The sequence below is a fragment of the Periplaneta americana genome, chromosome 8 (genome assembly GCF_040183065.1).
Source record: "Periplaneta americana isolate PAMFEO1 chromosome 8, P.americana_PAMFEO1_priV1, whole genome shotgun sequence".
NCBI lineage: Eukaryota > Metazoa > Arthropoda > Insecta > Blattodea > Blattidae > Periplaneta > Periplaneta americana.
In genome coordinates, this window is record NC_091124.1 from 51,797,501 (window position 1) to 52,612,500 (window position 815,000).

The following is an 815,000-nucleotide window of genomic DNA, read 5'->3' on the forward strand; positions in this document are numbered from 1 at the left end:
AAGTTCAAGATCCTGATGAAGGGAATTAAATAGCAGTTCATCATTGAAAGTTATTCCTAAATATTTTGTTTTCTGATCCAATAGCATGGTGAAGAAGCAAATCTTTTTCAAGTAGCTTTCCTTTATTAATATTAATTAACGCCGATTTCTGGACATTGAGCTGCAGACCAATATTTTGAAGTAAAGATGCAACCATCATAACGAGCTCTTGTGCTGCGTTCATGGATTTACCAATGACAACTAGGTCATCTGCAGAGGCTGATACAGTAAGACTGTCTAAATCTGAATTAATTTGGAAACCATATTGGTCAATGATATGTTTTTCTGTCAGTTCCTTAATAATGAAATCAATGGATAAATTAAAAAGGAGAGGGTACAATGGAGCTCTTTGAAAAACCCGTCTTTTGACTTCGATACGATCAGACTTTGAACCTGAAGAATGGATGATAGTGAAGTTTCCTTTCCAATTTAAAACCTGTACAAATTCAACCTCGCAAATTTCAAGTGCAATAACTGAAGTCCTCACTCGAAAAAGAGTGTAACATCAAATTAATGAAATATGACTTCGGTGGAAAAACTAATTTTGAAGCATTCATTTATGACAATAAATATGCTCCTGAAATTATTTTCCTTTATCTTGCAACGTGTATTATAGATTTGTTACACCCTTATTCGAGAGAGGTCTTCAATTAATAATAGGTATCTAATAGAAACAACAACCAAATTTCTTGACTTACAAATCGAAAAAATAGAAAAATCATATTAAAGAAATTACCCCCAAACTAAATTCAGCATATTTTGCTATTAGATCTGTGCAAGAGATAGTCAATATCAATACCCTAAAAACAATATACTTTGCATACTTCAACTCGATAATAAGTTTTGGAATAATATTTTGGGGAAATTCTACAGATAATAACGGTACATTCCTGCTACAAAAAGAGTAATTAGAATGACAGTAGGTGCCAAATCAAAAGAATCGTGTAGGACCATTTTAAAAAACTACAAATAAAGTCCATGGCTCATCAGTATATTTTTTCATTAATAAACTTCCTCGTATGTAATCGTGAAAACGTTGTAACTAACGTAACAGCTCATGGCATAAATACTATTTAAAAAAATTACTCTCATACTCCATTGGCAAGTCTATCATGCTATCAAAAAGGAGTGCGTTAAATGGCAGTAAAAACAGTCTCAATTTTTCCCTTTATGTCCACACAACTCGAGTGGACTGACAGGAAGTCAGAAACCCTCATCAAGTATACACAAACTCTGTGTGACTTGAAATTCCTGGGTAGTTCAATCGATAGAGCATTGGTACATTCAGCCAAAGGTCTCGGGATCAATAGCTGGCCCCGGAATAATTTTTCTCTTGAAATTATTCAAGTCTGCTTCACAGGGAGCTAGATTTGCATGGAATTAGTGGCCTCCTTCACGCTGAGGCTTACACCCATGCTGATAGCTCGATTTTAAGCTGATCTAGACAATGCATGGCAGACTGGTGATGCAATATCCATTTTTGGTTTTTTATGATCTCACAGGCAATGTATTGTTGTTGTTGTTGTTTTCTAATGCCAGGTATTTGACAATAAAGTCATTTGACCTCTTGCACTCCAATATTTTTCAAAGATATTGTCATGGTTAGCCACTGACGCACAGATTTTGAGATGTTCCGAATCCATTTCTTGGTTTGAGTTGCACAATGGGCAGTTAGGAGACTGATATATTCCAATTCTATGCAGATGCTTGGCCAAACAGTCATGGCCCGTTGCCAATCTAAATGCAGCTACAGACGATTTGCGTGGTAAATCGGGAATCAACTGTGGATTATGATGCAGAGAGTTCCATTTTTTCCCTTGAGATTGCGTTATCAAATTTTGTTTGTTGAATTCTAAGTATGTAGATTTAATAAATCTCTTCACAGAGTAATACGTAGATTTAGTAACAGGTCTGTAAGTAGCAGTGCTGCCCTTCTTTGCTAAAGCATCCTCATTCTCGTTTCCCAGGATTCCACAATGGGATGGTATCCATTGGAATACAATTCTTTTATTGAGTGTTATTAGTTGAGAGAATATTTTATTTATTTCTGCTATTTGAGATGAAGGTGTGTGTCTAGAGACTATTGATAGAATAGCTGCTTTGGAGTCTGACAATATAACTGCATTTTTAAATTTATTGATGTGGCAGAGAAGATTCCTGAGACTTTCACTTATTGCAGTGATTTCTCCATCAAAACTTGATGTTCCATATTCAAGAGATCTATAAAGTGAGAAGAGAGAGCACGTAACACCTGCACCTGCACCTTGTTCCCTGGAGATCAAGGATCCATCGGTGTATAAATGAAGCCAATTTTGTGGAGGGTACCTAATATTAATTGTCTCTAAAGACAATTGTTTCATTATTTCAGTGTTTACTTCTGATTTCAGTATTTGTTGTGTTAGATTTAGATTATACTCTATATTTAATAGAGTTAAAGGGTTTGGTTTAATTTGTAGGTTTTCTTTTAAATTCGGGACGTTGTGTTACAGTATATATGATATGTTCATATTTAAGATTAGTTAGTTTTCCTGCTGACAAACCTTCTGCGTTAGTTTCCCAGCTGACAAACTTCCTGCATTCCACTGGGGTATTTTGCATTTTGAGTCCTGTTTTGCCCTTAAAAGGGCATTTGTTCTTGGTCTTGACATCTTTTGGAGATTTTTGCCAATATTGTTGTTCATTTAGCACTAGCTAGGAAACACGTATGCCATGGAAGTGAACAACTTTATCCACAGATGGCTCATTGTGGAAAGGAGCAGATGATGCAAGAGCAGGAGTTTACTCATCCCTCTTCTTTCATTATATAGCAGTTGGTCAAAACAAGACAAATTTTGATGCCTATGGTTTGCCTTAAAACAGCTCACTTACAGAATAAACAAGTATAACAAAACAGTTTCCTTTGTGGATTTCAAAGCCGCCATAAAAGCAATAGCTTCAAATAACAACCCAATAATCACAACAGACACTGAAGCAAGAAAGCTAATCAAACTTCTACGAAATTAAAATAAACAAATACAATTCCACAGGATACCGTCACATGTAGGTGTCTCAGGATATGACACCACAGATCTTCTAGCAAAAAGGGCACTACTCTCCACAAACAAAACAAAAAACTAAGTCAACTTCTGACCTCTGCGGTGGCTGAATGGTCAGACCTTCAGACTGTCCTGCAGGCAGCCCAGGTTCGAGTCCTGATCAGGTCTGGGATTTTTTCATTGAAAAAATCCATAGTGACACTTGTGGCGGACAAGGTCGCAGTTGGAGTTTTTCTCGGGGTTCTCCCGTTTTTCCCCAAATTAGGCATTTACATCATTCCATCACCATTTCTCCATTCCGTTATCATTCTGTAGCATTCCCCGAACGCTGGCCGGCAGGGGGTTGGCCTAGGGACGAGTGGGGTTGCCTGCTCGAAACCTGGGCCAGAGAACATTAGTGTGATCGCCGGTGTGAGTTTGGGAATGCACCAGAGGGCTGGCGCAATAGATCTGAACAAGGTTGCAGTGCTGGGCCATAGTGCCCCCCCTCCATTAAATTCAATTCAATTCAACTTCTGGCAAACGAAGTGAATTTATAAATATTACATTTTTAATATAGCATATTGTGAGGTTTCTGCGAAAACCCTGTAACTCCATTTTTATAAGTTTTGAGAAAAACTGAGTTGAAGTTTTAGCAGTCTAAAAAAAAATAGAAAAATGTAAGTGGCAATTATTTATTTGAAACAAATGTTTCTAACAACATTGTTTAACTGAAATATAGCATTCATGTAGCATTTCTGAACACTCATCTACTCAACTAAGTGGGTTTTCCCAGATGATAGAGCATAACATTTTACATATTCAAATAACAATAACTCGATTTTCAGCAAAATTGGAGTTATAGGATTTTCGCAGAAACCCCACGATATTGTAATAGTAATTTTCATTTGATTATAACTGACAAAGAGCCTTAATACTTTCTGTTCTTGTTCAGGCCATCTTTTCTAAAGGTTTCTACTGTACCTCGTAAAGGTTTTGTTCTCACTCCAGCATTGAGATCTCTAATTAAGTGTACACAAGGTGCCTTGGTAACTCAGTTTGCAGAGCATTGACTTACAATGACAAGGACGCAGTGGTGTTGGCAGATGGGTTCACCAGGTTGAAGCCCTCTCCACTCATTTTCAAGACATATCCGAGGTTGCAGGTTCGATCCCGACCCAGCTCGTTGGCATTTAAGTGTGTTTAAATGTGACAGGTTCATGTCAAGAACTCCTGCGGCACAAAATTCTGGCACACTGGTGACGCTGATATAACCTTGGCAGTTGCGAGCATCGTTAAATAAAACATAATTTTTTCAAGACCTATTTTAAAATTATATTAGACTTAATCCACCATTTGTGTTGCAAGTGTGACACTGAAAGAAAAATATTGTTTGTCGGTAAAAACAATGTCCAAATAATTATAAGTAATTCATGAACATATAGACTTTACAGCAGTGTAATTACTCTGTTTAAAATTAGTATTAGTATTATTACTAGTATTAGTATTCAAGTCAGATATTCAGATATGTTAAAACAATTATAAGTAGGCCTAATTCATAAACTCTATTCATTCAGCTGACTTTACAACCTTCTAAATATTGTAAAGAGTCAAAGCACTACTATTGTTACCTACAAATAATTTACTATTAGTTTTTTTTTTTTTTAAGTACAGACAGAATGTAAAAACAGTGTCGCAACAAATGTGTGTAGTATTGCATTACTGCAATGGAGCATACTGAATAAAAAGGAAAAAAAAAAAAAGTCAAACATTTAGATTAACAAATCCTTTACATTTCTGCTGACAAGTTGTTTTAAATTGACCGATGATTTCAAAAAGCAAAATAACTAGATTCATTAAAAAATTTATTTAGAGTCAGTGTCTCTTGATTCACTCTGCAACAACAGAAAATGGATGTTGTTTTATAACAACTTTTAGCGAATGTAAATTGATTTTAAATTCCATAATATAAAACAATAATAATTATTATTGTCTTCTAAATAATGTTGCATGTAAGTTAAGGATTAATTTGTCAAGTGATGTTCCCAAAACTTGAACCCCTTCCATTTTAAATTCCTGGCTACATCACTGCTAGGACCCAGGTTCAAATCTCGGCAAAGCCAAGGTTCCTGAGAGTTTTGCCTTTAAGTAGTTCTGATACATTCTTATAGATTCCTTTTATAGGAAAATAGGCTTCGAAGTTCTGAAAACTCTTGACTGCTGGGATTTTATATGTGAAATGTGTGATTTCTATACACTTCGTAAGTTTAATTTTGATATTAAATTATAGCAATCAGTATTAATATAACGCATTCCATTCTCTGGGGTTCTCCCATTTCCCTCCATCACTCTTCTTATATTATGTCTTACCACTAAGGTTGCCAACTCTCCTGTATTTTCCGGGATCTCCGATATTTGCCCCTAATTTTTAACAGTCTCCTGGCTCCCATATTATTCTTCTCTTCCAGCATTTTTCTCCCTTATTTTTGCATAATGTGAACATTTTTATTCTAAACATTTGATTTTGCAGTGAATGATGATTATTTATATAAGTTTTGTTGTTCAAGAGATGCATTAAAATGTGCAGTCTTTATAGAACGTAATGCTTACTAAGAATGGGTTTTAGTGTTTAACCCGTTTAAAATCAAACAATGTTAATGTTATAAATTTAGAAAAACTGGCTAGTTTCGTTCTAAGCATATCTAGTAGTAATACTCATATAAAGAGGGTGCTTCATCTGTGAACAATAATTAGAAAAATGTTCGAAACATGAAGACGACACATTTAATCAAATCAGAGCTGCAAACTGCCGAGGACTTCAACTATTATGCAGACAAAATTTGTCTCAAAATACTCTAACTGTAATTTAAGCCTAGCTGCTGAAGTGTAGAACAAAGTTATTTTTTTAGTAACTGAACCGAATAATTTGTCTATTTTCTATGTGAAATTTTGTCTCTTCCTTAGTCTCCCGTATTTTCTTCAAAAAAAGTTGGCAACCCTACTTACCACTCCTTTATGTAGGAATGCTTCGATTTTTTTTCTATTCCACTGTACCAATTCTTTCTTATGTACCAAAGTTTTGAGGCTCAAACTGGAAAGGCTTTATTCCAGACTAGAAGAATCGCTCACCCTGTCAAATATGTCCAGTAAACTGCCTGATGTCAATTGTCAGCAATGTGTATGCTTATGTTATTTATATGTGTAGTTTAAACAGCTCCAGTGTCAGTGATGTCACTAGCAAGGAAAGTATTAGATTTGAATGGCTGAAGTTCAGCATTTACTAATTGCAGTGTGGTACGGTTTTCTTTGCTGTAATCAGTCTAACAAGTTCTAATATAATGAACAATAAACCAAATATGTGTTCATAAATTGGAGACGGCTTTTATGTAAGATATCCTTTTTTGTGCCATAATCTAGCAGTTACGATTTTTCACTGATAAGATTTCTGTCTGATGATTTTCCATTTCACTAAGGGGTAAAGCAAGAGATGCACTATCACCTTCACTTTTCAACTTTGCTCTAGGAAAGTTCAGGAAAACAGAGAGGGTTTGGAATTGAACAGGTTACATCAGCTGCTTGTTTATGCATAAGTCGTGAATATGTTAGGAGAAAATCCACAAACAATTAGGGAAAACACGGGGAATTTTACTTGAAGCAGGTAAGGAGACAGGTTTGGAACTAAACTCCGAAAAAAAATATATATGATTATGTCTCGTGACCAGAACGTAGTACGAAATGGAAATCAATCAATCCAATCGATCGATCGATCAATCAATCAATCTTCTTAATGTATCCAGCTGTTTGCTGACAACATAAAGTCCACTATAGCCTGCAAAATTTACTCTCCAAACTTTATTAGTACACAATTTATATCAGGTCATGGTAAATTTGGAGCTTATTTTCAACGATTCAAAATTAAGACTGGAGAAGAATCGATGTGCTCGTGTGGAGATATTCAGTCGGTTGAACATCTACTGTTTGAATGTCCTATATTTTACATGCAAAGACAATACCTTACTGTCCACGCTCTAAACTGTAAAATAACCTATGAGCAACCAATATGCACTGTTTTTCAAAAGCACTGTTGCTACAAACGTTTCGTCAAATTCATACATCTTACATATTCAAGGCTATAATTTCATCTTTATCATCATGATAATCCAAAACATGTATTAGACCAGGTGGTCTGTTACGGTCTCACACCAGTCCAACTCTTAGCTGGGCGACCAACGAATTTTCTTTCACGAGGAGCGTACTGCAGAATTGTTTTGGTATGAGTGTTCTATCCATTCTTTTGAAATGATTAACATATTGTAATATTGATTCGACTTTGAGTTAATTCAGGATATCATTATTTCTTTCGTGGTTCCATCTTGTGTCTCATGAAGTCCATCTCGGCAGCGATTAAAACTGTCGGGCAAGAGTTTTTAAAATTGCGATTTGTGTATAACTCTAAATAAATGATGGTTTTAAAATTGTATTTATTATGCATTATGTTTTTATAAATTTGGTAAATTTATTTTGTATATCAAAGTCATGTGTAAATGATAATGAATGTCCAAGGTATTTAATATTGTTCATTCTTTCCAATTATCTGTTACTGAGGTACATCTTGCTGTGTATGTATGTGTGTATATATATATATATATATATATATATATATATATATATATATGTATCTGTGTGTCTGAGTCTATGTATGTATGTATGTATGTATGTATGCATGCATGTGTATATTTATAAATATATGTCTACATGTTATTATATTATGTCTACAAATGTACATATATTAGCAAAATGTCCTAATATGATCTACAAGATCAACATGTCTATTCATGTTAAATTCTCTAGGTATTTCGATTATAATTTCAAGCCTTCATTCAAATTAATGTTTATCCACCGTATGTACCTATATGTTATATCTCTACATAAGTAAGTATGTATGTATGTGTGTATATTAGCAAAGTGTCATAATATTATCTATAAGTGCAACATGTCTATTCATGTTAAATTCTCTATGTTTTCAGATTGTAATTTCAAGGCCTTATCTAATTAATTTGTATATGTTTTACGCTTACAAGTGTATATTTATTGTATGGTAGTCTGTAAGTTTCAATTTGTTATGATTAGTTTAAAATATTAGTTTTAAAATATAACCCTAATATACTATATGTAAAATAGGGTTTATAAATATGGAATAAATACTACTACTGTAGTCTATTCAGTTTTGGTTTTCATGAGAAATGAGGAATATTTTTGATCGGTGTTCATTATAGATGCCTGTTGCTAGTAGCCAGAGTTGGGGTGTAGTCAATATATACTACAGACCTGTGTCTTCTGCAACTGGTACTGATGATTTTAACTTACTTCTTTTGTGGTTTATGGATGACAGTATAGAAGAATGTGTTCCAGATCTTCATCATGATTATTACACCACAGACAAGTAGGATTATCAGAAAGGTGAAATCAGTGTAGGAAATATAAAAACTTAAAAATTTATACTTTGAAAAGGTGAAAAAATTCAAATAACCTTGGAGCAAAGGTGAAAAAATTCAAATAATCTTGGAGCAATAGTAACAAATAATACAAATGACACTCAAGAGGAAACTAAACGCAGAATAAATATGGAAAATGCCTGTTATTATTCGGTTGAGAAACTTTTATCATCCAGTCTGCTGTAAAAAAATCTGAAAGTTAGAATTTATAAAACTGTTATATTACCGGTTGTTCTTTATGGTTGTGAAACTTGGACTCTCACTTGAGAGAGGAATAGAGGTTAAGGGTGTTCGAGAATAAGGTGCTTAGGAAAATATTTGGAGCTAAAAGGGATGAAGTTACAGGAGAATGGAGAAAGTTACTATACACAATGCAGAACTGCATGCATTGTATTCTTCACCTGACATAATTAGGAACATTAAATCCAGACATTTAAGATGGGCAGGGCATGAAGCATGTATGGGTGAATTCAGAGATGTGTATGGGGTGTTAGTTAGGAGATCTGAGGGAAAAAGATCTTTAGGTAGGCCGAGATGTAGATGAGAGGATAATATTAAAATGGATTTGAGGGAGATGGGAATATGATGGTAGGGACTGGATTAATCTTGCTCAGGATAGGGAGCAATGGTGGGCTTATGTAAGGGTGGCTATGAACCTTCGCGTTCTCTAAAAGCCATTTATAAGTAAGATCTAACTTGATGTTTCCATCACTGTGCCCATAATTATCTGTATTTTTCTGTTCTTTAGTAAAACATTATATTCCCTTACTTCTAAGTCTTCGTGTGTTCTATGTGGCTATATATATTGAGTTCATTATTCATTTCCGTTTACTTTTAACGAAATTTTAAGCAAAATTTAAAGTAGTAGCCAATTCCAAATACATATTTCAACCATGATTATAAAATCAGTAATAAAATTACTGGATATTGACTTTGTACTGGCTACAGGTACATTCGAGTACATTGATGATCGGAAGATGTAAACAACAATTCTTTTTCTTCCCAGAGCACAAGAAAAACTAATAAGATCTTTGGCAGCCAGCACTATGTTCAGTGTGGGAAGAAGGGAAGTCGGTGGTGAAATTCAATACCGACTAAATGTTTCCGGATAATGAACTGATATTATATATGGACCAACAAAAATTACAGCACAAATTATATTTCAGCATTGATTCCAAAATAAAAGAGTATATTTTAATTCAATACTAAGTGATTCTTAAAATAGAAACATAAAATATACTGCTCAAAAAAATTTTGCCCAACAGGTTTTATGTCTGTTGTAAATTCTTGGTATAAGATAATGGCTGTGCTGTAATAATATCACTATTTGCGTTAACATCTTTTCTATTCAGGAAACATGACATTTGGTTTTCATCTTCATCGCAGTCCAAGGAAACCGGATAGTAATGCATCCATGCTGTAAACCAATATGATTTAGCTTGTCCTTCTCCATTTGACTATGGATGTTTTAGAACATATCGGAGGCTATGGTCATTGTTGTGGTCTAATTCAGGCAGCATATAGATAATTATACAGTATGGACACTTCGCGTCGGTACCTTTGATGTAGCAGGACTGATTTCAATGATCTTCAAACCAGTTTGAGCGTGAGATTCTTCTTTCTCCCTGGAGTTGGCACTGACATCACACCAGCTAGCAGTCGACACAGCGGAAATATAACACATACAATTAATACAACTAGGTACATTATGTACTGGTACTCAAATAAAATAAATTGGACCAATGAAATAATAAATCCGTCATTAACTGTAATGTCTAGACTCTAGAGTTCCTTTATAATGAGAGTTGAGACGTTGATAGAGCTGAAAATGGAAAAACAAAACTCCTATGAGAAGTGAAATCATATACCTATATTATATTGTATACAGATATTAAACGAATTTGATACATAATTTTATAATGTATTATATTATTTTATAATATAATTTATTATATATAAAATATAAAAAAAAATATTATTACAACTGGTTTGTCACTGCAACTTAAATTTATATTTCTTCTCACCATTCGTGAGCTGCCACAAGGGACAAAGAGTACTTAACCATAGAAATTTTTACAAGTTCATGAAAAACCATTAATTTTGTTTTAACAATGAAAAGCTGTTAACTTGAATTTATTTGAGCAAAGCATTTAAGGTAGGCGTTGTTTAGATCCTGTGCCTCAATTTTAGTCTCAATTATTATCTTAGCATGTGCTTGATTACACTAATATCTAGCACTTGAAAGTGGAACTAAACGCCGGCGCACAGAGAAAAATATCTTGGTGTTTATCTTGATAGAAGACTGACTTACAGACAACATATCAATTTAATTTAATTTTCAACGTTTCATGCTGCTATATCCTCTCTTCAAAAGTCGCATCTCTCTTAAAGTTAAAGTTTTATTATACACTTGTCTGATCCGTTCATATATGTTATATGCTTGTGAAATTTGTATGATGAGAGAGTAATGGAACGGAGAAAAATCCTCTCCGGCACCAGGATTTGAACCCGGGTTTTCAGCTCTATGTGCTGATGCTTTATCCACTAAGCCACACCGGATACTACCTCGGCGTCGGATAGAATCGTCTCAGATTTAAGTTCCAACTCTTGGGTTCCCTCTAGTGGCCGCCCTCTGCACTACGTCATAGATGTCTATGAACGTAGGACCGAAGTCCACACATGTGCTGGGGTGCGCTCGTTATGAGTGACTAGTTGGCCGGGATCCGACGGAATAAGCACCGTCTTAAATCACGAAGTACTTTATGCATATCATATCCGGAGAGGATTTTTCTCCGTTCCATTACTCTCTCATCGTATGATGGTGCAGAATATCTGCATGGAAATATCATATGTACTTCGGTACATTAAAATAATATATTTGTGAAATTTGGTCAAATACTCATATATGTCATGTTAAAAGATTGGATGGAATACAAAGATCAGTATGTAAGACAATAATTATGGGAGTAGACTATGATATCAGTAACTGTCAACTATATGAGTCACTAAATATAATGTTATTTAGTGATTATATTCAAAATGTCAGAAACAAATTTATAAAATCTGTAAGAACACACCCAAATCCACTGCTCAATAGCTTAGTAATTTCTCTTGTTCAATGAATGAATGATTTCTTGTAAAACACTTCACTCTTGGTGAAAGTGTTTGAATGTAAATTGTATTTTTATACTGAATCATGTATTATATTACATATATATCTTGTAAAAGGCATGGGTCCATTTTGCGACCTGGTACTTAAATAAATGTACATTTATGGGGAGGGGGAAAAAAAACAAAAAAAAAAAAAAAAACAAAAAAACAAAACATAGGAAAATTCGCTCAGTGTCCATTCTTTGTAATCCCTATTCGCTGATTCAGATGTTATTGCAAAGGAACTACAAAATGGTTGATATCAAGGAAGTTGAAGTCATTTCACACTGATTGGTGATTGGAGTGTATGAAATAAAGAAGTATTACACAGGAAAAGACGAGCCACACAACATAGCTCGATGATATTAAATTAATTTCACACTGACTGATGGTTGGAGCATGTGAAATATCCTTGTTTATTCAAATAAATATTACACAGGAGATGTTTCACAAGCTCATATTTAAATTGTACTACATCACAGAACATATGCAAAAATTTATCCTGTCATTACAGATGTTTTTTGTTCTTCGTCCTTCACTTGCTCATTATCAGCATCTTCATTTTCATCTTTCTCGCCTTGGCGAACTTCATCGATATACTGAGAAAAGTCAATTTTAAGTCTCTCTGGAGATGGCAAGGAAACCAGGCAACACTTCGTAATAAATGGACCTTCACGTTTGGGTCTCATGGAGTTAACATCTTTGAGTAGGGCTGTGAAGTTGGCTTCGAGATGAGATACGTCCATGTCGAGCTGAAAAAAAAAGTTCATAATGAACATTGTAACGGAACTATTTTTTCTTACAGAGTACAAGGTTTATATACATAGCAACATTCACAAGGTTCTGCATATTTCATATCAGAAATGAACACATAAAAATACCAGCAGAAAAAATGGTTCAAAGGTCTTTGCAAAGAAGAGTCAAAATTTAAGATAAACAAAAGTGGTCCTCATTATAGAGGTTTAACATTACAAATAGTACGAAAGTGGGAACATCATGAAAATTTCTTAACTGATACTTATATATCACAGATGCAATGAGTATTGAGTATTCTCACAGAAGTCTCTGTGGATTTTGTGTAATCAGTTAATAATCATATCTGTAAATATATATAGAGTATTCGGCAGGAAATAGTGTGCACATTTCCCATGGATCGAGCATGGGAATTTTTGTGTTGTGTAATATGGACAGATGACACAGGCTGAAGGGACGTCAAGGATAAAGGATTAGTACACAGTTGACTTCCATTCCTTGCAGCAGTTTAGTTTCGTGGCAATGCAATACACATTAGAACAATGAATCTAACATTCTTCGATACACTCTTTCAACACTTGTATAATTACTGATAACCTAGGCTTCAGAGAATGATGCAAACCCAGTAGCGGATGGTGGGTTTGAAAGTTGAGGAGGCCAAGACGTGAATGATGAGAATATAAAAATATAAGGCCTGTGACGTACCTCATTACCAAGTGCAGAATTTATAGATTTTAAGAAATTAAAATTAGGTTTTCCAATTTATGTTTTATGATTTTAAATCTTATGTTTAGGAATTTATATGATTTTATAGGAAAAAATAAAAATAAACAACATACTGTTAATATTATTACAACGGCTTGGTAAAGAATTAGTTCTTTTTAGGTCATATTGAATTTAAGAATGTTACTCTTTGCTACATAAAACGAACAAGAAAAGCAATATTTCGAGAGTAACAAGATAGCAAAAAAATTGATTCGAACCTAAGAATTCGGGGCTTGCTCATTACTATTACATAGTCTAATTTTACAGCAAATTAACTTGACGATCCTCTTTCTTCGCAAACCGATCAAATAGGTCACAACATACTGAATAACTGCTATTAGAAGAAGCTAGAGACAAATCTGCATTTGTTTCTAAACTCTCGATATATTTAAAATACTGTATAAGTAAATACATCTCGTAACACAAAAGAGTAAAATAAGAAGAACACCTGCAAACAATCTAACAACATAAATGAAAACTTTTACGCAGGGAGAGAAAACTAACAACACATGACTCAATTTTCTAAAACCAAGAAGAGAGAAAGAGAGAGAGGTTCCCAATACAGCCGAAATCAGCTGTGATTGTAAGCAGTACAGTTGTCAGCAGTGGGTAGGACGTCTCCAAATCGGCTCCCCTCGCGCGTTCTAGTCAAGTTTAAACTCTTCTAACCAGCTATCTTATTGGTTGAACTGCTGTTGTCATGGTTACCAGGGAGTAGCGTCATGTAGCAGACTCCTCTCTCCTGCTCTCGCATAGACACTGCAGGCTGCTAGACATCGACTACATAGGTTACAGCATTATCTATTATTTTTCAGTACAAATTATTTCTACTATCTACAGTATAGCGAGCGGACATCACCAACTGAATGTGGTCGACTTTACGTAACTTACATCTTAGTCGTAGTGAATAGTAAAATTCTGTGGTGTTTGGGTAAAGGGGTATAAGTCATTTTTTTGTCCACGTGGAATTTTGTTCCCCAGACGAACACACAAGTTAAATTATACAAGTGGGTGTGCAAAAATCAAAGAATATTAGCAGTTGATGTGTTTTATTTGTGTAGAAAATTATTTGTAATAAGGGTTCCAAGTTTAATATTTGTTTATCTCCGAACTCATTTTTATGACTTATCTCCCTTTACCCAAACACCACAGAATTAATATAACAGCAAAAATGTTCGTCATTTGCTGTAACTTGTCCGTGATCTTAATTCAGCTGAAATTATTACTGCCATATTGTGTTCTGATAAAATATTAGGGGAGGCACAGCCTCCCTTGAAAATCCGCCGCTGCGCAAACCACGTCGAAACTAGTCAATCAGGTAAGTTATCGTCAAAATTTATAATATTAACTCAGTGAAGTATTCATAACTTGTTCAATAACGTTTATCAGTGATGATCTTAATTTATGATATGTATATTATAAAGAATTCGTACAAAAAGTGTTGTGCTGTTTTTCCCACAGTTGACAGTTCCAACACTTATGAAGTAAGCAAATAAGTTACATCTGTAATGTAATGTATAGCATATAAATGACGAAGAACCATCTCCTGAACTGCCTATCCATAAAAGAGGAAGACAAAACTGAGATCAACCTCCCAGAAGTCTACTAGAATGCTAGACAAATAGGATAACGCCTAGAATCAGCACCATTAAAATAAATATAAATGTGTAAAGTATAAAGGTACAGATACCCCCATACATGCCTCGAGGCACATGGCAGCATGGAGATAGAGGTACATGCATTCTTTGACCTCGGCACTAGAATGAGGTGGTGTGGTCCGCATCACACTCCAACCACTTTTTTAACCCTGGGAAAGACCTGGTACTCAAATTGATAGGAGTTGAGTGAACCTTTGGAGCCGTTCCACTTGCAATTGAACTCCAGACCATCCAGTCTGTAACTAGTTGTTCTACCAACTGAGCTATCTGGCTGTCGTGTAATGTGCAAGTCATGAATTTTATTGCCAAAAGAAGGCATGCTGAATCACTCATCACTAAACAGGCTGTATTTGCACACGTCACTTTTTGAACAGGACCATACTAAACAAAACCTGTTTCTGGATGTACATTATCAAGAACTAAAGATGTAAAGAAGTTATAACAATGAACCTTGCAAATATTTGGAATTTTAAAAAATCTAAAAATTTCTGATTGGTTGGTTGCTAGTGGTCATTTGGGATGTTGATAGGCTACGCAATCATTTTCAACTTGGTTTCCCAATATAAAGCTTCTAGATTACTATTCATTTGATTATTATTATTATTCATTTGATTGTTATTATTGTTATTATTATTATTATCATCATTATTATTATTATCATCATCATCATTATTATTATTAAATTATTATTATTATTATTATTTTATCTTTTTATTCCTACTATTTTATTATTATTATTATTATTATTATTATTATTTTATTTCTATTATTTTATTATTATTATTTTATTTCTATTATTATTATTATTATTATTATTATTATTATTATTATCATCATCATCATCACCATTATCATCAAGCTAGTTGCATATCATTGCATGTTCCTTATTTGAAATTGCATTCTCATCCTTGGTTACTTTCAACCTAAGATGATGTTCAGAGAGACAATCATGTCCAACAATTAATCTGAAATGGGTAATGACCATTTTCCTTGGTTTTGTTATAGGGATCTACAATTCTGATAGATTTGAAAAATACACAGTACAAGGGTTACTGATACAATTAGCACAAATGGTAAAGATAATATTGATATTTTACATAAGACATATTTTGGAAGAAGGAAGAAATCTGTAAATCCGAATTTGTTACTTGCTTTTTTTTTTCAGTTGGATTTGAAGAAACGGCGATTCCACTAATACATTTGAATCATTTCAAGGAAAAATTGATCCGGGGCCAGGTATCGATCCCAGGACCCTTCGCTTAGCGCACGAATGCTCTGCCGACTGAGCTACCTCAGGAACTACACACGACACAGTCATAATTTTTCCTTTATATCCACACAACTCAAATGGGCTGATAAGGCACCAGAACCCAACTTTGTCGTGTATAGTTTCTGGGGTAGCTTAGTTGGCAGAGCATTCGTGCACTAAGCAAAGGGTTCCAGGATCGATACCCGGAGCTGGAACAATTTTTCCTTGAAATTATTCAAACCTTCTTTACAGGGAGCTACTACCTGAAAGCGAGACTTCCACTAATAGAATTCTGTATCACTATACAAAACCTGAAATCAATGTCTGAAAATAAAATTAACCTTAGTGTAACACTTACCTTACCAACTGGAGTGAAAATCCACCCGAAGTCCTGAACATATTGACTCACTTTCGCAGTGTATTCAATTCCAGTGCAAAATTTTGAGACCATGCCCTGTATATCAAGCCCCAGAGTACCTACGGGTAGAAACACATGTTTGAGTACAATGTTACATCTAATCTGCTGTTCTTATTACTATTTTCATTGTTTACAGTAAAATCTCGTTTTAACATTCTCAATTTTAAGGAACTTTGCTGTCAAGAAATATGTTGTTGTTGTGTTTTCTAATGCCAGGCGTTTGACAATAAAGTCATTTGACCTCTTGCACTCTAATATTTTTCAAAGATATTATCATGGTCAGCCACTGAAGCACAGATTTTGAGGTGTTCCGAATCCATTTCTTGGTTTGAGTTGCACAGTGGGCAGTTAGGGGACTGATATATTCCAATTCTATGCAGATGTTTGGCCAAACAATCATGGCCTGTTGCCAATCTAAATGCAGCTACAGACGATTTTCGTGGTAAATCGGGAATTAACCGTGGATTATGATTGCAGAGAACTGCATTTTTTCCCTTGAGATTGTGTTATCAAATTTTATTTGTTGAAGTCTAAGTATGTAGATTTAATAAATCTTTTCACAGAAATATTTAAATAGACTTACGAATATACAACCTGTTTCAGCAAAATACTCAGATAGTTAAAACTACAGTCTTTATTATGTGAGCTCTATATTAACAATCCATAAACCTTAACATAGCCTTATTTCATACACCTATTTATTGCAGGTACTAGAATTGCATCATTAACTGAATCAGGATTGGTGTTATCAGGGTTAAAGGGCCATGGTCTGTTGGAATTGTTGTTACCATACATTTTGTCTACTACTCCGGCAGACTCATCAGTAGTGTGGCACATGGGAGCACAAGCATCTCCTTGGAGTGCCGAGAATGACTGGGACTGTCACTAGTTGCATGACGGTATTTAAGGTCTGGATGGATTGTGGCTTGCTGTTGTCGCCGCAGTCCACACCGGTGGTTGAAGTGTTCTGATTGACTACCGTCGTGTATAGCTGTTGGATAATGGTTTGATGCATGTATTTCTCAGGTCAGTACCATGTTTGGTTGTCTTTAAAGGGAACTTATTTTTCCTAATTATTTTCCTCAACAAAATTTTGAGAGCATGTTTACTATGTAAAGAACTAACAAAATCCAAATTCTGAACCCCCAAATGCTTTTTGGATTTGGATTTTTTTTTTTCCTATTTTTTTAGAAAGATTTTCAAACCCAAGTTTTTAGTAGAACTCAGTTTTTAAGCATTTTTTTTTTTGTTACATTCACAAGGTATAGAGAAACTTTTCTGCGCATTCAATTTATGAAATATCTCATTTATACACTTTCAAATTTTTTTTTTGAAATTTTGAATATGGTATGTCATTTTTTTCTATAATTCATGAAAAAATATTAATAAAATAAACTAGCAACATTCTTACAAAATAAATGCATAAAAACTTGCAGTTATCTCATAAATACTTGCAGTAAAAATTTCTTCCAGATTGATTAATATTTGGCATAAAAATGTTTGTGTTGAATCAAGAAAAATAAACTTACGGAAAAATGTATTTGAAAGTAAAATTAATATTTATGTAACACATACCTATCAAAATTATTCTCCGCTACATTCATCTAGAAACTTCAGGGAGCCAACTTTAGAACAAAAAGTTACTAGATTTGTAATCAGAAATTTGTAAAATAGAATTGAAAAAATAATTTTGACAGCTCTTTAAATGCCATGCCCTCTTACAGCCTTAATTTAAAAACATTTTTAAACATATTTGTAATAAGAATTTAACTGAATCCATTCGGGGTATGAAAATATACATTCTAAAGACGTGAAATAGTCTATCAAATTTTTTGGAAAATTTTCATGATTTTCAGTGGAATCTACCCTTAAGGCCTTCTTTCTTTCGATTTAAGTTCAATTGAAGAACAGCTTCAATCGAAAGGAAGAGGGCCTTAAAGTCAACCAAGCATGGTAGAGCCCGGACGAGAAGTTATGGCACCAGCGCGAGGGACGCATTTTAGTTCGTTTGCTTGGACTCGCCCTCACACTCAACTGGAGGGGTGTTGGGTTAGTTGGTTACTAGCATTCCGAGTGTTCCGATCATTCTGCTACTACTGCTATTGCTAATACTGAAAACATTGTCCTTCTGAGCTCCCTCATTATGACATTGTCTAAGGTGTGAAATCATAGAGTAGCTCATAGTCGAGGACATGAAATAGCATACAATGTATGGAAATTCATGTCAGAAGAGGCTGTAAATGGAATACAAATTCCATTGAAAAGCGTGTGTGCAAGAGTACTGGCTGCCATTGGTATTTCAAAGTGAACCTTGGCAAGAATCAGGAAAGAAGGGAAAAATATTGAGGCAGGAACAGCAGATTCTTTCTCCAGTCCGGAAAAAACACAGCCGAAGAAGAAGATTGTTGCAGCTGTAGACAGTTTGATGAGGAAGTCCTAAGAAGACTCATCTATAATTTCTACGCTATACATAAGCAGAGGCCGACTCTGCAATCGCTTCTTCCGAAAATGGATATCAGTGTATGATTATGTGAAGAAAGTAGAGAACAATTACATTGAAAGTGCACGTGATGGACAGTATTTTGGAGAACATTTCCATAAACTTAGGGACATCTGATTCCAGCACAGACCAGTCGTCTGATTCGGACGAAGAATAAGAATATAAAGATGGAATAGGGGGCGTAATTCCATTAGGTACCTTCGGACTCTGAGTAGGAAAGTGGTGATACTAAGGTAAGACGAATGTTTTTAGAAAGAGATGAAACGGATATGCCTGCCGCTATCAGCTTGAGAACCGCAACCCAAACAACCCCCACTCCTCTACCCTGTTGGCCGGCATTTTAAAACGTCGCGCAGATTGGTGCCATAACATCTTGTCTCGGCTCTACCCAGCCCTGAGAAATATATGCATCAAACCATTCATCCAACAGCTAAGCACGACAGTAGCCAATCAGGACACTTTGATCACCGATGCGGACTGCAGCAACTACAGCAAGCCATGATCCATCCAGACCTTAAATACTGTCATGCAACTACTCACAGCTCCAGTCGTTCTCGGCACTGTAAAGATATCCTTGTGCTCTGATGTGCCACACCACTGATAATGTCTACCAGAGTAGTAAACAAAACATATGGTAACAATTGTCCAGATAACACTGATCCCAATGACACCGGCCATGAAACCCTACATTCCAAGATTAACTGAATCGTCCCCATCTAGCAGTTGTAGAGTTACAGTTGATGCACCATGGGAGACAATCAACATACCTGATAATCATTAATGGAGCAATGTTGGAATTCTGGTAGGGGAAATGGGAGTTATACATGAAACTTACTACAGAGCACCATATAGTTCCACAACAAATTCCAACTGGATTCGCTGAAATTCGACCATGGATTACCAGTGTTGAAAGTTCACGCTCTACCAGTTCAACTAAGAGTGCACCGTGCATTACAATGTATGCATTTCAAAAGTTTATCTGACATATATAGCAATAAGTGTTACAATACAAAGTAAATCTGATTTAGCTAGAATGACTTTTTAATACAGATTAAATCTTCACAGTCAAGAATTTCATTAACACTGAAAAGTTTTCCATGCATTTGGTATAATCTGTATTATGCAATTTTTTTTTTTCAGTTTCTTTTTTGTATTGGAATCAACTCATTGTTTTTAAATATTGTTGGAAAGAATTGTTGAAACTCGGTGCATTACATAATGTCCGTCTCACTTGCAGTGTTATCCACACACTGGGAGTGATGGGCGAGGTCTTTGCAGATCTACAAGTAGCCAAAATTAAAAGGTATTGTGATTTTTAATGTCAATACTACAAACTAACGTTCTCATATTTAAAGAAATAAAGCGAAGGAACTTGTTGAAATAGCAACTATTGTTTTTATTTCTTCTTTCTTATTTCCTTTACCATAAAGTTGGTGCTACGAATAAGATTACATTTTGTGCCTCTATTTCATATATTTTTCTCACATAGAAATGAAATGTAGATAATGTAATAATATTTCTGTCAATATCAGAATCAAAAATTTTCTTCCTGATACTGATGAAGCAATGTATCTAGTTATCTAGTTGAGTCCTGAATGAATGCAGTCCCATCATTGCTGCTGTTCATGATGATGATTATGATGGTGATGACGATATGTTCAGAGTCTAAGTCTTGTATTAAATATATCACATAATTAGAACTAGAAATAAGAAAGGAGAAAAACTGTAATTCCATGTTTATGCAGGACTTCGACCACATACAAACACCATATTCAAAAACTACTGATGTATTGCTATAATATAGCATCTACATAGATCTAAAGAATCACAGACCCTTAAATGGGAAGAGAAGAAGACGAAGGCCTCCTAAAAGATGGCTAGAAAGTGGATGCACAGCTTCAGAGGAAGAAGCTTGATATGGAAAGCAAACAAGAGGAACTCCTACATCAGAAGTATAAGAAGAAGCTTACTGCTGCATTATTTAATTATGTCTATATATGTTTTCAATTTCATACCTGATTTCTGACTTGGGAATTTCCTCTTCATTATTCCACGTAATGACACTAATTCAGGCAATATATCTGGATGTGCAATAACGAAGTGGAAATCTTGAAGATTCAGTTCACCATTCTGAAAAAAAAGTCACAGCAGGGAATGTAACAGTTCCAACTCAATCTGTCATTTTTTTTTGCAGCCATGTACTTTTCATAAATGTTTATTGGAAGTCTTTTCTCCTATGTTATATATTTTAGGAAACCATATGAAGAGTTCGCGGGAAAAACGATGAATGTCACATTTCTGTTAAGGATTACATATTTATTTATTTATTTATTCTGGTGTAGTTAAGGCCATCAGGCCTTCTCTTCCACAACACCAGGAATACAAATACAATAATAGAAATAAACAGAAAAAAACACTATATACAAAGTAAAGCTACACAAGAAATAAAGAGAGAGAGAGAGAGAGAGAGAGAGAGAGAGAGAGAAAAAAAAACACTATAAACAAAGTAAAGCCACACAAAAATATACACAGGTTGCAGTCACACAAACTTTAAATGAGTGATTAAGTATCATAATTAATTCTATCCTAACTAATTAACTAGCATAAATAAGAAACGTGCAATTTTAATCTAGATTAAAAAAGAAAAAGAAAAAGAAAAAGAAAAAAAAAACACAAATCAATACTTCTAGCAATACCTAAAAAACATTAACTAAGACAAAATTTTCCAATTTAATTTTGAATTGTGATAAAGTCCGGCAGTCCCTGACATCATTAGGTAATGAATTCCAGAGGCGAGGTATTTCTACAGTATAGCAAGATGAGTATAAAGACGTTCTATGATGAGGGATAGAAAGAAGTGCTTGATGTTGGTTTCGAAGAGTTGTAAGAAATTGAAAGCGCGATAACAGATAATTCAGAGTAGAAGTATGCATGATTCTAAAGAGAAGAGACAGTGAATGTAGTGTTCTTCGTTCCTTCAGATGCGCCCATGAAAGTAACTGGAGGGAAGGTGTTATATGATCAAATTTACGAGTATTGCAGATGAATCGTATGCACACATTATGAACACGTTGTAGTCTCTCAGCTAAGAGTGAACTTATATTAGTTAGCAAGGAATCGCAATAATCACAATGGGGCATTACAAGCGTCTGAATAAGATTCTTTTTTAGACTAATTGGTAGAAATTCTTTCATATGAAAGAAACATAATGATCTAATTGAGTCTATAACTGGAAGATGTAGTGCTGTTTCTATAGAAAATAAAGGAAAGGATTACTGTATTCGTGGTGATAATTCTCCTTTTTACCATTTTTCATAAGAACAACATTAAATTGTGCAGTGATCCATTGAATTAGATAATGACATCAACCTTAACAAAACTGTAACATTCATCGTTTTTCCCGCGAACTCTTCATATATAATACAATGAAATAATATACTGAAAACTTCTTCATCAAGTTGGTGGAATAATGTTCTTTCGCGACAGAAGAAAATCCAGAAAGTTATTAATTTCATTACTTTAATGTATAAAAATATTTTAACTACTGATTAGTATGACGTAATTAAATATATAAAAAATGTTTCACTGGCCATGTTACAAACTTATAAGTTTGGTAGAAGTAAAAGTAAAGTCAACCCAATGACAGGCTAAATTGGTCCGGAGGGTGGGAAGAGGTTAAGGCTCCTACCTTCACAGACAATCAGCATTTAATGGCAATAGAGATGTCACTCCTACGTGCCAGCCACCATTATCCCCAAGGAAATGTCCCTGGTGCTCATTTCTGTTAGAGACTGAGTAGACCCCAGGACCATAGTGCGGCTGGAAGGATTAGATCAATGGAAAAATCCATGACCCCATCGGGAATGTTATAAGTAATGAAGTAATTTGAGAAAAAGAACTTATGCCCAGAAATGTTGGTTACGAATTACAAACCACAATAGTTGCTATTATATTGCCAAGAAGACAGGCAAACTCTCGTGTGTACATACATGTTGGTACGTCTGGCACAGGGAAACTTTACTAACAGAACAGTAATAATTATTCCAATATGCTTGAGACTTTACTGACTACAGAATACGTCAACAAACACCAATTTGTTACCAATAAAATTCTGTGGATATTACAGTAGATATTATTGATCTCGTAGTGAAGTTTCCCTCTGTGATAGACATTCCAATGTGCAAGCATGCAAGATAATTTGCCTGTCTTTTAGGTATTTTAGTGACAATTATTTTGGACTTTAATCTGCACCCAAGGCACTTCTGGACATGGGTTTCTAAACTTAAAAAAAATTTTTTTCTGACTACTCTCGACTAGTCCAAAAATTTGTAATATGATCATAAAACACTGAAGCAAATTCGGTTATTCTGAACAATTCGGTCCCAATGCGCCCATTTACTCCCTACTTCACCATCAAAAGTATGGAGTAAATTAAACAACACTGAAGTAATAACCAACCAGTTTCAGAGACTTACAGTCTTGCTTTGTCATATACTGTGTCCTGAATTATAATTCCGAAATATTTTTTCTTAGTTGGTTATTTAACGATGCTGTATCGACTACTAGGTTATTTAGCATCAATGAAATGGTGATAGTGAGATGGTATTTGGAGATATGAGGCCGAGGATTCGGTATAGATTACCTGCCATTCACCTTACCATTTGGGAAAACCTCGAAAAAAAACCCAACCAGGTAATTAGCCAAAGCAGGGATTGAACCCGCACCTGGGCGCAATTTCAGAACAGCAGGCAAGCGCCTTAATCAACTCAGTCACACTGATGGCTCCGAAATATTAATAAGTTAGTTTTCAATCACAGATTCTTCATTTTTAGGCAGGATGGGTGGCGCAGTCGGTAGAGTGCTGGTCTTCTGTGCCCGAGGTTGCGAGTTGATCCCGGCCCAGGTCGATGGCATTTAAGTGTGCTTAAATGCGACAGGCTCATGTCAGTAGATTTACTAGCATGTAAAAGAACTCCTGCAGAACGAAATTCTGGGGTACCAGCAACGCTGATATAACCTCGGCACTTGTGAGCGTCATTAAATAAAACATAAGTTACAATTTTTCTTCATTTTCAATTCTCATTAGTATTATAAGGATTAATCACATTCGTAAATTAAATACCAGACAATCTCTTTCTGTAGCTCACAAAACCTGTGACTTTTATCAAAAAGTACCATATTCTGCATATGTTTTCTAACAGCAGAGTAGCTCATGAAAAACCCTCAGAATTCTCAAGTCAGTCCTTTTTTGGGGTAATCGCTTGCATAGGAATATCTAAGCATAATGTGCACAAACAAATTACGTTACAGTATGCTCAAGAATAAATGAACGATAATATTTCAAAGGATCATTGCATAATATCTGTGTATGTGACACTGAAAGGCAAAGAGTGCAGAAAGGTGAACTCCCAGACTTTCATGACTCTGGCATTAGAAGAATGTGGCATTATTAGCACCACAATTTTATTGGAGGTTGAGTTGACTTAATAGCCATTCTGGATGTTATGACAAGAAGAAAAATCACATTTTTACATAGGTTTGAAACCAGCCTATAGTGTCGCTTTACCTACAGAGTTTAATCATTTTTCATTGGATTTTTATGTTACAGATAGCTCTGGGATTTTAGTACTAAAAATGTATGTTTACAGACCTAAAATAAGCTCGTAAAATAATAAAATAGGCGCTTAAAATAATAACACAGATCTCCACAGTTTTTTCTATTAAATAAAAGTTAAGCAAGAAAAATTGCCTGTGTGACTAGAGTCTGGAAATTTGTATAAATGTGAGTGTGATTGTGAGTGTGCTGGGTTAATATTAATTAGCCAATCCTCAAAAAATATAAAATACAATATATCAGAACCGTCACTGGGCAGTAACCTGAATATGAGTTTCAGGGTCACATTGTTGATAAGTAACTCCTTCAGTTAGCACAACCATAAACCACTAATAGATGCTATAGAGTTAACAACAACGGAAAAAAAAAAAAAAGTTAAGCAATAAAAAAAAAAATTATAACACTTCCATTCATAATTTGTTTTGCAATAATTAATAATAATCTTTTTCAAATTGTTTACCATCAAGCTTTGTAATTTTTCTGTCAATATCGTTTGTATGTGGAAAAGGAACGCTTTACATAAACACAGTTTAGAGAGGCATAACTAAACTTACTTAACATTTTTCATTTCAATTTCAACAGGGAGATAATAACTTTTCCTACCCACGACTAGTTTCACATGCCTCAGCACTGACAAACCAAGATTTTTCTTCAATACGCTATTCCACTTATCTCTTATCTTATCACCTAACTTCCAGCTCACATTTTAAATTTTATTCTCAACTTCCTGTAGCACTGATAGTTCAAGGGACTTTTCTTTCTCCTCAAGCTTGGTGATGCAGGTTGGTAGAATCCCCGATAACATATATATCAGATTGGCCATTCCTATGTTATAAAATGGCAACATATAAAAGAGAATGATTGCTAGGACCTCCACTGTCGAAAATGAACTTTTGGTAATGACAGCTAGATGGAAGTATAGTCGCAAGCTATTACCACAGTCTAGTACAGGGATGTCAATTGATGCCCACAGGAGCAAGCGCGCGCTTTAGAGCCCAGGAGAGCCTGAACGCTTTACAGCGGAAAGGAAAGAGACAGACGAAAGAGGTGGTATATGCTGCTTGGTCGAGCTATATACAGGGATGGCCAGCACTGGTTCAAGAGTCTAGTCTAGTATATAAGATAAAGAGAAGAGAACTTATTAAAACTGTATCCATGTTAATTTTTAGATTTGCCTGAGAAGTATAAGTGCGTTATAAGAATGTAAGTTTTAATTTTAATGCTCATTTTTCACAAGTCTGATTTTTTTATTCAAAAGAAATATTTTCTCAAGTATAGAAAAGTGAAATTTTCAGGTATAGGTCTATTTATTTAGTAGCCTTACAGAATGTTTTCGTAAATCTAATATACCGTATATACGTATTACTGAAGATAGTGTATTGAAAATTTTGAAAATATTTGCATAGAAATTGTTTGTAAGGAAATGAATTAACAAAGCAACTACTGTTACATCATAAGCAAAAGATACGTGCCCATGTGTTGTAACAATGTCAGCTGATTTCGAGAAAATAATTTAATATTCTGATGATAGGAAGTTGCTCACAAATATCACTCTAAAAGCATAATGCGATAAGAGTTTTGTTATGTAATATTAGTTACATTTAAAACAGATACAGTACCTAGGTAACTTTGCTTTGTACTATAATATTGTTTTGATTAGTTTATTGATTACTTTTGTAAGGCTAAAGATATCATCAATATAAATTCCAACTTATCATGTCATACTCAATATCTTTCTTTGGAATATCACTTTCTTTATGAATGATGTGTTTCATCCACTTAATACAGTATAACATTATACTACTATGGAATTTAAGTGAATATTCCTCTTAACTCTCTATTATGTTATTAAGATTTAAAACACAAGTGCAATATTAAGAAATCAGTGTTAGTACTTTTGTTTTACAGACAATATAGATGATACTAAACAGAAAGAAGCTATATAAAAATAATGACATAAAATTTCACGTTCCGTTGAAGTTTGTGCACCACTGTTTTCTTAATCCAACAGGTTGCTTATTCATATACACAACCCTTCCTCTTTCCATACTTAGCGCTTGCTGCCTGCGCATGACGTCAAGGTCAGAAAAATGCCCTTGCTTTGACATCACTGGTCTAGTATATACAGTCACGAATTTCAATACATAGGAAAAATGCATCCATAGATAGTTGCTAACCACTAGGATCACTACTATCGCCTCATCACAGACAATGCGAAATAGTACTGGCACAGTCTATTGTTCCCAGTACCCTCACAACTCAAGCTTCGTGACTGTATATACTAGACTGTGCTATTATTCCATGAAATTCCATCAGGGTTATAACGTGACTTCTCTTGTAGTTGCTAGATGGTAGCATACAGAAATTGTTTTGAGTTGTCTTGAAAGTGAATTAGGCTGATTAATCTGTTGTATATGATCAAGGGTAGAACTGAAAAATTGACCTAAATTTATACAATATCTTTCTTTATGGTACCTGGACAATTTTATGTCTGTTTTTGATCTATAAGACTATTTTATAACAGATATTACATTGATACTTCACAAAATGAGAAGTGCTGAAATACCATACATATCTTTTCTCTTCTAATGACAGACTGCTTTCTAGGAATCTAGTACAGGAAGCCCACGAATTTATTTCTGTCTATATACTGACGTCAAGTTTTCAGCATTCCAAATGATAGTTTGTGTACAATTTTATATACATATATAATATATGAAAGAGAGGGAAATGGTAAGAGAAACTTCGTAAGGTACGCAAAACGCGTCCTTGCAAAGGGTTCGGGGCTGAAAGAAACTGAATATGTGAGCTCCAAGCCTGTTGGCCACTTGTCTCACTCTGTGTTTCACTGCTCCACTGAAGGAGCTCTAGAACATTTTGAAGGGGAAAAAACACTTGCAAATTACGTTATTGTTTTGTGATGCATTGAATTCTTGTCTCATAATTACCTGAATATTTTTGATGAGTTCAACATCTCCTGCCACTGTAGCTCCAGCTTCCAGGGCACTTCTTTGCAGTTCTGGTGATTTACAGATTACTAAAACAGATCTTGCGTTTTCTTTGTTGAAGGGATGAGGCACAGAAACTATTCTAGTGAAGCTGTCCAAATACCGGTTCTACAAGAAAGTATAAAATCTTACAATCTTACTTTCCATCTTGTTTTCGTTAATGTTTTATATTAATGTGATAAATAAAATATTACCGTTTTTGCAGCACGCATATCCAGTTCTAAATTAACAAAGAGCTCTGAATCTGGATTGTTGTATACTGTTGGATGATGTGTTTCACGATGGCACTGGACAGCAGATTCAAAACTGTAGATTGGCCATTTGTAATATTTGGAGAACCACACATTATCAACTGGGTCTGGCTTCATGCTGTCATCAATTCGTTTTACAATAACTGGAGCTCTTCAAGAAATTAAAATATGAACAGAAGGTAAGATTCAATAAATATTAGCAATATAAAATGTGTCCTTAAAAAAATATATGAATTATACCATGAGTCCTAGCAAATGTTCCCAGTGTTTCTGTTAGATAACCAGTAGCACTTTGCTACCACTGCTTGCATCCCAAACTCACAGCACTTTGCTAGATTAAAACTTACGCACTATGTTACATTAATAACTTTCCGTATTCACCTTCCTCACAGTACAGTGGGGTTCACATTAGATTAGTTCCTAAAAAAATAATATGGCCGTCTTTTTAATGTTGCCAACTGTTGCAAGATATCACCAAAGCAGGTAAAATCACAGTGCTATGTACTGAAACAACAATAACAATAGATCTAATAATAAAAAGTAATTAATTAATTTATGATTGATTGATATAATATTAAAATGTATTTTGTCTGACAACTTGGAATTCATTGGTTTGACTGTACAGTTTATGATTCATGAGGCCTAACCTAAAAGTTTATTTTGTTTAACCACATGAATTGATTAGTATGAATTCCAAAAACCAAATACCATTTTAAAATGCATATTGTTTATTTATAAGAATGGAGAAAGTTACACAACACAGAACAGGACGCATTGTATTCTTCACCTGACATAATTAGAAATATTAAATCCAGACGTTTGAGATGGGCAGGGCATGTAGCACGTATGGGCGAATCCAGAAATGCATATAGAGTGTTAGTTGGGAGGCCGAAGGGAAAAAGACCTTTAGGGAGACCGAGACGTAGATGGGAGGATAATATTAAAATGGATTTGAGAGAGGTTTGATATGATGCAAGAGAATGGATTAATCTTGCTCAGGATAGGGACCAATGGCGGGCTTATGTGAGGACGGCAATGAACCTCCAGGTTCCTTAAAAGCCAGTAAGGAAGTATTGTTTATTTATTATTATTGTTATTATTTATTAATATTAATATTATTAATTACGTTCCAATTTTAAATAACACTTGCTAGTAACTTTCGTTTCATAAACGTTGCCAGCTTCTACAAAGGCAAATGATGCTTTCAACAGCTAAAGTAACTACCAGTTGTAGTATTTATCAGTACCGAAATTCGAAACAAAGTTGACAAAAGAAAATTTTCAACCTGACAACTAGAAAATCACTATAATCCACTGGCATAAGAAGTAATAGGGGGAAAATGGTTAGGTTTCACCCTAATGTTGTAACGGTATGAGTGTGAATATCTTGTTACATTGTAATCCAACAGAATGTATATCGAGAGGTTGGGTTTCCAATGTAATGATTAATGTTTTTTTTCAATTCTCTGTGCATTTGCAATACTGGCCTTGGCCTCCAGATATGGTCATAAGTTATGGAGGTCGGTCTCATTCGTACTCTTGAGCCCGGATTTTGTTGTGGCCAGAATTACAAACCCTGAAAAAGATCTACAATACTTGTAACCTTATATAAGTGCCCATGGTTATCATGCTCGCAAAAGGAGACGGAGCTTATCACTACTCCAACATGCATAGTTACAGTTTTACACTAAATTTATTTAGGTTACTCTTGACATAACACACTTCAAATGTAGTCTCCTGTCATGTCAACAAAATGTTGCCAAATTCTTGGAAGACGGCAGACTCCATCTGCAGCAGCATTTCTGGATATATCTCTCACTGATCAATCTAAAGTTCTTGATTGAAAGTGAATGCCTCGCTTCCACCCAACTTGCAATACTTCATTCAGTATGGTAGGAATTCTCTCCCACAGGCTTCTTGTAATGCCCTAAAGCACTGAGTTGCACGTTTTTCTCTTGCAACTTGGATTTTTATTAAGCACCTTTGTTCGTACTTCAGGGCTGTATTGTTTACCACAAATCAGAAACAGCCACTGTATTTACAAAATATGGCTGTTCAGCGACTTTCAATATTGCAAATTTATGAAACATTAGCTGCTCTATTACACAGTACAAGATTTCAATGGTCACCGCTAGGAGTACTAATTTACAACATTGTTACCATTCTTATTGAATGCCATTATTATATAAAAATTTTAGTGTACCAACAAATAGCAATATTATTTTAATCCTTACAAGATAAGTTCATAAAAACTTGCAAGTACACGTTTCATATAAAACTATGCCTAAATTGGTATTTTAATAGTACCTAAAATGCCTATTTTGACGACAAAGCCTATTTTGACCTATTAAGTATCTTTTATCTCTAATAGGTCAAAACACTCATTCTTATTTCGAAAATTTGTATTTTAAATTCCAAATGTGTTCCTGGTTCTGTTGGAAATAAAGTAACCTACGGGATAAACTGCAGGCAGTAAGGCCGTAACATGATACTACGAGAGGAGTTCGGCCGGCGTCGTGAGTCGGGTCCCGGCATAGCTCAGTTGGTTAGAGAGCACTCAGCGCGCACAGCTGAGAGGTCCTGGGTTCGATTCCTGGTGCCGGTACGAATTTTTCTCGTACTTAATGGTATAAAAACAAACTGACTAGTCATACTAGTCGAGCAAAATATAATAAGGTGGGCGAGACCTCATTCATATTTGATACATATATGATGTTAACAGTTTAAAGAAACTGTTGTTGAATATGGCCATAAAGTCATGTAATATGCACTCCTGTACATATATGACGTGTATCGTCTCAAGTGCAGGCAGTAAGGCCATAACACGGTACTACGAGAGGAGTTCGGCCGGCGTCGTGAGTCGGGTCCCGGCATAGCTCAGTTGGTTAGAGAGCACTCAGCGCGCACAACTGAGAGGTCCTGGGTTCGATTCCCGGTGCCGGTACGAATTTTTCTCGTACTTAATGGCATAAAAACAAACTGACTAGTCATACTAGTCGAGCAAAATATAACGAGGTGGGCAAGACCTCATTCATATTTGATACCTGTATTTGACTTGTTTGTGTACTGAATTTATGTCTAAAACTTATTTATCACATTTAATTGTTTAGTTTATGTATAACTAGTTAGATATTTGTTGTTCTTGTACTTTTAGTAGTGATGGTGGTAACGGTGTATAAGCATTTAAAATTATTAAATTCTAGAAGTGAATTCCTCATGATTTGGAACGTATTTTTATAGAAAATATTATTTTTGTTAGAGCCTATTTTCGATTCTTTAGAGACTATTTCTTACACTTTTAAGCGTATTTTGGCACCTAAAATTACATTTTAACGACCCTAATTATTATTATTCCCTAGCCAGGGCCTCTTCCAGGTTGGGGCCCTATGCAGTTGCCTAAGCAGAAGTTTGCTGATGTTATAGTATACAAAGCCTACACTTTTACCATAAAGTTTCATCCTACACACAGTATTGTAAGCGTACAGTGAGCCATCAATACCCACAGTGTTGAAAGGCAGAGGATCAATATAAGAATATTACATTAGCGAAGCACTTTTATCAGTGGCGGCTCCTGTATATTTCTTAAGAGGAGGAAAGAAGTTAACAGCGCAAAATGACACCTTCTTGAGAGAAACATGCTACAAATTAGCATACATGCATACATGTAAGACCAGGTAATGTTAGGGTTGGCCTTCCCTTTTGTATAGCAATAATCTGTTTTTGTAAACTGAGTTTCCTACATTTTTCAAAATATAATATGTTTTCACTTCCATTCATTGTTGAATAATTGCACAAATTAACAATTACAAGGAAATTCACAACCTCGCAGCATTTTTCACGCACATTACAGCATCACACGTGTTGGAAGAGACCAGCTACTAACACGTAACCGGAACCGTTTTATGCAAATGGGAATGAGAAATAATCTGTTAGGAAACCGAGAACACTGCACCCACCCACGTGGTCTGTGTTGCCACATGTACATTTTACAAGTTCAGTATCACATTCTTTTGAAGAATGTCAGTTCTTGTAAAGCCGTACTACCATTATTGTTCAAAGCTGCCGGTGGCCGATTAATTTTTTTATGTTAAAAATAATGTAGTTTGCAGTACTTTCAACTTCAAATATATCTGTACAAAACTGACAACTTGACTGTTGTCCTGTCTAGTAGACAATGAATGGAAGTGAATTTCAGGGGCCAAAAAGATCTGCTATACTAACGTAGAACTACTTCCTCTTTGTTTTATATAAATCCAACTCCAACTTTCAGATATCCTCGAAAGTTTCAAACCATGAATAGTAGCTTATATAAAGTGCAATGAATAATATATTTTGATTTATAATTTTTAAAAAGTTTATATGGTGTCTTTCATAGCTTTGCATTAAAACTGTTTTTATTGTGTCTCCTCCTAGATATGTTATAGTCTGGTTAGATGGCAGCGGTAGCGAGCTTGCAGCAAGACCAGTCGGTTTGTTTCCCGCCCATGCACTGATTCAAAAGAGGATCTCCTCCCTATCCGTTCATTTACTTGCTTTAAAACTCTGCGTCTTTGTCTGGCTGCTGGTGCGCTGTTGTCTATGTGTGTTAACTGCAGTAAAGGAGGAATGGATTGACTTTCCTCCACACAAACAATCTCGCATCCTTCTCACAGTTTTCTAGCAGCACATGAGTGTGCGTGGTTTAAAACTCGATCAACCGAGGTTTTCTTATAGCTGTGAACACAAAAATTATCGAATCTTCCTCGAATTTCAAGGCATATATTTCATTTGATATTTACTTTCAAAAGAAGAAAAATGTGAGAAGGACGTTCCTCCCTTCCCTCCCCCAAGGAACCGGCACTGACTTTTATCATGATAAGAGTGCATGTCTTATAGTAAGAATACGCATTAAACTGGAATGTAATATATTTTCCTTCAAATTTAGTGAATATTCAGATCTCATATATTATTGTGATTGTGTCTGAAAGCTCTATTGACAGTGGCCACTTTTTGATAGTTAATTATCGTACTGAACTAAAACTATAATGAAAGATGTTTCATATTGTATTATTTACTCTTATCTAACTTGTTTTTAATGGACATTTTAAAAGTAATATGTCTTCTTAAAATAATAGATCTGGTCTATTATAATCACTCAATCATAAACTCTACAATGGTTATTAAATATAGATGTACTGAAAGAAAAATTAATAAACTTTGATGTCTGAAACCTTGGATCTTGGGCAATGAACGAATTATAACAATAAAATGCTAGTACCTCTTCAACTTAAAAAAAGAGAGCACTGTGTTTCACTTATTCACACTGATAATAATTTAGAAGCAATGAAATTTCAAAGCTTTTAATCATTAATTATAATACCTGTGTAACAATACCAGTCATTGTGTAATTACAATACCTATAAATTATATGCAACCTTATGCATATAAGTTTTAATTAAAAAAACACACACACAAATTAGCCTACTTACTTTGTTCCTCGCTGATTGTGTGGTATAAATCCAACTTTTTTCACTTCCACTTTAACCTTCTTCTTTTTAGCCTTTTCTCTTGTTCCTTTCCTTGCGGCATAATTTCGGACTTGAATTGCATTCGCATTAATCAGCTGTGTCACAAACCTTGTGTTTTTCAAACTGCAATTACTCAACAATGACGTAATCGTTCCTAGAAATAAATAAATAAATTCAGTCAGTCTCATGAATGTGCAACTGAAAGAAGTGACAAGTAGTGCTTAAATTAGGATCTACTGTCACTGAATTTTCAAATAAAAATACATCACCAGGCAAGATAGCTGAGTGGTAACGCACTGGATTCGCATTCGGGAGATCTTGGGTTCGGTTCCAATCTGGCCGAGGTTTTTTTCGTGGTTTTTCTAGGCTGAATATAACTAATTTTCAGTTCACTAAGGGTGAATGCCAGATTGGACCCCAATTAATACGAAATAATTGACAAAATAAAAAGGCAACAAGCATCCTAATAGTTAACTAATATGACCTAGGAGTTAAAAGATTAAATTATTGGGGATCATCAATGTGGTTTTAGGTGTAATAGATAAACTGTTGATTACATTTCAACAGATGTTGTGACAGATATTGGAAAAAAAAATGGAAGTATAAGGGCACAGTATATCGGTTATTTATAGATTTCAAAAAGATATATGACTCGATTAAGAGAGAAGTTTTATATAATATTCTTAATGAATTTGGTATTCCCAAGAAAATAGTATGATTAATTAAAATGTGTCTCAGTGAAACGTACAGCAGAGTCCATATAGGCCAGTTTCTGTCCGATGCTTTTCCAATTCACTGCAGGCTAAAGCAAGGAGATGCACTAACATCTTTATTTTTTAACTTTACTCTAGAATGTGTCATTAGGAGAGTACAGGAAAACAGAGAGGGTTTGAAATTGAATGGGTTACATCAGCTGCTTGTTTATGTGGATGACGTGAATATGTTAGAAGAAATCCACATACGATTAGGGAATCTTACTTGAAGCAAGTAGGGAGATAGGTTTGGAATTAAATCCCAAAAAGACTAAGTATATGATTATGTCTCGTGACCAGAATGTAGTACAAAATGGAAACACAGAAACTGGAAATTTATCCTTTGAAGAGGTGGAAAAATTCATATACCTCGGAACAACAGTAACAAATATAAATGATACTCGACAGGAAATTAAACACAGAATAAATAAATATAATAATACTATTATTCGGTTGAGAAGCTTTTGTCATCCAGTCTGCTCTAAAAAAAGATGAAAGTTAGAATTTCAGTTATATTACCAGTTGTTCTGTAAGATGATTGTGAAACTTTGAGAGAGAAACAGATATTATTGGTGTTTGAGAATAAGATGCTAACTAAAATATTTGGGGCTAAGAGGGATGAAGTTGCAGGAGAATGGAGAAGGTTACACAATGCAGAACTGCACGCATTGTAGTCTTTACCTAACACAATAATTAGGAACATTAAATCCAGATGTTTGAGGTGAGCAGGGCATGTAGCAGGTGAATCCAGAAGAGTGTCAGTTGGAAGACCTGAGGGAAAAAAGACCATTGGGGAAGCCGAGATGTAGATGGGAGTATAATGTTAAAATGGATTTGAGGGAGGTGGAATATGATGCTAGGGATTGATTAATCTTGCTGAAGATAGGGACTGATGGCGGGCTTATGTGAGGTTGACAATGAACCTCTGGGTTCCTTAAAAGCCAATTTTAAGCAAATATAAATAAATAAATCTAAAAAGAAATTCAGAACTGGTAGGAGAAAGATTAACACAATGGAGATAAAGTAACATTAATGCAAAATTCTGATTTTATTCCCATGCCATTTCTTTCCACTTTAAATGTTAATGACATGTATATTACTGCAACTTCTTTCACCAGGATATTTGTTCTTATTGTTACAGAAAGTTGTAATCAACTGTCTGGGAAATAACGGATGTTAAAAACAAAACCATGATAATAATTAGACGAAAGTACTTATTTTCATAAATTTCTTCATTCCAAGACTTAGACATATGACTAGGGTTAAAAGGTTTTCAAACTCAAAATACGGGAGATTTTGGAAATAATTGCCAAAATTGTTCTATCAAGATATTATCGACGTGTTTTATCTTTAAAAGCAAGTCATATACAGTATAATTGTATGCAAATGTAATTTAAAATGAATCTCACAGCACTATCAATACTTACCACTTGCTTTGTATTCATTCAGAAACTCTTACAATTGAAATTTTTCTTAACAAAACAGATTAAAAATTAATGAGAATTTGTCATTGTAGATTACACTTAAAATATACCACTAGCATAGCAACATACCACTATTCATATTTACCATTTAAATAAATAAATTACGGGAGAAAATGTTATCAAATATGTGAGACGGGAGACTGGCGAAAATGTGGGTAAAATACAGGAGAATCCGTAAAATATGGGAGACCTGACAGCACTACATGTTCTGGCACCTCTTCAGATTCTATCTGCCTTCCTTTATTAATGTTGTTGTTATCCAATGCCGGGCTTTGGCAACGAAGCCATTAGCGTTCTTGCTCTCCAATATTTCTCTGTGGTGGATCCATCAGGTAGAACTTCACAGGTTTGTAGATGATCTTCCGTCATTTCTTTTTCTTTGTTGCATAGAGGGCAATTTGGATTTGTGTAAATTCCTGTTTTATTCAAGTGTTTGACCAAATAATCGTGTTCTGTAAGCAGTCTGAATTTTGCTACTGCAGATTTACGTGGGATTTCTGGAATAATTTCTGTTTTTTTTATTAAAATGCTCCATTTTTTATCTTTGGCTTTGGTACATAGTGCTTGGTTTTGCTTGATTTTATATTTATTTTTAATTAGTCTTTTGATGGATGTAAAAGGTAGGCTTGTATTTGTATTCTGAATTAAATTTTTTGGCAAGAAAGTCAGCAGTTTCATTTCCAGCAATTCCGCAATGTGCAGGTATCCATTGCAATTGAATTCTTTTCTGTAGTTTTTGAAGTTGTTGGATCATTTTGTGACATTCTTTAATTTGGACTGACATCATTTTATATGAATTTATTGCATATAATGCTGCTTTAGAATCAGAGAGAATGACAGCATTTTGAAATTTATCTATTCTGTATAGTAGGTGTTGGAGTGAGATATGAATAGCCATTATTTCCGCAACAAAATTTGTTGTATGATATCCTGCTGGTTGATAAAATGAGAATAATGCACACGTAATTCCTGATCCTGAGTTGTTATCGATAGTAGACCCATCTGTGTAGATATGTAACCATTCTTCTGGTGGGTATCTATTATTCACAGCTTCTAATGCCAGCGCTTTTAGTACAGGTTTGGAAGTTTCAGATTTTGTAACTGGTTCTTCTAAATCTAGTTGAATGTTAATTGGTTCGAAGGTTAGAGGGTTTTCTCTGCTTAAAATGTTTTCTTTAGATTTAGGGAGATTCAATTCTGTTTTTATTTCCGTGACTTTGGACAGGAAACTTGTTTGTGTTTTCAACTTGGTTGGTTGTAACAGTCTTTTTTCCCATTTTGTTGTTGTTAACCGTAGCATTTTTTCTTGTGTGTTAGTGCCTGCTCCTCTAGAGTGAGATTTATTGGAGGGTTCTGGGTTAGGGCTTGCATTGCTGTGATTGGGGTTGATTTTGCTGCGCCAGTTATTAGTCGCAGGGCCTGATTTTGGCATACTTCTAGTCGATTCTGGTTGAAATTATTTGCTGTAATTAATACATCCGCATTGTAGAGAAGTATTGGCTTGATGAATGTTTTGTACGTGATGTTCAAAGTCTGCCGATTACTAATTACCCCACTTGGCTCCAGCTAATCTCTTTAAAATTGGAAGTCTTTTTGTTGATTTGTTTACTACTGCTTCAATATGATTTTTCCAAGATAATTTTGAATCAAAAATTGTCCCTAAATATTATTAATGTTACAACTGACTTTGGAATGCGAATTGGCCAGAGCATTATTTTCAAAATATCAGTTGCCATAAGCCAAGACATTGATTTATTTTAATGTATAAAAGAAAGTATTTTCATAAGATAAACTTTTAGAAATTACGTTTTGGAACAAAAGAAATGAGTCCTTCAGATGTTTTAGTGAGAATATAACACAATAATATTTTTAGCATTATTTCTTAACTGCATTCACTATTTAGATACCTTTTTAAAGAATATTTTTATAAGAAAATCATGTTCTGAAAAACCTTCACAGTACAACATACCTACTGCATTGACCTTTGTCCATATACAATAGCTAAGTTATTTATTTAGGTCTACATGATCAAATTATGTATATTTACAGAAATAACCTCTTGTCTGCATATACGGAATAGCAAGATAATACATGAACGAGTCTGTTAAGATATTATAAAAATGTATACATTATTAATGAAGTTAAGTACGCAAGCTCAAACAATAAACTGAATTACTAAAAACTGAATGGATGAGGTTCGATTTTGGCCAGAGGAAAAGGATTTTCTTTCATGCCGAAAATTTGAAAACATTTCAGTGACTAATTCAACATTCTATAAAATATGTATGTAATGGAAGAAATAGAATTTATATTAATATGTGAAGAATTATATAGGCTAAAAATGCCCAGAAAACATTGTTAATGTGGCTAACTATTAGCTGAGTGGCTAAAACATTGGCTGGTAACCAGGTTCGAATCTCGGAGGATCTATGTGGAATTTGTGGTGGACAAAGACAGTGTCAGGCATTATATTTTCTCAGGGTACTCCTGTTTTCCCTACTGGCATTCCACCATTGCTCCATTAATCATCATAATCATCACACTAGTATGCTGTAGACCACTACCTATGGCATACCAAGGACAACGCTCTGCGGCAAAGAGTATTCAAATAAGGCATATTGTTTTCAGAGGGGGACGCTGAGGTAAAATGAAGCAAAAGTCAAGTAGGCCTATCCGTCGATTTGGGGGGGGGGATACTGTCAATGTGAGGAATAATTCACTGTGCCTCTCAAATACTGACAATGAGTTTGCATGGTAAAGTCTGTACATTCGTTAGATGTACAGTTAGGCATGCTTTCAGATGAAACCCTTGTCTCCTCTAACAGGATTACTTCACATTTATGCCTTCAGAACTCACAGATGAAAGCGTGGCATGTGCCACTAAGCCCCTCAAGAAGAGACCATTACCAATATTCCTTCCAGTCCAGTTGCTTCTTGCAATATTTATCGAAAAACAGTGTTTTCGAAAATGTGGAGACTGTGGGAAGTTAATGTAAATAATGGTAAATATATATATAGACACCATTGTTCCTCATGATGGCAATGTAAATAATGACATTGTTGCTGTAAATACTATAGATAATATAGGTGATTTAAATGAACGTGTAAATAATGAATACAGTGCAAGTAGTGATGTGAATAGTGCAAGACAAGTGAACATTGCAGAACCAAGTAATACAGGTGGCTCTGTGGACAGTGCAGGACCAAGCAAATACAGGCTCCATTAGAAGGAAATCCGTAAGTACTTTAACAAAGCAATGGAAGAAATAAATTAGTTATTAGTGTTCATAACTATATAGTGAAAAACAAGTCGGGGAAAAGCCATAAGTGGAGCTGGCATTCAAAATGCAACATGTCCATCATAAACGATTTTTCAGGAATAGCGAAAACCTTTTATTACCAAACTATACAACAAAATTATTTGTTTTTATAATCTAATGTTGTTTTGTGTTCAGAAATCTGTTGTATATGCATAAAATGAAATTAAGATTATTTTTCGTGATTTATAATGAAATATAACGCGGACATGTTACTTTTTGCAAGAAATGTTTGGACATATTACTTTAAGACTATCATTTATTTAAATTACATAAAACATTTATCTAAATGTGAATTATATATAAATAACAGAATTACTTCATATTTATATGAAAAATTATAATAGTAAAATACAGGCAAATATTTGTAGTGCAAGCTTACATATTGTGGTTCCATACACAAGCATTCTACAACATATTATTTACTGATACATATTTCACACATTAATAATTACAAAATTACAACAGGGGAAAATATTTTTAATGCAATCTTACACATTCTGTTCTGTCCGAACATAAAAATAGGGCAAATTACGGATTCGTTTTTTCAAGTCTAAGATACAAATATTGTAAAATCCAATTTGCCTGCTATAATATGCGTCCTGAATAGATGTCTTGGGCAGAGGTTGAACCTGCTGAAAAGACTGGGTGGGTCTGTAAACGTTTCTTTTTTCAGATCACAGAAACACTTCGCTCTCTTAGTGTGAATTTGTTTCCTATTAAACAATCTAACCTTTCCTTAGAATGTTTAGGACTCTGCTTCTTCTTCCGGAACCCATGATTTTTGTATCCAACAGCAACAGAATCCTTATCATAGTCAATTTTTATTGGAAAGAACGCAGAGAGCTGCTATGGAGCCTTCTCATCGGCTGACGAGGACATGTTGTATATTGTTTGAATCATGACAATGGGTGGACATGTTACAAATAGAATGACGAACACCTTCTTTTCCCGCTTTAGAAACTAGAGAATTTGATGCAATATGTAAGGAGTACAATGCGTTATCGAATAGAGGATGAAAATAACTGCCTGTTCCATCTGTTAGGCTATCTAAAAAATGTACATGGTGGACATGTTGCGTAATGAACACCAGCTCCACGTATCAGAAACGACAAAAATCCTTAATTTACATCAGAATAGGCTACAGTGCGTAATGTTGTTACTACTGGTCCAAGAATATATTATATAAGAACTAAAATGACAAATAGTGCCTTAGGCTGTATTACTGAAGTTGAAACCTTCTAATTGTAGTATAATTAAACAGAACGTAGGCTAATTATTACATTTTATATGTATCTCTGTCTAAAATACGGCCCCAAATGATATTTAGAGGAATTTCTGGATGACCTTAACTATCATGATCCCCTATAATGTACATCCATTAATTATTGGGCAGCTTTTGAAGCACTCGATTTATATTACTGTATTGTTATTTTTGGGAACGTTAAAACAGCCACTCTCTATCTGTAAGAATATTATGTATTACATACGGTAGGCCTATAATAAATGCTATAAAATTTAATGTATTCTTCGTCTAAATTTGCGAAAGCAACAAAACTGTGATAGAGAAAACGTGACGTCGGGTTACAGAGGATAATCCCAGGTTGTCGACAAATGCAAGAAATCTTTAAAATCTTAAAACACTTGAAAAGTTGGAGCATTTAAACAGCTCAGTGACCCTGTCTCCCGCACATTGACCGAACAAACTTTACATCCACTTACATGGATTAGCCTACCTACCTTACGAAACTTAAATGTTGCAGTTTTTAGAAAGCGCATATCTGGTCTACTACGTATTTTGATATCTTACAACGTTAGGGCTTGAAATTGCTTTCTATCAATATTTTTATATATGAGATTGCATTTATAAACGCTTAATGATAGCTAGAATACTGTTGTTCTTTCGTTTAATGGAGACGCTAATGTAGTAATAGGCAACTGAAATAGTGACGCAAATTGATGATACCGGAATGTTCCCGAAATATCTAAGTAGTTATTCGACGTTAATAGCCAAAATAATGATAACATTATTATGCAATACAAAATAATTATATGCTAACCACAATATCCGTGATTTCTACCGAAGTCGATTATTTATTTAATATTTCAGGGCGACGTAACTGTGAGTTATCTGCAATACTAATACGTCGCAATACAAGTTTCTAAACTAGTTTACTTCAACTGAAACTACGTAATTTTATTTAGCAGGTCAGATAAACAATGTAGCTACAAAAATTTGCTCACAACAGCACTTTGTGTCATAATTTGTGGAGAACTCTAGACATATAAAAGATTGAGTCATACAAAATCGTAGCCGAATTTGTACTCTATGTATTTTTATTATTTTCATTTGAAGACTCTTTAAACTAATGCGGTTAAATGCAACGTCTGGTAACATATTGCATCTGAAGGACATGATGTGGAAAAGGAAAGACATATATTCACTTTCCAACTTGTTACATACTGTAGGTCCTTGTGAAATAGGAAGTGGCCTATTTCAGCATTCTGTAGCCACGGTAATAGCAATGAATAGGTACTAGATATTTTAAATGAGTGATCAGAGGATCAGTAATTAATTACTAATTACATAAAAATAAAAACATTACGGTCTATATGGTTAAGAAAATGCCTTCTTTTAGAAAATGCAGAGGAATTGTTGAGCTTGATATGGAACCTGGTATTAAAAATATCACTGAACTCTTATATAGAAGCTAAATCATGTCAAGCCCCTTCGTCTTTCTCCTTGAACGTGTCCTGTGATTCAGACAGGTCTCCCAATCTAACGCGTATCTCCTCCGTGACAATTCACGTTTCACAGCTCAGAAATGGTACAAATAATTGACATCTCCATATTCGATTTGCAACTTACTGGCAAGAACGCATCTAGGTCAAGGTGTTAGTGAGGGGACTCGTGCTTTATGACTTTACTGGGGCGTGAGTTCGAATCTCGATTGGACTAACTGGTTACGTTCTTGAGTTTTCTCCAACTGCAAGGCAAATGCCATATAATCCCATGGCAAAAACTCGGATTCATCTCGCCAAGATACCACCCCGTTATCGCCAATTCCAATTACGCTAGATAACTGTACAGTGTTACAGCGTCGTTAAATGATTGATGGACTAAATAAACAGTTTATCTTATAAGTACAAAACATTAACGAAAAGCGCCAAGTAATGTAGCGAAATAGACATGTACATGGAAAAAATGCCAACTGGAATTTTGTCTCGGAAATGCGGATTTTCGCATACGCGGGAAGGCCTCAGCATTCACAAGAGAATATGTTTTTAAAGGGCTAACTTAAGGGGAGAGGATGGTATTTTTTAAAACATTTTTCCTATTTGGTGTAAATTGTTAATTTTTTGTATGTAGAGAGCTCATAGCTGTGGCAACTCAACCAAATAAAAATATTTTGAAAAAAAAAATTATTTGGGGCCCAAATTTGAAAAAAAAATATACCCAATGCAGGATTGTACTAAAACCGATATATCTAAACCGTTTTTAAAGATAGATTCAAACAGTTTTTGCAATGTACAATGTATTTGCAAAAGTATGTTCTACAAACTGTCTGTAACAGAATGTTGATATTAGTCCCTACGTTTGTAAAATAAACAATTAAAATTTAGTAACAATTTTCTGATTTCCTTTCTTGCAAACAAACGGACGTATTTTTAAAATGAAATCAATTAACAAAATTCTGTTACAGAGAAAAGTTTCCTAATAGTCTAAAGAATGTGTGTTCTAAATTTCATGCATGTATCTTTAATAGTTCAGAAATTACATCCATTTTGTCTGGCAATGTAGCAAAAAAAACGAAGTTACTGGAAACCGAAAAAAGCGGGAGTGTGATTTAAAAATCCATAGCGCAGGAAGTTTAAAAATGACGTCTCAACATCCGATAAGGGCACAAATACCCACAAAATGTTATGCAATGTATTCCACACATATCAAAGGGTATTTTAAAGAAAAAAAAATTTGAAAATTTAATTTACTGGAAACAACAATAAAAGTGAGCGAGTGATTTAAAAATCCATAATGCAGGAAGTTTAAAAATGGCGATCCACACATATCACAGAGTATTTTAAAGATTTTTTTTTTTTAATTTAGTCATTTTTCATCAAAAATACCATCCTCGCCCCTTAATAGTTTCAATCTAGATATGCACAAATAATTTCTTTCCAATATTCTGCATTGTAACAAAGCTGAATAGTGGTTTAAAATGTAAATAAACTGCTAGTTATGGGCCTAGTAGGTTCGAAATGCCCATTGCGATAGATATACAGTACAGTATTTAGTTAGGCGAGTAGCTTACAGCCAGAGCTTTAGCTCTCAATTTTTTTCGTCATTAGTTCGAATCCGCATCGTGACAGAGTTATTTAATTTTATTTTTAGCATAGACTTATCTATGTATATAATCGTATAATTTAGCAATAATATATTTTAGGTTGCATAAGAACCTTCCAAACATTTCATATTTATATCAGTTAGTTTTAAGGCTGAAAATAGATTTTGATTTTCAGGACTGAGTTCAGTAGGTGAATATTATTATTTGTTATGTTTTCTACATCTTAATACGATTTCGTTTACGTCATTAAGCAGTGAAATAACACGTGTTTCAAACTAAGCTACCGTAAGCACGACCTGTTTTAGAAATGTCTTTAAAACTTTTATGGGAGAGTAGCAGGGCTCATATCATAATGATAAAAAAAGGAGTTATTACTACAACGCGTTGTCCTACCTCACGCACAGAGTCACTTGAATATAAAGATCTTTTAAAGATACAGTAAGTAGATAATGCATGTTTCTAAAATTAGCGTGAAGTCATTCATTTTAGACACTGACATTAAGAAGGAAAGCATTGTTTAATGACAAAAAACATAACTGTAGCACAAAATGAAACCATTACCTTCTATAATTTATTGAAATAAAATAATTTAAAATAACTTTAAGAAATTCATGTTTCATGCCAGTGGATGACTTCCCGCAATTCCTTGGACATGGACAATACCACAAGCTCATTTGAAATTAAATCTGACCTTTCTGCCAGGGCATTGCTGGCATTCTGAATTAGTTGCCATAATTCATCGGCGGTCGCCAGTTCTTCCAAGGCGTTGCGGAGAATGCGTTTTAATATGCAGAGACTTTTCAAAAGATGGTCCTGTCTTTGAAAAGACTTTAACAATGTAGTTTAGTTCTAGAGTTAAAAAAATTATCATGTATTCATGTATCATGCAATAAAAAATGGTATGAACTTAGAAACGATGTCATAGGGAACGAAAAATTATACAGTAAAAAAATAACTTCTCCAGTCAGGATTGAACCCCGTACTCATGCATGTGATAACCCAGTTTTATCCACTACACCACAATCGACGTTGCAAAAATTATCCAAGTGATGAATACTTTAATCCTCGATGATCGATTATCGACTAGGAGGCCACATAGCCGCCTGAAACAACGAATGAACAGCGCATTTAAACTTTGATTTTGATCCCACCATTGTTTCTTAAGGACGACTGTACAAAGAAATAATAGTAAATTATTTGTAAGAACAGCCTATAATTATTGTACCTAGAAGTGGGTAGGCCTATATATTTTAACTGTAAAACGTATATTTTCAACATACCTCACACTTATAGCTACCGGTACTTTTTCTTGTTTACAATATAAGTGGATACAAATTTTGAGAAGAAAAATATATTTCTTCCTAGATTCGTGATGCGCTTTGGATTATAAAATGTCCACGATGTTGAAGATTATTACGAGTCTGTGTAGTATTAACATCACGATTTGATATAAAAATAAAACTCACCTTTAAACTTTCATATTGTAAAATGGAGCTGAAAATACATTAAATAATTACAACAGAAAACGAAAGCTGTCTTAGTAGCTTAGATGGCAGAGCGTTGTCTTACGATAACTGCGAACTTGGGTTCGAATCCCGGTAACAGCAGAGTTGTATTTGTGGCGGGCAAAGGCGAGTTTTTCCTTAGGTTGTCCAGCTTTTTTCTGATTCTATCGTCACACTCCATTTCAATTATTCATTAGATCATTATAATTCCCAATATTTTAATAGCACGTCTATTCACTCAGAACGGTGTGGCGTGATAAGTATTGTTACTATCGTACAGATGGTATCAGTTTGAGGAAGCACAGTAAAGGGAGAGGTGGAAGGACATTCTAGTCCTCTAGTGGGACCGAAATCTTAACTTCTCAAGACCTGTAGGCTGAATCGACAGATGGCACCAAACACCCGAGTCATAATATTTACAAAAACGCGACTATTCGGATTTCAGAGTGAGACAAGTGGCCAACAGGCTTGGAGTTCACATATTCAATTTTCTCACTCCGAATTCCCTTCGAAGGACGCGTTTTCGTGACTTTTAAAGTTTCTCCTCCCATTTCCCTGTCTTTCAATTCAATTTCAAAAATCATTCCCAGTGCAGGAGCTGTAAGGTACAATAAACCGACTAGAGGCTACGTACGAAAAAAAATCAGAGGCGGAATATACTACAATATATTGTTAGTAGGTATTATAATTCACTAAACTGGGTTATCCATAGTTTAACACTTTTATCCTGATTACGGATCTTGGAACAGTTCCAGGTCTCCACAGTAATGTACTTGGATCGTTGTTGTAGGCCTACGTTCCCAACAGACACTGTATTTTAGAAAATTAAAAAAAAAGAAAATAAGAAAAAAGATTGCATTTACAGAATAATTGTTTAGCGGATCGCTCACTTAACCCTCGGGTGTTTCGCTCAATTACCTAAAAGAAAAAACAACCTAACTTCATTACTGTAGCATACAGTATCTCACCTCTCCCTTCTTCAAAATAATTCCAGTCAGCATTCAGTCAGATACCACCGTTGTTAGGGATTTCTGATTAATAATTTCGTAATGGAGCACATAAGCCATATTTGACTAATAAACTGGACTGAAGTGTCGTGATTTACTTAATACATTTATGCGTGCGACTCTAACCTTCAACACTGACTACCACATATTGCAGTTCGTCACATGTGAAGAAACTAGCTTGTTGGAATACGTAGGTACATGACGACAAACTCAACCCGACATAGAAAATAAAGTTTGGAATTTGTATACTGTAAGATCAATTTCATAAAGTGGTAGTAATCAAGGCCCATTCACATACATTTGAATTTAAACTATTCTCAAATAGGAAACATATGATCACAACCTAACCTATAATGATGCATTTATTTAGCATACGAATCTTAAACTGCTATGGAACAAAGTAGTCATGAATTCATTAAGATAATTACTACAAAAATGATGCATATTTTCGTTTCAAGAAATAACTACTATTTATATAATTTTAAATCAGAAAGTACTAAAACAACTAACCTCTAATAACTGAAGCCATCTTGGTTAATATTCGGTTAATGTCGGTAACGTTCGTTTTGAAGAACCAATCACACGCCGAAATATTCTCCGATTTCCTGGCTAGTAATGGCGGAGCTGTGTATGTCAATATAGTTTTGTTTACTAGAAAATATCACAAATATTTTACCACGATCATCAGTTTGGTGCGTGTTTAGAGGTAGATGAAGGTGCGTGTTACTTTTACCATATTACTTTGTCTTCACTAACAATAGTGGTGTTAAAAATACAGTAACTAGACGGAATGAAAGATTGTATGTAGAGAAGGGGCTACAAGGGGTGACATGAGAAGTAGCCATCTGTCCTCAATAAAATTTATGTTTGTTTGCATTTAATTTTCACATTATGATTAAAACTGAGCCTGTAATCACATCTGGTTTGTTTATTTAGAGGACAATATCCATGTTCATTCATATATCTGAGGATTTAATGCATTATATGTTAAGCCTATGGCTTTATGAGGTATTCATCATAGGGCAATTAGTGTTTTAAATTTAAATATTGTGAAGATGGAATAATTATTCTGTCAAGTGATAAGGTGAATGAAAAGGATACTGGTAAGTATGACATTGTGTTTATATTTTATCTAATAGGCCTAGGTTTAATTAATACATTTATAGGTAATTTATCTAAATCTTTGCAAAGTCTCAGTCTGCATTTCATTATAATGAAATACAGATTAATGCATGAAAAAGAGTGTAGGAAATATTTAGATACATGTAGAAATAATAATAATATAAATTTGAAAGTGAATACGAATGATATAATTTAAGTTATTTAATTGGAAACAAAGTAAATAGTTGCATTATGCTTTATAGCTAAAGTGATCTTTTTTGTGGTTAGTCTGCTATATAATATTGACATAATATGTCTTACAAAACATATTTATGGAGTTGGTTGTTTGCAGGCATGCAGCTTTTATAATTATATTTGGGTATAATTTTAATGTTTTGGTGCAGAATATAGGCCTAGTTCTGTTAAGTACATATGATGGCTACAGAAGGTCTATTATTTGTTTGAATCTTGCTTAGGCTAATGGTAAATTGTAGTTATTCACTAAACAGACTGAATTGCTAATTTATATTGACGTACCTCTACACACATTAAAATAATGTCGAGATATATATAGTAATTTAAGATTTCAGTATAGAATAGTAGGCCTAAGGGAACTTGTTTAGTAAATAGTACTGATAACAGTGAGAAATTGACTGACAACTCATTCACAGCTATTTCCGGCCTAGTTATAAAAAGTTTCCTTAAAAAAAGAGAGAATTTTAAAAATAAAATTGATTTCTATGTTGTAGTCGATAACCATAGTGTAGGCTAATTTGATGTAGAATGCTGCATTTCAGGAGATTCTTTGGCAGTTTTCTGCAAATGTGTTCAATTGTATTAAACATTTGCTTAAAAATTATCATTTTTCGAAACGAAAGAGATTAAAAGGAAATATAGGAAATCGTCTAGTTTAGGAAATCATGTAGTAGGGCTTGGCCCCGCCCACTTTTGACGTCCCTATTTTTTCGTCCTGTGTAAATTTTCTATCTTTTTCTGCCTTGTAGATAAGTTAATAGAAACAACCTCCGTATATTCCACTCCTGCATTTTATTCTGACTATGTTAGGCCAGTTTGGTTGAGTTGGGTCGGGTTAGACTAGACTAGATTAGATTAGGTTAGGTTACTAGCACTGCTTGAACTCGTGGAGTTTCTAAACTCCTCTTTGCTGTGAATATACACATCCATTCATCTTAATGAAAGAAGGGTTCGTATGCAAAATTATCTTGAAAAGTTTTCGTATTATTGTGTTATATGTAGCCTAGTGTGTATATTTCTTTTGCAATTGAAGGGTAAACGGAAAAACATGCTAAGTCACTTTTTTTTTTTTTTTTTTTTTTTTTTTTTTGGTACCATCTGCTTGCTCATAAAATGAACCATCTTTCTAGTAAATCAGAATGGCCAAAAGTCTGCATTATAACGTGGTAACTGAAACTAAATTATATGTAAATTAATAATGTCTTAGCAGTGTATTAAAGTTAAGAAATGATCCCCTGAAAAATGTAAGAAAAGCGACTTAGCATGTTCTTTCCGTGGATCCCTCAATTTTGAAATAGATTTTAAGGTAATTTCCAAGATTAGTTACACACTGATAATATCAGTGACATCCTCGAGGATCAGTGACAGGTTAGGTTAGGTTTGGTTTGTTGACGTTTATGGTATGCCTTGCATCCATATGTTTTTTGATAGGCATATACCAAAAATCTGAAGAAGAAAAAAAAAACAAACCTAACCTGCCACTGATCTATGACATCACAAGTCCGTGTAATCAATCTTTGAAATTACCGATTTTGATTAATAGGCCTATTATACTTTCTTCATCCAACATAATGAGGATATTAAAAATTGTTATTATGCCATGAAGTGTAAAAGAGCACATAGGCCCTAATATGTTTGAATTTTATACTGATACCATAAAATATACAGAAATTTTTGTCAACTAGGCTTTTTTTGTAAATAACGTGTATAGGCTAAAGTGTTAAGTCCAATTAGATTATTTTAGACTTCTTCATGGGATGTTATTCTTTATAAGAAGGCTGAAACAAAACTTTTATTCCAAACATGTTAGTTCTGTAGTAGACAGACTTTGGTCAGTACAAGGGATTGTGAGGAATTTTGGGTGTTAAATATTTTTAGTACACATTGCAGTATATAAATTAATATCATTTGAGTCATTGCCTTCTCCGAAGCTGAGGAAAAGTTCAGTATGTAACCGAGGCCTATACAGTACCTATAATTTCAAAGTATCATCAAAATAAAAAAAACATTACCAAATGAACATAGTCTCTGGTAGGCCTATGTAGCTTTCTTAGATCAGTCAGCATGTTGAGTAATTTTTTTTCGTCTAGGCCTACATAAAATTTTTATATTTGTTCATATTCATTATCTTAATAGATTGAACAAGGTGTGGTCCACCGTTGTGGAGTAACGTTTAGCATGCCTAACCATGAAACCGGCGGGTCCGGATTCAAATTCTGGTTGGGACAAGTTACCTGGTTGAGATATTTTTCGGGGATTTTCCTTCAACTCATTAAGAGCAAATTTTGGGTAACTTTCAGTGCTGGACTCTGAACTCATTTCGCTGGCATTATCACCTTCATCTCATTCAGATGCTAGATAACCATAGCTGTTAATAATAATAATAATAATAATAATAATAATAATAACTTATTTTAGCTGGCAGAGTTAAGGCTATAAGGCCTTCTCTTCCACTCAATCAGCAAAAAGTATACATACATAAAGCATCGTAAAATAACAAATTAAAAGGAAAAAATCAAAACGTGATCAATTTCAACAGCTGTCGAACTTATAAATTAATTTGAGAATGTTGCATGTTACTTGTGTATAACACGAAGTAGGACTATAGGCATGTATATACGACTTTCTGGCTGGAATCTGAGACGTGTAAGGCAACTTTCCTGAAATAGGCCTATGATTATTCACTTCGTTTTTACTGTCTCAACATATGCGATTTAGGGAAGTATTATTGTTATTGTTGTTTAGTCAACTATCCAAAGACAAATTTGAACCTTGTCACACCAATAAGGCATCACTCATGAGGAAACTAAGCCAGGAGGTAATGGGGTAGAGTGGCTAGTTTCTTTGTCCTTCATTGCATACATCGTTGACTAGTAACATATTACACTAATCAGACTTCAGATGTATACAAATAATTATTGTTCTCCCTCTGACACATATTGCCAAATGAGATGTAGGCTACTGCCTGATATAGATGTAGCCTACATATCACCCAGAACCTAAGTCAGATGTAAGAAGTACTTATCATGAAGCTGCAAAATGGTTTTTTCAAGATTTCTATGGAATTTTACATTTTTTGCACCCCATAGGCTGTCCATTTGTCAGTGTATACAGCTTCTCCTTGCAAACTGATATATTTTGCACATAGAAAATGAAAATAAGTCACTTTTGTTGACGTCGTACAAAATTTTGTCCAATATTCTTTTGAGGAGATTAACTCCGTACGTAGATGAAATTATTGGGGATCATCAGTGCGGTTTTCGGCGTAATAGATCGACTATTGACCAGATTTTTTGTATTCGGTAGATAATGGAGAAAAAATGGGAGTATAAGGGTACAGTACATCAGTTATTCATAGATTTCAAAAAGGCATATGACTCGGTTAAGAGAGAAGTATTATATGATATTCTTATTGAATTTGGTATTCCCAAGAAACTAGTTCGATTAATTAAAATGTGTCTCAGTGAAACATACAGCAGAGTCCGTATAGGTCAGTTTCTATCTGATCCTTTTCCAATTCACTGCGGGCTAAAGCAGGGAGATGCACTATCACCTTTACTTTTTAACTTCGCTTTAGAATATGCCATTAGGAAAGTTCAGGATAATAGGCAGGGTTTGGAATTGAACGGGCTACATCAGCTTCTTGTCTATGCAGATGACGTGAATATGTTAGGAGAAAATACACAAACGATTAGGGAAAACACGGAAATTTTACTTGAAGCAAGTAAAGCGATCGGTTTGGAAGTAAATCCCGAAAAGACAAAGTATATGATTATGTCTCGTGACGGGAATATTGTACGAAATGGAAATATAAATATTGGAGATTTATCCTTCGAAGAGGTGGAAAAATTCAAATATCTTGGAGCAACAGTAACAAATATAAATGACACTCGGGAGGAAATTAAACGCAGAATAAATATGGGAAATGCGTGTTATTATTCGGTTGAGAAGCTCTTATCATCCAGTCTGCTGTCCAAAAATCTGAAAGTTAGAATTTATAAAACAGTTATATTACCGGTTCTTCTATATGGCTGTGAAACTTGGACTCTCACTCTGAGAGAGGAACATAGGTTAAGGGTGTTTGAGAATAAGGTGCTTAGGAAAATATTTGGGGCTAAGCGGGATGAAGTTACAGGAGAATGGAGAAAGTTACACAACACAGAACTGCACGCATTGTATTCTTCACCTGACATAATTAGGAACTTGAAATCCAGACGTTTGAGATGGGCAGGGCATGTAGCACGTATGGGCGAATCCAGAAATGCATATAGAGTGTTAGTTGGGAGACCGGAGTGGAAAAGACCTTTAGGGAGGCCGAGACGTAGATGGGAGGATAATATTAAAATGGATTTGAGGGAGGTGGGGTATGATGATAGAGACTGGCTTAATCTTGCACAGGATAGGGACCGATGGCGGGCTTATGTGAGGGCGGCAATGAACCTTCGGGTTCCTTAAAAGCCATTTGTAAGTAAGGACGTATTAAATTATAATCATTGCCATGACAGTCCATGTAGGACCAAGGCTGACAAGCTGGCTGTTAGTCTTATGTCCACATGCCTCGGCAAAGGTGAGCGATCATTCAGCCAGAACAGATGAACTGTGTGGTCAGCACAATGATACACCCAGCCATTATAGCTGACTTACAAAATGGGTTTTGCTACTTATTGTAGCTCCCCAAGTTCATCATGATGCTGGGTTGGTAATAGGACACTCAAACCAGTGTGCTTTCCTTAACGGCATGATGCTGTATATCATTTATGTATGAGATATTTGCATACAGTTTCACAGTTCTTTTGCTGGAAGACTAATGGGATACTACCAGTATGGTAAAGATTTAGATTGTAATAGCATACGAAGACTGTGCACTCTAAATCAACTTCAGTATACTGATTTTCGTCAGTTTTTTTTTTATAAACATTGCCAAATCGGTATAGGTATACGCTCTCAAAAGATTTCCTTCTGAACAATTATTATAGTCAGAATCTAATTCAGAAAAAAAAAAGCAGCTAGGAAAAATGGACATTATGCAAAATTAATTAAGGATAAATTGAAAATTAATGGGGAGTTATTTGATGTCGAATTTTGTTTAGAAAACTTGAATGCGTCGACAAATGAGAATATTGATGAAAGAAGAAAGAATAGAGATGAAGAAGAGAGGAAGAGGGATTGTTAATAATAATGGTGTGAATAGAAAATGTAAAGTTGCAGAATGCATGAGGGCAGTGACACAGGAGATTGTGATGAAAGGATGTCGAAAGAAATCATCATTGTCAGCAAATTCCATTCAGGCGATGAACTCTAAGGCGGCGGCTACACTACCAAGTAGATGATCAGTAATGGCGAAGTCAGAGAAACAAGCAAAGTATCAAATTTAATGGCAACGGAGTTGGAGACCTTGGAGTTGAAAGGTAGAAGAAGGGAGAAAAGAATGCTGAACCAACGAAAGAAGCGAGTGGTGAATGAGGAAGTGAAATATGTGCAGGAAATAGAAGGGGAAGTATTGAGAGTGTAAATCGTACTAGGAGTGCGAAACGAGAGGCCAATAGGGGGGGGGGGGGAACTGTATAATCTGAGGAAGTAGTGTATCAGTGGTTGAAATAATAGCAGGTTTAGTTGAATCGGGGATTGTAGAAACAGCACATGTCAATATGCCATACATCGTGACATGTGCTGTTTCTGCAATCCCCAATTCAGTTATGTAATGGATGAATGGAATTGAACTGTTGCACTTTTTCAGTGTTATAGAATAATAGTTTTGTTTAAATAGTGTTATAAATAAAGTGAAACCAATGTTCTAGGGTACGAGTGTTAATATGTTGTGTAAGAAGTGTTTAGCTAGAACATTTAATAATAGGTTAAGTTTTTAGTGAAATAATAATAATAATAATAATAGTAATGGCTTTATTTAACCTGGCAGAGTTAAGGCCGTAAGGCCTTTTCTTACACTCAACCAGGATTAAAACTTGCTTACATAGTTGAACATAAAACTGGATCGGAATTAAGTAATTACATACTGACACAATTTAGGTACATAATGAGATCAAAAGAGGTAGTTACATAAAAATTTACCTCATAAAATAAAAATAAACATAGTGGAATACATATTAATGTTGTTAGAATCAAATACGAATCACATAAAAACAAAAGCCGATAATTCAATAAAAAATGTAAAGGTAAAGGTAAAGGTATCCCCGTAACATGCCATGAAGGCACTTGGGGGGCATGGAGGTAGAGCTCCATGCTTTCCATGACCTCGGCACTAGAATGAGGTGGTGTGGTCGGCACCACGCTCTGACCGCCTTTTACCCCCGGGAAAGACCCGGTACTCAATTTTATAGAAGGCTGAGTGAACCTTGGGGCCGTTCTGAAAGTTTGGCAACGAGAAAAAATCCTGTCACCACCTGGGATCGAACCCCGGACCTTCCAGTCCGTAGCCAGCTGCTCTACCAACTGAGCTACCCGGCCGCCCAATAAAAAATGTACAGAGTAAAAATAAAAATAAACACATTAGCCTAGTATACATATTAGTATTAGATTACAATTAAGTAGGATTCACATAATTAAATCAGAAACCGATAATTGAATAAAATGTACACAAAAAATAGTCAGCAAGCATTAGGTCTTATATATTAAATAAGTTTAAATGTATTAACTTGTGTTATTTACAAGAAGGCAGTATTTGGTTAGTTATGAGAAAAGGGGAATAAAGTTGAATGTAGGAATAGTTTTTAAATGTAGCTGAGAATAAGAGAAGGGAAGTAGGATAAGAAGTGAATAAATTAGAAGGATGGTTAAGTGAAAGTGAAGGGACATTAAAGACATGGTAAGAACAGGCTTTAAGGGCCACAATACGTCCGTATTAAAATTGTAAATAGTGTACGTAAGGGACTGATGGCCCGTATACAGAAATGTGAAGAGTAAGCAGGACCGAATATGTTGAGAAATATAATAATAATAATAATGGCTTTATTTAACCTGGCAGAGTTAAGGCCGTAAGGCCTTCTCTTACACTCAACCAGGATTAAAACTTGCTTACACAGTTGAACATAAAACTGGATCGGAATTAAGTAATTACATACTGATACAATTTAGATACATAATGAGATCAAAAGAGGTAGTTACATAAAATTTACCTCATAAAACAAAAATAAACATAGTGGAATACCGTACATATTAATGCTGTTAGAATCAGATACGAATCACATAAAAACAAAAGCCGATAATTCAATAAAAAAAATGTATATAGTAAAAATAAAAATAAACACATTAGTATACATATTAGTATTAGATTACAATTAAGTAGGATTTACATAATTAAACCAGAAACCGACAATTGAATAAAATGTACACAAAAAAATAGATTAATAATAAAAAAAACACAGTGGGATACATATTGGCGTTAAGTGATAAATAAACACGATTTAGATAATAAAAATAAGAAACAAAAAAAAAAAAAGTAAATAAATACAGTGGAACTGGAAACTCATCATAAGATATTTTTCTAATTTACATTTAAAGGAAATTAAAGTTTGGCAGCCCTTGACTTCAGGCGGCAGAGAATTCCAGTGAGAAGTAGCAACAGTGAAAGATGAAGAATAAAGAGATGATGTGTGCAGTGGTATTTCTAGCGTGTTATATTGTGACCGAGTATTTAAGTTATGATATCGAGAAAGACTGTGGAATCGGACAGATAAGTAAGAGGGAGCAGAGGTGTGCAAAATTCGGTATAAGAGAGAAAGGGAATGTAATATATCTCATATCAATTCAGAAAATAGCTTTAAGATGTAAAATATATACAGAACTGAAGTAAAGCTAGCTGTTTAAGAATTAGATCAAGATTGATATAACTGTGCACTACATCTCTTGGCAGCTTCTGTATAGCAAATCTTTGCATACATCACCCACACAGATAGCAGAGCTACTTCATTATATCTGTAGTCCATCACGCCGCTTTCCTACCAACCTTTATTGATGCAAATTTCCATAAAATAACTATCTGATATTACTATCTGTATGTTTAGACCTAAAAAGAAAGACATGGTATTATTTCAGTTAATGTACATACAATTCTAATAATAATTTGATGCATGATAGCCCATGGAGAGCCACCGACTATCGGCCTACTGCTGGCCTCACATCCATATGCCTCAGCAGATGTGAACTATTATCCAACGAGTGTGAGAATAGTGTGTAGCCAGCTCAGTGGAAACCCCCCTCCTAACACCCATCCCACCTTTTATAGCTGCTTTTGACTTTAAAAACTACACGCTGTAACCTCACAAATTCATCATGATGCTGGCTGGACACAGGTCCCATACACTAACCAGAATTTCATGAGTACTCTAACCAGTATTCATTTCGTATTGCTAGTCTAAGACATGACACTTTAAACATTGTGACTATGGTGTGGAACACGTACATTTGCACATCCAAGAATTTTGGTTGAGATTTTAATTTTTTTTATTAGTTGCCTAAACAGCAACAACACTGGAACTTTGTTTATTTTTTAAAAGGATGAAAGAAATGTTCTACTATTCTTCTTTCTCATCCCCTTATGTACCATTATAGCGTTTGCAGGGGGGGTCCTCAGCAAACTCCTTCCATATTTTCCTTTCCTTGGCAAGAATTCGTATCTTGACCATCAACTTCCACTTTTTTCCTCCCAACTTCAGTAATCCAACATTCGAATGTCTTCTGAGGTCTTCATCTTAGCTTTATTCCTTCTAGGCAAGCCTCTACAAACTGCTTTATTTTCCTTTCATCTTGAGCCCTTGTGGCAGCCCAAAACCACCAATTTATCAGTTGTCTATTTCCGGTGTAGGTCTTTGTTTACGTCCTTGACCGTTTACCATTTATGAAAGTTTGAAATATACCGTGTAACATGAAAGTCATTCGCCAAAATGAGAGAACAATATTAATTTTGAAATTACAAATTTAGAGCCATGGCAAAGATAGCAAGGAACATTGTAAGGGCCACGACAAAGACAACAAGGGCCACGACAAGGACAAAGATCAGGATCACAGTAACATATTACAAGAAACTTCGACGAACACCACGACAGAGATTATTTTAAATATCACGAAATGGACCACGATAAGGATTATAAGGACCAGAACCACGGAAAGCACTATTAGAAAGAGAACAAGGACTACGATAAGGAGACAAAGATCAGGACCATGATAATACACTACAAGAAATGCGACAAACACTACGACAAGGATTACGATAAATACCACGACATGGACCACGATAAGGATTACGACAAGGACCAGGACCACGAAAAGGACTATTAGAAAGACAAGGACAACGATAAGGACCACATCAAAGATATCAACGACCTTCATAAGGACCACGAAAAGGACAAAGATATGAACAAGGACTACAATAAGGATTAAGACATGAACCATGGTAAGGAAAACGATAAATATCACAACATGGACCACGACAAGAAGCACGATAAGGACTACGACAGAGACCACGGTAAGGATCACGACATGAAATATAACAAGCTTCAAAATAAGAATCAGAATAAGGACCTCAATATGGACTACGATAAGGATCACGTAAAGGACCACGATAATTTTCACGACAAGGACGACGATAAGGATCACAACATGGACCACGATAAGGATCACGACAAGGACCAGGATAAGGATCACATGAACCGCTAAAAGCACCATAACAAGGATCACTATAAGGATTCCGACATGGGCTGCGATAAAGATCATAGATATGTACCACGATTAACACCACGACAAATATCACGATAAGAATCACGATATGGACAACGACAAACAAAACAAGGATCACGGTAGTAACCATGGCATGGACCACGATGAGGACTTCGAAATTTACCGAGATAAAGACCATGACAAAAACAAGAAATGTGACTATAAAGACCATGATAAGGGCAACAAGTGGAACGATAAAGACCATTACAATGGAAACAAGCGTTATGATAAGGACCGCTCTAACGGCTGCGATAAAGACAAAGATTACGATAAGGATCACGACGTGGACCATGATAAGCACCACGACAACGATCACGATAAGGACCACGACATGGAGAATGATAAGTACCACGTTAAGGATCACGACAAGGACAACAAAAAGACTATGATAAGAACCAAAAAAGAGCCATAAAAGGACCACGAAAGGATCGCGATAAGGAATGCGTCAAAGATAACAAGGACAAAGCAAAGACAAGGACCACTATAAGGATGACAAAAAGAACTTTGATAGGGATCACTATAAGGACCATGACAATAATCACAAGGAAGGCATTAATAGAGATCACAAGAACCACGATTGCGATAAGAACTATGAGAATGACAAGAACCACAACAAGGATAAAGACAAGGACCACGGTGAGGATCATGACATGGGTCACGACGAGCACCACGAGAATGATCATGAAAGGTACCACGAATTGTGATAAGAACTATGGAATGGACAAGGACCACTATGGGACCACGACATTAACAAAGACAGGGATCACAATAAAAATCCCAACATGGACCACGACAAACACCACGAAAATGATCACGATAAGAATCACAAGTATCAAGACATAGATCATGACAAGGACCGTGATTTACGTCGTGATACTTAGGCCTAACGTGGTTATGTAGGAGGTCTTAGAAAGGGCGGGGGGAATCACGTGACAATTACTTAACGAGGCCCTTTTATTTAAATTATTTTAAATAGTTGTATAATATTATGTAGAAGTCCAATTCCTAACAGCAAATGTTTTCAGAAAAGAGATAAGACAGCCCAGCCAGGGTGGGGGAAACTGAGATGCGACGTAACTAAACGAACGCACAGTACCTGTGTGAAAATATGATTCAATAGTGAATGAATGCTCTTTCTTCACTGAAAAATGCGATCATATTTCTGGAACATACTATACTCACTCACTCTGTATGGTTTATTATGACCGTAAGACGACTTTGACTGCATATGCGGCTTTGGTTGTGTGTGGAAGTTTGCTACTAGAGGGGGTGGGAGTGAAGTACATTAAAAAAGTCAGGTACAATAAAAATTGAAGTAAAAATAAAATGATGTCCCTGTATGTAGACCTATAGGCTGTGGTTGCATAGATTGGGGCTTAGCTTGTTTATACGTAAATTATTTTTTTCTGAAATACCGGGTGTGTAGAAAGTTACGCCCGATTGCTATTCATGTAAGCATACCCAGTGTAGGAGTATTAGTATTATTATTGTCATTATTTTGTGAAGCTGTTGATGAGTGTGTGTAGAATTACCGTGTCATGGTTAGGTTATGATTCGTTTCAGGTAACCATGGCTTTGAAACAAATAACACGTCTTGCATTCAAAATCGGCCATAACTTTTTACACACCCGGTATATGTGTATACTGTATATACCGAATTATATTAAGAGTTTTTGTTTTATATAATACTGTTCACGTGATAAGTAATTTTTAAATATTGACTTAGGACAGTGCAAATAAAAATTCAGACCTTTATTAAGTACAACAACATTTTAAAATCTAACTCTTGGGAATAGTAAAGAAACGAAGATTTCGTTGGTTTTTTAAAGGAGAAAATGTTGTAAAAAAAATAGTTTACGGTAGAGGAAATGATGAAGGAATTAAAAACTTGTAGTAGAACTGGAATAATAGTTTATTTGATACTAGCTGTAACCGTGCGCTCCGCTGCACTTGTTAGAAATAAATATAAAGTAATTACATAATTAAAATAGGACATCTGGTCCAGAGAACATTCGTGTTTGATAGAAGGATAAATCGTTTAATATGTCACTTAATTTAAATTGTATTTAAATAATCAAAATGCGATCATTTTGGTCCAGAGACCACTCATTTAGTGCAATGATAATTCCTTTAACATATTTCTTAATTGTTATTACATGCAAATAAGTAAAATATGATCATTTGGTTCAGAGAACATCCGTTTTTCGTGTTATTTGGTCCCATCAAAATTTTGCTTGGAATGAAACGTATCAGAAATCATTTTTAAAGAAACTTTTGTTATACAACATTTTTCACAAAAATTAATAATAAGGGAGATATTTCGATTTATTTAATTCAAGCCCCCTTATAATCCCCATTTTAAATAAAGTATTTTGAATGCCATATAGCCTAAAATCTAAGTTACAACGAACTTAATTTATATTTCAATTTTCATATAAATCGGTTCAGCCATTATCGCGTGAAAAGGTAACAAACATCCAGACTGACAGACAGACATACAAACAAAAATTTCAAAAAAGCGATTTTCGGTTTCAGAATGGTTAATTATACATGTTAACATCAATTACTTTTGGAAAATCGAAAATTACCAGAAACATTTTGGCTACAGGTTTATTATTAGTAGACTTCGTTGAATTGCCACACTCAGCATGCAATCAGGTTGCCGACGTACGATAGTATAGAGGAGGTGAGCGACCGCCCAGTCTCATAGTATAAGCAGTTCATGTTAAGAGTTGTGACCGGCCCAAATAGATAGAGCAGCTACAGCTAATGTATACCTATGTAAGAACTTGTTTTTGCATTACTGTGGTTGGAATGGTCAAAGCTTAACATTTGTTCAGTGCAGACAAGAATTCAATCAAACATACTACAATGAGAGTGTTGCTGTTCCAAACAATTACCCCTGGAATACCCTTACCCCCGCAGCCAGACGTGTCCAAAATCATCACCCTGTTAGAATCGTCTAAACTACAACTCTCAGAAGCCCTTAATATAGTGTATACAGTATTACAAACCGTTATCCAAAATAATAATTCACTCATTTCAGAAAAAGTTAAATCTAAATTGAGAAACATTATTGCTGAAAATTCTGCCTATTCACAACTTCGTATTATACGATGTACTATCGTAAATGATGTACTATCAGGTCACGACAAGATGTCTGAAGTTGGTGTACTAAAAAGTAGTTCTTCAAATATGCACCTATTACATCGTGTGATGTTGAACGTACATTTTCCCAATATAAAAACTGTTTGAGTGACCATCGGAGGAGGTTCACTTTGCAGTCGCTCAAAATGTACGTAACTCTTAACTGCAATGCACATATTCAAGGATGATGTGAGTATATTACATTAAATTTTAAGAGTTAATATATCTCACTACAAAATAATTGTGTATTTATATGTTTAGACATTTCCTACTTCAATGATCATTCATTATATTTCTTGACTGCAGGATACAGGTTTTATTGTAATCGCAGTATACTGCTCAGTGTTTACATGAGAGGCATACTCCATCCGTTGCGAGTCCCCTTCTCATACAGTCTATACCGCATGCGTAATAAACCTTACGATTCTCGTGGCAATTCCACGAAGTCTAATTATTAGTGTAGATTGGGTTGGCTTCGAGATGTGTGCAGGGCAGTACTGTGGTATTTGGCGTGGTTGTATTAGTGCTGCCAGGACAAGATATTTAACCGACTGAAGGGATCTGGTCTTCTGAAAAAAACTTGCCTTGCAATATGAAAACGTAAAAGTGATCTACCTTTTCCTCTTAGAGGAGAAAATAATTTAAGAGAGAAGAGGGTATTGTGTTGAAATCCTCAAAGCTCCCGTATGTTCACCAATAGCGTGAAGACTCACTTCCTGCTTTATTACTGCAGTGATAGCAGCAGTTAGGTTAAGCTTTCATTCAGTGTGTGACCTACATGCTCTTTCGTACCGTGAAATAAAGAAATAGATAATACAGCACGTTTTAGAATCTGATGTAGGCCTAGTGAAAGAGAACACTCTTCAGTTATAATTTCACAACCTTCGTAATGAAATTCCTTAGAAATAGAAGTAGACGCGGGTTAGATTACCTCTGAATTCTTCATTAGATTCATTGTGCCTACCTCTTTTACATCAAAACGACGGGATTAATTAAACAACCCAAAATATCAGAAGTTAACTGATAGTTCCTTTTGGTAGTAGTCTCGGATGTATGAAACGAAATTACTGTATTATTTTTTTTAGACATAATTCAATATAACTCTGTAGGAAAGAAACAAACGCACAATTCTGGAACTAGAGAAATTACAATTATATTTTAGTCTCAATAAATGATAAAAATAATCTGCGTCATCAAAAGTACTATAGTTTCTCTTGATACGTTTTAGTGTGCCACAGCAATTCAGTTTCTTAAATTACGACCATGATATTCGTGTTTTTGTTCATTAAATCGTTATCTTGATCTTTCTTCTTCTTCTTCTTCTTCCCCTTCCCCTTCCCCTTCCCCTTAGTTTAACCTCTCCCTTTTAGGTTCTAATTACACACGACCCACGCCACCCGGGCCTTAAAGAGCCGCGACCTTTCGGGAGAGAAATTAAGGCTGGTTCACAATAAACCGGGAACGGAAACGACAACGAGAACGAGAACGGAAATAATGTTAAAATAAATTCATTTAAATGGGAGTATTCACAATGAACTATGCTAATGTTAAAATAAATTCATTTAAATGGGAGTATTCACAATTAACTATTGTGAATGCTCATATTTAAATACATTTATTTTAACATTATTTCCGTACTCGTTCTCGTTGTCGTTTCTGTTCCAGGTTTATTGTGAACCAGCCTTTAATCTATGGATAACATACATACTTTTTTGACCTCACAAGGACATGGAGGGCCTCCCCGGATGAGGGATCAGCTCAATGCCAGGGCCACCTCCGATACAACACACACATTTAAGACATTACACAGCATTCACTCACACATATGAAAGGATTAAGGCAAGGATCGCCGTCCATGGCCGGACTTTCAAAAGGTACAATCCCGACATTTGCCTGGAAATAACTGAGGAAACCATGAAAAACCTCAGTTAGAATTGCCGGCCCCTGGGATCGGACCCCGGACCTTCCGAATGCAAGGCCAGCCCTCTACCATTGATCTTTATTCAGAATAGCCTATATAAATAAAATCACTTGGAATAGATTGGAATTTCTGGAGGTGACACTACGACCCAGCACTGCGATCTTTCACGATCTATTGCGCTAACCCTCAAGCTAGGCTTATTTCAGAGCTCACACCGGCCGACTACACTAAGGTTCGGTGCGTGCCCAGGTTTCGGGCAGGGAACCCCACTCGTCCTGCGGAATGATGTTGAAGTGGGAGAACCCCGAGAAAAACCCCAAATGCGATCTTGTCCGCTACAAGTATCACTATGGAGTTTTTTAGTCCTGGCCGGGATTCGAACGCGGACCGTCTGCGTGACAGGCTGAAGATCTGACCACTCAGTCATCGTAGGGGTAATAAAATCACTAGACCTACTGTGCACCTAAATCAAAAGATGAACTCATGGTTACCTTATTTACTTAGTTGTACACAGAAGACACTTTTATGACTCCCAAAAAATAGGCCACTGTTAGTAAGATTTTATTTATAGGCTAGTTTTATTTTGTGTAAGAAACAAAATTTTGAAATAAGTCAATAGAACATATTTCAGTTAAGTTGGCATTTTACGTTTTTGTAAGGAACAATATTTTGAAAAAAAGAATGAAAACCGATTTCTAATAAATTACCATTTTGCGTTTTTTTTTTCAAACAAAGTTAATTGATTTTGTAGTAAAAATTATTATATTTCTTGTGCGTTATTCTCAGTTAAATTGATTCGACGGTAACGAACAAAACCCATCCAGTTTTTAGGAGAAATAATGATTATTAGTATTATTATTACCATTATTATTATTATTATTATTATTATTATTATTATTATTATTATTATTATTATTATTGTGTGACAGAGTATTGTTCTTCACAATCATACTTCACACTTTTCGTGTTAAATACACGTCAAATAGTCGAATTCTGCAGGAAGAAAATTAAATCGAAATTTAAATGAATGAAGAATGTAAAGGAAAGACGTTAATGTTATTGATTCAGGTTTCTAACATATTGGATTGGTTCCTTTCTGCAAAATGTCATCGAAGTAATGGGGCCTAACTAACTGCATGTATGGTACAGGCGAGATTCTCTTCTAGCCTACAGTACTTACTGTTACCATAGGATTTCCATTATAAAGTCGCATTCTGTGTATGTGTTTTCAAAGAGCACACTGCTACGTGAGTAATAAGTCTACAGCAAATTTAAAGTCGATATTTATCGAGGTCAAGACCTGGTTATTGTTGGACGATTTTTCAATCATTCATCTATTTTGCCTCAGGACTAGTGCCTTTATACCTAGATGCGAGCGTGTTTCGATTCCATCAACTTCTTCAATTTGAATTACAGCAAACTTCTTGAAATATAACATAATGATTTTGGTTGCACAGAAATTATTATTTCAGCATCGTCTTTGCTATACAATTGTCTTTTTGATTGTTTACTTATCCTCGTGAAACTATTTAATCAACTTTCGACTGCTGTTAAGCTTCTTTGATTTTAGAATATTAGGATTGTTGCATTCCTCTCCCCTTTTATAATATAATGTGACATTTTCTACTAATGTCAGAATATAGGCCTAAAATAGCTGTGTGTTACTATGCTTCTAGAATAGTAGCTTTGTACAGCTAAGTGATAGCATACCTGATAATATTCTCCCATTATATGCTGTTATTTAAGTTCAGAATTGTTGTATTGCTTGGTAAGTCGTAAAAGATCTTGAAACATTTTTATGGCTGTTTCATTTCTAATTCGAGAGACCACGTCGCCTTTGTGATTCTACTAGAAAGTCATTGTGGCCATATAGCCAACATTTTTTGAACAAGTGCCAGTAATGATAAATTGAATTGAAAATTAAAGAACAACGTTAGCAATAAATTACCGTACTGTCGTTACTACAAAACTCATATGTAAAAATTATCAGAAAAAATATTTTTTCTTAAATCACTGATATCAGTTTCTTCCTGCAAAGAAGTGTTACTTTAATGTGTAAAGATGGTACTACATACTGGTAAGGAAGTTGTTACATGTACTATAGCACACTAGTTTCAGGGTAACATAATCACAGCTGTTTTTCTGCTGATAATAGTATTTTGCGAATGTAAAGAAAACATGTACAGTATATAAAAACTAACCATAAATATAATAACAAAATGTTATGCGTACTTTAAATGCTATAGGTCTATGTTTCGTGGAATGGAGACGAGCGTATATTTCATCTTAAATATATGCTTTATGGTACACTGTTTTGTTATATTTTAGATTATTGATTGATTGAAACAAGTTACTGTTTAAGATTACTGGCGCCTAGATTTGTGAGTAATAATTGCAAATGACTATCGAATATTTTGCGTAGGTTGAAAGATGGCTGAGGGAATCACGTTCTTGTGATTGGTGTCTAGAATGAACAGAACTTATATCTTCCTAATATTCTATTATTCTACCAGTCCTCTTTTTAAAAGCTTGTATTATTACAGAGTAACTAATATGTTTATCTTAAGTGTTTTATCTCCGGATAGCATATAGCCTACTACAGCATTATTTTTAAATAAAAAAATGTAGGCCTGTATATATGTATATATATATATATATATATATATATATATATATATATATATATTCTTAGCACATTATTCTAAATTGTTAGTTTTGTAATAGCTAATAAAAGCTTTTAACTAGAAAACTGGTAGAATAATGAAATATTAGGAAGTGAGGTATTTAGTGTTTATTGCTTCATATAATACAAAATAAATACATATTACTGATGGAAATACTGAGATGACTTAAGAGATATTCAAACCATATTAACAATCATAACATAGAAGGATAGTAACTTTGAAGAATTTTATGAAATAAATGTCGTTGTAAGTTATACTAATGATTCACATTTATATATCAGAATACATTATACATATATTAAAAGTGTTTTTCATAACAGAAAAATTTCGTCTTTACTCACGTAATTTCTCCCTCACGATTTAAGGATATATTTTTTATAATTTCATTTTTGTCGCGTAATTTCTCTCTTTTTACATCAAAAATGGCCACCTCCTTTCAAGAGTCTCGTATGTGAAGATTCCAAATATCGTAAAAATACACATGGAAATCCCAATTTCATTATTCAACTATTATACAGTGAAAAACACAGACAATTCCTCTGACGGTAAGAAAGACGATCGAAATTGGTTGTCTGATGAAAGTAATGGATTGTAAAATACATGCATGTTTATTTTCTTTACGAATATTTTGCGCGTGAAGATTAACACCACGATTCGAGTTTGGTCAAGGTCAAGCAACCAGCATCGTAAACTGCACACAACGTTACAAAGAAAAGACTCAAAACTACTCATAATTACTCATATTGTGTGTATATAATATATACAGTAAAACCTTGTTAATACCTTCTCGCTTATAACGCTATCCCGTTCATTACGCTCTTTTTATACGATCTCTGGACATTCCATATAAAATCCTGTATAATTTTACCCTCTTGTAATGCTTCCAAATCCTGCTTGTAGCGCTTTTTTCAAATCGGAAATAAGTAAACAATTCCGTATAAACTGCGAAACTTGTAATGTTTTGAAAGCATGATGAAGAAATATGTTGCTGTGACTGTACCGAGGATCATTGTATCACGAGTGCAAGAAAGAAATTTCAGCTCTGGTCGGCACTGTCGGAAATTGTATTTACCGGTACTTTTGTTTGTATAAAAGGATTTTAACACTCAAAAGTCTTCCTATCAATATGTTTCTGTCTTTTCTGTAAAATTTAGTCATCCTTTCAATTCTGTGGAGTGTGCAGTAAGTTTGATAGTGCAAAGCGGAAACTTCTGTCTGTAAGTGAAGAATTACATTAGTGTTACTCCTAGCTCTGTATTAAGTGAAGTGTATTTACTTCAACCGTATAGAAAATGTTATTTATAATAACCGTACAAACAAAAAGATTTTTTTCGTATGAAATGAGCTTTTATTTGCATTTTGCACTGTAAATAATGTACAGTATGATATGTTTCCTATGAAGTGGTGTTTAAATTATTATTTTTCCCATTTCATAAATCACATCCCGTCTATAGCGCTGTCCCGCTTATAACGCTTTAGGGGGTTAGGTACAGCTTACAGCAGTAACATTTTTGGAAATATTCAACATTTTTTCCTCCATTACTGTATCTTGTACAATAATAAAAATTAGTATGTGTAAAACACTGTCCTTCTGCTATATGAAAAAAATATTTTTACGATTTAAAAAAAAATATTTACATTTTTGTTTTCAAAATTCAGTTCACTGTGCAGTGATGAAGCGTTTCCCACATAACTAAAAAACTATCCAACATTCTGTGATGAAATATTTGTCATATCTACAATATGATGCAAGATCACTTCTCTACCTTTGATAGATTGTCTGATAAAAAATAAATTCATTTAAAAATGGCCAAATATCAGTACTTCTAACACAAAGGAAAAAAATATATATATTATTTATTGAGGAATGTAGTTGAAAGAGCATGATATTGTAGACATGAGTTTCAGCAATAAAATAAAAGAGAGAGAACATGGAAAAGTTTACAAGTTTATGAGTTATGAGGGAAACGCTTCATCACTGCACAGTAAACTACCATCATTATGAATTTTGGAAAAAATACATATATAAATATTTTTTTTAAATCGTAAAAATATTTTTTTATATAGCAGAAGGACAGTGTTTTACACATACCAATTTTCATTATTGTACAAAATACAGTAATGGAGGAAACAAATGTTGAATATTTCCAAAAATTTTACTGCTGTAAGCTATACCTAACCCCTTAAGACCGCTGTCCTTCGACGAGCGCATTAACGGAGATGCACTATATTATTTGTATCTATTCAATATTAAAAATTAATTTTATTATTACATGAATTATTTCATGTTAATTATGACCATTTTATTGCCGACATTTTGTTTTTATCGCTTAATTGCCTCTCCTTGATTTTTCACCTTCAATATTTTTATAAAAAGGGGGGGTGGGGATTTATGTGAGTAAATAGGTTTTGAAGAATTTTATGAAACTTAGTTCATTGTGTGTTAATGATTGACACTTGTGCATTAAGTACATTATTAATGTTGTTGAACAGCAACCTCATATGTCAAAACATTCAATTTTACAGACGAGCAAAAACATTTTAGTATTTTGATAACGAACAAATATCCGACTTAGGAGCAGTGGCGTAGCCAGCGGGTGGGCCAGGTGATCCCAGGCCCACCCAAAAATATACGAATTTTTGCGGTTTTTATGGAAAATACTCAATTTTAAAACTAAACCATGGATCCAGAGCAATAGTTACAGTCGATAGCATTAAGGTAAAAAGTAAAAAATGCGTTCATTTCTTAAAGAGCCAATTTAACTGTGTTGGGTTGGGCCTAAAAATTGTCTAGCAGCGATAAAAAGAAGGAAGCAATGGAGGCTACTGAATTGTTAAATCAGCTAGAAAAATTTGACACTTCATTTTATTTGGTATGTTTAGACGATATTCTTGCTCTTGCAAATTCATTATCGGAAGCACTTCAGTCTCCAAAATGGATGTTAGTAAATGTTGGTCCTTCATTAGGACAATGATATAAAACTTTTAAGAACAGTGAAACGAAGAAAAATTCGACAATCATGTCAAGAACAAGGTTTTGTAATCTAGCAATTTTATCCATTGAGAGGGAGAAAAGTCGGGATTTGTTGAAGAACCCATCCTCAGCGATCGAAAGATTCGTTGCTAGGAAATCTCGACAGCTCCAGTTTACCTTATTAAGCGTTTCTATAGGTATGCCTTGCATGATTGTTTATCGTAATTTTGCATGGTATTAAATAAGACTTCCGAGAATGAGTTTCAAGAGAGTAGACGGCAGCGGCATTGTCAGGAGATGGGTCAGATACTTTCTAAAACCCTTGCATATCTGGCCCACCCAAAATAATTAGTCTGGCTATGCCACTGCTTAGGAGAATATTTAAATCTCATTTTTTAAAGTTAGTTTGCATGCCGTGACTTACGATGTATTTACAGAAGATTCGGGAAGACTTCTTTTTGGTAGGGATCAAATGGAATCTCATTTTGTTCTTTATATATATTTTTTTTATACATACGAGGTTGCTATTCAACACCATCGTTATGAAGTTAATATTTTGTCTGTTGAAGTCCATTGAACTGCTGTGAGATTTGGCATAAGAGTTTATTTCAGGTTTGATGTATTGATAGATAACATAGTTGCACTTTGCTTGAGCTGCGTGGATTGGGCAGGACTGTGTTGCATTATAATAGATGGTTTGTGTAATAAGTACTTCTTGGTTTGTTTCATAACAAGATTTTAATCATTGATACGTCTATTTTCAGGTTTTAGCATGTCACGCAATCACAAGGATAAGTATGAAAATACCAACCCGCGTCGCACTCACACCATCATGTCAAGTGAGGATGCAGCTGCTGGAAAGAAATCTCATTGGCCGGAATTGGAGATAACAGGTATGATTATAATAATCTAATTTTGTTACTACTGCTGTGAAAATCAGTTCAAAAACTGTTTGTCATTTTTGTTAGCACATAATTATATAAAAATTAACACGAAACGTTCTGGATAGATACTGTTGCTTAGTCATGTACAAACTACTACGATTTGTTTGGTTGAGGTATTAAAACTGTGTTAAAGGAGATGCATACACATTATATTCACTTAATTTAATATGCAAATTGAATTCCCCCTTTTTCCTGAGACTCTTAATTATTCTCTTAACCTGTAGTTGTTTTACTATCAACTAAATAGTCAAATAGCTTTCCACAATAAAGTCCTAGGCTCAAATCCAAACCAGTCCTACTTTGTGATTGAAGATAATGTGATGTTATACAGGGTGTCTGACTTAAGCCGTTCGTTTTTGCTTACGCAATCCAAATTACAGTCGAGACATGTAGGAGGTATTTAATGGTTTCGTAGACAGAATCAGGAGTGGATATGACGTTCACTAACATCATCACGTTAGTGTTACAAATTTTAGTCTTTGTATGATAATTTTATGTTAAACGCGTGCTGTCAATCTGTTATGTTAATTATTTATTTTCTTTCTCCTTTCTAATGTTTTTTCCAGTCGTAGATAATGTTTTATCGAGTCATGTTGTTCCTATAACACCGTTTTCTTAATAAGCAAGTTATATCAAATCCTTCAAATTAATGCATTTTTTGTTCCGTTCGAAATAAGCAACGTATCTTTAAAGAACGGACATCGCAAAATGTTAACAAAATTTAATAATTTATATAAATATATTTTGAATATGTCTTGCCTAGTACCATGAGAACATCAAAACTTGGGTAGACCAAGGAAAAAGTTGGATTCAGACTGTGATATATAATATGGCCTAAGACATACGAGGTCGATAACAACCCGCATGGAGTTGGACGATGTCGACATAGTTTGCTTGCTGGAACATCTTATATTAATTAATTATTCTTTCGATATCGTTCTCTTTTGCTCTTACGACCTTCTGAGATTCGAACCGTGAATCGTTATCGACTGTAATATTCGAGCTTTTATAGCTATAGCTATGGAACGTTCTGGTTCATGATGTTGCGATGGATTGCGCATTTCTATTTTAAAGTAATATTAATTAGAATATTCTAGAATCTGGCAGCGAAGTTCGAAATTAAAAAGTACGAAAGGAAGGACCGAATATCGGACCCTCTCAGCCAGTCGAAACAGTCATACGAACACGTCACTTTAGCTAAGAGTCATGAGCAGGGAACGGATTTATATGGACTAAAAATATATGAAATATGTAAATATATATGTAGTTATTTTTACCAAAATATGGAATTAAATATGGATTTTTACCAAAATATGGAATTAAATATGGACTTAAAATTATAAAAAAATGACTATGTACGTTAAATATTGGTACATTTTAATCAAACTAAACAAAAAATATAATGGACGTACCTTATCTTCCAATGTAGTTTCAACAAAACACAATTTTTATTGTCTGTTACCATAACAATAGGTTACAAACATTTCTTTCAAGTGCTGAAAAGTGAATCTTCTTCTATTGTCTCTGAGGATAGATTTATACTGACTAAAAGAGCGTTCGACGTCACAAGAAGTAACTGGTACATAATTCAATTTCACAATGTCTGCTGGGGATAAGTCCAAGTTAATCTTCACTGTTGATTCACCACTCATCACAGCAACAACCTTTTGTAGTTCTTCATATCCAGGGTTTTTTGAAAGTACAGTGTCCACCTTAGCTCTTACTGCATCTGCAACTTTACCTCTACCACGATTCAGTTGTTCCACAGTACTATTTATAATTTCAAAACTTTCAGATAGTGAAAGGTGCCTATTTTGGAGACTTTTGAGCGTTTTTATGATGCATGAAAATGTATGCTGAATGTGAGCTAAGTCATTCTTCACACTTATGTCACAGGTAACTGTTTTCGCAGTATCAATTGAGACTGCATCTTCAGAGTCCAATGCAAGGAGAACATTGTTAATAGAGTCTATATGTTCGGCATAATATTCAACTGCTTCTAGCCATGTACCCCATCTAGTTAAAATTGGCTTTGGTGGCAATGGAATTTCAGGGTACATTTCTTTCAACACGTTAACTCTACTGGGAGCTTTGAGAAATACTTTTTTCACTGATGAAATCAACAAATCTACTTTAGGGAAATTGTCTCTGACCACTTCTGCCACACGATGAAATGCATGCGCCACACAAGTAAAATGAGTCAATTTAGGATATACAACAGATAATGCTTGTCCAGCTTTGACCATATAAGGGGCAGCATCGCTAATAAAGAATAACACATTATCGTACATAATACCCTTTGGCCACAGGATACCCATAGCTTCGTTGAACAGTTTAACTATAGTTTTGTTATTGCACTTTTCTAGAACATCACAATGTAAAAGAATTCGTTCAGAATATTGTTCACTTAACAAACCGATAACTACATTACCAACAAGTCTACCTTCTTTGTCGGGAGTCTCATCAATGGAAACCCAAATTGAACTATCTTTAATTTCATCTCTTATCTTCTGTATTGTCTCATCGTAGATGGATGGAGCATACGTCTTCCTAAGTGTTGACTCATCCGGGATTGTATGTTGAGTATATTTTTCAAGGAATTCCCTGAAGACCTTATTCTTTAGTTTGTAGAGAGGAATATCAGCAGAGATGAGAGAACGGCACAGGTCGATGTTAAACTCAGATCTTACATTCGATGTTGTTGGTTGTGTTAAAAACAATTGTCTCTGCTTGGAATTTAGTTGTTTGTTGGCCTGATGTTTACTAGTTGTAATGTGTTGTTGCACCAGGAACTTTTGTGTAGATGATACTGCACACTGACACAAATTACAAAATAATATTTTATTGTCAGTTGATAAACCATCTTCTTTAAATTCTGAAATGTAACTTGTTAGTTTTGATTTTAAATTGACTGAATGACGTACTTTTGGCATATTTACCGTCTTTATAGTATGATTTACAAAACTGAACCTATGTGTACTCTGACTGGCATTTAACTGTTGAGCTGCACAACTGAAGTCTGTTAAAAATTTTAAATTAAATTAATACAGTTTTGTAACTTACTTTCCCATTGTTGATAGGACTGCTAATTTTCAAATAACTCTGATGTTAAAGGGATTACTGAACATGTGTTTAAATCTCTATTGTTGAAATGTATTTTTAAAAGTTAATGGAATTTTGTTTTGTTTTATTGTTAAACCTAATATAATATGGACTGTTTTATATGAAATATGGAAAATATATGGAAATTAACGAAAATATGTACTAAACTCTAAAATATGGAAAAATATGGAAAATAAAAGTAGGATTTTTCAACCCTACACATTGTGAAACATAAAGATAATGCAAAATATAAATTATATTAGCTTTATAAGTAAATATGTATTTACATATAAATCCTTTCCCTGGTCATGAGCTATCCTCGAGAGATACGCGTGTTATAAATGTTTGTTTCTCTACTCAGACGCGTCTTATGAATTAATGTATCAGTGAGTTCACGGAACTTATGTCTATTTATTATTTTAGCTGTTTTCAATCATTACTTAAACTTACGTACAAGCGCTGCGAGTTAGAGAATGTCAGTGACGAAAAGTATTCCCTCTCCACCCTAGTCGTGTTATGCATGATGCCTAAAACAATTTATAAACGGCTTGAGTTAGATATCCTTATATTCTTTGAGATTCTCTCGGCAAAGTATTGAATTAGGTTCCACCATACTGTCTCTTCGTCTGCTCTCGTCTGATGTTTCTCCTAAAGTTAAGTGAAGTTTGAACTACGCTATTTCTGCAGTACTCGGGAAAAGTGACATAAGTCAGTTTCCACAAACCCTTTTTGATAATTTATTGACAACTTACACTGGTTTATGTCGATTTGATTTTTTCTGTATGAATTATTGTAATGGGAGGAATGCTTATGTATTTTTTTCAAGCGAGCAGATGTTCCGTAAGTTGTCAATAAATTTCAAAAAAGGTTTGTGGAAGCTGACTTGTGTCACTTTTCCCAAGCACTGCAGATTTGTCTACGTGAAAATCTTAATTCATATTTTATATTTCCTTTTCTTATCTTGTGAAAACTTGTGTCTCTTTGCCTTCTTTCCTGTTTGTCTAAACTAGCTCATTTTTATAAATACTCGCTAAATATAATAAAGTAAGGCCTTTACTTGAACTACAGTCACTAGAGTTTAGTACTTTGTTAGGTTTTGGATGAATTTTTGTTATCCACGTGAATTCTCCGAATTTTGCAACCTTTATTATTCGTCATAAATTGTGAAAAGTTCTACCTACAGTATCTGTTCATTTTTTGTTGTAGTTGTCATTTCTTCCAAGTAGTGCATTGATTAAATATTTTATTTCCTATTTCATTCCATGTATTCATGCTGTGATAGCGTAGTTATGATATTATTGAAAGATTAAGGAAAATTGTCTAATGTGTGTCATTTCTGATTTGCAGGGACTATTAGAAACTTAAGCCCAAATCTGTGGAAACTTACACACCTGACATCGTTGTACCTGAATGACAACTGCCTTTCGCGAATCCCGCCGGACATCTCGAGGTTGGTCAACTTACGAACCCTTGACTTGTCCAGTAACAAACTGCGTAGCCTGCCGGCTGAACTCGGAGAACTCATCTACCTCAGGTAAAGGTGATATGATAATTTTTATATAACATATACTCTTATAACAAATTTCCAAAATAGATGGAATGTCATAATGAAATTTAATGAAATGTGAATATATTTCCATTCCTTGAGAAAATACATAAAAATAAACAGGACTGAGGAAAGAAAAAAAACAAACACACACACACACACACACACACACACACACAACCTGTCGGTTATTTATCACACCCTAAACATAGCAAATTCTTGTCTGGAACTGGAAAAATCATATCAATAATATAAACACAAACTGGCTTCCCAAACAGATTTTAAAAAGTCATCAAAAGGAAGAAGAAATAGTGAGACACTGAGAAACAATTGAGAATGTTGAAGTCAGAACAGGCCATTTTAAACTTCTAAATAATCATAACCTTAGGTAGGTGATGGTGACGGTGACGGTGTTGATGATAAAAATAATGATGATGAGGATGACTATGGTGATCGTGGTAGTGGTGGTGGTGGTGCTGATGCTGCTGCTGATGATGATGATGATGGCGATGACAATAACTAAAAATGATGACGATAGTGATAAAGATTAAATTTATATATAAAAACTTGTTTCCATAATAATACAAAATAATAATCCATGGTGCCACAGCCCTTGAAGGGCCTAGACCGACCAGCCAGCTGCTGGCCTTACGTTCACATGCTGAAGCAGAGGTAGACGATCATCCAACCAGAATGGAGGTATCGTGTGTTTAGCACAGTAATTCCCCAGCCTTTATAGCTGGCTTTTGCAACCAGATTTTGCTACCTATCATAGCTCTCCAAGTGCATCACGATGCTGGGTGGGCATCGATCCCATACACTGGCCAAAATTTCATGAGAAAATTTCTTTCCCTATGAGGACTTGCACAGCACGCATTCCGTAACTTGCGTCCTAGGCAGGATGCCTTAGACCACGACGCCACAGCGCGGGACCCATAATAATATACTTCACATATAAAAATATATAGCGATATAGCTAAAAATAATAGGATGAAAAATTACGAAACTAGAATGTTGTATGAAATAAAACTTGTTTTCATAATAATATAGAAGGGGTAAGAATGAGATAGTCGAAAGCCAAACTTTTTAACAAGAATGGTTTTTCGTGCAAGTTCATTACTTACACGTGTGAGGAAGCTACTAGTAAAATATTGTAAAAATTACTCAGCAAATGATGCAAGTATACGCTGAAGAAATTGTAATACTGCACCTAACAGCATTGAACTCTAAATCTTTTATATGCTCTGCTCTAAAATTTTGTCTGTGTGGCTTAGGACTATATCATTCTCACCCCTACATATATATGTATACACACATGCACACACACATACATACGCACACGCACTTTTGAGATATTTCAAACAAAAAGATTTGCTATAATTTTGCTAGGTTTGCTTCCTTTTCGAGATAAAATTCGTCTTATATGAAACATTTCATAGCATTTTTTTTTATAATAATGATCACTGTACAATTTACTGACCATAGAATTTCTTAATATAATTTCGTAGCATGTTCTGGGAAGCCGTAGATTTAACTCCCAACATGCTTAGTCAATTTAAGAGAGTGGTGTATTGTGATAGTAAATGATTGAAAGAATTTTAGTTTTGTTGTTTAAATGTGGAATTTACCATTGTTACCATAATAGATATATTCTGTAGGACCAGAAATTAATCTTTACGTAGATTCTTCGCCCAACATTGCATATTACTGTGGAATCCCGGCCACCAAATCACTCAGTTGAGTGTGCTCCTTGCATAATGGCAGTTGATTTCATGTATGTCAACATATATGTCGAACTTGGAGTCAGGCCACAAAGGGAAAAACACTAGAGGAGAGAGATTTTATCCGGTGCTGTGGATTGAACTTCGGCATAGCTGAGTGGTTAGAGCACTTGGTACATAGAACCAAAGATCCGGGTTCGATCCTTGGCGCCGGAGCGAATTTTTCTCCTCTAATAATCATTGTTACCATAACGGATATTATTCTGTAGGACCAAAAATCAATCTTTACGTAGATTCTTTGCCCAACAGTGCATATTACTGTGGAATCCCGGCCACCAAGTCACTCAGTTGAGTGCGCTCCTTGTATAATGGCAGTTGACTTAATATATGTCAAACTTGAAGGGAGGCCACAAAGAGAAAAACACTAGAGAAGAGGGATTCGATCCGGTGCTGTGGATTGAACTTTGGTGTAGCTCAGTGATTAGAGCACTTGGTACATAGAACCAAGGACCCAGGTTCGATCCTCTGTGCCAGAGCGAATTTTTCTCCTCTAATAATCATTGTTACCATAACAGATATATTCTGTAGGACCAAAAATTAATCTTTACGTATATTTGCCATGCTTATTTTGTTAGGTGGCTGACTGATATAGTTCTGACTCAACATAATAGAAGCTCTGAGATCTGTTCTGCTGATGTTATGTTGAGAAAAACTGTAATACAACTTGATTACACAACTTTTAACACTGTAGTATCACTTCGGAATATGTAGTTCATTGCTTTCCCGTGTTAAATACTAGGTATGGTATCTTGTTGACTAGAGTTTCAGCCTGTTGTGAGCTATCTTCAGAACTGGGTGGTTCTGGCTTTCGAGCCTTCTGTTTGCATTTCCTGTGAGGGTATGTTTGTGTAGTATAATGTGGAGTCAAAAAGTGTGTGTGTTCTGAAATTGAGTTGTGTGTTGAGGATTTCATGTGGGTTTGTTTTTGTGTGCTTGTATATTTCGTATTGTTCTAGTTTCTGGTTTTTTCGGTTGAACATGTAGAATTTTCATGACTGTGTTTATGTTGCTGTAGGTGTGATTGGCATTTGTGATGTGTTCTGCATATATAGATTTTTTTTCTAATTTTGTTATGGCTGTGGTGTGTTCTTTGTAACATGTTTGAAATGATCTACCTGTCTGTCCTATGTAGAAGTTGCTGCAGGTGTTGCATTTAAGTTTGTATATGCCTGTGTGGTTATATATTTGTTGTTTGTGTTGTTTATGTGTTGAGATGCTTTTGTAGAGTGTTTTTTGTTCTGTATGCAATGTTGTAATTTAATTTCTTGAATGAGGTTGCACAGGCACACAAAAAGACACCCACAAGAAATCCTCAACACACAACTCAATTTCAGAACATACACACTTTTTGACTCCACATTACACTACACAGACAGACACCCCACAGGAAACGCAAACTGAAGGCGCAAAGATCAGGACCAACCAGTTCTGAAGAAAGCCGAGAACAGGCTGAAACTAATGAACAAGGTATTATACCTAGTATTTAACACACGAAAGCAATACACTGCATATTCCGAAAAGCAAACTGTAAGTTATGAATTTCAGTCTATGCTCTGCAAGGGCTGAGAAGAGTAATAATCTTTAACATAATAATTTCCTTTCAATCTTCTCCATCATTTTGTTTTTACTGGCTTTTAATGTATGAAGGATTTCGGTTCACTTAACATATTACTACAGAAACGAATTGGTGTTGTGACAGATTACATGCTGGGTGGAGACTGGATTATTCATTTTGCCATACAGTAGAACTCCTTTTTAACGAATCCTTAAATAGGGGTTTTCGTTAAAAGGGAGTTCACATACGAAATGGGAAGGGAAGGCTAAAATAACTAGTACTAACGTGTGTTATATACCAAACATTATATTCATTTAACTAGCCGTACCTGTGCACTCTGCTGCACCCGTTAGAAATAAATATAAAGTAATTACATAATTAAAATAGGACGTTTGATCCAGGGAACATTCGTGTTTGATAGAAGGATAAACCGTTTAATATGTTACTTAATTTAAATAATTGTATTTAAATAATTAAAATGCGGTCATTTTGGTCCAGAGAGCAATCATTTGGTGCAATGACAATTCCTTTAACATGTTTCTTAATTGTTATTACATGCAACCATAGTTTAATGAAGATTGACATATCATTTAGTTTTAATGTGTATACTTTATATTATTTGCTATATGTTTCAGAAGTTACTGTAATAACATTGTAGAATTATGTCCATGTAAAGAAACTACACTTTCCAACAGTGAAATAATAATTAAACAATTAATTAGCTTCAGATATTACTTCATACAAACACAGAAACATTCTCTTAGGCTATGTTTAATAGCTTTCGATTGTTATTGTCCAAGGCCCCTTATAGACGAAGTCATTTGTTTTTATTTCAGTACAGTGCCTTAGATGGCGTTGTTATTGTAATTTTAAAACTCATTTATCTCATTAAATATCAATCCTATCAAAATTTTATATAGAATAAAACTTATCGGAAATTATTTTTAAAGAAACTTTTGTATGTAATATTTTTCATTAAAATCAATAATAAGCGAAATATTTAGATTTATTTAATTCAGGCCCCCTTATAACCCCCCTTTTAAATAAAGTATTTTGAATGCCATATAGCCTAAAATCTAAGTTACAACGAACTTAATTTATATTCCAATTTTCATATAAATCGGTTCAGCCATTATAGCGTGAAAAGGTAACAAACATCCAGACAGACAGAAAAAAAAAAACAGAAATTTCAAAAAAGCGATTTTCGGTTTCAGGACGGTTAAATATACATGTTAACACCAATTATTTTTGGAAAATCGAAAATTACCAGAAAAATTTTGGCTACAGATTTATTATTGGTATAGATTAAACCTACAATTATTATTTACAATAAATTTCATTATAAAATTTCAAATGGTGAGGCACGAATGTTTTTTCCGTTTGATTGAATCTGAACCACAAACTCAGCATTGAAATTTTCTTCTTTCGTCTTCATTATTCTCCATATTGAAGTAGTTGACAAACCATTCTCTTTTGCCCTGTGCGATAATGTTATTTGTGGATTAGTCTCGATACACCTTATTGTTTTCACATTTTGTCCGACAGTTAATTTCTTCTGTTTAGTTGCCATTATAATGATGCATAAACGGCATAAGCAAAAAAAAAAAAAAAAAAAAACTTGGAAACAGAATTCACACAACTCGCCAGAACAAAGCAAGCGAAGCAACCACTCTGTGAAAGCAATGCAAAGCAAGACTGTAAAGAACAATAAAGAATAACGCCACTGTATGGTGCTGTATTACTGTAATATAGATTGAGTTGTACTTTTGAATATTCAAATTCGAATCGATATTTTGGACGTCATTATCACAAAATCCACTTCAAAAGTATTCCTTAAAAGTGAGATTTCCTTAAACCAGGTTTCTTTAAAAGCGAAAATTAATGGTAATTTGACTGGGACTTAACAGATTATTCCTTAAAAATGAGAACATTAAAACATGGTTTTTCTGTATTTTCAAGAAAGAATATTAGGGGTTCCCTTAATCTCCTTTAAAATGTGTGTGCATCTAATGCAGTGATGTCAAAGCAAGCGCATTTTTCTTACCTTGATGTCGTGTGCGGGCATCAAGCGCTAAGTATGGAAGGAGAAAGGGCTGTGTATATGAATAAGCAGTCTGTTGGATTAAGAAAACAGTGGTGCACAAACTTCAAATGGAACGTGAAATTTTATGTCGCTATTTTTATATGGCTTCTTTCTGTTTGATAGTATTTATATTGTCTGTAAAATAAAAGTACTAATACCAATTTCTTAATATTGCAGTTGTGTTTTAAATGTTAATAACATAATAAAGAGTTAAGAAGGAATATTCAAATAAATTCCATACTAGTACAACTATGCTGTACTAAGTGGATGAAACATATCATTCATAAAGAAAGCGATATTCCAAAAAAGAGAATGAGTATGATATGACATGATAAGTTGGAATTGATATAGATGGTACCTTTAGCCTTATAAAAGTAATCTATAAACTAATCAAAACAATATTACAGTACAAAGCAAAGTTACTTAGATGCTGTATATGTTTTAAGTGTAACTAATATTCCATAACAAAACTCTTATCGCATAATGTTTTTAATGTGATATTGGTGAGTATTGTATGCAAGATTCAAGATGGATGAACTTCCTATCATCAGAATATTAAATTATTTTCCCGGAAATTGCTGAAGCTATAGAGCTTACATTTTTACAACACATGGACACGTATCTTTTGCTTATGATGTAACAGTAATTGCTTTGTTAATTCATTTCCTTACAAACAATTTCCATGCTAATATTTTCAAAATTTTCAATACACTATCTTCAGTAATACGTATTTACTATATATTAGATTCACGAAAACATTCTGTAAGACTACTGAATAAATAGGCCTATATCTGAAAATTTCACTTTTCTATAAAAATAAGTTGAGAAAATATTTCTTTTGAATAAAAAGTCAAACTTGTGAAAAATGAGCATTAAAATTAGAACTTACATACTTATAATGTACTTACACTACTCAGACAAATCTAAAAATTAACATGGATACAGTTTTAATAAGTTCTCTTCCCTTTATCTATTGAATCAGTGCTGGCCATCCCTGAACATAGCTCTCCTGAGCTCTAAAGCACGTGCTTGCTCCTATGGACATCAATTGACATGACTGATCTAATGCCTACTCTCTTCACTTGCGTGTTTCCAGTTCCCCTATAAAATTTACTGTTCAATATTTTTAGACGTAACATGTGGCCAGTGTGAGCTCTTCCTCACTGTCTCCATTGCACTTTAAGGCACACATGTAATACATTTTATCTTTTTTGCCTTGTTGATGAAAAATATCAGTTCTTATTGATAGCCTATTTATACTAAGACTTCCTATGCAGACCGGTTCCAGATAGTCATATTCTGTCGTCTTAATGATGGTAATGCAGAGCAGCCATTCCAAGGAAGCTAAGCAGTAAAGGATGGAGTGGAACTGGTCTGCATAGGGAAGCTTGTTCATAACCTGGCATACGATCACTTGCCTCCCGCCAAAACAATATAATGTACAGTGAAACATCTCCTTATGGACACCTCCTAGATACAGACGCTCCTCATATACAGACAGATTTTTATGTCCCAACTAAAATAATATAGAAATAATGATAAATTGAACTCTCGTTTACGGACACACTCAGACACGGACACAGACAGCTGTTTCACAGTCCTAAAGCTTGCTTTACCTCCTGATTGCGGAGTAAACTTGGATTTCAAGACCTAATGTGTTACAAAAATGGAAAATTTAGTTTTGAGAACTGTACAGAAATTCCTTAACATGAAAGAATACAATAAGCGTCTCATAGGCTACCACTAGCCCAGCCGGCTACCCCTTGTTGCTGGAAGCAGGTGGATAAACAAAGTCATAAAATTTAACCTGTCTGATGGGTCCAAGGTTTCCGCAATCATGAAATTGTATTCGACACATGATAGGGTTAGTAGGATTATTCTCTTCACTTCAATCAGTTGTTCTGTTTCGAGAGACATGGCACCTGAACGTAAAGGTTAGTTTGAAAACTGTAAATTAGAGTACTGCATAACTGTAGACCTAGAATAAAATTGCATGGCACGGTACTGTATTTTGCTTTTTCGGCCTTATCTACTGTAGTTCAAAGTTCCAAAGAATTTACTGTAGTACAGTATACTGTATTTAGGATTAAATTACAGTAATACATTTCATTTAAAGCATAAGGGATATTATTAATTTTCTGTTAGATTGTGGGAGCCTCCCTCCCAATAAAGGACACCTCGCAGATGCGGACAGATTGTTACATCCCTTCAATGTCAGTAAATGAGAGAGTTCACTGTATATGATAAAACACTAGTCATGTGGCATCTTGCTGTTTTGTTGGTAGAAGCTTTGTGATTCATACTCTTCATTTTTTAAATTTTCCATCCTATTAATAATATTTTCATAATAATCTGTCATCACTTAATTATGAAAATAACTATAATGTAATTTTATTACGAAAATTATCATTCAGTTGTTAACACGGCAATATTAATGTTGTCAATGATAATTTCTTCTCTTTGTCACATTTTAAAAATATTCATGAGCCCCACACTTTTTTAAGTTTGACTTTGACTTCAACTGTGCTTTACATGAATGTTGCAAAATAATGTGTTTATGAAATAGTTCGAAATGAAACTGGTTTAAAGTTGAGTTGATTGCTAGAATTCCGAGATCTTGATTGTTCTTGATACTTTTTATTTATGTTGATGAACTCTTGCTTGCAGGGAACTCCATTTGAACAACAACCATCTTCGTGTTCTCCCATACGAATTGGGAAAATTGTTTCAGCTTCATGTTCTGGGTCTACAGGGAAATCCTCTAACGAAGGAGATCCTCACGCTTTACGGTGAGCCCAATGGCACCCACAAACTTCTCACCTACATGCTGGACAATTTACAAGGTAGGACACAGAAATATTTTCATTTATTAGAGTTTAAAACTTTGCTTGCACATCCATGTCTAAATGATTGTTTAAAAGTATAATGACGTTGGATTTATATTTATTGCTTCTATTGTGATTACATTGTAGGTACCATAAGTGTTAAAAGAATACTCCATGAAGTTACGTTTTATTGCTGTCTTTATGACTGATACAATTTTCAAATATCTTCAGTTATATTTAAATGAATTTAAAGATGCGAAAGTGAATTGTGTGGCATACTTATCATCTGAAGACATAAAATCCGAACCTCAGAATGGCGGTAACTTAATCTGTCTTTAATCGGAACCAGTGTGAAGTTGTTTTTCCAGAAGGAGGAAGCGATGACTTATTCATTATCTCTGTCTCTCTTTCTTCCCCTTCACTCTTGTCTCTCTCTCTCTCTCTCTGACGAGCATCTGAAAGCTACATTTTGGATTCTTAAAAAAATAATACAAAATAATAGCCAAATAGAAAAAGAAGATTAAAATTCTGCTTAGTGTAGGGTTGTAGAATAGTAAAAGAAGTAGGCTGCATATATGAATTGTAATTAAAAATGACTCTGAAAATGTTGTTGTTGTTTTCTAATGCCAGGCGTTTGACAATAAAGTCATTTGACCTCTTGCACTCCAATATTTTTCAAAGATATTATCATGGTCAGCCACTGAAGCACAGATTTGGAGGTGTTCCGAATCTATTTCTTGGTTTGAATTGCACAATGGGCAGTTAGGGGACTGATATAACGCTGAAAATGTAAAACTTCTTTCATCAATATATTTACTTCCAAAATAAAGAGGCCTATACGTGAAAATATTGCAAATTTGTATTCTTACAGAAAAATGCTATTGACTAAGGTGTGGTAGTAATATAACGAAACCATATCTAAAAATATACATAATCACAAAATCATTCCTAAAAAAATGGAGTGAAGGAGGGGAAATTATTTTTTTTGGCTGTGAGAAGCAATATCTGAATGTAGGTGTGGATATTTTGGCAATGGAAGGGAAATCCCCTTCATTCTTCCCCTTACCCAGGGGCGGACAGTAGGTTTAAAAGTTGAGGAGACCAAGACTTGAGTGATGAGAGATTGCATTGTACATATTAAAAAAAGTATAGGTCTTCATGTGTGTTATTATTTACATACTTCTACTGTAAATTCACTCTATTCTTTATCGCAAACCGATCAATTAGATCACAGCATTCTCAATAATAACTACTAGAAGAAACTAGAGAAAAGTTTGGATTTATTTCTAGACCATCAATATATTTATAATTCTATATAAATAAAAACATCTCACAAGACACAAGAAAAAAGAAACTGAAAAACCTGCAAATAAGACAGAGTAAAACTACAACATAGATAAAACAAAACTTTCACACAAGGGAGAGAAACTACAATATATGTCGAGATTTTCTAAAACCAAGAAGAGAAAGAGAATGAGCTTTCCAATACAGCTGAACATAGTTGAAAGCAGCGAGACTATAGCGTGTTTGGAGTTTAGAAAATACCACTGGATATATAGACATATTCTTAGCAGATATCATTCCTCTTTGTAATATAAATAAAATAAATCACGTATTTTCTAACTATATAAAATAACAGAATTAAATATATTTCATTTATTTGGTTATTGCAAGGAGGCTACAACATAAATTAATATATAAGTATATTTATAAGTTTATAAGTATTTATATTCGTAGCAATAATGCTTATTTAAAAGTACAGTATTTAGATTTACTTCTGTTATATTATATATGTTAGAAAGTACATAACTTATTTTAGTTATGTTACAAAGAGAGAGGATGCCCGCTAAGAAAATGCCTTCATACTGAATGGTATTTTTAAGGTCTGTAGTACAGTAGAACCCCTATTATGTCATCCTATTAACCGATTGGCAGATTATCCGACTGTCTTTCTTTCACCTTTTTTTTTTTTTTTTTGCTACGCAAACATATCAAGTAGATATTATTATACCTTATATTAGTATACGTATTTTTTCTGGAGAGTGTTATTACCCACATTTATACTTAGACAGTTTGGTCTACTTTTTGAGTTGCCATAACTGTACAACTTATAATATATAAAATGTATTCCCTGAGTGTCAAAAGAAAACGTGTTGTGCTAAGTATCGAACAAAATGCATATAATTAAGTGGTTTGGGGAAAGAGAAACTGTGGGTCATCTCGCATCACAATACGAGACTGATGTTACAACTGTGCGCAATTTAATAAAAATCGAAGATAAAGTGTATACAGTATGTAAATCTGCAACATTAGCCTCTACTATTCCTATCTTTCCAATGATAGCCTTTACAAGGAGATTTCTTATTCCTTGAAAACATGTCGTTAACAACCAAACTTAAATTAATGAACTTCTGATTCACTACCAAATGTATTAAACACAAGGCCATGGAGAAAATGACGAAAGTTCAAGTGTTATTCACATAATTTATGGAAATATTTTATGATACGGATTATCCGATTTTTTCGATTAACCATTCAGTCAACCCCCTTCATTTCTACTGTACTACAATTTTTCAGTGATTAGCCCCAAATTGAGTAGGTTGTCTCCAAATTCGCGTCCTCTTGCAGGTTCTATTTACGTTTAAACATTCCACTAGCAGCTATCTTATTGAAGTACAGTTGCCATGGTTACCAGGGAGGTGCGGCATTATTTGCTTACCCGCTCTCTAATAGACATTGCAGTCAGCTTGATGTCAATGCAGTTACTGTAAGAGCTCCAACATTGTACAGATTACAGTGCTGTCAGTTTTTATCGGTACGAATTACTTGTACTGTCTATACTGGGTAGATATCATCACTGGAAATGTTGACTCGACATAACTTCCTCATATTGAATAATAATATTTATTAATATTTTTTTATATTTAATGCAGCTTAGAACTTGACTAATAGCCATTATCTTAAAACATGCAATACATACAATGTGTATGTGAACAATATTTATATTTATTAATATAAAAAGAAAATTTTCTTTCCTGTGTGTGTCTCGACACTACAGATTTTGTGTAGTTGACTTATGCTAGAAATATGTATCAAGAAGTAAGATGTACAGTCTGAGAAACAACTGATGGTGATGAAAAAGTTTTTATGCTCGACCATGCCGAAATGTAGTAATTATACACCTGGTGCAGTCCCTTAATGCATGTCATTAAAGTACACCTACTCATTAAAGTACAGGTGTTCAGCCAATGACAAGTCAGCTTTGTACCGTTATAAAACCTCAGCCAATGACAAGTCAGCTTTGTACCGTTATAAAACCGCAAGTATCGATTATTCTCGGATATGTAATCGAAAGAGAATTAGCGAAAAGTCATGGAGGGTGGAAATCCAATACTGTAGCAGAAGGTTATGTTCTGTTACTATAATAATTAGAGTTAATTGTAAATAATATTCAAATAAATTCAATTTGTCATCTCGTTTTTCAATTTTAAATCAATTTTCAGGTTATACCAGAGTAATGTTCATCTTATTCTGTGCCAAGGTCAATGAAATTCGGCCTCGGAAAAAATTAATACTTTCGCGTCTGCGCACATCTCACAATTCAGGTCAGTTCGCACATAACCATAATTTTGAATACTTTCGAGTTAGAAATATGGTCGAGCATAAAAAGTCGTATGAAACTTGCCTATAATGGTAATTAAGGCGCTCGTTTCATAAACAATCACACTTGCGTCTTAATTACTACCATTATAGGCTCGTTGCATAATGTACTATTATCGCACTACTTATTTACATTAAATTCTTTTCCTTGGCACTTGTTCTAACTACTTAGGGATGGTTTACAATGAAACAACGAATGTTCCTGCCTCAAGTAGTAGTTCGCTTCTGAATGTGGTCACTCGTTCTCTGATCATATGCAATGCCTCCTTTCTGGGATTTCGAAAATATCTGTGTACCATCAGTGTTGTCTCTGAGACTGTACATTTTTGACAACACTTCCAAACTATAGATACTGTTCAGTATTCAAGAGCTGATGATAAAGAGTGTAGTAATTACTGGTTAATTCGACACTGGATAATTAGACTTATGGACAGTTAGAACAAATATTTATTCCTCTTGAATTTCTTATTTAAACCAATGTTAAATAGTGATATTTAATTCGAAATTCCGAAGCTTACAGTTGAATATTTTGAAGTCAGGATTTCAGTCAATGAAAAGTTGTGTCCATTCTGGAATTTAAGAGAAAATCCGAAAGCATTTCGTGGTACTTTCGTCTATTGATGATTGCGAGAATTCAAATTCTGTTCTTAAACTTTGACAACAGGTAGTGGATCAAAAAAGGTCATTACTACTGTTAACAGATTTCATACCATTATCCAGTGATTGACTGCAGGTAAAAGCAATGGGTAGGATATCCAACTTTACTTATTACAAATGTATGTGTCCCTCTACCCCTCACCCACCAACAGTCAGTAACTTGAAACAGAAAAAATGTGCGAAAACCTTCATTATTGTATGTACATAAATTACTGTGTTACTAGCTCTTCTGAATTCAGAATGTCGAAACATGAAGCATTCACAATTTTAATGCTGAAGTATTTTCTTCTATTAGTAACGTAATTTTTGTTTGAATATAGATAAAACATGACAACAGCTCAGACAAAGTACACTGAACATCCATTCATCGTTTTCTTATTGCTTGTAAACGAGTGTATAATATTCCTTTATTGACATGAATTTTCTAAAAAGAATTATTTGCTGGTTAATTCGATTTTAGGATAATATTTTGAACTTTTTTTCCAAATTCTTCTTAGAGCTCGAATTAAAAGGATTCCAATGTAATGTGACAATGTTAGTGTGTATTCAATGCCTTTCCACTTCACTTGCGTGACTCGGGTTCCACATATGGATAGCTAGCAGGACCATGACCCATTTTCAAGTTGCACACCACTTCAGCAGTGAATTATGTGTATCTGTGAAGAGTATGTCGAGTATTAGGGCAAGTGTATGTATAAGTGTTCGTGTAAGTGTAGCATACGAAATGAGTGAGAATGATGAAGATGAGGAAGGGTGAAGGGGTAACTGGGTGCCGGCACGTAGCCTACTCCTGTCAATTAACACAAAGGAGACCGCCAGGCTTAATGTCCCCGTCCGATGGACGAATCACTATCAACAGTGACATATGCACAATTGAGTGATTAGAAGTTGTGCACTGCCACCTCTCCTAGTCTCGACGTAGAAATTTTACACGAAATTTTCTGACTCGACTCTTAATCGAACCCAGGCTGGCTAGTCTGGAGGCAGACATGCTGAAACAGAGCTAACTCGACAGACAGGGACGATGTTAGAATAAGGTTAATTTACAAATCTGAAATTTATTGAAATCTTACACACAGTTTGATGGTGATAATCTTCTGACCCTCAAGTATCTCGATTAAATTTTCCATTGCCTCTCTCTAAGGCGCCATAATAGGCCATGGCCTTGTTGATTCCTGTGTTACCTTGTCGTAGGTCGACCTCTTTTTCTGCATTATTGTAGAAATCACTTCATAACTTTCGGCAGTCTGTTGGCATTCATACACTGAGCTTGCTCACACCAAGTTAACTTCCCTCTTCCCCACTTTCTTTTCTATATTTCCGGTATCAGTCCTCCCCTTAATTTCTTTTATTCTCCCCTTTTGGATTTTTTCCGGTCTAGAGATTCCTGCTGCTCTAAGCAAGAAATCAGTTTGTCATTCTTAATTTCTCTGTTATTTTTATGTAGTATTTGCCAAATGTTGCTGCATATGTGAGGATACCTTGTATAATGACAATACGATTTTTTTTCTTCCAGAGGGGGGCCCATAGGTAAGCACTGCAGCCTTAGGCTTATTGTGCAACCTCCTTATATTGGGATGATTATTGAAGTCCCTAGAATCGCTCTTCAAGCATGTTATTCACTTCTTGGTGTCATCTTACTGATTCGGCTATGGCATCCATTTCTGACAAAGTCCGCAAACGCCCCTCCGTTTCCTTGTTAATATGCCACTTCCTCAGATCGATGGCATCTGTTTGCAATTCACGTTTTTGCGTTCTGCTGCATTCTTTGACCCGAAAACCGCGGCACCACAGATCCCACAACTCATCAAGGCGCTATCCAGACAAGGGAGCTACACTCCCCTGTCTGCCATAGTCCACTGTAGAAGTCCCTACAGCTGCCTGGGATTTGTACAGCTCCTCCAAACAGATGGCATTTTTAGGCGAACCCCGCATTCTCCTGGTCGACCTGAAAGTATTAAAGATGATACTGGAAGTTGAAGTTAATGAAGATGAAATGAGTCCGAGGTCCAACACCGGAAGTTACCTAGCAATTCTGCTTCAAGTGTTTGAGGAAAAACCCCAACCAGATAACTTATTCCAAGCAGGATTTGAACCCGAGCTTGTTCGTTTTACAGTCAGGCAAGGTGTTGCTCCATAATGGTGGACGACATTATAAATTACCATTTTTACTTTTTGAGTGATGCTGTTACTCCATGGGAATGGAATTTATGATGTTATTACACATATCCACAATTTCATTCACCATAGATATAAGAAGATATGGTCAATATCGAACACTGCCTCTTTGATGAGAAAGTATCTTTCAGCAAATTAATATTTTATTTATATTTTAATTCTGTTTTAACTTTTCCGTAACTGCTTGTATTTCTAGGCGTTTATAACAAGTACAGTGACGTGAAACTTGGTAATTCAAGTTACGTGATGCCTTGTTGTAAGGGGATTCTCTGAACCCTTATCTTTTTCTCCCCATCATTTGTGGTGTAGGTTTACAGGAGAAAATTTTAAGGTTTCATTTTAGTGAGTGCTCGATATGCTTACATTGAAGAAAGTGCAGAGTAGTCGTCTCTCTTATGGATAATAATGTTACTTAATATTATAACAAAAAACATTTCACATAGGAATAAGATAAACGTATAATAGCTAAATGATAGCTGTACTAGTCTTATAGTTCCATACAGAAGTCGCATGATTTATGGCATGATGCTTTGTACTAGCAATTCGAAATCAGTGATGAGTCAAGTCGTCGTGGAACAAATTTTCTAATGAAATTTCGACCACAGTATGGGACTAGTGCCCACATAGCATCATGAGGAATTTGGAGAGCAACAGTGAGTAGCGAAATCTGATTTCATATGCCTGCTGTAATGGCTGGGTGGTGGGAATCATTGTGATGACCACATGTTTCCCCTGTAGTTGTGGGATGATCGTTGACCTCTGCTGGAGCATGTGGACGTCAGCTGTCGGCTGATCGGTGTTGGCCCTCCTTGAGCTGTCATGCCACAGATTTTTTAATTTAAGCTACAGGGTTGATTGAAAATTCAAACAAGCCGTAGTTAAGTACCAGTGTCCTCGATATGTGATGCTTTCATCACACTGCAAGCTCAGAGGCATTTTCTGTTATACGTCTCGCACATTTATTGTGAAATGGGCCACTGTTTCTACTGTAGTCACTTCAGTTTCTATACTCTGTTTAGTGAGGAAAATGTTTATAAATAACTTAAACATGAATACAAGTGCTTCACACCTCCGTTACAAGAGATGTTCAAAGTGCCCTCCTCTTGCTGCGATAGATTTTTGACATCTCCGAAAATTTTCCAGAAATATTGTACTAATCTCATCTTGCAAAATGTTCGAAATGACTTGTCGGATATATTTTTCCACTTTTTGCATAAATTAAAACTACAAAAACTCGCTGCAATATGCTATACACTATTCTCAAATAATTAAAAGAAACACAATATTTGCACTCCATAACACAGTTATGCATAATTCCTTCAGTAGCTCGCATTAGACTGAGGACAACTGCACGCATACAACGTCCGACAAACAGGAGTGGATCAGGACAGCACGTTTGCACATCTCCTTTTTATGTTAGGTTAGGTTCTTTTCAAACTGAAATGACGAGTGAAACTTACAGTTAAAATTACTCTAACCTAACCTAACCTATCCTAACCTAACTTAACATAAAAAGGTTAGGTTAGAGTAATTTTAACTGTCCTACGCTTCACTCGTCAATTCAGTTTGAAAAGAACCTAACCTAACATAAAAAGGAGATGTGCAAACGTGCTGTCCTGATCCACTCCTCGACAAACGCCCTTGAACTTCAGCGCGTACGACAGGCGCACTGGGGTAGGCAACGTTTATGTACGTCCTGTAGTGCCATATACGGAGTATTCTGTAATCTGCCTCAAGAATGTGTATTGTAGATGTCGCTTGTGTTGTTCTGCGTTGTTACGTTGGCAAAACTTTGTTCATTATGTCATCTGCATTTGTTGTTTAAAAGGTCGGCTATTAGTAGCGTTTATTGCCGCAGAACTAGGAACTATGCGTTATGTGCATATTTTGTAGTTATAGAGAGCAATAAAAGACGTGAAGTTAATAAAATGCACTTATTTTCTTTTGGTATTGCATTCATTTGCTTTCGATAAAAAAAAGTTCAATTGTTATTTTTTTCATTACCATTAACGGTTTCCTGCGCGTTTAATGCTTGCTGGTCATTATAATTGATTTTATAGTACGTAAGAAATCTCGCGATAATCTCCAATTGCGCATGCAAACTAGATTAGTAACACACCGCAGCCTTCGGCAATGCGGAATAGAAATAGAGGACAAAAATGAGAGATGGGAGTGCTACAAGAGTGAAATAATATGCTTATGAAGGAACGCATTTCATTTATTATGTGAAATTAAATTCCGAGAATTCGAGAATAATTGAGAATGAGAATATGTTACGTCCAAGACAAAGGTGGGAAAGATGCCGAGATTTGCAAGAAAAGAGAAAATCGCATGAATGCTTGTAAGTTTGAAGTAGGTGGACAGATCACAAGACGTACTCCGCAGAACAATTGAATATACTTTCTAGTACGTGTAAAACACTCCATCATCATTATCTGCACGACTCGACGCCTTTCTGTCTCTTCAGGATATGCGTGCGATAAATTGTTAAAATCGTAGTATTTACCGGAGTTTAAGTGCTTTTAAGTTGTTGTTACTTTAAATCCGAGACACGGATTAAAATCAATTTAAACTGTAAATCCAGTTTACTATATAGTCTTCTTCTTCTCTTAGTCCGAGGCTTCAAATCTTTTGGATTGTCGCGTCACCTTTTCTGGGTCTCTCTGGGAATCTTTTGCCTGCGGGGATGTTATCTCGTGCGATTTGTGGTAATCTGCCTTCACTTTCGTCACATTTGTTTTTATTATATTTTTTTATGTATAGCCTTTTCTTAGGCTCCCAGTATTTGTCTTGTTTTTTTATTATTTATTTTATTATAAATCAGCCATTGGTTCAAAGGTAATGGAAAGAGGAGATGTGCATTCATTCATAGTGTTCTGCCCAAGGGCAGGTCTTTCACTGCAAAGCCAGCATTCTCCAGTCTTTTCTATTTTCTGCCTTTATCTTTGCCTCCTCATATGATCCACATATCTTAATTTCGTCTATCATCTGATATCTTCTTCTGCACCGAACTCTTCTCGCGTTCACCATTCCTTCCAGTGCATCCTTCAGTAGGCATTTTCTTCTCAACTAGTGACCCAACCAATTCCCTTTTTCTCTTTCTGATCAGTTTCAGCATCATTCTTTCATCATCCACTCTTTCCAACACAGTTTCATTTCTTATTCTGTCTGTCTACTTCATACGCTCCATTCTTCTCCATATCCACATTTCAAATGCGTCTATTCGTTTCTCTTCATTTCGTTGTAATGTCCACGTTTCTGCCCCATACAATGCCACACTCCACACAGAGCACTTTACTAGTCTCTTCCTCACTTCTTTTTCCAGAGGTCCGCAGAAGATCTCCTTTTTCTATTAAAAGCTTTTTTTGCCATTGCTATCTTACTTTTGACTTTCTGACTACAGTCCATGTTCCAGCTTATAGTACACCCCAAGTATCTGAAGCTGTCCTCTTGCTCTACTGCTTCATTTAGAATTCGCAAGTTTACCTTCTTTGCTTTTCTTCCTATGACCATGCTCTTCGTCTTGTTGGCATTTATCTTTATTCCATACTGTTCACAGCTGTCATTTAGCTCCAGTAACGTATCCCTTACTATCATTTTGTCTTCTGCTAACGACGCCATATCATCAGCACTTTCTTTCGGGGTAAGATGGCAACATGTTGCAAGAGTTTTATTTTTTTGTTTTATTGCAGAGAATGTGTAAACATTACGTAAGATCCTCTGCTAGAAGTCAGTGGATTGAGAACTTGCTTTGGAACATGTTCGTTACCGAGTTGGTCGCTCGTAAGCTACTTGGTGGCTCGGCAGAAGGTCGGGCTGATCAGAGGGTATGAACTGTTTTAGAGCATCGCATGCATACGAGATTTCTTACCGTACCCTTAAACGCCTCCTAAAAAGAATGATGACAAAAAAAATGTACTGGATTGAATTCATTGTGTGCAAGATGTGATTTCACGAGTCTTGCACACGGCAATAAAATATGTGCAATGACTGTGTTCCTAAGTAGTTATAAACGAGTGAGAAAGTGTCCATGAGCTTTAGATTCAGTCAATTTTGTTAAATAAATGTATCAAACCAAGTTCAGGTAAAATACATATGTCAGTAAATGTGTTAATTGAATTTGCCATCTTACCCGATTAACGGGGAAAGATGCCTACAGTGCAGGTAAGAAGAAAACCAGTATCTATAAACAAGGTAATTAATGTTTTCTGTTTTGTAACAAAAATATAGTTCCAAAATACCATCCATATATTTCAATATGAAATTCAAAATTAAATGAGCAGTATTTTAAATTTTCAATCAAAGAAAAAGTCAGGCATCTTCCCCCGTTCCACCCTACACTTTACGTAATGCACGGAATGCTTCGCGAACGGATGACCCATTTTGATAATAAATTTTAACGATTTCTACGCGTTGTGGAATGGTGTAACGTTCCACGATTATTTGTCAACAACAACTGTAACCATGGAAAAAATATGTTTAGTATTATTACTGTAGCTTTACAAACACGGCAGCTGTTGTATGTTAAAAGTAGGACACTCTTATTGGAAGACTCTTTATATTTATTAACTACCAGATGTTCATTCCATGAATTTAACGTCGGAGTTTTCATCAGTTTGTAATGTTTTATAATTATGTCAGATGTTCTTACGATTTTTTTGTGTTCCTGTAATGCTGTCTTGCATTAGTGTTTATATTTTATGTAGTCGGTTTGTTAAACATCTCGAGCAAATACATCAGTGTGTAAGAAGTTGTCTGCTCCCTTTCTGAGATTGAAGCAGAGGCGTAGATTCTCGGAAAGAATTACGCGGAACTTGAACGTGGGCCGTAAAGGGTGCACAATTTTATTACGCTACTGTAGATCGTGTAATAAGTATCTAGTGCCCAGGAAATCGAAACGCGTTTACCTTTTCCAATTACATGGGATACTATAGCGTATTACGTCATTTGAAAACTGTTTCACGGAATTAAACCTGTGCGCAACAGTTCCCAGGCTGAATTATAGGATGCATATAACATTTCGAAGGCCACATGACAAGTTTAGGCTACCTACGACTAGTTACCATAAAAGGGAAAAGAACCTTATTAAGCGATGTTTGTTGTCCGTCCCACTCTCTCTGCAACTCTCTTAATTTTTCAATCATTTTGTTGATTTTTATAAAAGTCGGTAGGAAATTAATACCTTTGGCAAGTCCACCTGTCTCTGCAACCTTACTCCCGCACCTTGAGTGCCTTCACTGAAATCTTAACGAGTCAGGTGTAATATAATACAGGGTGTTTCAGAAAATACTACCGATTATTTTTATGGACGATAGGTTGGGTCTAGGCAGTCATTTTAAGGATAGCAACATGGTGGCCCTGTGGGTCATTTTGACGATACGTAACGCCAAAGTCGTCATGACTTAGGGTACGTACACGTTGGAGCAACGATATACGATAAAGAACCGACCTAGCGACGCTTTGGTATTATCAAAGAATCAAGTGTTCCTATCGGAGCAACAAGGACGGGGGAAGTGAACATTTTGATTTATCAGTAGAAGATATTCAATACATCCACTTAATGAAAGAAGATATATAGGAAATATCAGCTGCTAGGCCGGAGGGAATTTTTCTCCGTTCCATTACTCTTTCATCGTATGATGACGCAGAATATCTGCATGGAAATATCATATGTACTTCGGTACATTAAAATAATATATATGATATGCGTGATTTAAGACGGCGCTTATTCCGTCGGATCCCGGTCAACTAGTCACTCATAACGAGTGCACCTCAGCACATGTGTGGACTTCAGTCCTACGTTCATAGACATCTATGACGTAGTGCAGAGAGCGGCCACTAGAGGGAACCCAAGAGTTGGAACTTAAACTGAGACGATTCTGTCCGACACCGGGATGGGTATCCGGTATGGCTTAGTGGATAAAGCATCAGCACGTAGAGCTGAAAACTCGGGTTCAAATCCCGGTGCCGGAGGGAATTTTTCTCCGTTCCATTACTCTTTCATCGTATGCTAGGTCAAGGTTAATATAATTTAAATACGTACAAAATTGAATCCGTTTCTCATCCCAAAGCTAGTATAAATTCATTGTGTTGTGATTGGTTCTTGTGATTACATAACGTATCACGAATAAATACACAACTGATCAATTTGCCAATATCTATGATAATTAATTTAATATTCCGAAATAATAATAAATCGATTAATATTATCTTAATCAAAGATCATATGAACGACAAGAGCGAAGAAAATGGAATTTTTCTTTTTCGTCACTTTTATCGTGTGTCTTCGCTTTTATCGTTACTCCAATATGCACACCTCAATGACAATGCATGCTTCAATTTTCTCTGATAAGGCATCATTGCTTCTTTTATCGTATATCGTCGCTCCAACGTGTACAGTACGATTATTTAGTACTGACAGTCTCCGGCGACGTGCGCCTGGGTCAGGCGAGTCCACTTAGTTACGCCAAGAGGTGTTTGGGTTAGTCTCTCGCATGCCGTCGGAGCGATCGGATGTCATGCGTGCGGTAGAGCGGTATGTTTCTAGTACAATTGAGCTGTACTGTATTCCTTTACAGACTGATCGCCCTTATCTCTACTCCGGAGCTCTCCCCACTACTCCTATTACTTCTCCTCTTTCGCGTCGCCGAGCTAAATAATCAATCTGTACGTAGCTATCCTTAGGTACCAGTGGAAACAAATGAAAGCGGACATCTTAAGTGCTCCGCCGACTCTCTAATCTCCAGACGGATAGACGCATTTTGGCATTGCATAGTGCCGAAATTACGTATCGGAGACCATATTTTCCCTCAAGTGATTGACTATACAAGGTCAATCATGCCTAATGAAATTCAGTAGGCCTACTTATTTCTGAAACGCTCAGTAGGCCTATATCAGGTTATTATTTATTATCAGGGCGCGGATTTTGATGACCTAAAACCCCTAAAATGGCCTACGAAATGACCCAAAAATATTAGAAAATGACCTAAAATGCTGAAAAAAATTACCTAAAAATAAACAATCCTATAAATAAGTAGTAAAAATCCTACATTAAATTAACAACTCTCCTTCCATTGCAATAGATGACAGTGTACATCTGAAGATTGTGGAATGTAAACGACTTGCGGTTGTCGGCGAGGATTTGTTATACTGTACATTGAGAAGTTTCTTTCACATTCGCTCTGACCGCAGGAGCATACTTGAAGAGTGACAGATAACTGGGTGTTAATTCTTCATGTATCTACTCTATTTTAAAGCTTTCTTCTGAGAGTACTTTAACGATTCTGCACAAAGTTTTGTATCCTGGATTTTTGTCTAACACATTTTTAATTTTCATTGAGACCTTTTCGCCAATATCACCAACTGCACTGTCCAATTTATCTTGAACATTCTTAAGCAATGCTGTAGAAAATGTTTTCAGATTCTGCATTTGAATGGGTCAGTGTCAGTACTAATTTTGCGAGTTTTCCCGTATTGGGTATTTTTAATTCGTCATTGAAGTCTTTGCTGCCTCACAAGGAGAAGTGGTATCACAGCATGTAAATCTGTACACCTCAACCTAACATAAACTCACCTCACCTCACCTCATCTCATTAGATCTGCTTTATGTACCTACGACAGTCTGTAGATATAGTCGGTATAGTGTATTCGCTAATGCTTTTTGGCAATATCCCGGAGAATTTTAGAGCTGTTTTCGTGACGATCTGATTACAGTCTTTGAATATATCTTAAAGAGAAACAGTTCCCCCCTTATGCTTATTTACGGAGATCGATTGTGTTACTTTATTATTTTCTGAACAAGTATTAGTGGAGTGGGTGAGTGAGTGAATGAGTGAGTGAGTGAGAGAAGAATTACAAGCACTTTCCAATCCTAAAATTCCATAGTGGAGTATATGTTGAAATAAAGGTAAATAAATAATACGTACGAGCCGTAAAATATTAATTGGTCAATATGATCGAACTATAACAAAAATAGTTGTACGTAATCTATTGCACAAGTACAAGTACATAATATCTTTATTCCATCGTAATTGCTGATCGATTGTGATGCCTAATTACTTGCACTTCCGACGATTCAATTAAAATAAGACATTAAAGAACAATTAGAATGATGAATCTTGATATTAAGCGAAGATAGAGAAAATTTAAGACCGAGTGAAAATAACTTTTTTGGAGTGTATTTAACCCTAGAATATTAACAGGGGTTATCCATAACTCAATTGAAATTTGAAATGTGCGCCATTTTTTATTATTGCTTTGGCAGCTTTGAGATTTTATGTATTCTCATTAATTGGTATATTATACTAAGTTAAGTAATAAATTTTCCATTGTTGTGTTTATCTCTCAAGTAATGAACGTGTGGGGTTATGCATAACCCATGTTAATATAAAATTTCATTTGATTCGCTCAGCCTGTGTTTAAGTATTGCAATGGCAGAAAAACCGTGTGACTCTGGTGTTCAACAATGTAAAAGTGATAGTATATACAATCACGAAGCTCAATAGATAGGGAATACGCATCCATAGATAGTTGCTAACCACTAGGATCGCTACTATCGCCTCATCACATACAATGTGAAACAGTACCGGCACAGTCTAGTGTTTCTAGTACCCTCATCAACTCGAGCTTCGGGACTATACCCGTATACTAGAGTGTGATATGACTGTGAGATCAGCTGATATTGAATATGGGACTGTTATGCAGACTTGGTTGGCAGAAGATGACAATTTTGACTTTGATTCTAGTGAGACTAATTGTGAAGATGAAGTTTAAATGCAATCTACTATATATGAGAGTGAAATATCAGATTCTGACGAATTACAGTTCATTGTTAGGTCATTTTATAATCATGTCAATATTTCCCCAATCTTACAAGCAAAAATGCATGTGACATTCAGAAAAAAAAATACAACAAGGGTTATGTATATCGGCTAGAATAGTTAAAAATTAATTCACTTTCTAGAAAAAAAAATGTTACTTGTACTGCACTAGGAATGCTGTATTTATGTAGACATACATAGGGTAGGTCTTTCACTGCAAACCCAGCATTCTCCAATCTTTCATATTTTCTGCCTTTCTCTTAGTGTCCGCATATGATCCACAAATCTTAATGTCGTCTATCATTTGATATCTTCTTGAACTCTTTTCCTGTTCACCATTCCTTTTCAGTGCATCCTTTAGTAGGCAGTTTCTTCTCACCAGTGACCAACCAATTCCTTTTTCTCATTGTGATCAGTTTCAGCATCATTATTTCTTCATCCACTCTTTCCAACACAACTTCATTTCTTATTCTGTCTGTCCACTTCAAACGCTCCATTCTTCTCCATATCCACATTTCAAATGCTTCTATTGGTTTCTCTTCATTTCTTCGTAATGTCCTTGTTCCTGCATAGGCATAAATATATATATGGTAAAGGTTGGTAAATTGTGATACGAGTAATATTGTGATAATTCTTTTTGAGAATGTATTACAATTTTATTGAGCGAGAGAAGAATCGGTTTTGTGCATAAACTTGTCCACGATCATCCTCTTCACGCAAAAAACCGAGCTTCCTCTCGCTCAGTAAAATTGCAATAAATTCTCAAAAATAACTATCACAATATTATCAACCTTTACCCTAATTTCTTTACAGACAATCTAGTATGACATTATGCAGCATACCATAAATGATTTGTATATTACAAAATACGTAGTTAAAAAATGTTCTCCACATTACAAATAATATTGTTATTGTTATTTTTTTTCGCAAACCTAAAGTAAATGATGTGTTTTTACAGTAAATAAAATAAGTAATTGCAATTAAGTGGATATGTTCTCCAAAATAACATTAAAATCTGATGGGGTTATGTACCACCCCGTGTTAATACTAATAGTGAGTCTTTTCATGTTAGTATACCAGGGTTAAGTAAAGAGGTAGGTGCATTTTGTGGCTATATAAATCCACACTGTTTATTATATTTGAGTCAGCATCGTAAAGCAAAATGAACGTTATTAGAAATGACCGCGAACTGAGTGCCTGGGCCCAGTGCTGCCTCTTAAATTCAGTTCCATATATCGCTTGAACTAGTTTCTATGCTCCCATAAACGTCCACCCACGTGTTAATCAGCTACTGAGCATCTATGTAACGGGCTGTATAGAGAAGCTGGTGTGTAGTAGGCTGTGTAGGCCATACGCCGCTTCAAACAAAGATTACAATCACGGAACTTTTTTTCATGAACTCGAGCCTCTACCAGCACGAAATATTACGTCTACTTGCCGGAACGGAATCACGATTGTTTTATGCTCAGTTTCATACAGAAGATTCCTACAGTTACGTAAAGATCAGCGACAGGAACAAATATATTACTCTGGACTCATCATCCTCTGTTCTATCGAATATAAAACACATGCACATGTGTATGAAACGCTTAACTTATTTTAAGGGACACTAGGACTGAATTTTTGGCTAAAATGGTAAAAATAAATAAATAGATATATATTTTTTTTACATAAATAATTACCTTAAACATTATTTTGTTTAACATTCTATTCTATATTTAGCCCCCACCTACTAATTTTAAAGATCTGGCGATCGTTTTTAAAATGCTACGCGCAGCTCTTTTAAACCTACCACACCCACTAAAAATGAAGTTTTCTCAAAACCACGTTTTTGGTCAATAATAAAATTCCTAGTGATTTTCATTTGCTCCGATTTACATGAATCTTTGCAAGAATACTCAGCATAATTATGATTTGTAATGCAATTTTTATACGATGAATCAATTCTCAAATTTAAAAATCCGTGCTCAGTTTTCTTTGTCATGAAATGTAAGTCCTACATAGAAATTTCTTAAAAGCAAAAACAATTATTCTGTAGACGTCAGGGATGTTTTGAATTTACGAATAATTTAATATAATTAAAATAAGTAAAAATTAATATTTGAGGAACTAGCGAATGAAACTTGATGATATTTGGTAGACTACTATTATTTAAATGTACAAACACAAGAAACCCGATGAATTTAAAATAAATTAATGAAAAACTTTAAGGGTGCTATTCATAGACATTTCGCTAGCCCGGGCTACGAGCGTGCGAAACAGGATTCATATCATATCATATCATATCATATCATATCATATCATATCATATCATATCATATCATATCATATATCATATCATATCATATCGCTGACACTGGTTTATGAATACGAAAAAACATTAGTTCGCTGATCATCCACCGAAAGCCCGCGCTAAGAATGTCTATGAATACGGCCCTAAAAGTTTAAAAAACCAGTCCCAGTGTCCCTTAATATCAACTTATTATACTGTTCTTCAGTATAATGTAGCAGATTTTCAAACGTAAAATGTTTTAGTCTGAGTTCATATAGTGTACTACTCAATGTTTAGTTGTATTATACATATACAAATTTCGTGGCATGTTGTTTTACGTATGTCTCTTGTTTGAGGTTACTTCTGCAAATGGCTCTGGGTGGCACAGTCTGTATAGTGCCGGCCTTCTGTACCCGAGGTTACGAGTTCGATTCCGGCCCAGGTCGATGGCATTTAAGTGTGGTGATATAACCTCGGCAGTTGCGTCGTTAAATAAAACATATATATATATATATATATATATATATATATATATATATATATTACTTTTGCAAAAAAAAAAAAACTATACCACAAAGCTACTGATCTTGAAATTATCTGGTAGTGTAGGAATGTTGTCAGATTTTTAAAATGATTTTTTGTACTTGTAAACTGAAAGCCAGTCTACCTTTGTTTATGTGACACTAAAATAGTTTCCTCTCTCTTTCTTCATCTTAAGTAGATTGTACATATATACAGTACCCGAAAAATAATTGGGTCATTGGAATATTTAATTCCGCATACAAGACACTGCGCATGATCGGAGACCCAGAGCACAGATAAACAAGATAACGCGTAATTGAGTCATTTAAATTCATACTGTTTGGTATATTATTGGAACTCCTTTCGAAATCCACTTGAAAAACTACAAGAAAATATTAATGTGTTGTAAATAAAGATAAGTGTTATAGAAATTTATTCTTAATATAGGCCATTCGTTATATCATGAAACCAAATGCTTGCGTGCGCCGTAGCGTATAGTAAGAACCTTATAGTGCGGTTAAGCGAGCTCGCTATCTACAAGTAGAAGCGTAGCGAGTGAGGGAAGCTTCTCAGTCCACTTTCTTCTTCCCCTGACGCGCAGGTAGGTTTCACGAGATAACGAATGACCTGTACAGGTGAATCCAATTTTCTTTCATGAGTTGCGAAACGATACAGGTAGCAAAGAAGTAGATAAGTAGCTAAATGAAAGAAACTCTCTAAATGTTTATTTCGTTTATTAGCAAAATAAATAAATTGTGCAGAGATGATTTGTTTTGTGTTTATTTATCTTCTCTTCCCAACTATAAATGAAATGTAGAAAATTGCCAATTTATGACTGTGTTTTAACTAATAATTATTATAATTTAGATCTTACAGTGGCGTTGCAAATGAGGTGATTATTTTAATTTTAAAAATAAAAATGAAATTTAAATTGTTTTTGATAACAAGCATTAAGGAATTTATTATAAATATCAATAACTACATTTATGTAGCCCCTTATCACATAATTATAATAGATTGCACTTTCAAGACATCATATCAATTTCTGTACGCTGCCATCTAGCGACTTCAAAATAAATCACGTATAATCCTGTATGGAGTACTAGGCAACATGTTTATATGACATTTTTGCCTAGAATGTCTTCGGAAATAAGCTCCGTAATGGACGGTAAATCCTCGTAAATCACCCTGTATGTCTTGTTCTGTTCATAATTGTTTTAAATGGCGGGTTTTTCTGTTCGCTTTAAATAGTGCTAAGGAAGGAACGACTGAACTTGACCAGAAAAATTATGTTTACTGCGTCTAATTGCAGACTTGTAGAAGTAGAGCTCTCGAACGCCGCACGCACTGGTAGCCACTGAACAGGTGTCGTGTCTAGGCAGCAGGTGTGATAGAATTGATAAAACAATCTAACGGTGCTGTTTCCAAGCTGAAAGTAAGTGGCTTCTTGAAATGTCGAAGAGCGTATTACCAATAATGGTTGTGGACTGAGCTATCTCATTTGCTCGCGTTTTACATAGGCTATATTAAAATTGTTATAATTCACAGTTCAACTATGAAGGAATGATGATTATATTTTTCTGGTGTACTAAGTTATCATCTACTCCAAATACTATGTTCATTGCCTTCTTCGTTTGCGATTTCTTCACGGATTGCGATTGAGCTCAATATCCTTTTTCGACTCGAAGTTTTTTTCTCTATCTTTCCTAGGATAACCAATGGTTCGTCTCCCTTCAGGTTTATAAATGCATTACATTGCTCCCCATTTATAGCGTTCAGAGTACGGACCCTCCCGCCTCACATTGCTGTTACAAAAAAATTCCACCCCAATCTTGGAAAACAACGGCTAATACCTCATGTACGGTCGGATTTCACTCGTATTTACAATAATTCCCCCGTACCCGCGAGGGATACGTTTCAAAACCCACCGCGGATATGCGAAACCGCGAATAATAGCGAGCTCTATAAATAAATCCTTTTTTTTTTTTTGTTTGTTAACATACAATACATTCCTATGATAAAGTTCAATTGACAAATTGCATTCCTACAATAAAACATTAGGAGAAGCAATTTACACAATAATAATAATAATAATAATAATAATAATAATAATAATAATAATAATAATATTCCTATCAGTCCACACCTGTGGAGTAACAGTCAGCGCGTCTGGCCGCAAAACCAGGTGGCCCGGGTTCGAATCCCGTTCGGGGCAAGTTACCTGGTTGAGGTTTTTTCCGGGGTTTTCCCTCAACCCAATACGAGCAAATGCTGGGTAACTTTCGGTGCTGGACCCCGGACTCATTTCACCGGCATTATCACCTTCATATCATTCAGACGCTAAATAACTTAGATGTTGATACAGTTTCGTAAAATAATCCAATAAAATAGGAAAAATATTCCTATCATGTATTAGGCCTAGTGGTCTGTTACTGTCACACTCCATTGTTTGAGCTGACGGCCCAGAGATCTTTTCCTAAAGAACGGTTTATTATTTGGTGTAGTATTCTTGTAGGTGGTATTCTGAGTACATGGGATTTCCATTTCTGTCTATAATTTTGAATTTTTACTCAACTAGGATCTGTATTTAATTCTTCCAAATTTGTGTGTTTTCTTATCTAATTTAGTACAGCCCGCAGTTCTTAAAATGTTCATTTTATTGGCAGTGATTTCATGTTCGTCACATTTAGGCCTACGTGTGGTTCAAGCTTCACTTCCGTATGTGAGATTAGGTCTCGCCAGTGGTTTTGATTCTTCTGTGTTTTAGACACGAAAAGGTTTGAAAATGTCGTTAATAGCATTCGTTGCGTAATTAAAACAGTTCAGTTTTGGGTCATTCCATGAATGCTGTTCGTTAGGAGCGGAAATAATCATAATAATAATGTTGTTAATATCGTGTTTAAAATATCAACTTTGTGTGCAGTCGTGTGTTGCAGCAGTGCAACTTCAAGTTCAGAAACGTAAACTGTTTTTGTGTACAAAATAAATTACTTTAGTGTGACTAACGTAACATTTTAATGGAATGATCATTTTGTAGAATTATATTTATCTATATTAGAAATATTTATTTTTCAGTCACTGACTTTACTGCAATATTTGTAAGGTACAAAACCTTTACATTATATGTTTTAAAAATCGTATGAACGTTTTCGTTGGACTATGCTATTTAATATGTATTGTATTTGTAGAGACTAATGATATTGCTAGAGTGAATGTCATATCTGAGGATGTTGGCATAGTCCAACGAAAACGTTCATACGATTTTTAAAACATGTAATATAAAGGTTTTGTACCTTACAAATATTGCAGTAAAGTCAGTGACTGAAAAATAAATATTTCTAATATATATTACAGACTTTTCTGAAAATCAATCAAAAATGAATTGCAAAATATATTTATCTAGTTCATAGTTTAAGTGATGACCTTAAATATTTAAAACTTGAGACCTATTCTACAGGTTTATTATAAAGGTAAATTTCGTTGCGGATAATAATAATAATAATAATAATAATAATAATAATAATAATAATAATAATAATAATAACAATAATACGTTGTAGGCTATATTATTACACTTGTGAACACGTGAGCTCTGGTGTGAGAAGTTTAAAAGCAGAATCCTGTGAAGGTAATGTCCCTAAGCACAGTGTTGGTGATTAATGTAACCACAGTCTATGAATACAAAATGCGACTAAATTGTAGATTTTCTATAAAACTCTTCGGATTGAGATGGTAAGCACTAAATTACGTAAAAAAATTTGCCAAGATTAACCACGGATAACTGAAACCTTGGATACAAATTCCGCGGATGAGGGGATTACCGTTCGAAGAGAGAATAAACGAACTGGAGAAAATTTGTAGGCGTCACTTCTAGCGCGGTTGTTTTATAAATCGCGGGTAACAAATCTTCTCTCCCCTCTCGAAACTCCGCGGTTTAATCAGGGAGCGATGTACGATTTTTGGTAGTCGTACTGTTTTAGTTCTTGTTACGTGCTCTTTCAGATTGGATTTATAATATTTTGATTAAGACGCAATATACAGTACTTACTATCTTTGATTTATTAATAAGGGCATATCTGTCCAGCAATATGCAACCTACCATATTTAATTCTCTCCGTATCTGTGGATTATATGCTATTTTCTCATTATAACAGGTGTACGACGCCGTTCGAAAACTGGCATGGGAAAGTTACAGCCAGCTTGGCGATGATTCAGCGCGTCAGCTTTCGGCTATAAAATATCTCGACTCAGATATTACATTACAGAAGTAATTTATTGGCTTGCCTTATAATAACTACTGGAATGGTCGACTACTGAAAATAATAGCACAATATTTCTTGTACGATTTCTTTGTAAAATTATACACAATACGTGTATCATGAAGATTCGCTGTTCCAGTGTGTAACTGCATTGTCACGAACTAAACTGAACTGCACAGAGTGGAAGTCTCTTTATGCACAACACAATGCTATTCCTTTGGGTTTTCATTACATAATTTAATACAGTGGACTCTCTTAAGTTCTACAGAACAGAATTGAAAATTCTGTCCAATAAGGGTAGTGGGTGTGGCAGGTGAAATGAATAAAAATTCTTATTGTTTATCCATCAACGAATACAGTACTGTACTTGCATTTCCAGCCCTCCCCGATACTTGTGTATGCACTTCTAGTACCGCAGTGGGTTTCGACAGTTCCGTCTCACAAACGGCACAATTCTCAAATAGAAAAAGAAGAGTTATTTAATTTAAAATCGACGATCAATATGGATGTCCTAATCAATAAAATATTCTGTTTTCCTTTAACAAAAGTATCACTACAAGACACAGAACCAATTCCCATTCAAATGGCAAACCCATTTCTTAGTGCCTGTATAGGGACGTTTATTCTCCTACGTAAGCAGTCGAACTTAAGAGCTTCCACTGTAGTTATTTTTATAGTTCAAAATATTTGTTTTATACTTTCCCATTTTATGAAATACGAATGAGTTATTAGAAAAAAATAGTTTTCGGGATTTTGACGAAAATACATGTTTCCATCATTCCTCCTGTCGAAAAATGATTTTTGTCATAGTTATTATCCGTCTTTGTACAGACTTCTATCCTGTATGATTTGAATGTTTTGTTTATATTCATTACCTGTGATACGAATGAAGCATCGAGCAATGATGGGCATGAACTGTCATGTGTATATATTTTGTCAGATTTATTCAGGCTATTCGTATTTGTTTTTTTTTTTGTTCCCCTCCCCCCCGCCCACATATGAGAGAGTGGAAAGGATCGATGCACCAACATTTAAAAGGTGATTCTACATGTTAAATATAACAAAAATGTTCTTAACACTTTTCCTTCGATGAAGCACCGTTAAGCAAGAAAAAAAAAACTAGTCTTTGTCCAATGTTTGCAGCAGCGCTCTATTGCTATAATGGCCCGAGAGAAATGGCTGATTGCTATAAAAGCAGATAGGTAAAAATAATCTGAACAGTTAATTTCTTAAATCTTATTTTGCATATTATCCCGTTTGACCATGAATTTAAGTTGAATAATTGCGAAAATCGTTAAAATAAATCTTGCAACGCAGGATACTGTCGCATGTCTTACAACTGAGTATAGCAGGGGGAGAGGGAAAGATAAGGAGTGCAGGCCGTGCTTGCTAGAGTTACTGCAGTAGCCGTGATGTTGCCAAATGCTTCATAGAAACATACGATTTCCTCTAAAACGATGAATGTTAGAGAAGAAACTTATTTAGATTTTTCATATCTCTCCTCATGATCTATTAGCAGTTTCATTTTGGTGCAGAGGTTACCATCCACCCTGTAGCCTATATAAAAATCTTTCTGAAGAAAGAAAAAAATTAACAGAATTTACGTATAAAAATCCTTCTGAAAGAAGAAACAATTAACAAAATTTATAATACAAAAATTCTTCCGAAGGAAGAAAAAGATTTTACTATGCAGAATATTCGCGGACCCCCAGAGTGAGCTTCGGCAACCCCCTGAGGTCCGCGGACCCGACTTTGAGAACCACTGCAGTAGAGAATTTACCAATGCCCGAAAGAATTAGAACTATAAATGCTTTTAGGTGTGAGTACTGAAGTTAAAATAACCATTAATGAACAGCAAACTTCAGAATTTTGCAAGATTATATGATACCGGAATTGCAGAACCATGACATTGAAATTAACTTTACGCAAGACGTCACTTCACCTCACATTCATCAAGGAGTAAAAGAACTGGCGAGTAACACTTTTATTGTAATCCGGCATTTTCATAACATCTGACCTTCATGATTACCAGACGTAAATATTGCCGGCTTATGGTTTGGAATTACCTGAAATAATTGTTAGTCGCCCATTTAATAACTCATGCAATACAGAAAAATTTCTTCTGAATACTGTACTGCAGAATGTGCAAGACTGTTAATAATTGAATGAAATGACAGTCATGCTTGAATTTTATACTAGTCACTTTCTACCGAATAAACCCAATTTTCTGTAAATGAAATTCTGTTTTGTGTGACTAATGTTTTAACAAAATTTAAGCGATTCTGAAATATCCGTACTTCAATAATTTCGTATACTAGAAAGAGTTACACATAATATTCTCATAGAAGTTGGTATTCCGAAGAAACTAATTCGATTAATTAAAATGTATCTCAGTGAAATGTACAGCAGAGTCCATATAAGTTTGGTCAATTTCTGTTTGACGCTTTTCCAATTCACTGCGGACTAAAGCAAGGAGATGCACTATCACCTTTACGTTTTAACTTTTCTCTAGAATATGCCGTTAGGAAAGTTCAGGATAACACAGAGGGTTTGGAATTGAACGGGTTACATCAGCTTCTTGTCTGTACGGATGACGTGAATACGTTAGAAGAAAATCCACAAACGATTAGGGAAAACACGGAAATTTTACTTGAAGCCAGTAAAACGATAGGTTTGGAACTAAATCCCGAAAAGACAAAGTATATGATTATGTCTCGTGACCAGTATATTGTACGAAATGGAAATATAAAGATCGGAAATTTATCCTTCGAAGAGGTGGAAAAATTCAAATATCTTGGAGCAACGGGAGGAAATTAAGCGCAGAATAAATATGAAAAATTCTTGTTATTATTCGGTTGAAAACCTTTTGTCATCTAGTTTGCTGTCAAAAAATCTGAAAGTTCGAATTTATAAAACAGTTACATTACCGGTTATTTTATATGGTTGTGAAACTTGGACTCTCATGTTGAGAGAGGAACAGAGATTAAGGGTGTTTGAAAATAAGGTTCTTAGGAAAATATTTGGAGCTAAGAGGGATGAAGTTACAGGAGAATGGAGAAAGTTACACAACGCAGAACTGCACGCATTGTACTCTTCACCTGACATAATTAGAAATAAGAAATCCAGACGTTTAAGATGGGCAAGGCATGTAGCACGTATGGACGAATCCAGAAATGATACAGTGTGTTAGCTGGGAGGCCGGAGGGAAAGAGACCTTTTGGGAGGCCGAGACGTAGATGGGAGGATAATATTAAAATGGATTTGAGGTAGATGGAATGTGATGGTAGAGATTGGATTAATGTTGTACAGGATAGGGACCGATGGCAGGCTTATGTGAGGGCGGCAATGAACCTCCGGGTTCCTTAAAAGCCATAAGTAAGTAAGAATGAATTACAAATAATATTGTAGATTGTATATCTCTAGAAACGTTTGTACAGAATTGTAAGTCTAATATTGTAGATGATTAAGGTATTTTTAGGCTCATGGATAAATTTATGGCTTTGAAAAAAGAAGTAATAAAACACTCTGGTCATTTAGGAAACAGAGCATGAAGTGGCCTAAGTACCATTGGCTACAGTAAATATTTGTTAAATCACGAGATGGTCCACATCACACTGACAACTCTCACAGTTTGTTTCCGCATGGCACCAGTAATTGGAAGGTCGTTCGTTTGTTTCGAATTATGTGGGTGTGAAGGGAGATAATATAGAGAATATATCACCGGTCATTATGAATAATATTAATATGTAAATGTTAGGTAATCTATGGCGAATCCTGGGCCTCATCTCGCTATCACAAATCCCATCGACGCTGAATAACTTGGTAGTTGATATATCGTCATTAAATAACCAACTAAAACTGAACATTAATTTGATCCTAATGTGCTCAGGTATTACGGAACACTGGTACTTTTGTTCATATTTTGTTTTACGAATAAACATCTTACCAATTCAAAATTTAGAGCAAATTATTTAATATCTTTGATCAGTTTTAGAAGAGTTGGTGCTAGTTTCGTTTTTAGGACATACTGTAAATAAGCGAATAAATTTAATTAATACGCATGCGTTTGCGTAGTTTCCGCCCTAGTCCTGGCTCTTCGCACGTTTTAAATTGTTAATGTGCTACAATACTTATAGCTACAAGTCTATGGACAGCGTGTTTTGATTTTATATTTATTTTATAACATTCTCTGCGTAGTTTTTAATTTTCTGACTACGATCATTGGAAGTAACTATTAACTTTAAAACTGTTGTATCGGCATAAATTTCGAATTATGCAAATCTTAAATCAAAAGAAGTTAAAAGGACATTTCAGTAATACCACAGTCTAGTATATACAGTTATGAACCTTGAGTTGTGAGGATACTAGGAACAACAGACTGTCCAGGTACTATTTCGCATTGTCTGTATTGAGGCGATAGTAGCGATCCTAGTGATTAGCAACTATTTATGGATGCATATTTACCACGTATTGAGCTTCGTGACTGTAGGCCTATATACTTGACTGTGGTAATACTGTGTTTCAATTGGTGATATAAATTGTAGTAAACGTGGTCTATGGCCTTAGGCTTTGTACTAGTGTTACGAAATGAGCGCAAGTTCGATCTTTATGGAGGGAGACATATTCTCGTGTGAAATTTAGGCCAGTGTATAGGGCTGGTGCGCACTCAGCGTAGTGCTGAATTTGGGGGACTATAGTGAGTAGTGAAATGAAGTTTCGTAAGTCATCTTTAACTGCTGAGAGATCATCGTGATAACCACACTTAATCCTGGTACAGGTTGGATGATCGTTCACCTCTGCTAATATTTGTGGACATGAGGCAATCGGCTGGTAGGCCTTGGCCCTTCATGGGCTGTCGCGCAGCGAATTTTAATTTAAATTGTAGTACATACTGGTATTTACAAGCCGCTGCTGCTGTCAATCTTGACAATTTACATTAAGTAGTGATTATCCTAGTTACTGCTTAAAATATAGATCTATGTGAACGTGTACTGTTATTAATCCCTGAATTTCCCATTTAAATCAGTTTTACTCTTACAGAAGTTGTGAAATTGTGGATCTTTATTCCCACGAAAAGTTTTAATTAAGGGTATTGAAATGAATATACTTGAGGAATTCTAAGTTCCACTGAAATGCATCGTTGTTACGTAGGAAGTTTTTTTATCGCTGCATTTCGACATTTCATACAAGCCTCCTCCATCACGTTTTGTTATATCGAAAAGAAAATAAGAAATGGGAACAAGAATTGTACGTATTGCGGTTTTGCATTAATGCTAGTCTTCTTGTCATACAAGAGATAACGTTCTTTGTAGGCCTGTTGCCCTTTTACAACTGCTAATATGTGGGAAATCTTGTCCTTCCCAGCCAGAATGTTTCAAGGTTCGCTTATAATTGTTTTGTTCTGTTTTCGCACATCGTTAGGGAAGCCACTTAGATATTACAGTTTTTGTCATAGTTGCGGTGTAATACGGTTTGTTGTAGTAGTTAGTGGTCTCTGCATTCTTTTGCACGATACGGATAACTGCAGCATTGAAAAATGAAGAAATTATACGTTTTATGTAATACTTGAGTCACAAAATGGTCGTTTTGTCTCACATATAGGAACAGTGTAATTTATCATAAGTGTAGTAGTGCATTACTGTTTTAATAGGCATGACTGGTCCAACATTTTGAAGTCAGCAGGAAGAGCATACAAATTACGATATTATAATATTAATATCACATATACCTGAATATCGCCGATTATTAAGAAGCCTAACTCTAAATCATATCGTGCCAAAATGCTGTATTAGGATTATAACGGATGTCCACCAATCAGGTTGATCGAGTAGGGTCCTGCCGTCGAAAATGCTCTCCACTGGTCGTTTTTAAATTATTGTGTTTACGTGTTTACTAAATTATTACTTGTTAAAAATAATCTAATGTTACCGTTACATTAAACGATTGAAGTGTTCACTCTTTTCTCTCAAACATGTTTCATTTCTGTTGAAAAGACTGCGGTAAGTCCGTTTTATAATCGGTATCTATCCTTTGTCATTAAATTTTTCATCTGATAAAATAGGATTGGGTTATGTCTTGTATATTTTTTGTCCATAACAATATTTTTTTTTATATTAGTTGGTTATTTAACGACTCTGTATCAACTACGAGGTTATTTAGCGTCGATGAGTTTGGTGATAGCGAGATGGTATTTGGCGAGATGAGGCCGAGGATTCGCCATAGATTGCCTGGCATTCACCTTACGGTTGGGAAAAACCTCGGAAAAAACCCAACCAGGTAATCAGCCCAAGCGGGGATCGAACCCGCTCCCGAGCGCAACTTCAGACCGGCAGGCAAGCGCCTTAACCGACTGAGCCACGCCGGTGGCTCCCATAAGAATATCATAAGTATATTTGCACTTTTTTCACTAACCTAGAATTGCTTGTGATGATGGAACGTGAATCCCGGCCAAATTACGATGAAATTTACTCTTGCAAGATTTATAAAAATGTTCTTTCCCCATAACTGTCATAAAAGAATATTCTTTGTTATAAATTATACTCTATGTATTGTGGGTCCCTATCACCACGGCATGGCGCGTCCTCAGGTTGCGGATAGAGGAGACGGCCTCCAGATATGGAGGGTAGCTGCGAATATATTGAATAAGCAGTCGTGGACAGCCGATAAGGGGTGGTCCTCCAGCTTGGGGGTTGGGCGAAGGGCTAACAACCCATCGCCGTAAAAAACAGCTTGTTACGAATCCTTCCAATAAGCCTCGGAATGGGACTGATTCTCTGACACGACCACAGCCAAGGAATAAGGTTTTGAGATTTGGTACATGGAACGTAACTAGTCTTTATAGAACAGGAGGGGTAACATTAGTAGCAAAAGAACTAGTTAGATAAAGAATAGACTTTGTGGGAGTACAAGAGGTTAGGTTAGATGGGAATGGCATATCACAAGTAGGCGATTACTTGTTGTATTATGGGGAAGGAAACATTAATCACCAATAATTAGGAACAGGATTCTTTGTACATAAAATAATAAAATCAGCAGTAAAAAAGGTCGAATTTATCAGTGACAGGTTATCGTATTTAGTACTTAAGGGTAGATGGTGCGATATCGTAGTTATAAATGCTCACGTCACTACAGAAGAGAAAGACGACCATATAAAGGATAGCTTCTATGAGGAATTGAAAAATATAGCCGAGACGTAGATGGGAAGATAATATTAAAATGGATTTGAGGGAGGTGGGATATGATGGTAGAGACTGGATTAATCTTGCTCAGGATAGGGATCAATGGCGGGCTTATGTGAGGGCGGCAATGAACCTCCGGGTTCCTTAAAAGCCAATAAGTAAGTATAAATTATACTAATTCTCGCCATATTAAACAATGAACCACGCACAGAGGAAAAAAAAAAAAGCATGTCAAACTAACACCACACTCATCAACTCAATTTGCGTCGAAACTGGTAGCTAACCAACTAGCATGACTCGCGACAGCCGACCTTGATTACGCCGGGAACACAGTTCAACCATTTTCGGCTGTTTCCGATCAACCTAATAGCGGATACCCGAGTTTTACGCTGCGCTACATTAAATTTGCATGAAATTTAAGCTATCTTAATAATTAAACAAACTGAATAATAAACTAAGAGTATAATTATAAAACACAAAGACATATAGCCTATACACCTCCTTTTAGCAGCCTCACCTAACTTTAACACAAACCCACACATACAATCTTTGTAAATTGTAAACTTTGTTTGTAAATATTGTAAATTCCTGTTTCACAATCTTTGTAATATTGAATTTTACAAAGGAAATCAAATATTTACAAATTAAATTTTGATCACTTTACTAGTGTTTTGTTTCACAATCAAGGAGTAGGCTAATTTTACAGATGTGTAACCTTTACTTGTAAATATGGTACATTTCCTACAATAGTTGTTAGATGTGTATAGTTTAACATTGCAACTAATTCTGAATAAATGAATTAAATATATAAGCCTATTTCTTAAATTAAATTTTGAATAATTGGATACCATTAGGAATTAAACCAGTTTTGATGTCATTTAGCAGTTCTAGTGGCCAAATATACGTACTTGCTGTGGCACAGGATTTTTATGATGTTGCTAGGTTCCTTAATGTTTGTGGGGTTGTGGATGAAACATTAATACCCTAAATATTGATGAACCAATACAAAATGAAGCTGATTTTGTGGATAGACATGGTAGCCTTCTATTAATTGCATATTAGTACGTGAATCAAATTCATTACTTACTTATTTAACTCAATTTGCGCTTCCTATGGACATTTAAATCGTGGGCCAGTCAACACATTGATATAATTGTCGCCAATGTAGCAAAATCTAGATACTGTCAAATTTTTCTTAACAATAATTTATATTTTCTTTTGATATGATTCAGCATACTTATAATAACCAATTTTAGGATATAACATAAACATTGAAGAATGAGTTCTATTCAGTCAATACTTAACATAAACACAATAAAACATGTTATAATAACATTTACACAGATCTTAAAAACAAACGTTTTCGCCAATTTTGATTGGCATCTTCAGGTCGTGTAGGTCGAATGGAACATGTTATAAAAAGTGAACACTTGGTATATGACGTTAAAAACCAAAGTTACAACTGTAATATCACTTAAAAACAGAGAATAGAATATAGCAAAAAGCCTCCGCGATGTGTGTAGAATCACTAAAGAGGCGTGTGTGAACCAAGGAAACGGCAAACCTCTTCTGTCATTGCAGATACAGTTTTCAAGATAGATTTGAAGATGCTACGAACAGGTCGGTCGTGTGGCCGTTATGGAGAGCAGGAAAAATCCTGTAAATTGTAAGGTTAGAATGAAAGAATATTTAGAAGCATTTAAGTATTATTTAAATCTTCTAAAACAATACTTACAAAAAATGTATACGTTGCAAGACTAGTGGCTAAATGACCGTTACTTGCGTGTGATTTTAAACAGCGGGTTATTTGAATTTGTGTATTGTTCGTTAAGGAGCGGGCTATCATTATTATTAGAAAAGGTGCTGCTCTCCATAACGGACACACGACCGACCTGTTCGTAGCACCTTCAAATCTATCTTGAAAACTGTATCTGCAATGACAGAAGAGTTTTGCTGTTTCCTTGGTTCACACACGCCTCTTTCAACACAGTGATTCTACACACATCGCGGAGGCTTTTTGCTATATTCTATTCTCTGTTTTTAAGTGATATTACAGTTGTAACTTTGGTTTTTAACGTCATATACCAAGTGTTCACTTTTTATAACATGTTCCATTCGACCTACACGACCTGAAGATGCCAATCAAAATTGGCGAAAACGTTTGTTTTTAAGATCTGTGTAAATGTTATTATAACATGTTTTATTGTGTTTTATGTTAAGTATTGACTGAATAGAACTCATTCTTCAATTAACATTGAACTTAACGGAACCAATATGCCTTTGAAATTAATATAAACATGTCTATCGATAGTGGTAAAAATAGAGCGACTTTACCTTTCCACCTTAGCGATTTTTGTGAACTGTTGTTGGTGATATTGCTCAACCAATAATGTTTATTTGTAAATTTCTTTACCTGATTTTGTACAGTTCATTAAACTTTACAAATTAATAAGACTGCATTGTGAAACACAGTTTACAAGCATTTCTAATCTTTAACTTTCGTTTTGTAAATTGTTAATTTGCAATTTGTTAACATTGTGAAACGGGCCTCTGGGTTTTTTCTGAGATTTTCCCCCACCGTAAGGCAAATGTCAGGTAATCTATGGCGAATTCTCGACCTCATCTTGCCAAATACCATCTCGCTATCACCATTCTCTTCGACGCCAAATAACCTAGTAATTGATACAACGTGAAAAAAAAATAACACGGCCGAAGAAAAACTGTAGAAAAATAAATAAACATATTGTGTTTATACGAGTACCGTTCTCCGTTATCATAACTTTCTATAAGTTACATTGAATTCTAAAAAGGCGGATGTACATACAGCACTTACACAAAAACACACACACACACCCACCCACCCACACATATTGTGATCATTCATGAGCATTTCTATATCTGACTGTACCTCACTGTGCCACTTTTTCTCTCGATTTTTATATTGTTTCCGTTCACATTCATGTTTCGTTCCGCGAAATCATTGCTGGACGTTTCTCCGTTATAACACTTCTTAGCTCTATTCTGGAGGTCTTCTACCCACATCTGGCGTAAGTTGTAATAAAATTGTTGTCAACTCCATGATCATTTAGTTATCATGTACCCAGCTTTTAAAATTGCAAGTGCGATTGTGAACGTCTCATATACGTAGCACTAATGCAGTTAGAGTAACATGAACGTAGGGAAGGACACTTCGGAGAAACTTGCAACACTACCTTATGGATCAGAAATCTCACAGAATCTGTCCTGTCTCTTAACACTAGAAAAACGTGGATATGGTGACATACTCGTTCCCTAGAAAGACCGAGGGGGTCATTTTGACCCCTTGTTTTATATTGCCTTAATATACACGGAAAAATGATTTGGTTGTGTAATATGTAATGTAATGCGTTAGCAATATATTTTTAAGCGTCACAACAGAAATACAGTCAGTATAAAAATGCAATAGGCAGCACAAAACAGAAAGATTCTAAATATTATAGTGTTATGGATTGAAGTTGCTGACTTTTTTAGTAAGTCTTAATATTTTCATTAATATTTTTTGCAACAGTTGTAAGAACTATTCTCATCCATTTATCTGAGGTTACTTGTTCCATCAATCGCGTAATTATTATTATCTCTCACTTTCTCGCGAACTTTTTCAAGTTTAGATAACGCGAGGTCATGTCTGTAATAAGCGAAGGATTATCAACAGTAATCTCACTAGAGGTTTTGATTTATCTAGACAAAATCAAAATTCGAGTGGGATTTAATTGACTATTATACGATTAGAAGAAAGTATATAAAGATTAGAAGTAACGAAATACTCCAATATAATAAAATATTAATTGACTTACGAAAATACAACTGTCTTCAAATGTATTATTGTACCATCTCAACATTACATTTACGCTAGATGGCAGTAGTGTGTTATGATTAGCTGATTTCTTGTTATCAGTTGCGCTAACTATGGAATCTTCATTGAACTCTGTGGACGGTTTGTTGATTCAATTTCATTTTTATTAAAACAGTTGCATTCCATTTCACTTATTCGGATCCTAGTAGTAATCAACGTCACTTGACAGATGATTTTCAATAAATCTTAGTATTAAACAATCTCTGATACGTGACTATCCATAATATCATGTAGCAGAAGCTATAACATAACCTAAATAATATAAACAAGTGTTAGAAAAGTTTTAATTAGGGATGACGAAGTAAACAAGAAAAGTTTTAATTAAGGATGATCAAATGAATCATTTTAAAAGGAACAAATTGAAAGTATAATTTCCGAATTTGAATGTTTTAGTGGTTGGTGGTTCAGTTGATGTTATATTGGACTTGTGCGTAAAAGAAGTGAACTCGTTGATATACATGGTGTATTACTCAACTTATTCAGGATTTCCAAATGGTGCTCTTCATTTACTTGTAAATAGGGTTTCAGGGAAGATCCATAGCTATGACGAGTGAACTTTATTAATTCTTATTCTTGAATGCCAATGCGAGTCATATTTGAAACTGCTGTGCATCGACTGGAGTGGTTTGTAATTTTCTGTTTTTTGACGTTCAGACCAGTGAAGTTTGAAATATTGGCAAACAAAGAAACAAATGCTAGGGTAGTGATAAAAGCAAACAAACGCTAGGTAAGCGATAAAATTAAACAAATGCCAGGGACGCGATAAAATTGTGCGATAAGCATTTATGATTGGTTGAAAGACGACGTTTCGTACTGTTTTATTGGTCAAAAGTAGTATGACGTAGTAGAAGTGTAATAGTCACTAACAAATATTTATTTATTAGTACACCTCGTAATTTCATGTAATGAGTCATTGTTTTGCTTTAATGCTTATTGTTTTGCAGCCATATTATTTTTTTTTTTCTGTTTGTAATTGTACGTAATAAATGGAGAGGGAACGATACAAATTTAATTTGTGGTCTGTTGATGTATTTTATTTAAACTTATAAAATGTTATTGTTCTAACCCATTGATCCTTATAATGCGACAAGCAAGAAATAAAGAAAGAGTTAGTGTACAGTAACATAATATAAAAGGTGTGTCAAATTCTACGATAACTGTAAACGGAGACGTCGCAAAAGAGTTTATGGTACCGTGATCGAAAGCAACTGTTCTTTAGAGTGTGAGCGCGAAATCAGACACGAAACAAATATTATTTACGTCCATTTCAACCATGCAGACTTAATATTATTCGTTGAATAGCGCTGACTGCAAATATTGCTTATTACCTTTATATTGTACTTTGATTCTGCAGCGTTTGGTAGCCGGTTGCAGTAATGGACGTCAGATTTACTTCGATAAACGTCAGATTAGCTAACTGTTAATTTTTTAACATCTCGGTAAAGTCAGTGTTATTAAGTTCAGTAAACAAAAAATTATTATTCTGTATGTTTTTGTGAGTTATTTAACGACACAGTGCCAACTACAATAACTATGCGCTTATCTATAATTTCGTTGGAATTGGTAATAGCGAAGAAGTATTTGGCGAGATGAGTTCGAGGACTTATTATGCGATTACCTGACATTCGTGTTTCAGATTGAAAGAACCTCTTGCAAAGCCAAACCAAGTATTAAGAACAAATGGGATTCGAACTCATACCCCAACGTTCACCTAGATCATGCCAGTGAACTTAGTCTGATGTTTTAATGTATAGATTGAAGGCCGTATATCTTTCATAGACACAAGATTGTAATATATAATTGACTTTTAGTGGTGGATAATTATCGTATTTGAAACTCCAAGTCGAAGGCATGATAACACAGGAGAGGAAGTAATGATTTTGTAATAAATAAAAGTGAAGATGAAGATATCCCCTTTACATGCCATGAAGGCGCATGGTGGGCATGGCAATAGAGCTCTGTAGGCCTACTTACATGACGGCGCTAGAATGAAGTGATGTGATCGACACCATTCTCTCTATTCGCCTTTTTTTTCCCGGAAAGGATCAGTTACTCAATTTGATAGGAGGCTGAGTTGACTCCAGGTCCGTTCTGGAACTGAACCCGAGACCTTCCAATCCGTGGTCAACCGCTCTGCTTCCTGGCCGCCTGTAACTAATGAAAGAAATTAAAAAATAAATCTAGAAATTATAATGAACTGTGAATTGCAAAAGGAATTTCAGCAGAAGCAGAAGTGTTACAGGAAGTATTGAAGCCTTTTCTCTTTGAGAGAAATTCATCATTCAAGGCACATTAGTAGGTAGTATCCTCCCAGAACCGGAATCCAAGAAAGTCGCTTCTTCAGACAATTTAAGACGTGGTCAATTCGTCATGCGATATACCTGATTTGCTTAACTGTTATATTATGTATATATATATTTTTTAAATTACACAGATAGTTTTCTTTCTTTGGCCGACTCGAAAGTTAAATTCTTTATATTAGGCCTACTTTCCTTCACTTATAGAAGAGCATGACAGGAAAATATGCATACATACATACATACATGCATGCATACATACGAGCTATTCCATCTCAAATCGACGAGATATAGAGAAAATTGACCTTACAATTTGTAAATACAATAAAACTTTTTTTTGTACATAGAGAACTGTGATACAATGCTTTGTGCAAAGTTTGAGGCATCAGAACTTCATATTGTTTAAATTAAAAATATTTAAATTTATCGTATTTTCATAAAATTAGCAAATTTAAACTGTTGTAGCTCCGAAACCCTTTCACCCAATGATGAAAATTATGGTTTATTTTGATGCTGAGAAATTAAAGTTTATATTGACACATAAACAGATTTTCTTACCTTTTATGGAAATGGAGAAATTTAAATTTTTCCACATTAAGACGCCTTTGCCAAGGAAAAAATATTTTAAAAATATATAATTAGATTCCGTATTGAAAGTACAAATAAACATATTTTTTTACTGATGGCACGTTGATAAGAAAGTATTGAAAATATCAAATAAGGAAAATAAATAGTACGCTCGTGAACTAACCAGTTGACTGTGAGGCGGGAGCTAGCCGAGGTAAGCAAGGCCAGGAGACATAAACACGTGATGTGTCGTCTAGCAGTCATCGCTGTGCTAGCTTTATCACAGGTTTTCATAAACGCAGGAGTAAAATGACGCCCAACGCTCGTGTATCTTCAGCTCTCAGCCAGTACGTGCGGTACTGCGCCGTTCAAGTCTAGGCGTGTGAAAATAATCTATTTAATACCCTCGAAACGTATTGCCGTACCACTAAGCAAACAATGCCGAATCCCTCTTAATAATGAAAGGTTTTTCCTCAATATTTTTTTTTTACATTTTTTACAAATTGGCAAAAAGCCTAAAAGTAAGTAAAATCAGATTATCGGTCTCTCTGTATACAATAAAAATAAGGATTACTTCTTAACATAACCTACCAAATGTCAGTTTCAAAATAAGCTCTCGTTCAATGTTCTGCAGTAAATGGTTCTAAAGTTCTGAGCGTTGAAAGAGGCTTGTTTTTATAAAATACGCTAAATTTGTCGCTCAGTAATACGAAAACCGTTTGACTTTCGACAGTATATTTTTGAAAATGCACTCTCCTCAGCACCTTGTATAAACAGAGAAAAAAATTAGAGTATAAAAAATGCGAGGTTTTTTACTGATCGATTTCATATGGAATAGCCCATACATACATACATACATACATACATACATACATACATACATACATACATACATACATACATACATACATACATATTTACGAAATTCTTGCATTATGTTAGAATAACGCTTTTCACTTTCATAAAAGATATTCATTAAGGCAACTTGCTCAAAATGCCGTCACTGATTTGACAGAAATAAATTCATTAGACGCGTTGAAATGCTGCCTTAACATTTGATCATCGATATGAGTAAGAGTTCATGAACGTTGATGAAAGGAAATTAATGTCTTTTTAAGTGTTGTTAAACATTTGACATTCGCCACGATGTCTTGGTTAAGGTTCACGAAGCCCGCTTTTAGTCTTTTACTCGTATAATGGCCTGGAGGAACGATGCCACAACAGAACGTTTTAAGACCACTTAATCGAAAAGAAAAGCGCTCGTTAAAAGATAAGTCATTTCCTGTGTTACTGGAAAACTGTTGGTTGCTCTCTCCGAGCTCCAGATGGTCATTGATACAGTATTCCATGTCACGACTTGCTTCGTTGTGAAGGCTTTGTTAAGCCCAGGGGCAAAAACATAAATCCATGGTCAAATGAATCAGACGTGTTACCTTCCGATTCCGATTTCGTATTCAGTACACGACCGCGAGTACGTGACATAGATGAATAATATCACAGAACCTAATTTCGCCCACTTTCCATAAAATCCCGTGATATTACCGAGGTCTTACAAAATCTTAAATTTTACTTTTGTGTCTGGAATAAGATTTGAAACGCTACGTTACATGTGTAATTTTTCACATCATTGACAAAAGAGCGTTTTATAAACAATACGTAAAACTCTTATTTATTCTTCCGTTGATGCCTTTTTTTTTCCCCCTCTTTATTCATCATCATCGTCTTACACCCCACAGGCTCTGCGTGTTCTTTTTTTATATTTTTTTAAAACATAATTTATCCCGTTTGTCTTGTTTCTACTAGGACTGTGTATAAAAAAAGTTGCCACTATCCATCTTACCCATAGACTACAAAGCTTTCTTCAATAAACATATTAGTGCGGGATATCTTTGATATTGATATAACGTACCGTATAAAAAATTGCCGCTATTCATCTTACCCATAGACTACAAAGCTTTCCTCTATAAACATAGGCTATTAGTGCGGGATATCTTTGATATTGATAACGTACCGTATAAAAAATTGCCGCTATTCATCTTACCCATAGACTACAAAGCTTTCTTCTATAAACATATTAGTGCAGGATATCTTTGATATTGATATAACGTACCGTATAAAAAATTGCCGCTTTTCATCTTATCCATAGACTACAAAGCTTTCTTCTACAGGGACATCATTTTATTTTTACTTCAGTTTTTATTGTACCTGAGTTTTTGAATGTACTTCACTCCCACCCCTTCTACTAATGATGTTCCAACTCCACACAGAACCAAGACCGCAGATAGTAAGCAGTACTGAGTTACTGAGTATAGTACGTTCCAGAAATATTTTCGCGTTTTCCAGTGACGAAAGAGCTTTCAATATTGAATCATATTGTCCGTTTGCCTACGTCGCATCCCGATTTCCCCCACTTGCTTCTGCTCGCCCCTCTGTAAAAGCTGGGCTGTCTTAGCTCTTTTCTGAAAATATTAATTTCTGTTAGGAATTGGACATCTACGTAATATTATACAACTGTTTAAAATAATTTAAATCAAATGGCCTAGTTAAGTAATTAACTGTCACATGATTTCCCCCCTTTCTACGATCCTGCGACATAACCACTTGGACGGACAGTAGATAGTATGTCTGAGTAATTTTATCTGTGCGGGTCGGGCAGAAGTGAAGATTAAATTTACAGTACGTAAGGTACTCTTTTATAGAGTAGGTACAGTATTATTTCAACATGAGTTACTAATACGAAGGACGAGACTGGCAATTGGAATTAGTTGCAATAGTCTATAGTGCGATAATATGCACAAAAGAACTGAAACCTGTATCGAAATGAACGGCCATCATTTTCAAAAATGTGTTTAAATAACCATATTATGATTATATTTTTAATTTAACTTCATCCTCTATATTGTATGCTGATGTGCTGTAGACAGTATAATATACACTGCATAATGAATACATTCGCATGGATAACTCAGTTCATGAGTAAAAACACTTATTCTTAATACAGTACTCGATTTTGATTAAACAAAAACCTAATGAAAATTATCGAACTCAAAATCGCGATATTTCCTAGTTTACGTAAATGAACTACTTTTCTTCCCTCCTATACCTAGTAAAGTGATCTGTTTGTGTTTTACGCCAGTATCATCGAACTACAGTCGTGGAAGGGGGTAACAGACGGTGTTTCCGGTTCTCTAAAGGTATAGCCAGGTTAATATTAAAAATGTTAGTAAAAATAAAATGATGTCCCCGTATAAACATATTAGTGCGGGATATCTTTGATATTGATAACGTACCACTATTTAAACATCCGATCAACGCAAATGGTGACATGTATCAAGAAATCCTCGTAAGAAACAAGTTAGTATTGTTAACAGCCTTAAAAATCTAGTGTTGAATGTTAATGCTTAGGCCTATACAGCGGATATTGTGAAATAAATTGAACAGGAAAATAATGAGCAAGGTTTTAGAAAAGGGGAAAAAACGAAACGTCAAAAAGGGAAAGAAACAAGCTACCTACACTGAACATATACTTGTACAATTAGCACTACTTCGTGATCTGCAGCCTGCATGAAGCAAGGTCATCACATAAGAGGAACACAGGGTTTGGGACGGGGCACACACCCAGTCGCTACAAGGAAATGACCGGTGTCATTTTCTTCATGCAAATTAAAATTGTATATTCTTTTCAGTTAGTTGTGCGAGAGTTTCCTTCTCATATACCCACGTAATAAGTTTATTTAGTAGTTTTATACTTTATGGCAGTGGTCGGCAAAGATTACGTCATATAAAATGCAACCTGCAATACACAGAAAATGGGAAGGTAGGGGGGGAGGATATCAGTTGAGTAGTTTTATACTTTAATAATAATAATAATAATAATAATAATAATAATAATAATAATAATAATAATAATAATGATTTATTTTAGCTGGCAGAGTTAAGGCCGTAAGGCCTTCTCTTCCACTCAACCAGCAAAAAGTGTATATACATATGCATGAACTTACAAAGAATCCAACAATTTGATTTAGATGAGAGTTACATGTATACAAAAGTTATTTACAAATTAAACAACAAAATACTATGAACTATTAATTAAACACTGAAATAAACTGTGTAGCAGAATTAAACTAAAATACATAGAATGTTAATATATTTCAAATAATATTAGATAATAGAAAGAGATTATTACGAGACAATTAAAATACAGCACAATCAGGATGATGTCTAAAGAAAAAAGTAACAATGTAGTCAGTGATAGTTTAAATCAGTATGATTGGAGTGAAATGCTAATAAGGTTATCTTTTAAGCTGTTCTTAAAGGTGTTTATTGTCTTGCAGCCCCTAATACTTTGTGACAAGGAATTCCATTGACGCGAGGTGGATATTGTAAAAGATGATGAATAACAAGATGTTCTATGAAGAAGTATACTTAGCGTGCCACAGATAAGTGATCTGGTATTTACGTCGTGGTTAGAATATAGATAAGAGAAACGAGACGAAAGGTAATTTGTTGTTGAAGTGTGCAGAATTCGAAAGAGTAAAGACAAAGAGTGTAAAGTTCTACGTTCTTTAAGTCGGAGCCACGAGAGACTTGCGAAGGACGGTGATATGTGATCATACCGTCGGATGTTGCACACGTATCTGACGCACATATTCTGAGCTCGCTGTAACTTGACTGACAATTCAGAACTTAGGTCACTTAACAAAACGTCACAATAATCGAAGTGCGGTGTTACTAGGGTTTGCACTAGGGTAAGTTTTAGTTGCTGGGGCAAGAAGTTTCTCAAGCGACTCAAACAGTGAATGGAGGAACAGATTTTTTTATCGTTTCTTTAACTTGAAAATTCCAACTTAGATTATTATCAAAAAAGAAGCCAAGATTTTTTACGACAGATGAATAAGGGATTAGTCTGGCAGTAGTCTGCAAAGATTACGTCATATAAAATGCAACCTGCAATATACAGCAAAGGGGAAGGTAGGAGGGGGAGTATATCCAGACTGCAACATTGACTGAACAAGTGATGGCCAAGGGGAGGGAGATCATGCCTTACCCCTACGCCCTGCGTGTGTATTAAGGGTTTGAGTCGCTAGTCACGAAATGCCGACCACTGCTTTATGATATGAAGTCTCGAATTCTGCCCCATTGTCAGTTAAAGATCTAATTTTTGGAAATAATCCAACAGGATATTTTTCAAGGGAAAGAAAAATATCTTATAGACTATATGCAACTGTTATTTAGCAGATTCAACGTTCACATCATTCTATTGCCACTTTACTGTCAATTTGTCCTTATTCTCTCTAGTTGTTTCTATACGCCCAGTCTCCTTCTGTCCTTCCGTTTTATCTCATTTCATTGATCCCTTATTTCCAAGTAAGCTTAAACCTTCCTCACTTACGTCATTACTAGGGAGCGGATGTTGATGAAAAGTCATCTTCTTATTTTTCACATTAGGACGATGCCTATTAATATAGAACTCCTTTCTATGTTAATATCAACGTAAAAAAAATTCCTATACTGCATTTTTTTTTATGTTTTCGAACTAATAGGTCTTTTTTTTATATTTTTTTCGGCATTTTTTGGTCATTTTTAATACTTTGAAGAACTTTTAGATCATTTGGAATGCATTTTACTTTCTTCTTTACTGATAGATCTGTTAAATCATTTTCTAAGCAAATAGATCAGTAGTAAATTGCCTACTACAGTGAATAACAGTGAAATTTGAGTTTTATAGTTTGGAACAGACTCTGAAGTCCATCTCTTATTCCACTGAAGGCTTCACTTCACACAACGGAAGTAATATAAAATGCTGTACAACAACTTAGTTTAAGTCAGAACTTTGACTGACCACCCCTGATTGAAGCACATTGTAAACCCTCATTAAAATCTATAACCTCGGCAGTTGCGAGCGTAGTTAAACCATATACAGTAGTTTAATTTGTTTATAAATTTAAATTACTTATTCAACCCAGCAAATGCTGTACATATAAAATATGTTAATGTCAATGCACTCACAGAAAGGGTTAAAACAATGAGTTACTTCAAGAATATAAAAAAATGCCGATTGTAGTGTAGCTATTCTCACTTAGAAAGAAATAGTTTTTTTGAAACGATCATCTAACACTTTCAGTGTTAAAGTTGACGTGATTGAGGCATTACAAGCTCTCATGTTGAATTACCCTGAACCTACATTTGCTGTGTTGAAATGCGTCTGGGTTTCTAATGAATCTGTTGACTAAATTGTATGAAACCATTTTTTATCACTGTTTTGACGCCTAATTCGTAACATAGGGTTATTTTTTCACGTAAAAATCTGTTTATAATTTAGACAAAATTATTGCGATTATCTTACAACTAAAGATAAAACGCGAAATATATTTTTATCACGATTTTTTTTTTCGAAATTAATACGGAAATGTGTGGTCTCTGGCCCATAATGTGAGTTAAGGCTGGTTCACAATAAACCGGGAACGGAAACGACAACGTGAATGAGAACGTAAATAATGTTAAAATAAATGTATTTAATTGTGAGCATTCACAATTGACTATTGTGAATGCTCACATTTAAATACATTTATTTTAACAATATTTCCGTTCTCGTTCTCGTTGTCGTTTCCGTTCCCGGTTTATTGTGAACTAGCCTTTACTCGTCGCAGTTGATAATGCGTCGTAAAATAACCAATTAAAGTTACTCGTCTACAGCAACACAACGCAAGTAAATAGCGAACAACTAAGGTACAGTAGTTCAACGGAGCACAACCCACGCCGCCTTCTATTGTACACACTAGATGAGTAGAGGGACTCTAGAACACAGTTAACCTGAAAGCACTTGGCTCTTTCCATCGAGAAACAAGTTTCGCCCCCTGGTTATGACCAAAATGCTAAGAAGTTTGATTTAATAACTTTGTGCCAAAATATTCGTATGAAAAAGTAAATGTTCTGTATATTCTTTTGATATCCGTTCATTGCTAACGTAGCCCCCTAAGAAATGAAAATTAATCCGAGCGGAATGTGTTGCTAACTTCTATTTGTCTGATGTGATTATGAGAGTAAAGGCTGGTTCACAATAAACCGGGAACGGAAGCGAGAACGAGAAAGGAAATATTGTTAAAATAAATGTATTTCCGTTCTCGTTGTCGCTTCCGTTCCCGGGTTATTGTGAACCAGTCGTAAGTTCTGTGAACAGCCTCTATGCGAACTTGGCGAGACAATGTATGTGGTTAGCATGGTGGTAGACCACTGCTTGGTAATATCGCTTAATACAAGATAATTCTAGTAAACAAATGAAACAATTCTAGTAAATGATGAATGGATGACATACTGAGTTAGGTTCGTTTGTGATATTTTTCTTAATTATACATCTGTGTTCGGCCAATTTAATGACTTTGTTATTTTTCTTGTATAATGGCTGCCCTATAATAACATTTTGCGAATTGGTGCTGACGCAGTGTAATTAAACCGTTTGTGTGGTCGCTTACTGCCATCTTCAAAATAATCTGACAAGGCGACAAAAAAAAAAGTAGGTATTGAGGGAAGTTAAAAGTGTAACGCAACCTTTATAATGAATTTCGTGCAAGAAGGGCGCCACCGGCATCACGATACGAGATCCGGTTCTTGCGTTTAGAAGCGACTCGCGCTGGAAGAGATCTCTCATCAGCCAGCCAGCCGAGGCAGCAACAGTAGTCTCACCTGAATTCAGATTTGGGTTAGCATGGGATGCGAGCGCGGAGGAGGGGGGCGGCCCTCGTAAAGTTGGCGAGCCATCAAATGTGGCGACTGATGCCGAGCGAACAGGTAGAGTGGCTGTCTTGGAGCGAGCAGTGCGGTCGACTCCACAGTGTGGCCAGAGCCGCGGTGCGATGCGCGTCGCGAGTGTGTGATCTCAGCTGCTTGCCTCGCACCACGTGAACCGCCGTCGATGTAATCAACATGGAGTGCAGGCTGCCGTCTCCGCAAATCAACTTCCCGTTGCCGGTAGTCCTACTGAAGATGTCTCTCATCTGATTAATAATCTCCTCGAGCTCAAGTACTTTGAACATCTGTGAAGTTTTAAATGCCCGTCAATTGTGATGAAGTGCTGATCAATGACATTTGTGAAAGCATGGGGTGAACAAGTATCTCTGAAGAATGTCGGCGAAGGGTGCGACATGGAACGGATTCTGTTTGTGTGACCTCGGCGTGTTGTGAAACATCAGTGCAGTCCATCCTAGTTTCCACCCCAGTGTACAATGAGCCCTGCCTCTCAGGGCAACCTGGAAGTGGAACGTTACATAGGGAGCTGTCTCATATCGTCTTCTGTGCGTGTTAATAGTAACAATGGTAATAAAAACAGTTCTGGCAACCACGTCAACAAGGGTAAGAAAGTGACGGACGGCGGAGGCTCCCGTGTCGGCAAGTTGCAGACAGGAGTGTTACACCATCGCACAAACTGTGTTAATGGGAACGGCGGAAACGCCGGGAATGACCATCCTTACAACCATGTCGGTTCTGGGAGTTACACCTCCCCCAACGGCCTTCTACCTTTATGCGAGTGCGGAGGTCTGAAATTCGGGGGTGCTCGCTATGGGTCACACGGTACCGGTGCAGGAGTCGGGGGTAGCTGGGCGGGGCTGCCCCTTATCTCTATGGCTCCGTCAAACTCGAGGAGGAACCGGAAGCCGACCTCACCGTCTACTGGAAGTGTTAATGGCGTTAACCGAAACCCAAAAAACCCATCAACAGGGCCACAAGCTATCGCGATAGTTGCCGGTGCGAACTGCATAAAAAGTGCAACTCTGGACGTGGATCATGGTTCCCAGCAATCACGGACTCCTCTTTCCCGTTTGGCAATCCACACCCAAGGGGCACCTCTAATATTGGCAGGGAGATATAGCATAAACGGGCGTAAGAACAATGGTAGCCAGAGTAAAGGGCCGCCCGCCCGTCAGTTCAGAGGTGGCGATATAACTGTCAGGAGAAGTAACAGCGTCAGAGAAACCCGCGATACAAGTGGTACCAGCAATGGTACCAGTGGGACCAATGGTGGTACCCCAAACAGTGACTGCCTTAGTGTGGCGAGTGACGAGAGTTCGGGACATTCCGAAAACAGCCTACCGCGAATAATCAAGCCCCGGAAACGACGGAAGAAAGACAGAAAACCTCCTCCTCCTCCTGCCAACACTTCCCCAGATACATCCAGTTCTTCCGCACCCGGAGAGTTGAAAGATTCTCCAGGCATAGTAACACTCAAACCTTACGTACCTCTGTGTTACGAGTTGTACGATAATGGTCGCTGGAACGGAAGTCGACGGAGCTTGACCAAAGAAGACACAGAAGAAAGAATTAAAGTCTGGGGGGCGGAGAGCAAGCATACGTTTGCGTTGCCTAGCAGAACTGATGTCCAGGGAGACGAGCAGGTCTCGCAGACCTCCGAAGAAGACAACCAGGAGCCAAAACTTCATCACAACTTCGATGATGTCGAGGAAAATGAGGACAGCCTGCACGTGGATACCACTGCGCTATTCCCGTATCCCTGTCCTACGACGGTGTGTCAGTGTAGGTACTGTGATCCATCCGGGCTCATCTGGGACGTCGACCAACATTGTTACTCGCCCTTCCTAACCCCACCCTCACCCACCGAAGACATTAAGAGCCCTTCATTTTCAAAATCACCGTTCGCAAACATTCCACTTTTCTTAACCCCACCGCATGCAGATGTGAGAAGCTTCGACTTCTTCAGTAGAGATACGAGGTCCACTCCTTCCCCGTCCGCACTTCACCCTGAAAATGACCGAAACTCTATCCTCTTGCGCCGGAGTTGGAGTGAACCGCTGCCATCAAACTTGGGTGGTAATGAACAAGAGTCACGCGGGAACTTTGGAGTAATTGGCAGGGGAAGAATATATGATGGTGACACCGCGACCGAATCGCGGGAAGCGAACAGACGCACGGTTCCCGATGTCGCAGCTGAAGTGTCGTCAAACTCCAGTTCACTAATGAGCTCTCAGAGTCTGGAGGTGTCCACAGAAATCGTGACGTCACCAAATGGTCATAGGGACATTGAAATAAAGTTCTACTCGTCTTCACCACCGATAGGAGCAGCGTTAGTGTCCAACGGAGAAGTTAAGAAGGTTCAAGATGCAAGTGGTTGTGATGAGGGTGGCTTGAGAAATGTGCAAGTATCAGTAGCTTCTTCCCAGGAAGTAGCAAAGAGCCAAGAGTTTGGAAGTGCTGAGGTGGGTAAGAAAGAAAGTGAAGAAAGTTTGTGTGTGGAGTCGGGAAAAGCCAAAGAAGAAGGATGCGTCAACAGTAAGCAAGATGCCTCACAGAGTGATTCAGGGGTGGCCGTTTGGGTAGGTATCGGCAAAACGTCGGGGTGTGGTGTGCGTGACCACAGTTTTTGTGAACAAAGTGCCAAAACACTTGGAGAGGAAGTGAACCAGCTTCATTTACACACCGAAGCATAGGTATTCAATGATTTTTTATCATTTCTACGTCACAGCAAATAACCAAAATAAGTAAAATGAGTGAACAGTCACATATTCGTAGGTACAAAGTAGCATAAATTCCATGTGCGTCTTCGCAGATAGTAAATAGCCTACATAGGATTGAATTGGACTGTACATTTTAGAAAGTGGAGTCGACTTGTGTGCATTCCATTGTAAACAGCCTTAGAGGTGGAACGAGGTTAGCCTTGTTTGTGATATCAAGAAATTGACAGAAATTTCTGTGTAAATGTGTTTGGAGCTTAGTTCTCCTGTTTCTTCTTTAGTTTCAAATTGTGGTAACATGTGTGAATCAGCATATAGTTGTATGACTGAGCTTTATTGTTAATGTGTAGATCTTCATCCATCCCTACATTCAAACATATTACATTCAAGAAAGTAATATAAATTTGTTCGACCAATTTTTTGTTTAGTTCTTGTTTTTCACTTCCATGGTGGTGATGAGTGGGAATGGATTTGGGTTCTGGGGATTTTGGGTATTCGGATATCCTCTCGACTTCTTGAACTCTCTTGTGTTCTGTAGTGGCTGGGGAGGGGGGAGCACTTGTGGGGTTATTACAGCCGCAGCTGTAAGGAATATACTTCTCTCAGACTTTATGGTGAATGTGTCACTCTTTTTAGTGTAGTTTTTTTTATGACATTTTGGTGTTAGATAGCTCCTGTAAGAAGTTTATGCATTTTCAGATGCAGAAACTTTTGTAAACATAGATGGTTTTATTGCTGCTGCCTTTTGTACCGAAAAGTATTTGTATTCGAGTAGTTATTATATTGCTTTCTAGATGTAATGGTGGTAGTATCGCCATTAAACCTTCAAAACAAAATTTTATGGACGACTTTTATATTACGTTACTTTAAACTTTGCAACTTTGCAACCATCTATGTCAACAGAATAGTCATCTCAGATTTTTATTCTGACAATATTTAATTGATTAAATTATCGTATTATTGGTTTTCAGTTACATCAAATCAATGCCAACAAATTACACATAACGAGAATTGTAACTACATAAATATCAAATATTGCTTGAAAATGTGTTAATGTGTCGTATGATTTTGTTTGCATTCATTTCATCCAAGTATTATTATTATTTGTACACAATGCATTCTTGCAGTATTTCAGTCTGAAAGCTTTCCATACACAAAGAAACAATGAAGTGCACGTGATTCTTACGTTTTTCGAAACATAAACTTATTCATTTGATATATGGCAGTTCTGTTTAAAATAACTTTATTTTATTATACTTTTACTGATAAGTAGGCTATCCTTTATTCTCTTAATGCATGACGTTTACTTCGTTATCTCTACATATGTAATATTTATGAATAGAAAACTTATTTTTGGTTGTAATTGTCAAGTTTCATGTACACAAAGTACAAGAAATGAAATTTTAAATAGTTTTATTTGGAATTTTAGATTAACAACAAAGATGGGATTTAAGAGGAGAATCAGAACGATTATCCTGATTATTTTCATACTTTTGAAAAGTATGAAAAATTCCGTACAGTATGCGAGAAAGTTTCACTTGTAGTGTTAATGGATTGTTTGAAGGTTTTTAAAGCATGTAAGCTTTCGGAACTTATTCTTAAAGAACCCTCATAGTACTGTTAACTTACTGTGGAGTTGACATCGTTATGATTTTTCAACATTCTAGAATATCGGAGTACATTAATACGTCTGTAAATTTATGAACCCTTTAAATCAACAGTCATTACACATTTCTTCTAGTGTACACAGAAATAATAACAGAAAAGTGCATATATTAATTAAGTGAAATGTTGCTTCGAACAGCACAGCTGTGAATTATATTATTTGAGTTTCTAAATGTGTGTGAAACACTCTATTAGACCTATGATTATATCAAATAAGGTTTACGCAGAAATGATTGGTGAATTTGTTCTAGATGGTTGTATCATTCTCCATAGAATGGGTTTTCTGGTGTAATTGTGTTACATTAAATTTGTATGGAATTCATTCACGACTGGTGATATTATAAGCATTGTTCCTATTTAATGTTGCATTACTTTATATAAATTTATGATCTCACGTCTTCAAATGTTCTGTCGAAGTCAGTTTCTCAAATTGATACAGAATGTCCGAAAATATATAAGTGAATCTTGGCAGTGCTTTAAATATATTACTTTTCTGTCTAAATTTTGGTGGAATTTAATTATGCACAAATTGTGATTCAGTAATTACTGTATTGAGATCGTTACGTCAGAATCAGTATTCATGTTCTTTGATCTCAGTTGTAAACTATATATGGTTTTATATGTTTGCTTGTAATTCGCCATCAAAATTCCATTTTGTTCTGTTGTTCATAAGTAAGGTAAAATTATGTGGCATCCGCTTCAAGGATGGAATTAGTATATTTGAAAAGTGTAAAATTATGAACTTTGTCCCAGTTAGTTTCTTTTTCCGAGTTACAGGTTGCAAAAAAAAAAAAAAAAGCCGGAAGAAAAATCTGGCTGTAACTGGGGACAAAAGCAATTCGTCACTGTTTATATAGGCCTAATAATTCTATTGTTTTTAAATGTAGAAGTGACACATATACTGTATGTATTAAACAACATTTCGTGTTTACTACCATATGACGCTTACGTTTCTTGAATAGTTTTGACCTGGTCCACATTGGATTTTTTTTCGACTTGACACAGACACACACACACACACACACACACACACACACACACACACACACACACACACGATAGGACTTAAGTGACTTACTACATTATGACCCACATGTTTCTATTTTAATTTTTTTGCATTATCCCTTCTTTGTTTGCACTAATGCATCTGCCGGTACATACATGTTAATGATTAGCTCATGCATGAACTGTTGTCAATACGTGTAAATTGCGTTGTTTATTAAAAGTTTTTGTATCCTATGAAAGGTTCTATCCCCAAGCTAAGACATTTTCAACCTGATACACAATTGGACTCACTTAACATTGGATCGAAACGATATCAGTTCTCTACTTGAGTGTCACAAGATAGCATATTTAACATGGCTAACCTGTAACAATGACTTAAACACCGAAACAAAGCTGTGACATAACTGTTACTTATTCCACTAGCATATTACCATTACCTACTTTACTACTTCACCGCTACTACAAACACAATTACTCAATTACTGTAACTATTCATGCTGCCAATAAGTATTGCAACTTTACAGTTACCACTACATGTACTTACTAAACGTAAATTGTTCATACTGTCAATACTGCTTGTACTATTGCTACGCCACTACCGCTGCTGCAAAGAATTACTATAAGCCTAAGTACTCATAGTCAAAACTAGAAATACTTTTGCTACTATTACTGCTACTACGAGGACATTTAATATAACTACTCATACTCGTACATATTTATACTACTACTATTAATTTACAGTTGCCACTACAAGCACAATTAGTGCAAATACTCAGACAGCTAATATTACAATTTGTAACGACTGATACTGAAAATGCCATCTATATTAATGTAATTTACGTCTGTAACTACAGGCAAAATTACTGCAACTGCACAATAAATTACTGTAACTACTCATACAGCCAAGAGCACAAATACTATTGCTACTACTGCTGATTTACAGCTATTGCTATTACAGGATGTACTTTGTAATTGCTCAGACCAGTATTACACATACTGATGTGGTAGGTACTGCTACTTTAAAATTAACATTACATGTACTATTAATGTAATTGCTCAGACTGCTAATGGTACAATCACTGTTACTACTAATAATGTTACTTTGGAACTACCGAACACTGTTGCTACTAATGTTACTTTGGAACTACCACTATTACTATAATTGCTGACACTTATTACAAATACTATTACTGCTACTATTTCACAACGACCACTACACGCAACATTGTTATAATTTCTCGTACTATCAGTACTATAAATACTGTTCTTACTACTATTACTACTTGTACTGCTACTGCGAACTAACATTACACGAACTGTTACTTTTATTGCCAATATACTACAAATATTGCTGCTACTACTGCTACGACTACTACTACTACTACTACTACTACTACTACTACTACTACTACTACTACTACTACTACTACTACTACTACTACTGTAAACTACCACCCAAGCACTTAACTGTAATTGTCTCTACTGTCAGTGCTGCAAATACTCTTACTACCACTGTAAACGGCCATAGAAACACTGTCCATACTGTCAGTACTACAAATACTGTTACTACTGCTACTGATACTTTACAATTACTATTGCAACTAATTTACAACTACCACTACAAGCACTGTTACTGTAATTGGTGATACTGTCAATAGTGAAAATACTACTATTACTATTGTAAACTACCACTGTCCTCTTACTGTAATATTATTCATATTCTCAATGCTGCAAATGCTGTGACTGCTACTGTAAACTATGACACAAACATAATATTATTAACACTGACAATATTACGCATACTGTTACTTCTGTTATTGATACTTTACAATTACCACTGCAGCTAATTTACAACTACCACTACCACTACCACTACAAGCACTGTTACTGTAATTGCTGATACTGTCAATATTACAAATACTACTACTACTACTACTATTACTACTGTAAACTACCACTAACTATTGCTATACTGTTATTCATATTATCAATACTACGAATGCTGTTACTACTACTGTAAACTGTCACACAAACATAATATTGTTCATACTGACAATATTACGCATACTGTTACTACTGTTATTGATACTTTACAATTACCGCTGCAGTTAATTTACAACTACCACCACAAGCACTGTTACTGTAATTGCTGATACTGTCAATAGTACAAATACTACTACTGCAAACTATCACTAACCTATTACTGTACTATTATTCATATTGTCAATACTACGAATGCTGTTACTACTACTGTAAACTGTCACATACATAATATTGTGCATACTGACAATATTACTTTGTCTTATATTGTGTTACGCATACTGTTACTATTGTTACTGATGTTTTACAACTACCACTGCATTTGCTGTTACTTTAATGGCTTATACATAGTACAAATACTGTTACTACAACTACTACTACTACTACTACTACTACTACTAATACAAGCTGCTACGCAAACAGTTGTCCATACTGTCAATACTACTACTACTACTACTACTACTACTACAGCTACTTCGCAACTACCATCACACGCGCTGTTATTGTAATTACTGCTACTGTCAATAGTACAAATACTGTTACCACTAAGTTACTACTACTATAACTACTTTAAACTTCTACATAAATATTAATGTAATTATACTGTCAGTAAAATACTGTTTCTACTACTACTACTACTACTACTACTACTACTACTACTACTACAACTACTTTAAACTGCTATACAAACATTACTGTAATTATATTGTCAATACAAATACTACTACTACTACTACTACTATTACTACTGTAAACTACCATACAATTACAATTGCTCTAATTATTTGTACTGTCAATAGCACAAATACTGTTACTGCTGTTACTACTACTGATACTTTACAACTACCACTACAAGCACTTACTGTAATTGCTGATATTTTCAATAGTATATTATTGTAATTATTCTTGCTGTCAATATTACAAAATATATTGACATTACTTCTATAAACTACGACACAAAATTATTCATACTGTAAATATTACAAATACTACTACTACTACTACTACTACTATTACTACTATTACTACTACTACTACTACTACTACTACTACTACTACTACTACTACTACTACTACTACTACTACTACTACTACTGCTGCTGCAGTTGCTTTACATCTACCACTACACGCACTATTAGTACTATTACTCGTACTGTCAATACTGCGAATACTACTGTAAACTACCACACAAACAGAATTGCTGTAATTGTCCATATGTCAAAAATATATTTACTGTACTCCTACTACTGGTACTTTTTAACTACCACTGCTGCTATTTGAATTATTACTGCTACTACTTTATAACTACCACTACACGTACTTTTACTATAATAGTTGCTTATAACGTCAATGTTACAAATACTGTTATACAACTACTGCATCTACTACTTGACTTAATATTACTACTAATTTATTATTGTTTACTACTAATGTCATGAGTGATGCCTTGTTGGTGTCACTTGTGAAGTCCAGACCTGTCTTCGAACAGTTGATTAAACAACTACAAACTACTACTACCGCTGCTACTACTGCTACTACTACTACTACTACTACTACTACTACTACTACTACTACTACTACTACTACTACTAGTTGCTAATATTCACTGCTGTCACAACTAATTACATTACATTCACGAAACGAATGCTTCATTTCTTGTGTTAGTTTTATTTCATGGACAAACGAGTTTATGGGAAGTATTTCGGCAATGGACATTGTAGTCTACAACACTGCTGGGATTCACGACAGGTTATGGACATTTTGTATCGATCAAACCATTTCTCTCTGAATATATAACAACTGCTATAATATTGTTTTGATATCTTGTCTTCATGTCAGTTTTGTGTGTGGTTGCCGGGATTGGCTTCATAATCCTGTTTTTTTTTTTTTTTTCATTTACAATGTATAGCCAGTAAAACATACGCATTCATTCAGGTCTTCTAATTAAGTAAACATCTTTCATTACGATTTATTTGTTTTAATTATTGCACCACTTAGCATTACTGTGATGTTTCATGAATTATACATTTTGTGTTTTAAAAAGTGGTCGACTACATTTCACGTCAGCCGTATGTCTTATATTATTACTTGTATATCAGATATATTAAATATAACAACTGTAATTCATAGATGTATTGCCCAAAATTTAATTTGGAATTTTTGTTGCACCGCGTTGTATGCAATTATTATAGAATAAAGCATTTTTAACTTATTAAACTACTAAATATAACTGAATATATTTACCTTGATACTGTTATTTGAATTTTGACAAGGATATTGGTTTATTGCATTGGAGGAGTAGAACTGAAGCCATAGTTCGCCCATTTTAGTATTGTTCGTTACACGAGCTGTAAGCCATGTTGCATGGATTCAAATCGTAGTAGTTCTTTGTAAGCGAATTTCCTTCAACTAATGGGAAGAATAATGAAAGTAACTTGGAATAGAAGGCAGCTTCTGTATGCTACTTGCATTGAATGTTAAGTAGATGGAAAGGGACTTTAAAAAGAGCATTGCGTGAGATGTAGTCGACTACTTTCAGAACACAAAGTACATTATTATTATTTTTTTTTTAGAGAGAATTCATTTCCATTGTACATCTCTGTTAGTTAAGAGTTCGTCTTTGTACTGAGTGATTTTTAGGCACTTAGCCTTTTGACTGTACTTCATTGTCCTTAATGAAATACATAATGTTTTCTTCTATATATGTAACTTGTTTTCTTTTGTTGACATAATGATGCCTGTAGTTTCCATATCTGAACTTAACGGTCCGGTTGCATAAAATCGCTAACTGGATTTCACTTTTAATGGGAGATCAGGAAATGAACAGAGTTCTATATCTATTTATAATGTTGTATAACATGGTCATAGATTATGTGAAGTCTGTTCAGTGGTGGTCTAAGATCACAAAAATACATGTGACTGCAGCGCAAGATATGAAGATGCGTGCTACAAATTAAAAAAAAAAATGAAAGGGGGCGGGGGGGGGGAGACCGTAACTGAAATTGTTCTGAAACGTAAATCAATTCTACAGAATAAAGAAACATTTTGTTTCTGTCAAACAAAATATGGATTATTAATATTAGAGGAGAAAAATTCGCTCCGGCGCCGGAGATCAAACCCGGGTCCTTGGTTCTGCGTACCAAGCACTCTCACCATTGAGCTATGCCGAAGTCCAATCCACAGCACCGGATCGAACTCCCCTCCTCCAGTATTTTTCCCTTTGTGGCCTGACTCCAAGTTGGGCATGAATGTTGACATTTTATTAAGTCAACTGGCATTATACAAGGAGCGCACTCAATTGAGTGACTTGGTGGCCGGGATTCCACAGTAATGTGCACAGTAATCTGTACAGAAACATACAGTGTTGCTAGGAGAATTTACTAAAGATTATTAATATTAATTGTTACCATAACAGGACCAAAAAAATAATAATCTTTAGTAAAAAAAGTAAGAAAGGGTTAGATATAAATAATTGCTGAGTATAATTGCACGAATTCAGTTCCAAGAAATGGAAACGTTTGAAGTTGTGTTATGAAAACACTAAGATATGCGGAATCTCTAAATAACTTAACCTACAACCAGAGTCTTAGTATACACAGTCACGAAGCTCAATACGTAGTAAATATGCATCCATAGATAGTTGCTAACCACTAGGATCGCTACTATCGCCTCATTACAGACAATGCGAAATAGTACCTGCACAGTCTATTGTTCCTAGCACCCTCATAAACTCAAGCTTCGTGACTACATATATACTAGACTGTGCTACAACACAACGCTGTGGAAATCAAAATAGTGATCATAGGGATTTGATATGGGATATAATTTATTTGTAAATACTATATCTCCTGTATGTTTCACAGGGAAAATATTAAGAGACTATAAATACATAAAAAAAACTAACAACTATTTCATTTTCTCATTAAATTCAGAGAAATTAAACAAAATTCTAAAATACAACTTCATTTGCTCTACTCAACATTTTATATTTGTTTCTTTTACAGTCAATTTTTTTTTTGTTTCTTTCGTATTTAACTTCCAGTTTCATACTGTTAAATAGAGCCGTGGTAGAAATAACACAGTGTTACTTAAAATCAGCAAAATAAAAACATTGAATAACATTACGCCTAATAATAATAATAATAGTTTGACCATATTATGTACCTCAAGGCTCTCATTTGTTATAAAAGTTGTAACATTCTTATGAATCATCGCCCACATCAATGAAACAGAATTATTGATATAGAAATAAATAAAAGTAGTAACATTATCTTTCTCTAAATAAACACCAAATAAAATATAAATGTGTTGTTTTTGTATTTCAATTCACTCTTTAATTCTTAAAAAAAGTATATTTATAACATTTTCCTCTCAAATAAATAGGAGAGAGAGTATTTCAGATAAACAGATTTCCCATCTCAAAACCTCTTTGTCCAGTACTTTTATTTTCAGAGCATACTGCAAAATTATTCGCAAAATTATATGTGAAGTATTAATACAGGCTTTTCTCTATTTATTTTTTAATAAATAATTATTTAGCTTTTGCTAAATTAAGTTCGCCCATTTACTGAGAAAAATTATCGATTAGATTTGATGTTAAATCAAGACGAAATGATTTTGGGTTAGTATTCAAAGTTCAGCGTAAGTAAAGGTTAATTTCATTGTCTTGTCTCAGATTAATTATTTATAGAAATGGCCTTAGCTGGAATATTGTAATTAGTATACTAATTCCTGTGGTTCTGAAATATTAGCACTCGAAATATTATTTATATAACTACTTTTCATTTTAGTTGCGAGATTGTCTGTGCTAAAAAATGAGTAAAGTTTTACTTTGGCCAGTAAAAGAACGCTCTGAAAGCTCCTATGAAGATTTGGAAGAGAAAGTTGCAAAACTTCATCCGCGCAGCCTGCTGCAGAATTTTACTTGCGTTGCCTTGTTTTTCCTCTGAGTTTTGCTCATTTATACGAAACAGAAACGTACGCTTCCATTCACTTTACGAGTACACAAAACAAGTATAGTTCACTCTCTCTTGAGGATTTTAATTTTACTTGCTGTAAATTTTAAGTGAGCTATTTGTATACACATCTTTGACTTTCCCTTGAGTCTGTGCGAAGGCAGAAATAAAAGTTATTAACATTATTTTATTCTTTGTGAAACGAATTTTGAGAAGTCGCAGAATATTTGTTACAATTTGAGTACATCTTATTACATTTATCGCGTTATATTTTCACATTGCTATAAGACACACAGTTTGTTGTCAGATGTCACATCACTAGGGACCTGATTTTTTGGCGAAATAAAACTTACGATTTCATTGCTGCTATGCACGCTTCTATTTCGGTGCGTATTTGGTGAAAGAAGTAGCCATTTGAGTGTATATGTCTCCTTACAAAATTTTATTTATGATGCCTACTTGGTTAAAATTTTACACACACAATAAATACAAATATAACGTTTTCAGCATTCAAATATAAAGCACATACCTAGCATGGTCTCTACGTTATCATATTTTGGTGTATGCAGGTTGTAAAATGTCATCAAACACAGAGAAGGCCAAGAGATACGAATGCTACCAAGCAGCAGAAAAATTAAGTACTATAACAGCCCGCGACATACAAGCATTTTTGAGTGGAAGTTTTAAACAAAGCATTTAGGGAGATGGCAAAAAAGAGAAATAAAGTCCAAACCGCACTAAATCACGTTTTTTTTAGGATATAATTTATTTCATAATTTTCTTGATTGAGGGTTCTTATTTCGCGGCAACCGACGTATTTCGCACAAAGCAACACATTTCGTGATATTTCCCTGTGTTATGTAGCCCAAGTGTCTAAAGACAGAATACCGCTAAAATGTCATTTGGAATGGTTTCCCGTTTATCGATGTTACCAAGAAATCAGGCCCCTTCAAATCACTGATGTTCAAGCTACTGACATCCGCTACTCCAGCACTTCTTAATTGATTTATGTACAAAATGGCGAAATTTTTTATTCTTAAAATGAAAAGATTGAAGCTTGTGTAAATAAAATACGTTTTAACGTGCTGAGAACGAGTTATTTTACATTTGCCATAATGCAACCGTGAAAATACGCCGTAAATTCGGTTAAAAGTTTTACGAACTTTACTGAACTACGTAACAACCTGAAATTGTTCAAAATCCGCTTCACAAAGAACAAAATGATACTAACTTCTTTGTTTCATTCATTACATGGTCACGCCTTAGAAGAAAAGTCATAGGTCACCTTTCACTCTGTATAGGAGTCCTGAGAGTATAGTATAGTATATCATATTTCATACATGATTATTATATAAGATGTATGTGCAGAGACCTGAAATATAGTATAATATACTTGCCCTAACTGTGACCTGCAGAATTTTTTCAGCATTTTTCCTTATTTCAGTGACGTTTTTTTGAAGTGTAGAATTATATTGAACTTCAAAAATAAAATAACAAATGTGTCAGGATTCAGGAGGGTAGCGTACTCTTAGGATTCAGGAGGGTAGCGTACTCTTACTACATACATGTCTGTGGTTCCCAGCCTCTTGAATGTTATCCCTTGAAGCTCAGATTCTATTTTGGCGGACGTCCAATTTTCTTGTGTAATTTATTCTGGTAATCATGTTCTGCTCATTACATTTGCATAGTGCAGATAATTAGGCCTAAACATCGTTAATAAATTGACAACGATATTAAATTTCAGTTTTAACCCTTGAATATAATCTGAAAATAGATACAAATTTATTTTACTTATTACGTTATATCATCTCTCTGCTGTGAAAAGTGAAACCTGTTTTTTCTTCTTCTTCTTCTTCTTCTTCTTCTTCTTCTTCTTCTTCTTCTTCTTCTTCTTCTTAAAAGTACGTTATCAATTGAATAGTTGATGTCTGTGATGTGGGATATTAAAACGATTTTTAGACATGCAATAAGATTATCAGTGGGATGGTTGATGTTAATCTGCGAAATTTGGCTCAATTGTAGATGATGATGGAAGAGTGGAACAGAGAAAAACTCTCTCTGGCACCGGGATTTGAACCCGGGTTTTCAGCTCTACGTGCTGACTCTATATCCACTAAGCCACACCGGATTCCTATCCCGATGTCGGATCGAATCCTCTCAGTTTAAGTTCCACCTCTTGGGTTCCCTCTAGTGGCCTTTCCTCATGCACTGCTTCATAGATGTAGACAGTTGGCACAATGTCCACACATGTGCAGAGGTGCACTTGTTCTGAGTGACTAAGTGGCCGGGATCCGGCGGAATAAGCGCCGTCTGAAATAACAAAGTGATTATTTCTTCGCATATATTACGATGTACCGAAGTACAGATGACACGGTGCATGAGGGTAGGTCACTAGAGGGAACCCAAGAGTTGGAACTTAATCTGAGAGGATTCGATCCTACATCGGGATAGGAATCCGGTGTAGCTTAGTGGATAGAGCATCAGCACATAGAGCTGAAAACCGGGTTCAAATCCCGGTGCCGGAGAGAATTTTTCTCTGTTCCACTCTTCCATCATCACATGATGACGCAGAAATTCTGCACTGAAATATCATATGTACTTCAGTACATCGTAATATATCAATTGTAGATGCTTTTAAGTTGTCTTTCTCAATATTAAGTTTACTTCTATATATTTTGTTCTTCAAGAAGACCAGAGCAGAAAATGCATTCTCACACAAGTATGCTGATGCAAATGACAATGCAATTCTGGAGTCATCGGTGTATTATGAGTGGTACATGCAATCAAGACTGGAACAGAAACAATAGAAGCACTATTTTTAAGCTCGAATCAGGGTAATCCCAACAGCCTCTCTTCTTTTTTGACAGGTAAACTATTGTCACCTAGAAGTGATTTCTCATACAGGTGTTTTTCCATTGCAGAAAACATAAAGTTCCCTTAATTTTAATGCCATTCAATCACGATGTTTTTTTATACTCGTACTTCTAAAGATCGGATGAGTATTCATCATGTGTTGCTAGAAAGTCACTGAGAATGGAAAATGAATAGAATGCTCGATTGATAACTCAGCGAGACCACAAGTTTAAGGGGAGGCAGAGGTGAAATTTTCGAACAAAACTGAAGAAAAAAATGAAAATTTGGTTTTTTCCACTTTTATTATCTTTATTTTGATATTCCGATGTTAGTTTTTGATTTTGTGCCCTTAAAAGTATGAAATTAAAACCAAGATAACTGTATTACTATATTATTCCCATAATAAACTAATACTTATCATTATTTATATATCTTCTGTGAACATATAAATAAAAAGAAATATTGAAAATTTCTTATAATGTGGTGCATGGAGCATTTTATATCAAACGATATACAGTTTTATAAAATTATTAATATTTACAGAACTATTGTATTTAGTAAGTTGAAACTTAGTATGTCCATTACTAATAACATACTTAGTATCCACGATCGGTTTCAAGCAAATCGGATAAATTTTGTGGATTTTGAAATATTCACCTCTGCCTCCCCTTAATATCTTTATCATTGTTTCAGTCTTACCATGAAAAATGGGTAGAGTTAACGTTTGAACCTATAGATTAGAATTTAAAAAATATATATATCGGATACGTGCGCAAAACTTTCAAGCCAAGAGAAGTCCCTCTGGCGAACTCATTCCTGTTAAATTCTGTGTCACAAATGTCTGTCATAAAATTCCAGCAAGCTGATAAAAATCAGAGAACATGATAAACTTAAGCTTAGTTAAAATACCGTTTGAAAATACCTTTGTTCCACGAACCTCCAGGTTAGGAACCACTGATATAGGTGTGTGAATTTTAGGGTAAGTCTGTACACAGTGGTATACAGGGTGAACCGTAAGTAATGTCATTAATTTCAGGGGGTTATTCTTTCAGGTATTTCAAACAAAAATATTTAATACAGTTTTGTTTGTTTTTGCTTCCTTTTCGAGATAAAAATTGTTTTATATGAAACATTTCATAGCGTATTTGGGAAAGCCATTGATTTAATTTCCAATATGCTCAGTCAATTTAATTGGTTAGGTACAGCTTACAGCAGTAACATTTTGAAATATTCAAAAATTTGTTCCTCCATTACTGCATCTTGTACAATAATGAATATTATTATGTTTAAAACATTGTCCTTCTGCTATATGAAAAAAAAAAAAACATTTTTACGATAAAAAAAAATTATTTACATTTCCCCCCCCCCCCCCAAAATTCAGTTCACTGTGCAATGATGAAGCGTTTCCCACAGAACTAAAAAACTATGCAACATTCTGTGATGAAATTTTTTGTGTGTATTTATGCATATCTACAATATGATGCAAGATCACTTCTCTACCTTTGTTAGATTGTCTGATAAAAAATAAATTTATTGAAAAAATGGTCATATATCAATATTTTCTTCTAACACAAAATAAAAAAATTATTATTTATGAAGGAATTGTAAACACGTGTTTTGGCAATATAATAAAAGAGAGAGAACATGAAGAAGTTAACAAGTTTGTGAGTTATGAGGGAAACGCTTCATCATGCACACTGAACTACCACCATTATGAATTTTGAAAAAAAAAAATATATATATATATATATAATTATATATAAATAATTCTTTTTAAATCGTAATTTTTTTTTCATATAGCAAAAGGACAGTGTTTTACACATACTAATTTTCATTACTGTGCAAGATACAATAATGGAGGAAAAAAATGTTAAATATTTCCAAAAATTTTACTGCTGTAAGCTGTACCTAACACCTTAAGAGAGCAGTGTATTGTGATAATTAATGATTGAAAGAATTTTAGTTTCGTCCTTCAAATATGCAGAAATTTGATCCGATCACAACTTTTCGTTCTGAAAAGGAATTTTAATATGTTAAATTTGTTTGGATCAAATGTCTGCGTATTTAAACGACAAAACTAAAATTATTTCAATAATTTATTACCATAATAAACTGACAGAGCATATTGGGAATTAAATCAGTGGTTTTCCCAAAACATGCTATGAAATGTTTCATATAAAACAGTTTTTATCTCAGAAAGGAAGCAAAAACGAGCAAAATTGTATTCAACTTTTTTGTTTGAAATACCTGACAGGATAACCCCCTGAAATTAATGACATTACTTACGGTTTATTCTGTACACCACCGACAGTCTGTAATCCAAGTCGGTGCATATAAACAGCATTACAGAGAAAATTCTGATAGCGTCGTTTATGTCAATGAGATAAGTTTACATAAAATAATAATAATAATAATTAGGGCTAGGATTCTGATGACCTATAAATCATGAAAAAATGTCCTAAAAACAATGCATTTATGACCTAAAAATTAAAAAAAAAATGCCCTTAAAATGCCCTAAAAATTGATCTTGCTAAGATTATTAGTAGGAAAAGAGGTTTTGTACTACTTAATATTTAGCCTAGTAATTAAATTAAATTATAGTACTAACATTTAAGTTTATTTAATTTTACACAATTTTTTCTAAGTAGTCCATTTTAATTAATTATTTTACCTTAAGTAGTTTCCATGTAGTCCATCACAAGGCCACTCTTATCCGGAACTAACAGGTACAGAGGAGTCTATATTGAAGGGGTGGCTGGACTGATCCATTGCATGGGTGTACTACGTTAAAATGGCAATATTTGTGTAGAAAAACGATTAAAATAGTATACAAAATAATGGGTATTAATAGACAAAATATGTCAAAGGAAATAAACATTATTTTGCATTAATAATGGGGATTTATGGCCAAAATTATATGAAAATGCCTCAAAAATGACCGAATAAATAAAAATGCTTTTATGAGTTGAAACAGGCAAAAAAATGCAAAAAATGGCCTAACAAATGTGCCTTAAAACACTCAGCTTATCACATAACATATAAATACTAAAGCAGCTATGTTTCTGGCTTAATAGAAAAAAAATGCAATTTCATCAAAATCCAAGCCATAATAATAATGATAATATGCAGTAGTAACAATAATAATAACAGTCTCGCAACGCTCTTTGGAAATTCGTACATAGGTACTGTAAAGTAAAGCTCAAATACAATTTATCTGCCTGTACGAATTGTAGAGGCGAAAGCATAAAAATCTGCTTGCGAACTCGGCATTTCTGTAGCTCTTTTCTCGGGCCTTTTGAAAATACTGCTTTCCCTGATTATTTACTTTCACCAGCAATAAACATCGTCATCGACCTTCTTTATCATGCTGGATTACTATTGAAAGATAGTAGCCTGTATCTCAGTTCATAGCAGACATTGATCCAGTTAAATTGTGACTCATGTGTTACCAATCTGCCTCTAATGTACTGTATAATGTGAATCATCTGATTACCTTCATTAACGAGTAAGAAGGTTACACGAATACATACTAACATACAACTGTACTTTTTACACTATATTTCAAACCAATTTTTTGCGACTTTGAGTTTGTAATGGCAGCCATATTTTTCTAGGTCACCTTTTTTTAATAGTGTTTACCTTTGAGTGGAGGTTTTTACCTGATGTTATAAAAGGTTACCTTGTAAGGCTGCAATACACGCGCTAAGACTCGCTGAGGAAGTAAATGATAAATATGTATAATCTTTATAATGTTAAATAGTGCATTAGCGTAAAATAACTTCATTATCTACCGGTTCTTTGGCCCATTACGTCTCCCTCGTCATGTTGTGAATATGGTGTAAGGTCGTCGAATGAGATAACATAGAACAAACACAAATCGCATGCCCAGTCCCTTTCAAACGAAGATTACTCCGAAATTCTCTATCTGGAATAGAAATCGGGCGCGCTGGATTAGTACAGCTTGAGCCACAGCAGAGAATTGTAAAGTAAGTTAATAGTTAAGGCTGGTTCAGAATAAACCGGAAACGAGAACGAGAACCAGAACGAGAACGGAAAAATGGTTGAAATGTATATATTTAAATGTAAGTATTCACAATTAACGAGAAGCTTGTCGGAGCCCGGGAACGGTAACGTGAGGTTGCCCAAGTTTCAACTTTGCCGTTCTCGTTTCCATCACAGCCTACTAGATTCATTCTGTTGCCATGATAAAGCTATTTGATCGTCGTGTATTTTGTAGCACGGAGGCCATGACAATTTCTTCTTCATGCATAGTTTCCAACTAACTCGAAAATTCAGTAGAATCACTTTCAATATACCTATGCTAACGTGAATATGTGACCAGATGTGTCATGAATTCTGAAGTTGGTTAACCTGTGTTTATGTTGGCTGGTTTGTTCTCATGTGAGAACGTCATTGGTCAATTATACAAATATAACATAAGATTACGTACAGTAATATCGACTTTACATATCGTTATTGTCATACATATCGATATGCATAGCCATTTCCGTTTTTGGTTTATTCTGAATCAAAAATCTTCTCTTTCACGTCCTCCGTTTCCAATTCTCGTTCTAGTTCTCGTTCCCGGTTTATTGTGAACCAGCCTTTAGTTGTAGACACCTATGTATTTTAACGTTTCTTCGTGGAGATAAGTCTAGACCTTGGATTTAGGCTCGAATAGGATAGGTTGCATCAATTTGATGTAAAAAATCCTAAATATATGCAACACGAGAAACTCTAGAGCGATGATATTGCTTAAAACTAGGTACATTAAAGAATGTATGTTTCAGTCTACGCTAAAGGAGCCTAAAAATCCGAGGTCTAGAGATAACTGCCGAGAATCGACTAGAGAAGAAGTGAAATTGGCAATTACATTCAAAGTATTTGTAGAAAGTCTGTCATACAACTGCTTTTCTCATGACAGGCGTACCAGGGATCGAACGTCAGCTCCTTCTGTGAAATTTGACAATTATGGCTAGCCCGAACGTTAATCAATGAATAGGTGCCTAATGCCGTCAAAGTGTATGAAGTATCTTCCAGTCAACTCTCACTCTCTACTCGGGCGCGAACATTTATTTTTTGTTGATGCCCACACAATAGTACGTTATGGGAACTTGGTTTTTATTGCATGAGATTTGCTCATTACTGTGAGATTTGATGGATAATTTAGTCAATTGTTGCCTCTGCGCCTGTTTCAGAATTACGTAAAGTTCATTTCATTCTTCTTCTGCTTCATAATAATAATAATAATAATAATAATAATAATAATAATAATAATAATATGGACCCATAAACGAAAGGGGAGAATGGAGAAGTAGATACAACCATGAGTTGTATCAACTTTATGGGGATCCTGACATTGTTACAGTTATAAAAGTCGCAAGATTACGTTGGGCCGGACATGTATGGAGAATGGATAACAATGAAAACATTAAGCGAGTTATGGAATATAAACCGGAAGGAAGAAGAAGTGTTGGGAGACCCAAATTACGTTGGATGGATGGAATAATCAAAGATTTGAGAAGGCTTGGAATTAAGAGTTGGTGGACGGAGGCGAGAAATAGGGAGTCATGGAGGAAAATCCTTAAGGAGGCCGAGGCCCGAACTGGTCTGTGGTGCACATTAATAATAATAATAATAATAATAATAATAATAATAATAATAATAATAATAATAATATCATGCTCAGTGTCATCTCGGCCATAGTAACATTCATAGCTTTCTGTATAATATAACGGGAAAATTTCATTAAACGTATCCCTCACTGCAATTATATCTTAGAAATACTAAAAAGGGCAGATTTGTCTGTGTCTGTCGAATGCGCATCATCATGCTTACGAAAAGCATAATTTATTTTATGTGCACAAGGTTGGAATTTTGAAGTGAGAGGGAAAGGAAGGAATCCGTGTTCTGAAATTTATCGAATATAACTTCTTCATAGTTAATTTTATTGTGAATAATTTTATAATAATTATTATAGTTGATTATAATTACTATAATATTGTAATCATTAATATCAAGAGGAATTGCTAAATATATCTTATTCCGTTGTCTTTGCACAAGTACAGTACATACTATTTTTATTCCATCGTAAATATTGCTCAACTTCTCAGCACTCGATAAAAATAAGCTAGAGAATTTGCAATTTTTAAAGGAACAGTCAAAATTATGTATTTTGGTGCTAAAGGAAAATTTAAAAGATATAATACCAATGAACATAAATGAAGAAAAAACAATTGTTTTGAATGTGTTTAAGGAAAGAGCATTTGAATCAAACCTGTAGTCTATTATTTTCATTAATACGTACATGTCCTTCCAAGATTTTTCGCCAAAATGAATTGCAGTATCGTCCGCATATGAATATAATATATAACCGCATTACACAGGGTGAACCAAACCATGCTTACGGCTGCTGATTCATACGTAACGACGCTACCATATGCGGAGGATTGGCTCCGCGCTTTTGCGGTTAGTATTGCGTAATGATGTACTTACCGAATTCACAATTCATTTTCGAAATGACGTCCTTGTGATATCTGGCAGGCTGCACATCTCCTGAAGACATGTCCAGCAACTCGCCGCAGTTCGTTCTCCGAAATGGCTGGAATTTCGTGCTGGTTATTTTGAGTTCTTCACGTGAATGTGAGTTATTCGCGTAAACTTTACTTTTAACCAATGTGGTGGAACCATGCTTCATCACTATAAAAATTAAGGTATGGTCAAGTAGTCCATCATACACTGACTGTTGGAACCTCACACAAAACCTAAGTCTGCTCTGATAATCGGGTTCCGTTAACCTCTGAACTACACGAATTTTGTAAGGTTTTAATTTTGTTTCGTACCTCTTATCACTGAAAGCTATGACATCCCTACCTGTTGAGCTACACGACGGGATGATGTCGTAGGACTTCTCTCTAGTAGGTGGCTAATTTCATCTAGCATCTCCTCAGTGAGAACACGCTTCACACATGTTCGTTTCTTATCCAATACTGATCAGTTGTACGAAATTTCTTCACTAAATTGTAAATCATTGCTTTAGAAGGCACTGGCGAATCAGGGAATGACTGATGGAAGTTTGTTACAACTGTTATTTCACAAAGTTGTCGTAAATAAACACTCGTTGTTTAAGACTATATTTCATAATGGACACACTACTGCACTCTAAATGTATGGTATACAGCTGCAACCTCACTGTATGAACGTGTTTACGTACGAGTAACTAAACACTAAACGTACGCGAGCAAAAGGTCTGATCACTGTGATAGCGCAGTAACTAGCATACGAGTTTCCACTGACGCCGGTCTAGCCCTGACTGAATCACTCTATTTTTGTAAATTTATATAAATAATTGATATAAATCAGGAATAAAATGGATACGTGTGTTATATAATTGTCATCTTCTTAGATAGAAGAAAGAGCTGAAATGAGATTGCAAAACACATTATATTTTTCTTTGAACATCCATTTTATTTTATAATTGATAATCAGTGGTTCTTAATTATTACATTTTATTTTATAATAATACTCATTCTTAATTAATTATATTTTTATTTACTATTAATTTCCGGATCCTCATGGTCATCCTTAATTAAGGCCGGAGGATTTATTTCTCTCTCTCTCTCTCTCTCTCTCTCTCTCTCTCTAATTGTAACAATGAAAATTATCGCATTTGTTCGATTGTTGCCGTCTTTTGTTTTCTTTAGTGCCTCAAACTTACAGACGAAAAACTTTGAGAGTTTTATTTTCATCTGGCACCAGTATTACACTTCTACTTCTATTCATTCAAAAAATTTAGTCCTCTGAAACCCCACCATAACTTTTGGGACACAATGTATTTAAAGTAAAAAAAAAATGCTGCTATTACGCAGATAGTTTTATTATTGAGAATTGATTATTGAAAGTTATTTCGTAATAAGGCGAAAAATACCTTCCTTGAAAGTAAATTAAACAAAAGCTTGTATAGTGTTACGAACATAAGGGCATACAAACATTGAAATTGTTATATTTAAAAATATTGGAAATATGCAAGAAAGTCTTTTATGTTTAAAAATGAAATGAAATGAAACGAAACGAAAGTTGTTAAACCGCTCCGCGCGTAAAAAAGTACATAACTTACTCCTTTTGTGTATTGTAATTGAAAATATTGTTCTTTGTGTGTAGTATATAGCTCGCTCAGTGCTGTAAAATTGCTCTCTTGGGTAGAATTCTGCGGTCCAAAGAATGCCGATTTCCTTGAGAGTCCTAGTGAATGCTGAGAGAGAAAGCTGCTTATACTTTATCATATACGACGTATGGGCGTTACCTTAGAGAAATTTAAAATTTACGTTCAGATGCTGAGTGTATCCCATACTTTCTCATATGTCGCAATTCTGTGTACTTTTATCAACCTGTAGTATTTCATTCCAAGTTTAAAGAATTCAACCATTTTGAAATATTTCAAGATAAGAAATGATGAAAAGCGCCTTCCACGTGACCTCCGTTGGCTTGACGTTTGCTATCGCGTTTGAGGTAAACAACTTCAAGTGATAAATTTCTGCATTTGAAATAGAAACTCTTAAACTGGTATCGTTTGATATATCATTGAATTGTTTTTATGAATGTAGAGTGTACAGTTTATAAGAAAACTAAAGTGGCTTTCTGAGTTTGAACATTATTAGAATTCATCGCATGGCTTCAAGAATATAAATATCCAACGCGCCATAAAAATAATTCTGAAATACGGAGGGATTTACATTTCTTTCTTGATTGAAAAGTAAATTGTAATGTGTTACTTAACAGTTTACTGTTCTTGCATTTATTAAAGGAGAAATAATTTAAGAAATTAATTTCTATACTATTTTACATAAACTTTCGTTTTGGTAAAGTTTATGACGATGCTTTTGATAGTAATTTTAATAAGTTTCAATTTTATCGTATCATTAGTTTAGGATAAATAACTTTTTAATTGACGGAACGAAAATGTGTCTTCATTTATAAATATGACTTCTTCAAACTGAAACTTATTTTGCACCCTTAAAAACGCCTAAATTAATTCTTTGAATAGACACTATAAAAAACACACAAATTCTTGCACGACGTTAAATACTACAAAATTCATGATCCTCACAGATACGATTCTATAGGCCTATGTTATCAAATTGTCATTAATTAATGTAATATGAGCCTTGTTATAAGCATCTTGGAGCACAATACCACATCACACATTGGATAGTTTTTGGGCTCATGTTCGGTGCCCGTGGCACGATCCCTCTAGAAACTTTAAGTCAACTTAAACAATTAAAAATTTCTGATGCAACGATTGATGCTATAGGATCTCATGTGTTAAAATCATCCTTAGCTATAATTAGTAATCATTTATATTCAGGAAACGTTTATTGTAAATGATGTCCTATGTTTTCTTATTATTTATCTTATAATGTTTTTTTTTCCTTCGAATTATTATTCCCTTTTTATTTTTGTCACATATATAATTGTTTTTAATCATTATTTATTGTGAATGGTTTAGTAGGCCGTTCTATGAACCCTTATTTAGGGCGGCTTTTTCATTTGAAAAATATGATATCGAGTTAGTGAAATTTTGAATTGATTTTCGCCTTTCATATTATTTTGTAACGCAATATACAACGTATCCGATTGTGACTTTTGGCTCTTCCTGTTTATAAACATTGTTTACGTGAGATTTTACCTTTTAAAATGGACACATCTCGCCAGTTACAATCTCAGTTTAATTGACTCTAACAACGTGAGAGTTCATGCAGCTCCGTCAAATAACAGATATAAACATAAACACACATTTTAATGCAATAGAAAGTGAAATAGTCGATAGAGCGAGAGCAGTAGAGAGGGTACCTGCACAAATTGAAATAAACATGGTGGCTCTTTGAAAGTGTCAGCAGAAGAACCTGAATAGACCTTATCGCCCCTTTCTTCCTGTTACTTTTTTTTTTTGTTCTGAATGCATAAATTGCGAGAATATCAAACTCCCTTACGCACGTACACCGTCACCTCCACCATCACTACTACTACACTCTTTTGTGAAGAATTTGAACCGGCGTTAGATATTTAAAAGCATTTAGACTTGCTGGTCATTGGTCAGCATTGCTTAAAATTACCTGTAAGTATGAAACTAAAGCATAAATCAGGGATTCTTGAACTTTTTTCTCAGAGTATCAGAAATTCAATGTACTGAAGTCTCAAGTATTGTACTCGCCAAACTTAGACGGCCCCAGCTCAGAGGAAAGAAGTCAAAGAAGACGCATCAACATGCTCTCGACGTTTATGTTGTGCAGTTGGCCGCGTCCGATAATTGAATTGCTTTCGTTGCCGAACATAGACGGCCTCAGCCCGAGTAGAGAGGTCAGCTTATCATGCCGTAAGAGATAACTACTAACTTCTCTGTTAAAAAAAAAATCGTACTTGCCTCAGCCCAGCGGCTTGGCTAATTCAGAGTCATAATGTGACAACGCTGCATAACTAACAGGCATGCAACGTATGATTTATTATGTTTTGGGTAAGGCACGAGTCACCAGATTGGTGTGAGTGAGGTCGTCTAAGCTTGGCGAGATCAATACCACCTACTAGAAAAAAAGTAGAGATTTACCATGAATTACGTAAAATACTTTCATAATTACATTTTTCACAAGGTTTGCGTAATACAAAATATGTTAGAAACGTGCTTGAAAGTTAAATCTCTGGTCATATTCAGTTTTTATACTTGTTCAAAAAAAACTTCTTTCACATAAATATGTTGTCGTGCAAGGTAAAACTACATTTCTAGTCAATGATGAGTAGTATTTCTTTTCTCTTTGAATAAAAAAATCCGGTTGATCTGTTCCAGAAAAGGTATGAAGGCCACTGTCACAAGGAAGCTCAATTAACATTTTTTTAGCTGAAATCTATGAAGGGAAACCTTTTTTTTTCCACGAATAAAAATGGATGTTTTAAAACATGAATAAGATCTGTGAAGAACTCCAGAACTCTGTTCTCCTGCATTTGAGCCACCATTTCAGGATTGAAACAAATATAATTTTCCTCGTCAAAGTTCTCAACACAAGCAAACATCAATATTTGTGCTTGGAGGTTATGAAAACATACGAGGGTCGTTCCGAAAGTAATGCCTCCTATTTATTTTCATGGAAACTATAGGAGATACATAAAGCATAATAACACAGTTAAATAGAGCAAGATTTCAGCTACCTACAGTTATTTTTCCACATAGTCACCACCATTCGTTATGCACGTTTGCCGGCGATGAACAAGAGCCTGCATGCCGCACTCGTAAAAATTTGAACCAGCAGAGGCAAACCACTTTATTACAGCTCCGATAACAGCATCTTTAACTGGAAAATGTTGCCCACATAGTCCATCTTTCATAGGCTCAAAGAGATGGAAGTCAAAAGGCTCTAAATCCAGATTTTTCTGTGGATGTGGTACGACAGTCCAGCCAAATTTTGCAACGTGCTCGGTGCTTAGAAATTGGTATGGGGCCTGGCTTTATGGTGTTGCAAGCGAAAATATGTTTTCTTCTCTGGCCTGACCCTGGAAATTCAGGCTTTCAGCTTAGCCGGTGGTCTTCAGAACTGACAGTTTCTCCGGGATCAAGGACATCCAAAAGAATCACACCTCGCATACCCCAAAAGACTGTCACCTTCGCCACTGTTGAAAAAGTACTACCCACGGCCTCGCTGTGCTCGCATCCACTGTATGATCTCCTTGTAACTTTAACAAGCGTCGATGTCCAATTTGTTCGGCAGTGAGGAATTAAATAACAAAACTCTGTTTCTTACGCATCTCTATGTCAGATGTCATTTTGGTTGACCGTCCTGCTGCCACTCTCTGTCGCACGGCAACCAAACTAACAGGATATTAGCATAGTCTAGTATATATAATCACGAAGCTCAATACCTAGTAAATATGCATCCATAGATAGTTGCTAACCACTAGGATCGCTAATATCGCCTCATTACAGATAATGCGAAATAGTACCGGCACAGTCTATTGTTCCTAGCACCCTCAGAACTCAAGCTTCGTGACTGTATATACTAAACTGTGATATTAGTTTGAAGATTCAACCTTTACTACAATGGCACTAGCTTCCGGCTCAGATGTTGCAGGTCAACGCAAAAAATGGGAGGAATTAATTTCGGAAGGACCCTCGTAGAAGCCGAAAAAAAAAACAGTCGTTGCTGTGGCCAACACTGGAACTGAGAAACTGGTAGTTACCTAATTACATACTGACTGGTAAGTAGGCCTACTTGTGGCGTACTTTCAAATGAAGTAATAGTTATGTTTACAAATTTAAAAGCTTACCACCAACCAAACTTCAGCGCATCACAGTCATTTGGTAGTGAAGTGAAAGACGGAAGATAATTTTATACTAATGTTTTAATTTTTTTTCTGTTGATCATTTCACCTCTGTGCTCGTCATCTTTCAATTTCTCTTCTATATAAAGTATATTCACGTCTTCTAGTTTAGACTCATCTCGCTTAAAGTAAAGAGTCAAAGCATGTAACACTAGATTATCTCATTTTTTTAGATGTCGAAGTACGTAACACTGAAATTATCTCATTATTTTTTAATGAGCGTTTTAAAGAAAAAGTATTAGGTAAATGTAGAGTTGAGCTACTTTTTTCTGAGGAAATGGATGTGTTAATTGTTGAAAAAGTGCATATTATTTCAGGATACAACTCTACTAATTTTAACTGCATGTTACAGAACATGCTTGAAAAATATAACAATTTAATGCAGCGCTAAAAAGATGTTTGACGAGTGAACAGTGCTATAATCTAGACACGAAAACGTAGCCTGTGTTCTGTTGTAGGTTCATAAACACGGCAGATTATGGCGGAAGTTCTTTTGTGAAGGGCTGTTTGTTAAAATAATAATGTATAGTGATAGTGAAAGATGCATGTTCTGACAGGAGGCTTGCTTTAGAGCTTATGCGAATTCATGTTTCTTTTTAAAGTATAATCGCATCCCAGGTTGCAGATTGTATGTCAAATTCTCACTCTCGTGACAGTAACGTTTTATATTGTTTCAACTTCTGAGATTAAACACTCTAATTGCCATTAGGTACATTTTATTAGGAAACTAAACCATAAATTATTTAGCCTAGTAGAGAAATCATAGATGGAAAATAATTTTATAATAGGTTATATAATATACTCGTGTAGTGGATACAGTTTATTTTCCACGCTCGCGGATGTAGAGTGGACGCGGCATTGCACAGCGCAACTGCACACATGCGACCGTGGAAAAATTATATATATATATATATATATATATATATATATATATATATATATATATATATAATTTTTTATAAGTTAATTATGCTCTAAAATTCTTACATATGAATAGGTGAAATATTTAGGCATTATAATAGACCAAAATTTACATTGGGAAAAACATATAGAGCATATTTGCTAACTAATAAAATTGATATGTAAATTTTACCAGCTACGATTCCTTCCAACATGTAGTGTAATCCGATCTGTTTATTTAGGCCTAGCTTTAATCCAGTCAGTTGTTCAGTATGGAATAATAAGTTTTGGAGGCATAACAAAATCTATTTTGTTCCACCTGAATCAACTTAATACTTACTTACTTCTTGGCTTTTAAGGAACCCGGAGGTTCATTGCCGCCCTCACATAAGCCCGCCATTGGTCCTCTGTCCTGAGCAAGATTAATCCATTCTCTATCATCATATCCCACCTCCCTCAGATCCATTTTAATATTATCTTCCCATCTACGTCTCGGCCTCCCCAAAGGTCTTTTTCCCTCTGCCTCCCAACTAACACTCCATATGCATTTCTGGATTCGCCTACGTGCTACATGCGCTGCCCATCTCAAACGTCTGGATTTAATGTTCCTAATTATGTCAGGTGAAGAATACAATACGTGCAGTTCTGTGTTGTGTAACTTTCTCCATTCTCCTGTAACTTCATCCCTCTTAGCCCCAAATATTTTCCTAAGCGCCTTATTCTCAAACACCCTTAACCTATGTTCCTCTATCAAAGTGAGAGTCCAAGTTTCACAATCAACTTAATAAGACAATAATTGCGATTTGTTCTATTATCCGTCAAATGACGTGTATAAATACTTCAATTTTAGACATTAAAAGTAGTTACGATTATATATTACTGGTGTTAACATTTACCACAAAAAACAAAATCAAGTATTCGTCAAATTATCATGCTTAATCTACGAGAAGCAGGATCTATTATTATTATTATTATTATTATTATTATTATTGCTGTAGACCAGCGGTCGTCAGCACAGAGCACCCTGGGCTAGCGTCTTTTACCCGCGGAGAACACAGTGCACCATAGTGCACTCGTAGCTGCTGGCGGGTATGCTCTCTACCTATTCCTGCTGCACGACGGGGCACACGGGACGGCTTCGCTTACCCTTTGCACATTTCAGCGAATGCTGACGACCACTGCTGTAGACAGTCTACCAAGTGTTACACGTTTAATGCAACATAATAATAATAATAATAATAATAATAATAATAATAATAATTATTATTATTATTATTATTATTATTATATAAGACTACAAAATAATCAGTAAATGCGCATAGTGCACAGATTAGGATTTCGAGCAAAACCTGTGACGCTACTGTTTATCCTCAATGTTCTGTATATACTGTATAATAGGCTATCTGTTATGCAGAGTTCACACAGTTTTAATCAATTTAAGTTTTATACAGTATGTGGTAGACTGGTTTGAACTTAATACGATAACAAAAATCAGTGAAATTAGTATAAAAACCTGCCAAACAACATATTAGCATATATAAAGTACCTCAAAATTTTCTAGAGCTCCTTCAGTGCAGCAACGAATTCGGAGTGAGACAAGTAGCCAACAAGCTTGGAGCTCACATAATCTGTCTTCCTCAGCCCCGAACGCCTAGTTCCCCTCTCAATTATTTATTAGATACAACATAAAAAAATTCCAGAAAATATCGGAGAGAAATAAATGCATCTTTAGGCTAAGCAGATTTTAGTCCTCATCTGCATAGCCATCATCTCTTCTGGTCCTAATGGTGGAGTCTGTAAGTATGTTGATATTCCAGATCTTTATTCTGTAGAGCGCCATCAGCATCCATACACTCAACTTGCGGTATAACTTTTGAACACCCTATCCATGTAATGGTGAATTGAATCCAATTTTCTGAGCTCCTATGAAACATAGAATAATACTGTTTTTACCATAGGGGTTTCCTCTATACGCTATATACATATTTTCGCATTTCACTGCAGTGTTCGTGTTTTCCGTCATACACGTTTTGCTGGTTGTGACACTTCCCGGATAGATGAAAAGGAAAAACATATAATCAGTGATTCTCTTCTTAATTACCGTAGTAGTATTTAATTGAAAACATTTATATTACACAATTTTAACAAGAAGATCGTGTTAAAATAATTAATAATTTATGTAATACTGTTACAAAATCCGATAAAAAACTGCAGGTTCCTTCACATAGTAGATGCTGAAAAGTAGAGTTACCATCCGTCCGGCAAAAGGAGAACATGTCCTCGTTTTTTAATTATTTTATCCTGTCCGGCAGGCATTTAAAAAAAAAATTGAAATGTTCGACATTTCTCATTTCAACTAGAATTAATATGAATATTGAACAATGTGCGATATTATGCGTAGAATATCTAAACAAATGGTGAAAACCTATGAAATAATTTGAATGCTTTCAATGGTTGAAGCTGGAACACATAAAAAAACATAAAATGTGATGACCTATTGACATGCATTGAATTCTTACACTCTAATTCTTACACTATTCATGACTCTAACCTATTTTATTAATTTTATTCTGCAATGTACAAAGATATGCCAATCAAGTTAATTTGGACAAAGATTTAACTTTAGATAAACAATGGTGCAAATTCTTCAATTCCAATAGTTCTGCGAGCACTGAAACTTTCTCAGAACTTTTGAAAATATGTCAATTCTATTTATTTATCCCAAGTCTTACTGGAAGTGTTGAAAGAGTATTTTCCTTAATATCTGCTCAGTGGACAAAAACGAAATCGCATGCTAACGGAGACAGTCAGAGGTATCATCATAGTAAAATATAATTTCAAGGACATGTCCTGTGAAAAATTCCATAGTTATTTGTTACAAGATAGAAGTTTGTCTCTTCAGGATCTTGTGCACAAAGTGGGCTCCACCGATAAGTAGGATACAGATGTAATACTGATCCAGCAACTAGTTAGAAAACTAAGGTGAGCCATTGTTTTTCTTTAATTTTGTTCATATCAATTTTTAAAAAGTCTTCCTTTTTTCAGAAGTGTCCTCTTATTTTGGATTCCATGTCCTCCTATAGAATTTCTTCTCATCGTAACTCTACTGAAAAGGAGGTTATGGGGTGAGGCAAATTGAAGAGTACGGGAATAGAGCATTTCTTAAGTAGACAATGATTCGAGAGTTTTAATTCTTTACCCCCAAACCAATTTTTGAGGCATCTTACTTATAAACACATGAGACTCCCGCGAAGTGTTGACCCATATGAGTAGTCAGTTTTAGTTGTTTTTATTATTGTTTTATGAACAACAGAGTTATTTTTTCTGCTGAACATAATTGTTCCGGTTTTTAATCATTATTAACAAGTAGTGAGCCACCGACGTAGCTCAGACGTTAGTACATTTGCGTGCTGATTCGTAACTGCGCTTGGACTTAGGTTCGATTCCCGTTTGGGCTGATTATCTAGTTGGGTTTATTTTTTTTAAGGTTTTCCCCAACTTTAAGACGAATGTCTGGTAATTCTTTGACGAATTCTCGGTCTCAATTCGCCTTTCACTATCTTGCTGTCACCAATTCCATCGACGCTAAAAATAACCTAGTTAATACAGCGTCGTTAAATAATTTACTAAAAATAAGTAGCGCTATTATGACGCAAGACTAACATTTAATACAAAGAAATAGGCCTACAGTAACACAATTATATCCTTCTAAAAATCTAAAAGAAGGTAAATCATGCCTGTACCGGAAATCGACTTTGGGCCCACTGGATTTGTAGTCGGAAAGTCTTACGCTTCAATCTTAACGATGGACTCAAAGTTTTAATATTCATAAATTGATTTTAATTTTCTACTTCTTGTTATTTCCATTACAATTGTTTCCTTGTTAGCGAGATCTGTACTGAATTTTGCATCCTTGAAGTCTGTTGAATATTCAAACTCTGTAATACTGAGCGTGTTTGTACATCTGTTTACTGAGAAAGAACGAGACGTGCTTAAACCGTAATAACCAAGATGACTAATAGACACGCGTAGAGAGACTGTTGTGACTAGATGGTCTGGTGTATGACGCATAAACCGAAACACTGTGTACTTTGTGTGGCGTAATTATGTTCTAATGGAAATCAAAATGCGTTTCATTCTACATCAGATCATTCGATCACCTTTTACAGTTGTAATTAAGCTCTTCAGACCTTTCGCTGCTAAAGAAACAACTCTCTTTCGTTCTGCTCAATGACTAGAAATGTTTTAGAATCCGTAAAACCCGATATATTTGTACGTGTGTTTATGTTACCCAAAAATAACTTTTCTCAAAAAATGTTTCCCACATAAATTGCGAATTTAAATGTTTTATATTGTTCATTTCTTAAAACTTCTGGCATCTAAAGTTTCTGTGACAGTTCTGCAGTGCTTGGGAAAAGTGACATAAGTCAGTTTCCACAAACCTTTTTTGATAATTTATTGACAACTTACACTGGTTTATGTCGATTTGATTTTTTTCTGTATAAATTATTGTAATGGGAGGAATACTTATGTATTTTTTTCCAAGTGAGCAGATGTTCCGTAAGTTGTCAAATTATCAAAACAGGTTTGTGGAAACAGACTTGTGTCACTTTTCCCGAGCACTACAGAGTTTTCCTCATATTTCTTTGAAATAATAGGCCTACTCTTTGATTTCAGTTAAAGGGACATTCTACTAAAATGACAATTTTTTCCTTAATCATTTTTAACCAGAATCTGAGAGCATGTTTACTATTGAAGGACTAACAGAATTCAAATTTTGTACTCCCAAATGTTTTTGGGTTTTGATTTTTTTTTTTTAAGAAATATTTTCAGCTCAAGTTTTTAGTAGAAGATCTCAATTTTTAAATGTCCTTTTTTTTTTTTTTTACAATTATTTTGAATAAACACAAGGAAGTATTCGGCGAATTGATATCATTGCCATTAAGAACAACTGGACATACATTCTCGACCCCACCATCAGATTTGAGACACATGCAGATCAACCGCATGAGGTGGATAGTGAGAAGAAACGGATCTGTGAACCAACAATCCCGTTCTATAAAGATAAATATAGCCTGTCCCACATTGATGTAATAGGTCTAATGGTGGGAGCACGAGGTACAGTACCATACCCTCCTTCTTTGCCAACAAATGTAAAAACCTGGGGCTAACACACAGCATTGTGAACGAAATAGCCATTAGTGCCCTCAAAGCATCGGTTCAGATATTGAGAAATCATTTGTATGGGAGTGATAATGGAAATTTCAAGTTATCTTAACCGATGGCTGTTGATTGGTTTAGATATCAATGCCAATAAACCCGTACTATTATTTTTCTCGCGGTATATGGCATTCATATCATTCTAACCTATCTGACGATATTTTTTCCCCCCTTCCTTAACTGTAAATGAGCACAAACGCTACTTAGGTGTAAATTTTTCTGACATTTTGTATATTCGATTCCCTCATCGTTTCAAATGCATATCATTTTACCTTTTAGGTGTGTTTCCAAATTATATGTAATACGCTTTGTCAAATCTGGCAACCTTTTCATAAGGGAAGCAAACTTTCTTTCTTTCTAATTCAGCTTTCTCCAAGTGGAGGCTGCCTACAAGACAAAGGTTACTATAAAATTTGATTTTTTTTAATAAATGGTAAGTAAACAATTATAATGAAAAAAGAGAAAACAATGAAGAAGGAAAAGAAAAAGAAATAACACAAGTACAAATAGGTCTAATTGAAAACGATTAAAGAAATCATCATTAATTCTAGAAGAAACATCAAATCTTCCTAGTATCTATTTGTTATCAGGTGATCGCAGTCATCTATTCAGCCTTAGTTGCAGGACCCAACTTAAGTGGGCAGATCGCCACAGGAAAGAGGTAAATAATGGCAATAATGACTATCATTGAATTGACAATTGACAAAAGCATCCTGGATAGCCCTAAGTACATAGCTACTTCATATTATTCCAGTACCTTGGTTGAGTTGCAGATCTTTCTTTCGGATCTTTCATTTCTCCGGGAGAATCGCTAGTGTTTCGTATTTAACTGTCAAGGCTCGCATTCCAACAGAATGGTATAATGCTATCCAATATGTACTTGATTACGTACAGTAGTTTTATGGTTCGTTTCTGTTTACGCCCTGCAATATCTATAAATTTGACAGTCTTCAAATTACAGTTTTCTGCAAGTTCAATGCACAGAAATGCAAATGCGACTGTACAGCGAGGGCTGATTTAAGGAAGTGTTGCACAGTGTAATAATGACAGGATTGACGTTAAGTATGATTAATTCTAGCTGCCACAGAAGGAAGAAAGTGGCCTGAGAACCTCTGGTGTTAAATGTACACGTGTTTCGTATCCTTCAGTCAGGATACGTGTATTTTCATTCTCCTTGATTGTTTCACGCAGCATTGTTCTTGTTTATTACATAATACGGCTCTGGTTCCTTTTTTCCTTCAGCTAATATAATGACTCTCTTTCAGCTGTGGAGGTTGCGTTTGCGTACGGTGTGCAAGATGAATATGATTGGTGGACTGCAAAGAATGTGGGAGCAAGCTATCTTGCTGTATCTGTGTACATTTTGTTCTCTCGTATGAGGAAACTCAAGAGTCGGCTAACGGTCTTATGCCCAGTTCCAACAGATTTCTCTGACAGAATTATCGTCTTGCGCAAAGACTGCATTTCTTCTGAATATTGGTCCGGCCGTAATGTCGGTCTTCTGACGGCTTTTCATACAAATGAACGGGATTCTGTCCTCGGCACATCGTATATAGAACTGCTGTGAGCAAAGATTTCTCAGAATATTTCGGTTTTATCCACCACTTTCCTTCTCTCATTCCTTCGTTATCGGTATATTGTATTGTGAAATCTGAATAGTCTTTGTATTGTATTGAATTTATTTACATTCAATGATATTCGTACATCGCTTGAAACCTAGAATATGGAACATGTCAAAAAAATCTTAACAGTACTACAAAGTCTTAATTATAGTCACAGTTTGGTTGAAATATATGTACCCATATACAGGAGAGTTTTACATTGTGCTAGTACAACACGAGGTAATATTGATACTTAACCCAGATTAGCCAACCGTCCTTTCAAAAGGACAATTTCGTTCCTTGACAAACATTACTCAGATTTTAGACGTACCTGTATTCCTTCATTATTTTTGTACGTGAATTTTGTGTCTGTGTTGTATGCTTATATCCCGCAGGTAGTACTTGGAACCTAGAATTAATACGCACACACACATACATACACAAATGCGCGCACGAAACCCACTTGAAAATTGGTCCGAGCTAAGCTAGTCTCTACACCAAGATAACATTTTGTCCCACGGCCAGACTCCTCCATAGTGAGTATGAGGCCACTGCGGTGCACTACTGCCCTGTGGGTTTGGACGGGGAGGGTCCAGGTAAAATAAATGGTGTTACGGTACGCCTGGGTGTTGACGGGACACACAGATGCATCGCAGTGTGGAACTTGTTTTGTTGATTTTGTAAACGCTTTGCTATACTCATTTAGCTTGAATTTTGCGCACTTATTATGATAATATACATTAAGATAATATACCCAGAATTTGTTTCGTGATAATCAGTCAATTCATTGCGGAGTTATGTCTTATTATTCTTTCTTCTGCACATAAGATTTGCCATTCAATGAAATATTTCGGCATATGTGGGTTAATATAAGACAGAAATATCCTTGCTGCGTTGCTGAATGTCATAAATTCACCTACAGAATAAAAGGCGTGTGAAATTATGTACGGTACTAAATAATCTTATGTTTTAAGTTTGAATTTTTATATTCATAGGGAGGCAATTAAAAATGTTTACTGCCATATAACGCATTCCTTTTTGATAGTACGATAAACTTGCCGATGAAGTGTGAAAATAATTTTTTTCTTATCACAGCAATTATTACAAATCATATTACTTTAAGGAATTTGATTCTTTATAGTTTAATTCTGCATCCTAATATACAGTCTTAAAGAATTTACAAGAGTGGCGTGATTTGTAACAATTGTGAGAAGTGCTTAAATAAATGTAATTTTGTAGTTAAAAATCTGGGGGGGGGGGGAAACTGTACGAAGCAACTATGGAATTCACAACATACTTTTAGCTTCAGAATACTAATTAAAGAAATGATACTCCTGAATTAATTCATTCTTAATCTGCAATATTCTTTTACCAGTAAAACTAAAGAATATTGATTTTTACTAACAACTTCAAATTAGTGTAACTCTGAAAATATTAAAAAAAGGACCCATGTTTATATAAGTTTTTGCACAAAATGTCTTTGGAAATATGCCTCGCATGTGCCGGTAACTCCTCGTGACTACCCTGTATAACAGACTTGAAAGAATTTGGTAACCAAGTTAACGTAAACCAGATTGTCTTCGGCTGTAGACGAGTAACAATATTTGGATTCTTGGTGAGCTATCATCATATTTGTAAGTGTGGTTAGCTCTAGAAGGAAAGACATTGGACTCCTGCCATGTCACGTTCAAGTTCCACAAAAGAACCTGTCTGCTGCTTGCAACGTGCTGTCCATGGTCTGTAGTAGCACAAAGAAAGTTAACCGATGTCTCGATTCAATAGCATTAATCGATTCCGATCACTTTTTTTCTCTGTCTCTCATTTACGCATTGGGAGCTCATTACATAACTGTGGTTACCGCGCTACCAAAGAAGTTCGAAGGCAGCGAGGAGACTAGGCAAGCATATGTTATTCAGGCCATTCGTTTGGAACAGTTTGTCTCGTGTCATAATCCCATCGAGAACAAATTGTTGGTATGAGTTGCGTAACAGCGTAGCGTTCTCAATACAGTTTATGTTTACTTGTGTTATGAGTAATGTCAATGTCCATGCCATAAAGCAGGTGTACGTTGGGAAATATCCAAATGCTGTCGGAACTTAACAGCGTTCTGTCGTGTTTATTGTCTGTCATTGTGTAACTGAGAATGTGTTTGGATCCGTCGGTTACTATTTCTTGCTGCAATCTCCTCGAATGTAAACTATTTTATTTCATCCGTTTGGGATTTTCGATGAAATACAGACTGGTAGAAAATGAGCTTTACGAAGATAACACATGCTTTCACATTATACATTTTATGCATTTCGCAACAACTTAGCTACTTCTTCCATCTGTCCATCATGTTACGAATGATATTACTGTTTCTATCGTTCTTGAACCGTTATTCAAAATTTGTACATATTTTTAATATGCACCTAAATAAAGTGGACTTTTGTTTTTTTAGATTAGGCCAACGCACAAAAATCTATGTCTGTCTGTCTATCTGTCTATCTATATTTCTATCTGTCTGTCTGTATGTCTATCTATCTATCTATCTATATATCTATCTATCTATCTATCTATCTATCTATCTATCTATCTATCTATCTATCTATCTATCTATCTATCTATCTATCTATCTATCCATCCATCCATCCATCCATCCATCCATCCATCCATCCATCCATCCATCCATCCATCCATCCATCCATTATTCCAAAAGTAAGACATCGACTTCTTTTTGTAAATCATACGGTTTTAGTAGATTGAGGCTATGTTTAGTTCTGCACAAATTTACTTAAAATAGGACATATTTTGATAATTTTTGTTTATATTTTTCTGTTTACGAAAATGGGCACGTAAAAATGATATGTTATGGGGATCTGTTCCTGCAATTTTACCAAATTAAAAAAAAATGAAAAACCGTAAAATTTTTTTTGAACTTTATTTTACCAGAGAAGCATAACTTTTTAGCATTCTCGTTTTTTTTTTTTTCCTTAGCGTCCATATTTTAAATCTTAAGATTTTTTCAAGTGACGGAATTTCAACTCATGACGCTGATTTTCACGAATTGTTCAAGCCGCGCACCTTATTTACATAACACAGCGCCTAACTTAGATTATTATTATTATTATTATTATTATTATTATTATTATTATTATTAATAATATTATTATTATTATTTTCATTAGTATTGTCCGTTTGGTTCAGTCGAGAGACCCGAAGACAAGTACTGCAGCCTCTAATGGGCTTATTGTGCTTTACTACTCCTATGCTGAAAATTATTTTTGAGTTCGAATGATCGCGCTTTTGTATGGGCCTAATACATATCGGACTAAGCTTTCTGGTGCCATCTGTTGATTCAGCTTCCACGTCTTAAGGTTCCATTGGAGTCCCACTACGGTGCCATTCCACCCCCTCTATGAAAGCGTACTACGTCTCTTCACACTGATGTCATGTGCGCCAGTCACAGTACCACTCCACGCCGTTCTTTTTGGGTAATAATATTGAAATGAAGAGTGAAATGGAGAGAAACGGGATAACCCCGAGAAAAATCGTCAGGAACCTTGGTTTTGTACAATACAAATACGACTTGGTGTCAGCCATTGGCGTGTCTTAAGCGATACCACGTTTTCCCGTTGACCTGGAGCTGCGCTCGGTCGTGGGTTCAATTCCCGCTTTTGCTGATTACCTGGTTGGGATTTTTCCCCTACTTTTTCCCATTTGTAAGGCGAATGTCAGGTATAATGTGTTCAGTTTTCTTGTGTGCAATTCGGTGACGACTTTGAACGCCTAATTAATAGATTTACAACTTCCTACACAAACAACACTGACCACCCCCATTCACATGCTGCACAGTTGCCACATTTCTAGCGATTCTCAACTAATCAATGACTGTTACTTCAGTTTATCCATAGTTGTGACTGTTCTCCGACCACGTGGGGATGATGAAAATCGTCAGTTATGAACGAGGGTTGTGATTGGTTATTAACAGCCAAAAACAAGATTCTATTTTAGTAAAGGAAGTCTTTTTTTTATTATGACAACCAGTAGAAAAGGGCGGTAGACGGCCAGCCGGCGAAGTCTCTTCTGTGAAACTGCAGTTAAGGAAATTGAACGAACTATAATCTCAAGGTGAAACCTCGGCCTCATGTCGTCAAATACCGTGCTGTTTATTGTTAGTAAAGTAACATGTACAAAAATACAAACGTAATTCTTTCTGAAGAGGTAAAAACTCAAGCTCAGAGAGTTGTCTAACCACTTACTTAACAAGAATGAAGATAATTATTTGACACGAAGTGAGTTAACAAGAAAAAAACTTAGGGATAAATTGACAAAAAAAAAATACAATTTCAATTTTAACAATTTAACTCATACAAATACATATGAAGAGTCCACTGCAAGAATGATGGATGTCATTTGGAATACATTTTTCTGGAGAAGCAATTGAAAGTTTGAAATGCTTAGCGCTCAAAGGTTAACTGTGATTTTCCGATCATTACTGGACAATGACTATCAGTGTTAATGCCATATAACTCTATATGTACATTCTATATGTCTTAAGCTATGCATTGACAGTTTTGGTTCATTTTCGACAAGAAAGTGACATCCATCATTCTTGCAGTGGACTCTTCATATAAGTTGCATATTAAACCAATATTATACTATTTAAAAGTTAAATTTCTAACGCTATTTTTTAATTTGCTGACACTAAACGTTTACCACCAATTTCGTCGACGACAAATAACCTAGTAGTTGATACAGCGTCATTAAATAACGAACTAAAAAATTCGCCGGGATTCGAACCCTGGTCCGCATCCATTGAAAGTCATTACGCTATTTTTTAATTTGCTGACACTAAAATTTTGCCACCAATTTCGTCGACGACAAATAACCTAGTAGTTGATACAGCGTCGTTAAATAACGAACTAAAAAATTCTCCGGGATTCGAACCCTGGTCCGCAGCCATTGAAAGTCATTGTTCTGTAAACTTAGCTACCAAAGTGGCATAATGATGTCATTATTATAATTTTAATTGTACTCTTTCCTTGTTTTGGTTCAATCTATATAATTGAATTTTTCGAGATTAATAGAACGTAACTCCCTATATGTAAAGTTAGCATTATACTGGACCTTCCCCTTAGAAAACGCTGGACATTACATTAAAAATGAACAAACCTCTGTAGCAGCAGGCGGAATCTCAAAACGTTGGTTTCCGCGCGTAGTCGAAGCTATGCGTTTTAGCTGTTGCATACACCGTAACCAGTGATGGTGATTGTGGTGCTCTGAAGAATATGATGATGAAAATGAAGAACCATAGTCCTTTGTTAAGATTTGTCTGTTATCTGCAACTTTTAATACTTAACGTTGAAGCTGTGAAACTCTTCTCTGTCGGAAGGGGAAAACATCTGTGCGGCGTTGTCCACTGCGAGAGAAGTATTTGCATTCATTTGCTGCCTGTCCCTGAGCTATAGCCGGGTCGAGGTTCAGCCTAATAGCCTTCGAATTCGAACTTGTCGTGGCATGCGATTTTCGACTAATTGTTTAATTAGTACTTTTGTTTTCTCATCCACTTCGTCGAGGATAAATGTTGTTGTCAGCAGAACAATTAGACGTTAGTAACAATACCTTAGGAATAAATCTCTGCAAGTAATTAGACGAAGGCTATACGTCAGGATTAAGCGACAATACTATCAAATTTACAGTGAAAATTTGTCCGTTGAGACACATGAAAGTTTATACGATTTTCTTAGTGGCATTGAGGTAGGCTATTTTGTATTAAAACCTTCGTGATGGTTAAAATATGAATTATAAGCTTTCAAAACTCTATATAAAAACTACAATAATTCCATACTAGAGGAAAATAGAACCTATGAATTTTAAATATAAATAAAATTTAATATACAGTATATTAATTTACCATCAATACCCATTCCAAATGAAAATAAAAAGGAATTTGCATACATGCCATTGTTTTTTCAAAAGAGTTTAGTACCTAACTAACGGGACAAAGATAGAAAAAATCACTTGCCGCCTGTTTTTCTCTTATGAAGCAACATTTCCTTAAGCGGAAAACTGAATCGCCACAACGTACGTATTTGAGGTCCAAAAACCTATATTATAATAATAATAATAATAATGATTTATTTTAGCTGGCAGAGTTAAGGCCGTAAGGCCTTCTCTTCCACACAACCAGCAAAAAGTGTATATACATATGCATGAACTTACAAAGAATTCAACAAATTGATTTAGATAAGAGTTACATGTATACAAGAGTTATTTACGAATTAAACAACAAAATACTATGAACTATTAATTAAACACTGAAATAAACTGGGTAGCAGAATTAAACTAAAATACATAGAATGTTAATATATTTCAAATTATATTAGATAATAGAAAGAGATTATTATGAGACAATTTTGAAAATGCAGCACCATCAGGATGATGTCTAAAGAAAAAAAGCAACAGTGTAGTCAGTAATATTTTAAATCAGTATGATTGGAGTGAAATGCTAATAAGGTTATCTTTTAAGCTGTTCTTAAAGGTGTTTGTTGTCTTGCAGCCCCTAATACTTTGTGACAAGGAATTCCATTGACGCGAGGTGGATATTGTAAAAGATGAGGAATAACAAGATGTTCTATGAAGAGGTATATTTAGTGTGCCACAGATAAGTGATCTGGTATTTACGTCGTGGTTAGAGTATAGATAAGAGAAACGAGACGAAAGGTAATTTGGTGTTGAGGTGTGCAGAATTCGAAAGAGTAAAGACAAAGAGTGTAAAGTTCTGCGTTCTTTAAGTCGGAGCCACGAGAGACTTGCGAAGGACGGTGATATGTGATCATATCGTCGGATGTTGCACACGTATCTGATGCACATATTCTGAGCTCGCTGTAACTTGACTGACAGTTCAGAACTTAGATCACTTAACAAAACGTCACAATAATCGAAGTGCGGCATTACTAGGGTTTGTACTAGGGTAAGTTTTAGTTGCTGGGGCAAGAAGTTTCTCAAGCGACTCAAAGAGTGAAAGGAGGAACAGATTTTCTTTATCGTTTCTTTAACTTGAAAATTCCAACTTAGATTATTATCAAAAAAGAAGCCAAGATTTTTTACGACAGATGAATAAGGGATTAGTGTGTTGTTAAGGGTAACAACTGAAAGATTACTGTTATTAAGGGAGTTAACTACACGCTTATGTCCAATAATTATGGCTTGAGTCTTACTTGGGTTAAGTGCGAGTCCGAAATTGGCCGCCCAAGTGGAGACAGTGGCTAGGTCACAATTTAACTTGTCAATCGATTCATTGATCGTATTGGGTCTGGAATGTATGTAAAGTTGTAGGTCGTCGGCATAGAGGTGATATCGGCAATACTGTAAGTTCTTTGATACGTCATTAATGTAGATAGAGAAAAGTAGTGGTCCTAATACGGAGCCCTGCGGCACTCCCGCCTTTGTGTATCGCCATTGGGAGAATTGATTATCAAGTGAAACACACTGTTGGCGGTCCCGTAGGTAGGAGTCCATCCAGCTCAAGGTATTGTCTGATAGGTGCAAAGTTTTCATCTTTGCAAGAAGCAAGTCGATATCAACAGAACCAAAGGCATTGCTGAAATCGAGAAGAGTTAGTGCCGTTACTTCACCCCTATCCATAGCTTCACGGATGTCCTCGGTCACTTTAAGTAGGGCTGTAGTAGTGCTGTGTCCATGCCTAAAACCCGATTGATAGTCATCGAGGAGTTTGTGTTATATTGTAACAGCTCAGAGCACGAAAGTGATTTACCAAAGTTTCACCTTTTCTGTGCCATTTCTTAGCGAAAGATGCAGACCTGCTGACCTTCCTTCTTGTAGAGACGATAGTAAACGGGCTCTCCTACCTTAACACGATATAAAACTGATTATACTTACAGGCAGACGATGATTTCATTTTGTACGAAGATGCTCCCTATCCAATTTGCATCGGGAAGACTGTAGATTTCTTAGTATAGCCAGTGCCAGCGTTTTTGGCGCGTGTCCTTGAGCAAAAAGCCAGTCAGTGAGCACTTGTTGTCAGTGCAGCTGAGAACGGTACCACCCATCACGTCACGTCAGCAATTTGCCCACTGCCTCAAAGACAAGTCAACTCGCACTTCGTGTTTCTGGAATGTGTCCTTGAGTACACTGTCCAGTCAGTGCATCTGTTGCCACTTCGGCTGAAAGCGATACCACCTCCTAAACAGATGTGACGTCAGCAATCTGCCAATCACGGTTTCTCGTCCACATTTTGTTGCAAAGATAAGGTACTCGCTCTCAACGTTCCTATTACTTATTTCACACGCCAGAAACGATGGCACTGGCTATAAAGTTCTCCCACATCGCTTGTTCGGATGCGTGGGTATCCATGATTTTGTCCTACACTGCTGGTCTCCTCGATCTCCGAACGCAGTGCTGTTTCTTTCTCTGGGGCTACATGAACAATATCGTCTACGTGCCACTGCTAACCGCAGATCTCCATGAACTGAATGACAGAATCGTAGCTATGGAAGAAATAACGGGGAACACATTGGATCGATGTGTGACGAATTTGCCTATCGCCTGAATGTATGTAGTGTAACCGGAGGTGCACACGTGGAAATTCTGTGTGATGAAATTTGAAAAGTTTGTCAGCATCTAGTACATACTGCATTTTCCTATTTTTCTATACATATATCCTTGTTATTAACGTTGGACATGGCTGTAATCTTCTTGGAAAGCCCTGCATTTTCTAGGAGAAATATTACTGTTCAGCTGAAAACACCGTGAAGGATGTATATATTGAGATCGTTTTTTAATTACACAATGTATTTGTACGTATTCTGTATTTATCTTTCGGTTCAAAATCTGCTCTACTATCAAGTATTGGTTATGTATGTTGCAATGTTCCTGCCACTGTAACTCATTTGTGCGTTCTGGTCGAGCTGCATAACCTCTCAAATCTCGAAACTTTCATAGTCAGTGTTTGTATATGGACTAATATCATTTGTCTTGCATTTGCTCACAGAGCTGTGACTTAAGTACACATTAGTAAGAAATCGCGTTACTTGTGACTAATTTTCATCCAACATCCCCATGATTGAAAAAAAAAAAATCAAGTTATGACATCTCTTTCTAGAAAGTTTATGAATTGTTCCTTGAAACAAAATAAACGTTAAGATGCTAAAATTTATTTTGTTATTTTTTTTCCGTAATGATCTCTCTAGTATTTCTTATCAGATCAGAATTCACGCTGATCACTTGTCATACTCTACGGACACTGTCCACTCCATATACTTATAATAATAGTACTATAACTGATAGCGATTTATGTCGTTTCTGCACTGATGTAGAGGAAATATCTGAGCATATTCTCTGTGGTTACGAGGCAATTGCCCGAATAAGTATGTAGCATTTTGAAAAGGCATTCTTACCGCCCGTCGACGTAGAACATGCTACTTTTATTGACCCAGTACGATTAGATAATGTTTGATAGTTTTTTTAAGAAATGCTCTTCGCCCAAATGACATGTTAATAATAATAATAATAATAATAATAATAATAATAATAATAATAATATCATCTTCTCGAGAAGTAATGCGGCGAAACTGTAAAATACAGTGGAATCCCGCTAGTCCGAACTAATTTGGGCCGGGACTTGTTCGGATTATCGAAATTTCGGATTAAGCGGGAGACAGGAAAGCAAGCAGGGAAACCAGGCCATATCTCCACACCAACTGATGTTATGTTTATGAAACGTTGGCGGGACAGTGCCGCTTCGTCAAGATTATCTGCTCTTAGTGAGACGCTGACAAATTATTATCACAATACTGTAGTTTAGAAAACAAGGATTAATTCATTAACTAGTGGTAAAGTTGTACTCTGTATTGTAGGCCTACATTTTTTGAGTTTCTAAATACTATTCATAAAATTAATTTGTGCGAGATCGTGGGTATTTGCTTGTTTTCCGCACAGAACCAATACGCGGTAAGTGTGAAATACCATATTCAGTATTCCCAACGTAACACACATAACAATTTCCCTCTTCTTACCGCTTAAGCGCGACATTCATTTTACTGCTTTAGGCTTTTAACATATTATTTTTAGAGACGTTTAACATAGTAATAATTATAAATTGGAAACTTACCACTGCAATTTCAACTAAATTGCAATGTTAATTATTGTTTTTAAATATTTGCAAAAATTAAGTAAAGTCTACTACTTCACGAAACTTATTGCATTCCTGATACAAGTAACATTAAGGAAGTCGTGAAAAAATCAACAAGATTCCAGATGCCGATTTTATTACTGCAATATGTTATATAAATAATATTGTTAAAATATTAAAATGAAAAATAAATCATTACCGTTTGTTTTAAGTTCGCATTTATAGACTGGGGGGGGGGGGAGATAGACGTATATCACGGCCTGCTGGAGTATAGTAAACACAGAAAACATTTTATAGCAATAATGTTGAAGATAGACATTTTGGTTTTCCGAAGTTGCCGTCATTAAACAGAAACCAACATGGAGATTTCATTTGAACTAATTAGAAATTCGTCTTTCAGATATGTAATAAACGATCTTCGCACAAAATAATGTACGATACACGAGCGGTATGTTTGTTTTCATGTTCTCGGAAATTAAAAAAGCTCAACTACGTTTCGCTTTTTCAATCTTTTCCTCACCATGAAAACGTCATCATACCGCTCTTGTAACGTATATTACTATTTCAGTTGCAATACTCCTTTTTTTTTTTCCCCCCCCTCTTATCTCTCTTTTTTCTTATATGTTCGGATTAACCGGAATTTCGGATTAGCGAAGTTTGGACTAATGGGTTTCTACTGTAATGACTTTACCGTTTTACCGGCAACCTTGCACAGTGTCAGGTCGAAGTATCCCTTCAAACTTTTTATACAACTATTACACTTTTACTACGTCATACTACTTTTGTCAATAAAACGGTACGGAACGACGTGTTTCAACCAATCATGGCAGCTTATCCTACAATTTTTATTACATCACTAGCATTTGTTTCTTTGTTTGCCAACATTGTACTTTCAATAATTGTACCTTTTAAAATGATTTATGTTCATTTCTTCATCCTTAATTAAAACTTTTCTACCATTTATCTTGTTTATATTATTTAGGTTATGTTATAGCTTCTGGTAACCTATATGAGATTATGCATAGTCACGTATTAGAGATTATTTACTTATATTGATAAAGTGGAATTCAACTGCTTTAATAAGAATGAAACCGAATCAACAAAGTCTTCTTGACTAGTAATCGTACATAGAGTTCAATGAAAATTGTATAATTGGCACAACTGGCAACAACAGAACACTTATCATAATTCATTACACACTACTGTCATCTAGCGGAATATTTGTAATGATGACATGGTACAATAATACATTTGAAAACAGTATTCACCTATATTCTAAATCAAACTAAGTTCATTAGCATTCTTTACTTTTTTGCAACACTTACCTCTCTAAAACTAGGTATATTTCTACTAATCTCAAAATGTATTTGCAGCTATGTACTTATAGGAGTTTCATTGTTAAAACAAAATCAATTGTTCAGTGAACTTGTAAACATTTATATGGTAAGTACTCTTTGTCCCTTATGGCAGCTCACGAATGGTGAGAAGATTTATAAATTACATTTTCGTAAATCAATTAATATTTTATTTGCTGTAGAGGTTAATAATCTCCCAAAGATACTCTACATTTGAGATATAACAAATTGTGGCTAGCATCATTCGTTTTGAAATAAAGAAAGAAAGAAATGTGTTAGTTCTGTATAAATCACTCCGTATTTAACATAATACTGCAATAGAGTTATATAAAGTTGATGAAGTTTATTTTTTTGTAACGAGTTAATGTTTATCGTAAAGTAATTAATTCAGCAGCATTATTCTTGGGAACAAAAGTGATTGCAGTGTAGGCTACTGCTTGCTATACTTGTTCCGAAGTTGATATTGCGGTATGTTATGCATTCCTTTCCTGCTGTATTCTTTTGTGCTTTGGTGAACTACTGGAGGTTACTTTTTCTTTTGACATTGTTTCCACCATCACTCTTGTTTTGTGTGTTGTACACGAGGAAGTAAAAGGATATAAGCGAGCACTTTCTTGACGAAACAATCCGAACTCGACCTCACAGACTTTCATCGTAATTTTAGTAGGGATTAATAGAGAGGCGCATGCAAGCAAGCATGCAGAGATGAACAACCATTCTTATTTCATATTTCTGTACACTTGTACAGCATCCGCCAAAACAAAAAAAAAAAAAAAATACTGAAAAGTAATACTGCGCTTTTACGTCACTAGTAATATATAAGCTACAGTTAAGTAAAGCGCTTTAGGGCCGATATTATAAACGCCGTTTAAACCTTACTTTCAGTTTAAACTCAAGTTTTTCGTTCTGCTTCGTATTATAAACCTTAACAACCAGTTAATCTTAAGTTAACTTGAGTTTAACTTGATCGGCAGTCCTCTGCCGTTCAAACTGCAGTCCAAGCACAGTCTAGTTCTAGTATATACAGACACGAAGCTCAATATGTAGGAAATATGCATCCATAGATAGTTACTAACCACTAGGATCGCTACTACCGCCCCATTACAGACAATGCGAAATAATACCGGCACAGTCTTGTTCTTAGTCCCCTCAACAACTCAAGCTTCGTGACTGTGTATATTAGACTGTGGCCCAAGGCTCAACAGTGCAAGATGGCGGTTCCCGCTATACACATCGATATTGCAGATGTTTTTCAAGAACGTATGAGTGACGATGAAGAAATGATCAACATTACTAAATGACCACGGCGGTCAGCAAGGAATTTTTCGAAATAGAATGCACCACTTTGAATTATAAATGAGCATGAGTTTTAAAAGAAATTCAGGCCTTCGAAGCAAACTGCACTAACCTTCAAAATTAAGTTTTATAGTCCTAAACTTGTTCCGAAAAATTGAAACTTGGGTACAACATGCAAGAAAAAGATGAGAAAGTGCAAAAATATATGTGTTGTTGTTTAGTCAATTGCCCGAAGACAGGTTTGAACTTCACAAGTGATACCGAGAAGCCACTACTTGTGAGGCAACTAGGCCAGGAGATAATGGGGTAGGGTGGCCAGTTCCTTTCCCCCTCTTGCATACATCGCCGACTAGCTACATATACACCAATCAAACTTCAGATGCATACAAGCAATTGTTCTTCCTCTGACATATATCGTCATGTGAGATGTACTGCCTGATAATAAAAGTACATATCAGCCAGAACCTCAATCAGAGGGCATATAGGCCTATGTGTATTAGTGTTTGAATTTAAATATTATCTGGAAAGATGAACGATTTCCTTTTTATTTTTAGAAACATTCTCTTGAACCTCTGCACCAGTTACTAGTTGCGCCGCGCTTTTTTTTATTTCCTCTAATAGTAGGTATATATACTGAAAACCAAGGAAAATAGATCTATTTTCCTTGCTGAAAACGATGGAAGATTTCGGAGGTGTCTATAAATTTACTGTAAGCTATTTGCGCATTATACATTTATACTTTATGTGGCAGACAGTCTCCTAATAAGATTTACTATGAAATATTGGGACCTGTTTTACACACTAATAATATTTCTAGATAGCTAAATTTCTATAAAATTAGAAGAGACGAACGGAATGTCAAAATTTGTTTTCATGTTCATATGTTGGTATTCCACAAAATGTCCGTCCGTAATTCGTAGGCACCAATTTCTTACCTTTCGCGTTGTAATTGAAGACTTGACAGACATCTCAAATCCAATATTTATCTAATTTGGCTTTTTGCCTGACATATGTTGTGTTTGCATAGGCTACCATCATATGAAAAATTATATCGCAAGTCCGATTCTAAGTCTGTTTTTAATCATACAAATATTTATTGCAATACTCTTATGTGGCAAACCTATATACTGTAGTTTGTATATTCTTCTGAAAACTTTACTTCAATCACATGTTTGTCAATTCAAATGTATTAGCTTACTATATAAAGCGTATGCATGTACCTTGCAGGCGCAGTAGGCCTACATGCAGCCGGAATAACTTCCTACATAATGTTAAGAGAATGTTAATTTACAAATAAAAATACAAGTGCTAAAGTAAGACGTCCGCCAACTTGTACCTTGACATGGAAACTCTACAATAATAGTTCTACGCGTGATTGCTATCGACAGGTGGGAAGTACAGTATTGTGAACTCCGAACCTTGTCTTGGCTAATTCTGCATTTGTCGCACGACGAATAACCTTGAAGGCGACAGTTGAATCCTGCGATTGCTGTCGTACATATCCTCCTTTGGACACGTGTGTCCGTGCTATCTTATATTTATGAATAATGCAATCCAGCTTTGTTGCGATTACATTGACGCGGAACAACACTGAGCCCGTGTTTCCTCGTTGCTTGTAGCGATTGTTAATGAGTATGTATACTTCATATCGTCTTTGAATATTGAATATTATCGAACCAGTAGGCAGGCACTTGGCAGCTCTGGCTTTGTACTTGTGAAATATGGGATTCATTTCCGAGGTCGGAAGTGTGATTACAGTTCCTCACGGGTTTTCCTAGTCACAGCGGGCACGTTGAGATCTGAATGAACAGAAACCAGTTATTATACCGCTTACTTACTTACTAGAGATGGGACGAATATTCTGGAACTGCTATTTTGAAACTGTTACAAAAATGAAACTGTTTCGTGTACCAACCTGTTCCAACTGTTCCAAACAGATTAAAGTTGCTTTCTATACTCTTTGGTTCTACGAAACATCTTGTTCTTTGTAACAGGTTCATAAAACAGTTTCATGAAACATAATGTAAAACGTTACATGCTACGAGCTTTGCTGGCGCTACTTTCGACATCTGCTTGAAAACGCTACATCGATCTCGTAGGCCGCGAAATTCAATTTAACTAATCTCTTTCATTCCCTCCCCATTAACAATATTAATTAATACCGCGAAAATAAATTATTGGGTACAGATAAAGAAATACAGTATTACATAGGCCTAATCATATATTTAGACATACACTAAATATTGTTTATACTATTGTAAGTTAAATAATGCGAGAAAACTTCAATATATGGTTCCCTCACTGACAATTACCTTAAAATAGGTACTGAAAATTGTATTTGTGTTTGTCGAATATGAGGAATCGCTTACTGTAGACTAATTTCAACTTTCAAGCACGTATTTTTGTGCAACATAACCTAGAAGACTTGGAATGGGTGTCGTGAAAATGTAGGCTACAAGTATTGTACCGGTAAGAAACATTGAACTTGTCTACGAATTTCAACCAATTATTGTATATAATTTTCTGAAACGTAAATGTTATGTTAAATAAATCATGCTGTGAAAGTTACACACGAACTTATAAAATGTGATTTGAGATGTACGCCAATGAACAATGAAAACCTCAAAATTTGGGAATTCCTTGCTTCAACATGTTGCAGCTGTCATTAGAATTTCTCAGAAGTTTGTTGGGATTTCTTGCCCAATCTGTCAAAACTATAACACGGAACATGGCCGTTTGAAACAGGTACGCTACCTCGATCAGTGAACTCAAATCGATCGCAGCAAATCTACAGATGCCTCTTAGGAAACTGTATTTTTGGAACTGTTATTTTGGAACAGTTTCTTTGTCGAAACAGTTTAAAAAAATAACAGTTTAGCCCATACTTACAGATGGCTTTTAAGGAACCCGGAGGTTCATTGCCGCCCTCACATAAGCCCGCCGTCATTCTTCCCTGAGAAAGATTAATCCAGTCACTACCACCATATCCCACCTCCCTCAAATCCATTTTTATATTAGCGTCCCATCTACTTCTTGGCCTCCCCAAATGTCTTTTTCCCTCCGACTCCAAACTAACACACTATATGCATTTCTGGATTCGCCCATACGCGCTACATACCCTGCCCATCTCAAACGTCTGGATTTAATATTCCTAATTATGTCAGGTGAAGAATACAATGCGTGCAATTCTGCGTTCTGTAACTTTCTCCATTCTCCCTGTAATTTTATCCCTCTTAGCCCCAAATATTTTCCTAAGCTTTTCGAAATATATACACTATTTTTGCTTTGATAATTTTCATTTCCGTAATAATTTTTCTTTTGTCCGTAATGTTGTAGTGGCGAAAAATCCGTAATAGTTAGCACTTCTGATACCGTACTTAAAAAAAAAGTCATTTCAGTGTACATCAGAATCGAGCCTAAATCCTTACAATGGTAAGCTAGCTTTCTACCACAGAGCTATCTGAGGGCTAACGGAAGCCGTGTCCTCGTTCGAAAATGTCCTCATCATCAAGAAAACGTGCTGTTCCATATGGTATGACACTCCTACACGATGTACTGGCTTCTTCCTTTCGGAGACGAAGTCCCCCCACCTTCACAGTGCTCAACACTTCCTGAACTTCTCTGAAAACTGAACTCTGTTTGCGGAGGGGGAGGAACGTGTGATGACGAAGCTGTCCACCGACTGGACCAGTTTCCATCCTTGCAGTCCTTGGGTGCAGGATTGTAGGTTCGTTTCCAACTGTGTCGACAAGCTTGAAGAATCGATGTGGGCAGGACATGTAGTTTACTATTCGTATTTGACCTTCTTAAGACAAGTTATTTTTACTTAAAAAAAACACACACACACACACATGCTAAAACGCGAACACATAAATTTATAAATAAATGGTTCGATGTAAATTGCAAATGCTTTTTTTAAATTCTGAATACCGCTTTATAATTTTTATATAAATTTATGTCAGGTTAAGTGGATATCATTAAGATATACAACTTTTATATGAAAATTACGAATTAATTTATAAACCCACGCTTTTCGTTGGATCTGAATATGGCAATTAAAATATTTCATACCAGTTCTAGCATGACGATGAGCGAGACACCTGTAAGCAGGAATTCATTAACCTTTCGGTAACTTGGTAGATGAGAATATTGCTAGCTGACAAGAATTTGGACTTGGGCAATTAATTGTCGATGGATTTTATCTGGAGCCGTCTCGTTAATTATCTTTCACATGCCGTACATGTAGTATGAGACTGTGCTCTATGCTAGGAATACTTTCCGCCCATAAAAATCCATTGCCCTCGATCGGATCTAAAACCGCGATGTAGTAACTATGGTAAACATTCGATCATTAAGGAATTCATACGGTTTTCTTCTGAACGTGTGATTTCGAATTTATTTGTGCTTAATGATACACATCCATATGTGTAAGTCTTCAGTTTTCATGTAGAATACAGTAGAACCCCGATTATTCTTCACCCTATTAACCGGTCGCAAATTATCCGACTGTCTTTTTTTCGCTCTTTTTCTTTTTGCTGCAGAAATAACATGTAGCTAGTTTTGTATGCAGTGCCTTACATAAGTACGAACTTTTGTAGACTGTGTTATTCAGTGGCGTAGCGTCAATGTAAGCTAAAAAGCTTAGCTTCCCCAGTTAATAATAATTTCATAATAAACCTGCAGTTTATGAAGAAAATTATTTATCAATTTTAATAGAATTTATATTTACGCATTAAATATTGTGATGCGGCAGCTCAGGATGATTTGTGGTGCAGCAGTAAACAAGAAGCCTGCACACACCAGCTTCCAAGCAGACCGGTTTCTTCTGTGTAATCCACCCCGCAGATTTTCCATCCCTTCCTAAGCTACCCTAGTCGCAAGGCTCGCAAAGAAGCTAGCTTTAACATTTAAAATAAGTAGTTTCCGCGTTATCCCTTTTCGTCTAGTTATGTTCAGTTGAAGTGTTAGTGTGCATTGTGGCTAATATAATAAATAATGAGCGAAATAACAGTTCCTGACACCAATCTACTTGAATTTTTTTAGGACAATTGTATTATCAAAACTGACTTACGAACAAAAGTGTGATTTAAAAAACTAATGACCGACTCCCTTGCTGTCAATGAAGGACACAACCAAAAGACAGACGCATACTTACGTAATGATACTAATACTGTGATTTCTCTAAGTATGACAGGGAGTGAGCTAATGTTATACGTACACTTGTCTATTTGTTAGAGATATGTGTAAACCGTGAAATCATATTTTATTACGTATCATTTGAGATCATGCCTTATTGGTGTTACTTACGATGTTCCAACCAATCTTCGACTGCTGACTTGAAATTGACTACTATTTATTTTAAGACTGTATTTTTGTTATTACATATTGCATGAAAGACAACTTGAGTTAGCTTCCCCTACTCAAAATTTCATGCTACGCCACTGGTGTTATTACAAGACTTTACACCTACATACCATTGCTGCCACTGCTGCCAGTAGGAACAGTTACTTGTGAGTGTTTTTCCAATTTGTAAAATAGTCACTACTTGCTTCCAAAGAAATGACACCAAGAACTTCCGCACAATTTATAGCAAACTTGTGCAACATTCAATACTTGTCCTAATATTCCAGTGGCCGTACTGTTTAACTTCTATGCAAAATATCTTCGAGTATCAAAAGAAAACGTGTTTGATAAATATCGAAAAAAATGGGCATATAATTGAACGGTTTGGGAAAAAGGACCTGTAACTCGTCTTTTATTACTATACGGAACTGACGTTAGAGCTCTGCGCGATTTCATAAAAAGGACAAAGTTTACAAAGTATGTAAATCCACAACAGAGACCTGTACTACTACTATCTTTCCGCAGATACCAATCATAAATAAATTCCTTGGCCCTTAAAAATCCCTCGTTGACAACCAGACATAAATTACGGAACTTCTGATTCACTATCTAGCACGTTAAACACAACAACACGGAGATTACCAAAATGTATATATTATGCACTTAAATTATGAAAATAATTTGATACGGATTATCCGACTTTTTCTATTAACCGTTCAGTCCACACCCTTCATTACTACGGATAATAGAGGTTGTACTGTACGTATTTTCCCACAGGGTATGGGCACCTGTTCCGTAATCCGTGATGAAACAAAAATGGCACAATTTCAAATGCTTACTATAATAAAACTATGAGCCACAACCAAATGCTAATGTTAGCAGTCAGACCATGAACAAATGTAACTTGTAATGACTCCATAAGGGCGCCGAAATTCCGTATAAAATTAGCCGTTTCGCGCGACCTCTCTCTCTCTCTCTCTCTCTCTCTGTAATATCTCATAATATCTCCGTAATATCAGTTTCGTCATCCAGTTCCGGAATGAAACTACAGTTGTGTTAGTTTGAATGTTTTATTTTTGTTTCGATTTACAAATAGAAAGTATGGGTCTGTGTAAGAGAAACAATTTCGTGGTTCATTTTCATTAACAAATAATAATAATTACCAAATAAGTAGTAATATTTTACTCGTTTTCTCTTTTGCGTTCAGAAAAGCTTTGGTTCTGACACGGCATTTCTGATTCACATTTTTCCCAATAATTTTCGTGATATTTCCAACTACCGTGGCGAGAGTTAATAATAATGTTAGCTAGCATCCATCTGGAAATCGTTAGTGGAGCCCAAATGCAGGAGAAAGTGCTAACACAATTTGTTAAAATTTTAGCCTGTGTTAACAAGCAGTGTGTTAATGCATTTTTAACATTTGTTGGTGAAACCGGTCGTAAGTGTTAAAAGTCAGTCTTCTGGCTGTTAGAAGACATTTTGTGGGCATGTATTTTTGTATGAGTCTCAACGTATAGCTCTAGTTTGTTTTACATCAGAGTGATTTCTTTATGATAAGGGTATTTTGTTTCGTTATTGCCACCTTCAAAGAACCTCTGCACTCTGGAAAATTTAACTTCATATGGTAAAGAAGAGTTGATATCCGTGGGGAGTTGTCACCAGCGTAGCTCAGGTGGAGGAGGTGTTGATGCATACTGTAAAATTCCTCTTGGATTGAGTACCAGACTGAGTTTTTCTGAGGTTTCACTCAATTATAAGGCGGGTTTTAAGTAAGCCTGGCATGTAGTGGATCTCATCTCGTCAGAATACATCTCATGGGAAGACGTTCCCTTCACTAAACCTACTTTGCATAAGAAAATTGTACCACTTAAGAAATGCTTCAGATCTCAACACAAAAGAAGAAACTTCACTACTTTTACTTATAGGAGAACACTGTGTAAATAACCTCCATGTTAACATAATTCGTGCAAACGTTCAAACATTTATTTGAAACAATATATCATCATCATCATCATCATCATCATCATCATCATCATCCTTACAAGTGTTAGGCCGAATGGCCTGTTAAGGTCTTGTTTTCATTATCATCATTTCCATTCACAAAGTAGGCCTTAGCGTAGGCCCATTTAGACCGAGTCCAGCAGTCGTTTTAAAGATCTCCTTCTATCTTCAACATTAGTTTTAGGATTTTGTTTTCATTTATTCTTGAAACTTATTGTAGCCAATATTTTTCTATTTTCATTTCTGCTGATTTAACTCCTAATTCTTCTATATTTATTTTTTTCATTCCTCTTGCAATAAGAAAGTTTAGATAGTCTATATTCTCTTTTTTTTTTTTTTTTTTTTTTTTTCGAAAAATAAAAAGTGCATTTCTATTGATTGTGTTCTTTTTTTGTCGTTTTGTCTAAGTGTCAAAATTTCACTTCCATATAGGAGAGAAGACAGGGCCAACGTATTATAGATTCTGATTCTAGAACATTTACCAAAGTAGATTTTAATGTGTTGTTTAAAATCTCTTATCTTCGTGTGAACTGTATTAATTTTGTGTGAACATCTTTCTCATTTTCATAAAATACTGTATATCACAGCCTAAATATTTTAAAGTGTTCACTTATTCCAAACTATTATTTAGCACTATTCTATTTCTTACTGTATTTGATTTTCGCAGTGAAAGCCATAATCCGAAGTTCTTTGCTGCTTTTTCCATTTTAAATATTTCCTTGTATAGTTTTCTGAATTTGAAACTTTAATTTAAACATCAGCGAAAATGAAAATATTTTTCTTCTTGTTATTTACAAAAATGACGGTATTGTGAATTTCATTCCCTTTAATGGTTTAGTTTATACCCAGATTGCTCGACCTTATAGGCTTTGATGGTAACAATTTTGTCAGGTTTACTATGCTGCCATCTAATTGTTACATAAGGAGTCACGTCATAACTCCCATTTGAATTGAATTAGCGATTGTACTGCCTTCTCGTGTTCGTTTACGGTGGATGGGTGGCGATCCTGGCGGTTCTCTTCAAAGTAACGTAGGGATGAGCTATCTGTTTATATATATATATATATATATATATATATATATATATATATATGATCTAGGATATAACTTATATTTAGTAGTAATGTTGACAATAAAGGGTAGCTTTGTCGAACTCAGTGATTGTATATTCTACTTACAATATATTATTTATTTTTTATTTTATTATACTTTTAGAATAAACTTGTCACGCTTTTTAACAGGTAGTTTGTGATATTTGTGTCTTGTAATATATCTAACAGTTGCCTAGTTCTCTTTTAACCTTATTATTAAAATTAAATTCTAACATTCTTTGTTCTTTTACGACACAGTACTTACCTAGAGAATCAAGATGTATGAAGGAAAAGCAACGCATAATTGTCTACGACTAAAAACAGGTCTTGGAAGTACCCAGTTAATAATATATTTTTATCAAACTTTTGGCCTTGTGACTCTGTCATTGAGAATGTCATTTCGTAGGAAAAAAGAGCTACACTCTCCGGTATTTATATAGGGTTCAGTATGGGTGTTACCCTGAAATCTCCATGTAAGAGTCTATCCGATATCCTGCTGGCGGTCGTAAATGTATAGACGAGCTTGGTGCAGAGGACGCGTTTGCTGACATGGACAAGATAAAAGTTTCGTAGAATCATTATCAGTACGCAATATTCATAAAGTTCAAATGTATGTAGGTTAAGGTGAATAGTTTGTTCTTAATTATGATGAAGATATTTTGTCACATTGGATTGTCCGCTTTGTTTTCTCTTGTAACACTGAGCGCAACTTTTTCCTAGCTATTGTAACCGACATTGAATCAGCCCCATAAACTTTCAAGCCATGAGGTCGGACGAGGACGATGAGTTTTTAAGTGGCGATAGAAATCCTTACTGTGTTTTTCTTTGGACGCGAAGAGAAGTTGGAGGCCATGTGTCGTAAATTTGTAATCTACCGTGCTACTTCCCATGAAGTTGTACGAAATGGAAATATAAAAATTGGAAATTTATCCTTCGAAGAAGTGGAAAAATTCAAATATCTTGGAGCAACAGCAACAAATATAAATGACACTTGGGAGGAAATTAAACGCAGACTAATTATGGGAAATGCCTATTATTATTCTGTTGAGAAACTTTTGTTATCTAATCTGCTGTCAAAAAACTGAAAGTTAGAATTTATAAAACAGTTATATTACCGGTTGTTCTGTATTGTTGTGAAACTTGGACTCTCACTTTGTGAGAGGAACAGAGATTAAAGATAATTTCGAGGGGAAAAATTGTTCCGGGGCCGGGTGTCGAACCCGGGACCTTTGGTTAAACGTACCAACGCTCTCCCAACTGAGCTACCCGGGAACTCTACCAGACACCGATCCAATTTTTCCCTCTATATCCACAGACCTCAAAGTGGGCTGACAACCGTCAAGCAACCAACATTGAGTGCACACTAACTCTGTGTGACTTAAATTGTGGTTTTCTGTTAACGAACAGTGACGTGTATTATGCAAATCAAGATTTCAGGTATAACTCCCTGTAAAGTTGATTTGAATAATTTCGAGGGAAAAATTGTTCCGGGGCCACTTTGAGGTCTGTGGATATAGAGGGAAAAATTGGATCGGTGTCTGGTAGAGTTCCCGGGTAGCTCAGTTGGGAGAGCGTTGGTACTTTTAACCAAAGGTCCCGGGTTCGATACCCGGCCCCGGAACAATTTTTCCCTCGAAATTATTCAAATCAACTTTACAGGGAGTTATAACTGAAATCTTGATTTGCATAATACACGTCACTGTTCGTTAACAGAAAACCACATTTAAGTCACACAGAGTTAGTGTGCACTCAATGTTGGTTGCTTGACGGTTGTCAGCCCACTTTGAGGTCTGTGGATATAGAGGGAAAAATTGGATCGGTGTCTGGTAGAGTTCCCGGGTAGCTCAGTTGGGAGAGCATTGGTACGTTTAACCAAAGGTCCCGGGTTCGATACCCGGCCTCGGAACAATTTTTCCCTCGAAATTATTCAAATCAACTTTACAGGGAGTTATACCTGAAATCTTGATTTGCAGAGATTAAGGATGTTTGAGAATAAGATTCTTAGGAAAATATTTGGGGCTAAAAGGGATGAAGTTACAGGAGAATGGAGAAAGTTACAGAACGCAGAACTGCACGCATTTTATTCTTCGCCTGACATAATTAGGATCATTAAATACAGACGTTTGAGATAGGCAGGGCATGTAGCACGTATGGGCGAATCGAGAAAAGCATATAGAGTGTTAGTTGGAAGGCCGGAGGGAAAAAGACCTTTGGGGAGGCCGAGATGGGAGGATAATATAAAAGTGGATTTGAGGGAGGTGGGATATGATGATAGAGACTGAATTAATCTTGCACAGGATAGGGAGCGATGGCTGGCTTATGTGAGGGCGACAATGAAACTCCGGGTTTCTGAAAAGCCATAAATAAATATAGAAGGAATATTATGTATCTGGAAATTAATTGACGCATTATTAAGAGAAAACAGGTTAGATGCAATAATTGTAACTGGAAGAAGTCGATCAGTAATGAGTGGAACTAGGTTGTAGGCCTAGACTGAGACCTGCTTCATTTCTGTGTACGGTATTCAACTCTATGCTCATACCTCATGGATTGTGTTATTCCCCGTGATATCTAATAATTCCTTTTAATTAGTTTAACGAGCGGGAAAAACTTAATCCGCAATTACGCGAGTAATCATTGACTCACGTGGTGCGCCGCAATTATGATCACCGCCCCCATCTCCTCTGAAGCGGACAGCTGAGACCAGTTTATTTCCTCCTCAATTGTGAGTGGGATATCTATTACAGGGAAGAAAACTTGGCCCACAATCGAATCCGGTCCCTTGACTGCTATGGATATGTCGATGCAGCGTTTCTGATCCTGTGATGGACGTGACGTGACACGCTCACTTGGGCTGTTACTACAGTCGAGTATATACAGTCACGAAGCTTCAGTTGTGAGGGTGCTAGGAACAATAGACTGTGTCTGTACTATTTCGCATTGTCTGTAATGAGGCGATATTAGCGATCCTAGTGGTTAGCAAGTGTCTATGGATGCATATTTATTGCGTAGTTAGTTTCGTGACTGTATATACTAGACTGTGCTGTTACCTGGTTGTTTTTCCGAGGTTTTCTCCAACTCTGTTCGGTCAGCGCCTGGGTCCAACGCGAGCCTGGGGAATGATAAGTCCATTTTTTAATTTGGTTTATTTTACGACGCTTTATCAACTGCTATGGTTAGCTAGCGTCTGAGTGAAATGAATGTGACTATTAAACTTATAGGATGAATTTGCGATTTTGGCCAATAACGTTTCAGAACCGCCTCAAAATCATTATCTGATAAGACGCCTCGTACAATCGCATTAGTGTGGAGTGATTAATGAAATTAATATATAATATATATATTATAATTAATAGAAATGACAGGTCACGCCAAAGCAGCATCACTGAAACTCTACCTGCAGGTAAGTAAACAACATCATTCATCGATCGTAGAGAAATTACGAAATCCTATCCATCTCACTGCTATTCCTTTCACCTTAAGCTCGGTCCAGTCCACTTCAGTGTCAATTACAGAAAATCAAGAAATGCCAACAAAATTTAGCTTTGAAAATTGCGTTTTCAATGACTGTAATTTCAGGTATAAATAAATGTCTGTAAAAATCTATCTTGTTTTTATTCCGTTAATGTAACATTTCAGCTTATCTTACTTTTGAAGTTAAGTATTGTTGTTTCTTTTTTCCGCTCTGAGTAGTTGCCAATAGTATCTATAATAATAATAATAATAATAATTATTATTATTATTATTATTATTATTATTATTATTATTATCATTATTTATTTTAGCTAGCAGAGTTAAGGCCGTAAGGCCTTCTCTTCCACTATTATGCCATGATAGATAGCAGTTTGGTTTTGAAATTCATTACAAGGAAACATGGTAGTGTCTTATTGCTGTGTTTTATTATAATTATTACCATTTACGTAAGTAATTCGGTTTTGCAAGTTATTTAATTTTATTCCTTATTAAATTGCACTCGCCCTTCGGGCTCCTGAAATTATCAATAACATGAAACAGCACTCGTGCAATTACTACAGCTAATGCCAGCGAAATGTGCCCAGGGTCCAGCGCCGAAAGTTGCTCCTCATGGGTTGAGGGTAATCTCATGAAAGAATCTCAGCCAGGATTTGAATCCGGGTCCGCTCGTTTCACAGTCAGACATGCTAACCGTTACTCCACAGCGGTGGACATGTCCATGTCAAGGCTGGTCCACAATGAACCGGGAACGAAAATGACAACGAGAACGGAAATATTGTTAAAATAAATTTATTTAAATGTGAGCATTCACAATTAACTATTATGAATGCTCACAATGAACTATTATGAACGCTCACATTTAAATACATTTATTTTAACATTATTTCCGTTCTCGTTCTCGTCGTTTTCTCTTCCCGGATTGTTGTGAACCAGCCTTTATAGAAATGAGATATCGTAGGGGAATATAATGTTTATTACTGGTGTCGGGTTTTCGATGCTGAGGAGTCCGGATTTGACGTTACGTTAAGGATATACTAAGGTGAAATTTGAATTTTCTTAATCGTTCGAGCTAGATCTTTGAAAAGTTGAACATATTATGCTGCAAAGGCTAAAAATAGTTTCTGTACAAAGTTTGATATCATTTGGTCCAAAATTATTTGAATTTTGTAAATTTAAACTGCATTTTGAAGAATCAATACTCCTCCCAGGAATTTCAAAATGTTTGCCCGAACTTTGCTCTACATACCTTTCAGATTCCCTGAAACATAACATGATATTTATTTTTTCAAATTATTCTTAAAAGTAAATTACAGGCTGCAGAGATGAGGTTTCTTCGCAGAGTAAAGGGATGTACAAGAAGGGATCTGATAAGAAATGAGGATATCCGTAAAGAATTAAATATATACAACATAAACGATAAAGTTGAAGATTATAAAGGGAAGTGGAAAGAACACCTGTCTCGAATGGATAATGAAAGAATTCCAGCACTGATACAACAATACCAACCTAAAGGCAAAAGAGATGTCGGACGTCCTAGGAAGAGGTGGAACTGAATAAAATGTGAAGACGGAACAGGCACTAAGCCTAAACCATGAAGTGAAGATGATGAAGTTGAAATATTCTTCAACAGCTAAGAAAAACATAATTTATGTAGTCAAATAAAAAAAGGGGTAAAATTGTCATGTCTGGCAGGAAAAAACCTCTTTCCCCAAAAATCTCGAGGTTTAAGAAAAATCCTGATATCAGAGTTTGGTAAACACATCTTTAAGAAAACCTGCAAGGCTCATGCACATAGTACACAATTTGAAGGAGTAGCACATTTAGTAAGGCATATGTAGGGAAAATGCAAATGGAGGAAGCTGAGTTTTAAAGTTTAAAGGGCGTGCAACCTTTTAAAAACGGCAGCTGAAACAGCTGATTGAAGGGATCTATTTGCGTGAACATTTTTGGAGACATCTGAATCATAGGCCTATACACTTTTTTTAATGTAAAAACGAACGAAATTGTTCAACAAAATGGACAAAATTTCACCTTAATCTATTCTTAAATCCCACTAAATGCATGGGAAGTTTGTCCATTGTCAATGTGAAGCCGTTTGTTGAAGTCGGACATGCTGCTATATTCCGAACACAAGAGCTCGGCTATTTATCCGTATGATATAGGTGCTTCAACCTGCTACGTATGAAAAACTCTTCACAGATATTTAGATTAAGTAGCTAAGGAAGTGAATAAAATACTACTTCATTCCATTGCAGTTACGCTATGGCCCTAACCTACAGCCGTACGGCACTGTAATAAAAGCCAAATATAATATTTTTTCCTCGTGCCCTTGTAAAAAATAGCAGCTGAACTGCACTTTCGCTCTGCTACAGTAGAAGAGATACGCCGCTACGCTTTCACCACGATGCAGGAAATTATTTTCATCTTCCAGTTTTGTTTTGCTTGTAGTTTTCTGTTCTTTTTTGCACATTAAAGAGAAAGCTATGTAGTAAGATCAATTTCTTAGCAGAGAATAGTGTTCACCCATTATAATCTTATATAAAGAGCGTTTAAATATAGGGAGAAGAATGGACTTTTACTTGAAGATGTTCTTGCGTGATTTTTACTTTGTCATTGAAATGAACAATTGCATCCTTGTACTGTCAGTTGTCGAGTAAGCGCTTTTATATATGTGTACAGTAGAGTCATAAGTAATACTTGATCAGACGTTTTATTTCCTGTTAGGCCATCTCAAGCTAATGTTCGAAATTGCCTGTCATTAGAATGTTAACGCATTAGTATGTCAAAGAACAATAATTTGCAACATTATATAATGCTGGGTTTGCAGTGAAAGACCTTCCCATGTGCAGAACATGTATGTATGTATATTTTATATTAAGCTATATGAGTCTGTTAGAGTCATACGAGTAATTCACATGCTCCAAAAAATGAAAAATTGAGATATCGTTATATTTCCATGCGGTTATCTGCGTAGAACACTAGAGGTCAATTTGTCACATTTTTTTCATGATGCTTGTGCAAATAGGCGACAAACTTCCCGGTTTCTGTCAAAAGTCTCATGATCCACTGGATCTTGTGAGTTGTGTTGTATAGAGCTTCTCGACGAATCACCTATCAGTATTTCCCTCCCCTTCTCCACTTCTTGTTGTCTAGAATAGGGTTGTGGATGAGTATCTTACATGTGCCTTGTTATTTTTATAATATCAATGAATTTAGGGGCTGTAGTTCAGCATTTTGTAAGCGTGGTATTATGGAAGTGAACGTATCACCGGTTGGAGAGGACGACCACGGAAAAGTGTAGCAGCTCCAGAAATAACGAAAAGAAACCAGGCCAAATTAGCAAGGTTAATATCCTTTTCTGATACTGCTTGGCTCCTACTGATGTATTGGTAAATTAAGCAGGGTCGCGTGTTTTATCACAATCTACATGTAGGCCTATGTCATTCATGGTGCCATGAATAATAATCAATTGGACAATACTGAATATATGTGCGAATTGGTGGAAGCAGATATTAATTTTGTGATATAAAGGAACGTAGTAACGAAAATTTGAGTTCTGATAAAATTTGTAATCATTATTTCTTTTGTAGGTGGTAAATTGAGGGTTCGACTCAAATAAGGAGATAACCCGCTTTTCTAAGAAAATTTAGTCTTTTTCTCGTCTCTAGAATGCTGTGTCATAATTGCAATAACTCTGGGAATAGCTTAGCCCACTGGAATGTAAATTTCCACAATAAATTCTCAGACTGTTTTGGGAATACCTATATTCCCTATTCCAAGATTTGTGACTTATCCTTCTCTCTGACTGGACCCCTCAATTTATACTGTACGGTATTATATTATTTTGTAAAATGTACTCATCTGAAGAATTTAATAATCGAACACCTATTCTTTACATTGAATTTAAAAATATGCTTGAGTTAATGTTCTTCTGTAATACTTTAATTTGTTACTGTCAAATCCCACATGATCCCAACTGGTCACTTTCTAAACCCACATGTTCCAAACGGAACACTCTCAGAACACTCATGATCCAAAGGTCATTGTCAAAACTCGTATGATCCATAATTTAAAGCTAAATCACTTTTACTTCTGTATAAATAAGTATGGTTACAAATATGAATAGTAGTTTTTAATCATTGCTCTTTCATTTATTAACCTTAATTGTGAAGAAAATGGGTTCTGAGTATTACAAATATGTTTTCCCTCATTTGTGAAAATTTTCATTTTTGGAACAAGTGAGTTATGACTCTAACCGACTCATATGATTGCAGTCGCAAATGCCGTCATTCAGTCGTATGTATTCGTAGCAATATATTCTAGAAATGTTGCTGACAGTACACTAATCATTCATTTCACTTATTAGATCGGAGTAGGGTTGCCAAACCGTATTTCCCAGGATCTCTCATATTTGCCCTTAATTTTTAACAGTCTTCCGGCTCCCGTATTTTTCTTCTCTTCGAGCATTTTTCTCCGTTATTTTTGCATGAGGTAAAATCATTATTCTAAACATTTGATTTTGCCATGAATGATGACTGTTTATGTCGTGAATTTTGTTGCTCAAGACATGCATTGAAATGTGCAGTCTTTTCGGAAAGTAATGCTTGCCGGAAATGGATTTTAATGTTCACCTGTTTAAAATCGAACAATATTAATATTATTATTTTGAAAAAAAAAAAACTGGCTAGTTTTGTTCTATGCATACCAAGTAGTAATTCTCGTACAAAGAGGATGTTTTGAGATTCTTACTATAAGCTATGGCGCACACAGCATTTGGTTTCACGAGATAACGAATGACCTAGGCCTATAGGTACTACCACAGTCTAGTATATACAGTCACGAAACTCAATACTGTACTTAGTTAATATGCATCCATAGATAGTTGCTAATTCACAAACGATTAGGGAAAACACGGGAATTTTACTGGAAGCAAGTAAAGATATAGGTTTGGAAGTAAATCCCGAAAAGACAAAGTATATGATTATGTCTCGTGACGAGAATATTGTACGAAATGGAAATATAAAAATTGGAAATTTACCTTTTGAAGAGGTGGAGAAGTTCAAATATCTTGGAACAACAGTAACAACTATAAATGATACTCGGGAGGAAATTAAACACAGAATAAATATGGGAAATGCCTGTTATTATTCGGTTGAGAAGCTTTTATCATCCAGTCTGCTGTCAAAAAATCTGAAAGTTAGAATTTATAAAACAGTTATATTACCTTTTGAAGAGGTGGAGAAGTAAGTAATGCTTGTAAGTAAAGAAGTAATAGTAGTATATGATTATGTCTCGTGACCAGAATATTGTACGAAATGGAAATATAAAAATTGGAGATTTATCCTTCGAAGAGGTGGAAAAATTCAAATATCTTGGAGCAACAGTAACAAATATAAATGACACTAGGGAGGAAATTAAACGCAGAATAAATATGGGAAATGCGTGTTATTATTCGGTTGAGAAGCTCTTATCATCCAGTCTGCTGTCCAAAAATCTGAAAGTTAGAATTTATAAAACAGTTATATTACCGGTTCTTCTGTATGGTTGTGAAACTTGGACTCTCACTCTGAGAGAGGAACATAGGTTCAGGCTGTTTGAGAATAAGGTGCTTAGGAAAATATTTGGGGCTAAGCGGGATGAAGTTACAGGAGAATGGAAAAAGTTACACAACACAGAACTGCACGCATTGTATTCTTCACCTGACATAATTAGGAACATTAAATCCAGACGTTTGAGATGGGCAGGGCATGTAGCACGTATGGGCGAATCCAGAAATGCATATAGAGTGTTAGTTGGGAGACCGGAGGGAAAAAGACCTTTAGGGAGGCCGAGACGTAGATGGGAGGATAATATTAAAATGGATTTGAGGGAGGTGGGGTATGATGATAGAGACTGGATTAATCTTGCACAGGATAGGGACCGCTGGCGGGCTTATGTGAGGGCGGCAATGAACCTTCGGGTTCCTTAAAAGCCATTTTTAAGTAAGTAAGTATAACCGGTTGTTCTTTATGGCTGTGAAACTTGGACTCTCACTTTGAGAGAGGAGCACAGGTTAAGGGTGTTTGAGAATAAGGTGCTTAGGAAAATATTTGGAGCTAAGAGGGATGAAATTACAGTAGAATGGAGAAAGTTACACAACACAGAACTGCACGCATTGTATTCTTCACCTGACATAATTAGGAACATTAAATCCAGACGTTTGAGATGGGCAGGGCATGTAGCACGTATGGGCGAATCCAGAAATGCATATAGAGTGTTAGTTGGGAGGCCGGAGGGAAAAAGACCTTTAGGGAGGCCGAGACGTAGATGAGAAGATGATATTAAAATGGATTTGAGGGATGTGGAATATGATGATAGAGAATGGATTAATCTTGCTCAGGATAGGGACCGATGGCGGGCTTATGTGAGGGCGGCAATAAACCTCCGGGTTCCTTAAAAGCCAGTAAGTAAATAAGATAGTTGCTAACCACTAGGATCGCTAATATCGCCTCGTTACAGTCAATGCGAAATAGTACCGGCACAGTCTATTGTTCCTAGCAACCTCACAACTCAAGCTAGACTAGACTGTGGTACTACCATGTCTATTACTTTTACTATTATTGCAGCTGATGAGTGCTGAACGCTGTTCAGTATTTGTTGGCTATTGAAGTTGGGCGTTTTCGAATTTTTTCACAGTCTGCAAGTGCCGAATTTTGCGAAGTTATATTTTAATGACCCTATTATATTGTGAAGAATGTGAAGGAAGAAGAGTATATTTATACTGTATGACACACAATGTCTGTAGGTAAGCGTTAGCACCGTTACGTCTAATTTTATAAGCAGTTTCAGATTACGTATGCTGGCTACTACAAAGAACGAATGATGCAGGTGAAAGGGCAGAGAATTCTCAGAGCAGGTAGACCTGCCTATGTAAGAAAAGAATCTCAAGGTGTTCTAGTCATCAAGCGCTACCGCTAGTAAATCCTTGACTCCAGTGCTCAATGGTGAATTGTGTTGTGCTGTCCGCCCTACCTAACACTTGACTGGTTTTGTTTAATCCACTCGCGCACTGGCTAACCTCATTCAGCTCAGGCAATTAACAACTTTTTGGTTGGGTCCAAACAGTTCTAATATGTGATATAATTTGCGTCCAACCTTGTCTTCTGCCTCAGGGTACAAGTTAATATATTTCAGTGTTGGAGATTCCAGGTTTCTTATTCCCAGTAACAGGCTTGATGAATGTATACATTAGAACTTCTCGTGTCCATAGATTAATTTTATTTATTTACATAACTTAGAACTCTCTTCCCCCTCTCTGTCTCTCTCAATACCAAGACTGTGGAGTCGGAATCTGAGAAACAATATTTGGTGGTACTTGAACTTACCAAAAAGTCATTGGAGGCCTTGCCTTAGGGACTTAGGTGACGCGTTAAGCGACATGGTTGGGCAATATTGCTTTCTAACTTTTGCCATTTTTTATTTCTGCATCATGAAACAGTAGAAAAACTCCATCTTTTCATAATTATTGTTTATCGGCTCCGTCAGATAAGGTAAAGAAAGAATTATTTCTAGGATTGGAAGTCAAATGCTGTGTAAGATTGATAAATAATAAATTTTTTACTTGGTTATTTAACGACGCTGTAACAACTACGAGGTTATTTAGCGTCGATGGAATTGGTGATAGCGAGGTGATATTTGGCGAGATGAGGCCGAGAATTCGCCATAGATTGCCTGACATTTGTCTTACAGTTGGGGAAAACCTAGGAAAAAACCCAACTAGGTAATCAGCCTAAGCGGGAATCGAACCCGCGCCCGAGCGCAACTCCTGATTGGCAGGCAAGCGCCTTAGCCGACTGAGCTACGTCGGTGGCTCATACATACATACATATATACATACATACAAACATACGACGTAAATGGTTTATTTTACGACGTTTTATCTACTGGATGGTTATCTAGCGTTTGAGTGAAATCGAGATTATAATGCCTATAGTTACCCAGCATTAGTCTAGGTCAAGAATTATATAATTCCATAATTAAAATTCACCCTGAATTTTCAACACTTTCTATTCTTAATTTCAATAAAAAATTAAACATCTACTTATCAATGATACTACTTAAATTGATATTATGTATGTTTTTTTCTTGTTCTTATTTTTTATTTTGATTCTTAGTGTGTCTCTTCTAGATTCAGAAATATGGCGTTTATGATGTGGAAGTAAATATGATGGTGGGTGCTAGGTGAATGCATGAGAAACTGTTAAATGAGAAATGAAATGTGGTGACAGGTGGATTGTACGTGCTGGACCTGTTGCATGGCCACCTCGCTCATCCGATTTAACACCATTGGTCGGCATTTCTTGACTCACGAGTCAACCTCTTCTTAGCACACAAGCAAGGTGGAGGGATAAGGCTTGATCTCCCTCCCTCCCTCCCTGCCCTTAGCCATCACTTATTCATTGAAAGTTACGCATGGTTCAGGTAAACACGACAGAATCTGTTGTAAAATCAAAAAAAGAATTTTGCATATGACAGACGAACATCTATAGTCCCGACGCTGTTATTTCCGGCGTGACTCCGCCTCTTTGCTTACGTCTTAGAAAGTGAAGGTTCTATAAAGTCTAGGTAGGTAGTATCGTTCGCCATTTTTGTTTTTACGTTGCCGAGCTACCATACGAGGAATCTATTTGCCACACCGTTAAAGATTATCATGCCGTAGCTCCTATGATAATAAATCAAACGCAGTGTAATTCAGCAAATAATTGAGCGGCAAATAACGTCTTCGTGTGCTTTCTGCGAACGCCAACGAAAGAGCTAAAATAGCGGGCGATTATATTAAGTATTTATCGAGCCTTAAGAAATGAATCAGCGAATCACAAGACGCACACGTTTAAATGTAGCCGACCTGCAACGCGATTGGCTGCCGGAAATTAGAGCGACGGGACTATAGTTGTCAAGTTAAAATTCCCTACATGCAGCTTGACTTCTAATTTTAAAGAGTTAATACACATCCATCCTAATGTTTAAATTGTATATAAAATAACAACAACAAAAATCAAGTCGTATTAAAATGAGGAAGAAATGTACAAATATTGACATAAACTTAATTGAACTTTTTCTTATTCTCAGTAGGTTCACTGTCCGTCATTGCGTACGCAAAATTCCAATAGTGAAGGTATTCTGCGACTTCTCCTCTTATACCTCCCTTCTTCCAACTTCCCCGTTTCTGTGTATTTCTGGCTATATTTCATATGAAGTCATCTTTGCCGACCACTGATGTATTAATATTAATACAATATCTTTTGTTTCCTTTCAATTTTAGCTTCTAACCTTCTAAGTTCGTAAAATTAATCTTTCTGATATTGAGACCGAGGAAACACTGGATGGACTTACAGTGTAGCCGAAACAGGCTAGGATGTCTGATTCTTGAAATTAAGTAGAAAAAAAAGTATTGTAACGAGTTTTATTTTCTATTTGCTTCCTGTAAAGTTTCCAGGTATTGGATTTTGTATTGCATAAAATGAAAGACAATCCGAATTTAAATAAAATACCTCTTGGTTTAGTAATAATAATTATTATTAGTCAGTTTACAATGCCTTTTTACATTTTCTGACAGCCAAATATTAATTTACAGTCACTGATAAATATATCGCACTGCAAGATACCACTCCCCTCTATCTCTCCATAGGTCTTCTCCTAATTATCTTCTTTCCATAGCTTCCAGAATGCCCTTTTTCCATGGTGTCATAGATCTTCCTCTTTTTCTTCTTCTTGATGGGGTCCAATCTTATGCCAACCTTGGTAATCTTTCAGTATTCATTCGCATCATATGCCCATACCATATTAGTTGTTTTGTAAAAATATCCTCTATAATATCATTCTTAACTTGCATTTTCTCTCTGATTATATCGTTTCTAATGTTATCTCTTCTTGAAATGCCTGCTGATCGTCTCCAATAATCCATTTCTAAGGACAAAAATTTATTTTTGAATGTGTTTTGCAATTGCCAAGTTTTTGCCACATATAAAGTTGTACTTCTCACAATTGAATTATAAATTTTATGTTTAGTTTCAATTCTGATTTTATTATCCCATAATACTTGATTAAGAGTGGATATTGTATATTTTTCTTTCTTTAAACGTTCTTTCATTTCTACACGGTTCCTTCCATCATCTGTGATTGTAACACGTAAATATTTGTATTTATTACTATAGTTAATAACGCCTGTATTTTCAATTATCAGATTTTGTTTCTTTCCCCCAATAACCATATAATGAGATTTTTCAAAATTAAACTTTAACCCAGATTTTTCATATTCTTCAATGAGTTTTCTGCTCATGTATTCAATATCATCATAGTCTTCTGCTAATATAATTTGATCATCAGCAAATTGTAGAGTATATATATTTTTGTCACCAACAAAACACCCATATGCCTACATTTCTTCTTCCATCCTTTGTAACCTTCTTCCAGGTAAATTTTAAACACTGTTGGAGACAGGCAGCATCCCTGGCGTAATCCTTTAGTAATACGAAATTCAGTTGATACCTTATTTTTTATTACTCTTGCCAAAGAATGTCTGTATAAATTTTGAATTGCTTTAATTAAACTTTTTGAAATATCAACACTTCCCAAATATTCCCAAAGTTTAATAATAATAATAATAATAATAATAATAATAATAATAATAATAATAATAATAATATTTTATTTCTTGAGTATTAAATATTTTATTTTAGAAAGTCAATTGAACGTACAAACTAAAAATTGAGTTTTAAGTTAAACTAAATCTTATTGTTTGGATAAATTTGAAATGTTTTTAGAATGATCTTAAAGGTCTGTAATTTCATTCGTGTCTGTTAAGAAAACAAACTGCACGTGAAATTTATCCTCGTCCTCTTCTCCATAAATCAAAACGATAGCCACTCCAGCAGCTGAATATAATACTCATTATTGAACGGACATCATCCAGGTGTGTTTCAATGTTGCAAATCGTCCGAAATTTAAATCTTTTTCCTGTTAAAAATGGCAGATTTGTTATTTAAAGAAGAATGTCTTCATTCCCGCCAGAGAAGAACATGGTAGAGTGAGTCTCCGTCAATTTTTCTTCATCCCGTATATGCGTATAAAGAGGATGGTTATGGAGGAAAAGAGCAATATTTGTCATTGGCTATCGTCCAGAATCATTCGGAAGTATGGAAAGAGAAGAGTTGTCATTGTTTCTTAATGAGAAACCATGCTGTTATTGGCCTTGCTGATATCTGAAGAGGCTTATACACGAGTTGCAGAAGAGGAAGAAGCAAGGTTATTAATCAGGAACGTGCTGACGAACCTTGCGGGGCTGTATGTGGGGCTGGGGAAGAGAAGAACCATCACTTTTAGTTATTCAGAAAACATACCGACCTTAAAATATTGACCCTTAGGAAGATCACATAAATATGCGAGGCTATCTAAGAGAAAAGTCTTACAAAGAATATTAATCAGAAAACATACCGAAACGTAACTGTCGACCTTGTCGAGGGTCAATAGAAAGAAATGTTTAGTTGGGTATTTCAACGCATGTGGCACGACATGAAAGAACCAACAATTTATACGGTGTTGAAACCATTGAAATGAAAATCTTAAATCAGAGATGTGTTGTTTGCTCTGTAATCACAACAGACCGTAAGATCTAATCTGAAAGGTGATTTGTTTAACTATACTTTTAACTGACGTGCTTACTCGGTGACGCATGGCGATAATGGATAAATAACGGAACGAGGATGACAGTGGAATATGTTGCAGGATGCAGTTTTCTACAGTTCGCTCAGCCGTTCTTGAGCCTTGTGACAGCATCGTCACTTTTGAAGTACCATCTCCCGCTACTCGAATTTCATCTCCATCTACCGGTTTCTACAACATTTTTTGTACCACTCGTACCGCCCTTCCAAACACGAGTGGATAAATCTCACCCTTGGCTATCTTCACTCCTCATGCGCGGTATGTGACAAGGTAAATGGGTTAGTTGAGGGGATACCTAAGTGACGTGAGGCCGAGGATATTAAATCATTAAAATCTTTTCACATATTACTCGGCCTCACGTCACTTAGAAGTGAGGCCGAGGATCTTAAACCATTAAAATCTTTTCACATATTACTCGGCGTCATGTCACTTAGATATGAGGCCGAGGATTTTAAATCATTAAAATCTTTTCGTATATTTCTCGGCCACACATCTGAATGACGTGAGGCCGAGGATCTTAAATCTTTAAAATCTTTTCACATATTCCTCGGCCTCACGTCACTTAGATGTGTGGCCGAGAATCTTAAATCATTAAAATCTTTTCGTATATTACTCGGCCGCATGTCACTTAGATGTGAGGCAGAGAATCTAAAATCATTAAAATCTTTTCACATATTACTCGGCCTCATGTCACTTAGATGTGAGGCAGAGAATCTTAAATCATTAAAATCTTTTCACATATTACTCGGCTTCATGTCACTTAGATGTGAGGCAGAGAATCTTAAATCATTAAAATCTTTTCACATATTACTCGGCCTCATGTCACTTACATGTGAGGCCGAGAATCTTAAATCATTAAAATCTTTTCACATATTACTCGGCCTCATGTCACTTACATGTGAGGCCGAGAATCTTAAATCATTAAAATCTCTTGACATATTCCTCGGCCTCACGTCACTTAGATGTGTGGCCGAGAATCTTAAATCATTAAAATCTTTTCATATATTACTCGGCCGCATGTCACTTAGATGTGAGGCAGAGAATCTAAAATCATTCAAATCTTTTCACATATTACTCGGCCTCATGTCACTTAGATGTGAGGCAGAGAATCTTAAATCATTAAAATCTTTTCACATATTACTCGGCCTCATGTCACTTACATGTGAGGCCGAGAATCTTAAATCATTAAAATCTCTTCACATATTCCTCGGCCTCACGTCACTTAGATGTGAGGCCAAGGATCTTAAATCATTAAAATCATTTCACATATTCCTCGGCCTCATGTCACTTAGATGTGAGGCAGAGAATCTTAAATCATTAAAATCTTTTCACATTTTCCTCGGCCTCATGTCACTTAGATGTGAGGCAGAGAATCTTAAATCATTAAAATCTTTTCACATATTACTCGGTCTCATATCTCTTAGATGTGAGGCAGAGAATCTTAAATCATTAAAATCTTTTCACATATTACTCGGCTTCATGTCACATAGATGTGAGGCCGAGAATCTTAAATCATTAAAATCTTTTCACATATTACTCGGTCTCATGTCACTTAGATGTGAGGCAGAGAATCTTAAACCATTAAAATCTTTTCACATATTACTCGGTCTCATGTCACTTAGATGTGAGGCAGAGAATCTTAAACCATTAAAATCTTTTCACATATTATTCGGTCTCATGTCACTTAGATGTGAGGCAGAGAATCTTAAACCATTAAAATCTTTTTACATGTTACTCGGTCTCATGTCACCTAGATGTGAGGCAGAGAATCTTAAACCATTAAAATCTTTTCACATATTACTCGTCCTCACGTCACATAGATGTGAGGCCGGAGGATTTTAAATCATTAAAATCTTCTCACATATTACTCGTCCTCACGTCACTTAGATGTGAGGCCGAGGATCTTAAATCATTAAAATCTTTTCATCTCGGCGTCACGTTACTTAGATGTGAGGCCGAGGATCTTAAATCATTGAAATCTTTTCACATATTCCTCGACCTCACGTCACTTAGATGTAAGACAGAGGATCTTAAATCATTAAAATCTTGTCGCATATTCCTCGGCCTCACATCACTGAGATATTCCCTCAACAAATCCACTATCCTTGTCACATCACATACTTTGTAAAAGACTTTCAGACAGCTTCAAAGCAGACGGTAACTCGATTTTATGCTTACATCGCTGCACAGACGATTAACGCATTCGCAGTGAAGATAGCCGAGAGTAAAATTTATTCTGTCGTGGTTAGTTGAGGGGATTACCGCCGAAAACCCTAAACGGGTAGGCCTACTGTATTTATGTGTTAAATGATAAAGCCGTGGCGCGACAACCTATAAAATAGCATAACGGCTTTAATTTTTCATTTCTTTCTGTCATTCTGATTGGGTTCACATAGCCTACTTTCGCTCTGCAGAATGTTTGTGATTATCACTGCAGACTGAATGCTGCCTTCCTTTGCCCTTGATTTATGCGGATCTAAAACAACCCTTGAAGGCAGAATTGATTACTTGGTGTATTTTGTGAATGTAAGTCGTGTGAATTGAGTCTGCAGAGGAACCACCCACGAGATAGAAGGTCATTGTTTCGGTCCCAGGTCAGGGGAAGTTACTTTTCTCTTCACCTCTAGCTCCGGAATGGCTCTGAGACCTGCTCTTCCTTATAAGTGTTCGATTGAAGGATCTTTCGCCCGAATTAAAACGGCCGGAACATGGCACTGTCCACACCTGTGGAGTAACGGTCAGCGCGTCTGGCCGCGAAACCAGGTGGCCCGGGTTCGAATCCTGATCGGGGCAAGTTACCTGGTTCAGGTTTTTTTCCGGGGTTTTCCCTCAACCCAATACGAGCAAATGCTGGGTAACTTTCGGTGCTGAACCCCGGACTCATTTCACTGGCATTATCACTTTCATTTCCTTCACACGCTAAATAACCTAGATGTTGATACAGCGTCGTTAAATAACCAAATAAAAACACATGGCACTGAGCTCCATTTTATACTGTACATCGCGAGAATATGTTCCGATTTCCATCTGATTCTGTAAAATTTGTTGTGGAAAACCTTCACGTCGTCACTTCTGCTAGGTTTTTCTCCCAAGTCTCGTTACAGATTTCTTGCATTAAGAAATGACTTATTAATATAGAACAGTTTTTGTAGTTTAAAAGTTTTTTTTTTTTTTTATTTTCAAATTTCAGATGCATCGGAAGATGCTATAACATGGTCAAGTACAAATTTATATAATAATAGCGAACAGAAGAGACGCAAACTGAAGGGAAATGTCATTCTTTGTTTTATCAATGTTTTAAATGCACAGAATATGTTCAGTGTTGGCCCGGGGCGTCGTTTCAGTTTTTGCTTTGGGGGGCGGGGGGAGAGGCGCATGATTTTTAGTGCAGACCTAATGTGAGTATATGGCGTGACTGATTTTCCATTTCCTTTCAAAAGATTTTCACACAGCAAATTAGAATAAACTTGACCGTAAAAAATAGTTAAACCATGACATCCATGCACTTATAGATTTTAACGAACCCGGATGTTCATTGCCGCCCTCACATAAGCCTGCCATCGGTCCCTATCCTGTGCAAGATTAATCCACTCTCTATCATCATATCCCACCTCCCTCAAATCCATTTTAATATTATCCCAGAAAATCAGTCCCATTCCTAGACTTATTTTGAGGTTTCGTTACAAGCTGTTTTTTTTTACATTGATGGGTTGTTAGCCCTTCGCCCAACCGCCAAGCTGGAAGATCACCCCTTATCGGCTGTCCGCAACTGCTTATTCAATATATTCGCAGCTACCCTCCATATCTGGAGGCCGTCTGTGTCCTCTATCTGCAACCTGAGGACGCGCCATGTCGTGGTGATAGGGACTCACAATACCCATGCACTAATAGTAATAATGTATAGTAAGTTGTTTTGTAGTTTCTTCTACCTTCTTCTGTGTTGGTGTTTTTCTGTTTTCTCCTTTACTTCATATTCTCCAATATTTTCCCTATGATCCAGGATTTCTTTCTACGAGTACTAATACCGTCTCTGTATCCTATTGTTTCTTCTGCTGTTTCTTCAGCTTTTTAGATGAGTCCAGTACTAATTACTATTTTCAGTTGTGAATTCTGATTAAGCGGCTTAGTCAATTGACTGGAAACGGGTTTGAACCTCATAAGTAACAGCAATAAGGTCCACACCTGTGGAGTAACGGTTAGCGCGTCTGGCCGCGAAAGCAGGTGGCCCGGGTTCGATTCCCGGTCGGGGCAAGTTATCTGGTTGAGGATTTTTCCGGGGTTTTCCCTCAACCCAATATGAACAAATGCTGGGTAACTTTCGGTGCTGGACCCCGGACTCATTTCACCGGCATTATCACCTTCACCTCATTCAGACGCTAAATAAGGTAAGATGTTGATAAAGCGTCGTAAAATAACTTACTAAAATAAAAAGTTAAAAAACACTAATAAGGCATAAGAGGGTAATATTAGGTTTTTATCCGCGAGTGTAAAGTTTAGCGCACGAGGCGAAGCGTAGGGTGATAATTTCAACGAGCGCATAAAATCTGTTCATGCTCTTGTGCTATACATTATTTTATCCATTACTGGTATTTAATTCACAAGTAAATTTAAAACTTTAAATTGAATGCTGTGAATAAAGCCATTGTTTAGGTTGCTAAGGTCGATGAAATAGATCAGTTTAAATACCGGTCATGGATAAATATATTTTTAAAGTTCCTTATTTTTGCTCCATTTCAAAGCATTCTTTATTAAGGGGTTAGGTACAGCTTACAGGAGTAAAATTTTTGGAAATATTCAATATTTTTTTCCTCCATTACTTACAATAATGAAAATTGCTATGTGTAAAACACTGTCCTCCTGCTATATGAAAAAATATTTCTAACATTAAAAAAAGTATAGGCTATTTGTATTTTTTTTTTTTTTTTTTCAAAATTCAAAACAGTAGCAATTGACTCTGCAGTGATGAAGCTTTTCCCTCATAACTTGTCATAAACATGTTAACGTTTTCATGTTCTCTCTCTTTTATTGTATTGCTGAAACTCATGTTTATAACATCATTCTCTTTCAACTATATTACTTAATAAATAATATTGTTTTTATTTTGCGTTAAAAGAAAATACTGATATCTGACCATTTTTTTAAATGAATTTATTTTTCATCAGACAATCTATCAAAGATAGAGAAGTGATTTTGCATCATATTGTAGATATGACATGCATAAATACACAAAACATTTCATTACAGAATGTTGGATAGTTTTTGAGTTATGAGGGAAACGCTTCATCACTGCACAGTGAACTGCCACCACATTGAATTTTGGAAAGAAAATATAAATAATTTTTTTTAACCGTAAAAATATTTTTATGCTCGACCATGCCGAAATGTAGTAATTATACACCTGGTAGCAGTCCTTTAATGCATGTCATTACACCTACTCATTAAAGTACAGGTGTTCAGCCAATGACAAGTCAGCTTTGTACCGTTATAAAGCCGCAAGTATCGATTATTCTCGGATATGCAATCGAAAGAGAATTAGCGAAAAGTCACGGAGGCTGGAAATCCAATACTGTCGCAGAAGGTTATGTTCTGTTACTATAATAATTAGCGTTAATTGTAAATAATATTCAAATAAATTCAATTTGTCATCTCGTTTTCAATGTCGAATTCAATAATCAAGGTTATATCAAGTTTAATGGGATTACGTCAAGGTCAATGACATTATTGTTCCTCGGAAAAAATCAGTACTTTCGCGTCTGCGCACATCTCACAATTCACGACCTAGAACAAGGTTACTTCCGATCTTGTCAGATACAAATAAAATGTATACATCTGAATAATTTCAAGTTAGAAATATGGTCGAGCATAAAAAGTCGTATGAAACTCGCCTATAATGGTAATTAAGAAGCTCGTATGAAAATTATGAAACTCGCTTGAGCTCGTTTCATAAACATCCATACTCGCTTCTTAATTACTTTCATTATAGGTTCGTTGCATAATGTACTATTATTATGTAGCAGAAGAACAGTGTTTTACATATACTAATTATTAATTATTGTACAAGATACAGTAATATTTCCAAAATTTTACTGCTATGAGCTGTACCTAACCCCTTAAGGCACAAACAGGGCTGATATCTGGGTTCAGTTTGTTGTTTTATGGTCAAGTTTGCCCCATTTTACAGTACTACATTTTCAGTTTGCATACGTAGGTCTAGTTTTAACTTCTTACGCTACTTATACGATACGTAATTTACATGCACTTGCTGTTAATATGGTGTAGGTGCGAAATAATGAACGTACACAATTTTATTGATACAAATGTTAATTTCAATTAACAAAGAAATGTATTTTTATTTAGCTACAATTTGTAATAGCCACAGATGTGGCAAAAAAACGCTGTTTCTGATAAGATTTCAAGCAAAATTTGCCGGCCATTTATCGCTTATGTTGAATTTAGACGTCTAATAACCTCTGCAGTTGAAATCATCGTTAAATAAAATACTACTACTGCTGTAATACACGCCCCTCTGAGTGGCCTGGCAAACCTTGCATTCTCGCTCCCCGTTTACGGCAAACAATTAGCTAATATATTATTGCTGCCTAGGGGGTTTGTAAGCGTATACGGCACGTGTTCAAAATAGTTTGTCCATTGTGAACGTTCGGCAGTAGTTCCGTTTAATTTTAATGCCAATGTTTCCCAAGAGTACCCAACGGCTAACCCAGTCTGCGTAACGGTTATGTATCATTAAGCAAAACGTTTGGAATGTAGTTCTTTTATCCAGGTAAATATATTTAATAGACATAAAATAAGTTTTCAATAATTCCAGTTATCAGTTCTGTTACTTACTTACTTACTTATTAACAGCTTTTAAGGAACCCGCAGGTTCATTGCCGCCCTCACATAATCCCGCCATCGGTCCCTATCCTGTGCAAGATTAATCCAGTCACTATCATCATATCCCACCTTCCTCAAATCCATTTTAATATTATCCTCCCAATTACGTCTCGATCTCCCCAAAGGTCTTTTTTCCCTCCGGCCTCCCAACTAACTCTATGTGCATTTCTGGATTCGCCCATACGTGTTACATGCCCTGCCCATCTCAAACGTCTGCATTTAATGTTCCTAATTATGTCAGGTGAAGAGTACAATTCGTGCAGTTCAGTGTTGTGTAGCTTTCTCCATTCTCCTGTAACTTCATCCCATTTAGCCCCAAATATTTTCCTAAGAACCTTATTCTCAAAGACCCTTAATCTCTGTTCCTCTCTCAAAGTGAGAGTCCAAGTTTCACAACGATACAGAACAACCGGTAATATAATTGTTTTATGAATTTTAACTTTTACATTTTTTTGACAGCAGACTAGATGACAAAAGCTTCTCATATTTATTCTGCGTTTAATTTCCTCACGAGTGTCATTTATATTTGTTACTGTTGCTCCAAGATATTTCAAGTTATTAGTTCTGTATTCAGAAATTTTGCTTCGTAGGCAATCGACGGTGTTGAACAGCAATCTCGTATGTCAAAAATATGAACGAAATAAGATTTCACTTTATTCGTATGAAGGAATTTTCCTGAATCTTCTATAAAGATATCTTAGGTCTAGATATAGATAAAAGCTTCAGCAGAAGAAACTTCAAAATAATTTTATATCGGACATTTGTTCTTTTCAAGTTATTAAAATGCTTTCTCCCTGTCCTGTGAAACTGAATTTTTTGACATACCAAGTTGCTGTTCAACGCTATCTATATAAAATATTTTTCAATGCCTTTATCCTCTGAAGTGTTAGTTGGAGGCCGGAGGGAAAGAGACCTTTGGGAAGGCCGAGACGTAGATGGGAAGATAATATTAAACTGGATTTGAGGGAGGTGGGATATGATGATAGAGACTGGATTAATTTTGCTGAGGATAGGAACAAATGGCGGGCTTATGTGAGGGCAGCATTGAACCTCCGGGTTCCTTAAAAGGCAGTAAGTAAGTTTATCCTCGGAAGTCGTCTCGGTAGTATGACGGTTATTATTCTAAAGTACATATAATGTACAGTAGGCCTACATACTTATAGAGGGTGATTCACGAGGAGTTACAGCCACTTAATATTTCCGAAGACATTCTGAGCAAAAAAATGTCATATAGGTCTAAGCCTGGGTTGTATTCTCAATATTCTCGGAGTTACACTAATTTGAAGTTGTTAGTAAAATATCCGCAGAACTGCACGCATTGTATTCTTCACCTGACATAATTAGGAACATTAAATCCAGACGTTTGAGATGGGCAGGGCATGTAGCACGTATGGGAGAATCCAGAAATGCATATAGAGGGTTAGTTGGGAGACCAGAGGGAAAAAGACCTTTGGGGTGGCCGAGACGTAGATGGGAGGATAATATTAAAATGGATTTGAGGGAGGTGGGATATGATGATAAAGACTGGATTAATCTTGCACAGGATAGGGACCGATGGCGGGCTTATGTGAGGGCGGCAATGAACCTTCGGGTTCCTTAAAAGCCATTTGTAAGTAAGTAAGTAAAATATCTTCTTTTTTTTAATATTAAGGGTAAAGAATATTACAAATAGAGAATGAAGTATTCAGAAATATCATTTCTTTGACTGGTATTCTGAAGCTAATTTTTTTTTTTTTTTTTTTTTTTTTTTTTTCGCTCTTATCACAGTTGTTACAAATCATATGACTTCTGCCAAGTTGATTCTTTACAGTCAATTTTGCATCCTAATGTACAGTCTTTAAGAGTTTACAAGAGTGGCATGATTTGTAACAATTATTGTGATAAGTGCCTAAAAAGAATGTAATTTTGTAGTTAAAATTCGAAAAAAATATTCGATACGCAGCAACTATGCAATTCACAACACATTTTTAGCTTCAGAATACTATCCAATTGAAGAAATTGTAGGGTTAAGTTGCCTAACTCCGTGATACCCCTAATCCCGTGATACTTTTTTAAAATTGAATGTCAGTCAAAGTTTTGCCTTTCGAACATAACGCCAGACATCTTTCTCGAAACAGTGCCTCTTTCGCCTACTTTTGAAACATCGGTGAACTTCCTAGCGAGATACCAAATCCCGTAACATTCAGTGAAAAAAGTGTATCACGGAATTAGGCAACTTTATCCTACTTCTGAATAACCAATAATTGTAAAATCTAGTTTTCAAGCTATAAATATGGATTTATAAGCACAATAAAATTCGTTCAGGACATTAGAAAATTCGTAATTCGTACAAATAATTTATCAGCATATCAATAACAACCCTATAAAGTTACTTACAAAAACCACTCCCAAAAATAATATACACTTATGAAAAAAAAAATTATTTGATTAATATTTTCACCGTTACAATTACACATATAAAAACTAAATATCAACATTTACATAGAGATAATAAATTTTACAGGAGAAAAAGTTCGTCCAAAGGGCTGGACTCTGGAAGAGTACCCAAAACGCTCATTGCATTTCCGCGTTGAATAGCAATACTTAAGCGCTGACGCAAATAAGTAGTGCAACGACGATCACCAGTAATGGAGATCTGAATAGTTCATTCTCTATCTATAATATTCTTTAACTTTTAAAAGTAAAGAAAAAAGGTATTTTACAAGCAACTTCAAATTACTGTAATTCTGAAAATTTCGAGAATCGGACCTATGTTTATGACATTTTTTTGCTCAAAATGTCTTCGGAAAGGATTTGTTTTACCTGAGGTTTTGTAATTCAGGGCCAGAGTTCTTCTATCAATAATAATAATAATAATAATAATAATAATAATAATGATTATTATTATTATTATTATTATTATTATTATTATTATTATTATTATTGATTTTCACTGCCTTCGGCTAGATTTAAACTCGCGATCACCCGGCTACAGAGGTCGACACCCACATTAAATGAGGATCGTTCACTTTTACAGTCTTCACAGAGAAATGGATGTTCAGAATACTCGTTTTATGCAAGTTCGAGAAATGTTTTTATGCAGTATACTAAAATCAACCGGTTTTCCACAACAGCGCTGGTTGTAATGAGACGATGCCGACCACCTGCAGAATACTTCTTTTGTTGATTTTAATGGCGAGGTTTAATATTTCCGTACTTATACAGTAATAGCATGCACGTTATATTGCGAAAAAAAAGTTTAAAGAGTAGCAAGTGCATCATTTAGAGAAAGTATGGTTGGATTCACCGCTATGAAAGTTATTAATTGAATTTGATATTACCCAGTCCACGTCATGCGAATCCGAGAGAGAGATTCGTGAAAGGAGACAAATGTAGTTACAAGTTATGTTTTATATCCAATATATCACAGTGCTACTGAACACTTCGAAAGATAGTCAAATTCCGGCCATCACGCTTAATAATATTGAAATTACTTACTCACCTATCGTGAAAAATCTAGGAATATATTTTGATAGGGAATTAAGTTGAAATTATCAAGTAAAGCACTCTCGTAAAAAAAATCTGCTTGTCTATTCACTCGTCAAGCCGGTTCAAGCATTTCTTATCCGCGCCGCTGAAACAGACATTAGTTCAAACACTCGCAATGCCGCACTTTGACTATTGCGACGTGTTGTTCAGTGACTTAAGCACCGAACTCTCGGAACAAATTACGACATGGTGAAGAATCGGTAGAACGGAGAAGAATTGTTCGTAATATGTGTATAAGATATGTGTGCAATGTCCGACGATAAGATACTTCACCACTTTTCGAATCTTTATCTTGGCTCCGACTCAACGATCGCAGAACTTTACACTGTCTTTCTCTTCTATTTCAAATTCTGCGCACTTCAACCCCAAGTTCTCTGTCGTCTAGTCTTGTGTATGTATGCTCCAATAATAACTAAATACTCGATCTCAGATCACTGGCACATACCTCATCACAACTCTTCCCTATAGGCGTACTCTTCATCTTTCAATTTCTCGTCATTGGAACTCCCTACCCCATACCTTAAGAGGCTGTCAGACTTTTACTAATTTCAAAACCCGGTTGTGAGATAAACTGCTTAGACTGTGAGTTTTCCTAAAATATAATTTTTCTAATTCATGATTTTTATTTTTAATATATAAATGTTCTTTATTATTTTAACAATTACTATGATTCACATTATTGTAATTGTTTGATTCTTAGAATTACATGTAACTAAACTTGTCTACATTATTATTATTATTATTATTATTATTATTATTATTATTATTATTATTATTATTATTATTATTATTATTTGTATATTGTTCCTGTATTTCTGTCATTTTTGTATTTGATGTTGTTCTTATATTAGTTGACTGGAAGAGAAGACTTTATGGCCTTAACTCTGCCAATAGAAATAAATCTATTAAATAAATAAATAAATAAATAAATAAATAAATAAATAATTCTTCTCTGAGTTAAGCTTTACGTTTCTAGTTGCATTAATTCCAGTAGACTCCGATTGGATTACCGGAGGGAACATGGAGATTTTTCTCTCTCCCGTATGAACTGAATTGTTCCTTACCTCATGTTTATTCAGTATTGTCCTAAAGGTGGAAGTATGTCTCTCACACATGACTGTTGTGTCATCATCATGTTCAAGTTTCTCTATTTGGGTCGATGCTGGGATATAATTTTCGATGCTCTCTATCCGTGGCCGAGTTGGAGATTCTCTTCTTCCACCAATCTCCTCTACGTCGTTCTGGATCTTTCTTTTCTCCTCTATCCTTGTGGGTTTCATTCAAGTGCTTGTTCCCTAATAAAATTATTAGATCTACGTAGGTGCAATCCATTGTCATTTTCTTCTTTTGATGACCTGTTGTCCATTTATTGGAATGTGTTAGTTCTTTTGGATAATTCGTCATTAGACACAACTTCCGGCCAGTATATTACCTTTGGATATTGTGGTGGTATTAGCGGCCTTACAGGCTTCAGAGGCATAGAACAAAACAGAGTTCACATTGCTCTCGAAGCTTCTATAGAAATATAATGTGGTAGTGTGAGACTGGAATTGCTATGAAAAAACAGTTAATAGATTTTTCATCGTTTATGAAATAGAAGTGCCCATTGCTAGCGAATACAGACCACGAGATCACTTTATGAACGTAGTAAATTATTTAATACAGCTTGAAAATTATGAACATTGAATGTTACGTTAGTGACAATGTTAAATTCTAATGGCAGTCTGCCGAGGAAAAAAATAATTGTCGGCAAGTGTACTAAAGAAAAGAGAAGTGACTTAATACGTAATAAATCAGACAAGTTTCTGAATAGCAGCAACACCGTTTCTCAGCACGCGTGCAGTTTTGACAGCTGTCTTCTTTCTTTGGTGAAGACAGGCAAAAATATTCACATGGAGCGGGAATGAAAGTAGTTGGTATGAAGCAAGGTCACCGTTTAAGACAACATATGATGGTAACACATGTGAGCCCTATATTATGATTTTAGATCCATTGTTATTTAACCCATGCAATGCATTAAAGATACTGTAAATTACTGGTTTTAAATTTATAAGCTGTATACAGATATACAAGGTGTACAAAACATATGGGAAGGCTCTCGGGAATTGGTAGAGAACCTGAAAACAAGCAAAAAAAAAGTTCAAATTAAACATATGGTCAATTTCACTTATTTTTTTTTACAGTCGTTGTTTGTGGTGTACATAATATATGTGATGATAAAGTTTAATTTACAACTTACAGTACATTTTTCTTATACAGAAACTTCTAACGTCTCAAAATGGCTGTCATGAGCTCTAATATAGGCTTCTGAGCACTGCATCATCGACTGCCTTACTCTAATCTATCCCGTATTCCAGGCATCTGCCGTATCAGCTGACATCCTTCTTCAAGTCACTGGCGAAGAATTTCCACGTTATGGATAGGTTTGGAATACACAGTGGCCTTTAAATGACCCCATAAGTAATTGAAGTCCGGAGAACGAGCAGACCAGAATGTCGATTCCTCACGATCTATCCATTTAATAAGAAATCTCTGATTTAAAATTCTCTAGCAGCAATAGCAAAATGAGGCGGTGCCCCATTATGCATGAACCACATGCGCTGAATTAAGTTCAGTGGAACTTTTTCCAATAATGCATTTAAGTTGTTTGTTAAAAAGTCGCTGCTGTCAATGTTCTTGTAAAATGAAAGGACCGATTAATGTGTCGCCAATTATTCCAGCCCAAACATTAATGTTGAACTGTTGTTGGTGTCTTGTTTTCAAAACTGCTTTGGAATTTGTGTCGGCCCATACATGAATATTGTAAAAGTTCTGCACTCATTTGTAGTAAACTTCGCTTTATCGGTGAATATTATAGCAGCAGAGAGAAAGTGTTGATCCTGAACGCAAGTTTGTTGCAATAAGGTACAAAATGCTGCTCTGGATGGAAAGACAGCTTTACTAAGACCTTGGACTGTCATCAAATGGCTTTGAATACAAAACAAATCAACGACTTGAATACAGAAGAAAATTACATGTGGCTTGTTTATCATCACAGCTATTTTTTACACCTCAAACAGTAACTATAACTAAAAAAACTAAACGAAATTGACCATATGTTTATATGAAATTTTTTGCTTGTTTTCAAGTCCTCTATCAATTCTCCAGAGCTTTCCCACATGTTTTGATACACCCTGTATATTACTGCGTTTATTACAATAGCCAGTTATTTTAAACGCGAAATGTGACTGAGAGATAAATCGACGTGTATATAGACAGGTTTTATCATAAATGTAACTCTCATTTTATGACTAAATTTGTTGCGAATTTTTGTGAAAATCTCCTGTTTCTGCGAAATTCTTCATTTCAGCAATAAAAACGAAAAATGGGCCGTTTTATTTTACAAAAAAAAAAAAAAAAAAAAAAACAGTATATTCGAAGATGTTAGCTGCAAAAGAATATGGAGGCAAATTATTTGTTAATTTTGTTATTCTCTTTAATGGTGTACATGAACATTGATGATTGTTTCTTTTTAACTGAGTTATGAAACAGTATGGCTGATTTACAAAGGGTACGATTATTATTAACAGCTTTATTTCGCCATGGATGATGCAAATGCAATACCGTAAGTAAGATGATATTTAATTAAGATTGTGTATAAATGTGTGACATTGGTTTTCCCCAACCATATGGCAAATGCCAGGTAATCTTTTGGCGAATCCTCGGGCCTCAGCTCATCTCAGCTCGCCAAAATATTGAAAAAAAAATGTAGAAAATTACAAAATTGTAAAACTGTAAAAATTGTAATTGTAATATTGTAAAATTTTGACTTCTTCCACGTTTTAAAGCTTCATTGCTAATGTAAGATCTATGGAATATAATAAATGAAATGAAATGAAAAATGAAAAAAAAAAAAGAAAAGAAAGAAAGAAAAATTATATGGTGCAAAAATTAGAATCACGAAATTACTGTCACATAAACATGAGTACGATATTTTATTTATTTTATCACAACAATTTTTCATTAATAAAAAACCTAGCCTTGCCCTTAGGCATGAAATAAAATTCTCACACTATTTTTTAACGAATTTAAACATTAAATGGTAATGATATATTTATAAGCATATATTTATTTCCTTGTAAAATTTTAATTACGTTATTAAATATGCTTGCGATATTTTTGTCCTTCGAAATATGTATTTATATGGGCAGTCACAGGCATATAAATCCTTCGACCATGATATTACTGTCCAAGAAAATGAGTTTTTTCATGTAATGTTTCTCAATGTTATATGCAACATGCGTTTTGCATATAAATCCAGGCTGTAGTAATATAATTCACTCCACGGCGTAATTTCAGGTGTAAGTCTGATCTGATAAAAGAAAAAACTAGATTTCACGTCTGACTCGCTTAATACTTCTGCTGCGTACTTGAGGGAATATGGAGGAGAAATAATTTTACATTGCTTTGAAATTCGGTATAATTGCTGTAATCTCAGTGACAGTTCTACAAGGGAGTCTTGTATCTACTTCGATGAGGCATTATTGGTTAGCCTATAGTATATGTCGGTCTTTTGTTAATAGGAGAGTCGATGACTTTTTTTTTTCCTTTGCTTCTCTAAGACGTTTAAGAAAAAGTTTGTTTCAGCGCTAGCGCTCTGGCCTTCCGTCGAGGAGGACCGAGGCCACGATCGACTATGTGGTGAACAAAGCCGACAGACATTGCAGAGTTTTTCATCGGGTACTCCCATTTCCTTATATCATTCCACCAATACTCTTCATCTTCCCCACATTTCATATATCAGCTGCAGTAGGTACTTAAAAACAGATGTATGTGAAATCTTGGGGGTCTTACGGGTTTCCGATGCTGTTATAGGACGGGTTTGGGACTCTGGGCCTTGGAACTTATCAGATACTAATCTGAGGACTGGACCTTACTCTGTCAGGGCTCAGACAGGACGAACCATCTGTCAGCATCGGATTTATGAATGTCCCCCAGGTCAGCTTTCGGACTTGTACGACCATTATATGGATACCTCAATACTTACCATTGATAGATAGCTTTATTGATATTGTTCACAAAAGTACAAAACTTAATAATTTAACAAAAGATCTATATACAAATGTAGTTCTACATAATAAATATACAATTTCCTAAACTAATTAATCTATCGCAAATCTCAATAATTTATTGATTCAAACTTGCACTTACGTCTTGTTTTAGTGCATGTTTAAACCAATCGTGATAATCCTTAAGACTTTAAACCTTAATTATTTGAGATACCTCAATACTTAATTATCCAAGTAACAATTTATTACTTTTGAGAAAAAGAAGGAAATGTGTTTTCAGTTGCTATAATAATGAATGTTTTAATATTCCTTATTTATGATATCATCTATTATTGCATTTACTACATTAATTGCCCATGTGTTGATTACAACTTTTGTCTTAGCTTTGAGAAAATAATTGTTTTCCAAAAGATGCTTGTACTTGGATCTCTACTGTACTAACTTACTCACTCACTCACTTACTTACTTACAAATGGCTTTTAAGGAACCCGCAGGTTCATTTCCGCCTTTACATAAGCACGCCATCGGTCCCTATCCTGTGCAACATTAATCCAGTCTCTGTCATCATATCCCACCTCCCTCAAATCCATTTTAATATTAATGCAACACGTTCATGTCAGTAGATTTACTGACATGTAAAATAACTCCTGCGGGACAAAATTCCGGCACATCCGGCGACGCTGATATAACCTTTGCAGTTGCGAGCGTCGTTAAATAAAACATAACATAACATAATATTATCCTCCCATCTACGTCTCGGCCTCCCCAAAGGTCTTTTTCCCCTCCGGTCTCCCAACTAACACTCTATAAGCATTTCTGGATTCGCCCAAACGTCCTACATGTCCTGCCCATCTCAAACGTCTGGATTTAATGTTCCTAATTATGTCAGGTGAAGAATACAATGCGTGAAAAATACAATAACTTTCTCCATTCTCCTGTAACTTCATCCGACTTAGCCCCAAATATTTTCCTAAGAACCTTATTCTCAAACATCCTTAATCTCTGTTCCTCTCTCAAAGTGGGAGTCCAAGTTTCAGAACTATACAAAACAACCGGTAATATAACTGTTTTATAAATTCCATCTTTCAGATTTTTTGACAGCAGACTAGATGACAAAAGCTTCTCAACCGAATAATAACAGGCATTTCCCATATATATATATATATATATATATACACACACACACACAAGACTCGGTAGTAGGTAGAGTACCATGTGATCATATTTTGTTAATAAACTCATGTCCAGAAACGCTTTGTTTACGTGCTAGCCTGAAATGTGGAGGAGGACGTAGGCAGTACGGATCACAGAAGCTAGGAAAGAAGTAAAAAAGACAGTTGAAATGCTATAAGTAAACAGCATTTTAATCAACTACAGAAGGTGCTCCAAATAGCTCCTACGATACAGTTTGTGCATCGCTTGGTTATATCATGTCGAACTCTTGGGATGATTCCAGCTGCTACTTGAATTCGTGCCATAAGATCTTGGTGTCTCCACAGGAGTCTCGTATACCTGGGTTTTCATATACCCTCAGAAAAAAAAATCCAGTAGCGTCAGGTCAGGTGAGCGGGGGGGCCAGGCTATTGGGCCATCACGTCAAATCCATTTGTTGCTAAAGGTGGCCGCGTAGGCCTACCTCATGATCGAAGTGTGCCTACGTCCTCCTCCACATATCACAGACTCTAGCACGTAAACAAAGCGTTCCTGGACACGGGTTTATTAACAAAATATGATCACATTGTACCCATCTACCTACCACCGAGCCTTGTAACATATATTTTTTATCCCTCTACAGGCCTATATATACGACGCACATGGGCTAATGTAAGCTTAATTGCAAGAATTCCTCCTGTGTCCGGCCCTCGAAAATCCAAGCCAAGCCTGTCTTAAATTGAGTCGCAATACAGAACTTTGAATGCTGCACGTGTGAGTGAATTTCTTTTGTTTAATTCTCGCTTGGCCTCATACAATTTCCATGAGATAGTACTTTTTACTGGGTTTATTATTGTTTGACTTTCTGACTCATTACTATTTTGTGATATTTAAACATTTTACAATATATATTCAGGTGCAGCTGCTAACAACCCAGCCATGAGTAGAGCTCTGTGAATAGTTGACCTACAGAATTGTTTACTCTGGAAATTTTTGCACTAGCCGCAGGAACTTCAGTTTACGGATGAACCATACGGAAAGGTTACTTAAGGAGCGTATGTAACTTTACATAATCGTTAAGAATGACTAACCGAGTCATATATAGCTGTAAAAAGACTCTTTCCAGTCACTTATGTACAGCAATCACGATTTGTCATTGAAAATGAGGCTGACTAGTGAGTCATTTCTGTTAGAAGCTGGAAGCGAAGAGTTGATCGTTGTTGTTATTAAGCAATCCCGTACTTAATAAGCTGCGTCTAACGGTATGTGGATGAAAGAATCTTGTTTAAGACGCACGCATGTAGTCAATCGTTAAGATAATGGATGTTTATGCATTTGAAAGTGTCTGGATTTAAAAATTGCGGAATTGTGTCAGAAGTGGGCAAAACACAGACTCATTAGCGTCTATGTATATTTGTACGTTCTGACATGACTGAAGAGATTTATTAACGTGAACCCTATACAGATAAAATTGTTCCATTTTTTTTTTGCAATACGATGGCGTCACTTGCGAATGAATGAACTAGGAAAGTAGCCAGAGTGAATTGTGATGACCGTCAGAGGATATTATCTGGTGCCTCGATGTTAATTTGTAATCAGTGCACTCCTTAGAATCAGATACCCAGCTTTGAAGCCGTTAAACCTGTGATCTTCCACTTTATTTAGGCGTATTCCCCCTTATTTATCATTACCTTTGACTTATTAATAGGCTTATTGTTTTACGTTTTTGTAACTCTTTAGCATCTCTTAGTGCTTTTCGTTTGTATTCATTAATGACGTCATTAATGTGGCGTTGAAACGTGTGTTCAGGTTTCTGTCCACCGACAGTCCTGATAATATATTCCGTTTCAATTTTGAAAATTGTTAATTAATAAACCAGAACACGCATTCATATAAATTCCAGACTTTAGACACCCTAGTAACTTTCCCTCGTCCCCGATATCCAACCCCAGGAATCGAACTCGGGACTCCAGATTTGGAAGTCAGCATTTCTGATTGAGAAACATTTTTTTATAAATTTGAATGTGACTGTTAAACGTGATACCAGAAAACAGAAGTGTAAGTGATTTTTCCATAAGGTCCGTATATCGCTGTCCTTTCTATTTAATGTACCTCGATTTTTTTTCTACAGAATAGTCATGGGTATATGGATTATATTGTGTAAATGTTACCGTCAATACCCGAAATCTGTCAAAACCAGTATCAGCTGGTTAAAATTAGTTTAAACAAACAAAAGCATGAATAAAAGCGTACCATGCAAGGCCTCCCAAAGGCCTTAACAAGCCAAATCTAACCTGTCACTGATTATAGATCATACGAAAACTCTCTTTCTTTTTATGTGCATTGTTTAAACTAGTTTTTACCAATTGAAACTGGTTTTGGCAGATTTCGGGTTTTAACGGTAACATATACATTAATATTACTACATTACAGTGTTGCAGTTAGCTTATTTTATCTTTTTGCTTTCATATTTCCCGATAATGGTATATCTATAATGTAATAAATTGAGCTATATATAACCATAATTTTCCTTACTGTGTGTACCTAAAAATATTTTCATTGTATGCTTTGTACTTCACTATTATTATTATTATTATTATTATTATTATTATTATTATTATTATTATTATTATTGTCTTATATTTTTACACTTTGTATGTCTCATTTATTTTTGACTTGCTGTTCACATTTTATTATGCATTTTCCTTTCTTTCTGTATATTATATATTATGTCTGATTTCTACCTACTTGTTGTCTACATTATATTATTATTATTATTATTATTATTATTATTATTATTATTATTATATTCAGTTTTGTGTGTAAAATTGTAGTGTACTTTGTAAATTTGTGGTGTTTTTTGTAACGCAGTTTTACTCCGGGTTGAATGTTAGAGAAGGCTAAACCATTATTATTATTATTATTATTATTATTATTATTATTATTATTATTATTAATTTATTACTTAAATATTCGAGAATAAGACGTTTCACTCAATCATAGGGATTTCCTTAAATCCTCTGTCACTTTTTTTGAAAGGAGAAATCAGTCTTTTTCGGCTTCTTTCGAAGGACAAATAAAGTTCAGATTTATGTATTGGAGATTTATAAAGCATGAGAAACTCTATTCCTCATAGAGAAGTCTATAGACAGAATTTAGTGACTGTTTCTTCTACACGTCAAAACTTAGGAATAATTTCAGTTCATATTGAAGTATGTGCACCTTAAAATTTGCAAACGTGTTCCAAATTGTAATGAGATGTATGAAATATTATTTTATTGTAAAATACTGCTTTACGATCTTTGAAGAAGAGAGCTTAAATTTCAGTTAATTCTATGTTGTTATCTTTGCCATGCTATTACAGGAGTAATGAATACCACCTCAAAGGTTTTTCATTCAGAAATGGAATTCACATCGCCGCCCGGCCGACAGTTCCGAAAGATCTAAATTACTACATCCGGAGGCGATTTTAAGCTTTTTTCTCGTAGCTCGAATGCTCTCCTTCGTTTATGGTCGAATAAGAAAGTGTAATACAATGCATGATTCTTGTGTATATGTTGCGTATTATCGTTTTAGATTGCAGAATAAGATAGTGCGAGAAGTGACACAAAAAATGCATATATGCTTGATGTATGTAATTAATAACCTCAGGCTTGCGTGCCTTCTCAAACTCGTTCATAGTAATCTGGTTTTGCTTCTGGATTTTAGACCTATCGTACGTATACGAGAGAGTTTCTTGGAAGTAGCGTCTGCTCCACTTTTATTAGAATAGGAGGCAACCTTCGCGTTCTGTAGTCTTAATGGCTCCGTAAACAGCTGCAACGTTTCAGTACAAAAAAAAAAAGTTTGCAAAAATTAGTTTACTAACATCACTAGGCCAACTGGTACATTTTTTCCAAAGCGCTAATGCCCTTGAATGTTGGACTAAGTCCATCTCTGGACCTTTTTCAGTAGAAGTACACTCCACGACTCTTTGAGACTTGGTATCAGCGTGATAGGAAAACAAAACATGTATAAAGCGGAAAGATTGTCGTAGGCGGTATATGAACTCACGACCATGGCTTTCACGCTACGCCTTAGAGGCCAACTGCCACATTATGATATAATATTGTAACACGTGTCCTCGGACCGCATAAAGCTTACCTGTTGTTAAAAGGTAATTTGTTGCGTGCACAAATTGTAATATGAACTTGAAGATACTGTGACATTTTAATTCTTGGAAATTACGTTATACGTCAGTTGTAATGAACTTCGTACCGGTAATCCTGTAATAAAGAGTTTCTCAATTCATTAAGAAGGTTTTGTTGAAGAAAATAACGTACATTGTAACAATAGCAATTGTCTCTGCGGTGTCTGAGTGGTATTAGACCTTCGGCCTGTCACACAGGCGGCCCGGGTTCGAGTTGCGTCAGTAAAGCATTTGTGGCGAACAAGGCCACAGTGAGATTTTTCTTTGAGTTCTCCCATTTCCCCACCTTAGACATCAACCTAATCCGTCCGATTTTCATTCCATTCATAGCATGGAGAGCAGCTGTTGTATGGATAGTGGTGCTGCCTGCTTCGAAACATGGATACTCAGTGAATAGGGACCTGAAATAATTTATCAAAATTAAATTAAGAAAATTCTTAAACCCTAATAGTACATTATGCAACGAGCCTATAATGATAGTAATTAAGTAGCGAGTATGCATGTTTATGAAACGAGCGTAAGCGAGTTTCATAATTTTCATACGAGCTTCTTAATTGCCATTACAGGCGAATTTCATACGACTTTTTATGCTCTATCATATTTCTAACTTGAAATTATTCATTTTATTTGTATCTAACTGACCTTGAGCAATACCTCGTAAATTGTGAGATGTACGTATACGCGAAAGTATTGATTTTTTCTGAGGAACAGATGTCCACATTGACTTTGATAGCCTATAAGAACCTACAGAGTAAACTAAATATTAACTTTGATATAACATTGAAATTAAATTAGACATTGAAAAACGGGATGACAAATTGAATTTATTTGAATATTATTTACAATTAACGCTAATTATTATAGTAACAGAACATAACCTTCTGCGACAGTATTGGGTTTCCAGCCTCCGTGACTTTTCACTAATTCTCTTTCGATTGCATATCCGAGAGTAATCGATACTTGCGGTTTTATAACGGTACAAAGCTGACTTGTCATTGGCTGAATACCTGTACTTTAATGAATAGGTGTACTTTAATGACATGCATTAAAGGACTGCTACCAGGTGTATAATTAATACTTTTCGGCATGGTCGAGCATAAAAAGATTTTCATTATAACGGCGGTATACATACAATTAATCTATTAATATTAGGAGCTCCAGATATAGCATTTCCACGAATGAATAATATAAGATTTTGACTATTACCACCCTTATTAACATTACCCTCCCGTATTTTCCGTAATCTCCAGTATTTAGCCCAAATTTTTAACAGTCAGTTTTTTATTCGATTTATTCAACTAGCTAGCTAGCGAATACAAATGAAAATTATAAAACAAAAATGATTCTAGCCACTACCGTAAGAGCCAGGCTCGTGTACGGTGTGGTCTTATCCAAAAATTTAACATAAAATTTACAAGGACAATTTACTAAATACAGTAAGTAACTTAACTCAAGCCAATAAATAACACACGAGAGCAAAAAAAAAGAGAGAGAAAAGCGAGAAAAATTACATTTAATATTATAACTTGACAAACAGACAGAAGCCAATGATATTCAATAAAAGCAATGAATATAATCGACAGAAATAAGAGGTAAAAAATACACAAATTTGTTAATATTATATATCATGAATAATTTTATAAATTCCTTTTTTAAAAGCTTCAATTTTAAACTATTTCAAATTTGGAAAATTGTTTGTAATTTTATTATAAAGTCTTGGGCCGAAACTAGCACCATGTTTAAGAGCTGCACTTGTATGACATTTAGGCTCAATTAATGGGAAAGTAGACTTTGGTCTTCGAGTACGATATTCATGTCGATTAGATATGTTTTATTTGATTTCTGTGATACTAAGGTAGTGAACTATATTTACAAATTTCCTAAATAGTTAATACTTCAAAATCTGTATAAATTAAATTTGTTGGGTAATCCAAATTTTTGGTTAGACAAATTTTTATTAATCTTCTGTGTAATAAAATGAATGGATTAAGTACAGATGATGCTACTCCTCCCCAGAGTCTCCCGTCTCCCATATTTTTCTTCTCTTCAAGCATTTTCTCCCTTATTCCTGTATAATGTAAACATCTACTTGAAACATTTAATTTTTCCTTGATTGAAAGTGATTTATATGATAGATTCTGTTGTTTCAGAGATGCACTGAAACTGCAATCTCTGTAGGAGGTAATACTTGCCAGAAATATTTCAGAGCTCACTAGTTTAAAATCAAACAATTAAAAAAAAAAAAAAGAAGAAGGAAAACTAGCGAGTTGTGCTGTAAACATACCAGGCTTGTTTTCTCTTATGAGCAGTAAGTGAACAGATGTTCGACACAGGAGCACGGCACATCTAATCAAGTCAGAACTGAAAATCACACTCAACTTCAACTATTCATGTTGCGATTTTTTTTACAGTTTGTTTGAAACTATTACGCGAGACAACAATATCAAAATACTGTTAATTTAATCCTAACTGCCTAAGTGTAGAATAAAGTTGATGTTTAGTACTGCTAACTGAATTGTATAATGTGTCAGTATTCTATGTGAAATATTGTAGGTCGCTTAGTCTCCCTTATTTTCTTCAAAAACAGTTGGCAACATATCGGTGAACCTTAGCATAGTCAGCTGGTGTGGGTTGGGAATGAGTCTAGCTACAGGGAAGTGCAATAAATCTACAAGGTTGCAGTGCTGAGTCGCAGTGACTCCCCCCCCCCCCAATGGTAAAGTGAAGTAACAGCAGCTACCGGTAAATGCAATTAAAGGATACAGCATATTTTCAACGTTTGGAAGCTGGACGTAAATATTACGCACTCGTCTGCTGACATCAGATCTGGTTCTCATTGACTGATGATTTAATCACGTTTTCTGTAACCGTTCACAATTGACGATTTGGATGTTGAACTTTGGCATTGGTTTTAGTGTATACTATTAGAAGACAAAATATGGATTTTTTAAATTTAAATTTTCAGCAAAAACATTGGTAAAGGTAAGGGAATTCCTATTATAGGCCATGGAGGTCCATGTGGCAGCGAGAGGCTATTGCTTCCAACTTTTCTAGACAGACGGCATTAGTAGTAGCGTAGAGATGTCAGCCCTACGTGCTTCCCGCCTTTATCTGCAAGAAAATACCGCTGGTATTCATTTCTGTTAGAGACTGAGTAAAACCGAAGATCATAATATACATACCCAGATAGCTCGGCCTTATAGGCTTTAACGGTAACAACTTTTGTCAGGTTTACTATGCTGCCATCTAGTTGTTAAATAAGGAGTTACGTCATAATTCCCATTTGAATTGCATTAGCGACTGTACTACCATCTCGTGTTCGTTTACGGCGGACGGGTGGCTTTCCTGGCGGTTGTTCTCTTCAAAGTGCTGCCGATTTTAACATAGGGATGAGCTATCTGTTACAAATATGATCTAGGGTAAAACTCAAGACCATAGTGCGGCCTAACGGATTAGATTAGATCGATGGAGAAAATCAATGACTCTCTCGGGAATCGAACCGTAGATCTTGGAAGCTGCAGCGCAACGCTCAGCATTAGAATGTGTGTGTATGTATATATATATATATATATATATATATATATATATATATATATATATATATAAAATTGAATTAGTCTTTTTTGTTCCCGTATCAGTCCTTGCTATAAAGGCACTCACAACCTTACAACCTTCATACTTACCTTCGTAAGGTTTGAACTCTGTATTTCTGTGTTACGTACGACAAAAGTAAAAGGAGATTTGTGAATTTCACTGTAGTCTGTTTCGCAATATGAAGTGAACATATGAAGTGATGACCTTAATTCAAGCATGACTCGCGGTAGCTTTATGAATTGAACGACTTACTATGAGCTTGGAAGGTCATGGGTTCGGTCTGAGGCAGAGGTCATTGATAATTTCTGAATTGAGACCAACATGCTATTTCCCTGAGATTAAAGCGGCCATTTCGTGACGCTTAATCTATCATTAAACAAATTGTGAACAGTATTAGAAGTAATTCGCCTTACAGTATTTCAACCATAATTTGGTTAGACGACACCTTTCTCACCAGGAGACCGAAGTTCAATTCCCGGCATATCACGTGGGATTTCCCAATGCGAATGTGGGTCAAGTGTATTCATTTACTTTCTCATGTGCCGTATAAAGAGAAATGTTGGTATGCTACAGAATTTATTTCCAGATTTACACCCGGGATTGATGCACTTGAATGTGTGTGTGTGTGTGTGTGTCTATATATATAATCGCCCTCGGTAGCGTAGTTGGTATAACTCTGGGCTTCTATGCTCGAGGTTGCGGGTCGATCCCGGCCGAGGTCGTTGGCATTTAAGTATGTACTGTAAGCAGGAACTTGAGGTGCTGTCAGGAAGTCAAAAGAGGATAGCAGTGGAAAAGGAAGCTTTTAACAGAAAAGGGAGCATCTTCTGCGGATTTCTGGAAAAAGAATTAAGGAAGAGACTGGCAAAGTACTTTGTGTGGAGTGTGACATTGTATAGACAGAAACATGGACATTACGACAAAGTGAAGAGAAGCGAATAGAAACATTTGAAATGTGGATATGGAGAAGAATGGAGCATGTGAAATGGACAGACAGAATAAGAAACGAAGCTGCGTTGGAAAGAATGGATGAAGAAAGAATGATGCTGAAACTGATCAGAAAGAGGAAAAGGAATTGGTTGAGTAACTGGCTGAGAAGAAACTGCCTACTGAAGGATGCACTGTAAGGAATGGTGAACGGAAGAATGATAGACGACTTTTAAGATACAGGAATCATATACGGAGATTAAGAGGAAGGCAGAAAATAGGAAAGATTGGAAATACTGGGTTTACAGTGAAAGACCTGCCTTTGGATATGTTTTTATGGTTGTTAAGTTTCTGAAAACATTTTCAGAATATTCCTTTCTTCACCTCGTATAACTTTTGTGGATAGTGTTTTTTTTTTTTATAAAAGTAAAACTAGAAAATCTTCAAGCAGTCTTACTGGCCTTGTATCTATTTTGTCATTGTCTAATGGTTTTTCTAGGTGTAAAGAGACTCAGACCTGAATATTGTTAATAATTCACTTTTCGCACATTATGGCTGTTTTTTATGACTGTAGAAAGTAGCAGGAGCGTGGGTGGATACTCGGTATAAACCATAGTTGGATTGTATGTGTTTGTATGTTGAGAAAGCGTAACCTAAATCGTGTGCAGAGGGAGGGGAGATCGTCTGCAATCTCCCCTCACGTTGTGGTCGGCGAAACGGAAGGAAGACACGGCTAACACAGTCACCGTTACCTACATGTTTGCACTAGAGTCAGCCTATCTTTGTGGGTGCAATAAAATATCGTGTTTACATATTACGTTGCTTGCATTTACGTGAGCAATAACTTATGACCTTATAGCGTACACTGCAGCTTAGAAGTCGGGACAGATAAGATAATCGTTGCTAATCATTGTAACTAATATTCCAGAAAGATTTATTTATTTAGAGATCTTAGCGTTCAGAAGCCACCTCTTATTGTTTGTACAGGGACATCATTTTATTTTTACTTCAATTTTTATTTTACCTGAGTTTTTTAATGTACTTCACTCCCACCCCTTCTACTAATGAAGTTCCGACTGTCCTCCACACAGAACCAAGGCCCATATAGTAAACAGCACTGAGTTAGTGAGTATAGTACGTTCCAGAAATATGTTCGCGTTTTCCAGTGACGAAAGAGCTTTCAATATTGAATCATATTTTCGCATAGGTACTCTCGTCCGTTTGCCTACGTCGTATCCCGGTTTCCACCACCTGCTTCTGCTCGCTCCTCTGCAAAAGCTGGGTTGTCTTAGCTCTTTTCTGAAAACATTAATTTCTGTTAGGAATTGGACGTTTACGTAATTTTATACAACTGTTTAAAATAACTTAAATAAAAGGGCCTCGTTAAGTAATTAACTGTCACGTGATTTCCCCCCTTTCTACGACCCTACGACATAACCACTTGGACGGACAGTAGATAGCATGTCTGAGTAATTTTATCTGTGCGGATCGGGCAGAAGTGAAGATTGAATTTACAGTACGTAAGGTACTCTTTTGTAGAGCAGGTACAGAATTATTTCAACATGAGTTACTAGTACGAAGGATGAAACTGATAATTGGAATTAGATGCAATAGTCTATAGTGCGATAATATGCACAAAAGATCTGAAGCCTGTATCGAAATGAACGGCCACCATTTTCAAAAATGTATTTAAATATCCGTATTATGATTATTTAGAATTTAACTTTATTGTCTATATTGTACGCTAATGTGCTGTAGACAGTATAATATGCACTGCATAATGAATACGTTCGCATGGATAACTCAGTTCGTGAGTAAAAACACTTATTCTTACTACAGTACTGCATTTTGATTAACAAAACCTAATGAAAATTATCAAACTCAAAATCGCGATATTTCCTAGTTTACGTAAATGGATGAACTACTTTTCTTCCCTCCTATACCTAATAAAGTGATTTGTTTGTGTTTTACGCCAGTATCATCGAACTCCAGTAGTGGAATGGGGTAGCGAACGGTGTTTCCGGTTCTCGAAAGGTATAGCCAGGTTAATATTAAAAATATTAGTAAAAATAAAATGATGTCCCTGTACTATGTGCATGTCTCAGCTTTTTATGGACTTGTAACCAAATAGCCGCCACTGACTTCATTATGAAATATAGTCCGAGTTAGTACAAGTTTATTTGAAATGTAGACTTTACGTTTATTCCGCATCTAATTTGGCTCAAATTTCACTCACGGCTTACCTTAACAAGGAACAAAATACTACAGTACTTTAGCACGTTACATGTTACAATTTACTATACACTCTTACCTGTTACAGGAGGTGTTCCACCTCTCGGCAGTGTTCAGTTCTGTAAACAAGAGCACATCGCGAGCCGCTTCTTGTGCACAACTAGTAAAGCATAATATGATGTTTTACAACGAATGAAGTCATTGGCGGCTTGTAACCAAATATTCGAAATTATCTTGCAAACGGCTTGTTTGCGGACCATGTTTACTGGAACTTTTTTTGCTTCTATTATCGTAGCTATACTTTCAACCGTTTCAGTTTTCGCTATTAACTCTGGTCGGCGGGAAAAGGCACGTAAGTCAAAAAGATTAATTTTTCAGGAGAGATTTTCTTTTTAATTTACTCTTAACTGAATATAAGTATAATAATGAAATTCATGTATGTTGGTTAAAGTAAGGCCCTTTTCAATTTAAAATAAAAGAAATTTTATTATTTCAAACATTAGAAAAAGTACTAGATTTATGTGATTAGGTACCGTACAATAGAAAAATCGACTTTTTGACTTATGTGCCTTTTCCCGCCGACCAAAGAATTTTGATACACTCTGTATAACTTAGTTTTTGTGTGTGTTTTTTTTTCTTTCCTCCCAGTCTAGTGTGCACTTTTAACTTACATCCAGTATGTCTATTTTGTTTGGACTAAATTGGATGGACACTAGATAGAACTCCTTGATAGAGGGTAGGTAAAAGGCCGTGCCATACCCTAGGCAGGGTTCTCTTTCTTCAGTATAGGCGAGTGGGTACTGTCGATAGGCGACGGATTGCGGACACCCTGGTTATAATCATGCGTTGGCCGAATTTTTCAATTTCGCCGTAACTTTTGAAACGGTTCAGCCATATAAATTGATTGACGTTTATATCCCGGGAGTTAAATTCTCCCGCAGCGTGGTACCGAGATCTAGAAAGTATAAAATCTTTACCTCTTTCTCTCCTATACGTTTCAGTTTACATGGACACGAACATTCCTAAGGCAGGCAGCATACTGCATCGGACATTCTGTCTCGGACAGGACGGTTTTGTCTTGGACCGTTCGATTTGACGATGATTATACGCATTCTCATGAGGCTGCAGCATACTGCATCGGACATTGTGTCTCGGACAGGACGGTTTTGTCTCGGACCGTTCGATGTGACGGTGATTATACGCATTCTTATGAGGCTGCAGCATACTGCATCGGACATTGTGTCTCGGACAGGACGGTTTTGTCTCGGACCGTTCGATGTGGCGATGATTATACGCATTCTTATGAGGCTGCAGCATATTGCATCGGACATTGTGTCTCGGACAGGACGGTTTTGTCTCGGACCGTTCGATGTGACTGTGATTATACGCATTCTTATGAGGCTGCAGCATACTGCATCGGACATTCTGTCTCGGACAGGACAGTTTTGTCTCGGACCGTTCGATGTGACGGTGATTACACGCATTCTTATGAGGCTGCAGCATACTGCTTCGGAGAATGGAGCCTCGTAAGAATGCGTGTAATCACCGTCACATCGAACGGTCCAAGACAAAATCGTCCTCTCCGAGACAGAATGTCCGATTCAATATGATGCCGGCCTTAGGAGTCTTGAGACTGTTCACACGACTTCAGTACAAGTTCGTCGAAAGTCTTCATATCCATAATTGAGGCGTTTTTATCTTTTATTCTTCAGAAAGTGTAAAAACTTTAAATCGCTTGAGCACGTCAACAGAGTTGTAAAGTGCTCTAAATGTAACTTCACTTTTTACAATGGGTCATTAGTACTTCTATGTTTTTGTGGTAATTGTCTAAAATTATGACCTGTCCTAAATTTTCATGGCCTCGAATAGAGGCTGACACATATTTTGTGAAGGAGAGGAAACAAGACGCTAATTGTGTCACCTTCATTGTCTTAAAAGCAACCTTTAGAAGGCATTCTAGCTAAATATTTTACACATGATGTAATCGAGTTTGTAGAGAAAATATGTCACTGCGTTGGTTCTAAAGAAACCAATATAAATTCATGCAGCCTCAGATCTTGTAAGAACGAATATAATCATTATTTAGTGCTGCACAGAAAGTTAATCATTTATGTTTTCGTTTATTCCTAATTGATTTTGACGTCATTTGAGTAAGACTAATGTTACTTCTACCAGCTACGCATTTGAAGATTTAAAGTGTATGGCATATCAATTTATTCTTTGAGGAATTATTTTTAGAGACTCCCAAATCTGTAACCATTACTAACAGTAAGAACTGCACTGTTCATCACACGATTTATAACGGATTACAAATTGTCTGACAATGAGTATTGTATGCTGTGTGACTAAGGAACTGCATCTCTTAAGAAGTCACTGGAAAGACGTAGGAAACGCTGAATTCTTATGCACGCCCGGAAAAATAATGATTTCTTTCGTCACAGTGCAATCCAGACGACCTGTCCGTATGTTTGGTTTGAAGTGCAGGCGTATCTTCTGACATTTGTGATGAATAGAACATTTAAGGAAAATATTATGCTCTGTATGCACTTCGCTTTCTCCTATCAGTCCCATACAATCATTCTTCTGTCATTATCATACCTTTGTAGGTAATAACGCAAGGGGTTTCCATTTGGCCGAAATACAAATCTCGCGTGATATTGAATAAGGCTATTTCGTGAATAGAGTAATAAATTAAAAGACTAATAAAATACAGATAGCGCAGACTATTATTGGTTAAGATATTTAGTTTACTGACGTGTCATATTTCATACGCTGTCAAGATATTCCATTCGTAAAGAAGAAATAAAAATATTTATTTAGAAATGCAAGAAACATTTAGGGTGCTATGCATAGACATTTCGCTAGTCCGTGCTACGAGCGTGCTAAACTATCCCCGGCTATCGACTGATTACTTGTACAGGATTCATATTATATCATATCGCTAACACTGGTTTATGAATACGAAAAACGTTAGTTCGCTGATCATCCACCGTAAGCCCGCGCTAAGAATGTCTATGAATATGGTCCTTAGTTTTAACTGTTCTAGCTAACCATGAATGACAGAAACAACGTATTATCACACATAAAATGCAGAAACAACGCAATGCAATTTAAAAGGATGGAAATTCAATTTAATATACAATTTCGGAAGTTGCATTCCATAAAAGTAAATTCAGTATACTTGATGCTGATTTTTTATTTCTGACTTAATTGATAACTAGGTGTCCACACCTGTGGAGTAACGGTCAGCGCGTCTGGCCGCGAAACCAGGTGGCCCGGGTTCGAATCCCGGTCGAGGCAAGTTACCTGGTTAAGGTTTTTCCGGGGTTTTCCCTCAACCCATTACGAGCAAATGCTGGGTAACTTTCGGTGCTGGACCCTGAACTCATTTCACCGGCATTATCACCTTCATTTCATTCAGACGCTAAATAACCTGAGATGTTGATACAGCATCGTAAAATAACCCAATAAATGAAATGAAATGATAACTAGTTTATGGGGTTCATTGATTTGTATGGACACATTATAGTTTCCGTTGTCTTCTAAATGTTTACATTATCGCAGTGATAGATGGCTCTGATTAGTTGAAATTCAGCGGATTTTTACACTATATTGGTTGATTCATGCATGAGGAGGCATTTTTAGATGTAGAGATCTTGTCAACATGGACAACCCTCATTCCTTGTGCTGAACACTATCGAAATAAATAATTTCAAGCGAAAAATTGTTCCAGGGCCAGGTATCGAACCCGAGGTCTTTAACTGAGCACGCCAACACTCTACCGACTGAGCTACCCAGGAACTATACCAGACCCCGGCTCAATTATTCTCCTTATATCCACATTCCTCAAGTGGGTTAACAGAATGTCAGAGCCCACCATTGAGTGCACGCTTTCTGTGTGACTTAATTTTGTGGTTTTCTGTTAACGAACAGCACCATGTATTATACAAATCTGGCTTTCAGGTATAGCTTCAGTCAGCCTTACAGGGAGCCACGTATACCTGAAAACCAAATTTGTATACTATCGAAATAATTTGTTACTGGGTTATTTAAGCACACTTTATTATCTGCGTGGTTATCGTCTATGGAATTGATGATTCCGGGATTCTATTTCTGAGGATTCGTTATGCGATTATTTAACATTTTCTTTATAGGCCTAGTAGGGAAAATCTTCGGAATATACAACAAACCAGATAATAAATCCAAGCAGGATTCGAACCCACGCCCGAACGCAGCTTCGGATTACGAGTCTTGCTTGTAATCCCATACTACGTTAGTGGCTAATAAACATTATCTATCAAGAGAAACGTTTCTTGTTACTGAGTATTAACTTAGTACTGTTTGGCATACGATTCACCTTGACGTATATAAGGAAAATAAACAAGCCGAAGATAAAATTTAATGACTGTAAATAAAATTGTCGGTGTATGCGCAGCGATAAAAGAAGCTGTGGAGTAATTGCTAAGGAAAAGTTGTGAGCTAAATGTATGTAGCAATAATTAAAGTCTTAAGTAAATTAGGTAGTTCTGAAACAAGTTTTAGCTGCACTTTCAATATTTCTGTGGAACGGGGACACAGGATGGTGTGTATTAGCCCACCATAGCCCTCTCCATTGCGCTAATTGTCATTATTAGAGTCCTGCATTTGGTTACCTTGAATACAAGTTAGGTGTACCTCGGTCATATTAGCTTCACGCTGCTGTCTCTTCGCACGCTCCGATACTGTATGTTTACAGCTATTCGTGTAGTTGTGTAGCATATAAGTCGGTGTACAACAGGACTAGTACTCATGTACAATATACCACTTAGATTTAATAACAATAATAACGAAGTAGTTATTTAAAGGCAGCTTGTATGCAGTAAAATACGGTATATTTTTTTTACCGCGGTTAAACAAAACTACAAATTTTCAGGAGCCATCCCCTTTATTTTTTGGAGCCATCACATTCTGCCCACACATGCAATGAGAAAACCATTCGAGTTATGATGATATATTTACTGAAATACTGCATATTAAACAATATTAAATGTCTATGCAGTGCACACGGATTGTCTCAGAGACGCTCTGTGCTCTTCACTGAAGCTATATAGTGAAATATCTTGAGATGCGCAACAAATGTAACAGTATTGAACTTCGGCGTAGCTCAGTGGTTAGAGTGCTTGGTACGTAGAACCAAGGACCCGGGTTTGAGCCCGGCGCCGGAGCGAATTTTTCTTCTCTAATAACCATTGAACATAGTTTAATATATATATATATATATATAAATTTTGTCTCTATGAAGTTTGGTTAATTAATTAGCTGAGTTTTTATTAACTGGAAACACACTTTCTTTATACCGGAAGTGCAGTTCTGCAAGTGTCAATCCGTCACATTCTGTCAATTTTATATATTTTTCGTGTAATAACAATTTCAATTTGAAGGGAGAGTTTGGCTATTATTTTTCATACAGTCAGGAAGCTGTGTGTTTTGTTTTACAATTTTTCATACTCTCAGGATATAGATGATTTTTCTCCATGTTCAGTTTTACAGCATTTTACAACACTAATGGTAACACAAAATGCACTTAGAATTGAGATATTTTCATTCATCTTGCGCCAAAATGAAACTCATTAATGTAGCTAAGAGCTGAACTATAAACAATGTCCTACTGCTTAAGAGAGTTCACTTAAAGCTTCAAGATCTTATAACTCTTCACAGATACACATCATGCATAACGTGGCCCGCCGAAGTGGTGTGCAATTCGAAAATGGGTCGCAGTCCTGCTATCTATCCGGATTATGCGAAATCGAATCACGCAAAGTGAAATGGTTAGGCATTGGACACACACACACTTTTGTATTCTTATGTTTAAAATTTTCTAAAAATAAAATAACATTTTTCCTTAATGGGATAAGATAGGGAAAAACTGTTTCCACAGCTCTTATTCTGTATTCTTTTAGGAGTAAGACGGTGAAAGAAATTTTGTTCTAACATAAAAATTGTGAGCCAAAGACTGGAACAAATAAATTTCAGTTTTCGGCTTAAAAATTCCCCCTCCCTTCCCCCAAAGATATTTGAGGAGTTTATTTTCTGTGAAAATCGTTAATTTTATGTCGACTAATCAGAGAAAAAAGAGTTTTAAAAAATTCAATGAAAATTGCAAATTTTTCTCCCAAGGATAGATAAGTAGCTTACTGTAAAGGGGAAACGATTGATTTAGGGATCAGAAATACGCGCTAAAACATGAGTTATAGTTGTAAACGGTTGTGCGTCCACCGCTGTGGAGTAACGGTTGGCATGTCGGATAGTAAAACGAACGGGCCCGAGTTCAAATTCTGGTTGGGACAAGTTATCTGGTTGGAGTTTTTTTTCGGGGTTTTCCCTCAACCAATTGAAGAATTGCTGGGTAACTTCCGGCGTTGGACCTCGAACTCATTTCGCCATCATTAATTCACATATCATCATCATCATCATCATCCATACCATCATCCGTGAAGTTCATGGTGCGGCGTGCTGTACTTGTACAAGAGCGCGGCCGTTCAGCTACCCAATCATTCATAGAGTATGAGTGGTAAGCACAATAAACCTCAGGCTTCAGTGCAAGCCATCGGGCCCCTCCTCCGTACAAGAGAGAAAAAACGGTTGTGCAGATTGGAGTAAAATATTCCAGTCATCATAAAGCAATCAGGGATGTAAGGCTCATGGTCTGTCCGATTCTATTCAAAGCATCAGTCTAGAAGTATCTTGAAATGTCAGCTTCCTTCCACAGGAGTGGTATTTCAGGATTAAATGTGGTAATCTGCTTCTTTCCTTTCGATGAATATGCCGAGTCCAGTTACAACGGTAATTTTGCTTTCTGACAAAAATTTGATTGGTTTTGAATTCTGATAAAAAGTTTTGATTGGTTTTGTGGTTTTGTGGTCTTGCCATGCATTACTCATGTGTAGAGCCCGGATTTCCATGCAAATGCATGTTTTTATATAAGCTTATTACACATCTCAAACTTTGAAAATATTCGTTTTGTGACTTATCAATTCAAAATAACCGTACTTTTTCCGTGTATGTTATTGTTTGCATGTTTTGGCCTTTTTTGATAGTAAATTTATGCATAATGCATATCCAGAAGATTTTAGACTTAATAGCACATATTTAGACTTCTATATTGTATATTATGTCATTTTTTAGGTTCAGTGCACATATTATGTTAACTTGCATAATAGTTCCTTTTATGAATGTTGCTTCGTAGAATCTGATATTTCCACGGTATTTGTCTATTGAAAAAAAAATAAAAGAAACCTATTGGTAATAATGGTTTCGTGGCATCCTACCTGACAGCTAGTCTTTGGACTTTCCACTAATTTCCTCCCTCTGTTGCACTGGAATTTCCAACTGCCAGCTCTCGCTCGTAACAAGTCAGAGGTCAAAATATTGAAAGAAAGGAATGAAGGCAACATACTTGCAAACTGCAACTTAGTATAGGCCTACTTTTGTGTCGAATTGTGAATTGTTGCTGTAGCTCCTGTTGAAACTGCAAAAAGATACTAAGCTTATGTCAGAATGGGCTGAGGGAAAGGAATTTCTAAAGATGGACGGTGATGTAGTTTATTGTGATTGTTGTAATAAAAACGTGTGTTTTATAGCGCGCGATAGCGTCGCGGTTAAGGTGTAACGCTGTAAAGTCGGGAGGGCGCTGGTTCGATTCCCTGTGTCCCAAATTTCTTCACATAAGTATGTACCTGTCACTTCTTGTGTCGTATAAAAGTCATTTTCTGTGTTCAAGTACGCTTAAGTGAATGAAATTTTGAGACATTAAAGTACGTTGTTTCAAAATAAAATAAAAATGTAGCATAATGTAGAACTCAATTTTGATAGTGCAGATTTGTTCTGTTTGTTTATTTATTTATTTATTTATTATTATTTTTTTTTTTTTTTTTGCTCCACCGTGCATGTTTTGTCATATGGTTGTGTATGAATGCATGCATGTTTTAAGATTTGATAGTGCATGAAAATCCGGGCTCTACTCATATGAGAAATATATTGCTTGTATATCTCGCCTTATTAAATATGTAATTGGGCTGTTCAGTAAATTTAAAAGCACGTAAGAAGAGATGGGTGTCTAAAAGTGTTATCAGGTTCCAGAGAGTCTAAAACATAATGCTGATGTCTAGAGATGAAATTTTTGCGTAAAAACATATTTTGTTTGGCTTTACTTAGAACTGTAAGATTAAGTATTTATAGATTTAATGTGCTGAACAATGGTATAGCAGAATTTGATAGCACATAAAAATGCATGTTTTGGGACTTTGTGCATATCTTAGAGGTGAAAACATATATTTGCGTATTTCGTATGTATCCTCCACGGCGTTCATGACAACCACACAACACACTTCAAGTGAAGTTGCCATATTACTGCTTTCGTGCAGATGAGACATAAAATCAGAAATAAATGTGCAAAAGTTTTTCAAAATAATAAAGGCCTCATTGAACTGCAAATATTTCTGCAAAGTTAGACGGGAAGCATGTAGAAACTGTAGTTTCAGATAAGATCGTTTCTTTTCTTGAAATTCTGTCCAATCATCTTGTGATGTAGAACGCAGTTTTTCAGCACTTAAAATTATTGTCATAGACGCTATAAACTTTTAGCAAGTAATTTGGAAAAAAAAAAAAAATCATTGTCAGGCATTGTTTATCCAAAAGTGACTTATAGGGTTGTGATTGCTGCAGCTGTGTTGTTTTAACATAAAAGACTACAAAAAGCAGACAATACATTAATATGAATATTTAATGGAATATTATAATTTCTGTGAGGGAATATCTAGTCCATATTTCTACACTTTTCAGAGAATGTTTTGAACATTTAATGGAATATTATAATTTCTGAGAGGGGAATATTTGGTGCATATTCCTACACTTTTTAGGGAATATTTTGAATATTTAATGGGATATTATTATTTCTGTGAGGGAATATTTAGTCCATATTTCTACACTTTTCAGAGAATGTTTTGAACATTTAATGGAATGTTATGATTTCTGAGAGGGAATATTTGGTGCATATTCCTACACTTTTTAGGGAATATTTTGAATATTTAATGGGATATTATTATTTCTGTGAGGGAATATTTAGTCCATATTTCTACACTTTTCAGAGAATGTTTTGAACATTTAATGGAATGTTATGATTTCTGTGAGGGAATATTTAGTGAATATTTCTACACTTTTTAGGGAATATTTTGAACATTTAATGAAATATTATGATTTCTGTGAGGGAATATTTAGTCCATATTTTTACACTTTTTAGGGAATATTTTTAACATTTAATGGAATGTTATGATTTCTGTGAGGGAATATTTAGTGCATATTTCTTCACTTTTTAGGGAATATTTTAAACATTTAGTGGAATATTATGATTTTTGTGAGGAAATATTTGTGCATATTTCTACACTTTTCAGAGAATATTTTGAACATTTAATGGAATATTATGATTTCTGTTAGGGAATATTTGGTGCATATTTCTACATTTAATGGAATATTATGATTTCTGTGAGGGAATATGTAGAGCATATTTCTACACTTTTTGAGGAATATTTTGAACATTTAATGGAATATTATGATTTCTGTGAGGGAATATTTGAGCATTTTATGGGATATTATGATTTCTGTCAGGGAATATTTAGTGCATATTTCTACACTTTTTAGAGCATATTTTGAACATCTAATGGAATTTCTGTGAGGGAATATTTAGTGCATTTTTCTACACTTTTCAGAGAATACTTTGAACATTTAATGGAATATTATGATTTCTGTGAGGGACTATTTAGTGCATATTTCTACACTTCTTACGGAATATTTTGATACATATTTTGATTGTTTTTAGTGCATAAAAATCTCACCTCTACTGACGACCATTCTTATTTATCATAAATTTTAATTAAACTCACTAGAACTTGAGCCCAGGCCTCTTAACCTGGCAAGTCAAAGCACGCGTAATTCTGATAAAGGAGCGTCCTCATTGGGAATTATAATGCTTTATTCAGATCAAAGCTATTTACCTTGGGAAAGATCCGTCACTCAACCCGTATAAAAAAGTGTTTTTGAAATAGCTGTTATTATTTATTGTTTCTTAAAAACGGAGTTCTTCCGTCGTTGTCTTGAAATCTCTGAATGTCAAAATGAAACTGTGCACATTTGGGAACCTTAACACAATAAGTTGCAAATGGTGTCTTCTGAATATCTTTTCATACATCCTGTTCTTTAAAAACGGTGTTTGTTCTTCACGTCATTTAAAATCGTTGATTGTCCAAAACGAAACAGTTTGTCTTTGGGAACATTCATAACACGAATTGTAAGTGGTCACAGAGAAGCTGGGAGGGGGGCAGTAGTGTGTCTAGAAGGAAGCGTCCATGAACAATGGACTTTGTTGAAGTGCTGGGAAAGCTGCAGCTCGCAGCCGTCGGCAGGCTGTCTTGTCTTGTCCCACTTGGCGGCTTCCTGCTCTGTTCACCTGATTTCAACAGTTGCAGTGTCTCGCTCACTCACTTCTCGGAGTCACTATCTCGAATAACGGGACAGCGGAGAGGTCTGGCTGCCTTGCTCCTACCGGCGAAGACTTTTATATCGTTGCATCATTCTCGTTCTGTGTGTCGAAGAAGTTAGCCTTGATCACTAATCATTTTCGTTCTGTAACGATTGTATAGCGAGTGCTGCCTAACTTGTGCTTCCGCCAACTACCCAAGGTTAGAGTTTTCGTGATTTTCTTCAACCGCAAGGCTAACAAGGAACAGCTTCGGGCTGTCGTTATTGATTATATTTTCATCTCCTTATTTTGTAATGACTAGGGAGCGGATTTTTATGTGCTAAAAAGTACGAAAATATTTGCTAAAAATAAAAAAAATATTTTGTTTTAAATGTGACAAAAATACCTTACTTAGCTTGAAAAAAAAAATGTTACTCGGTACTCGCCAACCACACTTGAGTGCTAGTAGTTGGCCGAGAATTGCAGTGAACAACAAAGGTCATCTCCAAATTCTCCATCATAAATGCATGCCGATTATCTCTGAACAATGACTTATACTGTGAAAACGATCTTTCCACATCACAGGACGTCAGACGTGCATATTTAAAGAGAGGAATGTCACAAACACAAACACCGTCAATTTCACCTACAGACACACCCTCCAATACTTGAGCAACTTTACACATTTTTTTATATCCACTGTTTTTCCCAAACACATTCTGGAATTTGTCCCTTAGTACTTGTACTTCTCAACCTTGTAGCAAGTCTAGTTTAATTTCCACAGCACGCACCTCCCTGTTTCAGACAACAGGTTTTTGGATGTTTCGAGTTATTTTTATGGTGTCACACAAAAAGCTTAGATTTGCTAATAGGAAAGCCAAATCGTTTTTTAAACAACCATCTTTCAATATATCCTGAAGGATATCGATTGACGAAGTCCGATAACAGGGAATCACAACAAGATGTAGGTCTATTGCCTTACTTGATAGGCATGAGCGAGAGGCGAGAGATTTGTTTAAATTAAATAATGTTTATACCCGAGCTCCTATCTGCTTTGTTTCACAAACAAAGCGTGGAATGAAATCATTTTCAGCAATAATAAGCATTCTTAATTATGTGTTGCAAGATCTCTCCTCCTTGACCATGTTAATTTATTCTCTAACAGTAACATTGATATGCTGCCTAGCAGTTCTCAGAACTTGAGGCGATACTATTACAAAAATGGATACACCACACAGCGCTTAGAAACACGAAGCAACCAACAATTCTTAAAAAAGATAACATACTTCTGAGTGATGTAATTGACTTAATTTTAAAATATTTAAAAAGTTCTTGTAAAAAATTATTTAAGTTAAAAATCTCCAAGATTTATGTATTTATAATACATTTCCTGAAAATATGTATTTACATAATTTTTTGTGAAAATATGTTTTTTTATGTGAAATAAAATTCGGGTTTTAAACTTGAAACTTCATGTTCGGAATGTTTAACTTTGTTAATTGTGTTTTATCACAAGCAAAAATAATATTTAATTACATAAGAATCCGCTCCTTAATAATAATGACTTTTTGTGGCATCCGTGAATCACTCCACTTTTGGGGGTGGTGTCTTGCCAGGGATCTCTTTTCTGTTGGGGTGTTATCTCATACTACTTTCGGTAATTTGTCCTCAGCATATCGGTTGATTATTGCTTATTTCTTATTTTATAAGCCAGAAGTAAATAAATCCAAAATCTCCTTTTAAGATGAGTTTCCCACTTTGTACACAGTTTTATGACTTACTTTCTTTGAATATCGAAATATATACGCAGCTATTCACCCTTGCAATTCGGCAGTACCAACATCAACATAAGTATAAAATTCTATATACGAATCAACCATAATCTAAAAATCCATGTTTTTGGCAGTGACGTCCTTTTGCCTTCTGACACAAGATTTCTCAAGGTGTTCATTTTGTATTTATAATATTTTTCCTTCTTTCTGTTTTTTCTAAGTGTAGACATTTCTTTGCTAGACGCACCGTTAGTTTAACGGCTAGATCGTCTGCTTTCCATGCTGGTGTCCCAGGTTCGCATCCGACGGGTCGAAGTAGAATTTGTGATGGTAAAAAGACTGTGCTTGCTGGTAAATTCTCACGGGATACTCTCGTTTCCAGTACCGATATTTCACCATTGCTCCATAAATCACCGCCTGCCAAGCGTTATACCAAGGGGTAACGCTTACGGCGACAAAAAGTACAGATCCGGCGCGTCGCTCATAGATGGTGGCGCTTAGATTAATGACGTAAAGTCAAATACCCACCATTGGAAATATGTGGACAGATTTACGCAATAAGAGACCAAACGCCAAAAACCTGTTTCGAGATATTGGCCATTGAAATAATTCTTTTATAAAACTTTTTATGCAAGAAATATTATAACATTCATACTATTACAAAAATAACACAAGTACCAATAAAAGGCTAACCGATTTTTGATAAGAGACCAGCAGTTGAATTAATATTTCAAAGCAAAATAAATAAATGTATTTTATGCAATAAACGAATTTTTGCTTATAAATAGTACCAAATTCAGATATCTTATTCTTTATTTTTTCCGAGTTAAATTAGCGTGCCATAAACAGATTTGTGCAAATAACTAATTATCTTTTCAAATTGTCGGTTGGTCTATTATTGCGTAACTCCGTCCATACTGTATATAGCTTGACTTTCCAATATTCTTCTTAATTTGTATGAATCAGCTCTTATTTCAGAGGTGTATATAAAGACGGAAGTATTATTAATTTATAAATTATGATTTTCATAACTGTTCTGAGATATTCTTCCAAATAACGTCATTCATATACATCTGGGAATTCTTGCTGCTTTACTTCATTGTTTCATTACCCCTGATTACAGAGTTCTATTACTTGTAAGTTCAGTACTACCCTCCACCGAGTTAACTCTGTGGTAGTGTGTCTGCCTCCAGACTAACCGGCCCGGGTTGGATCCCCGAGGGGGTCAGAAATTTTCGTGTAAAATTTCTATCTCGGGACTAGGAGAGGTGGCGGCATCAAAATGCCTGAGCTAAATCCCAAATCTCTCCGCAGTGCATACGAAGAGAAGGCATATGTCACTGTTTATAGTGATTCGTACGTCGAACGGGGACTTTAAGACTGGCGGCCCACTTTGGTGCTATTCGACAGAAGTAGGCTACGTGCCTTCTCCCTTTCTTATCTTCATCATTCTCACCCATTCCCTACACTATACTTAATACGAACACTTACACATACACTCATCTTAGTACACGACATAACTCTCCACAAATGCACATCATGTATAGCGTGGCCCGCCGAAGTGATGTGCAACTTGAAAATGGGTCACAGTCCTGCCATCTGTCCGCAATATGCGGAACCCGAATCACGTAAGTGAAGTGGGTACGCATTAAGATACATCGTTCTGTATTGTACTACCTAGACAGCCTGTGTAAAGCTCATGTTTATTGCTGAGCTTCTTCGAATACTGCCAGAATTAATTTCTTTTTCAGTGGTGATTGTCATGTTATATAGATGCAATATTTTAAAAATATATTTAGAACTTCGTTGTATTGTATAGGTAGATATACGTATTTTAAATTGTGAGAAATAAAATGTGAATTTCTAAAGTGTATCCAGTGAAATCCTGATTCATTGCGATCTTGTAGCATTGAATCTCCTTAATCACTGGTAAATTAACCAATGCTCAGCAGATGAATGATTTTGTTTTCTCTCGGCATTGAATACAAAATTATTCTAGTGCCCACAATTTAGTTTGTTTGCAAATGGATTGATCTTCAGAAATCATTTACAGATTTATAACAAAAGAAAATGTTGGAGATGTTAGGTATATTTGTCAATTCCATTTAATCATAACTCAGTATTCATTTTTATTATTATTATTCGTCAGGGCTTGCCGGACTTTATCACAATTCAAAATTAAATTGGAAAATTTTGTCTTAGTTACTGTTTTTAGGTGTAGCTAGAAGTATTGATTTGTGTTTTTTTTTCTTTTTCTTTTTTAATCTAGATTAAAATTGCAAGTTTTTTGTTTATGTTAGCTAATTAGTTAGGATACAATTAATTATGATACTTATCACTCATTTAAAGTTTGTGTGACTGCAACCTGTGTATATTTTTGTATGGCTTTACTTTGTTTGTAGTGTTTTTTTTTTTCTCTCTCTTACTTTTCTTTTGTAGCTTTACTTTGTATATAGTGTATTTTTTTCTCTGTTTGTTTCTATTATTGTATTTGTATTCCTGGTGTTGTGGAAGAGAAGGCCTGATGGCCTTAACTACACCAGAATAAATAAATAAATAGAAAGTTGCTGCATAATTAAAGAGTTCCAAATCATACAAAAACATCCCCTTCTGCCAACCGTTCAATAAGTTTTTTTAACCTGATATGTACTTTCATTTCCATATTAGGAATATGTATAATGGTGGCCCCCCCTTGCTAGACTTCTTTTACATCATTTGAACCGGTCACTTCTGATATTGACTTCCTACCGGTCGGGGTTCGTACATCGTTTCTCCTGCCTTGTACGGAAAGACAGGCTTCATCTCTTGTTTTTTATACAAGCACAAATTATGTACTCATACACTACCGGTCAAAAGTTTTCGATTACCTATCACAACTATGGATTTGTGGTTAAAACAGGGATTTCGTTTTGAATATTCTATCATCATAATGCTAGAGAGAGAAAATATTTATTTTGTTGGTCTATTTAATTTTTCCGATGTGTTTGTACATTGAAATAAGGTATATAGTTGTTTTCATAGCTGATCGAAAACTTTTGACCGGTAGTGTAGGTTCCAGTGTTAGCGTTTAAAATTAGTATGAACCGCGCGATTGAAACAGATCGTGTACTTGAATTAGTATAATATGTAGTTAGTCACCGATTTATGCAATGGAGGGGGAAAGAAACTTGCCACACTACCATATCATATCGTACGGCAAGCGCAAAAAATAAAATTAACTTCCAGTATGTCATTATGGAACCATTGAGTAGACATGAACGTTAAAATAACATGAAGACTGTAATGTGAACTTGGTCATGCTTTATTGTGATCAATATTAACGCCATTAACAATAAAACTGTTATTTAAGGTGAAATTGTGTCAAAAGTAATTGTCAAGGAACATCTTGCAAATCGCTTTCTGTTGAAAAGTTCTCAGTAATTTGCATAATTATGCAAAAACTAACTATTTATACAGGGTTTAGAAAAACGACTTTTACAAACTTAAAGCGACGATAGAGTATACCAATACACACAATTTCAGATATGAAAATAAAGTCTAAAACGCTTAGTTATTTCTCGAAGACCTGAATTCTTTGATGTAGGCCTAACGCCTCACAGCAATTCATCATCATTTGTGCAATTTGGGATTCTCCATTGCAGGAGACTCTTTTCATTCTGGTGCTGTTTGAACTTATTGCTTAGTTACATGGCTCTCTCACCAGAGGTCAGCAATAACCTGTTTACAAGTATGAAGCTGTCGCTTATATATACTCAGTAGCCATCACTGTGTATCAAATATCGATCGGAAATGGTTGATTTCTCGGGGTTATGATTTGGAACTATAGTCATAGTCGAAACCAGCGACAAACCTGTCATAGGGACAACATCACAGGTCTTCAAAGCACATTCTTCCATTGGCATCCATTGAGTTACAGCCTACTCAATCGATCTGGAAGAGCAAAATGCCTTGGCCCGCTTGCGACGGAAATCGCAGCCTTCCGGCTAGCTGCCACTCGCAAGTCCTTCAAGTTGGCGCTCAGTATTCGAGGTCAACGTAAAGAATTGATTAAAATTGCCCGTTTTATTGCTCTCGTTATTAAAATGGCAGAACAGGTTCATTAGAACCTTCAGAGCTTTTCTTACAAATGTGTACAGCCTCCATCGTAACAGCCTCGTAACGTAGTTACGCAAGTAGATGTACCTACAATCGTAATCTATTTCAAGGATTCGGTCATTTGGTCAATTACCGTCATCACCTATCTGAGGATTTTGAACAAAAATGACAGTCACAATAACCGAAATTTCTCGGCTGTGTGGTCGGTGTGGCCATATACGCTGCCATCATTCTGTCCATTCTTCATTATCTCATCATTTCCTCCTAATGCCCGATATTCCCAATCGGTATTGCGCATAGTTATAGTAGATCTTCATATATGACCAGACACTGCAGCTGAAAACAGTTTAAGATAAAAAGAATAAGACATTGACATACTTTTTTTACATAAAAATTGTTTGTATAATCCGGTTTAGCTTACTTAATACCCTAAAGGTGAAACCTAACAATTTTTCCACTATTATTAAATATGATAGTGGATTATAGTGATTTTTTGGTCTCAGGTTGAATTTTCTTTTACCAACTTCGTTTCCAATTTCGGGTACTGACAAATATTACAACTGGCAGTTATTTTCTAACTTATGTTGGTAGCAATGATTTCGGTTTACAGTAAAGCAAACTGATGAAAATGCAAGTAAGTAAATACAGTTTTAGGTTAGGTCTCATGAATCGTAAACTCTTTGGTCAAAGCAATAAATCTCATGTTGCCAGACAAAATAAACTGTAATATTAGAAATGAAAATGTTATGGTTTATTTAACGACGCTCGCAACTGCAGAGGTTATATCAGCGTCGCCGGATGTGCCGGAATTTTGTCCCGCAGGAGTTCTTTTACATGCCAGTAAATCTACTGACATGAGCCTGTCGCATTTAAGCACACTTAAATGCCATCGACCTGGCCCGGGATCGAACCCGCAACCTTGGGCATAGAAGGCCAGCGCTATACCAACTTGCCAACCAGGTCGACGTAATATTAGATCATACTAATCTTAATTACCAACATAATATGCAATATTTCATAAATAAATTATTGAACCATTTAGGAAACACCTCACAACAAAAAAATGAGATGTGGTAAATAAGCAAGACATTGTTATTATTAACATTATATTATTATTATTATTATTATTATTATTATTATTATTATTATTATTATTATTATTATTATTTCAGTACGTATCATTGTGATTTTACCCTCTTTGGTGATATCTGGTATTACTTGGTAACACTGAAGAGACGGTCAAATTAGCCTTTTAGGAACTGCTCTTACGTGATCCTCACTATATAAGCAACAATGAAAGTTGCAGCCCTCTGCCCGGTGTTAAAACAGAGAGCAGCTAAGTTGGATATCTCTGAGATGGCAATCCCTCTCTCAATTTTCTTTGCGAAATCATTGGTAGCTTATCTAAGAATTCTAAGGGATATACTATGGCTGGGGGGTTCTCCACCGAACCTTTCAAGTGCACCAGCACTTGGCTATAGAAATAATGTGAACAACATGCACATAAGAAAATAAGAACGCCACAGTCTTTTTTAATAGGCCCGAATTTCTTCTACCACTCTATGAGGGCCGTGAGGAAATAAAGTCAAATGATAATATGTGGATGCAGATTCTTGATCTTTCTTCCGGCTTTTAACATGTAAGAGGTGGAGTCTTACGAATAGCAATATACAGGGTGATTCACGAGGATTTACCGTCCTTTACGGAGCCTATTTCTGAAGACATTTTGGGCAAAAAATGCCATATAAACATAGTTCCTATTTCAATATTTTCAGAGTTACACTAATTTAAAGTTGTTTGTAAAATACGTTTTTTCTTTAGTTTGAAGGTAAAAGAATAATACAAATATCAATTCTACCATTTCCTTAATTGGCAAGTATTATGAAGCTAAAAATGTGCTATGAACTCCTTAGTTGCTTCGTACAGACATCTTTTTCCATTTTTAACGAGAAAATTACATTATTCTTACGCACTTATCAGAACAATTATTACAAATCACACCACTTCCACCGACTTAATTATTTGCAGTTCAATTTTGCATCCTAATTTACAGTCTTGGAGAGATTACAACACACTTAAAAAAAATGTCGCCGTCCGCTTGAGTAGACTTGGCCGCACGCTTGTGAACGGCACTCGTCGCTCTACGTGACTGCATACGGCTATCTTTGATTTCCATAGCCTCGCGCTGGCTGCTGACTGCACGCTGACCAAGATCACGCGTTCACAGCAATGCGTTCCAATAACGAAACGTAACTCTGTAAATATTGAGAATAGGACCCATGTTTATATGACATTTGTTGCTCAGAATGTCTTCGGAAATAAGCTCCATAAAAGACGGTAAATTCTCGTGAATCACCCTGTATTTTCGTATTTAACAATAGCATGTGACCACAGAAGAGACATGTAACTCTCAAACGAATTAACACTTGTTTCATGATTTACTTATTGTAACACTTTTGATGTCAGAAAATATTTTCTACGGTTTATCAAGTGACAATACGCTGATAATATTTGCTACATATGGTCCAGCAGCATCGATCGTTTGTCTATCGAAACCCCCTATTTTGTTATCAGCGACTCTATCTCGTATAAGGTTTACAGTTCTTTCATATCATGTCTGTAAGTAATGAGTTCGTATTGTTTTCACACTGGGCCTTTTTTATACTGGTATGATTTTCTATAAAATTGAAAAATGTGTATTTTCTACTTTATAGAGAGGAATATGAGCACAGATCTTCATCAGGCATAAGTCGTAACAAAACGTTGAATGATTATGTGTTAAATCTGTGTCCAAACTTGAACATTCATAAAACAATTTTAATGTTCTATGTGTTTCCTACTGCCAATATGCTTTTGTACATCACGACGCGTTTCGCTTTAGTTTTTGATTTACAGACTATACAAAATAAAATGTCGTCTTATAGGTACTGTAAAATATTCATTTCCGAATTCTGCTGCAAGTACATGCAGTGTTACTATTAATTGGTGACATTTTAATAATTCAGCCTGTAAAATAAATTAACAAACGAGAATAAAACTGTCCCAAAATATAATTTAAAAATCAAACTATCAACTATAAAAAATTAATGCAAAATAAATTAGTGTAAAGATAAACAAACAACTAACTTCCCAATTGAACGGCCCAAGTCGATGGCATTTAAGTGTGTTTAAATGCGACAGACTCATGTCAGTAGATTTACTGGCATGTAAAAGAACTCCTGCGGAACAAAATTTCGGCACACCGGCGACGCTGATATAACCTTGCAGTTGCGAGCGTCGTTAAATAAATCATAATTTAACTAACTCCATGGAATGATATGCTGCGGACAAAGATAGCGATACTTCGGTATCTTCTTCCTTGTCTGCTTCAGCTTCTGTCGTATGTAAGACCGCGAGTCCGTTCCAGTTGTGAAGCATAGAGTCCAATGGTTTGCTATATGACTTGAGAGCCACCTGCTAAGTAACTTTTTCTGAGAAAGGACTATAATGTTGTTTCTGCTTTTCTTCTTGCAATTGTTTTTGAGAATGGAAAGTTGATCTGGTAGCGAAATGCAATTTGCGGTTTTTCTAAGAAATGTCATTAATATATGCGCATTTTATAATAACTATCTCATTGAATACAAACAAGCGATCTATTTACTGTTGGATTCATAATGAGTTTCAGAATTTATTGCAGGAAAGGCATTCCAAATCAATTATTTCTCTGTATATGTATGGTCTTAATAATTCGACAGAATTGCACATACTATAGAAAAGTTCTGTTTGTCGTTGATTACATCTAGTTGGGAGCTTTCATAGCTTCGAGGGATGCAAGAACGACATCCTTGATCAAACTGGACATTCCTGAACCGGCACGTTCAAATAATTGTTTTGCTGAAGTTAACTCTTGTTTTGTTCCTAGTTCCAGAAAGTAGGTCTCAGTTATTAACATACGCTGACATACATCTCAACCTCCTCTCCACTCCCTCCGTTGTAGCGTGGCACGGTTGCCGCTACCAAGACACGCCATGATGGCATCGACACTTTCGCATAATCGGAGTCATTTCCCTTCAAAACAGTGTTCGCTGTATGTCTGGTCTATTGTGGAGAAACGTGGAAATCCTCTGTCACAAATAGAGTAGACCTAGATCTTGAGCATCCCGATTTTAAAATTATCTCACAAAGAAACGACCTTAGAAAGTTAATGTTTAATGCATGTGCTCGTGATAGCTTGGTTTCCTTGGATAATGTTTATGTGTACCTGTCTTCAGTATTTTTGAATATATAAGTTAATTTAAATAAAATGTGCTTTCTCTATCGTATGGACTGTATAAAGTAGTCTTCAGAATGTCAAAACTCCTTCTGAATGAGGAAACAAACAATGGTAAATTGTTTAAAATAGGTTTGGATTGTACTTCTTCCATTAAAAGCAAAAATCCATAATGTTTCGAAGTTTGGACCTGCCTTGTCTTCAGGTGAAAAATCGATAGGTGCATAGCTCTACTATGATCTTATCTTTATATAGAACTACGTGTGGAAACGGAGGACAAGGGGACTGCAAGGAGAACAAAGGGAATTCAAGAACAAGAGGAACATATAAAATACAATGAGAACAAGGGAAATACACGAAGAACAAGAGGTAAACAAGGAGAACAAAGGGGATACGAGGACAGGGGACGACAAGGATAACAAGGGAAATATAAGGGGGAGGACAAGAGGATACAAGTGAGCGATAAGAAGGAGAACAAGGGGACTAAAAGGAGAACAAAGGAAGACAAGAAAAGAACAAGGAGAATACAAGTAAGCGGTAAGGAGGACAAGGGGACTAAAAGGAAAACAAGGGGAATTTTAAGGCGAAAATAAGGATATAAGATGTGAAAATAAATTCTTCTTAGTAAGTCTTGAAGTTTTTAATAACCAGTATTACAGAAACGTTCTGAAAATGTTACACAAATGAAGATAGACATTATGATGTCAGAGAATCTGAACCATCTGAACTCTAAATATGTCAGCAATCCTGCAGGTCGTAGCCTTCGTGTGATATTTTTTATTATAGTGTGTTGTGGTTTGTTTTATTCTGAAAAGCCATTATTTCTCAAAACTGACGACAGATGGATTTTGGAAAATGATGTAGAAAAATTGATATTTCACTGAATACTACTATGTTTCTGAAAAACTTTGGGTTCCAAGCTTCAAAATCAGGGGTCATTTATTAAAATCCGTTCAGCCGTTTTCCCGTAATTTCCATTACCAGTTTAAATTATATATGTAATTAATATAAGCTTTAACATACTAAACATTTGTATTATTTGTTTTTATTGTACTAATGTGCTGATGGATAATTCTGCAGTGCCTGGGAAAAGTGACATAAGTCAGTTTCCACAAACCTTTTTTGATAATTTATTGACAACTTACACTTGTTTATGTCGATTTGATTTTTTTTTTTTAATTATTGTAATGGCAGAAATACTTATGTCTCTTTTTCCAAGCGAGCATATGTTCCGTAAGTTATCAATAAATTATCAAAAAAGGTTTGTGGAAACTGACTTATGTCACTTTTCCCAGGCTTTGCAGATATAATTGGCTAACGACTGTTGACCAGCAAACAAATATCAGTAAATAAATAAATATTATTAACATATCTTTCAGACAACTTTTGTTTTTATCTCGTCGAAAACATTGCTCTATCTCAAGTTAACCTCTTCTGGCCAGCATGCAATGCCTTAACATGATTAGAATAATTTAACTACAAATTTAAAAATGTCTGTCGGCAATAGGGAAAGTGAACACAAAAGGAGACTGAAAATACTATTGGTTATAAAACCGTTTACCATCTTTCTTGGGCTAAGAACTTATTAAGCCCCCGCACTCTTTCGTATATCGTCATTTATTATATTTAAAGATACTCAGACACATTGTAATATACATTCAGAATAAAACTGTGTTAGTATTTTTAGATCACGAATAAGTTTCATTGAAAGCAGATGTGAATGCTCTGTGTTGTGTACGGAACGCACCGAATTTCGCACGCTCTATTTACTTGTGCATTGTTTGTGAGAAACAGCCGCCGGTGGAGTGACACTGATGTCGCATTACCTCCAAGTCTAACCTTCAGCATCATGGCCACTGTAGCGATTTAAGGAAGGACATAATGAGTGCGGCAGAATCGCCCTATATTTCTAAGTCCATGTATGGAAGCAAACAAACATTCTTGACTATGTCGCAGATTCGCCAGTTTCGTGCTAGCATCTGACTTGGGTTTTTTCACTAGACGCCTGATGCCTTAAGATTATTTTACATCTGTTGTTGTATTCTCATTACATTTGTTTGATAATAAGTATATGACGAATTGACCGTGAGAAAGTCTTTTAATTGTATGGAAATTATACGTTTAGATAAATAACCTGCGTGCATTCTGTTTTAATTCCCTTTTGCGAAGTTCCACTTACATTTAGTGATCCTTCCTTCAGTGTGAAGTCATCACTATAAACAAAATCTACATTAAAAAACAGGTATTGAAGCCTTTGTGAGATTTCTCCAAACTATCTAAGCCAGTTATTACAATGGTTTTTCCTAAATTGTTTTAAAAGCCAATTAATTTATTATTTTCTAATAAGCTTATACAGGGACATCACTTTATTTTTACCAACATTTTTAACATTAACCTGGCTATACTCGGAAACTCTGTTGCCCCCTTCCATTACAGGAGTTTGATGTTACTAGTGCAATATGTAAACCAAATCAGTTTACTAGGTACAGGAGGAGAGAAAAGTAGTGTATCCATTTATGTTGTAGGGAAATATGATATTACGATTTTCAGTTTGATTATCACTTTTACGGAATTTATCAAAATACAGTAGAGTAGTAACATTTTTTTTTCTTCAAAAAACTCAACTTTTCAGGCGGCTATGTTCGTTATGTAATGTCTACTTTACTTAGCATATTAATTATTGATGTTAACATACAATATAGAGAGTGCATTTAAATTGAGGGGGGCATAAGTAAAGGGCTGTAAGTGCACTTAAGTTACTTTTGAGCAAATGGGGTTTAAATATTTAAGCTTTCGTAAAATCGGTGAAATTTTTATTTAAATTTTAATGTGTGATGCGATTAAAATATCCCTTTGCCACTAAAATTTTAGATACTTTAGCTTACACTGGATGCACTAACTCATGTTATTACAAATGCCATTAGCATTCCTTTGCTTCTAGCCACCTCAATTCAAAATAAGCTAATCTGAATTTTTAAATAAATTGCTGAAAATGGCTGCCGTTCATTACAATGCAGGCTTCAATTCTTTTATGCATATTATTAAAAACATTTTAAAGCATATTCTCTGAAATTGAATTTATTGTTTCTTGAATATAATTTTTAGTACGATATTATTAATATAGGTTCTTTCTTCTATAGAAAACGCAACCATATTTCTGAAACACACTATACACTGCAGTGTTTACTTCAGTGCTTGAAGACTTCGAATGCAACAGCGGCCGTAAGTTTGTGTGTCTGACGGGAGCAAGGACATTAGTGAAGGGGTGGGAGTGAAGTACATTCAGAAATACAGGTACAATAAAAATGCAAGTAAAAATAAAATGATGTCCCTGTATAATAATAGTAATAATAATAATAATAATAATAATAATAATAATAATCCGTGGCGCTACAGCCCGTGAAGGGCCTAGACCGACCAGCCGGCTGCTGGCCTCACACCCACATGCCGAAGCAGAGGTGGACGATTATCCAACCAGAATGAAGGTATCGTGTGGTTAGCACGATGATCCCCCCAGCCGTTATATCTGGCATTCGCAACCGGATTTCGCTACCTATCGTAGCTCCCCAAGTGCATCACGATGCTGGGTGGGCACCGGTTCCATACACTGGCCGAAATTTCATGAGAAAATTTCTTCTCACATGAGGATTCGAACCAGCGCATTCCGTAGCGCGAGTCCTAGGCAGGATGCCTTAGACCACGACGCCACGGCGCGGGACATTGTTTTCTAATACTGACTGAAAAAGAATTCTTTGTGTCTGTATTCGAATTCAGTCTTAACTGAACACCTATATCGTCAACTTTCGATACCAGAGGTCCAAGTTCAAATCTCGACGATTCGGTAGTATTTTTCATGTACAGTAGTGGCAAAAAAAAAACCGGACCGACCCTTATAGCTGATTTCAGAGCCTTATTCACTCCAGAGCACGATAGACTGGTAACTAACACTTTCGTGGTTCGAATCCTGCCTGGGAAGGAAACTTTTTTTTTTGTTCCTTATTCAAATTTATTCCCAATACTTTTCGATTGCTGGTAAAATTCATGTTCTGGGAATAATAAGTTAATTAAGTAGTAAAATATTCACCGCCATGATGTCTCAATGCTGACACGTTGAACTTGGAAGCGAGGTAGCCCGGGTTCAAATCTTTAAGACCTCACTTTATAAAAAAATGTTTCAAATAAAATTTGCCCTATTTGTTGGGAAGAACCAGAATACATATAACAAATTCCACCATTCCGTTAAAGTACCAGAGCTGTCCCCGTGCCTCATGAGTGGGGCCCAACGGAAAGCCGTCTATGACGCAATCTGAAAGGTCTTTTCCTCCAATGAGATTTGGAAAAATCATAATTTAGTTTCATTGATTCGTTTAAGAGAAATTAACTTGTATAATATTTTATGTGGCCCACCTTGTATAAATATAAGTCTAATAACAAGAATGTAGGCGCTTTACAAGGCGAGAGAGTGAATCCTGAAGAGAGCATTTGGACCACCGATGTGGTCTAGGGGTAGCGATCGCCATGCTTTCTCTGAACCATGGCTGAGGCGTGGTTTCGAATGCTGCTTGGGTTCCTTTCCCCCACCTAAATTTGCTTCAACTGTAAGACGAATGTCGGGTAATTTTATGACGTAGATCTCTCGTTGTATTTATCTCGGTATCACAAATTCCATCTACTATAGGTAACCCCGTAGTTGATACAGGGTCGTTAAATAACCGACTAGAAATAGGTATTTGTGCAATTCGTGGTGTAGTAAAGTGAAAAATCTTCTTAAATACTTTGTCTGAAATAAGCTAGTTGTAATAGAAAATACCGTATAGGCCTGTACACTTTGAAAGGCGAGAGAGTGAATCCTGAAGAGAGCATTTGGACCACCGATGTGGTCTAGGGGTAGCGATCGCCATGCTTTCTCTGAACCATGGCTGAGGCGTGGTTTCGAATGCTGCTTGGGTTCCTTTCCCCCACCTAAATTTGCTTCAACTGTAAGACGAATGTCGGGTAATTTTATGACGTAGATAGCTCGTTGTATTTATCTCGGTATCACAAATTCCATCTACTATAGGTAACCCCGTAGTTGATACAGGGTCGTTAAATAACCGACTAGAAATAGGTATTTGTGCAATTCGTGGTGTAGTAAAGTGAAAAATCTTCTTAAATACTTTGTCTGAAATAAGCTAGTTGTAATAGAAAATACCGTATAGGCCTGTACACTTTGAAATTAATTTAGTTTGATACAATTTCAGAAAGGTACAAATATGAAACTTGTTTCCATCGGTCGAAATGTAAGCCACGTTTTACCGCTTCATTCTACTTAATAACGTAGACGTTAATAGGAATGTACAGAGGTACTTCGCGTGTTGTTCCAACACAGACGTGAGCTTGTGAAACTGTGTACCTATTCCTTCGTGCAGTTGTAATCAAAAATTGAACTTAATTTACATGGATATTACCTTTTTTCGTGATAGGAAGCGCTTTTTTTTATAGAGTTTATATTGCATTTGAACCTACATCATAGCGGTTCTCTCTTCTGTCAACGTGTTTGTTTCCGTTATACCATCGATAGCTCGACGTCAGTTTGAGTCTGTAACATGTGCGGCTTATCGATCAGTTCCCATGTTTGAAAAATGATTAGGTTTGTAAATATGAGACACCTGCTAAGCGTTGTATCTTGAGATTCGCGGTTTCAGACCCGGCTGAGGGCGTTGGACTTTAAAGGGCGATAAAATGCTCAGCAAAGCTCCCTTCCTCTCCGGAGATATAATATAACACGACACGTAAAAGTGGCGCTCTCCATGATAGATCCAGACAAATGTTTTGGCCGTTTCTTGCTTACGTTCAATTTGAATACTGAATAATCTCTGCAATAGGAAGCGTCATTAAATAAAACGTTGCATCGGGTACATCTTGAAGTAAAGTGAAGTGTACCATAGTAGGGGTATTTAAAACTTTGTTTATACGTCTAATTAACATTATGTCACATTTTCTGTTAAGGAGAGATAAATAATGTTCACATTCTCATTTGAAAATAATTACTAACAATAACCTTCTGTTATGTCGCACCTGCGGCCTTGGACGATGCTGGAGCAGACCTGGTTCAGAAATTCCATGAATGTGGCAATGAAATGTATTCTGCAATATGAAAATATTGTGCTGTCTGTGAGTAGCGTTGCACAACATCCCGTCAGTTCATAAGAAACAGTGGAGTACACCCTCACCTCATAGTCTTTTTTCTTTGTTTCAAAGTTATTTTTTTCGTAGTTGTTAGTTTATTTTTTTTTTTGTTTTGTTTTCAAATCTTGTAATTTTTCCTATTAATACGGCACGAATGCGAGAAGTGAAGAAATAACATTTATTATTGAATTCATACAACTTATAAAACTTTACCAGCTTCGTGGAATGTCAAGTCGAATGAATATGGAAATAGACAGTAAAATGAGGCGTATAAGCTGATGCCCAACACATTATAGAGAGAGAGAGAGAGAGAGAGAGAGAGAGAGAGAGAGAGAGAGAGAGAGAGATCCTACAGTTATACATTTGGTAAGATTTAATTTAACAAAAAATTTCTATGCTTTGAGGACAGCAGCGAATTGATCTGTCAGCATTTCGAAGCAAACTAAATTATTGTGCAATAATATTGATCGTCGTGGGGCCGCTTAAGGCTGGAGTACGAACTATCACGCCATAAGATGATATGCTATTACAAGTTGAATGGTTATTGTACGCTACAAAAAAAAATATGTTCTTGCAGTACCCAAGAAGTTACAAAGCTTTCTTTCAACATCACGTGAATGAGCGTTTCATTTAGTCTTAAGCGTGAGATGGCCAGAGGTTCTTACTGTAGCGAAAGTTTTTAAATAACATGTACCAAAATTTGTTTGATATGCCTTGTAAGTGGGTCGGATTCTATCATTCTACTGACTCCAGCCTCTCTCAAAATTGATTCAGACTCCACTGTTGCATAGTGGTGATAGTGGTGGTGACATGACGACGACGATGCTGATGATAGCATCTACGGTGGAATGAAAATTGGTAGGGAGGAACTAAGCTATCCGATGCCTAACTTCACCACAAACCTGACATCACCTGCGGGGGATGGAATGCTAGCCCCGTTATAAGAAACCCTTACCTGCCTGTGATGTGTCTGCGTAATTTAAGGACCACGAATACAATCCCTCTGAGAGGGACACACAATTTTCTTTCCCCTTACTACAATCTGATCGTTGGCCTTTGGATGAAGGTCACACAGGCCACCAATTTCTAATATCACGATGTTAATTACTTTGTAACACTTATTTAAGTTCGATTCCCGGTCAGGGCAAGTTACATGGTTGAGGTTTCTTCCGGAATTTTCCCTCAACCCAATATGAGCAAATGTTGGCTAACTTTCGGTGCTGGACCCCGGACTCATTTCACCGGCATTATCACCTTCATCTCATTCAGACGCTAAATAACCAAAGATGTTGATAAAGCGTCGTAAAATAACCTACTTAAAAATACTTACCGGTATTTAAAATGTCTAATTTACAATTAAGTATTATCCATTTATGAGACAGTAAAATTGATAATATTCTTACCATAGGTAGCCATTTGTTTTGTTTGAATTGTGGTAGGGAAAATTTTGTAACTCATTTAAGTAGTGTTTAAAGTATCATCAACATTCCACGTTAGAACTAATGATCTATTACGGGCTCTATCTATCGTTTTTAGGTCTTCCTAAGTTTCTGCGATCTCTTGGAACGTATGATAGGATTAGTTTTGGCAAGCGAGTGTAGGGTATTCTGGCAACATGTTCTTTCCAGTTCGATTTATATTGATTTATGTTTTGAATAATTGAGTCCATTTTTAATTCTTTGAGTATGTCCTCATTTCTTCAATAACCAGCAGTTCTTCTCAGGAACCTCATTTCCGCCGCCGTAAATTTCCTTCATCTGCCCTCCTGATAGTTCACGCTTCGCTGCCGTATGTAAGGACTGGTCGTGCAAGTTTTGTAGATCCTAAGTGTGGTGTGTCTTTGCACTTGAGAAGATTTGAAAACTTGATTTATTACGCCTAGAATTTTAATTAATTTAGAAAATTTGTGCTTCATATCTTCTTCTTCAGCAAATGAAAATGTGTACCCTACAGGTGACTCTTAAATGCAAAATTAAAATATACAATCATCTGTCTGACAGCTTCTTGGTGAATTCTGGTATTCGGAAAGGAGATGGGCTATCTCCTTTACTTTTTAATTTTATATTAGAAAGTTCACTTCAGAAAATTACAAAGAAAAACTACGGGGCCAATTCGAGTTTAAACAAATTTAATATATTGACTTACGCAGGGAATATTGTTCTGATGGGGGAAACGGAAGAAGACATGAAACAATTTTGTTAATAGTTTTGGTCAATGAATCAAAAGACACCGGTTTAAAAATAAATCCCTCTAAAACCAATAGTATATGAACGTATCAAGAAACCTAAATAATATAAACACATTTAAGATAGACAGTTATTGAGAATTTCAAAAAGTAGATTACAATGCAAATTGCGGCTTAAAATTAATCAAAAAATGGTTGGATTTAAATTCACTTGTAATTATTAATGAAGATAAAACAATATCCCATTTTCTTTAAATAATAAAGGTAATAAACCAATTTCATATATATTAAAAATTAAAATGCATAATTTTGACTTTTCCGATATAAATTGCAATTGTTCAGTTATTAATGAAGTTAATGAAGTTAAATACTTAGGTATAATTACTGATAATCATTTAAAATGGAATAAACATATTCATTATATTTGTAATAAATGAGTAAAACATTATATTACTTTGTTGTGCTAAGAAATGTTTTGTCAATTAACTGTTTACGTACAATTTATTTAGCATTATTTCAATCTATATTTATATATGGTATTATAGGTTGGGGTGGAAGTTACAATTCCAACCTTTATCCGTTAATTTAACTACAGAAAAAAGTATTAAAAATGTGTTTAAAAAATCAGAAAGATTACTCACCTGAATTGTTGTTTAAACATTTCAAAGTTTTCAACATGAAACAAATTTATTATTTTATTAAAATATTTTCACAGAAATTTTAATAACGTTGAAAGGTATATACATAAATATAGAACTAAAATATGAATTATCTGCGTTTATCTGAATATAAATGTGAAACCAATGCAACTTTTTATCATAGCATGAGTCAAGGTCCTAGATTATTAAACAGATTTTATTCTAATATTATTTTAACCACTAATCATCTCCAAATTAATAAATGAATAAGAAATGTGTATAGTTGGGTTTAGATATTTAACACTTTTCAATCTAATTTATTCACTCTCAATTTTATTTTTCTTTGTATTGGAATCTCCTCCTGAGCACGAGTCTTACTCATTCAGAAGTGGGCTAGTTTATATTATATTGTATTAATTTGTATTTATTTTAAACTTACTATCAATAAAAAAAATAAATTAAAGTAAGTGGGGTATATGATTAACGATGAAAATCTGTTTGAGAAGAAAATCTCTGGGGTCCGAACTCCTATCCAGGACAACAAAACTAAGAGTCTACGTAACAATAATATTACCTGTGTTCTTATATTCAGCAGAAACGTGGATTGTAACAAAAAAATAGATCGCCAAAATTTTTGTATTACATTCGAAAACAAAATTTTGAGAAAGATTTATGGTCCCATTCTGGACAAGGGTACCTGAACAATTCTAAAAAAAATAGTGAACTGAGAACTTGTAAAAAATATATAGATATATTGGCACTGGTAAAAAGCCGAAGACTACGATGGCTGGGTCATATCATACCAGGCAAATATCCTCAGAAGAGGAATGGAAAAGGATGCAAGAGAGAGGTGGTCACTCGATAGACCACGACTGCGATGGAAAGACCAGACAACGACCTCCACCTACTGAAAGATCAAGACGCAGTTGAAGACAGGAATCTCTGGAGCCTTTAGTGGGAGAGACCAAAAACCGTATCCATTAATTGAATTGAATTGAATTGAATTGAGTAATGTATATTGTAATGGGAAATAGGAGTTGATACTTGTATTTAAGAAAAACAGGTTACGAAAATGTTAAGGGAAATGCAAAAAAAGGACAAGGAAAGTATTTTTTATGAAAACAACACAAAATAAAAGGAACAATATAATAATAAATTTAGCTTCCCTTATGAAAGGGTTGCCAGATTTGACAAAACGTATTACATATAATTTGGAAACACACCTAAAAGGTAAAATGATAAACATTTGAAACGGTTAGGGAATCGAATATACAAAATGTGCCCAATGTGCCCATTTACAGTTAAGAAAGAGGGGGGAAAAAATATCATCAGATAGGTTAGAATGATTTGAATGCCATATACCGCGAGAAAAATAATAGTACGGATTTACTGGAATTGATATCTAAACTAATTAACAGCCATCGGTTAAGATAACTTGAAATTTCCAATATCACTCCCATACAAATGATTTCTCAATATCTGAACCGACCCTTTGAGGGCACTAATGGCTATTTCCTTCACAATGCTGTGTGTTAGCCCCAGGTTTTTACATTTGTTGGCAAAGAAGGAGGGTATGGTACCTCGTGCACCCACCATCAGACCTATTACATCAATGTGGGACAGGCTACTGTATTAACTATATTTACGAAAGAGAGGATGTAGTTCGAAACTAAATTGTTTTCCGCATATGAGTCAGTAAAAAATATGATACTTGTAAAGTGTATTTCAAGGTCAGATTTGATACAGTTGTAGAGAAGAATAATTGTTTAACATTTTAATAGCGTAATATATGTTTTATTTGCAATAATATTCTCAAGTTCGTGGCGCCATGGGCCAGCTCACAGACTGCCCATTTATTACTGCGTTCCTGCGGACCGATGGCGCAGTTAGTGTAAGGAAAGCGATATAATTGTGTGGTGTCTGCCTTGGTATTGACAACCTTGATGGCTACCGTGGTGAATTTAGGAAATAAAATCAGGTGTAGGACCTTGAAGCTCTTTTATTCATTTGATTTCCCAGTTTCGTTGGGATTTTTTTCCGTAGTTGTTTCGACATATCTGCTTCATGGCTTTCTTACAATAGCTTTGTTATTACACAAGTTGTGTAATATTGCAATTATATTTTTGCCAGTGAGGAAATTGTATGCGTGTGTGTGCGAATGAAATAAAATGTAGACTATAACTTTCTGTTTACAGAATCAATGGCTTGTGACGAAGTCACTCTTTAACAAGAAAAATATTGAGTGTAGATACTGAAACGTCCTTTATGGTTTCAGATACGATTATCTACTTAATCTGCAATATTTCTTTTCTTCTTCTTTTTTCTTATTGTGATATATATCATGGATGAGGTCTGTTGATCTTTTCATTTTCAAAAACTAGTTTCGAACATTTTTATATGTAATCATTAGTGCCCAGAAGTTCATGCATTAACCCTTAAATTGACAACAGGATACAACAGGTTAATAGCCTATATGCTATAATTTTAATAGAACAATAGAAAAAAAATTGGTAGGGAAAATTAAAATTTCACAGTACTATAATATTGTACAATTTCGATCAGCAAGTGGACATGATTGCTTGGGTAAACATCTATGCCGCATTGGTTTACTCCAGAATCCTAACTGCCCACTCTGCAACCAGAACATCGTAATGGACTCAGACCATTTAATGGATTGTCCCAATCTGTCCTCAACAACACTGGTAGAGAAGTATTGGGAAGCAAGAGAGAAGATGATGGCCCTCCAAATATAGAATTTGTTACTCTTCCTTTCATGTTATATATCTATTTATGTAGCTACTCTTCTTACTGTTTGTTTGTTTATTTGTGTATTTGTTCACTTGTTTCTATGAATATTGCATCTTGCCATTATCACTCTGGCTAAAGATAAACTCTACAGCCCTGCATCAAATAATAGTTATTTATGGTACTTGTGAGGTAAGTGCATCTTTATTGCACGAGTGGAAAGATTTAAGCACGAGGCGTCAGCCTCGTGCTTAAATTACACGAGTGCAATAAAGATCACGCTCACAAGTACCATACGTAATTTTATCCATGACCATAACGAAAAATTATGTTTTATAAAAGAAAATATGTTGAAAATAAGTCCTCGTGTAATCACATACCATGGCATGGATTTTAGAATCAATACGTTACTAGGTAGGTCATGATGTAGGAGGCCATGATTAGTAAAGAATGGTATCTAAGGCGTTGGATAAATAACAAATTAAAATTAATTATATAATTTTAATATACATTTTTTTCACTTTAAACGTGTATTTTCGTCTTTTTGAAGTTTCAGGGATTATTTAGAAGTGTTCACGGAACTAATGTGATTAAAATAATTTCACATTTTACTTCTGTAAACTTAAGAGGAATATTAAAACTTAATTAATCATGATGTCTGTTTAGCTCAGTTGGCTAACGCGTGTTGTTTTAAAATCCTATAAACCCGACTTCGTAGGTTCTAGTCTCCTCGCATCCCAAAAGGTAAATTATTACAAAATTAGATATGGATGTAATGTACAAATTACGACGTAGCAGATAGAGAAAAGAGAAGGAGATTGAGTGTATGTATATTTAAGAAATGGTAATAAAGAAGTAGAGGTAGTGACATCTATATTATCATTATCATCATCATCAACAACAAGATAGGCCATTTGGCCTGTTTCGTCTCAGAAGTTGTCTTCCCAACGACGCCTAGGTCTGCCGATATCACGCACCCCTGTTGGGCGATATTGCAGAACCTGTTTTACTAATCTTTCATCCGGCATCCGGGATATATGTTCCTTCCACTGAACTTGATTTTCTTCAATTCTCTTATTCAAACAAAAAATATTCAGATGTGCTCTTATATCTTCACTTCTAATATGATCTCTAAGAGTACAGCCAGCGACATATCTTAAGAATCTCATTTCAGCTGTCTCTATTATTCTTTTATCACTTCTGTTCATGGCCCAAGTCTCAACTCCATAAGCCAATACTGGTACTGCCATTGTTTTATAAAATTTTAAAACCGTGTCTCTTCGTGTTTTGTTTTTTAATGTTCGTTTTATGGTGCCACATATACTTTGAAATTTATGCACCTTTTGTTTGAGATCTCGCTCCTCATCGAAAGATATATCACACCCCAAATAATTAAAATGTCGCACCTGTTCTAATATCATATTATTGAGGATAATTTTGGAACGTATCTGATATTTCCCAATAAAGGCCATGACCTTCGTTTTTTCATGAGAGACAGTTAGATTGTACTTGGACATTGTTTTGTTTAGCTGAAAGAGAGCTAGCTGCAGTTTGTCCTCCTTATCAGCAAAGACTACTTGGTCATCGGCAAATAGAATAGTATTTAAAATCGTCGATCCTACTTTAAAATCATATTTCAACTGCGCTTGCCATTCGGCTATTGCTGCGTCTAAATAAATATTAAAAAGTGTAGGCGACAATGGGCAGCCCTGTCTTACTCCTAAATTGACAATTTCTTTTTTGACATTTAAAATATTTTTAAGATTTCCTTTATCTATACTGATGACCGTCCCTTCATACATTTGCCTTATCATTTCCACTAGATGTTGTGGATATCCTTTATGTAATAAAATGTCCCATAGCTTTTCTCGTAGTACCTTATCAAAAGCTTTTATATAGTCTATAAATAGCAGGTGTGTCTCTTGATTGAATTCTCTTCTTTTCTGAATTATTTGCTTTACTATGAATATGCAGTCTGTACATGCTCGTCCTCTTCGGAATCCATGTTGTTCGTTATTTAATAGAACTTCCGATATGATATTTAGACGTCTTGTTATAATTTTAGCAAAAATTTTATAACTTGTATTTAGAAGGCTTATACCTCTATAATTTTTGCATTCGTCTCTTTTGCCCTTTTTAAATATTGGCCGTATTATAGCTATTTTCCATTCACTTGGAATTTGCAAAGTGGACCAGCATATATTTAAAACATCTAGAAAGCGCATTTTTAATTGAGGCGATGCATATTTAATTAACTCTATATTCATTTCATCGCTGCCTGGAGTTTTATTAGCTTTGAATGTGTTTAATATATCATTTAATTCTTCCATTGTAATATTATCTACTTCATTGTATTCGTTACTTTTTTGTTGTGGCTTGATATCAATAGGGTAGGTCCAAAGCTCCTTAAAATATTTTAGCCAGTCATCTTCAGCGATATTATTTAATTCTACTGTATCCTTTTCCGATTTATTCAAGTGTCTCATTATCTTATATGCCTATGTTTGAGCTCCATGAACATCATATTCTAAATTGCTGATATATCTGTCCCAACTCTGTCTATGTAGTTTTCTTGTTTCTCTTTTAGCAAGAGCACTTCGTTTCCGATATTCAGTTAAATCACTTTCAGAGTTCGAATTTAAATATTTTAAATATGCTTCTTTTTTATCTTTGATTAGTGATGCAATTTTTTCATTCCATATACTAAGTCCTCTCTTTGTTAATTTCTTATTTCTTTTTCCAAGAGCTTCTGTTGCAGCTTGTATTATGATTTGTTTAAGGTCTTCCCATTCTGTATTAACGTTTAGGCTAATTCCTCGCTGATCCAAATATTTATCCAAACGTTGACAGTATAATCTCCTTATACTATCTTCTTTTAATAGATATACCTTAAATGTTTGTTTCTTACTTCCATTTTCTTTCTTAGTTCCTAACTTCAGCCATCTTTTCAAAATTTTAAGTTTGGTCATTAGCATAAAGTGATCTGAAGAAACATCATAGCTTCGGTAAACCCTTGTATCTAGCACTTGGGACGATAATCTTTTATTTACTAAGATGTAATCTATTATACTCTTCTGACCTCTGCTAGTCCACGTGTATCTGTGAATATCTCTATGTCTGAAAAAGGAATTTGTCACTTTTAAGTGATTAAAAACAGCAAAGTTTCTCAAACTTTTGCCATTTTCATTCAAAGTCTGTTCTCCATTATTCCCTATTATATCTTTCACTGGTGACTGGCCAATTCTTGCATTTAGATCTCCTCCCAATATTAATTGATCATTTTTATTGACCGTATCTAAATGTTTTTGTAGGTCTTTGTAGAACTGTATGCTTTCTTCTTTTCTCCCTTCTTCAGGGGCATATACACTTATTACTGTTAAATATCCACGTGCTATTTTTATTCTAATACTGAGTATCTTTCATTGATTATTGTATAGCTATGGATTCTATTCCTATACTTCTTTAGAATTAAGATTGCTGTTCCTGCAGCAGCTCGTTTCTCTTGCGGCACACCACTATAAAATAATATATAATTGTCCAATTCCTTCGATCCTTGAAGTTTCTTTTTTGTTTCAGAAATTAAGGCAATGTCTACATTGCCTCTCATTAATTCTTTTTCCAATTCAGCCTCTTTATTACATATCCCCCTCACATTCCAGGAGGCTATGTTTAGCTCTTCGTCAATACCTTTGATCAATCTCCTTTTTCGCGCTTGTGTCGTCATCGTTGGATCCGTCCGGCTATTCCCCTTCTGAGATTTATGAGTAATTAATTTTTCTATGGGTGGGTTACCAGCCCGACCGCAAAACCCCCTTCGAGGAGGGCCAGAGTTTGATTTTGGAGTACTTTCTCCTAGATGATTGCCTTCCTAGGCTTTGGAGTCTTCATCTCCCCCTCTATTGTATATCCCCAATAGGAGGGTTGCCTCTTCCACCAAATTTGTCGTACCGAATTAATATTCTCCGCCAATTTGCTGTTGAGGTCTTCACCCGTATCCCTGGGCAAGGGTTTCGTGTTATACCCCACGAGACTAGGTCCTTGGCAGAACTAAGTCACTCCTAAGAGCGTCCACCCCCGCGACTAGGACGCGCCTGCCAAGAATTACTCGAATATACTCAGTTACAGTTTTAACCCCCTGAGCATTTCGAGCCAGGTTAATAGCCCTGTATGAAACCAGGACTAAAGGCATCTATATTATAGTAACTAATATATTAACTTCTTGAGTAATAGTTGAATGGAAAAGTATACGTGTGTACCCGGGTACTAAGAAAATACTAATGAACTGTGAGGTAAAGTCTTTATCTCACTAGTGAAATAAAGTAATGTTGAATAAAAGCCTACTTTACAAACGCAAAAGTATTTAGTAAAGGCATCTTTTCGTTATGGTCATGGATAAATAAATAAATAAAATAATATTGTACAACATATAAAATATGTACATTGCGATAGTTGTTTTCTTTACAGTCCGACAAGGTTTAATAAACTAGTGTGAGAATTGAAGGGTTATTAATATGGTATTTGTAGCTTCAGCTATAATCAACAATCGAGGTTGCCAGGCTATTATATGGTGGCACATATTATTAAAAACATGTTTTCCTATTCTGTGAAACCGGAACATACTTGGGCCTAACTAATGATGACTAGTTTCTCCAGGTGTTCCATTTTTATTCAAACGGTAGCGTTAGCAACTACTGATTTAGCGGATCCGAGTTTTATTTCCGGCAGGAAATTTAAGATTTCCTTTCGTAATCACAAAAGTAAGAACAACGGGTCACAGGATCTAATTCCTGAATAGCTATAAATGATGATTATATTGGCTAGTTCCCCCCCCCCCCTCCGTAGTTCAGTTCGTTCATTTCAGTTAAATCTATTTGCTACCTGTTATCTTCGATCTTCATGGAAATTTCATACTGACGACCTCAATTTCGCTCATTAGTTCTGATATCATAATACAGTTTTTTAGTCAGAGTTAGGACAACTATCTTTCTGACACTTATGTAATTGAATATGGACAATGTTGCTTTTTTATGAAATGCGTTATCTCTTATTGTGCCACGCACTCAGTGGAACTTTAATCTGAAATTAATATATCGATGTTTTATATTAAATTATTCAAGATCTGGATAATCATTTTCTTCCAGAGATGTCCAGGAATAATTTATTGCTATAATTAAAAATAACAGAAATAATAATTCTGATACGGTGCTTCATATAATAATAATAATAATAATAATAATAATAATAATAATAATAATAATAATTATAATGTATGATAGGCCTATCTAATTGTGACATTGTCGCAAACTATGAATTTCCACAGTTGCTTCCCCTGTTTTTTGTTGATCTTGTGAAGAAGTCTTTTGAGATCAGACGGTGCACTAAATTTTCTCTACGTTGCTTTCTAGATAAGTGAGAATCGTTAATATGAATTGAGGCGTTCTCTGGAGGTACAGAGCATCAAACATTTCAGATTTCGAATAACAACATTGCGCAGAACGACATTCAAAGGTTCCTACAGGTCGCCGTGATTGCTGGAGGGAAATAGTCTAATATTTTGTCAGGCAGGAGGAAGTTGTGTTGTTAAGGATTCAATATTTGCTGGAAATGGAAAAACGACGTAACATACATTAAGTTGAAGGATGAGTGGAGCAGAGAAAATTTCTCTCCGGCACTGGGATTTGATCCCGGGTTTTCAGCTCTACGTTCTGACGCTTTATCCACTAAGCCACGCCGGATTCCCGTTCCGATGTCGGATTGAATCCTCTCAGTTTAAGTTCCACCTCTTTGGTTCCCTCTAGTGGCCTACCCTCATGCACTGCGTCATAGATGTATGACAAAGGCACAACGTCCACACATGTGCAGAGGTGCACTCGTTATGAGTGACTAACTGGCCAGGATCCGACGGAGTAAGCGCCGTCTTAAATCACAAAGTGATTATTTTTCGCATATCATATATTATTATGATGTAGCCTACCGAAGTACATACATATGATATTTCCGTGCAGATATTCTGCGTCATCATATGATGAAGAAAGAGTGGAACAGAGACGCAGTGCATGAGGGTAAACCACTAGAGAGAACCAAAGAGGTGGAACTTAAACTGAGAGGATTCAATCCGACATCGGGATGGGAATCCGATGTGGCTTAGTGGATAGTGTCAGCACGTAGAGCTGAAAACTTGGGTTCAAATCCGGTGCCGGAGAGAATTTTTCTCTGTTCCACTCATCCTTCACCATATTATGACGCAGAATTTCTGCACGGAAACATCATATGTACTTCGATACATCGTAATAATATACGTTAAGTTGTTTCAGGAAACTCCTCAGTTATGGGGAACGTGTGAAATGATGGAACGGTAAACGGCAGTAGATAGGCTAACTCTGAACTTGCCATATTTCCGCCTTTAGAGGCTACCACAAACTCTACTTGGACTGACCGACATTTGAACTTGGGCCTCCAGCGTGGAAAGTCGCTTCACTAATGGTGTTAATGATCCTTTAAGCTCCATCGTGATCTTTCTTCGAGGAATAGGTAATGGATTCTGTTCGGTGTGTAGTGTCTTCTAGATTTACTTGGTACTAGCCGTACCCGTGCGCTCCGCTGCACCTGTTAGAAATAAATATAAAGTAATTACATAATTAAAATAGGACGTTTGATCCAGGGAACATTCGTGTTTGATAGAAGGATAAATCGTTTAATATGTTACTTAATTTAAATTGTATTCAAATAATTAAAATGCTATCATTTTGGCCCAGAGAGCACTCAGAAGTTACTGTAATAACATTATAGCATTATGTCCATCTAGAGAAACTACACTTTCAAATGGTGAAATAATAATTAATTATACAAATCTGTTAATTTAGCTTTCGATATTACTTCATGCAAACACAGAAACATTCTCTGTAGGCTATGTTTCATAGCTTTCGATTGTTGTTGTTCAAGGCCCCTTAAATACGTAGTCATTTGTTTTCAATTCATTACACCGCCATAGATGGCATTGTATTTTAATTTAAAACTCATTTATCTCATTAAATATCAGTCCTATCAAAATTTTTCAAAGAATAAAACTTATCGGAAATAATTTTTAAATAAACTTTTGTTATGTAACATATTTCACAAAAATCAATAATAAGCGAGATATTTCGATTTATTTAATTCAGGCCCGCTTATAACCCCCCTTTTAAATAACGTATTTTGAATGTCATATAGCCTAAAATCTAAGTTACAGCGAACTTAATTTATATTCCAATTTTCATATAAATCGGTTCAGCCATTATCGCGTGAAAAGGTAACAAACATCCAGACAGACAGACAGAGATACAAACAAAAATTTCAAAAAAGCGATTTTCTGTTTCAGGGTGGTTAATTATAGGTTAGGGCCAATTATTTTTGAAAAATCGAAAATTACCAGAAAAATTTCGGCTACAGATTTATTACTAGTAGTATAGATTTTTAGGCTTGAGAGGAGGAAAGATTTGATGTAATTCTTTGCTGTTATTCCATCTTTGTCGATATTCTATTAGTTATCTCTATGGAAAATCTGCGGATTTCTCTTATAGCTCAGTTTATTGCGCTATTTGCTCTTGAGCTGTCTTTCACAGCTCGTTGGAACTTTGTTTCGAAATTTCTCTTTTACTATGAATTAACGTCTCGCTGTTATACGACTGTCAGTATCTATTTTTTTCTGTAACTTAAATCAGCGTCGCTTTCCATGGCTATTTTTTTACATTATTTTAAATAAGTACCACTAATTTCCTGAGTTCTTTTAAGGTTGTACTGATTTTTAAAACTCCATTCACAATTTTACAAGTTTATGCTCTCACCTTATCACTTGCTTGAAACATTGTTTAACATACACATGAGAGAACTGGTTGTTAAACTTGTTGAATATCACCATGGTACGTACGTACGTACGTACGTACGTACGTATGTATGTATGTATGTATGTATGTATGTATGTATGTATGTATGTATGTATGTATGTATGTATGTATGTACGTACGTATGTACGTATGTATGTATGTATGTATTTTTTAAATATTAGTTGAACGGCATACATACATACATACATACATACATACATACATACATATATGTATGTATGTGTTTATTTACACTGCAAGTGGGCAAGCACCCGGTGGCAGTGGTATACACAATATAAACAATACACAATAAAATGATAAGCAATACACAATAAAATTTACAGTACACAATACAATTTTACAATACATATACAATTTTATACACAATACAATAAGAATACACAATACAATTTAACACAATAATAATAAAACATAAATAAAATACCTAATTTTACAATACACCCTACATAATAACATACATACATACATACTTTAATTATCGGAAAAACCGATAATTAATGTATGTATGTATGTATGTATGTATGTATGTATGTATGTATTAGAGAAACTGATAAGGAATGATTCATCTCGTTGCAGGTCTCAATACAATTGACGGTTTTCTTGTAAATTAAATTAACACCTATTGTTATTTCTTGCCATTACGAAATCTAGCAACCCTACTGCAGTGACCAAGGGACTGAATGCTGCTATTCAGTTCTGACTTCGTGTGTATTCCTAGGTGAGCCGGCGTTACCATAGTCTAGTATATACAGTCACGAAGCTCAATACGTAGTAAATATGCATACATTAGATAGTTGCTCATCACTAGGATCCCTAATATCGCCTCATTACAGACAATGCAAAATAGTACCGTAACAGTATATTGTTTCTAGCACCCTTAAAACTCAAGTTTCGTGACTGTATATAGTCGACTGTGGCGTTACCCTGTTGCCGAACTGTGCAGACTTTCAACCTAATTTTCTGTAGTAATTGCACGAGTGCTGTTTGAAATTGTGCTAATAAGATAAAATCACGAATGCAATTTAATAAGATTATTCAACGAATAAAATTAAGTAACTTGCGAATTACTTACGGAAATGATGATATTTATTATAAAACATAATAATGAGACATTGTTTCCTTGTAAAAAACAATCTGCTCTCTATCACCCCATACTAAATGCTATTGCCAACTATTCAGAGCGGAAATACTAAACAATAGCCTAATACTTTACCTCAAAAGTGAGATAAACTAAAATGTTACATTAACATAATAAGAACACGAAATGTTTTTAAGGACATTTATTTATTACTTGAACTTACTTACTTACTTACTTACTTACTTACTTACTTACTTACTTACTTACTTACTTACTTACTTACTGGCTTTTAAGGAACCCGGAGGTTCATTGTCGCCCTTACATAAGCCCGCCATTGGTCCCTATCCTGAGCAAGATTAATCCAGTCTCTATCATCATATCCCACCTCCCTCGAATCCATTTTAATATTATCTTCCCACCTACGTCTCGGCCTTCCCAAAGCTCTTCTTTCCTCCTGCCTCCCAACTAACACTCTATATGCATTTCTGGATACGCTCATACGTGCTGCATGCCTTGCCCATCTCAAACGTCTGGATTTAATGTTCCTAATTATGTCAGGTGAAGAATACAATGCGTGCAGTTCTGTGTTGTATAACTTTCACTATTCTCCTGTAACTTCATCCCTCTTAGCCCCAAATATTTTCTTAAGCACCTTATTCTCAAACACACTAAACCTATGTTCCCCTCTCAAAGTGAGAGTTCAAGTTTCACAGTCATAAAGAACAACCGGTAATATAACTGTTTTATAAATTCTAACTTTCAGATTTTTTGACAGCAGACTGGATGATAAAAGCTTCTCAACCGAATAATAACACGCATTTCCCATATTTATTCTGTGTTTAATTTCTCCCGAGTATCATTTATATTTGTTACTGTTTCTCCCAGGTATTTGAATTTTTCCACCTCTTCAAAGGATAAATTTCCAATTTTTATATTTCCATTTCGTACAGTATTCTCGTCACGAGACATAATCATATACTCTGTCTTTTCGGGATTTAGGCCTACTTCCAAATCTATCTCTTTACTTGCTTCAAGTAAAATTCCCGTATTTTTCCCTGATCGTTTGTGGATTTTCTCCTAACATATTCACGTCATCCGCATACACAAGCAGTTGATATAACCCGTTTAATTCCAAACCCTCTCTGTTATCCTGGACTTTCCTAATGGCATACTCTAGAGCAAAGTTAAAAAGTAAAGGTGATAGTGCATTGCTTGAATGCGATGAAAGAGTAATGGAACGGAGAAAAATACTCTCCGGCGCCGGGATTTGAACTTGGGTTTCCAGCTGACACGTCAGCACGTAGAGCTGAAAACCCGGGTTCAAATCCCGGTGCCGGAGAGAATTTTTCTCCGTTCCATTACTCTTTCATCGTATGATGACGCAGAATATCTGCATGGAAATATCATATGTACTTCGGTACATTAAAATAATATATATGCATTACTTGAAGTAACAGTTATTGAAAACGCAATTTTCAAGGTTAAATTTTGTTGGCATTACTTGAGTTTCTGTGATTGACACTGAAGTATTGTACGAGGCGTTTTCCTTACAAAGCATCTCAAGAAACACAACTGTGATCGGTTGATTTTAAGGGGGTTCTGAAACGTTATTGACCAATCGAAAATTCATGCTACAAGGTGAATAGTGTAATTAACCATACACTTAATTACAGAACGCATCATCGTTTTTTTTATTAATTTTTATGTATTCTAGACCCCCTTTAATCTGCATAGTTATATAACTTCCGCTCTGTATATGGTCTCTCACTGAGATGAGATTCGAACTCACGACATAGCTTCCACACAGCGTGAAAGTTGTATCTTAACCGTTGCACGGTGTAAAAGTGCTTCTAGAAATACATGTGTCTTCATTAATTTTCTTAGTAGCGGTGTCCGTTATGAAGTTTCACTGTAGTCCATTAGTGGGTAACATTACTTTCAAGAACTCATTTCTGGAAATGATCAGATTACGGTATAAACTCTTGAATACGCGTGATGTGTAGAAAGTTCGTGCAAATGTTCATGATCATCATCATCACTATGTTTACTTTCATAATGTTATCGACATGTTTTCGATCTTCAGGGCACATTTTCTTCTTCAGGAAAGTTTGAGATTATCTCTCTATCTTGATCTGGGCCGTCCAATGTTTCTCGTTTTCCCGATTTGTAACTTAATAATCATGTTTTCATTATTATATCTCTTCAGTTAACAATGTCTAAGAGCCATCGGCGTAGCTCGGGCGATAGCGCCTTTGACTACTGATCCGGGGCTGAGCTCCGACGTGGCAAAGTTGAGCAAAATAGACGAAAGACGAAAAACCAAAGTCGCTGTTTAAATGATAAACCAATGTACAGTGCGTTCGTAGCTCGGCCGGACCGTTATAACATAACCGTAAACTGGGGTTACTTTGAACACAGAGGATACTTTGAACATTTTTTCAGTAAATCCTATTTAGGTTTCTACATGCTGCACTTGTTATAGATGGAGGTAAATTTGGTATGAGAATGATTTTATGGTAATTTACCTCCATCTATAACAAGTGCAGCATGTAGAAACCTAAATATGATTTTCTGAAAAAATGTTCAAAATTTCCTTCTGTTCAAACTAACCCCAGTTTACGGAACCTAAATAATATAAACAAGTGTTAGAAAAGTTTTAATTAGGGATTATGAAATAAACAAGAAAACTTTTAATTAAGGATGATGAAATAAAAAATAAACATGAATAATTTTAAAAGGAACAATTATTGAAAGTACAATTTTCAAACTTGAATGTTTTAGTTGTCCGACCGAGCTACGAACGCACTATATAAGTATTCTATAATAATCTGGCTATTAGACTGTACAAATGTTATTGTTAAATTCCTTTTCGGGAGACTCTGAACATTGTAAATTTGTAGAATCGTTATCGCCAGTCTGCTTCCGTCCTGAGTTGAATTTATGCGCTCAGTTTGAGTACCGTAGTTGTGGTTTATCATGCAGAAGTGTATTGTGAATTACTTATAATGTAAACTTTTAACGTTAAGATTTGAGGGAGAGGAAATTCTAGACGTTACATAATTTATCAGTATTGATAATTTGCGTTCTATTTTTCTAGAGTTAGAAAATATGTAAGTATGCATTTATGATGTGTCATATAGTATAGAGGAAGTTCTTGCATTCATGTTTATGTCATGCCTCTACGTGCTTCAGCTCATTTAAATGAATAAAAAATAGGACGCTATAGTGAGTCAGAATTCAAATTTACCTGGACAAAATTAGCAACTAACAGACTATTCTGGAATTTTATACAGGAGTTACAGGTAACAAATTTTTATGTATAACTCCTGTTACATTTGTGTAAGAGGAAGTAGCCCTTTATAAGTAGTGCATTTAGACAAAATTAATAATTTTTCTCGTAACAGATTGTTACACAACTTTGTACCGAAGTTATAGGTAGTAATATTTTTGTGTATAAATTCCGATTACATTTATGTGCTACCAGTAAGTTATGTGTAGTTTCATAAAAATCTTTTAGATAGGAGAGAAGTTATTAATTTTGTGTATTTGATGGTATAACATTAAATATTGTGGTGCATTATGTTGTGCTTATCCACTGTTCTCCCATCTCGTCCGTGATTTCAATTCGCCTTCTGATTCACCGCGAATAAAAGCCGCGTTATATCAGTGTTTCATTGTAGTACCACAGCCTAGTATATACAGTCACGAAGCTTGAGTTGTGAGGGTGCTAGGAACAATAGACTATGCAGGTACTAATTCGTATTGTCTGTAATGAGGCGATATTAGCGATCCTAGTGGTTAGCAACTATCTGTGGATGCATATTTACTACATATTGAGCTTCGTGACTATATACTAAACTGTGGTACTACTACTACTACTACTACTACTACTACTACCACTACTACTACCACTACTCTACTACTACGACTACCAGTACCACTACGACTACCAGTACCACTACGACTACCATTACGACTACCGCTGCCATTACGACTACCACTTGTACTACCATTACGACTACCACTACGACTACTACTACTACTACTACTACTACTACTACCGGCCTGGGTAGTGTAGTCAGTATAGCGCTGGTCTTCTATGCTCGAGGTTGCGGGTTCGATCCCGGCCTAGGTCGATGGCATTTAAGTGTGTTTTAATGCGATAGGCTCATGTCAGTAGATTTACTGGCATGTAAGAGAACTCCTGCGGAACAAAATTCCGGCACACCGCCGACGCTGATATAACCTCTGCAGTTGCGAGCGTCGTTAAATAAACCATAATTTAATTTAAACTACTACTACTACTACTACTACTACTGCTGCTGCTGCTGCTGCTGCTGCTGCTGCTGCTACCCTATAATAGAAATAAGTAATGGTGTTCCTTTATACTCACTAAGCGCATGTGGTAAATAGATTGTGCGACATTGATTTATAGATCTCGGCGGCGCTAGGATGAGGTGGTGTGGTCATGCCTTTACCCAGTCAAAGGTCTGCTGTCGACTTTTATGGGATGCTGAGTGAACCTAAGAGACGTCCTTGCAGTTGTAACGAGATAAATATATCTTGCATCACCTGGGCTTGAACACATGCTCTCGCTGCCCCGCTCTCTGTCACTGTACACGGAAATAACTTGATTTCTCTATAATACTGTATTAAATTTGCTAATTTTTTACATGCGGTTTATAGAAATAGACATGAAATGCGTGGTTATCGCAACCAAATACAGTATATAATATTGACGTTAAGCTGCAAGTACTTCATGTATAGATGCATGCCAAAACCCTCAACTTGCGGTTCCGTTTGAGTTATCGCTATCAGAAGCACTACAGTAGCAGTTCTGACCAGATTTACATGGAAGAATTCCTTGAAACAGACATGCAATGTCTAACCTTGAATATAAAAAGAGGCACGGGAAGGACACACACTTTCAGAATTATGTCGATATAATTTATGGCGGAACAGGTATGTGAGAATATTTACTGCTGTCGTGCGTTCCGCGAATTTGGATTGTAATACTTTTTATCTAACTTTTTAACATGTTAGAGATTGGAGATTAATGTATTTACTAGTAAAGGTAAAAAGAAAATATTTTCAATTAACATTACGGAACTTGGGAATTCAGTGAGATAATTGCAGAGATTTCATGAAAATGCTAATGTACGTCTGCTGTTTTCAGTTTGTAAAAAAAAAAAAAGGTAAAACATTTTCCAAAGACTTACAATAACACGTGTGTTGTAGGATATCCGACTTGTTATCGGAAGGCTATTAAGGGACATAGGAAAGAAAAGCTAAACTCTCTTATCACCATTTAATTGCTTCTCTGTTTCATATTTTGCATTCTTTTCGAATGGTATCAGCATAGTTTTTAATAGGGACATTACCAATTTTATTGTTTACTAGCCGTACCCGTGCGCTCCGCTGCACCTGTTAGAAATAAATATATAGTAATTACATAATTAAAATAGGACGTTTGATCCAGGGAACATTCGTGTTTGATAGAAGGATAAATCTTTAATATGTTACTTAATTTAAATTGTATTTAAATAATTAAAATGCTGTCATTTTGGTCCAGAGAGCAATCATTTGGTGCAATGACAATTTCTTTAACATGTTTCTTAATTGTTATTACATGCAACCATAGTTTAATGAATATTGACATGTCATTTAGTTTTAATGTGTATACTTTATATTACGTGCTATATGTTTCAGAAGTTACAGTAATAACATTGTAGAATTATGTCCATCTAGAGAAACTACACTTTCCAATGGTGAAATAATAATTAAACAATTAATTAGCTTCCGATATTACTCCATACAAACACAGAAACATTCTCTTAGGCTATGTTTAATAGCTTTCGATTGTTGTTGTCCAAGGCCCTTTATAGACGAAGTCATTTGTTTTTATTTCAGTACATCACCTTAGATGTCGTAGTTGTTGTAATTTTAAAACTCATTTATCTCATTAAATATCAGTCCTATCAAAATTTTGTGTAGAATAAAACTTATCGGAAATTATTTTTAAAGAAACTTTTGTTATGTAATATTTTTCATGAAAATCAATAATAAGCGAGATATTTCGATTTATTTAATTCAGGCCCCCTTATAACCCCCCTTTTAAATGAAGTATTTTGAATGCCATATAGCCTAAAATCTAAGTTTCAACGAACTTAATTTATATTCCAATTTTCATATAAATTGGTTCAGCCATTATAGCGTGAAAAGGTAACAAACATCCAGACAGACAGACAGACAAATATTTCAAAAAAGCGATTTTCGGTTTCTGGATGGTTAATTATACATGTTAACACCAATTATTTTTGGAAAATCGAAAATTACCAGAAAAATTTTGGCTACAGATTTATTATTAGTATAGATTGTGCAGACCTATTGTTACTTTCTATATCAGAATAGCCTACAGCACGTTTAACTCATTTCGCTTATAACTCAGTTTTTGTTTGTTATTTCTCTTGTGGCACACCATTATCCATTCTACATGCCGGAATCACATGTTCAAATCCCGGCAAGAGATATTTGGAAATTGTGATAAACGGTTGCAGTTTCGAAACTGAGGTTTAGGCTCACGTTCAGGATGTCCTCTTCAACCACTCAGCCATTTCACTATAAGAATCTCATTACCATTTTGCTTTGGAAGAAGGTTATCGCTCTTAAAACACGTCTGCATGGCAATTATCATATCAACAGTGAGGTTAAGGACGAGATAATCGTTATTTTTATTATTAATGGTACTTAAATTAAAGAGGTTCAGTAACCTAATTCATGGATATAATTTCATGGTTCAGAAACTTGGTCACCGAGACAGAAAGATATTAGCAAGATTCAAGCAGAAATGAAATTTCTAACATCTTTGAAAAATGTTCTAACAGTATAACTGATTAAATGAAAATTTAAGGAATGAGAAATTAATTGAATATATGTTACATAATTAATAAAATGAGTGATGCTAAAGAAGCTGAAAAGAACATGTACTAAGAATAGAAACGAGTCAAAGTCAGTGTAGAATAAACGTCAGAAGGAAGTGAGATTGGAAGAGGAGTAGGACATCAAGGATGCCCATTATCACCCTATCTGTTCAACATCTACTTGGAGGATTCAGTGAAGAACTGTTTTCAGAACATGGGAGGAGTGATAGCAGGAAGAAGAAGAAGAAGAAGAAGAAGAAGAAGAAGAAGAAGAAGAAGAAGAAGAAAGTGTATAAGATTTGCTGGTCATATGACGTTGTTAGCAGAAGAGGAGATGATACTAAGGGATATGCTACGGGATCTAAGTAACAACTGTGAGCAGTATGAGATGAAGATAAATGCAAATAAAACGAAGACCTTGGTCATAGAAAGAAAAATAAAGAAGGTAAACTTGCGAATTCTAAATGAGACAGTAGAGCAAGTGGACAGCTTCAGATACTTGGGTTGTATACTATAAGCAGTAACATGAGCTGCTCCCAAAAAGTCAAAAGAAGGATAGCAATGGGAAAGGAAGTTTTTAATAGAAAAAGGAGCATCTTCTGCTGACTGTGGAAAAAGAACAGGAAGATACTAGTGAAAGGCTTTGTTTGGAGTGTAGCATTGTATGGGAGCAGAAACGTGGACATTACGGCGAAGTGAAGAGGAGCGAATAGAAGCATTTGAAATGTAGATAAATGGAGAAGAATGGGGCGTGTGAACTGGACAGACAGAATAAGAAATTAAGCTGTCTCGGAAAGATTGGATAAGAAAGAATGATGCTGAAACTGATCAGAAGAGGAAAATGAATCGGCTGGGTCACTGGCTGAGAAGGAACTGCCTACTGAAGATGAACTGGAAGGAATGCTGAACAGGAGAAGAGTTTGGGGCAAAAGAAGATAGACGTCATTGAGATATATGGGTCATATGCAGAGACTAAGAGGAAGGTAGAAAATAGGAAGGATTGGAATATGCTAGGTTGCAGTGAAAGAACTGCCCTTGGGGAGAAAACTGGATGAAATTAATGAATGATGTTTTGGCGAATTGAGACTGAAGATTCGTCAACGTGATATTTGTCTAACAGTTGGGCTGAACCTCAGAAAAAAGTTCAACTAGATCAGGCCTGCATGACTCGCAAAGTAGGGGAACTATGACGTCAGCGTCACTCCACTTCTATTGGGGATGATCGACTTCCGCCCCGAGAATGAATGTTGATGCAGCCGAGCGTAACTAGAACGCCGTGACCGCACAGGTAGAAAAGGTGGGTGGGGGTAAGAAAGGGGAGGAAAGCAGTCGCTCTCAAGAGCTACAGTTCTGCAGGCCTGAACTAGATAATCAGCCCAAGCGGGTTACAGAATTTGGCTGAGAAAACCACGAAATTCTTCTCTCAGGATACCTGGCGTTGGGTATTTGATGTCTTGATCTCTCACAAAAGTATCGCCCCTCTATATACAGCATAGAAAAACACGGAAAACAACGAAGTTTACGTACATTGAACGTATGATTTACAGGTAGGAGATCCTTTTCACGTTCACCTAAGTTTTGAATTAACATCATTCTAGACTTGAATGGTACAGAGATAAAAATAAACCAGTAGAATCTGTTGCGTGGGAGTCGGTGCAGATAGAGTCGTGAAACTACGTGCCGCCTTCGTGCCTTCACGGTTGGGAGCACTCGCATTCTATACAGGACACAGCGGACGTGCCCTAAAATTAGGGCTTACTGGGGCGAGAATTGTTACTTTCTCATATACGTCGTGGTATAAAACGTAAACCTCCCCATTTTGTACAGTGTCACAGATGGACGTAAGATGTTCACAAGTAACCAATCATTTTCATTTTGGACCGCTTTATTCATTGTGTGAAGAATTAACTTCGGTACGCAATAAATAAGATAATAGGGTAGTACTAAAGTCTTCGAGATTAAAATGAGTTTCACTTACGGTTAGACTACTTGGAGTCAAACGCGCGGCCTACTAGAACAGAAGAAGCCGCTGTAAGGCTAATGTGATCGTGGTATTACCACAGTCTAGTATATACATTCACGAAGCTTGAGTTGTGAGGGTGCTAGGAAGAATAGACTGTGCCGGTACTATTTCGCATTGCTGTGATGAGGCGATAGTAGCGATCCTAGTGGTTAGCAACTATCTATGGATGCATATTTACTACGTATTGAGCGTCATGATTGCATATAGTAGACTGTGGTATTACTGAGAAAATTGCTCCATACTTATGTATTTTCTCCTATAAGAAATAATGTTTTCTTCCTCCTATCCGTTTTCGTTTAATCTTGCCCTGTTGTGTTAAATACCTTTGAGGGAGGGGACGATGCTGTGAACCACACTACGCACCGAGACATATGTGGGCCTCTCCTAGCCTGCAGAGCGGAGGGCCTTCCACAGAGATACTCATAGGATAGAGCATTAACGAAGGACATCCATCCATGCCCGAGGCGGGATTCGAATGCACGAACCTTCAGATCGTGCCGCCTAATGGGAGCTCGCCTTAGATCTCGTAGCCACCCGGCCCAGTCAAAGGAATTATATATTTCAACATATTACGCTACGAAGTAAAACATACCTATAGAGTAACTACTCATCTTGTATGTCTTCCTCATTTTTCTTGCATTCATTTTTCATTTTATTACTGTTTTCGTTAATTTAATCCCATATTCTTCCCTCACGCGTATCCCATTTAAATCTTTGTTTTAGAATATAATATAGGGTTACTGTAATTACTTTAACTTAATTTCCCCCCCCCCTCTCCCTTATTTCAGCATTTCATTTTTTTTCTCATTTTATACCGGTATTACTGTTAACAATCAAATATAAGCTTACACTTAACAAACACGAATAAAATAATGAGACCACTAAGTACGCATGCGTAAAGCAAATGTTACAAATATGAAGTAGTGTGATATTCGACCTGAGACGTGTAGTATTCTAGCGGAAGCTTTCCAGATTAAGGATGGTTCAAAATAACCCGGGAATGGAAACAACGAGAACGAGAACGGAAATAATGTTAATTTTTTTTTTTCAAATGTGAGCGTTCACAATAGTTAATTGTGAATGCTCATATTAAAATACATTTAACAATATTTCCCTTCTCGTTCTTGTTTCCGTTCCCGGTTTATTGTGAACCAGCCTTTACTACGCACTGACATACTCTTTCACGGGAATGTGTTAGTTTGCAGTTAGAAGCTGAACTGTTGCGTTTTCGAGGAAAGTGAATATTTTGGCGATAAGTTATTTTTTTGAATATATATTGTTATTCCTCAATATTAAAAATATTAGTTATATACTTTATGTTCTTAAAGATAAATAATCTACGTTTATAGCAATGTATGTTTAATTGATTTCGTTTTTAAATTATGATATGTTTTGAGGTTACGACTAATAACATCAGTGTGTCACAAATACGAAATACTACTATTAGTATTTACCCTGATTTTCTGTTTCGTTACTAGTGTTGGTACCTGTAGGAGGAGGGAAAACCTGACCTTTCAACAAACTTAGAAAACAGTGGAATGAAAAGGCAGTGCAAGAAATAGTGGAATGAAAAGTCAATGCAAGAAGCGATGAAACATGTTCGAGAAAAAAGTGAGAGACGATTCATCTGTATTTAGTATTACGGTTGGAAAAAACACCTTCTAATGAAGATACTGAATGATTGTTCTCTGCTTTTCTTAGTAGAGACTATTTTGACTTTGCAGTTTTGTTAGTCTTGTAACTTGTTAATAACATTCCATATTTGTACCTCTATTTTTATGAAGTAAATTACGTTTTCAAACATTTTATAACATCTTACGAACTTCTAAGTCCGACGTACTATTCGAAAGGACATTTAGCAATAAACAGGTCGATACTTTACGTTGAGTATTCAAAACATATAGGTTCCAAAATTGGGGAGGGGGGGGGGAAATGGTATTCCATATTTGTAACACTTCCTCTATACAATTTTAAAGCTTAAGATTATACGATGAGGTTATAAGTAAACTGTGGCTACTGAACCAGCTCTAAAAGGAGAATTATTTACCCTAGGCTTGCCAAATACCAAAGTTCCAGACTTTGCACTTCATAAGTATTGTGGTAAAAAAGAAGAGAATTTAATTTAGAAACCCATATAGCTTTTATTGATTTTGTGAAAGCTTTTGATAAAGTCCGAAGAGACCTTTTATTCGAAATATTACAAGAAAAAAATATTCCAAATTTGCTATTCCAAAATATAATAGAAATCTACACGGACAGCAAAATAAGTGTCAAAATAAATAACTGTATATCCGAAAGAAAATTAGTTAATAATGGAGTTCGACAAGGTTGTCCACTATCACCAACTTTATTTAATATTTATATAAATGAAATTATTTTAAAATGGAACCAAATCTACACATCAGGAATCAAAATAACCAGTGCTCTAACATTAAATACCTTACTCTATGCCGATGATCAAGTCATAATTTCCAATTCAGAGGATAATTTACAAAGAGGATTGTATACATTAAATGAAATATTAAAAGATTTTGGGATGGAAATTTCAGCACAAAAATCAAAAGTAATGGCATTTTTAGGACAAGACCCAGTGAGAAGTAAGATAATACACAATAACCAATGCCTCGAACAAGTGCAAAATTTCAATTATCTGGGTTGTGAAATATCTTATCAAAATGAAAAAGATGTGAACAAGAAAATTACCAAATTTACACAAATTCTAGGAATAATAAACAATACATTAAAAGCTAAATTAGTACAAAAATCTACAAGAATAAAAATATATAATACACTAGCATTACCCACCCTTCTATACGGAAGCGAGATTTGGACATTAAAGAAAAAAGACATGAACAGAATCAAAGCAACGGAAATGAAATTTTTCAGGAGAACAGCAGGATATACTCTTTTAGACCGAAAAAGGAATGAAGAAATTTTAGAACAATTAGAAGTAGAGTCAGTAGAAGAAAAAATCACCAGATACAAATTCAATTGGCTAGATCATGTAAGAAGAATGGAAAATTCAAGAATCCCAAAAATTATGATGCAATATAAACCTAGAGGACATCGTCGACCAGGAAGACCGTTAAGAAGACTGCTAGATGGGGCCGAAACAGGTCTACAGAGGCCTAATTCGTGAAGGATGATGATGATGATGAAGTATTGTGGTTACACATTACTTAGCAGTTGGTATCACATGACGCACAGCAACATGTCGACATTACTCTTCGATTAGTTTCAAGGGTAGACGTTTATGACTCCTGGCCTTGGACTGTCCCACGTGAAGAAGCACATTTTTCTGTTACTGGTGGGATGAACATTGAAAATGTCAAAATTTGAGGATCTGTGCGTCCAAACGAGATTAATAAAATTTAGTTCCTCTGCCCGATGAAGAGTCACTGTTTACTGCCGCTTCATCCGTAGTTTCTGCATTGGTTCCCCTTTCTTTGAAGAACTGAGAGCCCATGGACCAATGACGTAATTACGAACTGCTACGTCAACATGTGATTACTAGGGAACGGATTTTTATGTGCTAAAAAATTTAAATATATTTATTTTTATGTGCTAAAAAGTACGAAAATATTTGCTAAAAATAATTTTTTTTTTAATGTGACAAAAATACCTTACTTAGCTTGGAAAAAAAAAATGTTACTAGGTACTCACCAATCACACTTGAGTGCTAGTAGTTGGCCAAAGGTCATTTCCAAATTCTCCATCACAAATGCATGCCGATTATCTCTGAACAACGACTTTTCACATCATAGGACGTCAGACGTGCATATTTAAAGAGAGGAATGTCACAAACACAAACAATTTCACCTATAGGCACCTCCAATACTTGAGCACCTTTACACATTTTTTTTATATCCACTGTTTTTCCCAAACACATTCTGGAATTTGTCCCTTAATAATTGTGCTTCTGAACCTGGTAGCGAGTCTAGTTTAATTTTCACGGCACGCACCTCACTGTTTCAGAAAACAGGTTTTTGGATGTTTCTAGTTTTTTTTATGGTGTCACACAAAAAAGTTAGATTTGCTAATAGGAAAGCCAAATCGTTTTTTAAACTACCATCTTTCAGTATATCTTGAAGGATATCGATTGACGAAGCCCGATAACAGGGTATCACAACAAGACGTATTGCCTTACTTGATGGACATGAGCGAGAGGCGAGAGATTTATTTAAATTAAATAATGTTCATATCCTTGATTTAGTTTTAAAATGTTTAAAAGTTCTTGTAAAAAATTATTTAAGTAAAAAAATCCAAGATTTATATGTTTATAATAGATTTCCTGAAAATATGTATTTACATAATTTTTTGCGAAAATGTGTGTTTTTATATGAAATAAAATTCGGGTTTTAAACTTAAAGCTTCATGTTCGGAATGTGTAACTTTGTCAATTGTTTTATCACACGCGAAAATAATATTTAATTACATAGAAATCCGCTCCTTAGTGATTATAGCTCTATTGGAAACAGAGCTTTGAACGCAACAGTTTTGAAACATTGTTTTAGGGAGTTGTCCTCTTCCGCATGCCCTAAAAATGCTTACATTAAGTTTCACGTTCCTGACCAGCAGTTTTCCTCCCTGAGCTTGTTAAGTAAGCACAGTTTAATTATAACCACCTGGTATAATAACGTTTTATGTAATTACAGTCATTTCTTAAACTCTTATTTGTGCATTGAGCGGGTTGCAAACACGTGCGATACTGTAAACAGTAGCTAGCAGCAAGCACACATGTAACAACCGTGTACTGGGAAAATGATTGCCACATCATGTTTGGTAAATAGCAGTGTACAAACTTTTGTTATGCATAATAGCAGTATTATAAAAGTATGACGTTTTACACTCAAGTTGCTCGGTTATCCTAAAGCAGTGGTCGGTATTTCTTGACTCGCGAGTCAATCCCTTAGTACAGGGGTTTCCATCCGGTGTGTCGCGCAACCCCATGGAGTGTGTCGCGAAATTTTGGAATGAAAAATAAATGTTATGCCATCCAGAAAGTATATTTACAACTTATTTTTATGTAAGCCTTTGATATGGTACAGTAGTGGCAAAAAAAAACCGGACTGACCCTTGTAGCTGATGAATCCTGTGCTGTGTATTGTGTCAAACTGTGGTAATTTCAATATGGATAGTGAAGCCAGAGGTATGTACTGCTATTTAATGTAAAAATACGCAGTTATCTTTGCCGAATAGAGCTAGAAATGTAATATTGATGCCAGATGAAAATAAAACTCTCGAAGTTTTTTCATCTGTAAGTTTGAGGCACTGAACGAAACAAAATACGGTAAAAATCGAACAAATCCAATAGATTTCATTGCTACAATTAATTATACAAGATGGATGTGTTTTGTGACTAGCAAAATTTGAATCTGTGACTCTGAAATCAGCTGCAAGGGTCGGTGCGTTTTTTTTTTTTTGCCATTACAGTACTGTACATTTTATTTTGAGACAGACTTTACCAATGAAATGTGAACAGCTGCAACAAAGCTCAGTTTAATTTTTTTGTCTGCCGATAATTCGAATGAAAGTAAACACCTGAACAATGCTTGGTAATTTGTTTACTCATCTCAGTAATAAACAAAGTTTAGAATCGACAGAACATATTGGTCAGTTTCATTATGTAGGATGAGCGGGTGATAGTGCGGTTATTTTTTATTAAAAATGCTTTATTTAGATTTTATCATGGACAGATTTATAATTCAAAAAAGATAATCTGAATAAAGTTCTTGGTCAAATGACAGCAGTGTTAATTCAAATAATGTGAGCGAAAATTCCCTTCAAGTTTCACAAAAACGTACTGCATTTCGTAAATATAAAGTGATGAATACTTGCAAGTGGTTTTACGTGGCGTGGAGATGAATATAAACAAAATCCCGAGCGTTTATATGAGGAAATGTTTTGTGAATTCAGTCGATTGTGCCAAATAAACTAAAAAAAGAAAAGAAAAAAAATTTAGAAAGTAATCATTCTCATGTAGCTTTCTAGGGGTACATCAATGATGGGAGTGGTAGAGCTTCAAAACGAGCTTCTTATTTTTTAGGAAAAAAAGCCAGAGCATGTTAAACTTTTACGATCTTACTAATAAAAACTCTATATACAGACGTTTAACTGTCTTATACTTATACAATGAGTAGCTCGTTTATAAGTCGTGTGTAAATTCCATATTAATAATCACTACATATGTCGTGTATAACAGTATAACTGTTACACAGCTACGTCATAGTTTCGTCATTACTTCGTTACGAAAGGTAATAGAATATCTGAGATTCTCTACTGGATCCGGTAGAGCGCTCTAGTGTGGCGCGTTAAATATCGATAGTACAACTGGCTCTAATCGATTACCACACTACATTTTGGTCAAAGAGTACAAGCTACAGCAATATTATTCTAATAATTCTATGATCTTTGGTTTGTTCTTCTGTGGTTACAAGGTAAACATCATCATAAAATGACAGTCGATACGAACAGCTGTTAAAGGGGCGGCCATTTTTTCCCTATATACAACGCTTAAACAAGGGGTTTCGTGTATATAACTACTGCAAAGCAATTCCCATTGTATAGTTACAGCCTGTTTATACGTCCATAGCTTATTCACGGTTTATTAGTAACGTTTTCTGTCTCAACACTGCATAAGTCTCGTATAAAAACTATACACGGTTTATTAGTAAAACTGTTAGAAGATAATTTTTGGTGTGCGAAACTAGTATATCTTCTCGAAATTTTCGAGAAACTGAATCTAAGCAACACAACCCAGAAACTATTATTTCAGTCACAAACAAAATTCAAGGATTTTACAAAAAAAAAAAAAAAAAAAAAAAAAACGAAGTTTTGAGAGTCTTCGGTTATAGCAGCTAAATTATTTCATTTTTCTTCAATTCAAAGTTTTTAAAATCGACTTGCTGAAAATGAAAAAGAATATCTGAAGAAGTTAATAACAGAACACCTAAATGCGTTACAAAGTTCCGGCATCTTTTTGTTGCATTTTTCATCTTGGAACCCAAATATGTGTAAATGAATTTCACTTAGATCTTGAAAGTCTTAGTTGGATGAAAAAGAAGTTGAAAACGAACGACACTCGTGCATTGAACAGTAATTATCTCCCCGTCCGCTGTAAAATATTCTACACAGAATTCCGCCATCTTTTTCTCCAGAAAAAAAGCACTTGTTATTATTAATAAAAATAAATAAGTATGTCGCGATATCGTGGTGTGTCGTCAGTCAAAAAAGGTTGGAAACCACTGCCTTAGTACACAAACAGGGTAGAGGGGTAAGACATGATCTCCCTTCTCTTAGCCATCACTTGTTCATTCACGTTAAGCAGTCTGGGTATTCTCCCCCTTCTACATTCCCCTTTGTTGTGTATTGCAGGCTGCATTTTATATGACGTAATCTTCGCCAGATCACTGTCATAAAGCCTGTCTACTTATAATATAAAAACGCTGTTCATTTGCACTCCTATCTAGATTTAGAAACAGATAAAAATAATCGATATTGTCATAGTACACAGCGCGGGAAACGTTATTCCTTGTGTTACTTCTACCTCTGGTCTAAGGAGACAAAAATCAGCACTTGAAATGTACACGAAAGCTAAAATATATTAATAGTTCGTAACAGCTTCTTTCTTGATAATGTGCTTTACTCCTTTCGCTTATTCTGGCTACTGTTTCGGTCTTCAATGACGTTCTTCAACTTGAAGCGTAAAATGGGAACACGAATGTCGAAAATGGATTTGTATGCCATCCAGTAGCTTTCACATGCAATGTCACCTCGACAACTTACCGCATAATGACGTGGACTCGGACTTGATTCGTTCCGATTTTCTGGCGCCGTAATAATTTATATGCGTATCATTATACGATCCATAATCCCTGGAGAAGGGCCGGATATTCTTGTCTCACACTCTCAGCCTTAGTGCGTATGCAGCCAACAATACGCCGGTATGAGCGTCACACAGAAACGAAAGGTTGTAGATCCCGTGCTTTCATGTCTTTCCGGATTATTACCCTTAGGTCCAATTCTTTTTTTAATTTATTGTTTTACGACTCTTTATCAACGACTATGGTTTTCTAGCGTCTGAGTGCGATGAAGGTGATAGGGCGATAGGGTCCAGCACCAAAATCTACCCGGCATGTGCTCCTAATGGGTTGATGGAAAATCCCGAAACAAAACCTCAAGCAGGTAACTTGTCCCAACCGAGATTTGAACCCGGGCCCGCTCGTTCCACGGTCAGACATGCTAACGGTTACTTCACAGCGGTGTACTGGTTCAATTGTATAACATTCACTAACTATAGGTTATTTTTAACAGAACTTTATTAAACAACTCCAGGTTGTTTATTTCATATGTTGTATAAAAATTAACTGAATGTGTAAACTAGATTTAGTACTAATCGATATTTGCAGTAAAGTTGTGGCATCATCGCAAAACATGAATGAAATTCATATGTAAAGTTAATCGATTTTCGACTGTTTCGCCAATGAGCGTGAAACATAATCATCACCGCCTCCGGAATATGCGTCTCAATACGTGTGAGAAGGATAATGAACTTTGGATTCAGAGCATGATTCATTTTTGTTTGTGATTGTGTGAACTTAAACAAAGATTACTAACTTCTTCGGTAGAAGTAATCTTTGTTCAAGTTCTTTCACAACACATTTTGTTAATCTAAATCTAATTTTAAATCGTCCGTCATCGAGTTCAATGAACGGATTTTCTGTCTCTTGGAAAACACAAGAAGCACAACGAAATTCAGTATCAAATGAGGTAATAGTATAATCAGAAATCTGGAAATAAATATTAATCTGTAATTTAAAAGTGTGTGTAACATAATTTCACCATAATCTGAATTGAAAAAGTAGTAAAATACTGCCTAAATACAATGAAAATAGCTAACCATAACAGACCGTAGCTGCCCATTGATGCAACATATTTGCAACGAGTACGAAACCCTTCCTCATATTCTTGGTTTCTGCAGAAAAGGGGAACTGTTGCGGAACAATCGTCATCACTGGGTTAGAAGCCGAATTGCTGAATGTCTCAAGAAGTCTGGAAAGTTTGACATTTATGAAGAAGTACATTGTATTTCATCCACTGGCTCCACCAAACGTGCCATCATAGCAATTGATAACAATCAAAAGATTGGTTTCATAATCGATCCCACTATAAGATTTTAGGGTGCCGAATTCCAACCACAAGAAGTAGATCTGGAAAAAAAAAGAGATTATGAACCTTGCTTTCCTTATCTGGAAGAGAAATACCACATACCCGTTTGTCGCTGGGAAGTAATTGGCTTGCTCTTTGGTGCAAGGGGCACTATCTCGAGATTTTGTATCAATTTCTTTCATCATTTCCATATCGATCTTTTGGAACTTCAAGATATAGCCATTAATATTTTAAGACATTCCTTGTTAATTGTAAATAACCATCTGTACAGTTCTATATATGAAAAACAAATTATTCATGTCGAGGATAGCTGCCCCCCAAAAATAAAATAAAATAAAAATTAAATTAAATTAAAAATAGAATATTGTTGATCTACAATTAATTTAGGTGCTGTTACCGCTCGGTACCGCTTTTTCAAGGGCAGCTATCCTTTTTGGATTCTTCTCTCTTATATTTGTAATTATAACTATTATTCAAATATTTTTTAATCTGTTGATTGTTGAATGGTCCTTTGAATTTGCAGGTAGACTAAATCTTTCAGGTGTGGTACACTAGAATATGCAGCTAACTCATTTCGGATTATCTCGCTTACCATTGTACTTATGAGAAAAACTTTTCACTTCTTTTCTGTCGGAAATATTTTCTGTAAACTTTAGTTAATGTGATTAATTAGAAGGTTCGTCGGTTATATGTAACTTGAACTAAAGAGGAAATAACTTAGAGTTAGTAATTATACGAGTACAATAAAAAAATCCGCAGTTAAGTACGCTACGAGTATAACTGAAAATTAATTTTATGTCTTAATCTGAGGTTAATTGTTTATATACAACTGGCCCTTAAGACTTTTTAAACCAAAGTAGACGGATATGCGATAAGACTTCCGTTACATGGTGTGAATGACGCCGTACCTTTAACTAAGACAACACTGGATAACACGGTCGAACAATAGTACTCTAGATGAAATTCCCATCCCTTGCCATACTTTCCAAACAAAGTTAAAGCTGCGTGTGATGGTACGCCGCGGCCGCGAAGAAACGAACTTGACCATTTCTTGTTTATGTCATGTATAATATACTTGCATGGTAGATGACGCTTTATCATTATCGTCTTCGTCATCTGGGAGGTGTAATCGGTATACAAAACTTCCAACTTGTTTCGAATAGGTCTGAATTGCATTGTTTCCATTACTGACAATGATATTTTGAAGATTGACTATGTAGATACAAGGTTATCCTCCTCGTTGGGACCGTTACAGATGTCTAAGCTGGAAAGATGCACTATAAATAACATTTTCTGCCTTCTGGCGATCATTATATAGACGTATGTTTCGGACGTGTTACCATAAATCGGTAGATCTATATACCCGGCTAACGGTTCATGAACCCCTTTTTCATATATTGCCATATAGTGGCTATAACGGAGTAGTCTACAGATTTGGATTTAGGTCTTGTAAATCAGTAAGCTAGAAGTGGGAACCAATCCGGAATTTTACTTTGAAATAACTCGATTTCTAGTTTATGATCGAAGAAACCACTGAACACCACGATTAGATTAGCGGACCCCGGAGTTCGAACCCGGGATTTCGCGAATGCTGGTTTAGCGTTTTACCACTGAGCTACCTCGCTCTGTTTCGTATGTCCTTATTTTTATTTCAGCAAATTTTATTGTACTGGTTGTTTATATCTGCATTTTTTTGCGATTCATAGTATTTTTGTCCTTGAATTTTCTGTATTTTCTATCTTTGATCGTATACAAACGTTTACCTGAAGAAAGTGGTGGAAAGCAGTAAATATATCAGGTATGACAATCGTTTTCGAGGACGGAACTCTGAATATACAAATATAAAATCCATGTTTCTCCTCGTCAGGTCCGTGCTGTTCCATCACGACCGTCCCTTGTCAGATCCAATTATGTAATGAAGTCTACTTCCTAACTTCTCTCACTGAGTCTGTACCGTTAAGACTATGCGGACAGTACCTTACCATTCTGCTTTTCTTTTAATACATTTTCGTTGTTTTGATGAATTGTCTTCCTTCCAATCATTCGATAAGTAGAGACGACAAAGATCGAATTGGTGTAACTGAAGTTCTTACATATTTTATGATAGTGTAATGTATGACACATTTTATGGTGTAATAATGTATATTTTTGTTGTAACGTGTGTTTGCAGTCACGTTGCATAACCTTCATTTGCTAAAGCTAATTATGCTGCATCTGTAGTACCCAGTATACAAACAATAACAAGATACGTAAGCACTGTTACAGTGTGTAAAGTATTATTATTGCATATCATTGGACTTGTTGACTTTAACAACAGCGTAACGATTTAGCGAACAATTTGAATACAGTTCCATTTAATTACATCCAAAATTATGGTAGTTGCGATATAACAGGCCTAATAATAATAATAATAATAATAATAATAATAATAAACAACCACTAGGCATTCAGAAGTAAAAAGATTCATTCCCTGGTTATGTGGACAGTATGTTGCTGGGTGCCTCTTCAGACAGCACAGCGTAAAAGACAAAAGACAGACCCGATTTCTATAGAATGAAAATAAATATGTACTTTTGTCCTGAGGAATTAAACCCGAATTCCCCTGGTTTGTAGTTAAAAACACTTAAAAACTACATAGGTTATAGTTATTGCGGTGCTTGTGTAAAGCTTTCCTGTCTATATATAAGTTAATTACCTATTATAACAATAGGAGGTTTAGGAAACTGGAAGTTAAATCATAGCAACGGCTTCAGAGCTGGATACCTGAAAAAATGAGTGCACTGGTGTTTCAAAATTAACATGGGGGCATAGGTAAATAACCGTGCGTGCCATTAAATCTCACTTCTTATGGCTTCACTCCTATCTGATTGATTGATGTCCGCACAATAAGCATGAAAATATTGGGCGTACACATATGGGCTGAGTATTTACATGAATATAAAGTGAAATGCATTATAGTATGATACTTAAAAGTACATATTATAGTTTATTACCGCAATTTGAGTATAGGGTTTCACGCAATCATTGGGATTTCCTCAAATTCCCTGTCACTTTTCTTTAGTCGATTATTTAACAATGTGTCACCTAATTGGTTATTTAGAGTTATTGGAATTTGGTGATTGCGATTTGCTGTTTGGGGAGATATGACAGAGAATTCAGAGACGTTCGTCTTCCAGTTAGGGGAAAAGCTCCCCACACAAGTTTTCGGAATTTTTCCAAATTAAGTCCTCGAAATAGGAGACTTGGCTCGTTACTTTGGGGCGAGTTTATAGTGAGGGTCACATAAGAACAGTTCCTAAACAGCAAATATTGCCGTCTTGTCAGTGTTGCCAACTGTTACCAGATATGACACGATCCTACGTACTAAATGACTTATTTACTTACCGTACTTTATGTTGGAAGGTTATTCTAAATAATTCAATAATTTGTAACATATTTTCATAAGCAAACTATACGGGGAAAGGGCTCAACATGTCAGGTATTTTGTCTGACAATACGAAATTCATTGGTTTGACTAAACAATTAACTCACGAGACCAAACCTAACAATGTATTTTGTTTGACCACATGGAATTATTAGTTCTAACTTCGAAAACTTACCTGATTATAACCACAACGCAACACATAAAATAACTATTATGTATTAATATTAATACTGATATTAATTAATTATTAATATGTTCAAATTTCACTAGCTTCCAGTAACCGGTTCAGAAATCTAGTACAATTTTAATTTCATAGCACTCCATTACCGACAAATATTGTCGATATTTGTCTCAGCTGCCAACATACCAGTTACAAATCACTACCATTTGTAGTATTTGTCAGTATCGAAATTCGAAACGAAGTTGGCAAAAGAAAATTCAACCTGCAAACTAGAAAATCACCACAATCCACAAGCATTTGCAGTAATGGGGGAAAATGGTTAGGTTTCACCCTTACGGTGTGAAGTAAGCTGACCCGGGCTATAGGCCTACTCGAGTTTCATTCGCAAGTGCAAGGGTTCGGATCGCTTCTCTTGTGAGGACTGCGACAGTCCCACTTGATGTGCAGATTTTTAACATCTTCGGCGATCCTGACCTGTTGCTGTTCTGTGATGCTTATCCACCTACCCGTCTGGTGGTAGAAATAGGTTACGTCCATTTTCGGCTTTCCCCTTCAAAATGCTCTAATGTTCTTTCAGTGGAACGCCGAAACTCGAAGTGAGACAAGTAGCTAACAGGCTTGGAGCTCGCATACAGTCCCAAATTCCCTTGCAAGGTAATTTTTAATTGTTTCTTCTCCCATTTCCCCATTGACATTGCTTTATTGGAAAAACCTCGTAAAAATCCAACCAGGTAATCAATCAAGCAGGAACCGAATCCAAGCCCGAGTACAGCCTCTGATTAACAGGCAACACACTACAGCTTGAGCTACACCGGAGGCTCCTTTTATGTTTTTAGTATGTTATTTTACGACCGGACGCTTTATCAACTGCTATGGTTATCTAGCGTGTGAGTGAGATGATGGTGATAAATAATGCAAGGGAGATGAATCGAGGGTCCAACCCCGAAAGTTTCCCAGCATTTACTCTTAATGGCTTGAGGGAAACCCCGGAAAAACAATGTAACTTCTCCCAATCAGGATTTGATCCTGGACCTGCTCGTTTCACAGTCAGATGTGCTAACTGTTACTTCACAGCAGTGGACTCTTTTTGTTTTAAATTTGGAATTGGTAGCTGGTGTTTTGTAATTAATATTTTGTTCACAGTAATAGTGTATGAGTTTTGAAAGTAATTTCTGAAGGTTTACCTCGTAAGTGGGAGTGTGATAATTAGGGAAAGAAAGTTCATGCATTTGCATATTTGTTCTTTATCGTTGTGTGCATATGCCGAAAGATTATCTACATGAATGACAAATTTCTGAATACAATGATATTACTTTTATTGTGCATAAAAGTGCATATTTTGCCTTTATTTATAAAAGCATCATATTTTAACATTTATGCAGGGAAACTGCATATTATGTAGCTACATACTCGTATTTGTCTTCCCCTCATTTTTAAAAGTGTGTAACCTCGAAATCACGACTAATAAATGTTTATGAATTTTGAACGTAACGATGATGCCCTCATAGGCTAGGTAGCCTCTCAAGTTAGTAATTGACATTCCTTTACTGCAGGCTTTAGCACATTTCGATAGAACAATATCCAGTTTAACATCAGTTCCAGGAAATGTAGGAGATAAAGTGAATGAGAAAACAGCAAATATTCTTTCCAAAAACCCTAGCTGTTACCAACTTGAAGAAATTCAAGATATTCTCGAAGGAAAAACACCCCAAAAACCAACAAAATTTTCTATAGAACAGCTCACAGCTTTTGTGCAAGCCCCTCTTACTACTTGCAATTAGAACGAAGTTTTTTGCACTACAAAGCTATGCTGAGAGACAACAGGCGAAGAACGACAACAGAAAACATACGTCACTGCTTAGTTTTGAACTGTAACAGCATAAATGGAGCATTCAGCAATGAGGCAAGCACTTCAAAATCCATAGATTAAACGGAAGTTACCTATACCTTATTATTCAGTTAAAATAATCTCAGACTGATAATGCATATTTTGTAGCATATTTATCTATTTTTACGGCATAAATGCATACATATTCTTCACGTTTTTAGGGCATGAACTTTCTTTCCCTGGTGATAACCTATGTCGACAGAGAACATAGAGTAGTATTTTTGAAACTGAAGTAATGGCACTCGTGAAGAGACCTGAAATAACGTGCCTTCAGTTTTCACCACGGAAAGATTTATATCAGTAAAGGATGAGAGGATGAACATGAGTGGTGAAATCGTTGATTCCTACTTTGTAACGACCTCGAGGCAATAAACTGCAGCAGTGACATATACGGGAGTCCACTTCTTTGTGCCCTGAGTGATGTGTCACGATAGTATGAACAGTTATGCGCTTTCGTATAGCTTTTTAATGACCTATGTCCACCATGACATTGCCTGCGGTTGCTATTAGGCTGTAATGCAGTTTCCATTTATGCTGAATGCTATTAAAGTTTCTGGTTTTCATCTGATGTTGGCTTGTGTACGGTTACTGCGTTCTGTTGTTCTTTCGTACATGGATTCTTTAATTAATTTGTCGAGTAACTCTAACATAAAATCAGGAGTCGTAAAAATTGAGGAAATTAGTTTTGCAGCCAGAAATAATAAGCTTCGTTATTAACCATCGCAATAACTTCTACATTACTGTAATCTGACCGGGCAAATTACGTATGCAAAGTCAAAACATTTCGGTATGTTTTCAGAACTCTTGTCTCAAGAGTATTGCTGATCTTAGATAATCATACAATTTCATTTATGACTTCGTTCTTATTTTACAGCGAGATATTATGACCGTTACTTATGTAAAATAAGAAACATTCATCGGTCTTTCCCGTCAGAAGTGTTTGTAACGGAAAATAATTACGGTATTAGTTTTAATACGTTTCGAAACTTACGACATTTTTGTATTTCGTGATTAACACGGAAAGAAATTGCTATAAAATTAAAATAGCACGTGACTTCAAAACGTCGTTTAATTTTGTGACTTCATAGTAACGAGTGTACGCCTGGAAACAGGTTTCGCTTAGTACGGCGCCGTCGAAAAATTACATAGGCAAGTATCAGGCTGCTTAGCGGATATTCCGCGCGTCAGCTTTCGACAATAAAATCTCACGACTTTATACATTACTTTACGGATATAATTTATTGACATACCTTATAATAAGTGCTCGTCGTACACCGGCAATAATGGTAGGGAGGATGATCGTACTGACATGTTGCTTCCGTTGATTGGATGATTGTTCATCTCTGCTGAGGCATGTGAACTTGAGGCTAGAAGTCGGTTCGTGTCACTTAACCCTCCATAGGCTGTTGCGCCACAGATTGTCATCTCATCGGTATTATTATTATTATTATTATTATTATTATTATTATTATTATTATTATTATTATTATTATTATTGTGTCCTTTGTTACGACAGCGAAGCTTAGACCTAACGAGAAAGCGATGAAGATAGAATTACTGCCAGTGAAATGAAGTTTATACGCCGAACAGCACGATACACTAGAGTCTGTGTGATGTATCTTGTCTCACTGTGAAAAGAGAGAGAAAGGAGATATGTCTTACTTCGTCTGTATTGTTATGGCGATGGGGGAATGGAGCGGTGCCGTCCATCCATCCAGTGTCGCAAGGGACCAGTTGATACATTCTGTAGCGCAAAATAAAATTACAAAATATCTCTCTTTGTACTGTGTAGTTCCGTCACTGAGCTTGTCTTTCAAGAATTGGAGTTCCGGTAGCCTGCACAATAACAAGGTTTTGAAAGGAATACTGAAAATTTACAACCCTCCTATAATCTCCACCCTCATTTGAAGGGACTTGGTTTTACTAGTATTGCTACTGAGACAAGATAAACCTTACCAGGTTATAAATGTAATCATAAAATAAATGAACATATCCTACAAGAACTGGGAATGAAACTGTACTTCAGTATATTCATCAATAGGGCTAGGATTTTGATGACCTATAAATCATGAAAAAATGTCCTAAAGACAAAGCATTTATGACCTAAAAATCTTAAAAAAATGCCCTTAAAATGCCCTAAAAATTGATCTTACACAATTGGCTTAGTAGAAAAAGAGGATTTTGTACTACTTAATATTTAGACTAGTAATTAAATTAAATTTTACATAATTTTTTCTAAGTAGTACACTTTAATTAACTATTTTACCTGATGTAGTTTCCATGTACGATCGTTCACCTCTGCGCCGGCATGTGGACGTGAGGTCAGCAGTCGGCTGGTCGTTCTTGGCCCTTCATCGGCTGTAGCACTATGGATTTACTTTACTTTTAGTTTTCGTGTAGTCTACCACAAGATCTCTCTTATCGGAATTAGCAGGTATAGAAGAGTCTATATTGAAGGAGTGGTTGGACTGATCCATTACATGGGGTGTACTACATTAAAATGGCAATATTTGTGTAGAAAAACGATTAAAATATTATACAAAATAATGGGTATTAATGGACAAAATATGTAAACAAAATATCAAGAGAAAGTAAACATTATTTTACATTAATAATGGGGATTTATGGCCAAATTTAAATGAAAATGCCTAAAAAAAATGACCGAATAAAACAAAAGATGCTCTTATGAGTTGAAACAGGCAAAAAATGCAAAAAAAATGCCCTAACAAATATGTTTTAAAACACTCAGTTTATCACATAACATATAGGTAAATAATAAAGCAGCTATGTTTCTGGCTTATTAGAAAAAAGATGCAATTTCATCAAAATCCTAGCCCTATTCATGAATATCAAGACAACTGGCTTCACCGTGTCAAGCGTATACCTAGAACAAGGATTCCTCGAGTGATCTTGAACTACAGACCAACAGGAAGAAGATCACTGGGTCGCCCTGTGAAGAGATGGCGGGAAAACTTTTGTAGACCGGAACAGTCCTTTTAGGGCTATCACCTGTTAGGAAGATGATGATGATGATTATTATTATTATTATTATTATTATTATTATTATAAGTTATAACATTACTCAAACATCAAGAAACTTTTGAAGTCTCTCAAACTTGTTAGGACGAGGTTTACGTAAAAGTAGCACCATTTCGTTCACAATAGAATGAGTTTTAACGGTACAGTATTTGTTTTCGATTGTTCTCTTCGGTTGCTTAGCGAGTCTTTGTTTCGAAATGTAACAAATCAAAGCTATTTTTGCGGGTTTTTTTCTAAATAGTTTTGTTTGCGGTCGCAGATTTGTTTTATTCAATGTTATCACGAATGCAGTAGAGAATGTGTTAACGCCCTGAGAACAATATGACTTTGGTGCTCAATTTTTATACTGATAGTTTTTATATAAATGAAACCGATTCGTTTGCGGTGAAATTATGTTTCAATTTTTGTGCAATAAAGGTTCTGCGATTTGAATAGTATTCCGACCTTTGGATCCTCCTATACTTTAGATGTCTAATGGGTTTCTTATTTCATAATTGTAGGCCTTTTTCCTATCTAGCAAAGCATTACGTGCCAGAACTTCTGTAAACCGTATTTTAGTTGTTTTCAATCTGTTTAGTATGTTCTGTTTCTTTTCTTAAGGGGAGTCTGTACTTCCATATCTTATAATGCTAAATTCCTCAATTTTGGGTGTACTTTTCTCAGAAGTTGTAAAAGATATAAATGTAGAAAAAATATGGCATATGTAACATAGCGTTATGTATGCAAATAAATTTAAAATTTCACTGAGCGATTGGGAAAAAAGAAATTCACTGATAACATTTTTTGCATTAAAATTACTACAAATTAATTTTCTTTTTTATATTTTTGCTGAAGATAATAATTTAATAATTTATTTATTTAATCTGGCAGAGCTAAGGCCAGTAGGCCTTCTCTTCCGCCTAGCCAGACTCTAATTCTAATTGAATACAATTGGTTACATAGTTATTACATTAATATCTAGATCATAAAACAACATGAAAGTAAATAATGAAAGTTGGATAAGTAATGTTAGTGTGACAATAATAAACATTGGTAAGAAATAGTGATGATAATAATAATAATAATAATAATAATAATAATAATAATAATAGTGAATAATTTAAATATTTATTCTGTGAGATTATATATAACTATTAAACATTAAGAAACCTGAAACAGCTATTATTGTTAACAAGAATTGTTAGAAAAATATTTCGTTAGTCTATTCTTAAATTGGTTTGATGTCTGACAATCCCTCACATTACTCGGTAGGGAATTCCAAAGCCGCAGTGAAAGAAAATGAATATGAGGATATTCGGTGGGAGGGAATGGATAATACTGAGAAGTGTTGTGATCGTGTGTCTAGGTTGTGATGGGTGGATAAATTTTGAAAACGAGACGCAACATAGACAGGAGTGCAGAAATGCAATATGTGAAAGAGAAGGGAAAGACAGTGGATTTTCCTACGAAATAAACTTAATTTTTTAGCCTCCTGTGTAAAATCACATTATTTTATATTGTATATTAATTTCAGCCTTCTGGGTGCAATACTTTCTGAGAAAAGTGCACAAATGTCACAAAAAATAAGAAAGTGCATAAAAAGGTGTCACATTTTCCATATCTTACAATGTTAAATTCCTCAATTTTTGGGTGCACTTTTCTCAGAAGTTATAAAAGATACAAATGTAGAAAGAAATAGGGTATATGTAACATACCTTTATTTATACAACCGACTAAATTAATTTAAAATTCCAGTGAGTGGTTAGCAAAAGAAAAATTTTCATTGATATCATTTTTTTGCATTAAGAATTACTACAATTTTTTTTTATTTTATTTTTGCTGAATAGGGCTAAAAACTGACAATTAGAAGAAATAAAATCATTTTATCATTTTATACATATTAAATTATCGAAAAACGATAAAAATCAAAATTTAATTTTTTTGTGAAAATTCGGTGTACAGACGAACCGCGCTTCGCAGTCGAATATCAGTGCCATAATTACTTTACTTCATAAAATAATAAAGTTGTTTATTTCCTCTACTTTAAAAACAGCGTTTCTGTTAACATATAATAGCAGTTTATATATATTTATTATTTTTCTCTTCAACATTATGTATTTTTGTTTTCTACCCCTACTTGCTAACTTTATAGTTATTAAATTAAATTTATTCACTTACATATAGTTTTCATCGAACAGGTAGCTCTGTTGGTAAAGCAGCTGGCTACGGACTGGAAGGTCTTGAGCACAATCCACGGCAGTGGCAGGATTTTACTCGTTGCCAAAATTCCAGAACGGCCCCACAGCCCACTCAGCCAACTGTCAAATTGAATATCGGATCTTTTCCGGAGGTAGAAGGCGGTCGGAGCGTGGTGCCGATCACCCAATCTCATTTCTGTGGCGATGTCATGAAAATATGTATGTATGTACTGCTTAACCAGATTGATCCAACATCATTTGGTTTCTGGCAGACCAGTACAAAGTCCCCATAGAGGATTTAAAATTTACAAGTTTTTTTTACAAAAGATCATGAAAATATGGAGCTCTTATTTCGAGTCCCCATGCACCGTCATAGCGTGTAAAGAATACATATTTTATCATGGCGTCCACGGCATTTAACGTGACTCGAAATTTTTGGTTTCTGCACCGTGTTATACATGTAAAAATATTCAAAATTTCGGAGCTGCCTATCGAACCTGTTATTTTATCATGAGTCCTAGAGAACAGACTTCCCTGCCCTCTCTGATGATGGAGTCGAAATGTTCGATGGTACAACATGTATGATACTTGTTTTCTTTGAATTTCCGTTGATACTCTTGTATTATCCTTCTTCTATTTGCATTACTCTTGTTCTCTCTGTCTTCCCCCTGTTCTCGTATTCTCATTGTTCTTCTTTTATTCCCCTTGTTTTCCTTGTATTCCCTTTTTATTTTTGCATTGTTTTCCCTTGATACACTTATATTCCTGTTCTTGTTCTCTTTGTTTTTCCCTTGATACTTCGTATTCTCCTTGTCTTCCCTTCGTTCTCCTTTTATTCTCCTCGTTCACCTTGCATTCCCCTTGTCTTTGCACTTTCTCATTTTATCCTCCATTTTTTCCTTGTATTCCCTCTTTTCTCTTTTTATTGTCTTTGTTCCTCTTGTATTGTTTTTCTCCTTGTATTCTCCTCGTTCACCTTGTATTTTCCTTATTCACCTCGTATTCATCTTGTTTTCCATGCTTTTCCCTTGTTCTCCATACATTTCTTTGTTCTTCTTTGTTTATCCTTGTCCTTCTTGTATTTTCTTTGTTTTTCTTCTCTTCTTCTCGTTTTCCTTCTATTCCTCTTCTTCTCACTGTCTTTCGATTGTTCTCCTTGTCTTCCCGTTGTTCTTGTATTCTCCTTGTTCACCTTGTATTCGCCTTGTCTTTGCACTTTCTCCTTTTATCCCCTATTTTTTTCCTTGTATTCCCCCTTTTCTCATACTCTCCTTGTATTTCTCCTTTTCTCTTTTTATTATCCTTGTTTCTCTTGTATTGTTGTTTTTCACCTTGTATTCTCCTTGTTCACCTTATATTCTCCTTTTTCACCTCGTATTATTCATATTCACCTCATATTCATCTTCTTCGCCATGCTTTTCCCTGGTTATCAATACATTTCTTTGTTTTTTCTTTGCTTCTCGTTGTCCTTCTTGTATTTTCTTTGTTTTTCTTGTCTTCTTGTTTTCCCCTTCTCATTGTCTTCAGATTGTTCTCCTTGTATTCCCCTTGCTCTCCTTGTATTCCCCTTGCTCTCCTTGTATTCCCCTTGCTCTCCTTGTATTCCCCTTGCTCTCCTTGTATTCCCCTTCTCTTTGTATTCCCCTTGTTCTCCTGGTATTTCCCTTGTTTTCCAGTATTCCTCTTGTTCTCTTGGTACTTCCTTGTTCAGGTATTCCCGTGTTCTCTTTGTATTTCCTTGTTCTTTCTCTGTTCCCCTTGTTTTTCTTGTATTCCCCTTTTACTCCTTGTATTTTCCTAGTAGGCCTACTTATTTAATTTCTGTGTATCCCTTTGAATTTCCACGCTCTCCCTGTATTCTTTTTGCTCCGCCCGTTATTCGTCAAGCCCTTGTACATAAAGATATGCAGCATAGGTTATAAAGCTATGCACTAGTTGATTTTTGTTTTTAATTGGCTATTTAGCGATTCTGTATCAAATGCTTTGCCGATCAGGCATCGATGATATTTGTGATAGCGTGATGAGTCCGAGGACTCAACATGTGAGTGCCTGCCTTTCTTCTTACGGTATGGAAATATCTCGGAAAAGATCCGACCAGGTGAGGATTCGAACCCCCGCCCAAGCGCAACCTCAGATCAGTAGCCAGATGTGGTACCACCTGAGCTACGTCGGTGGCAAGTTTTCATATTAAATTCATTGCTAAATTAAGATACATTTTTCGAGATAGTAGACAAGACAATATGGGTTTTGCCTGTATGGTTCAAGAAATTCTCGGCAAAGAATACCTTAATAGAAAAGAGTTATATGTATTAAAGGGATGGTGGATCGAAAAACAGAAATGTGAAGGTCCACCATAACTGTGAATTGTAAAGTTGAATGACAAATAAATATCAATATCAATATCAATATGGGTTTTGCCTGTTTGGTGAAGAAATAGTGTTTTACATTACTTATCAGCAAATTTATCCGAGATGCTGGCTGTAATGTCATCGCTTCAGTGGTGCAACCATGTAGCGCAATATTTGCATACTTGCAGACTGCCGTCGATGCATACTATATTACATGCAGGCCTGTTCACCTACATGACACACGCCCGTCTTGAAACCGCACTACCGCCGTGCCTGCTTGCGGTTTACTGTATATCATATCCACAAGAGGAATTGTACAATACCTCGGAACGCTTGCACAAGGAAGTTTTTTTTTTTTTTTTCACTGAAACACGATTTCTTATTGCCATACTTGGATTTCAGTCAGTGTTTATAATAGTATTACAATATTTAATTTCGTTTCGTCATCGCGACGACTCTTGTACTTGAAACTCTTCGTACTTATTGTGTAAGTTGTGGTGAAATTGTTGCAGCTAATATTATTTTCGCTGATAAAACTGATTGCTGTAATTATGTCGTACAGACTGTAACGAATTAATAGTGATTGTCTCATTATTCCTCAAGACTCTGGCTTCATTTACTCTGTTTCATAATAAATAGATCTTAATCTGTTACTTGAGTACTACTGTTATAAAATTTAAAGGCAACTAGAATTTGTATCATGTATCTTGAAGGTCTGAACTACTGGCCTTTTCTGCACTCTAGTGAGCATTAGAAATCAACATTAGGCACTCAAAAGTAACGGAATAGGGTAGTCATGTGGTCAGCATTTCACAAGAACACATGGAACACTCGTAGTTCCTTCACGAAGAAGGACAATCTTCAGTTTCCTACATGGAGTCGAACTTAGTTTAGTACGACTTGTAACTACGAATAGAAATGCTGTCTCTTGAAACACAGTGGATGTTGGGTTCGCGTAATATTTGTTTTTCGTTTTTGTTTTACTTTTTCATACGAAGCATAAATAGACAGTTTTTCGTTGCTGTAGAAGTAAATTTAGATATTTACTCCAAATTATGTAATTTACAGCATTTATTGCTTTACGGAATTGGATAATTCTTTGTTATATTTGTGTTATCAGTTATCCCAATCAATCATTCCGGTATCACAACAGCTGTCGCCGTCTTCCGGAAACCAAACGCCACTCCTCTCTGTTCATCCATTGACCTCGCTCTAATCCTCTAGCATCCATAGCTGCTAGTACGTCCTCCATCCAAGTCTTCTTTGGTCGTCCACTTTTCCTTTCTTTCTGATGGGATCCATTCCATAATTATTTTTGGTAATCATTGTTTTGGCATTCTTCTGATATGGCCATACCACTGTAATCTTTTCCTTCCTACTATATCTATAATGTCTGGCTCGTCTTGCACTTCCATAATTTCTTTTATTTGTCTATTTCTTATTTTTTCCATTTTAGATTTCCAAGCTGATCTTCTTAGGACATCCATTTCTATACTTAAAAGCCTTTTTTCTTTCCCTAGTTGGAATTTGCTAAACTTCAACTTCATGTGTTAGGATACTTTGGACTATGGTTTTATATATTTGTAATTTTCAATTTTTTGTAATATTTTTGCTCCACCAAATAGAATTTAGAGCATTTATTGCTTGTTTTGTGTAATTCTGTTTTTAATTTCCAATGTATTGTGTCTTGAATGGTCTTTGTGCCTAAATAAGTGCATTCAATAGATCATTCTAATTCTTCTCCATTATCAAACTTAAAATTTTCCTTTCCTTCTCCTATACATAAATATTTAGTTTTCCCTATATTTATGGAAAGTCCCAATTTTTCATATTCTACTTTTGGTTTTCTTTCCATATATTCCATACCATAGTGATCTTCAGATAATAATACTTGGTCGTCTGCAAAATTAATTGAGAATATGTGTGTGTGTTTTGAACTGATATATACCCATTGTTGACATTTCCTTCTCCAGTCCCTTAATACTCGTTCAAGATATATTTTAAATAGCGTTGGAGATAAGTTGTCTTAATCCTTTTGTTACTTTGAAGCCCTCTGTAATCTGATTTCCTATTTTTATCTTTGAAACTGAACCTTTATATAATGATTTTATGGCGCCTATTAACATTGTATTGATTTTAAAGGCTTGGTGTTTGGTTTTTTAATTTTTTTTTAACAATGATCGAGGAGCTGGCTCGTTGCACCAACCTTCAACCTGGAGGAATAGGTAATTTTTAAGGTTTTCTTCCTTTAGCCATGGATAAACTAATATCAAACTACAAGGCAGTAGTGCTAGTTTCGGTCCGTCCTGGGTATTTTATTTCCTTAGTACCTTCCATATCTGTGGTTTTTCCCCTATTCGCCACCTGGGGAGGCGCCCGATGGGAGACCAGCAACTCCACACGAGCAGTTATTCCAAATGATTAAATTCAGAAAATGGTTTTGTATAAATTTTATCATCTAATTATTTAAACAATAGTAATTAGAATAAAAAATTTCAATAGGGATAAAATGAATGTCTATATGAATTTCTTCAAAATTGACGTAACTGTAGCCGTCACGGTAATAAAGCTATATAAAAAAATACAGTAATGGATTTCTGTTGAACTTGTACTACGTCTCGGAATTGAAAAGTTCTTCAGAAAAAAGTTTAGGGACTTAAAAGTATCTATGTTCTTACCTTGTAAAATTATGATAAATATAACCATTACAAAAACAGGGCAAAGAAAGAAGGGCTCTAGTTTTTCTATAAAACTCTCTCTTTTTATTGTACAAATTTTTCTTCCCTGTACAAATCGTACAGAGCGTCTTCCTTGTCATAATTAATTTAGCAGCCAGACAAGACTGCGCAACCTTATCGCTCATTATTACAAAGAAATATATACTTTTCATTGTAAACTGTAAAGATTACTTTGTTGTCGAGGGTCATAATAATTATCTACGATACAAATGTTAAAAATTTCATTTTAGACTCTGGCTCTAGCGGTCACTGATTCCTTATCTCAAAAAGTTAAGGTATTTTCTCCTAACACCCGGTTTAAGTTTGTCGGTTGAGTTCGGTTACATGCTATATGTCGATGTATTAAGTTTCCGTGAATTTTCCCCACTGCAACGTCTGGTCACGCATATAATTATTGAACAAGTTACATTCCGTTGTATGTCGATGCTGTAAACAGTAAAACCAGGGTCTTTCTCCTTTACCTTTTGCAATGCTGACCTTTACACTTCGTAACAGTGTTGTTTGTCGTTAACCTAATTGTCCTCGTCGTAATTGTTGGCATCATCATCGTCGTCGTCATCGATATATTCTCAAGAACTGGGTGTGTCATTTCATTAATTCCGTTTACGCTCCGTAGTAGCATCGCTTGAAGTCCATGAAGTACTACTATTCTTCTTGGGTATTGGTCAATAAGTGGTAGATTTAATATTGTAAAATTGTTTTAATGTTTTGGGACCATCACAGGATCGCTCCACGAATACATATCCATGTGTTTTGTTGTTATTACTTATATAAGCTCAACTCAACCTCGCAAATTTCTAGCGCAATAATTAACAATAGATCCCTATTAGAAACAACAACAACAACCAAATTTCTTGGCTTAAAAATCGATAATGTGTTAAATTAGAAAAATCATATTAAAGAAGTTACCCCCAAACTAAATTCAGCTTGTTTTGCTATTAGATCTATACAAAAGATAGTAAATATCAATACCTTAAAAACAATATACTTTGCATACTTCCACTCGGTAATGAGTTTTGGAATAATATTCTGGGAAAATTCCACAGATAGTAACAGTATATTTCTATTACAAAAAAGAGTAAATAGAATAATAGTAGGTGCCAAATCTAGGGAATCGTGTAGGACTATTTTCAAAAAATTACAGATAATGCCCATAGCTTGTCAGTATATCTTTTCATTAATAATCTTCCTCGTATGTAATCGTGAAAACTTTGTAACTAATTCAACAGTTCATAGCATAAATACACGTCAAAAAATGACTTTCATACTCCATCGGCAAGTCTATCGTGCTATCAAAAAGGAGTGCGTTATATGGCAGTAAAAATTTTTAATAGCCTCCCTATGGATATAAAAATGAAACTCAAAACATAAGATTATTTAGAGCCAATTTAAAGAAGTACCTAATTTCTCACGCCTTCCATTCTGTAGGTGAATTCATGACATTCAATAACACTTCATGAAATTGATACTAAAACTATGTGTTGTACTAGTAGACTATATTGTAAATCTCGTCTGTATATATTTCATCTAGACTGTGACTATAAATTAAGACTTTATAATAGTATTAAGTTTTTTGGACTTGTTCCATATTCTAGCTGTAAAGCAATGTATGAATACCATGGAATGTTAATAAATACAATACAATATAATACAACTGCAATGTATATTTTGTACAATAAAGTTTTCTTGGAAGAAAAAAAATAGTTTCTTCTTTACTATTGCAGAACATGTAACTAAATATTTTGTTTGTGTGAGTATGAGTGCACACATTAAAAAAAAACAAATCATGTTAAAAAACTGAAATTTTGTATAGACTTACAGGAATCAAGACGTTAAAAGTAGAATGTTTTATACTGATGTAAGATTTTAAAGTATTTTATAGGAATTATGGATTTTGATAGTGACTTTTTTATAATTGCCGAAACTGTATTAAAATAATCTATTTTATCATATTAAGAACTAGTTACGAGTAATAAATAACAATAAGAAGCGTCTTGATGCGTTCCCCGGAACAACAACTTAACGTACATTACGTCGTTTTTACGTTTCCAGCATAAGTATGTTGAATACTTAATAACACATCTCCCTCCTGACACAATATTAATTTCCTCCAACAAACGTACTTGTGTGGTTGTATTTGTTTGTTTGTTTGTTGAGATGTATACAAACTCAAATGCAATACTTGCAACAAATTCTGCATAGGACAGACAGGCAATCATTTCAAACACTTTACAAAGAACACATCACAGCCATATCCAAATCACAAAACACTTCTACATACACAGAACACATCACAAATGCCAACCATACCTACTGCAACATAAACACAGATATGGAAATTCTACATCTCCAACCGAAAAACCAGAAACTAAACACACTAGAACAATACGAATTATAAAGGCACACAAAAACACCCGCATAAAATCCTCAACACACAGCTTAATTTCAGAACACATACACTATTTGATTCCACATTACACTATACAAACACACTCCCACAGGAAACGCAATCAGAAGGCGCGAAGACCATCTAGTTATGATAGTCCACCGGCTGAAACTAGTCAACAAGGTAACCTAGTTAATTAACATGTGAAAGCATATATTTTTTTATCGAAGTAATATAGTGTTAAGAGTTGTATTATCAAGATGAAGAATGAATTTATTTTTTAGCCTCAGTGTACATTCAGTCTGCGAAGTATATACTTAACAAGAAGTACCGTTACATCGTTTTATATTTCCGATCCCGCTGTCTGTATGGCGTATAATTGATGAAGTAATTTCTAGGACTGAGACTACTGTATTCATGTATTCAGATGTTGACGTAATGAATGAATATTCCAACTGTGAAGTCATCGAATATTTATTATTCGAGAATTGAAACCGTTAATAATTATTCGTGTAGTCCTCGAAGAAAATGACACTTGGCATTACGGGAACTGAGAGTTAGCCAACGTCTTGATACCGCACACGTCTTAAAAGTTGAGTGCTATTGTCACAAAAGTAGAAAACATGTTTCACTAGTCAGATAAACAAATACTTGTGGTTAACTGTGTTACCACTAGCACGAGTCTACTCGTGGTTAGCTGTAAAAACATCATTATGTCCATATTCGTAACAGACTATGGCATACGCAATTGTGGCGTAGCTTTGATCCTGCAAGTTACGAGCGTGGGTTCGAGTCCCCGTGCATATAACATTAATATTTTTCTTTGTGTTTATTGGTGGTGTTTTAAACGGAGGTCGCGGTTCGTATTTCTCCCGCGTCCGAGGATTCCTATAAATTTTTGCGTTAAGAGAAGGAATTAAAAAAAACAGACTTTTCGCACATTCTGACAATAATGAATTAAACTAAACATTGATGAATGGACATTTAGATTAGCAGATACATACAAGATGAACCGCAAGTAATGTCTTTAATTTGAGGGGCTTATTCTTTAAGATATTTCAAACAAAAAAGTTTAATACATTTTTTTTTGCTTCCTTTCAGAGATGAAAATTGTTTTATGTTAAACATTTGAAATCCTGTTTTAAGAAAGGCTTGGTTTACTGTAATTCTCAATATGTCCATTGAACTTAAGGAAGCAGTGTATTATGATAATAAATTATTCAAGGAAGTTTAGTTTTTCATTTAAATCTTCATAAATTTGATCTTACTCGTAATAAATGTAACTTTACGTTCTGAAAAGGAATTTTATTTAAAGTGTTCCATTTGTTTGGATCAAATTTCTGCACATTTGAAGGACAAAACTAGAATTATTTCGATAATTTATTATCATAATACACTGCTCTCTTAAATTGATTGAGCATATTGGGAATTAAATCAATGGCTTTCCCAAATACGCTATAAAATATTTAATGAAAAATAATTTGTTTCTATAAAAAGAAGTAAAAACGAACAAAATTGTGTTAAACCATTTTGTTTGAAATATCTAGAAGAACTCCTTGAAATTAATGACATTACTTACGGTTCAGCCTGTATGTAGGCAGCTAGACGAATGAATGACGGGTTGAATGGCTGGACGGATAAAATTATATAGGCTGTAATAGATTGAGGGATTGATAGATCATAGACTATAGATGATGCATATGTAAGTGGGTGGGGATGGATGAGGATGGATAGAGAGATATTATATGAATAGAGATAATAGGTAGGTAGATAAATGAATAAATGGATTGATGGATAGATAGGTGGATGGATGGGTTGATGGGTGGCAACACGAATAGGAAGCTAGGTGAATAGATAGATAGGTTGGTAGGACTGTAAATGGTGACTGGATTATGGTTTATATATGGACGAATAGGTGGATGGATGGATGGATTTTTTTTTATTTTATTGGGTTATTTTACGACGCTGTATCAACATCTCAGGTTATTTAGCGTCTGAAAGAAATGAAGGTGATAATGCCAGTGAAATGAGTCCGGGGTCCAGCACCGAAAGTTACCCAGCATTTGCTCGTATTGGGTTGAGGGAAAACCCCGGAAAAACCCTTAATCAAGTAACTTGCCCCGACCGGGATTCGAACCCGGGCCACCTAGTTTCGCGGCCAGACGTGCTGACCGTTACTCCACAGGTGTGGACTGGATGGATAGACAGAAGTACGTAGGTGGTAGGTAGACAAATAGATAGATAGACAGACAGACAGACAGACAGGTGGATAGATGAAAGATGGATAAAAGAATACATAGGTAGGTAGATTGACGGATGATGAATAATAGATGGATATGTTACCGTTAAAACCCGAAATCCGCCAAATTCAGTTTCAACTAGTAAAAATGTATATATATATATATATAGGCCTATATATATAGAAAGCGAGTTTTCATAAGATCTAGGATCAGTGACAGGTTAGGTTTGGTTTGTTTAGGCTTTTACAAACAAAAGCCTAAACAAACCGAACCTAACCAGTTACTATTTTAGACCTTACGAAAACTCGCTTTCTAGCTATCTACATTTGCTTAAACTAGTTTGTACTAGTTGAAACTGATTTTTACGGATTTCGGGTTTTAACGGTAACAGATACAGCGTATGGTTCAACAATCATTATAGTAATAGCAACATTATTATTAAAAAAACAGATTGAAGACCGAGAAAAAAGATCACCTTTTGAATGCGGGTTTGATCCTAAATCAAGAGCTCAAGTTTAATTTGTATACGTCGGACGGATTTAAAGTCTTTAATTGCTTATTCTTCTGTAGCTCATATGGGAATTGTGGATTGATGGATGGATGGATGGATGGATGGTTAGATTATACATGGGTAGGTAGGTAAATGAGTGGATTATGGATAGATAGATGAATGGATGAATGGTAGATGGTTGGACGGACCGACATTTCGACGATTGGGGGATGGGTGTGAGATTGATGGAAAGACAAATGAATTTGACAGAGAAGGTAGTATAATTGATTGATTTCTCGATAAATTGATTGCTTAATTTTTATTAGGATTTTTTTTTTTCATCTTTGATGAAAGGAGGCCAAATACAGTTCTTGATTGGGAAGAATATAAGTTATGAGTATTACCAGCAGCCTTGTTTTGATTCCTCTTCGTTGTATTACCGTGTCCTCTTCGGTGGCAATATGTACAGTCTTTTAGATATTTTAATACTATGGAATTCCATGGTCGTGTTATAATTAATTTCACAATATTTTAATTGAAGACAACACAGGGAAAACAATGGAACAGACAGTCCGAGTCTCTCTGAATGAATAGTAAAACCCCACTTCATGCCGAGAATAGAAACCGTGACCACTTTGTTGTTAAAGGAACTGTGATAGTTCTACAGCAGCTGAACTTTTACTCATTAGTTTTAATGATGTTTACAGTCATTGAGTCTTTTCTTAGTTCATGTCTGAACTTTCTCATGATCCGACGCATTTTTAGACGAGTACATGTTGAATAGTCGTGACATGTGGCTATGTCTTGACAAACCAGGACATCGCATCGCCATGACAGTAAACAAGCATTACGCTCTAGGTAGAGTTGGAAGCTACGACCATGCAGCGTGGTAAATGACTAGGCGAATTACAAAAGAAATTGTATGAAGAGAGTATTAGAATATTTAAAACTGTTACTTCTAATAAACCAAGGAACCATGTGAAAAAGTTGTAATAAAATGTTTTATTTTTCATTCTTTCCGGTGCTATAATACAACTGACGGAAATAACAGAGAAAAAGGCACAAACAGAAAGCTCTGACATGGATGAACTAATAGGATGCGGAACTTGTTAAACGCTAGGGTCGATAATTTAGAAATTAGTGATCTTGCTGCCACCTGTTTTTGTAGGAATAACTAACTACTCGATGCGTCGAGCAACGTATCAAATGCGAATGTATAACTACCGTAGGTGCATAAGAAATTCCTCCCTTCTTTAAACGACATAATTTAATTTAAAATAAATAATTTAGGTTTTCGAAGGATCGGTAGAGCGGAGAAAAATTCTCTCCGGCACCGGGATTCGAGCCTGAGTTTTCACCTCTACGTGCTGACGCTCTATTCACTAAGCCACGCCGGATTCCAATTCCGATGCCGGATTGAATCCTCTCAGTTTAAGCTTCACCTCTTAGTTTCCCTTTAATGGCCAACCCTCATGCGCTGTGTCACAGATGTGTGACAGTGGCACAATGTCCAACACACATTACGAGTGACTAAGTGGCCGTGATCCGACGGAATGAGCGCCGTCTTAAATCACTAAGTGATTATATACGCATATCATATTATAGCGATGTACATATGATATTTCCATGCAGAAATTCTGCGTTAGCATATGATGAAGGATCGGTGGAGACGGCTCTCATTCCGTCGGATCACGGGTTGAGGGGAAACCCGAAAAAACCTCAACCAGGTAACTTGGTGCAACCAGACTTTGAATCCGGCTCTCTCGTTTCACGGTTAGACATGCTAACCGTTACTCCACAGCGGAGAACTGCAATGAGGAACTGGTGTTTCTGGAAATATGTCAGATAATTTCTGCTGCACTAATTCCGTACTACTTAACGCTTTCCCGAAACATATATCGACAAGAAAACACGTTCTTCTCGGGAAAGAACCATGACGTGTACTCGATAGAACACAGCGACTGCGGAAATTATTGCTGGAACGTAAAGTTGAAAATAATTCATATGTTATGCAGGAATCAACGTGGTCGTGATTTTGGAATTGTAGGAACTGCAGATAAGTTTTTCTGGCTGGATAATACAAGTGCATAGTGACTTTCCCAACGCTCTGTAATTAAAATCTCTTACGATATCCCAAGAACAAATCAATGTCTCATTCAATTTTTATTGGAATTGAAAATGTAATAGGCCTAATGGAGAAGGAATGGGATAAAATGGAAATGAAAGCTAAGTACTGACATAAAATCTGTCCCTGATCACGCCGTGGTTCCCGCTGAAGAAGAAATCTCCATCGGCTGAGCTACGGTTGGGCTCTGTGAAATGTCTTGATTAGGATGACCCGTCTTAAAGATTCAAGGGGCCAAGCGCTATCTTGAAGCTGACCCGTTTGATGTACTGTACGTACTTTTATGCCGCCGGGTCAGTCGCTCGAGAGAAACTGATACTCTACGAGAGTTGTTACGACATTAGAAGGGGATGTGTGAGCTCTATGTTTGTTTACATTCATTAGTCAACTGTCACAGGTGTACATTTCCCAACGCGTGTCGGCGACACCGCGAGATGGACAACGCACTTTCTGCTGTCCTGTCTATTCTGAACTGTTTTGTCTAACGAGGCTTGACTGATGACAAAAGTTGTTGAGGTATGTTGGGGGGGTGGGAATGAAAGAATATAAATAAATTGAGAATAAGAATTTGAGAGAAGCTAATCATTCATTATCATTAAAGACTACTCTGAATTCCCTTTCTCTTCCTTTTCTTCATCATCATCATCATCATCATCATCATCATCATCATCATCCGTCATGGCACTTTAATCTTCTTCATTTCAACCGAACATCATTTCTTCCCATTCGGCCTATGTTTAAAAGATGGTTTAAGTTTTAATAAGTCAAATAAAACGAATGGCGTCTGATATAAGTAGAGTCCTGCGTTTGGTTACCTTGAGTCACGAGACAACCCGAAACTATGTACATTAAACTTCTTAAGTAATTTAGACATCTAGGGTGCTATTCATAGAAATTTCGCTAGCCTGCGCTACGAGCGTGCTAAACTAGCCCCGGCTATCGACTGATTACTTGTACGGGATTCACATCATATCATATCGCTAACACTGGTTTATGAATACGAAAAACGTTAGTTCGTTGATCATCCACCGGAAGCCCGCGCTAAGAATATCTATAAATATGGCCCCAAATGTTTAGGAAAATGCCTATTTTATTTGAATGTTCATATTTAAAGGCTTTTAGTAAATGTGCATGAATCATGATAATTGAAGTATTCTGATGAATATAATATAACATAATGTTTATTTTGTTATTGAGTCTAAATGACATCATTGTTTCAAAAAACATCAATAAAATTTATAAATATAAATATTCATTGAAGTTAAGGATAAACTAATGTGCATATTAGTTTATCCTTTAGTTTATCGTTGGTCCCGACCCGCATACATTATAAACTACATTAATATTTCCGTTTATAGTGATCCCTCACTTCGGTTATAGTGAACCTAAAACTAGAACTTCCCCAAGAAAATGTAATTTTAAAATGGCCAAAATGGTAATTTAGGAAACCCTTCCTCCTATAAACTTCCAAGAATATGTTCAGAACAAAACCTGAAACCTTCTACTCGTTAATTGCATTGAAAGACAAAGGATTTGTTCAGCTTCCTGGACAGCTTGAAATATGTTAAAGAGAATAGTGTACGCAGTAAGGGAGAAAGAAAGGATTAGTTCTGACTTCTTTAAAAGAGATTATTCGAAGAATAGGAAGAGAAAGTGTTTTCTTTTGTAAAAGGTGACCAAATGGTAAATACAAGAAGGATTACAATATAATGGTCCTCTACCTTCCCTCTCGCATCTTTGTAAAAGTGAACCCGGGGAAATTCCAAGGCCGAGTACACAGTAGGCATACCTCTAGTGGAAAAGGTGCGAAATCGGTCAGTGCCTACTACCTACATGGTCAGATTAGATTCAAGTTGCGAACTGTGAACATCAGGATGTCGGAGCGTAAAGTGTTTAAGTTGTAAGATAGAGAGAACATTATTACTGATATTGAACGTGATTTGTCCCAAGTGAATATTAATATTGTATGTATAGTAACGTCAATAGTACAGGGACATCATTTAATTTTTAATTCAATTTTTATTGTACCTGAGTTTTTAAATGTACTTCACTCCCACCCCTTCCACTAATGAAGTTCAACCGTCCTCACACAGATCCAAGACCGCATATACAGTCACAGTAGCCTTACGGTCATAGTAAATAGTACGTTCCAAAAATATGTTCGCGTTTTCCAGTGACGAAAGAGCATTCAATATTGAATCATTTTCGCACAGGTACTGTCGTCCATTTGCCTAAGTCGTATCCCGGTTTCCCCCGCCTGCTTTTATTCGCCAGCTAGTGGCTGGGCTGTCGTCTTAGCTCTTTTGTGAGAACATTAATTTCTGTTAGGAATTGGACATCTACGTAATATTATACAACTGTTTAAAACAACTTAAATAAAAGGGCCTCGTTAAGTAATTAACTGTCACGTGATTTCCTCCCTTTCTACGACCCTACGACATAACCATTTGGACGGACAGTAGATAGTATGTCTGAGTAATTTTATCTTTTCGGATCGGGTAGAAGTGAAGATTGAATTTACAGTACGTAAGGTACTCTTTTATAGAGTAGGTACAGAATTATTTCAACATGAGTTACTAGTTACGAAGAACGAAACTGGTAATTGGGATTAGGTACAATAGTCTATAGTGCGATAATATGCACATCAGAACTGAAGCCTGTATCGAAATGAACTGCCACCATTTTCAAAATGTGTTTAAATATCCATATTATGATTATTTTTCAATTTAACTTCATTCTCTATATTGTACGCTAATGTGCTGTAGACAGTAGCGTATAATATACACTGCATAATGCATACGTCCACATGGACAGCTCAGTTCACGAGTAAAAACACTCATTGTTAATACTGTACTGTATTTTGATTAAACAAAAACCTAATGAAAATGATCAAACTCAAAAGCGCGATATTTCCTAGTTGACGTAAATGAATGAACTATTTTTCTTCCTTCCTGTACCTAGTAAAGTGATTTGTTTGTATATTACACCAGTATCATCGAACTCCAGTCGTGGAAGGGGATAGCAAACGGCGTTGATCCAGGGTATAGCCAAGTTAATATTAAAAATGTAATAAAAATAAAATGATGTCCCTGTATAAAAACTCACACTTCGGTTTTAGTGAACCTCGGATATAGTGAACGAAATATGCTGGTCCGCAGAGGTTCACTATAACCGAAGTTGACTGTATATTGAATATTGAGTAGAAAAATAAAAGTTTTGGGATTTGAAAGACTTTAAAGTAGACGATATGTCTAATACGTCATTTTTATTGACAAGGAAACATAATTTCTGTGTGTTTCTGATACAAGTATGGTACAGGAATTTGCAGTAGCTATACAAACATACTACACATCTGTCACCTAAGCACGAGGTGTAAACTGTTGGCGAACTTTCTACTGACGGAAGCCTGGGATGAAATATAAATCGGATATACTTGTAGGAAGAGAGGCGAAGATGAAAACAAAATACTTCCCACTTCCTAGCACCACAGTACAACAAGTTTATGCGGGCTGGAGTTTGAAATGAAATCTGCCAGCCGAGTGGGGAGAAAGTTCGTCATGCTTATACAGACTACAGTACAGCTCAGACCCAACAACAATATTCGAGTGGTTCCGCACGGGTGAAGAACTGCTTGCGGCACTACTGACCGCTGCTCCGATGACACAACTCTACACAGATTACAAGGGCTGCTGCAGCTTATCGTATCTCCAAAATCTTAAAGTGACGTCAATAAATGGTTGTAACTCGAGTCTCCAAAGAATTTATTTGAATATTAAAATATGGTTAAATTGTGCTGTAGTGATAGCTACGGTAATCGAACTTTAAATGCAAATTGCATTAGCATTTCAAAACAAAGTTACTATTGCCTCAATTGCTTTAAATGTTGCGCTAGACGGAGTTAGGATTTACATCAACTGGTCCAGAAAACTTAATCGTTTCTCTTCCGACTCATCCTATACACCGCTTGCCTGACAGTGCTGTTGGAAAAAAATTCTTAAAACTAAATTCTGGGCGCGACAGCCCATAGAGGGTCAAGACTGACAGCCTACTCCTGGTCTTACGTCCACACGCCTCAGCAGAGATCGACAATCATCAAACCAGTACGGGGGTCTTGAGGAGCGGTGTAGTTTAATATTGACAAAATCTGCATAACCCTTTCTATTCATAATTAACTAGTTTTTAATGACATTCATTTGTTTCGTTTTCTATTCTCTTCTATAGCGTGGTCAAAAAATACGTAGTAAATTAATGTGTGATTGTGCAGACATTAAAAGATTTAGACATAGTATTACAAATGCACTTTTATTGATACCTTACCTCATTTATTGGACAATATTTTTAGTGTCTTCCTGCTAGTCGTTGAAGTTGATGAAGTCACGTTGTAGGCTAGTTTTCGAAGAAGTTCCGATAAAATTACATACCGTATATATCTTCTTGAATTGCACGTTTTAGTCTTTCCGTTCGATCTAGATGCACTCTGTGTTTACGATATTCTCACAGAAAGTGGTCACAAAGATTGAGGTCTGGAGACATCGCTGGCCAGTCTACACCATCTCCGAATTGGCGGGGATAGTGTGAAAAATTAAATTTAATTATTTTTCCCCATTTCTTAAATATTTTATTAAACGAAATATATGGCTGATATTATGGTTTAATTTTTCCACACATAGGTCTAGTTTTAACAAATTACCCTACTTATGCGATACTTAGTTTACATGCACTTGCTGTGAATATGATGTAAGTGCGCACAAATGAACACACAATTTTATTGATAAAGAAATTTTAATTTCAATTAAAAGATAATTTTATGTTGTTTGGGTAAAGGGAGATAAGTCATAAAATGAGTTTGGAGAGAAATGAAAAGTAAACTTTGGACCCTTATTGCAAATTATTTTCTACATAAATAAAACATATCAACTGCTAGTATTCTTTCGATATTTGCACACTCACTCATATAATTTAACTTGTGTGTTGATCTGGAGAACAAAATTTCATCTGCAAAAAAAAAAAAAAAAAAAAAAAAAAAAAAACTTATCTCCCTTTACCCGAATACCACAGAATTGTACTTTTTACAGTAGGTAGACTAATAACTAATAATATAAAGAGTAGTGAATCGGTTTCATTTGAGAAGAATCATTAACTGGCTCGTATTTTTTTTCTTAAGTGTGTTTAAAACTTGAATATTTTAAGGTTAAAAATACAGTTTTCTTTATTAGTACTACTCAGTTACTATATTTTTAATCTTAAACTCGGGAGGTGAGGCAAATTGCCCCCTAAATGTCTCCTCTGCTAGTAAGCTAATACTCTCTGATGATGAATACACGTCACTGGCTATAACGTGCCATTCCTTCAACGATCAAGAATCACGAATTACAAGTTTCACTTCATTATAGCCTATAAGATAGTTTTCGGAGATATTATTGTTTGAACATGGTAGGTGTTTTTGGACCACCCAGTACCTTGTGTGTGATTTTGTAATTCATTTAACCTACAGACAATACGTAATGGAAAAAGAAGCGAAGATAAACCCACTATGTGTTATGGAAAACTTGAATGTCGGAACGAGCCATAAGGTCCAAACCTTAAATGTAGACTACATATGCTAAAGAGAAGAATCAGTACTGCGGATTATGCGGATTATTTTTAAATTTGTACATTTATCTTCCAGATCAGTCATTCCAAATATAGGAAGAGCGTGGGCTTGAGGAAACCTGACTAAAATATGAAGATGTGAAGTTGTTAGATACAAAATAAATATACATGTTAATCCGTATCTAAACTGAATTGTGTTTCGCATATTTGGCAAACGGATATGACAGGAGGGCGTGTTACTTGAAAGTTTGGCAGCCCCTGCCCTAGACAATGGGTTCCCATTTCGTAATTCGTTCGACCGTGATTGGCAAACCAACTATTGAACTCGGATATCCTGACTCGCCGAAACAGTATTTCGTCACAAAGTTGTGACAGAAATTTCGCCCCCGTTTGTGCTGTGTAGATTCGGTATCATAATTATCATCGTCGTGCATTTTCAAGGTAACACATACAGTTGATATTAATCTGTGTTCATTTCATGTCATAGCTTTAAATTCTTTTTCAAGCACCATAGCTTAGTCTTGAAACAGGAACTATGCTTAAGCAGTTTAATTAGAAGCCTTCTGTAAATTTAAGGCATTAACGGACCATTTTTTTTATTTTGAATATAACTTACGACAGTTCGGCTTGTCCAGCAAATGTGTTTATTTTTCAGGCAGTGAAGATCTGCAGCTGTCTAATACAGAAAGGAGTATTTTTTATATAAAATCGTAGTTAAATTGCTATCTTTTCTATTTATTTCTAATACATGTGGCGCGTAGGTACCTCATTTTTCAGAGTAATTTTATTCATTCATTTAATGTTCTGGCCAAGGGCAGGTCTTTCACTACAAACCCAGTTTTCTCCAATCTTTCCTATCTTCTGCCTTCCTTTTTGTTTCCTTATATGTGAACCATATATATATATATATATATATATATATATATATATATATATATATATCTTAATGTCGTCTATTATCTGGTATCTTCTTCTGCCCCGAACTCTTCTCCCGTTCACCATTCGTTCCAGTGCATGTTTCAGAAGGCAGTTTCTTCTCAACCAGTGACGCAGCCAATTCCTTTTCCTCTTTCTGATCAGTTTCAGCATCCTTCTTTTTTCACCCACTCTTTCCAACACAGCTTCATTTCTTATTCTGTCTGTCCACTTCACACGTTCCAGTCTTCTCCACATCCACATTTAAAATTATTTTCAGAGTAACTGGGTACTGATTTGAGAGACGTGGGTTCAATTCAGATCAAAGACAAGTCATCTTCACAACCAAACAAGGCTTAGGACACAAGAGCTTGTTCCGTGAATCAGAATCGATATGTTAATCTTCTTTCAAGTCTTCCAATAAATCTTTTTTGTATAGGTTTGTATTGTAATGCCTCCATTATCTCCATATCGTTGGCAAAAATACAAAACCTCGTAAGTCGTGAGAGCAAAAAAAAGGGGGGGGGAATTTAATAAAACTGTTCTTTGTTAAATTTGCTTGGCATATGAACAAAAGTATGATTCATAAAATTATCTCAGAATCATTTCACATACTGTAATTTTATGACTCATACTTTTGTTCAGTCGGCCTCGGTAGCGTAGTTGGTATAGCGCTGGCCTTCTGTGCTCGAGGTTATGGGTTCGATTCCGATCCAGGTCGATGGCATTTAAGTGTGCTTAAATGCGGCAGCTCATGTGAGTAGATGTACTGGCATGTAAAAAGACTTCTGCAGGACAAAATTCCGGTACACCGGCGGCACTGATATAACCTCTGCAGTTGCGAGCCTCGTTAAATAAACCATAATTTTTTTTTTTTTACTTTTGTTCATATATGAAGCAGATTTAATACAGAACTGTTTTAACACATTCCTGAAAAAAAAATAATCCTCTAGACTTAAAAGGTTTTGCACTTTTGCCAGTGATACGGTTTTTACATTTCAAGATATTATGTTGGCGAATATCGTAAAGGCCTGCTATGTTGGCTGCTTGGACTTCATCTCTTATGTTTTCGATACATTAATAATCGCGCATTGTATCCGACGAGAGGTCTGTGGATTCTCATTTATTGTGCTTCCCATTTTTTAAAGGTTGAGTAACTTTTATCTACGAGCATGCGCCAAAAATAAAATGTAAGTCACACCTTTAATAGCGCGTAACATCGTTAAATTCCAATAATTCAGTAACCTGCAAAAGACAACACAAACCTGTATGAAAATTAAACAGTAAATAAAGAATTTTCTATCTATGCAATTTATTTTTCTCCATAATCATAGGCTATAAGAAAGAACAAAATGCAGAATAATCTTTCAATTGGGCTTAATTTCAAATCGTATGTGTGAAAAAACCAGATTAGATTCATGCATAGACGTGGTATTTTTCAGAAATGTAGACAAACCTTGTTATATGAACTACGTATCACTTTTCAGTTACCATAGACCGATACTTTGTGTAAGTCAGAATGCTAAACATTGTGAAGTTGTTGGAAGAGAGCGGGGGGGGGGGGGAGTGTATGTTTTGTAAATAAGATATTGTACATGGTAGCTTATGTCATAAATATATATTTTACTGTAATAGTTAATAAAATTCAGAAGAAACACATAGGCTTACAAATACAACACATAACGTTATTCAACCGTGAAGTGGGGACCGCGGTGGCCCTGTTTATTGATAATATCAATTTAGAAGCAGAAGGGGTTAAAAACTGCTAAATCCCTGTATCAACAATGCATATTTAATACCCGAGAACATTGAAAGCGCACCAGCTGTTATTTTCTCTATCAAAAGCGCAACAAAATAACGCTGGAAATACTTCATAAACGCACAGCGGAAAGCATGAAAAGCTCACAGAATTTCCCTTCCCACTTATGCAGACTTAGGACTGTCTACTGCTAGCTGCAGATAAAAGATGTAGTTTCCCAATAGTGTTAAAGTACAGAGTTAGCAGGTTAGCAGTAGATGTAGTTTTGTGTGTTAAAATCCTGTAGGTCGTGTATACACACGCGTCTGCGGTTTCAGTTTACGGACAAGTCTAGTCGACTGACCTTTAAAAACTGTAACCGGCGATATTTTTTCTATCGTACTACTCCTGACATTTTACTAACATATATAACTTCAATTTGCTGCCTTTTTGTAGACTGCTATCCGCTGGCACCTTGAAATTTCACATAATCAGCCTGAAATTTTATTAGTACATGAGTGGCTTGATGGATTCGACGTATAAAAATTCTTCTTCAGATGCTTATGGAAGCATTCAGTCCATTAGTGATGCGAAGAGTGTGTAAACCCGTATAAGCCCGAAGTACAGGAGGAAAGAAACTATTTTCCAAGAATGTAGTAGAAAAATTCCTAACTCTACTGTCCAATCGCGGTGAAACGCTGATCAGGTCTACAATTGCACAAAATGTTGTACCCTTCTCATTAGAAGGTTTTGGTGCGCTTTCATTACAGAAAAAAATTCTACCGCGCTTTCAATGCGTAGCCATTTGATGCATCAGATCTAGCGGGCAAACCGCTGAATTGGCAGTACATATAGTTTCTGTCCCTTGTCTTTGTATTTTTCCTACATTTCATCTTAAGCGACGGTCTTGGGCCTTTATTACACAAAGAGTGGATATTCATTCATTCATTCATTCATTCATTCATTCATTCATTCATTCATTCATTCATTCATTCATTCATTCATTCATTCGTTCGTTCGTTCGTTCGTTCGTTCGTAGATTTCTGCCCAATGGCAGGTCTTTCACTGTAATTATTGATTTAAAATCCTCACACAAATGAGGACAAGGAAAGGTTCCGGTCCTGAAGAAAAAGGAGAATATGAAGGTAATGGTGGTAACAGAGGTGGTAGTGGTGATGATGGTGGTGGACGGCGGCATTGACAGACCTGTGATAAACTGAGAATACTGTTAATGTGAATTAATTCTCACAAGAATATGGATGCATTTGATCGTAAACTAAACACATAAGCGTGCGAGTGAAAACTTGCAAATAAGCGAAAAGAAAGTGTGAATTAGATTTGGCAAGTTTTACGTATGGAATGTGGGAAGTGGATCAAAATTGTATGTGACTGGATACTGCATGGAAAGAGAGAGAGAATGTGCGAGCCACAAAATACTCCATTGAAGCGATTATAGTTCCTAAGTTGCCCAGAAAGCTGAAGTGTAAGATAGAAGCCTGAATATTTTCAGAGGCGAATTGCTATGCAAACTTTCTGCCGATTTATTTTCCTTTTTGCGGGCATAAATTTATTAAACATACTGACTTTACTTTACATAAATTTTAATTTGTTATTCTTTAATGAAATTGAAGTATTTCATTTCCTAATGTAGATAATCCGAACGTATTCCAAGAAGTGAGCACAAACTCGTTGATGAAAGTACGCATCTTTCTGCACACGAGTTGCAGTGAAAGTTCCGGGAATTCCATTCATCCACCTGCAGTGAAACAGTATACAGATGAGAAGTGCATTTGCAGCTGCAATGAGTTGTGCATTCTGTTAATGCACTGATTCTTTTCAGCAGAATTCCCTTCTCTGTGTTCTAAGAATTTCCATTTCTTTTTACATTATTGTTCTTACATCCTCAAGAAGTCTCTGGACCCTAGTATTGCGGGTTCAAATACACAAAAGAATATGTATTTTGTGGAAGAAATGATACAAATTACGACTTCCTCCAAGATGAGAGTAAAACACTCTTCTGTGTCTAACAACATTTGTAGTATACGTAAGAAACTTACGATATTCGATCTATTGTCGTGAACAAAATTTTCAAAATATTTTTCATTTACAGTTTATTCTGTTTTAACAACTGAACTTTATGGTGTCCTTTGATATCTAACAGTATTAACTATGAGAATTATTGTGTTTTATTCTACTTGCAAGGAGGGGAATTTTGAGGGAACTATTTTTGAAGCGTGTTAACTTTATGGAGTAAATTAAATATGTTGTTAAAACCCTAACAGCTTATTAGTTTAAACTTTCGGAATTTTGTTTCTTTACATACATAATTGAAGTTATTTTTAAAAACCACATCCTTCAGGTGACCTCCACCACTTACAATGCACTGTTGAAATCGCTTCTGAATATTTATGACACGAACACAGAACTACTGGCCAATGTGTTCAATGTCATGCCGAATCATGTTCTTCTTGACTATCATGTAATCTATGTTAGAAATCCTCAGTTTCAAATATCCCAATAAGAAAACATCTGTAGCTGTCAAATCGGGTGAACGGGAAGGACATGGAATATTCCCAACTCGGAAAGTGATGCGTTCGGGGAAGAACCTCTGCAAAAGTATTTTAGACACTCTCTTTTAATACCATTTTGTATTATAACTAAAATTTTGGTTTGTAATTATTCGCATAAAAATTTAAGGAGCTAGGTTGCTCAATAGTAATACATTGTACTCGCGTTCGGAGGATTCTGGCTTGAAATCCCGGGACCGTTCGACTTGATTGGTTTTTATGATTTCCGTGATAATAAATTCATAAAATAACCAGGAAACTAGAAAGGCAAATGCCTATTGCCTCCTCTCGAATCCTTCATAGCATGTAAAGGTCTTTCATTTACACTCTGAATTTTTATTGGCAATCTGAGGTAACTTACAGGGTCTGAATAACTGGCAGATGTCGCATTGGAGGAACGTGACACTGCCTTGCTCAATTCAGCTATTCTGCGACTGTCACGCCAATCCATCTATAAAGATAAACCAACATGTGCGCTGTTCATGGCGATAACTGACATTATACGAGCGTTGCTACACCGCTCTTCCTGTTATTTAATATCGTCCTCTGTGCGATACTTACGTAACCGATTCCGCAATACAGATGTTCGGCGACAAATAGCCACATTTGGAAAATCAGCGCCGTTGAGAACAATAATGCGATTTTACATTGCGAGTCAGAAACCTCAAGCGTTTTTCCACCTCAATAAACCTCGACTAGGCTTCATTAGTAGACCGGAAGGCATTGGCACACATTTAAAGTGGCATTCTTCACACGACACGGATGAAGTGTTCTTGCGAATCTTTCTTGTGATGAATAATTGCCTTGTCTGAAGTTGCTACAGTCCTTCAAGTTCCGATCGGAGAACGACACGCAATAGAAGAATAGGAAATGGAATGGGAGGGGACACTGAGGAAAAGGAACAGAAAATGTAGTAAGAAAGAGAATAATAAATAACAGGAAAGGAACATTAGTATTTAAAAAAAGAGAGATGGGTGAAATTTAGGAGAAGAAAAGAAGTGGATGAGATAAAAGAGTAGGTAGAATGCATATAAAACAAGGTTATATTAGAGAGAGAGAGAGAGAGAGAGAGAGAGAAGGCGGAAATTAATATGAATTATTTTACATGCCGCAAATCTACTACACGGGACCCACAGATTTTTTTTCTTCGTGGAGGGAGCAATACTACGGATTTTATCGTTCTGTTCCGAATATGAATCCTCGAATCACGTGGTAATAGCAAGTCCTTCCGTTTATGTGGCTCAAGGGCTAGTGCGTTGGTATTCCATCGAGGCGACCCAGGTTCAATCCCCAGGGAGGTCGTGATGAAATTTCTGGTGGACAAAGCACGCGTTGCGTAGGGGGTTTTCTCGGGGTAGGTACTTCCGTGTCTCTCTTATCAATTCACTAACATCCTCGATATTTCCCTCACTTCGTCTATCACCTTCAATACTTAAAAGCAGGCTGGGAGGGGGTCAGTATGGGTTTCCGATGCTTATATAGGAAGGATTTGATGTTCCGGGCCCTGGGGATTATCAGGTACAGACCGATTATTTAGTCCTGACAGCTCAGCGACGCGAAAGAGGGGAAGTAATAGGAATAGTGGAGAGAGTTCCGGAGTACAGATAAGGGCGAGCGGTGGATAAAGGAACGCAGTACAGCTTAAATTGTACTAGAAACATACCGCTCTACCGCACGCATGATCGCTCCGAAGGCAAGCGAATGACTAACCCAAACTCCCCTTGGCGTAACTAAATGGACTCGCCTGACTCAGTCGCACATCTCCGGCGACTGTCAGGACTAAATAATCGTACACTGTACCCGTCGGAAGATGAGACCTGACCCACCTATCAGCATTGGATTCATGGATACCACCCAAGCCACCTGTCGAATTTGGACAAACTTAGCATGTATGCCTATAAAGCGCATAAAGCCAAAGCAAACTTACAGTTAAGGATCTGTTTCGTGTCTGGCCCTCGAAAAGCCAAGCTAATCGCAAAACTGTCCAAGACGACAGCATTAAAGAACAATAGGACAGTATAATATGATATAATAAAATAGAGAGAGTAGTACAAGGATGCGCTTTACCATTTACCCGTTTCAACATCTACTTGGAGGATTTAGTAAAGAACTGTTTTCAGAACATGGAAGGAATGATAGGACGAAGAAGAGTAAAGTGTATAAGATTTGCTGATGATATGGTGTTGTTAGCAGAAGAGGAGATGATACTAAGGGATATGCTACTAGAGCTAAATGACGGCTATGAGCAGAATGGGATGAAGATAAATGTAAACAAGACCATTATCATGGTTGTCCGAAGAAAAATAAAGAAGGTAAACTTGCGAATTCTAAATAAGGCAGTAGAGCAAGTGGACAGCTACAGATATTTGGGGTGTACTATAAGCAGTAACATGAGTTGTTGCCAGGAAGTCAAAAGGAGGATAGCTATGGCAAAGGAAGCTTTTAATAGAAAAAGGAGCAACTTCTGCGCACCTCTGAAAAAAGAACTAAGGAAGAGACTAACGAAGTATGTACTTTGTGTTGACTGTGGCATTGTATGGGGGCAGAAACATACACAATACGATGAAGTGAAGAGAAGCGACTAGAAGCATTTGAAATCTGGATATGGAGAAGAATGGAACTTGTAAAATGGACAGACAGAATAAGAAATGAACCTGTGTTGGAAAGAGTGGGTGAAGAAAGAATGATGCTGAAACTGGTGAGGAAGAGGAAAAGGAATTGGCTGGCCCACTGGCTGAGAAGAAACTGCCTACTGAAGGATTCACTGGAAGGAATGGTGAACGGGAGAAGAGTTCGGGGCAGAAGAAGATATCAAATGATAGACGACATTAAGATATATGGATCATATGAGGAACGAAAAGGAAGGCAGAAAATAGGAAAGATTGGAGAATGCTGGGTTCTCCTGGACAGGTAACTTTAGATGATGATGATGATGATGATGATGATGATGATGACTGTCTAGGACAGACAATTCCGAACTCAAGTGAAGCATTATTAGAGATTTTAAGATCTTAAGATGGCAATCTTCTTTATTGATGGGCTGCTTTCACGCTCTAAAGACTTTTGCAAATCCATTAACTTCTATGTCGGCTAATTAGCCAGAAGGCTAGAATTATTATGTGTATAAATTACAGGAATGCAAAACTAAATGTTTCGAATTTGTTTAATGTTGTAACTGTAATTGAATTTCCACATATGTTAAAAGAAAGTTTATTGTATGATTATTTATTTATTTATTTATTTATTTATTTATGATGGCATAGATGGTAATAAATAATACTAATATATATTCCAATGTGTTTATTTTTATTTTTACTGTGTACATTTTTTGTTGAATTATCGGCTTCTGTTTTTGTGTGATTCGTATTTGATTCTAACAACATTAATATGTATTCCACTATGTTTATTTTTATTTTATGAGGTAAATTTTTTATCTAACTACCTCTTTTATTCTTATTATGTACCTAAATCGTATCAGTATGTAATTACTTAATTCCGATCCAGTTGTATGTTCAACTATGTAAGCAAGTTTTAATCCTGGTTGAGTGTAAGAGAAGGCCTTACGGCCTTAACTCTGCCAGGTTAAATAAAGCCATTATTATTATTATTATTATTATTATTATTATTATTATTTATAATAATAATCTGTCGTATTTAGTAAACGAATATACTCACATAGGCCTACGTTGTACCACAGTCTACTATATACAGTCACGAAGCTTGGGGTGATTTTTTGCATTTCTCGCGATAGTAGCTAGCCGCTTGGAGCGCTGTGAGTACTAGGAACAATATCACTGCTATCGTGATCTAATACAGGCCGTAAGGCAGACCATGTGACTCGCTTAATCCGATCACGAAGGGCGGCGTTTCAACCATATAAATTAATTGGAATGCATAAAGAGTAACATATATTTCTCTAAAATGTAGTGTAATTGCATTAATAAAATTTAAAACAATGATTAGGAGACCCTTCAGACATAATTCCTTGCGAGTTAAGAAGTAATATTATTTTTGGTGTGAAAATTACGCTCGTATGTGTAATACGTGCCTTTATTTCGATTAAATATTGCGAAATTCTTGTACATTCATTTATGCACGATTCAGTAATTTTCAGTTGGACCGCACGAATATTTAGATATGTTGAAATTATAGGTTATGTTTACTGTACCAGTTGCCCCTTTCTGTCTAATTTTAGTGGTCTCCAATGCCCTGTCACTACATATGTATGTTATGTCATATGGATATTATAGGTTATGTTTACTATATTTAACTTATATTCCTATATTCGCAATTATACATTATAATTAAACATAATGTCATGTATGACACCCCTCACATTCTATTTGTCTGTATTTTAATACTACAATTGAGTATTGAATTATTGTATTTATCTACTACTTAAGAGACGAAGTAACACAATCGTACGTACTCTAATTTCATAGGAGTGGTATGGTTAATTTTCTGTCTACAATTAAGGAAGGTAGATGTGCTAAATTAAAATCACAATATAAATTCGTTTTTATTGAACCTTAAAGTAGCTTCCATTCTAAACTTGAAATGTTGACGCGAACAGAGTATGTTAACATGTAAAATTCTCTTCACATTAAAATAACACAGTTTTGTAATTATTTCTGCAACATATTATGCAACAAGAAGTAAACGGAACTTATGGACAAATAACACTAAATAAAGCTTAGCCATGATAAGTAATAAAGTTAATAATATGTCACTGAGCTCCATACACTGAAATAGAAAACCCGAACAAACATTACGACCTGGTCTAGATTGAAAAAGCATTGACTGTGCTGTATTTCGCATTTTTGTGAAAAGCTATGTAAACTGTGAAATGTTCGTTATCGATTGTAATAACTGTAAATGGCTAAAATACAATAATTTGAATAATAATATGGGACAAGGAGACGTTTGTAGTACTATAAATTGTAAGACAAATAGGTTAGAGTTATCCTTCTTCCAAAAGATCCAGGAAGGTGAGTTTATAGAATATAATATATATTTTATGAAAATAATATATAAACCTTATGTATTTCATATTTCAATAGTGGAAGGAAGGTGTTAATTTTTTCAAAAGAACACGATATCGAAAGTACAATACATTTTATCGTCTGCTAGGGAAAGATTAGATTAGATTAGATTAGATTAGATTAGATTAGATTTATTTATTTAACCTGGTAGAGATAGGCCGTCAGGCCTTCTCTGCCCCTCTACCAGGGGAGTCTGTGATGAGGCAATAGTAGCGATCCTGGTGGTTAGCAACTATCTATGGATGCGTATTTCAACTGTCTATGTTTTAAATATTTAGTAAGTATTGAGCTTCGTGAATGTAAATACTAGACTGTGGTTGTACCAAACTATTCAGAATCGCTCGCGCGCTCTCTCATTTTCTCTCGTGTAGTGTGAATTACACTTGTCCAGCCTCACATAGTTAATAGCACACCGCGGTCACTGCCCCAACCCGGTGGCTTTGTGGTTTGATTGATATAATATGACATTTGCTGCCGTTTATGTTTAAATTATATTCTGCAGTAGCAAACTTGCGAATTTGTTTCGTTTTGTTCCATGCCGAAGCCGGATTTAATTACGGAACGCAACTCCACTGTTCGAGTACACATGATGTCCTAAATCATTTGATGCAGAAAAAACGAGAACGTTAATTTGACGAGCCTAACTTGGCAACCGTGTTGTTCATGTCAATAACTTCATTACGGAACACGGAATCGTCGCGACACAAATTCAATCCGTAACTCTCGTGTTCCGTTGCGAAACGAGTGTACGGCGTCGACTGCTTCGTTTTATCACTCATATTTGAAGGGTTCAGAGCCATAGTGGGCCAAGCGCCATTTATTAAAAACGGAGAAAGCAAGGTTTAAAGTTACGTGAATACCATAGTTTAATGAAGATTGATATATCATTTAGTTTTAATGTGCATACTTTAGATTACTTGCTATATGCTTCCATTGAATTATGGTAATAACTTCATTTTAACCCTTGTTTTCTACGGTTTTGGTAAATGGCACTTGGCCCACTATGGTTCTGAACCCTTCATTTAACGGACCCATCACATCAATTTCCTTTTGGTACTGTTGTAACTGATTGCTTTCAACATTATTTTCATAGTTTTCCAGTTTTTAATATGAACAAATCACTTTTACCATGTGAGTGAAAAGTATGATGCTTGTAGCTTTCATATTTTTGATTTTGTGAAGAGAAACTAGAGCTATATACGAAACTTAAAGACTACAAAATAAAGACATATTTTCAACATGTTTTCAAAAGTATCTTCTTCATTCATAAAAGGCCAGCCAAACAGTCTGATTTTTTTAGTGACACCATGTGATTTTTTACGTTTTTTATTCTTCAGGTCTTAAAACATAAGAAATCATATTTTTTTAGTGCTTGTAAACTATGATTGTGTAAAAATTATCTCAAATTTATAATGTAAACTAGCATATATCAAGAAATGCTTCAGCCTATCAATTTATCACTATGGAGTATATAATGGGCAATTTAAGCTAAGCTTTTTTCTGTGATTGTTAATTCATGGTCCCCTTATATTCTCCGTAGTAATAAATTGATATGCCGAAGCATTTGTCTTTGATATTTAGGATTACACGTACATTTGTATCTTAAATTTGAGACAATTTGTACAAAATAGAAGTTTATAAATGGTAATATATATATATATATATATATATATATATATATGTATATATTTATATACGGTTTTGTACGTTTTGAGATCTGAAGAATTCTAAAATGCAAAAATAACTTTAAGGTTCCAGATTCGTTTGAATGCTCTTTATAAATATGAAAAACATAGTTTCGGAAACATGTTTAAAATATCCTGTTTTCCACCTGCTATTACTTCTGTAACTGATATACAGTTTCTTTGTAAGATTTATTAAAAATAGGAAAGATACAAATAGTGTAGCATGTTTTTACTCAGTTCGTATAACTTAGGTTATTAATAAGCGTTTGAAATAAGTCACTCTTTCTTTAATCGATTATTTAATGACGCTGTATCAATCACGAGGTTACCTTGCGTTGATGGAGTCGGTAGTCGCAAGATTGTATTTCGGCGAGTTGAGACCTAGAATTATTCTTGCATTGCCTTCATTCGCCTTCCCTTTGCTGCTCTTATTGCTACTGTATTACCGCTCCTACTGCCACCACTGCTGCTAGCTACTACTGCCGTCACTTGATAATGCTACTGTTACTACTACTAACATTACTAGTTACTACTATCACTACCACTGATGCTGTTACTTTACTACTTCCGCTCCTGGTTTTAGTAATGCTGCTGCGACTGTTTCTACTACTGCTACTGCTTGCTAGTCCACCACTGTGGAGTAACGGTTAGCATATCTGACCGTGAAACTAGCGGGCTCGAGTTCAAATCCTGGTTGAGGGTTTTTCCGGGGTTTTCCCTCAACCCATTAAGAGCAAATGCTGGGTAACTTTCGCCGCTGGACTACTAACCTCATTTCGCTGGCATTATCACTTTCATTTAATTCAGACTCTAGATAACTATCGCAGCTGATAAAGTGTCGTAAAATAAACCAATTAAAAAAAGTATATCTTGCTACTGTTATAGATTATTTTCATATTAGAACGAATATGTTCAATGTTCTTTAACGACGCTGCATCAACTACTAGGTTAGTTAGCGTCGTTGGTGTATAGGGTATAGATCAGTGGTCGTCAACACTCGCTGAAATGGACAAAGGGTATTCGGTGGAACATCATATGCCTCGTCGTGCAGCAGGCGGAGAGGGAGAGAGCATACCCGTCAGCAGCTACGGTTGCATCATAGTGCAGTCTCTTATCCGCGGGTAAGGGTCGCTAGCCCGAGGATGCTCTGTACTGATGACCGCTGGTATAGATGATAGTGAGATTATATTTGGCGAGACAAGGCTGAGGGATTCGCATATGATTACCTGACATTCTCCTTACAGTTCAGGAAAATCTCGGAAAAAACGCAACCAGGTAATCAGCCAGAGCGCAGTCACGCCTACTGTCTGGGCTACGCCGATGGCTTTAATTTTATTTAATGACGCTGTTTCTTTGCGTGGTTGTCTGGCGTCGGTGAAATTGCTTACAGCGAAATTATATTTTGGGGAAATCATTAAAAGGATTTGCTTTAGGCTTACCCGATATTCGCCTACCAATTGGAGAAAACTGTGGATAACAATTCATCCACGTAATTCAACCCACTCGCAATTCGAATTCATGCTCGAATACATCCTCTTAGTAGGATTTTGTTTGCTACCACTAGACCACCACGATGGCTGTGACTTTGCAGAGTGTACAGCAGTGGCAAAAAACCCGGACCGACCCTTATAGCTGATTTCAGAACTTTGTTCACTCCAGAGCACGATAGACTGGTAACTAAGACTTTCGTGGTTCGAATCCTGCCTGGGAAGGAAACCTTTTTTTTGTTCCTTATTCAAATTTATTCCCAATACTTTTCGATTGCAGCGATATTTTACTACTTAATTAAGTTATTATTCCCAGAACACGAATTTTACCAGCAATCGACAAGTATTGGGAATAAATTTGAATAAGGAACAAAAAAAAGTTTCCTTCCCAGGCAGGATTCGAACCACGAAAGTCTTAGTTACCAGTCTATCGTGCTCTGGAGTGAGCGAGGCTCTGAAATCAGCTACAAGGGTCGGTCCGGTTTTTTTTTTTTTTTTTTTGCCACTACTGTACATCCTCGTAAAATCTTGCAGTTCCGTTTGTGTGTCGAAGTATGATGTAATCCGTAGTAATGTTAATGAGAAAATGGTGATACTGTATATTGTAATCAGATGTGAGAATTAACCGTTAGGATTTGCTGCTACCTGCAGACAGCGTTAACCCAACCAAGCCTTGTAGTGCTTCACATTGATTTCGACGCATGTTAATCACCTTGCCGAGCTCTTGAGAGATCTCACGTTATGGACTTACGTCATTGACACCGTTACGAAGGCAGCAGGACCGTGGAGTGATTATTATCTCTTAAGCCTTCCCTATTTTACTAAGCGTTCTGTGTCTGTATACCAATCATCTCGGCTTCGCTTCATAAAAACTCGGACGGTTTGTGTATGTGAAAGCGCCTCCCAGGTGGACTTCAGCGTGTCTTTTGAACTTCAGCTTTCTCTTCTATTATACCTAAATAGTCGGTGGAGCATTATCGAATTTGTCGCAGCAGAGCCGAGTTTCACGAGATTACAGGGTTAAAAGAAAGCTGCCAGTTAAAGATGCGAGGAAGGAAAAGCGTTGCGTTTCAGACGTATTAGTTAGACGTTCGTGAATAATTCAACCATGAATCCAAAGCATTTTTGTGTTTTCGCTGAATTAGATGTTAAACAATTCCTCTTTTTTTTTTACCTTCTTCCGTGATGTTATTTGGAGAAAGTAAGCATAAAAAATTGAGTTTATTATTTCAACGGAAATAATGCGTTGTGATCTTTGTGAACACTTTTTAACTGCTTTATAATGTATTTTGTATATGTGAGCCCGTAACCAAAATATACTTAATGGGGTTTGGAGGTCATTCTGTCCGATAACAGGCCTGCGATGAAAAAATTAAAAGCAAATTAGATCTCCTTTATGTATTTTTGTGTGCTGAAGCCAGAAATGACATCAAAAATGGCACATCACGCACCATTTTTACACAAAACTATATTTTATGTTTTTATATTATTAATATACCATTAGGCTAATTTTGCTGCATCCATAACCCGATTAATGTTTATAATCCATAAGGGGGGAGCAATATAATTTAAAAAATAATGTCATTCAGTTGTGCTCTGTCATGGACGCGAAATACTTATGTGCATTAATATGTATGTGTACCTGTAGAAAGTTAATTCAGAATTGGCATCACTCACTACAGATGATTAAATAAAAAGTATGGCATATTTTCATGTGCTTGTATATAGTACACCAGATAGCTGTTTTCTATGGCTCTAAAGAAGTTCTTTTTTTCCGGAAAGATTTGGCGTATTACATTATTTATCAGAACTGTAAACCGTTTAGCAGTTCTTTTTTTCCGGAAAGATTTGGCGTATTACATTATTTATCAGAACTGTAAACCGTTTAGCAGTTATTTTTTTCCGGAAAGATTTGCCGTATTACATTATTTATCAGAACTGTAAACCGTTTAGCAGTTCTTTTTTTCCGGAAAGATTTGGCGTATTACATTATTTATCAGAACTGTAAACCGTTTAGCAGTTCTTTTTTTCCGGAAAGATTTGGCGTATTACATTATTTATCAGAACTGTAAACCGTTTAGCAGTTCTTTTTTTCCGGAAAGATTTGGCGTATTACATTATTTATCAGAACTGTAAACCGTTTAGCAGTTCTTTTTTTCCGGAAAGATTTGGCGTATTACATTATTTATCAGAACTGTAAACCGTTTAGCAGTTCTTTTTTTCCGGAAAGATTTGGCGTATTGCATTATTTATCAGAACTGTAAACCGTTTAGCAGTTCTTTTTTTCCGGAAAGATTTGGCGTATTACATTATTTATCAGAACTGTAAACCGTTTAGCAGTTCTTTTTTTCCGGAAAGATTTGGCGTATTACATTATTTATCAGAACTGTAAACCGTTTAGCAGTTCTTTTTTTCCGGAAAGATTTGGCGTATTACATTATTTATCAGAACTGTAAACCGTTTAGCAGTTCTTTTTTTCCGGAAAGATTTGGCGTAGTCTATTACATTATTTATCAGAACTGTAAACAGTTTAGCAGTTCTTTTTTTCCGGAAAGATTTGGCGTAGTCTATTACATTATTTATGAGAACTGTAAACCGTTTAGCAGTTCTTTTTTTCCGGAAAGATTTGGCGTATTACATTATTTATCAGAACTGTAAACCGTTTAGCAGTTCTTTTTTTCCGGAAAGATTTGGCGTAGTCTATTACATTATTTATCAGAACTGTAAACCGTTTAGCAGTTCTTTTTTTCCGGAAAGATTTGGCGTAGTCTATTACATTATTTATGAGAACTGTAAACCGTTTAGCAGTTCTTTTTTTCCGGAAAGATTTGGCGTATTACATTATTTATCAGAACTGTAAACCGTTTAGCAGTTCTTTTTTTCCGGAAAGATTTGGCGTAGTCTATTACATTATTTATGAGAACTGTAAACCGTTTAGCAGTTCTTTTTTTCCGGAAAGATTTGGCGTATTACATTATTTATGAGAACTGTAAACCGTTTAGCAGTTCTTTTTTTCCGGAAAGATTTGGCGTAGTCTATTACATTATTTATCAGAACTGTAAACCGCTTAGCAGTTCTTTTTTTCCGGAAAGATTTGGCGTAGTCTATTACATTATTTATGAGAACTGTAAACCGTTTAGCAGTTCTTTTTTTCCGGAAAGATTTGGCGTAGTCTATTACATTATTTATGAGAACTGTAAACCGTTTAGCAGTTCTTTTTTTCCGGAAAGATTTGGCGTAGTCTATTACATTATTTATCAGAACTGTACAACGTTTAGCAGTTCTTTTTTTCCGGAAAGATTTGGCGTATTACATTATTTATCAGTACTGTAAACCGTTTAGCAAAAAAAAAAACTACCTTTCTACATTTGCGTATAATTTTATCGGGGTTATTTCGACGAATTAAATAATAAGTACCGGTACTATATGAAAATTGAGAGAAATCCTGGTATTGTATAACAGCGATTAATCATGTATGCAAACAACACGAGCTTTACATTAGTATAGATCTAAGCATAGTTGTTTATGTTTTTTTTTTGTACTTTTATTGCTGTAAATAAGCATACTAAAGAATGAAATGTGTCATCAAATATCAAAATTTAATAAGAATTCTATTTTTTTACATAATGCTTAAATCAATAAACTGTTCACATTAACTGTCATAAAAAAAACCTGTAGAAAGTGATATAAGCTTGAAGTATGGAATTTTATGTAGCTACTCCTGATACCCACGATCTGCTATGAATAATACAATGTGCTTTATAATGACAAAACTTATTTTATAATTGTAACGATTTTGACAATCTCCCTTCACATAATTTTTCTTTTGTTACAGGTAAGTCGTATATGTGCATCTTTGTGTCTTCACATCTCCAAGGCTAGAGCCCGTCGCTAACATATGGTATGTAAGAAAAAGAACATTATATTTTATGCCTATCATTTTGGAAATAGAGGTTATTGATGGGAAATTTTAAGAAATCAGAAGTCACACCTGAATTGTTTTAAATGTTAAAACGAGGGATACAGAACTGGCGAGAGGGAGGTGGGAAGCATGGGGAAAGCGTTGGTTCACCGTCCACAGTCCACTGGCGTTGAATGACGTCACTGTACCCCGTACGCAATCACACAACACAGACACTGTAACACAAATCCCCTCCCCTACCAAGTCAATCAGGCGAGGTAGAAGGAAGGGATGAGTGATATTTTCGATGTGTGACGTAACGCCACAATTGTCACCCAGTTCTGCAAGCCTGGTTTAAACAGTAACTTATTCGTTAAGACGTAAATTTCACATTACTTGGAATCGTTAGAAACATCATACCAGATAAGGCAGTGTTACTGAATTCCAACTGGTTGTGCTTTAAGTTTTCTCTCGCGCTATAATGGAAATATAGGGGGCAAAATTTGACTACATATTAAAATTTTAAGAAAATTATTTCGTTTCTACCTTCATATGTGGACATGATTTAATATTTGTTTACACACATTACCTTATTAACTTATTTTAATAGTATAGCCTAATACTCGTACTAATAAATGGGACCGTAAAATCAAAATTTATGGCATCACAATACTTTAAAAAAGACTCTGTATAACGAGAAAATGAAAAAGTTGGGGGAAAATAAGAAACAAACGAAGACAGAAAATAGAGAAGGAAGAGTAGGAAAAAGAAATAACTCTAAAATGTGGACGGAAAGGATGAATACTAATATAAATACAAAAGAACGAAACAATCCCACAGCAAGAAGAAGAAGAAGAAGAAGAAGACGAAGAGATAGAATGAAGAAAGACAAAAAATTCATTTCGGTAGCATAAGTACCGCTACAGCATCACCAGTTGTTTTCTTAGCTGTATTGTTCTTACAAGATATAAAACAGTAGATGAAGCCGTCATGTAACAAAAAGTCAGAACTGGTCTTCCAGTCTGTTTAATTACACGTTGTCATTGGCTGGAAATTAGGATACATTGTTGCTAAGTAGCAGACAGACCACACAGAATTTCATATACAACTGTAGGGAGACCGCTCCAAAATTTTTAATGTGGAAATGAACCGGTTTCTGCCATTTTTTCACTTTGTGGTATTCGGTTATTTCGTGTAGTACTGGAGATATTACACACAGTATGCTGCTAGCGGTCTCATAGACCGCACGACTGTGTATCTGGACTGTTTTTCTCCGTTCTCTACATAAGGCCTTTAGCAAAAAGTTATTGTTAGCTATGAAAACTTTGATGAGACAGTGCTTGAGTGGACGGAGGATGAGGATAGTGAGGTTGACTCTGCAGTAAATAAGATTAACAATGAAAGTGATCTTGAGTCCTTGAGAGTGATCAACATTGATTGCCTATTGAAAGTGCACTGTATATAAAGTACCTAGGTAGTGTTGTCAATATTTCTAATTTTTGCTTTAAACGTTTATTATTTTATTTCATTTAACCATTAAATGTATATTATTCCGCTAATTTAATTGAAAACTTAACATTAATACATATTGAGTTTTGATAGATGCGTCTATATATGTACTCATGTACAGGGACATCATTTTATTTTTACTAACATTTCTAATATTAACCTGGCTATACCTTTGAATTAACGGCTAAGAACCGCAAGGTCTACCCTCTTCCACGACTGGAGGTCCATGGTACTGATGTAATATACAAACAAATCACTTTACTAGGTATAGGAGGGAAGAAAAGTAGGAACATCGCGATTTTGAGTTTGATAATTTTCATTAGGTTTTTCTTTAATCAAAATACAGTACTGTATTAACAATAAGTGTTTTCACTCACGAACTGAGCGTATTCATTATGCAGTGTCTACAGCACATTAGCGTACAATATAGAGAATTAAGTTAAACTGAAAAATAATCATAATATGGATATTTAAACACAGTTTTGAAAATGGTGGCCGTTCATTTCGATACAGGCGTCAGTTACTTTTTGCATATTATCGCAGTATTGACTATTGTACCTAATTCCAATTACCAGTTTCGTCCTTCGTACTAGTAACTCATGTTGAAATAATTCTGTACCTACTCTATAAAAGAGTACCTTACGTACTGTAAATTCAATCTTCACTTCTGCCCAATCAGAAAAGATAAAATTTACTCAGACATGCTATCTACTGTTCATCCAAGTGGTTTTGTCGAAGGGTCGTAGAAAGGAGGGGAATCTCGTGACAGTTTTAATTAATTAACCAGGCCCTTTTATTTACGTTATTTTAAACAGTTGTATAATATTACGTAGACGTCCAATTCCTGACAGAAATTAATGTTTTCAGAAAAGAGCTAAGACAACCCAGCCACTAGCCTTTACAGGGGGCGAGCAGAAGTGGGTGGGGGAAAGAGGGATGCGACATAAGCAAACGGACGACAGTACCTGTTCGAAAATATGAATATTGAAAGCTCTTTCGTCACTGGAAAACGCGAACATATTTCTGGAACGTACTATACTTACTAATTCAGTAGCCTAGGCTACTGTTTGTGTTTACTATGACCGTAAGAAGATTTTGACTGTATACGCTTGGTTCTGTGTTGAGAACGGTTGGAAGTTTACTAGTAGACGGAGTGGGAGTGAAGTACATTCAAAAGCTCAGGTACAATAAAAATTTAAGTAAAAATAAAATGATGTCCCTGTATATTTCCAAGTAGTTGTCACGACATTGGGCATTTATGATTTTATAGGTCCAAATAAAATATTACAGTACATTACATCTCTGCTTTTCAAATTAAGCAAAGGGATGTAAACGAACATTTCCCAAGTTATTTCACATCCATTGATTTATTCTTGTGCGGACAACAATATTAATACAATAGCGATATCAGAGACCGCACGTTTGTGCTGACGACTCACATTACACACGTCTGGTGTTGAGGATTATTCATTTATAGTGTTCTACCCAAGGGCAGGTCTTTCACTTCAAACTCAGCATTCTCCAGTCTTTCCTATTTTTTGTCTTCCTCTTTGTCTTCTCGTATGATCCATATATCTTAATGTCGTCTATCATCTGCTATCTTCTTCTACCACGAATTCTTCTCCCGTTCACCATTCCTTCCAGTGCATCCTTCAGAAGGCAGTTTCTTCTCAACAGTGACCCAGCCAATTCCTTTCCCGCTTTCTGATCAGTTTCAGCATCATTCTTTCTTCACCCATTCTTTCCAACAGAGCTTCGTTTCTTATTCTGTCTGTCCATTTTTCACACGTTCCATCCTTTTCCATATCCACATTTCAAATGCTTCTAGTCGTTTCTCTTTACTTCGTCGTAATGTCGATGTTTCTGCCCCATACAATGCCACACTCCACACAAAGCACTTTACTAGTCTCTTCCTTAGTTCTTTCTCCAGAGATCTTCAGAAGATGCTCCTTTTCTATTAAAAGCTTCCTTTGCTATTGCTATCCTCCTTTTGACTTCTTGGCAGCAGCTCATGTTACTGCTTACAGTATACCCCAAGTATTTGAAGGTGAAGCTGTACTGCCTCATTTAGAATTCGCAGGTTTATCTTCTTTACTTTTCTTCCTATGACCATGGTCTTCATCTTGTTGGCATTTATCTTCATTCCATGCTGCTCACAGCTGTCATTTAGCTCTAGTAGCATATCCCGTAGTATCATCTCCTCTTCTGCGAACAACGCCATATCATCAGCAAATCTTCTTCTTCCTCCTATTATCACTCCTCCCATGTTCTGAAAACAGTTCTTCACTAAATTCTCCAAGTAGACGTTGAACAGGGTAGGTGATGAAGGGCATCCATGTCGTACTCCTCTTCATATTTCACTTCCTTCAGACATTTCTTCTCCTATCCTGACTTTGATTCGTTTCATATAAAGGATACTGAAAACCCTCCCCTCTTTCCAATCCACGCCAATTTTCTTCAGGATATCCATCAGTTTATTCCAATCCACTCTGTCAAACGCCTTTTCTAGGTCCACAAATACCACATACACTTCTTTATTCGTCTCTAGATATTTTTCGCCGATTGTTCGTAACAGTCCAATTGCATCTCGCGTACATTTTCCCTTCCTGAAGCCAACTGTTCTTCCATCTTAGAATATAAACGTCGATTCAGTATTCGCAGAAGAATCTTCGCCGAGTGTGATATCAGGCTGATAATCCTGAACTCGTTAGATTTCTTGGCATTATTTTTCTTCGGTATTGGAAACAACACTGTCTCCGTAAAATCTTCGGGTCAGTCGCCTTGCTCATATATTTCGTTGCATTATTATAGAATTTCCTTCTTGTCTTCACCCAAGCATTTCACTAATTGAGGATTAATATCTTCTAATTTAATTAATGTTTTACCTCCTGAGTTATTTAACAAATACTGAGCTTATTTTCGCTGTTTGAAGTGCTGCCACCTAAAATCTTGGTTCCACTTTGTAGTAGGAGAAGCATCTTTTTACCCATAGACCTAATTGTGGTAGAATGAGTGAATTCACAGTGCCTACTATTAAATCATTTTTGCAGGACCGCAGGTATAGGCTATGTAACATTCGCAGCTCGTACGTACGGACTATCTATAGGGCGGGATCCCGACAGGATGTCCTTTCCAAAGTAAGTCAGGGTAAGGATATTTTTTGTCGCCTTCGGCCGGGTTGGAAACCGCAAACCTCGTACATCTATTGACAAGCATGATAACGAATGTAATTACTGTACCTTTGCAAAAAATAATAGAATATTCGGTATATTGGTAGGTACTTATTTCGTAAGTCTGGGTTACGACCTGCAGGGCGGATGCCCTAACCGCATTTTTTGTGTCTTGCCTTCCCCGTTCATCACTCACCATCTCCATTATATCAGAGACTATGTAGCCAGCATTGCTGTTATATAACACGACGAATAAAAACAAACAACACAGCCTCGGATAGCCAAGGTCCAGCAGCACGAGCTGCCTTAGTAGAACAAGGATCCCGCTGCTTTGTATGGCTGGCTGAAGTTCCGAGTGGTGAACTACCTTGCCTTAGAAAGAGCGACTGCTTCGAAGTCCGTCCCCTGCAAGGCTAGGCAGCAAATCACTATAACGCCGAGATAACGATTGAATGACGGCTGTCACTGCAATCAAATTTTTTCATTTATAGTTTTCCGCCCAAGGGCAGGTCTTTCACTGAAACCCAGCTTCCTCCAATATTTCCTATTTTCTGTTTTCAAATTTGTCTCCGCATATGATCCATATATCTTAATGTCGTCTATCGTTCCATATCTTCTTCTGCCCGGAACTTTTCTCCCGTTTACCATTCCTTCCAGTGCATCCTTCAGCAGACAGATATTCCTTAGCCAGTGACCCAGCCAATTTCTTTTTCTCTTTCTGATCAGTTTCAACGTAACTATTTCTTCACCCACTCTTTCCAACACAGCTTCATTTCTCATTCTACAGAGTGATTTATATAGAACTGACACATTTCTTTCATTAATTGTTTCAAAACGAATTGTGCTAGCGACAACTTATTATACCTAAAATGTAGAGGTAAAATGTAGAGGAATTTTGGGAGATTATTTACGTCTATAGCAAATGTTGAAAATGTCCTCCATCCTGCATAGGGCACAACTCAACACGTCGTTCCATGTTACTGGCCACTCGTTGGAGGACTCTGTTGTCAATAGCATCCTGTGTGATGTTGTGCTTCAGATCGTCCAATGTCTGGGGACATGTGGCGTAAACCCTGTCTTTTAAGTAACCCCATAGAAAGAAGTCCGGCGTTGTCAAATCCGGAGATCTCGGTGGCCACAGGTTCCTGGAAATTATTCGGTCGTCAAAGAAACTTGCAATTAGTTCCATGGATTCATTTGATGTATGGCATGTAGCGCCATCTTGCTGAAAATATTCTTGACTCAGCTCTACATCGTCTAGTTGCTCAACAAACTCCATGAAAATCAGTCCGTACTCTGCAGTGTTCACAGTCTGGTTAAAAAAAATTAGCCCCACTATTCTCTGTGCTCATATTGCGCACCAAACTCCGATTTTAACCGGGTGCATAGGTGCTTCATGGATGACATGTGGATTTTCGATGGCCCAATGGCGTGAGTTCTGTGAGTTCACATAAAGAGTCGTTGATTTAATGTGTACTGCATTTTCACGTTGACACAAAATGTCGAAAACAGCTGCCAACAATAGGAATAAACATAAACATCTGCACATCTAGTGACAAGGAACATTCTGCTTAATTTGGTGCTAAAATTGGGTCATTGAATGAATTTTCAGTGGAATAATTAAAGAAAGAAATGTGTCAGTTCTATATAAATCACTCTGTATTTCACACGCTTCATTCTTCTCCAAATTCACATTTCACACATTTCAAATGCTTCTAGTCGCTTCTCTTCACTTTGTCGTAATGTCCATATTTCTGCCCCATACAATGCCACACTCCACACAAAGCACTTCACTAGTACCTTCGTTAGTTCTTTTTTGCTGTTTTTCTTGGGAAAGATAAATGCGGCAGCTTCTCGTTGCTTTCCGCACACCACTCTCTCTTTCGCATCTCAAAAGGCAATCACGTTATTGTGGAAATATTCTGCTTCTTCCCACTTTGTCCTACTCGGTGACTATCATGTATCATTTCAGTGCTTTATATTATTATTATTATTATTATTATTATTATTATTATTATTATTATTATTATTGTTATTATTATTATTATTATTATTATTATTATTATTATTTTATGCTTGTGATTTAATTTTGCATTATAATTTATAGTCTCAATTTCATCCTTGCACAACTGAAGTCATTACACGATTCTTATGTGTCACTGACGTAGTCTAGAAGTAACGGGCGATACAAGTGTGCCGAGATTGCTGCTAAGACATAGGTTCAAATGTCGATTCTGCCAATCACTTGCTTTGTTTTTTTTTCAGATGGTTTTCTGGGCTATTTCTAGGTATTTCTAGGTATTTCTTTGACGAATCGTTGGATTTATCTTAACAAATATAAATTCAGTACCACCAATTTCATCGCTCTTAATAACTATATAGTTGATACACCGTCTTTAAATAGCCGATTAAATAAAAGAAAATAACTTCTTGCTGACGGTTGGAAGGCATATCGGGTGTATATATGAAATATATCCTGGTGAAGAATGTTAATTTGACATAATTCCAAACCCATGAGATGCCTGTAGGTGTGTTTATTACGCAATTAATTTCACGCCGCTTTTTGCCACTTTGGTGAAGAGCGTGATCGTCGTTTGCTTCTTAGAATGAGGTATTGTTATGTGGACCTCTTTTCTTTCTTGTTGCAGTCACGGAATAGGTTCATGTTCATAATTTGATACAGGTTGAAGTATCTGCTCCATTAAAGACTCCACCCTTTTCCTGTCTTCTCTTTAATGTGTTGTAAGTATCTAAATTGGATTAGAAGACCCAAATGATCCTTCGACGTTGAAATTGTCTAGCTTTGCTACATCTTTACAAAAGTGTTTTCCTTTAAATGTTCAACTCGGTTGTCTTTGAGTAGCCGGATAACGAACGATTTCTTTATATCTGTCGTTGATATTGTTTTGAAACATATTTCAAGAAGCATTTAACTGCATATACATTTTGGGTGTGTGCTGCCTATTGTCTTGCCTTTCTTGGAGCAACAGTAACAAATCTGCAGTGCTTGGGAAAAGTGGCATAAGTCAGTTTCCACAAACATTTTTTATTAATGTATTGACAACTTACGGAACATCTGCTCGCTTGGGAAAAGAGACATAAGTATTTCTCCCATTACAATAATTCATACAGAAGAAAATCAAATCGACATAAACCAGTGTGAAGACAGTTTTTTTTTTTTCCTTCTGTAAAATTAAAATTTTTGATTTGTGCCACTTTTCCCGAGCACTACAGAAATATGAATGACACTCGGGAGCAAAATAAACGCAGAATGAATATAGGGAATGCCTGTTATTATTCGGTTGAGAAGCTTTTGTCATCCATTTTTTTACAGTTCATTTTGAAATTCAAATTAAGATTTTGTCATCCAGTCTGTCAAAAAAAGAAAAAAAAAACTGAAATTTAGAATTTATAAAACAGTTATATTACCGGTTGTTCTGTATGTTGTGAAACTTGGACGCTCAATTTGTGAGAGGAACAGAGGCTAAGGTGTTTGAGAGTAAGGTGCTGAGGAAAATATTTGAGTCTAAGAGGGATGAAGTTAGAGGAGAATGAAGGTAGTTACACAATGCAGAATTGCACGTATTATTCTTCACCTGGCATAATTAGGAGCATAAATCCAGACGTTTGAGATGGGCAGGGCATGTAGTCCTGGTATATGCCTACATGCATGTTCATCTTACGCAAAGCAAGATATATATATATATATATATATATATATATATATATATATATATGGCCCTCATAGCATTGAAGACGGTTCTGTCTTTCTGTGTCTGTCAGCCGTTCAGTCTCAAATGTACTGGGTGTTCATTTCGAAGTGTGTCATGACGTCACTGTTGTTGGGTCACCGATTTCAAGCGAGTTTCAGCTTATATGTTAGAGAAGTTGCCTATTATTTAAGGCGTTCTTCAATCTGAACTTGAGAACGTGTACGGTATAACTTGAACGTCGTAGCAACAGATGGCGGTCTGTACGGTCTGTGTGCTACCATAACCTCTTTCGAACTGTGTTTTGTGCCGGCAAGTCGTACGCAGGGTATTTGTTATCATCGGTTGCGTACGGTAACATTCCACAACACAAATCAAATGCTCTGTGTCCATGTTGACCGTCGAAGTTAATGTCAACAAATACGTAAGTAATCGTCTTAACCCTCTCCCCATATCCCGACAGTATGTATTTCCAAACAGTTCACATTCCTGCCACTACCGGCGTTACCGTACTCTTCAGAATGAACGCCGTACTTGCTAGGCAACTTCTCTACCTCATAGGTTATACACCTCTGCGGAAGTGTAGGAAGATTGAATTCTCTAGGCTCATCGGCTAGCCACATGACGGCATACAGCGAGCCATGACACACTTTGAACTGAACACCCAGTAGTGTTTATTTTATATATTAATTTCAGGGTATCGCTCTTTATCATTGGTCACGGTTTTCACATTGAGTAACACACATCCAAACTTAGTGACTGTCTATAGAAGACTGACAGGGACATTGTGTGAGCATCGACTGAGTAATAGTTTCATAGGTTCAAAGAAGCTACATAATTGGCAATGCAAAGTCATAAACCAACGCAACATTAACTTTATGAATGAATATGGGAGTATCTTGCTTCAACTGTAAACTCTTAGAGGTATGTGTAAATCCTCAGAGCAGAGAAGTAGACTTTTCTTTCCATTTTAGTCTGTTGACTTATGCACTAGGTAATAGTGATGGTGGTGATAGTCATAATCCTAGTCGTGGGAATATAGTAGCTTTTTCTGACAAGAGTTTTATATGAAAAAGACCAATTAGATGCAAAATTGAAGACCTTCCCGGTAAAAGGATGTAACATCAAATTATTGAAATGTGTGACATAGGTGAAAAAAGTAATTTTGAAGAATTCATTTATAACGCACTGAATAGAAGAACAAGGTTGTATCATTGATTAATCAAATGATTCTGCTAATAAATGTAGGCCTAAAGAAATATGCCCCTGAAATTATTTTCCTTTCTTCTGAAGCATGAATCACAGTCTTGTTGGTTACATCCTTATTCCGGGGAGGTCTTCAATTGTAGTAAAAACACATTCATAGAGCAAGTATCTAGTTTCAACTTCCTTTGTTGCCAAGTATATCAAAGGTGAAGCAAACATTTGTTGGCCTATTTATTCATCATAATACAGTCGAACTTCGATATCTCGAAGTGCTGGACAAATACAGTAGCTTATTGTAATTAACTGGTGCTATGTTCTAACACCACCATACTGCTACTGTGCAACTAAGAATTGAATTGAATACGTAAAAGTCATATTAATAAATTAAATGTTTTCGTGCATATTTTCCTGTTAACTTCAAATGGACTTAACTAATAAAAATTATCTAACTATGATTTCTTATTACCATACCTATAGTACAAGCGTTGCACGTACTAGACCAATAGTAACCCTTTCCCTTAAAGTACGAAATTGTACAGTAAAGCTTAGATAGGTTAAACTGGTTAAAACAATGAACTTATGAACTGTTGTAGCCTATTTCTAGTGGAACCAAACACTCTCTAACAATGGAGAGTATTTGGTGGAACTTGAAGTTCCAAGATTATCTATAGACGCATCTCTGCTTTTCAGACTGACTATTTTTTCTTTTTATTAACACAGACGAACTTCAACTATGATTTTCAAAACAAATCGCTTTAAAAGAATAATGATGGGTCCCATTGTGTATGCTGCAGTTATTGTACTTCTGCCTAACCATATTAAAAGGCAGAAGTAGGATTCCTGAAGGAGTAGGCATTAAGTTCTGTTCCCAACTCAATACAGAAGCAATGACATTTTCCTCGTATTGAAAAGAAAGCAGTAGGGCCTATTTACAAAGTTCATCCCTTTCGTTTTATTGCACAGACCCACAAACAAAATTTGGGCCACCTAATTTTACTAAGTTCCAGATACATCGGCTTGTGCATGTGCAGTAAAGAAGAACGCCTAAATGTATGCTACTTTTGGACAGTCTTTCGAAGCTTGTTCTCTACATAGAGGACTGCTACCACAGTCTAGTATATACAGCCACGAAGCTCAATACGTAGTAAATATGCATCCATAGATAGTTGATAGCCACTAGGATCGCTACTATCGCCTCATTACAGATAATCCGAAATAGTACCTGCACAGTCTATTGTTCTTAGCACCCTCACAACTCAAGTTTCGTGACTGTATATACTAGACTGTGCTGCTACCAAGACTGGCCCATTTTTAACTCCGTATCTGTACAATACAGTACTCTACTATTTTTTTTCCAAATTATGAAAATGTTTTCCATTTTATTTGTTGGGATTCGTATTTATAAGGTTAAGAAGAGCATTATTACTGTTTTGTAAAGTTGTAGGCCTATTTTACAAATTCGTGATAATATGTCACTTTCCTCTTCTTCATTATATGGGACATTGTTTGATAGCATTTATTGCTTGCACGGATCTTTTCTTTGATCCCAGTGACATTCTACTTCAATTCCATAGACATTACATAGCCAAGCAAGTCGTTAAATGACTGAATAATAATGAAGTAGAGTGACAGTAGAAACGCAAGTCTCCAAAATACCTCGCAAAGAAAGTTAGACCCCATGCTTTACAACTTAGTATTACGAAGTCTCCGGACGAGGACAGCCGATTCTCTAGCCATTTGTCTAACGGTGCGCTAATGGCTTTTATATCAGTTATATTCCTAAGCTTCTCTCGAGATGAAACTCGTGACCTTCCAGCCCGCAGCCAGTCGCTCTACCTACTGAGCTACGTGCGTAAATTACCTCGCTGTCTGCAGTAGGCATTTGCCCTTTGTTGCCGGAACTCGTATTCAAGGTAACGGATACTCCCATCTTCCACATCTCGTCGCTATCTCGATGTAACGGCTGCTGTTCCTGAAATATGTAGCAGACAAATCATCTCTGAAATTTCCGCGATACTTTCTGGGCAGTGAAGTTCCTGTGAACTTAACTCGCTCGTCTTTGCCTCACAGTTCGATGTCATTCTTTCTCAATTGACTGTTTCTTTTCTATAGTAATGGTTTTGATGACATCTTTCATTAGCATTGAATGAAATATTTTGAATCGACTTCTTCAGCTTTATAATAATAATAATAATAATAATAATAATAATAATAATAATAATAATAATAATAATAATAATAATAAAGAGAAAATTGGTCTCCAGATATCCTTTGAAAAAACAGAATACATTACCTGCAACAATCACCAAAATAATATGGAAACCAAATATGGTAAAATTAAATGAGTTCCATAATTTAAATACCTCGGTGAAATGATTCAGGAAAATGCAGTTGAAACAAAAGCGAACTAAATTAGATGCCAACAAATGGAGACAGCATGTCGGCTCATTCAAAACGTTTACTATAAAAAGTGCATATCCAAACATACTAAATTAAAACAGTATAACACTATCATTAAACCAGAATGTTTCTATGGAGCAGAAACGTTAATTTTGAATAGAAAAGCAGACATCGAAAACATTGAGGAAAAAGAATACAAAATCATAAGAAAAATTTTAAGTCCTGAAGTCAGAAAATATACAAACTCACATGCAATAGCTGCAACAACTTCTATATCGGACACACAAGAAGATCACTTCAAACCGTTACAAAAACACATCACAGCCATAACCAAATCATACAATACATCCACATACACAGAACACATCACAAACGCCAACCACGGCTACAGCAACGTAGACACAGAAGTGGAAATCCTACATATCCAACCGAAAAACCAGAAACTAAACACACTAGAACAGTACGAAATATACAGACACACAAAGACACATCCACAACAAATTCCCAATACACAACTGAATTTCAGAACACACATACTATTTAACTCCACACTACCTAACACAAACGCACCCCCCCCCCAGCAAAATAACTGAAGAAACTGGAAGATGCAGGAACCTCACTAGTTCTGAAGATGGCTACTACTAAGTTGAAACTAGTCAACTAGGTACTTACAGACTTAGTTTACATTCAACACTTGAAAAGTGACCATCATAAATATACCCCTAAGTAATTATTAGAGCCCGGAATTTTAGGTGCTAAAAGTTAAGAATGACACTGAGTGTAGATGAATGGAAGTGGTGCCCGTGAGGAGGGTTTTAAACTTAGTTCACAAGAGTCCGATTTGTAATAATAGACAACAGAGTCAGAAGGACTGAGCAATGGATCTTGTAAACCGTGCGCTAATTTGTAAGTGGTGGTTAAGAGGATTAAAGATCTTTAACGATACCAAGGGAAAATACTGAATGACAAGAATGGCATCTCAAAGAAGTGGAGGCATAGCAATGATAAATCGTGCGCTAGTTTGTTAGTGGTGGTTAAGAGGATTAGAGACCTTTAGCGGTACCGAAGGGAAAATACTGAATGACATCTCAAAGAAGTGGGGGGGGGGGCACGGCGTCTATATTTATAAACTATAGAGAGGAACAATATTAACTTTTATCACCTAAAATTCCGGGCTCTAGTAATAATTTTAGTTTGCTTGCTTGCTTATCGTTATCATCATTATTACCACCACCGCAATCTCTCAACTTCAAAGATTCGTCCCCGCTTCCCTTTCGGTGCTTACTGTTAGAAGTATTGAGAATAAACAGTGAATATCGTAACTTGAGGTACCTACTGGTATTCTCTGCTTCTCGATGCCAAACTTCGAGAACGGCCCCGGGTGTTTGGCGGTCTGAGCGTGGTGTCGCCACACCATCTCATTCTAGTGCGAGGTCATGGAAACATGGGGTTCTACCTCCATGCCCCATTATATGTAAGTATGCCACTGGGTACGGTTGGAGTTTCGTGGGCTGTGGTGTGAGAACGCAACAATTCATTAACAGTCTGCGACCTCTTGTTCCTGTCTTCAGAATAGTTAATTTGATTTCGCCTTCTTACTCTCAGATTCTGTGTAAATCGTTTTTCTGTATCCGATATGTTACTTGTTAATAAATCAATATTATTTCAAAACTTTTATATAGGCTAAAATTGTTGAAGGGCAAGTTATGAAACAATTTCCTTTTTACATAAAAATAAGATCTGTTTCGGTACCATAACATTAAGAGGTACTTTATTTAGCTATTATTTAAATTAACAGCAAGTCTAAAATAATACTGAGCAGAAGTTGAGAGTCACTCATTTTCGCTGGGGACTGTACACAATAATGCTAGCTGAAGGCTGGGATTTAAAATAATACATCACAATGATACCGGCTTCCCTACAGAGTTCAATGAACATAGATTATTTCAAAACTTTATACGGGGCTTTCGGAGAGACCCGCATCACGACCGACCTACTCTCACCTCTCGGAAAAAAGAGGTTGAAAACTCGTTTTCTCGACAATGATACATTTGTTAGGGTGGAGGAGGAGCAACGAGTTGAACTATTGTTTGACCAACTTACATTTATGATTAATATTACTAAAACCATATGAAAGTTCTTAAATAAAGTAACGCAGTATACATCTTGTTGATGAATTCCCTAGGGTTTCAACTCCGAGTTGTTTCCTGGAAAGTTATTAATATCGTGTCGCTTAATACAGAATGATTTAAATGGTTGTGCTGAAACTGAAGGAGCTTACAAAGGGATTGGAATGTATATTTTACAATAGGAACTCACGGTGTAGAAAGTAATATTGAGTCAGTATAAACCTGTAAATGTCAGGAACTACTACATGATGGACAACATAACAATGAAGTGATAATGATTTGTGCAGAAATTTAACTAGGCGAAAATTGCATGACCTTAAATAGTTTTGTAATACGTACATCGAAAGTTCTTCGAACTGCCGACCACCACATTCAGTGAAGCATTGGGAAACTCTGGTACACACTCCCAAATACCCCAGGACCTCCCGAAGCACATCAGATAGTGCAAGTATCCTGGCTAAAAGTGTTCCTGGTTTTTGCACCGGTGCGTTGTAAACGAAGCTTTTGATATGTCCTCAAAAGAAGTATTAAGAGGCTTGAAATCAGGAGAGCGGGCTGGTCATTCAATCTGACCTCCTCTTCTGATCCAGTGCCTGGAATATGATAAATTTAGGAAGTTTAGTTAAACTAACCCTTACAGAAATAGGGCACAGAAAATACTTTATCTCTGAGGTTATAGTTTTAAGAATTACGTCTCCAATAATTTAAAACGTCGGAATATATTTCCTTCATTTCCGATTGCAAGAACATTGAGGATTAGTAAAACTCTTTATTTCCGGAACATATCCTCTGTATCACATATAGATAGTTATTTGTTTCATTTCCAATAATAAGAGATCGAGATTTAGTAAAAATTTTGATTGATCGTAAAAATGTTTATTCTTCATATTTGATAGCAAGAATTACAATAAAACATTTGCTTAATGGAAACAAGTTCTGTAGCATAAATGAAAACAGTTGTTTAACTCATTTCTGATAACAAAACGTCAGGATTTAATAAAACCTTTGACTGATTGAGATTTGGTTGATTGATTGAAACAAACTTTGAGATTTAATAATTGATAAACCTTTAGCTGATTGGAACAATCATCAGGATTTAGTAAGAGTTTTGTATCATTAGAACGAACATCGGGATTTAGTAAATAAAAGTTTTGCCTTCATTTCCGAAAGCAATAACATCAAATTTTAGTGAAATAATTAATGGAAACATGAAGATGGTTATTTACCTCATTTCAAGAGCAAAACGTCTGGATTTATTAAAGCTTTTGGCTGATTAACATATGATCTGGATCATGTAAATATGTTTTCCTTCATTTTCGATAGCAAGAACATCGAATCTTTATAAAATCTTTGATAGTTGGAAACATTATCTGGATTATATAAAGATAGTTATTGTTTGCCTCATTTCCAATTAAACATCGAGATTCAATGAAAAGTTAGACTGATTAAAACAAAGTGAGTCATACAAAGATAATCCTTTCGATTTTAATTTTGTTGATGAGTTCTAACAGAGGTCAAGCGAAACAAGTGACGAAATAATTAGTACTGTATTTCAGACCAAGGCGCTCCAAGAACATGTGTAGGCTACTAGCTTTAAAATCGTGAAATATACTTTTGCATCGTCATTGCTTTTTGTACGCTGTCATTATTTACTGGGTGCTTTTTGTGAAGCTAACAAGTGAGACAGTGAAGTTCCAGGTATGCAGGTAGAGAGAGGGGATGTTCGTTGTTAAGCTAATGGATGGGATTCAAAGGAATTTACTGGACTGGGTCGGGTGAGATAAATGTCTTACATAATGACAGCTATTGTCTTCCTCGTCAGTTACAAGTTCTGTGAGAGAGAAATCGGAAGATTGAAATCTTCTATTTGAAGTCTGGTTTCACAAAATCTTGAAGTGAAACTGAGCTTAATTGCTAACGTACTCTCGAAGTGTTTCACTACACATATATTAAATGAAGCGTTTCTTCCAATAACTTCAGATGTTCCAGTTCCTTAAATTGTTTGTTTTTAGGCACATTTGTAGATTCTGGTGCTCTGTGTGCCATACTACTGTGCCATAAACTGTTCTCTTGTTCTCTTATTTCAAATTCTGCGCACCGCTACCCCAATCTATTTGGCTTCCCGTTTTCAAAATTTATCCGCATATCATCAGCTAAGTACAAGATCTCATCATAACAATTTACTCATTATACCCTACCACAAGACATCTTTATATTCTTCATCTTATACAGTTTCAGTTGCTAGAAATTGGAACTCGCTTCCGAGTGATGTAAGGGGTTGTTGGACAATAACTTCATTTAGGTCAAAATTACATAAATTCTTACTTAACAGATTAATTGCTAACGTACAGATTAATTGTTACTCATAATGAAACTAACATCTGTCCATTCTTATTATTATCATTAATTTCTCTAAATAGATTTACAAAACCTCTAATGGCAATTACATTAATATTTTCATTATAAAAATATATTTTAGATTTATATGTATATTTTTTTCTCCCTTTAACATAGTCCTAGTAAGTTTATATTAAATTAATTTTCATCATTTTGCTAGCTATCTCAAATATTAAATTAATTATAATTGATTGAATTAAATTAGCTCATAAATTAAGTTACTACTTTACCTTATAGGTTTATCTAAATTTAAATAAATACATATGTAGTCTACTAGTCGTTAAAATTGAAGAATATTGCTGGAGAACCTTTTAAGTGTAGTGTAAATATTTGTAATTTAAATATGTATTGTATTGATTAAGGCTGGTTGAGTGGAAGAGAAGGCCTTATGGCCTTAACTCTGCCAGCTAAAATAAAACATTATTATTATTATTATTATTATTATTATTATTATTATACTAATACGAGTATTTCTGTGTATAACCACAATTTTCAGTAATGAGTGTGACTGAGAAATAACTGATTTTGTAAATATCTCAGTTGTGAGAGAAAATATTCTCTGAAATTTTGCACAAAACTATGTAACACTTTAATATAACGTATGCCTACTGAATTTTCGTACTCAAAGGTAACTATTTACAGCCAAATATTTGAGTAATTTCATAATCTTAGCGTCATTATTATGGAAGTTGTGAGGCTGTTGAGGTATTTGGAGTTTAAAATGCTTGAGTGAAGGCTTCTTTCTTTGGTTATTTTTTTGTTTTCCCATGGAGTTTACTGTAGACCAGAGGAGAAATTCCAGTCTATATTGTTGGCCAGTTCAGGCTCTCCCGTGCTGCATTTTTTCCGCATAGTCATGGCGTCGGTTCCTTCATTGTCCTCTTTTTCTTTACACTTTACCCTTCTCAGAGTCTAGTCTTATTCCCTTTCAGACTGTTTTATTCTTCTATACTAGACGGGCAGTTGTTAGTAGGTCATTAATTTATCTCTTTACCTTATGCAGAAAACAAAATAAATTACTAAAATTATGTTCAATGTGCTTTAATTCCGGATAAACTGCCTCATACCTACTGAAAATGAACAAAACTCGGCCAATAGTTTACGAGAAATGACAGTACACAGATAGACCGCACGCTCAAAACCACTTTTTCTGGCACCAAGGATGCTGAAGAGCTGTTTCCCAATATCGATATCGATTTCTTAACATTGCATTTTAAGTGGGCACTTATTCGGGAAAATGTAGCATTCTACGCGCATCTTGCTCCTTAGCGGGAGCGCGCTGATGCAACCCGCAACAATTGTGTCTTAGCGACAGCGGACCGATACAACCCGCTTCCTGTCATTATTGAGAAAATAAATCAAGTTCAGTTATCAGTATGTATTTCATTCAAGATATTACTAGTGACTTAAGCAGCATATTTATTTTCGTTCACTGATTACGATTTTCATTAAAAGTTAAAGTTCTTTGGTTTGTTAGGATGATTTTCATCAAGCTATAACCTATGATTATTTGAAATCACATAACCACCAACCACTTAACCTTTGAACGCAATTGTAGGGATTCTACGAATCTTCTGTCATCTTTTTTATCAAAATCAGAATTCTTTCTCTGATAATAAAGTACATAAAAGAAGATAGAAGAAAATAAATAAATACTATGGCGAATCGGAAAGTCTTTGTCCCTATTTTATTTTTCAGCCACAATAATAAATACAGGTACAGGAGATTCAAAATACATGCAGTGTTCTAAGTATATTTGGCGCCTATTTTTTGTGATTCCTGTGGGGTGTGTTTGTGTAGCGTAATGTGGAGTCAAAGAGGCGCCAAGACCGGGAACAACCAGTTCTGAAGATGGCCAATAGCAGGATGAAACATGTTAACAAGATAATATAAAATTTAACACAAGAAAGACAAATAATACGTTTTCCGAAGTGATATAGTGTTAAAAGTTGTGTAATCAATATATGCGCCCTTCAGAGCAAAAGTGGTGTAAGTGAAAATTGGGTAATGAGATTTAAAGTAAAAATTCTGTAAAATACAGCGCAAAGTAGCAATTAATATGTCCTTCGTACTATCCACCGACTACTAATAGTTTAAATAAATTGAATATTAATTGCTTTGCGCTGTATTTTACAGAATTTTTATACTTTAAACCTCAATACTCAATTTTGACTTACACACTTCTGCTCTGAACGGCTCATATATAGCATTTTTTGTTGTAATTTTTTCATTTTGGTAGCGGTAACGTATTTTAAATATACAGCAAAATACCAAAAAAGGCGCTTGTCAGGCACACACATAATTTTTAGGCTCTGTAGGAGTTTATGGTTCATTTAGGCATTTTAGATCCTGTAGAATTTTAATAGGGGAATCCCGTGCACATAAAACGTACAGATACCTTAATAACATAGTGTAGGACGTAGCAAACAAAATAGGTTCGGAACTTGAAATCCGTTCCCTGGTTATCACCAATTCAAGCGACTCTAAATAACCTAGTAGTTGATAACCGAATAAAAACCGACTAATTATTTGCGAATCTGGACCAAGGTACTAAGTGAAACCAGACCGAGGCGGGTGTTGGTCGTGTTTTTAGTGCTCAACCACCAAAGTATTCTTCTTGAAAGCGGCCCGGTCAGTTATATAATTCTGTGTTATCGAGAATCTCAAGTTTTCTCTGAGAGGTCATTAACTACAAGCTCATACCTTGTCATTCAGGTTATAATGTTCGCGTTATATAAGTTGACATTTCTGCATTAGAATCGTAGCCTGTATTTTTTTTTTACTATTGGCCCGGTTTTAAATTTGGGCGATGGTTTTATTATGGGCATTTTAACTAGTTTAGGGCGATGTTGTTCGCGAGATCTCACCTTCCCAGACTTACATTGTCTAGGCTATGTGGAGCGCTCGGTGAAAGTTGTGTTACGACTTGTCAAAATGGAATCCAATACTTTATGATGGCTTCTTATGTGGTTCGATTGACGAGCTCGAGGCGTTGCGTCACCGTTTCAATTTAATCACGCTTATAAATATAATCATGACGGCAGTGGGTATGTGGTAAAGATTTGGTGGTCGTATTGCAGTATTTTGTAGTGAGATATATCAATACGAAAACGTAAGCCATTTGACCTCCACAGTATCTTACATTGGATTCCGAAGAAATAAAACGCCCCTTGAATTGACAACTTTTGATGTAACATAAGAAAACTGTCTGTACACACGTCATTGAGGCGTATAGGAAGCAGGACTATACCTTTCCCACATGTATTTCAGAACTGGTCAATTTAATCTCAGAAAGCGTGATTTGTATTTCAGATTGTTTGTTGTTTAGTCAACTTTTCGAAGACAGGTCTGAACCTCATAAGTGATACCAAGAAGACACCACTTATGAGGCAACTAGGCCAGGAGATAATGGAGTAGGGTGGTCAGTTCCTTTCCCTCTAGAGAGGTATTAATTTATTAAAATGCAAGCTACGAAATGTATACTGAGACGCGTGGTATTGTCGCGATTAAAGCGTAGGGCAGCCGTGGCAAAAATGTGACTCGCGAGCACATTGTGGCTCGCAATGATAGCTATGCATTTCTCTTGCTTCCTGCCTCCCCCAACCCCTACCCTCTCACTCACTGGAGTCAAACTCCGTTCCATTTGTATTTGTCTCTGACTTGCGAATGGCGTATCGTAGCAATGTCTCTCTCCAAACTATGTACCTCTACAAAAACGAAAGTTTCAAGTAGGATGGGAGGACGCATTTTTTTGCTGATAATATGATGAGAATATTAAATGTATGATTTGTTCACAAGTATTACGAGGAAAACGGTTGTATAACTTAAAACGGCATTATACTACATGTCACTCTTGAAACATTAAAAAGTTATGTTTATTATTATTATCATCATCATCATCATCTCTGTACGTCTATCCTTACTCAGCAGATGTACGAATAATGCGGTTAGATCTTGAATTTTAAACTACAGATTTACAATGTGATGTTAAATGAAAGCTAGATGAAAGGACTTGATAGATGTTGAACTTCTCAAATCTTTGCCAAAAAATAATATCCGAAGCTTCGTTCTTTCGCTTGCTCTATCGAAGCCATGTTCGCTACAACTTACGTTTGTGAAAAATTATTTTCATCAATGAAAATAGTAAAAACCTAATTTAGATCACGACTGACAGACAAATACCTTCGTGATCAAATACGACTGGCATTAAGTGACATAATTCCTGATTTTGACTCTGTCTCAGAGACATTCTGAAGACAGTTAATTTTAGGTTGTGACAATGTGTCCTATGTTTTTTTATTCATTTCTTTCTTCATTACACGTGCAACACATTAGTTTATAACCTTGTACGGTATAAAATTATATTTAAGTGCTTGACGTAAGGAAAGTGAAAATCCGTTAATAAGACAGACAGCTGCTTCACTTCCCCTTCGAATGTCGGCCTCCCTCGAAAGGTGCTATGTACGTTGCTGGTTACACAGTGGCTCGGCGCACGATAACATTTTCGCCACGGCTGGCATAGAGTAATGCTGCAATCCGGAATGTCGGGGGTTCGATTCCCGTTGGGTTTGTGGATTTTCTCCATTTATCTAATCCTTTCGGCCACACTATGGCCTTGTGGTTACTCAGATTCTTAACAGAACGAAATACCGGTTGTCTGTAGGGTAAAGGTTGGTAATATTGTGATACTAATAATATTATGATAGTTCTTTTTGAGAATTTTTTACAATTTTACTGAGCGAGAGGAAGATAGGTTTTTTTTGCGTCAACGTATTAAGGGAATGTTCGTGGACAAGTTTTTGCACAAAACCGGTTCTTCTCTCGCTCAGTAAATTGCAAAAAATTCTCAAAAAGTACTATCATAATATTATTAGTATTACAATATTACCAACCTTTATCCTATAGGTGGAACCGTAATGTTGCCGTCACCCTGTGAGCCTCCGTAACCTGTGATTGATGACTTTATTTTTGCAAAATATATACTAAGATAGTTAATAAAAGAATAGCTTAATATCTATGACTATTTTGCCGCATCTGTGGGTCGCTGGTTTTCCATCCAGGCGGTCCTGGCCAGGTAGTGATGGAATTTCTGGGGACAAAGCACACGTTGCAGACGGTTTTTCTCTTCGGGGTACTCCTGTTTCCCTCTATCATTCCACCAACCCTTTCCAAATCCTTCTCATTTTATCATCTGCAATAGTAAAAGTAATTTGAGGAGAAATCTGTAGGCAGTACGGGTTTCCAATGCATGTCCTCGTAAAGCCAGCCAACCAACTGTATTTCATTACAACAACAACAACACTTTAGAAACGAATTATCAGTGGATATTTTCTGCCAAAATCATATCGCGGCAATAGAAAAAATAGTAGAATTCAATCAAGAACGCATCTAGCATTCATTGACTCTGGGAAAACTTTTGGTCGAGTTTCAAGAAAAAAATTATGGCAAATGTTAAAATTAAAGTGTATATCCAGAGCATCTAATTCAAGTGATAAATGGTCTTCATTTAGGAGCGAAAATGATTAACACCAATCAGGAAGTATGAAAAAAGGAAAGAATAAATCAAGGAGTATGGCAAGGATGCAGTGTATCACCGACCATTTTTAATGTACTTGTCGGCACGAGAATCGCTTGACAATGAGAATTTTGAACTTGAATATATATTACCAAGGAAATAATAATTTTATAATAATCTTGCTCTATTGTCTCAAGGATAGTCATTAATGCAAGAGGAAAGAATTTCTAACACAAGAATGCATAAAAGTAAATGCAATTTTGTAGTGCCATTTGTCAATTGCGTCATCCAGTAGGCTACATATCCGAAAATGGAGGACAGAAAAAATCCCCTGAATTCTGTTTTAATATGTTATTGTACGCGGGTGATGAAATGATCATTAAAGAAACCAACTGAAATTAATTTACAGAAATCTATTTTAAAGTAGGCTCCCCGATATATTTTATAAATGTAATTTTAAAGTATGAAGAGGGAAAACAAAAATAATGAATTTAAAGAATGAGACTACTCACTCCATACGATCGAAAATTGTTTTACCGTATCTATCATATTTTGATATTTTAGTTTACTCTGAAAATTAAGAAATCATAAAATATTAATTATCATCGCCATCGCTGGAAGCGAAACACTATAACACATTGCTAACGACTTTGTTCGCTTGGTGTTGGAATTAAGGAAGCGTGGAACTGTTCTTTCACGGCATGGTTCAGATTTATTTGGTTCATCTTTATCATTCACGGAGCATGGTAGCGGTACTCAGTGCCTCAGATATGTTTACATCTTCATAATGATGTTCTCGCTATATTAACATGTCACATAAGAAGAATAAATGGAATGGCCTACTAAGATAAATAATATAAAGTAACAGCTACTAACAGTTCAGTTTGTGCCGTGTCATGTCCGCATTTGTTTGCTATTCTTATGACTCGTTCATTTGTTGTTCATGTATCAGCGATGGAACCCACTTTGTTGTGACAGTTTTTACTTGCCTGATGTAAATATGTGTAGAAATGATTATGTTGTCTTATATGTAGTCGACAAGAGGAGATGATTTGTCTCCACCTTCTGTGAAGGAAATAAAAACTTTTTTAACAGTAGGCACTGAGGTGCAATAAGATAAAATTTTAATGTTATTTAACAACGCTGTAACAGTTGCGAAATAGCCTAGCGTCGGTGAAGTTAGTGTTAGCGAGAATGATAAGACTCGTCATAGGATTACCTAGCATTAGCCTCTCCGTTGGATAAAATCTCGCAGGTAACCAGAGAAAACGCAATTCGAACCCACGTCTGATCGCAGCTTCTGTGAACGAATCCAGCTTGTTTTTCCTGAGTTTCATCGGATGCCTGATACAGTAGGATGGAATACAAAGAGCAGAAAAATATGTGAAGAGGAGAAGAAGGCTAGCGACAAGAGATAGAGAAGAGTGAAGTGGAGGGGTGGGTAGGTTAGGTTAGTGTAGGGTAGGATAGGTTAAGAGGAGAGGAGAGGAAGAGAGCGGTAGGGGGGGAAGGGAGAGGAGAGTAGACGTGAGAAGAGAGACGAGAGAAGAGAGCTGGGAGAAGGGAGACGGAAGAAGCGATACGAGAGTAGAGGGATGAGAGATGGAGAAGACAGACGAGAGACGGGAGAAGGAAGGCGAGAGAGAAGGAAGGAAGATGGGAGAAGCGGTACGAGAGACGAGAAATAGACGAGAAAAGGGAGAAGAAAGAGGGACGAGAGACGAGAGAATGTCATGGAATAGGATATGACAAGGGGATGGGGGGAAGAATAAATTAGACGAAATGTGAAGATGTGGTGGAATGGAATAGGAGAGAATAAATCTTCGTTTAAATGGAGGGTTTAGAACCATAGTGGGTCATGCGCCATTTACTAAAACCATAGAAAACAAGGGTTAAAATGAAGTTATTACGATAATTCAATGGAAACAAGTAATATAAAGTATAGACATTAAAACTAAATGACGTCAATCTTCATTAAACTATGGTATTCACTTAACTTTAACCCTTGCTTTCTCTTGTTTTAATAAATGGCGCTTGGCCCACTATGGCTCTGAACCCTTGAAATAAGCTTTTAATTCCCAGAAGTTTATATCTCAGACTTGAAGATACGGTTGACGAGACCTTTCTGAGATCTGCTTGCATGTCAATGTGAATTCCATATGCTATCTTAGGTAGAGCATCTGTAAGGCGAAGTTAATTGTCTCGATGACAGAATGATAAGCAAGAGTAATGGCTAATGGAGTCGAACTTTTACTTTGGCGAGAAATAATCGGGGAAATTTGCCTGAGTATCTTTTACTTAAAGAGCTCTTTTATGCATTAACTAGCCTTCCGAAGGGAGCAGCACTAAGGTTTATGTCGACTTCTATCAGGTTTGGATCTGAGAATCTCGAGGAAACATATGAATAACCACTAGGCCTATGAGGACTACATTCAAAATATAGGTCTACATACGTAACTCAGAGTCCATGAAATGATGACTGATAGTGATAGAATGATGCGTTGCTAACGGCAGGACGATCTGAAGTACTTGGAACAAATGTACTCACGAACCGCTTTATCGACCATAAATCAAAGAATGTCGACATCTGGTCCTTCCGTAATAAAATGTTCGTTAGCTGTGTTACGCACGAATCTATAAATGATGTATTGCCTAAGGAGTACCACTACAGTATTGAGTTCCAAAGAATGTTTTATGAATTATAGTTTAAAATTTAGTAATGATATCGAAAACATCTATGCAGAAAACAGCGATTTCTACACAACACTAAAATGGAAAACTCCTGCGTTCGAATATGGTTTTTGATACATAAATCAATCGGCAGAAGAGATCAGACAGTCAAGTGGCGAAATCATGAGTGAAGAAAAGGAAAATATTATGGAGTGATGGTAATAATAATTATAAGTGGAAATATAAGTTCCGTCATCATCGTCTTCAGATAGGTACTTCTAAGGTTCGCTAGTTTGTATATCTGCCTACTTAACCAGCTGAAGACGAAAAACTATTCATAAAAGGAACGTGTAACTTAATGATCTTTTAGAGGGCATGCGGAAGAGAAATGGTGAACACATTCTACCCGTCCCTTGTAAATTGGTCGGTGTTGATTCCACAAACTAGCCGAATGCTTCAAATCCCCTCCACGAGTGATTTAATCCCCACAATTCCCCGCGCTCTGTAATCCCTCCAGTGTCTTGTATACGACAATGGCGACATCAGCGCTCAGCGGTCATGTAGCATGGGACGCGTAGTAGTTTCCAAAGAATTTAATAACAGTGTTGTGTTCAAACTATCTCTTTCCTGCACAATCCAGATGGCACATTGCCAGCAGTTCGCAATAACATTCGCTTGTCATTGATATTTGGAACAGTCGTATGCAATAACATTCTAAATAGCCTAATTGAAATTAGAAACCTGTTGTAATACAGTATTACGAGGCGTGTTCTTAAAGTAAGTTCCGTTTTCAATTATAGCCGTCACATCGCTGCAATCGTTATTTTGCGCATGCATATTTTCTTCTTCAATCTTCAGACAAGCTGTGCATGCAGTTTCAGAACTTCAGTCCGTGTGTGGGGTTAGTTATGATCAGTTGAAATGTTTAAAGTGATCGAGCACCCCGCCGACTGTGAGATGCGCTCTGTTATCCATTTCTTGAATGCGAGAAACATCAAACCAGCTGACATTCATCGTCAACTTTGTGAGGTGTATGGTGATGATGCCATTAGTGATGGAATGGTCAGGAGATGGGTTAGGAAGTTCAAAGAGGGCCGCGTCTCTGTGCATGACGAGCAGCATACCGGTCGGCCATCTTTGGTCAATGACAATTTGGTGCGTGCTGTCAATGAAAAAAATCATGAGGACAGGAACAAATTGACCATCCCTCCTACAGCCCGGATTTGGTTCCGAGTGACTTTCATCTCTTCCAGCACCTCAAGAAGTTCCTCGGTGGTCAACGTTTTGATGGTGACGACACTCAAAATCTCATCTCGAAATTTGGCTGGGAACAAATTGACCATCCCTCCTACAGCCCGGATTTGGTTCCGAGTGACTTTCATCTCTTCCTGCACCTCAAGAAGTTCCTCGGTGGTCAACGTTTTGATGGCGACGACACCCAAAATCTCATCTCGAAATTTGGCTGGGAACAAATTGACCATCCCTCCTACAGCCCGGATTTGGTTCCGAGTGACTTTCATCTCTTCCTGCACCTCAAGAAGTTCCTCGGTGGTCAACGTTTTGATGGCGACGACACCCAAAATCTCATCTCGAAATTTGGCTCGGAACAAATTGACCATCCCCCCCTACAGCCCGGATTTGGCTCCGAGTGACTTTCATCTCTTCCAGCACCTCACGAAGTTCCTCGGTGGTCAACGTTTTGATGGTGACGACACCAAAATCTCATCTCGAAATTTGGCTGGGAACAAATTGACCATCCCCCCTACAGCCGGATTTGGTTCCGAGTGACTTTCATCTCTTCCTGCACCTCAAGAAGTTCCTCGGTGGTCAACGTTTTGATGGCGACGACACCCAAAATCTCATCTCGAAATTTGGCTCGGAACAAATTGACCATTCCCCCTACAGCCCGGATTTGGCTCCGAGTGACTTTCATCTCTTCCTGCACCTCAAGAAGTTCCTCGGTGGTCAACGTTTTGATAGCGACGACACCCAAAATCTCATCTCGAAATTTGCCTGGGAACAAATTGACCATCCCCCTACAGCCCGGATTTGGTTCCGAGTGACTTTCATATCTTCCTGTACCTCAAGAAGTTCCTCTGTGGTCAACGGTTTGATGGCGACGAAGTGAAAACAGCAGTGCGGCAGTGGTTCGCATTGCAGGCGGGCGAATTCTACAATGAGGGGATAGAAAGACTTGTGCCACGACTCGATAAATGCCTCAGTAATGGTGGAGATTATGTTGAGAAGTAATTGAAGTGTGGGGAATACAATGCAACAAAAATAGTTTGTAAATATCTTCCCGTTTACTTACTACACCCTTTTGGAACTTACTTTAAGAACATGCCTCGTACTATAAACTAGCTTTGTTGGCCCCTGGTCTCCCATCTCTTTAAAACAAATGCGAATCAATAATGAAACTATTCATGAAGCACACTGTCACGTTTATTCTTCAGTGAGACTTTGTGGAACTTGTTTGGAGGTGCAGATCCCCAAACTCGACAATTTCGAGTGTTCACGCCACTATTAAGAAAAATATATATTTCATCATTTCACAGGATAGTCGAAGGCTATTTCAGTACTCCTTCTGTTCCAAAATATGGTATAGAAAGATGTCCATTATTCCGTTCCAAAATACGGTATAGATTTGTTAAAGCTCTAGTAATATAATGTAACTTTAATACATCTTCTAGATACTTATTTGTTTGATAAATTAACATAAGAAAAACTAATAAATAAGGTACATTTCATTCTGTATGATGTCAAATTAATAAAAGAAAAAACAAACATTGTTTTGAAGAGGCAAATTAATATAAAACTGCAGTAAATTAGAACCTATTTTTATATGACTGTTGTGCCTTAGATGTTGTATTCAAAATTGACTGGGTTGGTGTTACATTTTCTGCAACAGGAACACCACAGCAGGTGCTCATTTGATTTCTGTTCATAATTAACTATTTAAATATTATAGTTTGATGCACTACAGAAGACTAGAAACATTCACAACTGCACTGTCTGATAATCCCTTCACTACTGAATAAAATATCACACCGCGAAACATTTCGTGCGCTCATGCGCAATAATCATACTTGTTTTGTTTGTTACTATACCATCTTTATTTTATTGTTTATTGCTTATCATTTTATTATGTATTGTTAATATTGTATATACCACTGCCACCGGGTGCTTGCCCACTTGCAGTGTAAATAAATACATACATACATCTTTTAGAACCGAAGGAGTATTTAGATAATGATATATATATATATATATATATATATATGAGGGGTTCACAACCAGAGTGAAGCAAGTCCTTTTGGAATAGTGCTGAGATATTGAGTCTTAAAGTTCTTGGCTCACGCTTAGCAACCTTCACCTTCCATAGAAAATACTATCTTCTGTGGAGTAACAAATGAGTTATGGACTTTGTTTGTTATAGCAATAAATCTAAGTTTTCTTCATTCGAGATTGTATTAATCCACAAACTGACCACTGATGGACTTGGTCCACTCTGGTTGTGAGCCCTTTGATGATCCGAAGTTTCATTTGAAATTTAAATTTGCATACATCTTACTAAAGCAGTTAATAACACATTTGAAGTAGGTACCGTAACTTTTAAGTTCTACCCAGGAAAGAAATCGAAGTGCGAAGTTGCTGTCCGTTGCGTTGCTGCTTATTGTGTGACCACATGAATTAAGAAGTCCATAACTGAACATTCCTTATATCGAATTTGATGGGTATTTTCTAGAGTCAATAGTTCTACATTTATATCTGGTTAAATGGGCACGGTATACTACTATAACCACCTCGTACTTACATTGGGATACGGCTTGGTTACATTCACAGTAAACAAAATTAAGAACATAACGTTTGGTATTGATCAGTACCCTATAGGCTAATTAATGAAGTTAGCTTATATTTTGTTATTTAACCGTGAGTTGTGAATGTTTTCTTATGGCATTACTAGGGAACGGATTTCTAGTTTCGTACTTATTTTGTTCACTACATCCCAGACATATGTTTTTTTCGGATATCTCTACGTTTCATATATACAGGATCCCCCTATTAAACTTAAAACGCCTGAATGATTTATAACCTCCTACAAAAGCGTAAAACCTATAAGCCTGAGGAGCGTATTTTTAGTGTTTTACGTACATTTAAAATAATAATAATAATAATAATAATAATAATAATAATAATAATAATAATAACAATAATAATAATAATAATAATAATAGTAAACTGCCCCCCAATTGAGGGTAGCCCTTACGGACTCAGTATATCCTCAAAGGAAAGATTATTATAGGCATACATATGTAAACATAGATATTAAATTTTAAAGAAGGGAAACAGAAAAGAGCGTGAAAAATTACAATTGCTATTAATATGGCACCATGTGTTTAATTAGGATTTGGCAGGATTTTTTAACACAATTATCACAATGTCATCCCTCAGAGATGTTGACAGAGCAAACTGCCGTCGAAATTTTTCGAAAAAAAAAAAAAAAGCTGGTATAGTCCCTCGAGCACCTGTGAGCAAGCCGGATACCTCAACGTGAATTAAGGCATATTTCAGCTTCAAATAGTTGACTGTAAGCTCATAGATCGACTTGTTCTCAAGGTGGACCTCGGCTGACTGATGACATTCTACTTCAAAACGTATCGTGGGGTCCACAATGATGCCCTGTTTAGTGTCAGCATTGTACGCTAAAATATCTACTCGTCTTGTTGACCCATTTTCAGCTAGACAGGAGATTTCTTCTTCTACTATCCAGCCCTTATTTCTTAATGCGGCAGCAATTTTGGATCTTAAAATGCAGAAATGCTCAAAAGAATTAAAAAATTCCGTTAAAAAAATTCTCTTAAAGACAAGCATTAGTCTGGCAATTTCGTTCCATATTGGTCTTAGAAGGAAAAGGAAGATATTTTACCTAATTTTCTGCAACCGAAGTTTGTTTGGAAAAGTCCATTCTAGTAAGAAGAGTGGTAGGTTGTTCAGGTTAGGCGAGAGCTTACAAATAATTTTTTGCGTTAATGCACCCTCGTTATGCGAAACGAAACACCAATCAGCAATCATTCTCTTTCACTGATATATTTTGAGTTAAATTTCTAAATCTCTCTTTTTAGCACCTAGTCATTACTGATCTGTAAAATGCTTACACGTTAAGTGTCACTTTTAATAAGCAATATTTATTGAGATAGTGCTAATAATGTTTTATTCATTTTATGGTGAACTAGAAAGGTTCAAAAACACTCTCGGCAACTACGGCGTAAAGCTGTTAATGACACGACAGATTACCGTATTCACTGCAAAATGTCGACTTATTATATTTTGATAACGTGTTTATGGAATGTGAACAGTGAATTCCGTTTCATCCTCAAATTATATATTTAAAATTAGTTTTACATGTACCCCTGTAAACAGTATCAGATTCAGTGACATTGTAAGCCGGGATAAATTTTGAACTTGATGACATGTAACTTCTTAAGGAAGCTCTTACGACTCGTGATTAGTGAAGAAAATATGCTTTCTTCGTTTCTGTCACCTCAAGGAGTTTGTTCAGATAGGTTTTCTTCGCGCTGTGTGTTTATGTAATTGGTCTCTAGGCTGTATGTATTCTAGCCAACTAAATAGTTTCGACTGTAAAAAAATGCACTCATTCTCCTTTTCGAATCATTAATTGTTAATCTGTCAATGGTTGTCCTTTTTACTTTGATTCTCAGTTGAAGTCCAATTTCACTAGTTTATTTATTTATTAATGTTTCATTGCTCCAGTTAATTAAAGGAATTTAGAAAGCTTATTTCTTGATCTTTGGGGCAGTCGTATGAAATAAAATTCTAATTAATTGCACCTAGACACCTGTTCTAATACAGTCTTATATTCGATGCTCATGACACAATTACGTACTAACTTTAGTTTGTCAATTTTTAAAAGGTGTGCTTAAATGTTAGCGACCTAAAAGAAATAGAGTCGAACATTTTTCGTGGCTCAGTTAATAATATACATAATACATTATCTTTACATCGTTTAATGTATTTTTATATTATCCTAGCATTATAAACAGGTTGTTACTATATCCAATATTGTGCATAATAGACTTATTATGGCACGCGTGCCAATAATAGCAATGAGTATTCGCTATGACGTAATACCGGATGGCTATCTTGCTTACCGCTTCTACGCGCCACGTAACAAGAAATGAAATGCAGGACAGAAGGTAACGTATCATTTATTTCCAATCTTTAACAGTTTTGTATCACTTTTGTAATATCACATAAAACAGTTTTGTGGTTTAGAGAAACTATAAGTTATTAACAAAAATAGTAATGTACGTTACAAGAGCGGTATGTTGACGTTTTCATGTTCGAGGAAAAGATTGAAAAAGCGAAACGTAGTTGAGCTTTTTTAATTTCCGAGAACATGAAAACAAACATACCGCTCGTGTATCGTACATTATTTTGTGCGAAGATCGTTTATTACATACCTGAAAGACGAATTTCTAATTAGTTGCAATGAAATCTCCATGTTGGTTTCTGTTTAATGACGGCAACTTCGGAAAACCAAAATATCTTTCTTCAACATTGTTCCTATAAAATGTTTTCTGTGTTTACTATACTCCAGCAGGCCGTGATATACGTCTGTCTTTTTTTTCCCCCAGTCTGTATTTTTTTATATTTTAGTAGGTTATTTTACGACGCTTTATCAACAGCTTAGGTTATTTAGCGTCTGAATGAGATGAAGATGATAATGCCGGTGAAATGAGTCCGGGGTCCAGCACCGAAAGTTACCCAGCATTTGCTCATATTGGGTTGAGGGAAAACCCCGGAAAAAACCTCAACCAGGTAACTTGCCCCGACCGGGAATCGAACCCGGGCCACCTGGTTTCGCGGCCAGACGCGCTGACCGTTACTCCACAGGTCCCAGTCTATAAATGCGAACTTAAAACAAACGGTAAGATTATGTAATGATTTATTTTTTCATTTTAATATTTTAACAATATTATTTATATAACATATTGCAGTAATAACATCGGCATCTGGTATCTTGTTGATTTTTTCACGGCTTCCTTAATGTTACTTGTATCAGGAATGCAATAAGTTTCGTGGAGTAGTAGACTTTACTTAATTTTTGCAAATATTTAAAAACAATAATTAACATTGCAATTTAGGTGAAATTGCAGTGGTAAGTTTCCAATTTATAATTATTACTATGTTAAACGTTTCTAAAAATAATATGTTAAAAGCCTAAAGCAGTAAAATGAATGTCGCGCTTAAGCGGTAAGAAGAGGGAAATTGTTATGTGTGTTACGTTGGGAATACTGAATGTGGTATTTCACACTTACCGCGTATTGGTTCTGTGCGGAAAACAAGCAAATACGCACGATCTCGCACAAAAGAAACATTTGTAACATAAAATTTGATACCTAAGGTATAACTAGAGTTTGTAATACCTGCAAGGTCATCCATTTCTCTTTATTCAGTGCCAATACCAGGCGCAACTATCGATACGGACATATGAAGACTTTGTCAGCTATGGTTGCCGAATTATTTCATAACTTATTTCCTATAATTTATAATGCTAAGATGCCATAAGGTGATGTATCCAACTCGTGGATAATCTTATTATGACACTCGTGAAAATTGTCGCTCGAACGATAGAACGATATTTTTTGCTTCAGCATATTAAGGAAATGTTCGTGGACAAGTTGCTGTACAAAACCGGTCCTTCTCTCGCTCAGTAAAATTGTAATAAATTCTCAAAAATAACTATCACAATATTACTCGTATCACAGTATTACCAACCTTTACCCTGTATGTTGACATATATTAAGTGAATTGCCATTATACAAGGAGCGAATTTTTCTCCTCTAATAACCATTGACGCTGGAACAAATTTTTAATAACCATTGTTACCATAAAAGATAAATTCTGTAGCACTGAAATTAATCTTTTCGTGGAATGCTTTGACTTTTTATATAGAGGTGGTTCGATAATTTTCGTTTTTAGTGGAAGCAGTAATTATTTTCCCAGGCAATTTGGTAGCTTTCGTCGTTACATAAAATTGTACCACAACTTTCTCATGATGAGAATAATGTAAAAGTGTAATGTCCATAGTTTCAACTTTATTAACGTACCGTTATTCTAAGTACAGCGCTGCTTATTAAAATAGTTTGACCTTTTCCACTTATAAGTGTGGCGATCTGGTTCCCACTTTCACGGTGCGATGACCACACGAATATTGGACGGGAACTGGCTGTGCGGGAGATTAACATACCTTATGAAAGCATCAAACCTTGGTAGCTACGAACGCTGAATTATTAATGACTGGTTTTAAATCTCCTTGTTTACCATACCGTGTGTGCATTTCAAAACTTCCCACCTTGAATAATTTTAGGTATGCAGGGAGACACGATTTTTGAAGGAAAACACGTCGATTTAGTTTTTGAGTGGGAACTCCGAAACCGCGGCTGATTGATTTTTCTGTTTTACCTCTTTACCACTCCCATCCTCATGTTTGAATTTCAAATTGCATCTCCTATCTTCGGACACGTCATTTTGAAGTACTTTTGATAAACGTTTCCGTCTACCAAAAACAATAATATTAATTCGGTCCTTGCGTGAGAAAGAGCCAGAAAACGTATCATTTAATAAATTAAAGTTTTGCAAATCAAGATTTCAGGTATAACTCCCTGTAAAGTTGATTTGAATAATTTCGAGGGAAAAATTGTTCCGGAGCCGGGTATCGAACCCGGGACCTTTGGTTTAACGTACCAACGCTCTACCACTGAGCTACTCGGGAACTCTAACCGACACCGATCCAATTTTTCCCTCTATATCCACAGACCTCAAAGTGGGCTGACAACCGTCAAGCAACCAACTTCGAGTGCACACTAACTCCGTGTGACTTAAATTGTGGTTTTCTGTTAACGAACAGTGACGTGTATTATGCAAATCAAGATTTCAGGTATAACTCCCTGTAAAGTTGATTTGAATAATTTCGAGGGAAAAATTGTTCCGGAGCCGGGTATCGAACCCGGGACCTTTGGTTTAACGTACCAACGCTCTACCACTGAGCTACTCGGGAACTCTAACCGACACCGATCCAATTTTTCCCTCTATATCCACAGACCTCAAAGTGGGCTGACAACCGTCAAGCAACCAACTTCGAGTGCACACTAACTCCGTGTGACTTAAATTGTGGTTTTCTGTTAACGAACGTTAAACCAAAGGTCCCGGGTTCGATACCCGGCTCCGGAACAATTTTTCCCTCGAAATTATTCAAATCAACTTTACAGGGAGTTATACCTGAAATCTTGATTTGCATAATACACGTCACTGTTCGTTAACAGAAAACCACAATTTAAGTCACACGGAGTTAGTGTGCACTCGAAGTTGGTTGCTTGACGGTTGTCAGCCCACTTTGAGGTCTGTGGATATAGAGGGAAAAATTGGATCGGTGTCGGTTAGAGTTCCCGAGTAGCTCAGTGGTAGAGCGTTGGTACGTTAAACCAAAGGTCCCGGGTTCGATACCCGGCTCCGGAACAATTTTTCCCTCGAAATTATTCAAATCAACTTTACAGGGAGTTATACCTGAAATCTTGATTTGCATAATACACGTCACTGTTCGTTAACAGAAAACCACAATTTAAGTCACACGGAGTTAGTGTGCACTCGAAGTTGGTTGCTTGACGGTTGTCAGCCCACTTTGAGGTCTGTGGATATAGAGGGAAAAATTGGATCGGTGTCGGTTAGAGTTCCCGAGTAGCTCAGTGGTAGAGCGTTGGTACGTTAAACCAAAGGTCCCGGGTTCGATACCCGGCTCCGGAACAATTTTTCCCTCGAAATTATTCAAATCAACTTTACAGGGAGTTATACCTGAAATCTTGATTTGCATAATACACGTCACTGTTCGTTAACAGAAAACCACAATTTAAGTCACACGGAGTTAGTGTGCACTCGAAGTTGGTTGCTTGACGGTTGTCAGCCCACTTTGAGGTCTGTGGATATAGAGGGAAAAATTGGATCGGTGTCGGTTAGAGTTCCCGAGTAGCTCAGTGGTAGAGCGTTGGTACGTTAAACCAAAGGTCCCGGGTTCGATACCCGGCTCCGGAACAATTTTTCCCTCGAAATTATTCAAATTAAAGTTTAGTTAATATTAGACAGTCCACACCTGTGGAGTAACGGTTAGCACGTCTGGCCGCGAAACCAGGTGGTCTGGGTTCGATTCCCGATCGGGGCAAGTTACCTGGTTGAGGTTTTTTTCCGGGGTTTTCCCTCAACCCAATATGAACAAAGCCTGGTAACTTTCGGTGCTGGACCGGTGCTGGCATTATCACCTTCATCTCATTCAGACGCTAAATAACCTAAGATTGTTGATACAGCGTAGATATTCTGAAGGAATTAAAAATTGACTCTATTATACATTATCTGTAGCAATACAGGCTTCAGTGGCAGACACATGTCAAGAGGATGGATCGCTCTAGATGGCCCAGGCAGATTTTGTCGTATGTCCCAAGAGGTCGAAGAAATTTAGGAAAACCTAGGAAACTCTGGCAAGAGACCGTAACAGATCCACTGGGGTCTAACACTTGAAGGTTGATGATGATGATGATGATGATGATGATGATGATGATGATGATGGTGATGATGATTTCAGGGTGTTATTCTTTGAGGTATTTCAAACAAAAAAAGTTTAATACAATGTTGCTCTTGTTTTTTCTTCCTTTTCGAGATAAACATTTTATATTAAATATTTCATAGCGTGTTTTGGGAAAGCCATTGATTTAATTCCCAATATGCTCAATCAGTGTAAGAGCAGTTTATTATGATAATAAATGATTGAAAGAATTTTAGTTTGTCCCTTTAATATACATCAATTTGATCCGAATAAATGTTAATTTTCTTTCTTCAAAAGAATTTTACAGTGTTACTTTTATTCGGATCAAATTTCTGCACAAAGGAACAAAACTAAAATTATTTCAATATTTTATTATCTTTTTTTTTATTAGTAGGTTATTTTACGACGCTTTATCAACATCTCAGTTATTTAGCGTCTGAATGAGGTGAAGGTGATAATGCCGGTGAAATGAGTCCGGGGTCCAGCACTGAAAGTTACCCAGCATTTGCTCAAATTGGGTTGAGGGAAAACCCCGGAAAAAACCTCAACCAGGTAACTTGCCCCGACCGGGAATCGAACCCGGGCCACCTGGTTTTGCGGCCAGACGCGCTAGCCGTTACTCCACAGGTGTGAACATTATTATCTTAATGCACTGCTTTCTTAAACTGACTGAGCATATTAGGAATTAAATCAATGGCTTTCCCAAAACATACTATGACATCTTTCATATAAAACAATTTTTATCTCGAAAAGAAAGCGAAAAACGAGCAACATTATATTAAACTTTTTATTGGAAATATCTCAAAGAATAACCCCTGAAATTAATGACATTGCTTACCTGTATTGTATGTATTTATTTACACTGCAAGTGGGCAAGCACCCGGTGGCGGTGGTATATACAATATTAACAATACACAGATACACAATACAATAAGAATACACAATACAATATGTATAAATCATAAAAATAGCCAAATGGACTGGGCGACTTTTGGGATCACACTCTTCAATTCATCATCATCATCATCATCACCATCATCATCATCATCATCATCGTCATCATCCGTCACGAATTAGGCCTATGTAGACCTATTTCGACCCCATCTAGCAGTCTTCTAAAGGGTCTTCCTAACCGTCGATGTCCTCTGGGTTGATATTGCATCATCATTTTGGGGATTCTTGAATTCTCCATTCGTTTTACATGGTGTAGCCAATTTAGTTTGTATCTGTTTATTTTTTCTTCTGCTGACTCTACTTCTAATTGTTCCAATATTTCTTCCTTCCTTTTTCGATCTAAAAGAGTATATCCTGCTGTCCGTCTGAGAAATTTCATTTCCGTTGCTTTGATTCTGCTCATATCTCTTTTCCTTAATGTCCAAATCTCACTTCCGTATAAAAGGGAGGGTAATGCTAGAGTAACACTCTTAAATTTCACCCTATAAATATGTAAAATTATGTACTAATAGTAAATAACCGAATGGCAATCGAGTAACGGAGTAATAAAAATGACGGTAATAAATTATAAATATTTTTATAACAAGCTATATATTAAATGTTATTGTATGCGAAGAAAATTAAGTATAATATATGGAATTGAGTATGCGAATTGATGTGTATGTGAAATTTTCATTATTTTAAATGGCGTATGTGTCCTATTCTGTTCCGCTGTCACAAATGCGACTTCGGAATTCGAACTCGGGTCCACAGTCATCGCAAGCCAGTGTTCTGCCAACTGTTCTCAAGACAACACATGACATTTAATGTTTTCGTTTCATATTATTGAATGCAGTATTCGATTTCCTACTGGCGATAGCAACTGGTTACAGCGTATGTCGTGCTTTAGTAGGGGACTATCCGTTATTTTCACTACCATATTTGAAATGGAACGAGTATATGAGAGAAATTCAATGTAGGCGTGAAATATGTAAAAAATTTAAAGCTGGCTAACGATTACTAATCAAGTCTCTTACATTCTGCATAGTAAGCTTTACAGACCAAGTCTCACTGAATGAGAAATGAGGACAGCACATTGAAAATGCTTGCCTTGGGCGCCGGAAAATCTCAATTCAATTCTGATTTCATATATACAAATTTATGATTATGCCCATGGAACAACAGAAGAACACAATATGCAGCAGTGTCGAAAGGCTACGTTAGAGCAAGTTCTGAAGACAAGACTTTCACGTTAGTTTAATGTTTGTGCAACACATCCTACTGTATTGACATAAACTGAACCGTGAGTGGATTGTAATACTTTATTTAACGTTTCTTTTAAACTGTACAAGCTGTTCAAAAACAACAGAGTCTAGGAGAACGTGTATTGTGTACGTGTACTTTATTAGTTGCTGAATTTGTACTCGTTTGTAATCATTGTTACCACCAGCACCGCCTACACCACTGCCTTCATCACTATTATTACCACTACCTATACAATTATCACAATATCACAACCTTCACAAAAATTTATACATCCGAAGAAGGCCTAGCCTTCGTGATATGATTTTTCAAAATAATCGCTTGATACTCGTATAAGTCTCATATCTCCATTGCCATCATGAAGAAGAAAATGTTAAAGGCCCATTCACAATGAAAATTAAACATAACCGTAACATAAACACAGAAGTTTGCGCCCAGGCTACCAAATGGGATCATTCACAATTATTCACATAGGCATTGACATAAACATTACCGTAAGACGTTAACATGAAAGTTTGCAAACTCCAAACTTTCATGCTTATGCTTACGTGATTTGCAAACAGAACACAATCGTGGAGCGCTGAAGTATACGACAGAATATGAGGAAATGGCGTCGTTGTTATGTTTCCATGGTTACCAAGTATGTTTGCTGTTATGTTTATGTTCCCATCGGAATGATGGTATGACTTCTTGATTTTACTGTAACAAGTTAACGCTTACGTTATGTTTAATTTTCATTGTGAATGAGCCTTAAGGCTTCAAATGTTTATGCATTGCAGCGATATTTTACTAATTAATTAACTTATTATTCCCAGAACATGAATTTTACCAGCAATCGAAAAGTATTGGGAATAAATTTGAATAAAGAACAAAAAAAAGTTTCCTTCCCAGGCAGGATTCGAACCACGAAAGTCTTGGGGCCGTATTCATAGACATTCTTAGCGCGGGCTTCCGGTGGATGATCAGCGAACTAACGTTTTTCGTATCCAGAAACCAGCGTTAGCGATATGGTATGGTATGAATCCTGTACAAGTAACCAGTTGATAGCCGAGGCTAGTTTAGCACGCTCGTAGCGCGGGCTAGCGAAATGTCTATGAATAGCACCCTTGGTTACCAGTCTATCGCGCTCTGGAGTGAACAAGGCTCTGAAATCAGCTACAAGGGTCGGTCCGGTTTTTTTGCCACTACTGTACATAGTTGTGGAATACGAATTCATGAATCATTGTGCTTCAACCGTTTCATATTCTGAAGAGCATATATGCTCCTACAAAACGTGATTAGTATCACCTGAGAGTTCATAATTACAGTTGAGTTCAAACGAAAGGAGTTTCGAATAAGATTGGATTTCTCAATGACAGTAATTAAACTACAAGGCCAAGCGTTCGATAAAATATGTCTTTACCTACCTAGACCTGCTTTTATTCACGGACTATTGTTTGTTGCTGTTCGGAGACTGAGACCTCTTGGTTCACTGAGTGTAGTGCCGGAAAAGAACGCAGAAATTGACAGTTGTGTATTTAATTGAGATGTGTCATGTATAAATGTATATATTCGTATCTTTCAAAATTACTAGGTCAGCGACGAAGCCGGCATTTAATTATTCGATCTTACGTCATATTGTAGTGCAAATCTTACTCTTACTACTTGATTCTTAATAATCTTCAAAAATGTTGATATCTTTATTCCCGCAGGAATTAAAACACTTTAACGTTGTGTGGAGGCCACTGTCGTGATTTCGAACCTCTTTCAGTGTACGGATTTTTTGTGGTGATTATGAAACCATAAATGAACGGTTCAATGAAGGTAAACAAGGTAGAAGCGCTAAAATGTACGCGAGCTGTGGATAGGGAACTATGTGAACACCACATCCCACTTGTCTCACTTCGTTTATTACCTTTTCATTGAGGAAACTACAGGAATTAGAAGAAAAAAGCTGAAAAATGAACTTATTCTAATAGTCCCACATTAAAGGGGAAATCAATTAAAGAGCACTATACGAAACATGGTTTAGCAGCGAAAGAGCAGGGTCGTCTAAAATGTTAGTCGAGATGGCGAGAGATGTAAGCGTCGCAGAAACAATAAGAAGTTAATAATAATAATAATAATAATAATAATAATAATAATAATAATAAGACTGCTTATATGTTAAATTTAAAAACAAAAATAAAAAAATATATTGAAATTATAAGAAGCACTTTAAAGTATAAAATCCGGAGGGATAGCCAATTACAATTTTATGGAACAATAGCTACTCTTGTATAAACGTACGCTTATGAAAAGTGAAAAATAAACAGATTAAATAAAAATAAAATAGAATCAACACAATTTAAACTCTTAAGACTATCAGCTCGATATACTTTGTTAGATAAAGAAGGATGCTAAGACATATGTGAAATGCTTCATGTGTAATATGATATAAATGAAATAGTACAATAAAAGAGATATTCCTGGCATGACCATATACAAAGAATGGAAGAAATAAGATTGCCAAAGATATGACTGAACTATTGACTCACAGCAAGTCAAGCAATGTCAATATGAAGGTCCAAAGGAAGATAGGAAGATAATCTGACTTGAAGTTGGAACAGGCCAGAAGCCTTAAATCTGGAGGAGTAAGAAGAAAAAGATAATTAAGACGATTAAGTTTCATTGTGGATTATGACCTCTTGTAACTTTTAGCTGATACTGTCTTTGTTTTTATAAGTCCTTTGTTATCCATTCGAAATAAATTCGAACAAAAACAGATTTAACACCGAGATCACCTATTTTACTTTACCGAAAAATATGGTCCCTAGTGATAGGAGATGACTTGTGTATTGCATACATTGTATCTTTCCTCGTTCGCGGATGTAGAGCGGACGTAACAGTGCCCAGCGCAGCTACACATGCGAGCGTGGAAAGATATAATGTATATAATGTATGAACTGTAATGTACATATGAAGTACGACGGCAATTTATTATTAATTCAACAATGAAGAGCATTTTTAGCCTGGGAATAATAATAATAATAATAATAATAATAATAATAATAATAATAATACTTACTTACAAATAGCTTTTAAGGAACTCGCAGATTCATTGCCGCCCTCGCATAAGCCCGCCATCGGTCCCTGTCGTGTGCAAGATTAATCCATTGTCCATCATATCCCACCTTTCCCACCTGCGTCTCGGCCTCCCCAAAGGTCTTTTCCCTTCCGGTCTCCCAACTAACACTCTATATGCATTTCTGGATTCGGCCATATGTGCTACATGCCCTGCCCATCTCAAACGTCTGGATTTAATGTTCCTAATTATGTCAGGTGAAGAATACAATGCGTGCAGTTCTGCGTTGTGTAACTTTCTTCATTCTCCTGTAACTTCATCCCTCTTAGCCTCAAATTTTTTCCTAAGAACCTTATTTTCAAACACTCTTAATCTCTGTTCCTCTCTCAAAATGAGAGTCCAAGTCTCACAAAATAATAATAATAATAATAATAATAATAATAATAATAATAATAATAATAATAACTTACTTACTGGCTTTTAAGTAACCCGGAGGTTCATTGCCGCCCTCACATAAGCCCGCCATTGGTCCCTATCCTGAGCAAGATTAATCCATTCTCTATCATCATACCCCACCTCCCTCAAATCCATTTTAATATTATCCTCCCATCTACGTCTCGGCCTCCCTAAAGGTCATTTTCCCTCCGGCCTCCCAACTAACACTCTATATGCATTTCTGGATTCGTCCATACGTGCTTCATGCCCTGCCCATCTCAAACGTCTGGATTTAATGTTCCTAATTATATCAGGTGAAGAATACAATGCGTACAGTTCTGTGTTGTGTAACTTTATAATAATAATAATAATAATAATAATAATAATAATAATAATAATAATAATAATGTAACCCATTCTTTCGACGTTGTCTTCTTCTCTTGTTTCCTGCAAGAAATGTAATCATTTCGGAAGCCAGCCTTTGGCTCCGATGTTGGGCTGCTTGTTTTACATTAGATTTTTTTCCGTCCTTAACAAGAGTCGTTAACGCACTGTGGTTGCTGAGGTAGGACCCACGACCTGGCTCCTGGAGACAAGACAAGTGATGGGAGAAGGTGAGAAGTTGGTGGAACTGCGTTTCGTTCCGCTCTCATAGTCGGTAAGGCTCGTCGCTCGCTCGCTTCTCGGACTGAGCCGAGCTGAGCGTGACTTTGCGTGGTGGTTCTCCGTCGTTACGCTTGTCTGTTCGGTGTGGGATGCTCTCAACAAAGCTCCACTGACTGCTTTGTCTCAATGACTCGCTAACCCACTTTCCGCGCCCAGGAGACAGTGTGAATAAGCTGCTCTTATTCCCTCTCCTCCGTGGTCCATGATTTAAGATGCAAATACTTGATATTGCTTGCTGTACTTTAGGAAAGACGTCGCTTCGGATTAACGTTTGTTGCAATGTAGACTACTTAACGGTTAAGATGCGTCGCATCGTGTGGAGGTAACGTTTCGAATTCCACCTCATATATACGTCTCTCCACTTTCATTGTCATAATCTCTAGTACAGGGCTGTAGGCAGTGTTGCCAACATATAAATTGTATCCCCGTCAGTTTTTTTAGTAGGTTATTTTACGACGCTTTATCAACAGCTTAGGTTATCACCTGACATAATTAGGAACATAATATCCAGACGTTTGAGATGGGCAGGACATGTAGCACGTATGGACGAATCCAGAAATGCATATAGAGTGTTAGTTGGGAGGCCGGAGGGAAAAAGACCTTTGGGGAGGCCGAGACGTAGAAGGGGAAGATAATATTAAAATGGATTTGAGGGAGGTGGGATATGATAATAGAGACTGGATTAATCTTGCTCAGGCTAGGGACCAGGCTTATGTGAGGGCGGCAATGAACCTCCGGGTTCCTTAAAAGCCAGTAAGTAAGTAAGTTAGGTTATTTAGCGTCTGAATGAGATGAAGGTGATAATGCCGGTGAAATGAGTCCGGGGTCCAGCACCGAAAGTTACCCAGCATTTGCTCATCTTGGGTTGAGGGAAAACTCCGGAAAAAAGCCTCAACCAGGTAACTTGTCCCGACCGGGAATCGAACCCGGGCCACCTGGTTTTGCGGCCAGACGCGCTGACCGTTACTCCACAGGTGTGGACCCCGTCAGTTTAATAACTGGAAATCCGTTAGAATCCGTCAAAATAAAAAAGACCCACTCAATATATATATATATATATATATAAAGCAAATTTTAACAACTTACTTACCAATTTTGATTAAAATAATAATTCGTCAATCTTTGACTTGATTACGAGGGAATGTGAAACGGTGGATTCTTCAACATGGTATGGCACAGGCAGGGCTGTTCAAAGAAAAAGTAAAATCTCCTAAAAATTAAACAGTTAAAATGACAGCAGCTAAAAAAAGTCAAAAGACGCTATAAATCCTAAATTCCGCCAGCAAATCCGTCAAAGTCAACTTTACTTAAATTAATACACCTAAATCAGTAATAAGAATAAAATATATATATATACATATATATATATATATATATATATATACACACACACAATTCTTTTCCAGTCCGCTACGTTGAAATTCCGTCAGTTTTGACGGAATTTTCGTTCAGTTGGCAACACTGACTGTAGGATTGGCGAGGGGGTTAGCGAGAACTCCTCTTGTTGCATTTCGTCTACCAGCGACAATCAAGCAACATGATCTCAGAGACTGTGTAGCGAAACTTACCTTGCCAGACTAAATGAGTTGTAAAATCTCTTTTGTATACAGCGATGATGAGTTTGTCTGTTGTTAAATTTTTTACCGCTATAACTGTTAACTGTTAATTATTACATAATTCTTTCGTAATACTCGTACTTTAAATATATCGGTGACAACATTCAGACGCTGAACAAACTTGGAATCCTTCGCCAATGCATGGCAACAGAAGCCTTCTTTGTAACTCAGTTGGCAGAGCGCTTGTTTACGATGGCTGCAGACCCGGGTTTAAATTTCTACGATGACGGTGTTACATTTGTTATGGACAAAGCTAAGGCTGTGAGGATTTTTATCATACTTCTCCTGATTTTCTTATTTCAACAACACTCTCGACAATTCTCCTTCTATTGTCATATCCTTATAAAAATTAGAACACCGCTTGTGTTTGCGTGATACCGATTGTATCGTACGCTATACCGGTTGTTCTTCGCGGTTTATCCAAAAATTGGTAGATGGCAGTGGTGTTGGATTCTAGACGACCCATTTGCGTAAGCCCCCTCCCCCAGGTTTCTGCTTGTCTGACGGGGATCTGATGATTCATGTAGATCTATGAGGTACTGCTGACCACCACCAAAGATATGATATACGGACTTGAGGAAGGCTGGAGAGTAATGCGTAATGCGGCGATGATGGAACAGGCTTAACCGAGCGACACAGTCGACTCTCAACTCATTCCATCACGGGTGCACAAAAAACCTATTTGGACTTAAGTGCTTAGGAATTGTTTATGCTTCAACAGATAAACACCATTATATCTCTTAGTGACTACAGAGCCTTGACTAATGACAATATATCATTTTCGGAAAGTGCATTTGAAATCGTGTTTACAGATTGAAAATTGCTGCAAGTACGATATGGAATCAGAATGTAATATGAACATATATGTATTTGTATAGACACTGATTTCGTGTGGAATTTTTGCATGCGGAGCACAGAAGCGTTCATTAGTATTTCCGGTCGAAGTTGATATTGACTTGAATTTTATTATTATATTACGATGATTTCAGTTGGGAAACAAAAGACAGCGATATACAGAATACATTTTAAATCCTACTATTGTTGTGTTATCATAGAACTCAGCTTGTTTGTCTTTAGGCTTTGGATAAACTATGTATGGAGAATAAATTTTAGAAAATAGCATGTCTTATACGTCCGAGGTGACGTGTTCAACGCATCGTAGGAATATGGGAAGAAGGTCTTCTATAAATCAGTTAGTAAAAGCAGTCCATTGAGGTGTGAGGACTATATCATATCGATTGTGACAATGAAAACATGCATGGATAATAAATAAGGCCGTAGTATAGCTTATGATATGAGTGATTAATATATGAAACACCAGAAGGGTAACGGCCTCCAACAGTAGTGTAGGGTGAGTTACAAACTAAATACACAAACAAACTATACAAACTAAACACAAACTATAGGTTTGTTTCTGCAACACTTTCCAACGGTTTGAAACCGTCACGAGCATACGCACTTTAATTTTACACATATTAAAATCAATGTGCGCATGCTCGTGACGGTTGCAAACTGTCCAAAACTGCTGCAGAAACAAAACCTTATACAAACCAAACACATAAATTATACAAATACACAGTGATACATAGTTTACATAGTGCTCGTAATGGTTTCTTCCAGTCCTTCTCATGCCTGCCTGTCCTTCGCTGTCATTGTCCACTGCGCTCCAGTCTCTGTTCGGAAAACATCCAAACACTTTCTTCTTAGACGTCTTCTGCTCCTTTTTCCAATGCGCGGGTCCCACATGGTCGAGACATAGGTCCACCTGCTGCAGTTCGTCCTACTCACGTGTCCACCACCATTTCCATTTGAGATGTGGTGTTTCTTATCCTGTCTTGCAGTCTCATCTGTAGGACTTCCTTTTCCTATTTCTCTGGCACACATGAAACAAATTCTCAGGGATTAAACTTGGCATCCATACATCACTGGGATTATGCAGGTTGCCAGAACTTCAAATTTCAATTCGGTGCTATTGTTTTTGTTTTGCAGGATGAATTTCAAGCTCCATAATTTTTTTGCATGCCAAACATATTCTTCGTATCTCTTTTCTCTCGACCGGCCTCCGTGGATTGTATTCAAGTGATGGATAGCTTCTGCAACTGAATCCGGGGCAGATCTTCTCTGGGGGTGGACTACCGCCTCGGACCATTAAGGGAGCCTTGGGAGGGGGGTTGCCGAAGCAGGAGTGGTATATGGACTCTGTTGGCTGTAGGACCGCTCGTTAAGGGGGTCAAGTGGTTAGGTCGGTGCGCGTATAGGGGGATGTAGTGCGTGGGATGTTCCCTCCCTCTCTCCTGTCAAGAAAAAAATCTCTTTTTCTTACATACAGCAGAGTGACACAATTTGTCCCAGGTAGACATACTCTGCGACGTATTCCAGCGACATGTTGTTAATCGTTACAGGGATGTTGTCTACATTGGTCATTAGTTTCGGTTTTTCCGGGTTCATTTGGAGCCCGACTTCTAAGCTTTTCTCGAGACAGTTTAATCAGCATTTGTTGTAGTTCTCGTTTCCACTTGGCGAAAAATAAATATCATCCGCGAAATATACGGTACCGGTAGCATATAAAATCCAGTAAGTTTACTATTTTAGTGAATTAATTTTATTAATGTTATAAAATGAAAGTGTATGAATAATTTAAAATATCTAAAATCAAATACTGAAGTGAGAATGCCATGCAAATCGTATTTACATATTTTTTTTTAATTAATCTGTTGAGAATATCTTTGCACCCTGCCATGTTTCCCAGCGTCCTCAGAAAACGATACAAATTTATCTTGGAATATTAGTGAACGCTTGTGTACAAGAACAAAATATTGTGCTTAGACATACTATAAAAATAATGAAAATACGTTAGATTTAACTGTAAAATCCGCCGAAGAAAAAATTTAATTTAGGGAAGAATAAAGTTAACTATTTTAGATAATGATATACTGTCTAAAAATGTACAAAAACCATGATTTGGCTAGAGGAAGAGGCTTTTCTTGGATTATTTACTTGTGGAATTTTGCCGCTTCTAACGCAGTTTGGACGATTAGTTTTCTTCAAGCGAGTAATCCTTCATTCTTCCTGCTAAGTCCACTGTTCATCATAAATTATTCCAGATTTACACATTTGTGTTGCAGAGCCACTAGGCTTACCTTCTCTGCGGAACTAGCATTCCATCGACTTACGTTAATGTAAACAGTTTCACATGTGTTAATTATCTAGCACTGGTTTACTGGCATTATGTCAACACACCTTTAAGAAAACGCTCTTTCGACACTTTCGCTACAGTGTTAGCCACTGATAGTCTCTTTCTCTATCTCTTAGGTAGCTATGTTCAATGGCAAATTGAGGGATGTGAAATGGGATAATGGAGCTTTTACTTCGATATTTCTTCAAGAACTAACTTGATCACCGTCGTAGCTCAATAGGTTAAGACGCTTGCCTACCGTTCCGGAGTTGCGCTCGGGCGCGGGTTCGATTCCCGCTTGGGCATATTACCTGATTGGGTCTTTTTCGAGGTTTTCCCCAACCGTAAGACTAATGTCTTATGGCGAATCCTCGGCCTCATCTCACCAAATACCATCTTGCTATCACCAATCCCATCGACGCTAAATGACCTACCAGTTGATACAGCGTCGTTAAGCAACCAACTATAAAAAATAGCTAACTTCTATTTTTTTTTATTCATTGTTAACTTTCTAGTATCTGTTAGTGTTTTCTGATTGTGCTGATGGCGTTACATGTCAGCAGTTTGACATTGAAAAATGTGTTCAGATTTCTGACCAAGGACAATCCTGATATATTGTAATTCGTATTTTGAAGATTGGTTCATTAATAAGCCGACACATTCGCAATCACACATTCATAGAAATTTCCAGATTCTAGACACTCAGCGAACTTTTCTTCTTCAAGAAAAATTCCCCGAGAATCGATCATAGGATCTTCAGATCTGGACCACCAGACTACGGAGACTGCTGCAGACAGGTTATTTGTGTGTAGGACAGTCTTGTAACAAAAATCGCTAGCATGCAAGGAATTTTTCGGTGCTAGTTGAAGGACATCCAGTTGACAACACCCGCTGTTGTGGGGATATCTAATATCTGGTGACTGTTAGAAAATTTATTCGTTTTCATAGTATCTTCGGGTCTGAAACTATTCCATTATTGTCACCTCTTCCTTCTTAGAGTTTTTTCTGTAGTACCTTCGGGACTGAAATTATTCCATTATTGTCACCTCTTTCTTCATAGAGTTGTTTCTATAGTATCTTCGGGACTGAAATTATTCCATTATTGTCACCTCTTCCTTGTAGTTTTTTCTATAGTATCTTTGGGACTGAAATTATTCCATTATTGTCCCCTCTTTCTTCTTCTAGTTTTTTTCTATAGTATCTTCGGGACTGAAATTATTCCATTTTGTTACCGCTTTCTTCTTAGAGTTTTTTCTATATTATCTTCGGGACTGAAATTAGTCCATTATTGTCACCTCTCCTTGTAATTTTTTCTATAGTATCTTTGGAACTGAAATTATTCCATTATTGTTACGTCTTTCTTCTTATAGTTTTTCTCTAGTATTTTCGGAACTGAAATTATTCCATTATTGTCACTCCTTCCTTCTTAGAGTTATACGCATAATGAATCAAATGGGGTCTGATTTCAGAAGGACTTACTTCGTCCCATCCGCACACATACACGGAGAGAGGGGGAGAGAAAGATAGGTGCTGTGTTTTTTTTTTTTTTTTTTGTCAAAAAATAAAATTGATCAGATTAAGTAACGGTGTCTACAGCATATAGAATTTACTAGTTTTCCTATGATGATAAACAAATACCGGTAAATATTACTGTGCACATCATATGGACGACCTAGAATTCGTTAGACAGACATTCCTCTTGGCGGAACAGACTTCTAGCCTAACCTTGTATTTGGAGAGAGATTCCTGCGCTCTTTAAATTAATCTGACCGTTGTGATATCTTGCGTAATTGGTTCATTAACGTAAATAAGCAGCTACTCTTCTGGGAAACATTATTTCATTGGTATGGACTTGTTTTTCTTGCTTCACAACTTACGATTCATTGCTGTATGTGAAGATATAGATATTCTTAAATCTTCATTTTATTCTACCTACTGTTTTATTTTAACACTTCTAATGTTGCTACCATTTATATATAGTTCACTTGTTCTGTTAATATATTCTCTGTTTCACTTCTTAAAATCCATCTCTCTTAAATACACCTATAAATTTAAAACGATTTGCTTGTTCTAATAGTCTGTTAGCAGTATTATTTTTCATCTGACAGTATGTCTTTCCTTGAACACCACGCCTAAGCTATTAAAGTGTTAATTACCCATAAATCACTACGATCTTCGTTTCTTCCTTTTATTTAATCTCCTTCCCCTCCTCCCCGGCTTCCATTTCCTTCTCTTATCCTTCCTGCATATTTTGTTTTTATTGTTAGGGACTCTGAAGCGTTTCTAGAAAGTCTTGAATACCTAAACTGATTTACAGTGGTCTCGCACCCGCCAGGGTGAGACAACACACGATCACCACAAAATAAGTAACGTGTAACCAGTATATTTGGAATAAACCTCAGCCTAACTCTCCGGAAATTGAAATGGAGGGCGCTTGATTTATGACAACCAGGCTTCGAGACTTTGGACCCGATACAATAAGTTTACTGTGCATGCACTATAGGTTGTTGACTCGCTGCAGGGAGATAGAGATGTGTTGAGGTAACAACGTTGCTATTTAGAGTAGAGTACGGTAGTATGGGGAAACACACACATATGTACATTCTGAAAGTAAATATACATTGCACAATGATAATGTCAAAAGAATGTGAAAAGCATTTATTCTCCTGTCTTTTATAAGCATTTGTGTTTAAATATACACAGTGTTAATGGTGGAAATAAGCATGTAGCAATTTTAATTTTTTTCATGTATCCTATTGATCGTCTTTAGGAAGTGCAGTTACGGCACCGAATTGCAATGTACCTACTACAAACGTAGTGTCTCAAACGTAAATCTTTTTCTGTTATCTGCCAAAGTTTGTACTGTAGAAAGCTGCGCTCTACGTCGCATGACGTGATAGGAGCAAAACGAAAAAAACCTAACATCATTGCAGTCTCTAAGAGACAGTCCTTTATTCTCGGGTGACTCTATGTCCACTAATTTGCTGTTTAAATTACACAATGTTCCATATCCGTTATTTTTAAATAAAATTGATTTCCACTTCTGTTTTACACGTTCAGTAACCGGTGTACTTGATGTCACATTAAATCTCTGCATCATTTTCTAAATTAATTTGAGCGCTTCCGGCATCTCTTGCTCTGACTTCTCTAACCGTGTAATAGCTTCAGACACAGTTTGTATGAAAACCAAATTATTCGTCAGAACCTTCAAATCCAGAGCGTTTTCCTTTGCGTATTTGTTGGCATTCATTCTACAGTACCCCCACCCATTGTTCGCTTTACCACTATACTCAGTACGCCGTTATGCGAATTTCCCACTGAACTGTTCTAACGGGTCCGAAGTCTCGAAGCCTAATGATAACATAGGCACCATTGTATTCATCACCCTTGAGAATATACAGAATGAACCATAGGTGAAATAAAGCCATTAATTTCAGGGGGTTATTCTTTAAGATATTTTAAACGAAAAAGTTTAATACAGTTGTCCTCGTTTTTACTTCCTTTTCGAGATAAAAATAGTTTTATGTGAAATATTTCATAGCGTATTTTGAGGAAGCCATTGATTTAATTTCCAATATGCCAAATCAGTTCAAGAAAACAGTGTATTATGATAATAAATGAATGAAAGAATTTTAGTTTTGTCCTTAATATATGCATAAATTTAATCCGAAGAAATGTAATTTTGTAAAATTTCTTTGCAGAACTAAAAGTTAGATTTGTTCGAATCAAATTTCTGTACGTTTAAAGGACAAAACAAAAATTCTTTCCCTCATTTATTATCAAAACATATTGTTCTCTTAAATTGACTGAACATATTAGGAATTAAATCAATGGCTTTCCCAAAATATGCTAAATGTTTCATATGAAACAGTTTTTGTCTCGAAAAGGAGGCAAAAACGAGCAAAATTGTATTAAACTTTTTTGTTTGAAATATCTCGAAGAATAACCCTCTGAAATTAACGATATCACTTAAGTTTCATTCTGTATATTATTATTCCGAATTACGATTTTAACACGAATGTATGTAGGTTATTTTTGTGATATTTTCAGTAGTTTCTTATTTTCACAGAAATGGACGCTGGAAGTTCTTTCCCTGTACAACGACCCGTGTAGTGGAGCACATGAGGGAGAAGTTAGGGTTGTTGTTTAGTCAGCTGTCCGAAAATAGGTGTGAACCTCGTAAGTGATAATAATAATTAAATGTAAATCCTTCAATAACTATCACAATTTATTTCGTCTAATGGTTATATAAACAAAACATTAGGTCATAATAATAAGTTACAATTGACTAGCGCTTTCGCCGTATGCGCTAGTCAATTTTAACTTATAATGATGACCTAATGTTTTATTTGTGTAACTATTAGACGAAATAAATTGTAATAGTTATTGAAGGATTTATATTTAATTATTATACATTTAACTTGTCGGATCAATAATATATCTTAATCGCACAAGTGATACCAACAAAGCAACACTTATGAGGCAACTAGGTCAGGAGATAATGGGGTAGGATGGCCAGTTCCTTTCCCCTCCATTGCATACATTGCCGACTAGCTACGTATTACACTAATCACACTTCAGATATGATGTTACTATCTTGTTATCGCCTGTCTTAGTTGCCTCATTAGTTATGCTCTATTAGTATCACTTATGAGATTCTAACCATTCTTCGGACTGATGACTAAACATACGTACATAGCATATATTTACGATCTTACTTATAAAAACTCTTATATAGGGTACAGACTTTTAACTCTCTTATACTTACACAGCGAATAGCTCGTTTATAAGTCGTGTGTATATTCTTGACTAATAATCACTACGTACGTCGTGTATAACAAAATAATTGTTACAGAGCTACGTCATAGTTTCGTAATTATTTTATTACGAAAGGTAAGTTAATAATTGAGATCCTGTATTGCATCGATAGTGTGCGCTAGTGTGCCGCGCTAAGTATCGCTAGTACAACTGTGCCTGATGGATTACCGTGCTATATTTTGATGAAAAATTACAGCTACAGCAATGTTATTCTAATTATTCTGTGCTCCTTGTTTTGTTCTTCTGTGGTTATACAACAACAATCATGAAATGACAATCGATACGAGCAGCTGTCAGAACGGCTCTTAAACAGGGGGTTTCGTGTGTATAACTACTCTAAAGAAGTTCCCATGTATACGCACATGCTGCTTTATACATCCATTACTTATGCATGGTTTATTAGTTACGTTTTCTGTCCAAAGTCTGCATTAGTCTCATATAGAAATTATACGCCGTTTATTAGTAAGACCGTTCATGCACATCACTCCAGGTTAAATTAACTTGTGGACATGTACCGGTAATGTGGACGAATAACTTCAATAGGAGTAGTAGTTCAGGGGAAAGCGGTCTGCCTAAAACCTCTTTTCCGAAATCATGGATCTTGTAAACGCGTGTTTCCTTAAAATCTCGAAATTCTTTACATAGTCGCATCGCATAATTTTCTCTTTGTACATCGCATATTAAGAAAGATATTCGATTGCGTCTCAGCCCGTGTTCCCAAAAGGTCGCGTGTTGCGCAGGTCGGGTGAAGTGCGTGGGCTCACGTTGGTCAGCAGGAGGCGAGTTTCAAATCGATCTGTCATGTAGCAGGCCCTCCATGGTGCACGAGAGGTTCTACCGAGTATACGCGGACATGTACAGACTTGTATACAAACCTGTTTGCATGTGATCTCCCGTGTTTTGCACGTGTACTTAACAGACATTTCCAACCGAAGTAGTTTCTCAACAATTGTGACACTTCTAATAAAGTGGCATATAGGAAGAATTTCGGATGAAGTGATAGTCACTCGAAAGTTTTGTTTGTAGTCTGTCTTCTTTCTTGCGGTGTCGAACATTTTCATAATATTTCACTTGACCTAGTTACCATAACAACGTTGAAAGTAAGGGATACTTTAATGGATTTACAATTTTCCATGAACCACTATGAGATGTAGCCTATGATTTGAGGTTCAAGATGTTACATTTGGCACGACATTTCTGGATTTTTCTACTTTGCCGTAGATGCGAGAACAATTAACTTTTGGGAGCTGTTTCTGGCTCCATCAACAGGAACGGGAAACGCATCTTTTGAATCCGTTGGCAATCCTGGAGAGTAGCTCTCGGTAATGGTCTAATGTCTAATTCACCCAACAGATACGTACATTCCCCTCTCCTTTATCTTAGTTGATTATGCAGCAGATACGTTGCTCCCAAAAGATAGATATTTCCCAATTTTTGACCCAAGAAATACTATAGATTCTCCTTTCCCTTACCTTAGTTATTATGCAGCAGATACATAGCTCCCAAAAGATAGATGTTTTCCAATTCTTGACCCAACAGATACTGTAGATTCCCCTCTCTTTTACCGTAGTTGATGATCTCATTTGCCTTAGTTGATTATTCAGCAGATGCGTAGCTCCCAAAAGATAATTTAGATGTTTCGCAATTTTTGGCACGGTGCAAAAACTCTCTGCACCATACTGAATTATTATAATACGTTTTCTGAACCAGTCCTTACTACTGCTATTCATTATGTTATTTCAACTGTCGATTTCCAACTAAGATATGCGTTATTGATTAATATCGTACGCGCATCAACCCGTAAGCCTTGAAAGGAGCAATCAAAAATAGCAGGCGCGAGTTTTGAAAATGATATTGATTTTGAAATAAACATTAAGCATTCCACTGAGAGCCATTCCCCAGATAAATTTCACAAACTGCACAATCAATAACATGTATATACAATAAAATAAATTCTGTTCATGTTAATTTTAATATTCTAATAAATTGAGTTCATTCCATGTGTTTTAATGTGTGTTGCTTCGAGGTTAAAATTTCCAAATCAAAGCTCTGCAAAAATCAATAAATACTGCGTAGACCAGCGGTGGCGAAAATGTAATCGTGCGCCGAGCCACTGTGTAACCTGCAACTTGCATAGTACCTATGGAGGGATGCGGACACCCAAAAGGGAAGTCAAGCAACTGTCTGACTTATTAACGGATTTTCATTTTCCTTACGTCAAGCACTTAAATATAATTTTATACAGTACAAGGCTACAAACTAATGTTTAGTACGTGTAACGAAGAAAGAAATGGACAATATCGCAACCTAAAATTAACTGTCTTCAGAATGTCTTTGCAACAAAGTTTCAAAATCAGGAATTATGTCACTGCCAGTCGTAGTTGATCACGAAGGTGTTTGTCTGTCAGTCGTGATCTAAATTTGGTTTTTATAATTTTTCACAAACGTAAGTTGTAGCGAATATGGCCTCAACAGAGCAAGCGAAAGAACGAAGCTTCGGATATTTATTTTTTTGGCAAAGATTTGAAAGTTCAACATTTGTCAAGTCCTTACATCTAGCTTTCGTTTGACATGACATAGTAAATCAGTGAGTTCAAATTGAAGAGCTAACCGCATTATTCGTACATCTGCTGAAAAAGGATCGACGTACAGAGATGATGATGATGATGATGATAACAATAACACTTAACCTTTTAATGTTTCATCAGTAGCATGTAGTATAATGCCGTTTTATGTTATACAACCGTTTTCCTCGTAATACTTGTGAACTGCATTATAAGACTTAACATTTTGATAATAAATAACTAAACAGTAAGAAACCAAACCCAAACCATCCCAACCCAACAAAATTCTAGTTATATTAGGTCTAATAATTAAAAATATTATAGATATTACAAATATTAGAACTTAATTGTTGGTAATTCCGAATAGCTATGTTCTGCAGGGGGTAAATTCTGTAACCATTCAATCGAATCATACATTTAATATTATCATCATATTGACAGCAAAAAATGCGTCCTCCCATCCTAGTTGGAACTTTCGTACATGGTTTCGAGAGAGACATATGCCACTCACAGGTCGGAGACAAATACAAATGGAACGAAGTTTGACTCCAGTGAGTGAGAGGGTGGGGGTTGGCGGACGTTAGAAGCAAGCGAAATGCATAGCTATCACTGCGAGCCGCAATGTCTCGCGAGTCACGTTCTCGCCACGGCTGGTGTAGACGCATAAGTGTCTGCCATCTGTTGCATTAGTCGGAAACATGCTGAAAGCACACTCATGGTCACCGTTTCATTATACTGTAGTAAAGTAACAAGGTAAGATATTTGTAAAATCTCAAAACTTAGTCATTTAATTATGGTCGAATAAAAACAGTCGTATGCATCTTGCATATAAATAAACCATTATTATTATTATTATTATTATTATTATTATTATTATTATTATTATTATTATTATGACGCTCGTATGAAAATTACGGTCGTTTCATAAACATACTCGCATTTTAATTACTACCATTATAGGCTCGTTGTATAATATTCTAATTATTATGACCCTCTCATAACTGAGTGCTAGAGCTATCGTTCCGCTAACTACGACGTTGACTGGAGGATCAGTTAAATCTAGTGGCCTGTCTTTACTACCCTAATAATGAAACTACAGGGGTTCACTCATATATTTCATTCTCCCCGATATATTGTATAAAATTGCCATATTAAATAATTCATATGTTAATTATACGTTATTGTACGTGCGTGCAAGTGCGTTTATGTGTAACTAAGGGGCACATACGGACGTATTAAATGGAAGGTACCGTAGCCTTTAATTACGTTTAAACTACTGACATCTTTTTAGTAGCGGGACTCGTCAAATTAATGTGACAAAAGCTAGTAACAATTATAACCGCTCTGGTTTCCTTTACTTGCCATATTTCTTAAATTCAGTTTCTCAACAAATCCTGTGGCAAGGTAGGAAAATGTAATTGGATATTTATACTCACAGTTTGTCTATGAACTAGTCTATGATACAATATTGGGCACAAATTTTTATTTTTATTGATTCTGTAGTTATGTAGTAGCTGTGTTTAAGTTCGAAATCGGATATATTTTGTAAAATTACAACTTTTAAACAATTTAATCTGTCTGGACATATTTATGGCCATTCAATTGTAACGGAAATAACATTTGTGTATCTGTAAATTTTATTTTTATTCCACATTTGTCAGTTCTTAGTGGTTAATTTCATATCTTACTGTATCTATCTATCAGCCGTTTCTTGGACTTTTTAGGCCTGATATTAGACGGATAACCTAAATGAAAAGTTTTCAGTGAATTGGGGTCAGGGCGCCAACGAGTCTTACTCAAGATAATACAGAGCCTTAAGTAACAAAGAACATCTATGTTTAGGTAAGATTCGAACTTACGGATTTCACTTTTCGTTAAAACTGTGCGTCTCAACTGTTGTTTAGCTGCACCGCGCTGGTTTATATTCCAACGTTGAGCATTTTTAATATTAGAATTGGGCTTTTGGGTATTGCACCGTGTTCTGGAACTTGGCATTTACAACGTTTCGGAAGTAAATAGCTACAAGTTCCAACAACATTGCAGATTGGTAAGCCCAGAGGGGTCCCCTATTCTGTTCGAGGAACTTGACATTTACAGCGTTTCGGATTTCGGAAGTACATACAGGTTCCATCATCAGGGCACATAGGTAAGACCTGAGGGGTCGCGTACATTGTAGAATACCCAAAAGCCTAATTCTGGTCCTGGCCATCCTGAAAGCCTAAGATCACATGTTTCTACTATTACTTTATAAAAAGAAATCCATTCGTAAGCCACCAGCATGGCTCAGTCTGTTAAGGCGCTTGCCTGCCGGTCTGAATTTGCGCTCGGGCGCGGGTTCGATCCCCGCTTGGGCTGATTACCCGGTTAGGTTTTTTCCGAGGTTTTCCCCAACCGTAAGGTGAATGCCAGGTAATCTATGGCGAATTCTCGGCCTCATCTCGCCAAATACCATCTTGCTATCGCCAATCTCATCGACGCTAAATAACCTCGTAGTTGATACAGCGTCGTTAAATAACCAACTAAAAAAATCCATTTGTAATTTTATTGAGAGAGAGATTTCTGATATTTGCTAGAAAATATACTAATGTACTTTAAATCCGGTTTACAGAGCTTTTATTTTGCAGATAAGTTTTCACTGTAAAGAACCATTGCGTTAGAGGTTAGTGAGACTAATGGACGGACACGCGCTGTTCACCCAAAGGGAAACTCAGTTTATGCGGGGGGAGATGACATAGGCCTATGCGCCGATAACTCTATCGCATCCAAGTGCGCTGTAACAGCCCTCATATTATAATTGATATCTCTGTATTTTGGTTAGAATTCTTACAGTATTAATTTCTTCTCACATGTTCTAGCCTATTTTGTGATAGTGGTGGTAGTGATGGTGATGGTAGTAGTAAACATTTTTTCAACTGCAGAACCCTTATAGCGTCTAAATTGAACGTGGGCAAGATATGACCGACAATTTTGCCTGTTAGTATCTCTATTGTAATATATTTTATTTATTTACATTCCATGGTATTCTTAATAGTACTACAAAGTCTCAGTTATAGTTACAGTCTGATTGAAATACTGTATATACAGAAGAGTTTTATGATATAGTCTACTAGTACAACACAAAGGTTCAGTATCAATACTTAATATCAATACAAGACAAATATTCATGAAGCATTATTCAATGTCATAAATTCATCTACAGAATAGAAGGCGTGAGAAATTAGGTACTTTTTTTTAATTTGGCCCTAAATAATCGTATGTTTTGAGTTTGATTTTTTTAATATCCATAGGGAGGCTATTAAAAATGTTTACTGCCATATTATAACGCACTCCTTTTTGATAGCACGATAGTCTTGCCGATGGAATATGAACGCCATTTTTTGACGAGTAGTTATGCCATGAACTTTTGCATTGTTACAAAGTTTTCACGATTACATACGAGGAAGATTATTAATGAAAACATATATTGAGAAGTCATGGGCACTATTTGTGGTTTTTTGAAAATGGTCCTACACGATTCCCTAGATTTGGCACCCTGTTATTCTAATTATTCGTTTTTGTAATAGAAATATACTCTTAATATCTGTAGAATTTCACCATAATGCTATTTCAGAACTCATTACCGAGTGGAAGTATGCAAATATATTGATTTTAATATATTGATATTTACTATCTCTTGAATAGATCTAACAGTAAAACATGCTTAATTTAGATTGGGGGCAATTTCTTTAATATGATTTTTCCAATTTAATACGTTATCGATTTGTAAGCCAAGAAATTTTATTATCGGGGTGAGGGCAGGGTTATTTTACATGTCGCAAACCTACACCGGCTTTACTTACTGCCAAAGAAAATCATCCTGAGGATTTTATCGTAATTGAAAATCCATCTGTCGGATTAGAAATTCATGGACCTCAGAACAGATGAGATCACCGAGACACATGTGTTTTTGATTTCATTGATTGATTGATCGATTGATTTGTTGGTTGCTGGTTGGATTTTTGTTCATATTTACCTCATTACGAAATTATATCTATAATCCTCTCTTTTTTTCTGTTTTAATTAAATCATTGCATTATTTATGTTCTCATTCTAATCAAAGCAAGCATTTTATTAGTTATTTATTTCCATTAATAGAATCTTTACAAATATATCCAAATGATAAATGAAGGCCTTTATAAATCTGTCAAATAACATTGGAGAGAACAAGTCCACCGGTAACATAAAGGAAACCTACTTTTGAAGGCATATTAATAACACACACATGCGTCAAAATGTGCAGTTTGAAGTATCACAACACATTCTTTATAATGAGGAAGGAAAACATGTACGCAACATTTCACATGTACTTTCTTCAGCCTGAAGCATTTCCCACGCTCTTTCATCACAACACTTGCAGATTGGCTCTGCACGTTCGCGCAGGTTGAACTGTCGGTGTGGTTTAACTTTGTTACTCCATTCGAGATTATATTTTATCCTCGACCTTGACTATTTGCACGCCTATCTTTGAATTTAATTTAATGGTAGGCCTATAGTTGAGCTCAAATTATTGTAATGGATATGTCAGCGCAAGTGCATTTGATAAAAATGCTTTGTTTTGCGTTTTCTTGCCAAGTTGCCCTTGAAATTATCTAAAAGAAAATTGAAATTGTGTAACATTTTTTCCTTAATGACACAGGAACCTCGATCATTCATTGCTTGGAGCAAGGAAAACGATATTTAAAGAATGCCGAGATGATGTGAAAAACGAAGTTAAAAATAAATAGACTGCGAATGTAATGAGAATATGTTGTGGTTAGATGAAGAGAAGACGTAGAATGGTAGTAATACTGTAGTGTATACTTCATGTTTCTAAATTTCTCTTTGGATTCTGTAAATTAATGTCCTCTTTCCAAAAACAAGTTCATTTTATTTTTCATAGTCTTCAGAAGAGCGAGCAACTATTAGCCACTTCTCATGAACACCAAGAATATAACGGTACCTTTTCCAACAAAGTTAACTCGTTCTCTGAAGCATTTCTTCATTCATTAACTGAGTATATAAAAAGCTAAGCATCTGGACCGACTATTTTCAGTTAATTATTTTCGGCTGATAAATTGTGTTTTGGGAACGAGCTCTTAAATATGAATAAGTTGAGATTACTACTAGGCGGTATTGATAAGTTCTTAGACTAAAATGGAAAAAAATTACTGTACTATCTCAAAAAAAATTATTCAACATCATCACCTTTTAACACTACACCTATACACTTAACACAGCCGCAGTAAAGCAGTTCTAAAAATTTTAAAAACTGTTTGACTTGGTCTTCAAACCGGTCTTCCTTAGTATTTATAACTGCTTTACTCGATGGAAACTTAATCTTGTCTTTTTTTTAAGTTTCGGAAATAGATGATAGGTCCTAATCTGGACGATGCTAAATGTGGCGAATATGGAGGATGGTCAAGAATTCAAAGTCAATATTTTCTGCAACGCAACATGGACTTGTGAGCTGATATATTGTCTTGTAAGAGCAGTACAAGTTTTGAAATTTTACCTCGACGTATCTCCACATCCCCCCCCCCCAAGCTCATTTAATAGCTAAGACTAATACGCTCCCGTCACGGTTTTACCTTCTTTTATGTAAGCAAACTGTCTTTGTTTCAAAATAACTACCTATTGCGAGGATTTTTTCTGCCGAGTTTTGAACGCTGAATGTTTTCTGAGCGGAGAAAACCAGAACGTTTCCATTTTTTTATTGTTATTTAGATTCGGTATTATAAAGAATAATGAATCCATATTCTGTCCTTTTAATTCCAATACGTTCAAAAATGTTACAAGAATCCTCCGGAAAACGTATTATATGTCTTTCTCGTGTCAAATTTTACAGTACCTCGTTAACATGTTTCAGCCTGTTATCGGCCATCTTCAGAACTGGTTGTTACTGGTCTTGGCGCCTTTTGCTTGTGTTTTTTGTGGGGGTTGTTTGTGTAGTGTAATGTGGAATCAAAGAGTGTGTGTGTTCTGAAATGGAATTGTGTGTTGAGAATTTAATTTGGATGTGTTTTTGTGCGTATATATTTCGTATTGTTCTAGTGTGTTTAGTTTCTGGCTTTTTGGTTGAATGTGTAGAATTTCCATGTCTGTGTTGATGTCTCTGTAGGTGTGGTTAGCATTTGTGATGTTTTTTGCATATGTGGAAGTGTTTTGTAGCTTTGTTATGGCTGTGATGTATTCTTTGTAACGTGTTTGAAATGATCTGCCTGTCTGTCCTATGTAGAAATTGTTGCAGGTGTTACATTTGAGTTTGTATACGCTTGTGTGGTTGTATTTGTTTGTGTTGTTTGTGTGTTGAGATGCTTTTGTATAGTATTATTTGTTCTGTGTTGTTTTCGCATGTTAGTGTGTTGTATTTTTTTGTGTTCTTGTGTTTGTGTTGTATTCTTATGTTTTTTTTGTGACTATGTTTTGTCTTTCTTATTATGTTGTCTATTATATTGGGATACAACCCCAAGCATAGAACACTGAGTAGCCTGGAGAAGATAGTGCTCGTTTAGTGACGTAGTACGTTGTATGTGCTACCTTTCCTCGCATTTCACGTGACAGTAGGATTCACGGAAGGGAATTCAACTACTAAGTACCGTGCCCTTAATGCAACATAGGCCTACCGAGAGTAAGTTTTCACTGGTATGGCATAGTTGCGCCCCGCGGTCAATCGGGAGGCCTAGGCATGGCATAGTTGTGCCCCGAAGAAACCAGGTAGCAGAATGGACATGATATAGTTGCGCCCCGATGGACATCGTACACAAAATAAATAAATTACTTAATAGTACATTATGCAACGAGCCTATAATGATAGTAATTAAGAAGCGAGTATGGATGTTTATGAAACGAGCGCAAGCGAGTTTCATAATTTTCATACGAGCTTCTTAATTACCATTATAGGCGAGTTTCATACGACTTTTTATGCTCGACCATATTTCTAACTTGAAATTATTCAGATGTATACATTTAATTTGTATCTGACAAGATCGGAAGTGACCTTATTCTAGATCGTGAATTGTGAGATGTGCGCAGACGCGAAAGTATTGATTTTTTCCGAGGAACAATAATGTCATTGACCTTGATGTAATCCCGTTAAACTTGATATAACCTTGATTATTGAATTCGACATTGAAAAACGAGATGACAAATTGAATTTATTTGAATATTATTTACAATTAACGCTAATTATTATAGTAATAGAACATAACCTTCTGCGACAGTATTGGATTTCCAGCCTCCGTGACTTTTCGCTAATTCTCTTTCGATTGCATATCCGAGAATAATCGATACTTGCGGTTTTATAACGGTACAAAGCTGACTTGTCATTGGCTGAACACCTGTAAGCTGAGTTGTCATTGGCTGAACACCTGTAAGCTGAGTTGTCATTGGCTGAACACCTGTACTTTAATGAGTAGGTGTACTTTAATGACATGCATTAAAGGACTGCTACCAGATGTATAATTACTACATTTCGGCATGGTCGAGCATAAAGATATTATAATGATATCTGCATTGAAATCAGGTAGGCCTAGCATATGATCAATTTTGCTATTTAAAATAACACATTTTTTATCGATCACACAAAATAAATGAACTGAATTTTTTGTTTGTACACCGATGTCTTAACCCTACGGTACAGGGTTTCGAAAATTTGAAACTTGGAACCATTGTGAATTGTTAACTCTTTACCCTTTTCATTAAAACATTCATTTTAAATTAACTTCACTATACGGCACAGACGGTGTGAAGATCACTAATAAAATGTCAAGACTGCTAAGGTCCCATATTCCAACGGCTCACTCATTTCAAAATGTCAGTTAGTAAAGTACTGCCAACTTCATAGTGTTCATTTTTACGGTAGGCTATCGATAATCACTGCATGAACAGTAGAAAAACAGTTAATAAAATACTGCCAACTTCATTATGTTCATTTTTACGGCAGGCTATCGATAATCGCGGCATGAACAGTAGAAAAACAGTTAATAAAGTACTGCCAACCTCATGATGTTCATTTTTACGGTAGGCTATCGATAATCGCTGCATAAACAGTAGAAAAACGTTAATAAAGTACTGCCAACTTCATGGTGTTCATTTTAATAAATATTAAATCAAATAGGAAATCAATAAGGTTGGTTGATTACGTGTTCTTGGGTTCCCGTAATGTATTTTTTCTACCTATTTCATCGGGGCGCAACTATGCCATGCCCCTTTTCTCTACCTGATGGGAACGGGACGAAACTATGCCCACAAAATAGGGACCCTTTTTTATCTGCTGCATCTTACCTGACCGTGGGGCGCAACTATGCCCTGCCCGTTTTCACACCTATGCACTTTGTATTGGTAACTGATTCATATAGGCCTATATCTGCTGTGGAGATCTGACAGAGTGCACAACTTTATTGGAGCTTTATACATGAGTTCATTAACGGATTCCTTGAGGTCCTTTATCTCCAACTTACACGATGCACTAGAGGCTATGCCGAAGGCGGCAAAGAGATCAAGTTCGGCACGTTACTCTGGAGGGGATGCTGTGATCGTGTAGTGGAATTCAAAGTAACCTAATCGCCCTTAGAAAGAAATTATTACCATTCATAAATTGCAGACCTACGTATTATTGTTGTTTAAGCATTTTGAAACTGGTTTAGCGTATTTGCGTGTGAAACTGGTTTAACCTATTTGCATGTATAGCCCACATAATTTAAAAAATCCCACGCAAGATTTGTTACCAAAATTATTTTGCCGTCTCATGACAGTAGAACGATTTGCACGTGCTTTTTACAGGGAAGCGAACGCACCTACGTGTGATGCAGGTTCAGATCTCTAGACGGAGAGACAAAGATCGTTGAACACGAAGTGGGTCACGAGGAGCTTGCTGACGAATCCTTACGCTCATGTCGCAGAGAAAGTTGTTTCTAGGAGCAGAGGAAAATAAGAAAATGTGATGCTGGACTATATGAGACTGTCCAGCACCTTATTCTTAATTTCGGAGAGCTGCACGCATGCTCTATAAGTTGGTTGCGTGTTCTTTCGTAGCGTTCTCGTAACGTCATATAGCGTTCTTGGACGCTAACAAGGGACCTGTTAATGATGTCATGTCAAAGCCAGTAGATACGCAAATGTAAAAAATTAGCTGTCTATACTAACTGTAAGAATGTGAAGAATCAGTTGGATTCTTGCATTAAGAATTAACGTTCTTGGAGAAAGTTGAGTTGCAATTCCCCGTGAATCACTACCCTGTCACGTGACATGCGACTTAAGGTGGTGTACTCGAGCATACTGCTCTATCTGATTGAGCACTATCTAATGAAGACAGAGGAAGCTACTCAATTTTGTATAATCTAATATTCAAGTCTTAATTTTGACATCGTAGTGATAATGTGGGGCAGCTAATTTTTATGTGTGTATCTGCTGATGAGATCCGTACTATTTCAAATAGATTTAATAAAATTAGTGAATAACAAACATTTCAGGAAAATAATATTAATAATAATAATAAATTAGCGACAGGAAAAATATGGAATTTCATATTGTAGCCTAAATCATTTCTGCTAGCGGTATGGGTACAACACGGTTTTTCACGATTCACGGTGTGTAGTATGCAATTAAGGCCAAAGAAATTCATATATCATAAAAATATTCATATTTGTTATTATTTTGTAGGATTTTTTCCCCCTCCGTTAATATTTCCATAATTATCCTTGGCAGACATTTGAGGAGAGAGATTAGGACACACTTGAAAAACCCAATCCACACATTCCGCAAACCTTTCGGAATTGACAAGGGGCAAGTGAAATCTCAAAATTTGAACTTGTAGGATCAATAAATTCTAGAAACCAAAACAAAATAAGTGGTTTCTTTTCCACCTTTGCTTATTCTTTCGATTACAGTAAAATTCTTTTCAGTCTTTTTAATATCTCCTCTTTATCAAACTTCATAGAGTTTTCATCGTACGAACAATATTAACTGAAAGTAGGTGCAATCTTTTGCCAGAAAATATGTAAAAGTTACTTGTGTTATAATGTCACCAGTGTTGAGTCCCCTCCTCCTTTATTCTCTTCAGTGGGAGAAAAAAAAATTGAGTTCCCTAGTTGCTTCATTCAGGTAACCGGTATGAATTTATTGATGCTGATAAACTGTTAAAATGCAGATTTATTGTATTCATTTTGTTGCATATTAAATATAGACAGTAGGCCTACTATTCATCTCTAAACTCTTATTGTTTGTGTAAATAATGATGTAAACCTGCTCCAAATGATAAATGAAGACGTTTTAGCATTGAAGTAACTATTTTATATTTTGTCAAAATAAATTGCATGTTATTTTGTTAAAATGTTATTAATTTCTTATTGTGTCTGTCTCTAATAATAATAATAATAATAATAATAATAATAATAATAATAATAATAATAATAATAGTAATAATAATAACGAAAGTGAAAGACATCAGTTAATAATTTAGCAGTAACTTATATATTACTATGATATACCGAAGTACATAATATGGAGTGTGGATAAGCTTCAGGGCTTCTACCGCGTTGTCTTGGTGTTATTGGCTGACGTTTCGACCGCTGTGTTGTGACCATCTTCAGAGCAGTTCTTGGATAAGGAAATAGTCTGCCAGCTCTTATATATATATAGTAGTCTCGATGGGGGGAGTACTTGCTGTGATAAGCTGTCAGACTATTTCCTTATCCAACAACTGCTCTGAAGATGGCCACAATACAGCGGTCGAAACGTCAGCCAGTAACACCAAGACAACGCAGTAGAAGCCCTGAAGCTTATCCACACACCATGTACACCAGCCGCGGAAGCCTACGCGAAAACATAATATGGAGTTTCAGTGCAGTGATTCTGCGTTTCCATATGGTGAAGAATTGGTAGAACGGAGAAAAATTCTCTTCGACACTGGGACTCGAACCCGGGTTTCCATCTTCACGTGCTGGCGCTTTATCCGCTAAACCACACCGGATTCAAGTTCCGATGACATGTCGTCGGACGCTGGCCACTTAGTAATGAGTGCACCTCTGTACTTGTGTTTGGACATTGTGTCTACTGTCACATATACTGTGACACGGTACACGAGGTTCGGCCAACAAAAGCGGGAAGATAGTAGATATAAATATCCGGCATCGGGACTTGAAGCCGGTGTGGCTTAGCGGATAAAGCGCCAACACGTAAAACTGGAAACCCGGGTTCGAGTCCCGGTGCCTGAGAGAATTTTTCTCTACCGATCTACCGATTATTCAGAAACTTACATGCCTTGAAACTGTGGCAGTTTTTCAGCTGTAGCAACAAAATGATATGGCATGAGATGCTTGTTATGTCTGATTTCATAATATCCCCCCCTCCCCCTCCCTGTCATCTAATGACAAAAAACTTGCTATCTGCCATTGAAAATCGCCCAGCTCTGGCCATTCGTCTAACTGTGCGTATTTAAGTCATAGAGGTAATGAATTTGTATGGATTTTAACTTGTTAAATACCCAATTACAGAATTTATGAGTGTTTACTCGGTACTGATTTAATTCTTGGCGTAGCACTATTTTAGACGATATTCAGCAAAGCGAAATAAGTACTGTCTAGCTTAATAGCTTGCGCTTGGAAAGTACCACCATGAATAAACTAGAGGTGGTTGAAGTGTTGATTTACCACCGTTCATTTGAAATTCTCAAGACCGATCAAGTCACAAATCATATCCTCTGCAAAGTAAATGATTGAGCGAGAAATGTTGCTAACAATTAAAAATAAACAAACACATTTTAAAATGGCTGTATTGCAGCCTATAACTCAGAAAACGGTGGATTAGTCAGAAGCCGGTGTCATGGTTAAGGTAGTCGACGGAATTCATAAGAAATGATTTGTATTGCGTAAACCAGGAACAGATAAGTGAACTTATTAGTGGTTTGTACGGTACCAAATAGAGAAATAATTGCCATCAGTCCATGAGACCGCGGCTCTCCAGTTTAAGGGACCATTACAACACTAGTCGGTCAAAACATACCCACAAGGGATTTATATACTTTTGAATTCTTCTGTGTAATCACTCTTAAAACCCCCCTTCCCACGACAAGCGCCATGTTTCATTTTGCTCCCGCCCTGCCAATAATCGTCATGAAATGGCATATGGCCCCTTGGGCTAAGAGAAATCTCGGTACCCCTCCCACCAATACTCGCTTCGAGTCGGCGCTGTCGAGTTTCGACCCGGCCTTGCGATTAATTTTAGGAATGTTGAAATGACGATTCGTACAGAATAGAAATTTTCCCATCTGAATATAATGGTGTGCTCTATTCTTTTCGTATTTCCGTCTGTAACATGTACGCATCTCAACTGAATGATATCCCGGAACAAGTAGATTACTATCTGTGAGATTCAGTTTCATAGTCTAATATTTTTTCTCTCGTTTTCATGTGCAGTATGATATGAAGAAATATGCAGATGAAACTGGATAGCTTGTAACTCTGGCATGTGGTAACGGATGAGCGATTAGCATCAAATATCTCACAAAAAATCTGATGAAGTTTTATAAAAGGAAGAAGTACGCTACCTATTCTACTACGTTAAAATAACACTCTTAGGCCCGATTGTATAAACCATTTAATCTTAGATCAGAGGTTAAATTGATCCTTGTTCTAGCTGAACTTGGAATTTTTTGTTGTATAAAGTCTAATCTGAGATTAATTTGTCTCAAACTAAAGTCAACTTTGACTGAAGAAATTTCTCCGATTAAGCTAGATGATCCAAGTTCAGTTATTTCATTTCTGTTTGAAATGTACGAGTGACAGATTGTGCAAATAAAATATTCATTTTTATTAATATTAATAGATATGGTAGGTACATTTATATATATATATATATATATATATATATATATATATATATATATATATATTCAATTTCTTGCCTTAATACACAAACAATCTTATATTTTATAAGGCTCTGTCGTGTTCAGCAGTATCAAATAACATATTATAATTATATTATGTTTATAACAACCATTAATTATTAATGGATATGATAGGCACATTCATAAATTTTCAATTAACAGTATTACTAAACGAAAATTGTCGTTTTATAAAGCTTTATTATGTTTAGCATTATCAAACACCATAACATGATAACAATTTGGTGAACAGTCAACCTTCTTCTTATTGTCCGCCATTATTTACATTGCACAAAACAAACCAGTGTCTCCAACAGAGTGTACGGAAAGTCGCCAAAAAGTAGTTGTAAAGTCGCTACATTTCTCATTATCAACAAAGAAAGATTAAATTTTGTCACTATGGGGTGCTAAATAGGTCGCTAAATCCCTATTTAAGCAATATAAAAGTTCAAAGAAATGCTTGTTGATAAAGAGTTAAAGTCGCTAGATTGGCAACACTGAACAAACCTGTACAACATGGTCCGCGCATCACATATTTCACCTGTTTATGCGATGTTGCCAAATCCTTTTCACGCGAACTTAGATTGCATTTCAACCAAGGTAATTTGATCGCAGAAAAGTTTTATGCAATAGAAGAAGTGTCTGAACTCGGTTCACTTTCCGATCTTCGATCAAAGTTGATCTTTTAGTCAGAGAGTTTTATACAATTGGGCCTTAAGGAACATGACATGTTATAGGTCCTAGACTGTTGGGCATAAAATTACGTGAGTAAACATAGGCCGTTAGAAAGGAAATAATGATGCAAGTCTTAATAGGGATAGCAACAAAGAAACAAAGACGGCTATAAGAATAGGCCCTATATAAACGTCTGCCAGACACGCGTTGTAAAGGAGTGCATGTAATGAATTAACCAAAAGAGGATACCGTTAGCCGAACGCTAGTGTCGACTTTCTACGATAACCCGGGTATCCATATGGAATTTGTGATGAACAGTGATGGTGTGAGGTTAATTTTCTGGTGTACCCTGTTTCGTAAATCGAATGTCAGGTAATCTGTGCCGAATCCTCGGCTTCATTTCGCCAAATATTATCTCGCTATTACCAATTTCTTCCTCTGATTGGAGTTCTCGCTAATATGTACAGTAGTGGCAAAAAAACCGGACCGACCCTTGTAGCTGATTTCAGAGCCTTGTTCACTCCAGAGCACGATATACTGGCAACTAAGACTTTCGTGGTTCGAATCCTGCCTGAGAAGGGAACTTTTTCTTATTCCTTATTCAAATTTATTCCAAATACTTTTCGATTGTTGGGAAAGTTCATGTTCTGGGAATAATAAGTTAATTAAGTAGTAAAATATCGCTGCAATCGAAAAGTATTGGGAATAAATTTGAGTAAGGAACAAAAAAAAGTTTCCTTCCCAGGCAGGATTCGAACCAAGAAAGTCTTAGTTACCAGTCTATCGTGCTCTGGAGTGAACAAGGGTCTGAAATCAGCTACAAGGGTCGGTCCGGTTTTTTTACCACTACTGTACATCTACTGTATTATCAGTAGGATTCGGAAGTTGATGACCTAAAAATCACAGAAAAATGACCTATAAAATGACCTTAAATTTTTGGAAATGTGACATTAAAATTTTGAAAAGTAACCAAGATTTTAACAATAATAATAATAATAATAATAATAATAATAATAATAATAATAATATTGAATATCTTCGAAATTACGCCAAAGCACATTTAAATATTGACAAGAATTGAAATTCCCATACATACCTCTTATTCAGCATTGCAGTAAGTAGGGCCTAGGTTTTGATGGATTGCCGGTTGCTTTACTTTCGGCATTTTTACGTCTTCAGTTGTGAGATATAATATGCCGACTGCGGGCACTGCAACTGCAGTATTTGTTCTTGATGCATTGAACTGGGGGAAGCACGTAACACACGTGATCAGGGGTCAAGGTTGATGCAAACATAAGGAAAATTCCTGTATGATGCAATCGAATTGCGTAAGCAATCTGCAGTAGATTCTCGAATATTGACTACGACTACACTGAAAAAAAAAGTCCGTTCGAAAGCAGAAAAGGGCAAAAATGCAACAAAAAGTAGAAAATTTCCTTAAAAAATTATCAGTAGACTAGATAATAAAAGACCGAAAAATGAAAAATAAAATGCAAAATAAAAGTAGGCAATCTTGGTTCGTGTTGAAATGAAACGAGTTTATATTGCAAGCTGCATTGTCTGTGATGTCTCAGAAGAAATATGATATTTCATCAACTTCCGAGCCCTAATTATCAGGCAGTACATCTCACTTGATGATATGTGTCAAAGGAAGAACAATTGTTTATATGCATCTGAAATCTGACTAGTGTAATATGTATCTAGTCGGCGCTGTATGGAATGGAGGGGGAAAGGAACTGGCCATCCTACTGGCCTAGTTGCCTCGTAAGTGGTGCCTTATTGGTGTCACTTATGAGATTCATACCTGTCTTCGGAGAGTTGACTAACTAACAACACCAATTCCGTCGACGCTAAATAGCCCAGTAGTTAACACAGCATCGTTAAATAACCAAGAAAAGAAAGACATGTGACATTAATTTCATATGAAAACAAGAAAGAAAGCTGCTGCTGCTGATGATGATGATGATGATGATGATGATGATGATGATGATGATGATGATGAGGACGACGACGACGATTGTCACATTAATGACGGCGATGAAGGTGATAACGGTGATGGAAGGAAACGATGATAATGGTAACTAAGAAGACTTTAATGAAGAAGCCATTGAGCCTAAAAATAATCCGCATTTAATTTTAATTGTTATTCATTCTTAATTTTGATTAGAGTTATTCCATCACCTTTAAATCGTCTCTGTAGCTTGAAAGCATTGTTAAATTTAGGTACAGAAAATGTGTACTAACGTTTGTTGTTAGATAATGTGCTTAGCTGTAGAAAACAGTTTCGTTCAATATACTGCTTGTCAGAAACTCCTAACCGATTTTAATAAGAACTGTTTTCTAAAATTCCAGCAGATATCTCTCTTGCTTCCTTTGTTGCAATATCACAACTAATATACCTTAAAATAGTTCTTATTTCTCCATTTATTCCAAACACGCCCCACTTTTATTTCTTTTTCGTGTTTCTCCAGTCTTTTCTTTCTTTCATCTGTTGGTGCATTCTTCCAGATAATGATCATAAAACTGTGGGAAAAACGTAACTCCTTAAAAACGTGTCTGTCTGCGTTGGTTGTGGCTCTCAACTTCTCTAACGACGCATGTCGAAAACTTTTTTATAAAATACGCTTACAAAAATATGCGTCAAAATAAGTTCCTCTCGTTAAGTTAGTAATCAGCATCGTGCAGTTACATAACGAATTGTGCAATTTTTAAAATGGTTGGTAACTCCATTTAATAAGAAATATTGTAAAAGTGATTTCCACCTAAGGCTTCTGGACCTAGCTTTTAGCTAATTCTCTGTGCCTACATTTTATCAGCTTTAAACTTCTGCATGGCACTGCAGCTATCTCATCCAGATTTATAAATAACTAGCAACTTCTATGCGGATGAATGTTTACGGAACTGAGCTTGGAAACTAAATAAAATTGTTGAAAGCATAAATAGCACTACTTGGAGTTCACAAACATATTATGAACTTTATACTTTATTTGTTTTTATCTTTCCAGCATGTTGCTCAATCAGGTAGCTAATGACTTTTCTAAAAAGAATGGAATTAGATGTCCCGGTCATCTACTGAAATTTATGCTGGAGAAAACTACTAGCCATATCTGTTCCATCGTTTCTCTAAACTCTTCTAACAGTTTAACGAACGCCGATTTAGGAAAAAAATCAAAAGATTAAATAAACAGGTAAATAAATATTCTCATAATTAAGCGTAGGATTTTGACCAATTGGATACAGTCTTAATAACCTAAAATCTAGATACGTTGGTTCTATAAACAATGGTATACATTTTTTTATTCAGTTATTTAACGTCGATGGAATTAGTGATTACGAGATGCATAATGATGAGGTGAGGTCGAGGATTCACTATGGATTAGGCTACTTAAGGGGAGGCAGAGATGAATATTTCAAAATCCACCAAATTTATCCGATTTGTTTGAAATTGATCATGGATACTAAGTATGTTATTAGTAATGGACATACCAAGTTTCAACTTTCTAAGTACAATAGTTCTGTAAATATTAATAATTTTATAAAACTTTATATCGTTTGATATAAAATGCTCCATGCACCATATTGTAAGAAATTTTCAATATTTATTTTTATTTATATGTTCACAAAAGATATATAAATAATGATAAGTATTAGTTTATTATGGGAATAATACAGTAATACAGTTATCTTGGTTCTAATTTCATACTTTTAAGGGCACAAAATCAAAAACTGACATCGGAATATGAAAATAAAGATAATAAAAATGGAAAAAACCAAATTTTCATTTTTTCTTCAGTTATGTTCGAAAATTTCACCTCTGCCTCCCCTTAACATTAGTCTTATGGTTTGGGAAAACCTCGGAAAAAGCTGAACCAAGTAATCAACCCCAGTGAGAATTGAACCCAAGTCCGACGCAGCTCGAAATCAACAGGAAAACGTGCCTGCCGCCTGAGCTAAGACGGTGGCCAGTGTTATTAGTGATATATTACGTTAGAGTTTTTTTAAACCTGGATGTCTAAAATAACAAATACACTTACAGAAAAACCCGACTGTCTGGGACGTATTTCATTCACCTCTGATTATCTGTGATATATCGGACGAAAACCTGTAGAGTGATAAATTATGAGATAAGAAGGGGAATAGACTAGAATGTAATAAAATACTGTACATAATTTCACCTAATTATACACACAAATCAAGTGGAAATTATTACCAGTTATACAGGGTGGTAGTGATACAACTGTGCAGATTGAAGGGGACATTAGATTACAGTAAAATAAATAAAAACACTCTTGTGGGTTTTGTAATTAAGTGCATGATTAATTAACAAATTAGGAAGAACGTCTGCTTAGTTTGACAACAGTGTATCGCCGATTCTCCTAGCCTATGACTACACACACGATCTCAGTCTGAATAGCAGCTTTTCGTCCCTTAGTCACTGCAGTTGAGTTATCAGACTTCTTAATGCCAGGAAATAACGATACGTGTTTATCTCTTTATTTAATTTGCAAGTAAACCGTTCATTTTATTGAAAAACTGCAAAAGAAATAATCATTTCTTATCAGTTTCTGTAATGATAGGAATCACAATCGTACGAATAGTACTTATCGAGTAAAACAGTGTTAACATGTAGCAGACAATTATTTTTTGTGGAAGCGTTATATCACTTCCACTCTGTATATCTTTCATAAAATACAGTACCGGTATATACTGTACTAGGTTTATAAAGACTTCGTCTGTGTGTCAAGGTTCTTCGATCCCAGTCCAAGTAATGGAATTTGTGGTGTACAAAGGAGTCATATCAAATAATCTTTTTTGGGGGTAGTGATGTTTCTCTCATTCATTCCAGCAACACTCTCCACCTCCCCCTCTTGATATATCTTACTTACAAATGGCTTTTAAGAAACCCGCCCTCACATAAGCCCGCCATCGGTCCCTATCCTGTGCAAGATTAATCCAGTCTCTATAATCATATCCCACCTCCCTCAAATCCATTTTAATATTATCCTCCCATCTACGTTTCGCCCTCCCCAAATGTCTTTTTCCCTCCGGCCTCCCAACTAACACTCAATATGCATTTCTGGATTCGCCCATACGTGCTACATGTCCTGCTCATCTCAAACGTCTGGATTTAATGTTTCTAATTGTGTAGGTGAATAATACAATGTGTGCAGTTCTGCGTTGTGCAACTTTCTCCATTCTCCTGTAATTTCAACCGTCTTAACCCCAAATATTTTGCTAAGAATCTTATTCTCAAACACCCTTAATCTCTTTTCCTCTCTCAAAGTGAGAGTCCAAGTTTTCCTTCCATTTCCTTTTGCTCTTCCGTAAATGAAATGCATATCAGCATTTTGCAAGATTTAATCGGTCAAAATATCATTTACGATGCCAATTAGTTTATATCATGTTTATGAGAAATCGCCAACGTTTACAGGAACAAATCGTCTGCAACCATATTTCAAAAGGATGGCCTTCAGTTCGAATCTAGCTGGTTACATTGATTAACATATCTTGGCTTTTTACTACCAAACGAAACGTTTCCGGACATAGAGTCCCATATGAAAGTTGTTCATAATTGTCTCCTCTCTCATCCCTAAAAGTCTGTAACATAGTCACTGAATCATCCTGTATATATATTTTTTTCTGGGAGGAGGAGGTATGCTTTCCAACGCATTATATCGAAATCCGCTATAATCTGTACACGCTGTATTTTGTCCATCCGAGTGGTAATATCGCATCCCGGTTTTTCCACCCGTTCCTGCTGGCCCCTCTGTAAAAGGCTAGTTAATAGCTGGGCTATTAGACTCGTTCCTGAAAATACTTACTGTACAGAATTTGAAGTCTACGTAATATTATATAGCTCTAACTGTTTAAAATCAGCTGGCTACGGACTGAAAGGTCCGGGGTTCGATCCCAGGTGGTGACAGGATTTTTTCTCGTTGCCAAACTTTCAGAACGGCCCCAAGGTTCACTCAGCCTTCTATAAAATTGAGTACCGGGTCTTTCCCGGGAGTAAAAGGCGGTCAGAGCGTGGTGCCGACCACACCACCTCATTCTAGTGCCGAGGTCATGGAAAGCATGGGGCTCTACCTCCATGCCCCCCAAGTGTCTTCATGGCATGTTACGGGGATACCTTTACCTTTTAACTGTTTAAAATCAGTTAAAGAAAAAGGTCCTGTTAAATAACTGTCACGTGATTTTCTCCGTTTCGACGTCCGTGCGGCATAACCACTCGGACGGACGGTAATAGGGACTTTTACGGTACTTAAACCAGAATGTGCGTCTTTTGAAATTCTTTTTGTTATTTTCATAAATGTACCTTTTGTAATTACGTATTAGTTTTAGAAATGAAGTAACTTAGAATGATGATATACAGTGGGACATTTATCATTTCTTATTTTAGTCAGTGTTATTGTTAATTTCTCAACACAGAACCGTCCTCGGCAGTCTAGTGAATCCATGCTATCCGTTGGATCCAGGTGCGCGGGTTCAAGCCTGCCGATGACGATGGATTTCAAGGGGGCAACCAAATCCCTGGCATGGTCTTCTCCCGAAGGGAGATGAAGCTGTAGGTCTCGTGTCGTAAATTTACTGTACATAATAGAATCCTGTTCCTGATAAAGGGCTCTAAGAGAAATTTGTTGACCATTGAATTTCGATTCTGAGTAACCTCTGCAGTTCAAAGCATCGTTGAAATAAATTACTACTATTATTACTGCTACTAGTAGTCCTGTACAATATCGAAGTGGTCGCAAACGTTGAACTTAAAGGCAACAATCGGGAAAACTATTTTCAAAGGAAAAAGTGAAGTGACGGTCAAAAGTTGAAGTTAAAATAGTTGACTTCGATTAGTAGAGAATAAAATTGCTAAATACTCTAGTTAAATGATCTACGTGAACATACAATATTGTTGTATAAATGCAGAATAATTCATATTTATGTCCAGAAACTTACAGAAATTACGAAAATATCTTAAATAAAGCGTAACAGCATTAAATAATATATAAACATACATCCAATTTCGTAACGTAACCATTCCACTTACCCGAATTTTAATAGGATACTTGATTAACGAAGGAAGCAACATTTTCGCCTCACTAATCAGAAGATGTTCTAGTTCTATTTATCATTATCAGCATCATATTATAAGCTGTTCGACCCGTTCTGTTCCAATTAAATTTGAATACCTCCATCTCAATTTATGGTCTCCAAACATTTCGTGTCCTTCCGGTTTATTCTAAACCTATCAGTTCAGGAATTTCATGATCTTCCATTTTCAGCATATGCTGTAAACATCTAGTTCTATAATGACATCTGTCCCCTTTTTTCTCTTTCGCTTGGATTTTGTCATCTTATTTTTTTATTTTATTTTCAGTGTCAGCAGCTGACTCTTAGAAACAGGTTAAACTGGGAGGAGTATCATTGTATTTTCTAAAATATTAACTCACTTTTTTGGTTATACATTACTCTCTAAAACATATCTTAATTGTGTTGTATAATTATTCTTATACTTGATTATTATTTTTGTTACTTTTATTTCATTCAAAATCGACTTTGTAACCACGATAATTGAAGCTATAAATCAGTTCTTTTATTTTCGTTCCTAATGTATTTTCTTGTATCACCACCTGAGATTTTTTTTCGTCGTATGTAGGAGTTTCTAAATTATACGTAGATTTAATTTATTTATGTTATTTCTCTGTCAGCTTTTCTAGCTGTTGTTGACCGTAATAGTCTCCTTCACTAGGTTGCTCTATTACCAGCGAATAGTAACAAATCTACTAGTTATCCCCTTTTATAATAGAGTCCAATTCTAAATTAATTTGGCTTTGTCTAATCATGTATTAAATTTAAGTAACAGTATTCCTGAGCTGCTGGTGTTTGTCTCTGGATCCAAAGTACGCGGGTTCGATTCGAGCAGGACGCGATGGAGTTTTAGGAGTCTGATGTCTTAGTGTTGCTTCCATCGAATGATAACTTAACATTAGTAACATATACGCATGTAGAAGATATATTTGTTCACAAACGAAGCAAATTTTGTTTAGACATGCCGATAAAGTTTGGGGAGAACTCGAGTGGAAACGTCAATGTTATAATCTCACTGGTCACAATGTCATTTGTGTAGTGATGCCGTCAAGATCTATCATCATCATCATCATCATTATCATCATCATCATAATCGGCCTTGGTAGCATAGTTGGTATAGCACTCGCCATCTATGCTCGAGGTTGCGGGTTCGATCCCGACCCAGGTCGATGGCATTTAAATGTGTTTAAATGCGACAGGCTCATGTCAGTAGATTTACTGGCATGTAAAAGAACTCCTGCGGGACAAAATTGCTGCACACTGGCGACGCTGATATAACCTCTGCAGTTGCAAGTGTCGTTAATTAAACCATAATTTAAATTTTTTCATTATGATAGGTGAAAGTACACCCTCGTCTCATCTATTCATTGCAGCACAAATGTAATAAATATATTGTTAGCGCAAATAACCGGTCAGACGTGAAAACTTTGTCACATGCCAGAGGTTCTTTTGCATTTGCAGACACGTGAGAATTGAAGGTCTTCTTGAATCTGGTTTTACGATAGATATTTCAGGGTTAAGAATTTTTCACGCCAGAGAAAAGATAATGAAAACTGATAAGCTCATGAATATTACTATACTCTTCAATCAGTTTCCTTGTTTGTGTCTGATTGTGCATAAGTAAAATTGGGAAGTTTAAACGAGGAGTAAATGGTAGTTGATAAGATACCACTTGGACTAACCGAGTTTATGCTACGAAGGTTGAGACATAAGTCATGACAACTCGTATAACGTCACATACCGATATATCTTTATTTTCTAATACTCCAAGTCTATGAAATTATTCAGTTTATAATGCTGTTCAAAGTAAAATATTTTCAATGCTAATTAAAGTTTTATTACAATATATCTCAGAAACAAAACATTTTCAAACCAGTTTTTATCCCAGAGATTGAAAGAACATACCCTAAAAGGTATACCCTACTTTTTAAATACTTCCTGTACACAGTACAAATGCAGTAGGCCTTAGAGTTGAACAGCGATCGAGAAAGCAAGACTATCAGCGCCCGCAAAGCAGAAAACTTGCACGACAATATTGCCTACGCCATTGACTGCTTGTGAGTGAATCAAGCGGGGTTCAAGACATCGGGAGTAGTCAAATCTCGAACGTCAAACAACCTTGAATCGTCACAGTTGTTTATATCAGACTGAATTTTTATCTGTTTTGGCAACTGTTGTATATGTATAAACAATCAAGTAACCTATTTGAAACATCTCTACTTTTCAGTGTATGTAATCCGTTCTCCAAGTTTCATTTAAATACTGGGCACTTACTAAAAGGCTAGGAATTTTTTTTTCCGTATGTTTGAGATCACGTACAATCGAAGTAAAAATATATCATTGCTTTATTTAATGTTATGTTTTATGTTTCTTAGAAATGTAAATTAATTTGAGAATTTTGTTTCTATTTATATAACCATAGGTAATATCTGATCATAAAACCAGAACATTTTGATAACTATTACTATGATACTGTTTTGTTTTGTCTTTTTGTATCGATTAAACATCTCTAATGTTGTTTATGTCAATGATGTATGTTATTCAAAGTTACGAAATTCTTGCACGCTGACCAAATGTTATTTCGAGAATGATGAGCAAAACTCGAAGTGCATGAGAGTTACGGGACGAGACTCGAAAGGCAAGTGCAAGGAACACAGCGAGCGAGAGCGGCAGTTAGTTTTGTTCATCTCTAATAGACCTATAACTCGAAATTCGTACCTTATTTTCTTGACACGAAAAAAAAAAGTAAATTTTTCTGAAGAAAATGTAAAGTAGCCTGTATATTATTATTTTTTTTTCTAATCTAGTAATATGTGCTGAAATTAGTTTCAATTTACTGATTGTCTCTGTATCTTTTAAGAGCTTACTTCATTCGAGCATAAAGTGCAATGCGCACACGTAACTAATATTTTCACTAGGCTATGACTATATGTATTTCTAATAACTATCAATGTGTGTTATTATAATAAGTATTTATTTAAATATACATTCAAATAATTGCCTATATTTTTCCTTCGTTGTAGTTGATGATAATGATAACGCTAGTCGATACTATTTTCTATTATTTTATAGAGTATAATAAAAGAGAAAGCAACATCTCTCGGGCCTGTCATTTCATTCGTATGAGAAATGATTTCTCTCTTCATTTCTAGAACGAATTTCTCTATACTGTAATTGATACAAAGGTTATATCTTGTAGTTTCTTACCCAACACTAATCGTGCTAAACAACTTTGTACATCTTTTTCATGTGTGGGAGGATCCTGAACTTGTTTCGCCTGCTGCGAAAAGAACTCACTTTAGCTTAGTATCTAATTGGTTGTTCCTTTAACATATGCCTACGTCCCCAAAAATGAGATTGAAGTTTCATTTTGAAATCGGATACTCTTCTCATGAGAAATGTAGCTAGCTGACGACGAACCTTATACCAGTCATTACGCTGTTCGAAAATTTCGAGGAATAATGAAGACATAACAATAAACAAAAGCGAGGGAAACGGGGACCATTTGAACGCGCTTCATTTACATAGGATTACTGGGGCAAAGCTGTTACATCAGCTACCAATCTATCAGCAAAGCAATTACATGAATCATTATTTTTACTAACATAATTCGTCAGTCACTACAGGGACTTTTTAAAATATCGCATAAAATTATTTGATACTGTGTGTATGAATCAGGAAATTGAAATCAAACACCTAAAAGCTCCGGACCTCCCCTTGGGGTAACTTTCCAAACTTCTTGAACAACGTTCAACATGCACGTGAAACAAAAGGCGATCTCGGCAATTAGAGCAATGAATGACGTAAACCACATACAGTCACTCACCCTTGACATGGCGATGAAAATATTTAAGGCAAAAATAGTCCCCATACTGACGTATGGAATACATATAATATGGAAGCGCCTGAAAAAGAGAGACCTCAAAATCTGGGAAAACCTCAAGGCAACCTACTTAAAGAAGGTGCTCGGTGTGTCGAAATACACACCATCCAGACTCACATACCTGCTCACCAGAGAACCCTACGACACTCGCTGCTGCTGCCAACTACGGAGGCCTACGAGAATCTACTAATCGAGATCCTGCAGAAGAGGAAGGAAGCAGAAGAAGAATTTTATACCACCAGTGCCATGACCGACAGAAGCTGGGCAGGAGCTAATCAGCAAATGAGGAACGTTGTTACCAGACTGGCGGTACACGGGTTCCACCATGAAGTTTGCGGCATAGATAGCTTTCATAAAGTGTCTGAAAAAATGCATATGCAAACTGTGTGGTAAAAAATGTGGCAAATACCACGTTCTGAACTGCAAGAAGAATGCCAAAACCGTGACTGAACTCAGTATAGAAGTCTAACCACTCTGCACACTTGTGCGCATTTCCTGTTATTATTAAAATAATTTGATTTCGACCTTAAGATCGGTTATTATTAATGAAGATATATTATTTTTAACTTCGTACGGATTGATTTAGAAAATATAAGTTCTATAACAGCTTTTCAACCTTTTTCTAAGCATGTGGCACACTAAGGATGTAGTTTAAAATCCCGCGGCACATCCATATTAATCTAAATCAGGGGGTTTTTTGTGGGTTTTGTGAGGGATTGTGGACTATAAAATACAAATAAATGAGATAAATGTACTGTATATGCATTAATGTATCAAATAAAATATTTTAGTTCTATTTGAATTATTTTTTAGTCAATATAGAGAGAAATGACAGTGTGATGAATGGTGAATGGACGCTTGGGGCAAAAAAAAAAAAGGTTTAGAAGCACCGAAAGAGAATAGTCTGCATATTATTCATAAACATAACTAACATTTTTTGTACTTTTATTTGAAGCTTATGGTAGAAATGTAAAATTCAATAATAGGAAATTATTACAGTGCAATATTAGTGTAATAATTATGGTATTATACATGTTTTCTTAATTTGTTACTTAGGAAATATGAAAAAAAAATGCGATAATATTATGGGTTTTGTTGAGGTATTTAATGTAGATTTTGTTTTTTTCATAAATCCAAGTAAAATGTGATATTTTTAAGATTATTACGATAGGTCTATCCAAAAATTACTGATCTAGCAACCCTAGCTACGTTTCAGTAATTTTCTTTTGTGCCGCTCGCACACCTGCAATGTTTTTACTAAACGTTGACTCGTGGTGCGTTCGCTGAAAGTTGACTCTTATTGTCTCACGTTTTTTTACAACTCTTTTCACTTTTATTTTTCGAGTTTTTGCTATGACAAACTTTTCTATTTTCATTTTCTCGTGGCACACAGCACCGGTTGGAAATGGCTGCTCTATACAATAGTGCAGGGATGTCAAAGCGCCTGTATTACGTGCTCATACTACAAGCAATACAAATCCAACAAGGTTCACTTTTCAGCAAGATAATGTACAATCATCTCTCTTAAGGAAATGTTGTGCGGGTTCTTGAGAGCACGCAGTGCAGGCGCTTTCATATCCCTGCAATAGTGTGTCGAGTATAAAATCAGTATATTGCACACTTCTGATTTATTATAAAAAGAAAATCAGCAGAAATTTTGGACCCAAAATATATAATACATTAATTAGAGCTTACCCTGAGCTAAGTACACTTAACACACATAGATTTAAGAAACAAATCAGATTAATTATTTAATTGTTTAAGCTAATTGAGTTAAAAATTGTTACTCTAATATTCATGTACTTCTGTATTTTCTATTTGTATATAGACCCTGTTATTACATGCTGTATGTATTTTACCATTTATTAATGTGATTGTGCTCAATGAACTCTCGTAATTTTGTGATATATTTTGTATAACTGATCTGAACTGCGCCCGAGCACGAGCTTCTGCTCTTTCGGGCTGCAATGCCTAATGTAGCTCAAGTGTATAGTATTAATAAATATTATTATTATTATTATTATTATTATTATTATTATTATTATTATTATTATTATTATTATTATTATGTAGGAAAGTTAAGATTTCTCTCTCTTTCATAGAGATTAGAAGTGTTACTTTTTTATTGTGTTTGTTCAGTGTTTTCTTACATGATGATCTCTTTATCATGCTAAACTTAGAAAAAGGAACTCTGCTATTTGTGAATTTATGTTATTTCATAATTATCACAAGTTTGGGAACGGAGTGAGCCAAATAACTTATCTTAAGCTATTTAAGACGGCAAGTACAAAATATTAATTTAATTCCTATATCTTAGGTTATCGCAATATATATAACATGCCTTTAATCTTTGAAGATAAAAGAATAGGATAATAATGTCTGTGGTAGCTATAGATTCTGATTAATGTTTAATTGCTCTTGATCTTTTGTTTTCTTTCGCTTATATTTGAACATTACAGAAGTTCAACTTGCCATAAAATGTCCTGGAACAATCGAACATGTTATTTCGCCATGCCCTGTTATAGCGAAGAATGTATACGTGTAACACAAAGAAGTTTTAAAATTGACCAGTATGTCAAGTTTTCATGGTCTCTGTTGCAAGAACTATTGGTATCGTACAAACATTCCCGTATTCCATCTCATTTTGCGATCTGGTTTCTCTCGTGCTATTTGCAGCATAAATTTAATACGTATTATTAATATTATTTAATGTTATGGGATTTGTGTTACAGATTTAGTAAGTGTAAAGAATGTATCAGTTTGATAGATATTAATGAGATTGAAATGTACTGATAGCAAAATTGTATAACTTCCTATAAAATAGTAGCTTAGTCCTACTCGTAAAAGATGTATCAGACGTTAAATCTTCAATAGATGAAATATCTTTTTTCTGTTTTAAAATATTGTGTTCTACAGTTCTAATTATAATTTAAAATTAAATCAGTTGGTTTTATTTTATTTTATTTTACAATATTAGATAATTATGTAAGTGAAATTTTGTCGAGTCTCTGTTCTCCCGTAATTAAGAAGAAAATAGACTGCAAGGACTATAATTGATACATATAACTTAGGCTAATGGTTGTGAGCATCGAAAGTTTCTAGAATTAAATCTTTGAACATATTACCACAGTCTAGTATATACAGTCACGAAGCTCAATAAGTAGTAAATATGCATCCATAGATAGTTGCTAACCACTAAGATCGCTAATATCGCCTCATTACACACAATGCGAAATAGTACCGGCACATTCAATTGTTCCTAGCACCCTCACAACTCAAGCTTCGCGACTGTATATACTAGAGTGTGATATTACTTCGAATAACACTACGACATGTAGCTATTATAACCATCAGTTTTTTTTTTTCTTTCGGTTACAAACAATCTTTTAGTTGTATATTGAACGTAGACTACAGATTGCATCCATATTCCTCAGGAGCAGAATCCTTAACAGTGTTTTCCTTCTACATCACTCTCTTCCTGTCCTGACAATTTGTCAGGTTTCTTTCTAATCTTCGTGGTATGAGATTCAATTATAATTGACGCAACCTCAGTTTTCGCACCTCACATTCTGCTGACCACAATTGCAAGGTTGTTATACTTCCGCTGTTTTTCGGCCTCCTTAGTCGCCAAGTTCTCATCGCATGGTATACTAGCATGAAGAAGCTGGCATGATCTCGTTTCTGAATCACAGATTACAAAATCCGGCTTATTAGCTGTTAACTGTGCATTAAAATGTGCCTGTTGGGCAGAAGAAATTGTAGGCGTATTGGATCCACAAAAGCAACAGTAGGCCTATGCAGCTTCTAGTATCATAATCCACAGTTAATTCCCGATTTACCACGCAAATCGTCTGTAGCTGCATTTATATTGGCAACAGGCCATGACTGTTTGGCCAAGCACCTGCATAGAATCGGAATAGGCCTATATCAGTCCCCTAACTGCCCATTATGCAACTCAAATCAAGAAATGGATTCGGAACACAAAAAAATCTGTGCTTCAGTGGCTGACCATGGCAATATCTTTGAAAAATATTGGAGTGCAAGAGGCCAAATGACTTTGTCAGACGCCTGGCATTAGAAAACAACATATCTGTTTTGTCTAGAATGAGATGAAGAATCGACAAAGTTTCAGTTAGTTAATATTATGTATTTCTACACAAAAGGTTAACATAATTTTACATTATAATTGTACTGTACCTATGTAGTATACATACATATAGGCCTACCATGGGCAGGTCTTTCACTGCAAACTCAGCTTTCTTCAATCTTTCTTATTTTCTGCCTTCCTCTTAATCTCCGCATACTTATAGTATAATAGTTTAAAATATAAAGCATGCATTTTATTATGTCAATTTTAATGTCTGACTAAAATAGAGATTTATGTTCAGTAGGCCTATATATAATCTAACAATCTTATATTTTTCGATTTTAATTTCATTCCACTGCGTCAAATCTTTGCAGTTGGCCGAGGCAGCCGACGTAATTCATTTAAAGACCCACGGACAGGTTTATATGACCCTCAACGCATTAGTTTGTCCCGGCGAATTCCTGCGTACGAAAGCCTAACCACTAGCGAGTGGCGAGAAGCTATTAAAATGACGGCATATGTCTACCATACGTTTCCTTCCGGGCAGGACTAGGGAGAACATCCTTTGCGGTCGATGCTGCAGAGAGCCAGAAACCCTTGCACATGTCCTGGGCTCTTATCCGCATGATGAAGTAATACGTAACTCACGACAGCATAGAATTCGTTCGATGATCGCCGAGCAGTTTAGATCAATTAATTATCAAGTGTTCGAAGATGTGCACGGACTGGCAGACAGTGACAGTACAAGAAGAAGAAGAAGAAGAAGAAGAAGAAGAAGAAGAGACATGACTGCTATCCCACCAAATAGGAACAGTGGTTACGTAATCGTTCCCACCGTTAGATTTGAAAAATAAAAGAACCAACCTGAAGATATAAATGGGGAGGGGAACTTTTATGTACCTACCGTTCCATATTTTATGGACAAATACGACCTACAACAAATTGAAGTAATAGATCTTATATGGTTGGAGCGCGCGGAACTATTCCTGGTTTCTTCTTCCGAACCTGGCAACGTTTCGGCCTACAGAGGAAGGCAGTTGACGACATCGTTCTTCATGCTCTGAGTGGATTCATGTTCCTACTCCGAAATCATCTTTACGGTCAACAGTGATCTTCAAATAGCTAATTAGGTAATTAGTAATTATTTATTCAATAATTTCTTGTCATTGTTGTGTGACTTTTAAACTTAAACATCTCTTATTTGTACTTTCAGTAGCCTGTTGTACAATATATTCTGTCTATGTGACAGCGTGTTAATACTGTATAGCGAGCTGTTATCGTTTCGATAAAGGTTAGTATTTTTAGTAGGTTATTTTATGACGCTTTATCAACATCTTAGGTTATTTAGCGTCTGAATGAGATGAAAGTGATAATGCCGGTGAAATTAGTCCGGGGTCCAGCACTGAAAGCTACCCAGCATTTGCTCATATTGGGTTGAGGGAAAACTCCGGAAAAAACCTCAACCAGGTAACTTGCCCCTATCGGGAATCTGGTTTCGCGGCCAGACGCTCTAGCCGTTATTCCACAGGTGTGAACTCGTTTCGATAAATAAATAGACTGATATTTGAAAATTCTCATATTCTCTTTGAGAGACTTCAAACAGATAAATCCTGCCTTCTAAAATGATAAATTATGACCTTTTTGTATATGCTAATTATATTAATAAATGCAAAATAGTATATATATATTTATTATTGCATAGTTTAAATACTAACCCCGATAGCAGTGCTAGAATTCGATTTTGATAGTGGTTCTTGCAACCTGTACATGACGGGACTGTGAATCCATAAGATATTTTGTTACTGACGAAGCATAGTTACGTTTATTGGATATGTATATTCCGAAAGCAATCGTTATTGGAGTTTGGTAGGATGTCATCAATTAGGGTCTACATGAGCGTCCATTACATGACATTCGTAATGTATTTCATAACATTACACACGAAGAATAATACAAATAAAACCCACCTTATTAGGACCCTTACGAATATGAATGTACCCGAGAACTTTACGCTCTAACAAGGTTAAAAAGGCAACACAACTATGGACCTGGTATTCAGAAATTATTGAAGCAGTGTGAAGTTTCTCTACGATCAGGTGAACATCATTTCGAACATTTTGGTGTCATTTAAGGTAAAATTAAACACTGTGATAGCTTTTAATTACGCTCTTAACCCTGTAGTTTAATCGTAAGATTGAAGAGTAGTCTCTGTTCTCGTATTTCACTGCGAAAGCGGGTCCCATTACTGCAGGCGAAGGGCTAGCAACAGGCCGGGAAACGGCCTCCACGTGTTGGTGGCGCTCAAGATTGAGTACCATGTACAGTGCATACATTTTATCTTTTCACGCTCGCATGAGTGCAGCTGAGCTGTGCGCTGCCGCGTCCGCTAAAATGTGTGCTCTATACGTACACTATAATATGTATTGTTCCGTATACAAGTTGGGCATCTAACAGTCACATTATATTATATTATATTGAAATCAATATATTTAAAACTTCATGTGTCACATACATACATTGTTCACTATAATGAGGTAATGGAGAAGTCTCACGAATGATTGTTGCAGTATAATTCTTGTTTTCTCTTTATAAAAAAGGTGCTGTGATGTTGCAAAAATTTATTCGAATATTTTCACGAAAATACACGTCCTCAGCATCCCTAATTCCAAGAAAGTTGTACAGATCATGCTATCTGGCACAGCAAGAAAATTTCTCCTATATTACCATTGGGCTGATAGTGTTCATATTCATTATCTGCAGAATTTATTCAGGAATGTTTGCACATAAAATATAATAATTTTAGAAAAATAAATTAATAGGTCTTTTATTAAAAACAATCCATTATGAGCAAATGCTGGGTAACTTTCGGTGTTGGACCCCGGACTCATTTCACCGGCATTATCTCCTTCATCTCATTCAGATGCTAAATAACCTGAGCTGTTGATAAAGCGTCGTAAAAGAACCTACTAAAAAAATTAAAAACAAATCCACAAGATAGCCCTGAACTCGAAATCGATAGATATCAACCATTTTCTTTTAATTAAATGTATTACTTAAGAAGAAGGCATACGAAATAACTCCTCTGTATATCTCCAGATCCCTAATTCCCTCTGGTCCGAAGACATTACCATTACATGAAGAAGGACTCTTGTAAATATTCTGTATTTAAGTGACTTATCATTCGTTGTTTATAAACTCCTTTCTTACGCGTGATGAAGCGCAGCAAATTGTAATGTATTTCAACATTCATATCACTTTATAAAGAGTCAAAATCAGGATACGAGAAGAACTATCAAAGAGATCTATAATAGGGAGAGAAGTACGGCAAGGATACTCTTTATCATCTACCATGTTCAACATCTATTTGGAGGATATAGTGAAGAACTATTTTCAGAACATGGGAGGGCTGACAGTAGGAGGAAGAATAGTAAAGTACTTAAAATTTTCTGATGATATGGCGTTATCACCAGAAGAGGAGATAATACTGAAGGCTATGCTATTGGAGCTAAATGACGACTGTGAGCAGTATGGGACGAAAATAAATGCAAACAAGACGAAGACATAATTTATCGGAAGAAAAATAAAGAAAGTAAACATGCTAATTCGGGAAGAGGCAGTAGAATAAGTGGACAGCTTCAAATAGTTGGGGTGTACTATAAGTAATGACATGAGTTGCTGCCAGGAAGTCAAAACGAGGATAGCAATGGCAAAGGAAGCTTTTAATAGAAAAAGGAACATCTTCTGCAGACCTCTGCGAAAAGATCTAAGGAAGAGACTAGTGAAGTGCTTTGTGTGAAGTGTGGTATTGTTTGCTTCAGAAACATGGAAATTACGACGAAGTGAAGAGAAGCGACTAGAAGCATTTGAAATGAGGATATCGAGAAGAATGAAGGGTGTGAAATGGATAGACAGAATAAAAAATGAAGCTGTGCTAGAAAGAGTGGGTGAAGAAAGAATAACACTGAATCTGATCTGGAAGAGAAAAAGGAATTGGCTGGGCTACTGGCTTGGAAGAAACTGCCTACTTTAGGACGGAATGATGAACGGAAGAAACATTCTGGGCATAAGAATCAGATGTTAAACAACATTAAGGTACATGGATCGTATGCTGAGACTAAGAGGAATGCGAAAAATAGGGAAGATTGACTTTGTATCCAGGGGTATTACTTACTTACAAATGGCTTTTAAGGAACCCGAAGGTTCATTGCCGCCCTCACATAAGCCCGCCATCGGTTCCTACCTTGTGCAAGATTAATCCAGTCTCTATCATATCCCACCTCCCTAAAATTCATTTTAATATTATCCTCCCATCTACGTCTCGGCCTTCCCAAAAAGTCTTATTATTATTATTATTATTATTATTATTACTATTATTATTATTATTATTATTATTATTATTATTATTATTATTATTACTATATCATCGCTTTACTGGCAATTCTCTTCAAACCCACTTTCTTTCATATGGTTCAGTATCTGGATGTCTTCCAAATAACTTCATCGTATAGTAACTCATTTTCTGTGAAGCTCACTGGAAACATATTTCTATTTTAAAGAAGCTATAAAACAAAGTCGACATACTGTACTTTTTTCTGTTCATCCATTTTCCCCTCCACTAGCGAAGTAGTCAAGGAGGATGGAACCTACATAAAACCAGAAAGTCGAACATTGTTGCCGAAGTTCATCTGTTTTGCCTGAAGCCGAAGAAACAAATCCAATGTCAACTTTTTATGCAGATCATCGCTTTGTGAATGCTAGCTCTGGGCGACACCTTCCGAATCGAATTGTGAACCGCCTCTTTGATTTGGTTCACTGCCGATAAAGCAGTTCCATATTTCAATGTTTAAAATCTATTAGCCTAATATAATTTATGCAAACACATAATATATTTGTAGGTGTAGCGAGATATGGTGATAATATAGAGTAAATACAGGCCGACAAAAAAAGAGACAAACGTCTTCCGGTGAAAGTGAATGTATTGGATTATTGCTAACCTTGGTGGGAAATGAGGCAGAACACTATGGAATGGAATGCTTATGCTTCTAGACTTACCGAGCACGGCGATTTCAGAGGTCTTATTGTTCGCGTTCTAGTCGTCTTATTTCAAGGGTAAGCGTGTCAGATTTCGTAATTACATTTCGCTAGACTGGAATTCGTATCACACAATAGATCGATTTGCAAGTCCACGCAATATGTACGTGTGATGCCGTAACAAAAATATTCCTGTATTGGCAAGGCGTATTGGAGATCAGCTCCGATACTGCTATGGTGGAATAAAACGTGGGGTGACGGTTTGATTCTCAGTGGATGGAAATATATCTCGTATAACTCGGTGCTATAGGCATCCAACAAGGAAAACTCGGCGCGCAGAAACCAGCGGGCGTGACTGACTCGCGCAGATGACGTATGCTCCCGTTCCCAGCATGCTATCACGCCTACTGCAGGGGGGGGGGGTAAGAGAGGTATAGTGTGCGCGCCGCGAAGAGTTCGAGCTGAGTTTTGCTTGTGGGATGCCTATAGTATTTGTTTGCGGAGTGCGCAAGTAGATGCAGTTATTTGCGCATTTTGGCTTTTTCTTTTCAAACACAATTTAAAATGACTCAGATTTTATTATTTAAAGAGAAACTGCTTTAAAATCTGTATCTGCCTAATAAGTTACTCTTGAATTACGAGTGTTTCAAAACTTCAAGATAAATAATAATGTGTAAAGTAATTAATAGGCTATCAAATGCAAAACTCGCCTTATCCAGGTAATGATATTTGTCAGAAAACAGGAAAAATCGTTATGGATATGGACAGTTTTGCATTTAATAGTAGTTTTCTGAGCTCTATGCAAGAGGAATTAGACAAGATTTGCACAAACCGACTATATCAGTAGATAGAAAGCTGCAAGAAGTACAACATCCCATATGTAACTCATTTTTTTTTTTTTAATTTTGGATAAGGCGAGTTTTGCACTTGATATCCTGATCATAATAAATATGACGGATATTAAAATACACCGTGTCCCGCTTAGAGGGATCGAAAAATAAATGCTCACCACTTAAAACCAGTTAAAGATATCGTTGAGATTTACATCTGACAAGATCCCGGCTACTTAGTCACTCGTAATGAGTGCACCTCTGTAGGCCTACCTAGTGCGTTGGGCATTGTACCACTGTCACATATTCTGTGATACAGTACATGAGGATAGGCCACCAAAGGGAAAACTGAGAGGTAGAACCCCAGATCACATATAGATTGCTCATTCCTGTGTTAAAATCGGTTGCACTTTGAAGAGAACAACCGCCAGGATCGCCACCCGTCCGCCGTAAACTAACACGAGATGGCAGTACAGTCGCTAATGAAATTTAAATGGATGTTATGACGTGACTCCTCATGTAACAACTAGATGGCAGCATAGTAAACCTGACAAAAGTTGTTACCGTCAAAGCCTATAACGCCGAGCAATCTGGGTATACTGTATATTATCTAGGGTAGAACTTAAACTGAGGGGATTCGATCCGACATCGGAACTGGAATCCGGTGTGGCTTAGTGGATAAAGCGTCAGCACGTAGAGCTGAAAACCCGGGTTCGGGTCCCGGTGCCGGAGAGAATTTTTCCCTGTTCTAGCCATCCTTCATCATATGGTAACGCAGAAAATAGGAAAGATTGGGGAAAGCTGAGTTTGCAGTGAAAGACCTGCCCTTGGGCAGAACAATGAATGAATGAATACAGAAATTAGGATAATCAAGTTTTCTTCCATAGATAAAATAGTTTTAGATGTTCACGGATTTGTTTTGACAAATATTCGTTACGCACTTTACTAGCACTGATTTCTGTGACGTGATGAGAAAGTGTGCAATTTATACTTCAATGATTATTTATTTTAGTGCCTTATTAAAATATACTTCCTTCTTATGTGTTTTTCTGTGCAGACATTTTATGGCTGCTGGTTATCCCTCATCAGTATCACAGTTAAAAGACCGGTTGTTAAACCACCCTTCATCTTTATTGTCGCGGGAAGTATGCCGCAGTTAATAGACGCTGTAAATTTCCTTCCGGTCGTTCAGAAACGAGACCGCCCAACACAGTAGCGACCATAAATTAATCTGACACTTGCTTGTGTATGAATTTCGCGTGCGGGTTCTCTGCAGTGCTTATTGTATCACTTGATTCAGCATGACTGATAACTTTTCTTTCGTCCGTTCTTCATCATCTTCTTCTTCTTTCTTCTTCTTCTTCTTCTTCTTCTTCTTCTTCTATCTTTTTTTCTCAAGGCTCTCCTTTCTTGTTGTATTTCTTCTTTTCGTCTATATTCACTCTAAATAATTTATATAAATCCTTTAATGAAGCAGCGCACTCTAGAGTGGGTCAAGTGATCAACAACATCTAATTTCACATAGATACTACATCGTCAGACCCAGTCAGTGCTGTGAAGTCAAAACACAAACTTTCTATTCCTACTCTCTCTCAAAAGGACTAACATAACCTACATTAGTAATGACTATTTATTTATTTATTTATTTATTTATTTATTTATTTATTACATATAGCTTTGTGGCAATCGCAATTAAAACATATGTAACATTACTTTTTTTAAATATTAATTGCTCTATATGCATTTTTAACACTTATATAATCACTGAAAATCGATAAATATGTCACAACGACGATACAGTATGTTCGTTCTTAGTTGAGGTAATTGAAGCAATAGACATTTAATATGTTCGTTTTTATTTGAGGTAATTGAAGCAATAGATATTTAATATGTTCGTTATTATTTTAGGTAATTGAACCAATAGATATTTGATATGTTCGTTTTTATTTGAGGTAATTGAAGCTATAGGTAGATATTTAATATGTTTGTTTTTATTGAGGTAATTGAAGCAATAGATATTTAATATGTTCGTTTTTATTTGAGGTAATTGACGCAATATATATTTAATATGTTCGTTTTTATTTGAGGTAATTGAAGCAATAGATATTTAATATGTTCGTTTTTATTTGAGGTAATTGAAGCAATAGATATTTAATATGTTCGTTTTTATTTGAGGTAATTGAAGCAATAAATATTTAATATGTTCGTTTTTATTTGAGGTCATTGAAGCAATAGATATTTAATATGTTCGTTTTTATTTGAGGTAATTGAAGCAATAGATATTTAATATGTTCGTTTTTATTTGAGGTAATTGAAGCAATAGATATTTAATATGTTCGTTTTTATTTGAGGTAATTGAAGCAATAGATATTTAATATGTTCGTTTTTATTTGAGGTAATTGAAGCAATAGATGTTTAATATGTTCGTTTCTATTTGAGGTAATTGAAGGAATAATTATTGATCCTTGTAGGGCGGTGATTTTTTCCTTTAAATAATTTTCCTTGTCCTAAGACAATAGATTTACTTTTTAGAGGGTTGAGATTTAATCCTATTTCCGCAAGACTGCTGTCAGCTAAGTTAAGCATAGTAGTCGCATCACTTTCCTTTTTGCATATTATTGCCACATCATCGGCGAATGCAAGGACGGATAAGGGAGGGCGGGGTAGATCATCAGATAAGTTGTAGGACTACCCATATTTTTCACATACATCATTATCAGTGAGATTTTGCAGTACATCGTTAATTGCTAAATTAAATAATAATGGTGAGCGTGGAGAGCCCTGTGCTACTCCGCATTTAATTTCAATGGTTTAGTTTTCTTTAATTCTGCTTCCACCTGTATGGTGTTTTTAGAAACACAATAAGTCCATATAGTTTTGTTGGTGTTTCAAAATTTTGAAGACCCCGTTTTATGTATGTCCAACGGAGTCAAACGCTTTCATAAGTGTCGTCATTATGAATTTGGCCCTAAAACTCAAAATAATAATGATTTCTCCTTCAGTTCTCAGTAACAATAAACGAAACAAAACACTAACTGTAACACTGTTGTTCACATCATGAACTACTTACATATATAGTTAACTCAAAATGTAAATACTAGCTAAAGATAGCATTCATTTTCAAATACAGTAGAATAATGCATTCCATATAGCAAGCGCATTTTGTGTCACATAGTGTTTTATATGTGGATGGATAAAACATTCCCATCTTGGCTGATATGGCTCTTGTTTTGCAAGAGAGTTACTAGACTTTCTACATAGTACTTTGATAATAAACTTAGTCACTTTCGTAGCGTTGATGGTGGTCTAACTCTAAACTGAAGCTGTGTCAATCCAACCGTGACATTGCTATATAGCTGAAATCTTAATTTCGTTTCCCTGGGGAGTGTAATGCTCATAACGTATAACGAGGCTTTCATAAGCGTATTTCGATTAAATGTGTGTGGGTGGAATTAAAGTAATCTCTGTACAAATCACCTTAACTTTCTAAATGGCACTTTTGCTTTCTTACAACGCTCACTGAAATAAATCTTTTAATGGGAGACATTAATGAAAGAGTATTTGCCCTTTCTCTGTACCTTTGTAGATAAAATGTGGTACAGTAGGCTACTTAGACCTTGCACTCGTAATGCTCTACATATCGGACTATTATTCTAGTAGGCTTTTGTTTTCCATCGTGCGCGCATGCTTACGTACTTATAATTTGTACTGTTACTTTCTAATCATACGAAGTGTAGAGAAAATATTGTTATGCCGCAAAAAAGATTTCAAAATTTCTACGGAAATGAACGTATTCAGCTTTCATGGTATAGAGTAAAAACTGTCGCATTAAGGCAGGGGTCGTCAGCACAGAGCACGCTAGGGCTAGCCTCTCTTACCCGCGGAAAACGCAGTGCACTATAGTGCTGTCGTAGCTGCTAGCGGGTATGCTCTCTATCTCTCCCTGTTGCACGACAGTGCACACGGGACGGCACCGCGTACCCATTGCACATTTCAGCGAGTGCTGACGACCACTGCATTAAGGGTTAGGTACAGCTTACAGCAGTAAAAATGGTGGAAATATTCAACATTTTTTTCCTCCATTACTGTATCTTGTACAATAATTAAAATTCCTACGTGTAAAACACTGTCCTTCTTGTATATGAAAAAATATTTTTGCGATTTAAAAATAGTACATTATGCAACGAGCCTATAATGGCAGTAATTAAGGCGCGAGTATGTTTATGAAACGAGCGCAAGCGAGTTTCATAATTTTCATACGAGCGTCTTAATTACCATTATAGTCAAGTTTCATACGACTTTTTATGCTCGACCATAAGTTAATAAGTTATTAGTCACATCGAGTGCTTTTGCCGACATTTCCGGCGGTGTAAGTTGCAGCTCGTTATCACTATAAAGTGTCCGCCATTTTGACTTTGTCTAATCTCGCGCTAATTGTCTTTCGATTGCATATCCGAGAATAATCGATACTTGCGCTTTCATATTGCTACAATGGTATTTGATGGAACACCTGAACTTTAATGAATAGGTGTACTTTAATGAGGTCCATTAAAGGGCTGCTACCAGGTGTATAATTACTACATTTCGGCATGGTCGAGCATAAAATTATTTACATTTTTTTTTTTTTTTTTCAAAATTCAGTTCCCTGTGCAGTGATTAAGCGTTTTCCATAAAACTCAAAAACTATCCAACATTCTGTGATGAAATTTTTTGTGTGTCTTTATGCACGCCATATCTACAATATGATGCAAGATCTCTTCTCTACCTTTGATAAATTGTCTGATAAAAAATAAATTAATTTAAAAAATTGCCAAATATCAGTATTTTCTTCTAACACAAAATAAAAAAATATATATTATTTATTAAGGAATGTAGTTGAAAGAGCATGATATTGTAAACATGAGTTTTAGCAATAAAATAAAAGAGAGAACATGAAAAATTTAACAAGTTTATGAGTTATGAGGGAAACGCTTCATCACTGCACTGTAAACTGCCACCATTTTTAATTTTGAAAAAAAATATATATATATATATTAATAATGTTTTTAAGTCATAGGCCTAAAAATATTTTTTTCATATAGCAGAAAGACTGTGTTTTACACATACCAATTTTCATTATTGTACAGATACAGTAATGGAGGAAAAAATGTTTAATATTTCCAAAAATTTTAATCCTGTAGCCTACCTAGCCCCTTAACATTCATATACTTACAAAGCGTTTAGAGAATCCGGAGGTTTTTGTGGAGTATGATGACTTCTATAAACGCGTAGATCATGGAAAAGACCACGAGACCACAAATTTCACTTGAAAGGGATACTGTCCGTGATGACGACGACAAAATAGCTATCCTCTGTTTATTGTTGCATAATTGGAAATATCAATTTTGTTCTTAGTTTTAAAAATATATGTCACTTATTTAGTCAATATTGATTTATCAATATGTCTTCTACTTTGCCCATAATTTTATACGGAATTTATCTTATTCATATCATCAGTGTAAACTCTTCTCTTCATTTAATAATATGATAATGAATATGCTTTTAGCAGTAAGTCTACAAGTGCTTTGCATATTTTGCAGTATTTTCCTAGCGAAAGAACTGTATTAATTTTGTTTTTTTCTCTCTCTTCAGGTAAGATGAGCCACAGATGTACTTCATTTGGTTAGGGGTAAGTACCTTTAATACCATGTAGCTAACCAAATAATTTGGTATATAGGTACACCGTGCCTCTCAAACGTCGTCCATTTCTTTACGTTATACTGTAGTATAATACTCGCATGGCTCACGTGCCATGTTGGATGCATTTTGAAAGAGTATCAGGGGTAATGGAAGTTATATCTACTCAATTAAGGTTTATTTTCTTTAAAGTAATATTAAAAGTCGTTGAGCCAGCACGTTTAGCCATCTCTGATGGCGTGATTTGGATTACCTATTTGAATAATGTCGACAGCATTTATGGTACAGCCTGTTTGTTTTAATGTATCGTCACGTAGGCCTAAGCTATTGGAATTTTACTCTATTTCTTACTAACTTATATTTTGTTTAGGAATTATTTTGTACACAAGAGATTTTTAACTAGAATTTTTAAGTGGACACCTATTTGGGGAAAAATGTTCGTTGCGATTTCTGTAATACTCCACGCGCACCTTCCTTCTTAGTGGAAGCGCGCCGATTGAACTCTTTAGCTATATTGGGCTAATGCAACCCGCAACATAGCATAAATGACGCAAATAAAATAACTCTTGTTAGTAAAACATGCATAACGATAGCTAATTTATTTTATTCACATCATAACTTGCAAATATCCAAATCCATACAATCGCACAACCACCAACCACTTAAACATTCCATGCAATTATAGGGATTATTTGAATGATTTTTTTTTCGTATTAAAATGTTCAAATGAATGTCATAATAGAGTTAGTGAAATGTTATAGACCTAGTTGAAATATCTCATCTCTTGTCTTATGAAATTGTTAATGAAGCCGTGCGTTTCAAATTTTCTTACTAGTAAATAGATATGTGGAAGGATATTCTTTTTGTTGAACTTTTTTACCTATTGCAGTCAGCCTGAAATATCAGGTTTCAGATAGCAGTTTGTCAAAATAATTGCAATCTGAAACACAGATATTAGTACATCAAATATTCATTATAGGAGGTCTCGCCATCCTCATTGAATATTAACACGACTACTATGAAGTAGTCAATGTGTATTATCACCATTAAATCGAGAAAAATTCGTTCCGGCACCGGGAATCGAACCCGGGACCTCTCATCTCTGCGCGCTGAGGGCTCTTTCCAACTGAGCTATGCCGGGACGCGATAGTATTTGATCCGGGAAGAAATTCTGGAAGACTATGACGTAACACTGCTGCAATGAAGGGAATAAACAGCATATATGACTCGAGACCGAAACTATATAGTGTTTCTGTTGAAAGTAGGAAATGGCTGTGCTCTGTATTATTTTATCATAAAATATGGATCTTAAGATTTATATAGTAGGCCTATAGGTGGATCCTTGATTCGAGGGATGCTTAAAGGCGAAAGGAAAGGAAATAAAAGTGGTTATATTTATTTACTTACAACTTACTTACAAATGGCTTTTAAGGAACCCGAAGGTTCATTGCCACCCTCACATAAGCCCGCCATCGGTCCCTATCCTGTGCAAGATTAATCCAGCCCCTATCATCATATCCCACCTCCCTCAAATCCATTTTAATATCCTCCCATCTACGTCTCGGCCTCCCCATAGGTCTTTTTCCCTCCGGTCTCCCAACTAACACACTATATGCATTCCTGGATTCGCTCATACGTGCTACATGCCCTGCCCATCGCAAACGTCTGGATTTAATGTTCCTAATTATGTCAGGTGAAGAATACAATGCGTGCAGTTCTGCGTTGTGTAACTTTCTCCATTCTCCTGTAACTTCATCCCTCTTAGCCCCAAATATTTTCCTAAGCACCTTATTCTCAAACACCCTTAACCTATGTTCCTCTCTCAGAGTGAGAGTTCAAGTTTCACAACCATACAGAACAACCGGTAATATAACTGTTTTATAAATTCTAACTTTTAGATTTTTCGACAGCAGACTAGTTGATAAAAGCTTCTCAACCGAATAATAACAGGCATTTCCCATATTTATTCTGCATTTAATTTCCTCCCGAGTGTCATTTATATTTGTTACTGTTGCTCCAAGATATTTGAATTTTTCCACCCCTTCGAAGGATAAATCTCCAATTTTTATATTTCCATTTCGTACAATATTTTGGTCACGAGACATAATCATATATTTTGTCTTTTCGGGATTTACTTCCAAACCGATCGCTTTACTTGCTTCAAGTAAAATTTCCGTGTTTTCCCTAATCGTTTGTGTATTTTCTCCTAACATATTCACGTCATCCGCATAGATAAGAAGCTGATGTAACCCGTTCAATTCCAACCCTGCCTGTTATCCTGAACTTTCGTAATGGCATATTCTAAAGCGAAGTTAAAAAGTAAAGGTGATAGTGCATCTCCCTGCTTTAGCCCGCAGTGAATTAGAAAAGCATCAGATAGAAACTGACCTATACGGACTCTGCTGTAAGTTTCATTGAGATGTTATATTTATTAGTAATACTAAATACCACTCAAAAACTGATGTGTGTAAATTTTCCTATGGTGATCTCGCTGAAATGATGACAGAAATTATCACAGTTTGTAAACCAAAAGTAAATATGAGTAAACGCGACGAATTTCCATTGTACCATATAAGTTGCTACAGGGTGAGTCACTCTAAAGTACCGACACTCCTTCCCTCTAGGCAATAGGGCCTACAGTGTGACACCGTGTTTACAGTTTCATGCCGAAAGGGAAAAAATGTCCGAGTCGCGTGCCAAGGTTTTCTGGGAGGTATTAAGAGTTGCGTGCCATCACATTCACAGGTGTAAACAGAATTGAACGGAGCAAAACGTGTAATATTTCCCTTTCCATTTTTCACGCGTGAATTATTACAACGCTTCCGATGGGAGGTACTGAACCAGCCCTTCCGGGACAAATCGGCTGTTCATTCATTCAAGTATGTAGGCTTATAGGTATGTATGTTTTTTTATAAGTTTGGGAGCATTCGTATGCTCATAATAAGAATACGTATTTATGAATTAGTTTATTTTATCATCCTATTATGCCCGCCCCTCCCCAAGGAAAAAATCCAAGCAAGTAATGAGCCTTGTTTGAACGCAGCCTCATCGGAGAACGAGTCAAGTTCAATAAATAATAACGTACGTCATTGGCACTACCGAATGGGCTATTCCATCTCAAATCGACCGAAATACAGAGAAAATTGACCTTGCAATTTTTAAATACATTGAAACTTTTTCTGTCCGTTGACAACTCTGATACAATGCTTTGTGCAAAGTTTGAGGCATCAGAACTTCATAGTGTTTAAATTTATCGTATTTTCATAAAATTAGCAACTTTAAACTGTTGTGGCTTCGAAACCCTTTCACCCAATGATCAAAATCATGGTTTATTTTGATGCTGAGAAATTTAAGTTTATATTGACATGTAAACAGTTTTTCTTACTTTTTATGGAAATGGAGAAATTTAGATTTTTCCTCATTAAAACGCCTTTGCCCACGAAAAAATATTTTTAAAATCTATGGTTAGATTCCGCATTGAAAGTACAAATAAACACATATTTTTTACTGGTGCACCGTTGATAAGAAAGTATTGAAAATATCAAACAAAGAAAATAAATAGTACGCGCGTGAAGTAACCAGCTGACTGTGAGGCGGGATTTAGCCGAGACATGCAAGGCCAGGAGATAAACACGTGATGTTTCGTCTAGTAGCGCATAGCTGGGCTAGCTTTATCACAAGTTTTCATAAACACAGGAGTAAAATGACACCCAGCACTTCCTTATCTTCAGCTCTCGGCCAGTGCGTGCTGTGTTGCGCCTTTCAAGTCTAGGCTTGTGAAAATAATTTATTTAGTACCCCCGAAACTTATTGCCGTGACACTAAGCAAACAATGCCGAATCCCTCTTAATAATGCAAGGTTTTTTCTCAATTTTTTTTACATTTTTACAAATGGGCAAAATGTCTAAAAGTAAGTAAAATCAGATTATCTGTGTCTCTGTATACAATAAAAATAAGGATTACTTCTTATCATAACCTACCAAATGTCAGCTTCAAAATGAGCAGCAATGTTCTGCAGTAAATGGTTCCAGAGTTCTGAGCGCTGAAAGAGGCTTGTTTTTATAAAATACGCTAAATTTGTCGCTCAATAGTACGAAAACCGTTTGACTTTCGATAGTATATTTTTTAAAATGCGCTGTCCTCAGCACCTTGTAGAAATGGGGAAAAAATTAGAGTATTAAAAAAATGCGAGGTTTTTGACTGATCGATTTCATATGGAATAGCCCGAATGTTGATTCGTGGAAATGATGTTAGTAAGCTTTTGATGTGATGTTCTCCTTTTCTTCTCCTTCCTTTCTTCTTACCCTGCAGTCATTAGTTCAATCGTCTCGGTGCGCCTCCTTTCACTGGTAGTGCCACCTTGTCATTGTTCGTCCCGTACTTCTTGTTCTTGTTGGTTTGTAGTTGATTGCGGGTTGGTGTACTGTTATCCATAAGATTGACATGCTGCATCTAATTTACTCTTAATTGTAAATATTTTTATTTAAACCTTTATTTACAGCTAGGCCTGATCCCTTTATACAACATTGTGTTATTTTACTTCAAATAATCCGCAGGTGGTAATATTGCGGAATAATTTACTGTTACTGTGCCAGTATGATTGACATCTTCACGTCTAATTTACTCTGTAATGGTCCATTTTCATTTACACTTCTTTTCTTTACAGCTAGACATGATCTCTTTGTTTGACATTTTCTTATTTATTCCAAGTAATGTTTGCAAAAACATCGATTCTGCGGCCTGAACTCTATTCCTATCTTTTGTTGTAAGTACTAAGCTTCACTTCTGTATGCTGCGGTTTTTACGGTCGTTATTTCCTTATTTAATGGCTTGTGTTTATTTCTGTATCTTATAAAATGGTCTTAGAAAGATTCCCAATCCTTTCTAAACTCGAGACATCATAATCGTCTGCGCTTCAGTGATGAGAGTTTTGAAACATGTAATGACCATTCGTCATTAAGGACTGCAGAGACCATCCTTTCACGTGTGAACTAGGGAATTGCTTCGAAAAGAGGTCGTCTTAAATTGTCTTTCCGCCTTTTATGTGATTTGTCTTTAGTTCTTTTGCCTCTTAAACTGTACAGTAATTACGCGTGTCAGGTAGAAAGCATTTCAGCCATCTGTTTCACGTAAACTGTTATTAACTATTTTAACAATTTCGTTATTTCCGTCAGTATATCAAAATAATTGCAATTTATGCTCTGAAAACAGGTCGCCAGGTCAGCCTTCTAATCTTCGTTGTAATTTACTTTAGCTGTTCTGAAAAGGACTTCGGACTTAGATGTCTCTCGTCTTTTCATTTTGCGTAAGATTATAGCAGCTTTATCAAATTTTAATCTTTGAGGTCTTATCAAGCTGAGTGGTTGAGGTGGTTGAAATCCCGAGGCCAGCGAATCTAAGTGTGCGTTTTTCGGGATTTTCCCCACTCACAAAGGCGAATGCCGGTTTGGAATTATTCCCCCTATCCCGAACGTTCTCTGCATTGTCTATATATGTGTTCGTGTTGTCTTTAGGAAGTGGTCCCTGCGTCGAGCTGATCCTTCACCAAGGAAGTTCCTCCATTGTCCATGTCGTGTATGATCCAAATAATTTATCTCTCCTCTACGGGCACTGGCTTGTAAAAGTCTGAAAACAGATTGAACAGGGATAAAGAAAAAAGAATTCTGGTATTTGAATTTAACTGAATGGTCGATTGTGATAAAATGCTAAGATGTGCGTGAATTTTTTTGGCTACATAAAAGTTAAAATTAAAGAAACTGTTTGAAATTAATAAAATATTTTCTAAGGTTACAATAAAACATAAATGAAATAAAATGTTAACTACCGGTAATTAATTAATTACCATATGCATAAAACGAAATATTTTCCTTTTTGTAGAATCGGTCGTGGATGTATCCAAAGGAAATGGAAACCACACGAGACTATGTCATGAGTAAGCCTAATAATACGAGTAAAATAAAGATAATAACATAATTATTTTAAGATATTTTATTTGCTTACGTCATACCGTATTTTATTCGCTGTTACGGTCTATTGCATAAATAATGTATATATGAAATTATATCTTTCGATTAAAAAAATAGATATAATGTAAGATCAAATACCATATTAAATTGTATCTTTGGGTCGAAAATAAAAACAACGCAAGAATATCAACTAAGAGCAATGAAATTAAAATACAGTATTTATGTTCATTCTGTAACAAATTTTCCCACATATCACTTTGATATCTGGCTCGCTTAATTTGTATTCATGGCTTAAAAGTTTAGCTTCTAAGTGTCTATACCCAGGCCATTGTAACCATGCACTTGGCAGTTGTTATTTGCGTTGGCAACCATTCCTATGAAAAAGTTGAACGCTGTGCGGTAGCTTTCTAAGCCAATCAGAACGTAGCTTTTTATTATCAGTTGCTCATGCTGCTACGCGAACGCTGCTATTATTTCGAGCCGGATCATGCTTTTTGTCCATATCGATAGAAAATCCAATAAAAAATAATTTATCCCTCTGGAGTATTTCAATAACGTGGACGGTTTTCGTGTCAATTTAATTTAAAAGCCACTAATTTCAAGCCACTGAACGATGCGAACAGATTGCGACGTTGTGGTCTGAGAGGGAGGTTCACCTAGGGAGACAGACCTTTGTTCGTTGCAGTTCGTTGACGTCTTACATCTGTATTACGAGAAGAATAAAATGTGCAATTTCTTACTTAAAAAATCTCTACTCTACTAATCAGGTACCGTTTTATGAATACGGTAGTGTTAATGTAATACGGAAAGTGGTTAGGACAGGGGGTACATTTATATTTGCTATCGGGTTATTTGTTGAAATACTTACGCTACATGGTGTTTGTACATACTTTCGATTTTATGTTACTATAACCCCGTTAATGCTCTCGCCAAGGGACTGTGGTCTCCAAGTGTAATAAGCGAGAAAGCGCTTTATGAATTAATGGAGAAACATATTTTATTATCCATTAGTTACAATCCAAAATGCAAGTAAGAGCTCATTTCATATTTAAAAAGAATTTATTGTTTGCCGTGTGTTTGTACTACTATTATGAATGTTAACATTTTCTTTGCGGTCCAAGGAATTACACCTTTATAAGAGCAACATAAGTATTTTCGAAGCACATTTACTGTTCCGAGGGCTTCGTTTGGTGTAGGAACACTTTCTTCTGCAGATTCAATTTCCTCATCACTGTCTTCATCTTGGACGGTAGTGGTAGCTTGATCCGCAAACATGTCCTCAACACTGCGGATGTCTTAGGTCACTCGACCATTGTCAACAGATACAAAATCCTCATGTTAACTTCCTCCCCAACTTCTCCTGTACAGGAGCCCAATCCTCGTCATCATCCATTATGAAAGGGGCATTTATTTCACACGTTGTTATGACACTTTGTATTGCAAACTTAGTGCACACTCCACAGAATTCAAATGATTAAATTTTACAGAAATGATAGGAATTTATTAACGGGGAGACTTTTTGAGTTTTAAAATCCTTTCATACAAAGGAAATTACCGGAAATTGCAACTTCTGACAGTGCTCTCTTGAGTTTTTTTTTTTTTTTTCCGGTAGTGGGTGAAACGTCTGTCTTGCACTCGTGGTGCAATGACTATAAATACAGTCACAGCAACATATTTTTTCACGTGTTTTTAAAATCTTAAATTTCGCAATTTATACGGAATTTTTTTTACTAATTTCCTATCCTAAGGAAGTGCTACAAACGGGATTTGGAAGAGTGACGAGGGTAAGTTATGCAGATTATATGTATGAAATGTTCAGGAACCGTATAAAAAGAGAGGAATGAACGGGATATCGTTATAAGCGATAGCTTATTAACGAGGTTTTACTGTAAACTGTATGTTATGTTTACTTAAATCCTGGAAATGATTTTATTTTTTCATATTTAGGCATGACGATTATTTATTTATTTATTTATTTATTTATTTATTTATTTATTTATTTATTTATTTATTTATTTATTTATTTATTTATTTATTTATTTATTTATTTATTTATTTATTTATTTAACCTGGTAGAGATAAGGCCATCAGGCCTTCTCTTCCCTTCTATCAGGGGATTACAACTATAATGTTAAGAATACATTTGCAATTATAATTACAATTAATATTAAATTTACAAATACAATAAAAATCAAAGCACTAAAAGATTAACTGATTAATAAAGGCTAGACAGTTTATTGTTGAAGAAGAAAGAATTGTTTTTATTAATTAAGTAAAAATTAAACCTATTCTACGCAGAAAGAAAATGCTTGATAAGTTTCTTTTTTGAACACTACTAAATTCCGACAGTCTCTGATGTCACTGGGTAGAGTATTCCACAAGCGCGATAGCGAGATTGTGTATGATGATAAATACGTTGATGTCTTATTCTGTTGGTACGGCTAGTATGCTGTTGAAGAGATTATGATATGATGACAGGCAACTGAAACGGGAGGCAAGGTAGGTAGGTGTAGAGGTGTGAAGGACTTGGAAAAGGAGAACAAGGGAATGAAAATTTCTACGCTCGTTAAGCCATTGCCAGTTTAGAGTGTGGAAGGATGGAGTAATGTGGTCAACGCGACGGACATCGCAGACGAAGCGAACACAAGAATTATGAACACGTTGTAATCTTTGCGACTGGTTGACATAGAGGTCAGTCAGTAGAAAATCGCAATAATCAAAGTGGGGCATTAATTGTTTTAGAGGAGAAAAATTTACTCCTGCGCCGGGGATCGAACCCGGGTCCTTGGTTTTACGTACCAAGCGCTCTGACCACTGAGCTACGCCGAAATTCAATCCACAGCACCGGATCGAATCCCCCTCCTCTAGCGTTTTTCCCTTTAAGACCTTACTCCATGTTCGACATATATGTTGACATTATATTAAGCAACTGCCATTATACAAGGAGCGCACTCAATTGAGTGACTTGGTGGCCGGGATTCCACAGTATATGCACTGTTGAGCGAAGAATCTTTGTAAAGATTAATTTTTGGTCCTACAGAATTTATCTGTTATGGTACCAATTTTCTCCTCTAATAACAATTGTTACCATAACATAAATTCTGTAGGACCAAAAATTAATCTTTACATGACGATTAAGACAAAACCACTTATTTTTTACAAAATCCAGAATCCTTTTCTGTCTTGTGTCCATTCAGTTCTCTGCGAGATCCCAGGATGTGCAAGAGAATGTATTGTGGCTATATCGAAGATGTTTGAGATATGAAGTGCAATGTAATTGTTAACAAAACAAATACGACAGTGGTGTGGAAGGCTGTGTAATAGATTGGATTGAATGCTACATAAGGCTGACTTTGCTACCCCGCGCTTCTGGTGTTCTGAGTAACTGCTTCTGATGCTCTCCTTATTGTGGCGGTCAGGTAACGGGAGAACAGCTTTACAGAGCAAATCTCCATTATTATAATTTAAACCTGTGAAGAATATAATTATGTTACATATTATTGGAAAAATGTACTTGTATATCGAAATATTTTCCACTGTTTCTATCAGTGAAATCTTCTGTGACGAGGAAGAATTCACTTAGGGAATGTTTTCAGTAGTAGAACTCCACAAGCAGACTGATTTATACAGTTACAAGTCTATATTCGGTGCTAGATAATTAGTGTGCTTCTCGTTAACAATGTCGTTGTCGATGAGTGGACAAGATAACGACGGGTCATTAGTGCAGTAAGATTTATAGGAGTTTCCATGCTTTACAACTGTTTAAGCACTAGAATCGACGGGATGCGATGGGAACCGAACCCCTGGTTGTTGCCGATTTACTTAGCTTGGCTGCGTCTTTATTTGAAAACGTAGAGGGACAAATGAATTTTCATTTTACTTAAATACATTTAAGGTAAAGGGCTCCCTGCTTTCATGACGTCGGCATTAGAATGAGATAGTGTGACCGATATGATGCTCTGACCACCATCTACTCCAGGGAAGTCCGACATTTATTTGACAGAAAGGGACCCTGAGGCCGTTTGGAAATTTTGACAACGAGAAAAATTCCACTACTGTTCGGATTGAACCGAGAACCTTCTAGTCTGTATCGAGTTTCTCTACCGATTGAGCTACCTTACCACAATGCATCACATTTCCGAAGGATTTGTACTTTATCATCTTCCCTTTATTTTGATGTAGAACTACATCTTTTTCACTAGATATGGGATGGAGGAACTTCGGAATTAACCGTCACGTAAAACTGCAACCCTTCTCGTTCTCCTTGTATTTACCTTGTTCGTCTTGTCTTCATCTTGTTCTCTTACTATTTCATAGTTCTCTTTGTATTCTCCTTGTTATCGTGGCATGTCCTTTCATTTATTCTTCCTGTTCTCCTTGTATTCCTCCTGTTCTCGTATTCCTCTGTTCTCCTTGTATTCCTCCTGTTCTCATATTCCTCCTGTACTCCTTATATTGCTCCTGCTCTCCTTGTATTCCTCGTGTTCTCCTTGTATTCCTCCTGTTCTCCTTGTATTCCTCCTGTTGTCCTTATATTGCTCCTGCTCTCCTTGTATTCCTCCTGTTCTTCTTGTATTCCTCCTGTTCTCCTTATATTGCTCCTGCTCTCCTTGTATTCCTCCTGTTCTCCTTTATTCTTCCTGTTCTCCTTACATTGCTCCTGTTCTCCATACATTTCCCTTATTGTCCTTATCTTCTCGTTATCTTTGTATTTTATTTATTTCATTTCTCGCATCACTCATACGTAGTTCTACGTAAAAGCATGCAGAACAGTAAAGTTAAGTATCTGTAGAGAAGTGATGACATTCACTCGTAGTTCTACGTATAGGCCTCACCATTATGCAGCATAGTAAAACTATGCACCTATCAACAGGTGATCGCACCCACACGTAGTTCTACATAAATATATGCAGCATAGTAAAGCTATGCACCTGTCGACACATACAGTAGTGTTACGCAAAGGTATTCACCATAATAAAGCTATGCACCTGTTGGTTAAATGACAAAAATGGAATCGGTAGGGGAGAAAAGTTTACGACTTCTTGGAAACATATGTATTGCTGGAGAATAAGATTATCAGCAAATATTTATATGATGTGAATATATATTTTTAATTTGTACAACAGTTCTTTTTTGTTTATTTGATATAATTTATGTGCGGTTTATTTTAAATGCATTAAAAATATAGAAGATGTACAATAACGACGTAAAAAGGCTAAAAAAAAAAGGCATTTAACTTTAAAATAGGCAACGGGAGCTAAAATAGGTAAAAAGGCAAAATAAAAATTGGCCTATCGTCCCCAAATGTGTGAAAACGTGTTTATCTCTAATAGGCCTTTCATACATACACTCAGTTAAAAAAAAAAGGCATTTTGCCTAACATCCTGGCTCTATTAATGACATATTCTGTAAATACTAAGAAGCAAGTGGGAATTGACAGGGGGTAAATGCCGAGGGTCGTGTTCCCCATGAAGAATCAGATGTCCTCTGCTGAAAGATATTAATAAAAATTTGCCCTGTTTCTCCTTCAGCTACAAAGTTTATAATTTCCGTACTTTATAGCCCTATTTTACTAATGCAGTACATAACTATTCTCATTTCTTACTTAATATAAGTTGAGCGCCAACATTGCAAATTATTATTGAAATTAATTTTTTCAGCACTTAACATTTTAATATCCCTCTTGTAGAAAATATTCAATTCGCACTCTGGTAAGAAGTAGATTGCTGCTTCAGTGTAGCCTATATTCCTTGATCTGGAATCTTATCCACTGGTGACGAGTTACTTGTATCTCTTGATGGTGAGCAAGATTCATTATCATTTTATTTCATTTCAAACATCTCAGTTTTTCCTCTCTACAGAAAACATAAACTATAGTAATAGCCGATTTTATTATGTTCAGTATATCGTATACTCTCATAGTCTATGATGTCAGAAGTAATTAATTTTGCTTTAATGCAGTTCATTCCTCGGTTTTAATGTTGTACAAATCTAAGCGTGACTCCATAAACATCCGAAGTAGGTATAGCATACAATAAGCGGTGTTGTAAATCGTCTGGGAATAATAGACTTGTTAGTGTTTTTTGTATTCTTGTCTGTGAATCACCATGCGAGTTTTCTGACCATGGTTTACGTCTAATATTGTTTGAGAACATTGTGTGTTTGTGTCGCATGCAATACTGTGTAAGATGTTGGCTTATTATTAAAATGTAGAAATATGATGAATGGAAAGTCTAAAATGGTTAAAAAATAATTATAGACAGTTTTACCTCCTTTCTTCACTGATCAAATATTGTAGCCTACATTAAATACCGCATATTTGTAATAGAAGGTAGGCTAACTTATTCAAGTCTTGGGTCTTTGCGTGACTTTCTTAACCATATTTTCAATACAATATTTGGGAATTAGATAACCTTTAGGCCTACTCCCTTACCATACGAAGCCTAGAGGTAGTGTTGCATTGTTACAAATAAATATCTTTTTTTTTTTTTTTTTTTTTTTTTTTTCCCAGAAATGTATGTTTCAGAATCTGACCGCCACGGCAACTCAGGGCTAGCATATAAGCCAAAGGACCCGGGTTCAAATCCCGGTTGATCCAGTCTGAATCTGTAACTTGTGTTCGTTAAGTTCGTGGTCCAGGCGACATAAGGGCTTTCCTCCTGGTACTCCGATTCCCCTGTGACTTCCCAACAATTCACCATTTATCGTTCATTACGAGTGTAATGTATCCTAGATCCACATCCTGTGGTGTCCTTTGGATAGTGTCTGACGAACTAAGTCAGGGCTGGGCATCGGGAGCGGAACTAGACTCTAAGCGGGGACGCTTAATATTCATCCGTCACTGAATCAACGCTCAGCGGTGTTCGGTGGGGAAGAAAGGGGATGAAGAGCAGTCATGTCTCCCCGTGAGAGAGTAGAATCCGCTCTTGCTGCCCGGCCCTGAACTAAGTGGTCTACACGTCTCTGCACTAGCGACATCTTATGGAATTATGTATCATATGATGTGATATGTATATAATATATGATTAATTTATTCATTCATAGTTTTCTGCCCAAGGGCAGGTCTTCACTGGAAACCCAGCATTCTCCAATGTTTCCTATTTTCTGACTTCCTCTTAGTCTCCGCATATGATCCATATATCTTAATGTCGTCTATCATCTGATATCTTCTTCTGCCCCGACCTCTTCTCCCGTTCACCATTCCTTCCAGTGCATCCTTCCGTAGGCAGTTTCTTCTCAGCCGGTGACCCAAACAATTCCTTTTTCTCTCCCTGATCAGTTTCAGCACCATTCTTTCTTCATCCACTCCTTCAAACACAGGTTCATTTCTTGTTCTGCCTGTCCATTTCACACACTCCATTTTTCTCCATATTCACATTTAAAATGCTTCTATTCCCTTCTCTTCACTTCATCACAATGTCCATGTTTCTGCTCCATACAATGCCGCACTTAGCAGAAAGCATTTTACTGGGGTGGGGGGGGGGACAAAGGCTAATTGGGGTTTCCTGGTCTTTGATTGGGTCAAAAAGCCTGATAGAACTTATATTTAACTCTTGCCGTGAATTTCGGTGAAGTCCGGAGGGCCTAATTAGTCAAATCCACTCTCCTCACCTCTACGCTGGGGCCCCCTGGAATCTTTTAAGATTAGTGAGAATGGTGTGCGGAATGTAACGAGAAGTTACTATATTTGTCTTTCCCAAGAAACATTGCAGTCATGGCGTGATGAGTTTTTCCATAGTAAAAGATTCCAGACTATATATGATATGATATGATATGATACGATTCGATATGATATGATATATGATATGATATGATATGATATGATATGATATGATATGATATGATATATGATATGATATGATATGATATATGATATGATATATGATATGATATGATATGATATGATATGATATGATATGATATGATATGATATGATATGATATGATATGATATTATATATGATGTGATTTGATAAATGATATGCTGTATGAGGCAATAAGATACTATCATTTGATGGCATGAGATTAGACCTATTAATATTCATTTTGCTACAAAGTAGTTAATGGTAGAAGACTACTTTGATCTAGACGAACTCAAAATATTTTATTAGGACCAATACAGACTTGACATACTGCTATAATTAATTGTTATTGTTATTGCTACAGTATTATCATTATTATTGTTGTTGTTGTTATGGTGGTGGTGTTACGTCGGCTTAGATACTCTTCTAGTCTGTTTACATTACGCTTGTTGCTATAATTACAGTTGTTTTTGTTTAATAATAACTTTGTAGTACTTTGTGACTGATGTATTCATCACGCTGGAGATCTCGACAAACGTTCCTTCAAAATCACTGTAGGATTGGGTAACAAGAAGAATGATTTTTTCTCCGAACTTTAATAAATTGAGATAATTGAGGGAATAATTTTAATGTATTCATTTCTCTGTACTGTTTAATAACTGTAAATGTGTATGTAATTAACATAAATTAAAGAACGTTAGGCAATCAAGTACAGTTGAATGTACTGTGCTATTCAGTGCGCTTCCAATGCCTGGAAGAGTTGTACCTTATGTTCGAATCTGCGCCTTTATTAACCTCATAGGAGACGAACATACGGTGTATCTCTCGTTATGTGAAGCTAACATTACGGCGTGCCTCCACGTATGATAACGCAGTAGCAAGGGTTGTTGATATAACAATAATAATAGCCTTGATCCTTCGTTATAAACAAAAGCGAAAGCGGTTATCCTGGAAAAGAGTGTTTTGTTTGATGAATAGTTAGCTACTCCATGTTTGGTGATGATAGTTTAGCCGATTCTATTTGCCAGTCTTTAAAGATATGTAAGATAAAAATTCAATTTTGATAACACTGAGTATCGATCGGTCATAAAGTAACTTGTTTTTGAAATGATTGTCCAGCAAGAAAATGTAGCTAGAGTGATCTATTTATTACATCTTAAGGGACTTGTTCATAAGGATTATTAAAAAAGCGCATACAATTTTTTCGGTAATATATTAATTTATTTCATCTGTTATGGGGTAATGAGAGTGGTATTTCTGAGATTTTAATCATCTGTAAGATACATATTAGAATATTAATAATAATGATAATAATAATAATAATAATAATAATAATAATAATAATAATGGCTTTATTTAACCTGGCAGAGTTAAGGCCGTAAGGCCTTCTCTTACACTCAACCAGGATTAAAACTTGCTTAAACAGTTGAACATAAAACTGGATCGGAATTAAGTAATTACATACTGATACAATTTAGGTACATAATGAGATTTACCTCATAAAATAAAAATAAACATAGTGAAATACATATTAATGTTGTTAGAATCAAATACGAATCACATAAAAACAGAAGCCGATAATTCAATAAAAAAATGTACACAGTAAAAATAAAAATAAGCACATTAGTATACATATTAGTATTAGATTACAATTAAGTAGGATTTACATAATTAAACCAGAAACCGACAGTTGAATAAAATGTACACAACACAGTGGGATACATATTGGCGTTAAGTGATAAATAAACACGATTTAGATAATAAAAATAAGAAACAAAAAAATAAAAATAAAAATAAATACAGTGGAACTTATTATGCATATTATAGACCTGTATTTAAATAACTGAGAAAATCTTAATTATTGTTAATAATTATACTCATTGCCTTCTTCATGTAAAAAGTATTAACAAATATTTGAGATCTGAGCTGTATCATTACTCAGTCAGAAGAAATCACACTTCATCATATGGTAATGCAGAATTTCTTCACGGAAATACCATACGTACTTCGGTACATCACAATAATATGATATGCGCATATAATCACTTAGTGATTTAAGACGACACTATTCCGTCGGATCCCGGTCACTTAGTCACTCGTAATGAGTGCATATCTGCACATAGTGTGTTAGACATTGTGCCACAGTGCATGGGGGTTGGCCACTAAAGGGAATTTCGGGGTTTAGGGGAGACTGTTGTACCTTTAAACACTTTTCACATTTTATTTTTTTTTTTATTTTGGGAAATGTAATTTTTAAATGAAAAAATGCTTGATATAATTATTGAAGATTCCTTTACAACTTCCTGTATGTATTTTCCTGTTTCACAGATCTATTGAGGATGGAAAAAATAAAATGAAGGGATATGTAATGTGTTCAAAGGTTCAACAGGTTCATGTACCTTGGAACATACCCTCTTTTAAGTCGGAACACATGGAGGGAATATAAGCTGTAAAAACTGACAATCATATTTAAAATGCATTTGTCATCATAAACCAGAGCAGGCTTCTCTGATTGAGATTTTATTTCCTGGAGGAGCAATAACTGCTTCAACAGCTTTCTTCAAGACATCCGTCTCAATTGAAGGCCTCTTTAATTCCAGACTTACTTCGTGACATGATCTTAAAATAAAATATCATGTACTTTGGAACATGTTCCATAGTACAAAATGTTTTGTGTTCAAAGGTACAAGAGGATGCACGTTTAAACAAATATGGTTCCCAAAACTAGAGATTCGAATAAATCATGGAAATTAAAATGTGTTATTACTCATCAGATGATAGGGAACCCCCTGTACTTGAAAGATATTAACAAATACAATCTTGTTTTGTGTTAGAAAACATATATCAATGAACGAAATGTTTACTTTTGATACTAGAAAAACTTCTTTTGTCAACGGAACTCACACTTTACAGTAAAGCAAACTGAAACTACGACCAGAGCTACTTAGCGGCTTTCTCTACAATCTACTTCAGTTTGAGTCCTCTAGGTAGTAGCAAAAAATAAACAAACAAAAAATGTTCAAAGGTACACTATGCTAAAGGTACAACAGTCTCCCCTACTAAAGCGAGAAACGCGTAAGGTCAGTGTTATAATATTTAAAAAGTAACTGCCTGTGGGGGAAGGAGCTAGAAAACTTCTGTATTCTGGTTGTATAATCTAATTTAATCCATATTCACGTTCGATTCGTTCTGCTATTATCGAAGTCCGTGTAACCTGTTTAATGGACTGGTTGAGTGGATTTGTGAATGATGCGATCGTATTCTAGATTATCGGTTGAGCTTAGGAATAGACCAGGCGGCGAAGTAGGCTGCCGGCTACACTGCGGTGCAGTCGAGAGAACCGTTACTTTCGTATCCGATTCAGCTCTTGTTTTTCATTCACGGTTCATAACTACAAGCTGGGCCAGACTGCTTTGTAATTCTTCATAGAACGCCCGCACATACCGCCAATTAACTCGAAGCGAGCAAGTAAACGCTTCGGATAGTTATTCCAAGAGGTGTAACTTCACGACACGAATTTAATCCAGACGTCAGCCAAGCGTGATGATAATTCCAGGCCCGGAGAGTAAAAAATAACACAGTAGTGGGAGCTCCCGTTTCGTTGCCTACACGTCTTCTTACCTTGTTAATTGGAGGCCATTGGAAGTATCATATACCTCGCCTTGCGACTGAAGGAGCTTTATTACTGTGGTGAAGCTTTTGTGTTTGCAACAGTGCAGGACTATTTACAACTGACATCCTCAGGATATCGCACAAGACGTCCAATTATTGTCTGTTCTAATGTTTAAAGCTGCTTGTACACGATCATATTGTTCTTCCAATTCAATATTGTACAAAAAACTTGACAAAGATTGATTAGTATTGAAAAAAAAAAAGTTGTCAAGGACTGCTTCATATTCCTAAAGATGCAACAAGATTTTAAAACATATTTTTGAAGTGCATTGTAATATATGTAGGTCTATCTACCAAATATTCCAATATGAATAGGCTGTATGTAAATACTTCTGAGAATAACTGGACTATACGGAAAACGATTTTTGTATTAACTGTACGGTACTCTAAAACGAAGAATATTAGATTACGATTGCTTATTGTTTTAAAACAAAATATTTACTATTGCTATTCACCTCCTCCTTTTAAGTAGGCCTACCGTATTAAATAATTTTGCATTTTAAATCATTGTATGACAGTTGTCACCAAATGTGTGAGGTTATTACTCAATGTAGAGAAATATTACAAAGTCTTCGAGACTCGAACTCTGAACCTTTAGCCTTGGTAAAGGTTAGAATCTCCATTAAAAGAATACATGTATTCAAGATTTACCTTTCAGTTTCCTCATAAACATTATTTTTCTTCATTTGGTTGTGATATTCCACTGAACCCACGGCGCATAATTAATTGAATTAATTCACAAACAACTTCTCTTGGACAGGATTTCATTTTTTTCTGATTATTGGCGCCATTTTTTTCTAAACCCATTGGTCAATTCCGTCAAAGAATTGTCAAGTCTTTGCATAACTATAGCATGCTCTTATTTATTTTCAAGACAATCAAAAACTTTTCAAAGTATTAATGATAAAACACTTGATCGTGTACAGTTTGTTATGCTTTGCCGTAACAAATATTCGAGACCTCAGTGAACAAAATTTCCAGAACCCGAATAATATTATCTGGTAGCTGGAACCTATAATTAATTAATTTCGATTGTTACAGACATTAAATTTCTACACAGTTGCAAAATCCGAAAACGTCACTACATAGCTATCACCACCAAATGAATATGATTCAAAAGTCACGAAAGGTTTGGAAGTCCTCCAGCTTTGCTAAGAAATAAGCTTTCATTTATTCATAGTTCTCCCAAAGGCAGATCTTTCACTGCAAACCCAGCTTTCTCCAATCTTTTCTATTTTCTGGTTTCCTATTAGTCTCCGCATATGATCCATATATTTTAATGTCTATCATCTGATATCTACTTCTGCCCCGAACTCTTCTCTCGTTCACCATTCCTTCCAGTGCATCTTTAGTAGGCAGTTTCTTCTCAGCCAGTAACCCAGCCAATTCCTTTTCCTCTTTCTGATCAGTTTCAGCATCATTCTTTCTTCATCCACTCTTTGCAACACAAGTTAATTTCTTATTCTGTCTGTCCACTTCACACATTCCATCCTTCTCCATATCCACATTTCAAATGCTTCTATTCTTTTCTCTTCACTTCGTCGTAATATCCATATTTCTGCCCCATACAATGCCACACTCCACGCAAAGAATTTCACCAGTTTCTTCGTTAGTACTTTTTTCCAGAGGTCCGCAGAAGATGCTTCTTTAAATTAACTTTATAGAAAAACTAGTGGCTTGTGCAGCAAATGCTGCTGCAAACTAAGTTCGTTAGACGTTCAAATAAAAATTTTTCAGATTTATTTTCAATGAAGAATACCTGTCTTTTTTATAGTTATTTGCTTCCACAATAATGAAACATACTCCCTCTCAATGGATTTTTTTAGGCCAAATACTTTTTCTTGAACCTATCCAACTTCAGTTTTTGAGTTTCAACGCGAAAACGCAAGTATCAATGTCAGGACGATAGCAGTAGCTATTTCAAGTCATTGTGGATTGTAGGCAAAATTAAAAAAAAATGTCAGGTTTGCTAAGCTTTCGAACAATAGCATTTTCGTATAGCTGCTGCATGTAGAACTTGAAATGTAGAGCGTAAAATCATTTTATCCTACTAAGAGATCTTGCTGAAATGATCTGGAGACTACAAAATTTTCTAGGCCTCTTATTTTATCAGTAAGTAATACCTTTTGATCTTTCCTTAGGAACTGTAATTTTTGCGCTCTCTTGAGCCAATACTGAAGACAATGACACATATCAATATCTACACTACACCGCCATTAAGTATATGAAAAAAAACCCAACCCCACTGGGTTAATAAGTATAAAAGAATTTGATTTTTAATAACAATATTATTATCTTACTTAAGTTTTGTAGTTATATATAGCAGCCACTCAGTAAATTATAGAAATGAAGATCTAAATTAAGATATTCTCTACATTTACTTACATAACCTCAAAACGTTTCACTTTCATGTCATCAATATTATGTACAATTAATGAAGAATAGACGCATCATGATACTAACTATAATAATATTTAATTTCTAATGGTAATAATGTCACCAAACCACCTCAAGTTTCGTAGATTTTAATATCCAATACACAGCTGTACTCAGAAAATTATACACTGCAGAATCAGTTTTTAATAACAAATTGAATTGAGCTCTAAATATGTCGGCAATCCTGCAGGTCATGGCCTTCGTGTAATAGCCTATTGTTTATTGTAGTGTGTGTTTTGTTCTGAAATTCAATCAAGTCGGCCGTGATTCTATAAAATTAGTTCTCAAAACTGACAACAGATGGATTTTGGAAAATAGGAAAATTATGAAGGAAAATTGACATTTCACTGAAAACTACTACTTTTCCGAAAAACTTTGGATGCCAGGCATGAAAATGAGGGGTCACTCATTAAAATCAGTTCAGCCGTTTTCCCGTAATTTCCATTACCAGTTCAAATTATATATATATATATATATAGATAATAATATAATTGTGTTCATAAAGGGCAAGGGTTTATTCAATTATAAACCAATTTATTTCTGAGTATACGCCACACTTTTCAGCAGCTCATCCGCTGTCGCCTAGCGGCTACATAGATTCACATTGCATGTTCCACAAAGTTTTTTTTTATCGACCTGGGGCCTGCTTCTCAAAAATACTAGTTTAGTAGTTCACCAGTTACTAGTTACCAGAGTATATTTCACCAGCTCTAGTAGATTCTGTTTCTAAAACTATTTTACCAGTCTAGTAACTTGTGACAATTTTTCACTAGTCACATGATCTTTTTCACTAGTCAGCTGAATGAGTTCTTTTGTTTATAGTCATTGGTAGATATTGTTGAGGTTAGAAAGCTAAGTTGTTTGTTTTGGTTTTGATTTCTCTTTTCGGTTGAAATTCCATCAACTAAAAGCAAATTAACTATACTCAATATGATTAATGAAACAAAGGATATATTATTCGGTACTTTTTCAAGCATATTAACAAAAAATGATAAAGTAAACGAAATGACAAGAAATTCTGTAATGTGTGAGGCTAGGGAACTGATACCTCAGAACAAAGATTATGCATACGTTAGGGACAGTTACTGGTCCAACATTAAGAAAGCAACTTCGATAAGTACCAATTCAAATTCACAGCATATTATGTAGCTAGTGGGTCTACTTCCGACATGAATGTCACTTATGACTTGATGAAAAATTTGCCTTTTTTTTTTTTTTTTTTTTTTTTTTTTTTTTTTTTTTTTTTGAGCACGTATGGGCGAATCCAGAAATGCATATAGAGTGTTAGTTGGGAGACCGGAGGGAAAAAGACCTTTAGGGAGGCCGAGACGTAGATGGGAGGATAATATTAAAATGGATTTGAGGGAGGTGGGGTATGATGATAGAGACTGGATTAATCTGGCACAGGATAGGGACCGCTGGCGGGCTTATGTGAGGGCGGCAATGAACCTTCGGGTTCCTTAAAAGCCATTTGTAAGTAAGTAAGTATATTCATAAATTATTGTCGTTTTATATTTAATTTGTAGGCTAAAGTTTACCATGTCAGAAGAACTGGCAGTGGAGGAGGAAAGTCAGCAAAAATTACTGCAGTTGATGAATTGGTATTAGATTATTAGTAAAGAATTCTGCAAGTGTTGCTGGTCTAAGACAGAAAGCTGATGGCATTGGAAAATAATGAACATCCCGATTTGTACAGCAATTTGTATTTTAAGCTTTGCTGATAATGTATGACTTCTATTTGTTTGTCTTATTATGGCAGGTCTTACTTTATTTAACAACTCTTCAAGCTTTTCAGCACTTTACCTAAACTGTTCGTATTTAAACAATGCTCCCTTAAAGGAATAATATTTGTTCTTTCTCGTTATAGTTTTAGCTCTTCTCACAACAACTTCTTCATCACTTCAATCAGAATCACGAAGCCACATAACTACAATATTGTGTTTTATTATCTGAGAAAGGTTGTCACTGGTAACTAATAATATAAAAATCACCAGTCTTTAGAGTCTTGTAGGAATATTCTTGTTGAATACTAGTATAATCAAATAGATTAGCATTTTGAGAAACAGAATCACTTATGAACTGGTAAAATCGACCAATATTACTAGTCTGAACTGGTAACTACTACTTCACCCTTGTAGTTTCTAGAAACAGAAACTTGTAAAATAAACTAATAATACTACTGTACAGACTAGTATTTCTTGTCTTTGAGATCTCTTGACATTTTTTTTTTTTTTTTTTTTTTTTTTTTACAAATTTCCACATTGACGACAAATTGGAGTCATACCCAAATCTATTTACAGTTTTGAATCTTCTCAGTGCGCTGGAACAATCTCTATTATATTCAAAGTATAAATTTGCAAGAAAGCACGCATTAACTCAGTCAAGAATAGTTTGAATTAATGTCTGTGTATTATATTTGTCGTAGATAATAATTGAATCAGGAAAATAAACTCCGTTATTTATAAACAGAACTACTATTTTCATATAAACTTACTTTTTAACAGAGTTACGGGAGTTCCAAATGTTTGACTTCTATGAGTAAAGGCTGGTTTACAATAAACCAGGAACGGAAACGAGAACGAGAACGAAAACATTGTTAAAAATAAATGTATTTAAGCTCTCGTTCTCGTTGCCGTTTCCGTTCCCGGTTCATTGTGAACCAGCCTTAAGCTGTAGACAATACCTCGAAAGATTATAAACATTCTTTACATACCTATTTTTGCGTCCTTCCAGCTAGAAAAAAAATGACTTTTTTGTGATAATTCTGAAGGGATATTAATCTTCTCTTTCCTATCGAGAATTGAATTCGGTTGTACTTCGTTTGTAGCCGGAAACAAAACTTGAATCAGAGCGGAGATCTTTTTCCAATTATCATGTAATAAAACTACTTTCATTTCATTTTCCAGCAAAGAAAGGCATTCGTACCGGATTTTAAATTTTTACTGAATAAAATTAAATTAATGCCAACGGATGTTTCCTATATTTAAATTTAGTTTTACCAGGCTATGATTTATCTGAATCCTTGTAATTCTGACGTGTAATATACTTCCCAATAATTATCTTCATGCAGTTCGAGTCAGTTCGCAAATGTAGGAATGTCAGAAGAGTGATTATGTAGTATACAAGATACGTATATATAGCCTTGGTAGCTCAGTTGGCAGAATAGTGGTTTACGATAACTGTAGAACTGGCTTCGAATGTAGATGGTCGTAGAAGAGCTTCGGGTATTATGGAATATTCGGGTAATATGAAATAGTGATGTTTCATCTCTGTAAAATGTTACAACCTACCGGAAACCACGTAAACTATTGCGCTAAGGTTGCAGTCTCGCTTGAGTTGAACTAGTGACAACTTGTTAGTAATCAATTCTATGTTCTGATGTTTTCTAAAACTATTGCAGGTAATTTGATATTATTAGATGGTTACTAAGTATGCATGTGATATACAGTTTAACGAAAAGCGCCATGTAATGAAGTAGTTAACCACTTCCCTGATTAACCCGAGTTAACTCGTGTTGCTAACTTCCGTTAAAATTTATTAACCCGAGTTAACTCGTGTGAGTCCCATTTTTGCTGCTAAGGATTATTATCCCGAATATATACGTTTCCATCATTTCATTAACCTTTTCCTGACTAGATGGCTACAGAAGTTAGTGATATTGCTACATCTGGTGGTGGGATTCCTACGTTTGGTATACGATATCTGAAGGCAGGAAGACACCCTTTGGCTATCGAATGGTGGTAATTCGTAAGATTTTCGAAAAATACACCCCGAATGTCCTATCACTCAAGGCAGGATGGCCAGGAAAATCGCCAACCCACTTCGGCTTACAGGTAGACATTTTCCAGAAGTTATTCCACGAACTCTGAAGAACAACCCAACCAGACAGGATTTCATGTGTAGCATTGCGAGAGACTCAAAATACAAATTCGACACAAGAGCAGATACTACTGTCCGGAATGTAATGTGCCACTGTGCGTAATACTCTGCTTTCGAGTCTATCACACGACAAGCAACATTTAACGCCTTGATAACAGCACTGGTATTGTACCTCATAAATTAATCCATAAAAAAACGTAAGTTGATAAATAGGAGAAAATCAAAGTGGGACAACTACCAGAGCTGGAATCAAGGTGCACGAGATAACTCGGGATAATAATTCAGGTATGAATGTATGTCTATTTTATAGTGAATTTTTAGGTATGTAAGAAAATTAGTGATGTACAGTGATTCTGTAATATTAAATGACCTCTATACAAAAATAAAAAAATATGATTCATTTTTCACAAAATTGGTAAAATATATAGTAAGGGAAGAGGTGTTAATCCTTGTTATGTCAATGGTTTTACGTGTTTATGTTTTTCCGCCATCATGTGTTAGAAGTTTATTGTACAAAATTGTGCGGGTAATATGAAATACCAGTATTCCATATTGCCCTTCTTAACCGTTTATCTCATAGGCCTATTAACCGCAAGACAAATAAAATTAAGTCAGAATGAGATATTTTATTATCTGTACTTCTACATATACAGTTATACACCTGTTATCAGATTTTTTATTAACAGAAACGAACATTGACCATGTTGACATTAAAGCACTGTATTTGGTTCGGATTAGATTATGTCCGCCCACTTTGTCTTAGGCTTTTCCGACTATTTAAGACATCTTAAGTAAACTGTTTTTAAATAAAAAGCAACATTACCAGGTAAAATTGTTGTATTCCATATTATCCTCGACAAATGTAAATTTTCTATATTGGTCGTTATTAACGTAACATACATTTAATTACTTATTCAGTTGATGCTATGAGAAGCAATTGAAAAGAAGTCAAGCTAATCATTATATTCACTAATCATTAACTTTGTGTCAATAATGTTTAAATGCTTAACGAAAACAAAATTGGTATTCCATAATACCAAAGTTCCACTATTTGTGGTGGACAAAGCCAAGGTTGCTCAAGGATTTTCACGGGTTTCTCTTGTTCCCTTCATCATTACAGTCACTCTTCATGCATATCATTAAAATAGCATCAACCAAAACGGTGTCGGCATGATGTATTATTGTAACTGGCGTGCAGATAGTATCAATCTGAGTAGGTGTAGTAGGCCTACGCTTTTGGTGGGGAGGGGAGTGAAAATGACACTCTAGTGGGACTTAACGGGAATCTTAAACCTATATTGCTGAATCGACTGATAAATACCGCATAACACTGCATATCTTAGTTACGATAGCTTTTTGCAAAGAAATCGGCCATTCCGAATTCAATCAACATTCCTAAATAATTGAGCGGTATTGCACAGTACGCCTATTCATCGCTGCGGTGCCAGCATTCGGACCCTTCCTTCACACAAAAGACGGCCGAGTGTGCGGAGACGATTTGCTGCGTGTTGCATGGCCTTCGTACCTGTCGCGCGCCGCCCGTTTCATCTACATTATGTAAGCGAACGCCCTGTAGTAAAACGTGCTGCTTAATAATAGAAAATATTAAAATCTGTGTTAATTATTATTGTTATTGGGATTGGAATTAATTCAGGAAATCAAGATCACATGTGCACAAGAAACAATAAAATTGCAGCCACTGAGATCGTTCGTCGAACTTTTGTTGAACATTAAATTTAAAACAAACTGTTCCTGACGCAAACCCTCAAGTCTGTTCCATTATGAGCATATCCTCGTCAAGTAGTAAAACACTTCCTCAGTTTGCAATAAATACAGAGTGTCCATAAAGCCCTTTTCCATAGGACTAAACGATTGAGTGTTCTATGTACTGGCCATTTGAATCAGAGCATTACTGGAGACACCGTTTTTACCCATCGGGAAGTGATGGACGACCAGACCGTGTCGAATCGAGCGCACTTCCCTCTTTTTGAACCCCTCTAGCAAAAAGACGCACATCGGCATGTAACAGAGATGATTCACGTTCTAGATATTTCTGATCGAACTCCTGTGCCACCTTCCGAAATGACCTCCCCTCATGTCGACACAGCAAAATCACTTCAATTTTTTTTCCTCTGTGGACATCTTGTCTGTACAACCTTGCTACACAGCCCGATCATCTGAAATGATACGACGTTCTTATGAGGAGTGAGACTTTCCGGTCACCCAGTAGAATAACAGTAATTGATGATGATGTATCCTTACTGTATTTCTAACTAGTCATTTTCGTAATGAGAAATTAAATGAATAAGTAAAATGCAGTCTTTAGCATTTAAAAAACTCATATCTAGCTCTTTTCTTGGTTTTAAAAGTATAACTTAATATTTTAGTTAATTCTTCAAAGAAGCGAAACCTTCATTGTACTGCTATGTTTAAAATGTAATCGTGTTAGTTTACCCGATATTCAATCATGTTATACTTTTTAAGCCATGAAATCAATTGAAGAGGTGGATTCCAAACTGACAAGCTATGAGAACGACAAAAATTGATAAAATAAATTTGACGCCCTTAGTTTCCGCATGTGTTTTATCAAACTGATCTAAGTCAAGACTTAGGAGAATCTGTTACATCAACTTACACAGTTATATATAGGCTTGAAGAGAATAAATTAAAACGTGAATAAAGCGATTAAAAATCTTAAAAAAAGGACTTCGGACACTTTGGAATCCACCTCTTCAGTTGAAAAATAAAGATGCGGAAAAATGGATTTGAAAGTAAAATGAATATTTATGTAACACATACTTATTAAAATTCACCTCCGCTTCATTCTTCTAGTAACTTCAAGGAGCCAACTTTAGAACAAAAAGTTACTAGATATGTAATCAGAAATTTGTAAAAAGGAATTCTTTAATGAAAAAAATAATTTTGATAGCTCTTCTTTCTTAATTAAAACAATTTTTAAACATATTTGTAATCAGATTGAACTAAATCCATTTGGGGTATGAAACTGTACATTGTAAAGAAGTGAAGTAGTCAATAAAAATATTTTGAAAAATTTTCGTGATTTTCAGTGAAGTCTTACCTACAATAGTTTTCCTATACTCATTGCCAGAGCTTATGTTTCTGCAAAGTTCTCTGTCACCATCGTCGTCGTCTGTTGGACCACAGTAATTTACAGTAACGTAAACCCATCTATCTTTATTCCATTTACCTTCCTCTTTATTTTCCCTACTTGCCATTCTGACGCTTTCTTTGGATATGGTATTATTTTTCTGGGCCATTACTACCTTGGCTTTCTCCCTTGTGTTACGTCAAAATTTGTTTTTATATCTATAATTTATTGAAGTGAAATTTCTTTAGGCAGGATATGAGTTCAACTCTGTGAAAGAAAACTCTGTGACGGACGTTTGAAGAGAGCTCTGTTGTTACATGTTTGTGTACGCTGCTTATGTTATCGCTCAAATAATGTTGTTTATTTTGCAATTTTTTAACAATTTACACAAATTAATGCATAACGTAATGACAGTGGGGTTGCCGTCGGGCAGTGCGTCTTTTGTGTAGTATTGCGACGTTATGCAAATGAATTACATTCTTTAAAACGATTGCAGAATAGTTTTCATAGCTGTCATAAACGAGTTATTTCATTTTTTACGTTCATGTTTTTAAATTCTGGAGAATATTGAGTATGATAGTGTTAAACGTAGCCCTAACATATGAAGAGTTCGGGGGAAAAACGATGAATGTCACATTTCTGTTAAGGATTAGATGATGATCTAATTGAGTCTATAACTGCAAGATGTAGTACTATTTCTATAAGGTAAGGATTACTGTATTCATGGTGATAATTCTCCTTTTTACCATTTTTAATAAGAACAACATTAAATTTCGCAGTGATCCATTGAATTAGATAATGACATCAACCTTAACAAAACTGTGACATTCATCGTTTTTCCCGCGAACTCTTCATATCATATCTCATAGCACGGACATTTAAAAAGATTACTACATATCTAAGATAGCTTAAAAAGTTGCACTTGTGCCGTGCGTTGAGGTTACACACATATAAATTTTTTTAATTCTTACGTTATTTCTGACTGTTTCTTTCCTGATTTCTTGACCGGTCTTATCCAAAATTCAATTTCAGTTTCTTGCATATTGGATATTTATTTTACGAGTATTATTATTATTATTATTATTATTATTATTATTATTATTATTTTGGGATTTCTCCATAATATAGTGGTCCTCCATCATGTCCCCTACAGTGGACTTTTGCCGGAATGAAACTATCTCGGAGGGTCGGAGACCTCTTGCGGAAGATATAAATGCTAAAGTGTTTATTAAGATTTGGAAGGAAACAAATCGTGGCCCTTTGAAATTAATACTATCGCAGCATTCGCCTGGAGGGACATGGCAAACCACGAAAACTCAATTCAGAATAGCTGGCCTCTGGGATCGAATTTCGGACTTCGCGAATGCAATGCGGAAGTAATATATTACTTATCGTGGTGCAATAATAATAATAATAATAATAATAATAATAATAATAAAACTAATAAATGTAAGAAACATATGTTACTCACACGTAGAACTCTAACTGCAATAGTTTACGCCATTGATCACAAAAATCTAACAGTTTCGCTTGTAATTGAATGGATGGTTGAATTTTGTAACTGCAACGGAAATAATTTGTAATTGATCATTACATCGAAAGAAATAAAATTTAATGTAAATGAAATTTGACACTGGCGAACCATCAACCATGACTGAGCATCATGTAGTCCGTCCTACGGAAGTGTTAATATTGCACTGTCACGTTTTTATATTCCCAAACCTTATAGGAATTGCTTTGTGTGTCTCTCGAATACGAACCGAGCATAATCTGTTTGTAAAAGTGACACGGACTTACGTGTAAGGTAGGCGGCAGTAGGCCGTTACTTCAAACTTGTACAGTTTTTTATGTTGAATTTGAAAACGCGGCATTCCCGTTATTTCTACAATTACGACATCCCTCCTATATCCATGAGCTTATGGACATCACTAGTATAAATGATGGAATGTTGTCCACCTATCTATGTACCCTGCGTCTTAGCAATTGTATTGATAGAGGAAGTTGTAAAGTCGTTTTGCCATAGTGTTTTTATAATGGTGAATGAAACTGGTACAACTACTAACAAAGGAACAGTGGGTTGGACTCCGTTTATTTCGTTTTTAGGCATCATATTCCGGATGGTCACAAATGTTATTGCTCCGTACTTCGTAAAATTTATATCCCTAATATAACAGCTTATCAGAAGACACCGAATATGAATGCAAAAAATAGATACAAATTTGTGGAAATTTGTACAAAAGAGTCCGGTCCCGTAGCTGCGTAATTGAAGGGTTCAGAGCCGCAGTGGGCCAAGCGCCATTTATTAAAAACGGAGAAAGCAAGGGTTAAAGATAAGTGAATACCATAGTTTAATGAAGATTGACATATCATTTAGTTTGAATGTGTATACTTTATATTACTCGCTATATGTTTTCATTGAATTGTGGTAATAACTTCATTTTAACCCCTGTTTTTTTTAGTAGGTTATTTTACGACGCTTTATCAACAGCTTAGGTTATTTAGCGTCTGAATGAGATGAAGGTGATAATGCCGGTGAAATGAGTCCAGGGTCCAGCACCGAAAGTTACCCAGTATTTGCTCATATTGGGTTGAGGGAAAACCCCGGAAAAAGCCTCAACCAGGTAACTTGCCCCGACCGGGAAGCCAGACGCGCTGACCGTTACTCCACAGGTGTGGACTTAACCCTTGATTTCTACGGTTTTAGTAAATGGCGCTTGGCCCACTACGGTTCTGAACCCTTCAATTTAAGGCATACCTTAGACTAGCTTTACGGAATGAACGATGGTTCGAGTCTTCATAAGGGAATACATTTTCGATTGAAGTTTCAGCCAGTGTATGAAATCGGTGTCAACCCAACATCGTGATGAATTCGGGGAGCTACAGTCGCAAGTTAGCCATAAAGACTAGGGGGGGTATTGCTAACCACATAATACCCTCGTCCCATAATGGTTGGATGATCGTTCACCTCTGCCGAAGTATGTGAACGTAAAGCCAGTGATCGGGTGGCAGATCTTGGCTCTCCATGGACTGTTGCCCTTCAGATTTATTTGTTTTATTTACAAAAGTGATTAACCCTTTGAGAACTCTTAATCAACAAATTTGTGAATATTGGTCAAATGAAATAAAATACAAAAATAGAGCTGAAATTTGCGAGCAATTTGTATTTTCATAAATGTGCATACAAATTAGGAGGTAGCTTTATTTTAAGCCACTGTGGCACAACACAAGTAACCTGCAATATTGTAGAATGCGTTCATAGCCTCCATTGGTTCAGCCTGCGACGTAGAAAAAAAAAAGATATACAGTACCATGTACCTGGGGCGAAACGATGCTACTACATCGTGAATGATTCGTGCTGCAGTTGTGCACCTGTGCAGTGTCCCCTATTAAAGTTTTGAATGCCCCAGTTGCATAAAATCGTAATGTTGTAAGCATCCGGTTCATAGCAGGAACAGGATTGTTTCTGTTTGTGGAATATTCCAAGCGATCCCTCATCTATTGTAGCAGAAATGACGCGGTTGGTTTCCTTAAACGAAATCTCTCCTACAGTTTTCTGTCATTTAATTCCTCTGAAGGATACCCTCTCTCCATTAACATAACTTCATGCTCACCTTCATCGCGATCCTATTTATCCAGATAGAATGATTTATCAGCCACCGGCGTAGCTCAGTCGGCGAAGGCGCTTGCCTGCCGATCAGAAGTTGCGCTCGAGCGCGGGTTGATTACCACTTGGGATGATTACCTGGTTGGGTTTTTCCGAGGTTTTCCCCAACCGTAAGGTAAATGTCAGGTAATCTATGGCGAATCCTCGGCCTCATCTCGCCAAATATCATCTCGCTGTCACAATTCCATAGACGCTAAATAACCAAGTAAAAAAAAAAAAAAAAAAAAAAAAAAACACAAATATTTTCGAAGTAATCAGCTATGAATCTGGCTGTCATATTACTTTACTGTTAATGACAGGTTATCTCTCTTAACCGCTCGAATATGTCCGGTTAGGGGTTACTGTGTGTTTAACCTGCTTAATTCCTAATAGAGTTTGATACGCCGTGAAAGGATTATGTCAGAAGCAGTAAATTTTGCCGGGGCCTACACTTTGTTGATGCATGTGACCATAATCATTGGAACTATTCTATATACAACTCAGTGAGCACACAAGTTTAATTTCTTTGTTGATGCTTCATTCTTATCCTAAACAGTGAACAGACTTAAAATTGGACCCTAAGTTTTGCAAGCTCCGAGAAATCCCTCAGGCGATCTGATTCCGAAATTCAGGAAACAACAACCAGAATTGGAATAGGGACGTTACAAGAAACATGATTTTTAAACTCGAATCAGAAGACAATACTAGTAATCCTAATCGTCCCATTTCCTTTTTGACGAGAATACTATTATCACGGAGAAAGTATTTTTCATGCAATTGTTTTTTCCATTACAGAAAGGATAATTTTCCTTTAATTTTAATGTCAATTTTATCTACAATTTAGCCAGACTTTGCAAAGCAACAGCAACCGTCCTAGTGATAACTTTGGTAAGTCTAAACAAACTGGTTTAATTTTTTACTATCCCATTGATAACCTTGTGGTAGGCCTAAAAAACTAGTTTCGATTTTCATAGCAAAGACATGATATAACGTAAAATAACTTTGTATGTATATACAGAGTGTCCCATTTATCTTGTGCACCTATTATAACTTTTTTGTTTAGATAGGTATTGGAATTCTTGTTTTTGAGACTTATGTTAGAACGAGGGGCTAACATGAGTGTAGAGATTTAGTACATATAACTAGATTATGGTACAAGATACACGTGACGTCATCAATTTTTAAAATTGCACTACATACTTCAATCATTTTACTTACATTGATTATACACATTAAGATGAGTTCAAAAATGTATCACAATGTCACCTTCCCAATCATAACAACAAAATGCAAAATAAATGCCATGAGAATGTGCCGTTTGTTGTGGTGCCCCATTCATCTTGTGCATTGACTTACACAAAACGAAAGACGACTGACGTCCGTACACGTCGTATGTTGTATGTTTGCTGTCTAACATGTAAACAAACCACATCAACTGTCGACGCCACAATCCACTGCCTGCACGTTCTCCGGACCTGTCGCCACTCGACTTCTTTCTGTGAGGAAAAGTAAAGGACAGTGTGTACCAGAACATTCTGAGAACACCAGACGACATGCAGGGACAGTTTTGTGTGTCCATTCAGCGAGCAACATGCCGGGCAGTCATACTGTCTTTCGGGGAACGCCTTCGAATGTGCATTAATGTGAATGGTCACCATTTGGAACATCTTCTTTGGCTCTCAGAGCATAACATTATTACATTGGAAGTACGTTTTTGTTTCGTTTTGTTGTTGTTATTGATTAGGAAGGTGACATTGTGATTGAACTCGTCTTAATGTGTGTAATCAATGTAACATAATTAAAGTATGTAGTGCTATTTGAAAAATTGATGACGCCACGTGTATCTTGTACGATAATGTAGTTACATGCACCAAATCTCCACACTCATATTAGCCCCTCGTTCTAACATAACGCTCAAAAACAAAAATTCCAATACTTAACCAAATAAAAAAGTTATAATAGGTGCACAAGATAAATGGGACACTCTGTATATACAAATTATAATTGGACGGAGATATACAACAATAGACCAAGCGACAGTTTGAAAAAATTGAGATATTTCTTGGCTGGTTAATTTAACTCAGAAAAAATCAAGAATGTGATATCTGCACTCTGCTGTCATTTATAAGCAAAATTCGTTTATTGCATAAAATCATGTATTTATTTTACTTTGCAATATTAAATCAACTGTTGGTCTGTTGTTAAAACTCGGTTAGTCTTTTTTTATTGTCACTTGTGCTATTTTTTGTAATAGTGTGAGTGTTACAATACTCCTTGCATAGAACATTTAATAAATAACCAAATTTACTTCAATGGTGAATATCTGGAAAACATGGTTTTGTTGATTGGTCTCTTATTCCGTAACTCCGTCCAGTTATTTGAAAGCTAAAAATAAAAGTGAAATTAAATATCGCTGCTAATGTATTAAGGATATTTTAAGGGTTGAGAACCATAGTCGGCCAAGCGCCATTTATTAAAACCATGGAAAACAAGAGTTAAAATAAAGTTATCACCATAATTCAATGGAAACATATTGCAAGTAATATAAAGTATACACATTTAAACTAAATGATATGTCAATCTTCATTAAACTATGGTATTCACTTAACTTTAACCCTTGCTTTCTCCGTTTTTAATAAATGTCGCTTGGCCCACTATGGCTCTGAACCCTTCATTTAATTCACTACATTATGCAAATGTTTAACGAGTAGAACACGATTACATAGAACAATTTTTGGAATCTGCCAAAATGAAATATGAGATTCAAGGGGTCCCTGATACTCAAAAGGTTGGGAACCGCTGATTTTAGGTGATTCCGGGTCCACTCATTGGTGTGGGTTTCGTTGAAATGTCGTGACCTCTTGTAACTTTTGCCACAATCTCAGAGGAAAGTGTGCCGAAGTCTTACTTACAACCGGTGTGGAGAAAGTCACGCAATGCTTGATTACCTTCAATTTTCAGGATATGACGGTTTTATGAGACGGCTCGTCGCAACAGAAAGCCCCACCCTGCCCAACCCTTTGTGCTAGGGTCCATTCATCATTGAGCTGTGTGCAATACTGCAGCATCTGCTAATTGGACTGGAAACTTGTGAAAACTGTTAGGATTCAGATTTCCCCCTGGAGGCAAACTGCGTATCGTTCACTGCCCTCTAATAGACGGCCCGGTCATCCAGAACTACGACACGAGTAGGGGCCTAAATTAAGCACTTTCCGGAAACGCATGGCTTTCATGTCACTTCCTCACCCTCTTAATTAACATATTGTTTGAATGAGTGGCGGCGTTGGCCATTTGACCGTGCTGTACCGTTAATCAAGGTTTCCTAGTGTTAGATGAGTTAATTATTCTGTATATTTTAAATGACAAACTTAGTATTTATCGGTGTTATCATTATTATCGTCATTAATACTGCTATATTTTCGTGACAGGGGTACTGTCCAAAATCATAAATTGAAACTCATGACGTATGTGTGTGTTTTTTTTTTTGTGTTTGTGTGTGTGTGTTTTTTATAACATTAGAACGAGAAGGAATTTAATAACTCCCACATGTAGATTGACTAAGACAAAGAATAACTTTTTGATAATCTCCCACATATAGATTGACTAAGTCAAAGAATAGCTTTTTAATGAGTATAAATCTCTATTTTATTTTTTATTTTATTTTATTTATTCATTTGTTGTGGAACATAACAGGCAAAGCCCAATTACAATGTTCACGACTAACAAATTAATTTATAAAACATAAACAAGAAAAGAAAAAACATACACTTTTTAAAAACTGAAACATAGTAGAAATAAGAGAAAGAAAAAAAGAGAAATTGAAATAAGGTGTGAAAGTAGCTTCAAATTAACTAACAACAATATTATGTAAAATATGATAACAAATAATTCTGTATCTAGAGAAATTCATATTGAAAATATCAATATTAGGATGAGGATGTAATTTATTGTATAACTGTAACATTTGGAAAACTGGGGAATTTTTGTGGGATTCAGTATTTGTCCTTGGTATGTAAAATAAATTTCGAAATTTCGTTTTAAGCTTAGGTGCATATAATGTTATATAATAAAATAAACCAACACAGTCCAACTTATTGTTAATGATTTTATAAAGAAAGTTTAAAGATTGACAATTTCGTCGAATGTGCAAACTAGTAAAATGGAAACGTTGAAGCATTGTAGTATAATTCTCATAGGATAATCATTATAAAGTCTGTAATATAACCATTTTAGAAATTTATTTTGAATTTTTTCTAGTAACGGAATATATTTGTTAGTAACTGGGTTCCAGATAACAGCAGCATACTCTAATTTAGATCGAACAAAGGAATTACCCAGTACAATTAAGCAGAGGAGCAATTTTAAAGCTTCTGTTAAAGATTTTTATTAGATCACAGCTTTTATAGTCGTGACGAATTTTTTAGCATGTAATATCGTCGCCTTATAAGCAAAACACATTAAGTAAAAAATATTACTTCTGAAAAAAAAAAGTAGGGCTATATATGTACATAATGCATGTGTATAAACTTAGAATTTGGAAATTAAATACACATAAAGAGAAACAACTTACTAAAAATAATATTTTGAGGATTCAGTTTTGTTAAAAGCTTTCAAAACGCCTTTTTGTGAGAGGTAATATTTTTGACTTAATGTGTTTCGCTTGTAAGCCGACGATATGTCACTTCCTTAGTTACTATGCTTTTACAGTTTTGACGAATTTTTTTAACGTGTAATATCGTCGGTATATAATCAAAACACATTAAGTCAAAAATATTACTTCTGAAAAAAAGAAAAAGGCGTAGGCCTATATATGTACATAATGTATGTGTATAAACTTAGAATTGGGAAATTAAATACACATAAAAAGAAACAATTTACTGAAAATATTATTTTGAGGATCCAGTTTTGTTAGAAGCTTTCAAAACGCCTTTTTGTCACAGGTAATATTTTTGACTTAATGTGATTTGCTTGTAAGCCGACGATATGTTACTTCCTTAGTTGCTATGACATGACATGTATGTTTATTGACCAATAAAATTATTACTAGTAGTAGTGGTAGTGGTAGCCCTAGGTGGCGCAGACGGTGTACCCCAAGGTTGCGGGTTCGATCCCGACCCAGGTCGATGGCATTTAAGTGTGCTTAAATGCGATAGGCTCGTGTCACCAGACTTAGTGGCAGGTAAAAGAACTCCTGCGGGACAAAATTTCGGCACACCGCGAACGCTGATATAACCTCGGCAGTTGCGAACGTTGTTAATTAAATCAATTTAAATTATTATTATTATAATTATTATTATTATTATTATTATTATTCTGTTTCTATGATTTAGAAAATCAATTTAATTAAATATCATAATTTCTGTAAAAATATTTGAAATATATTCCTGAATATCATCTAACGTGTCGGAGTTCTGAAAGTACGCACAATATTTCAGCGTCCTAATATAATTTCTTCTTTTAGATGCGTGCACTAAATGCAAGTTTAAGAATTTTTTAATGGCATATAATAGGTCCCGCGCCGTAGCGTCATGGTCTAGGGCAGCGGTCATCAGAACACTGCATTCTCGGGCTAGCGTCTCTTACCCGCAGGTCTCTTACAGCACCAGCATGTCGCCATGCACTGCTTGCCCGTAACCCATTTCAGCGAGTACTGACGACCACTGGTCTAGGCATCATGCCTGGACTAGCGTTACGGAATGAGTGCTTGTTCTAGTCTTCATGTGGGAGGGCATTTCCTAATGAAATTTCTGCCGTGTATGTGACCGGTGCCCACCCACCATTGTGATAATTTTGGGAAACTGCATTAGGTAGCGAAATCCGGTTCCGCGAACCTGCTGTAATTCCTGGGGAATCATCTTGCTAACCACATGATACCTCCCGTATTGGTTGAACGATGGTTCACCTCTGCTTCGGCGTGTGGACGTGTGGACAGCAATCGGCTGGTTGTTGCGTCTAGGATTTTTATGTAGGCTAATAGTAAAGAGCAAAGCTATGTCTCACATCTTAATGTGTTCCTATGTGATCTATTATAACATAAAAATTATTTTACATCAAATGACTGCAACGTTTTGTGCATTTGCTGTTGAAATAATATCAAATTTATATTATTTTTCCCATGCATTTACAGATTATAAAGCCCTTCCGTTGGACTAACAATAAGGGGCAATGAGAAATGACTTTGTTTTCTACTCTCATTTGTGTTTCTTGCTCGTGGTAAATATCTTTGATTGTGTGTGTATATATGTATGAGTGCGTGTATGTAGATGTATATATGTATGTATGTATGTATGTATGTATGTATGTATTTCTTTTCGTAAGAAGTCAATTTCCTGCATCATGGAACAAAATGGTATGCACAATGGAAGGGTAAACGTATGCAGAACTGAACCGGGTTTCAGTTTGGCGGTTAATTGGAAATAATGTATTCATGAATGAGGAACCGGACAGGTGTCCACTTCTGTTACCTTGTACTGTTTGTAGCGTATGTGCGGAAAGTTTAGACCGTTATTTCATACAGTTTTTGTCTCTAATTAATCGTATATACGGATGCTTATTCCGTAGTGCTCTGTTATACACAATGGAAACTAGTTTTGAACGATACCGGTACCGCTAAACCGGATCTGTAACTCTTGGAATTAGAAATAAATAATGTATGTTTTTCTGAAGCATAAAGAAAAGGAAATATTTTGTCACGTCTAACGCATTATGTATTGCAATATCAGACATTTCAATTTTTAGTTTCCAGTCTATACATTACGACAAGAACGATAGAATATTGTCACGGTGCATAAATTCTTTCTCGATAATTTTTTAAGTATAACCACGTTTTGCCCGACGTTGTACGAGAAAGCATTTTGATATGCCTTCCGTCCATCTGTCTTTGTATTCAGGAGTGTAATGAATTGAACGAGAGTTGTTTTCATAAAAAGGAATAATACTATAATTTTCACATTTTCTATCACAGTGGTTAAATCTTTTTTATATCTCGTCAAATTATTTTCTTCGTGAGATTTGTCAGTAAGTGAACAAAGGGCTGAATGATAAGGCACATTCCCAGGACGCTTAAATAATTAACTAAGGAAAATAAAGAAGAAACGCATAGAAGACCAACAATAAAAATGCAGAAGATCTGACGTAAGGCGATGTTCACGAAAACTGCAATATGATGACATAAAATGTTTACGTTTTCTTCCTGGAATAAGTAAAAAATATAATAATTACTCTTAATAATACCCTGTATCAGATTTAAAGAAAGAACGCGGCTAAATTTAGTAATGTAAAAGTAATGTACTGTAAATCAGAGTAGGTATTAGTTTTCTTTTTTCAAATATGTTAAGAACTTAGACTTACATAATTCTCCTCTCCTCTCCTCTCCTCTCCTCTCCTCTCCTCTCCTCTCCTCTCCTCTCCTCTCCTCTCCTCTCCTCTCCTCTCCTCTCCTCTCCTCTCCTCTCCTCTCCTCTCCCTACCCTACCCTACGCAACCCTACCCTATGCTACCCTACCCTACCCTACCCTACCCTACCCTACCCTACCCTACCCTACCCTACCCTACCCTACCCTACTCTACTAAACCATACTACACCATTGTCTAATATGTTCGTTATTATGTCTGTTTCTTGTGTACATTCCATTTTCAGATCTCACTAATTTTCTATATGTTATACTTCGCTATCCTAGCTAACCTCCACCATACTCCTCACCTATATCTCTGTCGCCTTACTTAACTTCCTATTACACTCCTCTAATTCATTTTTTATTTTACTTACTATGTCCTTAGCCATCTGTGGACCAGAAACATCCACTTCACCCATTTCTGTTATAAACTCGTCTTTCTCTTTCTTCTCTTCACTTCTCCCCATTTCAGCCCTTGCATTCACAGAAACAATTTCACTTCTCCTCTCGCCACTGACTTTCCTTCGCACTAGTCTAGTTAAATCACTTCCCGAATCACTTGAATTTTTACTCGTCAGTAGGTAATTACTAGTAGGGCCTACTACTGATCTGTTTGCTTAGAAAAAGGTTTAACAGGCTAGGCCTATATGTAAAGAAGAAAGTAAAATGCATTCAAAATGATCTGAAATCTTATAAATATATTAAAAATGACCAAAAAATGCGGAAAAAATGTAAAAATGACCTATTAGTTCAAAAATATAAAAAAAATGCAATATAAGAAATTAATTTTTACGTTATTATTATTATTATTATTATTATTATTATTATTATTATTATTATTATTATTAACTAGCCGTACCCGTGCGCTCCGCTGCACCCGTTAGAAATAAATATAAAGTAATTACATAATTAAAATAGGACATTTGATCCAGGAACATTCGTGTTTGATAGAAGGATAAATCGTTTATTATGTTACTTAATTTAAATTGTATAAAAAAATTAAAATGCGATCATTTTGATCCAGAGACCACTCATTTGCTCATAAAAATTATTTTAGGAAATACAGGAAACGAATGCCTATCAAGTTTTCTGAGCATAAGAAGCTATTTTAATCTTACCTGTCCTCGATTCACTCAGAAGTTACTGTAATAACATTATAGCATTATGTCCATGTAGAGAAACTACACTTTCCAATGGTGAATTAATAATTAATTATACAAATCGGTTAATTTAGCTTCTGATATTTCTTCATACAAACACAGAAACATTCTCTGTAGGCTATGTTTCATAGCTTTCGATTGTTGTCCAAGGCCCCTTATAGACGAAGTCATTTGTTTTTTATTTCATTACACCGCCTTAGATGGCGTTGTTATTGTAATTTTGAAACTCATTTATCTCATTAAATATCAGTCCTATCAAAATTTTGCATGGAATAAAACTTATCGGAAATTATTTTTAAAGAAACGTTTGTTATGTAATATTTTTCATGAAAATTAATAATAAGGGAGATTTTTCGATATTTAATTCAAGCCCCCTTATAACCCCCCTTTTAAATAAAATATTTTGAGTACCATATAGCCTAAATTCTAAGTTACAACGAACTTAATTTATATTCCAATTTTTATATAAATCGGTTTAGCCAGTATAGCGTGAAAAGGTAACAAACATCCAGACAGACAGACATACAAACAAAAATTTCAAAAAAGCGATTTTCGGTTTCAGGGTGGTTAATTATATATGTTAGGATCAATTATTTTTGGAAATTCGAAAATTACCAGACAAATTTCGGCTACAGATTTATTATTAGTATAGATTATTAGTATTAATTATTATTAGTATTATTATTAATTGTATTTTATTAGTTGTGTTTATTATTAATTGTCATTATTGAGTGTAATTAGTTACCACTGCCACCGGGTATATACCCATTTACAGTATGAATAAATACATACATAGAAAGGATTTCTATATCAATAGGCATCGTCCTAATGTGAAAAATAATTAGATGACTTTTCATCAACATCCGCCCCCTAGTTATAAATATTTTAAAAGATATTCTGTTTGTATGAGTCTAGACCATCCCTTAAATTAAGGTATTTTTGTACGCCTTAGCTCACATCTATGATAGGGGGGAGTGTATAGTAATCGGCACTGTTCTGCAATAGGCTGTAATGTAGACAGAGGTTACATACTGAACGGTTGTGTTCAATGTCGTACATGTTTTCACCTCGCAGGACATCCTAAAACGCTTGTGACACATCGTGCTTATCAGAAGAGTGTCTCAGGGGAAAGCGACCAGAGTGTCACGGTGTTCTTAATATCGTATCTGGGTTAGTGGACAATGGGCACCAAATTTACCAGCTTGTAACAGCAGTTGGAAATACCTACTTTTAACTTCTTATTGTAGAGACCGATAGGGAAGTAACGTTACGTTTGGTTTCTTATTTCTCTTTACTTCGTGGCTTAAGCGTTTACCTATAACGGCATTTGAGCTTCTGTCCATCGTATTTTACTCGTAGATCTTTCAATATATCTCGGATTATACTGGGAGTTGCATTTTTAAACACAAGTTAACACTGAAAGAGTTAATATGAGAAGAAGTCAGAAATATCAGCCGCACCAAAGAGGAATGAAGTCTAAGTAATGGCGGTAGAGCGCTCTTCTACAGATTGAAGTATTACAAAAAGAGCATTGCAGAGTGGATGGCAAAAAAGTATTAATCTCCAGTTTCTTTTATTGTCAATTTTTATCGACTGAATAGTTTATAAATGTCGTGTATTGAAGGAGAGCTTTATAACGACACCAATGGATAGGATACCGATGTCACCACTTTTCCGTGAATATGGTTCCATCCTCAGAAATATTGTGATTTTTAATGTCTCATTACTCATTGGTAGGTCCCTGAAGTTCAGGCATTTATTTTGTCTAAAATAGACAGGCAAGTAGGCACTTAAACTCAGGAAATAGGCAGTAAAATAATAAAAATAGGCATTTAAAAATTACGAAAATCTACAGTAAAATCATCAAAATAGTAATTTAATATATAGTAGCACCTCGATTATTCTGCATTAACCGTTCATCGGATTATCCGATGGAGCCAGAATCGCGTGTTCCACTGCAAACTTGACTTTGAAAATGACATGGACTTCGGAAAATTAGAATGGAGATCAGAAAAAAAAATTGCTGCAAGTAAAGTTCAGAAAATAGCGACAGACTTCTTTAAAAGAACATAAAAATAAGGTAAGAACAATAACTTGTAGGAGTTTCATTGTTTTCTTAATTGGGTTATTATATGACGCTGTATCAACATCTAGATTATTTAGCGTCTGAATGAAATGAAGGTGATAATGCCGGTGACATGAGTCCGGGGTCCAGCACCGAAAGTTACCCAGCATTTGCTCGTATTGGGTTGAGGGAAAACCCCGGAAAAAACCTCAACCAGGTAACTTGCCCCCACCGGGATTCGAACCCGGGCCACCTGGTTTCGCGGCCAGACGCGCTGACCGTTGCTCCACAGGTGTGGACGTTTCATTGTTAAAACAAAATCAATGGTTCAATTAACTTGTAAACATTTATATGGTTAAGTACTCTTTGTCCCTTGTGGCAGCTCACGAATGGTGAGAAGATTTATAAATATAAATTATTATTAATTATGCATCTTTTTCGATTTACCGTTTCTTCTCTCCCCTTCATTACGACGAATAATCTAATTCTACTGTATCTTATTTAATAAACTTGCGTACCACATTTCAGTACTTACTCTTGTTTTTCTTGATTACATGTCACAAGATAATTTTTCAAGTTCTCAACTCCGCCGTCTGTTAGAGAGAATGTTTTCATCATTGAAAAAGATTGTTGTACTTCCACTGAAGCATACTTAAAACATGTTATTATGTGGATGGACTCATATAAATAATAATAGCAAACTAATGTGTCATTCCGGCTAATTGCTTTCCACACGATCGATCTGTCAGAGAATTTATTATTTTCCTCTCTCCGCAATGATTTCTTGAAATCTGTAGAAACTGAACCTCTCAGACAAGTAAAACTAACTGTTTTGTGATGTGAGGAGCAATCATGAGGGCTAGGTGCTTCATTTATAAAATAAAAACTTGTTTTCATTTTGTATTTTTAATTTTCTTGCCTAGTTCCTTTTAAAATTTTAACAAAAATTCATAAACATAAATATTTTTAGTGTTGTTTTATAATAACTATCGGTGTAAGTTTGTTAAAATGTACAATATTTCATTTTGCTGATTTATTTAATATACACATAAAACAGAAAATATCCATAAAAAGGGAAAAGAAAGCAAAATGAGCCATTAAACCTTAAAGCAGACAAAAGAAAAGGAAAAATAAAAACTGGCTCTACCGTTCCGAAATGTGCGGGAACATATTTTTGTAAGCTGATCTGAAATACACAAGCTGTAAGCTAAGTCGGGTATGTATTGTGCTCCATATTATTTTCTTCGAATTGTGTTTTAATTTCATTTTAGACGCTTGCGCAATAATAAATTGAATAAAACTACCTACTAATGACAGCACGTCTGTCTGTGTGTCTGTCTGTCGACATAAATATAAGAACTCGTCATCCGTGGAACGGCTTTGTACAAACTATATATAATGTATATATTTTTTAAATTGAATCCTGTTAAACCATTTTGATTTTTTTAAATCGCACAAGTCTAACAGCCTCTTTAGACAAAGTTGGATATATAGATATATTTCTTCACTCGTTTTTAAGATCCAAAGAAAAATGTGGTATAGGGTACAAAATCGACCCAGCCCAGCTTGCTGAGGGTTAAACTCTTCCTATATCTATCCAATTAAAAGGCATCTTGCCTAACTTCCAGGCTCTACTCATTAGCAATGACAAAAATCCAAGTTGCATCTGTTTTGAATAATCCCCAACTGTTTTCTCCCTCATTTAAATTATTTGTTCATTAATAAAGGTCCGTTTGGATTTTACTCTTAGGTAAGTTATATGAAAATTAGAGAAATTATAATGTTAAAAATGTCTCAGAGGTGATAGAAGAAAGAAGATTAAAATGGTTTGGACATGTAAACAGGATGACAAGTGATAGAAAACCAAAGATTATGTTGGAGTGGGAAGCAGAAGGTAAAAGAAGAGAAGACCTAAGGAACAATTGATGGATGGGTTCGAAAAAGTACGGATTAAGGAAGGTTGACCGAAGAACACATAGAGGATAGCAACTTATGGAGGAACAGAATTGAAAAGGTGGATTCCAAACTGCGCAAGTCTAAATTACAAGTTATGAGAAGAATGACAAAACTTATAAAATAAATTTGACTCCTTTAATAATAATAATAATAATAATAATAATAATAATAATAATAATATTTATTTATTTATTCTGGCGAGTTAAAGCCGCCAGCCTTCTCTTCCACTTAGTCAGAAACAAAAGAAGCTGATACAATTTGCAGCAATACAAGTTAATGATTACAGAGGAATATTTAAATAACACAAAAAATTGATATAGTCATACAAGCACAAGCTGAGTAAAATAATGCAGACATATTAAATAATAAATTACAAAATAATATAAGGCTTAGAAATTACACTCAATGAATATACAAGTTGTAAGTGAACCAGTATTACAAATTACAAGAATTACAAATTGAAACGTAAATTATAACTATACAACACTGACGAAAATTATATATACACACAAAGGAGAATTAAACATGAATGAGGAAAAAAGAAAACATTTTCAGAGAAATGAGTAAAATATGTACTAACAATTTGTAGGATTAGACTACAATGAAGATTTATAATTTCAATTATAAAAGTACATACAACAATAATGATAGGATAAAGGAACGGGAAAATTAAATCTCAAGCTAGGAGTTGTGCGGCTTAGTACTGGTAACATGTTTGAATAATATACATTTAAATTGCAATATTGTTCTATAGTTCCTGAGGGAGCTGGGTAGGGAGTTCCAGAAACGAATTGGTGATGCTGTGAAAAAGGAACAATAGTAAGCTGTTTTAAGGCAAGGCATAGGTAATAAAGGGTTATTTTTAGATCGAGTACCCAGGCTGTGATATGAGAATAAGAAATTAAAATGCACTGAGAGATAGTTAGGCGAATAAGTATTGATTATGCAATATAGGAAAATTAGTGAATGAATATGTCTTCTGTCCTGTAATCTTACCCATTGGAGCGTTTCAAGAGAATGTGTAATGTGGTCGTAGTTTCGGATGTTGCAAATGAAACGTATGCAGGCATTATGAACACGCTGCAATCCTTGGGCTAAATTAGAATTTAAATCTGTTAGTAGAATGTAGCAATAGTCAAAATGTGGCATCACCATCCCTTAAGGTACGTTTTCCTCGGTGCGACTATTGCGATGATCGTTCAACGATAATCGTTGAGCACTATTTCTTTGTATTTTCTAAGGAGCTGTTTTCCTCTGCCGCAACTCTAGAAAATACAAAGAAATAGTGCTCAACGATTATCGTTGCACGATCATCGTCTAACGATCATCGCAATAGTCGCACCGAGGAAAGTGTACCTTTAGATCCGCAAAAAAAAAAAAAAAAAAAAAAAAAAAAAAAACATGCACACACTAAGCCAAGACTTAGGAAAGTCTGTTAAATAAACTTACACAGTTGTATATAGGCTTGAAAAGGATAAATTAAAACGTGAATAAATCAAAGAGAAACCTAAAAAGAAAAAGGACTTAGGACACTTCTGAATCCACTTCTTCAATTACCAGTGGGTTGTAGGAAAACTAACGTACTCGTACAATAGGAAACTACTGACTAAAATACATGATCGTTGATTCCAGGATTGCATACAGCTTTTACCTATCTTGATAAGGCCTGTCGAAGATTTTTTCGAAATCTAAAAACAATGAATGTGTTTGTAGGTTATATTCTCTCCTTTCGCTATTATTATTATTATTATTATTATTATTATTATTATTATTATTATTATTATTATTATTCGTTACAATAACTTACCAATGCCGGGAAATGAAATGAATACATTGAAAATGTTTAGCATTTCGGTGAAAGTATACAGTTCTTTATAGTCGAACGCTTTCCGTTTAATGAACCTGCAGGTATCTTTTATTATTCGTCGTCAATGATGCGATAAAGCAGTATGATGCACTGAAAAGGAATTGCCTGTGCTGTTCTTGAAGGTTCTAAAATAGTAGAACTCAAGGAAATAATTTTCTCTCGAGATGAGTTGGCGTCGAGTCTAAGAAATACTAAACCCACACACGGAGATCATGGTGATTGTCTGCTGACCTTTGTAGCATTCTACAGAACTTCTACAGATTCTGGGTTGACGGATGTTGTAACAGATGTTGTACCCAGATCGTCTTGTTTAATCCAACAGGAAGAGGTGGCCTCATTTTGTTTAGTTATAACACTTTATTATGCATCCGTAGATGTTCTGTTAATGCCACAAAGAGATACCTGCATTTAAAATAGAAGAAGGCAAATGTTAATACTGAATTAATGTATTTTTTATGGTAAACTTATTCAGAGTTTTAAAGGGAACAGTTATACACATTAAAAATGAACAGTCGCCCTAGGTGACTGAATGGTTAACATTGTTTTCATTAGGTTGGAGGTGTATGAGTTCAAACACAACAAAAAGGGAAGAATTTTCAAGGATAATGAACATATTTAAGAGGGCTTCTGTGATGTAGGGTTACCACGCGTGTAGTTGGAGCTGAGATTCTTGTATTCATACCCACAGAAGGATATACAGGATGATTAAGGAATTCTGCAACAAGCTTTGGGGACCGATAGATCTCGTAATGAAGATAATTTTTCGTAAAACAGCCCATGTTCTCCGATGTCTCGTGTAGGAGCTACGCGACATCGAAAAAAAGACAGAATTTAGTGACATTTACAGTTAATTATGAAATGAATTATTCATTTATTTCTTCAAGTACCCTTGCGGACAGAATACAAGTGCCCTGTCATTTTGCTGCCCCGTTTGAATGGAGTGCTCTTCGGAACACGCTTTCGCTGCTCATGGAGGATGTACCCTTCACGATGTGAGGAGACATGTGATTCAACATAACGTCCTAACGCACTTCAACCTGGTTGTACAAGCACATCTGAACAACATCTACGGCGAGCAATGGATAAGAAGAGCCGGATCTGTTGCGTGGCCAGCGTGATCACCCGACTTCACGGCATTAATAGTATTTTTTTTTCTTTTGGGAATTGACACCAGAGAGGGACAGACTATGGGAATATTAGCTGCTTTTGATCAAATTCGACACAGGCCGAGAACCACTGCTATGACGGCGTAATGAATGTAATCAAGTTGAGGGTAGACACTTTGAACACCTGTAACTTGTCAGCAAATATATTTGAAAATTAATTCCTTCCATAGTTATTGTTAATGTCACTAAAAAAAACTGTTTTTTTTTTTCGATGTCGCTTAGCTCCTAAACGAGGCATCGGAGAACATGGGTTGTTTTACATAAAATGATCCTCTTTGCGAGATCTATCGATTCCCAACATTTGTTGCAGAGGTCCTGAATCATCCTGTATATTTTAAATTGCTGTATAACTCTGTAGCATAGCTTCCTTCTGGTAGGAAGTAGAGCTGAAACTTTGTCTCTGAATGTGGAGGCAAAATTTACCGACTATATTTACTTTTCATAAAAAAACTGCTTCACCAGTCGTGATCCTCTTCTGTATTAATCTATAATCGGGGATAATAATAAATTCCGTCATATTTCAAGAGCGAGGTGCAGTAAATAGTGAACGGTGTGAGACAGACCGCGTAGAAAATCACGAGGCAAAAAGTTCATCTTACATTTGTTTCCACGCTGCCATGAGCGACATCAGAATGAACCTTTCTTGTAAAAACGTTACAATTTTTTTTTCTTTTGTACCTCGAACATAGACGTTTCATGTTAAAAAAATGAACACAGTTTGACCTAATCAACAACAGAAGAGGGTTTAGGGTATTTTTTTAGCTCTGTCCTATGAAACTTATGATCCTTTTCATCTCGTTTTCAGACTTACAAGATCTTTTTAATATTCTCGTATATCTTTTACTATATACTCAACTTTTAATTTTGCTCTGTATGTCCCTATTTCTGTGCTGATCTAAACGTGTAAGCCATAAAAGCGGTCTTAAAAGCGTGTTCGAGCTGCCTTCAGTTGTCGACATGTTTTTTATTCTTTTTCTTCTCTGTATAACTTCCATATTTCAGTATTGCTTCCACTGAGTGAAATATGAAGACTACGACGTCTCAATTTTGTTCTGATCGATTTTTTTTTTTTTTTTTTTTTTTTTGCAGTGAGGAATCCTTACACAATGTTGCACAAAAATATATTGGGAAAATAGCCTCCCCCTTACGCCCAAAATATATGAAAATAGATTTCGTTCATTTAGGGTTAAGGTTGATAAATTGTGATACTAATAATATGATAGTTCTTTTTGAGAATTTTTTACAATTTTTCTGAGTGAGAGAAGGGCCGGTTTTGTGCAGAAACTTGTCCACGAACAATTCCTTAATACGTTGACGCAAAAAACCGACTACAGTACAGTATATTGGTCTGAAGTGGTCAGGTACAGTGCCTGAATAAATTCAACATTGTGAAGGGATAATTACGTTTAGGAAATAGTATTGTCACTTCAGACCAATAAGTTATACTGTAGTTTTGTTAATTCGGCCGTTGAAGACGGTGATATTGTGTTAGTCATACAGAGAATGAAATTCATGACCGTAAAAAATGCTGCTTGAAAGAACATATAAATAGCAAATTTGATTTGTTATATTGACTTATTTCAACGTTACAATTGCTTGTTTGTTTAAATGTTTATATCATAACGTTATGCAATTTGTGTTCTTCTGTTTTGTGTATTTTTGGAAAATAAAATTTCAATTAATGCTCCACCATAAATGTTGTAACTAAAAACCTTTTGTATCCCTCTTGTTCATCGTTCGACTCGTCCTCCCTCCACACGTTACCTGCACTTTGTTTACGTTTTCACTGTGCCTAAACGAGACGCTCTATTGTACCTGATTGGCAAAATTACTGAGAGAGGGAGTTCCTGCGATCGTTACCCATTTTGTCCCAGTTTCGACGCTGAGGAATATGGTCACCTTATTTTGAGACAGCCGATGTTTATTATTATTAGTTAGTTGATAGCCATCCCAACCAGGGTTTAATAATAATCGGCCTCTTAATCAATTCTAAATGAATATTTATATTTAATTCAATTTTTTCTTTAATAGAAACCCTAGTCAGTAGGTAGGCTATCATTGAGAAATTTATTGAATATGTAACAAATAAATTAGGCTACAAGACAAATTACATTTTATAAAGAATATAAGTGATGATTAATTATGCTAATCGATGATTTCAGTGCAGTAAAGGATATCATGTCCAGGGTGCTGTCAGGAACTTTTAATCTTCGGAAGACTTCTAAGGACTCCCGTGGGATTGTGCCTCTAGCCCCAATCATAATTCCTATAACGTCCAATGTCTTGATGTTATATTTGTCCACAAATCGCTGCAGCATGGCAGATAATTGCCCGTTTTTCTTTGTAGACTTCTCTAGGTTGTTCCTCGCTATTCTCAAAACGGACTTTGGGATCGAGAATGAGTCCACAATTTTTTTTTTCGATCTATAATAATGATATCTGCTCTTCGAGTTGAACAGTCAGCAGAAAGGCACACAATTTACTCGTACACCTCATACTTATCAGCCCGGCGAAGTTATTATTATTATTATTATTATTATTATTATTATTATTATTACAAACCCTAGTAATGCCGCATTTCGATTATTGTGACGTTTTGTTAAGTGACCTAAGTTCTGAACTGTCAGTCAAGTTACAGCGAGTTCAGAATATGTGCGTCAAATACGTATGTAACATCCGACGATATGATCACATATCACCGTCCTTCGCAAGTCTCTCGTGGCTCCGACTTAAAGAACGTAGAACTTTATACTCTTTGTCATTGCTCTTTCGAATTCTGCACACTTCAACACCAAATTACCTTTCGTCTCGTTTCTCTTATCTATACTCTAATCACGATGTAAATACCAGATCACTTATCTGTGGCGCGTTAAGTATACCTCTTCATAGAACATCTCCTTATTCATCATCTTTTACAGTATCCACCTCGCGACAATGGAATTCCCTGTCACAAAGTATTAGGGGCTGCAAGGCAATAAACACTTTTAAAACAGCTTAAAAGATAACCTTCTTAGCATTTCACTCCAATCATACTGACTTAAACTATCACTGTCTACATTGTTACTCCTTCCTTTAGACATGCATCCTGATAGTGTTGTATTTTCAAAATTGTCTCATAATAATCTCTTTCTATTATCTAACATTATTTGAAATATATAAACATTCTATGTATTTTAGCTTAATTCTGCTACATAGTTTGTATTTCAGTGTTTAATTAATAGTTCATAGTATTTTGTTGTTTAATGCGTAAATAACTCTTGTATACATATAGCTCTTATCTAAATCAAATTGTTGAATTCTTTGTAAGTTGATACATATGTATGTATAATTTTTGCTGGTTGAGTGGAAGAGAAGGCCTTACGGCCTTAACTCTGCCAGCTAAAATAAATCATTATTATTATTATTATTATTATTATTATTATTATTATTATTACAGTATTATTATTATTATTATTATTACAGTATTATTATTATTATTATTATTATTATTATTATTATTATTATTATTATTATTATTATTATTATTATTATTATTATTATGTAATACCGGAAAGGCTGCCGAGCCTAACCCTTGCAGTGAAAAGGAGGGAAAGAGGAAGAACAAGAAGAAGAATTTTATAATACGGTCTGCTGGGGATTGAACGCCGATCCCTTTGTAAAAAGGTGTCAGATAACTGATTGAGCTCCGATTTAAATCGTGGTCAGTCTTAAGTAACTGATGACCGAGAAGACGATTTGGAGGGCACCGTCACCCAGAATAGGAACGTCCGCCGTGGCGACTTTCTCTTCTGTAGGCTCACGCCTTCGGCCCGGCCCGTCGCTCCCTTTTCGTCGCTTTCATCCCCCAGTTATAACGGTCTCTCCGACAAGAATCTGTTCTGCGGGGCGTTGGTATCCAAGTGTCCTGGCCTACATAGCGAATATAAAGGCTTTTAAAGGTGACTAATCCGAGAGGTAAAAGTTCATGTAACACTTCCCACACGAGCGCGCGACGGCAAGGATGTCCTGGTCGGAACAATGGTGGCTGAGTTACCAACAATTGTTTTACGGATATATTACAAAAAGAGGTTTTTAATTATTATGAAAGTATTGTGTTATGGTGTAAGCCATGGGAAACGACGACGAATTACGTCAACAAGATTATCTTGTACGATGTTCACACGAATGTTGTAAAGACATGCTAATTTATGCTTGAGACCGGCTGATGTTGATCGATAGTTTGTGCGTTTCCTCACAGCGACACACATTGCATGTGCCGCTTTTGAATTCCGGGATATAATTATTGATATTAAGTTTACACTGCAGAAGCAACCAAGATGATCGCGAGTAACTTAATCTCGAGAGATTAATTTCATATGGAAAAAATATAATATTAAGTTTGTACGAAGCTCATTTTCATTGACCCAGATGCCCACACCTGTGGAGTACTGGTTAGTGCGTCTGGCCGCGAAACCAGGTGGCCCGAGTTCGATTCCCGGTCGGGGCAAGTTACCTGGTTGAGGTATTTTCCGGGGTTTTCCCTCAACCCAAGATGAGCAAATGGTGGGTAACTTTCGGTGCTGGACCCCGGAATCATTTCACCGGCATTATCACCTTCATCTCATTCAGACGCTAAATAACCTAAGCTGTTGATAAAGCGTCGTAAAATAACCTAATAAAATAAATAAAATAAATGGGTTGTTTTATTACAGACGCATAAGATATCGAAAATTTAAACGTCTGAGGAAAGAATAAATGTTAACCTCTTCATAACCGAAAAGGAACAGCCCTTTGATGTGATCCGTGTGGTTTGCGATAATGATCTCATATATATATATCTGTGTGTGTGTGTGTGTGTGTGTGCGCGCGCGTGCGTGCGTGCGTGCGTGTGTGTGTGTAATCGCAAGTAATGCCATTAATTTTAGAGGGTTATTCTTTGAGATATTTCAAACAAAAAAGTTTAATACAGTTTTGTTCGTTTTTGCTTCCTTTTAGAGATAAAAATTGTTTTATATGAAACATTTCATACCTGCTTTGGGAAATCCACTACTTTAATTCCTAATATGCTCAGTCAATTGAAGAGAGGAATGTAGTATAATAATAAATTATTTCGGAAAACGTATTAGTGTCTTTCACGTGTTAAATTTTATGTATTACTTTATTAAGATGTTTGACCTGCTAATTGGCCATCTTCAGAGTGTGTGTGTGTTCTGAAATTGAGAAATCTTTGACTCCACATTACACTACACAAACACATCCCCACAGGAAACAAAACAAAAGGCGCCAAGACCAGCAACAACCAGTTCTGAAGATGGCCAATAACAGGCCGAAACATGTTAATAAGGTAATATAAAATTTAACACTTGAAAGACACTAATGTGTTTTCCGAAGTGATATAGTGTTAAAAATTGTATAATCAAGATGTATAATAAATTATTGAAACAATTTTAGTTTCGTCCTTATAGGTGCAGAAATTTGACAATAGTTTGAACGTTTTAACATGACAAACTATCGACCAGATAAAATATGTTTTTGTCAAAAATCCTCTCTCACTATTAATGTTTGAGGCAGAAAACCATAGCACTCGAAGACATGTTGAAGCAAAACTGTTGTGACTCCTTCTAATTGAAAGACCTTATAAATTAGAACTAGTATGAAACTCTTCGGTCTGCGCGAAGACGTAGGATCGTTGTTAACAGCTGACGCAAGACAGCCAAATTCAATTTTTTATTTTATTTGAAATGTTCATTTGTTTGTTTTCGCGAGGGTAATTTCGTGAAAAAACATGTTTTAAAATGCGTACTATGACGCTGTTTCGTTGAAATCATTCGATTTCGCGACATTTCGTGGTAAAATATCATTAATTTTCTAGATTACCTTCATGACATTTGCGTTTTTTTTTTTTTTTTTTTTTTTTGCGGATACAACTATGTTTTCAAACATTTCGGGTATTTCGTCAATACCAAAAAATCACACCTCTTCCTACCTGTCTTTAGCATCCGCATCTCCACCAGAAAGCCGAAGTATATCGAACTATAGACCACCAATTTTAGCAAAGGAATATAGACCATAAGAAAAACGTGATATGGGAAGAGTGAAATGTACGCCAGAACGGGTTCAAAATGAACATAATCGCTGAAGTTAGGGAGAAGTATTTAATGACACTCTATCAAATGCAAAGTTATCTAACGTCGGTGGAATTGGTGATAGCATTGAAGATTAGCCATGGGATTACCTGATCCTAATCTTACAGTTTGGAAAAATCTCGGAAAATACCTCGCCAGAGAATTAGTCCAAGCTAGATTCAAACCCAACCTAGGATGAGTAGGTAAACACGGTACTGCCTGAGCTACGCTATTGGGTTGAGGGGTTCTTTCTTTTCCATATTGTTAAAATGCCTATCATTGTATTTTCTGTCTCATGAACTTCAGTATCGATACTTGGTAAAAGTGTACTTAACAAGATTAGCATCAACGTACTGAAGTGTAACCACATATCCTTGATCACGTCTGACTCAAATTATTGGCATTTCTTGGGAATGACAGCTTGTTAGCGCTGTCAAACTAATCATTCCTTCTCAGTAGTTACTGAGTATTTTATCTTGGAAATGTACTTATTCGCCAGATAAACAAGGCGTTACTTTTTAGGCGTGTTCACATTCCCGCAGTTGTATTTATCACTTGAAGTGGGCAATTTTGATTAAAATATAATATGCTTCCAACTTTAACTTTTCCGTGATGTGCTCTGAGATCGAGTCTTTCGATTAGCGTTCAGTTGAAAATTAAAAATTAAAATGTACTTTGCAATGAAGCTTTACCACATTCGGAGACGTAAACAGACTAGTTTCAAAATAATTTTTAAATCTTGAAAGTTATTGTTGATATTATCTAAATCAGTGAACTTGCTAGATGGTTGTGTTAATTACAGCTTCAGTTCTTGAAGTACAAATCCACCTTTTCACTCTTAAATGTGTATTCGCCCCCTCCCTTGATTATAATATATAATAATTTAAACTCTTAAAATAAACCTATTTGTGCATAAAATGTAGATTTGATTCAAGCCTACTCAGTCGTGGCGACCTAAAAGATAGAACAGCCCCGTATTCTTCATCTTTTACAATAGACACTATTCGTTCTTGGAATTCATTACCTGCTGCTATTAGGGGCTGTCTAACTTCAAACACTTTCAAGTCCATTTTACATCGCACATTGTCTCAGGGTATACAGGGTGAACCGGAAGTAATGTCATTAATTTCCGGGAGTTATTCTTTGAGCTGTTTCAAACAAAAAAGTTTAATATAATTTTGCTCGTTTTTGCTTCTTTTTCCAGGTAAAAATAGTTTTATAAGAAACATTTCATGGCTTGTTTTGGGAAAGCCATTGTTTGAATTCCCAAAATACTCAGTCAATTTAAGATATCAGTGTGTTATGATAATAAATGATTGAAAGAATTTTAGTTTTGTCCTTTAAATGTGCAGAAATATGATCCGAGCAAATGCAAATTTTCGTTCTACAAGGAATTTTACAATGTTACATTTGTTCACTCTGAATACTATAATTCACAATTTTGTAACTAGTTTATTAAGAAATGATGTAATTTAATTTGTCACCTAATTTAAGTAAGTATTTATTATTTTTAGTGGGTTGTTTTACGACGCTGTATCAACATCTCAGGTTATTTAGCGTCTGAATGAAGTGAATGCCGGTGAAATGAGTCCGGGGTCCAGCACCGATAGTTACCCAGCATTTGCTCATATTGGGTTGAGGGAAAACCCCGGAAAAAAACCTGAACTAGGTAACTTGCCCCGACCGGATTCGAACCCGGGCCACCTGGTTTCGCGGCCAGACGCGCTAGCCGTTACTCCACAGGTGTGGACAGTAAGCATTTAAGTTCGATATTCTTCTGGAATATGCATATTTTCCTGCTTCGATTTTTTTTTATGTACGTAAGTGTTGCCTTCTTGGTATCACTTGTGAGCTTCAGACCTGTCTTCGGACAGTTAACTAAACAACAACAAGAACTATATAATTTTCTTTTGTGTTAACATTATATTGTTATGTTTTTACTTATCCTCTGATTGAGAGCAAGAAAAGGCCTTACGGCCTTAAATCTGTCAGAATAAATAAATTATTATTATTATTATTATTATTATTATTATTATTATTATTATTATTATTATTAAAAGTGAATAAGATAATTTATTTATCAAGTTTTACGATGTCCTAAGACATCTTCCATTACCCATTTTCAGAATTCTATACCATCTCTCCATTCTTCTCTATTCTGCCATGCCTCATCTTTCAATCCCCTTTCATTATTCTAATTATTCCTTGTGTTCATGTCAGGTTTGATCTTCCATCTTCCTTTTTGCCGTTGGAATTCATTCATACACCTTCTTTGGCAATCTGTCTTCTGTCATAGAGACGATGATGATTGATGATGACGATGATGATGGTGATGATAATAATAATAATAATAATAATAATAATAATAATAATAATGCATAAATATGCTGGTTCAGATAATGTTTTATTTAGTAAGTCAGGAAGCTTCATTCACGCAATTCATTTTTCATTATGCTAAGGAAGACAGGATGTCAAAACTGACTGTCGAGTTTGCCATTAGTTATACCAACAAATTGGCCTACTTTAATTAGCTACATGAAACGGCACTTTTTAGTTGCTTATTTAACGACGCTGTGTCAACTACTGTGTTATTTAGCATTAGTGGAATTGGTGATAACGAGATTGTATTTTGGTGAGATGAGATCGAGGATTCGTTATAGATTACTTAAGATTCGCCTTACGGCTGGGGAAAACCTCGGAACCGGGCAATCAGCGCAAGCAGATATCGAACCCACACTCTAACCCAACTCCGGAGTAGCAGGTACACGCTTAACGTCCTGTCAAAACTTATTAGTGTAGGTTGAAATAAAATTGGCGTTGTCACTTCAAAGTAATTTATCGTCTTTATTTGGTTATAATATTATCATTTTTAAGTACATATTATTGTTCCATAATGATGGACTTCACTTTTATCAACAGTAATCTCACTAGAGTTTTTGATTTATCTAGAAAAAATCAAAACTCGAGTGGGATTTACACGATTAGAAGAAAGTATATAAAGATTACAAGAAATTAAGTACTCTAATACAATAAAATATTTATTGACTTACTAAAATATTTTTAAAATATATTATTGTACCATCTCATCATTACAAATATTCCGCTAGATGACAGTAGTGTGTTATGATAAGCAGTTCTCTTGTTACCAGTTGTGCCAACTATACTATCTTTATCGAACTCTGTGGACGATTACTAGTCAAGGGGGCTTTGTTGATTCAGTTTCATTTTTATTAAAACAGTTGCATTCCACTTCAATTATCAATATACCCATATATTAAACAATCTCTGATACGTGACTATCCATAATCTTATACAGCAGAAGCTATAACATAAACTAAATAATATAAACAAACTAAATGATAGAAAAGTTTTAAGAATGATGAAATAAACTTTAATCACTATAAAATGTATAATTATTTAAAGTATAATGTAGGCAAACAAAGAAACAACTACTAAGAAGGTGATAAAATAAACAAATGCTAGGAGGTGATAAAAATTGTAGGATAAGCAGCCATGATTGGTTGAAACACGTCATTCCGTACCGTTTTATTGGTCAATAGTAGTATGACGTAGTAAAAAGTGTAATAGTCAAAGTTAAAATCTCATCGATATTAAATACAGATTAAAAATCGATGTGAAAATATGACAAAACTCTGCGCAGTTGAACTTTGATTCCGGAAAATCAGACAGCCAATTTATCTTTACGTGACCGTACGTATAAACACAATCTTTGTCCTATAGAAATTACCAAAATCAATTGACTTGTCAATGTTATCACATATCGTAACATCAAGAATGATCAAGTTGGAAAGAAATCAATGTGCAGTCCCCTCTCAGTTAAGAGATGCTGATTGTATTCATCGCCCTCAACGGATCTCAACCGCGAACTTCGGATCCGACAGCTCGCATTTCGACGCTAGACCACTTTGGTGCAGTAGTAGTACAGTACAGTAAACCCCCGATTATCCGTCACCCTATTCACCGAGTAGTGGATTATCCGATTGTCTTTCTCTCTCGTAGAAAAAAAATGAAGTACTGTACATTATATTAGTATGAATTTTTTCTACAGATTATTTTTTTTACAAACCTTCATCCTTGCGTATTATGGTCTACTCTTCGAGTGACCGTACTGTTTAATTTCTATGTAAAAATGTCTTCTACAAGTGTCAAAAGAAAACATCTTGTACTACAGAAAAAAGTGCAAGTAATTGAGTGGTTTAGGAAAAGAGAGAATGTGGTTCATCTCACATCACAATACAAGATAGGAATTACAACTGGGCGCGATTTAGGCTAATGAAAAACAAAATATAAACTGTATAAAATTTGTAAATCTACAACATGAGACCTCTACTATTCCTATTTTTCCACAGACAGCTTTCAAATGGAGATTCCTTGGCCATTAAAAATCCGTCGTTGAAAACGACACTTAAGTACAATAAATAATGATTTAATGACTGACTTATCGGAAAATCGAACATGAATTGTAAAAAAAAAGACTTAAATTAGTGAACTTCTGACTCACTACTTAGCGTATTAAATGAAAAGACCAAGAAGGAAATTACGAAAATATTATGTACTTAGTTTATGAAAACTTTATGGTACGGATTAACCGATTTTTTTCGATTAACCGTTCACTCCACCCCTTTCATTACCACGGATAATAGAGGTTCTGCTGTAGTTGTAATTTGTAAAATGTACAGTCCTCTCTCACGAAGCTTGAGTTGTGAGGGTACTAGGAACAATAGACTGTGCCGGTACTATTCCTCATTGTCTATAATGAGGCGATATTAGCGATCCTAGTGGTTAGCAGCTATCTATGGATGCATATTTACTACGTATTGAGCTTCATGACGGTATATACTAGACTGTGGTGTAAGCGTATCGTAGGCAGAGAGCGAGCGAGCTGCCGACCGACCGGGAGTGTGAAGAGAGTTGGGTATAAAAAGAGGCTCTCGCGACGTAACGGTGCTTGACCGTCTGCGCGCTGGAAAGGGGCCTGATTTACTTTGCTGACCCAGAGACTGTCGAATCAACACAAGTATAACGGGGTCAAGTGAGGTGTGGGCGGGGAGGATTCACCTACACAGTGATCGGGGTCACCCGTTTCCCTCCTCTTTGTTTCAGTCTTATGAATCAGCCTGCTTTAATGAGCAGCGTTGGGCATCATGCGGACAAACTGTCAAAAAAGTTAAATGGGGAGGAAAGAATGCCTTTTATTTGTAGAATTTGTTATTATTATCATCATTATCATCGTTGTGCTCTACTCCACTCATACCAAGAGTGTATTATTTCCCCAATGGATCTAGAGCCATTAAGGGGTGAGGTACGCCTTTCTAGCTGTATAAATTAAGCGTAATTTAACATTTTATATTTCAGTATCTTTCAGTCCTTGTGAAAATAAATGTGTCGTATTTTACATCTTTATTCCGTATTGTTTTATATTTTCAAAGAACTGCTTAACCTGCAGAACACCCGCAGAAAAGTATATTCTATTATCCATTTTTTTTAAATAACACTTATGCCACATTTACAATCTGTCTACAATAGACAATAAGTAAATATTATAAAGGAATATGACATGAGTGGAGATGTTCTCCCATGACAACACTCCAAAAGAAAAATAACAATGTTTTAAATAGTTGTAGTAAAAATGAATGGAAGGTCAAGAGCGTTGGTCCTTTTAAGTCTTCTTATTGTTTGACTATTATCCAGCAAATTTAAAGCATGATGATTCGGATGTTGATTTAATCGGTGCAGGTATTTTTTGCTGAACTTAGAGATCTCTTCTTTTATAGTTGAAATGTTTAGATCATGATGAATGACATCATTACGTACATACCATGGTGCAGTGACAATGGAACGTAAAGTTTTGGACTGATACCTCTGCAGTATTTCAATGTTTGAGTTGCTAGCAGTTCCCCACAGTTGGATGCCGTATGTCCAGATTGGTTTTAGTATGGCTTTATAAAAAAGAAGTTTATTTTCTAATGACAGTTTTGATTTAGGTCCCAATAACCAATAGATTTTTTATGTTTTAAAATTTAATTCTTTACGTTTAGTTTCAATATGTTTTCGCCATGCTATTATCCATGTGCTAAAAAGGATAAATGTTCATCTTCCCTCTTGCTTAAAAAAGTCCCTTGTGCAGACGCTTGTATTTCCCTATTTTGACTATGTTGACATTTTACTGACTGACCTTTCCAGCGACAACAAAACGAAACTTCAACGTGCTCATAATTTGTGCGTACGTTTTGTAAGCAATGTTCGTAAATATGATCATATTACTCCATCCCTGGAAACAATAGGTTGGCTTAAACTAGATAAGAAAATAAATTTACATTCACTTCTCCTTCTTTTCGAAATCTTGAATTCTATTCCATCGTACCTGTCATCTCGATTCACTTACCTTTCTTCCCACCACAATCTGAACACACACTCTCGCCATGAAACAATACTAACAATACCATCCCATCGCACCTCCTCATACTCATCCTCTTTCACAATAGCCCTGCCAAGACTCTGGAATTCGTTACCTGCTGGCATCAGGGACTGTCGAAATAAAATTGAATTCAAACGCAAACTTACTAGGCACTTGGTCAGTAATTGAGACTCGTTCAGACATGGTTTCTTGTAAATAGTTATCTTAATCGATCACAAAATATTTCAATATCCGGTAATTTCATCACTATAGAATTTTGTTATTCTAGGTTTAATTTGTAATTCAGTAAATACAAAAATATTCTTTGTTCTTAACTTCTATGATAAAATATCTAGCTTTCATTAATCAGGTAATCTTGTCGTACTTTAATTTTTATTGCAATTGTAATTGTAAATTTAATATTAATTGTAATTTTATTGTTCATAATATAGTTGTAATCCCCTGGTAGAGGGGCAGAGAAGGCCTGACGGCCTTATCTCTACCAGGTTAAATAAATAAATACTAAATACTAAAATTATATTAATTCATGTGAAGTGGCTTCGTTAGAAAACACCACGGAACGAATAAATTCATCATCGTTTTCAATTAAAGTCTGCATACTCACGCAGAAATTTCTTCGTAGCACTTTGTCCTCTGCTTTAGGGCTTGCAGCAACTAGTCGGTACGGATGAAATCGCAACCGCTTGCGAAGAATCTTGCCTTAAAATCAGTATACCATTTACGAATTGTAGGCTCACTGGGTTTATCTGCACCAAACTTTGTTCGATAACGCCGTTGCACATTAATAACCGACTGATTCACATGAAATTCAGGCACACCAAAAGATTTCTGTCCTCTATAGCAGTTATTTCGCCCCAACAATGAACAAATTTGTTTATATGCGCTATTATGAGGCAGTGTTACTAACTAGAAAAGAAGGTTGCCACAACTAACTTTTTGAGTTTCTCTTTCCATTGGTGCTATTTTCATGTACTTCACATTCATAGAATGTAAATTACATGTGTTCGAAACCGGAAAGGTCTTTTGTAGGAGTCCTGTATAATTATGTCCTTAGAGTAGGCTATAGTCGTAATAAAAAAGGGTGAAATAAATTGGAGATTTCATAATAGTAGTAGTAGTAGTAGTAGTAGTAGTAGTAGTAGTAGTAGTAGTAGTAGTAGTAGTAGTAGTAGTAGTAGCAGTAGCAGCAGACCTACATTGTTTTAAATAGCGAGATCCCCAGCCATATGGTTACTTGCTTACTTACAAATGGCTTTTAAAGAAACCGCAGGTTCATTGCCGCCCTCACATAAGCCCGCCATCGGTCCCTATCCTGTGCAAGATTAATCCAGTCTCTATCATTATATCCCACCTGCCTCTAATCCTTTTTATATTATCCTCCCATATACGTCTCAGCCTCCCTAAAGGTCTTTTTTCCTCCGGTCTCCCAACTAACACTAGGCCTATATGAATTTCTGGATTCGCCCATACGTGCTACATGCCCTGCCAATCTCAAACGTATGGATTTAATGTTCCCAATTATATCAGATGAAGAATACAATGCGTGCAATTCTGCGTTGTGTAACTTTCTCCATTCTCTGTAACTTCATTCCTCTTAGCCTCAAATATTTGCCTTAGAACCTTATTCCCAAACACCCTTAATCTCTGTTCATCTCTCAGACTGAGAGTCCAAGTTTCACAACCATACAGAACAACCAGTAATATGGTAATATAACTGTTTTATAAACTCTAACTTCCAGATTTTTTGACGGCAGACTAGATGACAAAAGCTTCTCAACCGAATAATAACAGGCATTTCCCATATTATTCTGCGTTTAATTTCATCCCGAGTGTCTTTTATAGTTGTTACTGTTGCTCCAAGATATTTGAAGTTTTCCACCTCTTCGAAGGATAAATCTGCAATTTTTGTATTTCCATTTCGTACAATATTCTGGTCACGAGACATAATCATATAATTTGTCTTTTCGGGGTTTACTTCCAAATCTATCGCTTTACTTGCTTCAAGTAAAATTTCCGTGTTTTCCCTAATCGTTTGTGGATTTCCTCCTAACATATCTGGCATTAGGAAATGAAAAAAGGACACACGAGACAAGGAATGCATGCGATTCCCTTGGAAAGTAAATAAATATTTAGTTTGTTGCTAGAGATGGAATCCTAGGCTCTAGATTTGTTGCTGGGAATTCCACCTCCTAAAATTACAGGGAGTACCGATATGCTATTGTAGAAAGAGAATTATCCAGCTTGATGGTTTGAAATGTCAAAAGAAAGTTAGATAAGACAATAGTATTTATGTACCTACCTGAAATCATGTACTGGGAAACTTAGCTGGACAAACCCAATTCTAAACCAAGAAAGTATTGCAATGCAGTGATTATTCTTTATGAATTGTGACTGATTCGCCCTTGACGTAGTATATGTAACGAAGTAATTGGCACAGGGATTTCTCGTACCATTCAAGAGATCCTTGCTTTCACGGAAACAGAATGTTTTATTACCTTTCGCACACAAGGGAGCCGTTGAACTGTATCCTAAACGAAAGTACTCCTGTTCGTAACCTGTCGACAGCCTCTCCTCTCTCTTTCTGTGACTATTATGATACAAACAGCTTGAGCTCTAGACCTTTTCCTGTTTCACGGTTTAAATGCGAGCCTAATTAAATTATTTATTTTAAAATCATTCTGATGGAAAGAACGAAATTGAGAAACATATAACTTCGGCTGCAAGACGGCTTCAAAACTAAGAAATACTAGTAATGAAATAGTGTTCTCTCGTAATACTCGTACGTCTTCATATCTGCAATATTGTCGTCTTATAGGAGTTATTCTCTGAGTTCGCAGCAATAGAGAGGATCGGAAATGGAAAATTGTAAATTCTCCAGAGTACTTGAAACACTTCAGTTTAAGTGAACTGGTTTATTGCACATACGTTTTATACTTATCAGAGCATTTCATTGAAATGTTAATATAATTGGTGTTACCCAGTCACTCTGGTTCCTATTTTATGGTAACACAAAGGGCAATAACTCAGGGCACATTTGATTATGCTTAGATTTTTTATAATTTAAAACAATACGTGTATCAAGTATCGAGGAGACGGCCTCCAGATATGGAGGATAGCTGTGAATATATTGAATAAGCAGTCGCGGACAGCCGATGAGGGGTGGTCCTACAGCTTGAGGGTTCGGCGAAGGGCTAACAACCCATCACCGTAAAAAACAACTTGTTACGAATCCTTCAAATAAGCCTCGGAATGGGACTGATTCTCTGGCACGACCACAGTTCCAATTCACTGTGGGTTAAAGCAAGGAGATGCACTATCACCTTTAATTTTTAACTATGCTCTAGACTCTAGAGTATGCCATTAGGAAAGTCCAGGATAACAGAGATGATTTGGAATTGAACGGGTTACATCAACTGCTTGTCTAAGATGCGGATGACGTGAATATGTTAGGAGAAAATCCACAAACGATTAGGGAAAACACAGGAATTTTACTGGAAGCAAGTAAAGAGATAGGTTTGGAAGTAAATCCCGAAAAGACAAAGTATATAATTATGTCTTGTGACGAGAATATTGTACGAAATGAAAATATAAAAATTGGAAATTTATCTTTTGAAGAGGTGGAGAAGTTAAAATATCTTGGAGCTACAGTAACAAATATAAATGATATTCGGGACGAAATTAAACACAGAATAAATGAGGGAAATGCCTGTTATTATTCGGTTGAGAAGCTTTTATCATCCAGTCTGGTGTCAAAAAATCTTAAACTTAGAATTTATAAAACAGTTATATTACCGGTTGTTGTGTATGGTTGTGAAACTTCGACTCTCACTTTGAGAAAGGAACGGAGATTGAGAGTATTTGAGAATAAGGTGCTTAGGAAAATATTTGGGTCTAAGAGGGATGAAGTTACAGGAGAATGGAGAAAGTTACACAACACAGAACTGCACGCATTTTATTCTTCACCTGACATAATTAGGTACATTAAATCCAGACGTTTGAGATGGGTAGGGCATGTAGCACGTATGGGCGAATCCAGAAATTCATATAGAGTGTTAGTTGGGAGGCCGGAGGGAAAAAGACCTTTAGGGAGGCCGAGACGTAGATGGGAAAATAATATTAAAATGGATTTGAGGGAGGTGGGATATGATGATAGAGAATGGATTAATCTTGCTCAGGATAGGGACCAATGGCGGGCTTATGTGAGGGCGGCGATGAACCTCCGGGTTCCTTAAAAGCCAGTAAGTAAGTAAGTACGTGTATCAAGTTGAAGTTATGTTATATAAACAAAGGAACAAGTCATACATTTACTAAAAAATAATTGACATTTCAGTATTTTTACTGTAAAAATATTAAGTAACTCAAAAGACATGCAGTTATCCTAACCTACCTTTATATATGTAACACTTGAAGCACAATTACACACTGTAAAGCAATTCTTCTTCTTTCCACCTGTATGTATGGAAGGAATATGCTCTCAACAGCAGGAGAGGTATAAGATGGGGATTAAATGATACCTTGGAATATCTGGATTTCGCTGATGATATCTGCTCTCCCATAGTTTTTGTGATATGCAGAATAAAGTTAATACTTTATTAGAAGTAATAAAAGGGGCTCATATGAAAATAAACGTAAAGAAAACTAAAGAAATGAGATTAAATAGTAAAAAGACAGATAAAGTTATAATAAATAATAATAACATTGATACTGTTCAGGAATTTAAATATTTGGGTACTATAATTGACATGGATGATGGAGCCTTTGAGGATGTAAAGAACCGAATAAAAAAATGCAAATAGTGCATTTGTCCAGTTGTTCCCAATATGGAAATCTTATATTATATCTAGATCCACAAAAATTAAAATCTTTAACAGTAATGTGAAATCAGTCTTGTTATATGGCTATGAGACATGGAAAACAAGTAAAATTGTACAAAATAAACTGCAAACATTTGTTAATAGATGTTTACGAAGAATTTTAAAAATTAGATGGCCAGATATAATCACAAACTCAGAACTATGGAAGATAACAAATCAGAAAGAAATCACAATAGAAATAAAAAGACGAAAGTGGAATTGGATAGGGCACACAATCAGGAAAGAAGATGGAGCAGTAGAAAGAATGGGTTTGGATTGGAACCCCCAGGGTAGTAGAACAAGAGTAAGGCCAAAAAATACATGGAAGAGAACAGTTTTGGAGAAAATTGCTAGGGAGGGGAAAACATGGAGCGAAGTGAAGAAGTTAGCTACAAATAGGGTCCGATGGAGGCACTTTGTGAATGCCCTATGCTACTCATGAGGAGATACAGGAGTTTGATTAATTGATTGATTACCCTATGTCTCTAACACATAATTACTAAAATTATGAACTTGTGGCAGCCTATTTGGACGCGAATTGCTTATCTTTGCAGGTAAGATCAGAAAATATTTGGGAGCTAATTCGGATGACGTATTTTAATCTGGGAGCCAATTTGGTAACACCAGTTTTTTCTAACTATAAAGCGAGTGTCAGGTAATCCCTCGAAAATTTGGCCTCCCAATTCACCAAGTACCATCTCGTTATCACCAATTCCATCGACTCTAAAATAGTTAATACGCGTCGTTAAATAGCGGAATTAAAAGTTATTCTGAAACATCCTGTGTTTACGAGTAAATCAAGGGAAATCGGAGTAGGTTATTCGTTCTCCCAGAGAAGGTGCAATCACTTCTTGTTCCATTGTTAGTTACATGAGTACAAATGTCGCTGTGTATACATGAGAGGGAATTTGTTCTATATTTGCTCCGTTAATTTAAATGTTTAGGATGTAAAACGTGCATTGTGCAATTATCGTGAACATAGCTTCGGTGAATTTGTCTCGCTCCGATGCATATTCAAGATTAAAATGTGTTTAGGAGAAAGTATAGTCGAAAGCATGATTGCGCCGCCGCGCCGTCGTCGTCGTGATTGTCAAGCTGATAGCGATCACGTTCGATGTTCCTCACTTCGACTCCACTCATGCACACCCGCAGCCATTGCAGAGCTAACAATGTCTTCTGTTCAGATTTTTACGGTCTCGAGAGAGCGAGTAGATACAGTACGGGAGAAGGTGGCGGGCATTGGGTGCGTGTGCTGGATTTCTTCCTTGGATATTCGACGCAGTGACAGAACATGTTTATATTTTCTCTCCTTTTACTTTTTTTCACTATATGAAGAACAAACAAAAAGCATTTTAATGTTGCAAAACCTAAATTTTTCACGGAAATTCAAATTTTCTTCATTTCTGAACGCGAGAAGTGGTTTTTGATCTGCTGTCTACGTACAGAGATTTCTCGTAAACTATTGGTCAGATTTAGTTCACGTTCAGTATCTATGAGTTAGTTCATTCAAGAATGAGATGCATGAAATGTAAATATTTTCACTGAAAAAAGTAACTGTTGTTCGTTTAAGGGGTTAGGTACAGTTTACAGCAGTAAAATTTTGGAAATATTCAACATTTTTTCCTCCATTACCTGTACAATAATGAAAATTAGTATGTGTAAAACACTGTCCTTCTGCTATATGAAAAATATTTTTACGATTCAAAAAAAAATTATTTACATTTTCTTAAATTAATTTCACTGTGCAGTGATGAAGCGTTTCCCACATAATTAAAAAACTATCCAACATTCTGTGATGAACTTTTTTTGTGTGTATTTATCTTATCTACAATATGATGCAAGATCACTTCTCTACCTTTTATAGATTGTCTGATAAAAATAAATTCATTTTTAAAAATGATCAAATATCACTATTTTCTTCTAACACAAAATAAAAAAAATGTATTATTTATTAAGTAATGTCGTTCAAAGAGCATGATATTGTAAACATGAGTTTAAGAAATAAAATAAAAGAGAGAGAACATGAAAAAGTTAAAAAGTCTGTGATTTATGAGGGAAACGCTTCATCACTGCATAGTGAACTGCCTCTATTTTGAATTTGAAAAAAAAAATAGACTATAAATATTTTTTTAAATCACAATTTTTTTTTCATATAGCAGAAGGACAGTGTTTTATACATACCAATTTTCATTATTCTACAAGATACAGTAATGGAGGAAAGAAATGTTGAATATTTCCAAAACTTTTACTGCTGCAAGCTGTACCTAACTCCTTAAACATAACAACGTTGTGAAATTTGAAGTTCTCCTTAATAATTTTTACATAATAAAGCGGTAAATGAAATGTATATACATAGACAGTCGGCCTATATCAACAGATAAACTAATATACATCATACAGTTTTTCAGAATATAAAATGAAGCTTCAAATACAAAGTGGGTCAGAAGTCGCTTTCCCCAATATTCGTTCTTAGGTTCCATACTTGTACAAATATACAGATGTCATAACTTGAATAAACGAACAGCTGGTGTAGTAAGTGGTGGGTTGACAACCATGTTCATCCATGAACTGTTTTTCCGATGTCATGTCTAGAAAAGAGCCCTCGTTTTTCCGAACTGCAGTTAATATGGCAAAAGGATGGAGCACCACCTTTTTTGGTATAGGAATGAGATACTTCTTGAACCAGCAATTCCATGAATGCATTGGCACAACAGAATGGCCACCCAGATCATGCGACCTAATGCCATTTGATTTTTCGCCGTGGGATATCCTGAAAAATGATGATTTTGCTCAGAAATTGCAGAATCTCCATCAATTGCGACAGATGATTTAACAATCATTCCTGAAAATCGTGAGTTATGTTCTGTCATCTGTAAATCAGTGTCTAAACGTTGTAAAATTTGTATCGAGAAACAGGGCTTCCATTTTTAACAAAATCTGTAAAAGAATTTATAGTCAAATGTAAATTGAATGTAATTAAATGTAAGGAAGTGTTCGGGGACAGCGACTTTTGACTCAACTATATGCATACGATTTGTTTTCCAAAATTTACATGTTCTTAGCCGTTATGGTAATAAAGCAAGAGAAGAGACTTTATTGTTAGTGAAAAAAAAAATGACCATGAAATCTTGATTCCAAAGAGTTTCACATAAATACGTCTTCTAACAAAATTACTTTTTAGGCTTATTGGCCCTTAGATATATATCTGTTTATGTAAAAAGTAACAAATATGGTTTCTGATGTTTAACTATCAAATCTTGAACCGTAATAGTCCAAATAATAAATATATCTTATGTAATAATTATTGCAGTTATAATTGTGTGAAGGACGGGGAGAGACGGTCCGTATGGAATGAATAAGAGAGAAAGACAGCCGCATACAGTCAGTCACACTACGTTTACAATTTATTCCAGACTCAATTTTCACTACACCGTTCAACCTTTCTTTCCTACTTCTTAGACCAGGCATGGAGAATAGGAGAGGAACTCGCTTTTTGTTTTATTAACTCACACCACTTTCCAACAGCAGCGATACACTTCCTTCTTTGAACTTCTGTTTGTACACAAGATGGTACCAGTGGCGGAATGCGATCGGATTATAACTATTTCAGTCTATTATCGTTCAAATCAATAAGATACTGCAAAACTACACATAAATATATTACAGTTCATTAAATGTAACCAAAATAACACTCTTTTATTACAGAACATGAAAATAATACTCCTTTATTACACAACATAAAAATAATACTCATCTTTAGGTTTCTAATACTTTCTGCATGACATTATCTAGACTTCCTGCTTTAGCAAATAATGCCTCTCCATGTATTATGCAGTGAATTGCAACTAATTCATCTGATGATTCATTAATGGATTTTAGAAATCGTCGTAATGTAGCTACGAAACCATTATGTTTCCTTATCATTGCTGGGGAACCATCTGTGGCTATACAAATCATTTTTTTTTTTCAGGATAATTCATATTTTGTCACAACTTCAAAGAGAGCTTCGAATATATAATTTCCCCTTGTATTGCCTCTCAAAGGTACGAACTCAAGAAGATCTCCAGATATGTTCAGTTCAGAATCCACACCCCGTAGAAAAATAGCTTAATGGACAGTGTCTTTTGTATCAGTGCTTTCGTTGATAGCTAAAGAGTATCATATAAACTTTCTCAATTTTACTTTTTTCTGATTTTCAACGTCCTTAGCCATTTCCGTAATTCTGGCTGTGATAGTTAGCCGAGAAAGAGTTATTGATTTAAATACTTCAGTTTTTTTCCGGACAAAGATGCTTGGGAACAATCATCAAACATTCTCTAATAAATTCTCCTTCCGAGAAACATTTAAAATTTTCGGCTGTGAGCTTCGAAATAAGACAACTGACTCGAATTACGTTTTTTCATAAACAAACTGAAGCGGGCTCTCGTCTAGTTTCCTTTATCTCTTACAACTTTCTGAGACGGTTTGGGCTTATGCATAAGAAATATAAAAAGTATACTTTTAAATATGCGTAATTCGTAATATCTTAAAATGACAAACATTTTGTAAAAAAAAAAGTACATATAATTATATAATTAGACACCCAACTATATATGATAACCACAATGTGAAAAATGAAATTAAATAACAATTGAAATACACCTGAATAACATTGTTCACTGTAATCCTTTGCGCGAACAATGTTCAAATGTCATCCCACATTACACAGGGTACAATACTGCTCTTTCGAGCAGAGCAAACAAAATGCCTTATCATTATCAACGACACAAAAGTACTTTAGTTCCCATTCATGTTTGAAAACATTTCTTTGCTCTGTCACGAGACATGACTTCACCACTGATGCCCACTCAAATGTTATGAAAGATATACTGGTGCTTCCCTAGTAAAGGTAAAAAAATCGTGGTAACGGGTGGAAGGAGTCAAAACACGCGCAGAGGGGAGGGAACTCAATGAGGCACTTCCCCATGACTGTCATTATGATCTTCTCACTTTTTTTCATTCTTTCTTTTTAATATCCTTTGCCACTTTTCCCCCCACTTACCACTTTCTTAAATTGTAGGCTTTAAGGGATAATATGGAAGTCGCCTATTCTTTTTCCTTTACTATAGTATTTAAAGTATGTAAATTCTTAAAAATGTATTCGTTACTCTTATAAGTAGGGGAAGGATTTTGATGACCTATAAATCATGAAAAAATGTCCTAAAGACAATGCATTTATAACCTAAAAATCTTTCAAAAATGCCCTTAAAAAGACCCTAAAATTGATCTTACATAATTGGCTTAGGAGGAAAAGAGGTTTTGTACTACTAAATATTTATATTAGTAATTAAATTAAATTTTACATAATTTATTCTAAGTAGTACACTTTAATTAATTGTTTTACCTGATGTAGTTTCCATGTATGATAGTTCACCTCTGCGTCTGCATGTGGACGTGAGGTCAGCAGTCAGCTGGTCGGGCTTGGCCCTTCATGGGCTGTAGCGCCATGGATTTACTTTACTTTTAGTTTCCATGTAGTCCACCACAAGGCCACTCTTATCCGGAATTAGCAGGTATAGAGGAGTCTATACTGAAGGGTTGGTTGGACTGATTCATTACATGGGGTGTACTACGTCAAAATGGCAATATTTGTGTAGAAAAACTATTTAAGTATCATACAAAAACATGGGTATTAATGGACAAAATATGTAAAGAAAATATCAAAGGAAATAAACATTATTTTACATTAATAATGGGGATTTATGGCCAAAATTAAATGAAAATGTCTAAAAAATGACCGAATAAAACAAAAGATGCTCTTATGAGTTGAAACAGGCAAAAAAATGCAAAAAAAATGCCCTAACAAATATGTCTTAAAACACTCAGTTTATCACATAACATATAAATACTAAAGCAGCTATGTTTCTGGCTTACTAGAAAAAAGATGCAATTTCATCAAAATCCTAGCCCTACTTATAAGATAGATTTTGTAACAGAACTAAAATGTGACTTAAGTAACAATGCATACTTGTCCCTCAAATATGTTTAGACACTTGACATGTGCATTCGGAGTCCTGCATAACGGGGAACACCGTCACGGTGACAACAGTCTCTTGTTCTCTTTAACTACCTGCAGGATGTAGATAAAATTAAATCCCTGTGAAAAGTGTCATTGTCCACGTCTAGAGTCTAGTAATGACGGCAAATCTACGTTAAACGTGAGTGACATTTGAATATTTCGCTGTCTTCTCCGCTGAATATCGCCGTCTTAGATTGAGTTTTGTTTCTGGAGCATGACGTTTGTCACAGTAATTAAGGTCATAAAAATTCTTCTAAAGGCTTGAAGCTGAGCGTGGAAACTTGATTTTCAGGCCTTTTGTGTTTAACAGTGTAAACATATAGTTAAAATTGCAACTCGTCCAGAAAAATATAATTTACTCCGTGTCAAGCTAGATCCAGCGAATCGCCGTGTTTGTAGGCAACATGTCGTGTCTTCCGTCTTTGGTATAGTATAAGCTATAGGCGTTCCGCTTCCTGCTTTCAGTACTTTGTGGTCGAAAGAGGCACTATTAATCTTGAAGTAGTTTTAATTCAGGCTTCGGACATTTAAGGGTGAGAGGAGAGAAAGGAGTTGCAGGAAAGGGTAGTGTATCTGACATAGATCTGTGAAGCGAATACAGTTGGAGCCGTGTTCAACTCTTGTCATATTTTATAATAAGACAGGTTAGAGATTGGAACATTTGATTGTTTTAATGTCGATGTTATTGTGAATATAGCTTAAAATGGAATCGCATTCTGATGTCTTTGGTGTGTTGAACAAATGAAAGACATGAATAATAAAGGGTGCGGCAAAACTTCCTCCCTAATTTAAAGTTTAAATAAAAAACAGATGGATCAAAATAAGGAAACTTTATTAATATGAATGGTATCGTAACAGTGGAAATTTTTTATTTTTTTGAATAACGTGTCTCTCAAGTGGTGTCCTTTACAAACAATGCATTGTTGAATGCGACTTCGGAAATTCCGCATCACTCTAAACTAGCATTTTTTTAGGAATAAGACCAATTTCTTCCTGTAATGCATTTCTCAGGTCTGGCAAAGACCACGGCCGACGTTTGAACACCTCAGCCTTAAGATGCACCCAGAGAAAAAAATCGCAGGGTGCAAGGTCTGGTGATCGTGCTGGCCAGGGGACGTCGCCAAGTGAAGAAATTAAGCGTCCGGGAAACATCTGAGCAGCAACAACGGAATTACCACTTACCAGAAACGATACCACAGCGTAAGCACGTTCTTCACCTGTCCACGGCATAGTTGGAATTCGTTACAGATTACAATTTGGAATAATTGAATGTCAATTCCGTGTATTCAAAGTCCTATTCAATTCTTGTTGTTTTGCGCATGTCATTTGATATCGCTATGGCAACGCATGTAAACCTAAATTTCCCACTGTTTAGATACAATTCATATTAATACAGTTTCCTTATTTTGATCCATCTGTTCTTTATTTAAACTTTAAATTAGGGAGGATGTTTTGCCGCACCCTTTATGATCATAGTGTTCACATGTTTCAGAATTGGAAATTTGAATACTTTCTTAAGCTTCCATCGTCTCTGAACTCTCTAATGCTACGAGACCCATCTATCGGCCCACTGATAACGTATTGCCATCGGCTGTTTCATGTGATTTCAGAACAAGTCATTCCAACATTCTGACAGAGATCCATATTTAGCTCTGTCAGTTAACTATAGATTTTATGTCCATTTTTTTCAGTGCATAAATGTATCAAACTGAAGTAAAGAGAAAGTGTAAATGTATTTATAAAATGTATTTCCCAATGGCTAGAATTGACGATCAAATCATTTTCTCTCTAGCTCCTAACTTCGTGGAAGATTGCACACAACTTTAGAAAAATTGTGCTGTTGATGCTGATTATGTACAAACAAAATTCGAAGAATTTGTTACTGACATGAGGAATATCATTGATGAACACAATTTTACTCCAGAGTACATACTAAATGTGAATCAATCCAGATAAGAAGTTACACTTCGGGAAGCAAGAATGTCTTTAGTGCCATTGGTTCAGTTGCAGCAACAACGCCTTCATATATGATAATAGCAGTTCTTTTAATGTACTATATTTTCACTTCGTAAACAGTACTATAGGCCTAGTCATTTCTGTCTTTTATAAATCATTAAATAAATGGTCTCATGAAAATGTAGACAGATTCCTTTCTAGTCATTATACATTGTTTCCATATCTTGAGGCTCACAGCTCCTCTGCTTATTGTCCATAGCAGATATAAATCTTGAAGTATGCATACTTTGATACTGTCTTTCCAACACACTATATAGAAATCGAAATCTTGCGACAACATTTAGGACCGCTTCCTTGTCAGTTGGCAACACGCGACGGTCGCTGCGTTGCAAGATTTATTTTAACGATTTTCGCTATTATTCAATTTAAATTCATGGCTAAATGGTTTGATTTGCAAAAAACATTAAGACATTAACTGTACAGATTATTTTTACTTGTCTGCTTGAATAGCAATCGGCCATTTCTCTTGGACCATTACCGCAAAAGAACGTCAATTAGCATTAGTGACATTTTTTTCCTACTTAATGGAGCTTCATCGAAGAAAAAGTTCAATAAAAGTTGTGTCATATTTAACATATAGAATTTTAAGTTTGGTGCAGAGGTTACCAAACCACTCTAAATAATAGGATATCGAAATAATTGAATAGTTTTTTTATAAATAAAAATGTTACTAATGCTAATTGACGTTCTTTATTCTTGGTTGTATATTTTAAGTAGTTCATTTAACGACACTTTCAACTTCAGAAGTTATTCAGTAAGACTGTAGAAATTCAACGTGGGCAAGAAATAACCAAAAAAGCTTGCCTGGAGCCCTTCTTGTAATGAAACGTTACTAGCCTGTTGGAAGAAACTATGCCAAGAATTTTGTCGCTCTTTAAAGTCCATTACCCACAACCAGATTTAAACCCGCGCACCATCGGCAAGTTTCATATCCGCCAGGCCATTGAGAACTTAATAAATGGGAGTCTAATGTTGAAATACTCACGCCAAAACCAACACTGAAATATTTAACCGATAAGGCAAGAGAATACAAAGTACAAGTTGGTCCTTGGAAACAATTGTTATAAGACCTGTGTTGCAATGGACATTGACATAATCCCGAATTGAGTAGCCTAGAGAATTAGAAATTACTCGCATTGTTTACTTTTAGAACGAAATCGTGTGGAATTCACAGTATGTCGTTACCAGATGTGCCTGTAAATTAGTACCTAGCAAAGCAGAATACATGTACTGGTAGGCAATAATTAAGCCCTCGTTCTGTGACACACTATTCTCCGCGCACAATTACCTTCCTATGAAACTAAACACAACTTTCTCTAAAACGAATGCGCTCAGTTCACAAGGCTCCAAAACAAAACTCTCTGCATTTATCAACTGTAATCCAAAAACTGTTTTGCACCATGTCTTTATCCGCACACAATAAATTTAGTAATTTACTGCTTTGAGCATATTGGAAACTTATCCTTTGAAGAAGTGGAAAAATTCAAATACCTGGGAGCAACAGTAACAAATATAAATGATACTCGGGAGGAAATTAAACATACAATAAATATGGGAAATGCCTGTTATTATTCGGTTGAGAAGCTTTTATCATCCAGTCTGCTGTCAAAAAATCTGAAAGTTAGAATTTATAAAACAGTTATATTACCGGTTGTTCTTTATGGTTGTGAAACTTGGACTTTCACTTTGAGAGAGGAACATAAGTTAAGGGTGTTTGAGAATAAGGCGCTTAGGAAAATATTTTGGGCTAAGAAGGATGAAGTTACAGGAGAATGGAGAAAGTTACACAACACAGAACTGCACGCATTGTATTCTTCACCTGACATAATTAGGAACATTAAATCCAGACATTTGAGATGGGCAGGGCATGTAGCACGTATGGATGAATCCAGAAACGCATATAGAGTGTTAGTTGGGAGGCCGGAGGGAAAAAGACCTTTGGGGAGGCCGAGACGTAGATGGGAAGATAATTAAAATGGATTTAAGGGAAGTGGGATATGATGGTAGAGACTGGATTAATCTTGCTCAGGATAGGGACTAATGGCGGGTTTATGTGAGGGCGGCAATGAACCTCCGGCTTCCTTAAAAGCCAGTAAATAAGTGAGTACAATTGGGTATACACCCGGTGGCAGTGATAATTAATATATAATAATAACATTACAATAATTACAGCGATAAAAAATAAACGTAAATTTAATTTAAATTCTGGCTATAAATAAATATAAAGTGTGTAAGAAATACGGTGCATAATATTAACACTTTCAGTACCTTCTATACACGTGTATTCACCACTATCTCATAAAACTCGCTGGCACGAACAGTAAACACCTCTTTATCAGCTTAGTATTTACTCATAGTTACAAAGGCCAGAGGGAGAGGGAACGGTGATTCACATTCTTTCCGGACGCAGATTTAACTTGAGCGCGCAGTAGGTCAAATACGATGCAGTGTGACCATTACCTTAGTAGTGGTACAAAGACCGCTGTAGTTCTATGTGATGCTGCGTTGAACAAGGTAGAGTGCAGAGGGCAGGCTCTGAACGACAGCAAGATGTACCACTGTGCTGTCACAAGTGGCACCCATCTATATTTGAGTTAAGATGATGAGAGGGATACATTCAGCTCCTGTACTGGTCTTTCTAAATAAACTGTAAAGATGCGCGTAAGGTCATCGGCCTCCCTTGGCCCACATCGGGGCTCTACCCTGCAGTCCCAACAAAAAGAAGTTGTCTGCCTGGCCTACTGACTCACAAATCACGATGCAGTCTATGCAACAAACAACCGGATATTTTTTAGGTTTTCTAAGATCATAAACTATACGTCCCGAGATAAAACCCGCAACCTCGAGGTCGCCGGCCACAGCCTCTGCAGTTGCACGGTATTGAATAGTAATTAATGGATACAACAACGTGGGAGTTGAATAATGGCCGAGGTTTCCACTTGATTAATGTACTTACATTTCACGATAGCGAAACTTTATCCCTACTCTTCCTTCGAGTAGCGTGCCAAGTTCCTTTCGGAAGTTTTGGATTTGATCTTTGAATGTATCTTTGTCTTTCCTGCGTTTCTTCAGGCTTATTCCGGAATACTACCTTCGAAATGTTCTCATACCCTTCTCTTCCTCATCGTTTCACCTTGTCCGTGCCCATCCCTTTCTATTCGCCACGATGATTGTACGCTAAGTTTATGCCCCCGAGAGTTGGGAACTGCGTGACCATGTGGTCATCGTGACGCAACATCTCCTCTTGAGGCAATACAGGACGCTGCAAAACAGGCAAGCTTCCTATCATTATTTTTTCATAATCATACATACGAGGCGGTAGTGGTGATAAGTTCTTAACCTAACATGGAAAAAAGTTACTGTTATTTGTATTTATTTAACATCTTCTAACTTTATACACTTATCACAACAGTCATAAACTAATTGTGAGCCTTAAAAGTACCGTCTTGATCTGTAAAGAGTACTTACTACTGATTCATTCGATGAAAATATATTTTCTTTCTTTCTGACGTAAAACTTCTTCTTCCTCCTCACTAGGTATGGGGGATAAAATTAGGAATTGACCGTCACATAAAAATGCAACCACCTCTTCTTTTTCTCATTTTATTTCCCTTGTTCTCCTTGCGAATTCCTTGCGCTGCCCTTGTTCTCCTAATATTCAGTTGCTCACCTTGTACTCACCTTGTTTTCCTTGCCTTCCCCTTGCTCTCATTGTATTTTTAGTTTAACGTAGAACTACGTCTTTCTCTTTACTAGATATTGTAGGTGGTAACTTGGGAAATGACTCATAAAAATGCAACCTTCTTCCCTTATTCTCCTTGTATTTCCTTTGCTCTCCTTGCCTTTCTCTTGGTCTCCTAGTATTCACTTCTTTTCTTGTATTCCCTTGTTCTCACTGTATTCCCCTTGTTTTCCTTGCCTTTCCCTTGCTCTCACTGTATTTACATTTATGACCTAGAACTACGTCTTACTCTTCACTAGATACTGGTTGTTGTTGTTTAGTCAACTGTGCGAAGACAGGTTTGAACCTCACAAGTGATGTCAACAAGGCACCACTTATGAGTCAACTACGCCAGGAAATAATGGGCAGTTCCTTTCCACCTCCATTGCATACATCGCCGATTAGCTACATATTACATTAAGTAATCACACTTCAGATGCATACGAACAATTTTTCATCCTCTGACACATATCGTCAAGTGAGATGTACTGTCTGATAATAGGTGTACATATCAGCCAGAATTTACTAAATATGAGAGATGGTAATTTGGGAAATGACTCACATAAAAACGCAACCCTCTTTCCTTGTTTTCTTTGTATTCCCTTTGCTTTTCTTGCCTTCTTCTTCCCCTTTTTTTCTCGTTGTATTCCCCTTATTTTTATGTATCTCCTTATTATAATTATATTCACTTTGTTCTCAATGTATTTCCCTTTTTTCCTTGTCTTCTCTTTATTCTCGTATTCCCTTTGTTTTTCTTGTTCACTTTATATACTACTTGTTTTCCTTACATTTCTCTTGTTTTCCATGTATACTGCTTGTTCTCGTATTTCTCTTGTCCTACTATTCTCCCTTGTTGTCTTAGTATTCCCCTTCCTCTTCTAGTATTCTCCTTGTGTGATTGCACCCACACGTAGTTCTGCGTAAAAGTATGCAACATAGTAAAGCCCGATTTTTTCGGAGTCTCGGAAATAGGTGATAGTTTGAAGGTGTTAAATCTGGCAAATATCGGAGATAGTGAATTCGAAGCAAATTTCATCAGTTTTCTGCAACGCAATCAGGGACTTGTGGACAGGTGCAATTGTCTTGAAATAGCAGCATATAACTACTTCGAAATGTTACCACGACGTTTCTCCACAATTTTTTTTCTCGAAGCTTATTTAATAATGAAGAATAATACCGTCCAGTCACAGTTGAACTTGTTCGAAGCAGTTTATGTTATAATTATTCCGTCGTCACAAAAAACTGGTATAGTTGAGGAGGCGAGACCTGGCATGTGAGCTGTGCGAGAGGGGAAAGAATTGAGCTATCAGAAAGAGAGTTTGTTTCATGATGGTTAAGATTATATGAATCTACCGATACGGAAGTTCATCTCAGACTAAAACCTATCTTCCCCCTCCATACCCATTGGTGATATAGCCACGGCACATGATAAGGTCACAGGACAGGTCTCGCCTCCTCTACTTTACGAGGATCTTTCCTGTCGATTTTTGAGCGTGTTTCCATTCTTTTGATTGTTCTTCTGTTTCTAAATCGTAATGATGGGTCCTTGTTTCGTCCATAGTTAAAATACGATTTATAAAGTTAGAAAAGGTATTTTCAAAATGGCGGTAAAGGGATTTGCAAATTGTCTCTCTGAGTCGTGTTTTAGGAATCCATCCATTTAGCAGATAATTTTCTCATAACCAAATCATGATGTACGATATGAAAGACATGTTCATATGACATTTTCAAACGTTAGAACCAAATTCGTCGAATGTCCAAAATCATGCCCTGCACGGCATGGATGTTTTCTGGAGTGTTCAAGTCTTCCACCACAGTTTCTTACATTACGCAACCTATTTTTTTTAGTGGCGTCGTAAGAAGGACAGTGATCCCTCAGTGTGTTCCCCATATTCGTATAAATTTCCTTCCCAAACATTGCTTTTAAAAATGTGTCAGAGCGTGGTGCCGATCACACCACCTCATTCTAGTGCCGAGGTCATGGAAAGCATGGGGCTCTACCTCCATCTCCCCCAAGTGCCTTCATGGCGTGTGACGGGGATACCTTTACCTTTACAGTTTATTACCAACTGGTTCTTAATTTTACGAGAATTGATTTTTTTTTTCAATCTCTTTAAAAATTAGTCACAGTATAGAATTGGCTAAACTTTTTTAGTAGCAAACTATTCATCAAACAACATAATCTTTGCCATAGTCACCGCTTTCGCTTTTGTTTATAACAAAGTTCTAAGACACATTACAATATATCCCGCACTGTGAATATTCACTTCAACATCACCTTAGGCTGTTAGCCTATATGACAGCGTAATTTTTGTCGCTTGGGAAAATTGACTAGCAGTGCTTTATACTAAGGAGGATCGGAAAGTATCGCACAATTCTTTACGGTAATACTATTTTGATTAGGACTTTCAAAGCTGGCAGATAGTTTGTATCTTGCGCTACAGACAGCAATGGCTCGATTAGGTGTCACCCTGGCGCAACGAGCTGTATAGTCGGAGGCATCGATTTTGGCAGATGACCTCGATGACATTTCCAGTAGGAGAGCCAATATTGTTTGTGTAAGCTGCGAGAATGAGATGCGATAACATTCTGAGTCGTTCATATTTTCATAACAGCAGCTCATATCAATTATCCTTATTATGAAACACCACGGTACAGTCCTACTCAAAGAATACCTTTAATAAATGTAAATGACTTCTGTTCGCAATGATTTTACAATACGTCTCCTACATTTTCTAAATTAAATTAATTCTTAATTAAAAGGAAAAAGCATTGCTTTGCGCATATATATATATATATATATATATATATATATATATATATAATCCTACCCTTACCAGATCAATATACAAGATCTGTCCAGTAATAATTTAGGGATCGTCTACTGGTGGTGTGACAATTCAAGTTAATAAAATTACGATTCTTCTTAAGAATCAAAATATAATTTGGTTAATTGGATAAAATTGCATGCTGCAGAAGTTAGATTTATATAAGAGTATAATAAATAGGATTGTAATGGATATTACAAGGGCAATAATTTCTTCGCACGCACATTGTGAATAGAACAGAGAAGAAAGCATTTTAAAATATTCGAAATCGTACAAAATATCGGAGAAACCAATTTTCCCTGCACAAATTGCACCAATTGAAAAATATAATTACCATTCAAAATAAATACTGTATTTTATGGATTCTAAAAAGTTGTTTATTAATCTAGAGGTATTGGCTGATAACTATATTAAATTCCAGCACAACATTCATTCAGAATATGTAGAAATTACACTTTGGATTTTACTGAATGTATAGGCATACTATCAAAAGGTGTTACATACCCCCTTAAATACTGTACATGTGTTACCTGTGCGATATCTGATGTTTAATTTTTTTAAATATAATTCATAGTACTGAAACCCCTAAGATATCGAATTTAATTTTTCACCCATTTTTGTCCCACTCCACCACTTTAGGGACAGAGTCGGAATAAACAATACCTTATTCGTATTCTGTGATCGCAAAGATCCCCAGATATCGACTTTCATCGAGATCGGATGACATGAGATTTCTCACTCCCTTCTGCCTTTTCATCAGTACCTTAGGATATGGTATTTAAAAAATCTAATAATGTTTAACCATTTAATATTGTAGAGAGTAACCTTGATTTTAAATTTTATGTCTCTAGTTAAATATAGTTTAGTTAATTTTTAAAATCGTCGACTTCTTTCTCTCTCCCCTCTACTCGGAAGTAAAATAAAAAAAAAAAAAAAAAAAAAACAAGTTATTTCAAGGGAGTAGCATACATGAAATTGAATTTTTTTAATTTCCTTATACATTTTAGAAACAATTCTGAGAGATGAGATGAATAGTCTAACCCAATTTTATGAGTGAATCTTTGTTTTGTATTACGAATAATACAATTTGTGCGAATTCAATATGGCAGTTTCAGTACTATGAATTATATTTACTGGTTAAAAAAAATAAATCGGTATAATTATTTTGATCATTACTGCCTCCCATTTTCCATCCCTTAATGTTCGTATTTCGTAAAACTCAGTCTTATCTATTGACTAAGGATTAACATATTTCCATATACATATATATATATATATATATATATATATATATATATATTTCCATTTCGTACAATATTCTGGTCACGAGACATAATCATATATTTTGTCTTTTCGGGATTTACTACCAAACCTATCGCTTTATTTGCTTCAAGTAAAATTTCCGTGTTTTGCCTAATCGTTTGTGGAATTTTTCCTAACATATTCACGTCATCCGCATAGACAAAAAGCTGATGTAACCCGTTCAATTCCAAACCCTCTCTGTTTACCTGAACTTTCCTAATGACATATTCTAGAGCGAAGTTAAAAAGTAAAGGTGATAGTGCATCTCCTTGCTTTAGCCCGCAGTGAATTCGAAAAGCATCAGATAGAAACTGGCCTATACGAACTCTGCTGTAAGTTTCATTGAGACACATTTTAATTAATCGAACAAGTTTCTTGGGAATACCAAATACACATATAGACTACTGTAATATTTGTTTAGTTTTTGGAGGTGACTGTCCAGAGTGCACAAATACTCGGGCGTGCATGTTTACTATTATGTCCTACCCATTCCACTGCGACAGAGATAACAGCCGATCTTGCAGCGGTGAGGACTCGCTCTCCAGTTCACATTAAGAAAATCCATCTGCCAAAATCCCTGGCGCGACCTATAACTACTGAGTAAAGATGGAACGTATGCTAGCATCGTCTACTTGTGAAGAGCATCGAGGTGTAGTTCGTTTTTTTTTTCTGAGCAAAATAAAAAAGTCCGAGTGAAATCCACAGGAGGTGTATGGTGCTGAAATCTTACCGACGATGCACGTTCCGGTCGACCAGTGATCGCTGCAACACCACCCAATGTCAGCGGCATTGAGGCGGCAGTCACCCACCCTACAGTCCAGACCTCGCACCATCTGAGTTTCACCTCTTCGAGCCAGTGAAGAAATTCCTAAGAGGCCAACGCTTTGATTCTGATGAAAAAGTGAAATCAGTCGTGCGCAGGTGGTTATACGCTCAGAAAACGGGGTTTTATGAACGAGGTGTATTGAATCTGGTGTGGCAATGGGGGAAATGTGTCAAGAGACTTGGTTCCTATGTCGAAAAATAGGCAAAACCTGTAGCTTTCTTGTGCATTATTTCATTTTGCTTACTGATAAATATGTTGCCGCAAAAAATTGTTTTGCGTTGCTTTTCGATCCTCCCTCGTAGTTTCAAAAGCTTCTGCGCGCCTTGGTGGTAAAAGTTATTAGATTAAAGAAAGAGCTGTGAAGCTAGTCTGAATGGGTGACAGTGTTAAAAGTCATCTTCTTAATTCTTATTCGAAACATTTTAGTGGACTCTGCAGACATAGGGAAATAACCTGCTACAAAATTAGTATTACGAAAGAAGTGGAATTGTTCCAGAACTAATAAACATCATACCATTTATTAATAATATGGGGGTTTGGCTGTGACTCGTTTTATATTGCAGTGCTTCTTATTCGACCGACGCCTGTTTCCTCGTTCATATGTTAGTCACAACGACATATATGCAGATTTTGTAAAGCCAATTAAGAATTTGAAATATGTCTCGATTTATATTCAAGGAAAGAAGCGTGGCACTTGTCTCAGAAAGTTGTTACAGTTTTACCATGACCTACCGTTATTGATGTATGACATAAGTAGTGGTAGACCTGTTCAATACCAACATCGTGTAGGCCTCCGCGTTTCCTGTGCAGTGTGTTCTTGAAAATATTTTGCGTGGGCACGTCGTCCTTATATATAGCTTACTGTGGAGCAGTGTCAACTTAGGCAAGATAATTCAATAAATATAGTTGACCCGCCTATCCGGAGAAAGTGTATATAGTCTGTTTCATCAGACTTGAAAGCCTTTGATGCAAACTGAGATGTTCACGAATAACAGAAGATAACATAATTGAAGTGTCTTTCCACTATAGTTCTCGCCTTTGGACCCAATTTTCGCAGATTCAAACCCATCTTAAGGCGATGAATTTTAAGGGCGATAAATCTCTAGTATAGCTTCTTTTGGAATAGAAATAATTCTGGGGGTCCCATATCATATATTTACTATACATAAGAGAAACTTGTTCCTCATTGTAAATTTTATGTGTATGCATTTATTCACACTGCGAATGGGTATATACTCGGTGGCAGTGGTAACTAATTACACTCAATAATGACAATTAATAATAAACACAACTAATAAAAAACAATTAATAATAATAATAATAATAATAATAATAATAATAATAACAAGGAGCATCCTAAATTAAAAGAAGCATGGTCATTTAAAATAACATTTAAAGTAAAACTAATTTGTATCTTAACCCTAAGTTCGAACTAAGACCTACGAGTGTGACAGGTTCATACCTGCACGAGTATCTTTCAGCACTACACTTATTTCGCTGTCAACTTACTCACTGCACTGATTCTACCTGATTTCACTAACATTTCTAACCATTTCACTGTTCAAATACTTTGCACAGCCACTTTACTGACACCAACACACTTCACTTACACAATAGACTTCACTGATACAACACTTCCTCACTGATAGAACACTTCAAATAAGATATCAATTACACCCATTAAATAGTGTGTATAATATACTACCGTCTATTAGTAAAGCCCTTAAAACTATTTTTAAATACATTTTTGGTTATTGGTAAAGACTTTAGTAAGTCTGCAGGTAAAGCATTCCAGTAAAGCATTATGTGAAATTTCTATTTCTCGTCTTATCAGTGATGTAGGTACTGTTGTGCAACCAGGAGATTAACCGTGAAAGGAATGTGCTTACTATTGCGTCATCTATTGGAACGAATTAGATAGATAATATTACCGTTATAACGTCAGTTTAAAAAACATACGTTCTCCTGCATATGTTATTTCCTATATGGAGGGATTAAAAGACCAGGAGATTAACTGTGATCTAATTTTGTAACTAGGGTAGTATAAGTATGTGTGTATCAGTGTTATCGTTTGTGCTTTGAGAGTTAGCCAATAGAGATGCGTGTACCCACGTGTGTGATCTTATGACATCAACATTCATTCACAGCATAACCCCGCTGCGTCTCATTCCCCTGAGACTTTCTGCTGGTTGGAGTACAGTAGAGTAAGTACGTGTGGGCTTGTTGTATCTCATTCCCCAAATCCATACCATTCGTGGCTCTAGCAGTAGCGTAGTTGATTATATATTTAGGGGATCCGGGTTCTTTTTCTTATAAGAAAATAAAGATTTATCCATAGCTTCAGATTCGATTCACGAAACTTGCGATTATAAGAAGCATTCAGTTTATTAATGTAGTAAATCTACGAGATCCCTCCGATACCTCGTGCTAGAGCACGATCTTTTCATTCTGCCATCTCAGATTCGATCCCTGACGCTGACCGAATTAATAAGATTGGAGTGTCACCAGCGTAGCTGAGAAGTAAGGAATTCGTCTCCTGATCCGAATGATCGGGTATGGTTTGAATCTCACTTGGGCTGATTATCTAGTTGAAATTTTTTTCCTGTGATCTCTCCAAACGTAAGGCGAATATCAGGTAATCCAGGGAAAATCTTCGGTCTCATCTCACTATCATAAATTCCACCGACGCTACATAACTTTGTAATGATACAGCGTCTTTAAATAATTTATTAAATTAAATGATCAGAGTGTGAATATATTTCTCTGAGTTCTCCCTTTTTCCTCAGCATTATAAATTTCATTTCACCAACTTATGACGTCTTGATATAAAAAACGTTTTTATGATGAAGCGTACAGTACGAACTCACGTGATGCCGAATGGAGAGCGAAACTATTACTTTCGTTTAAAACTCTCAGATTCGTACACCGGTGATAGACGATGAACGCCCTGAGGCGAGATTCTCTAGCATTCAACGGACGACCGTAATAAAAATCGGAAACTCTCTAAACGACGTTCCGTGATGATGTGATATCTGGTGACCGTTAGAAACATGCCTTCCTGGGATAAAAAGTTGTTTCATATGTTTTCTGTAGCTCGCCCGTGGCAGAGTATTTAACCTCTTTGCCTTCCATCGTAGTGATCCAGGTTGGACCCACGTCTGGGTCATGAAGGAGTTTGTGGTAGACAAAGCAAGGGCGAGGAGTTTTTCATAGGTTCTCTCCTTTCAACTTGATGTATTGTCCTTTAAAATGACACCTGAACCGATTCTGTGATATATGTAGATATATTCCTATAAGCTTCTAAAGTTGTGAAGTCCTTTTTGAAACAACCAGTAGTATAATGGTTATTTTGATAACATTGAGAGAGAAGGTTTGTAGCCAACAATATTATCTCTAGTATTTGCATTTATATATCTATTTCCTTGTTTGTGCCATGGAAGATTAAAACGGTGTCATCAGCAAAAGAATAAATATTTCCTTTAATTTTATCTGGGCTTATTAGTTATTAGTCATTAATATATATAACTTTGTCATTGATTGACATTTTCTTTGGCAAGTTATTTAATTTTAAACAGAGTAACTTATCTTTAGATTATTAAAAAAAAAAGACGTAATATTGCGCATGTTGCTGCATAGTTATTCGCCAAAAGTCAAATATGTTTCTTCCATAGCCAAAGGTTTTTCTTTTCTAACTATGCATCATTCACTCTTAAAACCAGTTGCGTAGGCCAATTTACCGACAGAGTCATTGCCCAGAGTGCTCCATAGGACGCTGGACTATAGGCCTACTACACTCGATGAAAAGAGATGATGATGATGATGATGATGATGATGATGATGATGATGATGATGATGGAGATTTTGTTGTGATACCACAGGGCCACCGGCGTGGCTCAGTCGGTTAAGGCACTTGCCTCCCGGTCTGAAGTTGCGTTCGGGCGCGGGTTCGATCCCCACTTGGGCTGATTATCTGGTTGGGTTTTTTCCGAGGTTTTCCCCAACCGTAATGTGAATGCAAGATAATCTATGGCGAATCCTCGGCCTCATCTCGCTATCACCAATATCATCGACGCTAAATAACCTAGTAGTTGATACAGCGTCGTTAAATAACCAACTAAAATAAAAAAAATAAATAAAAAAAATATCACAGGGGAACCGAAGTTCCCGTAGAAAACCCTTATGTTACCGGATCACGTGCTTGCTGAACACAAGTTATATATCTGCGGTACGCCGGGGATCGAACCTGGTTCCACAAGATTATAACTTCAGCGCTGTAGCCACTAAACTATCGTGGCAGTTCTAAACGCAAAAGTAAAAGGAAAAACAATACGTAAATTGGAAAATTATGTACCGGTATGAAACTTTGACATGTTGTCACCAAATAAAAAAAAAAAAAAAGACAATATTATCAACAGTAATCTCACTAGAGGTTTTGATTTATCTAGAGAAAATCAAAACTCGAGTGGGTTTAATTGACTATTACACGATTAGAAGAAAGTATATAAAGATTAGAAGTAACGAAGTACTCCAATACAATAAAATATTAATTGGCTTACGAAAATACAACTGTCTTCAAATGTATTATTGCACCATCTCAACATTACAAATATTACGCTAGATGCATGCTAGATGGCAGCAGTGTGTTCTGATTAGCTGTCTTCGAACGTAAAATATACTTTAATACTCGAAATTGCTATCAGTTGTGCCAACTATGGAATCTTCATTGAACTCTGTAGACGATTACTAGCAATGCCTTCCCGATCTAGATCACGATGGCAGTGTTACTAGTCAGGAAGGCTTTGTTGATCCAGTTTCATTTTTATTAAAACAGTTGCATTCCACTTCAATTATCCGAATCCCAGTAATCAACGTCACTTGACAGATGATTTTCAATAAATCTTAATATTAAACAATCTCTGATACGTGACTATCCATAATATCATATAGCAGAAGCTATAACATAACCTAAATAATATACACAAGTGTTAGAAAAGTTTTAATTAACGCCTATGACATAAAAAATAAACGTGAATAATTTTAAAAGGAATAATTATTGAATGTACAATTTTCAAATTTGAATGTTTTAGTGCTTGGTGGTTCAGTTGATGTTATATTGGACGTGTGCTTAAAAGAAGTGGAACTCGTTGATGTAGGCCTAGATGGTGTATTCAACTTATTCAGGATTTCCGAATGGTGCTCTTCATTTATTTGTAAATAGGATTTCAGGGAAGATGCATAGGTATGACCAGTGATCTTTATTAATTCTTGTTCTTTAATGCCAATGCGAGTCATATTTGAAACTGCTGTGCATCGACTGGAGTGGTTTGTAATTTTTTTTTTTTTTTTTGACGTCCAGACCAGAGTGTTTGAAATGTTGGCAAACAAAGAAACAGATGCTAGTGACGCGATAAAATTAAACAAATGCTAGGGACGCGATAAAATTAAATGCTAAGGACTCGTTAAAATTGTGCGATAAGCAGCCATGATTGGTTGAAATACGTCCTTTCGTACCGTTCTATTGGTCAAAAGTAGTATGACGTAGTAAAAGTGTAATAGTCAAGGTAATCTAATTTCACAAGAATTAGTTTGAGCAACTACAAACAAACTCGCCAAAAAAAAATCATAATTTCTTAGTAGTATTCGACAGTAGGCTATGACAGTGAATATGTCCTTATGTGTACAGTAAAAATAAATGGAAATATCACTTTTTATATTTTCAACAGATTACTTACTATTTAATGAAATTGTTGTGCATCATTTGCGTCTGCAGTTCTCTTTGATTCGTCTGATAAAATAAGAAAAGAATGTGACAAGCGTCATATTTGGTTGCAGAACCGTGTTGTTTGCTGGTGATTATGACAAGCTATAATGGTTCAGAAACAAACGAATCGTCACATTACTGACCAGTAGCTTGTCACTGCTCACTGCGGCCGGGTAGCTCAGTTGGTAGAGCAGCTGGCTACGGACTGGAAGGTCCGGTGTTCGATCCCAGGTGATAAGATTTTTTCTCGTTGCCAAACTTTCAGAACGGCCCCGAGGTTCACTCAGCCTCCTATAAATTGAGTATCGAGTCTTTCCCGGGGTAAAAGGCGGTAAGAGCGTGGTGCCGACCACATCACCTCATTCCAGTGCCGAGGTCATGGAAAGCATGGGGCTCTACCACCATGCCCCCCAAGTGCCTTCATGGCATGTTACGGAGATACCTTTACCTTTACATTAGAGAAATAAGAAATAACTTTGCTATAGTCGCTATTCATCACTAGTAATTTGAAAAATAACCTCCGGTAGTAACCTCAGCATTCACTTCTCAGGTCCTACAAAACTGATTATGCTGTCCTTCAAAGAGGTGTAAGTCACTGGCTATCTATCTATCTGTCTGTATATATCTGTACATCCATCCATCCATCCATCTCTGTGGATCTATTCGTCCATCCATTTATCTGTTCTAATGTTCCTCCGCAATAGCATGTATACGAGCGCCTTTATGTTTATTTGTTTGACGGGAGACTGTATGTTCTCCAGAGTCATCAAGATAGAAACCGCATCCAAATGTTTTCAGTCCTAATCAGTCGTCCTATTTATCACCCAATTAAAATGGCCACATAATACCAAGTCATTTTGGTATTGGTGCTTAAAAACACTCATATAGACACTATAAATAACAAATGGTAGAAGCGCACGCTTGTCTTAACTGTAGGACTGGGTATGTGCAGACCTCAACGTGGAATCTAGTGTCAAGACGAAAAACTAAATGTTTATGTAGTTTGAATAAGTTCCGCTAGTCGTATGGAAAGATTCGAGGAAGGTTGTGTAATTTGAACACTGGAATTTTATGTCAAACTATCTACCGTAGAGTTGCTACTCAAGGGTCACAAAGCATTAAGCTTACGTGTACTGTGCTTTATACCGCAAGGCATGCATGAATTATGTTTGTCTAACATAATTACGCTACGGTTGGTGGCTCTGCCATATAGGGTTCTGTGCCTGCTTATTGCCTGCTCAGTGACTCGTCTCGAGAAGTTTACTATGAATATAACATGCCAAGATTTCAAGATTAAAAAAGAATTGTGGTTGTGAAGGAATTGCTACGAGAGAAGGTTTCCTAATCCGCCATTTTATACTGCCTTTTGCATAAGGAAAAGAAACCAATTATGGAATAGTTAAAACTTATTTCGAGTAAACTGCCACGTTACATATTTTTGTAAAATAATTTGAAACCATGCGTATTTATTCTTTAACATTAAAATGCTTTCTGTGTGTTTCTGTAAAGGTAATTATGCTAGTATTTTGATGCTGAAGTTAGATATACCTGCATTTATGGTCTCCTTTTCATTCTTCGAATCTCCTCCCATCTTTTAGGAGGTCTTCCTCTTCCTCCCTTCCCAAATAAGGGTCTGTCTTCTGCCTTGAGACCTTGAACAGCGGTGGGGAACGATGCCTGTATATTGGGAACTTTAATTCATTCAAAGTTTTCTGCCCAGTGGCAGGTCTTTCACTGCAAACCCAGGATTCTCCAGTATTTCCTATTTTCTACCTTCCTCTTTGTCTCCGCATATGATCCATATATCTTAATGTCGTCTATCATCTGATATCTTCTGCCCCGAACTCTTCTCCCGTTCACCATTCCTTCCAGTGCATCCTTCAGTAGACAATTTCTTCTCAGCCAGTGACCCAACCAGTTCCCTTTTCTCTTCCTGATCAGTTTCAGCATCATTCTTTCCTCACCCACTCTCTCCAACACAGCTTCGTTTTCACTTCATAGGCTCCATTCTTCTCCATATCCACATTTGAACTGCTTCTATTCACTTCTCTTCACTTCGTTGTAATGTCCATGTTTATGCTCCACACAAGGCACTTCACTAGTCCCTTTCTTAATTATTTTTCCAGAGGTCCGCAGAAGATGCACCTTTTTCTATTAAAAGCTTCCTTTTTCATTGATATCCTCCTTTTGACTTCCTGGCAGCAGCTCATGTTACTGTTTAGAGTAGGCCCAAACTATTTAAAGCTATCCACTTGTTCTACTTCTTCATTTCGCACGTTTAACTTCTTTATTTTTCCTCCGATAACCATGGTCTTGTTTGCATTTATCTTCATCCCATACTGCTCACAGCTGTCACAGCATATCCCTTAGTATCGTCTCTTTTTCTGCTAACAACGCCATATTATCAGTAAATCTTATGCAGTTTATTCTTCTGCCTCCTATTATCACCTCTTCCATGTTCTGAAAACAGTTGTTCACTAAATCCTCCAGTAGATGTTCAACAGGGTAGATGATAAAAGGCATCCTCGTCGTACTCCTCTCCCTGTTTCATTTCCTTCTGACATTTCTTCTCCTATCCCTTCTTTGACTCGTTGTTTCATGTATAAAGGTTACAGAACAGTTTCTCTCTTTCCAATCCACATCAATTTTCTTCAGGATTCCGATCAATTTATTCCAGCCCATACTATTTGCATTTCTTTATTCTTTTTATTGGGAACTAGATCTTGTGGTAAAACGATTGGGTAAAGGTAACTCCATAACAGTCGCTGTACTTTTTACGTTCACGACGTTGTTTAGTCAACTGTCCGAAGACAGGTCTGAACCTCACAAGTGATACCAATTCACCACTTATGAGGCAACTAGGCTAAGAGATAATGGGGTAGGGTTCACTGAGTTTTGCTTTTAAAAATGATTAGATGTATCCTTAATAGACTACAGATTATAACAAGATTTTGAGTGCGTGGTCATTCAAAATACTGAACCAATTTTTAGACAGCGATACTTTGTACTATCCTAGCCAGCACATACAAATATTTAAGTTATATGGCAAGTCAGATGGAATAGACTGTAGTCACTTGAAATAGTGTGGGCAGAGTGGAATCAGAGTCCTTGAGTGTCGCCGCATTCTGCACAACGCCCTTCATTCTTGACAATATTTGCTGTTGTGGATCGTCAGGTGCTTGGAGTAACTCGACCAGATGAAGCATTTGTACAAAGATAAGCAAGCTATCTCAGTGTGTCACCTGTTAGTTGGGTGTAGTCTTAACTTGGAGGTTCGGCACTCGTTCTCAGGGTCGTATCTCCATAAGAGAATTCAAAGTTCTGGAGGTGTATAACTTGGATATAAAACCCATGTATATAACATAGGCCTACAAGTACGTATACGTCGAAGTGAAAAATAGCTGATTGACTAGATCTCAAGAAACCGACCACTCACTTGCCTTTGTTTTTCAGTGGTTTTCCTTAACATGGGAGCCTTGCGCAACAGGTTGAAATCTCCTTTGAAAGTTTATACATTGGTGAATATTGTAAAGGCAAAATGATCTGCGAAAACATAGCTGACAATACAAACTGTAAAACTATAGTTAAGTCCTGTGTACTTTTAGTATCTCGACACTGTTGATACTTGTTAGTATCGAGAGCGATCGATGCATTTTGGAATAGAACTCGATACCTTTTAAAAAGGGTTTAAGCTAGAAAATAAATAATTGTCGCAAAAATGCACAAATGAAAAATTATAGGGCCTATATGTGCAAATGACGAAATGCTTGTGCATTCTTGCATATAAAATTATTTTTATTTCATGTAAGTTATATCATATATAACCTTTATATCAGTATTTTTCTGATGATCACCAACTGTCTTAAAGCTTTCAGACATTTAACTGTCGTATAAGCTTACTTACATAGATCGTTTATAAGTCGTGTGTAAATTCCTGAGTAATAATCACTACCCTACATCGTGTATAACAATACAACTGGTTATATTTTGATCAAAGAGTACAGCTACAGCAATATTATTCTAATTATTTTGTGCTCTTTGTTTTGTTCTTCTGTGGTTACAAGGCAACCACAATCATAAAATAATGACAATCGATACGAACAGCTGTTAAAAGGCGGCCATTTTTTCTCTATATAGGCTACAACACTTAAACATAAACTTCGTGTGTATAAAGGCTCATTCACAGTGAAAATTAAACATAACGTAAGCGTTAACTTAACGTTACAGTAAAATCAAGAAGTCATACCATCATTCACGATGGGAACATAAACATAACAGTAAACATACTTGGTAACCATGGAAACATAACAACGACGCCATTTCCTCTTATTCTGTCTTATACTTCAGCGCTCCACGATTGTATTCTGTTTGCAAATCACGTAAGCATAAGCATGAAAGTTTGGAGTTTGCAAACTTTCATGTTAATGTCTTACGGTAATTTTTATGTCAATGCTTATGTGAATCATTGTGAATGATCCCATTTGGTAGCCTGGGCGCAAACTTCTGTGTTTATGTTACGGTTATGTTTAATTTTCATTGTGAATGGGCCTTAACTACTGCAAAGAAATTCCCTTATGTACGAGTAGTTAGTTTCACGCTGCTTATACATCCATCGCTTATGCATGGTTTATTAGTAACGTTTTCTGTCCCAACTCTGCATAAGTCTCGTATAAAACTTAGGGCCTACACACGGTTTATTAGTAAGATCTCTGCAGATTTATATTTTCTTCTTCACTGTTCAGTGTTCACAGCTATAATTTAACATAGGCACTGCTATTACTTTATCAAATTTAAATTGCGTTTATTTTAAAATCTCGTTTCTTATTGTTCCACCATTTTTATAAATCTGTTTAACTTTAAATTAATTTCTTAATGAAGCTGGAAGAATAATCACCCTTCAGGGCGGAGCAGGCCATGGCTCCTTTTCAGAAGAACAAGAAAAGGAGAAGAAAAGTTGTTTTAATGATTCTATATTCAGCCAATTTTATATCTGCTTTCCGAGTTTTTAATATTTTATTTATATACGTAGAAGTTGAGAAGTATTGAGCATAAATCACAGCTTTTACATATGCCTTCATTGATGTGTGTAGATGTCGAAATGTTTTTCTTCTGAGTATTACAGACAATTCTTTGGCCCATAAGAATAGCACAAAAGTTCCATGACATGATTGTGTGTCGTTGAATCGTTAAAAGACGAATAAACATAGTTCAACATCCTCGTGTTGTTTTTCTTGGACTACACATCTGACATTTGAGTTTCGTACAGAATGTTTACACGGTGAGAACTAAGACGACAGGTGTTCGCCGGGACTGACATGAGGATTACGTGTTGCCGGCCTCGCTTTGTTGTTATTCAACGACAATAAGCGGCCGCAGGAAGCCTCAGCGCCCTAATTGTGCCGGTTACAATAAATGGGGAGGTCGGAGTATGAGAAGGTAATGCAGATGAGTGTGGAATGAAAGACTGCCTGGGATCGCTTCTGTAACGCTTTGCAGCCAGTGCGTAGCGGCATTTCCTTTTGTAGAAGATTTACCAAATTTTCGAAATGATTGAAGTACGTATATTGAATTTTTAGACAGACAAAATTAATATTAAAATGACAGTGATTCTCGGACTTCCATTAATTGCGTGAATGCGACTTTATTTTATTTTTTAATATTTTATTGTACTGTATTTAATTTATGGTTGTTAATGATATACTAATTAAAATAATATATTTTAGCCTCCCCTTTACACACAAACTCTTTCACTTTCAGTTGATTCCCTTTTTTTATATGGATTCGTCCAGTGAAGTCATAAATTCCTTGGCAGTATCCGTTATATGCAGATAAAGCTAGTTGTTTATTACTTAACGATCCTTCGCTTATTCACTTGCAACTTGATTATGCAACACCCAACAGATGGCAGCAAGCGTGCGCTATGGCATGTGCAACATCTAGCGGAGACTTCTTCAAGTTCATATTACACTAAAATGTTAGACTTTCCCATCAGTGGTACCTCCAACATTATTATTATTATTATTATTATTATTATTATTATTATTATTATTATTATTATTATTATTATCATGAACCGTTCTGCATCTATATATTTATTCCAGTTGTCAGAAATTAATAGTATTTTACTGGGTACGATTCGATTCGGCCTAGGGTTAGGAGTAAATGTCAATGAAGGTTAGAATGTTAACTTCTTGTACAGTCCTTGACAAAAATTTGGAGCACCTAGGTATTATTGTTCATAAACAGTATATAATACTATTGTTGCCACGAGATCACAGTCTTATGGAAACGTATGATACAATACGTGTTTTGAGATAAAATATTAAAACTGTCATTTTGACATGTAGGCCTATAAATTTTTCCCTATCTGTTAAATTATGTCACTTTCATAAAAAAAAATAGCGTGTAACACACTTGCGGAAATGGCAGTTGCAAAATTCGTATGATTGAAGCACGATTGGATATGACCCTGTGATGTCTGAGTTCCGCTGTGTCTCGCTGAAAGGATAGGCACCCAAAACGTGGTCAGGAGTTCGTTTTAAATCTAATTACTCGACAGTAGTTTCCGTATCGGGACCTTCTTGGCATAGCACGTAGCGGACAAACATTAGCTGTCATTTTCAGAGTCAGTCTCCATTCATTGCTATTGAGGTGATCAACTTGTCTAATACATTTATCGCCGGGACGCCTTTCCTTTCTGCAGGGGCAGGTATTTATGGAGATTAATTTCATTATTTGTGTTTTTTAATATTGTAAGTGGAGATTGTTGGAGATTGATTTGTACTCTTGGCGGAGATAAATGGAAATTTTGGAAAATACAATTATTTTGGAATTGAAGTATTAACTCAGTATGAATATTACTTTCCAAATAATTAACATTAAAGGTTTCTTTGATTCTGGTAAAGGTGCGGTATGGCGAATAGACAATATTTGTTGGATTGTGACTGTATTTAACACACATTCATTAAAAACGGAAAAAAAACTTGCAGCCCTAAAATTATTAGTGAAATGTTGAATTCTCCGTCTTTTGAGTTCACTAATGTAATCGGAACACATGGAATGCCATGTAATGTAGCCTACTTGGATATGTAACAAATTCAAATGAAAAAAAAAAACGAAAAAACTCAAAATATGAAATTCACTATAAAACGACGCAGTAGTAGTTAATAATTCCCGAATGTGTTCATATTTCGCTATTAGAACTCTATTTCGCGATTTGTCGCGATTATTTTATCTGCATATTATTAATCAGAATCACTTAATTCGTAAGGATTAGTAAAAATATATTGTATATCTATTATGTCGTGATTTTCGCGATCTCCATAAATACTCGGCCCTGCCTTTCTGATTTAGAGAGCACCGAGTTTGAAATCGTTGCTCCCTTGGTTATTTTCTGAATTTTTTTTTTTTTTTATTCTTGAAGTAAAGAGAACTTTATTTATTTATTTATTTATTTATTCAACCATTAACTGTGTATTTTTGTTTATTGATACACACTTCTTCTTGTTTAAATGTCATGGGCTGTATTTTTTTTTCCTTCGTGCCGTTCTTAAGACATACGTAATCACTTGGCAAATATTCGTCATTTAACTTCACCGCATATCATAAAGATAACGTTTTAAAATACGATGTGGCCTTTCCATGACAATGTACTAATCCTTGCTCGATTTGTCGCAGTCATCTACACATGATAGCAAGAAGTAGGTGGGTGATTCATAACCAGCTGGAGATAACCACACGAGTTCAACTGCCAGCAGACAGTTCTTTTGTTAAAACAAACGTGAGAGTATTTTGCTGTTAACCTTTCGTTGCGTTCTTGATACTGAGTTTTGCAATATTATTTTCTCTCACTCTCCCCTTGATTTCGGTTTCTCTTCCCCACGTCACTTATCGAGAGCCAAGACGGCGGTGCGGCGCAACCTGTAGATCAGATGACAATGAACTGAAAGGTTGTGGGTTCAATCGTAGGCAAAAATGTTTTGTCCTCTCCAGAACCTCCAGAGAACATCTATGGAGGCCTCTTCCTTATATTTTCGCGGTTTATGGAAGCAGGGGTTTCTACTTTTCCGCTCTCCTTTCATCTTCGTTGTTTCTATGCAAGTCACTTTGTTTCATTTAATGATGTTCATGATTTGCGAATAACCCAAGTTGTGGCCTGATCGACACTCAAACTCGGACCGGCTTCGTACCAGGCCGAAGATTTCAACGTGAGGGTTAAAATATTATCATGTTAGTTTGCTCTAACAGAAATGTATTGATAGATACAGACTATCAAAAATATAAAGAAACCGGAACGAGGTTATGATGTCCCACATTACTAAAACTTATCATGATATCCCGGAGTTTTAGAATACAAAGTACCTATTCATAATTCTTTTTCGAACTATGTTTTAGGATTATATTGGTTTGGTTTTTTTTTTTAATGTTAGTATGATTTTATAATTTAAACATTTATTTAACAAAGAAAGGGAACTTGTAGCATATTGTTATATTTAAATCAATGTAATCATACTGGGCGGACAATCCTTCGCGCTCCCGCTTCCACTGCTTGCGGGTCTTGGGCGAGTCTAGCCGATAACCGCGGTGAACGGGTGTCAGGAAGTTCTCAGTAAATCTACCTAGAGTTTATCGATTAAGTTATTACTAATAAACCCTTTTAAAATCTGCCTACAGTTTGTCGCGTAAATTATTACTAATAAACATTTAAAAATAGGGTTTTCAGAACTCCGATATCGGTTGTTTTGTAAATTAAAGTACCCATTTAGATGGAACCACGCTTCGTTCGAAAACAAAACTAGATTAGGGTCAATTTCTCCGTCAAGCACACTATTCAAAACCCAGTCAAAATCTCCCTAATGCAGGATCAACCGGTTTAAGTTCTTGCTCTACGGTAACTTGTATAGGGTTTTAACTTCAGTAGCTTTGTAACTGTTCAAATAGAGTCATAGGAAATTCCCCTTAACTGAGAAAGCCGTCAAAGTTATTTTCTAGGGAAATTTTTCAGATCATGTCCAATGTTATCTAGAATTTCTTCTGTGAGTACTGTACGTGATTGTCTACGCTTCTTAGCAAGAACACTTCAAGTCACCGGCATAGCTCAGTCGGCTAAGACACTTGACTGCCGTTTCAGAGTTGCGCTCGGGCGCGGGTTCGATTCCTGCTTGGACTGATTATCTGATTGGGTTTTTCCGAGGTTTTCCCCAACCGTAAGGCAAATGTCAGGTAATCTATGGCGAATCCTCGGCCTCATCTCGCCAAATACCATCTCGCTATCGTCAGGTTCATCGAGCTAAATAACCTCGTAGTTGATATAACGTCGTTAAATAACCAAGTTTTAAAAAAGAACACTTTCCCTTTTACGAAATTTTCTTTTGCCAATCTTTGATCTCCTTACAGCACGAACCGATTCTATACGTACGTATGAATCATGCATGAATACTCTTTGGGGAATAGAATACCTGCATTGAGCCTTATTAACTTAAATTAACATACTGTATTACGTCGCTTGTAGAACACGTGCTTATCTTGCAAGAATACAACTCTCACTGACGCCTGACGCGATCTTCAGCGCGGGGAATACGGGGAATTTATAACCGGTGTAGCAGTTGGTTTTGCCGACTAGTCTTAAGCCGTGAAAGCGCGGGCGCGCGAACGATTGTTCACCCAGTGTAATAAAATTCTAATTAATCATTTCACACTTCGTGTTACATTGTTTTGGCCTTAGGAATTCCTTGGTCAAAACATTTCTCCTCTTGATACATATTTTACTTTCTCAGTATACAAAGTATAAAAGAAGATGTGATACTGGAAAAAAAAATCGATTTTCGTAGAAATTCACGTTTTCGGCATTACTGATACCGAAAGTGTAATTTCGGCCACTTCGTCAGTCTGTGTAAAGCGATTGCTCCTCAACTATTGGAAGTATTTCGTTTATATTCAATGTCTGTCAGTCAGTTTACCGAGGAATGATATACTACATGAAATAGGCTACTTTTCAGTAAGAAAAAAAATATATATGTGTTTAGTTTGAACCAAAAACACTAATGTCCATGAACTAGAAATCGATTCAAACGATTTTTCTTTAAATTTTGTTTGTCTCTTAAGATGAAGAGATGAATGAAGTGAGCTACCTAGCATATTCTCAGATAGGCCTACTTACTTTCCGGAGATATTGATTATAATAAGCAGCAACAAACTTGAAGTTTTGGGTTATTATTGTGTTGAAATGCCTTTGTTCTTTGTTTTTAATTGGTTATTTAACGACCCTGCATCAACTACTAAGTTATTTAGCTTCAATGTGATTGGTGTTAACGAGATGGTATTTGATGAGACGAGGTCGAGGATTCGCCATATATTACCTGACATTCGCCTTACAGTTGGGAGAAACCTCAGAAAAAATCAACCAGGTAATCAGCCCAAGCAGGGATGGAATCCACGCCCGAGCGCAACTCTGGATCGGCAGGCAATCGCCTTAGTCGACTGAGCTACGCCGGTGACCTTTGTTCTTTGTAAGGACCTTCGAAAGAATTTTTACCACCTAGTCTAAAAGAGGATCTTATTCAGATGCTTGTACTGCCCCATTTTGATTATTGCGATTCCTTGCTAACTAATGCAAGTTCACTCTTAGCTGAGAAACTACAACTTGTTCATAATGTGTGCATACGATTCATCTGCAATACTCGTAAATTTGACCATATAACGCTTTCCCTCCAGTTACTTTCGAACGAAGAACAATACATTCACTGTCTCTTCTATTTAGAATCATGCATACTTCTACTCCGAATTATCTGTTATCGCGCTTTCAATTTCTTACAACTCTTTGAAACCGGCATCAAGCACTTCTTTCTATCCCTCAACACATAACATCTTTATAATCATCCTCCTACACTGTAGAAATACCTCGCCTCTGGAATTCGTTACCTAATGACGTCAGGGACTGCCGGACTTTATCATAATTCAAAATTAAATTGGAAAATTTTGTCTTATTTAATGCTTTTTAGGTATTGCTAGAAGTGTTGATTTGTATTTTTTACTCTATATTAAAATTGCAAGTTTCTGTATTATGTTAGTTATTAGTTAGGATAGAATTAATTACGATGTTTGTGTGACTGCAACCTGTGTCTATTTTTATGTGGCTTAATTTGTATTTCTGGTGGTGTGGAAGAGATGGCCTGATAGTCTTAACTACACCAGAATGAATAAATAAACAAACAAATTAATAAGAAGGTTCAGTCAATTATTCAAAGCCTAAGTGTCGTCCTTTATTATAATGTTTTTTTTTTCTTTTCTTTTTCTTTTTTTTTTTTAAGACTGACAACTAAACTCTTACTTAAGTGTTATAATTGAAGTCACAATCTACAGACGATACGTCATGTGAAAACTATACAGGGCGTTCTATTTTATATATGGGGCGTTGGTGTGATTTCCTGTAACACCGGAAGTTTTTTTTTTTCTCCTACTGAAAATAAACAGTGTTATATACCTTTATTTTGTTCCCGAAAAAACACCTTACCAAATTTCTTAATATGTTTAAGTTTAAATGCAGAAAAATATTTGAGACCTACCAGAATCCAGTTACGCCCGGTATAATGAGCTTTTATGAACGAGTCAGAGTTGCAGGTTTTGTATACAGACTACACAACCCTGCCTCATAGTGCCCTTATGTTAACCCTCTAAATTTTCTGACTCATGCAGGAACATTGGCATCGCCATTACATATAAAAGCACCTCAGACTATCATGCTATATATCATCGTAATATCAGTACTCAGGTTTTGAACCCATACGTCTCGGCAAGAGATACAGCGAGAGAAGAAAAATGGAGGATCTAGTCGGTGCTGTGAAAGGCGTGTTCGAGATGACTGACCCCTAAAGCGGCCGCACCCAGAATATCATGTCGAGGGCGGAGTACCAACAGTACATCCCCCACGCTCAGCCTGCTCCATTGATCCATGTTGCGTAATAAGGTATGCAACCTCCTTGGTGGCCAATATCAAGGCCAGGAATTAGTTCCATTGACTCTAATGTGATTGTTGTTGACAAACAATTCGTTGCAAAATCGCTTGTTTTGTCAGTTTGCCGTCATTATCTGCTTTCAAGGACTGGAGTCTGACTAATTTCATCTTCACTTCTTGTGTTGGTCTCCGACATGATCATCGTGATCGATGAGTACATCATAGTGTTCAGAGTCCATGCGTTTATGTTCTCTGAACTGTTTACCTACATCACCACATCTTCTGACGTTCGTTTGTTTAACGACTCTAAATTTACTGCGAGGTTGTCTGGCGTCAGTGGAATTGGTGGAAACAGTATAGTATTTTGGCGAAATGAAATTGAGGTTTCGCCATGAAATTACGTAAAATTCGTCTTAAAGTTATTGAAAACATCTGAAAAGAACCCAATCTGGATTCGAACCTATACCCGAGCGCAGCCTCGGACAAGAAGACCTGCTTTTAACCTTTGGCTGCTTCGATGACTCCTCTCCCAATCTTCTTCCCTTAGGTCCCAATATGAATATTAAAGAGCACACTTGGGAAATACCGCTCGTTCATTGTATGAAGACGTTTCAATCATTAAGGTGGCGTTAACATGCATTTATTTATGATTCAGGTCACCAATACATTGGTAAATCATGTACAAATTATTTTATTGTGATATCTTTATTTTAATTTTAGTTACAGCCCATTGAATTTGACATTCCCAAGTGACTACCCCATTCTTTATACTCAGTTTCCCGCTAATTGCATTTTTCTTTATGAAAGCTGCATTTTCTCAGGAACTACTGCATTGAATTGCATGACATTTTTTGTGTTTGTTATTAGATATACTTTTTTGATACTGAACCCAAGAACTTAATCCTATGTGGTAAAAACTGCATGAGTGTAGCATTAGCGGCCGGTGATCGAAATCCTCGGTCAGACCAGATGCAACTAGTTTAAGTGCCTCCGATAGCAAATGTTTATTTATGATATTAATAAAATTATTATTGTTATTATATTAATATCATTGTTACTGTATTATTATTATTATTATTATTATTATTCTATTATTATTACTATTAATGAAAAATAATAATTTCACTCACCAAATATGCTGTTATGATGTGAGTTTCAGTAATTGTTTCAGTGTGATGAAGTAACCCATATTATGTGTTGAAATTCCCCTTTCTTTCTTTTCTTTTTGTTTTTTTTTTCCTTTGACAGCAACAAACAAGGCCAAGAGAAGTTTATTTTGCACCACATTATCACTTAACCATTTATGTTGCCCATACCAGGATGCAATAGAAACTCGCGGTTTAAGATTATCTGTCAGAAAAATTGTCAGCGATGTCGTAGTTATCTCGGTAGACTCTCTCTTTATTTAAAGCTTTCTTTCTTTCAATATTATTTCTTCTCGAAAAAGGACACACTAACAATGAATTAACTACACCAGCATTATTTCTCGCATTTGTTTCCGTTTATATTTTCCCGAAACATATAACAATATTGGCCCAGATTCACTACTGTACTACGAAGTACAATAGTACAACACACTCGCTTAAGACATAAGGGGAGAGAATTGTGTTGGTCCCTGCCTTCCAAAGAGCTGGAATTTTTGTTATTTATGGCCTATTTAGGAAGACAAGCCACCATTGTTATTCCCACCCCACTCTACCCTTGAGCCATGGATGGGAGGAGTGAAACCTGACCAGGCCACGAGGCCAGACGAATTGTGCCTCAGCTACAACGTTTTAAGCGCAACCTCAAAGCCCGCGAAAACACACGAAATGCAGAAGCCAGACCCGGCACGAGCGATCCTGGCCTCAGGAACAAATTTTAAGTCGACCTGGTTGGCAAGTTGGTATAGCGCTGGCCTTCTATGCCCAAGGTTGCGGGTTCGATCCCGGGCCAGGTCGATAGCATTTAAGTGTGCTTAAATGTGACAGGCTCATGTCAATAGATTTACTGGCATGTAAAAGAACTCCTGCGGGACAAAATTCCATCACATCCGGCGACGCTGATATAACCTCTGCAGTTGCGAGCGTCGTTAAATAAAAACATAACATTTAACAAATTTTACTGCAAAACAGGTCTAGGATACATCACAAGCCAGACCCAGCACGAGCGATCCTAGCCTCAGGAACAAGTTTTACTGCAAAGCAGGTCTATATACATCACAAAGTTTTAAAATGCTTCTACAGCGATATATGTTTCATTCAAATAACTAATACATTCTATAAAAACACAAAATTTGATTTCAGTTAAACCAAGTGACTGAGGCCCGGCCTCACTTGCCTCAGTCAATCAGCCGCCACTGGAGTGTAGTGATGAAAGGTACTTGTGCATGTATGAACATATCATAATCGTAGGTTTCAATTCGAACTTAAGTTTACGATACAAATTAGATTTACTTTAAATGTTAATTTAAGTGATTGTTTGAAACGCTGGAATGTTAAAATAAATGAAGGGTTCAGAGCCATAGTGAGCAAAGCGCCATTTATTAAAAACGGATAAAGCAAGGGTTAAAATTAACTGAATACCATAATTGAATGAAGATTGACATATAATTTAGTTTCATTGTGCACACTTTATATTATTTGCTCTATGTTTCATTGAATTATGGTAAGCACTTAATTTTAACCCTTGTTTTCTCCGCTTTTAATGTATGGCGCTTGGCCCACTCTGCTATGACCCCTTAATTTATTTTAACATTCCAGCGGTTCAAGCGTCTTGTTGCACATAAGACGTCTATCATGTGCCAGAGAACTGCAAGGTTAGCATTAGAGTATCATTTTCTCTTCAGCTGCCAATGAAAGTTACCGTCCCATATAATTAGCATAAGCGAATTTTTTACATTGAAACCTTCGATTACATAATGAGAAACCTTGAAATAAGTGTAAAGCATGCTAATTTATCCACTCATAGATTTAATAGCAAGAATACATACTGTGCTACGGAGAAATTCGTTATCTCGATAATTCTTGATGGTGTTAATGAGCACCAGCAGTTAACGAAAAAGGAGGTCTATATTCAAACCTTTATTAAAACTAATTGGACGAAACTGAGATCTGGCAATTAATGAGCTGTCTGTCACAGATACAATCATACATGCAAATGAAGTGCACACCTGTGCAGGAAATACAGATGATCAGGTCTCAAGAATTTCATTCTTATCGGAGGTCGTCACCTTTACTGTAATTTAGACTGTCAGTCTATTTTTTACGCTATCCCCACCTGTCTCTTGGAAGTCTATAAAATTCTTCTTACGGATCTAGTGATTCATTCCACGATATGTAAGTATTATATCGCTGTCCATTTGATTAACATAGGCATATCATTTCCTCTTCGCTGAGTTACCTATCCGTTGAATGACAGGCTAGTTTGTTTCATTTTACATCACCATTATTTTTGACATCTGTTTTAAGTTCTTGTTAATGGCCTCATACTTATTCATTTCAGAGTTTGTAATTTATTGTAAATGTGTGGTTTTATTCTTTGGTCTGTATATTCTACTCTCATACTTGTGTAAAAGAACTTTGTGTGCATGTTCTTGAATAAACGAAAAAAAAATAAACATGGGGCCGCAAATTATTCATCTTTGTCGAAATAATACCCACAAGTAACTAACTTTCCAGTATTGATTCTGTTCCAAGGTGCTAAGTAAATTTTAAAAACGAATCCAGAAAATTATTAATCGTAAAACGAGTTTCATTATAACGCAAGTATTTACCGTACGTTAGAGGAGCTCAGGACATTTTCCCCTTTATAACAGATGCTCACACTCAATAGATCCCCATTGCACACAAGATTGATGAATGCATTTTTCCACACATGGTTTCCTTAGCCCATCTTACATTCCACCTACCAATTGTCTTATGCAGCCTTCACAGATATTTAATAAAATAGTCTGCAAATGATCCCATACATAAAATTCTGATGGCATGAAGTCTGGTGATTATGATGGTCATACCACTAAGTTGCGGTGTCCAATCCATTGCTAAGAGTACTATTCATCGAGATAACCTCTAACGTATTGACACGGATGTGGAGGACTTTATCGATCGTAAACCGCATTTTTCTTCTTACATTTCATTTAATATTGCATTCTCAAGGAGACGTGGGAAGTGTGCTTCTGAGAAATTTTATATTATCATTATAAATAAGCATAATTATTCATAGCAATATTTCAATTATTTGTTGTTTGTAAATACACACGAAGTTTTTAAATGTGGCTTATTGTGTATAACATTTCAAGGGTTTTTATAACCCTATTTGGATCCTCTTCCAATATCTACGTATATCTACATCCACATTATGTGACTGGTCACTGCATTAACACACTTAGAAATGCTGTTGTAACAATTCAAGACAATTTTCAGCTATTAATCTGTCCATTCACAAGACTTACTGACCACTGACAATAATAAGATATTTACAACATTGTAACGTAACTATAATAACAGTGCTTATAAGCATGCCAGAAAGATACTAGTCAATGTAGAAAACGAGTTAAAACATATCAGTTTTTGATTTATCTTAATAGAAAGTAAAAGAGAGATAGAACAGAAAATATGTACAAGGTAGACCTTACTGTAAAACAGATTTATCTTCTTCTTCTACTGGCATGCAGCTCTCAAAGTTTAGCTAGTGCCTCCTTAACGATGACAGTCTATTCCTCTCTATTTTCTGCATTCTTCTTCCATCTTCTAATTCCCATCCTTTGTAGGTCCTCTTCCAAACAGTCCAACCACCTTAACCTCGGCCTTCCTCTATATCTTCTCCCTTCTGGATTTCCATCAAAAATCTTTTTAATCGTTCTGCCACCATCCATTCTGATTATATGTCCAGCCCATTCTATTTTTTTAACTTTTATCTGTGTTACAATATTAGGTGTCTTGTACAATTGATTTATCTCCTTATTTGTCCTTATTCTCCATCCATCTTTATCTTTTATTGGTCCATAAATTTTCCTCAATATCTTCCTTTCCCATCTTTCCAACAGGAGTTTTATTTCTTCCGTCATAACCCAGGTTTCACATCCATATATAACTATAGGTTTTATTACTGTGTTGTAGAGAAACAGATTCATATTCAGCCTAATACAATGTGATGAATTCGAATATTAGTTCATCAGTTTCATGTACTATAGACATCATGACCAAAATTTGTTGGCGAAATTCTATGTTACAGTATGTATAGATTGAATTGTATAAGCCTGTGAGTTGATGCTGGAGAAGACGTTATACTCGTATTTCATGGTAAAAAAATAATGAATTCGTTCTTTCGTTTTTTTTTTTTTTTTTTTTTTTTTTTTTACAGTCTGTTTTGGATGTTAGTCCCGCACCTGACTTGTCTAGGAACGTTGAATTGGCATTGTAAATTGGGACAAACTGACATGATATCGTGACGCTGTGACACTGATGTTTCAAGGTTTCTATTATTTACTCAAGGTCTGATTGTTATGTTAAAGGCCCTTGTCCAGTCTTCTAAATTAAGAATAAACCAGAATTGGGAATTGAAAAAAAATTACTAATGGCATGAGGTCATGGACTCTGCTGATGTGAAATCGGCTCTTTCCATTGTTTTCAAGGAGAAGTTTGGTTTATAGATTCTCTACACTGGTAAAATGTAATGCTTGAATGCGGATGAATGTGCTCAATATTGAAGTTGCTGTCCACGCCTGCTAATTTTATCTGACTTTATAATTGAAACAACTGCTGGCAACCATGCAGAAAATGACAAGAAATTGAGATGCCACGTTCAAGACAAAAGAGAATTAGCTGAAGTAAGTATATACAATACACTAACAATACATGATTCATATCTGTTTAAGTGTGTGATGGGTATTACATTGACAATCATATATTTAATGTCGAAACTGTGATCAGTTTTCAACTAGTTGTAATACGTATCTGGTCGTGTGATTCTTGGCCAAATAAACGTTGACTACTGTTTCTCGATCTGTTCACTCCTGTTATGAATAATTTATGAAACAGTTTTAAATAACCAAATAAAAGTAACAGTTAAGTAAAAAAGAAACGGACAGTGAGCGTGATGAAGATGACTAGAGAAACTGCGAAAAACCAAATAAACATAGTTTAAAACATGGTTCATATAAAAAAAATATCATATAATTACACGTTTCAACTCGCGAAAAACCGCAAAAATCCTATGACTCTCGAATTTAGCATATTTTCTGTCGTTATTCGCGAAAAGACGCAATTTTTCAGCAATTAATAAATACATTATCTAAATTTGGAAATTTTAGAATATCTGTTTGAAAAATGCTCTAGATACAGTCCGGGTCAGCTTACTTCATACCCTAAGGGTGAAACCTAACCATTTTTTCCCCATTACTACATACACTAATGGATTGTGGTGGTTTTCTAGTTTGCAGGTTGAATTTTCTTTTGCCAACTTCGTTTCGAATTTCAATACTGACAAATACTACAAATGGTAGTAATTTTGTAACTGGTATGTTGGCAGCTGAGACAAATATCGAAAATATTTGTCGGTACTGGAGTTCCATGAAATTAAATTTGTACTAGATTTCTGAGCCGGTTACTGGAAGCTAGTGAAATCTGATATACTAATAATTAATTAATACCAGTATTAATATTAATACATAATAGTTGTTTTATGTGTTGCGTTGTGGTTATAATTCAAGACTATAGTCAGGTAAGTTTTCGGAGTTAGTACTAATAATTTCATGTGGTCAAACAAATACATTTTTAGGTTAAGTCTCGTGAGTCAGTTGTTTAGTCAAACCAATGAATTTCGTATTGCCAGACAAAATACTTGACATATTGATCCCTTTCCCGTATAGTTTGCCTACGAATATATGTTACAAATTATTGAATTATTTAGAACAACCTTCCAACATAAAGTAAGGTAAGTACATACGTCATTTAGTACATAGGATTGTGTGATATCTGGTAACAGTTGGCTACACTGACAAGACGGCAATATTTGCTGTTTAGGAACTGTTCTTATTTGATCCTCACTATACTGTGAGTTGAAATGGTTCGTAAACTGTTTGATGCAACTGAAAGCAGTTTGAAACCTCTCTTTGATCAGGTGCGAACCTTAAAGAATCTATCACCTGATTTAGCAGTACATGCATACAATGAACTGAAGGACATAGTTGAAAACAGTCCTGGACTTTCAGTGCGAGAAGGTTTGCTGTCGTTACGTGAATATCACAGTGATTTTGTGGACGGAGCACTCCAAGCTATATGGGTTCCAGTTTCTAATGTTGACTGTGAACATTTTTTTCACAGTTCTCGTGTGTGTTAACAAATAGAAGAAGAAACCTTACAATTACAAACTTAGAACTGTTATCTGCGTACAACCTTGAATGTTAAATAATGTTAAGTATCTTAGAATTATTGTCGACGTAAAATTTTGAATATTTAATTATACATCTTGATTACACAACTTTTAACACTACTATATCACTTCGGAATATGTATTATATGTCTATATAATACATTTTCCGATATAATTATAATTGTCAATTATCTTAAGCAACATAACAATTTATTAAAACAGGGTGAATATTTCAGATTTACTCGAGAAATTTTCGTTTTCATTCAAGGATTTTTATCGTTTTTAAGCAAGAATGTTAGCCCCTTTTATTCAAGAATTTTGATTGTCTCTAAAGATGACATATACACTGCTCCGTCTATATAGGAGAAAGTCAGTCTTAACCTATTTAGATATAACACGCAGAGCAAGTCCCCTGCAATAAGCAAGCGGTAGAGCATGAAAGTCGAGAAATATTATGGACAGGAAAACATCGATTCATGTACAAAATAATTTTATTTCCTTGAGTATAGCTGTGTATAAAATACACTAATAAGCAGGGACAGGTATTTATGGAGATAAATTTTTATCATTTGTGTTTTTTAATATTGGTGTGAGCGGAGATTGTTGGAGATCGATTTGTACTCTTGGCGGAGATTAATGGAAATTTTGGAAAATACAATTGAACCGTTGGGCCGAATAACGGTCTATGTTACAATCTGCTAACTGTGCAGGGGGAACAAAAATATTACATCGCATATTGTTGTTCCAACCAAGAAAGTTATGGTTGTAACTCGTATAGAAGCGCCTCTGGTACGTACAGATATTGAAAAACAATTTTTGTGACAGCTGTGTAAGACTATATAATAGAGCATGATTCCATGAAAAAGTCGATTTTGAAAAATTGTAATATAGACGTTATTCGGCCCAACGCTTCAATTATTTTGGAATTGGAGTATTAACTCAGTATGGATATTACTTTCCAAATAATTAACATTAAGGTCCGTTGAATTCTGGTAAAGGTGCAGTATGGCCAGTAGACAATATTTGTTGGATTGAGACTGTATTTAACACACATGCATTAAAAACGAAATATTAACACTTTCATATTATTAGTGAAATGTTGTATTCTCCGTCTTTTGAGTTCACTAATGTAATCAGAACATCTGGAATACCATGTAATGTAGGCTACTTGGATATATTACAAATTCAAGTGAAAAAAAAATCCGAAAACACTCAGAATATGACATTTTCTATAAAACAACGCCATAATAATAATTCGCGAATGTGTTCATATTTCGCTGTTGGAACTCTATTTCGCGATTTGTCGCGATTGTTTTATCTGCATATTATTAAACAAAATCACTGATTCGTACAGATTAGCAAAAATCTATTGTATTATATCTATTATATAGTGATTTTCGCGATTTCCATAAATACCGGGCCCTGCTAATAAGTAAATAAATAAATCAATCAATCAATCAATAAATAAGTAAATACGTTAGTACAAAAGTAAATAAATAAACAAATGCATAAGTAAATAAATCATTGAGTGAATGAATGAATAAATTAAGTAATTAAATAAATAAGTAAATAAATTAATAAAAGAAATAATCACTATTTTAATTTCACTATAATACATTGTACTGTTTGAGTAAATGTATGTAATTTATTTTCCGCAAATGTATGTAAAATAGCTATAGGTAATTGAGATAATTACAAGGAAATCCGGGATAGATTATTTCATTGGTTGAATGTGGTTCCTTTCCAAATACAGTAAGTACGCTACTGACGGCTTCTGAATGGTATGCGAGAGACCGGTACGTGCCGTTTTAATCAGTTATCTTGTCAAACAATGGCCAATCTCCATTTCGTGAAGTGTGAGTGTATTTAAAAACGCCGTCTCATGTTGAAAGATTGGATCTGTAGCTTTTAGTAGGCGTAGTTACGTTTTAGAAGTCTGTAGGTTATTGACATTCGTATCTCGAAACCCATGCCTCCTGACCATTCTACTTAAATACATTTGCGTTTCAAGACTGACTTGTGTTATTTCAGAACTTGTTCGTTTCTTTATATGTACAACCGGCTTAGTGAATAATATATAAATTATAATATTATGATATACTGCATGTGTCCTTAATGACCATTGCATTGTATAGTGCATACAAAACACACAAGGAGGCTCACCAGCTTTTACAATAGAATGTAAATGCGCTGGATCTTGTGACGAGCGAGAGATCTCATTGTAAGTAGATGAGTGTTGTCAAGGCGTGGGCTTGTGACCTTTCGACTTTCCATTCAGGATTTTGGGCGGGTGGTGAACTCAGCATTGAAGAAACAAAAGAAGCCAGCTGGACTGTATCATTGTTAGCATCCAGCTATTCAAAATATGAGAAACAATTTCCACGGAGCTCGCTTGGCTTAGCTTTATGACCTAAATCTGTTTTATACAACTTTTACTTCAACGCCACCATTCCTGTCTTCGTGTATGTGGGTGTATTTATTGTAACATTGAACCTGCAACAGATGGTAAGAAAATTAAAAAAAAGTACATACTTACTTACTGGCTTTTAAGGAACCCGGAGGTTCATTGCCGCCCTCACATAAACCCACCATTGGTCCCTATCCTGAGCAAGATTAATCCAATATTAAGTTTCAAATGGGCCGTCTATGTTTATCTAATTTTATGAAATACTAATTATAACATGAACGTTTTCGGCACCAGTGTGCCATTTTCAAATGTATAGAAGATGCTGCCTAGTTGCATTGTGAAATAGATACACGTAAAACATTATCATTATGTGTGTGAAAAAACTTATGGTGTATACCCTTAAATTATAACATGAAATACAAAACCCTTACATATAGTTAATTAAAACAAACACTTAAAAACAGTAAATTAAAATATTGCTGTTATAATGTCCATCGTTGTGTGATGAACGTTGTGGTTAACTTGACATTGTAACTGTGTCAAATGGAGTGATCCAGTTTTATGTTAAAAACATTGTTTAGTTACACTATGATATAAAATATTAAAATGTTAATTAAACTGTGGAAGTCATGAAATCGTTTCTTATTGATCAAGGTCCACTTGTCTTTTGTTGATCACTTTCACATAATGAAGCACTTCGCAATTATGAAACATGTGACACGTAATGTCAAGTTAACCACAACGTTCATCACACAACGATGGACATTATAATAGCAATATTTTAATTTACTGTTTTCAAGTGTTTGTTTTAATTAACTTTATGTAAGGGTTTTGTATTTCATGTTATAATTTAAGGGTATACACCATAAGTTTTTTCACACACATAATGATAATGTTTTACGTGTATCTATTTCACAATGCAACTAGGCAGCATCTTCTATACATTTGAAAATGGCACACTGGTGCCGAAAACGTTCATGTTATAATTAGTATTTCATAAAATTAGATAAGCATAGACGGCCCATTTGAAACTTAATATTGTATTATAACTTGCTTATCGGAACAACTCATAACAAAATGAAAGATTAATCCAATCTCTATCATCATATCCCACCTCCCTCAAATCCATTTTAATATTATCCTCCCATCTACGTCTCGGCCTCTCCAAAGGTCTTTTTCCCTCCGGCCTCCCAACTAACACTCTATATGCATTTCTGGATACGTCCATACGTGCTACATGACCTGCCCATCTCAAACGTCTGGATGTAACGTTCCTAATTATGTCAGGTGATGAATACAATGCGTGCAGTTCTGTGTTCTCCTGCAACTTCATCCCTCTTAACTACTCCTTTGCTGTGGTCGTGCCAGAGAGTCAGTTCCATTCCGAGGCTTATTTGAAGGTTTCGTAACAAGCTGTTTTTTTACGGTGATGGGTTGTTAGCCCTTCGCCCAACCCCCAAGCTGGAGGACCACCCCTCATCGGCTGTCCGCGACTGCTTATTCAATATATTCACAGCTACCCTCCATATCTGGAGGCCGTCTTCTCGATCCGCAACCTGAGGATGCACCATGCCGTGGTGATAGGGTCCCACAATACATGGGGGAAAAAAGTACATAGCTATAAATATTGAAAAATTAGACTAATATATTTCCTGATTTATTCAATATTAACTCTAACATTCATTATGATTATATTTAATTATTCTAAAATTGATTTATTAATCACACATTTTTAATAAGGAAGGAAACGTTCATAAACAACTCTTAATATATAGCCTAGTTCCTTTTTAGATATGACATTGGAGGATTTATTATTATTATTATTATTATTATTATTATTATTGTTGTTGTTGTTGTTGTTGTTGTTGTGGCCGGTTAGCTCAGTTAGTAGAGCAGCTGGCTACGGACTGGAAGGTCCGGAGTTCGATTCCAGGTGGTGACAGGATTTTTTCTCGTTGCCAAACTTTCAGAACGGCCCCGAGGTTCACTCAGTCTCCTATAAAATTGAGTACCGGGGGTAAAAGGCGGTCAGAGCGTGGTGCCGACCACACCACCTCATTCTAGTGCCGAGGTCATGGAAAGCATAGGGCTCTACTTCCATGCCCCCAAGTGCATTCATGGCATGTTATGGGAATACCTTTACTTTTTACCTTTATTATTATTATTATTATTATTATTATTATTATTATTATTATGCCTAGAATTTTTACTTGGCATAAAAATTGAAAATATTTATTTTTATGTGCTTAAAACCTAAAAAATATGTTTCGAAATCTAGCAAATATTTTCTTTAACAAATTTGAATTGAATGTACGGTGGGGGAAGAACTGCTGCATTGAACCACAAAGGTAAAGCTTAAATTATGCGTCGTAAAGCTGCGCCGAATATCAAGAAACACTGATTTGTACTTTGAAAATGAAAATTTCTAAGTTCAGGATTATTAGTTTCAGAGAGTGAAATATCTGCTGAAATTAATACACTGCACAAATATTTTAATTCTGAGCAAATGTTAATGCTTCTGAAGGAGGTGGAGTGAGAGATTCACCAAGTAAAGATTGTCTACAAAAAAAAAATAGCTAGCCGATTTTTTTAACGGTTAACAGCTGCTATGTGCCTCTGTCCACTTGCGTCACGTGTAAATGCTGTTTGCCACTGTACTCTTTTCAAGGCCTTACAGAAAAGTATTTTGCCATTAGTTGTGAACAACTCTTTGAATTCGTTAACGTATTGACGCAAACGAACACTGTCACTACATCTCAATTTCCTCATTGTTATTGTATTTTAAAACCACGAATTAACCTTCAGACTGGCTGACTGCGACTGAACTGAACAACTGAGAAATGAAAATTTTCACCATTTAATTATGAGAGACTCAGTTGGTCACCAATGCGAGTAAAATTAAACTTCGATTAGTGTCGTTATTTCGTTCCACACTAATGCAATGTTTATCGAAACTCTTACAAGTTACTTTCTTATACCTTGGATAAGCTATATATCACGGGGGTGAAGCAGTCTTCTGACAGCCGCTTTATATTGAAAGTTTACTCTACAAACCTTCTGAAAGACGAGATCTCGCACTTCCAAGAATGAGATGCAGGATCTGCTACAGTGGTTCCCAAAGTGATGTCGTGTAAAGAGCTGAGGGGTGTGCGAGAAGATATACAAAATAAAAAAGCGTCATGTAACATAGGTTACTTTGTACATTTATTTTGTATTTAGAAACATAAACAACGTTGAATACAAAAATATAAAAAAAAACTTTCAGTAGTTCGAAAGTAAAAAATAATTAATTCAATAAATATGCCATTTTTCAGAAAGTATCTTTTAAAATCTGCACTTTGTGTTTGACACACACACACACACACACACACACAGTGATATCATTTTAAAGTTCAGGAAAATTTCTCGCTTCTGTTTTCATGGCAGTCATAGACGATAAACTAATGGATAAATCGCAATATAGCGAACGGCAGTAGGGGAAGTTATCCCCACCCACATGAAATGTGCATTCGACACAACACTAGCCTATCACGTAGAGTGTCTGATGAGCTAGTAGGAGAAAAGTGGAAGGGGTCGTGGGCGGAGCTTCTACGTTCGCTATATTGCAATTTGCCCAAACTTATTTTGCGGGAGTACGAGGTTGCAAATAGTATCAAAAATGGGGTGCGGGAGTACGAGGTTTCAAATAGTATCAAAAATGTAAGGACTTCTTGTGCAAGCTCGAGATATTCTTGCATTCTTTTGAACCAAACTGGTCTACGTTTGCGGGGGAGGTGGAGGAACAAACCAAAAAACATCTAGTTCCAACATTTCATCTGTAGATACCCATATTTGAATGAGTTTTTCCTTCATTATGTGTAGTCAGTATTTCATTATATAGTAGTTTAACTTTGCGGGAACAAGCTTGAGTGGAAAAGTGTCTGTAGGAGTACTGGGAGAAGAAATGTTGAATACCACTGATCTAGTATACATTGTATAGCCTCAGAAGGGGTCTCGCCCTCAACCTTTGTAAGAAAGAGAAGGTCCCTAGTTAATGCATTAACTAGGGACCTTCTCCTTCTTACAAGGGTTGCTAGTTAAACTATGTAGGACAAAGTCTTCCACCTGCCGGCAGAAGACTGCATTTGTGAACTATGCCTGAAGAGTTGTAATAGATATCATGCTATGTGGTGCACACGAAGATCAGTCTCTCTGACACGATTTTGCAGCGAGTGATTCTAGCTTCATGCATATTTTGCTTGATTCTCATTATTATTTTGTTTTCGGTTGGCAAACTTCTTAAATTTCTGCAGTGTGCTCTTTATCGTAGATAAAATTATTCCAGGTTTTAGTTGTCGGGGATTATACAAGTGAAGTTCTTTGCCCTGTTTCAGGGCCGTAGGAGATCTGATAAATGTGAAACCTGTTCAGATCGGAACCTGAATAATCCGGAATCCTGTCTATTTCGGAACAATTTATTGGTCCCGGCGAAATTCGTATGTATTATGTGTAATTTTTTCTGAATAAAACGGAAACTGTCCAACACGGAAACGGAAACTGTCTGCTTCTGTTCAAAACGGAAATAATATTTTCGACACACTACTTTAATGTAAACTATATTTTGAAACAGTATGTGCTTTCAAGGAATGTACGAAATACGTAGGTCACCAAGATAAAAACAAGTTTTCTTTGGAAAATTGTTGAGGGTGCGAGGGTGTGTTGGCCTGTTGGTCATAAATTTTATTACCCTATTGACTAGGCTGACGAGTCCCTTCAAAGATGTTCAATGCTTCACTCCTGTATACTGTCGTAACTGGGTGGAACGCAAGTGTATTAGTGACTTCATGATAAAAAAAGTTGCGTAAAAATGTTGCACTATCATTAACTGATGAAGTAAAAGTTATCTAGGAAAATGGGAAAACGAAGCATATGGAAAATAATGTTGAAATTTAGGAATGGAAAACTCACGTGTAACTTAACACTTTAAAAAATAAAGGCGGTATCATGAGTGGCTTGCGGTCAATAATGGCGACATAAAAAGAAAACAGAAAACAACTGGTTACATAGAAATAAATTAACTGTTGTGAGAGTGGATCCATCTTGCCCTTTCAAATATCATGCCAATTTCTTGAACTATTCTGGAAAAGAAACCATTGAACTGGTAAAGAAATGAGATAATCCAGAATTCAAGGCGTCTAATGGATGGCTGCTAGTTCAACTGAGTAATGTTTTGTGATATACAGTACAAGCTTGAGTGGAAAAGTGTCTGTAGGGGTACGGGGAGAAGAAAGGTTGAATACCACTGATCTAGTACAGGGCCATCATTTCATTTTTACTTCAATTTTTATTGTACCTGAGTTTTTCAATGTACTTCACTCCCACCCCCTCTACTAGTGAACTTGTAACCGTTCTCCACACAGAACCAAGCGTATACAGTCAAAGTCGCCTTACGGTCTTCGTAAACACAAACAGTACTGAGTTAGTGAGTATAGTACGTTCCAGAAATATGTTCGATTTCAATATTGAATCATATTCTCGCACAGGTACTGTCGTCCGTTTGCCTATGTCGCATCCCGGTTTCCCCCACCCACTTCTGCCCGTCCCCTTGTGGCTGGGCTGTCTTAGCTCTTTTCTGAAAACAGTAATTTCTGTTAGGAATTGTACGTCTACGTAATATTATACAACTGTTTAAAATAACCTAAATAAAAAAGCCTCGTAAGTAATTAACTGTCATGTGATTTCCCTCCTTTCTACGACCCTCGACAAAACCACTTGAACGGATAATAAATAGTATGTCTGAATAATTTTATCTTTTCGGATCGGACAGAAGTGAAGATTGAATATACAGTACGTAAGGTACTCTTTTATAGAGTAGGTACAGAATTATTTCAACATGAGTTAGTAGTACGAAAGACGAAACTGGTAATTGGAATTAGGTACAATAGTGTATAGTGCGATAATATGCAAAAAAGAACTGAAACCTGTATAGAAATGAACGGCCATCATTTTCAAATATGTGTCTAAATATCCATATTATGATTATTTTTCAATTTAACTTCATTCTCTATATTGTACGCTAATGTGCTATAGACAGTATAATATGCGCTGCATAATGAATACGTCCAAACGGACAGCTCAGTTCGAGAGTAAAAACACTTATTGTTAATATTTTACTGTATTTTGATTAAAGAAAACCCTAATGAACATTATCAAACTCAAAATTGCGATATTTCCTACTTTACGTAAATGGATGAACTACTTTTCATCCCTCCTATACCTAGTAAAGTGATTTGTTTGTATCTTACGCCAGTATCATCGAACTCCAGTGGAAGGGGGTATCAAACGGTGTTTCCTGTTCACAACCTTTAAGCCAAAGGTATAGCCAGGTTAATATTAGAAATGTTAGTAAAAATAAAATGATGTCCCTATATAATTGTATAGCCTCGGAATGGGTCCTCGCCCTCAACCCTTGTAAGAAGGAGAAGGTCGCTAGTTAATGCATTCAGTTTTGTTTTCGGTTGGCAAACTTCTTAAATTTCTGCAGTGTGCTCTTTATCGTAGATAAAATTATTCCAGGTTTTAGTTGTCGGGGATTGTACAAGTGAAGTTCTTTGCCCTGTTTCAGGGCCGCAGGAGATCTGATAAATATGAGCCGCGTGTGGGTAGGACTGAAGCTCATTAGCGTGTACGTGAGTGTGCTTATTAGTCTCGTAGCCCGTGAAACTATGTGAATGCACTGCGAGACGCGGCCTTCACGGAGCTTTTGCGATGCGTATGGCCATGAATGACACAAATGGGATGTGACTTGAGGTCGAACTCTTGTCTCCTCATGTTGTTATGGGCGACACAAAGACCCTGCGTCCATGGCAGACATGCATAATTTATGTTCCTTATAATAACAGGTTGTGCTTCGCATGCCTATTTAAAATCCTCTTCAAAATTAAGTCTGATTGCTGAACGACCCAAGTAATTTTAATGTTTCTTCACGTATAGTCGTTCTCGATGGGCCGAGTTGTTAAGGCTGGTTCACAATAAACCGGAAACGAGAACGAGAACGGAAATAATGTTAAATACATTTAGCCTATTTTAACAATATTTCCGTTCTCGTTCTCGTCGTCGTTTCCATTCCCGATTTATTGTGGACTAGCCTTAACTGTGCTTTCAGTTTGGTTCGAACTCGATCTCTATCATAAACTCCTTCGGAAAGAGAAATCAAACCGGACGGGGTCCAATGTTGTAAATTTCGTTACTCCGTAGGGAAAACTCTGCTAATTCCGCAGTACGGGTAATTCCGCAGTAGTGCATATATGATTTTACTGCGGCTTTACAATAGCGTGAACGTAAGTTTTGAGAGGCTGTCAACAGGAGGCATGTCCTCTGCAGCGCTATAGAAAAAAATCAAGAATATCGGTCGACACCTCTGTCGGCAATACAGTGAAACATCGAAAGTTGGCTGTTTTTCGTGTTTTGCTACACAGCTATGAAGAAAGTGAGCATTGTTACATATAAATTGTTCCTTTTATGCTACTTTAATAATGTATTTCATAATTATTTACTACTGCGGAATTAGCCAAGTCCTATTGCGGATTTATCCGCACTGTTGCGGAATTACCCGAATTCTTTTTCAACTGTAATGTATGTACAACTAAATATATTTGCATTTCAATAGGTCTCTTTATCTCATTTGGTAATGAAAGGTTTCGTCATGTCTACATACCTTGATAATATTTTTCAATAAACGTTTTGATAAAAATATGATAGATTTACTTCTTAATATTGCGGAATTAGCCTAGTCTCCCCTACTATTGGTAACTGGAAATGACCCTGATAGTAGGATAAAGGTAGGAGTGAAAACAGCACTCTTGTGGATGAGGATGCTGGAATATCATTTTTATGGCTCATCACTAGAGACTCATCATGCCATGTTTGCAGTTTTTCTTGAGAAAGATAAATGCAATAACTTTCCGTTGCTTTCCTCACACCTCTCTCTCTCTCTCTTTCGCATCTTAAAAGATCCCAGGGGGCCCCAGTAGTGTATATTGTTTGGAGTAGAAACATGGACATTAAGACGAAGTGAAGAGAAGCGATTAGAAGTTTTTGAATGTGAATATGGAACGTGTGAAATGGACAGACAGAATAAGAAATTAACTTGTGTTGAAAAGAGTGGGTGAAGAAAGAATAATGCTAAAACTGATCAGGAAGAGAAAAATGAATTGTTTGGGTCATTGGCTAAGAAGAAACTGCCTGCTGAAGGATGCACATCCAAAATATATAGCCAAATTGTTGTACTGTATATTTCCCAGACCAACCAACCTGACTGGTTTTTCCGTGGTTTTCCACAGTTACTTAGGCAAATTCCGGGTTGAAATTTTCATTGCCATGGTCCATTTTCCCTTCCCCCCCCCCCTCTCGTGTAGAAAAAGAATTTAGATTTCATACATCATTCATCTTCATCTCATTCAATAGACATATTCAGGTCAAGACGTATATCTTCCCCGCTTACGGGAGGGGGCGTCGTCTCTACAATCGTTCCTGGGTTCCCAGCCTTCCACAATATCTCTGCAGGATTCATTCCTTAAGAGCACTTGCAAGGGCGCTTCGACACCTTGGAAGGGCCGTTGGAATGGATCTTGTGCTGCGTCGTCACTTTGGCGGTATGAACTTAGAACGGTGGAGGGTAGGATGCCCCCATTGGGTGAGCGAGTGAGGGGTACATGCGGCCGGTGGGCTGGTACACTCTCATCCTCATTCATCCCATAATCGGGGTGCACAATAGGCCTGAGTATGGCCGATGTGCAAAGGGTCGTCCTAACCCTCCCGTAGCCACCGTGACCTAACCTAACCTAACCTGTACTGTATATTTCCAGTGTGGTATGTTTCTGAATTTGGGATGCTTTTATAATTTTGTTGTTGAAACCTGTTATTTAGAGAAACTGCAATATTTCTGTCTTAATATTATGCGCCGTTAAAGAAATGCGATGATTGTTAAGGCGAATTCAGCATGTCTAAGTATTTTTTTTTAACTGTCTAATTACCGTACAACTAAACCTTTTAATTCCACTGAGTTTCTTTCAGTCTTGGAGACATTATTTTTGTTAGTTATGACCCCTGTAATAATACCTATAGCTTCATTCGGTGTTGTTTTATTGACACTCTGTATGTTGTCGATAAAAACCTTCTTGGACTCTGCCAGTATGGTAATATGATAATAATTATCTCATGTGCTGGCAACTGTAAATAAGAGTCCATTATCCCGGTGGTGATAATATGATACCGGACAATGACCGATAAACTTTGTGTGAGGCACTCCAATTGAACGGTCATTTGTAAAACCACATGAGTCCACATAAGCACTAGGGGTAGACACATCATTTACAGTCAAAATAACATGAGTTCGATCATTAGTAAGCATTCTTTAAAATCTTAAAAGATTGAGTTCCTTTCAAAACCACATCAGTCCCGGATTCATGTGGTTTTAACTCTTAACACCATGATGCAATCTATATCTTGCACTTCATGCGCTCAGTGTTTGTCAAGATGTCGAAAAGTGAGTGTAGTTCCACAAGTCACAGTCTAGTATATACAGTCACAAAGCTCAATACGTAGTAAATATGCATCCATAGATAGTTGCTAACCACTAGGATCGCTAATATCGCCTCATTACAGACAATGCGAATTAGTACCGGCACAGTCTATTGTTCCTAGCACCTTCACAACTCAAGCTTCTTGACTGTATATACGAGACTGTGCACAAGTTCTGTAGAAGTAAAAAAAAAAACGCAAGAAAGATGTCATTAACAGAGAGGAGTGTAAAAAAGAGAGGATAAAATATTGCAAAGTTAATAGCCTCACACACACTTTTGTTGATTTTTATAATAACTTATTGCAATGGCCGACCCACTCTCAAGCCATGGAGACAGAGATGGTAGGTGAACAATCTGAAAATTAAAATATAAATAAGATTATGTGTTTTGTATGAATTTCTTGTCTTTTTTGTAGGAAAAATGTACAATTTATGTTATTTACTTATTGCTAACTAATGGTATATGTGTACTCATACATTGTCATTAAACATGCGACACATTGTTTGAAAATGAATATCTGAAAGAACTTTTTTAAGTCTGCTATGGTAATTTGAATTTAATTTGTGAATGATAAGAACCATTTTGAATCTGAAATAAAAATAATATAAATTGATTGAAACTGTATAATAATATATTTCATACTGCAACAAACAATACACCACATATTGTATCGACATACAAGAGCTGTTATTTTGAGTACTTGTTAAAACGACATTAGTCCAAAAATTTAAAAAATAGGCTATATATATTTTTTGAGGTTATATGAAATAAGATAATGAATATATAGTGTCCCTCTCTATAAATTTCACAGCGCTAATTTAAAATTAATTAACTATAGATAGTTTTTTCCTAGTTTTCTCGAAATAGTAATGTACGTTACAAGAGCGGTATGTTGACGTTTCCATGGTCGAGGAAAAGATTGAAAAAGCGAAACGTAGTTGAGCTTTTTTAATTTCCGAGAGCATGAAAACAAACATACCGCTCGTGTATCGTACATTATTTTGTGCGAAGATCGTTTATTACATACCTGAAAGAATTTCTAATTAGTTGCAATGAAATCTCCATGTTGGTTTCTGTTTAATGACGGCAACTTTGGAAAACCAAAATATCTTTCTTCAACATTGTTGCTATAAAATGTTTTCTGTGTTTACTATACTCCAGCAGGCCGTGATATACGTCTGTATTTTTTTTTCCCCCAGTCTATAAATGCGAACTTAAAACAAACGGTAAGGTTATGTAATGATTTATTTTTCATTTTAATATTTTAACAATATTATTTATATAACATATTGCAGTAATAACATCGGCATCTGGAATCTTGTTGATTTTTTCACGGCTTCCTTAATGTTACTTGTATCAGGAATGCAATAAGTTTCGTGGAGTAGTAAACTTTACTTAATGTTTGCAAATATTTAAAAACAATAATTAACATTGCAATTTGGGTGAAATTGCAGTGGTAAGTTTCCAATTTATAATTATTACTATGTTAAACGTCTCTAAAAATAATATGTTAAAAGCCTAAAGCAGTAAAATGAATGTCGCGCTTAAGCGGTAAGAAGAGGGAAATTGTTATGTGTGTTACGTTGGGAATACTGAATGTGGTATTTCACACTTACCGCGTATTGGTTCTGTGCGGAAAACAAGCAAATACGCACACTCTCGCACAAATTATTTTCTGTGACTCATGTGGTTTTACAAATGACCGATTCAATTTGGAAAAAGGATTTTCCTACGTGCCTCGAATTTATGACGTAGGATTTCCCGCTTTATTCCTCTTCGAAAGGAAACCGTATTGAGAATATTTAACGCCCTTCAAAATCCGTCGCCCTCAGTCGTGATCGATCTGCGAACGTTAGGTCAGTTGACAAACACTCGATCACTGAGGAAGTCACAAGCATTAAATTGTTGTAAAGTTTGCCTTCGAAAGTTTCTCCCAGACTCAGTTTCGTCGAGAGTCGCTGAGAAGCTCCGCATGCGTGCTAATTTTTATTATAGCCTAATCGGAACAAGCGAACACGAGCCGTTTGGTAAAGCTCACGATCATCTCCTTAATCTATCGCTTCCTTTAGAAAGCAGTCTAAAACTACATGCCGCATTATGGTTAATCTAATGTCAACAGCTTTTCAAGTCAGTAATATCATTAACATATGGAAACCGTATCTGCACAAATCGAGGACATAGCTTTCACAACTTCTTACTATGCACATCCGTCTGAAAATATCTTCCTCCACAACCGGATGGACAGGTACTCATTAATCATATTTAATCTTCTCTTAGAACCCGGTAAAGGTAGAAAGATGCTAACAGATTTGGTTTAATGTTAGAATAATAATTAAAACCCATAATGTGAAGCAGTGCGTTCCTTGAAAAGGAAATAATTTGTTTTACTAACGTCAAAATTGTAGGAAACTTGCTGCGTCATAGTCATAACACGTAAATATATTGCTTAATTAGCCGCCTTAGTAGCTCAGCGAGCTGATGACGACCGCGAACCCGAGTTCAAATCACGGCGCTGACGGAGTTTCATTTATGCCCGACAAAGCCTGGATTTTTCTCTAGGTTTTCTTGTTTCTTTCTTGTTATTTCACCAACACTTTCTACAGTCCCCTTTTCATTATCTCCGTATCAAAAGAGGACACCGCTTGTGATTGCATAACGCCTAATGGATGGCCCGCTATGTTGGGTGTTGCTCACGTTTTTATGTGTGTTTGTACAGTATGTATGTTTAGTATGCATGTACAGTACTCTCTGTATGTACTATATGTACTGTATAGTATGCATGTAGCCCTCCCTATGTGTTATGTACACTGGCGTTCAAAGATATCTGATCTATGATTTTATGATTGTGTAAGCGAACTTTTCAACCACGAGATAAGTCAGAACCAAAGATATAAAAATTGACAAACTTTGAAACATCTTTAGAGTACAAATATATTGTTTATTTTTTCAGTCAATGACTTATCGTATAACATTTAAAGATTTATTCCTTTATATTACATTTAATGTTTTTTTATAAACTTTTTCGTCGCCCAGCACATCATCAGATAAAACATTATGAATAGGCAATATTTTAACCTCGAGTATGTATGTGTGTATATATATATATATATATATATATATATATATACTGGGTGTTCACTTCAAAATGTGTCATGGCTCGCTGTATGCCGTCATGTGGCTAGCCGATGAGCCTAGAGAATTCAATCTTCCTACACTTCCGCAGAGGTGTATAACCTAAGAGGCAGAGAAGTTGCCTAGCAAGTACGGCGTTCATTCTGAAGAGTACGTACCGATACGTACGGTAACGCCGGTAGTGGCAGGAATGTGAACTGTTTGGAAATACGTACTGTCGAGATATGGGGAGAGGGTTAAGACGATTACTTACGTATTTGTTGACATTAACTTCGACGGTCAACATGGACACGGAGCATTTGATTTGTGTTGTGGAATGTTACCGTACGCAACCGATGATAACAAATACCCTGCGTAAGACTTGCCGGTGCAAAACACAGTTCGAAAGAGGTTATGGTAGCACACAGACCGTACAGACCGCCATCTGTTGCTACGACGTTCAAGTTATACCGTACACGTTCTCAAATTCAGATTGAAGAACGCCTTAAATAATAGGCAACTTCTCTAACATATAAGCTGAAACTCGCTTCAAATCGGTGACCCAACAACAGTGACGTCATGACACACTTTGAAATGAACACCCAGTATATATTATATATATATATATATATATATATATATATATATATATATCAAGCATCAGTTATTACTAAATGGAATAGATAAAACTATAAAATAAGAGTAATGAGTTGAATTAAAATCTAGATAAAATTTGTGAGAATACAAGAATTTACAAGATATATTACGTGTTTTTACTTATATTTTGAGAGTGTGCATGTACTTGGTTAATGTAAGTGAAAGCTCGCTTACAATGTGATCCGTTATATTTAAAAAAAAGTGATGTTTACCCTAAATAAAATTGTGGTATAATATTCTAAATAGAAGAAGTCAAATTATCTATGTTTTCACTGAATTGAATATACAACTTCAGTTTAAATTTTATGTTAAATTAGGGTTATTATAATGATTTTATAATTTGTAAAATAACAAGTAAATTTATGATATGTCATATATGTTCTGGTATTAGTATTATAAAGGAATCGAGATATTTATGGTAGAAATGTATTAAATTGCAACATGTGGTATGTGTGTGTGGATCATTTATAATTTAGGATTCATCTACTAATATGTGGCAGTATTACATGGTTAAAATGAATTGCAAAACTTTGAAACAGTTCCGCTAGGTGGCACCATTATTGAGGCGTTTAAAATAAGTGCCAGGGAAAATGATTATGTAGATTAAGCACAAATTCTTCTCATAATTAACAATATCAGCGGTTTCCAGCTAAACCCAGTGTTGTTTTACAATCAGTAGAGTGGAATGAAAAAATGAATTCTATAATGCTGGTTCGAATCCCGGTGGGAGCAAGTTACCTGGTTAAGGTTTTTTCCGGGGTTTTCCCTCAACCCAATACCTAAAATGCTGGATTACTTTCCGTGCTGGATCCCGGACTCATTTCACCGGCATTATCACCTTCATTTCATTGAGATGCTAAATAACCTGAGATGTTGATACAGCGTTGTAAAATGATCTAATAAAAATGCGGGTATATTTATGTACGAGTGGCTACACTGACTATTATCTTCGTCATCTATTGATAGAAGTAATAACTAAAGAAGTCACACTTACACCAACAAATTATCGATCACTATCGATTAGTAGGGTCATTTGTCTTTGAACGTCAGTGTAGCTACGTACGATTTCACCAAAATGTGTCCAGCTTACACATGTGTCCAAGAAACAAAAATTTTAAATGCAGCAGTGTACCCTGGATGTGCTAATTGAACAAGACAACTACACAAAGGTGCTATACCGTTATAATATTACTTTAGTAAATGAATAGGATGAATGTATTTATTCCATTTTTTCGTTATCCGAATTTAAATTCTGCTAAGTTTTTGCGTATTAACTGGATCATATATTATTATTATTATTATTATTATTATTATTATTATTATTATTATTATTATTATTATTATTATTATCGCCATATTTGCCGCCATCATCATCATCATCAGGACCGTGCACAGAATTTTTAGAAATGGGACTTTGAAGGGGGAAAAAAATATTATTTTTCTAGTTAAGTAGTTTATAATAAACTTCATAATAAACTGTTTTATTAATTAGAATATTTAGTAACAGAATTAATACAAAGTAGACGTAGGGGGAACAGAATGGGGACAAAATACAGTAAATATAAGTTGAATATATTACATTACATACTTTATAATTCCCTGATTTCTTCCCAAGGGGAGGTTTGAAGCTCCCGCTTATGCACTGACGTGTATTATTATTATTATTATTATTATTATTATTATTATTATTATTATTATTATTACAGTATTGTTTGTATTTACTCATAAAACTAGTTATTGCATCCATAGTTCTCTATGTTTAGGCAATAACATACTTAAAAATTTTCAATATGTTCAGCTCTTGATTTCATTCTGGAATTTCCAAATTATTTTTCAAATTTTTCCGCTGTTCATATAATACCGCAATAAGGCGTAACTCTAGGCAGTGCAGAACCCTTCAGATCACAATATACAGAAATACGTACAGGTACAGCTGTCAAAAGAAAAAGTGGCCGCTCTCCTGTATCAAAGTTCCCTTCGGGTATCTTCGCTACAATTCGGAGACAGGCGATGTTACATGTTGTTGGACCACGTTGCCTGATATCTACAGTTATAATTGAAGTATACTGTGTGTTATTCGATAGCATAATGGTAGCATTCAGGCGTCTTATTCATGAGGTCCTGCGTTCGACTACAACCTCGTGCTTTTTATGTCCTTTTTTGTTCTGTTTTTGAGAGAGACAAACTAGACATAATGGCTCCTTTTTCTTTTATGATTATTTTAGTAATTAACATCAGGTTCATTAATATATTATGCCATGACTTTATCATTATCATTATGATATTGTGGCTGCAAATGGAAAGAAAAAAGATTTTATTCTCAATAAAATATCTTTCGTGGCATAAACAAAACAAATTTACTGGCGTCGGCCTTAAAATATTCAAACAATTAAGCGTTCAAAAAACAAAACAAAAAGCCACAATTCAATATTTAGTCTATCTTCCTCTTATCTCGATCATCTTGCAGTCGAGTGGGCATGGAATTGACTAGTCTTTGCAAATAGCGACTGTTCTTAGACACGATATTCCAGGCATTCTGAACATACACACATAAATGTTCTGTCCATGGGCAGGTCTTTAACTGCAAACCCAGCAATCTCCAATCTTTCCTATTTTCTGCCTTCCTCTTAGTCTCCGCATATGATCCACATATCCTAATGTCGTCCATTATTCTTTTCAACCAGAGACCCAACCAATTCCTTTTTCTCTTTCTAATCAGTTTTAGCATCATTCTTTCTTCACTCACTTTTTCAAACACAATTTTATTTCTTATTCTGCCTGTCCACTTTACACGCACCGTTCTTCTCCACATCCACATTTCAAATGCTTCAATTCGTTTCTCTTCATTTCGTCGTAATGTCCATGTTCCTTCCCCATACAATGCCACACTCCACACAAAGCACTTCACTAGTCTCTTCCTTAGTTCTTTTTCCAGAGGTCCGCAGAAGATCCTTCTTCTTCTATTAAAAGCTTCCTTTGTTCATGTTTGCAGTTTTCTTAGGAAGGATAGGCCTAAATGCGGTAACATCCCGTTGCTTTCCGCACACCACAATCTCTTTCGCATTTTATTAAATTCCAAGGGGCCCAAGCGTGGAGATGAGGAGAGTGGATTTGACTAATTGGGCCCTCCGGACTTCACCGAAAGTCACGGCAAGGGTTAAATATTAATTCTATCAGGATGTTTGACCCGGTCAGAGACCGGGAAATCTCAATTAGCCTTTGCCCCCCGCATCCTGGACTAGCTTCTACGAATCATCAGAAGATCTTAGAGTGTGATTGGGCCAATTTTTCCAAAAATGTTTCCACACTTTTGCTCTCGTAGCTCAGCGGACGAACGTCGGAATTTAGATGTCAACGTCTCAGGTTCAATTCCTCGTTACTCCTTTTCATTTTATTGTGGTTCAATTGTATGTAATAATACAAAAAGAAAAACTAATACCAGTATTATGCAACTGGATTTTTCCAAACCTAATATTAAATTTATGTTATTTATATCGCTAAAGAACGATTACAATATAAATAACTTGAATATTATTTATACAGTCTCACTAAAGAACGATAACAGAATATAAATGATAAATATCGGTTTGTTTAATTAATATATTGCGAAAGAACAATAACAATATAAATAACTTGAATATTGTTTTATAATGCTAATGAAGGAAAACAGAATATAAATGATAACTTGAATATTATTTAAATCGCTAAAGAACGATAACAATATAAAAAACCTGAATATTATTCATATCGGAATTTCACAGATTTATTACAGATGTATTTAAGGAATTGTAGAAGAATAGTAATTAGTAACAGTGTCCTATTTATTCTTCTTGGAGCCAAATTTGTAACTTTTAAAAGTGTGGTTACTATGTTGAAGTGTATGTGTTGTAACGGATGCTTGATTTGTTATGTATGTGAGTCAGTTATGTGATGCTTGATGTCGTCGCAATGTCGTAATTATGGTTTGATTGTGTTTGTGTGACTATTGTGCAATAATTTATGATGTATGGTACGGAAAGCTGCATATTTGTGTTATAGAAGTGTTACGTATGTGTGTTGTTAATGTTTTTGTATGTTACAAATTGATACCTGATATTTGTTTTGCAATCGCAATGCCTAATTTACGGATTGTTTATGTTTTGTTTACATCGCGTAAGCTAATTTAATTTTCTTTTCCATTTCTCTTTATGCTTATCTTTTTTGTGTATAAAACTATAGCTCTAACATACATATGTAAAATACGGCTAACCCCCATTGGAAATACAATAATAATTATTATTCATATCGTTATAATACGATAACAGAATACAAATGATGACCTGAATTTTGTTCATATCTCTAAAGAACGATAACAAAATATAAATAACGTGATATCCATAAAGAACGATAACTGGATATAAATGATAATTTGAATATCATTTACATCGCTAAAGAAAGATTAAAAATAAAATGAAAACTTGAAGAAGGCCCGAACCCACGACCTTTGAATCATTAAACAAGCACTCTACCACTGGTCCACGAGGCGTAGATATGGAACACTTTCATAGTTCCGGAACTGCTTGTACAAGCACATGCATCGTGTAACATCGCCGCGACCCGAAGTGGACTTTGAAAATATTCGCTGTTCACGAGTGCGGCCACTTTTTTTTTTGACAGCTGTACAATACAAGCTAATCCTAGAACCTATTCATCAGTTGTGAACAAATGAACTAAATATACTTTTTAAAACTTTTTTTTTCGTTAAAATCAAAGATGAGTAAATGAATCTGTCCAACATTATGACCAAAGAGATGTCCAAGTTATAGGATAGAGGGGTGTCCAAAATATAGAGGATTCAAATAGAATTTTAACGGTTCCGAAAGAAACTGTCCAACTAAAATGGTTTTTGTTGTAAGAAGAGGCAAGAGCGACATTTAAAATAATGTGAGAACGAAATTGGTCTCTTGAACTTTCTTGTCTCGAGCTGTTGCTCGGCTTTGAAATCCGAAGTAGAAACACGGGCAATTAGTGTACCTACGCGTTTATTGTTGATGGATGTTGTTTCAAGGGCAGTTAGAGGTGAAAACACCTTAAATTCACTTCGCGTTGCTATTACACCATGGCATAAGTGATGTGATGCAACCGAGCACATTTAGTTCTCCACGCATTGAATCTGACCTTGACAATGAAACGAGCCGGTGTTCCCTGACTCGCTGCAACGAAATTGCGCCTATTGCGACACGACGTTCTGCAATTTTTTTCTTGCAAAAGTGTGGAGAAAATTGGGCAAAAGAGGAGATAATGGTAGTGAGAATTGATTTTAATTTGCGACATGCTTTGTAATGTATCTTGTCACTCAAAACCAAGTAATAGATCCGTCTCATACTTAATGTAAGTTTTTAAGTTTCGTAATTTGTACGATTTTAATTATTTTTTTTTTAAATTTGGCAATGCAATTTACAGGACGCTATGGTTATTATTGCGTATTATGAGGACGTGACAGTCGTCAATTGTTAATACAAAGAATATAAAATGGTGATGATGGAGTTTGAGATTATAGTCCTTCTAAGGCATTGCTGGAAACAAGATTATAAAGATACTGCCGCGGCTGAAAAAAATATATGTGAAGTCAAGGGTGAAGATGTCGTTAGTGAGCGTGTAATACAACAGTGGTTGAGAATGGAGAAAGAGAAATTAAGGGGACACTATGGTGAAATAATGGTGAAAAATAAAGAAAATCGATAAAAAAAATTATTGTGGCTCTGTTTAGACCGAGCTCAAAAAGGTAATTAATTTATGTTCCCATGACTATTTTCAAGCTATTGAGCTAATATGAATTAAAAATTGTGAAAACTGTGACGCAAGGAGCCTTTTTAGTAACATCAATATAAAATACGTTTAAAAAATATTTCAAAACTATTAGCCCCAATGGCACCAAATTTTGTACAGATGACAGTATTGTAGGCATGTTTATGTAGTTTAAAATTCATTAATTTTGGATGAAAATTGCGAAAGATTTAAAACTCACAGAAGTGTCTCCTTAGATTTACAACGTCCTGGATAACGTATGGAATATAGAGAATATACGCAGAATTTTAGAAGAAAATCAACAAAAAAAAAACACTTGTAGGTTGGTAGAAGAATTTGGTGCTTCAAAGGATAGAATACATCGCCACATTGAAAAGTTATAGATCTGTATCTCATGAATTGACACCTGAGCACTTTAGCGGGAGAGCGGATGCAATCTGCAACATCATATTGCTTCTCAGCGGCGGCAGACCGATGCAACTCGCAACATAGCACAAGGAATACAAATAAAATAACTTAATAATACAAGGTGCTTGTGCTCTTTAATCTATTTATATGCATAACCTACAAACATCTAAACCCATACAATCACACAATCACTTAATTAGGACCTATAGGGGTTCTAAGGATCACCTGTCATCTTTTCTTATGGACGCTTTCTGTTTCGATTTTCATCTTTGTAAATTCCTTGGAGGATTCTGACTGACTGCATTCTCTCGAGGTAGACTATATGAATAAATTTGTTTGGTATTAAGAGATGTTTATCTTGTAAATTTAAAATTCCAACCTGTGATATCTCTTTTTTTTATTTATTTTTCTTACCTTGCCATCTCTCTTGAACTTTTCATTTCAACTACTTCTATCCAGTATTTTTTTTTTTTTCCAGTTAGGATTCAACATTTTGATCCATAAAGCAGTGCGAGAATTTCTAAAAATTTGTAAAATGTGATATTATCAGTTCTGGCCTTAGTTTTATTTATTCTTCTTGTAGTACCACAATTATGCTGAAATTCATTTAAGGCGTACTTTATAACGCTACCTATGCACTTCATTAGAACCAGGTACCCAGCTTCGAAGCCGTTAGCCCTGTGAACTTACAGTATATTTATTTTCCCCTATTATCATATTATAGGATTTTCTAAATTAGCAATTTCTTTGTGATAGTAGAAGAGAAAAGAGTGGGGGAAGGGAAGTGGTCCGTGGCCCATTTCTTTTACTGCTCATCCCGACATTTGTCTTATTACTCAAGGGAAACCACGGAAAAACCTTGAGCAGGATGAGGTGTCGTGCTGACGACAAGCCAATTGGCTTCAGCAGGGTCTGTATATATTAAGGTGGAAGGTTGTCCTTTAATCATGATTTACTATACAAATACATTAAAAATCCATAAAAATTATTTACAAGAAAATATGTGCAATACAGCTATGCAGCCAATAACGTGATGACCCTGAAACAGAGAAATAACATTATTAGTGCTTTATTAGTACTTTATAACTAATAAAAGACTCTTATTTATACATGACAAATACTTAATCAGTAGCCACATATTTAATTAATATTGACATGAATATTGTACGTCTGTTGCCATCCCAAAAAGTCGACACATATTTTCAGACGAGTTTTATTGTGTCTGTACTTTATAAACTACAGGATATATTCTAGTGAAGTAAACGGCGATCGACAGACGAAGGATCAATGCATGCAACGTGACCTTATGTTGGAGCGGGTGACGTCATCTAGCGATACGCAGGTGAAGGAGAAAGTTGAGACACGAATTGGCAGGTCGCGCGACAGCCGAGTTATTGTAACTCCAGAATGCAAAAGGATAGAACATTCGCAGTGATTTCAAACGATTCGTAACAAACCAGACTACAATCTGAATGCAGCCGACAAGTTAAATTCGAAAAATTCGCTAGTGAAATTGAGTGAAGAGAGAAAATTGACATTGTCAAGGCATAGTCTATACAGCGCAAATGGGAGCGAGCGTTTAAGCAACGGATACCTTACATTCAACATCCCGTTCCGAGAGATGTACATATTCACACCTAAAACTTGCGGCTGTCTGTCTATCTACTCCGATGTTTAGTACTTTTCCTTAAAATGCTAATATATTAAGATATTGTAGCTGTACGTAATCTATTCATCCTGTACAATATGTCAAGTTTATTTGTGGAATCAGCAGATGCCGTAAGCTAAATATGAAATTTGCGATATCGATTGATATGTAGTACTTCATTGTGACCCAGACGATTGTATGTAACCCCAAATCTAGTAGACTTAAATGCGATTGCAGCAAGGAAATGGACATTCAACCCTCTACCATAGAAACAGTGCTTATTGTAGCTGTGTTTTGTATTTCGTAGTGCTGCTACATATGTATGTTAGTAATGTGTGTAGGTTTTCACAGGAATTTATTATTATTATTATTATTATTATTATTATTATTATTATTATTATTATTATTATTATTAAGTGTAAGGAAGTAAGGAAAATTATCTTGACAATTAAACTGCCCGATTATCTTGTCACATTGCGCGTTGATCATGTGACATAAAGAGATTTAAAAATAAACATACGAGGGTGGATCGGAAAGTAACGCACAATAATTTTTTTCTACGTTGGTATTGCGGCTGGGATGTTGACATTTCACGGAGATATAGTTTGAAGTTTTCACTACAGACACATTTTGTTTTGCATGTGCAGTTCTACCGAGAGAAGCGTCAACTACGCAACAAAGATGACGCGCATGTTACTGTCGTCAACTTATGAAGAGCAGCGAAGTGTTTTGTGATTTTTGTGGGCTAAAGGACATAACCCGAGTGAAATTCACAGGGACATGTTTGGCGTGTACGATGAAGACTGTATGGACCGTGGCAACATCTCCAGGTGGTGCGCATTCTTCGCTAACGGCCGTGAGAACCTTTGTGTTTCGCCAGTTCCAGGCGGCCGGTAACAGCTGCAACCCAGCGGAATGTCGCGGCATTGAGGCGGTAATTTTGAACGACCGGCGGATCCAACTACGAACCTTATCTCAGCAGTTCAACATTTCATATCGTGTACGATATCGTCCATGACACATTGAAATTTCATAGAGTTAGTGCCCGCTGGATGCCTAAGAACCTGACAGACGACCACAAGGGCCAGCGAATGGTGACATGCTTGGACCACTTAAGGGATTACGCTGCAGAAGGACATGAGTCTCTGAAAGGAACTGTCACTGGTGATGAGTCCTGGCCGTACCACTACACGCCCGAAACAAAGTAGGCCTCTATGGAGTGGAAACATGCTGCTGTCCCAGTAAAGAAAAAATTCAAAGTGACGCAATCTTCTAAGTGCTTGTGATAGTGTTCTGGGATATGCATGGTTTTTTGTTGATGGATTTTGATAAACACGGGACCACTGTGAATGCTGCAGCCTACATTCAAACATTGGTAAAGTTGCGTCGTGCCCTTCTTGATAAACGCCGTAACATTAATGCTGATGATGTTAAACTTCTACATGACAATGCTCGCTTCCACGTTGCGGATTCTGTTCGTGAGAAAATCAACATAAGGCCTGTTTGGTTGGGAGGTGCTCCAGTATCCACCGTACAGTCCCGACCTTGAAACGTCGGACTTTCGTCTGTTTGATCCTATGAAGAAATTCCTGGCCGGCCATCGGTTTGCGACCGATGCAGGAGTGCAATCAACTGTCCGCAGATGGCTATACTCCAACCGAACGGACTTCTATGAACAGGGTATACTGAAACTGATACCGCGATGGGAGAAATGTGTTGAGAAACTTGGCGCCTGTGTAGAAAAGTAGCTAAAAGATGCGAGTTCATTTGTGTATTTTTTATTTTTGTTTGCCTATTAAACGTTTTTTTTTAATTATTGTGCGTTATTTTCCGATCCACCCTCGTACAAATAAAATAGATGTCTTTTCAGTTGTGAAATATCTGTTGCGTAAATGTAGGTTACTTCAATCGGAAGTCCAGGACAGTTTTATTATTGCAGCCTGCGTGAGAGGAAATAGGAGTTGCTAAATGTCAACACGTGACGCCCTTTATTATGTTTCAAAATTGTATCCACGTGAAGCAATGACGCTAAATGAGAGATCTACAGATTGGAGCCACGAAATTTCAATTATAGATATTTCAGATCTTCGTCATTATTTTAGATTTCTCCTTCACAGATCTCGGACTGTTTTTGTGAAGCTACTAATGAATTTGGTGAAAAGTTGTTCTAGGTTATAAAGCTTTTCGTCCGTAATCGGCTGAACAGTGTGGCCGAGGGCATAATACTGAAACTTTCTGAACGTGAGTAAGGTTCATTGACATAGTTTCTGACATCATCGTTATCATTACCAACAGCAACATCACATTCATTACAAACATTTTTATAACAAGCTAAATAAATTCATTAGATCACTTTATTTTCCAATTCATTATGGATTCGCAGTTGCCATAGGGAATATCACAAGAAATTTTCATTATTTAATAAATTCATACTATTAAACTTAATTCGTATGATATTTCATTGGCATTCGTAAACAAAGAATGAAAATATATTTTATTGCATCTTAGACAGCATTAAGATATATAAATCGTATGCTGAGACTAATAGGGAAGATTGGAAAATGCTGGGTTTGCAGTGAAGAGCATGAAACTCTACTAGGGCCATCCAATGTTAACTTTTCCAACCACACATTAATGGCATAAACAATGTAATAATGGAAAATGTTCATTTCTATTATAAACGCAATGAAATTTAAAGGGATGGAAATTTAATTAAATATTACAGTATTGTGAAAATGGCATTTCGTTAAAATACAATTATTGGGTGTACTTGTTATTGAGAAAATACAGGGTGAACTGTAAGTAATGCTATTAATTTGAGGTGGTTATTCTTTGAGATATTTCAAACAAAAAGATTTTATAAAATTTTGCTCGTTTTTGCTTCCTTTCCGAGATAAAAATTATTTTATATGAAACATTTCATAGCGAGTTTGGGGAAAGCCATTAATTTAATTCCCAATATGTTCAGTCAATTTAAGAGAGCTGTTTAAGAGAGCGACCGTAACTACAAGAAAAGAAATAATTTCTATTTCAAAATTACTTTTTAATAACTCCAAATAATAAATATGGTAATAGATTATTGAAAGAATTTTTGCTTTTTCCTGTAAATGTGCATAAATTTGATCCGAACAAATGTAACTTTTCGTTCTGCTAAGGAATTTTAAAATGTTACATTTATTCGGATCAAAATTCTGCTTATTTAAAAGGAAACAAAAGCGAACAAAATTGATATATTTTGAGACTATATACTGTATCCGTCCTGTACGATCGTTAGCCATGGCCCACAAGCACCTTCATGGCACATTTATCTTATCAAATAATGTATAAATGTATCTATCCTCAGAAACTTAATTATAGACAATGGATTTATTTTTCACTTTTAAATATCTCTAAACTCAGGCCACCGATAAACCGTAAGGATACCGAGGTCGACTTGTGCGCCGAGGCTGCAGTCGGGGGTGGGTTCAGAATCTTGCTTTAGTTGATCTGATTGGATTTTTCTCCCGTTCCTTCCCTAACTGTAAGGTAAATGTGAGGTAATCCGCTGCCGAATTATCGGATTCATCTCACCAACATGCCGTTTCGTGATTACTTTAATAGACTCCAGATAATCTCACAGTTGATACAGCGTCGTTAAATAAACAATTATGAAATATGTGAACAGTATTTTTTTGGATTCATTATTGTTTTAAGTCAGTGTTTCTCATCTTAATATGAGACAACATGACATACGTCTAGGTCGGCATTTCTCAAACTTTTCTGAAGTGGGAACCACCTTTTAAGTCAGAACAGTTCCGCGGACCACTTTACTCTTATTCCCTTCGAAAGAAAATTTGTCACATATGTAGCATATTTTAATATCAATATACTTACATTTTAATGTAGAAATAATTAATTAAAATTAATTAATTTTATATTAGTATTAAGTAATTAAGTTAATGTTAATAGAAGAAAATTTCTTATATCGTCATCTGCAAAAAGAGAAATAAAAAAATTAATGCTGAAACATGCCCGATTTTCAACAACTAAAGATGCAATTTTGCATGTTCTGTTGTTGGTGTACGACGTACAGTACGTGACCATTTCAATGTAGAAACTATTAAGAAAGTCATAAATACATGAAAAGGTTCGGTACTTTGGTCCTCTGTTATGAATTCGGGTAGTCCCTAGCTGGGTTACAGGCACGGCGCCAGATGTGCAGGGAAAAGATAGCGAGTAACACCACGTTCATAGTGCTTTAAATCCCCCCCCCTTTTTTTTTTGCTGAGAGTAGAGTGGGAAGTCGATAGACTAGTAGGGTAAATAAATTTCATAAAATATCAGTACTGGGAGAAAAAGTGAAAGGCGATTGGCATGTGTCATTTACAAACTCTGAGATTTTCAGCTATAGTGTGATACGCAATTCGTTTGAATTTTTTTTCTGTCTTTTTTCAAGGACCACAAGGGCAGAGCTCGAGGACCAGAGACCTGCAAGAGAGCGATGCTTAACGATATCTGAGATCGGTTTTACCGAATGCGCTTCGTGTATAATCGCTCGAGCTCGGGTTTGGCCTGCGCTCGCTCGAGCTCGCCCGGGGGATCGCTCCCCTGTCGGAACGAGCGCTCGCTTCAACCACTGTACGCGAAGCAGTAAGCTATAGTACTACGTAGTACAGCATTGGTAAATATCGAATGAATTCATTTGATTATCAAAACTATTCGAAATAATAGAAATATTCACAATATCACTCGATTATTCATTGATTTTACTTACCACCACAACAAGCCGTATGAAGTTACACAAAATATGTACTCGCATAACAGAATGTGTTCCATTTTAAGATAATGATAAGATCTTCGAGTTCAGAATCATATGACGCAAAAATAGAATGATAAGCTTCGAATGTTCTGTGTGGTTGTTGCGTACTGACTCTTCTAACAGCCCCAGTATCTGACCCTGATCTTCATTAAATTAAACACCTGACCTACATGGCGATAAGAAAAAAGAGCGCATGAGTAATCAACATACTGCAATGTTATTGAACAATTCATTCATGCATTCGAATGATTTAATCCTACAATGGAATAATCATAGAAATCATTCGATTGTTTTCAACAATTATATATTTTAGTGGAAATTTAATTAATTACACATTTTTCTTTGTTTAGATTGAAAGAGCCTGAAATGATTTTCTGTATAAATATATTTCATTCCTACTCAGTTTAACATTTAACTTCAAAAACAAACTGAGACACAAATTTAATCGTAATAATATTGTAAATGCAAATGAAATGTTTGGTTATATTACTATAAAATGTATATAAAACCGAGAAATTACATTTAATACGTGATAACTAAAAATGTCTATCGAAGTATGAAATGCAAATAATAAACTAGTAGCGATATATTTTGTTTCATCTCGAACGTAATATGAACTTTACTCATATTAACTTGGGAATATTTTTATTTTTTATTTTAGTAGGTTATTTTACGACGCTTTATCAACAGCTTAGGTTACTTAGCGTCTGAATGAAATGAAGGTGATAATGCCGGTGAAATGAGTCTGGGGTCCAGCACCGAAAGTTACCCAGCATTTGCTCGTACTGGGTTGAGGGAAAACGCCGGAAAAAACGTTAACCAGGTAACTTGCCCCGACCGGGATTCGAACCCGGGCCACCTGGTTTCTCGCTGACCGTTACTCCATAGGTGTGGACAATCCTATGTGCTTTAAGGTATTCTTATCCCTTACTTCTCCGAATTTAGTCCAAGCAGAGCTAGTAACAGCTTTCCCTTTTTTTCCACTACTCTGACTGCTGATTTAACTTTATTTTCGGCATATACTTTTGACATCGTGTCTTGTAATCTTTTACCATCAACAGAGACGGTGTTCGAGCCTCTGCTTGAGATCGACGTCGATACTATTGAATCATCTTCAACATTCGTTTTGATGAAACGTACTAATTAGACAAGCCTACTATTCACCTACTGCTTACTGCTACCGGAAGAGCACTCATGAACACCGAGCGCTCGTCCTCAGACCCGATCGCTCGGTGTGTTGCCTTCGTGATTTATCGGAAATATTCGTAGATGGTCGTTATTCATTCCGTCAGTGCCTTCCTGGACTGATAACGATATCCCGCGCTCGCTCTCTTGCAGGTCTCTGTCGAGGACCACAGGTGGTCCGCGGACCATAGTTTGAGAAACGCTGGTCTAGGTATAGTAAAGTATTACCTTGTTCGAGAATTCTGTTACCCAGATCCTATAGAAGAAAATATGATAGATACTCTTCTTCTTTGACCGGGAATGGAATGCGAAAATGCAAGGTTGGTGTGGAGTTGGTGGCTATTAGCTCTTCCACTGAACCACAGCAACGCTTTGTTGCAAGTGCAAGTCTCTCGTGTGTAAGATGAGTAACAGAATTGCTTTGCCACTTGCATGCACGCAATCTGGCAGTCACACATGTTTTTACGTTTACGCCGCCGCTGCGGTCTCAGGCAGATGCAATCCGAAATGCGGGCAGAAGAATTCGCGAGAGGCACGTTTTGTCGTGCGCAGCGTGCGCCGTGGGTGTTGGCGAACCTCAGCATCGAGATTGCGTTCTTCCAGCCGTATTTCCATGTTTAGTTCGCTGCTATTCACTTTCCTGTGTAGACTGAATTCTGATCGCAAAAACTTGGCAAACGTCTCGATGATGAACACGTTTTCCGTGCCCCAAGTCTCGAAAGTTGGATTGTCTGCGCAACACACGTACTTCTCTGCACTTCGGATTTCTTGTTTCATCAGATACCCTAGATCAGGGATTCTTTGAACACTTTTTGTGGCGCCTTTCTGCTTAGTATCCTAACCTTCATCACTGTAGTTTTCGCTTTATTGTCCATCAATAAAATCTTTCTCACTGGCTGCAGTGTGAATACGGAGTCGTATTGTCCCCACATCGAGTGGCAACGCTAGCATTTTAATTTCGGGGGGTTCATATAGGTGGACAAGTTAGCAACTTTTTTTTGCTCTTTCACCACACACTTGAAAATATTATAAAAATAGATTGTTACTGATTATGTCGTAAGTTTATATTCTATTAAAATATATCTGCTCCCAATAGTAATGCCCGAATTCTTATTTAATTACATATTTTATTGGATTAACTTTTCATGTAGAAAACAGAAGTCCTTGTTAACTTAGACGATTCGTTGTCTTTGATATCTAAATTCAATACTAAACTTTAGGGATGATACAAGAGATCAAAAAATGTCCATGGGTCGGAAACTAATTATTGAATGACAAAACCAGAAACTGTACTGTACTGTAAAAAATAAAGATTATAGTTGTAACGTTACTTATGGCACTCATTCCTCAAAACCATTTCAATTTGTAATCATTTACAAAAACTGTTCAAAAGTGCGACCTCTGTGTCAAGTAGTAGGTTATTTTACGACGCTTTATCAACATCTTAGGTTATTTAGCGTCTGAATGAGATGAAGGTGATAATGCCGGTGAAATGAGTCCGGGGTCCAGCACCGAAAATTACCCAGCATTTGCTCATATTGAGTTGAGGGGAAACCCCGGGAAAAACCTCAACCAGGTAACTTGCCCCGACCGGGAATCGAACCCGGCCAGACTTTCCTGTGTCAATACAAACTCTGCAACGACGTGTCGTTGCCGCCGTACACGTTCAAAGACTCCAGGTATGTGCTGTAGAGCGTCAGCAGCTGCAAAAACCCGAGCCATGAGCTCTTCCTCCGATTCGTTGGAGTCTTGTACACCAGGTTCTTTAAGTGCCCCCTACATACAAATGTCAAGTAGGGTGAGGTCGGGAGAACGAACAGGCCATCAAATGGGTCCACCGCGGCCAATCACCGAATCTAGGGTTCAAATGTTCTCGGACTGGACGAGAGAAATGAGTTGCACCGTCATATTGAAATTGATGTCGAATGTCAAGAGGAACGTCTTGGAGGACCTCGAGCAATGCATTCTCGAGGAACCGCAAGTACAGGTCACCATTAATACGTAATAGACGGCTCAGTCAAATTATCCCCAGCCATACCTGCCCCGATGTTAACAGCAAATTGTTTTTGTTTGGAACTGACGAAGCTGGCGTTAGGATTTTCATCTGCCCACACGTGTTGGTTGACGATCGTAGCTTTCTAAAATTTTTATAAGATTCTCATGAATATCTCACCTGTTTTTGAAGAGCTTCGATGTCATTTTTAAAATGCTTTTCACAGAGTTTTAAAAATTGCACCATCTCGAGTACGTTCAAAATACAGCCAATCTATATAACATAATTTATTTTAATTATTGGAAGGTTATATGAAATTGAAATGTAATATTGTATAAATTATATTTTATATTATTATACAGTATATTATATATTATTTACATTTTATATTATATATTTTTAATTTAACAGTTTGAAATCTCCGGGAGAACATCGTGAAATCGGGGAGATGGGGATTCCCTCCCGGGCCATTCTCTGAATTCATCATTGAGCGGGAAAGTTATGGTGAGTTTCATACTTTGATGAAACACCTAACTGGATCACAATTAAAAAATTATGAGAGAATAACAATTTGATGATGATTATGTCATCCCACATCTTCATTTTCATTGTTACATTATTATAATTTTTATTACCAGTGTCGTAAAGAATTGAATGATTGATATCTAACAAGTTCAATATGTCTTGCATGCTCATTCTTACGTGCTCACACAGCGTAACCAGAAAAACATACGCTTTGTTGCGATGTGGAGGAACCGGACTCAGGTCTGTTTCCAGAGAGACAAACATACCTGGCTCCGGTCGGCTACAACAGTCCGGTAAGGTCCGGACATTAAGCAGCTGCTCGTGATCTATTTAAAACAGTGGTGCTGGATTTTTCTTCTTCTCTCAAGTCAGGTCCAGTCCGTATCCTGTGGCGCCTCTCCTTACATGGGAGCGCTCTGTACTGGCGCGTTTAAGGAAATACGCTTCCGGAAGTCGCAGGTTCGATTTTCGATAGGATCGTGAACAGAGAACGAATTTTTAAGTACTGCAAGTTAATATGTCATCTAGTTATAGTTCTGTGGCCGGGAGGAAGAAGGTCATAAGTCAGTTTTTTGTGAAAATGAGATTTTTATACAGGGTGTTTCCGAGGTGGTGTTACAAACTTTCAGGGATGATGGCGAAGGGCACATGTATCAATTTGAGATAAGGAACCCTGGTCCGGAAATGACCGAGTCGAAAGTTACAAGCTAAAATAGTTGTGTGGAAATGAAATAATTTCATTCCTCTGTACACCTTATTTATGTGTATTTATCTGTGCATCTTACACATACTGTAATTATCTGACGTTATTTACGTTGTCTACTTACATTATTCTATTCAATGCGCTGCCTGAGGGATGGGGACAGGAAACTACACTAAAGCAATGCAGATAGCGTAATTTGTAACGGACATGGTCGGTCCTGATATGCAAATCTATAGACAGCAGTGTATGCGTACAAGTTGCAGTGTCCAATCGATTAGTCCTAGTGAAATGGAGGAGTACACGAGAGAGGAATAAGCAGACCTGATTTTCGAATACGGATGTGCCAATGGGAACAGTAGACAAGCTCACAGATTGTATCTGGCAGGTACCCATGTAGGAGACATCCGGCCCATATCATTTTTCCACGACTGTTCCAAAAGTTAAGGGAAGAAGGGCACGTGGTGCCAAATTATAATTCCATTTCCACACAACTATTTTTGCTTATAACTTTCGACTCAGTCATTTCCGGACCATGGTTCCTTATCTCAAATTGATACATGTGCCCTTCGCCATCATCCCTGAAAGTTTGTAACACCACCTCGGAAACACCCTGTATATTCTGAAAGCGGAAACAATTCTTTACAATCTGGTAAAGCGGTTAAAGTCAAATAAGACTCCTGACTGGATTTATAGAGCGTTACCGAATGTCCTAAGTACTTTTATCGAGCACACACAGAATAAAGGACTTAAGAATATTTAATACTTTATTCCTTACAAACCATCACATGTTTACTTTCCATGCTTCCCTATTAAAAAGGTCTAACTTGTATTTTAGCCATTTTATCATATACTGATGCCCTTTCCTTGTAAAACTTTAAGCACCAAGGTAAACAGTCCTATAATTGTTTAAGACCCATTTTGCATTCCTAATAATTTACATTTCTCATTTATTTTGACATGAAAAAGATCTTATGTTTACATAATCCCTTCTACTCAGTTTGGGTTCTAGTCTTAAAAGGACTTACGTGCGGCTCTTTTTGGAAATAATCAAGAAAATTGTTAAATGAGCAACATTACTTATTTTAGAATAAATATAAACAAATAATATCCAGGAAAAACCTCTTAATTAAAAAAACTCTATAATTGACATCAATTTCACTCTTTCTACTGCTCTCCTGAAAAGTATAACATTTTTACTGAAGATCTTTTCCTTCCGGCTACAGAGTTATAAATGAGCAAACACTATCCCCACTCTAGCATAAATAATTCTTTCAAAATAAATAGGCCTAATTATGGGATCATTAATTAGAGATTGAAATACCTTGGCCATAAGAGGTGACGAAATCACGGCTTTGTATGATAATAATAATAATAATAATAATAATAATTTATTTATTTATTTTTATTTATTTATTTAATGTGCTGTACAACAGCCAGTGGCCAATTACAGTTCAGCACAAATATAACAAAAACATAAAACAAAAATAATTATTACACATAAATATAATTACAATTACAATAATGACGATGAATGGATAACTAAGAATACTATGAGACAATGTTAATTGAGTATAATGCCTTAAAGGAATACATAAATGATAAATCGTTGCCAAGAGCAAACAAAGTCTATCATTGAAGGGATCGAATTCGCAGCCATGCATGTTGGCATTTTTAATGCATCTGGAGACTGGTGAAAGAAATTTCGAATTTCTAATATAGAAAAGTTTGTGGGCTCTCATATCTTTTGTTGGAATACGTAAGGTAATATTGTTTAAGAAAGAATATTACCTTACGTATAATAATAATAATAATAATAATAATAATAATAATGGTAATAATAATAATGTAGTAATATATTTTGTCACTAATAAATGATAAAATTTTCAACTACAAATCCATGAGCCCGGATTTCATTTCCAGCAGCAGGAAAGTAAGTATATATCACCATTAAAGACTGTTAATGCTTCCCCCCTTCGTCTAATATTTATTCTGTGTCTTTTAAGATGTGAACTTCCTCAGTGTTCATCACGTAACGTACAGTTTTGTCTACATGTATGTCTAATGTTGATCCACAGTACACAAAAACGTGAGAACAACCGGTCAGAGAGCTCAGTTCTTGAAGGTAGATTATGACGACGACGACGACTAACAGATAAAAGAGTTAATTTTTTTTCTTCCATCTTGTTAATAATGTCAAAAGAAGCACTTATGCAAATTTTAGCTACTCGAGCGTAATTACGAGGCCGTCCAGAAAGTGATTTTCCCGGGGGACGTTTACAGAAAAATACACAATTGCATGGGAAGATTTATTGAAACAGATATAGCAATTGCTCCGCTATTTGTCAACATGTCCCCGACTGGAATTGAGACATTTTTCACAACATGGAATCAATTTTTGTATCGTTGTGTCGTAGAAGTCAGCCGCCTGGAATCGGAATCAGCGTTTGACAGCCGTCTGCACCTATCTACCGATCCCATGATATAACAAATCTCAATTCCGGTAGGGAATATGTTGAAAAATAGGTGAACAATTGCTGTCTGTTTCAATAAATTTTTCCATTAAAATTGTGCTTTCTTTCTGTCAAACGGCTCTTGGCAAACTTACTTTTTACGGTCCTCTTAATTGCAGTCAAGTGGCCAAAATTTGTATAAGCACTTCTTTTGACATTATTAACATAGTGGAAGAAAAAAATTAACTTTTTTATCTGCCCCCTTCGGAATGTTTGCTTGTAAGACGCAAACAATGAGGAATTTCCTAACTAACCGGTCGGGATAAATTAAATTATAAGAATATTTTTATCAGAATTTAATTAACGCCTCGACAAGAAAGTTAGCTCCAAGAAGCATCACTTTAAAATCCGGATAGTGCAATATAATTGAAGTGTGGCATTCTTAGCTTTTACAGCACCTGAATATGAGGTGAGCATGTTGTGTGTTGAGTTCCACGTGATTACGTCGAACGTGAAATGTGAGTGTTGTTGGCGTGAGTTCAGTGGGTTGTCGTGGCGTGTGCTCCCCGAACAGTTGTGCACGAAAAGTCCTACTTCATATCGAGGCGCATTCACAGCACACTCATGTACCGTGCAGTGCATATTGCATTCCAGTAGATACAGATGAGTTGACCCTTTATTAGCCTCATCTGATCCTAATATAGTAAAGCCGAAATTGGCATAACGTTAGTTGAATGATTGATGTGTCGCATTTCATGCAGTACATATGCGTTCAAATGTTGCAAGACCGAGTGGATTTTACTGTGGACAGTTTTATTGTTTTCCCTGCAGAATAAACAGATATTCTTTATTGCAGTAACTTCTAATAATACGTATCTTACTGTTTACGAATGTACAGTAGCCTATATCTTGGAACTGAATAGATATATTAAAAATCATTGTTGGATTATAATGAGATTCTAAGTACAATACTAACTTATCAAGTAACTGACAGTTCTACGAACCTTTCCAGGTAAAATTGTGAAACAAAACTCGTTATTCAAATCTGTAGGCTCGGACAAAGATGACTTCTTAGGACTGCAGCTGGCAATACATACATACATACATACATACATACATACATACATACATACATACATACATACATACATACATACATACATACATAAGTGTTCTGCCCATGGGCAGGTCTTTCACTTCAAACCCAGCATTCTCCAATCGTTCCTATTTTCTGCCTTTCTCTTAGTCTCCGCATATAAGCCACATATCTTAATGTCGTCTGTCATCTGATATCTTCTTCTGCCCCGAACTCTTCTCCCTTTCACCATTCTCTCCAGTGCATCCTCCAATAGCCAGTTTATTCTCAGCCAGTGACCCAGCCAATTCCTTTTTCTCTTTCTGATCAGTTTCAGCATCATTCTTTCTTCACCCACTCTTTCCAACACAACTTAATTTTTTATTCTGTCTGTCCACTTCACACGTTCCATTCTTCTCCATATCCACATTTCAAATGTTTCTGTTCGTTTCTCTTCATTTCGTCGTAATGTCCATGTTTCTGCCCCCATTATCACCTTCATCTCATTCAGCAGTTGAAAAAGCGTCGTAAAATAACCAATTAAAGAAAAAAGAACTACCGGGACGGAATGTCCGAAAACCGAACTGTCTCGTTCAAGACGGGACATCTTTATTTTGCAGTATTATAATACTATCTCTTTATACTCTGTACAATGACCTGATGGGAAACTAAACGGTGTAAGTTTGTTATTGTAGCTGATTCAAAATTTAGAGCCTGCTGCTTTCTAGACCATGTAAAGACGAGTGGTCAGCTCTACGTTCCTGTCGTTTTTTACCTTTTGAAGCAAAGAAAACTGTATTCGTTTTGCAGGAGGATAAAGAGTTTCCAGAATTGTTAAAAAGTTTCCCACGTCCGGAATAGATTCCGCGTCCTTCTAGTCGTTCTTCCGCCTGACATAACTCGATCTCCTAATACGTTTACAAATACAATGAACGTTTCTTCTTTTTCTTCTGCTTCTTTTCAGACATGTTAAGCAGACCACGATTACATCGTACCGTTTCTCTCGTGACTGAACGAACACTCTTCAAAGTCTACTGTAAGGGTCCGTGATCGATTCCTTACGGTACTCATATTTTTATCCTTACATTTTGTCTCATGAACACGGAAGACTGTTATAGATATTTTACTTTTTTTTCGCTCATGCCATTCGCGGAAAGTGGGAACGATTTAGAATCGTGAAGTAAAACCTACGGGAATTATCTATTTACAGAGCCAAACCACTGCTGTCAGTGTAGATATATTTACTCTCTTCTCCTTGACGTGTTGAAGCGTAATAGTTAGCTGTAAACAAAAAATTGTCTTTCACTCTTGTGATATAGGCCTAGTTTATTACGATACAGGGTTGGGAAGTGCTTTTTATAAAATTGAGGAAGAGTTTGAAAAACGTGCAGAGCGAGTTTTTCCATTCCAGAGATTTTGTAATGCACTTCACAAACTTGTATTGTACCGGGACATCATTTTATTTTTACTAACACATCTAATAACACCTGGCTATACCTTTGGATTGTAACCGTCGTCGTCGCCCTCGGCTGCCAGCTCCGAAATATGGAAAGTATCTCGAGGATGCACGTCGATGTTAATAATTAATTACGTACACTGATTAATTTGGGCGCCAGCCTCCTCGAGATTACTTCGGTAGAGGATGAGGTTCCCAGGTCAGCTGCAAAACGGTCGGGACATGGGGTTTGGGAGACGTGCTCGTAGGTTGAAATGATGTAGGCGCACACCAGAAGTTGTTGGTAAGAACTATGAAAGCGTTTATTATTATTAAGTGTTCGTTTCAGATTAGCAGAAATGCGCGTCCAAGTGTATAATATCTCGCTCTCACTTCCCGCAAGTTGATATACTAATTTCTGACTTCACGTAATTATATAATTTGTACTATAAAACACCAGTAATAGAACGGACAGTTGATAACGTGATGAGAGGAAAGAATTCAGACTTATAATAATAATGCAACACACGACTTCTTACTACACCCACTAAAAATTCTAAGTCCGTAAATTGTTATACTTCCGAGTTAGGTTTGCCGAGAATATGTGGAGTGCGTCCTCTCCGAACGCTGTATATCTGCCTTCTGTCTATCTGCCAAATCTATCCCCTACTTTCAACCACCAAACATAGAATTTCGCCCTCCTATCTATATATCACGTGTCTCTATTAAGAATCCTGATTGGCCATGATTACACTTACGTCACTTAAGACGCGTTCTTCAAAAATTGTTCGTTAACTAGAACATCCCCCTACTTCCGGCGTCCTGACAATCCTCTGACATATACCAGATCATTTCTCTTGGAACCTGGCTTGGCGTCATCTTACTGACCACCCGCAGGCAAAGTCCATACATTCCCTCATCAGTCAACTCCACGCCTGGACACATGTTTCCTGTCCCCCTAGCTTGGGTTCGGTCGTCCTGTCCACCTGTTACTTCCGTCTCAGATTCTGTAACTTATACGTCCATGCTTCTTACTATCCATATGAGAATATTAACACGAAATACTAATCTCATGAAAATCTCCTTATCCTATACGAGGAACCGTCTCAAATGCCCTCTCATAACAAAGAATATTCCCAAGGGAATATTTGTTGTTATGAGACGCCCCAAAATAATACCTTCGCTACTAGTCTCCGGTGTCCCCTAATTAGTCACACTTGGATACACCTTTTGCTATGCTTATAAACAATGTACAAATTTACACTTACAATTATTACATATTTACAACTATTCACATGTATGAATCTATATACACACCTCACGCCTGCTTACATCTCACACGCCAGTTTAACTGACTTCTACCTGACATATATACAGCATCCAATCGTAACATTCAGGGCACATCCGAATACAATGGCGCTCTCTCACTCACATTCATGATCGGTTCCTTGATACATACTTATACTTATAACATAGAAATAAGAATTATGAACTACAATAAAAAAAATACGCTAAATAATACACAATACATTTTAAAATACCAATTAACCCTTTATATCATACTTCATACATTATCTGCAACCTTCAAAACACATCTACATTCATAAAATCGAAATAATTATTAACCAGAATCAAAATTATACCAAACGATACATAATACTTCTGAAATACTAACTGACTCTATTTATCATATCTCATACATGAGCTGCAACCTTGAATACACATCTCGAATAACGTCCCCTCAATATAGAGGACAACTTTATGTCTCGAACTAAAAATGATGGTCTGGCACTTAATATTGATTCTAAAAAAATGGATACATATTCAAATCGAATCATTCAACCTCTACAAATGAATGAACATAAATGAAGTTAATTAAAAAAAATATTCTATCATTATTATTATTAATCATTATTAACATTATCTTTAAATTATTGCCACAGGGAATACTACTTATCGCGTGACCTTATAAGAAAACACACAAAAACAACTAATTCTGAAGGTGGCAAAAAGAAAACAAAAGTAACAACACTTTTCACGAGGAAACATTTTCAGCACTGAAATCAGTTCTTGGTTCTAGTTGCTTATACCGCTCAAAGACTACATGCATAAAACAAACACATTCTTATTTTTCTTATAATTAAAATCATATTATTTTCAACTATACACAAATTCTCGTCTATTAACCTGGTACGTCGCCTGGATGTCTATCATGAATCGGATCGTCATTCTCCGAATGGGATCGTCTGCGGCCTTCCTCATATGTCATTGTGCCATTCTTAAATTGACAGTTTACACGTGGAGACACACTACTCCTCACATTAAATCTACCAGCATGCTTCCACTTAACTTTTTCTCCTCCTGCAGAAAAATGAGGCCTCCAATAGCCCTTCCTATATTCACTCCTTTGATCGTTGCAGTACCGCTTTGTACCATTGTTAGAAAATCGGTCATTATTGTAGGGTTGTAAACCATGACCGCCAGCACTGTGTGGCCGATCCCTACTCCAACCGTCATTATGGTCATTGCTTTTGTACCCTCTGTGGGGTGGGAAGGCTTCTTCTGCCCTCCGCCCCATGTTTGTGATGGTTTTCGCATTCTCTTTCTCGCTCCCAAACACATCAAACTTTTCGATTACTCTATTTACTTGCTCCTTGAATGCTCTATAACTTTCTAACACCTGGCTCTCTAACCTGATACTGTCCTCGGCTAGTCTATACTGCAATTCATTACTATTCTCATCGAGATTATCGTCCAATCCATTAATATCCATAGTTATTTTACTTTCCACGTCATTATTATTTCCGGCTATCTTAATATTCAATTCCTCAGTGTTCTCATTAATATCCTTAGCTAATTTACTCTCCACTTCATTACCATTTCCTGCTATCGTATTATTCAATCCATTAATATTCTCAGCTAACTTATCTTTCAGTTCAGTACTATTTTCATCTAGTTTCTCTTTCAACTCATTACTATTCACGGCTGATTTAATTTCCACTTCATTACTATTCTCGGCTACCATATTATTCAATTCATCAATATTCTCTTCTAATTTATTATCCAATACATTACAATTTTCATCTAGATTATCTCCCAATTCATCAATATCCACAGCTAATTTATTTCTCACTTCATTACTATTCTCAGCTATATTATTATCCAATTCATTACAATTCTCATCTAGATTATCTCCCAATTCATCAATATCTACAGCTAATTTTCTGCCCACTTCATTACTATTCTCAGTTATCTTACTACCCAATTCATTAATATTCTCCACAATTAATTTACTTTCCACTTCATTACTATTCTCGGCTCTCTTATTATTCAATTCACCAATATCCTCAATCAATTTACTTTCCACTTCTTTATTATTCTGGGCTATCTTATTATTCAATTCACTAATATCCTCAATTAATTTACTTTCCACCTCATTATTGTTCTCGGCTAGTACATTTCCCAATCTATTATAGCTCTCTTCTATCATATTTCCCAATCTATTAGATCTCTCGTTCATTATATTTCTTAATTGACGAATTTGCTCTTGATATACGTCAGAACTTTCCATTAACTGGCTCTCTAGACTACTACTATTCTCAGCCATCCCACTCTTCAAATTACCGAACTGGCTCTCTAGCCTGCTACTATTCTCCGCCATCTCACTCTTCAAATTACCCATCTCACTCTTCAAATTACCGAACTGGCTCTCTAGCCTGCTACTATTCTCAGCCATCTCACTCTTCAAATCACTCTTCAATTTATTACTAGTTTCTATCATTTCGTTCCTCATCTGATTCATCTGTTCCAATATCCGCTCTAACACACTATTCGACATGACATTGTCCGAACCTCGCGAACTTTCTTTATCTTGGCTAGTACTCGTCCCTGCTGTAGTCTCCATTTTTCCACTTTTAGTTTGGCTCCTTAGCAACATGTAATATATAATATACCTTCAACAATTCCCCTTAAACTCAAAAACAAAATAAACCCTACCAAAATGAATTACACACATGTACATATATATGGACACAACAATTGAAATGAAACCCTTTATGCTTACGTATCGACGTCTTCTAGGTTACGCCTGGTTGATCGTCTCCCCCACCGTCCATCATTGTTCTCAGCTGTTTGGGGTCTGCATGGTGTTGTGGCTGTCGGTCGTTGACACTGCATGATACTGCAAGCTGCTCTACTAACACTGCGTTGGCTGTCGGCCCTCGCGTCGATCCCCGCTGCGATCATTGCTGCCATCAGCCGCATTAACCCTGCGTCGGCTGTCGGCTCTCGCGTCGATCCCCGCCGTGGTCATTGTTGCCATCTCGAGCCGCATTAACCCTGCGTCGGCTGTCGGCTCTCGCGTCGATCCCCGCCGTGGTCAATGTTGCCATCTCGAGCCCGACGTTGGGACGCCAAATTTTGTAACAGTCGTCGTCGCCCTCGGCTGCCAGCTCCGAAATATGGAAAGTATCTCGAGGATGCACGTCGATGTTAATAATTAATTACGTACACTGATTAATTTGGGCGCCAGCCTCCTCGAGATTACTTCGGTAGAGGATGAGGTTCCCAGGTCAGCTGCAAAACGGTCGGGACATGGGGTTTTGGAGACGTGCTCGTAGGTTGAAATGATGTAGGCGCACACCAGAAGTTGTTGGTAAGAACTATGAAAGCGTTTATTATTATTAAGTGTTCGTTTCAGATTAGCAGAAATGCGCGTCCAAGTGTATAATATCTCGCTCTCACTTCCCGCAAGTTGATATACTAATTTCTGACTTCACGTAATTATATAATTTGTACTATAAAACACCAGTAATAGAACGGACAGTTGATAACGTGATGAGAGGAAAGAATTCAGACTTATAATAATAATGCAACACACGACTTCTTACTACACCCACTAAAAATTCTAAGTCCGTAAATTGTTATACTTCCGAGTTAGGTTTGCCGAGAATATGTGGAGTGCGTCCTCTCCGAACGCTGTATATCTGCCTTCTGTCTATCTGCCAAATCTATCCCCTACTTTCAACCACCAAACATAGAATTTCGCCCTCCTATCTATATATCACGTGTCTCTATTAAGAATCCTGATTGGCCATGATTACACTTACGTCACTTAAGACGCGTTCTTCAAAAATTGTTCGTTAACTAGAACATCCCCCTACTTCCGGCGTCCTGACAATCCTCTGACATATACCAGATCATTTCTCTTGGAACCTGGCTTGGCGTCATCTTACTGACCACCCGCAGGCAAAGTCCATACATTCCCTCATCAGTCAACTCCACGCCTGGACACATGTTTCCTGTCCCCCTAGCTTGGGTTCGGTCGTCCTGTCCACCTGTTACTTCCGTCTCAGATTCTGTAACTTATACGTCCATGCTTCTTACTATCCATATGAGAATATTAACACGAAATACTAATCTCATGAAAATCTCCTTATCCTATACGAGGAACCGTCTCAGGATTAACACTTGATATTCGGAAACACCGTTTGCTACCTCTTCCACGACTGGAGTTTGATGATACTGGCGTAAAATACAAGCAAATCACTTTACTAGATATAGGAGGGAAGAAAAATAGTTAATCCATATACGTAAACTAGGAAATATCACGATTTTGAGTTTGATAGTTTTCATTAGATTTTTCTTTAATCAAAATATAGTACAGTATTACAATAAGTGTTTTTACTCTCGAACTGAGCTATCCATGCGGACGTATTCATTATGCAGTGTACATTATACTGCCTACAGCACATTAGTGTACAATATGAAGAGTGAATTGAAATTGAAAAATAATCATAATATGGATATTTAAACACATTTTTAAAATTGGTGGTCGTCCATTTCGATACAGGCTTCAGTTCTTTTGTGCATATTATCTCACTGTAGACTATTGTATCTAATTCCAGTTTCCAATTTCGTCCTTCGTAGCAGTAACTCATCTTGAAATAATTCTGTACATACTCTATAACAGAGTACCTAATGACTGTAAATTCAGTCTTCACTTTGTCCGATCCGAAAAGATAAATTTACTCAGACATGCTATCTACTGTCCGTCCAAATAATTAAAGTGCAGGGTTATAGAAAGGGGGAAATAACGTGATAGTTAATTACTTAACGAGGCCCTTTTTTAAAGTTATTTTAAACAGTTGTGTAATATTACGTAGACGTCCAATTCCTAACAGAAAATGTTTCCAGAAAAGAACTAAGACAGCTCAGCCACTAGTCTTTACAGAGAAGCGAGCATAAGTAGGTGAGGGAAACCGGGATGCGACCTAGGCAAATGAACGCACATACCTGTACGAAATTGTGATTCAATATTGAATGATCTTTATTCACTGGAAAACGCGACCATATATCTGAAACGTACTATACTCACTCAGTACTGTTTACTACGACCGTAAGACGACTTTGCATAGTCGGTCTTGGTTCTGTGTGGAGGACGTGTGGAAGTTTACTAGTAGAACGGGTGGGAGTGAACTACATTCAAAAACTCAGGTGCAATAAAAATTGAAGTAAAAATAAAATCATGTCCCTGTAGAACATTTTTTGCACGATCATATTTTGAAAATTGGGGATACAGTATATTTTACATTGAAAATTTAGAGCAATATTATTCCAAAGCTTTCGCAAAACTGCACTGTAATGGTAACTAAGTAACAATAAGTGTACTGTAATGGGTCTATTTCAGTATAGTTTTATGTTATGAAGAATGATTTGCCTAGCAACAAGTTTCTGTGTGGGAATTCTAACTTTCAAGGCCTAACAACAATAGCCGTAAATACAACAAAAACACGATCATGCGCAAAATAATCTTGGTTTTATTATCTGCTATGAAAAGTAATAACTTTGACAACATGATTAAATAATTGAATTGTTGCAAGACATTTAAAATCTGTAGCGAGAAATTGTGGTCGTCTTCGTTAAATTAATTTATTTTTAAAACTTATATATACTTAATATAATAGTCTTCGGTGGTTGAGTGGTTAATATACAGTACTTCCCATTCGAAGTTAGTTCGTGTTTTTCTAGGACGATGGACTTTTAAATAGTTCGCATGCCTTTCTTTGGGAAGAATGTGAAGTTGGGAGTTCCGTGTTCTAGATTTACCTCACGTAAAATACTCTTGACCATGAATAAAAGGGATCTGCGCAAAACTTACAGACCATTTCTCAAATATATCTGCTAGGAAACATCGGGCGTAATGAAGTTATACAACAGAAGTGAAATTTCTTGCGCTGCCGCAATCGTAAGAGCCAGCGAGGTGTTAATCAACCATATCTTTGACCACAGCTAGAGGTGTGAGTGAACAACACCAAGCAACAAATTGACGTACTGTTTTCTGGAATTTATCTTTTAATTAATATTTGCGTCTACACTTACGATTCCTTTTCTTCTCCTCTGGAGCAAGTTCATGCTTATAAATCTACTTCTAGAACGCCCCACATCTTATCGGTTCAGACAGGTTTTAACACTCTTGTTATTGTTCGGCTTTTGCGTTGAGGATCTTCCCATTGAGATATTTTACAATTCTATTGCATTTTTTTTTCCTTTTACATGAAGTCTTTCTACTACTATGCGAATTGCGGTTTTGTTTGTACAGTGTAATCATTTGGCTGTTTGTCCTGACATTTACCTTATTGTATTTATTTTTGGTTTCCGCGCCGTAACCGCATGGTCTACATTTCTGCAGCAGTCATATCACTATACTTCGTCCAATAATGTCTAACAGGAGAAGTAAACATTTCCGACAGCGGAGGAGAGAGGTATAATTGCTATTCAACCAGTGACATGCTTATCTTGAAGTTGAGTGGGGGTAGATCGCTCAGCTTCAAGATAAGCGTGGAATGAGACCTCCGTCATTGGTTCAATAGCATTCATACTTCTCTCCTCCTCTGCTGGCAATGTTTACATCTCCTGTCAAACATTATGCAACGAAGTATAGTGACAGGCAATATCTAAACCATTTCTACTAGCGTTATGGGAATAAGGTTTTTCACGATTCACGATTCGCAAAATGGAATTACCGTCAAATATGTTTTCATACTTCATAAAGTTTTAGTAAAATGTGCATATCATATTCTTTTGTGTTTTGCATGATCATTCATTTGTTCTCATTTCTTTTGTTTCCTATCGTCATCTGACAACTTGGATTTTTCTTATTGTCAGTTGGTTGTAGGATGAAAACCCACTTTATTTGGGGTAATTTCCTAAATTTAATTAATTAGATTTGTGCTCCATTACAGTACGATAATACAACCTATTTCGAAACTCTTCTACATAGCATTACCATAATATCAGAACTATGCATAAATAACGTAAATCCAAATTTCGGCTTTCATTATCCTCTGTCCTATTTTAAATTTTTTAAGTATAGGTTTATAATACGCACCCATAATATTCCTTAATATTATTTTGTGTTACAACCTGAAATAACCTGTAGTTTTATTATCTTCAGCTCCAATCAACAATGACAACAATCCTGGTTCCCATGCGACAATAGAAAACGAAACATGTGGGAACAAATGAATTAGTGTGTAAACAATTGAATATTCTTTCAAATTTCAGTATCATAATATACAGGGTGATCCGTTTGGGTATGGATAAAATAAAAAAACACCGTAAAACATTTACTACTGAACTTTATTTGTTGAAACTTTGTGCATACAACACTGAAAGATGGGAGATTCCTCAGAGCTCAACATGACCCCCATTGCGCATCCTGCACAACTTATAACGGTGATGCAATTCAGCCCATGTCCGTTGTAACATAAGAGGTATGATTTGTTGAAAAGCTTGAGTAATTTTTACTCTCAGTTCATCAATGTTTCTGGGTTTCTATGAATAGACAATGTCTTTAACAAAACCCTACACGAAGAAGTCAGGAGGGGTTAGATCTGTGGAGTTTGGGGGCCAAACCAAGAGATAGCTGTTTCTCGTACTGAGTTTCACTTGCGATCTCCTGCATATTTTTTTTTTTTTTAACACAGCACCTGTTTCTACAAATGTTCGATAGCACAACATTATGGAATCGTATTAACGTACTTTACGCACACCATACTCATGTCGAAATTTCCTTTGAACTCGTTTAACACTCTCAAATTTAGCATACCAAAGAACACATTGTGCCCGCTGTTGATTTGTAGTAACCATTCTAATTGTCTAAGATTTTCATTTCTCCTTTCAGATTATGCATTGTTGATTGTAATATATGGAAACTCCCATCTTTTAATCATAATATAACCAGTAAGAAATTTTTCATACTATCATAATAGCTTTATAATAAATTAATATTAGACTATCCATACTCAAACGGATCAGACTGTAGAGAGAAATTTACTTTGCTTGAAAGAAATCTGTCGCATTTTTCTCCTTTATTTATTTGAAAAGGGGTAGAAGGTGAGGAGGTGAAACCAGAAATACAATTAACACTAATTTTAAACTTCCCCTTAATATCTAAATTGGCGTGTTTCTGTTCAAATTTAATTTAATTTAAATAAATAGTTATTTAGACTGGGAAGTTTTGAGTGAAAGCTCTGTATAATGGTAAAATACGTATAGCAGACGTGTGTAATGTAATGGGTGGAACAGTTTCAAAGCATGGGCCCAGTGATAAGATAAACCTTACATAAACCATTTAGATGCGAGATGTGAGACGTTATGTAAGTAAGTGAGGAGACATCTCCGAGTCCGAACAGACTTCTAGCATCTCCCTTGTAAAAGACGAGGAAGAATTGTGACCGCAGATCCACGATTAAGTGATGAATAAATGCTAGAAAACGACTCATACAGTGTCTCCAACATATCCATGGTTTTAGTTGTTTTGCTTGTTGGCGTCCCAGTCTCTCCGATCCACATTCTTTTTAACTGTATCCATCTTTTCTTGCGCATTTTCTCGCCATTGTGACCGGCCTCTTGGCGCTGGCTACGTGGGCGGGTGTAGAAAATAGTGGGCATCTGGAAGAGGGAGACAGGCCGTGGGCACAGTGCACGGACTTTAATTATCGGGGCGCGTGTAACTACTTTTCAGCTGTCAGCTCCGCTGAGCTCGCCGACGTCACTTTGGAATTTCAGATACCAATCCCTTAGGCTGATTGACTGTGTCAGTAAAGAATCTTTCTTGTTCGAGAGAAGAGACAGGCTGGTGTCGTGAACTTCAAGACTCATAGCGAACAATTACTTACCTACCTACAAATGGCTTTTAAGGAACCCGAAGGTTCATTGCCGCTCTCACATAAGCCCGCCATCGGTCCCTATCCTGTGCAAGATTAATCCAGTCTCTATCATCATATCCCACCTCTCTCAAATCCATTTTAATATTATCCTCCCATCTACGTCTCGGCCCGCCCAAAGGTCTTTTTCCCTCCGGCCTCCCAACTAACACTGTATATACATTTCTGGATTCGTCCATACGTGCTACATGCACTGTCCATCTCAAACGACTGGATTTAATGTTCCTAATTATGTCAGGTGAAGAATACAATGCGTGCAGTTCTGCGTTGTATAACTTTCTCCAGTCTCCCTAACTTCATCCCTCTTAGCCCCAAGTATTTTCCTAAGAATCTTATTCTCAAACACCCTTAATCTTTGTTCCTCTCTCAAAGTGAGATTAGCTTTACTAATTTCGTATAATTTCCCGAAAAGACAAAGTATATGATTATGTCTCGTGACCAGAATATTGTACGAAATGGAAATATAAAAATTGGAGATTTATCCTTCGAAGAGGTGGAAAAATTCAAATATCTTGGAGCAACAGTAACAACTGTAAATGACACTCGGGAGGAAAATAAATGCAGAGAAAATATGGAAAAAGCCTGTTATTATTCGGCTGAGAAGTTTTTGTCATCCAGTCTGCTGTCAAAAAGTCAGAAAGTTAGAATTTATAAAACAGTTATATTACCGGTTTGTTCTGTATGGTTGTGAAACTTGGACTTTCACTTTGAGAGAGGAACAGAGATTAAGGGTATTTCAGAATAAGGTTCTTAGAAAAATATTTGGGGCTAGGAAGGATTAAGTTACAGGAGAATGAAGAAAGTTACACAACGCAGAACTGCACGCATTGTATTCTTTACTTGATATAATTATGAACATTAAATCCAGACGTTTGAGATGAGCAGGGCATGTAGCACGTATGGGCGAATCCAGAAATACATATAGAGTGTTAGTTGGGAGGCCGGAGGGAAAAATACCTTTGGGGAGGCAGAGACGTAGATGGAAGGATAATATTAAAACGGATTTGAGGGATGTGGGATAGATGATAGAGACTGGATTAATCTTGCTCAGGATAGGGACCGATGGCGGGCTTATGTGAGGGCGACAATGAACCTGCGGGTTCCTTAAAAGCCATAAGTAAGTAAGTAATGTCGCATAATTCATGTCTGTAAAAGAAAAGTAGGAGATACATTATCCTGTTCATTGATTTCAAGGCTTAGTGTCCGAATTTTTAAGGATTCAGTTAAGTCTTCAGTAGTAAGCCTTTTATGTACTATGTTTTCAAGATGATAGCATTTATTATTATTATTATTATGATTATTATTATTATTATTATTATTTACAGTAATTACTTTCTTTAACGCTGTCAAACCTTGCAAGGAAGTTCCTAGGTGAGCTTTTGAGAATTTTTTACCTCGCACTAAGTGTTGTGACAAAGACTATCGCGAAATACAGGGAAGATGTGTGTGATTGTGTGTGCAAAGAGTAGAATAATTTTATTTGGAGAAAGACGGTTTGATGTACGAAGTTCACTGGATGAAAACGATACGTTATGTTGAGCAACGTGTTCCTTTATTTTCCATAGGAGTTTGATGGTGTTAAATTCACAATGATGCTGTGGTAGTCGCACTATATTATGTCTGTGTAATTTTATTTGTTTCCATTTTTAACATGATCGTTTTTTTACCTTTATAAGTTCATAAAGCACTGGTTTTGTTGCACAAGGGTCGTAGTTGTATTATTTTCACGTAACCATGTCTGCATATCTGATTTTATCGTTGACGACACTGGTGCCTTGTTCAATTCCATTGAGTAGTACGATGCGTTGTCCATAATGATAATATTATTCAGGGGAATATGAGGAAGCTGCTGTTGTGAAACCATTTCTTGAAAACATTATCCTTCATTTCTTCGTGGTAGTGTCTGATGGATTTAGTGATTGGGGAACATAGAAGGGCATTGAAAACAAATCTAACTGAAGAGTCGGCGTGTACAATAATAAATTGCTGTCTTTTACCTGAGATAACTTTAAATTGGAGATTATAATGATCTCCTGGGCTGATTGCTCACAGTCCTCGCTTTTTTTTTTGTATTGTTTTTTTTATGAAGTACATTCACCCACGTATCATCCAAATATATAACACTGGTCTACAGCGATTTTGCTACTGAACAAAAACAATATACCAACCTTGATTTGAGCGTACTGGTTACAGATCTGAAGTCCGTTTTTTCTATCACGACATAATTTTAAAATAATAACATTTTTAATACATTTAGATCCATTTCATTTATTTTATTATGATTTTGCCACTGAACGAAAACAAGTGTACCAACCCTGATTTGAGTGTGCTGATTACAGGTCTGAAGTCCGTTTTTTTCTATCACGTCACAATTTTAAAACAACATTTTTAATTTTTAGTTAGGCGTGTATGTTGTGTGACACTACGTTTAGGTCAAAACTGAGTGCTCTTGAACTCGAAGCTTGGGACACGTTTGTCCTAGTGTCATCTAGGTTTTTAGGAAATTACCGAGCTGATAATTATGCTGAGCTATTATATAACATGCTTAGAGCATTTCAGAATCTAGTTGTCGCATGTCTTTAAAAATGCACTTTCTTCATTCACACCTTCACTTTTTTCCATGAAATCTCGGCGCTGTAAGTGACGAACATGGTGAGAGGTTCCATCAGGACATATCAACGATGGAATCTAGATACCATGGTCAATACGGTCCGAGTATTATGGGTGATTTCTGCTGGTTCCTACAGCGATCAACTAGGCCTACATGCAAACATAAGCGGAGAATGAAAGGTCTCAAGTACTTTTAATAGATATTTAGTGCTTACTACATATTGAAAGTGTATATCTTGTTATAATTGCATTTAAAATAATATAATATAATAATTTGCAAAGAATATATATACTAAGCTCAATTTATATCTCTGACTTTACGATACAGGTATGTACTGAATAAGACTTAGTAAGATTTAGAATTAATAATGTTACAGTCCCATAACTAAAAAACCTGATGTGCTATGATAAATCTGATTACAGATCTGGAATCAGTGCATCAATTTCCTCAGTAGCAGACAAACAGTTTTTTTTTGGGGGGGGGGGGTAGACTAGTGTAATTGGCCGATCAGTAGATCTCAACTCGTACATTTTTGTAAGGAAATATAAGTCTTACAAACGACGTCAGATCTTTCCATCAAATACTTTCATCCATTATTGTTTAAGACGCAGCGAAATGTCAATTGCAGGGTTTTAAGCCAGACGTGACTATCCCACAATAACACAAAAATTAAATTGCTTATTTTAATCACATCTTATCTTAATCTATCTTGTGGTATCTATCTTTCCTTAAATTCTGAAGGCTGCAGTTGTGGTATTAAGCTTGGACTATATGGATGTAATCGTTCGAATTGTAACTTAAACCTTGAATATATCCGAAGCTATTTCATGTGGATTAGTCATATCTGGTTTGAAACATTTGGTTCTTTTAATATTTCCCGCAAAGCCCATTATAAATAAATGAGAATGAGTTTAAATTCTCTCTCATATGTTCTAAGCTAGGAAAATGTGTTCTGTAAAAAGGGAATAAGTTTTACAGCAAAAGGCAATGGAAAAAATCTACTTTTCTTACACTTTCCCCTTTGGTCGTAAATTTCGCACGTCAGAACTCTGCTTATCATAAAATATGCTGTCCACCTTGCACCGAGATGCCCCAATAGCAGCAGCAGCTGTTCTTCCTGTGATATGAAAGATTCAGAACCATAATGGGCCAAGCGCCATTTACTAAAACCGTAGGAAACAAGGGTTAAAATGAAGTTGTTACCATAATTCGATAGAAACATATAACAAGTAATATGAAGTATACACATTAAAACTAAATGATATGTCAATCTTCATTAAACTATAGCATTCACTTAATTTTAACCCTTGCTTTCTCCGTTTTTAATAAATGGCGGTTGGCCCACTATGGCTCTGAACCCTTCAAATATTGTTCGGTTTTCAATTTTCAACGCTTCGTATTCTTCAGCAAAGATTATGCACATTTAGAACCATTTCCCTACCATCTGATTGTAAAAGTTTGACTTTTTTCCCCAGTACAGGCTTGAAAGATTACAAACATAAGTAAAACTGCCGATATTAATAAAAAAATGGTACCTGTATACCATATATGCACTTCCAGATTCATGATATTGTACAATTGAAAAACTAAAATAACTCGCAATATGAATACCACCACTGATGTCACCAACTGACTGACAGGAACGACGAAGAGGAACGTAATGACAACATCGTTTAGTTCTTCAGGAAAATCCTAAACTTTATTATGATGGTTTTCCATTACACTTCAATAGAGGTGGAAGCAGATCTTTGGTGAGAAAAAACTCTCTCTTTTCTAACCGCCTATGCCAACATAAACCAAAAGAAGTATAGTACATTATTTATGGAAAATACTTTAGAGACAGAGAAGAATGTATTAAAATGTCTAATTAAGAGCTATGACTTAGTTTCCGTAAGGACTTAGCTAACATGAAATATAAGGTATTATGTAACGGTTAACTTCCAAGAAATGACATATACTTGTTATTTTGTATGGCTACAGACTGCACTTTAAGGAAACAAGGTAATACTTCTTTTTACGGCAATATCCTTAAATGGCGAGGTGTAGTGTCTGCATGTTCAACATTCTGACGAGTAAATGGCAAATAAAATACAGTAAAGGCAACATTCTATTTGTCTCGCCTATTCATATGAACAGATACGTAAATATCAACTCTTACGGAAGCACCCTATAGTATAGTGCATATTGCACACACGTTCATAATTATCATCTTTCTCTTTTCCTTATAATGTTATGCAGGATAACTAAAGTCTTGGAAATAAATTTGAAGACTTTTGTTTGAATCGTTGTCTCCTTTGAAGTTTTTTATATAGAAAGCACGAGGTTTGGTGGTGTTATTATTATTATTATTATTATTATTATTATTATTATATCCGATTTAAGTAACCCACTTTTAGAATATGTAGTCCACTTTAGAGTTACAGTTGGTTTCACTCTCTCATTAATAAAGATATGAAATAAATGTAACCTCAAAATGAGGCATAACTTAGAGAAAAATAACTTATAATAACTAATTTATAATATAGCTTAAACAACTGATTGTAAGAACACAGAACAAATATATATTTTTAAACTAAAAATAAAACATAACATTATTTTCTTTCTTCGTCATATTTTACCCTTTCCTGTCATACAGAGGTGAGCCTGCTCATACAGAGGTAACCCTGCCTGGAGAGAAATAAAAAAATAGGCTGCAGCCGCCAAATTATTCTTCAAGGAACGACCACTCATATAAATTGATGGAAAGAAGACAGAGGACGGACTTTGGAAAGTATTCTTTTCTCAATCGTACTATCAGGGACTGGAATGCTTTACTTACAGACTTACTAAAGGCTTTACCAATAACCAAAAATGTATTTAAAATAGGCTCAAGGACTTTACTAATAGACGGTAATATATTATACACACTATTTAAAGGGTGCAATTGATATTTTGTTATTTGAAGTGTTGTATCAGTGAAGAAGTGTGTTGTGGAAGTGAAGTGTTTTTCTGTCAGTGAAGTTTCATAGTTTATAGTGGCAGTGCAAAGTATTTGAACAGTGAAATGTTTTTGAACTGTTAGTGAAATCAGGATAGAATCAGTGAAATGTGTCGTAGTTCCAGTGCAGTGAGTGAGTTGTCAGCGAAATGAGTGTAGTGTTGAAAGGTACTTGTGCAGGTATGAACATATCATACTCGTGGGTTTTAGTTCGAACTTAGGGTTAAGATACAAATCAGAGTTACTTTAAATATTATTTTAAGTGATCGTACTTCATTTAATTTAGGATGCTCTCTGTTGTTGTTGTTATTATTATTATTATTATTATTATTATTATTATTATTATTATTATTAATTGTATTTTTATTAATTGTCATTATTGAGTGTAATTAGTTACCACTGTCACCGGGTATACGAGTATATCCATTTGCAGTGTGAATAAATGCATACACATAAATGCATACATACTGACATATAATCCAATGTCGTGTAGGGAAGGTATGAACATGTGAACCAATAATGGACAGGCACACATTTCGGGCCTCCCCGGTCGTGTGATCAAAATATAACAAACCGCTGAAACAACACAGCTCAGTACATGATAATGAACAAACGCCCAGTCCCGTGGATGAAAGATAAATCTATTCCGCTTTGATGGGAAGCGCATACTCTATCCACGTAGTCAAGGCGGCGGCGAATGTAAGACTTGATATATAATAAAAGAAAACATTTGAAATAGGTGACATCGATTTAAAAATCCAATGCAAGAATAGTAGGTAAATATAAACTCGAAATCATTAAATAAGTTATTTATGGTACAAGTGTTCAAAATGTAAATTTATTTTGTGAGTGATTTGGAAGATATTAGTAATATATTTTATTACGAATTAAATTCGGAAGATGAATATAATTTTAATATGAGAAGAAAGTCAGAAGGCCGTGACAGAACAGTTCAAGAAACGTTTCAACAACGTAAAATCCCAGACACGTACACAGCTGGCGCATGCGTCTAAAGATGTTCGGTATTAGTTCGTAACGCGTTCTGAATTGCTTGTTGGAACAAACTTTATATTATAGTTGTTGAAGTAATTTATTTAAATTGTGCACATTTCTTATCCAAAAACTGTCATTAGTAAAAGTAGGTCTGGCATTGTTGGAACCACTTAATTGATCGGTTGTGATTGCTGTCATGTGACGTCTGGTGCAAAACAATTGATATCGGCTGAGAACAGTTGAAAGTCGGTGTTAAAAACATTTTTCTCACGCTATCATACCATAGTTGGTTTTTAAGACGCTTTTAGATCTGCTTTTAGGAATGACTGCCAAAAAAAATATTTTTAATAATATACTTTTTTAGTGAATATAGAAACACTGCTTGAATGTAAACTCAAAATAAGACTTCCAGTGTAATAAAATAATAACTTAAAATTAATTATACAGTATTGTAAAAATTTAAAGAAAACATGAATATCAGCCAAAGAGATGGCTTAATAAAACAATGATTTACAATTCAGTATACCGTTGCAATTATCGGATGCAAAAACACGAGCGTGAATTTAAACAAAATAAAACTTTGGGGGATGATAGAGTGCAGTAGTTTTTTCCCTTTCATATAACCTGTGACTGATTTTTGTTGATAAGTTATGCAGAAATGTCAAGAGTGAAGATAGTGCGAGCTGGAGTACTCAACGCCATCTCTGTCCACTACAAATCCCACTTGAACTTGCCAAGATTTTAACTCGTGTCTTGACGAGGAAGCCGACCAAATACCCACTTATTTTATACGGGTATGCACTCCACGTGCACGATCACGCGCGCGGACACGGGCAAGGTCTGCTGTGTGTCTGTTGTTCCTACGAACTCTACGCTTACGGACTTACGTAATAAATCTTGAAATTGTAGGAGCCGCGCCAATTCCGACAATCTCTCTGTCTTGCGTAGTTTCTTGACCTGACCTTCATTTCTTTACGTAGTTCGATGATGAAGTTTGTGCGTGGTGGCGCACCTCGTATGTCGCAGTTTCTCTCACCCATCTTGCGCCTCCACACCTCTATATAATATTAATTCTCGCATATCGCCACTTACAAGGACACGATCACGATAATATTAATACCGCTCTCGCTGTCTTTATTCTCATTATTATCGTTGTGAACCTCTTGCTCCTCTTCTTCTCCTGCTACAAATCCAAAGGACCAAAGTTCGAAGTCCTTCAGAGAAATGGTGATATACGTGGTATCAAAATAATACAGATGATAGAGTTTATACTGCGTTCCATAAAGTCTGACAGGCGACGTAAACATTGCCGGCAGAAGTGGGAGAAGGATAATTGCTATTCAATCAATGGCAGAGGTCACATTCGAGAACTTACCTTGAAGCTGGGCGATCTGAAGAGTTCTACCTCCGCTCAACTTCAAAACAAGCCTGGAATGTGACCTCTACCATTGGTTTAATAGCAATTATCCTTCTCCCATCCTCTGCCGGCGGCGTTTACGTCGCCTGTCAGACGTTATGGAACGAAGTATAAACTTAGTATTTTGAGGTAGGGAACCAATGTCGGATATGCCTATTTCAGACGCCACGAATTCTTAAAATACGTTTGAGGAATGTTTTTGTAAGCTGTTTTGATTTTCATAACAAACAACTGCCTACCGCATCGACATTTCATGTCGCTATATACAGTAGTGGCAAAAAAACCGGACCGGCCCTTGTAACTGATTTCAGAGCCTTGTTCACTCAGAGCACGATAGACTGGTAACTAAGACTTTCATGGTTCGAATCCTGCCCGGAAGGAAACTTTTTTTGTTCCTTATTCAAATTTATTCCCAATACTTTTCGATTGCAGCGATATTTTACTACTTAATTAACTTATTCCCAGAACATGAATTTTAGCACCAATCGAAAAGTATTGGGAATAAATTTGAATAAGGAACAAAAAAAATTTCCTTCCCAGGCTGGATTCGTACCACAAAAGTCTTAGTTACCAGTCTATCGTGCTCTGAGTGAACAAGGCTCTGAAATCAGCTACAAGGGTCAGTCCGGTTTTTTTTTTTTTTTTTTGCCACTACTGTACAATCGCCACAGGTAATGTGGACCATCCAAACGTGTCAGCTTGTCCACAGCTTGTCCATGAAATGCATGCTTCGAAGGGGACTGTGGCGAGTACTAAGGGAGCAGCAATTACAACCCTATCGTCTACTACATGAGCAAGCATTGCGACCAAATGATTTCGCACCCAAAGTTCAGTTCTGTCTATGGTTTATCCAGCGTTGTGCTACTTTACCGAACTTCCTACACTTTGTACTGTTCACAGATGAGGTCTGTTCACCTGTGATGGCGTTTTCAACAATCGCGATAGCCATATGTTGAGTGACGAAAATCAATTTATAACACTCTCTGGTCACCAGCAACGATTATTTACTAATGCGTTGACTGAAATTGTACAGGATTGCCTAATAGGACCTTATCTCCTGCCATCCCGTGGTGGGATGTTGACAATGGGCGGGTTTTCCATTGCGTACACAATTGCTCCTCCGTGCGTCATCAGCCAGCGTTCGGGGAATGCGTGTAATTGACATCTGTCACCGAACAGTCGCGCTCTTTTACGAATACTAGATTGTAAGTTCAAAAACAATTTAGTTCTTTCTATTGGACAGTGATAATTTGAAATATACAATTTTAAGTCCTCGCTTCTTGCGTCATGTGCTGTCAAGTACATCACTTCGTATTCCCTGTATTTCAAATCGCGTCTATTCATTCTGCTGCGATCGTCCAAAGATTTTGGATGGAATTGTGTACTGTTCTCCAACCAGGAGATCAACCGTGAAAAAATGTGCTTACTATTGCGTCATCTATTGGAGCGAAGTAGATATATAATATTATCTTTATAATGTCAGTTTAAAAACCATTCGCTCTCCTGCATTTGTTATTTCCTGTATGGAGAGATTAAAAGACCAGGAGATTAACAGTGATCTAATTTTGTAACTAGGGTAGTATAAACATGTGTGTATCAATGTTATTGTTTGTGCTGTGATAGCGAGCCAATAGAGATACGAGTACCCACGTGTATGACCTTATGACATCTTATGCATCAACATTCATTCACAGCATTACTCCCATTCGTCTCATCCGGCAGAGACTTTCTCGTGGTTGTAGCACAGTACATATGATATAACCATGAGGAGTCGATTGTAAACTATTGTAGATGACTATTCTAGTATTAAATGAGTCTATTTATTTATTTATTTTTTATTGCTAGTAAGTTCGAAATGAATACAAGTTAATACAATGCAAGATAAACTAGCCCACTCCTGAATGAGTAAAACTCGTATTCAGGAGGGGATTCCGATACAGACAAAAAATAAAATTAAAATTGAGAATGAATACAGATTAAAAAGTGTTTAATATGTTTAAAACCAAACTATAAATCCAATGCAATTTTTTTATTTTTTTATTAATTTGGAGAGGATTCGTGGTTAAAATTATATTGGAATAAAATTTGTTTAATAATCTGGGTTCTTGACTCATGCTATGATAAAAAGCTGCATTAGTTTTACATTTTGGTTCAGACAAACGCAGACAATTAATATTTTCAGTTCTATATTTATGTATATACCTTTCAAAGTTATTCAGATTTTTGTGAAAATATTTTAATAAAATAAAATAATAAATTTGTTTAGTGTCGAAAATTTTGAAATTTTTTAACAATTCAAACCAGAATAATAATCCAATTCAATGTATAACAGATAAATTAAAATTAACTTGTCCCAATTGAACAACTTTCGAATGTGGATTAATACACCGAAAAAAATATATGAAAAATCTTAGATAACTATCGCAAAAAATATAAAAATGTCTCTTTGTCGGTAAAACCTGAGAGATGAATGAGAAAATCGAACAAGGAGACGTAAAATTTAGAATTTCAAAATGACAAAATTCAAAGAGCAGCCAAAGAAGGTTAACGTGTCACTCAACCGATTCCCCAATAGATCAGAGCCCCATGTGGTGATGGTGATGATGATTATGATGATGATGATGATGATGATGTGCTGTCAGAGATGATGGAAATGTGATATATGGTGGGGATAATTATGGTGTTGGTTGGTTGGTTAAGGCGCTTGCCTGCCGGTCTGAAGTTGATTACCTGGTTGGGTTTTTCCGAGGTTTTCCCCAACCGTAAGGTGAATGCCAGGTAATCTATGGCGAATCCTCGGCCTCATCTCATCAAATACCATCTCGCTATCATCGACGCTAAATAACCTCGTAGTTGATACAGCGTCGTTAAATAATCAACTAAAAAAGAAAAATAGTGTTGGTGGGGTTGGGGTGGGGGACAGAAAAAAGGGTTTTGTATGGTTGTGGTGATGGTAGTGGGGGTAGGAGGATTGATTGATTATGTAATGGACTAATGAATCTTATTATGATGGTGGTAGTAGTAGTAGTAGTAGTAGTACTGCCCGTGTCTCACGTCCTGAACCGAGAGTTCCCTAGTGCTTATAACCACGCCTCTTAGGTCTGCTCGGAACGTCACGGGAGGTGCAACGTGACGGCACGGCAGCATATTACATGTTCTGAAAACATTATCTTACGCCATCGCAGGGATCTTTACTGGTTATAATACTGGATACTCTAATCGTGGTTACCACTATCGCTGTTATCTCTGATGGCGATTTCCTAAAATGTAAGTACACACTAGGTCACTCTTCGTTCAGTTTGGACAACTGCTGAATTACCATAGAGCACCATTTCTCAAATTATGTTCTGGGGTTCCGTGAGCCTTATATGATTTTACTTGGTTATTTAACGACATTGTATCAACTACTAGGTTATTTTGCATCGATGGGATTGATGATAGCGAAATGGTATTTGGCGAGATGAAGTCGGGGATTCGCCAAAGATTACCTGACATTCGCCTTACGGTTGGGGAAAACCTCGGGGAAAAAACCCAACCAGGTAATCAGCCCAAGCGGGAATCGGACCCGCGCCCGAGTGCAACTCTGGATCGATAGGCAAACGCCTTAGCCGACTGGACTGCTCCGGTGGCTATTTTATACTTAGTGGATATTGTAAAAATATATAAATGTTACGGAAATATGAATCAATAATAACATGAAACCACCGATGATGATGATAATAATAATAATAATAATAATAATAATAATAATAATAATAATAATAATCCAAGAATATGCGTAATAATAATAATAATATGTTTAATGAACATCTAAAACGGAAAATGCCCATAATATTTATCACTTTCTTCACTGGATTCTCTGCGCATCTGTTCACTAAAACAAAATATCGAAAAGACAAAATGCAGAAGTACAATAGAAATGAGACTACAACTTTCCGCCATAAAACCAGATTGCAGGCTTAAAAAGCAAATACATTCGTCCCACTGAACAGAATTATTGAGATACTAGCTTTCACTTGTCTGTTAATTTAAACACTAATAAAATATTACAAGGATTCCGCAGTTACACTTTAGATTAAAAGGGGTTTCGCGGTGGAAAAAGTTTGAGAAACACTGCCATTGAGGAAAGAGTTTACGGATGTGTACACGTGATAACCGTAATCGCGATTAGGTCTATAATGTCTTGTAGAGACTGTAGTCTACAACTGGTATTAGTGTTTAGTTACAGGAATTGATGGGGACATAATCTGTTTCGTGAGGGGACAGCCTATACATTCGCTTGTCAATGGCTGATCTTGCTCCATAGCTGACGAAAGGAATCCTGAAAAGGCCGATGTGTTGAACGTAGGGTAGTAGTAGGCACATGCGGTACGCAGCTCCTCCTACCCTGTCCCTCTGCGTCTCGCGTCGCAAAGAAACAGCTCAGGAAGTGAGGCACGGGCTGTAGTAGTAGTAGTAGTAGTAGTAGTAGTAGTAGTAGTAGTAGTAGTAACTAATTATGATGCAATAAAAGAGCAGGTTAAGAAGGCAAATATCTGTGGTGATAAGAGTAAGGATGATAATTTGTGGTTATGATGAGATGATGAAGAGAAAGAGGATTTATGTTGGTGGTGATAATGGAGATTATAATAATGATGATATGATTATGGAGATCTGATGTGAAGTGATGGTCGTTGTGGTAGGGGTGGTGGTGATGATGATGATGATAAATTAGAAACGACTTAATTCTTCAAGCTAACATCATCTTACGTACTGGCAGTAGTTCGTATAGTAGCTATAAGAGTGCAATTTTTAAAGCTTCATTTATGAAACCCAAATGTATTATAATTCGCATTTGGCAAGGAATGCCTTTATCCACTAGAGTTTCAGCAGCAGCAAAACAAAAATGTCTTTGTGGTCAGCCGTGTTACGTATCAGCCGTCTGTCTCGAAAGTGGAACCAACCACTCTTACTACGAATGTTGTAAGCATGCGGCCAAGTTACGTAACTAGTTTTTTGCAAAGTCTCCTTTGTGCCTTCCACAGATCCTCTCCACATACGCCCTCACCATGCTACTCGCTTCGTTAGGAGAGTCATGACGTAACGTATTCCAGCTGCTGTATTATACAATATTAGGCCTCGTTGGCCTTGCCCTTGTCCGCTTGACGGAAAGGTGAACGTCAAGGTTATGTGGAGTCATATTATCATGTTTTGCAGGCGGAAAGTGTTTGATGTTCCGTGTATTTACACTGTTCATTTTTGTGGTTTTGTTTGAAATACAAGCATAATCCTTCAGCGATTGTTCTGTTCTGTTCTGTGTTTTTGCATGCTTTCGAACATGGAGGTAGATTTTACTGCCCAACATTAATTTTCTGCGTTTTGTTGGCGCCATGAGGTATATTATATCTAATATGAGTCAGTTTCAGCAACCCACGTGTTGCACATTGAATCATTCAGAGATTATACAGGATGTTTAATAATGCGAAACGTTTTAAGTACCGGTATCTAATACAGTAAAATATCGTTATAACGAAGTCCCCGAAAGAGGTAGTGCGCATGATCAAAGGTCGTGCGACGTGGTACATAAGAGATAATAAAATTAGTTTTGTTTCGTTAGTATCTGTGTGACAAAACTTTTTTTTTCTGAGACTGTACTGTATCAGCAGCCGATTTGTTTAGTTTCTATTGATATGAAATTGAGCGTTAAAACAGTTTATTGTAATGTGTAATTGTAATCTATTTGGTGACGTCTAAATGCAATAAAAATAAATAAACAAAATTCATAATTTACTAACTAGACATTAATATGCGAAAAGTGTAGAATTTTAACGTTAATGATGAAATTAATCACTAAATCGCACAAATTTGATAGAGATAAAAATGTGTAATTTTTAATGTATTGTCTTATTTATTAAAGTTTGCAGTTACATTTAATCACGAAACAGAAATATAAAAATTGGAGATTTATCTTTCGAAGAGGTGAAAAAATTCAAATATCTTGGAGCAACAGTAACAAATATAAATTATACTCGGGAGGAAATTAAACGTAGAATAAATATGGGAAATGCCTGTTATTATTCGGTTGAGAAGCTTTTGTCATCTAGTCTCCTGTCAAAAAATCTGAAAGTTAGAATTTATAAAACACTTATATTACCGGTTGTTCTATTTGGTTGTGAAACTTGGACTCTCACTTTGAGAGAGGAACAGAGATTAAGGGTATTTGAGAATAAGGTTCTAAGGAAAATATTTGGGGCTAAGAGGGATGAAGTTACAGGAGAATGGAGAAAGTTACACAACGCAGAACTGCATTCATTGTATTATTCTTGACCTGACATAATTAGGAACATCAAATCCAGACGTTTGAGATGGACAGGGTATGTAGCACGCATGGGCGAATCCAGAAATACATATAGAGTGTTAGTTGGGGGGGGGGGCCGGAGGCAAAAATACTTTTGGGGAGACCGAAACGTAGATGAGGATAATATTAAAATGGATTTGAAGGAGGTGGGATATGATGATAGAGACTGGATTAATCTTGCACAGGATAGGGACCAATGGCGGGCTTATGTGAGGGCGACAGTGAACCTTCGGGTTCCTTAAAAGCATTTGTAAGTAAGTAAGTTATATTTAATAATGTGATAGTGTCATTTTTTAAGTACCTACCGTATATCGATTGTCTAAATCAGCGGTCATCAGAACAGCGCACCCTCGGGCTAGCGTCTCTTACCTGTGGATAAGACAAATGCACTAGCGTGCATCCGTGGCTGCTGGCGGGTATTCTTTCTACCTCTCCGTTCTGCACGACGGAGCATATTACGTTGCACTCGTTACACTTTACTCATTTCAGCGAGTGCTGACGACCACTGGTCTGAATGATAGTTTGTTAATTTCCAGATCTTTATTTCTACAAAAATTAATTCGTAATGCTTAAGTTAAGGACGGATTTTAAATATAAGCATAAGACATATTACTTTAACACACGTGTTATTTGTCCTTGCTGATTTTTTGTAAACACTGCCATTTATGCATAATTAATCATAACCATTATCGTTGTCATCATAATTCATCTTCAAATACTGTCTCTCTTTTTGCCGATTTAATGCTTATTCTATTGAAGTTTATACCGCAACATTAAAAATTCAAAAGTAGCGGAACCCTCTGACCATATGGACAGAATGGCGTGATGCCACGCTTAAACGTAGGGAAAACATAAGACAGAGGGCACGCTGCCAGTTCCGATGGGATAGATATATACTTCCTTTCCGGGAATCGAACTCGATCCAGATATCTTTGTAGCTAGGAACACTACCGCTTGAGTTCCTGCGAAGTACGTGAAACAACTTTCGTCTTTAAAGAAATGTCCACCGCTGTGGAGTAACTGTTAGCATGTCTGACCGTGAAACGAGTGGGCCATAGTTCAAATCCTGGTTGGTACATGTTACCTAGTTGAGATTTTTTCCGAAACTCATTTCGCCTTTATTAATTCAACTTCATCTATCATCTTTCAATAAATAATGCCTACCGAGGATGCAGCAGATGTATTGTGATTTGCATGTAGATGTCATTATCTGAAGAGGCTTCAGAATTATTAAAGAGATGGACGGGCTTTCATTGCAGACTTCGTCGGACCGGGTGTTGTAGCTGAATCGATAGATGACACCAAATAGTGAATCATGATCAGAGGTGGCTGTAGAACTTTAAGAGGGACGGAGGGGGCGTTCATCGCTGATTCGTAAGACCGACTGTTGTATGGCTGAATTGATAGATGGTTCCAAACAGTGAATTACGATACAGGAATGCAGTCCTGTGGACTTCAAACAAATCATCCCTATCTAAGGAGGTCATGTCAGCACAATCCTCAGTCTGCAGTGTAAGCCTTGGGGTCCTTCCCCGCAACAGAGAAAAGAATTAAGAAATAATTTTTATAAATTAATCGCAAATGGATACTGTGATACGCAAAGATTGTTGTAGGGTAGTTTTATCAGGTATTGCCGTCACTGTGGCGAATCCGATAATTCCCAACTTTTATCCCATTATCCCATGAACATACAGTGCCATAACTTGTAAGAGAACACTATGTCATATCCATCGACAGTGAGCAAAACTTTGCTATACCGCCACGCTGTCCATTACATGTTATTAAACGCGAACACAGCAACGCAATAAACGCACGGCACATGTTGTTTTGCATACTATTGTCTTTGTCTTGGTTGTGAAAGTGTCAGTTTTGTGGTTGTGATGATAGCTGTCATTAACATTATCTCGTGGTTGTAAGCGTAGCTTGGCTCACCTTATAGTATGCACTTCATATTATGTGATTAGCCGTATACACTTGAAAAGCGATAGAGACAAATAAAGTTTATATAACAGTTGTGCTACTACAACTACTACTACGTAATTTTTTTATCACTTGAAGAGCACTAACTTTAACATTTATCTGTATTTTTGTTTTATACTGGTAGTGTAAGGCAAGTAACTTCCACGTTGTGTTAAAGGGTTTTCCATTGCGTACATAATTACTATACTTCGTTCCATAATGTCTGACAGGAGACGTAAACATTGCCGGCAGAGGAGAAGAGAAGTATAAGCGCTATTCGACCAATGGCAGAGATCTCACTTCACGCTTGTCTTGAAGTTGGGAGTTCTGAAGCGTTCTACCCATCTCAAACATCTAGATTAAATGTTCCTAATTATATTAGGTGACGAATACAATCTATGCAGTTCTGCGTTGTGTAACTTTCTCCATTCTCCTGTAACTTCATCCCTCTTAGCCCCAAATATTTTCCTAAGAATCTTATTCTCAAACATCCTTAATCTCTGTTCCTCTCTCAAAGTGACAGTCCAAGATTCACAACCATAAAGAACAACCGGTAATATAACTGTTTTATAAATTCTAACCTTCAGATTTTTTGACAGCAGAAAAATTTATTATTATTATTATTATTATTATTATTATTATTATTATTATTATTATTATTATTATTATTATTATTATTATTATTATATTTCAAATCGTGTCTTTCGTTGTGCCTTCTGCTGCGACGTTCCTGAGATTTTGAAGGGAATTTTGACCATTCAGACTTATAACCATAAAGATAGTCTAGGTTATTGTATTATCAGATAATAACGGTTGTCTCTTCCAGTATGCATCAGCAGAGCTAAGATAACCAATTTAATGTTGATATTATGTAACAATCCTGTCGCTTTACGGAATGCGCGCTGGTTCGAATCCTCGTGGGGGAAGAAATTTTGTCATGAAATTTCGGCCAGTGTATGGGACCGGTACCCACCCAGCATCGCGATGCACTTCAGCTACGATAGGTAGCTAAATCCGGTTGCGAAAGCCAGCTATAAAGGCTGGGAGGATCATCGTGCTAACCACACGATACCTCCATTCTGGTTGGATGATCGTCCACCTCTGCTTCGGCATTTGGGCGTGAGGCCAGCAGCCGGCTGGTCGGTCTAGGCTCTTCGCGCGCTGTAGCGTCAAGGATTATTATTATTATTATTATTATTATTATTATTATTATTATTATTATTATTATTATTATTATATAACAAATAAAACTAAATTAACTTGTCCTAATGTAACGACTTCTAAAAATAATCGTATATTAGTGTTCCGAAAAATATAGGTCTATCGATAATATAAAATACAAAGGATGAGTTAACTGTTACAAACAAATACAAACATTTCTTGATGAAACCTGAGAGATGACTGACGGGGTCGGGCAAGGAGACGCATTTTTTAGTTGGTTCTTTTATGACGGTTTATCAAGTGCACTCATTATCTAACGTCTGAGTGAGATGAAGATGATAATACTAGCGAGATGAGACCAGATCTAGCACCGAAAGTTACCCAGCATTTTCTCTGGATGGTTTGAGAGAAAACTCCCGATAAAACCTCAACCAGGTAACTTCTTCCAACCAGGATTTGAACCTGGGTCCACTAGTTTCATGGTCAGACTGCTAACCGTTACACCACAGCGGTGGACACGCAAAATTTAAAATTGCAAAATTATTGCAGAAACAAATAGTAACCAAACAAGGTTAATATGCCATTCACCCATTTCTTCAGTAGATCGGAAGTCCTATCTATCATTTCGAAACTACCTGGTCGACCACTCTATACAGAATGACCCAGATAGATACCTGTGACAGGCAACGCAAGATTAACATATCACTCACCCAATTCCCCAGTAGATCAGTAGGCCTATCACCTCGAGACTACCTGATAGACGACTCTGTGCACAATGACCCACATAGATATTACTGACAGGTCGTCAATTCAAATAGAGAGAATGAAAAATAGTCTCTAGGTGGGCGTAGATAGGATTGCGCGCTCTGTAGGGTGAAAGAAGAAGCAGGATGATGGTAAAGGATCATAAAATTGGTAAGTCTCTAAATAATAACAGCGTAACATTTGAAATTTGTTACATCCATAATTGCAGAAGTGAAGGTTGTAAAAACTCTTGTGCTGTAAATATAAGAGTGTGACGGAAAAGTCTCCTACTCACCATCCTGTTAAATGTCACACTTCTCAAGCACGTAGTTTCGTCATTTGCAGAGCATAATTAAATGTAACCGAGGAAATCCTCCTACAAGATGACATATAGTGTATTACGTCGTGTTTACAGAATTTTAACTTTCGAGCAGATTGAAATAAAGTGAAGATTGTACAACAAAAGTAGTGTCTTGGGAAAAAGTAGTAGGCCTAAATAGTGTGAAGAAGGAATGAGTGGTAGATAAATAATTAATCTCAAAAGAAGCTATCTAATTTCTAGTCATTGTAAATCAGGCCCACGATGGTCTCTAACTACATCTGGTGATTCCTAAGGAGATATTCCCAGCGTATTTTGGTATCACTTAAATCTAGCTTAAATTTGATACTCAGGCTCTACACACCAAGGAACAATTCCTAACCAAGGAAAAATCCGTTGGCAGAGTCGGGAATCGAAGCTAGAAGCCAGCGTTGTTAACCACTAGACCAAGAGACTGGCCCCACGGAACTTATTACGCGATGTAAAGTAATGGCAGGTACTATATACTATATTAATGAATTAGCAAGAACTAAGTGAAAACTTGAAAATTGCCTTGTTTGTTTGATGGAATTTCCCATGACGTCATAGACTCGAGCTTCTCTTTCCCTCCCTGAGATGTCATCCTCGAAGTTGGTGCTATTGCATATCAAGTCATTCGTAATATACGTTGAAAGACGCAGAACTTTAATGTTTAAATTTACATAAACATATCCATACAGTATTGCCTGAAAAGGAATTTTCTTATAATTTATTTTAATTTTAATATTTAGATGTACTGGTAGGCCTATATGTTGTTACATATCCCTTGATCTCTGATAATTTCAATGAGATATTTATTAAGTAGATTTAGAATATTTACAGGAGAGAGATACTGTAGAGGTGCTGGTCGGACGGGACATGGAGCATTCCTGTTTCTGAAGTCCAAAGAACCTTTTGTGCATCCGTGATGGAATGAGTTGCGTGCCGGCTTTGCTGGCAAACTATGCTGGCTCTACCATTCGCCACATTACACATTCCTCTTCAGCTTTCATATCCATATCCCATAACTCTGGTAGTGATCTGCCGTTCCTCATCTGCATACCCAAAAGTAACCGGAAACGAACTGTTGCGCGCGCATGCTTTGTAGTTACGAGTTGTGCTGTTAGGTGGTGTTAGTTTAGGGTCTTCCGCGACCGTTAGTGAGCTGGCGTCAGTGTGAGTTAAGTGGTTTGTTTGTGGTGCTGTGTTGTTTGCGTTCCTGTGTCAACCGTTTGGCGATTAGTGAGATGGCCGACCACAAGGAATAAAGAGTGTGTGTGAAATTTTGTTTTCTGTTAGGGAAAACTGCAGCCGAGACCGTGGGGATGCTTCGGGAAGCCTTTAATGATGATGCTTTGGAGAAATCACAGATCTACGAGTGGTTTTCCCATTTCAAATCTGGCAACATGTCAACTGAAGACCTGCCACGCCCCGAGCGTTCTTCGACAGGAAGAAATGACGAAAACATTGCCAAAACCAAACGTGCAATTGACGAAGATCGTCGAAAGACTATTGACGAAGTTTCTGAGCAAACGAACCTGTCATGGAGCACGGTCGAGCGAATTTTAATCGAAGATTTGCACATGAGACGGGTGTCTGCAAAATTTGTTCCTCGCTTGCTCACAGATGACCAAAGAGAAAACCGCGTGAGAGTTTGCCACGACTTGAAGAGTGAAGTGCAGAACGATCCAAATTTTCTTAAAAGGATTGTGACTGGGGATGAGTCTTGGTGCTATGGGTACGATCCAGAATCAAAGCAAGCATCGAGCCATTGGAAAACTCCAAATTCACCATGACCCAAGAAAGCACGTCAAGTGCGATCCAATGTGAAAACAATGTTGATTTGTTTTTTTGATGTGAATGGTATTGTCCACAAAGAGTTCGTTCTGCCAGGACAAACAGTGAACCAACATTTCTATTTGGACGTGTTACGAAGATTACAAGAGAGTGTGCGACGAAAACGGCCCGAAATGTGGAGAAATGCGAACTGGTTGCTTCACCACGACAATGCTCCAGCCCACACAGCTCTGACGGTCCGACAGTTTTTGACAAACAACAACATGGTGCTTGTGCCTTATCCACCCTACTCACCCGATCTGGCTCCGTCGGACTTTTTTTTTTTGTTTCCATGGATAAAGAAATGTCTAAAAAGAAAGCGATTCAGTGATGTGGATGACGTCAAAGAAAACACGCTAATGGCTTCGAACATTATCCTGCCTCAAGAGTTCCAGCACTGTTTTCAGCAGTGGCAAAAGCGTTGGGACAAGTGCATTAATGCACATGGACAATTCTTTGAAGGGGACTAAAGTACTTTGAATGTAGGATTCAATAAAAATGCAAAAAAAAAAAAAAAAACATTCCGGTTATTTCTGGGTGCCCCCTCGTATATCTATATCTTGTGTGTATATGTGTATATATATATATATATATATATATATATATATATATATATATGTCATATCCCCGTCACAGGATGAGATCCTGTGGGGGGAAAACTATCCCTATCTTCAAACGTACCACACCAATTGAGAGCCTCTTTTCGGTACCGGGATACAGTCTTGAGCGTTATACAGTGAAGCAATAACTGGCTGATTATCTCCAGTCGGTATCACCGAAGCTCGTACATCTACCCTAAACCAGATTTTTTATTATACGGAATTAAGTGAAAATTTGCATGACATAGGGAGTTTCGGTGGAATGAAATTTGTAATACTGAGGTAAACAAGAGAAGAGAATCTTGATAATAATGCTGATCCTTCCTTATTGTTCACCAGTCTCAATCCATTCAACTCCGAGGTTTGAACTCAGTTCACGGGATGATAATCCACTCTCATAAGTTTTTATTTAAATTAATTTCAACATTTAAAGAACCACCGGCGTAGCTCAGTCGGCTAAGGCGCTTGCCTGCCGATCCGGAATTGCGCTCGGGCGTGGGTTCGACTCCCGCTTGGGCTAATTACCTGGTTGGGTTTTTTCCAAGGGTTTTTTTTCCAACCGTAAGACAAATTTCAGGTGATCTATGGCGAATCCTCAGCTTCATCTCGCTATCACCAATCACATCGACGCTAAATAACCTCGTGGTTGATACAGCGTCGTTAAATAAACAATTTAAAAACATTTAAAGGGTTTGTGTCAGATACCTTCATGGGCGCCGTATTATTCTATGGTTCAAGCCCCGTTCTGCTACGACAATTTGAAAAGTTTGTATAGAGAACCTTCATGAAATCCCTTCCTGGTCCTGCTTCCTTGAGCGTGACTGCATTGAACATTTCTACAACCTTAATTTGAACTTTTTCTTCGCCGATATTGGGCTATTTTAAACTGGTATGCAGGAGTTTTAGTGCTAAAAGTTTTATTTGAAACCTTTCACTCTCAGTTTTATGTTCAGAGCTATTGATTAGCCAGACGTCCTTCTCACTGCATAAACCTGAGAGATTTAATGTGAGCAAATCGTTTGTTGAGAAGGTTTCCCTTAACGATCTCATTTCAGCTGTTACTGCAGTATTAATATTATCATTGACCTGAATAAATTCGATACCTCGGTCTAATTAAACAAGTTTAATAATGATGATAATAATAATAATAATAATAATAATAATAATAATAATAAATAATAGTAATAATAAAGAAATGTATAATTTTTACAATGAACCTGATATTATTTTGACCAGAATTAAAACGTAAATACTGCAGTGAATTGGACATGTACGAGCTTCTAAAGAAAGAAGATTGAAAAGGGATTCACAGAAACTCCTTTTTACTGAAATGTGCAATACAAGTTCATAGACAGCATGTATCGCATAACGAGCCAACAGATGAAAATTGTACATTCTCCATTTGCATGCAGCGTCTTATGTTGTTCAGTAATTTTTTCGCTTCTGATGTTAGGTCGTTAGTGATGGTACATGAACACCCATATGAGTAGTCCATTACTGGTTTTTGTAATGCGGTAACCATGTATTGTCATGCTTTTAAGCCACGCCAAGTAATGTGCCGAACAAGTGAGGGCATTAAGCCTACAAGCTTGACATATCACAGTTCATGTGGTAGCTTCTTTCTTACACGTTCTTACTTCATATTACATGATTCGAGAAGCAGTCGGTCTTAAAACTGGAATTTTTTTCTTCGCAGGACCTGTGCTACGTAAAAACATACTGACTAAAAGAAAATTATGTCTATTTTGTGCGCATTATTTAATGGATAAGCAGGATTTCGTAGAACTGATTTAATTTGATCCGTAGCCTGTAAATCATCACACGATTGGAAGTGAAATGAGAACCTCAGAAAGGGGCTGAGGATGTCCCTGATAAATGATACTGATAAAGTTTAAGTGCTGTACTTGGTTTTAACATTTAAAACAAGTTGATAGACCACCGCTGAAATATGCTGCATATAAAAACACAACAAACATCAGTCTGGACAAATTTAAAAACAAATAGGCAAATTTTCTCACACCTTGTTTTAGTATCAATTTAAAATTAATTCGGTGAAAGTATTAGAAAAATAGTTAATATAATATAACCTAGACAACTTACTGATTAATAACGAACTGATTGAACAAATTAATTCTTTTAAATATCTAGACTCAATAGTCAACGGTAATAATTCTAGTGAGGAAGAAATCAAAGCCAGAATAATATCAGAAAATAAAACCTATTACGCAAATTTAGATCTGTTCAAATGTAAATTCTTATATAGGAAAGCAAAATTGAATCTATACAATACCGTAATATGTATATGAAACATGGGTACTTAAAGAAGCAGATACCCTAAAATTATTAGTATTTGAAAGGAAACTATGGGCCAAGCAGAGAGGGGCGGAACTTGGAGAGTTCGGAGAAATAATGAATTATACATACCAAATAGGTACAAATGGAAAATTATTAATTTTATTAAATCACAATGATTAAGATGATTCGGTCATATTACCAGAATGTCAAATGAAAGATTAATCAAGGAAATATATAAATGGAAACCAATAGGAATAAGAGCACAGGGAAGATCAAAGATCAGATGGTAAGATGATGTAATAAACGACCTAAAAGAAATTAAGATTAAAAAATTGGAAGGCATATATACAAGATGGGAAAGAATGGCGGAAAGTTGTAGAGAAGGCCAAAACGTTCAGCAAATAAGTTGTAGAGCCTAAGAAGAAGAAGAAGTTAGTATACTGTACAACACTTAGTTTCTGCTTATTCACTGTCAGATACTGATATATTAACTTCATGAAACTTCTAATAACAGCATTGTACGTGAATGATAGATTACACTTGTGTATGGCGAGAATCATACCTGTTCGTGCTTCCCAGAAACAATACATCGCGGGCCATCTCATAGCTCGTAGCTGTAATCTATGAGAGGACATTCTGTGTTTCAAATACTCTTATATATACTTTATAGAGGTTTCTCCCCGGGACGCATGATATACTATGACCTTGGCGTTCACCCGATTTGACACCTCCAGATTTTTATGAGTGTAGTGTTCTACTATAGATTGCATGATATTTAAGATCTGAAGAACAAGATTCGGCAAGAAATTGAACACATGGATTACGAGTTATGTATGTGTTCGTGTCTCGACAACTTTCCAAAAGCCACTTGAACAGTGCGTTGCAAGTGGAGGATGTCACCTGAACGATGTGGTTTTGAACAAATAACTTTAACTGTGTAAAAAAAAAAAAAGACAAAATCCAGAAGTATAAATAAGCTGTTGAATTGTTTATATACGTATTAGATTGAATCCATAAAACTTTATCACACTTTAAAAATATTTCGCTGAGAAAGCCGTAACTTGTATTATCCAGGATGACGATGGGATGATAATGCTGTCATGTATGGCGTAGTATTCAGCGATACCTTGCGCCATAGCTATTTTTGCGGACGATTTTCCGGGGGTGCGATCTCTTTTTCTTTCGTATGAAGCCGTAGTTAACTTACTATATCTGGACGGATACTTAATCTCGTGTTTTACAGCCTTTGTGCTTGAATATAGCTACTCTTAAGTTCATTGTGGTTTACCCTGAGGAACAGTAAAACTTGTCAAGTACAACATCGGCGGATTGAAACTTTTCACTTAGAAATTATATATTCCCACAAGTAGGATTTCTTTCTTTCTCATTTTGTGAAGTTTATGCAACGACTTTTCAAAGACGTGGTGTATATCGACCCCGAGCGATAGTTTTCTGATATAGCCTGGCAACACAGTATTGCGTGTTGAAGCATTTTGCGAATCATGTAGGCTTGTTGACACTCCCGCAGCAATTACGTAGTTGCCAGGATAAATCTTCCACCTCAGTGGCAATGTCAAGGTGACCCCTGTTCCGTGATTTGATGTGTGGAGGATATTGTGTAACAGCCTGCGTCGCGGCTAGGAAATGCGAGGCGAGGGCAGAAAGGCAGGCAGGCGCTCAGGAGAGCCCGGATATCCGAGGCTGTTGTAACAATATATGGGGTACTAGGTCACCCGTTTACGTAGTTCTTATGCAATGAACGTGATTTCAGTCCCTTGTCACCTACACGTCCTCTGCGGTCGAGTTGCTCCCGTGGTACATGGGTTCGAACCCAGCCGGGATTGAACACTTCTTCGTGTCTGTTAAAGCTACTTTAGATAGTACAGGGACATCATTTTATTTTTACTTCAATTTTTATTGTACCTCAGTTTTTGAATGTACTTCACTCCCACCCCTTCAACCGTCTTCCACACAGATCCAAGACCGCATATACAGTCATAGTAGCCACAGTACGTTCCAAAAATATGTTCGCATTTTCCAGTGACGAAAGAGCTTTCAATATTGAATCATTTTCGCACAGGTACTGTCGTCCATTTGCCTACGTCGTATCCCGGTTTCCCCAACCAGCTTTTATTCGCCAGCTAGTGGCTGGGCTGTCTTAGCTCTTTTCTGAGAACATTAATTTCTATTAGGAATTGGACGTCTACGTAATATTATACAACTGTTTAAAATAACTTAAATAAAAGGGCCTCGTTAAGTAATTAACTGTCACTTGATTTCCCTCCTTTCTACGACCCTACGACATAACCACTTGGACGGACAGTAGATAGTATGTCTGAGTAATTTTATCCTTTCGGCCAGAAGTGAAGATTGAATTTACAGTACGTAAGGTACTCTATTATAGAGTAGATACAGAATTATTTCAACATGAGTTAGTAGTACGAAGAACGAAATAATAATGCGATAATATGCACATTAGAACTGAAGCCTGTATCGAAATGTGTTTAAATATCCATATTATGATTATTTTTCAATTTAACTTAATTCTCTACATTGTACGCTAATGTGTTGTAGACAGTATAATATACACTGCATAATGAATACGTCCACATGGACAGCTCAGTTCGTGAGTAAAAACACTCATTGTTAATACTGTACTGTATTTTGATTAAACAAAAACCTAATGAAAATGATTAAACTCAAAAGCGCAATATTTACTAGTTTACATAAATGGATGAACTACTTTTCTTCCCTCCTATACCTAGTAAGGTGATTTGTTTGTATATTACGTCAGTATCATCGAACTCCAGTCGTGGAAGGGGATAGCAAACGGCGTTGATCCAGAGATATACGCAAGTTAATATTTAAAATGTTAGTAAAAATAAAATGATGTCCCTGTATATAGCAGTGGTTCTCAAAGTGGGGTCGTGGAAAGAGCTGAGGGGGGTTCACAAGATGATTTACAAAATAAAACAAAAGCCGCCTTGTTAACATACATTTGTTTTGTATTTAGAAACATAAACGACGTTGAACATAAAGGTAACTATTAATCATAATTTGACTTTTCATAATCACATATTTAATATAACAAATAATGCTTTCAAAAATCTGGGTTTTATTATTAGAAATTCAAAAACTTTACAAAACACTTCGACTTTGACACTCCTTTTTAATTGTCATGGTTCGCGTTAAATTTTAATATGCCTCTGTAATTTGGTCACCCACTTGCAAATCACATAGTAATCAAATTGAAAAAATTAAAAAACGATTCTCTAGATATCTGTATTTTAGAAGATATCATTGTTTGGCCCTCCATAACAAAATTTCGTACAACAATCTACTTGCTGAATTTAATTTAATGTCTCTTGGAAGTCGTAGATTACTGACTGAGCAACTTTTATTATATAAAATATTCAACGGTCTACTGGATAACAGCGAAATATTATGACAAATCCATATTAACGCTAGAACATCACATTTAAGAAATCGTCAATTGTTATATTATAAAAAACCAAACACTTCATCACATAAAAATTCACCAGTGTTCAAAATGTGTTCAAATTTCAATGAAATATGTAAAACATGGGATCTAGATTTCTGCATTTCTTACATGGAATACAAACATTTTCTTATTAATATACCGGTACTGAAGGTCGTTGATTTTATATAATATTGCTATTTGTTACTCTGTAATTTGCCAATTATAACTACATTTTACATTTTTGGCTATGGTATCTATATTTAACTATTTTTCATTTATTTTGTTTTCTATTTTTCATTTATATCTATATCTGTGTCTTTTATTTAGGTAGTATCTATTTGTCTGTTCTTTTTTTTTTCTTTTCTCATTTTCCATTTTAATTTGTATTTACACTTGTATCCTGCATTTGTATCTGTTTCATCTCTTTTTTCATGTTATATGCAATTCTTTGTTTTTTTTTTAACGAATATCTGTACTGTCTATTGTAATTGGGCTTTGCCCTGTTATAGGCATAAATAAATAAATAAATAAATAAATAAATAAATAAATAAAAATAAAATAAATAATGGTTCAGTATTTACGAAAAATATATACAGTCTTACTAATAAACCGTACATAGTTTTTATACGAGACTTATGCAGAGTTGAGACAGAAAACTTTACTAATAAACTATTCATAAGCAATGGATGTATAAACAGTCTGTAACTATACAATGGGAATTGCTTTTTTAGTAGTTATATACACGAAATCCCTTGTTCTATATAGAGAAAAAATGGCCGCCTCTCTAACAGCTGTCATTTTATGATGTTGGTTGCCTTGTAACCACAGAAGAACAAACCAAAGAGCACAGAATAATTAGAATAATATTGCTGCAGCTTGTACTCTTTGACCAAAATATAGTGTGATAATCGATTAGAGCCAGTTGTACTATCGATAGTTAACACGCCACACTAGAGCTCTCTACCGGATGCAATAGAGAACCTCAGATAGTCTATTATCTTTCGTAATGAAGTAATGACGAAACTATGACGTAGCTTTATAACAGTTATACTGTTATACACGACCTATGTAGTGATTATTAGTAAGGAATTTACACACGACGTATAAACGAGCTTTTCATTGTATAAGACAGTTAAACGTCTGTATATATAGTTTTTATTAGTAAGACCTATAGCCTATATTAATCCGATAAATGTGCTAGTTTTATAGAATGAACCTTCTCAAATCTGGACTTTATATTCGATACATACACATTGATATTTTTAATTTCAGGAGAATTCTCGGTTTCTTTTGTTTTGGTGACAGTCATAGATTAGAAACCTATTTTGCATAAATACGAGTTTGCGAATGCTATAAACAAATTTAAGAGCTTCTTTTGCAAGCTCGAAGAATTCTTGTATTCTTTTGATCCTAAACTGGTCTACGCTCTTCGAAAAAAATTATAGTTTCAACATTCTATCAGTACATACATTATTTTAAGAGTTTTTCTTTTATATATATTTAGAATTTAACGCAACTGACTAAAAACGGGTCCAGTATCTCAATGACTGCTGTAATTGTTTTGAGTTTCTTCCAGAAAATACTAAAAAAAGCTGTTACTTAAAATAATTAAGTGCATGTCCGCAAAAGGAAACTCATTGTTTGTCTATCATACCGTACGTAGCTAACTTTTCCATAAATGAAATTAATCAAACTTCTTTTTGTCAAATGATGTCGACCAGAATTCAAGTTTGCTTATACATCCGTCAATTTTATCTCAGGCTCCTATGTGAACACCTTGGTCTTGCATACTACTGTTCAAAGTGTTTAAGAGTTCGAAGCCAAAGAGAATTAGAAAATAAGTTTGCATATTCCGATTTCTCCTCTTGCAGGTGGTACCGGTTTATTAGAAGTTGGATTGTAAAATTATCGTATGGTTCTCGATTTTACAGGATTTGGATTTTTCGAATAGGTTAAGTTCCGGTACGGTAGTGGGGGTGATCAAAAAAATTTGGAAATCACAGGTGTAGAATACTAAAACGATTCTCAAATAAAAGCATGCATTTTCAATTTTCTGCGGATTCACATGCACTAAAAGTTATGCAAATATGCTTAAAAATTAGGAAAACCTTCTTTAAAAATATAAAAATGTGCAGACTGAAGTCACTTTCTTTTGGCTTCATATTGTTTTTGCAGCATTTTTTATATGAGATACAGTCTAAAACATGTTGATTCACTTGAAATTTCTTTGTGAAGTTTAACTATTATTTAAAACATATAAAAGAATGAGCTTTAAAATGCAGGAAGTCTGTAATATCGTGTCTTCTTGAATCCATGAAAGTCCTCTGAATAATTCTTAGAAAATATTGAACGAAAGCTTACTTTTTTGGAACAAATTTGACAAAATATAGCTATATTTCCCGTCTGTTATTGAAGCCTTCTCACCCTCATTGCAGCTTTTCAAAAGGGAACTAAATGAGCTTTTATCTTCAGGCATATCGTTTTTATGTCCACCTTAACTCTACATAGTAGTCGCTTACAAGGCGTAACGGTATCCAGGGTAGGCTGTAATTCGTACAATTCCCTCTTGTGCAGTTCATTATTTGAACACCCATTTAAAAGATTTACGACTTGCTATTCAAACAGCTCTGACCACTCTCATTCACATGCTCCACAGCTGTCACATTCTTGGCGACCCTCGATCGCTCAGTTACTGCTACCTCTGTTTATTCATGGATGTGACAATTCTCCCTCACGTGGAGATGAAGGAAAGGTGCCAGTTTTCCCAAACGAAGGCTGTGATTGGTTATTAACAGGCGAAGACAAGATTTCTGTTGCAATAAAAAAGACATTTATTTATGACAGCCACCTAAGTATTTTCCGTGAAACTGCACTCGAAGAAATTGAATAGACTTTACGGACCATGAACCTTAGAGGAAGTTGTGGCGTGGGATGTTTTCCTGCACTACTGGAAACCCACCTAATCTTTCTGCCCCCTACTGTCATAGTACACCTATAGGTTTCTTACGTCAGAACTACGTGCTTGCCGTCTTTACCTTCATGGAAAGCTCCCTGGTACTCATTTCTGTTAGAGACAAGCGTTCACCCCAGGGTCATAATACGGCCGGAAGGATTAAGTCGATTGAAAAAATCCATGAACTCTTTGGGAATCTAACCCGCAGCCGGGGCTCGCGACAGGAACAGTTTGGCTGTGACTCACGCGCGGACCTCTCATGCGGTGCCAGCGTGGTTCTTACCAGATTTATTTTCGCGTGTACATTCCTGATAAAATTAAGAAGTTCCGTTCCTACTCCAACCTCACATCTTGCATATACGAAGTTTGGTTAGTTTAGATTTTTATTAACCAAGTCCGCGATGTCATAGTTATCATCTCACAGTCAAACTGTTCCTGTCGCGAGCCAAATGTTAAACTGCACCTTCGGCTTTGTAGCGACCACCTTAACCACTAAGCTACCACAGAACAGTTTTTGGTAAGGTTTTAATTTATGTTTTGCTTTACTGCATGTAGTTGATGATACACGAAATTGAAAGAAAATAATAACGCGTACTTTTAAGGGGATTAGGGGTTGTGGGTTAAAACTGGTTAATCACAAGTTTTTTTCATCGCTTGTCTCGCTCCGGTACATGTCCCACTAAAGGAATGTTAAAGAATGTTTAAGGGAAAGAAGCCACACATTAGGGGAGAGGGATTTGATTAATTTATCTATCTATCTATCTATCTATCTATCTATCTATCTATCTATCTATCTATCTATCTATCTATCTATCTATCTATCTATCTATCTATCTATCTATCTATCTATCTATCTATCTATCTATCTATCTATCTATCTTATCTATCTATGTCTATCTGTCTATCTAATCTATCTATCTGTCTGTCTGTCTGTCCGTCCGTCTATCCATCCATCCATCCATCCATCCATCCATCCATCCCACCATGGCTGGATTCTTGCACTTAGACCGTTTGGCATATTGTACGTTCTATATACGATGGTTGTCAAGTCCGCCGGATGGCCTGAGTGATATTCGTGGTCCCTGCAGGTAAGGTCCCATTATCTACTGACGAGCCCGAACCCAGAGGCCGAAGCCCCAATCCCTTAGGGTGCTATTCATAGACATTTCGCTAGCCCGCGTTACGAGCGTGCTAAACTAGCCCCGGCTATCGACTGTTTACTTGTACAGGATTCATATCATATCATATCATTAACACTGGTTTATGAATACGAAAAACGTTAGTTCGCTGATCATCCACCGGAAGTCCGCGCTAAGAATGTCCGCCCTACGAATCTAGATCGGAAACCCGTACCAATCGCGGACATCACTTCAGCCTATTTTTAATATTACAGATGTTAGATGAAATGATGGGGAAGTTGGTAGTGTTAAAATGTTGGTGGAATGAAAGAGGATAACGGGAGTATCTCGAGCAAACCCCTACGTAAAGTTTCTTTTTTCCCACCATAAATTTCACCCAGACCTGATCAGGGATCGGAGCAGAGCCGTCTGAATGGAAAAGTCAGCGCTCTAGCACTGCAGCCACAGATGTGACAAAGGGGAGAGGGAAGAGTAGCGCATCACAGAACTCTAGACGTGGCTTAGCAGGAGTTAAATTACATATCAATTTCCTTCATATTTCATGGGATTATTTTGTTTCATAAGCTATGTGGCTTTTCCCCTTAAATGTAGGTTTAAGCTTATTTTCCGTACTAGAAAGATAATGTCTTCACGTTTCAGATTTCCTATTGTTCGGTCAGCACAATACACAACATAACTTTATTTTTTTGAGAAGTAGTTCGGAATCTTTTTGTGCGTCATCAGTGGAAACTGCACATTGAAATCTAGCTAATTGAAAGCGAAGTACAGTGAATATCATGCGAGTTTCGTGCGGTAGAATGAATAATTGTCTCTTTGTATGACTCTTTGCATGAGATATAATCCTGAATAATATTATCATACATACTGATTTAATTTGTATTTAGTGAATAGATTAGCCGCAAAATGCAGGTACGGAAGTTCTGTATTGTTCGTCAAACTTTCTAAACTTTTGAATAAACATTCAGTTCCATTGTAAAATGTTTTTTCTTTTACTTACAAGGGATCCTTTCAAAATTATCAGGTCGAAACTCCCCTTGAAAATTCATACGCTGTACTATAATGGAAAAGCTTAAATAAAAATAACTCTTTATATGAATTAATGTGTCACAAAAAGCAGTTTTCCCACAGTTACGTAAAACCAGAATTCCAAACTGTCTTTACTAATTTCACCTTCCCATTGATAATTGTCAGTTTATTATACGTCATGCACGAAACAATAAACGCATTGACTTTAATTTGGAATAGATCACTGAATGTTTTTTATTTGAAATAAATAAGTATTAATTAACATTTATTACAAATTTACCATCTATAATATCAGATAAATTGAATTCTAGGTATTGAATATGAACAACATCGTCTAATTGTAAGAATTTGAGAGAAATTGTTGTATACAGACAGACGATACAGACGACTTGCTAAAAACCACTTTTTAGACAGCTGTTTCTAAAAGTTTAACGTTAGGCAAGCGTGTAAAACTTTACTGTTCTACCGTAGCGCGCGAAAGATACTTTTAACACTAGTGCGTAAAATACTTTTAACACTTTTACGAAAAGTATTTCAACATTGAATTTCAACTTTTTGCGCCAATTGCTAATTCCTTCCCATCAGATGTCACACAGCAGAAATCACAACCGATCAATATAACAGTTCAACACTGGCAGGCCTACTTTAAAAAATGACTTTTTCGTAAAGAAACGTACAAAAATTAAGTAAAACTCTATGAAACAGTTAAGAATTAAGTGTAATTATAAAAAAATTAGGGGCACCCGGGTTTCACCGGAAACATCTCGATATGCAATTGAATATTCTACCACTGAGCTATACATAATAATAATAATAATAATAATAATAATAATAATAATAATAATAATAATAATAATAATAATAATAATCCGTGGTGCTACAGCTCGTGAAGGGCCTAGACAGACCATCCGGCTGCTGGCCTCACGCCCACATCCCAAAGCAGAGGTGGACGATCATCCAACCAGAATGGAGGTATCGTATAGTTAGCACGATGAGCCTCCCAGCCGTTATAGCTGGCTTTCGCAACCGGATTTCGCTACCTACCGTAGCTCCCCAAGTGCATCACGATGCTAGGTGGGCACCGTTCCCATACACTGGCCGAAATTTCATGAGAAAATTTCTTTCCCCGTGAGGACTCGAACCACCGCGCATTCCGTAACGCGAATCCTAGGCAGGATACCTTAGACCACGACGCCACGGCGCGGGACACTGAGCTATACTGCCGCTTAGCTTTAATGTGATAAAGTTTCAGTATTAAATGAGAGGGAATACAGCAGTGGAAAACTAAAATGTAATTTTCAACAGTTGTATCGTAAATCACTCTTTCGATATCGAGGATTTGAGAACTCTTAACTTGTTTTTAGTAGCATCACACCGTCTTCTCTTCATACTTCGTACACTAAGAAAGTACAAAATCCATCCATTGTTATTAGAATGAAAGGTAGGAGGTGTTTTTCAGTCATGCAGGTGCAACATAATCGTATATTCCATAACACAACAACCGGGGAGAATGTTAACTTTCAGAAACAGCAATATTTAAGCTTACATTGGATACTTCTGATGTTACTTTGTTGCTACACCCACAATGAAATAGAGAACAGAAAGGAGGTGTCACTGCGCCAGCGAGAAATGTGCAAGGTGTGGCTGACCATAGATAGAATCTCGTCGGCGAAACTTGCTGATTTAAGGACTCTAATGAAGTTCATTGCAGAGCGTGAACGTGGTTTGTACGACTAACTCCAGACTGCTGCTGCACCTCAGAAAAATCCCAGAGATGTGAAAGTGGCTAAAGCCAACATAATTGGATAATCTGATATAGAGCATATAGGTTTAGAATGAAGGTTTATGAAGATCCGAAAAAGAAACTTAACCCTTATCTCAGCCCACTTTGAGTTAAAGCTTTTTATGCTGGTTCGATTCCCGATAAAGTCATAAATTTCTCTGTTGATATAATCCTTCCGATCGGTCACACTATGGTCTTCAATTTTATTCAGTCGGTAACCACAAAGAGTAAATACCAGGAGCATTTCCTCGGGAAACACGTAGGATAGACATGCCTATTGCCACTAATGCCCTATAAAATGTACTTTACTTTTAACACCACCAGATATTATCATTCAGCGTCGATATTCAATGTGGACAAGAAATGACCCACAATTAACATTTTTCCTCGAGCCCTTTATTTACTCTATTTACAGAAAATGTTATTTTTCGACATAGACCTCTGAAGTATTTTAAATAGATTGTGGCATTAATTTGGCACACGTTTACGTAAAATGCGTAGTTATGAGTACATTGTAATTAAGCTCTGATATTATTTTATTTGCGAAAAGCGGTATTTAGATGTGATATACAGATAGGCGGCATGCTCACCACTTTTTTTTAGACAGTTATTCCTAAAAGTAGATTTTTTAACGCTAGGGAAGCATATTAAAACTGGAATATTTCACGGTACCTCAAAAAGTACTTTTTAATATTAGTGCTAAAAGTACTTTTAATACTGACTTTCAACTGTTTGCACCGATTGTCAATTGTTTCCTATACGGCAGCAATCGGAACCTATCAATCAAGCGGTTCGAAGAATTGCAGGCCTGCATTTAAAAATAATCCTTTAGTTATTAAATAAAATAAATTGTTTCAACTACTATTTTATTGATAACTGTATGAACAAATTAATTAAATGTAGTTCTAATTGTAAAAAAAAATTAAGGAGCACCTGGTTTTGAACAGGGGTCTCGATTTGCAGTCGAATGCTCTACAACTAAACGATATCATCTCTTGTTTGTAATGAGTTAAAAGTTTCACTATTACAGTGAGGGGAATACAGCAGTGGCGAAGTCGTGAGAATTGTCTCTGTACTAGCACAGACGAACGGCTATCTGTCTAAAAGGTAATGATTTTATTTTGTTCGTAGAGCTTGGTATATTCGGCCTGAGATCTCATTTTGCGAACATCCCTAGGCCTACTCACAAAATAAAATTTCATTTTATCACTTGTACCATAAATAACTAGTTCGATATCAGATTGAGACGATATACTGTATTTCTGTGAAAATCTCAGAATTCACTTTTTACAACATCACAATAACTTTTTTTTTACACTTCGTATAATGATGTAGTAAAAATTGCAGGAACTAGTTAATATTTACCTAGGGACAACGTAAAAGAGAGACTAAGTCACTTAGTTATAGCGAAAAGGATTTCATTACATTTCATGTGTGACTTTTTTTTTCATTCTGCTTCTCTATTTGCGTATAAGCGACTACGTTTAACAAATACCGCTACAGTTCTTTTCAGTGCAGGATATACTAGTTAGCCAGTATGGATTGCAAGTGGATAGGGTAACATCGCATTGCACAAGCCAGGTAACGTATTTACAAATAATTCGTGATCTAAATTCAAATGATCCCATGCGATCGTGACTGCGAAACGACTTTTCGTCGATGGATGTCGTGAACGTGATATTCCTGTTTGTGCTTCTTTACACTCCTCCTCGCCCTGCTTCACGAAAAATAAAAAGTATCGAGGCCTTGGAATTCCATTCAGATGCTGAACGATTCATATGATACAATCTGCAATTCTTCGTTGTGGCACAAAATACACGTTTCTGAATATGATTTTGACCCCTGTTTTCAACAACAGAGACTTTTTATTGGCGATGAGACATTATTATTATTATTATTATTATTATTATTATTATTATTATTACTACTACTACTACTACTACTACTATTATTGAGAAGGAGTATAATCCCTTAGCGCTATGTCCATTAAACTGAAATTGTTAAAATTAAGCTAAGTCCCCCGGCTATGCACCAGTTGACTGTACCAAGGTTTGCTGCATAACTAGATTTTATGCAGGCCACCCCAAATTTCCTTAGACCAGCCCCCTCCGTTCGTCAAGCCATGCCAAACCAAGCCAAACTATGGAGAAAGAAGGCGTGTGGCGTATTTTCTTTATTACGGAGAAGGGCTTGAAGACTGGTACCGCAACCTGAGATCTGTTGTGCTTACCTTCTGTGATGGGGTTGATTGTTTTAAGTATGTAGAATCGCATTCTTGTAAGTATCGTTATTCAGTGTTTGCTGTCACCTATCACTTTAGCTACACATCACCCAGTTCCGACGAAGTCCGCTACGAAAGCCCGTCTGTCCCTCTGAGACTTCTGAAACTTCTCAGATCGATACCATTTGCTTGCAAGTCACGGTACTACATTCTGCTGCATACTCTGTCAACATGAAACTATTGAAAAATGATAGATGAAGTTGAAATTAATGAAGGCGAAATGAGTCCGAGGTCCAACGCCAAAAGTTACTTAGCAGTTCTGCAGGGGGGGAAACCTCGGAAAAAAACCCAACCAGGTAACTTGTCCCTACCAGGATTTGACACCGGGCCCACTCATTTCATAGTAAGACATACCAACCGTTACTCCACAGGAAGGCGTTTGCAGTTGAAGTAATTTTTACTTTTTCCCTCATTCATTAAATTCATCTTCATCTATCATCTTTCAATAGTTTCAGATTGACTGAGAGGATGTAGCAACATGTATACTTTATTTTATTTCAAGGAGTGCAGTTCGGTGGCTCCTTTGAACACCCACTTACAGATTTATGACTTCCTTCACAAACAACTCTGACAATTCCATCCTGTCCCCTCGTCCCAACATTGCACAGTTGCCACAATCCTGGTGACCCTTCGAAATGAGACTGACAGGATTCTTGGAATTCGGAAAAGATGCGACAACTCTGCCTCCACGTGGATTTGACGGGAGCCTGTCAATTCTTCTGAACGAGGGTTGTGATAGGTTACTGACAAGAGAAGACAAGATTTTCGTCACAGTAAGGAAGACCAATTAGTAGGGGGCAGTAGAAGGTCTGTCGGCAAAGTCCTTTCTATGAAACTGCACTCCATGAAATAAAATAAGGTATACCGTGACACATAAATGGGATCGAACTTAGGAAGCTGCAGAAGTCCCAGAGGGACAGAGACGCTTTCGGAGCGGACTTCCTCGGAACTGAGTGATGTATAGTTGAATCGATAGATGGCACCAAATGGTGAATCACGATACTTAAGGGAATGCGATCCTGTAGACTTAAAAAATCAACCCTATCAAAGGAGGTAAGCACAATAAACGTCTGGCTGCAGTGTAAGCCTTCGAGTCCTCCTCCGTAATGAAAAAACACATGTGTTTTAATTCACTAATACAGGTTCCGGAGTGAAAACCTGAAAGATTTTGAATGCATTTTACAATTTATAGCAAAAAACTCACAAGGAAAAACATAGCATATTCATATTTAGAACATCATATAGGATATTGTCAGTTAGTTTACACATCAGTTTTTGAATATTGTCCATAGCAAATGGCTTCCCTTCATTTCGATATACTCCTCTAGGCATCGGGTGAAATCGCTTCATGATTTTGACTGTTCGAAAACAATGTGATTTGCGCTGGAAAACTTGAAGGCCTGTTAGCTTTCTTTGCGCTGAACTTAAAGCTCACCTCCTGTCCCCGATGATAGTGACTCGATAATAAATATGCCATGCGTTATCTAACGGAGTCCATGCTACGAGTTGGCGTATGTTGAGTCCAATTTATGACCGTAAAAATGAAGCGCTAAGAATGCTATAGACTTAACAACAGAATATAAATTTTAGGTGAGAGCAAAAATGTGATTTGAAAAAATCTGTAGGCCTATCTCAAGTAAATGATTTGTTGTAATTTTTAATTCATTCCGACTGAATTTATTATATAAATTATACTGCGTAATTACTAAATTTCAGTTTAATAGTTATTTACTTGACCTTTTTAAATCTTATTTTCCTCACTTGTAAAATTTTCATTTTGTGCCTTAGTTCTAAAGCATTGTTAACACTTCAGAATAGAATATAACCCCCGATCACATATATATTAGATTGACCGTTTCCATGGTATGAAATGGCAACATATAATGACAAAAAACCACCAGAGCCTCCATCGTCGAAAAGACATTCTTTGGTAACGACCGCTAGATGGAATTACAGTTACTCTGTGCATTTTTTTTATTCTTCTTGGATTTTGATACAGTATCGGACTTTATGGGTCCTTGACTACACTATTATGTTGCTGTTTCTTGTGTTGTTAGTTCACTGAATCTCTTCTTCGTACAAATTCGAAGACGTTGATGTCCTTGAAAATTTTTGGAAATTTGTTTATGCTTCCTTACATTGTATCACAAGTCACCAGTTAGATTATTATGCAATATCAAAAATAGCCATTTTCGGCGTTCTATGCAGTCTGAAGTCGTCTACATCATAGTCTCCAATTCTTTCAATGAAATAATTTGGGCTTCTTTGAAGTCGACTGTAAAACGTCCTTATAATTTTGATAATAACTTCATGTATATATGGCATATTGAGATCTTCATGTACTTGAGATGTTCTAGTGAACCAGTCAGACCCATGAATCAGTCTAAGGGCCTTGTTTTGTGCAACTTTTAGTGGTTTATGAGCATTGCTGTTTAGGTATATAACCCCAGGAAGGTGCAGCGTATGTTATAATTGGCAGTCCAGCACCGAAAGTTACCCAGCATTTGCTCGTATTGGGTTGAGGGAAAACCCCGTAAAAAAAACCTCAACTAGGTAACTTGCCCCGACCGGGATTCGAACCCGGGCCACCTGGTTTCGCAGCCAGACGCGCTGACCGTTACTCCACAAGTGTGGACCGGTTGATACTCCAGCTCTTTATCGCTTATGTTAAGTGTAGGGATTCTTTTCATCGTGCACTTCGTGAAACAGATAGCCTGTGTTTATCAGCATTTAATGTGCAATTTCATAAGACTTATAACATAACTTCTTTTGCAGTCGCTAGATGCCAACATAGTGAAATTGATAAAAGTGGTTGCCTTGAAAGTCCATTAGGCTGATCAATCTGTTATATGTGATCAGGGATATAACACACCAAAAGGTAGAATGGAAGAAAGAAGGAAAGGGAAGAACAGAAGAGACAAATTTAATCTGTTATTCAACAACGAAAGTGGTGGTGTTGATAAATATGCGCGGGCTCTAAATTCACCGGACTTGACCCCACCTTTTTTTTTCACTTGATTTTGTGAAGAATAATGTACAGCAATTCAGGGCCACTGTTGATCTCAGAACCAAGATAATCGCAGCTTTCGCAGAAATTACGCCTCAGCTGTTAGCGCACATATGGTAGGAATTAGTCCCACATTATCACGTGGGTCGTGTACGCAATGGAAATCGCGTTGAATCTGATGTGGGCAGAGAGAACGAAACTTCTAACTTTCAAGGATGTAACTGCCATAGTGATTCAGTACTAGCGCAATGGACTTATAATCTAAGGGATCCGAGATCAAATCCCGATCAATCCATCTTGAATTTAGAACTTGTATTGGACAAGCTTGTGATCCAGGCAACGCAGAAGTTTTCCTTTCCTTGGATACTCTTGTTCCATTGTGACATTGATCATCCATTATGAATGTAATGTAGACCTTCCTTCTGTGATACATTCTGCTCTCTGGATGATCTCTGACGAACTAAGTAGTGTACACTTCTCGGCACTAGTGACATCTATGAGTCGCACTCATAAAGTCGGGGCGAATAACGGCAGGTGTGGGGTCCTGTCATTGCACAAAAAAAAAAAATAATACTGTACTTTCAATTATGTATTCACAAAATATTTAACAATACAGTAGGTAGTAACAGTTTTCATCTCATAACTACCAAATCTGATCACTCTATGCTTCCTAAGTTTTGTTCCGATACAGAGCAAAGAAAATGGTGAAGTGGCATAGTAAACAACCCGGATTTTCGTAACCGAAATAGTTTTTTGGTCTAATCTATATATTTATGCTGCTGCTGCTGCTGATGATGATGATGATGATGATGATGATGATGATGATAACGGTTGGTTTTCGAAAGTCACTACTTGCTATGGTTTTATACGATTACAGTGTACCTATACGACGTTTCTTTGGAGCTAGAGTGGTTAAGGCTGTAAAGTCGGAAGGTCGCGGGTTCGATTCCCGATTGGGTCATCGATTTTCTCCATCTAATCGTTCCGGCCGCATTAGGGCCATGGGATTTGCTCAGCCTCTAACAGAAATGAGTACCAGGGACATTTTCTTGGGTGTAATGACGACAGGCACGTAAAACTGACGTCTTTACGTCATTAATGCCGATAGTTTGTAAAAGTGGGAGCCTTAGGGCCGTGTTCAGAAACGTCACTTGAACTTCACTTCCACTTACATCCGACTTAAGTAGGTAGAACACGCAGAATTTCTATTCAGAGTCACAACTTAGCTTACACTTTAGTCGTAACTTAGCCAAAAGCTAAAGTAAGATTTAAGATAGGTGAAACCAACCTTGTACCTCACTTAGTGCAATAATTTGCTTGAATAGCAACTAATGAGACATTTGTTTACTACGATAAAGTTACATTTAGGGTTGAAATGGATTTATAAGATAGCAATTTCCAAGAATTCATCAATTATGCGTTCTGTGTCACGTTATTTGCTTTTTTAGTCTCAAGTTTTGCCTATGTAATCATAACCTCAATCTTATCTCTAGTTTTATCAGTTTATTCCGGAGTCACGTAGGCTAGCTATAAAAATATGTTCAATTTCTGATATTATTATTATTATTATTATTATTATTATTATTATTATTATTATTATTATTATTATTATTATTATTATTATTATTGGTTCTGTATGGTTGGACTCTCACTTTGAGAGAAGAACAAAGCCGAAAGATGTTCGAGAATAAGTTGCTTAGGAAAATATTTGGGACTAAGAGGGATGAAGTTACAGAAGAATGTAGAAAGTTACACAACGTAGGACTGCACGCTTTGTATTCTTCACCTGGCATTATTAGGAATATTAAATCCAGTCGTGTGAGATGGGCAGGCGTGTAGCACGTATGGGCGAATCCAGAAATGCATATTATAGAATGTTAGGAGGCGGGAGGGAAAAAGACCTTTGGGGAGATCGAGACGTAGATGGGAGAATAATGTAAAAATGGATTTGAGGGAGGTGGGATATGATGGTAGAGACTAGATTAATCTTGCTCAGAATAGGAACCGATGGCGGGCTTTTGTGAGAACGGCAATGAACATCCGGGTTCCTTAAAAGACATTTATATTACTCGACCGAGGCCAGTGGAGTCCTGCAGCCCGGGACGCCACTTATATTTCTCCTGCGTTCGTATAGCTCATCGCGATAGTTCACATTACGTCCGCGTCTCCACTCGTCTCGGTCGAGTTATAAGTATTATTATTATTATTATTATTATTATTATTATTATTATTATTATTATTGTTATTATTATTATTACTATTACTTCAATCTGAAAATCAGTGAAGAAGGGATATGGTTTTTTTTAATTGTTATCCTGTAAATATTTATATAATATAATAGAGTTTGAAAAATGTTATCTATAATAGACTGTGATTTTTTTCTTAGAAGAAAAATTACTTTTAATGTTATATTAATGTACCTTTACTCAACATAAGTTTAAAATACTAATTCAATTCTCATATAATTAATATTATCAATATTACGTATATCTTTTGTGCACTAAATTTCCTGTCATTTCTTCTTCTTTGCCGGAATCTATACGACGTCCAATTTATTTTCCACAACGTCTTCATATTTAAGCAAGTTTTTTTTTTTATGTGGGCCTACACCTACATCTGCGGTTCTTTCCCTTTCAATGCATGTTTTTAAAAATAATAATAGATTTGAAACGAGATGTAGCCCCACTTTTCGTTTTGATCAGCTATGAGCTACAAATACTACGTCATATGATGACGTGGAACTCCAAAGTTCACTTGCTTTCTATTTACATTTGACTTTGTCAAGAGAAATGTAAGCATTGTCTCTGAATACGGATCCGGCACTTTACTCTATATTACTTATCTAACTTCTGACTTGTGGTCAGGACGAAGCGAATATGGAGTGACGTTCTTGAATACGGCCCCTAATCTCCCGCGTTATCTTTACCTCACTACGTTTCTTTAGAAAACGGGCATGAATGTGGAATTGCACGCTCATCTAACGATACAGGTAAAAGTTACTGTCATTTTAACACATCCTGGACTTTAGCAATGCAAAACTGCAGGAGAGAAACCAAGCGGGACTGATATGTGTTAATACTTAATTACACGGCATGCATGCTTATTATGTTAACATGCAGTTTAATGTGTAATATCTTATCTCGTGTTCCGTCTTGTAACTTAGGTGATGGCATAATCCAATATGGCGAGTTTCGCATTGTTGCCATTTTCTCCTCCATCAGAAACAAGAAGCAATCATGTGCATCGCTTCAGTTGCTCGTACGGTCATGTTTAATGTTTTTGTATGATTCGAAAGAGGATGTGGTCTATTAGCATATTCTGTTCGCGTTGGATGACCCAAGAAAGCTTCAGTAGCTCATGCTGAGTGGGGCAGGATTTCATTTAAGGAAAACCGAAGTTCATAACCGACCGTAGATAAATTAATTCACCGCTACGCTCTGCCCGAAGGGAGAGCAGAGCGAATTGATAAAGAGCACATCGTCCACAAATCCATCTCGAAGGCTTGAAAAGAGTTTACGCAATTCGCTAGTAACCATTAGCCGAAAAATCTACCTCAAAACCTAACTATTAAATCAAGTATAATAAGTTAATACGTTGTCGGAAAGTTCAACCTGAATTTTTTAGAGTTTGACCAATACGTTGAGAAACCTACCGCCGAAAGCGTTAAAAGTAAACCCAGTTTGTGCAGCAATCCAAAGTCCAAAACTTTATACACATTTGAATCAGGATTTGTTCAATTAAAAAAAAAAAAAAACCTAAATGAAAACTTGAGTAGTAGGACTAATCCATGGTTAAAAGTGTAGCTAATAATGTCTTTACACTCTATGTATGTATGTATGTATGTATGTATGTATGTATGTATGTATGTATGTATGTATGTATGTATGTATGTATGTATTTATTTATTTATTTATTTATTTTTTAATTAAAAAACGGCATGTTCCATTACACTGAATAATACTACATGCACTGAGTTCTCTTGTAATATTACAATTATTTACAATCATCTATAACAATTCAAAGTTTACAATCTAATTTGAAGATCAGTTGATTTTGTTTTTGCCTTTCACTTATTTGTCTCGATATATATGCTGCATTTATATTGATTTTCTGCAATTTGAAATTTACAATCTGATTTGGATTATTTTCTTTTCCACAATTTTCTCTTAGTTTTTCTCTATAAAAATGTTCTAAGGTCTCAATTAATTATAGCTATCTACCATTTATAGTTTACAATCTACTGTTAGACTGTGACGTTGTTGCAGATTCTAAAATTATTGTTTTTTATGATACTCTAGTTTTACAGTTGTTTACAATTTCTACCATTTGCATTTAACATGTATGTATGTATGTATGTATGTATGTATGTATGTATGTATGTATGTATGTATGTATACATACTATAGATCAGTGGTAGGCAAAATGAACGCAACCCACAAGACAGGATTTAAATGGCAACTACGTACTGTGGGAGGGGTTACACTCTACAGTGCAGTGACGGATTTACAGACAGTTGCGCCGCTACACTCCTACCTACCATAGTCCATTCACGTGATATTTAATTAATCATTTTTCAAAGCAATTTCTTCGAAATTGGGATTTATATCTGTGCATGCTATTTTCAGTTGCGCAAGGAGATGAGCATCGCTTAAGCGGGATCTGTGGCTGGATTTTATAAATTTCATTTTAGAAAACAGCTGTTCGCACTGGTGCCGTCATTTGCCATATCTATGGTCCTGGAACACAACTATGGTCCACGATACAACCATTCAAAGATCAATGTAGAAGTAACATAGGCCGTTCGTAGATAGCTGCAGTGACTTGAATTGAAAGTACAATACAGAAAAAATATAGATAAACGAGGTACTACGTTATGGAATACAAAATTTGAGTAGTTGTATCGTGGACAATAGTTATGTTCCAGGACCATAGTTATGGGAAATGACGGTACTCATTATTTTTGAAGCAAACTGTCTAAGCAGTGGATATGTAGTACTGGACATCTTTTAAAAAAATTTAGCCCCCAGTAGACCTTCACATTCTGCTTTCAAGAAGCCATCATTCTTCAAATGCAGTACTTCTAACTGCAATTCTGGGACAACATTTTCAATTTAAACATGAAAAGGAGTGGCAAAAATATTGAAATCTTCCTCCATCCTTTGAAAATCACTGAATCTGTGTTCCTTGAACTCGTATAACAGGTGATTTATTTGAAGAATGTACATATTTAAGTTCGCGTCCTGAATTGTAACTGATCCTAAACATGAGAAATGAAAGAACCGCCTTTCTTGTAAGTGTGATATCCTCTCGATTCATATGATTCTGCGAAAGACATTATATCACTAATGAAGCTCCAAAGTACAGCAATCCAGTATAATCCGCTACGTACACGCGCAGTATTTTCATGGAGTGGGAAAAGGGGAAGGTGGGGGTACGTTTGATGCTTCGCTGAGGTCTGATATCACTGCGGCAATGCCGCAGGAATGCCCGCCATTGCTGTAGATTCTCTGCAAAACATGTGCTCCACTGGCCATATCGCTCATAATAACATGAGGCTATAGTCTTGAACTTGAAGCTGAAGTAGTTTGGCATATCTGGTACGTGATTATTCAAAAACAAACTTACAAGAAAATGGCACAGTTATAAGCTACATATATGATGCCGATGATGACAACAGTAGTAATTTTGTTAAACTTTGTCTATCCACCATTCTGTGCAATGCACGACCTGAAAACGTTTTCTCTGATGGTGTCATGACAGTAACATGTCAATGTCTTTTGTAGTTACATTCTACACGAAGCGTTGTCGTTACTTATAATACATACTGCAGATGATTTACAATTTAATGCAAAGACAGGAATGTGGAGTGACTAGACAGAATATCCAACAGACAGGCAATTTATCTTACATAACTCATTCGTTTGCACTTGAACCGGGCCTACACAGCATCTTGAATGGTAGGTGCTATGTCGTCATTCTCCATTAATAATAGTTTATCAGATTTCAAGTTCTCGTCTCTCTCATATTCGGAGTTCTAACTGGGTTCAAAGCCTTCCTCGGTTTGTCTTGTGGATTCGAATTTAGCACGTTATATGCAATCAAAAAAGACGGAGTTTCAAAATGGATGCCTCTTGACTGAAAGGACTCTATATCCATACTGCATACTTTTCGATTCCCGGAGCATTGGCTGGCCAACCACAGTCTAGTATATACAGTCACGAAGATAGAGATGTGAGGGTGCTAGAAACAATAGACTGCGCAGGTACTATTTCTCATTGTCTGTAATGGGGCGATATTAGCGATCCTAGTGGTTAGCAACTACCTATGGATGCATATTTACTACGTATTGAGCTTCGTGACTGTATATACTAGACTGTGGGCCAACGCTAACTTGAGCGTGGATTCTAATCTCGATGTAATCTCATCATTAGGAGGCGGACCTAAAAATAGCTGAAAATTGACCAATAAAAATGCCCTTACATTTACATAAAAATGTCCTAAACGTTAAAAAAAATGACCTTAAAGTGAATCATTTAAATGCAGGGAAGTGTATATGGGCTAATAATAAACACAAAAGAGTACTTATATAGTTTTTAAGCTCAAAATTACTTTCTTGTTTCTGTTTTCCTTGTATTAAAAGATAATTTTCAATTAATACAAATTCACGGATAACTGTTGTTGTATACTTTAACATAGAATAACGTGAGATTTTTAAACTGAACGAGTCCACACCTGTGGAGTAACGGTTAGCGCGTCTAGCCACGAAACCAGGTGGCCCGGGTTCGATTCCCGGTCGGGGCAAGTTACCCGGTTAGGTTTTTTCCCGGGTTTTCCCTCAACCCACTACGAGCAAATGCTGGGTAACTTTCGGTGCTGGACCCCGGATTCATTTCATCTCATTCAGACGCTAAATAACCTAAGCTGTTGATAAAGCGTCGTAAAATAACCTACTAAAAAATAAACTGAACGAAAATAAGAATACTTGCTATAACAATTTTTATTTCTTCTTGTACTCTGTAGCGTTCATATAATACTTGATGATTGAAAATATATTTTAAAAAATATCTTGCTTTAGGATGACCTTATATTACAGAGTATCAGTGTTTGCAGTGGGATAATATATGCCTTCATTGATGGTGTCAATAATTATTTCCTTTCGGATGTAAACTGTATTGAATAAATATATGTACCGTGCAACATAGATCTGTTATTATCACACACTTTGTAATAGCTACATTAATTTTTATATTACTTAAATTTTTGTGATGGATCATTTTCAGTTGAGATAAAAATTAACAGTTTTTTTAATTATTATCCAATTTTATTTTGTCCCTCCGCCTACCCAACCTATTCCTCACTCGGGACATAAAATCTACCCTCGTCACATTCCAAAGGAATTATTGGGCCATATTTACTTGAGGATGTCAATAGTCTGCGCAAACTGTTAATGCAGTTCGTTATGTGATAATGATTCAATATTTCGTCGTTGTTCCTACAATAACTTCTATGTGACATATTTATCGATTTTCAGATTTTTGGCTCTGTTAAATAACTTAAATAGTGATACAGCAAATAATAAAATCTCCTATATGTAATTATATTTCTTTCTTTCGAAAATGTAAGAATTCACAGTCTCCTATGTACCACTGTCATAGAATGAATAAATGTGTTTTTTTTTTCTTTCTACTGAAAAAAATTATATTTTGCACATAGGAGTTATTGCAGGAACAAGTGGTTAAGTGGTCAATTGAGAAGATGAAATTTTCGTATCAACAGATTACCTTGGTTTAAGCAAGACGGTGCAACAGCACATACTGCAGCCACCCCTATAAGGAAATGTGAAATTTGTTTGGGAATCATGTCATATCCAGAATTGGAGACATTCTCTGGCCTGCACGATCCCCCGATTTAAGTGCATGTTATTTATTTTTATGGAAGTATCTAAAAAGTAAGGTATACGCAAACAAACAGCGAATCAATGAACAACTGAATACAGAAATTCATGAAGAAATTTCAAACATAATAGTTGAAATGTTGCAAAGTGTAATGAGAAACTTCAAAGAGCGATTACAAGAATGTATGTAGGTTGGTGGGGAGGGTATTTGAAGCATGCCATTCATTTTCAAGACGTAGTGATTACATGAAGCCCGTACTGTGTGCGTGATAATGCGTTGCAGTGCTGGGTAACAAGGACAAACAATTTCTCAATAATGAGTTGATGATTGTTAATTGGTGCAGTTATTGCAGGGAAAAAGAAAGTGCCCTAATAGTTCTCGTCGTGCCTTTGGCCATTCCAAGTTCTATTTGAACTTATTAGCGTTTGATAACATTATCTAGTATAATTTTGCATTACAAAATTGGGTTGCGTGTGAATTTGTATGTGTGAGCTTCTGATGACACGTCGGAGACCACGCAGATTTCAAATCAAAGGTGTAAATAATCATGAATAAATATTGTACAAAATTTCATCATCATTATACGAGTAATCCTTCACGAAATTTAGACCATGTGGTCTATTTCGGCTAGCAACGTTTTAATGGTCTTTTTTTTATTTTATTGGGTTATTTTACGACGCTGTATCAACATCTAGGTTATTTAGCGTCTGAATGATATGAAGGTGATAATGCCGGTGAAATGAGTCCGGGGTCCAGCACCGAAATTTACCCAGCATTTGCTCGTATTGGGTTGAGGGAAAACCCTGGAAAAAATCTCAACCAGGTAACTTGTCCCGACCGGGATTCGAACCCGGACCACCTGGTTTCACAGCCAGACGCGCTGACCGTTACTCCACAGGTGTGGACTTTAATGATCTTCCTAGTCTTCTTTTCCCTCATGACTGGTAATTCAAAATTTGTTAGGGAGGCCTACACGTATTCTGCTTTCATTTGTTCTTGATATGTGTTGCATCCAATTATTTATGTTGTGTTAATTTTATTTAAAAAAATGGGTGTAATTTCTAATTTCTGTAAAATGTCGTACTGAAAGTCATGAGCAACACATTGCTATAGTTTCAATTTCAACACTGTAACAAAAACGATTATATTATGATCATAATCTACACACTTTACACTATGTATTGACATATTGTGACGTCATTAACTTCCATCATGTGACCACAGGAAATGTTTGCAAAATGGTCGACAACGATGGTTCGTTTCGACAGCGTGCTGTCATTAAAGTCCTTGTTAAAGAAGAAAAATTGCTGCTGAAATTCACCTCAGACTTCAGCGTGCATACGGAGATGTGTGCATGGGCGCCATGGGTGAAACATTTCGAAGATGGGAACACGAGCATCCAAGATGAGCCTCGTAGCGTCGCCCTCGAACTGCCTCCACGGAACGCAACAAGGAAAGAGTTGATGAGTTCTGGGATGCATTTTGGTTGAATTTCTTGAACCTGGACAGACCATAAATGCTGTCCGCTATATTCAGACAGTTTTGAAGCTCCTTCGTGCATTGCGCGAGAAACGCCCTGGAAAGAAGATCATCCTGCAACACGATAACGCGTGGCCTCACACTGATCGTGTCATCGACGAGAAAATCAGAACATTTGAGTGGGAAACTCTTCCGCAATCTCCCTACAGTCCCGACTTGGCACCCTCCGACTACCATCTTTTCGATTCTGTAAAGGAGCAGCTGCGAGGCCAACGCTACGAGACGCTGAAGGACATCCGAAAAGCAGTGCGTCAGTGTCTTCGGGAAAATGAAACGGACTTCTACAGCAAGGGAATTTTCAAACTTGCAGAACGGCGGCAAAAATGTGTGCAAAGAAATGGAGACTACGTTGAAAAGTGACAGAAAAGTCTGTAGATTAAGATGATGTACCTGATTTGTCTAAAAAATAAAAATTAAGATTTATAACAATGGGTTGCTCATGACTTTCAGTATAACTCTTGTATAACAAGTGTACTCAGCTCTTCTTGTGAGAAATTTCATCTCTGCAGTGTTTGAGCTTTTGCACATCGATGCAAAGTTTACACTAAACCAGTATTTGTATATTTTTTATGTAGGGTAACTATACAAGACATACTCGCGTGACGTGGAGCCAGTGCCTTGCCGGAAGATGACACATAGCAATATGACTAACTTTTATGACATATAATGAGGGCTTGTTCACAGAGTTGTAGGATATTTTACGAAGAATTTATACATCATAGCTGTAGAGTTGTGAAATGATATTATGTCTGAAGAGCTTTTATCTATTTTACAAAGCTGTGTGAGATGATCCCTGTTGCCGATATTGGAGCTATTGTTGTCAAAGATACCTTCTTAAAAGCTTTTAAATAACTTATGTCTTAAGATATAATATTATCGGAACTATAAGAAGAGCACTTGATTCGATAAAACACTATTCAACGATATCTGGCCTCTGGAATTCGTTATCTAATGACGTCAGGGACTGCCAGACTTCATCACAATTCAAAATTAAATTGGAAAATTTTGTCTTATTTAATGCTTTTTAGGTATTGCTAAAAGTGTTGATTTGTGCTTTTACTCTAGATTAAAATGGCAAGTTTCTTGTTTATGTTAGTTAATTAGTTAGGATATAATTAATTACTATACTTAAACTCTCATCTCAAGTTTGTGTGACTGCAACCTGTGTATATTTTTGTGTGGCTTTCCTTTATTTATAGTGTGATTTTTCTTTTTATTTCTATTATTGTATTTGTATTTCTGGTGGTGTGGAAGAGGTCTGATGGCCTTAGGCCCTAACTACACAGAATAAATAAATAAATATGCCTAGAGGAAACGTTGGAAATCTGAAAGAAAATAAATAATTGACATAACAGATTGCACGTATTTAACATAAAATTTCCACAGACTGAAATTCGTAACATACACGTGAAGATGTCAGTGGACGTTAACCCCACCCCTGAACGGCTTAAGTCTGATAGCTTGTATAGTACAAATGAGATCATCTATAAAAAAATATGCCTATACTCATCAGTTCCTTCTTATTCAGTTCTACTTGTGTTCTAATTTTGTATTTTTACATTAAATATAATACTAGCTTGTATTCTTCTAAATTTTAGAAGAATACAAGTTAGTATGTAAATGAGTATGTACTTTTTTTAAAAATAACGGGACGTCACACGAAAAATGTGACACGTGAAGAGCGATGCAATCTCAAGATATTTTTCTTAATTCCTGCTTTGTATTATCATCATTATTATTATCATTATCATCTCATTCTTACTTAATGGTATTCAAGATATCAATTGGAAATTTTATTACGGAACAAGGTAAAAATACATTAGTATATGTAAACATTTTCTTATGTGTTAAATTACTATAATAATTTTGTAGTAATCAGATCGGTATGAAAGGTGGAGGTGAAGCAATACAAAGAATGAAAGTATTGCTATTATTGGGCATGTAGGCCTACCTCTTGTTTCGTGTTTGTTCTGTGTTGACTTAAGCATTGGCTTTACGTCATGCTGATCACACGACTAAAGAGTCCTACTCGTGATGTTTGATGATGATTCGTAATCGTAACCAAATTGATGAAGAAACCGATAAAAGGGTCTGATTTTAAAAGAAGACTCTGTTTTATTACATCATGACCATGATTGTATTCCCACTCGGTAACGTTCGGAGTTGAAAGCTCTCATAATACGATGTTGCTTATTATTGTTATTTTAATGCCATAGAATTGTACCTCTGCCATCTTGGAATAAATGTGAATACGGCATGATAAAATGCGAGAGACTGACGTCATTAACCCCAGAATGGAGACAGGAAACATTACATTACATCAGTGCTGATTATTAATTATCACTTGTTGTGCAATTTATAAGTCATACCTTTTTGAACCTGTGGGTCTATTCGTTCAGGGTCGCTGGTCCCTTAAGGTGAAAGATAAATGACTTCGATAGATACAACTCCGATACCCAGGTAACCCAACAATATTCAAATTCCTAAGCTGTTTTTTTCATATTATATCGCATTTAGTTCGTACATTAACAAGAACGGGTCAGTCAGGGGTTAGCGTGCTTGCTTAATATTGCCAACTCATACGTTTATGGTGCAAAAAACCCTACGACAAGCTAATAGTGCGCAAAAGCCTTGAAGATTATAAAAGTAGAACATGAATACAAGCTACAATATTGAATTCACAAATCTAAAGAGGTCATAACACGTACCCAGATAAAAGAAAATATATTAGCATGGACTGAGCAAGTTTTTCTTAACCTAGAATTCGTCTCTCAATCATTACATTTATTTTACTTAATTATATTAATTTTAATCGTGTTTGTATAATTTTCGCTTGCCGTAGCTACATGGTCTGAGGTTTCGCGTTACAGAATGAGCTCTGGTTCAAGTTTTCATGAAAAGATTTTTTTTATAACATTTCGGCCAACCCAGCATCGTTATTACTTTGGGGAGCTAAAGTGAATTATGAAATTCAATTTCTCAAGGCAACTATAACGGCTGGAGAATCGTTGTGCTTACGACACGTTATTCTCGTACCGATTGGATGGTCGTTCACCTCTGCTGAGGCGGTTGGCTGGTCGGTCTTGGCTCTTCATGGGCTGTCGCGCCACGAATTATTTAAATATGAGCCATATTTGTCAAGGCCTGATGAAATTAAGTGAGTTTTCTGGTAGTGTAGTTTATCGTAATTTACATGTGAATTCTATCTGGAACCGCGAGAACAAGATTTACATACTAATGGCTTTTAAGGAACCGCAGGTTCTTTGCCGCCCTCACATAAGCCCGCCATCGGTCCCTATTCTGTGCAAGATTAATCCAGTCTCTACCATCATATCCCACCTCCCCCAAATCCATTTTAATATTACCCTCCCATCTACATCTTCGCCTCCCCAAAGGTCTTTTTCCCTCCGGCGTTCCAACTAACACTTTATATGCATTTCTGGTTTCGCCCATACGTGCTACATGCCCTGCCCATCTCAAACGTCTGGATTTAATGTTCCTAATTATGTCAGGTCAAGAATACAACGCATGCAGTTCTGCGTTGTGTAACTTTCTCCATTCTCCTGTAACTTCATCCCTCTTAGCCCCAAATATTTTCCTAAGAACCTTATTCTCAAACACCCTCAATCTCTGTTCCTCTCTCAAAGTAAGAGTCCAAGTTTCACAACCATACAGAACAACCGGTAATATAACTGTTTTATAAATTCTAACTTTCAGATTTTTTGACAGCAGACTAGATGACAGAAGCTGCTCAACCGAACAATAACACGCATTTCCCTTTTTAATGCTGCGTTTAATTTCCTCCCGAGTGTCATTTACATTTGTTATTGTTGCTTCAAGATATTTGAATTTTTCCACCTCTTCGAAAAATAAATCTCCAATTCTTATATTTCCATTTCTAGAATATTCTGGTCACGAGACATAATCATACACTTCGTCTTTTCGGGGTTTACTTCCAAACCTATCGCTTTACTTGCTTCAAGTAAAATTTTCGTGTTTTCCCTAATCGTTTGTGTATTTTCTCCTAACATATTCACGTCATCCGCATAGACAAGAAGCTGATGTAACCCGTTCAATTCCAAACCCTCTGTGTTATCTTGAACTTTCCTAATGACGTATTCTAGAGCGAAGTACACCGTGTCCCGCTTAGAAGGATCGAGAAATAAATGCTCACCACTCAAAACTAGATAAATATATTGTTGAGATTTACATCTAACAAGATAGATCTGTCACCCATTAGTAGTCATATTTTTCATTAATGGAATAAGAGGCGGAAAAACTGTTCTTATAGCTTATTCTGTGTTCTTTTAGGAGTAAGATAGGGAAAGAAATTGTTTTTCTATTCTAATATAAGAACTCTGCGCCAGGGACTAAAACAAACAAATTTCAGTTTTCTCTTTAAAAAAATTGCCCCTTTGCCCCCCAAAATATTTTAGGGGTTTATTTTGTGTGAAAATCCTTAATTTTGTATCGAATAATCAGAGAAAAAAAAGTTCTAAAAATTATATAAAAATTGTAAATTTTTCTCCCAAGGATACATGAGTACTTTAAGTGGGACAGAGAGGGCGAAATGAGACTAGTATTTAGGCTAAGAGCTCACCTAAATGTTAAGATGAGTCTCAAGAGCCCTTGCAGTGTCGCGAACTCGTGTAGGGTACAGTTTATTTTACACTCTATTCTTTCTCCCTCATTAATTCATGGATATAATCATCATTGGCTCTCAGCCCGTAAGGAAAACAAATAAATCAGCGCTTTCCTGCCGGGATTCAGAATCGGATCCACTCTAGCCGTACGGGGAAATGGTGATAATGATATTACACATTGGAGAGAATATAAAACTGTGGTTCACAAATGGAAGAGATTTTGCGAGTTTGTGTATTCAAAAGACTAACAGAATCGCTTGTTATCCGACTAAGCGCTACTGTGCACATTTCATCGCATTCTCCCCTCTATTATGAGCCGCGTACGTGTGTAATGGACTCTTTTACGCACCAATTTCCCAAAGGGCGTATGTAGAGTAGCGGGCGATACTTGTCTGTGTATAGCGATCACTCCCATAATGCGGTAATATAAAATAGAAACAGTTTCCGCTATTGAGGACGCTTATCGGAAGTAACCAATTGCAGGACTCTGAAACGTTTGACTAACCTTTAACAAATGAACACTCGGCTTGATGCATACTGGTGCCTATCGTCAAGGTTTTGTGGCTCTTCCGCTAGCCATTTCCTGATACCACCCAAACTGATAAAGGCGCGGATATCATAAAATGTTGTCCAATGCAGTGGAACCTGAAGGGGAAGTACAGTAATGGAATCCAAGACAGATTGTAACAGGCAATAGCAGAAGTGCTGAACTTAACCCTTTTCTAGAGTCGAATTTCTTATAATTTAAATCTCCGCTGTTTTCAGTTGCAGAAATTATTAAACATACGTTATTTATTTATTTCTTTATTTATTTATTTATTTATTTATTTATTTATTTATTTATTTATTTTTCTTAACAAGTTCCTAGTTTTGTTAAATTTTGTTTACCTGAAACATTGTGCACATAGTTTTGAGGTAAATATATAATTGTTCCGTTAGACTCAATTAGTATTTTTATTTGGGCACCCATATGCGTTGAATTTCAATACGCAGATATTTATAATTAAGGATTTCAGGTTAGCCTACTCTCTTATACTGTATTACTTATTAAGCGCACTAAATAATTGCCAACACCAGTGGAAAATCAAGTAAAATGTAATCGCTAAAACTATGTTTCGTTACCGTCCACATGGGAAGAAGTTCTTTAGGCCGCCTAAAGAAGAGGGGGATAGAAAATTCAGTACTGAATCTTATACCTGAATTTCAATGGATGATGATGATGATGATGATGATAAAGCACACTCAGTTTTTTCTTTCGGGTTTATTTATTTATTTATTTATTTATTGCAAGAAACACGAAACTAGAGGATCGTACATACCATCGTATGAAGCTGCAGCACCAGATGATTATTATTATTATTATTATTATTATTATTATTATTATTATTATTATTATTATTATTACTGCTACTACTACTTCTAGATTTATTATAGATGTTTGTAAAACTGTCAGCTGGTTTATAAATAATGTGTTGTGTATGTGACTGTATGGAACGGGTTTGGTTAGACAAGCCAACACATTGCGTCATCCGATGACTGTTAGCCATTCGTCATATTATAATCGTATCACCATACTGAAGGTACAGAGTCGTTAGTTTGTACATGTCCATTGCAAATCAGATGTGTTCTTCCACTCACGTGTCAGCTCTCATAGTCACGAAGACTGACGGGATGCCATTTTTCATGCCGGCTAAACTCTCCTTCAGATTCTTTAGCACTCAATTCTTTCGCTCCCAGTACTTTCCTTCCCTGCCCACTGGTCAGGGTCAGCGATGGCACAAAAGATCGTAACATGTACAAGACGTCTTTATTTGGCTATCCCTTTTAAGGCTACATTCTTGGCCACAAACATTTTATTGAGACAGTCTGGGTATTGCTTGCAAATCACTTGCATGAATTTTATGTTGCGTCTGCCACTTTCATCTTATCATGTCGTACCTGAAACATCAGGCAGCGGCGCCAGTTTTGGATCCTTAAGGCCGGGCGGCAGCATACTGCATCGGACATTCTGTCTCGGACAGGACAGTTTTGTCTCGGACCGTCATATCGAACGGTCCGAAACAAAACCGTCCTGTTTGAGACGTAATGTCCGATGCAGTACCTATGCTACCGGCTTTAAGGTTACTTGTTGCGTAAAACGTTCTCCATACTACCGAAGTTGTTCAGAACCTGCTGATTCAGAGCTGAGCTCAAACTTGGGTTCGATTCCCGCTTTGGCTGATTATCTGATTTGAATTTTCCAAGGTTTTCCACAACTGTAAGACGAATGTCACGTAATTCCATAACGATTCCTCGGCCTAATCTTGTCAAATATTTCGATATCACCAATTACATATACGTTAAGTAATTCAGCAGTATATTCAGCGTCGTTAAATAACCAACTAAAATACGTTTGCCATAGGATTCGTCAGTGGAGTTTATCTCGGAAGTTGATACGATACTGCAGCTTTCTGTTGTTGTTTGCGTCGTCTATTAGGTTGGATTTTTGAATTGTGGAGTGATAGTAATACCACAGTCTAGTACATACAGTCACGAAGCTCAATACGTACTAAATATGCATCCAAAGATAGTTGCTAACCAGTAGGATCGCTAATATCGCCTCATTACAGACAATGCGAAATAGTAGCGGCACAGTCTATTGTTCCTAGCATCCTCACAACTCAAGCTTCGTGACTGTATATTAGACTATGGTAATACCCTGAAAACATCTCCTCAACACTGTCTTTTTCCACCAAAAATTTCACTCGGACTCGCCAGGATTTTAATCTGGATCTTTATTGTGAAAAGCAGACGCTCCCATTTTTCAGCACTAACATGCTTTTCCACTCCTTTTTTTTTTTTTTTTTTTCCTTTCTTTGGTTTGTAGAGTTTAAAGAGTCAGACATATTGAGTCCTGAGACACTTTCAGATTGATACGTCATGGGACTTGATAGCATGTAGAACTGTAGACCATTGATGGGTAGGTAACTGCACTGTGGAACACTGAAACGGTGCAGTTTACATATTTCATGCACTCGAAACCGGTTCACAGCCGGGTTGTGAGTATGGGTTAAGGATTAGCTAGTTGTTTGGATGGTACAAAGTGAAATAAATCACGTGTGATAATAAGTAGCTTTAATGTGAGGTAGTTTAAACAATGGAATTATTTATACGTAGGAATTTTTCTTTAATTTTAAATATCCCAACTGTACCCAGAAATGCCAGCACACTTAAAAAGAACATAAAACAAAGAAGGACTTTTTTAAAAAATAAATTAAAATAAAACAAGTGTTTTTTTTTCTAAGCGAAATATCTCCAATAATGTGTAACATATTCGTGGTATGCAGTAGGATTAAATAAACTCCTATTCCAAGTTTATTACGAAGATCATTCAGAAGGACTTTGCGACCCACTCTTATGACAACTCCATACTGATTAATGTGGTATGTTTTATTAAATTTTCTGGCAATAATAACAGATGATTCAATTGAGACACAGAGTGTCATTCAATATCTCTCGCACTAAAGGCTGTGTGATGTATCTTGTCTCACTGTGAAAAGAGAGAGAAAGGAGATGCGTCTTACTTCGTCTGTGTTGTTATGGCGATGGGGGAGTGAAGCGGTGCCGTCCATCCATCCAGTGGCGGAAGGGACTAGTTGATACATTCTGTAGCGCAAAATAAAATAACAAAATATCTCTATTCGTACTGTGTAGTTACGTCACTGAACTTGTCTTCCAAGAAGCTGAGTTCCGGCAGCCTGTACAATAACAAGATTTTGATAGGAACTCTGAAAATTTACAACCCTCCTATAATCTCCACCCTCATTTGAAGGGACTTGGTTTTATTGCTGCTGAGACAAGATAAACCTTACCAGGTATTGTCATACTAAGACTGACACACACAAAAACTCTGACGTACAACATCGATTAATTACATGGTTTAGTTCATTTTGAAGTGCCACATTCGACGTTTGTCAAACACTGACTTTAGCGAGACAAAGCCAAGAGCGCGTGTATACACTACAATTGATTGCATGTACTTTATTACACTTATATTCATTTCATTTATAGATGAACAAAGGGACAACGGTAACAACAAAGGGAATAAGTGTAATGCATAATATGAAATCTGGTGTGTAAAGAAATGCAAGAATAGAATACATTACAATTATTTACTAAATAGAAGAGAAAATAAGTACATACATTCTATTGCAACGTTTACACTTTAAACTCGAAATGCATAGGTATACCTACCTTTCAAACAGTACCGTAGTTGTTAATGCCTTTTAATTACTCTAAGCAGATGCATTATTTCATTAATAAATTATTTTTAAGAATATATGTTTTGCTCTTGTCGATACCAACTGTAATACCACATGAATGAATGAATTAACCAATCACTGAATCAGTCAGTCCATGGCTGAATGAATAAATGAGTCGATGATTGGATGGATGGATGATTGATTGATTGATTGATTGATTGATTGATTGATTGATTGATTGATTGATTGATTGATTGATTGATTGATTGATTGATTGATTGATTGATTGATTGATTGATTGATTGATTGTAGTGAGAGAAGAATTATGAATTAAATTCTAGGCCTACACGATGATAATCGCGTGCTTGCAAGGGCTCTTGGAACTCCTGCATGGCTCAATGTGGTCTGTCTTTGCCGTCCACCCACAAAGAGTGAGAAACAACTCGAATATTCGTTAAACCGAACACTGAGACGCTCCGCGAGACGGAGGAGCTTTGCATACTGACTACAGCGCCAGGCGTTCAATAGCAATATATAATTTATATTTTTCATAACCAGTTTGTGCATGACTCTAATGTAGATTCACCGCCTGTGATCCACTGTGGATATTCTGACGAACTAAGTGATCTACACTTCTCGGCACTAGCGACATTTGTGAACTACGCTCATAGAGTCAGGACTAATAATGGCAAGTTAAGGGGTCTGCTATTGCACATGAAAAAAAAAATGTTTAATAGAACTATTATTTGTTACTGAGCAGATGCGTTTACATGGACTATATTAATGTATTAAATGTTAACGACGCTCGCAATTACCGAGGTTATATCAGTGTCGTCGGTGTACCGGAATTTTGTCCCGCAGGAGTTTTTTTACATGCCAGTATATCTACGGACATGAGCCTATCGCATTTAAGCACACTTAAATGCCATTGACCTGGCCTGGGATCGTTTAAAGCACTAATGGTTAATAAGATTTATACCTAAAATAATATTATATTGTAATATTTTGTAATGAAGTAAATACCGAAAAGACAAAGTATATGATTTTGTCTCGTGACGAGAATATTGTACGAAATGGAAATATAAAAATTAGAAATTTATCCTTTGAAGAGGTGGAAAAATTCAAATACCTGGGAGCAACAGTAACAAATATAAATGATACTCGGGAGGAAATTAAACACAGAATAAATATGGGAAATGCCTGTTATTATTCGGTTGAGAAGCTTTTATCATCCAGTCTGCTGTCAAAAAATCTGAAAGTTAGAATTTATAAAACATATTACCGGTTGTTCTTTATGGTTGTGAAACTTGGACTCTCACTTTGAGAGAGGAACATAGGTTAAGGGTGTTTGAGAATAAGGTGCTTAGGAAAATATTTGGGGCTAAAAGGGATGAAGTTACAGGAGAATGGATAAAGTTACACAACACAGAACTGCACGCATTGTATTCTTCACCTGACATAATTATGAACATTAAATCCAGACGTTTGAGATGGGCAGGACATGTAGCACGTATGGGCGAATCCAGAAATGGATATAGAGTGTTAGTTTGGTGGCCGGTGGGAAAAAGGCCTTTGGGGAGGCCGAGTCGTAGATAAGAGGATAATATTAAAATGGATTTGAGGGAGGTGGGATATGATGATAAGAGACTGGATTGATCTTGCTCAGGATAGGGACCTATGGCGGGCTTATGTGAGGGCGGCAATGAATCTTCGGGTTCCTTAAAAGCCAGTAAGTAGGCCTAAGTAATATTTTGTAATAAGTGTGATACTTATTCTGCTATTTCATATATATCTTTTGTGCTAGGAAATTGACTTGTGCGGTACGGTTTAGCTGGATTCTGTGTACGTATCTGAACTTTACCAAGAAATCAGACATTTTAAAAGTCACTTGGTAAGACTCCGATGAAGTGGGATCATTGTCATCAGGCTTTCACCTAAAACAACACAGGACATTACGTTAAGATGAACAAACTTTCGTGCCACTATTCTAACCTATAACCGTGACCTTCCATTAGGCATTAAAGTGCGCGTTAGGCGTTGCGTTTGCGTACACTATGGCCGGTGTATCTGGCCTAGTGAAACATAATAATTGCAGGAGACGGTCATTTTCGAAGCTGTTGTGTCTATTTGTACTAATTCACTGTGCACAGGTAACACTTGGAAATCGACTGTGTCGGCCGGCTCTCGACTCCATATAAGGTGGTTCATCAGCAGACAGGTTCTGCAGAGGAACTAGGTTTCGAGGTCAGGAGGGTCAGGCGTGCGTACGAGCTCAACACTCCAGTAATCCTCGGCGTACGTTAATGAAGTGTACAATCATGTGACGCGTAACTTCTCCAACGACCGTTTTCCCTGGAAATTGCCCCAGATGTCAGATGCCGACAGTTGATCAGAGGTTAATCATTTTACAAGAGATGAGCTTGGCATCTTCTCGTGGACTGAAATGAAACTTCTTGGTTTTAAGTACCTGTTGAATTTTAACTTATCTGGTCATGGTACCTACTGCCCTTGAATGGCCTTGGCTTAATTCCACAGAAGGGTTGTAGTCCATATGTGACAATAATTTCGTGATTTCTTTGACCATGTATTGATTGTCATACATTCATACCAAATCTTAATTAACAATAATTTTAGTTCTATACACGGTATTGTGTTTGCAACGTTCAAGACGTAATAAAGCTGTTGTTAATAATAATAATAATAATAATAATAATAATAATAATAATAATAATAATAATACCCTTTGTAAATCAACCTTATTTTTACTTAACACATTTTATATAAAACAGCCCTAATCATCAATGGTCCTATACGCCACTAAAGAGAATAATGATATTTCCAAATAATTTCTCTCCCTCTTTTTTTGAAGCTAATATCTTCAAAACTAATACAGTATACTGTATTTCTTTAAAATAATGGAGAGTTTTCGCACCCTCGTTGCCCGATAAACTCTTAACGCTATGTTGACGTCAGTAGTGATTATAACAGATTGCTTAGCCTTATAAGCTTCGATGGCAACAACTTTTTATCAATTTCACTATGCTGCCATCTAGCTACTACATATGAAATCACGTTATAACTCATTTTAATTACATGGAACAATTGTACTTCCATCTAGCGGTCGTTCCCAATCGACGGTGACGATCCTGGTGGTTGTTCTCTTCCACATGTTACCGTTTCAAACACTGAGATGGCCAGTCTGTTATATTATGTGATCCGGGGTAAAACTTCGGAAATAATCATCGTACGATATTTCCCGCTACTTTATCATTTATCAGTAAGAAAAAAATACTAATTACGATGTGATCTGTCCAGAATAGACATTTATACCTTCAAAAGTTGAGAAGCGGTAAACTTTTTTGTTTTTCACGTTAGATGGAGGTCAAAGCGAGATAAATGTTGAGAAAGAATAGAAATTACTTTTAAAAGTGGTCGCTACTCAAAATCTTTACTGGTATCCAAGTTACGGCGAGTTAAACAAAGGTGCGTTTTCGTTTCCTGTAGTAGTCACGACTCAACATTTTGTCTGTTGGAATATGAACGCAAAATTATTTCCTGAGCCTTCTTTTACTTCTGATTGTATAATTTATCCATCTTGAGCTGTTCTAAGTAGATAAATGTCTTCTACAGTGGTAAATCTCAAACGAGATGCCATGTTTTAACACCAAATTAGGCCCACGGGAAACTTCGTTCGTGTGTACGTTATCCGTCTAAAGCACAGACGGGCAAAATGCATATTGCAGCACAAAACAAACTCTGTGATCGCCGTGAAGTCAGGCTACTCCCCTCAACCAAGCGTAGATATCAGTAATGTATTTCTTGTTCTCTCCACCTTGTCATTTTGTTGTCACGCGAGCTGCATCAATTATTTCTTACATTTTGCCCGTCTCTGGTCTAGAGATAGCTACCGGTTCCGCTATTGAAATAACGTGAGGTGAATGGAATTTTCGCAAAAATTGGCAAATAATTTACTATCTTAAATCAGTCACATCTATGACAAAATCTGCATAGTGCATAACTTATATTTCACTCAGAGACATTTCGTGTTTAGCGCTAATAACAAAAAAAAAATCAGTCAAGCGACAGATTAATAGGAAAAATGTACAAATACTGAATCCTCAGGATGACAAAATATTCGTAAGTACGTGGCTCAATAGGCCATGAAGGATCAAGTCCTAAGCTTGCAAGCCTCAACAGAGGTAAACTGTATCCAACGAGCAGAGGAATAACATGGAGTTAGCTCGATGATTCCCCGAATGGATTGTAGCTGGGCCCTATTGCATGATTTTACTAATATTATTGGAGTAAATTAGTTTCAATTATGCAACAAGAGGTTGTAAATTTCACTAAAAATATTAGTATTTTTACTATTACCGTACCTAGTTTGTAAGTTTTCTTCTTAGCATTATGCAACAAAAATATTCTGCAAATTACAAATCACAAGTAAATTTACTAATATTATTACATTATTAGTTTGTAAATTATTATGCAACAGGGCCCTGGCGTGCGAAATCGGTAGTTCCCCAAATTCATCACGATGTTGTGTGGGCTATGGCCCAGGACATTTTTTTTTAGTATGATAGGAAGTGAATTGTTTCTGGTATTTTGAGGTATCGGGTGACGGGGGAAGGGGACTTCTTGATCCTTGTACAAAGAAATCTGGAATTCTTCTCAAGATTGTAGATGAGGCAAAGTATGAGGACGGTTGAACGTGAGGGAAGAAGAATGCGAGGACTGAGCAGAAGAGACTAGAAGAAGAAATAAGAAAAATGGAAGAAAAAACCCTGACTCGAGATAAAAAAAAACTTTTCGTTGTCTGTTGAGAGCTGCTCGGTGCAGATATGCACGTGGGTGTTGAGTGAATGAGAACGTAATTCTAGATGTGCTCTGCGACTGCGTGGGGCCTACTGGTTGTATTGGAGGCAAAACAGTCGGTCCAAAGAAGTAGTGGGCCAGTCTTTAGACTTACATAGCTTGGCTTCAGAAACCTGTCGTGTCATGGTAATGACCTCGGCCTGCTTGGCCCTACCAAATAGGCAGATGAAAGTTGCAGCATTTCGTTGGGAAGTGGTGTTTGTGATGGTAGCAGAGTACTGAAAATGAAGACGTGTTATCGCGTAGCTAACTCTTACGTAGTTTTACACAGACGAAAGATTATAAAAAAAATAACGATGATACGCACCTCTTCCTTCGTAGCAAAAAAAAAAAAAAAAATGCTACTTCCTTCGACAGGGATCATTGGATTCACAGCATTGTGTTACCCAATAGGTAACATTAATTTATTAGTACCATCAATTGGTGTGACTTTGACACCTTTAAGAAAGTGTTTTCCTAAAGTGTTCTCTCTGATTCCCTGTATATTATTGTATAACCACTAATATTTTTCGTAAAACAGTAGATGTATGACTTAGATTTTCCTTCGTTTAAGTTATTCTTTGGACTTGTATTTTAGGAGATATAAAAAAAAAAAAGCATTCAGGGTGTCAAGGTCACATCGATCTATTTTCGCAAACCACGGATTCGCGAAATACTGATTTTCAGCTGACAAAAGCAAATATATTATATTTCAAGCCCTTCCAGGCGAAAATATCGAAAGATTTTCGCGAAATATCGTGAACTTTTGTGATTATACTATGTATATTTTTCTTTTCCACCATGTAATGTTACACACTATACACAGTCTTCATCACCAATAATCTTATACTGCATACATACATACATACATACATACAAAGCCACCGGCGTAGCTCTGTTAGCTAAGGCGCTTGCCTGACGATCCGGAGTTGCTTTCGGGCGCGGGTTCGATTGCCGCTTGGGCTGATTACCTGGTTGGATTTTTTCCGAGGTTTTCCCCAACCAAAAGCAAATGTCAGGTAATCTATGGCGAATCCTCGGCCTCATCTCGCCAAATATCATCTTGCTATTACCAATTCCATCGACGCTAAATAACTAAGTAAAAAAAAATAATAATAAAAAAATACATACGTGTTCTGCCCATGGGCAGGTCTTTCACTGCAAACCCAGCATTCTCCAATGTTTCCTATTTTCTGCCTTCCTCTTAGTCTCCGCATATGATCCACATATCTTAATGTCGTCTATCATTTGATATCTTCTTCTGCCCCGAACTCTTCTCCCGTTCACCATTCCTTCCAGTGTATCCTTCAGAAGGAAGTTTCTTCTCAGCCAGTAACCCAACCAATTCCTTTTTCTTTTCCTGATTAGTTTCAGCATCATTCGTTCTTCACCCACTCATTCCAACACAACTTCATTTCTTATTCTGTCGCTTCATTTCACACACTTCATTCTTTCCCTTATCCACATTTGAAATGCTTCTATTCGCTTCGTCGTAATGTCCAGTTTCTGCCCCGTATACAATACCACAACCCCACAAAGAACTTCACTAGTCTCTTTCCAGTAGATAGTATTTCTTTTAAATAATTTTAAAACTATCATTTTTCGTTTTTATTGTAAAAATGAAGATTTTTCGCAGAAACAGTCAATTTCCGCTAACATTCGCTGCGAATGAAAGTCACACTTATAATGAAGCCTGCATCTATTACTTCGTGCATCTCTCAGTCACATTTCGTGTCTATCGCTAATAACAAAAAGAAGGCCTGAGGATTACTAATTTCTTGACTAGCTGTAGGCCTACATGATGTATCTCTGACAGCCAAATAAATTGAATTCTGCTGTTGATGTGATCATTGTATTAATTTCTAAGCTTAAAACCTAGTTATTATTTTTAATATTAAACTTAGCAATTTTGATTCTTGCCATTACTATGTTAATGGAAAATCGATACAATGGAGATTGTTTCGTGCATATAATCATGGAAATGGAACGCTTGTGACTTTTTTTTAAATGGGAGACATACTTAATGGTATTCATGAAGTGTTTGCAAACTGCATGTTGAGCAGTTAGCAATATGTGGGCCTGCAGGAGAAAGCCCACTGCCGCATTTTAGTTTACCGAATGCAAATGCGCTATAACGGTGCACGCAATTTTCGACGTACATGCAAAAGAGACCCTTGAAACGGAAAAGTGCTTGTACGCTCGCTTACCCACTTTAAAGACTCGGTAGGCATGCAGACGTGCAAATTGGAAGTCTTTTAAAGAAGTTTGCCCCTTGGAGCAGTTTATGACTGCTTGTACCTAACACGGTGATACAAAACTTATTACCCAAGCGACTTTTATGTTGAATACTTCAAATAAAATAAGAAATACCTGAAAGATCGACTGTCGGTTGGTTAGACCAGCGTTTCTCAAACTATGGTCCGCGGACCACCTGTGGTCCTCGAGGTCTGCCCTTGTGGTCCTTCAAAAAAGACAGAAGAAAAAATAAAATTAAAACGAATCGCGTATCTCACTATAGCTTAAAATCTCAGAGTTTGGAAATGACACATTGCAATCGAATTTAACTTTTTCTCCCAGTACTGACATTTTATGAAATTTATTACCCTATTCGTCTATCGACTTCCCACTGTACTCTCAGCAACAAAAGAGGGATTTAAAGTACTATGCACATGGTGTTTCTCGACAACTTTTCCCTGCACATCTGGCGCCGCGCCTGTAACCCAGCCAGGGACCACCCGAATTCATAACAGAGGACCAAAGTAACGAACCATAATTCAATTTTAAAATATAAGTATACTGGTATTAAAATATGCTACGAAAATGATCTATTTACTTTCGAAGGGAATAAGAGTAAGGTGGTCCGCGGAACTGTTCTGACTTTAAAAAGTGGTCCCCACTTCAAAAAAGTTTGAGAAACGCTGGGTTAGACCATTAGCTCGAAACTAAGATTATCATTTTTTTTTTTTTTTTTTTTTTGCATTATGGTAACTTTTGAATCAAAATATTAGTCCTTTCTGAATATAAAAAACAAAATACATAAAACATAATAATGATAAATTATACCATACATACTTGGAAGACCAATCATTGCTCGGTAAATAAGGGCTGAGGACATAAAAATGTTTATATTCGTGATGTTCCATAGGAAAAGGAACCTTAGCTTCCCGGAGTAAATTTTACATGACCAATTTTAGACAGGAGGGTACAATTTTCGTGTGTGTGTGTGTGTGTGTGTGTGTGTGTGTGTGTGTGTGTGTGTGTGTGTGTGTGTGTGTGTGTGTGTGTCTGTGTCTGTGTGTGTGTGTGTGTGTGTGCGGGCGCGCGCGCGCGTGCGTGCGTGCGTGTTTTTTTCAGTTTAATTGATTATTAATTTACATTAGTTTATGTATGATCAGTTCAGTTTGGTGATTTTCCTATCCCATTGGGTTCTCACTTTCAGTTTTCTTATTCACATGTCCTGGATAATCGACTTAGCGGTTTGTTTACAATCATAATAAATTGAAATTCTCCCTCCATTATTTACAATAAAATTGGTATTATTGTTTGGTTGACTTACATTTATCACTTTCATCGTGATTAGATCTATTTTGTTAGTAAAATACAAAATTAAGCTGTATTAAACTAACATTGTTTTTTAATAATTTCAAGGGAAAAATTGTTTCGGGACCGGGTATCGATCCCGGGACCTCTGGTTGAACGTACCAGCGCTCTACCAACTGAACTACCCAGAAACTCAAGTCAGCTCACTCGAGCTGTGTGGATATAAGTGGAAAAATTGAGACAGTGTCGGGTGGAATTTCTGGGTAGATCAATTGGTAGAGCGCTGGTACGTTCAACCAGAGGTCTCGGGATCGATACCCGGCCCCGGAACAATTTCTCCCTTGAAATTATTCAAGTCTGCTTCACAGGGAGCTTCAGCTGAAAAACTAGACTTGCACACCATTGTTTTCGTTTGTTATTTTCGGTGAATGTAGAGTATCCAACGCCCACTGAACGAATATTTCACTTTTATCACTGCCAATGTTGCGCTACAATCGTATATGCAAGGCAGGCTATAACAAAAACCTAAACTAACCAAACCTAACCTGTCAAAGAAGCAACAAGTTATACTATATATGTATAAAATTGGCCTATGTTTCTGTAGTGGGCGGGACATAAGTAACATTCTATCGTGCTATTTTTTCACAGATTAATTTACTTAGAAGAATGTGATGATGATGATGATGATGATGATGATGATGATGATGATGATGATGATGATGATGATACGCATCATAATTATTTTGCAAGTTTTCTTGCTTCTGGGCATGTAGATTGTATGAAATAAAATGTGAGTCAACCTTGGTGGTTATTATCTTTTTGTATCTTATTTGATTCAGAAAAGGGCGGTCACCAAATACCCAAAAGCGGATGTAATTAAATGAATTGGTAGCCATAAGTCCATAGAATCGTGTCAGACCTTTGTGGGAACTGAATAAGGAGTGAAAGATGCACGTATCACTTTGTGTCCTCAAGCGTTAGGGAACCACAGTAACGTGGCCTGCTGCAAGTCAAATGTAGCTCGAATTGCAATAAATTATAGTTATGACGAGTGACTTGAGACCGTCTATGGCGAACAGGGATCATTCATTCTAGAGTGTACACATTATATTAATACAAATTATTGCGGAATTGCTGATGATTTTGCCTTGACATTTTGACCAGGAACTTTCATCCGACTGGTAATGGCCACACCCCACGGGCCTCATTTCTTTGGGCGCCGTAAGATGAGAGGTTGAAGCGAAGGCGTGAGAATAATACATTGCAGCTGAAGTCACGACCTCAAGCCAGAACTTTTCAAATCAGCTTTGTGTTGTTTTTCTTCGTGATGCTGATTTATGTCCATTTCCGACGCACTGACAGTTCTGAAGGAATTTTTACTCGAACAAGAGTATGTGTAACGAGGTTTTCCAGTTTAGTGACTTTATCCTTCATTCCAGTTTATGCACCGTTGAGGTGGAAGGTTAAATGCCCTTCTCTGCCGTCATGAAGGTAAGGGAAATGTATCATGCTATTCATTGTATTAAAGGTTGCGGCACCTCTTGTCTCGTGCGTCCGTTTACGGCACGTTATTCTTGGAAGATTTACGAATTTTACCGGTAATTGAGCGGTTGAAAGTCGAAAATTATACATATAATTGTAGGTTATAAACGTTTATAAAATACATCCAATAAATATCTCGAAAGTCGTGCGCTTCAAAACTCTTAAAAGGAAGACAATAGTGAAGATATTCTTGAGGTTTTATAATTTAAGGATGATATTTACTCATTTGCATAAGATTTGCTAATGATATGTCGTTGTTAGTAGAAGAGGAGACGATAGTAAGGGATATGCTACTAGAAATAAGTGACAGCTGTGAGCAGTATGGTCTGAAGATAAATGCAAGCTAGACGAAGACCATGCTTGTCGCAAGAAAAATAAAGAAGGTAAACTTGCGAATTCTAAATGAGGCAGTAGAGCAAGTGAACAGCTTCAGATACTTGGAGTTACTATAAGCAGTAACATGAGCTGCTGCCAGTAAGTCAAAAGGAGGATAGCAATGGCAAAGGAAGCTTTTAATAGAAAAAGGAGCATCTTCTCCGGACCTCTGGAGTAACATCTAAGGAAGAGACTAGTGAAGTGCTTTTGTGTGGAGTGTGGCATTGTATGGGGCAGAAACATGAACATTACGACAAAGTGAAGAGAAGCGAATAGAAGCATTTGAAATGTGGATGTGGGAAGGAATGAAGCGTGTGAAGTGGACAGACAGAATGAGAAATTAAGTTGTGTTGGAAAGAGTGGGTGAAGAAAAAATGATGCTGAAACTGATCAGAAAGAGAGAAAGGAATTGGTTCGGTCACTGGCTGAGCAGAAACTACCTACTGAAGGATACATTGGAAGGAATGGTGAACGGGAGTTTGTGGCAGAAGAAGATATCAGATAATAGACGACATTAAGATATGTGGATCATATGCGGAGACTAAGAGGAAGGCATAAAATAGGAAAGATTGGAGAATGTTGGGTTTGCAGTGAAAGACCTGCCCATGTGCAGAACACTATGTATGTATGTATGTATTACAGTAGTGGCAAAAAACCGGACCGACCCTTGTAGCTGATTTCAGAGCCTTGTTCACTCCAGAGCACGATAGACTGGTAACTAAGACTTTCGTGGTTCGAATCCTGCCTGGGAAGGAAACTTTTTTTTGTTCCTTATTCAAATTTATTCCCAATACTTTTCGATTGCTGGTAAAATTTATGTTCTGGGAATAATAAGTTAATTTAGTAGTAAAATATCGCTGCATTCGAAAAGTATTCGGAATAAATTTGAATAAGGAACAAAAAAAGTGTCCTTCTCCTGCAGGATTCGAACCACGAAAATCTTAGTTACCAATCTATCGTGCTCTGGAGTGAACAAGGCTCTGAAATCAGCTACAAGCGTCGGTCTTTTTTTTTCCCCCCTGCCACTACTATACTCAACCCTCCCTTACACTGACTGAAAAAAAGAATGTCTCAGGATTCAGGCGGAAGGAATGAAGTCTCGAGGACGATAAAAGAACGAATCTGGACTTCGATTTTTATTTATGCTATTTACATTGTTATTCTAGTAAGAACACGGTTTTCACGGTAATGCCACTTAAACCGTTATTTACTTAAAGTCTCCAATATTCGTTTTCAATATCCGCGTTTACATTGTTCACTACTAAAATTAATATTCTGCTGTTTGGAAGTCGTGCAGCTTGGATTACGTCAGTAGGTATTACGTTAGGAACCAAATTTGGCCCAAGTGACCTCGATTAACCCAAGTTACATGCGACCTTAGCCACAGGTGCTTCTTTTCACTGGATAATATTTATGTTACGAAACAAATAATTGCATTTTTAGTTGCTTGTTACGACAGGTAAGTACATACGTAGATGTAAACAGTGAGAGCGTTTATTGATTTTCTATAATAACGATATATCGCTTGTAATAGTTTGCGTTACCCAATGATACTGTACGTTCTGTAATACAATACACTGACACAATACAATGATTTTTACGAGATCAGTACAATGCAAACTAATACTCTATCTTCTAGCAAACAGATTTGTTTTTAGAGCACGCCAAACATCGTGTTTTGTTTAAAATGAGTTTGTATGTCACTATTATAACCAAGTAGAGTAGGACCTCAAACCGGGATTCCTTGATGCCCTGTAATTATCGGAGATGTCGTGATAAAAAAGAACATAGGCCTACTTGTTTAACTTCGCAGTGCCAGCGTTCGCAGGAATTGTCAGTAACCGAGGTGGAAAGCTAGTGCGCATGTGGTTGTGTTCAATATATTTATTATTCCAATATTGACAAATTCATTTTCTTGTTGTAAATGACTAATTGAAATGAAGTTATAAGTTTTTTTCTATCTTTCTAAGTCCTTTAATCTATTCTTTTTACCTTGCTTTATTTCTTCCTTTCTTTCTTCCTTTCATTTTTCTTTCTATCTTTCTTTTTTCTTTTATTTCATTTTTCTTCCTGTCTCTCCTTTTTCCTCCCTTTCTTTTTCCTTCCTTTCTTTCATTTCTTCCTATCTCTCTTTTTTCACTTTCATTCATGTCTCTCTTTTTTCTTTCCTTTCTTTCATTTTTCTTCCTTTCTTTCATTTTTCTTCCTATCTCTCTTTTTTCCTCCCTTTCTTTCATTTTTCTTCCTATCTCTTTTTCCCTTCCTTACTTGCTTCTTTCTCCTTGTTTTCTTCCTTATTGTTACCTTGTTTTCTTTCTTTCTTCCTTACTTTCCTTCTACCTTTTTTCTTTCTTTCTTCTTGCACTCCTTCTTTCCTTGGTATCTTTCTTTTTTCATTTCTTTCTTCTCTCCTTTCTTCTTTCCTTCTTTTCTATCTTCCTTTCTCTCTTTCATTCTTCTTTTTTCTTCCTTACTTGCTTCCTTTCTTTCTTCCTCTTTTGCTTTCTAACTTCCTTTCTTTCTTCTTTCCTTCCTTCCATTCTTTCTTCCTTTCTTTCTTCCCATCTTCCTTGCTTTCTGTCTTTCCTTGCTTCCTTTCTTCTTTCCCTTCTTGCTTTATCTCTTCCTTCCTTTTTCTTTCTTTCTTTCTTTCTTTCTCCCTTCCTTACCTTCATTCTCTTCCTTTTTCCTTCTTTGCTCCTTTTCTTTCTTCATTATTTTGTGTCTTTTTTATTTATTTTTCCTTTCTTTCTTCCTTTTTATTTCTTTCTTCCTTTATTTCTGTCTTATTTTCTTCTATCTTTCTTACCTTTTTATCTGTCTTCCTTCTTTTCTGTCTTTCTTTTTTCTTACTTGCTTCCTTTTTCTTCCTTTCTTCTTCCTTGCTTTCTTTCCTCCTTTACTGTATTTCTTCTATCTTCCTTGGTTCCCTTTCTTCCTTCCTTCGTTTTCTGTTTTTTTCCTCTTTTTAATACCGGCTTAAAATTCTATTCGGTGTGAAGAACAGTACTGATATACCTATGGACCGAAACAGAAGAAAATTTTGCATTGCGGGCCTCTTAGGTCGAGTGATCCGCACGGCACAAGGCCACCGCTAGGACGACACAGGTCGGCACACTGCAATGGACAAATATCCAGTTTCGTGGACGGACTTCTTGGATAGGAAACGAGTATGTTATCCACAGATCGAAGACAGCGGACATTATAATATAACCTTGAGTTAATTAAACCTATTGAATTTATTACGCGTAGAAAAATTAAATTGCTCTTTGTTTCAAACATTTATTTATAAGAAATATTTCATATTTGACTTAGGCCTATTACATTTTCTATTTTTAAGAGAAAAAAAATATTCCAAGAAAGGTGAGTTAATCTTAAACTCTTGTTTCTAATAAATTTTGGCTAGAAAGTTGTTCGTATTTTTAAGTAGGGTAAAAAACTGAATTTGCACATGTCATACCTTTTCAGCAACTTGCAGAGTAGAAATTTATTACCAGATTTTTAATCCTGAAAATGGAAATGTCTAGTAGAAAATAAAAAAAAAACGAGTGTCACAAGGGCAATACGCACTTCTCATCATACGTTTCACTACTCGTTTTGCCACAATAATTTTTTGGCAGATATTATAGTGCATACGCCTTTTAATCTTGTCAACAATATTATTCAAAAGAAATAGATAAATGTATCATTTAATATAAGCTACATCCAGATAAAAGGATGATAAAGGAGGAAATACAGAATTTCCCTGTACTTAGCTACAGATTCTTGTTTTATGAGGAAAGAAAGATGCTCAAAAATAAACAAAATAGTGGCTTTTAATATTGGATTAGCGAAATCAGCCTTACCTAAGATGTGCTGGAGCAATTGCTCACGTTTCGTAATTTGTCCAGATATATAGGCTACGTGTAATACATACATATGCAAGGGACGAGTTAAGTTTCGCCAAACATGGGAGTAAACTGAGAAATGTAATGTATATGTGTAATATGCTCTTATATAAATGACTCAACATCCTGTACTTCTGATTTACATATTTCATTTTTTTTTTACAGTGACGGCGTCAAATCCTCCGCAGAGGCCATGGATTCCACTTACGCGGCCAAATAGGACGAGACCCACGTGTAAGTAGCCGTTTCTAATTCATTTACACTGTATTTGTTATGCAAATCGTACAATCTTAAACACCAAGGAAAAATAAGGAAAGGATGGAGCAAGAAGTAGCATGGGAGTTTGTACGTTACTATTGATATATTCAAACTCGAAGACATACGAAGAGTACAGGGGAAAAACCTGGTCAGGTTTTACTGTTTTTACAGGCGAGAAAGATAAAAATTTCAAGATCCATTATATTCTATTGTCACTGGGTTATCAGTCTTCAAATTTCTTTGCACTAATGAGGTTTTATCACAGTCTAGTATATATAGTCACGAAGACTGTGCAGGAACTATTTCCCATTGTCTGTAATGAGGCGATAGTAGCGATTCTAGTGGTTAGTAACTATCTATGGATGCATATTTACTACGTATTGAGCTTCGTAACAGTATATACTATACTGTGATTTTATTCTGTACTGTTAAATCACACAAGTCCAGAGTACTCGAGCTATTACATGACATCTAAAACAAAAAATTCGATAATGTTGAACTTACCAAGTTTTCCCCTGTGATCTTCATTTGTGTATGTTATCAGCGCTGATATACACATACAAAGGGGAGGAGACGTGGCCGAGAACATTTCAGTCAAATACCACCGACAACTTGGTGGATGTGTCCCTGATGTTACTAGTTCTACCCTCTTCTGCCACCCCTCTTTCTTATTTATTTATTTACATTTATTTATGTATTTATTTATTTAATCTGACAGGATTAAGGCCATAAGGCCTTCTCTTCCATCCTACCAGATAGCATACATAAATATAAAAAGTATAACACTGACAAAAATAATGCAAAATAAATTAAAGTCCTATAGAGGATCAACATAATCAAAGAACACTATAAAGCACTTAAGCTAATACAAGGAAAACTATATATTTAAAATACAGTAGGCCTAATAGTAATGATGATGATGATGATGATGATAGTAATAATAAATACATTACATATTAAGGGTAAAGCAAACAACAGCATAGTTACAATATTTATTATATGTTATGGGTTAAGCCGAAGTTGCGCAACCTGAAAAAGTGTTTAACAAACAATTCCATGAACTAGAATTCATTCATTCATAGTGTTCTGCCCAAGGGCAGGTCTTTCACTGCAAACCCAACATTCTCCAGTCTTTCCTATTTTCTGCCTTCCTCTTAGTCTCCGCATATGATCCATATATCTTAATGTCTATCTTAATGTCGTCTATCATTTGAAAATTTCTTCTGCACCAAACTATTCTTCTGTTCACCATTCCTTCCCGTGCATCCTTCAGAAGACAGTTTCTTCTCAACCAGTGCCCGAGCCAATTCCTTTTCCTCTTCTTGATCAGTTTCAGTATCATTCTTTCTCCATCCACTCTTTCCAACACAGTTTCGTTCTTTATTCTGCCAGTCCATTTCACACGCTCTATCCTTCTCCATATCCACATTTTAAATGTTTCTAGTTGTTTCTCTTCACTTCATCGTAAATGTTCGTGTTTCTGCCTCATACAATGCTACACTCCACACAAAGTACTTCACTAGTCTCTTCCTTAGTTTCTTCTCCAATGGTCCGCAGAAGATGTTTCTTTTTATATTAAAAGCTTCCTTTGCCATTGCTATTCTCCTTTTGACTTCAAGGCAGAAGCTCATGTGATTCTATAAATTAAATTTGAATTTTTATATTGTCCGACAGTCTCTGACATGGTCAGGGAGAGGATTCCAGAGGCGTGGAATCGATATACTGAAAGGTTATGAGTAGAAGGTTGTTATGTGCAAAGGAATAGGGAGAAGGTACATGTTCCGGGTTCGAGGTAGTGAAAGGTAAACAAAACATGGAGCTAGGTAAGAGGGTGTGGAGATATGGATGATTTTAAATAGTAATAAGAGGAAGTTGAAGAGTCTTCTTTCTTTAAGAGAATTCCAAGAGAACAGTTCTAGTGACGGTGTTACATGATCGAATTTTCTAATGTTACAACCGAAGAGAACGCAGATAGTGTGAACACGCTGTAATCTGTGGGCAAGATCAGTATTTAGATTCGTGAATAGAGAATCGCAGTAATCGAAGTGGGGCATCACTAAAGTTTTGAGATTCTTTTTGAGGCTATCATTGGCCAGACGCTCAATCGTCGTGCCGAAGACAAGTGATGTAGCGTTCCTGTTTCGTCACCGATGCAAGAGGTGTCTGTTTTTTGTGGTAGTTCCAAAACTCTCTTCATGTCTTTGAGTTTGGAAACGTCTATAACAAAGACTGGTAGTAATAGTAATAATAATAATAAATCCATCATCAGAATTCTAAAGGCCTCGCCTTGTTCCTTCAGCCACATTTCTCTTTTATTTTCTGCTGTTATTATAAGTTATTCGTACTTGTTGTACTTCATTCTGTTGAACTTTAGTTATGATAATATGCAATGAAAAATAAAATTCACAAGATTTGGAAGCTTTAGAAATTACAGTAGTATATTTTTAGTCGTTGATTTAACGACGCTGTATTAACTACTAGGTTATTCAGCGTCGATGAAAGTGGTAATAGCGAGACGAGGCCGAGAATTCGCCTGGCGATAACCTGACATCCAATTTACAGGGTGTTTCCGAGGTGGTGTTACAAACTTTCAGGGATGGTGGCGAAGGGCACATGTATCAATTTGAGATAAGGAACCCTGGTGCGGAAATGACCGAGTCGAAAGTTACAAGCAAAAATAGTTGTGTGGAAATGAAATAATGTTATTCCTCTGTACACCTTATTTACATGTATTTATCTGTACATCTCACACATACTGTATTCATCTGACGTTGTTTACGTTGTCTACTTTCAGTATTCCATTCAGTGCGCTGTCTGAGGGATGGGGACAGGAAACTACACTAAAGCAATGCAGATAGCGTAATGGGTAACGGACATGATCGGTCCTGATATGCACGTCTGTAGACAACAGTGTATGTGTACAAGTTGCAGTGTCCAGTCGATTAGTCCTAGTGAAATGGAGGAATACACGAGAGCAGACCTGATTTTCGAATACGGATGAACCAATGGGAACAGTAGACAAGCTCACAGATTGTATTGGGACAAGTACCCACGTAGGAGACATCCGACCCATACCATCTTTCCACGACTGTTCCAAAGGTTAAGGGAAGGAGGGCACGTGGTACCAAATTACAATTCCATTTCCACACAACTATTTTTGCTTATAACTTTCGACTCGGTCATTTCCGGACCATGGTTCCTTATCTCAAATTGATACATGTGCCCTTCACCATCATTCCTGAAAGTTCGTAACACCACCTCGGAAACATCCTGTATAGTCGAAAAAAAATTTGGAAAAACCCTAGGCCAGCAGGGTCCGAACCCACGCTTGTGCACAGCCTTCGAGCACGAGCCCCGCTCGAACACTTAAACTACGCCAGTGGCTATACGGATATAGAAATCTCACTAAGGCCCGATTGTATAAACCATTTAATCTTACACCAGAGGTTAAATTGATTCTTGTTTCAGCTGAACTTGGAATTTTGTGTTGTATAAAGTCTAATCTGAGATTAATTTGTCTCAAACTAAAGTCAACTTTGACTGAAGAAATTTCTCCGATTAAGTCAGATGATCCAAGTTCAGTTATTTCTTTTCTGTTTGAAATATACGAGTGACAGATTGTGCAAATAAAATATCCATTATTATTAATATTAATAGATATGTTAGGTACATTTATATATATTTCTTTCAATTTCTTGCCTTAATACACAAACATTCTTATTGTCCGCCATTATTTACATTGCAAAAAAAAAACAGTGTCTCAAACAGAGTGTAATACGGAAAGTCGCGAAAAAGTAGTTGTAAAGTCGCTAGATTTCTCATTATCAACAAAGAAAGATTAAATTTTGTAACTATGGGGTGCTAAAAAGGTCACTAAATCCTATTTAAGCAATATAAAAGTTAAAAGAAATTGTTGTTGAAAATGAGTTAAAATCGCTAGATTGGCAACACTGAACAATCCTGTATAACATGATCCGCGCATCACGTATTTCACCTGTTTATGCGATGTTGCCAAATCCTTTTCACGTGAACTTAGATTGCTTTTGAACCAAGGTAATTTGATCGCAGAAAAGTTTTATACAATAGAAGAAGTCTCTGAACTCTGTTCACTTTCCGATCTTTGATCAAAGTTGATCTTTTAGTCAGGGAGTTTTATACAATTGGGCCTAAATAAACCAACGAAACCGAGAAACATAATGGATGTATTAATTGCGATTGTGCTAGATATTAATAACTTCGTTTTTGGTGGTGAAATTCTAAACAGGACTAATTTCTACTGGTTTTAACTCCACATGCACCTTCATAACGTCTAAAGAGAACACCTTTACCATACCTTCATTTTTGTTTTGTGGATAAATTAATCGCAATGTAACAGGCTTAGTTGAAATGCATAAGCTTAACGTTAGCATCCTTACGTGTATTTTCGTGAATGCAGGACTGGTGAACAAATACAGCAGGTGCTTCCCGCATGTATTCACGAACACGTCCGAAAACTACGATGTTGTGAGTTATGACGTATAATAAAAGAAAAACGCCGAGAATGGTTTATAGTGAGGTCAGTTATCCCAAATGTATGATCTTCATGCTATTAATATTCTCTTTTACGTGTGTTTTATTTTAATCATATCCATAAATATGGCTTTCATGCGTTGAGTAAATTATTTTGACCCGTGTAATAACTCGTATTCGCACTGGTAACAAGAGGAGGGGTTGCAGAAAATACAGACGATCGGCAGGTGTTCTTTGTTCGAAGCCAGTTATTACGCAGAAAGTTGCAGAAACAAAAGAAAGTATTATGGGTCAGGAGTTGAAACCATGCCTATAAAGGGCTAAATTGACTAGAACCACGTATAACCGGTTGTAGGTAGTTGTAAGCGTCTTCAAAAGGAAAGCAACGCAATGTATAGTTAGTGTTGTCTTTCTTATTCAGATTAAACAGCGACAGCAGGCAAAAATTTGCAGTGCCTGCGACTTAGTTCGTACTTAATACAGTGCATCGCGTCTCTGAATTATATATACGTCTATATTTGAGGGGGAATGTATGCAGACCGTGTACTCAGTAGTAGAGGCGCTGCTTCGATGCTGCATGAAAGCCATGTTCGAGGCTTTGAATTCTGTGTTTGAGTAACAGGATTTCACTGTTGTGTCAATCTATTGTTTAAGAGACCCGAAAATAGATATGTAAAATTCTGTGTTAATTGAAGGATACAGAACCATAGTGGGCCAAGCGCCATTTACTAAAACCGTAGAAAACAAGGATTAAAATGAAGTTATCAACAGAATCTCACTAGAGGTTTTGATTTTATCGATAAATCTGCAAGTGGAACACGAGCAGATTTATCTAGAGAAAATCAAAACTCGAGTGGGATTTAATTGACTATTACACGATTAGAAGAAAGTATATAAAGATTAGAAGTAACGAAGTACTCCAATACAATAAAATATTAATTGACTTATGAAAATACAACTGTCTTCAAATGTATTATTGTACCATCTCAACATTACAAATATTACGCTAGATGCATGCTAGATGGCAGTAGTGTGTTCTGATTAGCTGTCTTCGAACATAAAATATACTTCAATGCTCGAAGTTGCTATCAGTTGTGCCAACTATGGAATCTTCATTGAACTCTGTAGACGATTACTAGCAATGCCTTCTCGATCTAGATCACGATGGCAGTGTTGCTAGTCAAGAAGGCTTTGTTGATCCAGTTTCATTTTTATTAAAACAGTTGCATTCCACTTCAGTTATCCGAATCCCAGTGATCAACGTCACTTGACAGATGATTTTCAATAAATCTTAATATTAAACAATCTGTGATACGTGACTATCCATAATATCATATAGCAGAAGCTATAACCTAAATAATATATATATATATAAGTGTTAGAAAAATTTTAATTAACGACGATGACATAAAAAATAAACGTGAATAATTTTAAAAGGAATAATTATTGAATGTACAATTTTCAAATTTGAATGTTTTAGTGCTTGGTGGTTCAGTTGATGTTATATTGGACGTGTGCGTAAAAGAAGTGGAACTAGTTGATGTAGGTCTAGATGGTGAATTCAACTTATTCAGGATTTCCGAATGGTGCTCTTCATTTATTTGTAAATAGGATTTCAGGGAAGATGCATAGGTATGACCAGTGATCTTTATTAATTCTTATTCTTGAATTCCAATGCGAGTCATATTTGAAACTGCTGTGCATCGACTGGTGTGGTTTGTAATTTTTTTTTTAACGTCCAGACCAGCGCAGTTTGAAATGTTGGCAAACAAAGAAACAAATGCTAGGGACGCGATAAAATTAAACAAATGCTAGGGACGCGATGAAATTGTGCTATAAGCAGTCTTGATTGGTTGAAATACGTCCTTTCGTACCGTTCTATTGGTCAAAAGTAGTATGACGTAGTAAAAGTGTAATAGTCACCATAATTCAATGGAAACATACAGCAAGTAATATAAAGTAAGTTATACACATTCAAACTAAATGATATGTCAATCTTCATTAAACTATGGTATTCACTTAACTTTAACCCTTGCTTTCTCCGTTTTTAGTAAATGGCGCTTGGCCCACTATGGCTCTGAACCCTTCAATTATAAGCAGAAATATAGACTGAGAAAAACATGGAGACATTACAGCCAATGACACACACACAAACAAAAGTACTTACATATTACATATACAGGATGAACCGTGTAATGTCATTAATTTCAGGAGGTTATTCTTTGAGATATTTCAAACAAAAGAGTTTAATACAATTTTGCTCGTGTTTGCTTCCTTTTCAAGATAAAAACTGCTTCATATGAAATATTTCATAGCGTGTTTTGGGAAAGCTATTGATTGAATTCCCATTACGCTCAGTCAGTTTAAGAGAACAGTGTATTTTGATCGTAAATTATTTAAAGAATTTTAGTTTTGTCCTTTAAATGTGCAGACATTTGATCCGAACAAATGTAACATTGTAAAATTTCTTGACAGAACCACAGTCTAGTATATACAGTCACGAACCTTGAGTTGTGAGGGTGTTAGGAACGATAGACTGTGGCGTTACTATTTCGCATTGTTTTTTATGAGGCGATAGTAGCGATCCTACTGGTTAGCAACTATCTATGGATGCATATTTACTACGTATTGAGCTTCGTGACTGTATATACTAGACTGTGGCAGAAGGATAAGTTGGATGGTATAAGTATCGCAGATCTTTTTGACCTCTGAAATTATTAATTACAAGCTAAGAGCGAGCCACTAACTAATTTGAAGGCTTATATTGTCTCTCAACCAGCTGCAAGTCCCACCGATACCCGTCTGCCAATCGCCGTGACACCAGAAGTACACTCAGAACTCGCGAAAATAGACCTATAGTGTCAATAAGTCACGAACACACAATCTAATGAAACGTTACAAAGTGTGTTATAGTTAGAAATGGTTGCGACTTGCTTTCATTGTATTTTGTTGTTACAGTATTATGATCTCCATTCTCTCCTCTACCATTGTGACTTCTAAGCTTATAGTTATTTTCCCCATAGATGATGGGTCGACCTTCCTCTCAGAACTTTATGACTGATAGAGATTATATTCTTTGCCTTTCGATCAGTAGTAGGTACACTTCTATTTTTCCCTATCTTCTCCTCTCGAACCCTGTTTGTCTTAAAATGCTCATTAAACTGTATTCCCCACTGTATGGTGGGTGATTTCGCGTAGAATGGGTAATAACTAGACTTCGTGGAATTGCCACGAGAATCGCAAGGTTTACTGCGCACGCAGTATAGACTGTATGAGAAGGGGACGTGCAACGGATGGAGTATGCCTCTGATGTAAACATTGAGCAGTATACTGCGGTTACAATAAAACCTGTATCCTGCATGCAAGATATATAATGAATGATCATTGAAGTAGGCAATGTCTAAACATGTAAATACACAATTATTTTATAGTGAGATATATTAACTCTTAAAATTTAATGTAAGATGCATCATCCTTGCATATGTGCATTGCAGTGAAGAGTTACGTACATTTTGAGTGACTGCAAAGTAACGTCCTCCGATGGTCACTTAAACAGTTTTTATTTTGGGAAAATGTACATTCAACATCACCCGATGTAATGCGTACATATTTGAAGAACGGAAAGTCACTACTTTTTAGTACACCAATTTCAGATGTCTTGTCATGACCTGATGGTACATCGTTTATAATACGAAGTTGTGAATAGGCAGAGTTTTAGCAATAATGTTTCTCAACTTACATTTCACTTTTTCTGAAATTAATGAATTGTTATTTTGGATAACGGTTTGTGATACTTTATCCACTATATTAAGGGCTTCTGAGAGTTGTAGTTTAGACGATTCTAACAGGATGATGCTTTTGGACACGATTTTAAAATTAGACTCAATGAACAGAATATCTTCCAATAGCTGTTCAGAAGGCAATGATTTTACAGGTGCAACAGCGGAACTGTCTGTGCTATCCAATTCATCAATTACCTCCGTTATTTTGCCGTAATGTTCTGCATAATAATTAACAGCATTCAACCACGTTCCCTAACGGGTCAAGAATGGCTGCGGGGGTAAGGGTATTCCAGGGGCAATTATTTGGAACAGCAACACTCTCTTTGTAGTATGTTTGATTTAATTCTTGTCTGCACTGAACAGACGTTAAGCTTTGACTATTCCAACCACAGTAATGCAAAAACAAATGCTTACATAGGTATAGACTACATTAGCTGCAGCTGCTCTATCTATTTGGACCGGTCACAACTCTTAACATGAACTGCTTATACTACGAGACCGGGCGGTCGCTCACCTCCTCTATACTACCGTACATCGGCAACCTGATTGCATGCTGCGTGTGGCAATTCAACGAAGTCTAGTAATAACTTATAAATTGTAGGGTAAATTTTGTGCAATAAGCTAGATAAAATTCTTTAATCATTCGTCGTATTACGCATTTGCCAAAGTCGGCAGTATTATAGTTACGATATATATGTTTTTGCCATCAATATTTCTTCCCTGATGTACTCATGGACTCATTGATGTTTTCCTCCCCCCCCCCCAGGCAAAATCCTCTTCACTGTTTGACATCTTGGTTGCCTCTGCTAATGTTTCTTGAAGTTTAGGTGTAACTCTCTTCTATTCTGTTCTGGTACCTTATTTTTTTACTACTCTGCTTTGTCTTCATAAAATTGTATAGGCTACATTGAGAACGATCTATTTTGTTCATCCCCTTTTAGTAGGCCTAGTAGTAGTACATAGTAGTAGTAATAATAATAATAATAATAATAATAATAATAATAATAATAATCCGTTGCACCACAGCCCTTGAAGGGCCCAGAACGACAGCGGACTGCTGGTCTCACGTTCACATGCCGAAGCAGAGGTGCACGATCATCCAACCAGAATGGAGGTATCGTGTGGTTAGCACAATGATTTCCCCACCGTTATAACTGGCTTCCGCAACCGAATTTCGCTATTTATCGTAGCTTCCCAAGTGCATCACGATGCTGGGTGGGCACCGGTCTCATACACTGGCCGAAATTTCATGAGAAAATTTCTGCCCCCATTGGGATTCGAACCTGCGCAGATTCCGTAACGCGAGTCCTAGGCAGGATGCCTTAGGCCACGGCGCGGGACATCCCCTTTTAGTACTGTATTTTAATTTTAAAATTATTGTGGACATCTCGCTTAATAATAGGCACAGAAAAATCTAGGAATGTCTCAAATAGCGACTCTTTAAAAAGGTCAACTACTTCAGATGGAAGAGATTTTTCAGATTTTCTTGGCAATTTTCGAAATTGTGTGATGATTTGATCAGAAGTCAACATCAGTCTTATAAAATGTCTTCGTTTGTAACAACCCTTGAGGTTTTCTTGAAGTGCCAGTGTGGAGATGCTGATTGAGGAAGCGTAGTGCCTGCCTGCATGGCTGGCCCATGTGCTAATACAGACTCTCACCAAAACGTCACGTACACTCACGATTGAACGTGACTGCAAAAGTTTTTCATTTTGTCACATTCTACACTATGTAAGCTTTCTTTTGAACGTAAATTCATTGCTACGTTCAGTTGCAAATTTTTTGTAGCTCAACGAGAATTTATTTCACCACATAATTTTTTTTTGTAGAATATGTAAAAATTAAGCAAAAAATATATTTACATTTTTACTATTTCTTTGTGTTCTAGAAAGATCATTCTTGACATTAAAATGCATTAAAAGCAAAACTACATGTGTTACATGTTGAAAAAAGAAAGTATTATTTTTATTAGCGTAAAAATTGAAGTTTTAAAACATGCAAATCCAAGCTGTTCTTATCGACGTATTTATTGAATTAGAAACTTTCAATGTCGAATTTAGATGTTGTTAATCAAGTGCCGTAATCAAAAATCTTCAGTAAAAGAGTTGAAAAAAAAATTTGGTGGTTTTCCGAGTTTCGGATCACTGCATTGGTTAGCAATATGAGAGTGGGTCTGGCTAGAGACGTAATGTGTTTACTGCATGGAACTTGAGTACGCAGCGAACATTAGGCTCAGCCAACTGATGTGAATGAGACTGCGTCTATAATAGGAGGCGGTTAGCATAGTAGGATCACAATGTTGAATGTAATGCTAAGGATTCACCTTCTCAACATAATGATAATAATAATAAAAATAATAATAATATGCTGGGATATATTAGCAATTAAATAAAAGTCTGACAAGTAGGACTCTCCCAGTTTTGCTATACGGCTGCCAAACTTGGACATTGTCCGAGAGACAACGCTCAAGTATACAAACATGCCAGAGGAAGATGCAAAGAAAAATACTGGGCATCACGCTACGAGACAGAATGACAAACGAAACACTACAAAGACTGACGAACACTACTGACGCAGCAGAACGAGCCACGGCAACGAAGTGGACCTGGGAGGGACATGTGGCGAGATTACATCAGACAAGATGGACCCATGCAGCCACGATGTGGGAGCCCTACGTCGGAAAGAGAGGACAGGGAAGACCACGGCTCAGATGGTTTGACATATTTACCAAAGAGGCGGGGAAATAATGGTCGAGGACAGCAAAGAAAAGAGTTTTGTGGAAAGAACTAGGGAAAGTGTTAAGATATTGTAAATAGTAAAGTCATTATTAGTGAAAGTGTAAGATAAGTTTTGTAAATAGTAAAGTAAGTGTTGAGAAAGTGTCAGGTAAATAGTGTAAATAACAATCAGGTTTGTCAAAGTGCCGGTGTCAGTATAATGTGTGTAGTGCAAGAAAAAAAAATGAACACAGAACAGAGTGCTGAGACTAGTTAAAGTCTAACAGAGTTATTAACCATGTCTCAAAAGTAGTATACACGACAAGCTCGCCTGGATTGGCTCACCAAGCGACTACACTTGAGCCATCCCTGTCGAGGGGCTTCTAACCCCATCACAGGAGGCCTGTGCCCAACATGGGACATCATGGCTAACATTCATTCATTCATTCATTCATTCATTCATTCATTCATTCAAGTAGGACTCGAAGTTGATGACCTAAAAATCACAGAATAATGACCTATAAAATGTCCTTAAATTTGTGAAAATATGGTACTAATTTTAAAAAGACCATGATTTTAATAGTAAAATGCAAACGAAATAATGATATATCTGTGGAGAAAGATGCAGTCGAATTGTGTAAGCAATCTGCAGTAGGTTCTTAAATATAGACTACGACGACATTGTAAAAAAATGTCCGTACATAAGCAGAAAAGGACAAAAGTGCAACGAAATTTAGAACATTTTCTAAGAAATGACTAATAGACAATAAAAAACCGAAAAATGCAAAATAAATATGAAACGAGTTTGTATTGCATCTTGCATTGTCTGTGATGTCTCAGAAAAAAAAGATGATATTTCATCAACTACCGAGCCCTAATGATAAGTCTGTTTATGTAGTTCCTGAGGACATTTATACACAGGTTGCCCTGACAGGTAATTGTGCGATTTTCGGTTATTTTAAAATGTAGATATTTTCAGATAATTTGAAATAATTCCTTTAGAGAATTTTTTTCATCATTTATTAAATTTTCAATACAATCTTTCTATCTTGTTTTGACTTGAAAAGACACGGCGTTCTGACTGCATTTCTTAATGTAGGTCTATTCATAATGTTAGATTGTGGCTATAATTGTATATTTGAGGTGCATTGGTATTAGTACGTCCTATTAAATGTTTAATGAAACATGAAGTAATTATTGTGCACGGATAAGGGATATAGTTTACGAAAAAATGCATATAAAACCACGCTCTATTTACTTTTTCACTTGCCCTAATAATTTTTCTGTAAATGTGTGATGTAGTAGTATGGCCTGATGTTTTATAAATGATCCTCCTATGAAACGCCTGTTAGTTTGACTATACGCATATCTTTCGATCACATCTACTCCAGTAGTTAAAAGGATTTTTCATCTTGTTATTTATTTATTTATTTATTTATTTATTTATTTATTTATTTATTTATTTATTTATTTATTTATTTATTTATTTATTTATTTATTTATTTATGTAGTTATTCGTTTATTCATTCATTCGTTCAGTTATTCGTTTATTCATTCATTTATTAATGTATTTATTTGTTTGTTTCTTTATCCACTTCAGAGTCTAAGTTTTACGTTTACGTATAAAGCATTGCTAGCAACTTTGTATTTTTCATACTCGTCGCGAAATTGAGTATATTGAGTATCGTACAGTCAGTGCACACATATTTGTGCAATTGACAAACCCAAGTAATACATATAAGATAAACAACAGAGACATAAAATACAACAAAACTGTATCAGAAACACTCAACAACATTAACATTAAAAATAACTCAATATCATAAAAGGGTTTGTTGATCAACCAACCAGAGACGAGTCTGTTAAAAGACTTCCTTTCTAGATTGAAAACATATATCGGAAATTTATTTTCAATTTTTAAATACATAATAAAATAATTATTCATTGTTTTGGTTAGCTTATACTTAGATATATCAAAAAGGTCACGGTTTATGTGTTGTATAGATGAACATCATTCCTATGTGTCAACATTTCTGAATTATCTTTGACAAAATTTAGGGGTTGATAAATATACAGCGATGTTACAGTCATTATTCTTTCATTAACAAATAACAGTCTGCAGTGTCCTTCATTGATGAATTTGTTATAATTCTAATAGCTTTTTTGCAACATAAAAACCTTATTAATATGAGTACTATTACCCCATAAAAATAGTCCATAAGAAAGTATACTATGAAAATAAGAAAAATGGACAACTCTAATGTACTTCTTCGAAACATACATTTGAAATTTCGCAGAAGAAATATTACTATTGACAATTTTTTACAAACAAAATCAATATGGTCTGCCCAGGTAAGTGTGTGTATAAATTTACCGTAAATCCCATTTTTGCTTTAATTTCATTGACTTAAAAGATGAATTTATTATAATCCTAATAGATTTTTCGTAACATAAAAACCTTTTTAATATGAGTACTATTATCCCATAAAAGTAGTCCGTAAGAAAGTGTACTATGAAAATAAGAAAAATAGACAACTCTAATGTACTTCTTCGGAACATACATTTTTAAATTTCGCAGAAGAAATATTACTCTTGACAATTTTTTACAAACAAAGTCAATATGGTCTGCCCAAGTAAGTGTGTATAAATTTACCGTAAATCCCATTTTTGTTTTAATTTCATTGACTTAAAAGAACGCAAGTTCGAATTTCAGTGACTCGAACTCGTCACTGCGCTGTGCCTCCACCTAAGATGACACTGACAACGAGAAACACAAAGCAGTTTCGTGGTTTACACTGCAAAGAGAAGTGTTATTTCATGTAGCCCTGTGTTTTTTCTAAGCTCTTCCACTGGCAGACAGCGTGTCCAAACGAAACACTTGTAACTTACTTATGTATTTATGGCTGTTGATTTCAGAGGAACCTTGAACTTCGCATACCTTTCAGCAGGGGTATTTCGTGAATGTAATTTTTCTAGCCGCTATTTATTATTATTGTTGTAGTTAGCAGATGAACCCCCGCAAGCGATCTGGTGCGTGTGCTTCTTGACGATTTCAAGGATAACCAGCACCGGTGAATGTCCTCCTAAAATATCCCCCATGGACATTTTTGTTTGCGGACGAGAAAGCTGGCAGAATCTAGGCAAATTTTGTAAATGCTGAATATCTAAATTTCTACAATCCTCTTTATGTTTTATAGCCAACATTTAACCATGTTCATCACAATGTTATCATATTTCTCGATCTTTAACCACGGTGAGGGACTGCGTTTTGATTTCTGCCATTTCGTACATGATTTTGTTCTGTAGATCTACTCGAATTGTCTGTGGGTTGGAGTTACATCGAGGACTTCGATTTCAAAATTCATATTTTATTGCAGCATAATCTCTTCGGGTCTAAATATTCTCTGTAGATTACTAAAAGGCCTACTACTACTACTACTACTACTACTATTACTACTACTACTACTACTACTACTACTACTATTACTACTACTGCTACTGCTACTGCTACTGCTACTACTACTGCTGCTGCTGCTTTTTCTTCTTCTGTTACTACTTCCATAAATTGGAAATTTATCTTTTGAAGAGGTGGAGAAGTTCAAATATCTTGGAGCAACAGTAATAAATATAAATGATACTCGGGAGGAAATTAAACACAGAATAAATATGGGAAATGCCTGTTATTATTCGGTTGAGAAGCTTTTATCATCCAGTCAGCTATCAAAAAATCTGAAAGTTAGAATTTATAAAATAGTTATATTATCGATTGTTCTTTATGGTTGTGAAACTTGGACTCTCACTTTGAGAGAGGAACATAGATTAAGGATGATTGAGAATAAGGTGCTTAGGAAAATATTTGGGGCTAAGAGGGATGAAGTTACAGGAGAATGGAGAAAGCTACACAACACAGAACTGCACGCATTATATTCTTCACCTAGCATAATTAGGAACATTAAATCCAGATGTTTGAGATGGGCAGGGCATGTAGCACGTATGGGCGAATCCAGAAATGCATATAGAGTGTTAGTTGGGAGGCCGAAGGGGAAAAGAACTTTAGGGAGGCCGAGACGTAGATGGGAAGATAATATTAAAATGGATTTGAGAGAGGTGGGATATGATAGAGAATGGATTAATCTTGCTCAGGATAGGGACCAATGGCGGGCTTATGTGAGGACGGCAATGAACCTCCGGGTTCCTTAAAAGCCAGTAAGTAAGTTACTACTTCTGCTACTAGTACAACTACTCGTACTTATTATCATGATGATTACTACTACTACTACTACTACTACTACTACTACTACTACTACTACTACCACTATTACTACCTACACCTGTAGAGTAACGGTTAGCGCGTCTGGCCGCGAAACCAGTGGCCCGGGTTCGATTCCCGGTCGGGGCAAGTTACCTGGTTTTCCCTCAACCCAATATGAGCAAATGCTGGGTAACTTTCGGTGCTGGCATTATCACCTTCATCTCAATTCAGACGCTAAATAATCTAAGCTGTTGATAAAGCGTCGTAAAATAACCTACTAACCTACTACCTGGTTAGTCAACTTTGCCACATCAAAAGATTTCATTGTCAAAAGTACAACATTCCCCCATAAGGATATAGCTGGGAGGATAATATTAAAATGGATTTGAGGGAGGTGGGATATGATTGTAGGGAGTGGATTAATCTTGCACAGGGTAGAGACCGATGGCAGGCTTATGTGAGGGTGGCAATGAACCTCCGGGTTCTTTAAAAGCCATAAGTTAGTATTATTCTGATTCACTTGCGCCTTATATGCAATGATCTAGTTTGACAGATGCCCGGATGGCATTTGTGAACTCGAGGCTGACAGGCAAGCCATCCTGCCTCAGTTTTGACATAGCCATATTCCATCTCCAGACGAATACCCGTTAAGCCCAGAGCTGTAAACCCTTAAGTTCTGTAATCAACACAGGAGACCCTCCTACGCCTAAGACCACACTCCAGTTTATTTTTATCTATTGCAGGTGATACAGGGTGCATAATATACAGTACATAACCTATTTGGCTGCCGTAGCACGGAATCTGGCACTCGGGTAAGAGGGCGAGCGTCAGCCTGTAAAATGCTGCTTGTGAAGGCTGAAGGGGATATGTATTACGAAGCCAACCTTACAGTAGATGTTAAAAGTAGTATATCGTCCTTCTGCTGGTATGTAAGCTTTATATTGCTAGGATATGTCACTCACTCGTCTAAACTCATCAACTGAAATTCTTATTTCATTCTCAATATTAGCTTGCAGTTACTCTAATGTGTGCGGATTCGTGTGAAAGACTTTGTCTTTCCCCATAAATGGAGAAAGAAAGGAAAAATGAAAAAATAACAAAAGAAGAAATAAATCAAGAAATGTAGGAAGAAATAAAATACGAAAAAATGAAAGAAGACATACAGAAATCAAGAAATATAGAAAGAAAGCAGAAATGAAAAGAGAAAAGAAATGGGCAATCAAAAATCGAGAAAGGAAGGAAACACTAAATAAGAAAAGAATAAATAGAGAAGTCAGGAAGTGGAGGAAGAAGGAAAACACCAAAAAAGAAAGAAATGGAGGAATCAGGATATGTAGAAAGAAAGAAAAGAAGCAATAGAGGAATCAGGATATATAGAAAGAAAGCAAAAATGAAAAACAGGAAAGAAATAAATAGAGCAATCAAAAAGTTGGAAATAAAGAAAATGTCAAAAAAAGAAAAGAAGAAATATAGGAATCAGGATATGTAGAAAGAAAGCAAAAATGATAAAAGTAAGAAATAGAAAAATCAAGAAATGGAAAAAAGAAAATGCCAAAGGACAAGAAAAATAGAGAAATAAAAAGAAATCAACAAGAAAATAGAAATGAATAAATATAAGAAGAAATAGAGCAATCAAGAAATGGAGAAAAGAAGCACCGAAAAAGAAAAGAGTAAATAGAGCAATCAAGAACTCTAAAAAGATAGGAAACACCGAAAAAGAAAATAAGAAATAGAGAAATCAAGAAATGAAGAAAGAATTCAAGGGGAGTAGAGTAGGGAAGAACTCGTAACGCGACTACCGGCCAGTGCAGTATCATTTCCCCAGGAATGCATGTGCTGTAATATATATGCGGAAGCTATATATTTTAATACTCTTTAGATGAAATAAGGGAGGCGGAGAGTGTTGGTGGAATGAAATGTCTGTTTTGTCTACCGCAAACTTCATGATAATCAGGCCGGTCCGTTTGGATCGCGCTAACATTGAGCTGCAGGTACGGTTAATTATAATTATGTACCCACATTGTAACAGTGTCGTGCAGCACTAACAGTAAGATGTGTCCTTGTGTTCAAACTGATCCGTACGCAGGGGACTTTCAACTTGAACTGTTCGTGACGAACACGGGATTTCTGTCGATTTGAAGGACAAGAGAGTCTCCCATTACCTTGAAATTATTTTATGTTTGTTACGATGCGACATTCACATGTCCATTTCAGCGTTTATAATCGTGTTACACTTGTGAGTACCACCACTCTTTCTTCGAAATGATGTCACCATTTTGCGTCTGTTTTCCGTCTTCTTACCTTTCACGTGCGGCGGCACACCTTGAACTATCAGTGGCTCGTGACTACACACTACAAAATTTTGTACCTCGTGCTGGAATAATGATATCCAAAGTTATGTATTTTTTATTTTGCGTTTTCAGGAACAAGTATAAATTGTTTGTTCGAACCGTGGAAGGGAAAGGCAGTTAGATGACCACACTCTTACTCACAAGAGGGGCTTGTCTTCCACTTGCATTGCTTTCCATGCTATAATATGAATGTATGTTTCTATTTCACGCATTTGCCTTCATTATCATCATTATCAGGGACGGGAAACTCACGGTGGAAGGGAATTATACTCTGTAGATTCTACCCACCCCTATGCATCTTGACAATAACGGGCGTAATACTGATTGACTTAGCATATTTGTGTGTTGTCTTATGTCATTGGTGGGCTTGCTTTGTATTGCTGTTACGTGCGTTATTTTATTTCGGTCAAATAACGTATCTGATATTATAGTTTGTGTCATGTTTAAAAAGTCTTCGCCTATAATCAACAACTCCCTTTGTGGCCTGACTCCAAGTTCGACATGGATGTTGACATTTTTATGTTAAGTCAACTGCCATTATACAAGGAGCGCACTCAGTTGAGTGACTTGGTGGCCGGGATTCCACAGTAATATGCACTGGTGCTCGAAAAATCTACGTAAAGATTAATACATCTGTTACGGTAACAATTATTATTAGAGGAGAAAAACACTGGAGGAGAGGGATTCGATCCGGTGCTGTGGATTGAATTTCTTCGTAGCTCAATGGTTAGAGCGCTTAATATGTACAGTACGATTATTTCGTCCTGACACTCGCCGGCAATCTGCGCCTGGGTCAGGCGAGTCCATTAAGTTACGCCAAGGGATGTTCAGGTTAGTTTGTTGCCTGCAGTCAGAGCGATCGGATGTCACGCATGCGGTATAGCATTGTGTTTCCAGTACAGTGAAGCTGTACTGCATTTACCGACCGACCGCCCTTATCTCTACTCCGGAACTCTCCCCACTACTCCTATTACTTCCTCTCTTTCGCGCCGCTGAGCTGTCAGGACTAAATAATCGGTCTGTAGAACCAAGGACCTGGTTTCAATCCCCGGCGCCGGAGAGAGTTTTTCTCCTCTAATATTAATAAGAGAATATTGAAATTTGTATTGTATTTTTGTCTCTTTCTTTGCAGGTATATTCACTGTGATGTGCTACAACGTCCTTTGTGACAAGTACGCCACCAGACAAATGTACGGGTACTGTCCGAGCTGGGCGCTTGAGTGGGAATATAGGAAAAAGGGCATTTTGGACGAGATCCGGCATTACGCTGCGGATATTATCAGTCTCCAGGTGCGATATTATTATTATTATTATTATTATTATTATTATTATTATTATTATTATTATTATTATTACCATCTTCCCCAATACTATGTCATTATGGCGTACATAAGCTCACCGAAGATCATTAGCGATATGAACACAAGGCTTCTGAATGTCAACGACAGAATAGTACATTATGCAACGAGCCTATAATGGTAGTAATTAAGGCGCGACGATGTTTATGAAACGAGCGCAAGCGAGTTTCATAATTTTCATACGAGCGTCTTAATTACCATTATAGGCAAGTTTCATACGACTTTTTATGCTCGACCATATTTCTAACTTGAAATTACTATGTATTCATAAGTATTCATGTTTTTGATATGTGAGTGAGTGCAATAGCCTACCTCATAAATTGTGAGATGTGCGCAGACGCGAAAGTATTGATTTTTTCCGGGAAACGATTGTCGACCACCTTGATATAATTTAGAGAGTAAGATAAACATTAGTCTAGATATAACCTTGAAATTGAATTCGACATTGAAAAACGAGATGATAAATTGAATTTATTTGAATATGATTTACAATTAGCGCTAATTATTATAGTAACAGAACATAACCTTCTGCAACAGTATTGGATTTCCAGCCTCCGTGACGTTTCGATAGTTGTCTGTCGATTGCATATCCGAGAGTAATCGAAAACCTGAACTTTAATGAATAGGTGTACTTTAATGACGCATTAAAGGACTGCTACCAGGTGTATAATTACTACATTTCGGCATGGTCGAGCATAAAAACATATTGTTTTCAAAAAGTACACATATTTATCAGTAAAATTGTAACTGATATCTAAAACGTGTTTTCCAACAGACGTTTCAAGTTGAAAGCGAATATAAATTCACTCAGGTATTATTTTTCTACCTACTTCATGTATGCAATCACTCCAGGAAATGCTAGAACCTATGAATCATTATGACTCAGTTTCATTTCGGACGATAAAGTTGTGTAATGAATGAGTCTTATTAGAGGTGTATTGTTTTCAGACGTATCAAGCGGCCATTTTCACATGATTCATATCTCAAATAGAGTTCACGGAAAGACTGGCTCCTGCGCTTTTATCAACAGTAATCTCACTAGAGGTTTTGATTTATCTAGAGAAAATCAAAACTCGAGTGGGATTTAATTGACTATTACACGATTAGAAGAAAGTGTATAAATATTAGAAGTAACAAAGTACTCCAGTACAATAAAATATTAATTGGCTTACGAAAATACAACTGTCTTCAAATGTATTATTGTACCATCTCAACATTACGCTAGATGGCAGTAGTGTTTTATGATTATGTTTTCTTGTTACCGGTATCAGTTGTGCCAACTATGGAATCATCATTGAACTCTGTGGACTGTTCCTAGTCAAGAAGGCTTTGTTGATTCAGTTTCATTTTTATTAAAACATTTGCATTCCACTTCAATCATCCGGATCCCAGTAATCAACGTCACTTGACAGATGATTTTCAATAAATCTTAGTATTAAACACTCTCTGATACGTGACTATCCATAATATCATATAGCAGAAGCTATAACAAACATAACCTAAATAATATGAACAAGTTTTAGAAAAATTTTAATTAGGGATGATGAAATAAACAAGAAACATTTTAATTAACGATGATGAAATAAAAAATAAACATGAATAATTTTAAAAGAAACAATTATTGAAAGTACAGTTTTCAAATTTGAATGTTTTAGTGGTTGGTGGTTCAGTTGATGTTATATTGGACGTGTGCGTAAAAGAAGTGAACTCGTTGATGTACATGGTGTATCCCTCAACTTATTCAGGATTTCCGAATGATGCTCTTCATATATGACCAGTGATCTTTATTAATTCTTGTTCTTGAATGCCAATGCGAGTCATATTTGAAAGTGCTGTGTATCGACTGGAGTGGTTTGTAATTTTCTGTTTTTTGACGTCCAGACCAATGCAGTTTGAAATGTTGGCAGACAAAGAAACAAATGCTAGGGTAGTGATAAAAAATAAACAAATGCTAGGGACGCGATAAAATTAAACAAATGCTAGCGACGCGATAAAATTGTGCGATAAGCAGCCATGATTGGTTGAAAGACGTCCTTTCGCACCGTTTTATTGGTCGAAAGTAGTGTGACGTAGTAAAAGTGTAATAGTCATAATAAACACAAGTAGAGGGTTTGGACGATGGTAAATTACACTGGAAAATAGTGAACTGCACTCAAAGAAACCTGACGGGTAATCACTTACCATGTAAACTGCACTGGATAACCGAGGAGTAAAAGATACAAATTCCGCTGAAGCTATGAACTGATATTTGTTGCAAAGACTGTAATAACACTTTATTATGCGTGCCGATTATGAAACATTTGTTCAACACTAATACTGTACCGGTACTTCATGCATGTCTATTATCAAACACTTTTTCAACACTAATACTGTGCTTCATGCGTGTCGATTATCAAACACTTTTTTCAACACTAATACTATACTTTATGCGTGTCAATTATTAAACACTTGTTCAACACTGTTACTGTACTTCATGCGTGTCGATTATCAAACACTTTTTTTAACACTATTACTGTACTGTACGTTTATGGCAAAGCTATAACATGTATCTTTTATGATTCTGAATCAATCAATTTTTCCTTCTTAGTAATCAAAAATTTTTCTTTCGACGTAAATTTGTTTTTTCTTAGTGTGTGAATTTTTGCTCTATGTCAGAGCTGGGCAGCAAGAGCGGATTCTACTCTCTCACGGGGAGCCATATGATTTCTCTTCATCCCCTTTCTTCCCCGCCGCACACCGCGCAGCGTTGATTCAGTAACGGATGAATATTAAGCGTCCCCGTTTAGAGTCTAGTTCCGCTCCCGATGCCCAGCTCTGCTATATGTGGTGTATTGATGCTATGATCTTTACGTAAATTTCATGGATGTTAGGAGCCATACATCTGGGAGTGTTAGGTTGGGTTTTCAGACAGGGTCATCTAAATAATTATTCATATTGTATGTGCGGCTTCTCACCCCATATTTTATTTCACTGTTCCGATCTTCGAAAGATTTTGATTTTCTTATTCGTTACCAGCAGCGGAGAAAGTCCAGTCTGTATATCTTTAAATAATTCGCAATCGCGAATTGAACATGAAAACGTACTGACAAGGTAGGTGAACCCCTCTTGAAAGTCACGCTGTCTAATGGTTTTCTTCTCCTTAATAAAGCATAATAAAAAACCAGTACATAGCCTTCATAATAGTCCAGTTAATTAATGTAGAAAATAAAAATCATATTCTTTTATTTAAAGGACACAAATGGCTTAATTTGCGTATGCAAGGCGGGTCAAAAGTCGCTTTCCTCAATATTCGTTCTTAGGTTTCATATTTGTACCACAGTCTAGTATATACAGTCACGAAGCTTGAGTTGTGAGGATACTAGGAACAATAGACTGTGCAGGTACTATTTTGCATTGTCTGTAATGAGGCGATAGTAGCGATCCTAATGGTTAGCAACTATCTATGGATGCATATTTACTACGTATTGAGCTTCATAACTGTATATACTAGACTGTACTTGTACACATATACAGATGTCGTAACTTGACTAAGCGAATAGCAGGTGTAATAAGTGGTGGGTTGACAACCTTGTTCGTGTGTCAACTGATTTCCGATGTCGTACCTTGAAAACAGCCCTCGTTCTGCCGATATGCACTTGATATGACAACAGGATGGAGCACCACTTCATTTTGGTGTAGGAGTGAGGAACTTCTTGAACCAGCAATGGATTGGTCGTCGGGGCACAGCAGAGTGACCACCCAGATCATGCGAACTTCCACCATGTGATTTTTCGCTGTGACTTACCTTGAAGATGATTTTGTTCAGAAACCGCAGGATCTGCATTAGTTGCGACATGTGATCGAACAGTCATTCGTGAAACTCTATGAAAATCGTGAGTTATGTTCTGCCGTCTGTAAATCAGTGACCAAACGTTGTGAATTCTGTATCGAGAAACAGGGCCTCCATTTTGAACACAATCTGTAAAGGAATGTGTAGTCAAATGTAAATTGAATGTAATTAAATGTAAGGAAGTGTTTGGGGAAAGCGACTTTTGACTCGCCTTGTATTTACTCATTTCTTATCATTTAAGAAGACAAATGATTTATGATTATATCCTCAAACATTCACTTTTTTCACAATAGCCTGAAAATATGAAAATAATTTTTAGTTGTGGATCCTGTATAGGACGATTTGCAAAGAAAATTCGTAATTTTGGGATAAGATTATTAAGTAAAAGAACAAAAATGTTTGTATGAACATAGATTCGATTTCGGGGGGAAAAATTGTCATTTTTGTGTTAAAATTTTTTTGATTGCAAATTCCATGAAATTAGTTTAAAATATGAGTTTTTTAATAGTTTTTTTTAGTATAGTCTAGTGCAGGGGTTCCCAACCAGTGTCGCGAAGCTCCATGGAGTGTGTCGCGAAATTTTGTATTAGAAAAATAAATTTTATGTCTTCCAGAAAGTCTCTTTACAACGCATTTTTTTTATTTGCAACGAAGTCTTTGATATGGTACATTTTATTTTGAGACAGACTTTACCAATGAAACGTGAACACCTGCAACAATGCTCAGTTCAGTTTTTCAACCATAAGGCCACGTATAGAGAAACTCTGTGCAACCCACCAAGCACAGACTTCACATTAATTTAAATCGGCGAGTTTTCAAAAACGATAATCTTTGATCGGATATCCAGCATAGTTAGGTTGGGATTTTTGATACATATCTTTGTTTTTTCCCACTGCCACTCAAGTTGCTGCTTGTTCTTTTAGAATTTTCGATTGCGTGTTAACATCGACCTACCTACAACACTACATAGAAGTTATCAATGTTTTTTTTTTCTGGTGGAATGCGCTGGAACGGCGTTCCGGCACCTTTCTGTTGCATTTTTTTTATCATGGAATGGAAATATGTGTGAATAACTATGTTTTTAATATAACTTTTCTTTTAATTCCGCTTAGACCTTGAAAGTCTTATATTATTATTATTATTATTATTATTATTATTATTATTATTATTATTATTATTATTATTATGACTTAATAAAATCAAATAAGTGTGTCGCTACATCTTGGGCGTTCAGAAAAGTGTGTCGTCAGTCAAAAAAGGTTGGGATCCACTGGTGTAGTGTAATGTAACCTTGTCATTTTTTAGTAATTTAGCCATAAAAAGTAAATTTTTTATTAATCTCCTAAAAAAAGTATTGCGCATTCTGCTCTTAAGGGGAGAGGATGGTATTTTTTTTAACTTTTTTCCTGTTTGGTGTAAAATACTAATTTTTTGTATGTAGAGAGCTCATAGCTGTAGCAACTCAACCAAAAATAAATATTTTGAAAAAAAAAATTATTTGGGGGCCCAGATTTGAAAAAAATATATCCAATGTAGGATTTTATTAAAGCCGATATATCTAAACCATTTTTAAAGGTAGATTCATCTATTTTTTTTGCAATGTACTTGCAAAAGCATGCTCTACAAACTGTCTAACAGGATTTTGATATTTGTCCCTACGTTTGTATAATAAACAATTAAAATTTAATAACACTTTTCTGATTTCCTTTCTTGCAAACAAACGGACGTAGTTTTAAAATGAAATCAATTAACAAAGTTCTGTTACAGAGAAAAGTTTCCTGATAGTCTAAAGAATGTGTGTTCTAAATTTCATGCATGTATCTTTAATAGTTCAGAAGTTATATACATTTTTGTCTGGCAATGTAGCAAAACAATGAAGTTACCGTAAACCGATAAAAGGGGGCGAGTGATTTAAAAATCCATAGTTTCAAAATGGCGTCTCAACATCCAATGAGGGCACAAATACACACGAAATGTTATGCAATACATTCCACATATATCAAAGAATATTTTAAAGAAAAAAAAAATTGAAATTTCAATTTACCGGAAACAAAAATAAAAGGGGAGCGAGTGATTTAAAAATCCATAACGCAGGAAGTTTAAAAATGGCGTCTCCACATCTGATAAGGGCACAGATACCCACAAAATATTATGCTATGCATTCCACACATATCACAGAATATTTTAAAGATTTTTTTTAATTTACTCATTTGTCACCAAAAAATACCATCCTCTCCCCTTAAGGTATATTAAAGTGGCAATGGAAAACTGGTAACACTGCTGTCAGTGTACCCAGTAGAATAACACACACCAACCATCTACACGTCAGTAAAGTGAATGAGTGAGCGCGCACTGCTATTTTATCCTCTGCAATCTTGCTACCTAGGCCTATTGTATTTAATTTTCTTGAAAAACTATCAATTCTCTATGGTTTATTGGTCCTATTATAAACTTTGACAAAATTTGCTTGTAATGACTTAATCTATAGCTCGTGTGAATTAACGTAGTAATATGTTTCCTTTCAACCTGTATAATCAAGTAATTAAGTGCGAAATAATACCGTACAACGCTGACTTGTATACTGAATCGCATTGGACCCCCTACAATACGAAGCGAGCGCCTCTGTGCGGCAGACCACATGTATTAGTCGAATGATCACACTTTCTACTATTATACGCTATGCTTTTGTATTAGGACACGCTCTGTCAGAATGTAATCGTGTGTGTTGTTATGGACTGATTTAATTTTCGTTTTACACGTAATCTCAGTTGTTGATATCTCAGACTGTAAAATTACAACCGAAAGAGAGTTTAGTTTCTGTACTACTTGACAAGAGTGCGAAGAGGAGAAATTGTTAAACAAACATGCAAGATTTCAACTTAGCGATATAATAATGTAATTGAGATATTTATTTTTATTACTTTCTTTTGTGAAGTGCCTTCATTATTTTAGACAAAATAATTGAGACTCAATGGCGGCTCGTGGAATTTATACATGAAGGGACTCTTACTTACTTACTTACTTACTTACTTACTCACTTACTCACTTACTCACTTACTCACTTACTTACTTACTTACTTACTTACTTACTTACTTACTTACTTACTTACTTACTTACTTACTTACTTACTGCTTTTAAGAAACCCGGAGGTTTATTGCCGCCCTCACATAAGCCCTCCATAGGTCCCTATCCTGAGCAAGATTAATCCAGTCTGTACCATCATATTCGACCTCTCTCAAATTCAGTTTAATATTATCCTCCCATCTAGTCTCGGCCTCACCAAAGGTCTTTTTCCCTCCGACCTCTCAACTAATACTCTATATGCATTTCTTTATTCGCCCATACGTACTACATGTCCTGTCCATCTCAGACGTCTGAATTTAATGTTCCTAATTATGTCAGGTGAAGAATACAATGCGTGAAGTTCTGCGTTGTGTAGCTTTCTCCATTCTCCTGTAACTTCATCCCTCTTAGCCCCAAATATTTTCCTAAGCACCTTATTCTCAAACACCCTTAACCTCTGTTACGCTCTCAAAGTGAGAGTCCAAGTTTCACAACCATAAAGAACAACTGCTAATATAACTGTTTTATAAATTCTAACATTCAAATTTTTTGACAACAGACTGGATGATAAAAGTTTCTCAACCGAATAACAACAGGCATTCCCATATTTATTCTGTGTTTAATTTCCTCCCGAGTATCATTTATATTTGTTACTGTTGCTCCCAGGTATTTGAATTTTTCAGTGGAAACATTATTTGTTTTAGCACGGAATAACTAAATTTAGTTCTTCACTAGCTGCTTAGTTAATCTTGATTGTTCAATTTGTTTATAATTTGTATTTCGTTACTTTGCAATAAATAACGCTATATGCCAAAGCTCAAATAAGTTATAATAAAATAAACGTTTTATGTTTTTTACGGGTAGGGCCGCGCCTCAGAGCTCCTTCTAGCTGACTCTTTTAATTGTATACTTTTTTGTAATAATGAATTGTACTTATGCAGCATTCCATACAAATATTAATTCAATATGAAATAATTAATCGAAATGGAGATATCATCTGTAACAAAGAATTTTTGTATCTAAAAATGTTTGTTAATTTGTTTCAGGAGGTGGAAACAAGTCAATTTTACAATTTTTTCCTGCCAGAATTAAAACGGGATGGCTATGACGGCATATTCTCCCCTAAGTCTCGAGCTAAAACGATGGCTGAGAATGAAAGGAAATTTGTCGACGGATGTGCCATCTTTTATCGAACAGCAAAGTAAGTTTTACAGCGAACTGTCAGTTTAATGTAGGCTTTTATTGTTTTCTTAATTCGCTATAAACGTGAATAATTGTGTGATATGTTGCACAGAGTGTTTCAGAAAGGATGTAACCCATATACAGTAGCCTATATTTAACTTTATAAAGTATATTGAAAGAGATTTCCTCTATTTTGAATGAACCCGTTTAATGATATTTAAAGCTACAGTACTTACATAAAATTTTTTTCACTTATGTTCGAAATCTTACTCTAATGCTAGCTTTTAATTCTTCTCTTACGCGATAATTGTTTTTAAACATTTTTTTTAATCCACAAAGGAAAAAAATCTTGAGTAAGATCTGGCGATCTTGGAGGCCACCAATTTTTAACATCAATCCATCACTTAAGAACTATTGTAATAGGAGCTCAGTTTCATTAGCAGTATGACGGGGGAGCCATCTTGCTGAAACTAACAGTCTCTTTCATTCTCCTCCAACACTGTAAATTGTCGGATTATGTCATGATAAACTTCACCGAACACAGATTTATCATGAGATATGCTTAAACTGTACAATTTATCAATTAAATGAAATAGTTTACATATTGGAATTATAAATAGTAATACCTTTTGTATGCAGTCAACAAAATCAAAGTTTATCTTTTATCTGATTGATTACTAAATTATTTGGTTTACGGTATATTATATATTTTAAATAATAGTTCAAGGGAATGAACTATAACAGTAGTATTACACCGATACGAAAGTTTTGCCTCCTATTTTCTTTCTCGGAAATGACAGCAACTGATTTTAAATACAAGTGCCTTGCTTCCTTTTTCCAGCAATCAATAGACAAATTTTCACACAACTGTTACTTGCTTCCTTCGAATATAGAAAAATATACGCAACTATCCATCTCTCTAATTCGGGAGTACCAACATCAAAACAAGCTTAAAATCTTACATGTGAATCAACCATGACTTAAAAATCTATGTTTTGCCGCGTACTCCCTTTGCTTTCTGACACAAGAATTGCTAATCTTATGACTGGAGTCCGATTTCCATGCAAATGCATGTTTTATATAAGCTGTTACACTTCTCAAACTTTGCAATATTCGTTTTATGACATCGATTCCAAATAACCGCACTTTTTCCGTGCATGTTATCATGTTCTGGGCTTTTTTGGGGTAAATTCGTGCATCATGCATATTTTGAATATTTTAGATTTAATAGTACATATTTAGACTTTTATATTGCATATTATTTCCTTTTTTCTGGCTTAAGTGCATATATTATGCTAATTTGCATAGTAGTGCCTTTTATGAATGTTGCTTCATAGAATCTGGTATTTCCACGTTATTTGTCTATTGAGAAAAAATAAAAGAAAACTACCGATATTATGGTTTCGTGGCATTCTACCTGATAACTAGTCTTTGGGCTTATCACTAACTTCTCCTTTTGTTACACTGGAATTTCCAACCCCCAAAAAGCCGGGGGTCAAAAATATTGAAAGAAAGGAAGGCAGAAGCAGCATGCTTGCAAACTGCAATTTAGTAGCTATACTTTTGTGTCAAATTGTGAAGTGTTGTTATAGCTCCTGTTAGAACTGCAAGAAGGGATCTTATTGTCAAAATGGATTGAGAAAAAGGAATTGCTAAAGACGGACGGTGATGTGTCGGTAGTTTATTGTAATTATTGTAATGAAGACGTAAGTATTTGTGTATTTTGGGGCGTGCGATAGCGTCGCTGTTAAGGTGTAAGGCTGCAGAGTCGGAAGATCCGCGAGTTCGATTCCGATGGGGTCATGGTTATGCGGAAATGCGAAAGACTCAGAATTCGACTTCACTTTGTTCCAAATTTCTTCACATAAAGCAATATGTACTTTTTACTTCTTGTGTCATAGAAAGATCATTTTCTATGTTCAAGAACGTGCTTCAGATTGCCTAAATACACGAGTTCAAGTGAAGAAAATTTTGAGAAATTAATTGAATCGGTGAGTTGGAAAAGGGGTCAAGTCCATCATTTTTCTAAATGGCGTTTATTGGCGATACCTGACTGCTGTGTCTGTACGCATCGTTTGGTATAAGGAGGAGTCATGTCCCGTCCACAGAAGTGTGCGTTAAATTAGTATTGAGTTGGAGAAGGGGTCATGTCCAGAGTTTTTTGTCTCTCCTGAACAATTTACTTTTCAGGACATGACCCCTTTTCCAACTCAACGATTCAATTGTAATGCATTGTTTCAAAATAAAATAACAATGTAACATAATGTAGAATTAATTTTTGATAGTGCATATTTTTTTCAGTTTTGTCGTATGATAGTGCATGATTTAAGGTTTGATCGTGAATGGAAATCCGGCTCTAATTATTACATTTTTAAGTGAGGTATTCATACTTATTTCATAAACATCCTGTTATTTTTCTACGAAGTCACAGTCATTTTCTATGCACTTGCGCCATCTTTGAACGAGATGCTGTAGTTCATCCCTGTAAAAATCCTTATTGCAATTCCGGATATAGGCACGAACACCTTGTTTCAGCTCATAATGGTGGACTCAGGTTTTCTTTCTGTAACCAAGCTCCTTAATTATGGCTATCATAGCTGGTTTTCCGGTGCTTACTGCATCACATAGTTCATGTGTTGTGATACAACTATCTCCTTTTATGAGTACGTCGATTCGATCCTTGTTGCATTCTGTCACTGCCGTTGCTGGCCAGCCGCTTCGAGGGTTGTCAATAAAATTCACTTCTCCGCTCTTTAGGTGACTCATCCAGCGTCTAACTACTGATGTCTACAGTACCGTTGTTTTAGTTGGCTTATTTTACGACGATTTATCAACTGCGATAGTTATCTTAAATCTGAATGAAATGGAGGAGATAATGCCAGCGAAATGAGTCCAGGGTCCAGCGCCGAAAGTTACCCAGAATGTGCTCTTAATGGGTTGAGGTAAAACCCCGGAAAAATCCTCAACCAGGTAACTTGTCCCAACCAAGATTTGAATCTAGCCCGCTCGTTTCACAGTCAGACATGCTAACCGTTACTCCACAGCGGTGACACACTTACAGAACTATCACAAGACATTTCTTAGGCTAGTACTTACTGGTTTTTAAGGAACCCGCAGGTTCATTGCCGCCCTCACATAAGCCCGCCATTGGTCCTTATCCTGAGCAAGATTAATCCAGTTTCTATCATCATATCCGGCCTCCCAACTAACACTCTATATGCATTTCTGGATTCGCCCATACGTGCTACATGCCGTGCCCATCTCAAACGTCTGGATTTAATGTTCCTAATTATGTCAGGTGAAGAATACAATGCGTGCAGTTCTGTGTTGTGTAACTTTCTCCATTCTCCTGTAACTTCATCCCTCTTAGCCCCAAATATTTTCCTAAGCTCCTTATTCTCAAACATTCTTAACCTATGTTCCTCTCCCAAAGTGAGAGTCCAAGTTTCACAACCGTACAGAACTTTCTTAGGCTAGTATGGATCTAAATTGAACAAATTTGTTCCACAGTGAGAAATTCAATTACAGCCCTTTGTTTCATATGGGTTCGGAAACATCCACCATTTTGAATAGCTGTTGTTTCTCTTTCATGTGACGTATTGCATTTTTTCATATATATGCATCTCTCTATTGCGCTCCGTATGGTGAAACCAGAGACATATTGTGGTCACTAAGTGAAATTTGCAACATTATAATTTGCCAGGTTTGGAGAAAAAAAATAGTATTACTTTCGTACCAACCACCCATGTATAATTCGCTACATGATGAATGAATTCTTACGAAACATGTAAAATACTGTATACGATTACAAAGTATGTCATTTTCGTGATATTCATTCCTTGTGCATTTGAAGACGAAGAACTAACTTTAAGTATGATGTTCTTTATTAGCAATGGAAAAGTTCAAGCCACAACTTTCATACTTAATTTTACTTTATTTACACAGCTAAGGAACATTTATTAATTTAATAATGCATTCTTCTCGGTTTTGGTGTTAGTCCAGTGTCCACTTCAAACTATATTACAAAAACTGTCAGTGTTTTATGAAAATGTACTAAGATCCCCTATAATTCTACCTACAGCTGTATTATTTAGTTTCCGGTGGATTTCTCTTTCATACTCCACAGACCTTGACAATAAATTGTAACAATTTCATTCTCATTAATTCGGTTTCCTTTTTTTTTTTTTTTTTTAGTTTAATTCCTGCCCTGCTATTCAACCTGCATTTGTTCTTTAATGAAAAACTAATTTGTCACCAATTTGCTTGAACTGACTACGTGGTGAACAAAACAAGCAACGCCACCACGCCTGATTTCCGTGTAAATACGACCACGGCTGACAGTTAATTTGTTTAATCAAATTGTATTCCTCCCCTCGGTAAATGACCTGTTCCCATTACAAACTACTATACTGGAACGAGGTTTCTTTAATTAGTACAGGAACTCGCATATTATTTGGATCTTAATGGGCGATTTAAATTCAGTCAAAATTGAATTTCAACATCGACGAGTTGCAATTGTTTAGTTACTCAATCATAGCCTAATAAGGGAGAAATTAGTACAATTTTTAAATGGTAATTGGAGCAAATCACCTAGGGAATGTCATCTCGATTCAGTAAAAACGTGCAAAAAATTTAATATGAAATAGAGGATGAGAGATTTAGAGAGAGAAATAGAGATTTACTGAACATTTTGAAATAGGGACCTTGTGATCTGCGGGGCCAGATTAATTGGTTAGGTACAGCTTACAGCAGTAAATTTTTTAGAAATATTCAACATTTTTTCCTCCATTACTGTATGTTGTACAATAATGAAAATTAGTAAGGGAGACTGTTGTACCTTTAAACACTTTTCACATTTTATTTTTTTTTAATTTTGGGAAATGAAATTTTTTTAATGAAAAAATGCTTGAAATAATTATTGAAGATTCCTTTACAACTTCCTGTATGTATTTTCCTGTTTTACAGATCTATTAAGGATGGAAAAAATAAAATGAAGAGTTATATAATGTGTTCAAAGGTACAACAGGTTCATGTACCTTGGAACATACCCTCTTGTAAGTTGGAACACATGGAATATAGGTGGGAATATAGCTGTAAGAACTGACAATCATATTTAAAATGTATTTGCCATCATAAACCAGAGCAGGCTTGTCTGATTTAGATTTTATTTCCTGGAGGAGCAATAACTGCTTCAACAGCTTTCTTCAAGACATCCGAATCAATTGGGGACCTCTTTAATTCCAGACTTACTTCGTGACATGACCTTAAAATAAAAGAAAAACAAAAATCGATAGTATCGTGTAATTTGGAACATGTTCCATGGTACAAGATGTTTTGTGTTCAAAGGTACAAGAGGGTGCACGTTTAAACAAATATGGCTCCGAAAACTAGAGAGTCAAATAAATCATGGAAATTAAAATATGTTATTACTCACCAGATGATAGGGAACACACCGTACTTAAAAGATATTAACAAATACAATCTGGTTTTGTGTTAGAAAACATACATCAATGAACGAAATGTTTACTTTTGGTACTAAAAAACTTCTTTTGTCCACGGAAATCACACTTTGCAATAAATCAAACTGAAACTATGACCAGAGCTACTTAGCTGCTTTCTGTACAATCTACTTCATTTTGAGTCCTCTAGGTAGCAGCAAAAATTAAAAAACAAAAAATGTTCAAAGGTACACTATGCTAAAGGTACAACAGTCTCCCCTATGTGTAAAACACTGTTCTTCTGCTATGCGTGTCATATCTACAATATGATGCAAGATCACATCTCTACCTTTGATAGATTGTCCGAAAAAAATAAATTCACTGTAAAAAATAATCAAATATCAGTATTTTCTTCTAACACAAAATTTAAAAAAAATTATGTATTAATGAATGTAGTTGAAAGAGCATAATATTGTAAACATGAGTTTCAGCAATAAAATAAAAGAGAGAGAACATGAAACAGTTAATAAGTTTATGAGTTATGAGGAAAACGGTTCATCACTGCACAGTGAACTGCCAACATTTTGAATTAAAATATGTATATATATATATATATATATATATATATATATAATTTTTTTTTAATCTTAAAAGTATTTTTTTCATATAGCAGAAGGACAGTGTTTTACACATACAATTTTTATTATTGTACAGGATTAGTAATGGAGGGAAAAAATGTTGAATATTTCAAAAACATTTACTGCTATAAGTTATACCTAACCCCTTAAGGCGATCAACTCAGTTTCGCTGTAAATATCTTGATGAACATTGTAGACTACAAGATCATCTCATAGGTCAATCTTCTACTTGCTCGTCTGCACGGTCACACGTACTCACATACTTACGGTTCGTCCAAAGAGTTTTGCCTGAGTTGTAGGAGGACATACTCTTTGCTTTCCATGAGTGGTTGCAGCACGACGGAGCACCGCCTCACTTCAGTGTAGATATCCACAACTATCTAAGTGATACATTTCCTGGTCGCTGGATTGGAGGATTGACTTATTCGTATCTTATTATTTTCATTTCCTTCTTTAAACACATTTAAATCTTACAGCAAATTGTATTTATTTGTCCTTCTTTAAATTGATTATTTTACGACACTTTATCAACTGTTATGATTATGAAGCGTCTTCGTGAGATGGTGATAATGCTAGCGAAATGAGTCCAGGATCCAGTGCCGAAAGTTACGCAGCATTTGCTCTTGATGGGTTGAGACAAAGCCCCGGAAAAAACTCAACAAGGTAACGTGTCACAACCAGAATTTGAACGCCTCCGCTCGTTTCACGCTAAGACATGCTAACCATTACTCCACAGCGGTGAACTTTATTTTTCCTAATTCACTTACCTTAATTACTGTAGTCTATAGACGTTACACGCAATCAAATCCTCTATGATTTTTTTTTTTTTGTACAATCAGAAATGGAAAGTTATCTTCTTTTTGCTTGCATATGAAGATACATACATGTGTCCGCACCTGTGGAGTAACGGTCAGCGCGTCTGGCCGCGAAACCAGGTGACCCGGGTTCGAATCCCGGTCGGAGCAAGCTGTTACCTAGTTGAGTTTTTTTCCGGGATTTTCCCTCAACCCAATACGAGCAAATACGGACTCATTTTCACCGGCATTATCACTTTCATATCATTCAGACGCGTCGTAAAATAACCCAATAAAATAAAAAATACATACAGATCATTCGTTATCTCGTGAAACCAAATACTTGCGTGCGTCGTAGCATATAGTAAGTACCTTATGGTGGGGGTAAGTGAGCTCGCTTGCTAAACATAGAAGCATAGTGAAGGAGGGAAGCTTCTCAGTTCACTTCTTCTTCCCCTGACGCGCGGATAGGTTTCACGAGATACGGAATGGTTTATACATACATACATACATACATACATACATACATATTAAATTACGATTTTAGACGCAACCGAAGCACAGTCAGGCTTCTCGATCAGGGGATCGTGGCCCGATTCTCGGGATCTTCAAGGATTTAAGGTAAAGAGAGGAATTGCGGAGTAGGTTTTCTTTGAATAATTATATTTTTCGTTATTTTTATGCCTCCGTCCTCCGTTTTTCTATTGGGTAGCTACTATATAATAATATGTTGTTTGTGTTAACGTATTGGTTAACCAATTTACCTTAAAAGCTTGCAATTAATTAGCAGTTTCGAATTCATTGTTATGTTTCTCATTCCTGTGTTACAGAATATATAGTTTGCTTACCCAAATAATAATAATAATTGAGGGGGTGAGAATGAGACAATCCAAAGCCACACTTTTAACAAAAATCGTTTTTTGCCCGAGTTCATTTCTTACACATATGAAGAAGCTACTAGTAAAATATTATGAAAATTACTCAACAAATAACGTAAGTATACGCCGAAGAAATTATGATACCGCACTAGCATTGAACTCTAAACCTTTAATACGCTCTCCTGTAAAATTTTGTCTGTGTGGCTTAGGACTATATCATTTTCACTCCTTCAATTGCTAATGCAGTATAATTCTATTATGGCATTGTTAATTTAATAAACTTAAGGAAATTGTTATTCACGTACCTATCTAAAGTATTTAAACGAGTTGCTAGTTGGTTGCTGACATTTTCAATGGAAAGGGACACCGCAATGGCAATCCATTACCCTCAATTATATGATGATAGGCGAAGGTGTTTAGTACAGTTTAATTTTTATGTAGACGAAAATGGTTAATAAATTTTTCATTCAGAAAAAGATTTTTTTTTCCGTGCGGTAAATCTGCAACAACCGAAGAAGCCAGGATATGAATTTTCACTGCTATAAGAATCCATCTGCCTTGATCAATTTTGAATCTGCGAATGTGAGATCTAATGTAGGCCCTTACGACTTGACCAACGAGGAAGACAATGTAAATACGAAATGGTTGACATTGTCACGTGGTGCCCATATTCTACGCAATAACATAAATACAAATGATAGATAATGCTCGACATGACTACTGTGGAACGGGAACCTGTATTTATTCTTATCTTGCACAATTGTCAAGGCTTACCTTGACTTCTTCGTGCCCCCCCCCCCCCGCAGAATGTCTAAGGATAAAGCTTCTACAAGCAGGAACAATAAATAATTAAAAATTCAGGTACAAGTTAAGGAACGATGTGACTTGAAATGTGATGAGCACTGACATTCACGATAGCCACGTTAGGGAATGCTGACAATATGTCATAAAGTACAAAACTGCTCGCGAATTCTAGCCACGCAGTTAACCTGTGGGAGGTTCAAAGTGGGTTACAAAACTTAAAAGGCCGCACGTTTACATAATAACATAAAAATCGGTCTAGAACGATACAGACTGCACATAAGAGGTATTCCCAATTAATTTATATTTTCAATTAGAATTTGAAATACGCATAATAAATGACCGACGTTTGTAAAGTAGGTTCCGATCTATCACTAAACAGAAAAAAAAAAAAAGTATTTATATGTGTCCGAACACCGTCTTTGTTCACCTTAAATTTAGTTTGGATCTACTGTGATTTTTAACCAGATGCTTGGCATACGAAAACATCACTTAAGCTGTTTAGATAATAGTGTGCTTATACTTCAAGAGTATCTCTATTAATGCGTAGAATCGAAAAGAATTATGAGTACATTTATTTTTGTTCGAGCTAAAACGAATGTTACAGAGTTACAGATAAAGATTCCTTTGTCCTTAACTTTTTTCATCTCAAAAGATATAAAGAAATGTAATAGAATTACGAATCACAATAAATAATGAAACATTGCAGCAAGTCTTTCATTTTACCTTTATAGACTGTAATATTTCATATTTATCTTCGAATGGTGTAGAATCTAAATGAATACAACTATTAATTGGTACAGTCAAAAGAACAATTTTCAGAAAAGTGAAAAAGAAGCTAAGTGATTTTAAAATTATATATACACATACAGTCAACTTCTGTTATAGTGAACTTCTGCGGACCAGCATATTTCGTTCACTATATCCGAGGTTCACTAAAACCGAAGTGTCTGTTTTTATATTACTGACATTGCTATACATGCAGTATTGATGCCCATTTGGGTCAGACCACGTTCAATATCAGTACTAATGTTCTCTCTATATTCCAACTTAAACACTTTACGCTCCGACATTCTGATATTCACAGTTCGAAACTTGAATCTAATCGGAAGGTATGCTACTATGTACTCGGCCTTGGAATTTCCCCGGGTTCACTTTTACAAAATTGCGGGAGGAAGGGTTGAGGACCATTATACTGTAATCCTTCTTGTATTTACGCTTTGGTCATCACTCTACTTCCTTTTACAAACGAAAACACTTTTTCTTCCCATTCTTCTAATAACCACTTTTAAAGAAATCAGAACTAATCCTTCCTTTATCCCTCACTGCGTACACTATTCTCTTTAATATGCTTTAAACTGTCCAGAAAGTTAAATGAATCCTTTATCTTTCAATGCACTTAAGGAGTAGAAGGTTTAACATTTTGTTCTGAACATATTCTTGGAAGGATTTCCTAAATTACCATTTTGGCCATTTTAAAATTACATTTTCTTGGGAAAGTTATAGTTTTAGCACAGTCTACTATATACAGTCACGAAGCTTGAGTTTTGAGGGTGCTAGAAACAATAGACTGTGCCGGTACTATTTTGCATTGCCTGTAATGAGCCGATATTAGCGATCGTAGTGGTGAGCAACTACCTAATGTTTGCATATTTACTACGTATTGAGCTTCGTGACTGTATATACTAGACTGTGGTTTTAGGTTCACTATAACCGAAGTGAGGGTTCACTATAAACGGAAATATTGATGTACTTTTTAATGTATGCAGGTCGGGACCAACTACGTATTTAGGTTCACTATAGCCGAATGTTCACTATAACCGAGTTCACTATATCCAGAGTTGACTGTATATCGTAATGGTATGTATAATGCTGTAAGTTTCCTCAATCAAACAAACCTGTAAACCATGAAATATCATCGGGGAATCCTGTAATTACTAGAGGGCGCGTCCACAGGTGACGGATAGGGGAATGCTTCCCAGATATGGGCGATAGGAAAGAAATGAAATTCCTCCCGCAGACCAACTAGAATTTCTGCCTTGCAGTTTGGCATTGGTTTTATCAAAGGCTGGACGAAGAAAAACTAGATAAAAATAATCTGACCCTCCAGGTTAGGGATTACTGCAGCTCCTGGCTCAGCATAAAAAATAAGGAATATGCTTAAAACCCAAGCTAGGAATCTCGGAAATATAACATTTTTGGCTAATGGACTGCGAATGGAAAGAGGAAAACGATTTTTGGATTGATTGCAAGCAATTATGAAGTCGAAATTGAAGGGCATAAAATAAAGAAAGTTCAGAATTTCAAATATTTGGGTTCAGACTGTAACAAGATGGATGATCAAAGAAAATCATTTATATAGCAATCAATAATGGAGAGTATAATGATATGCGGAGCGGAGACTTGGACAATAAATAGGGCACAAGAAGGAAAATTAAGACCACTGAAATGGACTTTTGGAGAAGAGCAACTAGAAAGAATTCTAGAAAGTCAAGAAGGGAAAAAATAAGGAATACAGTAATAAGGGAAATAATTAATTTAGAAAAGACTGTAGTAGAAATTATAAATGCAAAAAAAAGATTACAATGGTACTGGCATATAGGTAATGAGAATGGAAGGTGCAAGAATATCGAAGGAAGTAATGCGATGGAAACCAGGAGGTAGGAATAGGAAAGGAAGACCAACTGAAGAATGGATGGAGAGGGACGGTGTATGGGGCTGAAAGCATTACAAGATGCAGATGCGTTGGATATGGAACAGTGGAAGAAAAATTAAATAAACAATTATATTTCAGTTATATATCCTCCTGAGTCCTGAGACATTTGTTGTTCTGTTTTTGAAGTTCAATATAATTCTACAATTCGAAAGAAAGTCACTGACATGAGGATAAATGCAGAAAAAATTCTGCAGGTTACAAATGCAGGCACATATACTAACCATACTTCGGGTCTCTGCACATAAGCTACTCTTATATCATAATCATGTATGTATACTATACTCTTAGAACTCGGAAGGTTAAATATACAGAGTGATTCACGAGGAAATACGTGTACATAATGTCTAATTAGCAATTAAGTTTCATGAAAAATAAGTCTACAATTTATTTATGCATAATGGGAAAAGGTATCATGCCAAAATGTCTGATTTTGAATTGAGTCTAATTACAAATAATGTCTACCGGAGCATGGTCTAATGCCGAAATGTCTAACTGGAAACAATGTCTAAAATCGTCTGGTGGGAGAAGGTCTCATGCCAAAAGTCAAATTTTGAATTAGATCTAATCGCAAATAATGTCTGCTAAAGTATGGTCTAACGCTGTAGTAACAATATCAATTAACTTCATGGTACAATAAGATCACTTGAAAAATAGGGGATAAATAACATTGCAACTCCTGAATACTATCTATATATCAATGTTACCACTCTCTGACCCGATAAAACCATGTAATATTATCACACATAGCCTAAATGGAAACTATGTCTATTCAGTAGCGACAGAAAGCGATCCTTCTTCTTATAAATCTTACGCGATATGCTCAAATTGCAAACTGAATCATTGGAGGAAAATTAAGAGAGTTGAACTACCTTCTTCAATAAAATATTATATTTAGAGGTATAAAATCTAAACCTTACTATGTATAAAAATATTATCATTTTCTCTATTCAAACATTCTAGGAGTCAAAATCTGTTGCACATTTTTCATCCTTCACAACTTTAGAGGAAGTTGGAAGTTAGGCATAGAGGTATTGGGCATCATTGTAATTTAGATATAGTTGTATTGAACTTTTACATTAAGCGTATTGGTATTTTTCTTAGACCTAAGGAATTAGACAATATTGGAAGTTAGACATAGAGGTATTGGACATGATTGTAGGTTAGACATAGTTGTAATGGACGTCATTTTGCATTATACATATAGGTATTAGACCCGCTTTCTGTCGTTAGACCTAATGAATTGTATTATATATTAAATCTTTAGACGTACTGACCGCTATCCCTCAATTTCATACAAGCAAAATGCTAACGACAATTTCGAAGCATTTGTAATGCTTAATGTTAAACGACTTTTTATTATGCGACACACATGGGCTCTGCAGACATAATACAGCGAAAAGAGGAACTGACTCGACATGCTTTGACGTATCGCCTTTCAGAACTACAGTAAAGCCGTGTCATATAAATATTGCGCAGTTGAGAGGACCATGCATGGCACGAAGAGAGCTGTGATCCATGAGAAACTGTGTTATTAAATCTAGTGCTGGCGAAAAGAGAACGCATTAAGTGCCCGATAGAAAAGGAAACTGAACGAGCTATGATATACACAATGTTATCGGAAAAGGAAAGAAAACCGGGTGTAAAATGAGGAAATAAGTGTGAAGAGGGGAAGAAGCGGCGGGAGGTCTAAATTACTGTCTGCCTTTCGTTTTGTTCGCTCCGCCTACATTGCAAACGCGACATGAATAAAAATATTGTCTACTGTAAGTTCTTAAGGCTGGTTCACAATAAACTGGAAACGAGAATCGGAACGAAAACGAAAACGGTAAAATTGTTAAAATGTGTACATTTAAATGTGAGCATTCACAATTAACGAAAAGTTTGCCGGAGCCCGGGATCGGGAACGGAGAGTTGGCCAAGTTTCAACTTTGGCGTTCACGTTTCCGATCACAGCCCACTAGATTCATTCTTTTGCCATCTAAAAACTATTTTGTCGCCGTATATTTTGTAGCAAGAAGACCGTGACATAACCTATGCATTATTTTGTTCTGTGCTGTGCATCATGGAGCAAGTTTTATTTGATGAGATTCTAATATTGAGTATTGAGGAAAATCCTCACGTTTATGATAAGCGGCGCGCCTCGTATAAAGATGAGGAAATGAAGGAGAATACGTGGCTTTCAATAGCTGCATCTTTGAACACCGATCGTAAGTGAATCAGATTTTATTACTGTATTGGTTGTATTACACACTACATATTCATGCTTCAGTTCAATAACTACTGTTGTGTTCATTTTTGTTCTATTACAAATGTTTCTTCTCTAATTATTTTACGTTATGGTAGACTTAAAATAGGTTGTGATAATAAATATGCATGGGCATATTTATAGTACCGTACCTAATGAAATGTTTCAGTTGAAATTTCGAAGTTGGTTAACCTGTGTTTATGTTGGCTGCCTTGTACTCATGAGAGAACGCCATTGGTCAATTATACACAAATAACATCAGAATGCGTAATATCGACTTTACATATCGTTATTGATATGCATATCGATATGCATAGTCGTCTACGTTCTCGGTTTATTGTGAATCAAAAATTTTCATATTCATGTCCTCTGCTTCTCGTTTTCATTCTGCTTCTCGTTCCCGGTTTATTGTGAACCAGCCTTTAGTCTCCACTCCCCGGTTATATTAAGGGGACCTTGAATGTCCTATACCTGCAATGTTAAATGTAAGGAACATTTTTTTTTTCTTAAACTTTTGACACTAGGAATCTGATTTTTTTTCTGTGGTATATTACATGTTTTTAATACTTTTTAGCGTAGGGATTTTGATATAATGTCATTTGTTTTAAAGATATTATTTTTTTGTAATTAAGGAATTTTCCATATTTTTTTCACTGCTTTATTGTAGCCTACATGAAAACTTTCATTAATTATATATTGAAAAATGGCTGTATTAAAAGATGTAATTTGGCATTATATTTAAGCCCTTTAAATTTCAAGTCTCTAGCTCAAATAGTTTAGAAGAAAATTGTCCTTGTGCATGAAAAAAGTAAACTTTTGGGAATTGAGGTTCAAAGTTTCAACTGCATTTGTACTGTAGTAAATAACTAATTTTTAATACTTTTTACTCATCGGAGACTAACCATTCTGCCCCGTTCGAACTCACGTGCTGATATTGCGCCCTTCCACGTCGACGAGGCATACCTGCACTAGCTTTCACGTTTCCACTTCGTTTGGAAGCTCTGCCTGCACTGACTGAGCAAGGCATAACACTGACCTTGCTGGCAACACAAGAGACGTCACTGTGGGCCTATGTGTACGCCATCTTTCTGGAATCGTAATCAATTATTGGTGGTACACTGTTCTACACATCTCCCGAGTTTGGAGTCGTTCGGGCCATTCTTTCTGGGTGTTGCACTTTTCACAAACAGTAGTGTATAAGCCTTGCTTTAATTTTCCCACGTGTAACAAATGGTTTATGATAATCTCCTAATTCTACTGCAACCTAAAGCACAATAATGCCTTCTTCACTAAGGGTATTGGCTAACGTTCTTGGTCTGGAGGCTATTTAAACTTGGAATATTCACACGAAAGGTGGAAATAATTCTGTGTACATATACTATAATGATTAATTTCTACGAAACGTAAGGATCCAGTAACATACTGCACTGCATATTATATTTCATTTTCTGGAAGAAACAAAGTTAAAAAATCGTTTGAATAGATTTCGTATTTATAGCCATTTTGTATTTTTCATTTCAAGTAAAAATCAATTAATCTTTTTACCAGAGCTAACTTGTTAAGTCATTTTTAGATGCTCCTGATTGGAAATGAGATGTTTTAGTTTTGAAATCTCGCCTACGTGACATGAATATTGATGTAGAAAATTGACATGACTTAACTTCTTTCCTAGGTTCTCACTCATAAAGGAACATCTGGTGGAATTCAACCAGCTGGCAATGGCGAACGCAGAGGGTTCTGACAACATGCTGAATAGAGTAATGCCCAAGGACAACATCGGACTTGCTGCATTACTTAAAACGAAGGAGGCAGCATGGGATAATGGTAAGAACTTATTATTGCACTATACATATGCTGTAATTTAGCCCATAAATGCTGCCACTGAACATGAAAGAAAGAAGCGTGCATTTCGTGAAGTTCATGGCGATGCATTTTGCCAGTGCACAATTTACAACCATGTCTAATGAGTCTCAAAGTTTATAAAAGTAGCGTGCTTAGACCTACATTGTAATGTGTTGAAATCAAATAATAGTTGTGTGTGTACGTTGCGTGTGTGTTTTGAAGTATCAGGATAGCTAAACTGGCTCTCAAAACCCCTACTAAATAATTGATAGTTTTATTTATATAATTTGTTCGTGGTTTCATTAGTTAAACTTATTACCTAGATCATATATGTAACAGATAACTCATCGCTATGTTAAAATCGGCAGCACTTTGAAGAGAACAACCGCCAGGATCGTCACCTGTCCGCCGTAAACGAACACGAGATGGCAGTACAATCGCTAATGCAATTCAAATGGGAATTATGACGTGACTCCTTATGTAACAACTAGATGGCAGCGTAGTAAACCTGACAAAAGTTGTTAACGTCAAAGCCTATAAGGCAGACCTATCTGTTACATAATATATGATCTAGGCTTATTACATGTACACTGACGTTCAAAGATATCTGACCTACGATTTTATGATCGTGTAAGCGAACTTTCTACCCATGGGATGCCTGAACCAAAGATATAAGAAATTGACAAACTTGAAATAGTTCCATCATTTCTCAATAGGTGACCCTATTTTTGAGACGGGCAAAAAAGTATTTGAGAGAATGCCGATGTAGATTAAGTATAAATTATTCTCATAATTGACATCAGCGGTTTCCCGCTGAATCTAATGTTTCTACACTGATTAGAGGGGGATGAAATTTTGAATTTTATAATGCGGGTGTATTTATGTACTATTGGCGACACTGACTATTACCTTCGCCATCTATTCATAGAAGTAATAACTAAAAAAGCGACACTTACACGAACAAGTTATCAGTGTACACTGGCGTTCAAAGATATCTGACATACAATTTTATAATCGTGTAAGTGAACTTCCTAACAAAGGAATAAGCCAGAATCAGAGATATAAAAATTAGACAAACCTTGAAATAGTTCTGCTAGTTCTCAATAGGAGACCCTATTACTGGAACGGGTAAAAAAGTGTTGGGGAAAATGATGATGTAGGTTAAATATAAAATATTCTCATATTTGACAGTATCACCGGTTTCTACTGACATTGTCAACCAGTCGCAAATATTACAACGTCTTCATAAGTCTTGTTTTCGCTTCGTCTGCGATATCCGTCGCGCTGACCACATTTACTCCATCCTTTCTAACTGTAAACTGGCTTCGTAAAACTTGTCATTCCCTTGTTCTCCTTCACACCTCTGCATCTATTTCCTCGCCTCCCACTTCAGCTACCTGTCATCGTATTACAATCTCTACACGCTCAACGCGAAATAGCCGCATGCTAGCCATACCAACACATAAAATTTCAATTTATTCATCATTCACAATATCGCTATCGCGCTTGTGGAATACCTGCCCAGTGACATCAGAGACTGTCGGAATTTAACAGTATTCAGAAATAAACTTAGTAAGCAAATCTGGCTTTCAGATAGTAGCTCCCTGTAGAGCAGGTTTGAATAATTTCAAGGAAAAATTGTTTCGGGGCCGGGTATCGATCCCGGGACCTTTCGTTTAGCGCACGAATGCTCTACCGACTGAGCTACCCCAGTTCGTGTATAGTTCCTGGGGTACCTCAGTCGGTAGAGCATTCGTGCGCTAAGCGAAAGGTCCCGGATCTATACCCGGCCCCGGAACAATTTTTCCTTGAAATTATTGAAACTTAGTAAGCATTTTCTTACTGAGTAGAGTGCAATGCAGTAATAGTATATTACGGTACAAGGTTGGGAAGTATTTTTACAAAATCGAGGGAAAGTTTAAAAAACGAGCAGAGCGAATTTTTTAATTTCCGAGATTTTGTAATGCACTTGACGAACGTTTATTGTACAACATTTTTTGCATGATCATATTTTTAAAATTGCAAACAATATATTTGTGCAATATTATTCCAAAGCCTTCGGAAAATCATACTGTAATGGTAACTAAGTAACAATGAGTGCACTGTAATGGGTTTATTTCAGTATAGTTTTGCAATAAGAAGAATGGTTTTCCTAGCATACAAGTTTCTGTGTGGGAATTCTAACTTTCAAGGCCTAACAACAGTAGCTGTAAATACAACGAAAAACACGATCGCACAAAAACTGAATATTCTAATTTTATTGCAAATGTTTCGAAATTGTTACTGTTTTGTTTCTCTTGATATTTGTACACTCAGTTACTTATTTTTAGATGTTTAGTAATTTTCTTTAATCACTAAATATACTAGGCAATCAACAATATATTACATTTAGTACTTTTTTGTCTCTATTGTGAGTTTATCTTTGTACTTTTTTTTTGTCAACTGTCTGAAGACAGGTTGAAACTTCGTGACACCAGTATTTATAATTTAATTTATATATCTTATTTGCTTACTTCTCCCTGCATTTGGTTTTTGTTTTATTTTTTTTTAATTTAATTTTTTTTTGTATAGGCCTACTTGTGTTCTGAACTCTACCAGATTAAATAAATAAAAAAATAATAGTTTAGAAGTATGATTTTAGATGTATAAGAAATCATGTCTGGACTCGCGTTACGGAATGCGCACTGGTTCAAATCTTTATTGGGCGGGAATTTTTCCATAAATTTCGGCCAGTGTATGGAACCAGTGTCGTATGAATTTTGAGAGCTACGATAGGTAGTAAAATCCGGTTTTGAAAACTAGCTATAACAGCGGATGGGATCATCGTGCTGACTAAGTGATACCGCCGTTCTGGTCGGATGATCGTTTACTTCTGCTGAGGTATGTAGACATAGTTCACCAGCCTTTCATGGGCTGTACGCGCCACGGAAAGACGGACGGATTATTTTAGAGGAAATAGATGTGTAGTCATTTCTCAAGTACTTATGACTTCATCCGTCTGCTACTTTTCTGTTTATAGAGTAATTTATTCAACACCACCTAATTAAAATAGTCCTTTGCTGTATTGGTATGTCGTATATCAAGTTATATTTTATATTCACGTTTTTCTTACTAATAGCAGTAATTTATGCTACAAGAGAGTAAAGTAGGATTTTATTCACGAGTTGAATATTTAGCCCGAGTCCAAAGTCGAGAGTAATAATTTCATGAAATCTGTTTGCTCTCGTGTGGCATAAACATGTTATCCAACACCTCTTAATAAATCGTTGTAATAAATGGTAGTAGTACTTAATAATAATACCTCCAGGTTCCTTAAAACCATTTGTAAATAGCTAAATAATAATAATAATAATAATAATAATAATAATAATAATAATAATAATAATAATAATAATAATGTAATATGTAAATTTAATATGTATATTCATGTTACTGTTGCCAGAAACAGCTAAGTACATAAAAGTTTTTAACGGCAACGAGTGACTAGAAAACAAAAATGGAAATATCTACTCGTTAATCCTAGCAATAAGATCATGAATATAATAGTACATTATGCAACGAGCTTATAATGGTAGTAATTAAGACGCGAGTATGTTTGTTTATGAAACGAGCGCGAGTTTCATAATTTTCATACGAGCGTCTTAATTACCATTATAGGCAAGTTTCATGCGACTTTTTATGCTCGACCATATTTCTAACTTGAAATTATTCAGAAGTATTCATGTTATGGTTATGTAAGTGAGGAGTGGAACTGACCTGAATTGTGAGATGTGCGCAGACGCGAAAGTATTGATTTTTTCCGAAACACGAATGTCATTGACCTTGATATAATCTAAAGAATAACATGAAGATTAGGCTTGATATAAACTGGAAATTGATTTAGAATTGAAAAACGAGATGACAAATTGAATTTATTTGAATATTATTTACAGTTAACGCTAATTATTATAGTAACAGAACATAACCTTCTGCGACAGTATTGGATTTCCAGCCTCCGTGACTTTTCGCTAATTGTCTTTCGATTGCATATCCGAGAATAATCGATGCTTGCGGTTTTGTAATGGTACAATCAGTACAAAGGTGAATTCTCATTGGCTGAACAACTGAATTATAATGAATAGGTGTACTTTAATGAGGTTCATTAAAGGGCTACTACCAGGTGTATAATTACTACATTTCGGCATGGTCGAGCATAAAGTATAATATTGCATATCAACATAGCAATAGGCTGTTTTAATAGGAGATGTTGGATAAAATGGATTTGTGAACGACAATAATTCGATATGGATTATAGAAATCCTGAGCTGTCAGACCACTTTACAATTCCTTAAACAAAAGAATAAATATGTCATTCTTCAGTGGATTCCTGGTCATTGCAACTCTTTGGCAATGAACAAACAGACGCCTTAGCTAAGAGGGTGCCCTTATCAAGCAGCCCCCACTGCGACCAATGTCTTACTTTTCAGTGAAGCATTGCATTAAAAATGCTCTTAAAACTAAATTCTTTCAAGAACTAAATGATGCATCATCTCTACTAGGGAAACAAAATTTAAATACTTCTGATACAAGATCAGCAGTCGCCATATTCCGCCTTTCTACCGGACATGATTCACTGGACAAACACCTAAATCGCATAGGGATAATGCATGCAATCCCCAAACTGTATGCTCTGCAGTATCAATGAGAGATGGACCGTCATCACCTGGGAAAGTGTCCAGCCTTCTACTCCTCCTCCGAAGTTGACCGTTACTGGGAAGCCAGGATGAAGATGTGTTATTTAAGTTAGCTGCTGTTTTCCTATTACCAGTACTTTTTTTGTTGTTTGTTTGTAGCAAATGACTCCATTGGTCATGTACTAGCCATTTTCAAAATAAATAATTCGATATGTGAAAAAATGTTACTATAATAATATAACAGTTATAACAATTTGTTAGCATACAGAGACGCGTAAACTAGAGACTAGACATGAGAAAATACGATGAGTATCGAGTCTTAGGCTGAATTAATACAAAACTTAAAATTATTAAACTGAAAATTAAATGTGTATACAAGTAAATAATCAATGCTATAAGAAATAAGTACAGAATAGACAACTTGTTGAGAAAAAAATATGTAGAATTTCTTTACACAGATTTTTACAATGATATTTAACTGTTTAAATGTACAAATCGACAGTGACTGTCAGACATTGCAGACTGAGAAATATGCTTTTAATAAAATCGTAAAGTGCTGCGGTTTTTTACAATGTATTAAAATCATTATTTGTTAAATTCTATTCCAATCTCCCTCTCATTATTTTAATAATAAGTAATCAATGCAATGAGACAGTATCATTTTCTCAATATTACGTGTAGTTTACTGCCATCTATGAAAGTCTTCATAAATCATTTTAACAAGTGACTGCACAACTTGCGTTTCTTTATCATTTCTTCCGACAGATGTCGCGAATGTCGGTGCATTGCCATCTACCGCAATCTCCAGGAATTACCAAATCGACAGTATACTTCCGTTTTGTAGTGAAGACGTCACTACCGGTCGTGTTGGTGTTTAGACGAGTTCGGGTGTCAAAGTTTTGTTTATTTACACCAGAAAATAGATCACTGAATTGTTTCAATTTCACGATGTCCGGGTACGAGCACAGGAACATTGATTTCGAAATCTCATGGGGTTCATATAACACAAACGGCAATAATTTCGATGGAAGTGAATTTGGAAATGCAAACAGTGGACATTTGTTAGATTTTCAAAGTTTTGAAGGTTATGACCAAAACATCACTGAAAATTACTGTACTAGTAAACAGGAAACTTCGTATTTGGATCCAATACACCATCAGCAAGATCCTAGTAGTTCTTATGGCCATATAATTTCTCCCGCTCAACCCAGAAATGCAGAATCTGAGTTCGAAGATGAACCACCTTTGCTTGAAGAACTTGGCATCAAACCAATTCAGATTTTGGAGAAAACACTGGCAGCTTTAAATCCATTCCGTGGAGACTATCCAGTTGAAGTGAACCCCTTTTATGAAACAGACTTAGCAGGACCTGCATCGTTTTGTGTAATTTTGGGTATATGTTTGTTTCTTGCTGGAAGCAAGGCCCACTTCGGTTATGTGTATGGACTTGTTATGATCACTTGCATCGTTATGTACATTTTAATAAGTCTGATGACTACTAGATTTGTAACTTTTGGATTTGTTGCATCAGTTCTTGGATATTGTCTCTTGCCTATTGTATTTCTGTCCATGTTGGGTGTTTTTGTATCTTTACACAGTTATGTAGGCCACGTGTGTGCAGCGGTTGCAGTGATATGGAGTAGTTTATCAGCCTCAAAACTCTTTGTTAATATGTCGGCAGATAATCAGCAGAGGCCTTTAATTGCGTATCCTTGTTTATTATTATATGGCACATTTGCTCTTATCATTGTATTTTGAAAAGTCGTAGATTTGGCTTAGAATTTAATAAGAAATTTGTAATTATGTTATTTTCGAGTCATTCATATTGCTTAAATTAGTTATTCTGCAAAGATTTGTACGGTATATCTGCAACAGTTTTTTCCTCCTAAGTATCTGTCTATTATGATTTACGATGTATATTAAGAGGCCTATATAGGTACTGGAAAGTGTGTTGCGTATTTTTTTGAAGTTGTAAGCTTACTATTAGAAATTTTAGCTTATATTAAAATATTACTTAAAATAACATCGATTGTTTTCGATTTTCTCAGTATAAGGTAATGTTAAGGATGACCTATAATGTCCTGAAAAAATCCCTGTCATATCCCCTTGTATTTGCAGGAATTTTGCTCCTTTGGTGAACTATTCCAAGTGAGAGTCAACTGTTTCGCAGATATTACAGTGTGAAAATATTAGCTGGTTTGGCATTAGTGAAAACATTGTTAAGGATACCTGTAAGAAGACTGCAAGAGCATGCATACAACGTATGAAACGTGATTCGATCAGTGTGTATTGACCTACATGCAAGTAATATGGTATCTGAAAGGAAATTGAGGTAGATTAGACATCTCTGATCACACTCCTACAGGAAGATCATGGGTGGGCAGTGGTCACGAGTAATGAAAAGCAGAAAAATTGGAAGAAGACATAACCAATTTATGTGAAATATGTCTAAATATGACGTAAAAAGCAGAAAGGGATTTTAAGAATGGTTTAAAAAATTTGTAAATTGTATTTTTTTTTTTTTTTGCATTATCGTGAATCGTCAAAATATTGAAGTCCTAGGTAGTGTGGTCAGTTTTGTAAAATAGAGTCAAAGTTCAGCTCTGCAGTGATACAGAAAACATATTGCCACTTTTCCTGTACAATGTGATAAGAAAAGTGATGACTTAGAGAACGATTTTCAACCTTTTTGAAAAATCGTTTATTTCCGAGGAAAGGCAGCAGCAATTTTCATTTAAATATTCTGTACTCTTACCAGTCTTATCGTGCCTTATTCTGCTCAGATCAGATTAGGTAATGTTATATGTTAGATTAGGTGAAGAGCGAAGAGCTACCTTTCATTAGAAATAACCTAAAATTAAAACCATTAAATGCTCTTATAGAAGAAAACTGAAAAAAACTGCTTTTGGAACCACAACAATACTAAAACTTAATGAGCACAGAAGAATGATAATAATAATCGTCATCTTTATTAAGTAAACATTTACAAATGCCACAGGTTTCGTAATTGTAATACAGTACAAGATGTATAATTTACTTTAAATCTACTCTAAATCACGTTTGCTACTATCTAATTATTCATCACAAGAATAAAAGACTTCGCTTGTAAGCCATTTTTAATTACTTTCTTAAATCTATTAATAGATACAGTTGCAACAGAAGAGGGTAATGTGTTAAATACTAAAATACTTATAGCTATTTACATTTTGGTAATTATGTAGTAAACATTGGCAAAATCTGTAATCTTCCCACAATAGATATCCAGGGAATTCCTGTTTGAGCGTAAAAAGACTGACAATATGTCAGTCATAAGAAATCGTTTAAAATTTAATATACAATGCCGGATTTAGGCCTAGGCAATTGCCTAGGGTGGCAGTCTCTCTCTTTCTTCCTCTCTCTCTTGCCTTTTCTTCATTTTCATTTTACAGTGAAATTTGTTTTTAAAACACTTGTACGTAAATCTTTTCTGAAGTTTGTTGTTGAACACCTTGTGGAAGTCGGATATTGTTTTGTTATCACATTTTTGCGGTCGTGGCGAGAGTAAAAGGAAAGTGTTTACCTGCATAGTTATACCACAGTCTAGTGTATACAATCACGAAGCTCAATACATAGTAAATATATGCATCCATAGATAGTTGCTAACCACTAGAATCGCTACTATCGCCTCATTACAGACAATGCGAAATAGTACCGCCACAGTCTATTGTTCCTAGCACCCTCACAACTCAAGCTTAGTGACTGTATATACTAGACTGTGGTTATACTATAATACCGGTATCACGTTATTATACAGTGAAACTGCTTATATAAACAAGAATGCATTGTTGAAATTCAAACTGGATGTGTGTTTATTTATCGATAATTTTATTCTGGCAAATCCATTAGTAACCTCAGTTGGAGTTTATTTTTCAATTTACTTTACACTCCCTATGAAAGTAAGAAATATTCGTAATAATTATAATTACCACCAACATAATCAATGCTTAAAAATAAACCACAGCCTGGCTTTCACAAATAAATTTTGTTTCAACAATGAATACGTTTGAATATATTTCTTTGTATCGCATTTGATGTGCTTCATCAGATCGACTTTGATGACATCATGAATGCTTTCTCTTTGAAGGAAATCTTTATAATTCACAAGTAAGATGCATGTATTCCATTAATTTGTTTTCTGAATTGTAACATTTCATTTAAAACTAATTTAAACTAAATATGACCTGTATAATTGTTGTTTAGTCAACTGTCCGAAGACAACTCTGCACCTCACTAGTGATACCAAGAAGGCACCACTTATGAGGTGACTAGGCCAGGAGATAATGGGTACGGTGACCATTTCCTTTCCCCCTCCATTGTATACATCGATAACTAGCTACATATTACACTAATCAGACTACAGATGCACATAAACAAATTTTCTTCCTCTGACACATATTGACAAGTGAGATGTACTGCCTGATAATAGATATACATATCAGCCAGTACCTCAATCAGAGAGTAACCTGTATAATATCTGCTCATAAACTATTTGTGGGAGTTGGGGACGACAAATTTTAGCACTGCCTAGGGGCAGCACTATACCTAAATTCAGCCCTGTGCCACCGGTGTAGCTCTGTCAGCTAAGGTGCTTGCCTGCCGATCCGGAGTTGCGTTCGGGCCCAGGTTCGATTCCCGCTTGGGCTGATTAACTGGTTGGGTTTTTTCCTAGATTTTCCCCAATCTTAAGGCAAATGTCAGGTAATTTACGGCGAATCCTCGGCCTCATCTCGCTATCACCAATCCCATCGACGATAAATAACCTCGTAGTTGATACAGCGTCTTTAAATAACCAAGTAAAAAAATCCAGCCCTGTTCATATATGTATATATTTGATATGAGCCCTGGACCTCTACTGTAGGAAGGTTGCCTGACTGATGCTTACTACACAATTACCTGTAGTTTTACTTGAACTTACATAAGGAATGTTCATGTTGTGATTATTTCTTTGATAAATATAGACATCTGATCTAAGATTGTAGAATTGGGTTTCCTTTAGTAGTCAAGATTGTGGTCAGATCACGTTTTGATTTTGTAACACGTAATGTTACATATTGATATGGATTTAACACCTAACCTTGTATTGACATTGTCTGTTATAGACAGGATACTACTTCACAGTGTGGTCTACACACATCATTTTCATTTTTAAAAGCGGTTTTTAAAAATTATGCCATGCCTTTAAAATTAGTTACATTATGGCAACACTGCATTAAGAATATTCTTGACAGTATGTTGCCATAATTTTACACATAGCCTATTTTTCTTTAGTCAATTTTAATTAAATTTTCATTCTTATTCGTATTTTAACTATTCCTGTGAATGTATTTGTTTTTTAATTAATTTTTTGCTCTTTTTTTTTGTTTGACACACTGGTTGAAAGTAGTCTAGTTAGGTTAGAAATTGTTAATTTAAAAGAATCATGTGTGAAGGGGGTGGACATGAGTTAGTTTTGTTAGCCTAATAACAGAAAGAGTTAATAATGAATTAATGAACAGTTCTTATATCTAATTTTTGTAATACTTCAGTACTAGTATGAGACTACCTGGCTTCAATATATTGACCAAATGTCCGGAATAATCCATAGTGTAATCTTGAATTAGAAAACAAAAGGGAGATCACTAAGATGCCACGTGAAGAGATGACTGGAAAACTTTTGTACCTCTTAAAGCAGCGCTGGGCATGAGAGGGCTCCGTATAACCGGCCAGAGCTGCTCTTGCTCTGCAAGATACTTCAGTTTCAAGCCGGAGCAGAACACTCACAGTGATGGAATCACATTACAGCGACCCTCCCTGCATTAATACAGTAGCGTGCAAATTAATCCGAACAACGTAATTACTTATGCAAAAACACTCACACGGGATAAAAAAAGGATCTAAGACATACCTCAGTAATCTATGTGGCCTCCCTTGTTCCTAATAACAGCTCTGAGACGATTTGGCATGGATTCCACTAATTTCCCACAAATATTCTTAATTTCTTCATCGCGAAACCATACACCAATGAGGGCAGAAATCATCTTCTCCTTTGTAGAACAATCCATTTTTTGCATTCTTCTTTAGCAAATTGACCACAAGTTCTCAATGGGGTTGATGTCGGGTGAGTTGCCTGGCCAGGGGAGTACCTGAATATTCTTCTTGTTGAAGAATTCTGTAGTTTTTCGAGACATATGGCATGGTGCCAGGCCTTGTTGGAACACACCTCTGCCATCCGGAAATGATTTTTGCAGCTGGGGTACGATTCTGGTTTCCAATAAGTGAATATATTTGTCAGAATTCATCATTCCCTTGATAGGTATTAATGCTTCAGGCCCTTCAAGTGTAAAACAACCCCAAAACATTACTTTAGGGGAGTATTTGGGTGCTTTTTGGAGATGAGCTGCTGTTACTTTTTCGGATCCTTTCCGTACGTAAGAAACATGGTGGCCGTGGACCTCGAAATAAGACTCATCGGAAAAAAGTACATTCTTCCAGTCATTCACTGTCCAGTGTTGTTGTAATTTTGCCCACATTAAGCGTTTTTTGCACATAACAGGGGTTAGCAGTTGCTTCTTAATAGGCTTACGAGCCCTTCGTCCAGCTTCCAAAAGTCTACGCCGCACTGTTGTGACGTGAATATTCGCCCCAGTGGTAGCCATTAACTCGCGGGTTAAGTCGACAGCAGTTAGTCTAGGATTTAATTTACTTTTCCTGACAATTAAACGATCATCTGCAGGTGAAGTCTTCCTTTTCCGGCCACAGTTTCCTTTTTTCTGGGGTGTGATGGATCCAGTCTCCCTGTATCGTTTTATGATCGAATTAACAGTAGCCAAACCAATGTGACATTCTGCAGCAATTTGCCTCTGTGTCATAGAAGAATGCTCTGCTAATGTTATAATTTTGGACCATTTTCGTGGAGTTGTATCCATTTGTGAAGATGACAGGATTGCAGTATTAAGTCTTCAACACAACTGAAATGCTTATAAGTACAAAACGACAGTCAAAATGTCACATATTATAAAAAAAAAATAATGACAGACCTTCAACAATGGAATTACACGTACTACAGATGTCAATTAAAGCAGTATGAGCAGCTGTGAGGCCAACAATGACAGAAAATGTAAAAATATGTCATGTTCGGATTAATTTGCACGCTACTGTATAACAAAAGCCACGGTTGTTCAGTTCATTCAGTCTATCAGTACATAATAGTTTATAAGGATATTACATCTATCCATTGTACGGTACAGACTTATAACATTCTTATTAATTTATTGAAATAACCTTTGCTCTATGCACACACACACACACACACACAAATCATTAGGCTTATTTACACAGTCTATATGCACAGTGTTTTAACAGTTACATAATGGTATTAATAATATAAACATATGTAATAAAGGATTAAAATCAGCAACAAAAGAAGGAAATTAATACTGAACACTCTCTTACACTTTTCTTTTGCTTGAATAAAGTATTGTAACAAAATCGTACTCCTGTCAGTCTGAAATCAATAAATATTTACTATTGAAACAAAACTATTTGAAACTTAATAACCAAAATAACTTTGTGGTTGTTTTCCGAGACTTATGAGGTCGTTTCATTTGTAGAAGCCTTTCAATGTTTGAAACAAATCTAATTTAGCTTTTCGTCTGACATACAGCTTCCCAGACGGGTGCATCTTCAAAGTTTGCCATCCTACTGCAGAGTCAACCATGCACTGACAGTGAGTGACATGCAGTATGCATGCATCACAGCACTCAGTAGTATTGCTTTTTAAAGTAAACAGCGTTAATTTCTCAGAATCACGTAACGTGCTCAGCCCTGTCTTAAAGAGTTCTTCTGGGACTTGGACCTGTTAGGATGATCATGATGATGATGGTTTTTGTTAATTATTTTTACAGTAAGTTTTGACATAAGTAGTTACAATATGCTAACTTTAAGAAAACAAATCCATTGCGCAACAACTCATGGAGGGTCAATACCTACCAGACAACTGCTGGCCTCATATTCACAGAGGTGAACGATCATTCATCCAGAAAGGGGATATCATGTGGTTAGCATGGTGATCCCCCAGCTGTTATAGTTGCCTTGCAAAACCGATTTCACTACTTACTGTAGCTCCCCAAATTCTTCGGGATGCTGGGTGGGTACTGGTATCATATGTTGGCTGAAATTTCATGAGAAAATTTCTTCCACCATGAAGATGCAAACCAGCGCTTATGAGGTAATACTAATCTAAGAATGATTTCTTAGATTAAGCACGCAGCTACGGTACAGGACAACTTTAAGATAAGGAAATTAATTTTACATTAACCAGCTGTACACATGTCACTTTACACCTTCCAAGCAGCATACAACCCACTTGCTTTTCTGTCTTATGATGTAGGTTGATGAAAAGAATAAATTTACAGAATGTACATACAGTAAAACCTGATAAGACGCTGTTCAAGGGACCGCATGTTAACCGGGTATACAGTATCTATTAGCATTTTTCTTCATTGAAATACATGATTCATGAAAAGTAATACAGTATTACTCCATTATGTAAGTACTGTACTGTACGTCAAAGACATTTACAATAATATGTACTGTAGTTAATTTTAATTTTTTCGAAAAGTCATTTATAGTTATTTGTCGTGTGCATGTTTTCCAAGTCCTCATGTTTACCACACTTCACTTTTCTGCGCTTACATCCTCCCGATGTCGCAGCTGCAGTGATTGAGTCGCGATTTTTTATTTTTGCCCTTAATGTTAATGATGCGATTCCTAATGAATCAGAGAGTTGTTTCTGATTAAGAGTACTGTTTTTATCGTACTTTCGTAAGATTTATAATTTTTCCGACACACAAAGCGCTTTGCATTTAACACTCATTGTAATCACACTCACAGACACTTCAGTACATTAAAGGACAACAAACTGACCAGCAAAAGTTTCCAGAATTCTATTACGGCCGAGTGAGGAATGCTGTTTGAGAGAGAGGGTAGCAAGAGGGTGGGGTATTGTAACTGTATGTAGGCTTTAAGCGCGCAGGTAAAGAGTCAAATAAGAGAATGTAACAAGAGGGTGGGGTATTGTACAATTTGAAGGTTTAAGTGCGCAGGTAAAGGGTCGAATAGCAGTACTTTTCAGGTTAATGGCACTAGTGAGTTCAATGGCGAAAATGTTTCATTGTTGTTACAGTACATTACTGAAAATTACATCGAAAATATTCCACGAAAATAGCATATTATGCAGGACTTGAGCACAACAAACGGGGTATTTTATAAAGATGTTATATATGAAATGTGCAGGGACCAGATAAAAAAATCGTATTAGACAGGATAGCATAATAATTTGGCGTGTCTTATCGAGGTTTCAGTGTACTTCTTAATGAAAACTTTGTTCATGTATTAATTTTTAGTTTTCCTCAAAAATACTGAAAGAGCTGGAACCCTTATAAATGTGAACAATAAAAGGGAAGTTTCATATCTTTAAAGTCTGGCCATTTCCAAAGGTAGGCTTGGTGAGTCCTAAAGGTGTTACTGATGCTGTAGAAAAACAGAAATTCATAAATAAATATTTCATTTAGCATTGATTTCTTTGTTGTAATAGGACTACCACCGGATATCAGTCAAGTACATCAGCCCATCTTGGTGTGTACAGCTCATATTCATTGGGATCCAGAGTTTTGTGATGTGAAATTAATCCAGACGATGATGCTGTCCAATGAGCTACGCAGTATTTTGGAAGAGGCAAGCCACAATTTTCGTCCAGGGCACAAACCCGATACAAATAATATCCAGTTATTATTATGTGGAGATTTTAACTCCTTACCTGATTCAGGTAAATTTGTTTACTGTCTATCACTGTAATTATTTTTATATTGTGTTGTATTATTTTTCAATGTAATTGTTCATAAATCCACAGCTTTTCAATACATGTATGTGTGCACACGTTTGTGTATCTCTTGGTTGCTTTTTTCAGAAGTTTCCCCAACTGTAATGCGAATTTCAGGTAATCTGGCGATTTTTCAGTAACATTGCTATTAACAAATCCACTAAAGTAAAAGAACATAACATGCCACCGGCATAGCACAGCTTTTCTTTTCCTCCATAAGTTAGAGACTGTTTTCCACTTCTCATTTCATCCTGCAAAGTCTTTGCATATTAGTAGTCATTGCAACTCCATGTTGAGATCTATTTCCTAGCCAATAAATATATATGGGTATTAAATTGTTCTTTAGATGAAACAGATTGATAAAGTTCTTGTTTTTTATTCTAAAATAGGTCCAATTCTTTCAAGGACATATCTGCTTGTGTTGGCATAATTAAAAAGCTTTCACGAAATTGAGACAAATTGAGGTTATAGAAATTTATCCTGTTTCTTGTATGCTCTTTTCTTGGGTTCTTCATCATTTGAATCACTTGATAGCACATTTTCTCTTCTTATTACATTTCTTCTCTGAATCATTTTGAATCCAAAGCAAAAATATATAGAATATAATAAATTTAATCCTAATGGTAAAGAGACTTGGTTCTTTCCAGATATACAGTACTATTCACTTTTCAGCATATGACATTGCACTTTCCAAAATTTTTATAATGATGGAACAGAAGTAATAATGTAGTTGATTAGTTTCCCCTGTTTTTCCTTTTCGCTTTTCATTTTGAGAATCAGTTTTGAAACGTAATAGTGGAACAGAAACTGCAATGAAAAGTTCATTGGTGGAATAGGCATTTGATTGAGCTTTTTTCAAGGTTTCCCCAATTGTTAGATGATTGTCAGGTAATCCCTGGCAAATCCACGGCCTCATCTTGCTGAATACCATCTCACTAAATCATTTCCATTGATGCTTAATAACCTAGTAGTTGTTATAGCATCATTAAGTAATGATATAACAAAAAGAACATTGCTGATAATGCAGTGTCGTTAAATAGCTAATAAAATGAGGTGCCACTTCATATATCAATTGTAGAAATGATCTATTCCTAATACGCATTTTTCCACCATAGCTCTAATCTCTTTTTGAATCCAAAAAACAATGAGAAGATGAATTTTTTATAACAGTCTCCACAAAACATTATACTGTATCACATTTGCGTGCACAATCAATTTTCCAGAATGCAGTAGGGAAGTTTTGGTAGGCTGGTACCCACTCGAAGTCAACCCATGTCCACCTCTTCTGCCCATGTATGCCACACAAATAATAAAAGTGTGGCTTAAATTTCTTTCGAAACACTTTCAGTCCAATTTATTGCTTTTGTTGTGTTACATTTAACTCACAATGCCACAGTGGCTCAGTGTTAGCGCATTGGACTTATGAACCAAGGAACTCTGGTTCAAATCCTGGTTGATCCACACTGAATTTATAACTTGCATTGATCAAGCCCATGTTCCAGGCAACACGAGTTTTCTCTGCATACTCCGGTTCTCTTGTGATGTTGTTATCCATTGTTGTAGATCCACTGTCTGCAGTGCACTCTGCTTAGTCTCTGTCAAACTAAGTGGTCAATGCTTCTCAGCATTAGCGACTTTTATGATGATGAGCAGGTTTTATGAATAGGGGGCGGATATTGCTCTGGAGTCGAGACGAAAGATCCTGCCATTGGACAAAAAAATCACAGCTTTCCTTAGCAATTTCTTGACAGCTTCTGTTACTGCTGTTATTTATATGTTTCAATGAATAAAATTAACTCTAAATACAATGATTCAATAGGAGTCAGAAATCCGATTCTGTAGACTATTTTGAGCACAAAAATCATGTGAACATGAGCCCTATTATCCATATTAAGAAACTACAGCTCTGTGAAAATAAAGAAAATAGAAAGTGTGAGCAGACGAAAGTAAATCAATAACGAATGCAAGCAAAATGCTTATTAAAGAAAGCACCAGTGGACCACAGTTTTTAAAGTAAGTACCAGTATTCAAAAAGTTCTCCTGCCACTTCAAGGCACTTTGGAGTGAATTGTATGCATAGCATTTCCTATATTGCTGCTTTCAGGCATGTGCACTGGTAAGTAAGTACGTTTTTAAACGAAGTACCAACCGTGTTCACACTGTGGCAAAATAGATTTTTCCAAATAAATCACATATAGAATATTGAAAGTCTAACTCACATTTGTATAACATTTTTTTGCTTCATGCTGTCCATAGACTAGTGCTGTTGAATTGTCGTGAATCACTTTGCTTTTCATCATTACACATTTTATGAAGAATATTAAGTGAAGTCAAAGAGGTTCTACTATAAATATCATACTTTCATTACACACATCTCTAATGTCTAATGTCCCATATGTAACCTTACAATTAGTGATGGACAGAATCGAATAAGAGTTTTCGAATACTTTCATCATTTAAATAACAATTTGATTACTCATCGGCAGTTCTCGGTTCTCTTATCCAACATCCAGCATGACAGCAATAACGATAGTGACAGTAGCGTATTGTGCGAGCACAGGAATTTATGTTTTTTATTCTAATTACGTGCTGTAGCTATCTGCAACTTCTGATAAAGATGATGTACGTATTCCTGCATTTCGTAATTAGACTAGAGAAAGAAAGAGGTGAGATAGAGAGCGACGATCTGGAGCAAGTCTTTATTGCACGCAACTACTGCGAGGTTAACTGAATGTATATGTTACCGTTAAAACCCGAAATCCGTCAAAACCAGTTTCAACTAGTAAAAACTAGTTTTAAAACTGTAGATAGATATAAAGCTAGTTTTCGTGAGATTTAGAATCAATGACAGGGTAGGTTTGGTTTGTTTAGGCTTTTACCAAACAAAAACGTAAACAAACAAACCAAACCTAACCTATCATTGATTCTAGATCTCACGAAAACTCGCTTTCTATCTACCTACATTTGCTTGAACTAGTTTTTAGTAGTTAAAACTGGTTTTTAACGGATTTCGGGTTTTAACGGTAACATATACAATTGATGAGAAATCTGTGTTCTCGAGAACTTCCTTATATACTGTTTCTTTCTGTTCTCATTCTTCACTTCTCACAGCATCTATCATGTGAGCAAATTATTCGAATACTTGTTCACGATTCGAGATATATCTCGAGACCTTGCAAGAATCGAGTAATTCGTATTCTTTTATTCAAATACTCCCATCACTACTTACAATGCATAGATTTAAGTATAAATTATTGAAGTTCTAAAAGTTGTTGTTTTTCTTAAGGAACATATTTCCTACTTCTGGCATGTAATATGTAAAAATGGCTTTCATTAATCATTATAATAAAATCAATAATACAAATTGTCTGTTATACTGTTTCAGAAATATTGTATTTTATATTTGTTATCAAATATAACCTCGTGTTCTTAATCATTGTGGCGTAAATTCCTGTCAGTTTTTTTGCTAATGTGTGATCAGGGTCTTTCCTGAAAACAAGGTGCCAAAGAATAACGTATAATTGAACATTTAATGTGTAGGAGTCATTGAATTCCTGACCTCGGGGCGCGTACCTGCTGATCACAAAGACTTCAAGTCCCTAGCCTACAAGTCTTGCCTGCAAAAGATCTCAGGCTGTGACAAACCAAATGAGTTCACACATTCCTTCAAGCTGGCCTCAGCATACAGTGAAGACATTATGCCATTTACAAATTACACGTATGTATGAAACATTCACATTGAATCTCTTTAAAGTAGATTGCAATAAATTACATTTTTAAATAAAATTGAAACAAAACAGGTTAAAAGTAAACAATAATGTTAATACTTATGTTATAATGAGTGTATTTTGTTTATTAACTAATGTTATTTATTTTTGCAGGTTTGATTTTAAGGGTATTATTGATTACATCTTCTACTCTAAACAGAGTATGACTCCTTTAGGCCTCTTGGGGCCTTTAGCTCCTGAGTGGTTAAGGGAAAACAAAGTGGTTGGATGTCCTCATCCGCATGTACCATCAGGTAAATATTGCTAGTTTTTAGCATCGTTAAATATTGTACAGTGTGTCTGAGCCATCTAGATCAGAAAATTTGTCGGCTGCTCATGCAATAGGAAGCACATCTCTATCACTGAATGAGAATATGTGCTATTAGGAGTTAACTGGATTAAAACTTAGTATACAGGGTGGAAGTGAAATAACCATGCAGATTGAAAGGGATGGTAGTGTACACTTAAAGGAATAGAGCCACCGGCGTAGCTCTGTCGGCTAAGGTGCTTGCCTACTGATCCGGAGTTGCGTTCAGGCGCGGGTTCGATTCCCGCTTGGGCTGATTACCTGGTTAGATTTTTTCCGAGGTTTTCCCCAACCGTAAGGCAAATGTCAGGTAATCTATGGCGAATCCTCGGCCCCATCTCGCCAAATACCATCTGATAATCACCAATCCCATCGACGCTAAATAACCTCGTAGTTTATACAGCGTCGTTAAATAACCAAGTAAAAAAAAAAAAAGAATAGAAAACCTATATTACGTTTTGTGATTAAATGCAAGGTTAATTAAAAAAAAATTAAGTTGGAAGTTTCAGCAGTCAGGCAACATCACCACTAACACAATAGTTGTAATCTGCTTGCATCATTCAATGGCTTGAAATTAGTGGTTTTTAAATTGTTGTTTTCTAATGCCAGGCGTTTGACAATAAAGTCATTTGACCTCTTGCACTCCAATATTTTTCAAAGATATTATCATGGTCAACCACTGAAGCACAGATTTTGAGGTGTTCCGAATCCATTTCTTGGTTTGAGTTGCACAATGGGCAGTTAGGGGACTGATATATTCCAATTCTATGCAGGTGTTTAGCCAAACAGTCATGGCCTGTTGCCAATCTAAATACAGCTACAGACGATTTTCGTGGTAAATCGGGAATTAACTGTGGATTATGATTCAGAGAGTTTCATTTTTTCTCTTGAGATTATTTTTTTTAGTTTGCCTCGTGGAATGTGCATTTTTGCAATTTTAAGAATAGATTCACAGAAATATTTGTTTAATCTATCTGAGTTTGTATTTTCAATTAGTGGTGTGTTGAGCTTGAGGTGTTCGTCTAGTTCTGTTGTAAATAGTTTCCAATCTGCTTTCTTAAAGTTCCATGTTGTTTTGTTATTGTAGGGTTCTTTTCTTCGGTTTTGGTGGAGATGGTTAGAAGCAATGATGACTCTATGGCCAGATCCAGGGTCTTCAATTATTTTTTTCTTGGTTTCGTGTTGGATATCTGATGTTATAGTTTGACAACTTCAAGTGAAACCCCGTAAAACACGCCAACTTCTGGAATCTCTCTCTTTCTTTCTTCTCTCTCACTCGCTCCTCGTCATTCAGTCACCAATCACCACGTAAATATCTGAGAGGGTATGTGTGGGCATTGCGACCAATAGAAGAACCACTCTCCAGTATTACCACAATAACGGATTCTTCATTTTTGCCTCGACTGTCAGCTAGGAAGGTTCCATTATGCTAGCATTGCAGGCAACTAGTAAACTTTTTAATGCTTTTGTTAGCAGGTTTGACAAACTGTGAGTGGACCTGCAAGTATAGTGCATAATGCTCTCTCCCTTCCCCCCGTGCTTTCTCACTTGCTCCTCCCCAAGACAGCCAGCGCTCACGTAGTAACTCGGTCAGGGTTTCAGTTCGATTTGTCAATCTATACTAGTAATAAGTCTGGATTTGTACCAGAATCAGAATAATGTATGCAAGTAGGGGGATCTTCTTTTCTGTAGTCAAGTTTTTAAATTAAACTTTACATGTAAACCGTCCACACCATTGAAATATGCCAGAGGGATAAATGGTTCTTTATTAGATTTTCTATCGATATGCACGATCCTACACGCACTATTTATCGAATAAGAGGGTGTTAAACAGTTGGGGGGGGGGGGGAAACATTTTTTTCTGAGAAAACTATGAACTTTCCACCAATATGGAATTACACTTTTTTGTTACATACAACATGAGCTATTCGCTCTGAAAATCTGCAGGGTTATTTCACTTCCTCCCTATATATAACACAACGACATTCGATACTTACCCTGTTCACAGAAGAAGCTGTATGTTATGTTCATTTTCTCTTACGTAAATTTTACACTTTCTCAAGAAATAAAAGTCACATTAACACAAATATTATATGTTGTTGTTAACTAATGTTGAATTCTTGGCAATAAAGCCATTAACTTTCTTCCTGTCCAATATAGGACGTAGCAAAAAGTATAAACATTTTAACATAGGTACCATAATTATTTTTATGTTATGGTGGTTATTGCATCTACACACAACCCCCAAACTGTTTGGAGGACCAGAAGCACTGCCACTTGTGAATAATGGATTTAAATGGAGACCTTCAGACACAGCCACAGAATAGTGGCACTGCAGACACTCTGAGTGGTTGGCTTTGCCACTCGTGGCAACCACTAAAAGTGGCGCTTCCCATCGTGATAGAATTAAATTGTAGGCTTCAGACAGGGCCATAGCCAGGCCACTATTTAGTGGCTTGTTTGTGGTGCTGCTAACAGACGACTGTTGGGCCACCAATTCCTTATACTGCCATGATAGTATACAGCCTATTGTGCCACAGTGTCTTTTTTTCGAATTTCATTGACTATCACACTTTTACTACGTCACACTACTTTTGACCAATAAAATGGTACGAAAGGACGTCTTTCAACCAATCATGGCTGCTTATCGCACAATTTTATTGTGTTCCTAGCATTTGTTTAATTTTATCGCGTCCCTAGCATTTGTTTAATTTTATCGCGTCCTTAGCATTTGTTTATTTTTATCACTACCCTAGCATTTGTTTCTTTGTTTGCCAACATTTCAAATGCACTGGTCTGGTCGTCAGAAAACAGAAAATTACAAACCACTCCAGTCGATGCACAGCACTTTCAAATATGACTCGCATTGGCATTCAAGAACAAGAATTAATAAAGATCACTGGTCATAGCTATGCATCTTACCTGAAACTCTATTTACAAATAAATGAAGAGCAGCATTCGGAAATCCTGAATAAGTTAAGGGATACACCATGTACATCAACGAATTCACTTCTTTTATGCACACGTCCAATATAACATCAACTGAACCACCAACCACTAAAACATTCAAATTTGAAAATTGTACTTTCAATAATTGTTTCTTTTAAAATTATTCATGTTTATTTTTTATTTCATCATCATTAATTAAAATGTTTCTTGTTTATTTCATCATCCCTAATTAAAACTTTTCTAACACTTGTTTAGCCTATACTATTTAGGTTATATTTGTTATAGCTTCTGCTATATGATATTATGGATAGTCAGGTATCGGAGATTGTTTAATACTAAGATTTATTGAAAATCATCTGTCAAGTGATGTTGATTACTGGGATCCGGATGATTGAAGTGGAATGCAAAATGTTTTAATAAAAATGAAACTGAATCAACAAAGCCTTCTTGACTAGTAACCATCCACAGAGTTCAATGAAGATTCCATAGTTGGCACAACTGATAACAAGAAAACAGCTAATCATAAAACACTACTGCCATCTAGCGTAATGTTGAGATGGTACAATAATACATTTGAAGACACTTGTATTTTCGTAAGTCAATTAATATTTCATTGTATTGGAGTACTTTGTTACTTCTAATCTTTATATACTTTCTTCTAATCGTGTAATAGTCAATTAAAACCCACTCGAGTTTTGATTTTCTCTAGATAAATCAAAACCTCTAGTGAGATTACTGTTGATAATTCTTGTTAGAAGCTCTTGAAATGATTCCTTAAACATGCCGAAATACGAAAAAAGAAAGAAAAAACTTTTTATCATCCCGATGTAAATCATCAAACAAAGTGTGAAATAGTCCTCAATTCTGTCTTTCCAAAACCAATCGATGGACTTTTTATGTCTATTCTTTCTCGGTATGAGCAAAATTTCCAAAACTATATCTTCTCCTATGTCCATGTTCACTGGAAGACTGAAAAATTCTCTACAAAAATGTAGAGTGGTCTCGTCTGAAGGCACCCTAAGGGCACAGTTTACTATATACAGTCACGAAGCTTGAGTTTTGAGGGTGCTAGAAACAATAGACTGTGACGGTACTATTTTGCATTGCCTGTAATGAGGCGATATTAGCGATCCTAGTGGTGAGCAACTATCTAATGTTTGCATATTTACTACATATTGAGCTTCACGACTGTATATAGTAGACTGTGCTAAGGGCTTGTAATAACCCTCTCTATAAATTTTACATACAGTACTAACACAATGTACAGTAAACCTACTTCATATTTTTTCTGCAGCAAAAAAAAAAAAAAAAAAAAAGGAGTTTCGGGAGCGATATCGGTTAAAAGGGTGACAGATAATCCAAGTTTCACTGTATTGCATTTGTTTTTCAGACCATTTCCCTCTCCTGGTGGAACTGGAAATGACACCCACAGTGCCTGCCTCTTCCAATGGACTAATCCCACGAAGGTAGCAGCAGGCAAGGGTGCTGCAAGGTAGCACAGGCAGCAGAAAGCATGCTCGCAACCCCAGAGACTGAGTTCAGTGAGCACTAACCATGCGCACTGAGGCAGCTTTAATTTCATCAATCAACCCTTACTGGGCTGCATTCAGAAAACTTCTGTCTTTGACATGGATTCTTTCAGTTCTGTGGAGTAGTTCTATAATGTATTATTGTATACCATATTGCTTCTCTTCACCCCACATCTCCTCAATTTCAGACTGCAAAATGTGCCCATCGTTCATTAAATGTGCAATATCAACGGCTTTGGGCATTAACAATTTTATCTTTTAAATTTTGAGATCATGTTATAACAGGTAACTTCAAAGAAACAACTTTCAATCGACTGTGCTAACATGTAATGTAACAAAATGTTGTCCGATGAACAAAGGTATTTCAGGAATGATGTTTTATACTTCATAAAGTAGAACTACCTTCGAATGAATCTCTTTGTTGTAAGATGAAATCACAACTGTCACAGAATCTTGTTGATCACTGCAGTTTCTGAATCCATGCAGCCTTATCATCCGTCATCGAAAATCAGTGTAGTATGGCGCAACATAATGTGATGAACAGTTTTTTTAAGAAAAATAATGTATTTAAGTACATAATTATATTATTAATTGAACCTATGGATGATTGGTAAAGTGAATGATTAAGTAGAATTTTTTGGGAAAGGATGAAAGTACGTATAAAGCAGATCATTATCACTTGGAATCTATGTTGCTCAGCATAAATGGTATCAATGAAAATGTTGATATTAAAAATGTAAGATGTAAAGAAAATAGATATTAATTTGTGAGCTTGGATGTACAGATAAAGCCTGACAAGGCAAGCGGTAAATAAAGTACTAATAATTGTTGCCAATTGCTGAAACTATATGATGAATCACCACTCAGATGAATTGTGTAGGATCGGTTTACTAACCAACCATTCATTTGATGCCGAAGGAAGGAATGCAAGGAAGACATTTCGTGCCACAAGCTGTGACATTCTTTTCCAGCAGTATACGTTTTCTAAGGTTGGTTCTTACTCTATAGCTTGGCAGAAGCACAGTTCAGATTCCTAGAATAGTTTTAAGCTGTTATTAAGTGGACACATTCATAATTATGAGTTGTAAGAATGGGCACAGTCACAGTTGATTCTCGATGGGAGAAGTCAGCATTGCCAAATTTTGTATGTACACCAAACGTTTGTCTGTTTACAATGTGAGGTTATATTGCCTTTCTTGAAAATAGTTTGAAAGCTTGATTGCCAATTTTAAGGCTGAAGACTGAAGTAACTAATGAGTTGTTTGAAATTATGGTTTCTTTCTTTTTTCAGTAACTCAGAACGTTGGTTTTTAATTTACCATTTCACAAAAACTATGACTGGCAGAAGTGTGAATATTTATTTCATACATATTAGAATCCATATGTTACAATCTGAAGAACAGAGAATCTCATATCTTCATTAGTGTCATATAAAAAATGTGTTTTTGATGTTCAACATTTCTAATAAAAAAATATTTTCAGAATATTTAACATACAGTATGAATGAGTCATAAGACTTATCAAAATGATTGATGGTCACTTTGTGTACTACAGTATAATAAGCATCAGTGCAAAATTTGATACAAATTGGACTTGCAGTTTCTGAGAAAAGAAAGATTGAAGATTGCAAAACATCGTTTTGAGGAAAACAGCAGTAATTATAAATTTTATTAATGATGTTATGTAGTCTAACAAGCTTCAAAACATGCCATTTGAAGGGCGTAAATTGTAACTTTTATTTATTTTATTTTAACTTTTTTTTTTTTTTCAGAATTAAAAAAGAGGCAAATTTAATGGAATTAAAAGTGAAAAATGTCATTTTTTGTCATTTCAGTCTTCAACCTTCCCTTATATAATTTTGTAAATGCTGAATACATAACAATAGGAATAATAGTAATAATGATTATGATGATAATAATAATAGACAGTGGAAATTTAGGCACTAAAATTTAAGAATGCCACTGAATATACTAGAGTGAATGTATATTGACTACACCCCAACTCTGGCTACTAGCAACAGGCATCTATAATGAGCACCGATCAAAATACCCCTCATTTCTCGTGAAAAACAACAACTGAATAGACTACAGTGGACTTTATGCTGTCAGCAAAGAGCTGGATACATTAAGAAGATTGATTGATTCCATTGGGAGTGATTTAAGCCTGGTTCACAAGATTTCGAAACCTGAGCCATATGGACTGGTATTAGTGGTTTTAACCGTCACTAATACATGTCAGTGCACGTTTTACTGGGTGTATGCTTCAGTCTATATGATGCATTTGTGTATTGGTTATATTTCGGAATCTTATGGACCAAGCCTAAAAACTGTTCCATATGTTCACTCTAGTATACTGACATTTGTAACTTTTAGTGCCTAAACTTCTACTTTAATAATAATAATAATAAATTAACTTTTGTTCTTGATAGAACAGCTGTGAAAAGTGCCTGTTTTCCAGATTAGGAATGACTATATATGAACCAGGCAAAATATATAAAATACGCAACCCTCAATAACATGGAGAGACAAATAAAATATAAAGAATGATCGAGATTTTTGGCTTACGTTTTTTTCTAAAACTTAATGAAAATAAAATATTATAAACTAACACTTCACAAATATTTTGAAAGATATCACGAAACAATGTAAATTTTAATTTGAAATATAGCATAGACAGCTCATACAATGGTACTTTTTCAAGAAACAAATTCACACTGGAATACCAGCAAAAAAAAAGGCTAAGAAATGTTGGAAAAATCGAGATATTAACTTTGAAAACAGGGTATTTTTCCATTTTGAAGCTTGCGTACACTACTTTTAACACTTGAATATAAGTAATTGATTAACTAGCGGACTTACTCGTGTTAATTATGTAAGTCTGTGCAGCTTACAGCTGTTTCGGTGCTTTATCACACCATCCTCAGAGCCTACAAAAACCCATCGAAGAAATCATCCAAATCACAGACATCATAACAAAGCAAAACTATTTCACACACAACAACAAATACTACACCCAAACAGAAGGGTTGCCAATGGGATCACCCATATCTAGCATACTAGCATAGATATTTTTACACAACATAGAACAAACATACATACTCAACAATGAACACAACAAATATGCAGACAACATAATATACTGGCACAGATACGTAGACGATATACTCATACTATACAAAGGAAACAAAAGACAAATACACAAACTACACCAATACATAAACAAATTACACCCAAAACTTCAATACACACTGGAACTTGAAAACAACAACTCCATAAATTTCCTAGACATCACCATAACAAAAATTGACAACAAACACACCTTCAAATATATACAGAAAACCAACCACCACACACATACACAACACATTTAACCACCCCATGCAACACAAACATGCTGCATTCAGGACAGTGGTACACAGATTACTGAACATACCCATGAGCCAACAACACTACAATGAAGAAGTGAACACAATCAAATACATAGCACAAGAAAACGGTTACAATCCAAACATAATAGACAACATCATAAGAAAGACAAAAAAAAAATTTAACAAACACAACACAAACACAAGAAATACATCACACTAACATATGAAAACAAAAGCACACATAAGATCGCATCTTCATTCAGAAAGCAGAAATACAACATAGCATACAGAACAGAAAACACACTACAAAGACATCTCAACACACAAAAAACATAAACAAATAAATACGACCACACAGGTGTATACAAATTCACATGTAATAGTTGCGACAAGTTCTACATTGGACAGACAGGCAGATCATTCCAAACACGCTACAAAGAACACATTAATGCAATAACCAGAGGACACAAAACATCTACATACGCCAATCACATAACCAATGCTAACCATACATACAATAACATAAATGCGGATATGGAAATCTTACAACCCAAGAACCAAAAACTCAACACACTAGAACAATACGAAATATACAAACACACTAAAACACACCCCAATCAAATTCTCAACACACAGATCAATTTCAGTACACACACACTATTTGACTCTGCTATTCAACACCTTTCAACAATCAAACGCACCCACATAACAGGCAGAGAAGTTCGAGATGATGCCGAGATCCAGTAGGCTCTGAGGATGGTGTGATGAAGCAGCGAAACAGCTGTAAGCCACACAGACTTACATAATTAACACGAGTAAGTCCGCTAGTTAATCAATTACTTAGGGTATTTTTATTCAACTGCAAACAAAAAACGAGTGAAGATTGCTTTCAGCTGCGTGTTTCATATCTATGTGCCCTTAAAATAGAAATCCTCTGTGGCTGGCAGTAGTGTAATGAATCCATTTAATAACAGGGGAGGAGTTTGGAGTGATGCAAATAGTCTAGCTCTACAATAACAACCAACCTCGATTATACTTTTCCAAGACTGTGTTATGGGTCCAAAATGCAATTTCTGTATTAACATTTCATTGTATATTTTCTTTCTTTTTTTTAACACACTGGTGCATCATATAATATAAAATAGTAAAAGAAAAGTATTGATTCAAGTGAATCAGTTATTTTGAAAAGTATTTTTTCACTCATAGCTGCTAAAATTTTTGAATGCAATTTGATCTTTAAATAGAATAATGAGGTGACATAATTCTGAACTTTTGGAGAAATTATATTCTGTTACTGATGGAAGTCACATATCCCAACAGTTCTAGGAGAAAATTTAAGCAAGTATTAGTATAAACACATGAGAATATTATAATTCAGTGATGCATCATGCAATAGTTACTTCGAAGTGAAACTAGAGCTGTCAATTGTATCATAAGAAAGTAATAAGAAGGAATATCATATTGTATTGTTAAAATAAATCCTCTCCATTCAGAGCAAGATGTGCATAATTTTCAATTTTGGTTCTACAGTAAATGTAATGATAAAAAAGAATGAGAACAATTCATAAGTTGTAGTATGTGTGACAGTTCATATTTTTTACCAGTGTGTTTCAGATACAACTCAGTTCCGTATACAGGTGTAGCTCTAGGTTACGAAGTCTGCAGAATCTACTGTCCCCTGGAAATGGATATAATTTGAAGGCTGTCTCCCATTTCCTTCCCGCGGCTCAGCTGTTAGGAGTTACCTGAAATTCTTGTCATTTGACTGAGTAGCATAAGTTTGAGAAATTAAGTTATTTTCAGAAAAAAAAAATCTACAGTAAATCTATTTCAAAGTCTCACTTCTTTTTCCTTAGACCATATTTGATATGAAATAAATCTTTAGAAAAATTCAACTTCTGTATTCTTGCAGTTTGTATTGATGCCAGTTTTCAGTTTGAAAGTACGACTGCAAACGTATCATGACAACAGCACTTGTTGAGCATTTTATACTGGTACCTGAAACATATATCTTTTTTTTTTTTAAGGAAACTTAATTTTAAAACAATGTTTAGTATTTCATTATATTTGTCAGAAGTACTTTTCTTTATATTTTCAGAAGTTCATCTCTCTACAAAGTAATTGTGGAATCACAAAAATATAAGTCTTATTATATTGTAATAATAGTGAAACAAGTAAAAGATTCATTAAGTTGAATATATTTATTGTGGGTTGGATGTAAAGAATTTTTTAACTCTGCTGAAACATGAAATGTTGGCCAGAGAAAAGATATATGTTAATGTAAGGAATGTATAATTTTTTGTTACACATTTTTCTTACATTTTGAAACCCATGTCTTTGTATATGTGTAAATTGTGTTTCTAAGCATTGCTGGTATGTGGAAGGATGAACAACTTTATGTAGATTTCAGTATGTAATATTGCTGATTAGTTCTTAAATTTTATTTAATTTTATAACCTCACACAGCAGAGCCAGTCCGAATTTGAAATGCATTGGAAAAGGAATGTTATTAAATTTTATATCATCTTTGGCTTTCATGCTTCTCGTGGTTTAGTGTGCTGGTCTGATTTTCCTGTATTTCAGGTGAACTTAACACGTAATTCTCGTGGAGAATATGTGCTTTGATGGATTTTCTTCATCTTACATTTTTCATTTCCTGGATACATAGTCATGCCTTTCATAGACAACAGTGCATATGCATATGAGGTTCACTATACTCCTGAATTTTGTTTCATGTCCATAAATTTTTTTTAGTATTCCTTACATTCCACTTTCGAAGAGTTCATTTAGTTAAAATTACACAAATACAACTCCGACAAAATCTGGACACAAATTTTACATCATTTCTTTGGTAATCATTAAACTTCTTAATTCAAAAAATATTACAGGATTAAAGGCAATGAGTCCGATATTGTGTCAACATGAAACTTGTTTAAGATGAGTTTAAACTAATTAATTATATCACTTTTATCCTTATGAAATAAATGGAATTATAATTTATAACAAATGTGTTTGGAATTTGTAATATCTTTCCAGAAGCATCATTTAGGAAGGCAGTGTAGGGTAATTGCCCCCCTCTCTCGAGTTTAAAATAAAAAATAATTGAGTAGTACTACTAACAAAAATATGTGAGAACTATTCCTTTAATATTAAAATATTCATTTTTATAAACACTTAAGAAATAAAGGCCGAGATTTGGGTGGGGTTAGTTCAAGAAATAGTTTGTGACAATGGCATACCATTGGACAATGCCTTGTTCCATTGTATTTTGGAGTGTCATCAGGTTTATAGTTTTCTGCTGTCTTAATAACCAATGTAATCTGTTTAAAGATTGGAGCTACTACTAGTAACTCTTAAAAAAAACACGCACAGGTGCAATACAATGCACTGAATTATACTTATGAGTGAATTTTACAGGTAATTAATTTATACATTTCTGAATTTAAAATTTTGCTACATGGCTTCACCTGCAATAGAATCTGAGCAAATGAAATCGGAAATTTTAGAAACACTAATTTTTCTAATTAGCTGCATAGCCAATCACAAAAAAAAAAATTCATGTCTCAAAGCAAGAATGCCATTCGATTAATTTTGTTTTTTTCCCCCCCATGTTCAAGTTAACCTCAGAGGTCAAGTTTACCCCTTTTTACAGTATGGAAAATACAGTAAAACTTCATTTATACGTTTTTATGTTGGAGTGAAAAAAAAAAAAAAACTTATAAATGAAATGACATTTAATAACATCTGAAATAGCATTTGAAGACTATATGGGGGAACAAGTTAAGCCAGTTTAGTAAAATTTTCACAAGAGAAATTTATAACTTCACAGTTAAGCAATCTTTGAATCATAATACTGTACTAAAATTTTTACACATTTCAAGAATTTAAGATTATTCGTGTATCTTAGTCGGCTGTTATATTACACTTCAAACTTCAATCCAGAAAATTTTACGACATTGACATTGTTCTTCCAGTGTGACCTTCATTTAATAACATGTGATTATTAGGGTGGCCCTTAGTTATATGTGATTTTCTGAAGTTATTTGTTTTTCATCTCCCAACCCACGAAAAATTACTCCATGTAAAATTTCATTTCAATCACATCATTTTAAAACGACTCCCAAAGGCTATGAAGTTTCAGATTTTTAAATTTTCTGTAATCATCTTTCATTATTATTATTATTATTATTATTATTATTATTATTATTAATCATACTTCACTTAAACGTCGAAGGACGGAATTCAGGGAAGAGGGACAAAAAGCAATTAAGAACAATTTTAATATAGGCGATTGCAACGCTTTGGTCTTACCTGGGGTGACAAGTTGCTTCCAGCTTTATCTGGCGTGAAAAAGGTCGACAGATTAGCTATTATTGTTACTTTTCGTGAAAAAGAATAGTTGTTGTTATGTATACCTGAAATTGCAACATCTAGAGGAGAAGACCAGCTGATACTGTTTGCGAAGAAGTGCAAAAGTGGGGCATACAAGAAAATGTGCAGGCCCTTTGTTTCGATAAAAACTGCAAGTAACACTGGTCGAATAAATGGTGCCTGTACGAATATTGAGAAAATGTTTGATCGTGATTTACTTTACCTTCCATGCTGACATCATATCTTTGTATTAGTCTTACGAAGTTGTTTTGATCCAGTAAAGGGTCTAACATCATCTTCTTCAAGGTTTAGACCTTTCGGCCTGTTCCACTTCCATTAAAATTGATCTCGCCAACGTTTTACTGGTCTTCCTAATGATCTCCTTCCTGATGGATTATAATCCATGGCTGCTCTCGTTATACTTGTTGTTGGCATTCTATTTACATGTTCTTTCCAATTATGTTGATATTCTTTAATAAGTTGAATTATACTATCTATTTTTAATTCTTCTTTAATATCTTAATTTCTTTTTTTGTCCAATAGTGTATAACCCACAATATATCTAAGAAATTTCATTTCACCTGCTTCAATTCTTCTTTCTTCATTTTTTTTTAGAACCCAAGATTCGCAGCCGTATAGAAGGGACGGAATTGCCATTACTTTGTAATATTTGATTAATGTTTCCTTTCTCACTTTCTTTCCCAGTGTTGTACGTATTGTTCCACAGAAATAATTGAATTTATTTAGTTTTTCCTCGATTTCACATTTTTTGCTATATGTTATTGAACAACCTAAATATGTAAAAGTGTTGATTTGTTCTATTACTTTGTTCTCTATAACCAAATTCACTCTTATTGGTTGAGATCCAATAAATGCCATTGCTTTTGTTTTATTGTTCGATATTTTCATATTAAAACTTGATGCAATTCGATCTAATTTGAAGACTGCCTGTTGTAAAGCATTTTCACTCTCGTTAATGACCTCTTGATTATCAGCAAATAAAACTGTAGTACAATTTATGTCATTTAATTTAAAATCTAATGATATTTCATTCAGCCATATTCATATGACTTTGTCCATGTATAAATTAAAAAGTGTCGGTGACAAAGGACATCCTTGACGGACTCCTTGATTTATTTCTGCCATTTTATTATTACGGGATGTTTTCAATTGTATTGTGTTATTTAGATATAAACACTGTATCACTCTTATTAAGTGGGATGGAATTCCTTTATTTCCTAATATTTTCCATAAAATGCTTCTGTCAACTCTCTCGAATGCTTTTTCATAGTCGATAAATGCAAAAAATGTAGGTAAATTAAACTCTTTTCTCTTTTCAATCAATTGGGATATGGTGAATATACAGTTTGTACAAGATCTACCCTTCCTAAATCCATACTGAAACTCTTCTATTAGTGCTTCCATTATTGGTCTCAGTCTATTATTAATTACTTTTACATATAGTTTATAGCAGGAGTTTAAAATGCAAATACCTCTATAATTTCTAGGATCCGATCTATCTCTAACATCTGGCCTAAATATGAAATGGTTCAATAGATTTAGAGAAACTTGGTCGACGATGGACATTAAGAGATACCGTACTGGAATAGAAGATATCCGTGACAGTATGCTGGAATTTCTTGAAGTACAGTTAAGTCAGAGACAAGTTAGAGATTACCGCGAATTATTAGAATTGGCCATGATCTTCCTCGGTGGTATTCCCCTAAAAGGGGTTTCATTTCGCGTTCCTAGAGCTATGAGCCATACCCAGTAGATGTCAAAGGCTATTTATGCATTAAACATTTATTTATTTCGAGATCAGTTTAAACTTACAAGAAGAGAGAAAGACTCAATCAGAAGAACATGCATTTTTCTCATCAGACTCTAAGAGCCTGGTTCCTAGCACCTCTGGCTCTGAAAGCTCCTTATCTGGATTATAATTTTTTACTGAAATTAATACAGTATGAGGAAGTAGATCTAGAAATTAATAGCGCTGCAGTACAAAAATTTAGAAACCACTTATGGTACTTATCTTCAGAAAGTGCATCATTTGATTTTTTTTTTATGATGAAGTTCCAGTATACATTAAGGAAAAATGGCAAATATAATCATGACTTCAGAAGACAGGTATATAGAAAATCAAGTAAAAAGATGCATACTTAGTAGTGGAGACCTGAATTCCGTAAAAGAAAAGCACTTCTATGATTTTATTTCCTCTGAAGATTTTTAATAAATATAAGTTTCCTAAAAGACTGCCGATCAACATGGAAAGATAACGTCATCTTCCAACATGGGTTGGAAAAATTGAAAAGTAATGTAGTTGTCAACAATGTGGCTGAGAAGGAGTGAAGCTTATTTAAGAATACCAGAACATTCTGTCAAAGGATGAAACAGAAAAGCAATACATTTTGCAGATTGTTAATGAACATCGAAAGAAATCTCCAAATGCTACCAAAACTGGTCTAATGAAGGATTAAAATTGCATAATGTAACATTTTTATTCTTATTGTTTTAATTTGTTTCATTAAGTCATTTTAATGTAATTTTGTATTTTGCTTTGGTTTCAATTTTTGCTCCATATTTAGACTAATATTATCTTCAACAATATTATGTATGGGATCCCCCTTCATCATGAGGTTTTATCTCATTCAAGGGGACCTAGATTGTATTTAATATAAAGGGACATCATTTTACTTTTACTTCAATTTTTATTGTACCTGAGTTTTTTAATGTACTTCACTCCCACCCCTTCTACTAGTAAACTTCCACACAGAACCAAGGCTGCATATGCAGTCAAAGTTGCCTTATGGTCACAGTAAACAGTACTGAGTTAGTGAGTATAGTACATTCCAGAAATATGTTCGCGTTTTCCATTGACGAAAGGGCTTTCAATATTGAATCATATTTTCACACAAGTACTGTCGTCCGTTTGCCTATGTCGCATCCTGGTTTTTCCCACTCACTTCTGCTTGCCCCTCTGTAAAGGCTAGGCCTAGTGACTGGGATGTCTTAGCTCTTTTCTGAAAACATTAATTTCTGTTAGGAATTGGACGTCTACGTAATACTGAATTATACTGTTTAAAATAACTTAAATAAAAGAGCCTCGTTAAGTAATTAACTGTCAAGAGATTTTCCTTCTTTCTATCCCCCCCCCCCCGCGACATAACTACTTGGACGGACAGTAGATAGCATGTGTGAGTAATTTTATCTTTTCGGATCGGGCAGAAGTGAAGATTGAATTTACAATATGTAAGGTACTCTTTTATAGAGTAGGTACAGAATTATTTCAACATGAGTTACTAGTATGAAGGACGAAACTGGTAATTGGAATTAGGTACAATAGTTTATAGTGTGATAATATGCACAAGAGAACTGAAGCCTATATCGAAATGAACGGCCACCATTTTAAAAAATGTGTTTAAATATCCATATTATGATTATTTTTCAATTTAACCTCATTCTTTATATTGTACGCCAGTGTGCTGTAGACAGTATAATATACACAGCATAATGAATACGTCCACATCAGTTCGTGAGTAAAAACACTTATTGTTAATACTGTACTGTATTTTGATTAAATAGAAACCTAATGAAAAATATCAAACTGAAAATCGCGATATTTCCTAGTTTATGTAAATGGATGAACTACTTTTCTTCCCTCCTATACCTAGTAAAGTGATTTATTTGAATTTTACGCCAGTATCATCACACTCCAATCGTGGAAGGGGGTAGCAAATAGTGTTTCCGGTTCTCAACTGTTAATCCGAAGGTATAGCCAGGTTAATATTAGAAATGTTAGTAAAAATAAAATGATGTCCCTATAAAATAATTGATTACATTTGCTAAATAATTTTTCATCTAGCAAATAAAGAAATTAAAATCAAATAAAATTATACAGAAGTTTTAAATAAGAAATTTCAAATTTTCAGAGAAATTTTGAAATTTCTAGGTCTTTGGGGGTCACATTAAAATAGTTTGATTGAGGTGAAATTTTTGTAAGGTGCTCTATTTTATATATTGGAACAAGGTTAGGGGTTGGGAGCAAAGAATTTTGAATGTTGAAAAATAAGGGCCACCTTAGTGATTATTTTACAAAAAGTCAGTTATTTTGAAGTGCTTGCTCCTAAGGAATAAACCATGCTCCCAAATTATGATAATTATTTCATAATTCGTTCATTTACCATACATCATGATGTGTTATGAAACATTTCACTGTTTCTGTAGCAGTAACAGCATCATCGAAGAACACAAGATTCTTGGAGGCAAGCATGAACAGCTTCGAATTTCCACGAATTTTAAAGTGGACTGCATCTTAACAATGAACACGCACTGTATTTGCATGTTCTTACATTTTCACAGCAAACTTAATTTCGTGCAAAATTGATTTAGAATGTATAAATGATGTTTCTTATCTCCTGAGGTTTAAAATACAATCCTATAAATGTGAAAAAAATATAACTGAAGTAAATTAACATGGAAAGTATATAAATTTTGCCGGGAATTTAGAAAAAAATATATGTATACATGTGAAACATATAAAAGAAGCTTTACTGTAGTTCATTTCAGAGGAAATAGGAGTATGCCATGCGATACCCTATGAGGTCTTCACTAAAAATTCTTGCTCCCCTTCCAAACAGAAAACTAAAATGACGCTCCTGCATCTTTCAGTGAGTTTTAAAAATGTTGTTCGTAATTTCTTAATGTATTATACAATTCCATGTTAATGAAACAATATTATTCTACTGTATGTATGAACTGAATGTGTCTATTGAATTATTGCCATGTTCCTACATAAAATATAATGAAATACTCTTTTTCACCAGTATTTGAGGACCATTTTTATAAGAGTATGTACTAACATGGATTTTCCCAAAATTTATAAGTAATGAAATCAAACATGGATTCAGATTCATTTGGGTACTGCAATAGTTTCCTCTTTGATTCGATGTCGAATTGTTGATTAATTTTAATGTGCTGAGCAATTTGTAAAATTTATGTAAAATACGCAATTAACGTTGGCAGTATGAAAGGGTACTGGATAACTTTTTTTTATCTTTAAGAAAAATACAGAACTAAATAATGAATCGTACAGTATTATCATCTCTTATACCTCCATTAATTTTTATTTAGTGATTCTAATGAAATTATTTACACGTGAAGTTTTTTATTTACTATAATTTTTCATTAGTAGTATATATTGATATTTCGTCGTAAAAAGGAGATATTCTTAAATCAGTAATGCAATGTTTATGTATTTATACTTAGTCATTTACAAATATTTTCATCCTATGAAAATGTGATGATGTATCCAGATTTTTATTGTGTACCAATCGAAGATTTATTTGATAATTCAAAATAAAATAGTAGAAAAAGCTTTAGAGTTGAATTTGTGGAAACAATATACCAAGAATTATTTTTTCTTTGATCTCAGTGATTTAATATATAGAAGCGATGGGAATGATTGCAATGAGGTGTTGCATTCTGTGAAATAAAATATAGCATGGTTACGCATACCATTTACCCAAATGCACCCTGGAACAGCAACATAGAATATCTGTAACACAAAACAGTAGTTAGATTCCCTGGTATGTCTGATCTGGTCTGCTCTGTGAACTGATTTCATAGTAAGCTCATAGCCTGTTGTGTTATGTAGATTTCCCTAGGAAAGGGACGGGAATCTCTTTGTATGTAAGCAGAGATACTGAGTGTGGTCTTAAGTGTGGAATGGTAAATACGAGTTGTAATTGAAGTTTACGCTTTATCAGTCCAAGCTTCTTGATTACCTTAAAATATTTTACTACATTTTGGATACTGGACTAATTGATTTACGACTGTTTAAAAATTTGATATTGCGTTTTTTATTCCAAATCAGCTAAATCAACTTGTTTAGAGTAACCATCTGTTAGGTGTGTTTTGCCTAGCAATTTGTCATTATTTATGTGTTAGTGGATATGGTTTGAATATGAAAGTAACAGTTTAATTTCATTCCGACAGTAAGGTTTGCATAATGGAACTGTGGAAGATGGCCAGATAAATGTTTCATACAGTAAGACAATGTGTAATTCAGTTACTCTTAAAGATAGTGCAACAGAAAGATATTGCAATAATGTTTCTAGTTTTGTACACTATTTGGTACTTCATCAGCAGTTAACTTTATGATAGTTCCATTCCCACTGCCCGTGCATAAAACACGAACTCTACACTTTCCAGATGACTTGGAAGTGTGTTTAATGGATTCCTTTACGTAATACGGTAAAATTAGCAGCTAAACATTCAGAGTCTGAAATTATTAATTTTGCTTTTATAGATCATGTTTCACAATGTAATATTATGTCACTTTTATTAACGAATGCTTCTTTTGTATATACATAAAATAGTCATATAAGTTTGTGGAGGAAGAATTGCTTTCCTTCATAACCCTACAATAATAATTAGTGTTTACTCTGTTAGACATTGAATTATTGTTTATCTGATGTTATTGCATTACATTATTTATAGCATGAAAAGATGATACTTTGAGCTTTTATCACGGGAGAAGATTCACTATAAAATAATAATTTACAAAATGTATTGTGTTAACATAAACCAAAGTAATATAATATGTAGTTCTTGTTACAATATGTTTATTGTAATCTAACATATAAGAAGATTTTCTTTAGAAAATTTGGAAAATGATTTCAGATTTTCTATGCCCTCATCTGTCCTTTCCTGTTTAAAACATATTTTGAGATCATTTGAAAGCTGTATCACATTTTTATTGATATCTGTTTAACGTGGCAGATATAATCTAATTTATAGTAGCATAATCAAAGAACATGGTCTATAAAGAAAGTGTATTACAATTAATATTGTAGTAAAATTCATACCATTTTAATGTGATTGATGTGAAATTTCGATCTTTCAATGACGACATTGAATGTTTAGCAGCTAAATTAACGTATAAATAATTGGGTTATTTTGAAATGGTCAGTATAGTGGGAAAAATTTAGGTTTTACTGCTTTAACTATTTTGTGTACTTTAGCAATTGTAAACAGCTGATGAAATGTATCGAACTTGGAGGGATGAGTGAGTTTTCAGGAGTGATCAAATATTGTGCTTTATTCAGGTAGTTAATGGAACTTGAACTGACAAAATGATTTGATACTGGATTGGAATGGAAACATTAGCATAGAGTACTTATATTAATAGGTGCATAGTGTCTTTCTTATTGAGTACCAGTGGTTACTGTGTTCGATATTAATTTTATTATTTATTATGTGTATGCTGTCTAGCATTAAATAGTCATAACCTTGAATATAGTACAATTGAATAACTTAAATTATGTGAAAAGAATATATCGAACTATTTCAGAACAGCAGAATTATTTATCATACCATCTCATTCATCTCTTCAAGTAGTAAGAGTCTGAAACAAGTAGTGGCTTGCTTTTGACAGCAAACTGCTATTTCTTATCGACATCCTCAGAGTAACTCTTTGTTGTCTCGGTAAACTAGTTTTGTAAATGAGCTTCTTTTTTAAAAGAATGGTGTATAGTATTCTTATTACGATGCGGAAAGTTTAGAGGTTATGTGTAAAGGGAGATAGACTACGGATCTCGGTTAATTTTAGTTTTTAGTATGTTGAAATTATAATGCCAGAAAATGGCATCTTCAGCTTTAAAAGGGTTTCAGCTAGCTGGCTTGCAATAGTGTGTTTGATTATGGCGTTATTGCTATATGTACAACGCAGGGGCAGGACCCCATGTGTGTATTTTTTTTCTTAGTGTTGATAGTAAGCTTTGGAACACTGACTAATGTTTCTAATGAAAAACAGCACACAAGTAAATCATGACATTAAATTATCTTCAGTGTTGTTGTCGTTTGCTAACATTCTGGATCTTGGATTTGCTCATTCTTCATAATTCTCTTCAGTGTTGCGAATATGAAATTATTAATACTGATGAAATCGTATAACAACGAGCACGTAACGCAGTACAAATGTCTTTAATTTCACTTATTATTGTTGTTAATAATTCTCATATTCCTAGTCAAATTTCTGCGTTATTTTCCCCGCCATATTTGATATTTAACTTTCTTTAACCGGGTTTTTATATCAGTATTTTGCATATTGTCTCTACCTCTTACTATTTAATGTCTAGATACTGTAAGATCATAAGTCATTTTATTTGCAGTGAGTGTAGAACAAATTATTTATAGCAGTTGACAATTGCTGAATGATTTCAGGAGAGCCCCTATTGTAGCCTACAGTTCATGTTTCATTCCAGCATTAAAGGGAAAATACAGTTATGTGAAGTGTGCAAAGAGAATTTGTCATTGTTCACTTTGTTTTGTTGTACATATTGATTCAAAATCGTGTTGATCCACAGGTTTCTGTTTTTAAAGATACATATATAAGTTGCACAGAATAAAAATAAATTCTAATTCAGACGAGACCAACTGAGAAGAGCTAATATTTGTGTTATCAAATGCTGGACATTAGAAATAAAAAAATCGTATTAATCGTAAATGTGCTATGAATGGTCTGCTTCATGTCAAACTACGAGGGTCACTCCAAAAGTAATACACAACATTTATTTAAAATTTACATTTTTATTCTACAGTTTTGCTATTTTCACAGAATATAGAGATATCCTTTAGGAACAACAAAATGTTACTTTTCCACATAATCCCTGTCCCTTTCAACTGCCTTACGCCACCTTGGAACGAGGGCCTGTATACCTGCACAGTAAAAGTCTGGACCAACACGTCTGAGCCACTCTTTAGCAGTGCACACGAGGGAGTCGTCATCTTCAAACCCCATTCCGCGAAGGGATTCCTTCAGTTTACCAAAGAGATGGTAATTGCATGGTGCCAGATCAGGACTGTAAGGTGGATGTTTCCGTGTTGTCCATCCAAGTTTTCTGATCTGGTCTGTGGTCTTTTGACTGACATGTGGCCGTGCATTGTTGTGCAATAGCAAAATATTCTGCTTCTCCCAATATGGTCGAACACGACTCAGTCGAGCTTGAAGTATCTTGAGAGTTGCCACATATGCATCAGAATTAATGGTGGTTCCATGTGGCACACTATTTCAATATTCTGCACACACTTGCTTCTCCTATTCCAACTTGGAGTGACAATTCTTTCACTGTTACGCTTTTGTCAGCCACAACCATGTTGTTAACACGCTCATTGTCAGGACTTTGTGCAGTGCAGTGTCTGCCGCTGCAAGAAGTATCCTGAATATTGGCGTGCCCTCTTTTACCAGATAATCTGCTTGCCCACCGACTAACCATACCATACTGTGATCGACAGTTGCATCTCCATACACCTTTTTCAACCTCTTGTGAATGTTGCCCACTGTCTCATTCTAACAGCACATTACTTCTGACGAATGTCAAGTACAGCAGCTATCTTGAAGGAGTGTTATCATGGCACCACTCACGGGAACGACTTAAATTAAATTTGAATACAAGCGGAAAGGATGTATCTATGACCTCCATGAATTGCAAAGGTGTAGAATAAAAAAATATAAAAAAAAAATGTTGTACATTACTTTTGGAGTGACCCTTGTATAATGAGCTACATTTGAACTTTTGACAATAATGTTTTGAATAATTGATTAAATGGCGATCTTACTCATGTTAATTATGTAAGCATGTGCGGCTTAAAGCTGTTTCGGTGCTACTTGACACCATCCTCAGAGCCTTCTGTGTGTCTGCGCCATCTCAACTTCGCTGCCTATTGTGTGGGTGCGTTCGTGTGATGAAGAGTTGTGTCAAATAGTGTGTGTGTTCTGAAATTGATCTGCTTGTTGAGTATTTGATTAGGGTGTGTTTTAGTGTGTCTGTATATTTCATATTGTTCTAGTGTGTTGAGTTTTTGGGCTCTATGTGTAGGATTTCCATGTCTGTATTTTTGTTATTGTATGTGTGGTTAGCATTAGTTATGTGTACATTGGACAGACAGGCAGATCATTCCAAACTCGATACAAAGAACACATTAAAGCAATAACCAGAGGACACAATACATCTACATATGCCGAACACATAACTAATGCTAACCACACATACAATAACATAAATGCAGACATGGAAATCCTACACATACAACCCAAAAACCAAAAATTCAACACACTAGAACAATATGAAATATACAGACACACTAAAACACACCCTAATCAAATTCTCAACACACAGATCAGTTTCAGAACACACACACTATTTGACACAACTCTTCATCACACGAACGCACCCACACAACAGACAGCAAAGTTGAGATAGCGCAGAGACACAGAAGGCTCTGAGGATGGTGTCAAGTAGCACTGAAACAGCTGTAAGCCGCACATGCTTACATAATTAACACGAGTAAGATCGCCATTTAATCAATTATTTATATTCATGTGTTAAATGTTTTGATTTAACATGCATTGTAGTCATGTCAAATTTCATTTAATTACTGATTCTACACGTATACCTGGATTATGTTCCTGATAGATTTTTAAACAAATCGTGTAAATCATGTTTATACACATTATTTACCTATCTATAAAAGAAGTGGAAAAGAAAGAAACATTGTTCTATACTGTAAACTGCCTCTTTCATACACCATTTTGTAAATTATTCTGAAACTCTGAAAGTCGAAATTATTTGAATGAACTTGTGACCATTTTGTTTGTTATAATCTTAAAAGAGTTTGTGTAATGCGAGATAATGTGTCAAACAGATTTCTTTTAATGTCGTGACTAAATCCTTGCCTCAAAGCACTGCCACCAAGCCAGCTAGGCAGCCTTGACTATTGTGATTGATTTGTATAGTGTGCAATAATCCATCCATATAAATGCTATGCACCAGTGCTTCAAATCTGTTATTGTGACTAGTGTGAACAAACCATTACAGTAAATGTACAAGAGACCAGCTACCAGCAACCAGGAACTATTAGCTGCAATTTGTGAAGCGTCATTTCAAGACAGTAGACGTATATTTTATTTTAATAAGCCTTCATAGTCATATATTTAGTTATATGTATATTTAGTTTGTAATTATAGATCCATAACATGAACTTAATTTCTATGACATTCATTTGAAATGTAGAAGTTTCTGAACCAATTTAGCAAATGACTTCTGCTGCATGTGGTAGGAATAGTGATTATAAAATTAATTTATATAATTTTAATTAAGGTTACATATTTTGATTGTTTTTTATATGTCTTTAAGTTTTCCATTATTCAAAGTCATAATTTCTTCAAATTTTTATTATACCACATATTACAAGGAAATGCATGTTGTGTGATTGCTTGCAAAATCTAATTATTGCCAATTGATGAAGTACAAGAGTTCATTATGAACTATGAACTATCACACCATATTTAAGTGTTCTTCCAGTTTTGAACAATGCATCTCAAGGGTATTTAAATATATTAAAAGTGACATAATTAACCAAAACTTAACAATTAAATGGAATATACAAATTTCATGTCAGTAATACAGTCACACTATATTTAGAGTAACTTGCAGCTTTCTTACAGTCTTGAGCAATTTTATTCTTCTATATAGTGCCTTGCATAATATATTAATGAGACATAAGAAAGTAAAACTAAAATACTGAAATGAAATGTACCAAGTTCTCTAGTCTATAACAAAAGACTGATCAATTAGAAAGTTGTATTATGGACAGTGCAGTACAGTACTTCACTTTTATCTATCATCATCATATCCCTCACGTATTAGACCCTACAGGATCTGTTACGGTCTCTTTTATCTGCTTTTATCTATAACATTTAAAAAATTGGCTTATATTAATATTTTTTTATTTTTATTTTATGTACGGTAAATTATTTAAATTTCGTACCCGGTAAGGATAATTCATTCACATTCTTGGTGAATTGACTTGCAAATTATGTGATGTTATAACATCAATATGTTCGTTTAAATTTTTATTTCTTAAACTAAAAGTCTGTTCATAATGGCTGGAAAATTAAATATTTTATGAAAATCGGAAATCGCTAAAAAATTAATAAAAGGCTTATAATTCATTCACATTCTTGGTGAATTGACTTGCAAATTATGTGATGTTATAACATCAATATGTTCGTTTAAATTTTTATTTCTTAAACTAAAAGTCTGTTCATAATGGCTGGAAAATTAAATATTTTATGAAAATCGGAAATCGCTAAAAAATTAATAAAAGGCTTGATTAAGATCTGTATATATTTTTTTCTCGTCAATTAAATATCGTCACTTTCTTGGTCACGATTTCTGTTTTATTCTATCTCTTTTATTTGTATTTGTGCGAGTGTGATTTATATAAATTTGTACAAAAATCCTGCCTAGAAGAATATTTATGTCTTGGCAAAGATACGTTTTGTGAAATTGTATATAAAATCGGGTATGTTAATTTGGAGTTTACATAAAAGATCTCGTAAATTTCGTGGTTTTGTATATATGCAAATTTTAAATATTTAATTAATGGCAAAAGTAGTCCTTTGTTACATTTTATCCTGTAATCACTACCGGTAATTAACATACAAAAAATAATGACATTAGTTAAAATTAAACATTTTTAATGTACAATCACAACATTATTAAAATATAGCATATAAATATTTTTCGTGTTAGTTGTCGATATAGCTGGCACCAAAATCACATTTTTGTCAATTTGCCAGTTATCGCACTTATGTTTAACAAGGGCTATGTAAACGAGCTTATACCTGAGCTGAGTTTATTCTATTAGATATTGAATATATTAAAGTGGCAGCAAAATATTTCTCACTTCTGTAATGCTACATGTCGTATTCTTTTTATTCTAGTGTTGTTGACGATAACAATTGAAGGATCAGTCATAATCTCATGTCTAGGGGGCGGATTTTAACCTACAGCTTGTAACATTTCAAGTACCAAATCTCATAACTTTATTTCTTTGCTGTGGTCGTGCCAGAGAATCAGTCCAGTTCCGAGGCTTATTTTGAGGTTTTGTAACAAGCTGTTTTTTACGGTGATGGGTTGTTAGCTCTTCGCCCAACCCCCAAGCTGGAGGACTACCCCTCATCGTCTGTCCGCGACTGCTTATTCAATATATTCACAGCTACCCTCCATATCTGGAGGCCGTCTCCTTGATCCGCAACCTGAGGACGCGCCATGTCGTGGTGATAGGGACCCACAGTACATGGAAATAAAATTATAGTTAACATAATGAACATTCAAAGGACGTGGACGTTCTGTAAGATGTACATTTTGGTAGTGGACATACAGTATGTGTATTATGAACATGAATTTTTATGGACACAATTTCTAAGGAACTTTATAAAAAGTGGACATTATGTCTGCAGACCTATCAGTCTGGAACCCAGAAGAAACGCAGACATTGAAACACATTACAGCTATATTTTATCTATTGCAGTATGACAACATACATACAGTGCACTGTTATTGGCAAATCGTTGTGGGCAATTCCGTGGCAATCAACATTGACCACTGATGTTGAAAGAAGCTTCCCATCATTTAAAAAAATTCTTGTGTGTGGACAATAGAAAAACTTGTCTAACAACTTAGGAAAATATTCAACTCTGGCAGAAATAAATGAAGTTATATCTCAATATTCTTATGTATAAGAGGAAAACCATCAATAACAGTAAATTGCGTAAATCAAAAAATTTTTTTAACAGTGCATAAATACTGGTTTTTAAGTGCACACATGCATGCATGTATGCATATTTTGCCCTTTTTAATGCATATGAATCTGCCTCCTTCTCATGACCAAAAGAAAAAAAAAAGTGAATTACATTTGCATTCAAAACCACATCCAACATGATCACTGAAAACGTACCAAAGGCCAAAAATATTTTACAAAGTTTACAGACATACTGCAGAAAGCTCTTATTACATTAATAATAATTATCATCGACGTCCAGCAGTTACTTCTTTAAAGCAATAAGGCAAAGCTATTACTTTATCCATTTTCAATATAGTTTCTTTCCTCATGCTTTTCCCTAATTTACGTTGCAAAGTGCTGCAAAAATATCGGATCTTATTAATTTTTTCATCTATATCTTTGTTTTCGTTATGTGTAATGTGATATCCTAAATATTTGAAGGTCTATTACTATTTTAGCTCTGACTGGTAGGTCATAACTAGAGGGTGGATGTTGATTACCTAAAAATCTACTTAAAATGATCATTAAAATACCCTTAAATTAATGGAAAAATTACATGCAATTAAAAGAAAATGACATTTAAATATTATTCTCCTTACTCGCACCACATCTTCTTAAAATATTAGTCACCTTGTATCAATAACTGCCCTGCAAATCTCGGAGAGAAGAAACAACTTCCTAGAATTTGACGAAGATAAAGGAAAAGAGGGTGCAACAAAATTAAGGTTTTAAGGGAAAACTATAGAATTTAATGAGGGTTTACAATGTGTTTCAATCAGGGGTGGTCCATGTCAGTACCTTCATTCTCCGTCTCCTCCTCCTCCTCCTTCCGTTGTTTACTTTTGGTACTAGATCTTCCAGATGAGGGAGTGCGAATGACAAAACAAATTGTGGGCGCATGTATTCTTGCAATCTTTGTGTTAAAAATACTGTCTACAACAGTAGACATCTCATCCGAACCATGTTGGAGAGTTTCCCCCTTTCCAAATATAAATTCTAAAGACACTCTTGTATCGACAAAAAACAGTAGCAGTCAAAGCCCTCACTTAAACTAAGCTGTTGTCAAGCATTTTATGTTACTTCCATTGTGTGAAGTGAAGCCTTCAGTGGAATGAGGGATGGGCTTTAGAGTTTGTTCCAAACTATAAAACTCAAACTTCACTGTTACTCACTTATTCAGTAGGTAATTACTACTGATATATTTACTTATAAAAAGATTTAACAGACCTATCAGTAAAGAAGAAAGTAAAATGCATTCCAAATAATCTAAAAGTTCTTCAAAGTATTAAAAATGACCAAAAAATGCTGAAAATATATATACATATATATAAAAATAACCTATTAGTTCAAAAACGTCAAAAAATGCAATATAAGAAATTACTTTTTTACATTGATATTAACATAGAAAGGATTTCTATATTAATAGGCATCGTTATAATGTGAAAAATAAGAAGATGACTTTTCATCAACATCCGCCCCCTAGTCATAACTTTTGTTTTGTTTGTTGATATTCTCAAATTATATGTTCTCATAATGTTGTCTAATTTAAAAACAGCTTTTTGTATTTTGTTTTCTGAACGTCCTATAATTAGCTGGTTGTCTACCAATAATAAAATTGGTAAAATTTTTGTCATTCAATATAAAATATTTTTTAAAATCAGTCAACCATTCTTGTATAACCTCGTGAATGTATACATTAAAAAATGTTGGGAAAACAGAACATCCCAGTCTCACCCCCTGATTAATAGCTGCTTAAAATTCTAAATTTTTTGTTGTCCGTATTTTTATTGTATTATCTCTATAAAGGCTCTGTATTGCTCCTAGTAAATGATTTGGAACACCTTTGTTTTTTAAAGTGTTCCATAATAAACTACGATTGACTCTATCGAATGCCATAATCTATGAATAGATAGTAAGTTGGTAAATTATATTCCTTTCTCTTTTCGGTTAGTTGAATTATGGCAAATATGCACTCTGTACAGGATCTGCACATTCAAAATTAATAAAATTGTTCTTTCATTGCAGTTTACATATATTCGTCCAATACTTCTGTAATAACATTCAAAGAAACAAACTTATAATTTTATCACTTGGTATACTGGCATTACATATCTCTTATTAATTTCACTGCCAAGTTTGAAATTAGTTCTGACTTTACATCAAATGATAAAATCAAACTGAAAAGTCTGAATAATATTCTGAGAATTCACTAAATCATTTAATCCATCTTGAATCTTGCATACACTACTTTTAACACTTAAATATAAATGATTGATTAAATGGCAAACTTACTAGTGTTAAATTATATAACCACGTGTGGTTTACAGCTGTTTTGGTGCATCCTTCGCACCATCATCAGAGCCTACTAGATCCCGGCATCATCTCGACATCACTGCCAGTTGTAGGGGTGCGTTTGTGCCTTGAAAAGTGGAGTTGGATAGTGTGTGTGTGTTCTGAAATTGATCTGTGTGTTGAGGATTTGATTAGGGTGTGTTTTATTGTGTCTGTATATTTCATATTGTTCTAGTGTGTTGAGTTTTTGGTTTTTGGACATCACCATAACAAAAGTTGTCAACAAACACACTTTCAAAATATACAGAAAACCAACAACCACCACCACCACCACAAACATGCTGCATTCAGGACAATGGTACACAGATTACTCAACATACCCATGAGCCAACAACACTACAATGAAGAAGTGAACACAATCAGCACAAGAAAACGGTTACAATCCAAACATAATAGACAAAATCATAAAGAAGACGAAACAAAAACTTAACAAACACAAAAAGACACAAAACACAACACAAACACAAGAACACAAGAAATACATCACACTAACATACAAAAACAAAAGCACACATAAGATCGCATCTTCATTCTGAAAGCAGAAATACAACATAGCATACAGAACAGAAAACATACTACAAAGACATCTCAACACACAAACAACACAAACAAATAAATACAACCACACAGGCATATACAAACTCACAGGCAATAGTTGTGACAAGTTCTACATTGGACAGACAGGCAGATCATTCCAAACACGCTACAAAGGACACATTAATGCAGTAACCAGAGGACACAATACATCTACATATGCCGAACACATAACTAATGCTAACCATACATACAATAACATAAATACAGACATGGAAATCCCACAAACCAAAAACTCAACACACTAGAACAATATGAAATATACAGACACACTAAAACACACCCTAATCAAATCCTCAACACACAGATCAATTTCAGAACACACACATATTCGATTCCACTTTTCAATACGCAAACGCACCCCTACAACAGGCAGCGATGTCAAGATGACGCCGGAATCTAGTAGGCTCTGATGATGGTGCGAAGGATGCACCAAAACAGCTGTAAGCCACACGTGGTTATATAATTTAACACTAGTACGTTTGGCATTTCAATCATTTAAATCATTAAAACATTTTCAGTGTGGAGAATGGAAATGAATTATGTATCTGTTGTTGGTATTTTGTCAATTATATTTGCATGTTACGTGAAGACATTGAAATTAATCAAAGATTTGTAGATTTCTTTGAATCGTATATATTCCATTACTTTTGTATATTCATCAATTGGAGGAATGTAACATCACACATCATTCATGATTCCTGTGTTCAAAATTGTGAAACCTTTTAAGGCCTGCCCCCAGGACTTTCCGCCAGACGTATTTTTGGAAGTTGGTCAGTAGTTTCATAACAAGCTGATGTTACACAAGTTCATATCTCCTGATCTCATGATATGATTTGCTTATTGTACATGTGTGGAATGAAAAGTATGTCCACTATATGTGAAAATATAAATGTTTGTGTGTAGGTTGAATAGTTCGATCTTGACAGACTCTTGCAACTTTAACCAGTTTCACCTGACATGCATATTGTAACATCAGCTTTCCATAAATACATCTTTAGTGAATTACAGCAACTCAGTATCTAGGTATTAGTTACAATCGGTTATAATTTGATGGCATATAGATGACTTAGAGCTATGAATACGTATACTAACTCTGCTAGAATGGATGTTGCTAACAAAATAAGAACATTCTTAATATGACTGTTAGCTTGGGAAACTGAAGATGTTCAGAATGTATCTTGCAATTGAGTACCTATGAAAACCCACATTTACAAATATGCAGCAGATGTTATTTCTTTGATCTTCAATATTTCTTTCTGTATGTTTACTTATGGAAGCAAAGAACATTGGTTAGATTTATTAATGAACACCTTAATGTGTTAATAATGAAACTGTATGAAATCCAAGGTTGTATATTTTTTGTCTCAAAATCATTTGGCTGACAGAACCTGTGATGTAGGCATATCATCAAAAAGAACACTGAATCTTTCAAGTTACAATATAATGTAATTGCAATTAAAATGTATGTTTCGCAGCTCAAAACTGTGAGTGCAAATTAAATTTAAGGGGTCCATACATAGAAACTACATTCTTGTGACAGAGGGTATACTGTCAGCTTTCATTTGGGGGATATGGGAGGGTCTTATTAATTTCATACGAGTGATTTTTAGTTGAAAATAGCGTCAGCTCCATTATTCGTTCAATACGAAGGGTTAGTCCTAATGTCAGACAATGCAACTGAACATCATGAAATTAAAATTTGAATTTTATAAATATATTTTATTATAAGTTTGATTTAAGCAAAAAGGATTAAACATTTTATAATACTAAAAAATGTATTGCTATGGAAATTCATAATCTGTCTTATTTATTTAAAGAAGAAATTGGAGGCTAAAAATCCTCTGCACCACATATTAACTATCTACGGCACATTAGGACTAGTCCTACTAATGGAACTGCACTTGCATGTATTTAATGTTTGATCACTCAATGTTTTGTGGTATAAGGTGTGAAGGGACAGATGGCTACCCTACTTGCTTATATCAGTGGGGCATTGTCTATGATAAGTACCTATGTAAAAGAGCTCTCTATTTAAAAGGTTAAAACTTAAGATTGCAGTCGAGATCTGTTTTGAGGGCCATAATTACGAGATGGGTAGGAGTTTTAGTGCAAAAGGGTGACCAGATGTGCTCTAGCACAACTAAAGAATCCTTGACTTGTCAGACTTTAATATTGTAATAAATTAACATGAAGATATCAGTCGTGTGACTTCTTGAACATATTATTTAATCTTTTGCAGCTCGAACTTCTTTACTAAAGATGTTATTAATTGGTCCAACAGAATAATTTCTGTTATAGTGACAATTAATATTTGAGGAGAAAAATTCGCTCTGGCACCGGGGATCAAACCCGGGTCCTTGGTTGCCGAATTCAATCCACAGCACCGGATCAGGCCACAAAAGGGAAATAACAGTGTACGAGGAGAGTTCGGTCCGGTGCTGTGGATTGAATTTGGCGTAGCTCAGTGGTCAGAGCGCTTGGTATGTAGAACCAAGGACCCGGGTTCGATCCCCGGTGCCGGAGCGAATTTTTCTCCTCAGATATTAATCGAACTTCTTGTTTTCTTTTTCAGTGAAAAAATCTCGATCATGTGATTGATTAATAAGTTGATCAATCATTTAGTTAATTGTAGTATTCTCAGATTTTTAACTTGATGAAACATGAAGCATATAATTATTCTCTCGAATGATAACTAAACTCTACTAAGATTTATTTAAAACCATCCGTCCTCAAGTGCGGTTGACCACTGGGATCCGGAATTAACAAACATAAAAGATAAAGGAAAATGAAGCGAGTAAAATAATTATTCGATTTGTACATTAAAACAAAAATTTATGTGTTGACATATAAATGATAGTGTAGAATTTGAAGAGAGGCCTTCAGAATTTTCATCACAATCTTCTGAACCTCATAAAAGAGAATTTTAAAAGATTTAAGCATATTACATATAAATTTTGGTAAACAAGCCCTCGCTCCAAATAGTAAGCCTGTACTATCCCAGTTGTAAAGTAAAATGCCATATTTTTCATTGAGGTATGGAAGACAAGATACATATTTAGCTCGCTTGTCATCATTTATCTGCAGTACCTGATTCATGTCTCGTTCAAAGCAAATCGTAGGGTCTAAGACCATCGCTTTCTGGGTTCTTCTATTGTAGTACCTTCAATTCTAGTTAATGTCCCTTTGAATATCTTAACAATGTGATATCAAGAAACAATTTCTGCATTATACAGAGTGTCCCATTTGTCTTGACCACCTCAAATAACTTTTATGTTTGGACTGGAATTGAACATATTTTTTTGGGAAGTTATTCACAACAAAGGGCTAACATAAGTATGAAGATTTGGTTCATGTAACTGCATTCTTGTACAAGATACAAGTGACGTCATCACTTTTTCAAATAACACCACCTAATTTAACCATGTCAAATGAACTTTGCTCTTTAAGACGAGTTCAAAATGTATCATAAGGCTACCATCCGAAACAATAACATTTTTTTAAATTGTTTCATGTGGAGTATGCTGTGTACAAGACATTGTGCTCATTTAGAATTATCACTTTGAAAGTGCGTTATTTCTTGATACATGAAGGTCCAATGCTACAAGTTTGTAATTAGTCTGAAAGAGTGTAATTAATGTAAAAAAAAAAAAAAAATATGTGGTGCTATTTGAAAAAAAATTATGACGTCAACTTGTGTCTTGTGCAACAAAAGCAGTTACACAAACGAAATCTTCATACTTATTTTAGCCTCTTGTTGTAAACTAACTTCCAAAAAAATATTTTCAATACAAGTCCAAATATAAAAGTTATTTGAGGTGCACAAGATCAATGGGACACCACCATTGGTTTCGGTGTGTTATTGTTTCGAATGGTAGCATTATGATACATTTTTCAACTCTTCTTAAACAACGTAATTCATTGGACATAGTTAAATTATGTGGTGCTATTTGAAAAAGTGACAACATCACTTGCATCTTGTACAAGAATGCAGTTACATAAATCAAATCTCCATACCTATGTCAGCCTCTTGTTGTAAAATAACTTGCAAAAATATATATATATATATATTTTTTTTTCAATTCCAGTTCAAACATAAAAGTTATTTGAGGTGGACAAGATAAATGGGACACTCTGTATATTTTGTATTAGGGAGTAAGGGGGAAAAAGAAATTAAAGACCATAACATTTATATTGAGAAATAAGTCACATATAGTATGTTTAGTTTTGAAATTTAATAGAATATCATTATTATTGCATACTCGAAAACATATTATTTTGAATTATAACATGAAAATCAATGTTCATATTGATAGTAATGTTTTATAATGAAATTACATAAATTAAAGAGGAATAAGACACTCAATTTTGAAAAAAATACTACAATAATTAAGTTAAATTTTATTTCTTCTCTGTAAAATTATTATAGTCCATACTTATTAACAAAGGCAGTTTATAAAACTGCTGTATATAATTGCTTACTTACTTACAAATGGCTTTTAAGAAACCTGCAGTTTCATTGCCGCACTCACATAAGCCTGCCATCGGTCCCTATCCTGTGCAAGATTAATCCAGTTATATAATTGCAGTGTACTAAAATAAGCCATGAAAATTATTTTTGAAACTGTATTCAAGTTTATAAAAAAAATTAACTAATCGACATTTTTCATGCCACGACCACTCTGATAGCATCTGTTACAAATTTTGAAACATTACACAGATATTGTGGGGAAACACAAATATTTCCTGATTTGTCCTCTTATTTTGACATCTTCCTTGTTTGTTAGAATGTCAAGTCACATTGTATCACCTTCACAATGACATTGTTTGCAAGGTATTTCTGAAATATTTATGCATTCTGACTTGCTTATTAAGTCAGTAGAAGAAAAATGACAAATTTAGTTTGATGAATTTATATTTTTTAATACAGTGCCATTCTTTGTTTAGTGGTTTTCGGATATTACACTATATTACGAACTAAAGTGTTCTCAAATGTTGACGACAGTTCCTTCCATAATATAATATAGATATCATCAAGAACTACATCGTCGTAAATGGTTTAAATCTCAAAAACCTAATTGTCCCTCTGTGCAGGAATATGATGGTACCTCATTGTTCAAGACATCATCAGTTACTGTTTCAAAGAAGGTACACAAAATAGACTCTTGTTTCACATCCTATTAACCCACCAAAATTAACCAAGGAGATGCTGAAACAGCCTGCCTTTGTTTCCATTACTTGTTGCAGTTCCCTACAGGAAATGAAGGCATTGCTAAGTTGAATTTAAAAGTCATATTGAGTTCAGATAAGTTTGTGAATAATAATAATTTGTTAGTTTTTATTTTCAGTCAATCACTTATCATGTTAAGATGGCAGAAGTAGATTCTGTTACATCAAGTTACAATATATTAATATACATCACGAATATCATCTTTTTGATTAATCTTTTCAGATATTATGCCTCTCACTGCGGCGAATAGACCGAGAATATTTTTCACATCCATTTTACTGCAGTCTTCCAACATATTGAACTTTATAATGAACAAGCCTTAGCCTTCAGTTTTACATAATAATAATTTAAAATATTTAATTTTACAACTCTGGCACATTGCTTGCCATTTTAATATACTGTATAAATTATAACTATATTTACTGAAAGTTTTCTATCTGAATGTTATTTTAATACCATGTACGTCATTTAACCACTTTAAGAAAGCAAGCAGAGTTAAACTTCTACTAGTGTTTTATAAGTGTTTTTATCTTTACATTTTTCACCTACGTTCAAATGTACTTGTCTGTTAGTAAACTATCACCTGAAGATGACTTGAAAAGTAAGTCGAAAATATTCGTGATTTATATTAATATATTGTAACTTGATGTAAAAGAATCTACTTCCGCCATCTTAACAGGATAAGTGATTGACTGAAAATAAAAACTAACAAATTATTATTGCTAAGTTGGGTAATCTAGGGGGCCACACATTATTGCTAATAATTATATCTTCAAACACTTCACAAATTGCTGCATCCAAACATTGGCTGTAAGTGCTCTGTCAGAATCCTGTTGAAAATAGGCAAAATAACACTCAATACTAGTTAATTCATAGAAAATAAATGCAAAATCATTATTGCATATACAGGATGATTCACAAACTTCAGTCATAACTTGGTTCTTGAAACCGTTTTGAGTTTAAAAAAGTTTACATGATCATGGTCCGATTTTAAACTGTTAAAGTGCTATTGCCATTTTAATCTACAAAAATAGCTACTTTTCACAGCTCTAAATCACGTTTAGAGACTGATAATCAGAAAATTTACGCTTTATATTCACAGCTGCATACATACATACATAATGTTATTGTAGTTGAAGACAATGCTAACAGTAGATTTCAAATATCATCATTGCATTTTGCACTTATATGTGAATCGCATATTGGTAGCATCACCAATATTGCCATTTGAACTTAACATTCTGAGTCCGAACTTAGCTACTATTGTCTTAATTTCAATAACACACTCTCCCACTCGGTTATGATTTAGTCAGTGATGTTTCATTTCCGGCATTGACATCAAATGCGCGAACATAGCTTCTGTTATCTTAATTTCAATAGGTTAATATGCCTCCCATACAACTATGACATATGGATAATGTTTGAATAAGATCATGGGATAGGAAATCATATGGTAGTGCAGGGTTCAGAGTGATATGTTCTTTTTTTACCAGATAAATGGTCGTAGCTCCTTAACCGTTCGAAATCAGACCAAAGATCATCTAAATTATTTTTACTTAAATGGTTTCAAGAACCATATCCTAAAATTATGACCTTTGTTCGTGAATCACTCTTTTTATCAACATTAACAGCATCACAAAGAGAAATTTATCCTATTACCCTCAGACCACTTAGGCTCACTGCACTCCTACTTCCCAATCCTGCAGGGGCACTTGATAAAGATGGTGGTTAGTTCTCTTATATCGATTATTTTGGGAATTTACATAAACATGAACGTGGAACCAAGCTGCATTAAAAAATAGCAGTGGCGTAGCATGAAATTTTGAGCAGGGGAAGCTAACTTAAGTTGTCTTTCATGCAATATGAGAAAACGTATTACAAAAATATAGTCTTAAAATAAATAGTAGTCAATGTCAAGTCAGCAGTCAAGATTGGTTGGAACATCGTAAGTAACACCAATAAGGCATGACCTCAAATGATACGTAGTAAAATATGATTTCACGGTTTACACATATCTCTTAACAAATAGACACATATACGTATAACATTAGCTCACTCCCTGTCATACTTAGAGAAAACACAATATTAGTATCATTACGTAAGTATGCGCCTGTCTTTTGGTTGTCTCCTTCATTGACAGCAAGGGAGTCGGTCATTTGTTTTTTTAAATCACACTTTTGTTCGTAAGTCAGTCTTGATAATACAATTGTCCTAAAAAAATTCAAGTAAATTAGTGTCAGGAACTGTTATTTCGCTCATTATTTATTATATCAGCCACAATGCACACTAACACTTCAACTGAACATACCTGACGGAAAGGGATAACTCGGAAACTACTTATTTTAAATGTTAAAGCTAGCTTCTTGCGAGGCTTGCGACTTGGCTAGTCTAGTTAGAAAGGGATGGAAAATATGCGGGGTGGGTTACACAGAAGAAACCAGTCTGCTTGGAAGCTGGTGTGTGCAGGCTTCTTGTTTACTGCTGCATCACAAATCATCCTGAGCTGCCGCATCACAATATTTAATGCATAAATATAAATTCTATTAAAATTAATAAATAATTTTCTCCATAAACTGCAGGTTTATTATGAAATTATTATTAACTGGGGAAGCTAAGCTTTTTAGGTTACATTGACGCTACGCCACTGGTAAAATAGGAGGAGGTTAGTATCAATTTTTTCTTCATGTATCTTAGAACCTTCTCACAGAATTGTATCTACATAGAGAATCACCATGTAGTTTTTGCACCATCTTATTTTTGTATGGTTTTATCTTTAATAATTTACCGACACAGTGGCTCAGTGCTAGTGCACTTGGCTTATAAGCCAGAGTGTCAGAGTTAAAATCCTGGTTGATCTGCCATGAATTTATATTTTGCATTGAACAGAATAGCTGCCTTTCGAAATCTGAGTTTGCTACTCACTGTAGGTTACCAAATTCTTCACAATGCTGGGTGACACCAGTCGAAATCCCATGAGAAAATTTTTTCTCTCATGTGGATTCGACCAGCATTCATTCCATATTGTTAGTGTAAGATATGACGCTTTAGTCCATTGGTCGTCAGCACTCGCTGAAATGGGTAAAGGGTAAGGAGGGAGTAACAATATGCACCGCTGTGTAAGAGAAAGGAAACCCTCCAGCAGTCACGGATGCACGCTGGTGCTGTAAGAAACCTGTGGGTAAGAGATGCTAGCCAGAGAGTGCACTATGCTGATGACCGCTGCTTTAGTCCATGCGGCTATAGCATGGGACACACATAAGTAATAGGAGTTTTTGATTCATAATATTTTCTGTCACAAAGCAAAATTGTCATTTGTATACTGAAGAACTCTTATTGTCTGTAGAGGTGCTTATCTATTGCAGAGTCGACCTGGTTGGCAAGTTGGTATAGCGCTGGCCTTCTATGCCCAAGGTTGCGGGTTCGATCCCGGGCCAGGTTGATGGCATTTAAGTGTGCTTAAATGCAACAGGCTCATGTCAGTAGATTTACTGGCATGTAAAGGAACTCCTGCAGGACAAAATTCCGGCGCATCCACCGACGCTGATATAACCTCTGCAGTTGCGAGCGTCGTTAAATAAAACATAACATTCTATTGCAGACATACTTTATTATTCAACAGTTGTTATTTCCATCAGATCAAAAATCTTACTGTCAAATGTTATAGGGGAGTGAGGGAATTGATGAGTTTGCGAGTTTAGCTTATGTGAATTCACCATAACCAACACGACCACCTTCCCCTTATCATATTTATACAAAATCAAGGAAGGTTAAGTACATAGTAAATGCAGATTATAAAATTGGAAATTGTAAGTTTTCAACTAAATTTTAGAATGTTAGACGAAACCAAAGAAATCTTCGATTGCAGTCTGCCTGCTTCATTATGAAAAACTTTCATTCTTACTTTACAGGTTCTTGACATGCAAGGAAACATAACAAAAATAAAAATTTGACTGTTAAAGTGATAACATGACCTTTTAAAACTATCATGTTTCTCTACAATTTTACTTCTTGTACTGAAATAATTTTCAGCATACAAATATACTAAGTTCCTTCCACTCTCACCCCCCCTTTTTTCTGGCTTTTTTTTTTTTTTTTTTTTTTTTCTTTAACTCTCCACAGATACACATCATGCATAGCTTGGCCCACCGAAGTGGTGTGCAACTTGGAAATGGGTCACAGTTCTGCCATCTATCCGCGTTAGATATGTACACTTTTTTTTTTTACTTATTTTGTTGCAAGATGTAAGAATTTGAATCAGAGCTACAAATTTATAAAACTTGGTTTATGTATATCAATTGGATGGCTGGATAACTCAGTTGGTAGAGCAACTGGAATGTCCTAGGTTCAATCCCGGGTGGTGGTGGGATTTTTCTCTTTGCAAGAACTTCCAGAACAACCTTGGGATCTATTCAGCCTTCTGTCAAATTGAGTACTAGATATTTCGTGGTGATAAAAGACAGTTGGAGTCAACCACACCACCTCATTCTAGTGCCTAGATTCTGAAAGCATGGAGTCCATGCTCCCATGCGTCTGAATGGCGAGTAAAAGGGATACTTTTACCTTAATTTCTTTAAACAAGTAATTGTTAGTCTATATGTTCTGTTTCTTTGCATTTTTTCTTTCTCAACGATTTATATCAGGAAATATTCTTCTCTGTCTGGAAATTGAAAACACTTTCCATGGTACCAAATATTATAAGGCAGTATCTGGTCACCCATGCAATGTTAATTACAATTTTGGTATGGGTTTTCAAAAATGCAAATTTTAATGCATTACTCCGCACCAGCAGAAAAGCATATTCCATATGTTTGAACCTGCATATGGATGTAGCTCATTCCAGTGTTTCAATATTATTAAAGTTTCTAAAAAAAATGTTTTATGAATATTTGTTGTATCAGAAAAATTGTAATGTTGAAGCTACTACTACAAAATATGAACATTTGTCCGATTAACTTTTCTTTTTAAGACCGGTATGCAGTTCCATAATGACGATGAAACAAGCATTTCATAACAAGCAATTGTTTTTTAACATTATCCAAAACTTTCACACAAGTCGTAATTTTTAGTCCTCGAATTTTAAACTTTTGATAGTAAACTACAATTTTTTTTTTTTAATTTTTCTTGGTGATGCAGTAAATACTGTACTACTTTTACCGGCTATTAATAGAAACTAGCATACAAAAAACCTGAAGGCAGCTAGAGAATTAGCCATTTGTACATTCAAAATGTTAAATGAAAGATGTGTGTATTGTTAACCAGAAAAATATAATTTCTGAGATGTACTAAAATAATTACCGAGATAAATGATTTAGCAATTTGATCCATTGGAGGATGAACTCCTTTCACAGGACAAGATACTGAGTTCTCATTTAAAAGTGATTTTTGATCGTAACTGTTATACATTAAGCGTTCCTTTATGTATTTCGAAAATGTACAAGTGTGGAAGTACTTATTAGCAGTTTTATATATGTTTAAATCCATTTTTGAGAAGTCAGTGTCTGTCTCAAAGATTAGATTTCGATCATGTAACTTCTCTATAAAAATGACATTTACAGTACCGGTATAAATATATATATATTCATTGCACTGATAATAGTACATTATGCAATGAGCCTATAATGATAGTAATTAAGACGCGAGGATGTTTATGAAACGAGCGCAAGCGAGTTTCATAATTTTCATACAAGCATCTTAATTACCATTATAGGCAAGTTTCATACGACTTTTTATGCTCGACTATATTTCTAACTTGAAATTATTCATAGGTATTCATGTTATTCTTATGTGACTGGGAAGCGAACTGATGTGCAATCTCGTAAATTGTGAGATGTGCGCAGACGCGAAAGTATTGATTTTTTCTGGGCAACGAATGCCGACGACCTTGATATTCTAGAGAGTAAGATAAATGTTAAACTTGATATAACCTTGAAATTGAATTCGACATTGAAAAACGAGATGACAAATTGAATTTATTTGAATATTATTTACAATTAGCGCTAATTATTATAGTAACAGAACATAACCTTCTGCGACAGAATTGGATTTCCAGCCTGCGTGACGTTTTGCTAGTTGTCTTTCGATTGCATATCCGAGAATAATCGAAAATCTGAACTTTAATGAATAGGTGTACTTTAATGACATGCATTAAAGGACTGCTACCGGGTGTATAATTACTACATTTTGGCATGATCGAGCATAAAAATATTTATCATCTAAGAAACCCTAAACACTACAAAAACAAGTACAGAAGAAACTGTCAAATATCAAAAGTAAACATTACAGTAGTCATCTTTATTTATTTGATCAAGTAGTTTAAACTTTCTGGAGTTAGAAGTTTAACCATTTGATTAATGACTGTAAAATTCTGAACTACTTAATTTTGAAAATGAATTCACTTATAAAAAGTATGATATGAATTAATACTTTTATTCGATAATAAATATTGTGTATGGCGACAAATGGCTAAACTGTATAATTGCCTTCAGAGTTATTAATTACCAGTAAGAAACACATCAGTTTGTATCAGAAATGATATCTTTACCAAGCATGCTTCAGATTACGCAGTTGCAATCTTTCCTTCTGCTTACTTTTTACTTTAAGTAAGTGGAAGTTTTCTGACTTAAAAATAGTGCCCACTTTATTGTGTCTGTGTCCAGAATACATTCCAGTTTAAAACACTTGCAAGTAAAATTCAATTATTGTACATGAGGACTTCTTCTGGGACATGTAATGGTATGGTGGAATGTAGTCCAGTTCCCAAGTGGTTGTGGAATTGATACAAAACTATTTTTAAAATACTGTATTGCCAATTGCAAAATCCATTCAAGCTCGGTAATTTTTTATGTGCAATTCTATTGAACATTAATTGGTGATGTCATTAGGCAGTGTAATTTGGAACAATTAGCAATGCGGTTACTTTACACTGCAGGCTCAAGAAAATAGAATTTTGAACACAGTATTGAGCTTTTGTAATCATGTGATAGTGACAATACCAAATACAACTGTGCCGTCATTCATTTTTCATCCTAAAGTACAAATAACAAATAATCTGATGCCTGACTGGATTTTGCCTATATCATGTACTGTAATGTTCTGTATTAAAACAATGGTCTGTCAGTGTTGCATCTCTTTCTCACACCAGTACTCTTTTTGTCTCATTCATCAGAAACAAGCATTTCTTTTCAAGTACCACTGTACATTAAAGAAATGAAAATGTGTAGTAAAATAAAGAATTTGTCGTTATATCTACATAAATTAGGCACTCAAGTGTACTATGGTATTGAAATGAATATGCGTAAAAGAACATATTACATATTCCTGACCTAATGAAATACATATCACTATCATCCATGCAGTTAGGTTCGGGAGAGACATTGCTTTAAATCAGGTCAAATATGGCCCTCTAAAGGCTCGTCTCCACTAATAAACATTTAACAACAACATGTTAAATTGTCTCTTTACGGCCGATACAGTGACAATCCACGGAGACTTCGTCCAGCAGGTGTGCGGTTTCGTGAACTGCTGTCCGAGCTCGACATCCGCTTGCCAACAGTTCGCACACTGGAGTGCACTACCATTCCACCATGGACTATGCGACGTCCCATGTTTGACATAAGTCTGAGCCGATGTTTTAAAAATTTTACACCAGCTTTTGTTTATAGACTTCGTTTTAGTGAACTTTTATCACAGTATCCAAATTACTCATTAGTTTTTACTGATGGATCCCGAGTAAATGATTGTGTTGGTTGTTCCTTTATTGCGAATGGACAGATAGTTAAATATAAATTGAGCCAGTACACCAGTGTTTTTACCGCAGAATTATATGCTTTTTATAGACCTTTATTGTTTTTAATTAGGCAACCCCGGGGCAGATTCCTTATCTGCTCTGACTCTCTAAGCACTATTGAGTCCCTGCAGCGTCTGAATTCTGATGATCCACTTGTGTTGAGAACCCAGGAACTTTTCCACACTCTCCTAACCTCTGATTATGAGATTGGAGTAGTGTGGACTCCAGGTCAAGTTGGCATTCCTGGAAACGAGGCAGTGGATGCTGCAGCAAGGGACGGTGCTCTTAATGGGTGTGAGGTGTACTGGCGTGAGAGTGGCAAGATATTAAAAATTATTTGAAACATACGTTATGGTGGCAATGGGAAGGCGAATGGTCTGCACAAGAGGGAAATAAATTACGAAGAATAAAGAATACTGTTCGCGTTTGGGATTCGTCCACAAAAGCGTCACGACATGAAGTTTTACTGACCCGGTTGAGGATTGGTCACTGTCATCTGACGCATGGGCATCTCCTACGTGGCGAGCCTCAGCCGGAGTGTGATCTATGCCATGTTCCACTGACCGTGGAACATTTTTTATTACAGTGTCGAAAATACGACCGTGTCCGTCGGCAGTATGGAATTCGGCCGACTCTACGTGACGCTCTTGGAAATGATTTTAATTGTACAAGTGCAGTTCTGAGATTTTTATCGAATACAGGACTTGACAAGGTGATATAGTTTTTAATGACCCGTTTTACCTATCCTCCGAACACTTTACATCCGGACGTTACATTTTTTAGTGTACGATTTTAACAAATTTGACATTTGGGCATATTATAAATGCGCTAGATAATTTATCTCTGGTGGCATTTGTTTTATTGTTTTGTTGTTTCTTTTTAAATACCACACAGGGTCTGAGAACTTCTCACTTTTATGGTTTTTATGCTTCACCTTGTTGAAACTGCATTTGTTTGCCTCGTTTTAACCGTGACAATGCTTTTTAGTTCTTTTAAGCATTCTGGTTATTGTATTGTGTTTGTGTTTAGTGAAAGATTTTAGATAAGGGCGCAAATAGCCATAGTAGCTGACGCGCCCTTTTTAAACCCCACTAACTAACTAACTAACATGTTAAATGTTGAACTGTTTACTGTTAACATCCCAACATGTTGATTAAACATGTTAATGCTAATTTCATTTAACACTTTGTCCACACTGTTAAACATGTTAAACTTTACTTTCCTTGCGTAGTCCACCATAAACAGTCTATGAGATTTTAATGTAGGTAGTGTCTTGTTTTTAAACCTTGGACTCAGATGAAGATGGTTTGGCTTTTGTAATTGCCTCTATTGCTTGTTACAAGGCCTTGAAAAGGAAGAAAATGAGAATGTGGATGCAGCAATATCTTAGTAGAAGACACAATGCAGAAGATATTCTAAACGAGCTTAAAGTTGAAGATCGATTTGGATTGAAAAACTTTCTGAGAATGTCAGGACACGATTTTAATAAAGCAGTGCTGCAAAAAATATTTTCTGTCATATCAAAGGAAGACACACAATTAAGAGCAGCCACTTCACCTCATTTAACAAAATTACAGCGCAATTGATTGACTGTCATAGGAGCTATGACATGACAAATGTTAAAGGAGTGGCTAATATCATGTTATTATTTACGAATGTTAATGTTAACATACATCACCAAATACGATCATTACTGCCGTCAACATGCATTAACGTTTAGCGTACCACAAGGATGCGAAAACTCTCTATTGTATTCTCGAGAACAGTTAAATAATAATTTCAGTTCTCTAAAACAGTCGCCTTCTTTGGTTTGTCTCTGTATTATTTTGCAGCCACATCCCACAAACAAGGCTTTTCCATCAGTGCATTAATCAATTTTATTTTAACGGTATTTTCTTTCGTCCACTCCAGTACTTCGAACAACTTACAGCCAACACCAAGGATCGTATAAAAATTTATTATCAAGAGGTGCTCCTAGTTACATGCCACAAAATCGAAAGTTAATTGCTATAGAAACTGTACGAACTTTGCCGAATTGTACCGTCATTGCACGAGCAAGTGAATTGACTTGACATGTTTTCCATTTCTGCTGGAAAACACGCCAACATGTTAAAAGTGTTAACTTCAACATACTCAGTTAACATGTTAAGTCAATTGAGACTTGAAATGTCCATATACATGTTAAATTCAACATGTTATATATAACATGTTGTTGTTAAATGTTTAATAGTGGAGACGAGGCTTAATGTGTTCAATCTGGCCTGTGGGATAAACAACTTTTCAATTGTTTTTTTTTTTTTGAACATGTGGGTAATTCAGACAGCACAGTAGCACAGGCTATGCTCGCCACTAATCCCCCTCTACTCACACTCTCTACCATCAGCCAAGGGGAAGGTGCTACTGTCCATCTCACAAACTTTCGACTAATTGACTTACAACACAGTGACAGATTTTATTATGAACAATTTTTACTGGTAATCTATATTTCGAAAGTCTATACTAAGCATTTCTATTTCTCGTTTTCTTCTGTTAATATCAACTGACACATTAAAATCTATTGAGAGCAGAAGATAAATGTTTTCTTCACCGCTAGTTGCTACTGTACAGCATACACAATGGGACAATCTGCACTGTGTCGCTCCCCCTTGATTTCATAATACAAACTAACATGCCTTAATTTAATTAACTATTAGTTCAAAATATTGTAAGAACACTAAAATATAATGAAACATGTAATAATTGTCAAACATCTGTGTGGCTGTATTTCATATTCACTTATGAACTATTTCATATTTTATTTTCTTGTGTATACAGCTCGGGAGTGCAGGTATAAGGGGTAACAGCTACCGTTCTGTCGCTGGCGGACTCACGGCAAGTAGAAGGGGAAAGAAATGCCTTCGCATCCTCTCAACTTATATGAAATGTCGTTTAGTCACCATGCCGTACCAAGTCATGTCAAACAAAAGAAAATCGAAATGATGTTAGTAAAATGTATGACTATATTCTTTAGGAATTCACTGACCTAGTCGAGTGCAATATTTACGGAGTATAACTGGGAATTTTTAATGCTCTAAAAGAAAATGCACGTTTTCCAAGATATCATAACACATTATCACAGCAAAATGAAGGAGAAATATGATGTGGTCCAGGGAATATCGTTGAAATCGACTAATTTGAGAAACAAAAATATTATATCAAAGTCATAATTGTGTCATTTTTGTGCGAAGCACTTGTCACTAATATATCCCCTCACCAAACTCTACCTAACCTTGTCATTGACAGTGGGCCTATTTATCACTATTTTATCCCCTCATCAAACTCTATCCAACCTTAACACTAACAGTGCGTCTAATTGACACTAATATATCTCCTCATCAAACTCCTACCTAACCTTGTCACAAACAGTGGCATTGTCTCATAGTAATATCACAGTCTAGTATATACAGTCACGAAGCTTGAGTTTATGAGAGTACTAGAAACAATAGCCTGTGCAGGTACTATTTCGCATTGTCTGTAATGAGGCGATAGTAGCGATCCTAGTGGTTAGCAACTATCTGTGTTTAGCAACATATTGAGCTTCGTGACTGTATATACTAGACTGTGGTAATATTAAGAATAACGGAGAGAGCGAGAAAAAGAAAACAAATTTCTGCTGACAATGACGCCACAGGTAAACATCATGCCCATATGTTAGTGATATCGTGTACTTAGTTGCCATTGGCTCTCATCGTAATGGCACAGTTGAAAAGCTGCTGTATGTAGTTCTCCACCTTAGTGCTCTTTTATAGAAATTTGTGCTAATTTTAGATACAAGTTGGCAAGAAGCAAAGTTAACGATAAATTAAGGACAGGCTTTACCCTTTATTGTTTTTAAACAATTACACAATGTAAGGTAAAGTCATCATCTTTGCAGTATAGTGCTTTCATTCCAATGCTACTCATATCTGGTAGTTGAGTTCCTTTATGTTTCCACCAGTGGCATATTCTGGAATAATGACATGGGCTATTACTGACAGAAAAAACCAGATAGGTCTAATAAATTAACACGTAAATATATATAATTGCTAAACTTTTTATTAAGGAACCCATCTGTAAAATAACCAATACAATATTTAACTATTAGTACGTTTTAATTTCCTGTTCTATGGATACATGAATTCCAGCAGTCTATTCTTTCGAGCGATTTTTGAGAGAACTACTTAAGAGAATACATTTTAAGTTCGATTTTGAAACGCACAAGGTCAAAATATAAGCTTCAAGGTTATTTAAGTTCAGAAAATACATCAATAGGAAGTTTTGCGTCATAACTGTCAAAATTCTTACAATTTAAAAACGCCACAAACTTCAAGAGTTTTTGACATTAAAATAATAACTTAGGTTGGATTCCCGTACATTTTCCCGAAACCGTATTCCCAAATAGCATTTTTCCCGAATACAAAATTCCTGAATCCACATTCCCGACAAACATTTTCCCCGATTTCTTTAATTTCCATTTTCTCGATAATACAATAGTGTATATTACCACACAAATGTATGTAATATAATTATGGTATAATTAATTACACTTTCTCTTTACAAAGTGAAATAATGTCCAAGTATTCTCAGATAATCAAGGTGTCTGTTATCGGCTGCATAGGTGTGATAATCCTGCACGATAATTATTTGTATTCTTGTTTGAAGATGTAGCCATTCTCTCTTCGGTTGTGCCCTCACGCGTCTACCCAATCTGAATTCCGCAATCATGGGCTTCGTGTTGCTCTCTTCCTTTTGGAGCCCAATCAAAGCAGTATAGAAGCTTGGACGATGTCTCCCGAACACCACATGCAGATGATTGTGGAAGCCTTTCGACAGATTATTTGTTCGGTGTTCATTACTTAATGTGGAATTGTACTAGTTCCACAATGTCGTATCATATGGAGTAGGTACAGGTCGTCTTCTGCTATGAGCTCGTGTGCCAATGATGTACCGTAAACTGGAGTTACTTTGAACACAGAGGAAACTTTGAACATTTTTTTCAGAAAATCATATTTAGGTTTCGACATGCTGCACTTGTTATAGATGGAGGTAAATTTGGTATGAGAATGATTTTATGATAATTTATCTCCATCCATAACAAGTGCAGCATGTAGAAACCTAAATATGATTATCTGAAAAAATGTTCAAACTTACCCCAGTTTACTACGTGACATCAAAGTAATCAAAATATGTTCGGGAATTTCTCGCATAATACGAGGATCATACTGAAAGTCATGAGCAGCCCATTGTTATAAATCTCAATTTTTATTTTTTAGACAAATCAGGTACATCATCTTAATCTACAGACTTTTCTGTCATTCTTCAACATAGTCTCCATTTCTTTGCACACATTTCTCTCGCCGTTCTATAAGTTTCAAAATTTCCTTGCTGTAGAAGTCCGTTTCATCTTCCCAAAGACACTGAAGCACTGCTTTCCGGATGTCCCCCAGCGTCTCGTATCGTTTGCCTCGCAGCTGTTCCTTTACAGAACCGAAAGGTGCCAAGGAGGGTGCCAAGTCGGGACTGTAGGGAGATTGCGGAAGTGTTGCCCATCCAAATGTTCTGATTTTCTCCACAGTGACACGTTCAGTGTGAGGCCACGCATTATCGTGTTGCAGGATGATCTTCTATCCAGGGCGTTTCTCGCGCAATGCACGACGGAGCTTCAAAACTGTCTGAATATAGTGGACAGCATTTATGATCTGTCCAGGTTCAAGAAATTCAACCAAAATGCATCCCAGAACTCATCAACTCTTTCCTTGTTGCGTTCCATGGAAGCAGTTTGAGGGCGACCACTACGAAGCTCATCTTGGATGCTCGTGTTCCCATCTTCGAACATCGATGGATGAACATCTCCTAACACTGCTGGCGCCCATGCACATATCTCCTTTTGCACGCTGAAGTCTGAGATGAATTTTCAGCAGCAGATTTTTCTTCTTTAACAGGGAATTTAATGACAGCACGCTGTCGAAGTGAACCATCGTTGTTGATCATTTTGCAAACATTGCCTGTGGTCACATGATAGAAGTTAATGACGTCACAATATGTCAATACATAGTGTAAAATCTATAGATTATGATCATTTAATCGTTTTTGTTGCATTGTTGAAATTGGTATTATAGCAATGTGTTGCTCATGACTTTCAGTACGATCCTTTGTATATTCGGGAAACTGAATAATAAATGAAATTCGGGACCGTGGCTTCGGGAAAACGTCCATTCGGGAATGCGAATTCGGGAAAATGGTTGGGAACTCTTAGTTTGTGAGCCATAATGGTGTCCAAACTTCACAAAATATTCTTGAATACATGTCACGAATGTCTTCATCATTACAGTTTCTTCTTTTTTAGATCTTGGCTCTTCTCCCTCTTTCAGATCATCAGCGATTATATTAAAATACCTTTTGTAGGGATTCTTATTTTTCTCTTACTGTTCACTTTGCTGTTAAAGATTCGGCGTACGATTACAAGTTGTTTTCGTACTTCAGCTGGGAAAAGGGATTATCCAGTGGGTGTTTCACTTTGTATGATTCAAACTGAATATTTATCTAAGAAGAATCTAATTCCACACACTATTAAACAAAATATTAGAAACACATTTCCCGATTGCCACTATAATAAACATTAGCTAGAAAAAACTGCACATGCATCAACGTTTGCAACAGTAGGCTTTACTTCCTCACATCACAACAATAACACGTGACCCGTGGCTTCTGCATGGTTTGAGGATGGTTATAACCCGTATGGAGTAATGGATTATGTGAATATTATATTTATAGATATATCCACACACTGTGTCAGATATCTTTGTTGTGGAATAATTAAAATAAGTTATTGTTCGTTCTTCATTGCGCACTTTTGCTGAAAATTTGAAAAATATATTTCACATAATTATTTCAGATTTCTCTGTAGTGTCACCATCCACAATCGTTCCGTACATCCGGAGCGGCTCGGAGGAGTTTGGGACAGTCGGGTTGAGACTGCGATTCGAGAAACCGAAGCCTTGACGTAACTATTCCCTGCTTTCGTCACTCCTTACTCCGCCCCTGCCGCACGAATCCTTGTTGGAGAGCCATGGTATAACTATCCGAAGCCTTCTTGGAACTGAACATAATCTGCGATTTGTGTTGCGCGCGAAATTTATAAAGTAGTTGCAGATGAAAAACATAAAGCTATAAATTATCATTAATTTTGTTTCCTCTTATTCTTCATTTGGACATGAGCTTCGGTGACAGCCTTGATAGTCCACAATATACGCCACTGGTTTCCACCCTGATGTCCACCATTGTGGCTGAGAGGTTAGCGAGTCTAGCTCCGAACCCAGCGGTCTCGGGTTCGATTCCTAGTAAGGACGAGTTGCTTGGGTGAGGTTTTTTTTCGGGGGTTTTCCCTCACTCCTATGGATGAATATCAGGTAACTTTATCAGGCGATTGGAACCCCACTCATCTTCGCCACTTCCTTTCCTCATCATCCCGTTTCTTGTTTTTCAGATCTCTCTACAGGCGGCCTCCCGAAGCTGCTGACTCTCGACCGGCCTCCGTGGAATGTAGTTAACAAGATAATTTCTGGCATTGTTAATTTGCTCAGCGCGAACTAGGATGTATGCCTTATTGACTTTTTACGGCCACAAACCCTGTTCATTATTTTTTTTATTACAACACCAAATGAAACCATCCCTTTCATCACTGTACTCCTTTTAAAGTCATCTGAACATTACGATTACGATCCGCATATCATTTCATTCTTGATGAGCGACAATCACACGGAAGAATATATATATATATATATATATATATATATATATATATATATATATACATATATATATATATGTTTTGTTGGTAACTCTATAGCATCTATTAGTGCTTTATGGTTATGCTAACAGATGGAGTTACTTGTCAACAATGTGACGCTGAAACGTGTTTAGGTTACTGCCCAGCGACAGTCCTGATATATTGTATTTTGTATTTTTGATGATTAGATAATTAATATGAACCCGGCACACTCACATTCATACAAATTTCCAGACTCTAGACACCCAGGTAATTTTTCTTCTTCAAGAAAAATTTACCGAGAGCCGAACCCGGGACCTCCAGATCTGAAAGCCAGCATGCTGACCAACAGATCACGGAGGCAGTCTTGAATAAATTTTGACTCATAATTAAGTTAAGTATTAAGTCACATTAGAAATATATTATTTATGATACCATATTCACCATGCATAGATTTGCATTTCATACCTACAAATTCTGATATTTTGTTACTGTCATTATTTCGATTTTGAAATGCAAGTCAGGATTGACTGTTCATTTGAAGTTGGCAACATAACTTATATCGATTATAACAAATAGCCTACATATCGATAGTAACACTCATACCATTCGTTTGTTCGATTATGTTAATGAGATAATACACGTATATGTTTAAAATAGATGTGCCGGTAATTTGAAATTTAACCTACCGTCACAGAAGGAGCTGAAAAGATATGAAAAATAACGGTTAGAAATAAAAACAGTATTAAGATATCATATTTCAATTATTACTACTGTGTTATTTTTTCAAAGGCCTAACATTGTTTCGCTAGAATGATTGTATTTCATGTTTGTTACGGTATTTCCTGATGGATTGAATCGTATTTACTGAATATGAAAAAAATCTCTTCAGTTAATGGACAGATCACTGTGCACAAAGAGAAAAACAGACATTCCGAGAACTACTTTTTTCGATACCAGGGACTCTGAAAATGTATATATCTATAAACAATTCGCAGACGGAGAGTTTCCACATCGTTCACAGGAGTCGAATACACAAGCGACTTCAAGTGCCTCCACAAGTAGAAGTTCAGTGTGTTGAGATATGGTGAGCGTGGAGGCCAAGCGTTGGTCCACTTCGCCCTATCTATCGACCAGGGAATGTTGTATTAAGATGTCTACGTATATCCAGACAGAAATGTGTGCGAATTGAGCAACAATGTCGGACAATACGTGCTACGTGGTAGCAGGTCCGGACGTCAGTGCGACGAACTGCGTCCTATATTCAGGCAAGAGTTGGGCATTTTGAACAGTTCCTGCAAACAAATGTATACAGACTGAAACATTAATCAACTAATACCTAACTTCTCTAGTGCACAATGATCCTCCAGGCATTTCCGGACCCATGTTCACAATTAACCTTTTTTTCTTCTCTACATATGAGGAATCCATACCTAAAGTTTGGCCCACTATTTTCGTTCCACCCTGTAGAACGAATTTCACTCGTTCCGAACGAGTTCTAAAGCACGTTGGAAGAGGAAACTGGGAGTTCAGAATCAGTTAAAGTCTTGTTGGAACGCACATTGAGATGCTGCGCATGAGCAGGCAGTTCAGAATCGATTATGAACCGTGCTGGAACAAATCTAATGTGTCATTCATTTCCAAATAGTTCTTGAAGTCATTTGGTTCGTTGGCCTTTAGGTCCCGAAGAGAATTAAAAATTGAGTGTAATCCCAAAATTCACTCAGTCCATTTGACCTTTTGTATGATTTATAATAATAATAATAATAATAATAATAATAATAATAATAATAATAATAATAATAATAATAATAATAATATTTAAGCTTCCTCAACTTGGTGAGGTTGCCAAAGACAGAGAATGTTAAACAGTAACATTTAAGGTGCAACATTAAAAATGTCTTACAAGAAATTTGTTGAATAACTCTTCTCGGGTTCTCAGCCAGGTGAGTTGCAGATTAGCTTCCAAGCTTTCGACGGCTAGCTCTGCCATCTTCTTCAGGGACTTCTTCAGGGCAGAGCTAGCCGTCGAAAGCTTGGAAGCTAATCTCCAACTCACCTGGCTGAGAACCCGAGAAGAGTTATTCTACATCAAACGCCAGGAAAGCATCCAAGTCATACAAGAAATTTGTTCACAATAAACTGAAATTTACACTAGATAATGTTTTACAATAATGGAAATTTGCAGTAAAATAAAAAATACAGATAAAAAATAAAATAGAATGAGAAAATTCAACTGTAATTTGAATTCAAATACAATCAGTCTTCTTAATGTATCCAGCTGTTTGCTGACAACATAAAGTCCACTATAGTCCACTGTAATCTATTCAGTTGTTTTTCACGAGAAATGAGGGATATTTTGATCGGTGTTCATTATAGATGCCTGTTGCTAGTAGCCAGAAGTGAGATGTAGTCAATATATACTGCAGGGCTGTGTCTTCTGCAACTGGTACTGATGATTTTAATTTACTTCTTTTGTGGTTTATGGATGGACAGTATAGAAGAATGTGTTCCAGATCTTCATCATGATTATTACACGAATTGAAATACAAGTGTCGCCATAAAATCTGCAGAGAACCCTTCAAAACTATTATAGAAATTTCCTTAATTGTTGTTGTTGGAACTCCAAATTTATGACAGAATGACACGAATTATTTTGTTATGGTCCCTCTAGCGCCCACTATTAATCCGATGACTTCTATAACCCTGAGTTTATATGTTTTGTAATAAAGGATAGTTGGTTCATAAATTGCCCTTTTCTCTAGATTAACCTCCTCGGGTTGATTCTGATGCGTCTCGAATCTGATGGTCGGATCCAGAATGTAACCTTTTGTCTCTCCAGGTTTAAATGGTATAATATCAATAAGCCGAAGACTTCCGGTATCCGATATTTCATTAATTTCTTCGTAGGTAGTATAGCCATTGGACTTAAGGCATGTTGCGATTACAGACCTGATCTTGTGATGCCTGCTGTTTCGAAGAATTTCGCCAAATGGGAATGAACCCATGAACATACGGTTATGTTTGAGACCTCTATCATTATATTTTAAGCTTGTTTTCTTCCAAATCAACGCCAATCATTATCTAAACGTTTGTGTTATTGTGCATGTCACTTACAAACTCGCTCAGTCCATAGACTAGCTCAATCCTTTCATAAAAACGGACTTAACGCGTTTTGGGATTACACTCTTCAGTTATATACCTATTCCTCTCGCGTAATCATTGTTTCGTCCATATTCTTTTGCGGCGCATTTTTTCCTTGCAAATTTCCGATAATAGTCTACTACTGCAGGCATTTCGGTTTCGCGGTGATGACTAAATAATTTCTTCCCAGTGTGGTGTGACCCTTGATACTCGATACAGATCTCGAATGCACGTATCGCTATTAGTATCGATCTCGATGCAAATGGAGGTTTTAACAATGCCTTCTCTAAACACACACCCTCATCTCAAACAGCAGAAATAACTAAAATGTTCTCTCAATTAATATCACTCAATAAAAGAATTGTAGGCTATTCCAATGGATACCATCTCATTGTGGTATCCTGGGAAACGAGAATGCGGATGCACTAGCAAAGAAGGGCAGCACTGCTATTTACAGACCTGTTACTAAATCTATATATTACTCTGTGAAAAGATTTATTAAATCTACATACTTAGACTTCAACAAACAAAATTTGATAACACACTCTCAAGGGAAAAAATGGAACTCTCTGCAGCATAATCCACAGTTAATTCCCGATTTACCACGAAAACGTCTGTAGCTGCATTTAGATTGGCAACAGGCCATGATTGTTTGGCCAAACACTGCTTAGAATTGGAATTTATTTTATTTTATTGGGTTATTTTACGACGCTGTATCAACATCTAGGTTATTTAGCGTCTGAATGATATGAAGGTGATAATGCCGGTGAGATGAGTTCGGGGTCCAGCACCGAAAGTTACCCAGCATTTGCTCGTATTGGGTTGAGGGAAAACCCCGGAAAAACCTCAACCAAGTAACTTGCCCCGACCGGGATTCGAACCCGGGCCACCTGGTTTCGCGGCCAGACGTGCTGACGGTTACTCCACAGGTGTGGACTAGAATTGGAATATATCAGTCCCCTAACTGCCCATTGTGCAACTCAAACCAAGAAATGGATTCGGAACACCTCAAAATCTGTGCTTCAGTGGCTGACCATGATAATATCTTTGAAAAATATTGGAGTGCAAGAGGTTAAATGACTTTATTGTCAAACGCCTGGCATTAGAAAACAACAACAACAACAACAATGCCTTCTCGATCCATGGTTATGGACTCAATATTTTTATCACTGTTTAAATTTCTGTGATGTAAAACGTGTAGTGTGCTGACAGGATACATGGAGAGGGCTAAGTCAACCAGATGTAGACGTAGACGCAGCAGCAGCAGCTCTAGCTCTAGCACGAGCAACAGCAACAGCAGCGTATATCGAGGCGAAGACGAAGAAGAACATCCTCTTGGTTATGAAATGTGCTTTGCAGTTAACATGAAGCATGGTTTCACTCCTGCTAAGTTGGCAAAGCAGGTACGGTACGCAATTACAAAACCACATTCATACTGTATAATTGAGTGGGTAGTGTGTTAGTTTTTCACGTCGTTGACCCGGGTTTATGTCCCGTCAGAATGTAGAATTTGTGGTGGACAGAGTTTATATTTGAATGCATATTCTCAGGATATTCTGCCGTCACATATTCATTACTACGTCATTGCACTCACAAGGAAACTTTCCAAAATTATCAGGTCGAAACCACCCTTAAAAATTTGTGCATGAAAACATTGCTGTAGTAACCGCAAGCTACAAAAATGTTGAAGGAGAGCACAGCACACAGGGCCGGATTTAGGTATAGTGTCGCCCCTAGGCAGTGCTAACATTTGCCGCCCCCCCCTCAACTCCCATAAACACTTTATGAGTAACTATCATACATATTATAGATATCAGTTGTCAATAAGCACTGATAGTGAACGGACGCAAGTGAGCGCGGCTCTGACGTTACAAGTACATTGGCCTCAGGAAATGTTACGGAAGAAGATTCTAGCCAAGAAAGTGAAAATGCATAGGAGTGTACAATAGGAAATATTACCAGGGGCGAAAGAATTAGTTGATCGGAATACAGGAGATCTAAATAATGAAGGAAGAGCAAATAATAATGAATCAAGTGACTGCAGACAGGAGATTGAAAAGGTTAAGTTAAACATAGAGGGTCACAGTGAGAAGATTGAATTGCTGAGACAAGAAATGGAACAACTGAAGAGGAAAATCAAGCAATACGAAATAAATCAAAGAAAAAGGACATTGTTATTCTTCGGAGTAGCGGAAAAGGGACGTGATTTCGCAACATAAACCGGGGACGCAGTACGCAGAGTATGCTACGAGATCTTCAAACTGGAGGTAAGAGCAGAAGACATCGAGGAGACTTATAGAATCGGATTGGGATGTAAAAGGCCTATTGTGATAAGATTCTCAAATATGGTAACCAAAGAAAAAATATTAAGGAACTTACACAGAGTGCGAGGAACGGGAATGAGAGTTGAAAAAATCTGAGCTACGAGATCAGATGTAAAAGAAAGGTATTACTCCCTTTCATGAAGGCGGCAAGATCGAATGGACACTTTGCAAAATTCTGGCTGATTATGTACATCTATTATCAGGCAGTAGATCTCGTTTGACGATATGTGTCAGAGGAACAATTGAAGGCATTATTACGAAAACAGCCCTAGTCATTTTTAAAGAAATTGAGTTAAGGACACTTTTGCTACTATTTCAAATGTTTATAGACTCCAAAAATGACACATGTCAGGTGCAATAGCCACAAGGATAGAAACCAGTTGTACGGAATCAGCTGACATGTGTTGTTCTATTTATTTTTATTGTTTTCCTGAAAAATAACAATTTTGACAAGGGTTGTTTTTGTAATAATATCTTCAATTGTTTGCATGCATCTGAAGTCTGACTACACCTTTTCCAGTTGTATTTCAGAAAATATCAATTGTATTTCAGAAATTATCAAATGTATTTCAGATAAGTCAATTATCAATTGCATTTCAGAGATGTCAATTCAATTTCAGATAGTATCAATTGTATTTCAGATTTGTCAATTGTACAGTATTTCAGATGGTATCAAATGTATTTCAGATTTGTCAATTGTATTTCAGATGGTATCAAATGTATTTCAGATTTGCCAATTGTATTTCAGATGGTATCAAATGTATTTCAGATTTGTCAATTGTATTTCAGATGGTGTCAATTGTATTTCAGATTTGTCAATTGTATTTCAGATGATATCAAATGTATTTCAGATTTGTAAATTGTATTTCAGATGGTATCAAATGTATTTCAGAAAATAAGCAATGCATTTAAGATTACATAGTCACTTTTATTTCACAAAATAACAAATGTAGGCCTACTTGAGAGTTTAACATAGGCCTATATTTAAAAAAATAAAAAATGAATTTGAAAAATCCTCAACTTTGTTGCATTTTAGCATCCGACAGGCATATTCATAGCTAAAGCTGCAGCTTGATGACTGGTACTGTGCTGTACTGCACGAGCACAATCACCGCCAACAATATTGTGTGTTGCTTCATCAATTTTACTCTTTACAGTAGGTAAATTAACCTACAACACCAGGAGCCATGACGTCAGGAATTCCAAGATGGGTTTTTACGTACGTCTTCACTTTACACCAAATGATCTCGATTGGATTTACTAGCCGGCCTGGGTTCGATTCCCGGCGGGGTCAAAAATTTTCATGTAAAATTTCTACCACGGGACTAGGAGAGATGGTGGTGCACAACTTCTAATCACTAGATTCTGCACCAATATGCCTGGGTTAAATCCCAAATCTCTCCGCAGTGCACATGAAGAGAAGGCATGTGTCACTGTTGATAGTGATTCTTCCGTCGGATGGGGACTTTAAGCCTGGCGGCCCCCTTGGTGTTATTCGACAGGAGTAGGCTACGGGCCGGCACCGGATTTCCCTTTCTCCCTTCCTCATCATCATCACTCATTCCAGACACTACACTTACACGAACACTTACACGACATAACTCTCCACAGATACACATCATGTGCAGTGTGACCCGCCGAAGTGGTGTACAACTAGAAAATGGGTCAAAGTTCTGCCATCTATCCGCAGTATTCGGAACCCGAATCACGCAAGTGAAGTGGGTGGACACACACACACACACACACACACACACACACCACACACACACACACACACACACACACACACACACACACACACACACACACACACAGACACACACACACACACACACACACACACACACACACACACACACACACACACACACACACACACACACACACACACACACACACACACACACACACACACACACACACACACACACACACACACACACACACACACACACACACACACACACACACACACACACACACACACACACACACACACACACACACACACACACACACACACACACACACACACACACACACACACACACACACACACACACACACACACACACACACACACACACACACACACACACACACACACACACACACACACACACACACACACACACACACACACACACACACACACACACACACACACACACACACACACACACACACACACACACACACACACACACACACACACACACACACACACACACACACACACACACACACACACACACACACACACACACACACACACACACACACACACACACACACACACACACACACACACACACACACACACACACACACACACACACACACACACACACACACACACACACACACACACACACACACACACACACACACACACACACACACACACACACACACACACACACACACACACACACACACACACACACACACACACACACACACACACACACACACACACACACACACACACACACACACACACACACACACACACACACACACACACACACACACACACACACACACACACACACACACACACACACACACACACACACACACACACACACACACACACACACACACACACACACACACACACACACACACACACACACACACACACACACACACACACACACACACACACACACACACACACACACACACACACACACACACACACACACACACACACACACACACACACACACACACACACACACACACACACACACACACACACACACACACACACACACACACACACACACACACACACACACACACACACACACACACACACACACACACACACACACACACACACACACACACACACACACACACACACACACACACACACACACACACACACACACACACACACACACACACACACACACACACACACACACACACACACACACACACACACACACACACACACACACACACACACACACACACACACACACACACACACACACACACACACACACACACACACACACACACACACACACACACACACACACACACACACACACACACACACACACACACACACACACACACACACACACACACACACACACACACACACACACACACACACACACACACACACACACACACACACACACACACACACACACACACACACACACACACACACACACACACACACACACACACACACACACACACACACACACACACACACACACACACACACACACACACACACACACACACACACACACACACACACACACACACACACACACACACACACACACACACACACACACACACACACACACACACACACACACACACACACACACACACACACACACACACACACACACACACACACACACACACACACACACACACACACACACACACACACACACACACACACACACACACACACACACACACACACACACACACACACACACACACACACACACACACACACACACACACACACACACACACACACACACACACACACACACACACACACACACACACACACACACACACACACACACACACACACACACACACACACACACACACACACACACACACACACACACACACACACACACACACACACACACACACACACACACACACACACACACACACACACACACACACACACACACACACACACACACACACACACACACACACACACACACACACACACACACACACACACACACACACACACACACACACACACACACACACACACACACACACACACACACACACACACACACACACACACACACACACACACACACACACACACACACACACACACACACACACACACACACACACACACACACACACACACACACACACACACACACACACACACACACACACACACACACACACACACACACACACACACACACACACACACACACACACACACACACACACACACACACACACACACACACACACACACACACACACACACACACACACACACACACACACACACACACACACACACACACACACACACACACACACACACACACACACACACACACACACACACACACACACACACACACACACACACACACACACACACACACACACACACACACACACACACACACACACACACACACACACACACACACACACACACACACACACACACACACACACACACACACACACACACACACACACACACACACACACACACACACACACACACACACACACACACACACACACACACACACACACACACACACACACACACACACACACACACACACACACACACACACACACACACACACACACACACACACACACACACACACACACACACACACACACACACACACACACACACACACACACACACACACACACACACACACACACACACACACACACACACACACACACACACACACACACACACACACACACACACACACACACACACACACACACACACACACACACACACACACACACACACACACACACACACACACACACACACACACACACACACACACACACACACACACACACACACACACACACACACACACACACACACACACACGAATAAGGTGCCAACCGTAACTTCCAAATTACAAATGATAGTTTCTGAAATGCAATTGACAAATCTGAAATACAATTGATATTTTATGAAATACAAATGATACTATCTGAAATTAAACTGATAAATCTGAAATGCAATTGACGGTTTCTGAAGTACAATGTATACTATCTGAAATTGAATTGAATAATCTGAAATACAAATGACAAATCTGAAATACAATTGATGTTTTCTGAAATACTCGTACAAATGATACTATCTGAAATTAAACTGACAAATCTGAAATGCAATTGGCGTTTTCTGAAGTACAATGTATACTATCTGAAATTGAATTGAGTAATCTGAAATACAAATGACAAATCTGAAATACAATTGATATTTTCTGAAATACAAATGATACTATCTGAAATTAAACTGGCAAATCTGAAATGCAATTGGCGTTTTCTGAAGTACAATGTATACTATCTGAAATTTAATTGACTAATCTGAAATACAAATGACAAATCTGAAATACAATTGATATTTTCTGAAATACAAATGATACTATCTGAAATTAAACTGGCAAATCTGAAATGCAATTGGCATTTTCTGAAGTACAATGTATACTATCTGAAATTGAATTGACTAATCTGAAATACAATTGACAAATCTGAAATACAATTGATATTTTCTGAAATACAACTAGAAAAGGTGTAGTGTAGTATGTAGCTAGTCGACGATGTATACAATGGAGGGGGAAAGAAACTGGCCATCCTACCCCATTATCTCCTGGCCTAGTTGCCTTGTTGGTATCACCTGTGAGGTTCAGACCTGTCTTCGGACAGTTGACTAAACAACAAAACAATCTTTTGCAGGTCGCTCATGCCTGCCTAGAGACGTATCGTGTACTATGCACCTCGCGTAGGCGTGGTTCCCTCTTGAGTCAGTGGGAAGATACAGGGTAAGAATTCTGACGATTATCGTAAGTAATATCACAATATCTCGTTCTGTCGATGGATTCACGTTAAATAATAAGAGTATTTCTGGAACAGAATAATACATAAAAAGAAGATAACCATATCGTATATTATTATATTAAACTAGTGGCTTGTGCAGCGAATGCTGCAAACTAAGTTCATTAGATGTTCAAATAAACATTTTTCAGATTTATTTTCAATGAAGAATACCAGGCATTCTGAACAGTTATTTGTTTCCATAATAATGAAACATACTCACTGAATGGTTTTTTTATGCCAAATACTTTTTCTTGAACCTATACACCTTCAGTTTTTTTTTTTTTTTTAGTTTGAACGCGAAAATGGGTTTTTCACGTGGGAGTAAAGCAGTAACTATTTCAGGTCATTGCGGATTGTAGGTGAAAGTTAAAAAAAGTCAGGTTTGCTATGCTTTCGAACAATAGACATAGCATCTTGGTATAGCTGCTGCATGTTTCGTAAACTACCTTGAAATGTAGAGGGTAAAATCATTTTATCCTGCTAAGAGATCTTGCTGAATTGATCGGGAGACTACAAAATCTTATAGGCCTCTTATTTTATCAGTAAGTAATACATTTTGGTCTTTCCTTAGGAGCTCTAATTTTTGCGCTCTCTCGAGCTAATACTGAAGAGAATCACGCATATAAATATCTACACCACACCGCCATTAAATATATGAAAAAGACCCAACACCTCTTGATTCATAACTATAAAAATATTTGATTTTTAATAATATTATTATCTTACGTAAGTTTTATATTTTTCAGTAACATATACTACATAGCCGCCACTCAGTAAATTATAGAAATAAAGATCTAATTTAAGATATTCTCTATATCTACTTATATAACTCCAAAACGTTTCACTTTCACATAATCAATATAGCATTAATATGTATAAGCTTAATTAATGAAAAATAGTCACATCGTGGCATTAACTATAATATTTCATTTCTAATGGTAATAATGTCATCAAACCATCTCAAGTTTGGTAGTTTTTAATATCCAATACACAGCTGTACTCAGAAAATTAAACACCACACAATCAGATCTGTAAATTATTTTTAGTAAGTCTCCAAGTTTTTAATAACCAATTTAATTTGAGCTCTAAATATGTCAGCATTCTTGCAGATCATGGCCTTCGTGTAATATTGTTTACTGTAGTGTGTGTTTTTTTTATTCTGAAATGCAATTAGTGACGATAGATGGATTTTTGAAAATAGGAAAATTATGTTGAAAAATTGACATTTCACTGAAAACTACTATTTTTCTGAAAAGCTTTGGGTTCCAAGCTTCAAAATGAGGGGTCATTAATTATTAAAATCCGTTCAGCCGTTTTCCCGTAATTTCCATTACCAGTTCAAATTATATATATATAGATAAGATATTTAATTTACTAGCTTAATATATTTCACTGGCCAGCAAGTCCATGATCTTATGAAACTTAAGGCTAAAGATTTGACGATAACTGATATGAGATTTTAGGATTACACAGTAGATAACTACATATCCCAAAAGAAAGTTCTCCTCCAGAGTTATGAGCAACGGAATCTACGTCATAACCGAAGAAGGAGACCGCATCTGTCCATAATTTGTCCAAAAGGACTCATTTGTGCACATTTTAGGGCATTATAAAGAAACAGAACATCTTCGAATAAAATATCTACTACCCTCGATGCTAGGTCGGAATAGGGCAGGCCTGCAGAACTGTAGCTCCTGAGAGCACTGCTATACTCCCCTTTCTTACCCCACCCACCTTTTCTACCAGCGCGGTCATGACGTTCTAGTTACGCTCGGCTGCATTAACATTCATTCGCGGCAGCTGGTATACAATACGCTATCAAGAATTACAAATGAACAGATAATAAAATCCTTAGAAACATACCTTTAGAAAGTAAGAGAGAAATGAATGAGGGAAATAAATAAATTAAAAGACATGTAAAATAAATTTTAAAATGTACGTGTGCTAATAATGTAAGAAGGTCTATTTATGTGTATCGTCCTATTACTAGTAAAGCCGATTAAATCCATTTTTTGTGTAAAATAAGTTAAGTACAGTCCCTGACATGTCTTTCCGTGCTCTATATTCTACTAAAATGAAATAAGTCCGAAATGTTGCTTGCAGGCAACAAATCAATTACTTTATTTGAAGAATTTATTATGATTATTCGTGCATTAATAAAGTTTTAATTCCTGTTTTTACAAAACTTGGTCTTAACTGGTTTTACTAATAATAGGACGATAAATAAATTGTAAGTAAGTGATAGCTATATGACCGGATGTCAATGCTGTCATTCAACATTGTAACGCACTCCAGCCAAATAAATAAATAAAAATAAATAAATAACTAAGTAAATAAATAAATACATAAGTAAATAAATATGTAAATAAGAAAGTAAGAAATTAAGTAATTAAATAAATAAATAAATAAATAAATAAATAAATAAATAAATAAGTAAATACGTCAATAAATATATATATATAAGTAAAGAAGTAAATAAATACACAAGTAAATAAATATATAAATAAATAAGTAATTAAGTAAATAAGTAGGCCTAAATAAGTAAGAAAATAAGTAAATAAGTAAGTACGTAAATAAGTAAACAAACAAATAATACGTGTACTGTAGTTTAAAGAGAACTGGAACATGGCAAAATCTAAACCCGTGAAGAAATATTACTTCTAAAGGAAATAGTAATATGATTATTTTGTTGTTGAATACGAAAGAATTGCTTGTTTACTGTGTCCCATCCAATTTATTTCTACTCGTCATTTCAATATTAAACTACATTTCAACAAAGTCCGTATTAAGAATTATGGAATGCACAAACTTTCGGTTAAGTTCATTATTACGAACTGTATATTGATTATTTATTTATATACTGTTAAATTAAGGACGTCACTCGTGTTCCTTTTGAATTGAAATTAATAGTGACTTTCAAGGTTCATTACTTAAATGCTATAAATTTATGTTTCCGTAGGTGATGATAGGAGGAAAGTTTTCGAAAATCTAAAACAGATTAGGTGCAAAGAAATCTCAAAGAAACTACCGACAGGAAATCTAGCATAATTGTAAACCTTGAAACGCATTATAAAAACAATGAATTTGTTACAATCCTTTTTGAAAATTACATGCCACCACTGATGGACCTTTGACGACAAGAGAAGGTAAATAACTATACGCGGAAGTTGATCATCCCCAATAGAAGTGGAGTGAGGCTGACGTCATATTTCCCCTTCTTACGAGTTCTGCAGGCCTGGAATAGGGGTTCGCTTGCATGTCTTCACCTCATGGGAAATAGAGAATACGAACAAAATACTGGATTATTCCTCTTCAAGGCTAGACAGCTTAGAACGTCAGCTGTTGAAGTTTATGATACGAACTGGCGAAAGGATAATACTAACTATTGAATTTATACACTTTTATGTCTGTGAATAAGTTAAGTTAGGGTATATGATATAATGTGTTTTGTATGTACTATTTGCATATTAATATGTGTATTTTATGGAGAGTCGTTGGATGTTAAACATAGCCACCGGTGTGGCTCAGTCGGTTAAGGCGCTGCTTGCCTGCCGGTCTGAAGTTGCGCTCGGGCACGGGTTCGATCCCCGCTTGGGCTGATTACCTGGTTGGGTTTTTTCCGAGGTTTTCCCCAAACGTAAGGTGAAAGCCAGGTAATCTATGGCGAATCCTCGGCCTCATCTCGCCAAATACCATCTCGCTATCACCAATCTCATCGACGCTAAATAACCTAGTAATTGATACAGCGTCGTTAAATAACCAACTAAAAAAATTGTTAAACAAAGATGAGGGAGTCGCAACCTACAAAGTAGTAGAAAACACGTACGGTCAAAAGACTCGTGCACTGAATTTAAGGGTAAATTCTATTAGTGTAATGCATTGTACGAGGGTTACTTACTAAGTCATGGCAACTGTTTTTTTCCGCGGAATCCCGGACCGCAATCCACTTTTTTTATGTACATTAAAGCCTCGTTCACATTTTTCAAGTAACTTGAATTCAAGTCACGTGATTTCAAGTACCTGAATTCAAGTCGCCGTTCAGACATACTCAAGTTATTTTGTTTTCAAGTAGGATAAAATGGCGTCCATGGATGTTGTGCAATTAGGAATTTCTGTAGTAACAAGCCTCCGTGCCAGGGAAATGATAAATATATTGAAGAAATGGAAGACGCGTTGTTCAGTATGGGTTAGGAATTAGATTAGTAAGAGAAATACACGACCACTGACTATTACAAATAGAATAAGTGAAATCTTCAAGCAGATTTAATAATTCTTATAGCAAATGTAATAAAATATAAGCGAGTCTGATTTATCATAATTGAAAATGATTATCTTGAAGCTGTTACAGTTCCCCCACAAAAATCTATCAACCACATTGGACCATGCCAGTTTCGGCTATAAATGTCATCCCTTCAAGCAACGCTCTTCTCTTCTTAATCCCTCTTATCTTCCTCACTTCTTTTCTCTCTACAGTTTAATGGTTTTTTATTATTTTTCATAGGCTATCTCATCTGTGTCCACGTTAAAATCTCTGCTGTTCAATTCTTCAATGAACTCTTCCTTTCTTTGCAGCTTCCTTTGCATTTCTATTACGAAACTTTGGAGTTTCTATAATCCGCAGGCCTTCGTGAATTTATACAACTTCAGAAACTCAAATATTTGGTAATTATTTCACTTACTGCTGTTTCCTATTATTTTTACGTTCCCAGTAGAACTGAAAAACAATCAGCTGTTAATTTAACGCTCTTAAAACAGCTATTAATTTAAATTCCCGTTCTTTTCTCCTTGAATTCAAGTTATCAAGTGACGTTCACACTTTTCAAGTGTCCTTTCAAGTCAAGTAAAAAGTAGAAAGGGATCCAACTTCACTTGAAACTTGAATTCAAGCCGTTAATTGATTTCAAGTCAACTTGAAACATAGTTCACACTTTTCAAGTTCGTCTTTTCAAGTGACTTGAATTCAAGCTATTTGAAAAGTGTGAACGAGGCTTCACATTAGGATGTATAGTACTTATAGATGCCGCTAGATAGTGTAGATATTCAAGGACAAAAGAAGAAGGATGTGCGCAAGTCAGTCGGTTCATTGTTGATGTTTGTGGTTTGTCAAGTATGGATGTGAGTCGGCTAGAACAATGTGCATACGTAAAAATAGCAGTGCTTCGCGGTCAAAACGCGAGAGAATGTCACGCACAACTCGTAGAAGCTGTTGGAGGTGGTGCTCTGCCGTACAGAACTGTTGCAAGATGGGTAGCAGCTTTCCAAAGTGGACGAGTAAGAAGTACCGACAAACCTCGTACGGGACGCCCTAGGACTGTTCGCACCAACGAGTTAGAAAGAGAAAGATATAGAGTGGTCATTGCGCCGCCATGTTTGAAGAAAATTGAACGACCGTCCGCCATGAACTTATGCGCCCAAAACAAAGTGGGCGTGGCGATAAGTGACATTAGAATCGTCTGCTGTCAAAATTTCGTTTGCATAAATCAGTTAAACTGAAGTGGAAAAACCTAGTATTTAGTCAAATACGTGCTAGGAACTTAATTTAAACTTATGTACGCTAAATTTAAAACACTTGAGCTATTCCTAGAAGGAATGCTTAAAAGGATAACCTAAGCAAAATTGTCATGTAGTATGACAAGAAGTCCTAGCAAATATACTGAAGAAAATGTTAATATTCCTAGGTTCTTTTAAATGCGACCTGCAAGATTGCCTATAAAATGAACGAGTATGATTCGGATGATTTTATTAAATTGTTTTCCCAGTCTCTACACGTTGAAAAACTATTTATTATACCATAAGATATAGAATGAAAGTAGGCCCTAACTGTAGTAAACAACCTTTACCGCCAAGCTTGTAACTTGGGTAAAACATGACCAAACACGCTTTCAGTTTTTTTTTTTTTTGTTACAGTAATTATCGAAATGTGAATGTGAGGCCAACAGCCGACTGGTCTGTCTGAGCCTTTCAAGGGCTGTGGCCAGTGGCGTATACTGGTTAAAGGGTTTGGGCTACCACTGGCCCTATTATTACACAAAATATATTTTAAAATCCCTATAATAAAATTCCTTACATATTTATGTGAATTCCAGACGTCTTGATTGGGACGAAAATACGTTGATGACTTCGTCCTTGAAATTACAGTTGGGCCACTTGCAAAGTTTCTGTAGAAAAGACTTTTCAATGGATATTAGTGCCAAGCCGGATAAACGTTCTTGTGTATGAGTTGATCTACAGTAGGATTTTATTCTCTTCAAAGCAGAAAATGTTCTTTCTACCGATGCTGACGTACCTGGTATTGTCACAATTAATGTTGCCAATTTAAGGACTTCAGGAATAACTTGGTTCAGCTGGTTTTCATATATGGCAGATAATATTTCATGGATAGGTTTGTTAAAAAAATCAAAGACTTCTGCTGAATATATTACACTTAATTCATTTTTCAAACGTACTTGATAAAAGTGACTGTTATAGGACTGAAATAATTTGTTTAGTGCCTCATTCGGGAAGTTTTCTCTATAAGCAGAAAATTTTTGAGAATCTAGAAGATGTGTGAACTGAAGCTTTCCATAATCAGAAAATCTGTCAGTAATTTCCATGTGCGTAGATCTAGTATGCTGTAGTACAGCTGCCTGTATTTCAATTCATCATCTCCTTTTCTTCGCTTTAATGGTGGTTCCATTGTATTGGCTAAAGAATTTTCATTTTCCATATTACTCCATATGGACGGAAACCCACTACGTCTGAACTCGGATATAGTGTTTTTTTTTTAACTTTGATACCTCTTGCAAGTAGTATGCTATGTCTAGACTTTTTGTCTGAACAATATTGTAGAGCACATCTGTATGTGCGAACACTCTAGCATAGACTTCAAGAAGAAATATATTCTGAAACTGTGTGAAAAAAATTCAAATATCTTTGAGCCTGCACATTTACAGCATCATCCCAGTTTTCTTCAGAGTCATTACAAATTATATTTTTAAAGAAAGCAGTCCGTTTTTCTCTGTATTCCTTTACTGTATTTACAAGCCGAGATGTAAAATTCAATCTAGTTGGTGCTGCTTTTGGGAGTTTCTTGTTCATAAATTCCTTGAGTTTTCTGATCTTTTAGTAGATGAGAAAAATGCAGCTAAACCCGACAGTGTTTTGAAAAAATGCGGCATTCTGGAATGGATGAAGTAGTTTGTTGCAAAACTAAATTGAGAACATGGCTGTAACAATGGACAAATAGTGCTTGAGGATACTTTTCTTGAACTTTTGTTTTTAAGCCATTAATATTTCCCGCCATAACTGAAGCACCATCGTATGTCTGTGCAATTAACTTATTGCCGACATTGTATTCTGCTATAACACCTTCCACATGCTGAAACAAAGCAGCAGCAGTTTTGTCCGAACTGACATTTGTGAATCCTATAAACCGTTCTTGAACATTGGCAGTACTGTCGACGTATCATAAAACAGTGGACAATTGACTCTGATTAGAGCAATAACTTGTTTCATCAACAACAATGGTCACAAAAAAAGGTTTTATGTTCTTTATCATAACCCCACTTATAGCAAATATTAAGTCATTCTGAATTGCGAGAGAAGTACCACGAAATGCTGTTGAACTCTCAAGATGATTGGCCAGTAAATGGTCAAATTCACTTAAGGAACTTAAATAATCAATATAATTTCCTCTATTGTCTGATTCCACACTCTCGTTATGACCCCGAAAAGCCAATTCTTGTTTTCTTAGAAAGCAGACTGCGTTAATAAGATGCAGTAAAATCTCCCGATTTTTTTTTCACAAGAGCATTGTGTTGGTTGATGTGTAGAGCTTTTTGCTTATCTAGCTGTAAATCAATTCTTGTCTTCCCAAAGTTTGCAAAATTCATGCTACTACAAATATGAGCTTTTGATTTGTCGTGTTCTAGGACTGCCGTTCGAAGGGAGTTCATATTAGAAAACCCCTCTTTTGACCACACATTAGTTTCGCGACTAAATAACAAACATGGCCAGCAAAATAGTTTAGACAGTTTAGAAGTACCACACAACAAATTCCACTTACCTAATGATGTTGAAGTGAAATGGCGTGTGTACTCTCGCTGTTTTTCTTTTACGTCCATGGACAAATTTAACTCAGGAGTTGGTCTTTCCATTTTCACAATTTCAACTTTCTCGTTGTTATGTACGACGGTTAAAAGACACTTTTAATAAACCTTCTATTACACAGTCATTTTCAACACAAACCTCTCCAGAAACTTGTTCTGCCATATTTTTCACAATATCACTTAATTGGGAAATTAAAAACTTAATAATTCACAATTAATATAACTCTTAGACACTCGAACAAATCACAGATTTAAAATAATGCACTGCAAGAACACAATCACATTCAATTGCTAGCGTACTAAGCGTATTGCTGCTTCGCGCCTTCGAAGAAACCGATCACGAGAGCGGCAACTCACTCGCCTACACTGCACGATAGAAACAGAAGGGAGCGGGGGGGGACGGGCAGTTGTGCGACAGGACAGCGTGCGCGGTACGGTCACAGGCTACCTCACGTAGCAAGCGGTTTCTCCAGCGATGCCGCCTTGACAATTTGTTTCTTTTCGAGAGCAGAGAGCGCATATAAATCTAACAATTACTTTAATTTTAATTACTATGGTAAAACTAATAATATAAAATTATTACATTATGTTATATTATAAACTTTTTCTTTTGTAATTTCCTTGGGCTACCGCCGGTAGCCCCGGTAGTCCGCAAATACGCCCCTGGCTGTGGCACCACAGATTATTATTAGTGTATAATTAAGCACCCACGTACAATAATGGGGTAAGTAGTTACGAAATATATTCATACTTACCCCATTATTGCACGTGGGTGCTCAGTTATGTTCTTTCATGTCTTTCCAGTCAAAATACAACAACAATACGACCTACCCCAGAGTTTTGCGTTATTTTGGATGCGAGTTCGAAATACAATTTTAATATTTGATTGCTATTAATAGGTTTGAAACGGAATTGTAGTGGTTTTATCCGTATTTAGTTTAACTTTATTACTAGTGAACCATTTATTTGATTAATCGTTTGTCTTCGAAATAGGCCAACTTTTTATAAGCTACAGCTCATCGTCTTCTATAAGCAGTAAGGACAGAAGGAGCAGAAATAAAGGATGCCGGTGTCGAAATACAATTTTAATATTGTATTCGTATTTGTTTTTCACTGGGTCTGAAACGGAATTGTAGTGGTTTTATCCGTATTTAGTTTAAGTACATTACCAGTGAACTATTTATTTTGTTTATGCCGGGAGTTGTTACACATTTATGCATGAAAAAAATGCTGCTAATTAACAAAACTATGGACTTAACTTCATAAAATTTACATGAAATATGATATATCAGTTGCCTTTTTCCTTTTGACATTGCAGTTATATGCAGCACACACAACAGGCATGTCTTTTTTTTTTTTTTTTTTTTTGTAGTTCTTACCTCCGTTATACAACATTGTAAGCAGACGAATTTTTACAAAGGTGGGCGCTTAGTTCAGATATGCCGTGTTTCGCTGTGGCACCGCAAAGAGCGCTGTACAGGACAACATGGCCACTCTATATTCTTCTCTTTCTATCTCGTTGGTTCGTACCGATGTTGCTTGTGCCGCGATAGAGAACGACAGACGATGGTCTTTACAGGAGTTGGCAACAGAAACATAAAATGTTACGGTACGATCTGCATATGCGCAAAATTGCTGCTAAATGGGTGCCACATGCACTAACAGAACAACAAAAGTGGACACGTTACGAAACGTGTCATGTGAATCTGGAACGATACGAACGTGAAGAAGACATCATGCTGAACAGGATCATTGCCATTGACGAAATCTCGGCCAGGGCTTATGAAACCGAGCTTAAACGCCAGTCTGCTGAATTGCGTCATCAAGGATCGCCGCGAAAACACAAAGTCCGTCAAAATCCATCTCCGGCAGTGGCGGCTCCCGCATATTTCTTAAGAGGAGGAAAGAAGTTAACTGCACAAAATGACACCTTGAATGAAACATGCTACAAATTAGCCTATATGCATACATGTAAGGCTTGGCTTCCCTTTTGTATAGCAATAATATGTTCTTGTAAACTGAGTTTCCTAAATAACTGTCCGAATTATAATATGTTTTAACTTCCATTCATTGTTGAATAATTGCACAAATTAACTGTTACAAGGAAATTCATTACCTCGCAGCATTTTCACGTACACTACAGCATCACACGTGTTGGAAGAGACCAGCTACTAACACGTAACCAGAACCGTTTTACGGAAGTGGGAGTGGAAAATAATCTGTTAGGAAAGCGAGAACACTGCACCCACCCACGTGATCTGTGTTGCCACATGTACATTTTACATATTCAGTATCACATGCTTTTGAAGAATGTCAGTTCTTGTAAAGTCATATTACCATTATTTTTCAAGGCTGCCCTTGGCCGATTAATTTTTTTATGTTAAAAATAATGTAGTTTCAAATATATATATATATATATATATATATATATATATATATATATATATATATAAATTTCAAATATAGCCTGGTTGTACAAAACTGACAACTTGGATGTTGTCTTGTCTAGTAGACAATGAATTGAAGTGAATTTCAGTGGCCAAAATGATCTACGATACTAACGTAGAACTACTTCCTCTTTGTTTTATACAAACCCGACTTTAACTTTCAAATATCCTCGAAAGTTTCAAATCATGACTAGTACCCTATACATATAAAGTGGAATGAATAATATATTTTCATTTATAATTTAAAAAAAGTTTATATGGTGTCTTATAACTTTGCGTTAAAACTGTTTTTATTGTGCCTCCTCCAAGATGTGTTAGTCTGGTTGAATGCAACAGCGTTAGATAGCAGCGGTAGCGAGCTTGCTGCACGACCAGTCGGTTTCTATTTCTCGCACATTCGCTGATTCAGAGGAGGATCTCCTCCATCTCCGTTCAATTACTTGCTTTGAAACCCTGCTTCTTTCTCTGGACGCTAGTGCGCTGTTGTCTATGTGTGTTAACTGCAGTAAAGGAGGAAAGGATTGGCTTTCCTCCACACAAACAATCTCGCATCCTTCTCACAGTTTTCTACAGCACATGAGCGCGTCGTTTGAAACTCGATCAACCAAGGTTTACTTACAGCTGTGAACTTAAAAATTATCAATCTTCCTCGAAATTTAAGGCACATATTTTATTTGGTATTTACTTTCACAAGAAGAAAAATGCGAGGAGGTCGTTCCTCCCTTCCCTCCCCCGAGGAACCGCCACTGATCTCCGGTGAAGTTAATGGTCATTTTAGCGTATGACATTCGAGGAATTATTTTGTGTAATTTTGTCTCCTATCGCCAGACTGTTAATGCAGCTTACTACGACGCTTATCTGCAGGATAACCTACTGTACGTCGTGCTATCAGGAATAAACGTCCCGAGTTATTGGACAATGCAATCATCATTCACGATAATGCAACAGACCATACGGCAGCCATTGTTCAAACCCGTTTACGGCGCTCGAGATGAAAAGTACTAGAACTACCTCCCTACTCCCCCGATCTGTTACCATGCGATTTCGATTTGATACTGAAATTGAAAGCTCCATTGCGTGGGAGATGCTTTCATACGCGAGAAGACATAGCCAACGGAGTGCGACGCGGGATTGCCAGATTGGACAATGGAGCAGCTGATGATATTGGTCATCGTCCTCATCGTTGGCAGCGAACAGTTAATTGCCTTGGAGATTACTTCGAAGGATCTTAATGTGTTCAAAATGTGTTAATGTGCGTGCAGATTTGTTTAATGTGTTAATGTACATGCAAACTATTGTTCTCAACATTACGACATAAGATAACATTTTCTTAATTTTTACTCTTCTCTCTTGTCTACAATACTTCCTGAGAAACTCATGTAACAGACATGACTGGTAAAGTACATTTTGTATTTTCATATGTGTATAATGAAATGTTTGTACAGGGACATCATTTTATTTTTACTTCAATTTTTATTGTACCTGAGTTTTTTAATGTACTCGTACTTCACTCCCACCCCTTCTACTAATGAAGTTCCAACTGTCCTCCACACAGAATCAAGACCGCATATAGTAAACAGCACTGACTTAGAGAGTATAGTACGTTCCAGAAATATGTTCGCGTTTTCCAGTGACGAAAGAGCTTTCAATATTGAATCATATTTTCGCACAGGTACTGTCGTCCGTTTGCCTACGTTGCATCCCGATTTTCCCCACCTGCTTCTGCTCGCCCCTCTGTTAAAGCTGGGCTGTCTTAGCTCTTTCCTGAAAACATTAATTTCAGTTAGGAATTGGAAGTTTACGTAATATTATACAACTGTTTAAAATAACTTAAATAAAAGGGCATCGTGAAGTAATTAACTGTCACGTGATTCCCCCCTTTCTACGATCCTGCGGCATAACCACTTGGACGGACAGTAGATGGCATGTCTGAGTAATTTTATCTGTGCGGGTCGGGCAGAAGTGAAGATTGAATTTACAGTGCGTAAGATACTCTTTTATAGAGTAGGTACAGAATTATTTCAACATGAGTTACTAGTACGAAGGACGAAACTGGTAATTGGAATTAGATGCAATAGTCTATAGTGCGATAATATGCACAGAAGAACTGAAGCCTGTATCGAAATGAACGGCCACCACTTTCAAAAATGTGTTTAAATATTCATATTATGATTATTTTTCAATTTAACTTCTTTATATTGTACGCTAATGTGCTGTAGACAGTATAATATACACTGCATAATCAATACATTCGCATCGATAACTCAGTTCGTGAGTAAAAACACTTATTCTTAATAAAGTACTGTATTTTGATTAAACAAAAACCTAATGAAAATTATCGCACTCAAAATCGCGATATTTCCTAGTTTACGTAAATGGATAAATACTTTTCTTCCCTTCTATACCTAGTAGAGTGATTTGTTTGTGTTTTACGCCAGTATCATCGAAATACAGTCGTGGAAGGGGGTAGCAAACTGTGTTTCCGGTTCTCTAAAGATATAGCCAGGTTAATATTTAAAATGTTAGTAAAAATAAAATGATGTCCCTGTATAACAACGCATTTGCCTAAAAAAAAGCCATGACTTAGTAAGTGACCTTTGTATGTATAATTGCTGAATAAATCCACATCTATCTAAAAAAATGTTCAATCATGAATGCAGCGCATAGTTCTATAACTGCCACCCCAAGATACACTTTGTCATCAGAATATTCAGCCAGAATTTAATTAAAAATAATGTTCACTAAAAGAAGACAGCGTAACACTCGACAAGTTATTCCTGACGTCTTTGTAAACACAGCATATCATGACTACAATACTAACAACCTCGACGTTGTGAAGTACCTAAGAATGTTGTTTTCAAGCACGCACATTGAACAGAAAACCTAACTTTGACAATATTCATTATTTTGATTTCAGTGAAAAGAAATCTATTTATCGAGCAGTGAACTATAAACAACTAGTGGATCTGCAAAGAAGGGCGAAGTTGCTGGGAATCTTCTGTCTCGCATTTTGCAACAACGAGAAAAAAGGAAAGATATCGCCTTCCACAACGGTGCTAGCTATGTTTGGGAAAAGAGAGATACTCATTGACATAACGGAAGGAGTAAAATTATTATAAGCTGGTTTGATTTGACTCAAAGAAGAGAAGATAGCTTGTTGAATTGTTCATATTTCAGTTGATTAAATTGCATTACAGAAATGCGTCAGTTTGTGTTGAGTTTTATTTAATTTAGTAGTCTGACCCAATATTTTGGGTTTGCCCTGCGACACAGAATAGGTCACAATAAATTTTAAAATGAAAAATTATATAAACAGGTTTCAGACAGGTTTCTTTACTACATAATTATGAAGTAAAAGACTTTCACAAATAGTAATATGCGTTACAAGAGCGCTATGTTGAAGTTTTCATGTTCGAGGAAAAGTTTGAAAAAGCAAAACGTAGTTGAGCTTTTTTAATTTCCGAGAATTAAAAGAAAACATACCGCTCGTGTATCGTACATTATTTTGTGCGAAGATCGTTTATTACATACCTGAAAGAGGAATTTCTAATTAGTTGCAATTAAATCTCCATCTTGGTTTCTGTTCAATGATGGCAAGTTTGCAAAACAAAAATATCTATCTTCAACATTGTTCAAGCAAATCAAGCTTTCAGGTATAACTCCCTGTAAAGTTGATTCAAATAATTTCGAGGGAAAAATTGGGTAGCTACCCGGGTAGCTCAGTTGGGAGAGCGTTGGTGCGTTTAACCAAAGGTCCCGGGTTCGATACCCGGCCCCGGAACAATTTTTCCCTCGAAATTATTCAACATTGTTGCTTTAAAATGTTTTCTGTGTTTACTATACTCCAGCAGGCCGTGATATAGCCTACTTCTGTCTTTTTTTCCCCCAATCTATGATGAGTCTGGAATTTTGTTGATTTTTTCACGGCTTCCTTAATGTTACTTGCATCACGAATGCAGTAACTTTAGTGGAGTTGTAGAGTTTACTTAATTTTTGCAAATATTTAAAAACAATAATTAACAGTGCAATTTAGGTGAAATTGCAGTGGTAAGTTTCCAATTTATAATTATTACTATATTGATCGTCTCTAAAAATAATATGTTAAAAGCCTAAAGCAGTAAAATCAATATGTCATTTAAGCGGTAAGAAGAGGGAAATTGTTATGTGTGTTAGGTTGGGAATACTGAATGTGGAATTTTAGACTTTCCGCGGATTGGTTTTGTGCGGAAACCAAGCAAATACGCACGATCTCGCACAAAAGTATTATAGCTCGTTTTAGTCTTGTCCTTATTGCTATATTACATCCATCTAATATCAAAACACTTACTTATAAATTACCCGTAAATATTATGAAGACTACATATTTTACGATATAGTTTGTACAGTAGAACCCCAATAATCCGAACCTCAATAATGCGAACGCACTACCGACTGTACGTATAATACCGGAAAGCAGAGAAAACGAGAGAATATTGCAAAAGAAGGTTCATTGAAGCTCCCTTATCTAAACGCAGTGATGTGTGAATGGAATAAAAGGGGATGTTGAGCAAAATAAGAAAGAAAAAAATTTTTAGTCTTGTAAAATATGTTTTCCTTTAAGTTCAGGTAGAATAATTCCATATACAGTATTTGATAATTCGAAGTACCCCGATTCCAATTAGTTCGGACTATCGAGGTTCTACTATATCATACTATGGAGAATTCTGAGTTCAATGAAGTGTTTCAAAACATATACAGATGAGGTGTTATTTGCACTACACAATTATGACAATTACTCATCATATTAATTTCATTACCAGTGGAGGAGTTGACAACAAAGCATACACTAAGCGGATAAACAGACTGAAGTGAAGGTTGTAGTGTTTCCTTATTAGAAATAGATTTTTCTGGAACTCGTAAAGATCCAGAAGTTTTCTGAGTGATTTCATATTAACAATATTACTAATAACAAACTCTTATCCAGGCGTGTAACTGTTATATACTTACACAGTGAACAGCTCGTTTATAAATCTTGTATAAATTTCTGACTAATGAAATCACTACATACCGTACCTCGTGTATAACAATACAACTGTTATACAACGACGTCATAGTTCCGTCATTATTTTATTACGAAAGATAACAGAATAACTGAGATTCTCAATAAAACCTGATAGTATGCCGCGCTAAATATCGATATTACAACTGGGCCTGATCGATTACCACGCTATATTCTGATGAAAGCGTACAGCTGTAGCAATATTATCCTAATTACTTATTCGGCACAGATGCATTATAGGGGCCAATCTCCTTATTGGTTGAATGGTATGAATGCTACTATCGATATGTGTTGTTGTTATAATCGACATAAAATGTTGCCAACTTCTAAATTAATAGTCAGTTTTATAATGTTGACTTGTAGCCTACTTCAAAATGGAAATAACGGCAGTAATAGTAAAATATATTTTCCCTGGACCAAAAATATAATACAAAGTGACTAAAATCACATCAGTAGTAACAAACTGTTTAAATTTTTTTATTTATTTATTTTTTAATTTGGTAGCATTTAATGCTTATCGAATATCGAATGCTAAAAACGCCAATCGAACCATTACTTCCGCTTACCTTTTTTTTTGCGTATAATGTGCGATGGGTGGCAGAGCCTTCTTCAGTTACAAGCCGGAGTCATACGTCGGCAACACTGTAATTAACTTCAACCGGAGGCCTACTATGCAGAACATGTGTTTGTGCTAATGCCGGTTTTCAATGTAAATTAATGTTACAATATAAGTGTGTGGCGAATACAGAAATGCATATAGAGTGTTAGTTGGAAGGCCGGAGGGAAAAAGACCTTTGGGAAGGCCGAGACGTAGATGGGGAGATAATATTAAAATGGATTTGAGGGAGGTGGGATGTGATAATAGAGACTGGATTAATCTTGCTCAGGATAGGGACCAATGGCGGGCTTATGTGAGGGCGGCAATGAACCTCCGGGTTCCTTAAAAGCCAGTAAGTAAATAAGTAAGTAAGTATATAAGTGTGTCGATGGAATTATGCTCGCGGTAGTACCAAACGTTAACTGTTGATGTATTATAAACTAAGTGCTTGTTGGCGATAAAAACAAGACAATAAATGAAAATATGGCTGCAGTCTTTGGAAATGTTTACGGTTATTATTAATGATAAAATGATTGACAATTCTTCTAAATATTAAATATTGTATAAACTACATTTTTATAGTCTTACTTGTGGTTTGTGGTGTATCAGAATTCTAGCCAAATTGTTGGGTCTCGCCAATATCAATAAAGTTACGCCGTTGATTTTCAAGTTCATTGTAAACAGCTGTTTTGTGATCCCATAAATGTTGCAGTTTTGTTGAAGATTCGGAATGCCTGCTATACGTCAGAACTGTCTATATTTGTAGATGCATACACTTACTTTGTTGGTTTTCAAGGTTTGTTTATTAATATTATTTCTTTTGTAATAAATTAGTTATAAACATGTTTCTTTTTACTTCGTATTTACAGGATTTAAAGTTCACTGAGTTTACGCTAATTGGCAGATACTTAATAGATAATGATGTGTTTTGTTACGTATTGTGTTGAAGGTATGTTTCTTCATTTTTTCATAGATATTTATACTTGGCCTTGGCCTATTTAAAATTGTATTTTAGAAAATTTGTAACAATTTAGGATAACAGTATTGTTACGGTGACTGGCGAGGTTCAAACTAAAACTGGCTTCCTGAGCATCTGAAATATTTATAGAAAAGCACGACAGATAATCACATGGTACTAAAATGTATATGATATCATTAAACCTTTTACGTCAGAGGTGAAATAACATAAAGCGGCAAAACATTGTCAGTTTACTACCCACATAATGGTTAATTGATTGGAATAGGTACTGCGAAAGTACGTCGTTATTTTATTTATTTTTGGTACAAGTAACATTTCTTTAAGTATTTATTTATTTTCCCTTGTACCATCAATAAAAAAACACGTATGCTTTTAATTTTTTTAAAGTTATAAGTGGCTGTATGCAAGTACTTACGCGGTATTCTGAAACTCAAATAAAATACCATTTCGGATTCCATAATAAATTACATACATCAATACAATGAATCTTGATCATATGCACTTGGTTTTGTATCAATTAATGTCGAAAAATGTACATGTGACAACGAAATCAAAGCACTAAAACGTCAAACGTCAAGCCTTTATTTCGCCTCCACTCAGCGTTGCCAAACCTACCCATGCTCCGGCTTGTAATTGAATATGTCTCTGTGGGTGGCCCCTATAATGCATCTGTTCCCTGTGATCTTTGTTTTGTCCTTTTGTGATTACAAGGCAATCATCATCATAAAATGATAATCGATACAAACAGCTTTTAAAAAGCGTCCATTTTTTTCTCTATATACAACAGGTGGTTTCGTGTGTATAACTACTGCGAAGCAATTCCGATGTATAGGCCTAATTGCACGCTGCTTATGTATCAATCGCTTATGCACGGTTTATTAGTAATGTTTTCTTTTCTAACTCTGCATAAGTCTCGTATAAAAATTATACACGGCTTATTAGTAAGACCGCAAGAGTTTCTGTAGGAAAAATCATTTTACAGCTTAAATTATATGAACCTATCTTCAATTTCATTTAATAAGAAATTAGATATCAACGTTAAAGATTTAAATTGTTAGAAATTATGCTTTGGGTAATCGAAAAATTATTCTATTGTGTAATTTGCATTGTTATAGTTTGTTTTTATTTTCAGTTTCAGCTACATGATTTAATTTAATACAGTATTAAAATTAAATTTAATATAATTTTGAATTTATAATACAGTCAATTTATTTACATCCTTAAGTAACAATTTAAGTGTTCAGTCGCTACCGCATTATGACAAATCGATACTTCATATTTGTATTTGGTTTCCTTCTTGTTCTGGATTGTTTTTGTATCGTACAGCTCCCACATTCGGACCTAGGACGTATTCTGAGAACCTTTACTTGCAATACTGAGGATTACACAAATCTGGCTTTCAGGTAGTAGCTCCCTGTAAAGCAGGTTTGAATAATTTCATTGAAAAATTGTTCCGGAGCCGGGTATCGATCCCGGGACCCTTCGCTTAGCGGGCGAACGCTCTACCGACTGAGCTACCCCAGGAACCATACACGACACCGTCACAATTTTCCCTTTTATATCCACACAACTCAAATGAGCTGACAAGACGCCAGAACTCAAGTATGAGTGCACACAATACTGTGTGACCTAATTTGTGGCTTTCTGTTAACGTACCTCCAGTAACGAATGTAGGAGGCGCATCCAGAAAGTAAGTTTCCCGATTTTTTCCCCTTGAAAGGAAACGTAATTAGCCCTGTCAATTGCGCATGCGTAACAGATCTATGACGTATCAATTATATGCCAGCCGGACAGGTCCCGCCTGGTGCCAGTAGCTTGGCAGCAGTGGTCCGAAATGGAAGCTCTTATTCCTTCTCCCGCCGCCTGCGAGATTCGGTCGGTGATAAAGTTCTTTAATGCACAAAGCAGTGCGCCAATTGAAATTCATCGGCAGCTCTGTCAGGTCTATGGGCCGAACATCATGAGTAAGCAGATGGTGCGTCGCTGGTGTAGGCAGTTTTCCGAAGATCGTCAAAGTGTCCATGATGAAGAGCGCAGTGGGCGACCGTCCCTCATCAATGATGATCGTGTTGAGCTGGTGCGGCAGTGCATCATGGAGAACCGTCGCTTCACGATTACGGAGCTGAGCAGCCATTTTCCGCAGATATCGCAATCCTTGTTGCATGGATTGTCACTAAGCACCTGCTGTTCAAAAAAGTGTGTGCCAGGTGGGTGCCGAAAAACCTGACATCCGAACACAAAATGCAACGTTTAGGAGCAGCACTGACATTTCTGCAATGGTATCACGATGACGGCGACGAGTTCCTCGACAGGATCGTCACGGGCGATGAGACTTGGATTTCGCACTTCACCCCGGAAACCAAGCAGCAGTCAATGCATTGGCGGCATAGTGGATCTCCGGCCAGGACGAAATTCAAACAGACGCTGTCGGTACGGAAAGTGATGTGCACGATGTTCTGGGACAGGAAGGGCATTCTGCTCATTGACTTCCTTCCAAGAGGTGAAACAGTGAATGCTGACCGTTACTGTGAAACACTGCGAAAATTGCGACGTGCCATTCAAAACAAGAGGCATGGAATGCTTACTGCAGGTGTTGTGCTCCTCCATGACAATGCTTGTCCACATACGGCTCGGCGCACAGCAGCTGTTTTGACGAAATTTGGCTGGGAGTTGTTTGATCATCCACCCTACAGTCCTGATCTTGCTCCCAGCGATTTTCACATTTTCTTGCACCTCAAGAAATTCCTGTCCTCCGGTGAGGTTTTGGCAACGACGAAGAGCTGAAGACGTCTGTCACACGCTGGTTCCATTCACAGGCGGCAGAGTTCTACGACAGAGGGATACAAAAGTTGATCCCACGATACGACAAGTGTCTCAATTCTGATGGTGGCTATGTTGAAAAATAGCTGAAGCATTGCTGTACCTGTTGCTAATAAATGTTTTCCTGAAAGTGTGTGTTCTTTTTTTTTAATAGGGAAACTTACTTTCTGGATGCGCCTCGTATTACACAAATCTGGCTTTCGGGTAGTAGCTCCCTGTAAATTATTCACTACTGAGGATTGTCTCTAACCTTTAGGCTCAAAATTATACACATGATTGAGGATTCTAAACTTAGCATTTTGACATCAGGAACTAGTGTCGGAAATCGAATTTCAAGAGCTATAAGGTCTTGAACAAGTAACAAGTTTAGAGAACATTTTTGCAAGCGGCTTTAATTTTTTACACACATAAATTTACATCTCATAGCAACTGGTCAAAGTGGTGATCACCAGCCTTGATACATCCAGAACAATGCATGAAATTTTGCTCCACTCTCTTAAATATCCCTGGTGTCTGATGTACAATGAGGCAGGCAGGTAAGAATCTGTTACCCAGGTGATCATGATATGAAGTGGGCAGTGTTACAACCACATTCTCTTGCAAACAACAAGATATTTAATATTTTATGTCCAAAACAACATACACTTCATAACAACAAATTAGAGCTCAGAGCTGTTGTTGAAAGCTGCGACCACCTGTCTCAATACATGCATTACAACGACACATTAAATTTTGTAAGCAATAACAAAAGAACATAATATCATCATGAAAGCGCCAGGCAGTTGTTTGTTATGAAAATTAAAGCAGCTTACAAAAACGTCCCTCACATACACTTTCAAGACCTCGTGGCTTCCGAAATATCCATTTCCGACCACTGGTTCCTTATGTCAAAATGCTCAGTTCAGAATTCTATATAATCTATAATTGTCCACACCTGTGGAGTAACGGTCAGAGCGTGTGGCCACGAAACCATGTGGTCCGGGTTCGAATCCCGGTCGGGGCAAGTTACCTGGTTGAGGTTTTTTCCGGGGTTTTCCCTCAACCCAATACGAGCAAATTCTGGGTAACTTCCGCTGCTGGACCCCGGACTCATTTCACCGGCATTGTCACCTTCATTTAATTCAGACGCTAAATAATCTAGATGTTGATACAGCATCGTAAAATAACCCAATAAAATAAAAAATAAAATCATCTATAATTTTGGCCCTAAAGGTTGAAGACATTCACTCCTCTTCTAGCTTTTACGAGTGAAAGTATTAAATTGAATAGTTATGGACTATAGTCGCGTCGCTCTTATTTCCGGCAGCCAATCACGTTGCAAGTTGACTACCTTTAAATGTGTGAGTCTTGTCATTCGCTGCTGATGACCTTATGCACTATCTAAGGCTCGATAAATAATGAATATAATCGCCCGCCATTTTCATTCTTTCGTTGGCGTTAAAAGAAAGCACACGAGGACGCTATTTGCTGCGCCGTTAAACATTATCATGTCGTAGCTTCTATGAAAGTCGATTTATTATCATAGGAGCTACGACATAATAATGTTTAACGGTGCGGCAAATAGATTCCTCGTCTGGTAGCTCGGCAACGAAATAACAAAAATGGCGAACGATAATACCTACCTAGACTTTATAGACTACAGCCTTCAATTTCTAAGGCGTAAGCAAAGAGGAGTAGTCACGCCGGAAATAACAGCGACGCGACTATAATTTCCATGCACAGGACGAGAATCGAACCTGGGATCTTATGATTTGTAGTCAGGAATGCTGATCGCTAGACCGCGAAGCCCTAAATTCGTAAATTATAAAGCTCTTCATACTGCTGGACTTAATAAAATAAACTTGTCGTCATCCATTTCATTATACATTCAATATTACCACTGTCTACTACATACAGTCACGAAGCTCAATACGTAGGGAATATGCATCAAATGATAGTTGAACTTTGGTTGCTAGCCACTAGGATAGCTACTATGGCACAGTCTATTGTTCCTAGTACTCTCAGTTGCTAACCGCTTGGAGCATTTTATAGCAAGAAATGCAAAAAATCACCTCAAGCTTCGTGACTGTATTTACTAGACCGTGATATAAGGCGACCTAGAATTTTTCTGTTCTTGTTAACTTTTTCATTGTGCTGAATAGCAGCAAGACGCAAACTTTCTGACAGAGCATGTTCAAATAGATTTCGGCCTAAATTATGAAAACTTTCACTTTTCTTAATTTTTTTTTTCTGAAGACTGATGCTTAACACGCTTTACGTTCAACATTTTTTATTGTTGAGATGCCATTTTTACTCTACTCAGATTCACTTCCAAACATAACACAAACAAAGCAATACAATTTATTTCCTATCGGTCAGCCATTTGTCATTATAGATTACACTTTTTAAAAATGTATTTATTGGTCAACCAGCAAATTTGCTAGACAGACCACTGTTAAATTATGTCATATTCCATATACAGTAGCATGATTAGGTTGGCTGTATAGGGTCCTCTAATTAAATTTATTTTGTAATTAATTTATAACAATTTGTGTAATGTGAGAAATATATAGGCCTACATGATAAAAATGTGATGCTGAAGTTTCTGTGTTATTGTGATTAAAATTTATGAAGAATCATCTGCGTCGCTGGAAAAGATGTCTTGATGTACGAGTAGTTTCCTTTTAAATCTAGACGGCTGACAAGGTAGATTACACTTAAAAATATGTAATGAGAATAACTTTCATAGCATCATAGCACTATTCATATTTAAAATTTAAATAAATAGATAAATAAATAAATTACGGGAGAAATATTATCAAATACATGAAACGGGAGAGACTTTCTAACTTTGCTCTACATTATGCCATTAGGAAAGTCCAAGATAACAGAGGGGCTTTGGAATTGAACGGGTTATGTCAGCTGCTTGTCTATGCGAATGAAGTGAGAAAATCCACAAATTATTAGGGAAAAGACGGTAATTTTACTTGAAGCAAGTAAAGAGATAGGTTTGGAAGTAAATCCCGAAAAGATAAAGTATATACTTATGTGTCGTGGCCAGAATATTGTACGGAATGGAAATATAAAAATTGGAAATTTATCCTTTGAAGAGGTGGAAAAATTCAAATATCTTGGAGCAACAGTAACAAATGTAAATGACACTCGGGAGGAAATTAAACACAGAATAAATATGGGAAATACCTGTTATTATTCGGTTGAGAAGCTTTTGTCATCTAGTCTGCTATCAAAAAGTCTGAAAGTGAGAATTTATAAAACAGTTATAGTACCGGTTGTTCTATATGGTTGTGAAATTTGACTTTCACTTTGAGAGAGAAAGGGAGATTAAGGGTGTTTGAGAATAAGGTGCTTAGGAAAATATTTGTGGTTAAGAGGGATGAAATTATAGGAGAATAGAGAAAGTTACACAACGCAGAACTGCACGCATTGTATTATTCAGCTGACATAATTAAGAACATTAAATACAGACGTTTGAGATGGGAAGGACATGTAGCACGTATGGGCGAATCCAGAAATGAATATAGAATGTTAGTTTGGAGGTCGGAGAGAAAAAGAACTTCTGAGAGTAGGCCTATAATATTAAAATGGATTTGAGGGAGGTGGGATATGATGGTAGAGACTGGATTAATTTTACTCAGGATAGGGACCGATGGCTGCTTATGTGAGGGCGGCAATGAACCTCCGGGTTTTCTAAAGGTCATAAGTAGACTTCGTGGAATTGCCACGAGAATCGAAGGTTTACTGCGCACGCGGTATAGACTGTATGAGAAGGGGACGTGCAACAGATGGAGTATGCCTCTGATGTTAACACTGAGCAGTATACTGCGGTTACAATAAAACCTGTATCCTGCATTCAAGAAATATAATGAATGATCATTGAAGTAGGAAATGTCTAAACATGTAAATATACAATTATTTTATAGTGAGATATATTATCTCTTAAAATTTAATGTAAGATACTCACATCATCCTTGAATATGTGCATTGCAGTGAAGAGTTACGTACATTTTGAGCGACTGCAAAGTAACCACCTCCGATGATCACTTAAACGGTTTTTATATTGGGAAAATGTACGTTCAACATCACACGATGTAATAGGTGCATATTTGAAGAACGGGAAGTCACTACTTTTTAGTACACCAACTTCAGACGTCTTGTCGTGACCTGATAGTCTACATCATTTATAATACGAAGTTCTGAATAGGCAGAATTTTTAGCAATAATGTTTCTCAACTTACATTTCACTTTTTCTGAAATTAGTGAATTGTTATTTTGGATAACGGTTTGTGATATTTTATCCACTATATTAAGGGCTTCTGAGAGTTGTAGTTTAGACGATTGTAACAGACTGATGCTTTTGGACACGATTTTAAAATTAGAATCAATGAACAGAATATCTTCCAATAGCTGTTCAGAAGGCAATGATTTTACAGCTGCAACAGCGAAACTGTCTGTGCTATCCAATGCATCAATTACCTCCATTATTTTGCCATAATGTTCTGCATAATAATTTACAGAATCCAACCACGTTCCCCAAAGGGTCAAGACTGGCTGCGGAGGTAAGAGTATTCCAGGGGCAATTGTTTGGAACAGCAACACACTCATTGTAGTATGTTTGATTGAATTCTGTCTGCACTGAACAAATGTTAAACTTTGATTATTCCAACCATAGTAATGCAAAAACAAGTGCTTACATAGGTATACATTAGCTGTAGCTGCTGTATCTATCTGGACCGGTCACAACTCTTAACATGAATTCCTTATACTATGAGACCGGGCGGTCGCCCACCTCCTCTATACTACCGTATATCGGCAACCTGATTGCATGCTGCGTGTGGCAATTCAACGAAGTCTAGTCATAAGCAAAGCTCGGATCTTGGGGACTTGTGTGTCGTGTGCTTGAGTAAGGTTACAGGCATAACGTACACAAAGCTCACGCTGCAAGTGCTCAGGGACAGTCGTTTGTACTAAGAAAGTGGTCACATCGAATGGCAAGAAGACGAACGAATAAACTGTGTCACGTCGAAGCCAATGACATTAAGAGAATTACAAGTAAGCTGTCTGTTTGAGGAATTAGAAAATACGTGTTATTCGAATGGGTGTTATGGAAGTTTGAAAATGCATTTCTTAAATTTTAGGTACAGAATTTCGTGGAGGAATTCTGAGGAGATACATTATTTTCTTCTAATGCAGAGTTTATATCTTGTAAGTTGTACCACACATAAACTAGAGCTGGAAACGGGCATTCATTGAAAGACATTGCAGTCCTTTAAATTGATGGAGAATTTGTCCATAGCCATGGATCAAGTCGTAGAGGGACCTTCCCTAGTAGTGATACACTAATTGAAAACTATTTGCGAGAAAAATTTAGGATATACTTATCTTTCTCAGATACGAGATCTGCTGAAAATCGAACAGGAAACAGTGACAGTGAAATATTCAGTATTTTATTTAGGCCCAAGACTTTATAATAAAATTTCAAACCATTTTCCAAATTTGAAATTTTTTAAAATTGAAACTTTTAAAAAAGAATTTTGTAAAATTATCCAAGATATATAATAGTAACAAATGTACTTTTTTTATCTTTTATTTCTATCGACTATATTCATGTTTTTATTGAATATCTGGCTTCTGTCGGATTGTCAATTTATATTAAATGTGTATTTTTCTCTCGTTTTCCCTTTCTTCTTTATTCTTGCTCTTGTGTTGTACTTATTGGTTTGAATTAAGTTAATTACTGTATTTAGTAAACTGTCCTTGTAAATTTTATGTTATATTATTCACTAAGACCACACCGTACACGAGCCTGACTCTTACGGTAGTGGCTAGAAACATTTTTATTTTATAAATGCAATTTGTACTCACTAGGTAGCTAGTTAAAATAAATAAAATAAAAAAATTAAAGTTTGCTCCCGTCACTTCATGTGACGTGGAAATAAGTTTCCTTCGTTTCAAATCATGTTTAACTAACAGACGAAGAATTTATGGGTTCGAAAATCTTCGAATGCATGTAGTCATACACTGTAATGAAATGTACAGAGTAGAACTGTAAATTTGATGTATTTTGCATGTTTATTTATATATATGCTATAAAATTAGATGTTTCAACCTATCATAATATTATCATTATGTTGTTCCAGCCAGGAACCACTTTTATAGCAGACCTGACAGTACCTCCGTGCTGGAAGCGGGAGTTTGTTGACATTGAAGTCCGGTCGCTTAGCCACGTTCAAAGACACAAGTCCCCAACTTCCGAGCTTTGGTCATAAGTAAGGAAGTAAGGTATTGTGCTGGGCTATCGTCTCCTATCGCAGTTGTTCAGAATATATTTATCTTCGAAGTGTCGTGAACGCAAAAAGCTATGCTCAGTGGAGTACCATTTGTTTTGTTTCATATTTATTATTATTATTATTATTATTATTATTATTATTATTATTATTATTATTATCTCATTTTTCAAAGGAAACCTAGAAGAAGGGAAAAATACTGTACATTCTGTAGGGTATACTCAAAGACGTTATATAGTATAGGACTATAGGTATATTGGGCTTTGTTACCAACGAGTTAGAAAGAGAACTCTTTCTAACTCGTTGTTTGTTACAAATTTACACAGGGAACAAAGTGTTGCCAATTAGCAAAACTAAGCATTTAACTTCATAAAATTGAGGTGAAATATGATACTTCTGTGTATTTTTGTTCTGATACTGCAGTTATATGTAGCACACACAGGAGGCATATAGCCTATAGGTCTCGCAAGTACGGATTACCGACGGAAGGAATGTGAATCAAACACTGCGATAGGGAAGAGCGGGCGAGAGGAAAGGCACGAGATAACTTGAATGATATTCGATAGTACAGTCGGAAGAGAAATGACATCGATGGAATCAGTCTTGCGTTGTGATAGTTACATTACGACTTCAGTTTGTTCCATTGCATGCGAATACGTGTCTTGTATCGCACGGTATTATTATTTCATTCGTAAACATATGTTGCGCGTTTAATTAGCTTCGAATTTTTCTATTGCTACGTTCTTTATTTCCATAGCGATGTCCTCATATGTTCATCTTCTTGGAAGAGACAGTACTTCCATCCAACTTCCATCGGTTCGCATCTCTCCTCCCTCGAAGTGCCTACATACACACGTCAAAACAGACAGCAACGCCATCATTGCTTTTCGGTAATCGTATCTTGCGCGAGCTATATATATATATATATATATATATATATATATATATATATATATATATATATAATTTTCTTCTGGCTATCAACTCTTTATGAAATACATGAAAAGCAGACGATATAATACAATGGAGGACGATTAATAAATGCCTGGCGTATTTTGTCTCGGCACCAGCCATAGTGATGTACAAGCCTATGATCATATACAGTACTTGTTTTTTTTTTTAAGATGGGACATGACAGGAGCGTTGCGATCGGAAAAACAACTGAATGTCACACATGTCACATAGCGTGGTAGGCCTCTTTCGTTGCCTGTTGCTATGGTAACAACGGTTGAGTTGCCAAACTTACCGTTTCCACGTGGTGAGTGCCTAATCGACATTTATTGTGCATACAATGTTAGCATTGATACGTTTCGTGTTTGTTTGTTTCCTTACGTTCGCGTCAATTGTCGATGAATATTTTAACGTCAGCCATCTTAACGTCAATTGCTAGCTTCCATCAGCTGGCAGCATGGTAGTCCATATTGGCAACATAGCACTGTAGTTCCAAGCTCGGCCGCTTAACTGTCATGCAATGTTGCCAACTGAACGGGGAAAAAGTGGCTTTGATGGGTGACGGATTTTCTGGCGGAAATTACGATTTACATCATCTTTTGACATTTTTAATTATTTAATTTTGGAAGATTTTACTTTTCATTTGACAGCCCTGCCTGTTCCGTCCTATGTTTAGGAATCCCCGGTTTCAAATTTCCTCGTAATCAAGTTAGATGACGAATTATTATTGTAATCAGGATTGGTAAGTAAGTTTTGGGTCTTATTCTTATTATTATTATTATTATTATTATTTATTTATTTATTTTTATTTTGACGGATTTCAAGATGTTATACCCTAGATCATATATACTAACAGATAGCTCTTTTATATAGGCTTTAGGGTTTGCAGTCGAGGCCGGCTTGATGTAGTTCAATAATTGTCAACAGATGGCACAATGACCAACACCATCACGAGACACGAACTCTGAACCGGTCTGGTCGGTCTAAATCGATTATTTCTTGCTTACGAGATATTCTACTGTCGACAATTGATGACCATGGATAAATATTATTGGCCTATATGACCTAGGCAAGTTCGGAACGAGGGAGTTCTAATTATAGTTGTCACGTGGGCGAAGCGGAGAGATAAGATAAAGTACGCCTTTGTATTGTATAGAATACAATGCAGAGTCTCGCGCAAAGCCAATCTAGCTAGAATTTTTAGACCATGTTATAAAGTTATCGGTGGGCTAAATTATGATTCGTTATCTCTTCTGTTGTTATATATTTGTCGTGAATATTATTTATATTATCAACTGAGTGTATAACATAATTTATTCGTTAATTGGTATTTCACTAATGATAAATCCAAAGAACAATGGGAAATAAGGGACTAAACACTGAAAAATAAATAAAATAAGAGAATTTGACGTTCATAATTATAATGTTGTCGGAGTTTTGTTATACTTTACTTTGAATTATTTTAATTTGCACCACAAAAACTTATGAAAATTAATGTTAACATTACCTATTTAGTTATGGTAGTAGTATATTGGAAAATTTGTGCATATAGCCTGATTACAATATATAAGTAATCCTATCCTAACCTAACCAATGGTAGTCTTGTTTATTTCAGACATGTTCGTATAATTATACAAAAACAAGAATAATCTAGTTTGCAGCCTGTGATATTGTCTCGTTTACAGTATTATATAATATACATATTACGATATTTACTAGGTACTTTAACAATATATAGTTAATAATATTATAAAATATACAGGCCTAATCCATTACCAAGAAATAGCCCTTCCCTCACATGTTCAATACTGTTTACCTCAAAAGGCCTTCAAACCTTAAAAACTATTAGAAACTGGATTAAAATAGTCATGTTGATGTAGGCCTACAACATTACATTTTTTGTCACTACTCCTGATCCCATTCTAACAGTTTCAGGTTTTGTAATTTGTAACAATACTAACAATACTGATGGGTCATTCCATAGTCATACACGTAACATTTTCGAAGTAACTATGATCTTCACAGGATACTTAATCAAATATTTAGGAGTTCATGAAAGACACATCACTGTTTTTTAACGTAAGCATTCCAAAATATAAACAGAAAATCATAATGAAAAGGAATAATTAATAATGTAAAAAATATTAAATATTATATGGTGTGACACATGAACATTTTCTTGCCACGTAATTTATTGCCAAAATGGAAAATGTTCATATTATTGTGCCAAATGTCATAAATGCATTTAGTTGTTTTTGAAACAATTAAGACATTTGTGAAGTACATGTAAATGCTAAATCGCATACTTTAATAAAAATAACAGTGCCATTAACAAATAAAATATTACAAATTATATTGTGACACACGAACATTTCTGTCAAGTTGATTACTAATCTTTTCAAATGCATATAGAGATTTACCGTATGCACTGTGCCTACAGTTCTTATTATACAAAGCAACACTTGATTACACTAAAGTGTCCACACCTGTGGAGTAACGGTCAGCGCGTCTGACTGCGAAACCAGGTGGCCCGGGTTCGAATCCCGGTCGGGGCAAGTTACCTGCTTGAGGTTTTTTCCGGGGTTTTCCCTCAACCCAATACGAGCAAATGCTGGGTAACTTTCGGTGCTGGACCTCGGACTCATTTCACCGGCATTATCACCTTCATATCATTCAGATGCTAAATAATTTAGATGTTGATACAGCGTCGTAAAATAACCCAATAAAAAAAAATTACACTAAAGTACAGTTTCAGATTTAAAATATCCACGGTTGTTTACAACTATATGTGGTGATATCTCCTGTGTAATGTCACGTAACAAATACATCAATATAGGCTATCCACTTTTTCTGCCATTTGTAGTACTTCCCTTTTTTTAACAACACAGACGCTTTAAATTCTTCGCCACTACAAGCTTTTGTAACTTCCTTTGCTTATCTGACGTCTTTTTTTAAATTGTTTATTTAACGATGTTGTATCAACTACTAGGTTATTTAGCCTCGATGGAATTGATGATAGTGAAATGATATTTGGCGAGATGAGGTTGAGGATTCGCCATAGATTACATGACATTCGCCTTACAATTGGGGAAAACCTCGGAAAAAACCTCAACCAGGTAACTTGCCCCAATCAGGATTTGAACCCGGGCCCACTCATTTCACGGTCAGTTGTGCCTACCATTACTCCACAGCAGTGGACCGAACATGGGTTATGTACATTAATTCTTTTGACTTTCGGTTAGCTTTCTTAAGAATACGCATAAAGAAATGTAGTGTTTTCCAGGCTATCCTTGTAATATTAGTGACTTATTTCAACCAGTTTGTTACTAAAATATATACAGTACCTAAGTGTTTACTTGTGACACTGGTGATCCATTTAATTGGTATATGAGACGAATTTAATTTTGTGTTTTACAGAAGGATACATATTGATTTACTTTTGCTCACATTGATTTCAATTTTATTTGTTGTAGTCCAGTTTTCAATAACGTCAAGCTAGTTTTGCAAGGCGGTGATATAAGATTTATCACTAATTTTTTCTGTATATTATACAGTCATCCACGAATAACCTTGCCTGAGAAGTGACATTTCTATTCAAATCCTACAATAATTTTCAGTAAATATTTTGCATCGAGAAGCTATTATACATTTAATTTTACTTCTGAGACCAGTGAAATATATGCCAATTGTATTAGAAAGGTGCATGTATAATTATCCAATAGCATGATATTATCTGCAACAAAAACTAAAGGGCATGAAAGAAAAGAAGAAAACATTAATGCTGTGGTTCTTAGAGTTCCATTAGAGTTACACGTTCATTGTCCACTGAAAGTAGTATTTCTCTATTGAAGTGTAAAAGAGAAACTCTCATAAATTATGTCAGAAACAAAGAAAGGCACCACCCAAATATGTGGGATAATTAATTTAATAATGTTATTACCGGGACTTGAAAAAAGCAATCATATGTAATGGGTGGGGAAAAAAATACTTTTTAATCGCGCTTCTATAGTTCGACAATGCTGACTATTCAGAGTTTTGCCTGACAGGTGAGCTACCATAAATTCCTTGAAGTCCTAGTTATTACTGAAGCCAAATGTGTGTCTCTTGTCAAGAGTCCATTTTATTTATACTTGTTAAAACATCATTCATAGACTAGTTACCGCTTTCAGTTTTGATACTACATACACTGAAATTAATCTATTATTATTCGTCCTATTTATACATTTATATTGAATGATTCGGTCTACCTTCATAACACATCTCATCAACAATACTCGATAAGAGTTGAATTAGCTTCCATGCTGCGTTGTATTTATTTTGTCATGTTCCTATAGCAGGAATATTAAATAGGAATTCCTTAAAACAGATTTATATTCACTCCTATGCCTTTATATAGAATACCAGTACATATACTGTATTTCTTAAGATTTGGTTACTTTATAAACAGTATGTTAGTGCAAGAACTCTTTTTTTCATATTTAATAATTCTGGCATGTGTCAATAAATATGCTTGAGACCTCTGTCTCTCTGAATTACTCTTTACTAACTGGAAACATATTCCAAATTTATATTTTAAAAAAGTATTAAAATATCCTCACAATTTAGAGCATAACAATTCCCGAAATAATCATCCTACATTAAATTATTAAGATAAAAATGATTCAATCTATCGCTTGTAACAATACCTTTATGGTCCTAATAAATTAAGAAATAATTTACATCCAACAGATTTATTTTAAAATGGTCTGCAGTTATTATTTTGAATTTTATTGTACCTTAATAAATTGAGTTAAGGTACAATAAAATTTCATCAAGTTTCAAACAAAGTAATTCCATCTTTCCAACAGGGGGACAATAAATACTTTAAGTAATGCTAAACTCGAAAAACTTATTGATGCAACTTAATTTCATATTCTATACCACCAACACCAAAAAAAAGTGTCTTATTGTTCATACTGATTCAAGATGAATAGTTTCTTAGTGTTTGTCCATTCCACTTTTTTATTGTCCTTCCCATTTCTATTTCTCTCATTTTTAGTAGGTACTTCACATGTAGTATATATTTTATTTTAATACATATAATGACCATGAAGATATTTGGATATGTCTTACAAAATTCTTGCTGAAGACCATTGTGGTAATATTCTGCCGCATCTGTAGTTTGTACATTTCGAAATTTTCGTGCTTCAGCCCAGAATTCAGGCGGGGGGAGGGGAGGTTGATGTGCCAATGTAGTTTTCCAGAATATAATAATATTCAAAACATTCTCTAATAGGAGGGGCCTCTGATATTAGCTCTGCAAAAAATCTGATATCGGTACTTCTGTTGCTGGTAAATAAGAAAGAACGAAATATAAAAATTTTTAACCACTTTCGAATTTCAGGTGCTTTGTGTCTCAGCTGCTGGTTTGATATACTGTTTTTTTCCTTTAATTTTCCAGAGCAAAAACTGTCCTAAGCGAAATTTACACTCTGTAATTTTAACACTGGGAACATTTATTTTGGCAGCATGTGTGATGCTATTTCATAATATAACAAGAGCTTTGAAATGATTAACTGCTAACTACTTACCTGGGTGAAGCGGTTCCTGTGATTTCTGAAGTGAAAACCGTTCAATTTATAAGGAATTTTTTTGTGGAGATGCATTTGATTGTATATGCAAGGTGTAAAAGTGCCTAAACTAACTGACCCCAGTGCTGTCATGGAGGCCACACGAGGCCATATATTGTATGGAACCTACAATTTTTTTTTAATTAATCGTATGGGGAAATGAAAATTTTGTCTGTAAGGAGCCATACGGCATATGGGTGCCTAAGTTTTGTACGTGGAGATCTATACAGATCTTAGATCATCTCTTCCTGTTCCTACTGTACCTACCGCCTATTTTGTTTGATGTTCATAAACAAAAATTATCCACCTCTTCAGCACTGGAATCCAGAATTATATAAAATAATGGTTGAAAAACAAGAAGTGCTGCAAATATACACTCCAAGATTCATCGAGACAAGTGTGCATCTATGGTGGTGCTACATGGTGTATTCTTTAAATCAAACTTGTACAATTAAATTGTAAAGCAAAACAATTTCTTTACTTCTTCTTTAATATTAAAAAAAAATAATTAAATGACAATTGGAGAAATAGAGAGAGGAGAGTAAAATATATTTCAAGGGAGAAAACAAGGGGTGGGGTGTATGGCCAAGAAAAAAATTACCATGACAGCACTGACCAAACCTAACCTGTTACAGACTCATGTATGTAAGGTGAATAAGCTGAGTATGAAGGAAACTACCTCAGCGCTAATTTAACTCTTATAGATGAACTATATAAAGAACTTCAAGTGTCAATATTGTCTCAAAGGTTTCTGTGTAACAAACTTCATTTAGAAATGCCCATCTGCGATTATGTTAACTGTAGAAGAAGGAAGAAATATTGTCGTCATATGAAGTTACTCAAATTTCCAATTAAGGACAAGGAAAGGCTACAAAAGTTATTTTTGATTTCACCCTTATAAATTGAACGATTTTCACTTCAGAAATCACCGTAACTACCTCAGCACTAGTTTCAGTAATTTAAGGACCAGTATAAAGTAAATTTGATTAAAGTGAGAAAGAAATTCGTAAGGGAGGCGGTCAGGAGGGATTGAGGTTGTCTACTAATTCGTTGCAAACAACTATTATAGGCTATTTCATTTGACTAACGATGATTTATAGAGAGCAAAATACCTACAGTAGGGTAAAGAATCTAAATCAGTACGTTTGAGAACGGATATAAAAGTGTCAGGAAAATAACAGAATTACCGTAATTGCAATTAACTCTGCATTGGCAGAGAAACCGCACAGGGTATCGTAAATCTGCTGAAAATGAGAAAATTGTGTAAAAAAAATGCATTCAGAGCGAATTTTCCAGCCTGATAATATCTCGCCCACGTTATGGACATAATTCAATACCGTAAGACTGATATAAAACGAATACTAGAACAATTTGTTAACCAAAGACGATGTTCAGTAGTTATTTAACAACATACAGAGCAAATAAAAACACAAATGCATATTCTAGCAATAGTTCAGATGAAAAGAAAATGATTAGTACGACCGCTTATTCGTAAAAAGAACACTGCCAGCTGTGTAGCCTACATGAAGCAATATATCAGGTCTACGTTATGAACACGTTGAATTTAATGTGGACGAGAAACGTACAGTTATTATTTATCTGCTTCCATATCGCATCATATAATACACCTGTAAAATGAAAACATATAGGCCTAGAAAAGAGGAAACATGTTTGGGGGAGGGAGTTGTAATTCTTCCCCTTTCGGATAAATTTCAGAAGAGGGATACCTGCTTTTCCTTCATATTCAAAATTTGTAATCTTGTTCACACAAAATAAATTAGTGCCTTTTCGTGAGCATCATGATGTGCATTCAACAAACGCAGACAAATCTGCTCTTTTTAGTATTTTGTGATAATTGTTGCTAGGGAGGTATTGTATACTGAAAATTAAAAACAATTAGATTTCGTACATCAAATGATGACAGATTATATATTGAACGCAAACAACATTATATCAGCCATGTACCAAAATGTCATCTATGTGTGTTGATGAATTTGGGTAAAACAAGCTTCTGTATACTACAATTTAGCGACACATCAAAGTCTTATTGTAACATAACCTCACATTGCAATGAGAAAGAAATTTGGAGGTGGCATGACGTAAAAAAGTCATCCCACAGTCGTATTACTCTATGTACTGTTCAGGTACTCTGCCATCTAGTGTTTGTTATTGCAAGCTCATTTCTCGACACTAGCGACGCATAGCGTCCGTTATTTTCCAGTTGCGTCTAAATTTAATATAAGCTTGAGCAATCTGTTTTATATATGATCTAGGGTATAGGGTACAAGCACTGCCATCGTGATCTAGACCAGGCCGTAATGCAGGTTGTGTGACGTCACTCGATGAGTCGGGCTTTTCTATTTGAGTATACGGAGCTGAGTGAAATATATTACTTTATAGCGTGTCGGCGCTCAATTTTATTTAGTGTAATGTGTGTATAAGACCCCTTCACACTTCTTATTGCATAATATGTTGCAGAAATAATTACAAAACTGTGTTATTTTAATGTGAACGGAGTTTTACATGGTAACATAACCTGGTTGCATCAACATTTTAAGTTTGGAATGGAAGCTATTTTGAGATTTAATAAAGAAGAATTATTTATATTGTGATTTTAATTTAGCACGTCTACCTTCCTTACTTGTATGTACAAAATTTACCACAGTCCCTTCTATGAAATTAGTGTATGTACAGTTGTGTGTTAATCTGGTAGGTTAGATAAATACAATTCATTACAACCCAGTAAAGTAGGGAACAAATAAATAATACAATTAAATTTTTATTCAATGTAATATGTGCATAAGTTCAATTTACGTGTTGCATAATGTGGCAGGAATAATAAATAAAACTGTGTTATTTTTATGTGAGGAGAATTTACCATGTTAACATAACCTATCTGCGTCAACATATTAGGCTTAAGTTGAGAACGAAAACGGTTTTGAGATTTAATAAAGAAGAATATATTTTTAGGATAAACTTCAGAACACGGTTACCGTCCTTACTTATAGGTAGAAAATTCACCACAGTTCCCTGATATGAAATGTACATACGTTATATTACTTAGTAGCGCTGAGGTATAGTTCCGGTAATTTCTGAACTGAAAACAGTTGAATTTATTTTTTGTGGAGATGCATTTGATCCTGTAAGCAAGGCATATTAAAATCCTGAACGAACCGAACTAATTTGTATATGCAAGATGTATGAATACGAAGGGAACTACCTCAGCGCTAGTTTAGCCCTAGTAACATATTAAACTAATCAGACTTCAGACTGGAGTACCGTCTGAAACGAATAAATACAATTGAAGTGTAGACAAATTGCATTTATAAGTTATACGTAGCGTTATGCTTAATTATAATGCATAATTGCGAATATGGAAATAAGACAAGTACTGATAGGATAAACATAACCTATAACTTCAACACATTAAAATATGCGTGCGATGCAACTGAAAATTGTTGAAACGTGCATAAATGAATGTGCAAGAATTTCGTAATGAAGCATGAGTGCTTTATTTCAACTAATTACAATTCTAGATATCGTAACAGTAATGAAAACTATAGGGTATAATTTTTCGTAATATACTATATGTATCTCGTTTTTAGTTCAAATTGTGTATATTATCAAACGTCGTATTATTTACTCGTATAATGTAGGTTATTCACAAATAAAAAGGGCACAATAATTTAAATTTAATAAGACAAATACGGTAAACTAACAATAATGGATTAGACAAGAGTAACATCGGTAACGCTGCACTTAGGCCTAATCACAACTTACTTTACATGCCAGTCAATGTTTCACTTTCACGTATATATTATTACACATATTTAGCCTACTGTTTATAAGACCAAAATTTCACTTAACCACATAAGGGCGCAATATTTAATCGAAATAAAGGCAGGTATTACACATACGAACTTTGCCTGCAACAACGTAATTTTCACACCAAAAATAATATTATACCTTAAATTGCAAGTAAATTGTGTCTCAAGTGTCTCACAATCACTGTTTAAAATTTTACTGACGCAATTACACTGCATTTCAGAGAAATATATGTTATTCTTCATGCACTACAACTAATTCATATGGTTGAAAGACCGCCTTTCGCGATCAGCTGTTAAGCGAGTCACGTGTTCTGCCTTACGGCCTGTATTAGATCACGATGGCAGTGGTACAAGCCTTCGTCTCGGCACCAGCCATAGCGATGTACAAGCCTATATAGATCATATACTATGATCTAGAGTACAAGCCAAGCTACTATAGCGAGGAAGATAAATACGTCTACTATACTGATGTAGCCCTTCTGTAAACAAACTCCTTCGAGCTCGTTGGTGTTGATCAGAGCCTTCTGTGTTGATCAACGAGTTAGAAAGAGAAAGATATAGAGTGGTCATTGCGCCGCCATGTTTGAAGAAAATTGAACGACCGTCGGTAATGAACTTATGCGCCCAAAACAAAGTGGGCGTGGTGATAACTGACATTAGAATCGTCAGCTATCTTAATTACGTTTGCATAAATCAGTTAAACTGAAGTGGAAAAACCTAGTATTTCGTCAAATACGTGCTAGGAACTTAATCTAAACTTATGTACGCTAAATTTAAAACACTTGAGCTATTCATAGAAGGAATGCTTAAAAGAATAACCTAAGCAAAATTGTCATGTAGTATGACAAGAAGTCCTAGCAAATATACTGAAGAAAATGTTAATATTTCTAGGTTCTTTTAAATGCGACCTGCAAGATTGCCTATAAAATGAACGAGTATGATTCGGATGATTTTATTAAATTGTTTTCCCAGTCTCTACACGTTGCAAAACTATTTACTATACCACGGACTGGAAGGTCCGGGATTCGATCCCAGGTGGTGACAGGATTTTTTCTCGTTGCCAAACTTTCAGAACGGCCCCGAGGTTCACTCAGCCTCCTATAAAATTGAGTACCGGGTCTTTCCCGGGGGTAAAAGGCGGTCAGAGCGTGGTGCCGACCACACCACCTCATTCTAGTACCGAGGTCATGGAAAGCATGGGGCTCTACCTCCATGCCCCCCAAGTGCCTTCATGGCATGTTACGGGGATACCTTTACCTTTTATAAGATATAGAATGAACTAGGCCCTATCTGTAGTAAACAACCTTTACCTCCAAGCTTGTAACGTGGGTGAAACATGATAAAACACGCTTTCAGTTTTTTTGTTACAGTAAAGTATAATTATTATCGAAATGTGAGCGTGAGGCCAACAGCCGGCTGGTCTGTCTGAGCCTTTCAAGGGCTGTGGCACCACAGATAATTATTAGTGTATAATTGAGCACCCACGTACAATAATGGGATAAGTAGTTACGAAATATATTCATACTTACCCCATTATTGCACGTGGGTGCTCAATTATGTTCTTTCATGTCCTTCCAGTCAAAATACTAACAACAATACGACCTACCCCAGAATTTTGCGTTATTTTGGATGCGAGTGTCGAAATACAATTTTAATATTTGATTGCTATTACTAGGTTTGAAACGGAATTGTAGCGGTTTCATCCGTATTTAGTTTAACTATATTACTAGTGAACCATTTATTTGATTAAACGTTTGTCTTCGAAATAGGCCTACTTCTTATAAGCTACAGCTCATCGTCTTCTTGTATAAGCAGTAAGGATAGAAGGAGCAGAAATAAAGTATGCCGGTGTCGAAATACAGTTTTAATATTGTATTGGTATTTGTTTTTCACTGGGTCTGAAACGGAATTGTATTGGTTTTATCCGTATTTAGTTTAAGTACATTACCAGTGAACCATTTATTTTGTTTATGCCGGGCGTTGTTACACATTTATGCATGAAAAAAAATGCTGCTAATTAACAAAACTATGGACTTAACTTCATAAAATTTACATGAAATATGATATATCAGTTGTCTTTTTCCTTTTGACATTGCAGTTATATGCAGCACACACAACAGGCATGTTTTTTCTTCGTTTTTTTGTACTTCTTACCTCCGTTATACAACATTGTAAGCAGACGAATTTTACAAAGGGGGGCGCTTAGCTCAGATCTGCCGTGTTTCGCGGTGGCACCGCAAAGAGCGCTGTACATGACAACATGGCCACTCTATAGTCTTCTCTTTCTAACTCGTTGGTGTTAGACTTACTAAATAACCACGGTTGACAGTGTCAGTTTTCAGTATCACCAACTTTACAACACAGTCTAGCCAACAGAACATGTAGAAGTGAAGCTTTGTTTTTGTAGATCGTTGTGCATTTGAAACGTAAATTACGATGTAATAGTTTATATTATTAAGCAATGACACTTGCTCATAAATATGATTTTAACTACTTAAAATTTTGCAAAGATGAGAAGTCGTGTGATTAAACTTCACTCTCAGTGATGAGGATTCTGTTTAATGTGTGAATTTTACATGAATTTCAGGTGGAGTAATATTTTCATATTCTTGTGCAAACAAGTATATCTTTATAATTTAAATTACGAAAATGAATTTTTACGTGGGTACTTGATATTTAGAATTTTCAAATGTTCATAATAGTTCCTAATACGTTGGGCAGCTTGGTTTTGCGTTGAAGATTAGCTTCTACTGTACGGTATGTCGGGAATTTGGTTAAGAACGACACATTTTCGGTAACCTTAGGTGTTGTAGGCTAGATATTAATTGTTTCTCAGTCTTGGCAAATATTTTATGGACATAAGTAACCTTCACCTAAAGGAATACTGGAATCTCGGAGTATTTAAGTAATGGTTTTGTTCCTAACGGCGATAAATGCTAGACCTATATTCTTGAAAAATTACAGCTCAATGTTTCAGTGAAAAGTGATGTGGTGCCAATAACAATAATATGCCATAATAATAATAATAATAATAATAATAATAATAATAATAATAATAATAATCCGTGGCACTACAGCTCATGGAGGGCTCAGACCGACCAGCCAGCTGCTGGCCTCACGTTCACATGCCGAAGCAGAGGTGGACGATCATCTCGTGAATATGCCAAAGTGCTTTGTGCCTTTTCGTGAAAGAATTAAGAATTATTTGTAGTTAACGCGTAAATTACTTTTAAAGTGAGGTGAATGTAGAGTATCCAACGCCCACTGAACGAATATTTCACTTTTATCACTGCCAATGTTGCGCTATAATCGTATATGCAAGGTAGGCTATAACAAAAACCTAAACTAACCAAACCTAACCTGTCAAAGAAGCAACAAGTTATACTAAATATGTGTAAAATTGGCCTATGTCTCTATAGTGGGCGGGACATAATTAACATTGACCTGAATTTTTATAAGGTCTTCGGTGCGGTAATCTGGGTAGTTTCCTAGTACCCGGTACTGTGATATGTTAGGTTAGGGATAAATTTCAGAACACGGAATCCTTCCTTTCCCTCTTCAAAATTCCAACCTTGTGCACACAAAATAAATTATTGGTACTGAAAAGTACCTTCTTTGTAAGCATGATGATGCGCATTCGACAAACACAGACAAATCTGCTTATTTTAGTATTTTAAGATATAATCACAGTCTACTATATACAGTCGCGAAGCTCAATATGTAGTAAAAATGCAAACATGGGTAGTTGCCCACCACTAGGATCGCTACTATCGCCTCATCGCAGATCTCTCTCCATAGTAGACGACAAAATATGTTACACTTTCGTTGCGTTCTTTTGGAAAAATTAACACCTTCCATTATTGAAATATTAAATGCATAAAATTAATTTATTATTTTAATGAAGTATATTAAATTCCACCATAGATACCTGCAAGAAATAGGTTAATATTATTTTTGTTTGTGCAAAACGAACTGAAATTTACTAAATCGCTTCACTCATTCAAGATTATAGCGATAATTAACTATGAAACCAATAAATATTAATTTGCATTTCCCTTTACAACAATAATAATGGAAATATGAATTAATAGAGTAACTTATGTGTACCGGTACTTGTAGTGTAGGCTTACGTAGTTAACAAAGTGGGATGAGGTTAAGCAATAATAATCACACCAGAATTGTCAATAAAACATGATCAATAAATTTTATTGTAACAGACTTTTTCTACGTCTCTAGTAAAGCAACAAATAAAAATAACAACAAAATTAACAGCTATAATTGAAAAAAAAAGTAGGCCTAAGCAATAATAATCCCACCAGAATTGAAAATAAAATGTGATCAATAAATTTCATTAAAAGAAACTTAATTTTTCTACGTCTCTAGTAAAATATTATTAATCCAATTATTGTATTTTAGCCATTAACATTTTCATTACAACCAATAACGAACATTTCACAAGCATCAATGTGAAATACGCAACGAGCTAGCACTCGATGGAAATACGACACAGTCCAAAGTCGACCGTGGACAGTCTATTGTTTCTAGTTGCGTGGATGCTAAGAAAAATTGACTGTGCTGGTACTATTTCACATTGTCTGTAATGAGGTGATATTAGTGATCCTAGTGGTTAGCAACTATCTATGGATGCATATATACTAGACTGTGATGTTAGCATACAAATAATAGTGAATTTGAAAGAGCTATGCTCAAGCAAGCCACACTTTCTTGGCAAAAGATCTTCTTTACTTTGAGCACAATGCTGAAACCAGGATTTTTGATAGAACTATGGCTAGTTTTATCTTGACAATCTCACCAGTAGGCCATTGTACGTCGGAAATGTGTTCTGTTAGGGATTCCACTACTTTCAGTAACTTTGCAGGAGGCATCATGAAAGAACGCACTCACAAAAACCATACACAAAATATAATAAAATCACGCACTTGGCATTAATACAGATGGCGCGCAAACTGAGAATATATGTAAAGTGGAGAAATGGTGGGTAGAGGGATGTTTAGGAATGCTTCTTGTTGTGCAGTAGATCAGTGGAACAAAAGCAGGGTGCGGTTATTTTGGTTTTTCCACAACTACCCTCTATAAGCAAGGAATTTCCAGCCGTTTCCGACTAACAAATCTTGTGTGTTGACAACCAAACCATCCAGAATCTTGCATTTATTTTACAATATTTGCAAATTTGTAAGTTTGTGCAACAAAAAGCTGAAAATATGGAGCAATATAGTATGTTGTTGTTTTCTAATACCAGGCGTTTGACAATAAAGTCATTTGACCTCTTGCACTCCAATATTTTTCAAAGATATTATCATGACCAGCCACTGAAGCACAGATTTTGAGATGTTCCGAATCCATTTCTTGGTTTGAGTTGCACAATGGGCAGTTAGGGGACAGATATATGCCAATTCTATGCAGGTGTTTGGCCAAACAATCATGGCCTGTTGCCAATCTAAATGCAGCTACAGACGATTTTCGTGGTAAATCGGGAATTAACTGTGGATTTTGATGAAGGGAGTTCCATTTTTTCCCTTGGGATTGTGTTATCAAATTTTGTTTGTTGAAGTCTAAGTACCTATGTAGATTTAATAAATCTTTTCACAGAGTAATACGTAGATTTAGTAACAGGTCTGTAAGTAGCAGTGCTACCCTTCTTTGCTAAAGCATCCGCATTCTCGTTTCCCAGGATTCCATAATGGGATGGTATCCATTGGAATACAATTCTTTTATTGAGTGATATTAATTGAGAGAGCGTTTTAGTTATTTCTGCTGTTTGAGATGAAGGTGTGTGTTTAGAGACGATTGATAGAATAGCTGCTTTGGAGTCTGACAATATAACTGCATTCCTAAATTTATTGATGTGGCATAGAAGATTCCTGAGACTTTCACTTATTGTAATGATTTCACCATCAAAACTTGTTGTTCCATATCCAAGAGATCTATAAAGTGAGAAGAGACAGCATGTAACACCTACACCGGCACCTTGTTCTCTGGAGATCAAGGAGCCGTCGGTGTATAAATGAAGCCAGTTTTGTGGAGGGTATCTAATATTAATTGTCTCTAAAGACAATTGTTTCAGTGTTTACTTCTGATTTCAGTATTTCTTCTGTTAAATTTAGCTGCACCATCGGAAGGTAGGGATGGGACATAGGGTATTTGTCAAGGTTGGTTCCTTAAAGCCTTCAATGGGAAGGATTAATGGCTCTCCCCCCTGTATCCGACATATACCCTTTTGCAGCCGCAATATATTATGTACAATAGTCCATTGTAGCCTATGCAGGAACATCTGAAATATTAAAAAATATGCACTATTAACTTCGCATATTCGTCATCACAGGGATTCAAGACATGTATAAAAATCTGCATACAGATTAATTTTTGGTTCCACAGAATTTATCTGCTATAGTAACAATTGTTATTATAGAAGAAAAATTGTTACCATAACAGATAAATTCTGAAGGACCAAAAATTAATCTTTATGTAGATTCTTCGCCCAACAATGCATATACTGTGGAATTCCGGCCATCAAGTCACTCAATTGAGTGCGCTCTTTGTATAATGGCAGTTGACTTAAGATAATAATATGTCAACATATATGTCGAACATGGAGTAAGGCACAAAGGGAAAAACACTGGAGGAGAGAGATTCGATCCGGTGCTGTGGATTGAACTTCGGCACGTAGCTGAGTGGTTAGAGCGCTTGGTACATAGAACCAAGGACCCTGGTTCGATTTCCGGTGCTGGTGCGAATTTTTCTCCTCTAATAACACGTGTATAAAAATGTTTTTGCATGACTTTCAACTGTCAAATAAAAATATGCATTTGCATATGAATCCTGGCCCTAGTTATAAAAATATATTAAATATTAGATGTAAAATATATTCTGATGGAATGAACTGTTTTTATTACAGATATGTATGACATAAAACGTGAGAACCTTTTCTTATTCGCCACTGTTACAGTTGCACTGGCAATCGGTGCCTTTATTTTGTGGGGGCCTACATACCGTCGAAAACGAAAAGGTAATGTACACTTCATACTTAGTTATATGTTTTAGTTTAAATATCATACACGTTACAAACTACCTTTACCTTCGCAGTTATCTTTTTTTTTTTTTGGACACTGTTAAAGATAAAGATACTGTGTGTTAACAAAACATGCGGAAAATATGCGAACCAGCTGCAACAGTTAACATTGAGCATACATACAAGAAGTGTCCAGGGGAATAACGATCTAAGTCCATTTTTATCTTCTAAATATCATTTCATTGAAGAAAAGTGATCACAGTCCTGAATACGATGGGTAAAAATTTGAAACCAAATGGAAGAATGGTCAGAGTTGTTTAATTTTTGTGAGACAAAATAAGAACATGGTTTATTGGTATGTTTGAAGGGACCTAATATGTTAATAGAT

General features: G+C 35.9%; 5 protein-coding genes and 3 non-coding genes across 9 annotated transcripts in view; 5 read left to right on the forward strand and 3 right to left on the reverse strand.

Annotated features, from left to right (window-relative positions):
• Nucleotides 1–12,084: 12,084 nt before the first annotated feature.
• On the reverse strand, nt 12,085–46,476 carry mRpL1 (mitochondrial ribosomal protein L1). Its single transcript, XM_069832885.1, has 7 exons — nt 46,339–46,476; nt 33,382–33,574; nt 27,858–28,065; nt 27,604–27,771; nt 21,057–21,171; nt 16,482–16,600; nt 12,085–12,450 (listed from the first exon to the last, which is right to left on the reverse strand). The coding sequence occupies exons 1-7, from the start codon at nt 46,355–46,357 to the stop codon at nt 12,196–12,198; spliced, it is 1,077 nt and encodes a 358-aa protein (XP_069688986.1). The 5' UTR covers nt 46,358–46,476; the 3' UTR covers nt 12,085–12,195.
• On the forward strand, nt 30,780–30,857 carry TRNAA-CGC (transfer RNA alanine (anticodon CGC)). Its single transcript has one exon. It is a non-coding gene; the product is annotated as a tRNA-Ala (tRNA).
• Nucleotides 46,434–741,225, forward strand: twin (CCR4-NOT transcription complex subunit 6-like twin). The gene is made up of 12 exons (XM_069832884.1): nt 46,434–46,544; nt 68,407–68,535; nt 73,036–73,222; nt 81,321–81,496; nt 649,099–649,167; nt 667,935–668,092; nt 676,100–676,254; nt 691,418–691,569; nt 705,874–706,104; nt 709,699–709,876; nt 710,040–710,179; nt 714,572–741,225. The coding sequence occupies exons 2-12, from the start codon at nt 68,415–68,417 to the stop codon at nt 714,649–714,651; spliced, it is 1,647 nt and encodes a 548-aa protein (XP_069688985.1). The 5' UTR covers nt 46,434–46,544; nt 68,407–68,414; the 3' UTR covers nt 714,652–741,225.
• Nucleotides 183,614–183,686, forward strand: TRNAK-UUU (transfer RNA lysine (anticodon UUU)). Its single transcript has one exon. It is a non-coding gene; the product is annotated as a tRNA-Lys (tRNA).
• On the reverse strand, nt 567,697–572,040 carry LOC138704720 (apolipoprotein A-IV-like). Its single transcript, XM_069832882.1, has one exon. The coding sequence runs from the start codon at nt 571,187–571,189 to the stop codon at nt 569,435–569,437; it is 1,755 nt and encodes a 584-aa protein (XP_069688983.1). The 5' UTR covers nt 571,190–572,040; the 3' UTR covers nt 567,697–569,434.
• LOC138704719 (protein YIPF5 homolog) lies at nt 697,096–698,283 on the forward strand. Its single transcript, XM_069832881.1, has one exon. It carries the CDS (start codon nt 697,209–697,211, stop codon nt 698,016–698,018), a length of 810 nt encoding a protein of 269 aa, XP_069688982.1. The 5' UTR covers nt 697,096–697,208; the 3' UTR covers nt 698,019–698,283.
• A 48,317-nt stretch (nt 741,226–789,542) lies between the features above and the next one.
• On the reverse strand, nt 789,543–789,616 carry TRNAS-GCU (transfer RNA serine (anticodon GCU)). The gene has a single exon. It is a non-coding gene; the product is annotated as a tRNA-Ser (tRNA).
• Nucleotides 789,617–809,932: 20,316 nt separating this feature from the next.
• The window catches only part of Usp30 (ubiquitin specific protease 30), a 36,059-nt gene continuing 30,991 nt past the window's right edge, over nt 809,933–815,000 (forward strand). Inside the window, exons 1-2 of one of the 2 annotated variants that reach the window (XM_069832887.1) lie at nt 809,933–810,169; nt 814,499–814,609. In XM_069832887.1, coding sequence (XP_069688988.1) covers nt 814,501–814,609 — 109 coding nt within the window. In that variant the 5' untranslated portion in view covers nt 809,933–810,169; nt 814,499–814,500. The remainder of the gene's footprint in view (nt 810,170–814,498; nt 814,610–815,000) is intronic. The other variant, XM_069832886.1, reaches the window with a different exon arrangement.

Coding starts and splice junctions, on each gene's coding strand:
- mRpL1 (XM_069832885.1), bottom strand. Junction 21,172..27,603: donor AACTCATCAAAAATATTCAG/GTAATTATGAGA, acceptor CTTTTTTTTCAG/AATGGTGAACTGAATCTTCA. Junction 16,601..21,056: donor ATTCCCAAGTCAGAAATCAG/GTATGAAATTGA, acceptor TTCTACCCGTAG/GTACTCTGGGGCTTGATATA.
- twin (XM_069832884.1), top strand. CDS start 68,415: ATGTCACGCAATCACAAGGATAAGTATGAAAATACCAACCCGCGTCGC. Junction 709,877..710,039: donor ATGCCATTTACAAATTACAC/GTATGTATGAAA, acceptor TTATTTTTGCAG/GTTTGATTTTAAGGGTATTA. Junction 710,180..714,571: donor TCATCCGCATGTACCATCAG/GTAAATATTGCT, acceptor TTTGTTTTTCAG/ACCATTTCCCTCTCCTGGTG.
- LOC138704720 (XM_069832882.1), bottom strand. CDS start 571,189: ATGTTGCTAAGGAGCCAAACTAAAAGTGGAAAAATGGAGACTACAGCA.
- LOC138704719 (XM_069832881.1), top strand. CDS start 697,209: ATGTCCGGGTACGAGCACAGGAACATTGATTTCGAAATCTCATGGGGT.